A 1,113,557-nucleotide genomic window follows, 5' to 3' on the forward strand; every position below is an offset into this window, starting at 1 on the left:
ACCTATCATGTCTTACATATGACACCCCTGTTAATATATCTAGAATTATCGATACTAACCACTTTTGCAACTGCATCACATTGTTAGTTCATACTCAATTTGTGATCCACTACAACCCCCCACATCCTTTTCAGCTTTACTACAATCTAGCCAGTTATTCCCCATTTGGTAGTTGTGCATTTAATTTTTCCTTCCTAAGTGAAGTACTTTGCACATTTATCTTTATTGAATTTCATTTTGTTTGATTTCAGACCAATTCTCCAATTTGTCAAGGTTATTTTGAATTCTAAGCCTGTCCTCCAAAGTGCTTTCAGTCCCTCTGAGCTTGGTGTCCTCTGCAAATTTCATAAGTCTACTCTTCACTCCATTATCCAAGTCTTTAAAGAAAACACTGAACAGTACCACACATGCCCTTGCAGTTTGACAGCAAACCATTAATAACCACTGTTTGAGTATAGTCTTTCAACCAGTTATGCACCCAACTTATAATAATTTCATCTAGACTGCATTTCCCTAGTTTGCTTAGGAGAATGCCATGTTGGACTGCATCAAAAGCCTTACTAAAAATCAAGATCTAGTACATCTACAGCTTTCCCCCATCCACTAGGCCAATAACCCCTTCAAAGAAGGAAATTAGGTTGTTTTGGTATGATTTGTTCTTGACAAATTCATGCAGCCTATTCCATATCAACCTACTATCCTCTAGTTGGTTATAAACAGATTACTAATTTGTCCCAATATTTTTCCAGGTATAAAATTACCCAGGTCTCCCCTCCCACCCCCACTTTTTAAACAAAGGTACTATGTTTGCCCTTCTCCAGTTTTCTGGGACCACACCCAGCCTCCATGAGTTCTTAAAGATAAAGCTAATGGTTCTGAGATTGCTTCAGCTAGATCCTTATGTATTTTAGGATGAATTTTATCAGTACCTGCCAACTTGAATAGACCTCACTTATCTAAACATTTCTTTAATCTGTTCTTCCCCTATTTTGGCTTGCATTCCTTCCTTCTTGTTGTTAGTATTAATTGTGTTGGGGTATCTGGTCACTGTTAACCCTGCTAGTGAAGACTGAAGCAAAACAGGCATTACATGCTTCAGCCTTCTTGATGTTATCAGTTCTCCTTCCCCACTAAGTTGATGACTTACAGTTTCCTTCAGCTTTCTCTTCAGTCTAATATATTTAAGGAACCTCTTTTTACTGTCTTCAGTGACCCTTGCTCATTGTGAGCCATAGTCTTTCTGATTTTGTTCCTACAATGGTTGTACTATTGTTTTTGTACTCCTCCTTAGAAATTTATCCACATTTCATTTTTGTAGGATTCCTTTTTGATTTTCTGGTCATTAAAGAGTTCCTGATACAGCCACATAGGCCTCTTACTCTTCTTCCTATCTTTCCTTCACATCGGGATAGTTTGCAGTTGTGCATTTAATACTGTCTCCCTTGAGAAATTGCCAGCTCTCCTGCACTCCTTTATCCCTTAGATTTTCTTCCTATGGGACCTTATCAGACTCACGGAACTGGTAGGTAAAGTCTCCTTTTTTCCCCCAAGCCCATTGACCTTATTCTCCTGAGCTCACTTTTCCTTTCTTTAAGGATCATGAAACCTGTCATTTTATGATCGCTTTCACTCAAATTGCCATCAACTTTAGATTTGCTACCAATTCCTCCCTGTTGGTGAGAATCAAGTCTAAAATGGCTGTCCCCATGGTTACGTCATCCACTTTCTGAAACAAAAAGTTGCCCACAAGAATTTGTTGGAAACTTTGTGTTTTGCCATATTATTTTTCTGACAGATATCTGGTTAGTTAAAGCCCACATTACTGCCATGGCTTGTGTTTTGGATATTTCTGTTTGTTCTAGAAATGTCTCATCCATCTCTTCCTGATTTGGTGGTCTATGTCTACTATGGCATCACCCCTAATTTTACACATTTTATCTTTACCCAGAGACGTTCAGTGGGTCTGTCTCTCAGCTACTTCTGGACCTCAGAACAAGTGAATATATTCTTAATGTAGAATGCAACACCTCCTCCCTTTTCATCCTACCTCTCCCTCCTGAACAAGCTATACCCTTGCTCCCTGCATGCCAATATTCCAGTCATGAGACTTATCCCACCAAGTCTCTCCGATGCCAATTAAATCATAACTGAGCTTATGGACTAATATTTCCAGTCCTTCCTGTTTATTCTCCATACTCCTTGTATTTCTGTATAGACATCTAAGATACTGAGCAGATTTCCCCAATGTTTTTCCTCGTATTGCTCCTATACATGGGTTCATGGGTCTAGGATCCCAAACGAAGAGAGTCACCTCCCTTCAGCTCAGACTTAGGCACCTAACTACATGACAGGGGTAGTCTTAGGACACACCATCTCATCAGCATTTCCCATTGGCTCATTTAGGAGGCTCCTCCCGCCCTGTGCTGGCTTTTGTGGATCCCATTTCCAGATGACTCTCTCCCACCATGCATTGTGTACAGAATCTAGGTGCCTAACCCAGGGTTTGTGGATTCCAGTGATTTTCAAGGCACTTACAAAGTGCTGAGTGTTGCAATGCTTAAGTCCTTTTTTCCTTTGTGCAATACAATCTCAAGTAGGATTTTCAGAAGCACCTAACTGACTTAGAAACATAAGTGCCATTGAAAATCAAGTGGATTTATGCTCCTACATCACTGAGGCACTTTTGAAAATCCTACCCTATATTTTTTATATAAGATGTCAAACATGGGCATTCTTTACACGTGTTCCTTAAATACTTCTAATAATGGGGGGTTATTTTTAATATAATGTGTGTTTCTCTCAGAAACACTGGAAAAGGTCAAGGTTCTGGATTGCCAACTACTACTTTTCACAAACTCTACTGATTAAAATGAAAATCTTGATGCTTCATTTCCATGACAAAGCCTGTAACAGAAAATAATAGTCTAAATCTTTCCATGACAATGCCTGAGACCAGTATGGAAAATAGCATGAACGTAACCCATTCTTCCTTCTCATTTTAACCATTGTTACGCCATGGTTCACTTCATCTTTTGATCACCATTTTCTCTGCAAGAATCAGCAGATACCAGTTAGAAGTGATACTGACATGCATCTTCTTCAGAACTGTAAGTATAGTGTGTGAGCTACATTGCTAATAGTCACTTTTTTATCTGCAGTGTGCACCTGTATTACTGATTTGATCTAAAGAATTCTCCTGCAGAGAACAGTGTACTATAATTACTTTTGGCATAATGATAGGTGTAAGTTAATTCCAAATAACCCAAATTAATAAAAAGCTCTTTAAAAGCAGAAATACAATCCCTATGGAGAAGGCTATGCAATGGCCACTTCCAGAGAGAGATTTACTTTAGCTGTCACAGTGTCCAAGCTAGTTGTAACTGGTTATGGCATAACAATTCCATTTGCAATGGCATGCTGCCTCCTTTTCAAAAGTACCAAAAACTATGAAGTGGGGGAAACTGCTTTGATGTTATCACATTTTTCTGTACCATATTGTCTTGTGCATGTAAAAAATGGCCTATTTAAGTTGCTCTATTCACAAGGGTGCGCTCTGCATAGCTAACAGCTATTGATATGGTCATAAATATAAAGGGAAGGCTAGCCACCTTTAAATCCCTCCTGGCCAGAGGAAAAACCCTTTCACCTGTAAAGGGTTAAGAAGCTAAGATAACCTCGCTGGCACCTGACCAAAATGATCAATGAGGAGACAAGATACTTTCAAAACTGGACGGGGGTGGGGTGGGAAACAAAGGGTCCTCTCTGTCTGCGTGATGCTTTTGCCAGGACCAGAGCAGGAATACAGGTCAGAACTCCTGTAAAGAGTTAGTAAGCAATCTAGTTAGATATGCGTTAGATTCTGTTTTGTTTAAATGGCTGATGAAATAAGTTGTGCTGAATGGAATGTATATTCCTGCTTTTGTGTCTTTTTGTAACTTAAGGTTTTGCCTAGATGGATTCTCTGTGTTTTGAATCTGATTACCTTGTAAGGTATTTACCATCCTGATTTTACAGAGGTTTTTCTTTTACTTTTTCTTTAATTAAAATTCTTCTTTTAAGATTGCTTTTCATTGTTCTTAAGATCCAAGGGTTTGGGTCTGTGCTCACCTATGCAAATTGGTGAGGATTTTTATCAAGCCTTCCCCAGGAAAGGGGGTGTAAGGCTTGGGGGGATATTTTTTGGGGCAGGAGACATTTTCAAGTGGGCACTTCCCCGGTTATTTTTGTTAGATGCTTGGTGGTGGCAGCATAAAGGTTCAAGGACAAAAGGTAAAAGTTTGTATCTTGGGGAAGTTTTTAACCTAAGCTGGTAAGAATAAAAACTTAGGGGTTCTTTCATATAGGTTCCCACATCTGTACCCTAGAGTTCAAAGAGGGGAAGGAACCTTGACAAATACCAATTTTGGCAATGAGATTTATATAATCTTCTCTTTTGTAGAATTTGTCAAAACTTGGACTTTCCATTCCATGGGAAATTTCAAAGTTTGCTTTCAAATCAGAACAAATATTTTTGAAATTTCCTGCAAAATGGAAATTTTTCAAAATTTTATTTCAAAACAAAATTTTCATTCTGAAATTAATTTTTTCATTTTCATATTACATTATTCTTTTTTACATTACTTCATGATATGTTAGCATGATATGTGCATATTATGACATGTCCTGCCATATGTAACAACAGTAAAATCTTTTTTTATCTGGGCTGTTGGAGGAATGGAGGGTGCTGGTAAGTGAAAAATTCCAGTTAACTAAGAGAGAGGGAGTTTGGGTGTGGGAAGGGGTGTGGGGCTGGGGTTTGAGGCATGGGAGGTGGTGTGGGATGCAGGCTCTGGGAGGGAGTTTGAGTGAGGGAGGGGTCTCGGGGCAGAGGGTTGGCACACAGGAGCAGTTTCGGGGTGCTTGATCCTGTGGGCGCTCACTTCGGGCGGCTCACCACAAGCAGCGACCAGTCCCTGCTGCTCCTAGGCGAAGGTGCAGCTAGGCTGCTCTGCATGCTGCCCCAAGCGCTGGCTCCGCAGCTCCAATTGGCCGGGAACCTTCAGCCCCACACCTCCTCTAGCACTCCGAACCCCTCGTGGCTGTTCCTTCACCATTTCTGGGAAGCCATGCGGAGCCAGGTAGGGAGCCTGCTGGCCCTGCACCAACCAGACTATAAACTAGACTTTCTATGAAGATTAGAAAAGCCAGTTTACAGAGCTTTCTGGTTGGTACAGGACGAGATATATACAGTAAAAGCTATGTTATGCAGTACTACTGACATGTCATAATAGGACATAAACATAGTATAACAGAATAAGTGTGGCCTAATGGATAGAGTGACTGGTACTCAAGAGACATGAGTTCTCTCACTAGCTTTGGTGGGTTACCTTGGGCAAGTCACTTCACCAGTTTGTGCCTCAGTTTCTCCATCTAGAAAATGGGGATGATGCTGACCTCCTTTGTAAAGTGATTCAAGATCAAAATATCTCAAAGCTCATGTGGGGAGGGTCTTAGGACAAACTCCTCCCATCAGCATCTCCTATTGGCTAATTTAGGGGCTCCCTGCCTAGCATGCTGACTTGTTCTAAGGCACTTATCTCTTCCCATTCATTTCACAGGAAGCCTAGGTGCTGAACGCAGGCTTTGTGGATTGCAGTAGTGTTCCTCTGATTTTTTCTAGGCACCTCAAAGTTAGGTGTTGCAATGCCTACATCCCTTTGTGGATCTGGGCCTAAGCATTGGATGGGAAATCTAAGTGGGATGCTGAATGACCAAACTGCTTTGTTCCTTGCTTTTTTTATTTTTCAGTTTCTGGGTTATACAGCTTAGCAACTTTTAACTTAGTTTAGTAAGTTTACTGTGCAGGAATTAATAAGAAAATTTATGAATGGCTAAAGGGGAATTGCCTCATGAGGGTAAGGGAAGCTCCCCTGAAGTAATAGAAGATGTGGCATACTTATTTCTAAGCAGTTCGTATGTACACAGTCCTCTGGCAGAATGTCAAGAAGCGTCTTTTTTCCCCCTCTGGTACATAAGGTCTGAAGAATGCGGTGGCCCCAGCTTCTGCAGAGTCAAAGATTGCACGGTCACCTCACAGAATGGGGAGAAAGAAAGAAGGGCTGTTGCGAATGGCAGGTAACTCTTCATAGTTTTCCCTAGGGATATTTTTATTATTAGTCTCAGTGCTAAAGGCGGCCTGACCTTGGGTTTCCCAGTGTACTAATATGAGCAGCAATCTTCGGAGTTGTGCTCGGATTACAGTATGAGGAGGACACTGGGTTCAGGGACAGATTGGCACTTTCACTTCTACGTTTTTCTTACCTAATGACAGAAGTTAAACCACACAGGAAAGATGGAGATAGCATTTTGGTTGCTATCGAGAAAAAACAGTATTATAATGAGTGTGGTTTTCCACCTCCTTTGTAAGTTTTTGTGACACTGAAGCAGTCTCTCAGTGCTAATGGCTGATCTTGAGGTCAAAGTTTGTATAACAGGAGGCTCTGGAGCAGTCTCACTTGACAGTTTGGAGTTCGGAGAGGGACAGAAATAGAACCAATAGATGTAGATTGCCATGGTGCACCAGAACATACACAGTTCCCATTGCTCATGTAATCTGCCAGTGGACTCATATGGAGTAACTTTTTCCTCTGTATTTCCCCCCCCCCCCCACTCAGGAAGGATTAGGCGTATACTAATGCAGCTCACTCTGAGAAAGGCAGAACAAGATCAGAACACACAATTCAGGAGAGCTGGGAAGGGACCAAGAATCCTTTTGGCATGGTTTGTTCAAGGTTTCTGCCAGACGCCCAAGTGCTGACCCAAGCACTGCAGAATGGTGGTGTATCAGAGATACACTTTCACTCTATTAATACAAACATTGTTAGATTCTGCAGGATCTGTTACATTAGGAAACTGACTATTGCTGATAATGGTTCTCAGCAATGGATCCCTCTGTATCATTTTTAAACACCAGATTTTGCCATGGGATGAACTGTTGTTGACAACTATTGTCAACAAATGGCCATTTTCCTAGCATAGATGAGCCTATTCTATATTGTACCTTTATATTTTATACATATCCAGATGTCTTCATCAAATAAACCTTCTGTATACTGGAAGAGAACATGAGGTTTTTGATGTCAAGGTCTTACAGTCCTACTTTGGTGTGAGAATTTACAGGCTTACCTAGAAGTCAGAATAATGTGCAATTAGTTGTTTATTCAAATAAACAAAATGACCAGTTCTTAAAATCCCAGTTAATCCTTTTTATGCACACATCACTGTATACAGCTAGTTCTAGCTTATAACTAGGGCTCCATGACTTCCCAAAACCCCCGTGACTTCTGTAAGGACCAGTGTAGCTGTACCCAGGGCCGCCCACGCAGATGGCTCCAGGGCCAGTTGCTCAGGTGGCCCCCGGGACAGCCACACCAACCGCTGCTGGAGTGACCCTGGAGGCAGCCACACCAGCTGCTGCTCCGGCAGCTCCAGCAGTGGGCTCTGGGCGGCCGACTGGAGCGCCTCCCCACACCCAGCAGCAGCTCCCCCATGCCTTGCCAGCACCCTCTCCACCCCCAAAGACTTAGTCACAGGTATTTTTAGTAAAAGTCATGGACAGGTCACCGGCCGTGAATATTTGCTTATTGTCCATGACTTTTACTAAAAATACCTGTGACTAAATCATAGCCTTACTTATAAAATCCAAACTTCGACTCTGGGCCAGATGCTTAGCTTGTCTATATTGACATCACTCCATTGAAATCGATGCCAGTTTACACCAACTGAGAATCTGGCCTTCGAATTACACAATAATAATGCTATAAAAGAGCTATTTCTTCTTTATGTAGTGGAAGAACATAACTGTCAAGCAACGCAAGTTTATACCCATCCATACACCAATAGCCATAAATTATACAAAATGCTTGCAGACTTCAAAGTGCTTTTAGGTAGTCTGAATCCATGTGCTAGTGAGGAGGAATGAGGGCTGCTGGCTCATATGTCAAGTTGTGATGTATAACACCATGTTGCAGAAGTCCTGCTGGGTGACATAATATAGGGGAAAGACACAGCTCAGCATGATATATTACAGAGTCAGAAGGGAATGTTTTAAAAAAAAAAAACCACCCCCAAAAAACAAATCTCACTTTTATAAACAAAACCAAACAGAATATGGTAAATAAACTATGGTTTTCAGAAAACTGCCCTTTTGATTTATTCTCTTTTGCTATAACAACTTACTGATATTTGTCTTTCAGCCAAAAGGTCCCCACATTCTTTATCAACTTTACAAAATTATATAGTGTATGCAGACAGGAAACTTCATCTCACATTAAAATGTAGCCACCCCTTATTTGCAAAAGGCAGTAGCAACTCTACTCAACATTTTAATGCAGAAAGTTAAGAGTACTAACTAACTTACATTTAGGTGGATTAAAAACAAAGCAAAACAAAAAAACTACCTTACCTCCTAAGAGAGAGCCCGACATGTTCACCATCAGAGTTTTAAGTCATGCCTAGCTTGTAAAATTGGATTTGAGCTAACACAAAAGAAATCCACAGTTGCAGAACAGTCTGAACTCACCCAGTTCACCCATCCCTAGTGTATTACATTCTCAGTGATAGTGGGGATCTCACGTCTCTTTATAACATGGACATAAATCTATTGATGGGAGAGGTGGAAGATCTCAGTTATATGCTTCACTTCATTCACCCTGCAACTTTTTGGTCAGTGTCAAAAATGATAGGTCAGATTGTACCTGGTCCTATGCAGGCGTGCATGACAAGTGCAGAGGGCACAAGAAACTTTCCTTTACCCTGCACCTCCACAGAAGGAGCAGTACAATTTTTTAGCAAACTTGAGTATAAGGACTGTGTGAGGTCTGTGCCTCTACAGGCACTGAAGTGTTACAGGAGCGAGGCTGAAGGAGGGAAGTCAGGACCCAGCTCCCCCACACCATTGGCCAGGCAAAGAAGATGATACATACTGAACCCTTGGAAAGGGCAGCACAATGGTCATGCTCCTCACGCTCTCACTGCCCTGATGGGAGCTTTGCAGTGAGGCCATGCAGGCCTCTTCACCACCACCAAAACAGGCTGTGCCTTGAAGGCATGTTTGAGTTTAATGATTCTGACCTCTGTTACACTGGTGTAAATGTACAGTAACTCAGCTGATGCCCGTGTAGCTACACCGATGTTGAACGGATGAAAGTGACATCAGGCCCATTGTCTTTACTTTTCCTACTCAATTAAAACAAATCCAAAGCAAATAATTTGAGATCTTTCCAAGAACAATGATATGAATATGTGTGGTTTTCCTTCTTGTTGCATGTTCAGGGGAAAAGTATCTTAGTCTCAATGGAAATTAAAAATCTTCATCAAACTTACAGAGTAGCAGATTCAACCTGCTATTGATCAATTGGTCAAAACCATCTGCGTCAATAGATATTTCATGTGTGAAGTTCAGTCTGAAGCCAGGAGGCCATGGTGTGTTAGAAGCTGAAAGGAGCTATGGAACAAGTGTTCTTGGGGCACTTTAACTGAGTCAAATCCATTGGTGCCATCCAGCAATTCTACACGACTTTTTTCTGTTCCAGATACCCTCTTGTAATTATTCCTCCTTGGATGTAAAGTTTCAAAAAATAAAATTAATAAACCCCCAAAGTAATCGTTTTTTTTCTTTTTACTCACGAGAAAGTCTTAAGCTGCTTGAGCTGTGCTCCCTGCAGTAGCCATGCAACTTCCTCTTGTCAAGACAGAAATATCAATATACACTCTCACCATGTACAGAAAGACAAGCAAAGCCTAGGAGAAACAGAACAAAGACAAAAGAGATCTGGGACTTGGGGAGGTCTCTCAGCAACAGTTCATGCCAATATTTATTGTGTTTATCCGAATAAAAGAATCCTCCTAAGTGTGCTTTAAAAAGGATATATTGCTTATAAAAATTCTGCTTTCCCTGAGCCATATAAATATTTTCTGTTCCTGTTCTATGTTTTTTCCTTCTAAACAATGGCTACTCTTAAACTGAAGAATCACGTAGTTCAGGGCAAGATTGAAGTGCAAGCAACCAAGGAAAAATTAACGAGAACATTGATAAGGCACCAAATAGCAGGATAGGCATCTGCAGTTTACTGCAAAGGGTGTTATTGTATAAGTTCTCCCTCACAGGCAACATCAATCTTAAATCTCAGACTACAGCTTCAGTGTAACCGTAGGATACAACTGTCCTTCACTGGCATCTTTATGAAACTTGCATCTTGTTGTCCTTCAGATCTGAACTGCCACACCAGCATCAAGGACATTTGAAAAATAAAGAGCTGACATTAGTAACACCACATTATTAATAAATGAAAATCACTTGATCCCCAGCCACAGTTCTCATTTATATTTTTGGCTCCTGCTATTTCTATTTTTCTTGCAAATTGAGACTCTCTTATCTCCAAAGTCATTTCACATTGGATCTTTATTAACTCAGGAACAGGTTTTACTGAGACTTAAGGGGAAAATAGAAATGGATGAAAAACATTAAGACCATAAGTACATAAGAGTGGTCATACTGGGTCAGTTCAAAGGTCCATCTAGCCCAGTATCCTGTCTGCCAACAGTGGCCAATGCCAGGTGCCCTAGAGGGAGTGAACCTAACAGGTAATTATCAAATGATCTCTCTCCTGCCATCCGTCTCCACCCTCTGACAAACAGAGGCTAAGGACACCATTCCTTACCCATCCTGGCTAATAGCCATTAATGGAATTAATCTCCATGAATTTATCCAGTTCTCTTTTAAACCCTGTTATAGTCCTAGCCTTCACAACCTTCTCAGGCCAGGAGTTCAACAGGTTGACAGTGCGCAGAACTTCTTCCTTCTATTTGTTTTAAACCTGATGCTCATTAATTTCATTTGGTGGCCCATAGTTCTTATATTATGGGAACAAGTAAATAACTTTTCCTATTCACTTTCTCCACACCACTCATGATTTTATATACCTCTATCATATCCCCCCTTAGTCTCCTCTTTTCCAAGCTGAAAAGTCCTAGCCTCTTTAATCTCTCCTCATATGGGACCCGTTCCAACCCCCTAATCTTTTAGTTGCCCTTTTCTGAACCTTTTCTAATGCCAGTATATCTTTTTTGAGATGAGGGGACCACATCTGTACACAGTATTCAAGATGTGGGCATACCATGGATTTATATAAGGGCAATAAGATATTCTTCGTCTTATTCTCTCTCCCTTTTTTAATGATTCCTAACATCCTGTTTGCTTTTTTGACTGCCGCTGCACACTGCGTCGACGTCTTCAAAGAACTATCCATGATGACTCCAAGATCTTTCTCCTGATTAGTTGTAGCTAAATTAGCCCCCATCATATTGTATGTATAGTTGGGGTTATTTTTTTCAATGTGCATTACTTTTCATTTATCCACATGAAATTTCGTTTGCCATTTTGTTGCTCAATCACTTAGCTTTGTGAGATCTTTTTGAAGTTCTTCACAGTCTGCTTTGGTCTTAACTATCTTGAGCAGTATAGTATCATCTGCAAACTTTGCCACCTCACTGTTTACCCCTTTCTCCAGATCATTTATGAATAAGTTGAATAGGATTGGTCCTAGGACTGACCCTTGGGGAACACCACTAGTTACCCCTCTCCATTCTGAAAATTTACCATTTATTCCTACCCTTTGTTCCTTTGTACCCTTTGTTAAGTGCTCCTTTTGTATCTCGATCGCCCAGGGGCCCCACTGGTTGTTTAGCAGGCTTCCTGCTTTTGACGTACTTAAAAAAAACAAAACATTACCATCTTTTGAGTTTTTGACTAGCTGTTCTTCAAACTCCTTTTTGGCTGTTCTTATTACATTTTTACACTTAATTTGGCAGTGTTTATGCTCCTTTCTATTTACCTCACTAGGATTTGACTTCCACTTTTTAAAAGATTCCTTTTTATCTCTCACTGCTTCTTTTACATGGTTGTGGCTCTTTTTTAGTTTTTACTGTGGGGTATATGTTTAAGTTGGGTCTCTATTATGGTGTCTTTGAAAAGTGTCCACTCAGCTTGCAGGGATTTCACTCTAGTCACTGTAAGACAAATTTTCAAATATAGGAGCCTCTGATGCTCACACAATAGATGTGCTTGTCACAGGTAACGGACCATAGAAAGTGGTAATTGCACATGCATATGTATCCGTGGCAGGTATGATCACCTGTCTGCATTTGTATTCTTGTATTTTACAGATGCTACTTAAATAACCTATGAAAGTTTTGTACATTAAGGCCTTTGTCTTTCAGGAAAAAAAGAATTAAAAAAAAGGACAGACTGACAAAGTTTGGTAAAATATGGATTTCACAAAAAACTGAAATCTAGAGAAATCTACATTTACTGCAAGTCTTTTGCTATTCACCATCCCCTTTTAAGCATGTTTTTGGTGTCATTCAAAAGGTGGTAGAATTCATATGACCAGAATTAAGGCAGCACACTTTCATTTCAACCTCTCTCATCTAGTAGACTTCTGTCCTGATAGAATTACAGAATGCTGGCAGGAGGTTGAATTTGTAAAAATTGCATACAAACATCAAGATTTGGCTCAAAATAGCAGAGTATATAGTAATCAACTCTCTCAATATGGGCTGGTTCATTTCTCTCCTTTTAAAAAGATAAATTTTCTTCTCTTTCTCCCCTCCCCTCCGGTTTACCAAAAGATACATTGCTTTAGAACTTGCTGTCATGAATTTTTGCCTAGAATTATTCACTTTTTCTCCCTTACAATCCCTAGTCTTGGCATCCTGTTTAAGTACCATGACATCATGCTGCACCACCTGAAAGCACCGAGCAATTTGTTTAGACAGTCTAGCTTTGGGGGAGTATGTATAGCACGGTCTGAATGCTGAAATTCTGCCATGGAACAAAATAAGCTGTAATCTTTTGGGGATCTACATGATCAAGTCAAATGCCAACACTGACACTTGGTGTGATTAAAAAGACTGCCATATCTTTATAAACTGATTATACAGCAATGCAGTTTGTTCTGCTGGAGGGAGGTGGCATTAATGCTAACACTATCTAAAAGCAATCTCTTTTATCCTCTAATGTCTGACTGGTTCCTTTGCTATTCCACTGCTGATGTCAAAGGGAATGATGACTATTAAACACTCTGAAATTAACTCATGCAAATATTACTATTAACTTCATTCTTTGTTAATGTCAGCATTAAAGTCAACAGCCATATTGCTGTGTGACACCGTGAAAGCCATCGTCATATGGATTTGTGCATTTGTCAATGGGAACAATGCCATTCATGATGACACCCTTCAAGAAAATGAACTGAGTGAATATCATATGCATGATAATGTTGACATCAATATTGATGTTTAACAACCAGCTAAAAAAAAAGCTCCTTATAAAATGAAAAATATGAAGAATTTCAAGGGTTTACCTACTCCTTGATATCAACATTACCACAAAACTGCTGCTGAATGCAGATGGAGTATGTTTCCTCTCATCACATGATTTCTTGGACAGGAGGAAGTCATGCACTGGGGAAAACCCTTACTTGGGAAAAGAACAGTCAGAAACGCAGAGGAATGAGTGCCTTGTGTTTAAGGCACTGGATTGGGACCCATGAGATCTGGGTTTGGTTCTGGCACAGACCTCCTGCGTGACCTTGGACAAGTCACTTCATCTCTTTAGGTCTGCAAAATGGACATAATAATGCTTTATTTCCCCTACCTTTTGTTTCTCTAGTCTATTTAGAATGTAATCCCTTCAAGCTAAGGCCTCTCTTTTACAACATATACATACACAGTACGAAGCACAGCAGGGCTCGAGTCTCCATTGTGAGCTTTAGATGTTACTGAAACACAAATAAACGACAATAGTTTAGCTTACAAAACTTGCAGAAAATATTTGTTATACCATAACACCAGGGGAACGTTTATAAGAACTTTGATAACTATATTGTACTTTTGAAATGCTAACGTTATTACCTTGAAATAAAATTCAGTCATTTATTCAGTTTTGAGGCATAATATGAAAACCCAGATTCTGGCACTTTTTTTAAACAAAGTCTGTTTTGTTATTTATAGAATCCCACTTTTCACAAATACCAAGATCTCATCTCATCCCTAAAAGGCTCTATAAATCCTCTTCGGGGAACATTTTCAAATGTGTCAAAGGGTATTTCTACAATGCAGCTAGGAGGTGTGGTTCTCTCAATATGAGAGACAGACTTGCAGTAGCTCAGCTTGAGCTAGAACTCAAAATTGCAAGGTGGATGTTGTGGCATGGGGGAGGCTTGGGCAGGCTGCCGGAGCTCAGACCCAGAGAGTTGAAAGGCTAGCCACCAGAGTCCTAGCCAATGCTGCAACATCCATGCTACTATTTTTAGCATGAGTCTCTCTACCTGGACTGAGAATCACACCTGCCAACTGCACTGTAGACATAGCCTAAGTGATTGAGGAGCCTCAAGTTATCAAAATCGATTTAGATTCGTCAGGGTTTAAACTACTAAGTGGCTAACTCACTTTTGAAAATGGGATTTAGGAGCTTTGGAAAAAAAGCATCCTTTGTGTTTTAGGCTAGAATAATTTAGGGCGACTACCTCTTTTAATGCCCTTTAAACACCTCAGCCTTGGCTATTTTGTAGTTTCATCTGCTTATTGAATGGTTCTATATTTTCAGAAGTATCTGAGGACATCTCTTGTACAGCATTTTACTTTAAACATAAAAGGAAAATGTGACATGGCCAACATTTTCTCCCCTAGATTCCCAAAATGAAGCACCTAAACTCAAAGGAGCTTCATCAGCTTCTACTAAAGTCAACAGGAGTAAGTTTAGGCTTGAGTTCCTGCAACAGCCTTGCACCTATACACAGCCCCACTGAATTCAATGGGGTTTCACAGAGGGCTCTGCCTACATGGGCCAAGTTGCAAGAACAGGGCCTAAGTAAAGATCTCAAGGTTTCATCCTGTTAGTGGACAGTGACCTCTTCTCCCCTACTCCGGAACATAAAGTGTCTCATTGTTCAGGGGTCTTGGTGTTTTAAAATAACTGTGGACACTAACTAGCACCCATCCTTTTTGGCAATTTCAGCAGAGAAGTTGAGAACTTCAGTCCTGTCACACCACTAGAGCTGGTTCCTCCAATTTAGGGTGGATGCACGCTGACAGGTCTGCGTGGGGAGCTTGGAGCCACTACCCCGGCAATATGTTCTGTACATGAACAGGTTCTCTCTTCAGAGGTTTCAATCCAGCACCTGTCTCAAACACTAAACTCGCGTCTATGGTAAGAAAAAGAAAGCCCTATTTTGAAGGTCTGCCTTAACGTAGTCTGTTTCAGAACAGACTCTTAGGCCCATTAGTCCTCAGCCACAAATATGAGTGTTAAATAATCATAGAAGGAAGAAATCCATAGCACAGTTTCGCTGCATTGTGATGCTCTTTCTCCAGCCTGAATGTGCAGCATTCTGACTAGATGGAGGGTTTGTTTTGTAAAGTTTCAAGCTTGTTCACACATTTGAACTTCACCTGTACCATAGAACTCTAAGGTTTAAGTTCCATTTAGGAAAATGGAAATTAGGGGCCTCTTTCTCTCCTCAATTAAAATCAGTATATGCCTATGTAACCAGGCCGAATGACAAATCAGGCCCTAATTGTCCATTCCTAGTCTTTGTACACTCCCAGACCCTCACATATGGTCTTCCCATATGAAGTTTGCTCTTGACCTTCCTTTTACTTGCTATTCCCACAGCAATCTCTTTAGGATGCTTACCTTATTGTACTTAAATAACTGGTTGCTAATTATGCTGGATTTTGTATGGAACTTATTATTTCGATATTTTAAATTTTTCTTTCTCCTGTCTGATGAATTTCACGGAGGGTTGAGTGTCAGGTGCTTTTTTTTGGGGGGGGGGGGGCTGGGTATTAGTATAATATAGTCACTGTCACAATATTTACACGCTTTAAAAAAAAAAAACACACTTGAAACCTGGCCTGTATTTAGGCTCCTTAATCCACCTGTAAGCTCTTAAATAACAATTGCCTAATTTTTCAGAACAGCTGAGCACTCACAAACCAGTCAAGTCAGTTGGATTTGTATGCGCTCAGCACTTTTAAACAAATCAAGCAACTTTTATTGAGGTGCCAAAGTATAGATTTAAGAGCTTACTCTAGTTACCCAGGTTTGAAAATGTTTCCAAAATTCTCAAACAAATAAGTCTACTCCTGTGTTTTGAGAAATCAAAATTTTCTTAAGAGTAACTGTCATGCTTTTTTGATTAAAAGAAGGGAAACATTAAACTTCAAAGTTTCAAAGACTGCCTAATGGGTAGGCAATGCAAAATACAAGATATGGGCTTTTTTAATAAAGTGAACTGTGTATACAGCTGTCCATTAGCTTATACTGTATACTTATCTAGTTGGATTGTAAATGTATTACTGCACAAGCACATTATGGGTCTCACCCACTGTACTGACCATTATAGGTTTATTCAGAGCATTGTATTTGGAAGCAAAAAAAAGGGCGGTTGCAATTTGCTGGACATAACCTGCTGCAGAATCAGTCCTCAATACTGCAGAATAATATGAAGCTTGCCATAATACTTAGTCTTTGAAGCTGCAGAATCCCTATGGCCTGAATTAGAGATTTAATTAACAGAAAAAAAAATATTTTTATACCTGTGCTTTCACTTGCTTCTCCTAACTGGAAACTCTGCCAAGGGTCAATAAGTTTGTGATGCCTTCCAGATATAAGAAAAGGAGTACTTGTGGCATCTTAGAGACTAACCAATTTATTTGAGCATGAGCTTTCGTGAGCTACAGCTCACTTCATCGGATGCATACTGCAGTTTCCACGGTATGCATCCGATGAAGTGAGCTGTAGCTCACGAAAGCTCATGCTCAAATAAATTGGTTAGTCTCTAAGGTGCCACAAGTACTCCTTTTCTTTTTGCGAATACAGACTAACACGGCTGTTACTCTGAAACCTTCCAGATATAGCAACCTACTCTCTGACTTGATCAAACTAGAGAAATGGCTTTTACTTTCTTTCAAAAAGAAAAAGAGTACTTGTGGCACCTTAGAGACTAAAATTTATTTGAGCACAAGCTTTTGTGAGCTACAGCTCACTTCATCGGATGCATACAGTTGAAAATACACAAGGGGGTTTATATACACACACAGAGAACATGAAACAATGGGTGTTACCAGACACACTGTAACAAGAGTGATCAGGAAAGGTGAGCTATTACCAGCAGCTATCTCGGGGCCTCTCCTTCTGCTCCTCCACCCCCACGAACATGATACAGTTCTGTGGTGACCTAGAATCCTATTTTCGACGTCTACGACTCAAGGAATATTTCCAACACACCTCTGAACAACATAGTAATCCACAGAGACCTCCCTACCAACACTACAAAAAGAAGGGAGGATTCTGCGTGGACTCCTCCTGAAGGTCGAAACAGACTGGACTCCTACATAGAGTGCTTCCACCGACGTGCATGGGCTGAAATTGTGGAAAAGCAGCATCACTTGCCCAACAAACTCAGCTGTGCAAAACACAATGCCATCCACAGCCTCAGAAACAACTCTGACATCATAATCAAAAAGGCTGACAAAGGAGGTGCTGTCATCATCATGAATAGGTCGGAAAATGAACAAGAGGCTGCTCGGCAGCTCTCCAACACCACTTTCTACAAGCCATTACCCTCTGATCCCACTGAGGGTTACCAAAAGAAACTACATCATCTGCTCAAGAAACTCCCTGAAAAAGCACAAGAACAAATCTGCTACCCAAGATCCATAAACCTGGAAATCCTGGGCGCCCCATCATCTCAGGCATTGGCACCTGACAGCAGGATTGCCTGGCTATGTAGACTCCCTCCTTAGGCCCTATGCTACCAGCACTCCCAGCTACCTTCGAGACACCACTGACTTCCTCAGGAAACTACAATCCATCGGTGATCTTCCCGAAAACACCATCCTGGCCACTATGGATGTAGAAGCCCCTCTACACCAACATTCCACACAAAGATGGACAACAAGCCGTCAAGAACACTATCCCCGATAATGTCACGGCTAACCTGGTGGCTGAACTTTGTGACTTTGTCCTTACCCATAACTATTTTACATTTGGGGACAATGTAACCCTTCAAATCAGCGGCACTGCTATGGGTACCTGCATGGCCCCACAGTATGCCAACATTTTTATGGCTGGCTTAGAACAATGCTTCCTCAGCTCTCTGAGAGAGCTCTCTTCCCTAACGCCCCTACTCTGCTTGTGCTATATTGATGACATCTTCATCATCTGGACCCATGGAAAAGAAGCCCTTGAGGAGTTCCACAATGATTTCAACCCCACCATCAACCTCAGCCTGGACCAGTCCACACAAGGGATCCACTTCCTGGACACTATGGTGCTAATAAACGATGGTCACATAAACACCACCCTATACCGGAAACCTACTGACCGCTATTCCTACCTACATGCCTCCAGCTTTCATCCAGACCACACCACACGCTCCATTGTCTACAGCCAACCTCTGCGATACAACCACATTTGCTCCAACCCCTCAGATAGAGACAAACACCTACAAGATCTCTATCAAGCATTCTTACAACTACAATACCCACCTGCTGAAGTGAAGGAACAGATTGACAGAGCCAGAAGAGTACCCAGAAGTTACCTACTACAGGATAGGCCCAACAAAGAAAATAACAGAACGCCAAAGCCATCACCTTCAGCCCCCAACTAAAACCTCTCCAGTGCATCATCAAGGATCTACAACCTATCCTGAAGGACGACCCATCACTCTCACAGATCTTGGGAGACAGGCCAGTCCTTGCTTACAGACAGCCCCCCAACCTGAAGCAAATATTCACCAGCAACCACACCCCACACAACAAAAACACTAACCCAGGAACCTATCCTTGCAACAAACCCTGTTGCCAACTGTGTCCACATATCTATTCAGGGGACATCATCATAGGGTCTAATCACATCAGCCACACTATCAGAGGCCCATTCACCTGCGCATCTACTAATGTGATATATGCCATCATGTGCCAGCAATGCCCCTCTGCCGTGTACATTGGTCAAACTGAACAGTCTATGTAAAAGAATAAATGGACACAAATCAGACATCAAGAATTATAACATTCAAAAACCAGTCAGAGAACACTTCGATCTCTTTGGTCACTCGATTACAGACCTAATAGTGGCAATTCTTCAACAACAAAAACTTCAAAAACAAACTCCAACGAGAGACTGCTGAATTGGAATTAATTTGCAAACTGGATACAATTAACTTAGGCTTTAATAGAGACTGGGAGTGGATGTGTCATTACACAAAGTAAAACTATTTCCCCTTGTTTATTTCCCCCCCTACTGTTCCCTCACACCTTCTTGTCAACTGCTGGAAATGGCCCACCTTGATTATCACTAGAAAAGGTTCCTCCCTCCCCTACCCCCCGCTCTCCGGCTGGTAATAGCTCACCTTTCCTGATCACTCTCGTTACAGTGTAACACCCATTCTTTCATGTTCTCTGTGTATATAAAATCTCCCCACTGTATTTTCCACTGCATGCATCTGATGAAGTGAGCTGTAGCTCACGAAAGCTTATGCTCGAATAAATTTGTTAGTCTCTAAGGTGCCACAAGTACTCCTTTTCTTTTTGCGGCTGCTACTCTGAAACCTTTCTTTCGTTTGTTTTCCCCTCCTCTCATGATGTGATGCTTTACTGGCACTCTGCTGAGGTCTTGGGGTCTGCTGCAGGAGAAGGATTCATCTAGGATTGCTCCCCAGATGACTTCCTAGCAGCAGGCCTGAAAACTATGGAACTTCATTGAGGCTACTGGGGAGTAGCATGAGGCCACAGGGTCATGCAAAATCATGGCACTCAGCGTACAATGTTCATCTAGTCCAACTCCCTGCTCAAAGCAGGATCAATCCCCATGGAGTTTTAATAGGATTTGGGATTTTCAGAAGGAAAGTATCTCTTCCTTTTGCATCAATACAAAAATCTGCAGCCTCTCATCAAATATGGCACGACTGGCCAGAACCTCTGTTCAGCAACGTGCCGGTGGCTAACGCCATGGTGACTGATGGTGATCTGCATAAACGCCATGTTACGCTGATATTTAGAATTAGGGCTTGCTCATAAATCACTATTAAAAAAATTCAAATGCATATGAACTGACCTGATTTGTACACAAATGTTTACAAATGTTTTGTGCCATCCTTACTTAATCCCATCCTTACCATTCAGGAGGCTGTTTTTGTTTTCCATAAGCACTAGTCCTTATGCAAGTCCTGCTCAGAAGAATCCTGTCTACTGGTGGGTTTTTCTTTTCCCTGTTCTGCCACTCACATTAAAGAATGCTTTGTGGTTTCTAAAAATAAGACTAAGAAAAAAAGGCAATAAAATTGTGTCTAATATAACCTGCCATTCAGCTACAGGTTTGTATTATTTTTACATTAAAGCTCTGCTTAGTCAGAAAGATACCTATGATGGGCACATTCTTTTTGTGCCAAGATCAGTGAGCAAGCTCTCACTAGAGCATTTAATGAAGCTCCTTCTTAAACTCTCTATTACTGCAGCACCTTTTAGTGGCTGGTGTTTAAATAAATATGTAGCACTTTTCTTAATTGTTGGGATCCAGCTATGAATAGTGCTAAGAAATGACAGATGGAATGGGGGCAGGAGAGGAAGAGCTAGAGGCTACTAGGTGATTACTAATAATCAGGCACTTTTAGATAGGTTTGCATCAAAATCCATGGCCAGATATAACAGAGGTTCTTCAAAGGCTAATGAGATATGTAACAATTGTGGCCAAGATTTCCAATAAAAGTGACCAGTGATCTTGGATGCCTCCATTTTTTGGTGTCCACCTTGACACCTTAAAAAAGGCCTGATTTTGCTCCATATTACACTCTGAACGTCAGGCCCTTTTAAGTTGGGAATGCAACAATTGAAACACCTGGCCTCACTTGGCTATTTTAAAAATCTTGGCCTGAAACCTATGCATGTGTAGCACATAGTGAAGCTAGATAGTGGAAGTCTTTAGTGCATATTACCAAGATTAAGAGGCAATTATGCTGCATAAGATTATGAAAATGGTTCCAGGTTCCAGAATGCAATGAAAATTGGTGAGCTGGAGGGGCAAGAAGCAGGAAGATGGTATTTTATATTGCATGCTTTAAACACAATGCATTGTAACCTATAACAAAAGTCTATCAATAAGCTGATGCAAAGAGAGGGGGTTCTACCCTTCTTTACCAACTTTCTACACACATTTTTATTTCAACATAGAGACATTACTAATGACTGTAGGAGGACCCAGTGACACAATTTAACATGTATTGTAAAGATGTTGAGTGACACCTGTGTATTGAGTTGCTTTAAATATTGTTATCTGTAAGCTCATGTATGACTACCCACCACCTGTTGCACGAATGGTGTCTGTATCAGATATACTGCTTCCTAACATGACATCCATGGTTTATGACTCTCAACTGTTGTCTTTTGAAGCCATAGGGTTAAAAGGGAATGCAAGGGTCATCTAGTCTAACCCCCTGCCAACATGCAGGATTTGTTGTTTGTAAACCATCCAAGATAGATGGTGATCCAGCCTCCTTTTGAAAACCTCCAGTGAAGAAGCTTCCACAAGCTCCCTGGGCAGTCTGTTCCAGTGTCCTACTGTTCTGACAGCTAGGAAGATTCTTCCTGAGATTTAATCTAAATCTGCTATACTGTAGTTTGAACCCACTGCCTCTTGTCCTGTCCTCTGTGGCAAAAGAGAACAACTTTTCTCCATCTTTTTTATGGCAGTCTTTCAAGTATCTGAAGACCACTACCATGTCCCCCCCTAATCTCCTCTTTTACAAACTAAACATACCCAGTTCCTTCAGCCTTTGCTCATATGGCTTGTGTTCCATCTTCGTCGCTTGCCTCTGGATCCTTTCCAGTTTCTCTACATCCTTTCTGTAGATTGGTGACCAAAATTGGACACAGTACTCCAGCTGAGGCTTAACCAGGGCAGAGGAGCATGGTTATATCACCTCTCATGACTATTAATGTAAACTAAAATTGCATTTGCATTTTTTGCAACAGCATCACACTGCTGACTCATGTTGAGGCTGTGATCCACCATAACTCCCAGATTCTTCTCAACAGTGCTGCGAAGCCAGTTTTCCCTCATTCTGTATTTGTGCATTTGTTTTTTCTTGCCTAAGGGTAGCACCTTACATTTGTCTTTGCTGAATTTCATTTTGTTGTTGTCAATTGCCCAGTTCTCCAATTTATCAAGATCCTGCTGAATTTTAGCTTGATCCTCTAAAGTATTGGTAAGCTCCTACCTCTGTCTTCTGCAAATGTGATCAGTATGCTCTCTAGAGTCCTACATCCAAGTCATTAATAAAGATATTTAGCAACAATGGACACAGAACACATCCCTTTGGAACCCCACTTGAGACCTCCCTCCAATCCAACATCATTCCATTAATAGTTAACATGTTCATACTGACATCAGATACACTTGTTTGTGAGTGGATCAAAGGGAATGCTACAGTGCATCTTCCCTTTCATTTTTTTCCTATTCAGAGGATTTTCACTCCATCCCTACTTTTCCCACAGAAGAAGAGTATCCGGCCACATGGCAGCTAAATAAATTAAAATTAGTATAGCTGTCCTTTCAGTTGCATGTGGGTTAAACCAGATAAATCACTATACTGTCAAATGAACTCACACAGGACCATGATACAAGACAAAAAAAAAACAAAACCACCACCACTTGTGGATGAGCACTTCTCACAAAGTGATCACTCTATATCTGACCTATCAGTCCTCATCCTCAAAGGAAACCTGCACAACACCTTCAAAAGATAAGCCTGGGAGCTTAAAGTCATAACTTTGCTAGTAGACACTATAAATCATTGACTTAATAAAGACCCTGGATTTATGGATTACAACAATTTGTAACCCACTAACTCCCCTTTTTGTCCTGCGACTGTAGGGGTGTTAACAGGCCACTTCACCTTGAATGGTCCCTTAGAATACATGCTAACTACTAATGCGAAACTATCTGTTCAACCTTGTGTTTAACTGTGGACACTCTGAGGGCTAGTCTACACTGGCAACTCACTGGCAGCGTTTCTGTATTCGCAGACACTCTCAGCACTCTAAAAAAAACCCACCTCCACGAGGAGTGTACACTGTTTTTTATACCCCTGAGCGAGAAAGCTGCAGTGCTGTAAATTGCCAGTGTAGACAAGCCCTGAGTACTTTTCCCAGCCCTGAAGAAGAGCTCTGTGTAGCTCAAAATCTTGTCTCTCTCACCACCAGAAGTTGGTCCAATAAACTTATTACCTCACCCACCTTGTCTCTCTAATATCCTGGGACCAACATGGCTACAATAACACTGTGTACAACAGTTAATATAACTCAGTACTGACTCAGATACTAGCAAATATTGATTGTTTTATGGAACTAAAACAAAGACATTTTTAATGATTAGGGAAAATGGAAATTTCAGCAAGAAATTACATAGCAGTGAAAAATAATGGCATGCATCAATAAAGATGAATGTCCATCTAGAAGATTTTGAGGCCAATGGTAAACACAATACTATGTTCTTATCACCCGTACTGTGACCTTCTGAGAAGTACTAAACTCAGATTGAGATTTACCACATGCTGAAACTGGGTTCTTTTTCACACTTATTTCCCATTTAATATATGATCTCTTCATTGTCATTTATACATAGATTCTTTCTCCCTTGTAAAGATATTTCATTGCTTACAAAACTGCAGAGTGCAGAAGCTAGCTTTGACCTTCCAAAAGATTACTTTGAACAGTGACTAATTTCTCACCTTCTGCAGTCATTAGCACTGATCTCATTTTAATACATAATTCATATTTTGCAAAAGACTTATTCCAGAGCATTCAGCAGTTATAGTGTTCAGCCATCCAACCTATTGGATTTGCCAAATGACTAAAAAGGCACCATTCTTTGTCATGTTTGAAAAGTTAACCTGGCAAAGTAAATAAAAGCTTGGACAGTCACTACAGATCCTTCCATTATTGTGGTAGCCAGTTTGCTAATGTATGTTAGCATCATTGCTATAGCCATGTCTCCAGTCAACTTATTTACATGGCTGGTAGTCGAATCAGCTGCTAAAGCAGGAGACTGACCTGGCCTGAGGGAGTTACTACTGAGGATTCACTTTTCATATGAAGAAAAGGAGTACTTGTGGCACCTTAGAGACTAACCAATTTATTTGAGCATAAGCTTTCGTGAGCTACAGCTCACTTCGTCCGATGCATACTGTGGAAAATACAGAAGATGTTTGTTTTTATACACACAAATCATGTAAAACTGGGGGTTTATCACTACAAAAGGTTCTCTCTTCCCCCACCCCACTCGCCTGCTGGTAGTCGCTTATGTAATGTGTATGATAATCAAGGTGGGCCATTTCCAGCACAAATCCAAGGTTTAACAAGAACGTCTGAGGAAGGGGGGGTGGGGGAGGTTAGGAAAACAAGGGGAAATAGGCTTGAATAGACACTGGGAGTGGCTAAGTTAATTGTATCCAATTTGCAAATGAATTCCAATTCAGCAGTCTCTCGCTGGAGTCTGGATTTGAAGTTTTTCTGTTGTAATATTGCAACTTTCATGGCTGTAATCGCGTGACCAGAGAGATTGAAGTGTTCTCCAACTGGTTTATGAATGTTATAATTCTTGACATCTGATTTGTGTCCATTTATTCTTTTACGTAGAGCCTGTCCAGTTTGACCAATGTACATGGCAGAGGGGCATTGCTGGCACATGATGGCATGTATCACACTGGTAGATGTGCTGGTGAACGAGCCTCTGATAGTGTGGCTGATGTTATTAGGCCCAGTGATGGTGTCCCCTGAATAGATATGTGGGCACAGTTGGCAACTGGCTTTGTTCTCGGGTTAGTGGTTCTGTTGTGTGGTATGTGGTTGCTGGTGAGTATTCGCTTCAGGTTGGGGGGCCGTCTGTAGGCAAGGACTGGCCTGTCTCCCAAGATTTGTGAGAGAGCGTTGGGTCATCCTTCAGGATAGGTTGTAGATCCTTGATAATGTGTTGGAGGGGTTTTAGTTGGGGGCTGAAGGTGACGGCTAGTGGCATTCTGTTATTTTCTTGTTAGGCCTGTCCTGTAGTAGGTGACTTCTGGGAACTCTTCTGGCTCTATCAATCTGTTTCTTCACTTCTGCAGGTGGGTATTGTAGTTGTAAGAATGCTTGACAGAGATCTTGTAGGTGTTTGCCTCTGTCTGAGGGGTTGGGGCAAAAGCGGTTGTATCGCAGAGGTTGGCTGTAGACAATGGATCATGTGGTGTGGTCTGGATGAAAGCTGGAGGCATGTAGGTAGGAATAGCGGTCAGTAGGTTTCCGGTATAGGGTGGTGTTTATGTGACCATCGCTTATTAGCACCATAGTGTCCAGGAAGTGGATCCCTTGTGTGGACTGGTCCAGGCTGAGGTTGATGGTGGGATCGAAATTGTTGAAATCATGGTGGAATTCCTCAAGAGCTTCTTTTCCATGGGTCCAGATGAAGATGTCATCAATATAGCGCAAGTAGAGTAGGGGCGTTAGAACAACGCTTCTTCAGCTCTCGTCCCCTAAGTCAGCCATAAAAATGTTGGCATACTGTGGGGCCATGTGGGTACCCATAGCAGTGCCGCTGATTTGAAGGTATACATTCTCCCCAAATGTAAAATAGTTATGGGTAAGGACAAAGTCACAAAGTTCAGCCACCAGGTTAGCCGTGACATTATCGGGGATAGTGTTCTTGACGGCTTGTTGTCCATCTTTGTGTGGAATGTTGGTGTAGAGGGCTTCTACATCCATAGTGGCCAGGATGGTGTTTTCGGGAAGATCACCGATGGATTGTAGTTTACTCAGGAAGTTAGTGGTGTCTCGAAGGTAGCTGGGAGTGCTGGTACCGTAGGGCCTCAGGAGGGAGTCTACATAGCCAGACAATCCTGCTGTCAGGGTGCCAATGCCTGAGATGATGGGGCGCCCAGGATTTCCAGGTTTATGGATCTTGGGTAGTAGACAGAATATCCCAGGTCGGGGTTCCAGGGGTGTGTCTGTGAGGATTTGATCTTGTGCTTTTTCAGGGAGTTTCTTGAGCAAATGCTGTAGTTTCTTTTGGTAACCCTCAGTGGGATCAGAGGGTAATGGCTTGTAGAAAGTGGTGTTGGAGAGCTGCCGAGCAGCCTCTTGTTCATATTCCGACCTATTCATGATGACAACAGCACCTCCTTTGTTAGCCTTTTTGATTATGATGTCAGAGTTGTTTCTGAGGCTGTGGATGGCATTGTGTTCTGCACAGCTGAGTTTGTTGGGCAAGTGATGCTGCTTTTCCACAATTTCAGCCCACGCACGTCAGTGAAAGCACTCTATGTAGAAGTCCAGTCTGCTGTCTCGACCTTCAGGAGGAGTCCACCCAGAATCCTCCCTTCTTTTTGTAGTGTTGGTAGGGAGGTCTCTGTGGATTAGTATGTTGTTCAGAGGTGTGTTGGAAATATTCCTTGAGTCGTAGACGTCGAAAATAGGATTCTAGGCCACCACAGAACTGTACCATGTTCGTGGGGGTGGAGGAGCAGAAGGAGAGGCCCCGAGATAGCCCAGCAGAAGCAGCTGTCCTAAGAGTATAGTTGGTTAGGTTAACTATATTGCTAGGTGGGTTGAGGGAACCATTGCTGTGGCCCCTTGTGGCATGTGGTAGTTTAGAAAGTTTAGTGTCCTTTTTCTTTTGTAGAGAAGCAAAGTGTGTGTTGTAAATGGCTTGTCTAGTTTTAGTAAAGTCCAGCCACAAGGAAGTTTGTGTGGAAGGTTGTTTTTTATGAGAGTATCCATTTTTGAGAGCTCATTCTTTATCTTTCCCTGTTTGCTGTAGAGGATGTTGATCATGTTGTTCCGCAGTTTCTTTGAGAGCATGTGGCACAAGCTGTCAGCATAGTCTGTGTGGTATGTAGATTGTAATGGATTTTTACAGATTGATAGAGCCAGAAGAGTTCCCAGAAGTCACTTACTACAGGACAGGCCTAACAGAATGCCAGTAGCTGTCACCTTCAGCCCCCAATTAAAACCCCTCCAACGCATTATCAAGGATCTACAACCTATCCTGAAGGATGATCCAACGCTCTCTCACAAATCTTGGGAGACAGGCCAGACCTTGCCTACCGACAGCACCCCAACCTGAAGCGAATACTCACCAGCAACCACATACCACACAACAAAACTACTAACCCAGGAACAAAGCCAGTTGCCAACTGTGCCCACATATCTATTCAGGGGACACCATCACTGGGCCTAATAACATCAGCCACACTATCAGAGGCTCGTTCACCAGCACATCTACCAGTGTGATGCATGCCATCATGTGCAGCAATGCCCCTCTGCCATGTACATTGGTCAAACTGGACAGGCTCTACGTAAAAGAATAAATGGATACAAATCATATGTCAAGAATTATAACATTCATAAACCAGTTGGAGAACACTTCAATCTCTCTGGTCACGCGATTATAGCCATGAAAGTTGCGATATTACAACAGAAAAACTTCAAATCCAGACTCCAGCGAGAGACTGCTGAATTGGAATTCATTTGCAAATTGGATACAATTAACTTAGGCTTGAATAGACACTGGGAGTGGCTAAGTCATTATGCAAGGTAACCTATTTCCCCTTGTTTTCCTAACCTCCCCCACCCCCCCTTCCTCAGACATTCTTGTTAAATCCTGGATTTGTGCTGGAAATGGCCCACCTTGATCATACTACACATTGTAAGGAGAGTGATCACTTTACATAAGCGATTACCAGCAGGCGAGTGGGGTGGGGGAAGAGAAAAACTTTTGTAGTGATAAACACCCATTTTTATACACACAAATCATGAAAAAACAAACATCTTCTGTATTTTCCACAGTATGCATCGGATGAAGTGAGCTGTAGCTCACGAAAGCTTATGCTCAAATAAATTGGTTAGTCTCTAAGATGCCACAAGTACTCCTTTTCTTTTTGCGAATACAGACTAACACGGCTGTTACTCTGAAACTTTTCATATGCACAGAACACATCTACAAGGGATGCTCAACTTTCCATGAGGGAAAGGTGCCATTTATCTCATTTGTGACTAGACAGTATTTATGACTTGAATATGAATTATCATGATTTTGCCATAAAATGTCACATCAGAGGACTGTCTATGTGCTTACAACAAATTATTAAGTCAAAATTAGGCAACGTGTTTCAAGGACAGTGGAAACTGGACCTCAAAGGACCATAAGCTGCAAACATATATGACCATACAGCATGTAACTGATCTTTCTTTAGTTCATACCTGTGAATGAAATGTCTTTGCCACCTCAATTCCATAAAGCACCATTTAGATTCAGGAAATCTATTGAGTTAATTCTTGTCAGTTTTCTGAAGTCAATCCACAAATCTTGCTTGAGAATTAAGTCCCTGGCTTTGACGCTTCTTCACTACTTCTTGCATGGGTTGCCCTTTCACTGACAAAAAGCTCTAATTTATTCTGCCTTCTAGTGCATTCAATATTATTTTTTCTAGTCAAAGAATTAAAATCCTGTAGTTTTTTTTTTTCTTCAGATCCCACTATTGAGAATAATGGTAAAGGCGGCACTATCATTTGTTCACTTTTTTCTGGTGCTAGAAGACATAAAAAGAAACAAACAAAAAAGCTTTCTAGTCTTTTATTCAACAGACCTAACCAACAAGAGATGCAAAAGATTGCCAAAGTGATGCTAATTCAAGTGGTGACTGCATTATAAGATATATTTAACTGCAATTTTGGTATTCTGCTGCTAGAAGGTGAAGTGTGTACATGAACTAGTCCAATAAATTGCCCAATTTGGACATGAAATCTTGTGGTCCAGGTCTGAGGACTTTTTTCAAAAGCAGTCTGAATAAAATTTTCAAATGCCACTAAGTGATTCTCAAAAGTGACTCAGGCACTTTGGAGTCTGGGTCTATACCTATACTGCACATTTCACTTGGGCCTGAGCACCCATGTTAACTAAGTTTATAAAAAAAGTCCTCCAAGAACATTTTGGAGTGAAAGCAGTGAAAAAACTATTTTTTTCTCCGATTATCTGTGTCATGCTCAGCTGCAAGAAGTCAATTACAGATGCTGTACTCTGGACAATACAGTGTATCGTTACACAGCATTTTGTGACATGTAACTTGGAACACAACAGTTTCATGTTTTTTGAGGGTAAGGGATCTAGCTGAAAAATACTATGATTCTAGTAGCACCTAAGATGCCCAACCAAGGTCAAAGCTACACTTTGTGCTAGGCGCTGTACAAACATAGTGCGACTGTACATTTTTGGGGGATCTGGACTATCTAAATAGCATTATTATCCCCATTTTATAGAGGAGGTGCCGAAGCACAGAGAGATTAAGGAGGTCTCTTAAACCAAGATCTCCAGATTCCTTGTCCAGTGTTTTAACAAGATCTTTCCTCTCAATTAGCCCCAGTGTTTCAAAGTTAGAGGCTTGTGTTTAAAATAACTGTGTATTTTGTTAAAATTATGTCTCTGTAATAAAGAGAGATGCAGATGAGACATCATCGGCTTCACTATATCACAAAGTGAGATCTGAATCAAGTCACAAAGGGTTGCTATGAAGGTAATATACTAATTTTAACATCTCTGCTGCAATCATCAGGAATATGTGAATAATCTGATCACCCCCTCTTCTCTCTCTCACACAAATATTTCATTACCTACAATTCTCAATTCAATAGGAATAAGTTCTTATAGCCCATGAAAACCCCCACATTTCACCCTTGTAATAACATGATCTGTCAAACAGCAAGATCTCATTATCTTAACCATTGATTTGTCTCTGATGCTGGCAAAAAATGAATCTTTTATGAGTCTCAGCACAGATGATAAAAAAAAATCTGTCTGAGTTTTCAAAGTATTGATCTTTTCAAAAACTCCATGTGCAACAGCCCCATAATCAGAGGGAACGAACACAGACTCCCACAGGGCAATGGAAATGCTTTCTTGATCTTCTCATTTTTCCTGCCGATAGATTTCTCATATACCTGCTTTACACCCACATCATATTCGGAAAGATACAGTGGTCAACATTAAAAAGGGCAGCATTTACCAACAGTTACCACAGAGTGGAATCTGAGTCACCGTAGTTATTTCTTGTTCTTAGTACATGGGGACATCATGGTACCTCAGATTTCACTCCTTGAAAACTATTGGCAAATGCTGACCTTCTAATGGTAGCCATGGTCCTAACAGCTAAGAAACCTGCTTTTGGTGTTGCAGATACTTTAACTAGACTATACAATTTTGGTTAATTACAATCCTTTTGTGTATATCTACCAAGAAACAATTATACTAAATTTGCATAGTTTACACAGCTTCCTAGGTTGCTCATCTAGCGAAGAGATTGTGCATGGGTGGTGCCATGTTTTGCTAATTTAGAAATGGAATTTTAACATAAATCTGTATCATGGTTTTAAAGTATTACTTATTGCACTAATCTGACCTTCATCTTTATGCCTAATTGAAAGAGCCAATTTTTCATCATGTTTTAGTCTTACAGTGCAGCGGTTCTCAAACTTTAGCAACCTGAGGACTCCCATTTTGATTTAAAAAATTTTCAGGGACCCCTAAGACCCAGGACCTGCCCCCACTCCACTTCTTCCCCTACGCCTCCCCCACCCATCCCCCCTCCTCCATCGCTCGCTGTCCCCCACCCTCACTCACTTTCACCAGGCTGGGGCAGGGGGTTGGGGTACAGGAGGGGGTGCAGGCTCTGGGAGTGAGTTTGGGTGCGGGCTCTGTGTTGAGGCAGGGTTTGAGGTTTAGGAGGGGGTGAGGGGGGCAGGCTCTGGCCAGGTGGCACTTACCTCGGGCAGCTCCTAACTATGACCGGCACATCTCTCTGGGAGCGGCTCCTCAGCGGGGGAGAGAGAGGGTCTCCGTGCGCTGCCCCTGCCCACAGGCACCGCCCCCACAGTGCCCATTGGCCGCAGTGCCTGACGAATGGGGCTGCAGAGTCAGTGCTCGGAGTGGGGGCAGTGCGCAGAGACCCCCAGCCCCACCCCAGGGGCCGCAGGGACATGCTGGCTGCTTCCAGGAGCGGCGTGGAGCCAGGGCAGGCAGGGAGCCTGCCTTAGCCCCACTGCATCACCGACCGAACTTTTAGGACCTAAAACCTCCCAGTTTGGCTTCAGTAGCCTCCAGGAAATAGAGAGGGGGGGAGGAGGGAACTCCAGGGGGGCCTGTGGACCCCGCTGATCAACTCAGGGACCCCCCAAGGGTCCACAGACCCCAGTTTGAGAAATGCTGTTAAAGTGTGTCCTAATCGTAATACGTTTTGAGTGTCAGTTAACGTACAAGTGTGTGTGACATTCCTAGAACTAAGGGTAGATTGAGCCTATTCCAAAATATTCAGCTTTTGTTGAACATAAAGATATACAATAAGATCAAACAGGACTGAGTGTCTAAAACTAGTAGTGTATTAAATAAAATTTTGTAGCAACTGCTGAGACATGGTTTATAGATTCCACCCAGAAGCATCAAGGAATGGATTCCATCAATCTCTCTGGTAATAAAGAGAACTATAGCTGTTTGCCTTTAATGCAGTGATATCCTCATCTGCTAAGTTTCATTGGGCCAGCCCTAGGGAACTAGTTGCATACTACTGGAAGGAAACTCAGGCTGTAAACTGAACAGACCCCCTGTGAGGTAGGGAAGCGTTATTAACTCATTTGAGCAGATGGAGAAACTGAGGTATGGAGATTAACTTAACTGACTTTCCTAACATCAGAGAGGGAGCCTGCAGTAGACCCTTAGAACAGAAATTGAATCTCCCTGATTTCCCTGCTTAGTGCCTTAACCACAAGGCCATTCTTCCTTCATCCTCTCCTACTAGAGCCTTGAGACACTCTTTGAAAAATGTATCAGTATATATGTGAGTTATAAAGTGTGTACAGAAGATACTGCACATAAATGCTATTTCAAAAGACCAGTGTCCATGACCATATTTCCCTGTGAAAAGGTACCCTGGAAGTTTACCTGCTCTGAATTGCAACATGACAGCATCACGGCTCCAAGTGCACTACTGACCAGTTACTTCAGTAATACAATGCCTCTATGTATGCACTAGGGAAGGCAACTACATCCAAGATGCAAGAAATTAGGCTACTCTTCCAAAAAGAAAAAGAAATACTTCAGCAGGAACATTCAGTTCCAAAGAATAATGAAATGAAAACAAGATGACATTCTCTAAAATATTAAACTGACACAACTGGAAATGGTGCATATATTGCTTAGAAACCTTTTGCTATTCATACTGGGAAAACCTGTCAGCACATGGTGCTATAGTACAGACAAAGCTTTGTACTGTGCTCCCAGCTTTCCAGCTTGGTTACCCATTTTCCCTTTACTTTCTTTTCATGTTCTACAAAAATGTGCCAAGGGCCCTACATTTCTCACTTGTGAGAGGGCTTCCAGGGCCAGCAAACTCTTTGCTTCAAGCAAATGCTGCCATTCCAAACAAGTTGCTAGTGTTCCTAATTGAACTGTCACTGCTCACACTGTTCACATCATTTTAACCCATCCCTGAAAGCAGCGGGGGCAATTTTTCCTTGAATGATTTAACTATGAGGAGTTCTTCTGCAGAAGAATAGAAAGAAGCTAATGATGAGTTGGAAGCTAATCAATAATAATGACTAAAACTTGTGAACTAAAAAACTCCAAGGAATTCTTTTTCTTTTGGTGGGCTTGTGTTTGGTCTATTTACAGGGGAAAAGCAGAGAAGGGAGAATTGCAGTCCTTTTTAGCTTGTTTGCAATAGTTTGTTACTAGGTGAACAATGGGTGCTCCGGCTTCCCTTAATGAGTCAAGCTGTGCTACCAACCCAGCCTTGTTACCCTTCTCTCTGCTATTAAACATTTCTTTCATGCTGCCAAGGGGTCAGCAGGAGTCCAAGGTGCTGGTCCGCTTAGCAGCAGTGTTGCCCAATCGCAAGAGTCCAAGAGGGCCACTTTAATTAGTGGTAGTATCATCCAGTGGCGAGAGTTCAGGGGGCTGCTTTTCTTAGCAGCAGTATCACCCCACAGTGAGAGTCCAAGTGGGCTGCTTTCCCTAGCAGCTGTATTGCGCAATGGCGAGTGTGAGGAGGATAGGGGAACCTGGGCCCACCTTACTCCACTACATTCTGACCCAGGATCCTTCAAAACCAGGTTCCCTGTTACAGGGTTCAGGTCTCCACATCCTCAAGTGTGCCCCCTTAGTTGCTTCCTACCCTTTCCTCTGTCTCTGGCAGCTCCTTTGCTGGTCGCAGCAAGTGGTCTCCTTCAGTCCCCATGGTCAACTGGCTTCCCCCAGTGCAGCTTGGATCAATCCTCTGCCCCAGCAGCTTGGAGTCGCAGCAGGAGGCTGCTGTGCACAACCACTCTCCTCCTCAGCTCTCCCAGACTGAGCTGAGCTGCTCCCTTTTGAATGCTCCCTCCAATGGGATCAGTCCAACAAGGGTGAGAAGGCGTAGCCTCTTGGGCCCAAAGGAGTTTATTAACCCTCCCCTCCCCAGTGTGGGGTTGATACACCCTGTCACACATGCGCTCTGTGGAAAAGATAACAGTTCACTTTTGTATACTTGTGCTCTTCTCAGATCCAGTTTCAAGCCAAGAAGCTGTCTGGCAGCACTGCATTTTAAAGAGGTCACTTCACCACCAACTTCTCATGCAATAATTTCATATTACTAGAGAGTGCTAATGGACTCAGACATGGGGGAGAGCAGTTAGACTCCAACTCCAGTAAACAAAGGTCAAACATCAGCTGTAAGCACAAATGAAGTCCTATCGGCTCTCACAGCTTGGCTTTGTAACTTGCAATTTTAGAGGCCGTCAAACAGGAAATCAATCATTTCACACTCTAACCAGAATGCACGTTCCAAAATATTTGCATAAATCTCTCTCTATAATTCACTTCAGGAGGGGAAATTTCTTGACCACCATAATCTGGGGTCATAAAATATGACAGGAAAGAACATCACCACGCCATTTCAAGTTATTTGTATGTCTCTCTTATTCTGAATAAAAGATCCAGGATGCTTCCCAAACAGAAGAAGATTTTACTGATAATGATCATTCAGCAAGTAATGATAGAAAAACTACAGACAGATAGATAGGGTAACACACATATCAAATTGTTGTGTGTGTGTTAACGGATCCCACATAGCTATCTAATCTATCTATCAGGTCTTATGCTGGTGCCCGCCATGCCAGTATAATATCTCAGCACAGTATCTAGCCAAAGAGGTCCTACAAGGATTTAAATAAGACTGTATTCAAGTTATAAAACAAGGACAAAATGTGGAACCATACACTGAAATTGTATAATGGCAAATTTGGGTGCTGTATAAGAAAGGGCTTCATCACCCAGATTTCTACTATCTTGCAGGAACAATTGCTTCAATAGACCTCCCGCCTTCCACAATTGTCTGGAAAAGTCTGTCAAGAACCACACAGTGGGGGTCTTTGGTGTTTACCAATATAAGTCTAGGACGGACGAGCTACCATTTTGCAGATATATCAGCTGAAAAGCAGATGTTCTTGCTATGGGATAGGGGGTAGACTTGGTGAACTTACAAGTCTTTTCAAATGATTCTCAATACTCCCAACCAGAAGTAGAGTTATCCACTAGCAGCAAGACAGGTTTCAGTGGGAACAGCTTCAAATCACGTGACAATTATAGCCGTGTGAGACCTCTGAATTTCCATCTCAAACTCACTTTAGCCTACATTACACTAACAAGAGTGAAGGGTGTTCACACAACCGCAACATCCATGAACTGCCTTCTCCCCTTTGAGGTTTCCTTCTCCCCACAGCTGGCTATTTCTCTCTGAAGACAGAGAGCTTCTCCCACCCCCGCTTACTTCTTTCCCTTAATTAAACTATCCCTGAAGAAATAATTAAAAGTATGTTAAAGCTTCATTTAATTAGTTTATATTTGCGTAGCACTTTACAGGGGAATGTACTGTATTTAAATGCCATTTTCATGTGGTAGGGAAAGGGCCGTGCTCCTTTCAGAGCATGAATGGAGTTCATTGAACTTGAATCTCCCAAACAAGGTAGAGTCATGCCCTGTATAACTAAAGTATTTGCAGCATTCCCATTAGAGAGAAAGAATCTCTGTAGCGTGAGCATTTGCCTCCACCTCTACCAATGCATCTGTTGTTACCGACACATACCTAAGCTCGCTGAAGGGCATTGCACTATAGAAATTATATAGTAGCATGCCTAATGTTAGGTATCAAAATCTTAGTTTAGGGGTCAGTATGAATTAGGCCCCAACAAATACAAAAAGTGATCCAGCAGTTGCATCATTGTATCCCCATTCCCCTTCTCTCTGGTGAACTGTTTTGCTATTTTAATATAGAACAAATTATACAGCAATAATGTTGGTAGTAACAAATATCTTTCCTTAGTAGAAGAGCCCCAAATCCTTCTGTTCACATTAAAACTGCTTCAGCTAATGAATATTCTTCATAAGTTTTCTTGACACAGCAGGCCAGATCCTAGTCCTTTCTGTGGCTGCTTCACACTAGTCTACTGGCACAAAACCACCTTAGCTCACTAACTTAAGGTTCCCCCACACAGAGGAATAGTTTGCATTGAGTGCCCAGCTGACCCCAAGATCATGGAGGTTGTACAGCTTACATCCCTTTGCCCCATGCTCTTCCATCCTGCACTGTGTGCACATAACCAACATATTCTTAACATCAGCTATGAAACTTTAACATCAGATATTTGCCAGGAATGGTCTCCTCTGAGTTGTGTATTCTGGTAAAAACAGGGAGCTGAATCTTGTGTGCTTTCTGTTTCCAACACCAAAAGCTGGAATGTATCAATATTTGTTTCAGTTACTACAGAAAATTTACATCTGCCAAAGAATACTGAATATGTAAACGAATGTCCATGACTTAGAAACATTTGATAGCAGTATTTGGTCAAGATACCATACGCAAAGGACTTGCCCTATGTTATCAGGCTATTTGTACACCATATCTGGCAAGTTGTCTTCTACAATGACAATATATAATACTTCAGAAAAAGGTGAAAACCTTTCAAAATGCACCTGGCCAAATGTACATTATTGTACTCAAAGGGGAAACTGTGATTTACCTAATGCATGTGATTTGATTTCCTTTATCTTAACATGTGTTACTAAGAACCCAATCCTGTAAGCCCTCCGTAAGTAGAAGTCCCAGTGACTGCCGTGGGAGTTCCCTGTATGGAAGGCTTGCAGGACTGGGCATCAAATATTACTATGGGCCTTTAACTTATCCAGCTTTTTAGTCTTACTGAATATTTATTTTATGTATCCAGTATGTGACGTTTCACCAACTTTTTGTGGCACATCAGAAAAAAAATTAAGATCTAAACAAATCCCATATTTTCAAAAGAGAATCCCTCCAGGGTGCATGAATATGCTGTTCCAACACATGAAACTATTTATCTGTCAAGCTCCAATCATCGCTAGTGACGGTTAGACTTCAAGGTCACCCCACTCCACCAGGAGTCTCGAGTTTGTTCCAGTCAGTACCCTGACAACCCTGCCTATCTTTACTTACTTACTGGAGGGGTGGAGGGAACAAGAGGGATGATGTTAACAGGATGGCAGGAACTTAAACAAATGGTTCCTTAGGTTGGTGCACAGATACACTGCAGGCTATTTTGAGATGCCAGCTTCAGTTAGGAAGAAATGCCTTTCAGCTGTTCTTACTCTGCTAAGCATAAGTATTTTAGAGTGAGAAGAAGGAGCAATGCAAGTGTCTCACCCAGCCCTGTCCCCACCAATTAATACTTAGATCAGTACATTTTTCTGGCAGGTCCCACCCCACACCCAGCTTTTTGCTGCACTGGCAGAAGAGCAACCCCTTCCCTGTCTCCTTACACCAGGCCCTGGAATAACTGCTGCTACCTTAACCCCCCCCACACACACACACACCCCAACCCCTTCATTTTATTTCTGTTTTTCTCTCTGTTCTTTTTTCCTTCTTTTAGTTTTGCCCATTTTTTGTTGCTCCCTTATTTTGTGATCTCCCTTCCAAGTTCTTTGCTTACCAAAAAGCAACATGCTGCCTGGAGTCAGGGTGTCCACAGATGGCTTCATTGGGAGTGGGGATTTGAAGGGGGGCTGCATATACTTTTGCTGCTGAACCAGTTGCCTACAGGACTAAAGAATGGAAGCTTGGGGTCGTAAGATAGTGCCTGAGGTTGCAACATGTGAACCGCTTCAGCAATTGACTGTACCAGGGGTTACTGTGGAATCAGGAGTACGACAGGTGAGGTTCAGAGAGCCACTAATTGCTTTGCCCACAGCTACTGGCACACATTTAGAGTGATAGTTGGAGCATTTCTAGGGTCTTGCAGCTTTCTACGCTTTCACAGCTTCTTTCTGCTGCTCTGTACCTTCACACAATGTTAGAACGCTCCCTCCATACTGAAAATGCTGACCTATCCATAATATTGATCATATTTAGCCACTTTATAAATAAAAATAATAACTAATACTTTGCACTTCTGGATCTCAAAATGTGTTATAGGCATTAACTAATGAAAAACCCCACAACAGCCTGGTATAGTAAGGGATCTATAAGGGATACTTTACCAACCACTGAAATGCAGCCATCTCTGGGGGTAGAATGCAGCACCTCTTTAACAGCATAACAAGCCATATTTAAGGATTAGAGGTGAAGACAATTCCAGCAGCTTACTTGAAACTGATGGGGACTTCACAGGCAAAAACCTATCCCATTTAAACTCTAGGCAGAATGTTATCTGACTTCATTAGTCTGGGACATGACGGGTAAAACCTCTACTCTTAAGAGCATAGCACATTCAGAAATGAAACACTGAAAAGATATTGGACCTAAAATATTATTCAACAAAACAGTATTTCTTTGGCTCTGTTTGTCTGCAGGAATACACTCATTGTAGTTACTAAGAAATCTCCACAGCAACAGAAACAAATCTCCCAAAGCAACAGAATTTTTAATAATTAGTTAAACCAAAACTTAAAAAATTACTTTGGGAGCTGTGTCATTTTCTCTCCCACACTAAATACTTTAACTATCTTTTATTATTCTCTTTTGCTCATTTATAGCTAGGATTTCTGCCAAGCTTGCAGTGAAACAGGACTCTTATGACTAGGGCTGCCTGTTGCTGTATCAAAAAGTTCTTCTGTTGTATATCAGATAGATTAACTTTAGAGAGACGGCGTCAGTCTATTTTGTCACAATATCCGCATCCAATAACTTCAGTTTTGCATACATTCCAGAGGCGAAGTCATCAATTTGTGCAGAAGGTATCCCTATCAGGAAAACCTTTACTTCTCCTTTTGGCAAGCAGACAGCTGACAGCCGATTAGTCAGTCCTGCGCATTATAGCTTTTATCTCATCCAGTGATCTGACTGTTATTGCCATTTTCCATGTGCTGGGAAATACAGAAATCAAACTTTTATTATGATTAAGAGTTTCTTAAGGGGGCAGATTGTGTCACCCTCGATCACAGGACTACTCTCCGAGTAAGATACTACTAATCTCTATGAGTGAGGATGACAGAATCCAACCATTAACTAGGGCCAGCCAGACTTTTAGGGTATGTCTACACTGTAGCTGGGAGCAAGCCTCCCAACCTACATAGACAGAACCAGGTTGGAGCCCAGGCTCTGAAGCTTAAGGGGTCGGGTGGGCTTGAGAGCCTAAGCTCCAGTCCAAGCCATAGTGTTCACACTGCTATTGTTAGTGCATGAGTGCAAGCCCCGCTAGTGTGAGTCTGTCTACCTGTGCTGGGAGGCTCGCTCCCAAGTGCAGTGTAGACAGACCCTTGGATCAGTTCAGTCATGTTGAAGAGTGCCACTCTTCCCAAGGGGTCTCACCGGGATCAGCATGACCACTTGTGCAATAAAGGTGCTCCTCAACACGAGTAAAGATACTAGAACCTGACCCTATTTATTCTTATGCAATTAGCTTCAGACGGATATAAAACTCTGTTGGTTGCGACCACAGAAATATCTCTGAATTCTCATATTTCAATTCATTTCATTGCTACCAAGATCCTCTTTCATGAAACAGCAGTTCTGTGTTGTTGCTGTTTTCAGTTGGACTCTAATGAGGAGGTGTGGCCTCCATCAGAGGCGGACTCGGAGGGAACGCGGCAAACTACCTCGTGGGCGGAACTAGGAGGGCCATGCCCTGCACGCCAAAAGCAGAGGGGTGGAACGTGAAGGGGAAGTGTAAAAGGCCAGCCCAGCGGCTCAAGTGGAAGGGAGCTGCTTCCCCACTGCTGAAGTAGGATGCCAAGGAGAACAGCTGCTGCTCCAAAGACTTGCATGAGCTTCCAAAGAGTCCTGCCCCTCTCAACACAGAGGAGCCGTTACTGCTACCCATGGTGGCGTATCCTGAGGAGATGGAGGACAACCCCTGGAAGCAGCCCAGGGGAACCAGACTACTGTCTTGCTGTGGTGCCACCGGAAACACGGTCAGTGTGTTGCAGGTGGAGTCCCCACTGACCTAGTGGCAGACCACTCTGCCACTGTTCGGGCCCTGGGCTAGGACACAGTGGAGTTGGGCAGGCCTGTCTCCCCTTACCCCTGCCACCCCACTTCTGGTGTGGCAGTACTTCCCCTCCTTAGGCCAGGAGGCCTGCACTCCTCAGGCACCCCTGCCCGAGTGTCGTAGATTGTGCTTGGTGCTCGCCCCACGCAGAGCCCCATAGACTGCTTGGTGATCGTCCCTGCTGGAGCCCCATAGACTGTGGTTGGTGCTAAAACTATGCCTGATTGCAGGCCAGAGCCCTAACTGTTTTCTGCTCCACCCTGCTTGAGGGCTGGGGCCCACCAAGTACCATTAATTCCCCCTTTCTTTGTTTGAAAAGTACTCTAGACTGTGGATGTGGAGGGTTGGCCCTGCCCGCTTACATGGACATTCACAGAATATCACTGACTATCAGCCTTCGCTTGCAGTTTATGTTCCAAGACCAGGACATAACAAAACACAAGTGACCTGATTTTCCATTGCCCTGCATCGTGTGTAGCTATATTTAGTAGTGCAATGTGGGTACAAAGTGCTGCCAGATTGTTGGACTGTCCTACCAATAATGGTGTGCCGCAGCAATAGTAGACAGTCACTGAGCTAGATCCCTTCCAAACACACCCACTGTCATAACTGGCAAATCTCTCTAAAGCTTTCAGTTACACCAAAATAGAGGCACTCACCCAATTAACACGCGCTAACTTTGTTTTTATGTTTGGCAACTTATTCTGCAGCTCAAGTAATGTGCTGGAATGCCATGACCTTGGGGATTCAAGTTACTACTAGCAAAGAACAGAACTCACCATTCAGCAAAGAAAGCCATTAAGAACCCATATTGCCACAAAAGGACTATTCTAAGCAGAACAAAGGTTATTTTACCAATATACAAGGGTCTGGTGAGACTTTGGCCAGGTCTACACTACAGACCTATATCGGTATAACTACATCATTCAGGGGCATGAAAAATCCACACCCCTGAGCGACACAGTTATATCAAACTAACCCCGCCATGCAGACAGTGCTATGTCAGCGGGAGAGCTTCTCCCATACCTACCACCTCTTGGGGAGGTGGATTAGCTACGCCAACATGAGACGCTCTCCCGTTGGCATAAGAGTGTCTTCAGTCTAGTGCTACAGTGGTGCAGCTGCGGCACTGTAGTGCTGTACATGAAGACAAGCCTTTAGTACCATGTTTAAGTTTGGGCACCTGTAGTGCTCCCTTGCCCTCCTTTGCGGAGGGAGGCTACTCTGCCTTGTTGTCTTGGGGTTTAGTCCTTGGCCTCAGGTCGCACTGGTGGGACCGAGCCGTAAGCAGCCTAGAGCTCTGGGCCTGTCTGGCAGAGGCAAACACGCAACAACAGTCTGGGGCCCTTGTCCCCGCCCCTGGCCAGGGCAGCACCCTGCATAGTCTCTAGCTCACAGCCCCGCAATAGGGCTAACAATTAACAATTCAGGGCCCTAGCCCTTCAGCAGGGCTGGGCTGGTAGCAGGCTGTAGCGTACGCCACCCGGCACACGCAGCCAGCAGATCACCGAGTCAATAAGCTCTAGCCCTTTGGGTGGGGCAGAGCAGGGAGCAGGCTTTAGCCTTGGCTTGTGGGCTCAGGCAGCCAGCAAACGCACACAGTCAATACGCTCTAGCCCTTTGGGAGGGGCAGAGCAGGGAGCAGACTTTAGCCTAAGCTTGGGGCTCAAGCAGCCAGCAAACACACACACAGTCTCGGGGCTCAGGTAGGAGTGAGCACCCACACAGTGTAGGGCAGTAGTGGGCAACCTGGCGGGCTGCAAGACTGTTTACATTGACCGTCCACATGCACGGCCGCCTGCAGCTCCCAATGGCAGCTGTCTCGCACCGCTCCAAAGAGTTACCCCGCATGCACAGCCAACCGTCCCCCACTTCCTTTTCTACCCCAGAGGATCGACGTGAAACTCCAAAGTGGAAGGGGGGCAGTGGGGCACCCACAGGGCCCTCGAAGAACCTCAGTGACTCCACAAGGTGAGTAACTTTCTCTTCTTCTTCTTCTTTTTTGAAGAGTGTCCCTGTGGGTGCTTCACTTTAGGTGACTGTAGAGCAGTGCCCCTCAGTGGAGGGGAGGAGCTTTGGCGTTGATTTATGTGCGGTGGAAAGCACCAAGAGTCCAAACTGAGCATCTGCAGCTGATTGTTGTTCTAATGCATTGTGTTTGGTAAAGGTATGGGCTGATGCCCAGGTAGCTGCTTCAAAAAATGTCCGTGATGGGTACATTATTGAAAAAGGCTACAGATGTGGATAGCGCTCTGGTGAAGTGTGTGCAAAGTCCAGAGGGACCTTGCCGATTATAGTTTTGGTAACATAATTGAATACATGTAAATACCTATTTAGATAGTCTCTGCTTGGAGATGGTTTGACCCTGGGAACGTTCTGTTGTGGATACAAACAGTCTGGATGATTTTCTAAATGTTTTTGTTCTTTCTATATAGAATGCTAGTGCTCTACGGACGTCCAGCATGTGGAGGGAAGCCTCTCAGTTGTCTGCATGCCGTTTGGGGAAAAATACAGGTAAGTAAATGGGTTGTTTGAGATGGAAGGGGGAGGCGACTTTGGGTATGAATTTAGGATGTCGTCATTGGATTACTTTGTCTTTGAGGAATGTGGTATAAGGTGGGTGTGCCATGACGGCACCCAGCTCTCCCACCCTTTTGCTGATGTTATAGCTACTAAGAAGGCGACCTTCATGGATAGGTGCAACTACCAGCAGGTCGCTAGTGGTTCAAAGGGTTTACCCATGAGGGCATGGAGAACGAGATTCAGATCCCACTTGGGGGTCAGGTGCCATAGTGTGGGATAAGTGCTCTCTATGCCTTTAAGGAAGCATTTAGTCAGCGGGTGAGCGAAGACAGTTACTCCATCCACCTTAGAGTGGAAAGAGGAGATGGCTGCTAGATGTACTCTGAGTGAGCTAGTAGATAGGCCCGTTTTTTTTTTTTAGTGTCGATATGTAGTCAAGGATTATGGGTAGCAGGGCCGACAGTGGAATAATCTGCTTGTTCTGGCCCCAAGTATTCGTGTATGTCTTTCATGTGGTCAGCCGCTGACTGTTCAGTAGTTTATTTTGAACTTCCTTAGAACAGTGTCTAAGTCCCGTCATCCATGGATTAGCCAGGCCTTGACATGGAGTACTGAAATGTTGGGGTGACGGAGGTGGCCTGCATCCTCTGTCAGCAGATGAGGCACAAGGGGAAGGGTTCGTGGTGGTATCACCACCATCTGTTTCAGGTACAGAAACCATGTTTGTCTGGGCCATGTTGGTGCAATGAGGATGACCCTGGATTTGTCTTGTTTGATCTTGTGGAGTACACGGCTCAATAGAGGGATTTGGGGGAAGGCATACAGCAGTGGAGCCTCCCATTTCACAAGGAAGGCATCTCCCAGAGAGTCATGCCCAAGTCTGGCCCGAGAGCAGTATTGAGGGCACTTGGCATTGTGTGCCCTTGTGAAGAGATCTATTGAGGGGAATCCCCATTGTTTGAATATAGTTTTTATTATTCCTGGATCCATCTCCCACTTGTGGGATTCTGAAAAGTTCCTGCTTAGGTGGTCCACTGTTGCATTCTGGCGTCCGGGCAGGTAGGATGCTATGATGTCTATGTTGTTGGAGATGCATCACTGCCAGAGGCAGATTGCTTCTGCACAGAGGGGATAAGATCGGGCCCCTCCTTGCTGATTTACGTAAAACACAGTCACCAAGTTGTCCGTAAGAAACTGGACAGTCCCGTTGCGGATCAGAGGGAGAAAGTGCTGGCAGACATTTCAGACTGCCCTTAGCTCCAGTAGATTTATGTGGAGATTTGGATTCCGTTGGGGACAGCAACCTTGGATGGTATTGTCACCCAAGTGTGCCCCCCATCCCAACGGAGAGGCATCTGTGTTGATTGTTACAGTTGGAGGGTTTTGTTGGAAGGGGACACCTGAGCAAACGTTTGTATGTTGTGTCCACCCTGTGAGCGAGTCTTTTACCCTGCTGGGCATTGTAATACATCTGTTGAGCGAGTGTCTGTGTGGAATACAGACAGTGTGGAGCCAGGTCTGTAGGCATCTCATATGGAGCCTGGCATGTTTCATGACAAATGTCGTAGCCGCCATGTGCCCCAGTAGTTGTAGGCATGATCTGGCGTACGTTTGTAGGCTGTCTCTTACTGTTGTAATTCAATTTGTTAAGTAAAAAAGTATTGTTGGGGTAGTCGTGCTGTTGCTGTGAGTCAATCGAGGTGTGCCCCGATAAACTCCAACAGTTGGACTTTATCAGAGTGGATTTTTGAAGGTTGGTTTGTAACCCTAGGTCCATAAACAGGGTTATAATGATGTGATTGGTGTTGATTGCTGCCTGCTGTGTTGGTGCTTTTAGGAGGCAGACACCTAGGTAGGAAAAGATGATCACACCCTGCTTGCAAAGGTGTGCTGCTGTGACGGCGAGAACCTTGGAAAACATCCTTGGGGTGGAAGACAGGCCAAAGGGGAGCACTCTGTAGTGGTAATGCAGGTTCCCTAGAGTGAATTGTAGGAACCGCCTGTGTGCCGGGTAAATGGTAACATGAAAGTAAGCATCCTGTAGGTCCAGGGCTGAAAGCCAATCTTCTTTCTCCAATGCTGGAATTACAGTTGCTAGAGTCACCATCTTGAAACATTGTGTCCTCACAAACTTATTCAGTTTTCGCAAGACGAGACTGGGCCTCCATCCACCTGTTTTCTTCTGACTTAGAAAGTAATGTGAATAAAACCCTCTGCCCCTGTGTTGAGCTGGCACGGGTTCCATGGCACCTAATTTTAGGAGATGGTTTTATTTCCTGCTCTAGCAGATGCTTGTGAGAGGGGTCCCTGAAGAGGTATCGGGAAGGGGCGTGGGTAGGTGGAATAGAGATAAAAGGGATGGAGTAGCCCTTCTAGATAATTTCCAGAACCTATTTGTCCACGGTGATTGTTTTCCAGACTGGGTAGAATGGTGACAGGCAGTCTCCAAATGGGCTGGAGAGTGGATGTAACTCTGGGATTGGAGAATATGGGGTTCTCATGTCCTCGACCAACACTTCAAAACATTTGCCTCAAAGTGAATGGTTGAGACGTAGACGACTGATCTTGTGGTTGTCGGTGTCTCATCTGCCTCTGTTTGCGGCGCTAGTCATACAGTCTTTGAGGTTGGGTGTCTGGGGCAGTTTGGAATAATTGATTATAGAATCTGTCCTGCTTCTTTTTGTTTGAAGGGACATAGATTCTGAGTGTCTCTAATGTTGCTCAGGAGTCCTTCAAGGTGTGCATGGACACATCTGTGCTCTATGCAAACAATTTTTGGCCTTCAAAAGGTAGGTCGTTTACGGTTGCTTGAACTTCCCTGGGAAACCCAGAAAGATGGAGCCAGGAAGCCGTACGCATGACTACAGATGTAGCAATGGATTGTGCCACTACGTCAGCAAAATCAAGAGAAGCCTGCAGGGCTGTTCTGGCAATGAGGAAACCTTCTGCAATATTGGCCTTGTATTGCTCCTTTTTGACTTCTGAAAGTTGTTCAATAAAGGTTGCCATCTGAGAAAACATGTTATGCGTGTATTTGTCTGGTAAGGCTGAATAGTTGCCTATGCGGAATTGGAGGGTAGCTGATGAGTAAGCTTTCCTTCCGAAAAGATCTAGCCTTTTCTAGTCCTTATCATAATGGGTGGTTCTCGACTGATGTTGCCTCTCCATTTTGATTAACCGCTTCTACCACCATGAGTTTGGGGTAGGGTGGGTGAACAAAAACTCAGCCCCCTTAGATGGTGCATAGTACTTTTTGTCACATCTCTTACAAGAAGGCGGAGCTGTGGCTAGTGCCAGACAATTTTTGTCGGGTCCATTAATGGGTAGTGCAACCTTAGCTAATGGAGAAGCTTGGAGTATATCTGTCAGTTTATGCTGTGTCTCTGCCAGTGATATGTCAAGGGAGTCAGCTACCTGTTTAAACAGATCCTGAAAGGACTTAAAGTCCTCCCCAAATGTGGGGGGTGGCGGCATTATTGTGTCATCTGGTGATGAAGAGATATGGGTAGGTTGGAGGCACCATTGTCTGGGTTTTCTTTGGCTCCACTGGTGCCAAGCTAGGAGGCTTGGCTTTGGTACGTGCACCTCCATGAGAGCTAGACTGCACTGGGACATCTCGGTACTGGATGTTCCCGGTGCCTTGTGGTCGATACCAGGGCAGACTCTGGTCAGAGATCGCTTTTTATGAGGTAAATCTTGCTGCTGTGAAGAGTGAGACCACTTTTTTGTGGCTTTTTTTAGGAACAGAGTCCTTAGTAGCCATTTTAGAAAAGGATCCCATGTCTGAGGTGGCTGTTGGCTAGGAGGTGTCATGGACTCCAGCTCGGAGGCTGGTCTGAGGGAGTCCTCTATCATCAGGAGTTTCAACTGGAGATCCCTAGCCTTCCTTGTCCTAGCTGTCAGTTTTTTGCAGTGGGGACACTTCTGAGATATATGTCTCCCCCCCAGGCAACAGGCACACTGCGCATGGCTATTAGAGACTGGTATAGACAGTCTGCAAGTGAAACAGCGTTTGAAGCCTGGAGAACCAGGCATCTCTGAGAGGCTATGTTGAAAGGAAGAATGGGAATAATCCTGTTCTTATGCCTCTTCTGTCATTGGGAGTTACTCACCTGAGGCAGGAGAAAGGGGAGGTCTAGGAAAACGAAAAAAAAAATGGTAAAAGTAAAGGAGAAATTAAGGGAGAGAGGAAGTAGCTGGGAAAGAACCTCAAATAATATAAATAGCTATAGCCATGAGAGCGCTGCTGTCATTGCAACCGAAGCCAAAGGTGGTAGAGAAGGAACTGGGGGACGGTTGGCTACACACACGGGGTAACCACTTGGAGCGGTGTGAGATGGCTGCCATGCATGCGTGGCCAACCGGTGCACTGCTACTACAAATCTCTGATTAGAAGCGTAGGGCGCCAAGACACCTAAATTGTAGCACTCACAGGGACTTTCCTTGAAGAACTACCATTGGTTGTCCATCATGTGGGAACAAATGACACAGCTAGATTCTCACTGGAACATATCACCGGAGACTATGCCAGGCTGGGGAAGATGCTTAAGGAAATGGAGGCTCAAGTGATCTTCTGCGGGATTCTGCTTGTTTCTAGAGGAGGTGAATGAAGAAGAGATAAGATGATCAATAGATGGCTCAGGCAATGGGACTATAAGGAGGTCTTTGGGATGTTTGGCCACTGGGAGGCATTCATGGACAGAGAACAGTTCTTGTGGGATGGACCCCACCTGAGTAGGGAGGGAAATTGGCACAACTCATTAAAAGAGCTTTAATTTAGGATCTCGGGGGAGATTGTTGGGAGATGCTCATGTAATCTCCACACCTGATTTTAACATTGAGAGGGAGGAAAATCAAGTAAGAAAGGATACAGCAATGGAGAAAGAAATAGCAGTGTGTAGGAGAATGGACATTAGGAGGAAGGATAGGGCTGATACCAGTCAGATAGGTGATACTGGCAGTAGAATGACTGTACTCAATCAGGGGAGGAATGTGGACGAAGACAAGCAGCAACAGTTAAGATGTTTGTACACCAGTACAAGGAGACTGGGTAACAAAATGGAAGAATTAGAACTACTGGTGCAGGAAGTGAAACCAGATATTATAGGAATAACTGAAACATGGTGGAATACCAGTCCTGACTAGAGTACAGGTATTGAGGGGTATGTGCTGTTCAGAAAAGACAGAAATAAAGGCAAAGGTGGTGGAGTAGCACTGTATATTAATAATGAGGTAGACTGTACAAAAATTAGAAGTGATGGAATGGATAAGACCGAGCCTGTTTGGACCAAAATCTCTTTGATGAAGAAAGCTACTAGAGGTTTCCCTGATATAGTGCTTGAGGTGTGCTACAGACCACCAGGATCTGATCTGGATATGGATAGAGACCTTTTTTAATAAAATATGTACTATAACTTTCCAGATATAGATTGGAGGACAAGTGCTACTAATAATAGTAAGACCCAGATTTTCCTGGATGTGATAGTTGACAGATTTCTTCACCAAATAGTTGCTGAACCAACAAGAGGTGATGCCATTTTAAATGTTATTTGTGAGTACTGAGGACCTCATAAAGGAACTGGTTGTAGAGGACAACCTTGGTTTGCGTGATCATGATTTAATTCAGTTTAAACTAAATGGAAGGATAAACAAAAATAGATCTGCAACAAGGGTCATTGCTTTCTAAAGAGTTAACTTAAAAAAATTAAGGGAATTAGTTAGGGAAGTGGATTGGACTGAAGAACTCAAGGATCTGAATCTGGAGGAGGCTTGGAATTACTTTAAGTCAAAGTTGCAGAAGCTATGTAAAGCCTGCATACCAAGCAAGGGGAAAAAATCCTAGGGAAGGGTTGCAGACCGAGCTGGATGAGTGAGCATCTCAAACAGAAATAATCCAAACAGATTACAAGAAAGCAGAAGGCCTACAAGTAATGGAAGATGGCAGGGATCAGCAAGGAAAGCTACCTCTTGGAGATCAGAAAGCATAGGGATAAAGTGAGAATTTCCAAAAGCCAAGCAGAGTTAGACCTTGCAGAGGGAACTAAAACCAATAGTAAAAGGTTCTCTAAAAAGAAAAAGTGGGACCTCTAAGCTCTGAGGATGGGGTGGAGATTAAATATTATCTATGTATGGCCCAACATCTAAACAAATATTTTGCCTCAGTTTTTAATGAGGCTAATGACGAGCTTAGAAGTAGTGGCAGGTTGGCTAATGGCAATGAGAATATGGAGGTAGAAATTACTGCATCCAAGGTGGAAATCAAATTTAAACATCTTAATGGGACTAAATTGGAGCGCTTGGATAATCTCCATCCTAGAATAAGGAACTGGCACATGAAATTGCAATTCCAACAGCAAGGATTTTTAATGAATCTGTAAACTCGGTCGTACCCTATGACTGGAGAATTGCTACTATAGTTCCTATTCTTAAGACAGACAAAAAAAGTGATCCAGGAAACTACTGGCCTGTTAGTTTCACCTCAGTTGTATGCAAGGTCTTGGAACAAATTTTGAAAGAAAAAGTAGTCAAGGCCATAGAGGTGAACAGTAATTGGGACAGAATACAACCTGGTTTTACAAAAGATTGTGCAAAAAAATCAGTTATCTTCTCCAAAGAAGGAGATCAGGTTGGTTTGGCACAAAGGAAATGCACTAGATCTAATTTAACTGATTTTTAGTAAGGCATTTGATAGAATTCCACCTGGGAAATTATTAGTTAAATTGGAGGAGATGGGTATTAATATGAGAATTGAAAGGTGGATAAGGAACTGGTTAAAGGGGAGATCAGAATGGGTCACACTGAAAGGTGAACTCTCAGGCTGGAGGGAGGTTACTAGTGGAGTTCCTCAGGGATTGGTCTTGGGACGAAATCTTATTTAACATTTTTTATTACTGACCTTGGCATAAAAAGTGGGAGTGTGCGAATAAAATTTGCAGATGACACAAAGTTGGGAGGTATTTTGAATATGTAAGAGGACCGGAATATCATATGAGAAGATCTGGATGATCCTATAAAGTGGAATAATAGAAATGGGATGAGACTTAAAAGTGCAAAATGCAAGGCCATCCTTCTAGGGACTAACAACAAGAATGTTTGCAATAAACATGGGACTTATCAGTTGGAAGTGAGAGAGGAAGAGAAAGACCTGGGTGTTTTGGTTGATCACAGGATGATTATGAGCCGTCAATGTGATGCGGCTGTGAAAAAGGCTAATGCAGTCCCAGGATGCATCAGGCAAGGTATTTCCAGTAGAGACAGGGAAGCGTTAACACCATTGTACAAGGGGAGACCATCTGGAATACTGTGTGCAGTTCGGGTCTCCCATGTTTAAGATGAATTCAAACTAGAAAAGCTGCAGAGAAGAGCTACTAGGATGATCTGGGGAATGAAAAACTACCTTATAAGAGGAAACTCAAAGAGCTTTGCTTGTTTAGCCTAACAAAAAGAAGGCTGAGGGGAGATATTGCTCACTATAAACACATCAGAGGGATAAATACCAGGAGGGAAAGGAGTTAATTTAAGCACCAATGTGGACACAAGAGCAAATGGATATAAATTGGCCATTAACAAGTTTAGGCTTGAATTCTAACCATCAGAGCAGTGAAGTTCTGGAACAGCCTTCCAAGGGGAGCAGTGGGGGAAAAAAATCTAATTGTCTTCAAGACTGAGTTTGTTATGTTTATGGAGGGGGCAGCATGACTGGAATGCATACAGTGGCACGTGGCCCACTGGCAAGTGCCAGTAGCAAAAATTCCCAATGACCAAAGATGGGACACTAGATGGGGACGGCTCTGAGTTACTACAGAGAATTCTTTCCCAGGTATCTGCCTCGTGGGTCTGGCCCACATGCACAGAGTCTAACTGATCACTGTATTCGGGGTCAAGAAGGAATTTTCCCTCTGTTAGATTGGCAGAGACCGTGGGGTTTTTTTTTTGGTTTTTTTTTTGCTTCCTCTGCAGCATGGAGCATGAGTCACTTACAGAAAATCCACCATTTACACTAGTTTAAACCTGCAACTGGCAGTATTTAAACCATGATTTGAGGACTTCAGTAACTTAGCCAGAGGTTAGGGGTCTATTACATGAGTGGATGGGTGAGGTTCTGTGGCCTGCAATGTGTAGGAGGAGCTGTAATGAATATAAAGGATATTCTTTATTGAGGACTATGGATATAGAAACCCTGGTCTCCTCTCTAGCTCTGTAAGCTCCCAGACTAACACAGTCTGTGCTACCTAGCATCATCCCAAAAGGTTTCTCAAAGTTCTAGCCTCAAGTAACCAGTCCTGGAACAGGGACCACACTGTGACTCGCCAAACAGTAAACCAATGCTTAATACCACACCTATGGCATGTATCCTTGCACAACACCTCCCCAATGTGTTTATTGGGTCACCGTGTTTATTGGGAATTGGTCAGAGGACATTTATATCTTCTCCATTCTGATAGTTTCAAATATTTTCATTGGCGCTACACTGATATTTTCCATAATGTAGTTCTGTAAACAAAAGTAGGTCTTATTTGCGGTGTCATGTGAGGTTATCATCAGGACTATTGACCAACTGGGATTTTCTAGGATTCTATGCTCTGACTTAACAGGTTTTCCTTTCAGCATGCTTAACAGTCAGAACTAATGCAGACTATAACTCTTGTCACCACAGCACTAAAAATCTTCCCTAGCTAGTTTCTGTGCTTGCAGTTCACTGCATGTGTAATTAGTACTATCACTCCCTTTAACTGCCCCCTATTAAATTACCCCCTTTTCACCTGATACAGTATTTTTCTTCTGGGACTTTTTATCTGCTGATATTGACAACGAGGAACAGCCTGATCACACTGGTACACAAGGATTTCGGGAATATGGCTTGTGACTGTCATTTCATGCTCCATCACATCTGTGCATCTCAGATCATAATACTAATTAAGAAACAAACAAGTCTTTTCTTCACCTGTGAATGGTGCAAAGCAAGCCACAAGCAGGCTAAGCACAGTCCAAGCAAGCACATTAGAATCTTGCTGAACTGGTGGGCTGCAATCTTATTCCTCTTCCTTCCCCTCTGGGATCTAACCACCTCTGCCATTTTGGTTTTCAGCTCTTAATTTAACATACCTGCTAAAACTAAGGCGTATCCAGTGATCATTTTCCCTTGATACCTCCTCTGCTGCAAGCTACTCCATACATCAAATGCTAATTAATATATCACTGTTGTTTTCAAATGATTAGGACAGTACCATGCCCTGCTGTCACTAGCTCACTAATATGTATGTATTTCCGCTGGTCTTCAGCCATAAGCAGCTGCTGACATTTTTCAGATGTATCTTCCGTACATGTATCTACTGTAGCACACAGCTATTTCCAATCTTTTTCTCTCTCCTTGACCACCTGGCAGCAAATACCGTTTTTTTCTGGTTTCTATGTATTAATAGCAATACTTTGCACTTCTATAGCACCGTCCATCCAAGAATCTGGAAGTACTTTACAAAAGTTTAATGAATTTAGCCTTGCAACAACAAAAATACAAGTGATCAGTCCCATTGTACAGATGGTGGAGCTGAAGCACAAAGAGCTTATGACTTGCCCTAGGGCCACACAGCTACCCTGAGACAGAACTGGTAACAGAACACAGATCTGCAAGCTCAAAGTCCTGTGCTCTAGCCGCATAAATTACCCCTCATCTCCCCCTGCATCCAATCTATGAAAAAAATACATACACCCTTGCTGCAAAAGGAGCTCCCACAAGGATACAATGACTTAATTGCCAGTCCTACCTAATGCGTTACAGTTAAAAAGCAATGCTGTAGGATCACTCTCACAAGAGAATAATACACCTTGGGATTTCTTTATTCCACAGTGTGTGATGAATCTACTAACCTGAAAGCTCTGGAGTATCTCTGGAGTATCTCTGACAGTCAGATATGGTAACAAATCTTAAGTAATCATGTCAGTTCCTTCAAAAATATTCTAGAGCATCTAGTGAGTAGTAAAAGAGTTGAGACCTCTAATGCAAATATGACTATCTTCATGCTACAGCAAAGTCCATACAAGATCAAGCTTCCACACACACAGTCCTGCCACAGTTGTTTAATCATGTGGGTGGTTGTTTTCTGTGTGGTATCATCAGAAGATATATGGAGGAAAATGCTGATTGAATAATCAAACCCTACCAAAGGAAATAAAGAAATTCAGATGCTCAGCCAGCTTACTCAGCAGCTCCCCAATACGCTATCGTTATTATAATTTACCATACAGCAATGATAAGAGGCCTCCACCAAGATTGGGGACCCATCATACTGAACGTATAGTATGGACCCAGAGTAAAAGACAGCAACAACCTTGGATATCTTATAATCTAACTAGAGAAGAGAGAGGCTGGTAAGTGAAACTGAGGCACAGATGAAGGGGAGGGAGGATGGAAGTAACTTATAGCAGCCCTCAAAAGGGTGCAACTTATTCCCCTTGCCTGCCTATCCAGATCCAGTGGCCAGAAAACAGGGGGTGGAACCTGGGCTCTCACCATCCCTCTCATCCTCCTTGTTTAGCTCCACTGCTCTGCGCAGGACCCAGTCTCAGGGTCCCAGTAGCCCTGACTCAGAAGTATAGAGGAGTAGGGGAGTCTATACCCCTGTATGTCCATGTAAGGGTTCCTTGCAATCTGATCCCAAGATTTCATTCTGCCATTGTGGACCTCGAAACATGCCTTCCTCAAAAAAAGAGACATGACCCTGTTTCTTTCGAGAGTTAGATGTTAAAAGACAAAACCACTGTGGATTTTAATTAATTCCATACCCTTAAAAATACAGATACTGCTAAAATTAACTAACTCCCCACACACACACACTTTAAAAATTTCATCTTTTGTTTATAAAAAACTACTTTCCGCACCCACAGTCTTGAAGTGGATTCAATAATATACAGGGTTTACAGTTTGGTTCAATGGCTCTCAGCACCCGCACTACACAAATTGTTTCTGCACCCCTGTTCCAACCGCAATGTCAGCATATGTAATTGTGTGACTGTCACACATCAAGAAAGCAATGGATTAATTTTCATAATGAAAGATATCCATAGCTGTAGCCCATGGATGCCTGTAAGCTTGTATGTACCCCCCCGCCCAAAAAAAAATAACCCACCATACCAAAAAACTCCCACCAAGGCCAGACGTTTATGAAGAGGAATCAATCCATAAATCAAATCATCCCTATGGCAGACTATGCTATTCCTCTATTAACGTACTTCTCTTTCTGAAAATTATCCAAATGAACAGGGCATCTACTTTTATCCCAGCTATAGAAAAGAATACTAGTGGCCAGATACTGGCCCTCTAAGCAGCACAACAGAGCATCTGAGGATTCCTCTGGCACAGGAGGCATATTGGGACATGTTAGTGGAGGGCGTGTAGCCAGAGCATTGCTGTGCTCTGGCTGACCCCTACCTGGCAGAATAGCTCCTCGGGTCCAGTTACTAGCTAGGTTACTTTATGGGTCCTAGAGCTGCTCCAAGTTACACTGTGGGCTGAACCCACCCCCAGCAGCCTTGGGGACCAGGACATCACTATGCCTATCCCCAGGTCCTGTACTGAAGACAGATTGGCAGGATCCAAAAATCAAGATGAACATGCCTGTAATTGTAATGGAGCAAAGTTAAATTGCTGACTGTTGTTTGACTCACTTTTGAGTTTTACAAAAAAAATAAATTCGAACATTCTTGAAGGGTAGTACATATCCAAAGCACCGTTATATGCCTCTTTGCACAATAGTAACTCATCCATAGTACCTGGAGTATAAAGTTTACTACCCTAAAAAGAAAATTGAGCAAATACGAATTGCTGTGAGAAATTCCCTACCAACTATGCTGTGGGGACTCAGTACAAACACAAGGTGTTATATTTAAAAAAAAAAAATGTCCCCCTTCTCTAAGATTCTCCTTGCACTACCTGGTTCATTGACGATATCGCAGAATGCATGCTTCTGAGACATCAAAAATACTGGACGGCTTATTTCAACCCATAGCATCAGTGAAGGAGGAAATGCTGGTGGGATTTCATGGAGGAGTGTTTCTGTCTTGGGTTTTGTTTAAAAATGTACTTTTCTCCGGACTCTCTGCACCTTGTTATTCCCCCTACCCTCACTCATGTGCATCCTGGTTAGTGGGGCCAGTCAGCAGATAGCTTGTCGAAAGGAGAGGATGTTCCTGTGATTAAGGGAATGGACTGAAAAGTTGGGTTCTATCCTAGACTCAAGAGCAGATTTCTTAGGGCAGACTGGATGATTAAATGTCCGCTTCTGGCCTTAAAAATTTAAGAGAATACCAGAAGTGTGGGATTAACTCAATATTAGTTTATTTTTGCAAGTCACATTTAAAGTATGCATCACCATAAAACTGAAAACGGGTTTTTTTGTTTGTTTTTTAAAGAATTTCACATATCCAAATCTACAGTTTAATGGCTTGAGCCACCTGTGGGTAAAAACAGTAGCAGGAGCTAAGTTAAATTCCAAAGCACAGTGCATTGATGCAGTACAGTCAGTGCTCTGAGGCTACTGCTAGAATCTGGAGCCCCAAATATTCCAGACTTGTGTTTCTATGGTATTTTAGCCTTACTTGCTTGTGTTTACCTGAATTTACTTTTAATAAAAACCTTTGAAGAAAAATCATTGGGGGTATTTTTGGGTGTTGCTGACTGACTGGAATTTCTCAAAAGGTTCCAAGAGGTCTCTTCAGCTATTGTGTAACAATACTAAAGGCCTGTCAAAAACTAAAACTCAGAGTTAAGGGTAAGAGTCTGTCCTTGATTTGCCCTGCATTGTGTGAGATATTGGAGAAAATGAAAGACACTCAGGGTGCTGCAGAACAGAAAGTGATATTACATGCTAGATCAGTCACAGCCTACCTCATCTCAACAGGGTGAATTAAGGACAATCTTTACTCTGAGATTCCTTGCCCTAGTTGCTTTTTGTATGATTGATTTAAAGTTACTTTTTTGTTTGTATATTCAAGCTAAACACCCTTTGGACTTTTTAAAGTATACTACTGAAAATGCACAGGATATTTATAGATGCTGCCTTTTGTATATAGGGTTAGGTCTAGTCTCTGTTTCCCTTCCCCTCCCATGCTGTCCTATAGACTCTAATCCATTCAAGCAGTGGTCCCCAAACTGTGTTCCCAGCCCTAACCTCACCCCCAGCTTCAGCCCCAGCCTTGGCCCCCTTACCTCTATCTGCGTCACCCCCTGGGAGCCATGACCCCTCTCCCAGTCCTGGCTCGGTGGGTGGGGGGGGGGGGAAAGGAACGACAAGCAAACAGGGGTAAAGGGGGCCAACCCTGAAAAGTTTGGGGACCATTGCATTAAAGCCTAGGGAAGAAGACTTATTAAGGTACTCATAAATAAAATCAGCATCTCAATGGTAAGACAACCCTACAGACACCCTCCTTCTACACTAGGAGAAATTTTATTCAAATGAAAATACTTCAGGAAAAGCATTGGTTTTTCTTAAGGGAGGGGACTAGGTTGTTCCCCCCCCCCTTCTTTTCCAGTCTTCCCTTTAATAGCTTCAGTAGATTTGGGACACGTCCCCAGTGCACTAGTGCCATGTCCTGTTGCAGAGATGCTTCAGTTGCTTATCTGTATGTTTGCTGTGTCTGAGTAGTGCTTGTCAACCTGTCATCCTTGGCTCTAATTACTTCCTTTCCAGCTTATTTTGCAATCATCTTCACATACAAAGCTCCTTTTTCCTATTACAAATCCTTCACAGATCTCAGTGGAACTTATAATACCCAGGATGACATATTAAAAGCACAGCTCCAAAGATAAACCTCACTGTTTTCGGTAAATTGGAACCCCAGTCCTTGTCTACTTGATGGTTGACTTTTGAACGATGTCTTTAAAAATGAGGGGCCTGTTTGTATTTTCACATCTGTGAATCTTTCATCCTTATACTCTGTAATTCTATTTGGTGTGGGGGAACAGGCATCATTATTGATGCTTTTTCCTAAATGGGTTTCTAACATGCGTTCCCTGATTCTGATGATACTGAAAATCCATAGAGTTGATCTGTAGTGCTAATTGCAGCTTGAAAATCCATTTGAAAAAAAGTAATTCAGGGTTCAAATGACATGATAAAGACAATGAGAGCAAAACAAAATGCTTTATTGGGCTATTATTGAATTAACAACGAAAAGATAAAGTGAGCACTTCAGCAAGGAAAGAGAGCGGCAAATCTAACAGAAATCTATACATTGCTCTGTTTGCTGCTATATCAGCAAGCACAAACTTCCTCAATGCAAACAGAGTTCTGCACTTTCCCGCCAGAGCATTCCAACTCTCATTCTCTTTCTTGCAATCTTCTGTTCCCCTTCACTAATCTTTGCATCCTTTCATAGAATTCCCACTTGGGCACCTAAAACATGTCTTACACCACAACCCTATCAACAGTCACACCACTTAAATAATGCTTTTGAACTCTGCTGATCATGCTGAATTAATGTTAGACTACAGTGTTCATTGCTCTGGCAACAAAATAATTCCTGTCCATTTGTTAGATATTTCACGATATACATTAGACTCCTCATATTGCAATGTAGCTATTTTATGCATCATGTTCTTTACACAGATGGAACTTGTCTGCATAAAGAGAGAGATTCCATAAGTTAACAGGCTCAGCATGTGAAACCAGTAAACTCATATTTATACATCAAAATAACAAGGAGTGGCATGCAGAGTAGGGAAGGCAGAAGCTGGGGCACATTGTCTAAGAAAAAACACCCTTCACTTTCCTTGAGCTTCCTTGATCACTAAAAGTAGGAAATTGGGGTTTCCTCCACCCCGCACACAAAAACAGGACACTTAACACTCCTGGAGTTTCAGGAATTGTCTTAAATTATTATAAATATGCTTTAGTATCTGTAATGTGACAGCTCAAAATATCATGTGACAATCATACAGATTCATAGAACACAGCTGTAACACCCAATAAAGAATTAAACATAGCTATCTGTCTGAAAAACAAAAGAGAAATGATAGGATATATGAGTAACTCTTGGGCAAGAGGACAAAGTTTAAATGACATCACAGCATTATTTTATTTACTGCAAAATGTTTCCTCTTTTCTGGACCCTCTTGTCTCTGGTAAGGGAAGTAGACAAATACAGGAACAGACTATGTCCTACCACTGGAAGAAATAAACATACAATTTTTTTTTTAAAGCAGAAGGCCAGATCCTCAGCTAAGATAGATCTGTGTATCTGCATTGTCTTCAATAAGCTCAGAATTTGGCCGACAATTCTATATATTAAACACAAAATTAGTGGCACTGATGTATGCAGGAAACGTTTTGTTGTGAATTTGGCTCTTATTTTTGGACAGGAGGAGTGTAGGTAATTGATATCCTGGGGTCCTCGAGGGAGGTTGGCAAACACTGGATACACAACTTTCTCCTAGTAGCCACTCTATAAAGACCCAATGGGGTCATGGTTGGAGGCACCGCTTGTGCATGCCCTTTTGACAGAGATGCCTCATGTATCTTTGTAGAGGGAAAGCTTTGTGAAGGACAGAAGAAATGGCGATTCTGAGAATGAAGGTGTGGGAAGAACCTCAAAACCAAAGAGTGGGTTAATTTTTAAATAGAATTCTCCAGTGGTTTTGGTCTCTCTTTCATCCAACTGACGGTATTATATTGTCCCAAGTTAAGAACAGGTTTCAGCGGAGACCCAGGGTGGAAGAATCCATTTTCAAATGGCACGGGGGAGGCAACAATAGGGTGACTGGGGTCACCCTAGGCAACAACAATGCCACAGTGAAACATATGGTAAGAATAAACTCTAATATTCTTTGGAGGTCCAAGGGAGATTAGCCATACAAAGAATCATTTCTGGAGGAATGAAAGGTAAAATTCTTCAGGTCAGAACCTGATGGTTTTTAATGAAGCACCACATTTATCTGGCCGTTTTCTCTAACTTAAACAAGCTGAATTAAAATGGAGTGACCTGTCATCCATTTTCTTTTTAAATTAAATTTTTATACCACTACCAAATGTCTGCTAAAATATGTGGAGTTTACTCTGATACTTTTTGCCTGCAGGCTCAAATTTCTCATCTAGCAATCAGAACTAAAAGCAATGCAGGAATCTGGATAAAGCATTTAAAAACGACTTCTTAAAGACAGGCTATTAAAGCTTCCTGCAGGCCCACAAGATTTTCTTAGCAGATAATCTGTTTTTCTTGCAACAGATACAATTTGTCACACATTTTCAGTCTGATGATGTTTTCTGAAATACACAAAAAATCCAGGAGGACTGGAAGCAAGTGGCTTGTATTGATGAGGAAACTGGAAAGGAGGAGGAAGATGGAATTGGACTTCAGATGCATGTGTCATCTGCCCTAATGAGCAGACTGTCTTGCTTGAACCTCATGTATTTGAGAAGCCAGAAGAGGGGAAAGACTACTTGCTGGAGGAAACAGAGAAGCTATGCTAGTTTCTGAATGACAGCCAGGAGCATGCCCATTATATTAGAATATTGCACCGCTGAAAAAATGTTATAATGACTGCTGATTTCCATTTTCCTTTAATTTACTTCATTGAAAACTGACAGATTGATTGCTTAGCATGGTTATTAACTTTTATGATTCCAGCAGCTGTCTTGGACCATTATATAATTTAGAAACTCAGCACACACTTAAAAAAATAAAATACAATAAAAATTGTAACTTACCCAGTTAGAAAATGGCATACTGACTACAACTGAGCGCAGAGCATAATGGATGGGATTGACATTTCTAAACAATGGGATCATTGTCAGAGTGTTGATGTGTCTAGACCAAAAAGAGTCCATCTAAGCACACATAATGGGAACCATTTTGCAGAATTACCTATCCATCTTGATAAATTATTAACAGGGCTATCTACTGATGGTGAGAATAGCATGTCTCCTCTGTTTACAAATGCTGTGGTAACCTGAGCATTGGGGTTTAACTAAATCTGATTTAGTGGACTTGAACTTCAGAAGCAAGGCGTTAGACATCTGTTTCTGTAACTCTGAAGGTCTTTAGTATTCTCAGTAGCTGTTCATTCTTTTGCTTTTTCAGACGTCACAAGAATTCTAACAAGCAAGTTCACAGATGGCAAAGGAGCACCACTGAACTGTATACATTCACGCAGACTGCTTCCTGAATGACTGGTAACTGCTTTGCATTAAACAACCAATATGGGAAAAATTTTATTTCCTCATGGGTTTTACACCTCCTTCTCACCTCATTTTTCTTTTACTTTTGATTATTACATAAATTGACTTCTTTCCTCACTCCCTCCCTCATTTTCTTGTCAGGTGACTTGAGGGTGGATTGTCTATTCTGCAGAAGGAATAATTTGACATACTGCATGCAATGAAATAAGCAACATGTCAGGGGAAAAAACAAAACTGAACATTTAAGACCCTGGGGGAAAATTTATGTCTACTGTGAAGTATTCCCAACAGATATCGTTAAACTGTACAATACTAATATTTTTTATGAGTCTTGGCAAATTGAACTGTGCTTTAAAAAATACCAAACAAACTAACATTTTGTTAGATTAAGATTTTATCTAAATCTCAGACTTCACACTAGGTCTAGGGAGGGCTGGTCACTCAGAAGCTGCAATGGAGTTTTGATCACAGCAGGAAACATGGAAATGGAATGAAAGGGGGAAGGGGAGGGACCAGCTCCATTGCAAATGACATTAATCCTTCACTTCATTATTAATTCACTAATGATCATAATTAATTTATTTGGCATTAATGAAGCTGTCATCTGCATTTCCACTCAGTGTCCTGGATAAGAGTAAAGGCTTTTCTGTGAAGCAATCCGCCTTAAAGTGTTGGGGTCAGATCCTCAGTTGGTTTTCATTAGAACTATACTGATTTACACCAGCTGAAGATATGACCCATACTGTGCACAAATTACTTGCTCGAATCAATGGTGGCTTTAAAAATTGTTTCAAAAATCATGGAGGTGAAGGTGGGGAACCAAACACAATCAGCTATAGAATAAGCACAGGAAAAAGAACATACACTCTAGAAAACCTCTTTTCTTCACAAAATTTTCCAGAGCTTCTTTGATTCAAGAGCTTCTGTGTGTGTGCTCACTATGGGCTAAATACTTGGCCAGTTTGCACAGGAAACATGTTCCCTTGTGCAAACTACCCATAAAACAGGTGGCAGCGCAGGAAGGGAAGAAGGCTCCAGAGCAGCAGTCCTCAACCTATTTATCACTGTGGGCCGCACATGCAGCCCACAATATGTTACCTGAGCCGCAGGTTGAAACCACAGTGCTCCCCACAGTCCCCCATGCCCAGCACCCCTCACCCGGAGACACCTCCACAGAGCAGGACCAGGAGTGGAGCCCTGGGTGCAGGGCTGGGCGGCAGGACCTTGAACCCCACCGTGCGGGGCTGGGCAACTGGCTGCTGCCACACAGGGGCCAGGCAGCCAGCAACCAGGACCTGAATCCCGCCATTCATGGTCTTTCACATGCACAGAGCCGGGTAGGGCCAAGCAGCCTAAAACCTAGGGGTGCTGCAGCACCTCCACAAACCTATAGTTCCCAGCACCCCCACCACCTCACTGCCCAGAATGCCTCCGCTCCCCACAAACCTGCCCAGAGCCCACTCTCCTGCACTCTGCCCCACTGCAGCACTCACTAGCCCCCTGCTGGCAGGAGCGCTCCAGCAGGCTGCCAGACGCTGTCTCCTCCTCAGCCTGCCCCACTTCCTTTCAGACCAGAGCGGCAAATTTTGAATTTTTTTAGCACACAGCTGGGCTGCAGCTGTGTGTGTTAACTGGGCTGCAGGTTGAGAACCACTGCTCTAGAGAGCCCATCTGTGTAGTAGGGTGGGTGGATGTGAGAAGTAGTAGGGAATCGGAATACTGTATTCTTGGCTCTACTCCCCAGCACACCAGCTAGTGTAGGTGTGTTACCGGGCCACTAGAGAATGCACATTTGTACTGGGTCTACACTTGGCCAAGTTTATTTCCTCCTGGAGCAGCAGGAAAAAAATGGAAAGGAGATTGTAGCTCCGAGAACGGACACAGTCAGAGGTATTCCCCTTTGGCTGCTCCAGAGGCAGTGCAAGAATGTATTTTCCTTGCTCAGCGTAGGTGGTGTTTGTCATCAAATTGTTGCCTAATCTGTTGACTGTATATTAATTATATTGATTACTTTAAAATCCCCAGCTGACAAATTAACACTTTGAGGTTTGGTAGGGTCTAATGACACCTCTGCAATCTCCTTGATTATGCACAAGGAGGAACAGCATCCAGCTCAGTCCCTCTCATCTGTGATGGCTCTGTAGGTCCCTCTAAGACAAAAATATAGTTTTGTCTTATATATATATATATATATATATATATATATATATATATATATATATATATATCTGTCACCCCCAGCAGGTGACTGAATCCATTATTGAGAAAGAAGATACAACTTTTACATTGTCTCTCTTCAGAGTGACTATTTTCTGGGATAATGTTGCTACAGTTCGGCTTGACAAAGGAAATTCTGCACAGATTGACAGACAAGGTATGGCGATCTGTAATGCCATTTTTTCAGGAGTGAGAGAGATTTCTAGGATGAGGTCAAGAAATTGGCTTATCCACAAAACTGCTAAGTAAGCCACTTGAAAGAGTGACCATAGTAATTTACTCTTAATCCAGAAACATGATTTAGAGGGGAGATATTTTTGCAACAGCCCATCCCCATTTAGGAGCCATAAGAACACTCCAACGTTTTAACAGCAAATGGGAAATGGAGAAGAGATGAGTGGAAAATTTGGAAGAAAACTGGCTAAGTTAATTTTTAAGCATTTTTTAAAAAATGGCAAAAAGTAGCAATTTTCTTCACCACAAAGTTGCTAGCGAAAGCTGTTTTATATTTGCGATGTAGGCATTTTCACCAGATTATACATCGCATCAGAGGCAAACAGGTCAGAGGAAAATTGTCACATGCTTAAATCTATCATTTACAATGCAACTCAACTGTGTGTTTGTTTGTTGCAGGGGCTAGAGAGGAAAATATGATCAAAAATATTTGGCAAAATAATCTGCACTTGTTTTCCAACTTCTGCTTGAATGCACAAATCTCAAAGAAATTAGAGTAGGCTGCTTTTTGTGGGGATTTTCCTTGTGTATTGTTGTTGCTTTGTTAAGGTAAGTAGGAAGAAGATGGGAGAGAAGACTGGATTCTTCAGGGGATCAGTATTGGTAATAAGACATGGAAGTCATTTTTTCAAATACAGCACAAGATCATAATCTGCAATGATTGTTCCCTGCCCATTCTGAACTGTGCTGTAGGTCTCAGTCCAGCAAACTACATGCCTAACTTTAGACACATGGACGAGTCTAATTTATTTCACATGCTGGAAGTTAGACACGTGCTTCAGCACCTTGCTGAATCAGGACCCTAATGCACAGTACAGATCACAAATGGCATGCTCTCCTTATATCATCAACAAAAAGGCCAAATACCAAAGGAGCATGGAAATCAAAATACGCTTGTATGTCTGGAGACAGTCGCTCCAGGTCAAGCTTGAGACATGTTGATGGATTGTTTTGACTGTTCCGCAGGAAACCGAAGTTTTCAGTCTTCAGGACCTTTGCTATGGTATGTTCACAAGCATTAAATGAAGTGAAGCCTAAACGGAATATGGCATTATCGATGGAGCTGACAGTCCAACACTTTCCATTATAGGGTCCTGTTTTCAGTTACTTATAACTTTGTCAAACTTTAATGGTTCAGTTTGGCATTTTCCATGCGAGGTGTCTGCCTTGGGCCATTTTTTTTAAAGTTTCAGTTAAGACAGTTCAGCCATTTCTAAACAGAAGATTGGGGGGGGGGAACACGCCCCTGTTAAAAAAAATGCTCACAGCAGTTTTGTAGAGCAGCTGTAGCACTCCATTGCTTTGGAGCAGTGACTTGAAATTTGGCAGGGGAGGATGGCCTGTGTGCCACGGATGCGCCTTTTACTCTTTCCATGGAAAAAATGCCAAAGTTTGCCCAAGTTATGAGCTCTCAAAAAAATAATCTGTTTGCACATGCTCTGTAGAGACTGGTTAGCATTTGGCAGATAAATTCTCCAAAAATTCCATCAGCACTGAGCATGCTGAGCACATGGGGCTTCAATGGCTGAACTGGATTTTCCTGGCAATCGCTTCTCCTGGCTACAAGGCACCAGAACTGAGACCAGGAAGATGAGATGGTCTCGCCTGTGCTCTCCATGTTCCCCCTGCTTGAGCCCACACAGCAAGGGTGAGAAGGAAGAAGCATCCACATGGGAATGCAAAGGGGAGAAAAGCAGGAGTTGTGGGGAGTAAACAGCCAGAGTGGGAGTTGCAGGAGGCAGAGAGAGGATAAGGAGTACAGGGGAAGGGTGGATAGGAGCCACAGTTGGTAAGAAGTTGGGGTGGGGGGATGGATAGGTACAGAGGGGGAGAGGAGAAGGAGCTGAGGGGTGGATTAGAGTAGAGATGAGGAGTGGGAGCCATTGGGGGGGGAGCAGATGGGAGAAGGGGGATCAGCTGATGGATGGATGGGAAAAGAGGGACAGAACCACACTAGGAACACAGGAGTAGAAATGTTTAAAACCTCTAGAGGAGTGTCCTCTAGTGAATGTGGATTTGAACCTAAGAGTCCTCAGTCTCTACACCCTAAAATAGCTGTGAAACCCACTGGCAAAGTGTCTCTCATCCTGCTCCCCACCTGTAAATGGTCTACATACAGGATAACAGCTTACTACTGCTACCAGTTACTCCATTAATTCAAGTTGCAGAAGTCTTCATTGTAGAACTAAATATCTGAACCCTGCTGTTAATGGAAATCAGTAAGGTCTGACATGATATTTGTTTTTTCCAGAATTTTATATATAATATAAAAATTAGGAAATTACATTATAAGTAACCTAAAGGAATGTTTAGGTTTCAAAATCAAGCATTCAAAAGTTAAGAAGTGCCAGAATTAGGATTGTTTGTGCAACCTTACCTCGGCCCCCCTGTGTGTATGCATTATCATACAGCCTTTAATTACATGATCACATACTATTTTTTCCACAGGACCTCTCTCTCATTCAGTGGCTACAGAGACTTAATTCTAGCATTTCCTAACTTTTGAGAGTTTGAATTTGCAACCTTAACATTCTTACAATGTAGGGTTTTTTTACGTAATTGGAGAGGCATAAAAGAACAGTTATGATAGACAGGCAGCAATAAACAAATTATTCTTTCAAGGAATTTAAAGGGTGAAACAAGCCAGTGGGGTAGGAAAATAGAAAGCGTTTTATGGAAGAACATGTTCCTTTCCTGCATTAAATGTAGATCTAATAGTAGAAGCAATCAAGAGAAGAAAGGTTAAGGAAATAAGGAAGATACCATACCACATAAGCTAAGAAGACAAAGGAAAATGTGAGTCCAGAGGAATAATATCCAGTGAGAGTAAGAGTCCTAGAGAATTAGGATAGAAAAAACGCTCTACAAACAGATTGTCCCCACGAGTGCTGTTCTAAAGTGTCACATGATCACTGACACCCAAGGACCAAAGAGCCTAAAAAGCGAATAATCATCCATGGCTTTCCATTCTAATTCTCTCTCACTCCACAGGGGGAAAATAGGACAGCAGCATGACAGTTAGCAGACGACTGGACTAGATGACCTCTCAAGGTCCCTTCCAGTCATATGATTCTTTGTTGTTTGAAATGTTTAAACAGAAAGAAGATCTGCACATGGGAACCTCTCTTTTAAAAAGGCACCCAAAAACCATGTGGCAACAGTGGGATGGGAGGGAAAATTTGCACAACATGCAACAATCCATTAGTAATAAAGCTGGATGGGAGCAAGGCAAACAGGAAAATCTGGGGAAGGTAAGATTTTCAAATATACCAGAGGTGGCCAAACCACAGCTCATGAGCTGCATGTGGCTCTTTTACAGTTAAAGTGCGGCTCCCAAAGCTCCCCATACCTCCCCATTCTCCACCTACTAGATTGCGTAGAGGAGCTCAGGGCTTCTGCCAGAGACAACTGGTACCTGCTGAGAGTGGGAGAGTCCATCCCTCCCATGGCACACCTTCCCTCTTACCCTCTGCAGCCTCTCCCTTTAACTCCCAGGTGTTGAGTCTGTGTGGAGAGGCAGCACCAAAGAGCTGGGAGCTGCAGAGAGGGACCTCTGCTTTAGCTCCTTGGGGAGAGGGAGCAGCAAAAGCAGCGGCTCTCCCTGCAGCTCCCAGCTGTTTGCCGCTGCCTCTACCCAAGGTGCAGTGCCCAGCTTGCTGGCTCCAGCAGCTGCCTTGCAGGAAGGGGCCCAGCAGCACTATGTGACCAAACAGGACCAGCAAACCCTGGAAAAAAAATCTGGATATGGTGACATCTAGCATAGATTAAAACCTGTCACCCACCCATCCAACATTAAAAGAACAGTAAAGTTCAAAATCAAGCAGTTAAGAGTTAGGAAATGCCAGAGTTACGGTTGCCCATGTAACTTTCTACATATACCAGATGATATGATAAAGTCTTTAAATGGCAGGACAACATACTGTTTTTTCCATAAGACCCCTGCCTCCTTCAAGTAAATGGTGGTAATTCAACAGTCAAAGGAGAAAGATTTTTAAGAAGTTTACAGAAAATTAATTTCCAAAAATGTAAAGACCCAAGAAACTCTCATGCCTCAGTTTTAAGGGGGATCCTGATTAATACAAACAAACAAACCAGAAAAGCTGTAACACAATAGCCAAAGAAACATATGACCACTGATATTATAGCTGAGAGTCAAAAATACAACCATGACTGTTTCCCTGCGGCCCACCAATTGAATAGGACCACTAGGTGTTTATTGTCAAATGTCACACACACACACACACACACCCTTTTAATCTTTCCTCCAAAGTTCTCTCTGGCCCATTCCTCCATTGCTCTTGACAACTGCATTGTCCTCCCTTTTACCCAGGCTCACAAAAACCTCCAGGTATTTGCCTCTTTCACCTTGGTATTCTTTCTACATTCTGTTACTCCATCCTCCACAGCATCTCTAAAATTTGCCCCTTCATTTCTGACCATTTGAGGGCATTACTGTAGAATACTTTTACAAACAACAATATTGTACCATTTTAATGAGGGCTCCCTGAATGACCATCTCATGGATTTCTTCCCCCACTCTTATGCTCATTATGATCAAGAAATCAATTAGAACTGCTGCACCTATTCTGTTTATTAGGTACCCTAGTTCATACAAGTTCCTTGTTACTATTTAGAAACACATAGGGGAGAAATGGAAGTTATTTCCCTCTTTCATGTTTCATTTTCACCCCACAGGTTATTTTATTTACTCTTTCACATCCTCTTTGATAGATTCCTCAGGCCAAGATACTTTCATACATCAAAGCAAGACTCTTCAGGCTGCGCCTAAATAAGTATGCAATCATCAATAGAATTGCAGCAAATTCTTTCGAAACTATATGTAGATTTTATTTTTTTATTGCTTTACTTTTTGTTTCCTGCTAAACAAAGACCTGGGATATCAAAATGCAGAAAGAGGAATATTTCTGCTTGTAGATTAGATTAACTGAGCATATTAGGTGTGTGTTTGTGTGTGTGGGCGGGGGGGGGGAGGAGACAAATCAATGCAAAGACATCAGTAATGTTATAAAAGGCTATATGTATTTATTTTAATTAAAAACAAGGAAATATCAAGTGTCAAAAATAGCTTTCTGATAAACTGCTTGTGGTGACCATGGTTACTTGACAATTGTTGGATCATATTAAAGAAGTTCTGTATTAAAATCACAAATGAGTTTGATTCCCCAGAGTTTAAATTCCAGGGTATTACTAATTAAGAGGTCTCTTGGTTTTTGGTACTCTTTCTCTCCCTCTATGTGTGAAACTTGCAAGCTGCTAACTGTGTTAGTACATTCTAAGACAGAGTCTGTTCTCAAAGCAGTTCACAGAGAGAGACACTCAAAACAATACTCTAACAACAGAAACAACACCCAGAGACTCCCCGCCCTTTTGTTGTATTAACAATTGTGATTAAAATAGAGATAGAGGATGTATGTGGATGGATGCTTGGTGTGGATAATAACTGAATGATCAGGGAGGTGCCAGCCTAAGAATCCAGTGTCCATTGGCTGAAGAAGGCGTCAAGTGGAAATAACCAGACGACCCCCCCCCCCCCCCCCCCGGAGGGCAGACTGGAATCCACCCAACAGCCTCAAGAATGGGAGAACCAAAGAACAAGATAACATCTTGGAGCCATCAGGAATGTGCTATCTGCTGATTGATTCAGCAACAGCATGATGAAGCAATTCCCATAGACTGGGATAGGAAGAAATTCCTATAAAAATAGACTCTAAAAAGTGAGAACTTTGGGGTCTGATTCTGCAAACCAACTTCCAGGAGCATCAGATGAGCATCTGACAAGGCCCTGCTCCCTCCTCATGTCCAGGCCACCTGGCCAGTGACTTGGCATGAGCAACTCTAAGGCTGGTAACTATGATAACAACCTTGCAGAACCTGTGTGTGTGTGTGTGTGTGTATGAATGAATGTATGAATGAATGTGAGAATAAATTTGAGATTGAATGGAATGTTATAACTATAACTAACTGCTTACTATGATTCTTTCTGTATTCACAATAAATGTGGTATTTTGCCTTTTCCCTTTAATAAGATCCTGCTGGTTTTTATTTTATTGGTACAACATTTTGGTGGAGAATTGCGAAAGGGGGAATATTGGTAAAAAACCTCAGTTATTGTAAATATTGGTGTGCACACCGCCAGCTCTAGTGAGCTAGGCATTTCTATTAGGTTAACCAGACCTGCTGGCCTCCGAGAAGGTAGCAGGGGACCTGCTGGCCTCCGAGAAGGTAGCAGGAAAAACAGATTAAACCAGACCTGCTGGCCTCCGAGAAGGTAGCAGGGGACCTGCTGGCCTCCGAGAAGGTAGCAGGAAAAACAGATTAAACCAGACCTGCTGGCCTCCGAGAAGGTAGCAGGGGACCTGCTGGCCTCCGAGAAGGTAGTAGGGAAAACAGATTAAACCAGACCTGCTGGCCTCCGAGAAGGTAGCAGGGGACCTGCTGGCCTCCGAGAAGGTAGCAGGAAAAACAGATTAAACCAGACCTGCTGGCCTCTGAGAAGGTAGCAGGGGACCTGCTGGCCTCCGAGAAGGTAGTAGGGAAAACAGATTAAACTAGACCTGCTGGCCTCCGAGAAGGTAGCAGGGGACCTGCTGGCCTCCGAGAAGGTAGCAGGGAAAACAGATTAAACTAGACCTGCTGGCCTCCGAGAAGGTAGCAGGGAGAAACAGGTTAACCAGACCTGCTGGCCTCCGAGAAGGTAGCAGGGAGAAATAGGTTAACTGGACCTGCTGGCCTCTGGGAGGGTAGCAGGGGACCTGCTGGCCTCCGGGAAGGTAGCAGGGGAAAAACGCATAGATTAAGCTATGATTTCAGAATCTAGGCTGTGTCACTTGCTAAGTAATACCAGCAGTGACAAAAAGATTGAAATATCCATGTTAAGATGTTTAAAAGAAAACAGGGTAAGCCAGTACTAGAGGGAGGAATGGAGTCAGAAGGAACTCCAACCTCACCTTTTGTTAAAGAAATTACACCTTTTAAACAAATCCTTCAAAAATTTGGGCACAGTCCTTGGACTAAACAAGCCCTAGCTGATGTCTGCACTATTTCGGACTTAGAGGATAGATTGGCTCAGTATATCCTCATATACAAACCTTCTAGTGCTGCCAAAAGAGATGCAGCAGCAATTTGGTTGTTGTGGGAGGCATGTAAGGATTCTTCCCTCCGCTTGTCTTCATGTAAAGAGGAAAAGGCACAAATGGAAAAGGGAGCAGACAATTGGAAGGTGCTGGCTACAAATATCCAAAGCCAGCTGAAAATAGTGAAAGAGGCACTCCAGGAATACAAAAAGAGTGAAAAAGTTAACTCTGCAGAGGCTGGAGGGAGGCAGGTAAAGGGGGAGAAGGTCCTATGTACGGCACCCCCAGGCATAATTACAAAGAGAAAAGAGAGTAAAAAAAAAAAAAAAAAAAGAAAGTTAACTCTGCAGAGGCTGGAGGGAATTAAGCAGTTAAACTTTGTATTTCACCCAAACAACTTTTAACCGAAAATGTTAAAAAGGAAAAGTGTTAGAGCATTCTTGGTTTCTTTGCAGCCATTCTGAAAGAAAAATGGGCCCTTTTCCAAAGGAATGTCCGTAAATTAGCCAGGCAAAAATAAACTATCTGATTAAAATCATTTGACTGGACAATTTAGTCAAATTTGCTAAAAGAACATAAGAGGGTTCTATTGGAACTTAACTGCCTCAAATGTATAAAGGGAATGTAAGATGTAAAAAACAGAGCAGTGTGGAAGGGATGTTAAGGAAAAGAAAATGTGTATGTATCTGTCTGTGTGTGTGTAAATATGTAAAGTTCTAAGGACCAGTTAGTTTTGTTTTTGTTAATGCCACTAAAAATCCATTTGACTCTTTAATTCAAAGTTGCAAAACTGACAGACCTTTTTGCTAGACACAGGTAATTAGTGTTGTTTGGCTTTGGGATTTGGCATTTAACCCTTAAAAGGTAACTCAATGCTTTACAAAATTTAAAATGTTTTTAAGTTGTGGCTGCAGCAGGGCAGTCAAAATCAGGAGAATAGAAAAAAAAATTTGGGATTCTTTTTGTTTGTTTGTTTTTTGTTTGTTTGTTTTTGTAACAAAATAGCAGATGAGAGTTGTAGTAAAAAAAAAAATTAAAAAAAGACAGTGCCTCTCTGAAGCAACAGCAGGGGTGAGGTGCACAAAACAAAAAGAAGCAATGTTAGAAACACTGAGTCTTAAAATGGCTCTGAGTAATCAGACTGTCACTTTGATAAAGGTACATGAAAACTCTGTAAGCAAAAAAAGAAATAGTTACACCTTATGTAAAAATGGATCTGGATAATGTTATAGAAGTTAAACTATGGAAGGAATGTGCATTTGCCCCAGAACATGTGCAGGGTATATTGTAGAAGGGGCAAAAGAAATGCAAACATACCATGCTACTTAATTAAAATGCTATTAGGGCTCCAAAGGGAGCCACAATAGGTTGGGTTTTCTTTTTCAGATTGCTGTGTGTTTTGGAAGCAGAAGTTAAAAGTAATCAAAACTCTGGTGAAAGTTGATTGTGTCCCTTTTAAGATAGAGTCTCTGAGCTGCTGATGGCTTTAAATCCAAAAGCAGGAAGTTTCTGTGAAAATGCAAATGACCTAAATGATAAAGGAAGGAAAGAACTAGCCGCACAAAGGAGCTGCAGATAAAGGACATACCTGGTCAGCAAACAAATTGTCTAAATAAAAGGCATGGGATAACAAGATAATTTTAATAAATTTAATGATAATAAGTATCCCTGTAACAACGTATAGTGTGTATGATTTTTGGAAAAATCCTTTAAGGTCGTATGGTAATGATGCTTCTCAGTTATTACCTGTAGATAAAACTTAAAGCTTAACACAGCAGGAAAAACATTATAAACTTGGTCTGCTGTATAAGAAGGAAAACTCAGGGATTTAATGACTAAACAGTGGGATAATTTCCCCATAACCCTTAAAAGATAAAAGCCTTTGAAACCTGGCCTGCCTATAGAACAAAAACAGGAAAATGTGGGGGCAATTCCTCTGTTTTGCCTGCAATCAGCAAGGGTATTTGTAAAAGAAATATTTTAAGCAATAATCTGCCACCCCAAAAGGGGTAGAAACATGTTCTTTTTGTCTTTCAGAAAATCAGGAAAAGCTGCCAGCTGAAAAGCAACCCAATACCATGAATCTACTGTCACAATAGAAATTGTGTTTTGTGTTCTATGTTTTGTCTTGTGTTTTGTGTTGTTGCTAGCACTGTTGTGTGTTTAAAAAAAAAAATACTGAAGACCTGCAGGAACTTAAAAATAAATTAAGCTTTCTGTCCCAGCTACAGGACAGCCTGATACAAAAACAAGTACATGCCAATGTAGACTTGGTCCAAATTGGTCTGGGTAACCTAAAAGGCCAATGGAATCTTTAGTAATGGCTTAATACTACCACATGGCTTATCCATAAGAAAAAAAAAATATTAGAAATAGGAAACTACACAGCCATAGCTATGGGATGCACTGAAATGCAGATACTTGCACTAGCTACTTTGGAACACAAAATGTTCTGGGTCATATTGGGAAATATTAAGGGTTTGATGCATTTGTTAAAAAAGAAAGAGATCATTGTTTGACACTTATCAATATGAATGGATGCAATATGTTTCCAGCATTGTAAACCAGACTTGTTAATGGGAGAAATTGTTGTCAAAATTGCACACCAACAGTCCCTGGAGGCAAAGGTATTGAAGGTTAACCCACTCCCCATATTACACATGGGATCCTTTTGGCTACCCTGGACCTTGAGCCAGTGAGCCGGGGAGGGAGGGAAGCTATTGGACACTAGAGGTTGTACCGAATGGACTCCTCAAAAGTGGGTGTGCCTCACCTTGCCTGTTGCCCCAGAACCTTGTAGTAAAGATGCATCACTAGGATCATGTATGTGGCATGAATTGGAATCACAAACTCAAATTGCCTCACAGTACTTTCTCTTGAATAGGCTACATAGAAAGTGACACTGACGATTATAAATCTTAGTGTCAAAAGGGGGATTATGTTGGATCATATTAAAGAAGTTCTGTATTAAAATCACAAATGAGTTTGATTCCCCAGAGTTTAAATTCCAGGGTATTACTAATTAAGAGGTCTCTTGGTTTTTGGTACTCTTTCTCTCCCTCTATGTGTGAAACTTGCAAGCTGCTAACTGTGTTAGTACATTCTAAGACAGAGTCTGTTCTCAAAGCAGTTCACAGAGAGAGACACTCAAAACAATACTCTAACAACAGAAACAACACCCAGAGACTCCCCGCCCTTTTGTTGTATTAACAATTGTGATTAAAATAGAGATAGAGGATGTATGTGGATGGATGCTTGGTGTGGATAATAACTGAATGATCAGGGAGGTGCCAGCCTAAGAATCCAGTGTCCATTGGCTGAAGAAGGCGTCAAGTGGAAATAACCAGACGACCCCCCCCCCCCCCCGGAGGGCAGACTGGAATCCACCCAACAGCCTCAAGGATGGGAGAACCAAAGAACAAGATAACATCTTGGAGCCATCAGGAATGTGCTATCTGCTGATTGATTCAGCAACAGCATGATGAAGCAATTCCCATAGACTGGGATAGGAAGAAATTCCTATAAAAATAGACTCTAAAAAGTGAGAACTTTGGGGTCTGATTCTGCAAACCAACTTCCAGGAGCATCAGATGAGCATCTGACAAGGCCCTGCTCCCTCCTCATGTCCAGGCCACCTGGCCAGTGACTTGGCATGAGCAACTCTAAGGCTGGTAACTATGATAACAACCTTGCAGAACCTGTGTGTGTGTGTGTGTGTGTGTGTATGAATGAATGTATGAATGAATGTGAGAATAAATTTGAGATTGAATGGAATGTTATAACTATAACTAACTGCTTACTATGATTCTTTCTGTATTCACAATAAATGTGGTATTTTGCCTTTTCCCTTTAATAAGATCCTGCTGGTTTTTATTTTATTGGTACAACACAATCCCATCAGTAATAATAATATTAATGAAGAGCAACATCCAGAAATTTTTCAGCCATATCACACTATTTATTCTGACCCTCAAAATGTTCTTACTTAAGTGCAATAAACCCAGAAGATCTAAATCCCAAAAAACAGTGTAAGGCTGGCAGACCAGGTGCCAGATCATACCAAGTGCCTCACTGAAAACTGATAAATGCATAGCTGGAAACCAGTAGGGTACACCTGTGTGTTAGCATTGTTAAAATAAATGTTAAATTGATAAAAATGTATTTAGTACTTATGAATGGCTTGTAGGATGCTGCATGTATTCATCTCATGTATCTGTACCCTATGTCAGTGGTTCTCAGCCTTTTCAGACTATTGTATCCCTTTCCAGAGTCTGAAGCCCAAGCCCCACAACCCAGGGCTGAGGCATGTAACTTAGTTTCACAGAGGCCTCTGTGGTGTAGGTCCCCAGCCAATTACCCTGCTTGCCAACCCCTAACACCAGCCTTCCACTTGCTCCCTCCCCCCCGAAACCCCGTGACCTTCCCTGGGCTCACAACCCCCAGGTTGAGAAACACTGTTCTAGATGAGTTGATGTACCCCCTGGAAGACCTCTGCATACCCCTATGGGTATGCGTACCCCTGGTTGAGAACCACTGCCCCATGTTATAAAGCAGGGATTGGCCACCTTTGGCATGCAGCCCACCAGGGTAAGCCCCTTGGCAGGCCAGGCCAGTTTGTTTACCTGCCCCATCTACAAGTTCGGTCGACGGTGGCTCCCACTGGTTCACCGCTCCAGGCCAACGGGGGCTGCGGGAATCAGTGAGGGCCAAGTGATAGCAAATGTTTGCATTGCAAACCTCTATAATTGTATAACTCATCAAACAGGAAATAATTAAAATAAAGTGCTTGTCCTGAACAAAAAGGCCTAATGAAAGCAAATAAGCCATTGTGAAGCATCAAAGGACAGAGACCTTGCGTGCATTCCTCACCCCGTCTAGGAAGGGGAGACCTGTGCATGAACTCATCCCATCAGCTTGGACTCAGAGATGAAGAGGATAAAAATCCCTGACAAGGAGAAATGTGGTTCCTTTTGGTGCATGGACTCTAAAGGGGCAAGAATAATTAAGCAGAAGCAGAAAACCCTCAGCTATTTTGCCTGGATTAGCCCCAAAGGACATATACAGTCAGTTTATGATATAAGTTTATATTACCTTTTGAAACTCAAGACTCATACTAATTTGTGTGTGTGTCTATGTTACCTGCTTTAACATTGTAAATAACTCTCTATTTCTTTTTCCTAGTTCATAAACCTTTAGGTAATTACTGGATTGGCTAAAGGTGCTGTCTTTGGTTTGCAATCTAAGATATTATTGATATGGGCTGAGTGACTGGTCCCTGGGGACTGGGAGCAACCTGGGTAACAAGACAGAATACCTGGGTAACAAGCTTGCCTGGGTAACAAGACAGACTGAATGCTTGAGGGGAGTGCCTGTGACTCCACGGTAAGACTATCATAGAGCTTTAGGCATTCACACTTTTTACTGGGTTGGTGAAATCTAATTACACCACACAGAACCAGTTTAGGGTTTTGCTCTACTTCTTGATAGTCTGCCCTGAGATTGGCACTCATGGTAGTGAGCCACTCCAGACAGCATGACAAACAGATATTGCAGTCTGAATCTTTCCTTCTCCTCAAACACAGTACTGTACTGAACAGAACACCAGGCATGAAATTAAGCATGGTGTAAACTACTTTTTACCTTCACTGATCCAGTTTACACCAGTTGAGGACCTGACCTAGAGTGCTTAGAGTTTCCTCTCAAAGAGGCTTATGTATTAGCTATGCCTCATGGGAGCAGTCAGAGGCACTATGAGGCTTATCACCCACTTTATTTAGCCAAATTCTTAAGTCACACCAATGTGAATCCAGAGTAATTGATGGCAGAATTTGGCCCTCAGATTTTAATCAGGCTGTACTTGGGCAAATTCCCAGTCTTCTCCTTTCTTCGCTCATGTTTTACAATGGGTATACATGTCTTCAAGAAGATCAACTAAGTTTCCCTCTTTAAAAGGATGTTAATTTCAAAACCAAGTGATGACAGTTTAAATGTCAACACTGTTAACTATTTCACTACTTCTCATTTTAGCAGAAACATCTAGTTGATCTCAGAGTCCCAAATTCTTTCCCACACCTTCCTTTGTGGGAAAAGTCCCAGCAGCCCCCCCACCCCGCAGTTGTCAAAGGGTCTGACTTTCCCCTGATAATGCAGTTATCCATTTTCAATATAAAAAAATTCAGCACACTGAAAATTAAACACTTAGAGGCAGTAGAATATAAATAACACAAGGAACATTGGACAGATTGTATTATTTATATTTAATACAATCAATACTTCCCTTCTACCTTCTTAGATCAATCTGAAGCGACTACAGAATCTCTATTCTGCCACCGTAAGGGCCTTGTGGAAGAATTTAAGGAAAGCATGCTTTGGAGAACGTGATGCCTTGAGTATCATAGGTGATCTAGTCAACGTTTGTTTGGTTATTTTGGGGACCTATATTTTCAAGAGGTATTAATGATTTTGGGGTCTTCCCTTTTTGGATGTGCAGTTTGAAAAACGTGAAAAGATTTTCCCCTCTGAAAATTAGGCCCTTTTTAAAGGTGTCAAATTGGGCACCCAAAAATTGAGGTATGCAAAATCACTAGTCACTTTTGAAAATTTAGGTCTTGGTTTGTCACATTTCATCATTATAAAGTAAGCTAAGGGACTCCCAGATAGTCTGCTGACATCATAAATTTTAAAGTACCATTTGCCTTACACACTAAACACAAATGGACAGAAATATTTACTATCCATTAATTGAATTTAAAAAATAATTCAGTTTCACCTAAGTGAATAAAGTTACTTGAAAAATAATGTGAACGAGATATCTTTTATTCATAACATTTTAGACCATACAGACCAAAGAATGGTTTTAGCAGATTTTTTGACAGGAAAACAGGAACTGAGACAGAACACATCAATAAACATTAATAAAGTCTGAATGCATCAACTCAAAGTCTTTGATCTTAAAAAGATTTTAGGCTTTGCCGTTCGCATGTTTGTGAGCTCAGAAGGTACAGTGAGAGGTTACAGACATAGCAAAACACTGGAATAGAAAAAACTATAAGTATTTTGCTTCAACAGTTCAACAACTCCGTCACTATCACATCACATATATTTTTGTTAAGGATTGCAACATACAACCACACTGTCAGCAAGTCACTGAGAATTGGCACTCTGACATCACAGTGATGAGTACCAATATAAGAATTTAGACAGATATTGCTCTTAGCTGCTACTCATTTCCTGCCACAGCATTTAATTTTTATTATGATTATCCTAATAATAGTAAATAGTTGATTTTATAGCACACTTGCCAAAGCACTCAGGGAAGGGGGGAGGAAGGCACTGTGCAACAGAATAAATACAAAAATAATGTAATAAATGAAGAATATTCTTTGAAATTCAAAATCAGAGGGAGATGATGCACAATTTAGTATTTGAGGTTTATTGTGAGGAGTGTGAGATCATCAAGATTTTCTAGATTATGGAGAATCTTTAATTTGGTAACATTACAGTATTAGATTTGCACTCTGGGTGAATTCTTAGCAGTGGGCCACACATAGTAACTTGCTCTTTCGGCTAGCCCCACACCCCTGCCCCCACCAGATAGACTCTCTCGCCTAGCTGTAACTTTCTTCTGCAACATCCATTCAGTGGCATAAAGGCAGAATAAGAACTGCTTTTCCTCTCTCTTTAGGTATGAGGAACTCCCCATCTTCAGCATGTTTATACATTGATAGTACACGTCAGCACAGGCGTCCCTCTTTGTCAAGGAGTCGGTGTTCCATAGTCAGCTTCAAAGGGACTCTGTGTAGTCTGACAGAGCGACTACAGCAGGGTCTTTTTTGTTTTTATTTTTCTGGAATAAGCTTTATCTCAAGGATCTGAACACGTCTGACTGTGGCTGACAGGGCCATCTGAAAAGAGAGGAGAAAAGGCAAGAAAAGCAGAAGCCTGATACTATTCATTGACTGTATTTCAGTCCTCTAAGGAGGTTGCCTGGTGGTCATTTACCCATTCTGGTGTAGCATTTCACTGTTTAACGTGCATTGTAGACAGGTTTTCAGGGGCTGAAACACTGCTCTTCACTCTCAATGTAATCTTAATATTTTTTTGGTACAGTATTGATATAGCATAGTAAAGATTAGTCTAACATTGATGCATTTTACATGCCATTGTCCCAGTACATTTTTTATGCTGCAGTTAAAAGCACGGGAACTCATAGATGAGCAAATGGTCACAGCATAGCCATCACATACCAAACTGCTTCTGTGATTCTGTAGAGATTGTTTTTTTCAGACCCATCTATATTATATGCTTCTTGTTTCCTAATACGGTAGTTTATTTATGACCTAGCACGGCAGAAAAGTCTTCTGAATGCAAAGCTGCTCATTAGGCTATTATTTTCATTATTATCAATGATATATCACCACTCCACACATGTGAAGCCATTGTATGTGCTCTTTTTGCGTCATAATTGATTGTCAGATGGAAAGTTTCATGTGGCTATGAAACATTTTTCTTGGCAATTCATCTTCAGCAGGGAAAGCAATGTGATATTTCTCCTGTAGCTGTGAATTTATGGGAACCATCAGCCGGCAACAGCAGCTATGACAGCATCATGCCACATACCCGTACTACATATTCCTAAACTAGATACATTGGTGAGTATAGTACATTGCACTCACAGCATACGTTTCAAGTGATGTACAATGTGGATAAAGTATTTCACAGAAGAGAAGAGGGACTGAACAGGATTACTCAGAGAATATGCAGAGATTCAAGAAGAAAAGACTATGAAAAGTAAATACTATTGTGGCATCTGATACTGAAAATATGCCTCATTTTTTTAATGACAGGGACTTAAAATAGTGCTCTAATAGGTTTACAGTGTTTGCCTGAATACCCCATCTTACTAGCAGGTGGTGATGCTCCTGGGAAAAGAATTAGCGGGTTCTGCTGACTCACTGAGGCAGGTGTCTTATTACTCCACCTGGATATAGAGGAGGCTCACTAGAGAGAAAAGGAGTACTTGTGGCATCTTAGAGACTAACAAATTTATCTGAGCATAAGCTTTCGTGAGCTACAGCTCACTTCATCGGATGCATGCAGTGGAAAATACAGTGGGGAGATTTATATACATAGAGAACATGAAACAATGGCTGTTACCATACACACTGTAACCAGAGTGATCACTTAAGGTGAGCTATTACCAGCAGGAGAGCTGGGGGGGGACCTTTTGTAGTGATAATCAGGGTGGGCCATTTCCAGCAGTTGACAAGAACGTCTGAGGAACAGTGGGGGCGGGGCGGGGGAAGATAAACATGGGGAAATAGTGTTACTTCATGTAATGACCCATCCACTCCCAGTCTCTATTAAAGCCTAAGTTAATTGTATCCAGTTTGCAAATTAATTCCAATTCAGCAGTCTCTCGTTGGAGTCTGTTTTTGAAGTTTTTTTGTTGAAGTATTGCCACTTTTAGGTCTGTACTCGAGTGACCAGAGAGATCGAAGTGTTCTCCAACTGGTTTTTGTATGTTATAATTCTTGACGTCTGATTTGTGTCCATTTATTCTTTTACGTAGAGACTGTCCAGTTTGACCAATGTACATGGCAGAGGGGCATTGCTGGCACATGATGGCATATATCACATTGATAGATGTGCAGATGAACGAGCCTCTGATGGTGTAGCTGATGTGATTAAGCCCTATGATGGTGTCCCCTGAATAGATATGTGGACACAGTTGGCAACGGGCTTTGTTGCAAGGATAGGTTCCTGGGTGAGTGGTTCTGTTGTGTGGTGTGTGGTTGCTGGTGAGTATTTGTTTCAGGTTGGGGGGCTGTCTGTAAGCAAGGACTGGCCTGTCTCCCAAGATCTGTGAGAGTGATGGGTCGTCCTTCAGGATAGGTTGTAGATCCTTGATGATGCGTTGGAGAGGTTTTAGTTGGGGGCTGAAGGTGATGGCTAGTGGCGTTCTGTTATTTTCTTTGTTGGGCCTGTCCTGTAGTAGGTGACTTCTGGGTACTCTTCTGGCTCTGTCAATCTGTTTCTTCATTTCAGCAGGTGGGTATTGTAGTTGTAAGAATGCTTGATAGAGATCTTGTAGGTGTTTGTCTCTGTCTGAGGGGTTGGAGCAAATGCGGTTGTACTGTAGAGCTTGGCTGTAGACAATGGATCATGTGGTGTGGTCTGGATGAAAGCTGGAGGCATGTAGGTAGGAATAGCAGTCAGTAGGTTTCCGGTATAGGGTGGTGTTTATGTGACCATCGCTTATTAGCACCTTAGTGTCCAGGAAGTTGATCTCTTGTGTGGACTGGTCCAGGCTGAGGGTGATGGAAGATTAGAGGAATGTCATCCTGTGTGTCACTCTGAAGCCTAAGATATCTGCTGAGTCAGTGTGAAGAGATGGAAGCAGCTACAAACATGGCTGAGAGCTCTTTTTGTTTAGGATAGTGATTGGTGTTCTGTTATTGGCCTGTTTTTAAATTCTCAGCCATTTTCAGCATTTGTTTTTTGTTTTTAAAAAGCAAACAAACCACACACAAAACTTAGGAGTTACACCCATGTAACAGAACAGCCTTCCAGCTACTGTTGAGATGTAATTGATTTTATTCCTACTCAGAACCATTACCTAAATTTACATTCACATGATTTATACATTTATACATGTTTCAAGAGGAGCAACATTTATATCTTCGGACATTTTCACACAACAATAGACAGACAGATATTTCCACAAGTGTGGCCCCATCCAAATATTATCGAGCTATAGAGATAGTGAGGGATTTCTCAGACCCAGATTAACCAACATATACATGCACAGGGCCCCCACGTTGGGGCAGGGAACAAGAAGGCCCTGACCACCAGAAGAAAAAATGGGCAACTGGCAGCCCTGCAGCCACATCCAGCCACTCGATCATTTTATTTGGCCATCAACCCATATGCTGAAAAAGAGGAAGCCGCCTCCTCCCCCCAAAATCTCACAGCATTGCTCCTGCATCCTCCACATGGAGCCTATAATCTGCTGCTGGAGGGGCCATAGAAAGCATGCTGCTGTGAGAGCACCCTTTTGCCCGCAAACCATTTGCTTAAGAGCAAAGCGTGCACGGGCTACTGATGCTGCCTTAACTGCTCTGGAAGCTGGTGCTGCTTGCTGTTGCCCTGGGGGATGGTATGTAGCCGCCTACAACAAGAACAAAAACAGTATGGCCCCACGAAAGGTTTTAGTGGATTTTGAGGCCCTCCACTACCACATACTCCGTCTAGTTTAAGGAAGGTGCCCCCCTTCCTTAAACAAATTCCATAATGCACATGTCCCCAAATTTCTTTAATCTGGCACTGGGCCTCCTCCTCTGCCCACTCTGTATAGAAGTTCAGTTGTCAAAGGATTATTTCCCCCTGCATTAGGAACATAAGAGTTACCATTCTGGGTCAGATAGGACCTCCATCAAATCCAGTATCCTGTCTCTAACAATGGCTGGCACTAGGTGCTTCAAAGGAATGTGTATGAACCCTGCAGCAGGCAGATGTGAGATAATATGCCCCTATGCTAGCTCTCATGCTTGTCTCAGATTTAATCTCTCTTCCAAAAAAATGTATATCATATTCTTGACATCCATATAAATGCACAATCCCCCTCTCAGTTTTGCCAAGTTCTTGGCCCCAATGACTTCATGTGGCAATGAGTTCCACAGTTTAATTACACACTGTATGAAAATTAATCTCCTTTCATCAGTTCTGGATTTACCAACTTTTAAATTTAAATTAACCTATCTTATTCTTGTGTTATGAAATAGGAGAACCAATGCTCCCAATCTACCTTCTCTATACTATTTATTATTTTTATCATGTCCCCTCACATTCATCTCCTTTCTCAAGTAATCAGTCCCATGCCCCTAATCATTCTCCTTGCCTTTTTCTGGATTTGCTGTAAGACAGACAAAAGGTGGAGAGGGGAAAATGGAAGCACTGAGAGGTGAAGTGATTTGCTCAAGGACACAGCAGATCAGTGGCAGAGCTCAGACAGAACCTAGATTTCTTGAGTTACAGTGGAGTTCCCTATCCACTAGTGTCCTTTGCCTTTTCAGTGTGCTCCTAAATGGACACCTCCTAACATAGTCTTACTGCTCTGAAGAAGTCGGCAGAACAATCAATCACATTTCACTTTGTAGAATTAGGGCCTACTTTAACTGAATCCGACAACACCAACAGGTAAACACTGATCAGATTACTAACACAATGATTTACAAGAGCAGACTATTTAAAGTGAATTTGGTTTTATTAAATGTTTTATTGAGCAATGAATATTGTGGGACATAGTATATTATAGCCTATAATAATTCTGGGATAATAATGTTTGCAATTACAGTTATTACATACCTTATTAGCAAGTGACATGAAAATATTCTGGGGGACTGACTTTGAGCTATTACTGCTCCATATCATACCACAAAGGAAACATGCACATAAAAGATATCTTGATGAGATTTGAAGACATTACATTAAAAACTAGAATGGTATCTTTCAATCTGATGGATTTGATCATCTTATACTAACAGTGATTTCTCTGCAAGACCGTAAGGAGACGCACAAAGACACAAAAAGGACCATGAATGACTAGAGCCATGGAAAACATTAACTGGTGGGATAAAATCATATCTGGTAACATATGCCTAAATCCTCAATGAGGGCATGTTTGTTTGAAGCTGACAGAAGAAAAGGTAGGCTGAATATTAGAAATTTTGATTCAAGATGCTCAAGATAAATACAAAGCCAAGAGGACAAACTCACCTAGAATATAGGATAAGTGGCAGCTGCAGCTATAGCTTTATTGTAAAGCCTTGTCTGCACTGGTGCAAATCTCTACTACAGTCAGGCAAAGCTTCTGTAAGCTCCAATTTGCACCAGATTCAATTTACACTGATTTCAGGTAGTGGTAAATGGCACTGGTGCAAATCATGAGTTATAGTGGTTTTGTCTGTCTTCTCTAGGTCTGCGCATTGATGCAGTTATGCCCGTGGTGCAGATGAGACAGTTAGGTACCTAACTCTTATTAATTTTCAATGGGAGTTTGGCACTTACCTGCTCCTTTGTGCCTTTGAAAAATCTCCCCCAAAGCTTATAAGTGCAGGGCAAGAATGACAGCTGAACAAACAGTCAGGGTGCTCAGCCTGCATATAAACCTGTATCATATTGTATGTAGCATTAGGTACCATATTTCAAAGCGTTGTTTCTCTTAACACAATGGATAAAATCTCTTCCTAGGAATCTGACATTAATACAGACATTCTTTGCACACAAGACAATATGTAACATGGAAGTGATCTCTGTTTTACCAACTCATCTATAAAGATGTCATACAGTTTCATGTAGCAATGTGTCGGATTATAAACATTCCCTATACGGGTACTGAAAAGATAGTCTTCTGGAGGATTACTAATTAACTCAAATAATAGTGAGTTCACAACCCAAATTAATTACTAGGCAAAGGTAGCTACTGTTAAGCTGAGGCTGTCAATGGGAAGCTACAGAACTGTGCTGTGTAATCTGACAAAACAGTGAAGAAGAAGAAGAATACAAAGATGAACTGATTTTAAGTGTCCCCAGACTTCATACTGTGAGGGGGATGTGTGACTTTTTATCCTCAAAAATAATGGGTGAGAGCAGGAACTCTGATCATGTAGAGGTGCCTGAAAGCTTTTTGCCACGAGAGCTGGAGCAAGCAGAATGTCTTCATTGCTGATGGTGGAAGCAGGCTTACCTGTGACATTTGCTAGTCATACTCAACAGCACTATTTTGCATTTGCCAGCTAGCACACAGCAACAGGGTCATTATAACCCCTCTAGGGACTGGAGTGGTGCTGCACGCACTGCTAGCCAGTTTCCTGTCCAGTGCTTTATAGACAAATAATGGCTACCTCCTACAACAGTGTACTAGCAGAAGATGGGGCTCCCTGCACCATCTCCAGATTATACTTTCTGGGCAGCAATTGCATGTTCCAGGTGTAAATTAGATCTCAAATATAATATGCAAGTTATAAATCAAATGAATGCAATAGTGAATTCTGTAGCACCTGCCATTTAGAGCCTGTGCTAATAAATAATGAAAGCTAAACAAACTGCATTTGTAGCAAAGCGGGTGCAGCCAGAGATTCCACTGGTATGAGATACGTGCCTCATATAACTCACAGTCCAAAGTATACACCTGAGGAACCAAAAAGGGCTTACCACACTGTATATGTGTATAAGGTACATCCTGACAGTATAGTAGTAGCAGCATTGATTACATTCAGGTCCAGATTGGGCTGGAAGACCTGCACAGGAAGCACATTGAGTGGGAGCATCCCAGTGATGAAACAGCATGTGCCTTGCTTAAAGCAATCCCTTCTGAGAGAAGGATGTAATCAATGGGTTCCTAAACTTTTGGGCACATACTTTCACTGAGTTTAATGGAAACTCATGGGCAGAGTTTGCAGGACTAGGCCCTTGTTCTTATCAAAGTATTCATTTACTGCTAAAATGAGACAGGGACACCTCTTAATAATGCTGTCCCACATTCAGGATAAATTGAGATTAAGCCTTGAACAAGGATCAATGAAAACAAGAGTCCACTGAAGCCTTGTGTTACATTATTTTCCCCTTTGTATTTATTATTGCAAATATTTCCATTGATTTACACTTCTCTGGCAGCTGAATGATGCTGCTGAAACAAACACTGAAAATAAACAATGATATTAAATTGTGGCATCAACCCATTTTTGTTCTCAAAGAATTTCCTCTGCGAGCCAGGAATTTCTTTAAAGGAAACTTTGATTGTATGGGGAAGATTCTCTGCTGCATCCAGCAAAGGGGCGGGGAGGTGACATGGCCCTGTTTAGGGATCCCCAGTTCTCTGCCTCAACTCCAGTTTTGCCACAGGTTAGTCTGCTCTAATTTGCACCATGTGGATACCCTAAGGGCCATATGCCAGCTAGTGATAACCAGAGCACAGGGCACTCTGGCCATTTCCCCAGCACACTGCTCCCTGTCCCAGTGCCAGGCAATGTAGAAATGGAGCGACTAGAACTACCTCTACTACCACTAAGCACTCCTCCACATGTGGTTATACCCGGCAGAAGACTTGTGAGAGGTTGATGTTCTCTTTGTTGCACCTGAGTGGTGCAAAAAGAGCACAAAAAACAAGGAGTCCTTGTGGCACTTTAGAGACTAACAAATTTATTTGGGCATAAGCTTTCATGGGCTAAAACCCACTTCATCAGATGCATGGAGTGGAACATACAGTAGGGAGGTATAAATACACAGCATATGAAAAGATGGGACTTGCCTTACCAAGTGCGGGATAAGAGTACAGAATCTGTTCCTTTATGTTCAAATGCTCCCAAAATGGAACATTTAGGGTTTGGCATTTTTTGGTGCTGGACCTATTGCAGGTGTCACTTTGGCTAGGAATGGTCCTCCTCCAGATTATGCAAATTGCTACTGGTATTGCCAGAGCTTGCCCAGATATCCAGTAGTCTAAATGTACCCTCCACCAGAAACATGAGAGAGAATTGTAGTCACTAGTAATACCAGTAGTTGCTTTTCAAAATCGCCTCACACTGATCCAGTTCTGTTCTCTGTGAAGGTACAGCTTCAATTTTCCTCTGGAAACTTTCATCAAGCTATTTTGTTAACACGGTTCCTTTCAGACAATTCACTGATGCTGCATTCTACAGACAGCCTGAGTCAAACATCTTTTGTTAATGTTACTGACATAATATTTCCTTTCTTTTAAATATGTTTATGCTCTTATATTTGTTCAGGAAAGATTAGCATATGTGGTATCTTATAAAGTGGCAGCACCTGCTTTAGGCAGTTATCTATGCTGACTTCCTGAATGATCTTCTGAGGGATATTAACAAAAATGATTATCAGAGAAGATGAGAGCATTATTTGGTGCTTGCCAACAAGCATAGCATGTCAGTCAGGAGCACCTTTGAGTAACATCATCCATGGTGCAAACTATAGCAGGATTATGCTACCTTGGCCTAGTTTTCTGAAACCAGACAGATGCTCAGAGACTTGTGAATGACCTACATTACTTGCAGTGAACAGATTGCTCTGGGGTAGGTAGGTATGTATGTATTGTTTCTTTAAATGTGTAGTAGGAAGCCACTCCAGGTGGGTGTAAGGAAGGGTCTATGGCGAAGTATTAAAGTGAAGAGGATGGAGCAAGAAGAGTAGTTTTAATTCTTTTCTAACAAAGAGTCTTCTTTGGCGTCTGAAAAAAGCCATTGCTTCTGCAATTCTGTATCAATGAGACCTGCAGGCATTCAGTATCATGTTTAATTTGGACCTTCATGCAGTGGAAGTAAAGGATGGTGAGATCTGAAAGCAGGTAGGCAAAACTGACAAAGGTACACTAAAAGCCAATTAAAAGGCAGTATGTAAAGACTGCAGTATCAGATTCAAATCAGGCTTAGCAATGCTCACTCTGTTTCCTTAAGGTGCTGCCTATCAAAGCAATGAAAGTATTGAATGTTACTTGTGCTGTCTTATATTTTTAGCTATGAATATGGTGCAAAAATCAGATAGGGAAATTGGCTCAAGAGACAGTCTATTTCATAACTGTGGTACAGTGATAAGAACATGACATTTCTTTGGTAGGGCGAGTGGAAGGTAGTGAATTTGATTATTAGTTTTCTTATCCTCTATCACATAAGTCCTTGCTGCTTCCTAAAGCTACAGCATACCCATCTAAAAAGGAACATATTAAAAACATCTGGCCCAAGTCAGGAATGTCTGGAAAAAGGTACCCGAATCAACTTCTTACTTCAGGATCAAAACATGAACAGTTAAGACAAGTTTCTTCTGTAAGCTCAGACAAGTAAATACCCCGAATTCATCTGAGTTTTCAAAACAACTTTTCAAGGCCATGCCAGTTGACTTTCTGATCACAGTACCAGGGGAAGTGGGGAGAAGGGCCTCAAAACACTAAAGCTTCTCTGTCCTCAGAACTAATTCTGAGATGCCACCTTCATTCATGAGCTGTAACTCTTACTACAGCTACTTGTTAAACACCAGAAGTGTATTTACTACCGTAGAGGTGCTAAGGATTTCAGGAGCCAGGGTTTCGCTGGCCTCACAGAATGCATTGATTTGAAGCCAGCAAGCCTTTCTTCCAGTCTTCATTTTACTTGAGCTTTGTCAATTAAGCTTTTTATGTGAAGTATATTCTCTTTCTCGCCTCAAGTTAAGTACATCTTGAAAAAAGGAACACTTAATTTGACATGTGTTTATAGTAAGCCTATGTACCCTTAAAATGTGTCCCAGTTATGGCCCAATCCTGCACAGACTTGTATATGTACAGCAGAACTTTCGGCACTGATTGGAATGGTACTGGTCCCAGCATGTAAAGTTAAGCACATGTGTAAATCTTTTCAGGACTGGATCTTAGCTTTCTCCTGTTTTTTTTTAAAACACTATTGTACAAAGCTTGGGCTCAATCCTGATGGGAGCCTTTCAAATGACTTCACTGGGCTTTGGCTCAAGCACTAGGTCAGTAGGAGACTGCATGTTGTAAAGGTTCGTGCTTTGCAGCAGTGAGCCCCCATCTGAAATAGCTTGGGGAAAAATTAGAAAACAAATATTCAGTAAAGGTATGGTTGTTACAAGAATAAATGCAAACTATTATACAAATTAGGTGTTGCCCTTGGGCTCTTGGTAAATGGTCAAAAATATAGCTTGGAATAATTTACTATAGTGTTTTGGGCCATTTCTGTAATTTTTTTAAAGGATTAAGAACTCTGTCCTACTAAGCAAGCATTTTGCCATTCACTCAGGATTATAAATAAAGGTCCTGAATCATCAAAGCACTTAAGGACTGTTTTAGTCCCATTGCAGTCAATGTAATTTCAGCACATGCTTGAGTGCTTTCCTGAAGTGGGGCCTGGAAGAAGAAGAAGGCAAAGAACTCTGGGATTTTTTGTTTGGATGTACAAATGAGGCACTGGGGGCTGATTTTTATTTTTTGTTTGTCATTGCAGCTGTGTGTGTAAGAGAATTGCTCAGCTAGACCACATGGAAATTAGCCTCTGGCAAGAGGTTATGGAGATGACACAACCAAATGAGAAAGCCATAAAGCAAAAAGTGTTCATTTCATTTTTTGGAATTTTAATGTTTCACTTCTGATGACAAGTAGCTATGAACTAAGTCTCCCAAGACCCCAGATAACTTGATCCACACAGACTGGTCATTTTATACATACACATACACAGTTTTTCACCAAATATTTAACAAGAGAAAATGAGATAAAAAATATTTGATACCTAAAATATCTAAGCAACACAAAGCCTCAGAGAGACTGGGAAGTGAGATGGGAAGAAGATATGGTGGGGGGAAAGAATTGCTCATTTTAAAGTATTTATTTTTGGACAAAGAGGATAAGCATATAATCCAAACATTAGGAACTGAATAAGAGATACAGAATGTATTGATGTGCGATAGCACAGAACCTACAAATAGCTGAATTCTCCTTGTCACAGAATAACTTCATTATAAACAATTCACTGGAACTGAATTTGCAATCCATATGTAGTACTACATTAATTCGTTCAGCGCTTTATTAAGTTGTTGTTTGATGTAAAAAGGGTCTGCTCTATATAAATGTTCTGTATTGTCCAGGGACCTTTACATAAATACAGCATTCATTTCATATCTGTTTCCTTTATCAGAGTCTTTTCTCTCAATCTGATTTTACTGAATACAGACTCAACATAAATTTACATTCACACTCTCCTTCCTTTTCTGCTATTAGTGCTTCCAATCAAATGATGGGTCATTCCAGCGATGTGCACGGGGGGGGGGGGGGGGCAAGCAGGGGCACAGCCTTCCCGCCAATAATCGGAGGGGGCACAAAGCTCCTCCAGCCCCAGAGCTGCGGGGACGGGGGGGAGGTACAGAACGTGCCACAACAAAAGCAGTCAAATTTAAATTCCTGTGCATGCCCCTGGGTCATACTGAACCTGCAGTTATTCAAATTTTACATAATTTCTTACTTGACAGCGTAGTGACTAACTGTATCCAACAAGAAGCAGAAGGGCGTATGTTGTTGTTATGAGTTAGTTTACAAATAAAAATGTTGCACTTTATTTACAGGCTGGGGCCAAAGGTCATACAGAGCTTCCTGCAAACATGGAAACAGAAGCACCTGAAACCTGAGGCTGAAAACTACATCCACTTGAAGGCATGCTGCCACTGTGGGACCCTTCATAATTCCAGGAGATAAGAAGTACTCAAATTCAGCTTTCAGTCACAATTGTGTTATGGTACGTGAGGCCAGGCCCCTATAGTAACTTATAGATGTCCTAAAATTATGGCATGATAGAATGATTCACCCACATATCTTGTAGTTATTACTCTTTATAATTGTATTACAACAGCACCTAGAGGCCCCAGTGTGCTAGGTACTATATGTGGGGGTATAATATGCGGCCTTTTATCTATTATCAAACCCTCATGGCACCATGGGGAGCTGCACTACCTGACGCCATCCTCCTTTATGCAGACGTGTTTGTCAAGTCCTTGTTATATACACCCCAGCCCATAATAATTTCTGTCCCCTTCCGCACAACAGGCAGCCATGGCTCTAGTGCATGCTTGACAGCCCGAGATTTCTTTGCCAAAGGAATTGACTGGAGTGGACTGAGCCCAGGCCCAGACACTTCACTGGGGCCCAGAGCTGGGTCCTTGTTCGGAACAGCCACAACCAGTCTCTCTCAGTCCCTCGCTGCTCTCTGAACTCTCTCTCCTCCTCTGAAGGCTTTGCCAACCTCTTGCTCTCCTCCTCCCACTTTGTAATATTAGCTTCTCAGACAGCTTCTCACCAGTCTGCTGGACAGATCCTTACTCTACAATCTAACTGCTGCCGTTCCCCTCCTTTTACTGAGGTCCTTAACCTTTTATCAGGCCCCAAGTGCTTCCCTGCCTAATTAACTGCCTCCTGGTTACTCAGTGTGTTAACTACTCCCAGGTAAACATGAGCGGTCTCATTTCCCCTTCTGTAGCCTGTGAGAGGTAGACTAGGACCCTGACTTCAGAGGGCCAGATACCCTCGGACAGGGTGAAAAGGGGTCAATTCGTAATTGTTGGACACCAAGTAATTTTATTCTTAAAGTTACTAAAATATATAGTCTAGAGACACAAGAACGGGTAGGCCAGCTCTTACTGTTTCTCTCAATGGCATTTCATGGATGTGACACCCACTATTTCAACCACAGGGGATCTTTTACACAGCTTAGGGGCCTTCACAATTAGGATACGGTTGCCAACTTTCTAATCACACCAAACCAAACACCGCTGCCCTGCCCCTTACCTGAGGCCCCACCCCCTGCTTGCTCCATCCCCCCTCCCTCCGTCGCTCACTTTTCCCCACCCTCACTCACTTTCACTGGGCTGGAGGGGGTTGGGTGAGGGCTCCAGCTGGGGGTGTGGGCTCTGGAGTGGGGCCAGGGATGCTAGGTTTGGAATGTAAGAGGGGGCTCAGGGCTGGGGCATGTAGGGGTGTGTGGGCTCCGGGAGGGAGTTTGGGTGCAGGAGGAGACTATGGGATGGGGTAAGGGATTGGGGTGTGGGAGGAGGATCAGGGTGTGGGATCCTGGTGGCGCTTCCCGTGGCTCCCAGGAAGTGGCCGCCAGGACCCTGCGGACCCTAGGCGGCCAGGGAGGCTCCATGTCCTTCCCTCACACCCACAGGCGCCGCCTCCGCAGCTCCCATTGGGCACAATTCCCAACCAAGGGAGCTGTGGAGCTGGTGCTGGGGGCGGAGCCTCCCTGGATGCCCATGCACGTAGGGGCCGCAGGAACCTGGCGGCCACTTCCAGGACCCACATGGAGCCAGGGCAGGCAGGGAGCCTGCCTTAGCCCCAGGCCCCCGCTGCACTGCTGACTGGACCTTTAACGGCCCAGTCGGCCCTGCCGACTAGAGCACCCAGGGTCCCTTTTTGACTGGGCATTCCAGTCGAAAACCTGACACCTGGCAACCCTAGATTAGGACCAAACAAAATAATCAAAATTATTAATTTAGGCTATTTTATTAGAAAGGAATAAGAAGAAAAACAGCATTAAACAAAACAATACGGACAACACAAATAATAAACTGGGTACTTCCATTACAATCTCTTCTGTATGTCTCTCTATGGAGAGCTTTCAGTAGAGATTATACATTTGAGAGTGAACTTGACTTTGTCTTGTGATAAGATGAGAACAGATCTTATTTCCCAAAATTATTCTGAGTGCAGTCTTAGTGTATCATAAGAAAATTAAGACTTAAAAAGAGAAAATAATTTTGTTTAAGGACAGGTAGATTCTGTTTGTTATTAATAATCATTTTATACATGGGCAAGGCACACAATTTAACTAAATCCATAAAATAAAAGAAACCATTTAAATTAGTTATTTAGCAGATGCCATTTAAGGTACTATTTTAAGACAGGCCAATTACTGAATATTAATAATCATATATCCAATTAAATCTTTAGCTTATGTCTCCTCCCCAAGAATACATGGTCTAACCATTTGGTCATTAACAGGAGAAACTGTTAACACCTTAAGCTACAGAAACATTTGCATATCCCAATAGTCATGACAAGAGTTTTTCAACCTACTCCTTTGGCAGTAAGAAAAGGAGTACTTGTGGCACCTTAGAGACTTCTTTTTTCTTTTTGCAAGTACTCCTTTTCTTTTTGCGAGTACTCCTTTTCTTTTTGCGAATACAGACTAACACGGCTGTTACTCTGAAACCTGTCCTTTGGCAGTGTTAGTTAACTTCCTCTCACCAATCCATGCTGAAGTTTTGGTCAGTTTGTCCTTGGGTTGGCTTCTTCTTAGCTGTCTGTAGTAGGTTCCATGTAGAGATGGATAGGATGTATTGATTGCTGTGTTTTGGAATAGGGCAGCAAAGTTATGCTCGGTGCTCAGTTCAGAGTTTTTATACTTCTCGCCTTTGTATTTTGATAAAATTATAGGAAAACACAACTCTTTCAGGCTTGCTTAGATTCAAAGTTGCTGTCATCCTTTCATAGGCTCTGTGCCTTCAGGGTTTGATTTCAGTGATGCCATCAGTTCCTGAAATATGCATTCTGCTTGATGAATATGAAACACTTCTAATTGTCTTTGTTCTCTTGTAGCAGAAAATTCTCCCATAACTTTTAAAAAGTTAGTCTTAACTCTTTTTATTCAGTCCATTTTTGAGGTTTTTTTCAGCTTTATTAGAGTTCAACAAGAAGTGAAATTCGGATTTTTAGAAAATCCATACACTCATGTTCTTTATACAGAAATTTTTACTTTGCAAGTCTTTAAAAATTAGAATGATTCTTGGAGTGTTTAGCTTAAATAGTTAAAGAAATTGTTGATTCTTATGTTCTGGAGAGATGCTGATATCTGTCTTCCTGAACTGGGTGAGTTGCTTGAAATTGTCAGGTAGCTAACTACCTAATTGCCCATTAATATAAATAATCTATATTTAGATGGCTTCTTGGTTTAGTAATCAAATTAGCAATGTCATTAGATTTCAGGTTGCTACATAAAGCATTTTACCATTTATATAGTAATGATGCTAGGAAGTTATATTAGTTACTTTGCATTTAGCTCGCATATTTATAAGCATGCATATCACAAAGGTGTACCATTTCAACATTTAAAAATAACCAAAAGGTTTTACACACTTCCAAATACACATTTCCCCCCAGAGACTTTTCCTTGCAAAGAGGGGGAAGGAAGGGCTCACTTTACAGTTTAGGATATTTTTTGGAATATCCTGAATAAGGAACATCCTCACATGCCTTCATATGACCAGCTCTTTCCTAAAACATGTTCTTTACATAGTTCATTTTTTTGAGATAAGGATTATATCTAAACCAAACTGGTATATTAAATAAGAGGGAGGTGTATCTTTTTGACCATGTTGCAACAGTTGCAATCTTATATATGAATCACCACCATCAACACTTATTCAGCTTGCAGAACAGAAGGAACTTTCACATGGAATTTCAAAACTGCATTTCAAGGGTCAAAACATGGTATTTATCTCCCTTAACACTTCACAAATTTGTCACATTGACAAACAACAGCATTCTTAGGAATCTCCTTAGCATAGACATTTCATATAACTAAATAAACAAAAATATATGCATGTTGGGTACTTTTCTCCAACACCATATGTAAGAAAGTAATAATAAATATCTGCTAAGATTCAGTAAAGGTACAGGCAAGTTTGTAATGACTGAACTTTATAAGTTATAGTAATTTTATTAATATCCTTTTTGCATCAATACTGATATCTCACCTCTATATGTACATACACATAGTAAGCCACAGTCACTACCACAAAGAATGTAGTAATTAAATAGACAAGAGAGGCAAAGGGTGAAAGAAAGCATGATCATCCCCATTTTACAACATAACGAACCGTGGCACAGAGAAACTAAGTGACTTGCCCAAGGTCAAAGAGGAAGTCTATGGCAGAGTCAGGAACAGAACCCAAATCTGATTTGTAGTCCATGCTTTAATCCTTTTTTGACAGCTGCCTTTCTGCTTCTTCATGGCAGAAGAAAATAGTGCTTCTGAGAAAACATCTGTCCTACTTGCAGGGTTGCATCAGATTTCAAGATACTCATCCTCAAGCCCCATTGTTTCTGGGCAAGATTTCACTTTTAAGGATAACTTGAAATTTCAAGTTAGTAAAACAATGGCCCCTACATAACAACTGAAGCCATATCTGCTCACAGCTTCAGAGATAAGCCAACAGATTACAGCTTTGCATAAATCTAAATGACTAGAGCTACAAAGAAAGGGGGAAGAAGTGAAAAGGGGAAGAGACAGACTCCGGCATTTCATGCTTTCCCTATTAGTTTCCCCATCAAGGCTTTTCATTCATTTCCCCCATCCTAACATCAGCAATTCCAACACCCGGTGCCAAGCAACTCCAGCGTGGAAAACAAATATATTCCAAATGTCACAACCAACTCCATTGCAAAACAAACACCAAATTCTTGAAGACAACATCACCCCGCCAACCAACCAACTTCATTGCAGGTAGGAGCACAGGAATTATATTAAAGCCCACCTTCCCAATCAACGTCACTGAAACCCTTCCTCCTGACCCGACCACACACACCCGCCCCCAAAAAAAGATCTGGCAGAAGCTGGTTCGCTTAAAAAAAAATATTCAGAGAAAACCAAGACAGCTGCCATTTCTCATTGTTCCTTATGGGTCCTTATTGTGGTCAATGCTTCCCTCCATTAAAGTTTTCAAAATGGCCACAACCTCTTATAGGTTGAGAATGAAGCCAAAGGCCACCTTTGTTAAAAACAAAATGGAACTTCAACCCCATAAACAATGACAGACAAATGCCCTTCTCAAAATGGCCAGCTACCTATGGGCAACTTATGAGCTCACTCCCATTGGGAACAATGGGAGATTTCAGCCATTTTGAAAGAGGGCACTTCTGTGTGGAATTCTCGGCAGCAGAATTGTCTACCCGTCAAAGAAACTTTCAGCTATGAGGAAGAATGGCAAAAAAAAAAAAATGACTGTTAATCCTCACATATGTCCTCAACAGTAGCCTATGCATAAGATTCCAGTGATTTTAACTATATGGGAAGTTTGAAGCATCTGTGTTATTCTGTTATTAGCATCTTTTAGGAGAATGAAATGATCTGACAAGGGGTGTGAAGTCTCCTAAAGGATGAACTTTAACTAATTAAAACATTTACTTGTACATTCTCAGAAAATTAATTCAGAGCTCAAAGGATGAGTGCTGCAATGTAGCTGTATCAAAGGTCTATAACTAAGTAAATGAATTCCTCCTTCCTCAACTCATGCCTAATAAATACAGAAGAAACTGACAACTCCAGCTCCTGTGCTTTAGATGGTTACACTAGCTGGGCCAGATTTTCTGGTCTGCTACAGCCCATTTCTTCGACCAGAGCCATACGTTTTTTACACTCACGAGTGGTCAGGATGTTGGTTTTATATTATGCTGTTTGAACTATTCACTTAGGGCCTGACCCAAGGCACATAAAAATCAATTTGATTTGAATCTCACCCACAGAACAGAGTCCTAGATCTCCCCCAATGCAGACTGGGTTCTGGGTTTATTGCATTTGCAAATATGTACCCCAAATTCAACCAGGGATTCACATAACTAAGGAACCACTTTCCTCATCATCCCCAGTTCCCTTAAATCTGTATGCCTCCCAGTTCCTTACCTTTTGTAGTGTTCTTGGGGGCTTACACTTAGTAGCCTTTCTTGTAATAATACATGGTCATCATTGGGTTAACTGGGTTACCCAGAATATAAGGGGATGGAATCATGCTTCTCTCATTTTCTACTTCCTGTTCGTCCGTGGGAGTTAACCCCCCACCACACACACACACTCAGTTTGTTGTGATGCAGTTGAATACAGCAGCAAACTCCCTGCCTGCAGTTCTGTGAGTAAAGTGTTATTTTCGTTGCACTGAACAGTCCCTTTGCAAAACTTGTATCCTCCCCTGTGTCTTTAGTGGATATTGAGTAGCAGCTGTTCCCAGTAGTAGAGACTTCAAGAGAGCAGTCTACAAAAGCTGGTTAGCTATAGTATGCCAGGCCTCTAGAATTCTGCATCTCTCTTTCTTTACATTTTGTAATCTGCTTCCATTTCAACTCAGCTGTGGAGAATCCAAAAGTGCTGTGCTTGTGCCGTCTCCTTGATTTTTGCAGAAATTTGTAGCCTCTTTTCCTCCTATGATTGCATGGTGAGGTAATTTATAGCATTATCAACTTTAATTTAGTTTGAAAGTATAGAAGCAACATTCACAACTTATGGGCCAAAATCTGCCATCACTTACTATCAGTTCAAGGGAATTATTCCCAGATTTACATCTATGTAGCACTGATCCGTGTTTGGTCCCGTGATTTTTGTAACCTGGGTAGACATTTGCTAGTCTTTGCAAAAAGCAACAGCACGTGGTTGCAAACTGAAACGTGGTTACTGCAACAAGGAAACATCCTGAGTTGAGTACCTTGAAAAGCAGCTATTAAACAAAACAAATACCAAACAGCTCCTGGCTTGTATTATTCAGAACAGAAATTCGATAGGATATTTGGACTAAATTTTAAGGAAACACAGCTTTTTAAAATTGGTTAGTTGTGCTCCTGCTATTTGTGTGCTCTTAGTTCATGTTACTTTACAATTGTTGTACACACATGTTTAAATGTAACACAAAGTGCTATTTAGCAAGGGTTTAAATGCTCTTCATATGCCTTTCTTGTTGAGCTTTTTCTTCATGGTTCTCTGCAGGTAAATTAATACAATTTTAACTATACTCATATCATTGTGGAGGTATTCACATTCTCCAGGGAAACACAGCCACTAGCATGGCCTGAAGATTAGGAAGTGGACTGAATGCTATTTTACACCCTCAGATTTACATAGTTATACAAGGTGCAAAGCAGTGGGGAATCCATTGCAATGTGCAGAAACAGTGGGAGGGGAAAAGTACGGCATGTGTAAATTAAAGGCTAACCTCTGTTGTTGCTCCCATTGAGGTCAGTGGCAATTTTTCTATTAGCTTTGTTGGGAGAAGAAATGAGCTCCTAAACTGTCCAGGTTTGCCATATGTCTATCAGTGTTCTGATGGTGGTTCTGCTGTGTCAGACAATGCAATTACTTATTTTTAAGAAATACTGCTCTGTGTCAGCTCTAACCTAGGAGACCAACAATTTTGACACTTACCTTAGCACTATTACAGGACCAGCCAACACCCAAAAGTGAGCTAATGTGCTTTTCTTTAGCATCAGCCATGCATCCTACCTTGGTCCATTTTTTTCTTCAACAAATATATTATTTTTGGAGGAAATGGACAACAAGCATGTTTCTCTAATGGGATCACTTATTTGACAGGCAGCAAAAAAGTTCTAGTCCATAGTCTCTCTGGGTAATAGTCTTGCATGTACTGTCTTCCCACACTCGTACTTGCAGATACAAAAATTTCGGCAGCAGCAAGGACTGCCAGCAATTCTGGGGGTAGTGGGAGGGGACTAACCAAATCCTTCCTCACCCATGCTCCCCTGTGGAGCCAAGGCTTTGAGGATACATGGCTGCAGGAGACCCCTGGCAACACCATAAGGCCTAATATCCATTTTTTGTGGGGAGAAGGTAACTGAGAGGAGGATTTGGTAACTGGCAGACCCCAGTGGCATCCTGACAGCCCTGGACTTGCACATATGACATCAGCACATATGACCCATATTGATCAGTGGACTTCCTTTCCTCTTGCTCCTGGTCCTCTGGAGTATGACCTCTGGGCAGCAGAGAGAGAGCAAGAAAAGCCGTCCCAGCCCAAAAATGAGAGAGGCACCAAAGAGAGAGCCCATTATCTAAGGGAGTTGTGAAGATAGCAAGAGAGGTGGTAAGGTCTAGTGGACAGGGCACCAGATTGAGTCCCAGCCATGGCATTAACCTGCTGTGTGACCTTAGGCAAGTCACTTCACCTATCTCCCCACTTTTATCTGTCTTGTTTATTTAGATTGTAGCTATGTGGGGCAGGGATTGTCCCATACTGTGTGTGTACAGCGCCTAGCACAATGGGGCCCTGATCTTGGTTGGGGCCTCTTGGCACTACTATAATATAAATACTTTTTTTAATGATCTGATAGTTTAAGAGGCAACTTGTTATAGTTTGTATGGAAAGACAAAAAACAATAAAATAATGCAAACACAATAGAAAGTGAGCCCAGGGTCACTTTTCCTGTGTGGTCACAGTGTCTTGTTGCATTTTCACTTTACTTGAATTGTAGGATCCTTAGGACAGGGACCATGTGTAGGTAAGCGCTTGCAGGTCCTAGCTCAGTGGAATCTCAATCTTCAATGCCTATCACAACCCCCTGTTGAGTTGCTTGTAACATTCTGATAATCCACCTGTCAGACTGACATTTTTCATACATGGCTTTAGTTTGAAGATAAATTATTTTTGTGCAAAAGTTCAACAATTCTTGAGTGAACTTCCCCCACTTATATATGTGTGTGTATATATGTGTCTGTGTGTGTATGTGTGTATATATGTGTGTCTGTGTGTGTGTGTGTATATATATATGTAACTTTTTTTTTTACCAGCTTCCTGGTAGAAATGGTTAGAGGTAGAAATTTGTCTGGGAGACTAGAATCATGGAGAACTGTCTGAGTTTTCTTGTGAAAAATGACTTAAGATTTGGTCTAGTCAAGAGGCTTTAAAAATTGCACTTGAATGTGTAGTAAATCTTTTTGATCAAACACAGTAATAGCTTAAAGAGCATTCACAAGGAAGGTAGTATGCACTTTAGCATGGGCATGAGGCATGTCCCTAGGTGAATATTAAGTAAGTTAGGTCTTCACAAAAGCCCTGCCTCATTTAAAGTGATTTTGTGAGTTGCATCTGAAGGGTCTTCACAAGAGGCCTGCTTTATTGAGCCAGACTTGCAGTGATTGAAGCAAAGACTTCTGTGAAGCCACTGGATCACTGGGAGCTCATGACAGGGCATTCCTGTAGCGTTGAGCCAACTTGTTACAAATGAAGCACTTTTTGTTTTTGTTTTTTTTTTCTCCAAAGTAGGATATTCTATTTCCACTTTGGAGAAAAAGAACATTAACATTGCATGGTTAAGCATTGGAAAACCCAGTGTTATCTCTGTTCCTTTATAATTGTTCATAAGAATGATATAAGGCCAGGTGTAAATCTGCATGGCTCCATTGACTTGAATTTGCCCACAGTCTTCAATGAGATGAATACATACTGTTTCCCAGGAATAATGTTGTTATACATTTTACTATTCAGACATAGCAAAGTAAGTGAGTAAGACAGAAAACAAAATAAGGATAAAAGAGCCTGGATAAGAGCATAACCATAAGATTACAGCAAATGTGTGTAAAGATGTGTCAAGCATAATGGGGGTGTGGGGCAGGGCTGGGCTGAGGCCAAAGACAAAAAAGGATCAATATAGCTTCAGGGCTGCTTTAAGTTGCACTGGTTTGTAACAGCCCTAGTGGAGGTCACTGTGGTGGCAGGGTTCACCAGAGTGGCAGCTACTCATTCTACTGCTCCAGAGTGCCCCAACGTACTGCCTGTGCAGGAAGACCAGAAGGGTGTGATGTAGAATGAGCTATACTAGCTGCATGCCACCTGGGGATTCCCAGGCTGCCCACAGGGGGCAGATGTAAGTTTCCTTTTCACTGCTAGGGTGGCACAAAGGGGACATACCAGGGCCAAAGATCTGGCCCTGAAGCTATATCTGGTGTCATGGTTGGTTCTTAAGAATTATTTTACTCAAATTCCAGGAAGGATGATGGACTGAAATGACTGTTTTTGTAAGGTCAGAGCTTTCCTCTGGGAATGTACTTCAACTATTTTAGGTCAAGTAATGGTTTCTTGAGTCTTTCTTTTTTCTACACATAACTCGGGAGCATTGTGCTGCAATCAGGGGATGTGATCTCCAGTGTCACCTGTTTCTGAGCAAGAACCCTTGTCCAACTCCCTTTTGAATGGGGGTTTTAAGGCTGCATAGTTTCCTGACATACACAGTGATATCCCCAGCATGTTTGTGCATGTGTAGAACCCCTTGGAGTCAGGATGGGACCTAAATGTAGATTTTTGTTTTTTTCAGTAGATAACCGCAGGACTCAGGAGACCTGGGTTCTATTCTTAGCTCTGCTTTTGGTCTGCTGTGTGACACTTGTCACAGTGTCAGGATAACAGTACTTATATCCCCACCTCCGTGGTCCACTCCAGGTGTCCCCAGACATGTCTCAGGTCTCCAGCCTCAGTTGTCTCCTGACAGGAACTCTTGTCCGACTCCCTTCTGACTGGAGGTTTTGAGGCTGCATAGCTTCCTGACTTACACTATGGTATCCTCAGCAAGCCAGTCTGCCTAAAGGCCAGCACCTGTGCTTTTCTTTCTCTGAGAGAGTGTTGCCAGTAGTTACAAGTTACCCCACAGCTCTTTCTCTCCAGCTACATTTATTCTTAAGGTAAAAGCATTACAGAGAAAACATATATAATGAAAAACCAAAAAGTTCCTGTATGTATCCTAAAAGCTTACCAGAGATCACAGTGGGCCCTAGTAGGTCAAAGTCCTTCCAACCCTTCCACCAAAGGTTGAGCCCCCACTTAAGACAGAAGATCCAGTCCATTTGCTGGATCAGAAAGAGGGGCCCTTTGTTGGTTTATGCTCATCCCTTTATTCTAAAAGTGGTTTCTTTGTCTCTTAGTCTCTGGAAAATCAAGCCAGAACCAGTATATGCAAACCCCTCCAGGGAATGGTACCTCTCTAAAGTATTTTAGTTTCAGTGATTGACCTTAATCAGCTACCTTCCCCCCAACACTGTTTTTAGACCCTGTAGAAGCTGTGGTAACACTCCCCAATGGAGTAGAACACATTCATATGTAAGCCATTCATAGATTTAATTAAATATGGTACCAAAGATAACCTTTCCCCTCTTGGTGCCTAGTTCACCGATCTGTAACATCTTACATGCTTCGTAAAGTGTTCTAAGACATATGGATGAAAAGCTCTTCTCATAAATATAAAGGGAAGGGTTAAATCCCTCCTGGCCAGAGGAAAAACCCTTTCACCTATAAAGGGTTAAGAAGCTAGGATAACCTCACTGGCACCTGACCACAATGACCAATGAGGAGACAAGATACTTTCAAAGCTGGAGAGGGGGAGAAGCAAAGGGTCTGGGTCTGTCTGTGTGATGCTTTGGCTGGGGACAGAACAGGAATGGAGTCTTAGAACTTAGTAAGTAATCTAGCTAGATATGCATTAGATTCTGCTTTCTTTAAATGGCTGAGAAAATAAGCTGTGCTGAATGGAATGGATATTCCTGTTTTTGTGTCTTTTTGTAACTTAAGGTTTTGCCTAGAGGGATTCTCTGTTTTGAATCTAATTACCCTGTAAGGTATTTACCACCCTGATTTTACAGAGGTGATTCTTTTTACTTTTTCTTCTATTAAAATTCTTCTTTTAAGAAACGGAATGCTTTTTCATTGTTCTTAAGATCCAAGGGTTTGGGTCTGTGGTCACCTATGCAAATTGGTGAGGATTTTTATCAAACCTTCCCCAGGGAAAAAAAGGGGGTAAGATTTGGAAGGATTCTGGGGGGAAAGACGTTTCCAAACGAACTCTTTCTCAGTAACCGGTGTTAGACGTTTGGTGGTAGCAATGAAAGTCCAAGGGCAAAAGGTAAAATAGTTTGTACCTTGGAAGTTTTAACCTAAGCTGGTAAAAGTAAGCTTAGGAGGTTTTCATGCAGGTCCCCACATCTGTACCCTAGCGTTCAGAGTGGGGAAGGAACCTTGACAGCTCTATATAAGAGGTGGGTGGTACTGTTATTGTTTAATATGAACACCCAGCAATATCGCTAAAGATTATGGGAGCAGTCTGTATCTGGTAATTACAAAAAATGTATCCAGGATATGCAACCAAAATTTGGCCACTTTGGCATATGTCCAAAGGATTTGGGGAAAAAGGAGTCCAACTTCCCTGACATCAGTGATAGCTGTAGTTTTTTTTACACATTATTGTTTCTAGTAACCTTTGGCAAGTCAAAGCTTAAATGTGTCTTTACTGATTGTATCTTTTCTCCCTGTATTTTTTCAACTTGTTCACTTGTTTCTTGGGGAACTCCTGTTCTTAAAATAAGTGGCATTTATTGTTTTGACTTGGAGAGAAACTAATGAAAATCCAGGGTGTTTTTTTTAAAGCTTTTATGAAAGTTTGAGATTGATCTACCATAGTCGATGGCACATGTTTGCACCTGCGTCCCCTTGTATGCAGACAGAAGGTTTATATTTGTTAGACTAATATGAAGTACTGTCATTGTTTGTTTAAAATTAAATGAACTAACTCTACAAGAGAGTCATTGATTTTGAAGAAAACTACTTAGAAGAAGAAACTGCATAAATAATGAACTTTAAAGCTATGCTAATTTGGGGATCTAAAAACCTAAGATAGTGTCACTTTAATTGCACCTAGTATTTGCATAGTCTTTAATCCAACGCACACACATGCTATTTTGGAACTAGATTTAATAATCTTCTTAAGATGTAATACTTGTTAAAAACGCAACCTCTAACTAACCCACTATGGGACACACAAACATATATTGAGTAATGGATTGCTCCTATTGCTGAAACCCTTGTGCTGCTTTACCCTATCCCCTGACTACTATTTGTTACCCCTTCCCATTGTGTCACAACCTGGGTATGGCAGTCTGAATCACCAGGCATACCCCCAGATGAGAGCTCCATGTGGCCCCACCACTGAACCATGGACTTGACCCTCATTGGGTTGGTAATGGCAGGGTCCCTTCTCCTTGCCCACTGTGTGGGCGGGGTCCCACCACCACTCTTCAGGCAGGATAAGGTCTCTGTTGACCTTCACTTCAGGGTATTTAGGCAGACTCGGATCTGTTGCAGAGGAGGGAGGACTCTGCTCTCACCCATGTTAAGCAAATAATTTTGTGTGTGGAAGCCCTTACATACATTACCTCAGCAAAACCATGGTAGGGTGGTAATGGATGGGCCTCGGCACACATAGGGAAAGTCTACGCTGCAATTTAAGCCCAGAATTATTAGAACTCAAGTGAGCAGACCCTGGGTTTATTGACCTAAGGCTCGAGTGTCTACACTCATTTGTAACCCCAGGTCAGAAATTGTTGAAACTTGGGTCCTAGCCTGGGGCTCCAGCATCTACACTGCATTATGTGGGCCTCAGTCCAGCCAATCATATCCCAAACTTCCTAGCACCCTCCCAAAATGTGGCCACTCTAGCCATTTGTTTGTGGTGCAATGTGGGAAAACTTGACTGTCCACCAAACTTCACTGTCCTGGGGACAAAGTTGGCCCACGGGACTGTGGGACACTTTTGGCGGACTCCTTGAGTGTGAATCTACACTGCAAAGCAATAGGGCTTGAACCCTGGGTCCCAGCTTGACTCAGGCTCAGACCCTCCATGCCATGCTCCACAGTTCCATCAGCATAACCAAAGCAGAATTTGACCTGATCTGTATTCTCTTTTTATGGGAAAGGCTGCTTGAAGGATCATGGTAGCAAAGTTTGAGGCCATGTCTACACTACCACTTACGTCGGCAAAATTTATGTTGCTCAGGGGTGTGAAAAAACACACCGCTGAGCGACATAAGTTTTGTTGGCATAAGTGTTAGTGTGCACAGCATTATGTTAGTTAGAGAGCTCCTCCCACCGATATAGCTACCGCCGCTCATTGGGGGTGGTTTAATTATGTCAACGGGAAAGCTCGCTCTCCCATCGGCATAGAGCGGCTACACGAGAGATCTTACAGTGGTGCTGCTGCATTGGAATAGCTGTGCTACCGTAAGGTCTCTAGTGTAGACATTGCCTGAGTCAAAAGCTTAAGTAATTGTATTACTGGATGCCATATAGGAGAACTAAGCACTGCAGATCTTCAGGCTGTTGGAAACAGGGAGCACTGCAAAGGTTACATTGTCAGACTTAGAACCATGGGGAGGGCAATGGGCTGAATGGTTCTGTCTCTAGCAAACCCTGGTGGCTGGTCTGCTGCAGATAAAAATGAAGTTAAATCATGAGGTGTGTATTGTATTCTGATTGTTTCTTTATCGCATTCATTCTGCAGTTTGGTTTTAGAAATTAAATATGCAGCAACTTGTGCTTTAAGATAGCTTATCTGCCGCGACAGGATGTTTAGTTCCACTGAACCCTCTTGTTGATTTGCTGAAGGTCTTTAATTGAAGTGGTCATGTAATTCTGATGGTTAAGTTTGTTTCTAGTTTAGATATAGCTAGGATAAATGGGGTTATTATTCATCATTAGGAAATGTCTCTGAACAAAAATAGAGGTTTTTGGGTTGACTCTTAGTGAAGTCAAAGTCCTATCAATATATTGCCTTGAAAATGAAGAGGTCTGACTTTTTCCTTTAGTTGTATTGATGCAGTCTGATTCATAATTCTACAGGGACTGGATTCCTAGAGGATTATTTCACTTCTCAGCTTTATGCCGCATGCCACCTCCTGGAAAGTTTTGGTTTTGTGTTTCTTAATTATTGCAGCTGTCACCAGTAGCAGCCGCTATAGTTTAGGTTACAAACACTTTCCATTACAACATTCTGTTTTCACATATTTTTAACTTTCCACAGCAGTCTCCTTTTCGTGCTCAAGTTTTCCATTTCCAGACTATGCTCAAATGTGTATTTGTTTGGAAAGTGAACAAACTCCATTCAGCCATTTTAGAGTTGGGAGGAAAAAAATAATTGTGAAAGAAATAATAACCGAGAGGGTCACACATTTTGTTGCTTATGTAGGCTAAGCTGTACAAACCACCAGGCTCTTACCCTTGAAAACAGCAAGGCCCCCCTCACCCCTTGTGACAAAGGTGGTCATATTTTTGATCCATATGTGCACCTTAGTTTCCCTGTGTATTTGGCACTTCTACACTCTGCTTGCCATTCTTTAGTCCTCTGAGACCTCATCTGTCCTTCATGAGTTCTCAAAGATAAGCACTAATGGTCCCAAGCTTGCTTCAGCTAGTTCCTTAAGTACCGTAGGCAGAATTTTGTCAGGCCCTGCTGACTTGAATATATCTAACTTATCTAAACATTCTTGAACCTCTTCTTGTCCTATTCTGGCTTGTGTTCCTTCCCCATTGTTGTTACTTTTAATTGTGTTAAGTATCTGGTCACAATTAACCTTCTAAGTTAAGACTGAAGCAAAATAGGTAGTAACATCTGAGCCTTCATAGACTACCAGGGTTGGAAGGGACCTTGGGAGGTCATCTAGTCCAACCCCCTGCTCAAAGCAGGACCAATCCCCAATTTTTGCCCTAGATCCCTAAATGGCCCCCTCAAGGATTGAACTCACAACCCTGGGTTTAGCAGGCCAATGCTCAAACCACTGAGCTATCCCTCCCCCCCTTCTTGCTGCCATCCCTTGTTCGCTGTCCTTCCCCACTAAGTAGAGGACCTACACTTCCCTTTTTGTTCTCTTGCTCCTAAAATATTAATAAAAAATTTTTCATTGCTTTTTAGGTCCCTTTCAATGTGTAACTCACTTTGTGCCTTAGCCTTTCTGATTTTGTCCCTACATGGTTGTGCTATTCTTTGTGTTCCCCCTTAGCAATCTGTCCATGTTTCCACTTTTTGTATGATTCTGTTTTGATTTTTAGGTCATTAAAGAGCTGCTGATGGAGCCATATTGGCCGGTTACTATTCTTCCTATTTTTCCTTCTCATCAGGATAGTTTGCTGTCATGCCTTAAATACTGTCTCTGAGAAATGGCCAGCTCCTCCTTTTTTCCCCATGGGACCTTACCTTCCAGTTCTCTGAGTTTGTTAAAGTCTGCTTTTTGAAGTCCGTTATCCTCATTCTGCTGCTCTCACTCCTTTCTTGCCCTAGAGTAATGAAATCTATTATGTCATTATCATTTTCACTCAAATTGCCTTCCACTTTCAGGTCTCAACCAATTCCTCTATCGTAGTCAGAATAAAGTGTACAGTGACTGTCCCCTGGGCTACTTTTTTCAGCTTCTGAAACAAGAAGTTGTTCCCAGTACCTTCCAAAAACTTACTTGACATTTTGTGTTTTGCCGTATTGCTTTTCCTACTGATGTCTGGGTAGTTAACATCTCCCATTATTACCAAGTTTTCTGTTTTGGATATTTATATTTGTTCTAGAATTACTGCATCTGCCGCCTCCTCTTCCTGATTTGATGGTCTATAGACCTCTACCATGACATTGACCTTGTCTTTTCCCCTTTTTACCATTACCCAGACTCTTTCAGCTGGTCTGCCTCTCATCTCCTTCTGTATTTCAGAACATATTCTTGATGTATAATGTAACCCCTCCTCCCTTTTTTTCCCCTCCTGGTCCTTCCAGAATAAGCTATACCTCTTTGTATCCTTTCATATAGCTGAAGAAAATTAAATGGCAATGATAGAATCATAGAAATGTAGGAGTGGAAAGGACCTTAATAGGTCATCTACTTCAGTCCTCTGCACTCAAGGCAGGACTAAGTAATAACTAGACCATTCCTGACAAGTGGTTGTCTAACCTGTTCTTAAAATCCTCCAATGATAGAGATACCACCACCTCCTAGTAATGCTTCCATGATGCCCAATCAGTGCTGCTGGATTGCGCAGTGCTGCTGGAAAGAGAATACTGTTATAAAATATTATTTTAAGAGATGATTTAATGAATTGTATTCCTATGCACTGAACTTGGTAATATTTATGTTCTTACAGTAGAAAAATTATATCATTTATCAGTCACTACTGTATGGAAAACAGAACTTTGTGTGGGCTTCTAAAGACTCCCAGAATAGAAAGTATCTAAAATCATACAAGTGGTTTAGTCTCTCCAGCTCTGGTGAGCATCACTAATTTATAGTGGATCTGAGTGAAAGGTGGTCGCTTTGCTTTTTTAAGATTACACTTTGCATGAAAGAGAGTATGAAAGCAATGATTTAAAAGGGTTTTATTTAAACTTTTTTGCAGCACCTCTACTGAGGCATTCACAAGTACAGTACAAACATGGTTAGCCTAAGCCCAGTTAAATGAAGGTCAGCTATGTTTTCATAGGTTTTACTGTCTCTTTTTTCAAGTTTCTGCAGCAGAGCTGGCCACATTCCAGGCCAGATGGGACTTCATCAGTGGGTTTCAAGTATCCAAAACCGAGAGCTGGCTTTCTCTAGTGTTGGTACTGGACACGGGTGACTGACAGTGCAGTTGCTGTACCATAGACCTGTGGAAGATAGCCAGGATGGGTAATTAACCACTGGAACAACTTACCAACGGTTATGGTAGATTCTCCATCACTGGGCATTTTAAAATCAAAATGGGATGTTTTTCTAAAATATGTGCTATTGTTAAAACAGGAATTACTTTGGGGAAGTTATAAGGCCTGTCATGCAGGAGGTCAGACTACATGATCACAGTTGTTTCCACTGGCTTTAGAACCTAAGAATCAAAAATCAAGACTAGGACTTCTGGGGTCTATTTCTGATTGTGTTTGGACTGATTTGCGGTGTACTCTTCAGCAAGTCACTTATGGACTGATTTTCAGACGAATTGTGCACACACAATTCACATTGGCTTTTTGTGGGGCTGCAATGCACCTCACCTTAGAGGACATCAGGGCATCGAGCTCATTTGTTCCTCCATTTACCTTCCCACCACCACTCCCATAAAGTAATGGAATGCGGGGCTGCAATGCGCCTCACCTTAGAGGACATCAGGGCATCGAGCTCATTTGTTCCTCCATTTACCTTCCCACCCCCACTCCCATAAAGTAATGGAATGCAACCTTGAGCATCCTTCAATCTTGAGGGAAAATAACAGGACCTAGTCCAGCAGGCTTGGAATCTGCATGTTAGAGTTTGGGGATCACCTCCACTGATAATTTTCTAAACACCTGATTATTTGCAGAATTTCTTGATTCCTCAAGAACTCCCATAATCAGGTAAGGTGTGGAACAGAGATTAAAGCCCTGGTTAAACAAAGCATTTAAGCATCTGCTGTGACAGAATACACCCCTACATTCATGTCCTACACACCTATTGTAATATTCTTTGTGCAAAGTATGCCTTGTAAGGTATTTGAAAACTCATAATTTGCTGGTCAGTATTGTCCTGATAACACACGTGTGATGACATTGTATGTAACATTATAAGATTTCCATGTGTGATGATGTTAACACATGTTCCAAATCCCACAGTCAGGTCTGTCCTAAACAAAGGAAGGACTGTATGTTTGCCTTAATTTGCATTTAATCAGTAAACAGTCATCAAGCAGAGAGGGAAAACAAAGGAAGGTCAAACAGGTGAAAAAAAGAGTCTTCCACATAGACTCTTTGTATGCTGAATCTCAGCGGCAAATGTTTGTCCCTCCTTGTGGTTTCAGTCCCCCTCTTGAAAAACACCCCAACACACCCTTCTCTTTCTCCGTACCCAACTCATTCTCTGCACCTGAGAAGACAAAAGGAAACAGCTGTTGGACTCTGGGGCCAGGGTCCTGACCTAAAGAGTTTCAGCAACCCTGCTGGAAATACGTGGTGAGAAAGTTTGCTTTGCAACTAAGATAGTTTCTTAAGTAGATTCTAGTAAGCATTTTATCTTTTATGCCTCATTACTAATACTCACTTAGAATCTATCTGTTTTGTAGTTAAAAAAAGCCTACCTTGTTTTACTGTTTTATTTAATCTGGTGTGTTTAAATTGAAGTGTCTGGGTAATTATTTAAGGTAATAAGATGGTGTGTAAATCCATTTTTCCTTGAAGGGAATAATATTTTTATACAGACTACGAGAGGGCTGGGCAGGGAATACATTTCTAGGGGAAGATCTGGGGCTGGGGGTATGTTAGGGTCACCCAGCAGTATAACCAAGGCTGGTGAGAGCCAGGGTGTAGCTGGCACACAAACACTCAGGGTGTGGCTTGCATGCTGGTAGGTTATTGGTGAACAGCCCAGGTGGGAGCTACTACAAGGCATTGTAAGGCACCCAAGGCTTTAGGGCAGGGGTGACACAGCCCCCCACTAGTCTGGATTGTGCCCCGGTATGTGTCACACGCCCCAGTGACTTGCCAGAAGTTTCATCGAGAGAGGAAAAGTGGGGAATGGAACCCCAGGTTACTGGCAGCCAGCCCTGCACTCTAATCACTACACCACACAAGTAGCATTTCATTGTTGAAACCCACATTAGCCTTTATTTATTACCTTTAATCTGTGCAAAATGTTTTTTTAATAATGGAAAATAAGGTGGAGGGTAGTAGCTTCCGAATCCTATTAGACAGATGTGCCTGTTGGTTTAATTACTACCTTCAGATTCTCCAAATAGGAGCACAGAAATTTTCTGCTTTGAAACCGAACTTAGATTAAGCGGATTTGAGAAAAGGTCCTTTAAGGAGCTAAATACTGAAGAGTCCCACTGGGGAACCAACTAAATTTGTTTTTCCTAACATGAAAAAATTCTAGTAATAACATGTTTATTTTCTGGAAATCTAAGTTACCAGGGTGAAAACCATCCACAGGCAGTGGTATGCATTGTAAAGGTCTGTGCACAAAGGACCTGCTCTCATTGCAATGTTCTCCTGCTAGACAGTAAATTACTACACACGTGAAACAAACTCCTCACATAAAGGCCTCACTGCATGAGCAAATATAACAGAACCTGTCTTCTGTACCATCTGTTACTGAGACTCCCTGTCAATAGTGAATCATTTTCTCCCCTCAGTTCATTTGAGGGTCTTAGCCAGCATCCTGGGAAATGTCTGTTTGCCTTTCTCTGTTTATCCAGGGTGTGTGTGAACATCACAAACTGGCAATTTCTATCACAGTGAGGTTGAAAGAGAGAGATGGAGTGAGAGAGAATGTCATACTGTGGGATGAGATGGGATGCTGCAGGGTAGGGGTGGGGAGAAGAAAACAACAAACAGCTGACTCTATGGAAGTCTAGCCTAAGATGATTCAGGGAAAGCAGCTGCAGGAACAAGAGCAGGATGTAAGCAAGTCCTTGCTCTGCTATGTGAGCAGCAGCTGAGTGAGACAGCCTGAGTAAAGAAGTGGCAAGGAGAAAATAACAGAAGGCTGTCAAATAATCTGCCCTATGTAGGACACTAGTGAGAAAACAGCATTTGGTTATGGAGAAGTCTACCCAGGGATGCTGCTGGGGGAATGGCAACCAGCTGCTTAAAGAGCCAAATTGCTGGAAACCATGTGAATTTTTAAGAGTCTCATTTTATACACCCATGTACAATTCTTTGGAGATGGCTTCTGACTAGTAGGCTAGGAAGAGATATAAAATCTCATTGATGACAACAACTTTAAATTGTGTGTTTCTGTGAACAAAAGTCCTTTTAATCACCTGGCTCTCGTTTAATCACATGGCCTTCACATGAACATCCTCTGAAGTGTCCATTGGTGTACAGCAGGGATCGGCAACGTTTGGCATGTGGCCCGCTAGGGTAAGCCCCCTGGCGGGCTGGGCCGGTTTGTCTACCTACCATGTCAGCAGGTTCGGCCAATCACGGCTCCCACTGGCGGCGCAGGCTGAGGGATGTGCTGGCCGCCGCTTACCGCAGCCCCCATTGGCCTGGGACGGCAAACCGCGGCCAGTGGGAGCCTCAGTTGACTGAACCTGCAGACGCGGCAGGTAAACAAACATGCCTGGCCCGCCAGGGGGCTTACACTGACGGGCCATGTGCCAAAGGTTGCCGATCCCTGGTGTACAGCATATCTATCAGGAGTAGCACAATATAACCCTATTGCAGTTTGGTTTAACTGTATGGAGGTACAGCCACTTTTTCTGGGTCTAGTGTTTAAAACAGCCCCCCCTACTTTTAAAAGAGAGGGGTGTGGCATGCAAGGTGTTAAGTCGTAAAACCCTCTTGGTTATTTTTTGTGGCATAAGGCTGGGTGTCATTGATTTTCTGTAAATGTCTTTACTCATTCAGTAATGATTGAGGTGTGATGACTTGTCTGATAAGTGACCTGTGGGGAGGGTTGATGGCCAGGGACTGAGGTCATTAACATTCACTTAAAAAAATGGAATAATTAGTAAAGGATTCCAGATTGACAGCTCTGGAGATCAAAGTCCTTTATTTATCTACAGAATGGGAATAAATGGTGTATTGGCAATATGCTTCAAACCAACCACTACAAGGGAAGGTAGTTATTCTCAGCAGAGAAGCCACGGAACTATTAACAAAAGTGCCTGTTTTGACTAACTCCAGTGGTGGCTTCAGTGAAGGGGTGTCTGTGTTTGAAATATGGGGATCTGAATTTAGCAGCCCATATGTTTGGATGAAAAGCGCTGTTAAAATGCCAAGATTATTTACATTGTATTTCAAATGACTTTTTGCTGGAACTTTCTCCCGTCTCCTTCTGTCCCCTTATTTTCGGGGTGAAGAGGTCAATTGGTACATGTGCTGTTGTAGCTGAGCTCACTATTGCGAGAACACAGATATGAAGCTTGAGCTGATAGGTTGTTGCCTGAGTCTGCAGCCAGGGTAGCTAAAATTGATGACTTAAAAAAACTGGATTTTTAAAATTTAAATTAGATGCAGTTTTATTTTTAAAACTGAACCTATTTAAAATTAAATTTGATGTTGACGAACTATGTTAATACCTAAACTTACTATAGTTATTAAAATAACTGAAATTAAATAAAAACAATATTAAGCAGTGCAGGTTTGCTGCAAAGTTGTAAAGAAAGTCAAACCACTCACCTGGTGAAAGTCACTGGCTAAGCAATGGAAAACAGAGTTTGGTACAGTGCTAAACCAACTTTTGCCAGCAAAAGCCCCTTCTGCAAATACAGGAAGTATTTTTTTTATTTCAGTTTATTCATCTAGTTCTGTTCAAAGAGTAGTTAATTCAAAGTTGAGAAACAGATTGGGAGTTGAAAAAGCAGGAAAGCTTGTTTTCCCCTACCCATCTAGGAATAAAAATGAGATGTGAGAATATGAAATCTACTTGTCCCAAAATCTTGAACATGGTGACCAGAAACAACTAGTTTAATTAATTAATTTCAGATAATACTGCCTCTGTTTAATAAATCAGTTAGCTTTAAATACGGAACATGTTTTGATATAACTTTTTTCTTATGTATTCAGCACATTTTAAGATAGTTTTGTTTAACTAATTAAAAACAATTTTAAAATGCTGTTTTGTACACTTTTAATTGCATTTGAATTACCATCTAAATAGAACTTGACAAAAATCACACAAAAAATCTAGTAAATATGCATCATTCACCATTTTCTAGTGTAATAAACAGGTATAAATTAAGAATCAGAATAAATCCAAATTAAGGTATATAACTGCTTCAGTAAATGTGTATTGGTAAAGCTTTTCCTCCTGACTTGCAAAAAGAAGTACCACATTTAATGTTAAAGCTATATTTAGTTGCAAATCAACATGTTTTGATGGTTGCCAACCACTGAGAATCAGCCTTTCTTTAGGAAAATAACTAAAAAGTACCAATGCAAAAGAAAATTAAATATTTAAATCAGCATTTCCTCCTTGCTAATTTAAATCATGATTACAATCAGTGATTTAAATCTCTTTGATTTAAATCCATCCACCCTGCCTGCAGCCCTGTACGTGAGCTGTTCCTGTGGCCGAGAGAGAAGACACAGCTCTCTCGCCTACCACTGTAGCATTTAGCTCTCTCTCTGACTCTGCTCAGGCTTCCGGAAGCATCTAGTTAGGCATGCTCAGAAGCTTTAGCAGGATCACTCCCTATTACTGATAAGGCTAATCTTATCTGCATAGCCACTCCCATGTACCTATTATTATACTTACTTTCTTCTTCATCTTTCGTTTAACGAGCTGCCTGAGCCATGTGCTTTCATCCACTGATGTTTGGTACACCTGGCCCAGCAGAAGAGCCCTTAGACTTCAGTTGAGACATGTACCTGAGGAACTTCACAAAATGAGTTGGCCACCTTATCACATGTATCGCTAGTGGGGTTGCTAGAGTGGATGAAAAAGAAAGGACTTAAATGTTAGTTAGGAAGGTCAAAGTGGTAAATAAAAACAATAACAAATTAGGCTTTATTTGCTGACAGAACTTTTAAAAAGGGACAGTCACACTAGGAAATAATTCCAAATAACTTAAGTAAAAATACCTTCCAAACCTTTTCATCATTTTTTCCCTTGCCATAAAATACTGTATTCGTTCTAATTCTTCATCTCTTCTGGCTTGATTTTATGGACAAGTCATAGTGCTGAATTTGAGGCATATTGGTTTTTGGTCAACACTGAGGCTATGTCTACACTACAAAATTATGTGGACCCTAAGTTACTTTGGCACTGTCAACACAAGGAACAAAGTGTGCACAAGCAATGTAATAACTGCAGTGACTGTCAGAGAAGCACAAGCATCTCCTGCTGCATGCCCCTCTCCATTCTATCCTTGTCCATGCTGTCTGCAAAGGTAACCCTCCAGGCTTTGTGCTTGTTTTCTGATGCAGCACTGACTTGCCAGATGATCTGGAATATGTCATCCGGAGTTCTCTTTTTTTCTCTCTTTATCTGGCTCAGGCAGTCCATGGGTATGGCAAGGGAGACCCTGAAGGCTGCAATGGCAGCAGCTGCAATTACAACACATAGAGGTGCCATTGTTAATGTATTCATGAGGTAAATTGAAACTGAAGATACTGAACTCACTCCCCTTGCGCCGCAAAAGTTTTATGCACTACATTCTCACTTCTGCTTGGGATGGATAGAGCCCGGTGCCAATCACTGCACAGCCATGGTAAGTATGGCCTTCGGGGGGTGTTGGGGAAATGAGGGGGGAATAGCTTGCTTGCATGGTTCTAGTGGTATAGGACAGTGGAATTGTATACTGGCACCATTATCTATGGGCAGTGGTGATTTTAACTGATCTCTCCTTAGGGTAACAGAGTCAGAGAGCACACAACTGCTGCCGGCATCCTGATACCTCTTGGGCCCATAGGCGGCGAGCCTGTGTACTGCAGTGGTGCCTGCTGAGTAACTGCTGAGTGGCGTAGGAAAGCCTCCTACCGTGTATGAAGAAATAAGGCGGCTCTCCTCAGAAATCTTTGTCAGAGGATTGCAGAGTGCCCCCATGAAAGTTTCATTGAGAGCTCTACGGAGGATTCACAGGACGTCCCCATGCAAATAAATAAATAAATAAATAAATAAAGTGCTTATGTGGCCCCTCCTGCCTAACTCTCGAGTTGAATGAAAAGCAGAGATCAGCTCCCCCCGCCTTGGGTTGTTCCACTAACAGCACAAGGGAAAAAGAGCAAACTAAAGACGTCTTGCTACTTTGGTGGTTCCATCTCTGTAACTTCAAAGCAAACCGCACACTCACCCGAGGTTCCTTCCCCCGCACCAGGCTTGCCCACGCTGGACTGCAGTGGAGATAAAAATGTCTTCTGGCTCGCTACACAGCTGGGTCCCCTGGTCACCTGTCCCTCATACTCCTCCTCCTCTTATTCCTCCCTCATACTACTCCTTCCTTGTCCACCTCATACTCCACACTGTCCGTGGCAGGGGCCTGTGACTCAGACTCCTGCGAGGAAGTATCCATGGTGCTCTTGGAGGTGGTGGTGAGGTCTCTGCCAAGGATAGCATGCAGCTCTTTGTGAAAGCGACAGGTCTGCAGCTCTGCCCTGGATCAATTGTTCACCTCCTTGGCCTCCTGGTATGTCTGCCACAGATCCTTTGCTTTAACATGGCATTGCTGATAGTCCCTGTTGTAGCCCTTCTCCTGCATCCCCCACGCAATCTGCTCATAGATGTCCACCTTTTTATGGCTAAATTGGAGGCTCCTCCCCACAGACCCAGGAGATCCAACACCTCCTGTCTACTCCAGGCACAACTATGTCCGTAACCTGTAGTTGGCATGGTCAGCTGGGCATTTGCACACAACAATGGAGAGCTGCTAGGTGTGCTTGCTAAGCTGAAAAAAGGAATTTCAATAATTCACAGGACTTTAAAAGGGAGAGGTGGCTTCCTGTCCACCTGGCCGCTGGGCAATGAAGATCACAACAGTAACCAGAGCAGTCAGTGTGAGGCATTGTGGGACAGCTGCTGGAGGCCATAACAGGTTGATGTAAATTATGCAGTATCTACACTATCATTGTGTCAACCTAACTATATCGACTGTAATTCTATGCCACTCGGGTAGGTGGTGTTAGTAAGTTGGCGTAGCAGGGAACTTATGTTGGCAGAAGCCGATTTTAAGTGAAGAGGCATCCACAGCTAGGTCAGCGTACACTGTCTTGCATTAACCTAGCCGTGTAGTAGAGACCATGCCTCAGATGTAACAATCACAGAATTAAGGCTGCATTGCAGAATCATGGAAATAGGCCACTGGGGCCTGATCTTGGTACCATTGACTTCAGCGACAGCCAGTTCTGTTCCCAGATATCTGTCTGATGTACAGTTGGATCTTCTTTGCAAAAACTCCTATCATTAATGCGGACGGATTGCGGTCAGTAATGTATTCCTGTCATTAATGCACCACGACTGGTGGCGGTGGCACGACTGTGATATATGGTTATGCAAACACTACAGTTGGAACTTGCAAAGGAGTTAGGTGCCTAAATCCCATGAGGATTTTGGATTTAATTCCCTTAGGCTCTTTTGAGAAATCTCAGCCTACGTGATAACCACTGTTCAGTGGCATGCAAATGCACAGGTGAAAGGATTCCAGAAAAGGCTGAGGTACAGGTGGTGGGAACCTGTTAATGCAGCGTGCCTCATCCGCAGCTGAAATATGACTCTCTGGTGCTCCAAGACACAGGTGCTGTTTCTCACCTTGTAGAGCCACTCAAATTCAATTGCAAACCCTATTTTTTCTGGCCATGAGTGTGTAATTCATTGTGCCTCTGTTAAAGATCTTCGTGCCAGTGGTTATAAACACGTTGATTCCTCTAGAGCCCCATTGGAGCTGGTTGCTGTCAAACTGCTGCTTAGGGCAAAGGATGCTTTTGCTTGCTTCTCACGACTCTCTAAATCTTCAATCAGTAAACAGCTCTAAGTCCTTAAGTTGGATCCGACGGTGAAGTCATCGGGGTTGTGTCATTTTCACCAGCTTTGTGCACGTCAGTGTCAACACCCAGAGGTCTGGTTGCCACCTCTGTGATACAACCGCCACCATCAGCACCATAGGCCATCTGGAATGGTCTTGAGCCCATAAAACTGGACTGGTGGCTGTGTGCACTGAGCACCTTTACAGATTTCCTAGGACCGGCTAACTCGAAAAAGAGACTATCCTGGGAGAACCTGAATCCGTGGCAACGAAGGGCCCCTGGCAGCGATAGTCTTGCGTTCGGAGCCGGGCCCCATTCATCACTTTGCTATGCAAGTGCAGTCAACAGCTACAGCAGAAAATCGGTGATCTCATGCCAGATATTTAATTGGGGTTTTATTGTTTCACCACTTATGAGGGATAAATTTGGTCTCCTTTTCATAGGTTTATCTTGTACAATTTGTTTCTCAAGCACCATCCTGTTTAGAAAGTTTTACTTTCATTATGTTCATTATTCCCTCAACGTTTTCAAACTGAAAACATTCTGTGATCACATCCAGAATACGCCTTTGTAGTTGGGAAGGTGTGGGCAAGTGGCTTGCTAGGCACTTTTACCCAAGGCTACACTTTGTGTTGGCTCTAGTTCCCCTCGTACTTTTTAGCAAACTGCTTTACTTTGGCAGCTCTTACAGTGACTTATTTTGGAGCTGCCAGAAACAGCAGGTGAAAGTTTCAAACATCCATTGGTGGCTGAGAGCAAGACCAATGGGCAAAGTTACAGTGGTTGCTATTGTAATCTCAGCATTCCCTGTCAATTATCTCTGTGTGGGATTCGAGATAGTGCAGTTATTTCCTATTCTAAATATACCTAGATATTTATAAATCACCCACTTGCCATGAAAAGGAGTACTTGTGGCACCTTAGAGACTAACCAATTTGGGGGGACTGGAGCCAGGCGGAGGGCAGGTTCGGTCTCACAGCCACATCCCCCCCTGACCTGCCGAAGCAGAACCAGCCCCACGGGCCTCACAGGTGCCCCCTGCCCCCTTAGCATCTTCCAAGGCCTCCTGCGGCCTGCCGCGATGCTCCGGGTTATTCAGCTGCTGCATCTGGGACTGGAGGCTGGACAGATCCTGCTCTAGCTCCTGGATGCGGGACTGTGCCTGCCAGAGCGGGGAGGTGGGGTCGTTCTCGGGGGGCGGGCACGACCCCTCCATCAGCCGCCGGTCTCGCAGGGACTTCCTCTTGAGCTGCTGGGCTCGGAGTTTCTCCTCCTCCAGCTCCCGGCGCGCCCGGAGGATCCGCTCCTGCACCTTGCGCCGCCCCTGCAGCCGCGGAGCGACCACAAGTACTCCTTTTCTTTTTGCGAATACAGACTAACACGGCTGTTACTCTGAAACCACTTGCCATGGAATATAGTATCTCAGATACTGTGATGAGGGAACTGTTGATGAATATTGATATTTTTTCTGAATTGAAGAGTAGCCACTGTTCATAATTAAACTCAGATTGAAGGCATTGGAACATGTCTATAGGCAAGCGGACTCCTCTGGCATCCATAGTGGATGTTTCTATTCTCTACGTGCTCTAATGGGTTGCTTGAGTTATATATTTGAAGCAGCAGCTAATCCATGCCCACTATCTTGGGGCTGGTTTTTCAGTTACAGATGTTCCTGCATTTCCAAATTTCATTTGAATTACCATCTAAATAGAGCTTGACAAAAATCAGGAGTAAAAAAATAAATAAAAAATTCCCCCCTCATTCTTCCATCAGTCCACCAGTTCTCTGATGTTCCCTTGTATTCTTTCAGCCCCAAAGTGTGCCTGTCTGAACTGAACATGCTCCCTGTCACCTGTGATTGATTACCTGATGGTCTAAGGCAGGGGTGGCCAACCTGAGCCTGAGAAGGAGCCAGAATTTACCAATGTACATTGCCAAACAGCCACAGTAATACATCAGCAGCCCCACATCAGCTCCATCCCCCAGCACCTCCCACCCACCTGGCTGCCCCGCCGGTCAGCACCTCCTTCTCCCTGCCCGCACCTCCTGATTAGCTCTTTCATGGCATGCAGGAGGTTCGGCGGGGGGAAGGGGAGGGGAGGAGCGAGGGCATAGTAGGCTCAGGGGAGGGTGCTGGAAGGAGGGGAGTGGGGGCAGGGCCTGTGGCAGAGCCAGGGGTTGAGCAGTGAGCATTCCCCCGCCCCCCAGCACATTGGAAAGTTGGCACCTGTAGCTCCAGCCCCGGAGTCGGTGCCTAGACAAGGAGCCGCATATTAACTTCTGAAGAGCAGCATGTGGCTCTGGAGCCCCAGGTTGGCCACCCTTGGTCTAGGGGCTAACTAGAAATATTTAATGATTATTCGTTTTACTCATCTATACCATTTTCCATAAAGTGTAGTTTCATGGAAAGAGAAAAATAGATGTAGATGAGTTAAATGGGGTAACACCCAAAATGTTTAGGTACGGCTAACATTTTTCATAAAGTTTTTGGGTGCTTTGGGAGGGAGGCTGTGTGGCCTTGTGACTAGAGCTCTGGACTAGGACTCAGGATACCAGGGTTCTAGTCCTGGCTCTGACCTTGGGCAAGTCATGTCTCTCTGTGCCTCAGTTTCCCATCTGTAAAATGGGGATAATGATGCTGATCTTCTTGATAAAGTGCTTGGAGATCTACTGATGAAAAGTGCTACAAAATGGCTAGGTATTACTGAGATGAATAGCACTATTTGGTGTCATTTCATATGGGTAACCTTTACAAATGGATCTAGATAGCGTTGCTGTTCCTCCTAACCTGCAACACTGCTCTTATTTGTAGACAAGATTGCGACATCATGGTTTATCTTATATTGTGGTCATTATTGACTTAGTAGTTCAACAATATTTACTTCTGTATGTCACTTAGGACTAGCACTTACAATAGCCTCCCCTTTTCTGTGCTCCTGCTCTACTTTTCCTGGAACCAGTTATTTAGAATGTCAAGAAATTGCCTCTCTGAATATAGTCCTGATGTGGCATTACTTAGATTATAAACTCCTCGGGGCAAGGATTTGCTTTTTAATACAGGGTATGTGTGTGCGTGTGTATATGTATATATAATATACACACCCAGCATAATGGAATCTTGATTACTGGGGCCTCTGGGTACTACCAGAAGTTTGAAAAAAGACTGATTAGTTTATATGTGGCTAGTTGAAGTTACTCATTATTACTGCTTTATTAGACTTAGTTGCCTCTTGATGTTCCTCAACACTATGCACTCAATATCCTTTTCCTGATCCAGCAGCTGGTAGTATACCTTATTAATATGCTTGTATTCTTGGGAATTGGATTTACGTCCATAGAAATTGGACTCTTGTGGTCCTCTCCACTCAGAATGTTACCTTGCTAGAGAATATGGAATCATTTTAGGACACATTGCTATTCCATTATTTCTAAGGCCTATTCTCTCTTTTTACTGAGTAGTTTCCAGCCAGGTATTACTGTATTCCGGTCTCAAGGTACTATTTGCTTTTGCTAGGCATTCTGGTGCACCTTTTTTTGATCTTAATCTTTTTGCATTGGCATATGAAGATTTTTATACTTTCTAGTTCAGGGTCTGTGGCTATTATTATTTTACCTTTTTGGCTGACACTGTTACTTTCCCTGAATGTACCTCTGTGATCTCCATCTGTCCCTCCTCCAGTTCCACTTTAATTTCTGTCTCATCCTTTACTATCAGATACTATTATTACTTGCATCCCTAGTAGAGGTCTGTGTCTGACCTGAGTGTTCCTTAGCACCTGCCAGCTTTCCTTCTACTCCTAGTTTAAATAATCCCCTATCACCTTGTTGGTTTTTAGTTCAGGTGTAGCCCGTCCCTTCCGTACAGGCTCTCTTCCTTAACCTCAAAAATCCCCAGTACTTTTAAAATTTAAATCTCACATCTTCATGCCTTCTTTTCATTCATGTATTGAAACCCTGAGCCTCCCCCTGTCAAGCTGACCCTGGGAGTAAGCCCCTTTCAAGGGTGCTTAAAGTGTATGGATAGGTGCCCTTCTTGGGATTTCTTTATCTACTAAATATATGGCATCTATCCATATACTGTATGCACCCTTATTACTTAAATACATCCTAAGGGCAGCAGAATAATTTACACTAACCTGCTACCAGTAGGCCTAGCAACTGAAACTCAACTATCCCCGTTACAATTTGCCCCCTATTTACAAATGCCGAGGGGGGAGAAGACAACCTTTGCAATGTGGTCTGAAGGCCATCAGAGTCTGGCTATTTTGGACCCAGGAGGATCAAATTCCACAGTCGTGGGACCCTAGTGGAAAAGGTCTACCAGCAGCCCTCACCACACCAACAGGTCTGTGGCTTGAATGGCCCTGTTGATCTCAGCGATGGCAATAGGGCATGTGGAGAAAGTAGATTACATTTAGTTTCCAGGACCTCTCTTACACCTGCCTACGTCATTGGCACCAGTAAGTACCTCAGCCGCCGCTGACTCCTCTATGGCACTTCGTGGGTTTGTCTTGTGAGTTCTGCCACCTTCACACCCAAGTCACCAAACAATTTTGAGTCACCGCACCCCAGAATATTGATATTTTTAATTATTTAGTGCTCGGTTAACCTGTATATGTCTCTATGGTAACCCTGTGACATGGAGTGACCTCCTCAATGTAGAAGGAATCATTAGTCTCGTCTATTGAATTACGGTTTCTCTTGGGGCTATTTGCCCTTCCATTCCAACTTGAACGCCTCTCATCATAAGACCAGCTTCCTCAACTGCGTGATCAGCTTTCCAGTTCTGAAGTTAGCCCACTCCAGTGTCCTAATACTTGGTCTCTATAAATAATTTTCTCTCTCTGTGGCCCACTGGCACTACCAGCTTCAAGATAATGGGTAATTAGGCAGTTGAGTTTAAGAAGGGTATAGGTTTCATTGTTTTTTTAAAGGACAAGCATTTTAGCATTAAGCAGGAAAATAATGCAGTACATAGATTGAATCTGCAAGTATTCGTGAACATAAAATTGACATCTAGCTCAATGACTCAGAGAATCCTCATACAATTAGAAGTTTGGCATTTTAACAAAACTAATAGTTTTTGCCATGAGCAATGTAAGAATGCTGAGTCAGTGTGCTTCCATATGCATTACAAAATTCACATATTAATAATTAATATGTCTATATATTCTTCTTGCCACCCACAGAGTCGCTTTGAATTTCTAAGAACCGATCTGACCACCCACACATTCATCTTGAATTTTCAAGTGCACAGCTCAGCAACTATGTATTTATTTTACATTTGACGGTTCCACAAATCAGTTCTTTCCTTCGTCTCTGCTGCAGGTATGTGCATATCAATCCCAGCTATGTGTGCAGGATACAGGCAGACGTACGAGTTATTACGGCCACAGTTTTCAAAAGTGGCTACTAATTTTGGGTGCTCAAAAATGTACACCTCATGGTCTTGTTTTCCAAAGGTGTTATGCAGCCAAAACTCCTTTTGATTCCAGTTGAAGTTATAAGTGCTCAGTATCTCTGAAAATCAGGCCCCAGTTGTCTCAAGTTATGTAGCCAAACAACCGAGGCACCTAAAATGAGTTGACACTTGAAAAAATTGGCCTATATATACCAGAGCACTTGTATGTAACATTTATTCTCTTAAAGCCTATGTACTGACAGTAATTTTTCTTCATATGGAACATTCTCCAGAATTAAAAAGCCCATTTGAAATGTACATCCAGTGTGCCCCTCAGAAGATTTTCTGTTTCTTCTATGGGAACTACCAAGTGCAGTGGTCAATCTTCTGTTTTAGTACCACATGTGGTACCTGGGCACTATTAAGATTGAGTACAAGTGGAGTTGAGAAACTGGCATATTTACTTTTATTCAGGATTTAAAATGGTCATGGCTATTGTTTGCTGGGTATGCCTGCTTCATAACAAAGTAAGTACACTATATATGCACAGCTCACAGCAATGTCATTCCCTAAACCAGAATCCTATTTAATTGAAAGATTGAACAGTTTGATTCTTGTACAGAATCTCCTAATGCAGGTGGCAACACTGATTTGAAGAATGGCAGAATTTCACTTCATGGTGCCTGATTCTCCTTGACTACATTGTAGTCACACTTGTGCCATTCTGGTAGCATTTTAGCACTCATTGCGTTAAAATAACTACCACAGGGTAAGGCAGCAGTGGTGAACTGTGCTCTATGGGCTGGATTCACAAAAGGCACCTAATTACCTATTTTGGCATCTAAATCCTAGAATCAGTCTACTGCTAGTCACAAAACTATGCTCAGCAGCTGTCAAACCCTGTAAGCACCTAAACTCACTCGGCACCCTCAATTTTTGCAATACAAGTTTCCCTCAGCACCGATATTTTTGCAATACAAGTTCATCAGATGCTTACGTTTCTGACTCTGCATAAGCCCCACACCAGGCATCCAAGTGCCTATGCCTTGGAACAATTCACGAACATGGAGGAATAGATACTCCTTCACCTAACTTGCCTGTGGGACCCGATCCAGTAAGGGTGGAGTTAGAGCTGGTCTACCGGACCGGGTTCCTATAGAGAAGCTTACTCTAAGGGGAGTGGGAGAGGAGGAGTTTGACCACCTTTCTCATAACTTTTAGCCTAGTGGGGAGAGTACTTATCTGGGATGTGGGAGACCCCTTATTCAAGTCCCCCCCTTCCACCTCAGGGGAGGAAAGGATTTGAACAGTGATCTGTGACCTCTCAGGTATGGGCCCTGGCCACATCTTCTGATGTGCGGGCTCTCTTGGTCTCTCCTGTTGAAGCTGTTTTACTGTAGATAATTTTTTTTAAGTTATTTGGAGCAGGGGGACTGGATCCTGGGTCTCCTGCGTGAGTGTTCTAACTCCCATGCTACAGAGTCATTCTCTCTCTGTCTGTGATTCTTAAAAAACACCACCAACAAAACCCCACCAAACAGCATAGGTACCTAACACCGAGAAAGGGTTTGCATCTGAGCACCCCAAGTTGGAGGGAGGTATGTCCCTGCAGCCTAGGCTGAGGCACCCATCTTTGAGAGAGGGGCCAGGCTTTACCACACGCCTCTCAGTTTGGCATCTCCCATGGCTATCTTAGGGAAGGTGGCTCCATATCTTAGGCAAGCATGCCATTTTTTGTGAATTCCATTCTGAGGCACCTGTCACACGCATTGTATACTATAGGGTACCTAACCCAGGCTTTGTGAATCCCAGTGATTTTTCCAGGCACCTAAACATTAGATGTGGCAATGCTCATCATCCCCATGCCTATGTATCTGTGTGAGCCTAGCCTTATCTGTATATTCTGGACAACAGAGGAGGACATGCACTCAGAAATATTGCCTTTTTTGTTGACCTTACTGTTTCATTTCTCTCTCCATCTTTCTTTTCTGATCCCCGGAGTCTGGATGCTTTGCAGGATGCAGAGAAATCTTGCACCAGAGCATGTGCTTGAAAGATTGTCCCCTACCTGTCCTCCTCTCTTTCTGGATAGCCTCTGCCTTTCACACTGTGACCTTGCTGAGTTATTAATGTGCCATGGTCTCCCAATTAAAATATCCTGTTACAAGCCAGGTGTCCCATCAGGGGTACAATGACTGAAAGAAGGTAAAATATGGAAGAATATGTTTCACGTCAGTGGAAGCGGCAGAGGAAGGAGATGAATTGGATTCCTTTTAGATGAATCTTTTATGGATCAGCAGATTTATTCAAAGTTATTTAAAAAGCAGTTAACATTCCATTAGCAACAAACTGTGATCTGTGTCAGCAGTAAGACATTGTTCAGTCACTTATTTTAGGGGTGAGATGTCTCTGCAGGGAGAAATGCAAGTATTAAATCTCTCTTGCAGGCAGATAAACTCCCTGGTTTTACCTTCGTATTTATCTTTTTGACTCTAAATGTTAGGCCTGCCTGTTAAGGTCTTATTTACATATGTGGTTTTTTTTTTAGTTGCTTAGTCTATGCAAGTGAAAAAGCAAAGTTACCATTTTAAAGATAGTTCAGGTTTGTGATCAAACGTTTTTTTTAAAATGTACAGATTTGGCTGCTGCAGTGTCATTTCACTCAAGCTGGAACATTGTTGGCTCAGCATTATATCCTCTGCAAACCCGCCTTGGATCCCAAAGACTTTCTCAGAATAATACCTTCCCTGGCTGCCTTGAAAGAGAGCACTTTGTGGGCCCGTGCACTGATGTGCCTATTAACTCAGCAATAATAGACTCTACAAAGACAATATGGGAGAAACCTGCCACTGTCCCACCGTCCTGTAAACACTTAGACAGAAAATACTATGTACCAGTGAAAGGCACTGAGTTCCTATTCACTCATCCAGCTCCTAATTCACTGGCCGTAGAGGCAGTGCACCAAAGGGGGAAAACAACCCCAGTCAAAAACTACACCTTATGACAAGGACTGGAAAAGGCTTGCCCTCTTTGGATGCAAATCTTACTCCTCTGCCTCCATTGCAATTCAGTATAGCAAATTATTCATCTCTCTTAGCAAAGTACACCTACAACCTGTTCAACAAATTGAAATCCTTTACTGATCAACTGCCAGAGGAAGCAAAGGAACAATACAAAGCCAACATTGCAGAGGGCTCCTTAATTACCAAAACAGCCCTGCAGGCCTCCCTCGACTCTGCCGACACGGCAGCCTGATCCATAGCCACATCAGTTGTCATGCATCAAGCATCATGGCTCCACCTCTCCGGATTCCCTAGGGAAGTACAAGCCACAGTTGAGAACTTTCTCTTTGATGGCCAAAAACCATTTGCTGAGAGCACAGATACATCTCTTCATACCATACAGGACCTTGAAGACCTTGGGTATTTACATTCCCCCAAACAAGAAAAATCAGGGCAGATTCTGTATCCAAAGATTCCGTCCTGCCCAGTACTCCCAACTCCAGAGACAATTCGATCAGTGCCGCAAGCAGAAACAAGTGAGACACAGGCAGAACCAGGATCAACCTGTCACATCTCAATCTTCAACATCCTGTCAATTGTTTTGAAGTATTGGTTGAGGGCTTGAGACCTCTACCTTCTCCCATGCTGGATTATAAAATGACCTCCACACAAGCATTCCCTCCACAAACAGCTCACTATGCCCCACAGAGTGAAGGACTCCCTCAAATGGTGGATGCAACCTCAAAACATCTGCTCGGGAATCCCATTTCAACAAAAAGTTCCCAGTATAACAATCACCACAGATGCCTCCCTCGTGGGATGGAGAGCGCATCTGGACAGCAACACTGTCCAGGGATGCTGTTCCCCAGCGGAGACCAACGTACATATAAACATACTAGAACTCCAAGCAGTCAGGAAAGCATGCAAGCATTTTCTTCTGCTCATCTGCAACAATACCATCAAAGTCCTCACGGACAACACAGCCTGCATGTTTTATATAAACTGACAGGGCGGAGCTTGTTCATACCCTCTCTGCATCGAGGCACTACACCTATGGCAATGGTGCATATCCAACAAGACAGACATTTCTGCAGCTTACCTGCCAGGACTTCAGAATACCATGGCAGACCAGCTGAGCAGATGCTTCTCACAAACCCATGAGAGAGAGATGCACTACCTACCCTCGTGACCATATTCAACCAGTAGTGGTTCCCTACTATAGAATTATTTGCAACAGCTCATAATACGAAATGCCCTCAATATTGCTTTCGAGCATAGGGCTTGGGCACCACTAACTGGGCAATGCTTTCCTCAGAAAATGGGAAGCATCACTAATGTACGCGTTGCCCCCAATTCTTCTACTGAGCCGGGTGTTGCACAAAATCAGATAGGACAAGGCCATGGTCATACTCATCGCACCCACATGGCCTAGACAGACGTGGTTCCCATACCTGAGACAGATGGCAGTGAAACTGTCTCTAACTCTTCCACTACTTCCTCACATCCTGACACAGGATGACAGCTAAGTGACTCACCCCAACCTAGCGGTTCTCCTCAGGGCCTGGTTACTCCATGGCTAAAGGGGCTGGATAATGACTATTCCAAAGAAGTTAAAGACATCCTTGTGAATAGCTGTAGGCTGACCACACGGAAAACATACACTCAAAAGTGGGTACAATTCTGCACCTGCTGTGAGGTTAACCATGTCTGCTTATTCCGCTCCTCTACCTAGGGTCCTAAGCCTTAAAAAATCGGGCGTCTCCAACAGTTCCATAAAGGTGCACTTAGCCACAATCACCTCACTACATGATAAGGTAGATAGAACCAGGATCTTTTCTCATCCAACAACTAAATGATTCTTAAAGGGCATGACCAACATCTACCCTCCCTAAAACACCCTACTCCTATATGGGACCTTAACCTCCTGCTACGCACCCTCATGGGGAAACCATTTGAACCCCTTGTGACTTGCTCTTTGCTACATCTATTGATGAAGGTTTCCTTCTTTATTGTGATCACTTCAGGAAAAAGAGTAGGGAAGAGCTAGGGGCATTAATGGCACACCCGCCCTATACCACATTCCAGAAAGACACAGTGATCCTAAGAGCCCAACCTACATCTCTACCTAAAGTAGCCTCCTCATTTTATTTAAACCAACCCATTTACTTACCTGTATTTTTTATGAAACCCTACGCTGATGCCAGGGAGGCATTCCTTCACACTCTCGACATCCGTAGAGCTCTGGCCTTCTACCTAGAAAGAACAAAGACATTTTGGGAAATTGTCATGTCTCTTTCTGTCAGTCACTGAGCGATCGAAGGGTGAGGCCAACTCTAAACAAAGACTCTAAATGGATTTCTGGCTGTATCCACCTGTGCTATCATCAGAGCAACATCCCGGCATCCCGGTCCCAAAACTGATCCCTGAGGAACTCCACTAGTAACCTCCTTCCAGTCTGAAAGTTCACCCTCAGAGTGACCTGCTGTAGTCTCCCCTTTTTAACCAGTTCCTTATCCACCTTTCAATTTTCATATTGACCACCATCTTTTCCAATTTAGCTAATAATTCTCCATGTGGAACCGTATCAAATGCCTTACTGAAATAGAGGTAAATTAGATCTACTGCATTCCCTTTGTTTAAAAAATCTGTTACCATCTCAAAGAAGGAGATCAGGTTGGTTTGACACGACCTACTTTTTGTAAAGCCATGTTGTATTTTGTCCCATTTACCATTGACCTCAATGTCCTTAACTACTTTCTCCTTCAACATTTTTTCTAAGACCTTGCATACTACAGGTGTCAAACTAACAGACCTGTAGTTCCTATTTTTAAGAAAGGTTTAAAAAAAAGTGATCCGGGTAACTATGTTAGCAATTCTCCTCTCATATGGTACAACCCCTGAGTTTACAGATTCATTAAAAATTCTTGCTAACAGGCTTCCAATTTCATCTGCTAGTTCCTTTAATATTCTTGGATGAAGATTATCCGGGGCCCCCGATTTAGTCCCATTAAGCTGTTCAAGTTTGGCTTCTACCTTGGATATGGTAATATCTACCTCCATATCCTCATTCCCTTTTGTTGTCCTGCCATTATCCCTAAGCTCCTCATTAGCCTCGTTAAAGACTGAGGCAAAGTATTTGTTTAGAGATTGGGCCATACCTAGATTATCCTTTACCTCCACTCCATCCTCAGTGTTAAGCAGTCCCATTTCTTCTTTCTTCGTTTTCTTCTTATTTATATGGCTATAGAACCTTTTACTATTGCTTTTAATTCCCATTGCAAGGTCCAACTCTACATGGCTTTTGGCCTTTCTCACTTTATCCCTACATGTTTTGACCTTAGTAAGGTAGCTTTCCTTGCTAATCTCTCCCATCTTCCACTCCTTGTAACTCCTTGTAAAAGCTTTCTGCTTTTTCTTAATCACTTCTCTGAGATGCTTGCTCATCCAGCTAGGTCTACAACTCCTGCCTATGAATTTTTCCCCCTTTCTTGGGATGCAGGCTTCTGATAGTTTCTGCAACTTTGACTTGAAGTAATTCTAGGACTCCTCTGCCTTTAGATTCACAAGTTTTTCAATCCAATCCATTTCCCTAACTAATTTCCTTAATTTTTTTAAAGTTAGCCTTTTTGAAATCAAAAACCCTAGTCACAGATCTATTTTTGTTTATCCTTCCATTTAGTTTGAACTGAATTAGCTCATGATTGCCCAAACCAAGGTTGTCCCCTACAACCATTTCTTCTCTGAGGTCCTCACTGCTCACCAAAACCAAATCTAAAATGGCATCTTCTCTTGTCGGTTCAGCAACTACTTGGTGAAGGAATCCATCAGCTATCGTATCCCAGGAAAATCTGAGCCCTATTATTATTACTAGCACTTGTTCTCCAGTTTATATCTGGGAAGTTAAAGTCTCCCATGATCACACAATTCCCATTAGTATTTACTTCTTTAAAAACATTAAAGAGGTCTCTATCCATTCCACATCGGATCCCAGCCATCTATAGCACACCCCAAGCACTATCCCAGGGCACGCTCTAGTAGCTTTCTTCCCCAATGTGATTTTTGCCCAGACAGACTCTGTCTTATCCGTTCTATCATTTCTTATTTTTTTACAGTCTACCTCATTATTGATATACAATGCTACTCCACCACCTTTGCCTTTATTTCTGTCTTTCCTAAACAGCACATACCCTTCAATACCTGTACTCCAGGCATGACTACTATTCCACTTTATTTCTGTTATCCCTGTAATACCTGGTTTCACTTCCTGCACCAGGAGCTCCAGCTCCTTCATTTTATTATCTAGGCTCCTCGCATTAGTGTACAAACATCTTAATTTTTGCCATTTGGCTTCGCTCACATTCTTTACCCAATTGGGCACGGACATTCTACCGCCAATATTACCTATTAGATTGGTATGTACACTGCCCTTCTGCCTTATGTCCATTCTCCTACCCATGGCTGTATCCGTTCTTACTTCGTTTTCTTCCCTCTCAAAGGGAATAACTGGCGTGGAGATTACCTGGGACATCTTCCAACCATCTCCCCCAAATGCCTAGTTTAAAGCTCTCTTAATCAGTTCTGCCAGCCTCCATCCTAGAAGTCTATTTCCTTCCCTACTTAGGTGAAGTCCATCCCGAGAGAACAGTCCTCTGTCCATGAATGCTTCCCAGTGGCCATACATCCCAAAGCCCTCCTTATAGCACCACTGCCTGAGCCATCTGTTGAGCATCATAATCTTGTCACACCTTTGTTGCCCTTCTCTAGGAACAGGCAGAATCCCATTGAAGATCACCTGAGTCTCGATTTCCTTTAGCATCTTTCCCCAGCCTGGCATAGTCTCCCTTGATTCATTCCAGTGAGAATCTAGCTGTATCATTTGTTCCCAGATGAAGGATAATCAGTGGATTCTTTCCCGCTCCCGTTAGGATCCTCTTCAGCCTCAGGTCCACATCTTGTATCTGAGCACCCGGCAGACAGCACACTCTTCTGTTCTCTGGATCAGGTCTTGTTAAAGGCCTGTCTATTCTTCTCAGTAATGAGTCCCCAATCACGTAGACCTGCCTTTTCCTGCGATTGTGTGATTCTCCAGTCTATCCCCTATCATCTGGCCGCAAGTTCTCTCGATTCCTGTTGTCCCTTGCAATCCTCTGAAACACAATCTATTTTAGGATCTATCCATATCCTTCCGGGGCTCATATTTGGTGTTATCTCCATTGACTCTTACCCTCTTCCAATAGGACTATCTGCTTTTCTCTTTTTCCTTGCCCTCTCATGTTCAGTGACCACCTTCTGTGCCCCTTCTTTATTTTCCAACTCTGCAAACCTGTTCCTAAGCTCTGTTTCTGCTTCACTGCCCCGTCTTTTCCTCTGCCTGGTTCTCCTAGTCACATGCTTCCACTGTCCACTTTCCTCACCCAGCAGTATCCCCTCAGAGTTCTTCGGTCCTGCTTCCGTCTGCAAATCTGAGCTTTTCCCTTCAGCCTCCTCCTGTCTTTGCTCCATCATCAGAGTCTCCATCTGCATCTCCAATCCTAGGATCTTCTCTTCCATCAGCTCTATCAGGCGGAACTTCATGCAGACGAAAGTCTTTACAGGTACCCACTCCAGGATCATGTACATAGCACAGCTTCTACATCCAGTCATCTTCATTATGTCTTCCACCACTTGGGTCACTACCACTGCTGCCTCTGTGTCTGTCATAGCCTTCCCACCTAAGTCCTGTTAGTCTGGGAAACACAAATCAAACCAAAACACCCACCCACAGCAAAATGAACCCTCAACGAGCACAAAAACACAACCAGAACACCACACACTTCCTTTGCCTGGCTCTTAGTCTTCCCCCCAAACTCCCCTTTCAAACTCCCTTGTTTGCTGGCTCCTGTGCCGCTGCAGCTGTCTGTGCCGCTGCCTGACTGGCTGGCTACCTTTATAGGACCCCTAGTCAGAGAAGCCCCGTCCCCTAATCAGGGCTCAGCTTCTCTCCCAGCACACTGCCCCTACAAGCCTCTATAAATACCAATACAAATACCTTCTCTTCCAACAGAACTCCCACTCTTAAGTGTATAGATATACTGTATCTATACACTTAAGAAATTTAGCTTAACATACATTTATTCAGTCTTAATTTATAATTATTCACCATTTTATTATGTAAAAACTGTATTTCTCTTTGACTAGATTATTATTTTACTCATGATATGGGTCAAGCTGTATTTGGATAGAAAATGGAATTCAGTTAAAATAAACAAAATTATGTGTTAGTTAAATAAAATTACCTTAAATGTGCTAGATTCATATTTTTTTCTTATCACATTTTTTCATTACAATCAGTTGACTTATTAAACAAAGGAAATATTACCTGTAGTAAGTGAACTGAATTGATTGTTTTTGGTCATCATGTCCTTCCAGATTTCAGAACTAGTAGATCTCATCATCACACTTCATCTTTATTTATAGAGTGATAGAGGAAAACAGGCTCTCCTACTTTTTCAACTCCCAATCAGTTTCTTAATTTTCAGTGAGCTACTCATTATATTGAACTAATTGAATAAACTGAAATGAAGAAGAAATTCACTCTACCTTTGCAGAAGAGGGTATTGCTGTCAAAAGCTGGTTTAGCACTTCACCAAACTCTGTTTCCCGGTACTTAGCCAGTGACTTCCCCCTGTTCAGTGGTTTGATTTATTTTAAATCTTTGTCCTGCATACTAATTTTTATTTAAATGATTTTAAAAATTACAGTAAGTTTAGGCCTTAATATAGATGTTGTAACTTCAAATTTAATTTGAAATATATTTTTCTTTTAAAAATGAAACCTATTTAAAATTAAATCTTAAAAATCCAATTAAAATAAATGTTTTTATTTTTATTTTAAAATTGATTTTCTATCTACACTGATTTCCAAGCAGCTGCTGTTACATTTTTAAATAACTGGGATTATAAAATGCTTTAAAGGGAGTAGAGTGAGAGGTATTTCCCAGAATCCAACAGATTAGATTTTTATAAAACAGTATTTTGCAGACTATTGGATATGTGTGGCCAGACATGTTAAATACCAGGCCAGTTGTGGAAAATTGGGTGAGTATGTGAGAGAGAGCCCACTGCAGCAAAAAGCAGGGATGCTTGGATTAATTTTGTTAATGATAACTGGGCCGTAGAAGAGAGATGGGATTTATTTGCCACTGGAATTTTCTCCCAGAAAGTAGTATGCCTGTGAGCCATTCAGAAGGTGTGGCATCTAAGTGTTGCATAGGTGCCATTCCAGGGCTGGAGCACCCACGGAAAAAATTTAGTGGGTGCTGAGCACCAATCGGCAGCCAGCTTCTCCTCCCCCCCCAGGACCTCCTGTCTGCTGGTGGCCCTGCTGATCAACTCCTCCCTCTCCCTCCCACCTACTGCAATCAGCTGTTGTGCTGCATGTAGGAGGCACGGGAAAGGGGTGCACTCGGGGGAGGGGCAGAACTGGGTGGAAGGAGGCAGGGTGGGGATTTGGGAGAAGGAGTGGGCAGGGTTGGGGGGGGGGTGGAGTGGGGATGGGACGAGGCAGGGCAGGGTGAGGGCTGGGAGGAAGGGAACAGGTGGGGACAGGGCCTGGGGTGGAGTAGGGGATTGAGCCCCCCTGGGACCAGTAAGAAGCCGGTGGATATGAAGTGTCATCTTTATTGTGATTTTTGACATTCTAATCCTCTCTCTTATGCAGTGATTGGTCTGTTGCTGCATCTTGCAGGGCCACAGATAGTTATGAAAATACAACCTCTCTAGTTTGTACAGTTGGGTCGTCTGTTCAAGTGGTTTTTAGATCTGTAATCTCAAAGAATTTGTGTAAGTGAATTGATATTTTCTGTTGCTATCTATTTGTTGTGTCCTGAAATGGCCAGATGTTGAGCATGGGGTATCACACATATGTATTAGTCGGGGGGGGCGGAAATGTGGTGCCAATTCCTTTATCTGGACACATTGAAAGGGATTTTTTAGTGTCTTGAAAGGGCTAACTGCTGCATGCACAGAAACGCTTTGTGGGTGGTGGTCCAAAGCTATTTGAGTCAATATTTTATTTGCCCTGATAAGGGCTGTAAACCCTAATACGTCAGGGCATAAGCCAACCACTAAATGATGGGGGTTAGGAAGCAAGTTGTTTTAAGAAGTTTTTTCCATAATTGTCCACTATGAAGCTTCTTGCATCTTGCTCACAAGGCCCTGGTGCTGCCCATTGACAAGCTACTGGATTGGGGACCAGTGGTCCAATCTGGTATGGCAATTCTTATGTTTTCTAAGGTGATTCCTGTACAGTTACCTCGGACACTTCTCAGTTACTCTTAATTTGTGTAATACACACGTTGTGTCTTCCTATGAACTGTTTTATGCAGTGTTGTGATAGCTGGGTTGGTTCCAGGTTATTAGAGAGAGAGAAGGTGGGTGAGGCAGTATTGGACCAGCTCTCACCAACAGAAATTGCTCCAATAAACTATTACCTCACCCACCCTGACTAAATTGTTTGTCAGCCAGAAGTTGTCATTGTTTGGTGTAAGACCTAGGATTTGCTTGTGAAGACACTGGAAAGGTGCACAAATACCACATGATGGGGGCTATATTTATGTACTTGGAATGATTTGAGAGAAAATAAGGGAGAATCTTACAGTCTAGGCTTTACAGTATGTCTGCTTGAGGAACAAGAACTATTTCAGACAATATTTTGTGCTGAAGAAAGAAGTGTATGCTTTGATTTTGGGGATGATGATTTCTCCAGGCATCTGTTAATCCAAGTGGCTTCACTGAGTCAGTGAATCTTTCAGAAGCCTTATCTTGTGAAAGAGTGTGAAATGACTGGCGTGTAGTAGAATTTAGTGTACCATTTAAATCTTCTTATGTTTGATGGCATATTGAGTTGTGACACAAATTAGGTATTTCCTTTACAATATTTGAAGACTCTGCATTTGAGGAGTAAATATTTAGTAGTGAGACTTTTCTTTTGATTTCCCCTGATAGTATTCTGCTATCTGAATTGTTCATTTAAGTTATGGGTGATTCAAGGGATGGGGCTTTTGTTAATGATAATTACACTGCCTGCCTTTTAATTATTAGATTTTGAATGCAAAGAGTTGGAAACTTGACGTGTCAAATACCCCTTGGAGTTTTTAATGGTCTTAAGTGATCAAATATTTCTTACAATTGCCAACAGACACACATCTCCCCCTGTGTATAGACTGAATCTTTACATATATTAAGATGGGTTTGTGAGCGATTAGTCCTTCTTTCACTCTCTTGTCCTTCTAAAGGGGAGCTGAAGATGAGAAAAGAGTAACAGCCAAAGTAAAGCACTTTGTCCTGTCCTTTCTCTTCTGCAGGTCCTTGGCAATACTTGCTTGTAATGGGTAGAGGGAGTATTGAAGAGTTTGGAGTTGTCACTCTTATCCTATTGTTGTAACAGTATCCATGAGCCATGAGACAGTGAGTTGTCTTCCTCTGCCTTAGAAAGAATTCTTTGGAAAGACTTTTCTATTGTAAGTCTCCTTTCAAGACAAATCATCATCAGTTTCTAACACTACCCTATAACAGAGGTTGTTCTTGAGGACTTCTTTTCTTAGCCGTTAGCCCCAACAGCAGTTGCGCTTTGGGGCCATCTAGCTCCGCATTTTTTGCTTGTTTTGCTACAGTGGTAGGTCTAATGGCTTTGGGTCAGGCTGTCCAAGCTGAAGCAGCAAAAGCAGCATTGTGTGTGTCATTTCAGGTGCCCGCTTCCTTTTAATAACCTTTATCATGAAGAAGCCAAGTTGGCCTAGTGAAATTCTTTACAGAGAGCTTCTAACAAGTAATACTGATTGACTCAGAAAACCTTCTGGCACCCTTTCTGGGGATGTCAGTGTACAATACTAAGACACTTGTAAACTAGGGCTGTCAATTAATTGCAGTTAACTCATGTGATTAACTAAAAAAAATTAACTGTGCTTAAAAAAAGTTAATTGTGATTAATTGCACTGTTAAACAGTAATAGAATACCAATTTAAATTTATTAAATATTTTGGATGTTTTTCTACATTTTAAAATATATTGATTTATATTACAACACAGAATACAAAGTGTCCAGTGCTCGCTTTATATTTTTATTACAAATATTTGTACTTGAAAAATGATAAACAAAAGAAATAGTATTTTTCAATTCACCTCGTACAAGTACTGTAGTGCAATCTTTATTGCAAAAGTGTAACTTACAAATGTAGATTTTTGTTTTTGTTACACAACTGCACTCAAAAACAAAACAATCTAAAACTTTAGAGCCTACAAGTCCACTCAGTCTTACTTTTTGTTCAGCCAACCACTAAGATAAACAAGTTTGTTAACTTTTACGGGAAATAATGCTGCCTGCCTTTTATTTATAATGTCACCTGAAAGCGAGAATAGGCGTTCGCATGGCACTTTTGTAGCTGGCATTGCAAGGTATTTATGTGACAGATATGCTAAATATTCATATGCCCCTTCATGCTTCAGCCACCATTCCAGAGGACATCCTTCCATGCTGATGATGATCATTAAAAAATAAATAGTGCGTTAAGTAAATTTATCACTGAATTCTTTGGGGGGAAAACTGTATGTCCCCTGCTCTGTTTCACCTGCATTCTGCCATATATTTCATGTTATAGCAGCCTCGGATGATGACCCAGCACATGTTGTTTGATTTATGAACACTGTCACTGCAGATTTGACAGAATGCAAAGAAGGTACCAATGTGAGATGTCTAAAAATAGCTACAGCACTTGACCCAAGGTTTAAGAATCTGAAGTGCCGTCCAAAATCTGAGAGGGACAAGGTGTGGAGCATGCTTTCAGAAGCCTTAAAAGAGCAGCACTCCGATGCAGAAACTTCAGAACCCAAATCACCAAAAAAAAAAAAAATCAACCTTCTGCTGGTGGCATCTGACTCGGATGATGAAAATGAACATGCGTCAGTCCGCACTGCTTTGGATTGTTATTGAGCAGAACCCGTCATCAGCATGGACGCATGTCCTCTGGAATGGTGATTAAAGCATGAAGGGACATATGTATCTTTAGCACACCTGGCATGTGACACCGGTTACAAGAGTGCCATGCGAACACCTGTTTTCACTTTCAGGTGATGTAAACAAGAAATGGGTACCATTATCTCCTGCAAATGTAAACAAACTTGTTTGTGTGAGCGATTGGGTGAAGTTGGACAAAGGGACTTGTAAGCTCTAAAGCAGGGATCGGCTACCTTTGGCACACGGTCCTTCAGGGAAATCTGGTGGGCCGAGCCAGTTTGTTTACCTGCAGCATCCACAGTTTCGGCCGTTCGCAGCTCCCACTGGCCGCGGTTCGCCGTAGCAAGCCAATGGAAGCTGTGGGAAGCAGCAGCCAGCACATCCCTTGGCCTGCGCTGCTTCCCACAGCCCCCATTGGCCTGCAGCGTCGAACCGCGCCAGTGGGAGCTGCGATCGGCCGAACCTGCGGATGCTACAGGTAAACAAACCGTCTTGGCCCGCCAGCGGATTTCCCTGAGGCCACATGCCAAAGGTTGCTGATCCCTTCTCTAAAGTTTTACATTGTTTTATTTTTGAATGCAGTAATTTTTTTTGTACATAGTTTGATATTTGTAAGTTCAACTTTCATGATAAAGAGATTGCACTACAGTACTTGTATTAGGTGAATTGAAATATACTATTTCTTTTGTTTTTTAGAGTGCAAATATTTGAATTCAAAAATAAATAGAGAGCACTGTACACTTTATATTCTGTGTTGTAACTGAAATCCAATATATTTGAAAAATGTAGAAAACATTCAAAACTATTTAAATAAATGGTATTCTGTTATTGTTTTAACAGTGCGATTAATCGTGACTAATTTTTTAAATCACTTGACAGCCCTATTGTAAACACTATTGGCTTCACGCTTCTTGATTATATACAGCGGGAAGTAGTCCCTTTTTATTACTAAGAGCTAATTTTTATCACACCACCCTGATATAGAAAACATTAAGCCGGGAAGTGTAAGGAAACTCATTATTAATATAGCAACAGTCTACCTAATCTATCTATCATATTGTGGATGCTACCACAATACAAATGTTCTATCTGTTGCAAAAAAGTTGGCCTCAGCTCTTTCACTCTGTTAGATACTATGACAAGTAACATCAAACAAGGCAAATGGCTGATTGTGTGTAACCCATGAGTGAATCTGAATATGTAGAAAATCTATAAACGAGTTCAGGATTCCCAGGAAGGAAATTTTAATGTTAGTACAAAATGTATTAAACTGAAACACTGTATAGAACATAGTTGTGAGGTCATCTTTATGGTATGTGTGTGTGTATGATGGTGCTTATGCCATATGTACAGGTTAGACCTGTTAGATAAACTCCACATGTTTACAAAATAATCATGGAATAAATTCCTTTATTTCTGTAATCCTGGAGTGAACTGCATTTATTTTCACCTTTGATTACCTCCTCTGCACTTTGCCCACTAATCCATCTCTGCCAGAATTACATTTTCACACACTTTGAATATCTTGCAAACAGCTGTCATTTAAAAAAAAATAATGTTTTGTTCAGGTAAAAGCAGGCCTTGAAAACGACCAATAATCATTCCTGAATCAATGGCAAATTTAAATTACAATCTCTCCCTTCCCAACACACAGTTGTTTCATTTTACTACAGAGACAGAGCTTTCCAAATGAGATAGAGGGCAGGTCTACACAACGGGGTGAAGTCAACCTAAGGTACACAACTCCAGCTACGTGAATAATGTAGCTGGTATCGACGTACCTTCGGTCGACTTATTGCGGTGTCTAAACGTGCTGAGTCAACAGGAGAAACTCTCCCGTCGACTTACCTTATGCTTCTCATTCCGGTGGAGTACCGGAGACGATGGGAGAGTGATCGGCGGTCGATTTAGCGGGTCTTCACTAGACCCGCTAAATCGACCCTTCCCCCGTGGTGGATTGATCGCTGCAGCGTGGATCCACTGGTAAGTGGAGACAAGCCCATAGCAGCATCTCTAGGCCTGGGAGCCCATGAGATATTGTACCTCACAACTGCAACATCTTTTATAAATGGAAAAACTATTTTAAATACATTTTAGCAGCACTAATTTATCTTCTTCTACCTCTACATTTGAATTCACAGGGCCAGATTCTAGTCTATGTGTATGTACATTCCTGGTCTTCAGTGGAGTTACTCTTGATTTTATACTGGTATCGTGTCAGAATCAGGCCCATTGTATTTAAGACTGAGGGATTAAAAAGTAGTAATAACTATTATATAACAGTCTAAAACTTTTTCATAATCGCATTTCTGTAAAATATGTGGCATAAACAAAACACATTTAGCACATTGTGGTAAAAGGATTTTATTGGTGCTTTTTTGCACTGACCTACGTAAGTCATTCATAGTTTCACCAGTCCTGAGTAATGATGGTCATTCCATACATGTGCCGGTAAAACACTTACAATTGCCACATCGTTTTTTATTCTGTATCTAAATCATTGACAACAAGGGAATAGTTACAATTAGCAGTCTATTAAGAATAAAAAGTCTTGATTGTGCACATGAATAAAGAAAGCCCTTGAAGAATCGAGGTCACTTGCCAAATTGTTCCTTTCAAACAAAGATTACATGGACATCATCTCCCACATTACATCCAGGCGCAAAGGCAATCTACACACTGCAACACCAAACTCTCTCTTTAACTAATCATTCTTGACTAAACATGGAAGTACAGCGTGACTGATTGTTCTAGTTTAATACTTACTGTTTTATAAAGGAAATAAAATCTGAACAGCCATCCTCAATAATTTTTCATGTAGTTTTGATTTTGGAATTAGTACAGTATATTTTGAATGAACGTGTAGAAAGTTTGCTTAACACCATGAGGTAACTTTTACTTCCCTGTTTACCACTCTTCCCCTTTTTTCCTCTCTTCCTCCCCCTCCCCACCCTTGTTTTTGTGTATAGTAATCTAAGTTTTTGAAATGTTTCAGAATGGATGACAATCAGGATTCTCAGCTTGTATAGTGCAGGGAGATTTAAATTCAGTGAAATACTCCACATTTTCCAAAGCATTGGAATTGGAAAACTATTCAGGCTATGATCATATGCTGTGTGAACCACTTTAACTTTATCAGAGTGCTGCAAACTCTGTGTAAGTGCTTTACCTTGAAAGAAATCAGAGGCTGACTTGTTTACTTTTGCGTGGATATAGTGCTGAGTGAGTGACCCAGCAGGATGTGCAAAAATGTAGTGTCTTTTTACTAAAACTGTGAAGTGCTTTAGTAAGCCCAGCATTAGCCGAAAGCCCCGAAACCTTAACTTTTTTTTTTCCAAATCTGTTTTGCCCAAATTAAAGGAACTCACTGCTATGCTATAAAGCAATGTGTATGATACATTTATATTTAAGAACCTCCTGGTACAAATCTAAAATGCTTTTGTATTTTCCACTGAAAAAATATAATATGCATCTATTTTAACATTCATAAAAACCCAAAACTTCAGGTAAACTTAAGATAAATTCTTATAATAGAAAAACCCTTAAAACCTAACCCAAGACATATTAATTTTATTAGTAAAAGTAAGAAACTTCAAATCCTATATCTGTTTGAGAAAGGAACATTTAAAGCTCCAGAAATGTGAGAGCGTTTTCACCAGAAACACTCTAATTTTTTTACTATATTGGTTTTACTATTTGTTTGCTACCAAACAAATAATATTGAACTAACCTTGAGGTTCAGGGGCCCTTTTTCACCAGACAGAGCTTTCTTCAAGACAGAAAAATAAATTTAGTTCCCCACTGCCACCATCAAAGCAGGATTTGTTTTAAAATATCAAGACATTATGTATAATTTTACAAGAAGTCCTCCTTCAGTCTTTATCATTTATTTCACAAAAGATTACTTTTCCACAGATGGTAAATTAAGACAAATATATTTTTATTTTGTTCTTAAGACCAGCGGTGCACCTTTGACAGGGGAGGATACGCCAGTGGTAATTAGCTTCAGATTTTCACGTAAAAAGTTGCGTTGTCGAACTGTGGCTGACCTCAGGTAACCACTAGTAGAAACTACTTTTGCTGACGCAGTAGGCGGTGTGGTCTGTGGAGGCAGTCCATTGATCTCATATGTCCATTGCATTGATGCTGTCTGAAAACCAAAGAGGAGAGATCTGATATAAAGCAATCATGGCCTAATAACTTGAAATATGTAATAGCTATTTAACACAATGCTTTTAATTACAGGTTTCAGAGTAGCAGCCATGTTAGTCAGTATCCGTAAAAAGAAAAGGAGGGCTTGTGGCACCTTAGAGACTAACAAATTTATTAGACCATGAGCTTTCCTGAGCTACAGCATCCGATGAAGTGAGCTGTAGCTCACGAAAGCTCATGCTCTAATAAATTTGTTAGTCTCTAAGGTCCCACAAGTACTCCTTTTCTTTTTCCTTTGAATTAGAAAGCCATTTGTTGTTCTCCATGTAGGGTGCCTGGAAGTCACAAAACCAGAACTGCACCCACAGAGAAAAAACATGATCATGCAAAACTAGGAAGAGCATTTTATTTTATGAGCTAAGGGCAGTGCACTAAAAAAGACACAGAGCCTACCCCTCTAGGTGACCTACACATTTCTTTTTATAGTGAATAACAGTCATGTATGTTGTTCTGAAAGAGTTATTTCACAGCATGATGGGAATGAATGGGTTGCTAGGTTTATTTATACACTAGAATTTAATTGTGGCTCTTGTAATAAATGGTATTCTAAGTTTTGGTGACTTTAGTTGGGTCAAAATAGTTAATACCTTGAGTCCTACTTTTGTAGTTGTGTTATGGAAAGTGGAACTATGGACTCGCATTGCAAACTCTAGTTTAGGAATCTTTACATGAACTGAAGATGACATTCTTTACCTCCTTTATGGATATTTGTATGTATGCAAGAGTGACCCAGCTGGGCATCATCTAGTTGTGCAGTATATATTTTGGTGTCCAATCAGCAATCATCTCCTGTATTGCTTCTGTGTGTTAAGACAGCATGGTTCTCGCTGTCACCCCATATATGTATGCTCAAACAGCATTGATCATGTAGTCAATTACTTCTTATAGACACTGATCATGTAGTTATTTAATTCTTATGTGCATGTCAAAGCTTCAGTGCTCTCTTATTTCCTATACCTGTCTGTGATTGTCCAGGCAGAATTATGATTGCAGTCATTTCCTGTATATATGTGGGGGGGAGGGGGGCTAGGCAGGATCTTGCAGTCAATTCTTCAATATCTGCGCCTAAAGTGCCTTAATTTTTAGAGGCATTTCCTCTCTCTGAGTCTCTTTAGTACTATCCTTCCTGTCATTATGTACGTGTGTGTGTGTGTCCATGCAGTAAGTATCTTTCAGTTATTTTCTCTGCAACTAATTGTCAATTCATTGATCTATAGGTTTCTTTTGTCTTTTGCCCTTAAACTCGGGCCTGGATTACTACAAAATGTGCTAATTGTGAGGTCTTCTAATGGGGTTGGAATAGCATGACCAGGCTCTGGACCAGGCTAAAAGAATGGCCCGGTGCAGATGATAGTCCCCCTTTCTCTCTGCTTTGTGATCTATGGCTGCAGTAACATCTACATAGCTGCTTTGGGGTAAGGGGAAAAAGGGGGAAGAGGGGCAATAACCAGAGATCCTAAGATGTCTCCCTCTCCCCTACACCCCAAAAAAGAAAAAAACAAGATATAGACTCCTCTCCTCTCTCCCACTTCCAGTAACAAGGGTTTTATTACTAAAGGTAATTAGCATTTATATAGTACTTTATGCATTTACTGTGCTGAACAAGCATTAAATGATCCTCACCACCCCATTTAGATGTTATAAATAGGCTTGAAAGGATTAGATTTTTATCTGTAAACGTTGATTTCACCCAACGAACACAAACCAACGAAAAAAGAAATGTCCATTGATAACAAACAAAAATTACAGAGTGGCAAGGTAAGAAAAATACTGCTTGAGAACTTACTAGACTTTGATTTAAGGATAACGTGGGGGAGGGAATATCTTTTATGATCTTTTGATTTAAGAATATGTATTTTGTGTATTTAGAGGTGATGCTGACAATTTGTGTTTTAAAGTTTTAACTTTTTTGAATCTGTCTGCTGTCTTTAATTGTCTGACACCTCGCATAATTTCCCACAACTGAACATTCAAATAATAAAAAAAATGCTTAAAACTTGAAATTTCATGGAACTGTGAACATTAAAAATGGGGGGGAGTGTAATCTTTAAAAATAAATATCAATATCCTCCACTGAAATTATTAAAAAAAAATTGAATTCTGTCAAGATAAATATAAATAGTCTTATCCCTCTGTTGCAGATGGGCAAATTGAGGATTAGGTAGACTGAATTCCCTAAGGAACTCAGTGTCAGAATCTGACTTAGAACTCAAGTGTTACTCCCAATTTTATGCAGATTCCACTACACTATGCTGCTTGTAGGACAGCCTGCTTCATCAGCTGTGTAGCCTAGTCAGTCTTCCTATCATGGGCGTTGTTGGAGGTCTTTGGACAGCTGTATAATGTCTGTGCTCCAGGATTGGGCATGCTTTCTCGCCTTAGATCCAAGTAGGATTCCCCAGCCTCAATGTTGACCCAAAATATAAATAAAACCCTCAGACCAAACATAGATTATCCAATACATATGTGATCAAACATTCCCAGAGTATGCAATGTTAATTTCTATAATTATTGAATGAATATGGCCTGGATAAAGCACTACAAAATAAACTAAAAGGACTAGTGGGTCTTCTCCATCTCTAATTTCCACTACAAGCGTCGATACATGTGAAGACAATACACATGAAGACAATTAGAGGGATGTGAGAGGTGGGTCACCCAAAAAGATACTTATCTATTTCTAGTTTATCATCAGTCTGATGGCTTGCTGTTCATAACAGATTTCAAACATCAATAATTTTTAGCTCTAGAGTCCATGCAATAATGCTTCTCCATGACATTAACTGCTATCCTGCCACTGCTAAAGTATATATTAGATGTGACTTGCAATCGTTTGCTTGTGTTCATATCACAGACAACTAGTGTGCACAGGTTCCCGGGCATTCGATTGTATGCTTTTTGGGGCAGGAGCTGTCATTTATAATATGGTTGTACACCTCAACCCGGTTGTGACTTCTAGATGCTACTACAATATAAAATATTTAATGTTAATGCTCCTTTTTATGAAACTAATCTCCAAAATTAAACAAGGTTAAAATGTGAATGTGTTTTATCTATGCTCAAAAGCATGTCTTTCTCACCAACAGAAGTTGTTCCTCTCCTGCTGAGTCTTTAATATCAGAACACCTTTCCATTTACAGGGAATATTTTTTGAAAACGGTTGACTTTAAAATTAGCACTCTTGACTTTACATGACATGTTAAATTAATTACCTATGCCAAACAGAATTACTCTGCAAAAGCCATGATATTTCTGAGATATACAAACACCAAATAAAGCATAAGATCTTATTAGATCTTTCATCATGCACGTATAATTTTTTTAAAAAACGCTCATTACCATTCCTCTAAAATCTGAATCAAAATCTAATTTCATATTGTGGTGTTATGTATAACAAACTGATTACTTAATCCTTATCCTAATCTCTATTTAATACTCTACATTGATGGACCTGCCTTCATTTTCTGAGAAGACGAATGCAGTCAAGAGCAGTTGCTGACAAAGCCAGCACCAAGACTTTATGTCCAAAGATAACTGTCATTTTAAACATAAATTTTCCTCTGTGGTTAGCTAATTGCCTTATTAACTCTGGCAGAAGGTGAAATGGTTTATTTTTCTTCATTATGTCAGATTAACAGTTTAGTTTGAAGAAAGTTTAACCTCAGGATCATACTCATTGTGTGCATGATTCATTGAACACTTCAAGGCCAGAGAAAAGATCGGATAGGCTGGAGCAACTAAAATTTACACTGAGGTATAGGTTTGCTAAGAAATCATTCCTGCTCATAAAACCCATATGTGATGTAATTTTATAATCTGTATTATTCTTATATTGTTTTGGGCAGGGATTTAAGTCAAGCTGGCAGGTTCTGTCAGCAATCAGTTTTATTACCCAGCAGGTTTTAAACATAAACTCTATTGCCTTGTGTTTTTTGATATTTGATCACTACATATGCATGTTTATGTTCATTTCTGCTGTATTTGTAATGAAGGACATCATCCATTGTGCTGCCTTTTCACCAGTGCTCTCTACTAATGTGCATTGTTAACAAAATGGCAGTTACTTAGCTATAGTAGACTTGAAGTCAATAAAATACCATTGAATCATGTTCGTTCTGAGTTTCCTCCTCTTATTTAAGATGGGAAGAAATTTATGATCTGAAGAGGGATTTGGGATGGATCTACTGTAATGTACTGAGGCTAAGTATTCTTTAAAGATTGCTGTAGTTCATCATGAATTTAAAAAAATATGATTTAGAATTATGAATTATAAGGTGACCAAACCCAATTCCTTTCTTAATGGACTGTCATGATGTACTGTCCCTTTGGTTGTAGCTAATTTATAATCTGCAACAATGGTAGTTCACCTGGTGTAAAATTCCTGCCATTAGCCAAGGATTGAAGTAAATATTTCGTACCGTGAAATGATGTGCTTAAAAGGGAGGCCCCTTCCTTTGATGCAGAATTTGCTGAAGGGGCAACTGCTGTTACTTCTAAGACTGCAAATTATACAGTGTAACTACCATCATCATTTATTTAGTATTGTACAGCAAACACACTATTTACTACAGTTTTACTCATTATGAATATTCTGATCATCATGACCCCTGCAGATTGGCCCACGCTGCCAAATTCCGATCCAAATCTGAATGGTTAAACACATTGAAGCTCTGGATCCTTGATCAGACTCGTTTCAGGAGAGAGACTTGAGCGTGGAATGTTTGGGGAGTGAGGTTCAGATAAAGCATTTTTTTTTTTAAGTCTCAATTTATCTTACAGCATTCAATGTATTCTTTGTTAGTGAAGGAATATCTGAAATTTGTTAGGTTCTTCAACCAGGAAAATATGTAAAGGCGTTGATATTGTGGTGCGGAAGAGAGACACTGCTTCTTTGACCTTGAAAGGTTTGCGCCATATAATCCTACATCCCTTACTTGCACACATAGTTCCATTGACTCAGGTGTAAAAGTTACTGTGTCAGGTCCGTACTTCCAAACACAGAAACTTGCACCTTCTCTCTTTACTTAGTATTATGATGAACAGACTGTATAGAAAATAGAATACTGACATTGAGAGTCACTAATGGAATTCTTAAGAAAGCACATGGATTAGACTAGGGTATTGTATTATAGATACAAAGGAACGTGTTCCTGAAAATAATAATAGTCTAGTAATGAGAAGGGTATCTTTTTAAAAAGCCTGTGGTCAATGCAATGTTTGTATCGTCTGCTCCATATTATCTTTATTATGTTTGATTACATGGTTTGAAGCATTATGACCTTTTACTGCTTGCCGTTTTCATGGGACACCGTGCATATCAATATGTCAGTTTTGACTACAGCACCACCTGAAGTTTGGAACTGTTTACTGGAGTAGCTGAACTATTTTGATTGGCTGCGTGTTTTTCTGTTATCAGACACTCAGCCTTTTGTGGGGGTGGGATGGAGGTTGATAGTGGGAACTCTTTAGGTAGCAATGAGGAGAAAGGTCAGCAGGAAAGAAGGAGTGGAGGAGAGGTGTATCTTATTTTAAAAAACACAAGAAAAACATATTCTAGAACTACCGCACACGAGCCTAATGTCACTTTGCTCATATATTGCCGCCCTTTTCCCCAATTTTTTTCTTTGACTGCTGAAATTGTAAGTTCATCATGGCTGAGAATGTTTCTTGGGTTCTGTGAGGTTCTTACCAGACTTTGGATTTATTAAATAACAGGCCTATAAATAGACTTATTCCATACTGTAGATCCATACAGCTACTAAGCTATCAAATAGATTTTATGAGCTTTGCAAATTTATGATAAGAGTTGAAAGATGGGATGTTTTTAATCAACAAACACTTGCAGGAGCAACTTATTGTCCTATCAAGAGCAATTTGATGATGTAGCTTTCCTGTACTTCCAGAATTATTTTTAGCCCTGTTCATAGAGTAGAAAGCAACTGGGCTTAAGTAAACTCTCACCTGAGGGTCCTGTAGTATAATGTCTACTTTGGATGTTCATGCTGTGCTATGATGTGGGTAAAATGCAGTAAGTCAGAATCCAGCAGTAGATTTTTCAAGATCTGTGACAGCACAAGCCACAAACCTGAGAACAGGAATAAGCTCAAACACACTTAGTACCTTGCCGTATGACTCAAATCAGGTGGATTAAAAACTTGATGTTTTTATTTTGATCTTACCAGGACTAAGGGCAAATCAACATTTTCACCCAATATTAACATTACTGAAAGGTAAACTTCAAACAAACTGGATAAGTAGCACAAACAGTTATAGCCTGAAATGAAGGAGGGAAAAGTTCAGTCTAGAAATTTGGAAGAATACTAATTACTTAATGGAAAAGCTCAGCCAGGCAGTTGAAAGTGCTGCAAACATGGCCACACTGCAATTTAAGTATTTCCCCCTTCCCTCAGATCCTGTGAAAAGCATGAGGAAAAGTGACAGTTTTAAACATAGGCAGACAACAGGAATGACAAATTTACAAATCCTATTAATGACTCCAATTTTCTTTTTATAGAAAGTTAACATCTGAACTCCCCACAACAGCACATAACCTGTCCCATTCTGTTTTTTAAATATGAGGGTATATATGTGTGAGGTGGGGATGAGAACTTTTGAGGAGGAGATTCATACACACACAGTGTAATATTTAAAATCTGGTGTTACTATGAAGTGCGAAATTAGATTAATGAAAATGGACTAGATGCTGGCCCTTACTATGACATGGTGCTTACTCTGATACAGGTAGAAATCTCTCGGTGAGGTAGAATTGGCAGAGTGACTCCATTAAAAGTCAGAGGAATTACTCTGGATTTACACCATTGCAATGGAGAGCTGACTTTTGTCCTAAAAACAGAATTAATTGTTACAGTAGATATACCATATAATGTCCTTTACTAATGTACAATACTGTATGTGTATGACTTGCAGTTAAAAACCTGTCACAAACTACTAAACTGTGGTGGAAAATGTCAGTACATGAAGAAAAGTATCTAAGTGTGGGAATGGGTACCTGCGCATACAAACATCCCAGCTGGTATGCACAAAGGGAGGAAGAAAGGTCTTGGGATAAGCCACTGATCAAAATAGACACTGATTTTGTTTTTATACTATTCTAAATTAATATGAAATCTGCTAAATTATGGTAACTGACCAATGTGGAAGGAAAAGCACCTAGGTACTCGCAAAAAGAAAAGGAGGACTTGTGGCACCTTAGAGACTAACCAATTTATTTGAGCATGAGCTTTCGTGAGCTACAGCTCACTTCATCGGATGCATACCGTGGAAACTGTAGAAGACATTATATACACACAGAGACCATGAAACAATACCTCCTCCCACCCCCCTGTCCTGCTGGTAATAGCTTATCTAAAGTGATCATCAAGTTGGGCCCAGACTAACACGAATACAGACTAACACGGCTGTTGCTCTGAAACCTGTCACCTAGGTACTGAGAACAATGCATATATATATATATATATTTTTGAGCAGCTAGCTAACATGAAACTGTGATTTTTCTCTTTCAAAATGCACGTCTGTGCACACAAACTAGGAATTTTTTAAAATCAGTAAAACTGATGTGGAAAATATGGGCTTTTATACAAGTCAATGGGAATACGTGTTAAGGAAAAGTTAGCACATGTGACTCCATTTTGGTTTGGGGCCCTCCATTGTTTAAATGCCAGCACATCATACACCAGGAGGAGTGATCCTTAGATACTGAATCCCTGTGAAAATCCTCCTCCTTGTCTCCAACCTGCCTTGACTCCCAGTATCTGTTTTTTGTTAGTCTCTAACTCCCTGTTTCTTGGCCTTGATGTGAGGCCTCCCATCCTGATAATAAAAGTTACTGATGCATGGCTTTAGGACCATGCTGTGTAATTAACATACTGGTAGAGCACGAGGAATGCACCAAGCAGGGATAGGTGGTAGATAAGACAAGGGTTTGTTTATTGGCTAAGGTTTCCGATGCACGAGGGCAACATGCTTTGCTAAAAAGTATATAACCTTTGTATAATCTGTATTCAGGGTCCCCTCCTGGCTAGCAGGGGGGCACCACGCTCGAGTGTAATAAACTTAGTGTCTTTTGGGAACTCTGCAGTTGTGGACTTTGTTTCTGTGCCTCAGCCTAGATTCGAACTGTGCGTGTCCTATCAGGTATAATTCGCAGCACTGGTGTGCGTGTTCTACCAGGTGTAATTCGCAGCATTTGTGTGCGTGTCCTCTCAGGTGTAATTCGTAACATATGTGTGCAAGTAAGGGATGTAGGATTACATGGCGCAAACCTTTCAAAGTCAAAGAAGCAATGTCTCTCTTCCACACCACAATATCAACGCCTTTACATATTTTCCTGGTTGAAGAACCTAACAAATTTCAGGTATTCCTTCACTAACAAAGAATAAATCGAATGCTGTAAGATAAATTGAGACTTAATAAAAAAAAATGCTTTGTCTGAACCTCACTCCCCAAACATTCCACACTCAAGTCTCTCTCACTGAAACGAGTCTGATCAAGGATCCAGAGCTTCAATGTGTTTAACCATTCAGATTTGGATCGGAATTTGGCAGCGTGGGCCAATCTGCAGGGGTCATGATGATCATAATGAGTATTCATAATGAGTAAAACTGTAGTAAATAGTGTGTTGTTTGCTGTACAATACTAAACAAATGATGATGGTAGTTACACTGTATAATTAACCGTCTTAGAAGTAACAGCAGCTGCCCCTTCAGCAAATTCTGCATCAAAGGAAGGGGCCTCCCCTTTAAACACATCATTTCACAGTACGAAATATTAACCAAGGATTGAAGTAAATGGCAGGAATTTTACACCAGGTGAACTACCATTGTTGCAGAGCCCCACCTGGTCACCATGACTTCCACGTTGCATCATCCATTTCCAGCATGGCATGACTAATGGCTTTGATGTGCTATCTTTCACAGGCTAAGCTAGTGATTATGCAGGAATAACAGTACAGAAGCCTGAATTCTTGAGAGCTTGATAACAGTACCTGCAATCTGGTTTACTCTGACATACATTTTATCATCCAAGGTTTATTTCATTTGGCCTCTATTTTAGAATATTTCTGATGTACTCATCCATGAATTCCAAAACAAGCCTTTGGATCTCTAGCTAAGCTTGGCACAGAGCAGGGCTTGGCTGAGAGAGAGGAGAGCAAAAGTAGCTGTATGCCAGCTTTACACACCTCGTGGCTGCCTTAACTTGTGCTAGGCAGCAACTGCCCTCCAGGGGTATGTCTGCACTGCACACTAAGCCCAGGATCTGACTCAGCTTTAAGTCCAAGCCCCCCTTCTGTGCATGCACAAATCAACCTGATTAGTGGCAGCAAGCACCTCAGCACCTGGGTTGAAGGACCATACTAGAGGGGATGGGTCAGAGGCCAAGTTCTGCTGTGAGTTGGGTCCAAGCCCTGTCACTTTACAGTGTGCAAACAGCTCAAGCCGCAGACCTGAATCAGAAGGTCTGAGTAGTACCGTATGGACGCATTCACATGGCTGTGCGACCTGGGTCCAGCAATTGTAAACCCAGGTGTACAATGCAGTGTGGTCCCTCAAGCACAAGCTTCGAAATACTGATCCCACATGCTTGGGTCCCACAGACACAGGTTTACAGCGCAATGTAGAAATACCTCACAAAGCCATTCTGGCAGCCAAGGACTGCCAGCGTACAAGGACGCTCCAGCCATGTTGCCTACATAAGCTATGATTTCCCTACACTGAGGGCATCCGCTTGGTACAATGCTAAGATGGCTTTGCAGCTGACACAGAGCAGCCACAGTGTGGCCAGAATCTGGCTCTGAACTGTTTAAACCTAACAAATCGAGAACTGTCAAATTCTCCGACATTTCTGCTGATACTCATGGAAAAAACCCAGTTCTCTTTGGTAAATTTCCATTAGGGCAGGTCCACCAAGGTTTCTAATAAGAACTGTCTTGTTTATAAAAGCTCCTAGATGTACTGAAGATTCACAGTGGAGCAATTATTTAAAATATTCTTTATGGACTATGTCAGTGTATTTCTCATTTCTAGCTGAATTTGATTAAAAAGTTCTCTTTCAGGGCTACTGAAGCGACCATGACTGGTTTCTTCACTGGGCATGTTGTTATCTGTCTTTTTTTCCCTCTTCATTCTTTGATCTACAGAACAGTATAAAAGCCCATATTTTCCACATCAGTTTTACTGATTTTTTAAAAAAATTCCTAGTCGCTCTTAAAGCACTGTTTCAATATATTTTACTCCAAACAGCACTTCAGATTAACAATGTGGAAATGAAAGTTAAAGACTTTTTCAGTGCTTCAGCAAGCAGTTAGTATCTTGCTACAAGTAAATGAAACAAATAACCAGTAATTTTCTTTAAATTTTTTGCATCCTTTAAGACTAAGGACCTGATTTGCACAAAAAGTCAATGAAGTTTCATTATTTCAGTATATTGTTGTTAATACAATGTACGTGCTGAACTCTAGTAAAGACAAGCCTGAATCTCTTACACTGGATTGAGTTTCTCAGCAGGGCAGCTAAAACAACAAATTTGCGTGTACAAAAGCTTGGCTTTAATGTCTTCAGCAAATGAGAAAAAGATGACTATAGGATTTCTCTCTCTCCCCTCCAACCTTCCATTTCATTTTGCAATACAGTTGTAATGGCCACCATAAAAATAAAGCATGAGCTTATACTGTCATCTCTGCTGCTTTACAGCCTAATTATCACAGCTCATTGAAGCGCGCAAAATATAGCAGTCTTGCTAGTCAACTAGTTATAGAATTTAATAAAAAAAAAAGTTAGGGTTAAGAGTCTGACTATACACCCACAAAAACAGGGGAGTTTTACAGTGAAGATGCAGTAATCCTCGACTACAGTAGCATCACAATGGAGGTGATACTGAAAAAGAATGAAAGTAGAAGGCATTTCCTCACTCTTTCTAAAAATAGTCCAAAACCACACCGAAAGTCAATGTATCAGACTAGAAAAAAATCTATGCAAGAGAGGTTTATGTAACTAGATATGACACAAATATTATTTCACTACACTCATAGCTATTTCCCCAAAGGTGTGTGTGTACGTACACAAACACACACTAAGGGTCTGTCAGAACTGCACTTGGGAAGTGCACTGCAGCATATGTAGGCGAACCCAAGCTAGCGTGCTAAAAGTAGTAGTGTAGCCATGGTGGGACCTGAAAGAAACAGTACTGGAGACACTGGGGAGGCTAGCCTGTGTTACTGTTGCAAAACGGCTACTTTTAGCAAGCTAGCTTGATCAAAGCTAGCAGGGGTAGGTCTACACATGCTGCCGTCACACCTCATGACTGCAGAATCGACATACCCCTTGCTGCTTAACCCTGTCCAGAGTACATCTAGGTAGCACAGGTATATACATCTAACGCTGCAATTAGACACTGGTGGCTGGCCTTTTTCCAGCTGGCTCGGACTCATGGGACTGCAGGCTGTTTAACTGCAGTTTAGACTTCTGGGCTGAGGCTGGAGCCTGGGCTCTAGGACTTTGCTTGCAGCCCAAGCCCAGAAGTCTACACTGTAGTTAAACTGTCCTGCAGCCTGAGTCCTGCAAGCCCGAGGCAGCTGGCATGTGCCAGCTTCAGATTTTTAATTGCACTGTAGACATACCCAAAGTGGCAAAACCAGCCACACATGAACATGAGAGCTGCTGCCTTGAGCTTGTTAGGAATTTTTCAACAAACCTTTTTTTTTTTTTAAATGTGAATGTATCAAAACCAAAACTTTGTTTACAGGAAAGTTTCTCAGGTCCTGTGGGTGTCCTTGACTAGCCAATATGCTGTGGTTAGGGCACTCACCAGAGATGCTGGAGGCTCAGCTTCAAGTCTCCTATCTGCCTCATTCAGTCCAGGGACTTGAATCTGGGTAACCTACATCTATTGGGCTAGAGAGTCAGTTTTCTCTCTCTCTCTGTCCCAGTGAATATTTAATTATTTATACACAATGCAACAGCTCCAACCAAGGAGCTTGAGAGAGACACTGACCCCAGAATAGCCAGTAGCCTGGGGGTTAGAGCTGTTTATTAGAGCCAAGATGAAGAGGATTTACAGGATACCAGAATAACCATAATCCATTAACAACCTCTCTGATTCTGAATGTACCAGATACATCCAGATAAAATTAATGGCAACTCCGGCAAATATACTTTGTCTATGCTAGCCTTTCATCAATTCGAAGATCATAGTTTATTTTAAATTACTACATGGCCGGGACCATTTTTGTCCAGGGGTGAAGAGTTCAAGGCCAGGTTCACGTATAAAGGAAATAATTTTGGAGAAATGAAGTGGGACAATGTTGAGGCAGTCACTGCTCAAATTCTTGAAATTCTCTGTGTGTATATTGCGGTAAAAAGTTTGATGCTACTTTGTTGAAGTGCAGCTTGATTAATAGTGGAAATAGGGATCACAGAAATATGCTTTATTTTGGAATTATTTTCAATGGCAAAGGAACTTGTCATGTAGATGCTGAACTTGCTCCCGTTGAAGTCAGTGTCAAAGATCTCGCTATTATTAATTAATCCCAGACACAAAAAAAAGTTAACATGGATTTAAGTCTGAAAGTACATATAAAATAAATAAATAAAAATACAAGGATGTTGCAATTATCCCCAAACCAAGTATTATAAATCCAAGAAATTTAGAGTTAAGGGTACACTTGAAAAACATTTTAAGTTTAAAAAAAAAAAAAAGTACCCAGTTCAGGCACGCAAACAACCTTAACGCTGCTCTGTCACAGTACCCTGCAATAAGCGGATGATTGCAATTATGGCATTGGTCCCAAATTAGATTAAACTGACTTTTAAAAACACCTTTCTTCATATTTTATTTCTCCTCATGGTGTCACGACAGGTCACTATATGGACTGTACATCTGAATGTAGATTTTCATCACGGAATTTCCTTCATTTTAATAAATTATTTAAAACATCAACACTAATTCTAAACAAGAAACCCTACATGGCTCCGCGTGTCCCTGCAGCTCCTAGGTGACAGAGAGGCCAGGGGGCTCCGCACGTTGTTCCTGCCACAAGTGCTGGCTGCGCAGCTCCCATTGGCCGGGAGCTGCAGCCAATGGGACCTGCGGGGGCACGACCTGCACGCACATGCAGTGCGTGGAGCCCTCTGGCTCGTCCGCCTAGGAAGAGCTGCAGGCCCATGCCAGTGAGAGCTGTGGAGCCCCCCACCCCAAAGTAAGCACCCCTGCACCCTCAACCCCCTGCCCCGAGCCCCATCCCACACACCCAAACTGCTGCTGCTGGCCTAGGAACTGCCCGGCTCAGGCAGCCCCTGAGCCAGCACCAGCCATTGCAGAAGTCACGGAAAGTCATGGTAACTCCGTGACAGACTCGCAGCCTTAACTTTAACTGTATGGGAAATTTGAGTCTGTGTTAAGATGGTTTGGGACAAAGAAGAGCCTGAGGCAGATGATAAATTTTGTGAAGGACCCAGTTGTTAATTAATTTTAACTTCATGAACTAATTCAGAGATTTACTTGTAAAATCTCAAAAAAAATATTTCTGTACTCAAAGAGTAAGTGCTGTAGGTTTGAGAACAATACACTGTATTTTTCCTATAAATCAAAATGACTGAATCCCATCTTCAGGTGCAAAATGGAATTTAACCTTATCTACAGGGTTGCCGCCAGCACCTCCATATTTTAACATCTATATCCTGATGCCTAAAGGCCAAATTAGGCAGGGGTCCTGTCAAGGTTCCTCCCCCACTCTGAACTCTAGGGTACAGATGTGGGGACCTGCATGAAAAAACCTCCTAAGTTTATCTTTACCAGCTTAGGTCAAAACTTCCCCAAGGTACAAAATATTCCCCCCGTTGTCCTTGGACTGGCCGCTACCACCACCAAACTAATACTGGTTACTGGGGAAGAGCTGTTTGGACGCGTCTTTCCCCCCAAAATACTTCCCAAAACCCTGCACCCCACTTCCTGGACAAGGTTTGGTAAAAAGCCTCACCAATTTGCCTAGGTGACTACAGACCCAGACCCTTGGATCTTAAGAACAATGAACAATCCTCCCAACACTTGCACCCCCCCTTTCGTGGGAAACGTTGGATAAAAAGCCTCACCAATTTGCATAGGTGACCACAGACCCAAAATCTTGGATCTGAGAACAATGAAAAAGCATTCAGTTTTTTACAAGAAGACTTTTAATAAAAAATAGAAGTAAATAGAAATAAAGAAATCCCCCCTGTAAAATCAGGATGGTAGATATCTTACAGGGTAATTAGATTCAAAAACATAGAGAACCCCTCTAGGCAAAACCTTAAGTTACAAAAAAGATACACAGACAGAAATAGTTATTCTATTCAGCACAATTCTTTTCTCAGCCATTTAAAGAAATCATAATCTAACACATACCTAGCTAGATTACTTACTAAAAGTTCTAAGACTCCATTCCTGTTCTGTCCCTGGCAAGAGCAGCATACAGACAGACACAGACCCTTTGTTTCTCTCCCTCCTCCCAGCTTTTGAAAGTATCTTGTCTCCTCATTGGTCATTTTGGTCAGGTGCCAGCGAGGTTACCTTTAGCTTCTTAACCCTTTACAGGTGAGAGGAGCTTTCCCCTGGCCAGGAGGGATTTCAAAGGGGTTTACCCTTCCCTTTATATTTATGACAGGTCCATTGTACTAGACGCTGTACAGACAGATCATAAAAGTCAGAGAGCTCATTGATTTCAGTGGTGCAAAACTAGGCCCGAAAATGCTTGAGCCTGTAAGCATTAATAGCCCTCAACACACTTGTTGAGCTCACCAAGCTGGGTGGACCTTTAGGTCCTGATCCTGTAACCTGACCTGTGTGAGCAGACCCCTACACCAGGCTCCAAGGGTTCAAGGGTTACAGTCCACCTGTGTGGATCGTAGTACAAAAGAGTGGGACCTTAATGAGCTATATAAAGATGTTAGAGGGTTTGCTTTGGTAATTTAGAGGTTATTAAAATTGTCAGTGGATCACTGTGGAATTTTATTTAAAGTAGTTATCACTTTTTACTTCAAAAATATGAGTAAGAGATACATTTTTAACTCTCCTGAATGCACTTAAAAAAAAAGTAATTAGCCAAAGTATAGTAGTAATTAGCCATTCATGCATGCCCTCCACAGTTGGTTACAAAGTAGACTGATCATGTGGAGATCATGTATAAAATCAGGGTTCCAAATAAGGAACTTTTGGAAAGGAGACTGGTGGGTTAGGAAGCTAATATTAAGAGCCAAATTCATCCCTGGTGTAACTCCACTGCAGTGAAAGAAGTTAAACCAAAGATGGATTTGGCCTGGCGCTTTTAAATGCAAAAATGACTAAAAATGTGAGTTAAGCATTGAGTTCTGACATTATATTTGAATTTTCTGACCTCTGTCACTTTGTATCACATAACATTAACATTATTTAAACCTTATTAAATATAAAAGAATCTAGAATTCAGTCAAAATTCTTTTCTCTTTACAAAAGAGCAAGAGAGAAATCTCACCACTCTGTTTACGTGAAAGGAATGAGTGAATCAAACCTCTAATCAGGTAAAAGGAAACTAGGATAATGGATTTAGGACCTTTCCTGGATTTCATATTTTTATTCAACATTTTCCAAGTTGTCTCAGAAAGAAAGATCAAATTAAGGTGAACTGTAGTAATTATCTTAGCCAATATATCATACATTTTTTATCCAGCAATTTGCCTCTCAGTTTGTTTTGTTTTAAGCATCTTATTTTCTAGCTATAGAACTGTTTAATTAGTTTGTGATTTAGTAGCCTAGTAGTGCCAGCATTTGGTAAGGAGTTTCAAAACACCATTTTTCAAAACACCATCTCCTGAACACCAGGAGAAACCTTCAGATGCTTGCTCCTATATATGAATACATAAACTTGGGCCCTTTTTCTCCCTTGCTCACACACCCTCTATCTATATAATAAAATACCAAGATTGTCACCTCTGTCTGAGTCATTGTGAAGTAATGGAAACAGCGAGAAGCTCTTTTTGTTTAGAATATCACCAGGTTCAATCATCCAATTTTCAAGTTCTCAACCATTTTCAGTTTTTTACAATTTACATGTTACACTTGTATGACAGCACATACTTTCACCTAGTTTAAAAATTAACTTGATCATTTGCTTTCTTTCTGATGACTCTTCCTTTTGATGTGCTGTTAGACTGCATGAGCAAAGAAATGTGTCACCTGAGTGAGGTTGGGGTAGATGGATCTAGATCAGAATGGACTTCTAGGAATGTTACTACAAAGACAGCACAAATACAAAGCAGCTAAAATTGAAACCACTTTATAAAGCTTCCACAAGTTAATTTTCTAGATTTATGTTTGTCATTTCTCTAACAGTGGTAACTATAGGGTTCCCAGGTGCCTGGTTTTTGGCCAGAACGCCCAGTGGAAAAGGGACCCTGGTGGCGCCAGTCAGCACTGTTGACCGGGCCATTAAAAGTCCAGTCGGCAGTGCAGTGGGGTAAGGCAGACTCTCTGCCTGCCCTGGCTCTGTGCGGCTCCTGCAAGCAGCTGGCATGTCTGGCCCCTAGGCAGAGGGGCGGCCAGAGAGGCTTCGTGCACTGACCCTGCCTTGCACACCAGCTCCATAGCTTACATTGGCCGGGTGAGGCATGTGGGCACGGGCAGTGTGTAGAGCCGCCCGGCCCAGCCTCTGCCTAGGGAGCGCAGGGACATGCTGGCTGCTTCCAGGAGCCGCCTAAGATAAGTGCCGCTCAGAGCCTGCACCCTGAACCTCTTGCTGCACCTCAACCCCCTGCTCCATCCCAGAGTCCCCTGCTGCACCCCTCATCCCTGGCCCCACTCCAGAGCCCGTACCCTCAGCCAGAACTCTCATCCCCTTCCACACCCCATCCCTGAGCCCCCTCCCGCACCCAAATTCCCTTCCAGAGCCTGCTCTCTGCAACCCCTCCTGCACCCCAACCCGCTGCCCCAGCCCGGAGCCCCCTCCTGTACCCCAAACCCCTCAACCGTGGCCTAGAGCCCCCTCGTGAACCACAAACCCCTGGTCCCATCCCAGAGCACACAACCCCAGCCGGAGCCCTCACCTCTCTCCCATGCCCCAGCCCTGAGTCCCCTCCCACACTCTGAACCCTTCATATCTGGCCCCACCCTGGAGCCTGTACCCCCAGCCAGAGCCCTCACCCCCTGCCCCAGCCTAAAGCCCCCTCCCACACTCCAAACCCTTCGGCCCCAGCCTGGAGCCCCCTCCTCACTCCACACCCTTCATCCCTGGCCCCACCCAAAGCCCGACCCCCAGCCAGAGCCCTCATCTCCTTCCGCACCCCAACACCTTGCCCCAGCGCAGTGAAAATGAGGGAGGGAGGGAGGGAGGATGGAATGGGTGGGGGCAGGGCCTTGGAGAAGGGGTGGGGCCAAGGATGTTTGGTTTTCTGCAGTCAGAAATTTGGCGACCCTAGTAGTAACTTTAGTAACAGAGCCAGACTTGTTTTAAAACAACTTCTTCTCAAAGAAACTTCTTTGGTCCATTAATATAATGCAGCAAGCCCACTGTTAACACACACTCTTAGAGGACTCACCTGAATTACTAAAGTTGCTTTATGCTTCTTGCTGTACATACTTGGCTTGAATCCAACAGTTATACGGGTTCCAACAGTGTCAACTGGAAGAAGTTCCCCAGCTTGAGGCAATACAACAAACTCTGGGTCGCTTCCTGGCAGGAAGTATGCAGTGAATGGTTCTGGATACCTAAAGAAGAGTGTAAAGTTATATTGTGCCTCTTACATATGATCATTATGCAATTCTGTTTTAAAAATAGCAGGTATCCTGTTGCAGTAGACATGGAAATATACATGAATGCTACACCATGCAGCTGTGAGTCATGATACTTGATAGCTTATGGGATGCATAATGAATAATAATGGGACTGTTGCCCCTTTAATGAAAAAGGAAACACAACTGATATGTAAAGACAGCTCAACCTAGTAATAAGAAAATAACCCATTTTACCAGGTACCAGTAACAATAGTTTACCACGTTGGAGCAAAAGCTGCTTGGCTGACTTATGTAAAACTCCCACTGATTTCAGTTGGAGTTGCGTGAATGGCAAGCAGGATTTCAATCAACCCATTTTATCAAAAGCAATGCCCTATGAAGACCACAAGATTACCTTGTTTAATAAGTAAAATTTAGTGTGTACACTTGTTATTCTTATAAGAAGCACATGGGATCTTTATAGGGGAGAAGGCAGCACGCCGCATTTATTGAGAATACAACAGTGAGCATATGCTTTTCAATCACACACACACACACACACACACCAGTTGATGTTTATAGTTACCAGGGCAGAGTCTGGATCAATCTAGTGGCCAGCCAGATTGGTCACAGAGGGAAGCAGGGCTCTGTTGGTCGCGATCTGATGGTCCTGGAGTGTGACAAGATGAACCCAAAGTCCCATGGCCAAGCACCCTGTTCTTGTAGTCTTTTTTCTCTGTTGAAGTCTATGGATTTTGCTGTGTCAGTTTGTGACCGGTTACTCCTTAATTGGTGTATCTTTTGATGTTAACATTCCAAAACACCTCTGAGAGGGTCATCCTGTCCTGGTTTTGATTTAATCAATTGTCTTGTCTTTCAGGGTGCCAGCCTCCACCTCAGGGTCATCAATCTGCCCTTCCTTCATTATGGATGCACGTTGATGGTTCTCTGATGTTGTTAAGTCTCCTCACTCCTTCCTTGATCATCTGGCTATAACAATGGCCTTCATACCTTATCTTTTCCAGATGCATACATTCCTCATTCACACAAACAGTCTTTCACAGAGACCTTTAAGAATACAAACAGCAGTATTTTATATCAAGGGAAATGATGCTGTAAATTAAAGCTTACTACATCTTACAACCAAAACACTTCACATTGGGGCCCAGGCCTTCAACATTCCTCTAGTCTGCTTAACACAGACACGATATAAGATCCTATCTCTTACTAACTAAACCTTAAAACAAAAACTAAAAGGGCCTAATTTGTGATGCATGAGAAACAGAATCTCTCATAGTTCCAGAGGGTCATTCCTTTCTGCTATTCAAAATGGGGTGGCTGGTAGAATGAAATCAAGACATACATTGATACCTTCATTCTTATAGTACAATTATACAATTCTGTTCCTACAAACTGGAGGGTAGGGATCAAGTCTTTCTGTGTTTTCTGTGAAGCAATTACCCACCTGTTCAGATATTGTTAAAGAGGGAAGGGATCCTAAGTGCTTTGAAAGAAGACAGAGAAAAATTGCTCCTTCCTATCTGCCCTTCCCAAATTACTTCCATACTTTTGTACACAAATGTTTTATATGTTAAATCCAGCATTTTAAAAGCTTTGTTAAATAAACAATGCCTGGATAGAGTGAGTCTTATTCCACTGACACTATGGCGATGGGGCTTTATATGAGATATTTTTTCTATTACAGCTATTGTTGGATTTGGTGTCTAACAAGTTTCAGGATAGTACAGACACTCTTGTGGAAATCCTGTCTGATTTTCAACAAGGATAATCAGTTGGGCAGTACAAAAGATAAGTAATAGTTTCCCTCTCTCCAGTTCCAAATTGCAGACTCTCTCTCACATCTCTTTAGGGACATCTCATCATTAACTTGGTGTTAACATAGTAGAAATTTGATTCCTTTTTCCCACCCAAAAATTCTCCTTCCTTCCTTTTTGTTACTGATGACAACTCCACTATCCTCCGTGTCATCTAGGCTCATAACCTGGGGGGTCATCATCTGCTCCTCCTTCTCTTCTTCCATCCTGTTTGTGTCCAAATCTTGCAGTTTCTTCTTCCACAATGCTTAAAAGATCTGACCCTTCCTCTGTCATGACAGCCACAGCTTTCTTCTGTACTTTGATTACTGCTATCTACTCCTCCTCCAGATATAGGTTTCGATGACAACCTCATCGCCTCCTCCAGTCCATCCCAACTGTGGCTGTAAACATTTTGGTGTCCTTCAGTCTCATAGCATCTTCCACCTTTGCTGGCTCCCTCTTGATGATTGCCTGGTCTGTTCATTCCCTCTGAAGCATCTGTCATTGGCAACTGTTGGAAGACAGGATGCTGAGCTAGATGGACCATTGGTCTGACCCAGTGTGGCTGTTCTCATGTTGTTTTCCATCAGGAAATTTAAATTTGTTGTCCTTGCCTTTAAGGTGCTGCATAAACATTCCCCACCCTACCTGAACTAGCCTTTAAGGTGCTGCATAAACATTCCCCACCCTTACCTGAACTAGTCTCTTATCACACTGGCTGCCCCTGCCCTGTCCATTCTTCCAAATATGCCAGTCTTGATGTCCCATATTCCATTTCTCCCACAACTATCTCTGGGAAAGTGAGAGCATTAAGATGGGATTTAAGTGAAGTGATGGTGGTGTCTGGCAGATCACAAAGGGAATGCATTCTATGCCTAGGGGCAAACGTGAAAAAAATAACATGTGAAGAGAGGGGAGAAAGGGGGATAAAACATAAAATAGCTTTTGGCTTTTTTCTAAATAAAAATTGGCTTACCTATGAATAGCTAAAGAAGGAAGAGGAAACAATTAAACAACTGGAGAATGGGAATATCATTATTGTCTCCTCTTCCTTCTATCCCCCATAGTACAGTACTATAAGTGCCATGATTAAGGAGACTACATCTTAGTTTGTGAAACTGAAGAAACAGTCGATGAACAATTCTTCTTTGAGATGTTGTCAACATCGGTGTACTCATGGGTTCTCATTCCCAGGAACAACTTTGACTTGCATAACTAGCTTTTAAAAAGAAAATCTCTCATTCATAATTCAGCTACTTAATATTTTATGGTGGATCCTTCCTCTGTGGAAATGTTCCACATTTGCTGGCATGCTCCACGTTAAGGAATCCATGTAGAATTTACGTTGGGCTATATTATGCTGCTGTTGAAGAATAGTTCTCCTTTCATGAGAAAGTTTGTGAATGATTTTCTTGGTAATGAACATAGTATTTTTCTTCTAATAAGTTATAAAGAAGCAAATAGTTGTTGATTTTATAGTACCCAAAACTGTGCCAGGCAACTAACTTAGGACATGAAAAGACACAATCCTTTCCCTCAAAGGCCTACAATATAACTAATAATCAACTTTAACATAGCTACTATGTTAAATATTTTAAGATGGACTTGCCCAGCAGCTCTGTTATTAGTGAAACATGTTACCATAGAAGAGCCCCAGGTTCAGTACCATCCTCCCACTTCCCAGGCCAGCGGAGACCAAGGGCTGGTCTACACTACACAGTTAGGTCGACATAAGACAGCTTGTAGATTTCTGTGCAAGGTCAGAGCCTGTTATGAACAAAGAGATGTAAATGTATCTTCCAGCCTTTGAGTTTTATAATTACTGTCACAGGCTACAGTAATCAAGGTTGGATATTAATGACCAAGTCAATGTTAACACCCTTCTTAACAAATACGGAATAGCAACTAGAAAATAAATCCATGGTACCAGCAAGAGTGAGATCCAGTTTTTATTGTGTATTTTCACCTTTTGGTTTACTCCTTAGATTATTCTGTAAGTAGCAGTTTATGCTAATTTGTATTCAAATCATTCTTGATGTTGGATATTGCTAAACCTAGATGTTTTAATGAATTCTAGAAATCTATGTTCTAGATACAAAAAAACAAAAGATTCTTCTGCAATGTCTATAAAAATCTTTTTTAGGCCCACCATATCTGTTTTACAGCCCTGAATGTATAACATAGTCTTCATTATATTATGGCCTTTGCAAAATATCAATGAAATTCACACTAGTCTTCCTTAAACCTGTCAGTAAGGTAACACTTTCTCACTTCAGTTTAGGAGACGCATTCCATATTGATTGCTGCCCTTTGATTTACAGCAGGTTTCTCCTCATAATTTACAGGGCTGAAAGCTGTGTTTGAAAACCCAAGTCTTCAGGGAAAGTCATAGGAGTTATGCTCCAAATATTCTTTTTTTTCTAATAAGAGAAGAGTAACCTACATTACTTATTTAAAGACATTTAACTCCACGGGAAAATAGTGCTTGCAATTTGTGAATGCTACGGTGTAGTTTCAACAATAGTTGAATTATTATTGCAAGTAAAGCTCATAATGACATTGTGGCTGATGGGTACTCTGAACAGAGGTCTAATAGACTACCAAATTCACATTTCTAAGAAGCCTTATTAGCTATTATAAAATTCTACAAAGCTAAGTTTTATTTGAAAAGCACAAGTTAGATGATGGGCACTTTTCAACAAAATGATGACATTAGAGAATAATAACGTCTCCATCATTTATCATCGATTACATTTTGTACCTGTCTGAAAGCAACTTAGGTTTAATCAATCACTCTATAGCATGTGCCTTAGACACCAAAAGAGATTTTCACTTCACTGATGACCCTGCACCCTTGGAAATATAGAATCTTTAAAACTCTAAAAGCAGAGTGACAAAAGCCTGGTTACATGGTGAAGTACCTGAGTCAGGGGAGGAAAGGACTTTGGTGCCTCCATGTTATGAAAATAGAAGCAGATCTGCGATTTTTCACACCTTCTTTGCTAAAGTAAGATTTCCTTTTTATTTTTCTTTGTAAGGATAGCTAGATATACAAACTGGTGAGTTACTTCCCCCTATTCCAACTCCTTTACGAACTGACATTTTAAATATGCTAAACACCACATTACTAAAAAATATATGATTATAAACTTTTTTTGTAAAAGCGGCAAAGAGTCCTGTGGCACCTTATAGAGTAATAGACGTATTGGAACATGAGATTTAGTGGGTGAATACCCACTTCGTCGAATGCATGTGGATGTCACATGCATCCAACGAAGTGGGTATTCACCACGAAAGCTCATGCTCCAGTACGTCTGTTAGTCTATAAGGTGCCGCAGGACTCTTTGCTGCTTTTACAGATCCAGACTAACACAGCTTGAAGCTTGAAACTTTTTTTGGTGACCCTGCTTTTAATGTTCCAGTATCAATATTTACACTGTGTCAACTACAGCCTCAAGAAAAATTAAGAGCTCAGTCACTATTTGTCCTTTATAACTACACTACATGAGAGATACCAAGTTAAAATATTCTAATTACATCTCTGGATTCTTGGGAGAATTTCATAGAATTGTCATGAGGGGGAAAGGAGTCCAGGAGAGCTGGCTGTATTTTAAAGAATCCTGCACTTAGAACGGAAGAATCCCATGCACCGCTACAGACTAGGGACCAAATGGCTCGGCAGCAGTTCTGCAGAAAAGGACCTAGGGGTTACAGTGGACGAGAAGCTGGATATGAGTCAACAGTGTGCCCTTGTTGCCAAGAAGACTAATGGCATTTTGGACAGTATAAATAGGGGCATTGCCAGCAGATCGAGGGGCGTGATCGTTCCCCTCTATTCAACATTGGTGAGACCTCATCTGGAGTACTGTGTTCAGTTTTGGGCCCCACACTACAAGAAGGATGTGAAAAAATTGGAAAGCATCCAGCAGAAGGCAACAAATGATTAGGGGACAGGAACACATGACTTATGAGGAGAGGCTGAGGCAACTGGGATTGTTTAGTCGGCAGAAGAGAAGAATGAGGGGGGATTTGATAGCTGCTTTGAACTACCTGAAAGGGGGTTCCAAAGAGGATGGATCTAGACTGTTCTCAGTGGTAGCAGATGTCAGAACGAGGAGTAATGGTCTCAAGTTGCAGTGGGGGAGGTTTAGGTTGGATATTAGGAAAAACTTTTTCACTAGGAGGGTGGTGAAGCACTGGAATGTGTTCCCTTGGGAGGTGGTGGAATCTCCTTCCTTAGCTGTTTTTAAGGTCAGGCTTGAGAAAGCCCTGGCTGGGATGATTTAGTTGGGGATTGGTCCTGCTTTGAGCAGGGAGTTCGACTAGATGACCTCCTGAGGTCCCATCCAGCCCTGATATTCTATGATTAGATTGAATGACATCAAAATCCAGAACTCATTTTTGTGTTTATATATATACACAGAGAGAGAGAGAGAACACTTAATAAATGAATTTGCTTGCAGCATACATAATTAAATAATTCTGGGATGCTGCTAATTCTACTAAAATACAGCAGTAGAGTCAGAATTATTTTTTCAAAGGTGGCAATGTAAAACAGGCTTCATTTTTTCCTTCAGAGGTGTGAAAAGCATTGACAAATGTATAGTTTTTAAAATTAGAAACAAATTACAGACACAAACATAAAGACAAAATGTCCTGTGTACCATTCTTTAGGCAGAATTGAAATTAACCTTTGTGACCAAGAAACTCCTTTATAACAAATTAACGCTGCATAACAGGGGTGGGTGGGTGAACTGATAGGTAAAGTAAGAAGCAGCTTGAACCTATAATCATGCAAAGCTCTAAGAATTAGATTCATATAGCTAACTCTGCCACATCCAGTCCTGTCCTACTTTCCTGCTCATTAAGGAATCCTTTCCCAGGAGAGCTCGTAGAACATTTTTTTGCTGAAATGATATTCTGTCCAAAAATGCTCTTTTTATAAAACCAAGATTTTCTCTGAGAAAATTTCAGTATTGCTGAAAAATTTGGATTTTCCATCAGGAAAACTGGAATGATGCTTCCTGGGCTGCTTGAAAGTGACAGAAGCTTTCCTGAAGTGCTACTGAAGCAGAAAGCCCTGGCACTCTGCCTCCCTACCTCTCCTGAAGCTCCAGGAGTCACTGAGGTGGAGTGTAATGCCATTTGGACTGCTCTGAGGCCAGGGACAGCAGGGCAAAGCCCACAATGTCAGGAGTTCTGGTTTCCTTGCTGTGGAACCAGGGTCTGTTGTGCCAGGGCAGCCCTACTATGTGCACTGCCCCTGGGTGGGATCCCCGGGTTTCCAGACTCCCAGGCCAGCTGGCTCCTTCGGCTGCCCACTCAGCAGTCATGAAATTTTGAAAAAAAATCAGCATGTTGTGATTCAAAACAAAATGAACCAGAAATCTGACATTTCAGCCAGCTCTATCTCCCAGTTTTACCCTAAATTCAACTCTACCTCTTTTCCACAGTTGGAAAATCACTTACACACTTCAATTCTAACTGAACATATTATACACACTTATCTTTGGGGGATATTGCGTGGGATTTTCATCTTTTAAGAAATGTATATATTTGAGCCCAAACAAGTTGAACAGATCCACTTAAATTCTGAATTTATTGCCTTGTGGTTGCCAGATTTATCCTCCCTTCCTCATACTGAGTAGTGCCTTACTCCATCAGAAGCCCTATTTTCTTTGACGTACAACGTGATTCCCTTACTCATGATGAGTAGTATTTTACTACATGAGTAATTCCACTGAACACTGTGGTACTACTTATGTAGTAAGGTACTAGTCAATGTTAGTAAGGGTGGCAAAATCTGGTCCTAAGAGAAGCTTTTTGATTTTAAAAAGATACTAAAAATATTTACTTCATGGGCTGGGGCTAGCAAATCCTAATCCAGGCAAAACTCTAATTAAGTCACTGGGTGATTTCCTCTGTTAAGGTCTGAAAGATTTTCAAACAAAATTTTTAATTCCTTTTCTTATATTTTATGTTTTTTAAACCTAAGTCATTTGAGTTATACAAGCATTAAATTACATCTGTAGCATATAAGTTTCTTGAGTGTTTTTTAATTTTATATTGAATAAGAAACTTGCTATATTCTAAATTTTAGTTGGACACTTTTTTTTTTAATTCCTAAATTATAAACTCCTCTTTTTCTTTTGTGGGTAGGTATTGGGAAAAAACCCCCAAAGCTGGAGGTTTGCAAAACAATTTCTGACATAGCTTGCAGTACAGTACTGGGAACATTCACTGAACATGGGGGTGTGGAGGTGGGTATCCTTTTCCATTTTAAACACGATTATAGTTTCTCTGACAGGGAAAGAGTCTGTATTGCATCATGGCACCTTCATTTATATAACTGTAATGATTCAGACTTTATTATACCTTTTTCAAGAACATTAGGTCTCTTCACTACTATCATACACCTACCAGCAGATTATAACATTGCCAGAGCAATTGCTTCACTTTTGTTCCCAAAACAACCTATTCTCCTGCAGCTGATAACTTGAGCTTTGTGATAGAAGGCTTTTGCAGTGTCTTGAGGAATCATCACCACTGACAGCCATCTAAAAGCTGGAACAACTGTCCATCTCAGATGTACTGCTCTTGGAAATAAGCTCTTTAAAAAAAAATCAATAAGGGCCAAGGACATCTTTTTCTGTTGGGGATCTTACAATGACAAATTTGTTATATATGTTAACTATGGGCTTATCTGCCAGTGTACTGAGTACACTTACTAGAGATGCAATAAAAAAGCAAATTAAAAAGGGAAAAAAGCAACCCTCGAAAACATTCACATATTGATTTAAATGGTAAACCTCATACTTTTGCTTCAAGCTCATTTTTTCCCAGTAGTTTTAAATTATTCATAGGGGAGCCATATAGTTGAACATCACCTTCTTGCTGTATTAGGAACTAATATGTGTTTTAATACTATACTGTTATACAATTGTAATAAACACACAGAAATTAATTACTTTAAAATCAGATGACTACTGATAATTTTCTGCAGGACTAATAAGGAGACATTACTATATGTGTACCATTATGAAAAATGTTGCTGTAGATGAGAAAAATCATTGTCAAAGTTCATTTCCTTTATCAGATTAAAAAGTATATTAGAATTGGGCTATTGACTGTTTACATAACAAAACCAAAAGGAATGCAAACAGTGCAAATTGAGGGAAATAATACAGCTTTTTAAAACAGCTGCATCTTAGCAAAGATATTTGGTCACAGTTCATCTTTATTCTGTAAATGCCTTAGTGGTGTATCGTGCAAATTTTACTCCTATACGTTCTAATGCACATAAGCATTTTAGGGCCAAACCCTGGAGAAATCCTAACTCATGGAACAAGCCCACACATGATTATCTTTCAGAGTCAGCAACCTACCCCAGGGTTGTAGAGTGCCTCAACTTCCACTATCACACCTTCAGGACAGCACTTGTGTACTGCATCACTTGCATACAGGGGCACTGGAGGTAATGGATGGTGATTGATGTCACAAGATTCACCCCTTTCACTCTGCTCCTCTTGCCCAAACCCATCCTGTTTGATGTTTTTCTCTTCTGAGCATGAATCCCATCCTCAAAACCTGGATATATGCTTTATCTTTGAGAGCATTACCTTGTCTGACTTGTAAGCCGAAAGCCAATCACTGATTCTTTGTTTAAGCCAGCTGCTTCAATATTGATGACATCGTCTACTTCTGGCTCAGTGGCAAGTAACAGTATTGGAAACTTCCAGACACCACCTGTAGTGCACCGTATCACCAATGTTGCTGAATTCCTTCAAAATTAAGTTAAAAATATCATTACAAGGAAGGCATAATGAAATATAAGGTCAATAAATCAATGTCCAAAGTGCAAAGTAAGCCTGTGTTTCTGCAAAACTGCAGTGTATCATAATGAAAATTCAGTTGGCTCTAAATTGGAATGTAAATTTTTTATGCTGTATACCATATTATCAGTCTTACTTTGGAATGGAATGTCAGCTAAACAGCCCATCTTGTTTGCTGTATGTTAGTTTTACGAGGAAATGACCTAATGCAGAGGCAAAACCATTGGTACGGCTGTGAGGCGTGATTCCTTTACTTACATGGTGTGACTCCATATATTGCAATGGAGTTACCCCAGATTTACACTCGTGTGACAAGAATATGGGCCCCAATCCACAGAGGACTTTAAATGCAGAGTCACAACACTGAGTGTCACAATGCTTAACTTTTGGGTGCCTAGCCAGCCAGTGGAATTCACAAATCCTTGAGCTAGGCACCTAGGCTCCCTACAGTGGCTAGCTACAACAATGAAAATGGTTCAGTCCCATCATGGCCTACAAGATTATGGGTACCCAACCAGCTGGAGCACGGCATTTCACTTGGAGCACAGGGTCACAATGGCATTCACTCACATTTGGCCTTTGTGCCCCTCCGTCAGATGGAAGGGTAACTGGGGTAAATTTGAGTGAGTGACATTGCAAGTTGGCACACGGGGTTGCAGCATGACTCAGGTTTGGCCTGGCCACCCTGCCTTCGTGATAGGCACCAGGTTGCAACGCCACTCATTGCTCTAATTTGGTCTGTGCCGTGTGAATGTGGGAAAATGGGAAAGGAGCAAATGGAGCTGCTGGACGGCTGGGATCGAGAGGAAGCACCCTAATCCAGGAGCAAAACACTGAGCTGGGGTAGAGGGGTGTTGATAAGTGGCCAGAAAGGTCCTGGGTCAGGGAGTGAGGGGCTGGGTGTGAGTTGTTGGTGGGCTATGGGGTGAGCAGGGTATGTTGAGGGCTATGGACTCTGAGGGGTTGGGGCAAGTGGGGCATGTTGAGGAGTGGAGGGGTGAGTTGTGGGGACTGTGGATGGAATAGGGTATGTTAGCAAGTGTTGGGGTCAGGATTCCGGGGTGAGCGGGTACTGCAGAGTACTGCACCCTACACTAGGTATGGCCACCAAGGAACGGGTAGATACAAATGGTTTCTTGGATTTCCCTTTGTCACAGGGCTCCAGATTCACCCCAATTAAAACAAATAAGGGCTGTCAATTAATCACAGTTAACTAACACGATTAACTCAAATTTTTTTAAAAAATTAATTGTGATTAATCGCAGTTTTAATCACATGGTTAAACAATAAAAGAATACCAATTAAAATTTATTAAATATTTGTGGATGTTTTTCTACGTTTTCATATATATTGATTTCAGTTACAACACAGAATACAAAGTACACAGTGTCACTTTCAGATGACACTGTAAACAAGAAGCATGCAGCATTATCTCTCCTAAATGTAAACAAACTTGTTTGTCTGAATGATTGGCTGAACAAGAAGTACGACTGAGTGGACATATAGGCGCTAAAGCTTTACATTATTTTATTTTTGAATGCAGTTATTTTTTGTACATAATTCTACATTTGTAAGTTCAACTTTCACGATAAAGAGATTGCACTACAGTACTTGTATTAGGTGAATTGAAATACTATTTCTTTTGTTTTTTACAGTGCAAATACTTGTAATCAGAAATAAATATAAAGTGAGCACTGTGCACTGTATTGTAATTGAAATCAATATATATGAAAATGTAGAAAAACATCCAAAAATATTTAAATAAATGGTATTCTATAATTAACAGTGTGATTAATTGTGATTAATTTTTTTAGTCACTTGACAGTCCTAAAACAAATGTTAAAAAATAATACACAAACACATAGGGACACTTTTCCAAGAGAGGTGGTCTCTCCTGGCTCCTCTGGATGCCATGAGACTTGGATTTTGATATTGGTGTAAGTTCTTAGTTGATGTTGCTGATTGCCAATGCTCCACTCTACTTAGTACAATGATACACACATAACCAGAGTAACAACTTCACAGAACCTTCCCAAACCACATCTAAGATGAACCACTGGCAGTTTTAATATCAAAGCATCACAATGGAAAAGAGCAAGTATACCCCAAATATTTGTTGTTAGAGGAAAGACAGAGAGAGGCAGAGCAGAGAGAGAGACATATGGGCAGGAGTGGAAAGACAAAGGAATATATTGCGCCCACTACTGCCAGTAAGTCTCATAGCAGTTGGGGTCTTTTAGAGGTTTTTTAGAGGTTCAGGAACAGAGACTTACCTCATTGGTTTGTTAGGTGCAAATACTATATTGAAGGTCAGTGTTATAATCCCAGACTCTGCATCCCGATCTTTTTTTATCAGATTTATAGCAACTGACGTCTCTAGCTGAGATTTAACTTTATTAGATTCATATTGAATTTCATACAGAAATTCATCTGTTGTAGAAAAACCTAAATGAAACAAGCACAGAAAATCAATTTGTGAATGTTCTAAATGCAAGCATTCTTTTTAACAGGATTATAATTGTAAAGATGTGTTTTGGTACTGGGTATGACATATACCAATTAAGAAACAGGTAGGTATGTAAAAGTGGAGACATCTGCCTTCTGGTTGAACAGGGAATTTCACTACTTTCCATTGTGGGGTGGAGAATCTCAGACAAAAAGAGAGAGGAAAAAAAGGAAAAATCACTCAGGAGAAGCTTAATGCTTATACTTCTGCTCTGATGATCAATACGCTGGTTACCGCTTTCACAGACAAGAGGGGTATTTCTAATTCATGAGACAAAAGTAAGTTAGAAGAGCATGATGCCGTTTGCTGCTAATGCCACTAGGGTACTATCCAAAACTCCCTCATTTGGAACATCATTGTTAGTGCTGGCTGCCAACCAGAGAAACAGTTGCTGTACTGAAAAAGTAAAGATGTCACTCGCAGCCTGTTTTCTCTCAACCACTGTAGAATCTATTAAAAGAGCCATGAAGCAATGTTGTAAGATTAACCATCTGAACATCCTGAAGCAAGTATTAGAGCCAGTAAAAACAGCAGCCTGTCTTTGTGAGAATTCACTGTGTACTCTGGGCTCTATTGAGTGGGAAAATAATTGAATAATGGGGAAGTATGTTGCTGATCCACTTAAATTAGAAGTATTAAGGGCCATGTTTCTGGGCTATCCTAGTAAAAAAGATGTGAATTATATTGGGAGTGGATTTTTATTTGGCTTTCAGATCCTAAATGAAGGAAAGAGACGTGTAAGCAAAGAAAAATTCAGGAGGAAGTAGCAGCCAAAAAAGGCACCTGGTCTCTCCAGGAGTTCACCAATGCTGGACCTGTGACTTTTGCCTCTGGCTTTGATTCTGAAAAAAACGAAGAGCGAGTACAGAGAGTAGTACACCATGTGCCTTACTCCTGCTGCTCCTCTATTAATAACAAAATTGATCTTAATCTATGTTCAGTTTGATATTCCTCACTTGATACAGCAGTAGCCATGATAAAGAGATGTGGCCAAGGCGCACAGTTAGAAAAGTGTGACATTAAGTCTGCATTTCATAGAATCATAGAATATCAGGGTTGGAAGGGACCTCAGGAGGACATCTAGTCCAACCCCCTGCTCAAAAGCAGGACCCATACCCAATTAAATCATCCCAGCCAGGGCTTTGTCAAGCCTGACCTTAAAAAGTTCTAAGGAAGGAGATTCCACCACCTCCCTAGGCAACGCATTCCAGTGTTTCACCACCCTCCTAGTGAAAAAGTTTTTCCTAATATCCAACCTAAACCTCCCCCACTGCAACTTGAGACCATTACTCCTTGTCCTGTCCTCTTCCACCACTGAGAATTGTCCAGAACCATACTCTCAGGAACTACCTCTCAGGTAGTTGAAAGCAGCTATCAAATCCCCCCTCATTCTTCTCTTCTGCAGACTAAACAATCCCAGTTTCCTCAGCCTCTCCTCATAAGTCATGTGTTCCAGACCCCTAATCATTTTTGTTGCCCTTCGCTGGACTCTCTCCAATTTATCCACATCCTTCTCGTAGTGTGGGGCCCAAAACTGGACACAGTACTCCAGATGAGGCCTCACCAATGTCGAATAGAGGGGGATGATCACGTCCCTCGATCTGCTCGCTATGCCCCTACTTATACATCCCAAAATACCATTGGCCTTCTTGGCAACAAGGGCACACTGCTGGCTCATATCCAGCTTCTCGTCCACTGTCACCCCTAGGTCCTTTTCCGCAGAACTGCTGCCTAGCCATTTGGTCCCTAGTCTGTAGCTGTGCATTGGGTTCTTCCGTCCTAAGTGCAGGACCCTGCACTTATCCTTATTGAACCTCATCAGATTTCTTTTGGCCCAATCCTCCAATTTGTCTAGGTCCCTCTGTATCTTATCCCTGCCCTCCAGCGTATCTACCACTCCTCCCAGTTTAGTATCATCCGCAAATTTTCTGAGAGTGCAATCCACACCATCCTCCAGATCATTTATGAAGGTATTGAACAAAACTGGCCCCAGGACCGACCCCTGGGGCACTCCACTTGACACTGGCTGCCAACTAGACATGGAGCCATTGATCACTACCCGTTGAGCCCGACAATCTAGCCAACTTTCTACCCACCTTATAGTGCATTCATCCAGCCCATACTTCCTTAACTTGCTGACAAGAATACTGTGGGAGACCATGTCAAAAGCTTTGCTAAAGTCAAGATACAATACATCCACTGCTTTTCCCTCATCCACAGAACCAGTAATCTCATCATAGAAGGCGATTAGATTAGTCAGGCATGACCTTCCCTTGGTGAATCCATGCTGACTGTTTCTGATCACTTTCCTCTCATGCAAGTGCTTCAGGATTGATTCTTTGAGGACCTGCTCCATGATTTTTCTGGGGACTGAAGTGAGGCTTACTGGCCTGTAGTTCCCAGGATCCTCCTTCTTCCCTTTTTTAAAGATTGGCACTACATTAGCCTTTTTCCAGTCATCCAGGACTTCCCCCGTTTGCCACGAGTTTTCAAAGGTAATGGCCAATGGCTCTGCAATCACAGCCGCCAGTTCCTTTAGCACTCTCGGATGCAACTCATCCGGCCCCATGGACTTGTGCATGTCCAGTTTTTCTAAATAGTCCCTAACCACCTCTTTCTCCACAGAGGGCTGGCCATCTATTCCCCATGTTGTGATGCCCAGCACAGCAGTCTGGGAGCTGACCTTGTTCGTGAAGACAGAGGCAAAAAAAGCATTGAGTACATTAGCTTTTTCCACATCCTCCGTCACTAGGTTGCCTCCCTCATTCATTAAGGGGTCCACACTTTCCTTGGCTTTCTTCTTGTTGCCAACATACCTGAAGAAACCCTTCTTGTTACTCTTGACATCTCTCGCTAGCTGCAGCTCCAGGTGCGATTTGGCCCTCCTAATTTCATTCCTACATGCCCGAGCAATATTTTTATACTCTTCCCTGGTCATATGTCCAACCTTCCACTTCTTGTAAGCTTCTTTTTTATGCTTAAGATCTGCTAGGATTTCACCGTTAAGCCAAGCTGATCGCCTGCCATACTTACTATTCTTTCGACACATCGGGATGGTTTGTCCCTGTAACCTCAACAGGGATTCCTTGAAATACAGCCAGCTCTCCTGGACTCCTTTCCCCTTCATGTTAGTCCCCCAGGGGATCCTACCCATCCATTCCCTGAGGGAGTCGAAGTCTGCTTTCCTGAAGTCCAGGGTCCGTATCCTGCTGCTTACCTTTCTTCCCTGTGTCAGGATCCTGAACTCAACCAACTCATGGTCACTGCCTCCCAGATTCCCATCCACTTTTGCTTCCCCTACTAATTCTTCCCGGTTTGTGAGCAGCAGGTCAAGAAAAGCTCCCCCCCAGTTGGCTCCTCTAGCACTTGCACCAGGAAATTGTCCCCTACGCTTTCCAAAAACTTCCTGGATTGTCTATGCACCGCTGTACTGCTCTCCCAGCAGATATCAGGAAAATTAAAGTCACCCATGAGAACCAGGGCATGCGATCTAGTAGCTTCTGTGAGCTGCCGGAAGAAAGCCTCATCCACCTCATCCCCCTGGTCCGGTGGTCTATAGCAGACTCCCACCACTACATCACTCCTGTTGCTCACACTTCTAAACTTAATCCAGAGACATTCAGGTTTTTCTGCAGTATCGTACCGGAGCTCTGAGCAGTCATACTGCTCCCTTACATACAGTGCTACTCCCCCACCTTTTCTGCCCTGCCTGTCCTTCCTGAACAGTTTATAACCATCCATGACAGTACTCCTGTCATGTGAGTTATCCCACCAAGTCTCTGTTATTCCAATCACGTCATAATTCCTTGACGTCACCAGGACCTCCAGTTCTCCCTGCTTGTTTCCAAGGCTTTGTGCATTCGTATATAAGCACTTGAGATAACCTGCTGATCGCCCCTCATTCCCAGTATGAGGCAGGAGCCCTCCCCTCACAGACATTCCTGCCTGTGCTTCCTCCCGGTATCCCGCTTTCCCACTTACCTCAGGGCTTTGGTCTCCTTCCCCCGGTGAACCTAGTTTAAAGCCCTCCTCACTAGGTTAGCCAGCCTGCTCGCAAAGATGCTCTTCCCTCTCTTCGTAAGGTGGAGCCCGTCTCTGCCCAGCACTCCTCCTTCATGGAACACCATCCCATGGTCAAAGAATCCAAAGCCTTCTCTCCGACACCACCTGCGTAGCCATTCGTTGACTTCCACTATTCAACGGTCCCTACCCAGGCCTTTTCCTTCCACGGGGAGGATGGACGAGAACACCACCTGCGCCTCAAACTCCTTTATCCTTCTTCCCAGAGCCACGTAGTCCGCAGTGATCCACTCAAGGTCATTCTTGGCAGTATCATTGGTGCCCACGTGGAGAAGCAGGAAGGGGTAGCGATCCGAGGGCTTGATGAGTCTCGGCAGTCTCTCCGTCACATTGCGAATCTTAGCCCCCGGCAAGCAGCAGACTTCTCGGTTTTCCCAGTCAGGGCGGCAGATAGATGACTCAGTCCCCTGGAGGAGAGAGTCCCCGACCACCACCACCCGCCTCCTTCTCTTGGGAGTGGTGGTCGTGGAACCCCCCATCTCAGGACAGCGCATCTCATGCCTTCCAACCTGTGGAGTCTCCTTCTGCTTTCTCCCCCCAGACATATCATCTGGTCCACTCTCCGCAACGGTACCTGTGGAGAGAACATGAAAGCGGTTAGTTACCTGTGTCCGTGTTGCTGGAACCCGGACATTCCCCCTTCTTCTTCTGGAGGTCACATGTTGCCAAGCTTCTTCACTGGCCTCTTGGCTCCGCTGTGCAACCTGCTCTAAATCTTTAGAGCTTTGTGCCCGTAGAAGCATATCCTGACTTTTGTCCAGAAAATCCTCCGTTTCTCATATGCAACGCAGGGTCGTTATCTGTTGCTCCAGACCTTCAATCTTCTCTTCCAGTATGGAGACCAGCTTGCACTTTGTACACAGTTGCTCTCAGTTGCTCTCCATCCCAAGGATTTTGTTTCCAGTTTGAAGGTTACTACTATTTGGATTGATGTTTGCCAATGGGCTGTTCCAGCTCTTGTTCAGATTTCAAGAAGTTTGCACAGACCTTGTTGTTTACGATTGTAGGAGACATTGGGAAGAAGGTTGGGGTCTGGATCCACGGACATTCTATTATGCTTTGGGTCCACATGAGGGCAGCCATGGGTATGCGCTGGAATCAGCACACGCCCCTGCTATGCTCTGAGGACTGAGCTATAGCCACATGTCCTGATTACTCACCTGGAAAAAATGGTCTTGCAAGTTGCACTAGCTTAAATTTAAGGATTAGAGGGATGTGAGCTGACTATGCATTTATGGCCTCACACTCGATTGGTTTAGTTGGAGATGCTTGAAAGACGAGTTTTGCGGGTGGCCATTGAACCAGCCTGCATTGACAGTATATAGAAAAATATGAACCGTGAGGTAGCCAGGATAATTTTGGGATGGGCAGGGGTGGTGATAACACACGGGGATATCAGATACAATGGCCCTTTGTATGAACTCTTTGGGAAGTCAGAGTGCATCAGTCAGATGCTGGAGCTGACATTTGGTTCTGTGATATTGGGGATTGGGTCAGGCAGGAGATAGGTATCAGGCGCATTAGGTGTGGGGTGTGTCCATGCTAATCACTGCCGAGCCTAGTGACCGGTGTGAGTAAAAGCTAAAAGGGCCAGCTTCCAGAGCTAAATGAGACCCAAGATTGTGCAGTTGGACTTTGTGCTCATGAGAAAAAAAGAGCTTGAAGTCTTTGAGAAGTGGGGTTCCCCGCATTCATCCTTGTGGCCTCTGTCATTCCACATCCCTTATGCGGGTGGCAAAAAAGTTTCACAACTGAACTGAGTCCATAGGGTACACTGGGAAGGGTCTACCCTAAGTTGTTCTTTGGTTGGTGGTAAAAGCACTGTAACCCACCCTGTAACCAATTATATGCCTGGTTCATGAGAGCTGGGGTGGACAAAGTGCCCCTCCTCAAAGTGTAATTAATAAAGTTGCAGCCTGTTGTTTAAACCCACCATACATTTCTGTCAGTCAGTCACCTGCGTGTCCTGCTCAATATCTCTGCTGTTTTATTTAATCACAAATACAAAAGACAGAATAGTGTGCTGAAACTTCTTAAGGGTAGTCACGTCAATAAAAATTTATTCTTTAAGTAAGCATTTTTAATTCCACAATTCCCCTATGCCTGCAAAATAAATCAGTTTGTTATTTGATTATCATATATATGCTTAACTGATTTTATGTTGCTAAGCAATGCATCCGTTACCAGCAACTTTCATATGCTAAATACAGAATGCTTGTACAGGATTATAATACAGTAGTTCCAAACTCTATACTTCAATTATAAACATGCTGTCATATAAATATATGGTCTCCCAAGTAACACATATATAGATTTTGCTATAGATGAGAAAATTCTTGGCATCATTTTTTCCTTCTCCCCATGTAATTCACACTTGGACATTAAAGTATGCATATAATTTCCTGTTCCTTTTCAAACTGATCCCTTGATAAGTATGGTGTCGAGGTGATGCACTCAGATTGAGAGACAGTGCAAGGCTTGTTGTCATTCCTCTACACAAATGCCAAAACATGGAGATTCAGACATAAAAATTAACTTAGGAGGGGAGAGAAACCAGGATATCATTTGGAGCCTACCATAGAGGCAAAATTGCAACTGTGAACAGATGTTTCTTTCGGCAGTCAAATCACACAATACTGCACAAAGGATGCCTGTTTTATAGTTCAAACAGTTCAGATGCTAGGAAGAAAATGCTGTGTCTGGTAAATTTATTATTACGTTCTGCTTTCAGTTTCTGAAAACATTTTTATTTGTTTTCCTTTCCACATTTGTAGATGATGTTTGTCTTTTTATTCACAAGTGATAAATAAATATTTATCTGCTCAGGGATAACTGTTTTATAACCTGTTCTATGTTCATATTAGGTATTCTGTTAAAATATTTTAATATTTACAACACTAGAGGAAAAACACTGTATTTATATGTGCCAAATGAAAGTATTTGAAAGCATCTTTATGCCAGTCCCCTAGCTGGTTGTGAATCTGCACTGCAAATCTAATTTACCGCTGTTCAAAACAGAAAATGTAATTAGATTTTCATCAGAGGTGCAAACCCTAAAGACCATATTATCATACTATGGAAACCCTCCGTGACTATGTTAATATTTGTTTCTAGACCATTCCGTGACACACATGCTGCCTAAATGAAGTGACAGCTGCTAGAGGCAAAAAAGGTTGTATAGCATCACCCGAAGAGTGTCCACGTTGTGTGACTAAATCACATGATCCAAGTTCTTTGCGCTCTTAAAGGTTCCAGTTTTGAGTAAAATGGTAAAAGAATAAAGCATCAGGAGAGAGAACTGCCATGTCAAACACATGCGGGCAATCCTACAGCTTTTACCTGTCAAAATTTTACACCTGGTGTAGAAAGATCATATTAACTATAATCATTCACAATTATTTTTCCTTTGAAAACCACTATTCTCTATTTACTGCCTAATACAACTGCCCCTTTAGCTGGTTCAAATTGTAACACAGTGCAGCTGACATGAAATGCAGCTTAAGTAATCCATCCCTGTTTTGAAAGGCAGCCTGGTGGACAGAGCCCTGGCCTGTTTTCTATCCCTAGCTCGGGCACTGGTCCACTGTATCACCTTGGAAAGGCCAGTTCACCTCTCTGTGCCTCAGTTTCTTCCTCTAAAAAACGGAGGTATTGCAAGGTGCTCAGCTCTCCATATGGCCCTGCTTCTGTTGCTTCTTCCTTGGCTCTGAGTAAGAAGCATGGTATTGGACAATAAAGTTCTTTGAATATTTAATAGGCCTGCCTCTTGGACTTGGCCAGTGTGGCACTCCTGTTGGATCCAAATCCTACAGATTCACACTGCTGCATTTTGGGTAATGCAGCCAAGAGGATGAAGAGCTCCTTGAGCATGGCTTGTTCTATCTTTTGTGTCAGAGCCCACAGGACAGCACAGTGTACCTGGGAAGCTCAGGAGCTTCAACGTTCTCAGCACATTTGAAAATCACTTTTAAAATGACTAAATATGGATTTTCTGTCTTCCCCTTCCTTCTTCCTCCCTTTCTGTTTCTCGAGTTCCCCATGCATTGTTTTCAATTTTGCTCTCCGTTTTTCAGATTATTCTTCTCCCCATGATCCTTCCCTCAATTCATTCCCAGCTCTACCACTTTTTCTAGCCGTCGCTGATCTTTTGGAAAACTTTCAGCTATCAGCCTCTTGTTTAGAGTTCTCCTCTCTTCCCCCCAGTCCCCTCCTTCAGTAGCTTCCCCCACATTCTCTCCCTCACCCTCTCTCCACATCCCCTTTCTCTCTCTGCTCCCCTCCTTTCTTTTCTGTCACACAATTTCATATAGTATTTTGAAATAGAAAGCTCTGATAAGGGAATTGGATTCTCATAAGCACTAAATGTCTTTGTCTGTTTTGTTATGTTAAGATTTATATAATCTAAAAAATAACATTTTTCAGTAACTATTAACAAGTTTTTAATAATTGCAATTCTTTCAAAACATATCCCACTGATAATTCAACAACATCCTTTTTGTTTACCTCTAATATTCTTAAAATAGCTAGGAATTTAATAGAATGAAGTAGTCTCTTTCTATTTATTTTGTGACTTTTGACTTTATTAATAAAATACCTACCTATAATCTTTTCTCTTATTTGATAAACACAAATCACTGCCCAGAGTACTGCTTTTGTATTGAATGGACAAGGATTTTTAAGGCTTCTGAGTCTGGTGACAATTTAGAAAAAAATAGAATTGCTGTTGAAACATTATTCGTAAATATAGTTTACAGTTCATCTTAATTGATTTTGTTCTATGTAGGTTTTGAAATCTTTGTTTTTTAAAAGAAAGTTCCTTTCTTATGTCGGTTTTACTTGCAATCCTGCACACAGAATTATCTGTGTATAAGTAGGGGCATAGAGAGCAGATCGAGGGACGTGATCGTCCCCCTCTATTCGACACTGGTGAGGCCTTATCTGGAGTACTGTGTCCAGTTTTGGGCCCCACACTACAAGAAGGATGTGGATAAATTGGAGAGAGTCCAGCGAAGGGCAACAAAAATGATTAGGGGTCTGGAACACATGACTTATGAGGAGAGGCTGAGGGAACTGGGATTGTTTAGTCTGCGGAAGAGAAGAATGAGGGGGGATTTGATAGCTGCTTTCAACTACCTGAGAGGTGGTTCCAGAGAGGATGTTCTAGACTATTCTCAGTGGTGGAAGAGGACAGGACAAGGAGTAATGGTCTCAAGTTGCAGTGGGGGAGGTTTAGGTTGGATATTAGGGAAAACTTTTTCACTAGGAGGGTGGTGAAACACTGGAATGCGTTACCTAGGGAGGTGGTGGAATCTCCTTCCTTAGAACTTTTTAAGGTCAGGCTTGACAAAGCCCTGGCTGGGATGATTTAATTGGGGATGGGTCCTGCTTTTGAGCAGGGGGTTGGACTAGATGACCTCCTGAGGTCTCTTCCAACCCTGATATTCTATGATATTCTATCATCACATTCTATGATTTGTGATATTAAAAAGTTGTATTTTCTGAAACGGATCACAAAACCTGGATTCTGAAGAGATGAAAGTTACGTAATGCATTGCTTGTTCCGCTTAGTATCTTGCATTTGTTTTGATTAGAATGTCATTTTAAAAAGGATAAAGTTGAATTCTCTTGGATCTGTCAGAAGCTACTTCATCTATTAATATTTCAGCAAAAACCCTGGGAGCTGAAGAGATGCCAAATGGATGAGTTCTGTATGGGAGTGACTTCTCAAACCTTACAATTTTTGTGAGAATGTCTGATTGAAATGTGCACTTTTGTAACTGTTACATCTGTCAATATGAGACACTATCTTGAACTAACAACTCAAATGATTAAAAGGCCAGATCTGGCCCAAGATATCTGAACCAGTACTTTTTATTTAATTTATAAGAGCTGTAGATCAATATAGGGTAAAGGAACTCTCCTCTATCTAGAGTTCTCAGGGTATACTCCCTCAATAGAGCCACACTCTTAAGAGAATATATTGTCATCAGACATTCTGAACTCTCTGGCAGAAAAGTAATTGTTGGGCCTTTCTATCAATTCAGAATGCCTTTGGAGGACTCGGACAAAACAGAAGAGGAGGTGTGAGAAGCAATGTACTCAGAAAACTTTCCTTTCCTTTTGGAATTATCTTAGTAGATCCTCATTCTTGGTAGAGTGACCCAAAGGTACACGTCCCAGGAAGTAGGCTGAGCAGTCCTACGTAAATTAGAGAATTGCTGATTTCTCTCTTAAGATAAGAAATGACTGTTGGTTAGAAGTGTGAATGGAACTCCATGCAGCAGTTGAACAGGTTTCTGAGTTAGACACATTCCTCCAGTATGCTGGAGATGTTACCTTAGCCCTAATTTATTGAGTCCACAGGACATCTGGTACTGCTCAGTCATAATATTACAGGGGCTGATCTATTTAGAATATCTCTAAAAAGAGATTGATTTCCACTTGGACTAGCTCCCAAATACCACAAATAACCCTGGAGGCTTGCAACAGCTTTTCTCTTCTAGTTATAACTCAGTGCCTTCTTACACAGTTCAGCTTTCCTGAACAATTTGTGGGATGTGGAGCAAAAGAATGGGAGACAGTTGTACTGATCATGATGGAATTCAGAAACCACCTTGGGGAGAAGTTTCAAGTGTGGATTCAGTACCACTTTATGAAGCACTTTGAGATCAGGCTCAGCCTCAAGTACCTGAATCTTATTCAGTCTCACACAGATCCAAAGGAATTCAACTTTAACGCCTAGCTGATATAATCTAATGGATATGTAGGTTGTAATGGGAGCATTACACTAAAGGCTTCTAAAAACAGTCCATGTCCCAGGGTAAAATTTTGAAAATCTGGCCCAGAGGCACTTAAGATATTCAAGCACGTGGAAGATGCAGAGAAGTGCCTAGTAGGATTTTTAAAGACACCTAGGCACCTAGCTCCCATTGATTTCAAATGTTAATATTCCTATATCTGGTCCTAAATGAGTTAAATTGCATTTGCAAAAGCATTTAGGAACCTAAGTCCCATTCGAAGTCAACCTCTTCACAATGGAAAGGACTAGTGCTGCTGGTTTTATTTATTTATTTATTACACCAGTGACTGAGGCAGCTGTGGGCTGCAGGACTCCATTGTTTATAGGAAGGATAACCTTCCCATTTTTCAGAGTTTGAGAAATTTTTGTCCTTGAGTATGCACACTAGAATGTTATGTTTCCATCATATGAGCCTCAATTCCTTATCTTCTGGAGACCTGGTGATTTAAGGTTACAGATTAATCTGGCAAGCCAGTAAAAGGAAAGCTGGGTTTCTTTCGTATAGTTTGGATGTGCATACATATGAAAATATGCACAGACAACTTTGATCAGCCCCTTGTACATATGGTCTTTAATTACATGATCACATACTATTTTTTCATAGGACACCCAGCTTCATTCAGTACCCAGGCTGGATGGTGCAGAAAGGGGAACTATTCAGTATTTTGTTTTATCCTCATCATTCAATGTGTGGGCCAGACACACCATCCAAACCCCGCACTGAATACAGAATTATTAATTTCTTCATGGGCTTTTCTGTGACACCCATCACAGTGTTTCACAAATATTAATGCATTTACTAGCTAGATTACTGACAAAGAGTTCTGGTGGTCATGCTTTGGCTGATCCAGCTTTGTCTCAGACGAAGGCTTTTTCAGCTTCCTTTATGGCTGCACTATGTTTGCAGGTAGGCCATGTGCTGTTAGCAGATTGTGACAAAAATACTTAGATTGGCTGTCTTTGGCAAGAAGTGTTCCAGTTTTCATGCTTTATTTTCTGCAGTTCAGTGGAGAACCATGGTATCTGGTAGGGGTATGGGTAATTTCAGGGCTTACTTGATGATTTTGTGATTTTATAAAACTTCTGTTTTTTTTAATGGAATATATAGTGTTCCATAAAAAAAAAAGCTACATTAAAAGAACCTTAAGGATGCAATGTCAAGCCCTGAAAATGCTAAGAAATTTCAGAATTAAGGTTGCCTGTGTAACCTTAATGCATATACACAAAGAAGCTGAATTATCGTACATCCTTTAATTACATTATCAGATAAGATATTTGCCAAACTCTAACAAATCTCTACTGAGAATATCTTTGGCAGCGTAGCACATGTGATATTCCATTTTGGGAGTCACTGTCCTGTAATAGGTTTTCCTCTCAGATGTTCTACATAGGAAACAAAGAGTTGAATATAAACCGAATAAGGCTTTGTCCCCAGATAGGTAAAAAGGCCAAAGTTCAGTGCACATCCAGAATGTGCCTGGTTTGTTTCCTTGTGTGAGCTTGTTGGTTTTGGAAGAAAAGTAAGTATACAGACTGATTCAGGTGAAAATCAGGTTCCACCTATGAGAGGAAATTAGGGTGTGGCCTTTGTCTTTGTAGAAAATGATGTGTGATGGTTCAGTGACAAGTGCATTTAACTCTCCAACTCAGCCACTAAGAAAGCTTCCTTTGCCATATTCTTTTAAAGTTTCAGCTAAAACAGTTCAAGACATTTCAAAGGATGAGATTAGGAAAAACAATGTTATGCCAATGTTAAAAATATTCTTTCAACCACTGCTTCTTTAGAGCAAAGACTTTAAATTTGGTAGGGGAGTGAATTTAAATTTGGTCGAAGTGAGCAGGAGGCTAAAGGCTTGAATGGAAGGTCTATAAGGGCAGATGACACTAAATTCAAATTTCAAGGCAGTGTTGGATCCCAAATAGGTGGTGTCAGGGTTCCTTCCCCACTCGGAACTCTAGGGTACAGATGAGGGGACCTGCATGAAAAACTCCCTAAGCTTATTCTTACCAGCTTAGGTTAAAACTTCCCCAAGGTATAAACTATTTTTATTTATTTATTGCTTTATTGCTGCCACCACCAAGCATCTAACAAATACAACCGGGAAAGAGCCCACTTGGAAACGTCTTTCCCCACAAAATCCCCCCAAGCCCTACACCCCCTTTCCTGGGGAAGGCTTGATAAAAATCCTTACTAATTTGCATAGGTGAACACAGACCCAAACCCTTGGATCTTAAGAACAATGAAAAAGCAATCAGGTTCTTAAAAGAAGAATTTTAATTGAAGAAAAAGTAAAAGAATCACCTCTGTAAAATTAGGATGGTAAATACCTTATAGCGTAATCAGATTCAAAACATAGAGAATCCCTCTAGGCAAAACCTTAAGTTACAAAAAGACACAAAAACAGGAATATACATTCCGTTCAGCACAACTTATTTTATCAGCCATTTAAACAAAACAGAATCTAACGCATACCTAATTAGATTGCTTATTAACCCTTTACAGGAATTCTGACCTGCATTCCTGCTCTGGTCCCGGCAAAAGACACACACAGACAGAGAGAACCCTTTGTTCTCCCTCACCCCCTGCAGCTTTGAAAGTATCTTGTCTCCTCATTGGTCATTTTGGTCAGGTGCCAGTAAGGTTATCTTTAGCTTCTTAACCCTTTACAAGTGAAAGGGTTTTTCCTCTGGCCAGGAGGGATTTAAAGGTGGTTAGCCTTCCCTTTATATTTATGACAGGTGGGAACAGTCTTTCTAGACCTTTGAGGAACCTGGCAGATTTCCAAAATAGTTCTACCATAGATTTGAGAGTAAAACACTGAGATCGCAAACCCAGATGCAACACATTATGGAACACCCTCCAGGTGGAGAAGGACTTCCACTTACTCAGGTAAGCAGCTCTTGTGGAATGCTATCTGCTATTGAGGAGGACATTCTGAAGTGCCACGGAAAAGTGAGCATCCTTTGCATTTAACCACTGATGGCCCATGCTGTGAGGTGCAGAATTTGTGTGCAGAACCCACAGATTACGAGTTACGAGACTTCTGGCTGGCAGCAACAGCAAGGGTTCTCCAGTAGGTAGCTTGTGTAGGTTGGAATACCACAGCTGCCTTGGCCAGGCTGGTGCTATAAGGAACATTTTGCCTCAATCCTGTTTCAGCTTGAGAATAACCTTGGGAATCATGGAAACAGGGCTGTGACTTGCCTTGGAACAGAACTGGGGGCACTTTCTGTTTTGCCAAGTTGCAAAAAGATCCACCATCCCAAAACCCCGTATATGAAACACCAAAGCAAGAATGGCTGTGTTGTGAAACCGTTTGTGGTCTAAGGTGAAGAATCTGCTCAGGCAATCTACCAGCACATTTTGAACACCCAGTGAGTGAGATGTCCAGAAAGTAACTGAGCTCCGTATGCATAGATTCCACAGCTTGACTGCCTCCTGGCAGAGGCTGCCTGACCTGTTCACATAAAGTACCACTGTGGTGTTGTCAGTGGGCACCTGAACAGTTTTGGCCTGAATATGAGGCAGGAACTGTTGACATGCACAGTATATCGCGCACAACTCAAGGACACTGATGAGTAACCTGGCCTTCTGGGCAATCCACAAACCCTGAACCTGATGATTGCCCAGATGTTCTCCCCACGCCATGGCTGAAGTCTGTTACTGAAATCACAGAAAGGATAAGGGGAGAGAAGGGAACACCCCGCACACATCTTTTGTCTTCCACCAGCTCCAAGATGACAACACCCTATCGAGGATGCTTACCCAAGTGGTGATTTTGAGGGAAACATGCTGACTTAACTGGTGTTGATGATTTAACTGGGAATTGGTCCTGCTTTGAGCAGGGGGTTGGACTAGATGACCTTCTGGGGTCCCTTCCAACCCTGATATTCTATGATTCTATGATTCTATGACTTGATCCATGCCTGCAGTGCTTTGAGGAGAAGCCTGGCATGAGGGGTCATGCGTGTATATGCAGCCATGTGAACTAGGAACCTAAGGCAATTCCTTACTTTGGTTCATGGGTGATCCTTGAGTGACACACGCAAGTCGTATATTGTCTGGAATCTGGAAACAGGCAGAAAAGACCTGTCAGAGGTCGAGTCCGGGAGTGCTCCAATAAACTCTATTCTTTGTTAGAGGCAATAATGCCCACTTTTCTTGGTTCATTTTCAAGCTCAGAATGCTGAACAGATGGAGCATGTGATGGATAGCGGTCTCTACTAGGTGTCTGAAGTGACCCTGAAATAACCAATCATCCAGGTAAGACACGTGAGACATGTGGATATCAGAATTGGGGGCACTTTCTGTTTTGCCAAGTTGCAAAAAGATCCACCATCCCAAAACCCCGTATATGAAACACCGAAGCAAGAATGGCTGTGTTGTGAAACCGTTTGTGGTCATGTGGACATCTCTCTGGCAGAGGCAAGCCGCTAGGAATCCCCACAGACTACATCCAAGAATAACAGCCTGTAGTTACTCCCCTAGCTATGGCCCTGACTGCAGCAATACCATGTCCAAGGAAGAATGAAGAGTTGATTGAGAGACCAAATGACATTTTGCAACAAGGGACTGAAACTGCTCCCTAGAACTTTCTGGCAGTTTATTCATGAACTGAGAGATTGCCTCCCAATTAAAATAGTCATATCTGGGCATTAAGACTGGTTATTGGTCATGTGGAGCTATAAACTTAAAGTACATCTTTCTCCTAAAGAGATCAAGCTTTTTTGCATCTTTTCCTGGGGGTTAGCTTTAGCCCAGCATTGATGACTCCTCTCATTCACCGCAACCAATACTAATGAGCCTGGCATAGGGTGTAAGAGAACTGCTTAAACCCTGGGGTGGAACATGGGATTCATTTTCTGTTCATTGGGCCACAGGTGGAAAGGAAGAAGTGGTTTGTCACAGAGTCTTGGTAGGCTGCATGATGGCCTTGGGTATTCTCCTCCACTAGCTCCACTTGTGTAACAAGAAAAGCAGCCATTCTTTTGAGGAGCTCCTGGTATACCTTAAAGTCATTCAGTGCCAAGGAGGATGCCAATACAAGAGCATCATCCATTAATAAGGATGATACATTAAGGGGAGGCAAGGGAGAAACCTCCTGAGGTTTGGTGCCATGATACTGGCATAGGCTGCTGCTCCAAAGGAGGTTGAGGTAAGTCCAGTATACTGAGATCATAGGTTGATCAGTACCCACCATCACAGGTCTCTTGGTACTGGCAGGTGAAGACTCTGTCCGCAGTATGACTAATGAGGAGACTGGAACAGTAGCGGGCCCCAGTTATGCTGCCCACATGTTCCAATCCCAGGTTCCACTCTTCTCAAATCTCCATCCATGTGTATGAGAATGTGACCTGGAGGAAGCCCTGGACTCTTGGTAGCATGAGATTTGAGAATACACCTCTGATTCCAACAAAGAATAGGAATATTCTGACAGCCAAGGTGGTGTATTAACAGGGTTTGTGTCTGTTTCTGAGAGACTGTGACCAGAATCTATTCCAGAAACACAGCACCAGCAGAAGTACGGATGCCTTCCTAGCTGGTGGTACCATGCAACAAGGTGGAGTCGGCACCAAAGTGTAGGATGACAAAGAAAGGGCTACCAGGTCCCTATGGTTGGTGGGCTCACAGCAGAGTGTACCAAAGCTGAGGAGTATGGTACCTGCACTCACGCCGACCAAGGGTCTTCGCCCTGGATCAATGGAGACTGTGGCATCGAAAAGCATAATAAGTCTCTGTCCATTGCATCAGCCTCTGGCATTATTGGTACCTGTACTAGTGGCTGTCCTACTGTGATCAGATATGTCTCATCTGTCACAGATGGTGAAGTAGCAGTTGTCATGGCCCCTGGGAGAATACCAGAGTCAACGACTCAGGTCTATCCATATGAGTCACTACAAGGCAGTGGTGAGCTGAAGGGCATGCTCTATCATGGATACCAGCATGACCATCTGTGGAGGAAACCCACATTCTGGTCTTCAAAGAGCCTGACATTGACTTCTTATATTTGTGAGAACATGATTACTCCAAAGTCTTTGACCTTGAAGGAGACAGTCCCGGTGACAAGAATCTCCTGCGACCCCATCCGCCAGTAAAGCTGGCTCTGGGAAGGAGTCACGGAAGGGCTTCCCTTGGACAACTGAGGAGTTCTGATGCTAGTGTAAGGGTTGCCTTTATAAGAATGTGTTGAAGGTGTTCTCCTCACAGCTTTTTTGTCCTGGTCTTGAAGCCTGGCAAATAGAGCTTGTGCATCAAGCTGTTTTTTATGTGGCATAGGCTCCCCTGATACTGGGCAAGGCAGGGAGTCCTGCCTGAGTGAAAAAAAGAACCAAACTAGAAAAATTATAATAAAAATAAGAAAATAACATCAAAAATAACAAAAGAAAAACAGTACCACTAGGTAAAATGAGTAGCAAGAACTTTGTTCTCAAGGAACACAGAATACTTCAACCACCAGTGGAAAGAAGGAACTGAAGGAGGGGCAGAGTGGGGCATCTCTGCCCTTTATATGCTGCATTTGGAGCACTAGGAGCCAAGACGTGGTTGGGGTTGCCTCTATGGGTACTGCTAGAAAACTCTCTGGCACTGGTCCACGAGACACTCACACACCTCTAGTGTAATGGACATATGCAAGCACTTGAACATTAAAGAGATATTAAAACCTTAAATTTAAAACAGATCTATCAGAATTTGTCATATAAATGTTATAATATTAAAAAGACATTGTTAAGATTGATCGGCATAAACTGAAACATCCTTTAAAAAGAAGGAGCAGATTCCTGAGTATGAAAATTCAATCAGCCTCCTCAAAATCAAGCTTGAAATTCTATTAAATTTTACCTTCTCTGCCATGTGATCCACTGGTGAGAGAACCAGGGTGCTGGCTTTCTTCACGTTGGCTCAAGTGTACACCTTGCATGACTACTTAAATACTATGGTGATGAATACATCAGAAGATAGAAGGTGAAATCCTGGCCCCACTGAACATAATGGCAAAACTCCCATTGATTTCAACAGGCCCAGGCTTTCACTCAGAGTGCAGGGTAGACATGTTGTGTTCTTCTTCCACTCTGCCTGTCTGCTCTGTTGTCATGTAACAGCGTGGTAAAATTCCCAGGAACACAGTCAGAGTCAAGGAATCATACACTATGTATACACATGCTTGAAAATTACAACAAAGGTGATGGAGGTCTGATTTTCATAGACTCATAGAATCACAGAACTGGAAGGGATCTCGAGAGGTTATTTAGTTCAGTCCCCTGCACTCGTGGCAGGACCAAGTATCATCTAGACCATTCTTGACAAGTATTTGTCTAACCTGCTTTTAAAAATCTCCCATGATGGAGATTCTACAACCTCCCTAGGCAATTTATTCCAGTACTTTTAGGATCATCAAGACTTGAGAGTATTTATTTAGTGCCACATATGTTTTTTTAAAACAGAAACATAGACTAGAAAGCACATTCAAACTTCAAAGTGCAGTTTGACTCTAAAAATGGTATTGTGCGGTTTCAGGTTAGTCTCTCAAATCTTCTCACTTTAGAAGTAAATGTACAAGTGTCAGGCCTATAAACTCACCTTGACATCTGAAAATCAGCCTGTTTCGTTCCTAGCTTACATATCACCATGTGACTGGAACTCAGTAACAATTCTGTTTATGATCTGAGAGTCAGAAAATACATCCAATGAAGTGAGCTGTAGCTCACGAAAGCTTATGCTCAAATAAATTTGTTAGTCTTTAAGGTGCTACAAGTACTCCTTTTCTTTTTGCGAATACAGACTAACACGGCTGCTACTCTAAAACCAGAAAATAATCCCACTCACTCACCCATAACTGTATTAGCGCTGGTCGAAAAGAAGTAAAATGACTCTGAATACACACAGGAAGCATATCTTTCAAGTAAGGTGAGCCATTTTTACATAAAATCTTTTCAGAGTTGAGCTGCACTTTAAGGGTTGTTATATTGTTTTTGTTTTTTGTGATGCATTCTTGATTTGGGTATTGCCAGTAATTGGAAAATAATTCACTAAGCTAGACTGATAATTCACAAGTTTACAAAGAAGGCCAAAGATAGAAACTGAAAAAAGCCTGATTAATCTTTTAAGTGTGTAGTTACTTGTTGTGGGAAAACAATTATACTTTTAAGAACAAGAAAGGCAATTCACTTGTGTTATTTTTGCCACAAATAAAGCTCTTAATATAAATGATTTGGATTAATAGAACTTTGCTAAATACAAGTCATTGATCCACTGTTTTTTTCCAAATTATCTTAAGCAAGAGCAATGCTGCAGCATAGCAATTTCATCCAATGCCTTATGGTGATTCTATTAAACTATTATACCCAGCTGCTTATCTGAAACATTTTAATTATTAGCCACATGTGGAAAGCTTCACATCAGCTTATGTTTGCACAATGCAACTTTGTTTGCATTTTTCATAAAACACATTAGTCTTAGTGGTTGGTTTTTTTGTTTTGCCATTTTTACTTGGATTGGAATTGTGGAAAAATTAAATTAATTAGAGGTAGGCAACTTCATTTTATCTAACTGCAAAACCAGCTGAACAATGCAGGTTCAAAAAGTTTAACATGACTGTTACGGGGAGCATATTTTGCTACCGAGAAATGGCGGGGGAAGGGCACAGAATTAAAATTGTAAATGAAAGAAGGGAGTATAGATCCAGTGAGTCTGTCTTCAAGCACAGTTGCAGAAGAGATGACAAGGTGGACTGACCTGAAGATAGGGCAAACATTAGGAAAATGTACTTAACTTCAAGAGCAATTGGAGTGTGTAATAAACTGTCAGGGGAGGTGGTTTAGGACAGTGGACATTCAAGAACCAGATATCATAAAAGAAAGGATGATAGGAAGAGTTCTGCAAAATAAAATGCGAATGGATTTTGGTCTTGCTGGTTCTAGGTATACATTTATGTTTATTAACAGTATCAGTGTGAGGTGGCTCTCCCAAAATCTAGGCAGATATCTGAAGAAATATGGATTTTTTTTTTTGGCAGGGCAGGGGGAGAGGCTGAATCTCTTACTACTTCCATTCAGATGAAAAACCTCATTCTCCTGAGCAAAAGATATTGGAGGAAACTCTACCAGTGAGGACTTGGGAGTTTCCCAAACCCTATTTGGCAATGGTATTAAGCTGTAGGAAAATACCATACCCCCCAAGTAAATGATATCTACTAGTTCTTCTTTATCCATTAGTGTTTATTTTCAGAGTTAACAGTTTAGAGTGACATTATCTTATATTATAGATGCCATGTTTATTAACAAGTTTATTACTTGGTCCTTGTTTTATATTCTTGACTACTTTCCCTACCTGATGCTCATTAGTTTTATCAATTCTAGCACCACCCGTTTCCTTTTTTGAAAAGCTTTGAACCACATTGGAAGGTAACTCAGAAACCATTCCTGGCTTCAGAGGTAAATGATATGTTTGTGTTAGTTACTCAGCTACTTTTTATTTTACTTTCTAAAAAGTAATTGCAGGAAGGATTGATACAATTTCTGATTGTGTATCTGAGTTGACTTCTTATACTTATGTGAAGTTGAATCAATCACTTCAGATGAATATAGATGAGTAATTTGTTTCCTGAAAGTTTAAAATATATTATCTGAGTATGAATTCACTTGGGTGCTAGAAAGTAGTTCTAATTTGCATAACTGTGACTAATTTTTAAGAATGACAAAAGTCTGATTCTTCATAAGAGCAAGGAAACAGCAGAAACATAGAGTGATGTGTAAAATCATATGGAAGCATGCTTGTTATTTAAAATCTGTATCTCCCCATAATTCATCAGTTCTCTCCTGGGATTTGCCATTCTTTTGAAAAAGAAAAGTAGTAGTTTCTTTTTCAAGTAGTACCTGTAGTTTTGCTTTAGGAACCCAAGATACAGCACGTGCTATCCAGGTACACGCTACCAACAGTGATGACCTTGGTCAGGTCTGAAGCTTTTTTTCCACAGTGCAACCACATATTCCCGTTCAAAGAATTTAATGTTATCCCAGTCTTCTATAAACTGTGTTGCTAACAGAGAACAATATTTGCTCTTCAAAAAATGAAACATTTTTGTGAAGAACAAATTAAAGTTCTCAGATTTAAACTCTGCCAGTTTAACACGCTGAAATTCAGTTAATCATTAAGGCCAATTAAAGGTACAGTTTGGTCAACATGAAATTATCGAATCCCATTAGGACTCTGATGCAATTATCTACTGTTGGTTGCTTATTGTAAAGATTTTTCAATATACCAATTCCTGTTATTCCTTGACAATCAAGATCCATTAAACCAACTGTTCTTTTCCTTGCTTTATACCTAATTTAGAGTTAAATGGAGAAATAAATGGCACTCTACTCTTTGTTTCATTAAATCCTTGCAATTTTCTTCTAGTTACAGGGGGTCCAAATAATTTCTTATTCTTTGTGCTTATTAAAGAAAATGTGGCACCTGTATCTATCAACATATTTTGTGTGAATGCTCCCTTATTAAATTCACATATACAGTGGGTCATCTGTTTGTAAATGTGCCACTAAATCAGCATGATCTTCTGCTAATATCAGGGGGATAGGGGGCACTTGGCCTCCCTAGACCTGAATTTTGGGACTAGATGGAGCTGTAGGCATATTCCTCTCATGATTAGCTCATCTCTGGAGGAATTCATCAGTAGGCAAACCATCAATTCGGTCTTTAGGTTCAAACTGTAATAATTTTTTCCATGGCCAATTCCTTCCTGGATCACCTGCCCTTTGTTCATACAGGACCATTCTCCTATTATTTTCTCCTCTATTTAATTCTCCTTTTTTTCTGTCTATTTTGCTGGTTTCCCTGTCCCCTTGGACAATTACTGGAAAAAAGTTATTACTGACACCCTTTTAGGTGTTGCTTTTGGGGGTGGCATCGTTTCCCTTGGTATGTCACAGAATCTTTTTGTTTTTCTGAAAACATCCCATTCACCCGTGAAATATGTATTAACAGGGAAAATTAATGATGGACATGTTTCTAGTCCTAGATTAGCAAAATGGATGTTAGCCTTGCTGAATAAAAATATAACAGTGGAAAAGGTCCTGAGTTTATCACCAGTTCTTTATGGTCTTGTAATTGAAGGGGAACAGCATGAATGTCCCCACCAGAAATTTCTCCTGAAGGACCTACATTATTCCAAGGCGGAGCAATCTTAAGCGAGATTATAGACACAACTGATGTAATTTGGTTTGTGGATGGTTCTAGCTTTTATGAGCCTTAGCTGTGGCACATATGGGATATGCAGCCGTGAGAATATCCAATGAAAATGTTTTTAGGGGACAGTGCTTACCTTATTAAGCACAAGCTGCTGAAATTGTGGCTGTAGCAGAAGCATTTGAAAATACGTGAATGTATAAAACTGTGGCTATTTTCACAGATTCTGAATCGGTGCTGAGAGCTACAGTGGATTGGATGCCTCTGTGGCAAAAGCAGGGCACGAAATCAGCAGATGGTAAATACGCTGTTCATGCTGAAAAGTTAATGTATTTGTGGGAGTTAGCACAATGAAGGACACAACCAGTATTAATGGGAAAAGTAAAAGCCCATAAGAAAAATGTTGAAAGAGCTCAGTAGAATAAGAAGGCAGATGAACAAGCTAAAGAAGAAGCCAAGGAGGGAACAGTATGGCAGCCACAATTTCAACTGATCCCAATAGCTAAACTAGAAAAAGAAAGAATAGAACAGATTGATTTAGTAGGTTTTCAAAAAAAAAAAATCCTGAAATAAAAAAATTGGTGTTGAAAGAAAAAGGAATGGAAAATTTGGCAGCATGAAACAGGATTGGTACTAACTACTAAAACAGAGGATAATATGTCTGTGTGTGTGGTTCCAATGGAAATTAGATCTGAAATTATCTCTCTAGTTCACGATAATAGGCATTTAGGAATAGATAAGACTCTCAGTAGGTTACAAATCGTGGATGGTGGCCAAACACGAGAGCAGATATAGAGCAATCTGTGAACAATTGTTTACCCTGTGCAACAAATAATGCAGATACTAAAATAATAAAAGGATCATTAGGACACCAGAAAATGGGGTCCGTCGGCTAGGTTGCAAATAGATTTTATTGGCCCATTGGCAAAAACTGCAAAAGGAAATCAATAATGTTTGGTGATAGTGGATCCTTTTACTAAGTGGGTAGAAGCAATTCCTACAAGAAATAATACTGCATTAACCACAGCTCAGGTTTTGGTGGATCAATTTATTACAAGGTGGGGTATCCCCAAAGAAACAGATTCAGATCAGGGACCTCACTTTATAGGAGAAATTACAAAAGGATTGTGTCAAGCTTTTGGCATTAAGCAAAGACTGCAAATAGCTGACATCCTCAAAGTTCAGGGCAAGCGTAAAGAACTAATAGAACAATAAAAACTGCCCTGAGGAATGTAGTAAATCAACAGGGTAAAGACTGGAATCAGAAACTACCTCTAATATTAATGACTATCAGGGGAACGGTAGCATCACATGGCGTAACTCTGTTTAAAGCCATGACAGGGAGAGATAGGAAAAATGCAGAGAGGAGTGTTGAATGAGATATGGGATGAGAAAGATTGGTATTTACCTTCCGTTCCCTCTACCTGGCCAGAGCAAGATTTAGAGGAGTTCCTGGAAAGTTTACCTGTTCTGGAACCGACTAGTCAGAGTTCGAGGGTGGACCAATCATCCCAAATGGAAGCTGTAGTTTACCAAATGGAAGAACAACCCCTTCAAGTCATAACTCCCTTATGGGGGGATCAATGTGGAAGACTAGTAGGTACAATTAACATAAATGGGGGGAAAATATGTCAATCAGGTTATCTAGACACGGGATCTCCATATTCTGTGTTAAACAGCATATATAAACCCTCAGATTTTTTTTACCCTATATCTCCTCAGATATAGCTGAAGTACGAGGAGTATTAGGGATAAAAAGTGAGATTCCTGTAACAATCCCATTGACAGTTAACATAGGGAATAAGGAAATATGTAATGTACATACTCAGAGTATGAGTAAAGTAGTGACTTGTCTTTATTTTATTTTTATTTTGATAGAGAAAGAAAAGGGAAAAGTAGAATAGATAAATAAAATGGCAGCTTGGTTTGAGGAAATTCCAAATATGGAGGAGGAGGAAATGGGAGATTTAATGGATGATGAAGAATTAAGAGATTTATTAAATATAGATATGCTAATAGATGAACTTATAAGACTAAATGCAGTAAAGGATGAAAGAGATACGGATGAAGAAAGTGGGATTAAAGAAGAAGAGGAGGGAACTCGCCCACTAATTGTGTCCCAGATATATTTAGCTCAGTATATGAGACTGATGGTTCCAATCCAAATTATTGCAGCAGAAATTGAAACAGTCTGCTATATTGATACTGGATCATTGATGCAGTAGATGGGGATATTATGCAATATATGTCATGAGACATGTATATGCTTATGGGACTATCTAGAGAACAGATATCTATTTCCTTAAGTGTTCCTCTATCCATCAACATAGGTATAAGATTAATAGATAACATGATAATTCGGTTTAGCAAATATGGGAGTCGGTAGTAGAGGACTCATTATTATAGATATTGTGAAAAGATTGAATTATAGGATGGATATAAAAGCAAAGGTACTGTGGAATGCTGAATACAACAATAAGAAGCAAGAGAAATGAAGTATACGATACAGAAGGTTTAATTAGGTAGTCCCTAAAGCAAGTAATGGTAGATTTAGATCCTATGGATGTTTTGAGGCAAAACCCACTAAAGGTCTAATATACTTTTTACATTGTGGAAGGATGGAAGAAATTGATGGAAAAACTTTTAATAAAAGTTCCTACTGATAGAAAGAAAAGAAGTTTGATGGATACTGTACTAGGAGGAACAGGGAATACTGAACAGTGTAGATGAAGAGGTATTGGCTAATGAGTTAAATTCAGTAGGACAACATTTGGAATCTGTGACTAAACTCTAAATAACCTCTTTAAAAGACATAAGTGCTAGCCATCACCGTAGCAACTTTTAAAAAAAACTTTTAATAAAAGTTCCTACTGACAGAAAGAAAAGAAGTTTGATGGATACAGTACTAGGAGCAACAGGTATCGGGCTTGGAATACTGAACAGTATAGATAACGAGGTATTGGCTAATAAGTTAAATTCAGTAGGACAACATTTGGAAGCTGTGTCTAAACTCTAAATAACCTCTTTAAAAGATATAAGTGCTAGCCATCACCGTAGCAACTTTACTTTTGGGTTGGGAAAAGTTACAAAGAGCCGATCATTTCGCCATCTTAAATACAGGAGAGGTGTTGCAAAGCAATGTATCGCTACCAACAGCATGTATACAAGCACAGACTTGGATTTATGATGTGGTGAAAGATATATGAGATGGAATGAGTGAAATTTTGCCTCTAGAAATAAGAAGCATAATGTGGAAATATGCCACTCAGTCTGAAAAAAGACTCTATTCTTGGTGGAAAATGGTAAACTTCACATACAATCCTCAATTGAACCAAGCTACTACATATATAATTATAATCCTAATGCCAAAACTGAATGGATATCTCCTATTATAGCACTTGGGTTAAATGTTAACCCTAGTGTGATGCAACCAATAGAACACAAACTCTGGGTAATAAAACAGAATCAGACATGGAAAACTGTGGAACTTGAGGCTTGTATAGAAGAATGTGGAATTGGATATATTTGTAATAATGGTGCAATTCAACCGTATGATATATATTTAAATGAAGAAAGAGGAAAATGCCATTATCAGTAAGATCCTTTTCCATTTAATGGATCCATTGTTGTATATGTTGGAAGAAAATGTGTATGTATTAGAAGTTGGTGTATGCTGTTTAAAGCAAATCACATATACTATGTAACTAATAACCCTTATAAAAACAAATGCTTGTGCAATATTACTTCGGTGATTGATTGCGTTTTCAAGTGTACACTACCCAAAATTGAGAATGAAGAAATTAAAGATCAATACCATATATATAAAAGAATTAACCCAATACCTTTAGGATTAAACATAAATTTAGTTAAGCAATTGAGTGATCATCCTGAATTACAAAGACAATTACAAAAGGCTCAGAAAAATGCACAAAGGCTTATGATTACTGTGCACCATTCTACTAAGAAAATTGAACTAGTAATAGAATGTATAAAAAGTGATACCAAACATAGATGGTGGGAAGTGTTTTAGGGATGGTCACCCATAGCAACAGGATTCTTTAATGTAATTTTGCATCCGAGTGGTAGTCTTGATGTTTCAAATTGTAATGGCAATTATGTTTATTATTTTGGTGTACTGAATCAAAAGAAAAACAAAACTACTATGGTACACAGGCAAGTGTGACCAAGGTGGGAATCAAGAGTGGTGAGGAATTGTGCCAGTATGAGGACATGTCTGCTCAGTCTCACAACTATGAGAGCCTTGAACCAACAATGGACAAGACCACACACTCATTGAACTCACAAAACAACTAAATGCTGGATAGATAAATGAATTTATCATACTAGTAGTGAGGGGAATTGATACAAAAGGTTTTTTTAAACTGTTCTAATCCTATGTCATAACTAGCAACACCAAGGACAGAGCCTTATGACTGCATCTACCTACAAAGAAAAGCCTTGAGATGGGTTTTAAATTGCCATAAAATTCACTTCCTTCGAACAGCTTAACAAAAATGGTGGCAGTATCATGATACTACCATTAGCATAATTTAGTAGTTAGTTTTAGGCTAGATCAGTGATGAGCTGCCAAAATCTTAACAACTGGTTCCCTCCTCACCCCACGAGGGAGTCGTAGTCCGCGCCCGCACCTGCCCCCTAGGACTCCTGCCCCATCCAACCTCCTACGTTCCTTGACGCGCCCCCACCCCCGGGACCCTTGCCCCATCCACCCTCCTCCCCTGTCCTCTGCCTCCGGAACCGGGCAGAATGGTCTCATGGGCCACCGTAGTGGGTGCCCACCGCGCCCTGCCCCTAAGAGCCAGAGGAACCTGCCGGGGGGTGAGGTGGGGAGTCCCGGCGGTGCTTACCTGGGGCGGCTCCCGGAAAGCATCCGGCAGGTCCCTCTGGCTCCTGGAGGTGGGGTAGCAAAGCTACGGGTGGAGCAGGGGGAGCGGATGCTCCCTCCACTGATCACATCAAAAGTGGTGCCTTAGGCGCTAACTCTGTGGGTGCTCCAGGGCTGGAGCACCCACGGTGAAAATTTGGTGGGTGCAGAGCACCATGGGCAGCTCACCACCCCACGCCTGGCCCCAGCTCACCTCCTCTCCACCTCCGCCTCCTCCCCTGCATGCGCTGCCCCGCTCTGCTTCTCCGCTCCCCCCACAGCATCCCATGAATCAGCTGTTCGAGTGGGAAGCCAGGGGAAGGGCTGAGAAGCAAGCGACAGCTTCGCGCTTAGGCCCAGGGAGGCGGAGGTGAGCTGGGGTGGAGAGTGGTTCCCCTGTGCGCCCCCCGGTTACCTGCTGCAGCGCGGACGGCCCTCCTTGCACCCCCCCCCACCCCAGCTTCCCTCTGCTCCGCCTCCCTGGGCCTGAGCGCGAAGCTGCCGCTTGCATCTCAGCCCTCCCAGGCTTCCCGTACGAACAGCTGATTCGCGGGAAGCCGGGGGAGGGAGCGGAGAAGCAGAGTGGGACGGAGCTTAACTCAGGGGCAGAAGCAGAGTGGAGGTGAGCTGGGGTGGGTGGTCTGCACCCACCAAATTTTCCCCATGGGTGCTCCAGCCCCAGAGCACCCACAGAGTCAGCACCTAAGGCGACACTTTTGGCCGGTTCCAGTGAATCGGTATGAACTGGCTCCAGCTCACCACTGGGCTAGATGCTTTAGATAAATTATAAATAATGATAGTTTGGACCTATAAATACAAAATGGTGGACACACTGATTTTCTATTAGAAATTCTCAAAATGGAGGACACAGACTAAATCGACCAATAACAAGTAAGAAACAAAGGTCAAACAAAGTTCAGAAAACGTGACTCAGCTCACTCCAAAACACCTGCAGGGGAGGGGTCAGGAGGAGGATTAGCTAGGATGTCAGGGCAGAGCTGATTGGCTGAATAGTTGCCACCCACGCAGGGAGCACTCAGCTTGAAAGGTCAACCAATCAGAGAAGACCAGAAACAGAATATAAGGCTGGCCAGACAGAGGCTTGGTATGTGTGTCTGTTTTATATAGCGAGAGGAAGGAGAAGAACAGTAAGTGAAGATGGAGAACAGCAGAGAAGGCAACCAGGCAGCAATGATAGAAGGGAAAGATCAGAGCAGAAGGACCTGAGATGAAACAGAGGAATTGGTGAAGGAGTGCAAGTCTTGTCTGTTTTAAAGGACTGTTTGTGTGTCTGTCTGTAAAGCTGGATGTCTGCTTCTGAGTATGATCTAACCCACCCTATCCTGTGAGTGCCCCGCTACCTCTCACAGAATGGTAATTTTTAATTGCTTTCAGTGTTTCTTTAATGCTATATTATAGTGCTGTTTTATACATCTGCACTGGGTATTTGTATATTACATTGTAATAAGTCTAATGTTATTATATAGGAGGCCTTATGCATATGTATGAAAAGTGTGTACTAATACTGCAACACTGTATTTGTCTTATAGTCTGTGTAGTTTTGTGTCAATTGAATGTATAATCTCGAAGTATAATGTAATTGTGCTTTACTGCCTGTTATATACTGTACTGCTTTCCTTCTTGCTTTACTGAATATACAGTAATCACCTAATTTTCTCTCAATAAATAAGACTTTGTTTTTGAAGAACTACTACTTGTATGACAATCCTTTGAGCGGAGCGCTGTATCCGTGTCCTTTCAAGGTTTAGCAGGATTAGCCTGCTCTGGAGACTCCTTTGCGGGTCGGAGTCAAACCTGCTGGTAATACCCTGGCAATTCCTTTAGAGTGGGTCACCAACTTTCTGCCCAAATGGGCACAATAAATTAACAATCAATTTATAATTATAGGAGACCAGTATTGGAGTGCCTTGGGGCCACATTTTGTGGTAACACTGACATATTTTTTTTTTTACTCCCCAATGTAACTGTGTCTTGTATACCATGAAAAGACCAACAAGATGATTGGTTAGAATATACAGTCTTAGTGAATGGTTTCAGAGTAACAGCCGTGTTAGTCTGTATTCGCAAAAAGAAAAGGAGGACTTGTGGCACCCTAGAGACTAACCAATTTATTTGAGCATGAGCTTTCGTGAGCTACAGCTCCTCACTTCATCGAATGCATACTGTGGAAAGTACAAAAGATCTTTTTATACACACAAACCATGAAAAAACCTACCACTACAAAAGGTTTTCTCTCCTCTCCCCGCCCCCCACCCCACTCTCCTGCTGGTAATAGCTTATCTAAAGTGATCACTCTCCTTACAATGTGTATGATAATCAAGTTGGGCCATTTCCAGCACAAGAGATCCAGTTCCTGGACACTACAGTGCTAATAAACAATGGTCACATAAACACCACCCTATACTGGAAACCTACTGACCGCTATTCCTACCTATATGCCTCCAGTTTTCACCCTGACCACACCACACGATCCATTGTCTACAGCTAAGCTCTGCGATACAACCGCATTTGCTCCAACCCCTCAAACAGAGACAAACACTTACAAGATCTCTATCAAGCATTCTTACAACTACAATACCCACCTGCGGAAGTGAAGAAACAGATTGATAGAACCAGAATAGTTCCCAGAAATCACCTTCTACAGGACAGGCCTAACAAAGAAAATAACAGAACGCCACTAGCTGTCATCTTCAGCCCCCAGCTAAAACCCCTCCAACGCATTATTAAGGATCTACAACCTATCCTGAAGGATGACCCAACACTCTCACAAATCTTGGGAGACAGGCCAGTCCTTGCCTACAGACAGCCCCCCAACCTGAAGCAAATACTCACCTGCAACCACATACCACACAACAGAACCACTAACCCAGGAACCTATCCTTGCAACAAAGCCCGTTGCCAACTGTGCCCACATATCTATTCAGGGGACACCATCACAGGGCCTAATCACATCAGCCACACTATCAGAGGCTCGTTCACCTGCACATCCACCAATGTGATATGTGCCAGCAATGCCTCTCTGCCGTGTACATTGGTCAAACTGGACAGTCTCTACGTAAAAGAATAAATGGACACAAATCAGATGTCAAGAATTATAACACTCATAAACCAGTCGGAGAACACTTCAATCTCTCTGGTCACGCGATTACAGACATGAAAGTTGCAATATTACAACAGAAAAACTTCAAAACCAGACTCCAGCGAGAAACTGTTGAATTGGAATTCATTTGCAAATTGGATACAATTAACTTAGGCTTGAATAGAGACTGGGAGTGGTTAAGTCATTATGCAAGGTAACCTATTTCCCCTTGTTTTTTCCTCCCCCCTCCTCCCCCCCAGAAGTTCTTGTTAAACCCTGGATTTGTGCTGGAGATGGCCCACCTTGATCATCATACACATTGTAAGGAGAGTGATCACTTTAGATAAGCTATTACCAACAGGAGAGTGGGTTTGTGGGGGTGGGGAGGGGGAGAAAACCTGGATTTGTGCTGGAAATGGCCCAACTTGATTATCATACACATTGTAAGGAGAGTGATCACTTTACATAAGCTATTACCAGCAGGAGAGTGGGGTGGGGGGAGAGAAAACCTTTTGTAGTGGTAAACACCCATTTTTTTCATGGTTTGTGTGTATAAAAAGATCTTTTGTACTTTCCACAGTATGCATTCGATGAAGTGAGGAGCTGTAGCTCACGAAAGCTTATGCTCAAATAAATTGGTTAGTCTCTAAGGTGCCACAAGTACTCCTACTCTTAGTGAAGTAATTTTATTTTTTTAATGGTGTGTGTTTGTGGGTGGGGATCTTCATGATCCCACCAGTCTCCTGTGTGAGAAGCAAAGGACCCAGTTGTTTTTGGTAGAGTCAGTGCATAGTTGCCAACATGTAAGTTCTTTGGGGCAAGGACTGTCCTTTACTCTATGTTTTAGAGTGCCCAGCACATGTGGGACCCTAATGCTCATTTGTACCTGTACTTTATTACTATTTTTATTGATGGCATTGGCAATTGTCTAAACTGGTGGACTGATTACTATCATGCTCCCTCAGTCACTGGAGCATCCTAGTGAATTTTAGTGTTTAGTTCTTTTCAAACATTAACTAGTTGCCATAATACCTCTTTATAAAATGTAAGTACCTTTATGCCTGTTTTATAAACAGAAAAACACAGAGTAAGTGCCTTGATGAAGGCCACAGAGTGAGTCAGCGATATAACCTGGATTAAGACGACCAGAAAAATCATATTTAATTAACTAGATGCTATTAGTGTCTCTCCATTTACCCAGAGGTCACCTGGTTGCTCAGCAAAGTAGGCAGCTCTGATGCAGTGAAGACGGGACCTTCTTATCTGTGCCATCAGCAGCAATCTGAACAGCACTGCTCCCCATGGCTATAGAAGTCACTGGGGGTCCTTCCCAAAAGTGAGGGGCGTGTGGCCCTGGTTTGCAAGAGACACAAAGGCCAGTTCTTGGCAGTTATAGGGGGAGTTATGAATAACCCATGATGTTTAGCAAAGTCAGTTACAAACTTGCAACCCCCATGACAAGTTATCCTATAATTCCAAGACTGTGTTTGCAAGCAGAGGGAGGCACAAGACGTTTTCCAGGCAACTAGGGCATTCCCACTTGCTGCTACATTGGACTCTGATTTTGCCTGCATTCTGTACCCTGCACCCAACTCTGTTCCTTTTTCCTGCTCCACTCCTAGCTTCTTCCTCAATCTTGCCTATGCTCCTGATTCCCCCTGTACTCCTGCTCTGTGCCTCACGTCCAACCATCAGTTACTAGCGCTGGCTATAAACCCTGGCTCTGACTTCTGACTGACTCTGTCTTGACCCTCAGCTCTGGTATTTCATAGAATCATAGAATATCAGGGTTGGAAGGGACTCAGGAGGTCATCTAGTCCAACCCCCTGCTCAACGCAGGACCGATCCCCAATGAAATCATCCCAGCCAGGGCTTTGTCAAGCCTGACCTTAAAAACTTCTAAAGAAGGAGATTCCACCACCTCCCGAGGTAACGCATTCCAGTGTTTCATCACCCTCATAGTGAAAAAGTTTTTCCTGATATCCAACCTAAATCTGCCCCACTGCAACTTGAGACCATTACTCCTTGTCCTGTCCTCTTCTACCACTGAGAATAGTCTAGATCCATCCTCTTTGGAACCCCCTTTCAGGTAGTTGAAAGCAGCTATCAAATCCCCCCTCATTCTTCTCTTCTGTAGACTAAATAATCCCAGTTCCCTCAGCCTCTCCTCATAAGTCATGTGTTCCAGTCCCCTAATCATTTTTGTTGCCCTCCGCTGGACTCTCTCCAATTTTTCCACATCCTTCTTGTAGTGTGGGGCTCAAAACTGGACACAGTACTCCAGATGAGGCCTCACCAATCTCGAATAGAGGGAAACAATCACGTCCCTCGATCTGATGGCAATGCCCCTACTTATACATCCCAAAATGCCATTGGCCTTCTTGGCAACAAGGGCACACTGTTGACTCATATCTAGCTTCTCATCCACTGTAACCCCTAGGTCCTTTTCTGCAGAACTGCTGCCTAGCCATTCAGTCCCTAGTCTGTAGCGGTGCATGGGATTCTTCCGTCCTAAGTGCAGAACCCTGCACTTGTCCTTGTTGAACCTCATCAGATTTCTTTTGGCCCAATCCTCCAATTTGTCTAGGTCCCCCTGTATCCTATCCCTACCCTCCAGCGTATCTACCACTCCTCCCAGTTTAGTGTCATCTGCAAACTTGCTGAGGGTGCAATCCACACCATCCTCCAGATCATTTATGAAGATATTGAACAAAACCGGCCCCGAGACCTACCCCTGGGGCACTCCGCTTGATACTGGCTGCCAACTAAACATGGAGCCATTTTTGAGAGTAACAGCCGTGTTAGTCTGTATTCACAAAAAGAAAAGGAGTACTTGTGGCACCTTAGAGACAATGGAGCCATTGATCACTACCCGACTATGGCTCAACCCCGACTTATTTCCCCAAGCTGGACACCTGCTGTACCCACTAGACCTGACTCCTGCTCTGACCACTAGGCAAGACCACCTAAGGCTGGGTCCCTAACAATACCTAGTGGAGAAGAGTGTGTTTCACAGAAAATAATATCCAAAGTTGACAGACTTAGTAGAAAGGTCAAGGACCGATCACTATAAAACTTGCACTGACGTTGTTTGTGCTCTCCCACCCCACCACCCCCGAAGATTAACAAGAGTCTGCAACTCCTTCCAGTACTGTCAGTCCAAGATCTATCAGCTGCAGCAAATTTATTTTTGGGGGGCAGAAAATGAGGAGCACAACAACTAAGCAAAAATAGTGTTGATTTAATTTTATAATTGTCATGAAGACAATTATGAAGCACCCAGGAAAAATGAAAGGCCATGCCAAATTACAACCTATATTTCTGATTTGTTCCCAGATCCTGCACCTCAATTAAAATAATGTGAACTGAAACATCTTTGTGGGTATTTGGGTGCCAATGACCACACCAAGCACACTGCTTTGCTTCAAAGTTCCCACATATGATATTCCACAATCCATGACTTCCTAAATTGGAGCAGGGTTAGCTAAGATGATACTCCTAAGGAACTTTAGAAGATCTTATAGTATAGGATACTTAGCTTCAGTAGCAGGTTTTTGTTTTTTTTAGTATAACACAATATTATGGGAAGTCTATATACTGTAGGAGTTAGGCTGTTAACACCACATCAGATCACTGATCTGTCATGGGTGTCTCATTCATTGCAACAATTACACTATCTTAACATTCATTGCATAGGCAAAAACATTGAAGAGAAGTAGCTACTGGGCACATACCATCTCTGCTTTTCAGAATTAAACTATTTTGATGATTACTTATTAAAATAACAAAGCACATTATAAAACAATCCCCATAAAGGACTAAGAGCTCGGCTTTTAAAGGCATCTATAATTCTTTAAAAATCTGGCCCTAAGGGCCTATACAGTAGTGGTTCCTTAAAATAAGCTGTATTTTATTTACAGTGGATTTAAAAACATCTGACAACACCAACTATCTGTATTTTAGTTGTCAATATATTCAACAAGGCTTATCAGACTGAAATCCTATATCTGATACTGTACTGTAAATAGTAACCTTTTAACTGTAGGATCATTATGGCATTGAATCTGTGGGACTTTTAAATGCTGTGTAATGTCATTACAACTATATAGTGTTAAGATATCCCCTCTTTTTAAAATGAATTAAAATAATTTTCTATTTAAATCAAAATCATGCTGAATGGGCTAGACTGATAATTCTTTGAAGGTCTGTGAGCTGCTTGAAATTTTCACATCTCAAGGGTTTATTCTTGTTCAAATTATTTAAATACTGAAACACAGTAGTAGCTGTTCAAATCTGCTCTGCCTGTAATTATCATCATCTATCTTTGGATATAAAAATTGCTTACTACACATCACATACATACTCTGATGGATCACTGTTTCAGAAGGGAAAATAATGAAAAACAGCTTGCCAAGCTGTTATCTTACAGCTTTACATTTTTATTTATGCTATTACTGGTAGTCTGCAGAACATATAATAGTACTATTAAATTTGATTCCTCGACAGGTATCAAATTCATCTAGGAATAATGACATTATAATGTCATTGACAGCATTCTGGAAACTGCCAGAGCCATAAATGATCTTCGTACCTTTGTTGCCAGAGCATTTCATCACCATACTCCTTGTCTGAAAAGATGTAATGTCCCAAATCAATGTCTTGCAATACATGCAGAAGCTAGTGTTAAATATGAAATATTATTGCCATGCAAAAAACATGCACATCAGGCATCTGCTAGTGTTTCAGAATGTTGTCTCTTATTTGCTGAAGTCACATTATTCATTTCAATTTAAATGCCATAGTATTGGGGAATTAGATATAGTAATGTTTAAAATGACTACAGTTCATATATGATACAATTATAAAGACTACGGCCATGTTATTCTATTTTTAAGAAATATACCTTTATACTTTGATATACAACAGCTCTTTCAGGGCCAAATAAGGTCATGTGATAATATTTACAACTAAAAAGAGACAAGATTATATGCTGGGAATTACAGAGCATATTTTTCTAGACTTAATTCTATTGTTTTGTAAAATGTGAATACAAGGAAGCTAATCTGCAGAGCCTACTGTCCACACAGTGTTGATTATCCTGAATTGTGCAGTACTAGATTAAGTTTCTGTTATTCACCCTCCACTCCCCTCCTGGTTTCATAGACATTACACAAAAGACAGACTATTAAAAAGTCTGGAGTCAGTGACCTCAGATATTCAGTTCTGCTGTCCAATATTCGCACAATAAACCAACCCAGAAAGAAGAAATTAGACAAGTTTAGGGCAAACTCTTGCAGATTTCAGAATGAATTGTAATAAAGTTACCTAGCACAGGACTTTCTGCAAAACAGTGTTAATGTACAACAGAAAAATTCACAGGACAAGGTCTGGGCCTGGCTCAAGTGGTACAAATCAACCACAAAACTAACTTAACTGGCCCTTAGAGTGGATCCTGGGGTGGTGTAAAACTGCAATGGCAACTCTCACACTGCCACCCATCTTGGCTTCCCCAGTGCAGGGGCTGTGGAGGGCAGGGTTTTGTGTGTGGGGTGGGTGGCGGTTGGGTTGTCCCTCCTCCCAGTGTAAAGGTAGATTAAAGCCACTTTACAACCTGAGCAGACCTTGTTTACTTATTCATAGAACATTTTTAGGATGAATTTTTCATAAAAGGCCTCTATAATTTTGTATCCACAATCGAGTCTAGATGCAATTTTCAGGGCACACTCATTTGTGGATTCAAAGATAACACCTCCTGATTTGTGGTGCTACATGCTTTTACATCTGTAACGTTGGGGAGATGTCTAAATTCTAACATTTGCATCTTCAACTGATTGCAAGTATAACACTGTCGGTGCAAACTCAGAAGTCAGATTGAGCTCCCATAGAAAATTCAGCTCCTTAAGATCAAATTCTGATCCCACACTCTCACTCTAACTTTCATGGGAGTAGTGTGAGTTTATCTAAAAGCAGAATTTCTGTCTGATGTGTAAGGGATATACTACTATTGTAAAAAGATAAAGAACTGGGTAAAAACATACAATTTCATCCACTGTGACTACAATTTGGGAATTGCTAAAGGTGATATTTGAAGAGCTGAGCATCAACGCAGTGGGTCAAATTCAGCCCTGGCACAAGCAAGCACAACTCCCATTTATTTCAGTTGAAATTGCATCCACTTGTAGAGAGGTTGGATTTGGCCCTGTTTGTCAGGCTATTCACACAGAGCTTAAGGATTTAGGAAATATTGTTAAGTGTAAGGGAAATTTGCTCTGTCGCAGGGTCTCACTAGGTGCAGAAAACAAGTACTGTAGCCTGTGCAGACTCTCTCTCTCTCTCTCTCTCTCTCTCTGTCTCTCCAGGTACTTACAACATCCTCCCCGCCCCTTCTCTCTCTGAAATTGTTACTATGAGAGGAGTACAAAAAGATCCCAGAGGAAAATAACTTATATCATATCCTGGGCTGATGAAACAAGTGAGCAGCAGTGATCTTTTGTTTAACTTTACTGCCCCTACTCAGCTCACATTATTGCAGGTAACAGGCCCAGTGGTGGGGAATGTGGCATATAAACAGGACAACCCACTCACAGATGTCTCCCTTCATACCCAGCATATATGCATTTACTACTCATCTCAGGGTTTATGCAAGCCACACCTTTTTAATCAGGTAATGCTGTACTGCACATGCTCATGAATACAAACACAGCCTAAGTTAGGTAATTATTCACTGGATAGTAAATGGGAAGCCAGCCTCAGACCTGAGACTGGTGATTGGTGCAAAAAGAATAAGCATCTCCGCCTGGTTTACAAGTCCACCAATACGCACCCCCAGACATATGCTTACTGTTATATGCCTATTGGGGTATTTGTTAGGTCCAGTATGTAGTAGGGATTTTCTCGCTTTTGGAAGCAAGTCCCCATCTCTTTTCAAAGACAGGACCAGGCTCTAGATAGTGTATTATTTGCAGGGTGCACTATAACTTGAAGTATCTGCTGTACTGTGCTTTCTTACCAGCAGTAACCTGAACTTCATCCTGGACACTGGGTGTCTTAGTTTTAGTGGTGATCGCAACATTTCTTTCTACTGGCATAGCAGTTGTTCCAGAAACCACACCAGTTAACAGAACTTCCACTCGCTCCTCCACTCTGTTTCTGGCTTGACAGCATACAACAGCTACAGGAAAGAAGGGATCGATTTTTGTAAAATGTTACTTTCCTGAAAAATTAGTTTTTTGATTTTAACAAAATAACTAAAAATATAAGGGTGGGATATCTTTAGAAAGATGCTAATACCAGGTATTCAATTACCCCAATTGGGACTGAAATTGTGAAGAAGAGCCAGTCTTACTGTTCCCTTCATATTCTGTCTGATAAAAACGCATGGTAAGATGTTGCTCAATTTATTGAAAAAACATTCTGGACTAAGTAATTAATTTCCACAGCTGCTTCTCAAATAACACTTGAAAAGAAATCTCTGCAATTTTTTTGCAATTATGAAATTTAGAAATTTAATTTAAATTCATTTGAAAATAAAACGGTACAGTATCCTTTAAAATATTTTAATTGGAAGTAAAAATAGGTGCTGCAGAAAAAAAGAAATTCAAAAGAAAGTTAATAGTTGTGGAAACTGAAAATGAATTTTTTTATATCTTAATTTAAGATAACATGCTGTTGCTCAGAGTTGAAGTTTTAGAAAACATTTAAAACAGTTTTAAAGAAACATACTAAGATTTAAAATTTTGCAACTTTAGTTTCCCTTAAATATCTGAAGTAAAGGAATTTTAATATTCAATATGACTTCCTTGAATTCTGTAAATTATTATAATCCTCCCCTGAAAAATGTTTCAATTTTCAATACAAGGGTGTTTTATCCAGTGTATTATAGTCTGTAAAACCTTCTTGAATATAATTCTCTCAACACCATGAAAGATTAGTAAATTAGATCTAGAAATTGAAGGGCAGTATTATGTTCCCAGATAAAATGATTCAGAAATTTCCAGATGTCTCAAAATCCACACAGACTGGGACAAAGAGCTGATTATCTGTTTCTCAATTTTAAAATATCAATGTTCTTTCCTTCAAAATTATGCCCAAGTGAATATCAAAAGAATTATTTATTCTGTGATTATGAAAAAGGTAAAGATTTTTTTTATCCACACAGATGATTAGCAGTGACTTATATAGTCACAGATTTTTAGGTTAGAAGGAACAATTATGATCATCTAGTTTAACTTCCAGCATAATACAGTCCATAGAATTTTACCTAGTAATGCCTGCACCAAGACCATAACTTCTGTTTGGGCTACAGTGTATCTTTTAGAAAGACATCCAAACTGGATTTAAAGTCTTCAAGTGATGGAGAATCCACCACATCCCTTGATAAGTTATTTCAATGGCTAATTACCTTCACTGTTTAAAATGTAGACCTTAATTCTAGCCTGAATTTACCTAGCTTCAGCTTCCAGCCATTGGATCTTGTTATTCCTTTGTTTGATAGATTAAAAATCCCTCTACTATATTCTTCCCACATAGGTACCTGTAGAGCATGATCAAGTCACCTCTTAACCTTCTCTTTGATAAGCTAAATAGACTTAGATTCCCACATTTCTCACGAAAAGGCAGGATTTCCAGAACTTATATCATTCTTGTAACTCCTTTCTGACCACTTTCCAATTTTTCAACATACAGTACTTTATGAAGTCTGGAAATCAGAACGGGGCAGTGTTCCCATAATGGTTTCATCAATACTGTAGACACAGGTAATATCACTTCCCTATTCCTACTTCGTATTTCCCTGTTTACATATTCAAGAATCACACCAGTCCTTTTTGCCACAGCATTGCACTAGAAGCTTCTGATCAGTTGGTTATTTACCAGAACTCTAAATCCTTTTCAGAGTCACTGCTTTCCAGGATACAGTCCCTGTATATGGTTCAATCACTGCTTTCGTGCCTCCAGGTGTCAGGTCACAGAGTTTCAGGGGATCTTTTACTCTAGTGCGCCCTCTAGTCAGTTGATCTGGTTCTACCATGATCTTTTCTTGGTGAATTACCCCTCTGGCCAGGGAACACTTACATTCAACCCCCTTCCAGGGTTACAAAAGTCCAACTAAAAATTCAGAGATCCCAGTGCATAATCCTGACCCTGTTGGGTTTATCCACAGCCTGTCCCCTGGACTTAGTCTCTGCACACTGCCTTTGGATAATGATTCCCCATTTACAGTTACCATTGGAGAGCTATCTATTAGCTACTTTTTAATCTAATATGTACTACATTAATTTTATACAATGCAACTTTTTATAGTCATATTGTGTGGTACTAAGTCAAACATTTTACAGAACTCTCTTGGGATGCAAAGACGGACGAGGCTCTCTCTAATCAACCAGAACCACAGTCTGAAGTTTTGACATCACAGCCTGTAGCTTGCAGGCAATTTTAATCATACTATTTCCAAAGAAAAAACAAGATAATCCTTCTATTTAGGATAACAAGTTAATGAAAAAAATGGATTTCTAGAAGATTACTTGCTATGGGCCACGATCCTACAATTGGTCAACGGCACATCTATAATGGGACGTAAGTACATATGTAAAGTGCTTAAGTGCTTTCCTGAATTGGAGCCTATATTTAGAAGGATAAAGTACAGTCCATTTATAACTCTGGATTGTGCGATGGAAAGAGAACTCACAGTATATAAATAATTGTTACTAAATTGCCATTAAAGGCTATTGATATTCAGAATAAATGAAAAGATGTTGGTGTGAAGTACACATATGTATTGTGCATAATTTACATGGCAACAGAACCAGTTGTAAATATTCTGAGTTTTCATAACAGCTTTTAGAAATTTAAAATTTAAGATGTGACAGCTTCCAATTATATACAGTAGTATGTCACTTAAGCAATTTATTAATGCTAACGTTTTTAATGTACAGTTACCATACCTAGTGAAAACAATGGCCTAAAGAAAAGAGATATTGATCTCAATACTTGCTGGTTTCACAGTACACTAAAGTTTTAAAATAAGAACAAAAGCATTCACCTTTTGTACACATAGTTTTCATGCTAATGAGAAAAGTTATAATGGTGTCACACTGGGCACAAGTGGAATATTTGATAATATTCTGCTTCCCTCCTTTAATGAATAAAGAGGAAATTAGTGAGATGAAAGCTCTAATTAATATCACATTGGCATCTGCCTGCAAGTTAAAGGTCCTTAAACAAATTAGAACAATGACAGTACAAATAATATCTATTCCTATTAAATTCAATAATTTTAATCCTCAAGACATCTCTCATTATCTTCCCATACTAACATAGGTTGTTGTTATTTGCCAAAGGGAGATTCAGTATAAAGTTGACCAGAAAATTTTCAAGAGCCTTTATCTACTCACAGGCAGTGCTTTTATGAAGGCTATTAGTGTCTAAACCAGTTCACAATGTCCATGTTATTTAACAGAATTTAAAGTAAACCAATTCTGAAGTTATACTGTGATTAAGAAATAGATGTATTTTAATTTAGTAGCGAATGATGCCCTATTTATTTCCAAAGTGAGCTAAAACAAAAATCCCATAAATATTAGTCTATATCATTTAGTGCAAATTAGTTTTCCCAGGAGTGTTATGGAAAAATTAAAATGATTTGCAGTCTTCCTTCAGAGTTTGCTTTAGGATAAGTAGCAAAATTCTTCTGTCAGATTTACTCAGTGGATGCTGATTCAATATTCTGCTCTCCACACATATTTGCAAAGGTGTTCTGCACATACAAGCTGAAATCTACCCGTGTCAGCCTTCTGTATGATGCAAGTTCCAAGTGTTAGATGTCAAAAGGCAAGCAACTGTTTTGATTTTATTACAGTTCTTATGTTTGTGGCTTTTCAGCTATTACATACCTGGTGTTGATTTATACGGTTGTGCTTCAGGGATTCCATGAATTGGGTAAATCCAGCATATTCCATTGATTTCCCCATTCTCTGACATGGTGATGCTGTTTGAAAATTCAAGTAAAATATGTAATTAACTTAGAATAGCTGAGAAACTGATGTTATTGATGCTAACTTAAAACTGTGGCCAAGACTAGGAACTTTGGGTGCCCAACTTGAGACACTATGAAAGCCTTATTTAGTCTAAAGGCGGAAAAAACATGGAAATAATTCTTTCAGATATGTTTGTTATTTTGTGGTCATATTTCTTGAGTTCTTTCATGGGGCTCACTCCCTTTTCTACTTAAATTATCCTGGACTCCAAAGTTCTCAATGTGCCTGATTATTTTCCATTCCCTTGCATCTTATGCAATCATTAACAGCTATGCACAGCAACTGCAAAATGGATGTAAAATGGAACCAAATCAGAATGGTAGTGTTTTACACCCACTTTGCAAAGATGTGAATTTATCACACAAGAGAATTGAGCTGTGTATTCAGGATATGAGAACACTTGGTCTGATCTGCTCTCACTTATGTCAGTGCAAATATGGAGCAAATTCACTGAATTTGATAGTTATATTAGTGGAAAATCAACAAAAATGGAATCAGAATAAAGCCAAATATATCTCTGATAATTGCTTACACAAACATATCAAAAGGATATTTACTGATTTATTATTAGTTCAAATTTGGAACTAATTCAAATTAGTTCAAAGAATAACGGAAGAATCCAACTGTTGTTCATCTAACCTACCTAAAAGCAGTGACAAGGAATTCTCTTGAGTTTCCAAATTTAAGAAAATGAAAGGCGGGTATTCAAGCTGACGGAGTGCTAGCTACCATTGCAGTTCTTTGTTTGGATATTTAAACACTTACATAGAAACATCTCACAGACTGGACAAATTTCTGCCCTGAAAAAATACACATGCAATTTCATCTGAAGGCAATAGGAGTTGTATGCATATGTCTGAGGGAGAAAGTTGACCATTGGCTGAATATGTTCAACAGTGATTTTTTCCTATCACCATAATTACCTTTTCAGTTCTTTGTTTAATTCAGCAGGATCATCATAGGGCCAGTTTTCACCATTTTCTTTCACTACATGAACAATCACCACAGCTTCATACAATTTCATCGTGTCAGGCACAAACAATACCGGGATGTCCAGTTTACCTTTTGGAGGTAGTGGGATTGCTGTAAAATAATACAACAGTTTGTCACTAAGGTGGTAAAGGCATATTTTGAAAGCTTTGAGTCATTTAGTCACTTTCTATTTATACATTTATCTTTGTCTATCCCACAGAATATTTAGTTTGGTCTTTATCATAAAGGACTATTTTCTCAATTGGAACAAAATTACTTTAACCTTTTATTGCAAGTAGTCAAATAATATATTGTTGCTCACAATGAGATGTACAAATGCATGCTTTACTTAAAACCCCAGCTCCTGGAGACAAGTGCTTACTTGAAAATCCAAGCTCTCATTTAAAAAAAAAGGTTCTAACCTTAATAGTCGTGGAGAAAAGCTTGCAAATGTGACCAGAAGGCACCTTGCAGGCTCAAAAACCTAGAGGTGAATTAAATATGCAAAATATGTATTTTAAGTCATAATTTTAAGGTGATCCCATGATCTTTTGGGGTCTGACTCATGAATTGTGAATGTTTGGATTTAATACTATCAAAAACAATCCTTTATAACTGTCACATCTACACATGGCTAAACTGTTTTTTCTGATTTGCCTTTATTTAATTATAAATATTTTGTATGAGAGGAAATAATTAGTACCTTTGGGCAGGTAACTGCAACCTCAAGTGGAACATTCAAATTCTGTAGTGGGTGCTTTAAACCACTATTTTGAATGATCTTTTGATTTCACAGAAATGTTTACCTACCAAAGTTTTATTTGAAATATATAAACTGTAAAACCTGGTATAAGTTTCCAGCTTTCCCAAAAGAAAATCTTCTAAAGAGGGTCCTCTGAGCATGACCTTCATTTTAGTAATGGTATTATTTTATCCTGGGAGATTCATGTTTAATCACTTCAGTGGTAGTACATTTCTTCATGCAGCTTGATTTTTGGTCTGTAGCAAAGCTAGTAGTTAGCAGTGAAATAAGTACTTGGAAATGAAGTAGCGATATACGTTCTCTTTCCTAGTACTCAATTAAATACTAGGTTTGAACCTCTGCTAACTCGTTTTCTGATTACTGTATTTTGTGTCAGATTTTCTGTTTTATAAAGATCAAGTCATCAAGATCTTAATTTCTGTTAAACAAGTTAAAATATAAATTTGTACAGTGCTCAGACTATTACTACAGAAATGAATGGATATACTATTCTGGAGGGTAGCCAGATTTCACAGAGTGAAGTCAGGGACATGTGTGTGTACATGACTGCACACATATCGCCCACCTTTGCTCGCTCCTGCTGCAGCTCTGTGCATGCTGGAACCCCTGCACTATGTTGAAAGCAGACTAAGACCTGCTCTAACTTGATCAGGCTGCAATAGTCACTGCATTGTAACACAAAGCACTAAATACTACAGTGCAGGGGTGGCCAAACTTACTGACCCTCTGAGCTGCAAACGACAATCTTCAGAAGTCTGAGAGACGGGACGCGCCTGCCAGGGTTCAGGGCTTCTGTCCCTCTCCTGCTGAAGCCCTGAACCCTGGCAGGTGAGCCCCATGGGGCTGATGCCCTGAAATCCCCCTCCCTGTGGGGCAGAAGTCCTTAGCCCCACCAACCTGCCGCAGGGAAGAAGCCCCAAGCTCCCCCCCAGCCCCCGTCTGGTAGGTGGAGAATGAGGGGAAATGGGGGGCTCCATGAGCTACATTTTAACTGTAAAAGAGCCGCATGTAGCTCATGAGCCGCATTTTGGCCATCCCTGCTCAATATATGGTCAGCCCCTAAGGCACTCAAATGCTGTATGCGATACGAAGTGTTGTTTTGGTTGACATCATAGACAAAAGTCTACATTACAGAAATCGTCATCACAAATGGCACCCTAGCCAGCAGTTTCAACAGAGGCTAAATGGGCCTGGAGATTGAACTATTTTACAGTACACCAGGGTTGAAACATATTGGTAGCTGTGACCATTCTGTACCATCTTTCTGTCACTTTTCAATCGCACTTAGCGCTTTTAAAAAACAGATTTGATTTTATCTGTAATAGCTAGGCTTGGAAGGATTAGATTTTTATTGTAAATGTAGATTTCATTGTACATGCTGAAACTGAGAAAATATTTCCATTGATAACTGAAATTTGTAGATAGACAAAGTAAAAATGCTGCTTGAGAAGTTATTAGTTTGATTTAAGGATATTTATTTTGTATATTTTGACATATGATGTTGTGTTTTAAAGATTATAAAGCTTTAACTTTTGAAACTCAATATCTGCTGTCATTAAATAATTATTGTCTGATACCTCCCCCCCATTATTTTGTTCAACTGTGGAAATGTGCCCTGGGCACCCCCTGCTCCCACCGAAGGAGTTATCTGGCTGAGTGCCTAGTCAAGGTGCAGCTTGGGCCCACGCTCTCCAGTGCTGCCTGTCTCTTCCCTGGCTGGCTGGCTGGCTGCCTCTGTAAGCCCAACTGGCTCTCAACTGGCAGGTAAGGTCACATGGGAGGTTTCAAACCATGACCCCTTTAGCTCGTCACCCTGTGCTTTCGCTCCAATTGCCCAGGTCAAAGGTGGCCCTAGTCAACTCTTCCGGTTGAGATAGAGGGAGTGGAGGCTGGAGTGAATGTGCTTGATTTTGCTCCCTACTGGAGTGACTAGAAGATCTCATGAACTGGTGATGACACAGGACACAAGGGGTCCCAATCAGGCCACCGGGGGGCTCACAGGACATACGAGGAGGCATCCACTATTGATCTTACCAGGTTTATTGGGGTTGAAGTCTTCTGTCCTCTGTCCATGTCAGTGTGGGTAGTACAATGATGTCAAACATAATAAATAGGAGAACTCTGTACAGAAATCTGAGAGTCAGAAGAGTCGTCCTCAACATAATCCAAAGGGGATGGCAACTGCTCATCCTGGATATAGGAAGTCCTGAGTAAGGCGGTATAAATGAAAGATGCAGAGTCGGTGACCCAGCAAATCTCGATTCGAGTAGTTGTCCAGTACTGGTAAGTAATGGTAAGTCCAGCTCATTGGAGACAAGGAGGTCCTTCGAGAATCTCAGCTGCTGTGGTACTGTTGGTATATAAGTGGAAGATAGATAAGATCCTGTGGAGGTTGGCTTCAGTATCGATGATACGGATGCCAAACCCTTGGTGTAAAAATGTCGCAGGTCAGACTCCACTGATACCAATGCAGAGGTACTTAATGATGTATAGGTACTAGGATCTGGATCAAGATCTGGCGGTGCAGATCTCTTTGAGGAAGAATCTGTATCAGCCCTGGTACAGTGGTCCACAATTGAAGAGTGCCAAGTGCCAAGTCCTGTTTCGTAGTATGACACTTTAGATGCCCTCACCGTACTGAAGCCAATCGGAGCCTTTATGGGATTTCATCTGGAACCTGAGGTCTCTGGAGCTTTCTTGTGCGTTGATGACCCAGAGAGTTAGAATGTAAAGTTCTCTGTACTGTCAACACCAATGCAGATGCTACGTGGCCTGAGGCATTTGATGACGGAGACCATGAGGTGGACATAGCAGCAGTGCTTGTATCCCTCAAGGCTCTCAGTGACTGGGATCCTGAGGTAGATGGGGCACTAACTACTTGAAAACTTGGGTATGGGTGGTTGTCAGAACCGAGGCCAGAAGCTGATCTTAAGGCTTTCTTTGTCATCAGTAATTTAAACTTGATCTCCCTGTTTTTCTGAGATCTCATTTTGAAGGTGTAGATTTTGAAGGTGTAGACTTACTGGGGATATGATGGACTCCCAAACAGCAAAGACACCGAGCATGCCCATAACTGACCGAGATAGATTCCAGGCAGGAAAGAGTTTTTGTAAAATCCACAGATCCTAGCATACCCCAGAACAAAAGTTCAGAATAATCCCCTTAATGAAGAAAAAATGAAAGGAAAAAGGAGGGGACTGTAGTCCCAACAACTACTACCAAACTAAACTAATTAATGCTACGCTACTAAACTGAGGAGAGCAGGAGCAGCTCTACACTGTCTCAGGTCAAAGGTGGCTGACAAGGAACTGTGGGCGGTTCTCCCATGCAGACCTATATGTCCTTGGAAGGGGCACAAGGACATGTAGGGTGCATGTGTGGGCCAAACAGGCTCTGCTAACAAACATCTCCAAGCAAAGGCACAGGAGTGTAAGCACACCTGAACGGGATCACCCATATGGACTCTCCTTGAACAAGAAACCAGGATTTCTGAGCCTCAGTATTCTTCTGTGGGCAGCAAATGGCTGTGAAACCCAATGATAAATGTGTTCCTTAAGTCCTAGTGGCTTACCCAGAGATGATCACAGCCTACTACTGCTATCTGTTTCTCTTTGGCTCAAGTGGCAGAGGTCTGTGCAGTGGCTTACAAGTTCCAACCCTGCCGGTGAACCATGTGGGAACCAATGTAGTTCAACATGATAGAATTTGTTTTTTCAGATTTCATTTTTTAAAAACTTAGGAAGCTACAACAAAAAACCACTATCCTCTCATTTTGACTCATTTTCCCTCCTCTCTCTTCAGGGTTAACTGCTCAGCAAAGGGATTTGGAGAGAAGGATAAGAGTGGTAAAGCCCTGTCCCCCAGTTTCCTCTTGTTGGAAAACAGCTCTAGACACCAATTTAGCTCTCCCTGGTTTTTAAAGCCACTACTTTCCACTTCGGATTGGATCGTTAGAAAAGCAGCTAGCTAGTCAGCTGCTGCAAGCACCAAAACTACATCTCAGCATATAGTGGGGGGCGATTTCAGTACACCTCAGCATCACAGACCCCATTGCAACTGACTGCCTGTGGTCTCATTTGTCTGTACTGGTAGTTCGGGATAGCTGGAGTGCAGTGGTGCTCTGGTGATATTTCCTTCCCCTGGCTATGGCATCTAGGCTGACGGCTACAAGGATAGTATGGCATACTGTTGCTACACCAGACTATACTACCTGGAAAATCTCCAGCTAGCCAGTCAAGCTATCTTTATGGCCCCTTTGCATTGTCAGAGCAGCACTGGAGTAGCAGCTGGGCTGAAGATCTGGTCCTCTAGCTCTCTGATAAAATGACATTAATAAAGTAAGTTGTGGTTTTTTTCAAAAGCTACAAATTAGACGAGTTTATTTTTATTTTCAGTTATTGTAATGTATGAAAAAATCTGAGAGTTTGGAGAATTATTCTGTGTCCAACTGTGTATACAGTAGCTAATTCTGCTTGTTAAAGAACACAAGTGCTTCTCAAAATAAATATTGTAATGATGAATCTATCCTGATCTCCGGTCAGTGGAAAACTGATCATTAAACACCACACTAATTTTATAATACCACTGCTAACTCATGATACAGCTCAATAAACAGCTTATTATTATAAACTATTTATAATGACAGTAATTCTTACATTATTAGGCTTGCTTATGATTGTCAAGTAACCAACTGGTCATTACCTGCTAGTAAAGATTGATTTCCTTATGATTTTCCCTAATTAATAAAATAGATATGAAATAGGTATAATGGCAAAAACCATACACTGCTTTATGTTTCTCTTCTGTCATTTTTACTTGGTATGTATCTGCCAGCAAACACTGCATATTAAGGACTTGTTTCTACTTCTCTCTAAGTATTTATATTGTAGTAATCCCTGTAGCATATAGACACGAAATATCCATAACTCTCTCTCCAGAGAGTTCAGAGGCAGTACATCTTTAATTAAAAATGCATTGTCACAATTTCTAATGACCTTTGATCTAGGTAATGACAGTTACATGCTATTTTTTTATTAGTGAGGAAACAGATGGTCTTTTGTAAGCAGACTGTAGTCCATTGAGGGCTTTGAAAATTGGGAACATAACCTTGAATTGGATTAGATATTGAATAAAAAGCTAGTGTCACATGTTCTAATTTACCTGTTCTACTTAGAAGTTGGGTTGCTGCATTCTGAGCCATTTGTAATGTTTGTGTCTACCGTGTCAGCCCTAGGTAGGGTGCACTTCAAGAAATAGCCTTTATTGAAGAAATGAAGGTGTGGATAACTATGCCCAAGTTTTCATCTGTGTGAGGACTGGATCCATTTTTCTTTCCAGGTGGAGTGGAAAAAGATATTTATAGCCATTCCTGCAGCTTGGAAATTCAGATATACGAGGTAAGACTATGCAAAACTCTGCTAATTTAGGGATGAACACCCTCAGTGGAGTGGGCCATGGATTCCTCAAGATCTCTGAAAGGCTTCCTCTTGCTTACTGACTGCACCTTTGTCTTTCCCAAGATGAGTTTCAGCCAGCTGTTAATCACCTGGACATACGTTTCTTCACAGCACTGATGTAGGCAGGTTATGGTGTGGTCAGCTTTAGAAAGGACTATATCATTGATTTATTACTGGCAATTGAGCTGGCAGCATTTCAGGTCGTCTTCCAGTGCTTTATCATAGATGATGAACTGGAGCCCTGTGGGATTCCACAGGTGAACACTCTGGGTGGGGAGGAGCAGCTGCCCATCACAACCCTCTGAGAACTAAGTGAAATAAGCAGAACCATCTGGCAGCAAGTCTCTCTCTTCTTGCTAGGTTCCCCAAAAAGGCTATAATGACCTCAGGATCATCTGTGCTGAAAGCAGTAGATAGGTCTGCTAAAATCAGTCATGATTGTCTTGTCACTGTCCATCGCTAGGAAGTCAATATGATTGGCACTCTCTTTGTGTCACAGTCAGAATCCGCATGGGAAGAGGATAGATGCTGCTGGAGATGATTTGCTAATACCTCCTCAGTGAATTCACTCAGAAGGGGAGGGTTTAAGATCAGGTAGTTAGCGAGATATTGCCAGGGCTCTGGTAGGTTACTGTCCCTGAGGGATGCATTGATCACACTAGTGTGCAGAAGGCCCAGGTGATCTTTGCTTGCCTTCACCAGCTAGAAGAGGCAAAATTCTGGCTCATGTGTGGAGAGTAAGACTTCTCTGGGCACTTCCACTGGGAGTGAATATATATCAGTGCTTTAGGCTGATTTTTACTGACTCTGTTACTCTGGTGAGGTTGCTTCAGACCCCCACCTCCACTTGGCAGTGAGCTTTGCCTGGGGACATGGATGGGTAAGTATAGCAGTGTGACTTGCCTGTTTTACACTGGTCTTGCACAGCTGGGTAGTTTGTGTAAATGGAAAGAACACTTCCCTGGATCCATCAATGAGGATTCAAGGTGGGTCATTATGGCTGGCCCTGTGTCTTGCTTGGAGATTGCTTGGGGAAATCCCTTTGTCGTCATGACACTTTTTCATTCCTGGGTCAGTGGGTCACAGGTGACATCTGCTTGTATGCAGATGTCTCCCATGATAAGACTAGGTGCCTGCAGGGTTAGGCATGAAACAAGATTTGTCTGCTCTGAAATGAATTTTTGGATGGTCTGTATATAATTAGAATTTCAGCGCTGAACATGTGTCTGACTCACATGTCAGTCAGGTGCATTTCAGCAGTTAGGCTTTCAGGAGCCTCGGTACACCTCAGGATAGCTGGGAAGATGATGGTCACTTTACCTCACTTGTCACCAATGTATTCATGGAACCAACTTCAGAGAGGAGTCTCCAGAGGGTATTTAAGTTGGTGTAATTTACACTATCTTCATACCCCTTCCACAGACATTATAGTCTGGCTCACTGAATCTGAGTGCAAAGAAGTCTATGTTGGTGCAAATCATACGTAACAAAGAAAGGAAAATAGCTAATCCCAGGAGGGTGTAAAAGGCTGAAAACTAAATTAGCCCTCATCCTACATTAATTTAAAGATTTTTATATTATCTCCTGGCTCCTCAGCATGTAACCAAAGCATTTTATATTCCCTTAAACATTGTGTGTATAAGTAGGCATAACGGTGTTTAATTGTGCATAAAGGAATCTAATGTACACAACCTTGCATGTCAACCTTCTTGAGTTTGGGCCAGAGTGTCTCCTCCCCCTGCCCCATCCCACCCACACTTAGTGGCTGTTTGCTTCCTGAATTATGAGAGCTTAGATCAGTCCATTCCCACTGTGGATGCCTGCTGATGGGGCTCTGATGTCAGTGTTTCAATCTAGAATTAGAGGCCATATTTACCTGATTGCTTTTGAGGATGTTCCTTCCCTTATTAGGAAACCAGACCTTATTATATGGAAATTAGACCTTAACCAGGGATACACAAATGTCTATTTCAAACTTGCAAAATATTTGAAATTGATTTGAGAAGTGTTGGGGTTTGTTTAAAAAAAAGTGAGTGGCATGAGAGGAAGAATAGCTGTGTCAAGTTTTTACCCTTTATTTGAATGGTTTCACACCATCACTATTAGAAGCACACAAAGGACAATGTAGCAGAGACAGAGTGTTTGTTTGCCATTTCATGACTTTTGCATTTTATAAAATTTTGTATAACTCTGACAGATACTTTGTGACTTTTTTTGTTTAGAGCTTTAAATTAGAAGGATTTCTTTGTGGTACTAAAGTTAAACAACTGCTATTTAGATTAAAACAAATGGATCAAGAACAGAGCTCAGTAATTAAATATGTACTTTTCTTTAATGCGATTTATTTGGTTTTTAAATGAAGCCTGTCTAAAAGGCCAGGCATGAACTTTCCTGTTCATTTATAAAATTATCCTTCTCTAACTAATAGCCTACAGTACAGTTGCTGCTGAAATAAAAAACTACTTAACATATGACAGCAATATCTATAGCCTTTATTTATCATAAAAGTGTAGTAATAACTAATGCTACAATACATAAGATTGAAACTCATTTTAAAACATATTGCCAAATACAGTAGTTCATTGCTCTGGTAATAACCATAACAAGAAAAATTACATTTTTAATAGTTTAATTTTTAGATTAAATATACCAGTAATAGAAGTTAAATAATGAGGAGCATACTCTTGTTTAGGATACATGCATAGTATCATAGTGATGGTATTTTTCATTCCTAACACAAGGTTTCTGCCTGATACATTTTAGGAGAAAATCCCCACCACCACCACCACACTCCCATGCCATATTGAGTAGCCAAGTTTGGTGCAGGAATGTTCGGTGGTGGTGAGGGGAAGGCTGTACAACCTCAGTTGAACCACTCTGTGGCAGCCCCTTGTAGCCACTGTCTTCCCTTGCTGGTATGGCATCCATGCTCTGTGTGGGTGTCACAGGGTTGCCAAGCATCAAGACACTCATGGCCTTGCTTCAAGGCCGCCCTCATCCCAACTGCTATTGCATATGTATAACTAGGCTGCTGACAGACTACAGAGATTCCCTGCAGTTTCTCCTCAAACCTGCTATGGTTGATTTTACAGGATTTCAGTCTGAGGACTTGGAGCTAAAAGCTGAGAAGGGAAGAGGTGGAAGATGACTTGTCCAGATGGTGGGGTAGAGAAAAGGGGTCAGAGTACAATGCAGCAGCTGTACATAGGGCACAGGTTAGGATGGAAAAATGGAATGGGAGCACAGAGAACAATGGGCAGCAGGACTTAAGAAGCAGAGGAAAAAATGGGGGAAGGATGGGAGGCAAAGACAATAAAATGGAGGAAGGTGTGGGAGGGGAGTCAAAGGAAAAGATGGGTGGACACAGGATTGCGGATGGTACTTAGACAGCAAAGTGTGAGAGATACTTACAGTGGGGATACATTTTCTATCTATGATTTAACAGTAGGTTGAGTATTTTTCACTTTTTTTTTTTCAATTCCAATTTTCCCCAAGCATCTGGATGCGGTGTAGACAAAACTTTGGAACACTGTATAAAACCTTCATTTACCTACTGACAACTATGTTGGCTGACTTCAAAGGGTCCATCTTCCTCCTGTGTGTACCCAAGTGCGGGCCTGAGTCATAAGCCACTGAACTCTATGGAAGAACTGCCCATTGACTTCAACAAGCTTTGGCTTGATGCCTAAGAGCACTGGGAAATGAGGGAGCTCTCTCTCTCTGGAGCACATGCAAAAAATAACTTGCTTTACTCACAGCTGTGAGTAAAATCACTTGGCATACACCTGAAAACTAGGCAACTATGGATCCACATAACACTGGAGTCTCTTGCCCAGCCCTGCTATTTCCCTGGCCTGCTCTTGCTCCCAAGCGTCACTGTGTAAGAAACTTCAAGACAGTAAGATAATGCCTGGCAAGCTGGCACACTGTAGATTAACACCTTGGCTTGCTACACACTTATTGCACACTTAGTTACCATGTGGACAAGCCCTATGAGAACAACACTGGAAGCATCACATTCATTATGTAGGAAAGATGGCATGTCCCTTTTGGCAGACAACTATAAAAAGACTTCAGTCCTACCCAATTTGTCAATGAAGGTTAAAAGTTCACCTTCCCCTGCGAGATGACACTAGCAGGAAGTTCCGCTTTTCCATCTCTCCTATACAGTAAAACCATGACTAGTTTTATCCATTTAATCTCATTTTTAAACCAAAATACACACTGAAATATCTTGAATTTGTGGTTTAAAAAAAACTATAACTTTCAGTTCAGGTGTAATTGAATTTTGGACATATGTCATATATCTTTGCTTATTTTTGACAGATATTTTTATTTTCATTTTAAACTTTTCGTAACCATTGGTAACTGTTCTTATCACTGAGTACACAGTGAAATTCTGAAGTTATAGAAGATTTTAATCAAAATATAAGTATGACAAAATCAGAAATGAAATTGGTACAGCTGCATCTTTTTACGTTTTGTATTCAGCCAAACATTACACAATTTACGACAAGTAGCCAGAAATTGTATTACATGTTAATTTTCAAAGAAATCAACTGTATAAAAGCAAATCTTCTCTGATTTATTCTTGGCATGTGAATGGTGAGGGATGCAAAGATTACTCAGCACTTTTATCCTTTCCAAAGTTTATTCCTTGACATAGTTCATAACCTCTTGATAGAGTCAAGAAAAAAAAAAGTATAGCTTTTAGTCTCTTCTGTGAATCTCCTGTACTATTTCCCTGAGTTTCATCATTGCTCATTGTTGACAAGTCAGTTCCCACAGTTGGGCAAACATGCTTCTGCAGTAAGGTTGGTTTGCATATCATATTCCATGGTGTCTCAGTACTCCACAGAAACCAAAATCTAAGGCTAATGTACGTGTCTTAATGATGACAGTAAACTTTTTTGCTACCTTTCTGACTAGATAATTGAAGATAAAAAAAAAGAAACCCCTCTCTCCTGCAAGGGATTTTTTGACTCTTGATTTTTATTTACCCCACAGAACTATCTCTGACCATGATGTTGTATGGTTTTTTTTCTCTGAAAGCAGGAATTCAATAATCTATTTCTGAAAATGTGTGTTTTGAAAGGATTCCCTGAGATGACCTTCAAAGATGCTATCACAGCTTCTCCTCGACTAACTTTGCATGTGGATCATTTGATCAACTCCTTTGGTCTACTAGAAGTTTTTCAGAAATTACAGTATTGCATGATCCCCAATGATCTGGATGGCGAATGGAGTAGAATCAGCAGATATCTGTGTGACCTGTCATAATTTTCAGCAGGAATACTAGAAATGGAAATTGGAAACAGGTTCATAAACTCTGCACCTGTGCAGAGGACTGGGATTGAGTCTCTCTCCAATGTGTTATTGGTGTCAGGATTCCAACACACTCAGTCAGGACCCTAGGTCAGAGCAGGGGCAAACCTGAGCTAGGGAGTAGAGGAGGAGTGTATAGTCAGATTCCAAGCCAAGGTTGATACTCAGAATCAGTGTCTGAATCAGGTTTCAGGGTCCAAGTCAGGAGGCGAAGTCCAAATCAAGCCAAGGTCAAAGCCAGAAGTTCAGGAGCAAGGAGTGGTCATGGCAGCTACAGGACATCTGCACTGTTGCCTGGACACCTCCTGGAATACCCCTTTGGCTTCCTGCCCTCTATAAACCTATTGAGAGCCATGGGTTTGCTGCCTCTCAGACCCCTTGAGGCAAGGACTTCCCGGGGTCTGTCTTCACAGCAGGTCTTGGACAGTGGCACTATCTGGTTATAGCTGCTGCTATGTGGCAGTGTAGAGATGCTGGCAGCTCCGCAGGACTGGGTTCTAGACCCTCAGGGCCTTACGTTTGCATGGCAATCTGAAAAATAAATCTGATGATCTGTGATTGTGACAGGTGGTACTGATAACCTACTGTGGATTTCCTTAACAGTAACACAACTGAAGGAACAGAAGTTTGCTCCAAGACAAGACATTGGCAAAAACATTCTGCATCAAGAAATTATGGTGGGGTGGCAAGCTCTATTTCTTCCTCAGAAAAATCTTTGGTTTCAAACTTGTCTTTCACTCTGACATGCTCCCTGTTAGTTCTGTCAAGAGAGAAAAAAGATGTTTTCCGAGAGTACCTGTACGTGGTGGGTGTGTCTTGTATCCACAGCTCTCCAGGTTGCAAGATGTTCTGTTCTGAATACACTCTGACAGAGTCCCACACCACATCTACTTTCGTTGAGGAAAGGCTCAATCTGATTTTGAACCAACTGCTCTGGCTATTTATTCATGCCACTGCTGCCCAGTTGTCGTAGCAGGCAAAGATATATCAATATAGATTGTGAATCGCAGGTCAGAAAAGGCTAACTCAACAGCCAAAATTTGGAGAATGTTGGAGCAACTGATATTCATGTGTTCAAGATCATGTCCAGATGTGGGAGCTCCGGGATGGGAATCCAGTAGGAACAAATGAAATCCACTTGTACAAGAGATAAAATGACTTTACCATTTTCAGATTAAATTCAAATCTGGGAGACCTGGAGAAATTTATGAGTGGGATTGTATGATGGGATTGCTTGTTAGGGTGGGAGGTTTTGGCAGCCCTGATGGTCCCTTCCAGTTTATGTCTTATGCTCCTAAATCTCATGCTTCAGGGTTTAAGACTGCCACCCACATAGGTCAGGAAGGGATTTTTACTCCACAGTGTATTCTGGGGTTTTTTGGTCTCCTTCCTCTGAAGCATCAGAGATGGCTGTGGCTGAACATGGGACACTGGACTGAGTGGGCCAGTGCTCTCAGGTGGCATCAAGCAGTCTTTCTCTCATGTGCTCCACTGGCTGGCCCCTGCTTGGGATCTAACTGATCACTGTGTGGGGTCTGAAAGGAATTTTCCCCAAGGTTAGATTGGCAGTGACCTTGGGGACTTTTCACCTTCCTGTGCAGCATGGAAGGCAGGTAACTTTCCAGAATTATCTGCCTATAGCTTACTTAGGTACTTAATGGAAATCTCTTCACCAGTCCTCACTTGGTGTTATTTGAAAGGCAGGGTGAACAAGTGCAGAATTAAATTGCCTTTTTCTTTAATATATAGGAGATGGTGTATGAAGGCAGGATTAGGAAAGACAAGAGTGATTCCAAACATAGGGATAGAGTTAAATGAGTAAATCTGCAGTGAGCAGCCCTTCTTACTGCATTCCATTAATTCCTAGATTTTGAGGCCATTCTGATCATCTAGTCTCACCTCCTGCATAACAAAGGCGAAGGGTTTTCCCTGAATAAATTTCTGCTTCATGTCCAGTAGCTGTAGACCCTAATCTAGAGCACATCTTTTTGAAAAACATGTAATCTTGGTGCCCAAATTTTCCGTGATTTAAAATCCACCATATCTCTTGGTAAGTTTTTCAAATAGTTCATTGCCTTTACTGTTATGTCTACACATTACTTCTAGTCTGCATTTGCTGAGCTTCAGCTTCTAGCCACTGGATCTTATTATACTTTGGCCTAATGGATTGAAGAACCCTCTATTAAATTTTCTTTTCCTACGTTGGTACTTGTAGATTGTGATAAAGTCATCCCTTCTGGTTGTTAAACTGTACCAACTGAGGTCTTTGAGTCTCTCACTATAAGGTGTGTTTTCCGATCCTTTAATCATTCTTTTGGCAATTCTCTGAAACCTCTTCACTTTTTCAGTATCCTAGTTAGACACCAGGACTGCACACAGAATTCAAGTAGCAACCACATCAATTCCAAATACAGAGATAATACATCCTCCCTACTTCTAATTGATAGCCTTCATGTCCAACAATTGCATAAGCCCTTTTACCACAGTGTTGCCCTAGGAGCTCATGTTCAGCTGATTATCTACCATTATCTCCATGACTGATCAGATGGGTCTGCACTGTATTGTGGGAGATACAGTCCTCCAGGAAGGCAGGCTCATAGGAGACAATGGGCCCAAATTATAACTCCCATAAGGCAATGCATTAGAGAAACACAGTTTAATGTTGTTCTGACTTGGAAGGAAATCTTTTGGGTCAATTCAACAAAACTAAATGAAATTAAACATTTTGATTTCAGGAATGTAAAAATGTATTGTTTCAACTGAAAATGTCTAACAGTAGTGTTTTGACATTTCCAAATAGAATTTTTCTGAATTAACGATCTGAAAATTTCAAAATTCACCTTTTCCTTCTGTTTCAAGACAAAACAAATGTTGAAATGCTGGAATTCCCTGTGGGATGGAAATTCTAAATTTCACTCAGCTCATAGCAACAAGCATATATGTTGTTGGTTGAGGCTTTATTCTATTTACATCTAAGAAATATAATCAAGCCATGATCACTGGCACCTAAGCAACCAGTAATTTTTATTTTTGTGATTAATTCTTTGTGTGTCAAGATTAGGTGTAATATAAAATTCAGCTCTAGAGGTCTAATACACAATTCTAATAGACTTCCCTCAAAAAGTGTACTGATTACAAGCAGTATTAAAAGAACACAGTCATCTTAATTCCTACAGACACTATCAGTCTTAGCTCCTAGCATAGGGACAAAAGGCCCTATTAGAAGACACAAATCTCAGTGTATCATTGTTTATAACAGCTGTTAGTTACTTTCCAAGTGAACAGTGAGTGTACTTTGTCCCACTACAGAAAAAAGGGGAGGTAAATACTTAACTACCCAAAATCGGTTGTGCCTTGAAGTGAAGTCAGTACTGTAATAGCCTACAGTAGTATACTGACTGTAGGACCTTCTCCTCCATTCCTTTCTCTAAAAACATTTAATATGAGGTATTTTTAAAAGAGAAAAATACAGTACAAAACTTGAGAAGGGATAGTAAACGGAAGTTATATGGGATATTTTCTACAACTGCAATTACTTTAAAAGAAAATTCAAAGAACTGTAGTAAAATAAACAAAAAAAAAGCAATTTAATTGCTTATATTTTATAGCTTACATTTTACTATAAATGGAGCAGCAACTATGTTGTTGAAAAGTAACATCTTTTGTGATACTAGCAACGTGGTTTCTACTATCAGGTAGTTAAAAAATGCTGAATTGGAGTTTACATTTGATAATTAGTTTATAGAGAGTGAGTGGTTCTGCTCAATTTGCTAATGCTCTGAATGCTGGGCTGTGAGCAAAATGGTTAAATGCAGGATTTCTTTTTTTTGGTCAATGATAGTAAATCTATTCCTCTTCTGCTTAAATACTGGTTTGAGAAATCAGAACTATTTTATTTTATAAATATGTAACATTAAAAAAATTAAACTGTTGAGTTCTTTTTCTGATTATTAAACTAGTATTGTATCTGGCTTAAAAATGGGTCTCTTAGCACTGGGGTTTCATACTGCCAATATGACTTTTCATCAACATGACTACGTCCTTCAGAAGGTTCAGAAATGTCAAACGCAAATAACACCCCCTAATTTCAATTAGAATTTGCAGCTTATTAAATGCTGGGAATTGCTTTTCGGGATGTTGGCTGATTAAACGAGACTGTAGCCTTCTTTTAGAAATACAGCTCTTCCAAATAATTCATTTACAAGCAGCAAGGTTTCTGAGGGAAAACCAAGCAGCTTTAGAAAGCATACCTATTCACCCAACTATGTCTGTTCTATACATTCTAGTCAACTCTGTGAAAGCAATGGTTTGAGGCATACCCATTACTCTTTAGGAAAAAAAGTATTGTCTATAAAAACTATCAGTGCCCCCTTTTTCCCCCTTTCAACTTGAGGATGTAGGAGAATGCAAAACTACGTAACTTCAGTAAGGTCAGCCCTGCTTTGTACTATGCAGCAGAGCAGAAAATAATTGTTTCCAAAATGGGCTTATTTGAAAAAATAAAAATACTATACTGTAACTGATTCACCAAATCCAACAATGAAACCAATGTGTTTTTTTCAGCCTGAACCTTTACACAACCTCAACTCTCTTTTATGGTTAGATAGGCCCTTCCCCTTGAAAATGACACCTATCTCCTCTTATTACAGATACAGGTTCTTCAGTTTTAAGATGTAGAACTTGTGCTTTAAGTTTGATGCTGTTCTTGGAATTCACCCTGCATCGCATCTCAGAGGAGCCACCGCATCACTGAGCTTACAACATCCCTTCTTCCTTGTGAAGTCTCAAACGAAGGGAGAAGTCCTTTGGATAAGTTCCCTGGGCTTCACAATAGCAATTTTAGTCTCAATCATATTCTTGGTACCAACACTTAGTTTACCATGAATGAACAGACACACAAAAAATCTTACAATGCATTATTTTAAATTCTATGTACATGTTATAATGGGGGATACACAAATCATGATACATAAATGCAGGTATTCTGACAGTGCCAGTTAAGTTTGGAAAGCCTTTAAAGAGTTTCACTTCCTTTTAACAAGGAACTAAAAGGAAGTGAGACTCTTTAAAGGCTTTACAAATGTAATTGGAATGAGCTTCATTCATTGAAATACAGCATTACACTAATTAGTACTTCATACCTGCTCTGTGATGTCATCTAATAGCATGAAACCAGCTCTACAAATAAATAGCCACCAATTCAACCAGCAAAATGTTGCTGAGGAAAAACTTTAGATATAAAAGATAGAATGAAAACATGGCCCCAACAGCAGTCAATGAGGTCCGCAGATTGAGTGTAGCTGAGGTAATATAAATAGCAGGAAAACACATGGATTGCATTAGGATTCAATGTGGAACAGGCACTGATACTTATAATTAATAGAACTAAATTTTATAGGCTATTACCCTTTGTTTTATCTTAAAATCTATTATGCAGGGGAATAAGATTTAAAGTATATAGGATTTTAGTGCTTGTAAAACAAGCAGAGAAAGGTTATAGTAGTCAATGTAAAAAAAAAGTCAGTGCAATCCATGTTCATTTAAACTTAAAAAAGCAAAGACATTTAGCATTAAGATTCTCAAAAGAACATGAAATTCCCCACGTCACAATCATGAAACACTGCACAGTGCACCATACTATTAAGCAAATTTTATGTATTTAATAAATATACTTAAATTATGGGAACTGCTCATATCTCAATTAAATCAGAGCTTGAATCTGTTAGGTCTCTGAATATTAATTCTCACAATACCTTTGTGAGGGAAGTAATATTAACAATTACATATGAACAAAAGAAACTGAGCCACAACAGAGAAGTTAAAGTGATTTGCCCAAGGTCACATAGTGAGTCATCAGCATAGTTGGTCCCCAGACTCTTAAACCTGTGCTCTGACCTCTAAATTACAATTGTTTTCTAAGTAGAACTTGCCAAGCCTTGTGATTTTTGGTTCATAAGAAATATCAGTTTTTTATATTTTGGGTTCATTTTGACTCAGGCAGAAACCAATTTTTTTTTTTTTAAAATTTTCACAAACTGGCAATTCTGAAATTTTGGTTTCAGAAGCACCAACACATGATGTTTCTGAAACAAAATATGCTTCCCAGGACGAAGATGCTGCGTGAAACTTAGAAGTCTTGCAGCAATCTGGGCTGCATGGTTGCCTGCAGCAGACTCAGGAGCTGAATCCCAGCTCAAACTGGAGTTCTCAGTACTACCAGTGGGGGGCATGGATCCGTGTTCACATCGCACTCCCCATCAGCACCCGGCCCAGGACAGGGAAGCTAAGGATCCAACCAGCGGAACAAATTCGGTGATGAATCCTGGTCACATGCCATCTGAGGCACGTTGCACATACACTAGGAAGAAGTACTACCAGTTTCCTTGATGTGGATGTGGGAGCCTAGACCTAAAAGCACCAGCTGCAGCTCAGTCTTTGAGAACTTCCAGACTCCTTGTGATAAGCTGGTGGAAACTAAGCTTCTATTAGAACTGAAGCTCCCAATCCACATGGTGTGGCTGCTAAGGAGCTGCAGATCATGGAAACGCTATGTGGACTGCCCAGGACCAAGAACCTCAGGTTTTCAGGGTCTGTGGCTCCATAGCTGTCCTGCCATGCCAGGGCTTCCTGCTGTGAAACCAAGAGTCTGCAAACCCTGAGAGCTTCCAGGCTCCTGGCCACGGAGTGGAAAGCCAGGAAACCCTGCCTCAGGCCAGGGGTCTTAGAGACTAGGATAGGCTAGTGGCTCTATGGAAGCCTGGGGTCCATAGCAGCACACCAGATGAGCTGACCAGAAACTACACAGGTTTCTGACAGAACAATGGATTTGCTTGCAGTCATGGACCTCTCAATTTTATTACCAGTTTTGCAACTGACTTACTGTGAAATCTTAGTGCAGTCACAGTCTCAGTTTCCCTACTTGTAAAATTAGTATAATAGTAAATCCTCCTCAACTGGATAATGTTACATAAGTCTAAAGTACTACCATTAATTCATTTCCATTACCTAGAATTATTTTCTGAGAGTTACAATAGGTTGTGCAAATCAAGGTTCCACCCATGGAGAGCAGGCATCATCTTCTAAATTCATCAAAATTGTTTTAATAATAAACTAAGCAGTGTTAGATGCTTACGCCTAGACCACTACAGAGCAAATTTGCTTCCTCATTCCAGAAATTAGAATTTGGCAGAGTTCTAGAAAGTTGAACCTATCTCCAACATTTGCAGTCATGATACTCTAAATGGGTTAGTGCTCTGTAGAAGAAATACCTTCAGTTTCTCCCCTTTCCCACAAGACAGTAATATAACAAGTGACCACAACTGTATTAGAGGATTTTATAAATGTTGCTAACATAAACCTCTGTGTCCAATTAATGATATTCTGTTGCAGGAGTTGATGACCTTTTAATATTAACGTATTGATTCGAATGTTTCTGATCTAATTGTAACGCTAAATCTCTCCTCCATATTTCTCTAAGGCTATCCTAATTCTAGCCTATACATGAGGTTAAAATCCTATCTACTATATACCATAATTTCCAAGCCATATATATACTATACATTTTAATAGTGACAATGCCTTAGTTATACTTGTCATTAAAGCATCTTTTTCTATTTGAAGCACCACACATTCACCATTATTGCCTAAACTGATTTTTTCCTCAGACTGATAATGATGTGACTCTTCAAAGGAAGGAAAATATTGCTTAAACCTATATTTATTTTTTCAAATCCAACCAGGCCAAAATGCCATCATCAATTATTTCTAATGATGGAGGATTTCAGATTGGTCTCTTTTTAAGTGTATAAGGTTTTAGCATAAATATTTTAAACACTGAGAACCGTATATCATGGGCATGAGTTACCGTGGATAGAATGGAAAAATTATTATTCTAGCAGTCCTAAAACCTAAAGGCATGGTGAGAGGTAGCAGCAGAAGCAGCCTCTTCCCTAAATGCATCCGGACAGGTTCAACACCAGAAATTTCATCAAACCAAAATAGGACTTGTCTAATCATAAAGGCTTTATGACAGAAAAGTAAATTGGGGAATCTAAATTCTCTTTTGTAACTAAAAGATACAAATTTTTAATGAGAATTTGAATAATTTATCTCCCCCATAAAAATGTTTTGAATAGTTGGTTAATTCTATTAGAAGTATGATTGAATATCCAGGGAAGAGAATTAAAGTGGTAGAATAATGTGGATATGATGTTCATTTTAATTAAATTAATCCTTCCCTACAGTGAACGATTTAAATGACTCCATTTGTTAAAAGCTAGAGTTATGGTATTATTGGGTTTAGGATAAGTTTAATATCTTGTGGGCATAGTGAAATTATATTATATATAATATAAATAAATGTTTTGGTGAATATTTAGGCCCTGATTCACTGAAGCAATTAAGTACATTCTTAACTTTAAGCATGTGATTAATCCCATTCCTATTCAGCAGAGCACTGAAAGCATATATGTAATCTACATCATAAGATCCCAGCACAGTCACTCTGAAGCCTAGAATGTCTGTTGAGTCAATGTGAAGCAGTGGAAACATCTACAACAGTGGTTCTCAACCTGCAGTCCATGGGCCACTTGCAGCCCAATCAGCTAATTTGCATCCAACAATTACATTGGTTGTCTGAAGGAGACTGAACAGATAATGGATTATTTGGCCCATCTGTCACAGTTCTTTAAAATTACCCATACAACACTACGACCAGCACCAACAATAACACCAAACACACACAGCCCCTCACTGTAGCATACTTCCTCATTTGCACCTGCACCAATCAGCATTAATCTTCCAGGATTGCCATTCTGTGTGTGACTCTGAAGTCTACAATGTCTCTGACTCAGTGTCAAGCAATGGAAACAGCTACAAGTACAGCTGAGAGCTCTTTTTGTTTAAAATAACACCAGGTTCAATCACTGGGCCCTGTGAGAGCCAGATGGAACGTTAGAGGCCAAAGGTTCTGTGGCGGTTGGAATGTGACAGTTGATCAGAGGAGGTGGGAGTAACAGCTATGTGGGGGTGTCAGAGCTGGTTGTTCCTCCAGCCAGGGGGCAGCTCTGTGCACAGGCTTTGGGGACCATGTACAAACAGCAACATGGCTCACTACAAGTATGCAAACAACAGCCCACATACAGAGGCGATGCTAGGGAGGGGCAGGAATGGTCATATGCCCCTCCCCAGACACCTGGGGGGGCACATTCCAGAGGGGGTAGGGAGATACAGCTGTGCTTAGGTACCTGCCTCAGGTCAGAAGGAGAGTATCTTGTCTGTGCTCTGTGGCTGCTTGCCCTGCCCTGCCTCAGGGTAAGAGGCTCAGGGGAGGGAGGGAGGGAGGAAGGGGGAGCTGCTGGGGATGATTGTGGGGATCGTGGGGGAAAACGGGGACAGCATAGGCCAAGGCTGGGAGTCAGGTGGGGCGGGGTGGCTGCAGCAAGGCAACAGCCATGTGGCCTGAATGGATGGGCATCTGGGAGGGTAGCAGGGCCGGGGCTAGCAGTGTGTGTGTATGTGGGGGGGGTATTTGGGGGAGAAATAAATCCATGGGGGATGGGAGGGAGGAACGGGGGGGGGGCGCTGTGGACACTGGGAATGATCGTGGGGGGAGGACGGGGGACAGCATAGACCATGGCTGGGAGTCTGGTGGGTGGAGGGTGGCTGTAGTAAGGAAACAGCCATGTGGCCTGGATGGATGGGCATCTGTTTTTTGTTTTTGTTTTTAAAGATTGAAACAAAGAGAAGCACTGAGCACCTCTCTGGCTTGTAAGAAAAGAGTGGGGTAGAGTCTGTGTATGTAGTGGTAGCCCAGGGGTGAATGCTTGCTCACTCCATTACCCTCTCAGAACCCCAGGTCAGAATTAAAATACCCTGGATTTCCTCCCTTGCATGATGAATTCCTTAGGATTATTATGATAGGACCACAATTCCCACAGATTTTCTGTTCATGCCATCGTGTCTGCAGACAAGTGAACTTCACCTTGCTAAGGCCACTATTGGGGTTGAAAAGAGCAGCTCAAGGCCATGGGCCAGCTGAATCTTTAGGCTGGAATATAACGGCTTGAGTGCTCTGGTTGGATGCTCAAATGGTTTGAACTGGGACTGTCTAACATGCCCAGTGCCCCTTCCTTGTTTCCTTGCCCCTCTTCTGAATGGGCAGGTCTAAACTGGGACAATAGGCAGTGTTTAAAAACATGTTTGCTAACATGCTTAAACTATCACGTTTTTCAATACAATCTATTTCCTAGTCTAGACAGGGTGGGTCAATGCCATATCCCCACACTCCATACTTCCCTCAGGTATAGGCTTTAAAGAGGGAAATTGCTCTATCGTGTAGTAAGCAGGGCTGTGGGTGTGTTTTCCAGCAACATGTCTTTTGGTTTTCATTATTCACCCTCTCTTGTAGTCTTGTGACAGAAGCAGTTGCTGACTGTAGGCTCCTCTGAGAGCCACAAACCTCTCTCCTGTTTTTGCTGGGAGTGTGATTTGTATCTAATGCTGGAAAAGCTGTAAAGCATGTTTAGCCGATGGACTCCTTTCACGCTATTCCCTTAGCAGCACATTCTGAGATGGCACCTCATTTCATATGTAAAGTCTTTTGATTGAAGAAGTTTGGACAGGTCAGGTGGTTTGTTTGCATTAGCACTCTGGTTTCTGTAGGTCTACAGCATATGCGCCCTATTCCCATAGTAGCTATAGGTCTTGCTATGTAACAAGAGAGCCACTTCCAGCTCACATTGGAAATACAGAAAGTAGCATTCATGGCAATGTTTTCTCTGCAAAGAGTTTACCAAGAAAGGATAAGGACAAAGTGTTGTCAGCTGCTCTCTCCCACAAGGTGCAAAGTACACAACAGGTGTGCACCAATCCTGAGTATCACCTTACTGCACCCATCCCTGCAGTTGCTGAGTGTTACATGGATACATACTTCAATATTATTTCTATTACAATACATCAATACCTAATAGGGGCTTACAAATTACAAGCTCTGAAAATACTGTATACAGATTTCAGAGTAGCAGCCGTGTTAGTCTGTATTCGCAAAAAGAAAAGGAGTATTTGTGGCACTTAGAGACTAACCAATTTATTTGAGCATAAGCTTTCGTGAGCTACAGCTCACTTCATCCACTGTATACATAATGGGTATTAGAAGGTATGCTGTATTGTACACAGTGGTGGGTTGGAAGGTATGGCATATTGTGTACAGTGGGATATTGGAAGGTACACTACTGTATTGTATACTTTGATGTACTGAAAAATATCACATACTGTTGCACTTTGAAAGCTAGGGGTATAATTAATCTGTTGTTGTCATAAATATAAAGGGAAGGGTAATCACCTTTAAAATCCCTCCTGGCCAGAGGAAAAATCCTTTCACCTGTAAAGGGTTAAGAAGCTAAAGGTAACCTAGCTGGCACCTGAAGAAAATAACCAATGAGGAGACAAGATACTTTCAAAAGCTGGGAAGAGGGAGAAAAACAAAGGGTCTGGGTCTGTCTGTGTGATGCTTTTGCTGGGGACAGAACAGGAATGGAGTCTTAGAACTTAGTAAGTAATCTAGCTAGGTATGTGTTAGATTATGATTGCTTTAAATGGCTGAGAAAATATTCCTGTCTGTGTTTCTTTTTTGTAACTTAAGGTTTTGCCTAAAGGGATTCTCTATGTTTTGAATCTAATTACCCTGTAAGGTATTTACCATCATGATTCTACAGAGGTGATTCTTTTCTACTTCTATTAAAAGTCTTCTTGTAAGGAAACTGAATGCTTTTTCATTGCCCTAAGATCCAAGGGGTTGGGTCTGTGGTCACCTATGCAAATTGGTGAGGATTTTTACCAAACCTTCCACAGGAAGTGGGGTGCAAGGGTTGGGAGGATTTTTGGGGGGAAAGACGTTTCCAAACAATGTTTTCTCAGGAACCCAGATAAAGTTTGGTGGTGGCAGTGGAAGTCCAAGGGCAAAGGGTAAAATAGTTTGTACCTTGGGGAAGTTTTAACCTAAGCTGGTAAAAGTAAACTTAGGAGGTTTTCATGCAGGTCCCGACATCTGTACCCTAGAGTTCAGAGTGGGGAAGGAACCTTGACAGTTGTAATTTCACTGGTGTCAGTGAAATTACATCAGGGTCAAACTGGCCTAGTAGATTGAATTCTTTTTCTGTACTGCTGCAAAAATACCTTATGGCTTACATTGTTCCAGAAATCCTCAGCAAACATACAGTTATTGTTTGTTCCCTGCACTTTAGTGTAACAGAAACTAAAATGAAAAGAGGAATTTAAGGCTTAAGCCATAAAGCAAGCAGGTCAAATGTATAATTGAAGTGACTGAGCAACGCAATAGGTGTCCAAAAACTGGGATGCTAAGGAAAACCTGGTGACTTGGTGGAGAGATGCAATAGATCTCCTCTGCTCCCAAAGCCAAACAGAAAGTAGCAGGTCAGTGGTGACAGAGGAGGTAAACCTGGCCTAAGATGATCACACCATTATCCGTTCTGAGTACTACTGACCTAAGGGACAGCTCTCTGCTTATGCAGCACGGAGTGAACTTGAAACAGCCAAAGGACTCTCCCCAGTGGCAGTGATGGTTCTGCTGCCTTCTGCATCTGCCACCTACTGTGCCGGAACCCATTGTGTAGCATAAGGGAAAGCAAAGGCTTCTCGGAGGCAAGGAGGAGACAGAGCATGTGAGGGAAGGGGAGGAGGCAGAGCTAGGCTCTGATATACCCAGTTCTCAACTGGCTTAAGGTCCTTGGGGGATCTTTCCACTTGGGCACAGTGGAGAATGAAGCCCAAATCTATGAAATAGACCAGAGTTCTGGATCACTGAAATAAGCGTCTTGGCCTGGTATCCCCATTTATATAGCTGTTGTTACAGGAAAACAGTCTCTTACATTTTTAGCCCCTGGCTGGTCTTTTTAAATAAGTAATATATAAGTAAAGATGGATCAGCTGTCTCATTGGTTTGATGGAGATATAGCAGCTCAAGGGCATAAAATTATCATTCACTTTAGCAGGGTTCAAAGCCAGCTAGATAGCAAATAAATGACACATTTTTGTGCACTGTCTGAGCAAGACCTTGCTAATTTGCTTCTAAGTCCCCATTCTATTGTCCAATCTGCTGGGCACTCTCCCCACACAAATTCTACCTAGCAGTGTACTTCACTGCCTGCTTGCACGCTGCGAGACAGTGTATGTCTCTTGGCAGCCATCTTCCATTGAATTTCTCTAAACCACAAAGTGCAGGTAAAACGATTGTCTCTCTGAACAGCTGCAGAAACTTTTCTGGGAAATGCAAACTTGTTGGAGGGCTAAGCTGCCACTATTATTCAGAGCTTTCACCCCAGTGGCAACGCTTGCATTCTGTGCTGTTTACCGGTTTAACGTGCTTGCATCTTTGCCACTAGAATCAGGATAATTCCTTGACACTGCCTATGAGATTAATATGCACCTAGTGTGCTAATATAAATAATTTGTTATCTTAGTGCTTGGGAATGTGAACAAGGGATGGGACTTCACTCCAAACAGTATTTTTTACTAAAATAAAGATGGATTATTTTTCTATCAAAACCTCACTTGCTTTGTCTGTAATTATAAAGCTGTATGCAGTTGTGCTGGCGTTATGTTGGAGATATATTTATTCATAAGATTGATTCTTGCCATTTATTCTAAGGTAACAGTGAGCATACCAAAGAAGCAAATGACAGAATGCATAAGCAGTTCTGTAAGTGCTCTTTTTTTAAGAATCTGAAGTGTCAGAGCCAGCAATGTACAAATCAGCCTAAATGCTAGGCCTATGTTAGGACACCTTTCTTAAGATTTTTAATCCACGTAGGAAACATGCAATCACAGTTTTCTTCATGTGTAGCTCTTTTTTAGAACAGTCTCCATCTGCTATTACATAGTATCGTAAAACATGACATCAAAAGTAGCGCTAGAAAACAAAACTCCTTTGTCTCATGAGTTCCTGCCTTGAACCCTGCTGCATACCACCAAAACCTTTAAATTGTGCCCCCTTAATATCAGTAGTTACTAGTCGCCTATGCCCATATGTGCATGTTTAAAAAAAAAAAAACAAAATGGGGGAGGAGACAGCATGGTGTCTGTCCCAGCAGGTAAGGGAAGCTTTTATTTATCAAAGCATTTATTTTCCACAGAATATGTTGCAAAAGTTTACTGGTCTATAAAGACAAGAGGGGCTGAACCTCAAGTGATAAACAATTGAATCAACTGAGTGTATGTCAATATTACTGTATTACAAAAGTGTATAGAGTGAAGTCTTTTCAGAAAGCTAATGCCACACTGATGATTAACACCATTGTGAAGTTTATGTATTAACACAATATGAGGAAATATGGATACTTCATGATACTATGCTTTAAAGTCTGGCCAATCAGGGAGAAACAGGTTTCCTCCTAGACAGGAGAAAAGGCAGGTATTTATTTACCTGTCTCATATGTAAGTTAAGCATTATGGAATCAAAAGGATGGAAGCCCCATTTATATACAGAGGGAAGGGAAGGCCACAGGAAGAGAAAAACAGGTTGAGGTCATCCTGCCTCTTGAAACAAAGTAGTTGAACTGGACATAAGCAGAGACAGAAGCCATCTGTGGCATCCATCACTAGACAGACACAAGGGAACAGAGCTTTTACAAGCTGAGAAAGATGGGTCCTTCTACCAAGGGGGAAGTTGAAGTCTCTGGAAAATGAATATAGGTGAGAAACCCACTTACACAAAGATTTTTCACCCAAGCAGATAAGAGAAGCCAGCATCTTGTACTTCTGTGGAAGATCCTGACCAAGGGAAAATCGCTGGGAAGAAAAATGACTGGTGAAAGAACCCAACTTGAACAAAACCTATACCTTACTAGATTTATTTTAGACCTTTTACATATGTGTTTTCACTTTTATTTGTTGTAACCATTTCTAACTTTTTTTTCTTTTATTTGGCATCACTTCAAATGTGGCCTCAATATTTTTTTTATTTTTACTATAAACCAAATCAGAGCTCTGTTTGCAGGGAAGGGTAGATTTACCCAGTTAAATTAATAAGCACTAATGTACTTTTGTCTCTTTACAGGAACAAACGGATCTTATTATTTCTCTGAACTGTCCAGAAGAGGGCTAGACATTGCAGAACACATGGTATTGGGAAAATCTGGGACTTGGAATGTGTCGGGGTCACCTTGCTGGTTGTTACCGAGGCTGGTGGAAACCAGAGTGGGGCTGTGAACAGGCTGCTGGGCCAAAGGTGCTGAACCAGGGCTGTCTAGCACACAGACACGTAGGGTGTGACCTGCATGCTGTAATACTGACTATGAGCATCCCAGGCAGAGAGCTCCAGTAGCAAAGCATTGTAAGGCCACCAGGGTTACAGGGTAAGAGGTGACACAACACCTCTCTGGTCTGGCTTTCACCCCAGAGCCTGTGACAAATCGCTTCAAGCTACTCGTGTGCCCTTCCTATCCTGGGCTGCTCCAAGGGCAGTAGAGGCCCCAAGCATATATTTAGCCTTGGGGGCCTGTCTAATTTACAGCAGCCTCATGGGCTGCGCTGAGACCATGGCACTGCCCAGAATCTCCTTAGCACTGTATGCTCCAGCTCTGCTCCCTCATGTCAAGGCTTGTCAAAGCTCAGAGGATAGTCTTATGGTTGTCCCCTGCAATGCCTGCGCTAGGGGAATCCTCTCCGAGCTGGGATAAGGGCTTTTAGGGCTCTTTTATACCACTCAGGCCCTTTTACCCAGCGTAAAAGGTCTGGATCAGGGGAGAAGACCTCACCCTTCACTAATAAAAAAAATCAAAGCTTAAATTCAGGAACACAAAGTGGCAGCATGAGTGGACGTCAGAGTATGCTGTATTCTTGTATGCCATTTAGGGCTCAAAGTGATATGATTAGGAGACCCTCTGGGGGCCCATTTAAGACAAACCTTCAAGTTTTTCTTGTTTAATTTAATATTTGAGCCACTCTATTGTACAAAAATGTTTGTTCTGGACAAGAATCTTTAAATTAGTTACTGTATGCCTACTGTATAGAGATTTGACCTTTGCTTAACTTCTGTGCTTGTATTTGCTACAGCATTCTTAATCTCATTGTAATAGGTTACACTTTCTTTGCTTATTAAAAAAAAAAGTCAATACAATGTTTTATGTAAAAAAAGCTTCAGAACAACTCAATGCAAAAAAACTGAACATTAATTCAAAACAATAGTTGAGAAATCAAGCCCTCAGAAGTCATTTAGTGCAACGTTAAAGTAGAAAGCTCAGTTTCAATACTGCCTCTGGTGCCTGTGCCTTAAGATATGGTATGTGTGTGTGTGTGTGTGTCTCTCCCCTCCCCCATTAGCAATATAATCACATAATTTAATCTTATAACAGCTACTGCTCAGCTAAAACCAGAAAATAAACCAGAGATTAAATAAAAATCTAATATATAGCCACACTTAAAACAAGTGCTGGATCTTATTGTGGCCCTCTGTCTCCAAAGTCTTGCAAAGAAGTTCCATCTTCTTTTCTATTTTTGTAGTGCTAGGGTAATTTTCAAATATAGCTAAGTGACTTTGGTGTTTAAGTACCATATTCAAAAGGGAAAATTGACTTTCAGTAAGATTTAGCAGCCTAGGTACATAAGTCATATTTGAAAATGGGATCTTGGTTTCAAAGTTATTGGGGTGCTTTTGAAAATTGTATCTTTGGACTCCGTAAATAAAGTTTGTCTTTGTATTTCTTTCCCCCTAACTCATGCGGATTGTTATTTTAAACAGCTATAGTAAAATATTAAAGTAGATGGAAGTGTCCAAAATTGCTTCCTGCAAACTGTTCTACTCAAAACTCAATGAGGGATCTAGACAGAAAACTTTTAAGCCTGGAGGATTTAAAATACATAAAATGAGACTCCATGAAAGAAATGCAACAATGTAGATACAGCTTTGGAGAATGCATGTAAATTCTGTGCCAATTGTCCTTCCACCTAAAAATATTTTATAAAAATTTGATTTTTTGATATTGGGGATAGTTTCTGAATTTTTTGGCTATATCCAAAGAATGAGTGTGCAGATAACTTGCCATGGCTAATTTAGGTCTAGATATAGAGCTTTGATTCATTATAGGGCAAAAGCACCCTATTTCAACTGAGTTTTGGTTATTAAAATATCACTAAATAAGGAACAGGGTTTTTCTACCTATGCAAGGACATGCTCTGAGTCAGTCTATCCACCCACAGCAGTTAATACATGGATCACCATCAGCAGGTTATTCTAATTTATGATTAATGGTCTTTTCAGTTTCTATCCCTATTGAAATCAGGAAATCTAATTTTTTATCAAGAGCCAAAACATACTGAAATAACTGAATACTTGGTTTCTCTGTGTTAGAAACTAGAGAAAGGAGACTAAGTTATATGAAATAATAGCCTCCCCTGAGGAGGATTTGTATAGTTTAATTGCTCTGAAGTACTGTACCTGGGGTGGTTAGTTAGAAATCATGAGACAGTGATGAAACCTACTGTATGGCCTAACTTCAATCTGTGAGGCAATTATATCTTGAATATCTGTTTCCCATGATAAATTCACATGAGAAGTTTTATATGGCTTTGCATGGGACTGCAAGAAGGGTGACTTTTCTGATGTCAAGCCAGTCCATATCTGGTACAGAAGTATATGACAGAGACCTCCAAGCAGAGAAAAATAAATAAAATAAGAGAACAGCAACTTGCAACCTCCTTCCCAATAGCTGTTAGCTAGAAGGGGAAGCAAAATACATGTCAAGAAATACCCAAACTGTGACAAAATTTGGAGGAAACTGAGTGGTTAATCTCACATTTCCTTTTTCCATAGGACCCACTATGGCTATTTCCAGGAGAAGCTGATACAGGCTTTAGTTTGTATTTCTCCAAAGGCTAAATTATTTGGTTTAATTCCATATAGAGCAGGGGAGGGCAAACTACGGCCCGCGGGCTGGATCTGGCCAATCAGGGCTTTCAATGTGGCCCGCAGGATTGCCAGCCCCATGGTGCAGTGGGGGCTAAGGCAGGCTCCCTGCCTGCCCTGGCTCCGCGCCACTCCCGGAAGCAGCCAGCATTACATCCCTGCAACCCCTGGGTGGGAGGGGAGGGCAGAGGGCTCCATGCACTGCCCTAGCCTGCGGGTATCACCCCCCCCCACCACAGCTCCCATTGGCCGGGAATGGGGAACTGCAGCCAATAGGAGCTTTGGGGGTGGTACCCACAGGCGAGGGCCACGCGCAGTGGAGCCACCTGCCCCATCCCACACCCAGAAGCCACTGCCGGACATGCTGGCCTCCTCCGGGAGCGGCGTGGGGCCAGGGCAGGCAGCGAGCTTGCCTTAGCCCCGCTGAGTGCCACTGCCACCCCGGACCTGCTCAAGGTAAGCGGCATCAGGCCGGAGCCCGCAACCCGAACGCCTCCTGCACCCCAACTCCCTGCCCTGGAGCCCCCTAACCCCCTGCCCTGGGCCCCCTCCTACACCCCAACCCCTTGTCCCAGCCCTACATTCATGGCCCTGCATACAATTTCCCCACCCAGATGTGGTCCTTGGGCCAAAAGGTTTGGCCACCCCTGATATACAGCATTTATGTGAATGTGTATGGTTACATAATGATAGAGATAGACACACACACATATACAACTGTATGAAACACGAGTTAGAGAAAAAAGTTTAAGGTTCATAATCTAATAAAATGCCTTGTACAATTTGAAATTGAAAAGCATAATTTACAACGTGACCTACCCAAAGACCCTGTTTTGAAAAAGCATTTAAATGGCTTGAATAAATACAGAAATCTTTCCATCATTTCTGGGATGTGGGATAGACCATTGTTTTTATATTAACATTAGAGCAAAAGATGACACTATCACATTATGAAAGACCTGCAATTATTACTGAAATCCCTTAAATTATGAATTCATCCTGAACTAACCACAAGATTGCTCCATATTGCAGAATAACTTCAGGAAACAAGTTGCTATTAATGTACAACTCGTATATAAATGTTTGTAAAATTTACAAAAGTAAAGGTAATAAATTACTTTCAGATCCTATATCAGTTAGAAGGCATAAGTAAAAATTAAAACATTGCACATAAAGACATAACTGAAAGATTTACTTTTAATTCCTGGCAAGTCTAAGTTCTAGTTTCCAGATTTCTCTGAAATAGTTGAAAATATCAAACAGTGTAGGAAAATACAGAAAATAATAGCTTTCAATGGACAAAGTGCCTTGGGAAAAAAGAAGGGATGAAGGAATATACATGCTTAAATACAGCTGAGTGATTCTAAAGGCTATTTCTTGCTTTCTTTAGTGTTATATGAACTAATATAAGGGGAACTTTCAATTGTTAAATTATTTTACTTCAGGAAATTCTTTTCTCCTGCTTTCTCCTTAACTGATCCCTTTAAATGGATGATTTATCAAAAACAAAGCCAGTCTTAAGGGAAAAAGGCACCCTGGGCAAACTTGTATTTTGGCACCCCAGCCCCCATGGGTGCCCCCCATTGCCCTGTGAGCTCCCCACCTCCGCTTTGCCCCAACCCCTACACTGTGCCTCCTTCAGCTCAACCCCTGCACCCCATCTCCTGCACCCATGTGGGTTAAACTGACCTTGATGCAGAGCAGCTGGCATTGCTGCTCTCTCCCTCCCTTGAACACTTCTCCTCTGTGCACCCCTAGGCGGCTGTGAGGGGTGGGGGGAGCAAGGAGTCATGTCAGGGCTGCCTGAATCCAGGTCACTTTCCCCACCTGGCTGCATAAGGGGAGGACAGGTGAGCATCAGCCCTGGTGTGGAAAGTCACCTGGATGAACAGAGCTCTTATTATTTCTCCTCACTTCCACCCTCACAGCCCTTAGGGAGGCGTGGAGGAACATCAGTGGGGGGGCAGCAGTATCTGTGAGTCACTGTTCCCCCTCCCCTTTTTCCTCCGCCAGGAGGAAGCAGGGAGAAATCTGGGTACCCCGCAACGTGGCGCTCCCCTGCCAGCCAGGAGAAGCTTCTGACTATACCAGCAGTGTGCACCTCTGCACTGCCACATGGTGCCCACTTGATCATGGCACCCTTGGGCAGTTGCCTGGGTAGCCTACCGCTAATGCCGGCCCTGTCTAAAAAGTGCCTTTTTTCATTAAAATGTCTTCTTCTCCATTACGCTGTGTTAGGGAAACCATGTGTTGTTGCAAGAGAAATACATTAAACTAATAACTTTTCATGCACATGAAGAGTGCTTTTCAGATATACAGATCTGTATTTATTCCACACACATATTATGTTACTAATTTGGGAATCTAAACAGGTTGTTTGGGTTCAGTTTTTTTTTGTTTTTGTTGGTTTTTTTATACCTTCAGTTTACATTTTAATAGGAGATCTACCAGCTAGATGCTTTTTCCACCTACTAGGTCACGTATCTTTGTATAATGCTATTACTAATCTTCACAGACTTAAAATGTAACCTTGCCCATTTGGCTCAAACATAGGATAGCTTGGTTTACCTTAAATGAATTTATCCTCCTCCATTAAAAGCACTTGCTTCATGTAAACAATATGACACTATTTTTCAAGGGGTCTTACACTCATTGTTTTGGTTAGTTAGCCACATTCTAGAAAAAAATGCAGGGACCTCTTGTTTCTTTTACATATCAACAACAACATTTGTAGCCTTCCTTCCTAAAATGGGATAATCAAATGTCATGCTTCGTGGTGTAATATGATTATTAAAGGGTAAGGAAGGAATGTCTGTTTCTGCCACATACAGCACTGCACAACTGGCAAGCCACAGTTTCAGGGATAGGTGTAATTCTTTCCTATGAAATATAAGGTGTTGGCCACTGGCTCACTGATTTAGGATGAATTCCTAGTCCCAGTGAAGTCCAACTCAATATATCGTAGTGCAAACTTCTCAAACTTTTAAAATTTTGTTTATATACACAATGTAACTTCCTATATATTTCAAGGTCTGTAAAAGATGACACCTTGTAGAACCACAATAGCATATAAACAGGAAGCCACATACCTTGTGTCTGCTTCAGTGGAAGATAGAAAGCAAACTCCTTACTGCTGGAGCGATGCAGGACAGATTCACAGAGAGGACGTATGGTTTGTTCCTGATCTAATGGGAAAAAAGGGAGAAAAAAATTCTTACACTTCAATGTCACATTCAAGGAGTGAAATTCACTGGAATTGAAATGTGATCAAATGAGTTCTCTAATGAAAGAGCTTCACAAATGAATGTTCTTCAAAGTGTACTTTGAAACAGGAGGTGACATTTTTGAAGGGTATCCCAGTGTTTTAATCACTTTCCTTAATATGCTGAATGTAATTGTAGATTTAAACATGGAAAGCCTGTTAAATATCTTTACAATAAGAGAGACAAGATGGATGAGGTAATATTTTTATTGGGCCAATTACAGAAGTTGGTCCAATAGAAGATAAGATATTACCTCACCCATCTTGTGTCTCCAATATCCTGTGACCAATATGGCTACAACAATGCTGCATTTACAATAAGATACATATTTCCATTTTTTTAAAATCAAAGGTTAAAAGTGAAAATCTTCTCAGTTAGAAAGGTACTCAATGCACAAAAGAAATTGCCTATGATCCAAACATTAATCTACTATTCATATGACTCACAATATCACACTCCTTATTGCATGCTACCATATCCTGGATATAAATATTTGAAGACCAAGGCAAGTAGGTGGATAAAGAAACAAAACAGGTAATAGTGTAAAACATGTGAGCCCTGACAACAGCAAGTGAGTTGGAGCTAGCAAAACTGCAACATGAGGAAGAGATGCTGTAGAGGTTAGACAATGAGAAGATGCTGTTGCTGTAACAAGTAGTAACTGGATCAATTGTACAGGCTCTCATCAGTTACTAGTTCATAAAGATCCTGCATATTTAAATCAGTGTTACTATTTTCAGATGCAGTGACAGATTTCTATTTACATTTAATCCTGAAAACATTTATACCCAGGCAGGGTAGCTGGACAATTTACGGGCATGTAACCAATAGAATCAACCTACCGGACCAGGAAGGCCTGTGGTGCATTTACAGGCCTGGACATGGTGCAGAGTCATGATCTGATTTAGGTAGCTAAATTACTGAGAGAGAGGGTATTTTGGATAAATGAACAATCATATTGTGGGCAGTGCAGTCTAGTGGCTAGAGCACTGGACTGCAACTCAGGGGACCTGTGTTCTCATCCCAGCTCTGCTACCGGCCTGCTGAGTGGCTTCAGGCAAATCACTTCCCCACTCTGTACCTTAGTTTCCTAACATGGATAATGATGCTTACCTCCTTTGTAATGTACTTTGGGAGCTACAGATGAAGAGTGCTATATAAGAGCTAGGTATTATTATTGTTAAAACTATTTCTGAGGCATGCACTGAAGACTTGTAAGTCTAATCATGTGCCTGGGATCTGAGTCTCTGCAAGAAGACACAGCATCAGCAGATTGGTACCCAGTTAACAGAGGTGATACTTAAAAGGAAGTAGCAGGAAAACCTGGGGGTAGGGAGATAATTCTAAGAACCTGAGCCAAATGGATTATTGTGCTAAGTGAATGTGACGTGTGTGGACACTCACATTGAGAAGGATGAAATGACTTGCCAAGGACAAGACAATGTTATACAGCCACTGTCTTAAGTTACCTTGAAGGTTACTCTGGAGTGTGATGTGGTCACTGTGGAATCAGAAGCCAAGCCTGAGCACTATTACTTAATAAAAAACTGAAAAGCTATGTGACTTACTCTACATTCTGAATTAATTTTATTTATTGTTTATATTACCATAAGACCCAAAATGTCCTAGGCACTGTGCAAACACAGAGGAAGAAGCACCTCAAAGACCTAAGTTTGCAGACACAAAATAGACAAAGGGTGGGGGCAGGGAAACATGATACAAACAAAGAGATGTGGGGGAGAACAGGAATACATTTTATTAGCTACTGAATTTTTCTTGTTTTTTTTAAGTGTAAATATACTATTTTTGTGGACAATACTATATTACTGAGTTTTCAAAACTAATTCTAAGTACTCAGATTAAGAGAGGGAGAGAGAAACTGACAACCATTCAGGAAGACATCTAGGAAAAACTGACATGAAGGAAGGTCACTGCAGTGTGTCGCAATGAGGGCTGTGCAAAGATGTCCAATTTCACTAATTTAAATAAGACTGACTGACTGTAGTGAGGATTACTTGAGGGAAGGAAACCTAGCTTTTGAGAGTGTGTCCATGCATTTGCATGTGGATGGATTGATTTTCCAAACTTGTAGGAAGGAAACAGAGTTTAAATCAGGCAAATACATTTTATAGTACCTCTATTGTACTGAGAAGTGAGACTATTAACTACAGATATATGGATGAATGCTCTCTCTAAACAACAAAATTAACAGGAATGTGCCTTCATTATCCAGTCATTAAAGGACACTGATTTCACCTCAGAACTGGAGAAAACAAAACATGCAAACAACAAAAGATAGTTAGTATATCTACAACTCTTCTGTGAAACAGGGTATTTTAAAACATCCCACTGAGCTTCAGCCTGTTTTACCTGATAGGGGGCCATACAGGTAAAAACTTTCTGACTGCACATAGAATGGGTGACTGTGAGGCTATTTTACAGAAATCCAAAGCAGGATGGATGGGAAAAATTTACATGCTTTTCTTAAATACAATGTCAAGTTAATGGTATGACAAGCCATTTTTATTATATCCATATACTGCAGCGGAAGGAGCTAAATGTTTTGTAAACTTACTCTGTAAAACTGAAGGAACCTCCTAATTATTTCCCCAAGTCTGTAATGCGCTAAATTCATTACAGCAAGTTTCCCTCATTTGAAGCCTTCTTGCTGTGATCAGGATTTTGCAATGATCACAATAACTTTCACATAATATTTATTCAACACTGAAGTTATTTTTCACAAAACTGTTCAACTAACCTCCGGGGATATGGTTATTGTAAACTAATTACACCATGTGAAATTAAAAGCACTGGGTGATACCTCATGATGTCCTAGAAATGTGCATATGTTATCATAACCATACTTATTAGTGGTTAACATGATGGTCGCAATTATGCCAAAAACAACACAACTAATCTCAGCACTTTCATTTTAAATTAATTAATCACTCTCTAAGTTGACCTGGAAAAAAAAAGTGAATTTCTTTATATCTGTGTTAATTTAGGCCAACGCTGGTATACAAATATGCTGTGATATTTATTTCCAATATATTTTTACTGTAAGACATATAATAGTGATAAGTTGGAATGTGCACATTTGAGGTAGGCTGGACACGTGATAAAAATCGGAGAAAACAACCAGCAAAGAAAGCCTGGGAAGAAGAGGACGTCAAGAAAAGATGTGCAAAACCACAGTTTCAATGGACAGACTCTGTCAAGAGAAGTTTTAAGAGAAAAGGACTGGACCTCAAAGACCTGTCTGATGAACCAGAAAAGAGACGCAAAGAATCATCGTCACCTCCACCCCTATGTAAACAGGAAAAGGAGTGAAGAGGTGAAGTGATATTTTTACCATAAACAAACAATTCTTTAGGTCAGATTTCCTCTGAGTTCAGCATTTCATTCAGTTAAATGAATTAATAAAGGGGGCACGTAAGTAATAAGCGAGCAGTCTGAAAACCTGTCTAAAACAAGTGGCAATTTCTGCATGGAAATGAATTGATTGAGCTAGTCTGTGTACAATTCTATCTTGAAAATACTATTAGCTTTAGTAATGCACAGCATGAGCCAACTATTTTAATGTCACCCTGAGCAAGCCCTAGCTAAATGCCATCTCAAATATTGGCACAGGAGATCAGTTTTGCTTAAGATAAATATACAAGTAGATAATGCTAGATCCCAAAGGTGAACCAATTACCATCCTCTGATGATTATTAACTAGCACAGAGACTTGAATCTTATTTGAGCACAGATCTTTAGTCATTTGGGTAGATTGCTTGAAAACACTACAGTAGAACCTCAGAGTTACAAACACTTTGGGAATAGAGGTTGTTTGTAACTCTGAAATGTTTGTAACTCCGAACAAAAGGTTATGATCGTTTTTTCAAAAGTTTACAACTTAATACATCTTTAAAACTTTACTATGCAGAAGAAAAATACTGCTTTCCCTTTATTTTTTAGTAGTTTACATTTAACACTTTACTGTACTGTATTTGTTTGGTTTTTTTTTCCCCTCTGCTGCTGCCTGATTGTGTACTTCCAGTTCCAAATGAGTTGTGTGGTTGGCTGGTCAGTTCATAACTCTGCTGTTCATAACTCTGAAGTTCTACTGTAGTTCATTTTTTCCTGAAACTTGGAAATATTTTACCCATGAAGCTGCATTCATTCATATTATCTGTTTTGGTTACAATAAAAATATTGGTGTCAATTGCCCATATTTGGGGGTAGATTATACAACCCTTACACTGATGAGCACTTAGGCCTTGTTTACACTGGAGATTTCAGTCACTGGCGGTCTGGTACTGGTATTACTATTTGCACTGGTGCAGTTTACCCAGCGTGAAACAGCTGAATCAGTGCAAATGGCAGATAAGTCTGTTTATGCTAGTGGTTTTCCACTGATCTGTAGCTACAACAGCGACCAGCCACCAATGACTCATATCACCTGGTACATTAATGGGAGCATTTATGTGATTAAAAATTGTACAATCAGGCCCTTGTTACGTATAAACAATTGAGGTGGAATGTTGGGCCCACTGAATTCAACACAAAGTTCCCATTAACTTCAGTGGAGCCAGGATTTCATCCCTGATACATATAGAAGTTTTATGGTTTCACTTTCTGTACAGATATAAAAAAATAGAGAAGTGCTAGAGTGGTGATGTCATTTAAAATTCACAAGTACATAAATAGTGCTTACGTGTATTCTTGGTTTGGTAAAACTTGAGAATGAAAATGATCAGTCTTCTATCCCTTGTCAATCTGATCTATATAAACTAGGGCTATAGATTGAACCAGAAGAAATGCAGCACTGAATCATCTATGATGTTTGTCAACCAATGCATATTGTAATTTGCCATTTACAGACTTTTTAGACAGTTTTTTCATACATCTAGGGCAGAACTCCTCATACAATAATTATTGCTACACAGTTTTTTTCATGTTTTGAAAATCATGATAAAGCCACCTTATTATGAAAACAAATTCCTCTAACATGCTATCTAAAACAGTTACACAAATAAATTCTGTAAGTTTTGATGTTTAAGGCCCATACGTCTCTAACTTAGATCCTCTATTTCCTCTGTTGCCATGTTTAATTCTCTTAAGAAGTGTTACATGGTCTGAAACACAATTTGTGAAGATCACAATCAAACAATTCATTCTGCCGGCCGACTTGCTACTTTCTGTCAGTTTCCCATGTAGTTGAGTTCTGCCCCCATATTGCTCTCATTATAACCTTGACAAAGAGTATGGTGAGGCCAATGCAGGAGTATATCCACTAAATAAAGGTATGAATTCCAATAAGATACTTTAAAGCTAACATATTACCTGAAAGACTTCAGGGTGTTAAAAATGTGTGCTCCTACATGACTAAGCCTACTACTGTAAACTGTAGGATTCATGCACTTGGCAACATTCAGGGCACACCCTGAGTGTTGTGTAGGAGCAGTGCACACACAGCTCCTCTCAAGGGCATGAACCTTGGAATCTCACCCAGATGACATGAACCATGGGAAGCCTCCCAGGACTGGGCTCAAGGCCCGAGAGCAAGGAATGCGGTAGATAGAAATTGGTAAATAAGAATGTTAAACAAAGCCGGTGTATTCCTTTTATCTGTTGGAGAATGTAATGCGCGGGGGGAGAGAAAGAATAAAGGAGAGGGTGGAAAGCTGACAGGCAGAAGTCCGTTGGCAGACCAGCCTGTTTGCTTGCTAAAAGCTTTGTGCTGTCTTGTCATTGAACCGCCACAACTGGCGCCCAAACGTGGGGCCCTCAGCACTCACCTTGCCCGGCAAGGGTTTCAGACGCATCACTCATCCGCTTCGTGGATCCCGGTGAGTATTTTTCATTGTGGTAAGTATGGGAAGCTCCCTCTCTGCTTTGCAAGTGCAACACCGCAATGAGCTACAGTATTTGCTGCGTAAGGCTCAGCATGACTGCCCCACTCGAGAACTCACTCTCCTGCTACAGGAGGTGAGTGCCCAATGCCCGTGGTACCCTGAAGCCGGAACCCTTAAGCTAGCGGACTGGGAGCGGTTGGGCCAGACATTGCATAAAGAGCCTCGGGCGCCCGTGCAGGCTTTACATGCCTGGCACCTCTGCCGCGACGCGATACAGCGTGTCGCCTCGGACAGGCCCTCCCTCACCAGGCTGGTGATCTCGCCACTCCTGTCCGCTCCTGCAGCCATCTCCCGGCGATGCGACACAGTGTGTCGCCTCAGAAAGGCCTTCTCCCGCGCCAACAGAGGGGCTGCCGATCCCGCCACCCCCGTCCGCTCCTGCAACCATCCCTCCCCCTGCTTCGCCCCCCAGCGCCTCAATTACCACCGCCTCCCCTCTTACCTCCTCTTCCCCACCGGAGCCAGTGTGTGATCACCATCCCCCCGTGGGGCCCCATGCTCCGGGGCCCCCTGGGGGGTCGTCCGCGTCTGCTCAGGGGCTTTCACTGGTGCAACAAATGGTTCACGCAGCGAAGACTCGCTCAGATATTACAGCAGAGGAGCTGGCTGATCTGGTCTCAGTTTGTCCAGTGACCTGGCAGGATGATGGCCAGGGCAACCAGGTTGCAAACTGGGTCAGTTTGCCTTACTCGGTGATCAGAGAGGTAAAGAAAGCGATTCGCGAGTTCAGCCTCACTAGCACGTATGTACGTGGTCTCATTGAAGGCCTACGTACTGGGTACACCCTGATCCCTGAAGATTGGAAGGCGCTGTTGCGCATGATGCTGACGCCCAGTCAGTATGTTATTTGGCTTAGTGAGTATCGGCAGATGGCGGAACGCCAAGCCCAGGTATATAGAGAGCAAGGTATCATTTATGAGCACTTGGCAGGGGAGGGCCAGTTTGCTACTGTTCAGATGCAGTCTCAACTCCCTCAGGCCGTCTTCCCCATTATTTCCACCTGCGCCCAGCATGCCTTCTGGAAGGTCCCGGATTCAGGCAAGCCTACTAAAAGTTTTGCCAGTATCCGTCAGGGTGCATCAGAGTCCTTTATGGATTTTACCAACAGACTGCAGGAGGCTATCCTCCGACAGGTGGATAGCCCTGCAGCAGCTCAAGAGATCCTGTTAAAAATGGCAGTTGAAAATGCGAACGAGGATTGCCGCCATGCTCTCCAGGCGGCACAAGCCACTGGCGTTCTAGAGCTGTCGGACATGCTGCGGGCGTGCCAAAACATTGGCACACAAGCACATAAAGCTGGGGTTCTGGCCGCCGCCCTGCGGAAAAGCGGGAAGGAGGGGAAGCGTTGTTATCGCTGTGGTAAGGAGGGTCACTTTCAGCGGGAGTGCCGCTCATCGACGGCGCCCGCCCGCCCCTCAAAGAAGTGTGCCAAGTGTCGGAAGGGCTATCACTGGGCTAATCAGTGTCGTAGCGGGTCAGGAAACCGCACGACGGGTCCCCCCTGAACCTAGGGCCAAACGGGGGTGTTTCCCACTCAGACAACTGTTCCTCTGCCTTAAAATCCATTGATTCCATGAGGGCGGCGACTGCCAGAAGTGCAGGGCTTGATTTGATTACGCAGGAGGACGCTGATTTTCAGTTGCTGGGGGAGGTTTGCGCCATACCTACACAGGTGATGGGACCTCTCCCTGCCGGATTTGTGGGTCTGGTTCTCCCTCGCTCACACGCTGGGAAACAGAGTTTTTTTTGTCATCCCAGGGGTCATTGACGCCGATTACAACGGCGTTATTAAGGTTCAGGTATGGACCCATCTTCCGCAGTCGCTCCCGCGTGGACGGTCAATTGCGCAATTGATTTTAGTCCCCTATCAGGTGCCAGCCGCAGAGGATCGAGCCCGGGGTGGGAACGGCTTTGGATCGACGCTGTCTCAGTTGCCGTCTCACAACATGTCCTCTCCACTTGTTGCTCTAACAATGTCGGTCCGCCCCTCGAAACCTCAGTTAACACTTCTCTTAAATAATGTTCCTTTTACAGGACTGGTGGACACTGGAGCTGACGTTACGGTGATTCGTGATCCGGAGTGGCCGGTCGGTTGGCCAACAGTTCCTTCTAAAGAGTTGTGCGGGATCGGGGGTAGCAAACCCGGGCGCCAAAGTTTGTCTTGGGTCACGGTCTCTAAACCAGGAGGCCATGCCCTTGCTACAATCCGCCCTTTTGTACTCCCTGTCCACCTAAATATTTGGGGCCGTGACTTACTTGTAAAGCTGGACACCACCCTCGATATTAATATATAATGGCCCAAAATCCTCCCTCACCCACCTTGCCATCCGCATTACCATTGGTATGGCAATCCTTAGAGCCCGTATGGATTGACCAGTGGCCCCTCCCCCTAGAAAAGCTGAAAGCGCTTCATTCACTTGTACAACAATATTTGCATGCACAGCGCTTGGAGAGCTTCACTAGTCCTTGGAATGAGCTGCTGTTATTTTGGCCTTTCAACTTTTTGCTGATTGTCCCTTTAATTTGATCGTGGACACGCATTATGTTTATCAGGTAATTGATTATTTACCCCTTGTCCTCATCACCCCTCAGGTCGATGCGGACCTTCTTCGCCTGTTTTTGTCCTTACAGTATCTCATCACCACTCGTAATTTCCCTTATTTTGTCGCTCATATTCGCAGTCATACCCCTCTGCCTGGGCTACTCACTGAAGGCAATGCGCACGCTGATCGCGCGTTACGTGGTCAGGTAAATTCCCTTTTTTCTGACCCCATTGAAAGCCATTCCTTTTTTCATCAGTCTGCCTCTGCTTTGGCCTGACAGTTTCACATTCCTGCTGATCATGCACGTTCTATTGTTCGTTCCTGCCCCCACTGTGCCGCTGCTGCCCCTACCTTTTCTTATTCCATTAACCCCAGAGGTACCGCAGCGAATCAGCTATGGCAAATGGATGTCACTCACGTGCCACAATTCCGCCCCTATTCGTTTTTACATGTTTCCATTGATACCTATTCGGGATTCCTCTGGGCGACCCCACAGCGTGGGGAAGCCATGCCCAAAGTTATTCACCACTTGCTAGTCTGTTTTGCTGTTATGGGTCGCTCGAGCCAGATAAAAACAGATAATGCCCCAGCCTATTGCTCCACGGCCCTCTCCACCTTTTGTGCCCAATGGGACGTCTGTCTCAAACACGGGATCCCTTATAATTCCACGGGCCAAGCCATTGTTGAACGTGCAAATCGCATGCTAAAAACCTTGCTCGACAAACAATTAAAACAAGGGGAGCTGCGTCTCCGAACCTTAGGAGACATTCAGCAACAATTGCATATCCTTTTGTTTACTTTAAATAATTTAACGCTGAACGCAGATCAGCAGACCCCCGCGGATCGGCAATTTCACAAATCCGAGGTACTGGAAAGACCACGTGTCTATTACTGTCAGCTGCCCGATCCGCAATGGTTGGGCCCGGTACCTTTAATCACTTGGGGTCGGGGATATGCTGCTGTGTCTCTCCCTGCAGGACCGTTGTGGGTTCCGGCTCGGTGTATGCAACCGGCACTGAAACAGCATGGCGTGGCACCAGGGGCTGTCAAACCCCATACCGGAGTTTCAGCTGACCTTGGAGGAGAACACGGTGCCTCCTGGGTCGACAATGGCGGGACGGAAACGGAGGAGGTGTAGCGTCCCAAGCCAGCCCGTAACATGGGGAGCAGTAAAAGCATTGATCGCCGCAGCTCAACGAAGACTGGCAGCAAACCAACAGCCAGAGACTCCTGAGACGCTGTTTGTGGCAATTCTCACCCAAATTACTGCTAATTCTGTATTGATTGTATGCCTTTTGTGCCTGCTATTTCCTGTAGGGGTTGGTTCGGGGGCGCTTCCTCTGTTACGGGCCCGAATGACATATAACCTATGGGAAAGATTGGCTTCAATAGCAAATGTTACCCACTTTTGTTTATCTGATTTTGTAGCAGCTGAAGAATTGTTAGGTACATGCCTTATTCCAGTATGTCATCACCCTGAGGAAACTGGGAATAAGATGATGCTCGCTGCTTACGTGAACCTCTCTTCCCAGTACTCTAGCATGGCTAATTGGGGCCCGGCCAATTACACTTTACCTTCTTAAGCTTATTTTTTGCTGTTGCCGTGTGCAATGTACTTCCTTTTTGTTAAGGCTTTGTCGAGACCTACCCTGGCAGGCTCCATGAGTTATGACCTCGTCTGTCCGGGAGTTAATTGGCTTGCAAAAGCAAATTGATGGCTACCATGAGATGGCCGAGCACAAATAAACAAAAAAGGAGGGGATGTAGGATTCATACAGGGTTCATGAGCTTGGCAACATTCAGGGCATACCCGGAGTGTTGTATAGGAGCTGTGCACACACAGCTCCTCTCAAGGGCATGTACCTTGGAATCTCGCCCAGATGACATGAACCGTGAGAAGTCTCCCAGGACTGGGCTCAAGGCCCGAGAGCAAGGAATGCGGTAGATAGAAATTGGTAAATAAGAATGTTAAACAAAGCCAGTGTATTCCTTTTATCTGTTGGAGAATGTAATACGCGGGGGGAGAGAAAGAATAAAGGAGAGGGTGGAAAGCTGACAGGCAGAAGCCCGTTAGCAGACCAGCCTGTTTGCTTGCTAAAAGCTTTGTGCTGTCTTGTCATTGAACCGCCACAGTAAACTACAATTTACTCCTGTTCAATAAGACAGATTTGTTTACAGACCTGGGTAGATCTATTTGTTTTTGGTTGTCAGATAGCACAGTCATTTCTTAGGATTAATATTTTTCAAGAAAATAAAAGGTTTCAAGAATCACTTGGAATTAGTGGCCAATTAATTGTAGCCTCTCAGGGCTACAATAATAAGGGCTTAAGTCTCAGTGATCATTCAGGTGGTTTTATTACTTGATATGATACTAAAAGCCAATGAGACCATTCATTTTAATGCATAAATTTGTTTATGTACCAAAAAAACCCCAACCCCAAACAATGCTCCCTCTCAAACCCAGACTTTGTAGCTAAAATATTTGTATTTAACTAACCCCAGAGGCAGGATTATTATTAATGGTGAATACTATGGCAGTTTTGTATGGACATTTCTGATTCATTTCTATTTTTCTAATTGTATATAGTCATTGTTGTAGGAGCTCCAACAGCCAGGACAGGCACTTCAGTTTAAATCCAGTTAAAATAAAATGTAGACCCATCACATCATGGGATAGGGAAGTCAATGACTATATCGGAAAAGTGCTCAGTTCTGGGCACCTTATCAGAACAATACAGACAAGATGGCATTCATACAAGAGCAATAAAAATGGTTGGGGGGACTACCTGACTTGAACTGCAATGAAAAAATAATTGTATGGGGTAGTTTTGCTACATGTTGATTATGGGCACATGCATGCAAACACTTATTAGGGTGTATGCACATATCCTTACTCACACACTAAGTTCCAGTAAATCCTACCCTTGAATGAGAGAACACCACTATATCAGCTCATGTGTCACCTATCCTCCCTCCAGCTAGTGTAGGGGACATAGCCAAGGGAGGGAGGTTTGGCTACACTATCTCTATGGCCTGGCAACACCCATTAGCACTTGGGTGTTGGGGTCATAGGCAGCCAGCACAACGTAAGCACTTAAATTGCACCACGAGATTAGATGGGCACAGAATTATGTGCTTCCTCTTTTCCTTAGCTGTGAAGAGTACTGCTCCGCTACTGCTCAGAAACTGGACCTTTGTGTGCAGGAACTCACCTATGATGGCAACATCTACTTTTTTAAGGTTAGTGTGCCTGCAGTTAGTGGAGCGGTACTGGCATGCCATTCCTTGACCAGTTGACTGCCTAAAAGGATGTCTCAATACACTCAGAGCTCAGAAGAGATTTCAGGGGCCTCCAAAACCAGAAGACAGTACAGGCTCTGATTAGTGACTTATTATTTTATTCTTGCCTGGGCCCATCAAAGCTTTTGTGACAAGTAAAGGAGCAGCTTATTCACCGTGAAGCACTGTATTCTGTGTTAGTAAAAATATTGAGTGTGAATTTGCATTTTTGTATTATGTCTGTGGTCAATTTTCTTTTATAGTTCTAAGACTGCTGTATGTATCACCACAATCAATGACATGATCATCATCAACAACCTAGTTACAGCACTGCACAGTCTCTAAATCTTTTATGAGAGGTTTGAAGAAATATATTTGAGAATAAAAACTATTTAAAGAGAAATTTAGAAAATCTGTTATGAGACTAAAGCCTCTACTTTCTGTTTAAGGACAATGCTTTTGTTACAAGTGCACACACTACCTGAAATTAGCAACTCAAAGATACCTGATTCTGCATTAAGATTTGGATCTCAGAGCCTCTGATCATGCTTCAAATAGTTTTGAAGTACAATTCTCTCCGCACTTACATATATTGCATCTGCACCAAGTGACCCTAATGTTCAGTATATCATTGACTGAGTTCTATCTTCAGTTATGCATGAACAGCTCCCACTGAAATCAAAAGTTAGTTGCACGTGCACTTCTGAGTGCTGAACTTGGTACCACACTTCACATTCAGTATATAACAATATTGGTCTCAGTCTTGAAAACACTTACATGTGTGTAAATACACTCACATAAGTAGACACAATGAGGTCAATGGGACTACTCCCCTGAGTAAAATTAAACATACTTAAGTGTTTGCAGGTTCAGGGCCATTATGAGTAAAGAAATATTTTGAATTAGAAGATAAATATCTTTCTATTTTAATGCTTTAATTTTCATTATCCTAAAGTAATTCTGAATAATAAAACAAAACAATTCAGCCTCATAAGGAGTATAATACTTAAATGAAGGGAAAAGGTTAACATTACAGTATTTGGGGGATTCAGGGGGTAGGGGGAATTGTGACAAGGTGATCTATCTCTATAAATGAGATAGATTAACAGACTCCATGCACAGGTGCAGCAAATCACTAAATGTCACCTGAGACTCAAGAAGACAGATAAAAAACAGGAATCTCAGAAGAGTCAAGCTAGCCAGGGAACAAAAAGCTGACTAGCAAGCCTAATGTCATTTCAGAATAAGATCTTTATGGGAACTTTTGTTGCTATGGCAATGGTATTTATACTAAATAGTAAGATAGATGAACTAGAGTGCCTAGCATTAAATGAGGATATTGATATAATAGGCATCACAGAAACTTGATGGAATGAGGATAATCAATGGGACACAGTAATACCTGGGTATAAAATATATAGTAATGAAAGTAAGTTATGCTGGCAGGGGAGTGGCATTATATGTTAAAGGAAGCATAGAGTCAAATAAGGTAAAAAACTCAAATGAAACAAACTGCACCATAGAATCTTTATGGACATGATTTCCATGCTTGAATACAAAGAGTAGAGCAGTAGGAATATCCTACTGACCACTTGAACCAGGATGGTGACAGTGATTGTGAAACACTAAGGGAGGTTGGAGAGGCTACAAAAGCAGAAAGTGCAATAAAAATGGGTGATTTCCACTATCCTCATATTAACTGGGTAAATGTCAGCTTAGGGCATGATGCAGAGATAAAATTTCTAGACACCATAAGATGGCTGCTTCCTGGAACAGCAAGGATAACATTTAACTTCTAAAAGGGGAACTACACAAAAATGAGGATGCTCATTAGATGGAAATTAAAAGGCGCTGTCACAAATTAAAATTAAAAGGAGCAAGCAGCACTGGGACTATTTAAAAACACCTTGTAGCGAGGCGGTCTGGTTCCCCGCCACCCCGGAGCCTCTCTGGACACCAAAGTAGGCGGAGCCAGCAAACCCTGAGCCTGCCCCTCAGAGGTCAAGGCGCAGGACAGGAAGTATAAAAGCCCAATCCCGGAGCTCAGTTGAAAGACCGCCACCAGAGAGGCCAGACACATGTGGCAGAACTCCCAGCTGGGAGACCACAGCGATCGGCGGCCGATCCAAGGACTGGCCAGGCCAGCCAATGCCTGATGCTAGCCCGAGCCCAGAGACGCTGCCAAGCTTGCCGTTCGCCAGTTACCCTGAGGAGCTGCCAAGCCAACCGTGCACCAGTTACCCCGAGGAGCTCATGGTGTGTGATCCCTTGGAGGATGTCGGCTGGATCCTGGTACCTCTAGAGAGGAAGGTAGGAAGTAGCCCGGGGGCAGCCGACCCTAGTCTGGCTGTAGCGCTGCCAGAGCCAATGTCAGCGTATTGCGGCCAGGATCCCCACTGACATAGCAGCGGGTCTTCTGCCACTGCTAGGGCACCGGGCTGAGACGCAGTTGAGTGGGTGGGCCTGAGTCCCCCATGCCACCCATCTCGCAGGTGGCAGTCTCCCCCTCTCCCAGGCCGCTCGGAGCCAGGAGCCTGGGTTTGCTAGTGAACTGTTTGCTCAGCCCCTGCCTGAGGGCCTGAGCTACTGACTGTTTGTTGCCCCGCCCTGACCCAAGGCCTGGGCCTTGTTATTGAACTCTTTGCTTGGGCAGGCTAATTCCCCGACACACCTGACAGAAGTAGCGAGGTGGTTTGGTTCCTCACCGCTCCAGAGAGTGATAAGCCCTGGCCGAACTCACTTACACACCCTAATAGAGGCTCAGACTAAATGTATACCTCATATCAGAAAAGACAATAAGAGGACCAAGAGAACCACAAAAAGAAAAGGAGGACTTGTGGCACCTTCGAGACTAACCAATTTATTTGAGCATAAGCTTTCGTGAGCTACAGCTCACTTCATCGGATGCAAGAGAACCACAGTGGCTAAATAGCAGAATAACGGAGGCTGGTAGAAGCAAAAAGGCATCCGTTAAAACTTGGAAGTCAAATCATAGTAAGAATAATAGGAAAGAGCACAAGCTCTAGGATGTTAAGTGTAAAAGTATAATAAGGCAGGTCAAGAAAGAATTTGAGAAACAACTTGCTAAAGACACAAACGAAAAGAATGAACATTTTTAAGTACATCAGATGCAGGAAGCCAGTCAAACAGGCAGTAGGGCCACTAGATGACAAAGGAGCACTCAAGGAAGACAAGGCCATTGCAGAGAAGCTAAATTTATTCTTTTGCATTGGTCTTCATTGCAGAGGATGTGGGGGTACTTTGCCCCTTCACCCCCCCTCCCCCAACCTCGCTGCTCCTCCATATCCCCTCTGGTGAGGCGAGTCCCCCTCCTTACGCTGTGCGGAGAACCAGCCCCCAGTCGGAGTGCTCAGCTCACCAGCAGCCTGGCCAGCAGGCTCCTTCCTTCCCCCACTGTTTCGGCTATTATAGTACGCCAGAAAAGCCCAAGACCCTCCGGCTGAGGGCATTGGCCAGAAAGAGCCTAGCCCTGCATGTGCCAAAGCCCCGCACTGGCACAGGGAAGCCTGTCCACCCCTCAGCTAAGCTCTGGAGTGGCGTGTGGGGGGGGAAAGCAATTTCCAGCCTGTACAAGCCCCGACCCCAGGGAGTGAGAGGATTCTTCCTTCCCCTGGGAACCCTCCCCTGCTGAGCCACCTCTCTGTCTGGGTGCACTGAAGCCCCTGTAGTCAGATTCCCTGGGCCCTGGTGCACAATGCATCCTTAGGGCTTAACCCCTTCTTGCACGCGCTATAACCAGGGGACAGGAGGCAACTGAGTTATGTCAGTGGCCAGCAGCAGCCTGGAGGTGTTAGCTGCCTTTAGACACTGTGCAGGTAGGAAGGGACAAGCTGCTTCCAGCCAGCCAGGGGAAGGGGTGAAGAGATGAGCTCTGCAAAGACACGGGCCAGGTCATCCCCGCCCCGCCTCCTCTGCGACTGGAAGCAGCTCCTGTCCCTTCCCTCCCACACAGTACCAAAAGGCTGCTGCTGGCCACATTCTGGTGTGAACCCTGGCAGAAATCTGGAGAGGGGAGCATGTGACCCTGTGTGGCCCCTCCCACATGTTGCCTCAGGAAGACATGGCGCCAGCTACCAGGAGAGGCGGGTCTGTCCTGCGGGCCAGGTCAGGAATGGAGGGTGGAGAGCACCGGGCAGGGAGGATCGGATCGGTCAATCACGCCCCTGTGTGAGAGAGGTGTGTGTGTGTGTGTGTGTGTGTGACCTCTCCTGTGTGAATCCTAAAGCCTTAAAGATAAGAAGGTAAATTAAAAGAAGTCAACTATGCAGTATTTCTTCTTAACAGGGGCTCAGTCAACTTGATGTTAATTTAAACGTTTGTACTGCATAGTTCTGATTGATTGCTGTTGAACTCGCTTGAAGATGAATAATTTTACCAGGTGTCCCATAGTCAGCATAGGGAAATATGTTCACCCAAATTCAAACAGCCTTCAAAGTCCCAAAATACAGTCCATCCACACAAACCATATTCACCTCTGGTCTCAGTCCTGGGGCCTTTCTTCTGTCCTAGCTTTCTTTTTCCCAAGTAGTCACTGCAGTCCTTTCTAGCTGGAGTGATTCCTGGTCTTTCAGCAGGAACTCCCCAGTCTTTCTACATGGAGTCCTTTTCTCCCTAGAAGAGGATCCCCAAAATTCTCCTGGGGCCATCTATTCTCTGGTCAGGATAGGTCAGAAGGCAAACCCCTCTTCTGCTCCCTGGTCCTTCAGCCTTCTCCAGCCCCGGTCTTTGGCTCTCTTTCTTGGACCTCAATTTAGAACTCTCTCAGATGCTGCCCTGCTCTACTAATCCGGTCTAGCTGTTCTGTCAGAGGAGAACTGGACCCACTATCCTTAAAGGGACCTGCCATCCTGTGACAAATACATTTTAGCAATATTACAGTTCACGAACATTTATACACCATACTGGAATTTATATTTTACTGAACATGTATGCCCAACTCCTCAAAGATCTTTAGGCACCTAGCTTCCATTGATTTCAATTGAAGGAGGCACCTAGTTACTTTTGAGGATCTGGGCCATAATTACTAAATTATTAAAAACTGAAGTTTTATAGTCATGACTCTGCTTATGCAGCTAGAAATTACTTCCTTTGAAAATATATTAGAAGTAGGCTTGCATACAGAAGAAAGAATGCCACTTTTTACCAAAAAGAACAAAAGGAATTGTTACTGTTTCTGCAAAAAGGAAGCCAAAGCCTGCACAATGCTGTTCTGAAGGAGGCTTGGATACATAGCTCAGTTATCCTACTGTGACTTTTTTAAAATTATTATTTATTATTATTATTTCCAGGTCATCAGTGGTAATACATTGAGGAAATTAACCAGGTCTTACAAATTCAAGACAGATTTTAGAGTTGTTTATATTGTTTTATTTTGTATGATGGGCTCTACAGTGTTAATCCCCTCAAAGAAAAGGCCTTACAGTTTTACTGTAAAATACTACAGGAATATTAGTTCATTATTTCAGGTCCACAAATGTGTAATTAATCCAAGGCAAAATGGAGAGCAAAAACTGAATCTAAGGTGCAAAAGTAAAGATTAGAGTTTTTCCTAGGACAGTTTACTTCTACACCAGTAAAAGAACCTCTTTGGAGAGCCTCTTTGGAATAAGTTAATGCTCTATAATTGCATCCTATTTAAACAAGGAAGGTTTTTGTGAACTCAAGGCACAACTCAAGTATATCAGAATGTCACAGTTCAGTAGTCTTTAGTATCCATTTTAAGCTATGTAAATGATTTCTGATGGGACTCTATTGTGGAGACGAATGCTTGTTCTCATATTAGTTTTGTGAAGAGTGTAACAGATTAGCATTTTACAAATAATAGCTTGGTGCTCTAGTAGTATTAAATAAGCCATTTGGCACTATATGCTTAACAAGACTTGCAGCTTGCTTCTTATAATTGTTCTGTTGCTGTGCAAATCAGAAGAAATAGTGACCTGCATTTTACAGTAGTGTAAAACATGCTCTATTCTATGAAGTGAAATAGAAACACATAGTATCATGGTTGCCACACACATCCTCTAACTCAAGAAGTAGGATTTGGCCAGCTTACTGCCTGTAATTCACAAATCATTGGTTGATCATGTACATTGGCTGTGCTCCTCTTTTACAGGTGCTTCTTCAGGCACCCCGGGGTCAATGAAGAGCCTGAATGCCTGAGGGAGACAGCTATAAAGGAGAAGGAGTAAGCCTTGGGCCATTGCAACTATAAGAGAAGGAAGAGTGTGTGGCACTGCACCCCATATTCTTCATAGTGATATTATTATCATATGATTAGGACATAATTATGATGTATTTTATGCAAGATAAGTCATGTGAGGGGTCATTGGAAAAGTTATTTGCTGAATGATTATCCTATTTGTATGCATATATTATTTTTGTATCTGAAGTTATGAATATTGACTGTGCAATTTATTCCAAATGTAGTTAAACCTAGGTAATGCCCACAAGACAAGATGCTTTCAGTCTAGATGGTGGGTGGGGAAGAGCCTATCCAGGGCAATGGGCCATTAGGAAAAAACAATAGGCCTTAAGAGAAGCTTATCTCCTACTTGGTGATGAGACTTCCTAAGAACACGCCAAACATCCTGTGAGTAATGGCTGCTATGACTCTACAAGGACATGTGATCAGACCACATGATTCTGGACTCCATCTTGGGATGTCAGTATTTTTTCCACAAACAGGTCTGAAAACCAAAGCTTTGAAACAAAGGGTTTTCGCTATATAAGGCAGGTAGTGACATCATCTGGTGTTCTTCACTCCCCACACAAGACGACTCCTGGAAACACCTGAGGAACAAAGACTGAACTGGGGGAAGTGCTGGACCAAGGCTAAAGGGATTTCTAGCCTGTAAATGAAACACGTGGGGATTCCAAGCCATAAAGTGAGTGCAGCTTGCCCCTTAAGAATATGCAGCCTGCTTATATTATCTCTTAGTGTGAGAATCTGCTAATTCATATCCAATCTATTTCATGTATCAAGCTTAGTTGGCATTTTTTTTTATTGGCTAGGTAACCTGCTTTGATCTGTTCGCTATCACTTAAAATCTATCTTTTGTAGTTAATAAACTTGGTTTTGCTTTATCTAAACCAGTGAGTTGGAGTGAAGTATGTGGGAATCATAGCTCAGGGGCAAAGGCTGTTGCATATTCCTCTCCACAATGAGGGATGGGGGCAAACTTTATGAGCTTATGCTGCACAGTTCCCTGTGCAGCATAAAATGGTATAATTTTGGGTTTATACTCCAGAGGGGGTGTGCGCCTGGGGAGCTGGGAGTTGCCTTAGCTGTAGCCTTCCTATGCAGGGGCTGGTCAGAGAGCCTGCATGTAACTGCAGTTGGGTGTGTCCCTACCTGTATGTATGCTGTTGAAAGTATAGGCTGGACGGCTTTGCAGCTTGTCACAGCAGCACAGTGTGAGAGGCAGCCGGGGCTGGTGGGTCAGTGTACCCCAGTTCCAGGTGGCACCCCGGGGGGAACCTGTTACAAAGTGGATGCTTGTATCTCCAAGAGGAAAAGATTTGCAAGTGGTACCAAAACTTGGGGACAGAACTAGGTGCTTCCTCAATGAGATAGTGAAGAGGTGTTTGGGAGCAGGGCAGATAATGTAAAAGCAGGCGACCCAGAAGACAAGTGACACCAGGGTGGAAAAAGGGAGCTGGAGACTAGTAGGAAAAGAGGGATTGGACAGGTTAAGGAAGCATGAGACTAGGCACAGGATAGGTGTTGATGAGATTGAAACAAACATATGTAATGTGGCAAGGGAATGAAGAGAAAAAGGAGACAAAGGGATTGGTTAACTATTGGGAAAGGAATTTACAATAGAACCTCAGAGTTATGAACTGACCAGTCAAACAGACCTTGTTTGGAACCAGAAGTATGTAATCAGACAGCAGCAAAGACCAAAAAAAAAAAAAAAAAAAAGCAAATACAGTACAATGCTGTGTTAAATGTAAGCTACTAAATAAAAGGAAAGTTTAAAAAAATTGTCAAGGTAAGGAAAGTGTTTCTGTGCTTGTTTCATTTAAATTGAGATGGCTAAAAGCATCATTTTTCTTCTTCTTAGTACAGTTCCAAAGTTGTATTAAATTAATGTTCAGTTGTAAACTTCTGAAAGAACAACCATAACATTTTGTTCAGAGTTAACATGTCAGAGTTACGAACTACCTACACTCCCGAGGTGTTCATAATTCTGAGGTTCTACGGTAATTTGATTTAATGTTAAATGTATACACATTTAATGTTAAATGTACACACAGAGTTCACCAAGTACTACAGTTACACCAAAGATGGTAGGTTCATGAATGAGACTGATTGGAAAGGGAGATGTTCCACAAAAAACTAAGAAAACACCATGATAAAGTTTTAAAACCTTTTCTCTAGGAAATGGGGTCAGTGTACATAATGCTTCTAAGCAGTTTGGAGCATACAAGTGAAATGAAGCCCCATGGTTTCATCTGGTTTCATCATAAGTTGATGACCTAGTCCTCAGGGTTTCACTTCCAGGTTAAAAGTGGGGGTGGTGGGGGGAAGCAAAGAAAGGAAGTAGTCAGATGGTGTGCTGTCCTAAATTCCCTGTAAGCCACATGGCCATGCAGCAGCCTATTTAGTGCCACTCAGGCACTTAGGGAACCTACTCAGGGACCGGCCGGGGGAGGGGCTCCCTTCTCCCAGCCCCCAACCTGCCATGGCTGGAGAGCTCATCCTACGGCTCGGTCCTGCCCGCTGACAGGGCGCCCCTACGCGGCCTGAACCCAGCCACAGCTGGGGCAGCACGGCCCAAACCTAAGCAGCCTGGCTGGAACCCAGCCGAAGTTGGCATGGCCCAGACCCGACCCAAGTGGTCCGGCCTGGTCCCAGCCACAGCTGGCGTGGCCCTGACCCAGCTGGGGTGACCCAGCCCAAACCTTCCACAGCGCCCCTCCCCCAGCTCAAACCCAGTCCTGGCTGGATCTGCCAGGGCTGGAGAAGGGGTGCCTATCCTGCAGCCCCAGCCCCGGAGGTGCTGCAGTGGGGACAGGCGCCTTTCCCCTCAGCCAAGGTGCTCCCGGGGTGCGGGTGAGGGTGAGGGGAAAGAGTCCTCTCTCCCCCCCGGAGCACCCTACTGCACCTCAAACCCCTCATTCCTGGCTCTACCTCAGAGCCCCCACCTCCAGCCTGAGCCCCCACCCCCACCCCATGAATTTTGTTATGTGCACCAATATGAAGGTCATGTGTCACACATTGCCTCCATATTGGTGCACATAACAAAATTCATTCTACACATGGGTGGGAAAAATTAGAGGGAACACTGGTGCTGTCTCAAAAATGGAGCTGCATTTCACCTCAGTAGTGAATGAATACACTTCAGTGATTGGAAACTTTGTTCAACTGAGTCCAAGTGCTTTGAGGTCCAGAATGAAAAACATTCAATCAAGACAAAATTGTTCTTTTTACCAGACACTGCACAATTTTTACCAGACGGAAGGTGCTAACAGAATTGAAGAGCCCTGTTATAAAATGGCAAGATCTCAGCTAGATCATGGGGTGGGAAGGATTGAAGACAAAATTCTGAAGAGTAGGAATGGGATAGAACAAGTTTGATTGGAAGCTCCCTGTGGGGAAAGTAGGTGGAGGTAGGGTGTGTGTGTGTTGGTGTGTGAGGGGCGAAATCAAGAGACTGAGGGCGAATCTGAGCCTGAGATGGGGTGGAAGTTGGACAGTGGGTTGTGGGGGGGAGGTTAGTAGGAATGTAGAGGGGAGATTTGCAGATTAGAGAAGGGGGAAATTACCCCTCTATTATAGTTTGGTCCTGGACCTTAGTCCCTAATGGTTGAGGACCTTTTTGGAGCAAGGTCTGGTTAGAGTTCATTTCTTCTAGGAATCAAGGCCTGAATCCACAAAGGCATTTAGGCACTGTAATTGCTGAACGTTATGGCACCTAACTTTTAGGTACCTAGAAAAAACAACAGGAACTACGCTGCAATCCACAAAACCTGAGTTAAACACATAGACTCCTATGCAATGAATAGGGTGAGACAAGCACCTAAGAATGGGATCACAACAGCCAGAAATGCTAGGTGGGGAGCTACTTAAAATAGCCAGTGGGAGCTGTCAACCGTGTGTCCTAAACCCTGCCACTCTAATGGAGAGTAATGCCTATGTCCAGGCTGGAAGGAAGCATCTCTCTGTTAGCTATCCACGAATGGAACCTCATCTCCTGAAGTCAAGCAGCTTAGATGCCTAAGTAGCTTCTTGCGGGAATGACTTAGACACCTGCCTCGTTCTGCACAAAACAGCTGAAGCAGGAAGCGCTGAGCTTCTAACTTTAAGCCCAGTACTTAGAGTGCTCACCTGGGATGTGGGCCTGAGAAGGACAAATGATTTGAACAGAGTTCTCCCTCCTCTTGGGAGCGTACTCTAACCACTGGGCTCTGGGCTTTTCTGATGTGGGGCTCCCTCAATCTGTCCTGTTTAAGCTGTTCCACTGCAGATAAATAATGAGTGATTGGAGCAAACGGACTGGACTCAGGGGAGAGACACAGAATACCACTCTGTTAGACTGGTGGTTAGAGCCCCCATCTGGGTCCAATGAGGACCTAATGAGGTCCAGCTGTCAGCTGCTCCCGCCAGGACACACAGCTCATAGGGTAGGCCAGGTTTTTTCCTTCCTTCCAGGGAGGCTAATGCCATCCTCCCCTTGCAAATTACTATTACAACATTATTGCTGGGTGGGGTACCTACACCCTGTCACACATGTATTGCTTGCATATACCTCAACTGTTATTTAATCCAATGGAGTTTGAGTTCGTTGTTCAGCACCAGAAGACTTAGTTTTGTATACCATTTCTCAGCTTCTTAAATTAACACAGAAGAATTCAGCTTTAGCCAAAATAAAGATTTCAAATCTAGCAGTGGTATGCAAATTATGGGGTTTTCCAAGGTCTCTATTTGTCCCATCCCAATTTGCTTTTCAGTGCTGATATGTTGAGACGTTCCACTGTGGGATGTATTAAAAAACGGCTATCTTGTTTTCTCTGATAGCTAAATGATTTATTTGTAGCTGATTGAGCTGAATTTCACATCTGAAACTGAAAGGGTCAGATGTCTGCTATCATTATGACAAGAAACCAGCCATTACAGAGATTTAGTTTGGATTACTCCCCTATTTACTGAGTTAGCTACAACCTGTCTTTAAAATTTCCATTTGCTAAATGACTTAAGCCATCAAATATGTTAAAATGTCATTTATGTGAACAATAAATTTCAAGATGAGATAGTTAATGACTAATCTCAATAAATCTCCACCAACGTTTTTGCCTGGACAGTATTATGGCTGAATTCATAGATTCCAAGGCCAAAAGGGGCCATCGTGATCATCTAGTCTGACCTCCAGTATAACACAGGCCATAAACATGCCCAAAATAATTCCTAGAGCATGTCTTTTAGAAAAACATCCGATCTTGATCTAAAAATTGTGATTGATGGAGAATCTTCAAAAAAGAACTAGATAAGTTCATGAAGGATAGGTCCATCAGTGGCGATTAGTCAAGATGAGCAGGGATGGTGTCCCTAAGCTCTGTTTGTCAGAAGTTGGGAATGGGCGACTGGGCATGGATCATTTGATGATTACCTATTCTGTCCATTCCCTATGGGGCACCTGGCATTGGTTACTGTTGGAAGACAGGATACTGGGCTAGACAGACCTTTGATCTTACTCAGTATGGCTGTTCTTATGTTCTTAATCCACCACGACCCTCGGTAAACTTTTTCAATGGTTTATTACCCTCACTGTTAAAAATGTACATCTTATTTACAGTCTGAATTGTCTAGCTTCATCTTCCAGCCATTGGATCATGTTATACCTTTCTCTGTGAGACTGAAGAGTCCCCGATTAAATATTTGTTCCGCATGTATATACTTCCAGTCTGTGGAAGTCATCCCTTAACCTTCTATTTGCTAATCTAAACAAACTGAGCTGTTTGAGTCTATCGCTCTAATCCTTTAACCATTCTCTTGGCTCCTCTCTGAGCCCGCTCCAATTTATCAGCATCCTTCTTGAATTGTGGGCACCAGAACTGGACACAGTATTTCAGCAGTGGTCACACCACTGTCAAATAGAGAAATAAAATAACCTTTCTACACCTACTCAAGATTCCCCTGTTTATGCATTCCAGAATCATATTAGCCACAACTTCACACTGGGAGCTAACGTTCAGCTGATTATCCATCACAACCCCCAAATCTTTTTCAGAGTCACTGTTTCCCAGGATACAGGTCCCCATTCTGTAAGTATGGCCTACATTCTTTGTTCCTACATCTATACATTTACATTTAGCCATATTAAAATGAAATTCAGGCTGCATAGACATCTTGCTTGGAGCCTTCAGTATTACAAAATCTGTACACACCTGATTTACCCTGAGATAAAGATTTGTGTGTGTGAACACGCGCATGCACGCACACCCTGGGCCTGTATCTATATCTGATGAGAAAACCTTTAAGAAGAATATTAAGACAGACTATAACCAAGCCATATTACCAAAGCACAGGCATGGAGGTACCAAGGAACCGTTCCTCACCATGTATATCTCTATTGTATCATATGCAATTTCCAGACTAGTAACCATTTCTCTATACCACAGATATTTTTAATGCAATCAAACAGAAATTATTAAAGCAAGAATCTGTACCTGCTAACAGCACATCTACCAGTATATCTTCAGTGGTAGGATTTTTGAAGGATATGATGATGGAAGAATGACGACCAATACAAGTACTTATGCTAGCTGGTTCCATTGGCTGAGGGATAAGGCCAACCCCAGACAGATGAAATATCCACTCATTAAGCTGTAGGGGAAAGAAAAACATTGATATTAGAAAAAAGCAGCCTCCACATTGCACATCTTACTGAAGCTCACTGAAGATCATTTTCTGTTGTTCTGGTTGTATACTTGTGGAAGAAATGTTGTCCAACTTTTTCTTTATTTTTATTTTATTATTTTATTATTATTATTTATTATTTTATTTTTTCTCCCTTTACGCTTAGATTTTATCTATTCTAATCATTGATCTCTTCGAAGAAATAGATCCAATGGTCTAAAAGCTTAATATAAAGAAGGACACATTGTGAATATAGTCGCAAGAAGTCCAGAGGAAGAATACAGATCACTGATATATAAGGGATAACAGAAGAACCACATAAAAAAACTAACACCGTGACAGTAAACGCCAGAAAGGATATTAAAGAACAAAGAGATACATGTATTTAACACATTTTATATTTCTGTTTATACATCAACAGCATGGAGACTAAGAGAACAGGGAGTCAAAGGAGCAATTAAGGAGGATAAAGACATTGCAGATAAATGATTTATTTGCATCAGTCTTCATTACATAGGATGTTATGGGAGATACCTGTCCCAGACCTATTCTTTGCAAGTAATAAGATTGAGCACTGATAATGATCAAGGTGTACAAAAAGAAGACCCTCAGACAAAATGAGAAATGAAAGAGAAAAAGGACTGGATAGTCCAAGAGTTCTGAAGGAACTTAAGAATGAAGTGGCTGAGTTAACAAAATTATACACTATTTCATGTAAATGGGACTTGAGGGCAATAGTTGTACTTAACTTTTCTTCTTCTTCTTCTTTTTTTTTTTTAAAGGTACTGGGTGAAAATGGGAGTTACAGACCACAATACTTCAGCAACGTGTAAATGGTTAAAAATAATTTAAAACAGAATTATAAAATGCCTAGATTAATATGAGATGAGAGAGAGAAACAAACCACCATTGCTTCTGTAAAGGAAAATTCTTTAAGTATGTGAACAAAATAAGCAGATAAAAAAAAAGAAGCAGATGAAATAATGTATCTGTATTTTTTAAAAGCCTTTGCAAAGTCCCTCACCTGAGCCTATTAATGCAACTCAGTAGTTATGAGATAAAAAAAGAAAGAGTAGGAGTAAATGATCAACTTTCCACAGGAAAAAATGCTAACATCAGGATGCTTTCTATTTTTGTATTAGAAACTGTACTGTTTCATATATTTATTAGTGAGCTAGAAAAGGGGATGAATAACAAGATGGCAACATTTGCAGCTGACAAAAAAAATATTTACATTAGTCAAGACTGTAGAAGACATTCATGAACTTCTTAAGTACCTAACCAAGCTAGATGAATGGGTAAGCATGATGACAGATGAAATTCACTGTTGACAAATGCAATAATTCTCATAATTATTGCAAAGAATTGTTTGAGTTATTTGTACATATACCTTATGGGGTTTAAAATACACAATAACCACTCAGGAAAAACACATGGACAGCTCAATGAGAACTGCTTAATGTGAAGTGGTGGACAAAAACAACATATTGTAAAGGATGTACAAGATATGGAATAGAAAATAAAGAATGAAAATATCACACTAATATAAACCACTGGTACACCATGATCTGTAGTACTGTGGTTAGTTCTGGACACTATCAGAATAAAGATATAACAGAAAGAGTGGGGAATAGGGTAACAAATACATGGAAATATTTTATATAAAGTGGAATTGAAAAGATTGGGTCTGTTTAGAGAGAAGATGAATAAAAGGGGTCATAGGAGTTACACACAATATAGAGAGAAGGCACATTGGGTGCCCTTACTTATGTTTTATAAGCAATGGGATATTCAATTAAATTGAAAAGAAAAAGAAAATTAAAGCTTATTAAAGGAAAGGTTTTTTTGTACAAGACATAATTAACCTGTGGAACCCAATGTCACAGATAATCATTGGGGCCAAGAATTTAGTAGGATTCAAAAAAGGATTAGATCTTTATATAGATGTGAAGAACATCCATAGTTACATAAGTCAAAATATAAAAAATTGATTTTTGTTTTCACTTTAGTAAGGGATATAAATCCCTTTTCCAGTCTAAGGCATAATTTCCATTATTCTAACAAAAGTTAGGGAGAAAATCCCCTATATGGTCAGGTTATTTCACAATTGTGCACCTCATACAGATGGCTCTCAGAGACAGCACAATGGATTAGATGGACCACTGGTCTAATCCAGTACAGAAGTTCCTGTATTCCTACTCCTAAAAGATAAATACACATCGGGTCAAGTTCACCCCTGGTGTAATTCCACTACCAAGAATGAATATAGTTTATTTCCTTTGAATTTAGTAAACTACTTCCCTTTATCCCCACATCATAAGCCAAAATATCCACATGAGGGTGGAGGAAATGGCAAATAAAAATATTCCTTCCTGCCAAGTTTAGAATAAATTATAAGGTAGAAAAACTTTTAATATCTTGGGTAACTCAGGTGTGGAATCAGATTGGACTGTCTGGAAGTGATGATTATGAAATCAAAATTTATTTAGATATTGCTGACTTAAATATAATGTAGCTGTGTTTCAGTTATACATCTGTGGACACCATTCTCAGCCTCTGACAAGAAGGCAGGGGTTATCATTAAAAATATTTTGTTGCAATTTGGGAGAGTACCCAGAGCAGCTCTTTGGGAAGCTTCTTTGCAATCACAGAAGAAACTGACTGGAAGGTTCCAAAGGCAGCAGTTATAATGAACATGTGACATGCAACATCCTTTAGGGGGTCATGCTCCATCACTGCCTCAAGGAGCCAAAAATCTTCAATAGCTTGAAGGAGTATTGCCAGCCGCACACTAAGGAGCTGAGACACAACAGCCTGAATTTTGGCAGATGACATATTTAGAGAAGCATATGTGCTATACATTGTTAAGATGGTTCTGTAACTACTTGTTATGATTGGTACAAATGCATGACCCTTACTGGAGTCTTGTGCCAGTCCACAGCTAACAGCAAAACAAAACATAAAACCCAGAATTTGAGTCCAATTAAACCTTAAGTTTGCTCATCCTCATTTATATGGCAAGAATATAAGAACAGCCATACTGGGTCAGACCAAAGGTCCATCTAGCCCAGTAACCTGTCTTCCGACAGTGGCCAATGCCAGGTGCCCCAGAGGAAATGAACACAACAGGTAATCATCAAGTGATCCATCCCCTGTTGCCCATTCCTAGCTTCCAGCAAACAGAGAGTAGGGACACCATCCCTGCTCAAGGCAAGAAGAAATCTTAAACTAAACTTCTTCCATACCTCTGTTTAGGCAGACTGTCTTTGCTAGGAGCAATGCAGTGAAGGAAGGGAACTGCTCAGCATGGTCATAACCCTGATGAGAAGGAAGTGAGACACAGGGGTCTTCACCCAAGAGAAGCAACAGCCGGGGAGCTGGAAGCTTGAGAGTGGGTGCCCTTGCCAGATCACTGAGGAGAAATACAGGTGCAGTTACCCTGAACTGTGACTAAAAGTACCTTTCCAGGGAGGAAAAACCAAGCAAAGTACTAAAGGGCACTTTAATCTAGTGGAGAAAGGCATAACAAAAACCAATGGCTAGAAGTTAGAAGCACACGAATTCAAACTAAAAATAAGGCACAGATCTTTAACAGTGAGGATGATTAACCACTGGAACAAACTACTAAGGGAAAGAGTGGATTCTTCATAAACCTGACATCTTCAGATCAGGACCAGATGCCTTTCTAGAAGGTATGCTTTAGTCAAACAACTTACTGGGCTCAATACTGGGGAACGGGAAGAAATTCTATGGCCTATATTCTGGAGGAGGTCAGACTATCTAATGGTACCTTTTGGCCTTAAAATCTATTAATTTAACTGTTTCAGTCCAGCTCTAATGTGAACCCATGCCTGGTAACCTAGATATTGTAATTGATGCCCTGATCTATTGTGAATACAGACCTGGTAAACTAGCTATCATGGGTGTGTGTGTGTGTGTGTGAGAGAGATATACATACATACATACATACACACACACACAAGTTTACTTAAACTATCAGTAAAGGAGAAGGTACACTTTTCATTCAGCTGCATAGAGGGTGTAGCCTATAAAGTTAGCTGTTAATAAAGATTTACCTGATAGAAAATAAATCAGTTTCTTGTGTTAGTCCTATTTCTGCTCACTGAAATTGAAATGTTTAAAGATAAACCATGCTGTCTTAGAAGGAAAGGGGCTAAATTTTCCCAGATTTTTGATTGCCTCTATTTTTGTGTTTCCAGCTGGGGACACTTTGGATGTTCTGAACCTGGTGCTCTGAAGTGTTGAGCACTCTCGGAAAAAAACATCCTCAAGGTGTCTCAAGTTGGGCAGCCAAAAAAAATGAGGCATCCAAAATTAAAGGCCAAATTTTGTAAAAAAAAAAAAAATAGACACCCCCCGCCCCCAATCTACAGTTAAAAGAAAAGGTTTAGCTTGCATCTGAAATGGAAACCTAACAGGATGCAGAGGAAGAATATGCACTGCCCACTGCAACATATCAGGAGGAAAGAACTAAAAAAAAATAACCCTAAGCAAAGAATATTTGACAAGATCTATTGCAAAGCTCCACTTCTCTCCTATGCTGCTTAGTACTATTAGCCTCGCTCCATTACATATGGATGTTGTTGGTGTGCTAGGAGAACAAGATGATAGAAATATATTAACACTCTGGGCATGCATTATATTCAAGCTGGCAGTTCAGTTGTGCTATCCCAACAAAGCTAATTTTAGGTTTCAAAAACCTATAGTAAAGTGATTAGAACCTAAACTTGGATTTTTATTCTGAAGAGCTCTTCACACAGCTCTAAACCAGAAACAAATGAAGATGATAACATCCCTTAGCAGCTTCTCTCAATTCAGCAAAGAGGCAGAATCAAAAAAGTTAAGGTTTATCCTATAAGTACTGTCATTAGCTGATTTTAGATTAGTCAGTTACACAGCTATGACATGGTTTACAGGGTCAGTTCAGATGCATTTAATCAGTGAATTCAAGAAAGGAAAATCAATGCACATTTTTTTAGGTTAAAAAGTTGTTCTAGGATTCAGATATTAGAAAACAACCACCTTAGATTTGTGCAAATACATTATATCTTTTAAAATGTAATAAATAATTAGCACCCTGGAATCATCTGGCATCAATTTGGTAAGGACTAAGGTAGTGAAAGTGAACAGAATAAAAAAAGAAAGATCCATATGGTTCACAGATGAAAAGGACATTGAAAAAAATTACAAAGGTAAGAGCAACAGATTGAAAAGGTTGAGAGGGCATGGACAAAGCAACTGAAAGGATGAGATATTGATTAAAGTTCAGCCGCAGATCAAAACTTGGAGATTTGCCATTATTTGAAAGGAAGTGCACTGGATGAGAAAAATCAAGTGTCAGGGCTCAATTTGTTCCTGAAAGGTTTAAGTGAATTATTTACTTGCTTTATTGCTTCTGTATCTGATGAAGAATTAAACTTTTAATGTATAGACCAGAGTTCTGAGAGCTATTAGGATTCAGAAAAGATAATGGCATTTTGTCCTCTTGAACTGCCCTTGCTTATATACCACTTATACCAGAAATGCTGGCTCCTTGCTTTTATTCTTAATAAATATTAAAGAGGAGATGGACTCTAAAAATGCATGCTTTGCAACCACCACCTACAGATAATCCGTCTGTTAGGCATTCTGATATCGGAGGGGGTGGGGTCAGGGGGAAGGGCTATATCACTTTCTTACTCCTTTTTTTCTTGTAGAAGAGACAAGTTCTGCTTTTGCAGTATTACCGAGAATCTTACTAGAGCCATTTCCCTAACATTCAACTGAGGTAATTTTCAAGTCAACAGCCCATTAGGATATTTGACAGCCCAACAAGAACAAAGAGGAAATTACATACATTTGGAAAGCAAACATTTCACTCAAGCACAACTCATGTGCTGACATTATGGCACTCGTGTCATAATATCAGTTCTGCTCTTTGTCTCCAGCTGCAATTTTTAGTAAGCTAGTAGGTCAAGGAGATGACTCATGCTTCTCCATTTAGTTGCTTCTCTTTAAAGATTCAGGAAACACACAGGAAAAATGCTAAAAAAATTAACACATTAAATGTAAAGAAGATTAGTTTCAAGTTAAATCAAAGGATGATAATTCTTTCGAGTCCAAGAGTATTTCTAAAGAAGATAAACATTAATAAGTGGGGCTTATTTATGATAATACTTTACAAAAGGAACTATTAAATTAATTTCAGAGCAGGAAGACTATTTCAGTAATGAATAATTTGGGATAACCTTGTAATTACTAAGCAAATTAGAAATACTAATGCATATTCTAGTTCTCTGCACATCAACCAACAGCATTAATTCTATCTAAGATTGTAGATATGCTGAAAGCTGAGCAAAGTTAAGGCTAAGGCTAAAGCAAATTGTTCATCATGTGCATCTAAGTCAATTATTTTTGCACTGGCTGTATGATTGAGGATCAAAAAATCTGATTTTAAATTGTCCTTTTGACTGAAACTTTTATTTATAACTATATTTGAAAATATTGTATTATCTGATTTCATAGTGCTTTGGACACTAAACATAGCATCATACCTGTGGGCATGTGAAGGTGATTGATGCCGTGTGATTGGCTCTTCCCAGGGCAGAAGGACAGAACTGAACAGGTACTTCAGTAGTGGAATGAGGAGCCACCATCAGCTGTGCAAACACACAAAGCAAGCAAAAGAGAGAGGAAAAAAATCAATACTTTTTTTGAGTTAGTTCCTTTGTTGTGCTTTTTATCGACACTGTTGATGTTTATTTGATTAATGTGTTCCACTGTACACATTCTCGACTCAGCACACATGGTCTGGTAAGACTGATAAAATGTACTGCAGTAAACAGTATTTAGTGGCAGTCACAGCACGTTTATTCCACAAATACTAACAATGTGGTATTACTGACTGCTCAAAAGGAAGCTAAGTTTGGTTTCTTAAAATACCAATGGAAGGAAAATGATTTTTATTTCTGATCACTTTGCTACTCTTTATTTTATTTTTTTCACATCCATGTGATACTAAAAATGCTAGTACACTGAAATCAAAAGAAACAAACAGACTTTAAGAGGAATATATAGTATGCTTATATGTGCCTCTCCTCTTCTGCTCACATACACTCACACAGTAAATGAGGTTGCTACGGTTCATCTGCTTCTGAACTACATTAGTGTGATTCACAATTGCACAGGGAAAAGCCAGGTGCCCAGCTACATTGTGATCATACAAGTGTTCTGAAGCTCAAGGCAAATCAGTGCTTTTGCCAATATAAATCAGTTGGGCAAAATCACTGATTTCACAAATGCTACATTTTATTTCATTTTAAAAAAATGATGATATTTGTAGTTTGTTCGTATCTAAACAGTTTTAATGCATTTTACTCTGTGGTCATACAGAACAAAATTGATAGATCCCATGCAAGTTAGTATTACATTTTATTCAGTGATGCTATTTAAAACTAACAGAGATCAAAACATTACATTACAACAGCTGGCACCGACAAACCCCTGTGCCAAAGTAGCTGTCAACCCTGCAAGATTATAACAGGGAGTAAACAAGAATTACTACACCATCAGTTTTTGTGCACTATAGTTAATGGTCTTGTCACCGTGTCCATGGCAGACCCCAATTTTTGGAAGTTTATAACCAAATAGGGCTTGGGGTTCTGTATTCCTTGCACGTCCAAATCTCCAAATGATGTCAGTGGGAGCTTGATTTAAGTGAGCAATGAAGGATTGGGCCCAGATGTAATTGACAAAGGGTTGAAACTTGACATGCTGTGTTTGATAACTTTTTTTTCTTTTTACAAGTAACAAAAGAAGTTTATTGTTCTGGATACATTAATTCTAATCCTATATTTTAGAGGAAATATTTTATTTTTAAGTGTTATTTTGCCATCTCTATTATATTAAAAAAAATTGTTGAAAACTAAGTTGGTGTATAGACCAGAATGTGCAATGGAGTCAGTAACATGTAAATAGATACTTACAGAATTGGATTAATAAAAGGGAATGTTCTGCAATTACAGTTCTCTAAGGCAGTGCTACTCAAACTGGTGGTCCGCGGACTGGTGCCGGTCCGCCAGCCATTGGCTGCCGGTCTGCGCGCACATTGGAAAAAAAAATTGCCGGTCCCGCACATCAGATAGCTGGAGAAGCACTGCTCTAAACTATTGCAGAGATCCACAGTTTTGGGTCTTCTGACTTCAAGAATTAACTGGCAAATATTTGCATTATATTTCCAAAACTAGAAACTGCAAAGGTCACACTAGAATACAATCCCGTTTTCAGTCACTAAAAGCATTCTGAAATTTTCACATATTAGGTTGAAATTTTCCAGGACTAGTCTCTACTCAAAGACAAAATTATCTGGACAATTTGAGTAAAAATGCTTCAGCCATTTCTGAATGAGAGGAGAGTGAAAAACACCTTCTTCCATTATGAAAAAAAAAAATCTTGGAACCATTTCTGAAAAGAACAAACAACAAAATGGCTGGTGGTAAAAAAGTGGAACCTGGCCTGGAAAGAGTTGTTAGTGATGGTGTCAAACAGTTTTTTAAAACAAATTAGGACAGTCCATTTAAAAAGAAAAAATCTAGCTTATCAGACCACTGAAGTTGAAGAATTAATCATTTAAAAAAACCAGTCAAGTCCCAAACTAATGAGAACTTGTATGTACAACTTTTCCTTTTGTATGTATTATGCAGTGTTGTCTGGTGGACAGAGCACTGGACTGGGACTCAGGAGACTATGATTCTATTTCCAGCTCAACTGCTGGTTGCCATTGGGCAAATCGCTTTATCTCTGCACCTCAGTTTCCCCCTTTGTAAAAGAGGGATAATGATACTGACCTCCTTTGCAAAGCACTTTGAGATTTACTGATGAAAAGTGCTATATAAAAGCTTGGTATTATTATTAATTATGTGGTCATATTATTTCCCAAAAATATAGCACACTATTTTTTTCTGCAGCCCTTTAAGATGCAGCAAGATGTAAGTTACTCAGTGAGAAAGCCAGGGCCTCGAGGCCAAAAGAGAGGGTTGCAGAAGAGAAAAATAAATAACAGGAGGGCATAAGGTGTAGACATGAAGGCTAGAACTTCAGCCTGAAGAGCCTGAGACAGGTGGTATCCCCCACAGTGCAACCAGGAGGCCATGCAGAGACACAGCAAGGGACTACTATGGAAAGTAGTTGCCACAGGAAGTGCTTTAAAAAGGACTAAATTTTGCACACTTCAGATAGTAAGATGTGCTGAAGATACGCTTTCATTTCATTCACATAAAAGCTACAGCGATAACAAGTGGCTTCTGGAGGTCTTCACAAGAGAAACTAGTGGGAAAGAGCCTCAAAAAATCTGAAGACTGCTTCTATGAAAACACAAAACTTTATTATGAAGCAGTTAGAATTGCTACATACACTGCATATGAGAGATATATCCAGAAAAAAGAAAAGGAGTACTTGTGGCACCTTAGAGACTAACAAATGTATTTGAGCATAAGCTTTCGTGAGCTACAGCTCACTTCATCGGAAGCATTCAATGGAAAATACAGTGGGGAGATTTATATACATAGAGAACATGATACACACTGTAACCAGAGTGATCACTTAAGGTGAGCTATTACCAGCAGGAGAGCCGGGGGGGGGGGGGGTGGGAACCTTTTGTAGCGATAATCAAGGTGGGCCATTTCCAGCAGTTGACAAGAACGTGTGAGGAACAGTGGCGGGGGGGGGGGGGGAATAAACATGGGGGAAATAAGTTTTACTTTGTGTAATGACCCATCCACTCCCAGTCTCTATTCAAGCCTAGGTTAATTGTATCCAGTTTGCAAATTAATTCCAATTCAGCAGTCTCTCGTTGGAGTCTGTTTTTGAAGTTTTTTTGTTGAAGAATTGCCACTTTTAGGTCTGTAATCGAGTGACCAGAGAGATTGAAGTGTTTTCCGACTGGTTTTTGAATGTTATAATTCTTGACGTCTGATTTGTGTCCATTTATTCTTTTATGTAGAGACTGTCCAGTTTGACCAATGTACATGGCAGAGGGGCCATCACCTTCAGCTCCCAACTAAAACCTCTCCAATGCACCATCAAGGATCTACAATCTATCCTGAAGGACGACCCATCACTCTCACAGATCTTGGGAGACAGGCCAGTCCTTGCTTACAGACAGCCCCCCAACCTGAAGCAAATACTCACTAGCAACCACACACCACACAACAGAACCACTAACCCAGGATCCTATCCTTGCAACAAAGCCCATTGCCAATTGTGTCCACATATCTATTCAGGGGACACCATCATAGGACCTAATCACATCAGCCACACTATCAGAGGCTCGTTCACCTGCACATCTACCAATGTGATATATGTCATTATGTGCCAGCAATGCCCCTCTGCCATGTAGCTCATGAAAGCTCATGCTCAAATAAATCTGTTAGTCTCTAAGGTGCCACAAGTACTCCTTTTCTTTTTGCGAATACAGACTAACACGGCTGTTACTCTGAAACATATCCAGAAAAGCAAAGGAATTAAAAGTTAAGCCACCTAGCAGTACATACTCACTACTCCTCTACCCACAAGCACACACCATACCATTACCATAACTACAGTACACCATAGTCTACACCATGGGTCTCAAACACGTGGCCAGCAGGGTTATTTTCTGTGGCCCGCCAGGTCCCTGCGGCCCCCCTAGCATTTACCTAGAGCGGCTCCGGTCCGGCACACACCATGGGCAGGGCAGGCTCCCTCCCTCCCTGCCTGCCCGCCCACCTGCCCTGTCCTGTCCTGCCCCTGTGCTGCTTCAGGAAGCGGCCGGGACCTGGGTGGGGGAAACCACGGCCAATGGGAGCTTCGGGGGAGGTACCTGGAGGAGCGGCCAGGGTAACACACAGACCCCTGTGCCCCCCACCCAGGTCCCGGCCCCCTCCAGGAGCGACATGGGGGGCAGGGGGCGGGGAGGGAGCCTGCCCTGCCCCCGGTGTGCACCGGGCCAGACCCACCCTCTGAACCCCTCCTGCAGCCGAACCCCCTGCCCTGAGCCCCCTGCTGCATCCCGCACCCCTCCTGCACCCCGACCCCCTGCCCTAAGCCCCCTGTCGCACCCCTCCTGCGCCCTGAGCCCCCTGCCGCACCCTGCACCCCAACTCCCTGCCCTGAGCCCCCTGCTGCACCCCGCATCCTGACCCCCTGCCCTGAGCCCCCTGATGCACCCCGTGCCCCTCCTGCACCCCCTGGGGGCAGGGAGCGGGTTGAGTTGGGGTGGAGATTTCAGGGAAGGGGTGAGAAGAGGCGGGGAGGCAAGGGCAGGGCCTCACGGAAGGGCTGAAGTGGGGACAGGGCCGGGGCAGCAGGGGGTAAGGGGGCAGTGGTGCGGCCCTCGAGCCAATGTACTGGTCCTCATGTGGCCCTTGTCGTCATTTGAGTTTGAGACCCCGGTCTACACCTTTAACTCTACCTCCCTTTTCTGAACACACCACTTATCCAATAATTTTTTTCTCTTTACTAGCAAATGAGAATGTTTGAGGTAGTAATTGGTTGTAACTGGGCGGCTGCGCAGCCGGCCGGAGAGAAGCGCCGCTTTGAAGGGGAAACCGCCGCTTTGAAGGGGAAACCGCCGCTTCTCTCCAGCTGCATAGCTGCCCCTGCCTCCTCCTGAGTCCTCCGCCCATATTCACATTCTGAAAGTGCCTTTAGGGGGGTTGGATGGGGGTGGGGTCCTGGGGTGCCTGTCAGGGGGCGGGGGGTGTGAATAGGGGTCAGGGCAGTCAGGGAGCAGGGGGACTTGGATAGGGGGTGGGATCCCGGGGGGGTGGTGGTCAGGGGACAAGGAGTAGGTGGGGTCGGAGGTTCTGAGGGGGCCAGTCAGGGGGCGGGAAGTGGGATGGGGATGATAGGGTTTGGGGAGGCACAACCTTCCCTACCTGGCCCTCCATAGAGTTTTGGAAACCGAATGTGGCCCTCAGGCCAAAAAGTTTGCCCACTCCTGATCTAGTCTGACCCCCTGTATAACACAGGCCATCAAACATCCCAAAATAATTCCTAGAGCAGATCTTTTAGAAAAACATCCAATCTTGATTTTAAAATGATCAGTGATGGGGAATCCACCACGACCTTTGGTGAATTGTTTTAACAGTTAATTACCCTCATTCTTAAAAATGCACACCTTATTTCCAGCCTAAATTTGTCTAACTTCAACTTCCAGCCACTGGATCGTGTTATACTTTTCTCTGCCAGAATAAAGGGCCCATTATTAAACATTCCTTCCCCATGTCTATACTTAGAGGCTGTAATCAAGTTACCCCAAAACTATATGGAGGGCTGGGGAGGGAGGGCTGTGCCTCCTCAAACCCTAACCCTATCGGCCCCGTCCCACTTCCCGCCCCGACTGCCCCCCTCAGAACACCCGACCCATCCAACCCCCCACGCCCAACTCCTTGTCCCCTGACCACCCCTTCCTGGGACTTCCTGCCTCCTGGGACTCCATCCCCATCCAACTCCCCCTGCTCCCTGACTGCCCTGACCCCTATCCACACCCCCGCCCCCTCACAGGCACCCCGGGAACCCACCCCTATCCAATCCCCCCCCCCCAAAGCTCCTTTCCAAATACGGCCCTGCGAATATGGTCGGAGGACTCAGGAGGAAGCGGGGCAGCTGTGCAGCCGGAGAGAAGCGGCGGTTTCCCCTTCAAAGCACCGCTTGTCTCTGGCCAGCTGTGCGTCCGCCCAGCGCTCCTCCTGAGTCCTCCGCCCATGTTCGCCACGCTCCCGCCATGCGCACCTCCCGCCTGCTCCCCTGAGGCTACAGGTGAGCCTCCCCATCTGCTCTCCCCTGCCCGCGCAGTGCAGCCCCCTCCCGCGCTGGCAGCACAGCGAGCTGGGGCTGTGGGGGAGAGGGGACAGCAGGGGAGGGGCCGGGGGCTAGCCTCCCCGGCCAGGAGCTCAAGGGCCGGGCAGGAGGGTCCCTCAGGCCGGATGTGGCCTGTAGTTTGCCCAACTCTGTTCTAGCGCAAGGATTTAAAAGAAGCATGATGCACCACTGCCTTGATTCTTTCCCCCATGATCCAAGCCCTTTGGTAGATAGGACTCCATGGTAGACGGGAAAGATGGATAGGGAGTAGGAATATGCAGAATACATCTCAAAGAACCTCAGTTACAAGCAAGAAACTCATTTCTTCCTTCAGGTGTCCTCTACATATACCCACACATGGGGTAGATTAATAGGCAGTCTCTGACCCAGGATGGTGGGACCTGGTGTTCTAGTTAAACAAGGAATGCAGGACTCTCCTGCCAATCTATGCCTCTGGTCTAGATGCCAAGTCTAAAGAATAATGTTTAGTAAAAGTGTGAACAGAATACCAGGTTGCTGCTCTACATATCTCTATCAGAGGAATATGACTACAGAAAGCCATGCAAGCTGACTTGGATCTAGCTGCATAAGTTTTGATGCCTCAAGGAATGGATTTATGAGCTTCAAAAATATATAGCCTTGAAGACTGTCTAAATTGGTTAGTTATGTCTAAATAAAAAGATAAATGTTCTCCTCAGATCTAATGGGTATAATTTAGCTTCCCCATCATGAGTACAGGGTTTGGAGAAAAAAACATGGTAAAATTACAGATTGATTTATGGGAAAATCAGAGACTATTTTTGGTAACAACTTGGGATGAGTGCAAAAAACCTCTTTATCCTTATGAAACACAGTCAGTGATGAATCAGTCATTAATGCAGGCAATTCACTTTTGTGTCTGATGGAAGTGATTGCCACCAAAATCAATGTTTTTACAGATAGATGAAATAAAGAACCGCTCCCCATTGCTGTTAAAAGGGAAGTCTCATTATTTGTGCTAGTACTACATTCAGATCACAGGAGGGCATAGGAGTTCTTATTGGAGGATACAAATTAAGGCCTTTTAAAAACCTCTTAATTGTACCATCAGTAAAAATTGATTTTCTTTCTGCAGGTACATGATATGCTGATATAGCTGAGAGATGAACCTTAACTGAAGATAATGAAAGGAGGTGTCTTCTTAAGGTACAATAAATACTCTAATATATAATTAATTGGTGTCATATAAGGATCCACATTATATTTGGAAATCCACAATAATTTTTTTTTCCATTTAAGACTATAGCACACTTTCATGTGTATTATTTTCTAGAATTGGACAGTACATTTTGTACTTCTAATGAAAGACTTTATTCTAGCCCATCTAAAGGTTTAATCCCCGTGCAATCAAGTGAAGGACTGAAGGTTCAGATGGTAGACTTTCCCTGTTTGTTGTGTCAACAAGTCCAGTGTCAGCAGTAAAGGTTCCACTAATGCTTGACAGATGTATCAAATCCAGATACCACTGGTGTCTGGGCCAGCTGGTGCTATTAAAATCATCCTGACTTTGTCCTGTCTTATCTTATCATTCTCTGAATAAGTGGAAATGCGGAGGAAGCATATATTAAACACTGACCCAAGTGTATTAGAAAAGCATCAGATATTGATTCTTTGTCTCTACCTGCCCTGGAACAATCTCTCACATTTCCTGTTTTTGCTGGATGCAAGCACGTCTATTATTGGGTTCCACTATAAACTGAAGAAGTGATTCACTACTTCATCCTTCAAGGACTATTAGTGCATCTGACCTGATGACCTACTTATATGACCTGCAAGGGTGTTCTATTCCCCTGCTATGCGAATGGTTACTGATTAAATATTGTGTACTACCCAGTACTCCTAAAAACTCTTGACCTCCCTACATAATTTCACAGAGTGAGTCCTCCTTTGCTTGTTTAGATAATATAACCTGGCCTTATTGTCTGTTACTACCTGAACTAGTTTGTTTTTGAATTGAGGTAGAAAAGACCTTAGAGCTAGTCTGATTTCTCTCAGTACTAAAATATTGATGTGTATATTCCTATCCTTTGATAAGCAATGATCTCTGACCAAACAATTCATTGTTCATATGGGCTCCCCATCCTAGGGTTCATGTATCCATGGTCAGCATTACTGATGTTCTAGGAGGACTGGAAAAAAAAGTGTACCCGCTAACCGGTCCCCAAATAAACAATGTCTAAGTGAACTAGCTTAAACTCCGTGTCCTCATGTCCAATCTAATGTCTTGGAGGAACTGTAGAGAACGAAGAAGATAAAACTTTCCATTTATTATTATGAGTTTTAAATTTCTTCTCTATTATAGCTGGCGTTGTGAGTTATAATTATGCTGAGGCTGGAAATGATATGCCCGTCTGGTAATCATAATGAAGTAAAAGAGATGAAGGAGGGTAATGCCTCTGATACTTGTGTAATGGAATTGAATATGGCCTCTTCCTTGTATTAAAGAAACCTAAAATCTAGCACTAGATCTTACGTTTTTCATCTTCTCTAGTACTTCATAAGTCTGAATACTAAAACAGAGACTTTCTCCTTCATATGGAAGGTCCTCAAGCCTCATGTTTGTCTCATGACAGAGTCACATTGATCTTAACCACGCATGTCTCCTTACTGAGACAACCAAAGTGATTTGCTGAAGTATCCGAGAAGTTAAAAGTCATTAGCAACTGTTTCTCGGCAACATTCAATCCTTCAGTCAAAATAGCACTTGATAATTTTGTGTTCCTCTGAAAGTGCATTAAGGAGAAAGGACATTTTGCTCTAAAGATGGTATTGGTACCTAGCCATGATAGCTTCATAGTTGGATTTGCACATGTTTAAAAATGTAGCTTAAGAAAATAATTTTTCTTCCTAACACTTCTAGCCTCTTTCCTTCCTGAGATGATGGAGTAGAGTGAGTTTGGGCACTTTTTGAGCTGTGAAGTGCTGCTTTGACCACCAATGACTTAGGAGGCAGATGGGTATGAAACACAGCAAGTCCTCATATATTTTATATAATTTGTCTTCCTTCTTACATAGAGGCTGACTGGTTGAGGGAGTTTTTCAGGCTGACTTTGCTGGCTGAAACCATCCCTCTAACCAGGGAAGAATGACTTGTTGACTAGCTGCTGCCATGAAAATATCAAAGCTAGGCTGTGATGATTTCTCCACAAAAACAGAAGGAATATTTAACACCTTCCACATTTGAGATAGTAACTAATGAAAGGCTAATGCCTCTTCGGATGATGATGATGATACAGAGACATTCCCCTCATTTTCATCTGGAGAAGGCACATGTCTTAATTCTCAATTGGACTCTGCCACCTTTAGTTCCTCCTTGTTGGATAATATTTCATTTATTTCCATAGGTGACTTGTTCTGAGTAAGTGTCATTGGCTGGTCCTTATCCATTGGATCTGACAATTGAATGTCCTCCTGATACCGTCTTGCTGAAGGTCTGTCCCCACAGATTGAGCCTTCTTGGTAAGGTGCCAGAAATGGCCACTTGGACCTCCTTACCCCAGGAGCGACATGCTACTCAGGCAAAAACCCTACTGATGGATCTGGCTGGAAATATCTCTGTGCCTGCGGATCCAGCAGGGCTTCTTTGAACTGATTATAATACATTTTCCCTGGTTCTCATCTGTAATCCACATCCCTCTTCTAGTCCCAATCCATTTGCAGCTCAGATGGGACTAGAGACAATAACCTTCTTGCAAAGGAGAAAGGAGAGAAGCTTTTCTCTGGGGACCCCAAAGGGGTCTTTGGAAGAGGCAGCAGCAGAGAGCCCCTGACCCTTTCCTGTTCTTTGCTGACTCTTGGAGAAGCAGTCAGCCTGACTGGTTGTAATAACACACCTGACATGTTCCGAGATGTAGTACCTGGCTCAGCTGTCTACAGAGCCATGGACGGATTCACGGACGGATCCACCTGATGAACTATTGCTTTAACAGTAACACTATTTGAAGCCATATTAGTGGTTGAACCCTCATCTTTTCTCTTAATTGGGTGCTTAGATCTCACCCTCTGGACAGGCACCTCCAGATCCGATATTGTTGAATCCACAGAGGAATGACTCCTACCTATGCTGAGAATCAGAGACTGACTCTATAATGAGATTCTGTCCCTGTAGGTCCTTCTCTCTCGGACTGGCTCTAGGTAATGAGGCCAACACTGAGGATGGCTGCAAATTTTTCCTTGGTACTGCAACTAAGTTTTTCTGAAATGAGACAGCTCTGGAAACAGAGTCTGTCACTTACAGATCATGATCTTTTCTTCTTTTTCAGATCCTGCGCTCTCTTGTATCCTGCACCTGACATAGGAGCTGAATCTCACTTCTTGCCTGATAAAGAGTCTGGAGATAGGGGCATTGACAAAGTTGGTCTCTGAGAATGGACCGCTGCTGTCAGGGCATCCTGAAATAAAATTGCCTGGAGCCTGTTTTGTCTCACTGTTTTTCCCCTTGTGGCAAACACTGAGCAGATCGGTTAGTTAGAGGGAGAATGCCCTTCCCTCAAACATGCCAAGCATCTAGCATGTGCATCTGATGCTGGGAATATCACTGGACATGAGAATTCAGGCTCTTAGTCTTCTGATCCATCATGTTATCCCTTTAACTGTCTCTAAATAAAGCTATGTAACCCTATGTATTTATGTAACTGATACAAGCTATCTACTGCTGATCCAAAAGGCTCATACAGCAACAGTGTAACTGTCCAGCAGGTCCTGACTGAAGTAACTAAGGCAGTGGAGGACCAAGCTACTTTTAAACCCTAGCCCTATGTCTGGAGTTTGGCAGGGTGGAGTGGGTCAGGGAGGCACATGGATGCTCCAACAGCCACTAATATATTTTACTATTCAGGCTGTAATCATAGAATCATAGAATATTAGGGTTGGAAGGGACCTCAGGAGGTCATCTAGTCCAACCCCCTGCTCAAAGCAGGACCAATCCCCAATTTTTGCCCCAGATCCCAAAATGGCCCCCTCAAGGTTTGAACTCACAACCCTGGGTTTAGCAGGCCAATGCTCAAACCACTGAGCTATCCCTCGCCCCCTTCCTAATGGTCAGAGCATCCCATGCATGGGAATATACAGAGAACACTCAAAGGAAGAATACTGGGAGTATTTTAAAAGAGGCCTGTCTCTACCTCTATGATGTTTATCTTCTCTGTCCATAATACAACTATGCAGATCTGTTTCTCTAAACTATCAGCACTAGCAAATAAGGCCGATTAGTCCAAAATATACTAAAACATTCAGTATGAGTGCTAAATTCTGTCGACAGAGGAAATTGTCCTCTAACACACCAGTTGTCTATGTGGGGAACTACACGAGTTCCTACAGCTGTGCTGCAGGGGACATTAAGGCTGTAAAAAGCTGTGAGGAACAGATGTTTCTTCCAATTTTGTTCATATGAGATGATCCAATGACTGGAGAGATCCAAATTAAGGTGGTCCAAAGGTTGAGACAGCCCAATATTCTCAGCCAGACCAGATGTGAACTGATGTAACAAAGCTATAGAGAATATCTAAACTTCCTGACTGTAAATATTTATAATTTTAAAATTACTAGTAGTTTTGTTCAAACTTTGCTCATCCTTAACTGGACAACACCATCTCTGAGTTGTTGTTTAAATAAAAAATAATATTTTATATTTAACAGTGCCTTTCATCTGAGACTATCTCAAAATACTTTACAAAATCATGTAGCCTCAGAACTGCCATGTTGGCTGGTAAGCACTATTATCCCTTTTTTAAAGGTAGAGAAACACAGGAACATTTACGTTAATTAATTAGCTGAAGATTTCACAGAAAGTCTAAGGCTGGGCCAGAAATAGGCAGTACTGACCACTGTCATGCCATGATGCATAATTCTAAACTGTTGCCTGAAGTATCAGGTTATAGTTCACAAAACCAGGCAAAGGGGTCATAACAGTGGTCTACTGCCAGTACAATGTGCTCCCTTGTACAATGTGTAGAACTTGAAATTCTAAGGGAGCAATGTCCCCATACTCTAAGGAGAAGAGGAAATCTAACACTGCTTTCCAACAACCACCCTTTGCCATTAAAAAATTATATTATTTATAAACTCTAGGGGGGGGTCTCAGCTATCTGTGCTAAAGAGAGGGCTGCTGTGAGGAAGGTTGAGTACAAAAGGGGAAAATGGGACAAAGTGGAATATTCATGGCTCTGAAGATTCCCCAGGTGAAAAAATAGCAGCAAGATGATTATAGCAAATGCTCTAAAACTGTACTTGAAAGAAAGAAAGAAAAAAGAAAAGGTAGATATTGTAACTCAAAATCCACTTCAAAGTTCAGCGCTTATACTATATTTGGGACTGAATGCTCTTAAAGTTATATAACTTAATTTTGAATGGATCTTTCCTAAACAATGTACTAGGGCTACTGGTGACCCTTAAGCAGAGGTGAAAGTAAGCCAGTAAGCCCTGGTATGGCGTACCGGCAAGAGCCTGTGAGCCGTGCCAGGGCAGATCAGCTTCCCCAGGTGGCAAAACTGCTGCCAGAGCCCTGGGGAAGCAGTGGGGGGGGGGGGCTCAGATGGCGTTTTAAAGGGCCCAGGGCTCCTGTCACAACTACCAACCTGGGCCCTTTAAATAGCTGCCGGAGCGGCAGCAGGGCTCCGGGGACGATTTAGGGTCCAGGGCTCCGGTAGCCGCTACCGCCTCAGGTCCTTTAAATCATACCCGGAGCCTGCCGGAGCCCTGGGGTAGCAGTGGTGGGGCTCTGACGGCTACTGAAAGGGTCTGGGGCTCCGGCCACCATTACCGCCCCTGGCCCTTTATATCGCTGCTGGAGCCCCACCGTCGCCTCCCCAGGGCTCTGGCAACAGGGCTCTGGGGATGATTTAAAGGACCCGGGTCGGTAGCGGCAAACGGAGCCCCGGACTCTTTAAATCACCGCCTGAGCCCTGCTGCTGGAGCCCCGGGGTTCGGGTGGCGATTTAAAGGACCCGGGGCTCCAGCAGCAGGGCTCAGGCGGTGATTTAAAGAGTTCCTACCCTCCAGAGCCCTTTAAATCGCCATGCAAGCCTGCTGCTGGAGCCCTGCGGTAGTGGGGCTCCGGTGGTGATTTAAAGGGCCAGGGCTGGCTCCCGGCTGCTGCTACTGCAGCGGAGCGCTGGGCCCTTTAAAGCTCCGCCAGAGCCCGGGGCAGCAGTGGGAGCCGGGAGCCCCCGGGGCTCCGATGGTTATTTAAAGGGCCCAGGGCTCTGCTGCGGTAGCGGCAGTTGGAGCTCTGGGCCCTTTAAATCACCCCCGAGCCCCAGGACTCCCAGCTGACTCTGCAGCTGGTAGCTCCAGGGTGATTTAAAGAGTCCGGGGCTCCCAGCTGCTGCTACCACAGTCCCAGCCCGGGGACCTTTAAATCTTGATTTAAAGGGCCTGGGGATGTAAAGGTCCCGGCTCTTCCAGTAGAGGCCACACCTCTTCCAGTTGAGGCCCCTCGCCCTCCCAAGGACTATGGAGTACTGGTAAATCCTTTAAATTACTTTCACCCCTGCCCTTAAGCCTCAGGTAACGAATTAGGCTGCAAGCACAAAGGATATTTTTAAACTGCCTGGACTGATCACATGCAATCTGGAATCAGAAGTCAAGATAATTAATTCTAATCCATTTCTGTGCTAATGATCTGAACATAATACATATGAAACTTCCAGAGTTCTTCCAAAATCTAATATAATGAATCAAGATTATGCTACTTGACTACAAGTTCAAATACTGATTTGTGAAATGATTAACCAGAAGCTGGTTGTGTTCTGCTATTATTTTATGATGAAGTGTTAATACACTCCAGATAATAAAGTGACTAAACTACAATACCCACCTGGTGAAGTTAAGAAACAGATTGACAGAGCCAGAAGGGTACCCAGAAGTCACCTACTACAAGACAGGCCCAACAAAGAAAGTAACAGAATGCCACTAACCGTCACCTACAGCCCCCAACTAAAAACTCTCCAGTGCATCAGGGATCTACAACCTATCCTGAAGGATGATCCCTTACTCTCACAGACCTTGGGAGACAGGCCAGTCCTCGCTTACAGGCAGCCTCCCAACCTGGGGCAAATACTCACCAGCAACTACACACATCACAATAAAAACACTAACCCAGGAATCAAACCCTGCAACAAACCCTGGTGCCAACTCTGTCTGTGTATCTGTTCAAGGGACACCATCATAGGACCTAACCACATCAGCCACACTATCAGGGGCTTGTTCGCCTGCACATCTATCAATGTGATATATGCCATCATGTGCCAGCAATGCCCCTGTGCCATGTACATTGGCCAAACCGAACAGTCTCTACACAAAAGAATAAATGGACATAAATCTGACATCAGGAATTACAGCATTCAAAACCCAGTAGGAGAATACTTCAACCTCCCTGGCCACTCAATATCAGACTTAAAAGTGGCAATTCTTCAATAAAAAAATTCTTCAAAAAACAGGCTCCAACATGAAACTGCAGAACCGGAATTAATTTGCAGACTGGACACCATCAAATTAGGCCTGAAGAAAAACTGGAAGTGGATGAGTCACTCCAAAACCTAATTTTACCATACTAATTTCCCCCTACTATTTCTCACACCTTCTTGTCAACTGTCTGAAATGAGCCACCCTCATTACCACTACAGAAGTGATTTTTCCTCCCTTGATATTCTACTGTTAATTGAATGGTCTTGTTAGCACTGACCCCCAATTTGGGAAGGCAACACACATCTTTTCACATACTATGTATAAATTTTATGTATAAACTACTGTATTTTCCACTCCATGCATCTGATGAAGTGGGTTTAGCCCACAAAAGTTTATGCCCAAATAAATTTGTTAGTCTCTAAGGTGCCACAAGGATTCCTCATTGTTTTTGCTGATACAGAGTGGTAGCCGTGTTAGTCTGTAACTCTTCATCTTATTTGCTCAGCTTGAAGTAATATGATACCTAAAATATGGAGCAAGTCAAGAAGTAATGCTGATTTTTTTTAAACTTGAATTTACAGTGTTTTGATCCTAAGTGGGTTTTTTACTGTAATACATTAATAAAACAAAACCCACATTAAAATAATGTTAAAGGTTTTTTTTGGCAGTAGGCAGCAACATCAAGAAAAGTCACAGTTATGTTTGAATTTTTACTCTCAGCCTAATTTCTCAAGTCTGGTTTTCCTGTAAATCAGGGTAGCTTAGTGCTACTCTGATGATGCACGCAGCCCCAAAAGCCACTTTAAATGGTCACCTGTTGATTCCCTGATGAATGGGAAATTCTAGGGTGGCACAGAAATGCCACAGCAGCTCTCACACCCTCCTCTGAGTGGGAGGATGGGTGGTGTGGCCCAGGCTCTACTGCCAAATTGATCCTCAACTACTGGAAGATAGTATAAAATTAAGATAGCTATCAGGCTGCTCCAATTTACTTTGGAGATCAGAATGGCATCAGAATCAGAGAAGTGCAACACTGTCTTTAAACGATTTTGAAGGCCCATTCCTGAGCTGCACAGAGAGTTTCTTGGCCACAGCACTATTTCAGGGTCTTTAAATCATTTAACACTGTTTGTAGCAATGTTGAATGATAAGGGGAATCATGTTTATATTAGAATTTTAGTCTTAACTGTGAATTTCATTGTTTTATGTATTCTTTATGTAATGCTTCTACCATAAGCACTCCACCCATTGTCCCTGGGCATGTACATTATCTTCTGGGAAGCAGTGCTCAGACTATAGGCAAGAGATAATAGACTACTGAAATCCTGTAGGATTGTCCCAGAGGAAAAGTTTCCTACTAGATTTAAGAACACAGTGTGCCTTCACTTGGCGGAAGAGAATTCACACTTTGAATGCAAGGTTTTAGCTCTTTCATGACACTTAACAGGGAAACCAGGAATTATCCAATTACAGTAATGGAAACTATGCTTGCAGTCTAAAGTATGAGAAAATACACAAAATTGGATGGTGAAAACAAAGCAGATGCATAGTAACTCTGAATGGTTTAAATGAGGGATAAGAAAACTAAAAACAAAAAGCTGGATAAACAAATTTAATGCAAGGTATGCTATAAAACTCACAATCTCACCTTCCTCAGAATACCCACTCATTCTTAGCCCCTTTACACAAACACTAACTCCCAATACACAATAAACACTATGGGCTAGCTACAATGTTTATTTGGAGTCATAAATTTCTAAAAATAATGCCTTAATTTTCATGAAGGATGACTACCTGTAGCGCCAAATCATTTCAGTGGGAGCAGAAGGTGCTCAGCAGATCCATAAATCAATCAATCAGTTCTTAAAAGTACACAAAAGTTGGCCAGCTTATAGATTGTGGGGCCACAGGTAAATGACTCCAGTGATGGGGAAGGAAAGAGAATGTATATAATAGTAACAGGCTAAAGACTTTATGGGGAAGAAAACGTTCTCCAGGTGAACATCAATTTGTGGAATTAACTGATCCACGGTTTCTCTCTTGCTGACTGGGGTAAGAGGAATTCTGTTCCTTCTGAGGACTGACTGATTTCCCAGTTTCCCCAAAATCCCTTGACTGAATGACTGTTCTAAAATTTCAGTGCAACCCCAGTCATCATTTCAACCAACCTCTTTACCCCAGGGAAAATGTAGCAGGCATCCAAACCAGATTTCAGGCAGATGGTGGTTTTGGAGGCACTGTATTTACCTGATCTCTTTATGTTCACACTGGAAATCTGTCTGTTCTGATGAATCTGTGCATGTATACTGTGTACATATGTGCTACTGTTCAGAGAGGAACACTCTGAATACTATCATGTATGGATTTACCAGACTTTTAAATTTTCCAATGAATCCTGAGCTCATCACTAACTGCCTGATGGAGCAAGACTTTAAAGCTCTCAGAACTCATTAGGTTTTCAATTAGGTCTCCAGTTCTCCACTGTATTTTTTTTCTATTTGTATTGCTACCTTTTATTTTTGAGACTAGACACTTTCAGTTTAGCTATAGAAAATTTCCTCTCCCCTTCCCCATATCCAAACTCTTACCAGCTCTTGTCACTACTTTCTCTAAAGTATCTCTAACAGTGCATCCTTTTTTCTCCATCCCTGCTGTTAGCATCTTGGTTGATGCTTTGGTAATCTTTTATCTCCACTACAGTAACTCTCTGCTCTCTGGCTTCCCTGCGCCTCACCTCTCTCTCTACTCTATTCAATACAATACACTGCTACCAAGATAGTCTCACATCTCTGCTCTTCTCAGATCCCCTCCACTAACTTCTTTCTTTCCACATTGAGTTCACTCCCAGGTCTCAACTCCCTGCACAAATCTGCCCTAACCTACATCTCTTCTCATCATTTTCTTTCCCCATTCTCACTCCTATGATCTTCTCAAGCTTCTGTCTTGATTGCATAGGTGCTGCAACTAGGGGTGCTGGAGGTGCAGCAGCACCCCCTGACTTGAAGTGGTTTCCATCATATACAGGGTTTAAAGTTTAGTTCAATGGCTCTCAGTACCCCCACTATACAAACTGTTCCAGCACCACTGCTTGACTGTTCCATTTGCCTCCCACACCACCTGACTTCATGCCCTCCCAAATCAATGTATGCCAAGCACACTCTCTCTGCTCCTTCACAAAACTACTCCACAAAGTGCTCCAGAAATGTCCACACTGTGCTCATTTTCTGATCATATTGCATTGTTTTACGTCTCCTCTTGCCTTTAGGCTGTAAACCTCTGTAGGACAGATGCATGTATTTATAAGGCACATTTAACCCTTTGTACAATGCTGTATATTCTTAATGCACTACATAATTAACTCGTTTCATCAATAAAATTTGAAGGGACAGCTCTACTATGTCCCTATTGCATGAAGGCAAAAGAATCTTTTCAGGTGTTTTTTTAAGTACTTACAGGTTTCCTTGGGTCAGTCTCTATTGAAAAATTGTCAGGATTGCTGTTGACCATTTCCAGGTCTAGGGTTTCATACGTAGGATTAAGCAGAGGGATATACATACGGACCCATCTTAAAGAAAAATAAAATCTGAGTAAGGTATTACAAATTACTAAACTTGTTCCATTATTGCCTAATGTTAAACTTTTATGGCTTTTGCTGACTTGAAAAACAAGAATTAAGTTTCAATGTGTTCAATAGCAGTAACAAGTACTTAATAGTATTAAGAATAGTGATAAAATATATTAACTTTATGCCCTACAATACCTGCTTGTGATTACATTAAGTGACCACCACTTCAGTTTTACTTCTGCACTCTATTCTCTTTGATTTATGAACTCACTCTCTAGGACTAGGACTAATTTTAGTGTCACTCATTTTAGCTATGTGGCTATTTCACAACTTTCAAAGCCACCAGAAGGATTTGATAACAGAAAGTAAAATGATTACATTTATACCATACCACACATTTGTAGTCCATAACTAGACTGCAGTGTCTGCCCTCAGAGAAAATAACTGCATAGAAATTAATGATAATCAGATGATAAATGAGGATACCTACATTTCCTTTTCCTCTCAGTAATGGTCAAAATAAGCTAGTAATTAAATGATATCTCCAATAGCTTTAGATTTACTGCCACTAAGCAGTAATTCTTCTTGATCACTTCGTATCTTTCAACATTCGAACAAGACTTCTGTACTATGTCTGCCCATTTAAAAGCAGGTTCTCCCACTCCCACCTATTCACTCCCCTCACTGCTCCCACATGAACTGAAAGACCATTTTAACTATTCATGGTAAATAGGCCCAATGGCCTCTGATGGGATGTTAGATGGGGTGAGATATGAGTTACTACAGAGAATTCTTTCCTGGGTATCTGGCTGGTGAATCTTGCCTACATGCTCAGGGTTCAGCTGATCGCCATATTTGGGGTCAGGAAGGAATTTTCCTCCAAAGCAGATTGGAAAAGGCCCTGGGTTTTTTTTGCCTTCCTCTGTAGCACAGGGTATGGGTCACTGGCTGGAGGTATCGCTGCACCTTGAAGTCTTTAAACATGATTTAAGGACTTCAATAGCTCAGACATAGCTAGAGGTTTATTGCAGGAGTGGGTGGGTGAGATTCTGTAGCCTGCATTATGCAGGAGGTCAGACTAGATGATCATAATGGTCCCTTCTGACCTTAATATCTATCAATCTATGAAACCATTTCACTTTACACAACAGTGACATTGCTCATTACAATATAATGACTAATTATATTTAAAATGTAGAGTATGGATTTTAATGAGTACAGTGACAGTCAGAGCAAAACTTGCATTACAGGGGTTGTGGAAGATGTGTGCTTTAAATCAGCCAGCACTATACCTTGCAACCTGCATTTTTTTCTTATCCTCTTATAAGCAAATACATGGAGATAGGATGCGTTCTGTAGGACATGTTATTTTCAAAGGAAGAGATCACTAGCTATTCTAAAATTCCTTTTATTTTGCCCATACTACTATAATACAATAATCCCCATTTATGGGGATGTTGACCATAAATCACATGCTGGTTATAACAACAAGGGACATATAAAATAGATTCAAGGTGGATCAGTGGAAATGGTAATTAAGGAAAAGTGAAAAATGTGATGCACACTTCGGTTTTGCATTCATTCAGGTATCTCCAATACAGAGATACCCATCTATCCAAAGCTATGACAGGTCAACTGCCTGATTGCTCCATATATTTTTCCCTTGGTAGAGCAAGTTAACCACATCCAAACTACACAACTTTTTTGTAAAAAGCAATAGTCCATAAAAGGAAAGACATTTCAATCAAATTTTAGGATTGTGACCTGAGGTCCCAATCCTGCATCTTTCTCAGTGCTGTAGATGCCCCTCCCCCCCTTGTATGTTAATAATATGTTGATTTCGGTGGGTTTCCACACAGGTCTAGCACTCTACCTGGGTACAGCAGGTTACATTGTTAGGGCCTAAACCCCCAACAGTCGAGAAGCAATTCTCTCATGCCTAACACTTACCAAGAACTCTACTAGTGGATTTCTCAGTCTCAGGGATAATCAAGAATACATGAGAGACTTAGATATTCCCTCAGACTACTGCTTTTCAATAGAGTAGTGTTACCATGAGACAGAAGACCCACATTCTTTGATTTCCTCAAAATGAAAATGGAGATATATCATACAATTTAATTATATTGATAAGGAACAGACTCATAAGGGGAACAAAATTTTATGAGAGACAACTAAAACATTCCAAAGAAGCCAATTTGAAGAAGAAAACAAAACAAAAAACACAAACAACCAATAGTTTTACGAAAGAAAAAAAAGTGTTATTTTCCAAACTATCCGCAGAATTTCAAAAAGGATGTAACACTGATCTCTGCTTTTTGCTTTTTGTAACAAAGAAACTATTTGGGGGACAGACAAAGGGAGCACTCCTATTATACAGTACAGTGTACCAAAATACCCTTTGCAAATATTACAAAGCAGGTGTATATTTAAAATAGCATGTTACATCAATTCATAATAAATCAGCTTCATTTACAACTTCATAATGTTGAGTTTAAAATATAAGGGCAACTGCTATTTGAAATATTTCAACAACATTTATTAGAATGTATTTTACTTTATAAATAAAACTACTTCAAATTTCAGTGGCAAAACAAAATATGCATGATTTTCATTTACATTTAAACAATACAATAGTTCATTAAATGAAGAGTGTCTGGAATACTGTTTCACTTTAATGGCTGTAACTTGCACAGGTGCTCTGACAGTTTTATAAACAGCTTCAAGATGTGTGTGTATGCAGTTGTAAAGGGGCTCAATGTAAAAAGGCATTTTATAATTGCTATTTAAAATAAAAAAAAATATTATGTCCATTTAACTAATGGAGATAATTAAATTTTAACAGTTAAATGCTTTAGCTTTTGATCTATTTTTAATGACCAATATTATTTTAAATTTATATAATTTTTCTTCTATAGCCATTATAAAATAATTTATTATGCATGCTGGATCTTTTAAAATATTATAGTATCTTTTTTCCTGCATAAAAAAGAATTCCTTCCTAGTAGATCAATGAGAAAAATTATGCATTTTAATTAGGCCTGCCAAATTATTTTAAAAAGTAATCACAATTAATCGGGGGACTTAAAAATATAGTCATGATTAATCGCAGTTTTATTTGCACTGTTAAATAATAATAGAAAAACAATTTAAATTTATTGTAAATATTTTGGATGTTTTTCTACATTTTCAAATAGCTTGATTTCAATTATAGCACAGAATACCAAGTGTACAGTGCTCACTTTATATTATTTTTATTACAAATATTTGCACTGTAAAAAAGATAAAAATCTACAAGTTGAAGCATGAAGGGGCATACGAATACTTTGCATATCTGGCACGTATATACCTACAACAGTGCTATGCAAATGCCTATTCTCACTTTCAGGTGACACTGTAAATAAGAAGCAGGCAGCATTTTCTCCTGTTAAGGTAAACAAACTTATTTGTCTTAGCAATTGGCTGAACAAGAACTAGGACTGAATGGACTTGTGGGCTCTAAAATTTTAGAGTGCTTTGTTTTTGAGTGCAGTTATGAGAAAAAAAAATCCACAGTTGTAAGTTGCTCTTTCTCTAAAGAGATTGCACTACAGCAGGGGTTCTCAAACTTCATTGCACTGTGATCCCCTTCTGACAACAAAAATTACTAGATGACCCCAGAAGGGGAGAGCCCATCCAAGCCCCGCTGCCCTGTGTGGGGGGGCAGAAGCTGAAGCCCAAACCTCCATGCACCAAGCAGGGGGGCCCTGAGAGTTCAGCTCCAGGTAGGGGGCCTGTAACCTGAACCCCACTGCCCAGGGCTGAACTTGAGCCCCGCTGCTCACAGCTGAAACTGAAGCCTGAGCCCTGTCGCCCAGGGCCAAAACCCTTGGACTTCTACCCCAGGCAGTGGGGCTTGGTCTTGGACCCTGGGCCCCAGCAAGTCTAATGCCAGTCTTGGCGACCCCATTAAAATGGGGTCCCAACCCACAGTTTGAGAACCGCTGCACTACAGTACTTGTATGAGGTAAATTGAAAAATATTATTTTTTTATCTTTTTATAGTGCAAATATTTGTAATAAAAATAATATAAAGTGGGCACTGTACACTTTGTATTATGTGTTGTCATTGAAATCAATATATTTGAAAATGTAGAAAAACTTCCCAAAATATTTATAAGAAATTTAAATTGGTATTCTATTACTGTTTAACAGTGTGATTAAATCTGCAATTAATCACTTTAATCTAATTAATTTGCTTTGCATTAATTGCTTGAGTTAACTGCAGTTGACAGCCCTAATTTTAATGTACCATTTGTGAACTGTAGTTAATACATCTCACAGTAATTGTTAGAACTGTTTAGAGTTTATTTGAACGTCCTTCTTTATTTATTTCCTTTTAAAGCATCTCCATGTTCTGCTCCTCTGTCACAGAGTTTTTGCTACTTTTAAGAATATCATATTAAAACAAGTTATAACATTAATATTCCCTTAAAGTGAATGTTAGGCATATTAAATTGTATTAACTGCATGTATATAGAATATCAGGGTTGGAAGGGACCTCAGGAGATCATCTTGTCCAACCCCCTGCTCAAAGCAGGACCAATCCTCAATTTTTGCCCCAGATCCCTAAATGGCCCCCTCAAGGATTGAGCTCACAACCCTAGGTTTAGCAGGCCAATGCTCAAACCAGTGAGCTATCCCTCCCCCCATTTATGTATGCATAAATCATGTTCAAGTTGCTCATTTTGTTCGTAAGGCCCTAAATTATCTCAAAGATTAATACAAGGTTGTACAAAATGTCACCCAAACTCTGAGGATGTGGTTTAACACTTTCTCCAAAAAGTGGCAATGACAAATAAACTTTTTTAAAATTTAATTACTGTTGAAGATCATTTATCATATGCAGATCCATAAAAAACTAAATATGTTCTTTTATTATTAAATTTACATGGAACTTTACAAACAGATATGCTGCCTAATTTAAAGGCCTTGATTCAGCTAAGCGTTTAAGCTACTCATCTGGCTCCTTACTAATATAAGGAATTCTATTACGGTTAAAGTGGCTATTCCCATGAATATAGCTTTGCAGGGTATGGGACAAAACACGGGATAGCAGTTTAGGAAGTGGAGAGTATGGACAGATATTCATGAAGAGAAGATAGGACAGGATTTCTGGAATAAGTAAATTTGAGGAGAGAACTGAGGAGGGCCTTTGCTGGACAGAAAGTAGGGGTCAGCATGAAGCCATGAGTATGAAAAAGAGAAAAAGGTTAAAGCAAGGAAAGAGGGTTAAGAAGTGTACTGCAAGCTATTTTAATCCATTTTGTAAGAGTTTCTCTCACATATAATGTCTACTACTGTTTATTTGTTTGCTTTTACTTTATTTAAAAAAAAATCTGCTCCTTCACCATTCCTCTTACGTTTTTCTTCTATGATGCATGGGTGTCCTATGCAGATGTATTCATCTATCAGTGTGAAGGGACTAGAATCACATACACTTACTTGTAAAGTAACACAAAATTTCATTTGAAAGTAGAATCTTAAAAGTCAATGAATGTCAAATAATATTTCTGACGGGCAAGTGTTGTATTTAACAGAGCTAATCCTCTCCAATGCATACTTTCATTATGCATACTAAAGTAGGAATTGCCATAGTGGAGCAGACCAATTGTCCATGTAGGTTTGTGTGAAACAGTTGTCAATGCCAGATGCTTCATGTGAAAGAGCATAAACTCCTTATCATATACCTAATCGTGCAAGTCTATACCAAGAGAGAAGATTTATATTTGATCACAACTGGTGGTAAGCTTTAGATCTGAAACCCAAGGATACACAGCATTTGCAATTTTATCCTATCAAAGCACAACTGCAAAGGCTATTCTCAGTCATATTAATCCCACCTGTCACAGGTCATACACAGTTTGTTACCTGAAAGGTTTTTAAAGCTACTGTTTTAAACATTATGCAAAAACATTAAAAACATTTATGTATTAAAAGATACGGAAAGGAGCAGCTATGGTATTTTACACCTATTTCCTTTCAGTTCATCTATCCATTTACCAATTATTTAGACAGACAAAATGTCACTTTATCCTTAAGTTATTATAAACTCTTTCAACACACACATCACTAATCATATACACAGGTGTGGAAACTAGGAGTGCGGGGGCGCTGCAGCACCCCCAGGTTTCACTGTGAGAAGTTGCCCGGTGCTGCCAGAAGCATATACTTGCTTTATAGCAGAGGTCCCCAATCTGTGCGGCATGCCCCCCTCCAAGGGATTGCTGAGGAACGTTTCGGGGGGCATGGCTGAGGTTTGGGTCAGCCCCCGGGGGGAGCACCACCCAGCTCTGCTACTGGCTCCAGCCTGGCTACTGGCCCCAGGTGCCAGTCCAGGGCCTCTGCTCCTGGCCCCGCTACTGAGTATCGGCTGCATGACCCACACCCGGGGCTCCGATCCAAGCCCCACACCTGGAGTCCCAGCTGCCACTGGCCCCACGCTCAGGGATCCAGTCCTGGTCCCGGCACCCAGGGTCCTGGCTGCAGCCAGCCCCGCGCCCAGGGCTCCGCACCTACCCCAGCTATGGTCTAAGCCAGTCCCCCCTTACTCCTGTCCATGCTCTCCACCCCTCCCGGAGCCACAGCCCCACTCCTGGCCTCAACTCGGGGGCAGGGGGAGCACGAGGTAATTGGGGAATACTGGCTTTCACCACCCCCACCGTAAAAAAAGAAGTGTCTCAGTGCCACTGATCACATAGCTGACATAGCTAAAGATAACACCAAAACATGAGTCCAGGTTTTCAAAAAAGTGTACAACATCTAGCAGCTCCCATTGTTGGAGAGCTTCTAGTTGCTGAGCACTTTTGAAAACTTGGCCCCAGTTGTGGATGCTGAAAGCTTTTGAAAACCTGACCCTAAAAGCTGCAAGTATGTTTTGAGAGTCAAATTACGTTGTGGGAATGTAAGGTGAAATTTTATAGGAGGAAAAAGACAAGAGGATCACTACTACATACAGCCTCTGGAGATGCACCTCCTGAACAGAAGCAGAGTTCATGTACACCTGTAAGGTCTGCAGGAAAGAAACTTCAGTACTTCACATCTCTGGAGGGTGAGAAGGTGGTAAGCAGTGTTCACAATTTATAAAATAGGCCACTGGGGAAGGTCCATGATTAGGAAAGGAAAGTCCTATACAACTTAATAGAGAATGGTACCTTTTCATATAGAGTGTTTAAGACAACCTGCAGAATTCTATAGTATTGTAGCCAATTAGTTCATTTTATTATCCATTTATCATTGCATTATTCAGTGTTATGGTCAGCTCATATGCTAGGTCGTACGCTAGGTCAATGTATGCTAAATAGATTTAAATTGTAGGATTATAGGAGTATAAGATTGACAAGTGTTTAGGAGTGATGTGTGTATTAGGTTTGTAAGTAAAGCATGGCTGGAATGCAAGGCCTACAGGCTGAGGCTTCAAAGATTTTAACTTAACCATACTAGGCTGTAGCTTAATAATGCTTGACATGAGAGGGTGACCTAGAAATAACCCTATGACAGTAAGGCTGCAAGATTACTGTAAAAGATGATTTTTTGGGAAGAAAAGACTGCAGCATACCACGAAGTAATGTGCAAGACCACAAGACACCTAACTGTAACATTATGGAATGCCCTGCTTTGACCGCAGGTTACCATGGATGCATGTTGTGAGTAGATGCTAATGAGGATAAAGGGAACTAAGAAACAAGCTATGAAAAATAGGGCAATATTTATGGGATGTGGAAGTACACATAAGGAGAAGAGTTGAAACACTCATGCATATGCATAAGGTGTGTGGTATGGTCAGAATAACAATGTAAAAGAAGTACCCTGGTTGGGCAAAAGTGGGAAGACCCCAAGGGAAACCCGAGGGGGAACCGTCCCTCTATCGATCATCTGTTGAGATATCCATCAGACCCTAGAATCTCTTTGAGGATGCGAATATGACTAATCTTAGGCATTGCATGGGTTTTTGTATGATTTATATATGCATGGGTAATTTTAACTTTACTTGTTGCTTCAATAAAACTTGTAGTACAGATAAGACTTTTTACTTGTGGTTGTGTCTGCGGTCACTATCCTTGGTCTTTGTGTGTTCCTGGAGTCTGCAAAATTGAGAAAATTCACCAGAGGTGATATTCACTCTCTTGAGCTTGAAACTGCAGCAACAGGAGCTGAACACAAAGTAATTTAATTCAAAATTACTAAATTCAAATTAAGTAAGAAAAAGGCTACCATATGGATAATTTGCTACTAAATTCTGCAGCTGTTTAAGAGAAATTTATAGAGAGTCGTATAATTAGTTTAATTCCAATTAAATTACCCTTCCACAAGCAGAATTCAATACGTATCATAATATATTAAAGACACAATCTGTGAGGATCCTGACTGTACAAGCTTGACCCTTATTACTAGGGAAGCTAGGTGCTATGGTAACACAAATAATAATATGGTACATCTAGATGTAATCTGCTATAGTTCCAGAATGCGTACTTGTTTGTATGTTTTATATTAGATATTCATACCAAGGAACAAATTAAATTGAAGTATGATGTTGTACTTACTTTCCAAGCTCACATTCTATTTCGGGTAATGTAGTTGGCAATGGTTTCTCTGAAGTCAGCTTCAGTGCATACCAAAACTCCCCAACCATCTCCGACAGGAATATGACACTGAAGACAGAGATATAAACAAAGTTCTGTCTGGGATGTCTTTTTGTATAACGTCCAGATAGATAAAAGCACAAATTAGAATTTCATAAAAAAATAATGGAGTTCAACACAATGACCCCTTTGTTAGCTTGTAGAATTTTCTACTAAGAGTTCTATACGGCTCCACAGAATATCTGCATACACCCATCACAAATGAACAGTGATCTTTATGGAGATCCATGGGCAATCAACAGGCTTCATCTTTCTTAACTTTTCAGTTGAAAATGGCAGTTTTTATATTAAAAGCAGAAAAACTAGAATACATCTCCAACTTTAACTTATAGGAGCAAATTTTAATTTAATTCAAATATCACAGCAGTTTGCTACTTGACGTTTGGAGACCTGCTACATTATCTAAAAATAAAATAGGGAGACATCATTAGTCCATTCTAAAAGGAAAATACTTTTAAAAACCTAAGAGATCAAAACTGAAATATATATAAGAACATGACAAAAGGATATGTTTCAATAGCATATTCATTATTCTACAATCAAATCTTGTCAGGATTGAAAGTTTTCTGTTGCTATGTGATTACTCAGAGTAGTGTATTTTTGTGGCAGGCATTTTAACACATTCCATTCTTGTTACAGTTTTGTTTTTCTCGCTCTCTCATTTTGTGGCCAGGAGAATCACAAAAATAAGTGAAATAAAATTACAGTGAACACGTTAAACCATTCTAGCAGCTAAAAATACAATGTGCAAACCTGAGCTGCATGACGGATCAGCTCCTGTTTTAAACCAAGAGACATGAGTTCTGAAAACTATTCACTGTGACCACTTTACACTGCACCCCTAGCATAAACTGGCTTTGAAGTCAGCATTATGCTACCCGGGGAAGATCGCTCAAGTGTAAAGATGATAGCAGAGCAACCATAAGGGATTTTTCAGCACTCTTCCTCCCAGTTGCTGGCATAAACACGGTAAAGAGGTAGTAGCCTGGCTGCACTTGCCATGCCAATTCTTGACTGCATTTTCAGACCCTCAGAATTGTTTGTCCATGATTTAATTTCGAGCAGACCTCAGGTTGCTCTAGCATGACACAGGGAGACCAGCTTTGCACAGAACTATAACAGGATCAGGGTAGTGCAAAATTTACACCACCTTTGCACATGCCCCCTTGACCTGCATGCTTCAGATCAGCTGAAACCAAGAACTGCCCCATAGATCTATCAAGTTAAAAGCACATATCTTGTTATCTGAAAATTATGAACTTGAAAAAAATACTCCACCAGAGTATTCTGACACAGCAAAATAAAATATATTTTCATTCTCAGCTTTCAGAAATGATCAGTTCTGTATCTTGTCTCTGAAAATTGTACTAGAATGTTAACAGTGGTCATTTCTATAAAACTATAGCCTCTGAAAGCTGTAGTGCAATAATACTTGGCAGTATTCTTTTTCTTGAGAAAAATCAATAAGAACAATTTGAACAATTGCTTTCGGGACTGCTTATTTTGGTGAACTTCAGCCAACTAATGTTTAATTAACAATGCCCTCAGAAAAACTCTTACAATTCTGCAGTGTTCAGCAGCCTGCCGTTACTAGTTCAGCTGAGAACTATGATCAGTGGCAGCAACTCTGAAACCAAGACCAAAAGGTCATCAGTCTCATCACTGGTAATTATCATACTGCACAGACTGAGTTTCCAATGTGGTGAAACATCTTTAATTTAAATCTTCTCCATATTCATTAAGAAGATCATTTCTAATTAATGGGGAATTCTCAAGCTAAATAGATTTCCATGCAGACTGATAAAGGGTTCTTCACCTGTTTTTAGTGAAGTCATTTTAGTTCAGTTCCCTTTCTGCAGAAAGATGGCTCCAGGTCACTCCCTTTATGGCAAGTGACAAAATTAACAATTAATTTGAATAGATATTACTTTAATATCAGAAAATCTAAGAAAATGTACACACAGCTCAAGTGAGATCCATCAAAGAATTGTCATCTGCCTATCAGCCATCAGATTTATTCAAAAAAAGTGGCAGGTTTGTGTTGATATAGCTAATGTTAAAAAAGTAATACAGAGAACACAATATATTTCTAAGTAACATTCTTGGGTCAAGGAGTTATCGTAGGGTCTGGAGACAATATTTTTACTTAATATCATAAAGCACATACAACGTGTTTACACTCTGAATCTTACCTTCCTTCTGAAGTGCCAGTACCAGCTGGGGAATACTTTACTTCATATGAAATAGTTTCTTTTGGCTGAAGAACAAGAATTGTTTCTCCACTAAGTGCAGCACCCATTAACAAGACATCTAACCGTAGAGTTTCATGTGTAGGATTAGTGACGGGAATTTCAATGCCAATGGTGTCCTAGGAACACAAAATGAATGAATTATAGGACTTTCACTGTCAAAGAAGTTCGTCAAAGATGATGTAAGGAAGATGCTCCTACATTAATTGAATTTAATAGCACATAGGCCATATTTAATTTGATAACAAATTAACATAAAGTAAATGCACCAAGAGGCAGCAGCAGCCAATCGCCCAATCATAAGTCACTTCTTGTTCCAACTGGTAATCAGGTGTTTATCAAGCTCTCCAGCCAACCCTCCCCACCAATATGCCATGCAGACTACCAAAGCCCCGGCTTACATCATAAAGCTAGCCAGCATCCTATCATTGCAGAGAGAGCTAGTGCAGCCCCAAGTGACCTCTCAAGGTCACTGGCAAGTTTTCTGAAAGGCTCCCCCCTCTTCATTTTTAAATCCCATCATAATGCTTTACATGGTAAAAAACTAAAAGTCCAACCCCATTTTGCTATCTCTCTTTTTTAACCCCTATTTTCTTGTCTGTTTTTCAACTGTGAACTCTTTGGGCAAAAAGCATCCTTTCTCAAATGTCCAGAAAGCACATAGCATATCATGGGAACTACCAAAACTAAATAATACATAATGGTATCAAAAACAAGATGGAGACAAAACTGTGGCCTGGATAGATACACATTTACACCCCTTTATTGGATACCTACAACATGTCTAGAAGTCCGGGAGAGGAAGCAGATTCCACAGAACTGTTATGTTTCCCTCTTGGGCTACTTTTGGAGCACTGCAACAATGCACTTTGTCTTATTTCAGGGGTCATGGTTAAGCCACAAATGAGCGTATAGTAAGTTTGGCCCTATGTACTTTATACCCAAGCTTTATTCCACATCAGAGATGAAATATTTCATCCAGGTAGGGATGGAGTATTTTACTGAAGGAGGCCCACCCTTTGCTGGTTTTCACATGTACCGCACACACTTTCTCCAAACCATGTTCCTTTTTCTAGTACTGCACTCACTCATGAAAAACATGTTAACGTGCATTCCTATTTTCTGCCATTCTCCAACCAAAGGCTGTCAACGTGCAGCACATTCTCTTTTTTGTGCATAAGACAATGTGATTCTCAGAACTAGGGTGACCAGATATCCCATTTTTATAGTGACAGTTCTGTTTTTGGGACTTTTTCTTATATAAGCACCTATTACCCCTGTCCCATTTTTTCCACAGTTGCTGTCTGGTCAGCCTACTCAGAACCGAATATGGCCCACAGCTTGAAGTACAAAAATTGGAATCCTACCTTAATATGAAATAAGACAAAAACAGAACAAAATATCTGAGAAAATGAAAAGATAGTAAAATTTTAGCATGAAATATTTTACATCCCACTCTCAGCTGCTTAGCCCTACATTGCACTTGCCTACAATTTAATGCATTCCTTTACATTTACAGAAAATGGCTGCTGGAGTTGAACACACATAAAATGAATTTAATGTTCTACAGATGGTAGTATTACACCAACAGTTTAAATCATTCAAGTGCCTTGCATCAGGAAGATGCAAATTAAATTTGCAATAAAATATTTTAAAGCTCAGATTAATAGTTTTTACTGGTTTAAACAAATTTCTAAATGTATTTACTATTTTATTGCTAAGAGCTTCAAAATGAAGAACTATAAAGGCATGTGTATGATTGTGTTTAAGAAATATCTTTATAGCAAAAGGGAAATACTTGAATGTCTGTCTAAAAAGAAACTGTCAATTTTTTAAAAATCATTTTATTCAAAATAAAGGACAGTTAACTGTTCCATAACTGGCATTCTTCGAGATGTGTTGCTCAGGTGTATTCCACAGTAGGTGTGCGTGCTTGCCAGGTGCACCGGTACTGGAAGTTTTTCCCTTAGCAGTACCCGTACGGGGGGAGCACCACTGCGACCTCTGGAGTGGCGCTTCTATATCGCGCTATAAGGAGAGCTGCACACTCCCCCCAACCTCAGTTCCTTTTTGCCGGACAACTCCGACAGAGGGGAAGGAGGGCGGGATGTGGAATACACCTGAGCAACACATCTTGAAGAATGCCAGTTACGGAACAGGTAACTGTCCTTTCTTCTTCGAGTGATTGCTTGTGTATTCCACAGTAGGTGACTCCAAGCTATATCTGTTGGAGGTGGGTATGAGTTTATGAGTTTCCGGGACGCAATACCGCCCTGCCCAACCCAGCATCATCTCTAGTTTGGGAGACGATTGCATAATGCGAAGTAAACGTGCGGACTGAGGACCAAGTGGCAGCCCTACATAGGTCTTGGACAGGGACATGAGCTACATAGGCCGCCGATGAGGCCTGAGCCCTCATAGAGTGCGCCCTGACGATCGGTGGCGGGGGAACCCCTGCCAGATCGTAACACGTGCGTATGCACGAGGTGATCCAGCGAGAAAGGCACTGGGTGGAAGTGGGTTGCCCCTTCATATGCTTGGCCAAGGCAATGAACAGTTGTGAGGATTTGCGGAAGGGCTTGGTCCGATACAGATAAAAGGCCAGCGCCCTATGCACATGGAGCGCGTGATGGCAGCGCTCCTTGTTGGAGGAATGGGGCTTAGGACAGAGCATTGGAAGAAAAGCGTCCTGCTCCATATGGAAGGCAGAGACCACCTTTGGGAGGAATCTGGGCGAAGCTGGACTTTATCCCTGTGGAAGACCATATGCAACTTTCCATGAGAGGTAAGACCAGGAACATGTGGCCAGGGGTTCAAAGAGGGGCCCTGTGAGACGGGACAACACCAGGTTTAGGTCCCATTGTGGTACGGGGGATCTAGCATACTGGAATGAACGGTCTAGGCCTCTCAGAAAACGAGAGGTCATAGAGTGGGAAAAGACCAAGTGGCCTTGCACCAGTGGGTGGAAGGCCGATATAGCCGCCAAGTGTACCCTGACATAGGCGGGTGCCAGCCCTTGGGTCCTAAGGGACAGGAGGTACTCAAGGATAAGCTGGAGTGATGAGGATGATGGGGAGGCTCCCCACTCTCCTGCCCATCTGGAAAATCTGGACCACTTCACCAGGTATGCCCGGCGTGCGGATGGCTTCCTGCTTTCTAGGAGGACTAGCCTGACTTCCTCTGAGCACCTCCTCTCCTCTTCACCTAGCCACTGAGCAGCCACCCTTTCAAGTGGAGCGTGGCTAGATTGGGATGGAGGAGACGGCCTCTGTCCTGTGAGAGGAGGTCCGGGCAAAGTGGCAACTTCCTCGGGGGGGAGGGGGGCTGCTAGGAGGTGTAGGAGGGTCCCGTACCAGTGCTGGTAGGCTCACGCTGGTGGCTATGAGGTTGACATGCGTCCTGTCTTTTTTTACCTTTTGCAGGACTTTGCCGATGAGGGGAAATGGTAGGAAGGCATACAACAGCTGGCCTGACCACTGTAGGAGGAAGGCGTCCGAGATCGCCCCCCTCCCCACTCCTCCCCTGGAGCAACGCTGCTTCTGGCGGGTCCCAAAGGAACTCCCCACTCTCGGAAGAGCAGGTGATTGACCTCCGAGTGGAGCGACCACTCGTACTGATAGGAGAAAATCAGCTCGTGCATTGCGGATGCCGGGCAGGTGAAAAGCTCGCAGGGAGATATCGTGGCCTATACAGAACTCCCATAAGCGCAGGGCTTCCAGACAGAGGGCCAAGGAACGAGTCCCGCCCTGTTGATGTAGTACACTGCAGCAGTGTTGTCCGTAAGGACCCTGACCATCTTGCCACGACGGTGAGTGCTGAAAGCTACACATGCCAAATGAATTGCCCTGAGTTCCTTGACATTTATGTGGAGGGACAATTCCAAGGCCGACCACCTCCCTTGGGTTTGTATACTCCCTGTGTGAGCTCCCCAGCACAAGTCCGATGTATTGGACACCAGGTCTAATGATGGGGTCACCTCCCGAAAGGGAACCCCTTGCAGCATATTGTTTGGGTAAGACCACCATTGCAGGGAGGTAAGTATCGGGGACGGGACCATGAGAACCTTGTACAGCCCATCCCGGGCCTGGCAGAACTGAGAGGCTAGCCACAGCTGGAGGGGCCTCATAAGTAGCCTGGCGTGGCAGACCACATACGTGCATGCCGCCATGTGTTCAGGATCTGAAGGCACACACTTGCCGTTGTCACCGGAAACCCCGTGACCGAGGCAATGAGATCTCATAGGGCCTCAAACCTGCCCAGTGGGAGCAATGCTGCAGCCCTGGAGGAGTCCAGCAGTGCCCCGATGAACTCTATGTGCTGTACCGGAACTAACGTTGATTTGCTCTCGTTTACCACTGGACCAAGAGCTTCACATGTGGACCTGAGCAGCTCCACATGGACCTTTACCTGGGCCCGAGAGTTGCCCTTGAGAAGCCAATCGTTCAGGTATGGGAAGATCTGTACCCCTTGCCGTCTGAGGCAGGCCACCACCACGGACATGCACTTTGTGAAAACCCTAGGTGCTGTGGATAGGCCAAACAGAAGGACTGTAAACTGGTAGTGGTCTAATCCAACTAGGAAGCGGAGGAAGTACCTGTTCCCCTCAAAAATGTGAATGTGAAAATACGCGTCCTGAAAGTCCAGGGCCACGTACCAGTCCCCCAGGTCCAGGGAGGGGATAATAGAGGTCAGGGACACGATGCGGAACTTGGAATGGACCAGGAAGAGGTTGAGATCCTGCAGGTTCAGGATGGGCCTGAGACCCCCTTTTGCCTTGGGGATCAGGAAATACCAGGAGTAAAAACCCTTTCCCTGGGCCTCCGCCGACAGCCCGGACAGGAGCAGCCATGATGCCCTGAGCATGGATATGGCGGAAGCCATCGAACGGGCTGCCGTATCAGCCACTGCTTGGAGGGATGCTTTGGCCACCGCCACCCCTTTCTCCACCAGACCCTTGAAGTCCTTCCTCTGCTGCTCTGGGAGGAGTGGTTCAAACTTTGGCAGAGACCCTCATAAGTTAAAGTCATATCAGCTCAGTAGGGCCTGATGATTGGCCACCCTGAGCTGGAAACTTGCAGACGAATAAACCTTTCTACCAAAGGAGTCCAGTCTCCTGGAGTCTTTGTTTTTGGGGGTGGGCGCGGGCTGGCTCTGTCGTTCCAGGTGGTTAACCGATTCCAATACCAGAGAATTAGGTGCTGGGTGGGAATGGAGGTACTCGTGATCCTTAGCCAGCACAAAGTACTTCCTCTCAGCCTTCTTGGAAATGGGGGCCAAGGAAGAGGGAGTTTGACACAAGGTGTTGGAAATGTTTGCTATTCCCTGGTGGAGGGGTAGGGCCACACGGCCCAGTGCCGAGGACAACAGCACATTAAAGTGTGTGTCAGATGGGCCCTCTGTCTCCTCAGCCTGCAGCAGGAGGTTGGACGCCACCCCCTTTAACAGGTCTTGATGCACCTTGAAATCCTCCTGTGGCATAATGGGCAGCGGTGCTGCTATGGCGTCATCCAGTGCCGGAGAGAGGGCTGGCCTGGAAACATGGGCCTCTGGCAGTACTGAGGAATCAACCCCCAGGTCGGAGTCCGGGCGAGGGGCCGCCGACTTGTGACTTGTTGACTTGTCCCTCGGCCGAGATGGAGAGGCCAATGGGGCCTGGGATGCCCCAGCCACCTAACAGGTTCCCATCTGGGTGAGCATCTGTGGCCACAGTGCCCATTGGCACCACTGCCCCTGCCACGGGGCCCCTTGCCACTGTCCAAGTTGGGGCCCTGGCGGTGCCAGCTGGTCCGACTGAGCCCCACGACCCGGTGATGGGCAGTTGGGTGCTGAGGCTGAGGTCACCGTCGAACACACGGTCCCATAGGAGTGGCGGGAGTGATGGTGCCTGCGATGTCATCTTCCGCGGAACTGGGACCTCGACGTCCAGGATTGGTACCCATTGAAAGTGCTGCTCCGGTACTTGCCCCGGAGCCTGGGGCTGCGATGCTCTGGTGCCGGTGAATCGCAAGGAGAGTCCCGACTGTGATGTCTGGCAGAGCAGGAACTCAAAAGGAAGCGTCAACGTCGATGGTGTCGGGACTGGATGCGATAGCTGCGACGCGAGGAGAAGCGTCTACAGCGCCTGTGTCCACTACTCCGCAGTGTGGAGGGACCTCGAGACTCCTGTCCAGGCGGTGAACCGGTTAGCCTGACTGGTGTCAAGGGCGGGCGTGGGCTGTGAGATGACTGGCCACTGCGCGTCGAACAAGGCAAGGAGCGGTCCTCAGAGTGGGAGCTGTGCCGCACCGGGGAGGTCTGGTGAGCACCCAGCGGCGGCTTGCTGAGGGACCGAGGGCCCATCATCAGTGGTGCCCCTGGTACCAGCAAACTCAAAATGTCTCGCTGTAGCCAGACAGCCAGCCCCCCCCCCCCCCCCCAGATCAGCATTGCTGGAAACACAGGAGGAAGCCGGAACAGGGCACTTAACATATATTCCAGCACAGCCTTTGAAGCTGTGAAAGCACAGGTGTGCTGCTACAATGTGCCTCTGGGAACAGATACAACGATTAAGCTCACAGCAGGCAGAGGCCCTGTGACAGACATGGCTCTTAGCCCCTACTAAATAGCGTGATGCACACACACCAACATCCTAGGTGGGAAAATATTTACCCTGATAAAAGAAATGTCCAGTAGTCGAAACTTATTGTTTCTCTCCCTTGCAAGTGTAAACTACTCTTGCGAAAGCTGGCGTCACCCCGACAGACCAGCCTCAATTTGGCATAAGAAAGGAGAAAGAGAATAAAGGAGTACAGAGGTATAAGTAGGGGACCTACAGCACCATGATTTTTGAGTGCTTTTCACTATCTATCTGCTGGTCAGATAAGTGACAGCCTCCCAAAGCTTCTGCAGCTAAGAGGGTCCCTAAGCCTTGTCCCTTATTCATCTTTCCGCGGAATTGAGTGACCGATCCTGGCTTGGCACCGCTGGAATCGAGAGATGCAAGGAGGGTAAGAAGCACCCACACCTGATCTCCTATCTTTAGTGTACACATATTTTGAAATAGAGCTCTATACTTTGTTTTCTTTCTTTGGGATTGTGGCTTCAGTTTTGTAACTTGTTTGTGTGTGTAACATCTCTACATTTAAATAAGTAGGCACTAGCAATTTTGTAACCACATGATTAGAATCTAGCTTAATAAATTTTGGTAACCATTTGTGCATAAGCCTGACTTGTTTTCTCTGGTTTACTGTAAAGCAGCCGACACAATTAAAGAACCTCAGCCATTTTGGCTCTAAAGCCTGGCCATTAGGTGAGAGTACTAAGAGCCTAGCATTGAGTTGTGCCGCCTCCACGGGGCAAACTCTTGGGGCACCTGTCAGTCAATCCTGGCTGCCTGCTGCGAAGGAGCTCTGAGCTCTAGCAGTTAAAGTCACGGGTGTGGAGAGGCTCTTAGTGCTGCCATTGGGACACCTGTCAGTCAGTATTGACTGCCCGCTGCGAAGGAGCTCTGAGCTCTAGCAGTTAAAGTCACGGGTGGTTAGGACCTTGGGGCATCCGTCAGCCTAGCCCGGGCTGCCCGCCGCGAAGGGACAGTGCGTCCTAGCGGTTAAAGTCACGGATGGTATAAACGGGCATAGCTGGCACCTCACCAAACATCCTTGGCCGTCGGCTAACACTCGCGCAGCCTGGAAAACCTCTGGTGTCGATGGCATCCTGACTGCTGGAGACGCATGCGCAAACGGTGCTGGGCTGCTCCACTCATCACAAGTTGGAGGCTTCGGGCCTGGGGGGCGGGGTGGGGAAATCAAGGGCTGCCCGACATGGGAGCAGCCTCTTCCCTTTCCTTCCCTCGGTGCCACTGCAAGGCGGAGCTCTTCCCCTGCTTCTTGGCGGGGGAGCGGTGCCGGCTGGAGGAGGGGACTTCACCGCGCACCTAAAACGCGATGCCGGGCGCCGAGTCCACTCGGCGTGCCGGAGTTAGGGCCAGTGCCAATTCCATAAGGAGAGTGCGGAGCCTGATGTCCCACTCCTTCTTAGTCCGCGGCTTGAATGACCTGCAGATCTTGCAGCGTTCTCTCAAGTGAGTTTCACCCAAGCAGCGAAGACACTCAGCTCCTTGGCATGGAACGGTGACAGGAGCCACCCGATTTGAAGCCAGGGGCACGGGACTTACCCCGAGCCCACTCTAACAACTAAAACTACTAACTACTAACTGCTAACACTAACTAGAGGTACTACTAAGAACATTGGAAAAGGCTGCAGCAGAACTGGAGCAAGAAGTTCCGACTACCTTGATTGGTGGCCAGAAGGACCTGAGGGTGGGGGGAGTGCACAGCTCCCCTTTTAGTGCATTATAGAGGTGCCACTCCAGGGGTCACAGCGGTGCTCCCCCCCCCATACAGGTACTGCTAAGGGAAAAACTTCTGGCACCGGTGCACGTGGCGAGCACCTGCTGTGGAATACACCTGAGCAATCTCTAGAAGAAGAATTTATAGTATCTCCTTAGAAACTTACAAAAGAAACCTGTTCCATACCAAACACCTTTCCCTCCATTGTGTTCATGGACAACTCACACACTCACAGGCTTGTTATTGCAGGGATGATCATGAGAGCAGTTCCACTGGCATCTTTAGTTGGTGTGTATGTTATAAATGTCTCGAGTGATTCTTGAAATGCATTACTTTTGCACCTAGCCCTTTATGTGGAGGCACAGTACCAGGAAGAACTACAAGATTTCCATCTACACTTTGAAACAGGTGTTTCTCAAACAGGCCCAGGGCAATACCTACTGGAGCAGAAACAAAAGAGCTAAAGCAGCAGCAGTTCCCAGCCAGATTTACAATACTTTAGACAGACTTACAGGTGGTTGTTCAATTTGTTTTTATGTTTTGAGGGAACATTTTTATCAGCGACCTAGAAGAAAACATAAAATCATCACTGATGAAGTCTACAGATGATGCAAAATTGGAGATGTGGTAAATAATGAAGAGGACAGGTCACAGATTCAGAGCGATCTAGATCACTTGGGAAACTGGGCTCAGGCAAACAATATGCTTCTTAATATATTTAAATGTAAATATGTACATCTAGGAATAAAGATTGTAGTCCATACTTCAGAATGGGGGACTCTCTTGGAAAGCAGTGACTCTAAAATGATTTGGGGGTCCTGGTGGATAATCAGCTCAACATAAACTGCCACATTATTAGCCAAAAAGGCTAATATGATCCTGGAATGCATAAACAGGGGAATCTTGAGTCGGAGTAGAGAGGTTAATTTATCTCTGTATTTGGCACTCATGTGACCGCTGCTGGAATACTGTGTCCACTTCTAGTGCCCACAATTCAAGAAGAATGTTGATATATTGGAGAAGGTTCAGAGAACATCCACAAGAATGAATAGAGCATTAGGAAATATACCTTGTAGTGATAGTCAGCTTAGCAAAGAGAAGGATGAGGGGCAACTCAGTTGCAGTCTATAAGTGTCTACATGGGGAACAAATATTTAATAATGGGCTCTTCAATCTGGCAGAGAAAGATATAACACAATCCAAAGGCTGGAAGTTGAAGCTAGACTAACTCATATTGGCAGTAAGGTGTACATAAGCCATTGGAACAATTTACCAATAAACATGTTGGATTTTCCTTCACTGACAATTTTAAAATCAAGATTGGATATTTTTTCTAAAAGATATGCTTTAGGAATTATTTTGGGGAAGTTCTATGGCCTTTCTTACACAGGAGGTCAGTCTAGATGATCACAATAGTCCCTTCTGGCCTTGGAATCTATCAACATGAATCTATGAGAAAGGGAATGGCTGTTACTTTGCCCATTGTGATTACTCCCAAGACAAGTTAGCTTTAGGCGACCACTTGGCCAAAAATCAAATGATAATGTGCATACTTAGTGGCTCCTCCCATATATGCAAAGGCCTCTTGTTTTTACTCTGTTATAAACTCCTACTTCTCTTCCAGGTAGCTATGGGTGAACTGAAAATGTTCCTTTACCTTTGAAAATGATCTTCCAATTCTAATAAAAAATTCAATTTTTGCTTTGTTTTTATGAACTTATTGATGAAATACTTACATGGATATTAATCTTAGTGGTAGTCCACCCAGCACTGAGGTACTCAAAACAGTGGAGCTTAAATATTAATTAATTTGGTTGAGTGTGATCTTGTAGCTAACTCAGATTCCACAACTTTGTAGCTCCATAAATAAAACTTAAAATCATTATGCTAGCATGCCTCTTTGCAACTATCACAGGTTAGAAGAACCACTATACAGTCATTACTGGCATTGATATGTATAGATATACAATCAGAAATCATCTAGGACTAAAACTAAAATTGTGGGATTTTTTAATTTATAAAACTCACCACAAATTACACCTCAAGACTATTGCATTCCTTTGACTTTATCCAAACCTCTTTGCCCATCCCTAATATTAAAGAACTTCCTCTTCCAAATTTTGGAATCAACTAAACTCAAATGTTTTGTGAATTTCAAAATTTTCCATTTTTGCCCACTGATGCAGTTCTCAGATTCAGGAAGTATAAAATGCAAAAGCAGTTCTTGAGATCTTTGTAGCCTAACTGGAAGCAGGAAAAGTGAGAAATATCAAGAAACAAATTCTGCTTTTAAATTTTTTCAGCCTATTTCTACAAGCCCAACAATGTTGAAAAGTTTAGGTAAAATTTAAAAAAAAAAAACATGTTACCTGATAACTTTGGGTTGGACAACAGCTAACTGCTGAACTTTTGAGGTTTGCCTCTCACTTCTTAAAGTTTCATATACAGAAAAATAAATTGTATCATTAACTTTAGGTTTCAGCCATAGTATACTAGAGATTCACAGAAACAAACTTAACAAACTTGTCCCATGTGTTCATCCACCAAAAAAACTTCTCTAGAATAACTGTCAAGAACATCCATGCAATTCACTGATTCAGAAGTCATAAATAATAAATTAATACTAACACTATTATCAATGCCTTTGGTTCTGAAAGATCTCTGATTAAAGATAGGAGTAATCTCAGGGTGCAGACCCAGAGGAAAGTTATTTCTCTGGGTCTCTCCATGCACCCAGCTAGTTCTGCTCTCTCTCATCTTCCCTCTCCCTGTTAGGGTTGACGCATGAATCCTTCCTCTCTATAGAGCTACTCCCATCTCTTGTATATCTAGGTTAATAAACCCTCTGATCACTTAAGCTTTTCCCCATGAAATAATGAAACGCTGCTTCAGGAAGCCGCATACACTCTCCTACATATAGGCAGAGTGTGCAAGTAAAGCAGCTTCTCCAGTCCATATGGTAGAGACTGGAGTGTAAAGGTATTTTAATTTTATTCTCATGTCGTTAAATTGTATTTTGGGACTGGACAGCCCTGTAATATCATTTTGGGAGACATGGGGGTGTACCCATCCCATTTGGCAGAGTAGGTGCCCTTTCTGCAATGACATTATTTGGGGAAAAGATATGTCCTCTCTTGAACTATTGCTTTGAGAAGTGGGACCTCCACTCCTAAAGACTATTTTGGCAGATAAAGCCTCTCCCCAACAGCTTTAATAATAATCAAAACAGCTTTTCTTTCTCTTCTTCCCCAGCCCCACCCCACAAAAGAGGTGGCTCTTGGTTCCCCTACTTTCCCTTCCCGCAGCAGGAGATGCTTTAGGCCTGAAGATCTCATTGTTCATGCCTTCCCCAGGAGCAGCTCCCCTTTTGTTTCCGGGAACCCACGCAGATGGCATCAGCCAAGGCTTCAAGACTACACTCCATGTGCATGTTCTCAGGCTGTCCCCTACTCTGCTCACTCCAGCATTGCTAAAAATAGCAGTGTAGCTGCAACAGCACGGACTGTACATACTATGACAAAGCTACCAAGCCTGTATTGGTGGATCCCACACTTCCAGGTGGATTCAGTGGCCTCAGAAGCTTGCTAAGGCCCTCAATATGACCTCCCTTTTTCAGTATAGCAGCAAAGGTCACAGCTTATTGAGCTTCTTTCATCACAGGCCAGTATGGGAGGTGGGAAGGTGGAATACTCAGTCTCTGTTGCTCCTTAGAGCTCAGTAGGTGCAGTTTGGCCTCCTGTTTGGAGGAAAGTCTGCTTCCCCTCTCAAGGGGATCTCTGTAAAGCATAGCAGGGAGGGGGGAACCTGGGCCCACCCCCTATGCTGGGTTCCAGCCCAGGGATCCTAATGGTAGCAGCTGTTGGCGGTTTTCCGCTCACCACTGACGCTGCTTTGATTCCCTGGGCCACTTCCCTGTGGTCCCCTTTTCCTAGATTCACCCTTCCCTCAGGATTCAGCAATACTTCCTCTCCTCCAGCTCCTTTTACCTGGGCTTCCTATCAAGGGGGCTGGAAAGGAAAGCTTTTAAGCAGTATGAGTGACACCTTGATTGGTTCCAGCTGTCTCCATTAGCCTAACAGCCTTAACTCACCCTTTGCCAGTTAATTGTGGCCAGGTGCCGGCATTAGCACGACCTTAACTGGTTAATTGGCATCAGGTGTCTTGATTAGCCTGGAGTAGCCTTTGTTTGGCTATCCAGGGAACAGGGACCTGCTCATTCTGAAGCTGATATACCTGCCTTTTACTACTGTCTTATATCCTTCTGGTCTGAGTCTGTCACAATACTTAGCCGGGGACCCTGGGTATGTACTCAAGTTGTGAGTCTATGCTGAATGTATGCTGGCGCATCTTATCTACTATTTTTAGCAAAGCTAGTGTGGGTAAAACTAGCGTGAGTATGTCTACCCAAGCTGCAATAACACCTTAGATTTCAGGGTATATAAACCCATACTAGGGTCTTCAGAACACCAGTCTGAGATACTTACTTGTCATAACCACAGATTTTGGAACAAAATTCTATGAGAAATTAATAATATAGACAGACTGCTCATGGCACAGGAATTTTTAACACATTATTTTAAAAAGTAAATATAAATTGACAGTCCCTTTAAAATTGTGGCCACTGATGCACCCCTAGAATATAGGGCATCCCCTCAGCTGCATGAACTTCTGGAATGGTGCCTGATCTTACTCGCCAGTGTAACCTGTCACTCTGCATAGTGGACACCATTCTGCTGAGTGCCCTGTCCCACCCCTGCCGGCAACCTCACCTGCATGGTATGTGTGGGTCTCTCCCGTGAGGGCAGAGCAACACACTGAAAAATGGCATCCTCCAGGCAACCATGAGGATACCAGACAAAACCCTCTCTGTGGTTTTATACCGGTACTGGAGAGGTACAAACCTTACAAAAACAGAACTGTCTGGCTAAAAACCAGATGAATAACCTGCTTTAAAATGATCCATTGTCGAGTTTTTAAACTTAGCCAGCAGAGATAGTTGGAGAATTTTGATGAAAAACAGACACATTTTTGGTGCCAATATTTGCAGATTTTGGTGTGGTTTATGACTAACTCTGTTATTCAATTCTTTCCCTATTGCCACTGTCTTGCCCATCCAAATACCCAGTCATCGCCCACACTCTTCCCCCTCAGTGAAAACTGGAAATGCACTACATGTGAATGGTTTGCAATTAATATCAGATATATTTTAATTTTCACACTTCATTCTACTGGACAAAGCATGAAATAAAGTAAGAGCTCTTGGTGCCTAAACTGGACTACATTCTATACATTATAAACATGCATTTGATTTCCATGTCAAAGTCTGAGACCACAAGTCCACTGCATTCCTCATGCAATTTAGTTTACAGAATTACATTCGTGTCGGTCTTGAAAAATATTGCTGTAATTGTAAAAAATTAGTAAAACAAAATAAAGCATTTTGACCTGGACAATTATACTGAGTCACTACACTTAAATTTTACTTCATTTACATGTGCTGTAGAGACTTGATCCTGCAAGCTACTGAGCATTGTGGCCCAGAGCACAAGAGTAGTCCACTGACTTTGAAAATGTGCTTACATACATAACTGGGTGAGACCACAGAACACACCAATTTGCAGGATCAAGTCCTATGATACAGTCTTAAAATGTAAGTACTTCAGTGTAACTCCCGCCCCCCCCCCCCCAAAAAAAAACCCCATCCTAACCAGAACTATCACAACATACCACTGTACATATATTCTGAGTAACTTATATAGTATAGTAATTTATTTTACACTTACTGTGAAGAATAGAAAAATAAAATAAAACAAAGCACAACTGACTTTTTGTAAGACAGTATATAAAATCTGGCTCTCTATCCACAATTTTGCTGAATATCAAATTTTCAAAACTGCTTGCTCAGCATAGTTATTAAGATGAAGAGAAATAGTAACAGGGAGACTATGAAGAAAAAATAAATTAACCTCATTCTCATTACATTAAATATAATAATGTATACTACATCCAAATTTGCTCTCAAACAGACAGACATATCCAGAGTAACTCTACTAATTAAAATTGAATTACTCTGGATTTACATCAGTGTAATTGATATGAGAATTTAGCCCTTCATTTCAACAGTTGTTTTTACACTTAATTCTAAATTCCATATAACTAATTAGCAGATGTGAGAAAACCTTATAAAATTTTCATTCTCTTTCTCCTCACATTTAAATTTTTGGCTTTGGACTCAAATGTAGAGGCTTAGCAATAATACTGTTGCTCTGATGCTTTGAACTTACTAAAAGCAGAGATCTAGGAATACCAGCTACAGATTAAGTGACAAACTAGTATAGTAATATATTTGCTCTCTTTCTCCACACATCTGACAACCATTTTTCACAAATATGACCACTCATGTAGCAAAATATGAAACCACCTTCTGATTATTGTTTAACAGTCTGTTGCCAAATTCGGCTGTCGTCTCACTGGCATAACATGATCTACATTAGCCCCCTTTGTGTTGAACCACATAATTGATTAATATGGGTTGTTGGGGTTTTTTGTTTTTTTGCAGCTTGTATGTATTTAACAACAAATTTAATTCAAACTCTAGTCATTTATCCTCCTTTTTGATAACTACCATTTTATGAGATCTGTAAAGATGTTCTGGTTTGATTTATTTGCCAAACTGCTTTTAGTTCAAGTGATTAATAATTATAGTCTTCCCAAATTTTATTTTCTTCCAGGAAGAATGCCGCCATAGTTCTTTCACAGAACATTACTTTTTATGCTACCAATTGTTATGAAAGCATACTTTTAAAAATCAAGCTTAGGATATGGTTCATAACTTCAAGTTACTCAGTTTTCAAGAACAGCTTTCACTTTCTCATTTACTTTAGGATTTATGGGAAAATAATATGACACAGGTATGAAGTTATGTTTCTGATTTACAAAGTATATAATAAGCATTAGTATAAAATACATCCATAATTATATGCATTATACCTATAATCAGAGAACAACAATAATATAATTATCTGAAGGAAAGTTATTCAAAAACAATGTCAAGAGTTCAAACTGATATTTGATCTGCTTTAAAATTGCTATGATTATAGAAAGCCTCCAAATTCTCCATATCTAGTGGTATAGTTCAGTTCCAGGTTATGCAAGCTTTTCCTGAAGCAAAGAGGCTAACCGTCCTCTTGGGCTGTGATTGTGATGGCACATGGTGCCACAAATGGTCCACAGCCAGAGCACACACCCAGCAGTGAGCCGTGTTGGTGAGAAAAGGGGAGCATTGTCTGAGTACCTCAATGAGCCAATTAAGTGCATCTCTTTGGCAACCTCTGCTGGTGAAGCTGTTATAGAAACCTGGCTTGTAAATTAAAGCCTCTTTCCATTACAAGTATCCCCAGTGGAGGATTGTGATGAAAACAACAGAGCTGCCCTTCTGGGAGGATGACTCCCACCCCCTACATGCTCTCTAAGGCCAACAGTGTCAGCTGTTTGTTCCCAAGCCAGATTGTGATGGATCCAGATGACTGACAAAAGACTCCTGGAACTTGAATCTACTGCCTTCATGATGATCATGGCCAAAAATGAAGCTGCAGACAGATAAATAAATTTACAGCTACAGGCTGCAACTTTACTAATTTTAAGATTAGTGAGGCAGAGGAGGAGGTGAGTTGACTTACCCTCTCACAAACCACCAGACACTAACTGGGTCCTTAGTTAGCTAAAATGGCCTCATGCTATACAACCAAGGAATGAGAGCTGGCTTCCTTATCCAACATCCCCACTACTCAATTCATGATTCAACACACTACTGAATCCCACCACCCTTCCCTGATGAGGAGGAATGAGGGTACAGACAAGGAAAAGCTCTATCTGCAAAGACTTGAGACCTCTAATGCCACAGAGACTAATGGGGTTTACCACTCCTTCCTAGATCCCACACTAAGGTCAAGCAGCTGGCCCCTTGAAGCCTCTTACCTATGCTGGACATTGGCTGCAAGCTGCAACAGTATTTACTGACATTTATTACCTTCTTCATCCCCATTTTTGAGGGGTGAATACTATCTTCACCCACTCTGATTCCATGCTGGTGTGAAGAAAGTGAAAAAACTCAGACATGCTGCCTATCTTGGAAAAAGAAAAAAATTCCTTTCTGGCCCCACATAGCGATCAGGTTAGAGGAAACCCAGCTCTTTATAACTACACCAGGGCTGGGCTGGCAAGGCAGCAGTCACTAGCAAGAGAGGCTGCTGTGTACCCAGAAATGCTTATGCACGTGAGGAGGGAAATAACTGGAGCCTACCAGTTCCCTCACACTCCCTGAATTGGCCAGTGGTTGACACACACAGGTAGAGATTCAAATCTGCTCTCCCCAGCACCAGCCTCTGCCTCTACATAATCCCCATGCACGTTCCAAGCAGGAGAAGAGGAAAGGTAGTGGGCAGCCCTGGTGCCAGAATACACAACCTCATCTTCAACCAGGACCCAAGGAGTAGCCATTCCTCTGCCAGACTGATCAAACACCCCATGCCTTCCCTGATAAAATGGAAAGGGGCAATCTCCTCTCTTAACCGTAGCTTTTACAATCACAAATTACACATTGTCTAGCAATTCAATATACATTTCCACAATTTGTAATAGGAATTATAGTATTTCATGGTATGAATGAGAAATCTTGTTTCATTTCTGAAAGGGGAACAAAAAACAATGAAGGTTCCTTAATGCACTTCCTAGATTGGGTCAGTGAAATGGGTTGGTCTGGCCAGGCATTAGCCTCAAGGAGACATGCTATATCATAGTTTTTGATATAGGAGTCTGTTGTGCTGTGAATCACTTTGAAAAGTTAATGGGATTTACCAACTCTTGTTAATAAGTCACCTAACATTTTTAAATGTCAGACAGAAAACTAATTTTTTGAATGTCATATGGGAATTTTTAATTAAATTAAATTTCTAATCGTCCGAAGACTGCTCAATTATTTCATCGCCATTTTGACTTTTTTATGACATCTGTTAAGGAACAGGAAAAGTAGAACAATGCTTGTAGAACAATGCTTTTGATACCTATATTTCAAAGCTCAATCTTGAGAAAAATAGATTCAGAATAAGAAGTGCGTAATGCCTGGTGGCCAACGTGAGCTAAAAGGTAAGCTAGAGCAGTAGTCAAGTGTGAACAGATGGTCAGGTACCTGGGATGTCAATCAGTATAAGAGGCAGGCTGGAGCAATAGTTGGAGTTCTTTCAGGGATCAGTAACTGGAAGATCCAAACCCAGGGACTAGGTCAGCAGGTTAGGAGGCTAGGTTGGGTAAGATGGCAAGGCAGGGCTGGGCAAGGCATCGGGGCGGCAAAGTAGGGTTGGGCGAGGCGGCATGGCAAGGCAATGGTCTGTTGCTCAGACAGTTTCGTCTTCCTGTTGGGGTCTTTATATAGTGCTGGTACTCAATGAGAATGTTGTCTACCCAGCCAATAAGGGGCCTGGGGCATGGCTGCTGTGGGTCTGTAGACTGTAGCACTAAATCTGTTGGTCGGGGTGGTGGTTTAGTGCACTGTGATGGCAAAGCAGCTAAGGATCTGACTGATCTGCTACAGTTTGCTAAAACCCAAACATCAAAAGCTACTCAATCTATCCATGGTTACTTGATCAACATCTCCCAAACACTTTTGGATAAATATAGAGGTATGAATGCTTTGAGAGATGGTGATAGATAAGATTAACTATACTATTACAATCAAGGTATCTTAACCAGGTTGAACTCCACATATACATACTATGATTGGGATTTTCAAAGAAGCCTACAGGAGTTAGGTCTCTAAATCACACTGAAATTTAATGGGACTGGGTGCCTAATTCCCCAAGGCTATTATGAAAATCCTAGCTTATGTGCTGTAAATCCTGAAGGAAAACAAATGTCTGATTCTTTTGTGCTCACAGGAAGCAAAAGATGAGGCAGAGCCCATGCAAAATTTTAAACCCTTTGAGGTATTAGCTGATGATGAGAGCTCAGAAGAGTAGTTGTCATGTGAACTGTTGTCAGTCCTTTGAATGAAGTATTATCCTCTATAGGAAGACTATGGTGTGGCTTTTGTACCAAATCCTGCATCATGATATCCCCCATCCAACTTAGAATCTCACCAGGACAATTCTGAAACCACCTGCCACACATATTCTAGGTTAACTGAGGAATACCTGAACAAAATAAAACCTACATTGAAGAAGACAAAATAAATATTGAGGAAAGATACTCTGATCCAATCCCTCATAAAGAATACCTACTTGGAAACTTCAGGGATGTGGAGCTACTGAGAAAACATTTAAAATCAACCTTAAATGCTATTACCTACAAAACAGTGGCACTATACTTCAACATACCTGAGACTTCACCAAGTGATGGAAATATGATGCTACTAGATTTCTACATATTATACGTGTAGCTAAGTCATTCATTGAAAGTTCATCCACCACTATACATTATCTGTCATGTTCTTTGTCTGTTCTTGTGATGTCTGACAATACAAGTCACTGGGGAGACAAGGTGAGTGAGGTAGCATCTTTTATTGGACCAACTTAGTGAGAGAGACACACTTTTGAAGCCACACAGAGCTCTTCTTCAGGTCTGGGAAAAGTACTTGCAGCACCCCAGCAAAATGCCAGGTCCTTGCATTATGACCTGACCTAGCATTTTGCTGTGGTGCTCGAAATACCTGTCCCAGACCTGAAGAACTCTGTGTGGCTCAAAAGCTTGTCTCTCTCACCAACAGGAGTCAGTTCAATAAAAGATATTACCTCACCGGCCTTGCTTCTCTAATGTCATGGGACCAACATGGCTACAACTAGACTGCATAATACATGTCACTGGCTACTGAAGATGTCAGGTTTCTGTTTCTGTAACATATGTTCTCAGTTGATTTCAGATACTACCAATGGTTTTATTTTCTAGTACTTATTTTCAACTGGTAAAACAATTTCTAAAGTAGCTTTAAATAAACCTTTAAGAAATGCATATACATATGTGTATTTAGTAGTGAAAAATATCTATTAAGCAATTACCATACATACTAATTTGGATTTTGTAATTTTTGCAAATTTTCATTATATTAAATATACTGCACTGGTCTAAAATTATTACTAGGGAAAATTATGAGAATAATTTCTTGAAATAGGTAATTAACTTTTTCCATATAAAATGTGTCTTAACAACACATATATCATATCTAGTATTTAAAAAATTGTTCCTAACTATTTATTGTCAGACAGTTCCCTCTGTGGTGGGGCAGATTCTAACCCCAGTCTGGAAGAGGTTAAAGAGATCCTCTGGGCACAATAAGCCTCAACCTGGTGCACCTGTGAGGCTTGTCAAGCCTGAAGATGGGCAGATCTTTAAAAGGGAGGGTCTCTCTCAGTGCAGGGCAGCACTCTGAAGGACTCCCCAGCCTCTGGCTGTCATCCAGGGTGTCAAGGTTCCTCCCCCACTCTGAACTCTAGGGTACAGATGTGGGGACCTGCATGAAAACCTCCTAAGCTTACTTTTACCATCTTAGGTTAAAACTTCCCCAAGGTACAAATTAATTTAATCCTTTGTCCTTGGAATATCCGCTGCCACCACCAAACTCTAACTGGGTTTACTGGGAAACATAGTTTGGACACGTCTTTCCCCCCAAAATCCTCCCAACCCTTGCACCCCACTTCCTGGGGAAGGTTTGGTAAAAATCCTCACCAATTTGCATAGGTGACCACTGACCTAAACTCTTGGATCTGAGAACAATGAAAAAGCTTTCAGTTTTCTTACAAGAACACTTTTAATAGAAATAGAAGTAAATAGAAGGAAAGGAATCACCTCTGTAAAATCAGGATGGTAGATACCTTACAGGGTAATTAGATTCAAAACATAGAGAATCCCTCTAGGCAAAACCTTAAGTTACAAAAAAGACACACAGACAGAAATAATCATTCTATTCAGCACAGTTCTTTTCTCAGCCATTTAAAGAAATCATAATCTAACACATACCTAGCTAGATTACTTACTAAAAGTTCTAAGACTCCATTCCTGGTCTATCCCCGGCAAAAGCAGCATATAGACAGACACAGACCCTTTGTTTCTCTCCCTCCTCCCAGCTTTTGAAAGTATCTTGTCTCCTCATTGGTCATTTTGGTCAGGTGCCAGCGAGGTTACCTTTAGCTTCTTAACCCTTTACAGGTGAGAGGATTTTTCCTCTGGCCAGGAGGGATTTTAAAGGGGTTTACCCTTCCCTTTATATTTATGACACAGGGAAAAGACTTGAGAGCTTTGGCTGCCCAGGCCCTCTCAGAATGGAGAAAGATCAGTACATTTCCATTTTCTTTTTCCTCTCTTTGGGTTCCTGAAGGCTGAAGGAGCATACTGACTTTGTTTGGACTGCTTTAATTCTCTGCCTGCCCACCTGCCCTAACAGGCGACACCTTGAGCAGCACTAAGGGCCGTGCTCTGCACTCAAACAGGAAGCATTGCCCACCCTTCTCCCTAAAGGGATGCTAGAGAGGAGTAGCATACTATACCTCCCACAAAAATTGGACTTGATTTTTTGTTGGTAATAATGAAAGATGATTACAGGTAAATGTTGTATTAATCAGACAGTTATTTACCTTGTAAGTAATTCCGTATACTATGTAAGCTGAGGTCTTATGGTTGTCATATAGATAACATCAGCCACTTATTTCTAGAGTGACCAGACATTCCTTTTTTAAAGGGACAGTCCCCTATTTAAGCCCTCCTGTTGGTGTCCTGACTTTTTCTTTAAAAATAGCAAATTGTTCCATATTTTCTGTCCCCCCACATCAGTACCGGCGGCTGCACACCCACCAGCGGTGAGTCGGGGGTTATCCAGTGTCCGAAGATGGGGGTGGGTGTGCAAGTCTGGTGGCGGAACAAAGCTACGGTGTGTGGGGCCAGCCGTTCCCCCTGCTGGTTCATTAGCGCAGTCCCTGCTGTGTGCTGGCTCCCAGCTAGCAGGGCCCCATTCCCCCTACTGTTTCCAGCTGGCACTGGCTGTGAGCTAGCACTGGCGGTGGCTGGTGAGTGCAGGCAGGTGCCAGATTGTGTCGCCTCTGCTGCCCACCCATTGGCCCTTTACATGCATCCCTTCTAGCTGTCCTCTCCCTGTTTTGCCCCTTCTTTTTAATATGCTGCTCCTTCATAGCCCCTCCAGTGGGGCGAGTCCCCCTCCTTGCGCTGTGTGGAGAACCAGTCCTCAGTCAGAGTGCTCAGCTCGCCAGCAGGCTCCTTCCTTCCCAGCTGGGCTGGCATCCCAGAAAAGTCCAAGACCCTCCGGGCCCAGGGCACTGGCCAGGACGAGCTGAGCCCTGCATGCGCCAAAGCCCCGCATAGCACTGGCATGGGAAAGCCTCTTCACCCCTCAGCTAAGCTCTGGAGTGGCGTGGGGGTGGGAGGAAAGTGGGCTCCAGAGCAGCCCCCTGGGGCGGAGACTTAGCACCCTCTTCAGACACACCCCTGCCCCCAGGGAGCGAGGGGGTTCTTCCTTCCCCTGCTGAGCCACCTCTCTGGCTCAGTGTGCTGGAGCCCCTGAAGTCAGGTTCCCTGGGATCTGGTGCACAACGCATCCTTAGGGCTTAACCCCTTCCTGCTTGTGCTGTAACTGGGAGACAGGAGGCGCCTGGGTTATGGAGGTGTTAGCTGCCTTTCAACACTGTGCAGGCAGGAAGGAACAAGCTGCCAGCCACAAGGGAGCAGGGATTGGGAGAGGAAGGGGTGAAGAGATGAGCTCTGCAAAGACATGGGTCAGGTCATCCCTGCTCCCCCTCCTCTGCGACCGGAAGCAGCTCCTGTCCCTTCCCTCCTGCACAGTACCGAAAGGCTGCTGCTGGCCGCATTCTGGTGTGAACCCTGGCAGAAATCTGGGGAGGGAGAACATGTGACCTGCATACCCCCGCCGCTCACATGTTGCCTCAGGAAGACATGGCGCCAGGTACCAGGAGAGGCAGGTCTGTCCCAGGGGCCCAGCCAGAAATAGAGGGTGGAGAGCACCAGGCAGGAAGGGTTGGGTCAGTCAGTCACCCCCCATGTGTAAGAGAGGTATATGGGGGTTTGTGTGTGTGTGTGACCTCTCCCCTTTAAAGCCTTAAAGATAAGAAAGTAAATAAAAAAGAATCGAACTATGCAGTGTTTCTTTTTAACAGGGGCTCAGTCAACTTGATGTTAGTTTGAACATTTGTACTGCATAGTTCTAATTGATTGCTGTTGAACCCTCTTGAATATGAGTAATTTTACCAGGTGTCCCATATTCAGCACAGGGAAATATGGTCACCCTACTTATTTCTACTTAAGTAGTGGGGATGGACTAGGATGAATTAAGGGGAGGGCACTGTATGTAAACGTTAGGATACAAAGAGAGCAAGCTTTCACTTCACAATTTCTTTCATTGACTTTGAGCCAAATTCTGAGGTGTTTATTTAGGTTTTACTGAATCCTTATTCAGGCAAACTCCCACTTAAGTAAAGGAGAATTTTACTGAAAAAATACTAAGTAGCAACTTCAGGATTTGGCAGCAGGGTGTTTTTTTTTTTTCTTTTTTTAATAAAAACTACATTTAGTACAGAGTGGAAGCCAGATTTATTTTCTGCAGTTGGACAACTTCGGCTGAAAGACAGCCTCTCCTCTTATTCTATAGTGAAGCTGCTGGTTGCAAGTTTGTATTGTTTTTACAAAATAATGAAGAATTAAGAGAAAGGCAGCTTCTTTTATTTAGAACTATTATCCTGCTGCTGCATTGTTAAATGTATCGTGTAGCTTTTAAACTCCCTCAACATAGTCAAAGTTTTCTTTTTTCCCTTATAGCAGCTCACTGGCTTTTAATATTTTAACAGAACATTTTCAAAACTTCATAAGAAATGCACATGGAAATCACATCTAAAGAAAATGGATTTTTTGCCCACTTCTCCCTAAACAGTTTTTTTTCCTAGCTGCCAACGGAGTGCAAAGTTTTGCATATTAAAACAATAACTTTTTCTCCCAGCTGCAGAATATCTGTTAAGCATCCTATTTAAATAAAGAATGACTAAACCCACTGAAGTGGGATTATGGTTGGAAAAATAACTGTAAAAATGGCAGGTTGTTATTGAGTTTGTCTGCTTCCATTAAGTTATCCAAGTTACCCCTGGTTTATTGACAAAACCAGGATTTTACTATTGTCAGCAGTGACAAGCCAATAGAACTGAAAAAGAACAACACTTTAGAACTGTATGAAACTCACTGGCTTCACTTTGCAGGGATTCACTGGTTTTGATCCATATGGCTACACAAACCTTGAGTTACACTTGGAATTTTGGGTTCAGATGAATCTTAAATCTGAAAGTGACATTCAGCCAAAAGATGTCTGTTTTACTGTATCAACAGTGTGAAACTGCAAATGTCACATGATTTGATCCAAAATCTTAAATCTGCCTGAAAGGTCTGTAAACATTTTAAATAAACAGGTCTGAATTTAAAAGGTGAGAGGCTCAGACGTCACAACTCAGTCACTCGCAACCCTTAGTAAAACCCTCCTCCCTCTTCTCCAAGATTTTGTGAAAATCATTTTCTGCCACTGAACAATATACAAGTTCACATTGATAATGGAGTGTTTCAGAGGGAGAATGACAAACACTAAAAGTGATAAATGATTAAAGCCATTTTAAATATTTTACAAAATATACATAGGCAAGACACATGTAGCCCTATTTTTCAACTCCTTCATTAAAGCATATGGTTGACTTCATTGTCACTATAAAACTCTTGTTTTAAGTTGCAACCTGCACAGACCTACACAGTCTGTATCACTAAGTCCACCCAGCAATAGTACAGTTTCTAGTCTCATCCAATATTCATTTCATTTTTCAGGCTATTTTGTGTATCTCTGCATTGCCTATAATCACGATGCATTCAAGACTGTCTTAGGCAATGATATGAAACTGTTCTTTTTGCTTATTTTTAAAGTGCTGAACTCATGATGCAAGTCACCATATACCCAGAAATGAAATTACTAAATACTAATTATTTAACGAACAAGTCAGGAGAAGGGAGTATGGCTGGGAGGGAGGGGGGACCTGAATTCTAATTGTATGAAGCCAAACCACAGTATCAGTTCTATATTTTTCTAGGGAAAGCTTCCTGCAGCAAAGCAGTGCAACTGTTATTCTATTCATAGAACTCATCAGCATCCATTACAAAAGCCAATTTTTCTCATTTGCTTACAAACCATACAGAAAGTAGCTCTTCTAGATGATAAAATGAATATTCTTCTAAAGAAGTTGAGAAAAACATTAGCCACGGAAAAACAAAAGCACATCACTAAAATATTTAATTCAAAGACAAAAAATGCAGACAAAAATAAATCTATGCAGGCTAATCTCAGTATCATTATATCAGAAATGCTAAATAATGAACTATTCAAGCTTTACATATTTAAATGGTTTATAAAATACAAGCCATTTTATTCAATGAAACAGTGTAATAATTATTCCAAGCTGATTAATAACATATTATGTTTTTGATGGTTAAAGGAAATATTTACCTAATAATCCAAAAATTTATTAAGCAATTTAAAAAAAAATCATGAAAGCCTAAGCTTACTAATAATGTGCATTCTGCAAGGGTGGAAGGCACTGAAAATAGATTTGTCCTGTTCTGCATAGCTCTAGTACAAAAGCTGGTTGAAGTTTTGTATTGAATCCAGCTCTATCTGAGTGCCAATGTGGGAAACAGATTACAGCAGAATAAAAACCACATGAGAGAGAGTGTGAAAGATGGTAGTTAATGAATGGTTATAAATAAATGTTTAAAGTTAGCAAACGAGGGCTTATTTTTAGTTTACATTACTGAATTTAAATGAAGCCCCAGAATATTGGGTATTTTTAGCCCAAAAGGTGAACTTGTGTGGTCTCTTTATAAATTTGTACAATATTCCATACAGTGGAAGTTATATATATTGTTAATGCAATGCCACAAAACTAAACCTTGAAAACTATCTTACCAGAGCTGCACACTTCACATCCAGGGTTCTTTCAGGTGCACAAGGTACACTATTAATCTCCAAGGAAAACCACACTTTGCAACATGAAGCATTTCCTCCTGCGTCAAACAAAATAGAAAAGAGTGTTTTTTACACATCTGTTCTGGAGACAATGTGTGAAATCTTAGCCCCATTCAACTCAATGGAAGTTTTGAATTAAGTGTGGCCAGGATTTCACCTATTAATATTTGTAATTAAACTGAGGCATCATTCCAAGAAAATCACAAACCAGTATAAGTATTGCCAATCCATTGCATTCCTTGTTACTGTATCTTGATTCAATTTGGTAATATGATTAACAGATGTAATCTGAACTGAAATATCACTTTTAAAAATTAACTTATGCAGAAAAAGGCTAAAAAGTGTCAGACTATGTGCATTGCTTAAACACAATCCAAGAATAATTAGAATAATCTTTGCATTAAAAGGCTGTTCTACTGTATTAAACAAAAGTATTAAAGAACAAAAAACACCTAGAATAAAATTTTTACTTTAGCAGGGACAGTCCTCCCTTGCAAAGTCTACACAGCATATTTTGTTTCACAGTTGCATCAAATTTTGCCTCAAGTTTTCAAACAAGGTGACCCTAGTTTTAAGTGTTGTGACAATGTTTAAATCAGAGACATTAGCACCTGTCAAATGTATGCATCAAAACATTCCACTATAGGAATTGCCATATTGGGTCAGACCAATCATCTAGACAGTTTTCTTTCTCTGACATTGGCCAGTACCACGTTTTGCAGAGAAAGATGCACGGAACTCTGCAGTAGGCAGTTATGGAATAAAATGGCCACAGGAAAATATTTTTCCAAAACCCCGTTAAATAGAGTTTGGCCTATTTTCTGAAATATGATGGTTTATATCACATCTAAATCTTTTGTATCTCTCCACCTACATGGTCCAGAAGGGAGCAAAGAGAGAGAATTCGGCATTCTGCTGCTATCTAGAAGAGAAACAAACAGTACCAGAGTCTTGGAAGCTGTCTTCCTGCACAATCAGGAGCGGGAAAAAAACTATTGATTATCTCTTGGTTCACATATTAGAGATCACTTAGCAACTATAAATATTAGAAACTTGATTTAAAAATTGGAACAAATTCTGCAGAAATTGATGGGTTAAAAGGACAACACATTTACAAGGAAAGCTTGATGCTCACCACTGTTAAGTGGACAAGTGATTTGTTAAATCCTGCTTGGAGTGTACTATGCTGCTAGGGCCAGCAACAGGAGAGTGGATCCTTCCATTAACTATTGCAAGCAAGGTCAAGCACTGCCCCAACTCTGCATCTGAAGTGACTGGCAGTAGAAAGGCCCACACTCCCCACTGAAGATGTTTTTTTATAAATGCATGGAGTTTAAGGCCAGAAGTGACCCATAGATAAGCTAACCTGATCTGTATATCTCAGGCCATTAAATTTCACCTAATCATCCCTATATTGAGCTCATTAACTTGTGTTTGTCTATAGGATATCTTCTAGAAAGGCATCCAGTCTCAATCTGAAGCCATCAAGAGATGGAGAATCCACCACTTATCTTGGTAATTTGTCCCAATGGTTAATCACATTGACTGTTAACAATTTGTGCCACATTTCTAAATAGAAATGTCTCTTCCTTCAGATTCCAGACATTGGATCTTGTTATGCCTTTCTCTGCGAGCTTAAAGTGCTCTCTAATAACTGGAATTTTCATCCTGTGAAGGTACTTATACACTGTAATTAAGTCATCACCCAATCTTCTTTTTTATAAATGAAACATATTGAGCTCTTTAAATCTCTCACTATCAGGCATTTTCTTCAGCACTTGCATCATTTTCATGGCCTTTTCCTGCACTCTCCAAGTTTTTGATAGCCTTTTTAAAATGTTGATACCAGAACAGTATGCAGCAATCCAGTATCAGTCTCACCAATGCTATATGCGTAGGCAAAATCAATGTCCTAATCCTACTCACTACTCCTCTGTATATACATCAAACGATCACATTAGCCTTTTTTGCCAGAGCATTGCAGTAGGAGCTCATGTTGAGTTGCCTGTCCACTCCAACCCCTAGATCCCTTTCAGAGTCATTGCTTTCTAAAATACTGTTCCCCATTCTGTAGGTATGTCTTGTTCCTTGATATATAAGTTTGCATTTGGATGTACTAATACATGTTTTGTTTGAAGGGACCCAGCTTCCAAGTGATCCAGATAGCTCTGTATGTCTCCTTGTTCTCATGATGTTGTAGCAACCAGGCAAGGTACTAACAAACTTCAACAGGACTTTATTTTTAAAGTGGAAACCTCTTTACCAAGCTGCTGCTGCACCCTCGGTACCTCTCACTCTGCCTTCTCAACTCCCCCCCACCTTCCTGTTTCCTGTCCTTTCAGACTCCCAACAGCCAGTGCTCCCAGTTCTAATAATTACAAGCAGCATCTAAACACCACACATGATTAATTTGGGATAGGGACTCCATCTATCTTCATGTCAATCACAAATTTAATCAGCAGTGACTTTATATTTATGCTGAGATTACTGAGAAAATGTGGAATGATGCTGGGTCTAGAACTGATCCCTGTGGAACTCCATTAGAAACGTCCCTATTCTATTATGATTCCCCTCTGACTACTTTTTGAGATATTTCAGTTAGCAAGTTCTTCATACATTTAACATGTGCTCTATTAATACTGCATAGGGATATTTTTTAAAAATCAGAATAACAGTAAAACACCTCCTAAAAGTGTAAATATATTAAATGTATGTAGTTACTTTTACCAACCAAACTTGTCATCTCAATGAATAAAATAAGGTTTGACAAGACCTATTTTTTTATAAACTCTTGCTGTCATTAATTATTTTTCTATCCTTTACAGTTGAATCCTGTTTAGCTTTTCCATTATTTTGCCTGGGATTGGCTAACTGGCCTATATTTACCCAGGTCATCCCACCTGCCTTTCTGAATATTTGTATAACATTAACACTTTTCCAGTCTTCTGGAATTTCCGTGGTATTCCAATATATATTACAAATTAACATCAGTGGGACAGAAATCTTCTCAGCCAAATGCTTTAGGACTCTTTGGTGCAAGTTACCTTAGCCTGCTGATTTAAAAATGTTGCCTAGTAGATTAGATTTAATACCCTCTTTGGTTATTAATGTACTGCAAAGTATTTAAGCATCCTTCTTCTTTCCAAATGCATAACAAGAACATTGAGTGAACAATTGTGGCTTTTCTGCTTTATTATTAACAATTTTATCACCTCCATGTAGGAATGGTCTCATACCATTGCTAGGAATTCTTTAGGTCCTAATATATTTAAGATCCTTCTTATTTTTCTTAGGCCTGAAGTCACAGATTTTTTCCAGTCTTTAGCTTCCCTTATCAATTATCTGCATTTCACAACACTGGTGACCCTGACATGATTGTGGTGTGATTACTGCTGTCTGTTGCTAGTGCTTCTGTTCTTGGAGCTCTGATGTTAGGTGCATTAGAAGAGAGTGTAGTGTGTTGATTCCCCAGACCTCGATGCTGTTCACAAAGAAAACCATAGGCTTGGTTCAGTGGTGAAGGTTTATTGTTGATGAAGCGTGGTACTAGCATCACAGCTCAATCATTACAGGTACACTAATACATGTATGCTCACAACAATGGTACCAGCTCAATCAGCAAAACATTAAGTTGTCCCCTAGGCTAGCATAAAGATGCCCCTCCTATGACTTCTCCTTTTATACATTGATAGAAACAAGTTACATATTACATTCCATATGTTGCTAGTTACTACCCTTGTACCTACTAGTTTGAACAAAACATCCTCATCCATTATCCGGTCATCCCATTCCTATCTTACAAGTGGTCAGTGTGCTCTTGTACCATCTCTTGGGAATTTGTTGACGTAGTTACTTGATAACTCTGGGTGTTCTAGAACCATCCTCTCCGGTCATGAATGTGCTTACTTGGTTAGCTAATACCTAGTATTTGGTTATTTTGCCAAGGCCAGGCCTACTATGGTTCACAGCCTTTGGTTCATACTGTTTATGCCAAGGGCTTAACACTAAACTTCTTCTCATCAGTGAGAATATCCACTTCCTCTTGCTTGTTACCCAGATTCCCAGCACTGATATTTAAGCAACTGAAAATTTTCTTCTCTTCACTTTATTTGTCCCATCTGTCCAATTTGTCGGTGACACAATGAATTTAAGTTTGTAATGCAATTACCTCCTTATCACCCCACCTTTACATTATTAGTTTAATGCCATCCTGGCTGCTCCAACAAGTCTCCAACAAAGATTAGTCTCCCTGTCTATGAAATGTGGGACATCCCATTCATACAGCTCTGTCCCCCATTGGAAAGTGGACAATGCACCAAAAAATTCAGACCTTTAGCTTTACACCATTCACAAAGCCAAAAGTTCACCTCCACTATTTTCTGCCTTCTCCATTCTCTCACCCGTGTGTTGCAAACCATCTACATTAGTGCCCCCAACCCATCTTTCCCACTGAATGGAGTCTATAAAATGTAGATATAACAGCCCTATGAATGTACTAACTCCCAGTGCCTACACTGGCACTACACACTCCAGCTGGGTGGGTGTGAAAGCACAAGACCCAGCATGGGGAATTACACTGTGTGGGAAGTGGAGAGTTTTAACTACATTTCACACGAGCAATTCAGTAACTTCCTGTTAAAAAGGTATTTTTTGTTGTGTTTTTTGCAGGCTGGCCTGTACTCAGGGAGAACAAAGTTGAGTAGCCTTTTCCTGCAAGAATAACTTCTTAAGATTTTCTGTGTCTTCTGCACAGCCATTTGTAAAATTTTAAACATAATTGTAAACACATAATTACATAGTCACATAATTACAAAGTAATGATATTATAGATATATAACTGCATCCTAAGAAAAATGAATTGCAGGAGTTACTAAACTGTCACTTACAATTTAAGGAGCAGCAACTGGATGCTGAAAAGATGATTTTCGTGTCACTAGACCTCATCTTTTCTAATTTTCTACAGAACACAGGTTTAGCTTTGGTTAGCACTTGCCTTGAATTCTAAGTTTTTCTTTCTTTGTTTTTGTTTTGTTTTTTTGTTTGTTTTTTGTTTTAGTTTTTTTTATTGGTAACAGAAATATCTACACTTAATGATTTCATTCCATAGAAAAAATACATTAATTGAATATTAAATTTCATGGTTAAGTACTCAAAAGTCAGGAAATTCCAAAATTAAGGTTGGGTGTGCAACTATCATTTGAATTCAATGGTTGGAGGACACAAAAAATGAAGCGTGAATCAAACAACTTCTATCCTTACCCCTCCATAAGCAGTAAAATTGAGTGAAGATTAAATTCACCGCCTCTTTCCGTTCATCTAATACCACCTATGACTAGGATGAAATCAATAAAAAATATGTTGTAACTTTTATGTTCATGACTTTTTTGAAGAAAAGTGTTTATTAAAATGTAACTCAAATTCTATATTCTGTCTATCACGAAACTGTGTCACATACCAATCCTAACTGAGAACAACCAACTATGTGATTTGTATGACACATCAGACACTTTTCCTTTCCTGTCAAGCAGATTCCCTGTCCTGGGATAACCATGTTCTTTTGAACAATATGGGCAATATATTCAGCCTCAGAAAGAATAAGGTGCAGTGGCCAGGTAGAAAGGAATAGCATGGGAAGAAAAGAGTTTTTAGACGTGCTCAATTCTAAATCTCTGCAGTCCATCTTTCTAGAACTATACACTCTAAGAAGTAGTGATTTTTTTTTACTGTGAATTTGTACATATTCATACCCTTTTTGACTTCTATAATTTTTAAATACACTTTGCAAATACTATGACAACTCAGCAAGAACTACTTACACACCAAGTTTTACAGTTTGTCTGGTTTTGTGATGTAGGTGTTTTTACATATATTTCTTTCATATAGATATAGATATAGATAGCGTTAGCAGTTCCCCCCACTGCTAAAGACATTTTTTTATTCACCATCCTTAGTACAAAAAAATTATCAAAACATTCACCTTTTCCCAGACATGGAAAGTTTCAGTCCAAAAGGTGACATTTTCAGACATCTATGAGCAAATCAAAACAGGGGTTCATAATAGAAAGCATTCTGCAATAATACAGACATACATCTGTGTGTGTGTGCTCATTTATAAACTTTTGACATTTTAAATATATTTGATATCTTTCCTCATGTACTTTGAAGTATTATGAGATAAACCTGTGTTTGATTTTAGTCTCATTCTCTGTTGTCTCACTCTCTGGGGCTTCAAAAAATCCCTAACTTGCCTGCATACAACCACAGGGCTATGATCTTGTCAGATCTCATAACATAAGCAAGATTAAGCTTGGTCAATACTTGGATGGGAGACTGCAAAGGGTAAGAAAACAAATGCACATCTTTTGAGCATAGGTGTGCATCAGTGCTAGTATTTAATCTCCTACATACCTTCTTTCTGTCCCGGTTACAACTTTTCATTCTTCATAATCAATAGGGTTTGGCACTTGTTCATGGAGTCAGGGATTTGACATTAATATTAGGTGTTCAAGGCAACTGGTGCACATGCCAGCTCAGCTTCATTTATTCACCAACAGTGGCAAATGTAACTCCATCACTTCAAGAGATCTTACTTTCTGTAAAGCTAAGGGTTATTTTCAGAATACAAAAAGCTGTATGCTTTTCTACAACAAACTCACATCCCATGTGTGGCAGAAATCACCTGGCAAGTTTCGTATTATATTTCCACAAGAGGTCTGTAATACTAACTGTGACATACACCCCACATGCCAGGAAAGGGTTAATCCCACACTATGGGCGAAGAAAGTTCTGCCCCTCAGACTGTGCTGGGCATGCTCCAACTGCTGAGCTAGTATAAAGGATAGCAGCCCAGCTCAGTCTGGGCTGACCACCAAGGAGGAAGGACGTTTGGTGGAGGCTCCAGCCCAGGAGCGGTTACAGCCCTTGCCTGTGAGAGCCGGAGATCCCGAGACCCAGACTGGAGACCTGTTGCCATCGGAGTCACCTGCGCTAAGGAGTCTGGAGACCCAGATGCCCTGTGGACTGCAGCATCAGGAAGCCTTAGAATCATAGAATCATAGAATATCAGGGTTGGAAGGGACCCCTGAAGGTCATCTAGTCCAACCCCCTGCTCGAAGCAGGACCAATTCCCAGTTAAATCATCCCAGCCAGGGCTTTGTCAAGCCTGACCTTAAAAACCTCTAAGGAAGGAGATTCTACCACCTCCCTAGGTAACGCATTCCAGTGTTTCACCACCGTCTTAGTGAAAAAGTTTTTCCTAATATCCAATCTAAACCTTCCCCACTGCAACTTGATTTAAAAATTTCAAAAAGAGGAACTACACAAAAATGAGACAACTAGTTAGGTGGACATTACAACGAACGGTTACAAGAGTGAAATGCTTGCAAGCTGCATAGAAGCTTTTTAAAAACACCTTAATAGTCTCCAAATATATGTATACCCCAAATTAAAAAAACAAACAAACATAAGAGGACCAAAAAATGCCACCATGGCTAAACAACATAGCAAAAGAGGTGGTCAGAGACAAAAAAAAAGACATCTTTTAAAAATTTGGAAGTCAAATTCTACTGAGGAAAATAGAAAGGAACAAACTCTGGCAAGTCAAGTGGAAAAGTATAAGTAGGCAGGCCAAAAGAATTTGAAGATCAACTAGCAAAAGGCATAAAAAGCAAAGCAGTTTTTTTAAGGACATCAGAAACAGGAAGCATGCCACACAATCAGCGGGACCACTGGATGATAGAGATTCTAAAGGAGTACACTAAGAAGACAAGGCTGTTGCAGACAAGCTAAATGAATTCTTTGCATTGGTCTTCACTGCAGAGGATAGGACGAGATTCCAACACCTGAGCCATTCTTTTAATGTCAAATCTGAGGAACTGTCCCAGATTGAAGTATCAATAGAGGAGGTTTGGGAACAAATTGATAAATTAAACAGTAACAAGAAGTCACCAGGACCAGATGATATTCACCCAAGGGTTCTGCAGGAACTCAAATATGAAATTGCAGAATCACTAACCATGGTATTTAACCTGTCACTTAAATCAGCCTCTGTACCGCATGACTGGAGGATAGCTAATGTAACACCAATTTATAAAAAAGGTACCAGAGGCTATCCTGGCAATTACAGGCTGCTGAAGACTAACCTCGGTACCAGGCAAACTGGTTGAAACTATAATAAGGAACAGAACTAACAGACACATATGTGGACATCATATGTTGGGGAAGAGACAACACAGCTTCTGTAAAGGGAAATCATGTCTCACCAATTTATTAGAATTGAGAGGTCCAACAAACATGTGGACAAGGGTGATTCAGTGGATATAGTGTACTTGGACCTTCAGAAAGCCTTTGACAAGGTCCCTCATCAAAGGCTCTTAAGCAAACTCAGCTGTTTTGGGATAAGAGGATAAGAGGTTTCCTATCTTTTAACCAGAGAAGAGGTCCTCTCTTAACTGGTTAAAAGATAGGAAATGAAGGATAGGAATAAATATTCAGTTTTCACTGTGGAGAAAGGTAAATAGCAGGGTCCCCCAAGGATCTATAGTGGGACCAGTGCTGTTCAACATATTCATAAATGATCTGAAAGAAGGAGTAAACAGTGAGGTGCCAAAGTTTGCAGACCAAAGTCCAAAGCTGACTGAACAGTTACAAAGGGATCTCATGAACCTGGGTGACTAAGCGACAAAATGGCAAATGAAATTCAACGTTAGTATATACTAAGTAATGTACATTGGAAAACGTAATGCCAACTATAAATACAAAGTGATGGGCTCAAAATTTGCTGTTACCACTCAAGAAAGAGATTTTGATGTCATTGGGGACAGGTCTTTGAAAATATCTGCTCAGTGTGCAGTGGCAATCCAAAAAAAGCCTAACTGAATGTTAGGGAACCATTAGAAAAGGGATAGATAATAGGAAAGAAAATAATAATGCCTCTATTTAAACCCATGCTATGCCCACACCTTGAATACTGCATGCAGTTTCAGTTGCTGCATCTCAAAAAAGATATATTAGATATATTGCTTTGCCAAAAGTACAGAGAAGGGCAACAAAAATGGTTAGGGGTATGGAACAGCTTCCATATCAGATTTAAAAGACTGGGGGTGTTCAACTTCTAAAGAAGACAACTAAGGAGGGATATGATAGAGGTCTATAAAATCATGACTGGTATGGAGAAAGTAAATAAGGAAGTGTTATTTATCCGTCACCCAATGAAATTAATAGGCAGCAGATTTAAAAATAAACAAAAGGAAGTATTTCTTCGCACGATGCACAGTCTTCCTGTGAAACTCATTGCTAGGTGATGGTTATACTTTTGGCCTTCACAACATGTTAAAAAATTAGTAAGCTCATGGAGGATAGGTCCAACGGTGATTAGCTAAGATGGTCAGGGACGCAACCCCCTACTCTAAGTGTCCCTAAACTTCTAACTGCCAGAAGATGGGACTGGACCAAAGGAGAAGGACCACTCGATAAATTGCCCAGTCCTGTACATTCCCTCTGAAACATCTGGCACTGGCCACTGTTGGAATACAAATACTAGGGTAGAAAGACCAGTGGTCTGACCCAGTACCGCCCTTTTTGTGTTCTTAGGAAGATAAATTTTAATTAGAAATGAGACACACATTTTTAACAGTGATGGTGATTACCCATGGGAAACAAACTATGAAGGGAAGTAGTGGATTCTCCCTCTCTTGATGTCATGAAACCAAGACTGGATGCCTGTCTAGAAGATATAGTTTAGTCAAACATAAGTTAGTGAGCTCAATACAGGGGTAACTGGATGAAATTTAATTGCCTGTGATATACAGGAGATCAGATTACATGATCTAATGATTCCTTCTGGCCTTACAATCTATGAAACACACAGAACTCTGAACAGAATTATTAAAATAGATGCCCATTTGTAACAGGTCACAAGTCTCTAAAGATATATGCACAGCACATGAAAAGTCCTAATACAATTTTGGAGTCTCAAAACTCCTTATGTCAAAAACCAGACTATAAATGGTGTATTTTTGAGCACTGAAAGTTCTTACGAGTCTGAATATCTCCCTCACAAACTTGATAATTGACTTCCCTCTCACAAATGTTTTTCAGTGCTTTTTAATTTTAAAGCCCTACCAAAACTAAACCTGTATAGAAATAAATTAAAAATCTCAACTGCTATGTGTTTAAATACAATAGACAACTGTAAAACTACAAAAGGTCATAAACCATATAATGCATTTTCCAATGAAATTCTGGGTCAGATTCAATTCAATGACACCAGAATTTTGAAGAAGAAGAAAAAAAAAGGGAAGTCTACTGAAGACAATGAAGTACTCTCACAATTCATGCTACTGTAAATGAGAACACAGGCTCTTTAGGTGTATTCTATTTCCTTCAAATTTTAAATAAAATGTAAACATTTTATATGTAACCTAGAAGAATCAAATAGCATGGCCCAACAGAAAACATTATACTGTACTAGATTTTCCCAGAAGTCTTTTCTCCAAAGGCTGTATTTTCCATATTTCAAAGTTCAAAGGCTTTTCAAAAATAACGAACAGGTATAATGTAGGCACCACTTCATTTAATGCACTACTGTATCAGTTCAGAGGCTTCACTCTGTCCAACTACCAGTTTTTATAGCATTCCCTGATGTACTCCTGAACTTCTAATCAGGCCTTTAGCCACCAGCCTTCTCTTATAATCCCACTCTCTAGGCTGCGGGAGGCAAGAGTAGGGAGTTGACACCTTAAGTGTGCTCTAGTACAGACTGTAAACCTTGTAACAAAGCTCTAGCAATGCAATACTATCCAGTTTCTTTTAGAGAGGCTTGAATCCATATATATTACCTTCTTTATTAATTGCAAACAAGCCAGAACTATAAATATCAAACTGGCATATTCCACAGGAAAAAAAAAAAACTTTGCCATCTATTGACCAGCTACAGTTTAAGAGAAAAATGCCTAAACTCTGCTTACAAAAACAGACCACAATATGGGTCGATCATTCAGCAGCACAACAGAAGTTACAGAAAATGTAAAATTAACATTACCAAGCAGGATTAGAAGCATCCATATTATTAACCTGTATATTCTTACTATAATATTTCAAAGAAAAATAACAAAACAAATGAAAATCTGTTTTTGAATAATCACTTTTCCTTCAAAGGGAACCTTTCTTTTGATTTCAGTGGGATTTGGATCAGGACATTCAAGTTCTACTATTCTCAATTCTACCACTGACCAACCGTGTGACCCTGCGCAATTTGCTAAAGCTCTACCTGAATTTTCCCCTTTGTGAAACTCTGATAATACTATTTATCACACAGCAATATTAAGGCTTAATTATTATTTTAATTATTTTCAGAGCCTCAGATGAAATGTGCTACAGTATGTAATAGTGAAATATTACTACTGTACATTTCTTTTTCTGCCCTAATCTCTATTCTATAGCACTAAAAATGGCAAAAATGTGATTAACTGAATCCTGTATCCAAGGCATTACAGAAGGATTGCTGAGGATCATCCAGCTCTCTGATTACTACCCCATGCTGCTCCATTGATATGGGCACTAACGATACTGCAAGGTCTGACCCTGAGCCAATCAGAAGTGATTAAAGGGCTCTGGGAGCGAGGGTGAAGGAGTTGGGGGCACAAGTGGTTGTTCTCATTGATCCCTCTACTCAAGAGTTGGGATCTGGGAAGAGCTAGACAAATCCTGGAGGAAAATACATGACTGCACAAATGGTGTCACCCAGAGGGCTTCAGCTTCTTTGACCATGGGATCCTGTTCCGAGAAGAAGGGTTGCTGGGCAGAGATGAGATCCACCTGTCAAAGAAGGGGAAGAGTATCTTTGGACACAGATTAGCTAACCTAGTGAAATGGACTTTAAACTAGGTTTATTGCAGGGGGTGGGGGTGGGAGGAGAAGACAAAAGACCATAGGTAAATCCAAAATATGGAGATATGGGCAAGGGATTGGAATCTTGGGGGGACGTAGTTGTGACACTGAGCCAGAAAAGGTTAAGCAACTTGCAGGCTAAATTACCCAAATTCTACATTTAAAGACATATTAGGGCTATTTCTTGTAAATGGTTAATGAAGCCATGTTAGATAGACTAGAAAAATGTAGACTTGTATTGCTAGAGTATTAGAAGAAGATAGGGATTGTAATTGCTAATAAGACTGGACTTTTCATCTTGGAAAAGAGATGACTAAGGAGGGATATGATTGAGGTCTATAAAATCATGACAGGTGTGGAGAAAGTAAATAAGGAAGTGCTATTTGCTCCTTCTCATAACAGAAGAACTAGGGGTCACCAAATGAAATTAAAAGGCAACAGGTTTAAAACAAACAAAAGGAAGTATTTCTTCACACAACACACCGTCAGCCTGTGGAACTCTTTGCCAGAGGATGTTGTGAAGGCCAAGACTATAACAGGGTTCAAAAAAGAACTAGACAAGTTCATGGAGGATAGGTCCATCAATGGCTATTAGCCAGGATGGGCGGGGATGGTATCCCTAGCCTCTGTTTGCCAGAAGCTGGGAATGAGTGACAGGGAATGGATCACTTGTTGATTACCTGTTCATTCCCTCTAGGGTACTTGGCTTTGGCGACTGTCGGAAGACAGGATACTGGGCTAGATGGACCTTTGGTCTGACCCAGTATGGCCATTCTTATGTTGTATTTATCTGTGGAACCTTTTGGGGAAGGGGGAACCTGTACAGGAAGGATGGCCTCCACTTAAACCAAAATGGAATCAGATTGCTGGTACTTAACATTAAAAAGGTCCTAGAGCAGTTTTTAAACTAAGGGCTGGGGGAAAGCTGATAGGTGTGGAGGAGCAGATAGTTCAGACAGAGACATCCCTTAAGGGGGATCTATTAATGGAGATTCTCCATGTCATAGTAAGGAGGAGAGGATGGAAGACAAAATATGGGTAAGAGCTGATGAGAGAGAGTCAAATGAAAAACAGTCCCATTCAATTACATTATGCAATAGCAGACAGCTAAAAAGCGACAATTGTTTTAAAGTGCTTATATACAAATCCTAGAAGTCTAAATAATAAGATGGGTGAAATAAAGTGCTTCATATTAAATGAGGGTACTGATATAATAGGCATCACAGAAATGTGGTGGAATGAGGATAATCAATGGGACACAGTAATATCAGGGTACAAAATATATCGGAAGGACAGAACAGGTCATGCTGGTAGGAGAGTGGCACTATATGTGAAAGACAATGTAGAGTCAAATGAAGTAAAAATCTTAAATGAACCAAACTGTACCACAGAATCTCTATGGATAGTAATTCTATGCTCGAATAATAAGAATATAGCAGTAGGGATATACTACAGATCACTTGACCAGGATGGTGATAGTCACGGTGAAATACTCAGGGAGATTAGAGAATATAAAATAAAAAACACTATAATAATGGGGGATTTCACCCCCTGTTGGATCATATTAAAGAAGTTCTGTATTAAAATCACAAATGAGTTTGATTCCCCATAGTTTAAATTCCAGGGTATTACTAATTAAGAGGTCTCTTGGTTTTTGGTACTGTTTCTCTCCCTCTATGTGTGAAACTTGCAAGCTGCTAATTGTGTTAGTACATTCTAAGACAGAGTCTTAGACAGAATTACAAAGCAATTCTTTGTAACAACAACTACTCACACAGAGAGAGAGTCAAAGCAATACTCTAACAGAAACAGCACCCGGAGACTCCCCGCCCTTTTGTTGTATTCATCTCGCTTTGTTAACAATTGTGATTAAAATAGAGATAGAGGATGTATGTGGATGAATGCTTGGTGTGGATAATAACTGAATGATCAGGGAGGTGCCAGCCTAAGAATCCAGTGTCCATCGACTGAAGAAGGCGTCAAGTGGAAATAACCAGAGGACTCCCGGAGGGCAGACTGGAATCCACCCAACAGCCTCAAGAATGGGAGAGCCAAAGAACAATATAACATCTGGCAGCACGGAGCCATCAGAAATGTGCTATCTGCTGCTTGATTCAGCAACAGCATGATGAAGCAATTCCCATAGACTGGCATAGGAAGAAATTCCTATAAAAATGGACTCTAGAAAGTGAGAACTTTGGGGTCTGATTCTGCAAACCAACTTCCAGGAGCATCAGATGAGCATCTGACAAGGCCCTGCTCCCTCCTCATGTCCAGGCCACCTGGCCAGTGGCTTGGCATGAGCAACTCTAAGGCTGGTAACTATGATAACAACCTTGCAGAACCTGTGTGTGTGTGTGTGTGTGTGTGTATGAATGAATGTCTGAATAAATATGAGATTGAATGGAATGTTATAGCTATAACTAACTGCTTACTATGATTCTTGCTGTATTCACAGTAAATGTGGTATTCTGCCTTTTCCCCTTTAATAAGATCCTGCTGGTTTTTATTTTATTAGTATAACACCCCCACCCCAATCTTCATATTGACTGGGTACATGGCACGTCAGGACACGATGCAGAGATAAAGTTTTTTGACATCTTATATGACTGCTTCTTGGAGCAGCTAGTCCTAGAACCCACAGGAGGAGAGGCAAAGGGGATGGATCATGTAACCAGAATGTTCCTATTACTATATTCTATTGATTCAGAGATCAAAAGGGAATATTAACATTTAGATTAAACTTGGGTGTAATAACATCATTGTCTATATTTCTCTTTGAAGTTTAGTAAACTCTATGAACTGATTAATGGATAGCACTTTATGCTGATGAATGCAACCAAGTACCTGTGTATACATATAAAATAGATTTTACTTCAAAGCCACTATTCTTCACCCAGGGTATACCTGCTGTCAAGACGTTATCGATAGTCTGCCAGAGATCTATAAAAGAACTCTAGGGCCACAATTCTGTATCTCAGATCTGCTTAAGCTTGGTCAGGGGAAGCTTGAGTCGCAAGACTGAGGTCTCCAGCTCCAGTCTGGATTACCCTGCTACTTCTCATGGAAGAATTAGAAGAAACTCTATACATGGACGGCATATTTGGAATAGAACCTCATGAACTGATTCTGGAAAGAACTATTGCAACTCAGAAGTTCACCATCTCTACTATGAAACTCACCTAAGAGCTTATTCATATCTATATGTATAATGATCTTTTATCCACAATCCTTTCTCTTTTCTTTTTAAATAACTCTTAGTTTAATTAATAAGAATTAGCTGGAAGTTTGTATTTGGATAAGCTCTGAAATACCCATTGACCTGGTGGGTAATGTGTCCGATCTCCTGGGGTTGGTAGAACTTTATATATGATGAACAAGATTTTCCGTCATCCTCATCATACTTGACTTAGCTGTCTGGGTGGGAGCCCAAGGCTCGGTTGCTTTAAGGGAGCTGTGTTTCTGGCTTTGAGGTAATCAGTAAGGAATTGTAGAAGCTGTTTTGTTGCTGGCTTGTTGAATCTAATTATTAGAATAACCACCAGTTTTGGGGATCATCTGCCCCATTCTTTGTGGTTTGCCCTGACTGAGGCAACAACAGTCACAATGGGAAATTACAGCATGGACAAAGGAGAGACAAGAGGGAACATAGAAAGGAAATCTAACAAACATCTTAGATGTCTGTATACTAATGCAAGAAACATGCGGAATAAACAGGAAGAACTAGAAATACTATTGAATAATCACATATATGACAGCTGACGTCACAGAAACTTGGTGGAATAATTCACATGACAGGAATATTGGTACAGAAGGGTACAGCTTGTACAGGAAGGACAGACAGGGAAAAAAGGGAAGAAGGATTGCCTTATATATCAGAAGGACAGAACAGTAAAAGGACCCCGTTCATGCTGGGCTGTTTGTGCTTGGCTAAAAGGGATCATCCCAGAGAATAGCTGCACGGTGGGGGGAGGTGTATGCTGCACATCCACCTGAAAACTGCAGCCCCTCCTTTTAAATGTGAAACCCAACCCATTGCTTGCTATGGAAAAGGATGGCGCTGCAGTTTGAAACCATTCCCACATGTTATGCGTAAGAAGCCAACCCCGCATACCCTTTGCCTTACCATGGCTGCATGGAAACCGAATTCTGTTGCCCAGCCTTGTGTGATGTGCCCCCCATACCAGCAGGCGCTCAATATAAAAGGCAAAATGCGACCTTGTACCTAAAGCACATGTGCTGTCTGCTGTGAATTGCTTGATTCACTGTGAAAGAGTCTTCCTTTTGTTCTCAGAAATGTATCATCTTAAATTTTACTCTTCCTTTTTATCTCCCCCCAGGTGCAAATGTTTCTAGCATCCCCCTATCATCTCTGTCCCTGAGGTTATTGCAGATTAGAAGGCAAAAAAAACGCACTCACAATTACATGTTTTCTGAGCTCATGCAGTCCTCCTGCACTGATAGGGCACAGCTGAATGCATGAAGGCATTCAGTGTTAGAAGCTAGAAAAACATTAAGTGAGCGCAAAGAGCAGAGGCAAGAGTGTGAAGAGTGGAGGCAGGAGGCGATACTAAGGCTAATGGAGGATCAAACGGACATGATGAAGCATCTGGTACAGCTGCAGGAAAGCCAACAAGAGCACAGACCCCCGCTGCATCCATTGTACAACCGCCTGACCTCCTCTCCAAGTTCCATATCCTCCTCACCCAGATACCCAAGAACACGGGGGGGGGGGAGGCTCCGGGCACCCAGCCACTCCCCTCCAGAGGATGGCCCAAGCAACAGAAAGCTGTCGTTGAAACTGTTTGATTTGTAGTGTGGCTACAACAAGCAATGTGGCCTTGTCCTTCCCTCCTCCCCCACCACACCTCATCCCACCCGGGCTACCTTAACAGTTATCTCCCTCTTTTTTTTAATTAATAAAGAAATAATGCATGGTTTCAAAACAATACTTACTTAATTTCAAAGTGGGGCGGGTGGTTGGCTTACAGAGAATTAAAATCAACAAAGGGGGCAGGTTTGCATCAAGGAGAAATACACACAGCTGTCACACCAAAGCCTGGCCAGTCATGAAACTGGTTTTCAAAGCTCTCTGATGTGTTGCACGTCTTGCTGTGCTCTTCTAATCGCCCTGGTGTCTGGCTGCTCAAAATCAGATGCCAGGCAATTTGCCTCACCTCCCACCCCGCCATAAACATCTCCCCCTTACTCTCACAGATATTATGGAGCACACAGCAAGCAGCAATAACAATAACAATGGGAATGATGGTTGTGCTGAGGTCTGACCTAGTCAGCAAACAGCACCAACAAGCTTTTAAACATCCAAAGGCACATTCTACCACCATTCTGCACTTGCTTAGCCTATAGTTGAACTGCTCCTTACTACTGTCCAGGCTGCCTGGGTATGGCTTCATGAGCCCTGGGAACAAGGGGTAGGCTGGGTCCCCAAGGATAATTATTGGCATTTCAACATCCCCAATGGTAATTTTATGGTCTGGGAATTTAGTCCCTTCTTTCAGCTGCTCCAACAGCCCGGAGTTCCTAAAGATGCGAGTGTCATGCACCTTTCCTGACCATCCCACACTGATGTCGGTGAAACGTCCCTTGTGATCCACCAGTGCTTGCAGCACCATTGAGAAGTACCCCTTGCAGTTTACATACTGGTTGGCAAGGTGGTCCGGTGCCAAGATAGGGATATGCGTTCCGTCTATCGCCCCACCACAGTTAGGGAAACCCATTGCAGCAAAGCCATCCACTATGACCTGCACATTTCCCAGAGTCACTACCCTTGATAACAAAATGTCAATGATTGCATTGGCTACTTGGATCACAGCAACCCCCACAGTAGATTTGCCCACTCCAAGTTGTTTCCCGACTGACCAGTAGCAGTCAGGCATAGCAAGCTTCCACAGGGCTATCGCCTCTCACTTCTCAACTGTTAGGGTGGCTCTCATCTTGGTATTCCTGCGCTTCAGCGTGGCGGAAGCAACTCACAGAGTTCCAGGAATGTGGCCTTACGCATGCGAAAGTTTTACAGCCACTGTGAATCATCCCATACCTGCAACACTATGCAGTCCCACCAGTCTGTGCTTGTTTGCAGGGCCCAGAATCGGCGTTCCACTGTATCAACCAGCCCCACTGCCACCATGATGTCCCAATTGCCACAGTCCGTGCTTTCAGGAAGGTCTGTGTCTATGTCCTCGTGCTGTCATCTCTTAGCTCGGTTCTGAATATACTCCAGGATAATGCGTGAGGTGTTTACAATGCTCACAACAGCAGCAGTGAGCTGAGCGGGCTCCATGCTTGCCATGGTATTGTGTCTGCAGAAGACCAGAGTTGCAGCGAAAGCGGTGGATGAGGACGGATGCCGTGAGAATAGATATTTATAAAAAATGACAAGAGGACCTGTGAGGTCGATTCATGGCACCAGGAAAGCAGGAGAGCAGAGTTGCAGCGGAAGCGGTGGATGATAACAACATGGAGAAATTTGCTATTGAGACTGAGCTCATTTACAAGAGCAGGAGAGCAGAGTTGCAGTGGAAGCGGTGGCTGATGACTGTTAACAGTCGTACTGCACCGTTTGCTGACTGCAGCACCCAGGACACAACAGCAGCGGTGACGGTGAGCTGAGCGGGCTCCATGCTTGCTGTGGTATGGTGTCTGCACAGAAAAAAGGTGCAAAACGATTGTCTGCCATTGCCTTTCACAGAGGGAGGGGCAACTGACGACATGTACCCAAAACCACCCGCAACAATGTTTTTGCCCCATCAGGCATTCGGAGCTTAACCCAGAATTCCAATGGGCGGCGGAGACTGTAAGAACTGTGGGATAGCTACCCACAGTGCACCACTCCGTAACTCGATGCTAGCCATGGTAGTGAGGACACACTCAGCCAACTTAAAGCGCTTAGTGTGAACATACGCAATCAACTGTATAAAATCGATTTCTAAACATCGACTTCTATAAAATCGATCTAATGTCGTAGTGTAGACATACCCTAAAAGTGCATAACCAAGAGATCTTCAATGACCTGAAACTCAAAAAAGATTCCTACAAGTGGAAACAATATTTCTAGGGATATAAAGGGTAACAAGAAAGAATTTTACAAATACATGGGAAGCAAGGGACAGGGTAGGCCCACTAAACGAGGAGAGATAGAGAAGAACAGAAAACACAGCAATGGCTAAAGTGTTAAATGCCCTTTTTGTTCCAGTTTTCACCAAAAATTTAGCAGTGATTGGATGACTAACAGAGAACATCAGTGTAAACGGGGTAGGATCTAAGACTAAAATACAAAAAGAACAAGTTAAGAATTACTTTAAAAAGTTAGATGTCTTCAAGTCATCAAGGTTTGGTGAAATATATTCTAGAATACTTAAGGAACTGGGTGAAGAGATCTCTGAGCCATTAGAAATTATCTTTGAGAACTCATGAACGAGAGATACCTGAGGACTAGAAAAGTGCAAATATCTCTATCTATAAAATATCTATATCTATCTCTAAGGAGAGTAAGGACAACCCAGAGCCTTATAGACCAGTCATCTTAACTTCGGTACCCAGAAAGATAACAGAGCAAATAATCAAACAATTTGTAAGTATGTAGAAGAAAATTAGGTAATAAGTAACAGTCAACATGGTTTTGTCAAGAACAAATCACGTGAAACCAACCAAATAGCCTTCTTTGACAGGGTAACAAGCCTTGTGGATGTGGGAAGCAGTAGATGTGATATTTCTCAACTTTAGTAAGGCTTTTGATACTGGCTTACATAAACAAACTAGAGAAACATAGCCTAGATGAACCCACTGTAAGGTGCTGCACAAATGGCTGGAAAACCATACTCAGAGAGTAGTTTCCAATGGCTCACACTTATACCAGAAGGGCATATTGAATGGGTTCCCACAGGGATCTGTCCTGGGTTTGGTTCTATTCAATATCTTCATAAATGATTTATATAATGGAATAGAGAATACACTTATAAGTTTGCGGATGATACTCAGCTGAGAGGGGGTTGTAAGTGCTTTGGAGGACAATATTAAAATTCAAAATGATCTTGACAAACTGGAGAAACAATCTGAAGCAAATAGGATGAAATTCAGTAAGGACATATGCAAAGGACTTCACTTAGGAAGTAACAATCAATTGCACAAATACAAAATGGGAAATGACCGCCTAGGAAAGAGTACTGCTGAAAAGGATCTGGGGGTTATAGCGGATCACAAACTAAATATAGGTCAACAATGTAATACTGTTGCAACAAAAGTGAACTTCATTCTGGGATGTATTAGCAGGAGTGTTGTAAGTAACATACAAGTAGTAATTTTTCCACTCTTCTCAGCACTGATAAAGCCTCAGTTGGAATATTGTGTTCAGTTCTGGGCACCTCACTTCAAAAAAGTTGTGGACAAACTGGAGAAATTCTGGAGGAGAGCAACAAAAATTATTAAAGCTCTAGAAAACATGACCCATCAGGAAAGATTGAAAAAACTGTGTTTGTTTAGTCTGGAGAAGAAAAGACTGAGGGGGGAAATAACAGTTTTCAAGTACATAAAAGATAGTTCTAAAGAGGAGGGTGATATATTGTTCTGTTTAGCCATGGAGGACAGGACAAAAAGTAATGAGATTTAATTACAGAAAGGGAGATTTAGATTAGACATTAGGAAAATCTTCCTAACTATCAGGGTAGTTAAGCACTGGAACAAATTACCTAGGGAGGTTGTGGAATCTCTGCCCTTGAAGGTTTTTAAGAACAGTTTAGACAAACACCTGTGACAGTTGATCTAGATCAGTGGTTCTCAACCAGGGATCTGGGGGGCCGTGAGCAGATTTCGGGGGGTCAGACAAGCAGGGCCAGTGTTAGATGCGCTGGGGCCCAAAGAAGAAAGCCAAAGGCCCACCACATGGGGCTGGACTCTGAGGTCCTGAGCCCTGCCACCCAGGGCTGAAGCTGAACTTAGCTTCGCGGGGGCTTCTGTGGCATGTGGCCCCAGGGAACTGCTCTGCTTGCTATCCCCTAACATGTACCTGGCTTTTATATGCAGAAAACTAGTTGTGATGGCACAGGTAGGCTGTGGAGTTTATATAGCATGCTGAGAGGGCCTCAGAAAGAAAAAGGTTGAGAACCCCTGGTCTAGATAATATTTAGTCCTGCCTCAGTGTTGGGGACTGGACTAGATGACCTATATCGATGTCTCTTCCAGTCCTCCATTTCTATGATTCTATGTGGGAGTTAGAGTTGAGAAATGGTGAGGCGCTCCACTGTACACAATTTCTGGAAATGTCCAAATTTAGGAAACTACTAGGGAAAGATGATAGACGATTACAAGAAAAAAATTATTGCTACAGAGCTAGTGCAATAATGGCAATAAATACATTTCCAGCCCAAGAGAAACAGCTAATCACAGCTGTCATAGAAGAGAAAAAGATAAAGTTACAAAAAACTAAACATCAAAACATGGTATCAATTTATTATAGGATGGCCAAGATCCTCTGAAGTGACTTGTGATTTTCATTGTCTAATTGGAGGCAGTCTGAAGGGGCCCATTTTCAGAGGATAAGTGCGCTCAACATTTTCTGACATTCAGACCCCTTTATGATATTCCCAGTCTGGCACACAAAATCACTAGCCACTTTTGAAAAACTATTCCCATTCCTATATATCTGGGAATGGGAATAGTTTTATATATATTCACACAAATAGAAAACACTGAAAAGGAATCCTGAATCAAAGAAATAAAGTATTTAGAAATTTTTACTAGATTTTAGTAACAACTATTACAGAACTGTTGAAGAATCTGTTTTTGAAATCATGCAAATAATTTATTTTACGCCGCATGAATCTGGAATTTTTCCTTCGTTATTGAGCTGCAGCAAGTATGTGCGAGAAGTTTTTTCAGCCATGTTAATGAAATATAAAACCTGCACTGCCTGTCACACAGTTTACGAAGATTGCACTTGCTGTGTGAGGAACAAGAACACAGTATCATAAATCTTTAAATGTGCAAACAAAACTTCAAATCAAGGGAATACTGGTAATTGCTGTATCAGAGAACAAATAATACCAATTTGATTGCAATGTCATGACCACCTTCAATGAGCGGTTCAGTATATACATGTTTTCCAGGAAAGATACTGTAAATAACCTTTTCCTAAAGGGAGAGATATCTTTCTGTTGAAAACCCGAAGTATCTCTTCCTGAAAAAGAAAATAAATCCTATGCAGAATTCCCAGAGGATACAAAATGAAAACCACAAGGCATTTTTTAAATTATAAAGAATATGGATACACTAGCTCTCCATAGTTTAGTTTCAAGCTAGTTTCCCATTATAAACTGAATGCTGACACCATCTTTCCTTTAACATTGCCAAAATTACACTATCCATATTAACATTTCACATCCAAAAGCTCACACTAGGATAGAATTTTAATTTTCAAAGTCTGAGGGAATTCATGTATAGTGTTTCCGACATATATAGAAAAGAGAGGGAAAATAACTCTTTTAAAAAATGAAAAACAAAATGTAAGGAAAAAAATACCATCTCAGAAAATGTAACCTTCTAAACCTAGGGCAAGATGAGGTGAGCTGGATGGGTGGAGTGACGCCTCTGTAAGAATTATAAAGTAAATAATTTTCCCTTCCCTACAGATAATCATTAGGATCTTCCCTTGCAGACAGTAAAAAGCATAAATGACATCCACCCCTCCCCTGCCAAAAAAATTGTTCACAGGAAAAAAAGGATTTCCTCAAATAAATAAAAACATATTTGGAGAGGGGAAGGATGTGATACCAACCTTTGAAACCAGCTCTACACCATGGAGAGTCCCTATTCAAAAATAGCACCTCCGTATAATATATAGGTCTGGCTTCAGCTCTGGCTTCCCTTGTTCTGGAACAGCCTTCCAAGGAAAGCAGTGGGGGCAAAAGACCTATCTGGCTTCAAGATTAAACTCTATAGGTTTATGGATGAGATAGTATGATGGGATAACATGATTGTGGCAATTAACTGATCTTTAACTATTCATGGTAAATAGGCCCGATGGGATGTTAGATGGGGTGGGATCTGAGTTACTACAGAGAATTGTTTCCTGGGTGTCTAGCTGGTGAATCTTGCCCACATGCTCAGGGTTCAGCTGATTGCCATATTTGGGGTCGGGAAGGAATTTTCCTCCAGGGCAGATTGGAAGAGGCTCTGGGGTTTTTTTGTCTTCCTCTGTAGCACAGGGCACGGGTCACTTGCTGGAGGATTCTCTGCACCTTGAAGTCTTTAAACCATGATTTGAGGACTTCAATAGCTCAGACATAGGTAGAGGTTTATTGCAGGAGTGGGTGGGTGAGATTGTGTGGCCTGCATTGTGGAGGAGGTCAGACTAGATGATCATAATGGTCCCTTCTGACCTTAATATCTATGAGCCTTGCACAAAAGGCTCTGGTCCAGACAGTGTTGGGGCTTCCTGGAAAACTTAGAACTTTCTATCCTTTCAGCTGGTGTTCCTGGAGAGACCAAGTTACCTGGGTGTGGAGCTGTTCTGTATGGGCTCTCTATCCCAGGAGTGCATAACTGTCATCACTAAAATTTGGACAGAAGGTATTTTTGAAGTCCATTTCTAATTGTAGATTGTCCCTAGACTACTACCAGCCTGGAGAGGCAGGAAGTTGTCTGTTACATTGATATGATGCAAGAATCCCTTTAATATTTGCTTCCCATTTGCCTGTGCCCCTCCTCTTCAGTCTGATTAGAGAAAGCTGGGACTTCTTTCCTATCCAGTTGGAAGGTCCTTGTGATCACACCTACAGTGTGGGACCAAAACAATCAGGCATTAAAGAAAACCCCTTTGTGCTGTACCAATAGATGATGGGCAATGGCAAATGGCAGGCCAGTTAAAACTTTTGTAGGAGATCCAGATCCCTTATAGTCTTTTTGGAGGTAGATTATGGGGCAAAATGTAGGCAAAAAGTTCAAAGGAGCATAATAAATAGTTTATTCCAAAGCTGAGAAATAGACCTTTATGTATAAACAAATACATATAGAACCTTGTCCAAAGATGCTTAAAGTCAAAGGACATATTCAGACACCAAAATGCAACTCCGGAAATTATGTTTAAGTCAAAAACACTTCCCTGGGAAAAACCAGTAGTCATCTGTATAGGTTTCGCTAGACACTTGTGTCCCGGAGGGCCATGCATGTTGAGCAGGGCTGCCCCTGTTGGCCCAGTGTAGGATTGGTACACCCCATCACACAAGTGTTGGGTCTCCCTGTGAGATCAGACAATTGCAATAAGGAAGGCTCAGGACCCCTGGCAAGGCCGAGCAAACAATCATTCCGCAGCCCCTGGGCAGGGCAGAGCAAAACAAACTGTCTATTGCCCCTGAGCCTCCTGGCTGGGGCAGGCAATAGCAGTTGGGGTTCTGACCCCCGGGGTAGGGCAGAACAAACAATCAGTCTGTAGCCCCTGGGTGGGGCAGAGCAAGCAAACAGTAGCTACCTCTAGTGGCAAGTGGGGGTGGGAGTGGTAGGGGAACCCAGGCCCACCCTACTCCACCAGGTTCTAACCCAGGGCCCTATGAAGCTGGGAAATTCCCAGTTAAGGGTTTAAGTATTGGCTTCTAATACATTCCCTGCGTCATTTCCTCCACAAGGTGCATCTTGAGCATCTCCTCAACTGGCAGCAGCTTGGCATCCCAGTCAGTCTCCGTGGTCGTCTGGTCATCTGCAGCGTAGTCCAGGTCCAGAGTTCCTACTGCTTGGAAAGTCACAGGCACCTCTGCAGGAGCCTGTAGCACATGTCCTTCCTCCTCCACAGCCAGCCCAGACTGAGCTGGGCTGCTTCCTTTTATCTGTCCCTTCCACCTGGTGCATGAGTAGCAGGGATGAGGGGGCATGGTCTTCTGGGCCCACAGTGATTGATCAAGCCCCATTGACCAAGTGTGGGGTTGGTACACCCCATCACAACTAATGTTTTGCAAACATTATATGAAGCCTGACAGATACTTCAAGGTAGAGAAAAAAAAAGATCTGCCAGAACTTTCACTGTAAATCAGTACAAATGTTGGATGTGAACTGAAGTGTGATATTTAACAGACAGATAATGTCACTGCAGTATAATATCCAAAGCATGTACCCAGCTAACATGAAGGCAAACTGACTGCTAGCTGAGTACACTCGAGGAGCCAACATTTCATTAATCTATTGACTGCTCTAGTGCATAATCTGCACACAGTCTACATAAAGGTTACATATCTTCCTAAATCTGTAATTTAATCCTTTTTCTGATACATGTAGTCTATGATTCTGTCATTTAGTTAACACTGTTTGCACTCATGATAGGTAATGGGTTAACAGAGTTCTAAACTGGAATCATTTATTCATCCACAGTAAAGGTACAGTCCTGGATAGAGGCAGTGCAAAATTCCCACTTCGTCACATGCTAAGATTGCTAACAAGATTGTCAATTGTGGTTATGGTTCTGTGATTTCGTTAATGTATATTAAACTAATATCAGCACATTTCACATTGCAACAATTTTTCATATGACATGCACATTTTGAATTACATTATGAGACCATCCTTCTTTGACTGTTATTTATTATTTGTATTCCAGCAGAAGGCATTGTTCCAAAAAGACTAAAAAGGAACAGTTCTTGCAAGTGTAGTTTAAAAATCTAAGATGACAAGCAACATACAAATTTTGGAAGAGAGTGATAAAAACTGTACACAAGTTGATTCTTTCTATCTACATCAGCACCACCTCTACTGAGAGTTGCCCTGCCCTTTCCATTGTAAGACTGTGCTGTTAGTTGCTTATAATTTAGGTAAACAAACTGTATGGACTGAAACTCTCCATGCCCGGGGTCTGCCTCAAGTGGTTTTTTGTTTTGTTTTTATTAATTATTTCCTTTTTGAAAGTTTCAACAAAACAGTGAGTCATTTCCAAAAATGAAGTTAGGAAAAATTAGATGGTTTTGCCCATGTTAAAAATTTCTTACAATCATTTTGTTAAGAAGCTCTTGCACCTTCATATTTTGGTACAGAGCTTTGAAAGCTGGCATCTATAACTACTAGAGCACAGTCAGCTCCAGAACTTGGAATTAAAACCAGAATTCCTGAGTGTCAGCAAATAGCTGGGGCAAAATATGTCTCTTCTGCAGTCAACCTTAATTATGGCATTTCCTAACTTTTGAGTGCTTTGACTTTCCAACTTCAATATACTTGTAATTTTTTTATCTAATAAACTATATATATATTTACAAAGATTAAATTAAGATGAATCAACTATATCTGACAGCTGCTCGACCTATTCATTATTACCTGGGCAATTTCTTGTAGGCATAAAAAAAAAGTAGGCTTTGGAAAGGAATTTGAATGAATAGCATAGGGACCATATGGATCAGGTCAGGAAGAATATCCTATGCATAGGGACAGCGTTGCAGAGGTACAGAGACAGTTGTGGGGGAAGCACTGCAAACGAGAATGACATGAACAAGAAACAAGAGCAAATATTCAGGGAGTGGAAATGCTTTGAAGGGTGTCATAAAAAGAAAGGGAAGGGTAACCACCTTTCTGTATACAGTGCTATAAAATCCCTCCTGACCAGAGGCAAAACCCTGTCACCTGTAAAGGGTTAAGAAGCTAAGGTAACCTCACTGGCACCTGACCAAAATGACCAATGAGGAGACAAGATACTTTCAAATCGGGAGGGCGGGGAACAAAGGGTCTGTCTGTCTTGTGTGATGCTTTTGCCGGGAACAGATCAGGAATGCAGGTCAGAACTCCTGTAAAAAGTTAGTAAGTAATCTAGCTAGAAATGCGTTAGATTCTGTTTTGTTTAAATGACTGATAAAATAAGTTGTGCTGAATGGAATGTATATGCCTGTTTTTGTGTCTTTTTGTAACTTAAGGTTTTGCCTAGAGGGATTCTCTAGGTTTTGTATCTGATTACCCTGTAAGGTATTTACCATCCTGATGTTATAGAGGTGATTCTTTTACCTTTTCTTTAATTAATTTTTTCTTTTAAGAACCTGATTGATTTTTCATTGTTTTTAAGATCCAAGGGTTTGGGTCTGTGTTCACCTGTACAAATTGGTGAGGATTTTTATCAAGCGTTCTCCAAGAAAGGGGGTGTAGAGATTGGGGAAAGACATCTCCAAATGGGCTCTTTCCCTGTTTTGTTTAACAACCTTGGTGGTGGCAGCATAGGGTTCAAGGACAAGGCAAAGTTTGTACCTTGGGGAATTTTTTAACCTAAGCTAGTAAGAATAAGCTTAGGGGGTCTTTCATGCAGGTCCCCACATCTGTACCCTAGAGTTCAGAGTGGGGAAGGAACCTTGACAAAGGTCTAGGAGGTAAGGAGAGTAAGCTTAAACTTGATTCAGTAAAGAATGAAAAGCTAGGGTCAGGCTTAAAAGAGGGCATATCATGGTCAGGGTGACAGACAAAGAAGATAATCTCAACCTCTGCATTTTAAATTACATGAAGTAGGGAGAGGGGGTGGAAGTGTGGGTGTTGGGCAGCCTAGAAAGAAGTAAGGTAGGAAATGAGAAGGGCATGGATTAAGAATTTTGCCTTCTGTGGCTAGAAAGGAAATTAGAAAGGCAACCAGAGTATGACAGACTGTATAACAGAATATTCTTAGAGCAGTTCAGATGCTTCAGCTCAAACCACCAAAGTTTTTATTCTTGGCTTTGCTTCATACTTGAACTATGTAGGTGAACCAGCAGTGGTTTGTGTGTGTGTCTGTAGAAACATTTTGTGAATTATTTTACCACTTCTGGTTTGTAATATTAATAAATCTTTCCAATGTTTAGAGTTATAAGAAAGCCTTTAGAGCTCAAGCCTGGTTTGTACTTTACAGGTCACCTGGGGCTAGTCACATAGTATTCTCTTGTTTCCATGATGGTCTGCACCTACTTCACATGATCAGAAAGATCATTCAACTTTGGGATATCCTCAATGCACCTATTATTGCAGGTAGCAGCTGTGGCCCTTAGTGGCTTTTATGATCTAGAACTTGCCTGGAGGGCATGACCATTCCCCACTAATTTGGACCTTGGTTGGTCATGCATGCCTCTGTCTCCTCCAGTGTAGGATATTATGCTTTACTCACCTTTAAAGTTCAATAGTTCATTTACTACCACTAGAGGTAGTGCACATTAGGCCAAGATGTACACACAGTGAGAGAGGGGCATATGAAGCTGCTGCCTGCTATACTGTGATATATCTAGGCAGCAATAGGGAATGCCAGAGATTTCTTTGCCTACAGCACCAGATAGACATGCTGTGGCTTGATTTTCATGTGAAACATGACATACACCACTAAAAGATATTGCTGAATCACCAGTTGCAACCTTTAGGACCAACTTAGACACTCTTGAGTACATACTGTGTTATGTGAATGTATCTTGCTTATCCAAAATACAGAAGCATTGTGACAGTGTACTTTCAACTGGTAAGTGATTTTCAACTGCTGTTTCAAAAGAAAGAAGGAAATAAAGGAAGAAAAACCCTGAAGTTTTTCATAACTAAAAGTGAGATATACAATACAAACAGAAATCAAATTTTATATTAGTGGTTTTGCACTGGTGTGAGTATATTACAATAAACTCAATCACACCAAAGCAATGCAAAGAACTGTACTTTTGATCAGATCACAAGAAATTTTCCAATATTCCATGCCAATGGTAGCTGCTCATATAGTCACAGTGGTCTCCTATTTTGAAGTGAGAGATTGCTTTTCAGTTTAATGAGACTCTGTGAGCTTAAAAAAAAAATCAAAACTTCTGGCTGAAAATATTTACCTAATGTTGTTACAAACACCTAAATGTAGGATAACTAAAAGATTAGAAAAGTATATTATTCTCTCAGTTTATTTACTTTGCATATTTGGTAGTCCTTTGTCTATAGTAAGTTTCAGTGTTTTCCTAAAATAATTGGTCAATTTGAATGCATCTTTCTGTTGTTTGAATGAGTCTTTCACGTGGCAACAGGGAAAAAAATATATAAAACAGAAAAATGTGATAGCAAAGCCATACAACTTGCAAAGAATTCAGAAGCAGGTATAGATCCAAAAACTGAGTAAGTTTTACTGACAAAATTTCATGCTGATCCCATTTAATGCTGTCATTTAAGAATTTGAGTTTCAAGAAATGTTCATATTGACTGAATAGAATATATTTTAGAAAAACTACTGGTTATTTTTACCTACGTCTAGCCAGATGTATATTACTGTGACAAACTGGGAAATATCTGTATTATGGGGGTGAGGGTGGGGGGGGGGGGTTGACTGCTGTGCATACCTGTATATGTTTATGATAGCTTACTTGCTAGGCGTGGGATCAAAGAGGGGCTGTTAGAAGAACCAAGCAGGAATGAGAAAAATTTTACCTGATCATTTTCTGTTAACAGCTTCTGACCAAATTCATTATTAATGGGCTGATGCCCTTTACCTGTGGAATTCAGAGGCAATGCAGTGTTTTTGCTGGAGGCTCCAGGACTAAGGTCCATCCTTAAACTCAGGCCACCAGAACAGTTCTTCCACAGCTGTAGAAACACTCCAGCAACCAATTATTAGCATTAAGACACCTGATATAATGTATTAAATTATCCTGAAGATAATATATTAGGCCTCCCTTTAGAGAAAAAAATTCAATGTATGTTCTGGTCATTTACCAGATTATCAAGGTGGGTTCAACTGGGAGAGGAGGTGCTAACAGACAGAAAATTATCAGGAAAGAAATTTTTCATTCTGTTGCACAGCTTCTCTTCTCATGTATTACTCATGGAAAGTAGGAAGCAGTGTATCCCAGCAGTAGGAAGAGAAGATGATGAACAGAGTTTAATTATTATAGAAGAATAATAGGCAGGAATGGAAGTTCCTCCCATAGAAAGCAAGAGTTGTCTAAACTAAAGAGTTATGTGGGAGCCAACCCAGTAGGACTTTCCTACCAAAGGATGCTTCTGAAAAAGAATGGAAACATACTTTGCAACACTTCCCCAGATGAGGTTCACACTTTTCCACCATACCTCTAGAGGCTTCTGTGAATAGTTTCTCAGATGCCTAGCAGGCCACAATTTGCAGGACTTTTACATCTTGCCTGCAACAACTTTGAGGCCTTAAGGCTTTGGCATTTGGGATACAATGAGATGAACAAGGTAAAAATGGCATATGTACTTTGTGACTGGTTGGACCCCCTTTTGGGATGCCACCTGATGTACTGGGATTTCACTGAGCCTCTCCTGCACAACCAAGCTGGGTTCCCTCTCCCTGTTTTGCTGAATTAGGCTCTCCGGCCTCTTGCAGCATGGACAAATAGGAAGGGCCACACTCCGCTGCAGACACAGACTGAAGTCAGCTCTGGGTGAGAGGACTCCCCCAGAACTCACGTGCACACCCCTTTTGGGAGATAAACCCAAAATAATTCTGTCTTGCGCTGTATAGAAAAATCTGCACAGTGCAAGATCATAACAATCCACACTCTTCCTCAGTGTGAAGAGAGATGTGCACAACTTCTCCACCCCCAGTTAGAAATTACATAAACTGGGTTATATTATAAATAAATAAGTTTATTAACTACAAAAGGTGGATTTTAAGTGGTTAAAGAGATAGCAAACAGAACAAAGCGGAGTACTAAGAAAATAAAATCAAACATGCAAACTAAGCTTGTTTCACTAAAGAAATTGGTTACAAATAGTAATGTTTCACCCTAGATATTCTTGCAGGAAGATTACAGAAAGTCTTGAAAAGGCAGTTGCACTAGTCTCCAGCTTGAGACCTCAAGGTATTATTACTCACAAGCTAGATGCCCTTCCAGCTTGGGCTCAACCCTTCTCCACCCAGTTCAGTTCTTGCTTCCAGGTATTTCTCAGTGTCTCTTTGGGTGTGGAGGCAGAGGAGAGAACCCTGATGATGCCATTCCCCTGCATTATAAAGCTCTCGTGTAAGGCAGGAACCCTTTGTCTCACAGTGGAAGAACACTAGCATTCCAAGGGGTGGGTCCAGGATCAGGTGACTCAGAGTCATGTCTCTGCAGGGCTGTGGCAGCCACTACTCAGAGTCTGTCTGGAGCATCCACTGGAAGACTAAGCTATTTCACAGTCCATTGTCTCTGCTAATGGCCCATTAGCCCTGTCTGGCTTTTCCATTGTTGTAACTGAAGGGCTGGTTGGGGGTGATACCCAAAGTAACACATTTGAAATACAGATACATAGTTAATATTCCTAACTTCAGATACATACATGATTCAGGCATACAAATCACATTCAGTATATCATAACCTTTCCAATGGTATCTGACATGAGCCATCTTGCATAAAGTATATCTCAGTTATGTTAGATCCATATATTATGGACATATTTTCATAAAGGATATGGAGTGAAATGTCACATACTCCATGTTCTTGAGATATCTCTTTAGAGCTCAAGGAATGCCCACTTATGTCACAACCCTCCAAGGATTACAATCAAATGATGAGAAAACTATTTTTCAGGACCTGTGGAAAGAGGAACTTTCCTTGAACAGAAAGTTTTCTGGAGCTATAAGCATAACCTTTCCCCAAAAGGCAGTTGGTCCTTGTATGGATATGAGAACTAATTCCAAAAGTCAACTTTTGGAGGTAATGGCAACTAAAAGGCTAGCCACAGGCTTTTCTAATTTGTCATTGTGGTTCAGCTTGGCCCCTGGAACTCAAATGGAGGATCCAATGTGCTTAACTACAAAATGTTGCTATGGCTGGTACCCATGTTTCTATGGTGCTTGATTGTAGGTCTCCATCCAAACCTCCTGGAGGAGCTGTGTAAATGAATCTCTGAGATTACCAGAATTTTGGGATTATAACAATATTTGTACCACAGTAGGGCCCTTTACAAGTCAGGGCCCCTTTGTCCTGGGCACTGCATAAACAAAGAGGCAACCTCTGCCACAAAGAGATCTTTTTCCCTTTGCACCAGAAATGCAAATTTAGTAAGATCAGGGAATGAAATACCCTGGTTGAGTTCTGTTTGGATACCAAACTGTATCAGAAGCTGTTAGGATATAGATATTCAGGCCTGTCTGTAAAGGCGTATACTCTAAGAATTTAGGTGTATTATCATCACTTGGCTAGTTAAAGGTATAAAAGAAAGAATCAAAATCACTGTCTGCCAGTGTACGGTCCTTTTCTTACTGTGACAGTCTGAGGCCCTGTTCTTAGGCTAAGGCCTTTGACTAAGCAACAGAGGCAGCCATAAGCTGGGAAGCGACCGGTCACATCCTCACATTCCAAACTAGTCACATTGAAAGAAGGTGCTATTGGGCTGCTAGGAATACACTCTTGTCCTGATAGTGCCTATCACCTCCAGAGAAAGGGAAGTGCCTAGAAGATGTAAAAGGAAACTTAGTTTGATAGCATCCTGCCTGGCAAGAACTCACTTATCAATAGCTGGGATGTGAAATCCTCACTTCTGTACTGTTTTGTCATTATAGTTCCCACTTTGCTATTGTTTGTTTGTATAATTGTGATTGTTTCTGTCTGCTGTATAATTAATTTTGCTGGGTGTAAATTAAGGTGGTGGGATATAATTGGTTACATAATCATGTTACAATATGTTAGGATTGGTTAGTTAAATTTCAGGAAAATGATTGGGTAAGGTATAGCTAAGCAGAACTCAAGTTTTACTATATAGTTTGCAGTCAATCAGGAAGTGGGTGGGTGTGGGAAATGGGAACAGGGACACAGGTGTAAGGCTCTGTGGTGTCAGAGCTGGGAAGGGGGACACTAAGGAAGGAAACTGGAGTCATGCTTGCTGGAAGTTCACCCCAATAAACATGGAATTGTTTGCACCTTTGGACTTCGGGTATTGTTGCTCTCTGTTCATGCGAGAAGGACCAGGGAAGTAAGCGGGTGAAGGAATAAGCCCCCTAACAGAAGCTAATGGAGAATCCATGCTGAATCACACTTCTCTTCCAATGCCCGGGCTGTTAACTGTAGTTGTTGCTGGTCTGAATGAAGGAGTCCCTAATTCAAGCTGTTTGGTGTCTTCTGGCGGTACAATATAGAGTCCTTGTCCTTCTAGCAAGTCCCAAGTGTCTCCTGGGCCAGTGAAGCACTAGGAGGAAAACCACAACTCTCCCTTTTCCTCTTTTATGTATCCTTTATGTGAACTGTCTTGAAAGGTAGCAGATTCTTCTTTACTTAGGACATTATTTCCATTGCCACAGATAAATTTTGACCTCTTATTAGTCCCTGGTTTTGGAAGGGAAATACTTATGTCTCAATCATAAGCCAATCTTCAGTGGGAGTTAGGAGGAGACTTCCTCTGAAAGTACCAAAGTTCTCCCTGTGCAGTTTCTTGCACTTTCTGCTGGTACTGGTCATTCTCATAGTTGGGATGCACAAGATATTGATTAACAATGAGCATAGGCTATTCATGGGTGTAACATGGCTTCCTTGTAGCCACCAAGTTAAAATCCATTGCTTGTCACAAATCACATCAAGGGTTTGACCAAGACAGGACCCAAGAGGTCTCATTTCAAGCAAAGATGATACCTAAAGATGATGAGCCACTTGTTTGCCATGAAGCAACCTTTCCTTTCTAAACAACATATGAAAAACCTCTGGTCTGAATGGCTATAGCTCAGAGACTGAAATTGCTGTGCAGTGTCTCATCGCTGTTAGGGTCTTGGGGGTCTTTTGGAAGGAATCCCCTTTTTGAAAGTGTGACTACGCCTTTCACTGATGGCGTTAGGTTGCCAAAGATCATTAAATCTCTTTGTTTATATATAAACATATATTTTAGTTTAACATTTGGTCTAATCAGACATCCTCATTTAGATCTAATGATGCCCTCAAAGAAAACACTGACAGGAAAACATACATCTAATAATGCTTGAAAGGGAAGTTATGTTTATTAATATTTATAAGTTTCTTGCAGGCCACTGACAAAACATCTTATCCTGGAAAGGTCCTGTAAGCTTGTTAAGGGAGGGGTTAAAGATTTTTTAAATTATTCTTTTATTTATGCATGTGAGGTACTTCTTTCTCTGACTGTTTACAGCAGGGAGCTAGCACAATATTCATCCTGTCATGGGGACCACACAACAAAGGATGGATACTGGCGCACGCAGTTTAATTGTGGAAGTAGCTTGCTAGATGTCCCTGGGAGCCTGAAAGGCTGCCTGACTGCTCCTCCAGACTGTCTAGCTCCCAAATAAGTACTGTACCAGTCTTACTTAGTACTTAGTAAATCAGGATCATTTTGAACATGGGAAGGGATTTCTCACTTATCCTTCTGTCATCTCAGGAAGGTGCAGTTTCCTGGGGAGTGGAAACCACATGGGCCTCTGCTTTGGGCACAGGCTACCTAATGCTCCTAAGACTTTAATCTGGAGCCAGCCTGTGGAACAAGAGATGGGGAGAAGGGGAAAGAGAGAGAGATCCTTTCCCACCTTTCAGAGTCTGAGGCCCATTCCCTGGCAGAGCAAGGGCTGATGATCAGAAGGCACAATTCCCATTCCACTGCTATCTGAAATCTGAGCTCCTTTCCCTGGCACAGTGAAGGTCCTTGGGCTAAAAGCCAGATAGACTCAATTTCCATTAGGGTGCAGCCTGACGCAGGGCTGCACAGGAGGCACAGGCTTTTCTGTATGCCCAGACTGCTACAAGGTGGGTGAGGGGCAGTAAGCATGGTATAGACTAGAGCACTGTGAGAGAGACTCTGTGAAGGAGAATAACTCAGCAGCAAACACTCCCTCAAAGGGAGAAAGGAGAGGAGTTTTTTTTACCCCTGATTTTCACCCTACTTGCTCATTAACAATCCTAATTGCTGCCTGACAAAGGACACACTTGATTTTGCCTTTTTGGGACCCCGTGTCCCTGGGGTTTGCAGAACTTGCCCTTGAGTATCGTGAGAATCCCCCAATTCAGAGCAGGAAAAAGGGAGCTGTGTAGGAGCCTTGCTTCTTTCCCGAGACAGCTGAGGACCCACTTCAGTATCTGGCAGAAGATGCTGCCTTTCAGGAGTTTTTCTCCACTCCAGCTCAGTTCTGTTGCAGGACTTACGCCCTGAGCTAGTGGATAGCTTCCTCCTTGTCCTTAGACGGTCTCCCTGAAAACACAGATGCTCCTAATTGGGCTTTTCTGGGTTGGAGTCATAGCTACTCAGGGCAGGGTGGGGAGCCAAAATACCAATCCAAATTTGAGCCCTGTACAAGGTTTTCTAGCTGGCAACAGGCAGGGCATAATTCACCCTCTATAAATGCTGCCTTATTTAGGGAACACTGCTTAGTTAGACTGAAGCTGGGTATTTGCAGGACAGTTCTGCCATGCCTGAGTGGGGGCAGAGGAGTCTGCAGCAGCAAATACAGAAACCAGCATGCTGCTACTTTTCCAGTCCAGGAGAGGAGGAGGAGGAAGGTTAAAAGCCACAACTGCACAAAAACAAATAAAAAAAAAGGTTTTGAAACAAAATGGTCAGGAGAAACCAAACCATCAACTTGTCCCACTGCTGGAAGCAGAAAATCTAGTGGCTTCAGCTGAAGGGCGGAACTTAGTCCTGAAGCCTCCAGCAACAGCACTGGACTATTCAGAATTCCAGGTGGGGAGATTAGCCCATTGGTAATGAATGAACAGAGAAGCTGTTTAAGAGAAAGGGAAAAAATTGACATAGATAAGGAACATCCCAGCAAACAACTCAAACACAAGAGCCAGGTTTTTATCTGCGAAGAAGCTATCTGCTTGGTGCCAGCAAAGTTACACAGCTGTTTTGCCAAGGATGAGGAGAGAGAGATCAAAAGACACTGACCAGTTAAAGGATTTGCCCTGCAGAAATGGAGGGGAAGAAAAGGACATACACTGCCTGAGGCTGACACACAGCTTGACAGAGATACAAAGAGATGGTCTGAAGATGCAAACTAACCCTTAGAGTCAAAAGAAGGGGTCTGGAATAAGTTGGACCTACCTATGCTATGGATAGAGGGGTTAAGCTTACGTAAGACAAATGGAATACAGGATTCTATGGTTTTAACTCACTTTCCTCAATGCAGTGTTCCCCATTGGCAAATAAATACTACTTTGTTTTGAAAAAGCTGTTTCTGTGTCACAGCAAATTCAATCCATTACAGGTTCCTAGAGGAAAAGGGCTTATAGGTGCCCAACCCAGTTGGGTCTGTCATATTAACACGGTAGGTAACCAGAGGAGCTGCAGCCCAGAAATGCAGTCCAAGAGTGGAAGGTGCACACAACAAGGCCTGTCACCTGAAAGTGCAGCTCACCCCCTAACAACTACAAATTAAGGTTGCTTGAAAAAAGAAAAAAAGGGTTTGCATATTCCCTTGTTAAACTGGCTACGAATCAGCTCAGTGTCAAATACAAAGAATTTTCACACACACGCAAATATTTGAGATCTATGGGACTTGATAGGATGACTGTGTTTCACAAGAGTTTGGCTTATATAGTTTATTTGTTGTTTCAGCTACAGGCCACCTGAGCAAGCAAAATGCATATCCCAGGCATTTTAATCAGATAAGAAAATTCCCTAATGTATTTATATGCAAATGAAATCCTATATGGTATGACTGCCAAAAGCATGCAGATATACAGGTTTACAAATGGAGTGACTGATTTATGGTTATGGCAGACATAACATTACCAATTTCAAGAGCATACCAATACATAAACACCTGCTGCAGAAAAGATTCAACCTAGAGCTTAGAAGCAGCACATGGGAGGTTTACATTGCTAACAGTTACAGTCTTTTTAATTAATAATTTAACATGGACAATTACACTCAGTTTCAATAGATTCTCACTGCACACAGTCTATGCCCAACAAAATTCTACATGGATTGCAGGTCCATAAAACATCACTGGGTCTGAATTGCTTCTGTACATTATGTTGGTTTAATACCAGAATAAAACTGTTCAAATGAATTATATAATGAATCACAAAAGGCACAAGAAAATTCAAAACACTTTAAAAAGAATTTGAATGCTGTACTGAAGCACACAGTAATTGAACACTATTTTCAACACAAAGGAATCATTTTCAATCATTTATGTTATACATCTGAACCACCCCAAAACCATATCTGCACTGAGTATCTTGTATTAGAAGCCATAAACATAGTTACAAAATGCTAACAAATGGAAACCAGTTGGCTGGTTACGTTATTCAAAAATGTATGCAGAGTTTACACAAAGATTACTTGTAATTGCTTACCCAGGCTACATCTTCCTCTAAACAATCTGGCGGGTGTGGGAGGGAAGAGAGACAGTGAAAACAAATTAATTGTGCTTATGGACTTAGAACACAATATTTCTGAAAATTCGGTGTGTAGGTTAGACTCACATACATGTAATCTTGACTACACAATCTAAATTTATGATGCAGATAAATCAAGATGATGATCTTGACAGTATCAGTGGTTAATGTATTTGCTTATATCAATTAGTTTTAAAGACTGACAACTAATAAACTCATGAATGCTTTCTTTCAATATTAGAAGGCAAGTTAATAATCATACATCTGCAGCCAATGCGTACATTTTAGTCTCCACTTGTGCATAAGTTTCTGTATGATTCATTTAGAATATAATGAATTCTAGAATTTCAGTGTAGAATTTCATTCTAAATCATCTCTGTGCTTAAAAATTGTCATTGTATCCTCATCACAGTCACACCCTAAAGTTGAGGAAAAATTAAAGGTATTTTACCTGTGTCAAGGTTCCTCCCCCACTCTGAACTCTAGGGTACAGATGTGGGGACCTGCATGAAAAACCTCCTAAGCTTATCTTTACCAGCTTAGGTCAAAACTTCCCCAAGGTACAAAATATTCCACCCGTTGTCCTTGGACTGGCCGCTACCACCACCAAACTAATATTGGTTACTGGGGAAGAGCTGTTTGGACGCGTCCTTCCCCCCAAAATACTTCCCAAAACCTTGCACCCCACTTCCTGGACAAGGTTTGGTAAAAAGCCTCACCAATTTGCCTAGGTGACTACAGACCCAGACCCTTGGATCTTAAGAACAATGAACAATCCTCCCAATACTTGCACCCCTCCTTTCCTGGGAAATGTTGGATAAAAAGCCTCACCAATTTGCATAGGTGACCACAGACCCAAACCCTTGGATCTGAGAACAATGAAAAAGCATTCAGTTTTCTTACAAGAAGACTTTTAATAAAAATAGAAGTAAATAGAAATAAAGAAATCCCCCCTGTAAAATCAGGATGGTAGATATCTTACAGGGTAATTAGATTCAAAAACATAGAGAACCCCTCTAGGCAAAACCTTAAGTTACAAAAAAGATACACAGACAGAAATAGTTATTCTATTCAGCACAATTCTTTTCTCAGCCATTTAAAGAAATCATAATCTAACACATACCTAGCTAGATTACTTACTAAAAGTTCTAAGACTCCATTCCTGATCTATCCCCGACAAAGACCAGCATATAGACAGACACACAGACCCTTTGTTTCTCTCCCTCCTCCCAGCTTTTGAAAGTATCTTGTCTCCTCATTGGTCATTTTGGTCAGGTGCCAGCGAGGTTACCTTTAGCTTCTTAACCCTTTACAGGTGAGAGGAGCTTTCCCCTGGCCAGGAGGGATTTCAAAGGGGTTTACCCTTCCCTTTATATTTATGACAACCTGAAATTAGAATTCTTAGAAATTTTCCACCCCAAATATACGGTGTTTAGATATAAGAACCTGGAAGCCTCTAGTCTAAGGTCTGAAAAGAAGGGGTGTGTTGATACATAAATTCTGGCAGGAAACCATCTTTAAATATGTAACATTTCCAAACAACACCTCAATTCCTTAATCCACCAATCCAGAAACCTGCTTTTTCTAAAGACAGTGCGGAAAAGGGTGTATGAATCTGTGAAGAACATAAATTGCAAGAATTCCAATTTCAGGTAATAAACGTATTTTTATCCTACTGGGACTAAAGAGTAGTACCTGCCATTGAAGGAGAGCTGGCTGAGAGAAACATTAAATTTTAAAAAAGAGTGAAGAAAAGCTTTGCCAAAGTGTATGTCTGGCCTAATTGCTGAGTCAAGACAATATTGTTTATAATAAGTGTAGGCAAGCTCCAACGGGGTCTGTCTTTTTGAGGGTACACCTTACAAGCTCTCAGAAGTTAAACACTTGGCAAAATGATAAGAGAATATAATGCATTCTAAATAATGACTGTAGCTGGACAGAAGATATTTTGAAACAGACTACTCCTTGATGTAAGTCAAAATGAGCCAAGAATATGTGCAAAATTATTCTGTCCTATCAAAATAAACATTTTGAATCTGATTCCTTCCAAGATGTCAAATTCTACCTTGGGCATGAACATTAGGCCCTCTTTTAACATACCAGCTCTCCAGATTCTGTGCTATGGCTGGCTTGTGGAGAGTGGGGCTCCAAGGAGAGAGGCAGGCTTGCAATAGCACACAACTTTTGCTCAGTATGGCAGGAACAGCTTGACCCCATCTTCTGTCCTCTCCCCCTCTGATGCCAGATAGCTTCAAAAGGTCAAGGTGGGTTGCAAGGACTAAACTAGGCATTTCCTCCATCTACACCTAGAGGTATTGGATGCAAGATTGGAGTCCCCCTTGAAACAGCTGCTGAGGTTGCCGTGGTAATGGCCACATTTAAAGAGGCCTGGAAGTACTAGCAATTTTTGGCCAGCTTATGAAGCTAATGTTTACTGCCTAGAGCAAGTCATCTCCCTTCACTGTGCCTCAGTATCTCCATTGATAAAATGGGATAATGATATTTACCTACTTTGCAAAGCACTTCTGAGATCTACTGATGAAAAGCACTATGTAAGAGTTATGTATTAGGTATTATTATGATACCACAGTGTACAGGGTCAGCCTCAAAGCCTTAAAGATTGTTGGGCAGACTAGTGAAATGATTCTTTGGGTTACTCCCAAAGAGTCACTGATTCACTTTATATTGAAAAAGTGTCTGTGTATGTTTGCAAGTGACATCTTGAAGTCCTCCCAGTCTCCTGTTAAAGAAGGGAAGCCCAGCTGCATGTTGCTTTCAGTCTTAGTAATCATTCTGCATTGGTTCACATTTTCCAGGCTCTCACACAGAGAAAAGAGCTAGAGACTAATTTTTAAAAATAACGAAAGTTGAGATTTTTTTTTTTTTAAACAGATCAAAAGCTGGCTGTCTTAACAAGGAGCCTGCACCAACCCACACCTGCACATCAGTGGTGCAGAAATAGATCCATCTTGCTTTGGTCTAAATCAGAGAAGAGAGGATCTGGCTTAAGGGTTCTAGTAACTGGCTTTTTCTGCAGAGGTGACAGTTGTTAAAACTGCTTTTTGAACAAATGGATGAAGGAGAAAAATAATGACAAGGTTAAAGAGAAAGATCAATCAGCTTGTTCTAGACTAGAATGGATGCTGAATGGTAGTTGGTAGGTTGACCCAGCATAAATATGAAGCAAATCTTTATTTCTGAAACTGTTTCTCTTTGTCCTGTCGTGATAGCTATGATGTAATTTATAGAATGTGACCAGGTAGATACATATATAAAGTATCCCTTCTGTCAGGATAAATGTAAGCAGTTAAACACATTTTTAGAGTGAGATAGCAGACTTCAATCACCCTGACATCTGCTGGGAGAACGATACAGCAGTGCACAGACAGACAATCTACAAAGTTTTTGGAGAGTGTTGGGGATAACTTCCTGGTGCAAGTGCTGGAGGAACCAACTGGGGCCGTGCTCCTCTTGACCTGCTGCTCACAAACAGGGCAGATTTGGTAGGGGAAGTAGAAATGGGTGGCAACCTGGGCAGCAGTGACCATGAGATGGTCGAGTTCAGAATCCTGACAAATGGAAGAAAGGAGAGCAACACAATATGGACTTTGGACTTCAGAAAAGCAGACTGACTCCCGCAGGGAACTGATAGGCAGGATCCCCTGGGAGGCTAATATGAGGGGGAAAGGAGTCCAGGAGAGCTTGCTGTATTTTAAAGAAGAGTTATTGAGGGTGCAGGAACAAACCATCCTGATGTCCACAAACAATAGTAAATATGGCAGGTGACCAGCTTGGTTTAACAGAGAAATCTTCGGTGAGCTTAAACTCAAAAAGGAAGCTTACAAGAAGGGGAAACCTGGACAGATGACTAGGTAGGAGTATAAAAATATTGCTCAAGCATGCAGAGGTGTAATCAGGAAGGGCAAAGCACAATTGGAGTTGCAGGTAGCAAGGGATGTGAAGGGTAACAAGAAGGGTTTCTACAGGTAAAGAAGGTGGTCAGGGAAAGTGTGGGACCCTTACTGAATGGGGGAGGCAACCTAGTGATAGATGATGTGAAAAAAGCTGAAGTACTCACTGCTTTTTTTGCCTCGTCTTCACAGACAAGGTCAGCTCCCAGACTGCTGCACTGGGCAACACAGTATGGGGAGGAGGTAAGCAACCCTCAGTGGTGAAAGAACAGGTTAAGAACAGGTTAAGAAGTTTAGAACTGCTCATGCGCAAGTACATGTGGCCAGATCTAATACATCCGAGGGTGCTGACGGAGTTGGCTGATGTGATTGCAGAACCACTGGCCATTATCTTTGAAAACTTGTGGTGATCGGGGGAGGTCCCAGACGATTGGAAAAAGGCAAATATAGTGCCCATATTTTAAAAAGGAAAGAAGGAGAATCTGGGGAACTACAGCTGGTCAGCCTCACCTCAGTCCCTGGGAAAATCATGGAGCAGGTCTTCAAGGAATCCATTTTGAAGCACTTGGAGGAGAGGAAGGTGATCAGGAACAGTCAACATGGATTCTCCAAGGGCAAGTCATGCCTGGCCAACCTGATTGCCTTCTAAGATGAGATAACTGGCTCCATGGATATGGGGAAAGTGGTGGACATGATATATTTTGACTTTAGCAAAGCTTTTGATATGGTCTCCCTCAGTATGATTGCCAGCAAGATAAAATGTATGTATTGGATGAATAGACTATAAGGTGGATAGAATGCTGGCTGGATCATCGGACTCAATGGGTAGTGATCAACAGCTCGATATCTAGTTGGCAGCCAGTATCAAGTGGAGTGCCCCAGGGGTCAGTCCTGCGGCTGGTTTTGTTCAACATCTTCATTAATGATCTGGAGGATGGTGTGGATTGCACCCTCAGCAAGTTGGCGAATGACACTAAGCTGGGGGGAGAGGTAGATACGCTGGAGGGTAGGGATAGGGTTCAGAGTGACCTAGACAAATTGGAGGATTGGGCCAAAAGAAATCTGATGAGGTTCAACAAGGACAAGTGCAGAGTCCTGCACTTAGGATGGAAGAATCCCATGCACTGCTACAGCCTGGGGACCGATTGGCTAAGCGGCAGTTCTACAGAAAAGGACCTGGGGATTACAGTGGATGAGAAGCTGAATATGAGTCAGTGTGCCCTTGTTGCCAAGAAGGCTAACGGCATATTGGGCTGCATTAGTAGAAGCATTGCAGCAGATCGAGGGAAGTGATTACCACCCTCTATTCAGCACTGGTGAGGCCACATCTGAAGTACTGCATCCAATTTTGGGCCCCCCACTACAGAAAGCATGTGGACAAATTGGAGAGAGTCCAGCGGAGGGCAACGAAAATGATTAGGGGGCTGGGGCACATGGTTTACGAGAAAAGGCTGAGGGAACTGGTCTTATTTAGTCTGCGGAAGAGAACCGTGAGTGGGGATTTGATAGCAGCCTTCAACTACCTGAAGTGGGGTTCCAAAGAGGATGGAGATAAGCTGTTGTCAGTGGTGGCAGATGACAGAACAAGGACAATGGTCTCAAGTTGCAGTGGAGGAGGTCTAGGTTGGATATTAGGAAACACTTTTAGTAGGAGGGTGGTGAAACACTGGAATGGGTTACCTAGGGAGGTGGTGGAATCTCCATCCTTAGAGGGTTTCAAGGCCCGAGTTTGACAAAGCCCTGGCTGGGATGATTTAATTGGAGTTGGTCCTGCTCTGAGCAGGGGGTTGGACTAGATGACCTCCTGAGGTCTCTTCCAACCCTAATCTTCTATGATTCTAATCATTACAAGCCTCCTCCATCCAAAACATGAACCACATGCAAGATCAGCTGGAAACTGAGCTATGTGGGTGGAGGGTTTTTTCTGCAGACTAAATGCAAACGCAAGAGGCTGGATACTGCTTCCCATGGGAAGTGTGTCTGTCAGCAGAAGTACCCAGAGGCAGACAGAAGAAAGCCAAGCAGACAGCAAACATGGCCATGACAGAAAGCAAACAGATGGACTTTTTTGGGAAGCATGCTGAATGGAAAGAGGTTTGGAACTGTGAGATATGAAACTGCCTACTGTTGGACTCCTATTGATTCAAGGAAGCAGGATTTTGCCTATTGTCTTTGTAAATAAAACACAATTGCAGCTAAGAAATACCTGGCTCCATCATCAATTTCTCTTCCTAAAGGAAACAACCCACAAGACCCTGACTATTGACTCACCAATCACATCAAAAGGAGTAACAATTATATTTTGGCCTATTAACCCCTAATAGATTTGGACTCTGGCTATCAGCAAGTGCACCCCTCTTCCTACGTGAAATCGCAGCAGATCAGTGCAGCAGAGGTGCTTTAACCATGAGGGAACAACTGGCAAGGAGTCCATAGTGAAACACCTTCAACTCTGGAACTTGATTCCAGTCTTGTCCAACAAAAAACAAGTCTAGTCATCTTTAGCATGTTGCAAAGTCCATATGTTTTCTCAGGCTTTTTAAGAAGAGAGTTAGAAAGAGATATGTGGGTCGATAAGGGATTGTCATAGGCTGGTACTGCCTGCAGCACTCCTGAGGCATGCTGCAACAGAACAGGCACACCTGCATCAGTTTCCCTCCTTCAGGACCCATAGTAAATCCTTTTCAGATCCTCTTGCTTCAGGAATGCCCTCCTTGGGGCTATTTTGTTACAGAAATATAGTGTAAATATCCCGTTGCAAAACATAGTCCATTTTTCATGCCCAGTGTATCTAGTCCATAAAAAAAAAACCCACCAAATCCTCCTGTCCATCTACATAGCATATACCACATTCCAGTATTGCCACAACCTAGGCTCTTCTTTGGTCCTGTCCTGTCTTTTTACCAGGGCAGGCAGCACAGCTCTTCCTGCTGGAGTGCAACTCGCTTCTTCCCATTGGAATCCCTGCCCCCATCCCTGCACTGGGAGTTCATCATCACCAGGGGATCATCCCTTAGCCCCTCAGCTCTCTCCAGCCATCTGGCTCCAACTCTCCAGAATAAAGATGTCAGTGGGTAAACACTCCATCGCCTTCAGACTTCTCTGGCCCTCAGGTTCGGCCCTCCAGCTTAGATGTCAGAAGGCAACTCTCTCTGCAGGGCTCTGGACTTTAGCTCTCTCTAGCCCTCTGGATTTGGCTCTTTGGCTTAGTAGGCCAACCAACTAACTCCTCTTGCTTCTCTGCTCTTTAACCTTTCTCTAGGAACCACCAACAGTTTCCTTCAGGGACATCCTGCCCTCTCCTGGTCTCTGGCAGCTCTCACCTGCCATTCTCTCACTCCCAGGCTACTCTTATCTTATCTTGAGGACTCTCCACTGTCTCTATCTCTCCCCATTTATATGGCCCAGATGTCTTCTTTTAACCCCACTTGGAAGCCAACTGATGAGTCACCAGTGCACTGGATCCTGCGCTGTCCTAAAGGGATCAGTCAACCTGTGACAGGGTTGCTGATAATTCTTATGAGTCCTTCCCTGCCCCGTATAAAAGTCCCTTAGGCAAAAAAGAGAAGACATTTCAGAGAAACAGGAGAAGCTAAAAGGACAGGAAAACAGCTAAGGTAACTAGATAGAGCAGAAATCCCAGAACAAGTTGTACTGTAAAAGGCAATTAATTAAATTAACATTATTACTGGAAAATCAAAAGAAAAACAGATTTTTAATTATTAGCTAATAAAGGACAAAAAAGAGGAGAAACAAAGTGTGTGATAAGGGTGCGGTAAACAGAGTACATTCTTCCTGACCCCAACGAGTGATCAAGGGAGCATGGCATTAAACATTGATCTCTTATGGATCTTCTTAAGTAAGTGTTATAAGGTGTCCAGAATCATGGTGACCACATCACATAAATGTTTAAAATAAATCAAAATAATAAAAAAGTCATTACAAAATGGTTAGAGTTGCTACACACAGAACTTTTCAGAGCCAAAGTCATAAAAGCAAGGAAATGAAAAGTTAAGCCACTTAATAGTATGTACCATACCCTCTACTCCTCCATCTACCTTACCATTATCACAAACACTATACACCTGAGACCAGGCACCACAATCTTCACTCTGCAGATATCTCTTTAACAAATATTTTCCCAAGTACTAGAAGTTGTAGATGTGTAGCGCAGTAGCTGGTGGTGTTGGAAGAGGGCATTTGGTAAAGGGTTCTGTGCAGAAGGGTAGTTAAACGATGTAATGGAAAGCTAGGATAGGTTTAAGATTGTGGTTGTGGAACCCTTAGTGAAATTTCACAATAATTGGTCACCCCCTTTTACAGAAAAAAATAAAATAAAAAGAATCTGTGCCCTTTTTTGGCCCATGTTAGAAAGCAGTCCTAACTATAAAGTCCCTATTAAGCATCACCATAATAATAATTAAAGACATGAAGATTTTATTTTGAACTGTATCTACAACATCAATTTTTTTATTGTCTTTCTGAACTTTTTGTCACAGGCACAGACAGGAAAGGGATAGTCATCTAACTAACATTTCCCTCTTAAAAAGAAAAGGAGTACTTGTGGCACCTTAGAGACTAACCAGTTTATTTGAGCATAAGCTTTCGTGAACTACAGCTCACTTCATCGGATGCCTATGCTCAAATAAATTGGTTAGTCTCTAAGGTGCCACAAGTACTCCTTCTCTTTTTGCGAATACAGACTAACACAGCTGCTACTCTGAACCTGATTTCCCTCTTAAGTTACCTTTTATGTTAGCTACCATTGTCATGGTAATGACTTTCAACTGCAGTTTACAACACCTGTGAGGACTTCTCCCTGTCAACTTTGAACAAGTAAATCTATGATCATTCCTTCAATTTCCCTTTTCAGCAGCAACTTTGAATTTGTATCCATTATTCTCCAAAAATTTGGATTCAACCCAGAAGGGTTTTTTACCATCCCATTCCAATGTTGACAAATTTGCCTGTTGTCACCAACACAACATTGCCTCTGTATACAACTAACTTAACTAACTTGCCTCTGCTAAAATTCTCCATCTATTCCTTCTGTTACCTCATTGTGTGAAAGCACTTCACTTTGTGTTTCTGCTTCTCCATCTGAAAAATAGGGTTAATATTTACTGTCCTCACAGGAGTTTTGTGAGGATAAATGATGTTTTTAAAAGTCTTTGAACATGCAAAACTGCTTTTTAAATCCTAAATATAATTACAATCTTCTCTTGGAACCCCCTTATTTTGCGCTTTCCCAAGTTCCAGTTCTCCAGAGACCAGCATGTGAAGTACACTACTGCTTGCTCCGTCACTTGTACAAAGAAATAGGACCACATCTTCACTATCCTCAAACAGATCATTCATTTTTGGATCCAGTTCAAAACCATTCTCTTTGCCTTTGTCCATGGATCTGTTCTAGCCTACCTCTCTATTCATTTAATCTATCTACTCCTCTGCCTCTTCTCATCAAGCAATGACTTCCTCTCAGTTCCTTCATATAATCTCATCATTAATCCTGAGTCTTATCTACATCACTTGCATTCTTGAACAACTTTCTTTTATCAGTTTTACAGTCTCTCCATATATTTTCAAATCCCATCTGAACATATCTTTTCTGCCTTGTGTGAAACTCTTATTTTTGCTTTTCCTCCACTATTATTTTTTTCATTTTAACTTTGTAATTGTATTATTTAATTCTAGAACATGCATTTTCCATTCATTTGCATGAACTACACCATTATAAAAGTTAATTTTGTAGTACTGTGTACAGTCCATGTAAATGTAGACTGTTTTAATTTATACTTAGCTCACTTTTTCTTACTTTAAATAATACCATTAACAAAGAAAAGTATTACAATAGGCAAAGTTAAGTAAAGTAGCAGACCAAGTTGTATAAACAAAGGTTTTTAAAAGTGTATTTAAAACAACCACTTGACCTCGAGTTTTTCCTTGCTCTGAAGCCCGCTGTTAGAGAGGCACTGTGGTCTGGTCAATAGAGTACTGGACTGGGAGAAAGGAAACCTGGGTTTTGTTCCCAGCTCTGACTTACTGTATGAAGACTTGGGCACGTCACTTCACTTCTCTGAGTCTGTTTCCCTTCCCATTCTTTGTCTGTCCTGTTAGTTTAGTTTGTAAACTCTTTGGGACAGGGACTGTCTCTCACTTATGTGTATGTATAGAGCCTAGCCTACCAGAACGGGCCCTGATCTCTGCTGAGGCATGTAGGTGCTACAGAAGTATAAATAATAGTAATAGGCTGCCAACATACTTTCAGTGATTTATCTGAGGTCAATCCAGACCTTTAATTTACTTATTTTTAATAGCTGAATAGATCTAAAATGAAAAAAGTATAAAAAAAGCAAATAAATCTTCTCAGACTGCAGAATCTTCCAATCATCCTGTAAACTAAACTTTATTCTAGCTAACCTTAACTAAAACATAACTGCTACCAGTGATAAAGTATCTGTCACTTTCCAAGTAATTTCCCCCCAGAAACAGACTAAAATTATCTAAGATCAATTATTTTATTTTAAGCAAATCTTAATTTATGTTTATTAAAATCTAAAACACCATAAGAAACAAAATCTTAAGTACAAAGCTATCCTTGCAATTATAGAGAACAAAGAACTTCAATTAGAAGTAAAAACTTATCTTAATTTTTACACCTACTGTTGGCATTTGTAATGGTAACTGATTTTCAATAGACTATTCTTCTAGGATTTCACAATCTCAAAAGATTTTCCAGAAACTACTGATAATGAACTAAGGTAGCAGGTAAAATCACCTGAAAGTACCCTAATATTGTAAACAAACTTATGTGGATTATTATTGTAATGTTTCTTGTTATATGACCACCAGCAGCAACAGAAAAAACCTGCAGTTTGACAGGAATAGGAGACATTAGTGGAAAGTTTAATGCATACAATTTTCTTCAAACTCTTTGCAACAAAGCTTGAAATCAACACTTCAAAGACTCACATCTACAAAACCAACTAGATAAGAGCATTAGTAGAATTTCCTGAAAAAGCTATTTTCATTTCTTCTTTAAACTAGAGAGGCTTGCAGCATGGATATATGATAAATGAAGATAAAAATGAACCATACTTTTATATCAGTAACAAATGCTGGCATCTCTTTTCAAATTATTTTTAAAAATGTTTACTTTAAGAGCTCATTCCTGTGCCTTATGCACCAGGGACCCAATCCTGCAAATGCTTGTGCCCTAACTTAACTTTAAGCATGTGAGTAGTCTCATTCACTTTAGTGGTACTACTCAAGTGCTCAAGTTATACAAGTGCTTAAGTGTTTGCAGGATCAAGGCCTAAGTCCTATATTTGGTGCTGAGTAGTAAGATGTTTGGAGAGGATTCTGTAGAATTGCTACTACTCCACTGATGAATGCCTGTAGTCCTTACAAGCCAATCTCTGCTTACTGGCAAACCAATCTGCAGCTTGTCCACACCCAGACACTTTCATTGTTCAGTCCATATGTAACACACTTCTGGGGATACCCAGAGCTGTGGCCCACTGTGTTACCTCTCTGCCTCAGCGAAAGTGAGTTTTGCTGGAGATTAGACTGCCACATCAGTCTGCCTTCCTCATCTGCAAACTCCCCAAGGCTCTCAGTCTCACTGAGAAGGCATCAGTGAACTCCAGCCCCTAAGCTCCTCAGAGATGTTTCTCTGCAATAAGCAGCTTTTACCACTGTGCATTCACAAAAGATATTAACTTTTCTGCTCTCTTCAAGACATCACAACTTATTAACTTAATGGGGGTAAATACACCCTTCCCTTCAAGCACAACACTGAATTGGTTTACAGTAAAAGTAAAACAATTTTATTAACAAAAGAGTATGGATTAAGTGATACCAAGTCAAAGAAATAAAGGTAGAGACAGTTACAAGCAAATAAAATGTATAAACCTCTCTAAAAGTCTACAACTTGATCTATCAAGATAGTCTTTGTTCAAGATGACTTCTCTCGCCTACAGTCTCCTTTCCAGCTTTACACAGGCCAGTCTGGCCAGGACCAATCACAGATCAAATTGCTTGGTTTCTTTGTCTCCTTAAGGATAAAAATGGAGTCTTCCTCTGTTCCTTATATCCCCAAAAGGATTTCTTTGTCTTACAAGTCAGGAAGACCTTCTGGAGACTCAGCATCCTGGGTCTCTGGTGTGCAGGAGCCATGTTAATTTTCTTTCTCTTGAATTCAGGAACAGAATAACCCCCACTGGTTTAGCTTGATAGCTTTGTTTACTGCTAATATGTAAACTGGGGTAAACTAATATTCCTTTGTCTAGGACAAACCTGTTTATCACCTTTACCAAGGCTAGGCTGTCTGGTCTTAAACATGTTCTAGTAACATCATACAGAAGGAATTTGTAACTTCACATATCATGTTAATACATGCATTTTAGAATAATATTAATAAACAGTGTCTTATTAGCTTTCATATGATACCTCACAAGGCACATTCTGTACACATATTATTGCACTAATACATAGGGTGTGGATTAGGGCTAGTAATTACTATTCTGAGCTATGATTATTTTCCCCCACTAAGAAGAAGAAAAAAAGCCAACCATGTTTTTAAAATGTAAAATCAAACCCTAAATGCTTAGCAGCAGAAAAATGAGGGGGGGAATATTTGCAATATATCAAGAGACGATAGGACCGCTTCTCTATTTTTAACTGATATTTGAAGAGTCTTCTAGTCAAGAAGTCTAAGAAGAGTGCATTTTACATCCAAAGCTCTACAAAGGCAGGGGTTATCGGACTGCACAACTGCTTCCTCATCGTGTTTGAAGTTTGGGTCTGCAAGTATATGAAGGACTGCAGCTCTGTCTCTCAACTTCTTTCTGCTTATGCACAATTTCCAAAAAAAAGCCTCTAAAAAGTGATGGGTATGAAAGGCAGGGAGCACGGATCTGTATTTCTGATGTATTCAAAGAACTACATTCACTGCTAAGCAACCTTTTTTAGAGAAAGACACCACTTTTGAGGCAAAATGATATTATTAACAGAAATATAACAGTTCATTATTATAATTTAGGTTAATAAAAAGTTGCCTTTTTCTTTTCTGAATGTAAGGAGATATTTACAACAGTGTTCATGTATATGACGCTTAGAGAGTATGGTAGCTTACATGCTTCTATTTTTGCATGCAGACATTAAATAAGCATATAAACTAGACAAAGAAATTCATAGGAAAACTCTGCTTTCTGTCAACAGTTGACAGTCACCAAGATTCTCAGAGAAGATGACACCTACTTAACTATAAAATCATATTTATTTCCTACATTGTCTGTTTGCACAGATCCTGGAATGCAGCTTTATAAACTTTTATTTTGCTTCTAAAAATTTCATATTATTTCCCTTTATATACTGTTAGAAATATTTAAATAAATGCTATAGTGATTTCTGCCTTGCATAGTGTATTTGGTAGGACTCTTTCATAGCAAGTCGTAAACATGATTACTGTAGTGGGTTGTAAACGAAAGAACTATTTTGTCAGAAGACAAACAACAGTAGCCGTCTCCAAGTATACGAGGTACATCTTCTTTGTTTCAAGGCACCCAGTGTGGCATTAATATAGTCCTTATCTTATTACATTTGGGAAATATTTTATGGAAGTTTTCTTAAAACACAGTTCCACTTAAAGTAAAGTTATTTATGTATTCCTCAACTGCTTAACATTGTTTTAGCCTTGTATGAGTTGTTTATTTGCACTGTTTTGTATCTAAATGCAAGCATTTCATACAATGACTCTGACAACATTGCTATAAGAATATATGAATATTTTATGTATAAATATAGAATCAAAAAACTTTACCTTAACTGGTAACTAAAATAAGAATCCATTTGAATATAGTTATATTTATATTAATTGGGGAATAAATTTGTTGTCTTGCATGCTTGAGCAAACCATCTGACAAACTTCAAGACAAGGAGAAGCTCTCCAAAGACTGTTAAAACAAAATAATAACTCTGACTAAGTTTCAATTATTGTTTTAGAGGCTAAAAGATTTTTATATAGAAAATAGGAGTGTTTAGATAAAATTCTATTTCAGATTAAAGTCCTATTAAACAAATATGGAACTAAAGGGATATCTCAGAAATGAACTGAATAAAAGAAAGTTAGAATTTTAATTGTAGAGATCTTTTGAGAATTTCCTGCTACACAGGCAAAACAATAAAGTTATGAAATATTTACAACCTTGTTACATTTCAATTAGCAGATTGAATGTAAACTAAACTAAAGAGATTACCAAGGCCATCTCATGAAGATGTTGAGTCAATAAAAGATGACAGTGGCTGATACCGATATGGAAAATCCTGAAAGTGATGTGTCTTCCACAGTCATTGAAGCTATGTAAATAGAAGAAATAAAAGCTTTGGACGCTGGTGATCTTCTCAGTTCCCATCTCTAAACTTCCACACACTCAGGTTGCCTCATTTCACACCTTCAAATCAGCATACACAAGCAACCAAATGCAGCAGCAATAAAACAGACAACAAAGGAAGCTACAACATCAAGATGAAGCAGCCTTCCAGCCCAACACTTCTTCTGCCATATGTCTTTACCAAAACGTCAACGTGAGATCATGTTTCCCAAAATATTGTCAAGGAGTTAGATAAAAATTGTTCTTGAAATGGCATTCTAGATTTAAGATATCAACAACTTTTGTTAAATACCAGAAAGGTTAGACCGAACATGCACTCCTGAGGTGAAATGGCCAGGGCCCCACTGAAGTCAATAGCAGTTGTGAAGAGACATACTCTAACATTGGTACAAGAGAGAGGAATAGTGGAATTAGGTTTAAAAATTAAGCATCTTCATTAAATTGATTGTCTCAAGGCCACTCCTTAAAAAATGAGCCGATGGGCCTATAAGAAACATTGCTATTTTAAATGAATAATTTATTGATTGGCTTCTATTAAGAAACTGAATTAAATAGTTTTTGTTCAGATTCTTTGGACTTAGTTTATAAATGGGAATGAAATAAGTGATCTTAACAGTTTAGATTACTTTGATATAGCCAACACAATTCACTGACTTTTCCTTTGTCCATTATAAAATATTTTTGTTGTCCGGTATACTAAGGCGGGATTCGCTACTGATTTGGGGTAATAGTTTATTTCAGCCTTCATTTACCTGGGAAATGTGTTCTCCTAACCCCCCATAGCACAGCAGACACTTAAAATTGTAATCTTTGCTGGAAGCTCTCCAAAAGAGAGACATAAAAAGGAGTACTTGTGGCACCTTAGAGACTAACCAATTTATTTGAGCATGAGCTTTCGTGAGCTACAGCTCACTTCATCGGATGCATACCGTGGAAACTGCAGCAGACTTTATATACATACAGAGATCATAAAACAATACCTCCTCCCACCCCACTGTCCTGCTGGTAATAGCTTATCTAAAGTGATCATCAAGTTGGGCCATTTCCAGCACAAATCCAGGTTTTCTCACCCTCCACCCCCCACACACAAACTCACTCTCCTGCTGGTAATAGCCCATCCAAAGTGACAACTCTCTACACAATGTGCATGATAATCAAGGTGGGCCATTTCCTGCACAAATCCAGGTTCTCTCACCCCCTCACCCCCCTCCAAAAAACACACACACAAACTCACTATCCTGCTGGTAATAGCTCATCCAAAGTGACCACTCTCCAAGTTTAAATCCAAGTTTAACCAGAACGTCTGGGGGCGGGGGGGGGGGGGGGGTAGGAAAAAACAAGGGGAAATAGGCTACCTTGCATAATGACTTAGCCACTCCCAGTCTCTATTTAAGCCTAAATTAATAGTATCCAATTTGCAAATGAATTCCAATTCAGCAGTTTCTCGCTGGAGTCTGGATTGGAAGTTTTTTTGTTTTAAGATAGCGACTTTCATGTCTGTGATTGCGTGACCAGAGAGATTGAAGTGTTCTCCGACTGGTTTATGAATGTTATAATTCTTGACATCTGATTTGTGTCCATTTATTCTTTTACGTAGAGACTGTCCAGTTTGACCAATGTAAATGGCAGAGGGGCATTGCTGGCACATGATGGCATATATCACATTGGTGGATGTGCAGGTGAACGAGCCTCTGATAGTGTGGCTGATGTTATTAGGCCCTCTGATGGTGTCCCCTGAATAGATATGTGGGCACAGTTGGCAACGGGCTTTGTTGCAAGGATAAGTTCCTGGGTTAGTGGTTCTGTTGTGTGGTATCTGAAATAACCATTGGTAATTGCTTGTTTATGTTTCTTTTACTTTTTCTCTTTCATTTTCTCCTTTATTAGGCATAATTTGCTTGACTTTAGCTCTGGTGTCCCTAACACATAAAAAGGCCACATTCAAATAATGGAGTTCATATCCTTGACGCAGTATTGAGAGAACTCATTTCTACGATATGGCCTACCATTACTTGTTTCTCTACATTATAACATTTTAGTAATTTGCAGAATATAATTAGTTGGTGCTTAACACCTTAAAACACTCCTTTTTTTGCAACACGATTTCCCGTTTGTCAATACAGACCCTCAGTTTTGGGAGGTTAACTAGCAGTAATGGAGAGGTGGGTCGGCTCTCCCAAATTAGGCATTAGATCTGACTGCCAAGTCAAGAGTAAAATGCTGCATAAACATATTAATTTAATTATAGTTTGTAGAAATGCTTATCTTGTTGACAGACATTTCTGAAATACGCAAAAGAGGATGCTTTAGATGTGGCAAAATATATTTTTAAAACATCAGGTACTGCTACGTGTTCTGATATTGATTCTCCTTTTTAACTTATCTCCATATGATTTACCTGAAATATAAGATCTGAAAATTCCACTTCTAGAACCAGGAAATCTGAGAACCAAGAGGAGCTAGTAAACACTGGGTCAGCTGGGGCTGGAGAAGGGGTCTGTAACAGAGCGCCAACTCACCAGCACGCATCTTCTGCTGGTTGTCCAGGAATTAGCTTGATTCCAGTCTTGGAGCGCCCCCTGCTGGCCGGTGTCTCCCTACCGGTACCTGCTTCCTGTGAATCCCCACTACCTGTAGCACTTCAGGCGCCACGTTCCTTCCCGACCCCGGTGCCCCTTATCTTGGGGTGCTGCCCCACAGCAGTGCCCCCACTTCCTTGTTCTCCCCTCCCATGGGAACCCCAACCCCATATACCCACCTTGCCTCAGTGGCTACTGCCATTCGTCTCTAGCCCCTTCTCTCAGGGGTAAACTGCAGTCTGTAATGAACACTCATCACTGGCAAGGGGGTCAGACATGCTGCCTTTCTAACCCCAGCTGCTTCCCTAAAGCCCTAATACCTCCCCTGGCCTTGGGAGGACCTCAGCCTGGGGACTCACCAGGCCAGAGTTCCGTTCCGTTCCGTTCCGTTCCCCAGCCCAGCCCAGCCCAGCCAGGCAGCCTGCTCCTCTCTGCTTCCCAGCTGGAGCAAGAGTCCCTTCTCCCACTCTCTTAGCCTGTCCTTTTATCAGGGCCAGCTGTGCCCTAAATGGGCACAACCTCACCTGTGGCTAACTACCCAAGCAGCCTCCCTTGGCTGCTTTTAACCCCTTTCTAACCGAAGCAGGTGACCACCCCGCTAGAGGGTCCCATAAATAATATCAGCCCCAAATATATGGTACCAGAAGCGAGTGTGCTCACAACTCCTACAAAATCTGTTTTCTCTGATTTGATACCAACGGCACTTACAGATCCCAAGAATGGGATTTATACTGACAATATTCAAAGAATAGTCTGTGATTTCCTATGAAACAGGTTGGTTTGATATTCTGAGACAGTATTCTCAGCAACTTTCAGGGATCCCCTTCTTTCCTGTTCTGAAACAATGTAATCACATCAATACTATTTGGTCTGCCATCAAAGAAGAATAACTTTAAAAATAAGGCAAAATGTGTTAAATAATTTTTTCTATGTTTAAGCTATCAATGTTATTTTTGGTTTTGAAAAATAGGAGACACTTGACTGCTAACAATGTTGCAAAAAGAGAGAAAAACAACAATCAAACAAAGCTTGAAGCTACATAAAAATCTTTTGAGAATCAACCAAAGGACAAGCTCTTGTACACGTATACAATAAACATTTGGCTATGCATTATTCACAGGCACGTGGCTTGGCACATCAAATATGCATTTCATTTAAAAATGAATGATGATAGAGGTTTATACAGATTGATAATGAAATTATCCATAATAATAAACATACCGGTGTTTGCTGCATCAACAGTTTGTGATGTCTCTGTTGACAATTTCTGAAGGGCCTGTTCACCATCTGTCTCCTCCGGTGAGCTGTTATGTTGAGACTGCTGTTGTTCTTCAACTTCGACAATAAATGAAATTATACCTAAAACAAATAGGTACCAGATGTTATATTAACCAGGACATTAGTTTTATAAGATTGTCTGCCAGACTTATATTAATGTTGCTGCAGCGCTGAACTAATAAAATATGAGGCAAAACCTAAATTCCAGGAGTCAGCTATCCAATTGTAATTGATTGTGATAAAGAATACATCTTTGACGAGTTCAAGTAAATGAACTCTGCTTCCAAATTCTTTTTTTTTTCTTTCTTCAAAAGGATAATTATTTTAGCAGCTTACACAAAATAATTAAAGGCCATTTGTGGCAGTTCAATACAAGACAGGACACGGCTTTAGGCAAGCAAGCAGGCTGGTCTGCTGATGGGATTGCCCCTGTCAGCTTTTCCACCTCTCTTTTATTTCTCTCCCCCCTGCGCATTACATACTCCGACCGCAAAAGGCATCAACAAAGGAAATAATATGACTTTGATTAATATTCTTATTTACCAGCCTCTATCTACTACAATCTTTGTTCTCAGGCCTTGAGCCTAGGCCAAGGAAGCTTCCCACGGTTGATGTCCTTATTTTGACTTCCCAGTGGTCCATGTTCCCATGGTCTATGTCCTTGGACAGAGCAATGTGTGCATCGCTCCTATACAACAGTCAGGGTGTGCCCTGACTGTTTCCAGGTGCATGAACGTTACATGAACTCTTCAGCCAGTAATAAGGAATGTAGGTAAGTTATCAAATATGGATAAGAGCTTTTAATAACTTTCTTTCCAATTTCATTTTTATGTATAGCTTAGAGCAGTGGTGGGCAACCTGCAGCCTACTGGGAACGGCCCACGGGAACGGCGAACCATGGCCACTAGGAGCTCTAGGCAGCCGTGCCTGCAGAGAGTCAGAGTGAACAAACTGTCTCGCGGCCTGCCAGTGGATTACCCTGACAGGCCGCATGCAGCCCATGGGCCGCAGGTTGCCCACCACTAGCTTAGATGGACTCTGATTTTTTTTTTAAATCACTGATCACAGTAATCTGGTTTTGCTGTTGCCATCCAATACACATAATTGCTTTGATTTTCCTGAGCAATTTTGTATGACTATCATACATTTTGGGGATTTAACTTGTTTTGTAATAGACTATTTAGTGACCATTAAATATCCAGAGACTGCAAAATTAGGCTTTGTTTTCTGCACTGGCAAATGACCCATTCAGTTAAAAATAAAGAATTTTATTTAATCTTAAAGAAAGTACAAGCTCCAATACGTACATGGCTACCTAAACATTTGAAAGAGCAGTTTGGAAAGACATAGGCTTTGTCACTTGCATTATATGCCTCTAAATATGCACTTTAATCAACACATCTTCTTGAAAGGACTATATATTCCTTACTAATTGACTTTTGTCACACGCAGTATTTTATTAGATTCTAGAGACACTTAAAGGTGAAACAGGTCTACCAGTTGCACTTTTAGGTTCTGCACCAATTTTTCAACTTTTAACTTGGTATATCAATCAGCATATGGCATAAGGTTTTAAAATAGATTTAATGTTTGCCTCTTGTACTTTCCATAAAAACTGTTTATTTTGTTGCATTTAGGCTTATTTTACCATACTCTATAATGAGACATTATACTCTTTAATATTCTTAGTGTTCATTTGAAATATGTTCCACAGGGAGCTTTTTTAATTGTATCTTATTAAGTGTCTGGTGCATTACATAGCTGGGCAAAATATTCATAGTAAAATTTATTTTTATTGAGTTCTTTTAGAGTTCATGAAACATTTGGGAAATTGGGGCAGCTTTATAAAATTTCCAAAGAAATTTCATTAAAAAGATTGTTGACTATTCTGATGCCTAACACTATTCTGTGGCACAATTCTGCATTTTACACTTTTCTTTTTTTCCCCTCAAATTTTGAGCTGAGTTGGTTGGTTGTAATGGATCACATCAGCCAGGTGATATTGGTCTGGTTCCCTGATTGAGTGAGCTAAACACTGGAGACTGATATTAGGTCTCCAGAGGTCAAAATGCCAGTGTAGGTTAAATCTGAGGAGGCATCATGTTACAGAGAACAAACAGTGAAAGACAGACCATCCTACTGTAAGTACAAATGTGGAAGTCTCTATTCCTGAAAGATGTCAAGAACTCTGAACAAAATTCAGTGGGAGAAAAACGTAAACATAATGTAAATGATAACTGGGTGTTGTTTAGGATTCTTTATTGTAATTTATTTATGATTTATTAGATGCCAAATACAGTGACAGTTCCTAAGTCACCAAAGCAATTCTTCATAAACAATCATCCTGGTTAACAAGGGATGTGCAAGTAGCTATTACATAATAAAATAAATAAATATCTATAACAAATGGAAAAATGGGAGATTGACAGCAATGAGTACAAACTAGCAGCTAGTTAAAAAGCTATAGCCAGTAAGATTAATGACAAGAAGAAGAAGATCTTGAAATATAATAAGGAACAAATGAAATCTTAACAATGGGATAGGTCCAATACTAGATAAAGATGGTACAATTGACAATCATGATGTAGAAAAGGCAGAAGTATTCAATAAATATTTCTGTTCTGTATTTGGAAAGTAGCAGGATCATTTTCCATGTGTTGCAAAGATAGTAAAATACTTTCTGTTCCATCAGCAACTAGATAGGATGTTAAACAGCAACTATTAAACATTTTAAAATGAGGAATGGATAACTTGCACCTAAAAGTATTAAAATAATTGGCAGAGGAGCTCTCTGAATCATTAGTGTTAATTTTTAACAAATCTTGGAACACTTAGAAAGTTCCTGAGCATTGAAATGACACTAATGTGCAATATTTAAAAAGTAAATGGGATTAGCACAGTAACTACAGGCCCATTAGACTTGACTCTGACATCAGGCAAAATCATCGAAAGATTGATATAGTTACTCTATCAGTAAGGAATTAAACAATGGAGGCATAACTAATGGCACAACACTATTTTATGGAAAGTAAGTCTCAGACTCAAAGAATATTAGGGTTGGAAAAGACCTCAGGAGGTCATTTAGTCCAATCCCCTGCTCAAAGCAGGACCAACACCAACTAAATCATCCCATCCAAGGCTTTGTCAACCCAGTCATAGAATCATAGAATCATAGAATATCAGGGTTGGAAGGGACCCCTGAAGGTCATCTAGTCCAACCCCCTGCTCGAAGCAGGACCAATTCCCAGTTAAATCATCCCAGCCAGGGCTTTGTCAAACCTGACCTTAAAAACCTCTAAGGAAGGAGATTCTACCACCTCCCTAGGTAACGCATTCCAGTGTTTCACCACCCTCTTAGTGAAAAAGTTTTTCCTAATATCCAATCTAAACCTCCCCCACTGCAACTTGAGACCGTTACTCCTCGTTCTGTCATCTGCTACCATTGAGAACAGTCTAGAGCCATCCTCTTTGGAACCCCCTTTCAGGTAGTTGAAAGCAGCTATCAAATCCCCCCCTCATTCTTCTCTTCTGCAGGCTAAACAATCTCAGCTCCCTCAGCCTCTCCTCATAACTCATGTGTTCTAGACCCCTAATCATTTTTGTTGCCCTTCGCTGGACTCTCTCCAATTTATCCACATCCTTCTTGTAGTGTGGGGCCCAAAACTGGACACAGTACTCCAGATGAGGCCTCACCAATGTCGAATAGAGGGGAACGATCACGTCCCTCGATCTGCTCGCTATGCCCCTACTTATACATCCCAAAATGCCATTGGCCTTCTTGGCAACAAGGGCACACTGCTGACTCATATCCAGCTTCTCGTCCACTGTCACCCCTAGGTCCTTTTCCACAGAACTGCTGCCTAGCCATTCGGTCCCTAGTCTGTAGCGGTGCATTGGATTCTTCCATCCTAAGTGCAGGACCCTGCACTTATCCTTATTGAACCTCATCAGATTTCTTTTGGCCCAATCCTCCAATTTGTCTAGGTCCTTCTGTATCCTATCCCTCCCCTCCAGCGTATCTACCACTCCTCCCAGTTTAGTATCATCCGCAAATTTGCTGAGAGTGCAATCCACACCCTCCTCCAGATCATTTATGAAGATATTGAACAAAACCGGCCCCAGGACCGACCCTTGGGGCATTCCACTTGACACCGGCTGCCAACTAGACATGGAGCCATTGATCACTACCCGTTGAGCCCAACAATCTAGCCAGCTTTCTATCCACCTTATAGTGCACTCATCCAGTCCATACTTCCTTAACTTGCTGACAAGAATACTGTGGGAGACCGTGTCAAAAGCTTTGCTAAAGTCAAGAAACAATACATCCACTGCTTTCCCTTCATCCACAGAACCAGTAATCTCATCACAAAAGGCGATTAGATTAGTCAGGCATGACCTTCCCTTGGTGAATCCATGCTGGCTGTTCCTGATCACCTTCCTCTCATGCAAGTGCTTCAGGATTGATTCTTTGAGGACCTGCTCCATGATTTTTCCAGGGACTGAGGTGAGGCTGACTGGCCTGTAGTTCCCAGGATCCTCCTTCTTCCCTTTTTTAAAGATTGGCACTACATTAGCCTTTTTCCAGTCATCCGGGACTTCCCCTTCAGTCCTTAAAAACCTCCAACAATGGAGATTCCACCACCTTCCTAGGTAACCCATTCCAGTGTTCCACCACACTCCTAGTGAAATATAATGTTTCCTAATATCCAACCTAGACCTCCCCTGCTGCAACTTGAGACCATTGCTTCTTATTCTGTTATCTGCCACCACTGAGAACAGCCTGGCTCCATCCTCTTTGAAACCCCTCTTCAGGTAGTTGAAAGCTGCTATCAAATCCCCCCTCACTCTTCTCTTCTGCAGACTAAATAACCCCAATTCCCTCAGCCTTTCCTCGTAAGCCATGTGCCCCAGCCCCCTAAACATTTTTGTTGCCCTCCGCTGGACTCCCTCCAATCTGCCAACATCCCTTCTGCAGTGGGGGGAATAAAACTGGATGGAATACTACAGGTGTGGCCTCACCAGTGCCGAATAGAGGGGAAGAATCACTTCCCTCGATATGCTGGCAATGCTCCTACTAATACAGCCCAATATGCCGTTGGCCTTCTTGGCAATGAGGACACACTGCTGACTCATATTCAGCTTCTCGTCCACTGTAATCCCGAGGTCCCTTTCTGCAGAACTGCCGCTTAAGAACATAAGAATGGCCATGTTGGGTCAGACCAAAGGTCCAACCGGCCCAGTATCCTGTCTACCGACAGTGGCCAATGCCAGGTGCCCCAGAGGGAGTGAACCTAACAGGTAATGATCAAGTGATCTCTCTCCTACCATCCATCTCCACCCTCTGAAAAACAGAAGCTAGGGACACCATTTCTCACCTATCCTGGCTAGTAGCCAATAATGGACTTAACCTCCATGAATTTATCCAGTTCTTAGCCAGTAGGTCTCCAAACTGTTGTGGTGCATGGGATTCTTCCTTCCTAAGTGCAGGACTCTGTACTTGTTCTTGTTTATTTCTTTTGGCCCAATCCTCCAATTTGTCTAGGTCACTCTGAACCCCATCCCTACCCTTCAGTGTATCAACCTCTCCCCCCAGTTTAGTGTCATCTGCAAACTTGCTGAGGGTGCAATTAATCCCCTCATCCAGATCATTGCTAAAGATGTTGAACCAAACCAGCCCCAGGACCAACCCTTGAAGCACTCCGCTTGATACTGGCTGCCAACTATATATCGAGCCGTTGATCACTACCCACTGAGCCCGACGATCTAGCCAGCTTTCTATCCACCATATAGTCCATTCATCCAGCCCATACTTCTTTAACTTGCTGGCAAGAATACTGTAGGAGACCATATCAAAAGCTTTGCTAAAGTCAAGATATATCACATCCAGATCCACAGAGCCAGTTATCTCATCATAGAAGGCAATCAGGTTGGCCAGAAATGACTTGCCCTTGGTGAATCCATATTGACTGTTTCTGGTCACCTTCCTCTCCTCCAAGTGTTTCAAAATGGATTCCTTGAGGACCTGCTCCATGATTTTGCCGAGGACTGAAGTGAGGCTGACCAGTCTATAGTTCCATGGGTTCTCTTTCTTCCCTTTTTAAAATATGGGTAATATATTTGCCTTTCTCCAATTGTCCGGGACCTCCCCCAATCGCCATGAGTTTTGAAAGATAATGGCCAGTGGCTCTGCAATCACATCAGCCAACTCCTGCAGCACCCTTGAATGCATTAGATCTGGACCCATGGACTTGTGCACGTCCAGCTTTTCTAAATAGTCTTTAATCTGTTCTTTCACCACTGAGGGTTGCTCACCTCCTCCCCATACTGTGTTGCCCAGTGCAGCAGTCTGGGAGCTGACCTTGTCTGTGAAGACGAGGCAAAAAAAGCAGTGAGTACTTCAGCTTTTTCCATATCATCTGTCACTAGGTTGCCTCGCCCATTCAGTAAGGGTCCCACACTTTCCCTGATCTTCTTCTTGTGCTAACATACCTGTTGAAACCCTTCTTATTACCTTCACATCCCTTGCTAGCTGCAACTCCAATTGTGCCTTGGCCTTCTTGATTACACCTTTGCATGCTTGAGCAATATTTTTATACTCCTTCCTAGTCATCTGTCCAAATTTCCACTTCTTGTAAGCTTCCATTTTGAGTTTAAGCTCATTGAAGATTTCACTGTTAAGCCAAGCTGGTCACCTGCTTGTCGTCTTGTCAAACAAGCTTGATATTTTCTTTGATGAGACTAACAGTTTGGTTGATAAAGGTAACTATGTTGATACAATATATGTAACCTCCTCTCAAACATTTGCTTCAGTCCCATGTGACATTTTGACAAAAAATAGCACTAAACAAATCAATGCATCCCATATTAAATTAGTTAAAACTGGTTATCTGATCAATCTAATAATAATTTTACATGGGAAAAATCACCATCCTGTGAAGGTGTTTCTAGTTGGGTCCCACAGAGATCTAATGCCGTTCAGTATCTTTATCAGTGATCTGGAAGTAAACATAAAATCATTGCTGTAAAATTGCAGATGATACTATAATTGGTGGAGTGTTAAATAATTATCAGAACAGGTCAATTACACAAACTGATCTGGATTGCCTGTTAAGGTAGAGTGATTTGAAAAACATGTGTTTAATACAGCCAAATGCAAACTCATACATCTAAGGACAAAGATTTTAGGTCAGGCTTACAGGATGGGGACAGGGACCTGGAATGGGTGACACTGAAAAGGCAATTGGGGCAAGGTAGATAACCAAGTTAATGGGAGCTATCAGCAAGATGCTGTAGCTAAGATGGTCAATGCAAACCTTGGAGGCACAATCAGAGCAATATGGAGCAGGAACAGACAGGTAGTATCACTTCTATATACCGCATTAATAGAACCATTACTGGAATACAGCATATTGTTCTGGTGAACATAAATCAAAAAGAATGTTGACAAACTGAAAGGGTTCAGAAAAGAGCTACAAGAATGATTCAAGGACTCGAAAACATGCCTTATCATGAAAGACTTAAAAAGATCAGTGTATTTAGCTTATTGAAGAAAAGGTTGAGTTGATCATGATCTAAAAGTACCTATATGTGGAAGAGATTTCTGAGAATAGACAGCTCTTTAATCTAGCAGACAAAGACACAATGAGATCCAGTGGTTGGAAGCTGAAGCTAGAGAAATACAGACAGGAGTGGAGATAAAATGTGCTTTTTTAAACAGTGAGCGTAATTAACTATTGGACAACTTTCACAGGCATGTGGTTGATTCTCCAGCACGCGCAGTATTTAAATCAAGACTGGATGTCTTTCTAAAAAAAGATATCTCTATTTCAAAACAGAAGTTACATGTTTGATTCAGAAATTATTGGGTGAGCTTCTATGCTCTGTGTTATGCAGGAGGTCAGACTAACTGATCATAATGGTCCTTTCTGGCCTTAAAAATCTATGAATCTATGAAAGCTGCTGGGAATTAAGAGAAATATAACAAAATATTAAAGGACAGGAGGAACAGTGTCATTGTATGAAAACATATTTTAAAACACTACATAATATCTGTATAGTTAGAACATAAGACCATACGAATGGCCATATTGGGTCAGACCAAAGGTCCATTTAGCCCAGTATCCTGTCTTCCGACAGCAGCCAATGCCAGGTACCCCAGAGGGAATGAACAGAACAGGCAATCATCAAGTGATCCATCCCCTGTCGCCCATTCCCAGCTTCTTGCAGAAGCTTATTTACTTTATCCACACCAGTCATAATTTTATAGACCTCTATCATATTCCCCCTTAGTCATCTCTTTTCTAAGCTGAAAAGTTCCAGTTTTATTAATCTGTCCTCATATCGAAGTCATTCCATACCCCTAATAGTTTTTGTTGCCCTTGTCTGAACCTTTTACAATTCCAATATATCTTTTTTCGATATGGGGCGCCCTGATCTGCACACAGTATTCAAGATGTGAGCATACCATGGATTTATATAGAGGCAGCATGATATTTTCTGTCTTATTATCTATCCCTTTCTTAATGATTCCCAACATTCTGTTTGCTTTTTTGACTGCTGCTGCACACTGAGTGGATGTTTTCAAAGAACTATCCACAATGACTCCGAACAAAATAACAACAAAAAAGAGTAGGAAAAGCTATAGAAAAAGTGTACAAATGCTATACTGAAAAAGCTCAGTGTCTCAGTTTTTATTTATTATCCAAACTCACCTTCAGGTGTAACCATGTTTTCATTTTACTCATAAGGATTTGTTAACCTTGGACCCTTTATCCCTGTTTTCTAAGTATTTTTCTTGACTTTTATGCCATATATCTATTAAGATATGAACTGGGTTTTCAAAATATAATGGCTGGGATTTTCAAGAGTTTTCATTGCTGGATTAACTCTGCACCCATGAAAGGCAACAGTAAGACTCCTATTGAGTAGGTGCAGAGTTAGGCCAATACTGAGTGTTTTTGAAAATACCACTATTTCTCAGCTGTCCTTCAGCGAATGTGCATTTCAAAACAAAAATACTAAATACTGCACTACGAGTAGCAACTGGAAAAAACAGTTCTTAAATACACATTAAAATGGAAGGAAAGAGCATAATGAGATGGTTCTTTTCCTTGTCAGATCATTCTTTAAGATGGTCTCTGGGTAAAAATATCATTGCTATTTTTTTAGTTTTAGGATGCAATATAAACCTTTTGTTCAACCGCAGCCCACATACTGATGCAGCAATTTAGTTTTATATTATTGCAAAAGAAGCAATCTCTCTTTAAACAGACAAAGACGGTTTTATTTCCCATTAAAACCGCATTGGCAGCATCATATCTCACAATATGAGATTCATTGGCCATATACAGTAATACCGTACACTTTAGTGAAGTGGAAAATATTCAACTTTTTTCCTTTTCTATAAAATGGACTACACTAGCTGAAGGATTTATGGGCAAAAAAGAAATTCTCTGAGCATGATTATTTTCTAGTTTTAAACAGATAGTAAAATCCATTACTCTGCTCACAATGTTCCAAGATATTGTCTGAAGACAACGAAAGAAAGCTATTTTGTGCTGGAATTTATCACATTAATCTGAAAATATGTGGAATTTTTAGCTAGTGGTTTAAATACTACAGACATGTTCTTAATGAGTGACTGTCTTCTTAAAGATATAGTACAATAGCCTTGAAACAAATATTCAATGTGCATTAGAGCACTCTTTCAGTAAATTAGCTGTTACCACTCAAGAAAGAGATCTTGGAGTCATTGTGGATAGTTCTTTGAGAACATCTGCTCAATGTGCAGCAGCAGTCAAAAAAGCGAACAGACTGTTAGGAACCATTCGTAAAGGGATAGATAAGAAGACAGAAAATATCATAATGCCACTATATAAATCCATGATATGCCCACACCTTAAATACTGTGTGCAGTTCCGGTCATCCCATCTCAAAAAAGATATATTAGAATTAGAAAATGTACAGAGAAGGGCAACAAAGTGATCAGGGGTATGGAAGAGCTTCCATAGCAGGAAATAATAAAAAGACAGACTTTTCAGATCGGAAAAGAGATCACTAAGGGGGGATGGAGGGGGGGATATAATAGAGGTCTATAAAATCATGTGGAGAAAGTGAATAGGGAGGTGTTATTCACAGAAGCTCTAAGTCTTCCAACACAGGCAAACAAGGAAATTGAGAGTGTGTTGATACCTGTTGCCAGGCTAATGTGTACAGCCCTACCAAATTCATGGTCCATTCTGGTCAATTTCTTGGCTAGAGGATTTAAAAATTGATAAATTTCATGATTTCAGATGTTTACCTCTGAAATTTCATTGTGTTGTAACCATGGGGATCCCAACCCAAAATAGGATTGATGGTGGAAGGGTTTGCAAAGTTGTTGTGCGGGGGTGGGGGGTGGGGGGTCCCAAGATTGCCACCCTTACTTCTGTGCTGTCTTCAGAGCTGGGCTCTGAAGGCAGCAGCCTCTGAGCTTCCTGCAGTTACAGGAGGTTTCTGGAGGTGAATAAGATCTCCTCTATGCTGCTGGGAGCACCCAAACCGGGGGCTCCTAGCTACTAGTCCAGACCACTGGCAGATTAAGGCAGGAGCCCCAGCAAATTTACCTTCCCTCCCCCGCCCCCCCCACCCCCCCGCAAAAAATGGATGCCCCAGCCCTGGAAGAAGCCCCAGGGATGAAAGCCCTAACCTGGTCACCCAAAGCCCCACCAGAAGCTGTGCAGGAAGAAGCCCCAAGCCTGGGTTATTAAGCCTGTCTGCAGCCACAGAAGCTGAAGCCCTGAACCTCAATCTCTGGCTGCAGCTGTGGAGTAGAAGCCCTGAGCCCAGGCTGAGGGTTTCGGGCAGAAGCTCGAAGGGTGGAGCTGCGGGGGGGTGGAAGCCCTGAGCTCAGCACCCAGAGCTACGGCAGGAGCCACAGCGGCCTGCACCACTTCCTGCTCCCATTGGCCTGCAGAGGTGAACCGCGGCCAGTGGGAGCTGCGATCAGCCGAACCTGCGGACACGGCAGGTAAACAAACCGGCCCAACCCGCCAGGGGCTTTCCCTGAACAAGCAGCGGAACAAGTCTGGGAATCACTGCTTTAGGGTGTGATGAACTACAATCTATACTGCTTGGCACAGCCATTCCAGTGAGGAAAAAATGTTAGTCCGCAGCCACTCTGGAGTAGCAATAGCCGCTCTCTGTTTCTGGAAGGCCTAATCCTGAGAAAAGATGAGCAGATCAAATGCCAGCATCTTTGCACAAGGAATCTTCAAACATTAGGGCTGGGTGTGTTCCTAATAGTATTCTTGGCTCTTCTGGGCCCTTTTTTTTTTGGACACACTTTAAAGGGGAACTTCAACAAAAACACCATTACTCATTCTGTGCAACCCAAGTATAACTATTTAATACTTTAGAAAAGAATATTTGGAAATCACTTTATAAAATCTAAATGAAATTGATCTATTACTTAGGAATGGATCACAGGGGACTTCTCTCTGGAGCCAGAACATTGTACGAACTGGTTATTAAGTCTTATTTCTACATTAAGGCAAGTCTATGACTACAATTAATTAGAGTATATAATCTTAGCTCAATCTTAGAATATTTCCAAAGAGATCTTTTAAGAATGAGCAAAGCCTGAAAGGACTGACTTTAAAACTGTGTCCCTTTTCAGCACAATAATATTAAAATAGGAACCTGGAAAACACAAGAAATGTAATTTTACCATTGCAATTTCATGTGTAACACAATACACCCAGAAAAAAGGATGTTTAAATGTAAAAAAAAACTGAACTGCTTTTGCTCAGAACAGCAGTTTATATCATAAGCAGCACTTCATATCAAGTATAAACTGCAAAATGTATTTTAAAAGTACATAAAAAAACTACACTAAAAGAATACTGAGGTTGCAAAGTCAGGCACCTTTAGGTTATAAAATACTAGAATTAAGGTTGCTTGTGCAGCTGCATTATGATACAACTTTTAATTACACAGTATTTTTTTCCAGAGGATCAACAGTGCCACTCAATGAGTAGCTGTTCAATATTTATTTTTTTCCTCATCATTCAATGTGTGGCCCCACGCATTATTTTCAACACATTATCCAAACGCTGCACTGCACCCAGAATTATTAATTTCCTGGTAGACTTTTTAATGGTGCTTTCATTGTAGTATCTTAGTTCTTTACAGAAGTTAATGAATTTATCTTCATAACACCCCTGTGAGTAGTATTATGTCCATTTTACACATAAAGAACTGAGACACAGAGATTAAAGCCAAAACTGTCATAAGTGTCAAATAATTCTGGGTGCCCAATTTGAGATGCCTAGTTCCTGATTTTTGGAGTACTTAGTATTTTATAGCACTTTATATGTTCAGAGCAGATCTCCCATTGACCTTGGTTGCAGTTACCAGCAGTCAGCCCCTCTGCAAAGTGATTCAAGTTCGGTACTCAGAAAATAAGGAGCATACTGTGGCTATCTGTGAAAATTTTCGTTTGCATGACTTGCCACCATCACATAGGAACTCTGCGCTGAGGGAGGGATAGAATCCAGTTCTCCAGGGAAGTATTCTACTGCCTTAACCAAAATACCATCCTTTCTCATGCCCATCTAAATAGGCAGACTTTTAAAATAAAATTAAATAAATTTTAAAAAATAAACACTACTAAACACCTCTTTCTCCTCTACACAAAGCAGAGAGAAAGAACTCATAGCTCTGTACTCACTGCTGAGATAGTCATAAAAGAACTTAGGTGGAGTTGGGTCCACAGCTCATTAAGTAACTCATATCAAACATTCAGATCTGCTAGGATCATGCATAAAGCTACAAAAGTCATTACTTCACAATGGGTTGTGAAATGGCGCCATAGGGGTACGCACAGCCTGAGGGAGGAGTGACTCTGTGTTGCCAATACTGGAAAGAGAAATTTCTATTTACAGTCTCACTTCTGTTACTACGCATTTCAGACTGTATTCAGTAGAGAACTGATCATTACTATGGCATTCTAATATTATCTACAATTGCTGCTACGAAGGTGGTTAACACTGAAGTGAGATCCATGTTTTTTTAAAATTGTCATGTATTCTTCTAAAGAAAAATTCCCTGCCCAAAGGAAAAAATGGGAATTTTCCCTTCTGTTCTCCTGCAGTTAAAGTAAACAATAGTCAGTATTGATGTCTTATAATAAAATACTAGTATTCAGTACATACTGATGCTAAATCATTTGATAGTCAAATTAATTATAATATTAATAATATTAAAATGACCAATCCCAAAAAATCAATTATAGCTGAAGAACTAGCAACAATTACAGTTAAAGTTGCACAAAAGCAATTCCATTGCAATCCCTTGATTTCAGTCACCATTTGCTTTCTGAAAATGCCAAATATTGGACTTAAATTTTCTAGATATGGTTCCTGCCTGAAGTGAGTATTTCTGGAAAATGAGAGCAAAAAAAGGTTCAGCCATTTTCCAACTTTTATTGAACAGTACTCACATTGACACAGATGGGAGCAATGAGTTTAAATTTAGCAGGCAAATAGTTCTCTTAAAAATTACAAGAAACTTAACCACATATTAACATATTTGATTAATAAAACATGCTAACTTGGAGCCTGACTAGCCAGACAAGCAGCTGAAGTTCCTTCACTTGTAACTGTAGAGAAGAAGAAATAGAGGTGGTCAAGCCCCTCTTCCCTTATGTAACTTGCGGTGCTGAACATTTAGCGCCACAAGATGGCTCTTGTACAATCCTCAATGGAAAATGTTTTAACAGAAGTTGGCAAAAGTAGGGCCCTTCTCAATGGCAGGAATATCTCCACACCTCCTTAAAGGTTTCTTTAATATGGCCAAGTAATAGGCCTTTCAAACCACACATTACATATGCACAAGAGTTGAATAACATCATTATTTTTAATAATTACAGCTGAACATTCAGAAGGACTATGCCACTGGAACGCAAGTGACTAGTTTAGCCCAAAAATGCAATACTAAGGAATGAATTAGCTTTACATTGTGAAATATCAGGCTCCTGAGGCAAAAACTTTTCTATTACATTGAAAACCTGCACATAAAATATTCAGTGGCATATATACAATGAGACAGGGCTCTGTAGAAATCCTTGTCTCATTCAGCAAGGTACACAAGCTGAGGAAAGTGTATTCTCTTGCTCAGAACACAATAAAGCAGGAAAGACACAGGATATAGACGTATTTAGAGTCTACTATTCAAACTAACCTAAGTGGGGTTTATGAAGAGAGGAATGGTTTATAGATTTGTACTTGTTTATTATTATTATTATTAATAATAAAAACTACAGTATAAAAACTGAACTTTTTTTTAACCTTTAAATATTCCTCGTTTCCATGCATATACATTCAGAGTGTAAGCGGCTGTGTCATCAGCTTCTACAGCGAGGTTTGGAGTACCAGCCACCATTGGAAGATCTGAAGTAACCTAGGAAGACAGATTGCACACAAAAAAATCAAATACATCCTTTCAAACAGCTTTGAAAAGTAACATGAGGTACAAACAATACTGTAAGTAATAATAATTATAATAATATCTGTTCTTATATAGCACTTTTAATTATTAGATCTCAAAGTGCTTTACAAAGGAGGTATAAATCCTAGTCCTTCCACACAGTCTTTGGTTGACTGTAAAGTGGAAGGAATATGCACAATACAAGAACTAGCATCACATACAGAAAGCATCAGGTATAAATTCTGGAGCCACCACTCAAGTTATATAGCATGAAATCATTAAGTCAGTCAATGGGACTACTTAAGTGTAAGGAAGGAATCAGACTTTCAGTCAAAACAAAAATAGGTGTAAATAACATCAAATACTAAATTTACTAAGGAATATTTAAAATAGTGTTTGTTAATATTCATTCTGGAAACTTATGCATTATGTAAAAAATAACCAGTAGTATGTTTTTGATGTTATATGTCTATAACTTAGGTGGAAAGGCAATTAATTGAATAAGAACGGAAATAGCAAAAGATTACTTTAGATAGATATTAACTTTGCAGACCATAATTATTTTTACAAAAGTACCAGTTCACAGAGACCATACTGCAGTCTGCTCACAGCCAAGAGTCACTGAAAAATTAAGTCTAGTGTTCATAGTGGATTTGGAAATACAAACTTTTATTTGAATTTTCCAAAACTCCTTGATCTTCCCTCTAACTTTTCTAAAATCTGCCCCTTGCTTTCCATGGCATGTTTGCTGGAAGCCAGATTGCCAATGTAATCATAGGCACCGAGACACCTTGGTGGTTAGAATGTTAGAAATACCTAGATATGGTAGACAGACTGCATAAAGTGTGGTGCCACATGCCATGGTTTCTCTTACCTTAACTTTTGTAAATTTTCTCTCTAGGCTCCCTGACTCTTCCCTCTCCAATCCAATCACCATTTCATAAGTAAGGATCCAATTCTGTCATGGAGGTCACAGACTCCGTGACGCCAATAGACATCCATGACTTTGGCTTCAGCCTGTGGCAGCAGTGGAGCTGAAGTAGCTGTCAGCCCCTGCCCAGGAGCAGCAGCCAGCGGTCAGCCCTCAGGACTGGAACAGTGGCCCGGGGTCACTGGAGGAGCAGCTGCCACTGCTGGCGCAGTGGCCAGGGCCAGGTCAGCTCCTGGAGCAGCCCCTGGGGTTGCTGGAGCAGTGACTAGTGCCACCAGACCAGCAGACTGGGGCCAAATCAGCCCCCAGAACCAGAACAATGTGGTGGGCACACCATGAATTTATATGGTGGCATTATGATATTTTCTATCTTCTTATCTATCCATTTCCTAATGGTGCCTAACATTGTTAGCTTTTTTTTGACTGCTGCTGTGCATTGACCGGATGTTTTCACAGAACTATCCACAATGACTTCAAGATCTCTTTCTTGAGTGGTAACTGCTAATTTAGACCTCATCGCCTATATGTATATTTGGTATTATGTTTTCCAATGTACTCTACCTTAGGTTGATCAACATTGAATTTCAGCTGCCATTTTGTTGCACAGTCTCCCAGCTTTGTGCGATATTTTGCAACTCCTCACAGTCAGCTTTGGACTTAACTATCTTGAGTGATTTTGTACCATCTGCAAATTTTGACACTATTAACTCCTTTTTCCAGATTATTTATTGCATATATTTAACAGCACCGGTACCAGTACAGGTCCTTGGGAGACCCCGCTATTTACCTCTCTGCACCGTAAAAACTGACCATTTATTTCTGCCCCTTGTTTCCTATCTTTTAACCAGTTACTGATCCACGGGAGGACCTTCCCTCTTATCCCATGACTGCCTACTTTGCTTAAAGCCTTTGGCGAGGGACCTTGTCAAAGGCTTTCTGAAAGCCCAAATGCACTATATCAACTGAATAGTCCTTGTCCATCTGTCTGTTGACCAGTGGTGCAAGTAGATTTTAACTCTTACTGGTATGGTACCAACCCCTCGACCCCACCCCCGCTCACAAAAAATGTTCGCTCTGTGACTAGAACCCTGTGCAGATCCAAATTTATACCCACGGATGCGGATATCCATGGATAGAAATTGGTATCCGCTCTCACGGGAACCTCAGCGGCAAAAGGAGCAGAACGTAGGGTACCACTCCCATGGGCCAATGCCCTGCCCCGGCAGCTCCTCTGGCGCAGCTGTACTGCCTCCAGCCCCGCCCCCAGCCCTTCCACACAGCTGCGTCTCCTGTCTGGGTTCTGTATAGCCCCGCTGGAGGACAGCAGTGGGGTGGAGCTGGGGGCAGTACAGTCATGGTGGAAGAGCTGCCGGCGCGGGGCACTGGCCCCTAGAAGTGGCGGCCCCACATTCTGCTCCTTTCGCCACTGCAGTTCCCGGGGGAACCCTGCGGTTCAGCGCACAGGGCCGGCTCTAGGTTTTTTGCCACCCCAAGCGGAATGCCACTGAAGCAAAAAAAGGGCCAGAGTGCCACTGAAGCAAAAAAAGGGGGGGGGGGGGGGCGGAATGCCGCCCCTTGAAAAGTGCCTCCCCAAGCATGTGCTTGGTTTGCTGGTGCCTAGAGCCGGCCCTGTCAGCGGATACCGATATATGGTATGGCATACCTGCCCATACAGTCTTACTTGCACCACTGCTGTTGACCCACTCAAAGAATACTAATTGATTTGCAAATTGATTTCTTAATTATTTGCTCCATTATCTTTCCAGGTACTGAAGTTAAGCTGTCTGGTCTGTAATTCTCTGGGTTGTCCTTATTTAACCTTTTTATAGATGGGCACTATATTTGCCCTTTTCCAGACCTCTGGAATCTCTCCCATCTTCCATGACTTTTCAAAGATAATCGCTAATGGATCAAATATCTCCTCAGTCAGCTCCTTGAGTATTGTAGGATGTATTTCATCAGGCTCTGGTAACTTGAAGGCATCTAACTTGTCTATGTAATTTTTAACTTGTTCTTTCCCTATTTTAGCATCTGATCCAACCTCATTTTCACTGGAATTCACTATGTTAGACGTCCAATCATTACTAACCTTTTCAGTGAAAACTGAAACAACAATTATGTCAGAATCTGAGGTTCCACGTTAAAAAAACAAAAGTTTTTTGCCCTCAAAGCTGAAGATAAAAAGCTTGACAATGTGAACTCAAAGGCAAATAAAAAAGATCCCCAATTTATTATTTTAACATGTTATGATTTTAAGCCAATCTCATTATTTTTTGGAGGCCTGACTCATAATTCTGAATGCTTCGATACTGTAGCACCTCATTCTCGACTTTAAAAATATCAAAAAATATTAAAACTTATAAGAGGAATATAAGTAGCTCACATTGGGTCAAATCATGGCTGCATTTAAATCAATGGGAGTTTTGATGTTGACTTCAATGGGGCCCCGATTTTTACCCTTGAGCTTGAATTATTTTTACCCCTCATCCTTTCCTCTATCCGTTTTTTTATGTTTGTTTGATGTAGACTAAGATTTTGAAGGGGGCGGCAGAGCCTATTTTAAAATGTCTGTAAAAGGTCCTGCAGAATTATGACACTGTATAAATACTTAATACATTAAATAGTAAAATGATAATATAATTGAGTTTTGAGCTAAATCATTATTCCAGTCAGAAAGGCTCGACAGTACTTTTTCCAGCTCTGTTAATTATTTCAGTGCTGACTGTACCCAGCTTGTCAAGCACTCAGGTGGAAGACTTTCCAAATTCAGCAAAGATTATTGTTTCAATAGTAAACGCATTAGCTGCTTGGATCCATTTTTTCTTCCCAATTGTTAGCATCTTCTTTCTAGTCAATAAGCTTTATTTATATTTTCTGAAGAAAACAACAAGCCTAGGGTTATCTTGCTTTTGGCACTAGAGCCATTGATTGGTCTTACCATTATTCTTCTGTATATCATTTGTGTTAATATAATCCTGGTCAGATCACTGTAAGAATGTGATACTATTGACAATAAGGACAGATAGAAAAGCAAGCGACATAATTCAGGTGATCAGTAGTTATTAAAATTTGAAAAGCCACTGAGAATAAAAGTTTGAAAGCCATGAAAATATGAATTATGTGTTTTTCCTCTGAGATGTTTTACCTTTTTACTCTATCAACATACACATTATTTAAATAATGTTTAGGTTGTGCGACAAAGTGACAAATGCAAAGAAACTGAAGGCTAACTTTTCCTCTTGTATTGTGTAAATATTGAATTGGACATTGCAAACATTATTTATGTATTCAGCGTACCTGGCGCTATCCCACTGAAGCCATAGGACAAGCAGATATTCAGCACCTTGAAAAGTAAGGCTACTTTATTTAGATTTCTAAACAATGGATTTAGGAGTCTAATTTTAGACACCAGATTTTGAAAACTGAGGCTTATACATTTAAATAATTTTTTTGTTAAGGAACTATGTATGATTTCCAATACTCTATTATTGATTATTTTCAATAATATACTTCAATAGACACAGTTCCTTCCCAAGTCCCACAGGGCACAAGGCAAGTATGCACACTGCACTATCATTTAGGATGGTGCAGCCTGCTCCTCTGGCATTCTTGGCCAATGAGGAGGGGTTTATGGGTAGCCCTACATTCTTTTCCTGCCCCATTACTTTCAGAGTAACTTTTACTCCCAAGGGGCACTAGAACTGTGCAACCCTTGTGCAGGACTGTCAGGGTTCCCTCCCCACTCTGAACTTTAGGGTACAGATGTGGGGACCCACATGAAAGACCCCCTAAGCTTATTTCTACCAGCTTAGGTTAAAACTTCCCCAAGGCACAAATTCTCCCTTGTACCTTGGATTAGGTAAATGCTGCCATCACCAAGTGATTTAACAAAGAATCAGGGAAAGGACCACTTGGAGTCCTATTCCCCCAAAATATCCCCCCAAGCCCTACACCCCCCTTTCCTGGGGAAGCTTGAGAACAAACAAGATGAGCACAGACAAGCCTTGATTTTTTTAGGACACTAAAAAACCAATCAGATTCTTAAAAAAAAACAGGTTTCAGAGTAGCAACCGTGTTAGTGTGTATTCGCAAAAAGAAAAGGAGTACGAGTGGCACCTTAGAGACTAACCAATTTATTTGAGCATAAGCTTTCATGAGCTACAGTTCACTTCATCGGATGCTTTCTTTTAGAGATTAACCAATTTATTTGAGCATAAGCTTTCGTGAGCCACTAGTACTCCTTTTTTAAAAAAAAACAGAACTTTATTAGAAAGAAAAATGGTAAAAGAAGCACCTCTGTGAAATTAGAATGGGAGATAATCTCAGAGGGCAATTAGGTTCAAAACACAGAGAATTTCCCTGTAGGCAAAACCTTAAAGTTACAAAAAGAAAAACCAGGAATATACCTTCCTCTCAGCACAGAGAAAATCACAAGCCAAAAGAAAAAATAATCTAACACATTTCCTTGCTGCATACTTACTAAGGAGTTGGAGAGCTTGCTTTCTTGTTCTGTCTCTGGCAAAAGCCACACAGAACAGACAAAGCCTTTCTCCCCCCCACCCCAGATTTGAAAGTATCTTGTCCCCTTATTGGTCCTTTGGGTCAGGTGCCAGCCAAGTTACTTGAGCTTCTTAACTCTTTACAGGTAAGAGGTTTTTGTGCCTCTGGCCAGGAGGGATTTTATAGTACTGTATACAGACAGGTGGTTACCCTTCCTTTTATTTTTATGACAAGGACAATTAACATCCTCTTCTTACACAAGGAAAAAGGAACCACTTTGGTTCCTTCCCACTGTTACCTGTGCTAGGTCCATGGACAACATGGCTCTTGCTGATTTAGAAATTTAGGCAGGGGTTTGTTTCTTTATAAATATGTAGATAGTAATATACAATAAAATGTGCATATATATATATATATATATATATAAAAAATACATGTGTATATACATACATATACACTTTTAAAAACACATCAGTTTACCTTTAAAGTCTTCCCTGCTTGAATCTGTGCTTAATTGAATTATCCTTTTTCAGGGACTTGTAGGTCATATCAATTAAGACAGGTTCAATAACTTTCCCCACAATTTATATTAAAATAATTTATCTATAGTTTTCTGATTTTTCTTCTGAGTCTCTTAAAATAATTGAAATATATTTTCTCCTGTTCAAAGTTTATGAATTTCTCCTGAATCTAAAGAGCCATTTAAAACATCAGTGAAAAGCTCATTCATTTTCATTAAAATTTACAGAAGTACTGGCACCTGGGCCGTTACTTTCTTTAAGGGCATCTTATAAATAATTGTGCATCTTATGAACAATTCTTATAAACAACTGTGTTATTTGTACATTACATAATGTTGCTCCTTTACTACTGGTAAACTGAGTAATCTTCAACTTGGAGATTACCATGTGATGTCTCTGTAGAAAGGGTGGCAAAATAAGAATCACCCTGAAATTTCATTATCTCTAAATAGAAGCTCTTCACAGGCATTTCGAAGTAGTCATTGGTTTATTTTATCTATTGAATACTGTAGCTTCCTTATCTTTGTAAATCCCTTTATTGTTTTGCAAGATATTCTACAATTTGTCATTTCTATTTATGCTCATCTAATTGTTCTTTCTGTTGCATTTTCTGTTTCTTCTGTATGTTCTTACCAGTTGCTTGACTTACAAAACAAAAACAAACCACCACACTCATGTCTCTGATATTCTTCTTAATTCTCCCTCCCTCTACAATATAATTGTCCCTTTAATGCTCTGGTTTAACCAACTTCCTGCTAATTCAATTATAATCACACTTCTCCTTGGACATACATACATCTAATTTGTTACACAAAATATACTCCTGAAATGTTAAAATCCACATAACATTTCATTTTCAATTTTCTTCTTTGTCTGCCTTTTCTTGATCCTCTTTCCCACATTTTCCCCAAAGGTCTCTTGTTGTCTCTTACTTCTTCTAGATGTGAATCAAGTAACTTACAAGGTGACTGGGTTTTTTTTTTTTTTTTTAAGTTCTGCAAGTCAAATAATTTGAGCTTTTTCTATCCATTAAAACAAAACAAAATAGGAAATTAAATACAAAAGAATTGCACAGTTAAAATGGAAAACAAACTGTAAAACATGCAAAAGTAAAGGTTCTAAAAGGAGTGTAGTAGTTTCTATTCTTGTTTTCTGATTAAAGGTGTAGTTTCATTTAGTACTATTTATGTTGTAAAATACATACTATAAAACCCAATGGATGTGAAGCATGGGCAGGCTCTAAGGGGCCACAAGGACTCCTCGTTGTTTTTGCTGATACAGACTAACATGTCTACCACTCTGATTACTAACTGAATCTTTTTAGATTTCCTTATTGATTTGTGGTTTCAACTGTGTAACCTCAACGTTGAATAAATTCTTTTTTTTTTTTTGTATTTTACATAAATATTGGTTCATCTTCTATATCTTTGCACCAGGTAATGAACCTTCTTCATCTTAGTATCCAAATCTTTTGTACCACAGAGGTAAAAATAAAAAAACTCTACTGGCTTCATATTCTTGCCAAAATGGACTGTTCATAAACCCATTCAGTGAATCATGTATTCCCTTTCGTTTTTCTCATATCACATGCTCCCTTTTTGCCTTTAGCCTATTGCAACCCTTTTTAATACTACATAGTTACATCAGAGTCCTTCACAAATGTGCCTCCCTGTCTTGAGGGGTAAGGATGGGAATCTGGTTGGACCCGAAGAAAAATGGCCAGCTCCTGGGAGGAGAGATGAACAGGAAAAGCTCACACTCAGACATGCTAGAACTGTGCCCCAATTTGTGCTTCAGAGTGCACATAGGAGCGTAGCTTGGATAGCTGGGGAGGACCTGATTGGCTCTCACAATACCCCTCAAATTAAAGTCTTTGCTGATGTCTGGGGGCCAATCTTGCCATTACTGATGTCCTGCTCTCCCTCTCTGTATTTGAGGTATATTGACCTGTTTTTTCAGGATGCCAGGGGTCTGACCAATTGCCTGTTTTGGTATTAGGAAGGAATTTTTTCCCATTGAGCCAAATTGGCAGGGATCCAGAGGATTTTTTACATACTGTGCAGCATCGTGTATGCACAATTTAGGTTAAAACTGTGAAAATAGGAATTTTACAGTTAGGAGGCAGTATAGGAATGTTTAATGGCCGGTGTCCAGTATGAATAAAGCTAAAGGGCCAGCTCCCAGAGATAAATGAGACCTAGGGTGTGGCTGGTAGACTGATTAACTGTAAGGAGAAAGGGAAAACTTAAGTCTTGCAGTCTGAGGTCCACTATGGTACACTCCACACCTCTCAGAGAGGATAAGGGAAGAAGTTCAGAAGTATGCTGAGTCCTAAGGGCCTGGCTGAAGAGGGCTCACCTCGAGTTATTGGTTACATGGTGTAAGTCCTGTATCCCTGCACAGAACCCAATTAAATGCTAGTATGTGAGAGAGGGTGAGCAGATAAAATGGAGTGGCAGCACTAAATTAATACAGTTGTGTCCTACTGCTTAACTCCATTCCTGTGTCTGTCTTTCATTCACCTGAGTATCCAGATAAACCACTTAGTATTTGCCACTGGCTTCAGAGGCCAAATGCCATCTGAAATTGGTATTTCCTCAATCTTCCATCAGCCTCATCTATAACACCCTGTAACAGTGTAGCTGACCCCTTAAATAAAACTGAGCTCAGCTGTCTCTTTCCAGTTCAGGTGCACCCCAATTTGGTGTAATGAGGAAGCTGGGGCTGCCCATGAGATATAAAGGAGAATTCAGAAGTCTGAGAGGAGAGTTCAGAACCCAGAGTCCAGCATCCTGAGAGAGGGCTTAGAGTGAGAGGTTAGGGCCCAGAGTTTAGAAAGGAAGAGAACCCAAACACCTGAGAGTAAAGAGAGCTCAGAGGAAGAGCAGAGCTCAGCTGAGAGCTTCAGGGATGGGGTACCCCAGAAGACAGGAGTAGTGAAAATTCCTTGTTTGAACAGTGGGAGCCAGGTCAGACTGGTGAAAGCAGAAGGCAGTCTCTAGGCAAGAGCTGGAACCATTCCTGTGAATGAAACAGGGCAGAGTAACACCCCAGCTAGATGGGCTGAACTGAAGCATGGTGAGAGACACCAGAGCCGTACCTGAGAGCTGAGCAGACACATAGCGAGAGACACCAGAGCCATACTTGGTGTTGGACTGTTGAGACAAATGTACTGTTTGGATTGTGCTGGGGGGATTCTGGTTTATGGTAGTGAGGCCTTTGATAATAAATTAACCCTGCAAAAAGGGCAATGTATATGCTTGAAAGGCTGTTCTGAGTTTATGTGATGAATCAAAAGGGAAACTGAGGCAAGGGGCCACTTTCAGGGCTGCCCAGAAGCCACACGTTTACATGTCCCAATACAATTACGACTGAACTCACTAATATGCTCATCAACTTCTGCTATATCTCCTACAGATTCAAATACCAGCCATCTATCATCAATGAACCACTCCTGCTCATTTATCGTTGTAAGCACGTCTATCTCTTTCAGCTATTCACTCCTTCAGAGGCCTAATTTCCAAACAATGCTCACAACCAAATTATCTCCTTTATCAGAAACCTTGACAACCATAAACATACTGCAGCCATCACTTACACAATTATTTTTTTTTTGCTCTATTCAGTAAATTGTTTGTGCTGCTCAGATGCCCCACTGACTCAGCTACTACAATCATGACACACATTCAGAATAAAGTTTTTAAAGCACTTGATTCATTTAGTATCTTACTCTCTGCTGGACTTTCACAGCTTCAGTTAGCATTTAAAAAAAAAATCTTGTTTTCTTGTATCCAAGAGCAATCAGGATGTGAACAGAATTATAGTGTTAGTCTAGAACAAAATTCAGTTATATAAGATTTTGATAAGAATAATTTCTTGCTATTACTTTGGACAGTAACTTGATGAGAAAGTTAAAATTTGTAACTGTACATGTTAGGTACCCCAGTTGGGAATGCTTTGGGCCAGTTGCTTTCATCACTGTCAGGTAGAAACATCAGTTGTCTTGTACCCAAAGTTTCAGCCTAATAATATTTTTTCCCTATATGAGGATTTTTATCCAAAGATGTCTTAAATTATTGATATTGAAGTAGCACCTAGAAGCCATCAATCAAGGATCAGGGCCTCATTCTGCTAGGCACTCGTATACACACACACACACAAGAATGGTCCCTGTGCCCCCAAAGAGTTTACAAAGATGCCAGTGTTTTAGAAAGGTAGATATTATTACACCCATTTTACATATAAGGAAAATAAGGATTGTACACATTAAGATGTTTGTTCAGGCTCACAAAGCAAGCATGTAGCAGAAATGAGTATAAAACCCAAGCGTCCCAACTCCTAGTTCCATCTATTGCTACACCACAAAGCCTCTTTTAGTTTGGTGTCCCATCCTGTCTCTATCAAATTCCTCAGCTGAAGCTTGCATATTGTTCAAAACCAGAAAGGACTGAGTGCAATAAAAATAAACATATCCAAAATACTATTAATATCAGGAAGGGTCATTATAATGGCCTGAAATTTCTGAAATATTTGGTCTATCAATCTGAAATGCTTGGTATCTATGTAGCAACATTTCATACAGGGAGAATAAGTTAGGAAATTACTCAAAGACAATGACTCTGCATCTTGTGGGAAAAAGATGCATCATCTGATACGTCAGTCCAGGGTTGTCTTAACCATTAATGGAAGGAGAACTAAACTGCAGATTTTCAAGTCTCTCTCACATTCCAGGCCATAACCTTGAGAGAGGATAATAGGTAGCCTAGTAGGTAAGACCCTTTTTGAACTATGCAGTCATTTGGGGATTAGAAGCAGAAAATTGTCACTTTCATTTTAGTCACTCTCTGTTAGTCAGTCGACCCACATTTAAATAATACCACATTCACTTTTCCTAGATTCTTTTTATATATGAATTTTATTTTAGGAGATTGTCAAGAGCACGCAGAGCATTTAATAGGTGCTTTTATTTAATTAATTATCACGGGGTAGCCGTGTTAGTCTGTATCCACAAAAACAACAAGGAGTCTGCTGGTACTTTAAAGACTAACAGATTTATTTGAGCATAAGCTTTCATAGACAAAAACCTCACTTCTTCAGATACATGGAGTGAAAGTTACAGATGCAGACAAATATACTGACACATGAAGAGAAGGGAGTTACCTCACAAGTGGAGAATCAGTGTTGACAGGGCCAATTTGATCAGGGTGGATGTAGTCCACTCCCAACAATAGATGAGGAAGTGTCAATTCCAGGAGAGGCAAAGTTGCTTCTGTAATGAGCCAGCCACTCCCAGTCCCTATTCAAGCCCAAATTAATGGTGTTAAATTTGACAATGAATTTTAGCTTTGCTGTTTCTCTTTGAAGTCTGTTTCAAGTTTTTTTGTCAAGTATAGCTACTTTGAAATCTGTTACAGAATGTCCAGGAAGATTGAAGTGTTCTCCCACTGGCTTTTGTGTGTTACCATTCCTGATGTCCGATTTGTGTCCATTTATTCTTTTACGTAGGGAACTGTCCGGTTTGGCCAATGTACATGGCAGGGGGACATTGCTGGCACATGATGGCATATATAACATTAGTAGACAAAAATCAGTAAAATGGGAGTTGATGGTACTTCGGGCTAATCATAGAATATCAGGGTTGGAAGGGACCTCAGGAGGTCATCTAGTCCAACCCCCTGCTCAAAGCAGGACCAATCCCCAACTAAATCATGGAGTTGCCTTTTACTTTTCAGTATTAGTGTTCAAATTCTAACTTATGTTTTAAATGAAAATAAGATGAATTCTTATTTTGTTGCATGAAGCACACATGGTCATTGCACAAAATACAATCTGAAGTAGTTTAGTAAGATTGGGGTTTTTTCCTCAAGAAAGGCCCACAAATGAACAGGGTGTGGGACTATGGTGCAATGGTAGAGCTGTGTAGAAAAGCTTCAAGAACGCTTCTTTTATTATAGCCTGACTACATACAGTGTTACTAGCCCTTCACGTTCATTAACATAACTACATGCTTTACTTACATAAGTTGTTTTAGAAAGACCGTCTATCCTATAATTAAGAAACAGCAAGGCTGTTCATGTTGCCCTAATATTTAGCGTGTAATCATTACAATTAGATCAATGAAACAGTGCTGTCTTACAGTATCTGCAAAAATACTGTATCCCTGTTTTTTTCCTTGCCCACAAAATTTATGTTCAATATCCTCATGATTGTTCATAAAATAAGAACTATGAAATACCAGAGTTAAACAAAAATTGAAAGACTATTCTAACACAGTTATCCTGATATCCCTGTGGAAGACTTTTGACAGTCCAGAGTAATATATAATTAAGGATTTTTTTAAATGAGAGGGAAAAGGGGCCTGATTTTCCAAGTGCCTGGCACCTTGATTCATCATTTTACCTACTTGTACAAACTGAGTACAAAGTAGATATAAAATACTACAATATCCAAATTTTCCATTCACTTTTAGCAGTAGCAACATTTTACACTCCCTTTCCAAAGGTGCAGATGACCACTCAGGGTGAAAAGCAGTAGAGAGCCAGGCCCCAAAATAGTATGAAGAAATTAAATTATTTACAGAGCTGAGTCACCCTCAAATAAGTAACTTATTTAAAATGTGATATCTGAAAGTTATTAAAGCCAGACAGGTAAATGAATGCATATAATGGCATTTATATGAACACTGTTAAACCAAATATCCTAACCCCAATGGTCCAAAATGCTATTTTATTTAATTTCAGGTATATCTAAACCATTTAAGTAATAGTAGGTACTTGCAGTTACCTTTATTGTAAAATTGTTATTTACAAATATTCAATCCTAATTTTTGTGAAATATTACCACATAACAGCTGTCATTCTCTTAGCAAGTTTTTCCTTAAACATCAGAGATAGATTACAGCCACTTATCTCACTCAGTATTTAATAAAATAAGAGAACACATTAACTGTTCTTTTGGAAAAGAAAACAATTCCAATTTATAGTGAATAAGGGCTAAATATCTAACTAATTTATTGGTTAAAGCTAAGGTATATTTTAATAAAAAGAACATGAAATAAATCAATCATTTCAATTGTTCATTAGCAATTTTAAAAAAGTCTACAGTTTATATGATCATTCATCAAAGCTCCATTTACTCAAAACTGCAGTCCTTTTTCTCACATTAAAAGTGGATTCCAGTGTATAGTTTAATGCTCACATAGGGATACTAAATTAAATATAAATGCATCCATAAATTGGCTGTTCCAAATGGCTTTTGGGATTATTTATGTTCATTTCACCAGAATTCAAGATAGCTGAAAGTAAAATGTCTGTTTATATTTGTATTATAAACTGTGGTTTTCTGTTTTAGAAAAAGTATCAGTTTTTTGTGACACCCTTCTTTTGAAAAGGTCCTTTTATTGCAACTTAGTTTGAGATTCTGAAGCAACAAGTAAAATAGCACATTTTATGTGGTTTATACATGCCATTTTATTGTTCAATTTTATGCAGATAATATTCAAGATTTATTAATATTCCAGATCTTCCCTTCCCTCACCATTTAGATTTTTAATATTTGGAGTATTCAGTACTAATGGCTACATATAACACTTCCAAATCAACACTTGCTGCAGATTCCAACTCATTTTTTGATGTCGGCATGCCTAGCTGAGGAGAGAACGCTGCATGAACTAGCTGAATATGGGGAGGAGAAAGGAGAAGGAAACAGGATAGTCACACTGATAAACTCAGGCAAGGCCACTGTTAACAGAGCTGATTTTGGGTCTCATGAAGGTGACTTAACTTTTGTTAAAAAAGGCCTCCCGCCCTTTCCCTTGCAGAGAGAGCCTTAAAAAACCAAACTAGTGCAAATCAATTGGAACAAGCAGCTGGATTCCACTTGTGCAGCTGGAGGGGACCCTGACTCCATCCCACACAGACACTTATCTATGCACTAGCAGCTGCAAGGTAATTCGTAAAGTCATGTCTGTAAAAAAGCCAAAAATGGAGTTTCTTCTTTCCGTGCAGTGCACTGTAGTGAGCAATGCTGCTGTTTGTACATGGTCCCCAAAGCCTGGGCACAGAGCTGCCCCCTGGCTGGAGGAACAACCAGCTCTGTCGCCCCCACATAGCTGTTAACTCCCACCTCCTCTGATCAACTGTCACATTCCAACCGCCACAGAACCTTTGGCCTCTAACGTTCCATCTGGCTCTCACAGGGCCCAGTGATTGAACCTGGTGCTATTCTCAGTCATACTCACAGGTAGTTCCATCACCTCACACTGACTCACAGACATTCTAGGCTTCAGAGTCACACGTGGACAAGTGACAATCATAGGTGCTGACTTCTGGTTTTGCCGGTGGGTGCCTTCCCGAGGCCCCACCCCTGCTCCGCCCCCTCTCTAGGCCACCCCCCACTCTGCCCCTTCTCCTGCCTGCCCGCTGCTCACTCCTCTCCTTCCTCTCCTCCGAGCACCTCTGCCAGTTTTGGAGGGAGGCTATTCACATTAGAGAAAAAAGGTGGGTGAGATAATATCTTTTATTGGACCAGCTTCTGTTGGTGAGAGAGACAAGCTTTTGAGCTTTCATAGACCTCTTCTTCAGGAAAAAGAACTCTGAAAGTTCCAAAGCTTGTCTCTCTTTCACCAACAAAAGTTGCTCCAATAAAAGATATTACCTGACTCACCTTCTCTCTCTAATTTCCTGGGAACAACAGAGCTACAACAACATACAGCATACAAAAATGCAGGATTCACTTGAACAGAACAGAGTGACCATCATACCAGGGCACTATTTTCAGGATTCATCTTAGCATAATGTCATCATTACACCAAGGAAGTAGCACTGCCAGCACAATGAGATAAATATAGCCAAGTGTGCATGCCAAAAATTTACCATACAAGCACAATGGGATCCACACAGCAGGATAGCAGTGTCAGTCTAGCTCTCAGTTTAGTGGGGATACACTCAGGAACTGAGTCCAAGGGTTCAGCTAAACACAAGGGCACCTGCAAATAGCTGTACTAACAGCAGGATCTACACTGGCCCAATAGGAGGAGTTGCATGTCACGGCACTAATTCCCAATCCCAGTGCAAGGCAATATGGGATCCGGGCACCAGGTCTTTAGTACCAGAATTTGTACTCCCAGGAGAGTGGGACAGAATTATAGAAGTTACAGAGGAAAAAGCTCTCTGTGATCATCCTGGCTCAGTCCATCTCCCTGTCAATGCAGGACTGATCCTTACAGCAAGTTTTGTCCAGTCTCCTTTTAAAAGTCCCAAGCCTTGGGGTTTCTAGCTGTGACATTCTATACCAGGGGTTCTCAAACTTGGGGTTGGGACCCCTCAGGGAGTCACGAGGTTATTACATGGGGGGTTGCGAGCTGTCAACCTCCACCCAAAGCCCCGCTTTGCCTCCAGGATTTATAATGGTGTTAAATATATAAAAACTGTTTTTAATTTATAGGGGGGAGTGTCGCAGTCAGAGGCTTGCTATGTGAAAAGGGTCACCAGTAAAAAAGTTTGAGAGCCACTGCTCTACACCTCGGGGGAGTGACGTGCTGTGCTCTTTAAGCCCCGTATTCATCATTTGTATATATTCTTTATATTTCATCTAAAGCATGCCATGTAAGGTATCATGGGAAAGGTTATGATTTGCTGAAACCCACTATTCTGTTAAAATATGTACATCAATAAAGTGTATAAAATTATGAGATTGTGCTGTATGGTGTTAATGAAATATACTGCAAATTTGGGAGTAGCCCAGAAGGCAACTCCCCAGAAACAACAAGGCACTTGACCAAATGGCTGAGTGCATGTTATACAACCATCACCAGCCATTGTGCAGCAAGTGAATGACAATTAGCAATTCAATGACCATCACCAGAGAATTACTCAACCCTGGACACAGCAATGTCCCCCTCCCTCCAACATGATGCTTGGACTTGCGTTTGCCAGAGCACATGGACTAAACAGGAGATAGTTCCAGTCCAGGTTGTACCGCAGGGGTCACACACTAGCCCTTCCTTTGGGAGACTATTCCATCCACACCCCAAGGCAGAGATTGCACTGCTAGGAAGGTTTCCCCTGATAGCCTGAGTTTCCCTCTCCCCTGCTCCATCCCTTCCCCCTTCCCCACTGCTTCTTCCCTTCCGCCTCCCTACCCCCATAAGATGCAGTCACCCAGATGCCAGGGAGGGGGACCAAGCGCACTGCATGGACATGGCCACTGTCCCCGAGAGGCAGGCGTCTCTGCCTGGGCAGGGAGGGCAAGCAGGGGGCACCGCACCCTGCAGCAGCCCAGGAGACTTCCTCCCCTCTCTCCCATGCCCATCCTGGTCCAGCTGCCCAGCGGGGGCTGGTACTCTCAGTCTCTCTGTGCTGCAGGGGTCCAGGGGATGTTTTTGGAGATGCCTCTGACTGAGTCCCCTGCCAGATGCAGAGAGCTGGGCAGCAGCCGGTGCCCCCACATGCAGATGGCCACCCCGCCAGCAGCCAGGTGCTGGCTCTCAGCACAGCCACCTGGGAAGGGGTTTCAGTTCTCCCCCCAGCCACCCTCACCCCAAGAACCCCTTTAAAATACACTTAGCAGCAGCTGCTAAGAGTTGGCTAAGAGGTTGAAGGGAGGCTGGGAGCTGCTCAGCTGCAGAGCCACAGAAAGAAGCCTGCTGCCCACAAGAAGCAGGTAGGAGAAGGAGGCGGGGCGGTGGGATCACTCAGCCACTGCCCCAGGAGCAGAGTCCCCATCACTGATTGGCTGGTGGCCAAAAAAAAGCTAAACAGCCCTGCTGGGAAGAGCTGTTTTGGCCACACTGATCAGTGCAGCAGCTTAAAGCCAGAAACAGCTGATCGGCGGGGGCTCCTGGCTCTGCAAAACACTGCTGATTGGCCCCCTGACAGCCCCGCTGAAGGGGCCCGCAGGCCCCGTAAACAGTTGACTGATGCCCCGGAGCACCCATGGAGTCAGCGCCTATGGTGACAATACTAGATTGTGTTGATTTATGCGGGTGGTGAATGCGGGGCTGGGTGTTTGGGGTTATTGTGGGCACTGATTGTGCTATGTGGGTAGTTCTGAAGAACTGTGGCAGTTGAGACAAGTTATCCACCATCTGTGCAACCTCCCACATACAACCAATAAAAAAAATTGGATGGTAACAGACAGCAAATCCCTGTGATGGAGAACTTAACTCTGCTTGTAGCAGTCTCAATCACTTCACAATGACTCAACAGACATTCTAGGCTTCAGAGTGACAATCCTGGAATTTTCTTATAAAGACAGAAATGTGATCAAAGCTGAGGATCACCTCTTTCCCAGCTGATGCCCACCTGTCCAGCTGCAGCCCAGAGTTTAAAGATCTAGATATGGGAGGAGAGTTTGGAGCAATATCCCTCTGTCCTTCCATACTTCCCCCTCTTGGGGAGACCTGATTACCTACCCCTACCTCAGCTAGGAGAAACCAGCATCCAGACAGACTAATGCACCTCAGGAATCAAATCGGACCCTCATTGCCCGAACAATCCATGCAGTTCATGCACAAAACTGATTCACTCCCCACTTTGCCAACCACTCCACAGCCAGAGGACACAGGAGAAACTACCTGCCACAACAGCTGCCAGCAGAGACTGCAGAACACCCATCTTCCACCATCACTACTGTTGTGAAGAACAGCTGTGTGATAAAGAGCCTACTAGAGAAGTTCCATTAAGTGATGGGGAAGCTGAGGGTACTGCGGCTTGAATGAGTTAGGAAGGACTAATGGATGGGGAAGAATACAAGGGGAGAGTATTGAGCAGATGGATTTTTGGGCACAATGTTTGAAGAACATGAAATTGATAGGGTTTGGGATTTCAGGGGTTGGGGAAAGGGCATGGAATTTATACCCAAGGAATGTCTCACATACTTTCTGCTAAAACAAATTGTTTAAGGGAGTCCCTTATTAAACTTCTGATTGCACATAATCGGATTACCATGACACATCTGTTAGGGTACCCAACAGCAGTGTCATTCTTTCACTGGTACTGGAGGGTCCATTGTGATAAAACAGACAGACAGGAAGAAGGGGCTATATAGTTTGGATGGCCTCCACCTCAGTAGAAGGGGAACCCATTTCCTTGGGGACAGGCTGAATAGAGTAGTCAGGAAAGGGTTAAATTAATAGTGAAAGGGGAGGGTAAAAAGAAAAAGATGAGCACTCAGCACAATATCAAGATGTTGAGAACAAAATTAATGAAGAAACCAAAGGACATGAAAAGAAGAAATTCCTTAATTGCCATTACACTAATGCTAGGAGCCTGGGTAACAAACAAGAGGAACTGTAATTGCTAATTTATGAGCATAAATTAAATCTAGCTAATATTATTGAAATCTGGTGGGATGATTTGCATGATTGAAATATTAAAAATTAATGGTTATAAACTATTTAGGAAGGATCAAGTGGGCAAAAGGGGAGGAGGAGTGGCACTATGTAAAAAAAAAAATGGCATTACCTGTTCCCAAGTCACTGATAACTCAAAAGAATATGATCTTGAGTGTTTATGGATAAATGTCGTAACAGATAAATCTTAAGGTGGTACTAGCTGATGTCTGCTACAGAACAACAAATCACACTAGGGAACAGGATGACTGCCTCCTTACACACCTATCTACATAAAATTTAGGGAAAAACCTGTGAGATCATGGGGGGCTTCAATTTGAGTGACACATATTGGCGGTCTCATGCTACCAGCAGTAAAAGAGACTTGAAATTTTTAAACATTACAGATGACAATTTCCTAACTCAAAAAGTGTTGCATTCAACACAGGGGAATTCTGTATTAGACCTTGTCTTAATAGATAAAGAGGAACTGATCAGAGAACAAATGTGAATGATAATTGGGAATCATTTAAGAACACCTTATTTGATGCCCAAAAAGTCATGATCCCACCATTGAGGAAGAAGGCCATGCTGGTTAAAAAAAAACAACCTGGCTTAGAGGGGAACTGAAGGTAGTTGTAAAAAACAAAATACAAGAAATGGAAGAAAGGGGAAGTTGACAGTAATGAGTTAAGTATTGTAGAAAATTGATAAGGGAATCCAAGGGACATACGACCCACTCTATGGCCAGCAGAGTTATGGACAATAAGTAGTTTAAAAATATATATATATTAGAAACAAAAAGAATCCTTACAATGGTATTGATCCACTATGAGATGGAAATTATGAAATTATCAATAACTATTCAGATAAAGCAAAAGTTAGCCATAAATATTTCTCTTCTATATTTGGGGGAAAACAGAGGATATAATCGCATCATATGGTGATGATGATACTCTTTCCATTCCAGTAGTATCTCTGGAGGATGTTGTGACAGGTTAGGTCACAGAAACCCCGTTGGGACTGCCACCTGATATGCCTAGACTACCTCTGAGCCCGTTTTCCCTGCCAGCTTGGGACTTCAGTACCTTGCCTTGTTTGAGCCAGACACGCTTGCCTGCTGCAAACACAGATGCAAGTCTGAACCACGTCCCCCACAAACTGCAGGCTTAACTGAAAACACCTTAAGAAGTGCTCCTGTCTACAGCACTCAGATACCCAGCTCCCAATGAGGTCCAAACCCCAAATTAATCCATTTTACCCTGTATAAAACGTATACAGGGTATACATTTTCAGCCCTCTATAACACTGATAGAGAGATATGCATAGCTGTTTGCCCCCCACAGGTATTAATACATACTCTGGGTTAATAATTAAGTAAAAAAAGTGATTTTATTAAATATAAAAAGTAGGATTTAAGTGGTTCCAAGTAATAACAGACAGAACAAAGTAAATTACCAAACAAAATAAAATAAAACACGCAAGTCTAAGACTAATATAGTAGAAAACTAAATGCAGGCAAATCTCACCCTCAAAGATGTTCCAATAAGCTTCTTTGACAGACTAGCCTCCTTCCAGTCTGGGTCCAGCAAACATTCACACCCCTGTAGTTACTAGTCTTTGTTCCAGTTTCTTTCAGGCATCTCCTGGGGTGGAGAAGTTATCTCTTGAGCCAGCTGAAGACAAAATGGAGGGGTTTCCCAGGGGCTTATATAGTCTCTCTTTTGTGGGTGGAAACCCCTCTCTCCCCCTGTGTAGAATTACAGCTACAAGAGGGAGTTTTGGAGTCACATGGGCAAGTCACATGTCCATGCATGACTCAGTTCTTTACAGGCAGACGCCATTGTCCACATGATAGTTTGAATGTTCCCAGGAAAGCTCAGATGTAATGGCGTCTATCAAGGTCCATTGTTAGCCAACTACTTCCAATTACTTGAATAACCCCTTCACACTGTGTTGACCAGATTTGCCTTAGGTACTTCCTACAGCAAACACTTTAAATACAAGCATAGAGCCAACGCTTATAACTTCAGATATAAAAATGATACATGCATTCGAATAGGATGAATACATTCAGTAGAACATAACCTTTGCAAAGATAGGTTACATGGCATATGTAGCATAAAACATATTCCATGTATGTCATATTTACATTCATAAGCATATTTCTATAAAGCATTATGGGGTGCAACGTCACAGATGTTAAATAGAATCTACTATAGTTAAACATTTTTAAATCAGCAGGTCCAGATAGCTTGCATCCAAGAATTTTAAAAGAGCTGGCAGAGGAACTCATTAGACCATTAAACTGATTTTCCAGTAAGTCTTGAAACAGTGGGGAAGTTCCAGTAGACTGTAAGAGAGCTCATATTGTGCCAATTTTTTAAAAGAGTAAGTGGGATGACCTGGGGAATTATATGCCTGACATTGATTCTGAGCAAGATAATAGAGTGGCTGATAATGAACTAAAGAAAGGTAATATAATTAATGCAAATCAAAATTGATTTATGGAAAATAGATCCTGTCAAGTTACCTTGATATTTTTTAATGAAATTACAAGGTTGGCTTATAAATGTAATAGGGTTGATGTAATATACTTAGAATTCTATAAGGCATTTGACTTGATATCATATGACAATTTGACTAAAAAACTAGACTATCCAATTAACCAATATTTAATCTATTTAATGTAGGCCTTGTTAACTAATAGGTCTCAAAATGTAACTGTAAGCAACAAATCATCACATGGATATTTCCAGTGGGGTCCTGCACAGATAAGTTCTTGGGTCTACTCTATTTAAAATGTTTATCAATTACCTGTAAGAAAACATAAAATCATCACTGATAAAGTTTGCAGATGAGAAAAAAATCGGGACAGTGGTAAATAATGGAGATGACAGGTCACTGACTTAAGAGTGATCTAGATCCTTTGGTAAACTGGGTGAAAGCAAACAGTACAAGTTTTAATATGGGTAAATGTAAATGTATAAATCTAGGAACAAAGAACACAGGCCATACTTATAGAATGGGGGACTCTATTCTGGGAAGCAGTGACTCTGAAAAATATTTTGGGGTCAGCTGATATTCAGCTGAATATGAGCTCCCAATGTGATGTTGTGGCCAAAAAAAGATACTGTAATCCTGGGATGAATAAACAGGAGACTCTCATGTAGGAGTAGAGAAGTTATCTGTATTTGGCACTGGTGTGACTGCTGCTGGAATACTGGGTCCAGTTCTGGTGCCCACAATTTAAGAAGGATATTGATAAATTGGAGGGGGTTCATAGAAGAGCATGAGATTGATTAAAGGATTTGAAAACATGCCTTATAGTGAGACTCCAGAAGCTCAATCTAGCTTAACAAAGAGAAGGTTAAGGTGTGACTTGATTACAGTCTCTAAGTACCTACATGAGGAACAAATATTTAATAATGGGCTCTTCAAACTAGTAGAGAAAAGAGTAACACGATCCAAAGGCTGAAAGTTGAAGCTAGACAAATTCAGACTGAAAATAAAGCATACATGAGAGTGAGAGTAATTGACCATTGGCGCATTTACCATGGGTTGTGGTGGATTCTCCATCGCTAACAATTTTTAAATCAAGATTGGATGTTTTTCTAAAAGATATGTTCCAAGAATTATTTTCAGAGTAGCAGCCATGTTAGTCTGTATTCGCAAAAAGAAAAAAGGAGTACTTGTGGCACCTTAGAGACTAACCAATTTATTTGAGCATAAGCTTTCGTGAGCTACAGCTCACTTCATCCGATGCATAGAGTGGAAAATGCAGTGAGGATGTTTTATACACACAGACCATGAAAAAATGGGTGTTTATCACTATAAAAGGTTTTCTTTCCCCCCATCCCACTCTCCTGCTGGTAATAGCTTATCTAAAGTGATCACTCTCCTTACAATGTGTATGATAATCAAGATGGGCCATTTCCAGCACAAATCCAGGGTTTAACAAGAACGCCTGAGGAACAGTGAGGGGGGGGGGGTAGGAAAAAACAAGGGGAAATAGGTTACCTTGCATAATGACTTAGCCACTTCCAGTCCCTCTTCAAGCCTAAGTTAATTGTATCCAATTTGCAAATGAATTCCAATTCAGCAGTCTCTCTCTGGAGTCTGATTTTGAAGTTTTTCTGTTGTAATATCGCAACTTTCATGTCTGTAATCGTGTGACCAGAGAGATTGAAGTGTTCTCCGACTGGTTTATGAAGGTTATAATTCTTGACATTTGATTTGTGTCCATTTATTCTTGTGTGGAGACTGTCCAGTTTGACCAATGTACATGGCAGAGGGGCATTGCTTGCACATGATGGCATATATCACATTGGTAGATGTGCAGGTGAACGAGCCTCTGATAGTGTGGCTGATGTTATTAGGCCCTGTGATGGTGTCCCCTGAATAGATATGTAGGCACAGTTGGCAACGGGCGTTGTTGCAAGGATAGGTTCCTGGGTTAGTGGTTCTGTTGTGTGATATGTAGTTGCTGGTGAGTATTTGCTTCAGGTTGGGGGGCTGTCTGTAGGCAAGGACTGGCCTGTCTCCCAAGATTTGTGAGAGTGATGGGTCGTCCTGCAGGATAGGTTGTAGATCCTTGATAATGTGTTGGAGAGGTTTTAGTTGGGGGCTGAAGGTGACGGTTAGTGGCGTTCTGTTATTTTCTTTGTTAGGCCTGTCCTGTAGTAGGTGACTTCTGGGTACTCTTCTGGCTCTGTCAATCTGTTTCTTCACTTCAGCAGGTGAGTATTGTAGTTGTAAGAATGCTTGATAGAGATCTTGCATGTGTGATCTGATAACTGACTACTTATCTGTACTAATTTACATGTTCCTTTATCTTCCTTCCGAGTGTTTATTTTAATGACATCTGATCTGAATGGTACTGAAAAATTAGTTTAGCATCTTATTTTTACTACAAGAGCAAGCCAGAAAATTGAAGCTAAATTTACTATTAAAGGTGCCTTTCGAAACAACTATTCGCACATTAGTGTATTTTTACCGTACAGACATGGTTTTATGTAAACATTTAAAAAATGGTAGAGATTGTTGTCATGAGACAATGAGAAAAATTATTTAATACTACTTTACACTTCTATTACCATCTGATTATATGAATCTAATTTTACAGCCACTACAATCTACCTATGTTGAAGTCTCTAACCTTGTATTAATTCAGTATCAGATAAGAAACTGCTCTGTGCCCAGCACTACACGTGCACACAATGCTTTATGAATGTTGTTGTGGAGAAGTGTTATATATGGGGTGATAACAGGAAATCCTTTTATTGCAGTATTTCCTAGTAAAGGCTTCAGAGAGATTCCCTTAGCAGAATTTCCCTGCAGAGGTTCACTTTCAGACACACACTCTCTCTCCACCCCTTGTCATCCCCACCCCCCAAACCAGAAAACTTTGAGTTTTTGATGAAGTGACAAATCTCATCTTGCTGTTATTAATTCAGGTTCAGCAAAGAACCAGCTAGTTCTCCTCAAGTCTTGTCTACACTACAGTTGTCTGGACAAAAGTAGTTTTTGTTGACAAAAAAGTGGAGGTATACACGTTAAAATGCTCCTGCCAATGTAACACCCCTGCTACGCCGACATAATAAAACTATCTCAACAAGAGGAGCAGGGCTTATCCTGGTGTTGCTAGGGTAACGTAGTGTCTGTGTAGACAAATTAGTGTCTGTCGGAAGACAGGATACTGGGCTAGATGAACCTTTGGTCTGACCCAGTATGGCCATTCTTATGTTAAGGCTGTACGGTTCCCAGCAGGGAGCGGGCGGGACCAAAAAGCTAGGGCAGCTGAACCCTGCTCCCTGGGGTGAGAAACCCGGGCGGCTTCCCCCCTTTCCCAGCAGGGAATGAGGAGACAAGAAGCCCCGGGCACCTTCCACCCTACTCCCAGTGGGGAATGGGGAGGTGAAAAGCCCTAGGTGGCTTCGTTCCTGCTCCTGATGGGCAACAGGGAGCCGGTGGCAGCCCAGCAGGAGCCCGGGAGCCTGTGGGGCAGGTGGGCTCCTGGTAGGGAACTGTCAGCAAAGCTCAGAGACCAGGCTCTCAGCTCTCCACGCTGCCCCTCTTAGTCAGTGGAAGCACTACTGATGAGAACATACGCCATCAACCCAAGCAGGGTAGTGTGGACACCAGCCACCACAGTAATTAATGCAGCGTCTGGAAGTCGATCTAACATAGGTTGGTTTATCTTATAGATTCATAGATACTAAGATCAGAAGGGACCATTATGATCATCCAGTCTGACCTCCTGCACAACGCAGGCCACAGAATTTCACCCACCCACTCCTGCGAAAAACCTCTCACCTATGTCTGAGCTACTGAAGTCCTCAAATCATGGTTTAAAGACTTCAAGGAGCAGAGAATCCTCCAGCAAGTGACCATGCTACAGAGGAAGGCGAAAAACTTCCAGGGCCTCTTCCAATCTGCCCTGGAGGAAAATTCCTTCCCGACCCCAAATATGGCGATCAGCTAAACCCTGAGCATATGGGCAAGATTCACCTGCCAGATACGACACAAAATTCTTTCCTGGGTAACTCAGATCCCACCCCATCTAACATCCCATCACAGGCCATTAAGCCTATTTACCATGAATATTTAATTACCAAAATCATGTTATCCCATCATACCATCTCCTCCATAAACTTATCGAGTTTAATCTTAAAGCCAGATAGATCTTTTGCCCCCACTTTGTAGTGTAGACATAGTCTCAGCTTTACATAGATGAAGGGGTGACTCCTGTTCACGCACACTTTAGGAGCTTTCATCCCTGAGACTAGTCAAATCCAACAAGGTGGACAGGGCTTATCTCTAGTGATAAAACTGGGATAGGAACTACCACCTTCACAGAAGGATACCCTGGAATCTCAAAGGACCTGCACATTCTATTACAGAGTAATACATTCAATCTTCGGTTTGGACTGAGGTAAGAAACTGAGGTCTGTGAAGCCTACACCTTTGAAGAGGAGACCACTTCTCACTGTAAACTATTTTCTTGTTCAGCCATCCAGCAGTCCAGTCTAGGAGTGGCTGAATTGTGGGTTCCGCCTTTAAGCAGGATAATCCTGGCAGGTGACCTGCACACACAACGCTGCAAAGGAAGGCAACTTCTGCCCTCCCAATCCCAAAGGTCACTGCCATTCTGACCTGGGGGAAATTTCCATTTCAACCCCACATATGGTGATCAGTTAGACCCTGATCATGTGAGCAAGAACCAGACAACCAAGCACCTCAGAGAGAGACTGCTTGGTGCCAACTCAAGAGCCCTGGCTCTTCCCATCTAATGCCTCATCTCTAGCCATGGCCATCCCTGATGCTTCAGAGGAAGGGGATAAAAAAAAAAAACAGTCTCAGAATACACTGGGGGGAAAAATCCCTTCCTGACCCCTGCAGGTGGCCAGCTGAAACCCTGATCCATGAGCTTTGGGAGCATAAGACAAACTGGAAGTGAGCCCCACAGCTGTTCAGCCCTACCCCCTACCATCATAAATTATTCCATGACACTCTTGCACTCATAATTTTGTCTCTCTTCAAATTAATTAAGTTTTTTGCCCTTGTGACAGGTTTCAGTTGGTCCACCGAGCCGCTGGGGGGCGGTGGGGAGCTACTGCCTCACTGGCAGGCCTTGGTCACACCTTTCTGTCACTTGGGAATTAGCAGAGGGAGGTATGCTGGCCAGAGTCAGTGGCGCGCCCCTCAGGCAGGGAGAGCACAGGCAAGAGTCAGTGGCGTGCCCATCCGGCAGCGGAGCCCAGGCAAGAGTCAGTGGCATTGTTGGGATTCTGCTACCCAAGGCGGGTTGGCTGGGGTAGGGTAACGCAGGCCCACCCAACTCCATTGCGTTCCAGCCCAGGGCCCTGACAGTGACGGGAGGAGCTGCTCCCGCCACTGGGTCAGCGGGGAGCCATCCACAACATGCTGACCAAATAGACCCACTGCACTGTGCAGTTCTGCCCCTGGGCTACTTCCTACCCGGTCTCTCGAGCGGGTCCCTCTGGTCCCTCCAGCTCGTCAGGGTATTCTGCTGCTGGCAGCTCCAGCTCCAGATCCCACTCCGTGTCAGGCTCACGCTGGCCCGCGTTACTACCTGGTTCCTCCAGTTCCTCCGGGTACTCGGCGTCTGGCAGTCCTAGTAGCCCCAATCCTTCCTCCAGGTCAGGTTTCTCTTGGCCCAGGGGGTCCCCGGCTCGGCAGCAGGATCTGGAGGGAACAGCCAGCAGCCTGTGTCTGTCTCCCTCCCTGGTGCTGCCCACACTGGGCAAAGGGCCCCGCCCTTTGTACTTCCAGTTCCACCCCTCCCCTTCCGGGGGTTGGAGTAAGCTTGGTCTGGCCCCACCCATTCAGGCTGAGAGAGTGGCTCTTTACCCTCTGGTTCAGAGGAAAACCACCCTGGCTCCCTACATACGCCACCCCTCAAATCCAGCTCCTGACCATCGGAGCTGGCGTCCTCACCCTCCCTGAGGTAGGACAGAAAGTCCGCATTAGCGTTGTCCCTTCCCGTCTGATGGTGAATCGAGAAGGCGTAGGGCTGCAGAGCTACATACCACCGCATAAGCCTAGCATTAGTGTTCTTCATCTTATTCAGCCACTTCATGGGTGCATGGTCCGTAACCAGTATAAAGGGGGCCCCGAGGAGGTAGTAGTGCAGGTTGTCAACCGCCCATTTAACTGGTAGGGCCTCTTTCTCCATGACGGAGTAGTTCTGTTCTCTGGGGAACAGCTTCCGACTGAGGTAAACAATAGGGTGTTCCTCCCCGTCCACCTCCTGTGAGAGGACTGCCACAAGCCCTACCCCTGAGGCATTGGTCTGAACAATGAAGTCATAGAATCATAGAATATCAGGGCTGGATGGGACCTCAGGAGGTCATCTAGTCGAACTCCCTGCTCAAAGCAGGACCGATCCCCAATTAAATCATCCCAGTCAGGGCTTTGTCAAGCCTGACCTTAAAAACTTCTAAGGAAGGAGATTCCACCACCTCCCTAGGTAACGCATTCCAGTGTTTCACCACCCTCTTAGTGAAAAAGTTTTTCCTAATATCCAATCTAAACCTCCCCCACTGAAACTTGAGACCATTACTCCTTGTTCTGTCATCTGCGAACAGTCTAGAGCCATCCTCTTTGGAACCCCCTTTCAGGTAGTTGAAAGCAGCTATCAAATCCCCCCTCATTCTTCTCTTCTGCAGGCTAAACAATCCCAGCTCCCTCAGCCTCTCCTCATAACTCATGTGTTCTAGACCCCTAATCATTTTTGTTGCCCTTCGCTGGACTCTCTCCAATTTATCCACATCCTTCTTGAAGTGTGGGGCCCAAAACTGGACACAGTACTCCAGATGAGGCCTCACCAATGTCGAATAGAGGGGAACGATCACGTCCCTCGATCTGCTCGCTATGCCCCTACTTATACATCCCAAAATGCCATTGGCCTTCTTGGCAACAAGGGCACACTGCTGACTCATATCCAGCTTCTCGTCCACTGTCACCCCTAGGTCCTTTTCCACAGAACTGCTGCCTAGCCATTCGGTCCCTAGTCTGTAGTTGTGCATTGGGTTCTTCCGTCCTAAGTGCAGGACCCTGCACTTATCCTTATTGAACCTCATCAGATTTCTTTTGGCCCAATCCTCCAATTTGTCTAGGTCTTTCTGTATCCTATCCCTCCCCTCCAGCGTATCTACCAGTCCTCCCAGTTTAGTATCATCCGCAAATTTGCTGAGAGTGCAATCCACACCCTCCTCCAGATCATTTATGAAGATATTGAACAAAACCGGCCCCAGGACCAACCCTTGGGGCACTCCACTTGATACCGGCTGCCAACTAGACATGGAGCCATTGATCACTACCCGTTGAGCCCGACAATCTAGCCAGCTTTCTACCCACCTTATAGTGCATTCATCCAGCCCATACTTCCTTAACTTGCTGACAAAAATACTGTGGGAGACCGTGTCAAAAGCTTTGCTAAAGTCTAGAAACAATACATCCACTGCTTTCCCTTCATCCACAGAACCAGTAATCTCATCATAAAAGGCGATTAGATTAGTCAGGCATGACCTTCCCTTGGTGAATCCATGCTGGCTGTTCCTGATCACTTTCCTCTCATGCAAGTGCTTCAGGATTGATTCTTTGAGGACCTGCTCCATGATTTTTTCAGGGACTGAGGTGAGGCTGACTGGCCTGTAGTTCCCAGGATCCTCCTTTTTCCCTTTTTTAAAGATTGGCACTACATTAGCCTTTTTCCAGTCATCCGGGACTTCCCCGGTTCGCCACGAGTTTTCAAAGATAATGGCCAATGGCTCTGCAATCACAGCCGCCAATTCCTTCAGCACTCTCGGATGCAACTCGTCCGGCCCCATGGACTTGTGCATGTCCAGCTTTTCTAAATAGTCCCTAACCACCTCTTTCTCCACAGAGGGCTGGCCATCTACTCCCCAGTCACGACGAAAGTCAGGGCTGAAGAGTACTGGTTCACTACACAGCCGTTTTTTGATAGTTCAAAAGGCCTTCTCGCATTCGTCGGACCAACACACTCGGCGGGGGCTGTCTTTGGCCAAGAGCTGCGTCAGAGGGGCAGTAATGCTTGCAAAGTAGAGTACAAACCACTGGTAATAACCAGCTAAGCCCAAGAATTGACGCATCTGCCTCTTCGTGGTCGGTGCCTGATATTCCTGAAGTGCTTGTACTTTCCCGATGAGGGGGCACACCGGTCCCCGGCCCAAGGTGTACCCCAGGTAAGTGGTTTCCTCCCGCCCGATTCGGCATTTTTTTGGATTGGCCGTAAGCCCGGCTGCGTGGAGGTCCCAGAGGACAGCTGCTACTTGGTTGAGATGTTCTTCCCAGTTGCTGCCATAGATGACCACATTGTCCAAGTAGGCCGCAGTGTACTTGGTGTGTGGTTGCAAAATCCGATCCAGTACCCCTTTGTGAGATCTAACGTGGTGATATAACAGGCCTCTCCGAGCCGGTCGAGGAGCTCATCAACGCGGGGCATCGGATAGGCGTCAAATTTTGAAATGGCGTTTACCCTCTGGAAGTCAATGCAAAACCGCCAGCTCCCATCCAGCCTTGGTACGAGGACGACAGGGCTTCGCCATTCGCTCTGGGAGCGCTCAATAACACCGAGCTCCAACATCGTCTGGAATTCCTCCTCTACGGCCTCCTGCATTCGCCTAGGCAATGGCTGGGTTGCCTCTCGGACCACCACCCCTGGTTCAGCCTGGATCACATGGTAGGCGAGCGTAGTCCACCGGGTTTCATGGTGAAGGTCTTGGGGAACGCCTTCGCTAAGCAGATGGCCTGTTTTTGCTGCTCGACTGTGAGCATCTCTGCTAGCTGGGGTTCACCATTATCTGACTCCTCTGGAGGTTGTGGCCCTAGGTCCGGTTCAGGAGGGTAGGGGGCAACTAGTAGTCCTTCCCATTCCCGCCAGGGTTTTAAGAGGTTTACATGATAAATCTGTTTTTCCTTACGGCGCCCAGGTTGCTGGATTTCATAGGTGACAGACTCCACTTTGCGGAGGACCTCATACGGACCCTGCCAGCGGGCAAAACGTTTTGATTCCTCCGAGGGGAGCAGGAGGAGTACTCGGTCCCCTGGCACAAATGATTGGGCCTGGGCGCCCCGATTATAGTGCTGCTCCTGGGCTCTTTGGGCTGTGTTTAAATTCTCCTTCGCGAGCTCACCCGCCCGTGCCAGCCTTCCCTGCAGCTGTAAGATGTATTGTAAGAGACTTTGCGTTGCGGACAGGTTGTGTTTCCAAGTCTCTCTCAAGAGGTCCAACACCCCGCGGGGCTGCTGCCCATAGAGGAGCTCAAATGGGGAGAACTTCGTGGATGCCTGTGGGACTTCTCAAATTGCCAGTAGTAAAGGAGGGAGCAGTTGGTCCCACTGGTGGAGGTCCTGGGTGAGGAAACTTTGCAACATTCCCTTCAGGGTCCAGTTAAAACGTTTGACCAACCCATCAGTTTGGGGATGGTAGACCGAGGTCTGCAGTTTCTTAATCCCTAACAAAGCACATACCTGACAGAACAGCTTAGAGGTGAAGTTGGTCCCTTGATCAGTGAGTATCCCCCATGGGAGGCCCACCCTGGCGAAGATCTTCATGAGTTCCGTAGCAATAGTGCGGGCGGTGATACTTCTTAAGGGGACGGCCTCGGGGAAGTGGGTGGTGTAGTCCATCAGGACAAGGATGTATTGATGGCCCGCCTTACTTTTTGGAAAAGGCCCCACCAGGTCCATCGCTACCCGCACAAATGGTACACCTACGACTGGTGAAGGGACCAGGGGCACCTTCCGTACCCCCACCGGTGCTACGTGTTGGCAGTCTGGGCATGACACACAGTAATCCTTCACCTCCTGGTGGACACCAGGGCAGAAGAACCTGTCCTGGACCCTAGCTGCAGTTTTTTCCTGCCCTAAATGGCCTGCAGCCAGGATGTCATGTGCAAGCTTCAGGACAGCCCGACGACGAATGCGGGGAACCACGAGTTGGGTCCGGACCTCTTGGGTCTGGGGGTCTCGATCAAAGTGGTAGAGCCGCTCATGATTGAATTCAAACCTAGGCCATTGGGTGGTGTGCTGGGCCTCCACGACCTCAGCATCCACCCGGACCAACTGCTCATAGGCAAACCAGAGCATAGGGTCCTTCCCCTGATCTCGGCTAAAGTCCACAAGGTCAAGAGGGGGGCAGCTGTGTGGGAACTGGGGCAACTCCGGGGTCGGACCTCGCGTCGGGGCCTGACTCTGTCTCAGGTGGATCGCCCTCGAATGCCTCTTTGGTGGGTAGGGATCAAAGCACCTCAACCAAGTCTGGCCAGTTGCAGCCCAGAATAACCGGGTAGGCAAGGATGACGCCACTGCTACGTTCATTAACGGAGTTGCTCCATTCACCGTGATAGGGACCTGAACCGTGGGGTACGATTTCACATCTCCATGTATGCACTGAATCTGTATATCCCCAATGGCCCGCCCAGTGTCCAGGAGGAGCGCCTGGTGGACAAAGGTCTGCCCACAGCCCGAATCAACTAGACCAATAATGTGGGTCCCTGTGACTTCCATGGGGGCTGTCAATTTGGCTGCAGAGGGCGGATGGGCCCGTCGCTCCCCGGTGTACACCAGGCCAAAGTCGCAGTCCATTACAGTACAGTCCCATTGCAGATGACTGTACTCGCCACACCAAAAGCAAGGTCCTATCTCTGCGCGCCCCGGCTGCATGGGTGCACTGGTGGGACTGCGGGGTTGGCTGGGGCCCGGTGGTCGGAGTAGGCATCTGGAGGCAGTGCCCGGTGTGGACTCTGGGCATCGGGGCAAATCAGTCCTGCCGCCATCTGGTCGTTGGGTACCGGGTGGTGCGTCAGCTTTGGAGGTGGGCCCCCTTTCAACCTTCTGTGTGCTGGGTCCAGAGTTTGGGGGGGGCGGCTCCTGGTCCTATTGGGGCCTCTGCCTCCAGAAAGTCCTCCATAAGCATGACGGCCGCACTCGGAGTTTGTGGCCGGTACCGCAACACCCACGCCCTCCCCTGGGTCAGGAGGATGTGCATGAATTGTTCGAGGGTAACCTGTTCAGTCACCTCAGCCACTGTTCGACGTTCGGGTTGTAGCCACTGGCCACCTGCGTCCTTTAATTCCTGGGCCACGGCCTGGGGTTGGGTGCCTGGTGGGTAGACCTTTCCCTGAAACTGTTGCCGAAATGTCTCTGGGATGATGTCAAAGGCATCCGAGATAGCTGTTTTTACTCTAGCATAAACACGGGCCTCATCATCTGGGAGTCCCCGGTAAGACTTCTGAGCAGGCCCCGTCAGATAGAGGGCGAGGAGGGTCGCCCATTGGTCAGGTGCCCAACCAGCCACTGAGGCAACCTGCTCAAAGGTCACCAAATAGGCCTCCGGGTCATCCTCAGGACCCATCTTGGCCAGATGGGGTCGGGGTGGCTGCCCCCTCCGGTTGAGCCCCGCCTAGGGCCGGCCACAGGGTTGCAAGTTGCTGGAAGCATTGGGTTTGTCGTTCGTGGTGCTGGACCCCCAAGGTTTGAAGCAACTGCTGCTGGTGGGCACCCAGCTACTGTACGAGTTGCTGCTGCTGCTGGCTCTCGGCCAGGAACTTGATAAGCCTCTCCATCTCCATATTTCAATTAGGGGAGCTTCAGAGGCCTCCTCGCTCTAATCCCTTCCTGCAGGGATAGGGATCAGTGCCCGCATTCTCCACCACTTGTGACCGTTTTCAGTTGCTCCACTGAGCCGCTGGGGGGCGGTGGGGAGCTACTGCCTCACTGGCAGGCCTTGGTCACACCTTTCTGTCACTAGGGAATTAGCGGAGGGAGGTGTACTGGCCAGAGTCAGTGGCGCGCCCCTCAGGCAGGGAGAGCACAGGCAAGAATCTGTAGCATTGTTGGGATTCTGCTACCCGAGGTGTGTTGGCTGGGGTAGGGTAATGCAGGCCCACCCAACTCCATTGCGTTCCAGCCCAGGGCCCTGACAGTGACGGGAGGAGTGGCTCCCGCCACTGGGTCAGCGGGGAGCCATCCACAACACGCTGACCAAATAGACCCACTGCACTGTGCAGTTCTGCCCCTGGGCTACTTCCTACCCGGTCTCTCGAGCGGGTCCCTCTGGTCCCTCCAGCTCGTCAGGGTATTCCGCTGCTGGCAGCTCCAGATCCCACCCCGTGTCAGGCTCATGCTGGCCCAGGTTACTGCCTGGCTCCTCCAGTTCCTCCAGATACTCAACAGCTGGCAGTCCTGGTAGCCCCAGTCCTTCCTCCAGGTCAGGTTTCTCCTGGCCCAAGGGCTCCCCGGCTTGGCAGCAGGGTCTGGAGGGAACAGCCAGCAGCCTGTGTCTGTCACCCTCCCTGGTGCTGCCCACACTGGGCTAAGGGCCCCGCCCTTTGTACTTCCAGTTCCACCCCTCCCCTTCCGGGGGTTGGAGTAAGCTTGGTCTGGCCCCACCCATTCAGGCTGAGAGAGTGGCTCTTTACTCTCTGGTTCGGAGGGAAACCACCCTGGCTCCCTACAGCCCTCTTCACTGTGGACTTTTAAAGCTACAATCTAGTGCTTAGTGTCCTTCAAAGTCAATATAAATATGTTAATTGGATGTTAAACCCTATGGTCTGGGCTCTGTGCAGATTTATTAAATATATATAATACAGTAGCACCAGGGGCCATGAACAGGATAAAGGTATTAACTTTGCAAATCAGTTAAGGGAGGGCATTCTATTCATAAGGGGTAATGAAGAAGATGGGGATCAATAGGAAAATTGAAAGGTGGATAAGGAATTGGTTAAAGGGGAGACTACAACGGGTCCTACTGAAAGGTGAACTGTCAGGCTGGAGGGAGGTTATCAGTGGAGTTCCTCAAGGATCAGTTTTGGGACCAATCTTATTTAATCTTTTTATTACTGACCTTGGCACAAAAAGTGGGAGTGTGCTAATAAAGTTTGCGGATGATACAAAGCTGGGAGGTATTGCCAATTTAGAGAAGGACAGGGATATCCTACAGGAGGATCTGGATGACCTTGTAAACTGGAGTAATAGTAATAGGATGAAATTTAATAGTGAGAAGTGTAAGGTCATGCATTTAGGGATTAATAACATGAATTTTAGTTATAAGCTGCGGATGCATCAATTAGAAGTAACGGAGGAGGAGAAGGACCTTGGAGTATTGGTTGATCATAGGAGGACTATGAGCCGCCAATGTGATAGGGCCGTGAAAAAAGCTAATGCGGTCTTGGGATGCATCAGGAGAGGTATTTCCAGTAGGGATAAGGAGGTTTTAGTACCGTTATATAAGGCACTGGTGAGACCTCACCTGGAATACTGTGTGCAGTTCTGGTTTCCCATGTTTAAGAAGGATGAATTCATACTGGAACAGGTACAGAGAAGGGCTACTAGGATGATTCGAGGAATGGAAAACCTGTCTTATAAAAGGAGACTCAAGGAGCTTGGCTTGTTTAGCCTAACTAAAAGAAGGTTGAGGGGAGATATGATTGCTCTCTATAAATATAACAGAGGGATAAATACCAGAGAGGGAGAGGAATTATTTAAGCTCAGTACCAATGTGGACACAAAAACAAATGGATATAAACTGGCCACCAGGAAGTTTAGACTTGAAATTAGACGAAGGTTTCTAACCATCAGAGGAGTGAAGTTTTGGAATAGCCTTCCAAGGGAAGCAGTGGGGGCAAAACATCTATCTGGCTTTAAGATTAAGTTTATGGAGGAGATGGTATGATGGAATAACATGGTTTTGGTAATTAAATATTCATGGTAAATAAGCCCAATGGCCTGTGATGGGATATTAGATGGGGTGGGATCTGAGTTACCCAGGAAAGAATTTTGTGTAGTATCTGGCTGGTGAATCTTGCCCATATGCTCAGGGTTTAGCTGATCGCCATATTTGGGGTCGGGAAGGAATTTCCCTCCAGGGCAGATTGTAAGAGGCCCTGGAGGTTTTTCGCCTTCCTCTGTAGCATGGTCACTTGCTGGAGGATTCTCTTCTCCTTGAAGTCTTTAAACCACGATTTGAGGACTTCAATAGCTCAGACATAGGTGTCCAGCGGAGGGCAACAAAAATGATTAGGGGACTGGAACACATGACTTACGAGGAGAGGCTGAGGGAACTGGGATTGTTTAGTCTGTGGAAGAGAAGAATGAGGGGGGATTTGATAGCTGCTTTCAACTACCTGAAAGGGGGTTCCAAAGAGGATGGCTCTAGACTGTTCTCAGTGGTAGCAGATGACAGAACAAGGAGTAATCGTCTCAAGTTGCAGTGGTGGAGATTTAGGTTAGATATTAGGAAAAACTTTTTCCACTAGGAGGGTGGTGAAACACTGGAATGCGTTACCTAGGGAGGTGGTGGAATCTCCTTCCTTAGAAGTTTTTAAGGTCAGGCTTGACAAAGCCCTGACTGGGATGATTTAATTGGGGATCGGTCCTGCGTTGAGCAGGGGGTTGGACTAGATGACCTCCTGAGGTCCCTTTGAACCCTGATATTCTAAGAGAGGTTTTTTGCAGGAGTGGTGGGTGAAATTCTGTGGCCTGTGTTGTGCAGGAGGTCAGACTAGATGATCATAATGGTCCCTTCTGACCTAAATATCTATGAATCTATGAAAAACATAAAAAGAGCTCTGTAGGAGGGGCAAGCAAGAAGTAGTAGTAGTAGATTGTCAACCCTGACAGAGTAGAAGGGATAAAAGAGAATAGTTTGGATAAATACAAAAGAACAGAATTGTGAAGGTCCTTGATGGGCTGTGAAGAGCTAGTGGGTAGGGAATGAGGAATTCAAACTTCCCTTCTCCAAATCTGAAGTGACTTCTGCCCCTGCCCAAGTTAGCAAAAGGTTAAATAGGAGCTCAGAACCAAAAGCCTTAATCTCCTTCAAGATACTAAATACCAGGCCTTCTTGAATGCCTAAAGCCCCAAATGACTCCTACCCAGATGCCAAAATCATTGTCCTGGCAACTTCTACAATGTAGTTACTCACCAATACAAAAATCCACATCATGCTGAAAGTATAAAATATGGAGCAGGATCAAGCAAACTGAATATCAAAGTAAATAAACGATGGAAAGACCACTATACTGATTAGAGTGGCAGATAGAAGTTTGTGTGGAAGCGAGGGGGGCAGGGGGTCATCACATACTTCTGGACTCCCTGCTGCATAATTTTGATCTAATGGGCTGCATAAGACAAAGCCCTGCCTAAGATACAGCAGTACTTTTGGCAGTGGAAAATACTTCACTCACTGTATTCAAGCTTAAAATAACTTTAAATAAGAGTTTTTGCATTGTCTCCTTTGTCATTGAAAGCTTTGTAGGTAGGTATTGTGACAAAGTTCCTCCTCTGCCTTGGTGGGTCCTGCACTTATTGGTGGATTTGCTTGCCTCAGAGATTCACGGCAGCCCTCAGTTTGGCCACTTTCGTGGCTCAAATCTACCGTTCACTCAGTTAGCCTCACAACTGGCCAGAATGGGGAAAAGGAAGAAGAACAATCCCTGCAGTCTCTGCTGATCCACCTAGTGGATCGGGGAACAGGCCAGAGACCTTTCCCTTTGGTGGAACCCACAGTCCAGATCAACTCCTCCGGTATCAAGTAGTGAGTTGGGGGGATGGAGGGAACCCGGGCCCGCCCTCTACTCTGGGTTCCAGCCCAGGGCCCTGTGGATTGCAGCTGTCTACAGTGGCTCCTGTAACAGGAGACAGTGGGTGCTCCACTCCAGCTGTGTGACACCTACAATTCCCTGGGCTACTTCCCCATGGCCTCCTCCCAACACCTTCTTTATTCTCACCACAGGACCTTCCTCCTGATGTCTGATAATGCTTGCACTTCTCAGTCTTCCAGTAGTACGCCTTCTCACTCTCAGGTTCTTGCGCCTCTTGCTCCCAGCTCCTTGCACACTCTCACTAACTGGAGTGAGAGCCTTTTTAAACCAGGTGTCCTGATTAGCCTTAATTAATTCTAGCAGCTTCCCAATTGGCTACAGATGTCCTAATTAGCCTGCTTGCCTTAATTAGTTCTAGGAAGTTCCTGAGTGTTCTGGAATAGTCCCTGTTATTTTACCCAGGCAAAAGGGACCTTCTTAACCTGGAACTAATATATCTACCTTCAACCACTCTTTTGTAGCCATCTGGCCTGACCCTGTCAGAGTATGCAGTTAAAATACACACCTTTACTTAAGGTGGGATTTTCAAAGGTGCTTGAGTGAGTCAGGCACGCAACTCTCAATGAATTTCAATAGGATCTGGGCACCTAATTCAGTTAGGTGGCTTTGAAAATCACAGCCCTGATTTGGAATGGTGCGTACATAGGCATTTATATCATAGATGTAGACTAAAACATGTATTCCTAATCCAGATATGAATAATATTCTCACCTGTCAAGTGAAGGAAAAGCACTCTGTCATTCAAGTTTCAGAAGGAAGAGGATTTGTTTGCTTGACTTAGGGGGGAAAAAGGAACTTTTATTGATCTCATTCTCTTTAACCCTTATTCTATCACCTATGTTTGGGCTGCACAACTCAGAGATACACAGTGATTATTCAGAAGCTGCGGAACATATGAACAATGTAATTAACTTTTTAATTAAATTACATTTTTATTAAATTAATGATTTAATATATCTAATTATGAAAAATGGAACACTGATGCTGATTTACACTCCACAAGATAAAATTATCTAATTTCTAAGTGCTAATTGGGCAGTAAAACCTTTATGAACATAGCTGTAAATTATTATGGCTTCCCAATTACTGGTACATTTCAGTATTAAGAATCTCACACCTAACTTGCACTTCATAATTTTGGAGAATTAACTATATATTTTTTTACAAATATCATGTGCACCTCAGTTTCCCTATGTGATATTATCTTGCCTAGCTACACAGAGTTAAATCAAAGGTGGAAACCAACAGGAAATGAAACCATGGCAAAGATAAAGTACTATCAGAGAATATCAAGGTTCTTTGGGGAAAATGGGGAAGCCATTAACTGGGTAATACCTCTGGCCTGGCTCCAACTAGACTTGCAAAGTTTACCCTTCCCCATCCTGGGCCTAGGAATAAAGGGGATATTACAGTCTTAAAGATGCTGGTCTATGTAAGAAGGGGTGGGATGTGGATGAGGGCTGAATGGGCTGTCAGCAGCTGCCCAAGAGGAGATACACAGAGTCACAGATAACATGCTACAGACCAGGGCAGGCTGCTTCTCCAAACACAGAGACGGAGGAAATTGGGCCAAGAGGTGTCCCAGTTCAGAGCAACTGCACCAGTATTCCTTCTACAGTAGAACCTCACTGTTACAAATACTTCGGGAATGGCGGTTGTTCGTAACTCTGAACAAAACTTTATGGTTGTTCTTTCAAAAGTTTACAAGAGAAGGTTACTCACCTTGTGCAGTAGCTGAGGCTCTTCAAGATGAGTGTCCTCCATTGATGCCCTCTCCAGATCTAGATGCACCACTGTGCCTCTGCTTAGAGAATCCTACATCAGTGCTCGTATGGCTCACACACGCGTGATGCCTGCCTCATGCACCGTTGCCTGTTGAAGTGTCGCGTGAGTGACTCGGACTCCTCAGTTCCTTCTTTACCTCAGAGCCTGTATCTAGCTCCGAAGTGGAGGGGAGGAGGGTGGGTAGTGGAGCACCCACAGGGACATTCATCTCGAAGAACCTCAGTTACTGCACAAGGTGAGTAACCTTCTCTTCTTCTTTGAGAGGTGTCCCTGTGGGTGCTCCACTCCAGGTGACTGTAAAGGATGGTTGGGGTTTGGAGTAGGAAATAAAGCAGCAGAAAGTACCGCTCAGCCAAGCTGAGTATCTGGTTTTAGGACCTTGCATGATAGCGTAATGTTTGGCAAAAGTATGTTCGGATGCCCAGGTGGCAGCCTTGCAAACATCTAATTGGATATTGTTTAGAAATGCCATGGAAGTCAAGATGGACCTCGTGGAATGTGCCCTGATGGTTGTTGGAGGCTGAATGCCCTTTAGCTGGTAGCATAGTCAAATACAGTCAGATATCCATTTAGAGAGCCTCTGTGTGGATATGGGTGGTCTCTTGGACCATTATGCTATGGATACAAAGAATTTAGGAGTAGCCCAAAATGATTTCGTTCTGTCCAGATAAAAAGCCAAAGCCGTTCTAATGTTCAGCGTGTGCCTGGTCGCCTTGAAACATGTGGCTTGGGGAAGAAAGTGGGGAGATGCAGTGGTTCATTAATGTGGAAGGACGAGTGCACCTTGGGCAAGAATTTGGGATGGGTGCGTAATGTAACTTTCTCCTTAAGAAAGATAGCATAAGGGGGAGTCAGCCATAAGTGCCCCATCTACCGCACATCTCATGGATGTGATGGCACCCAGAAAGGATACTTTCATGGGCAGGTGTAACAAGGAGCAAGATGCCAAGAGTTCAAACAGTTGACGAGTTAGGACTGTTAGCAGGAGATTTTAAATCCGTGGTCCCGTTGATTTTGGGGACCTAGGTGGCAAAGAAGCCGGTGACCCAGGGGGCTGCTGTCCTGAGTCAGAGACTGGTCTCAGGGACTTCTCCATGAGTTTGAGTTTCAGCCTCAAGTCCCTGTCTCTTCGTGCCCTAGCTTTAAGTTTGCTGCAATGGGCACACTTCTGGGGAACATGGGATTCACCCAGACAGTGGACACATTGTGAGTGTCCGTCTGACACTGGCATTGCCTCTCTACATGAGGTGCATCATTTGAAACCCGGTGAGCCCGGCATAACAGGGGTTAGTATCTAACTACAAGTTGAAAGAATATTTTTTTAAATAAAGAAAGAAATGAAACTTAGTACTAAAATACTAATGGTATAAACTGGCTAACACTAAATAACTATTTATTAATCTGACTGAAAACTAGGTCTGAATGGGACTGCAGAGCTCCATCTCAGGCCGGGGACCAATGAAAAGGAACTGAAGAGTCCAGGTTGCGCACACGACACTTCAACAGACAATGGCCTGCGGGCATTGCTGTAGGACTCTCTGAGCGGAGGCACAGGTGCACACCTACACCTGGGCTGGAGCACCCACCTGGAGCAGAGCACCCATCGGGACACCTCTCAAAGAAGAACTGAACATTGGCTTAATACAGCTTTGAAACTTTACTATGCAAAAGAAAAATGCTGCTTTCCGTTTATTTTTTAGTAGTTGACATTTAACGAAGTACTGTATTTGCCTTTTTTTTTTTTTTTGGCTCGGCTGCTGCCTCATTGTATACTTCCAGTTCCAAATGAGGTGTGTGGTTAACTGGTCAGTCCGTAACTCTGGTGTTTGTAACTCTGAGGTTCTTCTGTATGTGGTCCCCCAAGAGCACTCACTCTAGGTTCCTGGCTTCTCAGCCATCACCTCTTTTGGGCAGAGACCCATGTCTCTCTCCCTCTGGACTGTCATTTTTCCAGACTGCACAGTTCTACACTGTGATATCCCCAATAAGGCAGACTGCCTAAATAGGCCAACATCTGTGGTTAGCTTTCTTTCCAAAGGTTATGAACAGCTGTAATTGCCAGCAGTTACAATTTACCACACAGCCCTTTATAAAGAAGCACATTTATTCTTAAGGTGAATGAATTGCAGAGAAAATATATTAAAAACAATAGAAGAACCTATGTGCATGCTAAAACCTACCAAAGATCACCCCAGCTCCAACCTCGGGCTCTAGTAGGTGTCAGCCCTTCAAAACCCACAATGGGTTTTTCCCCAGGCTATAAATTCATAGCTGTCCCAGATTCAGAACAACATTGAATAGTTCATTCTTTCTTTTATACAGCTTTGCCTTTGATCATGGTTTCATGTAACAGGTGATGCAACAGACAAAGGCCCACTCCTCAGGAAGCAGCTTTAAAGGACTGGGGTGTTGCATGATCATAGGTGGGGGATTTGCATTCACCTCCCCTTAGATATTACCCAGGATTCCACTTCATATGTGTTGTCCCAAAAGTTCATTCTTGACTAACGAATTGTTCAATATAGTACTTACATCACATCTCCCCCCTAAAGAAGTTACATACAATATCTGTCCACAATTATACAATGGACCCCCAAAATATTTAAATTTAATTTAGTAAGTTTTTTCAAGAATATTGTAGGAAAATGCTATATCTGTTACAAAAGCTTGTGTGTAGGTAAGACCTTTGTGTGAAGAGGCTGAAAAGAAAAATGTGGAAGCTCCTAAAGCCCAAAGATTTTATTTCTTACATTGTATTGTGTCTTGAACAGTGAGTCAAATGAAACCTGAGTATAAGGCAAATCCCATTTTAATGTATATTATATTTAATAAATGCAAATATTCCTTTAATAATTAAAAAATACACCGATAAAACATGGACTTAAGAAAAATAAATGTACCCTACTACTTAGAAGTAGTGTCATGCTGATGTAGAGTAGCTACCCAAAATGATACAGGACACTTCTTCCAGGGATGTATAATTTTTGGAGCATGATCCCATAATGCTATTAACATAATTCTACCCCAGCAATGGTAAAACATTTTCACCTGCATTACAAGCTTTGGTTTGTTCTGCTCCATTGTGTTTAATGGTTTCAACCTGAAGAAATCCCACCAACAGTGGATGTCAAAGCAGAAGTGGAAGAGTAAATAACTAGTGCTGAAGTATTTCTCCTGCACTGTAGAATGAAATAAACTTGCTCATCCATTGGTCCAGGTATTATCTTTGTTGATTATGACAGTATAAATGTACAATCTAGAGTGGGAAACAGATTCTGTCTGTACAGAAATGAAATCCTCTTTCATGTATGCAGTATAGCAAGATCCACCTACACAATGGTAACACTACCGTACACTTATGGTCCAATTCCAGCTACCTTACACCACAACAGTGGAAGAGAGTTCAAGGAGCTTTTTCTCCCTCTTGCACATATGCACATAGGGCAGACAGAATCTCAGTGCTTCAGCAACTGTTGACCACAACAGCAATGACAACACAGCCCATGATGATATGTACATCAAGGCAGAGGGAAAGGGTTAATGAGGCAGGGGACTATTTGGGGTCTCACTCAACTGTATACGAGCAGTTGCCTGAGGCCAGCACTAGTGAAGCACAGGCTAGATTTCCAAAAAACTGTAATAGAAGCTCCCAGGTGAAGTATCCTATTCATTCTGAGAGTCCATTTTCCTGCCTCAACATTCCACATGGCGAGTGTTGCACAGGTGCTGCGCTACAATACCCTCCCCACATCTCTGCTCCCTCCATCCCCAGTTCCACAACCCTTTCTGCTCAGCTTTAAAAGCCACAAAAGATCTCTTGGTGGTTTTTATTCACTAAGTCCAAATCTTCCCTGAATAGTATTAGAAAACCTTCTCTGTGACTGGAAAGGAAAGAGGTGGTCCTCTGGTCCTGCCCCAATCCTCAGCCATCTCCTGCCTATTGGCATGCAGGAAGCCACTGGTTCTGCTACCTGGGAGTCCTACGTATCCACAAAGGGTACAGGACTTGCCTCTAATAGAGTACAGACAATTTACCATTCTAGACACATTATATGGGGAGAACAGGCAACTGTAAATCTGGCATTTCCTTACTTACAAGCACTTGATGATGCAACCTAAATAGCTTTCTTTTAACAAATACAATATTTGTATATTAATAGAAAATTTATATTAAATAATACATATACACCTAATTAAAGCCAGGGTTAAAATGTCATTTTGGCTAAAACCTAACTTTCTTTGAGTATTCACATGTTTGGAATACTGAGATTTCTAAGCTCCAGACACAGAACTCCTTTACAAGATACTCATGTTAGCAAGATTTACAAAAATTGCAATAATTAATTTTACATACAGAAACAGGCCTATCTCAATCCACTTGTAAAATATACTGAGTGAAAAGAGTGAAAAACAAAAGTATTAAATTATTTAATAGTAAGAAATAATTAAATCTTTCTTCATGAAATGTATAATAAATCATGCACTAAACTAAAAAGAATTCCTTCCTATGGAAACGTCAACTATAGTAATAACAAGCTAAATCCTATTAGATATAGAAGCAATTTCTTACTGCCAAATGAAAGTTAATAAGTAGGAACTATGACAATATTCTTACTATGTTATTTTCACACCATCATTTGCATCCTCTTTGACAAAGATACATGTATCCTAACATTCCACAACTTTACCTTGTATGTCAACTTGTTCTTGGTATAATTGGGCACCATTAGGACCTTCTGAGTAATTTGTCTCACTTGACAGTCTATCACGATATGATCCAGTGCAAGAGGTTTCCTCCCTATTCCCTTAAGGCCAAAGATGTGTTCAGTGCCATCTGTTTCATTTTGCAGAATAAGCTTGCCCTGTGACAAAGAAAAAAACGAGGACATTTCAGCACTGCGTGAGTCTTGCATGGCTGCCAGAAAAACTCCCTTAACCTAATTAATCTTGAGTCCAGGTAGTAAAACAAGCTTTCAGGGAGGTGTTGTCTGTTTACTCTCCAGCATATATGTAAACACTTCTGCTGAATTAATGAAGACAAACTTCAGGAAGAATGACTTTTATTTCTAATTTTCCTATATTACAGAGTTAGCAGTATAGTGCCTCGCGTATATTGATTATACACTTGTTTACTTCTACTCATCAAACAAATATACCTTCCAAGAAAATATTTTCTGAACCATCACTATTCCTAATTAACATGAAAAACTGGAAGAGAAAGGTACTTCTTTGTTCCAGCAGTACCCATCCAACAGAATCAGGTGCAGGAGGTAGCTCTTGGCACTAAACTTTTCTGAATCAATTTTATTTACTATACACAAGAAAGAGACAAAAGTAACTCTTTCTTTCATCTGTTATATGAATCCTCATACACAATAAATTACAAATAAAATTTGCCTATGTCATTTTTGTATCTTGGACTTCAACATTATTGCTGGTTTTCACAGAATAACTTTGCCTAGTAGCTTTGCCCACTGCATTGATCAGAATAATAGAATTCTATTAACATTTTGAGAAACTACAAAATGAGAACTCAGATCATTAATATCCACCCTCAAAACCTATGAATTTTATTCCGTCTTTGAATGATAACTGCAGCAACACATTTATGGATGAAACTAAAACAGTGAAATCTTAAAACCATTAAGTAACAAGGCTGAAGCTGACCTGTTTGCAACTCATTATTGTTTGGCTATTTAAATTCTGATCAGATTTAAATCAATGGCCTAGGAGGAAGAAACTTTGCATCTTGCTAAAATTGACTGTTGGTGGAATTTGGCCCCAAAGGGAATGATTTTGTCAGACTGTTTAAAAAAAAATGAAGATTCTTCTGAAAACCATCAACTTATTTAATGATACAGTCTGGAAGGTTTGGGAAGAATTCCTGTGGATTATAATTTTAAAAGAAAGACCAAGAAAATGCAATCAGCATCTGAACTATCTACTGAACTCCAGCATCCACAGCTTTCTTTCATAAGCTAACTCCATTTTGGGGATCCTCATTCTGGTAGGAAAGATAAAGAGCAGATGCATCAATACTACACTAACAGAGAATGAGAATTTTAAGAGTATTGAGAGAACAGGGACCTGCTGGGGAAGTCTCCATAATAATGAGGACCTGGGGAGAAATCCTGGCCCCATTCAAATCAATGACAAAGTTCCCATTGACTTCAGTGGAGCCAGGATTTCACCACTAGAGTACAGACAAGGCTATTAAACTAGTCCAGGATGGAGAGAAAGGACCGCGCTAAAAACTGACAAAATCTGCCCTCTGGGTGGGAGTACATAGGTTTTGTGTGGGTGACCTACCTCTTGATATTTTGCTGTGAGACTGAGATTCCAAAGAACTGGTGTTTCATGCCTGACCAGTTGTGTGTAGGGATCTACATGTGATACACATCTGCTGAGTATGTGCAAACACACTAAATGCTTTATACCTACATAAATAGAATTTGGATATGTGATGATATTATATATGTATATATATGTGATGCAATATCACATATCCAAATTCTATTCTTATGTACACTGAAGTAACTCCTCTGAAGCTAGTGAAGTTGCAACAGTGTAACAGAGTGAGCTATGGCTATCCACACACATAGATTATATACTCCAAACAAAAATATTGTGCAGTATCTGTGCCTAACAAATAAATAATAAATGATTACTAATATTAGTGTAACATTAAGAATGAGAAACCAAACACTCAGAAGTTAGAAAATATAGAGTTAAACACGAATACTCAACCCGTAAATCTAACCCTTCATGCATATCCTTTAAAATGTGGCTTCTCCTTACATCCTATATTATTTTTCAAATATAATATATAATTCAAACATACAAAAAGCTTATTGAAAATAATTAATAATTGCTAAGAATAAAATATATCCAACTCCAACTCTCATGAAGCAGGAAATATAGAGTACAACCACACAATGATCTTAACTCTGTTGTCTGTGTAATGACAAAAAGAAAAGGAGTACTTGTGGCACCTTAGAGACTAACAAATTTATTTGAGCATGAGCTTTCGTGAGCTGTAGCCACAAGTACTCCTTTTCTTTTTGCGAATACAGACTAACACGCCTGCAACTCTGAAACCTGTGTAATGACAGTGTTCCCAGGGAATGATTCCATATTCCCTAGCTTGGGTTGTTTTAGTTTAGATGAGGTTTGTCTTTAGGACTGTTAACTCTTTTAGGAGGGTTTGTATTTTTGTTACTGGATTTGTGAACTACATTATACTGATGTTAGTAAGGAATCTGAATAGGTTATTGTAGTTTGTAGAAAGTAATTATTTTGTGTTAGGCAAAAGAGTGGTACTGTAAATTTGTGTTTTTGTATGGCATGCCAAACACCAGAGTAGCTCAGTACAAACTACTTCCTGTTAAAAGCTGAAACAGCCCTTGCCCTGGTATGTACCTCATAATATCCAGAATGGCAACTACCATTGGCACAGAGTGCCTGGGAATCCACCCCAATGTGAGCAATGACATACCTATCAATGGAAATTAATGAATGAACTAATATAACATCCATTCCTATAGAATCCCCATGACATATATGTGCAATGAGGGATACTCAGTGTTATTAAAGAACCTTAAAATTGGCATTTCCTGAATTTACTGATTAAATAAAGGCTGGAATGCACTGTACATATTTGTAATTAGAGTGTTTGCAATTTGTATAGAATACCTAATAATTTTAATAAAATTGGGTGGGCAGAGAGAGAGGGTAAGACCACGAGAAAAGAAAAATTGACCATACAAATATTAGCCTAAGCTCCCCTGAAGGCAGCTTATTTCATGTACATCCTCAGGAAAAAGTCTTGCCCTGAATAACCCTGATTCAGAAAACCTTGTAAGCAGATGCTTAATATTAAACACCTGCTTAAGGGGTTTCCTGGAGTGTAGGCACAGTTTTATGCGTAGCAGCACTTCGTATAAAGGCTGAAAGTCTCTTTTCTCTTACCAGAGTTACACACTCAGCAATGGGCTTAAACATGAGAGGATACTGTGTTGTTTCACCTGGACCCACATATATGAGAGGAGGGCCATAAAAACAATGTCCCTCTAGGATTGCTTGAAGTTTCCAGTCCTGATTAGACATATTACTCTGGGGGGAAAAAAACAGATGTCATCCAAATGGTACTTTTAAAGTTACAACATACATTTACCTGCAATTGCAGCTACATTTAACTTTCTTGCCATTAATTCTTAGAATGGACACCAAATCAGATCACAATCTTTATTTTTTCAAAAGTGCCAACTCAGAGCAGATTTTAGGAAAATAAAGATTATATTTTTAAAATTTTAAATGTATTCAACCATAAGTTCAATAATGCTGGCACTATAGGTACTAGTAGGAATGCTCTAAAAATTCATGTATTACGTACTCGTACTATAAAATAAGTTTGATTGTACTTATAATTATGGGCTCAATCTAACCATATGCACTCAGATACTGACTCTGCTAAACACTAAACTGTTTAGCAGACAGACTGTCCTGTGGCAGAACCCAAAGCATGAAAGAAAAACCAACAGTTATGTGTTGACAAGTTGGAGGCTTAATGGGAGATGAAGAGTTCATGCAAATATGTTTTTCTCTCATGCTCCACAACATCAGAATCTCATCCTCTTTAAAACCAGCACACCCTTTATCCAGCAACACACAAAAGAAACTCCAGTTCTAGGGGCAGGCCGCATAGACAGGCTGAGCAGATCAATATCCATTATCTTACTTATTACTTAAAAAGGAAAATAAAATTAGGAGAAATAAATATCCCATCATTTTGATTGGTTATTGGCATGGTAAAAAGGAGCAAAGTTGAAATTTTGATGCAGAATATGGCTCCTTTGTTATTTTTTTCCCTATGGCTGACAGATCTACTCATGATGTTAGCCAGGAAATATGGCTTAAAATAGCCATAGGCCTTTGATTCCCCTATCAGTACAGAGACAGAGACCAATACATGATGTAAACTGCTCTCTCTGGCCTCAAACAGGAAAAGATCTGTCAGCCAGAGAAAAGCAACTGTATCACCTTCGAAATTCTTCCATGGCTGAATGCTGTTCATTAGTTGAAGAAGGACCTGCCCACACATGGAAGTACAGTGTCACAGTATTAATCTGTAGTAATCACAGTGTTATGCCCGAGATACTGCAGAATTTCCTTATACATAGAACAGAAAAAACTGTATCAGTACATAGCTTCAAATAATAGAGTTTAATTTTACTTTTAAAAAACAACTTGAAAATTGCATAAAACAACAACACTATCAAAGTCAAACACTAAAATGTTAGGAAATGCCAAAATTTAGGTTGCCTGGGCAATCTTAATTCTAATCCCTTGGACATATGCATTGTCATACATTTTTAAATTTTCTGACCCCTGCTTTGTTCAGGGCTTGATCCAAAGCCCACAGAAGTAATTGGGAGTCTTTCCATTGATTTCCTTTGGCTTTGGATCAGCTTGTGAGTATACAGGACGATCAGTGCCCAGGAAATCATGCAAGATTATGGAACAGATGAGGCTGTTGACTGTAGAACCTCTGCCTCATTCCTTCAAGAAACTGCAAGATGGTGGTGAATGAGAAAAGGAAGTTCAGGAAGTAAAAGGAGTGTGATGTGATTAAAGAAGTTGAATATCACACAGGAGAGGTGGGTTCTAGCCCTACATCTGCCATGGAGTTCCGAAGTGATGCTAGGCAAGCCAGGTAAACCAAAGTTTTCAGAGGTGGCCACTAACTGTGGATGCCTCATTTTCTGGTTGTCCAACAGAAAACACCTGGGGTCTGATTTGTAGGAGTTCTGAGCATTCACAACAGCAGCTGAAGTCAGTGTGTGCTGTAGAAGCTGAGCTCCGCACCCATTAAGGCAGTATGCTCTGAAGAAATGAGCACAGGATTGGGATTCAAAAGACTCTGACATCTTATCCTCACTCTGCCACTAGCTCACTGTGTAGCCTGGGCAAGTCACCTTGCCTTTCAGTTTCCATTCCCCCACTTGTAAAACTGGGAATAATAATTTGCCCACCTGCCACACCAGAGTGTTGTGAGGATTAATTTGTTAATGTCTCGACCGTACTTTGAACAGAAAGTGCTATAAAATGCTAAACACCATCCAAAATCATCAGGCCTCAAGTGCCAAGTTGGGGAAATTTCATCTTAATACACCAATTTCATCATCTGTTAAAACACTCCCTTCCATACAGGGGTGTTGCAAAGATAAACTCATTAATGTCAAGCATGACTCCTGTGATGAGTGCCACAGAAAAGCCCATGAAGAAATTATTCCTTCTCTATTCAGAGCAGGGTATAGTGGCCTGCAGTAAATAAGACCTACGGCACACATAAAATGAGGAGGACAAAAATATTGAACCACCACTTCATTCCTTGCACACCATCTATCCTGCGCACTGAAGGTAACGGGGTTCTGTGGAAAATGTAAATAAAGTATGCAGTCCTTCAATTAAAGACTGTGTCATTATGCATATACACAAGAGAGTAGAAACTAATGTTGCCCAGATAACCTTAATTTGGACATTTCCCAACTTTTTAGTGCTTTACTTGCAAATTTAATAACATTTTAAAATAGGCTGGGATCTGTGTGTGTGTGTGTGTATGCACGTGTATGTGTGTTTTCTAAATGTACATTTAATACAACCCCATGATTTTTCCCTACTTTTCTTTTGTCTTAATAATAAAAAGATATTGCAAGGAAAAGAGAGTGAAAAGATTGCATTAGGAAATGTTTCACTTTCAGTGTTTCTTTGTTAACTACTTTCAGAACAACCTCCTTCGTTATTTTCAGTGTTTCACTGTGCTTTCACAATACTGTCCTTCTCCAGACAAGCTACTGATCTCATGTCTGATCATGGATCCCTCCCCTCTTCTTGTCCCATCAGATCTCAGTGTGACTTTCTCAGTGTGACTATATCTCTCTCTTCTTCCTGACCACCTCACTCAAAATATTGTATGTGCAGCACTCTCAACTCCTGGTGCAAACCTTAGGTAACATTTTCACTTCTAACAGAACCTTTAAGTCTTCCTCTTGTTGTTTTATGCCACATCGTTTTCTCTCTTTATCTTTTAATTTGAGACAGTCTGCTGATGGCCTCAAAAGTTTGAAAATGTCTTCTCTGAAGAAGATACCCAACCCTACAGCTCAAAATTCACACTTTGACTCTTTCTCTTTCTAATCTATCTTTTTGGTCTGTTGGCTTACACCATAATTGTGCACTATGGGATTTCGTGCATCAGTTTCTGGAGCATCACGTCCTGGTCATTGCCGGAGATAAATTATTAAAGTAGATCAGAATAGTCATTAATCTAATATGTTAATTACTGAACCCCTCTCTTAAACCATAGCTTCTTAGTATTGAATGCTTCAAATATTTAACTTTTGAATACACTTTTCTAATGTATCTATATTACATATTATTAGGGCTCTGTGTCTGTCGCGGAGGTTGCGGAAGTCACGGATTCTGTGACTTTCTGCGACCTCCATGATTTCTGCAGTGGCAAGTGGGGCTAACACTGGGGTCACCCAAGCAGATGGCTCTGAGGCCAGCTGTCCAGTGACCCAAGGGCCAGCCACAATGGCCACTGCTGGAGCAGTTCTGCAGCCAGCCACTCAGGCAGCCTCGCAGCCAGCCTCACTGGCCGATGCTCAGGTGGCCCCGGGCAGCTGGCCCCGGGAAGCGCCTGAGCAGCAGCCGGTGTGTCTGGCCCCAGGGACTTCCTGAGCAGCAGTCCCTGGGGTGGCAGAGCAGCTGCTGCTCGGCAGCCCAGGCAGCAGTCCCAGGGCAGCAGAAGCAGCCGCTGCTCCGGCAGCTCCCTGCAGCTGGTGCCACTGGCCATGGCCGCCCTCCCAGCAGTGGCCCCCCGGGATGCCCACACCAGTAGCGCCACCCCCTACCCCCCAAAATTTAGTCAGGGGTATTTATAGTATAAGTCATGGACAGGTCATGGGCTGTGAATTTTTGTTTATTTCCCATGACCTGTCCATAACTTTTACTAAAAATACCCATGACTAAATCGTAGCCTTACATATTATTTACAACCTCACATTTCTCTTAAATAATTATTTTTAAAAACAATTTCTTTTTTGTGGGGAAAAATACATTACTACGATCTGTACAATATTTAATTCTGCTATCATGCTCCTTAATTCAGATTTCTGCTTTCCTTCCATTGCCAGAAATCTTACATGTAGTATTCATACTACTCATACCAATCTTTTCTCCACTACTTGCAATATCCTATATATTAATAAGTGTCAGTCACAGAAGAAAAATCATTAGGAATAACAGACTCAGTAGTTATTTAGGTGGATCGAAAACAATCAGTAACTCTTTTCCCTAAACAAGTTTTATGTTTACATACCATTTAGACTTTGGGTAACAAGATAAAGTCAGTATTTCAGTACTTTTGTGGGTTCTATGATACATAGATGTTCATTTTAATTTAAAAGGCTGAATCCAATAATCCTGAATCTTGATTTAACCTTCTAATTATAAAATGGACTTACTATCGGTAGGTCCTGAATCACGGCCTGATAGGCTGGTGTTACAAATTCAAGCTCAGCCTCAGTACTGTCTGTATTCACCACACACTCAATCAAGTAGACCCGGATATCATAGGAAGATTGCAGCAGAATCTGGCAGGGATAGCGACCAGGATATTGTGGAGTAAATTTTATAGGAAGTTCAACTGCTGTATCTTTATCTTAAAAAAATAAAAAAAGTATAATTATGTAAAGCGTTCCAAAAATATTTCACACACAAACATCTGGAGAGACATATGCAGTTTGTATAAGGAGATTCTTTCTACAGTACACACATCACACAAGTAACTCTGGAATCACAGAAGTCTTTTCACTTATACATAGTCAAAATTAATTTTTCTAGAGAGAAACTTTTGAATATATTTAAGCTTCCAAATAACATTATTTTGTATAATTTCTTGTTCTGTGTAGAGAAAATATATTAAAAGATCTATTTACTTATTATATTTAGAAAAGTTTATTGCGTATGCACCTTTTCCAGATACCATATACATAGTGACTACCACTTAAAAACATTTGTCAACAATTATTATGCAGTGGTATCTTGACACAGACTCAGACTTTAAACCCATAAGTGACCATCATGATAATCTAATCTGACACTGCAAGCCACAGAACCTCACCCACCCACTCCTGTAATAGACCCATCACCTCTGTCTAAGTTACTGAAGTCCTCAAATCATGTTTAAAGACTTTGAGTTACAGAGAATCCACCATTTACACTAGTTTAAACCTTCAAGTGACCCGTGCCCCATGCTGCAGAGGAAGGCAAAAAAATCCTACAGTCTCTACCAATCTGAACCAGGGGAAAATTCCTTCCCGATCCCAAATATGGTGATCAGTTAGACCGTGAGCATGTGGGCAAGACCCTCCAGCCAGACACCTGGGAAAGAATTCTCTGGAGTAACTCAGAGCTCTCCCCATCTAGTGTCCCATCAGCGGCTCTTGGAGATATTTACTACCAGCAGTCACAGGTGGCTACATGCCATTGTAAGCAGTTTCATCATATCATTCTCTCCATAAACTTATTAAGACCATTTTTAAAGCCAGTCAGGACATAACTCAGTATAGAAAATAACTATAATATTGCAGATACCATTGACCATAACACTCCCCCTGTGATCTACACATCTCTCTTTCTGTGATCCAGGGCAAAGGGTCAGCCTCCCCGTGAACTCTGCAGAGGGCCCAGTGCAGAAGAGGAGGGGAAGACATGTGAGGCAAGATAGTGGCTGTGAGCAGAAAGAGGTACTGTTATTCCCAGGAGCATCCCCCCACAAGCCCTTCAGGGAATTCGCAAAAAGTGAATGCAGCTTGCAGCGACAATAGCTTCTCTGTGGTTCCCTTTATGCTGAAGAACCCACCTTCATGAGGACTTCCAAGAGTAGCTACCAATGCAGAAAGACCTACATGGAATATAGAGCAGTGCAGAGGCACAGAACTTTAATACAGCTGGAACTGAGATCCACAGGGTTTGAAGACACCATCATCCAGTTTGTTCCACAAGGGAGGACATATCCCACCTACCTCAGCTAAGAGCTTGGAAAAGAACTCATACAATGTTTTCCTCCTCCACTCTCCCCTCCACTGGGTTATTTTGTAGAAAGGAGGCAATCAGGCTTAATGTGTGACGTTATTTGCAAATGATATTTTAATGGCAACTATTGTGTTTTAAAAATGCAATCAATCTTCATTTACAATGCTGCTCTATTTCACAAATGATATTGCCCACTTATTCAATTCTCACCTCTCTGAAAATTGTACAGCAAACCAATACTTCCCTGTTGCTTTACTGTGTTCCAAAAAGTTGATATTTCTCTTGTCTGTTCCCTCCATTATTTCATAAAAATAGCTCAAGTTCAAAGGATGAATAATATAGCATTACATTATGAGCCTTTCAACATTACTTGGCTATCAAAAAGATTATAAATTGTACCTCAGGTTCAATCTTCTCTGAAATAAATTAGCTTGTTCTCTCATAAAGACAAGATTAATGACCTACTAATTTATGAATTATTACCCTTTTTCTGTTTTGTCACTAAGTTATTATTCCCAACGGCTATCTTCCACAAAAATGTCCCAGGTTTATCAGTCATGCAAGTAATAAAACTCCCTTTCTTATACCTGATTCATAAATATATTTCCTGCAAATTTTACTGTAACCCTATCTGATCAGTCAATTTGTAGGAGTACATAGAGGATATCCAAACCAATATACATATCTAAATCATTAGTGATATATTTTAAGTACTTGCAGTACTTCAAGGTAAGATGGAATTGTGACATTGCACTCCAAATGTTTTATGAAAATATGCTTTGGATGTGAATATAATGTAACTGAAATATGCTTTATGCAAAAGGTCTCTTGTAAGGTATCATCACAAAGCTTATAATCTACTGAGTGTGTTCATCCTATTTGTATGCATACGACATTCTTGTAACTGAAGCTAGAAATATAAAGTATAACTCTGAGGTCCTATTGTAATTATGCAAAGTGTGGGCCATTAATGGTGGTTTAGAATCTTGATGGCTCCCATTAACCAGAACAATTAACTGTAGATGGCTTTGTTTACTTGCAAGCCTTCCTGTGAGTCAGGCCCAGAAGAATGGAGGCTGGGGTCTCACAGGACATGTGACTATATCACATGATACTGGAATCCATCTTAAATCTGGTACTTTCCCATCCATTTAGAAGGAGGAGTGGGGACCCAGAGAGACAAAAGATTCCCACCTGGTGCCAAAACTATAAAAGGGGGTGGAATAGAACAAAGAGGGGTGCCAGTCATGAGAAAACCCCCAGTTTCCACCTAAGATGTCTGCTGGAACTAACAAGGACTGTACCAGAGGAAAGGATTTGGAGTCTAGTCTGTGAAAGAAGCTTATTGGAACATCTCCGAGGGTAAGATTTTACCTGTAATTAGTTTCTTAATGTATTAGGCTTAGACTTGCGTGTTTTTGCTTTATTTTGCTTGATGACTTACTTTTTTCTGTCTGTTATTACTTGAAACCACTTGTATCCTACTTTTTATACTTAATAAAATCACTTGGGTTTATTAATTAACCCAGAGTAAGTGATTAATACCTGGGGGAGCAAACAGCTGTGCATATCTCTCTATCAGTGTTATAGAGGGTGGACAATGCATGAGTTTACCCTGTATAAGCTTTATATAGAGTAAAGCAGATTTATTTGGGGTTTGGATCCCATTGGGAACTGGGTGTCTGGGTGCTGGGGATAGGTGACCTGCTGAGTAGTTTTTGGTTAAAATCTGCAGCTTTGGGGGCACAGACCAGACCTGGGTCTGTGTTGTATCAGGCTTGCATGTCTGGCTCAACAAGGCAGGGCTCTAGAGTCCCAAGCTTTGGCAGGGAAAACAGGCTCAGAGGTAATCTCAGCATGACAGGTGACAGTCCCAAGCAGGTCTCTGTGACCGAACTCGTCACAGGAATGTCTGTCCTCATATAGTCCAGTTATTGTCAATATACTGTAGTATATTTTGCATGATGTGGAAGCTCCAAAATGTTTTGTAGTAATAAGAGGAATTTTAAAATGTTATGTACTATAGAAGCTTATTATTGGGGTAAATACTGCTCCCCCTATTGTACCCCTATGATCATTTAGAGTCCACTCCTGACTAACCAGAACAGATTCAGTTCTATTACAGTGGGGAGGACAGTTTATCACGTCCTCCATAAGGTTCTATAGCCCCCATGTGCCACTTATATGTGCTGCAACTGGGGATAAATTCCTCCCTTCATAAGCCCTATGGAAATGCATTCTGCTAACACAGGCTGTGAGCTGGGAAGATTATTTCCTATATTATTTTTAGTCAGGACATTCAAGTGTTTCACAAGACACTCAAGCTCAATAATATTAGGATAAAATCTAGTAAATTAACAACTAAAATTCTTCATTTTAAATGTTAATTTAATATAGAGGTGCATGAGTAGCCAATCACTAAACCAATCGTCCCCCAAAATTTTTGTCCACATCCCTCCCTTACCTGGTCTGCTCCCCTCCAGGAGCCACAGTTGGGAGCCGGGGCTGGGAGCAGGGCCAGCGCTGCCACTGGGGCCTCAGCCAGGAGCGAGGCTGCGGTCAGGGCCAGGGGCTGTGGCAAGGTGTGGGCCTACAATCAGGGCCAGGAGCCACGTTTGGGAGCAGAGCTGTGTCTGGGAGTGGGGATGGGAGCCGGTGGCCGAGGCTGGGGCCAGGGCTAGGGCTGAGGTCAGAGTGGAGATGGGGGCAGAGCAGGGTTGGGTGGTGTTCCCTCTGTCCCCCATGGGGGCTGGCCTGCCCCCCCTCGAATGTTCCTCCGCACCCTCCTGGGAGGGGCGTGCCCCATAGTTTGGGGACCACTGCACTAGACCCATCTATGGTTGTTGCATTTTGTATACCCTAAAGGTGAAATGCATGCCTTATGGATATTACATTTATTTTTTATAAAAAAGAATCTCTTCCCAATATTTACAATATTTGGTTTGGGCAGTGCTTTTATAAAATATTCATTTCACATGCATAAAGCAAATATTTAAGTTCAGGAATAGGTAATCTGAATAACTATGATCAATGAAACGAAAGCAAGGAAATGTGTAATGTTTATTTCATATGGTCAAGTACTTTACTCCCTAGAAAATGATTTAAGTGAGACTGAATCGTCAAGTTAAATCAATTACAACAAATACTTTCTAAAAATCTTCCGAGATAAATGAAGGTTGTTCCCTTCTTCAGAATGCCACTTTTAATGCATGCAGTAAGGTAATCAGGACTTAAGATTTTCTCAAACCAAAATGTTTTTCTTCTTTTTCTGTCTCTCGCACTACAGTAAGCACAAAGGCTTTTGCAAAGATTAGATTAGGAATGAATTCACCGACTTGCTGAAAATCATCGACAGGGTCGCAACAGTGGCAACCAGGGCAGCAGTTGAGAGCACATGTAGGAAAGTGGGGATGGTGGACAACAGCCAGGCCAACTCCTCACATCAGGACCTGCGCCATGATTCCCTGGAGGTGAATGATGGCCCCAAGCTTCTCCCTGGACCCAATGAGAAGCAGAAAATACCAGCAATAGTGGGTGTGATTTCTCCAGAGGAGGATTTTTCCTTTGCAGGGATTGTGTGCATGGGTTGTGGAGGACAGGATAGCAGGATGCTCTGAGGGCTCCCCAATCCCTGATGGCTGTGAGAAGACAGAAGAGAACAGGGTAGAGGAGATGGGGATTTTTCCCTGTAGTTTGGGGGCCCAAATGGAAAACCCTGACTAAATTTGAGGCACTCCCACCACACAGAAAAGGTTTAACATATTTTTATGAAGGGACTGACTGCCCAGAGTGATTTTATGGGGGAGGAGGGTGTGTGGTATTCTGCACTAGTAACTTCGAGAATTATAGATGCTTTTGTAAATTAAGTCAAATTGCCTTCACCAATTTCTTGAAAAAGTCAAAGTAAGGACTCTCCTTTAACATGTGTATAATTACACATGGATTTCATCATATATTGATTTCATTATGGCAAATTAACTTTAAATATGTTCTCTGCTTGCCATTCTGTGTGTGTGTATATAGTAATTTCTAAAAAAAATAAAATAGCTTATTTCAACATCATGTTTTATAGCCATAAAACATGGACAAAGGGCATTTTCATTTTATCTAGATATAATTTTACAAGACGCATAATGGATAGTTCTCTGAAAACATCCACTCAATGTTCAGCACTAATCAAAAAAGCTAACAGAACGTTGGGAATCGTTTGGAAAGGGATAGGATATTTTCTGTCTTATTAGCTATTGCCTCTATATAAATCCATGGTATACCCACATCTTGAAAACGGCACGCAGATCTGGTCACTCCATTTCAAATAAAAGATATAATGGAATTGGAAAAGTTACAGAAAAGGGTAACAAAAATTATTAGGGGTATGGAACAGTTTCCATATGAGGAGAGGTTAATAAGACTGGGACTTTTCAGCTTGGAAAAGAGACGACTAAGTGGGGATATGATTGAAGTCTGTAAAATCATGACTGGTGTAGAGAAAGTAAATAAGGAAGTGTTATTTACTCCTTCTCATAACACAAGAACTAGGGGTCATCCAATGAAATGAATAGGCAGCAGGTTTAAAACAAACAAAAGGAAGTATTTCGTCACACAATGCACAGTCAAGCTGTGGAACTCTTTGCCAGAGGATGTTGTGAAGGCCAAGACTATAACAGGGTTCAAAAAAGAACTAGACAAGTTCATGGAGGATAGGTCCATCAATGGCTATTGGCGGGGATGGTATCCCTAGCCTCTGTTTGCCAGAAGCTGGGAATGGGTGACAGGGAATAGACCACTTGATAATTACTTGTTCTGTTTATTCCCTCTGATGCACCTGGCATTTGCCACTGTTGGAAGACCCCTGTGGTCTGACCCAGTATGGTCATTCTGATGTTTTTAAAAGTGTTTAAATTTAGTACTTATGAAACGTTGCTGGAATAATCTCTGCTTAGTCCCATGACAAGGATAGACAAACAGGAGCAATAACAGCTTCTCTTCGCTGCTGCACTTATGCCACACTGTGATCTAGTGGGATCACCTCTAAAGGTAGCAGTCTCCAGGTTCAGTCATTCCCTTCTGTACTACGAACAACGATATCAATGTGATGTGGTTCTCTTTCCACTAGGAATTAGAAGACCATCAATTCATTTAATAAGAGAGACCAAATAGAAATCAGATTGGGGGTCGAGGGGAGAGAGAAGAATGGGAGAGGTTTCAGTCCTGGATTCTGCAAACTCTTACATAGTGCAAACTGTGGTGCAAATGGTTGTTGTGCTCGAGTATAGTAATGGACTTCCTCGTGTGGGCTTAAATAAGCTTAAGAACATAAGTGCCCATAGTTTCAAGAGCTCAACACCCAACAGCTTACACTTATAAACCTACAAAAGCAGTCAGATTTTCAGAAGTTCTCATTTCAATTGGAGTTGCTGAGCGCTGAGAGCTTTTGAAAAGCTGGCCACTTCATTTAGGTGCTTAAATGGGAGCTGAGTCCTTTTGAAACTCTGGCCACAACTGTACTCAGCTCTGTTGAAAATCTAATGCTAGGTATAGTCCTTTTGGCACTAAGCAGAATTAAGTCTCAAGTCTCTTGCACTTTTGATCTCTTATTTTCAAGTGAGAAGGGTAAAAATGAGATGGGGCAGTGGGTCAAGATGGGTATTTCTAAGGAGATGAGCTTAAGAGCAATCCTTATCACATACATGAGGATTTTAGCCATGTTTTTTCTTCTTACACCTGCTACTGGTCAGAGACCAACAGTAACCAATGAGTAGCCTTCTGTCTTTCATGGCATTACCTCTGCCAAACCCTATGGCAGAAGACTAGCAAGCATGGCTTCATCACGCAGAAACTTCTTTTTGGAACAATCTCTCAAAAACCAGGGGGAAGTGGGTATGAGCTTTAGCATGGTTTCAATCTGTAAGACAACTTCCATTCTACAATTTCTAGGACAAGAGAAAGAAAAAGAGAAGGCAGCATATAAAACTGCTTTGAGGTCCTCTCATTTTCCTTCAAAGGTTATGGGAAGCAGAGTCTTTTACAATTATTTCCAGAATGTTGGGACTAAAGAAAATCAACTCTCATCCCTAATAGCTATATATTGCTTTAATTGGTTCTGAGGTCTGTGCAGCAAGTCAGGCATCAAGCCCAGATGTCTACATTGGAATTTTATAGGTTCAAAACCCAAGCCTCAGCTCTCTCCCGTTAGCATACAATGGCTACACAGGAGCCTTACAATGCTGCAGTTACGGTACAGTAGGTGTAGACATAGCTTTAGTTGTAAGCTCCAGACTGTCCATTAGAGGGGCAATACACCCCATTATACTGGTACTACAATAAAAATATTACATTATATATCAAAAATATTCTGAGAATTTTGCAAATTTTCCACCCAGCATGAGTTTTACCCAATCTAATTACACTAGTAGCAGGGTACACTCTTTGTTTCTCAAACTGAATATTGACAGAACCTTAATAATAAAGATTAATTAGTGAGCAACACAATCCATTAGTTCTATATCCTTCTTAATCCTTTGAAACTGACAGTATAAAAGAACATTCTGAACACTTCTTTATATGTACAGCCAGTGTCATGATATGCTGAATCTGGTGCACCATAGAACTAATTGCATGGAAATCAGCATTATTATCTAAGTAAACTGTCAGCTTTGTTAATATCAGAGCAAAAAAACCAAAACTATAGTTTTCCTTAGTGGCCAGCTTTAAAAATCACTGTTCAGTAATTTAGGTCCAAAGTTTGATTTATTTTTCTTCAAATTATAATTCAAAATGATCTTACATTGTTTTATGACTGACCGTATAAATGTTTGCCCTAATGCAGCAGAATCAACCATCAGGTATGAATTAATTAACAAACCATTTTCAAAGTTCCACTGACAGCACTGATGCTGGTGGTATACAAATAAAGAATTGAACAAAGTAGAATTATGATGATTAGTGCTCACGTAGTTAAAAAAATTGCTAAATGAAAAAGGGCAAACACCATGAATAATGCTTTAAGCTTTTCTGAGGTTATACCCAATGGAAAGTATCTCTTTAAAAAAACAAACAAAAAAAAAAACCCAACCTTTTAAAAAAAGCACTTATGCACACAGAAACCAGGTACTAAATTAAACAGTTTAGCATTAAAACACTCAAGATCTGCATGGACTCTTACGGAAATCCTGCTGAGCTGGGCTGAGAACAGCAATTATATATCCATCTAATCAAAATATTATCTTTATCTTGCTCAAGTGCAAATCTAATTTTAGAACAAAGTAGTGGGAAAGTCTTCAGAAAACCTATGCTGTTTGCAAATGATTTTCCTTTCTTAAATAAAATGTATTTGTTACTGTATTTATCTTATAAAATCCATTGATAAAATGTAATTGTTTAATCAGAACCAAGAGATCACTTGACAAAAGTTTTGGAAAGAAAGTACTTTTTTTTTCTAAACTGATTTAAAATTCTAAGTGGTACTGAAACTGTTCAGATGATAACTATGTTACTAACTTGTAATCGGAGCTTTTCAAATTAGCCTTTTCCACAATGTCCCTATTTGTGGTATGTGAGCACCATACCTCAGAAACTCTGGAGCCACTGAGGTATTATAAATTCAAATGGAAGCCAGGAGCTACAGCACTAAGATAGTACAGCACAATGGTTCTCCCTAAAATTACATTTCTATTCAGTATTTGTAATTCTGCCTACAAAGAAATTTGAAAATAAGAGGGTAACATTCTCAATATATCCAAGACACTAACTGGGATTTCTCCACTTACATGTGAATAAATGGATTTTCTCCTTCATAAGTCATTCAACACAGATTTCCACTTTTAGGAAATGGGAAAAACATTAATCTGCAAAGGAAAGAGCTGTGGACTGGAGAAAGTGATATTGGAGTGGCAATCTCACAAACTATGTATTCTACATCGGTGGGTAGAAGTTAATAATACTTCGAAAATATGTGCACAAAATTAGAACATCACAACAAAGTGAAAAAGTGGGTTCTTGAGTTATTGGTCCTAATAGAGTGACAAGAGGAACCAGGGAGTTGACACAAGGCCCCTGAAATATAAGAAGGAAGAGTAGAGAATTAATACAGAAAATACAGTCCTCCAAATGTGTCACTGATGTTCTTAATAGAGGCTCTTCGAGTAATCAGGTCAAGGAAAAGAGTTCAGAACCAATACTAAAGAATGCAGTAAACACTTGAGTAGATATCAGTACTGACGGAACCAAATAAGAGTGTTCAGTCTATCATTTTTTTGCATTGAAACAAATGAATGTAATGTTACTGATGATAGCTTAAAAGCAGACAGTGCCAAAAGACTAGACAAATGCCAGCTAGTAATTTCGGTAGTAAACAAGGTCACAGCTTTCTTCAGCTTCCACAGCTTTGGAAATTATGACTGAGGGACTGAAGTGCTCTCTCAACACACACACAAAAAACCCCCTAACACTGTTTTATCATCAGTTTAAGATTTTTACACAAAGACAGAGAAAACTGAGTATATTAACTGTAAAAAAACATTTATCAGAAGAGAGGTGATAACTTCAAATACTTTTCACAGTATTTCTACAGAAAACTTTTTAATCCATTCACTGGAAAAATAAAATCAAACCTCTTTTATTGGACATTCTTTAAAAATATAACAGCAGGCATCCTATATTGTCAAATCTTGTCAGGAGAAGCTATAGAACTCTTTTATTAGTTTTTGATACAGAACCTAAATTAGGTATCAAGATGTAATACAATGCCTTTCATTTTAAGAACACTTTTTCAGTGCACTATATTTCAGTGCACAGATGCACTTCCATCTCCTTCTGGACAATTTTAATGCTGAAATAGTTCACACGAACATTTTTTTTTATATCTCTGTAGTTCAAAATGTAAAATGCTTTTTCTTCCATTTGCCTAGTTGGGTTTTTATTTCCAATTTTACAAAAGACTCTAGACAAAGATACAAAACATTCAATCAGACGCGTGAGTAGAAGTGCAGAGGACTTGGAGCACATCTGACTTAGGTAAGCAAGGCGGTGAATGAGAGGTGTGTGCTGTGGTGTGAGGCTATTGTGTTTTGGGGGTTATTCTGCATGCCGATTGTGTTGTGTGTGGTGGTTGTGTTGATTTGGATGTAGGGGTTGTAGGCGGATGGATCTAATCACCAGCCTGGGACAAAAATCCATGTCTGGTTCCATTTGTATTCTTTTCCCCAGAGCTCAGTTTATTCTTTAAAACACACACAAAGGGAAATATGAAACAACCACCACCAAAGCTCAGTTCTTAACTGAAACTGTGGGGCCCTCTGGCAGATATGGGGGCTGGACCTTCCTCAGCCTAGTGGCGTCTGTGGGGCCTGCTTGCCCTCTCACAGCCTTCTGCTGCAGCCACAGGAGAGTGTATTCCTCATGGAACTGGTGTGCTCATTTATATACTCCAGCTGAGAGTCAGACCCAGTCAATATCAGCTGTTGAGCAGGGTCAGCTGATTCCCAGTACCTGCCTGCTGGGCTTCCCTCCAGCACAGGACCAGCGGCTCTCTGGCCCACCTAGCTCTTAAAGAGACAGACTGCCCTATTACACGGAGCTGCAGTCAGAGATTTGCGTTGATTTATGATGAACAAGGGCAGCTATGAGGGTGAGGGGCTATGGGTGTTTGCAGTTACTGTGTGTGCTGGTCACAGGCCACAGAGCCAAGAGGGACACCTGGACCATAGCCTCACCGCTTTTTGGCCAGGCCAAACCTAAGTGGCACTGCAAACCCATGTGTCAGGTTTCAATGTCACACACTCAGATTTGGCCTGGCTGCATGGAGAGGTGACAGGGCCAAATCTGAGTGAGTGACATGAAACCCTAGTGCACCAGATCCCAATGCCACTCAGGTTCCCAGCCAAAAGGTTATCCAGCCATGGCCTGGGTGCCCCTCCAGTTCTACAGACTATGTGACCAATGCACACGATAACCCCAAACACTCAAATTTGGAGGGAGGGGGTTTAGGGAATCATGGGCCAGGGGTCAGGCTGTTTGGGGCATGGGGGGGCCCTAGAGGAAAAGTCGAAGGTCAGGCAGAAAAAGGAGAGCAAATCTATGATCCATCCACTTTAAGTGGCACTCCCCACTCCTGGCTGGTTATGTTGTGGGGATAGTTGTATAGATTAGCGTCAGGGGGGTTGTGCTGGGAGAATTGTGCTGATTTGTGTAGGTGGCAACTGGGCCAAGTAATCCACCATCTGTCCTGTCTCTCCAGGGCCGGCTCCAGGCATCAGCGTTCCAAGCAGGTGCTTGGGGCGGCAGTTACAAAGGGGCGGCAGCGTTTCCGCAGCGGTGGCAATTCAGCAGCAGCTCCTCCGTCCTGTGGGCCGTGGCGGCAGTTTCTCCCTTTTGCTGTCCACAGCAGCAGTTTTTCTAACTGCTTGAGGCGGCAAAAACTGTAGAACTGGCCCTATGTCTCTCCCATACACTCAGTGAAATGGCTGCATCCCCGTTATCTGTAGTGTAAGGGTGATCATTGGCTGAGTTACCTCTGATGTCACAATGGTCTTGGACTCTTGGCGTGACACAGACAGACATGTAACTGTAGTTGTATACCGCAAGCTGTAATTGGTAAAGTCAAAATGGTTGAGAACTTAAAAACTGGATGGTAACAGACTACAAATCCCGATGATGACTCAACCTGGTGATATTCTGAACAAAAAGAGCTCTCAATCATGCTTGCAGCTGTTTCCATCACTTCATACTGACTCATACTGACACTCATACTGACTTAGGCTTCAGCGTGACATACTAAATGATATTCTCCGAGTTTTATATAGATACTACCAAACAGTATCTAACCTTACCCCGTTGCTATCCTTTGCTTATTTCACGCGACCCTGTACTTTAAATGTGGCACCTATTCCATGGAATGCAAAAGGATCTTGTCTGTGCTAGGATTGCACCTTCAAGTTCTTTGAAGGTAAGTGACTGTGTTCAAGAAAGTTTGGACCAAAATGGATCAAAAACATGCTCTGTGCAGCATTTGTTTAGTATGCTAAAGTACCTGTGATCCATTAAATATCAAAATATATCCATCTCTACCTATCAAGCTTTTGTGCACATTTCTACTTCAATTGCTTGAAGCCACTGCCAGTATTATGTTCCAGTACCTACGGACCCTGTCCCTTCCACTTGAAGGAGTACCTTGGTGAATTGCCCAGATGCTATTAGTTCCGCATTCTGAGGACTCATTTAGTATTCAGGTTTCAGACAGCACTAGCATAGGTTCTGTAGCATCTAGGCTACCGCACAAATTAGTCTCTGGACTAACGATGCTCCTCTCAGAAACACGCAGATTTTATTTTATTTGGGGAAAAGTGGGTGTCAGATTTCCCTAGTGAACTGGAATAGCAGCTTTGAGTTTTTGGTAATCCTGGGCAAGATCATGAGCTGTATAGGCTGCCCCATCAGATGTAGGGACACCAATTTCCATCGAACAGACGAGCTACGTTCCTTTTTCTACCCATGCACATTATTCATTCTAGTCTTTCTTTGTAAATTCTGCATTGACTTCACCTCAACTGCACTGTATTTTTTTTTAAATTCTCTTATAATAAATCTCTGCACAGGATTACAGAGTTTCTACTTATTTCCATGTTCTCTCCTTCTTTAGTCTCTCACTGTAAGGCAGGTTTGTCAGACGTCAAATCATTCTTATAACTCTTTTCATCAACCTTTTTGAAGTGTGGACAACAGAGCTGAACACAGTGTTCTAGTAATGGTTTCAGTAATGACATAAACAGTGGTAATATCACCTTCCTATTTCTACTCAATATTCCCATTTATACATCCAAGGATTGCATTTTCTTTCTTAGCTACCACATCGTACTTCAAGCTATAGCAGTTGATTATCCACCATGACCATTAAGTTCCTTTCAGAGATATTGCTTTACAAAATACAGACCCCTCCAGTAAGTATGATCTATATTCTTTGTTCCTAGAGACATGACCTTGCACTAGCTATATTAAAATGCATATTGTTCAAGGGATCCCAACTGACCAATCAATTCAAGTTACTCTGTCGAACTGACCCATCCTTATTACTTCATTAATTTTTGTCAACTTCAAAATTCACCAGCAATGTTTTTATATTTTCTTTTAGACCACTGGTGAAGATATTGAATAACACTGGGCCAAAAATAGATTACTGGGGGATGCCACTAGAAACATCTTCATTGGATGAAGATACCTCATGATTGTGGGTGCCCATCTTTTGCTTTGCAGAGGTGCTGAGCAAAAATAGTTCCCACTAACTTACACTGAAGTTGTTGGTGTGCTACACCTCTGAAAATTATGCCCAAACTGAGTCTAAAGCTAGGCATCCAAAAAAGAAGGTACCTCAAAATCAGATTATTTCAGCCACTATTTATTCTCTGACCCACCCCCACTTGAGTCTCATTTACATAGTGTAGGAGTTTGGGGAAAGAAGTGAGATAAGGTCACACAATAAATCTTGGGCTCTTCAGACTTGGTCCTAAACCGCTGACTGCAGGAAACCCAGATTCTCAGAGATGTCCCTACCTAGATTCTCCTTACCTCCTCCTATTCCTCTTAGTTGAAGTTCTGTTATGTGACTTTTACTTAGAAATGCCTCAATAATTTGTTGGGGTTGTTGTTTTTTTTGCCTAATAGATAGATCTGCAAGACCTAATCTGGTATTTGGATCTAACTTGTTTTCAAAAGAAATTCTAAAAAATAGGGCAGAGAGGATGAAGAGGAAGGCTTTGGTTAAATATTTTTGGTTAACTGTAGGATGTTGCTCACTGTAAGGGGTTGCACTCACCTCTGGCGAGCACCCCCAGCCAAGTGTGTGTGCCTGCACTCTCTATCTGTTTGTGGTGGTCTTCGCTGACTCAGCCGTCTGGCCAAGTCACACACCATCTGTCTCTGTGTTAAAAGCAAAGCAAACCCCTTCTGGGGTGCAAGTCCAACAGGGGCCACTTTCAGTTTGTTCCTGCCCCAGAATAGGGCAGTGCTCCTTCCCTAGAGTCAGTGTCTTCGCCCTCTCAGGGCCTTTCTGGTCCCAGCTCTTCAGCTGGGCCCCTACAGTTCAGCCCCCTTCTGGGATGCCTCAAAGTCCAGGCCACTTCCCCCAGCAACTAACGTGGGGGTTGGAGGGGACCCTGGCCAGCCCACTACTCCAGATCCCAGCCCAGGGACCCAGTAGATAGCAGCTGTCGCTGTGTCCCTTTATCTAAGTTGTGCTGCTGCTCTAATTCCCTGGGCCACTTCCCCGTGGTTCCCGCACATTCTTCACCCTTAGCTCAGGGCCTTGTCCTTGTGGAGTACCAGCAGCCAGCCTGGAGCACCGTCCACTCCCCCCAGCTCTAGCAAGGAACTAAAGTCGCTCTGGCCCTGCAGCTCTTCTTATATTGACCTGCTGGGCCCTGATTGACTACTTCCCACACAACTGCTCTAGGCAGCTTGGAGGACCTCTTTACTGTCCTTTTCTGGGCCAGGGTGTGGCAGGGCCATAAGGCCTCAAGCAGGGGACTCAGAGCCTAGTCCACCCATCAGACTCACCCATACCAGAGTTTAGTTTGGCACAATTTTCTTTAAAGCACAGTTTTAAGTAAAAGCTTAAAAATTGCAAAAAATGTTCTGTAATCTCACAAAAATATAAAAATTGAAGTTTTAACAAATATGTGAACCCTAAAACCTTGCAGCTCTTCTGCAACAATTCTGCTTTGCATAATTGATCTAGAAATCCTCCATTTGATATTTATTGATCGTATCTATAATACCCAGTGAGCCCTTCATTGCCTCAAAGATAGATAACAGGTTTTAAATTGTTTTAAAATGCCAGATAGTAATTCTATCCGCCCCGCTCCATAATTAACATTGTATTGCTGGAGATGAACAGCAAGTATACTGAAGTTAAACTATAGCTTACAGGCCCACTATTAAAATCAGCTAAAATCATTAATTCAGTCTTGGCCCTTTAAAAATCCTACTGACCTGTACAAAAAGAATGTCCTTTTTATAGGAACTCTGTGCTAGAGAATAGAATTTATCCCGCAGAGCAGGAAATCTTCTTCTGGATAAGAGATATTTGAAAGAATCAGGACTGCACACATAAAAATGTATCACAAATATGCTCTGAAAAATTATATTTCCAATTAAAAGCAATATTCTGATAATTATATTAAAAAGATACAAAAATATTATGTCTATACAATGTGGCTAATAGTTCAAGTTTTAAATGGTGATACTACCCTGAAAAGTAACTATAAAAATAGTAACTTTGCACTCCGTGGATCTATTTATGACATGTAGAGTCGCATCTATTTACGATAGCAGCCAAGATAAGTTTTTACTGCTTTTTGCATCTGCCCTGCAAGACCAACACTGCTGGGAATATACGTCAAACTCAATTCCTTCTTGTGTGCATCATCAACAGAATTGTTTACTAAATTCCAGTTAGTTACATCTGTCTACCTTATTGCCCAGGTGACACTGTCAGCTTCAAGACAAGGCAGTGGGGATACACTGGTGTCAACAATGCCATATTTGGTTTAAAAAAAAACCCAAAAAACCCCTAAAGGTTCCTTAATGGTAACTGCTGGCCATTGAGAGTTGGCCTCTGTGCATTCACCCATGAAGGACTAGCATTCCCTGGAACTGAAGTCACAAAACAGTGGGATAAGAACACCGAGGTAGAGGGAAGGGTGGGCAGGAAGTGTGACTGCACAAAGGTGACTTTCAAATTAGAACAGTCACCAGTAATTGTCCTTTTGTTCTTCTTCAAGGATCTCTGTGCTTTGCTATTTGTGAGAGAGAAGTGAGTAGTACCACCTTGATTATACAGTGTCCATTGAGACCACAGAATGCAAAATGTCCTTGACAGCATTACAAGCCTGAACCAAAGGAAGCTGAAGGCTCAGAGCACATGGTGCCAAAGGTGATCTATAACAAGGAGTGGACATCACCAGTACCAACTGAGTCACCAGCATCAAAGTCCTGGTGTCTGAGTCTCTCCCACAGGATGGTGCCAATGGCAGGGCCAAAGCAAAAGACAGAGTTAAAGGTTTCACTCATTTAGTGGCTGATAATTTGAGTGCCAAAGTAGGTCAACAATCTGAGCCACCCATGCTAAGGCCCGTGCCTTGAAGTCCTTACTGGTGAAGCAGGCCTGAAACCTTAACTGTCTATCCTGATGTGTTCTGGTGCGAATGCCTAAAAAGCAGCATACTGTCAAGGTGTGTGAGCTTCTCCTAGATACACTGAACTGCAGACCTGTACACTGGTCTCTGAATAAAGGGCCGAACAAGTGTTGTTTTCTTGATAAGAACATAAAAACAGCCATATTGGGTCAGACCAGAGGTCCAACTAGCCCATTATCCTGTCTACTGACAGTGGACAATGCCAGGTGCTTCAGAGGGAATGAACAAGTAATCATCAAGTGATCCATCCCGTCAGCCATTCCCAGATTCTGGCAAACAAAGGCTAGGGATGGCATCCTTGCCCATCTTGGCTAATAGCCATTGATGGACCTATCATCCTTGAACTTATCTAGTTCTTTTCTGAACCCTGTTATACTCTTGGTTTTCACAACGTCCTCTGGCAAAGAGTTTCACAGGTTGACTATGTGTTCTGTGAAGAAATACTTCCTTTTGTTTGTTTTAAACCTGCTGCCTTTTAATTTCATTGGGTGACCCCTAGTTCTTGTGTCATGAAGAGTAAATGACACTGATGCCATTCTTATTGATGTTAATACACAAGAAGGAAAGAACCAACCTTGAATTTAACATTCTGTTGACTTTGCAAGGCTGGCAGTTAATATCTTTTTACTTATTAACTGAACACATTTGACGTACAAATTAAGACCTAAAGACAGAGACCTAAAATACTTCCATACAGTCACTTTTCAAAGTAGACTCACGCTTTCAATAAAGCTTTATTTGACAGGAGAAATGTGAAAGAGCCCTAACCAAGTACTTCTTAATTACCTCTGTTGTCCAATATTCTGGATAAGTAAGGCAGTAAAATGTAGCTCAATTACGAGTATAGTAATGGAAATTAAGTAATCATAAAGCTCACTTGTGATGGGTTCCTAATATGATAAGGAGACATGAGAATTAATTTGCAATTTAAGAATGTATATAGTAAGTGGAGCTCTTAAGAGTAAGTAAAAGGTGATAAACATGGGGAGGCTGCTGGTTAATCTTACACAAGGAAGTTTTTCTTTTTTTAATGTAAAACAACAAAATGCTAGAGCACATATACAGCCCATAGACCATGGAACATTACCAGGAAACCAACAGGATCACTGATATCAGTGTACTGAAAAATAGATTTAAAGCCCCAGGAAATTACTTTGAAATAAAAGATTGCTCTGATTAAACCCAACAGCGAGCAACAATCTGAGACAACATTTAGAAGGCATACCGAGAAAAAGATAAGGCTGAGCCCAGTTCTTGAAAAAGTATGAATGCATATTTTAAAACATATACATATTTATTCAAAATATAATTACTTGAAAGTGTTACTAAAATATGTAAAACCTGTGTAACAGAATGCTGTAGATAAAAATAGTTTCTCCTTAGCATAACTGATTGATGTGGTGACGGTAAAAGAATTTTTAAAAATTATGAAGTATTTTCTACCCTCAGTGATAAATGTATGGCATGATGTAGCATCCTTTTTAATACTGCCAAATAATGATTTAAAATGCAATTCTCGTTTGGCTGGTTGTTCTGCACTTTATTGCAAACTATGGCAATGAAACAATAAAAATATCTTGTATTTCTAACTAAAATTTTAGTCTATTACAGTACATGAAAATATTCTGATATGACTGATATTTTAGACTTGGCAATTCAGTAGGTAACTGTGACAGGGTGGACGAGACCCAAAGACCCACTACTGGAGGCCTCAGGGTCCAGCCACACCCATCCCAGAAAAGGAGCAGTAGACAGCTCCTCCAAGCTGCCTAGAACCGGCTGCAGGGAGCAGCCAAACAGAGCCCAGCAGGCTCATATAACAGGAGCTGCAGGTCCAACTTGAGTTCAGTCTGCTTGCAGGGACCAGAGGAGCAAGAGGTGCTCCTGGCTGGCTACAAGAGCTAAGGCAGGTAGTTGCTGGCAGGGACCAGAGAAGTGAGGGAATAGCTTCTGGCTGGCTGCCAGGACTTAATTAAGACAGGCTACGGGGAAGTGGCTCAGGGAAATGCAGTTAGTTAAGGGACATGGCACGTGGCTGCTACTTAGAGGGTGTCCCTGGGTTGGGACCCAGAATAGCGGGTGGGCCCGGGTCCCCTCCCCAACAGCCACTGGGGAAGTGAGTGTGCCCTGAGAGAAGGGAGTGTAGACAGGCCATGGGAAGAGACTGTACACAGAACTGTTACCCCTGAGACTGACCCAGCTGGACAGCCAGGCTCAGAGGTCTAAAGGACAGGAGAAGAGCCTCCAGGGAGGAACCCCTGGGGATGCTGCTCCACACCAGAGCAAGAACCTCTGCACGTAAGCTAGCCAACTAGGGTATTGAGATACACCCTGTTGGTCAGACTGAGGACTGGAGCCCAGGGAGGGTTAGAGAGATGTTGCCAATGGAGGAATGCTGTGGCAGACACTGTTGGACTGAGAAGGGACTGAGCCCGGGGAGGGCTACAGGACATTACTGAGGGCTTTGAGATAGGTCTAGTTGAACAGCATACCTCAGAAGGGGTTTATTTTGTTTAGTTTCCACACATGGACAGAGTGTGACTCAGCGGGAGAGCTGAGTCACTAAAGACTTGCCAGACAAGCGCAGCAGCTGATGGGGGACAACAAGAACCAAGAAATCAAGGAAAAATTGCAGGCATGCACACACTTGACCCAAGGGGGTACTCACAAGAGGTAAGTGCCACCCCATTACAGTAACACGTTTCTTTAAGTTAACACAGAACCAGCATCCCAGTACGATGTCGAGGGCATTTTGTTGCTGTTGAAGATATTACTTTTTGGATCACTTGTAAAACTGAGTCCTGCTTTTTGGATTCAATGTAAAACTGTGATCCCGTGTACTTTTGGGGTATTAAAGATACCACCATATTTTTTGAAACAATGGCGGGTGTAAACTTGGTGCTTTTGACAAATTTCAGTGTGAATACATTTGGGGGCCTCTGGAAGCTACCATAATACAAACATTCAGTGACCACATGGCCAGTTTAGATTACAAAGAAGCCCAAAGACAATGTCCTCCTCTATCTATTACCTTATTTATTATTAGGGGCAGCATTAGGGTACCTCCCAAGTCAGGATCAGGATCTTATTAGGCTAGGTGCTGTACAAACACAGTAAGAGACTGTCCCTTCCAGAAGACCTTAAAATACAAAAGGGCAAAAACCAGTGAAGAGTAGAGAAATGATATAAACACACAAGCATTGTGATTACAATGGAAATATGAACACATTTTGTTATTTCCATGTTTACTTCTCCCCCTCCCCTTTCCTTCCCTCCCCACCATCCTTAAAGACAGGCAACACACAATAGGTGAGGGAGAAGGATATAGACAAATATCACAACAGTTGCTAAAATAACCTTTCGCTGTCTCCGCTGGGACAAAAAGATGATTTCATATCAGGCAAGAGCTCTATTTATGATGACAATTATTCTACTAACTGTGACAGTGGTACGCCAAGTGACAGTTCTGGCCAAGGTCGAAGGCATTAGCTAGAACTGACAAACTCATAGCTGGAAACCAAGCCAGCTCACCAATATGTTAGATTTATTCAAAACAGGTATTAGTCTTATAAGAATGTATTTAGTGTTTAGACTCTGTGAAATACTTGTTAAATTGGAGCATTCATTAATCTCACTTATAATGCCTGTATTCCATGCTATAAGGAATATGTAAGTTTTGCTTTGTAACTTTAAAAATGTTTGCTCTGAACTTGTGAACACAGGCATGGGAATCACTGGCAGGAGAATCATCTTCCCACTCCCCCCCCCCCCACCTCAACCTGACATTAAAGAGGTCTATCAAGATTAAACAGGCCATTGGGGAACTCACAATACAAAGGATTAGTGAATGGCCTTATCACATCTTGGAAATGCTATGTGTAAAGGAGCCCCTCTCATAGACTGGAAAGCCAAATGTAGAAGGTAAAACAGGTCACAAGAAAATTTTTCATCTCTTTGCTGTTTGAATTCTCACAGGGCCAGAGACACTAAACTAAGGCAGCGATTCCGAGGGGATATCCCGGGATCCGCCCTGAAAGACATTTTAGATTGACAGATTACTACATCTCTGTCTTTAGGAATCGTCGGTGGTAACTCATTTGTGTGTATATGCTTGTTTGCTTGAACCTGTAAATAACTTGTATTTCTTTTTCCTAAGGATGGTGCCTCTAGCCTCTGTTTGCCAGAAGCTGGGAATGGTACTTGTGTTGTCAGAGAACTACTTCCTCTATTTCTCTTCAAGTACATACTAAAACCCACTTTTCCAGATGTCCAAAAGATGGTCTTCTCTACAAATACTTTTTGGGGTTTTTGGGGTACTAACTGATCCTTTTGGGAACTCCTTGCCCCATACATCTCCCCAAGGCAGGTTCTTGTCCCTCCCTTTTCTCAGCAACAAATAAAAAACAGAAAAATAACATATTTCTTGACTTGCTATAGTTTCTCCAAAGCAGTTTAACACAGGTTAGTAATTTCACATAATTAACATTTTAAAACTTTGATGTATGTGTATCCACAGGTGGTTAAACTGTAGAAGTCATGTCTGAGATGTTGCTAAGCAACAGTGACCTGCACTCAGGATCACTGGCCAGATAATGACATTTTGTTATGTGGATAAAATGCTGGTAATATTGTGTCTTTGTTAGAGTTGTGGAGATGGATTTCTGAAGTCATCTCTCCTAGACTATTTCTTTGCATATCACCTACATTAATCTCTCTGAACAGTCATTTGTAACTTTTCTAATTCACCTCCAGACGTTTCTCATTACTGCAAACACAAACACTTATCTTTAACTTGACAACAAATAGTATGTAAACACAGAGAGATCTTATGCTTAAATAGAGGCTTCTGTCAGGAAATCTTTCAACCTTTATACCTCCTGGTTGCGTGAGCCATCTGGCTGCTCACCATGCTGGTTTCTCTTCTCCTAGGTGACAGATGAATGCAGTAACTTCTCCCAGCTTCCTGAAAGAGGGATCTGATCTGATGTACCCTGAAATACCTTCTGTGTGGCTAATCACAACAATACATATTTCATATTTATTTATTTCAGATGCTTCGTCTTCACATTTTCTTTTCTTTCTACTTGAAGCTGGACCAAATGATCCATGTTAGTGCAGTTCCCAGACCTCTTTCAACTTCCAGTCTCTCCTGCCACTGAACTGTCTCCAGACTCTTTGCCTTTGGAACTGTGCATTTGTACAACTATTTTTCTTTTTAGCTCTTTCCTGGCAGTAGTCTCAGAGTCAGGAGGGTCCATCATTCTCTGGCTATTCTTCAAATGGATGTATAAGGACATATGACAGCCAATTTCCAAAGTAGGCTTCTGGCAGGTAAATTACATTGACGCTATTGCTCCAGCTGAAATGCTCGACACCCCTGCTCTATCTGGACCAGACTTGTATGTAAGAACCTGCAGGGCTAGAACTGGGATCATCAGAGTTCTGGGCCACCAACGCCTCCATATTATCATAGGAAGCTTAGGCTGGGCTCCCACGGGGGGACCCTGTGAGGCTGGGACCAGCAGGAAGTACTGCCCAGCAGGAGCAGCTCCTCACAGCTCACTGATTGACTAGCACTGGTATGTAATCCAGGAAGCCATGACAGGAAGTGGGCTGAGCAACAATACAGACTGCTTGCCTGTCTTGCTTCAGATGCTGTGTGCATGAGAGACCCCAGACTCTGGCTTCTGACCCTGTTTGTCTCCTGACACCTGGCCCCTGGTTTACCCTCTGGCCTGTCTCGGACTCTGACTCTCTGGTACCTGACGAGGCCTGACACCTGACTCCCACTCTGACTACTAGGTTTGACTGCCCACGACCTAGTAATGACATTGTATCTATCTGGCAAAATAGTTTCAACAGTGGAATTCATATTTTCTAAGCTCTCTACCTTCTTCACACACATTGTGAATTTACCTGAAATCCTCTCCATACATAGGAAGACTGCTGCAAGCAGAAGGCCAGATGGAAGCTTTGGGTCACTGTCATGATTTTTTTTTTTTGGTCCAAAGTTTCAGCTACCACTTCAAGTGTCTGCTTCACAAAGGCCTCTCCTCCAGACCCTCCCTCACTCTCAGCCTAACTAATCTGGGTGGGTGGGCAACACAATGGCTAATGAAATTATATGTTGATAATTGCCAAGTAGTGCACATTGGAAGGCATTATTTGAACTATCCATAAACATTACTGGGTTCTAAATTAACTGTATCAATTTAGGAAAAATAAAACAACAAAAACAATAGGCGCAGCCCAGTGTAGATATCGGCTCAATGTGAGGTAGCGATCAAAACAAATAACTAAATATTAAAATGCATATGGAATGGGACGGAAAATGTAGAAAATATTATAATGCTATTATGTGACTCTAGGGTACAGCTTCATACTGTGCAGTTCTGTGTGCAGTTCTGGTCACCCTGTCTCAAAATTAGTATTACAGAACTAGAAGGTTGTCAGAGGCAATGATGAGAATGATTAGCGGGATGGAAAACTTCTCAAAGTGAGATTGAAAGGATTGGGATTATTTACCGGAGAGAGAACCTTAATAAATGGAGATATGACATAAGTACAGAAAATAACGAATGGCAGAGACAAGGCCCATTGGTAAATTCTATTCACCTGTCTTGATACAAGTGCAAGGGAACATTCAATGAAATTGAAAGGTGGCAAGCTCAAAACTGACTAAAAGGAATACTTGTTCCTTTGTTATGACACCAGTGTCATTCCTCTGCCACACGGTAGCAGATGTCTGGCTGCTTGCAGGTGGGTTTCCAATGGATATACTCTAAGTCAAGGGTGGGCAAACTACGGCCCACGAGCTCCTGCTGGGGAGTGGGGTCTGGGGCTTGCCCCGCTCTGGCGTTCCAGCCAGGGCACTGCATTGGGGGCCGCACCACACAGCTCCTGGAAGCTGTGGCATGGCCCATTCTGGCTCCTACGCACTCCACTGGCCCCCTCCGGTGCTCCAATGGGAGCTGCAGGGGCAGTGCCTGTGGATAGGGCAGCGTGCAGAGCTGTCTGACCATGCCTCTGTGTAGGAGCCAGAGAAGAGACATGCCACTGCTTCTGGGAGCCACTTGAGGTAAGCGCTGCTCGGAGTCTGCACCCCTGAGCCTCTCTCCACGCCCCAGCCCTGATCCCCATCCCGCTCTCCAAACCCCTTGATCCCAGCCCGAAGCACCCTCCTGCACCCCAAACCTCCTAGCTCCACTCCAGAGCCCGCACCCCCAGCCTGAATCTGTACCCCTTCCCGCACCCCAATCCTCTGCCCCAGCCCTGATCCCCCTTCTACCCTCCAAATCCCTCGGTCCCAGCACAGAGCACCCTCCTACACCCCAAACTCCTCATCCCCAACCCCACTCCACAGCCCACACTCCCAACCAGAGCCCTCACCCCCTCCCGCACCCCAATCCCAATTTTGTGAGCGTTCATGGCCCGCCATACAATTTGTATTCCAAGATGTGGCCCTCAGGCCAAAAAGTTTGCCCACCCCTGCTCTAAGTGTAACTTACTTTTATTTAATTGTACATGCATACACCACTTCTGAATCATGATAGTCAAACAGCACATGCAGGACAACCCCTTCTTCCAGCAGTCTCCGCCCAAAACCAATGCTCAGATCCCAGGAAGCAACTGCCTCTTGACTACTTCTCTCTAATCAGAGACCAAAAGCAGAAAGCAAATTCTCCTCTGCTTGCACAGCTCCCTCCCCTCTGAAACTTCCATATCAAAAACTACCTACAAAGAATGTCTTCCCAAGACCAAGCATCATGAACTTGGGGAATTATATGTTACAGTGCCACCTGGTGACGTGCCATAATATACTTTTCACACAATGCACAATTAGACTGTGTAACTCATAGCCACAAGACATAATTGAGATGAAGAATTTAGCAGGATTGAAAAAATGAATGAGCATTTATACAGATAAGAATGTCCAAATTTATAATAGTAAACATTAAAAAATAATCATTTTTGAAGGATTATTAATTATCAGGGCACGAATCAATGTCTAATGACTGGAAGTTAAGAGGAACCTTTCTCTGGGTGCAGTTTATCCCACAAAGATCTATTATAAGGCTGGTTCTGGCCTCTCAGAGATAAGATGCTGCACTAGATGAACCACTGGCCTGATCAAATACTGGAAATTATTATGTTCTCCACTAAGATGAGCACACTGGCCCTTCAGCACGTAGGAAGCATGAACCCAAATCCTGCACTTCCTCCACAATGCAGCAGAAACACACTGATTCCGCTGCATCTGGGTTCTGCTATGAACGGCACAGGAGGAAGCCAGATTTACCTCCTGCTGATAACTTGAACACCACTAATGAAAGCCTGTACATAAAAAAAATTGCATTGTGTTTCAATTGCTTTGTACAGTTCATTAGTCTTTCTCCTTTAAAAAAAAACCCTATATTTCATGGTCAGTAGCTAATGCTGTAGTGGGCAGGACTCCAGACCAAGAAGCAGAAAACATAGAAGCCTTAGCGTTGTACTTTGCAGCCTTGACTCACCATCTCCATCCCCACCTTTCCGACATCCTGCCCCCTACTTCATGCAAAGGTCACATACTTCCAAACAGGAAGACATTCTTCACTCTCAGTAGGGGAAATTAATTGCTGCTATAGCACTGAACTGCTATCTCTCCTGGGCTCCCAGGATACTTCTTAAGTGATAGGGCAGCATGGTTCTGAACAGGTTTTCTGGAAAAACATTCTGCTTTGTGCTTTAAAAATGGAGACAGTATTTTGTGTTTCTTTTGTCTTTTTGTCTTTTTGAATGTGACAATGGATTCCTTCACACAAGGAGCTGAGTGTATCGGATTGGCTTCTCACAAAAATATAATGGGCAGTGGCCATGTTGCTGGAATGTGACACTGGATTTACATCACTGTGGACTGAGATTTACATCACTGTGGACTGAGAGCTGAATCTGGCCCACTGTATCCACTATTTTTAAGTATTTCTAAGGCTATGTCTACACTACAAGCCAGGGGTGTTATTCCCGTGCTGAAGTACACATACTCACAATAGCTCAATGAGAGCTCCCAAAAGTATACATAATAGGATAGCTATGGTAGCATGGGGAGCAGCGAGTACATACTCACTGGTTTCAGGTAGATTTGTATGCGGCACGGCTAAGCCATGCTGCTGCTGCCCGCATTATTGCAGCTATATACACTCATGCTTGCTCTCATCAGACTACTGCAAGTATGTGAACACAAACTGGGGAATCACACCCTTCACTTGGAGTGTAGATGTAGCCTGACACTTATCACAGTATGTACCTCTCAGTGGGTTTATGCCGTCTAATTAATTCAGACTACAGCTGAGTGTATTTCCCAGAAATTGAGTCCTGGACAAGAATAAGTTGCCTACATTTTACTATTAGGAAGACTGACTGGGGAAAAAGCTGAGGTTGTCTGACGCCCTCTGACTGAGGGTGTATATCTGACATTTGTGACTGAGATCTGCAACTCAAGGGTCCCTGGAGACTCCAAGCTACTTTTGGATCATCAAATAGTGGCAGTGTCGGAGGGAGGGACCAAGACATAGCATGCAAGATCTGCAACTGTGGCCAGCCCCAGAACAATGGAGGAGGCTTCCTGCGACTTTATGAACATTTACAGGCATCGGCCACAACTGGCCATTAAGATGAAAAAATGAACATTTCAACTCAAGCTCTGGCTCCTGTTGACACATGCAGTACGTACAACAAAGAGTAACAGTGGCCAGCATGGGAATTCCAGAGCACAACTGTTGCAAACTGACTTTAGCTTCCATAAAACCCACACCGTTCTTACTCTGCAGGATCTCTGAACAGCTGGCTGTGTAAGGAGCATTCCCAGATGGAGCTCAGGTGTCACGGTAAGCATTTTTTAGTGGATACTTCCCTGATTTGCACATAGCCCTTACACATCTTCCTCTGCTCAGATTACTCCTGCTCTTTGAACAGGTCAGTTATGGCCTCTAGGAGTTACTGTAATACAAATAATTAATAATAAATCAGAATATGGGTGCAAAATAATGCTGATTTTGTAGCATTATATTTTGCATATTTACAAGGCAAAAGCAAAGAGGGCAATAATTTGGCACCTAGATATTATGGAAATTGGTGCCTTACAAATATATATTATCATAACATTATTTTGTATAATATAGAGCTTTTCTTTTAATTGCTCCATAGCATGCTGTACTTTCCTGGAAATAGTCTGTAATTAGGAATATAAGGGGTGTGTGTGTGTGTATATATATATGGTCTCTCAAGGGCTTCATTATAATAACTATATATAAATATACATACATACACATACCTACACCTTATATCCTAATTACAGAATATTTCCGAGAAATATATATTCCTGACTTATTCCAGAGTGAGCTGTAGCTCACGAAAGCTTATGCTCAAATAAAGTGGTTAGTCTCTAAGGTGCCACAAGTACTCCTTTTCTTTTTGCGAATACAGACTAACACGGCTGTTACTCTGAAACCTGTCAGCAAGGCCACAGTTCTCCCTAGTTTGTGGAGACTTTGAAATGTAAAGGAGATTGTCCAGCTTTCATTTGAATAAAGAAAGTATGTGTCTAGCCACTTTTTTTTGTGAAGACAGTCTAGAAAACAGGAACACATGTGAACTGATTGCTAGCATTAAAAGGAACAAACAGATCTTCTGAACTGCTCCATAAGGAGTTTGCAGCAAAGAAGGGATGGGCTAAAGATTTCTCCCCTCTCCCTCCTGTTACATTTGGGATGTGTACTAATCTTGTCCTAAGTCCTCAGGCTAGCTCTGGGCATAGTGGTTGGAAAGACTGTATCAATTCAGTTTGCAGTAGGGATGACAAAAATAAATGTTTTGTAGGCCCACTCAAGACCAATGAGCCCATTTGTGGGCTTTAGTCATTTATAAAACTGACTGACTACTTCATACTGATAACAGCTCATGAATGCCCAATCCTGCTATGTTTCAGAGTGGTAGCCATGTTAGTCTGTATCAGCAAAAAAAAAAAAATGAGGAGTACTTGTGGCACCTTAGAGACTAACAAATTTACTTGGGCATAAGCTTTCATGGGCTAAAACCCACTTCATCGGATGCATACAGTGGAAAATACAGTAGGAAGATATATATTGTGGTAAACCCAGGACAAACAGCTATAAAAGGGGGGTAGTAATTAGTCCCAGGGGATTAAAAGGCCCCTCCCTATCCACTGAGGAGAGAGAACCACCAGGTAATGAGGTTCAGCTGGAAAATGGGTTGCTAGGGAAACAATTAGGTTCAGCTGACTCCAACTACTTGGGACCTTTTTATACCCTCCCATGTGTCCTAGGAGGGGAAGAGTGAGGGAGGGAGAGGAGCAGGGAAGTTGCCAGTAGGCTGTTTGCAGCAAGACACCAGACTTCCCAGTAAGGAGGCTGCATTCGCTCCCCAGAAGGGAAGGAAAACCAGCACAAGGGACTGACTGAGAAGAGGAGTAACAGGACTCTGTGCTACCTATAAGGATTCGCCTTGCCCCAAACCTGAGTCTCCAAGGCCTACTTCCGGGTGAGGTGGATTGAGCCTACTGTGGCGAACAAGGTATTTTGCCACACGTGGTGGGATGTGGTGAGTGAGTAAGGCTCTGTGGCAAGCCATCTCATGGCAGGGTGAATCACCAAAAAAAAAAAAAAAAAAAAAAAAAGAGGATGTAGTGAAGGCATTGGTACAGGCCACTGTGGCCCAACAAGAGGCTACCAGGGTGCAGATGGCTGCCCAGCAAGAGTCAGTACGCATCCAACAGGAGACGAACCAATTACTGATGAACCAGGCAGCCCAAGATCGAGCCACCCTGAATGAAGTAGTGAACCAGTTAAAAGCCCTGACCACGCTGATGCACAGGCCCCAGGGGATCCAGCCGCTGTGGGCAAGCAACTATTTACAGAAGATGACTACGGATGATGATATAGAGGCATATTTCCTCGCCTTCGAAAGGATGGCACTGCGGGAGGCCTGGCCCCAAGACCAGTGGGCAGGTATCCTGGCTCCATTTCTGTGTGGGGAGCCCCAGAAGACTTATTTCAATATGACCACAGAGACAGCTATGGATTACCCCCAGCTGAAGGCTGAAATCCTGGCAAGGTCAGGTGTGATGTCAGCCATACGGGCCCAGCGCTTCCATGAGTGGAAATACCGGGACAGCAAACCGCTGAGGCCCCAGCTATTTGATTTAATCCACCTCGCCCAGAAGTGGCTCCGCCCCGAGACCCATGGGCCGGAGAAGATAGTGGAAATCCTCGTGTTGGACAGGTACATGAGGGGGTTGCTGCCAGACATACAGGGGTGGGTCCACCAAAATGATCCCTCCTCCTATGATGGACTAGTTGCCCTCATAGAGAGACACCTAGCAGCCCAAGAACTTTTGCGGAACACGGAGAAGGAAGGCGCCAGAATCGGAGACAAGTCTCTGCGCCGAGGCCCTGGTTTGACCTAGCACCAGGCCGGACTATGGAGGGGAGGAAGGAGGCTGAAGAGCAGCCAGAGGCCCCGGAGAGACTTGAGGACTGGGGGAGAAAGGCTCAGGGGATAAAGCCCAGTAGCCAAAAAATGGGGGGCTGCCCCAAGCAGGGTACTGATGTTATGCATGTGGCGAATTGGGGCATATCACTGCTCAATTCCCAAATCTAGAAGAGCCCATGCAATGCGAACTGGGAGATATAGGGGGACCATGTAATCTAATAAGTCTAGCAGGGGTTGCGATGGTCCCTCATAGATACACTAGACCCGTTAAGATGAATGGTATAGAGACCACCGCGTTAGTAGACTTGGGAAGTGCAATCACGCTGGTCTCAGGAAAGCTGGTCGGGCAGGACCAACTATCCCGGGCCAAATGCTCAGGAATATACTATGTGCACGGGGATGTCAGTTACTACCCGACCATCCCTGTAAAAATAGAAGTTCTCAGAAACCCCACTAAGGTGACCGTGGGAGTAGTTCCGAAACTCCCTTACCCAGTCCTTACCGGATGAGACTTCCTGGGGTTTGATATCCTACTCCCTGGGGAGAAGGTGGAAGAAAATAATGAACCCGGGACCCAGGGGATGGCCCAGATAGATAACGCCCCCCGGCCTTCCACAAATTTGGCCAGGATTTGTTCTCCCCACCGGGAAAGCCCCGGAAGACTCGGAGGGTGGATAAAAGGAGGGGAACGAGGATCTTGACCCAGTACCAGAAATCTATGCTTGTAGGGGAAAGAGGTGGCTCAACAGACAGCGGAGCGGGGCAGGAGATCAACAACCCAATAGCCGGACCTTGTTTCCCGAGGGAGAGACAGAGGTAGATCCCCCTGAGTTTGGACAAATGGGGACCTCACTTGGGAATTTTGGTCAGGATTAGGCCAGTGATTCAATATACAGCAATATTCGTAAAGTAGTAGTCAAGGTAAATGGGGTCCCCATGAAGGGGAGAGTCAAGGGCCCAGGGCCATAGGTAGAAACATCCTTGCCCATTCCCTCCCAGTGGAATGACACCCCCCCCCCAAACGGTCTTTGGTCCTGTTCACCCCAGCATGGCCACTAGGGTGATCGTGGGCTAAGCTCAAGAGCTTGGCCCGGTATTTAGTTGGAACTACCAACTGTCTCTGAGGATGCCAGTCTTCCTGGTGTCCACCAGAGTTTTCTTGTATAAAAGTCCTCTTTCTACAACAAACCTGGATCGATTAGAAGAGCTGAGAGGCGGTGGATTGCTCCATGCTGCCGTCCAAGCTCTCTGGAGCCTTTCATCTGCTTCCTGTTCGGTCTGGAACTGTTCCCTTCATGCTGGAGACATCAGTTCCTTATTGGATTGTGGACCTATGCTTGGTCCCTCTGGAAGCGATGTAGGGGATGGGGCTGTTTCCGTTGACTGTGAACCGCTCTCCGCTGGGACACTATGTTGGGGTTCAGGCTCCGGCTGAGCCTCTTGTGTAGGGTTATGGGCTACTGCCGGTTCAGGTTCAGTGGGGCCCTCTGGTGTTGAGGTTGCAAGTACTGGATTCAGTGCTGACAATGGGTCTGGTGTTGGTTATTCCGCTGGTTCCAGTTCTGGGACAGGTTCCATCTGGGTCTCTGGGACGGGATCCACTACTGCTGTTGCAGACATTGGCCTGGGGTCCGGGTCCATCACCTCTGACCGGGTCCTGATAGAAGTTTCCGGAACAGAGCTAGGCCTCACGGCTTGTTTAGTCTGACTGCGGGTGACCATTCCCACCCTCTTGGCCCGCTTCACATGATTGGCCAAGTCTTCCCCCAACAGCATGGGGATGGGATAATCATCATAGACTGCAAAAGTCCACGTTCCTGACCAGCCCTGATACTGGACAGGCAACTTGACTGTATGCAAATCGAAAGAGTTGGACTTGAAGGGTTGAATCATCACTTGGATCTCTGGGTTGATTAAACTGGGGTCCACTAAGGAAGCATGGATAGCTGACACTTGTGCTCCCGTGTCCCTCCACGCAGTGACCTTCTTCCCACCCACACTCACAGTTTCCCTCCGCTCCAAGGGTACCTGGGAGGTATCTGGGCCTGCGGACCTCTGGTGTGATTCCGATGAAATGAACTGTAATCTGTTGGGGTTCTTGGGGCAGTTGGCCTTTACATGCCCCAGCTTATTACATTTAAAACATCGTCCAGCTGACGGGTCACTGGGGCGAGGTGGGTTGCTGGAGAACGGGGTAGTGGGACGATAAGGGGTCTGGAGGGTTCTTTGGGAGGTAGGTGAGGCTTTGGGCGGCCCCGGTAATAGGGTGTGGTCCGGGGTTGTCCCTTCTGGTCTCCGCTCCAACTGCGACCAGTTTTCTTCTTCTCTGCCACCTCTACCCATCTGGTTCCAATCTCTCCTGCCTCGATTACAGTTCTGGGCTTCCATCTAGGATGTATCTTTCTATTTCCTCAGGAACACCCTCTAAGAATTGTTCCATTTGCATTAGGAAGGGCAAATTTACTGGAGATTCAACACTTGCTCCTGATATCCAGGCATCCCAATGTTTCACAATGTGGTAGGCATGTCGGGTAAATGACACGTCTGGTTTCCACCTTAGGGCTCTGAACCTGCGACGAGAATGCTCGGCTGTAATCCCCATTCTGACTCTCGCCTTGGATTTAAACAGTTCATACTTGTTCATGTGTTCTTTAGGCATTTCAGCTGCCACCTCAGCTAAGGGTCCACTGAGCTGCGGCCTCAGCTCTACCATGTATTGGTTGGTAGAGATGCTGTACCCAAGGCAGGCCCTTTCAAAGTTTTCTAAGAAGGCCTCAGTATCATCGCCTGCTTTGTAGGTGGGGAACTTTCTGGGATGGGGAGTGGTATCTGGAGAAGGATTGCTAGGGTTTGTTGGTATATTCTGCTGAGCCTTTACCTTCTCCATCTCCAGTGTATGCTTCCTCTCTTTTTCCTTCTCCTCCTCATGCTTCCTCTCTTTTTCCTTCCCCTCCTCTGCATGCTTCCTTGCCTCCATTTCCCTCCTGTGGGCAGCCTCCTGTACCACCTCCTTCAGCCGCATGAGTTCTATCTGTCTTTCATGTTCCTTTTGTTTTTCCTCAGCCTGAAATCTGGCTAATTCCATCTTTTGTTGTGCCACGGATTCTGTCATCCTAACCTCTCTGTTTTTTAACTAACTTTACACCTGAGGTTTAGAAATAAACAAACAAAACTTGGCTGTAAAATTTTGCTGTGCTGGAATAGGATACCTATTCTCTGATAGTAATTGTCAGCCTACAGAAAAAGACAATTCCCTTTGTCTTTGCTCTGGCCCCAAATCAAAGCAAAAAACCTCCAACTACTTGGAAATCTGCTTACCAGCAGCCCAAAGGAAAAAAATTCCTTTTCAAACCTGTGCTCCTTGTAAAACAAAAAAAAAATCAAAATCCTAAAAAAAAAACCTCTTGCCACTTTTGTCTCCAGGCAAATGGGTAGAACCCCCCTCCTCCCCCCCGTTTACTTTTAGGGGAAAAAAACCCTCTGGTTTGGAAGACTGTCAATTTCCCTGCAGGAGTTAAGTACCCTGCCTCCAGGCAAAGAAAAACTGCAATTCACAAAGATAATCCCCTTTTGTCTCTGCTCTGGCCCCAAAGCAGAGAAAAAACTAGCTGCTTTCAGTTGGACTTCCTTTCCAGCAGCCCCAAAAGGAAAAAAAAAATTTTTCCTTTTTAAAATCTGTATTTCTAGTTCAAAAAATCTCAAATTGATCTCAAAAGGACTTCAGGTTAATCCCACCACTCTGCCACCATGTCAAGGTTCCTCCCCCACTCTGAATTCTAGGGTACAGATGTGGGGACCTGCATGAAAACCTCCTAAGCTTACTTTCACCAGCTTAGGTTAAAACTTCCCCAAGGTGCAAATTAATTTTATCCTTTGTCCCTGGATCTCCACTGCCACCACCAAACTAACTGGGTTTACTGGGAAACGTAGTTTGGACACGTCTTTCCCCCCAAAATCCTCCCAACCTTTGCACCCCACTTCCTGGGGAAGGTTTTGTAAAAATCCTCAACAATTTGCATAGTTGACCACAGACCCAAACCCTTGGATCTGAGAACAATGAAAAAGCATTCAGTTTTCTTACAAGAAGACTTTTAATAGAAGTAAAGAAATCACCTCTGTAAAATCCAGATGGTAGATACCTTACAGGGTAATTAGATTCAAAACATAGAGAATCCCTCTAGGCAAAACCTTAAGTTACAAAAAAGACACACAGACAGGAACAGTCATTCTATTCAGCGCAGTTCTTTTCTCAGCCATTTAAAGAAATCATAATCTAAGACATACCTAGCTAGATTACTTACTAAAGTTCTAAGACTCCATTCCTGGTCTATCCCCAGCAAAAGCAGCATACAGACAGACACAGACCCTTTGTTTCTCTCCCTCCTCCCAGCTTTTGAAAGTATCTTGTCTCCTCGTTGGTCATTTTGGTCATGTGCCAGCGAGGTTACCTTTAGCTTCTTAACCCTTTACAGGTGAGAGGATTTTTCCTCTGGCCAGGAGGGATTTTCAAGGAGTTTACCCTTCCCTTTATATTTATGACACAAACAGTTGACAAGAAGTTGTGAGTTACACTAGGGGAAAAATTAGCATGGGGAAATAGTTTTTACTTTGTGTAATGACCCATCCACTCCCAGTCTTTATTCAAGCCTAATGTAATGGTGTCCAGTTTGCAAATTAATTCCAATTCTGCAGTTTCTCATTGGAGTCTGTTTTTGAAGTTTTTTTGTTGGAGAATTGTGACTTTTAGGTCAGAAATCGAGTGACCAGGGAGGTTGAAGTGTTCTCCAACTAGTTTTTGAGTGTTATAATTCTTGACATCTGATTTGTGTCCCTTTATTCTTTTGCATAGATACTGTCCGGTTTGGCCAAAGTACATGGCAGAGGGGCATTACTGACACATGATGGCATACATCATATTGGTAGATGTGCTGGTGAACAAGCCTCTGATGGTGTGGCTGATATGATTAGGTCCTATGATGGTGTCCCTTGAATATATATGTGGACAGAGTTGGCAACGGGCTTTGTTGCAAGGATAGGTTCCTGGGTTACTGTTTTTGTTGTGGTGTGTGGTTGCTGGTGAGTATTTGCTTCAGGCTGGGGGGCTGTCTCCAAAGATCTGTGAGAATGAGGAATCATCTTTCAGGATAGGTTGTAGATCCTTGATGATGCGTTGGAGAGCTTTTAGTTGGGGGCTGAAGGTGCCAGCTAGTGGCGTTTTGTTACTTTCTTTGTTGGGTCTGTCCTGGAGTAGGTAGGTGACTTCTGGGTATTCTTCTGCTATCTATCTGTACTCAAAACTTCTGTTGACTTGGAGTTCTTTGTGCAAAACAGCAGGATCAAGCCCTAGCTAGTTTATTATGTATTTATTTATTTATGATAGATTCAAAGTGTGTCTAGGAAGACAGATTTTTAAAAAGCAAACTACTGTCTTCATATTTTTTCTAAAATCCAGAACTATCGAAACGATCTTCCAACTAAAAAACTGACACTACAAATTAACAAAAATAGCAAAAACCTAAAAAGAAATAAAGAACACAATTTAACCTGCAGTTAAAACCTGACCTTGTTCTCATTCCACAGCACTGAACTACTATTGATTTAATATCAAACACAAAGAAAAAATAATTATAAAGATTCATGAAGTTATTCATGAACAAGCTTATTTAAAAAATAAAATCTTTAACACCACAAAAGAGCAAAAGCATTCATAAGCACTAACTAAAAACAAACTGACAGGTTTCAGAGTAGCAGCCGTGTTAGTCTGTATCCGCAAAAAGAAAAGGAGGACTTGTGGCACCTTCGAGACTAACAAATTTATTTGAGCATAAGCTTTCATGAGCTACAGCTCACTTCATCAGATGCATTCAGTGGAACTCTGAAGTACAGATGTGGGGACCTGTATAAAAAAACCCGAAGCTTATTTTTACCAGCTTAGGTTAAAACTTCCCCAAGGTACAAACTATTTTACCTTTTGTCCCTGGACTTTATTGCTGCCACCACCAAGTGTCTAACAAAATATAACCGGGAAAAAGCCTGCTTGGAAACGTCTTTCCCTCCAAAATCCCCCCTAGCCCTACACCCCCTTTCCTGGGGAAGGCTTGATAAAAATCCTCACCAATTTGCATAGGTGAACACAGACCCAAACCCTTGAATCTTAAGAACAAGGAAAAAGCAATGAGGTTCTTAAAAAGAATTTTAATTGAAGAAAAAGTAAAAGAATTACCTCTGTAAAATCAGGATGGTAAATACCTTACAGGGTAATCAGATTCAAAACACAGAGAATCCCTCTAGGCAAAATCTTAAGTTACAAAAAGACACAAAAAACAGAATATACATTCCATTCAGCACAACTTATTTTATCAGCCATTTAAACAAAACAGAATCTTACGCATATCTAACCAGATTGCTTATTAAGCCTTTACAGGAGTTCTGACCTGCATTCCTGCTCTGGTCCCGGCAAAAGCAACACAAAGACAGAGAGAACCCTTTATTCCCCCCCACACACACACACACCTCCAGCTTTGAAAGTATCTTGTCTCCTCATTAGTCATTTTGGTCAGGTGCCTGCGAGGTTATCTTTAGCTTCTTAACCCTTTACAGGTGAAAGGGTTTTTTCGTCTGGACAGGAGGGATTTAAAGGTGGTTAGCCTTCCCTTTATATTTTTGACACGCCCCCCAAATCACAGATAGGGTGAAATGCTGGCTGTGATTTTCTCCTGGAGCTCTAGGAGAAAACAGAGTTAATAAGACACATGCACCTCTAAATATACTACCAAGTATATAAAGACTAACAATATTTTCCACATCTCAAGGACGATTTTAACCAGTTGATTCTGGGAAACTTTTATGGGAGAGTGCATCAGCCACTTTTCCACTGAATGCATCCGATGAAGTGAGCTGTAGCTCACGAAAGCTTATGCTCAGATAAATTTGTTAGTCCTCAAGGTGCCACAAGTCCTTCTTTTTTAAAAACAAACTGTTTATCTGTTATTGGAATATTTTTAAGGCGTACACCATACATACATAATTGTAGCTTTTCGGTCCACAAGCACACAGCTTTAGAAATGAGCTAGCTAAATCTAGAAGTTTTACACACTCACTGCATGAACAGAATATGTCCATACCCAGCTAAGGTTGAAGGTGGTTTATAAACTTGATTTCTGCCCTGCTTCTCTTCCTCAGAAAAAGTAACAAATCCACCTGAAGTTTCACACATTATATCTCATCCCAGGATAGAATTTCCTTGAAAATCTACAGAAATTCACATTTTCAAAGAAAAGGGGTCTTAAATAGTCATTTTTCAGAAATCTGCCTAATGCTTTTGGCGGTCACCATACCCCTGAAACAGATTCATATAAAAACTTCAAACTTTTCCAAAAGTACTCATCAAAAGTGAATTTCATAGATTGGAGGGGGGAGGGGCACGCAGAAATTATGGAGATATCGTAAGGTGTTTGAAGAACATTTAACAGATACTTAAAACGGTTATTAAGAGAATACATAAATATTGGTATAAATTCACTTAACATTTGTAATATATAAAGTATATCATATATAAAGTATCTCTTTAGGTGTGTACAAATATACTTAAGTATATACACATTTTACATGCATTTAACATTAAATATTTATATTTCTAAAACACCCAGATGCCCCAATCAGAATTTTGGTCCTATTGTGGCAGGTGCTATAAAGTCACACAAAGATATGGTACATCCCTAATGAGCATACAAATTTAAGGTCATTATCCTACAATCATTTATGCATAGGAGTTGTTCCACTGAATTAAATTAAAGTTACTCATGAGCATAAGGGTCTACAAGATTCGGCCTAATATACATGTACAAGACTGATCATACATGCATCAGCTGGATGACTGCATTATCAAAACTTGTTGACGTGAGCATTGCCTTATGGGCAGTAATGTGCATGGTTGTCAGATGCCGACAATCACAATGGGAGGGACTGTGTGAGAAGAAATACTTGGGATGTACGTGCAGTAGTCTGGAAAACAGAATACTGGACTAGATGGCAGGGGAAAGGAAGAAGCCATATTTGGAAGCCAGGAAGATGGCTGAAAAATAAGTCTAGGAGTCTGCTCCTGTTCTCTTGGAGACCATGAATGTCCTGCATTTTTGTGGTCATTAATAAGAAGAACATGTGTAATGGAGAGACACTGTTTTCTCAATTTCTGGTTTCTCTCAAGATCCCATAAATGGGGTAGAGTTAAGGTTGTTTGGGTGACTTTTTATACATTGGAGTTGTCAAGGTTCCTTCCCCACTCTGAACTCTAGGGTACAGATGTGGGGACCTGCATGAAACACCACCTAAGCTTATTCTTACCAGTTTAGGTTAAAAACTTACCCAAGGTATAAAATTCTTTCTTCCCTTGGGTTAAAAACCCGATACGCTGCCACCACCAAGCGTGTTAAACAAAGAACAGGGAAAGAGACCATTTGGAGATGTCTTCCCTCCAAATTCCCCCAAGCCCTACACCCCCTTTCCTGGGGAAGGCTTGATAACAATATCCTCACCAATTGGTACAGGTGATCACAGACCCAAACCCTTGGATCTTGAACAATGAAAAATCAATCAGGTTCTTAAAAGAAGAATTTTATTTAAAGAAAAGTAAAAGAATCACCTCTGTAAAATCAGGATGGTAAATACTTTACAGGGTAATCAGATTCAAAACATAGAGAATCCCTCTAGGCAAAACCTTAAGTTACAAAAAGACACAAAAACAGGAATACACATTCCCTCCAGCACAGCAAATTTACATACCAAAAGAAAGAGAACCTAATGCATTTTCTAGCTAGATTACTTACTAACTTTACAGGAGTTGGAGGGCTTGCATCCTTGATCGTTCCCGGAAAAGGTATCAGACAGACAGACAAACAAAACCCCTTTTTTTCCCCCCGTCCAGATTTGAAAGTATCTTGTCCCCTCACTGGTCATTTTGGGTCAGGTGCCAGCGAGGCTACATTAGCTTCTTAATCCTTTACAGGTAAAAGGATTTTGCCTCTGGCCAGGAGGGATTTTATAGCACTGTATACAGAAAGGTGGTTACCCTTCCCTTTATATTTATGACGAGTATTTTTGGTATTTTTGCAAATACCAAACTTAACTTAGAATTTTCAGATTAACATTTGTGTTTTCTAAGAAAAGTATAACCTCCTCTTCAGTGTTTTTTCTCGGTGAAGTAAATCTAGATTATTTCAGTGTTACTCAATATTAACTATTTTTTCCTGGAAATTTTTTGATATTTTTATTGCATGATAGTCCCTAACTTTAGTGTATTTTAACTAAAAAATTAGAAAATGACTCCAGAAGAGTTGTAATATGTGTTTATAGTAACTACTTATACAAACTATTTTTTAATATTCTGTAAGTAATTGCATTTGTCATTCAGCAAAGTTGACCATTTTCTATAGACACTTCTATATAGACAGATACTTCTACCAGACAAAACAACCAGATAATTTAGGATACCTCAAAATATGTCATCAAATAAATTATCAATTGTCACATAATCAGGTAGCAGCTTAATTACAAAAAATCAAATAAATAATTAAACAACTTTTCTTTTTTAAGAATAAATACCAGTAGCACAGATACAAAAATGTAAGCAATTAATACTACTTATTAAATTAACTAATATATACTTACACATAAAAACACATTTAACACAAAGGAGATAGAAAATTCTCAGAAAAGATAAAAGAAAGAAGGGTTTTCATGCAATATAGTAAAGCCAGTTTTGTATTCCCTACATGCCACAGTGCTGGAACAGCAATATTCTATAATACAATGCAATGAATTCCAAGTGGGTGCTTTGAAAATTCAAGAGGCTGAATGGACTTGGAGTTTACTCTTGTCATTGCCACAGCTCTGGTTCAATGATTTTTCATTTCACCCTCAAGTAACAATGATACCAATGAATGAATAACAATGTGAAATACATGAAGAAAAGTATGTAAAAATATTTACACATAAAAGTATGTAAAAAACATGGAGAGTCAAACTGATGTCAAGATGAATTGGTTTATATAAAAGGTGTTGTCTGCTTCACATAAAAGCTACGGGCTCTTTTCAGATGCAGTGAATATTATATAATATTTTGTCAAGAGGCTTGCAAGGGATTCCCTAAGACATTTGATTTCCATTTTGTTATCTTTCAAGATTTTCTGCACCCATCACAAAGATTTTCAGTAATCATATTGACAATTCATAACTTTTTGGGTAAAGAAATTGGCCATGTGTCCCATGTAAGACATTCCGCCATATATACCGTATCCATAAGTTTAAACAAAATAAGACTAAACCCAGTACATTTTCATTAATCTCTATTCAAGGTAAAATTCTAAGAAATAACTTTGAGTATTCAACACTATCTTAACTTTATGCAGTCAGTTGTCCCTCCACCCCGGCTTAGCTTAGTGCCAGTACTGGAAACCAACATTTTAAATATCTGAATAGATTCCAACCTCTTAATAATGACTGTCAAAAGCATAATATGTACAGTACCAAGTTTCTAGCCTACAATACAAGTGGCTTTTAATTTATGGTTATTTTTGAACTGCCAAAGATCAATCAGAATCTGTTTTCATTTTTGGAGTAACAGCCATGTTAGTCTATATTCGCAAAAAGAAAAGGAGTACTTGTGGCACCTTCTCTAAGGTGCCACAAATACTCCTTTTCTTTTTTCATTTTTGCTAATTCAGGAAAAAATAACCTTCACCAGTACTGAAAAAAATGGAAGTCAACCAAGTAAATGCAGAGGTATTTAAATAGCAGTTGTATGAGAAATAAACATAGACTAGCTATTTACTTTCACTTTAGTCAGGTATTTGTTGTGACATTTAGGCCATTTTCCTTGTCTGATAGCTTGATGGTGTACTCTTGCAGGTATTATGGATCATGTTACTACCTCATTTCTTAGGACTTGTCTATATGAGGAAATTGACTGGAACAGCTATTTTGGAATGGCTACCCACGTAGACACTCTATTCCAGAATAAAATCACATTTATTTTGGAATAATTAGTGAACTTCCAAAGCACAATAATTATTCTGGAATGAAGTGACTTATATTTTGGCATAGAATGTCCACACAGGCAAATATTCTGGAATAGCTGTTGTGTAATAACTTATTCCTCAGTAGCTATTCCATTCAGTTTCCTCATATAGACAAACAATTGTTGATTACTTCCCATTTAAAACATAACACGAGCAGCTGACAAAAGAGACAGAACACATACAGATCATACCAATTATATGACAATTGTTCACCCTTTGCACTTATCTTCATAAATTACAAAGTTATGTGAACTTCCACAAGAATTATTATGCCTGGATAATTATTTCACATCACATTTATACAGGGTGAATTTAGGCCCTGGTCTACACTGGGGGGGGGGTCAATCTAAGTTATGCAACTTCAGCTACGTGAGTAACATAGCTGAAGTTGACATACTTAGATCGACTTACCGTGGTGTCTTCACCGCGGTGAGCCGACTGCTGCCACTCCCCCGTAGACTCTGCCCGCGCCTCTCGCGGTGCTGGAGTACAGGAGTGAATGGGAGAACGCTCGGGGGTCCATTTATCGCATCTAGACTAGACATGATAAATCGATCCCCGCTGGATCTATCGCTGCCTGCCAATCCGGTGGGTAGTGAAGACATACCCTAGGTTTCAGATTAATGCTTATGAAAGGAAAAACAATAACAATGAGATTGACCAGTTCAAAAACAGCTGTAAAATCACTATAGGTAAATACATATGACCTGGACAAAAGGCTACTTTGTTTTTATAGGTTTCAGAGTAACAGCCGTGTTAGTCTGTATTCGCAAAAAGAAAAGGAGGACTTGTGGCACCTTAGAGACTAACCAATTTATTAGAGTAACCAATAAGGTGCCACAAGTCCTCCTTTTCTTTTTGTTTTTATAAAAATTCAAGAAGAGAAGATAGGACATACTCTTGCTTACTGTTCCAGAAACCAAAAGAAATAACAAAAAGGCCACCTTGGCACAGGAAATATGAAGTTCCCCATTCCAGAGGATACAAGAGAAGTATAAACCAGTCTATTCAGTACAAGATTATAACTGCAGTGGCAGAATGGAAGTTTTATTATTGTTATTATTATTTGTATTATTGTAGCTTGAGATACAGATGAAGATTGTTGATAGTATTTGTGTTTTAGCACTACCCTCAAGGAACTCTAAAAAGAATGAAATTTTAAAGGCCAAGTTCAACATTTCAAAGCTACTGAAGAATGAAAGGTTTGGCAGGGGGAACGACTATGCATATACTTTGGATGGGATATGAACTCCCCTGCTTTAGGACATAAGCCAACTTCTAAGCAAAGGGTTAGGAGGAAACTTTCCCTATAGGAAGGTTGCTCTTAAATTAATCACCCTGGAGTTTCTTGCACCTTCTTGTGAATCATCTGGTAATGGACACTCTCAGAAACATGACCCTGGACTTGGTGGACCACTGGCCTGATCCAGAATGGCAATTACTATGTTCCTAATATAACATCTGAAGACTTTCTTTGCTGATCAATAATTTGAAAATGGCTGAGCAAATAAGTCTTCAAATTTTGCATGTAAACAGTCTTTATTGAGTGCTAAGGTCCTTCACTAGGTTTGGTGTAAAAATTAAAAATAGAAGAAATAAGCTATCAGAAATAATTTATCAGCATATTTATCAGGTGACTAGGTGTTCATCATGCCTAAGGGTTTTTCCTGTAAACAGACCAACATTCACCACTCATTACTCATGCATAGAGTCTCAATGATTTCAAGGGTCTGTTCACCAGATCAGGCCCTTAGATTTTAGCAGAGACTTGCAAGGACCCTCCTCTTTTGTAACCTCACAATACACAGCCTGGCCTGTCTCTGGCTGGCCTATCTGACCAGGAATTACTGCTGGGATAAATCTGGGTAGGAGAGGGTATAAATCTCTCATTGAAACACACAGAACACAGTCATACAGGAGATTAAAAATTAACTTTCCATGGGTTTTTTTCCCCTGTTCCTGCTATCCTCAGCTGTTGTTTTTTGTATGCGTTGCAATCCGGGTAACACAGCCTTGGAGAAAAATGACAGTAGCAATAATGCCACTCACTCCTTTCCCATCCTTTTCACTTTGTCAGTGAGTGAACTATACTTGCAAAACTCGCTAAATCTCAATGAAGCATGAAATTCAAACCCTAGTTGGGACCATATTGTAAATATTAATGTGAATGGGTAGTTGTTGTTTTATGCTTTTTGTTTTCTTAAGAAAAGAAAGACAAAAGGGAAATTTAATTGTCAGACCTATGCTGCACATATGTAATATCTTAATGACTAGTCAGGCCAGCAGTTCTCAATCAATGGTCTGTAGACAATATTCACTTCTCACAGAACAGAGAGAGTTTTAAGGTTCCAGGACAATGCGAACGTAACCCTTCGAAGGCTCCCAACTGCCTTTCACTAGCACGAGCTGATGACAAGAAATATACTGCAACTTGAATCAAAAAGCTACATCAGCACTGGTTTCCTGTTATTATTACACATGACTATACCTACGCCTAGATATCATGACACATAAATTACAGCAAACTGAAAAATAAGATTTCTATACCAACTGCTCAAAATGTTTTATAAAAGTAATTAACACATTTTCAAAGTTGTAAAAAATTAATAGCAGAGGGAGACTGAAATTCAAAAGGTTCTGCGCAATAGAGAAAATATTTAAAATCTCAGTGGAAAAGGTAAGAGTTAGAAAGCAATAAGGCAGAGACTGTGAGGCTGGCAGGCCAGATGCCAGTTCTTGCCCAGGCTGCAGGCATTAGCTAAGAACTAACAAACTCAAAGCTGGAGACCAAACCTGTTCACCTGTATGTTAGTTTTGCTCAAAATAGGTATTAGTCTTCTGAGAAAATATTTAGTGTTTAGACTTTCTGAAATATTTGTAAGTTGCTGAATATGCGCTAATCTCACTTGAAAATGTCCATATTCCACGCTATAAGAAAATAAGTAAGCTTTGCTTTATGACTTTGAAATGTTTGTTCTGAACTTATGAACCCCCACCCATCCAAAAAAACTATTAAAATCAGATGGGCCATTGTGGAACACCTGGGTTGAGAGGCTTGCTGCTACTCGCTCCAAAATGCTGTGTAGATATAACTTTTGTGGATATAGTGGGAAAGAATTGGGAGAGGGAGACAATTTAAGGATGCAAAGTTATCAGTTGCAGTTCAAATAATAAATTGCTTATTACCTGTTGCTTTCACAGCCTGATGGTCTTCCTCTGAAAAGGCTTTAAAATTAACTCTGCTTGTTGCTGACATGGGAATAGAGAGTTTCTCAGGGATTTCAAAATATTCTGGCATGCTCACTTCAATACTGTAGTCCACAGATTTTAACTTTGGGGGGTATTTAGTAGGCTTATACAGTGCATCTCTCTGCAAATAAAGGAACAATATATAAGTCTGAATAAGTGCAACCATAATAAAGACTTTAAAAGTAAATACATTCTGTTTTAGAGACTCAGACTGAAACAAAATAAGGGTGTATAATTAAACAGGTAGAATAGCTGATTATTAACTTTTGCAAATATTACTACAGATGGGTTCCCCATACAATTAATTCTAAGTTGCAAAATAGTGAATCAAATGGATAAAATGAATCTGGAAACTCTTTCTCTTACAGATGTGAACAAATTTTGTGATCTACAAGCCTCCTTACATGTGCCTGAAAGTGTTCTCACATTGCTCAGAAACAAACTGTAACTCTTTAAAGCTTTTCAAGGAAGATAAGAAAGGAAAAAGAAAATATACTAAAACAATAATGAATTTTTTTAACTTGCTACTCTGAACTGGAAACTTATGGAATTTTTTCACCAAGTCTTCAGAATTGCTGAACAACGATAAGAACAAGGGAAGTCCAATAAAGTGACAAACATTTCTTGTGGGGAGTGGAGGAGTTTGCATACTGCTTTATAAGTAATCAATTAAAACTGAGATAAAGTGATATTTCCAAGATACTTTAGTGAGGTTTATGAATCAGAGGGAGTACAAGGAATTTTCAGGACAAAAACAAACATTCTTACTTTTGGTAAAAGGCATTTTTGGATTTCTGATCAACACAATATTAATGGGTGACTAGCTTGAATTCAGTGTATGCATTCAACCATCATACCAAAAAACTAAACTTGACTTAAACTATGGCGGCATCACAGTATTACTTTAATGATTTAATACATTAAATTACTCAAAAGTAGCATGTCCTATCAAATATTACGGTATCTCTACCATACTGCCATGGTCAGCAGTTACCAGCTAGTTCAGCAAATAATGTCAGAAAGTAACCATACTTCAAAAATAGTCCTTGTTATAGATAGACTTATAGATATTAAAAGGTCAGAAGGGACCATTATGATCATCTAGTCTGACCTCCTGCATAATGCAGGCCACAGAATCTCACCCACCCACTCCTGCAATAAACCTCTCACCTATGTCTGAGCTACTGAAGTCCTCAAATTATGGTTTAAAAACTTCAAGGTGCAGAGAATCCTCCAGCAAGTGACCTGTGCCCCATGCTACAGAGGATGACGAAAAACTCCCAGGGCCTCTTCCAATCTGCCCTGGAGGAAAATTCCTTCCTGACCCCAAATATATGGCGATCAGCTGAACCCTGAGCATCTGGGCAAGATTCACCAACCAGATACCCAGGAATGAATTCTCTGTAGTAACTCAGATCTCACTCCATCTAACATCCCATCACAGGCCATTGGGCCTATTTACCATGAATAGTTAAAGATCAATTAATTGCCAAAATCATGTTATCCCATCAGACCATCTCCTCCATAAACTTACCGAGTTTAATCTTGAAGCCAGATAGATCTTTTGCCCCCATTGCTTCCCTTGAAAGGCTATTCCAGAACTTCACTCCTCTGACAGTTAGAAACCTTGGTCTAATTTCAAGTCAACTTCCCGATGGCCAGTTTATATCCATTTGTTCTTGTGTCCACATTGGTACTGAGCTTAAATAATTCCTCTCCCTCTCCGGTATTTATTTATAGAGAGCAATCATATCTCCCCTCAGCCTTCTTTTGGTTAGGCTAAACAAGCCAAGCTCCTTGAGCCTCCTTTCATAAGACAGGTTTTCCTTTCCTCAGATCATCCTAGTAGCCCTTCTCTGTACCTGTTCCAGTTTGAATTCATCCTTCTTAAACATGGGAGACCAGAACTGCACACAGCACTCCAGGTGAGGTCTCACCAGTGCCTTGTATAATGGTGCTAACAGTTCCTTATCCCTACTGGAAATACCTCGCCTGATGCATCCCAAGACTGCATTAGCTTTCTTCTTGACCATATCACATTGGCGGCTCATAGTCATCCCAAGGTCCTTCTCCTCCTCCATTACGTCTAATTGATGCGTCCCCAGCTTATAACTAAAATTCTTGTTATTAATCCCTAAATGCATGACCTTACACTTCTCACTATTCAATTTCATCCTATTACTATTACTCCAGTTTACAAGGTCATCCAGATCCTCCTGTATGATATCCCGATCCTTCTCTCAATTGGCAATACCTCCCAGCTTTGTATCATTCACAAACTTTATTAGCATACTCCACTTTCTCATTTCTCTGGGTTCACAATCAGGGATGCAATAATTTCTGAACATTAAGTTCAAATCATGTGAGTAATCAGAAATGAAGCATCTCAGTGTTGTACCCTTTCTGCAGGTTTGAGCTGTGCTCATCTTACCAAGTTCTCTCAAGCAGCAGCTTATGAAACAGACGTGAGGCCACAAATATTGCACTGAAAACTGTAAGGTCCTTTTAAAGTGACATTTCAGTAATGTTGTAGATTTCATCTACTTTTATGTAGGGATATTAAGCAGGTATCTATATCATGGTCTGAGTACATAACAACTTGAAATAGTTTTAGAATTCAACTCCACAACAGTGAGAAACCATGGCAACTCAAGAGTCAAGGTTTTCATGTAAACTCTGCCCCATAAAGATGCCATCATCCAACCGCTCCTTCTTTCAACAAAGGGTATTGAAGAGGAGCATGAAACATTGGTTTTCCCAATTTTCCTCATACATCACCAGCATATACCTAAGCTTAAAAATTTGTTCATCATCATTGGTCATTTTTGCCAGTTTTCTCAATACAGCTTTTACAGCTCCCTCTCCATTCCCTAAATTATACAAGTTTATGGTATAGGGAAACCGTTGTTAAGCTATATGTGGTGAGAGGCATCCAACCTGTTTTTTCTACTGCTTCAAATACTCAGCTGGGTGGGAAGGACATGTGTCTATCCGCAATTGCTACTGCTTTTAAATAATGCTATGTCCCATTGTGCCAAGGCACATCCTTCCCAACAGTGGGACATTGTAGAGGGAATTCATAAAAGTGAATCTGAATTTAAAATTGATCCTTTTATTAGTGAAGTCAGACACAATATTATTCATACTTTAAGATCTATCTTCTCCCTGTGCTAATGTTACAACTCTTACTAAAGATAGTAGAAAATGTGCACAATTGTTGACGGAAGAAATGCATTGCATTGCATTTTTTAATTATGGAATGGATTTGTGAAGGAGAAAAATCCAAAAAGTTAGATGCTAAATAGGATTATCATTATTAAAAGGGATACTGTCAAGTACTGTTTGAATCAATAATTCAAGCAGGACAAGGCAGAACACAGCCTATATGCTTTATTCTGCATTTTTTCGAGGGAGAGATTAAACTTCTATGAAACCTTAAAGCAGATGTGGGGCCCTTTGTTAAACTTCAATTGCTAATATACGATTACTCAAACAACAATATATAAAAATGTATGAGTATGTTCAAAATCCCTTCTCCATGAAACATAACTGGATAGTCATGTATGACTAAGGCATTACTTACTTAAACAGAAAATTCAATATTTTTTGGTACTATGTATTTTTTCAGGACATATTTACAAATGGGACAAGCAGAGTTGCTTCTTGAGGTAACAAATTGGATGACTTCATTATCTACTTTCTTTTATTTGAGGCTGGAAATACACTGACAATACCCGCAAAATTCAACAGTTGAAACAAATCATTTATCTGACAGTAGCAATAACCTATTCCAACTAGCCTGTCCCAGGGCAGAAGTGGTATTATTTTTAAATCAGTGAGGCAGCTTGGAATAAGAGTGCTCATCTTTATTGTTTACGATAGGAGTCACAGAACTGAACAAATAAATCCCTCTGTTTATTCAGTCTCCAAATCTATGGCGTATTTGGATAACAAATTGGCAGCCATAGCTTGGATGCTAGTGGTATCAGATGATTGTCCAACATTTTACTGAAGTCAGAAATTCAATATAATTGGAGAAACCCAGATAAATTTAGTAATAATGTAATTATTTGGTAGCAATTTTTTCAGTGGAAACACTGAACATATAGAGATAGATTGTGCTGATCTTGAAGAAATTATGATTTTCATATGCATTTAAGTATTTTGGGGGGTCCATGCTCACATTTCTCCCCTATTTTTAAAATATGAGAAAAACATCTCTGACATGAGATATGAAATTATCAAACTTTATTAAAGGTGGTAAACATTTTGACTGTCATACCTAGATCAATATCATCATTTTTTTTAAGGCTAATACTTGTTGATTCAAAGTACAGTCATATTCAGAAAAAAAAAACTATGTAAAAGGTGGGACAGATATTGCAAGAGCATGCAATGTCTTTGTGTGAACATATTGTATTAAGTTTGTGAATGGTTTACGTACCATTGTTAGCCAAGGACTATATGCAACTGCAGGAGAAGAAAGCTTACCACAACTCCTCCAGGAACTAAAAACTGTGGGGGCTGATTAAGGCTAGTTGCTGAAACTGTAAACAACTCCAGAAAGGTATCAGAGACCAAGGGACAAAGAAGATGCTTTTAATATAAAAGACTGAGTTTAAGCAAACATAAGGCTTTCTTTTGATTGAGCAAACAGACAGGACCTTCTGCCTGCCCAAGGGGGGCCCCAATCCTTGTGGTAGGGTTGAAAAGACCTTGACTTACTTGGACCCCATAAGACCGACAGGTGATCTCTGATAAGCTTTTAGGATACACACAGGAACATTATTTTTTATATGTTTACTATGTAATGTTTTTATCCTAAGTATAAATATATTTTGCTAGGGCCTTTGTGATGGCTTGTTGGTAACTGGGTGTAGCCCCTGGAGAAAGGTTAGCCACAGATGTTGGACCCAGTCAGACCTGTTGGGGAAATCACAGTGAAGCACAGATGGACTGCAAGCCTAAGCCCCCAGTCTCGAGAAACAGACTGATGCAAATCTCTGCCCAAGAGAGGTGACAGCTAGGAAGCCTGAAACTTTTATGTAAGGAGGAGTGGGGGGAGATAAGGAGTAGTTAACACTGAAAGGGTGACAAAATGTACCTTGTTATTCAACGGATCTGTTCCCCTTATATGTATTCCAAATCATATCTGCTTATTTAGCGATAAACACAAACGTTTACTAATTTTTACTCCAGTTATCACTGTACAGCCAATACAACTGTAAGAGAGCAAGGCACATTTTATTCTGGCACATGCATCAAAGTAACTGCTAATGATGTTCCAAAATGTGAAATGTTTATTACTGGTGAAGAACATAATTGACTTTCAGTTCCCGGGTGAGTTTGCAGTATGAGCAGATAGAAAAATAGGCTTTGTTACAAGCATCAGACTTCATTAACTTATTAATATTCTCTGAAGAGTAGCCACTCTTGTCTTTCTGACTTTTTCTGTTTTGCAGCCCATCCTGTTTGCTCCCCAAGTATCCCATCCCCCTTTTCTGTGCATTGTAGATTCTTCTGCTACAGGTGACTGAGGCAGTGTGGGAGCTTCCCTGGACCTAATGGTCTCTCTGACGATTTTCAAATCTCATTTTAACTCTCTTTGTTCCTTCTGGCCTATGACTTCTAACCCCTCTCTAATAAAACGACTTTATACTCTGACTCTCAGTTTTTTTGTGCTCAAAGGTTCTCCGAAATGAGGACATTGTACCCTCTTTCACTGTACATCAACAGATGCTGCCTGAATGATGGAGTAAAATCTATATAGTTTATTTGTGGTTTTGTGTATAGCCTGCAATTAACTATGAAAAATTCTAGGATCCTTTTCTATAAAAGACTGTGTGTGTGTATATATGTGTGTATACATACATACACACACACACACACACACACACCCATCCTTTCACTTTGATAGAAGACAAACACTGAGCAGTGGGACAAAAAAGATTATGGGCCCGATTATGATCTCATTTCTAAAAAGGCAACTGAGACCAGAATTTGAGAACCAAGATCTCTTTTGTTATTGTTGTTTAAAATGTACTGTTTAAAATGCCCTCTTAGAGTCACATGACTGAGGGGGAAGGTGAGAGAAGAGCCATGGTCAGAGCCAAGCATCTGTAACAGAGGACTCCTACAATCGTCTGAGTCAGGGTAGCAGAGCAGTGGTGAGGCTGGATAAAGACCAAGATAGAACCCCTTGATCACCTCCCCTCGACCAGAACTCCAGCAGAGTGTAAATGCTTACTCGCACCATCCCAAGGCACCAGGTCACAAAAATCCAGCATCCCCAAGAGAAAGAGCTGAAAGCTCCCAGGAACAGAGACTCCAGCACAAAAGCTGGAGGATGGGAGAGCCTCAGCTGGATCCCTAACATTACTTCACTCAGCTAGGACTTAATCAGGCATTGGGTCCCAAGAACCCTTTCCACACAGCTATATGGGGTAAGAGGAGGACAAGCAGGTGCTTCTTAAGGCTGAGCCAATCACTGGGGACAGAGGGCAGCAATGCAGATCCAAAACAGGGAAGGGACCGTGTTGGGGCCCCACCTGCATTTCCAGACCTACACGGCTCTCAGAACTAGTGATGACAGCAGAGTACATTTTACACTATGGATTCTGGATATTTCTTAGTGTTTGTTGATTTTCTGACCCTCCCCCGCCCTCTTGCTTCCTCCACTCATCGCACTCCCTTCTCTAGCAGCCCTCCCAGCCTGCCCTGCTCCATTCCATTCTTTCCTCTCTTCAGTGTTCACCTTCCCTTTCCTCCTATTATCTTTGTTTATATAAACTCCCCCCTACAATTTTCCATCACTCGCCATTAATAAAAACATTCACATAATGATCATCACCTCGATCATTTATCTGTATGTTATATCCCTTTCCTCTCGCCCATTTTTTTGTTTCTGTGTTCATTAGATCCCAAGCTCTCAAGGGTTAGGGACTGTCTCTTCCTATACTTTGTTTGTGCACTGCCTGTACAATGTTGTGCCAATCCTGATTTAGAGCTTTTGGCCAAGAGCACAATAGCATAAGAAAATAAACAGGGTTTCACTGGAGAGAGGAAAAGATGCATTATTCCTCTAATAAACACAATTGCCAGGGACTCAGCATAAACTGCTCTTTGTATGATAAGAAGAAATAATTACAAGGAAAATTTTTAGCAAAGTGGTCCAAAAATAGAGAGGACATTCAGCCATCTATGTGTAAGGGTGAAGGTCACATACTGTACAGACATGAACCTGCATTTTTACTTTGACTTCCAAGGACAAGTTCTTCAGTTACAACTGTGCTCCTTAACGGAATTACAAAATAAAAGGCAAACACAACCATTACTAAGAATAAAGATCTACATCATTTCGGTTTTAGAGGTACCAAAGTAGGGATGGCAAGCAATAATAATGTAGATAGCACTCGCCTTCTGTTCATACATGTAATTGGATCTGTAGCAAAAGCTTCTTTACTTATGTACTAATCTATAAAATCCTTTCTAAATGACTTCACAAATCTATATAAATTTTGCCAAACTACAGATTTTTTAGGTAATTCAGACATCAAACCAGAATGTAGCCCTTGAGCTTCAGACTAAATTGTAAAACATAACTCTACTCACAAGCTTCTTCAATAAACTCTTTCATAATTTCTACACTATAAACTGTTTTTATGTGACCAATAAATGTGAATTTATGACAGAATTTATTATGATCGCTTTTCGGAGTTTAAACCTTACAGTGGTTTACCAAATAGATTAAAACCAATATATTTCTCCATTAAATAAATCTCTTCTGCATCAAAACTAAGCTCCATGATATTTCTCTTGGAGTAATATTTGCCAAAAGAATATTTCCGGCGCAAGGAAAAGGGCTCTCTCTGCATATTATATTCACCTCATACTTTTTTATTATTGATTCTCAAATGTGACATTTCAAATATTTTGACATCTTACCTAATCTTGATTCTCATCAACCACCCTAAGCTTCAAATCATATTAGGACTCTCACTAGGTTTTAGCATGACTACTGGTACAAGACACTAAAATTACTCCCACTTTCTTCCCAGGCCTGACTAAATCCAGAGCTAATGCTCCAGTACAGCAGATTCTTTGTGCAGTATGAATTAAAAGGTACAGAAGCATTATGTGTGAAGCACTCAAAAAACGAGTGAAACAGCAAGTGATTAGCTAGCATCCTAGAGGAAGAAATTTAAGGCTAGATACCATGGATATATATCATGCCCCCCTATCATAAATCGGAGTCCTATGGAGTCAGGATTTCACCCCATGGTGAGGAACACACTGTAAATGGATGGATAAAGTGTAGATTATTCTTATTTTATACATATTAATTTGCAATATTAGTGTTTAAAAGAAAACTTCATAAAGTGAAAGACACAGAGATTGGGTAATTTCCTTGGGGACCTAGGAGTGGGAGTTGTCTTTGTACCCCTCTCCTCACCACAATCCATATATTCACACACACATAACAGCTTAACAGCTTCATTTGCTTTACTATTATATGGTATTTTTCTCGCTTTTTCTTTCAGTAACCACAGTTACTATTCATAAGACTATTTGCACTAATGTATACTGTACCTTAATGCTCTCGAACACAGGGGAGAAGACCACAATTCCCATACCAATATTTAACCTATTGAATTAGATATTATGTAAAAGGCAGGCTCTTCGGCCCATTAAGACTGCCTTGTATAGCTCTGGCAGCACAAAGGAATGTTACAGCCAATTTAACTGCTAAGTAAAGGATTTCCCTTGTATAGGGGAATCCTCTAGTGGCAGAAGGCTGCTTTAGCAATATCTGTGCTACCCTCCACTGCAGAGCACTGGGGACACATCCAGAGAAAACAGGGTATGGCTACAAGGCTGGCATAACAGAGAGCTGTCCAGGGATCTACCTGATGGTCAGATGGCTCCAAGATCCAGAGGGAGCTAAATTATACAGCCCAGGACCTGGATCATCATTGATACACAGTTACATTTTATTTTCATAATGGAACTGTGCTTGTATGTTCAGTGACATTGTAGATATTCTGGATTTACTCAGATACTAAAATTTGACTTTTAAAAAAATTAACATATCATTCTCCAGGTCTTTACAAGTTCAGTAACACTACTACAAGAGAAATGATCCAATTCCTGATGGAATGTCTCTCAACAATAGATTGATAGATTCCAAGGCCAGAAGGGACCATTGTGATCATCTAGTTTAACCTCCTGTATAACAAACGCCACGGAGCTTCCGTGAAATAATTCCTAGAGCAAACCTTTTAGAAAAACATCTAGTCTTGACAGCCCTTGGTAAATTGTTCCAACGATTAATTGTTCTCACTGTTACAAATTTATGACCGGTTTCAGAGTAACAGCCGTGTTAGTCTGTATTCGCAAAAAGAAAAGGAGTACTTGTGGCACCTTAGAGACTAACCAATTTATTTGAGCATAAGCTTTCGTGAGCTACAGCTCACTTCATCCGATGCATAGAGAGGAAAATGCAGTGAGGATGTTTTATACACACAGATCATGAAAAAATGGGTGTTTATCACTACAAAACGTTTTCTCTCCCCCCATCCCACTCTCCTGCTGGTAATAGCTTACCTAAAGTGATCACTCTCCTTACAATGTGTATGATAATCAAGGTGGGCCATTTCCAGCACAAATCCAGGGTTTAACAAGAACGCCTGAGGAACAGTGGGGGGGGGGGGGGGGTTTGTAGGAAAAAACAAGGGGAAATAGGTTACCTTGCATAATGACTTAGCCACTCCCAGTCTCTATTCAAGCCTAAGTTAATTGTATCCAATTTGCAAATGAATTCCAATTCAGCAGTCTCTGGCTAGAGTTTGGATTTGAAGTTTTTCTGTTGTAATATCGCAACTTTCATGTCTGTAATCGTGTGACCAGAGAGATTGAAGTGTTCTCCAACTGGTTTATGAATGTTATAATTCTTGACATCTGATTTGTGTCCATTTATTCTTTTACGTAGAGACTGTCCAGTTTGACCAATGTACATGACAGAGGGGCATTGCTGGCACATGATGGCATATATCACATTGGTAGATGTGCAGGTGAACGAGCCTCTGATAGTGTGGCTGATGTTATTAGGCCCTGTGATGGTGTCCCCTGAATAGATATGTGGGCACAGTTGGCAACGGGCTTTGTTGCAAGGATAGGTTCCTGGGTTATTGGTTCTGTTGTGTGGTATGTGGTTGCTGGTGAGTATTCGCTTCAGGTTGGGGGGCTGTCTGTAGGCAAGGACTGGCCTGTCTCCCAAGATTTGTGAGAGTGTTGGGTCATCCTTCAGGATAGGTAGTAGATCCTTGATAATGCGTTGGAGGGGTTTTAGTTGGGAGCTGCAGGTGACGGCTAGTGGCGTTCTGTTATTTTCTTTGTTAGGCCTGTCCTGTAGTAGGTGACTTCTGGAAACTCTTCTGGCTCTATCAATCTGCTTCTTCACTTCCGCAGGTGGGTATTGTAGTTGTAAGAATGCTTGATAGAGATCTTGTGCCAGCAATGCCCCTCTGCCATGTACATTGGTCAAACAGGACAGTCTCTACGTAAAAGAATAAATGAACACAAATCAGATGTCAAGAATTATAACATTCATAAACCAGTTGGAGAACACTTCAGTCTCTCTGGTCACGCGATTACAGACATGAAAGTTGCGATATTACAACAGAAAAACTTCAAAACCAGACTCCAGAGAGAGACTGCTGAATTGTATCCAATTTGCAAATGAATTCCAATTAACTTAGGCTTGAATAGAGACTGGGAGTGGCTAAGTCATTATGCAAGGTAACCTATTTCCCCTTGTTTTCCTACCCCCCACCCCCGGTTCCTCAGACGTTCTTGTTAAACCCTGGATTTGTGCTGGAAATGGCCCACCTTGATTATCATACACATTGTAAGGAGAGTGATCACTTTACATAAGCTATTACCAGCAGGAGAGTGGGGTGGGGGAAGAGAAAACCTTTGTAGTGATAAACACCCATTTTTTTATGATTTGTGTGTATAAAAACATCTTCTGTATTTTCCACAGTATGCATCGGATGAAGTGAGCTGTAGCTCACGAAAGCTTATGCTCAAATAAATTGGTTAGTCTCTAAGGTGCCACAAGTACTCCTTTTCTTTTTGCGAAATTTATGACCAAGTTCCAGTATTAATTTGTTTAGCTTCAGCTTCCAGCCATTGGATCCTGTTATACCTTTTTCTGTTAAAATTAAGAGCCTATTATAAATATTAGTTCCCTGTGTAGGTACTTACAGACTGTAATCAAGTCATCAAGTCATCCAGCCTTCTCTTTGTTAAACTAAGTAGGATTGAAGTCCTTAAGTCTACCACAATAAAGCTAGAAGATCTAAACTACACTTCACTGCTTATAAGATTTTACTTTTTCAAAAATGCTATGATGTTCTTGCTAAGATATCAGTTCACAAATGTGACAAACACACTGTGCATGTCTAAGTTATCAATGGATAAATGCAATTTAGTAACATTTAGGGTACAAGGAGGTCACAGAGTCTCTTGACAGCATATCTATACTACCTGCTTAGCATATGTTCCTTGTTTCTTATGAATCCTGTTTGAATACGCTTATGGTTAAACAGTAGCTCATGGTAATGGAATAAAGAAAAGGAAACCATTACAAATTCACAGAAAAGAGGATACCAATAATTAGATCTGTTACATGGAGTTTGGAAACTTTTACAGTCACGTTTTCAGAGAAGAATCACACAGCACAGACTAACTGAACTGATGTCACTTGTTTTTGAGGAGTTTGGGTTTTTGTTTTTTCAAAAAAATTCAAAAACAGTACTGTGATGTCCTTGAGAACAAACAAAATAATATCTGTGTGCGCGTGCGCGCGTGTGTGTGAGAGAGAGAGCCATAACTTCTTTACGTATTTGATGGTACTTTCTGAAATTTAACAAACCCAGTCTCACAAATAAAGAGAAGCTATGCAATATTCTGCTAGATTTACTGTGTTTTTTACCTCAATTTTGGACAGCCCTAAGGCTGCAACTGCAACTCGAACACTGCTGCTCTCCAGTGTTCCTGTGACCTTTCTTCGCTCGTGTTCGAGAGTTGACATCTGCTGCTGTGCTGCAATGGCCAGAGCCTTCTCCCTAGCTTCATTAATCAATGGAATCTTCAGCTTTTCTTCAAGAATATCAGTGAGACTGCATTTCAAGCACAGAACTGGCTGTACTGCATTGCGACCTGCAATAAAAAAAGCCATTTGTCAGCTGCTATTACAACTGTATGCCTTTTTTATTCAGTAGCCCAGAACACAAGCAAAAATATTAAATTCAATTCCTTTATAGTTTAATGTAACAATGTAAGCTTTGCTATATTATTTTGAGTTTTAGACTAATTATAACTTTCAACCAGGAAAAAGGACTGAAAACACAGATTGAAATCAAAATGGAAAGGTCCTATTCATAATCAACAAAAAGGTATATTTTTACTAATTTTCTTTTCATCTAATGAAATTTATGGGAGGAATAATTATCAACAATCTACTGAAGCTTTCATACTGCCTCATCACTGGGGTGTCAGAGGTCCTTACAAATTATAAAGTAAAGCACAGTGAATATATATATCTTTCTAATTATCCTCCCCAATCAATATTGTTCCTACCACCGTCCTCCCATTTGTTCGTAAGTGTTGTTCGGTTGGGAAGGCTAGGTCAAAGTGATAGGATTCTGATAAGAAGGGAGTAAAATTTGTGGTGGTTTCAGTATCTTCTGAAGGTGAATTCCACAGCTGTCTGTTAGTTATTGAGATCTCTCTCTCTCTCTCACACACACACACACACTCACACACACACAGACCCCTACCTCCCTCACTACCTACTGTGGAACATATCTCCAAAATGTCTTCCCATTATAGAGTGAGGCAATACATCTATTTATACTACCTTGGAACCTAAAGCCCCCAGCTAAAATTGGGGCCTTTCTGTGGTAGCACAGTACAAACACATAATAAGGGACAATCCCCTTACCCCAAAGGGTTTACAATCTAAATAGGTAAGACAACCGGAAAGGGAGTTTTATCCTCATACAACAGAGGAAGTGAGACACAACAAGATTAAATAACTTGTCCAAGGTCACAGAGGAAATCTGTGCTAGAGATGGGAATGGAACCCAGATTTCTAGCAACCCATTCCAGGTTTTAAACACACGATCACTCATGGGCTGTGCTGGTTGGCTCCAGGCCCCATAGTAAAGTGGGTTTTATGGTTGACATGTGCCTCTTCACTGCTGTTCCAGGCTTCACCTAAGTTCCATCACCACAATGAACAGCCGAGGCAGGAACAGCTCCTGATGGAATACTTAACCCAGACAGCAGGGTTTCGATAATGCATGTTCAATAACCGTATTGAGAGGAATGAGAGACAAGCTACTGGGAAGAAGAATGAAGGAAAGTCTTGTAGTCTCACAAAAAAGCATATCAGAGAGTCATGCATTAGAGTGCGCAGATTAAAGTGTTTTAGCATTTACATGCCACCTGTGAATCTGTACTTCAAGTTTCAGCCTGATGTGGTTTAAAATGGCTGAGGCATGAACTATTCAATTCAGAATGATGCATTTGAAGAACTCACAGGTTATTAACATGGCAGGAACTGGCACTGGGCAGAAAATACCAGTAAAAGCCTAGAGCTCACTATAAATGTTGTACTTTACTGCTATCATAATGACAACATTATTCTGAAACTCAGCACTCCCTGGCTACAGATGGCTCAGTCTGAGGGGCTACAATGTGCTAAATCTTTTAAAAGGTACCTAATAGGAACACAGTCATTGGTACTGTAACACATGACATGACTTTCCCCTTATTTTTCCCCTTTGGTTTCAATTTTTATATATTATAGTAATGAATCTAACTGGCATTTATTTAGAGACAGTGAGTTAAAGAGCAAATTCTTTAGATAACTTGCCCAGAGGAAAGAAGGTCTCTGTATAGCTCATGTAAGCCATCAAGTTCATATAGTGTAAAGAGGTCTTGAATTACCTACGGCCGTATGTGTTGTAGAACAAGAAGTGGGCGATGATTAACACACTTCCAAAAGCAGCAGATAAATATACTCCTTGCTATAATTAGAGGGCATCATCTCAGGAGTTTACAGTCCAAGCTGCTGATTTTTCCTCACAAAAAATTGAGTATGTTTAAAAAATTATGTATTTTAAAGAGAGACAGGCCCAAAGCAATCGTTTAGAGATGGTTAAATACAGATGGTTACATTTCATCTTTCTTAAACTGGTGTAATAAATGCTGTATTTCTCTTTGATTGTATTGCATTTAAAGGTGTCCCTGTCTCCCAGAGTCTCTTGGTGGCACATTATCCACATGAGAAATAGTCCCATACTGACAGAGCTGGTCAGACCTCATTAAATGGCCATGCAAGAGTGTGTCTGAATCACAATCCATGAAAGAAAGGTCACTTCCCAAGTAACTGTCACTTTTCAGATAATTTGCTGTGTGGATCTATATTCAGTGAACAAAGAGCTAGAGAGACAATTACTCAAAGAATTACAGATTCTAAGTAAATAACCTTTCCCTCTGACTTTTGCCTCCATAGATTCCCAGCCCATTAACAAACAGAAACAACTCCTGAAGGAGGTGGATTTGGACAATACTAATTGAACAAAGTTTCAGGATTGTTCTCCAGAACTCACCTTGAGATCCAGAAGCTAAATTAAGGGTGTAATGAAATCTCAAGGATGTAATGCTGTATAAATGTAAGTAAAGACTTGTCTAGACGGTGCACAAGTGCGCAACAGATGGAGTGTAAATTCCAATGTACACCAGCATGTCATTAAACTAACTGTCCACGAAGACCCTGCTGGTGCTCACTAAAGTTCCTTAATGCTAGATGACATAGTATTGTTTGAAACAGGACGATGTTAACATGCACTAGGGAACTTTTAGTGCACACCAACAGGGTCCTCAGAGGTCAGTTAGTGAGTAACTCACTGGTGCACAATAGAATTTGCATTGCAGCTGATACACAACACCACACCATGTAGACAAGCCATAAGGAACTCAAAGTAGGAGCCTTACATATTTCTTTGATTGAGATACTTCTGAGACATGCTGAGACATTTGGGCTCTAGTTCATTGTGCTCCAAGAAATACAGGTGTCAGATTACATATCAGGACATAACAAATGTGTATACAGAGTGTCAGTATTTCATATCTAGGAAAGTTCTAAGACAAGCAAGAGATGCTTGTACTGGTTCAAGTAGTGTCAAATTACTGCTGCAGTACTACAAGATTGAAGCATCTCAGAAAGTAGCTATAGAAAAATATTGATATGGCCAAGCTGAAAACTTACTCTAGTTTACTTGCAGAGACATACCAGGTCAGCAGGCTCACAAGCAGCCTCTAATTTGAAAAAGGTCGGGCAGCAAAAAAAAAAAAAAAAAAAAAAAAATCTAAACCATCTGACTAAAGGAACAATTTTAGATCATGTTTGTTTTGCAATGTCTTTCTAAGGTTCCTTCCATTGTAAAATGGCTCATCTTTCCTACTGTATTTATTTTCCTTCCCCTACGTGCCAGAGAGCTCAAAGCATTATAAAGGATGATGTTTTCCCTGTTTCATTTTTCCCCCTTTCATTTACTTTACCTTTTAAAGTACTGCTAATGCGCAGAACATTTGGACTATCCATAGGAAGCAAGCCTGAAGGCAAAGGTATGCCACATGTTCCTTCCACCACGTAAACAAATTCTCCAACCTGAAACACAGGAGCATATGCATTTCAATTCAGGGAGCAATTCATGCAGAACAAATTATAAACCATTAAAACAAACAAAAGAAACAAACTATTCTAGTAATACAGAAGATCTGACTTATAAGAGTGGTTCATATATTTTGAAGAGCCTTTATTTTAAGACTGCTTTTAAATAAAGAAGAAAATGACCATATTACAAAAAAAACCCCTATGATAAGTAAGTGTAATGGTGAAAATTAAAATTGTGAAATCAAATAATTTTAGAATTAAAGTTTTTATAGTGCTAGGGGACTGGAGAGCCCCCATACGGGCCACACCCTTAGACGCTCCTGTGTTCCCAGGCGAGGCACCTTTACGCTTCTTGTTTTTAATGTTTATCTTTTTAGTACATGTTTTGCGTTTTCCAGCAAAGGGAGCCATGGTTGGGCATGTCTGGACATTCTGTACAAGTCCATGTCACAGGGTGCATGTGCAGCCTAGAGCAGAAGTATCAATTATTTTTTGTCAAGGTCCAAATTTCTTAGTCAAGGACTAGTCAAGGTCCAGACTCAGGAGAAAATAATAAAAAACAACAACAACGATAATAATATGTAAATAAAAAGGTTTCAGTGTCCGTTCAAAGTGTCTGGTGATCTGGATTTGGCCTGCGGTCTGCCTATTAACTACTGCTAGCCTAGAGTATATATGTGTGTGTTAACAGCTTCTCTGTGTGGTGGAGTGGTGACAGACTCTAGACAGGAAAAGGTTCAATCTCTCTGCAGCCAGTATACCTTACGGGACCACCCAGCAAGGAGTGAGATTTTACTTACTTGCTGTAATTCTAGCCTAGGATCACATATTTAGATGCTGTTGTAGCTTTCAATAAATTGTTAAAACCACCTGGTTTCTCTCAAATTTGACTGCATTGCTCTAGGAGATGGGCAATTCATAACAATAGTTCAGTTCTTTTTAACTCATCCCACTACAGTTAAACGCCTGAGCTAGGATATCATGAGCCACAAATGAGATAATAGACAAAAAAGGATATACTGATCATATGCAGTAGCCATTTTTAAAACCTCTCTAATCAGTTGTTTTAAACAATAGAATAACAGCCTGCATAGTTCACATTTAAGGATGAAACAGTTTAAATTATTTCAAACTACATAATTTTTAATATTTTGAAGTTTTGTAAAGTTTAAAGCAGCTCAGCTATTTGGTAAAAAAAAAAATTTGAACCCGTAATATTTTGTTAACCAATTCATAAGTCTCTAGTGAAAAATGAGTGGGGATGAGAGTGAGCTAGTTACATGTTCTGACTGTCCTTTAATGTTACTGAACCTTTTCCACTTACTGTCTTTTAAATTCAAACTGTCACTAATTGAGGGAGTTAAGTTAACGAACTAATCTGATTTCTAGAGTTATGCCAAAATCACTGATGACAACACTGCACAACCAAGAAAATAAACAGAAGTGTTACCTAGGGGAAAACAAAGGGACAATACAAGTTTTACCAAAATGGAAAGGACAAATCCACTGATGAACAAATGGCATTTCAAACTGTTGAGAAGGCATAATACACAAAGAACAAATATAATAAAAATGCATGTTAAACAACTTGTGTGCAGTATCCTAGTCTACAGAAACTAGATACCAAAAAAAAAAAAAGGTTCAAGGTGGTGTACATTATACCTCCAAGCAACAATAAGTTCCATGTTGCTGAGGGGAATTCACATCAGCAGAGAGCAGGCAATGTTATCCTCAGGGTTTCTGCTTTGGGGGTAGCTTGGTTCCCCCAAAGTTCCATACAGCAGGAATCTATAAACCCATTCCCACTGCTTTAGTGACCTCCCCTTACTCCTACCCCACCCCTTAAGCTAACACCACCCACTTTTTTGGACTGCCCTGACCTTTAGTGGCCCTGCATGCCAGCAAAAGAAATATGTAATCATCTCATATGGCTGCAGCTTTAACCGCTAACAAACTATTTGCCACTACAGGCCTCCACCAAGGTTTATACAAGCAAAATCTGTGTGAACCTTCTTAGGAATGGTATGGTTCAGGCAGCAATGAAAAAAAGACTTATTTAGGTCATTTAGTCCATCCCTCTGCTGCCAGTGCTCCCTGTAGAATGGGCTAAGTGACCTAAAATAAGTCTGTTTTTCATTTTACCTTTACTCACCACTTTGTAAAGATTTTTTCCACACTAGAGCTAAAAACACAGTGTTTATAAGTTTTCTAACTTAGTAAAAAGATAATTATTCAAATTCCATGGCATTTATCTCCCTTTCCTTGGTTTAAGAGCTCAAACACATCTTTCTTGAGGGGACTAAAACCCATGACAAAACTTGTGTACCACCCACAAACTAATTACCACCCTGGGGAACCAATTTAAATGGAAATTATTCCCTTTTGAGACAATGTTATGGCTCCATAAGGCCCCTGTAAAAGCTCTTGGCATATACAACTACGTTTATAAAAGTACCAGTTGCTAACACTCCATTCTACTAGCATTATTTTTTCTCTGTCATTAATTATACCAACATACTTATGTGTAAAAAGAAGCGCTCTCAATTCAAAACTTGGTTTGACAAGATCTGAATGTGTTGATTTCCAAGGGCCGTAAGGCCAATTTTCTTTTTGCTCAGACTCTTCCTAACATTGCAGAATGGGAAGGAGGAATTGTGTTTATGGTGTTTCGGGAGGTTTAGTGAATATTCTTAATGTTTGAGTGCTTAATTTTGCAGCCTTAATATTTTTTAAAAGTGTGGAACAATATTGACAGCTGGAAATCAAGAATACTGATGTCTTTTCCTGATTCTGGACAGGAATGTGATCTAGCGATCACAGTCAGCCTTGCCCTGCATATAGATTTGGCATATTTAATCCTCTCATCAAATCTCAAGTCCTTGCTCTGAAGCACAGAGATGCTAAAGTTCTTTAAAAAAATGGTTGGGAAAAAATAATTCTCAAAAAACTGTTTCTCTCTAGCTCCATACTCAGAAATGGTTGCATGTATTTTGCTCAAACTTTACCAGAAAATAGCACAAGATAGAGAAAGCATGAAAACTTAAACCCAAATGGTTAAAATGTGGCAGTTATAAAGCAACTGGGAACATGGGTTTATAATGGTACATTTGGTAGCACAACCCGCTGTGTCTTTAAGTGCTACAGCTTCTCAAAGAAAAATAGTAGATGGAATGTGACTGATGGAGGAAACAATGGATATCACTGAGTTCCTATTCATTTCCTGTGGCAGCTAGAAGGAAATGAGTGGCAGTTGGGACTGAGATTCATATATACTTGGCCCTGAGACGCAAGATGTAGGCAGGTTATACACACAACCCCAATGAACATTACTATTCCTAAATTCTGAGCCTGCATACCTGAAGTGAGCACATCACCTACAGTGGGGACCCCTGAAAGAACTCTAAAGGGAGTACAGTTAAAGAAAATTTTCTGTGTTTCATCAAGACAATCTAATTCCATTCACAACCTTTTGGAAATACCATTTGATGATTTCCAAGAAAATTTAAAGCTCCACATAAAAGAAGTCTTTAAATTGCACAGGAAGGGGAAAAGATAGTGAACCTTCTCCCTCCACAAGATATTTAGGTGGAGAAGGCCTGGACTTTCTAAATCACTACACTTTTAAAACTATAATTTTATAATGCTTATTAGTCACTTAAATAAAGAGTTGGCATGTGAACCAACCCCCAGAAATGAAGATCTAGTACTAAAGGCCGCCTCATTAATTCACTGTGTCAGGCAATACATATTTTTTCCAAAACGCCTCATGTGAAAAAAAATCTACATTAATATCTGAAGGACATGTCAGAGCCTCAATTTTTCTTCTAAATAGCAAGAGGATTATTAAAAATTAATCACTTAAGTTTTTAAAAAGTGTTGTTATAAGTAAGTTAAACTTCCATTGTCATTTCACAAGACCACTACAGTGCCAATAGAGAGGTAAACAAGGAGGTAGTTTCACAGTTTAAAAAGCAGCATGCCTGGCAGTGGTTGTGCTAGCATATGAGAGGAAAGAATGATTCTGAAACAAGACAGACACTTGCTACTGGGTCTTGTTCAACATGAAAGCATCAAAGATGTGATGACAGACAGCAACTGCAGGCAGAATTTGGTGAGAATGGGGTCCTCACACCATTCTGCAATCTAACTGATGTTAACTGACTGTCATTCTTGCTCTAGAGCAGGGACTGGCAACCTTTGGCACATCCCTCAGCCCGCGCCGCTTCCTGCAGCCCCCATTGGCATGGAGCGGCAAACTGCAGCCAGTGGGAGCTGTGATCGGTCGAACCTGTGGATGAGGAAGGTAAACAAACCAGCCCAGCCCACCCGGGGGCTTACCCTGGCAGGCCGCATGCCAAAGGTTGCCGATCCCTGCTCTAGAGAATAGTCACCACTGTAATAGCTGATGCCTGTTATGGAGATGAGTATAAGGTAAGTAATAGAATGGCCGTGAATGAGGTGACTGAGTAAGACTAGGTGCAGCAGAGTTCATATTGTATACCTAGATATACATCACCTAAATGAAGAGACTTGAGCTTTACATGACTTCTCTTTAAATTTTCTGTGGCCTGCATTGTGCAGGAGGTCAGACTAGATGATCATAATGGTCCCTTCTGACCTAAATATCTATGAAATTATGGTTTATTAATGATGAAATGACAATTATAATATTGCAAGCCTGTGTCAATAAGCACCCCTGTGTTCACACCCTGCAAGCTGCTGTAATAATCTTTGTACAAAATATGCCTTTTAAAGTATCATTTGAAAACTAATAATTCATTGATCATTAATATTCTAGTGTCATGTATGTACGTGGTGTGTATTAAGAGTTATGAATATATGCTGGAATTATGATCGTCTATGTAAACCAGGTATGTTGGGGGAGTTGTTAAACAAGTCTACCTTAGACAAAGGAAAGTGTATTTGATTCTCTGACCAGCCCAATATTCAGGCAAAGACAATAAAGGTGCATCTTTACATATAAGTAGAAACAGGACTAACAATACAGCAGGGGGATGCAATGGCAAACACAAGTGGGGGAAGAAAGAGCATGCAGCTTCCTTCACCAACGGACTCCATGTTGAGTCTCCTCGCAGCTTGAATAAACTTTGCTTTGAGGCGTAAAGCACTTTATTGGTCTATAAAGACAGAGGATCTGAACCTGGAGTGATAAGCAATTGAATCAACTGATTGTATACAATATTACTGTATTATAAGAGTGTACACAGTGAGGCCTTTTCTGAAAGCTAGTGACACACTGGATACTAATAGCATTGTGAAATGTATGTATTAACAATAAGTGAGGAATTATGGATACTCATTGATATTAGGTAGATATTAGAGGGAGATGGAGACAATTTTAGCAGCTGCATTTTGGATGGATTGAAGGAAAATAAAGAGGTGGGTACCCGGAAGGGCAGAGAAAAGGAAAAGTAATAAAACTGAGAAATGACCACGTAGTGGACAAGACCGTTAGCTATTAGAACAGAAATGTTTGGATTTTACAGATGTAGAGAAAAAAAAGTGACAAGGGTTGTAAACAGTCTGGGTATGTGGGGAGAAGGGACAGACACTGAAAACAATCTCCACGGTACAGCTCGAGCAATGGGGAAGACTGTGGTGTTATTTACAGCAATGGAGTAGGGGGAAGTGGAGAAGATATGGGATGAAAAGTACCTTGGTTTCAGCAATGTTGAGTTTGAGCTAGTCATAGTTCAAAAGCATGTGCTGGAGAAACTATTAGGTATGCATGACTGGACTGAGTGAGCCAGGTCAAATGTGGAGAGATTTGTGAGTGTCATGAGCACAGAGCTGGATGCTGAATCTATGTGAGCAACTGAAGTCATCCAGGGACATAGGGTGTGAAGGGAGAAGAGGGGAGAAACAAAGACGGGGTGCGGATGGACACTGACAGACAGGGAGTGAAATTCGGCAAAGAAGATGCTGAAAAAGTGGTTGGAAGGTAGGAGAAAAAACAGAGGACAAGACCACAAATCCCAAGGGAGGACATGGTATCAAGGCGAAGGAAGTGACCAATGACATAAAAAGCTGCAGGGAGATCAAGGAAGATGGAACACAGAGGAAAAGCCATGAAAGTTGTCTGTTAAGAATTGGTTGGGTATTTTGGTTAAAGCAGATTCAGTAAAGTGCTGAAGGCAAAAACCAGATTAGGCAAATCAAGAGAAAGTAACAGCAAAGGAAGTAAAAGCAGCTTTTATAAACCACCCATTCAATGATCTTAGATACGTATGTTAGAAGGATGACTGAGCAAAAGTTGGACAGAAACATAAGGTCAAGAATCTGTTATCTGATGATGGGGGTTGTGACGCTTGTAGAACAGGTGCTAGCTCATGCCAAAGGCCCAGGGCCTCACTGAACACCGACAGATGCATAGCTGGAAACCAGTCTGGCTTCCCTATGGGTTAGCATAGTTAAAATAGATATTAGTGCCATAAGAGTATGTTTAGTATTTAGACTTAAAGGAATGCTTGTAGGATGCTGCATGTATTAATCTACTTCTAATACCTCCATGTCATGGTATAAACTTATACTGAGTGTTGCACTGTAAACCTTTGTAATTGTAAAAAGAAAAGGAGTACTTGTGGCATCTTAGAGACTAACAAATTTATCTGAGCATAAGGTTTTGTGAGCTACAGCTCACTTCATCGGATGCTGTAGCTCACGAAAGCTTATGCTCAAATAAATGTGTTAGTCTCTAAGGTGCCACAAGTCCTCCTTTTCTTTTTGCAGATACAGACTAACATGGCTGCTACTCTGAAACCTTTGTAATTGTGTAACTCACCAAACAGGAAAAGAAGCAATAATTAAGGTAAAGTGCTCATCCTTCAATACAAGACAGCCCATTGAAGGCAACTGAGGCGTTGTGTAGCACCAAAGTACAGAGACCTTGTTGACTGCATTCCTTGCTGCCTCCAGGAAGGAGAGGCCTACTTATGAACTCATCCCATCATCTTTTATTCTGGGGTGAAGGGGGATAAAAATCCCTGACAAGGAGGAACTTGGTCTCTTTATGCTGTCTGGACTCTGAGGGGCAAAGATTCCTAAACATAAGCAAGAGATCCTCATTCTGCTTGTCATGGGTCAGCCCTAAAGGACATATAGAGCTGCTTATTATAGAAGTGTACATTACCTTTTTAAATCTAAGACTGCCATTCATTTTTGTGTGTATGTTTCCGGTTTTAACCTTGTAAATGTCTCTCTCATTTCATTTCTTAGTTAATAAATGTTTAGTTACTTTATTTCAGGACTGGCTATTAGGTCTTGTCTTTGGTTTGAGATCTGAGTACAACTGACGAGGGGTAAGTGATAGATCCTTTGAGACTGAGAAGAACCTGAACATTGTTGTGATTTTTGATGTAAAGTGACCATCTATCTCATAGTTCAGCCTGCCTGGGTGGCAAGATACACTGGAATGCCCAAAGGGACTATCTGTGACTCCACGGTAAAACTGTTGTAGTGCTTTAGGAGTTCACACCTGTTACTGGGTTAGTGAAATATAATTACAGAACATACAACCAGTTTAGAGTTCCTGCCCCGCTTTTCGACAATCTGCAGTCTGCCCTGAAGTTGGCACTCTGGGTCGTGAGCCACTCCAGACAGCGTGACGGGGTAACAGTACATGTTCAACATAGAATTTCAGGACAGTTAAGCTTCCATCTACTACCCCACCAATGTCTCACATGCTTAATGTAAAGGAATGCCCCCCATAGGGGAGGAGACTAGTTTAGTTTCCATGGTCATTCAAAATTTGACTGATCTGATAAGGCTGCCAAGCAGTGTCAGCTGTGGTACTGATTGTTAATGGTTTAAATAATAAGAAGGGCTATCAATTAATTGCAGTTAACTCACGCAATTAACGCAAAAAAATTAATCACGATTTAAAAAATTAATAGTGATTAATCACAGTTTTAATCGCACTGTTAAGCAATAGAATAGCAATTGAAATTTATTAACTATTTTTGGATTTTTTCTATATTTTCAAATATATTGATATAAACTACAACACAGAATACAAAGTGTACAGTGCTCACTTTATATTATTATTTTATTACAAATATTTGCACTGTAAAAATAAGAGTATTTTTCAATTCACCTCATACAAGTACTGTAGTGCAATCTCTTTATCATGAAAGTGCAACTTACAAATGTAGATTTTTTTTGTTACATAACTGCATTCAAAAACAAAACAATGTAAAACTTTAGAGCCTACAAGTCCACTCAGTCCTACTTCTTATTCAGCCAATCGCTAAGACAAACAAGTTTGTTTATATTTATGGGAGATAATGCTGCCGGCTTCTTATTTACAATGTCAACTGAAAGTGAGAACAGGTGTTCGCATGGCACTTACGTGCCAAACATCCGTATGCCCTTTCATGCTTTTGGCTACCATTCCAGAGAACATGCTTCCATGCTGATGAAGCTCGTTAAAAAAATAACGTGTCAATTAAATTTTTACTGAACTCCTTGCGGGAGAACAGTATGTCTCCTTCTCTGTTTTACCTGCATTCTGCCATGTATTTCATATTATAGCAGTCTCAAATGATGACTCAGCACATGTTGTTCATTTTAAGAACACTCTCACTGCAGATTTGACAGAACACAAAGAAGGTACCAATGTGAGATTTCTATAGCACTCAATCCAAGGTTTAAGAATCTGAAATGACTTCCAAAATCTGAGAGGGCCAAGGTGTGGAGCATCCTTTCAGAAGTTTTAAAAAAGCAACACTCCGATGCAGGAACTACAGAATCTGAACCATCAAAAAATAAAATCAGCCTTCTGTATGGTGACCATATTTCCCCACGCTGAATACAGGACACATGATAAAATTACTCGTATTCAAGCGAGTTCAATGGCAATCAGTCAGAACTATGCAGTACAAGTTGACTGAGTTGACTGAGCCCCTGTTGAAAAGAAATACTGCATAGTTGGTTTCTTTTTATTTTTCTTCTTATCTTTTAGGCTTTAGGGTTCACCTAGAGAGAGATCTCACACACACACACACACACACACTCCCGTACACCTCTCTCACACAGAGGGGGTGGCCAACTGACTCAACTGGCGCACACTGTTCCTGGCTGGGCCCCGATGACAGACCCACCTCTCCTGCAACCTGGCACTGCGTCTTCCTGAGGCAACATGTGGCAGGGCCACACAGGGTATGGGGCACAGGCACGAACGGGTTAAGCCCTAAGGATGACATTGTGCACCAGGAACCAGGAAACCTGACTGCAGGGGCTTCAGCTGCCTCAGACCCTGGCCAGAGAGGTGGTTCAGCAGGGGAGGGTGCCTAGGAACAGAGCAGCCCGCGCTCCTGGGGGTAGGACCCAGGACAGTGAGGGAGGGAGGCAAAGAGGGTGCTAAGCCCCTGTCCTGGGGACTGCTGTGCAGTCTGCAGGTTTGGAGCAGGAACATGATGGAAATTGTCCCTCCCCCCACCACCCTGCTCTGAGTTTAGCTGAGGGGCGGACAGGCTCCCTCGTGCCAGCACGATGTGGGGCTTTGGCACATGCAGGGCTCGGCTCCTGGCCAGTGCCCTGGGCCAGAGGGTCTTGGGCTTTCCCGGGGAACCAGCCCAGCCACAGGCAGTGGGGGAAGGAAGGAGCCTGCTGGCCAGGCTGTTCTCTGCACAGCACCCTGCCAGTGGGGAGGATATGGAAGGGCAGCGGGGCTGGAGGGGGTGAAGGAGCAAAGCAGGGAGAGGAGAGCGAGAGAAGGAGCACGTAAAGGGCCAGTGGGTGGGCAGCACAGGCGACGCGTAACTGGCCGCCGCCTGGCACCTTCCCGCACTCACCAGCCACCGCAGCTCACAGCATGCAGCCAGTGCCGTCTGGAAACGGAACGGGGGGCCGGGGCCCTGCTGGCCAAGAGCCAGCATGCAGCGAGGGCTGCAATGACGGAGCAGCAGGGGGAACGGCTGTGCTGCAGCTTTGGCCCGCCACCAGCCTTGAACACCCATCCCCATCATCGGTCACTGGACCCCCTACTCACCATTGGTGGGTGGGCGGCTGGCGAGCAGGGTTCTGACCACCAGTACTGATGGGGGGGGGTGTAGACAGATAATATGGGACAATTTGCCTGTTTTTCAAGAAAAAGTCAGGACACCTGCATGAGGGCTTAAAAAAGGGACGTCTGGTCACCCTACTTATCATAAGCCAAACAGACATCAGCTGGTAATAAATTTTGTGTTGCTACTCATCTAACAAACTTAAACCAATGATCTACAGGTGACATGAGGCATATCCTGTCAATGTCCAACTCCCATAGCTACCCACTCCACTCAGAAATAAAATGTTAATATATTGAAAAAAATGCTACCATTAATGTCAAAATAAATAGCTAAATATTCAAATCTCAATGCCTAAACTGCAGCAGCAAAGTATTATGTACACAAGCAAACTCATATTCATGAATATAACTTGTAATTATTACCCACAACAGCATATGTACAACTCCCAATTTTGTACATGTAGTTACCCATTTTGCACAAACAAACTGAGGCATGCACTTGGCAGGCACAGCTTAGCGGCAAAGTTTTACAAATGTTGTCATACCTGTTGTATATATCATTAACAACAGGAACATGCTCCAGACACTGACCGCGCACACTTCCTGTTCTTACCAGGTCACTGACCAGAATGATGGTGCAGTAGCGCTTTCCCAGATTAAAAGGAAGGAAGTAAAGATCCAGGTTTGCAGAATTTCTCTCTTCCAAGTACAGTGTGCACACTGGACTGAAGAACTCTCGTAGGTGATTGAATCGATTAACTGCCAAAATATGATTTAAGGGTTGTTTATACCTAGTAACAAAGCTGGTAAAGGCTAAGGTAGCTGTTCCAATATAAAAACCTAGCAAGCTACAATAGCATGCCCTAGGAACTAGTATTTAAGGCGCTCTCAAATCACAAAAACAGTAAAACTGCATGCTATACAAAAGGCATAAACAAATTATGCTAATTCATTCCTTTCATACTTGCCAAGCCTATGCATACAAATGCATACACAGCTTTTAGCTGCACAGCTCAGAAAGAGCAAGACTATGTTGGATAAACTACCAGTCTATAGTCACAAAAAATAAAATCTTCAGAGAAGTACAGTAGATATGTAAATTACTCCTGCTAGAGGCAAGAGTACTGCTTTATACTTTTTTAAACTAATAAGATTGCTCCCTCACCGAGATTAGCTGCATGAGAATATTAAACTGGGAAATCCTCAAGCACGCACAAAAATAAAAATTTGCATGTTTGCTTTTGATGGACAGCATTTTAAGTACGTTGAAGACTATGATGACAACATATTACACATTACATTGTGTATTGTAATTTTTGCATTTTCAAAAATAACACAAATGATTAGATGGTCTTTCAATACTTGACACAAATGAAGTTTTTTACCCAGCTAGCAGTGATTTCATTAATCAGGTCTATAACACTCAATTAATGCTCCATTCTGAGTGTTTTCCTTATTCCTGTTTCATAATGGCAATATTTATCGTATATTCAGTGCTCTTCAGGTGGTTCAAGTGTTTTAAAAGACTACCTGAAAAGAATGTTGAACAATTCAGGCAAGGATGTCAACAAGACTGCTTTGGATACCTGTCATATTTCAGACTCGGTGGCATCTCAGCCTCAACAACTACAAAAGACTGAACTTAATCATCTCCTCCATGAGACACTCCCTTATATGTTGGATGTGAGGGGTGAATCGGACCCAGCCAAGTACCCTTAAAGTCTCTTTAGCCCAGAAAATTTAAACATTTAACATGCTGATCTGATGCACACATTCTGGACATAAAGAATGCTGTAAAGTCCAATTTTCATTCAAGCTTAGCCACCTCAACCCTCCAGGGCAATGAACTGATTAGAGGCCAGATGTGAAAATGGAGCTAAAACAAATGGCTCAGAGATAGCATTGATACACGTGGTGACAGCTCATTTAGAAACAAATCAGTATTGAAAGCTGACCTCTAGAAAAAAGTGGCTGATACAAGAAACCAAAATCAAAACAGAAACCACACATGCATCACTTTTTTCCCATAATAACAATGCAAATAAAACAATCTCACTATTCTAAAGTTAGGCCCAATAACCCATGTAGTGCTGCAAATGAAGACCTGTCACTTCCAAAGTCCTTTTTTGCACTTATACCAAACACTCCAATAGTTGAGTGGGCACTTTACAGTCCTAATAGCTACCGCTTTTTAGATGACTCTGAGATAGCAGTGCATCTTGAAAGGCGAATGCTCAGTGATGTGCTGGAGGGAGCTCTCAAGGATTATACTGAGAGGAAGGTTAGGCTGATTTCCCAGATTCTGATAGCGCCCTCTTTCTGTCAGGATACTGCAAAATTATCCTTGATATAAATTACTTAATCTTGGGGGCTCATATAATATTTCTGAAGAGCAATTACACACATGCACGCACAAAACATATTTTGCATCAATTAGCAGGTATTTTCAGAAAATTCTGCAGAGGATACACCTAGCTACTCAATACAAGGTCTTTACCCTTTAACCCATGGGTTTTCAATCTGGAGGTTGCAATCAGGCATAAGGAGATTGCAACTCCCTCTTCCTTACCATATTCCTAAATGGATAGGGAGTCTGAGATGAGAGAGACAATATCAAATCGTAAGGGGCAGAAAAATGTTAAGAACCATTGCTGTAATCCCTTCCTTCCAATTATACGAACTGACCACAGTGCTATATTATCAATATACTCAGTATAGCTTTCAAAGACCAAATATAAACATTTCCATATAATACAGAGAACATTACTATACAGAAGCCATATCCCAAAATGTAGTGTAACATACAGTGGCTATAAAGACAACCTAGGTATTTCAGAATTATTCTGGTACTAGTAGTACTGATATAGCAAGTCTCAGTTTTCCATAGGGCCATGTGTAAATGCAATACTATTTTGCTCAAGTATGCAGCAAACTTCAAGGAACTGCCCTGCAGATTTTGTGCAACTGAACTTTCTTGAAGGTATCTACCTATGCCAGCGCCATAACTCCCAATGAATAAATCTTGACATAACTCTTGACTGAAAACTATTAGGGAATGAAAGTGAAAAATCTATGGACAATCATTCTTAAATAATTCTTTCACATCCAACACTGATAAACTGGAGGGGTCTCAGAGGAGCCCCTGGTTAGAAGAGCCAGTCTTTGAGCCCTGTAAAGGAGAATCCCAGCTTTCTTTCTTTTTTTAATAAATTCTTTAGTCGTAAAATGTATTAATAAACCTGCACTATCTAAATGTAAAACATCTGCAGACAATAAATCTGTAATATGAATATCTATTATTGTATATATTTTAACATTTAAAGATTCTGTTAAATCACATTTGTTCCCCATGTACTCCAAAAGTCATTAGTTAAAACAAACTGTTGCAGAAAAATGAAAGGCGTCCATTTTAGAAGTACTTACAGCCATTTGAGTTGTTCTCTTTGTGATACAGTACATCTTCACTTACCACATCAGTTGTACTATTCAGTACATTACTTTCAGAACTAGTGAAAGAGAGAAAAAGCAATATGCTAACTGAGCTGTAATTTATAATATTAAATAAAATGGTCTCTTCACATTCCAGACATATAGGAATGCAAATGACTGCCAAAATCCGACAAATATGGTTTTAAAAAAAAGTTATTTGGCATAATCTACCCGTAGAAGATACTGAATTTTATTTTGTTCTAAATTTATTGTTACTTCTACCTCCAAAAACAGTTACATTCCTTCTTCAATTCATCTGCATGTTCTTTTTCAAACTAAACAGATAAGCAAACTCCACATATAAAAGAAGCAGGTTACAAGTGATTGGCAAATCAGCCCTGAGAGTGTATGCCCAGTAACAATTTTGAGATCATATGAATAAATGTAGTCCCAGTTCTCTTTTCCCCCCAATCTTCATATTAGTACAAACCTATACGAATTCATTTAATTATAAATTCACCATGGACTTTCTTCCGGGGGGATTAAACAACATTTAATCCAAAAGTACCTTAATGTAACATTAAGACTGATATTTTGAAACTACAAAAGACCAGGACATTCAGGGTTACAGTTTCCACTTTCACAATAATTTTATATTTTGTGCATATACATTATGGCATGATAGTATGCGTAATGAAAATAATTTATTAGGCAAACATTTCACAAATATTGGGTTAACTATAGTATATAAAGGGATCAGACACATATGGGAGAGATATTTCAGGCACTAGCCTCAGACTCAGGAGAGGTGGGTTCAGTTTCCTGTTCTGACAGATTTCAGAGTAGCAGCTGTGTTAGTCTGTATTCGCAAAAAGAAAAGGAATACTTGTGGCACCTTAGAGACTAACACATTTATTTGAGCATAAGCTTTCGTGAGCTACAGCTCACTTCATCAGCATCCGATGAAGTGAGCTGTAGCTCACGAAAGCTTATGCTCAAATAAATTGGTTAGTCTCTAAGGTGCCACAAGTATTCCTTTCCTTTTTTGTTCTGACAGACTTACTGCTGTGTGACCTTTGGTAAGCTAGTTACCTTCCCTACCTCACAGCAGTAATCAGAGGATAAATACATTAAATGAAAGTGAAGCTCTCAAATACTACAGGTATGGAAACCATATAACTACCAAAGACAGAACATTCCCTGAAAAGTTTACTTCCATGCATCTAGGGTGACCAGACAGCAAGTGTGAATAATCTGGACAGAGGGTGGGGGATTATAAGCGCCTATATAAGACAAAGCCCCAAATATCTGGACTGTCCCTATGAAATCGGGACATCTGGTCACCGTGCATGCATCTGCAAGCATACCAACAGAAGCATGACTTGTAACAATGCAGACTGCACAATTTGAGATTATGATCTGGATCTTTCTTTAATCAAATGGACTTTTCAGTTTGTTTACCAACCAATATAAGTGCTTCACTAGTCAAATGAAGGTGTATTGACATGAACCATGTTTTGGGGAATTTTATGTTTGAGGGAGAAGGAAGAAAATTGAAAAATCTTTTAAGGCATTTTTGAGATTCTTCATCAAATTGTTTTTATTTTCACTAGAGAACTTAAAAATGTTATTAATGTTGAGCATTGCTGAAACCCCTACCCAATCATAATAAATCCTGCTTTTTTGTGTTTTTACTTGAGCACTTGGGTTGAAGACGGTAAAGGTAATAAACTACACCAAATTATACAGTAGATATATAAGATTTTTTATGTTTATGATCATTGGTAAGGATTTGGTTTCGATAGTTGTCAGGATGCTTATAACCTGGGATTGGTACTATTTAGAGTGTTAAATCGAAGTGAATAGAAATGAGTGAATTTGAGGCCAAATCCTGCCATTCTTGGGCACCCAAATCTCCCCTGAGTAAGGACTGAAGGATTTGACCTGAAATCCACTTTTTTTCAAATTTACTTTAACATACAGTACTAAGCAATACCAATCCCGGGTTTTGGGTGACCTGACTTCAGTCAATGGGAGACATGTCTGAATAACGACTCCCGGAATGACCCTATGGGATAAATAATTTCCAATAGCAGGGCTTGTGGTAATTCACAACTGAAGGATAAAATTAACTCTTCTTTATAACGTCCAAAACTGTAAGAGATGTTGGGATTATATGACTGGAGAGTCTCCTTTAGTTCAACATGTGGAACTAAAGTTTTAAATTTCAAAGGTTCCTGGTATCAGAGACAGCACTCATAGAATATCATAGAATATCAGGGTTGGAAGGGACCTCAGGAGGTCATCTAGTCCAACCCCCTGCTCAAAGCAGGACCAATCCCCAATTAAATCATCCCAGCCAGGGCTTTGTCAAGCCTGACCTTAAAAACTTCAAAGGAAAGAGATTCCACCACCTCCCTAGGTAACGCATTCCAGTGTTTCATCACCCTCCTAGTGAAAATGTTTTTCCTAATATCCAACCTAAACCTCCCCCGCTGCAACTTGAGACCATTACTCCTTGTCCTGAACTCTTCTACCACTGAGAATAGTCTAGAACCATCCTCTCTGGAACCACCTCTCAGGTAGCTGAAAGCAGCTATCAAATCCCCCCTCATTCTTCTCTTCTGCAGACTAAACAATCCCAGTTCCCTCAGCCTCTCCTCCTAAGTCATGTGTTCCAGACCCCTAATCATTTTTGTTGCCCTTCGCTGGACTCTCTCCAATTTATCCACATCCTTCTTGTAGTGTGGGGCCCAAAACTGGACACAGTACTCCAGATGAGGCCTCACCAATGTCGAATAGAGGGGGACGATCACGTCCCTCAATCTGCTCGCTATGCCCCTACTTATACATCCCAAAATGCCATTGGCCTTCTTGGCAACAAGGGCACACTGCTGACTCATATCCAGCTTCTCGTCCACTGTCACCCGTAGGTCCTTTTCCGCAGAAATGCTGCCTAGCCATTTGGTCCCTAGTCTGTAGCTGTGCATTGGGTTCTTCCGTCCTAAGTGCAGGACCCTGCACTTATCCTTATTGAACCTCATCAGATTTCTTTTGGCCCAATCCTCCAATTTGTCCTTGCAGTTGAAGAAATTTCAAATACAATTAATGCGTCATTTGGATTTTTACTTATTTAGGCCCAGATTCTGCACGGTATCTTCTACCGTAGAATGTACCACCTGTGCAAAGTTCCATTGATTTCAGTGGGAGTCTGCATATGTGCAGGAGTCTATGCTAGTGGATACCAATGATTGGGGCCTTAGTTACTTCTCACATTTTAAACTTCAATACACCTGAAATTTTATCTTGTCTCATTTATTCTTGTTAGGCTCCCTCCTCTCCACAGTGTCTATTGTTTTTAATGCTTGTTATTTAATTATGGAATTAGACATCACAAGTTGAACTGCACGCATTTTGTCATTTTCTCATGGATTTTTCTAATCCATGTTGAACAATAAATATATCACAATTCATAGGAAGTATGGAGGTAAAATATGTTTCTTGCCAATTTTGTTGTTTCAGGAAGAAAAAGAGGTTACTTACGAGTAACTGTAGTTTTTTTAGTAGATTGTAGATACAGATTCACACCCTTGGGTGTGCCCTGTGCCCTGTGCACCAGACAGGGCCCTCTGTATTGCAGTGCCACCACTCACTATGCAAGCTCCTTCAAAGGAATGAGCGTTTAGACCCTAGTTTTTATAAGATGTCATACCCCAGAGTCCCTTCAGTGCCTTTCAACCAGCAAAACAATACACATTATTCATCTAAATGAAAACCAACCCAAAACCTGTTTATTGGCAACTTTATGTTCCAGGGAAAAGATGTGACCTTTTTCTAAACCCAATACATCATGGATTCAGTCTTGGCCTCATTGATGTCAATGGCATTTTTGTCACTGAATTCAATGGAGCCAGGATTTCACACCCTGGTTTTCACCCTTTGTCTCTAACTTGCTTTGGAATGTACAGATGACAAGTGCTACATAGTATTATTAATAACCTTTTCTTCTACATCCTAGAGAACTAGGAAATTTTACCAATGGGAAACATTATTCTACCACAACAAAATCCGTTCTTCATCTTTTCCGTGTGCAACATTTATAAAATTGTATTACTAATGTTAAGCCAAATTAAACATTAGAGGCCATTACAGTGGATGCACAAGTAGCTAAGGAGCACATATTCAGCAGTTTGTCCTCTTATTTGCTGCACTGGTTGTTATGGAAAGATCAGCATCCAATAATAATGCTTTATGTTTTAAACTTCATAGTCAGTCAGTCAACAGGGTGTGACCCAGGCAGAATTTGACCATGATATTTAAGTGTCAATTGTATAACGCCATTATTGAATAAGGAGTTTTTGGTGGCTGCATCACACATTATGAAAATTGCAATCTGCATGATGTGTAATGTGCTATTCAATCATTTGAATAATTGCTATTTAATCTGACATACTAGTACCTTAGAAATTATCTCAGAATCTTTCACTTGAACATAAACTAGTCAAAAACCATGTTTCCTGTCAATATTAATTAATGTGAACAATAAAAGACTTGCGCTGCTCTACCCACAAATTAGATAAATTCATCAATACAGAATAAATGGCATCTTCTAATCTGAAGTATTTGAAGCACATTCATGCATACTTCAAGATTTTTTTTTTTACATCGAACATGCATGCATTGTAATACATTTTCAATATGCTTAGATATGCTCACTGTGTCTGGGCTTAAAATCTGTCCCTCAAATTGGTGATGCATAAAATAGAACATACAATGGACTGGCTTTGCACACTTTTTCTCATTCATTATCGATGAACCGTCATCACTCATAAGTGGCAGATAAAATGTTTTCATCAATTATTTGCGTCAAACAATGAATGCAAAGATAACTTACTGCATATCCTTTCTTTCTCTCTTTCTCTAGTTACACAATTCTCAGTTTCCAAATTTGAATTTAAAAGATATTATATGCTTATATACCCCTTATATGCACCTGTATTATAAAGTAATGTTGTAGGGTATTACATTTAGTTATATACATTATATATTACATAGGAAATACAGAAATTACTGTTGTAAAATGGATCTAACTTTATACAATTCCACTAACCAAGCCACAAGAGAAATGGGAAGGCTGCAATGCATGTATTGCTTAACAATATTAAGACTGACATTTTGAAACTACAAAAGACAGGACATTCCTTGGTCTGGGTTGTAATTTAGCCAGCTAACTCCTTACCTAGCTTTTCCTTCAGCTAGCCCCTTATTTTCTCAATTAATCCTCAAGCTAGGAGGATACAGCAAACAGTTTTCTCCTGGTAGTGTCTGTCTTATTATGAGGGAGGAAGCAGCATTTATGCTGGTCCCTTTCTCTCAGTTAATCCCAAATTGGTTTGGAAAGAGGGGAGTAATACCCTGCCCTTTCTTTAATGCTCCTGGCCCCAACCCTTAAAGATACAGGATCTTCTCCTAAGCATGTATGTGTGTGTATATACATAACCTTAAAGGGCTAAGCCATGATAGGATGGGCTGAACACTAGGCATCACAACCCTTAAGAGGGCAGACCATCCCATCACACTGGCCCCACGAGTTCTTGCCACTGAAGGAGCTCTTCCAACTACAACATCTGAATTCTCAGGTCTCTTTTACACTAAACCATTATTCAGTGGTTCAGGATTAGATTGTCTGAATATATCTCCTCTCCATTTATTCTCTGCCATCCTGTCCCACTCTGGCTGTTATCTGCCATAACTACTCTGGTACTCCTTATTACAATTACAGTGTTTTCTTTGTGGGACACATTTCCCTTACAATCTTAGGGTCACAAAATGAGTCAGCACTCTTGTGCTAGTTTTTGTTCCCAGTTCTGATTTCTGTCCATTTTTTTCCCCGCATGAAAACTGTCCATGCAGATAGAGACAATGGTTTCCATGGAAAACTAATAATAATTTGTTTTTTGCACCAGAATATTTTCGCCTTTAATATACATTGGATAGGGATTCCCTTAGCACTCTAGGTTCTGCCTACTTAGTTTCTTCTTCTGACAACTACCATCTAGAATATTCCCATTAGGAATCAACTTTACGATGCATGATTGTGAGTATGAGCCATAAGCCCCAACACACACACACACACACACAAACACACGCGTTTTCAAATTTAAAAGGATTACTTTAGGTCCCTTACAAGGGTAGTTGGAAAATATGACTAGAATGGATCTTATATATGTTTTTGATTTCTGTACCTGACCTACTACAAAAGTGTACACAAATGTACTATACCAATTAACTGAAAAAAGCTGACCTGTGCACTTGTAGTCTGCAATTAAATGGGCAAAAAGATACATTTCTCAATGTTCACACTTTACTAGACAAGCATCTGCAATTCCATATAACCACTAATGTTATACCCGGTTCTATAGTGCTCTCAACATAGGTGTTCTTAACAGTGCAAATTCTATCTATAATAGAGGCACAGGTGACTATAAGGAAGTATTCTGCATGTTACTCAGCCAAAACATCTGTTAGGAGAATGCTTTTTAATTGGATGGTTGCAACTTTAATAATGTTTAATGGGGGCAGCGGTGTTAATCCACCCTGACCTCTCTCCCCCCACAAACACACCAAAAAAAACCCTAGATATTTACTTGGATCCAGTATAGTATTAAATGGCTTCCTTAACAAATAATCAATAATCAGGAGACCTAGCAGTTTCTCAAGAAGACAATATTAAAGTCACAACTATAAACTAACCCAAGGCAAAGTAAAGATAGAACAGTAAGAGGCCAATATGACATCAGGAGCTCTTTAATGACCTGAAAATGAAAAATGAATCCCACAAAAGGTAGAAATATGGACAAATTCCTAGGGAGATGTACAAAACAACAGCATAAGCATGTAAGGACAAAATCAGAAAGGCTAAGGCACAAAATAAGTTACTCCTAACAAGATAATAAGACGAGGTTCTTTAAATATATTAGGCACAAGACAAAAATGAAGGAAAAGATGTAGGTCTTCAACCTAGTGAAGAAGGAGAGCTAATCACGCAATCATAGAAATGCAAGGCTGGAAAGGACCTCAAGAAGTCATCAAGTCCAGTTCCCTGCACCAAAGCAAAACCAAATAAACTTAGACTATCCCTGACAGTTGTTTGTCTAACCTGTTCTTAAAACCTCCAATTCCACAATCTCCCTTGGAAGCATATTCCAGAGTTTAACTATGCTTATAGTTGGACAGCTTTTCCAAATATCTAACCTAAATCTCCCTTGCTGCAGATTAAGCCCATTAATTCTTTTCCGACCTTCAGTGGACATGGAGAATAATTGATCTTGGTCCTCTTTATAACAGCCCTTAACATATCTGAAGACTTATCAGGTCCCCTCTCAGTCTTCTTTTCTCAAGACTAAATATGCCCAGGTTTTTTTTTAACATTTCCTCATAGGTCAGGTTTTCTAAACCTTTGATCATTTTTGTTGCTCTCCTCTGGACTCTCCCCAATTTGTCTACATCTTTCTTAAAGTGTGGTGCCCAGAACTGGACACAGTATTCCAGTTTAGACCTCACCAGTGCCTAGTACACAAGGACAATCACCTCCCATGTCTTACACGCAACACCCCTGTTAATATACCCCATAATGATATTGGCCTTTTTTGCAACTGCATCACACTGTTGACTCATATTCAATTTTTGATCCACTATAACTTCCAGATCCTTCTCAGCAGTACTGCCATCTAGCAAATTATTCCCCATCTTGGAGTTGTGCATTTGATTTTTTCCTTCCTTAGTGAAGTACTTTGTACTTGTCTTTATTGAATTTCATCTTGTTGATTTCAGACCAAGTCTCTAATTTGTCAAGGTTATTTTGAATTCTAATCCTGTCCTCCAAAGTGTGTGCTCCTAACAATGATGTCATCTGTAAACTTTGTAAGCATACTCTCCACTCCATTATACAAGTCATTAATGAAAATATTGCTTAGTACCAGATCAAGGACTAACCCCTGAGCAAACCCCACTAAATACATACTCCCAGTTTGACAGCGAACCATTGATAACTACTCTTTTAGTATGGTCTTTCAACGAGTTGTGCACCCACCTTATGGTAATTTCATCTAAGCCACATTTCTCCAGTTTGCTTATGAGAATATTATGTAGAACTGTGTCAAAAGCCTTACTAAAAACCAAGATATATCACATCTATGGCATCCCCCCCATCCACTAGGCAAGTAACTCTGTTAAAGAAGGAAATTAAGTTGTTTTGACATTTGTTCTTGACAAATCCACGCTGGCTATTCCTTACAGCCCTATCATACTCCAGGTGCCTACAAACTGATTGTTTAATAATCTGTTCCAATATCCTCCCAGGTATCAAAGTTAGACTGATTGGTCTATAATTCCCAGGGTCCTCTTTGTTTTCCTTTTTAAAGATAGGTACTATGCTTGCCCTTCTCCAGTTCTCTGGGATAGCAACCATCCTCCATTAGTTCTTGAAGATAATCGCTAATGGTTCTGAGATTGCTTAAGCTAGTTCCTTAAGTCTCACAGGATGAATTTCATCAGGCCCCGCCAACTTGATTACATATAATTTATCTAAGTATTCTTTAATCTGTTCTTTCCCTATTTTGGCTTGCATTCCTTCCTTCTTGTTGTTAATATTAATTATATTGAGTATCTGGGCACCAGTAACTTTTCTAGTGAAGACTGAAGCAGAATAGGCATTTTTGATGTCATCACTTATTAGCTCTCCTTCCCCACAAGGTAAAGGACCTACACTTTTCTTCATCTTTCTCTTGCTCCTAAAGTATTTATAGAACTTCTTCTTCTTGTCTTATAAATCCCTTGTAAGGTACAACTCATTTTGTGGTTTAACCTTTCTGATTCCACTTCCATATGCTCATGCTATTCTTTTGCAGTCCTTCTTAGCAATCTGTGTTTCTACTTTCTGTAGGATTCCTTTTTGGTTTAAGTCCTATTTTGATCTTAGGTATATGAGAGGAAATTTGGCCCCAGTGATGTCAATGCCAAAACTCCCACTGACTTTAACAGAACCAAGATTTCACCCACAGTCATTAATCACAGCTTATTTGGTAAAATTAGATGTTGTGCACACATGTCTACATTTACTGACATATTTTATAAAGACAACCTTTCTAGCAAATTCTATATATTCTTCCTGTAACCCCGAGAAACAATTACATTTCTTGTCATTTTATCTGCTTTGTACTACTTTATCCTCTCCTTCTGTTGTTCACAAATAATACCCATTGTTTTTAAGGGGAGTTAAACTTGCACAGTTAAGTTTATTGAATGGACTTTCTTTTATTTTATAGCAAGCCCAAGTAAGAGTGTATTGATACTGGAAAAGGATGTGGTAATGTATCTCAAGGAATTACTGTGAATACATTTTTAGCTCTAGTCTCAAATTTAATAGTATCCAAATACAAAATCTTTCTCTCCTAGCAATAAATTTTGAAGAGCGAGCTCATACCATACAATTATTACATACTGAATTTGGTAGTTATAGGCTCTGGCTTAAAATAAGTTGTTAGTCTTGCTTGGTTAAAAAAGCATCCCAAACTTGTATCAAAATAGGCATGTAAAATCCTCTCAGTGTATTGCCCTTGAGATCCATTTTAACAGCTGTACTTGCAAGCAATTAAAAAATAAAAGGAAACTACCCTGTGGACTACCTGAAAATAAAATACTTTTTATTCTATACTTATGAATACAGATTTCCTTTTATATAAAAATACAGAAACCTATGTTTTTGATATACAGAATTTCACATCTTTCAGCATCACATCTTTGATACAGAAAGCAGAACTTATAATTTCCTAAACCATGGCAAAACTGCAGCAGAATCACTGTAAAGACAATAAGCTGCCTAAATGTTATGTGAGGAAATGACTGTTAAAATGGGGATATTAAAAGGAAACACTATGAAAACTTAAACCATACAATGTCTTTTTTCACTAGTAAGAGCAAATTACAAATTGTTACTCAATAGGATTTATTCAACTTTCCTAAGATACAAATACCACAGATATTCATTGCACTGATTTGAAGGGCTACAAAATTCTTTCTTTACGAGTATGATGTGACATGGTTGAGCAAAGGAGTTGCCAAAAAGTGATAGGTTCTTGACCCTTCTTGCCTGCAAATGCAAGGATGGGGCAAGTAAGATGTGTGCACAGTGCCTTACTGCTGCTCCAAAACAAAGAATTGTACACTCCCACCTACTGCCCACTGTCAACAACATGTGTATGTGTGGGAGGAGGTTAAGGGCCTAACTATACACCCATGCTAGCTGACCATACCTTGTACATCAGAAAATCTGTCTACAGTCGCATAAGTAACAATGGCTGTGCACATAACTGCCTCACCTTAGATCTCTGCATTTGCATTCATCTTTTTTCATCTTCATTTTTGAAAATCCATAGACTATGGCCTCCTAAAGCTATAGGATTTAGAACTCTAGCATGTGCAGAATTTTGTCACCTGCCTCCCCACATGCTAAAAAAAATGTGAAGATCTCACCCCCTCCTGAAACATCTCCAGCCTATTCGGTTCAGGACCCAGTTCAATCCAAAAGAACTTTTCCTTGTTTTTAAGCCTCCAAATGAACTTAAAGAGTCACTAAGGCAGACTGGTTCCTCTCTCCACTTCCTCCACTCATTTAGCACCATTGTGCTCTCTGTCTTTTCACACATCACCACATTAGCTCTAATATTTACCTGTTCTGCTGTTTCTTCCTACCACTGAAGTCCACCTTTTCCCTCATCTCCCATACTCAACAAATTTTCATCTCTTCAGATCTTAACTTAAAATATATATATCTTTTTCCAATGCTTATGATGATATTCTTTAATTTATAAAATATCTTTTCATAAATGTTATATAATTTCTATCTTATGCCAAAATCACATTTTGCAATTCTTGAAAGTTTAGGGATACAGATTTATACAAGATGTTATGCCAATAAAGTTGTATTACACCACAATACACAATCAGTAACTGAATTTTAAAACCTACCTGTGTTTTTTACCCTGCTTTACCTGGCTGGCTTGATGCAATTGCTCAGGCATAGTTAAGTAAGTTGTAGATTCCACTAAAATGACTCTGAAAAAAAGCAAACATGCATTCTTACTGTACATATTATTTACAAAATGGAAGTTTATTACTTTATCTAAAAATCTGAAACAAAGTCCTGGTAAAGAAAATTATTACGGTCCCCACATTGGAAAACTTAAAAAGTACACTAAAATGTGCAAAAATGTAAGGGACAAGAAGTTTAGTTTTTTTCAAAATTATGACTCAAGTTTCAAATTCACAAAAATTCCAAGACACTTCTCAAAACATAAGCCACAATTAACTTCTTTGTAATTTAATAATAGGAAAACAATGGTTACTAACCTTTCTGTAACTGTTATTCTTCAAGAGGTGTTGTGCATTTCCATTCCACTGTAGGTGCGTGCACTGGACACACACACACTCACCTAGAGTGGAATGGACAAGTGCAGTCACTCAGACAAGAACCTACTTGGAGCCACCTATTCAAGGAGCAAGTATATTATGAAAAACCAAAACTATTACTTTAGCAAGATCATAGGTCAATTTGGAATCCTTACTGCAAATCGATGAAGAAATACTTTTCAAATGACATATGGCATAACCTTCAACACATCCTTAGCCATAGTAAAGAACATAAAAATCTGAACATTCAACAACGTCCCACAGCTTAATAGAACTCGGGTATTAACATTAAAATAGGAACTATTTTTTCCAAAAAATGTACATATCCAGAGACTAATTCCATACTGAACGAAATGAAACATCCAACTGTCTCTGCTCATCAATGTAACTTTCCAGTAACTATGAGTAAGGCGGTGAGTTGGTCACGGATTCCGTGACTTTCTGTGACTTCTGCAGCGGCTGGTGCTGGCTCAGGGGCTGTCCAAACCGGGCAGCCCCCTGGGCCAGCAGCAGCAGTTTGGTGTGTGGGAGGGGGTTCATGCCTAGAGGCAGGAGGCTCTTACCTCGTGGTGTGGGGGCTCCCACTGGCATAGTCCTACAGCTCCTAGGCTGCGGAAGGGCCTAAGTAGGTTCTTGTTTGAGTGACTTCACATGTCCCACTGGCTGTGGTTCCACCCCCAGTCTCTCCAGTACCTTAAGTAAACCCTTTCCCAGAGATCCAACCTTGTGGGTACTCTTTACTTTAGCGAGACAAGAATTATGCAGACCTAGACAAAACTAAAAATACCTATTTGCATTTCCCTGCTTCAATTTCCTCACTACTCAGACGTTATGTGGGCTTTCTGGGGTGTTCAGGATCCCCCTTACTGAACATGACTTCTCTGAATCATGAATCTGTCTCTTTCCTCTGCAGCCAGTTTCCTATCTGCTCTCCCTATAAAATGGCCAGCAAAAGAACCTCTCTTTTACAACTTCCTCTTTGGTGAGGTGACCCTCTGATCAGTTTAGTTAAGAGACTGAAGTCCCTTACCAGGTAATCGGTTGCTTAGTTACTTTTTCCCTGGAGTTCAAATTGAAAAATTGGTATGCCCTGGGTAGAGAAGCTCTTTGTTCAAAGGTCCACCATTTGAATGGATGATTATCGAAGTTTAATGACCCTCTATTGTTAGCCCTGTGCCAGGTACAAGAATTTCTCTTGTCACTTCCAGTGGGTTTTAGCTCTCAATATGGAGGCAACAGACAGCAGAGGAGGCAAACAAGCTCCACATTCAAACTAGGATTTGGAATCTGACACAGATACACAGAGCCTCCAATACCAACCAGAATTCCCCTAAGTAGTCACACTGACCATGACACGTAATACTCCAAGTGAGTAAGGGTAGCAGAACCTGGATATATATTGACGCAGCTCCAGCTCTCCCTAAGGCTATGTCTACAGAGCCCTGCGGTTCAGTCTAGGGGGATGTGAATTGCAGCACACACTTAACTCCCCCATGTGGACCATGTGGGTGTGAACTAAAAGGTACATAGTTTACATTTATGTAGTTCTCCTTAAACAGAAATTCACACCATCACAGTCCAAACTGCGGGGTGATGTAGATAAGCCCTCAGCATAGGCACTTATAGAACTTGAGCCAACTTAAACAATACTCCACGTTGTAGTCTCAAATCATCATTTCACTGGCCTTCGTGAGTTTTGTCCTGATCAAACTTTCACTGTTCGTCTTTGATGAGCTAATATGACCCCTATCCATGCAAAGCATGTTTGACAATGTTTTAAACTTGGATGTGTAAAATTAGAGATGGAGTTAGGTACCCAAGTAAAAGAGGCCTGATGTGTTCATGGCTCTCAGTGAAGCCAAAGACAGTGGTGAACGATCAGCCCCTCTGAAAACCAGACCATGTTTATCTACATGCCTAAAAAGGATTTAGACACCTAATTTTAGGCACCCTACCTTTGGGTGAGGTGCTTAAACTGTTCTTGCTTGTTTAAGAAGCTAATGCACCCTGCATTTGCTCATGATGCAAAGTTCAAATGCCCTTGCTGGAAAAACAATGAGGAGTCCTTGTGGCACCTTAGAGACTAAGATTTATTTGGGCATAAGCTTTCATGGGCTAAAACCCACTTCATCAGATGCATGGAATGGAAAATACAGTAGAGAGGTATAAATACAAAGCATATGAAAAGATGGGCGTTGCCTTACCAAGTAGGGGGTCAGTGCTAACGAGCCAATTCAATTAAGGTGGAAGTGGACTATTCTCAACAGTTCACAAGAAGGGGTGGAAATCACTTTTGTAGTGCTAATGAGGCCAATGTAAACAAAGTGGCCCATTTCAAACAGTTGACAAGAAGGTGTGAGTATCAGCAGGGGAATATTAGTTTTTGTAGTGACCCATCCTCTCCCAGTCTTTATTCAGGTCTGATTTGACGGTGTCCAGTTTGCAAATTAATTCCAGTTCTGCAATTTCTCATTGGAGTCTATGTTTGAAGTTTTGTTGTTGGAGAATTGCGACTTTTAAGTCTGTTACTGAGTGTCTAGGGAGATTGAAGTGTTCTCCTACTGGTTTTTGAATGTTATAATTCTTGATGTCAGATTTGTGCCCATTTATTCTTTTGCTTAGAGATTGCCCAGTTTGGCCAAAGTACATGGCAGAGGGGCACTGCTGGCACATGATGGCATATATCACATTGGTAGATGTGCAGGTGAACAAGCCTCTTGATGGTGTGGCTGATGTGGTTAGGCCCTATGATAGTGTCCCTTGAATAGATATGCGGACAGAGTTGGCACCGGGGTTTGTTGCAAGGTTTGGCCACAAAACTCCTCATTGTTTTTGCTGATACAGACTAACACGGCTACCACTCTGAAACCTGTTGGAAAAAGACAGTCTGACCAAATCTCTGGGAGTAGGTACTGATATTCTGTCTTCTTGAGGCATCACAGCACACTCTCAAGACAATGTCATGAAAGGAGGAGGATTGACATGACAGTCAACTCAGGTTTCCCCTCACCAAGTATATGGCCATCTCCAGGGTAGAAGAGAGATCTACAGCTCTCCTGGATGGTCAACTCAATTGGGAAGGTACTGGGTACACTGCTATTTGAACTTTAATACCTCCCTGAGAGAAGGCAGAGAGACATTGTTTTACATTGTTTTATTTTTTGAGTGCAGTTATGTAACCAAAAAGAAGTCTACATCTGTAAGTTTCATTTTCATGATAAAGAGATTGCACGACAGTACTTTCATGCGGTGAATTGAAAAATACTATTTCTTTAGGTTTTTACAGTGCAAATATTTGTAATCAAAAATAAATATAACGTGAGCACTGTACACTTTGTGTTCTGTTTTGTAATTTAAATCAGTATATTTGAAAATGTAGAAAACATCAAAAAATATTTAAATAAATGGTATTCTACTATTCTTTAACTGGGCAATTAAATCGCGATCAATTTTTTAATTGCCCGAATAATCGTGATGAATTTTTTTAAATGCTTGACAGCCCTAGTACAAATCAGATTAAATAATATCCATTTCCACAATATATTCATCTGGTGCATTAAACTTCTGGTTTTCCTGTTGTGATAAATCCCTTTCCCATTTTTGTCAAATGAAAAATAAAAATACCAGAATAAGCTCAGATAGCCAAATGGGGCGATGATTTTAGTGTATCACTCAATTTTTATGCTTTTATACCCTTTTTCTCCCTTATTTGTTTCGTTTTTCTCTGAAATATTGGAGAGTCTCTCTAATTTACTAATTAATTAATTCATGTATGAATCTATGAAAATATAGGAAAATATCTGTGACTTCACCCCTAAAAAACCTTTAGCAGCTTCTCTTCTTTTTTTCCCTAGAAGACTCTTGTCTACTCATTCTGACACTGAGTGGTTTTCCACATTTGTATCCTATCTACTTCCGTTTTGATTTGTGCAACATTAAGAATAATTTAGCTAATCAAAAACAGAAAGCGGGGAGGGAGAGAAAACAGTAAGTCATTGGCCAAGCACTACACTTTTGATAATGCTGTTGTAGAATGTCTATTTTACCATACTTGCTACGGAACAATCAAGTATAAACTGATCTCAACAACCAGTAGACAGAACTCACTCAGCCTGGTCAAACCAAAATGTCTATATTTTTTCTGAACCATACTAAGAAAGCAGTAGCAGAAGGAAGATAATATCTGTACAGTATAAAAATAGAGCGACCTGATTCTCAGCTGATGTAAACTGGCATAGCTCCAGCTGAGGATCTGTGCTCTTAGCTTTCAATGGTGCTATGCCAATTTACATCATCTGAGGTTCTGGCTCACAGTTTCTACAATTAAAACGTCAAAACTAACCAGCAGTTACCATTCTATGATATTTAATATACGGAAATATTTCCCCATATTAGAAGATGAAACAGTTACAGTACTTTAGAGAGAAATGTTTTGAAACTGTTAAGAGCATTTACTTTTTAAAAATTAAATACAAATATTCAATAAGAGTTTAACGAACATATAACAAGTGTAAGTACAGAACATATTTGTGTTTTCAAAAAAAAAGGAAAAAGAAACAATGCTACATCTAATAAAACAGAGAACTACCAGTGGAGTTATTTAGCAAAAAAATGTTTCTGCTACGTAAATATCAGGTGTTTTCCCTATATTTAACAAAGAGTTGAAATACCTCCGCTTTTCAATAAAAAGAAAAGGAGAACTTGTGGCACCTTAGAGACTAACAAATTTATTTGAGCATAAGCTTTTGTGAGCTACAGCTCACTTCATCGGATGCATGCAGTGGAAAATACAGTGGGGAGATTTTATATACACAGACAACATGAAACAATGAGTGTTACCATACACACTATAATGAGAGTGACCAGGTAAGGTGAGCTATTACCAGCAGGAGAGAAAAAAAACCTTTCGTAGTGATAATCAAGGTGGGCCATTTCCAGCAGTTGACAAGAACATGTGAGGAACTGCATGGGGGGAAAACAAACATGGGGAAATAGTTTTACTTTGTGTAATGACACATCCATTCCCAGTCTTTATTCAAGACTACTGTAATGGTGTCCAGTTTGCAAATTAATTCCAATTCAGCAGTCTCTCGTTGGAGTCTGTTTTTGAAGTTTTGAAGTGACCAGAGAGATTGAAGTGTTCTCTGACTGGTTTTGAATGTTATAATTCTTGACGTCTGATTTGTGTCCATTTATTCTTTTACGTAGAGTCCTTGCTTACAGACAGCCCTCCAACCTGAAGCAAATACTCACCAGCAACCACACACCACACAACAGAACCACTAACCCAGGAACCTATCCTTGCAACAAAGCCCGTTGCCAACTGTGTCCACATACCTATTCAGGGGACACCATCATAGGGCCTAATCACATCAGCCACACTATCAGAGGCTCATTCACCTGCACATCTACCAATGTGATATGTGCCATCATGTGCCAGCAATGCCCCTCTGCCACGTACATTGGCCAAACTGGACAGTCTCTACGTAAAAGAATAAATGAACACAAATCAGACGTCAAGAATTATAACATTTAAAAACCATTCAGATAACACTTCAATCTCTCTGGTCACTTGATTTCAGACCTAAAAGTCCCAATTCTTCAACAAAAAAACTTCAAAAACAGACTCCAACGAGAGACTTCTGAATTGGAATTAATTTGCAAACTGGACACCATTACATTAGGCTTGAATAAAGACTGGGAGTGGATGTGTCATTACAAAAAGTAAAACTATTTCCCTATGTTTATTCCCCCCCACACCGTCCTTCACACCTTCTTGTCAACTGCTGGAAATGGTCCACCTTGATCATCACTACAAAAGGTTTTTTTTCTCTCCTGCTGGTAATAGCTCACCTTACCTGATCACTCTTGTTACAGTGTATACGGTAACACCCATTGTTTCATGTTCTCTGTGTATATAAAATCTCCCCACTGTATTTTCCACTGCATGCATCCAATGAAGTGAGCTGTAGCTCACGAAAGCTTATGCTCAAATAAATTTGTTAGTCTCTAAGGTGCCACAAGTACTCCTTTTCTTTTTGCGGATTCAGACTAACATGGCTGCTACTCTGAAACCTGTCACTCCACTTTTCAATGCATCCTTTTCAAGTATCCACTCTGTACAGTGTATTTAAAATGTTTCAAAATGTATTATTGGAGTCCTTCAGACTTCTTTCTAGTACTGTACATAGGGCCCTACCAAATTCACAGTCCATTTTGATCAATTTCATGGCTGGGGGGGACAGGGTTTAAAATTAGTCAATTTCACGTTTTCATGTGTTTACAACTGAAATTTCAGTGTCCTGACAGTGAGGGTCTCAACCCACAAGGTACCCAGAGGTGGGTCTGATCCCATACATTCCTCTGCCAGCAGCCCTGGAGGGGAAAGAGAAATCCTGTCCCTCCCCATCCTGGTGTGGACTCATAGCTAGGAGCCCCCTGGCTGGGGCGCTCCCAGAAGCAGGGGAGATTGAACCCACCTCCACAAGCCTCCAGCTGCAGGAACCTCCAGGGCTGTTGTCCAGCATGGGAGCTTCCTTCAGCAGGGGGAGGCCCTCGGAGGGGAGTCTGATCTCCCCCTGAGGGCACCCGTGCAGGGACTTGCAGCTAGCGGTTCCTGGCTGGGGTGCTCCCAGCAGCAAAGGGGAGATCAGATTTCATGGGGAAAGGCTAATTTTATGGCCTGTGACACATTTTTCATTGCTGTGAAATTGGTAGGGCCCTATACATAGTTAAGCAAATGAATTCCCAGGGAAGGCCTGAATGGTTCAGAAGACTGGCAATGTCATATGGAACCTTTCACCTGTAGCTTGCAGTTATTTAAAATAGTTGTGATCCAATAGCTGCAGAGTCATCCAGATGAAATTAGTTTACTTGGTGGCCCTAATCTACTTTCTGGTGGACAGGTATCCACATCATAAAAACCACAAGAGGTACCCATGCTGATTGTCTTAAGGAATGAACAAACATGGAAACTAAACTAATTCATCTGACCCCCACCCCTTAGGTAGTTCAGGTCAAAGCACAATGGTGGGGCAGTGAAAGCAACTTCACTAGCTGCTGCCCATGCTGAACCTATTTTTCAAGTATGTAGAAGTTTGTTACAAGGAGAAGGAAGAAAAATTATTTTTCTTAACCTCTGAGGATAAGACAAGAAGCAATGGGCTTAATTTGCAGCAAGGGAGGTTTAGGCTGGACATTAGGAAAAACTTCGTAACTGTCAGGGTGGTTAAGCGCTGGAATAAATTGCCTAGGGAGGTTGTGGAATCTCCGTCATTGGAGATTTTTAAGAGCAGGTTAGACAAACACCTGTCAGAAATGGTCCAGATAATACTTAGTCCTGTCATGAGTGCTGGGTACTGGACTAGATGACCTCTCCAGGTCCCTTCCAGTCCTATGATTCTATGATTCTATTTTGTAGATAAACAGAGGACTTCCATCCTCAGGACTGTCAAACTAGCAAACATTAAACAAACATTAAATTCACTTCACAAAAAAACCGAAAATAAAACTGTGATGAATTAACATGAATGAATACCAGTCACGTAACAAAAAAGCACACTGACAAATTTCCATCAATCTTTCATGTTTCGTCATGAGAGTACTTTGTAATTCCTGAGATTTTTTTGGCATATCCCATTTTATCCTATCATATATGAAACTACAAGGAGGTAATGTGCGTATTAAACAGGGTATCATTAAGAGAAGCTAGAAATAATACAGAAAACTGTTTTGTGTTCAGTGCTCTTAAATACAAATTAATTTTATGGTCCTGTATTTGGGTCTGCAGATTAAAGACAAAATCTGGAGCCAGATCACACAGCACTGAGATATTACAGGAACATAACTTTCTACTTCTTACATAGTAGAAAAAAAATGTTTGCATCTCTGGCGATGTTCCATATATTGTGAATACAAAAGAAAAAATAGATTAATTGATGGTGATGTGAGTCCCTTGGCAAATGCGTATATTCTCTTTTGCATGAATATTTCAGTTTAGTAATTTAACCAGCAGGACAAAGTAGATTGGGGCGGGGGGGAACCCTATTAATTAACATGGTTTGTTTCTCTTTGGAATTCTGCTGGATCTCAGCCATACACAAAAAAACAAGCAAGGTTAATGAACTCCATTTGATAAAAGCTGTAGTTTCATTGCTTACACCAAGATGGATTCCAATTAAGGTTTATTTATCTACTTTATTCATTATCATAGTGCTTGTAACAATTTTGGAAATGCAAATTCCTATAATTTAACTTCAATTTTTCCTACATTTTTAAAGAGGAGAAAATTATGAAAAAGACTAGATATACATATTATTATAGTTATGATTTTTGTCTTTACAACATTGCCTACCTGAATGTTCCATCAGTTCTGAAGGGACTAGTAACATTCAGACTAACTTTCTTCAGTTCATAACATGGGGATTTGCATTTTAATACATCCTAAAAGAGAATAAAAAGTTATATCAGTGTGGGAAAATAAAAAAAACACTCCATACTTAATCAAAAATAAACTAGTAACTAGGCAAATATTCCAAATACATGGTATAGTTAATTCCCTGTACACTGATATTAATATCACTAGTATAATTAACATGTATGGTTTTGTTCCCAACATATAAAAGATGATTTAGGGCCCAATTCCTTTTAATCATACATGCTCAACCCCCACCCTCCTCCAACCCCGCTTTTCAGAATTCTCATATACAATACGACTAAAGATTGAGGGGAGGAAAAGCTATTTTTCTTCTTTTTTTCATATCACGTCTATCCTTCTCCCTATCACAACCCTCTCCTCCACCAAATTCTTCTTACCCACTAGCTCTTGTGTATAAATGCTCTCCCCAAACCTCTCCACATTGCTCCTCCTCAAGGCTTACTGCTTCCCTGATGCCTACAAAAAAGTCAGCCAATTCATGAAGGTAAGTTTGAGGAGTAGCTGGATATATATATATATTTGTATATTTTATTTAAAATTAAGCAAGTGGATGTCATCATCATCATCATGATGTTCCTATTACGCCTCTGGCATTCAAGGCCATGGTGAAGCTCCTCCACTCCTGTCTGTTTCTGGCAAGTCTTTCAACGGCTCCCCAGCTGTGCCCCAGGTTTTTCAGCTCAGCTTCCACAGCTCTTCGCCATGTTGTTTTTGGGCAGCCTCGTTTTTGCTTGCCTTTGGGTGTCCATCTTATTGCTACTCTGGTGATGGAATCAGTTTCCATCTGAAGCACATGACCGATCCACCTCCAATGATGGCAATGATGGTGCTCAGATACTCTTGGCTGAACTGCGTCAATAGATCTTGGTTTGAGATTGTTCTGGGCCAAAAGATACAGAGAATTTTTCTGAGGCAGGCTGTATGGAATGAAGACAGTTTGGACAGGTCATACTTTCTCATTCCCCAGCATTCTGCACTATAAAGTAGTGTTGAAAATACGCAGCTCTGATAAATCTTGAGTTTAGTTTTGGTGTTGTATTTTGATGATTTCCAGACTGTATTTAAGCTCCTGAAGGTGTTCCTGACTTTATTGATTCTGTTCCGGATATCCTGGCTTGTTCCACCATCCTGGCTGCCCAAGTATATGAATGGTGTTACCCAAGTATGTGAATGTTTCTATACTGGTGAGAACATAATCCTCTATCCATACTGGTGATGGTGAGGCAACATTAAAGCTCATGATATCTGTCTTATTGCGGTTGATTTTCAGTCCAATTTGCTGGCTGAATGCATTGAGTTGAGTTGTTTTTTCTTGTATATGGTGTTGAGTATGAGATAGGAGAGCAAGATTATTTGCAAAATCCAGGTCTTCAGGGGATGAGAAGAGTGTCTATTTAATGCCTCTTGGCATGTCTTCTGTTGTATGCTGCATTACCCAGTCAATGGCAATGCTGAAGAGGATTGCAGACATGACACACCCTTGACATACTCCTGTTTTGACTTCAGAACAGCTCACTGTGATCAACACTACTTGTAAACTTGAAATAGAAGCTTTTGATGACACTGATTATATGGAAAGGAATTCCATATGCCTGCGGAATGCGCCACAGGCTGGACCTGTGAATGTTATCAAAAGCCTTCTCAAAGCTTATGAAATTTATGTAGAGTTGCCATTCCCATTCTAAGCACTTTTCTATTATGTTTCGTAGAGCGAAGATCTAGTCTGTGCATCCACGCCCTTTCCGAAAACCAACTTGCTCTTTTCTGAGAACGCTATCAACTGCCTCTGATATACATTGGACTATGGTCTTACACAATACTTTGCTTGGCACAGATAAAAGTGTGATACCATGTCAGTTATTACAATCACAGAGTTCCTTTCTTTGGTATCTTCACTATAACCCCATTGGTCCACTCATCTGGCACTTTTTCCCTTTCCCGAACTGATGTAAATAGAGGGGCCAGGATAGATGCTGCTGATTTAGGATTTACCTTGAACAATTCTGCTCAAGTTATCCTTGCCAGGAGCTTTTCCCATTTTTTAAAGATTTGATGGCTTGAACAATCTTTTCCTTAGTTGGGGTGTCTGTGCTGATACCAAGATCTTCTTCTGCTCCCTGGATGTTTGCTTCCCCTTTAGGTGGCTCCCTGTTCAGCAAGTCTTTGAAATGCACTGTCCAGCGCATTTCTTGTTCTTTTTAGGTTAGTAGGTGTCCTTGTTTGTTCCTGATGAGAGTGTTGGTTAAAGAACAGGTTTCAAGCACTTGCAGACCTTGATGAAGAGGATAGGAATGCAGATGAGGAGATCAACAAGAGATGGAATAAAGTAACAGCAATTTATAAACAGAGCAGTGAAGCCTGTCTAGGCTACAGGCAGAAGAGAAGGAAGGAGTGGATTACACCCAGCACATGGAACGCCATAGAAACCAGACGAGCCCCGAAGAAAAGAGTTTTAGACACAAAATCCCAGAAGCTAAAGATAAATACCAAGAGCAGTACAGAACGGCATACTGGGAGGTCAAACGCCTTGTGAGATCAGACAAATGGCATTATATTGATAATCTGGCAACACAAGCAGAGGATGCAGCTGCTCGTGGTGAACAAGGAACCATCTACAAAATTATAGATGCCAGCTAGTGTGCAAGAGGACAAGGTTGTAACCAGTCCCTGCCATGCCATCTTAAGGACAGTAAGTGCTCCCAGTAGTATTAGCTGCCTCTGTATCCTTGTGCTCTTGACAGCTTGAAGTCTTTATGGCTACTCCATGCCCACTAGCACTGAGGATGGGAAGCTTCCTTATCCTTCTGTTATTGGTACAGCTGTAATTTGTAATTTCCATATGATGATATAGCCTGAATTACATCTCTTAAGGAAACAAATGGGTCCAACAAAGTCAGCGTGCATCCTTTGCAGTGATTGGTGGAATGTGTTTTAGTGTGTTTTACACTAGTACAGAATGACTTTTGGCCAATAAAACTGTTAAGTTCCTGAAAAGTCCAATCATTCCTCTGTGAAGTAATCCATTTCATGTGACAGCAATAATGGTGGATTAACCTATCACTAGTGGTGATAAATGGGAAATTATTTCACTTTTTTCAGATGAATATTTCTAAGGTCTGGATGGCCATTAGCATATAGTAAAAAATGAATAACCATGTTAAACACACTGACAACATGTACAAACAACTGGACTTGTAATTCAGAAGCATGATGTTACTCCAGTGAATAAGGAGACTCTGAGGATGCTTATGTTGAAATGAAAGCTGTTCTGTGGTATGTAAAAGGAAAGCTGCAAAGATGTAAATAGAAAAAGAATGTAGACCATACTTACAGGCTAGGGGACTCAACCCTGGGAAGCAGTTACTCTGAAAAAAGATTTGTGGGTGGTGGTAGATAATCAGCTACCAGTGTGACACTGTGGCCAAAACAGCTAATGTGATCCTGGGATGCATAAACAGGGGAATCTCAAGTAAAAGTAGAGAGGTTATTGTACCTCTGTATTTGGCACTGGTGTGACTGCTGCTGAAATACGACATCCAGTTCTGGTGGCCACAAATCAAGAAGGATGTTGATACATTGGAGAGGGGTCAGAAAAGAGCCATAAGAATGATTAAAGGATTAAAAAAGCATGCCTTATAGTGATAGACTCAAGGAGCTCAAATTACTTAGCTTTACAAAGAGAAAGTTAAGGGGTGACTTGATTATAATCTTTAAAGCATCTATACATGGAACAAATACTTTATAATTGCAGGTTTCAGAGTTACAGCCGTGTTAGTCTGTATTCGCAAAAAGAAAAGGAGTACTTGTGGCACCTTAGAGACTAACCAATTTATTTGACCATAAGCTTTCGTGAGCTACAGCTCACTTCATCAGATGCATACTGTGGAAAGTTTAGAAGATCTTATATACACACAAAGCATGAAAAAAATACCTCCTCCCACCGCACTCTCCTGCTGGTAATAGCTTATCTAAAGTGATCACTCTCCTTACAATGTGTATGATAATCAAGTTGGGCCATTTCCAACACAAATCCAGGTTTTCTCACCCCCCCCCACACACACACAAATTCACTCTCCTGCTGGTAATAGCTTATCTAAAGTGACCACTCTCCTTACAATGTGTATGATAATCAAGGTTGGCCATTGTGGGGGTTGGGGTGTGTGAGAAAACCTGGATTTGTGTTGGAAATGGCCCAACTTGATTATCATACACATTGTAAGGAGAGTGATCACTTTAGATAAGCTATTACCAGCAGGAGAGTGCGGTGGGAGGAGGTATTTTTTTCATGCTTTGTGTGTATATAAGATCTTCTAAACTTTCCACAATATGCATCCGATGAAGTGAGCTGTAGCTCACAAAAGCTTATGCTCAAATAAATTGGTTAGTCTCTAAGGTGCCACAAGTACTCCTTTTCATTTTATAATTGGTTCTTCAATCTAGCAGAGAAAGGTATAAAATGATCCAATGGCTGGAAGCAAGACAAATTAAGACTGGAAACAAGGCATACATTTTTAATGATGAGAGTAATTAACCACTGGAACAATTTACCAAGGGTCCTGGGGGATTCTCCATCACTGACAATTTTTAAATTAACATTGAATGTCTTTCTAAAAGATCTACTGAAAGAATTTTGGGGGGGAAGTTCTATGGCCTGTGTTACACAGGAGCTTAGAGTAGGTGATCACAATGATCCCTTCAGGCCTTGGAATCTATGTATCTATGAGATATTTTCAAAAGGAGCTGTTCTCTCAGCACATAGAGGAAGAGTTGCTGTGGCACATTTAAATATATATTTAAAGCTGCTTTACAATGAAGATCTGCATATTAAATTCAAAACATAAAATGATTCTACCCATGGTGCAGTGGGACATTGCATGGTCCCTTGCAGCACTCGAGCCCCAAGTAGGGATTGTGCAGTGTCTGCAGGCGCAGTGTCCACACAACATGCCTGCACAAATCCTTCAAACCTAGGCTACAAATGGGGTGATCTGAGGGTAGGCTAAAAGAAGAGCTATAGATCAGCTGCACACCAGGCCTGCCCCTTGCTCTGGGTTGCGGAAAGTGGATGTCACCTGCCACGCCTCCTTTATCCTCCGCTCCCCACACAGAGTCCTAATACCGAAATTCCATGCAAGTAGCCAGCAAACATTAAGGGTCCGCAGCTGAGCATTCAGTCAGAAAAAGCCAAATTAAGGCTTCGACAACCTAACTCTGACCTGCTTACATGCCTTTAATTACATGATCATTACTATTTCTCATACAATTTTACCATAACCATTAGATACATGTGTTCTGTCTTGGAATGGGTCTCATTTTTTCTTAATTACAGTACTTTTCATTTCACTGTGCTAATGGGCCAAGTTTTCTTTACTGTTTGACTTTAGATATAATTTATTCTCTCTCTAAGGTATGCATTACAATAATCTTGTCAACAGCCATATACAACATATCTCCTTATCAACCAGCAGCACAACCTTCCTTAGGCCCAAGGCAGGGAACGAGGCAGTAAACTAAGGAGCTAATTTCATGTGCACATTTGTGGAGCAGACATCCTGTGGCGCAAGTCAGTGGGAAAAGTTGTGAGAATCTATGCAAACTGTTAGCGCATGGCAAGCTGTGGTGTAAATCTACCTTGCACTAGCCAGTTGTGCATAAATAGTTTGTATGGACCCTGCTGCTGTGCACTAAAACTTTCGCAGTGTTCTTTGAGCTACTCCCATTTCCAAGCAGGATAGATCAAAGCGCACTAGGCAACTTTTAATGCACATTAGTAGGGTCCATATGGACTTAGTGCATGCCAGGCTAGAGCAAGGTAGATTTATACCCCCGTTTGCTGCACACTAACTATTCACAGAGACAAGATCTAAGTACAATCTGTATCATAATGCATACAAACAAGGCAGCAACATTAACTCTGGCATTTCCTGGCCTTTGAATACATATCTTAACATAGTCTATTGTCTGGAATTTCCTAATTTCCCCTCCCCCAGCAAAAAAAAAAAAAGTGATGCTTGCTTTCCTAAAAACAGACAATAGCCCACCTATATTTTATAATCTGGATCTATTCGCAGGAGGAAGTCTCTTTCCTGTGATCCTGGAATCCCTTATTCTCAGCCGATGGGCACCTTCAGTACATTTTTCTCTGTGCAACCAAGCCATGCAGGGACATGCAGTGCACACATTTTTAAGTTCAACTGTCTCCATACTCCAGGGTGGAATATGGTGCAGGGGAGAGAAAAAGGCAAACAGAAAGACTCCCCAGAATAGCCGTTAGCCCAGTGGTCACTCACCTGAAATGTGGTGACCTGGGTTCAAGTCCCCTATCAGCCTGATTTGGCATGGGAACTTCATTCTGAGTCTCCTACATCCCAAGTGAGTGCCCTAACCATTGAGTTTTTGGCTATTCTGCAGTGGGGATATGGTGGTATCTATTGGTTTGTCTCTCATTCTTATTTCAAAAGGTCTAGTTTTCATTTTGATAAGGAACTAAAATAAATGCTGAAACAATGAAATTTTTCACAAAATTAGATTTTGGTTTTACTGCCAACCCTACATATCATTTAAGTTCAAGAATTTTTGAGAGTGACTTACAAGACCATTCACATTTTTTCAAATGACATACACAGTACTTACAGCAGGGTCAATATGGTTGACTTTAGATTTCAGAGAGAAAGTCATTGTTGTACCTCTTACTTCACTTACAGTCTTCGAAACCAACAATAACATTGCTTCAGCAGGATGTAGAAAGCGACTAGTGAATTCCACATTTATATTTATTTGGCTCCTAGTTTAAAAAAAAAGGAATCACTTTCTTTAGAATTAACCAAATTAAACTCACAAATTAATACCAAAGAAACCTGGAGGGTCATTTCAGTACCAGAACATTTTAAAAATATTTCTGAAGAGAGGGTGGAGAAAAGGAGAATTACTTTTGAATTTGCCAATATGCAATGCTGTGTACAAAAGCTGTTTTTTGTTTGTTAAAAAAGGAGGGGAGAGCGAGAAATAATAACAATATAGAAAAATGTGTTTGTTTACTTGTACTATCAGTGTAAAGTTTAAAAACAATAACATTTAATATTTATACTCTTGTGGTGAAAAAAGTGCCACCCTTTCCTTGTATTTTTTGTTCTAGGATAACAATTAAGTTTATTTTGTGTTCCCTTTCATCCAAGAGAAGTTTAGAAGTTAAACAATAAGATACTTTACTACAAATATTGTGGGTCAAATCCAGAAGTCCCTACGCAAACTCTCAGCAAGTCCTATTGGGTGAGGGCTGAGTAAAAACAAATAAGGGTTTCAGGATTTAGCATATAATTAGAGATGAAGGAAAAAGTGCTTTTGTGTAAATGAAGACTGTGTAGCTGATAAAGCCACAAAACCAGAAAGCAAATTTTAAAAAGGGGGCCCTAAAAACAAGGGGACCTTAATGAGATTCTAAAGAGGTGGGAAAGAAGTATGATTTGCCCTAGCCCTGGGACAATGAGAGATTAATTATTATTATATAATTATAGAAGAATAAGCTTGGGTTCTTAGGAGTGTGTGCCAACAAACATCTTAAAATGGTACTGAGGTCAGAAAAATAACAGTGCATGGGTGAAAAACAGAAGGCTGTTTTAAAGCAAGGGAATTACAGAAACTAAAAAGACACAGTATTTCAGAAAAAAAAGCCATTCTCTATAAGGTCTGAAATATGGTAATAATATAGCTACTCAGAAAGGAGAGGCTCCCAGATTTTGTGGGCTGTTTGAATTGGAATCACTTACAATGTAAGTAGAAGGAAGTGAAAACTTAAACTATGAGGTCATCTGGTTAATACTTTTGGTTAATCCGGTTAATACTAATACCATGCAGATTCATAGAAGAAGCCCTAGAAAACAGCAGACTGAATGCAACAGATGGTAGAAGACTACTGTACAACAGTGTTCTTGAAGTTTATCTTAGCTCAAGATTACTAGAAAGTTATTAATTATGGAAGACAATTTTAAAGTTACACATGTGATAATGTTATTTCTGGAGCAGAAATATATCTGGTATTAAAATCAAGAAAAAACAACAGAGGAATGCAATGACGGCCAAAGAAAGAGATGGGATGCATGTTAAAACAATTACCAATGAAAAACCAACCAGTTACCTACTTTTAATAATTGTGATTTTACACCTTCAAATAATGTATTGTATCTAAATTAAGTGAATACAGAGGACAACTAATCTTTAGAGAATCAAAACCACAAAGTATCATTCTGGCAAATTCTCATTCCTCGATCTGGAGCTCTCTAGTAAACAACAAGCGGAATTCCACATGCTTTAAAGTTATTGGCCATTGATGGCGGCAGTTGTGGGTTGGCGCACAAAATTTCCCCCCTTTCCCACTGATAGTTGTACGCCATCTGCGATTTGAACTGTCACCATTGGAACATTCTGGTCAGTTCCTAATTAAGCAGAAAATGAAGGCTCCCCAACAGGGTAAATCATTCATAAAATAGTGATTGAAGGAGTGCCTTAAAAACATAGAGCAATAGAAATACGAGAAAAAACAGCATCTCAAAAACAATTTCCCCTTTACACTCTCAGAGGTGAGTGAGAATCCTGCCAGAATGATATTTTTCACTGAAGTAGAATTACAGGATAAGTAATTCCCTTTTCTTCTTAAACAGCCGTCTAGCTAGTAAAATGCATCGAGTCCCAGCCTACCCAGTACCTACAAATACTGCTAAGCATTTTCTTAAAACATGTAGCAGCCACTCTCTCCCAAAAGGCAAAAGACTACAAATCTGAGATGCTTTTAGTATTTGAGAACTATATGTATTATAAAAGTCCACAAAGTCAAGAGCACAGTAAAGCTGATCAAAATAGAAGATATACATTTAGGTCATCCTGATGTAAGGTTGCTCAAAGTCAGAAAAGATTCAGAGGCAATTGATGTAAGGTTGTCCTAATCACAGCAGTTTAGAGGCAATATGTGTAATGCTGTGGTCAGTCCAAAATGTGGGGGAAACTTGTACTGGTAGCTCTGAACCAGGGTGACATACATATACAAATTTTAACTTATTAAGTGGAGGGTTGAGGAATATATGAAGCTAATGAACTATTAATATTAACTACTACTAAGTGTAAAATAAACATTAATCATTCAATATTTGTATATGATAATCAGTTTGCATAATGCTTTACAGAGACTGAAGGGAGGCATGGCCCTTGTCCCAGACAGCCTGCAATCTAAATGTGACAAACAGAGAGAGCAAAGAAAACGGACAGATGAAAGTGGTAGGTAAAGGAGAGTTAAAACAAAATGGAAACAATGGATCAGGAATGGAAACAATGTAAAGGAAGAGTTAATAGTACAGGTGTGTAAGTCAGTGGCAGCATGGAAAGCAAAAATTGTGGTTTTTAAAGGGGGAGAGAAAGCATGTTAGGTGCAGGAAGAGGGATGTTGTGTCAGGCCTGGAGAGCACCACAAAAAAAAGATACAGAATTGAGAAAAGGAGAAAACGAAGGGAGCAACAAGAGAAGAGTGGTCAGAACACAAGATATGATTAAGTGAGTGATAGCAGATCTATATGGGGCAGAGCTGTGCAGAACCATAAGAGCAAGGCTGAGAAATATGAAAGACAGAAAAGCAAATCTAGGAGTTAAAAGAAATTCTCTAGCCTTCATCAATTGAAAACTCCACTCCAGTGGTGCTCAGAAAAGTTGAGTTTATGAGAAACGTGCTTAATTGCTTTCAGATAAGGAGGTCAGGTTTTTAGCTGGTATAAATCAGCGTAGCTTGACTTCAGTGGAGCAGGATGTTTAATAAGTGAGAAGAATGAAGAAAAAAGCCACAAAAATGATGTAAAGGCTGAAGAAAATGTCTTTTACTTGGAACTTGACTTGGAGCTCCAATTTATTTATCACCAATTTATGCTGTGATCTGTTTCATCATCAGACCAACACAGGATCAAGGGAGCACAAAGGAGGTTTAAAGTCACATCTTCTCCCATGCTCAGTGTCAAATGTAAACTCAGACAAAACTAGCCTTTTGTCTTCTCATTGAACAACTTCAGATAACCCTATTTATTCTCTCACTACTGAAGTAATGAACTCCATTCCAAACTCACTGCTGTGGGCATGTTTGTTATAAAGTGTTCATAGAGGTCTGAAAATCATTATTAGCTTAATCTTGTACAGTCCACCATCATAAACCAATCAAACAACCCAGCTTTAAACCTCTGTATTTTTAATTTAATTAAGCAGATTTAGTTTTCTGCATAGGAAAAGTCAGAAAAAGTTGTTTTTATTGGGAGTGACATAGGTTCATAGAATTTCAAATCTGAAAGGACCCTTAAATGATCTAGTCTGACTTCCTGGATATCATGCCATTACATTTAACTCATATCCCTGTACTGAGTCCAGTAACTTGGTTTAGCTAAAGCATATCTTCCAGAAAGACATCTAATCTTGATTTGAAGACATGTGTTCCAGTGGTTAATCACCCTCGCTGTTAAAAATTTGTGCCTAATTTCTAGTTTGAATTAATCTAGCTTCAGCTTCTTGCCATGGGTTCTAGGTCAGGCCTTTTTCTGTTAAAGACCCCTTTAGTACTCACTATTTTCTCGCCTGAGTATTTGTACATTGTAAACAAGCCACCTGTTCTTTCTGATAAACTAAACCGATTGAGCTCCAAGTCAAGTTCCAAGTAAAAGACATTTTCTTCAGCCTTTACATCATTTTTGTGGCTTTTTTCTTCATTCTTCTCACTTATTAAACATCCCTTTTTAAAACGTGGACACCAAAACTGTATGCAGTATTCCAGCATTGGTCTTATCAGTGCTTTACACAAAAGAAATAAATCACCTTCCTATTCCTACTCACTACTCCATCATTCATAACTTTTAGAAATTCTAATGATTTTTTACTATTGGCTGCATGTCTCTCTCAAACTGAAGTCCCCCATAACAACACAATTCTTCTTTCCACACATTACAGACAGGTAACTAAGGAGTAACAGATCCTGAGGTCTGTAGCAGAGTCCTGCCAGTACCCTTTCCTGGGCTTTAATAGTTAGCACACTGATTCATATATAGTCAAGATCCTGTGGTTTTGAGTTACCAATAACCCTGAAGCAGGTAATGGTGTCTTTAATATAGAATGCCATTCCCCACCTCTTTTATGCCCTCTATCCTTCCTGAATAGGTTATTACCAGTGATTTTAACATTCCAGTCATGGAAATAATCCCACCAGGTTTCAGTAATGCAAATTATATCATATTTGTTCTCATCAGAGGCATTGGAAATTCTCATTTGCTTCTAACCCAGACACTTTGCATTGGTCTTCCTATGTAGAACTCAGTTAGAAGCCACTCGCTCTCCTTCACTTCCTTACAGACCCTAAGTCTTTCTACAGTAGACATCAGAAAGTTATCTTTGAGTAACACTCCTGCAGTGATACCTTGAAGAAAAGCACAGAGCCCAGACATAATCAATTAAATAGAGATCGTAGCTTATTCATCACTTTACTAATATTTCTCTAGAAATTAAAAACCAAGTTAAGAGTTTGTATTCTAATATAAAGAATCTACCTCATCTGTATTTCCCTGCTTTAGGTTATTACAATTTATATCCCAACCCATATTAACAAAGCTATTAATTATATCTTACAAAATGTTTAGCTTAGGGGCCCGTGAGTATAAACAAGGTTATGTTACCATAAACTATGTTCAGGGCTGTACATAGGAGTCACCAATGGATGATTAACTTTTGAGTCAGCTTTCATTTCCATGCATTTATCCAAGATGTCTGCTACAGTATTTAATGCCAATCTTCAAGAAAAACTTGTATATATTTAGTTGTGTCTTTTTATGTACTTCAAAAGGTGAAGTGAAAAACAACCACAGTATTGAATTTTAATAAAAAATACATTCTATTTTCAAAGATTGCCTTTTTAATTTTTATCTAAAGCAATTGTAAGGAAAACAATCAAATTAGCCACAAAGATCAATGATAACGTAGCATTACCCATTTATACTTTCTGTATATATTTATAATAGGGGTGTTATTTAATACACTTTTTGATCATCTTAATAGAACACTGTATTTATGCTGACCCTTCTTTGAATTTTTAAAAGGAAACTGTCTTCATTGACAATATTTTTTATATTTACTCCTTCTACCAGCTTGAATAGTTTATTTTCCTACAAACTGTGACCTTTGCTTTCCATACATGGATTCATTTCATTTGCACTTCAATTGTCCAGAGGATCCAGCATCACTTACTTCTAGTGGGACTACTCATCACATCTGGTATTTTGCAGTTAAACTACATATACTGAAAGACCTGTACCCAGAAATATGACCAATCACAAACAAAGTGCAGAATAGTCAACAATCAAACACAGAGGAAGCAGGATACATACTAGATATAGAAATTGGGTCTTCAGCTAGTAAATATCCATTGCAACAACAGTTTCTAAACATTTTACATCCCTTTGTAATCCTTACGTCAGTTAAGTTTCAGAAATTTAAGGTATAAAAAGAATGACATATTGTAGCTTTACAATTTTCATCTTGTGGAACTGGGAAGAGGTTAGTTAACAACACTATTAAAGCCTTGACATGCCCTCTTAACCTTTCAATCCTGCTAGAGTATAACAGTGAGAAATCAAAACAAAACAGCCTATGAGAAATTATTCTTAGCTGCACAATCTCACTTAATGTGTTAATGTCAAAAAGTTGGATGGACTTGCTAAGGGACATGGTTAGCTCTAATTGAAAAAAAAAAAAAGCTTTAGAACAGTAGATCCAGCTCAAGCTTAAAGCTTTCATCATGATGGGCACCCAGGAGAGAGGACCTCCCTGCTATGACTGAAGATATGTACTCTGAGTTCTGTCAAGCTAATCTGCAAATGTGCCATTGATGAGTTACTCTGGATTCACACCAATTTCACAAGGAACAGAATTTGATCCTTATACTGTTTATTCTTTGTCTGTGTTTATAAGTGAACACATTCTATTGCTCCTCTATAAACCAAGCTTACAGATTTCTTTTATACTTACACGTTGCTAAATCTATCAGGACGTCACATTCAATAAAACTAGACAGATGGCTACTTACTTTGGGGCAATGATGACAGTGTTTCCTTTAGGCAATAAGAAATCAGCAGACTCCCTTCCTACAATTGTAGCATTGTACACCAAAGGTTTAAGGCTTGGGTTTTTCAGACGCACCTATCACAACAATTGATAAAAAAGTTATTCTATTTTTACTTATGTACTTTTAGAATTGAAACATGCATCCATTGCTCAGTCTTTGGGGGCACACATGTTAAGTATAACAGAATATACCATTTAGCTACAAATAAAGTAATCAGACTCTCACCATGGAATAAAACCTTTAAACATATATCAATATAGTGCAGTGTTTTGTGCCATTCTTGTGGATCTGCTAGGAAATCCATATAGAACTATGCAGATCACATATTTCCACCGGGAGAGCAGACTCTCTTCCCTCAGATCTTTCAACCGCTGTTTCTCCTCGCAGTATCACTCCCATTGGATCCTGCAAGCATTTTAACCCCACTTCAGCAGTTACTCTCTAGTTCCTCTCTCTCTGATCCCAGAAAGCCACAATTAGAATTGTGGAGAAGCTCCTGCACTGATTGAAAGCATTGGTGGAAACAGCTGTGGAAGTCAAGACCTCAAATCTGAAGAAAAGAAAAGAGGAGCCATTCTTCCTCATTCTGTAATCTCTGTACTGAGTAGCACAGCAGAACATGTGATCCATTAATACAAAAATGTGTGCTTTATGTATGTGTAATATATATTCCCCATAAATGGTAAATTTTAGTGCTGGGAGTGATTCAGATCGAAATCCAGATATATCAATACCTGTCTAACAACAGTAGCATGGAGAGCTCCAGTAAACTCAACAGTCTTCGTGGGTAAATATTGAGGGAGTCTTTCATATAAATAGACGCAGAGCATAAGCATCATGACTGGGTTTGGATCACAGATGTCGGTGGCCTAATTTTAAAAAGGAAAAAAAGAACAATGACCACCGGATATTTAGTCTAATCTCATGTGTATAATTGATAGTGATTTATTAAGATACAGAATTCAAAATGTAAAATACCTCATTAATATGCACACTTGTTTTCAAATTGTTCTTTTTTAAAAAAAAAAGTTTTGAGTTCATTGCATAACTAATATGAACAATTGTATTACCATCTTGACTATGAATCTTTTCTCAGCATATGAAAATGTCAAGAGGATCAATGACATAGTCTAGTAAGAAAACTCATGAACTATACAATGAAATGAAGCAAGTTACTGTGCACCTTTCTTCCATAGTTTGGGGGGAAACAAGCATTATTTGACTAGAAAGGGAATATACCAGAAAAAGTAAATAAAACTCAGTGATTGGAGAAATACATTTCTTAAGCAGTTTTCTAATAAACCAACTTTTATTTAACATTTACCTTCTAAAATTTCCTAACCATACTCATACTTATTATTTCTACATAAACATTTTAAAAGTTACGATTTTCTGTAAAATTAAAGTTACTACATGACAATACAATAACACCTCTCTCTTACAGAGCCCTTTACAAATGGAAGTTGGTATCATTACCCCCTCAATATATTTGTTTTGAGAAAAATATCAATTCAGATGACAAGAAATGCATACCCTGAATGTCACTAACTTGGTATATTTCAGAGTAAGAACAGGGGACAGATTCCTAAACTGAAGGTCCCTCACAGAAAAGTTCCTCGTAGATTAAGGGGACCCTAACTCTAGTCCCCTTGCTGATCCTACTTGCGGTAATATTAGGTGGGTGAGGTAATATCTTTTACTGGATCAACTTCAGTTGGTGACTGAGACAAGCTTTTGAGTTTGCACAGAGTTCTTCCTCAGGACTGGGAAAGGCTAAATACAAGATGGACCAGATTGTTTAGCAAAACTAGTTAGCACATATTCTAAAGGACCATTCAAGGTAGAGTGGCCTATTACACCTCTGCAGTCATAAAACAAAAAGAGAGGGTTAGTGAGTTACAGATTGTTGCAATAAACCATAAGTCCACTGTATCTGTTCAGTCCATGATTTCTGATGTCTAGTTGAGTAATGAATTTAACCTCCCAGGCACTTTTGAATGTGTTGTGCAGATTTCCTTTAAGGATCAGGATTGATAGGTCACCCCTAAAGGTTGTGAGAAGTGTTCACCCACGAGTGATACAGGGTTTTTGTCTTTTATCGGTTTCCTGTGTGAGTTCATTCGAAAGCGTAGTAATTGTCTGGTTTCACCCAGAATAATGCATACAATTATGGTATTAGAGCATGGAGACAGTCATTCACAAAGTGAGATTTAGTTATCTTTTCTGAATACAACAAGAACACAATAAGCAGTGGCCATATTTGTTTTGGGGAAGACTGCATTTTAAAAATGCATCTAGTTACTCTAGCTAGATGCTAACTTGGCTCCCAAGTATTTAAAAATAGAAATAATCAACACTCCACATAGGTCTTAAAAATGAATATGAAATAGGAGACTCCTTTCATTTGTTTATCAGAAGGGCTTATTTTGTTTTGTTTTTTGTCACCATGATGCTCATATATTTTACTAGTTAGCTACAAGAGTACAAAGATCCTTAAGTTGGATCTAGTTTTTGCAATGGAACTAAATTTTCATCACTTAGGAACACCCCTGGGCCTTGGTCAGTACAGTGAAATTTGTAATCAGGAGGACCCATATAGCGTGGTTGCTTAATATACAGTCACAAGTATTTGAATTGATCCTTAAAAGAGCCAAGTATATTTCAGGAGACTGAAAATGAACACTGTTGAACAGCTGTACTCCAGAAAATGAAAAAGCAGAGAAGAATGGAGCACAGATGGATATATTTTGAGAAACATTTGGGCAAACCACCACGTTATAGTGCAAAGATACGTTTTTCTTGTCAATAGCCAAACTGATTGCTTCAAGTTAGCAATGTGTTTGGTTCATACTAAACTGTCTTCTGATTCACATCCACCATATGATTGATTTTCATTTCCAGTAGTACTCAAACTCCATTAAAGTAAATATCAAAATGCATTACTCTGTACCCGCATTGATTTTGACAGCTTGTGCACAGTTTTACACACTGAGTTTTATTCCACATTGCTTTATAAATAAAGCATTGATGTTGAATTTCATCCAAAGTGCCAGCCCAACTCTAAAATAAAATTTGGGACTCATTACAATCAAATCACTAGCTGAACAGGGAAACCAAGGTTTTTAGCAGTGCTTAGTAGTAACTTTTCATATCTGTGAAATATTTACAAGTTTTGATCCTTTTTCACCACAGACTGATATCAGTGAGGTGATTCACACCATCTTGATGGGTAGGCTTGAGGACCTCATGATGTAGCAATGCCTATCAAGGAAAATAAGTTTTCTCAACCACTTTTGTACCATGATTGGAGTTGGTGTAAAGACACAATAAAGAAATCTAAAAACATGCCAGACATTGTGTTTACCAGACATCATCCCATCTCTAACATGAGCTCTCACAGGAGCAGTCCTTCAACACCTAACCTAAGACTTTCCCTTGTGGTCACAAGTTCATCACAGTTTCAACTCAGAACTAGCACGCAGTCTTATGGGGCCGTAGTTGACCCATTCCTTCCAACCCTACCCTAAGGCCTGGTGCCCTCCATCCATCAAAGGTCCTGTCCCATTTGCTGAGACAGAAAGAAGGCCCTCAGCCAGTTTAAAACCAAGCTATTTATACAATGTCTGTTGGTCCCTGGAGAATCCAGTCAGAACTAGTACATAGGTATCTCTTTGGCATGGGGGGGCTCAAAGGGCTGATAACACAGAAAGTATATTAGCACATCTCTCCTACAAGAGAAGGTATCTCTAATTCCACAACAACACATATACTAGTACATTTTTAACACAATGGGCCCCTAAGGTATTAACCCTAATTTAATAGGATTTAACCTAATACAATAAGGTTTCTTCAGGATATTGTCAGTCTGTTACAGGTTCTTTTACTCAAGTTCATACATCATCAGCATATATGAGAAGTTGGGATCATTTTCTCCAGTGTTCAACAATCCAAGTTGAGAAGGGACATACCTTACACAAAACACACTCCTGAATGATAGTTTTTAGCTATGAACGTTCCAAGTAACAACTAGGATTACTATAACTAGAAAAAGTTAGAGGAAAAATATTTCTATTTTTCTCTACTTGATTCATTAGCACAGCATGTACAGTCATGGTTTCATGGCCTCCACTGCATACTCAGTTTTCCCTTTGGTTTGTGTGGCTCTTTCATACAGCAACAGGGCAGAGAAAAATATTAAAATATAGGAAAATGCGATTGCAAATCCTCCAAAATTTGCAGGGGGATTCAGAAACCAGAAGGTATTTTCATCTCCTATTTTAAATTGTCTAGTTTCTAAGTTAACAATTTTCTTTTAATTTGCTTAGATGCATCTGCAGAGTCTTTTAGAGCTCTGGTTTACTAACCTAAACAGTTTCGTGTCATCAGAAAATTGAAATAACTCAATGTATAGATTCCAAGGCCAGAAGGAACCATTAGGTATATCTACATTGCAAAAATAAATAAATAAATAAAAAAGTGGGGAGGGAGCGCGCCAGGCAGCGAGTCTCAGATCTCAGGGCAACTGACTCGGGCTCATGCTGCAGTGCAGTTGTAAACACTGTGATCATCTAGTCGAACTCCTCTGTAACACACACCATAGAGCTTCCCCAAAATAATTCCTAGAGCATATCTTTTAGAAAAACATTCAATCTTGACTTTAAAATTGTCAGTGATGGAGAATCCATCACAACCCATAGTAAATTGTTCCAATGGTTAATTATTCTGTTTAAAATGTGCACCTTATTTCCAGTCTGAATTTGTCTAGCTTCAACTTCTAGCCAATGGATCTGTTATAACTTTCTCTGCTACACTGAAGAGGCTACTATTACATATTTGCTCCCCATTTAAATATGTACAGACTGTAATCGAGTCACCCTTTAACCTTTTCTTTGTTAAGCTAAACGGATTGACCTGCTTGAGTCTATATAAGGCCTGTTGTATAATCCTTTAATCATTTTTGTGGCTCTTTTCCCAACCCAATTTATCAACATCCTTCTTGAATTGTGGGCACCAGACCTTGAATTGTGGGCACAGTAGTCCAATAGTGGTTACATCTATGCCAAATACAGAGGTGAAACAACCTCTTTAATCTTGCTGCAGATTCCCCTGTTTATGCATACAGAGATTGCTTTAGCTATTTTGGCCAAAATGTTGCACTGGCAGATCATGTTTACCTGATTATCCACCATGACCCCAAAATCTTTTTCAGAGGCACTGCTTCCCAGGATAGAGTCTGCCATTCTGTTAAGTATGGCCTACATTCTTTGTTGCTAGATACATAAATTTACATTGAACCTTACTAAAATACATACTGTCTGCTAATGTCTAGCTTACCAAGCAATCCAGACTCCCCTGAATCAGTGGCCTGTCCTCTTATTTACCACCCCCTTCATTTTCCTGTCATCTACATACTTTATCAGTGATGATTTTATGTTTCCTTCCAGGTCATTAATAAAAAATGTTAAACAACATAGGGTCAAAAAACAATCACTGCAGAAACCCACTATAAGCACACCTGTTCAATGATGATTCCTCTTTTACAACTACATTTTGAGACCTATCAGTTAGCCACTTTTAATCCATTTAATATGTACTCTGTTAATTTTAAATCTTTCTAGGTTTTTTTTATCAAAATGTCATGTGTACCAAATCAAAGACCTTGTAGAAGTTTAACACTATAGTACATTTATCAACCAAACTTGTAATCTCAGCTAACTTAATATATATATTTTAATAGTATCTATTTTTCATAAACCCATGCTTGATAGATGTGGCAATTTTCTGCAATATCCTGGATTAACTTTATTAAATTAAGTATCAGCGGGTAGCCGTGTTAGTCTGTATCCACAAAGTGGGTTTTTTAACCCATGAAAGCTTATGCCCAAATAAATCTGTTAGTCTTTAAGGTGCCACCGGACTCCTTGTTGTTTTTATTAAGTGTATGTATCTTAGGAGTTCATTGCATTAAAAATGCTTATGTTTATATATTATTGAGAGATTGTGTGTAATGTCCCTAGGAGGGAGACCTGACTAAAGTAAACCCTGGGAAGTGTTATGAGCGTCTAAGGACTATTCGAAATAATGTGAACTTTTAAAGTAGGTTTCCTAGGAAATCTCTAGGGCAGGGTATATCCCAGTGTAGCTCCTCCATTTATGCAAAAACCCAGCCTTTTTTGAAGCTATAGCCTGAGAAGAAACCCGTTGTCTCTGAATTACCTATTCCCAGATCAAAGACTCTGGCTATATAAAGGAGGGACCAAAACTTTTCATGGGTGTGCTTGTTCTGAGCCAAGGAGGTTATGAATTGGTAACCACAGAACAAACCCTTGCTAGGGTCTGAAGAACTGTTCACCTGCCAGAGCACTTCTTAGAGTTGGGATGATCTCTGGTAAGCTTATTAGCATGCATGTAGGTTCTTTTCTTTTTAATATGTTTTCTCTGTAATGCTTTTACCTTAAGAATAAATGTGCTTGCTTAGAAGGAGCAGTGTGGTAACTTAACTGTGGGCAATTACGTGGTTGATAGCTTCTGAGAATGCAGAGCAGACCCGCTTAGGCAATACGTCTTGCTTGGGAATTCATATGGAAAGAGTGCTGTCATACGACATGACTACATAATCTGTTTTTTCCACAACACAGAACAGAAATATTTACTGAACACGTCTGCCTTTTCTGTATTATTATTCCTAGTATCATTTTTAAACACCTTATTGTTCTTAACACTTCTGGCTACAGATTTTTTCTTGTGTTCTTTTGCTTCCCTTATCAATTTTCTAACTTCTGATTTATAGTCATTACTATCAACTTTGCCATTTGTTGTATATTTTTATAGCTGCCTCCACTTCCCCACTAACCCAGGTCTTTTTTTAACCCATGTGGCCTACTTTCTCGATTGTAGTTTCTGGGCATCTAGTAAAGTGGTCAAACAATTCTCAATTATCACTTTTTTCTTATTAAATTCTTTCTCACAGTTGATCTGGTTCATCATAGTTTTCAGCTTTCCCTGAAACTAGCCCGTTTAAACATCAAGTATATATATATATCATCCCTCTGGGCTTTAGTTTGTTAGCACACTATAAATGTGATCAAGTCATGATCACCAGTGCCAAAGTTACCATTAATTTTCAGTTCTGTGATCAATTCTTCTTTATGTGTTAGAACAATATCTAATATGGAATTCCCCATGTTGATGCAACACTTTTTGAGTTAGGAAATTGTTATCTGTTACATTTAGAAATGCCAATTAATATTTACTTTTTGCCCAGGATAGGTTTCTCACATGTATATATTTATTACAATTCCAAATAAACAAAGATCAACAGTGGAATCTGTCACCATCTGAATGACTCACTACCCCAAAGGAACAATTGCTGCTCTCACTCTAAGTTATATATTACATTATCTCATCAGCATATCTGCTATTTCAGTTAATTTCCTCCAAAACTATTGAATGAAGAGCTTCAGCCATTTTATATCTTAACTTTTAAACATATTTTTAAAAAACCAGCCAAGTAATCATCAAAAAATTCTGAATCCAAGCAGGTAAAAAATGATAATGAAGACTTCTTGAAGCTGATTCCTTGTCTACACAAGTAATAGTAGGTAAAAAGAGACTTGTAGCCTACATACTACATGCCTCCACTTCAAACTCTGAGTGAGGTTCTTTGCAAGAACAATTAAAAGCTAACTCTGAGCAAAAAATTCCAGTTCCTGTTTGACATGTGGGCTGTTTCTGCTGTGAATCAACATGTTCCCAAAAGGGAAATGACAAATTTTCACAGTAGCTACCCACCAAAAACTAATACATGGAAATACTTTCAAGTAGCATGACACCAAAATATGATTTTCAGTAGACAGACTATTGGTGTTTATCATGTGCCCTTCAGAGCAACTTCACTCAGGTACTGAAAATTATTTCATATTCTAATTATTAATGATTCTGTACATTCTCCAATTTAACACAGCATGGGATTTCCTTGGGGTATGGAAAAAAACTAAGGCAACAGTAAAAAAAAAAAAATTTAGAACCTACATTATTTTAAGCCTACTTTTAAAAATATATGTTGCCCAACTTCAGCTTAAGAGTTTAGATATTTTTCCTAGTAAGAAATTACTCATTCAAAGAAAGTACTCACTTGGTGATGAGTACTAACCAAATCTATTTTACAATAAATCTCATCTTTGCTTTGAGGTTACTAGTTAACCAGTATTCTTATAGGTTTCAGAGTAGCAGCCGTGTTAGTCTGTATCCGCAAAAAGAAAAGGAGTACTTGTGGCACCTTAGAGACTAACAAATTTATTTGAGCATAAGCTTTCGTGAGCTACATCCGATGAAGTGAGCTGTAGCTCACAAAACCTTATGCTCAAATAAATTTGTTAGTCTCTAAGGTGCCACAAATACTCCTTTTCTTTTTGCAGTATTTTTATGTTACAAATGCTACTTAATATCCTCAAAGCCCCTCACCCCACAGCTTCAGGGGTGGGGAGACTTTGTCCGGGGCAACAGGGGAAGAGAACTCTTGGGCCCCTATGAGGATTGCCTCTCCTTTCCCCCCCATCACCACTTTTTCTCTTTTCCCTCCTTGTGGGCTTGAGGAAGGGAGTGGGAATGGCTCTGCGGATGATTGGCTGAACAGAAGAGCACAGTGGAAGCCTACTGGCTCCCACACACTGAACGGGAGGGCTAATACACATTCCCTCTGCCCGGGGCACCATTTGGCACCTTATAGGGCCTTGGGAAGGAACGGTTTCCTCGAAGATTTTTTGCCTTCACCTCAGCAGCCCAGGAACCCAGTGAGTAGATTAGGATAGGTTGTGAAACTCATATTGTCCCAACTTGACAGGTGCCCAGTGTATGTAACTGATTAACAGAGGCTCTGGCTTCCTAATAAATTGGAAGCAGATTAGGAGACAGCAACTCCTGAGAAGGTGAGCATGGGGCTCCTAATGTTTGGTACACCAGAGAGATAACCTCTTCTTCCAAATACTCTCAACCCTTGTATGGGTGGTGGGGTGCTGGGACCAGTTTAAAGGTATGGAGTGGTGGTGTGCTGTCAGCGCCCTTCCCTAGGTGGTACAAATTGCAGAAGGAAGACCAGCACTGGATAACTTATTTCCTAAATATTTCTTCTCTCTCTTACTGTGGTGTCTGGGTGAAAACATTAACATAATTCTGTTTAGTGTGTTCCTCAGAACCATATAAGTTAAAATGGCAGATCAACTGCACACACAGAGATGAAGAGAAGAAGGTGGAAATGTAAAAGACTTCCTAAAAAGGACTCAGAGCAATTTTTGTCTGTACACACACTAGGCTATGTAAATTATTCTACTACATCACACTGAGTGAGCTTCAATTTTTATCTATTTCTTCCAGGTTGGGCACATGTGTGATAGACTCCTTAGTGAAGATACAATTGGCATACACTGAGCAAGAAATCTATAGAATCAACTGGTGACAATACCACAAAGAGCAGCTGTTGACCTACCCTGAGATGCCTCAAAAAAAATCATGGTTTCCCACCATTCTGCAGCTCTGGCATAGAATCTTCTATGGAGACCCAAGACAGAAGACATGGTTCATAGTCACTGGTTTGAAGCTTCTTTGTTATTCTCAATCATTTCCTATCATTTCAATATTTTAATTGTACTTCTAGTTCTTATTGATAATTGTACACATTCCCCGTATTTGTGTACAGACATTTTAGCGTATTTGTAATCTTTTGTTTCAGGCCAATTCCATTATCTGCCTTACTTATACGCTGGAAGTTCACACTGCAATATTTAAGCAAGTTGAAAGGTTTCTTTTCCCTCCCCTTTAATAGCCATTTTGAAGTCTGACGGCACTCTATTTGCTGGCCTCCACTCAAACAGATAGAGTGGCAATGTCAAACAGGTTTGCATCACTGAAGTCATTCCTATGTCCCATGATTCCACACATCTATCCTTCCTTCATTTGCATTTAATACAGGAAAGATCTCTGAGGAGATTACTTGTGGCAACCTTATTGTCTTTTGTCTTCCCAAGTGATCAAGATGGGCTATAAGCTAATTCTAGTTCTTTTACTTGGATACAAACTTGTTCCTTTGGAGATTAAGTTTTTCTTTGTTTCTTGCATTAAAATGAGACACTTAAGTTTGTAATATCAATAAGTGTTGCTAAGGGAATTAATATAAATCAAATTTATCATTATGACTTCACTACAGCATCCAGCAGAAAAATAAGATCAACTGTACATGAGCAAACCCTTACTTAAAAAAAAAATCTCTTCAGTAATTAGCAAATATCACAATAATTATTATGAAAGTCAAATGGATTTATATTTTAAATTGTATACTTTGCAAAGTTTCTTTAAATATGAGGAAAATCTCCTTTAGAGGTTTTTGATTTATTCTGACAGAGCTCCTGGTAAAAGCAAGAGGACTTGACATAAATTGACAAATTAATATCCTCCTAATTTTAAATAGTTTTAGTGAAGAAAATATCAAAACTAGATAGGAAAGCAAGCAGCACTAACTACTTGGTGATCTAAGAAAAACAAATTGAGAATTTATTTTTATTCATTTATAAATATTAATTTCCCAGATGGTCTAATGACTGCTTTCTTCAGCACCCTCTCATTTTCATCAGCCTTTTCCTCATTTTCTCCTCTGTTCTAATCTAATCACAACTCTGCCCATTTTACATCTCCTGAATATTACTAAAATAGGCCAACTAGCACAATACTTCATCTCACCATAGTTATCCAGCATGGATTTTGTGAATATCGGATTAGAAATTAAATAACATGAGGAGTTAAATAGCATTAACTTCCACTGGGTAATTTTGGGATACTTCAGAAACAACCACATACCACACAACAGAACCACTAACCCAGGAACTTATCCTTGCAACAAAGCCCGTTGCCAATTGTGCCCACATATCTATTCAGGGGACACCATCACAGGGCCTAATAACATCAGCCACACTATCAGAGGCTCGTTCACCTGCACATCCACCAATGTGATCTATGCCATCATGTGCCAGCAATGCCCCTCTGCCATGTACATTGGTCAAACTGGACAGTCTCTACGTAAAAGAATAAATGGACACAAATCAGATGTCAAGAATTATAACATTCATAAACCAGTCGGAGAACACTTCAATCTCTCTGGTCACGCAATCACAGACATGAAGGTCGCTATCTTAAAACAAAAAAACTTCAAATCCAGACTCCAGCGAGAAACTGCTGAATTGGAATTCATTTGCAAATTGGATACTATTAATTTAGGCTTAAATAGAGACTGGGAGTGGCTAAGTCATTATGCAAGGTAGCCTGTTTCCTCTTGTTTTTTCCTACCCCCCCCCCCCAGATGTTCTGGTTTAACTTGCATTTAAACCTGGAGAATGGTCAGTTTAGATGAGCTATTACCAGCAGGAGAGTGAGTTTGTGTGTGTATGGGGGTGGGGGGGATGTGAGAAAACCTTGATCTATGCAGGAAATAGCCCGACTTGATTATGTAAAGAGTTGTCACTTTGGATGGGCTAGCACCAGCAGGAGAGTGAATTTGTGTGGGGGGGTGGAGGGTGAGAAAACCTGGATTTGTGCTGGAAATGGCCCACCTGTTGATCACTTTAGATAAGCTATTACCAGCAGGACAGTGGGGTGGGAGGAGGTATTGTTTCATGATTTCTGTGTGTATATAAAGTCTGCTGCAGTTTCCACGGTAAACATCTGATGAAGTGAGCTGTAGCTCACGAAAGCTCATGCTCAAATAAATTGGTTAGTCTCTAAGGTGCCACAAGTCCTCCTTTTCTTTTTTCAGAAAAAAATGGCAACTATGATTAATTAGGCATATCAGAAAGTTGGAACAATTTTCATTCCTAATGTTGATATACATAATCATTAATCTATATAGGTGAGCTAGAAAGGGAAAATGTGGAGGGGGAAGATAAGTGATTACCAATTCCTCAAGAACTACAATGAAAAATGAGGTGGAGAAAAATTTTAGGAAAGGATCTAAGGAATCAAAAACAGAGCAGAGATGGCAGGTTGGTAACCTTTACAAACTACAGGCCTGAAAGTCAATTGAGAATGGGAAGTTCTTGTACCACTTCTGATGGTATTTGAAACCACAGTAATCCATACTTATTGGAATGTTTAGTTACGAGTTAAATAACAAAATTAAGTCAAGTGTGCACCAAATTGCTTCATAAATTACACAGAAGACAACTATGATTCTCCCCAAAAATAGACACACCAAGTAGAATAGCCATCTTGGAACTACAACATTCTAAAAAGAGGAAAACTATTAGAGAGTAAGCAGGAAACTTGGAACCAGGAGCTAGAAATTAGCTTAATTAGGGCCAACTAAAGAGGTACTCAAGCATTGGATAAAAGCATATGTAATATCAATTTTCAGAAAAAAAGGAAGAACAGTTAAGATAGCATTTTCAAAGCTTACTAAGAATTTCCTTACTTTTGGGTGCTTAAGCACGCAGCCTTCAGGGAAAATAAAATGTGACTGACCAAGTACACTTTTGTAAAATATAAATGATCAAGATTTAAAAATACGGCACTCAAAAATAGGCTCCTAAATTCATATTTATGTGCAAAAATAAATGGCCTTATTTTAATAAGTCATAAGTCATTGGAACAGTTGCTAGGTGCTCAGTACTCTTGAAAATCAGGCAGGCCACTTAATATTTTTTTTGCTGGAGAATGCCATTTTGTCAGAATCTAAACTTTTCATGGAAATGTATCAGTTTGTACAAAACTTTTGTAAGAACATCTCTCAGGTCCAGGATAGAATCTCACATCCCAGGCAAGGGCCCTAGCCAGCAGACTGTGGGGTCAGTGTCTCTCTGGCCCAATGGATATTTAATTATTTATACAAAGTGATACAGTTACAACAGGAGAGATTGAGAGAAAGACTGACGGTCATAAACTGAGCCCCACCTTGTGCACCTTCATGCAGCAGGCCATGGCATAACAAGTATCTCTGCCTCAGTTTCCCCTTTTATGGACCACACAAAGTGACATGGGGCTTGTCTACACAAACATTTAGTTCAGGGGATGCTGGGATGTGAGTCGACCCCCACACTGCTGCAGACTGTCTATGTGGACCCTGCTCACGTGCATTAACAGCTAGTTAACCTAGTCCTTAAATGGGACTAGATCAAAGCACTTTAAGAAACTGTTAATGCAAGTCAGCAGGGTCCACATGGACAGTGAGTCTGTGGCAGGCTAGTGAGGGAGGGGTAGATTCAAACCTCAGTCTCCTGCCAAACTGAATGTTTGTTGAGACAAGCCTATAGCGTCTCAGTGACTGATACAAAACCCGCATCTAGCCATATTTTATTCACATATAGCAGTGTTATAGTTAGTGATATGTGCAGAAGATTGAGAGACCCTGTAAACCAACTCTGTACAGTTGCAACATAGTTTTGTGTAGGCGGGGCTTAGCAGAACATTGATCAGACTGAGGCTATAATAACTGAGGGAGGAGCATCCAGACTAAAAAAATATCACAACAGAGAGTTTAGAAGAGCGAAAGAATTTATATACCTAGGATCAATGGTGCCCTCCTGCATGGTGAAAATGGTCAGAGATTACCCTAGTTCTCCGTGACAAAAAGATGCCCATCAAGTTAAACAGTAGAGTTTAACTGTAATTGGACCCATCTTAATGGTCAGAACTGAGACTTGGCCAGCCACACGAAAGAAAATCAGTATGCTCTCCACCACAGGAATGAAGACATTGAGATGGTCAAACGGTTGAATAAGCCATGATAGGAAACAAAATGAGGTGGTAAAGGGCCTCTGGTGTATGATCATGAGGTTTGGAAGATGGCCATAAAAGATGCCAATCCTGAACAGGGAAGTGGCAAGAACAAAGACTACGATGCTGACCACCAGTACACAGCCTTGTAATAAAATCATTTTCTAATATCCATAATAAACAAACATAGTTAGTTTTTCCGATTCCCCTCTCCTGGGACACCACCACCAAGTCACACTCCCCAGGGTCAACATCAACACTGTTCTCAGTTCCTTTGGCCCCTAATCCAGGGCCCCACTCTCCAGGCCTCTCTGCCTGACCGTGACAATTCTTCCCACAGCCCTTCACTCATGACTTTGTCCCGAAGGTTTCCCCTTCTTTCAGTATCTACTCCTCCACGTTTCCCTGCCTGAGAGTCCTATCCCTGCTCAAAGGATCCACCCTTGTGCCACAACCCTCTTGCTTTGGGGCTCAGCTGCCCCTGACCAAGATGGATCTTTTCCTTTTCCTAAGGGGCCACTGCCAAAGCCTTCCACTCATCAGGGGTCCCCAGCTTTGGTCAGCATCACCAACAGCTTTCCTCCAAGCTCCTCAGCAGATCATAGTTGCTGCTCTTCTTCCAAACTCAGCTCTCTGCCAAGCAACTCCTGCTTGAATTTAGGTATCTCGCATCCAAGGTAAGTGCCCTAATCGGTGGGCTATCCGTTATGCTGGGATGGATGTCTTTTTGCAAAATATTTTTGAAAGGTGTTAGTGGAATGAAAACAAAGGACAAAACCTTTTTTTGCAAAATACAATTCTTGTTTTCCAGCCAACCTAATCTTTAGGTATCCCATATTTTAGACTCTTGACCATTTTTTCCTAGTCTCCTTATTTATGAAAATCCCCATTGAACAGACCTACATATTTTACTTGCAAATATTGTCTCTCTCTTTAGTTCTTTAGAAACCTTTCTGGAGAAAGTATTATCTGTCTTTGGCAAAAAAAAAAATATTTGGTTGCTTTTCTGTTCCCGTGGGAGTAAAAAGTACCAGTTTTTTCTTAGAGATATGAAGTTCCTTTGTTATACTCAAAGTCAGTCACTCTCTTTCACAATATTCCGTAGGCCACCAAAGGATAATTCTAGCTGAGTTTAAAACTAAAGATGACTAGATAGAGGAAGGGGCTGTGGGGAACATTGTGTTTCAATAGGCCTCAGCATTTCAGTGAACATCACTGAAGACAAACTCCTGGCTAATGTCCTTTTATCTGAGGTTCTGATTTATCAAGATCATAGATCAAAGGGAATAGTTGTTGCATCCACTTTGAGAAGGATGCCTTGGAACACTGAACTTTTCAAAACCAAGCACAAAGAAGTTACTTGAAAATGCTCCAGTTTAGTATGGACAGTAGTATACAGAAAGACATCTTCCGGTCTAGCAAAAAGAAAGCAAGGTGCTCTTTTGTACTCTTCTATATTTTGCTTATATATATCAGATATGACATGAATGCAAACTATGTTAGATATCTGTTTCAGCCAAAACTGAAAAGGATTTTAATTTGAATTTCTTTTAATTGGCAGATGAAATTTTCAATTTGCATATTTAGAATATTCCTTAGATATTAATAATCTATCCAAGGATTTTGAAAGAACTCCTTAAAGTTGGTTTTGTCAAGAAGTGCGGTTAAGAGTGCTTTCCCAGAGGGAAATATTGGGAAAATGAAGACCAAGCAGCATAGATAATCAGCAGAGATGACTAGGATAAAAGAATAGATGGCATATTAAATGAGGTCCCAGGAAAAGAATCAGATATCCTATAATTACTTAGAAGTTCATATGAGTACTTTCAGTTATTCCTCTGGTGACCAATAAATTAAGCTGTAGACTGTTTCGATAAACCCTCAGATATTCTGAAGACTTAAACAATTTGACTGTACCATGGTCCATTTCTGCCTTTCTCCATTGTTACTGACATGATCTTCAACCTTCCCTAATTCAGGCTCATCTTTGTCTCCTCCCTTTTTTTCTTCTTTCCTTATGCAGCCAGGTAATCACCAAGTCATATTGCATCTTACTCCACAACAAAAGAAAACTCTATTCCTTCCTTCCTTTAAGGATGGGCAAAGTCCTTGTCCATAGTTATCACTGGCATTGCTTACTAGAATATCTTCTATGGTTTCTCTGATACCCACGTCACTCCAGTCTATTTGGTTTAAAGCAGAAGTGGCAACACTATTATCCTCACGCAGTCAGACAGACCAGAGCACTTCGGAGTTCCTCGAGTGGATTCCTCTTGCCCACTGTTCCTTCTACCCTAGCTATTTGGAAAGGGGAAACTAAATCTGACAAGCCCAAGCCCTTACCATCCTCCCCCATTTTAATATCATCCTCTGGGTCTCCAATCTTGTGCTATCCATGTTTGTTTTTATAGTAATAAAATACAGGAAAACAAAACAAATCTAAAAAAAACAAGTCTTCCACTAACACTCCAGGGTGTTACTGTCACTTATGATTAGGCAAGTGAAACACAGAAGGATTTTCTTCCTCCACAAATAATCCATCTTGAATGAACAAGTCTCAATCACAGCCAAAAAAGGGATTTTTTAAAGGCCTTGAACTCTCCAACAAATGAATCATTTAAACTTACAGTTGGAGGCTGTATGCCTTCAGTCAGTTGAACTTCTTAGTAATTACAGAATCTTAGATACTCTCCCCGGAAACTGATTGAAAATGTCATCCATTCCAGATCTAATAAATGTTACAGCTTGCATGGTCACCACCATCCTCATCAAATAATACAAGACCGCCATTAAAGTTCATAAGAGGTAATAGCTTGATATAGTGAAGCAGCCTGTTGATACTGCTGGAATGCCTTAACCTATAGAATTTATGAGACAAGAGTATTCCAGTAATAGTCCAAGTTAGGATAGTTCAGCAAGATCATTCATGTATTTCACTGTAAACTCCTATTACCAAAGGACAAGGATCCATGGAAAATATTTACAGTATTATTAGAGAAAAACATATGATGAATCCCAATCAATCGCTTTAAAATATGTACTCCCTAAATCCTGTCAATTTTCCTAAGTGTATTTATTTTTAGGAGCCTAGGTTAGTGGTTAAAGCACAGGACTTGGAGACCTGGGTTCTGTTCTCAGCTCTGCCACTGTCTGGTCGTGTAACCTTGAGCAAGTTATTTAACCTCGGTGCATTAGTTTTTCTATCTGTACTATGAAACTAACGCTAAACACCTCCCATGTTGTAAACTTTAATTTCACTCTGGCACTAGAACCTTTGGGGTTTCTGAAGAATTTGATGTAGTTTTCACATCAAGGAAGAATTTGATTTTTAGTGACAAACAAAATTTCCAATTTCATCACCAAAACATGTGACATATCTGCCTTGTTCCTGCCCGACTTGACCTAGTAAAATAGCCTCTGTGTCAGGCTCTGAATTCTCAACTACAGCTGTATTTCTTACCTCCAATTTAATCACATCTGCTCTTGGAACCTCACTTTGTTATACACACTGTTTACAGACTCCAGGAATCCATCCACACGTCAATACATATTTACAACAGAAAAACACATTTCTCAGAATATGTCTTCAAATATACTAAAAATATACAAATACTCAAATTTTTGACCTTGACATTTTAGGGGGGGTTGTGCAATAAAAATTATGCCTGTTGCTGTTAGTCTGGGACTCATATACAACTGTTTAGGACCATACTTGAAACACTACCTTCCTCTCCCGTTCTTCAATTTCAGCTCATAGTGATCTGACTAAAAGCAATTCAGTACTGCTCCAGAGTGAGGAACTTTATCTGCTCAGTCACTACTACTCATCCATATCCCAAACAAAAATACAAACTGACTCTTAACTCCCATTCCTTGGAAAGTTAAGTAAATTGAATTGCCTTCAGCAGCTCCACAACCACATCATACTAAGTGGTGCTGTAGAAGTGCTTAGTATCATTATTACATTTTACTGAAAAGGAATTATCACAACTAATACCAGGCACAATGCAAGGATGCAATGCAACTCATCACCCAAAAATACAGACACATTCCTTTTTGGGAAAGTTGGCAAGAGCACTCGTGCGCAACCAGTGGGGGCTCCATATTGGGGAACTAGCAGTAGCCAAATGGATGCTGATCTCTATAGTGAGGTAAAGGTTACAAATCAGGGAGTTGTAAGCATGAGGTGAATCTTTCTCAGGCTTGGAATATATGGGTGGGAGCCACAGAGAAGAATGCGTTGGGGGTCAGATGGAATGGATAGTGCCATTAATGCTGGCAGTTAGTCTCCTTCAGGTGGAGAAGGACAGGCTCATACAATGGCATCTTTCCTACTGGCGTGCATCTTCTCAAAGCCACTAAAGGGAAAATATTGGTAGAATATATAGAAAAATTCTCAAAATTGCAGAGGGAGGCTCTGATGGAAGGTAGGGCAAAGAGAAAAGAGATGGACACTGTGAATTCCAAGGGTCCTAGGATTACTTGGACCTGGGAAAACTGGCAAGCTGATTTTTTGACAGATGCATGTGTGCTGTCTGCCAAATACCCAGAGAGAAGTTCAGCCTTGCTCCAGTGCAAGGACATAATTTGGCAGGCATAGAACATTTGGTGCATGGCATGGACCTATTATGATAAGGAATTTAGATTACAGGTGGCAGCATGTCCAGGAATGAGGTGGCATCAGGCAAATAATGACTTCTGGTGAGTGGCAAAGGACCTCCAGATTGGGTATTGCCATGCTTACAGAAGGATAGCAGTGTATTGGTTCTGTGGCAACTTGACCAGAGGCCCAATGCTTGCAGTAAGGTATGCTTGGCCTTCAATGGAGAGAGACATTTCTGAAACTTCTACAAATATAAATATGCACATGAGAAGTGCATTGGCATCCACAGGGCACACAATTATCTTGCCCCATCAGGGAAAGTCCCAATCCAGTGTGAAAAAAGGTTATTCACTGTGCTCCCCCATCATTAGACAGTGGACCAACTAGCATGGGCATGGGACAGATTTATCCCTCGCTAAATTCAAGATACTTCAGATACTCCTTTGGGGTTACCCTAATCAGATAGAGGGGGCATATTTAGGGGAAGTGTTTATATTAGGATTCAGGCTACCATATGAAGGAATTCGAATTCTCATTAAGTCTCTTAATAAAAGTCTATTGAAGGTTTGAGTCGCACAGCAAGGAGACAAATTGCACAACAAATAAATCATTAACAAAATTACAGGACCATTCACATGCTTGACTAGGTCTGACCTGTGAGTCTCTCTTTTGTGGTTGGTCCCCCAAAAGACACGTAGAGAATATTGTTCAATCCACCAACTGTTTACGATAGAGAAGCTCAGCAAGTGACGTGACAGGCCCAGAACTTTGTTTGGTACACTACTCTCCTTTTGACGCTGCTGTGAACATTGTGAGGGCTTGTGGCTCCAGAGCAACATTAGTGAAATGACTCTAAGTAGGAATTTTGGCTGCTACCACTATATCCTCAGGGATTTTTTCCTTCTTAAAGTCAATTTCATTTTGACAAGGCCATGCCAATGGGACACTCAATGTCATGCTCAGCATTTAAAAAGTTCAGCATGGTGATGGACTGGGCTTTGGTACAGGAGTCAGGCTTGCAATAGGTGGTACACATTACCTTGACCTGGGATTACTCGCGACAGAAGAAAAACAGAGGGTCCTACAGCAAGCTGACCTGTTTAGGAATAGAGTTAGACACAGAGAGTGGTATCTCCAGACTCCATGTGAATAAACTTGGTTATCTTAATTTTGCACACTGAGTCATGGCAAAATTAAGATGAACAATAATAGCCTGCAGTTTGTGCAAAGTAACCTTCTTGGCTATGCTGGCCCTCTCGATCAATCACATAAGTTCTGCATGCTTAGAGATAACAAGGCCGAATCATTTTATAAGAGTGACCAAAGAAATACAGGAGGATTCCTGGGCATGGCATCGTTTTCTAACTCACTTTAATGGAGCTTATTTTTGAAAACAGGATTCATTGCTAAAGGCAGTCCTCAAAGTTCAGTCAGATGCAACAGGGGCACTGGATTTGAGGATTTCCACCATCACAGGTGGTGTGCTCAGGGATATGGTCCACTGACTGGATACAAAGTGGGATAGTTAATGAAATCACATTCTTGGATTTTTTCCCCCTATTTTCATAGCAGTGACAATTTGGGGGATGGAGTTTATGAACTGAAAAAAAGAGTGAGATCTAGAGTGACAACCTGGCAATGATACATGTTAATAGCCAGCCCTGCAAATCACTCAGGGTTATGAGGTTGGTTAGGACATTTTCACTGCAGTGTTTTAATTTATATATCTATATTGTTGCTAAAAGTGTCCCTGGGATTAATAACGACATAGTGGATGCTTTGTCTCTATTACACGTGGAGAGATTTCAAAACTTGGCACCAGGTGCCAACAAGGAACCCAAACAAATACTGCAGGCTCTTTGGAACTTTGCCTCATGACTTCTCTTGGATTAGTGCAGTGATTTAGTAGCACCATGAACATTTAGGGCTAATGCTGCATGTTTTATAGAATTTACTTAAATTCAGGCTAGAGTGGGCCTGTGTAAGATTTAGCCAATTCCTGAAGACCACATCAGCGTGTCGTGTCACTGGTACACTACCGGTTGGCATCATCAGGCACCACATTTTGTAGCAAACTGTCATGTTATCCAGATCTTTGTGGTGGGTTTTTAATTAGGAGGCTATTGAATGAGTGGTCATATTCCCCAAACCCCAGGGAAGATCCCCAATGATGCATCACTATTGAGATTCTTCAGAAACTGGAGGGAGTTCTTCACTGCGTACGTTGATGCGGCCAGGAGACATCTTTGTTCAAGGCAGTTTTCCCACTTGCATTTTCGGAGCATTCAAAGTCAGCAATTTGGTGCCTGGGTCAGCAATGGATACCTCAAACAGATATTTGGAGTTTAGGGATTTACAGCTTGGGTGAGCAAACAGTCATCTTGACCCTGAGAACGCCAAAGACAGACCAGGGATGGCATGGTGAGTCCATAGTACTGCATGAGGGTGGGGAGGCAGGGACATGCTCATTTGTACCTTTAAGAACTTATATAGGGCTGAGGCTGGCTGGTGATGGCCACTCTTTCTTCATGTTGATAGGAACTACCTCAAAAATTCAAGTTTGTGGCAGTCTTTTAAAAGGGCTTATACTGCCAGGCTTCCCTTCTAGCAAAATTGGATCCCATTCTTTCAAAACATTCCTTTCAGGATTTAGGTGGTGACATCTGCAGCACAACTAGGAATGGGGGCTCAAGGGACACAGACAATTGTTCGATGGCATTTGAATGAATACAGGACATATGTGAGACCCCCTGGTTGAAACTAGAGACAAACAGTGTGAATGTGACAATTTTTTTTTTGTTTTTGACATTTTTCAGGAGCAAGGCAACAGGGCATAAGAGAAGTATTTGGATGAATGGGCACAGTATTATGTATTGGCCCCATAGGCAGGCAACCAGTTCCGCTGGTAGTTCACAGCAAGGCTTCAGTGGTGAGGTGATTCTGAGTTGACCAGGAAAGGGGCATGCTAGGGGAACAGCTGATGTCCCTCTTACACTCTTTGGCAGCCAGGAAGCAGCCATCTGAAATTATTAATATACACCTGGGTGAGAATAATTTGAAATTTCGTAAAATGATTGATTTAATCATGACAGCATGGAGATTTAAAGCAGATCCCAGGGGTAATGGAAATTGGTCTGAAATGTTGCAGTGAGGAGCCACTGGGCCTCCAAGGGTTGACAAGGTCAGAAGGTGCATGATTCAGGAGGTGGTTAAATTTGCGTGCTAGCGGGGTGGATTGGTGATTACCCACATGAGGGAGCATATATATTTTTGTCTGATGTGAGGAAGGGAAATGTTAACCATCTGGGAACCCAGCTGGGCAGCCAAGACAGCCAAGTTAAAGGCTGGCACCTCTTGCTGGCAGGTGTCCAGTGCAGGTATTCATTTGATAGAGTTCTGGTTTCCTGATAAATTGTAACTGGCAGTGGATTTAGGGAAAGGCATCCCCTAAGAACCTGGGAATGGGGCTGGGGCTCCTGCTATCAGGTACAGCTCGAAGACAACCCCCTTTCTGCAACCCCTTAACCTTGATATGAGAAGAGGGCAGTGGGGTCCCAGCAACGGGGTGTGACCAGCTGTGCAAAGGTGGGGGCTGACAGCAGCCCTCCACAAGGTTGACCAGATTACAGAAGGAAAGATGATCTGCACTATACCAATTATTGCCAGATAGTTTCCAGATGAGTTAATAAAGTTGTAACCTAGTTAAAACACATCCCTGGTATCTTGTCTTTCTTCCCATGTGTTCAGGACAATGAACTTGAATGCTTAGTAGGGAGGAGAAAGGAAATGCAAACTTCACTCAGTAAAGCAAGAATTAAGAACTTTTTCAAAAATGGAATCAGAACAGGTCCACCTCCCCACTGTCCCCAAATCCAAAATATCTTTTAAATTGTACATGGGGTGGCAATATTTTAAATATGAAAAGAGCAAATGTTACTGTGGTGAATTTCACATTTCACACCAGAGATATGCTGTATGAGATCAGTTATAAAACTAATACCCCACCACCAAAAGGTACAAGTACAGTATTTTCCCCAAATTTTAGCTAGCTGCAGCCCATGATTATGGACATCTTCAGGCTGTTTTTTTTTTTTTAAAAGCTGATGATGGGAAGTTAATGGTGGTAAAGTCGCTTGTTTTACAAGATGTATGCAGTCTCAAACCATAGGATGGTGAAGACTTAGGAATAATTCCTGAATCCAAAAGTATAGTCCAAAGTTGTACGTGTGGATGCAAACGTGCGTACACACACACACACGTCACACTTCAATTTTTTCCAGATTGAAAATTTTACCACTCCCAGCAGTAACAAAAAATCACCCTAAAAACCCCTAAAATCTTTCAGACGGAAAGAAGTTTGCACACACAATATCCCAACCCAAGCACAGAATAGATTCCTAGATTTTGAAGCTGGAAGGGACCATTACAATCATAGTTTGCCCTCCTGTTTAATGTCAACCTTAGAATTTCATCCCATAAATCCTACCCCTACTTGATACGCCTTTATTTATACACCTAATAACCACAGTACCCCTTTCAACTAGAGAAGCGTTACATAAACTTTTCAGGTCAATGGCCTCTTATACAAAGTCAATAATTTTCATTATCCTTTTCTATTTGCTGTAAAAGTAAAAATGTATCCAGGATAACAACGATAAATCTGTGTGTTATTCATGCATGTTTTTTGAAAGACTAACAAAGAATAAGGACGTGTGGGGAGTAAGGGAGCAAGATTTTAATTGCTTTAGATTTTTAAAAAATGTCCAGTGCCACGGACGCCCCCCTGCTTGCCTTGTGTGACCCCCAAAGGGCTGTGTATCCCACCAGATGAGAAACAAGCAGCTAGAGAATTGAAATGGGAGCTCATATTCAGCTAGCTATTTATAATGACTTCTAAATCCATTTCAGAGTCATTGCTTTACAGGATACAGTCCCCCAACCTGTAAATATGGTCTACATGCAACGTTTTCAAAAGTTCCTAAGTGATTTAGAAGTCAAAGCCCCATTGAAAAAGTAAATTTCAGCATGTCTGAAAATTTTACAGTATAAAAAGCAGGAATGTGCTAATAAAGTTTTCAGATGACACAAAGCTGGGAGGTATTGCCAATACAGAGAAGGACCAGAATATCATACAGGAAGATGTGGATGACCTTGTAAACTGGAGTAATAGTAATAGGATGAAATTTAATAGTGAAAAGTGCAAGGCCATGCATTTAGGGATTAATAACAAGAATTTCTGTTATAAACTGGGGACACCTTACTTGGAAGTAACAGAGGAGGAGAAGGACCTCGGAGTATTGGTTGATCACAGGATGACTATGAGCCGCCAACATGATATGGCTGTGAAAAAAGTTAATGCAGTCTTGGGATGCATCAGGAGAGGTATTTCAAGTAGAGATAAGAAGGTGTTAGTACCATTATACAAGGCACTGGTGAGACCTCATCTGGAATATTGTGTGCAGTTCTGGTCTCCCACATTTAAGAAGGATGAATCCAAACTGGAACAGATACAGAGAAGGGCTACTAGGATGATCCGAGGAATGGAAAACCTGTCTTATGAAAGGAGACTCAATGAGCTTGGCTTGTTTAGCCTAACTAAAAGAAGGCTGAGAGGAGATATGATTGCTCTCTATAAATATATTAGAGGGATAAATACCACAGAAGGAGAAGAATTATTTAAGCTCAGTACCAATGTGGACACAAGAACAAATGGATATAAACTGGCCATCGGGAAGTTTAGACTTGAAATTAGACGAAGGTTTCCAAACCATCAGAGAAGTGAAGTTCTGGAACAGCCTTCCACGGGAAGCAGTGGGGGCAAAAGACATATCTGGCTTCAAGACAAAGCTTGATAAGTTTATGGAGGAGATGATATGATGGGATAGCATAATTTTAGCAATTAATTGATCTTCGACTACTAGCGGTAGATATGCCCAATGGCCTGTGATGGGATGTTAGATGGGGTGGGATCTGAGTTACTACAGAGAATTCTTTCCTGGGTGTCTGACTGATGAATCTTGCCCACATGCTCAGGATTTAGCTGACCGCCATATTTGGGGTCGGGAAGGAATTTTCCCCCAGGGCAGATTGGTAGAGGCCCTGGGGGGTTTTCGCCTTCCTCTGCAGTGTGGGGCACGGGTCACTTTCTGGAGGATTCTCTGCACCTTGAAGTCTTTAAACCACGATTTGAGGACTTCATAGCTCAGACATAAGTAGGGGTTTTACAGGAGTTGGTGGCCTGTGTTGTGCAGGAGGTCAGACTAGACGATCATAATGGTCCCTTCTGACCTTAAAGTCTATGATTCTGTGACCAATGTTCCTGGATGCAAACAATTTTTTCTATAATTTATTCTTGGAACTTCAATAATGTTAATAAACCACTCAAGCTTCAAAATTTTGTGGTTTATGAGGTCAGCTCCCTCAGTGGAATTATAGTCTAAGTGTGTGTGTGTGTGTGTGTGTAAAATGCAGTCATTTTATATGAAGCAATATTTCAGTTTCTACATTTTAACAGTGCATCACAAAAAGTTCACTTCATCTCATTCTCACCCAAATGATATGCAAGATATTATTAATACTAAAATAACAAAAAGTATTCAAAATGTGAATGGGATAGAAAACCATTTACCTGTACACCTATATCAAGGCTGACAGCATGAAAAGCATTCACGAGTATCAAGCAATTGTGCAAACATTGTTCAGGAGTTCCCGGATTAGTATACATATTCACAAAGTGAGTTGAAATCTGTATGGACGATAAAATCAAACTCATTGTATTGTAGTGGAGAAAACTAAGTATATATATATTTTTTCATCTTCTCATTATTACATGAATGTTCATATACACCCTGAACTAAATATTCTATCTTAAGTGCATACTCAAGAAAAGAGTATCACTGAAATAATAATTCAAGACTTGCTATATATATATATGGCTTCATCTTTTAAAGTTCCTGAAATCTGAAAGTTCTAAAGTGAAAGTGGATAACCACAGTAGTAATAAATACTTAGATTAAGTACTGCTCGTCCAGTTATAAAACTGACAACGTTTTTTTAAAATAAAAAGATATGAAAAACGTTCTTACCAAATATGGGCAATAAGCTGCCACCTGTGCTGCCAATACCAGACCATCTAGAAGATCTCTGTCAAAATTTACTATCCATCTCATAGGTGGTACTTCACCTGTTTGAAACAATATAGCACAGGTTAGAATTATCTTCTCCCTTGACAGGTTTCAGAGTAGCAGGCGTGTTAGTCTGTATCTGCAAAAAGAAAAGGAGTAAGCAAGTGCCACAAGTACTTCTTTTCTTCTCCCTTGAGAGGTTTACCTTAACTTTTCACAGAAAGGATGACTTATGAAATAACTACTAAAGAGAAGTTACTCATCTGTACTAAAGTGCTCCAAGTATATTCTCTTCTGTAAATTAATGTTGTTGGGAACATATTGGGTGTGTGCCAGAACCATCCAGAGTACAGAAATGACGACTTGCATACTATGATGCAGCTGAATATTCACCACAAAGGGATTTCCAGTGTAACCATCCCCAGTTCTTTTCAGCCACTTGAAATACAATTAAAAGGACTCAAAAAACAGGAAGAAAGGCAGGTGGGTTGGCATCTTGTTCATTATGTGGGATGTTTAAGATTTATGAAGTCCTTAACTCTATTTGTTTAAGTGCTTGGGTTATAGATGTTTGCGTGCGTGCGTGCACACACACACACACACACACACACACACACACACACACACACCACTTTCCTTCCATTCACAGGGGCACTGATATTTATACAAAGCCCCTGAAATGCAAGAAAACACTTGAATACTTTAAAGATAAACCATGTAGACCATGCCAGTGCAACTTGTTTTGTTTTTTTGTTATTTTGTTTAAACCATTAAATTATTTGGCACTAATTAATCAACAAGCGTTATGTAAATGAAACTGAACAGTTTCCATTTACGGATGCACAATTAAGCAGACAACTAGTTCTACCTTTGCTTCACATATGCACTCTGATTCCTCACATAATTGAATCATCTTTGTTTTCCTGGTACTTTTGTGAAAAGTAATCACTCAGTTAAGTTGCCCATATTTCATAATTGGCAATTATGTTTTCCAGCTTTAATAGTTAACACATCAGTGCTTAAAATATTTATCCCCCACTCTTAAAAAGCAAAACTTTAACAAACTAAGGGAACAGTTTAATGATGTAAAATCTTAACCTGACATACTCTTTAAAACCTTTAAAGTAATTATTAACTTATACTTAAACAAAAGGATTTTGGTCAGTGTCTATATATATATATATATATATATATATCATTAATTTAAAACAGAGAGCCTTTCAAGTGTTTAGAAAACCACTTGTATTTTGTTAAATTACTGCTACTTTGCTATCCAATTTTCATAATTTATGAAGTACAGTACATGTGCCAGCTTACATTCATTTTAATTGTGTCATTTTTTCATCAGCTACAGTGGGCTCAGAATCCTGCCTCCTCATCACGAAAGCCTTTGTTTTGCTTCCCTAACACAAATCCTTTGAACAAGTCTGGTTCTAGGTTCCTAAATCTAGAGAGCACTGTGGGTATGGCCCCTGGCTTGGCTATCACAGATTGGGCTCATCCCATCTTCCACTGGGCACAATATCTCTGGCTGTCACTTCACTCCCACCTACTGAGGCCTGTCAGGTTGTAACATGCCTTTTCCAGGCTGTTATATGACCAAATATTCAGAAACAACATATAATAAACAGACCCTGTTCAAATGTTTTAGAAATAAGAGGCAATAGAGAGATTAAAGTGACTTTTTGAAGAAAGGCATGCTATGAAATAAATAAGAAGTTTATAAAAGCAAATTGCTGAGAACAGCAAAGTGATCTCTAGGGAGCTCCACTACCACCAGCAGGAAGAGAAGAACTCGTAGAAACAGGCAGTAGTGATGGAAATGGTTTCACACAAGGGAAGCGCACTATCCTTCCTGCTGAAGTCAAATACTTTAGAACTTTTGCTATAGGACTGCCCTTCCAAGAAGCTTCCTACTAGAAGCACAGACCCAAGAGAGGAGGATATCTGTTATAAATGGTACATGCTCCAAAAAGTAAGCATCAGAGCAGGAAAAAAAATACTTTGTGCATCTCAGGAATTCAGGCTACATAAGAGGCTTAATATTGCCTGTCTGAAACATCTAGTTATCCAGTGACTCAGAAGGAGGAATATATCATGAAAGAATTCCTATATGTCCTTACTCACTAAAATAGTCAGACTGCAACCTTCAGCAGAAGATGATTGAAATTCATCATCATGTTCCTATTACGCCTCTGGTGTTCAGGGCAGTGACGGAGTTCCTCTACTCCTGTCTGTTTCTGGCAAGTCTTTCAATGGTTTCTCAGGGTGCCCCAGATTTTTTAGCTCAGCTTCCACAACTCTTCGCTATGTTGTTTTCGGGTGGCCTCGTTTTCACTTGCTTTCGAGTGTCCATCTTATTGCTACTCTGGTGATGGAATCAGTTTCCATCCGAAGCACATGACCAATCCATCTCCAACACCTCCTGGGCAATGATGGTGCTCATATCCTCTTGGCTGCACTGTGTCAATAGATCTTGGTTTGAGATTGTTCTGGGCCAAAAGATACGGAGGATTTTTCTCAGGCAGGTTGTATGTAATGAACACAGTTTGGACATGTCATACTTTCTTTTTGAAATTACAGTACTAAAAAAAAAATGAGCAGTGAATGTTAGGATTTCTACCTTCTTATCTATCAGGCCCTGCAGATCTCAAATCCAAGTCCGTGGGGGGCCTGGGAGCCACCAATACTCCACCTGGAAGCTCATAAACAGCAGCTGGGACAAGGGTCAATGAAGCCCAACTGAGGCACAAGCCCCGCCCCTGATTGGGAGAGCTCCAAGGCTCCTGACTGGCCTGCAGACCCTAGAGGAGGAAGCCAGAGGAGGGAATAAGAAGTTGTCCATACAGCTAGGCTTTACCCTGCCCTGGACTGCTGGTATGGTGTTTTCCTGCCTGCTAATCCTGATCTCCTGATATCCTCACTCAACCTCACCTGCTGCTTCCCAGTTCTGTTGCCTGATCCTGCTGTCTGGTTTTGTTGCCTGAATCTGACCTCCTAGTATCCTGACTCAGCCAGACTCTTGGTAATTGACTCAATCTCTGCCTTCCATTTTTTTCTCTCAATTCTGATCTCCTGGTGTTCCAACCCAGCCTGATTCATGGTAAGTGGCTCCTGGCCTCTGGACCCATAGCCCATACCCAACACTAAGCCCTATGCCAGGTTGCCCACGCCCCAGCCCTGACAGCTTGTATAGACCACTGTAACCCAAAGGAGTGGGCTGAGCAGGAGGGGAACGGATCCAGCAGTCCAGCCACTACCTCTGGAAGCACCAGACTCACCCGCCTGGGCCACCCACTTTCAGGCAGCTAATCAAGCCTTGTAGGATCAGATTGTGCAACCGCCCACGGTGAACCACCTATTCCAGAAAAAAGTAGATGAGCTGTGGACAGAAAACACCAAACTTTGGGCATGACTTGAAGCATCCTGCCCTGAACAAGATCATAAGGTTCCCCTGCCAGAATGTTTTGATGGGCCCCACCAGTGGTTCCAGGATTTCATTAACCAATGTCAATTCCTGTTCCCAATATAACCCCAGGCCTATGCCTTTGATCAGTCCATAAGCCTGGTAGTTAGCCTGCTAAGTCACTGTACTGGGCCTCCTCACTTCTGGAAAATGACAGTCCAGTACTGTTGAATTGGAATGCTTTCTTTCAATCCATGTTGGTAATATTTAATGATCTGCACTGAGCTCGAACAGCCAAGGCTGCTCTGAGGAAACTCCAGCAGGGGCAGGATATAGTGGCTATCTACACGGTACCCTTCTGCCATATAACAGCAGAAACTGAATGGAATGAGGTGGCACAACTGTATAGTTTCAGTGGAATCTGTGGGAAGAAATAAAAGATGGCCCATGTAGAGATGCCACAACAGCTTGGGCTCTGTGAATCCCTTTGCAACACAGGGTTGCTCCAGACTTGAGAGACACTGTTGATGGGTCCCCTCTTTCTTCAGGCCCCCTGACTGAAGAAACCACCCCTCCGGAAGCGGTCATCCCAGGGCACTGTAAGACAATATAATTCAGTGTGATTAATTCCCAGCACTTCCCTCTGATCATTTGAATTCCCTGGCTGACCCATCATGATCCTTTCATCACTAGAAAGTATAAGAAATCAGCTTCCCTTCTGCATTTTGTCTACAGCACTGTCAGAGGCTCTGGCACAGGATGGGCACTCCCTGAAGCTACATCGGAACTTCTCCCAAAATACCAGAATTGTGCCGATGTGTTTGAAAAAAAGAATGCAGAAAGTCTCCTAACACATTAGGCCTACGACTGTCCCACAGAACTACAGCTGGGGGCAAAAGTGCCGTTTGGGCAGATTTACACCATGTCCAAACCTGAGCTGGCTGTGCTCTGTCAATACCTTCAGGAGAATCTGGTCCAAGGATTTATCCACAAATCAACATCACTGGCCAGTGCTCCATTCCTCTTTGTTAGGAAAGGAGACAGTCATCTCCGACTCTGTTAACTACCGTGCCCTGAATCAAGGGTAAGGAATCAGTACTCTCTGCCCCAGATTCCTTAGTTACTGGATCACATGGGGACTCCCCATATATTTACTAAAGTGGCCCTCCCAGGAGACTATAACCTCATGCGCATTAGGGAAGATGATGAATGGAAGACCACCTTCTGAATGCACTGTGGTCATTTTGAACACTTGGTGTTGCAGTTCCATCTGACCAAAGCCCCCACTACCTTCCAGCAGTTTATAAACAAAGTGTTCCAGGACATTCTGGACCAATATATAGTATTTTATCTAGACAACATACTGGTCTTCTCAGACAATCCTACAAACTACAAACACTGGTCGTGCTTGAGCGGTTCTTGAGAGTTTACGGCCGCATGGACTCTATGCTAAGCTTGAGAAGTGTGCATTTGATCCTTTATACTCTGCTCTGGAAAAATGGCCTGTGCCAGTGGTCCCCCACACCTAACATGGATTTGATCAGCTGAATCGCGCCTTTACCACTGCACCCATACTGGCCATCCTGATGCCTCCTGAACCTTTCTAGAAGAAGCTGATGCCTCTAGTCTGACAATCAGGGTCAGACTCTCCCAACAATACGGATCCAAACAAAACACTACACCCACATGCCTATTATTCGTGGAAGCTTACTCCCAAACAGAACTAGGAAATCATGGATAAGGAGCTCCAAGCAACTAGGATGGCCTTTGAGGAATGGCAACATTATTTTGAAGTGACTCACCATCCAGTCCAAATATACACTGACACAAACAATTGGAGTATCTGCACAATGCAAAGGTATTAAACCAATGGCACCTCTAGTGGGATCAATTTTTTTTTTTTTATGGTTCAACTTCACCATCACATATCACTCTAGAACCAATAACAGCACGGCCAACGCCTTGTCCTGAGCTTTGCAACTGAACCACATGGACCTAGCCGGGAACTGGCTCACATCCTCAAGCTCCTCAACTTCCTGAATAGTGCTCTGTGCCAGGACCTAGTCACACTGATTCGTTCTGCCTCTGCCTCAGAAATTCTGCCAGACAAAAAAGCTGCCATTGACAGGGAAGCAGACAACACTTGGAAGGGGGTTACATTAGAGAATAACCGCATTAACATTCCCTCAAGTCAGGCAAGAGTGGTGGCCTTACAGCTGTGACATAACTTACCTCTGAGCCATTTTGGTGAAGTGGTCTACCACCGTCAAGACTGTTGTGAGTCCACAGGACTCTGACAGCTTCACAATAAAATTCAATGCTTTAATGACCCAGGATCAGGTTGGAGTGTCTTCAGAATGGAGTATATCACAGGGTTTGTGGTATAGCATCTTAGCTTGAGCACACACATTGCAGGATTGCATGAAGGCCTGTATTATGTGACACGTTCAGGGCCATGAGAAAAGATATCACTGCTGATTGTGGATGATACTTTACAGCCTAATTCTGGTGTGAGGCCCTTCTGAAGTTCTAGCCGCACCTCTCCACCTTCTACTACCCTCTGTCCAATGGCCAGATGGAAAGGATCCATCAAATTTTAGAGCAATACCTATAACGTTATATTAACATTCATCAAGATGATTGTTCCTCACTATTACCCGATGTGGAGTTTGCATACAACAATGCAGATCACACAAAGAAGGGGAAATCCCCTTCTTTGACAGCTATGGGTATCACCCCGGATTCCACTCACATCTATCTATGACCTCTCCTAACCCAAACACCTCAGACTTGGTGCAGAGGATTCATCATATTCAGGAGGAAACAAAGGGCCACTTGGAAAAAGCAAAAAAGTCAACTACAAACGACATGCAGACCCAACATCTTCATTCAGACTCCCCCTATCCAGTGGGACAAACAGTATGGCTCTCAAAAGAGCACCTCTACACAAAAAGACTGTCACGTAACTTGGACTTCCAGTTCCTTGGCCCTTTTCAAATTTGTCGCCAAGTTATTCTGGTCATTGTTGAACTACACCTACCACGATCTTTCAAGATCCACCTGATATTCCACAAATCCCTCCTGAAACCCTATGCCAAGGATTAATTTCCACACAGGACCCAACCACCTCCCCCATCAGCGTGCATACAAGGCCACAAGAAACGTGTCATGCGTGAGATCTTGGATTCTAAACACCAGCAGGATAAACTTTTATATTTAGTCGACTGGGAAGGCTGTGGCCCTGAGGAATGTACATGGGAGACGGTGGAAAACATTCACACACTCACTCTAATACAAGCTTTCCATGAGAACCAACCTCAGAAGCCTGGACCCACAGAGCCTGGAAGGCACCCGGAAGAGTGAGGTCAGGTCCCATGAGTCTTGAACCCAGGTCAGAGGGGGTTTTGGGAATCATCACACTCCAATCCTCCATCTAGAAGCTCATAGACAGCAGCAGGGACCAGGCTCCATGAAGCCCAACTGGGGCACAAGTCCCACCCTAATGCTCTGATTGGGCTGCAGCCCTTATTTAAGACAGAAGAGGAAACAGGAAGCTGTCCATACAACTGGGGCTTCACCCTGCCACAGACTGCTGGTCTGGTGATTACTTGTTCCTCCCTTCTAGTGCTGACCTCCCGGTATCCTCAACTCGGCCTGATCCTTGCTAACTGCCTCCTGATTCCTGCCCTTCTGTTCCATCACCTGATCCTGACTTCCCAGGAAGTTTATGGGTATCTATAGACTGAGCCTGACTCTTGGTACTGCCTCCTGGTTCCTGTCCTCTGGTTCTGTCACCCGAACGTGATCTCCTGTCCATATGGTATCATGACTTGACCTAACTCTTGGTAACTGCCTTCTGGTCCTGTCACCTGAACCTGACCTCCTGATATCCTGACTCAGCATGACTCTCGATCCCTGCCCTCTGGTTTGTCTCTCAAGCCTGATTTCCTGGCATTCCAACCCGGCCTGCTTCCTAGTAATTGACTCCTAGCCCCTAGACCCTCAGCCTGTTCCCAACGCTAACCCCCAGACCAGGCTGCCCATGCCCCAGCTCTCACATTATCGAGCACATATATTGCCATGGTCTTCAGCCAGTAGTCAAGAAAGGTTGGTCTTCTGCTCTCACAAGTTTGATGTTACTGTGGAACACAACTATCAAGGGAATTCAGTCTTCCCCAGAAAAATGCATTCCATTTGGTAGCTTGGCTCAGTGACACTAAGCGTTTTAAAGATGAAAAACAGTATCTTGAAATATATCTGATAATCTATGAACAGCCATAGTAATGAGCAGAGCACCAGAGTGAGATGAAAGTCGCTGTGTTTTGAATATGCTGTGTTTATGCACTCATTTCCCAGTACAGCCAGTTTCAGTAATATAGCCTGGAAGTCAGCAGGCACAGATCATTTTCGTCAAGTCATTGCCCAAAAGCAAAGGGCATAAGAGTCCAGAAGCAGTAGAACTGAGAAGAACACTTCACTGTAATATTACTATTTAAGGGTGGAACACTTCCCCAGTACCATGAGAAGCTCTGAATCTTCAAAATGTTTTCCTTTCATCAACATCTGCCTTGCTTGACTTTAGATTCAATCAGATGCTTCATCCACTCGCTTATCTCAGGCAGCCACAGGGACAGTCAGTTACAGAACCATCAGCACTGAGGATGAGCACATTATGGAGCTGATAATATGTGAACCAGGATAGGTCATGATTTTCCCCAGTGGCTTCACTAGGAGAAGATCTGGGGATTATTTTTCCAGGAAGGATAGCATACATCATTATCACATTTGCAAAGAAACCCCTTCCAAAAAATTTAGACAAAATTTAATTGAGAATCATCACATTTACACTGAATGGATGTACTGACTCCCAATCAAAAGCTCAGATGGAACAGTAATTCTGCAGATATTACAATTACTGTATTATGTTTCAGATTCAAGAAACAAAGAAGATTTCACCAAGAGCTAATTATTTAGATGTTAAAAGTCCACATCAAGTCTTGTAGTAACACAAAGTAAATATATTAACAAGCCATCTCAAATAAAAAGCAATGACCTGGGGACAGTTATTTAAAATATTTTGCTCTCATAAAGCAATCTACAAAACACACTGATAAAATTATCTCAAACTAAATGTGTGTGTGTCAAGGAAGAATTTTGCAGTTACTTCAAACATTATTAATACACATCCAGAATTAGACTCTTCATGTTAAATTATAATAGCCTGCATGCATTTATAATATTTGGAAATTGCTTCCATCAAAACAGTTAAGTAACTTGATTGTAAACTATACAGTTTTATTTCTGGAGAACAGGTGCCCTTTCCAGACAGATTTACATAAAAACATTTTACCTATACATTTTCACCACAGTGAAAGAAACACTTTATTCATTACAGAAATGTCAGTTAGAATTTCAAGATTATGTTTTGCTAACTTCAGAAGTACAAGATTACCAGGGAACAATCTAGCCTTCCATTAATGATCCAAAACTGCTTTTGAAGCACAGGTCAAAAATAATTATGTAGAAGACAATTTTGTACAGACATTCTTATCTGCTGGATAAGTGTCATGTCTTAAGAGGTTGTCATTGTGTAGAGAAAAAGTGCTCTGTAGAAAAAAGTACTTACTTAATGTTCATGCAGCAAGAAAAAGCCTAAGGATATGATTCAGGGTGCTATAAAGGACAGAAATACTGTACATGTAAGATCAAACTTATGACCTGCCACTTTGGCATGCTTCTCAGCGACAGTCAGTTCAAAAGCTTCCCTTTTAATTTTATGATCACGTTCAGCAATGTGAGAATAAAGATGCAGTTTAGTCTAATTTATTTGATACTAAAGTCGTTGCACTACTATGCGCAGCATAAGACACAGATTGTCCTGTGATTTTTTTTTTAAATCGCTACAACAGTCTGCTGTATAGAAAAACAAAAACCCAAAATCCATGGAAAAGGGAAAAAAGGACAGTAGGAAAGTAATTAGCCTATTAATAATTAACCACATTATAAAAAAATTCAAAATATGACAAACTACCCTACTACACACTAGACCAAAAAATGTTTACATTTCATATATCTTTTGTACATATATAAAACAGGAACACTTCAGTGGCTGGAATATTTATTTTGTTTATCACTGTATACAAGTTATTTACATATATTTCAGTACATATGCACAGAGAATGCGAGTGGATGCTGTGCAAGCTTACCCATAGCGCTATGAAAATGTACCTAAGTCCTAATCTGTAACACCAACAGCTACTCTAGCACAGGCCTTCTCCAGTATTATGGTTTTGTTTCAGTGTGGACATCTAGCAAGTTGAGGTTAACAGAAGATCCAAAAATATTTTTTAGGTGATTTAAGCTATAACTAAGACCCAGGTTTCAAGAACTGAAAGGCCATTGGAGTAAGCTGTAAAACCTACTGCCATCACCACCGACTACTGTATTTGATCAGAGCATGCTGTCTCTGTCCTTCATATATTTTAATTGTTTATGTCTGCAACTGAATTCATTTACATGTCCAGCTTCCCAACATTCAGATCTAATCAGATAGTTAGGGATCGAAATAAGTGCAACTGTGGGCACAAACAGTATCCACAACATTGAATTTGAGATCAAAGCCTGGCTAAAAGTCAGGACCAAAAGTTAAATCTTACTCTTGCATCCCATGCTTCTATTTTTTCCCCTCAAAGAATGACTATAGTTCAAGCATGGGATGAAACTTTTGTTGTTTTGGTTTTGTCTCACTTCCATGTTTGAACAGTCAACTCCCAACAGTTTACAGTTAGAACTAGAGCTGGTCAAAAAACAAAAATTTCTCCCACAAGAACTTGCAAATGAAAAATCTTTGCTTGAAATTTTTATTCAAAATTATCTTTTTCTTAAGAAAAAATCAAACCCATTCAAAATTAAAAAATTAGTTTCATTTTGACTTAAAAGGGAATTTTGAGTTTTTTCCTTAATTTAAAAAACAATGAAAATAATATTAAGTTGTAACTAAATGAAAATTGTCATTCTGAGTAGACATGAAGTGTAGTTTCAGCTTTTATTCATTTTGAATGGTTGATTCCAAATTAAAGCTTTCTTTTAGACCCTTTTTATTGGAAAAAATTAAATTTTATCAGGGTTAACTTTTTCCTACCAAAAAGAGAAAAGATTGATTAGACTGCATTTTTCAGCAGGAAAACCTTCCACTCAAAAAAATTGAACCAGTTCTACTCACAACATTTAAGAAGTCTGTCCAATCTGGTCATGAGAAGGCACCAACTGTCAGGTTGTTTACAGCAACTGCATCACATGGTTTTTAATAAATGTAATGTTTCCATGATCAAGTAATTTTGATATAGTGTTCCCGTCAATCCACTTTATTCCAGGTTATCTCTCTGATTTCTACAATTAATTTTTTCTCTTTTTGTCAAATTTTATCACTAACAGGCCTAGAAGACAGCTAACAATTCTGCTTCTACTTGTAGCCCAGCCTGTGCTTCCTCCCCTGCATCCATGTTTTTTAATCAATTCTGCAAGTTATACCTTCTAGTGTTTTTAGTTATCCCCACATGTGTTTTTAGTTATCCCCACATCCCCTTGGCTTTCTTATACCTACAACATCTTCACATATATGGCTAGGCTAAGGAAATCCATGAACATGAATGCTTTGGTTAAAAGTTACACTATATTTTAATCTTATTTAAATTTTATAAATATATTTTAAGATTAACAGTATGTCTCACTTACTTTCATGGAATCCACTCTAAAATTAGAATATTATAAAGTAAGATAAAACATTTGATCATGTTTTCCCATTTAAAAACGTTTACAAGTACACTTTTTGTATTGGAAACAGTTAATAGTTCTAATATCAAGCAATTTACTTACTCTAAAATACTTGGGAATAAACGAATTAGCCACAGAACAAAATGTAAAAGTAGTTATCTTTTCTAATTGTAATTACAGCTCTGGCATTAAAGCCTCATGCTAGCTGCTCTGATATAATTAAACTTTCTAAACATAATTACTCAGTTTCAGTGCTGATAAACAATGGAAATCAGAAGTCACGAACAGGACATTTATTTTTTTGATCAAGCATACATTTTAGCTTTTCAAACATTGATTACATCGAGGGGGGTCTTTCAATTAAAATACTAATGAGTATTTAAGCAGAGATTCTCAACCTTTCATGTACCAGAGGTCATTCTGGAAACTCCACAAAAGCCCAGTAACTACACCCACTTTTCACACAAATATGTATCAGATCTGATCATAGATAAGGCTAAGCTTTTGTCACGGATATTTTTAGTTAAAGTAATGGACCAGTCATGGGCAATAAACAGGGCTGGCTTTACCATGAGGCAAACTGAGGCATCCGCCTCAGGTGTCAGACTGTAGGGGAGCGCCACTAGGACCCAGTGTGGTAGAAAATTGTGTCTGCTGCTGTTGCATATGCATGCACAGAGATGGTGGAGTGCTGTGCTGGAGGAAGGAGGGCACAAAAGACATGACATAGGCAGGCAGGAGAAAAGGTGAGAGGGAATAAGAGAAAGCAGCAGGAGCTGCAGGGAGAGAGAGAGGAGGAGGAGCCTCTTATGTACCTCTCTAGCACCCCCAGGAGCCTGGACTGATTAACACCACCTTCTCAGGGAGCTTCCTGTTTCCTGCTGCTTCCCTGAACCCACTTGAGAACAGGCGGCCAACTGACATAGTAGTAGGAGCCAGTTAGGCACTTAAGACGCTGATATCTTCCCTCACTCAGGCCCTGCTACAAGCCTGCTTATTTGTCCCCTTCAATTGAGTGTTGAGAGCCACTGTAGCTGGCACAGAACAGCAGTCATGAGTGAAAGAAGAAAACACCCCTCTGGGGCACCATTCAGAAAAAGAAAGAAAGCAAAGGAAGCTTTTCTATCTAAGCAGGATACATAGACACAAATGTTCACAGTGAGCCTTCCGGCCCCAGTGAGGATGTGAGTGGTGAGGAGATGCCTGATCTTCCAGTTAGTCAGAGTGCAGGTGACCTGGCAGCCACTGCAGCATCCATATCTCCATCTCAAATGGATGTAACCATGCACATTCCTGAAGAAAAGCATAGATCAGAGAAGAATGTGGTGGAGGCGCAAGAAACAGCTGCTGCTGAGTTTAGTTCCCTAAGTCTAGATGATCCAGGACTGTGAACCCACTTGAGCAGTAGCCCAAGGGACTTCCTTGTACCGCATGAGCCACAGCAAGTGAAAAACTTCATGTTCCCCAAAGACAAAGAAAACAGAAGTTTCCATCCAACACATTACTGGCGTGAAATCCCCAATGGTGACAAAGTGGAGAGGCCATGGCGATGTACTCAAAAACCCAGAATGCTGCATACTGTTTTTGTTGCAAACTCTTCCAGTCTAATGTTCCAGCCACATTGGGTTCTACAGGAACAAAGGACTGGAAAAATCTGGCTAGAAATCTAGCATGCCATGAGAAGGCAGCAAATCACCAGAGAGCACTCCATAGGTGGAAAGAGCTTGAGATGAGACTAAGGTTAAAAGCCACCATAGATGATCAGCAACAAGAGAAGATTGTATCAGTCTCTCTTTACTGGCAAAATGTTCTGAAAAGGCTCGTTGCCATTGTGAGAATGCTTGATACCCAAAACCTAGCACTGTGTGGCACTTCAGATCAGCTGTATGTGCCAAACAATGGAAACTTCCTTAACACTGTGGAGCTGATGGCCAAGTTTGATGCTGTACTCCAGGAGCATCTAAGAAGAGTCACCACCCGAGAAATGTACACACACCACTACCTTGGAAAAACAGTTCAAAATGAGATCATACAGTTACTGGCAACAAAATCAAACAGAAGATTGTGGCAGATCTGAAGGCAGCAAGATATTACTCCGTTATTCTGGACTGCACACCTGACATCAGCCATACAGAAAAAATGACTTTAATGGTGCGTTTTGTAACAACAACAGAACCTAGTAAAAATGTCCCTGCAATGGTGACTGTCAGAGAGCATTTTCTAGAATTTATTGATGATAGTACAGGAGCTGGTATGACAAATGTGCTTCTTAAAAAGCTGGAAGATATGGGAATTGCGATAGTTGACATGAGAGGGTAGGGCTACGATAATGGTGCCAGCATGAGAGGAAAAAACAGAGGAGTGCAGACACAGATCCGAGAGTTAAACCCTGGAGCTTTTTTTGTTTCATGCAGTTCTCATTCATTGAACTTGGTGGTCAGTGATGCAGCATCAGCTTCTAGTCAGGCTGCTGGATTTTTTAATGTAATTCAAAGCATCTATGTATTTTTCTCTGCATCAACTCATCGATGGCCAATTTTGAAGCAACATCTGGGAACATCTTCTCGGACACTGAAATCACCGAGTGCCACACGATGGGAAAGTCGAGTGGAGGCGATAAAGCCGATCGAACACCAAATTGGGAAGATAAATGATATTATAGTTGCCATTATGGAGGATAATGCTATGACAGGAACTGTTCATGGGAGAACAGTGGCACAGGGAAATGGAATCACCAGAAAAAAACATAACTTCAAATTTCTGTGTGGCTTAGTGTTGTGGCATGACATACTGTTTGAAATAAATGTTGTAAGCAAGAGACTCCAAGGTGTTGACCTTGATATATCTGGAGCAATGGAACAACTGGACAAAGCAAAGTCATACCTACAGCCTTACTGGTCAGATGAGGAATTTCAAAACATTCTGAAGAGTGCACAGAAGTTGGCAGAGGACCTTCACACTGAAGCTATCTTCCCACCCATTCAAGAATACAAGAGTCACCAAAGAAGACGACATTTTGATTACAAGGCATGGGACAATCCCATAAGAGACCCCAAACAACAATTCAAAGTTGAATTCTTTAACCAGGTGCTAGATCGTGCAATACAGTCAGCTGAAGAACATTTCATGCAGCTCAAGGAACACAGCAGTATATTTGGGATGTTGTATGATATTCCAAAACTCCGCACTATACCTGAAGAAGACTTACACCAGCAATGCAGGGCACTAGAGACAGTGTTGACACATGATGACATGCGCGATATTGATGCGAGTGATTTAGGTGATGAACTGAAAGTTCTTTCGAGATACATTTCAGCTGGATCAACTCCAAAGGCTGTTCTGGAATATATGTGCACAAATAAGATGACCACCCTCTTTCCAAATCCTTTTGTTGCTCTGCACATACCTCCAACACTTCCTGTAACAGTTACCAGTGGAGAATGCAGCTTCACCAAGCTGAAGTTAATAAAAACACATCTATGCTCCACAATGACACAGGAGAGGCTGGTTGGCCTTGCAACCATCTCAACAGAGCAGAGGTGGGCAAACTACGGCCTGCAGGACTGTCTTACCCGGCCCCTGAGCTCCGGCAAGGGATGCTAGCCCCCAACCCCTCCCGTGCTGTCTCCCTCCTGCACAGCGGCCTGCCACTCCTGCTGGACAGCATGGCAGCATCGCTGGCTCCGGCATGGTAAGGGGGCGGGGGGCAGGGAGCGTCAGGGGGCAGTCAAGGGACAGTCAAGGGACAGGGGTGGTTGGATGGGGCTGAGATTCTGAGCGGGTGGTCAGGGAATGGGAAGCAGGGGAGGTTGGATAGGGGTGAGGTCCCAGGGCGCGGTTAGGGGGCAGGGGTGTGGATAGGGGTTGGGACAGTCAGGGGACAGGGAGAAGGGGCAGTTGGATACGGGGTAGGGTCCTGGGAGGGGGTGGTCAGGGGACAAGGAGCAGGGGTGGGGTTGGATGGGTCAGGGGTTCTGAGGGGGGCAGTCAGGGGACGGGAAGTGGAAGGGGGCGGAGGGGGGTAAGGGCCAAGCTTTTTGGGGAGACACAGCCTTCCCTACCCGGCCCTCCATACCGTTTCACAACCCCGATGTGGCCCTCGGGCCAAAAAATTTGCCCACCCCTGCAATAGAACATGAGCTGGCCCAGACTGTGGACCTTCAGGAAGCAGTTCAAATCTTTGCAACCAAGAAGGCACGGAAAGCACCACTTTGATTATTCAAATAGATAAAAATGCCAGTGTTTACTATGCAGACAAGAAAAGTTACATTTGCTGTTCAGATGTCTGAAAGTTAAGTGTTACTTAACATTTTTGAACAAGGCATTTTAAGTGGTTAGTTCTCCTTTATTGGGGTCGGTAGCAGAGCAGTACCATGAGAGGAGCAGAACAGAAAGATGGCAGAATTGACACCTTTCAAAGTTTTGGGCCAAATGAGGGGACATGGGGGTGTCATTTGAGCTCCCCACCTCAGGTGCCAAAATGCTATGGGCCGGCCCTGGCAATAAACAAAAAATTCATGTAATCCCGTGACCTGTCCTTGACTTGCACTAAAAATACCCTTGACAAATGGGGAGGTGGGCTCAGCAGCCACTCCTACTGGGGCCCTGTCAAGGTTCCTCCCCCACTCTGAACTCTAGGGTACAGATGTGGGGACCTGCATGAAAAACCTCCTAAGCTTATCTTTACCAGCTTAGGTCAAAACTTCCCCAAGGTACAAAATATTCCACCCGTTGTCCTTGGACTGGCCGCTACCACCACCAAACTAATACTGGTTACTGGGGAAGAGCTGTTTGGACGCGTCCTTCCCCCCAAAATACTTCCCAAAACCTTGCACCCCACTTCCTGGACAAGGTTTGGTAAAAAGCCTCACCAATTTGCCTAGGTGACTACAGACCCAGACCCTTGGATCTTAAGAACAATGAACAATCCTCCCAACACTTGCACCCCCCCCTTTCCTGGGAAATGTTGGATAAAAAGCCTCACCAATTTGCATAGGTGACCACAGACCCAAACCCTTGGATCTGAGAAAAATGAAAAAGCATTCATTCAGTTTTTTACAAGAAGACTTTTAATAAAAAATAGAAGTAAATAGAAATAAAGAAATCCCCCCTGTAAAATCAGGATGGTAGATATCCTACAGGGTAATTAGATTCAAAAACATAGAGAACCCCTCTAGGCAAAACCTTAAGTTACAAAAAAGATACACAGACAGAAATAGTTATTCTATTCAGCACAATTCTTTTCTCAGCCATTTAAAGAAACCATAATCTAACACATACCTAGCTAGATTACTTACTAAAAGTTCTAAGACTCCATTCCTGGTCTATCCCCGGCAAAGACCCAGCATACAGACAGACACAGACCCTTTGTTTCTCTCCCTCCTCCCAGCTTTTGAAAGTATCTTGTCTCCTCATTGGTCATTTTGGTCAGGAGCCAGCGAGGTTACCTTTAGCTTCTTAACCCTTTACAGGTGAGAGGAGCTTTCCCCTGGCCAGGAGGGATTTCAAAGGGGTTTACCCTTCCCTTTATATTTATGACAGGCCCCCAGGTCCCTCACCACTGCGGTCAATGGGAGCTCCAGGGTCGCCCGCTGCAGTGGGGAGTGGGAGCTACAGAGTCCTCCTGCCCATAGGGTTGGGCAGATGTGGGGTGGTCCCCACCCTGGCTAGGTAGCTGCAGGGTCCACCGGCCACCCGCCACGGCTGGCTGCGAGCTCCAACCCGGGGCAGAAAATGTCACAGAGGTCAATGGAAGTCACGGATTTGTAGCCTTAATCATAGATAAGCACACAGTCACAATTCTTTACCATAAACATGGAATATCAAAATATATTCAGAGTTGTGTGGAAGGAATATTAAGAGAAACACTGCTATTACTTGCGTCAATACGAACATTCGTGCTACTTCTCTTAAAGCAGAGTGACTTTATCTTTGAAGTTATCATGTTATATGGAAATCAGATTTGAGTCTGTTCAGATTCATAATTAAAAATTCCACTCACAAATAATTACTTCCAAAATGGCTTGCAAAAATAGTACCCCTCTTATGCAATTCTGGGTCTTTGTCATTTGGCAAGCATCACTCAGTCAAAATCACTAGTATGCTATGGCTGCTTTGCCCCTTTATCCAGTTAAGCTAGATTTACAGCTATTTTGCAACACAAAACAGTGAAGACCTTTCCTCCCGATTCCTCCTGCCTTTTGCACCTCACTAAATTCCCCCTCCTTCCTGTCCTCTACATTCCCATGCACCCACAGCCCTTTCTCCCTCCTGCATCCCCCAGCATGCATACAAATGCATACACACCAGTTTTCTCTTCCCTCCTGCCCCCATCAAGAGAAGACCCAGTGTAACAGATTTTGAGAAGAAATATTTAGATTTATTGTCTTTGCCATTTTTTTTACAATGAGAGTTTATCTATTGCATAATAATATCATCTCCTTCAGAGAAACTTACAAGCAAATTTTCCTCTTCCAAACTGGACACCATCTCCCACTGACTTCAGTGGCACTGAGGTCATAATTTGATGCCCTCTTTCAAAAAAGCCTGTACTTCCAATTGTTCCCAATAAAAATGAAGTCCAGGAAGACGTTGGCCCCCTATTCTGTCAGAAAACAGAGAGGACACTCAATCCCAGTGAGAACTAGGCGGGATGGATTCCCTGTTCGGAATGGCCTATGGTTTCAGTCCCAGTGAGAACAGTATGCGCTATTTTGAAAGAGAGCAGGCCTGCAAGAAATTCTCTGTGGAATAATATTATTCTTTAGTCTCTGCTGGAGAAACTTTCATTCATGAAAAACAATTGGGAACATGACCATTAATCTTACATTTTAAAATAGTTCAAATTTAGGCTAGGTACATATTTCAGTGATTCAACTATATGACAAGTTTGACACCTCAATGTTATCCTGTTAAAACCAGAGAAAAGAAAAGAAAGTCTGGCAGCAGGCACTAAATTTCTTATAAGACTCATTTTTATTTAATTTGAAATCCTAAACTAGTTAATGAATGTACTTGTAAATTCTCAGAAAAAAACGTTCTGCACTCAAAGAGTAGTGCTGTAATTTTGGGGCAGATATACTATACAGGTTTGAATCCTTGCTTTCAATGCAAAACAACTCAACTTTAACTATGGAGCCACAACCAGATACTTCATATACTAGTCTTTTACTACATAATCACGTACTGTTTTTCCCACAGTTCAAGAGCAATAGGTTTACTACTCATTTTTCTTTCATTAATAAAACCAAAACTTAATCTGCATTGGCAAGCATTTGGACCACAGAGCACGCATCATTTATATCTGTTTCTCAAGCTTAATAACTTAAAAAAAACAATTAAAAGCTTATTTTGGATTAGACCAATATTATACAGGACGTTTAAATAAATATATGCCAATACATAAAGACCTTGAAGTTATTTAAATACCATGTGCCATTTCAGCATTCAAATAAGACAAGACAGTTGATTTCTAGAGATTATTACATACCTCTCACCTTTCACTATGCTGTTTCATACCACCACAGAGTATGAAATAATGAAAATGCACTGCTTCTCCCATATCATTACTGAAAATAGCAATGGTTATATGAACTGCTTTGGACACACATAGCCAACAGTGCTCCCCCTGCATCCCCCACGTTAAATGTCTAAACAGCTAATTCACGAACATAACTAGAACAAACTAAACCTATTTGCCTACCAATGTGCCTTTTGGATTCCACATCTAAAAGATCTTTCAGGAGCAGCTGGAGCATGCAAGAGTCAAAAGGTTTACCAAATGCAACTAGGTTTACATAATATAAGCACCTTGTTTTGATGTGAATACAGAACCAGTGTAAACATCTGAAAATGTGTCATTTAAGCCAGAAAACCAGATTGGTCTCTGAATATCTCTCAGTGATCTGTGTTTAGGTAGCCTTCACAAAATACATACATGAAATAAAATTAAATTGTAAATTAAAAGAAAATTGGTCTGAATAGTTCATTTCTTTCCTTAAACTCCTTTTGCCAATCCTCCAGATTTTCCATATTTTGGATGACATGTGGACAGCTGGAATCTTTTCATGTACGCGGGTCTCCTCAAGTACCACCCTTTTCATACCAACTCTTTCTTTAAAGCTATATAACACCAACTTGCACAAACTACTAATGACTAGAAGAAAAAGGATTTTTAAAAAATATTTCTCCAAATGTACTAAAAAGCTGTATTTAAAGTACAATTCTGCTTAATTATCAATGCCACAATATGCCCCTTAAACTCAATAACATGTAGACTTTTTCACTTTTCTATTAAGGACTAAGTGCTCAGAACTTATCATTGTTACATGTGAACTCCCTGTCTGTTGAGAATCAAGTGTGCTGGAACTCTCTCCAATTTGGACAGATTATCTGGATTCCTAAAAAAATAAAAAAAATTTTAAAAAAAGCATCCCTTTCTTGCATCTAATCCTTCTTTGCATTGCTCTGTTTTGTACACGAGTAAATATTCTAATTTAATGAAGTTTGTTGATTTGATGACTCAGAGTGCAATTAAAATCCAAGTAAAAACAGTTCAATAAATTTCTTTATTGTACTCAAAGGACTCTAGTCTCTTCTCAGTACTCAGAGGCTCATTACAACATATCTTGAAACATCAATTACTGGCTTTGCATGCAAAAACAAGTAGACAGTTTCTACAATACATAAGGAAAGGCATATCTGTTTGTGAGGACAATGAAACCCTAAACAGAGTAACACCAGCCTATTTGCATGTTTAAGCACCAACATATTTCTTCTTAGGTATTAAAATACATAACATTTTTCAATCCTGGAAAAATTAGGTATACAAACATAGTAAATAGTGAGGGTTCATTCTCTTCATAACCTCATTTCAGTGCCCACTGTGTGATTTTTACTTTGGTTGGAGAAACATCAGAATAATCCAAGCTATGGTTTGCCACACCAGTCTGCTGCCCATCAATGTCATATAACCATAAAATCTTTACATGGGACAAAAATTCTAGCCATTGTGTCTGGCACAACTAGACTCTCAGAACTGTGGCACAGTCAGAAGCATTGCTCAACTTAATAACTGTATTCCAATATATGGATGCAATCACATTTGCAAAGCTGGATGCTTTGGTGGTTGAGGCCTGCTCCTAGGGGCCAGTCCTCATAACACTGAACCAGTAACAGCAATACAGTTGTTCATATGAAAGTGAAGGGCAGCATATGAAAAAAAATCAATGTCATTCAAGCTTCATCTGTTCCAATACACAGTGACTGTAATCACATTAAATATGAATATACTTGATGGCCAAAGTATATTTACTAAGTGCCACAGAGAAATACCAAGAGACACTGCTGTAGACTTATGCTGAGTCTTATAGAATGAACATGTGACAGTTAAACATCTGAATGATCACATTCTTTTAATCTTTTTGTAGGTTTGGTATGGGCTAGATGAATTTTTACTCTAATCTCTAACGCAATTTTCTGCCTTACACCTCCCCAAAGTGTTCCTAGGATGATTCTATGTAAACTTTTCATTCTAAAGATGGCGTTTCATTGTAAAGGTGGTGTTACTGGAAATACTGAGCCATCTTCCCGTAATGATTCCATTTGTTCATTATTATTAACCTTTGTAAGGCCAAAGAACCAACATTCAGCATAATTGTGGCTTTTACATTGCTAAGATGATTTTGTTGAGTTCGTCATCTGGTATATGTTCAAAGGAAGAACTTGTTATATGATTGAAGAAGGTTTAGTTAACCAAGTTTTTGAGAAGGATTAGACCCCACCCCACTATGGTAAGACTCCATTCTCTAGAGGTTGCTTTGGTAAATAATTTACCACATATATTTTGTGCCAAATACAGTCTTCTAAGGGTAGAAATGTCATCAAAAGTTTATAAACTAATTAAGCAGCTAAAGGGACTCTTATCTTTAAATGACGCTGAGGATGGTTTGTGGCCAAGGCTACTGTTCCCTGCTTGGACTAAGAAAAGCAGCTAAGACTGGGACAAGGGATGAAGAGAACACAAAGGAGAAAGGACTGGGAGAATTGTAAGGGAAATAGTGATATGTAGGGGGAAGGTTATGTAGGGGCTTGAAGGTGAGGACAAGGAAGCTAAATATCTGCTGCAAAGATTCAATATCAAAGAGGTTAATAAAAATTGACATTTCAAAAAATTATTTGACTGGCAGCCATTATATTGCAGAAAATTCATACATTTATAACATCAGCAATAGGGGAACATAATGTCTGAGATAAGAAAGCTATTTCTGTCCTACTTCTAATACTAGCTGGATATGGAGAAGAACATTTACATGTCTTGCTTAAATGTTAATGTTCTTCTAACACAGGTTACTGTAATCTTATTGCTAAGAAACAAAGATTCAACATCACAGTTACAATGAAGCCCTTATGAAGTTCTGTGCCAGTATTCCAAGATTTTATCATTTCATTGGTGTACTTGGTAACTTCTAAAATGTGGAAGAATGCAAACCTAACACTGGGGTAAAAAAGTCATACAATGAGTTACTTCAAAAACTTCCCATTTCAGTGGTTGTCTAGATTCTGAAAGTATTAAGAAAAATCTATTTTGGCAAAGACTAAGCCTGCTTTTGGAAGAAAAAGATCAAAATCCAATGGTATGTATATGGCCTTAACTATTCTCTTGTGAGGGGAGCTATGGCAGTTTGAGAAAATTGAAGTTTGATAAATTGATTCATATTTTGATACTTAAGCAAACTAAAACTCATTTAATGGTGTTCTGAACTGGCCTTAAGATATAAGAAATATTATAGTAGAAAATTGAAGTCCAAACGGCAATTTCCTGCTCATGGAAAGTAATTCTGGTTTGGAAATTTCTGTGATAAGATCTTACTTGATTTGATCTGTGTGAAACATGACTTGAAACTTCATTTAGAGGACTACAATATAGAGCAATTGATTTGATATCCCAGTGCTCCTTCTAGCAGCTGAAGAGTTTTTCTTTCAGAATGTGAAAAACTACACTTGAACAATTATCCTTCTAAATTTACAAGATTTTCACAAAATTTGTTAACCTAATTTGTTCTGGTGATAGCACATCACCATAAACTTAGGGAAAAGATAGGACAAATAGCTCTCGGGACATAGACAGTTTTGCTATATTTCTAACAGAAGCAAATCCTGGACGCAATGGCCTGCTACTAAGTAAATCATAGAATGCCTTAAACGTTGCACAAGAGTGGAGGTTTAGCACCAAAAAAGAGAAAGAAAAAATATCTTAGAGGTAGTTGAGCTGTAAGCCATTAGGGCTTCGTAGACCCCCAAGATTTTTACCTGAATCTGAATATATTTCAAGATTTTGCTGAAGCCAATGCTGGGCACAAGATGTTCCTGATGACTTGCTTAACACATCAGCTAGTGAAAAATGTTGCTTCTCAGCTTAAGTTTCTGGATGGTCTACGTCAGGGTTCCCTCCCCACTCTGAACTCTGGGGTACAGATGTGGGGACCCGCATTAAAGATCCCCAAAGCTTATTTCTACCAGCTTAGGTTAAAACTTCCCCAAGACACAAATCCTTTCTTTGTCCTTGGACGGTATTGCTGCCACCACCAAGTGATTTAGACAAACATCCAGGGAAAAGGGACACTTGGAGTCCCTGTTTCCCCAAAATATTCCCCCAAAACCCTTCACCCCCTTTCCTGGGGAGGCTTGAAAATAATATACTAACCAATTGCCTTTAATAAAAGTACAGGCCAGACCCTTTATTTTTAGGACACTAAAAACAATCAGGTTCTTAAAAGAAGAACTTTATTATAGAGAACAAGGTAAAAGAAGCACCTCTGTAAAATCAGGATGGAAGGTAATTTTACAGGGTAATAAAAAGATTTAAAAACACAGAGGAGTCCCCTCTAGGCTCAACTTCAAAGTTCCAAAAACAGGAATAAACCTCCCTGTTGTCATAGTGAAAATTCACAAGCTAAAACAAAAGATAATCTAACGCATTTCCTTGCTTTACTTACAATTTTTGTAATCTTAGATGCTTATTTCAGGTAGGGTTTTAGGAGAGGTTTTTTTCCTGCCTGGTCCCTCTCTCTGTCTCGAGAGAGCACAACAAAGAGAGCCAAACAAAACCTCCCCCCGGCACAGATTTGAAAGTATCTTCTTTTTTTTAATTGGTCCTTTTGGACAGGTGCCAACTGGGTTATTTGAGCTTCTTAATCCCTTACAGGCAAAGGAGGGATTTTATGCTACCCTTAGCTGTATGTTTATAACAGCCTACATAGCTACTTCTAAGAAGAAAGTCCAGTGCAGTGCAGTAGTTTAAACTAGAGGGAACAGATGTGGATGAACAAGGTGAAGTCTTGTGAGAAGGGCTGGCCAAAATATGCCACCTAAGAGTTTTCAAAGATTACATGTATATTTCTTTAAACTAAACAACAAGTAATGCCCATTCAAGGGCTCTAGGTATCCCAACACATAGAACAATAAGACTACCTACCAGTATAATAATAATCATATGTTAAAAAGAAATAACTCAGTCAAAGCATCAGAAAAGCCCTCCCTGGAACACAACCCCAACCTACTTTGAAATGCCTGTCAAAGAAATGGACTGCCAGCATGACTGAAAGATATCAAGTTCAGATTTAGGAGCAAGGATCTGTTTTTCTTTAGATTTGGTATATCTGTTCTAACAGTCCACCCAAACATTCCTGAGGTTTTTAACTGTAGATAATTTTACATAATTGCTAACATATTTTTATAATAGGTGTTTCCATACATTAATGTGTGTCTTCACTTTTACTGATCTAGCTAGCTTACATAAAAGCAAGTGTTTGACCCTTACTACATTAAAGACAGTTTATGCATCAGAACATAAACTGGCATGAGTAAAATATTAGGATTTTCACGCAATGGTTCCTCAGATGATCATTTTTTCCTCTATTATATATTTCAAGTTCCCCCTACAGATAGGGCACACTTATTTTTTACAGTATAAAACATCTGACATTTCAGGTTTCCCTCTACAATAAGGCCATGGGAACAAAGGTGAGTAAGCACTCCTTCTTTATAGGACAGAACATTATCTGCATGACTTCTCCAGTAGTCACAGACAACAGAAGTGAGCAATCAGCTTTTGTCTGCTGCTTGATAAAGTGTAGAACTGTTTCCAGAACAATCAGGATGAAGATAAGGAGTATTTTACACTAAGATACAGAAACTAACATTTCTGCTTCATCAGAATTAAAACAAAAACTAACAAATTACATATAAACACAGATTTCAAGTCAAGTACAGGTCTCCAAATATTTAAATACTGTAAGTTTAGCATAAGTACAAGCAAGGCTAACTTAAACCTTACCCTGATTCCAGACTTTGTGATTATATAATCATTCTCTCTGAACAATGACTGCCAAAAATATCATAAATCTCTCACATAACTGGAGAGTGAATCTACCAGTTTTACTGAATAAACTCAGATTTTTGAAGAAAATAAGCACATAATTATTCAAACAGAAAAACTGAGCCAACATCTTAGTACAGTATAAATTACAGTTATCCAAATTCCCTTTATCTGAAAATCCTGGTTATCCGAATCCACAGCGAGTCCCCTGGTACATCAATGTTAGTTAATAGCACTTCCATTTATCGGAACAACCAGTTATCCAAAACATTGGGATGTCCCCCAGGCCATTCAGATAAATGGGAGTATACTGTATACCCAATAGATTCTTAGGTCTGATCATCTTGAACACTTAATCAAAACTTTAATTACAGATAGGGATAATAGCACTGCCTATTATTAAGAGTGTCTATCACTTCCCATTATACAAGTCTTTTTTTCCAGTTGCTTATAAACTTCACAAAACTTTATCAGTTTGAGCTGACATTTTCCATGCCCAGTATCTGCCACAAACTGTACTTTTTGGAAAAAAGATTTTTGTTTGTTTTTTTGAAACAGGGCGGAAACAGTTACTTAATTACCTACAGTAACTGTTGTTCTTTGAGATGTGTTGTGCACATATATAGTCCACTGTAGGTGTATATGCACCCAATGCACTCAGGTGTCAGAGACTTATGCTCATGCTCTGTATGCGTTGAGCCAAAGCCATAAAAGTGGTTGTTATCACATCCTTCTCGCCACTTGTAAAATTACTGACTCAAGCAGAGGGGAAGGTGAGAGGACAATGGAATATATATGTGCACAACACATCTCAAAGAACAAGTTACTGTAGGTAAGTAACCATTTTTTGCTCCTTTAAGACACTGTACACACATACATTCCACCACTGGTGATTCTGTAGCAGTTCCCTCTCAGGTGGTGGGACGTTAGATTTTCTGAACAGAGACTGCAATACCAACTTCCCCAAGTTGGCATTGTCCCAAGAGGCCTAAATGATGGTACAATGCCTGGAGAAGCATGTACAGATGGCCACATTGCTGCTTTGCAGGCATCTGTTATGGGAACATTGCTCAGAAAGGCTGAGGAAGTGGACAGAGCCCTGGTGGAGTGAGCCTTTATTTTCAGTGGAGGAGAGACTTCTGCAAGATCATAATAAATGTTAATACAGTCAGAGAACCAGTGTGAGAGACGCTGAACCGTCACTGGGTGAGAATCATTTGACTCTCTCAGATTAGGCTACAAAGAGCCTGGGAGAGTCTCTGAACAACTTAAGGTGAACAGGATAGAATGCCAATGTTCTGCAGACATCCAACGTGAGAAGGCTTTCTTCAGCTTTGGAGAATGAGATTTCGGAAAAAATACTAGAAGCTAAATAGATTGATTCAGGTGAAAAGCTGGTAAAATCATAGATTCATGGGAATGGAAGGGAGTATGGACAAGCTAACATTGTTTCTGCAAGTTTCTTACTGCCTGTCTATGTAAGTTACTTGTTAGAAGTGGCTTTTGCTGATAAATAGACATTACAATATTTTGCTGTTGCTAGGGAAATTGTTTTAGCCCATTAGGGATTATTTTGAGAAATTAGTTAGTGTGTACTTTGGAGGAGCAGGGAGTCATGTTCTACTAATGATTAAGCATTTCTACCCTGAGAGTATATCCCACCAACAAGTCATAAAGATAAGCAGACTTTGAGATGTTTTAACAAACTTTGAAAAACACAATCACAGTAGCGGAGTACCATGCTGGAACTCGCCACTCCCCATGGATGGTCAGGGAGTCCCATGATAGCCTAAGGCAGAGAGCAAGGACTGCCCCCCACCACTTTCTAGATAGGTGTTTGGGGTGGGGAAGGCATTCCCGTACCTTGAGACTTATGACTAAACCACTGGGTGTTGTCTGGAAGGACCACTGGCTCCTAATGGTAGATATAAATGACTCACAGGCCCAATGAATAACACAGAGCTCCCGCACATTTACATGCAGAGAGACCTCCTGGGGTGACCACAGTGCTTGCACACAAAGTTGAGCAAGGTAGGCCCCGAAGCCTTTGGTAGATGCATCCGTAACCAGAGAGTCATAGTTGGTTCTGGAAGGGCTAAGTCCAGGGACTGAAGCATTCTTGCAGGTATGCAAACCAGCATGTCCAGAAGATGCCTGGATGGACGATATACTGAATGGAGCCAGGCCTGAAGACAGCAAAGGTGACGTCTGGCATGTGGAGTTACGTATGTGCATGAGGCCAGGTGGCCCAGTTGTTGTAGGCAGGAAGGCACTGTTATCAAGCTTTCGGACAGATTATTAAGGACTGAAACCTGTCCAAAGGATGACAGGACATCACAATTACAGTGTCGAGGTCTGCTCCTGTGAATATTATATGTTGCATCAACTGTAACTTTGTTTTGCCTAACTTCAGTTTCAGGGCCAGATGAAAGAACAGCTGTCTGATTACGAGGATGATGATGTGGATTTGGATGCTTGAGGCTCTGCACAACAGCCAATCATCAAGGCAAGGGAAAATTTGGACACCTAGGTGGCACAGGTGGTCCACTACCACTCCTGCTATGAAGTGAAGGTACTTCCTGTGGCATGGAAGTACGGCCACACGGATCTATGAGTTCTACAAATCAAGGGCAGCATACCAATCTCCAGGAAAGAGATACTGGAAGCAATGGTAACTATTTTGAACTTGATTTTCTTGATAAAGCGGTACAACTTGGTCAAAAATGGGACAAACTATCTGACTTTTGGGGGATTAGGAAGTAACAGGAATAGAATCCTTTCCCTCTGTGATGACAAGCCACTTCTTCTATTGCTCCCAATTTCAGAAGAGACTACTTACGGTTCCCTGAAAAAAGATGGGGAAGGTGGGCTGGAGAAAGGGAGGGAGGTGAACTTGATAACATATCCCTCCTTCATAGTGCTGAGCATCCCTTATTCAATGTTGTCATTCCAAGCGCTATAAAAGAGCAATAGGTGTCTTCCAAAAGGTGGGACAGGTACAGTGTCCTCAAAGAGGCAGTCAAAATACCTGTTTAGAAGTTGTTGAGACCTGGTGACAATCAAGATTGTAGTTTGAGTCAGAACAGTCTTGTTCAAAAAATGGAGCTATCGCCTCATCTTCTTCAGACAGAGTATCAGGTATCACAGTCTGAGATACAGATCTATCTGGTGAAACCCAATCAGAGGATTCTGCCGTCAGATCATAAAATCATAAAAATGTAGGACTGGAAGGGACCTCAATAGGTCATCTAGTTCAGTCCCTTGCACTAAGTGTTATCTCGACTATCCCTGACAGCTGTTTGTCTAACTAAGCTATTACCAGCAGGAGAGTGAGTTTGTGTGTGTGGTTTTTGGAAAAAAGGGGAGGAGGTGAGAAAACCTGGATTTGTGCTGGAAATGGCCCACCTTGATTATCATACACATTGTAAAGAGAGTGGTCACTTTGGATGGGCTATTACCAGCAGGAGAGTGAGTTTGGGGGGGGGGGCGGAGGGTGAGAAAACCTGGATTTGTGCTAGAAATGGCCCAACTTGATTATCATACACATTGTAAGGAGAGTGATCACTTTAGATAAGCTATTACCAGCAGGAGAGTGGGGTGGGAGGAGGTATTGTTTCATGGTCTCTGTGTATATAATGTCTTCTGCACTTTCCACAGTATGCATCCGATGAAGTGAGCTGTAGCTCACGAAAGCTTATGCTCAAATAAATTGGTTAGTCTCTAAGGTGCCACAAGTACTGCTTTTCTTTCTGTTCTTTAAAACCTCCAATGATGGAGAGTCCACAACCTCCTTAGATAATTCATTCCAGTGTTTAACTACCCCCACAGTCAGGATAGTTTTCCTAATGTCTAACCTAAATTTCCCTTACTTCATTTGAAGCCCATTATTTCTTATCTTGTCCTCAGTGGTTAAGGAGAACAATTTATCACCCTACTCTTTATAAACCTTTTGAGGAAGAGTATCTTTGGATACAGACTGGCTAGCCTGGTGAGGTGGGCTTTAAACTAGGTTTAAGGGGGGCAGGAAACAAAAGCCCCTAGGTAAGACCAAAACATGAACACCCAGGTGAATGGCTGGAATCTTGGGGGTACATGGGATATTGCAACATGGACAAAGGAGAGACAAGAGGGAATACAGAGGGGAAATCTGATAAACATCTTAGATGTCTGTGTACTAATGCAGGAAGTATGGGGAATAAACAAGAAGAACAAGAAATACTAGTGAATAAATCACAGATATGACATATGGCATCACAGAAACTTAGTGGGATAATTCACGACTGGAATATTGGTAGAGAAGGGTACAGCTTGTACCGGAAGGACAGGCAGGGAAAAAAGGAGGTGTTGCCATGGATATCAAAGATGTATACCATTGCACTCAGGTTGAGACAGAAGTGGGAGACAGACCTGTTGAAAGTCTCTGGTAAGGATAATAGCGGTAGAAAAAACAAAGGTGATATCGTGGTAAGGATCTAATATAGACCACCGGCTCACAAAAGAGAGGTGGCTGAGACTTCTTTTTTTTTAAACACAATTAACACAATTATCCAAAACGCAGGACTTGGTAGGGCTACTGTAATACTGATTACTCTGAAAAATCAGGCCCAAGGCATCTCAAACTGGGCACCCAAAATTAGTGGATACTTTTGAGCTTAATCTCTCTGTGTCAGTTCCCCATATGTAAAATTAGAATACCACTGCCACTTCATCTTAGAGGTGTTGTGGAAATTAATTAATTAATATTTGTGAAGCACTCCGATACTGCAATGATGAGCACTACAGAAAAGCCCACTTCTGTCTTCAGAGTAGGGTGTGAATAATAATGCAGTAAGTAAGGCCTAGAGCCACACACTGAATAAAATAAGCTGAAAACAAAATATTTTAAAAGCGCCTCATGAAATGAGCACCTTCCATCCCATGCACTGAATAATGCAGCTGTCCTGTGTAAAGAACAGTATGTGATCATATAATTAAAGATTGTATCATATTGCATACAAATAAGGGGCCAAATTAAGGTTGCACAGGTAACACATTATATTAACCAATTTTATGATATTGTTGAGAGGATGCATAAAAACCATGAACTGAAAAAATTGGCTAGAAGCAGGTATAGTCCAAGCAGTCACTGTGTAAACTTCCACACAGAGAATACACACACACACACACAAATCACTCCTGCTATTCCAGTCTGAGACTTCTCTGAAAGCAGAAAAATACTAAATATGTTAAATTGTGAGGGGATTTTGTGGTATACAAGTGTCTATAAGGAACCAGACAGTGACCATGAAACTCATTGTCACTTGTTATCTCTGGCCAAATCTGAAACCAAATCTTCACAAATGAGCACATTAACCTACTGAGCCATCTGCCCCATTTTGATGATTTAATACAAACATTTTATTTCGGAGTATCCAATTACATAATTAAACTTGCCATCATTTTTAGTGCCAACTCCAAACCTATTGTAGAAAGCTTTTAAAACTAAATAATTGTTTAACCCTGCTTTAGAATTGAAGATAAACTGTATTAATTCATTTTTACAACAATTTATTATACTAAGCTACAAAGTATTGCCAGGAGGCAAAAAGAATAGTTACTTACCCTACTGCAACTGTGGTTCTTTGATATGTGCTGTTCACAAGGATTCCGCTTCGGGTTTGCAGGCACCCCATGCGCTGGAGATCAGAATCTTTTGGCCAGCAGTGTCCACCATGGTGGATTCTGTGCCCTCACACCCCCCACAACTGAGGGCATAAAGAGCAAAATAGGGACCAACTGCCCCTCAGTTCCTTCACCAATAAGAAATCTAGGTGTTAATTAGATTCTGTAGAAGCAAGAAAGGAGGGTTGATTGAGGATTATATACGGAGACCACATCTCAAAGAACTACAGTTACTGTAGGGTAAGTAACTGTTCTCTCGTCTTCAAGTGCTTGTCCACATGTATTTTACTTCTAGTGACTCTCAAGCAGTCCTGGAGGTGGATGCTCAGGCAAGGATGCCAGAACCTTTGTAGAAGTGTGGGGGAGGGGGAGGGCAAAGTGCCCCCTCCCTCTTCAAGGCTGGCTGCTCCAGCAGTGAGTCAGCTGCCCTCTCCTGGTGCCACAGCAGCCTCTGGTGGGTGAAAGGTGTAATTGCAGCATCTCCCCAGCAGAATCTATTATTTGGAGGGAGGACAGGGTGGAACCTGCAGGGGATATGAATTCTGCACTTACATTTCTTTTGTTAAAAAGTGAGGGCGTCCCGGATTCCAGCACCAGGGCTCAGAGTTTACTTTAAGACAGCTCTGCCAAAGTGGGCATCTGACTTAGATGCCTCGACAAGGGAATAATGCCTTTCAAATGTATATAATGAATCCCAAGTAGCGGCCCTACAAATTCCAGAGATCAGTACATTTGAATAAGCCACAGAGGCTCAAATAGGGGTTCCATGAGCCACAGAAGGATGATGTTGAGATCCCAAGAAGAAGCTGGGTCTCTGACATTGAGTCATGAGTGCAAAAGTCCTTGAAAAGTTTTGTCACTGTGGAGTATGAGAAAACTGATTGTGAAAATCAGAGCATGATATGCAGTGATTGCAGCTAAATGGACTTTCAGGAAACTAAATGCTAGGCCTTTTTCCTTCAGAGATAATATATAGTCTAGAACCTTTGGTACTGGACCCTCGACTGGGTCTACATTGTCCTGGGTGGCCCACACGGAAAATTATTTCAGTTTTGCAGCACACGTTTTTACGGTGGAGGCCTTCCTAAACACTGTTGTTATTGATCATCCAGACTGCATTCAGGCCATCAGAGGTAGCGAGTGGGGTTCTAGAGGCAGTATCTGGCCTTGGTTCTGAAACACTATGACCATACAGACAGGGAGATAGATGGGAGGTTCACGGGACAATTGGAGAAGGTCCAAGAGACAGAACTGTCTCAGCTAATATGGGGTTATCAAGATCACTGTGTCTGTGTCCCATCTGATCTTTATTATCCTGGGGATCAGCAGAACCAGAGGGAATGCACAGAGGAAGCTTTTAGACCACAGGAGGAGGAATGCATCATTCAGGATTTCATGTTCATGCCTCCCCTGGAACAGAACATCTTGAATTTGGCAGTCTCTGCTAATGCAGATTGTCTATAGCCAGGATCCCCCACATCTGGAAGATAGGGTGCAACATGGTGTCTCATAATGACCATGTAAGGTTAGATACCAGGTTCTTGCTTAGTAAGTCTGACATACTCTTTTTTATTCCTGGGAGGTGAAGGGCCAGCAGGGTTACCGAATACAGTTGGCACCATTCGCAGAGTTTGATGGCTGCCTGACATAACTGGGATGAGCATAAGCCACCCTGTTTGTTCATGTAATGCATTTCTGACATGTTGTCTGTCATGATCTGCAGTACTGAATTCCACCATGGTGTACAAGGGGATCTGTATTGGGGAAGGGTGGGCACATGGGTACAGGGGGTCTTTTGATGTATTTCAGTCCAGTTTGAGGATTTGGGGTGCAAGTTAAGCATGGAAAGAAATTTTAAAGACTTTCAGAGGGGCTTTTTTTGAGAAAAAAGCTTGCTAGGTTTCTAGCCACTGGTAGTACTCGGCTAGATTATGACTTGCTGCCATTGGCAGTAAGAAGACACAAAAGGAGGGTCACTCCACCCTTTATGCCCTTATATAGGAGCATGAGGAGACACAGAGTGCAAGCAACGTTCCACAGACACCGCTAACTTTAAAAAAACAAACAAAAGAAAACCTGGCCTCATATGCATTGAATGCATGCACACCTAGAGTGGAATCCACATTGACACACACTGAAAGAAATTATGTCTGGAAACAGAGGTAATGTTACCAGTGGTTGAACTGACAATTTCATCCAGGGCTTTGGAGTGGAGCCCGGAGCTGGAGCGCGGAGCAGCTTCGAAACAGTGGAGCTGCAGGTTTTTGCCTGGAGCTGGAGCGGAGCCAGAGCACAGCTCCAAAACCCTGATTTCATCAGATCAGAGGAATAGAATTGCCTAGGCCAAACTGGTGCTACCATGATCACCACTTCCACATCTTGTCTGAGCTTCTTTAACACCCACGGTATAAGAAGTATTGGCAAGTAGGTACACGTCCCCAGAGTCCACAAGATGAGGCAAGTTTCTCATTGAGAACTGGGACTTACGCCCCTCAGGAGCAGAAACTGTGACAACTTGTGTTTGTCTCTCTGGCAAATAGATTTATGATTTTGTGATCACACTTGGGAAAGTAGGTCTGAATGATGGAATCTTTATCAATCATTCCTGATCGCATAAGAACTGTCTGCTCTGGTGATCTGCTAGGCAATCCATGCAGGTGCAGAGCTGCTAGGATGATCTGAATACAGATACACCAGTTCCAAAGGCAAACGGTTTCCCCACTCTGCCCTTTTTTGCCCTAGGTTGAGGAGCACGACGGCACAAATGGCACAGGAGTGGTTCCAATGAGTACTGCTGGCCAAAGATTCCATTCAAGCAAATGGAATGTTTGTGCATAATAAGTGAAATATTTATGAACACATATTCAAAGTACGGTACTTTCAGTGACAAACTGTCACAATATCCTTAAGGTATACAGAAACTGGGGCAAAAGTACTAAGGGGGTAAGGGGGGAAAGAATAGTCAAAGCATTGCTTCACCTTTTTGACAGTCTTTCCACACAATTTTTCTGGTTTTCTCATAATGTGTATTCAGCCAGGTAAGGAGGAGTCTTTCAGATGGAGAATATATATTACTGGATAAAGGCTCAGCATTTATTCTCGGCATGCTTTGCACGCTTTCTGAGCTCAACAGATTACTGGTAGTAAGTGACAATACACGTGCAAGGACCAACACCTGAAATCAGAAAAAATATTTCATCTTTTTACTAAAAAGTATAATTACAATTCCAAGTAGAAAGAACCAAACACAAAAATACAATTATTTTTCAAACACAGAAAAACTTTCAGATTTGAAGCTATTTGGTAGATTCTAAACTATCATAAAGGCACGTTGCATTAATGGGGCAGGGCTTCCAGTCTCCACCTTTTCAAAAAAATATTTCTTTATTTTTTTTCCTTTCAAGATTATTATTTACAAACAGTGAACAGCATGAAATTTAACCATCTCTTCAAACACCAACAAAAAAATCATGCTGTATAAAAGCCTGTGTATGAATTCAACCCTATGTGCTCCTAAAATTATGCAAATATAAGATTAAATCTTCCCTTCCATCCTCAAATACACAGCAAATACATGACATATTCACATGCATTTTCTTTGTACATTTGCAATTTACATTCAGCAGTGAAAAAACTATTTTTCCTAAAATCTACAGTATTTTCCTTATGACACTTAGAAATGGATTCAAAATCTTGTCAACATTATCCAATTTATCCTCTATCCAAAAAACATTATTTTATGAGATCAATGTTTATATAAATAAACCTTCTCTACTCTTTCTGTTCTGTACAGTTATCCTATGTTATTAACATAGCAGAGATTGGTTTGGATTATGATTTAGGGACTCCTTTAATTCCTGAATCAAATAAAATGCAAATGGGAGGTTCCAAACGTATTTTGTTTCCAATTATTTTTCAATTATTTTTGATGACTTCATCAAAAATAATTTGACCTTTTTGCATTCCCAGAATGAGTCTGTAGACTCCAACAGAATCCAACAGCAGCTAAATTACCAATAAATATTGGAATTATTTTTTAATCCAAGTTTATAAATGCAAAGCCAATTTAATCTAGTGTTTGCAACATCTCCTTCATAGATCACTTCATTTTTTTGGAGCCAAATTCACCTCCCAGTTTTTCTTTACAATTCTCCTATTGATATTATTAAATATTTATATTATGGTAGTACCCAAAAGTCCTTGTTAGCGCCCATATGCACACAGAGATTGACGAGTTTGTAATCTAAAGCAAGCATCCTATAGACAGAGGAAGAGGCAATCAATTTTTTTCATAAACACACACTATTTTTTGTTTTGTGTTAATTATCTCCTTTTCCCAACTGTCTCTCAGCCTTGCAATCAGACACTGGTTACAGAGCATCTGGGGAGAGAGGGTGCTTTCCAAGCATAAGTGGCAACTTTGAGAGAAGCACAGAAGTTGGTTGCTGAGGTTGGCACCATTGACAGAGTGAACAGGATGAGGGAGAATGTAGAAAGAGACCAGAATAAATAAGTAGCAAGTGTCAGAGCCGGGAAGAACATTGAAGGTTAAGAGAAGAAGTTTGAATCTGATATGATGGAAGAGGAGTAGCAATGGGTTAAAATAGAGGATTCATGTGTTCAGATCCATGGGCAAAGAAGATGCTCTTGGGTGAGTTATGTATGAATGAGACTGGGACAATACAGATGCCCTGAAGTCTAATAAGGAGGAAGTTACAGCGTTGAAGAAGGGAGATGAGGACCTGGAAGGGACAGCTTTAGCTGTCTAGATGGAAAGAAAAAGCTCAGATTTTAGAAATGTCATAGATGAAGAAGTGGCAAGATTTGGACAGAGATAAAATGTTGACAGAGAGACTATATATGTGGGGAAAGAAAGAGGGATGACTCCCAGGTTATGAGCCTGACTGAAAAGACAAACAATAGTACAATCAATACTGAAAGCAAATGTAGGGGAGGGAAAATGGTGCAAAGGAAAAGATCAGGAATTCAGTTTTGGCCCTGTTAAGTTTGAGGTAATAGTAAAAGGCATCCAGAGGGAAATGCTAGCAAAACAGGTTGAGATGTGAGACTGCAGAGTTTGCAGAGATTGCATTGCAGGGTTTGCACATTCCCACAAAATACACAAGAGACCAGGACTTCAACCCCCTAAATTCTGAACCACCTCCACATTCCCATCAGCCTTCAGACTGCACATGGAGGAGCTATGCTGAAACAGATTCCTTCAACTATGTCTTCCTCTGATATCCCTGTTCAGGGCATGTTTGATAGTGAGGAAAGGTCAGTAGCAAGGAAAGGTCAGTAGCATAGATTTCTTCACAGAAAAGGTTTAATTCACCCTCATGGTCCACCAACCCAAGCCAGAGGAAATCAGGTTACATGCCCTTGGTGGTAGCAAATTCATCTTTATATTCTACTATGGAAAGCAAATCCACTCTCAAACAATGATTGGGTTATATAAAAATAGAAGTAGGAAATTATAAGGACTAAAAGTAGTTCCTGGGATTGTGTAATATTGCTTGCAGCGTAAGTACTAATGAGCAATCAAAGGAATTATTCTGACCTTCAAGCAATCATTTCCATAAATTGCTATTTCACTTCAGCACTCAAGATCTGTTTCATTAATCCTCTTGTATGTCAAAAATATCCAGGTTGTTTGAGGTGGTGTCTTATGCATCTATGTGAAATACATGTTGTACAGTAACTGAAAAAGCAGAATGGGTGGTGCCTCATTGTGGGAATTTAACTGTTTTTTTTCCTATATATTAGTTAGGTCTTACCCAGTCAGTCTGGCTTTCAAACTATAATGTAATTGAAGGTGCTTGAGATGAGAAATATATCTCTAGAATCTAAAGACTTTCTTTGAATGCAAAGATCTTCTTTTGCTATGGAATAATCAAAAATATTTATGGGCCTGTGATGGGGCCAATTAACTCCCCAGGCTGCACCTGGAGGAGGAGCCAGGGAACATGGATTAATTAGACAAAGCTCAGCTGGATGGGAACAGGAAAGGACTGTATAAAGCTCAGAAGCTGAGAGCAGCAGGGGCTGCGGAGTAGTTGTCTGCAGTTATACACCCTGGGAGAAGGGAGGTGTGTTTGGAGCTACAGAGGTAGGTAGCCTACAGCTACTCTCTGAGACGAGGAAACTTGGGCTCGCAAACCAGAGAAGGGGGAGAGCCAGAGAGGTAGGAAAGGCTTATGCGAAGAGCAGCAAGGCATAGGATAGTGCAGGCCTTGCCTGCTGAAGAGAGGGCCGCTGAGCTAGAACCCCGAGTAGAGGGTGGGCCTGGGTTCTCCTACCAGCCACTGGAGAAGTGACACAGACCACGCAGTGGAGAGCAGAGTGCCCGGGACAGTTTTCCCCAATAGACTGATATCCGAGAAGGGGGAAACATGCATAGTTTTATATAAATAGGGGGCCAAGTCATGAAGAGGAAGCTGTAACTCATGGTGCAAGAGGGGCTGCAGGGTGAGAGAAGACGACAGAAGAGGGCACAAGCACCTGGAAGGAGTAAATCCCCAGAGCAGCCAGGAGGTGGTGCCTATCAGCAAGTAGACCCTGTGACAGGCCTTTTTCCTGCACTTAGTTATAAGGTACTTATATGGCACCCACTCCACAGTATCTCAGAGCCCCACAATCTTTAAAGTATTATTTCAAAACACCCCTGTACGGTAGAAAAGCACTGGTGTTCCCCTTTTACAGTTGGGGAACAGAGAGACAAAGATGCCTACATGGGATGGAAAGCCAGGGTCTGAATCTACAGTGCACTAGCTTGCCACGCGGTAACAACATCCTGTGTGGACATGCTACAGTGCATTAAAAGTTCCATAGGGATCTTTTACATTGGCAGACAGTCAGGATCTTCACAGTCTGTAGGAGGGGTCTTGTCATATAACTTATAAAAAGATCTGTGGTTTAAATTTTATATCCCTGGTCTCATGCCAGGTTCCTGAAGTATAGAGGCTGCAGCATACACACAAGAAAGACACTCTTGGCTGCCTAACCGTGATAGAAAGCATGACAAGCATAGGGGACAGCCATGATGGACTGGACCTAAGTGAAACAAACATCACAGAAGCAACCAAAGGCCACAGAAGGTCTTGAAAGAGAAAATAGGGTATATAACTGTTTTAGCTGCCAATTTTGATGAGAGGAACCCATAATGGGAATAAGAATGGGGATGATGCTGGGCAGAGCATACTTGCTCAGATGAGGAAAAATTTAGTCAGCAATGAACCTGGAGCTGAGAGAAGAGTTGGCAATAATCATGACACATAAGAGCATTAAATAAATGTGAAGAGATATCCATGTCAAAGCACATGTTAATTTTATCACTGATTATCCTAAGGATGTGAGTACAGCTCAAATAAATTCGTTAGTCTCTAAGGTGCCACAAGGACTCCTCATTGTTGTTTTTTTGAGTACTTGATGTTTCAGAGTAGTGTTTACATGACATCACACACTCAGAACCCTTCAAGACTGAAAACTGAAGTGCTTCTGGATATGCAGTGTGTTTTCTTCTTTCTTTAGGCTCCTTGATAGAGAGTAAATGGGCTGACAGGAACACAATCCATTCATTTGTAGATGTAGCATTGAGGGAGGAATGCTTGACCCCAAAGCGCTCTCCAGGAAAAGCAGCTTCATTTGATCAGAATGGAAATAACTCTGCCTTTCAGGGGCTGTTTATGCCCCAGATATAGTAGGCACAAGTGATTGCTGGTTTTTGACAGACATTTCAGATAAACATTTCTTCAAAAACCTGAATCATAATCCAAGATGGAGAATTTTCTAGAGTAGTAAGTCAACCCACCCCAACCACTCTACCTTTTTTAAAATCAACAAAGCATTTTACAATTACTAATGTATAGGGCTCTACCAAATTCACAGTCCATTTTGGACAATTTCACGTCCAGGGTTTTTAAGATTAGTAAATTTCACATTTTCAGATGTTTACATCTGAAATTTCATAGTGTTGTAACGGTGGGGATCCCAACCCAAAAGGCCGTCAGGATTGGAAGGTCACAAGACTATTGTAGGGAGATTGGGGAATTGCCACACTTACTTCTGCCCTGCTGCTGGCAGGGGTGCTGCCTTCAGAGCTGGGCAGCTAGAGAGGAAGGCTGCTGGCCCAGGGCCTAGCTCTAAAGCCAGCACCACCATCAGACGCAGTGCAAAAGCGAGGGTTGCAGGCTTGGGGTGCGGTTACATTATGTCCAGTTTTCCTGTGAGTCTCCCACCCGAATTGCGGGCTCACAGCCACAGCCTTCCCACGGGGTGGAGGGGAAGAGAGGAGGGTTAACAGCTCCAGCTACCAAGCTTCCTGAAGCCCGGGGAAATCCTGGAGGTGGGTCTGACCCATGCCAGGAGCAGCCCCTGCAGGGGAAGGGGAAGTCTTGTCCTTCCTCATCCCCAGACAGGACTAGCAGCTGGAGCCCTACATAGGGTAGGAGCCCCTGGCTGCATGCCAGATTTCACAGGGGAGATGACATTTCACGATCCATGACGCATTTTTCACAGCTGTGAATTTGGTAGGGCCCTACTAATGTGCAAAAAAATTAACTATATAATCTGTTGACGCATACACTACTTTTAATTAAAGCCCACATTATAAACAGACTCCTATTTTGCAAGCAGAGAGGTTAACATTTACATGTTTAAGTTCCCCCACTGTACTGAAGTCTGTTATCACCCCCATTTAATTCCATTAACAATTAACTGTACTCCAAAAATTGAAGCAACTAAGGGTCCTTTAAACCACTGACCCTAAGGGTATGTCAATACAGCGCAAAAAAAAAGTGTGTTTTTAGCTAAGTAGATTAATTCTTTTGCCATTTGTTAAAACATTTGGGGTATCTGAAGTAAAGAATTATTCTATTCAATCTCACCTTGTTTGAAATCTTCCTGTAATATTTGCAAAGATCATTTAAAAGCTGAGTACTATAAGATATTACATGTCTGCAATGTACCTTGTATACCTGGAGTAGCACATCAGTCCATACACGTTTGCTCATGGTCTCGAATACATTGTCATCCAAAACAAATAGACTCTTATTGTTAAAAATGTCAGAGTTCTTCATGTTAGCTTTTTGTAGCTCAGTCATCTGAACCTTAAGATAAAGGACAATGAGATTTATATTTTATCTGAAACTATGACATCTATAGGGTACGATAATCATAAGCAACAGCCACTACTGGCTTTTAAAAGTTTGTCAGGTAAACAACTGCTTTTTCTAATATAATTACATACTTAGTGGATAAAGAAAAAGCAGTCCATATAGCATATTAGAAATTTGCCGAAGTATATAATGCTGTTTGTCACAGAATCTTAGTCACAAAATTAATTTTAGCTGCCTGGGATGAGAACACTATGGAGTGAAAACTCACTGGAGAACTATAAGCAAAGCGTAATGATAAATGGCAACACACATCTAGTGTGCTTCCACAGTGATAAGTGTTAGGACCATTAAACATCTTTATTAAAGTTCTTAAAGGGGGAGTAAACAGCACAGATCATACTAAATTGATAGGAGTGGCAAATACTAGTGAGTAAAGGGAAGTAATACAAAGGTACCTGAAGGGATTAAAAACATGGATAGAAATGAACGTATGATTTAACCTGAAAAAAATCAAAAACTAACAGATTTTGGAAAAATAATCACACATACAGATAAAAAATGGGAAGGAGAAACCTGAAAAGCAGCAATGCTGATAGAGACTTAGAAGTATAGTTATTGCCTGTTTAATTTTGAATATAGCAGCAAAAAAAGTGACTACAAGTTTGGACTGAAAATGCCCAGGCATTACACCATAAATTGGGATGGATGGGTGTATAAATGGGCTCTGCTTGCATGTTTCTTGTGTGGCTCTCCTTGGAATACCAAATTCATTCCTAGGCATCAGAAAGAGAATGAGTGATAACACTGGACCTAGTCTGGAAAAAAATTACAAAAGTATTGGGGAATGAGAGTGTGATTTATGGGGAAAGAACAGAAACATGTAATATGTATATTATTTGGCTAAGATACAGAGATGCTAGTCTGCTATAACATATTTGAAGCAAGGGTCACATTGGGGAAAAAAACATGATGGTTCTCTTCCAAACTCTGCCTACAAAATAGGCTCCATCGATATATGGATCGCCAAAACAAGATACTGCTCCCAGTAGATTGTGCAGATGTTCAAAAATATTGTATTGTCACTTGGCTCCCTAGCCTACTTAAGCTTGACACCCCCTCAATGAGGTTTAAATATGGCCATGAGCTCTGCTGGGTTCCTTGGATTTATTTCCTTTTGGACTGGGGTCGGGTGGGAGGAAGGAGACAGCTATATCCCATAATCTGGTATTTGAGGTGCTAAAATGAAACATCACTCTCAATAAATTGTGCAGATCTGTGATCTTTTTTCTCCTTTCTACATAATGGATCAAATAGCTAACAATGCTGACATTTAAGTCATCGTAACTGGATATCTGAGTAATCACCTCACTGAGATGAATGGGGTATGTCACACCTCTCAGGGCCATTGTTCCAAGCTCTCAGCAGATTCATCACTGCATCATTAAACTTTGTTCATATTTTTGAAATTTCCTTTGTAACAATAATATCTAGAGACTTATTGTTTTTAAATTAATGCTAAGATTGGGAGAGCAAGACAACGGTTTCAGAGAGGTGTCTGAATTGCATATGGTTATGTAGTGACTGTTTCTAAACCCTGCATAGAAAGGTGTAAAGATGAAGTCAGGAAGCAAATTAGCTAGGGTGAATGAGAGTAAATTTAACTAGGAGCAATGGAATAAAATTGAGAAAAAGAAAATTTAGACTAAATACTAGAAAACACTTCCTAACACAGATTTTTTTCGGCTGTTGAGGTTCTCAAAGGAAGTGGAAGAAGCATTGCTAGGGATATTTAAATCTTTCTTCTGCTCAGTAAATTTTCCTCACTTTGTTCTACTGCTCTTCCCTACCACACACAACTCTACTTTTGACTGTCAACCTCTACTGAAGTCTCCAGTTTTAAGGGTTTTCATGGCTATGTTCTTTACAAAAATATTAGGATGATGGCATCATGAGGTTGGCACAATTTTCCAGATCAATCAGGTCTTCCAACCCATGGATTGGCACGGGTTATATATGAAACTAAGGTGGCAAATTAAAACTTAATAAAAGGAAATACTTTTTCACACAATTGCAACAATTAGCCTGTGGAACTCATTGGAACACAGAGGTGAAGAGCTTAGGAGGATCCAAAAGGAGGTTAGATTAATTAACAAGAATATCCAGAATTATAACTGTAAATTTTGAAAAACATAAGTTTTGGAAGAGATATAAACCATTGTGTTTCATGTCTTAAGTTCACCTTTAATTATTGGGAACTAGAAGGAAACTTTTCCTAAGGGAAGATCATCATCCTATAACTGTCTTTGCATGGTTTCTTGCAAATTCCTCTCAAACACTGGGAACTGGTCACTATGAGTAACAGGATATTAGACTAGAAGGACCACTGGTCTGATCCAATATGAGAATTACTGTGTTCCTATTTTTTACGAAGGAGATGTTTAAAAAAAATCTACTGTTAAATAGTTTTTAGAAAAACACATAGCTCCACTTCCTGTGTGTGTGTGTGGGACTGATTGCACCAAATACCAAACTACAGCTCTGATCCTACTAAGGCTTATGCACATGCTTAATTTTACACACTGCAAATAAACTCATTCATTTCAGTGGGACTGCTCACAGTGCAAAAAGTTAAGCACGTACATAAGTCTTTGCAGGATAAAGGAACACGTATGTAGGCTATTTTAGAACAATTACCTTCAATGCGATTTGCAATCCAATCCATTTCTTATACTCATCAGGTTCAAGCAGAAATTCAGGCATAACGTGTGGAAGGCATGCTCCTTGGCTTCTTAAATAATACAAAAACAAAAATAAGTAGACAGGAAACACTTTTAAATACAGCCCCTAATTTCATACCCACCGTTTTGTACAGGCTATCTAACTGTAGGTGAAAACCAATAGCTACAATCAACTTAGGGCACAAACAACAGAATGCAGACAACTGACCAAGTATGCGACTGAACACACAAATCAGAGATTCAGATTTTGAACTATCATTTGCTACTACAATTGAGTGAGAGTACTAAATCAGAGGTGGGGTTGAGACCCAAAAAGCATTGCTAGATTTGAAAAAGCCTGTTTCTGGAAAAACGGCAAACAAGCCTTAGAAGTCTTTTTGTCAATAGGCTTTGCATAACAGTTTTTTAGTTCCTATGAAAGGAGGTTACTTTTACAGATGTTCTTCAAAATGTGTAGTCCATATACATATTCCACAGTTGGTGAGTGCACATCCAGTGTGCACACGTCAGACAACTTTCTGGTCAGCAATATCCACTAGGGCAGTGTATGTGCATTCCAGTGAGAATATAAACAGTGGAGCATCCTTGTCACACCTTCACCACTATGGGAGCCTGTGATGTCAAGACTCAAAAAGTAGTGGGGATGAAGGGTGGGTTGTGGAATATGTATAAGGCCTACACATCTCAAAGACCATCAGTTACTGTAAAGGTAAGTAACCTCTATTTCTTCTCCCAGTACTACTCTGCACACATATTCCAAAGTTGCAAAAAGAAAAGGAGTACTTGTGGCACCTTAGAGACTAACCAATTTATTTGAGCATGAGCTTTCGTGAGCTACAGCTCCCTTCATCGGATGCATACCGTGGAAACTGCAGCAGACTTTAAGGTGCCACAAGTACTCCTTTTCTTTTTGCGAATACAGACTAACACGGCTGTTACTCTGAAACATTCCAAAGTTGGTGACTCCCAAGCCCTAACTGGAGGTGGATATGAGGAGTGTCTGAGTATAGACTGCAGCATAGACCTTCCAAATCCAGCATCATCCCTAGTTGCTTACACCAATGCATAGTGCTTCATAAACATCTGTATGAACGACCAAATTCCTGTGCTGCAAATGTCCTGGATAAGCAGTTTTGCTAGCAAGGCTACTGGTGTAAATTGAGCCCTGGTGGAGTGGGTCATCAGCCTGCATGACACCTGCCTCCCCTAGCCAACAGCAAGTCTTGACCTATTGGACAATCCAGTTCTATAGCATTTGTGTAGACACAGCCTACCCTACGATTGTCTCTGTGTAAGATAGGAACAGCCCGGTAGACTTCCTGAAGGATTTAATCCTGTCAAAGCAGAACAATCTAGCTCTGCACATCTCCAACATGTTCAACTTTTGCTTCACTCTCCCAGCATGAGACATTAAGAAGAATACAGGTATGTAGATGACCTCAATGACACGGAATTCGGACACCATCTTAGAAAGAAATCTGGCAGGTGTCCTCATGGATACACTGTCCTTATAGATGACTGTATAGGGTGGCTCTGCCTTTAATACTTACAGCTCCCCAATTCTCCTGGTCAATGTGAATGACAAGAGACAGGACAGGGAGCATATAGCCACATGCTCAAAAGGAGTCTCCATCAGTTTTGAGAGGACCAAGTTAAGGTCTCATGATAGGGCTGGATCCCTGACTGGCAGACAGAGTCTCAAGAGGACTTGCAGGAACCTCTTTGCCATAGGTGTGAGAAAATTGAAGATGGTCTAGTTGGTGGATGGACAGCTGAAAAAGCCACCATATGAACCCATAATGAGCCCAACGAAAGAGTGGAGTGCTTCAGTTGCAACAAGTAATCAAAAATCTCTTGGTCCCCAGAATTCATGGGGGACAGGTGGTGTTGTCATGCTCAATTTGCAAACCTTGTCCATTCAGAGAGAGAGTTATATCTACTGGAATCTTCCCTACTACTAAAGGGCACCTTCTGGAGGTCTCACAAACAGAATCTCTCCACCAGTGTTAACGAGGGAGCATCCACACCATCCGGTGGACTGAACTCATGCTCAGATGCAAGGTCAAGCCCCTGGTTCCAAGCCCGGGGTTCAGTAACAAGGGATAAAGTGATCAGCTGCACTATAGAGAGGGCATGCAGGTTCCTGAACCACATCTGTCTTGACCAGAGTGGGGCTACGAAGATTACTCTGGCCTTCTCCCACCAAACTTCCAAAATACCTTAGGGAAGAGCAGGACGGGAGGGAATACATACAATAGTTCCTCTGTCTGTGGGAGGAGAAAGGCAGCAGAAAGAGATGCTAGACTGCACCACCTTCCCTGAGCAGAAGTGGTGACCTTTGTTGTTCTCCACTGTCATGAAAAGGTCCATGTGCTGGGCTCTCCCGTTGTTGGAAGATATCACTGAAGGCCCTCTGGTACATCAACCACTCGTGATCGTTACAGAAGTACCTGCTGAAGCCAGCTGCTGTCATGTCATCCATCCTGAGGAGATGGACCATTGACAGTGCAATTCCATGACCTATGGCAAAGTCCCATATTAGGATGGTCTCCTGACATAGTGCCAGCACCTGTCCCTCACCACCTCGCCTATATAGACAGAAGACTGCCACCATATTGCCCATGATCAAGATTGTCTGGTAGGAAGGCCACACATATCTTGTATACAGCTCTGAACTCTAGAACACTAACATGCAAGATACTCTCTGTAAGAGACTATATACCTTGTGCTATGAGATTGCCCATGTGAGTCCCCCACCTGAATGTGGTCCTTCAGGGCAAACTGGGACTGTACAGAACCAATTTGTGTATGTTGCCTGGGTCGTTCTACCAGTCCAGCGACTGGAGGACTGCTGGAGAGAGACATACCACCTTGCACAGGTAGCGTCTTCTTGGACGGTATAACCAAGCCTGAAGCCACTGGAACTGGAGCCTCATATGTGGAGTGATGAACGTATAATCTGACACAAGACCCAGTAGCATGAGGCAGGATCCTACTTGTGTTTCAGGGTAGGACTGCAGGTGGGAGCAGAGATTGTGCAACTAGAACTTGTCAAGTGGTAGGTAGGCTTTCATTGCCTCTACTTTGAACATGACCCTGGCAACTCTATCTTCTACATCGGGGCTAACATGGATTTCTTCTCATTTGCTAGCAGGCCCAGGCATGCAAACAGCTTGGGAAAGATCCTAATGTTGGTTTGGACCTGAGGTTCCAAACAACTCATAACCAGTCAAGTTCAGGAACACCTGGATGCCCATCCTCCTGATTAAAGCAGACCACTGCGTGGAACCCAAAGGGACAATCCAGTATAGGTAGTGATTGTTGCCCAACACGAACCTTAGGGAGTGCTTGTACACCAGGTGTATCCCAATGTGAAAGTATGCATCTTGGAAGTCGAGGGAAGCACACCAATCTTTCTGATCTAGGGAGGGAATAACTGAAGTCCAATATCAGCTGATGCCCCTGTCTTCTTGGGGATGAGAAAGTACTTTGAAAAGAATACCCTTCCTCTCTGCGGATGGAGAACCTCCTCTATCACACCCAGAAAAGGATGAATTGAATCCCCTGTCGAAACAGCTCTCATGGGAGGGGTCCCTGAAGATGGACTGAAAAGGAAGGTGTATGGGAGGGAGGGGAAGGAAGAGGGACTCTGGACTACCTCCAATACTTAGTCTGAGATAATGCTGGATTAGCGTGTTAGAGAAGAGACAGATAATTGCCAAAGGGAGGGGAAGGCAAAGATTGTGGAACACATTGTTCTTGGGCTCTAAGTAAAATTTGCTGCCTGCCCAATTCCTAAACAGTATGGTACAACTGAGAATTTCTACAGCCCCAGCACTCAGGCAGCTTATGTTGGTAGGGCACCTGTAGCTAATAAGGTTGGGACCTAAAGTGCCTCCTCCTAGATGCTGGATATAGACACCCAGAGATCTGAGGGTAGACCTAGCGACATTGAGGGATCTCATTGCCTCATCCTTCTTGTCATGGAACAGTGAGCAGACCATAAACAGCAGATCCTCTATAGTTGTGTAATTCCTTAGATACACATGCCAAGGCCAGCTACAAGAAACAGCACATCCTGATCTCTGCCGCCATTACCTTGTGTTTGCTGCATCCAAGGCCACCTGCAACACAGTTCTGGCCACCAAACATCCCTCAGCCAGGACAGTCTGGAAATCAACCCTCTATTCTTACAGCAACTTGTCAATAAGCCATTGTAAGGCTCACCAGTTGATGTGGCCATATTTTGCCAGGACAGCCTGGTAGTTCAAAATCCTCTTTTAGAGGCTCAAGATGGAGTAAGATTTCTGACCCATCAGGGAGAGGATCTTCACTTCCTTATCCTTGGACATTGAATTCTGGTGTCTTTGGACGGTTCTTTCATTGGCCACTATTACTACGAGGGACCTTGGTATCAGGTATTAATAGAACTTTTCATATCCAGTAACCAGGACCTAATACCATCCCTCCGCTCACTTTGACGCTGGCATTTGCCATAAGGCTTTTGCAGGCTCGAACAGTCCTTTATTGATTGTGTTGATAATTAAGAATTAATTACCAATAATTTCTTAATAATCAATAGCCAATAATCAACAAGAATTTTAATTGCTATTATATATTTAATGAGTTATGGCCTCCTGATTTGCTCTTTTGTTTAATACCACCAGACTCCCAACAACTCAGGGTTGATTGCATTTATTAAATCAAACAAACAGCACATACACAGAAGCCTAAAAATACCAACAACTGTGAAAGACCTTCCCTGTAGTTTGACAGCCTGTGTGCATTCTGCTAATGGTCTCACTTCCCCTATGATTTAGGGGCAACTATACCCTTGGTGCCCTTATCGTGTCTCATTCTGGTCCTTATCGATTTCCTCTTCCTGGTATATATTTCTCCTCATCTTAAGTTATTTCCAAGGCTCCTTGTTCCATTGCAACTTTCCAACTCTCTAAACACCTGGTTAGTCAGTAATTTATGCCCTTTTGGGAATAATTTCATCAGTTATACATTTTGCAGTTAGTGCACTGTAAAAATATATCTTACAAACAGCCTTCTAAATAGTTTAATGGCACCGTAAAATTGCATTCTTCATTAGATCTATTTATGCTTAAATGCTCCCAGGCCAAACTTGAAATCTTTCTTGGCTTATCTTAAGTGTCAATAATTTGGAATGCTATACATTCCAGGACTGACAGATGTAAGTGGAGGAGTTTGTGTGACACATCCTGGGCCTACTCAGTGTGTATTTTCAAGACTGCCATCTCCTGTCTCATGAGATCTTGGAGTATCTTGTAGTCCTTGGAAGTAGTGGCCGACTGACCTGTTGCCAGGGCACCATCAAGGGATGGTGGGGTTGTGGTGGCTGGTACCCTCCTGCCTTTCCCCATGAATCTGCTGCACTGGCCCTGGTTCTGGGGGCACAGCAGGGACAGATCCAATCTCAGGTGCAACAGTGACAGTCTGTGCCTTAAGCGTGCTGAGGAGGCCACCTCAGGTTAATATTGAAGTCCCCAAGAGGCCCACATGCCATAGTCTTAAGGTGCAGGGGCCCAAACTCTCTGAAACCACTGATACATGTGCTGGGCCAGGTTGATACCCCACTCTACCCTCAGCCACATGTATACACCTCATCCCCCTCGTCAAGATCAAAACTGCCAAGTCACGGGACCATGGTAGGGGTGGCTGTTGGCTTTCCCAGGAGTTGGAAGATGAAAAAAAAAGTCATCTGGGAATGGTGACGCCCACCCCTTGGGTGAAAGGGGAACCTGACAGGGTGACAGCAACATTGATGTCACCAGGTCCAGGAATCTGGACAGCTCAGGGCAAATGCAGCTCCAATAGCTAGGGGGCATCCACCCTAGAGATACAGACCATGATCTGGGGTGACAGAGCCTGTGTGGGTAGGTGTGACAGTAAACGTGCAAGTATTGGTGCTGAAGATCCCAGGATGGTGAGTACCAGAGTCAGTCTTCTACCAGGTCCTGTAGCAGCTGGTGATCATTCCAACTGCCTTGGTACCAAAGAGGTGAACACAGACATGACAACTTCGGGTAAGGCCTCTATCACAGCTGGGTCCACTCAGTTGGTACCAGCTCCAGTGCTCAAGGAACATTTCCTAAGTTTTGAAGCACCCTTAATGTCCAGCAGCCTGGTAGTCTTATTCAGCCTCAGAGTGAGGACAGGAGAGGGCAGTCACCACCTCTTCTTCTTGGAAGACTTCCACTCTGAGTCCAACCTATCCCTATGCTTTCCTTGACAGAGACGCCACGGGCTTGAGCAATCCCTCAGCCAGTTTCAAAGTCAATGCAGGGGCAGATTTTGACAACCGCTGGGCACCTGGAACCCAGGGTCAGACTCTGGCTCCAGTCAACTGCTCCATTAGGAAAGCCCACAGGCAAGTCTCCCTCCTGGGTCCACTTCAAAGAGGACCTGCAGATTTCACAGCACTCTGGGGCTTTCCCCTCATCAAGGCAGAACAGATGGCTCATGTGTCCATTGTTCACAGTCAGATGTGCCATGCTTAGCCATGGCAGCCCGCACCACTAGTGACCACTGGGGAAGAGAGCCACTTCTCCCCACAATGTCCCCTAAAGCTGCCCTACTTTAACTAAACCAACCCTGCTAACTAATTACAAATGCTTAAGTGGAGGTTAATCCAAAGAGAGTTGCTCTGACACATACCACAGGTGGTAAAGAAGGAACTGGGGTATGACAACGCAGCTCCACCCTTTAAACCCTCATTAGTATGCACAAGGATTCAGTGGATGTAGTCCTAGTGTATACTGCTGACTACAAAATTCTCTGATGTGTGGATATGCACTTACATGTTCCACAGTTGGCATACAGCTTAGCACTCAAAGAACTAAACTTGCTGCAACTTGTTGACTAGTACAAAAATTTCCTATTTAATTTCAATACAAAAGATGCAAATTGAAATGAGAGAAAGAAAGAGTCGTGAACATAAAAAATATGCTTTTAAATCAGATAGTTACAATTTCAACAGATACAGAACCACCATATTAGCAGAAAAATGCACCTTATCCCATTGTTTGACATGAGATTTAAGGGAGGGGGAAAAGGAAAAGAAAGTGGAGGGGGACTGAAAGCATAATCACAGATGTTGAAGTATATAGTGGAGGGGACAAGGACAGCAGTAATTATCATCAAAAAGTTGTAGCTATGTTTAAGTAGTGATCTTTAATTGGGCTTCCTGAAGTAAGAATGCCTTGCAGCATCTCCCAACATTTGGAGGTCTAGATTGTTTCAACTTGATAGTAGTCTGTTTGCAAGTTTACAAAACTCGCTGTTTAGCCTGCATGAAAACATTTTGGTTAAAGAAGAACTTCCAAAACAAACCAGAAATCCCAAAAGGGAGGCAGGTGGCTTGTGCAGAACCTGAGCTTCCTATGCACCTCCTCTCCAGCTACTCAAGCTCTAGCCTTGCCACAGGATGATTCTCCTATATAAGGCAAAGGCTGTGAACACATTTTGAGACGCATTATGTGATTTTGCTTGGTAAGCAAAAAACTGTAAAAAGGGTGATAATGTGTTTTTGTGCTTCTGCAACATGAGATATTCCATTCAGATAGGTGATATTTTCTTGCCAAGACTAAATAGATAATAGTAGTGAGGGAGGCAACCAGCTGCATCTTCTTCTCTCAAACCAATGTTATCTGGGCTCTAGCAATCACCCGTATTGTCTGTTTCCTAGTGAAGACAAGTTTCCAACAACAAAATGCCAAACAGATGAAACACTTTGTTTTGTAAACCCAAATGGGAGAAATGGGTGGTGGGCCTATCCAAGTGGCAGACTGAGTTCTCTGGGTGGTATGATTACTTAACTCAATAGGTAGATTAAGAATTAAAGGAAGGTAATGTAATTAATGCAAATCAACATAGGTTTATGGAAAATAGATCCTGTCTAACTTTATTTTTGTTTAAATAAGATTACAACTTTGGTTGATAAAGGGAATAGCAATAATATACTTAGGCTTTTCTAAAGCGCTTGACCTAGTACAACACAACATTTTGATTAAAAAACTAAAACTATATAAAATCAACATGCAACATACTAAATGCATTAGAAACTGGCTAACTAATAAGTCTCAAAATGTAATTTTAAATGGGGAATGGTAATCAAGAGGATGTGTTTCCAGTGGGTTCCCACAGGGATTGGTTCCTAGCCCTACACTAGTTAAAATTTTTATCAATAACCGGGAAGAAAACATAAAATCATCACTGATCAAGTTTGCAGATGACAAAAAACTGAGCAAGTGGTAAATAATGAAGACAACAGGTCACTGATTTAGAATGCTCTAAATTGCTCGGTTAACTGAGCCCAAGTAAACAGAATGTATTTTAATATGGCTAAATATAAATGTATACATCTAGTAATAAAAACACAGGCCATACTTACAGGATGGAGGATTCTATCCTACAAAGCAGTGACTGAAAAAGAGTTGAGGGTCATGGGGGATAATTAGCTGAACATGAGCTCCGCGTGTGATACTATGGTCAAAAGGACTAGTGGGATCCCTGGATGCATAAACAAGACAATTTCAAATAGGAGGAGGGAGGTTATTTTACCTCTCTCTATTCGACACTGGCATGACACTTGCTGGAATACTGTGTCCAGTTCTAGTGTCCACAATTCAAGAAGGATGTTGATAAACTGAAAAAAGTTCAGAGAAGAGCCAGGAGAATAATTAAAGGATTTTAAAATATGCTGTACAGTGATAGATTAAGCTCATCCAGTCTATTTAGCTTAACAAAGAGAAGGTTAAGGGGTGACTTGAATGCAATCCATAAGAACCTACATAGAGAACATATATTAAATAATGGGCTCTTCAATCTAGCAGAGAAGAGTATAACACAATCCAATGGCTGGAAGTTGAAGCTAGACAAATTCAGACCGGAAACAAGGTGTAAATGTTTAATGGTGAGAGTAATTAACCATTGCAATAATTTACCAAGGATCATGGAGCATTCTCCAGCACTGGCAATTTTAAAATCAAGATTGGATGGTTTTCTAAAAGATATGCTCTAGGAATTAGTTTGGGAATTCTATGGCCTGTATTATACCGGGGGTCAGACTAGAGGATCACAATGGTCCCTTTAGGCCTTTGAATCTATCACACTAGTGACTGCAGGGTAACTATTTCTCTGTTTTTGCCCTCCCCTCTCTGTGTTAGCTTTCTGGCAGCTTTGCACTTGCATTGTAAAACTGGATTCTTCTAAACAAGCTGAGGCCAAATCCCAACAATACTGACATTATACCAGTTGAGAATGGGAGGAAGTATAAAGAGAAGAACATTGGCTTAGTTCTCCTGAACTTAGTTGAGGAGTCACTTCAGAGTACTACTGTACAGTTCAGAATCTTGGTATAACATTAGAAGACTAAATATCAGCAGGATCAGAGATGGTTTTTACGGCCTGTGATGAAATTTTCCAGCAGGGGAAAAAAAACCCAATTAGAGACATGATCACACCTGTGCTATAACTCATGGATTACCTCCTGGCCAGAGAGGTCTGAGCTACATGATGGTCCATTAGATACCCTGGCCTTACAAGCAGGCTGAGGGAGCAACTGCAGAGAAGGCAAGACTCTCCTGCAGGGGAAAGCCCAGAAGTTTAGGGCTTTCTGTGGCTTGAGAGCAGAGTCACAGGAGTACATCTAACTCCTGTAGTGGACTCCTGGAACAAGGGTCCAGTATTCCAGAAGAGGAACAGGGAAAAGAAGGGACCCATAGGGAACAAGGTGTGTCCTATACCAGATTGGAATTTTTTACAATTCAATATAACAGTGAGATAAATGTTACTGTAGAAGCAGATTTTTTTCCACGCTACTGATCCCAAGAATATTGACACTTTTACAAGGAAGCCACATCTCACCTCAGAAATTCCAGTTTTACATTATCAGCCTAGGGCTCAAGGATACTTCAGTTTGTCCACAGTGAAGCGTTTCTCATTTTGGTTTCCAAACTGCTTTGCTTAAAAACAAAACCCCACACTTTTCCTTTTAAAAGGAAGAATTGTTTAAAGTCCTTTCCTTCCATCTAAAACAGAAGGCTATCACATTTGGAATTGAACAGCTTTATCAAAACTTCTAATCAGGGTAACTTTATAATCTAGTTTTATGGCTGATTCAAGGTTTTTATATATATTATATATATATATACACACACACACACACACACACACACAGTGGCCAATTGCCGGCACTACTATGATGGGTCTCGTGCTTTCTCTTCTTGGTGGGGGGGGGGGAGTTCAGGGCACCATTTCTTGCCCCTGAACTGGGGTATTAACTGCCCCATTAGTGTCCTAGAGGAGGGGAGTGGAGTGGGAGGGACTGAGGCCCGCCCTCTACTCCAGGTCCCAGCCCAGGGGCCCTAGGGATAACAGTAAACCACTAGAACTAGCGGTTCCTTCCCCTGGGCTACTTCCCTCTCCTGCCCTTCAGCTTGTGAGGCTTCCTGCACAAATCAGGTGCCCCCTTACCTAGGGACTTGGTCTTCTTAGCCCACCACAGCACTTCTCCAAATTCTCCTCTGCTTCCCTCCAAACTGCTCTCTGCTCCAACACCAATCCACTCAGCTTCAACTCCTCCTCTTGTCTGATTGAAGCAGGGAGTTTTTATCATGTGACTGGCTTCAGGTGCTTTAATTAATGTATAGCAAACTTTCTTCCCTCTATAGGGAATAAGGCTCCCTTCTAACACTCTCCTGCTGCCCTCTGGCCATGCTGTATCACAAAATATTTTATATATATATTTTGTGATATATAGAGGGAAGAAAGTTTGCTATAAATTAATTAAAGCACCTGAAGCTACACACACACACACACACACACACCTTGGGGCAATGAGCCAATTCTATTAATTTATATTGGGCAATTTCTATGTGAGAGGAACTTCCATTTCAACCAATATGGCCTAAAAATCCTATGTATAAATCTGGGCAGGTTGCCTTCAGTGCAAGAATTGTTCTTTAACTTGAAGCATCGAAACACAAACCATCCATGTCAGTGTCAGAGCCAGAAGAATCCAAGCCCAAAATAATGCTGTAACGATCACAAGAATCGATAGTACTAAAATTTAATGATGTTACTGTCTGCCAACAGTTACAGTACTGGAAATCTCACTTACGGGTGCAGGCCTGGATACTTTGCAACCACTTAGACAACTGTGCAGCTTAGCTCTCATCAGCTCTCATGAGCCAAGAGATTAAGAAGACAGGAAAGGTAAGTAAATATAGTAGCTCTATGCTAATAAACAGCTGATTGCTGGTTTTAAAAAAAAATCTGTGCTTTAGCTCAAAGGCTAGAATATAAAGAAGCTTTACTGGGAAGAGGATGAAAAACTCTAAGTCTAGTTTACTAAAGCCTCCTGACTCCTTGTTCAGAGAGATTTTCACAGGGCTTTTCATTTTAAATTCCTTTCAGTGTGTTTCAACATCTCTAATATTGTGAATAGTAATCAGCTGAGGTTATCTTATTATGTAACCTGCTTCTCATTGCAAAGTAAAGCACTATACATTTTCATTAATGTGCTGTATAACTTTAATTCACTTTATAGGAGTAAATTTGATAGGTCTTAGTTTAGGATCAGGGATGAACTTGCCTATTTTTCTTGCAGCAGAGTTGTGCTCTGTTAACAATCAAGAGGAAACACAAAGCATTCATAGAATGTTTTGCATTCATTGTGTCCAAACTCTACATAGTGGTATATGTGTCTCAGATCATCCTGACGTCAAAATTTGATACGACCTCAAATTCTCTTAACAAAAATGTTTTAATCTAAGGCATCAAACAACAACATAATGAAGTAGTAGCACTGGTTCTGCGATTCATGAGATTGAGAGTCAAGTTATCCATAAAGTCGCAGGATCTGTGCTCTCTCGAATATAAGAAGAAAGCTTCATAAAGTTCCTCTCTTCAAGTTCTCAGTCCTCTTTCCATTGATTTTTCAATTGGGTGATATGATGTGGCCTGCATCCTAGGAGAAATAACCTGACAATGTTCTAAAGATGGATCAGGTTTTTTAAAAATGACAGATATCACCGTCATGTCAGAAACAAAATTAGTTCCTCATCTTTAGAGTGGTTATTTAACATTTCATAACATGCCATCACCAAGCTTCAGAGATTACATCACTACCAAGTTCATTGTAATTTATCATAAATATCACACTTTTAATCACATGAACCAAAAAACAGTGTAAAAATACAACTAAGAAAAAGCATATTATTCCTTGGGAAAGGTATTTAAACTACTTAAACACAACCAGGGAAACATAAGCAAAAAAAACAAAACAAAAACCCTTATCTTACTTGAGGAAAGTAAGCATTGTAGAATGCTGCCAGTGGAGCTGGACTACTCGTTCAATAGGATCAGAGGGCAATGACTGGCTCGAAGTAATTCCAGGTAGCAACTGTCCGCTCAGATGGAGTAGCATGTCATAAACAGTCTTCGTATCTTTGCCAAGGTTTTGTTTAAAAACTTTATCAGATGAAGTCATCTGGATTTTACACACATCACTAAATGCAGGGGGGGAGAGGGGGGAGAGAAAAACTTCTCTTTATTGTTTTAAATATATTAAAACAGACGAGTTAAAAATAACTATTGTACTATTAACTGTGGTGAATTAATTAATAAACTATTATGGAAAGGTCTGAGGAATGGATTGTGAAAAATACAGTACTTCTTGATTTCTGTACAGATGTTATGACAACGTAAGATTTTTGATTTGGTTAGACTATTTAATAAAACTGAGTCTGTGCTAGTCACCATTACCATTCAAGTACAATTCAAATACAATTTCATTTTCACCCTGTATAAAAACCTACACATTTGGGAACCAACCAAATGAGAGAATGCCTTTTTCTTTCAGTACTATCAAACAGCTAGGACTAACTCAGGTAATTCATATAACTGCTGATAGACATCAGGTTCAAGGGACTGGTGACAAGACTCTACATACTGGAATTTGCTTCCCCTGTTGCTCATCAATCAATTTGTTGACCTTGTGGGCAGGAGGAAAGGCACAAAACTATTCATTTACATGGCTTTGCCTTGAGATAGTGGTGACTGTCAGAAACTGGGTTCATTTTGGGATCAGACTCAATTTCAGCTGTAATAAGCACTGTATATGGTTTTAATGTTGTACTTGCTCTCAGAGCCTCTTGTTTGGGAACATTTTATAAATGGAAAAAACAAAAAACAGACCTTTATGTTTTACAATGTATAAAAAGTTTGACTAATTAAAAATATCTTTGGATTTCTCCATTTAATTAGTCAGTTGCATATTAAAAGTAACTTGGTCATAAACATGGGTCATCCAAGAATGTTTCTAGTGATGGAACACACATTGGTATGATGCAGCATTTTCCTAGGAAACATCTAAGAAAAAAATTACAATTACCGTCTTAGTGAGTGGGGAATAGAAATAGGATTAGGTCCCTTAGACCAACCAAAGAGAGTGAACCAGTTCTGAACCGCAGTTATCACTTTCTGAAAGAAGATGTATTCCTCTCGGTCTTCGTCAGGAAAAAGCGATAGTTGAAATTTATTCTCTCTCTCCTGACTTTGGCTGTCAGCTTCATCCTTCATCCTTTCATTTTCAAGCATATTTTCCAACTCTGAATAATACAAAAAGTATTCCAAATTTCCTTATCCATTTTCCAGTACAAAAACAGCACTTTTTAAAACACTAATCTTATTGAGACAGCAAAGAAATAAAATACAGGGATCATATGAACAGTTACTTATATTAATTATTCCTGACAAGTGACAAGATATAATTTTTGGAAACAGCAAACCTTGCATTTCTGGGTCCTATTTTTATTTAGAAAACGAGAAATAGTTATTTCAATCAGAAAAAGATAAATACAGATCATTCAAACTTGGCATATGAAATCATGGGCAGTAATCCTGCCAAAATATTATTAGAAGTGGTTCCAATAAGGATTGATTACAAACCTTGTTCAGGCAAGTTCCATACCCCAGTGATATAGAAATGCACAACTGGCTAAGTTACCTTTGTCCAAATTATCAGGTACTGTATAAGCCTCTGATATTGGAAGAGGCTTGTTTGTACTATCAGTTTATTGTGTATTATCATTGCCCCCACCTCCCAAAAAAACCTGATATGGTTGAATACTATATTGCATATTATCACTATATGTCTAAACTATAACAAATTAGGAAATACAAAGTTAAGGATTAGAAGTTTGTCAAATCAAGCACTCTGATGTTAGAAAATGCATTGCTCATGCAACCTTAATTTGGCCCCCTTGTGCATATGTATTGTGATACAGCCTTCAACTTACATGCAGAAGTGATTACCTGTGAAACATCTGGAGCAAGTGACTTGCTCAGCATCACATAGGAACTCTGATTCTACCACTGACTGTACCACAAAGTCTCCAATACCTTAACCATGAGACCATTCTTTCTTTTCCTGCAAACCCCCACCTCATTCACTACATAGCTTCCAACTTCTGCAACAATGAGGCAGAGGTCCTACTTAACACAGATTCCTTCACTACTGTGACTGAGGAACCTCTTTGTGCCCACTGGCAGAGGGCACAGAGTTTTACAGCAATCCTCTTGGTCAATTATATGCACAATAATTCACCAAATGAGGGCATGTAAGTTCTCTACTGAGAGCCAATAGCCCACTGGTCATCATAATCATTGTGTAATGTATGTACAGATAATATTTAAGAAGTTATGTACCTAAAATGAAAATTAAGTTCTTGACATTAAAGCAGGTTATCAGGAAGTGACATACCTTGTACAGATTCTGTTCAGGGAGAGGGTGTTAGACACTAATCTCTCTGTCTGCTCATTGTGCATCTCATGATATATCAGGGCTTGCAAAGAATCACACAGTATCCTTTAAGTAGGGGATAAGCTGGCAGCATGTTTTGTCTCATGAAAAATGGATTTCAGCCAGGTCTGGCTGAAAAATGCTAGTAGGACTTTGGGGAGAGCTTTAGTTACAAACATCTAGGTTTTAAAATGAGTGTATGATTTTATTGTATATGTAAATATTTGTTTCCAATATATAGATCCATAGATATTTAGGTCAGAACTGACCATTATGATCATCTAGTCTGACCTCCTGCACAACGCAGGCCACAGAATTTCACCCACCCACTCCTGCGAAAAACCTCTCACCTATGTCTGAGCTATTGAAGTCCTCAAATTGTGGTTTAAAGACTTCAAGGAGCAGAGAATCCTCCAGCAAGTGACCCGTGCCCCATGCTACAGAGGAAGGCGAAAAACCTCCAGGGCCTCTTCCAATCTGCCCTGGAGGGAAATTCCTTCCCGACCCCAAATATGGCAATCAGCTAAACCCTGAGCATATGGGCAAGATTCACCAGCCAGATACTACAGAAAATTCTTTCCTGGGTAACTCAGATCCCACCCCATCTAACATCCCATCACAGGCCATTGGGCCTATTTACCATGAATATTTAATTACCAAAACCGTGTTATCCCATCATACCATCTCCTCCATAAACGTATCAAGTTGAATCTTAAAGCCAGATAGATCTTTTGCCCAATATTCTCTCTCTCTACCTACTTGCTATGATTTGAATCTCTTCTCTTTGTTAAATAGAGTTTTGTTTGTTTTCACTATAAACACATCTAATTGCTGTGTGTTAAATAGAGCAGTGGCCTGAGGTGAAGCTAGTAAGCTGAAGTGCGCTGCTTCTTTGAGAGCAGCAAATCTGTAAATACTGTGCGTGTACAGCAGAACAGAGGCAGGACACTCCAGGGCAGGACGCTCATAGTGCTCAAGTGCTGAAGCATATCTAGCACTAATCTGCACAGCGGAGTGCTTGTGTTGCCTGTAGGACCAGGGAGCTGTCCCCCAGCAGGCACAGACAAGGCTTCCCCACGTTAAGGGTAGGTGGTAACAAAGTGTCTCACACCCGTAGGCACCCCCAGAAAGCATCACGACTACACAGCCTAATTCATCCCCAGAGTACCACCCATCCTGTGCTCTGTGTAAAAAATAGTATGGGATCACATAATTAAAGACCATATCTTAAAGCATACATATGAAGGGACCAAAGTAAGATTGCATGGACAATGTTCATTCTGGCATTTCCTAACTTGAGAGTGCTTGATTTGTCTACATTTTAATCCTTAACATTGTATTTCCTGCTCTTTTATGGTTTAGTTTATGGATGAGAGCAATCTTAACTAACATTAAATGAAGTTGTTTATGTATTTCCTCTGCTTTTTTAATAGAAAGAATATTTTATATATGTACTTTTAAATAATAAAGCCTTTACACATTTTGTTGCCTCCTATGTATATTTTGTTGTCATTGTAGTCTTTGTGAAACTCCATACTACACCACTCCCTGTTAACTGAAAAGTAATTAAACTATTCAAACAAAACATTTTACTGGAACTTCAGTGTCTTTTTTTTTTTTAAATTGTGTAACACAAGACTATGACTCAGAGATCTAGAATTTCCTATTTCTTTTAAAAGGTGAATATTCAGAAAGTACCAGATCCAAATTTGGAAGGATCAGATAAACAAACAAACAATCTAAAGGAATAGAGCTGGAATTTTGTAGCTTATTTTCAGGTTATCCTTTTTGAGGAAAGTAAACAATAACCTTCTGAAAAGAACCAGTGTGCCCTTATCCCAGTACAAACCCAAAGGAGCACAGGAGGAGCTGAACCAAACCCTGTCTGCTTTCCTTACAGCTCCTCCTGGGACCCTTCTTTGTAACAATGTGATGGGAGTCTAAGAGAAATCAATTATTAAAGGCAGGTGTTGCCATGACAACAGTGACCCTTCCCAAGTACATAAATGAACCGGAGGGAGTGATGAGTGGCTAAATATCTCTGACGTTTCAATGTTTCAGGCAGCAGCAGGGGAAGGAACCATGCATTGTGGGGGTGAAGGGAAGGGGAAACCAGGCTTTTCCCATGTTTTAAGTCTTTCCAAATTTCCTAAGAAACCAACAGCATACCAACCCAAAATACATACTGGAGATCATTCCACACACATTTATTTGTGTCTGACACCTGGTTCAAAATTTCCCATGGCATGTTTACAAAAAAGAGTTCCAAAAAAAGGTGAGACCCTGAGGTACAGGCCTTGCAAAAAAGAAAATTTTGATGCAACTTTAATTGCTGTGAGACTACAGTAGATACTGTCTTTGCTACACTAATTACTACAGTGTTTACATTTCTTAAAAAGCATTTTATCATCATCATAATTTTGGTCTTCACATTTTTACGAATAACCCATTTAGACTTTCACTGTGCAGGATATTAATATTCATTGTGTGTGGTTTTTGTTTTGATTTTTCAATCTAAACTGGTTTTATAATTGCTTACAGTTTAAAAAGGGAAATAGTCATGTCAGCTGATTCCTCTTTTTAAAACCTTGTGTTAGCTATGTGATGAGGATCTACTGTATTGCAAATTCCCTTTCCATTGGGGAGTTCTATCAGAATTTCTCTTCCTTAGACAATGGTAGCATGGTCACCTTAAAAAGGACCAGATTCCACCACTCTTATGCATACTGAGTATTAATTTGTTCCTGGAATAGTCTCACTCATTTTAGTGGGATGGGTCCAGTCATATGATATTACCCTACATGAGTAAGAATAGCATAATCTTGCCCAGAGTTTGTGACCAGTTATTGGCACAGTAGAATCCAACCACAGGTTGGGTCCACCCACAACAAGGTTAAAACTCAGTGACTATGGCAGCTAATTTTTGCCCCCCTCAACAATCTAGTCAGGCACAAGGCTGTTATCCTGTAATCAGTTCAGTACAGGAGGAAAGGGGGTTTGCTGCATGAATGAGACTCCTAGACACGCTGTGTAACCAGTTTGTAACCAGTAACCAATTCCAATATGTATTTCCCCTCTGTGTTCATGTCCTCCAGACATTCTATCCTCTGCTCAGATGGGATGGGATAGTTTCCCAGACATTCACAGGCTACACTCATTGTCAGGCAGCATAGCAGATAAGACATTTTTCTTTAAAAAATTTAAACACGGCAATAGTAAGCAGAAATACTGTTACAGAGATCTATATTTTTAAATATTAATTGCTGTTTTACCTGAAGAAGAGCCTTCATAGGCTGAGTTAGTGACTGCACAGAGGGAACTGGAGGAAGTACTATGGGACAGTGATCCTGGAGTGTAACAGGGATGCAAAACAGCTTCTCCATTGTTGCAGATTATCCCATTATGGTCTATAAAATACAGATTTTGAGCTGAAGTTTGATTAAAATGCACAATAAAAGACATTATCTTACTGGCTGTGTATTAATGGTTCACATACACAGTTATCTGCTATTAAATCTTGGTTTCTTTTGCAGCTCAGTTTATCGGGTAACACTTACAGTTTGGCTGATGATAACATGGCACTTCTCTAAACAGTAACTGAAGAAAGAAATATGTGCAATTTTCCCCCCAGCTATAATCTGTACTTCTCAGGTCTGGGCACCTGCTGAAGAAACCCCAGAGGAGCATTCCCAAATCTAAAGCTCTTAGCCAGGAACCAAGTCCCCTTTTAAGGCATGTCTGACTCCAGCTCCTCATTCAGTAGGTCTCAGTGTTTCATAGTCAGCCTTTTCAAAGCACTACCAATCCCACACATTTCACAAAACAAATTAAAAAGCAGCATCTACAGACCCCTCAAATCTGTTGAGATGAGCACAGGAGTAACAACACTGCAATGTAATCCATGTTCTCTGAAAATACTCAGTATTTTTTTAAAATCCAAAGATACCATTTCTCAGTACAGTCTTACTCTCCACTGCTGCAGGGGGAAAAGAGGCTACTAGCAGGGATATAGGCAATTGGGAAGTAGTGAAAGATTACCAGCAGGTGAGGTTGAGATAACGTATGAAGTGTTAGGATATAGATATTCAGGCCTGTCTGTAAAGGCCTATACTCTAAGAATTTAGGTGTATTCTAATCACTTGGCTAGTTAGAGGTAGAAAAGAAAGAATCAAAATCACTGTCTGCCAGTGTAAGGTCCTTCTCTTACTGTGACAGTCTGAGGCCCTGTTCTTAAGCTAAGGCCTTTGGCTAAGCAGCAGAGGCAGCCATAAGCTAGGAAGCGATCGGTCACCTCCTCACATTCCAAACTAGTCACATTGAAATAAGGTGCTATTGGGCTGTTAGGAATACAATCCTGTCCTGATAGTGCCTATCACCTCCAGAGAAAGGGAAGTGCTTAAAAGATGTAAAAGGAAACTTAGTTTGATAGCATCCTGTCTGGCAAGAACTCACTTATCAATAGCTGGGATGTGAAATCCTCACTTCTGTACTGTTTTGTCATTATAGTTCCCACTTTGCTATTGTTTGTCTGTATAATCTCTGTCTGGTTCTGTGATTGTTCCTGTCTGCTGTATAATTAATTTTGCTGGGTGTAAACTAATTAAGGTGGTGGGATATAATTGGTTATGTAATCATGTTACAATATGTTAGGATTGGTTAGTTAAATTTCAGGAAAATGATTGGGTAAGGTATAGCTAAGCAGAACTCAAGTTTTACTATATAGTTTGCAGTCAATCAGGAAGTGAGTGGGTGTGGGAAATGGGAACAAGGAATGGGGATGGGGAAATTGGAATCATGTTTGGCTAAGGGCAGGAATGGGAACAGGGACACAGGTGTAAGGCTCTGTGGTATCAGACCTAGAAAGGGGGACACAAAGGAAGGAAACTGGAATCATGCTTGCTGGAAGTTTACCCCAATAAACATCGAATTGTTTGCACCTTTGGACTTCGGGTATTGTTGTTCTCTGTTTATGAGAGAAGGACCAGGGAAGTAAGTGGGTGAAGGAATAAGCCCCCTAACATCTTGGTACCGGTGACTTGGATGCATTGCATCGGATAGGTGAGTGGCAGCCTGTAAGTCCCCCGCGCAGCTACTTGGAGGGGGTATAGCGAACTCTCATGATGGTAGTTGCGGGTTCTGGCAAGCCAGGGTAAAGGATTTTTTGGATAAATGGATAAGGAAGAACCAGGGCCCATACCAGGTGCAGGGGTCACCCTGGGATGAGATTAAGAAGGAAATGGAGGAAGTGTTAGGGGACCCAGAGGGATGGGGGGTGGCTGAGGAGCCCACCCTCCTTGGTATATGGGTTGTGGAAGAAGGTCCCTGCCCATGGGGACTGAATGCCTTCCAAGGAAAGGAGGCACTTCAGTCTGCTTGTGAGAGGTTTGAAGTAAGGGCAGCATTATGGGAAGCTGCCAGTAATCTTTCAAGTTTGGTGCTGCTTCAGCAAGGGCTGCTGAAGGGTTGTAAATTAGTTAGGGATAGTGAAAGATGATTTAGCACAACAGGGTTTCAAGTCAAAAGCAGAGTTAACAGACTACCTTTAGAGACTGGAGCTGGGACTTGGTCCTGAGGGAGTGAAGAAAAAGAAGGGGAAGAAAAAAAAGTTTCAGAGTGCAAAATGGCAGGGTTTGCAGGAGCAGGTAACAACCCCCACTCTTCTCCCAGAGCCAGAATGAGAACCTGGGGTAAGGGTTCCCAACTGTTTCAACCCAGGGAGCCTACTCTTGGCTCAGAACGAACTATATCCTTTTCTTCTTTTCCGTCTTCTTTTCCTCGGTTTACTTCATTTGCTGCTGGTAGCCTATACTTTAAACTGACCTGACAGGCTTAATTGGTTTCTTTCCACCTCTCCCCCTGCCTTTCCACACTTTTGTTTTTCTGAAGTTTAAATGGAGGGTACTTTGGATACTTATGTGAGATGTTTTTGGTTATTTTGGACAAAGTATGACGGAGGTCTGCTGCATTCCACTGGAATTTTTGGAGTAAAAGATCCATGGGCATCCATGGAGACAAATGTTTTACTGCCTCTTTGAACAGTCTCAAGGTAAAGACTTTACTAAAGCTTTTGATGCTGTCTCACATGACCTTCTCATAAACAAACTAGGGAAATGCAACCTAGATATAGCTACTATAAGGTGGGTGCAGAACTGGTTGGAAAACCATTCCCAGAGGGTAGTTATCTGTGGTTCACAGTCATGCTGGAAGGGCATAACAAGTGGGGTCCTGCAGGGATCGGTTCTGGGTCTGGTTCTGGTCAATATCTTCATCAATGATTTTGATAATGGCATAGAGAGCACACTTACAAAGTATGCAGACGATACCAAGCTGGGAGGGGTTGCAAGTGCTTTGGAGGATAGGATTAAAATTCAAAATGATCTGGACAAACTGGAGGAACAGTCTGAAGTAAATAGGATAAAATTCAATAAGGACAAATGCAAAGTATTCCATTTAGGAAAGAACAATCAGTTGCACACATACAAAATGGGAAATGACTGCCTAGGAAGGAGTACCGCAAAAAGGAATCTGGGGGTCATAGTGAATCACAAGCTAAATGAGTCAACAGTGTAAGGCTGTTGCAAAAAAAGCAAACATCCTTCTGGGATGTATTAGTAGGAGTGTTGTAAACAAGACATGATAAGTAATTCTTCCGCTCTACTCTGCGCTGATTAGGTCTCAACTGGGGTATTGTGTCTAGTTCAGGGCGCCACATTTCAGGATGGATGGGGACAAATTCGAGAGAGTCCAGAGAAGAGTGATAAAAATTATTAAAGGTCTGAAAAACATGACCTATGAGGGGAGATTGAAAAAAATGGGTTTGTTTAGTCTGGAAAAGAGAAGACAGAGAGGACATGACAACAATTTTCAAGTATGTAAAAGACCGTTACAAGGAGGAGGAAGAAAAAAAATTCTTAACCTCTGAGGATAGGACAAGAAGCAAGGGCTTAAACTGCAGCAAAGGAGGTTCAGATTGGACATTAGAAAAAACTTCCTAACTGGAAGTTAGGAATAAATTGCTTAGGGAGGTTGTGAATCTCCATCATTGGAGATTCTTAAGAGCAGGTTAGACAAAAACTTGTCAGGGATGGTCTAGATCGGGGCGGGGATTTTTTTTGGCCCAAGGGCCACATCGGGTTTCCAAAATTGTATGGAGGGCCAGTTAGGGGAGGCTGTGCCTCCCCTAACAGCCAGGCATGGGCCGGCCCCTGACCCCTATCCAACCCCCACTGCTTCTCGCCTGCTGACAGCCCCCCCGGGAATCCTGCCCCATCAACCATCCCCTTCTCCTGTCATTCCTGACTTCCCCCCCCACCCCATCCAATCCCTCCTGTCATTCCTGACTCCCCCCCCACCCCACGGAACCCTTACCCCCATTCAACCCCCCTGTTCCCTGCCCTCTGACCGCCCTGACCCCTATCCACAGCCCCACCCCCTGACTACCCCCTTGAACTCCCCTGCCCTCTATCCAACCCCCCCGCTCCCTGCCCCCTTACCGCGCTGCCTGGAGCACCGCTGGATGGCGGCACTACAGCCACGCCCCCCAGAGCACTGGGTCAGGCCACGGCTCTGCAGCTGTGCTGCCCGGCCACCCAGAGCATTGCACCAGCAGCATGGTAAGCTGAGGCTGCGGGGGAGGGGGAACAGCAAGGGAGGGGCCAGGGGCTAGCCTCCCAGGCAAGGAGCTCAGGGGCCGGGCAGGAGGTTCCCAAGGGCTGGATATGGTCCACGGGCCGTAGTTTGCCCACCTCTGATCTAGATAATACTTAGTCCTGCAACTAGTGCAGGGGACTGGACTAGATGACCTCTCAAGGTTCCTTCCAGTTCTATGATTCTATGAAGTAGAACTGCAGAGGGAGTTGGTTGACTTGTCAGGCCTGGAAATTTAGGGCATGTAGCTTCAGTCTTGCACAGCAATTCCTGCTTTAGGCCCCAATCCACCAAAGGACATGTTTCACTTTAAGAATGTGAACAATCTCATTCTTTATATTTTGTACAGTTAAAGTCTTAGGGGCAACTAGTATCTGTTCTGAATGTCTTGAAAATTTTTATAAAAAACTTTCTTTGAGACTTAAAGGGAGCTAAAAAATGGGACTTCTCACATGCTTAACATTAAGCAAGTGCTGAAGTCCTTTGCTGGTTTGGGGCTATTAATGTTGGGTCATTATCAGTTACATTCCCCATAAGTGTCCTCTGTGTTCAGTCAGGGACCAGATGGAAAATCATACCCAGTTTAACAATTTTAATTTCTTTGGCTCCTACATTTATAATAGTTAATGTCCAAATCTAACCTTGTGTGAAATTCTGTGCTTGGGAAAAACTGGAGTCATTTAAGTCTTTAGTCAGAAACAGTGATTATTAAAGTTGTTCAAGACTTTCAGAACAGATAATAGTGGGCCTTTGAGACTTTAGCTGAAAAAAAAATTAAAGCCATGAGGATTTGTTGTTTTGGACTTGTAAAGGGGTTTGCATCAAAAATAAGCCTTGCCAAGAGACACTAGTGCTACCTCAACTATGAAGGACTGCAGTTCTCAATCAGAAGAACCATGAGGTGATCACAAAAGAATTTGAACCTGAGAGCTCAATTTAGCTACCATTAAAGTCAATGAAAATACCCATATTAGCTTCGTTACATTGTTGATAGTTACCTCGTTCTGAAAAGGCCTAAAGATTAGACTAGCATTCTTTTAAAGTTATTTTCCTTTAACATATTAAAAATTCCATAAAAAATGTAAATGACCCCAGTAAGTCAAATTAGTAGTTTGCCAAAAAAGATAAAAGTAAAACAAGCTAAGCTGAACTAAAAGGTTTTACATCAAGTAAGGAAAGCAGAAGACATATGTAGGACTCAAGAATGACTGACTGTTCTATACACCTTTGAAGAAAAAAAATGAACAGATTTCAAATTACATTAAATACTCAATGGATAAGAGCAGGAGTACAGTCATATCCACTGGAAGGCAAAATACACTATGCTGGGCAGGGCAAAGTGGCTCAACATACTAGTTTCTCTTTGGTTTAATGCCTGTAACAGTTTTATCACTCTTGAAGTGACTGCCATCTGAGTCAGCACCAGTTTAATCAATTAATCCTGCAGCCCTTTGAAAAACATAAATAGGTATTTTTACCCCATTGGAATTGCACATACTATATATGTCACACAATTGCAATTTATGAGAAAAACATTTTACAATCTTAAACATCAGAACAAGTTAAGGGAGATATACAGAGTCAAATATACAGTGTGAACAGTATAGTACAACAATGCATTTATCTAGTAATAGGGTAGATAGTCTTTCCAAGCATGCTCTATTACAGAACAAAATACAGGTTTCAAATAGAAGACTCCATTTAAAAAAAAAATCACAGCATCAATCCTGCAACTGACTACAATGAAATTGTAAAAGAGGACCACCAATCTCTCCCTGTAGCACAGTAAAACAAAATTTCTTTAAGGTACTGTTTCAATGGTACCTCGCACCAGTCAGGTTAAAAACATATAGAGATTGTATAGGAATAAATGTTGGAGAATTGTGGTGAAAGAGGAGATTTTATGTATGTATGGTGAACGTGTCCAGTGAGAGAGTATTAGAATGCAGTCGGTAGGGCTTCCTAGTGGAAATAGTCACACAAGTGAGCATACTTTAAAAAAGCAGACTTTAACAAACGCAGAGAACTGGTAGGTTAGGACTCAGGGAAAGAAAATCTAAGGGATAAAGGAATGGCAGCTTCTCAAAGACAAAACATTAAAGGCAAAAGACAGCTCTGCAATGACCTGAAAGTCAAAAAGGAATTCGACAAGAAATGGAAACCTGGACGAATTGCTGAGAATGAATATAAAAGTATAGCACAAGCATGTAGTAACAAAATCAGAAAGGCTAAGGCACAAAATGGAGTTACACTCAGCAAGGCACATAAAAGGCAATAAGAGGAGGCTGTACAAATACATTAGGAGCAACAGAAAGCCAAAGGAAAGTGTACATCCTCTACTTATCCAGAAGAAGAGCTAATAATTGATGGCATCAAAAAGACTGAGGTGTTTAAGGTCTATTTTGCTTCAGTCTTCACTAAAAAGATTAATGGTGAGTAGATACAGTATTAATATAAATACTAACAACAAAGGGGAAGGAACACAAGCCAAAATATGGAAAAAACAGGTTAAAGAATATTTAGATAAATTAGATGTATTCTGGTTGGCAGGGCTTGATGAAATTCATCCCACAGTATATAAGGAACTAATTGAAGCAATCTTGGAATCATTAGCAATTATCTTTGAGAACTCAGAGGATGGGTGAGGTCTCAGACAACAAGAGTACGGCAAACATAATGGCTATCTTTAAAAAGGACCCTGGGAATTATCGACCCATCAGCCTAACTTCAATACCTGGAACAAATTATTAAACAATCAATTTGTAAGGATCTAGAGGATAATAGGGTTATAAGGAACAGTCAGCCTAGATTTTTCAGGAACATATCATGCCAAACCTTCTTTGACAAAGTTACCAGCCTAGTGGATGGAGGGGGGAAGCAATAGACACTATATATATTGATTTTAGTAAGGTTTTTGACACAGTCCCACATTATATTTTCATAAGCAAATTAGTGAAATGTTCTCTAGATAAAATTATTATGAAATGGGTGTACAACTGGTTGAAAGACCATACTCAAAGAGTAGTTATCAATGGTTTCTGTCAGACTCGGTGAGAGTATGTAGTGGGGTCCCGCAGGGGTCTGTCCTGGGTCCAGTACTATGCAATGTTTTCATAATGACTTGGATAATGGAGTGGAGACCAGGCTTAAAAGATTTGAGGATCTGGGAGGGGTTGTGAGGACTTCAGAGGACAGGATTAGAATTCAAAATGGCCTTAACAGACTGAAGTATTGGTCTGAAATCAACAAGATGAAATTCAACAAAGGCAAGTGAAAAGTACTTTACTTCGGAAGATAAAATCAAATGCAGAACTATAAAATGGGAAATAACTGGTTAGCTGGTAGTGCTGCTGCTAAGAGTCTGGGGTTATAGTGGATCACTGACTGAGTATGAGTCATCTATGTGATGCAGATGGATGCATCATTCTGGGGTGCACTAACAGCAGTAGTATGTGTAAAACATGGGAGGTAATTGTCCTGCTCTATTTGGCATTAGTGAGGCCTCAGCTGGAGTACTGTGTCCACTTCTGGGTTCCACATTTTAAGAAAGATGTAGGCAAACTGGAGAGAGCCCAGATAACAGCAATAAAAATGATGAAATGTTTAGAAAACCTGACATATGAGGAAAGGTTGAAAAATGGGTATGTTATTCTTGAGAAAAGAAGATTGAAGTGGGGGACCCGAGAACAGTCTTCTGATATGGCAAGGGCTGTTATAAACAGGACCACGATCATCAGTGGTCTCATATCCACTAAAGGTAGGACAAGAAGTAATGGGCTTCATCTACAGCAAGGGAGATTTAGGTTAGATAATAGGAAAAACTTTTTAACAATAAGGGTAGTTAAGCACTGGAATAGGCTTCCAAGGGAGGCTGTGAAATTCCCATCATTGAAATTTTTTAAGAATGGATTGGACAAACATCTGTCAAGGATGGTCTAGGTTCACTCAATCCTGCCTCAGAACCATGGACTGGACTTGATGACCTCCCAAGGACCCTTCTAGCCCTCCATTTCTCTGATTCTATGAAAAGAAAATGAATTAATCTGTCATCTGTTAGTAACTGCTTGGCTATTGATAGCATTTCATTGGAAAAAGAAAATATAGTCCAACTGTAGAAGAATGGCTAAAAAAACCATGGGTAGTTATGGTAAAATGCACACCCCATTTACATGCCCAGAAAAATAAACAGAGGCCAAAAAGATACTTAGATATTTGGCTAACCTTTACTCAGTACTCAAACAAAGCACATTCACCTGCAAAAACACGAGCACACGTGTCCAATTTTTTTTAATAGTAACATTTGATAGACATGCCAGATCTGTTAAATATGTGTAATCAGAAATTTCATTCCATTTAACAAAAATCAAAAGAAGATAAATGCCATAGAAGTATGCTCACTGTGTAATATGCTAATACCTTGTCAAATAGAGAGATCTGATGACCATATTTATGTATAATGTCTCTTTAAACACAAGCTCACTGCTGTAATTATTGTTTAGTTTCTTGTATTTACATGACAAGGCTTTGTAAACCTGTTAAAAAACCTGTACATAAATAAATAGTTTTAAAATGCTACTGAATGCATTCATTTTAATATATTGTATAATTTCATTGTAATGACATCTTTATCGCATATAACTTGTTTATAAGCAATATTTTGTGCATTTTTTTTACTCCAAGTGTAAATAAGTATGAAAGAAGAGTTTCGTACTAATTATGTAAAAACTTTATACTGAAGAGCTATTATAAAGTGGTTGTCACATGGGACCTCCAGGATATAACATTGCCAGTAGTGAAATTCTGCAACATTAGAACACAGCTCTTCGAAATCCTGCACCTTGTTTCCTCTTATCAAAGAAAAATGCTGAGGACTCCTGTGCAATGATTGTCTAACAGACAGGATAACTGTATGGAAACCAGTGTACAATGTCCAGTGAAAAGGCATTCAGTACTGTCTGTCCAGGGGATCAACTGGCAGAGTAACACATGGCAATTATCACTGTGGATTAAAAATGTCACTAGCCTGTGGTTGCAGGTGTTTATTAGGCCTTCAAATAATGTCATTTTACACATTCTCACAGGGACACATTTTGCTGTGTCCCTGACTGGATGGCCCGATCATGTGGGACCAGATTTAGGCACACACAATTTGCCTGGTTGAAATAGGCAGCTTTGAAGGATGGCTGTTGTGGAGTGATAGTGCTGGGCTCTGGTGAGCCGCTGCAAGTGATCTCTTTTGACAGAGCTATGCCTTGGGGCTTACGCATTAGCAGTCATCACTGGGAAAGATAAGCAGCAGCCCATAAACGGGTTTAAGGACCTGGCAAAGGGCCTCATCTCTCTTCCCATTAAGCTAGTCACCTTTCTAAAGGTTCTACAGGCCACCGATACTTAGGTGGGAACAAAGTGGCTACAAGGAATGAATACAGCAGCCCGAGTTCAACCCCCCTCAAGCCCAGGGGAAACCAGCTTTTCAGATCTAACAGAGCTCCCTTCTAGTCTCATGAAGGAAAACAAAATCTGCAGTCACTGAAGACTCTGCAGGGTCCATGCAGCTACTTATTCCGGATTCTTGCAGGATTCCAAGGCATGTGAATAAATTCTGATCATCAGTTGAGTCCTATGGGCAACTGAGTATCCTCCTTACTGGGATCATTTTTGAGGTTTTACTCAATTCTATCTGATTCAGCTTCAAACCTCCATCAGGATAAGAAAAACTACAGATACAAATTAGGGTTGTCAATTAATCGCAGTTAACGCACGCAATTAACTCAAGAAAATTAATCGTGATTAATCGCAGTTTTAATTCACTGTTAAACAATGGAATACCAATTGAAATGTATTAAATATTTTTGAATGTTTTCTACATTTTCAAATATATTGATTTCAATTACAACACAGAATACAAAGTGTACAGTGCTCACTTTATACTATGATTTTGATTACAAATATTTACATTGTAAAATTGATAAAAGAAATAGTATTTTTCAGTTCATCTCATACAAGTACTGTAGTGCAATCTCTACCATGAAAGTGCAATTTATTTATCTTTTTGTAAAATAACTGCACTCAAAAACAAAATAATGTAAAACTTCAGAGCAGTGGTGGGTGACCTGCAGCCTGTCAGGATAATCCACTGGCCTCCAGACCATTTATTTATATTTGCACGGCCGCACACAGCTCCCACTGGCCACGGTTCGCCATTCCCAGCCAATATATTCTGTGTTGTAATTGAAAATCAACATATTTGAAAATGTAGAAAACATCCAAAAATATTTAAATAAATGGTATTCTATTGTTGTTTAACAGCACAACTAATTGTGCAATTAATCCCAATTAATTTTTTTAATTGCATAACTAATCATGATTAATTTTTTTAATCACTTGACAGCCCTAACACAAATGAATAGCGCTGAATGGTCCCAAAAAAATCACAGACACAGATCATGTTATTTTGTTTTTCCTAGAATTAGCAACCTGCTCTTGTTAATCTGAGGAATGTAAGGACCCCAATCCTGCAAATTACAACATGCGGCCCTGGCCTCTGTACATTCACAGACAGCCCCACTGATATCCAATGGGGTTCTCACAGGTAGAGCACTCTGCTTCCCCATTGTTATTTACAGGATTGGACCCAAGTAATAAACTGAACAATAGAGTCACACTGTGGTCACAGTAGAATTTATCTTAGCTTAATTTTTATCATGTTACAAACATAAACCTGCTGATGAATTGTTTGGAGCAGGTTCTGAAAGTAATTTTGCCACTGCACACATTCTAGTTGCCTGCCTTATCTTGACCCTTCTGCAAAGATAATTTCAATGGTTGTAACCGGATTCTAAAGCATAGACATCCCCTTTAAGTAAGAAAGATCCATCCATGTAAGTTTGGCTTATTTTACACTAATCAATCTGATGTCTTCCAGTATTTTCACAGTATTCCAGATACATTTGAACAAAACGCTACAAAAAAAATCTCATGCCTTTTCCAGAATCTCAAAAATACTGACCACCCTTCCAACTATTATATAATTACTCTGTAATAACTTTACCATTCAATCATGCTGCTTTCTTCTGTGCTGTTTTTTCGTAACTAGTCCAATTGTAGGTGGCACAGAAACTGCCTATCAACCATAGCTCTCTGTCAGCCTAATTTAAATTAATTTATTTTCCTCCATGTAGTTATGTTATCTTTTCTACTCTTACTCCACTATTAGCACAATTATTCTAAAAGTTGTAGGCTTGTCATACATTTTTCAATAAATATCCAACTTATTTTGTCCCCCTACTTTCAGTAAGAACAAGCCTGAATCTGTATGAATCCCAACACATTATAAAAATCTCATTATGAGTTATGTTACTTCTAAGTACCAAGTAAAAATACTTCCTTAATTAAATAAGTAGCTCTGATCATGATAAAAAATATAGACAGACTATTGTAGTTAATATAATTACAATGTAATAACATAATTAAAAAGATTAAGTGAGGAAATGTTCACTACCCTTACCACTTCTCAAGATAATTTGCTGGTCTGTGCAGTGGAATGCCAGGTATGGATATACAGTAAGAAGGCAGTTCTCTGCTGTGGCAGCAACCTGAAGCGAGAACCTGGGGAGATCAGAAGGGAGGAGAGAAGTATGTCTTTTAATATATAAAAAATAATCTTTCAATATTTTCTATTAATATGGCTGTTCTTCTGTTAAATTTCTCAAATATTTCACAGTCAAGCTTTTTTTATGGTCACCTGAATTTTTAAGATTGCCTCTGATTTAGCTGTTGTATGGTGAACAATAAAGTAAACGCAGATATTAAGGTAACAGTAACCAACACTAAAAAGAAGATATGCAGCCAATTTCCGCTCTCTTGTACAGTGGTGCAGTCAGTAGGGTTGCACTGCTGTGAGAGCACAATTTGGAAAGTTTGTGTATATCAATAACCCACAAACAGTGAAGACTGATACAATAGTGGTTCTCTCTTATCTGGCACATTCCACTCTGAACATGAATGTGTCATGAAAGTCTAAGGGGTAGAAAGGATTTATTGAAATAAGTGAACTGCGTCCATCTGAAAACAAAAATAATTAAAATTAGAGTTGATATTTATGAGCATACTAAAGGAGGTTGCTGTCTTGCAAAATAGATTATGCAATTTTTGACACTGGAGAGAGTTTATCACACCTCAAAGAACTCAGTAAAAACAAAATAAATAAACAAAAGAAAAAAATGGGAGAAAAGTGTCAAATACTCAGCTGTCATCTACTCGACTGTCTTGAATCCATGAAGCCAGAGGGCTAGAGAAAGTTGCATATGAAGGCCTATAGTTTCACTTCCCTTTTCCTGCACTATTACATGCACTTTTTCTACTTTATGTAAAATTGATAATAATTTCATCCGATAACACTTTTACAGTATGTTAACACACAGGGAACATATACTACACAAACAGATCTTATACTGTCAAAAAGTAAAAGTTTTTAGAAAGTGATCAAGTTACAGGTCTGAAGCTATAAACACTTGGTACCACTGATCATGTAAATTTGTGACTTTTTTCCCATGAAGGTACGTTATAAATAGTAGGTGAACATAACTAATTTATTGTTTGTGTTTGTAATGGAGCATAATCAAATCATATTAAAAAGTCTAGGTGTTTTATTTGAAAATAAGGTAAACATCCTCCTAGCAAGTGTGGAATTACTATATATGGTATATCACTCACTCAGTGGAATCAGTTTTTAAACGCTTAATAAAACAAAATCAAAACGTATGTGTTATCTGAATGAACCATTAGTGGTTCACTCATTTTCATTAAACCAATCCTGAGATTCTGTAATACTTTATTTAGGGAAACAGAACACCAACTGAAAAAATATCTATGCTTTTTTATTTTGTCCTAAAGACTTTCAGGCAATTTGTTTCAGTGAATACAAATACATGAGTGACATATTTTGCATTAAAGTAGCTGAATTGTGACTGACAGGGACATTGGAGATGTCATAGTAGAGCATCAATCAAGCATCCTGTCTCCAACAGCATTCAGTGGCAGATGCAGACTGTCTGTCAGCCATGAAAGGTTTCTAAAAGGACAGATAGCCCAAAGACATCAGGATCTTCCTGACGGAAAGCTTTTTATCATCATCGTCTGGGGTGGATTTTACAGAATACAGGAAGAAATGGCATCACCTGTTCAGGGCAATGAGAACAAGACTGTTTCAAAATCAATAAGGGCAAGGAACATAAAGGTTCAGATGCTTTAAAAGATCCTGAAGGGCCAAAGGGATCCTAGAGTGCAGCAAACAGAACAACTCTGATTAGATGCAGAGCCTGTGTAATTGGCGTGGAGAGGGGGGGAAATAAGATGTTCCATGTAAGCTCTGTGGGATAACAATTGTCCTTTCAATTCATTTGCACACAGTGCCAAGTAAAGTGAGGCCCTTATTGGACTTGGTCATTTTACTACTACTGCAACACAATAATAATGTCCAATGACAGACATCATGTTTTCACATGATGTGCAAGATTTAATGCTTGTGCTGTATATGCACTTAAAAGTCAATGGATATTTACCAGGGATATATCTACACAGCCCATGGCGGCAAGTCACAGAGCCCGGGTCAAACATCTCAGGCTCCACCTGCGGTTCTAAGAACTGTCGTGTAGATGTTGTGGCTCTGGCTAAAGCTCAGGCTCTGATGCCCACCCCCTTCCGTAGGCTATAGGGCTCTAGCCTCTTGACCCAGGCTCTGAGACTCATTGCTCCCTGCTGTGGATATGTAGCCTAGAAGGTTCCAGGGCTCATTCATACTTCCCAAGAGTAAGGATCCATGCAGGCAAAATGTCAAAAATAGGATTGGTCCATAACCCACAGAGACTCCAAAGGCCCTGCTGTGGAAACAGGTAGGACATGACAGATGGAAGGAGAAAGAATTGGAAGTTGAGGACATGAAGGCAGGGACCTAACTACTGTGATCTTCCTTCTCATTAAACTTATTCAGCTACCCATCATGCAGGCTTTTGTTAGATACTTTTGCTATCCTAGAGCAGACCACTCACTCATTCACCTGATCTAGCATGTAAGATATTATGCAGTACACACAGCTGGAAAGCCATAGATAATGTGGGATAAACAGCATTCTGTAAAGTAAACAGAGTAGAAAATATGTACCCTTAGATAATAAAACAAGAACAAGGGCATCACAGTTGCTGATAATTCCATCATTAAAATGCAAGTTTTAAAGCTAGACAATATAGGTCAAATCCTATTAACTACACCAAGCCGAACACTATGGGTTTGGTACAAGAAAGGACTACTCACACCAACCTCTGTAATCTGCTCCCCAGAGACTAGCCGTGGAGTCAATCTGCAACCACTACTACAACACAAGGTCTACAGTAAACCCTGGCAGCTCCTGTGTTCCACCTCTGTAAAAGTAAGGCAGGTGGATCTGTCAGGTGCCCGCACCCAGAGCAGTGAATGAACACCAGCAGAGCACAGCAGCACTGCACCTACAGATGTCAGGCTACAGCTGGGCAAATAACTGGTATTTTCTGTTTGGTGGCCAAACTGAAAAAGTCTGGAAGAAAGGATTATTTTGGTTCGACCTGAAATGAAAATTTGTTGGTATCTCACCAAACAGAATAACTGGAAAAAAGTTGTTTAGGCTCAAATGCAATATTTTATTTGACCAAAAATGAAATGTTGCATTTCACTTTGGGGTGTTTTGGGGCCTCCTCCTCTTTTATGGAGTGTGTAGTTAAATCTAACTACATTTCAAAATGAAACATTGTAAAATGAAAAGTCAAGAAGTGTTTCATATCAAAAATGTGAAAACAAAATAAACTTTTTCTGAATTTCACACACACACACACACACAATTTTTATTCAATCAAAACTATTTGCCAAATTTGACCAAATTCACAAACAGTTTCAGCTAACCCAAAACTGCACTTTTTGATGAACGAACTACTGGCTGAAGAAATTTTGCCCAGCTCTACTTCAGACCCTTTATGTGAGATCCTGGCATTTATTTCTCCCCTCCCACTATATATAGCAGAACTGCATTGGGTTCTATCTTCTGGCTCTTCCATGGTGAGGGAGGCCAAATTTACTGTTACGTTAGTCCTACTAAAGCATTTGTGTAGTCAAATAAATAAAATTTTAAAAAAGTGTAATGTGTATTAAAATTGGAGAGCCAGACCATCAACATGCAACATTCTTATTGATTTGTTTTTCAAGTATTGTAGTGATTTTTCCACAGTGAAGGATCTAGATTTGCAGCTAAGTGTGACACCCCTTCTATTTTCTAAATGCTTGGGCAAGATATTCTCATCTTTTCTACCTGCTTTTACTTGCATCAGCCCTGCAGAATAAGAAGTCTGTCAATCTGGTTAAGGGCAGTTAAAGAAGCAAATATTCAGATTATCAGTAAAAAAGAAAACTACAAATTAACTGGAAAGATGGGCTGTAAATTAAGGTAATCTTAGATAAATATTATTAGTGTAACTTCTCATGGTTCATTTAATTTAATCTACACAAATAGCAAATTGCCTTCTTAAAATACAACCATATTCCTTTACTTTAGAATTCAGGTTTATAGTCAGGGATAGTCTGATTTTACTACAAAACCTGCTTGCCATTGTGTGCCAAATCCACGCTGTGAAGCAGCTAGGTCCAAGAATGCCCAGCCACCATGACCTACTCTTATTTATGGCGCAAAGATTTATTATTTATTAAATCAGATTTCAGTCTTATACAAACTCGATATCAAAAGACACCGATCCAAACCTTAACATGAGTGTCCTTGACATGCACTTAGAAACACAACTACATAGGAGATGCAAAGTAAAAATTAACCAAAGCAGCAGCACTTCATCTCACCTTTCCACACGCCATTTCATCCACAGTCATGTAACCCTTATAGCCTAAAACTTCCCATTGTACTTTCACCACTAGACAAAAATCCCATCCTCAACTGCCTCAGCATTTCACCAATGGTCACCCCAATAGACTGGCTTTGCCGTGTACCCAGAAGATACAATTAACCTAACACTGACAAACCATCAAAACAGGTCCCTTGCCCCAACAGGGAAATGCACAAAAAGAATCGAATTTCCAGCTGCTTATCTTCTAATCACATTCCAAACACTAGATCAAGAGCTGGAGTTCAAGATCTTCGTGATTCAAACCTTTACAACAAATACTGTCTCTTTGGAGGTGGAAAAACAGAGAGGCTTTTTAATTCTGGTGGTACAATTCAAACAAATTAACACCTTTACAACAGCAATCGTTACAAATATTCACAATACACAATATTCCTTATGTGGTGTATAAGAGGTTACATACCAAATAATTATTCTCCAAATGTATTGCCTCCATTGACCCAAGCTGTGGGAATGCAATGGAACCCATTTCACAGCAGTGAGCTGCTGGGGGAGCAGGTCCCTCTGTTTCAGCATTCTAGACCTAAAGACTCAAGAGACAACCCAACACCTCACATGTACCTCAGTTCCTTTCTAAGATCACATTCCAGCAAAGCAATTTAGAGTTCACAAGTAGTCCCACCACTTCAGTGGAACTGTTCACATGCTTCACTACTTTGCTGGATCAAGGTTGAACCTCTGGGCACATCCTCTAAATCTCCCAAGCAGAGGCTGGATCAGAGTGAATGTGCAGAAGAGATACATTCGAACAGAAAGAGGTTATTTAACAAAACTCTTCATGACATTGCTTCTATTCATCCTCACTGTGAGAGCCTAACTAGCAATGACTGTGCTAAGTAGGTTAAGAGGTGACTTGATTATAGTCTATAAGTACCTACATGGGGAATACATATTTACTCTTCTATCTAGCAGAGAAACGTATAACACAATCCAATGGCTGCAAGGTGAAGCTATACAAATTCAGACCGGAAATAAGGCGCACATTTTTAACCATAAGACAAATTAACTGTTGGACTTGCTGGACAGCCACCAAACATTGCTCTTCCTCCTCATTCAGGCATTCAGCAGTCATGCTATGAGATACAGGGAGCTGAGTGCAGGTGCAAAGTGAGACCTTGGTTCTGACTGAGTAAATTGGGAATGGGGAGAAAGGGGTATGGGAGGCTGAATAGACAGTGTGAGAACATCGGAGAACCAGCACTGCCTTGGCCATGCTGGGGAAATGAGAATGAGCTTAGCCTGATCCGCCTTGAGCTGGAGGATGACCTGAGGGATGATCAGGATCTGGGAAAAGGTGTTGAGGACAGCTGACTGCCAGCTGAGGTGGAAACTGTCGGACAGGGAGCCTGGACTGAGGCCCTCCTCGAGAGCAGAACAGATGACATTGCCTGTTGTCCCTTGTAGCAAATAGGTCAATCATCGGGATGACCCAAGCTGTGAAGATGACCGGTAGGACATTTGTCTTCAGAGACCACTCGTGACTCATGGAAATGCCTGCTGATGATTCTGAACCCTGGGTAAGTGAACAGCTATCAGAGTAATGCTCTCCTTGATGCAGAGCTGCCACAGCCTGATCACCTCTAGGCAGAGCAACCTGGAGTGTGTGCCCCCTAGTTTGGTCACACAATACACCACAGTTGTATTGTCAGTAAATACGTGAACCAATGAGTCTTTGATACGGTACCGAAAAGTGCGACATGCATTGTAGATGGCCCAAAGCTCCAGCATGTTGATATGGAGCAAGACCTCATGCGCCAACCACAGTCCCTGCACTTTCAGTGACCCCAGATATGCCCCTCTACCCATCATGGAGGGTAACAACTGATCTGGTTGGCAAAGGCTGCCAAAGGCAATGCCTTATTAAACAATCTCTGGATGCTTCCATCACAGCAAGGAGTCCAGGACCAGTGGAAGAAGATGAACCAGTCTGTCTAGAGATTGAAGGGTAGGATGGTAAATCATCTAGAGCCACATTCTAGAGGGGACGTAGGCGCAACCTTTCTAACTGGACCATCTGCATGCAAGAGTTTCAGACAACTCCAAACAGTTGTGGAAGGCTCAGTCTGCAGACTGAGGTGGCAAATTATCTTAAAATGGTTGGTCGGCAAAAATAGTTTCAACATCACAGAATCTAATGAGGCCCCAATGAACTCTATTTTTCAGTGGGAGCCAAAGTTGACTTCCTAGTGTTTAGAATGAGAGCTAGACAGTCAAGCAAGTGCAGCATGTTTGCTGATGTGGGCAAGAACTTGCTCTCTAGCGCTGCCCCTCAGAAACCAGTCATCCAGATATGGAAAGATGTGAATTTCCTTCTTCCTAACATACACCATAACAATGACCACACATCTGGTAAAAACCCAGGGGGCAGAAGAGGGGCTGAATGGAAGCACTACATACTAAAAGTGGCACTCTGACATGATGAATTGAAGGAACTTTCTGTGGCTTGACAAAACCACCACATTAAAATAGGCATCCTTAAGATCCAGAGCAGCAAACCAGTTGTTCCGAGAAAACATAGGGAGAATAGTCAACAGTGACCGTTCAGAACCTCATATATCTGATATGTTTGTTGAGACTGCAAAGATTGAGATGCTTCTTACCCCTCCCTTGGATTTGGGTACCAAGAAGTACCAGGAATAGAAGCTGTGACCCCGACGTTACAGTGGAACCTCTTCCATCACTCCCAAAGCCAATAGAAAGTGGACCTGCTTGAGCAGTATCTCATGACGGGGTCCCTGAAGAGGCGTAGGGAGGATATGTGGAGAGGAACTGCATGGCATAACCCAGTCTGACGGTGCCTAGGTCCCAGCTGTCAGTCGCGATAGCCCTGAGCATTATGAAAGCGGGACAGTCTGTCCCAAAAGGGGAGACATGAGGATAAAGGAGCAATGACTAGAACAGTGCTCTGGTCCAAGGAGTCAAAATGGGCTCTTGGATGATGCAGGGGAGCATGTGTGGACTGGTCAAACCCCGAGCTTTCTCCTATGGTATCTATCCCTCTTTCTGGGGTAGCCCTGTTGCATCGAAAGAGGGAAAGGCTGGCCAGAGATGCACTATGGACAATACTACTGCTGCTGTTAAATGCTGTAGTGGCGCCTCTGCACCACCAGCGTGTACAGCCCCAAGGACTGCAAGGTAGCCCTAGAGTCCTTGAAGGAGCACAGCATTTCATCAGTTTTGTCCAAAAACAGCATTTGGCCATTAAAGGACAAATCTTCAATGGCTTGCTGGACATAGGAAGCAATGCCCAATATCTGCGGCCAGGAAGTCCGCCTCATGGTGACCGGAGAGGCCATCACTCTGGCCGAGGTGTCTGTGCCATTAAGTGCGGACTGCAAGGACATCTTAGCCACCAAGCAGCCCTCAGTGACAAATGCCCAAAATTCTTTTCATGAGGCCTCAGGCAGCTGGTCTGCAAACTCTGACATAGTGGTAGAATTAAATTGTATTTGGACAGGAAGGCTTGCTGATTAGTAATTCACATGTGTAAGGTAGAAGAGGTGTAAATCTTCCTGCCCATGAGCTCCAATTATTTAAAGTCCCTATTCTTGGGTGTGGACTTAAACCTGCCCTGCCAGGCTCTGTCATTCGTCGCAGTTACAACTACAGAATTTAGGCCTGGATGGGAGTAAAACCCCTCAAATCTCTGCACAGGAACAAAAGAACATTTTTCCATGTGCTTAGCTGCAGGCAGTAACAAGACAACTGTGCTCCAGAGAGCCTTAACTGATTCAAGGAGCACACCGCTAGTAGGGAGGGCGACTCTCCCAGGGAAGATGGCTGCAGGATATCCACTAATTTGTAGGTGTTCTCTTGCAAGAACTTCGCTTGGATATCAAGAGATTCAGCTACACACTGCAAAAGGTCTCGTTATGCCTAGTTGGCAGCCAGTATCAAGTGGAGTGCCCTTAGGGTCAGTTCTTGGGCCGGTTTTGTTCAATATCTTCATAAATGATCTGGAGGATGGTGTGGATTGCACCCTCAGCAAGTTCCCAGATGACACTCAACTGGGAGGAGAGGTAGATACGCTGGAGGGTAGGGACAGGATACAGAGGGACCTAGACAAATTAGAGGATTGGGCCAAAAGAAATCTGATGAGGTTCAACAAGGACAAGTGCAGAGCCCTGCACTTAGGAAGGAAGAATCCCATGCGCTGCTACAGACTAGGGGCTGAATGGCTAGGCAGCAGTTCTGCAGAAAAGGACCTAGGGGTTACAGTGGATGAGAAGCTGGATATGAGTCAGCAGTGTGCCCTTGTTGCCAAGAAGGCCAATGGCATTTTGGGATGTATAAGTAGGGGCATTGCCAGCAGGTCGAGGGACGTGATCGTTCCCCTCTATTCGACATTGGTGAGGCCTCATCTGGAGTACTGTGTCCAGTTTTGGGCCCCACACTACAAGAAGGATGTGGAAAAATTGGAAAACGTCCAGCGGAGGGCAACAAAAATGACTAGGGGACTGGAACATATGACTTATGAGGAGAGGCTGAGGGAACTGGCATTGTTTAGCCTGCAGAAGAGAAGAATGAGGGGGGATTTAATAGCTGCTTTCAACTACCTGAAAGGGGGTTCCAAAGAGGATGAATTTAGACTGTTCTCAGTGGTAGCAGATGACAGAACGAGGAGTAATGGTCTCAAGTTGCAGTGGGGGAGGTTTAGGTTGGATATTAGGAAAAACTTTTTCACTAAGAGGGTGGTGAAACACTGGAATGGGTTACCTAGGGAGGTGGTGGAATCTCCTTCCTTAGAAGTTTTTAAGGTCAGGCTTGACAAAGCCCTGGCTGAGATGATTTAGTTGGGGATTGGTCCTGCTTTGAGCAGGGGGTTGGACTAGATGACCTCCTGAGGTCCCTTCCAACCCTGATATTCTATGATTCTATGCCTTAAAATCCTCTGGTATTGAAGGGATGATCCAAGCATCACAGAATTATCCAGAGAGGACGATGAGGACCTTAACTAAGCTGAAGCCAGATCCAGTTGCAGGGCTGATGGACCCAGATGGGACTCTGAAGACTCTGCCTGGAGGCTTGGGGAGGATCGACGGTCACCACTGCAGACCTGGCCAGTGATCTCGCCTTCAAGCAAGACGAAGAGGAGGACCTCCACAACTGAGGAGCATCCCACAGATTCCCTGGAGGCCAATGACCTGGATAAGGCATTGGTGGCCAGTAGGCACTGGGTCCAGAGTCTCCATCCCAACCAGAAGACGAGTATTAATCCAGGTATCCGTAATGGTCCATCAGCAACCCTCGATCCAGGTTGGGCGATGAAGAGTGGAAGGATGATGACCCCAATTCTGACATTGATGTAGCCAATTACTTCATTTTATCATTCATTTATTGTGTGATGTTATGATTAACATGCTATCTCATATATAATCATTGTATGCTAAATAGATTTAAGTTGTAGAATTTTAAAAGTATCAGAGGGGATAAGTATACATTAGATATCTAAGTAAGTAGGGCTGAAACACAAGACCTACAGGCTGAGGCCTCTAAAATGTCAGCTTAGCCATACTAGGCCATAGATGTAAGAAATACTTGACATACGTAAGTAACCAAAGAATGTCCCTATCCCACAGGATCATAGGAAAAAATGTGCCAATGGGTGGTTTTGCAAAAAAATAACTAAGAGTTATTTTTTGCTTACAAGATACCCAGTAGTCACATGTTTCTAACACATGCCATAACTGCAGAGTGCACCATGTGCATAAATGCTAATGAGGTATAGTCAGAATCACATTATAAAAAGAGGGTGCCCAGATTGGGAAAGTTTAGCTCCCTATTGGAAGCTCCAGCAGGAACCACCCCTCTACTGATGATCAATTGGCAAGGCAGCCATCAGACCTTAAGAATATCATTAAGGATGTGAGTATAACTACATTTGTAACTTGTGCATTAGTCTTTATAAAAATTCTATAGGCATAGGAAATCTTAACTTTAATTGTAACTTTAATAAAACTTGTAAAACACATTAGACATTGTATTTGTAAATGTATGAGTCATCACTATCCTTGGTCTTTGTGTTCCCAGAAACAAGTAGCAGGGGTGATTTTCACTCTGTTGAGCTTGAAACTGTAGTCACCAGAGCTGAACCCACGGTGGCATAACACCACATTACAAAATTCACGTTAAATAAAATAAAAGGCTGTACCAAGGAGCCTCAGGATCCCAGAGATAAGGGTGGAATGAGACCAGAGAGAGAAAGTAACCAGTCTGGCTCGTCCATCAACCAGAATGAGGCAGGAGGCAGCATTGCCAATGGAAGTGGTACCATCAGTATTGAGCACGCCCATTCCGGTGTTGGATGGTGTTGGCCGTGAAGTCAGCAGCAGTACCAGAGTGTCTGAGGGTACTGATATCAAGGGCAGCAAAAGTTGCCACAGAAGCATTTATGGTGCCTACTGTAGCAGTGCCAAGGAGATTCCCGGTGCGGGGGTTCCCCATATGGATCCCAGTACCAGCCCTGCTTTCACAACCTGTGGAAGGGCAATATTGGGGTGCGGTGCCAAGAGACCCGAGGATTCAGCATCTTGTTCAATTGATAGAGCTATAGATGATGCAGCCCTGGCAAAGTCCTGAACCAAAGGAGAGGTTGGGACCAAGAGGCAAAGGAGATCTGTACCTGCCTGATACGCTGCTGAGGTGGAAACAATCGGTACTGGCATCTCCCTCATTGGTGCCACACTCAACAGATGCCCAGAGGCTGCAACTAGAGTCAACAGTACAGGATTTTGAACCTCCCTACTCAGTACCAAGGAAGGGTTAGAGGTACCCATGCCATCCTGCGCACCGCTACCAACTCCATGCCAGTTCATGCTTTTCCTCAAGGAAGCATAAGAGTCACCCCAAGACCAAGAGCAGTCTCAATTGAGCCTATGCAATCTCTTCTTCAGCACAGTTGACAGGGAATGGCTCCTCCATTTCTTCAGAGAGGCACCTGCTCTGATATGTGCAGCAGCAGCACTCCCGGAACCCGAAGCACTGTGTGTGGGGTCACCGTGGGGGATTGCTCTGCCACACGAAGGACAACGTTTAAATCCCCGTGAGGGCATCACTGAGAAAACAAACTACTACAACTAACACCAATGGTACTACTAACTATATACAACAAGGGGAAAAAACTAAACTAGTTGAGAGGTTATGAGATTAAGACCACGCAGAGCTCCGACTCAGCCATAGACAGTACGAAGGAACTGAAGGAAGGCCGGGGTTGTGCCGCCACGTACAGCTAGGAGAGGGGCTATGGCCACGAGGTGCGAGCGTCACCCCCTAGAAGTACTGCTAGGCAAATTTCTCCAGCTCCAGTGCACTGGGTGTGCAAATACCTAAGTGCAATACGCGTCTGCACCTACTCAAAGAAGATTACTTTAATGCCAGCTTTTTATTGAATTTGTTTTTTTAATTAAATTCCTCTTCAAGTGAATGGTGGTATTCCCTCTTTCATTTTAATGGCAGTACAGATAAAAGTTTATTGCGCACTAAAATGGTTTATCCCTCCATAACAAGGTTTGATAAGCTGCTATTGTATCATATAAAGAGAGTTATTGAAACTAACTACTGTGCCTGCTGAGCGGCTAGTTTTCAAGCCTCAAAATTCTATTGTTTTGTATTACCCTTTCCTACTAATTACTGAAAGGTTTACAAAGAAACCACATCCCAAATCACAGTTTATCTTAGAAGTAAATAAAATGGGTCTACAAAAAAAAGGGAAGAGACATAGTGGAGTTACACTGATATAGTTCAAGAAACAGAATTTAAAAATTCCAACCACTACCTCTCTAATTACTTAAGTATTCATACAATTCTTGCATAAAAATATTATAAATATTTAGTTTTATATTTAGGGCAACCTAATACCATGTTGTAGCCTCATAAGATTTGAAAAGACAAAATGTTTAACCCTGAAAATTGAGATCACAGTAGAAATAGTGACAGGCAAAGAATTAAGGTAGTGCTTATCTGCTTTTTGCACCATTCTAATTCTAAGATATATTCAGTCTTTTGTGCAACATATTATACTGCAATACAAAGTATCAGACACTTCTGGTAGAAGTGATGGCTGTTAGAAAAACCACCTTCCAGAAGCACATTGCTAAAGGCTCAAATGGTAGTCCCATAAATTTAGACGAGATCAGGTTCAAGTCCCAAAGGCAGACAGGTTCTCTTAATTGAGAGTACAACATTTCCAAGTCTTTAAGTAATCTGATTGTCATGTCACTTGAAAAAACAGACTGTTATCCACGAGGGTGTCAAGCTAGTATTGCTGCCAGGTGAACCTTGACAGAGGAAACTGCTATGCTTTGCTGTTTCAGGTACAGCAAATAGTCGCGCATATGTCGGATGGATGAATGAATGCATAGGAGAAACCCCTGTTTGCCAAGCCCAGACCGAAAACCATTTACATCTTGACAGGTAGGCGGCCCTGGTGGAGGGCTTTCTACTGTTGAGTAAGACCTGAAAAACTTGCTCCAAACAAGCCTCTTTTCTGGGATTTAGCCATTAAGCTTCCAGGCTGTTAAATGAAGGGAACGCAGGTTTGGATGGAGCAGCTGACTATGGTCTTGAGTGATCAAATTCAGATGCAACCGAAGTGAGACGGAGTCACCACTGAGAGGTCCAGTAGAGTAGAGAACCAGTGTTGGTGGGGCCATGCTGGGCTATTATAGGCCAGGCGTGATCCCACTTAGAATCATAGAATCTCAGGGTTGGAAGGGACCCCTGAAGGTCATCTAGTCCAACCCCCTGCTCGAAGCAGGACCAATTCCCAGTTAAATCATCCCAGCCAGGGCTTTGTCAAGCCTGACTTTAAAAACTTCTAAGGAAGGAGATTCCACCACCTCCCTAGGTAACCCATTCCAGTGTTTCACCACCCTCTTAGTGAAAAAGTTTTTCCTAATATCCAATCTAAACCTCCCCCACTGCAACTTGAGACCATTACTCCTCGTTCTGTCATCTGCTACCATTGAGAACAGTCTAGAGCCATCCTCTTTGGAACCCCCTTTCAGGTAGTTGAAAGCAGCTATCAAATCCCCCTTCATTCTTCTCTTCTGCAGGCTAAACAATCCCAGCTCCCTCAGCCTCTCCTCATAAGTCATGTGTTCTAGACCCCTAATCATTTTTGTTGCCCTTCGCTGGACTCTCTCCAATTTATCCACATCCTTCTTGTAGAGTGGGGCCCAAAACTGGACACAGTACTCCAGATGAGGCCTCACCAATGTCGAATAGAGGGGAACGATCACGTCCCTCGACCTGCTGGCAATGCCCCTACTTATACATCCCAAAATGCCATTGGCCTTCTTGGCAACAAGGGCACACTGCTGACTCATATCCAGCTTCTCGTCCACTGTCACCCCTAGGTCCTTTTCCGCACAACTGCTGCCTAGCCATTCGGTCCCTAGTCTGTAGCTGTGCATTGGATTCTTCCATCCTAAGTGCAGGACCCTGCACTTATCCTTATTGAACCTCATCAGATTTCTTGATCTTGATCTTTAGAAGCACTCTGTGTAGGAGTGGGATTGGGGGAAAAACATAATAAAGCTTCCTGTTCAGGGGAGCAGGAAGGTGTCTGTGATGGAACCTGGATGTAGGGAGTATTTAACAAAAATTGGCAAGTTATACTGCAAGAAATTTAAAACAAAAAGCAATGCTAACATTTGGGGGTGGGGGAGAAGGGCAAGGGGAAGGGAAGATTTATCACATTGGCTTCCTGATCCTGAACCTTAACTGTGATCTGACTGATTTCACATCCTACACTGTAAAGTTAGCATAGGACTACTAGGAACCCTAGTGAACTAGCTTTATGCAAAAGATGTGAATAGAAACTTCAGACAGATTCTGTCTCCTACTTCCTTTTCTGTGTGCATGGAGGAGGGGTGGAAGCAGCATCTAGAAACTCAGCAGGATTGGTGAATGTGGTAGTCCTTTCCTGAAAGCCTCCTAAAGAACTGCAGAGCAGAAAGAAGGATCACCAGCTCTCTCTGATGCCAGGAGGAGCCATGGAATGGGAGGAGGGACTTCCTAGCACCAGGACAGAAAGACAGGTCCTGCCCCACACCCAGGAACATTATATAGTAGAGATGGGGTTCAAAAGAAAGATGATTTCATGGAGGTTTAGGTTCAAGACAAACTCAAGCCACCTTAAAATCCAACCAGGATTGGGTTGTTGCCAACTGCTGCAGACCATTAGCCACACAAAACAAGCGCTGCAAGGTTCATGCAGCTCTACAGTCAGAAACATTTCGTTCTTTAAATAGACCTCTAAAGGTTTATTCCATTGTATTGTATGAATTATGCATTAAAATGATGATATACTAGGTTAATAAGGAACTTGCATTCTGGAAGACTGCAAAGCACTTTACAAACCTGAATTGATAGGAGCACCATATTTCATGCTGATACTTCCTCCTATTCAACTGCACTATCATTTAAAATACAACACCAAAAAAATCTAATGGAGATGTTTTTAAAACAACAAAACAATTCGGACCAAAAATAGTAGGATTTGTTTACTCATTAGAACATGTCTCAAAGTGAATATGAGGGAGTAGAACAGAGAAAAACTGAGCAAAGTACAAGATTTTGAAATGATTTAAATCTTAAGGGCAAAGCTGAAAAGCATGGTTTGGAACTGGAATCCAGCTCAAAACAGAATGTATGTCTTCAGTTTACTTTCAGATGTGTTGGTTTATATTAGGGATTCCTTGTAATTTTTTTCCAGCTAGTTTATGTCATGAGGTTTGTGTCTTACACACTTCTCCCCAACATGGAGCGTACCCTTCCTTCCCCCAAATGAACTTAATTTAAATGCATTACCTGTTTTTTTCATCATCGATGAAGAATATGTTCCTTAAAAATGACACTGGCCTAGATGACCTGAAGCTGATATGACAAGCAAGTCCTACATTTGTCCCCTCTGGTGAGACTGCAATAACTTGGCCACTTGGAAACTGCACAGAAAGGGGATTAATCCTGTCACCATCTTCAAGTTCAAGCTCTGGAATTTCAACTTGTAGTGCTGATGGCCTGTGTTAAAAATCAATAATAATGATGTTTGTTCCCAAAGGGCAACAGTAACAAACTTGATTCACACATCTATCAAACTGCTTTTCGCAGCGCGATATATGAACCATGATCATAACAGATTTGTTTTTTAAATTATTGGTCAACTGAAACTAAATGAAAAATTATAAGTCCTTTAACATTTAACATGCCATTTTGTCTTTTACAAATGTACTGCAATTAGTTTTCTGTAGTGACCCATTGTAACTCAGCATTCTATGGAAGAACAGTTTTTACAGACCATTGTTATAACTAAGGCCTAAGTATTACTTTTATTTGTTTCCTTAAAAATCACCTATTGTTAAAGCTTTCCTCGATATTGATTAAATTGTATTAATGCTTACCAAATTGTTCTACTGTTCAAAACAGCTTTTACTTTATATCTATTTACACAAAATGGAATCTCCTGGATAGAGACATTTTGAAATACTTTCCCTGGTCACACTAATTTAGGCCCCATCCTGCAATCACATCTATGTGAGTGGATCCGCAGACCCATATGGAGTCCTGCTGGATCCAGTTGTGGTATTATTGACAACAGTCATCCAATAAATTACTATTTCTCAACAGAAATCCTAGGAAATTCACCCCACCTACATCAGCTGTAGGAAAATGGATGCAAGGTATTCATTCAGGTCTCTGATACTGCAATACTTAGTCTTATAAATGTGCCGCTAACTGCACTAGAAAATGAAATTTACCATTTAACTACAGAAAAAAATGTATTACAGGCAGAGGAAGTACAAGCTTCCTAACACTTCTCATACCGGTGCGCCTCAACTCTTGCCTGCAGAGCCTACTACTAGGGAAGGGAGCAATTCAAGTTGTGCCTAACATGCTAACAATGTCACCAACTCGCATTAGTTTTTGATATGTTAGCATCTATCCACTGGAAACTATGGTGAGACATACAATCATTTAACACAGGTAACAAAAACCTATCAGATGGTAACTTTAACCACGATTGCTTTGAGCTGTATTTGAACTAGTGCCTAAAATTTAAAAGCTCTGGATCATAGAATCATAGAATATCAGCGTTGGAAGGGACCTCAGGAGGTCATCTAGTCCATCCCCCATTACCAACCCCCAGGATACCATTACCAAGCCCTATTATTCAAAAATACTAAGCTGTACAACGCTATATGGTACAAAACCCATGATAAAGGACTCAGGGGGGCGTCTGTTAACCAAATATTGCACCAACTCTGGACTAATACATTTTGCTATAAAGTATAGAGATTAAAGGAAAGATTTTGTTTGTTTTCAAATCTTCAATTTAACAGAGTGATATTTGGAGATCTAAAAAAAATGAATAAAAAGGCACAATTATTAATAAATCTAACTTATAGACACTTTTAGATTAATGAATTATCAAGTTTGTTTTGTTGAAATATAATACAGCTATGCATAGATATTTAAATCATAGTACATCCAGTGTAACTCAACGATGTGTATAACAAAATCATAACCGTTTATGAGGATTTCCAATTAATTTGCCAGAGAAAAACAACAGCGACAATGTTTTCATCTAATCATGACACCAAAAAAAATAACAAGCTTATGATCTGAATCTCAGGCTGAAGTCACTGAGAAGCTCTCATAGCTGCTGCTTTTTTTGTCGTTCTGCTGTGCTTTTCAAAACAGTACAAAGAAAGTGTGACAATCTGACCTGCAATGAGGATGGACACATTCCTGGAGCAAAGAGCTAGTAGAGAAATGATACATCATGAGGATAGTTAACTATCACTATTTTCTGCTAAGTATGGCATTTTCCTCCATTGAGCAGACAGTGATATTAACACCAACCCACCCAGCAATTATCAAGTACCTCCTGCCGCGGAAAACAGAGGAAGCATGATAATTATGGTGTTTATGGAAAATTAATCTGGAATTTAAGTGAAGATTTACCTTGAGTAGTCTTTTGGAATAATATTGACATACGTCTCAGTTTTCATATCCAGAGGAACAGGCATCAATATCAAAAATGGGGGATCAAAGTTTATCTTAGGTGACTTGACAGTACCAGACAGAGTTAATAGTTTGCACTGAGATGGCTTATCATTCAGAAACACTGGCACTTCAGCTCCATATGTCCCAGGATAAGCTAGTGAAAAATGGAACAATCAAACAAATATACGAACATAATTAAAATAAATCATTTGAAGTAACAAACCTGACAAGAACTTTCTAATCAAGCATATTGCTTTTGTTTTCAAAATACAGTCTAACATGAAAACAAGCTGCTGTACTACATATACTGTCTACTAGATAAGTTAGGAAGAAAAAAATAGTTACAAGTGACTTGTCCTGGAAACTTGGAACCCATTTTTAATATTGTTTATTAGCAGTAAACTTTTTGAAATTCTGGCATTTCTTCAAAATTATTGAAAAATGAAATACTTGTTGCAGTTGATGAAACACCACAAAATGTGAAACCACGCATCTCTACCTGTACTGTCATGCAGTCAAAGTCCTATGTGACCTCTACGTCAACATAATAATGGGCTCCAATATCTTAAAATATAAATTCAACCTACCAGATTCCAAAGCCCTGTACTGTTTCCAACATAAAAATGCCTCTCACATCTCATCTTCAAATACACAAAAAAAACTTCGAGGGTGAAATTCCAAACCCAACAGAAATAAATGCCAAAACTTACATTAACGTCAATGAGGCCAGGATTTCATCCTATATATCTATTACATCCAAAATAATTAAATTTAAAAACCCCATTAAGTTCACAAAGTCAAACACTCATTTAGGAAATGTTAGATTTATGGTTGCCTTAACTTGGCCTCATTACCTGATCAGATACAAATTTTCCACGACCCCTGCGTCAATCAGTGCACAGGTTGGACAGCGCTCACTGAATAAACACTATTCAGTGTTTTTCTTTATCTTAATTACCCAGTGTGTCCCCCCATGCATTATTCACGTCATTCAAACTTTGTACTCAACACAGTTATTAATTTCCTCATAGCCTTTTTATGATGCTCTCATTATAGTATCTTAGTTCTTTAATGAATTTATTTTACAACACCCCAGAGAGGTAAGGACAATGAAGACCAAAATTGTCAAGTCTCCATTAATTTTGGGTGACAATTTGAGAAGCTTAGGGTTTAATTTTTCAGAGCACTCAGCATTATATAGCACTTTATATGTTCCAAGCACAGCTATGGAACATATACAGCTATGAGTGCTCAGTATTAGAGCTGGGTGAAATTTTGTTGGCAAATACTAAATTTACCAAAATATGCATTTTTCAGGGCACCAAAACTATTTGCAAATTCAAGTCTAATTTGGCAACTAGTTTTGACCAAACAAAATGAAAACAAGATTTTTGAAAATGTGGATTTGATCAACATTGAAAACAATTTGACCTGAACAAAATTTTTCCATTGTTTGTTTGTTTTTTTGTTTGTTTCATCAAGAAGAACTTGGGGGCGGGGGAAAATCAGTTTCTGTTTGAAACTAAGCAATTTGGAAGGGGATTTTTCCATCTGGCTTCCAACCCAATAAATCAATTATTTACTCAATCCTACTCAGCACTTCTGCAAATCAGACCCCAGGTGACTCCAGTTGGGTACCACGAAAATGAGGAACACATAATGGCCAGCTGTGAAACTTATGGCTTATATGACATGCTCAGCACCATATAGCAACTCTGTGGCAAAGGCAGTGATAGAAGACAGTTCTCTAGGGCAGCATTCAACTGCCTTTTCACTGCACAGCCCTGATTCATTCCCAGAGCAGCTCCATCCTGTGTACTAAATGAGGCAGGAGTCCTGTGGGAAAAAATAGCAATAGTTTGCCAAGTGCACTTGATTTCCATTCTGTTTAAAGATATCTTAATTACATGATCACATACTAACAATAACTTAAACTTTCCTGTCCAGCATTGTCATCTCAATCATTCAAACCAACATTTTAGAGTTTGCACAGATTTTGTATTCTCACAATTTTTCCTCCTTTAAATAGGACATTGCTTTCTCAAAAACTGAACAAAAACTGGCCACGCCCATTGACCCTCATCCGGGCACAATCATCTCATCCAGATTCTGCTTCTTTCTTAAAAGCACAACTGACCAGGATTCCAAAAAATGCTACCACTGCACAACAGCACTAACCCACGCAAACTGGATGAGGGGAGGGATAAGACAATCATACTAAGCCAGAATGCCACTCTGATTCCAGACAATTCTTCAAATCAGTTAGCCAGAGAAAACTACATATCTAACATACTATGGGAAATATCTGTTTTGTTAACTATACCTCTAGTGACCACAGCCAAAGCTTGTGCTACACTACCACCTAATACTCCACTAGCATTTGCTATACGATAGTCAAGTTGCCAGCTAATGTGGGAGTTTTCCTTGGGGATGTTTCATAGTGTTTACAAATTTGTCCACTTAATTTTGGCCAGAGCTGTTGGAATCCATGGAACTAACTAATTCCTCCTCTTTTTAATTCTGGACATATTTGGGGGATGTGGGAGGGGGGGAGAGTAATTATCCTAATTTATAAGAAAAGACCCAAGAGGCAGCACCACAGAAACACTGAAATTTTAAAGAGAGAGTTTCCTTTCTGATCCTGCAGAACCAAAAACAGGAAACAAACTATCCAAGAAAAATACTCCAAATGCATACTACCACTGCAAACAAAGATAAATCCTTTTGTTAAGATGTAGTCACACACTTATTTCAGTCATCGGTTTCAGGAAAAGCCCATTTATAAAGTTCCCTCCTTAAGCAGGTGTCTGAGTTTCTGATGGTTCTCCATGTGGGCATCATGGTGTCAAACTTAAGGTTGTTTGGGAGAATTTAGCTGCCTACTGGCATTGATCTCCTTACTTTCCTGAAGAGGATGTTTACCTAAACCAGAGCCTTATTCCTTAAATAGTTCCATTGATTTTTATATGTCTGCTTAACACAAGGATGGGGAAAAAATGGCCCCAAGTGGCTTTCCCTCATCTACATTTCTGAGATCAAACCGTTGTGGTTTCTTGCCAGCCATTCTATTCCAGCCACCACTTGTGGGGCCATGCATACTTTGCAAAGCACGCAAACTAGTGTTTTTACATAAACCACACAAACAGATGTATTATGAACCCAAGGTGGATATTATATACACTTAACAAAATATGTTTATATAATAGGAGTTATTTTTAAATATATCTGTGTTTACACATACACCTGGGTGTTTTGTATTCTTAGGCTTACCCGTTGAAGTATTTTCTCCAATCCTACTCACAACCCCCTGAAAACTTAAAGCAAGGCACTTTTAAATGAACATTTCAGGAGAGGTTTAAAAAAAAAAAAAGCACTAGTACATTCTTTGAAAAGTGAACAATAAATCTGGAAAATTCATTTCAATGCAGCAGTTGGTCTTAATTGCCCCAAACTTCCCATAAACTCGAAAATGTGAAGTATGTGAAGTTTCAGTTGCACTGAATCTTATGTAGTTTAAATTAAAAGATAAATTCAGTCTCACAAGAAGTCAGCTTTAACTATAACAAGGCACAATCAGTGCCCATTGATAGTATTTATAACACTACCTTAACTGCAATAGAACATCATATGCTGGGATTTTCAAAGGGGCCTAAGGAACTTCAGATCACAAATCCCATTGAAATTAACTCCCTTGTGCCATTTTGAAAATGCCAGCCAAAGTCTAATGGCTTTAAATAAAACATCTGTCTACACTGAACCAGCTTTAACTGCACTGTAAGTGTCTTTTTAACTGCCTGGCTGAAAAAGTGTCCTTTGGATTTGAAAAAGACATACCTTCAACAGAAACAAAAATTTTCATAGAACTATTAGGAACAAAAAGACGACTTCAACTTCTCAAAGTAACAACTCCAACAAGAAAAAAATGAGTCCCAGAGGCATAAAGTTAAACACAGCTCCACTTGTTTTTGCTGAAGTCGTATCAACCTCAAGCCCAGCAGGCAGCTTTCCAGTTACAAAGGCTCTGCTAGTACAGTCAGAAGCACTTCAGTGCAAGCTGCTGCTTTCCTCAAAGCAGCTACAGACTTGAGGATGAAAGTCTGTAGGGTTTCAGTACCAAAATAAAAAGCAAAGTTATGATTTAAACAGAGTGCAAACGATAACACTGTTAAGCAAGTTGTCACAGTCCAGTCACTCCCTCACCAACAACAGCAGTAGGTTGCAGTACAGACCATCCCTGAACCTATTTATAGCCGGGAAATACAAAGTCTTCGCTTTGCTGGGTCCCCATCAAAAGCCTTTCCATTTCTGGGAAGGTTTTAGCAGAATACCACAATTTTTTATCAGCTTGAGTACATGCTTCCCTCCTCTCCCTCCCCTGCCCCCAGTTATTCCTTTCTGCTTCTTCCTTTTATATCTGTTAGCTGGGCCATGTTTTTTTCCCCCCACAAGATCCAGCTGTGTCCACTCATGCAGATACTTAACCTCTAGCTATCTGGTTCTTAAACATTGCAAATCCAATAGGTGAAGTAGGAATTTTGACCTTGGCTCTAGCTGGATTTCCCCAGTCCAACTACCCAGAGCGTCCAAATACCCAGATGGGTGGTTAAGTATTATACCACCTACAAAGAAAAAAATAAAGTTCTATTAATGTTGCAACAGTTTCTAAGGTGAAGTTATGCAGAAATACCTGCATTTGATGTGTTTGGGGGCCTCACAAAGCACCTCAAGTGTGTGCATACAACAGTGCAACTGTAGCGGGCCATCTTTCAGATTTTATGGGTCTACAGTAAGACTTGACTTGAGCGAGGGGGGAATACTCAAAAACCTGTATCATGTTATAATGTTGGGACAGAATGTTTCAATACCTGCATCTTCAATACCATATCATTGCATCAATTTATAGTACTTTAACATCACATAAAAATGCAAAAACTTCACATATATCATCATGGCACAGGATCAAACAGTTGAAAGAAAATTTCAGGATGTGTGGCAAACCTGCCTAAATTATTATTCCTATCTTCTATTTTTAGCCCCCAAAGAATGGTGGGAAGAAAGCAAGACCACTTTAAGCCATAACTATCAATGCAAAATAGGCCATATTAGAAGCTTTTTACTCCCAATCCCCTCTCTTCTTACACAATCAAATCACCATGTCTTCTGAATCTCTGCTGACCTAAAGCCAGGCTATCCCAATGCCCTACAACTCTTCCCTTCTACTTTAAACCAGCCTATCAACCTCCTTCATTTCTACAATAGGCAGCCAACCTTTCCTCTATCCACACTCTTACCCTATTCAAAGCACAGCCATACAGTCATTCACCTTCTCCCACAATATACCATCAGACTTTTCCTCCCAAACCAACACCTCCAGCCTATCAGGCATGGACTTCCAATAATCCATTCCATAGTATAGCCAAAATTTTCAATCTTTGAGCCTAAAAATTAGGCTCCTACTATGTGCTTTTCAAAAGGGACGTGTGCCCCCAGGTAATTTAGGCCCATTTGAAAATTGCACTCCTAAATCTGTATTTAGGACCCGAAGTAGATGTGGCTCGTTTTCAAAGCAGCTGAGCTAATCTGCACCAGAGGACCAGCCCAGCACGAAGCACTCTCCTGGCTAGCACTGAGCACTGCACAGCTGCAGCAAATGACTGGATGTTTAAGTGAAGGACATGTGCCTTAGCTAGAGCAGGTTTTTGTTTTAGGGGCAGGGGGTTGTTTTTTGTTATTGACATTCCATTTCTATTTTAAATAGAAACGAAGTAATTGAACAATTATATTCCATCACAATACTCAGAAAACATGAAGGTTTCACGAATAAGCAATCAAAATCTGAAAATGACAAACATTGCATAACAATATTCTGCAATAATGAGATCAGTTATGTGCAACCTTAATTCTGCCTTTTGTGTGTATATATTACAATACAATATTGAGTTACATGATTACATAGTATTTGTTTTTTCATTTCTATTATTATTTGTTATTTATATTACCTTAGCATCTAGGAGTCCTAGTCATGGATCAGGACCCCTATGCTAGGTGCTGTACACACTGAATGAAAAGATGGTCATATACTGTGTATTCTAATGGAGGGAGAATTAAAGTTTCATGTGCAAGACTAAAAGTAGTTTCATCATGTCTGAGCGCTTAGCTTTGCAACTTTAAATGTTTTATGAATGTAGATTTTTGATGAAATGTTGTATAATTGCAGTATATGGATCTTGAACAGAAATGAATGTCAACAGAAAAAGAATATGCTCCATTAAATACACAGATTCCTGAGGCAAGGAGGGGAGGTATCAAGTTGTTTTATCTCAAGGCTATGCCCTAGAAAAAGAAAAATCAATACTAAACCAATCATTTTCCCCATAAAAACTGTTATAGAGTACAAGTATTCAACTTCCTGCTGTAGCAGAAAAAAGGAACTAGAAGTTAGAGGCTGTGACATCCATCTGCACCCTTCAGTCATATAATCAGCGAACCTCTCTAGTGTTCTTAACTCTTTTAAAGGTTGCTAATCCAACTGCGAATTTTATGACTCAGTAATGAAAACCAAGACATGGATCTATTAAAACTTACTTTTCTTTAAAGAATTACAATTATTATACAGGATGACATGATACAGTAACATATTCTATCCCTTTCATGCATTAGTTAATGCATTATAGATTATACAGTAATATAGGATCATTTCAGGTAAATGTATATTCAGTTCTTAAGCATCTCTGTTGAACTTAGCCACTTCCATCACAATAAGGAAACCTGTTACATTACCACACCTTGTGTGAGCCATTTATCTGTTAGCTTTAAGTTAAATTTAGTGCCATAAAAATACTTTAGCACCACATCCTGTCACAGGCAGAAACTCTTCATTTTGTATTACCTTGAGATCTACTAATGAAAAGTGCTCTACGAGCTAGGTATTATTACTACTGCTACAAACACAGTGGTGTGTTGAAACAAACCAGTGCAATGTATACTTTAACAATAAATACTAGGGCTTGTTAATCAAGTTTGTCCACTCAAACATGCTGCAATTCTACAGAATAAACCTCTGTAGGTAAAAGGCAAAGCATGCTCCTTAATAGGCTATTAAGTTAAAGTCTTCCATGTGGGTTTTGCTGTATTTATTATTCTGTTTTAAGAAAGATTAAATATTGTTTCACAGAATGCACAATACACAGGCAGACTACAAACAGTGGAATAATATTTAAAATATGGAATTATGAAGTCAATTGATTTTTAGAATGCTCTTATTGCTCATGTAAACATAAGACTTGCACATAGTAAAATGTAAACAACTTTAAATAAAAAAAAGTGTTGATCGATAATCCTTGCTGACTATGCATGAATATATACAGATACAGTATATTTTACACACACACACACACACACACACTTTACTCACTAACTCACAATATTGTTTTGTATTTGTATTTTATTAGTTGGTTTAGTAGTCTTCATAACAATACTATTTTATACAAGTGGCTTTTTCATTGCATAGATCATATATTAATGGAGAGATTAATCGTGTGAATGATCACTCCTTGCATTCACAGTCATGATACCCTTGAAGCTTCTACAACAATTGCTTATGTGATCTAAATGCTTTCCTAATATTACATAACAGTCCTGAATGAAATGTGGCAGCTGGAAACCAACAGGAGAGAAAGAAATGTATGTCCACCCACCCCACTGCAGTCCATCAATCATTCAAAGGTCACAGCTTGGGAAGAACGGCCTTATAAATATCATTAAAAATATTCTGCTCTTCAATTTATTTTGGCTTATCTTAGCAAGAATAATACTCCCTTGATCATCCCTAAAATCAAACCTTGCTGATCTAATCACATGCCAGTTGAGTCATTCAAATTCTCTTCCTCTGTTAATCTATTTTCCCCGCTCAGTCTAGAAATACAAGACCGTGGAATAAGACCATAAAATAACATTTTTCTCAGAATAAAAAACAAATGAAAAATTTTAATGTTTCGTATTGTAATCTTGGGCTGATTATTTTATCATCATCATTCATTAGGGTAGACATAGATAATCTCTCAATGTTTGTTTATTAAAACTGCCTCTCTAGGAAGCAAAGATACAGCCCTCTATTTTGTGATTTTTCTGTTATTTGAATGACAACAGGGAACAGGGTACATAACGTAAAGTAGATGGCTCAGAAAGGAGAAAATCTGTAAACTAAATACAATTACAGGGCACCGCTTCCCGCAGCTCCCATTGGCCGGGAACGGCAAACCGCGGCTACTGGGAGCTGCGAGCGGCCGTACCTGCGGACGCTCAGGTAAACAAAGCGTCTTGCGGCCCATCAGGGGCTTACCCTGAACAAGCCATGAACCAAGTTTGGGAACCCCTGACTTAATACAATATGATCCCCAAAAGTATTACATGTGATTGCAATTTCTGTCACAGTGATTACTTCCTGTTCTAGAGTTTCCAGGTGACTATAAACTTCAGAGTCTCCTCCTGAATTTTGGTAGGGATATGTTTTACCTTTTATACACAAAATCTACTTTACTAAATCAATTAGGACTGTTCACAAATATATGAATGTCCCAACTTTAAGTCTTCTGAAGAGAGAAACTGCATTTTATTTCTATATTCTGGCTAGTTAGAAAAAAAAAACAAATTCCCCTTAGTCCACATAGAGAGTTTTAAGTTTTTACTCCACTTAAAATAAGCTCTCATTAAAGATGCAGGACTGATAACACAGAAGAGTGTAGGAATTATTTTACCCACAGAACAAGTGCAATACAGGCAGCAACTGTGCAAGTGTCTTCTACATCCACCTAATGAGCCTCATTCACAACCTGGAAGGACTGCCTCTGCTCCTGGATGGGTAGTTTTCATGTCCATTCAGCCCTCGGCCTCTCTAATCCACACTACCAACAAGATTTCCAATTTGCACCAATAGTGGAGGTTATTGTGATGTGGACATCTGTTCATTGGGAACTGGACAGAGACCAGAAACTTATTTCACATAACCCAAAGATATGTGGATAGCAGAAGTTTCTAATGACTGAGGATTAAGGATACTGAATGCCTTACAGAAAAGCTCGTTGAATTCTCTGAGAAATATATGATTTCCAGGGTCATTTGCCTAGAAATGTTTCAAGTGTTAATGGAAAGGAGCAGCTACATATTTTGCTCGGCCAATGTTCAGACAGTGCCCTAGAGTGAGATGAATGCCTGAAACCAGAGTCCCTCAAATTCACAGAGGAACCCATTAATTTGAATCTTTTCATATCCCCTTAAGCTTTTTCCAAGTAAAGGTCTCAGGTATCCTATCCTATACAGACAGAAGAAACGCTTCAAACAATTCCCCTTTCCTGAGCTGTCCAGACTGCAGCACTCTTCATTCTTTGAGCTTTAACAGGGTTGTTTTTTTTTCCATTGGCACAATCACAGATCCTGTCGCACTCAGCAGTTTAAAGATAGGAAATGCTACTTTTATCTTCTTGGCTTCAACCTATGTAACTTAGGAGTTCAAAAAAGGGCTGTTTATAGTTTTATTTCAGTTTTTACCAAAGTTGGCTATCTGAACACATTAGCTCCTCAAATGTATTTCAGCAAAGAAAATGTGCTGATTCACAGTGAAAGGGGATTTAAATACACCTCTGGAAATGGAGTCTTGAACAAACAAACATTTATATAAAAGTTGACAAATTCAGAAAAATACTTACATGGGCAGAAGCCTACGGTGATACTAGTTTTTTGTCCTGGATCAAGAACTCCAGCACACAGACTAAATTTAAAAATGCCATCTTCTATGGCTTTTCCTGCACCATCAAGATCTAATTGCCATGTCACCTGTTGCCTTGAGGTATTCTTCAGGTCAAACTTCTGTAAATAGTGGTAGGTAAACAAGGATGTAAGATGACAGAACACAATAAGCATTATGTTATTTTTCACATCACTAAATATTAAGCGTTTCCTGTTGAAAACAAGTTACTGTTGTATGCTGTACTTTTTATCTACAAAGAACAATTGACACAAAGTTCAACAGAGCGCTCTAGAGAGCAATAGAGTATGCAGTTTATATCTATAAGGTAAGAAAATAGGCATGCCTTATGGTTCACAGATAGCACACTTACCAGCCACTCACCATTCACAAAGAACAATGTTTCCTACCCAGGAAGGAAAACCATTTTCTCAAATATGACACTGATTTCTTCAATGTAATAAGAATAACCGGGAGTAATAGCAAGTTGGCTATCAATCTTGGGCTAGTGTGCTGATAAGTAGATTAACTGCATTTATGATGGCAGTGGTGGCAAGGCAAATGCAAATGGGAGAACTTCTACTGGTACCGGTGAAATGTTGCAAGAACTGAATACACTATCAGAGAGACCTGACATTGCAGTTCTCAAAGATACTACATATATTGACTCTTCTGTTGAAAAACTTGTCAAGATTGCAAAAGTTTAGAGCCAGTTTTAAAAACCCAACAACTTCTTTTCCTGGAATGACAAAATAGCAAGAATAAAAAACTTTGCCCTGGTAAAGTGAATCATTCATCTGCTATACTGTCCCCAGGTGCAGGGTTGTGACTTCACCCCTCAAAAATTTCTCATGAGAATATATGGAAAGAGCTGGGGTATAAGGCACGCCATTGAACTGAAAATTGTAGCTCTTTTATATACATTTCAGCACACACCCAGGTCCCTAGCCAAAACCTTATTGGAAGAAACTGGGATAAGTTATCTCCAGAAGGAGATGGATGCAAAAAGGCAATAGTGTTGAAACATACTGGCATCTGGCTGCCCACTGAGATCTCAACATCATTGCATCAGAGTATAGAGTAGCCTCTGTGATAAAGGAACAGAAGATAAGCCCTCTCCCTTAGCCGACTCTCTTTAAAATGAAAGGCACTTGGAAACTACCTTTGCTTCCTGAGATTGTATATCTAATTTAGTCACCTGAGTGCTGCTGGTACTACCCATATCTGAAGGAGCATGTCTACCCTAAAGACAGACTAAAACCCTGAAAAGACTGTGCCAAAAAATTAGTCTCTGAGTCTGCTCAAGTGATCACTGGTTTTAACAGTGGAAAGGCTGCATGCCTTCAAAAAGGCAATTCCAGCACTTTTGTCTGAAGTCCTGAGCCAGTAATATCTCTGAATGGTCACAGCAGACCGCAGAGAATGAGACAAAACTTCAGATGCATTATAGGTAGCTCATAATGCATGTCTGGCTAAGTCTTAACCCTCATGAATGTTCGTCCTCTTAGCCTGCCTGTCAGGGTACCTCTACCCTGCAGCTGGGAGCATGCTTCCAGCTCGGGTAGACAGACGCATTCTTCCTCCACCTAAGCCATCCGACTATAAACCTGCTCAGACCCACTGGGTATGATTTGGGTGGCTAGCCCACAAACTGCCCAATCTACCTCCAGCTATGATGCTATTTTTAGTGTGCTTGCTCGAGCAGAGCTAGTGCTCAACTGTCTACACAAGCTCGGAAGCACACTGCCAGCTGCAGGGTAAAATGTGACCTTGCAGGCAAGCTATAAGAACTAACATTCATGAGGGTCAAGATTTAGCCACACATGCATTATAAGCTGCATACGACTACTCCATATATTAAAACTATCCCACACTATTATCTCCTGGAAGGCCGTGCTGTCACCAGTAGGAGAGAGAGGCGATCAAGGAGACAGCTAGTGAAAAGGACAGAGCTCCTCTAACTTATTCATTCAAGAAATATCACCCTTCACATAGATGACAGGTTTCAGAGTAGCAGACATGTTAGTGAACTGCAGCTCATGAGAGCTTATGCTCTAATACATTTGTTAGTCGCTAAGGTGCCACAAATACTCCTTTCCTTCACATAGAGAAGTTCATGGTCTTCTAGCGGATCTCCTGACTTCCCAAGTATCTTAAATAGATCATTAAAGAGAATGTAGCTCATCTCTTTCATGATTCCAGAAGGACACTTTCAAGAGGCTTCTTGAGGAAACTTTAACTTAGGCTATATAGTATATATCCTCCAATACCTATGCAGATTAAAGTGACTATATGGGCTCTGATCTAGCATCCTTGTTTCCTCTCCCCTCCCCCCCCCATGGCAGGGAAAATTTAAAGGTGAAGAATTGATCTTGAACAAGTAGAAAAGATTATCTCTTCTCCTATACATTTTAAGCACCTGGTGTGAAAGTCATGTCAGACATTTTATTATGGAATGAAGGACAACTTTTAAACTATGAATGCGTCTCTGGATCCAAAAATAACAGGGTCCTAACAATACTATTACAAAAAACTAACAAATTGTTACATAAAAACAAGAACTAAAATAACTATTGATTTAACTAAAAAATGTCAAGGAAAATAGTAACTATGCAATGAAGGATAAGGGAAATAATTCCAACACCACTGTCACCAGCAGAAAGAGAGGAACTGAAAAAAATAAAGGGGGAAGGGTTAACCTTTCTAAACCACTGTTGGTACTTTGGATATGTAGCTTCAGAGATTCCAAGGTCAGAAGGGGCCGTTGTGATCATCTAGTCTGATCTCCCGTGTATCACAAGCCATAGAACTTCCATAAAATAATCAATGTGAGCATGCTACCCAAATGCTAAGCTGTGCTAGCATACTCCTACAATCATGAAGCACAACATATGATTGCCAGATGGGGGATCTGCAAAGGCTTTTTCAAGAAGAAAAACTCATGCTTGTAAAATTAAGAGTATGTCATGAATTAACAACTGTATGCATAAAATATACTGCACAAAATCTTCAAGTACAAGCTCAGACATGATAACACTACGCACCATCACTGGACATCTTTGGAAGTCACCTACTGCTCATGCATTGTGGTAGACAGTGTCCCATGGTGTGCAGAATTTAGTTCATGAATCAGAGGGTAAAATCAAGTATAACCCAGAAACTGAGCAAAAGTCATAATTTTTAGAGACCAAATGAAACTCACAGTAGTACAGAACAATGATAAAAACACTTTGGAATCCATCAGCACACACACTAGAAAAAATGTTATGTAGTTGTTTAAATAACATTGTGTGTTCTTACACACACACACACCCCTACCTTTTACAGTCACAGTAAAGTAAAAGATTAGGCTGAGAATAGTCAAAAACATGTGTGTTTATTTACCTGAGTGCTCAGACTTTCATCAGCAATATCTAAATGTATGCTTCTTGACTGAAATACCAGCTCTGAAGTGGAGAACTCAAGTGGTGGCTGCAGTACTGTAGGAGAAAATCGAAAAATTTAGAGAGCATCTTAAAATATTTCTGAAACTTTTCATTAAAACTTTATTTCCACTTTACACATTCTTAACACCTGAAGAAGGGCCCTGTGTAAGCTCAAAAGCTTGTCTCTTTCACCAACAGAAGCTGGTCCAATAAAAGATATTACCTCACCCACCTTGTCTCTCTCTCCAATATCCTGGGACCGACACAGCTATAAATAACGTTCTTAAACTGACAGATTCTCCCTTTCATTTAAAACCTGTCCTCCCTTTCAGTGTCTACAAATTGCAACCACAATTAATATAATGTAAATGTCTACTTGATTATGACTTCCCCCCATAGAGGGATACAAATTTATGTGACATTAATTTTGCACCCATCAACACGTCAGTTGACAAAAGGGAAGTCAAGTTTAGGTCAGGCTAAAAATCAGACTCATGTCTTTACTTTATAACACTAATGCTATAAAAAGAGAGAACAATACTCTCTTCCTATTTCAGATTAACACAAAAGGGAGTCAGACTTGGTCCTGTGTGGACAAGGAGAAGTACTTTAGAAGTCCAATCAATGACTAAAAAAATTTTTTTAAATAGTGAACTGGCATTTCTTTGAGCCCCATCTATTATTTTTAAATCACTAAATATTAATTTTCTGTAATGATGGAGTATTTGCTTCATTGTTTGGCTGCTAAAAGTTTGATACACCTATTATTAGCTTCTTTATTTTTTTAGTAGTTCTTACTTTATGCAGATTTTGCTATTCACCAAAGAAGATGTATATATTTATCACTATGGCATTACTTTTCATTTAATACAGTAATTTCTCTTCTCCAATGTCACAGTAAAGAAAGCAAAAGATGTATGATTTACGACAAAGCATTAACTGCAGTCCCTGGGTGGGGGAGCTGGGTGCATGAGGGACAGTCCCTGGCTGGGGGAATGGGTGCATGTGTGGCTCAGTACAGGGGGGACAGTTCCTGGCTGGCGGGCTGGATGCATGGGGGGGCTCAGTGTATGAGGGACAGTCCCTGGCTGGGGGGGGCACCCCCACCGGGCAGGGCTCCCCATCTCTGCAGGCAGGCTCCACAGCCAGGCTCTCTGGGTGCTCAGCCCAGCCACAACCCCATGGAGCAGCGTGGAAGTGAGGGTGGCAATACACAATGCCATGCCACCCTTAAAATAAAAATTAATTAATTTTTGACAGGTAACCATGTCAATTTAAAATGCTCCATGGCAGACATTTACCAGTGTTCAAATGAAAGGTACTACATTGATTTGAATCATATCACTGTCGTGTAAACAAACACAAAACCTTTAAAAAAAAAAAAGATGCATGGGTACTATACATACATTGTTCGGATGCGGCCCACATAAACAGAGAGAGCTGTGTATGTGGCCCACAATGGTAAACAGGTGGGAGAACTACTGGTCCAGAGGGTGGCTAGTACATAACATGGTGTGACAAGGTAAAGTAGCTGCCCTGAAAGGGTTAAGGGATCACTGACTATCCCTGCTGGGCCCACAAGGATCACAGAGAAAGGGTACAGTATTGCCAAATCCAAGCATTGAGAAGTCAACTCTTAAACCTCAAAAATAAGATTTTTTTTTAAGACATAATAAATACTGGGTTCTTTTTATTTGTCTTCTGGTTTCTGAGCCTTTAGGGTGCACTCACTTCACTTTTCTTTCAAGCTTTTCTCCACACTTATGAGAGCTAGAAACTTGCTAAAAGGAACCCCAAAAAACAGAAATCACTGAGTGCGTCCTTTCTTTCCTCACGGGTAGTTGAGGCACGGAAAAGCCTCTGGGGATTGTGACCACTATTTTTCAGTTGAGTCATTTTATTTTGTGTTGATTATGTCTTTTGATATAAACAACTAACTGTACACTGAAGAAAGGGCCTTAAAGTCCTTGGCTGTGCAGTTTGCTTTCCTTCCCGATGAAACAGCTCACCAGCCTACATATGATTTCTGGTAACAAAACATCCACAGGACACTGAAACTGTGCTTGCTACCCTCAAGTTCAGAAAACTGCATGACTGCAGATTAGGGCTGCCAACTTTCTAATCGCACAAAACCAAACACCTTTGCCCCACCCTCTGCCCTGCCCCTTCCCTGAGGCCCCACCCCCACTCACTCCACCCCCCTTCCTCAGTCGCTTGCTCTCCCCCACTCTCACTCACTTTCAGTGGTCTGGGGGTTGAGATGCAGGAGGGGGTGAGGGCTCCGGCTGGGTGGGCAGGCTTTGGGGTGGGGCCAGAAATGAGGGGTTCACAGTCCAGAAGGGGGATCTGGGTGAGGCAGGGGGTTGAGGTGTGGGAGGGCGTGCGGGTTCCAGGAGGGAGTTTGGCTGTGGGAAGGGGTTGGGGTGAGGGCTCCAGAAGGGAGTTTGGATGCGGGGGTGGGGGGCGTGCAGGAGGGGGTGCTGGCTCCAGGAAGGAGTTTGGATGAAGGAGGGGGCTCAGGGCTGCGACAGGGGTTGGGGTGAAGGAGAGGGTGCAGGCTCTGGGAAGGAGTTTGGGTGCAGGAGGGGGTTCTGACCTGGGGCCGGGAGGGAGTTCAGGGTACAGGCTCCAGCCAGGTGGCACTTACCTCAAGCGGTTCCCAGTCGGCGGCGCAGCAGAGCTAAGGAAGGGTCCCTGCCTGCCCTGCTCCCCACGGCTCTCAAAAGCGGCCAGCATGTCTGGCCCGTCTCCTAGGCGCAGGGGTGGCACCACACCCACAAGCACCGCCCCCCACAGCTCTCATGGGCCACGGTTCCCAGCCAATGGGTGCTGCAGAGCCGGTCCTCAGGGTAGGGGAAGCATGCGGAGCTTCCCCGATCGCCCCTGCACCTAGGGGCTGCAGGAACACATCAGCAGCTTCCAGGAGCCACGCAGAGCCAGGGCAGACAGGGAGCCTGCCTTAGCCCCGCTGAACTGCCAACTGAACTTTTAACAGCCCGGTCAGCAGTGCTGACGGGAGCCTCCAGGATCTCTTTTCGATCGGGCATTCTGGTCAAAACCCAGACACCTGGCAACCTTACTGCTGATAGAATGGTTCTGCTCTCAGTATGAACAGTTCTGAGAACACACACATACACAGTAGGATGCCATCAACTTCTGATGTATCTGCCAACTGTAGTAATTCTGCTTCCAGGACTGTCTCAGGTTCTCAAACCCTGTCCTGGGTACTTTTAATCCCAGGGCAATGGCCCAGGTAACAGACACCGTTTTTTTTTTTTAATAAAGATTACATACGTGTGGAAAATACACAGCGTCCCACCAAAAGAAATGCATGACTTGTGACTAAGCATGGGAGACAGTATTTGTAGAACCAGGCCCTTAGATCTCAAAAAGCATGTGTGTTATCACATTCTGTTTTTCAATGTGACATCCAAAAATATCTCATCAATAACAAATGTCATTTCTAAGGTGGTGTAATGGAGTAAAACTATTAAGTCCTTCTCTCATAGCACAAAAACATGTTTTTCTATTGCCCACAGTATCTGAGCATGGTTTAGTAATATACTGAGTGTACAGAACACTTATTTAGTATTTGTCCCCCAGAAAGGATTTCTGTAAGGATATAATTAAATAGTCACAGAATAGAAGAAACTATAACCTAATTTATCAGCTACTTTTAGAGAAGGTTCCTTTGGCTTTTAAAATATTTGGATTGTGGCAACCCACAATTATTTCAGACTGCTTTTTAGTGGCATTTATTATGCAATGGGATACCAATTTAAGATATATTCTGTACACATCCACTGCCATTTTTTAAATCAGTCTAGTCAGAGTTTTTGTTTATATCTAGTAATATAGAATAGAGTAGTAGTTTATTGTGTGTGATAGCTATTATATTTTACAGTCAAATATACGTTATCTGTATTTGAAGGTGTGTAAGAGATAAGAAGTCTTCCAAATATAAAATTACTTGGTTGAAAGTAAATTTTAACTCTTTGATGTGTTTTTAATTGATTGTATTGATTACTGAAATGCATAATATATGAGGTACCTAAAGTATCTTTTATTCATTAGAATATTACAAATGCTCATTGACAGTGGATCTTAACTTTGAATTAAAAAATTAAACTTTGTTCCAAGGGTTACATTCTACACTTCACTTCTTCTGCATATAAAAAGGGGGCATATAGATCTTTAAGGTTTTATAAGAAAGATTGCCATTCATTATCAAGATTTAATGATTGCATATAATTTCACTGTTCCACAGAAAAACAAAAAAGCAGAAGCAAAAGATAAACATTTCCTTTAATTTTGGGCCTTACATAAAATCACTTCTGCACTATCCATTTGTCACTTTGTTACACTGTATTTATTCTTTTTACAGAGATGTTTTTTTTTAATAATTTCACATTCATACCTGTACTGGGATTTAGTTTCAATTTTGTTCAAGAGAATATATGTGGATATATTCAACAGAAATTGTCTTTATCCATAAGGACTGCACTGCTGCAGAGAAGAACCGTTGAGGGCAAACACTATGTCAAAGGTCAGGTCTTAGGTTTGGGCCCTGTAGTGTTAGAAAACTCCAACATTATTTCATTTCCTAGAAATCTACCCTGTTCCCAGTGTTCTTACATATTGGAGTTCAGGGCTCAGCCTTCTCTGCTACTCAAAATATTACAGCAGTATGTGAACACCATCCAAGGGGAGAAGGGTAAGAGGATGATAAATGCACTAAAGCCTCATTTTCTGATAGTCAATGCATAAATTGAACACTGAGGAGAGCTATACTAGAGGTCTCAAGTAGTAGGTGTATGCAGACCAGCATGAAAGAGAGGGTCAGTAAAGAAAGTGGAAGGTACAAAAAAAATCCCACAAGATGCCAGTTTGCTGCTAGCGGCAACATACCTGGGAATCTGGGCACTCACCTGCCTTTTAAGGGCCAGAAAAGAGAAATTTCCCTGTTCTTCCTTACAGAAGCATATGAACAGAATACCCAGCAGTTCTCTCCAGGCTGGATTACAGTCACTGCATCAGAGCCATGTTTTAATTGTACTAATTTTTACAGAGTCCCAGAGAAAAGATACGGAGTGAAAGATGTGCTATTTCTCCACACTGCCTGCTACTACAGTTGTGGTGGGGCTAGTGCTATCAGTCAGTAAGAAGAAAACAAATTGTGTTGTGGGTTAACTAAAAATAAAATTAAAAAAATGAAAACAGACTTCTGACTGGCAGAAGTATATTTTCCCCCCAGTGCTTAGATACTGAATATACCAACAATAAACAAAGCAACAAGGTGACATTTAATATAGACAAGGGCAAACTACTACACTTAGAAAGGAAAAAAACCAAATTCACAACTACAAGATGGGGGAGAACTGGCAAGGTGGTTGTATTGCTGAAAAGGACCTGGGAGTTACAGTGGATCACAAATTGAATATGAGTCAACAATCTGATGCAGTTGCAAAAAAAGGCAAATATCATTCTGGGGTCTATTAACAGGAGTGTTGTATGTAAGACAATGGAGGTAATTGCTCTGCTCTGCTTAGCACTGGTGAGGCCTCACCTGGAATACTGTGCCCAATTCTGGGGACCACACTTCAGAAAATATATAGACAAATTGGAGAGAGTCCAGAGAAGAGCAACAAAAATTATAAAAATCCTGATAACAGTCTTCAGCTATGTTAAGCACTGTTATGAAGAGGACTGTGATATCAGGAAAAACTTTGTAACTATAAGGATACCTAAGCACAGGAATAAGCTTCCAAGAGAGGTTGTGGAATCCCCATCACTGGAGGTTCTTAAGAACAGGCTGGACAGACACCTGTCAGGGATGCTCTAGGTTTACTTAGTCCTGCCTCAGCGTGTGGGACTGTACTTGATGACCTCCCAAGGTCCCTTCCAGCAGTACATTTCTATGATTCTCTGATTCTTAATTTTTATAAATGATAGCAATATCATTCCAGCTTCAAAGATATAAAAAAATACACATTTAAAATTGAGTGAATAGATGCAAAGATACATTTGTTACATTTTCTAATTATTTGGTATAATAAATGCTAAATTAACCTAGTAAGTTCTACCCTCAGTTCTTTAGCTTCTAATTTTTCCTTTGCTAATGCTAGCAATAAACCCCTGAAAGGGCAATACAGAGCACACCACACGCACATGCACTTAATATTCCTAGTTTACGTACCAGTTGCTTGAACGGTACATAATGGAGCAGCCACAGACACCGTTTGAGGACGAGGAACAATTATGTGCTTTTCTGACCCAGAAGGTGGTGTAGCTGTAGAGCTTTGCTGAGAAGATGGAACCTCACTGAAATTAACGTTTACTGGAAGACTGAAGTCATATGCTGCCACCTAAAGGACAAAAATACAGTTGTGATCATTTTCTCAAAGAAGGAAACAGAAAGTTTATGTAATACTATAGTCGTGATATTACTATTTTAGCAGAATTATTAAAACAATTTTTGAGCAAATTAACATGATGGCCTGATCATCTACCAGGGAAGTTAATGGGAGCTTCGTCTATTGCCACATGGTGTCAGCCATTTTAAGTACCCAAAAGCTCAGCTCTGCATGAGGCTTTTGGCACATCCTTATTTTGTTCTGTTTAACGTATTATTGCAGACAAAAAAAAAAAAGAGTTGGATTTCAAGCTATAATCAGTAGCATACAGCAAGGGGGTAGGGGAGATTGAGTTTCAGAAAATTCTCCTCAATTGCCCAAGAGAAAAGACAGGCTTTAGCATGCCCTGAACATTAACAAAGAAGTGGAGAGCCTTGGTGACTGTAAAGCCCTATGAGAAGTTGGAATAGCATGAAATCCATGTATCAGAACCCCTTTCCTTGTCTGATCATCATTCTAGCAAGCCTTTGCCACAAAGCACTAACATTGTTTTACTTTTTGTAAAATGTTTAGGGTGATATTTAACAAGTAAGCCAAATGACTGTGTTTTGATTCTCATACTATCATATGTACTAAGTTCTGCAAATGGTTATGTGATTTGTTGAGACAAATGCTGGTTTTTGTTTTGTTTTTTGCTTTGTTTGTTGGTTAGTGGCTGTTTATTAGTTAGGGCAACCACCTAAATGCATTCAAGGTTTTTAAAAGCTGCATAAAATCTAGCTTAATTTTTATTCACATAGTAAAAGAACTGAAATGCGGGATAAATGGATTATGGGTTACTGTGACCCTGCTTGTAACCTTAGTCAACTCAACTAGAAAAAAAACTAGTGAATTATTCACAGCTTTTTGGTTGAAAGTGTGGTACTTCTAGTGTCTAGTTTCTGAGGAGCAATGTGAATATTAAACTACAAGGCGTGTTCAATATATTCAGAAGTCATTGCTGTAGGAAATGATTGCTACCACAAGAGCAGGAAGGGTTTCGTGCAGTTCTGGCAGAAGCAGACAAATATGGAAGGCTGCATCTCCAATGGGAAGGAACATTTCTGGCAACTGGGAGGCAAGTTGGGTGGGAGGAGACATCCGCAAGTGACCATGAGTCGGGGAACAGATATTCAGGTAGAGAGGTAGGGGAAGGAACTGGCAGCTGGGAAGCAGGTCAAAGTTGGTTCTAACTCAGGGAGGTAGTTGGAAGGAGAGAGCAGATTAGAGCTCTTTGAGAGTGGAAGAGTTGCAGAAGAGCCAGATGGGGCGAAAATGGGAGGAGAAAAACAGTGTGTGGGGGCGAGGGAGAATGCTGGGGGTGCGTGAGAGAGAGGTAAGAGGGTTCTAAAAAAGTAAAGAACAGAGCCAAGAATGAAAATATTCATCGTGAATGTTTAAAGGGTCAATGTGGATCTGGAGCCTGAAAAAAATCAGTTTGGAAAGAGATGCTGGATTTTGATCCCTTTTCTTCTTCATCAAAGTACTTTTTTATTAGTATTTTACTTTAAATGAGTTAAATTAAAGAAAAGCTAATGCTAGGGGGTACATACACTTCCAGATGCTGCCTTCAGTTCTGTCATACTGGGCAACACACATAGTTTTCAAAATTGTCTCCATTTAACATTAGTCAGTGCTACTGCTGCCAGCTACCAGCTACTGCATTAACTGTCAGCCTGCAACCACCAGAGGGTTATATATTTTAAGCATATCCTAGTATGCCTTGCCTTGTAATGAGTGATCTGCCCCCTGCCAGGTAGACAATAATATACTCACTGCAAAATAGCTGCTCTGATGGTATAGCACAATTACACAGAATGACTGAAAGGGGGGCGAGGGGGAGAGAAATAAAATGAAGATAAAATGAAAAAGAATACATTAAAATAAAAACTCAACTCACGAAAGCAGCACCTGGTAATTGTTTATAAACCTAAGATTCCCTTGGGCTAGTTTCCCTATAAAATCATTAAAAATTACACGCTCATTATGTTCAACATTCTATGTTTTTGTTTCTGTAAAAATCATTGCAACACCCCTATTAATTCCAGTCCTGAGCATCATTTTGCAAACATTTAGTTCTATAGTTTAAAAGGTGACAAGGCTGGAAGCACTTTTAAACATACATAATTTGTGAAACCTAAAGTTGTATCTACTGCTGGTATTTCTGATCCTCACTCAACACTTGATTTCGTAAATCTTTACTTATTAGAGCTGATCAAGAATTTTCCATGTAAGTGGTTTTTTGACAGAAAATTGGGCTTTTCAACTAAATAAAAACTTTTGCAAAAAGTGTCTGCCTTCCATACAGATGCCCTGACTTCCCATGGATCCCTGAGGATCCACCCACTTTAAAAAAAGATCTCATGGTTCATTCTGCTGAGGGAAAATCTCATCCTCCGAAAGGAACAATATGGGAGGAAATCTCCAAGGGGATCCTCACTGAGATTCCCTCTCACAGCCCTGTCTACCACATGCAGGATTGGTCCAGGCCTGTATTTCTTGCATACCAGTGTCATATCTTTCTCTGAGAAGAATTCCTCCGTTTGTTTGACTTCAGTTACTAAGCTCTGTTTCTTTCTTTGTATCAATGCTAATTAAATACAACTCAATTTTGTAGCAACATATTTTAGTAATGTGATGCATGAGAATCAGGATCAGACCAAGAAACACAGAACTGCTAATTCCCATTGTTAGTAGTGAGAAAGAAAGGACGTCAGACAACTCATAACGCTTTTAAGAGCAGCATATCATTGTACTGGCAACCGTCTGGGGGATAAAGTAATTAAAAGAACCATGAGACAAGGTTGCTGGGGAAAAAAGTTGTATTGTCTCACATTAAAATCCCAATAAAAAAATTAGAGGAGATTAGGTACGTTTGCCTTAAATCTATGTAAATTATGTTGTATACTATTTTATTTGATCTTAAGTGATAAAAATTAAAATGGCATTTAAGACTGAGAATGTAAATAACAAGCTTTAAATTATTGATATTATTAAATATACTTAATTGGGAAGCATTTAAATTATATGAAAACACACAATTTTTATGCACTTTTGGGAAACCTATAAGTAATATATGTATACTAGTTAATATGTTTTTCACCCATAACATTGTGTGGAACACACCACACTTAAAAAATTAGAGTCCATTTGATGTGTTATACATTCTCCACCTCTAAAATGTGGATAAGGATGCTTACGTCCTTTATGAAGCACTATATAAGAGTTAAGTGTTTATTATGTACTCTAATTCAGACTGTAAAATGAGGCCAAATAAAAAGGATGGATTTATTTCAGATTATGTAAAAGGAACTCAGAATTTTATTATACAATCACATCACACTTTTAGCAAAGTGTTTATTTACTCTGTTTTTTATTATTACATCCATAGTCCATTATAATTAAGGTTGTGACTCTGTCACAGAGGGTACAGATTCCGTGAGTTTCCGGGACCTCTGTGACTTCTGCAGTTGGCAGGCGTGACTTTGCCCGGGTGGCCCTGGGGTCTCAGGCGGCTCCAGGGCCAGCCGCACTGCCCCACCACAACAGTGGCAGTCCTGGGCTGCCCCCCGCCCCCCACCAGCAGCAGCTGCTGCAGTCCCGGGCGAGCAGGGCCATCACCCACGCACCCCTCTGCCAGCAGCTGCTGCCGCGGTCCCAGGCTTTCCCTCTCCCACCAAGCACCAGCAGGCACCCCAGAGTGCCCCCACACAGCACCAGCAAGCACCCCAGAAACCCCCCTCCAGAACAGCAGCTGCACCCCCCCGGAGCTCCCCAGAACACCAAAGATTTAGTCAGGGGTATTTATAGTACAAGTCATGGACAGGTCATGGGGTCGTGAATTTTTGTTTACTGCCCGTGACCTGTCCATGACTTTTACTAAAAATGCCCATGACTAAATCTTAGACTTAATTATAATAAAATCTAAATTAACAATTATGGGACACTACTTTGTTGCTTCTTATTAATGCTGACAGCTTTTTATGTAGGAGGAAGAATGCATATAAAAAGGTTTTTGACCATTAATGGTGATTTTTAAACTGAAAAATGTTTCCAAGAGAATGCAGTTACAAAAGGATGCCCTTGTAAATGAAATGGTATGTCAAGGGATCTTACTGGTAAAATAAAAAAGAGCATATCTTCAAGCTTGCCTATGACAAATTAAAAATATACCCCTACTCACTGAAAGTTCAGTCAGTCTCTTTTCCTGATTTGTTTTACACAGCCTATACTATTTTATCCTTTCCCAAGTTTTCAGAAATTGAGCTTTACCCCTTCTACAAACAACAAGTTTTAAAAATTGACCCTAAATCTGCGCTCACTTATGCGGGATGCAATTTCATTGATTTGCATCTGGCACATTTAAAAATAAATAAATAAATAAATCAGCAATTAGAAGATACTGAGTGAAATCCTGGCCGCACTGAAGTCAACAGGAGTTTTGCCACTGATTTCAGAGGGGCCAGGATTTCACTCACAGGGTATGTCTACACCGCAAATAAAAACCTGCAGCTGGCCCATGCCAGCTGACTCACGCTCCCCGGGCTCGGGCTGCAGTCCTATTTAATTGCAGCATAGACTTCAGCTCAAGCTCTGGGACCCTCCCACCTTACAGGGTCCTAGATCCTGGCCTCCAGCCCAGAAATCTACACTGCAATTAAACAGCCCCACAATCCAAGACCCGAAAACCCGAGTCAGCTGACACACGGAAGCCAGGGATGTCTCTTTGCAGTGTAGACATACCCACAGAGTATAGACATACTGAAGCATGCTTGTCCCTTTGGGATTTTTGCAAAAATAAGTGAACAAAACTTTAAATAGATATACAGAAATGAAAATCTCGCACTGACTTGATGTAGGATATAGCTCTGAGGCATACCAGGTCTGTAATTGAAAAGGTAGTCTTGAGGGGGGTTGACTGATGTCAGACTAAATCTCAGGGGATAAATTGAATGTGACCAATTGCACAAAATAGCAAAAAATCAAATTAGCTCCACAACGGGAGGTTTGGTAACTTCAGAAAGGTCCTTGGCAAAAGCAGAGAGATTTTCCAAGATATTGGCATCTTGGGATGTCGACACTGTACCACCATAGTACAGATGGTTCCTACATTGACAGAAGGGTTTTTTTCATCTATGTAGTTAATCCATATAAGCAGGAGGCAGTAGCTAGGTCGACGGAAGAATTCTAAGGAAGGATCTCATTATTAAGTGTAGACCAGGCCTTATTCACCCCATCAATAGAAAACACACGTTATATGTATAAGGAATCTACCACTGTTTTACTTATAAAGGCTAGAACAAACTCATGCAGTAGAGAGGGCCAAATTCCATTTTCAATTATGGTTAGTAGGCTAGTTTATAAAACGTAGATAATATACTACTTCCTCAATCCACAGCAAACATCCACCAATATCAACAGGAGGCTTGCACAAAAATCCAGAGTAGAATATGGCCTTTATAATTTGTGGCTATTCTATATCATGTGTTCAGCACCTAATTTTGGCATTCGGTATCAGTATGCTCACCTGTAAGACTAACTACTTCTGCCCTTTCTTTCTCTTCCTTCTCCATCTTCTCTCTTTTTTTTCCTTGTCTTATCACCCCCTCTGTTCTTCCCTGCAACAAATTCTCAACTCTATGGGCTCTACTTCCACCCCTCCTTCATTCTATCCGCTAACATCATTACTAATTAAATAATCAGTGTTGACATTAACATATCGTCATTGGGCTTTAAAGTTGATACCTCTTTGAGATTAATAGGGGTTTATAACCTATATAATAGGGTTATAATATAATAATATATTAATAGGGATTAATAACCAAGCAGCCAAGTCTGAGGAAGCGGAGGTGGTCATTTATGTAAATGTTATTTTCTAATGACCCTTTTGGAAACAATGGATGACCTTTACTTAAAGCCTTAGGAGGAGTGATATTTTGGCTCCTCCCCAAAATCATTGCACCTCCAAGCTTATTTGACTTATTTCAAATAAAAATGGGAGGGGGCGATTCAGCCAATGCACAAGGCTTCTCTGCTACAGCACTGAATCCAAACGAGGTGTGCTTGTTTGTAATTGCCAACATGTACATGTCTTTCAGCTCACTATTCTCCAAAACATGTGGGGTTGGTTAATTCCTAGTGTCTTAGGTAGGGTGACCAGGTGTCCGGTTTTTGACCAGAACACCCAGTCGAAAAGGGACCCTCGCAACTCCAGTCAGAACTGCCAACCGGGCCGTTAAAAGTCCGGTCAGTGGTGCTGCCCAACTAAGGCAGGCTAGTCCCTACCTGTTCTGACACCACGCTGTGCCCCGGAAGCGGCCAGCAGCTCTGGCTCCTAGGCGTGGGAGTCACGGGGCTCCATGCGCTGCTCCCACCCCGAGCACCAGCTCTGCACTCCCATTGGCTGGTTCACAGCCAGTGGGAGCTGGGGAGGCGGTGCCTGCGGACAAGAGCAGCACGCAGAGCTGCCTGCGTGCCTCCGCCTAAGAGCCAGACCTGCTGCTGGCTGCTTCTGGGGCACAGCCTCGTCCATGGTGCCAGGACAGGCAAGAAGCCTGCCTTAGCCCCCTCACGCCCCGCCCCCCCTGGCTGTGCCACTGACCAGGAGCGACTGGAGGTAAGCCCACGCCCCAACCCCCTGCCCCAACCCTGAGCGCCCCCCCCAACCTGGAGCCCCCTCCTGTACCCCAAACCCCTCATCCCTGGCCCCACCCCAGAGCCTGCACCCCCATCCAGGAGCCCTCACTGCCCCCAACTTCCTGCCCCAGCCCAGAACCCCCTCCCACACCCTGATCCCCTCAACACAAGCCCCACCACAGAGACAACCCTCACCCCCTCCCACATCCCAACCCCCTGCCTCAACCCACAGCACTCTCCCACACACTGAATCCCTCGGCCTCACCCCTAAGCCTGGAACCCCCTCCTGAACTCCAAACCCCTCATCCCTGGCCCCAGCCCAAAGCCCACACCCCCAGTCCAGAGCCTGTACCCCCTCCCAAGTCCCAGCCCTCTCCCACATTCCAAATCCCTTAGCCCCACCCCAGAGCCACCTCCTGTACCCCAAACCCCTCATCCCCAGCCCCACCCCAGAGCTCGCACCCCCAGCCAGAACCCTTACCCCCTCCAGCACCCCAACTCACCTCCCCAGCCCAGAGCCCCCTCCCGCACCCCAACCCCCTGTCCCAGCCCAATGAAAGTGAGTGAGGGTGGGGGAGAGCGAGCCACCAGGAGAGGGAGAATGTAGTGAGTGGGGGCGGGGGGCATGGGGAAGTGGCAGGGCTAGGGTGTTCAGTTTTGTGTAATTAGAAGTTGGCAACCCTACCCTTAGGGTATGTCTAGACAGCGAAGAAAAACCTGGGGCTAGCCTGTGCCAGCCAGCTCAGGCTCCCAGAGCATGGGTTACAGGGCTGTTTCGCTGCTGTGTAAACTTCTGGACTTGGGCTGAAGCCCAAGTTTGGGACTCTCCTACCTCACAAGGTCCTAGAGCCCAGGCTCCAGTCCAAGCCCGGAATTCTATGCAGCAACGAAACAGTCCCGCAGCCAGAGCCCTGCAAGCCCAAATCGGCCTGGCACGGGCCAGCCTCGGATGTCTAGATGCTGTGTAGAAATGTCCTCAGTTTCTAAAACAGTGGTGAACGTGGGTTATATTACTTTATCATCCACACCTAATGGGTCATTTTTCTAATGCAGAATAGGCCCATGAGGGCTACTCAAATCTGCAATTCACTTTCCTCAAACGAGTCCATCAGAGGCCAAATTTCTCAACTATTAGGGCATGTTGCAAAAATCCTGTATTTTCATAGACATTTAGGGAGGTAAGAGTTGTGATGATAGCAAATTTGTTGGGCAATTTGTTGGAGGAGGCTGATGTTTTGAGACATGTTTCTCTCTTCCCCCCCCCCCCCCACCTTTGACTGTGCATAGTTTACATTTTTTTAAAAAGTGCTTGGAGCAATATATTTAAATTTTTCATATAACTATGCAGAACAAAGTAAAAAGTGTGTAACAGTTACATAGACGTGACTTCAGAATTCATTTTCTTAATGACATTTTCTCAAAACTATTCCAAGGCCACTACGGTTTAAATATTTGCTGGTTTTAACTACTCAGTACTTTTGTTACACAAAATATGTAAGATGTCTATTTTCACTAATCAAAGAAAATGTATTAAATGCATCCTTTAAAGTTATTGTCATTACTACTGCCTTATAAACTTACTTCTTTTGGTGTGAAGTACAATGAACATTGCAAAGTCGATTTCCCCTCTAACTCCACAGAATACAAATATGGCCTCGGAGGATAATAATCAACCACTGTCAAACAAAATACAGAGATAGTTACGTGTTACAATGGTATATTCAAACCTTTGCAAAAGCTACCATACTACAAACTGATTCCCAATAGAGGGTAGACATAATTTCCTTTGTAATTAGGGCTGTCGATTAATCACAGTTAATTCACGCAATTAACTAAAAAAATTAATCGTAATTAATCACACTTTTAATCGCACTGTTAAACAATAATTGAAATTTATTAAAAATTTTGGATGATGTTCTTCTACATTTTCAAATATATTGATTTCAATTACAGCACAGAATACGAAGTGTACAGTGCTCACTTTATATTATTTTTATTACAAATATTTGCACCATAAAAATGATAAAGAAATAGCATGTGAACTCCTGTTCTCACTTTCAGGTGACATTGTAAACAAGAAGCGGGCAGCATTATCTCCTGCAAATGTAAACAAACTTCTTTATCTGAGCGAGCGGCTGAACAAGAAGTAGGATTGAGTAGACCTGTAAGCTCTAAAGTTTTACATTGTTTTATTTTTGAATGCAGTTATTTTTGGTACATAACTACATTTGTAAGTTCAACTCTCAACATAAAGAGACTGCACTACAGTACTTGTACTAAGTGAATTGAAAAAAACACTATTTCTTTTATTTTTACAGTGAAATATTTATAATAAAAAATATAAAGTGTGCACTGCACACTTTGTATTCCGTGTTGTAACTGAAATCAATACATTTGAAAACGTGCAACATCCTAAAATATTTATATAAATGTTATTTTATTATTGTTTAGTCGTGTGATTAATCTCACAATTAATTTTTTTAATCGCACAATTAATTACAATTAATTTTTTAATCACGCAACAGCCTTATTTATGATGTATTATGGCTGAATTCACTATTTTTTACATGTAAGATACAGTCTAATCCTGAGAAGTGCAGATCACCAATAGCTTCCATTAAAGTCAATGGGATTTGGGGTTGCCAGTACCTCTGAGGATCAAGCCTTTCATCATTGTTTTTTCTTTTTAAAATAAATGCTTCCAACAAAAATACTTAAGTAACAATAATGAAAACTAATACCACAGAAGAAGACTATTTAGCGTAATTCTGTGTTGCTGAAGATACAACCACATAGCTGTACCTTAGCTCAAAGGGTTTCCTGCCTACCCTCTAAAGCAGTGGTGCTGGAGTCAATGCATGACCTACCCCATGCACATACCAGCTGTTTACGCCTGAATCTCTAGAACTTCCACCATTTAGTTCCTGGATTACATAAGCAGGAAGAGCTCCCCAAAAAGCCTATTAAAATTTATATTTAAAAAAGAAAAGAAAAAATAAATATCCCACTGCTGTTACGTTATTGGGCTATTACGGCTCATTGGTGTTTCCAAACTCTTTTTTCATTGTCATAACATTAATCACTTGGTTTTTTTCCAGAAGGATTTTGAGGCCAGGACCACACTAAAAAGTTATATCGACCCAGCTATATCACTCAACCCTGGAGCAACGTTGTTAAGCCAATCTAACCCCCAGTATAGACAGCACTAGGTCGACAGAAGAATTCAGTCAACCTAGCTACCGCCTTTCCAGGAGGTAGACTAATTACAGCAACATGAGAACCCCTCCCATTGCTGTAGCAAGTGTCTACACTGGGGGTATTTCTACACGGCAACATAAGCCTGTGTGAGAGCCCAGGCTCAAGCCTAACCCCCCTTGCATCTACACTGCAACTGCACTAACCCAGGGCTTGGACCCAGGGTCCCAGGACACTGCAGGGCTGGAGGGTCCAAGCTTGATTCAAGCTGGGATCCCGAGTCCAAGACCTATTGCTTTGCCGCTTAGATGCGGCCCCGCTTGACGCAGGTCCTCGGAGTCATCCAGAAGTATCCCACAATTTCATGGGACAACTTCCTTAGTCCTCTGTAACCCCAACAATCTGCAATCCACTCTACTGAAAATGGAAGACACACACCCCTTTGCGAATGGCAGCCCTGCAAATCTGTGGATATCTGCATTCGCGGACCATTGTTGTAGATCATGGATAGGATGGAGATACAAATTTTGTATCCATGCAGGGCTCTAAATATAGGGTCTCAAAGTCAGGGAAGCAGCTATCTGCAGCTCATAGCCTATGAGGCTGCTTCCCCACCTTCGAGATCCTACATTCCCTCTCCCGCCCCTATATATAGAGAAAGGGTGGGGGAGTGGGGAGGTGAAAGATCAAGACAAGCAGCAAAATCCCCCATGCTGACTTACTTTGCAGAAACAACTGTCTCCCTCTCCAACAGACCTGAAACAGCAATGAACTCAGGAGAGGTTTCCTAAATTGCTTGGCTGCTTAAAACATGCTAATAGGAACATGGGGAATTTTGCTCCCTGTCCTGATCTATCACCTCCCCTTACTCTGTATACGGAGGGAGAGGAAATGTTGGATCTTGAAAGTGGGGAAGCAGCCTCTTAAGTTATGAGCTGCAGACAGCTTCTTCCATCTTCTCTGGAAGTAGGATCTCAAAGGCGGGGAAGTCCAAACCTCTCACTATGCCATGGTCACTGTACCTCGACAGAGCACTGCAACTCAGAACATACAACCTAGAAACCCATTTAAATTCAGCAACAACACCACAACTTCTGCCTAAAGGAAATGAAATCCACTGGAGAGGGATCTCCATAGTACAGGAGAGATTCAGGGACAAATTTAGCCCTCACGCTTATGTGTCTTGCCCTATGTATTTGTGAAGGCACAATTTGGGCAAGAGCTGATCCTTGGCCCTTAGGTTAACAGGATAGGCTCCTTTAATGATGCTTACTGGGTGCAACAGCAGAATTAGAAGTATCGAGAGCCACGAGTTTATATGACTGCATAAGGCAGCCTTGTACCATATATTACTACCTTACCCACATGGTATCATGCATTTTATGCAATTCATCTTGCATGTTGCATTCTGTACCATGCACCCTATGGCGTGTACCATGAAATTTGCACCCAAACTACCATGCACCCCATTTATTCAGATTCAGCTAATACCAGTGAAAAATTCATTTTTTTTAATTGCACTGTCAGTTCATCAGCATGAATTGAAATTGTCACTGCGTCACCCCTCTGCACTTCCTTGCCAACTGCCACCAGAAAAGTTTCCAAACTTTGTATTTGAAAAGTCAGTGGAGAAAGAAATTAAATGCTGGTGCATACAGTTTGAAGGGAAATGAGAAAGGCAAATTACCAATTTGGAATGCATTCAGATTTCTTACTGATGAAAAGGGAGATACTGTGGCTGAGTATGTTGCATGTGTGACATGCAAAAAAGTCTGTACTTTTATTAGCCCTAAAACTGGTACTTCAAACTTACTTAAACATAAATGTAGACCAGAATCAGGATCCAGTTTGCTGAAGGATATTCAGTAAGAAATGTAAAAAGAAAAGGAGTACTTGTGGCACCTTAGAGACTAACCAATTTATTTGAGCATGAGCTTTCGTGAGCTACAGCTCACTTCATCGGATGCATACTGTGGAAACTGCAGAAGACATTATATACACAGAGACCATGAAACAATACCTCCTCCCACCCCACTGTCCTGCTGGTAATAGCTTATCTAAAGTGATCATCAAGTTGGGCCATTTCCAGCACAAATCCAGGTTTTCTCACCCCCCCACCCCCATACACACACAAACTCACTCTCCTGCTGGTAATAGCTTATCCAAAGTGACCACTCTCCCTACAATGTGCATGGTAATCAAGGTGGGCCATTTCCAGCACAAATCCAGGCTCTCTCACACCCCCACCCACCCCCCGGGAACACACACACACACAAACTCACTCTCCTGCCGGCAACAGCTCATCCAAACTGACCACTCTCCAAGTTTAAATCCAAGTTTAACCAGAACGTCTGGGGTGGGGGGGTAGGATAAAACAAGGGGAAATAGGCTACCTTGCATAATGACTTAGCCACTCCCAGTCTCTATTTAAGCCTAAATTAATAGTATCCAATTTGCAAATGAATTCCAATTCAGCAGTTTCTCGCTGGAGTCTGGATTTGAAGTTTTTTTGTTTTAAGATAGCGACCTTCATACCTGTGATTGCGTGACCAGAGAGATTGAAGTGTTCTCCGACTGGTTTATGAATGTTATAATTCTTGACATCTGATTTGTGTCCATTTATTCTTTTACGTAGAGATTAGGCTTAAATAGAGACTGGGAGTGGCTAAGTCATTATGCAAGGTAGCCTATTTCCCCTTGTTTTTTCCTACCCCCTCCCCCAACGTTCTGGTTAAACTTGGATTTAAACTTGGAGAGTGGTCAGTTTGGATGAGCTATTGCCAGCAGGAGAGTGAGTGTGTGTGTGTGTGTGTGTGTGTGTGTGTGTGTGTGTGTGTGTGTGTTCCCGGGGGGCGGGTGGGGGGGTGAGAAAGCCTGGATTTGTGCTGGAAAATGGCCCACCTTGATTATCATGCACATTGTAGGGAGAGTGGTCACTTTGGATAAGCTATTACCAGCAGGAGAGTGAGTTTGTGTGTGTGTGGTTTTTGGAGGGGGGTGGGGGGTGAGAGAACCTGGATTTGTGCAGGAACTGGCCCACCTTGATTATCATACACATTGTGAAGAGAGCGGTCACTTTGGATGGGCTATTACCAGCAGGAGAGTGAGTTTGTTTGTGGGGGGGCGGAGGGTGAGGAAAAACTGGATTTGTGCTGGAAATGGCCCAACTTGATGATCACTTTAGATAAGCTATTACCAGCAGGACAGTGGGGTGGGAGGAGGTATTGTTTCATGGTCTCTGTGTGTATATAATGTCTTCTGCAGTTTCCACGGTATGCATCCAATGAAGTGAGCTGTAGCTCACGAAAGCTCATGCTCAAATAAATTGGTTAGTCTCTAAGGTGCCACAAGTACTCCTTTTCTTTTTGCGAATACAGACTAACACGGCTGTTACTCTGAAAACCAAGAAATGTGTCACTATCACACAGGACACGAAGACAAATGAGACTCAGGAACTATTGAAGTTTGTAGCAACAGACATAAGACCCTTTGACGTAGTCAGTGGCCAGGGATTCCTTGCATGTTCTCAATGTTTGATTAACACAGGTGCCAAATATGGTCAAATGGATGCACATGCACTAATATCACATTCCACAACATTAGCCTGGCATGCTGCACTTGTGGCAGAAGAAAAAAGAAAAATCTCCATGGTGCTGAAAAACATTCTTGGCACAGTGGGTGGAGGGGTTACCCTCAATCTGTGGATGGAGATTACAGAAAGGTTGCCTATTGGGGAATAACTGTTCATTACATAGAGCCACAACAGTTCGGAATGGTGGAACAGGTGCTTTGTGTGACTCAGCATGACAGTGGGAAATCGAAAACTGCAGAGAACTTTCTTTCGGCTGCTATTCAGGCACTCAGAATATTTGATATAAATAGTATTATCAACCAGATGATTTTCATTATGGACCGGGGATGGAAAGTGGTTGCATCCCTCAAGTCTTATGTGCGAATAAGCTGCTCAGCGCATATTATAAATACTACACTTGATCATACTACCAAGCTGGGAAACCAGGAAGAGGAAGCAGTAAGCTAACTGATCCACGCATGCCGAAATCTCATTACTTACTTTAGGAGATCTGGACTTCAAAACAGACTGAAAACGTCTCTGAAAGGAGATGTAGAAACACGACGGAACAGCAAACTACTCATGTTTCAGACAGCTCATGTTTCAGCAGTCGGACAGAATATGGAATGGAATATGGACAGAATATGGACAGAATGGAATTCTGACAGAAAAGGGGGATACTCAACTCACTGATGCAATGCTCCAGGTCTAGTGGTCAATGCTAATAGAGCTCCTGCAGCACTTCAAGGAAGCATCAGATGCACAAGAGCAGTCACAGCCCACTCTCCTCTTGGTGCCCATTTGGTACAAGAGGCTGAAAAAGCATCTCCATCCTTCTACCATTGATGTATATAGTCTAAGTCAACTCAAATCCCAAGCTTCGCAAGGTCTCATTGAAAATGTTGAAATCAAGCCTCTGCACAGAGTAGCCATTTTCCTGCACCCACAAATGAAGGGGATGAAAGTTTTCAGTGAACAGGAGGGACAGGAATTTTATCAAGAGACCAAGAAGCTTGTCTTATTGCAGGAGAAAAATATTCCTGCAGTGAATCTTATGCTTCTTTCGTCAGTTACACAGACTCCATCACCAAAGGATGACAATGGTCACATACAGAGTTTGAGGATTCAAATAGCAAATGTGGAAGTGACAATGATGAAACTGACAAAGAATGAAGATGTGTTGTCTCCACCACTTCAGCAGTTGTACAAGCAACTTCCCCTTCTCAGACGAGTTGCATGATTTGTGCATTCCATCCTTGCATCTAGTGTGTGACAGGTCACCCTCAGGGTGCCACCTGGAACTGAGGTATAGCCGAGCCCTCTGTCTCATCAATCTGGGGTCCCTCTTGCACTGTGACAAGCTGCAAAGCCCTTCAAGCTTGCACCAACATCCACATGCAGGGACCACACCCAGCTGTGTTCATGAATGCTCTGGCCAGCCACTCATGAACCCATAATAGAAAGGCTAAAGCCAAAATACACCCAGCTCCCCAGCCTAGGACCCCTGTACTGTCCTGCACTGGTCAAAAACCTGACCAGAATGAAATTTATTACCCAGTCTGCCACTTCTACAAAGGAAAGTGGACATGCACTAACACTTGCTCCTGAGCTGAGACTTTTCCCTTTGCACTTCAACCACCACACAGTGTTTTAGGTAAAATACAAAATAAATTAACTACAGAAAAATAGATTTTAAGTGGTAAGTGATAGTAAACAAACAGATCAAAGTAGATTACCATAAGAAATAAAACAAAACCACAATCTAAGCCTAATGTACTCGTCAGGATTTGAATCTCGCAGTGTCTCACCCAGTTAGACAGTACAAGCAGGTTAGCATACACACAGGCAGGCTTCCTTCTTTTCTGCCTGGGACCAGAACTTCCCCTGCCCCCAGTTCAGTCTTTTTTCCTCCAGTACTTTTAGGTGTGTTGCTGGGGGGAGAGTGAGATCCAGTCTTGTCATCACTTCTCCTTTCATATCGTCTTCCCGCTTGATGGAAAGCTCTTTTGCTGTGACCTGGGTCAAACAGTTCCCATTGTGCAGTGCTTTCTCTGGGAGGTATCTATTGTACACAGTTCCTGGAGTAATCCTTGTGCTTGTGTGCATTTCCTCAATAAGCCATCAACATTGTTTGGCCTTTTTACTGTTGTACCTGAAAGGCTGCTTGTGGGTGTCCTTAACCTCGCAACATGTTTCAGTAGCACATAAATAGCCAAACTTCATAACTTCATTTAGAATGACAGCACATACAATCCAACAGGGTATTAATGTTTAACAGAACAAGACATGTAGAATGATACCTCACAAGGCATATTATCATAATTCTATGACAGTGATGAATATGGCGTGTTGCTTTCGGGCACAGAGGGTCACACAGTGCACCCTCCGAGAGAGCTTCTCAGTCTCTGATCACGCAATTAATGAAAATTGTAGTTCACTTAAGCCAGAAACTGTGGATGATTTAATGTTTTTACACGGTAACATTTCAAAGAAAATCAGCTGTCCCAAGGAAGACTTCTAAGACGAAATCCCGCAATTCAGGGTGGGTAGATAGCCTCGCAGTGCTTAATTTATATTGGACAAGGTGTCAGGGCTCAGCCCTGGCAAGCCCGGTACAAATTAAGCATTGGCTGGGCAGCCAGAGAGCACCTTCACTGCCCTCCTATGCTCCTCAAGGCTGCACTCCCCCCTCGTCCCTAACATTTGGACCCCTCTTCTATGCCCATTTGGGGAAACTGACCTGAAATCATGGAGCACCTGCTGCCGTTGCTCCTCTCCCGCCACACATACACTTACGGTGGCGCAGAGGGTGACCTGCCAAGCCATGCCAGGGCTCAGCCCAAGCAAAAATTAAGCACTGTAGCCTTGCAATAGTATTCCCCTTGCATGCTTCCACAGGGAGAACAGACACTTTGTCCCTTGCATTATCTGGACTAGTGAGAGTACCATCAGCTTTAGTTACCTCTTTATCTGCAAGTCACACTGGGTGATGCAGATAATCCCACAACCTAGTTTGGGGGGAGGGGCTCTGTGATTAGTTAAAAAACCCAAGCATCCTACCAGAGGAACTAATGCTCATGGCTTTCTTTTCTTACCGGAAAAACATTGCACGACATGCAGCAAAGAGTTTTATTGATTGAGACTTCAGTGGGGCTTTAAATCAATGGAATATTGCAGACCACAGCAAGAAGAGTTGAGCAGGAAGCCTGGAGACTGACAGTTACAGGACAAGCAGGAAAAGCTCCCTCCTCAGCCTGACATCCCAGCTGTTGGGAGAAGACTGCAAACCCCAAGTGATAAAGGCAGGAATCTGGATGGAAACACACTGCTAATTTCCTCAACACATGAGCCACTACAGGGGGACACTAACCTTAAGTCAAAGAGCTGGTGGTTGGTGCAAAAACTGGAATCTCTGAGCTCTGAGCGTGGTCACTTTATAAATCACAAGCTAAATAGGCAGCAGACTTTTTTATTTTATAGTTCAGTTTGTGATTTTGAGCATTATTGGCGTGTGACATTTATTATATTATTTTTAATATAAAAGGCTATTTGTTCTGACGCCTGTTGTAATAATAAGATTGATGTTTAAAACAACAACAACAACAGTGTGCACATTTATTAAACAATATAACTTTGTTATATAGTACACATGCACACACACACACACACACCCCTCCTGAAAGGCACTGTGAGATAGCATGTTGCTGCAGGCTTGGTGAGGATACAGATAAAAGAAAGTGCGGATCGTGGGTCAGATACAAGTTGATTCTTCTGGATGTGGATCCACATTTTTGTATCCAGGCAGGGCTCCACAGCTCAGGTCATCATCAGGGATTCCCTCTAATTTTTCCACACATGTGCGGAATGTATTTTGTTATGTGCACCAATATGGAGGTGATAGTGGGGCCAGGGATGAGGGGCTCAGGGCTGGGGCAGAGAATTGGGGGCAGGCAGTGAGGGCACTGAGGTGGGGCCAGGGATGCGGGGTCTGGGGTGCAGGAGGGTGCTCTGGGGCTACAGTAGGGAGAGAGGACTCTCTCTGTGCCTGCAGCAACACCTGGGCTGGGGTTGTGGGGGGGAGAGGTGCCTCTCCCCGCTGCAGCGCCTCGGGGCTGAGGCCACGGGATAGGCAGCACTCCCCCAGCCGCGGCAGGTCCAGGCCAGAGTTGGGCTGGGGCTACGTTGGGGCTGCCCCTCCCCCAGCCACCGCGGCAGGTCCAGCCAGGGCTGCGTTCAGGCCAACCCTTCCCTGGCTGCCACGGCCAGGAAAGTTCCCTGAGTGTCTGCACAACTCTAAATAGGCTGCTGCTTGGCCAAGCAGCTTATAGGGAACTTAGGTCCCCATTAACCCATTCTCTTCTGATCACCAATATGCAAGCACACTATCCGAGAGCCTCCTGGGTTTGCAATAGGATTGGTGAGCTGTTCAAACTTCCTGCAACATGCAGGGTGGGCAGTAAAGTTATCCAACAGTGCACCACAGTCCTAGAGCTAGAGTGGCCAAAATCTGGGGGGACATTAAGGACTCTGGAATATCGTTACTTTGACTTGGGTCTGTACACAAAGCCCTAGGTTTGAGCAGAGGAAAGGGGGAAAAAAAAAGTCTTAACATTGTATTTAAATCCTATGTAGAAATCCAAGACCAGGGTTTTCTAACATGGGTCAGATGACTCAAGCCCTACTAACCCAGGCTTACACTGCAGTGTAGACATACCCTGAAACACTACAGTGGCTCAGCTGTAATGCTACATCTGTGCCACTGCAGCGTTTCTTGTGAAAACATAGCCTGACTTACCTCACCACAGCAACCACCCAATAGAAATCCTATTTAACATTTCCGCAACGCCCAAATGTAAAACAAACAAAATACAAATGATTGAAATATTTGAAAACCAAAACTTAAGTGAGCATTCGTTTGGAGGGAGGAAATTCTTTTCTTGTATTAACAGAAAAGTCTTTTAAAGGAAAAAAATATCTTGTGCAAACGTTTCGTGCTCATGCTAAATGTCTTTCTTTGGAGAAAATGAAGGGAAACCAATCAAACAGATTTTGGCCCTTTTGTAATAATCATTTTTTAAAGAATAATCCTACTATCTAGACAAACACAACACACAATAAAGAGGGAAGGAGAAAAGATAGATAGGAACGAAACTGCTGTCTTTCTGTTACTTCATTCACATTCTGTGGATAAAATACATAAACAGGTTGGTCACAAACAGGTTGCATTAGTCTCTGAATCCTGGTGTACTTTTCCCCCATCTGAGGAAACATCTGGGATCTGACTTGCATGCTGTCATCTCCTCCCACTGGTTCTTCTTCATGCTGGAATAAACTTGCTTACTCTCCCTTAGCCTGCCATGCTCTTTATAGCAATAATACAATGAAGTTAAATCAATCCCCCGAAAAGGGCAAAGTTTTGAACCGATCAGACAGAAGATAGAAAGATAGGAGAATGAAAATAAAGTAGAGCAGAGTTAAATTACACACTACGAAAGGGGTAGAAGGAATGCTAAACCTGGCATTATAGGAGACCCAATAGTCCTCACAGCAGTGACATGACATCTTTGATGTTCTTAGAAAGGGTTTTCTGCTTTCCCAATGCTCCATTTGTGGCCTGGATGCACAGAAAAGTCACCACAAAGGTCAAAAGTCATGTTTACATTGTTGGTGACAAGATGTCCTGAAAAGCCCTGTGCTTCTCCCCCAACATGTCCAGAAGGGACAGACAATTAATCAATATTTTCCCAAAGGTCCAACTAAAATCAGTTGCAGGTCTACTAACACTGGCAAACCCTTCCTTTTCAAGAAACTGCTAATCTATTTGTATGCCAACTTTTAACCTGAGATAGTATATTATATTACCACCTCCATAAAAAACCTACAAGATTCAATTTACATGTTTTTCTTTGGCTCCATTCTGTGCATTATTCCAACAATAGTTCTATGAAAACTATCTGTTTTGGGTTAAGATGACCCTTTTAAAGCCTTAAATAGCCCAGGTTTCAACGTAACTTTTCAAAGAGAACTCATGAGAGTATGCCACCTCAAGAACAGAACTCTGCAACTCTAGGCCTGTGAAGGGTGGGTGACTGAGTGAGACTGCACTGTGATGAAATCTTCCAGAAGCAGAATTCAGGTAATTTCTCCCTTCTTTCATAGGTACCATCTGCCAGGATTCTCACTCTGAGACAGTGAGTTACCTCTAGACAGTGTTATGAGCTGGGTTAAACCTTGTTAATGGTTGAGTTAAAACTTCACTGAAAATTATGTGTCAGTGTGCCCTTCCTTTAAGAGAGTTGTAAGAGACAGTTTAGGGGGCCACATCTAAAATAAGGCATAATGGAGTCTGCTCAGAAACTAGCAATATGTGGGTGGAGTGTATTGTTCTGGGCATTGTTCTGATCAGGTGAGTGGAAAAAGGTCTAGCTGGAGAAGGGAGGCAGACAAGACACAGACACAGATTGGTGACAGAACGAAAGCCAATCATCAACCTATAAGCACTGTGTGATCCTAGAGGAAGATTCTTCTGGGTCCGATGCCGGGTAAAGAGGCTTGGAGCCGTAAACAAAGATGCTATCCACTGTTTTTTTATTCATCCTGCATTCAGAGAAGCAGGTCTTTGTACATTCCTTAGAAATCAACAAGAACCCATCAAAGAAAATAACAGAAAATAGTCAATTTCTAGTCCCAGCTGGAATATCCCCAGGACCCGAAACTTGACTAGCACTCAGGGGCAACACTATGTCTCAAAAGAAAATGAGCCATGACAGTACACAACAGAGAACATACCAACAACAGGGTCAGAAACTGACAAGTAACTTGAATATTCCCTCCTAAACCCACCTATATAGTAGGGATAAGATACCACCTTAAGTTTTTGGAAGCACACCGAAAGACACATCATCAAAAGCTAAAACTTTCAAAATCTAGCAAACTTGAATAAAAGGCATCCAAAAGAGAAAATAAAAAATCTAGAAGAAAAATGAGTATGGACTCCCTTGTTCAGAAATAGATTTTGCAGAACTCAAACAACAAAGCTGGATTTCTCCCTACAAGCCAAACCCAAACATTAATGCTTTGTAAACATCCATGTGAACAGCCATCCTGTGGCTGTCTTGAGCGGAAATTCCCCTGCCACTAACAACAGAAGTTGCTCAGCCCTAACTAGCATAAGCAAAGACAATGCACAACTGCAGACTTGCCAGCCATCTCATAGCCAAGACAGGTACAACAGACATCCGCTAAAAGTAAAACACAGTCTCTTGCATGACATTACTACTGTAGGAATTAGTATTTAAAAAACAGTTGTGTGATATTTCTAAGGTCTTTAATTTAAGCCACGTAGAAACTCAGACCATTAATTGTTCATTTTGTGAGGAAAAACCTCAACTGGAGAGGTATAAGGTTGAAAAGTTAGCATAATGCTGGAAATCCACCTTCACATTAAGAGGGAATCAAGAACAGGACTACAACATAACCTTATTTTATGCTTGTTAAAAAAATAAACTTGGCTTATAACTTAGATTTTTGGCACTTCTCTAGCATTATCTCCAATACATTTGTATTATTTCTGTGGAACAGAGTCTTGTTTTGTATATAAAAAGTAGTCCAGGCAAGGTAAAACTAATGTCATTTCACAGGAATAGTATAATATCTTAATTTATATTAAAGGCTAAGAAATAGCAACTACTTTATACTATGCCTTTAAACTTTCTATACAACAGTGAATCATTAAGATTTTTATATGAGAAGAACTGCAGGTTGGATTTCTTTTACTGATATCATATTTTTCTGTTAATTACAATTCTGAAATAACAAAAGAAAGTACCTGACTGGTCTTTGAAGTTCAGTGTAAAGTCTTTATATTTGGATAAATCAAACTCCACCCTTGCACATGCTACTCCTTTGTTTTGAAGCAAAAAGGGAATTCCTTGGGTGGAACCAGCATAAACACCATGGAAGTTGAAGGATTCCTGTTAAGTTTAAGAAAAAACAATGTAAGAGTGTTATAAGGTCATCTATATACCTGGAGAGTACTTTAAAAATACTGCAGTTCAGAGATCCATAAGTTATCCTATATTAACTGGAAGTCTCAGTTCATCAACTGCCTATCCAGCTCCCTTACTGGCCCTAGGTCTTTCGTGGGTGCCAAAGACCACATCTTAGGAACCACTGCTATAATCCCTTTCATTGTACCACTAGTGAAGTTTTTCAAATTGAGTACCATTTTTCAATTAATTAATTTCATTCTATTTCTCCTCTTTTCCTTCCTTCATCATTGTAACCTTTACAAACTTTGTGTTCAGACAGTTAAATCCCTCAACTGCCACAGGTATATTTAATTTTTAAATCTCTCTTCACATTCTCCTCAGTCCCTGAAAAAATGTGAATAACTAAGGAAGGAAAATTCTGACACCTGACTACAAAAGTAATAATCAAATAAAACACTACAAATCTTACCTAGAACTAATAATTAGTGTAATAAAGATAGCTTATACTTACTACACTAATGCCTATTTCAGGGGCCTCTACAGATCCACCAATCCTAAATTCCAATACTTTTCCATGGCGGACTGCTACCTAGTTGAAAGAAAAGTAAAACTGTGAACATTGTAATTACTACATTACTTTGCCATCACAACTGTTCCATTACATTATGTACTCTATAGTAAATGACAATTAAAAAAAAAAGACAGCTTTAAATAATAGACAATAGAAAGACACAGCCATGGAATTCTACTGCATAGGTTCCCATGAAAAGAACTTCCCACATTCTAAAGTTATTTTGATATGAAAATATTATAATGAAGTCTAAAAGTGCTGTATTGGTTTCTATAATGTACACATGCAATGTTTCCAGTGGGTTATGGAGTCACTGGGTAAAAGTAGCAGCTCTGTTGGATAGCAAGCAAGACAATGATAGCCACTACCGAAGGAGGGAACTAAATTGAAGAAAAGAGCAGCTCTTTGCAGCCAGGAGAGAGAGCAATATGGGAGGGAGTACACAGTTGTTTTCTATGGCAGGCGGGAGCTGGGTGGAGGAAATCTGTTCAGTGTGAGAAGGAACTGGCAGGTACGTTTCTTGAGACAAGCCACAATGGAAAGAAACAGGTATTACAGCTAGGTCAGGAGAAGTGCTGCAACTGCCTCAGGTTTCCAAGAAGTAGCGGAAGTGGAAGGGAGTGGGTGGGTGTTGGGTTTAGATAGTATGGTGTAAGGGAACAACAGCAAGTGGAGAAAACAGCAGTGGGATCAGAAGATGTGGCCAGGTCTGGGCATATGACAGCATCTATTAAAAATTATCTGAAATCTGCCCCTTTTTTCTTGATGCAAGATGAATCCAGGAAACTTATCAGACTCATGTACAAATCAAATCCAGATCAGGTATTTGTTGCATCCCTAATCTCAAATCAACCTTTATAACGAAGCACTCTCAGAACTCAGTTTCCTTGCGATGCATACAAAGAGGAGACAAATAATCTAAACACTTTTCAGTAGTCTAAGCCCTGTCACTCTAGAGAACGTGAGAGTAGATCTAAGAACTGAGGCCAGTGCTCCATTCTCCCACCACAGAATACAAATAACTTCCACGGTTTTCTGTGTGACTTACTTGTACCTTGTGCTTGGAGAACAGAGCCTTGAAATATAAAGTAGTATTTCCAGGCCACAGGTGTAGCCCAAGTGGCTATTTTTTTCCACTAAATGAAATGGAGCAAACTAATTTACTGACTGAAAGTTTCTATCCTACAATATACCCTTTATAAGTCTCTTTATTACAAAGTGTTTATTCACCTAAACCATTAAAAATAACTGTAATCAAACCAAGTGACCACTGTAAGTGGTAGACCTCAATATTGATGCAAAACTGATTAATAAAATTATCATAGTTTATTCTTATGATGTTGGTTCAATACAAACTTGCCTGTGCCTTTACTGAATTTAAGAAATACTAACAATTTTTTTAAAAAAACAATTATTAGAGAAATAACATAAGTTTACGTTTTCAGTTGATTATTTAATTATATGAAATGTTAATGCTATAGAGATTCCTATGAAAAGTTCATTCAAATAGTGACAGGCTCCCAAAATGTCAAAGGAAGATAACCCCTGAGTTAATAAACCTCTATGTGTGTTTACACAGACTTTGAAATGCAACTTTTATAATGTTTATCTCCATTTTAACTTTCTAGACTAACATGCTGTATGCATTGTTTTTAAAGATTTAGATTAAGTATTGGTTATTATGCTTTTATATAAAATATATAATAGAAACTTTTAAGTGCAAGTTGTAAATGTACTGCAAACGGCAGATCTTAAACCTAAGAACCGTTGGGTCAAAATGGCCAGAATATCAGCAAGATTGTTTCATTAAAGTGCAAAGCACCTCCCTCTAGTATGAAGCAGAATCTGACACAGAGATTAATTTTATCCCAAGCAACATATTTTATCAGAATATTTTGAGATGCATTGTGTTCTCAAAAGCCAAGAAAGTGAGTCTTTCCTCCTTCCCTTTTCAAGGAGGATGCCTAAGTTTTAAAACCCTCAGAAAGAATTACAGAAATACTAAAAATATTTGCTTTTAGAGGTAATCTAAAGTCTTCATTCCTCAGATGTAAAGGAGAACATTTATGGTTGTGAAATGATTTGTACAAGGCCTTTCAAATTTCTAAATTCATGTTGCTGCTTAAAGATGAAACCCCTTAGTTCCTTAAATGCATCAATACGTTTATTTTGTGATGTTAATTTGCATCTAAATGAAAGCCTCATAATAACTTCCTAATGTCACTGTAATAAGAATAGGCAATATTTTATGTACAAATATAGCAAGGTCATTTGATGTTATATCTAGTTACTAATAGAATGTAACCCAAGTAAAAAATATTGATAAGAAAATTAGTTATCTGGCTATGCTTAAGCAATTTATTTACTAAACTCAGAAAGACATGAGGTACCTCTCCAAAGCCTGCTAAGAAGAGATAGTGCCTTCTCGGATGGCTATTTAAATTTAAAGTCACTGTCTTTAAGAATTAAGGTTAAAAAGACTACTTTGAGAGCTGAAAGACTATATAAAATATAAATCTTTTGAGATTCATTTAAAACAAAATTTCATCTCCTATGAAACCTGGACAGCACTGAAGGAAAATATCAGAAAATGGACTAAATAAAAAGAATTAAAACTCTAAGGGCATGTCTATTCGACTTACAGATACTGCAGTAATTACTGCAGGGGCTGATGTCCATACTACCCTCCTACAGTTGGTGGTACGTGACCTCACCAGGAGCGCTTCCACCAACTGAACAGAGGCACTGTAGGGGGCTGAGAGCCGGGGCTCTCAGATCCATGGAGTTCTCTGCCAGAAAGCCAGCTGCCCCCACCCCCTGGGCTCTCAGATCCCTGCTCCCAGCTGGGAGCAGCCACCTGGGCTTCTTAGCTCCCTGACTGGGGAGCCTCCGGGCACCAGCCCAGCTGGGAGTGGGAAGCAGGGGGCAGATCAGCTCTAGCTTCCTGGCTTTCTTGTCAATTTCACGGCTCCAGACATGAAATTGACGAGATACCCAACAACTGATGTAAGGAAAGCAGTGTCTACAGAGACACTGTCACCCTAATTACACTGACGTAAGCCCTATACCTCTCGTGGAGGAGGAGTTATTATGTCAGAGTAGTAGAGCACTTATATTGGCGTGACAAGGCTATAGTGCACGCACTGACAATTAGGTCAACGTAAGCTGCCTTACATCGACCTAACTGAGTAGAATAGACCAGGCCTCACTTTCAAGTTCTGAGAATTTCCTGCCACAAAGATAAAGGTAGTATAACCATCAAGTTGAGGAAAAATTACAACCCTATATTGCCTATGTAGTAGCACATTGCATATGTAGAGCTGAAACTGCTAACAAGGTAATCCCATTAAGTTGTTGAGCCAATGAAAGGCCCACAACAGTTGATATTATGAATCCTTCCTCCTCCAGTAAGGTTGTGGAAGGAAAGACTATAGACACTGTGCTGCTGGTTGCTCAGTTCAAAATTTTCTCCCATCCTTTAGCTTTGCAGCACTCACCACTGCTCATCCTGTTCATCTACACAAACAAACAACTAACAACAGTAACATTCAGAGAACAGAAAGGAACATGAAACAGCATCAAGAAGAAGAAACCTTCCAGTTCAGCATGGTTTCGTCAGCATTGTGGGTGACATGAAACTTGCCAAAGCACTGCCAAGGAATGATATTTAAATTGTTCTTGTAATGATTTTATGAAATATTGAAATACTATTGCAACTTAAGATACTAATAGATTGTATTAATATGACCTACTACTCGGATAATCAGATCTTGTTAAACATAAGATGGTGGACTGTGTATACCTGGAAAGGAAACAAACTCACCTGGATAAAGAGAGAGAAATAGTGGGATTTAATTCAGATTTAAGATTCTTGGTACTCATTAATTGCCTATCTCAAGACAACTCCTTGAATAGCTTCTTTTGTAACTGATATAAATGTAAAATGTATAAATGATGTAACTGATATAAACTCTTTGGTTTCATAGGACTTAAGATTACTCATTTTTTCCTCATTTATAAACTGTTTGGGTTATCCATGAAAGAACAAACCTTCAGTTAAATTCTTCTGCCTGCCTATAAACTGTTTTAGTTATCTATGATACCAGTGACTCCTGTTTTAGTTTAATTTTTGTAGTGAGGTACCCGCCAAGAGTAGATCCGCTATCAAAAATGTAATCTCTGTTAAAAGCTCTCCACAAAGAGAAATACAGAAGAGATTGTAACTAGCAAACCATAAACAATGGTTATTTGTTTCATTTTGTTCTTTTTCTTTAACAACATAATTATAATTCATAACGTATTATTTTGCTTGTCTTTAATCACAGCATCCTATACAGCAGGGATCAGCAAACTTTGGCATGCAGCCCGCCAGGGTAAGCCCCTGGCAGGCCGGGCTGGTTTGTTTATGTGTTGTGTCCGCAGGTTCAGCCGATTGCAGCTCCCACTGGTCGCAGTTTGCTGCTCCAGGCCAATGGGGGCTGCGGAAAGCAGCAGCCAGCATGTCCCTTGGTCTGCACCGCTTCCCGCAGCCCCCATTGGCCTGGAGCGGCGAACCATGGCCAGTGGGAGCTGCAATCGGCCAAACCTGCGGACGCAGCAGGTAAACAAACTGGCCCAGCCCACCAGCGGGCTTACCCTGGCAGGCCGCATGCCAAAGTTTGCCGATCCCTGCTGTACAGAAGGCAGAGAACCCCATGTTATTAAAAGAGTGGAATTCACATCCTAGAATTGGGATTAAGAGAGGCAATTATTAAGATTTGGCCTACCATTTCTTGTTTTGGTAAACTATAAATTCTGATAGTTTTTCAGATAAAATGACTTGGCACACAATAACTTGAAACACCCCTTTGGAAAGACAAATTGATGATAAATAAATTCATGCTCAAAGGCAATCTTACACCCATGCCCTTAGACTAAATCAATCAGATTAGAAGCTTTTAAGTCTTTCCTCTAATTGTCATTATTTTGAATCCTTTCAAAAGACCCATTTATAGGGTGGATGGTTTGTCTTTGATTTGATTTGGTTCTATTTGGTTCTAGAATTTGATTCTATTCCAACAAAACTTTCAAAAAGGAACACTCTTCACATCCATATGTATACATAACAAACTCATCACCTCAAGTACAGTATACTTTTTTGACCACAAAATAATAAGATAATGTTTAAAAATTGCTTTGAGAAAAATATACAGATATTCATTTTGAAAAACCACAGTACCAATAATCAACATTTTTAGGAAAAAAATACATTATGTTGGACTGAATCAATGGATAGCAAGATTAATAGATTGGCATGCACATACACTCATACTTTTAACAAGATATTACTCAAATTTTCAGATTTTTTTTTTTAATACCTCCACTCTGGTATCAAATTTCATTACTGCATTGGGGGTGAAGTAGATTTTGAGATCAGCATGGCCTCCAACAGGTACTACCCCCTCAGAAGGAGTGATAGTCATGCCAGGCAAGGGGTTCGAATCAAGAACCTTCAAATACAAATAGTAGTTATAAAACATTGATAGTGCTGTAAATGTACATTTTTACAGAATTTAGGAAAGACATTTTCTGTCCAGAAGAGTTTACAGTTTAGTTACTGTAACCATCATACTCTGTGACATTAATCTAGGACTAAAAGTTTAGGACAAAATTTTCAGTTAGGCACTAAATCCATACGTAGGCACCTAAATAAATGATCTGATTTTCAGAGGTGTGGAACATGTACCAGATCTTATTGTGCAGCTAACTTTTGCAAGCCAACTTTGAAAATTTGGACCTTGATTTTTTCCTTACAAGCACTCCTGAACATTAGAAAATTATGATTTCACACAACTCCAAAAAGATCCAATACAGCATCTTCTCCAATGACAGATACAAGCTGAGTGAAAATTATTTGCAAGTTATTCACAGCAGAAATGTGGACAAGACTCCTGCAAGGGGAAGTTTATCTATCCAGTGATTTCTGCTTAACTTCTCAGAGGCCATGTAAGCCTAAGAAGTTTCCTTATTTTTAATAAACACAGTGTTGCAATAACAAGCATATTATCCTACACTCAAATGTGGTCAGGAGGGCCTCGGCTAATACAGACATTACTATTAAAGGAAGAGAAACTAGGTCAAGTAGTCCCATGAACCCCTAAAGAGTGTAGGATTCTAAAGAGGGTAACTATATTTTGTTCAATAAACATTAAAACTACCTAAAGGGAAAAAAAATCAATTAGTATACCACAGAGAACATGTCTAAGAACTGAGAACACAAACTCTAATAAGATATGAAAAGCTGTCCAAAACAAGAAAAAAAACTGTACAGCAACATAATTCAGTTCACCTGGTAGTATGCATGATTTTGTCCTGTGTTTTGAAGAATGGCTGTCTTGCAAGTAGTTAATCCTAGAGGAGCATGATTGAAAGGTATCCTGTGTTCCATAAACTGAATACTGGTGGGTCCAAGCTAACAACAATGAAAGGAAGGAAGAAAGAAAGAAAGCAAACATAACATGTCACTGAATGTAAATAAATAATTCAACATAGCTTAAAATTTTCTTTTGATTTCACAATAAGCCAGACAGTCGTGGAGATGCATAATTTAAACAGTGAAGTAGAATGTAAAGGGGAACTAACATTTATCTACTTTTTGCCAAACCACCTAGATCAAAAAGTAAACCTCTATCAAAATAATAAAATGTGTTTTATTTCCCTTTGAAAATTAATACTTTTGCTATATTACTGTACTTCAGTTTAAGTTTCACATGGCTATCAAATTGCTATGAAGTTTTTGCAAAAGCTGATATTTTGAGCAATTTTTTAATGTAGTGCACAGATAATTATGTGAACAAAAATAAATTATGACCCCACTTACCCGCTAAATTGTTTATGGTGTCTTGATCAAAAACAGCACAGCTCATGCATTTCCTCTCCTCACTTTGTTTGACAGGCAAGATGACACGATCTAATCACAGTCCTGGATACCCTCCACCACACCTCTGTTTCTGTAGGTTGATCTCTGATCTGACAGAAATCTGTAAACCTATGGTACCGCCTCATCTGGAAAGTCTGAAGTGGTGGGTGTCTGTGCTATACTGACGAAGCATCTTAGAGTATGTCTACACAGCAAGGAAAAACCCACAGCTGGCCTGTGCCAGCTGACTCAGAATTGCAGGGTTCAGACTACTGAGCTATTTCATTGCTGTGTAGACTTCCGGACCTGGGCTGGAGCCTGAGCTCTAGGACTCTCTCACCTCGCAGGGTCCTGGAGCCCGGGCTCCAGCCTGAGCCCAGACACCTACACAGCAATGAAACACCCCCGCAGCCTGAATTCTGCAAGCCCGAGTTGGCTGGCACAGGCAACTGCAGGTATCAGTTGCTGTGTAGATATACCCTTAGAAGAAATCAGCAGCTGAGTGGGATAAGAATTGTTTTTCTAGGCCTCAGTATGCCACAGCACAGACCATGTTATAACAAGCTGTACCAATTCATCCACCCAAACAGTGGCAGGAATAAGACATTCCAAGCTGACTAAGAAAAAGGGAGCCTGTGGGAAATGTAATAGGAGGACGTGTCTTATTGGCCATCATTCTTAAAGAAAAAATTCCTCATTTGAGCATGAATCTAAGAGCTCTACTGGTGAAGGCAGCATCAAACCACCTCTAAAAATTCACTCAGCAGCGCAGATTTCATCTGAATTACAATTTTCATAGACCCTTTATTGACCCAGGAAGCAGAGACTGTCCTTCTGGAGCAGCCGCCAGTTCTAATTCAGCAAGGATTACTAGCAGTTCTGTAAACCTCCCAGATACACGATCTGATGTATTTAGCTACAATAGACATTTCCTTTCCTTTCCCAGAACTAGGTTTCGAGAAAATTGGAAATGTGATTAGGTTTCAGAACCAGGGAGGAGCAGGAACCCTGGTCTGTGCTGTGGAAGAATGAGTCACAGAATTTCTACTATTTTGATCAATGTATAAGATATAGAACATGTGAGGTTAAAATAAAATTTAAATCAAGAAAATGTTGATTAAAAACCAAAAATGTACAAAACCATTTGGGTTAAATATTACCTTTGCAAGGCATTTTAGCTTAAGTGTGTTTCCCTGATGTACACACAGATTGAATTCTCCTGTTTCTGGAGAGCAGAAACCTGGATGCCAAACCACTTCACACTCCAGGTCTTTGTATGCTTCTACAATACCTAGATAAATGTGTATAAATATGTAAATATTCACAATTTTGGAAAATTTTTGAAGTTTACTTCATGTGACCAGTTCACATTACTAGAAATGTCTTGCCTGATTTACAAAGGTGCCGAGCCATATACTTAGTTTAAATTAAACCTAGCTTCAAAATTCTTATAACAACTGCATAACCCAGTTTATCAATATACTTCAACAGAATGTATCCACAATTTATCAGTCTTTGAGCATGTGAATCACATTCATGCACTAACTCAGTCTTAAATAATACAAAAATGAGTGCAAGTACAGGCAAACCTGGATTGGTGGATAATAACTGAGTATTAATTAAAAAGACAACAACATTTCAACACTCTCAGAACTCATTCACACCTTAAATTAAAAAAAAAAATCTCTTTGCCTTACTTCCCAGATGCTGAGGCATTCCAAGTTCCCTGTCGAGCTAAGCAGTGTTTAAAACAGTTATCCTAAACCAGCTAATTTGGTTGGAGGCCAAAAGGTATTTAGCACACCTAACTCTCCTTGTTTTGACTGGGAAATCAATTGGAGTTAGTTAGGTGCCTAACTGGGCGTCAGTGGATCTGAATGTCTGAATGAGTGTAAACTGGGTCCTTTCATTACTGAACTCCAATACCGTTTTAAAGAGGACTCTGCTATTGGAGATTTCATCTTTCAGATTAGATGTAAAATTAAGGTCCTAAACACATTTAATAATTATTGATTCAATGGCACTTTATGCAAAAGTAAGAGTTGGCTAACCTTCATGTTTTGGCCAGATTTTAAATTTTGTGGTATTATATTCTGTCTACCTAAATTCCTTGGCAGTTTTGATATACATGATTTTCTTTATCACTTCCTATCCTAAATGGTTGCATAGTACTGCTGTGTACTATTAAATAGTTGCCTAATTCCACTCTTGCGGTCAGCAGTTTAAACTCTTGAGCTCAGAGCAGAGCTGCTGTGAAGAGCAGTTTACTGTGGCACAGAAACAGCAGGATGGGGCTGTGGTGCACTTCCAGAGCTTATACAAGCAAATTAGTCTGGGCATCAAAATTCAGCATTTTACTTGCTTTTATGGTCTTTGTGGTCTGATCATAGTTCTGACTTCCAGTAGTATTAATTCAAACCTTAAACATAACATTTTACTGTGTCAAATAAACTTTTACATTTGATGTTAGCCATCTTTAAGATAAATGCAGACACACCACATTTTATTGTTTGCATGTTGCTTAAAACAGCTTTAAAAACATACTATACCTTTGGCTGGCCGTATAGAAAATGCTATTCCTTTATCTGTGACTATAGGTTTCCAGTTGAATTCAGCAAGACAGTTTCTGCGATTGCATAATCTGACTGTTGCTCTAAAGCTTGTTTCCGCAAGGAAACCAGGAGTTGGATTTAGAATCAGCTCCCTTGCAGACAGCTCAAGGGCAACGGAGACTGCTTTTGCAACTACCAGCACATGCCCAGTATGTTTGTTGTTTATTGTGTAAGTGAAAGATCTGTAATATAGAAAACATATGAGCCAATAAATTTTATATATAGTAAAATATTCAGCAATATAGTTACATTAAATATAGTCATTGGGAGCAAAATACCCAATGAAAATATTGTACCCGTTAGGCATACTCAGTTAAAAGGATTATAAAAATTTGCTACTACTTGTAATTGTTTTCCTCTTTAGAGTATACTAGGGACCATAACATTAACAAAAATGCGCTTCTATAGCTTTGATTCATTACAATTTAATGGTCAAATATATGGTCACTTCTTTGCTGAGTGTTATCAGATACTAGGGCCTTGCAGGTCAACTTCGTGTTAGAGAAGAAACCTGTGACCCAGACTCAGGTTATTTTCTTAGGGTACAGTAGAACCTCAGAGTGACAAACACCGCGGAAATGGAGGTTGTTCATAGCTCTGAACAAAACGTTACGGTTGTTCTTTCAAAAGTTTACAACTGAACCCGGACTTAATACAGTTTGAAACTTTACTATGCAGAAGAAAAACACTGCTTTTAACCACCTTAATTTAAATGAAACAAGCACAGAAACAGTTTCCTTTCCTCGTCAAATCTTTTTTTTAAAACTTTCCCTTTGTTTTTTAAGTAGTTTACATTTAACACAGCACTGTCCTGTATTTGCTTTTCTTAGTGTTTCTGCTGCTGCCTAACTGCATACTTCCAGTTCCAATTGAGGTATGTGGTTGACTGGTCAGTTTGTAATTCTGGTGTTCGTACTCTAAGATTCTACTGTAATTGGTTAATTTACAAAATGTACACAAGACTTTCTGTTTCCCTAAACAGAGGTGGTTACTAACTGCACACAGACAGTGCCCTCTTGCAGAAACCTCAGCTAAAGCATCACTGCTTTTTCACCAAGAAGCATTTGTCTTGAACCTCTGTATCTCTGACTCTCTTGGAATCTCACAGCTCAACAAAACACACCGAGGAAAAATCTGGATCCACCGAAGTCAATGGAGCCAGTATTTCACCCACTATTTACTGTTCCTACCTTTGCCCTGGGTTTTTAACATTGGAAATCTTTTACCCCAAAACTGCTCACCTACAACAACACTGCCTCAAAGGATGGCCTGTGTTTCTATCTTCCTTCTGTACGTGCACATGTATATTTGACTCAACCTCCTCAGCAACTGTATGGGTATTGTTAGAGTTTCATTTTGTGATATCGCCTACCCTAGAAAAGGTTTTCAGTACAGCTATATCAGCAATCCCTCCTAGTGTAGACAGCTTATACTGGCAACATTCCCAAATGAAATAAGCTATAATGGCAAAAGCACTTTTTTGCCAGTATAACTGTGTCTACACTTTTGCCAGTAAAAAAAATCTCATCCCTAATTAACATAATTACAGTGGCAAAAGATTTAAGTGTAAAATTAGGCTTTGTGTTTACTTATCGACAACTCATAACATGCAAAACATCAGCACTTCCGTTATAATAATATTTAGTTTAAACTATCTATGTGAAAAATGTGTATATTTCCTTTGCCACCTAGGTTAATACCTAAATCAAGAGGCAAATAAATAGCCTTACTTCTGAAATTTCCCCAAGGTATTAGTCTGAAATACTACTGGAATGCAAGTCTTCGAAAGAGGTGGCAACACATGGGACAATGGACTAGTCTGCTGTAGAGCTTCACTTTCAATTTCTACTTGTATCCAGATGTGCACAGGCAGATTATTGATGATATGCATTTTTCTCGTAGATGAAGAGTGCACACAAACTTCACCAAAGTCTATGGTGGATGGACCTAGAATATATATGAAGTTAACAAAAACACTAAGGAAGCATAATCAAAATTTGTAGTTTAGTTCTATTTAATCTATATCACTATCCTACATTTTGGTTCATCAAGTTACACAAGGGTGAAAAATAAATAAAACCACCATAGTAGAGACAGATTCAAACCAAAACCTAGGATTCAAATACCATCCACCCTGGATGCAGGCAGCGGTGTGGTTCAAAATTCTGTTCTACACTTGACATCTTAATTCCACCTCTCTACAACAGTAAGATAAATACTGCAAGAAGTAAAGGTAAATGTAAAATATGATTATTGTGCCTGAAGGCACCACTAATGATAATTTATTAAAATGTAATTGTGTGCATTAAACATGTATTATAACAGTCAATGAAAAATGTAATAATAGTTTCTACATATCAATGATCTTTTTAAGAAATGATACCTGAGGAACCACAGCTTTTTAGGCAAGATATTGATCCAGACTCCTTATTAAATGGATAATGTACACTTTTCAAATCACATTTCAAGAAGTCTCTTTGTTCATTTACTCATCTTAATTAATGATGACAGAACAAATGCATTAGCAAAAAGAGTTTATTTCTCCACTTATGCAACTTGTTACTTCTCAGTCCAAAACTACAGAAATGGAGGGTAATATTGGGCCATGGCTTTTAGGCACAACTCCCTAATGAAACCAATCATTTGATACAGTGTGAGGTAGTGTTACTAATGATTTGGATTTCTTAGCATTCACATGCATGAGTGTGATCACATTTATGAACTATGCTCAAAGGCAATGTGTGCTTTTTACTTTCCAGTACTTAAAACAGTTGAATGGTTTCATCACCTTATCTGTGAATATTTACAGAAAAGCTGTTAGGTAATAAATTAATTTAAAATATTGAGTGAAAAAAAATGATGCAAACAAAGTTTTCAGCTGTATTTTTCAGCTTTAATTTTACATGCACTCACTTTGCACTTCATATACTAACAATACTTTATACATCTGTGAGTAACTGCTTCCCTCTCAAACTCAAACACCTGGGATCTTGCATATCCTTACAGATACAACAACCTGTTTAAACCAATTCCATCTCTCCCTAGGACCACCAACGGCCTAACTATTTTCAGTTCCATACCTTATACATATATGTAATATCTCCAGATTACATCCCACTTCCCAGCCTTCCTATTAAGTCTCAAGTCATAGGTTTTTTTAAAAGGGGCCATAATAATCCCCTAATCCGACCTCTTGCATAACACAGGTCACAGAATGTCACCCAGTAATTACTAGGTCAAGCCCAATAACTTTGGATTGAACTAGAGCATATATTTTAGAAACACATCAATCTTGATTTAAAGACTTCAAGTGATGGAGAATCCATCATATCACTTGATAAGTTTTTCCAATGGTTAATTATCTTTGCTGTTAAAAATGCGTGCCAAATTTCAGCCACTAGACCTTATTTTGCCTTTATCTGCTAGGTTAAAGAGCCCTCTAGTACCAAATCTCTTCTCTCCATGTAGCTATTAATATACTGTGATCAACTCATCTCTTAACCATCTGTCATAAATATAAAGGGAAGGGTAACCACCTTTCTGCATACATAATTATTGATTCAATGGCACTTTATGCAAAAGTAAGAGTTGGCTAACCTTCTGCTATAAAATCCCTCCTGGTCAGAGGCAAAGTTCTTTTACCTGTAAAGGGTTAAGAAGCTAAGATAACCTCCCTGGCACCTGACCAAAATGACCAATGAGGAGACAAGATACTTTCAAAGCTGGGGTGGGGGGGGACAAAGGGTCTGTCTGTCTGTGTGATGCTTTTGCCGGGACCAGAGCAGGAATACAGGTCAGAACTCCTGTAAAAAGAGTTAGTAAGCAATCTAGTTAGATATGCGTCAGATTCTGTTTTGTTTAAATGGCTGATAAAATAAGTTGTGTTGAATGGAATGTATATTCCTGTTTTTGTGTCTTTTGGTAACTTAAGGTTTTGCCTAGAGGGATTCTCTATGTTTTGAATCTGATTACCCTGTAAGGTATTTACCATCCTGCTTTTGCAGAGGTGATTCTTTTACTTTTTCTTCTATTAAAATTCTTCTTCTAAGAATCTGAATGCTTTTTCATTGTTCTTAAGATCCAAGGGTCTGTGTTCACCTATGCAAATTGGTGAGGATTTTTAATCAAGCCTTCCCCAGGAAAGGGAGTGTAGGGCTTGGGGGGATTTCGGGGGAAAAGACGTTTCCAAGTGGGCTCTTTCCCTGTTCTTTGTGTAACACTTTGGTGCTGGCAGCTTTTAACCTAAGCTGGTAAGAATAAGCTTAGGGGGTCTTTCATGCAGGTCCCCACATCTGTACCCTAGAGTTCAGAGTGGGGAAGGAACCTTGACACCATCTCTTTGATAAACTAAATAGATTTAGCTTCTTAACTTGTTGCACCTTTCTGAACCTCACCCAATTTTTCAACATCCTTTTAAAAGTGTGGACACTGGTCCAGAAATGGAATGGACACAGTAAGTGTTTCACCAATGCTGAATGCTAAGATGATACTATCTCCTGACTCCTACTTGATATTGTTGCCTATACATCCAAGAATCACATTAGCCCTTTTAGGCTCCACTTTTCACTGGGAGCTCTTGTTCAATTAGTTATCCACCATGACTCCTAAATCTTTTTCAGAGTCACTGCTTTTGAGGATACAATCCCCGACACCTACAAGTATGGCCTCTGTTCTTTGTACCCAGAGGTATGATCTTGCATTTGGTTGCATTAAGATGCAAGTGTGACAGCGTTCGTGGTTGCAATCCAGAAAAGTAAGGTGTTGTATCACCACTTGCCCTGTAACCTTGGGTGCTTCACAATGCTTTGCTGTAGGAGCTTCCAACTTGGGATGTTCACAACCAGCCTACAAGCATGCAGGTCACATCCTGAGTGCCGGTGTGCTAGACAGACAGAGTTCAGCAGCTCTGACTCCAGCAGCCTATCTACAGCCCCACAGCACCACTCTGGCTTCCACCAGTCTGGATTACTACTTGATAGGTAACCACAACATACTCCCAGTCCTGAATTTTCCAAAAACCGTGTGTTCTGCCATGTTCAACAACAATAAAACCCAAGGGCCTGCAGGTGCGGAGAGTGAAAGTCAAGCAGTCACAAAGGAAGTTTGCATAACCAAAGATTACCTTCCCCTTTGCACATAAATATGCAGACACCGTTTGAGTTGTTCCAAGCTCAAACGATGTTTTTTTATTTAAAAAAAAAACAACAAAAAATATCTATGAGGCTGTATTATTAGTTTTGAGGAAAACTACATTTTATGTCCTGTACATATTTACAATGCAATCAGAGAAATATTTATGGTACCAAGTCTCGTTAGTAGAGGTGTTCCATTCAGGTTTCCAAACACGGGTTCTTCCTTGTCACACCACACCATACTGAAATTTGGTCTAAAAATAGTTTTTAAGACACCATCCTTCTCCATTCTGATAGCACTATGTTGCCCTCCCAGAATCCTCTCCTTTGAAGAAAACCATAGACAGGGTACTCCTATTGAAATTAATGCTTCTCCACATAGTATGCAACATCAGGGCTTTAGAGAATGAGCAGCCCTGATCCTGTGACCTATATCCATCACACCTGTGGTATACTTACTTTAGCTAGTTTGCAAAGGGAGATATACACCAGTTCTTCTAAATCTAAGTGTTCTGCACCTCTATACTGTCTGCAGAGGTGCAGGACTGATGACCAAGCACTAGCATGCATATTAAAACCACCTTTTCATTAAGCACATACTACTTAAGGCAAATAATTAAGCTGTATAGATTACATTACTATTAATAAATACTTTTACGCCAGCCAAATGAAATGTTCTAACCTCGGTGATATCTTACCAATGAGTATCTGATAACGCTGTTTTGGTGTCAAAGTTATATTACAATCTTCCTTCTCTTGTGGAGAAGATGGTACAGCATTAAGCCCATCATAAACCTGCGGAAAACCACAACAAATGCTTTATCAATTATTCTTAGTGTTATGTTTTTCTTTTATTTAATGTAAATATGCCTAACTTACCTCTTTGGTTAAGGATTTAGATTCAATTGCTGCCAGCTTTCGACTACTTAGCAGGCAGTCCTCATTTAAAGGAGTTGTTTCTACTTTCAGTTTCTCCTTGTGTAAATCTGTGATTGTAATCTTTGGTGACCTGAGCCCTGAAGCTGGTTTTAGGCCTATGTTCACAGGATTGTTAAGACTGTTATATTTCCTTTAGAAAAACAAAAAGGTTAAAGTCCAAGTTTCTGGAAACCTAACAAATGTTCCATGTTATGCATATGAAAAAATTAACTAAGATTTTAAAATATTTCAAGTAGTTATTTTGATTAGCATATTTCTCTAGAGAAAAATTCCTCAATTGTGTCAAATACTTTGAGCAATCCTGCTGTAGTGTCTTTGAGTCACAGACTGACATTTTCTATATGTTTGTACAGTGCCTAGAACAATGGGGCCTAACTTGGATTGCGAACTTTTACATACTATTGTAATATAAATGTTAAATTACATCCAAAATCTAAGAATGTTAAGGTTGCAAAGTCAAGCACTCAAAAGTTAGGAAATGCCAAACTGGTGAAGCGTCCACTAATTCTGCCACCTAGGGCCTAATTTTTCCAGAGTATTTAGCATTTTTACTGCACTTCATATGTTCAAAACACAGCTCTAATCAACTTCAGTTGCAGTAACAAGAACTCAGAACTTCTTCAAATCTGACCACAGGTGTCTTATGTTAGACATCCAGAAAATGTTCAACGCAACTGATGACCATGAACATTTTGGCTTAAGTGATTTTCCCAGCATCACATAGGAACCGTGGATAAGACAGCTCAGTGGTTTGAGCATTGGCCTGCTAAACCCAGGGTTGTGAGTTCAATCCTTGAGGGGGCCATTTAGGGATCTGGGGCAAAAATTGGGGATTTGTCCTGCTTTGAGCAGGGGGTTGGACTAGTTGACCTCCTGAGGTCCCTTCCAACCCTGATATTCTATGAATCCAGTTCTCCAGGGCAGCATTCAACTTTAACCAGCAGACCACCCTTTCTCTTTCTGCAATTCCCTACTCATTCACTAGACACCTTCAAACTTCCGCAACAAATGAGACAGGGGTTCTACATACAACAGCCTCATCCATTACACAATGTTGACTGAGGCAGAAATCCTGTACTAAGAATTGTAGGTGATCATGTAAATAAATACTGTATTACAGTGTCTACACATAAGAGGACTGAATGACAGTTGCAGAAGCAAACTTCTGCATTTCTTAACTTTTTACTGATTGACTTTGTAACATTAATATCTTTTTAATAGATGTTTTGTTTGTTTTTTAACATTGTTTCCTAAAGAAAATTTAGGAAATTAACTGAAAAAAACCCAGAAATTCTATTATGTGGAAACATACTGCCCCCAAATTGGGTTTGAACCTTTAGATTCACAGCACAGACCTCTTTCACCTGTGTTAACCAAATACCTGGTACCAATAGCAAGCTGTTATCCTCTATGTGGACAAGCCATCACAGGGAATGGTCACATCACACTTTGCCAGTGAGTTTCATATCTATTTGCTGACAAAGAACGTAGAAACTCCTAGGTTCATTTCCAGGTTCTAGAAGGGAGTGTACCCTAGTAGTTCTAGACCCTTCCACCCAATCCACCATAAGCCTGTGTCCCCCTCTACTCCTGTATGCTCACCACTCAGTTATAGCTCACTTCCCACTCTGCTCCTATTCACCTACTGGATCCTACCCCCCTCCCTCACTTTTTCTATGCACCCCACACAAACCCTGGCTCCTACCCCTCTCTTCTCCTATGTACCCCCATATCCCACCTCCTACCCCACCATCACATCACACCCTAGTTCTTGACTCCTTCCTCCTCTGCTCATACGCAAACCCCTCACACTGCAGTTCCTGCCTCACTCTCCCCCTCTGCTCCTATTCCATCCCTCCTATACCTTCCCTGTTCCTCCATCCATCCCCACCTACCTGGCTCCTATCCCACTCTGTGCCTATCCTCCCCACACTATCTTCCATATCCTGCTCTCTGCTCCTAATCCACTTGTCCCCCAGCATCTCCTGTCCCTCCGTCCCTTGCAGCCCTCTCACCACTTCCTGTCTCCCTCTCCTCTTGCAACCTGCCCCAACGGTTTCTCACCGTCCTCTAATTACTACACCCTCTCCTTATGTCCTATCCACCAACTCCTCACTGCTCTGCAGTCAAGTCAGGTCCTGGATGCCAGCAGAGGGAACTATGAGAGCAAAGGAAAAACAGTCTCCCTGCTCTTAGTTCAGTTGATAGATGCCACAGCAACCCCTGGTGGCTAGCATGAGCAACTACAGTTGCAATTGCAGGGAAAAATCCTGTTCATCCCATGCAGCCCAGAACTGGAGCATACCCAGTCCAGATGGAATATTCAGAGAATTTAACTGCAAGTCTCTATTGAACATGTGGGAACTGAGATTTTTTTCAGGGGCTTAAACCCTGGCCAAATTTGAAAGAATTTTCATGGGGAGGCAAAAGACTGACACAGGGCAATATTCCTGCCAAATTTCAAGCCCTTATTCCAAAGCACAAATGGAAAGAGTGTCTCAATGAAACAGTTAAGAATTTTTTAACGTGTGAAACAACCTATTTTTCCCTATCCTTGTTCTTCGGAGCACATGATCCATTTTAGCTGAAATTTTTAATAAAATAAAATAGCCTGAAGCAGACATGTTGCATGAAAATGTTCAATCCAAATGGGTAAAATCTGGCAAAGTTATAAGCTAGTGAAAACAGAGCCTTATAATGGAAAGTGTCAGGCAACCTTAATAAAAGGCATCACTACCTCCGCCACCCATAATAAATAAATAACTACAGTATTTCTTACAGAAAATAATCACTAGTACTTGGTGACTTATTTCACATTATAAACCTTATTTTCAACTTATAAAAAACTGGGGTTAAAGATTTAACTAGCAGTTAAATCTGAGATTTTTTTTTAAATAAATGGTCATTTTTAAATCATGACAGTACGTCTGATCAGGCTACTCTATAAAGATATATAAGACCTTCCCAACGCTATTCTAACAAATTTATAATATTCAGATACAAACAGACAGATGAAGCAATAAACCCATACTTGCAATTTTGTCCACATACATTTTTGTGATTTCGTAAGCAAATCTAGAAGTCCAAAGAGGACTTTAAAAAGATAAATAATAAAATCTCCCTGCCCCCCCCCCCTTTTTTTTTTTTTTTTTTTTTTTGCAGGGGAAGGGGTGGGAAAGCCTTAAAAATATCAGGAATGCCCACTCTGGCCTTCCCTCATTTCCCTGCAGGTAACTATAATTTAGGGATCAAATACAGCCAATTCTAGTGAGGTCATTTAATAGATTTGTAGATTTTAATGTTGGAAGGGCCGTTATGATCATCTAGTCTGACCTCTTGCATAAACACAGGTCATAGAATTTTACCATACGATTCCTGCATCAAGCCCAGACCTTTCAGTTAGGCTAGTGCATATCTATTAGAAATCCATCCAATCTGGATTTAAAGACTTCAAGGTAAAAGAGAATCCGTTGTTCCAATGGTAAATTACCCTGACTGTTAAAAGTATGCACCTTATTTCTACTCTGGATTTGTCTAGCTTCAGCTTTCAGCCACTGGCTCTTGTTATGCCTCTGTCCGTGAGTTTTGTCCAGTGAAGCAGCCCTAAGCGTATAAATAATTACTAGGGGAAAAAATTTGAATACATTAAGAACTAAATCCCCAGCACTGCAAACACTTATGCATGGGCTTACATTTAAGTTCATGAGTAGAACCACTGAAGTTAATTTGAATATGAATACGTATTTATTGTGTCAATGCCTTAGGTATTTCTTCATTTTAGAAATAAAATTTTACCTAGAAACTTCTTTTTGTAAGCGACGCTGTCTTAAACTTTGAATAAAATCTGCATAGTATTCCTTGTGTGCTTGCTTTTCCAGTTCTTCATAATCAGTATAAGCAAAATCTGGATCCACATAATGATATCGGTCAGCTTTTGTAAAAATAGTCCTAAATATTTAGAGAGAAATGTAGCTTCATTATATATATTAATGATTTAGGATTTTATTAGACTTGAAAAATATTACTGATTTTGTTATAGAAATAATTTATTGCAAACCCCCATTATGTTACAGGTGATTATTAGTACTTGACTTTGCAAAGACAATAAAACGTACAAGAATTAGTAGTTACACCTGCAGTTTTCCCTGAGAAGCAACTCAGAAGAAATTTACTAGTACACACATTCTTCAGTCTAAACAGACTTCTATATATAAAAATATTCAGTCTGAAAATATACTCAAATATTATAAGTGATTGATCTTGATCTACTTTTGAAATAAGTAATAAACTGTTAATACTACATCCTAGCTTCTCATTTAAATATTATAGTATTTGTATACTACATTACCTGTATTTTTTATGTCGTTCACTGGGCCTAATGCTGGCTGAGCGATCATTAGGAAAGGCTATAAGTGCATCACTCTTACAGTCCCTATTTATCTGATGAATATGCATCTGTGTTTGAGCTGATTGAAGCATTGCTACTGGTGCAAAATCAATAAATCGCCCAATCTCATCAGCTACCAACTGTCCAGTTGCATTGGTAATCATTGGTGTTATGCCTTAGGATTTAAATAAAACAAGTTACATGCAATTAAACTACCATTTTCAAATGGGAGTTACAAAGGAATATCTCAATTCAGAAAAAATATATATTTCATAAGGTATTACAATGAAATCACAATCTAAAAATTAGAGTTCTGACTTTTCTAACACCAGTTTTTTTTGTATTTTGTATTTGTAGTGTATTTACATTATCTTCATTCACAAGAAGAAATGATGGTGTTGTGGTAAAGACTCATCAGACATCTGTTCAATTCCTGCTCCTGGCACAAACTTTCTTGCGTGATCCTGAGCAAGTCATCTAGGCCTTGATTCAGCAAACCACTTAAACTTAAGCACTTGAATAGCCTCATTAAAATCGGTGGAACTACACATGTGCTTAAAATGTGTTGCTGAATTGGGGCCTGAATCTCTTTGTATCAATTCCTCATAGTACTTAATTCCTAATACTTCCTCTTTCTCATGTTTTATCACTCTTGTATGATTGTCTCTTACTATGTATGAGCAACAAAAAGCAAAATGTAGCTCTGATGTCAGATGGGACCTCTAGGTGCTTCCATAATACAAACAACAAAGTATATTTTGAGCTAGTGTAAGAGAAGAGAATCAGACTCTACAATTGATATATTCCAGTTTCTCTCTATTTTACTAGTATATAGTTTGAAATGCATGTATTACTAATACACATGGTCTGCTTTCCTATATTTTTTAAATTAGAGAAACAGAGCCAGGCAGTTAAATCCAAAACGGATAAATATTTTTTAAAGTTCTATTAATGTAGGTTATGCAGAAGTTTATCATGTATAAAATTAATCCAGTTAAAATAGTTTGTCCGAATATAACCATTTCCTAACAGCATTCATAGGCACAAACAGGGAGTGAAGACAGGAACATGTTTTCCCCCATCCCAACTTTGTCACCCTACTGGAGATTCCCCTGCCCAAAGAAAGGTCTCTGTTGAGAAGGTAGGCTTCTTATTAGGCGGCCTCCCATTCTAACTTGTCAGATGACTTTCAAATTGACCCAGTCTCATATTGCAGTACTTCCTGGGCGACCAAATGGAAATGTTTTTCCACAAGTCCTGTCCTTATGCTATATGACTGACCAGAAACCTGAGGGTTGGGGAAGGTAGTAAGAAACAGGAGCTAAAAGGAGCAGCAAAGCAAGTTCCCTGGACATGAAAGAAATGGATGTCTTTACACATACATAAAATACATTTCAACCATCAAATCACGTCTAAAATGAATAACTATTTAAACAGACATCTGTAGCCCATGTGTTTTCTTTCATTATCTGTCACCTTTCAATTTACGTAAATTTAGAACATAATAATCAATAAAGTGTATTGGCTTTAAAATAATTATTGGAATGTCCCACAGAACAAAACAATTCTTCCAAACCACAAGCACGCTGGATTTACCTATCTAACCATTAACCCACTCCTGCCTAAAATGCCTTAAAAAAAGTTACTCTGGGCTCTGGCCAGCTGACAGACCCTTTTAAGCCATCAGCACTTCCATCTACCTAACCAGCTTCATACTCTCACTGTGGCCAGTGCTTCATTTGGCCAGGTGAAGAAGCAGCTCACAGTGGGAGTTACAGTTATCTCACACACATCCCTCTTCTTCTCTGCTCTGAGACATTGTGGAACCACCAAGACATATCTCATTAATATCCTAATCCACCCTGCATTCAGAAACTGCATAGAAGTCAGTAAGTTGGGAGCAAGAAGACAGCATTTAGAATGGTGGATGGTCATCAAGGGAAAGGGAGAGACAGGGAGAAGCCATTAGGTTAAATAGGAGGTGCTTGAAAATTAGCCTATAGAGTTCAGAAGAGATGTATTGGAAACGGTTGTAAACATCTGAAAAACTTCTCCAATGACTCTCCTATATAAAAACTACAATCTAGGGCAATCAGGTTGCCTGCCACCAGGGGACTGATCATCAGGGTGAGGTTTTGGATATCTTGAATACCAATTCTAATTATCAGTTAATCAAAACTAATATTCCACATTATTCCACCTATTGAAATATTGTTTAAAAAAAATACCTAAAAGTTAGAGATGGGAGAACTGCAACAGGTTTGGGCTTCAGATAAATATCTAAAGTTCTGATGCCTATCTGAACTAAAAGAGGCCCCATGAGATCCTATGACTGGGGTAGTCAATAGGCAGACTGTGGGCCAAATTCAAACTGCCAGGTGCTTTTGAACAGACTGCAAAAAAAATTTATTTATTTATCGTCATTATTGTTAATATTTTTGTATTTGTCTGGCATCTGGACCTTGATTGTACCTTGACCAAAAATTTTGGACCTTGCCAAAAAATAATTAATTGATTACCTCTGCCCTATGACCTCTCCTTATCTCCAGACTGCCCTGCACTTCCTTGTGGGCTGAAGGGGAGGATCAGAGCCTCTTCCCCCATGCTGATGTGTCGAAGTACAGCATGCCTGGGGGCAGCACTTCATTTTACCCCTGAGATACAACTCTTAATCGCCCATCAATTGATTCTCTGTCTTCACCTTCCCACCATGTCTTGGAAGGTTTGGGGAGAAGGGAGGTTGCCTTCCTCTCTTACATCAGTGAGCTGTTTCTTCAAATGGGCAGGAGGCAGCTACTGAGCACTCAGTTCCCTTCCTCTCCTTGACCATTCACACACAGAGACCAGCAGCAACACCAAGAAAAAGATGTGAAGTAGAGGAATACTTGGTAGACAAAACTCAAAATTCTGAATAGAAACTGGAAGTCAACATTGTGGTTTTGTCAACACTAACGTTGTAAATCAATCTAAGTTACGCAAGTCAAGTTATGTAAATTACATTACTTAAATCGATGTAACTTACATCAACTTAAAGCTGAGTCTACACTGCGCTATGTCAACGGGAGATGCGCTCTTGTCAACATAGCTTCTGCCTCTCGTTGAGGTGGAGTACTGAAGTCGACAGGAGAGCACTCTCCCATCAACTGAGCGCGTCTTCACCAAACCCACTAAACTGATGCCGCTGCATCTATGGCAGCGGCACCGATTCAGCCACATACCGAAGACAAGCCCTGTAGCAAAACTTCAGGATTTAGGTGTCACAGCATCTTGGATACTAGCCAAGAACTGGGTTTCTGAAACCAAAAGTCTTGGCCAAATCAACACTGTTGCATAGGATCTCTTGTAAGATATCAGAAACAAGGACAAATAACCTAACTGGGAATATGAGGGAGTTGCTTTATGCTCTGGAATATCATTTATGCTATGGATATCATAGATTCATAGGACTGTGGTAGCTGGAGGACAGTGATATGGGAAAAGATCAAAGAGCCAGGTGTGATGGTGAAATCATGGGGTTATAGTAGCCTCAAAAAACATTAACACCTGTGGTATATATTGTCCCTCCTAACTTATTCTACATGGTCCATGTCACTGTTTGGAATCCAAACACAGCAGCACTGTGCAAGTGCACAACCACCAGAAAATGACAATGATTATGTTTGATGTGAGTGAAATGCAAAGAGTGAACAAGACAGTATAAATGATAAACCCTATTAAATTTTTTAATTTTTCATTTTCAATAATCCAAGGTATTATCAGTTCACCACAGATAAGTGTATTTTATATATAAATATTAAACTTTCAAACCTGACAGTGTTCCTTCTAGTAAATGACCATCTCCATGTATTTATTCTGGTAAAACGGGGACTTTGGTCCAGATCCTCAAAGGTTTTTAAGGCACCTAAATCAGTGGGAGTTAGGCTCCTAAATATTTTCTCAAGCCTCAGGTGCAGGGTATTAACAGATACATTACAATGAAAAATAAATTACCAGGATTGTTCAAGACAGTTAAATACAAAAGTAAAGTACAATAATTCTTAATGTAAAACATAAGACTGCAAATCCTCAGGATCATACAAAGCAGCACAAAGTTAAACCCTGATTTATCTAATCATGTAAAAATTAGAAAAACACTACCATGGATATATTTTAATAAAGTGAGTATTCTTTAAGCTTTCAAAGAAAAATGTTTTTTAAAACAATGGCTAAAATATGAACTGACTCCATTTCTAAGACCTGTTAAGAAGTATATTTCTAAAAATGAAAACACTCAGAATTTTTTGTTTAGTAACATACCAGGGTTGATTTTAAACATAATTTTCTTGGTTTTAGGTTTGCATACACCAGTAAAACTTAAATGTATTTGATGGAAGGGTTTGATCTTCAAAGACTGTAAGTTATCTTCCTCTGCCACTGAACCAAAAATCTCTACAACTTGCTTCACTTTAAACGTTCCTGCTTGACGTGGAACAAATGAAAACATCACATCCTAAAAAAATGAACATTGCTATGAAACATTTTATTAAAAATAAAGCTAACAGAGAGATATTTTGTAGACTTCTTTATTAAATATTAGTTATATCATACTGATTCAAATTTATTTTAAGGGTACTACTTGATTTTTCATAATACTAATTATTATATGTAATTGAGCAAATTAAGATGTATAGAACTGCTAGGCATTAACAGAATTTTATAAGCTCAATTCTGTAGAATAATATAGTTGCACATCTTCCCCGGTGCCCTGAATTTATCTGTTCATAAAAGTTATACTTATATATTTGTTCTAACTTTAAATATCTTTATGCTACATAAAAGGAAAAGTAGCTAAAATATGTGATTTAATGGAACAATTAAACCTAAGGCCTTATCCTGCAAATATTTAGGTACATGAGTAATTTTACTTAAGTATCTATGTCTTTGCAGAATCAAGGCCATAATCACTACAAAATGTACTTTCTCTTCCCTCCCCATTTGAAAATTGATAGTATTTGGTGCTTGATAGAGTAACAGAGTCCACTGTATGGTTCTATATTGACAATAAATTATGAGCTTGGCTCATGTAAAAGGAAATGTGGAACCTCTTCTTAAGTGAATCTAGTATTCACCACTGAAAATATGCAAACAAAACAATTTACAGTTCTAACATGAACAATTGTAGACGATAATGTTGTCCTCATCTTTCCAACCAAGTATCTATTTACTGGGAAAAGATGAGCATTTACATTACCTTTGTACATTTTTCTTTTACTTTCCCTTTTTCAGGACAAATATTAAAATGCGCTATCTTGTGGAAGCTGTATGTTACTGGAAGTGACTCAGATTCATTTTTGAGAGTGCACATAATCTCTGTGTGTTCACCCATGAAACAGTCCATAAAATTAACAACTGGTCCTGGACTGAAAGTTAACATGACAGGAAGCCCTGAACCTGTCAAAGCTAACTCCACATGATGAGGATGAGTCTCTGCACAAGAGAGTAAGAAACAAGTATAAAATACGATATTGAATTAAAAAGACATGAAACAGTTTTAGACTCTTACAGCCACAGAGTATGAAAAATTATGAAGTAACATGGCTTCTTTTCTAATACTGTGTTTCAGAATTTTAATATAATTGGCCACAATTAATGCAAGATGTACGTGCTTATTTATATAGGCTAACACATCATTTAAAACCCTCTTCGTTTATTAAAATTGGAAAAACACAATCATTTTGACCTAACCATAAACCTTCAGTGATTTACAAATCTATTTTTTAAAAATTAGTTAAACCTACAATTAAATACTAAATGCTTGCAACCAAAAGGTGCATTTGTAACATAAATGATTCTAAATTTATTTTCCCCTTCCCCTCTACCCCCAAATTAGAGTCTGAAATTCAATGCTGCCCTTTTCCTCATTATTTGAGGCATTCAGCACCAGTTCTCTTAATGTACATGTGCAGGTCCCTACAACACATATACAAGTCCCTTTTAAAATTACTAATCCGAAGACGTGGAAAAATTTAAAAACTTCAAAGTCTTCCATACGTAAGCTATATATTTCTAATAACATACCTTTGATTGGTATGTTGTCACCATTCAGAGCTTGCAGAAAGCCATCTTTACTTCCTACGGCCTCAAACCTCAAAAACAGTGCATAATCTTGTCTTGGTGGAAATTCAGTAAGTCCAATGTCTCTTTTAAATTGCCTGTAAAATTCACTATCTTTAAATACCATACATACATACATACATACACTTATTAATCAATGGTAATTTTTCATCAGTTCATTTTATTTCTACAATTCTCCTGTTACAGCTCAGACAAATGAGACTTTAAAATTGAACACAGTACTGAAACCAACGGGACTACTCAGATATAGTAGTCTGCAGCTCCCATGTCCCAAAAGCTGCAGAGGGTATAGCCACATCAACTCTAATGACATACGTACACAAGTATACAAAGAGTCCCTGTAGCTGCCCTATATAAACCTGGTGGTGATGTTTCTGTTCTTTCAGACCACCAAGCTGACATTATTCTAGTGACATTCAAGTTAAGGGAAGTTACCAAACTTGAAAACAATAGGAGTCTCCCATACACTTTTGCATGTTCAACGGGGGAGTGGGGGGGTGGATCAGTTCCTCTGGAGAATTTAATACCCTTTTTGTTGACCAGAAACATGAAAAAAAATGTTATCCAACTTTCTGGTTCCTGAAGTAAATCTTAGTGAATTATTATTATTATTTACAGCTAGGTAGATTTTTTTCTATTCTTGTCACTAGTGTCAGGATGAGAAGTTACTATGGAATATGTACATACATGCTGGCATGCACAGACCAAGTGTGTAAAAACACCAGATCATCAACTGCTGTAGTGCACTGCATTTGTGATGGGGAACGTAGCAGGAACTGCCAACTTGAAGGTGACAAACTACCCTAATTCAAGAGATTTCCTGGATGAAAAATTGTGGGGGGGTAGAGGGGAGGAAATGTTCTTATAACTTATGTAACTCATCTGTCAAAGCCTCTCAACAAAATTTCTAGCCAGCAAGAAGAATTTATAAATTATTTTTGAACAGTAAATCAAACCTCCTTGCCTGGATTGATCTGTGATTACTTTGGAGGATGAACTAAAAGGAAATTTGTAGATTTAATCTGGGGGAAAATGTATACATCTTTATTTATCAAACAAAAATGTATTATTTTAATTAATTTATTTTTAACTCTGTATATACAAAATTAGGTTTATAATGTATTTTAAACTGTCCATCAGCAGTAAACTAGCATTGATCTGTGCACACTGAGAGGAAAGAATTTGAGACATAAGGGTTAATTTAATACATCTAACACAACTGCAAATAGATTTGCCTGCATGTATTAATTACATCTTTTATTGTGTCAGCCTCTTAAGGTTGCACTGTGTACTTACTTTGGACTAAAGCACAGTGTAACCACAGTTTTCTGATAAGGTAGCAAGGTTCCTTGGTTGGGAATGCAGGAGATCAAAGTTGAAACATCTAGTTCTTTGGTTCTATTTATGAAGCTCAATTCTTGTAAAACAGCATCAGTACTCTTCTGAAGATGTGTGCCCTGTAAAACAACACCAAAACAAGAAATATAGTTATGTCAGTCAATTTTCCCTTTTTGTGTGGAAAATTCCACAGCAACAAGAGACAGAAGCAAAAAAGATTTAAGAAGTAGGAAAATATAACACTACCACCTAGCTCTCAATTTACACTGTAAAACCCACAAACATTAGCCGGGGGATATGAAATGAACTGACTCTCTTTTTAAAAAAAGTTTACTTGATTTCTTGCTGGTATGAACATTTTACTCTCAATGAAAACCTGTAATGATAGACCTGCTGTTGGACAGATCTTTCAGCAACTGACCGAAAGAAGATTGAGGTAAGGGACATTAATAGAGGGTGAATGTAAATTTTAAAAAACCATTGAGAATCAAAAGCAGCCATCAAAACATCTTTGCACTGAAATTTTTAAAAATTCAACATTGTTTCCTTACCATCTCTCCCCCAACAGCATCGTCCTCCAGCACTGCCACCCAGTTGATGGTCTCTGGGCTTTTATTGTACAGAACCACTTGCTCAGTATTTGAAGTTCCAAAATAGACAGATCCAAAATGAATACATTCTAGTGTGTTTTCATGAGACACACCTAATAATTCAAGAACTTGTTCAACTACATGAGCTTCTATCCTTAAGTTTGTGACACCACAACCTTGCAATTGCACTCTGTTGGAAAGAGTAACAGAGAAAAAATGAGATGTACACATCTAAAATTCATACAAGAATAATCCATGAATTTTATTGGAACTTTACTTTAAATTCTCTGATATAGTTGACTAAATCAAAGGCTTATAGTAAACAAACTAACCATAAAAAGAAAAGGAGTACTTGTGGCACCTTAGAGACTAACCAATTTATTAGAGCATAAGCTTTCGTGAGCTACAGCTCACTTCATCAGATGCATATCGTGGAAACTGCAGCAGACTTTATATATACACAGAGAATATGAACCAATACCTCCTCCCACCCCACTGTCCTGCTGGTAATAGCTTATCTAAAGTGATCATCAGGTGGGCCATTTCCAGCACATGGCCCACCTGATGATCACTTTAGATAAGCTATTACCAGCAGGACAGTGGGGTGGGAGGAGGTATTGGTTCATATTCTCTGTGTATATATAAAGTCTGCTGCAGTTTCCACGATATGCATCTGATGAAGTGAGCTGTAGCTCACGAAAGCTTATGCTCTAATAAATTGGTTAGTCTCTAAGGTGCCACAAGTACTCCTTTTCTTTTTGCGAATACAGACTAACATGGCTGTTACTCTGAAAACTAACCATAGTGGCACAAAAATAAACACATTCTACAGTATGAAGAGATTATGTACCCATTATAAGTTGTGTTCTCTGAGTGTGTTGTCACTGCAGAGTCATGGTGGAAGAATCACACATGGGGCATTGGGGGGTTTTTGAGCAGTACCAGCAGTTAGGAGGTGAGTGGCAACCATACCCTTGGAGCCTTACATTCTACTCACTGAGCATATAAAAACCTAGCTCAATCCAAAAATCTCTCAATCCCCCTGTAACTAGAAAGGCCAGACTCCCCTGTTGCTGGATCTGAAGATTTTAAACCCTTCAATAATTGAACTATCTTAGATGGATCATCTCTAGGAGTCCTCTGCTTGTGATGTTCTTTAGCAGGATAGGACTTGTCAGATGATCCTGGCTTCAATGCCAAGGAATGTGACAACCTGATTTACTTGGGCCAGAAAACTGCCTCCTCAGGAGAGCTTTTCCTGGATTCTTGAACTAACAGAAGAATTTATAATTAATTGCTGCTGTCCTTCAAGTTCTTGAAGAGAAAAGGTTTTTTGCGTGTTGTACAACCCTTCAAAGCACTGGAGAAGTGTCATGCCTATTAACAATAACATTTGTCTGAATAAGTGCAGCACTATTTGCCTCAGGTCCACCCTGGTAAAAAGACCCACAACTTGAAGTCAGAAACAAGAAAAACAAGATTTTTTTGCTAAACTAACTTTCTTTGTACTAATCAAGTCCTGACTTTAAATAACTTTTTAAAACTCTTTACAAAGGAAAGAGCTATTATGGTTGCATTTAAAAATATTTATATTTTGAAAGATTCTACTGATCCGAGAGAGACTCAGTGTACTTGAAGTGGGAATACCAGTGGAACCTGTAATGGCTCTCAAATCTGTAAAGGTTTTTTTTAAAATACACCCTCTGTAACTATTCCTCCAAAAGAGAAAGGATAAAGTTCCCCAAATCACATCAACTGGTAGAGAGCCAGGAACCAACAGTGCAAGAGTATGTACACCCTTGGTCAGAAGAATGTTGAGCTCAAGAGACATGCATCCACTGCCTGTCAATACTGTTTTAGTGTTGCCAGGCACACATTGCTCTATGGAGCTAATATCATCAGCAAAACTATTTAATGAAGCAAAGCTCTGGACAACTGGGGGCAGCAACAGATGCCTGGGAACTTAACTTCTTGTCACATTGTGGTTCCAGTTATTCAGCATTTGGATAAATATAGCTGAACTGAAGAGAGTTTAGAAATAAGACAGGACATTAAAAAAATCATCCAAAACAAGCAGACTATGCAGTCACATTCTGCACTTACTTTGCCATTTCCCTAATGACTCTCGGTATATCTGTACAGATATCCACTTTAACCAACTGTAATGTTTTGGGTTCCACCATTCCACTGGAAGGTACTATGTTAACAGGGACACTTCCGTTGTAGTTTATTTTAAATGCACCTAAGACAAATATAGTACTGTATGTTACATATAACATTTAAATGGAAGATTATCTAGCATTCAACACATAGAATAAACTAAAAACATAGTAAAGTTTCATAAATAGTACATAAAATAAAGTAACTTATAAAAATAAAATTATGGTATTGTAACACATATATTGCAAAAAAAATCCTAATCTAACATTTTTCTGGCTTTCCTCAAATATCAGATGCCCACATACAATGCCATTGTGCAAAGTTATTGTTGTAATAGACAATGTAATGACATTCAGAACCCAACTGATTGTATCATAAAACAAAAGGAGTACTTGTGGCACCTTAGAGACTAACCAATTTATTTGAGGATAAGCTTTCGTGAGCTACAGCTCATTTCATCGGATGCATGAATGTGGTCGCTCACGAAAGCTTATGCTCAAATAAATATGTTAGTCTCTAAGGTGCCACAAGTCCTCCTTTTCTTTTTGCGAATACAGACTAACATGGCTGCTACTCTGAAACCTATCATAAAACAGTTGCTAGTAACACTTTGTATGTCAGGCAAATTTGAGACATAGCTTTATATAGCAGTAGTAGCCAAATGTTTAAGAGCTTAACCAAGGAGAAGTCTATTGTCTCCTTCTGTGCAATTGACAACTGCGTATGTATGCAGTGTAGTATACCACAAATGAGAAAAATCTAAGCACAAGCATAGGATACATTTTTTAAAAATTAACAAACTATGTGAACAAGAGAATCGATAAGTGGATGTATTCCACATGTGGCAGCATATTATCTGCTGACAACCAAGAGGTATCAATAAACTATTAAAACTGCTGTTATATAAAGCCATGTTCCATAATTACCACAGGAGTTTCCACGTCAAATGGTCTAGATAATACATATTCCTGCCATGAGTGCAGGGGACTCGACAGGATGACCTCTCGAGATCCCTTCCAGTCCTGCGATTCTATGATTTTTAATAAGATGCAGAATCAAAATAAAGCTTGAGTACTCAAGTTTTATGTTGATTAACAACATGGAGTCAGGACACATGTAACCTACTCCCTCAGCCAGAGGCCAGGATGTAGCCCCTCCCCTGCTGACATTACTCATGTGTCTGGATACTGCCCCTCAACATTACTTGCAGGGAGTATTAGGTCCACTGGGCCCACATAATCATAGATTCAGCGGTCCATCACTTGTCTGCCCTCGATACTATCCTTTGCACCAGCCTATACAAAGCCACCTCCATATGCCCAATCCTGCATCAGCAGCCCATCCTGCATCACAGGGCTTAAATGGTGAAGAAAGCTATATATGGCTCTTCTGCACCAGGATCAACTTCACTCCAGGTGAATTATACATATGCTTAAAACAGGTAAAGGATCAGTACTTCTCACACAACTATTTCTGTTCTAGGAGATAAATGATCATTTATTAGTAATGGCGGATTTCAAAAAAATCAGACATTACACATCAAGTTCCAACCTCGTAGGAGAAAAATATATATATATATGAAATCTGTGTACACTCAAAGTGTCCAGTGAACAGCTGCTAGCACTAAACATTCTACTTAGTAATGATGCTAACAGGAAAGGAAGACACTAACATCAATATTTCTTCCCCTAAAGAGCATTTGTCAAAGTTGTAGTGAGAAGTATAACGGAAAGGCTATTTACCCCTAAGTGGAAGTTACCTCAGCCAAAAAAAATGATATGTAAAACAGATAAGCAATTTACAGCAGTGGTAGATTTCCCACTTTAGAAGACTGAACTGCTGCAGAGACATCTCTACAAAAACACAGAACCAAATACAAACTTCAGTAGACACTTAGAACAAGTTGAAGATGCCTGTCACAAGCATTTTTGTTATATAACAAATTGCTTTGTATAATAGAAAATTTATACTGTTCCATGGGTCACCACTCACTTTTCTCCCCATAGAGTTGAGCATTAGATTCTAGGGAAAACAGAAGATTATAACTGAAACTTTTCACAAAGCAAACAGTATATACAACTATTTTTGTTCTTTTTGTTAATACCTTTCCTTGTATACTTTATATAGATAATACACACATACTAACCAACATCTGGAATAAAAAGTTAAGACAAAAAATTCTAAAATTGCTGAAGTATGCAACAGTTTTGATACCTTTTAGCAAAAGAGATTTTTTTATAACACAAACAAAATCTGAGCACTAGTGCTTAGTAGATGTTTGCATTTATGTGAACATGGCTGCCTCACAAATCTCCTGTAGATGTATCAGAAGTTTTCAGCCACAGCAAGCTTCCCTCATCCCAAACAGGCTGTTGATGTGATCCTTGAGTTGTAGGCCTGCCAGATTTTAAACAGTGAGACTTCCAATCAAAGAGCCATTCTCATATGGCTCTCTTGGCAACAATATTCCCTGTTATTTTTGTGTAAAACAGGTGGATTTTAATCCATATCAAAGAAACTTTGACACTGGTACGAAGAACAGCTTCACCACGATGGGCTTACATGCATGGGATAAAATGATGGTAGGATGATTAACTAAAAGTTGAATTTTGAAGGAATTTAGTATATGTACTCATATCATCACCTTATTCTTAAAAAAAGGGAATATAAAAGTGGATTGTTCCCTGGAGACTAAAAGTTATTAATTTTATGAGCTAAAGTCACTGCCATAAGAAAATGACCTTCTACATAAGAAACTTGAGCTCACAGGTATCAAATGGCTCAAAAGGAGATTCCATCAGCTTAGTCAGGGCCACCTTAATATGATACAAAGCAGGGAGTTTTTAGTGAGCATTTCTAAATGTATTAAGTCGCACATGACCAAAGGCCAGAGAAAAATTATATGCTTTAAGTTTGTTCCCTGAAACCCAGAAGAGATGCCAAACGATTTCTGGAAGAAAATGCTCATAACCCTGACAAGTGAAAAATGTCGTCAAATAATTTATATGTAGGCTTGGAAGGAGTAGATTTGTATTGGTAAACGTTGGTGTATGTCAATCTCACTGTGCACACAAAAACTAACAAAAAATATTTCCATCAATAATAATAAAAATGTACAGATAGTCAAAGTAAGAAAAATGTTGCATATTAGAGTTTGATATAAGGACATATATTTTGTATATTTTAACGTGATGTTGACAAATTTGTTTTGACAGTTATAAAGCTTTAACTTTTTGAATCTCAACTACTACTGTCATTAAATATTTATCTGACACACACCCCGAGACTTAGCCCCAGGCACTTTTCCTTAACTGTGAAAATTTAAACGGATAAAAATTGGGGAAAAAAAAAAGCTTAAAAATAAATATCTATATTATGTGTCCAAATTATAAAAAAATAAATAAATAAAAATTCAATTCTGCCAAGCCTATTTATATGGGATTGCTTAAAAGATTCCAAATGAGCCTTTTCATACCACATCATCAGAATTTTCTCCTGAAGGGTATATACACTTAAGAAGGTTCCTTCCAAGAAGCTGAGGGACTTGAGACACCTGCTTAGAAACACCAATTTGTGTGATCTCAAAAGCTATGCTGACCAGGTGAAAGCTCTCTAGTTGGAACAGACAGTTGCCCTACTTATTCTGTGGTAACAGGCTTGGCCCGTCCCTCATCCTGATGGATTTGCCACTGCAATTCCTACCAAGTTTTAGAGCAATATGTCTTGCCAGTGGGAAGATATTGGGATCGCAGACTTCAGTAAAGGTAATAAAAGCAATTATATGTGAGCTATTCTGCCTAAGGAAAGAAGAAGACATCTAGTGATTTCTAATGCACAGTGGTGCACATCCTCACCAGTAGTGCTTCCACTGACTGAAGAGGGGCAGTGTGGAGGGTTGAGAGCCACGACTCTCAGCTCTGCACAGATCCCCGCAGGGAGCCCAACTGCCCCCAGGCTACTTGCCTCCCTGCTCCCAGCCGGCAGGCAGCCATCTGAGACTTCTTACCATGCCCGGATTCTGATCAGCTGCCGTGCTCCCAGCAGGAAGCATGGAGCCGAGAGCCTGTGCGGGCAGCCAGCCTCCCAGCCAGGAGATGGGAGCCTTGGTGCAGCCAGGCTTCCAGCGGGGAGTGGGGAGCCCAGGGGGCAGCCCAGCATGGAGCAGAGACCCAGCAGGGGAATTGGGGCTTTCTTGTCAATTTTGCAGCTCCATGAAATTGACAAGACAGCCAACAGCAAATGTAAGTAACACAAAAAGAAAAGGAGTACTTGTGGCACCTTAGAGACTAACAAATGTACGTGAGCTGTAGCATAAGGTTTCGTGAGCTACGGCTCAAATACATTTGTTAGTCTCTAAGGTGCCACAAGTACTCCTTTTCTTTTTGCAGATACAAACTAACAGGGCTGCTACTCTGAAACCTGTAAGTAACACAGTGTCCTCGCAGACAGTGTGTTGCCCTAACTACAATGACATAAACCCTACACCTCTCATGGAGGTGGAGTTATTATGTCAGTGCGGTAGGGCACATGCATCGGTGGGACAAGGCTGTAGTGACTACACTGACATAATTAGGTCGATGTAAGCTGCCTTACATCAACCTAACTGTATAAAATAGACCAGGCTTCAGCCTAGATTCAAGAATAGAGCACTACTACAAATGCATTTTTGGATACTCAGAAGTCTTACAGCTGCCAGAAGTTTTACATGAGCTCTCCTTCTCTGAGCAGTTCCACAACACCTCACAACTGAGCTTAAGACACTGGGGGGACTTTTACAAAACCAGCAATTGTGCACTCACAGTCCTGTTCAAATCAAAGCCTTATTTTCTCCTGTATAAGATCCTAAATTCCTTTATTGCTGATGTGTTAACTTGAACAAAAACTACATTTTTTTGAAGAAAAATAAAACCTTTTGGTAATTTACTGAATAGTGACATTTACCTGGAGATGATCCATGGTTAGTAATACTAATCTCTTTACTAATTACTTTACTGTTTGCAATCACTGTGCCAAAATTAATCTCTGGCTCAATTTCCAGACAACAGCACGGAATTAATCTGCAGAGAAAAGATATTTTAATTATTTTTTCCCAGAACTTCAAGCTATTTTGTGGTTTTTAAAAGAAATATATTTGAACAATGCAATAGAAAAAAAATTTGCTTTCCTCCTAATTCCATTAACACAATTATTTATGCAACTCACTTCAGCAGTATTATGAACACATGGAAGACATAAAAATGCTTACTTATTAAACTGCTAATCTGTTTATTTTTAATTACTGTAACTTTAAAACAATTTAATTCCAGTCAATAAGCTGAAATGGAATGCAACTATATATTATGTTTCAATTCCTGTGTTATGGCACAAAGACCCTAATATGAATTCTCAGAAAAGCTTTCACTCATTTTGGGTTAATTCCTGCATAAAAAAATGACTAAAATGACTAAGATAAACATACACATAAACATTTCAATAGTGGCTGACCAAACTAATATTTATCCAGATGTTCACACCCTAGTGCAACAAAACTTATGGCACTCAGTGTTCTTTATTTATGAGCATGCATCATGTAGTTTCAGTGACATTAGTTGTAATAAAAGACACTGGTGAAATTAAGTTTAAGCTATTTGTTTTGTCAAAATCAGGGTTCCATTGTACTTGGCATTGCACCAACCCTGACCCAAAGAGCTTGCAGTTTAAGGTTCCAAATCCTCGAATGGATTCCATGCAGGCAGACTGCTGCATTCAACAACAAACTAAGGAACAAAATAACAAACTAAGGAACAAAATAAGAAAGGCTAAGACACAAAATTAGTTACACCTAGCAAGGGACATAAAAGGCAATAAGAAAAAGTTATTTAAATATATTAGGAACAAGAGAAAGACAAAGGAAAACTTAGGTCCTCTACTTAATGAAGGAAAGCTGGGGTGAAAGTAAGATAAAATACTTACCAGTGTGGAGGCCTGGCCTCAGTCTGAAGGGGTGGGGCTGGAGGGGTCAGCCTCCCCCAGCCAGCCCTTCCACACTGCCCGGACCACACCATCCAGGGCTCTGGCTGCTGCCATGGTAGCAACGGCTGGGAGCCCAGGGTCCTTTTAAATTGCCAGGCCCCAGGGCAACTGACCCTTTTGCCCCCACTGTTGGCAGCCCTGGGGGGGGGGGGCAAAAGGGGTAGCAACGTTAAAGTGCTGCCGTGGCAGTGCTTTAACGTGGGCTGTGTATGGGCCAGTACCGGCAGCCACTTCTTACCAGTACACTGTCCCGGCCCACTTTCACCTCTGAGAAGAGTTAATAACTTATGACATCAAGAAAGCTGAGGTGTTTAAAGGTCTATTTTGCTTCAGTCTTCACTAAAAAAGTTAATGGCAACCAGATACTTAACACAATTAATATTAACAACAAGGGAGAAGGAATGCAAGACAAAATAGGAAAATAACAGTTTAAAGAATATTTAGATAAATTAGATGTATTCAAGTTGGCAGGGCTCAATGAAATTTATCCTATGGTACTTAAAGAACTAGCTGAAGCAATCTCAGAACTCTTAGGGTATGTCTACACTACGAAATTAGGTCGAATTTATAGAAGTCGTTTTTTTTTAAATCGGTTTTATATATTCGAGTGTGTGTGTCCCCACAGAAAATGCTCTAAGTGCATTAAGTGCATTAACTCGGCGGAGCGCTTCCACAGTACCGAGGCAAGCGTCGACTTCTGGAGCATTGCACTGTGGGTAGCTATCCCACAGTTCCCGCAGTCTCCGCTGCCCATTGGAATTCTGGGTTGATATCCCAATGCCTGATGGGGCTAAAACATTGTCGCGGGTGGTTCTGGGTACATATCGTCAGGACCCCGTTCCCACCCTCCCTCCCCCCGTGAAAGCAAGGGCAGACAATCATTTCGCGCCTTTTTTGTCTGCTGCCAGCCAAAGATGTAAAGGATCGATGGAGTGGGTCAGAACAAGAAATAGACCAGATTTGTTTTGGACTCATTTTCCTCCTCCCCTGTCTAGATCACACTGCAGTCAGTCACAGAGAAGGCGCAGCGAGGTTAATCTAGCCATGTATCAATCAGAGGCCAGGCTAACCTCCTTGTTCCAATAACAACGATAACTTTGGTGCACCATTTCTTATTGGAACCCTCCGTGCAGTCCTGCCTGAAATACTCCTTGATGTACAGGCACACCCTTTGTTGATTTTAGCTCCCTGAAGCCAACCCTGTAAGCCGTGTCGTCAGTCGCCCCTCCCTCCGTCAGAGCAACGGCAGACAATCGTTCCGCGCCTTCTTTCTGTGCGGACGCCATACCAAGGCAAGCATGGAGGCCGCTGAGCTCATTTTGGCAATTAGGAGCACATCAACCACCACACGCATTATCCAGCAGTATATGCAGCACCAGAACATGGCAACGCGATACCGGGCGAGGAGGCGACGTCAGCGCGGTCCCGTGAGTGATCAGGACATGGACACAGATTTCTCTGAAAGCATGGGCCCTGCCAATGCATGCATCATGGTGCTAATGGGGCAGGTTCATGCTGTGGAACGCCGATTCTGGGCTCGGGAAACAAGCACAGACTGGTGGGACCGCATAGTGTTGCAGGTCTGGGACGATTCCCAGTGGCTGCGAAACTTTCGCATGCGTAAGGGCACTTTCATGGAACTTTGTGACTTGCTTTCCCCTGCCCTGAAGCGCATGAATACCAGGATGAGAGCAGCCCTCACAGTTGAGAAGCAAGTGGCGATAGCCCTGTGGAAGCTTGCAACGCCAGACAGCTACCGGTCAGTTGGGAATCAATTTTGAGTGGGCAAATCTACTGTCGGGGATGCTGTGATGCAAGTAGCTCACGCAATCAAAGATCTGCTGATATCAAGGGTAGTGACCCTGGGAAATGCGCAGGTCATAGTGGATGGCTTTGCTGCAATGGGATTCCCTAACTGTGGTGGGGATATAGACGGAACCCATATCCCTATCTTGGCACCAGAGCACCAAGCCGCTGAGTACATAAACCGCAAGGGGTACTTTTCGATAGTGCTGCAAGCTCTGGTGGATCACAAGGGACATTTCACCAACATCAACGTGGGATGGCCGGGAAAGGTGCATGACGCTCGCATCTTCAGGAACTCTGGTCTGTTTCAAAAGCTGCAGGAAGGGACTTTATTCCCAGACCAGAAAATAACTGTTGGGGATGTTGAAATGCCTATATGGATCCTTGGGGACCCAGCCTACCCCTTAATGCCATGGCTCATGAAGCCGTACACAGGCAGCCTGGACAGTAGTCAGGAGCTGTTCAACTACAGGCTGAGCAAGTGCAGAATGGTGGTAGAATGTGCATTTGGACGTTTAAAGGCGCGCTGGCGCAGTTTACTGACTCGCTTAGACCTCAGCGAAACCAATATTCCCACTGTTATTACTGCTTGCTGTGTGCTCCACAATATCTGTGAGAGTAAGGGGGAGACGTTTATGGCGGGGTGGGAGATTGAGGCAAATCGCCTGGCTGCTGGTTACGCGCAGCCAGACACCAGGGCGGTTAGAAGAGCTCAGGAGGGCGCGGTACGCATCAGAGAAGCTTTGAAAACCAGTTTCATGACTGGCCAGGCTACAGTGTGAAAGTTCTGTTTGTTTCTCCTTGATGAAACCCCCCGCCCCTTGGTTCACTCTACTTCCCTGTAAGCTAACCACCCTCCCCTCCTCCCTTTAATCACCGCTTGCAGAGGCAATAAAGTCATTGCTGCTTCACAGTCATGCATTCGTTATTCATTCATCACACAAATAGGGGGATGACTACCAAGGTATCCCAGGAGGGGTGGTGGAGGAGGGAAGGAAAATGCCACACAGCACTTTAAGCACAGCACTTTAAAAGTTTACACCTTTAAAATTTATTGAATGACAGCCTTCTTTTTTTTTGGGCAATCCTCTGTTGTGGAGTCGCTGGTTGGCCGGAGGCCCCCCCACCGCGTTCTTGGGCGTCTGGGTGTGGAGGCTATGGAACTTGGGGAGGAGGGCGGTTGGTTACAGAGGGGCAGCAGTGGCAGTCTGTGCTCCAGCTGCCTTTGCTGCAGCTCAACCATACACTGGAGCATTCTGGTTTGGTCCTGCAGCAGCCTCAGCATTGAATCCTGCCTCCTCTCATCACGCTGCCGCCACATTTGAGCTTCAGCCCTGTCTTCAGCCCGCCACTTACTCTCTTCAGCCCTCCACCTCTCCTCCCGGTCATTTTGTGCTTTCCTGCACTCTGACATTATTTGCCTCCACGCATTCGTCTGTGCTCTGTCAGTGTGGGAGGACAGCATGAGCTCGGAGAACATTTAATCGCGAGTGTGTTTTTTTTTCTTTCTAAGCTTCACTAGCCTCTGGGAAGGAGAAGATCCTGTGATCATTGAAACACATGCAGCTGGTGGAGAAAAAAAAAGGGACAGCGGTATTTAAAAAGACACATTTTATAAAACAGTCGCTACACTCTTTCAGGGTAAACCTTGCTGTTAACATTACATACATAGCACATGTGCTTTCGTTACAAGGTCGCCTTTTGCCTCCTCCCACCGCGTGACTACCCCCTCAACCTTCCCCCCTCCCTGTGGCTAACAGCGGGGAACATTTCTGTTCAGCCACAGGCAAACAGCCCAGCAGGAATGGGCTATACTGAGTGTCCCTGAAGAAAAGCACCCTATTTCAACCAGGTGACCATGAATTATATCTCACTCTCCTGAGGATAACACAGAGAGAGAAAGAACGGATTTTGGTTGAATGCCAGCAAACATACACTGCAATGCTTTGTTCTACAGTGATTCCCGAGTATGTGTTACTGGCCTGGAGTGATAAAAGTGTCCTACCATGAAGGACGAAATAAGGCTGCCCTCCCCAGAAACCTTTTGCAAAGGCTTTAGGACTACATCTAGGAGAACCGCAAATGCCAGGGCAAAGTAATCCTTTCACATGCTTGCTTTTAAACCATGTATAGCATTTTAAAAGGTACACTCACCAGAGGTCCCTTCTCCGCCTGCTGGGTCCAGGAGGCAGCCTTGGGTGGGTTCGGGGGGTACTGGCTCCAGGTCTAGGGTGAGAAACAGTTCCTGGCTGTCGGGAAAACCGGTTTCTCCGCTTGCTTGCTGTGAGCTATCTACAACCTCCTCCTCCTCATCTTCTTCGTCCCCAAAACCTGCTTCCGTATTGCCTCCATCTCCATTGAAGGAGTCAAACAACACGGCTGGGGTAGTGGTGGCTGAACCCCCTAAAATGGCATGCAGCTCATCATAGAAGCGGCATGTTTGGGGCTCTGACCCAGAGCGGCTGTTCGCCTCTCTGGTTTTCTGGTAGGCTTGCCTCAGCTCCTTCAGTTTCACGCGGCACTGCTTCGGGTCCCTGTTATGGCCTCTGTCCTTCATGCCCTGGGAGATTTTCACAAAGGTTTTGGCATTTCGAAAACTGGAACGGAGTTCTGATAGCACGGATTCCTCTCCCCAAACAGCGATCAGATCCCGTACCTCCCGTTCGGTCCATGCTGGAGCTCTTTTGCGATTCTGGGACTCCATCATGGTCACCTGTGCTGATGAGCTCTGCATGGTCACCTGCAGCTTGCCACGCTGGCCAAACAGGAAATGAGATTCAAAAGTTCGCGGTTCTTTTCCTGTCTACCTGGCCAGTGCATCTGAGTTGAGAGTGCTGTCCAGAGCGGTCACAATGGAGCACTCTGGGATAGCTCCCGGAGGCCAATACCATCGAATTGTGTCCACAGTACCCCAAATTCGAGCTGGGAACGTCGATTTAAGCGCTAATCCACTTGTCGGGGTGGAGTAAGGAAATCGATTTAAAGAGCCCTTTAAGTCGAAATAAAGGGCTTCACTGTGTGGACGGGTGCAGGTTTAAATCGATTTAACGCTGCTAAATTCGACCTAAAGTCCTAGTGTAGACCAGGGCTTAGCAATGATCTTTGAGAACTCTTGGAGAACAGGTGAGGTCCCAGAAGAATGGAAAAGGGCAAACACAGTACCTTTCTTTAAAAAGGACAATAAAGAGGACCTGGGGAATTATAGACCAGTCAGCCTAACTTAACTACTTGGAAAGATGCTGGAACAATTTATTAAGCAATCCATTTGTAAGCATCTGGAGGATAACACGTTAAGAAGGAAGAGCCAGCGTGGATTTGTCAAAAACAAATCATGCCAAACCAACCTAATATCCTTCTTTGACAAGGTTACAGCCTAGTGGGGAATTAATAGACTTGATATGTCTTCATTTTAGGAAGTCTTTTCACACAGTCACACATGACATTCTCATAAATAAACTAGGGAAATGTGGTCTAGATGAAATTACTATAAGGTGGGATCACAACTGATTGAGTACTTTCTTTCAAAGAGTAGTTTTAAATGGTTTGCTGTCAAACTGGGTGGGAATACCTAATGAAGTCCCACAGGGGTCAGTCCTAGGTCCTGTGCTGTTCAGTATCTTCATTAATGACTTGGATAACTGAGTGGACAGAGTACTTATAAAATTTGCAGATGACACCATGCTGGGAGCTGGTACGAGCACTTTGGAGGACATGATCAGAATTCAAAATCATCTTGACAAATTGGAGAATTGGTCTTAATTCAGCAAGATGAAATTCAATAAAGACAAGTGCAAAGTACTTCACTGAGGAAGGAAAAATGAAATGCACAACCGCAAAATGGGAAATGACGGTGCAGGTGGTAGTACTGCTGTGTGTTTTAGTGGCTATCAAATTGAATACGAGCCAGCAACATGATGCAGCTGCAAAAAAGGCTAGTGTCATTCTGGGTTGTGTGAACAGGAATGCTGTAAGACATGGGAGGTAACTGTCCCACTCTACTTGGCAGTGGTGAGGCCTCAGTTGGAATACTGTGTCCAATTTTAGCTGCCACATTTTGGGAAAGATGTGGACAAATTGGAAAGAGGCCAAAGGAGAGCAACAAAAATGATAAAAGATTTAGAAAACCCTGACCTACGAAAGGTTAAAAAAAACTGGTCATGTTTAGTCTGAGAAAAGAAGGGCAGGAGGAGACAGATAGCCTCCAAATACATTAAGTGCAGTTATAAAGAGGACTGTGAAAAATTGTTTTCCCACATTCACTGAAGGTAGGTTAAGAAATAATGGGCTTAATCTGCAGCCATGGAAATGAAGGTTACATATTAGGAACAACTTTCTAACTATAAGCATAGTTAAACCCTGGAATAGACTTCCAAGGGAGGTTTTTTTTTTTAAGAACATGGAATCTCCACCACTGGAGGTTTTTTAAGAATATGTTGGACAGACACCTCTCAGGGATGGTGCTGGTTTACTTTGTCCTGCAACAGTGCAGGGGGCTAGATGACTTCCTGAAGTCCCTTCCACTCTACTTTTCTATGATTCTATGACTCCCCAACCAAAGTGAATGGGGCTTCACAGGAGCAGAGCAGTCTGCCAACGCACAGTCCATTACCAGATCAGAGCTTAACTTTACTACAAGAGACAACAAGTGGATCCAATGAACAGACAGGAGAGAGCACAGAGGTATCAGTGAGACTATTATGATTAGTATAATAAGCAGTGGTCACAGTTATGTGAAGAATGGAAGGGGAATTTTCTGAAATGGACACATTCTGTAAATGCCAATATTTTAAAATCAATTAACTATTACGGTTTTTATATCCCCACCTCCAAAAAAGGTAACTTACCAGTGATATAGTTCTGTGTTGGGACCAGTGTTGACCTTCCTGTGTTTAGAATGAGGCCTAGACAGTTGTGTAAGTGCAGTGTGATATGTATGTGAGAAAAGACTTCTTCCCTTGGACCCGCGCCTGAGTAGCAAGGCATCCAGATAGAGGAAGACATGAATTCCCTTCTTCCTGAAGTATGCTGTCAACTCTGACCATACATTTGGTAAAACTCCTGGGGGCAGAAGACAGCCCAAAGGGAAGAACTGTGTACTGAAAACAGTGGTTTGCTGTGATGAACCAGAGAAATCTTCCATGGCTTGGGAAAAATCGCCACATGGAAGTAAGCATCCTGAAGGTTCTGAGCAGTCATTCCGAGTCAACACAGGGAGAATAGTTGACAAGATGACCATACGCAACCTCATGTATCTGATTTGAGGAGGCTGTGGACGTCGAGAACAAGTCTTACTTCCTGGTTCCCAAACCAAAGAGAGAGTACCGGGAATAGAAGCCCTGACACTGGTGTTCCAGAAGAACTTGCTCCACCACTCCCAAGGACAGCAAGGAGCAGTCCTGCTCAAGGAGCAATATCTCATGAGAGGAGTCCCTGAAGAGGGATAGGGGGAGAAGAGTGGAGAGGAACTAGATAGTATAGCCTGATGTGATGGTGCTTAGGACCCAGCTGTCGTCGAGTCCCAGATATTGTAGAAGTGAGCTAACCTGTCCCCAAATGGAGGCAGGGTAAGGGGAGTGATGACCAGACCACTACTCTGGACCAAGGAGTCAAAGTTGTCACTTGGAGGCGCCAGGGGAGGCTGTGTCAATTGGCTGAACTCCAGACCTGACTGCCTCCTCTGGGACCTATGGCCCTTTGTGGGGCTATCCCTCTGTCACCAGGGAGGAAAAGGCTGCCCAAAGGTGCACTGTGGACAGTATTATTGTTGCTGTTGGTCACCTAAGTAGCACAGCTGCACTGACGGTGTATGCACCCCCAAGGAACGTAGAATGGCCCTAGAATCCTCAAAGATATGCAAGATCTCATCCGTCTTACCTAAAAAGAACACCTGGTCATCAAAGGGCAAATCCTGTATGGTCTGCTGCACACTGGGAGCAATGCCCAAATTCTGCAACCAGGGTGTCCTTCTCCTGGTCACTACAGAAGACGTAACTCTGGTTGAAGTGCCCAAATGTCTGTTTCTTGAATGATCTACAGATCAATCACAGCTCCTTGATGTGGACTTCGCCCAAACACAACAAGAACTGTGCATGCAGATTGTTGCTAGGGATTGTTCCCCCACAAGATGGATAATATTTAAACTCAGTGAGGGCAACATGCAGAAACACTTAACTAAATACAACTAACACTAATCTAACTACACTATGGGTACTGTTAACTATATATAACTAGTAAAAAAAAACCACCTGAACTAATGAGAGAATGTGAGGTTAAGACTACACAGAGCTCCAACTCCAGCCACAAGCAGTACAAAGGAACTGAAGGAGATTGGGGCCGTGTTGACTCTTATAGCCAGGAGAGCGGCTATGGCCAAAAGGTGTGAATCTCACCCCTCCTCATGGACTGCTCTGCAAAATTCTCTGGTCCCAGCACACATATACCTAAGTGGAATACAGGGATGCCTCTACTCTAAGAACTATACATCTGTAAAATTTCTCATAATTCCACTACTCAAACAAAATCCTAGCAGCGATGTCACTTGTTTTACAGATACCAGTTCTGCACCAACACGATTTCTTAGCTGCTCTAACCAGTGGTACGGAGAGGTACCAGCTTTATTACTGTTTGGAGAATAATTATGTTTACTGACATGAATCTGGAGGTCTGATGTTATGAGAATGATGATTCATCCCCAAGTAGCTTCTTAATTGGTAAGGTATTCAACACAACTGAAAGAGATTAGTCCTTTTTCATGTCCCAATACTACCTTTCATAGTTTCTGTTACCACACTGTTTCTCTCCACCTATTGGCAGGTGAGAGAGCCATTTTTAGGAATAACTCTGTTTTTATTCTCAGCATAGCATAGAGAGAATTTCATGCCAATATCAAGAAATAAGGACTTTGCTTTGCTATGTCTCATGCTACATCAAGTCGCAAATTTAGTGTGGTCTGCACCTTATACTTTTTGAATTAAAGGAAACAGACAAAAATATAGGCTAGTATAGATTGGAGAAAGACAGGAAATCCATCCTGAGAAAATGCTCTCACGGATGTTGCAAAAACAATTTTTTTTTTAAATACCTTGCTCCCTTGCAACATGATAAACTGTCAAAGTAGTAAATTCTAGGAAGCAATAAACTGGACTATTAGGACATGAAATAAGTACAGGGAGACAGTTAACTTGTTTACAACTTTAAAGTACATCTATAATACATTTTAAGTATTCTACAGTTCTTCCAAGAAGTTCCTTCAGAAATATGAAAGACATTAGAATCTTGTCTAATTCCACTCAGGAACCAGCTACACTTCTTCTGGAATGCATATGAATCAGAAGATATTTTGTGACACTGAAGAGATTCTTTAAGGGAAAAGACTATCTATTAATTCCTGTGTGTTTTATGATGGAAAGGTCAAGTTGTTGAAAAGATAGGAATAGTTTTTTTGATTTCCTAAAGGATTCTGTACCATTCAAATAACTGCTTAATGTTTTACAACAAATCAAATTTCTGTTCATTTGCTTCATTTTTCTCTGATTTAGGGCATAAGGTTTCTAGTCCAATTGCATATTTTACACAGAGTACTATCATTTAAATTTGATTAAAACCTATTAGACCGAATTCACTCCTGCTTTAACTCTATTAGAAAAAAAAAATGGAGTTACACCAGGGATAAATTCGGACCACCATCAAATAAATTGTTTCTGTTTTATCATTGTAAAAACGGAGTGCACTATATCACCAACAGTTAAGGCTGATGACTGGGGTAACAGCAAAAGGGTAATGTAATTAATTCCAATTTAGGAAAGTTTCTTTTTATGCCTGTGACACTACCTGAGAATTATGTACTCTCTCATAGCTGAAGCCCTCAACCCTGTAATGCATTTAAGCACATGTATTGTCCCATAATACAGTGGTATAAAGACAACAAATGAGTTGGGGGAAATGGTAGTGTTGGACACAGTTCAATAAGAGAAGGTTAATGGTCTAGGGAGATCAAGTAAATTTCAATCTCATGTTTATTTATCTTTACACATATATTGTATTAGATAAAAGTTCACATGCAAGGTTAACATCTAAGTTTATTTAAATAAAATTTAAGTCATCTGCATGGAACTGGCAAGGAGGAAATCCCAAAAGCTAAAATAATAATATATATGGTATAGAAAGAGAAATATTTAGGCCTTGATTCTACAAAGCAGTTAAGAACATGTCTATAACTTTGTTCATATGAAGCTGCAGATTATGCTTCCAGTGCCGCCTGAGCAAACTCATTTAAAGGTAATTTGTAGATCTGGTCAAAATATTTCATTCAAAACATTTTTTTCCCCAAAAAAAATTGTTTTGTCAAATTGGGCATTTCCATAGGAACTATCCTATTTCCAATAATTTTTTTCAGGTTTTCATTAAAAAAAAGATTTCATTTTTGGTCAAAAAAATGGTTTGTTTTTAAGAAAACCTGAAAACTTAATAAAAAAAATTGCAACAAAATCCAAAAATATTTTCACATAAATCTTTTGAAAGAACAAAAACAACCCCACTCCCCGACAAGTGCTTGCAATATTATACATGTGTCGTGGAGGGCATAATCTGGAGATTATGGTGCTGCACAGATGTAGCCAAGCACATAGTTTGGCCTGCAAAACCCCTATGACAGTATGTGAGATGGACATTACCCGGTTTGATTGGCACAGCTCAGGTCACATTTGCAGGACTGGTATTTAGAAAATACAACTTTAAGGTCCTTATCAAAGGGCCAGTAAAATCTCTGAATTAGATGTTTCTTGGAGACAACCACACACTCCATTCCTTCTAAATTCACTCTTTATACCTATTTAACTTCAGTTGTAAGAAAAAATATTTTAAGATTTAGTCATCTGTATATCTTCCTTACTAAATGTTTGCCTGAAATAAATGTATATTAAAAAAGCTTTCAGGAGTGATATTTCAGAAGATTCTAGTCTTTACTAAAACTGTTTTATTAAGAAATTTAGCCAGCCATAATGGGTAGTGCTCCAGAGAGATGATCTGAACCTGCCCATATTTTTCCCATTTTATTATATAAAATCCTCTCTTCATAAATTAATTTTTAAAAGGTTGTTCCAGACTGGAACTTTTCTCCAAAACCCTCAGATTAGACTTGGTGCTTGTATCAATCTTCTTCAAACCACACCATAAGTAGCAAAAATTGAATTCATATATCTGTACAGAGAATTGCTTCAGATATAGCAGATCAGGGATAGACCAATGGGGAAGGTGTTTCTCACTCAAAACCACAAAAGGAAATAAAATATTAAAGGCAGATAATAGCCATTTAACTCTGACAGATCAAGTACTCCAACAAGTGCCAGGTCCTTTTCATGGCCTTATGCAAAATATATAAATTCTAGTTACCTGAGATTCCATTAGAATGTTTCTTTTAATGCTCTGAAATGCTGAAAAATCTCAGGGCCACATTCATATTTACAATTTTAGCTCCGCTAAGCAGACAATGAAAATAAACTCTCTATATAGTATTCTCTCACATTCTGATTTATGACGAACTACAGACTAAAATTGCATCAATAAGTTTACAAAGAATACAGCAGTGCTGAATGGAACAATTTAAAAAAAAATTACTTGTCAACAAAAAAACCTGACACCAGCGCAACCAACATTATTACCCTTGAGAAGAAACAGACTTTTTCAAAAATAAAGACCACAAAGTTTATTCCTTCTTCAGGGACACATTCACTGAGTAATATGCATTATTCTGTAGATCTTTTCTGCAGACAGTCAGTTAAATTTTGAACTTCACAATGAAAAAAAATTACAAAAATTCTCTGGGTTTTATGTATGATACTCAGATTCCTTTCCAGTAGTTACTACAGTAAAAGCTTTGTTATCTGGCATGTTGGAGGTGGAGTGGGTGCCAGAGACAAAAATTCCGATTAACTAAGAATTATACTTACCAATGGTGGGAGGAAGTTTGGGTGTGGGAGGGTTCTCGGGGCTGGGGCACAGGAGGGGGTGCAGGCTCTGGGAGTTTGGGTGAAGGAGGGAGCTTGGGGTAGAAACTTGGTATGTGGGAGAGGTTTCGGGTGCTGGATCCAGGCGGCTCCCCGGAAGCGGCGACATGTCCCTGCTGCTCCTAGGAGAAGGTGTGGCCAGGCAGCTCTGCACACTGCCTCTGTCCATAGGCGCCACCCCTGCAGCTCCCATTGGTCGCTGTTCCCAGTCAATGAAAGCTGTGGAGCCAGCACTCAGGGCAAGGTGGGGGCAGCGCACAGAGCTCCCATGGCCATTCTTCGACCTAGGAGCAGCAGAGACATGTCACCGCTTCCGGGGAGCCACACAGAGCCAGGTAGAGATCCTTCTGTGCATTCTGGTCAAAAACTGGTCATGTGGCAACCCTACTGAAGATTTGTATTGGGAGATATCAGAAATGCTGGTTTCTAGAGCTTTCCAGTTGGTAAAGTGCTTTTACTGTAGTAGTATTGCCTTCCAAAAGGCTATCTAGAACCTCAAGCAGGAGGAGGTTTTACCTGCAAGAAAAACAGACAGGTAACAAAATCCAATTTGTTTCCTAGACACCCAATTTGCCATTTCCTACTTTAGAAGGATGTGTATAGAGACCATTCTGCAACCACTACAGTGAATGGTTCACACAGACTTAAAAGATATCCAGATGTTCCTTCATTTTATGTGGGACAAATAGAAATAGTAGTTTCAGCATCTACCACATAATGTCTTAGTCACTCCTTGACGTGTAACTCAAAGTTCAGACTGCTACAGTTTAAAAACAGAATTTAAAATACAGGACTCAACCAGAAATTATCATCTCTTTGAAACGTTTATGTTTTATATCCAGTCAAGAAACATTAGCCAAAGAATGGCATTTTTGGCGTTCACATTTAATTTGGTCAACATTGAACAGTTCTTGATTACAGAACAAGTAGTCGACTTCCTGAGTCTGGGAACAGATAATAGAACAAGAATTTAGCTCTTAGTCTGTTCTGTAACAGCAAAGCAATTTTTGGCTCAGACGAAGATGTGGAACTAAAATTACATGCTTAGTCTGAATAAATGAACTGTAAGATTTGGAGACCATTCTGGGAGATGTGCTATACTCAAAAATTTTGCCCTCATTTAGTGTATGGATGTTTTAGCTGAAGCTTTTCCTATTCACAAACAAAAACATGGCCGGACTTTCATATGTTTAAAGACAGAATGCATGAGTAAGTTCAGAAAAAACTGTGGCCATTTCTTTAATGCACTGTTTTAAATTTTGGGACTGTTGCTCATAAAGTACTTACAACTACAAATGAAAATATAATTCCTAACTTAAATTGCCATTTCTGAGTCTCCTCTTGGTGGCTACCATCTTGATAAAAAGTGACAACTTTATTTACACTGAATTTGGAAGCCTGAAGGAAGACAATCAGTTTCTATCATGCTTTAATACTCGTATAACATCAAATTGAAAACATTTTTAAATGGAAGAGAAGCAGATCAGAGAAGAGTAGAAAGAAGTGACAGATGAGCAAAGATGAAGAAGTGATGGGATAAGCATAGCCTGGATGAAGCAGCCAAATATCCTGCCTACTTCTTGACAGAACTCTCAAAGAGTGAGGTTTTTATCTAATGGTTTGAATACCACTTATTCTGAAAGGGAATCCATTACTGCCTGTTCAGGTCATTTTTTAGGTTAGTAATCATTTTACAACGACTATTGTTTTCAGTTGTTTATGACTGTGGATGCTATTTTTTTCAAAAGCATAGGTTCCAATTTGGTATAGATTATCCTATAATCTGAGACCCCATTATAAATTTTTAAAATATTTACAAAAATTGAGGAAGAAATGCTTCACTATAATCCAGTCATAACTATATGCACAAAATCACTGACTGAAATAGTGAGTATATTCAGGGAAGAAAAAGGCCATCCCATTCAATTCCAATTATACAATTGGAAAGTATCTGAGAAAGCCATTTATCATGAAAACCATCATAGCCTAAAAATATAGAGCACAGATGTGAGCCCAAACCACTCCAGTTTCTTAACTATGAAGACTGAGTACACTTGATCAAAATTTAAGTCCTTTGTCAACATCAAGAGACAACACCAAAATGAACATCCTACCTATGTGACATTCTTAAAAATCAGAAACTTACCTTTCCAAAGAAATTCACCATTTGTTTTCAAAATTCAGATAACAAATTAGTTACATCAGTATACATGGTGATATGTATTAGCATACTTCCCTTTCGAGTAAAATGAAAATATAATCAGCAGTTTATGTACTTTTAAATACCATACCCTATCAGCGGGATCTCAATTACATCTTTTTCTACCAAAAGAAGTAGTCTATCTTGAAGGTCCTCCTCACTGTCAGGATGATATTCCACAGTAGCTGTAACTTGAAGACCAGATGGAACAGGTTTATCTGGATTTTCCACAATCAATTTAAACTACAATGAAAAAAAAAACCAGCGATATTTAAATCAATTTTTAAATATTTCTAGAGAAACCTCTGTATATCAGTATATTTCAGCATAATATGTTGGAGTTCACCTATTTAATTAACATTATGATCAACAGCTTTAAAATTCCACTCACTATTCACCACTGGCAAGTAGAAGACGTTTCCTGATAATATAGTAAGCTAGAATACTGAAATTTTGATTTCTGCAAAAATTAAATTTCTTTTAACACTGTATTATTTCTAGTCTTGATGGCTGAGAGGATAAGCTACCAAATGTGAACCAATGCACTGCTATCTTCCTGACTCTGCAGACATAGAGCTCCATTGCCTCTGCTGCTGCTATTAGCTTTCCCAAACAACAAAGGCAAAATTATGAAGACTTTGATCAGTTTCCTCGTTATTATTCAAAACCTTATGAGTAGCAGTTAAAGTGCCAAGAATCAGAGCAGTTTCATTCTAGTTTTCCTTGGGAAACACATGCACAACTGTAAAGGCACACAGTACAGTTAGTTATTCAATGAGGAGATGACTCAGCTCAGTGGAAAGTCTCCCACTGACTTCAATGAGAATCGGATTAGACCCTGAGAAGGAAGAGGGACCCAAAAAAATCAATATTGAGGGAGTACATCTTTTTTCTCTTTTGCACATCTCTCTTGGGTTGCAAACTTGTCACATGTGTATTGACCAGAAGCCAATATAAAAAGTTTGAGACACCTCCACCTGCCTCCCCTCTCCCTACACATACTCCCCTGAGTAGGGGACATGTTGAGCAACCTAGTAGAAATCCCAGCAGGAATTCTCAGGCAGTAGGGATGGGACCTAGGATTTTGACCAAGGTATTAGCCTCCAAGTCAAGCCAATATTTCCTAGTGAAAGTATGAACTGAGCTCCAATAGTAACTTTGCCAATTTTAGGGAATAGTATATTACATATGTAAACAAGGGTGGCCACTCTTCATCTCATAGAATGGAGTCTTGGCTTTTCTGGTCAGCTAGATCATCATAAATCTTAAGATGAATGCAGTGATGGATTAGCCACTGGGCTGAGGGGGCCCATGCCCAGGGACCCTGGCCAACTGACAGGCGTCCCATAAAAAATCCACAACCAGGAGTTCAGAAGCCCAGATACTTGGCCACCGTGTGGGGGAAGCCCCCACAGGCCAACTCCACTCCCCGTCAGCAGCGCGGGAAGCCCCAGCACCCCATGACCACATCCCTGGTAGAAGCCATGGGGCGGCAGGGGAAGCCCCCAACACCCGACCCTGCTCTCCGGCAGAAGCATCAGGCAAGTAGGGCAGGAGAAGCCACAGCACCCCAACCCCGGTCCCCTGCAGACGTGTAGGGGGTGGCGGGGGAAACCACAGCACCAGGACCCCCTGCAGCACCAGGACTGGAGGAGCTCTCACTACCTGCTGCAGCTTCAGGGCCTGGGGAGCTCTCACTCCCCAATGAGGCCCAGGGCTGTAGTGGGGGACAGAGCTCCTCCAGTCACAGGGCCATGGAGGGAGGGAACAGAAAGGAGCGAACGGGTTGCAAGGGCCGCAGTGGGAGACGGAAGGGGTGGGGAAGGAACCCTGGATGGAATGTGGCGGGGCCCCAGGGAAGGGGCAAAGAGAGCCCCCCACTTGCTCTGGCCCAGGAAATCTTAATCTGCCTCTGGTTGAATGTGAAAAATGATGCACAGGCTGCATCTGGGACAAAGTAAAGCTGCCTGCCTTCTTCATGGCTCAGATCACTGTAAGCAGATCAGGCTTGGGCTCAAGTCCCTTCACTCCTAGTCAACTTCTGATGCCCATTTAACGCCTTGTCAAAGGAATGAATGGATCATGCTGTGACACTGCACCCCATATTCTTCATAGTGATACTATTATATGATTATGATGTAATTATGATGAATTTTATGAAAGATAAGTCATGTGAGGTGTCTTTGAAAAAAGTTATGATTTGCTGAATATGATTACCCTATTTGTATGGTTATATCTTTTTGTATCTGAAGTGATGAATATTGACTATGTGTATGTATTTCAAATGTAGTTACACCTGGATAACGCCCACCAGATAAGATGCATTCAGTCTAGATAAGTGGTTCTCAAACTGTGGGTCGTGACCCCATTTTAATGGGGTCGCCAGGGCTGGCTTTGAGTTGCTGGGGCCTGGATGGAGCCAGAGCCAAAGCCAAAGCCTGAGCCCCTGGATGACAGAGTAGGTTACAGGCCCCTTGCCTGGGGCTGAATCCCTTGTGCTTTGGAGTGGTGGGGCTTAGGCTTCAGTCTCCGCTTCTGGGGTCCTGTAGTAATTTTTGTTGTCCGAAGGGGGTTGTGGTACAATGAAGTTTGAGAACCCTTGGTCTAGATAGTGAGTGGGGAAGGGCCTATTCAGAGCAATGGGCCATTAAGAAAAACAATAGGCCTGAGGAGAAGCTTATCTCCCACCTGGTGATGAGCCTTCCTGAGAACACTCCAAACAGCCTGTGAGTAATGGCTGCTATGACTCTAAGGACACGTGATCAGACCACATGATGCTGGACTTCATCTTGGGATGTCAGTATTTTTCCACAGACTGGTCTGTGAACCAAGCTTTGAAAAAAAGGGTTCCTGCCATATGCAAAACCTATATAAGGCAGGGAGTAACATCATCTGGTGTTCTTCACTCCCCACACAAGATGACTCCTGGAAACACCTGAGGAACAAAGACTGAACTGGGGGAAGTGCTGGACCAAGGCTAAAGGAATGTCTAGCCTGTAAATGAAACACATGGGGATTCCAAGCTGAAAAGCAAGTGCAGCTTGCCCCTTAAGAACCTGCAGCCTGCTTGCATCATCTCTTAGGGTGAGAATCTGCTAACTCATATCCAATTTATTTAGTATATTAAGCTTCGTTTGTGTTTTTGTTTATTTGCTAGCTAATCACTTATAATCTATCTTCTGTAGTTAATAAACTGGTTTTTGCTTTATCTAAACCAGTGAGCTGGAGCAAAGCGTATGGGAATCTTAGCTCAAGGGGTAAAAGCTGTTGAATATTCCTCTCCACATTGAGGGAGGGGGCAAACTTTATGAGCTTATGCTGTACAGTTCCCTGTATAGCACAAGACTGTATAATTTTGGGCTTATATTCCAGAAGGGGTGTGTGCCTGGGGAGCTGGGAGTTGCCTTAGCTGTAGCCTTCCTATGCAGGGGCTGGTCAGACAGCTTGCATGTAACTGCAGCTGGGTGTGTCCCTACCTGTATGTATGCTAGTGAAAGTGCAGGCTGGAGGTTTTTGCAGCTTGTCACAGCAGTACAATGTGAAAGGGAGCCCAGGCTGGTGGGTCAGGGGCTCAGTGGTATCCCAATTCCAGGTGGCACCCCAGGGGGAACCCATCACACAAGCCTTGACTAAATCATAGGTCACGCTTTGATATATGAACCACTGCAACAGCTGTGCTCCTCTAGGACAATGCCGATCACTAAGCACAGTACAAGGCATATGAGAACGAAGGACAAACCATTTTCTGTTGAAGGGAATTGGCTATGGAACAATTTTCTAGAAGAGATCAGGCAAATCCAGAGTCTGAACATCTTTGAGAAACATTAAAAAGCTTTCCTCTATAGGTGATACTCACCGTTTGAACATCACTTTTATTCCCAACCCCATCTCCCAAAAACAAACTACAGATACCTCAAGCAGAGTTTCTGACCCTGTAAAGTGAGAAGTGCCAAAGTTTCCATGAAATCCAGTAGAGGCTTCACTATTCTATAGATTTATGTGGAAGGCGCTCAGATACTATAGTTATGAGAGGCAATATAATACTTTAAGAAAGCTAAATTGTAATATACTTTATCCATTTTAGCAGTCTTTGAACAGAACGGTCTTGGGCTTTGCTCTCCAAAAAAACATAAAATCAATTAAATTTATTTATGGAACAGCTTTGATTCCAGTCAGGTAATAACTGAGTGCCCATGTAATCTGGCCTCATCAGTAAATCAAGAGGTCAGAGCAGTGAAGATGTGGAGCAAAATAAAATTGGTGAAAGTGGAATAGTATGAATACTGTATAGAAAAACTTAGACTACGGTTGGAAAACAAATTTACTGTTGTGAAAGATGATATAAGGAAATCCAGCATTATGGATGTCACCAATTCTCCTAGCTCAAGTGATGGTAACTAATTTTAAATGGAGGGGTAGGTGCTCAGAATCTCAGAAAAAATAAGACCACTTATTGAAGTGCTTTAGATGCCTAAGTATGGAGTTAGATGCTTAATTTAGGCATCCACTATAGACAAGGTTAACTGTAACCTCACAGAATGATGATGAAAAGATCAATTACTCAAGAACTGAATAGAGACACCCTCCACCCCCACTACAACAAACAACACTTGTGATGGGGCAAGGCCAGATGGCTATAGAAAAGTAGTGGGAGATAGACATATTAGCTCCAGGCTAAACAAATCCCTGGTAACAGAATAAGTGAAATGGCAGCTGCTCCAGGTCAATTAAGATACCTGGGGCCAAGTAAGAACTTTCCAGAAGGCAGGGAGAAGGCTAGGTTGATTAGGACACCTGAAGCCAATCAGGGGCTGACTGAAACTAGTTAAAAGCCTCCCAGCCAGTCAGGTGGGTGTGCATGTCAGGAGCTGTGGGAGGAAGTTGTGCTGTTGGAGAGACTGAGTAGTACATGCCAGATCAGCCACAAGGAGAGGAGGCCCTGAGGTAAGGGTGAAGTGGAGCTTGAGGAAGTGAGGGCTGCTGTGGGGGAAGTAGCCCAGGGAATTGTACATGTCATGTTTCTAAAAGGTCAGCTACCATAGCTGATACTATTAAGGTCCCTGGCTGGAGCCTGGAGTAGAGGGTGGGCCTGGGTTCCCCCTCTCCTTTGCCCCCTGATTAATCACTGAGACTGGGAGACAACAGAGACCGTGCAAGGAAGGATAACTTCTCCTCACCTCCCTTGCTGGCTTATGATGAAAATGGCTCAGTAGACTGTGACCCTTGTCTCTAGAGAGAGAAGGGTTATGTGGAGGGCCACAGTGAGCCTCTGAGACTACTGAAATCTGCCAGGAAATGCAGGACCCATGGAGGCAAGGACAGAGCTTTGTCACACACTAGAGAAACCATGTTAGCAGTTGGAGGGGAGGCTTGTAGTTCAGGTTATGAAACAGGACACTGGATAACTAACTCAATCCCTGTTCTGATTCAAACATACTGTGTGATCTTGACCAAGTCACTGAATCTGTGACTCAGTTTCCCATCTGCAAAATGGCGATAACAGCATTTCCCTGACTCACTGTGGTGTTGTGAGGATAAATACCTTAGTAACTGAGGTGTTTGGATACAATGGTGATGAGGAAGGGTAAACAACTGATATACTGATGCAGTACCTATCCTCTCTCCAAAGAAAAGAGATCCAGGACATAAAGAAAGAATGGGAGCTTCTTTGCAAGAAGCAACAGATCTCTCAAGTCCATACTGAAGCAAGTATGACTATTCAAGCTGAGTCCTGACAATTTTTTTTCAAGGACCTTGAGAAGCAAAGGAAAAAGTTTGAAAACTGAGGAAAGAGCAGTATACATAAGCCCCACCACCCATTAAAAAAGGAAAGCATTCTAACAGAACTTGAGTCCCTGCCTGCTCTGGAACACTACCTCACTTACATGATGTTCATACCTGTGGCAAAGGGATTCACATCTGGATGACACCATTTGGCAAAGAAAGAGGATTCACAGAGTTCTTGAAAGGAAACAATTTGGGGGGGAATCAAACTCCCTACTTGAGTTATTTCACCCAGGAGAGGATAAGCAGGATTCACCATCAAAGATTAGTTTGATATGCAACTCCCATATGGGTCTCAAACACATGGAGGCTTCTTTTCCGCAAAAGCACTTCTAATGCTAATTGTGACTCTGTCACTTAAAATCAAATGAAAACAGTCCCTTTTCCCAATGTCCCATAGACTCCACCTGCACTTTCTCAAGAGCAGCATATAAAGACCCCAAGAACTTACTATATTTTCAGAATTAGTTCATCTTCCCACAATCATCCACTGAGGACTCATGGATTTTCACTAAGAGTCTCCCTTCTCCAAGGACAACTTTATTCAGTTCCACAAGTTTTGAATGCTCCCCCAAGTTGGGAGGCCTCCTCCTTTATGCCTGCAGCATTCAACCATGCAGGCTTCATGTATGTGAAGTGTATCCTACTGTTGACTTCCCCGGGCAGCAGCACCCATCCAGCTAGGAACAGCTTTGGCCAAGAGTTCCCATTCATTCGACAGTTTGGAAAAACAAAAGGCTGCTTTCGGGTACTTTTCCCCCATGTATCTCCTCAGAGGGCTGCAGTGGGCACTGTGCCTGTGTATCTGGGGTCTAGTCCTGCCTACTGGCAGGAAGGGTGTAACACTGAGCAGCACCTACAGAAATCAGAGACAGCAGCATCCATCTGCAGAACACCAACTCCTGGGGTGAGAGGCCCCACTTGTTACTATCACTAGTTATTTGTATTGCAGTAGCACCAGACCCACCCCCTTCTCCCCCACCAGAATTTGACACTTTGCTGATACTATGCATGTTCAGTAACATCTGCTGAAGCTGCTGCCCTGACTCTGCCCTTACTTCAGATTTTAGTCTACTCCTTGCTGTTCACTGGTGTTAAAGGGGACAAATCAGATGAATATTCCTGGTGCCCAGGCACCACGGGCCAATAAAACTTGCCGCCTATGCCACTCCGGCAGAATGGGATAAAGGATTTGAACAAGGGTCCTCCTCATCCTAGGTGAGTACTCTAATCATGGTATTACAAAGTGGGTACCTCCTTGCCTTTTGGCTGTTGTGTGTCTCTCAAGAAACAGTTTAGGCACTTAAGCCACCTGACCCCAGGAGAGGTGTTCTCATTCGTGGATTGCCAGGCAGAGCTAGGTGCCTGCATGCAGTGGGGATTTAGGCACTGAACTCTGTGAGGGGATGGGATTTAGCACACATCCCTCTGATTGGCATCTCCCAGAAGCTGTCTTTGGCAGCTGCCTGTCTAGTGAGCTGGTTTTTGTAGATGCGACTGTGGTGCCTCTCACCTCCCCTCCCCCCCCATTCATTATATGGGGAACTTAATCACCTAACTCAGGATTTGTGAATTGCAGCGGTATTCCTCTGAGAGTATCCTGGTGCCTAAAGTCTAGGCAGGAGCACTGCAATGCTTAAGTCCCTTTTTGAATGTGGGACTTAGGTCTTTTGCTCACTGATAAAAAAGTGATTTTTGTTTTATTTGGTAGCTCAGGTGCGGGAGCTATTCTGACAAAAAAACCACAGTGAGAGGTCACTTTGGCTTTAGCAGTGAGGAAAGCCTGAAAACACAACTCTTCAAGATCAGAGGGCAATATATACATACGTTTGTGCCAAAGTTCAAAGCTCAGGAGGAGCATTTGGTTTGGACATCCATTAGGGGAGGACCTATAAATGGAGATTCCCTATGTCCTAATAAGGAGGAGAGGATGGAAAATGATAAAATACAAGGAGGATCTCATGAGAAACAGTCAAATGAAAAAAAGTCCCATTCCATTACATCATTCAATGGGGAGAGCCTAAAAACAACAAATATATAATGCTTGTATATCAATGCTAGAAGTCTAAATAATAAGATGGGTAAACTAGAGTGCCTAGTATTAAATGAGGATATTGATATAATAGGCATCACAGAAACTTGATGGAATGAGGATAATCAATGGGACACAGTAATACCAGGGTACAAATATATCGGAAGGACGGAACAGGTTGTGCTGGTGGGGGAGTGGCACTATATGTGAAAGAAAGCGTAGAATCAAATGAAGTAAGTCTTAAATGAACTAAATTGTACCATAGAGAATCTCTATGGATAGTAATTCCATGCTTGAAAAAATAAGAATATAGCAGTAGGACTATATTACCGACCACCTGACCAGGATGGTGTTAGTAACTTTGAAATTCTTAGGGACATTAAAGAGGCTATTAAAATAAAAAACTCAATAATAATAATGGGGGAGTTCAACTATCCCCATATTGACTGCGTACATATCACCTCAGGAAGGGATGCTGAGAGAAAGTTTCTTGACACCTTAAATGACTGCTTCTTGGAGCAGCTGGTCCTGGAACCCACAAGAGGACAGGCAATTCTTTATTTAGTCCTCAGTGGAGCCCAGGATCATGTCCAAAAAGTGAATATAGTTGGACCATAATATAATTAAATTTAACATCCCTGTGGTGGGGAAAACTCGGCAACGGCCCAACACTGTAGCATTTAATTTCAGAAAGGGGAACTACATGAAAATGAGGAGGTTAGTGAAACAGAAATTAAAAGGTACAGTACCAAAAGTAAAATCTCCACAAGCTGCGTGGAAACTTTTTAAAGACCCCAGAATAGAGGCTCAACTTAAATGTATACCCCAATTTAAAAATCATGAGAACCAAAAAACAGCCACCGGGGTTAAACAACAAAGTAAAAGAAGCAGTGAGAGGCAAAAAAGCATCCTTTAAAAAGTGGAAGATAAATCCTAATGAGGAAATAGAAAAGAGCATAAACTCTGGCAAATGAAATATAAAAATATAATTAGAAAGACCAAAAAAGAATCTGAAGAACAGCCAGCCAAAGACTCCAAAAGTAATAGCAAAAAAAAATTTAAATACATCAGAAGCAGAAAGCCTGCTAAACAACCAGTGGGGCCACTGGATGATCGAGATGCTAAAGGAGCACTCAAAGACTATATAAGGCCATTGAGGAGAAACTAAATGAATTCTTTGTATCAGTCTTCACTGTTGAGGATGTGAGTGAGATTCCCAAACCTGAACCATTCTTTTTGGGAGTCAGATCTGAGGAATTGTCCCCAGTTGAGGTGTCATTAGAGGAGGTTTTGGAACAAACTGATAAACTAAACAGTAATACGTCTCCAGGACCTGATGGTATTCACCCAAGAGTTCTGAAGGAACTCAAATGTGAAATTGCAGGACTACTGTCATCTGTAACCTATCATTTAAATCCACATCTGTACCAAATGACTGGAAGATAGCTAATGTGACACCAATTTTTAAAAAGAGCTCCAGAGGTGACCCTGGCAACTACAGGCCAGTAAACCTCACTTTAGTACCAGGCAAATTAGTTGAAACTGTCAGACACATAATGTTGGGAAATAGTCAGCATGGTTTTTGTAAAGGGAAATCATGCCTTGCCAATCTACTAGAATTCTTTGAGGGGGTCAACAATCATGCGAAAAAAGGAGATCCAGTGGATGTAGCAGGAGTCGGCAACCTTTCAGAAGTGGTGTGCCAAGTCTTCATTTATTCACTCTAATTTAAGGTTTCACGTGCCAGTAATACATTAACGTTTTTAGGTCTTCTTCTAAAAGTCTATAACTAAACTATTGTATGTAAAGTAAATAAGGTTTTTAATGTTTAAGAAGCTTCATTTAAAATTAAATTTAAAATGCAGAGCCCCCCCAGATCAGGGGCCAGGACCCAGGTAGCGTGAGTGCCACTGAAAAATCAGCTTGCGTGCCACCTTGGGCACCCGTGCCATAGGTTGCCTACCCCGGGATATAGTGTATTTAGATTTTCAGAAAGCCCTTGATAAGGTCCCCCACCAAAGGCTCTTAAGCAAAATAAGCAGTCATGGGATAAGAGGGAAGGTGCTCTCATGAACTGGTAACTGGTTAAAAGATAGGCAACAAAGGGTACGAATAATCAGTTTTCAGAATGGAGAGAGATCAATAGTGGTGTCTCCCCAGGGATCTGTACTGAGCCCAGTCCTATTTAACATATTCATAAATGATCCGGAAAAAGGGGTAAACAGTGAGGTGGCAAAATTTGCAGATGATACAAAACTACTCGAGATAATTAAGTCCCAGGAAGACTGCAAAGAGCTACAAAAGGATCTGACAAAACTGAGTGACTGGGCAACAAAATGGCAAATGAAATTTAATGTCGATAAATGCAAAGTTATGCACATTGGAAAACAATCCTAACTATACATATACAATGATGGGGTATAAATTAGCTGTTACCACTCAAGAAAGAGATCTTGGAGTACTTGGATAGTTCTCTGAAATCATCCACTCAATGTGCAGCAGCAGTCAAAAAAGCAAACAATGTTGGGAATCATCAAGAAAGGGATAGATAATAAGACAGAAAATATCCTATTGCCTCTATATAAATCCATGGTACACCCACACCTTGAATACTGCATGCAGATGTGGTTGCCCCATCTCAAAAAAATATATTGGAAAAGGTTCAGAAAAGGGCCACAAAAATAATTAGGTGTATAGAATGGCTTCCGTATGAGGAGAGATTAATAAGACTGGGACTTTTCAGCTTGGAAAAGCGTCAGCTAAGGGGGGAGATGATAGAGGTCTATCAAATCATGAGTGGTACAGAGAAAGTAAATAAGGAAGTGTTATTTACTCCTCCTCATAATACACGAACAAGGGGCCACCAAATGAAATTAATAGGTAGCAGGTTTAAAACAAAACACAAAGTATTTTTTCATGCAAAGCACGGTCAACCTCTGGAACTCCTTGCCTGTGGGTGTTGTGAAGGCCAATACTATAACGGGGTTCAAAAGGGAGCTAAATAGATTCATGGAGGATAGGTCCATCAATGGCTATTAGCCAGGATGGGCAGGAATGGTGTCCCTAGCCTCTGTTTGCCAGAAGCTGGGATCGGATGACAGGGCATGGATCACTTGATGATAACCTGTCTGTTCATTCCCTTTGGGGCATCTGCCATTGGCCACTGTCAAAGGACAGGATACTGGGCTTGATGGACCTTTGGTCTGACCCAGTACTTTCTTATGTAAGTACAAATTTAGTTTTGAAAACTTGATCAATTTGCGTAACAGTGACAATGGATTTGGAGGGCGGGAGGGGTTATAATGAAGGTGTTTATAAGACAGATTTTCTGCCTAATAGCTTGCGTTTAAAATGTATTAATAATAAACATATTTCAAAGACTGTTTACAATGCTTTACACTAGTTTCAGTGTTTTGGGAACATTAAATGTTTATTATAGCCCCTATATTTTCTCATCTACAAGGGAAAGAAACAAAGGAAAATCCAAAACCTTCAGAGTTTAATATACAATAGCCCTGCAGTTTACCCCTGTAAAATGTTTTTTTTCCTTTCAAATTACAAAAATATAATGTATGTGTCCACATTTAAAACAGAGTCCCCACAACCATGACAACTTGCTACCTCCGCCCACCCCACCCCACCCCACCCCTCCCCTCCCCTCCCCTCCCCCAGGTGCAGGAGATGGGAGAAGGCGAGAGCCAGCAAATTGTGACCTATGTAACACCCCCTTCCCCCCACCACCACCCTTTGCTACTCTTGGGCCAGAGGATGGGGACAGGCCAAGGGAGCACGTTGCATCAGGGGAGCAGTTTGCAACATGACCCCGGGCCCGGAGCCCGCCCCTGCCCGTCCCGGCGGCCTGCCCGAAGCGAATGCGGGGACCCGCCGCGGGCAGCCCCGGCCCCGGCTCTCCCATGTCCCAGGGGCTCCCGAGCGGGGGCAGCCCAGCGCCGCGGGGCACCTCGGGGGACGCCCCCGGCCCCGCCTCTCACCTGGGCGCGGCGCGGCGGCAGCAGCTGGAGGCGGCGGCTCCCCGGCTGCAGGTTCTGGACGCTGAGCAGCGCCCGGTACCGGCCCCCGGGCACCGCGTCCACGAAGCGCAGCTCGGCCGGGCAGAGGCGCAGCCCGGCCACGTCCCGCGGCCCCGCCATGGCCCCGCGCAGCGCCGGGCGCCTGGAAACGCAGCCCGCCGCCGGCACGCCTGAAGGAGCCGGCTCCGCTTGGGAACGGTCGCCGGGCAACGAAAACAGAACCCTGATTGGACGCGATGATGAGCGGAACTTCCAATCCAACCAATAGGACGAGATGCTCCGGGGCTGAGGGCGGAGCCGCAGTTGCCCCCACCTCACAGCGTCCTAGGGGCTCAGAGACAAGTGCCAGCCTTAAAACGCCAGCCCCCCGTGCCCAGGCCGGGGGCGTGTGGCCCATACAGCCCCATGTGACCCCCCGCCTCTCAGTGCCTTGGGAACTGGGGAGGATTCCCTCCCCCCGAGTTATATCATTTCTCCCTCTCAGGGGTGATGGATCCTGTGGGGAGTTTTATATGAGATTTGATTCCTTGTTCGCCTCCTTGGGGGCAGCAGATGGGGTTTGAAATGTGACTCCAGTCAGAATGATACCTCTACAACACAGCATTAAGGGGTCATGTGTTCATTGTCTCTCACGGATATATCCCTATCAAATGTGCCTCCTTTACAAGAAGAAAATATTTTGTTTTTCTAACATCTAGACCTGCAGATCCAGCCTGGGATCTTAAAATGAAGCTGGGCTGGGTTATTTACATCTCCAATATCAGCCTCAGTCAGAGAGAGTCTGCAGGTGGAATTCAGTGAAGATCTCTGTTGACATGCACACCAGAGGAGAAGCCAGCTCACACAATTAGTGTGATTGTCTCTGCAAAATTGACAAAGTTAAAAAGCTTGTCTGAATTACAAAGGGTATGTCTACACTACGAAATTAGGTCGAATTTATAGAAGTCGTTTTTGTAGAAAGCGGTTTTATACAGTTGATTGTGTGTGTCCCCACACAAGTGCTCTAAGTGCATGTAGTCGGCAGAGTGCGTCCACAGTACCAAGGCAACCGTCGACTTCCGTAGCGTTGCACTGTGGGTGGCTATTCCACAGTTCCCGCAGTCTCTGCCGCCCATTTGAATTCTGGGTAGAAATCCCAGTGCCTGATGGGGCTAAAACATTGTTGCGGGTGGTTCTGGGTACATATCGTCAGGCCCCCGTTCCCTCCCTCCCTCCGTGAGAGCAAGGGCAGACAATCGTTTTGCGCCTTTTTTCTTGCGTTACCTGTGCAGGCGCCATACCACGGCAAGCATGGAGCCCGCTCAGGTAACCATCACCGTATGTCTCCTGGGTGCTGGCAAACATGTACTGCATTGCTACACAGCAGCAGTTAATTGCCTTTTGGCAGCAGACAGTGCATTATGACTGGTAGCTCTCATCGACGTAGTCCTGGGTGCTCTTTTAATCGGGCGCCTGGGCAAACATGGGAGTGACTCAGCCAGGTAATTTCCCTTTTAAGTTTCGTCTCGTGGTGATTCAGTCTTACCGGCAGTGCGCTGTCTTTTAACGTCCAGCCAGCAGAAGATGATGGCTTGTCGTCATACTGCACCGTCTTCTGCTGAGCACCCAGGACATGATGACGGCTAGCGGTCGTACTGCATAGTCTGCTGCCAGCAAGATGTATAAGGATAGATGAAGTGGCTCAAAACAAGAAATAGACCAGATTTGTTTTGTATTCATTTTCTCCTCCCTCCCTCCTTCCCTCTGTGAAATCAACGGCCTGCTAAACCCAGTTTTGAGTTCTATCCTTGAGGTTTTGAGTTCTATCCTTGAGGGGGCCATTCAGTTTCTCGCAAAGCCACCCCCTTTGTTGATTTTAATTCCCTGTAAACCAACCCTGTGAGCCATGTCGTCAGTCGCCACTACCTCCGTCAGGGCAATGGCAGACAATCGTTCCGCGCCTTTTTTCTGTGCAGACACCATACCACGGCAAGCAATGAGCCCGCTCAGATCACTTTGGCAATTAGGAGCACATTAAACACCACGCACATTATCCAGCAGTATATGCAGCACCGGAATCTGGCAAAGCGATACCGGGCAAGTAGGCGACGTCAGCGCGGTAACGTAAATGATGAGGACATGGACACAGACTTCTTTCAAAGCAGGGGCCCTGGCAATGTGGGCATCATGGTGCTAATGGGGCAGGTTCATGCGGTGGAATGCCGATTCTGGGCTCGGGAAACAAGCACAGACAGGTGGGACCGCATAGTGTTGCAGGTCTGGGACGATTCCCAGTGGTTGCGAAACTTTCGCATGCATAAGGGCACTTTCATGGAACTTTGTGACTTGCTTTCCCCTGCCCTGTGGCACAAGAATACCAAGATGAGAGCAGCCCTCACAGTTGAGAAGTGAGTGGCAATAGCCCTGTGGAAGCTTGCAACGCCAGACAGCTACCAGTCAGTCGGGAATCAATTTGGAGTGGGCAAATCTACTGTGCGGACTGCTGTGATCCAAGTAGCCAATGCAATCATTGACGTTCTGTTATCAAGGGTAGTGACCTGGGAAATGTGCAGGTCATAGTGGATGGCTTTGCTGCAATGGGATTCCCTAACTGTGGTGGGGCCATAGATGGAACCCATATCCTTATCTTGGCACCGGAGCACCAAGCCGCCGAGTACATAAACTGCAAGGGGTACTTTTCGATAGTGCTGCAAGCTCTGGTGGATCACAAGGGACGTTTCACCAACATCAACGTGGGATGGCCGGGAAAGGTACATGACGCTCGCATCTTCAGGAACTCTGGTCTGTTTCAAAAGCTGCAGGAAGGGACTTTCTTCCCAGACCAGAAAATAACTGTTGGGGATGTTGAAATGCCTATATGTATCCTTGGGGACCCAGCCTACCCCTTAATGCCATGGCTCATGAAGCCGTACACAGGCAGCCTGGACAGTAGTCAGGAGCTGTTCAACTACAGGCTGAGCAAGTGCAGAATGGTGGTAGAATGTGCATTTGGACGTTTAAAAACGCGCTGGCGCACTTTACTGACTCGGTTAGACCTCAGCAAAACCAATATTCCCACTGTTATTACTGCTTGCTGTGCGCTCTATAATATCTGTGAGAGTAAGGGGGAGACGTTTAGGGTGGGGTGGGAGGTTGAGGCAAATCACCTGGCTGCTGGTTTCGCACAGCCAGACACCAGGGCGGTTAGAAGAGCACAGGAGGGCGTGGTACGCATCAGAGAAGCTTTGAAAACCAGTTTCATGACTGGCCAGGCTACGGTGTGAAAGTTCTCTTTGTTTCTCCTTGATGAAACCCCCCGCCCCTTGGTTCACTCTACATCCCTGTAAGCTAACCACCCGCCCCTCCTCCCTTCAATCACCGCTGTCAGAGGCAATAAAGTCATTGTTGCTTCACATTCATGCATTCTTTATTCATTCATCACACAAATAGGGGGATAACTACCAAGGTAGCCCAGGAGGGGTGGTGGAGGAGAGAAGCACCGGAGGGGTGGTGGAGGAGGGAAGGACAAAGCCACACAGCACTTTAAAAGTTTAAAACTTATTGAATGCCAGCCTTCTGTTGCTTGGGCAATCCTCTGGCGTGGAGTGGCTGGGTGGCCAGAGGCCCCCCCACCGCATTTTTGGGCGTCTGGGTGAGGAGGCTTTGGAACTTGGGGAGGAGGGTGGTTGGTTACACAGGAGCTGTAGCGGCGGTCTGTGCTCCTGCTGCCTTTCCTGCAGCTTAACCATACGCTGGAGCATATTGGTTTGATCCTCCAGCAGCCTCAGCATTGAATAGTGCCTCCTCTCATCATGCTGCCGCCACATTTGAGCTTCAGCCCTCTCTTCAGCCCGCCACTTACTCTCTTCAGCCTGCCACCTTTCCTCCCGGTCATATTGTGCTTTCCTGCACTCTGACATTGTCTGCCTCCACACATTCATCTGTGCTATGTCAGTGTGGGAGGACACCATGAGCTCAGAGAACATTTCATCACGAGTGCGGTTTTTTTTTTTGCCTTCTAATCTTCACTAGCCTCTGAGAAGGAGAAGATCCTGTGATCATTGAAACACATGCAGCTGGTGGAGAAAAAAAAAAGGGACAGCGGTATTTAAAAAGACACATTTTCTAGAACAATGGCTACACTCTTTCACGGTAAACCTTGCTGTTAACATTATATACACAGCACATGTGCTTTCATTCCAAGGTCGCATTTTGCCTCCCACCAACACGTGGCTAGCCCCTAACCCCCCCCCCCAGCTCTCCTCCCCATGGCTAACAGTGGGGAATATTTCTGTTCAGCCACAGGCAAACAGCCCAGCAGGAATGGGCGCCTCTGCATGTCCCCTTAAGAAAAGCACCCTATTTCAACCAGGTGACCATGAATGATATCACTTTCCTGAGGATAACACAGAGAGATAAAGAACGGATGTTGTCTGAACGCCAGCAAACATACACTGCAATGCTTTGTTCTACAATGACTCCCAAGTACGTGCTACTGGCCTGGTGTGGTAAAGTGTCCTACCATGGTGGGTGGAATAAGGCTGCCCTCCCCAGAAACCTTTTGCAAAGGCTTTGGGAGTACATCCAGGAGAGCCGCGAATGCCAGGGCAAATTAATCATTAAACATGCTTGCTTTTAAACCATGTATAGTATTTTAAAAGGTACACTCACCAGAGGTCCCTTCTCCGCCTGGCGGGTCCGGGAGGCAGCCTTGGGTGGGTCCGGGGGGGACTGCCTCCAGGTCCAGGGTGAGAAACAATTCCTGGCTGTCGGGAAAACCGGTTTCTTCGCTTGCTTCCTGTGAGCTATCTACAACTTCATCATCATCATCTTCCTCGTCCCCAAAACCTGTTTCTGTGTTGCCTCCATCTCCATTGAAGGAGTCAAACAACACGGCTGGGGTAGTGGTGGCTGAACCCCCTAAAATGGCATGCAGCTCATCATAGAAGCGGCATGTTTGGGGCTCTGACCCGGAGCGGCCGTTTGCCTCTCTGGTTTTCTGGTAGACTTGCCTCAGCTCCTTAAGTTTCATGTGGCATTGCTTCGGGTCCCTGTTGTGGCCTCTGTCCTTCAGACCCTGGGAGATTTTGACAAATGTTTTGGCATTTCGAAAACTGGAACGGAGTTCTGATAGCATGGATTCCTCTCCCCATACAGAGATCAGATCCCGTACCTCCTGTTCGGTCCATGCTGGAGCTCCTTTGCGATTCTGGGACTCCATCATGGTCACCTCTGCTGATGAGCTCTGCATGGTCACCTCTGCTGATGAGCTCTGGCTAGCGTGGCAAGCTGCAGGTGACCATGCAAACAGGAAATTGAAATTCAAAAGTTTGCTGGCCTTTTCCTGTCTACCTGGCCAGTGCATCTGAGTTGGGAGTGCTGTCTAGAGCGGTCACAATAGAGCACTCTGGGATAGCTCCCGGAGGCCAATACCGTCTAATTGCGTCCACAGTACCCCAAATTTGAGCCGGCAAGGCCGATTTAAGCGCTAATCCACTTGTCAGAGGTGGATTAAGGAAATCGATTTTAAGAGCCCTTTAAGTTGAAAAAAAGGGCTTCATTGTGTGGACAGGTGCAGGTTTACATCGATTGAATGCTGCTAAATTCGACCTAAACTCCAAGTGTAGACCAGGGCATAGAGGGAGCACGTCCTGTTATGAAATGAAGTGGCATTTTTGCATGCTTTTTTCAGACTAAAACCATAGTTTAAAGATGGAATGGAACAGTCTCTTCCTCTCTTTGGCCTCCCCTAGACTAAGACTGAAGGATGTGATATTAGCATGTGTTAATATCATACTCTTCAATACAAGTCTAGAAAAAATGTTTGGAGATGGATTTGTTGCACAGGCGCTGACTTTCTAATGTGTCGGGGGATGCTCGATCTCCGTCTCTGCCCCACCCTGCCTCTTCCCACCACTGCTCCACTCCCGTCCCTCCTCTTCCTAACCCTTTTCGCCCGCTCCCCTCAGCACGCCGAGTCCTCGCTCCTTCCCCTCCCTCCGAAAGCCTCCAGCATGCCATGAAACAGCTGATCACGACGGGCAGGAGGCGCAGGGAGGGAGAGGAAGGTGCTGGTCAGCAGGGCCTGCTGGCAGGTGGCGAACACTGGAGGGCAGGAGGGGAGCCGATAGAAGGACTGATAGCTCAGCACCCACCATTTTTTCCCCATGGGTGCTCCAGCCCCAGAGCACCCACGGAGTTGGCGCCTATGATTTGTTGCATTTATTCCCAAGAGATTTACATTGTCATTAAATGACACAGTTGTGACATAGCAGCTCTGTGCTAGAGGACTGTCTAGTTAGGTACCCAAATGTGACATTTCTTAAAGGGACTTGCAAAGGAAAATAACATTGGGCTTGTGCCCTGTTTTGATTCTTTGTAATATGCAAAAAGGCCTGAAACTTTTTTCCTGATTGTTTTTTTTTCACACTGAAAATCCAGGTCTTGGATATTACAACCGGAGAACCAGTGAAATGATACTTATTTGGATTTTTCTTCCTGTCTTTTTTATTTTTAGCCAATTAGTTCATTTTATCATCCATTTATGAATGTGTTATTTGGTGTTATGGTCAATTTATATGCCATTTCATATATAATCAATGTATGCTAAATAGATTTAAGTTGTAGGATTATAGAAGTATAAGACTGACGTACTCAGGAGTGATAAGTCGGTATTAGGTATATAAGTAAAGCAGGGCTGGAATGCAAGGCCTACAGGAGGAGGCCTGTTAGATTTTAACTTAGCCATACTACATCATAGGTTTAAGAATTCTTGACAAGAGTGGCTGACCTAGGAATAACTCTGTGCCAGTAAGGTCACAAGATTACTATGAAAGATGTGTTTCAGAGTAACAGCCGTGTTAGTCTGTATTCGCAAAAAGAAAAGGAGTACTTGTGGCACCTTAGAGACTAACCAATTTATTTGAGCATAAGCTTTCGTGAACTACAGCTCACTTCATCGGATGCATACCGTGGAAACTGCAGCAGACTTTATATATACACAGAGAATATGAAACAATACCTCCTCCCACCCCACTGTCCTGCTGGTAATAGCTTATCTAAAGTGATCTAAAGATGTGTCAACAGGTGATATTATGGAAAACCACAATGTATTGTCCAAGACCATGAGATACCTAATTGCAACATCATGGAATGTCCTGACTGCATGTTACATGTTGTATGTAGACGCTAATAACAATAAGAGAAACTAAGAAACTCCCTATGAAAAATGGGGCATCCCAATATTCACTGGGTGTGTAAGTACCGATAAGGAAAAGAGCATAAATGTTATACCAATAAAATAAAAACTAGCAGGATCTTATTAAAGGGAAAAAGGCAAAATATCACATTTATTGTGAATACAGAAAGAATCATAATAAGCAGTTAGTTATAGCTATAACATTCCATTCAATCTCATATTTATTCATACATTCATTCTCACACACACACACACACACACACACACACACACACACACACACACACAGGTTCTGCAAGGTTGTTATCAGAGTTACCAGCCTTAGAATTGCTCATGCCAAACCACTGGCCAGGTGGCCTGGACATGAGGAGGGAGCAGGGCCTTGTCAGATGCTCATCTGATGCTCCTGGAAGTTGGTTTGCAGAATCAGACCCCCCAAAGTTCTCACTTTCTAGAGTCCATTTTTATAGGAATTTCTTCCTATGCCAGTCCATGGGAATTGCTTCATCATGCTGTTGCTGAATCAATCAGCAGATGGCACATTCCTGACGGCTCCGTGCTGCTAGATGTTATCTTGTTCTTTGGTTCTCCCATTCTTGAGGCTGTTGGGTGGATTCCAGTCTGCCCTCCGGGGGTCCTCTGGTTATTTCCACTTGACGCCTTCTTCAGCCGATGGACACTGGATTCTTAGGCTGGCACCTCCCTGATCATTCAGTTATTATCCACACCAAGCATCCATCCACATACATCCTCTATCTCTATTTTAATCACAATAGTTAATACAACAAAAGGGCGGGGAGTCTCTGGGTGCTGTTTCTGTTGTTACAGAGTATTGCTTTGACTCTCTCTCTGTGTGAATTACTTTGAGAACAGACTCTGTCTTAGAATGTACTAACGCAATTAGCAGCTTGCAAGTTTCACACATAGAGGGAGAGAAACAGTACCAAAAACCACGAGACCTCTTAATTAGTAATACCCTGAAATTTAAACTATGGGGAATCAAACTCATTTGTGATTTTAATACAGAACTTCTTTAATATGATCCAACATTGAAACCCTCTTGTATATGCATAAGGTGTTTGGCGTGGTCAGAACAACAATATAAAGGAGGTTGCCTGATTGGGTAAAAGTGGGAAGACCCCAAGGGACAACCCCATGGGAAACCCCAGCAGGAATCATCCCTCTATTGATAATTGTTGCGAGGCCCATCGGACAGGGAACGGGTGGAGAGGTTGCAGGGGGCCATGGCCCCACCACTTTTTACTGGCCGTAAGGGTGAGCGATGATTGAGGGGAGTTGGAAAGTAGAGAGCTGGGGGTGGGGTCTTGGGGGGAAGAGGAGGCATGTGAGCGGGGCCTCTGGGGAAGGGGTGGTGCAAGGGTGAGGGCTCAGGGAGAATGGATGGTGCAAGGGCGGGGCTTCGGGAGAACGGGCAGTGTGGGGGAGGGGCTTCAGAGGAAATTGGCAGCACAGGAGCAGGGTTTCGCGGGGAATGGGTGGTGTGAGGGTGGAGCCTTGGGGAGAAGGGATGGCATGGGGGCGGGGCCATGGTTTGGGTGCCAGTGGCCCCTCCACTTTTAGGAAGCTTCCAGCACTTCTGCCTTCAGACCCTAGAATATCTTTGAGTATGTGTGTATGACTACAGTCTTAGTCATTGCACGTCTTTTTTGTAGGATTTTTGGATAATTGTAACTTTACTTATTGCTTTAATAAAACTTGTAGTACAGATAAGACTTTGTACCTGGGAATGTATCTGTGGCCACTATCCTTGGCCTTTGTGTGTTCCTCCAAATTTGAGAAAAGCACCAGACGTGATATTCACTCTGTTGAGCTTGAAACTGTAGCAACAGGAGCTGAACCCATGGTAGTGTAATGCAAAATTACTAAATTCAATTTAAATTAAAAAAGGCTACAGATTCATTAAGAACAATGTATTAACCTTGTTTCTTTCTGCCTACAGTGGTCAGACTAATTCCCTTGGCTATAGCTCACAGTCACCCTTACCTTTAAATAAAGAGGTGCTGTATCCCACACCAGTGTCTGGTTGCCACACCATACAAGACTTCATCTTCATATTAACGGTGAGGGATGCTCCTTTTTATGGAAATTAAGTGCATTCTTACCACAGCTAGAAAAATTGTGCCCTCATTTCATGAATGTGGGCACAATGCTACCTTGTTGGGACCATAATAAAACTGAACATTATGGAATTGTTTGATCATATTTTTGTATTCTTAATGTGTATTATTCATATACATATTTAATACAAATAATGGGAAAACCAAACCAGGACTCCGATGACTGCATTTATTGTTGAAAAGCCCAATGGCCACAAGGTCTACAACTCTACACTAATGTGTTGTATGTATTTACTCAGTGGTGAAAGCCAGGTGTGTTCCTAAGACAAGGTGCTCCTACTTGCTTTGCCTTCCTACTCTGTATGTAAAATGAAGTTGACAAGATTCCTGTTCCTAGCCAGATTTCTAACAAGATTATGGTCAATTTCACTTTACTGCTTCAACATAGACCGGGGAATGGGAGAAAGTACCTTACATTACATGCATAAAAAACTTTAAGGCTAAACACAATTGCAATTAACCAAAAATGTGGAGCCTCAGACTTATTCACCTTCTGGAAACATGTGAAATCACAAAATTGGAGGCCTCACATTTTTATGGGGAATGTGAGGAGTTGCACATTTGACAGCCGAGATTGACAGATCTTCTTTGAAGGTAAATTCATAAAACAAAAAGGGCAAGAATATTTTCTGAAGTGTGGGGCAGACGTTCATTTTGTTTTTTTACTTTATTTTTAAGTGGGAAAAGAGGAGAAAGCCTTTTTTTTTTTTTGGAAGGAGGGGTATTTGTTTGTTTTATTTTATTAACATTCAAAATTCAAAGTCTTATCTATCCATCTGCAGACGATGGAACAATGAGTGGGAGTAATGACATCACAAATGCCAAGAATGAAACCTGACCAATTGAAAGGGGAAATGTTCTTTGGAGAACCTGCTCAAAACTCTTTGTTTTTGGTAACTTACTGTATTTAATTTAAACGCATACAAATATCACTTTGTTAAAGATTTGCTACCTTTTCACTTTAGAACTGACAAAACTCCCATTCAAGCATCTAATCCTCAAAGAAATTCTCCAGCAAAATCAGGGAACTGAAGACTGGATATTTTTAAGGTAAAAATCAAGCAAAGGGTGGGGAAAAAACCCCTTTGCAACTTGGCATGGGCGCGTACACACACACTCACACACACACACACGATAATAGTATCCTTTGCTGTAGCTCACAAAAGCTTATACACAAATAAATTTGTTAGTCTCTAAGGTGCCACAAGTCCTCGTGTTCTTTTTATTCCACATTCTCCTTAAATAACATACTGATGGGTACAACTACTGCTGATGGTGGTGTAAACCAAACAAGAGAAATGGGAAATGAAAAGACTCTTTAAGTTAAGAAAAGCTTCCCATCTTTCACTCTCTGTAACATCAAGTCAAATTTTTGTGTGTGAAATTTTGTTTAAAAATGTTTGTCCGTTTTGCTTCATGTTCCGGAATGTCTATAATTTCAACAAAAATATCAATAAATTAAAATGTTTCAAATTTTATCATTCACTTTTTCAGGGGGGATTTTCTCCCCCCCCCCATTTAAAAAAAATTTTAAACTCCATCCCAGCCTTTTTTCTCCACTCATAACTTTTTTCTAGAAGTTAAACTTTATCTCATTTCCGCACCTCCCCGCCACGCCACGCCTATTTTTCCAAGTATTCTCAAGTGAGCAGATTTTCATTGCTTTCTCCCCACCCTCTATTTCCCACTTTGAACCAAGCTTGCCCATTGGGGAAAATTCTCATATGAGCTAGTTTTAACAGCTATAATTAGCTGTTTACTAAATGAGCCAATATGATCCATATCTAAAGCAAAGATCAACAGTGACAATTGTCAAGAGACAAACAAGCCAACAAAATAAAAGGCAGAGGAGTACATCCTCAGTTGGTGTAAACTGACAATATACACCAGCAGGAGATTTGTCCCAACACTCAGAGGCTCCAACCAAGTAACTTGTGTTTGAAATGCTTGCCTTCAATACTGTGTCCGACAGCAGACTGGAGAAGGGAGTAGAAATGCATGTATCAGGAAGGGCAACAAAGTGCCAGTCTGGGTGTGGTGGACAAATAGATATGAATGGCCTTTGTTTGCTCTTTTGCTTGCCAGCATATCTTTTCATTTTGGTGTATTTACATGTTACCCTGACAGGGTAAATATTGGGTAAAAGGGCTGCTTAAGAGATGTATTTAGCTCTAAAAGGACTTTGTACTTAGAAGTGATTTGTTCTTTTGGGGGCACAGTAAATAAATAAGATATTGATTATAAAAGTCAGAACTCAAAGAAAGATGGGGGTTATCCTGCAAAGACTTAGTCACAGTGAATATTCCCATTTACTTCAATGGAACCACTCAAGAGTCGTTACCTACTTGCGTTAGTCTTTGCATGGTTGGGCCCTCAGAGTGCAAAGTATTCTTAAAGTTGCCTTATTGTGCTTATGGTTATTTTCAAACAGTGGCCATTAGACAGGAAGCTGCCAGTTAACCACGACTGTCTTTCTTACAGCCCAGAGCTCCCTGTAATATAGACATGGCCACAAGTTGGGGCATCTCATACCTGGAAAGATAGTATGAATTTAGGCATTTGGCCTTTTGGGAAACGTAGTTTATCTGTTGGGTGTCCTTGGTTAAATCAGAAAATGTGGTTTTACTGTGGGAATTTTTGTATAAAGGTGGTAATGAGTTGTCTTGTCTATTTACAGCATATGAGAACTAAATGGGGTTATTTTGAATGAGGAGGACGATTTTGATTATTGTGGGTGGGAAATTTTATCAGAAAACTTCTGCTATAAAGGATGAGTTCAACAGCCTCTGTCAGGAGCTGGGCCATAGGCAGTCAGGCCTAGGAGGCAGAGCAGGAGTCAGGAAACCCAAGGTCAGAACCAGAGTTAAAAGCCAGATGCTAGAAGCAAGTGTCATACCAGAGTCAGGAATCAGAGTGGAGGGTCAGAACTGGAGTCAGAGGCCAAATGCCTGAGCCTAGGTTCAAACCAGAGTCAGGTCCAGGAATCAGAGCCAAGAGTCAGAACCAGGTTATCTGGAGTCAGGGAAGTCAGAAGCCAGGTTGGGACAGGGCTGAGGCCTGGAGCAAGTCAAGGATCTACCTTGTTATAGAGACAACCTCCAGGTGTTTCCCCTAGGCCTTAAATAGCAATCACGGAACACGATAGGCCCCACGAGTCAGGGCCTCTGTGGGTAGGACATCCAGTGGTACTTGGCCCCACAAGTCTCACAGCCCATTAATCATGATCTTGACAGAGTTGTTGGATGTCAGTGTAGATACAGTAGTTGCTCAGGGACCCACAGACCCAGGTTTTAGTTCATGAATCCTCATGCTCATCTTGTAGAGTTTTGACCCTGCTAGAGGTAACAGAGGATGACAGGAGTATGTCAAAGCGTGCTATAGAATTTGTAGTCCATGGTAGCAGGGTCCACATGGCCCGTTAGTGCATGGCAAGTTAGTGCATCCTGGCTTGCTCCATGCTAACTGGCAGGGTAGACAAGCCCTGAGTCATCCATTAGAATAGCAGTTAGAACTCTGCTGCAAGGTTCTAACGATTCTTGGCTCCCCATCTATGGCAGCTTCACAGTGAGAGATGATGCAAATGGAGGATTTCACTGCAAGGAATTGTGCAGAGGACTCTGCAGTGAGAGATTTTGCTGCAAGAGCCATCACAAAAGGCTTTGCAGTGAAACAGGAGGTGGGGAATGTTGGCAGGGCTGAGTAGACGCTGGTGAGACCCTGCCTATCCAGCAACCTTAATAAAACCAAATCACAAAGCTAGAGTAGGTGATGGCACCTTGAGACAGGAGTTGGCAAGCACCTCCCTTGGGACTAGAGACACTTACGCAAAGCAGCACCTGGGCTACTTGTGATCCCAACTGTGAGTGAGGTTTGGTGGATGAGTGAGGTGGTGCAGTGAAGGGACTACCACCGGTGGAACATTCTCACCAGCAGGTGGGAAGGGAGTTAGACAGACTACTGCCAAGGTTACCGGAATGGGGGTCTATATTTCACTCTTTATTTGCATATATAGTCTGTTGCTTTGTTTTCCCAAGATTATGACTGTGTTCCCTTTCCTCTAATAAAGATGTCCTTGTTTGCACAGTCCCAGAATGCTTGAGCAGGGGGAAGTTCTGCTTATTTAGAGCATCTAGAGAGGGTGTATTTAATTTCCCTAGGTTTCTGGGTGTTAGTTATTTGTCAAGAGGGATCCCAGATACATGGACTCCAGTCCTTATTGCTGCCATTAATCACCTTGCAGAAGAGCTGCTACACTTTTAATCTTATCAACAAATGTTATCAAATTAGTTTGACAAGATCTGTTTTCCTTAAACCCATGCTGATTGGCATTAATTATATTACTCTCCTTTAATTCTTTATTAATTGAGTCTTATTTCAGCTGCTCCATTATCTTTCCCAAGCTCCATGTCAGACCGACAGGCCTATAATTACTTGTATCATCCAGTTTTCCCTTTCTAAATACTACCACAACATTTGCTTTCTTCCATTCTTCTGTAACGTCCCCAGTGTTCCAAGACTTATTGAAAATCAATATTAACAGTCTAGGATGCTCCCCAGACAGCTTTTTAAAAAACTCTTGGGTGCAAGTTATCCAGAGCTGCTGATTTTAAAATGTCTGACTTTAGTAACTGCTGTTTAACATCCTCCTGACATACTGTTGGAAATGGGAAGTCATCATCTGACTTTTTCCCAAATACAAAACAATTGAACTCTTTTGCCTTTTCTGTATTATTACTGACAATTCTACCATTTCCATCTATTAAGGGACCAATGCCATTGTTAGGTCTCCTACTTTTCCTCATATACTTTAAAAACTTCTTATTGTCCTGAACCCTGCTAGCCATAGATTACTCCTGGTGTCCTTTTGCTTCCCTTCTTAGTAGATGTAGGAAAACCCTTCCACAACTCCCCATCACTCTGTACAACTTGATGAGTGACAGCCTGTAGACAACAGATAGAATAAATACATTTTCAGTCAGTCTGCATGTATGCTCAAGCCCCAAGTCAAGTTTGCTGTGTAGTGACCATGTGAGTGTTTCCACCATCTTTTGTGCGTAACATTGGTTCCCTTGGAAGCGAAATATTTTCCTATATTCTACATTGTCAAGGTTCCTTCCCCACTCTGAACTCTAGGGTACAGATGTGGGGACCTGCATGAAAACCTCCTAAGCTTACTTTTACCAGCTTAGGTTAAAACTTCCCCAAGGTACAAACTATTTTACCCTTTGCCCTTGGACTTTTGCTGCCACCACCAAATGTCTAACCGGGTCTCTGGGAAAGAGGTGTTTGGAAACATCTTTCCCCCCAAAATCCTCCCAATCCTTGCACCCCACTTCATGGCAAAGGTTTGGTAAAAATCCTCACCAATTTGCATAGGTGACCACAGACCCAAACCCTTGGATCTTAAGAACAATGAAGAAGCATTCAGTTTCTGAAAAGAAGAATTTTAATAGAAGTAAAAAGAATCACCTCTGTAAAATCGGGATGGTAAATACCTTACAGGGTAATTAGATTCAAAACATAGAGAATCCCTCTAGGCAAAACCTTAAGTTACAAAAAGACACAAAGACAGGAATATCCATTCCTTTCAGCACAGCTTAATTCCTCAGCCATTTAACGAAATCATAATCTAACGCATATCTAGCTAGATTACTTACTAAGTTCTAAGACTCTATTCCTGTTCTGTCCCTGGCAAAAGCATCACACACACAGACACAGACCCTTTGTTTTTCCCCCCTCCAGCTTTGAAAGTATCTTGTCTCCTCATTGGTCATTGTGGTGGTGCCAGTGAGGTTATCCTAGCTTCTTAACCCTTTACAGGTGAAAGGGTTTTTCCTCTAGCCAGGAGGGATTTTAAAGGTGTTTACCTTTCCCTTTCTATTTATGACATACATAGACTACCTTTGATCTGTATCCTCATTGTTACTTTTTCAATTTTCAAACATTCGTTAAAATTTTTGTCAGCAATGCTGCAATTATTTTTGTACCAAACTAAGAAATAGAAACAGAGTCAAAGGTGGCTAACCTATTTATAAAACCACAGCTAAAAAAAAATACCTACAGGATTTAAACAAATATTTCTGGTTGAGGGTGGTTTCGAGCACACAATATTTCCATGTCCTCTAGCACAGTGGTTCTCAAACTAGGGCCGCTGCATGTTCAGGGAAAACCCCTGGTGGGCCGGGTCAGTTTGTTTACCTGCCGCATCCGCAGGTTCAGCCAATTGCAGCTCCCACTGGCCACGGTTCGCCGCTCCAGGCCAATGGGGGCTGCAGGAAGGGCAGCCAGCACATTCCTCAGCCCGCGCCACTTCCAGTGGGAGCTGCAATTGGCCAAACCTGCGGATGCGGCCGGTAAACAAACTGGACCGGCCTGCCAAGGGCTTTCCCTGAACGAGCGGCAGACCGGCTTTGAGAACCACTGCTCTAGCAAATACCAACACCTTATGGTATCTCTTAATGCCCAAGAAGTGTTTTACAAGAAGAGAGCAGATGTTAGAAAGAATATGTTGTGTTGACACTTATACTTATGATGTACACTCTCTGAGGTAAAATCAGACAGCCTAATGTTAATTTTTATATCATTATTCTTTGGGAGCAATAAAACTGATGAAAACAGTAATACAAAATGTTTATCTAAATTTTCTTCTATAGTCTGTTAAGATTGAAAGGTGTTAGTATCTGGAACTACCCCTCCTGTTCTGTCAGTGAATTCTGAATAGGTCATCCTTTAATACAATATGATTAAAATGGATGACTAAAGCCTGCTTAATGAATAGTATGTGAGCTATAGGCTAAAGAAAATTAATGCAGGAGCTGGGATTTGTCTGGCTTAACTTGCTTCAACTTTTGACAAGTAGCTCGTGGTAAAGGTTTACCAATCATTTCATAGAGTTAGGGCTGAAATCAAGAAGTGTTTTAAACTGTGAAAACTTCAATTCTGTTTTCTACGAATCATTGGAAAATCAGCAAAATAAGACTAAAAACTGTTGTCATTAGACAAGGTCTCTGTTCACAAAGAGACATACACATATCTCTCTGGCTTGGGATTTACTCACAGGAAGTTTCCACCATTGTCCTCCTTCACCCTTCCATTGGTGTGCCTCTGTACTGTCCAAGGTTCTGGTCCAGGCAGAAGCAGAACCTCTTTGACATCCCTGGGGTCCATCTGTATAATGTCAGTGGCAGGAATGAGGTGTAAATTATCCATGGCTGTGAAGATAGTCCATAGAAATGGGTGGTGGACTAGATCTAGGAAGTCTTGTAACAGAAGTTTTCCTACTCTCTTTAGGAAACCAAGAGGAACTTTATCTCCACACCAGCAGGTAAACATCAATGTGTTTAGCTTTTCAAGCAGATTTTTTCAGCTCTTCCATAAGTAAAACTATAAAAAATATCATGATTTACTTAATAAAAATCTTTCATGAACTTCATTTGATATTTGCTTGTGAATTCATTGTGTTAATTTTTCATTTACATTTCAAAGAAAACCTAAGGGTCACACATAAAAAACCCATATTAACATGAAGTTAAAATTGCTAATGCCCATTCCTAAATGCCACAAACACTAAAGAGAAAAAGAATCCTGAGTTAAGGTTGTTTCACAAACAATGAAATATGTATGAAAGAATAAGTGATTTCTAATCAATGAGGGGAATAATTGTGGATTAGATCATCAGTGGTTTTTCATGGTAAACAATCGGTACTCTTCTTCTCTATCCCTCACAATTAGAGCACTGCATTCAGTTCTGAGCATCATAAATTAAGTATACCTGTAAGTTTCTATTTAGGCACAAGGATAAATATTTTTTTACCTATCTGTGAAGCACCTTGCACACTGCTGGCACAAATAATAAATCAACAACAACAAAAACACATTAAAAAAGACTGGCAAGTTTAATAGCATTGGAGTGGTGTGGGGGGGAAGTAATAAAGGGTTTAGAAGATATAGTCTAGGAGGAGGTGAAAGGAACTGCACACATACAAACTAGAGAAAAATAAGGCTGAATGAGAAATTGTTGACTAGACATATAGCAGGATATGACAGAGAGAAGGGGACACAATAATCCTCATTAATCATTAAGATCAAAACAAGTAATAATACTTAAGCCACAGCAGGGAATAATTAGATTAAATATTGGTTGGTCAGGGAACATAAAGCTGTGAAAATAAACATTGGAACATGTTGTCATAAGAGACTGTGGAATCACAAGTGCATAATGATATTTTAGGGAACTTTTCTGTTGTGATTCAGAGGCACAGGTTCAATGACTCAGTGGAGGTTTCTTCCAACATAAGTGATTTTGTGATTCATTTAGTGACTCCTGGATGTTGAGTAACTCTTCCCTGGGTGATCAGGCATTTTTGTTTTATTGACAAACATTTTGGTGTGGGGGGGGGTAGGGCAGCTTGGGCGTTATACACATAATTTGAAAGTTAACTTGAGAACAGTTCAAGGGAGTCTTGCATTGCTTCTAGAAACCACAGCAGATGTGGGCTGCATCCTTTTAAGGACAACGTAACCCAGGGCCATGATATAGTCACAATGTGAGTTTCCAGAAATGAAAAGGGAAGAAGAGCAACTTTCCCTTTTATACAATGAAAGGAATTTTCTCTGGCTGACATTAAATACTAACTACACTTAATATTAGATCCATTATAAATCTGCAGAAAATTTTGCCAAGTCCATGGATATTTTTTGCAAACTCTGCATAACAGTATGAGCAACTGCAGCACATATTTCCAATAGCTTTATCCATAACTTACCAAAAGGAGAAAATTGAGGGGGGAAGCAGAGCCCCACCTTCCTTTCAAAGGGGGGAAATGTCCTTTTTAAATGCCTAGATTTCCACAAGTGAAAACCAACAACAAAGTTTGTCTTTAATTTTCATAGCATTCTATCCTCTCTTCCCCATCTTAACTTTCACCTTTGCTATCCTCCTGACAAAAGTGACTCTTCCTGCCTTTGGCCTGGCCTACATTAGGAAACTAGATCAGTATAACTACATTGCTCAGGGTTGTGAATAATCCATATTCCTAAGGGACACAATTAAACTGACCTAACCCCGCTGTAGACAGTGCTAGGTCAATAGAAAAATCTCCCATCAACCTAGCTACTGCCTCTCAGGAAAGTGGATTACCTATGCCAACGGGAGAACCCCTCCCACTGGAGTACATAGAGTGTTCACTGAAGCACCAAAGCAGCACCGCTGTATCAGGGCACATGTGCCGCTGGGGTGTTTTAAGTGTAGACAAGCCCTTAGTATGAATCTTTGAAAATTGTCTCAGTTATGATTTTCCTATCTGTGACTGATAAATTTACTGTCTTTAAATCTCTCCCTCCATGAATCACTCTTTTTGATTTACCTTTTCTGCCAAGTTCATTTTCTTTTTCCATCTGCCTTAGTTACTCTGCATCTTTTTTCTTCTTTTTGATTCACTTCCATTTTTATGATTTAGTATTGTCTGATTTACTACTCCAAGTTCTCTTATTTTCCTTTCCTTTCCTTTCCTTTCCTTTCCTTTCCTTTCCTTTCCTTTCCTTTCCTTTTACTTTATTTCCCAGCCTACCCATGACAGCATCTTTCTGATTCACTTTCTTTTCCATTTATTTTTTTTTCATGGTCATTTTGGACTGAAGCTGAGTGAAAACAGCTTTTTGAGAAGTCCATCTCAGAATAATTCTGCCCCAGATTTCTAAGACAAGATCTCAAAGCCTCGTCTTGTACTATGATTTGTACGAAAGATGATTTATTGGGATTGTTCCTTTGTCAGTTACCATTTCCTTTCTCTCCTGCTATCTTTACCGTAGCTTAGTCATAGGTTTAATATATTTTAAGACCAAAAGGGACGATGAGAAGATCTAGTCTGACCTCCTGTATATCACAGGCCATTAAATTTCACTCAGTCACCCTGTGGTTGCACCTGGTGGGGTATTAGTGTCTAATTAGTGATAAAATCCAGTGAGGGAGGAGCCAGATCTCCAAAAAGGAAGGAGCAAAGGGCTGCTGGTGACTGGAAGCCTGACTGGAGACCAGGGTCCATCAGGAATAGCAGCCTGCCTGGAACCTTGCAAAGAGGGAGAGTGTGACAGTCCCTAAGCAGTGGGGATGAAACTCAGGAACCTGGGCCAGTGTCGGGATGCTTCTAACCTGGGACTAGCCTGCAAGGAAGAAGGCTAGTAACTGAGTCCAACTGGGCTGAAGATTCAGTTATTTTCTGTTGGAATGTGACAGAGGCCCTACAAAGGGTTGAACTCTTCTACCTGGCTTGGATGAAGGGCTAAGTCATGCAGAGGCCAAAATAGGCAAAGAAGGTCTGGGGGAAACTGAGGCATAGCTGTTGCAATGCCACATACAGCCACTGGGGATGTTGTGCAGGGGTAACATTGCCCAATAATTTGTGTCTGACTAAAGCAAATCTTCCAGAAAAGCATCCAGTCTTGATCCAAAGCCATCAAAGATGGAGAATCCACCACTTCCCTTGGTGATTTGTTCCAATGATTAGTGACTCTCACTGTTACAAAATTGTGCCTTATTTCTAATGTGAATTTTCTGGCTTTAAATTCAAGACATTGGTTCCTGTTATGCCTTTCTCTGCTAGACTGAAGATCCCTTTAGTACCTGGGATTTTATCCCAGTGAAGGTGACCAAGTCACTTCTCTGTTTTCTTTTTGATAACCTAAACAGATCGAGCTCTTTAGGCCTCCCAGGATACATCTTCACTATAGAGTCAGCTCAGGTGATCAGTGCCAGGGTGTGTACAGTCACACAGCAAAGACCTACCCGAGCCAGTGTGTCCTCACTGGTGCCACACTCACCCATGTGAGGTGCTAGGACTTCTGGGATTGTATTCTCTGGTTCTTTGTGCTGCAATAAACGGAGCCACTCTCTGACTTGGCTGTCCTTCTGGGCATGTGCGGGGGATTGTGGAAAGGTGTTGGAAGACTATCACTACTCAAGTGGTTTATCCAGCATCTTCATTACAAAGTGGATGTGTTACCAGCCTGAGCGTAAGCATCACTTTATCTGATATCCCAGGAAAACCAGTGAGCTCAGATAAAATCACCTCCCTACTCACTGCTTTATGCTTTTTCAACATCCAAGAGTCACTTTAGGCCTTTTTGCCACAGCATTGCACTGGGAGCTCACGTTGAGTTATCTGTCCATTGTGAATATTAACTTCTTTTCACTGCTTTCCAGGACACAGTCCCTCATTCTGTAGGTATGGTCTGTATTCTTTGCTCCTACATGTATAAACTGGCATTTGGCTTTTTGTTCCAATGGGCCCTGTTTACCAAGCCATTCATATCACTCAGTCTGACTGCCCTGTCCTCATCAGCATTTACCATGCTGCCAATCTTTGTGTTATCGGCAAATTTTATCAGTAGTGATTTTATATTTACTTTCAGATCATTGATGAAAATGTTGAATAGTGTTGGGCCTAGTACTGATCCCTGTGGAACCACTATAGAACGCCCCCATTTGACGATAATTCTCCATTGACAACTACTTTTTGAGATCAGTCAGTTAGCCAGTTCTTAACCTATTTAATGTGTGCTTTGTTGATATTGTATAGTGCTAGTTTTTAAATCAGAATGTTGTGCAGTACTAAATCAAATTGCTTACAAAAGTCTAAGTATCTTGCATCTACTTAGTTGCCTTTATCAACCAAACTTGTAATCTCAAAGAATGATAACAGGTTTATTTGACAAGACCTATTTTCCATAAAATCATGTTGACTGCCATTAATTACATTCCCATCATTTAACGTTCTATCATTTGAACCCCATAGCAGCTTTTCCATTATTTTGCCCAGGATTGATGTGAGGCTAACCAGCCTATAATTACCTGGCTCATAGCACTTGCCCTTTTTGAATATTGACACAACATTAGCTTCCTGGGTATTCCAAGATTTATTTAAAAATTAATATCGGGAGGTCAGAAATCTCCTTAAACAATTATTTTAAGATTCTTGGGTGCAAGTTATCTGGGTGTGATTATTTAAAAATGTTTATCAGTAGTACATGATGATTAAAATTCTCCTTAGTTACTAATGGGCTGAAAAGTACTTCATCATCCTCAGGTGATAAGAGTACATCATCCTGCTCCATTCCAAATACAGAACAAATATTTATTGAACACTTCTACATCATTATTAATAGTTTTACCATCTACATCTAGTAATGGGCTTGTAGCATTTCTAGGACTCGTGTTGTTCCTAATATACATAAACTCCTCCTTCTTGTCTTTAGCCTTACCAGTCCTGGATTTTTCCCTGACTTCTTTAGAGTCTGCTTTCTTCACTTCAGAACTTCTAATGTATATTGATTGCTATACATTTCCCCTTTTTAAATTGTTTTTATTTCTATTTCTAATTGCTACCTTTATTTCCATTTAACCAAGATGGGCTTTTAGCTAAAGTAGTCCTCTTTCTTTATTGTGGAATTTTGGGTTTTGGCCATCAATTAACAAATTCCCAATTTTTGTTTTCATTTTTCTGTCTACATTTTTCCTTCCAAACAATTTTCCTAATAATTTTCCTGAGTTTAAAGAAATATAACCCTTTTGAAGCGCTAGCTGAGGACTGTTCTGTTTGTCCATATTAAATGCAATCAGGTTATGTTCACCAACTTCCAGTTCAGTGATTATTTCATCTTTATTCCTCATAATGAAGTCCAAAATAGAGTTACCTCACACTGGGTAATACCTTTTGTGTTAGACAATTATCATCTATACTTTTTAGAAACTCTAATGATGTTTTACTATTGCTGCAGGAGTTCTCCAGCATAGGTCTCCCAAATATACTTGGTGGGTGGGTAGGGCTAGAAGGGTCTCAGCCCCCACATTCTAAGCCACTGCCCATGTGCACAGTCCAGCTCGGCAGGTGAACCTCTTCTTTTGGTGGTGCCAGGGCCAGTCTGGCGCTGAGGTGCCCAGCTGTTCAGCAGTAGATGAGCAGGGAGAGCCCTTGGAGCTAGGGGGCGATGGGGTGGGGGAGTCAAGTTCACGCAGCCCAGGCATGGTGTTGCAGGCAGTGTTCCTCCTTAGTACAGCCAGCACCTAGCAAACTAGCTCTGTCTCTGGGGTGGTGGTGATAAGTAAGTCCTCCCCACCCATCCCTCACCCCCGCAGTGCTTGTGCCAGTGAGGGAGGGGCAAAGGGAGGAGAGGAGAGGGGGAGGGGGCTGTAGATGAAGGAACCAGATACAGCCATCTGCAGCCACTGCAGCACCACACAACTCTCTATGTTCCCAGCCCACCCCCCAACCCATCTCAGAACCCCCACTCAACACTCCTGCCACAGACACAAAATAACCCCCTCCCACAGCTCCCCAACCCATCTTAGCCCCCCAACCTGTCACTCCCACCAACCCGAGTTCTCTTAAATCCCTCCCGAAGCCCCCGCTTAAACCCATCCAACTCCCTGCTACCCATCCCCAAATAAACACATCCCAACTCCCTTCTGTTCTCCCAAATAAACCCAACCCCAACAAAACCTCCTCCTGCAACAGCCACCCATCCCACCTCCCCACCGCACCAACCCCCATGTCCTCACATAAACCCATCCCCATCATCCCCAAAACACTGCCCTCCCTCTTCACCCCGACCCAACAGCAGGACGAGCAGAGAGAGCCCCCCGTACTCCACAGCCCCTTTCTCCCTTCCCCAGCACCCATGTCAATGTGACCTACAGACAGAGGTGAAAGTAAGCCAGTACGCCCCGGTACGACATACCGGCAAGAGCCGGTGTGCCATACCGGGGTGGATCAGCTTCCCCAGGTGCAATTTAAAGGGCCTGCGGCTCCCAGCTGCCAGAGCCCCGCTGCCAGAGCCCTGGGGAAGTGGTGGCGGAGCTCTGGGGATGATTTAAAGGGCCCAGGGCTCCGGCCGCCGCTACCGCCCAGGGCCCTTTAAACGGCTGCCAGACGCCCCGGCTGCTGCTGTTACCCCAGGGAGGGGGAAGGAGGCACTTGCCGGTATAGGGTGGGTCGGGGCTGGCTCTGACCTCCCCCAGCCCCCCACTTCCGCCTGAGGCCCCGCCCCTACCGGGGGCCAGAGCCGGCCCCAGTCCAGCCCTGTACCGGTAAGGCCCTAGACTTAGTTTCACCCCTGCCTACAGATCAACCCAAATGTTCCCAACTCCTGGCTGCACCACCCCCTCTCCCTTCTTCAATTTCTCCAGTGCCCTATGGCTCACCCTCACATGTCTAGTCTCCCCCCGCCCCCCTTCATTTGCTGTAGTAGGCTCCTCCATATATGCAAACAGTGAGAGCCAACAGGCCCAGCTTCTCAGTACAGGAGCTGCTGCTTTGGGGTGAGTGCAGCAGAGGCTCACTCTCCAGTGCCCTCTCTTCTGGCCTTCCCTCTGCACTGGGCCAGTATAGAGACAGCAACCCCCAGAGAGCACCAGGAAGCAGGGCCTGACAGTTTTATGCAACCCCTCCGCCCAACAAAGATAATACAATTTTTCTGTTCACACATTACAGACAGGAGCTTAAGGAATTGCTTCTAACTAGATTAGACCAGTTTCTGGGTTTTATGTGCATTAATGAGATACTGTACTTGTACTAGGTGGGAGATCTAGGGCCCTTTCCTATTCCAATATAAGACAATCACTTTTTGTCATCTTCTTTGATGGCAATAATGTCGGGCCTGCAGTGAAAGTTCCAGTGCAGTGTGGGAAATCCTGTTGAAGAGAAACAATAACTTTGCTGGAGGAGAAAGGGCCGCCCAGAATGAATTATTGGAAGTGAAACAATATTCTACACTTCTGAATAGCCCCCCCTCTTGCTCCTTTTGTGTGTGAAGTTAGTAAGAAGGAGAAGGAGGAACTGATCTGGGAGCACTTTGATCTCTCTGAGCTTTCGCTCTCCCATGAAATTCAAGGAAATAGGTCTGAAATGAACAAGTGTCTTTTTCTTTTTAAAAGGGTGTTTTTCAAAGACCTGTAAAATTAAACCCTGAAAGGCGGGACTGAACTGTAAAAAAGTCACATCCACTCCAATGAGACAGAATTGACTGGCTAAATTATTAAACAGCATGAATAGCGTTTCAACTTTGCGCTTGAGTTTTCCAATGGCATCTAAATCAATTTATTTCTCTAAATAGATCCTAAATTTTTACTTCAGTAACTGAGAATTACTTTAACCTCTGCAGCTTTATCTGTAAAAAATAAAATTAGCATTGTCACTTTGTTATAAATTTTACTAAATTATGAAATTAAGGAAGCATAATTTATTTGAAACTATCACAGTTATGCTTATGTCTCTAAGGCATTACACAGCTATTTGAAACTCCACCACTTTAACACTATGTGAAGTTATTATTTTTCCCCTTTATTTTAAATACTGCTTTCATTTTTCACAGAAGCAATAGTCACTTGTTTCTTTCTTTGCTAATATGTCATCTCCACTTTTATTATTATTATTTATTTATTTATTTTATTTTATTTAAACCAGTATAACTATTTTGGTTAGGGATGTGAACCAATATAATTATACCATTACAACCCTTAGGACATGGCTACACTTGCAGATGTAGACAGACAGCTGCAGCGGCACAGGAGCTAGCAAACAGAGCTGTAAACAGGGAAGATTGAGTGGGAGTTCTGAAGGGGAGTTTGTCTTGTGGTGCTTGTTTGGTGGGTTGTTTTTTTTTCCTGTGGGTGGTGGTGTTTTGGGTGTGGTTTGTTTTTCCCAGATTAACAGGATTTAGGTGGGAAGGCTATGACAGATACAGAGGCAGCAGTGGGAGTGACCCATGTAGCAGAAGACACAATGAGGATGACTGGATGTGGAAGCTGCGGTATGTACATGATCCTGGAGGGGGTACCTGGTAAGAGTTTTGTCTGTATGAAATGCCGTCTGATAGAGCTGATGGAGGAAAAGATCCGAGGTTTGGAGATGCAGGTGGAAAGTCTGGTAGAGTTTAGGAAGGGGTTTGAGCAGATTATGGAGCAAAGACATGAGGTATCTGAAGTGAAAAGCTCAGACTTGCAGGTAGAATCAGGGCTGGGGAATTCTGAAGGGAGACTGGGTGAGGAAAGTGGTCAGTGGAAGCATGTGACTAAAAGAACCAGGCAGAGGAAAAGACGGGCTAGTGAAGGAGAAATAGAGCTCAAGAATAGGTTTGCAGAGTTGGAAAATGAAGAAGGGGCTCAGCAGGTAGTCACTGAAGGTGGAAGGGCAAGGAAGAAGAGAAGAGCGGCCAGTCCTATAGGAAAAGGGGAAGAGTTAATGGAGATTACACCAAATATGAGCCCCAGAAGGATACAGGATGGGTTAAAGAGGATTACAAGGGAGAATAGGAATGGAAAGAACTTGCAGCCAGAGGGAACAGGGGATAGACTGGAGAATAGCACCATCACTAGGAAAAGGCAGGTCTATGTGATTGGGGACTCTTTACTGAGAAGAATAGATAGGCCTGTAACCAGAGCTGATCCAGAGAATAGGAGGGTGTGCTGTCTTCCAGGTGCTAAGATACGGGATGTAGACCTGAGGTTGAAAAGGATTCTAAAGGGAGCAGGAAAGAATCCCCTAATTATCCTTCATGTGGGAACAAATGATACAGCTAGATTCTCGCTGGAAAGTATTAAGGAAGACTATGCTAGGCTGGGGAAGACGCTTAAGGAAATCGAGGCTCAGGTGATCTTTAGTGGGATTCTGCCTGTTCCGAGAGAAGGGCAACAAAGGTGTGACAAGATTATGACTATCAACAGATGGTTTAGGCAGTGGTGCTATGAGGAGGGCTTTGGGATGTATGGCCACTGGGAGGCATTCATGGATAGAGGACAGTTCTCTCGGGATGGACTTCATCTGAGTGGGGAACGAAATAGACTTCTAGGATGGAGGCTGGCACAACTGATTAAGAGAGCTTTAAACTAGGAATTTGGGGGAGATGGTTGGGAGATGTCCAGGTAATCTCCACGCCGAATTTTAGCATTGAGAGGAAAGAAAACGAAGTAAGAAAGGATACAGCCGTGGGTAGGAGGAAGGGCAGTGTAGATACCAGTCTAATAGGTTATACTGGCTGTAGAATGACCGTGCCTAATCGGGTACAGAATGTGAGCGAGGCCAAACAGCAAAAATTAAGATGTTTGTACACCAATGCGAGGAGCCTAGGTAACAAAATGGAGGAACTAGAGCTACTGGTGCAGGAAGTGAAACCAGGGATAACAGAAACATGATGGAATAGTCGTCATGACTGGACTACAGGTATTGAGGGGCATGTGCTGTTTAGGAAAGACCGAAATAAAGGTAAAGGTGGTGGAGTAGCACTGTATATCAATGATGAGGTAGAATGTAAAGAAATAAGAAGCAATGAAATGGATACGACTGAGTCTGTCTGGGCAAAAATTACATTGGGGAAGAAAACTATTAGAGCCTCCCCTGGGATAATGCTTGGGAGGTGCTATAGACCGCCGGGATCTAATCTGGATATGGATAGAGCCCTTTTTAATGTTTTTAATAAAGTAAATACTAATGGAAACTGTGTGATCATGGGAGACTTTAACTTCCCAGATATAGACTGGAGGACGAGTGCTAGTAATAATAATAGGGCTCAGATTTTCCTAGATGCGATAGCTAATGGATTCCTTCAGCAAGTAGTTGCTGAACCGACTAGAGGGGATGCCATTTTAGATTTGGTTTTGGTGAGTAGTGAGGACCTCATAGAAGAAATGGTTGTAGGGGATAGTCTTGGCTCAAGTGATCATGAACTAATTCAGTTCAAACTGAACGGAAGGATTAACAAAAATAAATCTGCAACTAGGGTTTTTGATTTCAAAAGGGCTGACTTTCAAAAATTAAAGAAATTAGTGAGGGAAGTGGATTGGACTGAAGAATTTATAGATCTAAAGGTAGAGGAGGCCTGGGATTATTTTAAATCAAAGCTGCAGAAGCTATCGGAAGCCTGCATCCCAAGAAAGGGGGGAAAAATTCATAGGCAGGAGTTGTAGACCAAGCTGGATGAGCAAGCATCTCAGAGAGGTGATTAAGAAAAAGCAGAAAGCATACAGGGAGTGGAAGAAGGGAGGGATCAGCAAGGAAAGTTACCTTATTGAGGTCAGAACATGTAGAGATAAAGTGAGACAGGCTAAAAGTCAAGTAGAGTTGGACCTTGCAAAGGGAATTAAAACCAATAGTAAAAGGTTCTATAGTCATATAAATAAGAAGAAAACAAAGAAAGAAGAAGTGGGACCGCTAAACACTGAGGATGGAGTAGAGGTTAAGGATAATCTAGGCATGGCCCAATATCTAAACAAATACTTTGCCTCAGTCTTTAATAAGGCTAAAGAGGATCTTAGGGATAATGGTAGCATGACAAATGGGAATGAGGATATGGAGGTAGACATTACCATATTTGAGGTAGAAGCAAAACTCAAACAGCTTAATGGGGCTAAATCGGGGGGCCCAGATGATCTTCATCCAAAAATATTAAAGGAATTGGCACCTGAAATTGCAAGCCCATTAGCAAGAATTTTTAATGAATCTGTAAACTCAGGGGTTGTACCGTATGATTGGAGAATTGCTAACATAGTTCCTATTTTTAAGAAAGGGAAAAAAAGTGATCCGGGTAATTATAGGCCTGTTAGTTTGACATCTGTAGTATGCAAGGTCTTGGAAAAAATTTTGAAGGAGAAAGTAGTTAAGGACATTGAAGTCAATGGTAAATGGGACAAAATACAACATGGTTTTACAAAAGGTAGATCGTGCCAAACCAACCGGATCTCCTTCTTTGAGAAAGTAACAGATTTTTTAGACAAAGGAAACGCAGTGGTTCTAATTTACCTAGATTTTAGTAAGGCATTTGATACCGTGCCACGTGGGGAATTATTAGTTAAATTGGATAAGATGGGGATCAATAGGAAAATTGAAAGGTGGATAAGAAATTGGTTAAAGGGGAGACTACAACTGGTCCTACTGAAAGGTGAACTGTCAGGCTGGAGGGAGGTTACCAGTGGAGTTCCTCAAGGATCGGTTTTGGGACCAATCTTATTTAATCTTTTTATTACTGACCTTGGCACAAAAAGTGGGAGTGTGCTAATAAAGTTTGCGGATGATACAAAGCTGGGAGGTATTGCCAATTTAGAGAGGGACAGGGATATCCTACAGGAGGATCTGGATGACCTTGTAAACTGGAGTAATAGTAATAGGATGAAATTTAATAGTGAGAAGTGTAAGGTCATGCATTTAGGGATTAATAACAAGAATTTTAGTTATAAGCTAGGGACACATCAATTAGAAGTAATGGAGGAGGAGAAGGACCTTGGAGTATTGGTTGATCATAGGATGACTATGAGCCGCCAATGTGATATGGCCGTGAAAAAAGCTAATGCGGTCTTGGGATGCATCAGGAGAGGTATTTCCAGTAGGGATAAGGAGGTTTTAGTACTGTTATACAAGGCACTGGTGAGACCTCACCTGGAATACTGTGTGCAGTTCTGGTCTCCCATGTTTAAGAAGGATGAATTCAAACTGGAACAGGTACAGAGAGGGGCTACCAGGATGATCCGAGGAATGGAAAACTTGTCTTATGAAAGGAGCCTCAAGGAGTTTGGCTTGTTTAGCCTAACTAAAAGAAGGTTGAGGGGAGATATGATTGCCCTCTATAAATATATCAGAGGGATAAATACCGGAGAGCGAGAGAAATTATTTAAGCTCAGTACCAATGTGGACGCAAGAACAAATGGATATAAACTGGCCACCAGGAAATTTAGACAAGAAATTAGACGAAGGTTTCTAACCATCAGAGGAGTGAAGTTTTGGAATAGCTTTCCAAAGGAAGCAGTAGGGGCAAAAGATCTATCTGGCTTTAAGATAAAACTCAATAAGTTTATGGAGGAGATGGTATGATGAGATAACATGGTTTTGGTAATTAAATATTCATGGTAAATAGGCCCAATGGCCTGTGATGGGATATTAGATGGAGTGGGATCCGAGTTACCCAGGAAAGAATTTTCTGTACTATCTGGCTGATGAATCTTGCCCATATGCTCAGGGTTTAGCTGATCGCCATATTTGGGGACGGGAAGGAATTTTCCTCCAGGGCAGATTGGAAGAGGCCCTGGAGGTTTTTCGCCTTCCTCTGTAGCATCGGGCACGGGTCACTTGCTGGAGGATTCTCTGCTCCTGGAAGTCTTTAAACTACGATTTGAGGACTTCAATAGCACAGATATAGGTGTGAAGTTTTTTGCAGGAGTGGTGGGTGAAATTCTGTGGCCTGCGTTGTGCAGGAGGTCAGACTAGATGATCATAATGGTCCCTTCTGACCTAAATATCTATGAATCTATGAATCTATGTAGAGTGCTTTGAGTTAAACCAGCCTACGGAGAGTGCAGTAGGGAAAGTGCTGCAGTCTGTCCACACTGATAGCTCCAAGCGCACTGTCATGGCCACATTTGCGGCACTTGAAGCAGCATTGGGAGTGGTGCATTATGGGCAGCTATCCCACAGAGCACCTCTTCCCATTCTGGTGCTGTGGCTTGTGGGAATGGGGTGGGGGCATGCGGGGCATTCTGGGTCCTATCTCAACCCCCGTGATGCATCACTTCTCATTCCAGCAATCCCTGTGCTTCCAGCCACATTTGGCGCCATCTTTCAACGTTTTTTGTACTGCGCACTCTGTCTTCCCTTTTGGTCTGCGGGAATGCAGCCTGAACTGCTGAGGAATATGCTGACGAGTCTTGCCAGCATGTCACGTTTGGCAGTCGAGTTACTCCTTAAGATCCAAACTGACAGTGAGGACTCCGATGATATTGACTCAAGTAACGCATATGACACAAGATTGCTTGTGGCATTCACGGACATGCTCACCACTGTGGAACGCCACTTTTGGGCTCGGGAAATAAGCACTGAGTGGTAGGATCACATCTTCATGCAAGTCTGGGATGACGAGCAATGGCTGCAGAACTTTCAGATGAGAAAAGCCACCTTTCAGATGAGAAAAGACTATGTGATGAGCTCGTCCCCACCCTCAATCACCCCACAAGATGAGCTCAATCACCCCACAAGATTGAGAGCTGCCCTGCTGGTGGAGAAGCAGATGGCTATTGCAATCTGGAAGCTGGCAACTCCAGACAGCTACCGATTGGTCACTAACCAGTTTGGAGTGGGAAAATTGACCGTTGGAATCATGTTGATGAAGTTTGCAGGGCCATTAATCACATCCTGCTCAGAAGAACTGTGACTCTGGGTAATATGCATGACATTGTGGCTGGCTTTGCACAAATGGGTTTCCCTAACTGCGGAGGGGTGATAGGTGGGATGCATATTCCAATTCTGGCAATAGTCCACCTAACCTCCGAGTACGTTAATCGGAAGGGGTATTTCTCTGTGCTTCTCCAGGCACTTGTGGATCACCAGGCATTTCATTGACATTAACGCAGACTGGCCCGGAAAGGTGCATGACACACACATCTTTCGGAACACTGGCCTGTTCATGAACCTGCAAGCCGGGACTTTTTTCCCAGACCAGAATATCACCATAGGAGAAGTCGAAATGCCCATTGTGATCCTTGGAGACCCCGCTTACCCTTTAATGCCATGGCTCATGAAACCCTACACAGGGAGCCTTGACAGCAGCAAGGAGCAGTTCCACAACAGGCTGAGCCAGTGCATAATGACTGTGAAGTGTGCTTTTGGCCATTTAAAAGGCCACTGGCTGTCTCTGATGACAACATCCCCGCGGTTATATCCGCGTGCTGTACCCTCCATAACATTTGTGAAGGGAAGGGTGAAAGATTCACTCAGGCATGGAACTTGGAAGTTCAACATCTGGAGGCTGAATTTGAACTGCCAGAGAGCAGGGCTATTAGAGAGGCCCAGCGTGGGGCTGCAAGGATTAGGGATGCCTTGAGGGAGCAATTTGAGGCTGAAAGCCACCAGTAATGTTTGGTGCCCTGCATGGGAGTGAAGTGCAGTGGTTCCAGTGTTAGTAGGAATCTGTGTTTGCTACACTGACTTGCAGTGCCTGTTTCTTTCCTGGGCTAAGGTAACTTTTACTTTATGCAATAATAAAGAATGTTTTCAAAAAATCCAAAGCCAAAAAATCAATTTATTGAAAAGAAAATTCATTTATTGAAAAGAAACACAACTGCTTGGGAAACAGAAAGGGCAAGGGAGTGGGGTGGGGAACGGTACAATCACAGATTTGCATATGTCCTGTTATCATACTCAGCCTTCCCATCTGGAGTGCTGTGCAATGAGTGCTGCACTTCAGGCTGGCTAAAATGCATGGTGATGGGGGTTGAGTGCCAGTGGGTAAGGGTCATAGTTTGCAGGGCTGGGTGGTGAAGCTATAGGTGTTGGAGGCATCTGGTGGCGATAAGAACCTGGATGCTGGGGAAAGTGGGTTGGAGGTGACATGGGTGCACAAGGGAAAGAGTTTAGGGACAAGGGCTGGAGGGGGGGCGGGTGCAGTAGTGCTCTGCATGCATGGCTACGAGCGCCTGGATTGAGTCTGCTTGGCGCTCCATAACGCTTATCATCTGCTCCATCCTTTGCTGCCGGAGCTCCCCGCTTTTGTGCTGGTGCTCCTCGTTCTGCTGGCAGATCCTCCTTTCACTCTCCCTCCACTCCTGCGCTTTTTGATTTTCATTAAGGGACTGCTGCATGACTTCATGCAGCATGTCTTCTTTGTTTTTATGGGGCCTCTTCCTAATTTGTTGGATAATTGGCCGGTGATAACACGGACGGCTGAGATCTCAAGGTTGCATCTGTAAAGGCAAAATGCAACACTTAACAGAGGCAGCATTGTTCACACCAGACAGAGCAATGATTCCCCCATACTTAAGAGTAAGCACAGTCTACACAATAGCATAATTTGCCCGTCCCAAAGCGAGCTCACATAACCCACAGGAGCCCCAAAATGGTGAGTAAGCACAAGGTCAAGGGGGACTGATTGTTTCATGGCCGTACTGTCCTCTGGGTTTCTGTGCCTTGGGGAAAGCCAACAGCTCCAGGGGGCCGCTATACTGAACACTCTCCCCACATTTTCCACAGGAGTTCGTCCTTGAAGATATCTCGCTGCTGAGGGTGACCTGGGAAGCAAGGGAGGGTCTTCTACTACAATGTGGCTTCTGGCCTGGCCCATATGCACCTTGCCTGTGTGCAGCAATGGTCCCCCCACCCCTCACGGCACAGTGGTATTGACATGTTAGCCTGACTGGGACAAGGACCACAGTGGCTCTCCCAAGAAACCTGCGCAAGCGCATTGCCCAGCTTCTGGATGAGACCTTTGAAGAGATGACTGCGGCCGATTACCATGATGTGAGAGAGCACATCAATGCCCTATTCCGCATCTAGGTATGCATGCAGCCCTAACCGTCCTCGCCCCAAGAGCCCGCACCAAAGAACTTCTTTCCCAAAAGTCCTCTTGTGTTTGTCCTTCCCCAAGCACCGGCCGCTGCGACTGGCTACCGTCCTCCTGGCTTGAGAATAGCTCCTGGCTGCATGCATCTAGGGATGCTGGGGTGTCTTCCTCCTCCTCAGCATCCTCGCTCCTGCTTTCCTCCTCCTCCTCCTCCTGCCTTGTTGAACTGGGCTCTGAAGTGTCCATGGTGGTACTCAGAATGGAGGTGGGGTCGCCCTCCAGTATTGTGTCCAGCTCTTTGTAGAAATGGGTGGTTGCCGGGGCAGCACCAGAGTGGCGGTTTGCCTTGCGGGCTTTGCGGTAGGCATTCCTCAGCTCCTTCACTTTAACCCTGCACTGCAGAGTGCCCGGTCATGGCCCCTTTCCATCATGTCCCTTGATATCTGCCCAAAGGTATCGTAATTCCTATGTCTGGAGCACAGCTAGGACAGGACAGCCTCCTCCCCGCAAACACTGATGAGGTCCAGAACCTCGCCATTGCTCCATACTAGGGATTGCCTAGCGCGTGGAGACATGGTCACCTGGAAAGATTCACTGAGAGCACTCCATGCCTGGCTGAGCAAACAGGAAGGGGATTTTCAAAATTCCCAGAGAATTTAAAGGGCGGGTCTGATGGTTGGTCTCCTAAGGGCAGGGCAGTAGAGTTCAAAGTGATGACCAGAGTGGCTAGAACAGGCATTGTGGGACACTTCTGGAGGCTAGTCAGAGCGCATTGACAAACCAGGGCGTCCACACTGGCGCCGTGGCCACTTCTGGCCACTTCTCTGGACTGTGATTTCTAACAACAAGGAAGCTTTGAACAAAGGACTGATGACCCCCAATCTTTTAGGTGATCCATAGATTTTTGTTAAACTAGCAGAATTACCATCACTGCTATTATCCTAACCTACAGACTCTGAAATCAATTGTAATGTATATGATTCCTTTAGCCAGTTAATAACTCTCTTCTTTTCTTTTTATTAATAAGCCTTTAATTTAGTTGCTAAAAGAACTGGCTGCAGTGTAGTTTTTGGGTAAGATCTAAAACATATATTGAGCTGGGGTGAGTGGCCAGCTACTTGGCTTTGGAAGAACCTATTATATGTGAGTTCTGATTTTAATAATCCTTTATCACTGAAGTCCAGTGATCCGGGTGGTAAGCCAGAGGCTGGGATGCCTAAGGGGATTTTTTCTTGGCTTCTTGTTAACCAGCGAGATTAAACAGGAACTCACTTTTGTTACTGGCTTGGTGAAATCTAATTATAGAATACACCACCAGTTTTGGGGTGTTTCTGCCCTGTTTCTTAAAGTCTGTCCTGAATTTGGCATTCTCGGTGGTGACCCATACCAGGCAGTGTGACAAGGGGCCAGACTGCAGCAGGCTCTGCATGGGTGAGTAAGTCACCCCCTCGCTTCCCCTGATGCCCCTGCACAGAAGCTGCTGTGCACTTGGAAAGTATGGCCCCTGGTTCATTCTAGTATCAACAGCTTTGCTCCCACCAAAGGTCAACAGAACCATATCTTACAATAGCCATCAGTTATGATCAGTGCTACAGACGGCGAGCAAAAATGAGAAACACCTCAGTGGGCAAACAGGTACTGCCATAATATATCTAGTCCCATTTTTTAGTCCAAACACATTCAGATAAGCATCGAAATATCTGGATGTTTATCCAGACATGAACTGTGAACCTTCTGAAGTACAACCACCAGTTGTTATTAGAACCCTTTCATATAAGAGTATCTGTGTGTATTTGTTTGGGTGTGCGCATGTTTCCTGTTCGCAAAGGAGCGCAGTGGGGGAGGGGGAACTGCCTGCAAAGGTAACCAGTGAGGTTTTATTTTAGTTTTCCAGGGCCAGAAATAAGAGTGGAGTTCGGGGTGGGGCTTGAATCGGAGTTTATTTTAAAGAAGGACCCCTACACTGACTGAACCCAGATCTTGTGGCTGCTATTGACACTATGGCCTGAATTCACACCTTGTGCTGGTATAACTTCCCATGGAAAATGCTATAGTTATATCAGTACAACCCCACATGTAGACACACTTATTCCAGTATGAGTGCTTTTAGTTTATGGTGTTTTGGAGGTAGCTTAAGCTAAAAACAGAAAAAGACCTTCAGGAAGCGCTGCCAGCAACAAACCCAGTCTCCAGGCAACCTACCAAATGCAGCTGGCCTGTAGTAGCCTGCCTGACTAGCTACACCACCTGGCCGGTCAGAAGAGTCTGGAGACTGGCTCTTACGACCAGCAGCAGTAGCACTTCAGGAGCTGCTCAAAGCATTTCTCCCTGGGTGCGACAGCTCCTGTGTCTGCCTTGTTCCAGCTTTGAAAGCCTTACTTCACTCCAAATCACCAGCCTTACTTCACTCCAGATCACCAGCCTTACTTCACTCCAGATCACCAGGTCCTGACCCTCAGCTCCAATTTCTGACTCCGGCTCTGACCCTCTGGCTCTGACCCTGACCTCCTCTTGCTGTGACCACGATGCAAGACCACCTGCGTTCTGGTCACTTTTTCTCCAGAATAAAAGCAGCCCTATGGGGAGTTATACTGGTATAACGATATCAGTTCAATTATACCACTATAACTTGCTGTGCAGACAAAGCCTTACAATAGGAAATAATTGTGGTTGTGTTGTACCTGTACACTTATGATAATGACAGGTTTCAGAGTAACAGCCGTGTTAGTCTGTATTCGCAAAAAGAAAAGGAGTACTTGTGGCACCTTAGAGACTAACCAATTTATTAGAGCATAAGCTTTCGTGAGCTACAGCTCACTTCATCAGATGCATATCGTGGAAACTGCAGCAGACTTTATATATACACAGAGAATATGAACCAATACCTCCTCCCACCCCACTGTCCTGCTGGTAATAGCTTATCTAAAGTGATCATCAGGTGGGCCATTTCCAGCACAAATCCAGGTTTTCTCACCCTCCACCCCCCCACACAAATTCACTCTCCTGCTGGTGATAGCCCATCCAAAGTGACAACTCTTTACACAATGTGCATGACAATCAAGTTGGGCTATTTCCTGCACAAATCCAGGTTTTCTCACATCCCCCCCACCCCCATACACACACAAACTCACTCTCCTGCTGGTAATAGCTCATCCAAACTGACCACTCTTCAAGTTTAAATCTAAGTTAAACCAGAACATCTGGGGGGGGGGGGGTAGGAAAAAACAAGAGGAAATAGGCTACCTTGCATAATGACTTAGCCACTCCCAGTCTCTATTTAAGCCTAATTTAATAGTATCCAATTTGCAAATGAATTCCAATTCAGCAGTTTCTCACTGGAGTCTGGATTTGAAGTTTTTTTGTTTTAAGATAGCGACCTTCATGTCTGTGATTGCGTGACCAGAGAGATTGAAGTGTTCTCCGACTGGTTTATGAATGTTATAATTCTTGACATCTGATTTGTGTCCATTTATTCTTTTACGTAGAGACTGTCCAGTTTGACCAATGTACATGGCAGAGGGGCATTGCTGGCACATGATGGCATATATCACATTGGTGGATGTGCAGGTGAACGAGCCTCTGATAGTGTGGCTGATGTTATTAGGCCCTGTGATGGTGTCCCCTGAATAGATATGTTCTGGTTTAACTTGGATTTAAACTTGAAGAGTGGTCAGTTTGGATGAGCTATTACCAGCAGGAGAGTGAGTTTGTGTGTGTATGGGGATGGGGGGGATGCCTCAGCGTCAATCACCGGTAACTGGAGACAAGCCCTTAGCTAAAATACAAAGAATATAACTTATTAGGTCAGAGTGTAGGGCTCAGGGCCAACTTGAACATCTCCAGAAAGAAACTAATAGGACTTGTCACTTGTCTGACTAATATCTTTTAGAAGATCTATTGTGGAAATATTGCAGGGTTTGTTTTTTTTTTTCCTTGTCAGTGGTCCACAATGAATGGATATACAAAACTTCAAGATTGTAGCTCAAAAGGGTACTTGAACAGCTGAATTCCAATAAGATTGCAAAAATCACTGAAGTTCAAAATGAATTTTTCCTATACTCAGTCTCCCCATAATGACTTAAGTATCCTAGTTCAACAGACACATGAAAATTGAATGGGTCATTGTCATCCTGTTATTTGAGTCTGTTTTATTTCAGATGTATTGTTACACGCAACACTAATAACCAACTAAAATAAAAAAAATTAATATAGTCTCATTCTTATTTCATATAACTACAATAAAAGTCACAAACTCATCCGGAATTAGTCAGCATACATAGTATACTGCTGCCGATTGTGTTAGTATTTGAAAATCAATTAGTAATAGCAACATTTTTAGTGGGCTTCATTTTCCACCAGGTCTCTTCCCTTTTCAGGATTTAAAAACTTTGCTTAGGATAGTGTTATTTTTGTTTGATTGGTTGATCTGATTTGAGATAAGTTGGAGGTGATGTTACTACCATAAGTATCATTCTTGTTATGGTGGAAAGACTTCCTCGGAGTTTTTGCAATGTTTCCTAAAGATGGTCTGACTCCTGATTCAGCTAATCTCCTCTGCAAGTTTTGCTCCCACAGGCTTCAGCCTGATCAGTATTTGTCCCAGAGGAGAGCAGGTACCTCAGTGGTATGTAGATCAAAATTCAGCCTTTAATATAGCTGGGGTTTGATTCATTCAAAGCTTTAAAGATTATGGGCCTAAGGCCTTAAAGTGACATTGGAAGTAGACTGGGAATCAGCTGAGGGATTTGAACATTGGCTTGACATGTTCATGGAAGCCTAAACATGAAGGAAGTGAGCAGCACTATTTTGTACCAGCTGGAGGCTATGCACTGTTTCCACATATCAGGGAAGCAATTTTTATGTGGAATGCATACCATTTCCAGTACAAGGATCCGTTGGATACAATTTTCTGCACAACCTATGCTGCTCCTCTGCTCCATTCAAGCTATCTCATCCCAGTTCACAACTCAGAGTAATGCTGTCCCTGAATTATGTTACACTTCTGACTTCATCTGGCCCTCAATCAATCCCTAGCACATTTACCCTAAGAGATCTCCTTCCATTCAAAATAACTCCCAAGGGAAAAATGAGATGATTAATCCCTGTGAGTCCACAGTCCAGAGTAGAACACTGATGTTTTCCTTGCGATAACGATTTCCACTGTCCAGAGGGCACATTGTCACAGTGTACTAATTACACTATTATTAGGCAACAATAAGGAGAGAGGGAGCATACTGACATTACAATAAGCAGAAACAAAACACACATTAGAGGGTAGTAAACAATCTAGATAATAGGATTTTGTGGGGCGAAAAGTTGTAATGTGAGCAGAGATGAACAATTTTGTTCAGGAAAAGGAAGAAATAGGATACCCATGCCAGAGTAGGGAAGGAAGTGAGGGCATGGTACTGCAGAGAGCTCTGTGAACGTGCAGTAGGATTTTTGCCATTTGCATTTCACTTTAGCTTTAGCCCTTTCTATGGTGTTTAAGAAGTGACATTTTATCATGTACTAGCTCCATGGTGGCTGGTTTTTAAGAAGAAATCCATTGCTTGTCCAATAAATGACTGAGAGAGAGTGTTTGAGTTATTTGCTCAGTCATTGCAAGCTATTTAATTTGCCAGATCTAACTGGATATGGCTTTGTCTCGTGACAGGTTTTTGCTATTCCTGCTAATCCAATTACTGTTGTGCAATGTACATTGCAGTGCCTGGTGATGACAGCATGGAACACATTACGGTTAACACAGTACCCTATGCTGTCCCATTGCCTGTTACACAACCTCCTCATTTTTGGATTTCTGTGTCTCTGGCCTGGGTACGTGGGATGGTCTTGGCATTTTGAAACTTTCTCAAAATAGCTTGAATGTTGAAAATATGAGGCCTGCCAGGCAGCTCTGTACAGATTTTTAGCATCATTCTGAAGGTTAGGAACTGGAAAGGTTCTATGATAGGCAGGACTGGTAGCACCACCTATTATTAAGTTTTGCCCAACACTTTCCATTATAAAAATCCTCTTTTCACTTGCTTATAACTTTTTAAAACTCCAACTGTTTGTGCTGAAATTTTTCATGCTGTCTGCTACAGGCTGAGATCTTAAGGGAAATGTTAGTCAAAACAGTTCAATCATTTCTGAAAATGAGGCTAGGGAAGAATACATTGTTTTGTCCCGGTTTTAAAAATTCCAGTGACAGTCTCTTTGAAATGCTCTAGTGCCCCTATAGTTTAGCACAGGGTCTTGAGATTTGGCAGAAAGTTGGCCTTTGTGTCAGGGATGTGCCTTTTGCTATCACCAGGAAAATCCACCTAAATTTAACCAAATTATTACCCATTGAAAAAAATCTTCATTTGCACATGCTCAGTAGAGACTTCCTAGTCTGTCCTCACTAAACATGTTTGAGCCTCGTACAGTTCCTAATGCTGCCCAGACTGTGCATGCTCCATCTGAGGACCATTAGGGCTCAGAAGGACTTTCCTGGGGCACCAGAACTGAAGAAGGGACCCTGTCTCTCTTGTGCTCTCAGTGCCCATCCCGCTGGCACCTGGGTGTGAAGCACCGAATTGCTTAAATTTATTTTTCTTACTACAAAATTCAAATGTAAAGTGGACTTTCAAAAGTTCTTACAGAAAATAAAAGGCTCAATCATCTTAAACAAACCTCATTCTTATACAAGAGTACTGATTAGATATAGTAACATTCCCACTTCCTTCTGTGCAGGAAGCAGGATGAATTTTAGAGCCAGATTAATTCTCTACTAGTTCATCCTGCTAGTTGCATAGGAGGAAGTGGAAATGTGGCTGGATCTAATCAGTACTCCTAATTAAAGGAGAGGGAGCTTTTTTACTTAGTTAAATGATTTTATAAACTGATTCTCTCTTGGGTAAACAGTGAAGGAAAAAAAAATTAGGTGGAAAGATAATTGAGAAACTAAGGGCCTGATCTAAAGCCCTCTGAAGTCAAATTTATTTCAATGGGCTTTGGAGCAGCCCCCCAAAACTGAAAATCAGCCTTTTTGTTTTCTGCAACTAGGTGCAAAATAGCAAGTTGAAGTTTTTAGCAGTTTTACTCAATAGATTTGAAAGAGCCAGATCCAAAAACGAATGCTGGAGAGCAGGTGAGAGAATATTTATGAGGACAACTTTTTGTCAGGTCTGCTAGCACATGACTGCAGTTGAAGATTGCCTGGAGATGTAGTGGTGGTGTTTATGGGGGCTAGTTAATATCTGTGCTTTATAAACTGTACTAGTTTCCACTTTGTTTTTCTGGGTGCATTTTGAGTTGTTGGTTTTGACCTATAAACCTCTATTTGTTTTGGCCATGACCACACTTGAGACCACCTTTCTTCTCATAGAATATTACAGAATTGAGGTCAGATAGCTGTTCAAACTACCTCCTGGTTTTGAACAGGGATGAGCTATCCTATCACTTTGGAATTTGATTCAGTCCCATTAGTCTGATCCAGCGACCTTCAGAGAATGCTGCAAGGCTTTAGTTACATGTGGGCTGCTTTTCAGGGGTGTTGATTCCCCGCAAATCCCAGTGACTGGGGAGCTGCAGATGTTCAGCATTTTTTAAATTAGGCCAATAGTCTTTTGGCTGAGGGAGTATGGCTGGTTGTTCATTTGGCTAGATTGCCAGTTAGTATGAACTGCAATGACTGACACTCTCTGAGAATCTGGCCTATTGTTTTTTGGTGGAAGAGTTTTGTCTTTTAGTTGGCCCTGTAAATAAATAAATAAATAATGTTGTGCTGGGTGAGGCTACTGGTCAGATCATTATGTATTAAAAGAGGGGGAGAAATTAGTATTTTACTATTTATTAGTATCCTCCCAAAAGGTTTGCTGTTGTTATGTATGCACAGTCACTATGATACTATCTCTAATCACTCGCTCTAAGGCTCATCATAGGCAGCAACATGATGGAAAGAGCATTCTGGCAAAGTCATTAGGAGTGTGTTGTTTCAATCAAATCTGTCCTGTCTCAAATTGCAGAGTGTTTGTGTTGCACTGAAGAGGGGGGAAAAAAATCTTGTCTTATCTCGACTTGTTACATTTTCTACAAAATATAGTGTTTTTTGTTTTGCAACAAGTCAGCCATAAAGGCCAAAGGAGTATAACAATAACACTTGCTGCAGAAAAGAATTTCATCGCCGTTAGTGGATATGTACAGTAGCTTTATTATCTTCTTTCTTTGAATCTATCATGCTGTAACTGTCAGTGAAAAAGCAGAATTGCAGCCTAAATATTCATTTTCTGTATATATTATAATATTCAGGAAGCCACATTTCACTCCTTAGAACCACAGAAAAATACTCAGGGACTGTCTGTCTCTAGAAACCACAGCAGTCTGATTTAAAAACTATTCACTATAATCACTAGGGTTGAATAGTAGTGACAAAACATCGATAAAACAGTTTGTTCCCTGCCTGTCTCCTAAACACTCTGGGCAACATTTTCAAAACTGGGTACCTAAATAAAAGTAGCCTGATTTCTAAGAGGTGCTAAGCATCTACATCCCCCTGTATCTCTATTGGGAGCTACAGATACTCAGCACCATTGGAAAATCAGGCCACCATTGTTTAGGTGTCTACATACAGATTTAAGTTCCTAACTTTAAGCCCCCAATTTTAGAAACTTTTATCTGTATGTGTCAAGGTTCCTTCCCCACTCTGAACTCTAGAGTACAGATGTGGGGACCTGCATGAAAAGCCCCCTAAGCTTATTCTTACCAGCTTAGGTTAAAAACTTCCCCAAGGCACAAACTTTGCTTTGTCCTTGAACCCTATGCTGCCACCACCAAGCGTGTCGAACAAAGAACGGAGAAACAGCCCACTTGGAGAGGTCTTCCCCAAAAATATCCCCCCAAGCCCTACACCCCCTTTCCTGGAGAAGGCTTGATAAAAATCCTCACCAATTTGTACAGGTGAACACAGACCCAAACCCTTGGATCTTAAGAACAATGAAAAAGCAATCAGGTTCTTAAAAGAAGAATTTTAATTAAAGAAAAGGTAAACAAATCTCCTCTGTAAAATCAGGATGGTAAATACCTTACAGGGTAATCAGATTCAAAACATAGAGAATCCCTCTAGGCAAAACCTTAAGTTACAAAAAGACACAAAAACAGGAATATACATTCCATTCAGCACAGCTTATTTTACTAGCCATTAAACAAAAGGAAATCTAATGCATTTCTAGCTAGATTACTTACTAACTTAACAGGGTTTCTGAGACTGCATTCCTGATCTGTTCCCGGCAAAAGCATCACACAGACAGAGACCCTTTATCCCCGCCCCAGCTTTGAAAGTATCTTGTCTCCTCATTGGTCATTTTGGTCAGGTGCCAGCGAGGTTATCTTAGCTTCTTAACCCTTTACAGGTAACAGGATGTTGCCTCTGGCCAGGAGGGATTTTATAGCACTGTATACAGAAAGGTGGGTACCCTTCCCTTTATTTTTATGACAGTATGTATTGCTAGATGTGCTTTTCAAGGTATATTTAACCTGTTTCCTAGAGGATCAGACAAATACTCAACTCACTTTTGACCCAAATTTTAAGTTTTGTGAGAACAAACCTTTACAAAACCTATAACCAACAAGACAGTTTCTTTTTTTTTTTAAATTCCTATACAAATGTGATTTTAAAAACTTTCCCGTCAGTATTTACAATCTAATGATATCAGTGTTATAAAAAGCTGAAAGAAAAATTCACGAGTCTATTTTCTTTCTCCAGACTGAGACATGAAGTAAAAGAAGCATTAATAAATCACATTTTAAAAGTCTTCAGTTTTTAATAACTTCAGAAGCCTTCTACAACATATGAAAGGATTTTTTAAATCAGAACAGTGCCTTTTAATTTGTTCTCAGAATGTATTAATATGGCTTGAACTGGAATCCATGGGCCAAATTCAGCTGTGGTGTAAATCCTCTGACATCAGTTTCTGAAATTAGAAGACAATTTATATGGATTTTAATGTTTGCTTTCCACCAGAGCTGAATTTGTCCCTATGTGTCTGCATAATTTCTATTGTCTACAAAAGCCTGGGAACAGTCTATCAATGTAACACTGATGAAATTACTCCAGTATAAAACTGTCTGTTCAGTTAGTAATCAGTTAGATTTGAGTGAGAGCTGCTGCAGAAGACATCTGTATTGCACTCTGTATTGATCTCTCAACACTGTTGAGTCTTCTTTCTAGGATAGGCTTAGAGGTGACATGGTGGTGAAAGGACCACACTGGTGAAGGGTTGTAACCTTCACTTTGAGATGATGGAGAAATGAGTTTTAGCAATGTTGGTTAACAGCCAACATTTTGTCCAAAGAAGAAAGTGCCAAAGGCCTGCTGTTACAAGCACAAGGAGAAAAAGTCAGACCATGTGGACTTGGAGGTATGAACCCAGCTGATGCTATCTTTCATGGAAGACTTCACTATGCAGACCACTGCTTCCGGACCAGGACCACAAGCATAGAGCAGTGGGCAGGGGTGATAGTAACTTAAGGGACTTACCACTATGCAAGGCTGCCAGCATCCTGGGCAAGGTGTGGGGGGGTGACTCTGGGTCCCGGAAGGGGCGGGGCTGTTAGGATATAGATATTCAGGCCTGTCTGTAAAGGCCTATACTCTAAGAATTTAGGTGTATTCTTATCACTTGGCTAATTATAGAGGTATAAAAGAAAGAATCAAAATCACTGTCTGCTGGTGTAAGGGCCTTCTCTTACTGTGACAGTCTGAGGCCCTGTTCTTAGGCTAAGGCCTTTGGCTAAGCAGCAGAGGCAGCCATAAGCTGGGAAGCGAACAGTCACATCCTCACATTCCAAACTAGTCACATTGAAGTAAGGTGCTCTTGAGCTGTTAGGCACTATCAGGACAGGATTGTATTCCTATCACGTCCAGAGAAAGGGAAGTGCCTAGAAAATGTAAAAGGAAACTTAGTTTGATAGCATCCTGCCTGGCAAGAACTCACTTATCAATAGCTGGGATGTGAAATCCTCACTTCTGTATTGTCTTGTCATTATAGTTCCCACTTTGCTATTGTTTGTCTGTATAATCTCTGTCTGGTTCTGTGATTGTTCCTGTCTGCTGTATAATTAATTTTGCTGGGTGTAAACTAATTAAGGTGGTGGGATATAATTGGTTACATAATCATGTTACAATATGTTAGGATTGGTTAGTTAAATTTCAGGAAAATGATTGGTTAAGGTATAGCTAAGCAGAACTCAAGTTTTACTATATAATCTGTAGTCAATGAGGAAGTGGTGTAGGTGGGAGGGGGTGGGTGTGTGGGAGATGGGAACGGGGTAAGAAAATTGGAATCATGTTTTGCTAAAGGGGGAAATGGGAACAGGGAATGGGAATAAGGAAGTTGGAATCATGTTTGGCTAAGGGTAGGAATGGGAACAGGGACACAGGTGTAAGGCTCTGTGGTGTCAGAGCTGGGAAGGAGGATACTAAGGAAGGAAACTGGAATCATGCTTGCTGGAAGTTCACCCCAATAAACATCGAATTGTTTGCACCTTTGGACTTCGGGTATTGTTGCTCTCTGTTCATGCGAGAAGGACCAGGGAAGTAAGTGGGTGAAGGAATAAGCCCCCTAACAGGGGCCTCGGGCAGAAGGGGTGGGGCTGGGGCCAGACTCCCACAGCCAGCCCTTCAGCACTGCTCAGCCTGTGCTGCCCAGGGCTCCAGAGGCTATTTAAAGGGCCTGGGGCTCTGGCCGCTGGCATGGTAGCAGTAGCAGCAGCCAGGAGCCCTGGGCCTATAAATCGCGGATGGAGCCCCAGGCCCTTTTAAATTGCTTGGCCCTGGGACAGCTGCCCCTTTTGCCCCGCCCCCCATCAGTGGTCCTGCCAGTACGGTTGGCTGTGTACCGGCTTTCTTATCGGTACGCCATACTGTACCGTCTTTCTTTCACCTCCAGCTGTGGGACTACACTACACCACGATGGAAAAATGGGATGACCAGAAGAGGGCCCTGAACTTTGGTACGGGGAAAGCCACACTCCTGGAGCTGTGGGAAGAGCTCACCCGGATCCTTGAGCACCAGAACACCCAGTTGAGAGAGATAATAATTGTCCACAAATCTGTTGCTATTGTTCTGCGGAAGCTGGCAACCCCAGATTACTAATAGATCTGTAACAGTCACTTTGGAGTTGGCAAATCCTTGACTGACACAGTGGTTATGGAGGGTGGCAAGGCAATTATTGCTCTACTACAACCTAGACCATTTAAATTGGGAAGTACCCCTAAATAATTCTGCATAAGCTTTCATGAGCTACAGCTCACTTCATCAGATGCATTCAGTGGAAAATACAGTGAGGAGATTTATATACACACAGAATATGGAAAATACAGTGAGGAGTATTTTCCTCACTGTATTTTCCACTGAATGCATCCGATGAAGTGAGTTGTAGCTCACGAAAGCTTATGCTCAAATAAATTGGTTAGTCTCTAAGGTGCCACAAGTACTCCTGTTCTTTTTGCAAATACAGACTAACACGGCTGCTACTCTGAAACCCTAAATAATTGTGGGGTTTGAATGTATGAGATTCCTGAAGTGTGCAGGTGCTATTGATGGCACAGATATACCCATCTGTAAAATGGGGGGAATGATGCTTACCTTCTTTGTAAAGCACTTTGAGATTTACTGATGAAAATTGCCATATAAGAGCTAGGCATTATTTATTTATTTATTATCCTTCGTCTGCCAAATCTTTGCATGTCTCAGACATGCATGCTGTGCCAGGGTGGACATAGGGCATGAGAGCAGAAGCATGGAACTTGATTGCTGTTCTGCAGTGTGGTTACTCTCTGTCGAGTTAGGCTAATGTGAGATGACAGAGGCCTTGTCTTCACTGCACAGTTAACTCAAGTTATAATTTGAGTGTTGCCCCTAACTTGAGTCCTCTCCACACCCAAAAACCATGAATTTAAGTGTGGGCATACTTCTAACTTCGCCTCCACCCTAAATGATCTTCAGGGGGCCCCAAATTATTGTCAGAAAGGCCCAAATTATAAATCACAGCAAAATAGTGATTCAGGAACCAAATTTTACTTTTTTAAAAACTTAAAATCCAAGATTTTCCAGGAGTCCAGCTAGCCCCGGAAGTCCTGAAAGATTCGTTGTTTTTACATATCGACATCCGCTGGCCACAAAATACCTACTTCCCATCCCCCTCTCCCAATAATGGAACCCTAGAACTGGCCCTGCATATAACACACTACACAAGGATTAAAGGAGCAGCTCAGTTTACTGCAGTGTTAAGAACCATGGGATATTGTGATGGTGCCCCCCATAAGGCTTTAGGGAAATATGCTTATGAATATATATATATATATGACATAACTGGAATATGTTTTATGCTACATTTGCCATGTAACATATCTATGTAAAGATTATGATCTACTGAATATATTAATCCTATTTGTATGCATGTATCATTTTTGTATTTGAAGTTATGAATATTGGCTATGTACTGGATTGATTTTCAAGTAACCTTTGTAAAGCATTTGGTCAGTTTCTGAGAGACGAATGTGCAAATTAGGTGCTCAGTCAAGAAGCACTTAGCGAACAATGGATCTTGGAATGCTCCAATCCACATAACAAATCTACCTGAGGACATTCAAGGAAGCATAAAGAAAAGGAGTACTTGTGGCACCTTAGAGACTAACCAATTTATTTGAGCATGAGCTTTCGTGAGCTAAAGCTCACTTCATTGGATGCATACTGTGGAAACTGCAGAAGACATTATATACACAGAGACCATGAAACAATACCTCCTCCCACCCCACCCTCCTGCTGCTAATAGCTTATCTAAAGTGATCATCAAGTTGGGCCATTTCCAGCACAAATCCAGGTTTTCTCCCCCTCCGCCCCCTCCCCTCCCCCCCCCCCCCCCCCAAACTCACTCTCCTGCTGGAAATAGCTTATCCAAAGTGACCACTGTCCTCACAATGTGTATGAAAATCAAGGTGGGCCATTTCCAGCACAAATACAGGTTTTCTCACCCCCCCACCCCCTTGTTTTTTTTCAAAAAAACACACACACAAAAACTCACTCTCCTGCTGGTAATAGCTTATCCAAAGCGACCACTCTCCCTACAATGTGCATGATAATCAAGGTGGGTCATTTCCAGCACAAATCCAGGTTTTCTCGCCCCCCCCACCCCCATACACACACAAACTCACTCTCCTGCTGAACCGACTAGAGGGGATGCCATTTTAGATCTGGTCTTGGCGAGTAATGAGGATCTCATAGAGGAAATGGTTGTAGGGGATAATCTTGGCTCAAGTGATCATGAGCTAATTCAGTTCAAACTGAATGGAAGGATTAACAAAAATAAATCTGCAACTAGGGTTTTTGATTTCAAAAGGGCTGACTTTCAAAAATTAAGGAAATTAGTTAGGGAAGTGGATTGGACTGAAGAATTTATGGGTTTAAAGGTAGAGGAGGCCTGGGATTATTTTAAATTAAAGCTGCAGAAGCTATCGGAAGCCTGCATCCCAAGAAAGGGGAAAAAATTCATAGGCAGGAGTTGTAGACCAAGCTGGATGAGCAAGCATCTTAGAGAGGTAATTAAGAAAAAGCAGAAAGCATATAGGGAGTGGAAGAAGGGAGGGATCAGTAAGGAAAGCTACCTTATTGAGGTCAGAATATGTAGGGATAAAGTGAGACAGGCTAAAAGTCAAGTAGAGTTGGACCTTGCAAAGGGAATTAAAACCAATAGTAAAAGGTTCTATAGTCATATAAATAGGAAAAAAACAAAGAAAGAAGAAGTGGGACCGCTAAAAACTGAGGATGGAGTGGAGGTCAAGGATAATCTAGGCATGGCCCAATATCTAAACAAATACTTTGCCTCAGTCTTTAATAAGACTAAAGAGGATCTTAGGGATAATGGTAGCATGATAAATGGGAATGAGGATATGGAGGTAGACATCACCATATCTGAGGTAGAAGCGAAACTCAAACAGCTTAATGGGGCTAAATCGGGGGGCCCAGATAATCTTCATCCAAGAATATTAAAAGAATTGGCACAGGAAATTGCAAGCCCATTAGCAAGAATTTTTAATGAATCTGTAAATTCAGGGGTTGTACCATATGATTGGAGAATTGCTAACATAGTTCCTATTTTTAAGAAAGGGAAAAAAAGTGATCCAAGTAATTATAGGCCTGTTAGTTTGACATCTGTAGTATGCAAGGTCTTGGAAAAAATTTTGAAGGAGAAGGTAGTTAAGGACATTGAAGTCAATGGTAAATGGGACAAAATACAACATGGTTTTACAAAAGGTAGATCGTGCCAAACCAACCTGATTTCCTTCTTTGAGAGAGTAACAGATTTTTTAGATAAAGGAAACGCAGTGGATCTAATTTATTTAGATTTTAGTAAGGCGTTTGATACTGTGCCACATGGGGAATTATTAGTTAAATTGGATAAGATGGGCATCAATAGGAAAATTGAAAGGTGGATAGGGAATTGGTTAAAGGGGAGACTACAACGGGTCCTACTGAAAGGTGAACTGTCAAGTTGGAGGGAGGTTACCAGTGGAGTTCCTCAAGGATCAGTTTTGGGACCAATCTTATTTAATCTTTTTATTACTGACCTGGGCACAAAAAGTGGGAGTGTGCTAATAAAGTTTGCGGATGATACAAAGCTGGGAGGTATTGCTAATTTAGAGAAGGACAGGGATACCCTACAGGAGGATCTGGATGACCTTGTAAACTGGAGTAATAGGAATAGGATGAAATTTAATAGTGAGAAGTGTAAGGTCATGCATTTAGGGATTAATAACAAGAATTTTAGTTATAAGCTAGGGACGCATCAACTAGAAGTAACGGAGGAGGAAAAGGACCTTGGAGTATTGGTTGATCATAGGTTGACTATGAGCTGCCAATGTGATATGGCTGTGAAAAAAGCTAATGTCATCTTGGGATGCATCAGGAGAGGTATTTCCAGTAGGGATAAGGAGGTTTTAGTACCGTTATATAAGGCACTGGTGAGACCTCACCTGGAATACTGTGTGCAGTTCTGGTCTCCCATGTTTAAGAAGGATGAATTCAAACTGGAACAGGTACAGAGAAGGGCTACTAGGATGATCCGAGGAATGGAAAACTTGTCTTATGAAAGGAGACTCAGGGAGCTTGGCTTGTTTAGCCTAACTAAAAGAAGGTTGAGGGGAGATATGATTGCTCTCTATAAATATATCAGAGGGATAAATACCAGAGAGGGAGAGGAATTATTTAAACTCAATACCAATGTGGACACAAGAACAAATGGATATAAACTGGCCACTAGGAAATTTAGATTAGAAATTAGACGAAGGTTTCTAACCATCAGAGGAGTGAAGTTTTGGAATAGCCTTCCGAGGGAAGTAGTGGGGGCAAAAGATCTATCTTGCTTTAAGATTAAACTCGATAAGTTTATGGAGGAGATGGTATGATGGGATAACATGGTTTTGGTAATTAAATATTCATGGTAAATAGGCCCAATGGCCTGTGATGGGTTTTTAGATGGGGTAAGATCCAAGTTACCCGGGAAAGAATTTTCTGTAGTATCTGGCTGATGAATCTTGCCCATATGCTCAGGGTTTAGCTGATCGCCATATTTGGGGTCGGGAAGGAATTTTCCTCCAGGGCAGATTGGAAGGCCCTGGAGGTTTTTCGCCTTCCTCTGTAGCATGGGGCACGGGTCACTTGCTGGAGGATTCTCTGCTCCTTGAGGTCTTCAAACTACAATTTGAGGACTTCAATAGCACAGATATAGGTGTGAGGTCTTTTTTAGGAGTGGTGGGTGAAATTCTGTGGCCTGCATTGTGCAGGAGGTCAGACTAGATGATCATAATGGTCCCTTCTGACCTAAATATCTAAAAAATATCTATGAATAATAGCTCATCCAAAGTGACCACTCTCCCTACAATGTGCATGATAATCAAGGTGGGTCATTTCCAGCACAAATCCAGGTTTTCTCACCCCCCACCCCCATACACACACAAACTCACTCTCCTGCTGGCAATAGCTCATCCAAACTGACCACTCTCCTTACAATGTGCATGATAATCAAGGTGGGCCATTTCCAGCATAAATCCAAGTTTAACCAGAACGTCGGGGGGGGGGGTAGAAAAAAACAAGGGAAAATAGGCTACCTTGCATAATGACTTAGCCACTCCCAGTCTCTATTTAAGCCTAAATTAATAGTATCCAATTTGCAAATGAATTCCAATTCAGCAGTTTCTCGCTGGAGTCTGGATTTGAAGTTTTTTTGTTGTAAGATAGCGACCTTCATGTCTGTGATTGCGTGACCAGAGAGATTGAAGTGTTCTCCGACTGGTTTATGAATGTTATAATTCTTGACATCTGATTTGTGTCCATTTATTCTTTTACGTAGAGACTGTCCAGTTTGACCAATGTACATGGCAGAGGGGCATTGCTGGCACATGATGGCGTATATCACATTGGTGGATGTGCAGGTGAACGAGCCTCTGATAGTGTGGCTGATGTTATTAGGCCCTTTGGTGGTGTCCCCTGAATAGATATGTGGGCACAGTTGGCAACGGGCTTTGTTGCAAGGATAGGTTCCTGGGTTAGTGGTTCTGTTGTGTGGTATGTGGTTGTTGGTGAGTATTTGCTTCAGGTTGGGGGGCTGTCTGTAGGCAAGGACTGGCCTGTCTCCCAAGATTTGTGAGAGTGTTGGGTCATCCTTCAGGATAGGTTGTAGATCCTTAATAATGCGTTGGAGGGGTTTTAGTTGGGGGCTGAAGGTGACGGCTAGTGGCGTTCTGTTATTTTCTTTGTTAGGCCTGTCCTGTAGTAGGTGACTTCTGGGAACTCCCCTTGTTTTTTTCTACACCCCCCCCCCCCCCCACGTTCTGGTTAAACTTGGATTTATGCTGGAAATGGCCCACCTTGATTATCATGCACATTGTAAGGAGAGTGGTCAGTTTGGATGAGCTATTGCCAGCAGGAGAGTGAGTTTGTGTGTGTGTGGGGGGAGGGTGTGAGAAAACCTGGATTTGTGCTGGAAATGGCCCACCTTGATTATCATGCACATTGTAAGGAGAGTGGTCAGCTTGGATGAGCTATTGCCAGCAGGAGAGTGAGTTTGTGTGTGTATGGGGGTGGGGGGGTGAGAAAACCTGGATTTGTGCTGGAAATGGCCCACCTTGATTATCATGCACATTGTAAGGAGAGTGGTCAGCTTGGATGAGCTATTGCCAGCAGGAGAGTGAGTTTGTGTGTGTATGGGGGTGGGGGGGTGAGAAAACCTGGATTTGTGCTGGAAATGACCCACCTTGATTATCATGCACATTGTAGGGAGAGTGATTGCTTTGGATAAGCTATTACCAGCAGGAGAGTGAGTTTGTGTGTGTGGTTTTTGGAGGGGGGTGGGGGGGTGAGAAAACCTGGATTTGTGCTGGAAATGGCCCACCTTGATTATCATACACATTTTAAAGAGAGTGGTCACTTTGGATGGGCTATTACCAGCAGGAGAGTGAGTTTGTGTGTGTGTGTGGGGGGGGGCGGAGGGTGAGAAAACCTGGATTTGTGCTGGAAATGGCCCAACTTGATGATCACTTTAGATAAGCTATTACTAGCAGGAGAGTGGGGTGGGAGGAGGTATTGTTTCATGGTCTCTGTGTATATAATGTCTTCTGCAGTTTCCACAGTATGCATCCGATGAAGTGAGCTGTAGCTCACGAAAACTCATACTCAAATAAATTGGTTAGTCTCTAAGGTGCCACAAGTACTCCTTTTCTTTTTGCGAATACAGACTAACATGGCTGTTACTCTGAAACCTGTCAAGGAAGCATGTGAACCATGGCTGCTACCTGTAAGTTCTGAGTCCTGCATGGACATGTGACTTGCCCATGTGACTCCAAAACTGCATCTTGGAGTTGGACTTTGCATAGGAGAGAGAAGGGGATCTCCACACACAAGAGAAAGTCTATTTAAGCCTGTGGGAGACCCCTCCATTTTGTCTTCAGCTGGCTAAGGAGATAGCCTCTCCACCCCCAAAGGTACTTGAAAGAAACTGGAACAAAGGACAGTAACTACAGGGGGTGTGAGCGATTGCTGGTCCCAGACTAGAAGGAGTCTAGTCTGTAAAAGGAAGCTTACTGGAATTCCTCTAAGGGTGAGGTTTTTATCTGTATTCAGAGTTCTTACTGTATTAGACATAGACTTGCGTCTTCTATTTTATTTTGCCTGGTAATTCACTTTGTTCTGTCTATTATTACTTGGAACCACTTAAATCCTATTTTCTCTATTTAATAAAATCACTTTTTACTCATTAATTAACCCAGAGTATGTATTAATACCTGGGGGGGGGCAAACAGCTGTGCATATCTTTCTATCAATGTTATAGAGGGCGACCAATTTATGAGTTTACCCTGTATAAGCTTTATACAGGGTAAAATGGATTTATTTGGGGTTTGGACCCCATTGGGAGTAGGGCATCTGAGTGTTAAAAACAGGAACACTTATTAAATTGCTTTCAGTTAAGTCTACCGCTTTGGGGCACGTGGTTCAGACCCAGCATCTGTGTGGGAGCAGACTGGTGTGTCTGGCTCAGCAATACAGGGTGCTGGAGTTCCAAGCTGGCAGGGAAAGCAGGGGTAGAAGTAGTCTTGGCACATCAGGTGGCAGCCCCAAGGGGGTTTCTGTGATCCTACCCATCACAGATACGACCTTAGAAATCTTAGTGCCCCACACCAGTGTAACTAACTTGAGTTGATTCTTCAGTGAAGACATACTCTAAGGATTTGTCTATTTCACTAGCATAATTATACCAGTATAGTTTTACCTATGGAGTTATACCAGAATAATTATATGAGTGGAAACTCTGATTCTGGAATAAAAGTCTCCACGCAGGGAGTTACACCAATATAACTATACCAGTAGAATTATACGACTAAACTTCCCCACGTAGACAAGTCCTAACTCACAACTGCCCAAGGAGACGCTAGACTACTGTGAAGTTAAAACTTGTCTCTGTGTCTATCACATTCATTAAGCACATGTATCATTCCACCAGGGTGATGTCTATCTACTGGGATGACCAGAGGCACAGTCATGTGTTAGGCTTACCAAACTCCTTTGTACTGCTCAGCCTACTAACTGATGCCGTTCTTGAATGGCTGCAAAACAATGGCTAGTTCACACTGGGAAATTGGTCCTGGGTGGCCTCTGCTGTGTGGGCACAGTATGTTACTCAAGCTACCCACCAGTGAACACATCAGTACTACACCTAGATTATGTTGCACCAGTGGATTCCATCCACACTCCACTCCCCACAGGTGTCTCTTTTAAACATGCAAGGGCACTTTGGTTGGAGCTCATATACCAGGAGTTGAATCAAGCCTTATATGCTCCCTTTGGACCCAATCCTGTATTCCCTACCCACAAAAACCCTACATAAGGTGAAGAGTCCACCAACAGGGCCTCTCATGCAGTGGAACCATGGAAGGTCACCTTCATTGCTGACTTCCTGCGGTCCCTGTGTTGATGGGTAAATTCTAGTCTTTATGAACTGGAAGACAATGGAGAATGTTGTCCAAGAGCAAAAGTTAGGAATTTCACACTGAGTCTAGAACGATCAATTTAAAACTAATACAATGTTTATGCTTTCTTATGCTGACAATTTTCAGTAGAATTTTTGATAATAGAAACTTTTGAGAAATGAGTATTTTAGGCCAGATGTTATGTAGAACAGCACTTGTCAGTATAAAATGTTGCTTTGATGTAATTTGGATGGGTATATGATAAGAAAATGCCAAATAAGTCAATTTCCAGTAATTTAAACTTATATTGGGCTTTTTACTTGGGGTATTTTGCTTTTTTGTATAGCAACAACGTGCGGCATGATCAGTTTCACTATCTGTATCAAATATGTGTTATAAGCAGAATAATAGACTAAAAAATATTGTCTAACAAGGATGTTTATTCATTGTAAACCACAAGAAAGAACTCTAAGTTGCTTGTGATGTTTCAAGGATAATGAGATGACTAGCACAGTCTTGTTATACATAGTTGTATATTTATTTTTTGTAACATATGGATTTTAAAAAGGTTTATATAATATTAGAAAATAAAATAATTACTTCTCCTTTTCTATTATCCTTCTGCTCTGCCCACAACTTTGGGAAGCATATCTTAAACTCACAGTGCTACATTCTCTTCTTCATTACAGCAGTTGTGAATCCAAAGCAATTTCCTGGAAGTCACTGATCTTCACAAATATTACTGAAACCAGAATTTTGTCCATGTCTGGCAGATTACATTTTAAGAGCAGGATTATTTTGTTGGCTATGTATCTTTCATTTAAGTGAGAGATGAAGCTACGCAGCAGCAAGTCACTTAGGGTATGCCTACACAGCAAAGAAAAACCCACAGTTGGCCTGTGCCGGCTGACTTCAGCTCACCTGGCTCAGGCTGCGGGCCGTTTCATTGCTGTGTAAACTTCCAGGCTTCGGCTAGAGCCCAAGCTCTGGGACCCTCCCACCTCACAGGATCCTAGCCACCGAACTCCAGCCTGAGCCCAGAAATCTGTACTGCAATGGAACAGCCCCACAGCCTGAGCCCCGTGAGCCTCGGTCAGCTGGCATGGGCCAGCCACAGGGTTTTCTTTTCTGTGTAAGCATACCCTTAGGTGCCTCAGTCTGTATGTAGGTGCCCATTCTTAGGTTATGAGGTTTGAAAATTTTGATCTAAGCATGTTACAGTGTCAGACCCTACAGTGTTGGATTTGCGGTATGAAGAGGAACTGTAGTGCTAAACTAGTCAGCCTGTCTTAAAAATGTTTCTTTAATCACTCCCCATCAACATCCCAGAAGCCATTAAGAAAGTCAAACACTGCACCAGATTAGAAAGATAGGGAGAGCACTTTTGTGGGACATGTAGAGGGATCCAATCCATTTGAGGTATATGCTAAACAAACAACAGTATATGTCCTGAAGTACAAGTTATTTGAAAGTATCACTGATCAACAGCACTGAGATGTGATTTATATTGATACAAGTAAATATCTTCTTAGATATAAAGCACAATGCTCTACACATAACTGGATGACAATTCATTATGTTATTTGTCTGAAGAGATAGAAGAAAAAGCCTGACAGAGTAAGTGTTTGGAAAGGGAACACAGGAACTCAAATTAATTTTTCAAAGTGCAGAAACCATGTAGACCTGACTGTTCAGCCATTCAGAACACTAGACATTCCATTGACCCTGTGCTGGAATAATAATGGATGATTTTAAAAAATGAATATGTTTGAGTTTATCTAAAGTATTATACAGACAGTAATGTTTAAACACACTTCAACCAGTGTAAATAATCCAGCAATTTATAATTCATGAATATGATATAAATCCACCTAATGTAGTAAGCAGCTGTCTAGTTAGACTTGACTTCTGATGTGGAGTCTTAGATAGACATTGCTCCAGTGCAATAGCAGCTGTGAATAGTGGCATCCATCAGGGTTTGGGGGTCACTGCAAAGGCAATAAACTCAGCCCCTAGGAATGCTTTTCATCATTGCCATCAGTCTACAGCAGGGGAGGGCAAACTACGGCCCACAGGCCAGATTTGGCCCATCAGGGCTTTCAATCCAGCCTGCGGGATTGCCAGCCCTGTGGCGCAGCAGGGCTAAGGCAGGCTCCCTGACCGCCCTGGCCTGCGCCGCTCCTGGAAGCAGCCAGCACCATGTCCCTGCAGTCTCTGTGGGAGAAGGGGGAAGAGGGCTCCGTGCGCTGCCCTTGCCTGCACGTCCCTGGGAACGGGGAACGGCAGCCAATGGGCACTTCAGGGGTGGTATCCACAGGCCAGGGCAGTGTGTGGCAGAGCCGCCTTGTCCGCCCCACCCCCAGGACCCACTGCCGGACATGCTGACCACTTCTGGGAGCGGCGCGGGGCCAGAGCAGGCAGAGAGCCTGCCTTAGCACCGCTGCCACCCTGGAGCCACTTGAGGTAAGTGATGCCGGGCCGGAGCCCACCCCCTGAGCCCCTCCTGCACCCTGCACCCCAACCCCCTGCCCTGAGCCCCCTGTCATATCCCTCCTGCCCTGCAACCCCCTCCCTTCAGCCCCCTCCCACACTCCACACCCCCTCCTGCATCCCAACCCCCTGCCCTCACCCCACACCCCTCCTGCCCTCCAACCCCTTGCCCTGAGTCCCTTCCTGCACACCGCAACCCCCTCCCACACTCTGCACTCCCTCCCACACCCCAACCCCCTGCCCCAGCCCTACATTCATGGCCCTACATACAATTTCCCCACCCAGATGTGGCCCTCGAGCCAAAAATTTTGCCCACCCCTGGTCTACAGCAACCCCTCTGGCTGATTAAGGAGCAGCTTTTATGGGCTCCAAAGAGTGGCTAATCTGTCCTAGCCCTTCTTGGCTCTGAGGAAGGCTGCAGCAGCACAAGATCTTGAAGCAGAAGAACTGGAGGGGAGAAATGAGAGAATCCTCTGGAAAATACTGTAGAATTCTATGTAGTGATTACTGCTTCTCCTTTGTCCTAGGTAAAACTCCTCAAGTAATTTCAAAATTAAGTGACTTAATTGAAAAACAGCCATTGTGCTTTGCCAACGTAAATTTCAGATACAGAGCTTTCAATGCAAAGAGCTAAAATGTGTGATACTGGTTGGTAGTCATAGAGATGAAAGAAATTAATGGAGCAGGAAATGTTGAATATTGTGAACACTGGACATGTGCCAGATGTCTGATACAACATTTTAGGAACTTCTGTCCTATACAATAGTTTTGTTTTGTTTACTGACAAAGAGATGATCAATTTGTTACATTTATATGGAATGGTGACAGCCAGGGGAATGTTTTTAGTGCAATGCACAGGGAATTTAGCAGCTCAAATTTCCTTTACATTATTGTAGGATGCACAGCAAAAATGCCATGTGATGCTAAAAAATAACCTCCCCCTTACCATTGTATACATGTACAGCAATTCACCACAGAAGCTTTATAGTTTATTTTTAATAAAAGTTTTATTCCTGTCTCATTCACTGGTTTGTTGTTAATAAACCCCAAGATTATTACATACAGTAAGTTATAATTCACCTCTCTTTTGGGGGTTTAGCCCAGCTGTTTCGAGCAAGTTCTACTGCTGTGCTAAGGGCATCTAGATAAAAGATCACATTACTCTTTCCTACTTCCATAAGAAAAAGAAAATTCATATGGGCAAATGTTTTCATATTTTCTTTATATGCATATTTGAATTCCTAAGGTATACAGTGTATTTTGCAGTAATGATTTCATTTCTAGAAAGATACATATTATCACATTGCAGGGCTGGCTGCACCACTGACCCCTCTCGAGTCTCCGAGTGCACCCCAACAGGCGTAGGCCTCCTGCCTCTTATCTTTTCCTCTCCTAGGGAGGATTTCCCCCAATTGGTGTACTTTTAGAGTAGGATTTTGACTGCAATGCCTGAATATTGACCATGCATACCCCAACAGGTCCAACTGGGTTCAGGTACCTGTGGGTCTTCCATTGGGGAGCTTGTGATCAGTGGTAAATTCAGTAACCAGACAGCCTTACTGAGCCGAAGTATTGTTTAATTTTAACAGTAGGAGCAAGGATAACATAAAACAAAGAAATATTTTAAAACAATTAGACATCTACACATCTTTCCCTGACCTAAGATTCATTACCCTCACTGGAAGCTTAGGAAGGCCTACTTTCTTCAGACCCCTAAATGGGCATCTGTGTCAGTCTAGTCCCTGTAAATAGCTCCCTGACAGCTGCCTGACCTCAGGTCAGAGAGGGCCCTTTGCATTTTTAATGTGCTTTTGAACTTTTGGCTCCCAGCCTGGACAAACAAGCTGTGTAACTGGGCTGGAACCAAGGAAGCAGGTTCTTCATTGTTACTAGCTCAGGCATTGTCTCTTAACCCTTGACGTGTTTACCAGGAGGTGATTTATATGGAGCCATTGTCTGGCCTTCCTGCTTATTTCCCCAACTGCCTGCTAATAAAGTAAACCAAACATATGTATACAGTACACATTCCAATAATCAGGTCACATACAATTAGGGTGACCAAATGTCCCGATTTTATAGGGACAGTCCCGATATTTGGGGCTTTTTCTTATATAGAGGGCTATTACCTCCCACCCCCCCGTCCTGATTTTTCACACTTGCTATCTGGTCACCCTACATACAATCTTCATAATTATTGAAAGTCAGCTCCCTCTCCTTCACACCTATAACTTGGACTTGGAAGCTAGATGCAAGCTAATGAGTCACGACTCATGTGCCACTTAAGCTTCCTTGCCAGACTCAATGGAAACTACTAAATTCCTGGAATCCAGACTTTGTCTGTGGGAATGCTTTACTAACAGCTATGTAAAGGTGAATTTAGCCCTTTCCTATTCACCTGCCTCCTGGAGAAGAACTGCCAATCTGAGTTGCTACATAGTCTGATGAGCATTCTGGTCCCTCCGCCTGTGTAGCAGGCACAATTTCTCCACCGGCCTTCCAGATGTGTAAATAGGGCTGAGCCTAAATTCTTTGACCTCAAGCCAGCTGGCTCTGCAGCTCCCCATGTGCTCTGTACCTCCTTCTCTTGTGCCTCTCACCCCTGACCCTCCAACACTGTATCCCCAGGCCCTAGTTGCCATTCTTACTTTAAGTGTCTTTTTGGAGTGTCCTCAATGGCTTCGGTTTCCCCTCCTGTCTTCAAGGGGTGCCCTCTCATCTCCAGTCTTCAGGGGCTGCTAAGAGGCATAAAGGGGAGAGGTCAGAGGCACATGGGGGTGTCTCCCACAGCAGCACTTCAGGGGGCACTGACGACTTTGGAGCTCTCACCCCTTACACAGGCCTCACTGGCAAAGTCCAGAGCCTTCCTGTCAGAGTGGAGAAGGGAGCCATCAGGTAAGGAGCAGCCAGATTGAAGTGACCCCTTGGTTGTGGGGAATAGTGGGGATGATTTTCTGCCTATGGAAAGAAAGGCTAGACATCTCAATTGGGAGACCAGATATTGGGGAGAACCTTATGCCTGTGTAGTTTTGTTACTTTTATCCCTGGCATAGAAGTTTTTATTTGTTCTGCTCTACTACAAACATGGAGCCAACTTGTCTTCTGGAGGGTAGTTTGGCCAGAGATGCAGTTAGTTTCCTGGGGCTATGCGCTATACATATATCTGTAACTATCAGAAATAGACCCCGGAGTAGTAAAATGTACTCTTCTTTCTTATTTTATAGTTGTTTGTGGATCCTTTGGGTTTCTCTACATGCCACTGCACTACATTGTTTCATTTTGGGAAGAAAAAATAGTGAATTATGGGGCTATAATTCTAAAAAAGTTTCTGATGATGTCAAACCGTAAGAGCGAAGTCCAAGTGGCTTGTATAGTCATCTGAATTGCAAAATGGAATTCTAATCCCATCATTTAAAATGTGACTGTTTTATATGGATCTGATTCTCCTATCTTCTCCTGATCTCACTGAGGCCAAATTTCTTAGTTCCCAAGCTTCCTGATGGATTCAGGTACACACAGTTGCTGAGAATCAGCTTTTTGTTGCATTGGATGGATTTATGCTACATCTATACAGTAGAAGATATTTTTACATATATTACTATGTGTTTACCACTTCTATCAGTCTATTACAATGTCTTAGTAGCTATTCACTAATATTTTCAATAAAAATATTATGTAGTTTCACATCAACTTTTACAATCATTCATTCATTCATGATCCTTCTGTAGTTAGAGAAGCACTAGAATCAAAAAAGTACTGGAATATTTAATAGTATTACTGGGTAGACCTTTTTAGATGCTTTATAATGTGATTTATAGTCCTTTGGGCATGAGAAAAGCAGTAAGATATGACAGAACAAATGTATTCTTTCAGTAGTTTTAAGAACCACAAAACTCATCAGGCGTAATGTTATAAAAAGTATAATCAATATAAGCAGCAGTAGCATTTCTTTCTTTCTCTGATGTAAGTGTTACCATATGGAAAAGGGAAACTTTACTTGATAGAGGACAAACTGAAACAAGGTATAGTCAAAATTGCAAACAAAAATCCTTCTTCAATTCTGAAGTGACATTGGCAAGGAAAAATCCCAGGTAACAAATTAAAGCCACTTGAAACATCAGACTGAATGGTTTATTTTACCTCCTTTTAGTATAATGGAAGTCATAGTGCCAGTGTCCTGTTGTTCATGTGTTCCTGAATTTGCCACTAGGACCAGGAGTCATATGCTTTCCTAAAGATCTTAGCTCAGATCCTCAGATCCTTAGATACAGATGAGGAGTACTTAGAACAGCTGAAGGGGGCCCAAAGATGACTTTAAGCCACCTTTACATTCACTCAATCCTGATGATGGATTCCATAAATTAGAACAGCCTGAAGTTGGCTGTAACCTACACCAGTTGCTGACAGCCCCCAGAAGCATAGGTGCTGGAACTAGGGGTCCTGCCGCACCCCCTGGCTTGAAGTGATTTCCATCATATACAGGGTTTACAGTTTGTTTCGATGGCTCTCAGCACCCCTGCTATAAAAACTGTTCCAGCACCTCTGCCCAGAAGCTATTTCGGCTAGGGTGACCAGACAGCAAGTGTGAAAAATCAGGATGGGGGTGTGGGGTAATAGGAGCCTATATAAGAAAAAGACCCCAAAATTGGGACTGTCCCTATAAAATCAGGACATCTGGTCACCCTAATTTTGGCAGCGGGGGAGGGAGGGATTGTTGGTGTTTAATAATGGGGTTTAGTAACCAACCACTCCCTCCTTGCCCTCTGCCAGGAGCTTGAAGCTTTGTCACCTGAGGATCCCCCTGCAGAAGTAGTGATTCTCAAGAGGCTGAATCTGCTGTGTTTAAAGTTGCTTTGCCAGAGGAGAATGGTGCAGAGCTGTCATAAGCATATCAGAATCTATATTAATAAAACACACTCATTTTCAAGTCAAGAAATCATGATATTCTAGGACACATGGAAATATGCAAAAGCTAAGATTTTAGAAAGTTCTATTAGTCTAGCCCCAGACATTGATATATAAAGCAGATGTTTAGCATTTGATAATATTCAGTTCAATTTTCAAACTCCCTGTCATGCTTTTCTTGAGCCAAACATACCCTTTTCAGAACAGTGTGGCGTATAACTCTCTAATATGCATCTATTCATAATCTAGGATTGTGCCACATGGGCTAAATTACTGTGACATGGAAAAAAGGTGAATGTGCCAAAAATAGTATAGAATGACATTTCATATTGATTTATGTTATTCTTTTTCTTTGGTATCAATGCCCTTTGCCTGTTTAGTGTATCTATATCTACATCCTCAGCATTTTAGCTAGCTTTCATAAGGGGATTTTATTACAGTGTCAATAAGATTCTAATTATACAAATTGAGATTGAAAATTTCAAAGTCTCCCTCCCTACTCCCCAAGCCCAACCAGTGATTTTGGACCTGCAGTTTGTGCGTATAAACATTTGTGCTTGCAAAAATCTGCTTATACAAATTATTTTAAATTTCCTGTTTGGGTAAGTGGTTACTGTTTGCAGTACTAATCCTGTCATTCACATGCTTAAATTACTGGGTTTTTTTTAAAGTAGGTGCTTATTTAGAAGCTGTTAATATGTGACCTTTTAAAATTAATTTGGCAGGAAATCATTCTTGACTAGTATTTCATTTACTTGCTGAAAATGATTGCTTTCTGTGAAATGAGACCCATTTATTAAGAAGCATTACAGCTAGAAGGCCCATAGATGAAGCTGAAGATTTAGAAGCTGTGGAAAGTGGTTAACTAGGAAGAGCATATTGCATATGTTTAAATCTAAAATAACCCCATTTGAACCTAAATCACTGTCCACACAATAAATCATCTTCATTTCTCTCCTTAAATTAATGTGACCCTGATGAAGCAAAGAGCACTAAATAGGTTATGTTGGCTATATAGGCCTTAGTAGTTCACTTTATTGCCATGGGCATTTATTTAGTTTACAAAGTAATTTATTGCTTCTCCCAATGGCTCAAGGGATTTTGAACATATATAGAATTCCTTGTTTACTGATTAAGGCTGTCAAAACGTCTTTCAGTTATTTTCATTCAGTCTTCCTATATTTGGTAATAACTGTGCTAAAACATGGTAATATCCATGTTTATTAGCTGTGAAATAAATTTGAAAATATCTCATCTGCCTTTTAATTCTAAATCTAGTTCCAATAAAGAGATTGAGGAAGATTTATATAATAGCTAATTCTATATTTAATCTTCTGTTACCATAAATGTAAGTGTACTTCTACTATTGTACCATTAGCAAATTCCTTTTTGTGCTAATTGTCATTCATTTGTTAGTTTACAATAGTAAAGGCGAAAGGTGCTGGATAAGCAGCTCTGGAAACCGAAATCATAATCCACTGAACAACTGAAACTGTAGCACAAGCAGTAGCAATGTAAACTTCCAGCACACTGCACTCTGTCAGGGTGCTTCACCCCTGTTTAAGAGTGTTTATTAAGTCTGGAGGGAGATAAGTTAAAATTATGTCTACACAACATACCTTACAGTGGCACAGCTGTACTGCTGCAGCTGCGCAGCTATAAGGTCTCCCACGTAGCTGCTCTGTGCCTGCTGATGGGAGAGAGCTCTCCTGTCGGCATAATTAAACCACCCCAAATAAACAGCAGTAGCTATGTTGGAGGGCAAGCATCTCCTGCTGACACAGCACTGTCCACACTGGCGCTTTTGTCAGTGAAATGTATGTCAGTCGGGGTGTGTTTTTTCACATCCTTGGCCGACAAAAGTTTCACCGACAAAAGTACTAGTGTAGACACAGTCTTAGTTCAGTCTCCCTACCATTCAGGCCTCAACCTGTCTGATGGCAAAGTTGCCAGCTGAGGTTATATATTTTTTAAAAAACATATTCACTAGGACAGTGGTTTTCAAAGTTTTTTCACCTAAAAAATTTCGAATGGAGGTGTGGGCCCCTTTGGAAATCTTAGACATAGTCTGTGGACCCCAAGGCATCAGCAGATCACAGGTTGAAAACCACTACACTAGAAGATGGACAAAGACCCTCAATCCATTTCAAATAGACCACTGAACAACACACATCAGTGCATTTGGATCAGAAGTATCTAACAGTGAAAGACTTTCTATCCACAACCAACTCTTTGAGCTGGCCTGTTCTTCTGTTGCAAACCCTTACGAAATTATAGCATCAAAAATGAAGACTGCTAGAAGTGCTCAGCAAAACTGACCTAATGTACATTTGCAAGTTTCAAGGACTAAAAATTATAGTTACATACAATTTTAGACTGCAGATCTTTTTGGACCCCCTCTTGCATGAACTCATACAGAAAAATGGTAAAATACAAAACCACCTTATTATGCCAGGATGAACCTTTTTCTACAAGCCATTACCCTCTGTTCCCACTGAGGGTTACTAAAAGAAACTACACCATTTGCTCAAGAAACTCCCTGAAAAAGCACAAGAACAAATCCGCACAGACACACCACTGGAACCCCGACCTGGGGTATTCTATCTGCTACGCAAGATCCATAAACCTGGAAATCCTGGACGCCCCATCATCTCAGGCATTGGCACCCAGACAGCAGGATTGTCTGGCTATGTAGACTCCCTCCTCAGGCCCTACGCTACCAGCACTCCCAGCTATCTTCGAGACACCCCTGACTTCCTGAGGAAACTACAATCCATCGGTGATCTTCCCGAAAACACCATCCTGGCCACTATGGATGTAGAAGCCCTCTACACCAACATTCCACACAAAGATGGACTACAAGCCGTCAGGAACTGTATCCCCGATAATGTCACGGCAAACCTGGTGGCTGAACTTTGTGACTTTGTCCTCATCTATAACTATTTCACATTTGGGGACAATGTATACCTTCAAATCAGCGGCACTGCTATGGGTACCCGCATGGCCCCCCAGTATGCCAACATTTTTATGGCTGACTTAGAACAACGCTTCCTCAGCTCTCGTCCCCTAATGCCCCTACTCTACTTGCGCTACATTGATGACATCTTCATCCTCTGGACCCATGGAAAAGAAGCCCTTGAGGAATTCTACCATGATTTCAACAATTTCCATCCTACCATCAACCTCAGCCTGGACCAGTCTACACAAGAGATCCACTTCCTGGATACTACGGTGCTAATAAGCGATGGTCACATAAACACTACCCTATACCGGAAACCTACTGACCGCTATTCCTACCTACAAGCCTCCAGCTTTCACCCAGATCACACCACACGATCCATTGTCTACAGACAAGCTCTACCATACAACTGCATTTGCTCCAACCCCTCAGACAGGGACAAATACCTACAAGATCTCTATCAAGCATTCTTACAACTACAACACCCACCTGCTGAAGTGAAGAAACAGATTGACAGAGCCAGAAGAGTACCCAGAAGTCACCTACTACAGGACAGGCCCAAAAAAGAAAATAACAGAATGCCACTAGCCATCCCCTTCAGCCCCCAACTAAAACCTCTCCAACGCATGATCAACGATCTACAACCTATCCTGAAGGACGACCCATCACTATCACAGATCTTGGGAGACAGGCCAGTCCTTGCTTACAGACAGCCCCCCAACCTGAAGCAAATACTCACTAGCAATCACACACCACACAACAGAACCACTAACCCAGGAACCTATCTTTGCAACAAAGCCCGTTGCCAACTGTGTCCACATATCTATTCAGGGGACACCATCATAGGGCCTAATCACATCAGCCACACTATCAGAGGCTCGTTCACCTACACATCTACCAATGTGATATATGCCATCATGTGCCAGCAATGCCCCTCTGCCATGTACATTGGTCAAACTGGACAGTCTCTACGTAAAAGAATAAAAAGGAAAAACTTTTTCACTAGGAGGGTGGTGAAACACTGGAATGCGTTACCTAGGGAGGTAGTGGAATCTCCTTCCTTACAAGTTTTTAAGGTCAGGCTTGACAAAGCCCTGGCAGGGATGATTTAGTTGGGGATTGGTCCTGCTTTGAGCAGGGGGTTGGACTAGATGACTTCCTGAGGTCCCTTCCAACCCTGATATTCTATGATTCTATGAAATGGACACAAATCAGATGTCAAGAATTATAACATTCAAAAACGAGTCGGAGAACACTTCAATCTCTTTGTCACTCCATTACAGACCTAAAAGTGGCAATTCTTCAACAAAAAAACTTCAAAAACAGACTCCAAGGAGAGACTGCTGAATTGGAATTAATTTGCAAACTGGATACAATTAACTTAGGCTTGAATAAAGATGGGAGTGGATGGGTCATTACACAAAGTAAAACTATTTCCCCATGTTTATTCCCCCCTTCTCTTCCCCCCACTGTTCCTCAGACATTCTTGTCAACTGCTGGAAATGGCCCACCTTGATTGTCACTACAAAAGGTTCCCCCCTCCCCCGCTCTCCTGCTGGTAATAGCTCACCTTACCTGATCACTCTCGTTACAGTGTGTATGGTAACACCCATTGTTTCTTGTTCTCTATGTATATAAATCTCCCCACTATATTTTCCTCTGAATGCATCGGATGAAGTGAGTTATAGCTCACGAAAGCTTATGCTCAAAAAAATTTGTTAATCTCTAAGGTGCCACCAGTACTCCTTTTTCACAAAGCGAACACTCCTTCTCCGTAATGGCGGATGGGGGCTGGCTCTAGTCTGAGGGAAAAACTGCCCTGAGAAGAGACGGGGAGGTCCTAGAGCAGTGGTTCCCAAACTGGGGTTCATGAACCCCAGGGGGTTCGCAAAATGTTACGGGGGGTTCTCGGGAAAAAATTCCCTAATGGTGGACAGAGCTGTCCCTATGGACCCCGGGCAGCACGGGGCCAGCAGGCCGGAGCCCCTGGATTTCCAAGAGCTAAGCAGATCAAAGCAAGCATATCTATCACACGGAGGAGATTTAAACTTCAAGACTCCTTATAAGAAATGGAAAGGGAGGTGGATATTTTCCCCTGTTTTTAAAATTATATAGACAGCTAGTATTGTTTCTAAAATTATTAGGAAGAACAAGTTTAAGCTTTGTTGGAACGTGCGTTGTGTGCCCGGACTGCTCAAGACCTGAATGCTTGTGTAGGAGGAACTCTTTGAGTTGGCTTCTTAAATCCCTTCAGGCTGTTTCACATCTGATACTCCTTGATGAAACATAGGAGCCTTGTCTTATAACAGGCTTTTTCAAAGTGATACAAGCTAGGACAGTGAGATCTTTGGAATAGTGTTGCCATTTTCATGATGTAATAAAAATACTATAATGATAAACACTAATTAATAATAAATAGTGTGTAATAAGCATGATATAAAAATAAATTTTATATTTCCAAGCTCATTGCTTTTCTCATTTATACTCAGGTAAAGGAGAAAATCCCTGGAAATATTCCTTTTTAGGAGGGGGTTCCAGAGACGTGACATTTTACTGAAAAGGGTTCACAGGTTGTTAAAGTTTGGGAACCAGTGCCCTAGAGGGGTGAGATGGGGGCTGAGGCCCAGAATAAGAGGGTTTAGTGTGCGCAGGGGGCGGAGCAGCGCTCCAGTTGGCGAGAGGGCGGGCAGGCTAGTCAGTCAGCCCACCCCAGCCCAGCCCCTCAGTGCGCAGGGCGCCCCTTCCCAGTGAAGCTCCCGCCCACAGCGCCCTGGCTGCCTCATCCCCTGCCGGCTGGAGCTGGGGAGCCGCGGCGCTTGCGCAGAGGCAGCGCTAGCGCCAGCGGGGCCCGTCCCGGGAGTCTCGAGAGCCGGGTTGCGGCTGAGGGTGGGGGGGGGCGGAGTGGATCGTGCGTCGCTCCCGGACCGGAGAGAGGAGCGCGGCGCGCCGAGGTCTGTGCCCGGGGCTGCCCCTCTGCCGGGGCGGGATGGGATGCGCCGCCAGGGCGGGTGCACTTGGGGGGTGTGCGGGGGGTGAGCTGGGCTGATGGGGGCTTAGGCACGTGGTGTGTGGGTGGGGGCAGGGTACGGGGACTGGTGCGGGGGTGCAGGGTACGGGGTGTGGCAGGCGGCGCCGGGGGGTGCAGGGTAGGGGGAGTGGCAGGCAGTGTCCAGGGGTGGGTGGGGGCAGGGTACGGGGACTGGCAGGCGGTGCCCAGGGGTGGTTTCTTGCTTAGAGCAACTCTTCCAAGTCCTTCCTCCGCCGCCCCGAAAGTTCGGAGTTGGCGCTGCCTGTGTTTCTTCTCCTCTTTTGGGGGGTGAGGTGGTTGGAAAAGTTTGCTGTGGGACTGCGTTTAGTTGAGAGAGCCTTGTGTATGGTGTGTTGGGGGAGGCAGCTTGCGGTGCTGGCTGTCCGGGGGAGTGATAACGGGGGTTTCTTGTCTGATTTCTGTTCTGGCCCATTGTGCTGCTGAAAATCAACAAAGGGGGTGTCTGTTTTGCAGGCAGCAGCAGGGTCTGACAGATGTGGGGGAGGGAGCTGCTCTTGCTCGCATTCTGTGTTCAGCAATTGTCTCTTTTGGGAGGTGAGAAAAAAGATCCTTTCAGCTCCCCCCCCCCGGCCCCACCCTCATAGTCATCTGATGTTGGGTGTTTGTAACTGTGAGCTGTTTTGTGGATGGTGGCCCTGCCATTGATTGACAGAACTATGGATTGGTGGTGGTGGTGGTTGTTGTTGTTTTTTTAAAAGGGAGATCTCAGTGTTTGGGTCTGTCACTGTAGTTTCGGTACTACATTCAGTTTTAGGTAGCTGGGTATCAGGAAGATAGAGGGAATTTAAGGGAAGAGTGAAACCCAATGACTGTGGCTGGAGATTGATGAGGAAAGTTCAAAGTGTATATGTAATGTGTGTGTAGATATAGATATACATATGGTGGGTGGATCCTGCTGTAGAGGTTGCCTGGCACTTCCCATTATAAGACTCAGTTTTCAGTTGCTTATAACCTTGCTGAACTTTAACTGTTTGGGTGGAAATTTTCTATCCTGGGTTCCAGCCTCCGGTTGTATTTTTTTAAAAAACTGTTTTGCTTTTAATTTAACGAGTCTAGGAAAGAATATGTTCTGCCCATGTTAAAAAAATTCTATGGTTTTGTTTGGAAAGCTCAGCTACTCTAATGCTTTGGATCAGGGACTTGACATTTGGCTTGTAATTGGCCTTTACGTTAGAAATCGGCCTCTAGCCATCCCTGTTAACCAAACAAATTTGGCCAAGTTATAAGCCTTTGAAAAATTGCAGTTAACATATGCTTGGTAGACACTTCTAAGATTTTAGCTAAATTCCCTGAAGATTTTGTCCACACTAGGCATGCTTCAGGCAGCAGCTGAGCAGAACTTTTCTTGTAATTGCAGCTCAGGGCTGTTGCTGGCCATGCCAGGTCTAGGTCTTGGCATCTGAACGCTCTATTTGGAGGATTGAGACTGGCTGAGCAAAAGGATTGAGACAAGCAGCTGAGAGAGAGGAACTACATGAGTGCAACATTACGAATTTGTTCTATCCATAAGGATGGAGTTTGCGTTTGAAGCAAGAAAATTAGGCAACAGTTGAAAATGGTGCTTTTGATTAATTGAGATGTACAAAGGTCTGGGGGGGTGGTAATGAATGTTTTGACCCCCTGCAGTCTGGCTTCTGCTTCCTTCACTCTGTTGATATGACTTGTCAAGGATTTGACTTTTTCTTTGCTAAATCTCAGATTCTCTACTCTGTTCTTTTTGACTTCTCTGCTGCTTTTTGTGCTCGTAATCACATCCTCCTTAATGAAATACTATCCAACCAAGGCTTCCAGGATGCTGTCTGCTCCTAGCTTAGTGTTTCTGCAGTCTCTTTCTTTGGCCTCCCACAGCCATCTCTGCGAGTTCTTCAGTGTTGCTCCTTAAATTCCAAATAAACTACTTGAAAAAATGGTGTAGAGAACAATAAAGCACTGGCCAAAGAGTGGATTGAATGACCTAATGTCTAACTTTGCTGTCCCTGCCAGCTATTTTTGTTCAAGTTCAAACACTGGTAACTATTTAACCTTTTCAAAACTAATCTAACAATACCCAGCCATTTCCTTGTTTACCCTTTACTATGTGCTAATGGGTCTTGTTAAACAAAACTCTCTTTTCAATGTCTGAGGTGTGCTTGGTCCTTCCCCCTTTGTAGTTGATTGTTGATGCTGCTGATAATCAAATTCTCCGTAGTGCTGTAGCAATCAGTAATATTGAGTTACTAATCAAAATTGTAAATTCCTCCCATAAAATCAAAATGTGTCATATTTTCAAATTGGAATTTAGAAAACTGCATGCTAACTGTCTAAAATCCTACTGAATTTTTAGTTTATTTAAAGCATTTATGTCCTGCCTTAAGCTATTGTAGTGTTGAGTTGTGGTATTTCATGGTAGGGATGACTGTTTCTAGGGTAGAGAATGATTTTTGTTGTGCAGCTTGTAAAGTATTTATAATTCTAGATGGAGCTATAAATACGATTGGATATACACTTGTAATATCAGGCAGAGACTGACTTTGTTCTGTGTTTGTACATCCACTAACCAGTGGGGACCTGGTCTGTGACTCGGGTTTCCAGGTACTATGGTTATACAAATAATAATAATGCTGCCTCTTTCTAAACTGTGGAAAAATACTTTTGGCATAAAATGAGACTTCTCTAGTGTACTTGGGTGGGAAAAGAGGTCTTGTTAATCTGTTACTTGCTTTTGAATGATGCAGTTTTGCGGTAGTTTTTTGGCTTGGCTACACTTACATTTGATAGCGCTCTAACTTGCTGGCTCAGGGGGGTTAAAAATCACGTAATCAAGTCAGAGCGCTTTAAAGTGCTAATGTAAACGGGCTCCCAGTGCTCAGAGCTAATCCCCTCCTGGAGGTGGATTACCAGGAGCACTGGGAGAGCTTTCTCCCAGTGCTCGTGCGTGACCACACTCGCACTTCGAAGTGCTGCCGCGGGACAGCTCCAGTGTAGCCATGCCCTTAGACAGATTTGTGTGAAGTGTTGTACATTTGTTTGGTGAATTGTTCTAAAAGTTCCGAATCAACAAATTTAAGCTTTCTGTATTAATTGCTAGTTAAAGTGACAGTATTTTAATAGTGATCAATACATTATTTAGTCAGAAATCCTGTAACATTTTTAGGCTAGTGATCAGTCTATTTCAGTATAGCTTCTCCAGCAGTGGTCAGAATCAAGTGCACCTTTCTCATGTCAGTAAAATCATGCTGCATGCAGTCCGGGAATAAACCGTCATAGGGGAAGTTTCTTAACCCCAGCCATTAGAGTTTGGCTTTGTGCCCTATAGCATGAGGATCCATATCCCTTCCAAACTCTTGGTTTGTTAGGATTTTTTATGCGTTTGGAGGGTGTGGGATGTTATTTCCTATTGTTGTAACTCTATATACCTGTTTTCTATATAGAAATGCCTAATCCTTTTTTAAACCCTGCTAAGGTCTTGGACTCTGTGTTGTGGCAATGAGTTCCATAGTCTAATTTCAGGTCTCGGCTTATGTTTACTTTATTCTATCTCTAAATCCATAACTTAGGTAAAATTTCAACTGCCTCTTTTGTAACCTTCATCGTCTTCGCCATATCTCAGTAAAACAGCTTAACACTTGAAGAAGGGATCCTCTTTGGCTGAAAAACTATAGTACTGTTATCACTGCTCAAAAATATATGTCTACCCACTAGCTGCTAGGCATATGATGGGGCTTGTTGGGGGAAGTACCAGTATGATCTAGAGGGAAAGCCCTGCTGAAAAGTTCAGCCTCCTTGCATCTCCCCAAGTGCTTGCTGGTAAAGGGGTGGTGCTGGGATTTTTACCAGGGTGCTGTTCACTGACTCTACTGAGTCTCTAGCTTTCATATCAACCTTTGGATTCTAGATGTCTCTGCTTCTAGTTACTTGCCGAAGGGGAGAGGGAGCTTTTGGTTTCCCCTTTCCCTATTCCTCAGTCTCAAGACTCTGGGCTGTTGCGAGGAGTAATAGGGAAAAGAGGTCGCTGCTATTGCCCCAGTCTTTTTTTTTTTTGTCCTTGTGGATAATTCTTGTGCCTGTCTTCTGTCTCTTCCGTAGCTACAGCTGACATTGACATAATTCTTGAGGTTCTTACTATTGTTCATTCCTTACTGAATAACAGCCATGAAACTGACTAGTCTTGCTAATTTCACGGTGCTGTTGCTTGGCAAAACTGTGAGCCTCAACAACAGAGGAGGTGGACAGGTGGTAACCCTGTTAGTCTGTTTGGAGATTTAGTAAGGCAATGCTACATGAGTCTACTTTTGGTTTCCAGTTGGGAGACTTTCTTTGCAAATCATAGGGCTAGAGAGGTAACTTTTTAAACTGAAAGCTTAAATTTTGCAGAAACTGAAGTTAGGTGACAAAGACACTGTGAACAGCTTTTCACTTTTCAGAGTAGCAACCGTGTTAGTATGTATCTGCAAAAAGAACAGGAGTACTTGTGGCACCTTAGAGAAAGCTTATGCTCTAATAAATTTGTTAGTCTCTAAGGTGCCACAGCTTTTCACTTGTGATTTAATTTTCTCAAACCATGACTATAATTTTAGTAGTATCCACAAATGTGTGTTCCCCATGTGCTTGAGACAGACTTTCCAGTTTAATGACTTATTAAATTAATTTCACTGCAGGGTTAAATTTATCAAGTGACTTCAGTGAGTGTAAAACACTTTACTGACTCAGATCTTTTAAAGCTAATTTTAAGTAGTACATTAGATTTTTTTTTTTTTTAAAAGTTCCATGACACACTAGCAGCCTGGATTTTTATCTTTAAATGGTTTGCCTTACATTGGCTGTTTCTTTGCATGTTTTATATTCAGAGAGAAAACGTGTATTGTACTAAACAACAATTATTTCAGACAAAAGGAAGTGAAATGTAAATGGAGACTCTTCTTCTGTTAAGTGGATACTGTTTTTTCTTGGTAGCTGCAGTGGTTTATCCACTAGTGCTGGAGGTGTATGGAAAAATCATTTAAACTATACCTTAATGCAAAAATGGGAAGAATTGCCTTGGCACTCTAATAATCTAAAAACCTTGCCACATGATTCCATTGCTGCAATTGTAGTGATTTTTTTTTTGTAGCATTGTACTTGACTGTCTAAAATTGGAAACAAACACAAATTACATATCTTCATGCAACTAGGCACTTTATTTTCAAGTTAAGCTTCAGCCAAAATGGGTCACTTCTCTTTATTGACTAAGGGCTAAGAGAAGACAGCAGGGTCCACTGTGTGTGTGGGAGGGTACCTAACGTACAGTCTTCCTCCATGCTATGGCAGGTAAATATTTTTAAGATGTTATTCAAATAGTGTGCCCCCCCACCCAACCTTTGTACTTTCAGAGCCCTGCTAGAACTGTTGACCCCTTTGGACACAATGGTAATGACTAAGGTTTGCTGTCAGTTATTTTCCATCCAAAATGACTGTGGCTATGGAAGTGGCTCATTGGCACAGCCACCCAAGCTATTACACATGTTGGAAGAAAGGGATCAAGTCTTATCAGGTTGAGACATGAGTTCAAAATTCAAAATGCTAGAAGACTTTGGATAATGGGTGATTAGTCTAAATAGAGATGATGCTCTTAGCATTTCAACCTTCACACATCATACCAGTAACCCATAGTAAGCTTCCTTCTCTTTTTAAATGAATGAGCCTCTCTGTATTAGAGGACAGAAGTCTGTAATTGAACTGCTTGTATTTCAGCAGTTCAAGCGCAAGTGTTTTAGAGTCCACTCTTGCAGATTTGCCCCTCTTTTGGGGTATCTCTTTTCTAAACAATGGCAGTTGTTGATTGTATTGTGGTAGTACCTACAGGCCCCACTGTGCTAAGTACATAAGAATGGCCATACTGGGTCAATCCAAAGGTCCATCTAGCCTAGTATGTCTTCCAACAGTGGCCAATGCCAGATGCCCGAGAGGGAATGAACAGAGCAGGTAATCATCGAGTGATCCATCTCCTGTCACCCATTCCCAGCTTTTGGCAAACAGATGCTAAGGACACCATCCCTGCCCATCCTAGCTAATAGCCGTTGATGGACCTATCCTCCATGAATTTATCTAGTTCTTTTTTGAACCCTGTTATAGTCTTGGCCTTCACAACATCCTCTGGCAAAGAGTTCCACAGGTTGACTCTGTGCTGTGTGAAGAAATACTTCCTTTTATTTGTTTTAAACCTGCTGCCTATTAATTTCATTTGATGACCCCTAATTCTTGTTTATAAAGGAGTAAATAACACTTCCTTATTCATTTTCTTCATGCCAGTCATGATTTTATAGACCTCAATCATATCCCCCTTTAGTCATCTCTTTTCCAAGCTGAAAAGTCCCAATCTTATTATCTCATACGGAAGCTGTTCCATACCCCTAATCCTTTTTGTTGCCCTTTTCTGAACTTTTTCCAATTCCAGTATATCTTTTTTGAGATGGGGCGACCACATCTGCATGCGGTATTCAAGATATGGGCGTACCATGGATTCATTTTTTGTAACATTTGTACAGTGAGTCCAAACTCAATTTATAAGGTAAGTAGCTGGTGCTTAGCCCACAGTTAAATGCAGAACTACTAGATGCAGTGCCTTCTGGGAAACTTCAGAAGGCTACTGTGGAATAACAAATCGGTCACTGTATGATGGAAGGAACACTTTGAAGATCTACTGAATCGTGACTTCGATGTTGATGAACGCATCTTTGACTTAATCCCTCAGTATACCATCCAGGATGATCCTAGAACCACCAACACTTCTTGAGGTAAGAAAAACCATCAAACAGATGAAGAACAATAAGGCATCTGGACCTGATGGAATTTCCACTGAAATCTTCAAAGAAGGAGGAGAAGCACTGGCTCACCAGCTTCACGCCCTAATCCTCAAGAACTGGAATTCAGAAGAAATCACAGCCGACCTTAGTCACAATCATGGCATTCCTACCTTCAAGAAAGGAGACAAATCAGATTGTGGAAACTATCAAGGAATCTCTCTGTTGTCCACATATGGAAAGATCCTCACCAGAATTCTCCTCAACAGGCTGCTCCCTCTTGCTGAGGAAATCCTCAAAGAATCACAATGCAGATTTAGACCAACTCAGGGTATCACCAACATGATCTTCACTGCTCACTAACTTCAGGAAAAGTACCATAAACAACACCAACCTCTCTATATTGACCTCATTGACTTCATGAAAACATTTGATTCCATCAACCATGAGGCTCTGCAGAGAACTCTCATCAAATTTGGCTACCCGCCAAAATATGTTGCTGTCCTGCGACCCCTCCAAAAGAGCATATCCATGACGGTTGTCAGCCGTGAATCTGAAACAGACTCCTTTATAGTCAAGACAGAAGTCAAGCAAGGTTGTGTCATCCCTCCAAACTTCTTCTCCATCTTTCTTGCTGTCATTCTCCTCATCACTGAGTTCCTCTCCAGACTTGATATCCAATACAGAATGGAGGGCAAGCTGTTCAACCTCAATTGCCTCCTATCCAAGACACAGACTATTATTAAATCAGTCATGGAACTTCAGTATGCAGACAACTGTGCCTTGTGCGCCCACTCAGAAGAAGATTTTCAAAAAACAGTTGACATCCTCTCTGAGGCCTACAATCAACTGAGTCTCTCACACCACACCAAGAAAACGAAAGTGCTTCATCAACAGGCTCTGAACTACCAGGATCCTGCTCCCACAATCAAGATAAACAAAGGGACCCTGGTGAACATTGAGCACTTCCCCTGCCTCTGTAGCTATCTGTCATAGAAAGCTGACATTAAAAAGGACATTCAGCACTGCCTCCAATGTGGCAGTACAGCTTTCGGACGTTTGAGAAAATGTCTTTGATTATGACATCAAGAGCAAAACCAAACTTCTTGTGTACCAGGCCATTGTCATCCCTGCTCTCCTGTACATACCAAAACCTGGGTCACACACAGTAGGCATCTCAAGGCTCTTGAAAGATATCATCAGTGGTGCCTCCGCAAGATCTCCCAAGTGAAGGGGGTTAACTCACGCACCAACATCTGCATTATGTACCAAGCCAAAGCTTTCAGCATTGAAGCGATGATCATCAGCCACCAACTCTGTTGGGCTGGTCATGTTCTTTGAATGCCAGACAATTGACTCCCAAAGCAGTCACGTTCTCACAACTGAGCCATGGCCAACAGATGAAGGGAGGGCAGAAAAAGCACTTCAGAGACGCACTACATGTTGGCTTTGAGGGTAACGTTGACATGAACTTATGAACTAAGCCCTTGACTGATTAAAATGGAGAAGTACCTTGTGGCAAGGGTCCCAGCACTTGGAGACCCAACGAAGACCGAGAAATGGAGAAGGAGGTAAGAACATGACACAGCCCAACTCAACAATCCTGATCCACCCCTTCCACCAGGAAACATCTGCCCTGGCTGATGAGATGAATGGATCCCAAATTGGTTTCATTAGCCACCTGCAGATGCACCTGCAATAGCCAACTATCATTTCTTGGAAGACAATTCTCCTCGAACTTCGAGGGATCGCTGATGATGGAACAATAGTGGGAGGATTAGTTGAATTATATTATCTAAACGGCATCCACATTGGCACTAGAATACTTCAGTCTGCAGCATAGTCTATTCAAAACAGTATTCACCACATATGTAAATCAACTGGAGTGCTTTTGTGTGTGTATGTTAAAATTCTACCTGGAACAAACAATACCTGGCACAGTAAATGTCTCTAGTATGGACAGGGAAAATATGTATTTTTAAAATACATATGCATGGAAACTCCCACATCACTTAGATCTGGGGGGAAAAAATAGCTGTTTAGAAAGCTTCGGATTTTTTTCTCTTCATATGGCTGATCCCTCTTTTTTGTTTTATTTTAGAATTTAAAGCGCTGTGAACATCTGTTGTGACTATTTTTTGTTTGACTATTATAAGTTTTGCATATCCTTTCCTTTTTTTAAATTCAGTTTTCAAACATGACAAAACATAAAAGAAAATGTTTAGGCTTTCTGTACTTATTATATGATGAGCAAACGAAATGCCCATGTCTAACTTTTGCATGACTGCTATTCCATGCACTTAAATATTTACAGTTGCTAATTTCAGTGGACTGGAAAAATCCCGTAAGTACTTTGCTTAGTAATCTTATCCTATGTGCCTTGTTTCTGGGAGAAAATAGGCAAGGCAGGAAAATAGGCAAGTCTTAACTTGCTGACAGTGCAAAACACTTAAGACAGTATTCATTTTCAAATTTCTCTTGTTCAGTGTGGTACTTAAAACAAGAGAGAAATTTATTTCCTACCCTTTCCTGGGTAATTTCCCTAAACTGAACGAGCTGTAAGTCATTCTGTGTGTACCAAGGAAACACTAAATATACTCAAAAAGAGAAGGATTTACCAAGACACAATAAGCAGCACATGTGGGGGTCACTACTGAAGACAGATCTCATACAGAGGGCAGTGTTTGAAACCAGAGGAACACTGCATAACATGTGTGCTCAGTACCAGACACTAACTACAGAACTACCTAAACTGACGACAAAACCACACACACTAAACTATAAGTTCTAACTGCTATTTACGCTAATAGAGTCTCAATAATTAACTGTGATGCACAGGAAAAAAAACAAGAGGAGAAAAGCCTGGATGGGGAGCTCCAACTCAGGCAACTAGCAGGAAGAAGGAAACGAGGGGAGGATCAGCATGGCACCACTCTATATAGTCTTGGGAGAGGCCACAGGGAGTCTGCAGGTACATGTGCCATCCTGATAGGTACCACTGCAGGAAAAAATAGTCTCTAGCTCTAGTGTGCTAGGTCCAAACACACCTGACTTAGAATACACGCCCACTCAGGGGTGTTCACTAACCTGGAACACACATCTGCCATTTGAAGAAGAACACTGTTTGAAGTTAATGCTATACTGAGATAATGGATATCGTTACCCACTCAGAGCTCTTTTCAGTCTAAGACAACATTACATCATTGCTTATTAGGTAGGTTACCTTCAAAACCGTAAGAAAGAAGCCTTGCATTCTACAGAATCTGAATCTACGACAGATAAATACCTTAAGATGAGAGTTTGAGGGCTCTGTTGTGTATCAATATCCTTTCTATCTTGCATCCAATCAACAGAAAGTGTACTATATCCTGCAAGTCTCCCTACTTACCACTGGATGATTTTTCCTAGAGTACAGTCCAAGGCTCTGATCCTGCAGTTTCTTCTGTCTAGGTGGACGACAGCACTTGAGCACAGTCCACAAAAAGCAATTCCACTGCAAGGGAAGAAGTCTGTCCACACATAAGAAATCACAGGATCAAGACCCAAGACCTGTCCTATCTTAAAGTTAAAAAAGCTACACACAGCATAAAGAATATCCATTATTTCTGCATTGTTCTTTCCCTCTTGTAGCTCTTTTCATGTTCTCTCTCCTTCCCAGTCCCAACATAAAAAACAAAGCCACTTAGGGATTTTCCAGTTTAGGTGAAGGCATCTGTATACAAGCTTTCAGTCTCCAAATATGCCAGTCTGTATCTGATATTAGCCATTAAGTCATTTGGATTAAGGATAAATGTACAACTTTCATTTCATTGTTAGGAAACCGAGATCTGACTATTTGAAAGACAAAAGATTATCCAAGGTACAAAATGATCTATATTACTTGCACATAGATTTTAATCACATAATAGGTATAGTAACTAATTTTTTGTATGTTTTTCAACTATTCAAATATAGATTTTATCTCGTTCCCTCAATAGTGCATTCTCTCTCCATAAATTACCAATGCAGATATTTATGTAGTTATGTTTTAGAGTTCAGAACAGGTATGTCTGTGTGTTAGGATTCCCTCCAAGACCTCTTTCCACTCGGCTTCCCAAGAACTCAGCTCAACTCCAGCCATATTAAATAAAAGTGTAGTGTCCCTTTAAATATAAAGAATATGCCTGAAGCAGCATAGTGGATCAGTCTGAGGCCTACTTCACACTGGGACCTTCTTTGGACTACTCAGTCTGTCACCCACAGGCATCCTCTACCTGTATGTGAGTTTCGGACAGACCCCCTAGACTCTGATTCTTCCTCAAGAAAGGGAAGGTTTCATTCATCATCTCCTGGGAGCCCTCGAAAGAGGAAGCACAAAACAGATCAGGGCCATCTGAAACTGAAGAGAGAACCATCCTCCTCTTTGTTGAGGACAGGATCTCAGGGTAGAGCCAAGCTGTCAAACCATGTCTCCCCAGTACAGAGACAGGAGGATTCTGTTACCATACTACTGACTCCAGAACTGCCTGTGGGATGGCTGTCTAGTCTGGTACCTGTGCATGCTGCTGTGATGATGCCACTTTTGGTACCAACAATCCCACCAGCATGTGTGGCAGCAACAGACTTGCTCTGTCTGTACCAAACTCTCCAATGACACAAGATAGGTATAGCATTGGTACCTCCTGTGTTTCCGGGCCCCCGGACCTCTTCTGCTTTGGGACAGAGATCACTAGTGCTGACAGCTTCAGTACTGATGAAAAGCCAAATGCCATCCTCAGTATATATGCCTGCTGGCCTAGCACTGGTGCCCCACTCACTTTGACCTCTGTACTGAGGGGTTCATTGAGTGGGGACCTACTAGGTCTTATTCATTGGCACTAGTAGTGGACCTTTTCTCAGTACCAAACACTTCTATCAGGACTTCAACCTCTTGGGACGCATTTATGGTATCGACTGTGGTTCTGATGCTTGTACTGACCTTGCCCTGGTTTCACTGGATTGGACACCATCAATGCCCACTGGTTATTGAGAGGCTTGCTTCTACTCCAATTCTGAGTCCTGCAACTCATCTCTGTCACCGCATTGAAAGATTGCGCAAGCCATCCAAATGTGCAATTGAAGGACAACATTGGTACTGAAAGCGGAGCTGCTCTTATGGCAAGGATAGGTCATCCTGGCTGATTCTGTCTTGGCTTTCTACACATACTGTACTCTTACAGTGGCCTCTGTGGGGTGTTCCTTGCTCCCACAGATCTAGCTCTCTGCCCCCAGTTGAAGGGAAGATTGGTCCACCTTACAAAAAGTGGCAACCTTCAGAAAGACCTCTGCAGATTTAGGATGCTGCTTGTCTTCCTGAACCACCTCTGTTGGATGAGCCCTTGCTGGCAGATTAACTTTTCCCTCAGGGGATACCATCAGTTCCAGGAATTCTGTCCTTGTCCTCTTTGGATGACTCAGTGGTCTCAGGTTCAGGTGGGTCTCCACTTCCAGAGAATTTTAAATCCTACCAAGACCTACTTAGGAGACAACTACAGCTTTGGGTATCCAAGCTGAGTTGGTATAGGAAAATATCTACAAGTTGTTTGACATCCTTCGGCCAATGACTCCAGGAAGGGTAAACTACCTGAGTAATTGTATTTTGGTGTACACCAAAGTTACTGTCCTCCATAGCTAAATATATGGATTAACCATACTATGTTCCATTGCAGGGATCTGAGTGTTTTTCTTTTCACCCAGTGTCAAACTTCCTAATCGTTGTGGCCACTAATGAGAGACCACAGGAAGGAAGATTTAAGTTGACTCCAAGGGAAAAAGAACCTAAAAGACTGGACTCTTTAGGAAGAAAGATTTATTCTACTGCCTCACTCCAGATGAGAATAGTGAACTAACAAGCTCTGTTAGCAGAACATGATTTTTCTCAAGTGGGAGGTAATATCTAGATCGCTAAATGACACAAAAGAGGAGTTCCTGGCTTTCCTAGCAGAAGGTTGGCTGGTTGCAAAAACCTCACTCCAATCCACTCTTGACATTGCAGATGCTTGCTCCAGGGCAGTGGCCTCTGCAGTTATGAGATGGGCATCCTGGTCATGTATTTCCAGTTTAACGCCAGATATTCAACCATCTATTGAAGACCTATCTTTTGATGGTCAGTCTTTTGTTTTCAGTGAAGGCCGATGAGATGTTGCACTCCTTTAAAGATTCACTTGCTACCCTCTGTTCACTGGGAGTCTGTCCAGCCACCAGGCAATGTGACTTAAGTCTCTACTGCAGTAGTCAACAAAGAGACAGCTCTTCTATCCTCCGAGGCAACATGACATCTCAACAAGGAGATACAAGCCTCAGAAGAGGAGGTCATCTAACTCCAGTTTTAACAAATCAACTCACCCTCCCCCTGCTGTAGGGAAACACACCTTTTGACTTCTTCTTTGAGGACAGTGATATGATCAGCAGTGGTCTTTCTGTCCCTTTATCCCCTTTGGGGACAGAGTCACATCCCTCAGAAGTTGGGAGGTAACAACCTCAGAGAAGTGGGTCCTAAGTACAGTGGGTCTGGTATATTAATTCCAGTTCTTCTCCATTCTTCCTGCCCACCATCCTTCCCTCGCCCCTTTCAGGGACCCATCTCTTGAGTCTAACTGTAATGCTTCCTGGGGGAACTCAGGATTCTGAGATACCTCCCTGCCACCTGCCGTTCACCTGCAGGACAAGCACTTAACTCAAGGGAACTTCCCTCATTCTAGAGCTTAGACTTAATTAACTAGATACTTTCATGTCCTAGAGTAATAGTCACCCAAAGTCCTTGCAGTGTTTTACAGCCCGGCTTGACAGTAATCTCCCTTCACGAGACTGACACTGTGTCAGTTTGTCTCCTCGGTGAGGGAGGAGTGTATTTCCTCCTGTGTGTTTCCTTGTACCCCCAGATATTCCCTAACAATCCTTTGTCTTTAGTCATAGACAGGATGTTCTGTGCTGTTTGTTTTTATTCTGTGAATTTCCTCTCTCAGACTTTGCAATTGTGTGTGTATGGGGGGGGGTAACTATGCAAATAGGCCTACAATGTGAGTCCACACATGACTAGATAGTGTCTATTACGTCCTGTCTGAAAGGAACATGTGCAAGGCATATCACTTCCTAGTGTACCTGTCTTAAATCCAAGACCCTGAGAACATACTTTTCAGTATAGATACATAACATCTTAAATATTATATGTACATATATTTCACAGTGATTATGACTACCAGTGGGTTAGAGACCTAAAATGTCACTCTTTGAATTATTCTGCATATATCTGACCCAGGGGATCTCTGTAAAACCCTATCCAGCCCTTGTGCCCTCTGCCGGTTAGCAGTAAGAGGTCAAAGTACTACTTCAAGAAGTTTGGACTCTGCTTTCCCTGAGGACTGTAAAGGAAATTCCCCTGCAGTTTCAAGGGCAGGTTTTTCTACTCCTGCTATTTTCTGATCCTCTAGTCTTAGAGAGGACTGATGCCCCTATTGGATCTTCGGGCTCTCAACAAGTTCAGCAAACAAGATTTCACATTGATTTTTCTGTCCCTAGATTGCAACTGTTGGTATGCTGCCCTCGATCTTTGAGATGCATACTTTCACATGGCAGTGTTAAGTCACGGGAGATTTCTCAGATTTGTGATCGGAAGCTGCAATTATCAGTATAGTTTAGATGAGCTATTACCAGCAGGAGAGTGAGTTTGTGTGTGTATGGGGGTGGGGGGGATGTGAGAAAACCTTGATCTATGCAGGAAATAGCCCGACTTGATTATGTAAAGAGTTGTCACTTTGGATGGGCTAGCACCAGCAGGAGAGTGAATTTGTGTGGGGGGGTGGAGGGTGAGAAAACCTGGATTTGTGCTGGAAATGGCCCACCTGTTGATCACTTTAGATAAGCTATTACCAGCAGGACAGTGGGGTGGGAGGAGGTATTGTTTCATGATTTCTGTGTGTATATAAAGTCTGCTGCAGTTTCCACGGTAAACATCTGATGAAGTGAGCTGTAGCTCACGAAAGCTCATGCTCAGATAAATTGGTTAGTCTCTAAGGTGCCACAAGTCCTCCTTTTCTTTTTCAGTATAGGGTACTTCCCCTGGCCTGTGATCAGTGCCTCATCCGTGTCTTCCCTTAATTTGATTGGCTGGTTCAGGAGTCATCCCAGGACAAGGTTCATTGCCATGTCAGGTTCATCATCTGCTATTCAGTCATCTGGGACTCATTTTGAACAGGAAAATGTCAACACTCTCTCTCTTAGAGACTTGAGTTCATTGGGCTTTATTTGATTCTGAGTTTGACTACTGTTCCCCAATAGTAATTTCAAATGATTTACAATTTATGCATGTTGCTCAGGTTTCATCCCTCTGGCATTTCTTGGACTTGTCTTAAGTTGGTAGGCCACGTGGCTTCTTGTACTTATGTAACAGAGTATACATGGCCATCTCCTCTAGAGAGAACAGGAGTTGAATCTTCATATCAATGTCCTTGAGTTGCGGGCAGTTCGCACAGCTTGCCCCGATCCTTTCTCTCTTACATCAAGGGCTTGCCGGTCCAAATGTTGACTACTTATGCCATATCTGATCAGCTTTGCCAAGTGGTAATGAGCTTTTGGGAATTTTGCATCACAGAGGACGTCACTCCGATCGCTGCACCCTTACCTGGTGTACAGAATCAGCTAGCTGACTTCTTCTGGAGGGGATTCTCCAACAACCACGGGTGGTCTCTCAAAACCAGCCTCCTGAGGTGTATTATTCGGGTGAGTGGCATTCCTGAAGTCAATTTGTATTTTTACAAAAGACAGCAAGAAGCATCACCAATTTTATTCTCAAGTGGACCACAGTCTGGGCTCGTTCACTGTTGCCTTCATGTTGGAGTGGGGACTGGGGTGAATATATGAGTTTCCCCAATCCCTCTGGTTCCACAGGTCATTCACAGACAAACTAGGCCACATCAGGTTAATCCTAACAGCCCTGGCCTGGCCAAAACAGTGCTGGTTTTTTGGACCTTCACAATCTTTCAGTTTAACCATCTCATACTCTGCTTCTCCTTCAAGACCTACTGTCACAGAAGAAGGTTGAATACTACATCCAGACCCAAATAGCCTCTATGCTATGGCCTGGCTTGTGAGGGTATGTCTACACAGCAAAGAAACACCCGCGGCTGACCCATGCCAGCCAACTCTGGCTTTCGGGGCTCGAGCTGCGAGGCTCTTTCATTGCTGTGTAGACTTCCGGGCTCAAGCCCAGCCTCTGAGACCCTCCCACCTGCATCCGGGGCGGATGTGAATGTTGGCAAATTGGTATTGCATTCCTTATTTAAATAGACTCAGAAACCTACACTGTACATTACTGCTTGTGAGTCATGGAATACACATCTAGAACCACCCAAAGAAGAAAACATGGTTACTTATCTGTTCTGCAACTGTTGATCTTTGAGATGTGGGTGCAGATGTGTATTCTGTGACCCATTCTCCGATCCCCCTCTACTGGAACATTGGGCCATCTCCTGCGGTGTGAAGGAACTGAGGGGAGGTCATGTACAGCTCTATTTAGCCTCGGAGGTGGCCACGCGGGTGTGTAGGCCATGTGTGCCGCCCCAACAGGTATTGCTGGGGAGGGAAAAGTCTCCGGCTCCAGTGCACTAAGCACAAACACACCTGAGCAAAATACATTTCTATGCAAATGTGTTTACTTCAGTGGAATATGTATCTGTACCCACATCTCAAAGAAAGAGAGTTAAGGAACAGGTAAGTAATTGTTGTATAACACTTATAGGACATTTAAAAAAGATGGTAGTTGATTACATGTGTTAAATGTGTGCAATTTGGTATAAATGGACAGACTGTGGTAGGCCTAAAATTACCCTGCATAATTTGTTTTCAAAGTGCTGAATGCAACAGTAATCTGTATTAATTCAAAGTTTAGCTGTTTGTTATTTATGGTCTGTTAGCTGGTGGGCTTATACACCAACCATAAAAGGTGAAATCCTGGTCTAAGCAACTGCACCCTCCCAGTTCTTTCACTCAAGCTTTTTCTTCATAAACATGGAAACAAAGATTCAAAATGACAACAAGAAACCCAAAACTGTCTCACTGTCCCTTTGCCCTTGTATCCAGGGCTTCGCAGCCCTCCCTTCACAGCTGAAGCTTTCCCCCAGCTGGCTTCTGTTCCCAGCAGGTGTTTCTCAGGTCTTCTGCCTGACAAGTGCAGAGAGCCCTTTCCCTGGTCCTTCCCTGACCCTGGGTCTGTCCTGTCTGCTTCTCTGCCTGGGAGGTATGACACATTACATGCAAGTTTGGTAGATCACATGCTTACTCCTACTCATGTGCCCTACACAACTACATCTCTCATTTTAAAGGGCCCAAGGACCGTAACCGGCACATTAGGTTGCTTACATCTGCTCCAAGGTCCAATGTCTGTTACATGTCTTCTTCTACTTTTGATTTTTGTTTGTCTACAAATTGTCATCTTTGGAAGATCCTCACTGGATCAGGCATTGTATATTCCCCTAACTTTGTAGCCCCTATCCATGGGCCAGAAATAATAATTTAATTCACCATGCTGAATGTAACATACTGAATATATGGGATAAATAAGTTCATCAGAGAGCATAACAAATGCCAAGTTAAGCTACATAGAGAATGGTTATGCAGAATAGATGGAATTCATAAGCAGATTTTATTTTATGTCAATATCTTTGAGTAGTAATAAAACTGCTTCTAAATATGTTTTTGTTTTTTTTAAGTTTTTTCACAAGGCATTCACCATTTAACAAGAATTGTGTAATAGTGGGATAGTTTCTTCTTGAAATACTAAAAGTAGGCTTTATTTGGTGACACTAAAATATCAAAGCAGAGGTTAGACTTGGTCACCAGGCTTTGGATGTTTCCAACTCCGGTAGGAGAGAATGTTTATAGTATTCTTTTCTGCTAGGAAGAGTGTTTCCCAGTTAATCATTCTTTACAAAATTGACAGCAGTTTTTCCCCCCTTTTGTTACAGACTCTCCATTTGCCAGTTCCCTGCCTGGGCAGTGATAAACATGGGCAGTGGTAAGTGTTTATTTAAGCAATGCTGAGTATGCATATTTCTATAGTTATTCCATTTAAAGGAGGACTTTTCCACACTCCAAAACAAAAAGTACAGAAACCTAGTCTTCAGCTAGTAGCTTTTTGGAATGTTGATTTTTGTCTTAATAAAATTTGTCTTTGTTCCAAGCAGAAGGGAAGCTTCCTTTGTCCTGAAGAGAAATAATAAACATATTCTCTTTCTGCCAGAGATTGATATGAGGCACCCATCATCCTACATTAAACCTCATCCTGACAGATAGAGGAACTGGTCACAGAACTAAAAATTTGTGGTAGCTGAGGTATAGTGATGTTGACTTGATCACATTTAAAAAGTGAAAATTGAATAAAGTCCACACCTGGTGCTTTAAAAGGCCCCGTTTCACAAAAATGAAAACAATTATGAGCCAAATCAGCTGGGAGGAAGAATTAAACAGGAAAAAAGGGAATAACAGGGAATAGTTTAAGAACACTTTACTTGATGCCCAAAAAAATCACAATCGAAAGAAGGCTATACTGGTTAATAAGCCAGATAAAAGATAAACAACTATATATAAGAAAGGGAAAGTGAATAGTAATATAAATCAGAAGCTAGGATTTGTAGAAAATTGATAAAAGAAGCAAAGGGAAACAAGGAGAAATCTGTGGCCAGAACAGTTAAGACAATAAGGAGGTGATTTTTTTTTTTTTAAAAGAATACTAGGATCCAAAAGAATCCCAACAATGGATTTAGTCTATTGCTAGATGGAAAATCATACAATTATCAACAGTAATGCAGAAAACACAGAAGTGTTCAATAAATGTTTCAGTCCTGTATTTGGGGGGGAAACAGATGTAGTCATTACAGTATGACACTCTGTGTTCCAATATTATCTCAGAAGAATGTTAAACAGCAGCTGCTAAGTTCGACATTTTAAAATCAGTAGGTCCAGATAACTTGTATCCAAGAGTTTTTTAAAGTGCTCACTTAGAACTTGCTGGACTGTTAATTTTGGTTTTCAATAAGTCTTGGAATATCAGGGAAGTTCTGGAAGACTGGAAAAAAGCTAATGTGCCAGTATTTAAAAAGGGTGACTAGGAAGACCTGGATAGTTACAGACCTGTCAGTCTGACATTGAGTCTGGGCAGGATAATGGAGTGGCTCGTATGGGACTCAAGACGGTAATATAATTAATGCCAGTCACCGTGGGTTTGTGGAAAATAGATAATGTCAAACCAGCTTGAGATCTTTTTTTATGAGATTACAAATTTGGTGGATAAAGGTAATAGTTTTGATGTCATATTATACTTAATACTTCTGTAAGACGTTTGACTTGACTTCTTTAAAAAAAACAAACAAACCTTGATACAAAATTAGCATGACACATAACTGTAAATGGGGAGTCATAATCGAGTGGATGTGTTTCTAGTGGGGCTCTGCAGGGATTGATTCTTGGCCCTACATTATTTATTGTTTTTTAAGAATGACTTGGAGGAAAACATAAAATCTTCACTGATAAAGTTTGCAGATGACAGAAACGTTGGGGGTGTGGTTGACCTAGATTGGTAACCTGGGTGCAAGCAAACAATATGCATTTTAATATAGTTAACGTGTATATCTAGAATTAAGGTCATATTTACAGGATTGGGGGGACTTGATCTGGGGAACCAGTGACTCTGATTTAAGGGGAAAAAAATGTGCGTGCGGTAGATCATCAGCTGAACGTAAGTTCTCAGTGTGACACTGTGGCCAAAAGGGCTAATACGATCCCCTTAGATGCATAAATGGGGGAATGTCAAGTAAAAATAGAGAGGCTATTTTACCTCTGTATGTGGCACTGGTGCGACTGCTGCAGGAATACCATATCCAGTTCTGGTGTTCACAATTCAATGATGTTGATGAATTGGAGAGGGTTCAGACAGCCACAAGAATGATATAAGGAGAAGAAAACATGCCTTATAGTGATGGACTCAAAAAACACAGACTGTTTAGCTGAAAAAAACAAAGGTTAAGGGGTGATTTGATTACCTACTTGGGGAACAAATATTTGCTAAAAGGCTCTTCAACCTATCAGGGGAAGGTATAACTCGACTCAGTGTCTGGAAATTGTAGCTAGACAAATTCAGCCTGGAAATAAATTGTAAATTTACAACAATGAGGGTAATTGACCATTGGAACAATTTACCAAGGGTTGTAGTGACTTCTCTATCACTGGCAATTTTAAAAACAAAGTTGGATGTTTTTCTAAAAGATATGTGCCAGGAGTTACTTTGGAGAAGTTCTGTAGCCTGTGCTAGACAGGAAGTCAGACTAGGTGACTAGTGGTCCGTTATAACATTGCAGTGTATGAATACATGTATCAGAGTCTGTATTCGCAAAAAGAAAAGGAGGACTTGTGGCACCTTAGAGACTAACCAATTTATTTGAGCATAAGCTTTCGTGAGCTACAGCTCACTTCATCGGATGCATACTGTGGAAAATACAGAAGATGTTTGTTTTTATACACACAAATCATGAAAAAATGGGTGTTTATCACTACAAAAGGTTTTCTCTCCCCCCATCCCAATGTCCTGCTGGTAGGACAGTGATCACTTTAGATAAGCTATTACCAACAGGAGAGTGGGTTTGGGGGGGGGGGGAGGGAGAAGGCCCACCTTGATTATCATACACATTGTAAGGAGAGTGATCACTTTAGATAAGCTTTTACCAGCAGGAGAGTGGGATGGGGGGAGAGAAAACCTTTTGTGGTGATAAATACCCATTTTTTCATGATTTGTGTGTATAAAAACAAACATCTTTTGTATTTTCCACAGTATGCATCCAATGAAGTGAGCTGTAGCTCATGAAAGCTTATGCTCAAATAAATTGGTTAGTCTCTAAGGTGCCACAAGGACTCCTTTTCTTTTTGTGAATACATGTACTAGTTGTTATAAATACTGAATATACAAGTTCAGTTTTGGAGGTTTGAAATATGGGCTCCATAGCTAAGATTGCACTGCGACTTCCACTGAAAGCAGGGCTAAATTTCCTCTGTGGCATACTTTAGCTGAGTTTAATTTCAAAACTTGGCATAATAACTCTTCTAGGGACAATTACATTTTCACTAAACTTTGTTTTTCCTAAAGAAATGAATTTGCAGGAGAAACATCTTATCCTCCCTTTTTGAAATCTTGCCCTGCCTTTTCTCTTCCTTGAATTCATCTAGCTAAACAAGCATATTCCCCCCACAAGCTTCAGACTTTACATACATATGTATTCTGGTAAGATCTCAGAACGCAGCCACTTTTTGAAAATTTAAAACTAAACATATAGGGGGTTATTTCCTCTTATTTCCCCTTCTCGTGTTCACAATTCAAGAAGGATGTTGATGAATCGGAGTGGGGTTAGATAAGTCATGAGAAGGACCTAAATGAGTTTCACCAAGCTTAGCATACTGAATGGCTCAAATCTGTAAACTGCTGCAGTTTCAAATTTAAAAATGCAATGCTTTTATTTTTGATTTTTCACAGGCAGTTTTCAGTCTGATTCGTCAGTGGGAGGGAAGGATTGACCTGGTTTTTGGGATATGTGGGGTTCAGCAGGGGTGTGTTCTGGCGAAGGGAAGAAAATAGGTGATTGCTCAGAGAGGAGATGAGGGGGAGTTCAGTTCCTCTGTGCTAAGGGACCTTGTCTTGAAGAATTCCAGTGTTACTGCTGCTTTGGCTTCTTGAGTGCAGTGGGCTAGAGGAAGAGAAGTGTAGGGGATAGGGTCTGTATTCTGATGAACTTCTTATGGCTAGAGGAGTTTTTTCCCTCAACTCTGAAACCCTCTAGCTCAGGCCCCACTTTGTTCCCCTCCTCCCACACACACAACCCTACATCCTCCAGCTCATTATCCCTGATCATCCCCATGCCTTCACTCAAAACTCCCTCTCTTACAGCTCCACTCCTGTGGCACCCTACTTCCCTATCATAGTCCACATGTAAAACATGTGTATAAAAGTTTAAAGGCTGGGAGTGTGGGGGTCTCTCCGGGGATATGAATGCAGCTCTCCAGATGACCATAAAAAAAACTGCAAAGTAAGAAAAAAAGCAGTTACTCTCTCCCCACATCTATGCTACTTACACTCATCGATTCTGCTTTTGAATCACAGGTTCTGCCTTTCCACCATTTGCAGATGTGGGGGTATGTGGGTATTAGGCCTTAAGAAATCTTAAGAAGCAGGTATTAAAGAAATGGACTTGTTTTTGTTTATAAACATAGCTTTGTGAGGATCTAGAAAAATTCCATCTGCCTGACAGATTTTTGTTAGTGTCCATTTCAGTGGAGATTATTAGATGTATACAACCTTGTAATTTACAACAGGGACTTCCATAATGAGCAGAACCCAGAAACCATACAGTAGTGAAAGTTGATACAATTAAAAGTAAAAAATATGCATTATTTAAAAATGTTCCAACATATGGCAAATAATGAAAACATCTCAAGTCCACTAGGAACTCAACTGGATGCCTGCTCGTTTCTGCCTTTCACTGGGATCAGTATTTCCAGTTACTATTTCCTAGCATGCTGTGCAGAGAGTGCTACTGCTGTTAACAAGTCTGCACAGACATACAGAGTGGTGAGGAGGTGAAAGTAATGCCATCTGTCTGGGCTGAAATTGGACTGATATAATTTGGGCTATGTGACTCATGGAATGTTGATGCTGGTTATGGTGCAACTTCATTCTTTTAGCATGTGTAGTGACCTTTTAGAGCTTGCTCTATGGTCTTAACGTGCAGGGAAGCTTTCAAATAGGGCATAAAGCAAATCCTGCTTACTGTCCAGGTTTTCATAATGCATGAATGTCACATTTGCCAGTTTCTTGATATTTGTTTCCCAGCCCACTTTCACTTAAGACTATAGGAGTAAAATTCATAATGCCAAATTTATGGCATTACACTAATTTCCATGGCAGTCGAAAAACCACAAATAAAACTGACAATAAAGTCAGTAGTATTATAGAGTGAGCTCTTATTACAAATATATATATTTAATAATAGCAGTGGGAATTAATAACTGACTTCAAAATGTTTTTGTAGCTGCTTACATGAAACCCCGCTAATGTTTTAATAGTAACACTTTTTTCAAACAAAATAGATGTATTTATTTAATAACACTTATTCATTTTTGTGGATATTCTGAGTAACACCAGGAATTTAACTTTAATTTTCCTTGTCCTCTGTCTACAAGTAAAATGCATACAGATACACTGTTTCCTACATTACTACCAACCGTTTCAATTTAATTTAATTTCCCTTTTCCTCTCTATTTGTTCTTGATGAGACCCTGATGCTAGAGAGAATTCGCTGCTTTTTTTTTTTTCTTGGAGGGATAATTCTAACTATTTAGAAAAGAGAGATACTTCTAGATGACTAGTGTTCACAGGCTTCATGGCAAGGATATGGTTGTTTACAAGACTGCAATTACCTGTTGATGCTGGAATAGCAAACAAGTTGCCTTCATACTGCATCTCTCCCAGGACTTCTGGTGGTAGAGATATTAGTGCCATATTTTTGTGTAAACCAGAGAACAGCTTATGGTAATTATTTTGATTGAATGGTAGCTACAGACTGCCAAATTCAGTTAACTTGATGCCAAAAGAGCAGTGACTGACACTCACGTTAAAAATATTTGGTTTTATGCATCCATGCTGCTACAAACATAATTATCTCCCCTTTTTTCATGTTGGAGATCCTGGACTTGCTGGACAGTGATGCTTAGAGTGTACAGTTCTTTCTTTATCTTGAGCTCTGCAATAATAATAGTAATGAATTCAGCGGCATTGTCACTTAAGATATCTGAGGCATCTCACAAAAGATTATCTGCAAACTAGTATGTTTGCACTAGTATGCAGCTGTATGTTTATGACAGTGGCCACAGACTACTAATATGGCAAGTTGGTCCCAGAATACAGTGCCATTATCTCTTTGTACAAGCCTTGGGGTGGTGACTGATTCTCAGTTATCACTATCTCCAGGAGAAAAATAAACTTTCATCGAGATTGGTTTGACAAGAACACTTTTTTTTGTGTGGTGTTTTCTATGTTTATATTGATCTCTAAGTAGGGATTTGAAGTATCACAGAACTGTGTGACTTTAATAAACACATGAGTGACTGTATTGCATCAGACTAGTTCTGCTTCATTCTATCACACCTGCCATGGTCTGTGACAATATGTGAGCCGGACTGATCATTACATATCTACCATGCCAACAAAGCATCTGGTTTATGCTTCTTAATGGGCTTTTCTACATCACTAAAATACAGGTTCTTGTGATATGGGAGGGAAGAGAAACCAAAATATTTTAATTAAGCTACATGTTACAAGTAGACATAAATCCAACATTTTTGAATATTGAATTATTTTAATATCTCTGTTCTTGTTGGTGCACTTGAAACAGAAGTGATACATTTTATGCTACAAGTTAAGTGAAAGTTGCTCATTCTGAAATATTTAAACCACTACTTAAAAACCTAGGCCTAATCAATAGATTAGTATTTCATGGAAAATACCTGCACCCCCAGAGCCTAGCTGCAGGCCCCCCGGCCCAGATACACACACCCTCTCCCACCAACCCCCAGCCCAGCCGTGGGGTCCCCCCTTGCCCAGATACCCGCAGCCCCTCTCCCCTCCAGGGATCCAGAGGGGAAAAAACAACCTGATGCTGGGTCCCAGGCCTGTGTGGTTTCGTGTGCACCACTGTCCCTTTTCTCAGGGCATGCAGGGAACTGCAGCTGCCAGGAACCTTCTAGCTCCCTCTCCTTCCCCCGGCAGTGTCTTCTGTGTGCAAGCTGGGCTCTGCTGGGTCCAGCATCCCCTAGTGGCAGCCAGCAGCACTGCAGCCCATTTCTGTGGGGGAAGGGAAATTCTGCAGGCATAACATTAATTTCTGCAAAATTCTCCATTGCGCAGTGGTTCACAGTTCCCACAGGAGTAAATGAACGATTTGAGACATCTAGCATGTATGTCGGTAAACAGAATCCGAGAATTCTGTAATTGATACACAGGATTACAGGCACTAAAATGCGTTGTATAATCAACAACCAGAATTTACCTCCTCTTCAGATGTTTGCATAATCACCACTTGCTCAGGCCATCAGTGGGGTTTTTATTGGGAACCTATAACTGTATGAGCATAAGCTTCTACCACTGGATCGAAAATAGTGTCTCCATTAGCAGATAGAAGTAGTGTGCTATTAAACTCTTACGTGGACTAGCCACTTAGAAGATGAGACAGATTCACGCTCACATAGTGTAGGTTATATTTACTCCACCTGTATTCTGTGAAATTTTTTTTTAAATGGTTAAATATAGCACCGCTTCAGGGAGATGAGGGAGGACGGGAACAGGAATCTGTCCCTTCAAATAAACTGTCTTCATGCTTCATCTCCCTTTAGAGTAGTTACCTTTCCTGTGTCTTGCTTAGCACCCACTCAGCAGCTTCACTTCCAGTCCTTTCTCTCTTCTGTCCTGTCTTCCTTTATAAATAGGGGACAGCTGGCTCCTGTTCCTTCCTTACTGACTTACGTAGCCCCTGATTTCTTTCTCACTCTTTCTCCAACAACACTCCAGCTTTCTAGGGTCTGGATTTCCGTTTTGGAGGAGCAGGCAAGGGATGGCAGATTCGCTCTAGCTGGTGCTGATCCCCTTCAGAGCTGGCAGTGCCCATTTTCTGACAGACCGGATCAAGCTTCCACATCATGGGACTTCAGCCAGGAACTGGGCTACATAAGTGAGAGATAGCGGGGGGTATGGGACACCTATTTTGTTCCCTTCCTTCTCCAAAGTTGAATACGCAAGTTGTTCTTCTACCTAGGAATCTGGATTTGGAAAGTTCCATTAAAGTTAAATATGTGCTCACTATACTAAGTGTAGTTGACCTATTGGATGGTAATACACACTTTTGATATAATACATTCCAGACTGAGTTTGTTTACTTAAATATTTGTTTTAGTGATTTCTAGCATTAACTTCTCTCTTCCCAACCCCTAGACTCTTGTTCTATTATGAACCCAAAAACAAGTTGAAAACTAGTTGGCTGTGTCCATTTACCTCTTGTTTGTTTTTCTTCATTATCTTCTACAGCTAACATTTTTTTATGGAATACCAAAATGGGGAGCAAACAATACAAATGAAGAAAACAGTTTGTTTTTTCCATTGTCTTGGTTTAATACTGTAACCATTCTGATGGACCCAAAATTTTCAAGAGACTGATTTTTAAGTGCATCAGTTTGGGGTGTTAAAGTTGGACTTCTGTAAATGGACTTGATACGCAGAGCACTCAGACTCTACAAAATGATCTTTTAAGATATCTTAAATTGGGCACCCAAAAGAATGGCTAAGATAGGTAAACTATTTAAACACAATGCCTTTCAAGGCTGTCAAGTGATTAAAATAATTAATTGCAATTAACGTGCATATGTATCGCAACTAATTGCACTATTAAACAATAATAGAATACCATTTATTTAAATATTTTTGGATGTTTTCTACATTTTCAAATATATTGATTTCAATTACAACACAATACAAAGGGTACAGTGTTCAGTTTATATTTTTTATTACAAATATTTGCACTGTAAAAAACAAAATAAATAGTATTTTTCAATTCACCTAATACAAGTACTGTAGTGCGATCTCTTTATCATGAAAATTAAACTTACAAATGTAGAATTATGTTAAAAAAAACCTGCACTCAAAAATAAAATAATGTAAAACTTTAGAAAGCCAACAAGTCCATTCAGTCCTACTTCTTGTTCAGCCAATCACTCAAACAAACAACTTCGTTTACATTTGCAGGAGATAATGCTGCCTGCTTCTGTTTACAATGCCACCTGAAAGTGATAACAGGCATTCACATGGCACTGTTGTAGTCGGCATTGCAAGATATTTCCATGCCAGCTGCAGTAAAGATTCATACGTCTCTTCATGCTTCGCCCACCATTCCAGAGGACCTGCGTCCATCCTAGGGTGACCAGATGTCCCTATTTTTGGGCCTTTTTCTTATAAAGGCTCCTATTACCTCCCACCCCTGTCCCAATTTTTCATACTTGCTGTCTGGTCACCCTAGTCCATGCTGATGATGATTTTTCTGCTTTATAACAATCCAAAGCAGTGTGGACTGATGCACCTTCATTTTCATCATCTGAGTCATATGCCACCAACAGAAGGTTGATTTTCTTTTTTGGTGGTTCGGGTTCTGTAGTTTCCACATCAGAGTGTTGCTCTTTTAAGACTTCTGAAAGAATGCTCCATACCTCATCCCTCTGATTTTGGAAGGCATTTCAGAATCTTAAATCTTGTGTCGAGTGCTGTAGCTATCTTTTGAAATCTCACATTGGTACCTTCTTTGCATTTTGTCAAATCTGCAGTGAAAGTGTTCTTAAAATAAACATGTGCTGCGTCGACATCCGAGAGAGCCATAACACAAAATGTATGGCAGAATGCTGGTAAAACACAGAGCAGGAGACATACAGTTCTCTCCCAAGGAGTTCAGTCACAAATTTAATTAATGCTTTTTTTTTTTTTTTAATGAGTGTCATCAGCATAGACATGAGTGGACTTGTTGTTCTAAAGTTTTACATTTTGTTATTGAGTTGCAGTTATATACCAAAAAAACCAACAACCCTACATTTTTAAGTTGCATTTTCACAATAGAGAGATTGCACTACAGTACTTGTATAAGTGAATTGAAAGATACTATTTCTTTTCATTTTTACAGTGCACATATTGGTAATAAAAAATAATATAAAGTGAACACTGTACCCTTTGTATTGTGTTGTAATTGAAATCAATATATTTGAAAATGTAGAAAAACATCCAAAAATACTCAATACATTTCAATTGGTATTCTATTGTTTAACAGTGTGATTAAAACTGCGATTAATCGTGATTAATTTTTTTAATCACATGAGTTAATTGTGATTAATCAACAGCCCTAGCTGAAAGATAAAAAATCATGATAGAAATGTTTAAGGATTTTGAACTCCAATAAAGACCCTGTAAACTTTTTCCAATGACTGTAAGTTGAACTTTTAAGAAATCTTGATCCTTCTGGAATTTAGGAAGCAACATTTATTTTCATTTGTCAAATTCCTAATGAATGACTGTCTTTTCTTTCCTGTTCTCTGGTTTTCCACACTATTGTTTTTTGGAGTGATAGAAAAGTGAATCTTGCAGTGTCACACACTTCAGCGGGATAATGGTTTTTGTAAACTCTGTTTTGCTGTTAGCATGTGGTGTAAAACAGTAGGGAATGTCAGCAGAAAAAGCTGGATCTTGTATTTGTGCTTAAAATCGCCTTGAGGACCTGATTCTCAGTCAGGATCTCATGTCCAATTTATTTTAACTTGTGCACATGGTTACTGAGATTACATATGCAAATGCACAATTAGCAAGCAAATTCCTATCTTGCATCTAACTGGTTTATTTTTGTGTGTAACTATTTGATTCACGTGCGATTTCATTCTGTCTTTTTGGTATCCTGGGGTTTAATATTCACATATTGAATTATTTTAAAAGGAAATTACACACATTTTTGCTACCCCAGAACCTAAAGATTTACTAGGAAAGAAGTACAGTGCTCAAGTTGAACAAACTAAAATGTAACTTAAATGTTATAGGTACGGTTGGAGTTTCTTTAATGCCATGGTAGCTTGCGAAGTTCAATGTTGCATAAGAGAATGTGTAGACCTTCAATTTGATCAGCCATTCTGGAGTGTGATTCTCACTAGGTATTATGCAGAAACGTATTATTTATAATGCCTGTGAGAATTTCAGATATGATGCCCCCACGTAGTCATAAGTACTTTTTGGAGGGGGAGTTCACAGCCATGTACCATTTTCTCCCTGTAGCCCTGAAAGGAAGCATTTAAGTGGGTTCTTAAGTTCATCTTTAATCAGGATGGTGCTTATACATGTGCTTAAGTCCCACTGACTTCAGAGTTTAAGTTAAACAGGAGCTTAAGTGTTCTGAACAGGGATGCTGTGCTGAGTGAGGGCCTGTGGTTGCACTTAAACAACTTAAACAATCTTTGGCATAATATCTATAATGCTCAGAAGTCTATGCAAAAGTATTTTTAATAGCCAGTAACACTTGGAGAAGCATATATATATAAAATAAAAATACAATTTTTTAAGTAAAGAGAATGCTTTGAAAAATCTCTCTCCAGACAACAAATTATTTTCTTTTGGGCAGTTTTATTCTGAACTTTTGGGAATGTATCCATACAATATTTTTAGAGGTGATCTTTGTGTTCTCCATCTTTTCAGTGTTCCTTACAGAAAACAAAGCCAACTCTGTGTTGAAAAGATACCCAAGAGCCAATGGATTTTTGGAAGAGATAAAGCAAGGGAACATAGAGCGTGAGTGCAACGAAGAAATCTGTACCTATGAGGAAGCAAGAGAAGCTTTTGAAAACGATGAGAAGACAGTAAGTTGGGTTTTTTGTTGGTTTTTTTTTTTTTTTTAATAATTGAATTACTTAGTGCAAGCTTAACTGTGTGCTTAGTGGCCTCCAGCTTTCCTACATTGCACTAAATTTCTTAGCTTATTCATTTTTACTAAATGCATTGTGACAAAGCTAGTAAGCTGCTCCACACTCTTTAGGATATTGAACATCCTCCTATGGAGGGGAAGAGAATGAGTGTGCATGCCACAAACATCTTATTTAAATCATGCATTTAAAGCCATGAGAGAGAGCAGCTGAAATGCAGAGTACCCAGTAAAGACAAACTTATTCTAAAAACAAGCAGAATTGAAGTAGCTTTCCTGAAACTAGCAGCTGCACACCAACAGAGTACTTGTTAAGCACCACCTATGTAAAACCTTGAAAGAGTAAGGCCCTGATCCTGCAGTGCCTTGCACATGGGCAGAGCCCCATTAATTTGAATGAGGTTCTGTGCCGGAGCAGGAGCTGCTTATGCATAATTCTTTGCAGGATCAGGGTGAAAGTCTGTAAATAGAGGTCTGGTATATGCCAGAATGACTGTTACTGTTCAGGGCATACAGACACCCACCTGGAGGTCCCTTCCAGCCTACATTTCTATGATTTAGATGACATCTTTGATTAAAACCTGTTAGAAGGGAGTATGACTTGCAGCTGTCACTTACAAAGCAGTTGGCCCAGAATCTTAATATAAGCTGCATGCAACAAATAAAAAGTGTGCACAGTCTCTGACCATGGTATGTTGGCTACTATAATGTTTGAAGTACAGTATTTTCGGAATACATCAAGGTAGGAAAGATACATCCCTTGAGTTCCCTACAGAAGTGGATGAAAGTGGGAAGAATTTTTTGGGATAGAATATAAGGTTAACAAAGAAGTTGACATTTTATAGTGGAGTGGATAACAACCACTATTTAGTTTTCTGGCCCATATTTTAAAAAGTTATCCTTCTGTCGTATGCATTTGCAGGAAATCATACAGCCCGGTATTAGAGGCCTTAATTCCTCATCACCTTCTCTCTGTGCAGTTTATAAAGGAATCCTGACTGTGTTTTAGCTTTTTCTGCACATTTTTCTAGCTACTTATTATATCTTAAAGATACCATTCCTGGTGGTCTCCTTAGAAAAATGTAGGACTAGAATGGGAATTTTCTTATTTAGCCACTAAATGAAGGGGCAGGAGGTTGCGTCTTTAACAAAAATAATTCTTTCTAACGCTCTTTTGTGTGTGTGTGTGTGTGTGTGTGTGTGTGTGTGTGTGTGTGTGTGTTAAAAACACCTTTATAATTGAGTTTTATACAGTCTGATTAAAAGCACTTCAACTCCTAGTTGCTCTGGTTTCATTTTAGGGGTATTTTCAATCTCCCATAGAATCTTTTTGGCAAAACAGGTAGGAATTTCCTTCAGTGCTTCCGGGACCTCTTGTGTCTGGGCCAGATTTTGAGAGGGAGGAATGTCAGGTTATCTTCTCAGTATTGACCAAACTGATCCCGAGTCCCATAATGCTTTATGGCTATACCAAAGATGAAGTGGAAAACTAATGCTTGTGAAGCTCTGGTTGTATATAATGCTGATGCTGCAGTTTTCCCGTAAAAGGGATGAAATTGTAATAAGGATTGTGAAATTGGCTCTTGCAAACAGATTTATTAACCAGAAATGTAAATTACTTTTTCCTCTAACAATGTGTTTGACTGGATAAGGTATGGTGTGCAACTAAGGGCTAGTCTACACTACCACACTTCATTGGCGCTGCTGTAGCACATCTGATGAAGATGTGCTATGCCGACAAGAGCGCTCTCCATCAGCATAATTACTCCACTTCAACAAGAGGCAGAAGCTATGTCAGCAGGAGAGCATCTCCTGCCAACTTACTGCTGGTGTAGACAGTGCTTAGGTCAATGTAACCTGCATCACTCAGGCTTTTTCTTACCCTTGAGTGATGTAAGTTACATCAACTTAAGCAGTAGTGTGGACAAGTAGTTAATAGTAAACAAGTAGGGTATATCCTATATTCTCAAATGCTTTGTCTTCAGAGGTTGAAAAACTATGAACTGTATTCCCCAAAATGGTTTGTACTCATGCTAAGCTTTATTGTGTAAATTCATTTGTAGTTAAACCGTTGCAATCCCTATTCTCTGTATGTCAGGAAAAACAAGGTGTATGTCCTGCTGAGACTTGCAAAATCTGCAGTCTACTAGGTATGGATTATCTGTGCTGAGTCTGGTTTGTACAGACTCCTTTATGTCTTGTAAAACTTATGGAGCTAGATAAGAGAAGAAGTGTAAGGTCTGTGGTGATAAAGTGGAATTTGTGCAGTTTTTCTATTAATCATAAACAAGTCTGGCATAAATATAAGTGGGCTTGAAAGCATATATTGAAGCAGCTCTATGGTGTAATGTGTAACGCCGTGAGACTGCTTCCTAGAGAGAGTAATGTATGATTGCTTTTCGTGTTCTGTCTTGCCTTTTGACTTAAAAAGCTGATTGAGCCTGTCTTATTGAACTGAAGAAAGCCTGTTCCATGCAGCGAATGGTTACTTTGTCCTGGAGTTGCGTGGTGGCAATCTATGCTGATAAAGCAATTTACAGTTCCTACTTTGATGGGAAGAAGTAGGATCTCTTGGCTACTATAGTCGCAGCATAGGCTTGTTAGAGTTCCTTCTGCTGTGGTCTTGTGTGCACAGTGGAGTTCTCTAATGCAAGTGTTGTGGTGCCTTGATCTACTTCTGGTGCATTTAAAAGGCTGATCTGCACTATCTTACAATAGCACCTTTATCGTTTATCTTAAACGTGTATAGCCGGAGAGGGCTTTAACATTGATGTACCTCAGTCTTTTAATGGGGTTATAAATGAACAGAAGAGACTGTTTACATTATGATATGCTGAAAATGTTTTCTGGTAACTAGGAGGAAAAAGCAAGTACAGACAAAACTTAAAGTTGATCTATGAATGAGACTGCTCAGGCCATTTTAGGCATAATCGATTATCAACACCTCTGGCCTGTAGAAACATCAAAGCTTTGTGTGGCTTAAAAATTCTTAGGCTCAAGGACATTTTGAGACATAATTACAGAATAATGCACAATGTCATGGCATGATTGCAGCATTGTAATTCATTTTATTTCCGTTAATTTCAGGTATTTTGATTGAAATTTTGTTGCATGCAGCTGAATTGCTATGTTCCCAAGAATTAAAATCTTTAATTGTGGAAAACTTTGAACATTTAAATTCTTTAAGTTTTGCAGAAAGCAATGTTAGCTGCATGGCTGAGTTCTATATAATCAGTGATTGAAAGCATCTACCCAAAATAGTATTTCTCAGTATCAAATGTGGCCTTTCATATTAGCTTTCAGACTAATCATTAACACTGTGTAAATATCTAAGAGACAACAGAGATCTATGTATAATACAGTATGTTGAACTTCAATATATAGTTCTTCTATAGTCGCAGATTGAGGAAAATTTTTAAAAAAACCAAATGACTGAAGTGCTTACTCACACTATCATTTTGTTCACGTACTCCAGGTATTGAATACAGAATGCTTTTCTGATTGGGATCTTATGATTTTGCCTTCATAAAAGTCAAAGCATTGACTGGCAGTGATTTGTAGCTGGTATGCTGCCAAAATACAGTAGCGCCTTAAGATGGAAGTTCTCAGCACTACTTTATTAATGGTTTTAACATTGACATAGAGAGTCAACAGCTCATTGTGTCAGCATCAATTTAATGTACAGGGGGCCTGCTCTGTGAGTGACAGTTTTATTGATAGTGAAGTATTAGATCCTCATTCTTTCAGATACTTTTAATTTAAATCTACCAATTGGTCACAAGTAGGCTGGACAAGCCAGTTGGTTGACCAGTCAAATAATGTCAGTTGATTGCCTGTTTGACCCCAGCCTACCTTTTTGCTGCATTATGGTGCCATCTGTTAGCAAGCCTACTTAAATGTCTTGATCGCTCATTTTACTGCATGCTAATGCAACCTGTTGGGGAAAAAATTGAACTAATTGAAAGCTGAGCATCTTGGTTGGCTGGAATCTTCTAGAATAAACTGTCTGTCTTTGTATACCAGGCCATCAATATACTTGGCAGTTTTCATAAGACACTAAACAAGTTTAAGACATGGTCCCTGTCCTGAAGAGTTTACAGTCTACACTGACTAGACAAACATTCAGAAATTAACTCAGAGGGGAGTTGGGGAGGGGGAGGAAGCTTCACAGTCATTGAACCTCCTCCCCCAAAACAAAGAAAAAAGATGCACAGCCATTAAGCTGGTTGATGAGTTGGCTTGCTGCCTGCCTAGCATAAGTACATTCAGAAATGACTTTTTTTTTCTTTTATAATTGCTATGGGCTTGTTTTATTTCTGTTTAATTTTATTTTTTTCTTTTGTAACTTTAACATTCACATTTCAGTGCTAACCTAACATTACTAAAAAAGATAATTCTTTCATTTTTAGAACTTCATTTCATTGGTGTTTCATAGTATCATAGAATATCAGGGTTGGAAGGGACCCCAGAAGGTCATCTAGTCCAACCCCCTGCTCGAAGCAAGACCAATTCCCAGTTAAATCATCCCAGCCAGGGCTTTGTCAAGCCTGACCTTAAAAACCTCTAAGGAAGGAGATTCTACCACCTCCCTAGGTAACGCATTCCAGTGTTTCACCACCCTCTTAGTGAAAAAGTTTTTCCTAATATCCAATCTAAACCTCCCCCACTGCAACTTGAGACCATTACTCCTCGTTCTGTCATCTGCTACCATTGAGAACAGTCTAGAGCCATCCTCTTTGGAACCCCCTTTCAGGTAGTTGAAAGCAGCTATCAAATCCCCCCTCATTCTTCTCTTCTGCAGGCTAAACAATCCCAGCTCCCTCAGCCTCTCCTCATAAGTCATGTGTTCTAGACCCCTAATCATTTTTGTTGCCCTTCGCTGGACTCTCTCCAATTTATCCACATCCTTCTTGTAGTGTGGGGCCCAAAACTGGACACAGTACTCCAGATGAGGCCTCACCAATGTCGAATAGAGGGGAACGATCACGTCCCTCGACCTGCTGGCAATGCCCCTACTTATACATCCCAAAATGCCATTGGCCTTCTTGGCAACAAGGGCACACTGCTGACTCATATCCAGCTTTCGTCCACTGTCACCCCTAGGTCCTTTTCCGCAGAACTGCTGCCTAGCCATTCGGTCCCTAGTCTGTAGCTGTGCATTGGGTTCTTCCGTCCTAAGTGCAGGACCCTGCACTTATCCTTATTGAACCTCATCAGATTTCTTTTGGCCCAATCCTCCAATTTGTCTAGGTCCTTCTGTATCCTATCCCTCCCCTCCAGCGTATCTACCACTCCTCCCAGTTTAGTATCATCCGCAAATTTGCTGAGAGTGCAATCCACACCATCCTCCAGATCATTTATGAAGATATTGAACAAAACCGGCCCCAGGACCGACCCTTGGGGCACTCCACTTGATACCGGCTGCCAACTAGATATGGAGCCATTGATCACTACCCGTTGAGCCCGACAATCTAGCCAGCTTTCTACCCACCTTGTAGTGCATTCATCCAGCCCATACTTCCTTAACTTGCTGACAAGAATACTGTGGGAGACTGTGTCAAAAGCTTTGCTAAAGTCAAGAAATAATATATCCACTGCTTTCCCTTCATCCACAAAACCAGTAATCTCATCATAAAAGGCGATTAGATTAGTCAGGCATGACCTTCCCTTGGTGAATCCTTGCTGGCTGTTCCTGATCACTTTCCTCTCATGCAAGTGCTTCAGGATTGATTCTTTGAGGACCTGCTCCATGATTTTTCCAGGGACTGAGGTGAGGCTGACTGGCCTGTAGTTCCCAGGATCCTCCTTCTTCCCTTTTTTAAAGATGGGCACTACATTAGCCTTTTTCCAGTCATCCGGGACTTCCCCGGTTCGCCACGAGTTTTCAAAGATAATGGCCAATGGCTCTGCAATCACAGCCGCCAATTCCTTCAGCACTCTCAGATGCAACTCATCCGGCCCCATGGAGTTGTGCACATCCAGCTTTTCTAAATAGTCCCTAACCACCTCTATCTCCACAGAGGGCTGGCCATTTCTTCCCCATTTTGTGATGCCCAGCGCAGCAGTCAGGGAGCTGACCTTGTTAGTGAAAACAGAGGCAAAAAAAGCATTGAGCACATTAGCTTTTTCCACATCCTCTGTCACTAGGTTGCCTCCCTCATTCAGTAAGGGGCCCACACTTTCCTTGGCTTTCTTCTTGTTGCCAACATACCTGAAGAAACCCTTCTTGTTACTCTTGACATCTCTGGCTAGCTGCAGCTCCAGGTGCGATTTGGCCCTCCTGATATCATTCCTACATGCCCGAGCAATATTTTTATACTCTTCCCTGGTCATATGTCCAACCTTCCACTTCTTGTAAGCTTCTTTTTTATGTTTAAGATCCGCTAGGATTTCACCATTAAGCCAAGCTGGTCGCCTGCCATATTTACTATTCTTTCGACTCATTGGGATGGTTTGTCCCTGTAACCTCAACAGGGATTCCTTGAAATACAGCCAGCTCTCCTGGACTCCTTTCCCCTTCAAGTTAGTCCCCCAGGGGATCCTGGCCATCCGTTCCCTGAAAGAGTCGAAGTCTGCTTTCCTGAAGTCCAGGGTCCGTATCCTGCTGCTTACCTTTCTTCCCTGCGTCAGGATCCTGAACTCAACCAACTCATGGTCACTGCCTCCCAGATTCCCATCCACTTTTGCTCCCCCCACTAATTCTACCCGGTTTGTGAGCAGCAGGTCAAGAAAAGCGCCCCCCCTAGTTGGCTCCTCTAGCACTTGTGCCAGGAAATTGTCCCCTACGCTTTCCAAAAACTTCCTGGATTGTCTATGCACCGCTGTATTGCTCTCCCAGCAGATATCAGGAAAATTAAAGTCACCCATGAGAATCAGGGCATGCGATCTAGTAGCTTCCGTGAGCTGCCGGAAGAAAGCCTAATCCACCTCATCCCCCTGGTCCGGTGGTTTCCATTTTTCTGAGTTAAAATAATTGCTAAGTAACCTGATTTTTGTAATTAGGCATAAGTGTCTGTTTAAGACTAAGCCTATTGGAGACCATGACGTCTTACTCTTTTATGTTAGCATTGTTATTGTGCGAATAAATTAGTGCTTTAAAATATTTGACTATATTTGACTAGTGAATTGACCAATTATTTTTGGACTAGTCAAACATCCAATCTGAGACACAACTTTATCTATGAATTATGCAGTTCCCATCCCTTGAGACACTTAAAATTATCCTTTTCTAGGCAATAGGAATTGCACAGAACAAGCTTGCATTGGCAGAAGTATCTTAAATTGGTCTTTTCCATCACAGTTATCTGATTCTGTGGCCTAACTAGCATAACATTTGCTATCCTTTTAGGAGTGTGAAAGTAATCCTAGTGTTTCAGAGCCATGAATGCTGCAGTGATTGAGAACAAATGGTTGCTGAATGTATCCTTTCTAAATCACACCAATTAAATTATTTCGTGTATTAAAAGAAAATTTCTTAAGATGGGCTTGTGTTGCAAGTAGCAATTACTAATATTTTCCGGCTTTTAAACTTTTCTTTTAACTTTTTTCTTAGCTGTACCAAGTCTACAAATATTTTGTTTTTATTTCTCCTGCTTTTCTAGCAATTCACGAGAACGCTTGGGCTCTAAAAATATCACTTAGATGCGAAAAGCCAAAAACAGGGAGGCATTTTCCTCCAATTGAAGTGATCTTCTGAATTGAGCAAGTCATTCCACCCCTCTGTGCCACCATTTCCCTATCAGTAAAATGGGGACAATAATACTTACCTTCTTTTGCTTTGAGATCTAGAGATGAAAAGTGCTGCATGAGAACTAGTTTGTGGTATTTTTAATTTTTTTTCTTTCTTGATTAGTGATCCTTGTCTCCACTTGGATATTAAAGCATTGCTGTCTTGTGAAACAAAAGCAGATCTAAAGACTTTTCAATTTCTGCAACGTACAATCCTTCTGTATCACTATTCTAGAGGTGAATAGCAAGAAACTCATCAGCAACGGGGTCAGATGTTTCTAAAATTTTTGGTAAAATCCTCCCTATAACAAACCTCAATTAATAGATTTAAGGCCAGAAAGGACTATTATGATGATCTAGTCAGACCTCTTACCTAACAAGCCCAAATAACTTCACCCTGTGTGAAGCCCATAATCTTAAACTTGTATCTTGTTGAGATGAAATCTTCTTGGAGCTTAGCACTAAGGATGTTCAAGCCTGCTCACTATGGTTTTTGGAAAGGAAACCTCCAAGGAAAAACATGGACGTTTCCCTCTGAGACGTAGGCTACCTAAAAAAAAACTTTGCTGCCTTACAACTTCTGTAAAGTTAGTAAGTAATCTATAAGTAATCTAGCTAGAAAATGCATTAGATTTTCTTTTGTTTAATGGCTGGTAAAATAAGCTGTGCTGGAGAGAATGTATATTCCTGTTTTTGTGTCTTTTGTAACGTAAGGTTTTGCCTAGAGGGATTCTCTGTTTTGAATCTGATTACCCTGTAAGGTATTTACCATCCTGATTTTACAGAGGTGATTCTTTTACCTTTTCTTTAATTAAAATTCTTCTTTTTAAGAACCGGATTGATTTTTTCATTGTTCTTAAGATCCAAGGGTTTGGATCTGTGTTCACCTGTACAAATTGGTGAGGATTCTTATCAAGCCTTCTCCAGGAAAGGGGGTGTTGGGCTTGGGGGGATATTTTGGGGGAAGACGTCTCCAAGTTGGCTCTTTCCCTGTTCTTTGTTTAAAACACTTGGTGGTGGCAGCATAGGGTTCAAGGACAAGGCAAAGTTTGTACCTTGGGGAAGTTTTTAACCTAAACTGGTAAGAATAAGCTTAAGGGGCCTTTCATGCAGGTCCCCACATCTGTACCCTAGAGTTCAGAGTGGGGAAGGAACCTTGACAGACTCTTTTTAAGCTTTAAGATGATTTAGTGTCCATAGTCTAAAACAGATAATAAATCACCATATGTTGTTGCGGTTCAGTGATGAGACAGAACACAGCTTTATGCAAGCAAGCAGGCTGGTCAGCGGAGATGGGCTGTTCTGCCCCCCTGCCTTCCACCTTCTCCTTTTATTATATTTCTCCCCCTAAGCATTACACACTGCTACACAAAGGAATGTATGACGTTGATTCATATGCTTAGTTACCATCCTCTATCTACTACAATCCTGGTTCTCAGGCCTTGAGCCCAGGCTAAAGAAACCTCCCACAGTTGCTGTCCAAACAATCAAGTTCTCAGGGTTCATATCTAGCCCTTGTCCTTGGATAGAGCAATGTGTGCATTGCTTCTAGGAAACAGTCAGGGTGTGCCCCGCCTGCTTCCAGGTGGAATAGCTAGACATTAACCCTTCATCTCCCCTTTTTTGTTTATTGATAATTGGCCATCTCATGGTAGCCGCCAATTTGTTTTATCATGCTATTTAACTCCCAGACAGACAAGGACATAACCTGGGGAGCTTTCCAGGGCAAAAATTTTACAAAGTCTTAACAAGGAAGGAATACATTGTACACAGCAACAACAAAAAATAAGCCCAATAATTACAAACACAAAATAACCAAAAGCTTAACATCTGCAATATAATCATCTAAAAGGGATACACTTCTTTTACTACAATTGTAACCAGCAAAAGGCAATATAAGTATCATTCTACTAAGACAGCAAAGGGTGCCATCACTTAAATTTGCAGGAATATAATTAAAGGTGCATGAACCACAAATAAAAACCCATCCTGATGGTAGGATGATATGGCCATAATTATATAAAACATTAACAGCATGGGAACAATTTAAAAGGGATTAAGAAATTTTTTGACAGCCCAATGGCACCTTTGTACTAGTGCAGTTAACTACACGCGCACAGGTGACATTGTGAGCCCCGGCCGGGTACGGTGTGTGAAGGAATATAGCCGTGCGAGGCAGAGTATAGTTGGCCGGGCCCCAATTAGCCATGCTAAAATACTGGGAGAAAAGATTAGCATAAGCAAAGAGCAGTATCTTATTCTCCTTCGGGCTTGTAACGGGGGAGGCGCTTCCGAGCCAACCCCTACAGAAAATAGCAGGCACAAAAGGCACACAATCATCACAGAATTAGCAGTGATTTGGGCGAGAATCGCCACAAACAAAGTCTTAGGAGTTTCTGGCTGCTGATCTGCTGCCAGTTTTCGTTGAGCCGTGGCGACCAATGCTTTTACTGCTCCCCCTGTCACGGGCTGGCTTGGGACGTTACGCCTCCTCCGTTTCCGTCCCGCCGTTGTCGACTCGGGGGGCAACGCGGTCTCCTCCAAGGTCAGCTGAAACTCTGGTATGGGATTCGACAGCCCCTGGTGCCATGCCATGTTGTTTAAGTGCTGGTCGCACGCACCGGGCTGGAACCCACAACGGTCCTGCAGGGAGAGACACAGCAGCATATCCCCGACCCCAAGTGATTAGAGGTGCTGGGCCCAGCCACTGTGGATCGGGCAGCTGACGGTAAAAGACACGCGGTCTTTCCAGTACCTCAGATTTGTGAAAATGCCGATCCGCAGGGGTCTGCTGATCTGCATTCAGTGTTAAATTATTTAAAGTAAACAAAAGAATATACATCTGTTGTTGAATGTCTCCTAAGGTTCGGAGATGCAGCTCCCCTTGTTTTAATTGTTTATCTAGCAAGGTTTTGAGGGGCGGACTGACATTGTCAGAGCAACAAGTGGAGAAGACGCGCTGTGAGACAGCGAGTGAGACAACGTCGATCCAAAGCCTCCTCCACCCCGAGTTCGATCCTCGGCAGCTGGCACCTGATAGGGGACTAAAATCAATTGTGCAATTGACTGTCCACGTGGGAGCGACTGTGGAAGATGAGTCCACACCTGAACCTTAATAATGCCAGTGTAATCAGCATCAATGACCCCTGGAATGACAAAAAAGCCCTGTTTCCCAGCATGTGAGCGAGGGAGAACAAGACCTACAAAGCCGGCAGGGAGAGGTCCCGTCACCTGTGTAGGTATGGCACAGACCTCCCCTGGCAGCCGAAAGTCAGTGTCCTCCTGCATGATCAAATCAAGCCCTGCACTTCCAGCAGTCGCTGCCCTCATAGAGTCTACGGATTCCAAGGCAGAGGAGCGATTGCCTGAGTAGGAAACACCCCCGTTTGGCCCTGGGTTCGGGGGGGACCCGTCGTGCGGTTTCCCGACCCGCTACGACACTGATTAGCCCAGTGATAACCTTTCCCACACTTGGGGCACTTCTTTGAGGGTTGGGCTGGTGCCTTAGATGAGCGGCACTCCCGCTGAAAATGACCCTCCTTTCCACAGCGGTAACAACGCTTCCCCTCCTTCCCGGTTTTTCTGAGGGCGGCAGCCAGAACTCCAGCCTTGTGGGCTTGTGTGCCAATGTTCTGGCACGCCCGCAGCATGTCTGAGAGCTCTAAAATACCAGAGACTTGTGCTGCCTGGAGAGCACGGCGGCAATCCTCATTTGCATTTTCAACTGCCAATTTTAACAGGAGCTCGTGAGCTGCCTCAGTGTTATCCACCTGTCGGAGGATAGCCTCCTGCAATCTGTTGGTAAAATCCAAAAAGGACTCTAAGGCACCCTGACGGATACTGACAAAGCTTTTGGTAGGCTTGCCTGAATCCGGGACCTTCTTGAAAGCATGCTGGGCACAGGTGGAGATAATGGGGAAGACGGCCGGAGGGAGTTGAGACTGCATCCCAATAGTAGCAAACTGGCCCTCCCCTGCCAAATGCTCATAAATGATACCTTGCTCTCTATATACCTGGGCTTGGCGTTCTGCCATCTGCCGATACTCACTAAGCCAAATAACATACTGACTGGGTGACAACATCATGCGCAGCAGCGTTTTCCAATCCTCAGGGATTAGGGAGTACCCAGCACCCATCCCTTCAATGAGACCACGCACAAAGGTGCTAGTCAGGCCAAATTCACGAATTGCTTTCTTTACCTCTCTAACCACCGAGTATGGCAGAGTGGTCCAGGTGCCCACGGGGTTGCCCTGGTCATCATTCTGCCAGGTCACCGGGCAAACGGAGACCAGATCAGCCAGCTCCTCTGCTGTAAGATCTGATCGAGCTTTCGCTGCGTGAACCATTTGTTGCACCAGCGAAAGCTTCTGAGCAGATGCAGATGACTCTCCGGGGGGCCCCATGGGGGGAGGGTAATCACACACCGGCTCCGGTGGGGAAGGCCAGGGAGGCGGTGGTAATAGAGGCACTGGGGGCGAAGCAGGGGGAGGGATGGCTGCAGGAGCGGACGGGGGTGGCAGGATCGGCAGCTCCTCTGTTGGTGCTGAAGAGGGCCTTTCCAAGGCGACACGCTGTGTCGCATCACCAGGAGGGGGGATGACTGCAGGGGCGGACGGGGGCGGCGAGAGCACCAGCCTCGCGAGGGAGGGTCTGTCTGAGGCGACACGCTGTACCACGTCGCGGCAGAGGTGCCAGGCATGTAAAGCCTGCACGGGTGCCCGAGGCTCTTTGTGCAATGTCTGGCCCAATCGCTCCCAGTCCGCTAACTTAAGGCTTCCAGCTTCAGGATACCACGGGCACTTGGCACGCACCTCCTGTAGCAGGAGAGTGAGTTCTCGAGCCGGGCAGTCATGCTGAGCCTTACGCAGCAAATACTGCAGCTCATTACGGTGTTGCACTTGCAAAGCAGAGAGGGAGCTTCCCATACTTACCACAATGAAAAATACTCACCGGGATCCACGAAGTGGATGAGTGACGCGTCTGAAACCCTTGCCGGGCGAGGTGAGTGCTGAGGGCCCCACGTTTGGGCGCCAGTTGTTGCGGTTCAGTGATGAGACAGAACACAGCTTTATGCAAGCAAGCAGGCTGGTCAGCGGAGATGGGCTGTTCTGCCCCCCCTGCCTTCCACCTTCTCCTTTTATTATATTTCTCCCCCTAAGCATTACACACTGCTACACAAAGGAATGTATGACGTTGATTCATATGCTTAGTTACCATCCTCTATCTACTACAATCCTGGTTCTCAGGCCTTGAGCCCAGGCTAAAGAAACCTCCCACAGTTGCTGTCCAAACAATCAAGTTCTCAGGGTTCATATCTAGCCCTTGTCCTTGGATAGAGCAATGTGTGCATTGCTTCTAGGAAACAGTCAGGGTGTGCCCCGCCTGCTTCCAGGTGGAATAGCTAGACATTAACCCTTCAATATGTCCTTAAAGCAGCTTAAACTCTTAATCCACACACACCTCCCGTTGGACGGAAACCCCATAGATATCCTCATCCTCCTGCACTCCAAGCCAACTGCCTGCCTCTCTGGGGAGGATGAAGAGGAACTAGCTTTGCTGCTGCTTCTCCATTTGAGGGAATAAACAGGAGATATACTGGCTTCCCAGCATTCTGGAGCGCCACAAAAACAGCTCCTGTGGTAGGCACATCTTAGAGATGAAAAAATACTTGAAAACTATTAACATGCTTATAAGTGGCAATAAGATCTATTAACTCTATATCCTTATACTGGAAAGCATATATGACTTTGTAATCTGTTTCTACAGCATCTAACATTTTAAAATAAATAACTCCAAAAAACCTAACTTATATTCACCTAAAGTGCTGCTGTGTTCTGCAAAGTGGTTACCTAAAAATGGCGGCAGCTTACTCAACACATCTGCTCTGTGGTTTCAGAGTCAGACTTCCTGTCTCTAGTGCCAAAATAAGCTTTTACCACTTTACTGCTTAGGCAGCAGAATGATCAGAGACAAAGCTGGGTTCTAATACAAATAAATAATAACAACGATGGTCTTCCTAGTGAATGATTGACTTAGTTCCAGCTAAAGTTCTAGTCAGTTGTATCTGAACCAGATTCTTCTTAGCATATGCATAACGTGCTGGTTGGATCATCAGCTTCCTCGGCCTGCGCCAGGTACTGACTGGGAATGTGATGTGAATACTGATCCATGCCCCCCTGAAACAGATTGAGGGCACGGGGGAAGTATACAAGTCTCCCTAAAGGCGTTATTTGGCCAGCAGAAATTTTATTCCTAGTGGTGCTGTGTAAGAAAGGAAAGAACCCAGCTTGACTTTCAGAGCCCAGGTTGGTTTCGGTAGTGAAGTTAAGAAGAAGAATTTTGTTAACTGAGCATGCATGAAGTGGGAGTCACTGGATTGCAGTAAACATGGAGCTCTACCTTGCCATTTTCATAATCTGCTTTCAGCATAGTACTTTAAGTATTCATGCTTATTAACTTGCTTTTTAAAGATAATAGCTTTCTGACTAAGGAACATAAAACAAAGAGAAGGAGTTGGGGGAGGAGAAACCTTTTCTGAAACCAGCACTTTTGTCAGAAAAGGTATTGTGTGCCAAGAATGAGGCTCTTTGTTCAGCTATCCCTTTGCAGTCCCTGTCTACTTCCTCATCAGCTTTGTTCCAGATATGATCCCACCCAGCTAACCTATCCCTTTCCTACAGTAATGCTCTTCCGCTTTCCCAAGTGTCCCACTGACAATGCCTTCCAGAATCTCCAGAGATTTCAACAGAATTGTTTTGTATGGGGTCTGCATTTTACTGTGGTATAGATGTGATTCTTTTTTCAAGTAACTTTAATTTTAAAAAATGCATTTGGTATGTTAAGATTTATTCCCCTCATTTGAAATCCATGCTATAATGGCTTTACTTAGATGACATTGGACCACATCTTATGAAATACAGATGCTTTACAGACCTAATTAAGATTTTGAAATCTTGGAATTGTGGGAACGTGTCAAATTTTGCAGTGTTGAAAAGGCAAAGGAATGAACATGATTTTAAAAAAAACCACTTCTGGATTATATTAAATATTGGGGGAAGGGGTGTGTATAACCCTATTGCCTAAAAATGTGGACTAAGCTAGTAGTTGCCTCTTTGATACATCTGCGGTTTTTTTAACCCCCCCCCCCCCCCAAGCTGTCTACGAATCTCCTTATTTTGTAAGCTAGTCTTAACTAGATTTTCAGAGATTATATTTAGAGGGAACCCTAGCTTGTTGTATGTATGTGAATGATAGACTTTTTCCTGAGGACAGAAATGATTGTTGTATTGTTAGTTACTGATGCATGTGGTCATAAAACTATTCCCTTGTGAGAATGGTGGAATTGTATTGTGCTAATAAGATAAATGTCCAAGTGTAGAGTTTACCTTTGAAAAGATAGCTTTTTTTGCACTTTTAATACATTGCCTAAATAAAACCCTAAGTCTCTTGCTTGTGTGTTTAGTTTTTTTAGTGCTAGGTTTAAGAATGTGTAGAGTGATGTAATTTATGTGAAGTGTTATGTATATTAAAAATATCACTTCATATTTTATACTGAGCCCAGGACTTTTTTATGTAACAGGTAGATACCTTTATTATTATTATTATTATTATTAGAGGATTTTGTTTTCTCCAAGCACAGAATATAATTGATGTTCGCTAACCTTATTTGTCTGAAACAAAGAGATGAGGTTTACATAACTTTATCTGTATTTTACATTTGGTCTATATTAACTATGCATAATACCTGTGCTACTTCATAAGATAGAGGGAGTGGAAAAGCTCTCTAGGACAGGAGGCATATTTTCCTATATTATCCTTGTTTAGTACCTAAAACAATGAGACCCTGATCCCGACTGGGGCTTCTTGATGCTTTTGCAATAGCTATTGTAATTTTAAAATATTAATAACATAACAGATTATCTTAAAGTATTGATGCCATTTCATTTTTAATTCCCCCCCCCCCTCATTTATATTTCCACGACTGTGTTGATTCATCTTTACCTGAGAACAAGTTTTCTGGACTATTTTGAGTATGTCGTATGGTTATCCATATATTGCAAAAGCTATGTTTAGCTATAAATAGCTAACAGCTATTATTTTATAATCCAGAGGGTGGAGAAGTCTGAGTTTTAGGATGATCGTACAGCATAGTTATACTGGGTCAAAATAGTCAATCATTCTGACAATGTTTCTCTGTCAAAGTAATTTAATAATCTTACAATAATCTTTAATTCCAAAAATAGATCTGACTTTGAGTTTTTGCATTCACAAATTATTTAAAATCAATTCAGATTATTTTTCTAATCCATTCCTATCTCTAATGTAGGTTTGTGACTATTAAGTGCTGATACAGAAATGTTGTGAGGAGTTAGGTGGCTTAAAAAAACTCCAAACTCAGTGATGACTCCAGAAAGAAGTCAGGAAACTTTTTATACAATATCTGCACCAATGAAAGATCTAGGTGGTCATTTATTGAAAGCCAAAACACTTCGCTTCAATTTTGTTGTTGAAAATAGACCAGTTAAAATAATTTATTTTTAATAGCTTCTGATTTATTCTGTCTTGCTGTTTTAGAAGGAGTTCTGGAAAGGCTACCCAAATGGACTCCAGGGAGAAAGTAACACAGGACATAATTGGTATTCATTTTACCTCGCATTTCCATTAATCATTGGCCTTTTTGTTATCCTCCTTGTCATATTTCTCACATGGAGATGCCTGTTTAAAAAGAAAATCCGTAGACAGTCTGTATACATGCATAGGGGAGCCCGCGAAGCCATTGGTGATAATGCTGTGGCTGATGGTAGAAGTCCTCTTCCCCAGCCGCTCAGCATTGTTCATTCCCCACAGGAAGAAATGTATGAAGGCAGTGGGCTGTCTCCAGGATATTTGGGCTCTCCAGATGGACGTTCAGACTCAATATCAACAAGGCTGTCAAACGGTGACCCTCCTCCTTCATATGAGGAAGCCACTGCCGAAACCAGCATAAGAAATGAAATGGAGCCTCACTTAGATCCACCCCCACAGTATGAAGACATTGTAAACTCCAGCTCAGCAAATGCTTTTGCAATACCTCCTGTTGTCACCAGTATTAAGTAAAGCAGGAAAAATATGAGCAACTTTTAAAAATTACTAATAGAATTTTGTAGCACTTTATTGCAGCTTACTACCGTTTATATAATTTAATGGACTCACACTGTGTACCTCTGCCCTGTTTTCTTCCCTCTGCGTGTGTTCCCATGCCAGTTTTAAAGATGGGGAATTCATACTGAGAGCATGAAGCAGGTACAAATGTGGTCTTCTGTGCATACCTCTCAAATGTCCCTCCGTTTTGGGGGTTGTCATTTATTTTAGTCTGAATGTTGCCTACGTTCCACACAAATTTGATGTCACCTAGCTTTTAGTGTTGAAAATTGTTTACATCAGAAACTAACACTAGTGAGAGAAAGTTATTTAAACCAAAGGGCTGTGTCCTACAGCGTTTTAAGTTTCTTGCATGAACATTTTCTCTTTCATTTTGGGTCTTTGTCACACATTGTATCCTACACTTGGGCCTTGGAAGGCTGTGAAAAGTATTTATATGTGTGAACAAACAACATAGCATATTCACCCAGTTTAAATACGATACTTAAGGGATTGCAGTAAGTGAGACTAAGATATTTTGGAACACATCAGCTGTACTTGTACAGAGGGCAGTAATTAAGTGAATTTTGCAGTTGGAAAAAACGATAGCCTAATGTTCTTATCCCCTCTGTTCTCCATCCTTCCCTCCAGCTAGTCATAGAATCATAGAATATCAGGGATGGAAGGGACCTCAGGAGGCGGTCATCTAGTCCAACCCCCTGCTCAAAGCAGGACCAATCCCCAACTAAATCATCCCAGCCAGGGCTTTGTCAAGCCTGACCTTAAAAACGTCTAAGGAAGGAGATTCCACCACCTCCCTGGGTAACGCATTCCAGTGTTTCACCACCCTCCTCCTAGTGAAAAAGTTTTTCCTAATATCCAACCTAAACCTCCCGCACTGCAGCTTGAGACCATTAGTCCTTGTTCTGTCATCTGCTACCACTGAGAATAGTCTAGATCCATCCTCTTTGGAACCCCCTTTCAGGTAGTTGAAAGCAGCTATCAAATCCCCCCTCATTCTTCTCTTCCGCAGACTAAACAATCCCAGTTCCCTCAGCCTCTCCTCATAAGTCATGTGTTCCAGTCCCCTAATCATTTTTCTTGCCCTCCGCTTGACGTTTTCCAATTTTTCCACATCTTTCTTGTAGTGTGGGGCCCAAAACTGGACACAGAACTCCAGATGAGGCCGCACCAATGTCGAATAGAGGGGAACAGCTAGTCCTGTTTATGATATCTTGTTTCTGGAACATCCATTTTTTTTTCTCCTTTAAGTGAATTTAGTTCTTGTGAAAAGTACTAGATTGTCAGCTCCAGAAATTAAAGTTCCCTCTGCCCTGCAGAACAGTTAATGCACTGCCTCTGGGCACACAGTACCAAACCAATGTGCCTCATCACTGACATGCAGAAACCGCCTAGAAGGGGATGATCATAGTTTACTCTTCATGCCAACACAAATAACAGTCTCTTCTGAGCCTGCCAACAGGCTGCCAGTTGCAATAGTGTCTTTTATTTATGTGGCTTTCTTTCCCCCACGAAATGCATGGTGATCACTCATTTCACATAGGCCATTAAGCAGTTGTCAGATAACCTCTGGTCATTTCCAGTCTGCTCTGGATTTATGCAAATGACTGAAAGTTGTAATGTTCAGTATTCCACTACCAGTCTCTTGAGCCAGCCAAACCCCTATTTTAACTATCTAATGTTCCTGAACTAAAATGTATTGCAACATCATGCAGATATTATTTGCAATAAAAAAATAATGCTTGTCCTTTGAAATAGAGAGATCAAATGTTCGCAGTGATCCATGATGACAACTTTGAGAATTATGCTGTTGATTGAAGACTCCACACAAGCACAATTTTAAATTCACTGGCCAAAAATCTCAGTGAATGCAATTTACATGGCTAAACAAAAAAAACTTTGCATAAAGCAGTCATTTAAAATGTTCTTTCCTCTACTAAGACAATAAGTGCTTTTTCTCGTTTACTGGAATGATTCCAAGTTACAAAAAATATTTTTTTAGCTTTAAAAGTTAAGGGTTCGATTAAATGTAACAAGTTATATAACTTTTATTTTATGCTTGGCCTTTCTGATCTGATTAAAATGACAATTTGTCTTGTAGTGGTTCTTATAAAGCTTTATTTTTTCAAAATGTAGCTTCTACTTTTTTCTTCCATTGTAATTACATTGTCCTGCAATAAATGTGATGGTAAGATTTACAGCCTTACCTCTCTGAATGTTTTACAAGTAAGAACATACAGTACTGTCTTGATTGACTGCCAGAAAATTCAGGGTATTGCACTCCCTGCTTTGACTGTAACACTGAGAGGTGAATCTTGTACAGAACTAAAATGATTTGTTTACTAATGACCAACATGGAGATGGGTGACTTGTTTAAGAAATTATGGAAATCAGATGATTTAGAGATTGTTTAATTTTGGACACCTGTGGGGAGTAGTTCCATCTTCACTGCATGTAAATAACCTATTTGATTACAGTATTAAATATTTTTTAAAGATCTGGTTTACATTAAATTATGGTATTTAAACATTTTGCTCATGTTTATAGAAGATTTTTTCTTAATGGTTTTTGGCATGCTAAATAAAGGTATTCTTAAATTCTTTTAATGCCTCTATCAATTCTGTGCAGTTGGAATAAAATAACATTGATTTCTATAACAGAGGTGCTGTATTAACTTCCATCGTGTCTCGTCTTGATGAAAATTGTTTTATATCAAATTTTAAGCTAATTAATTTTAAAACAAAAGAACTAGAATTTTTAAATATATATATATATATATATATATATATATATATATATATAAAATATAAAAACATACAGTATCTTATAACAGTGGTCAGCTGGAGCAGTGTTCAGAGAGAGAATGGAGACTTTTCTCTCTGGCATATTTTACAAGCAAGGAAACTATTTGGAGGCCCGAGCAGATCTATCAAAATTTGAGAACCACATCAAAACTCAATACAGACCGGCAATAAATGGTCATGACAAAAGTGAAAACCAGTAAATCATGAAACTATAAAGAATGTGTAAGTGACTGCATGGATGTGGGCCAGTTACTTATTTTAACACTCCCCCCCCCCCCCCACGAACATTGCATTGAGCTGTGTCAAATAATCTTTGAAACAGGAGAGGAAAGGATGGAAAAGTTTGGATATGATGGAATTGTTGGGGGTATGCATGTCAAAATTCCACCCCTGAGTGTTTGGTGACTCATTCCAGATGGGAGCAGAATTTTTCTGTCATGTTTCTGTACCCATTTGAGTGGAGGAAATGTTACTGTGTTCTCCAGTCCTTCCTATATTTAAAGCAAATAATATCTAATTAGTCTTGATCCTATGGACATTCAGTGGGTTTTTTTTTTTTGGGGGGGGGGGTGTTTTGGTTTTTTTAATAGGCCTACAATTTGAACAGTTTTATAACTAATGTAGACAAATCAGCTTCAGCTATGGTGCATGCACATGGCCAGTTAAACATTTGGCTATGTTTGCACAACTGACTTGTAGGAATTGAGACCCTAAGACTGTACGTTATCTGATTTAATTAGTATGAACTCAATGGCTATAAAAAATCAACTAGTCATACTGAGTTACTTATACTGATGCATTCTCGTTCAAACATTGTTCTCTGCAGTTCTAAGTCAAGGTGGATGATTTTTTTTTTATTACTCTTATGTATAATGTGAACCTTATACGTATTCAAGTGCTGCTCTCTGATTTTTTAAAAAAAATCAGATTTATCCAGAAGCATCTATCCTATTTCACTACTTGCTTATCACTGCTGCATGCCCACTTGATTGACTTGCCTTAGTGTAGCTGAGCACTGAGCTTTGCCAAAAGATGTAAATCTGTTTCCTCCTGTGCTGAAATCAAATGCTCTGACCTTCAGTGATCCTGTTTTGTTTTGTTTTTTTGGAGATAAGTTGCTGACGGAGTGGTGAGTAACAATTAACGAAACAATTTTGAGCTTAAGATAGTCCCTCCAAAAACATCTTGTCTTCCTACTTTAAGTAATCTATAGAGTCTCAACTCTGCTTAAGAAACTTTCAACTAGCTGGAAAAGTCTGTTTTAATGTCAGAACACTTTTGATATTTTCCCTCCCTATACTGTCTTGGTACATTGTGTATTAAAATTAAGTTATCCTTTATATAACCTGCTGTCCATCTGTCCCCCAAAATCCCTTTTTAAAATGGCCTTTGCTTGATCACAGACATTTTGGAAGCTTCATAAGTTTTTGTTAATCTGAGTTGGGTGTGAGAAAAATCTCTTATAGCCAGAGGGAAACAAAACTCTAAGGACTGTGCACCATCACCTTGGGCTGGATTATCCTTTCCCATTGTGGGAGGGGGAATCTGTGGCAGTGAGCTAAGTACGATGAAACCTCCCTGACCATTTCTGTGAACTGCGATGTGCCCCCTGCAGGATAAGCAGATTCCTGGGCCATTTGCATGGAGGCCTTTTGCCTCTGCACCAGCTCTGATCCATGGTACCCCTCCGGGGTCAAAGTAACTGAGACCACTTACCGGGGCGGGATGGCTCTGGCCCCTGGAAGGGGCAGGGCCTTGGGTGGAAGGGGAGGGGCTGGGGGGGGGTCAGCATCCCCCAGCCAGCCCTTCCAGTCTGGCTGGCCCGCGCTGTTCAGGGCTCTTGTGTTGATTTAAAGGGCTGGGGGCTCCGGATGCCATTGCTGCTGCAGCGGTGTCCAGAGCCCCAGGCCCTTTCAAATCGCCGGCCCTAGGGCAGCTGCTCCCTTTGCGCCCCTGCCGCCCGTCAGCAGCCAGGGGGGCCAAAAGGGGCAGGAACGTTAAAGCGCTGCAGGGTCCTTTGCCCCGGCAGTGCTTTAACGTTGCTGCCCCCTCCCCGTCCCCGTTGGTGGCCCAGCCGGTACGGACCGTACCAGCACGGTCACCGCCAGGGCAGGCAAAAGGGGCAGGGACATTAAAGCGCTGTCACGGCAACGCTTTAATGTGGGCTGGGTATGGGCCGGTGCGGGTTCTTACCACTATGCAGTACTGGCCCGTACCGGCTCACTTTCACCCCTGGTGCCCCTGTTCCTGGTATCATTTCTTCAGGGTTAGTCTGCTACTACAGCCTTCCACTTGTTACAGCTGCTCTAGGGTCAAGGTGAGCAACAGGTGCTGTTAAAAAGATAATATAGCATTAGGCTAAATGAGGCATTGTGTGGTCACCTATTCCCTATATCCCCTTGCCTTGCCTGCTTGGTGGTCACCACCACCTCCCCTCTCTGCACACATGTTGTATCCAGAAAGTGCCCTTCTTATTTCCTGGGTTTGGAGGCACAATGGATCTTGCCCTGGAAGTGTCCCTTCCTATGGGAGGGCAGTGGAGGAAGAGGCGGGTGGTTGACTGATGATTGTCTGTTAGATTGCAATCCTTAATGCAAAAATCTATCTGTGGCTTTCACTTGTAATGCTGAAGTAGACACCTCCCACCCTGATCCTTGCCAATATTAAAGGACAGCAGTGTTCCCTGACAGAATTCTCTACGACTCCCTCCCCACTCCACCCCACACTTTTGGCCAACAGCAAAAAGATATGGGCTCTTACACAAAAGCTGCCATCAGCCAGCACCCTTTAACAATTTTATCAAAGCTGTTTTCCTCCCCCCTACTATTAAACTTTTTTATGAATTCCTTCCACTTTGTCAACATCTAACTTGTAGATGATATTTAAACACTCATTCTGCCATCTTTTCCCCCTGTGGAATGCTTTCTCTAGTGTTTGTTGTGGCTATGAGTCCTTTTGCATGGGTTTTAAAAAACAAAATAATCCCCCCCTCTCCTCCCCCCATTCTCCCCAAAACACATCTTGGTTATCCTAACCTTGAGCTCTGTCCTGAGCAGTATTTCAATTAGCCTCATGGGAAGATTAAACAAACCAAAGAACAACTGCTCTTCCATCCATAGCCTCTTCCAGAATGTATCCTCAGATATATCGCCTCTTCAACCACAGTCTTCCTGGCATAGACTGTAGGTCTTTTCATGTGAATGTTAAGGCGCTGTACATAAATGCCTACTTTCACTGAATGTTCCTGTGATTTAGAATTCAGTTGCTCCAAATGAAATAAAATGTAAATGTGATAGTGATCCTACGGTGGGTCTCTAAAGCTAGCCAAGTACTGACAAAAATAAAATGAAGGTTGGACAAGGTATATGTTCAAATACTGGTGGATTAGACAAGAAGTAGTAACCTAATTCCTCTTTGGAAGCCAGTTGACAAGTGGGGAAGATTAAAGTTGTTCACATTTACTTACAGAGTAAAAACAGCTGCGATCTGTGCAAGAAAACACTTCTTATTGATTAGCTGAGCTTGCTGTTTGTTGAATCAACAAGTTATGTGATGAAATGAAATGCCTCTTCATGGCTTGTTTTATGAGAGGGTTAGAGTTGATCAAAGAACTCCTGTTTCCAGCAAGCAAAGACATTTAAACTTGGAAACTCAACTTTGGCCCCAAACCTTTGACTGGATCTGCTACTGTAGGCCCCTGTCTCTGTGCAAAGCCCCAATGAAATCAATAGGTTTGTGCACAGGTGCAGAAATTCCTGAGAGCAAATCTGTTTGCATGACTGGAACTTCAGTGAATGAGTTTATCAAGGAAGGAGAGAGGCAGCAAACAGGTTAGCCCCTGGCAAACAATGCTACCTGGCCAATTTAAAAACAAAAACAAATGTATATTAGTGCTTCAGTGGGTTTTATGCAATATGAAGGAGTTAGTGTTTATGGTTCAGTCCTCAGTTGTGGCCTCCATGACGTGTGTGTGTGTGCGCGGAGCAGGAGGTGAAGGTGGGGTGAGCCTGGGGCCAGCTGGGGAATGAATTGACTGTTCTAGCCAATGCACCTTTTTAATATCCCTGATGGGCCATTACCCCAGGGAAGACCAGATTCATTGCAGTATGCTGTGGCCTCATTCCCCAATTCTCTCACCCACCCTGATGCACTAGCTATGCTGTTGAGAGGAGTATAAAGCCAGCTCTACCAAGAGCCGCCAGGGGCCCCTTTGGGGAAGCTTTCTGGTTGCTTTGTACTCCCTGAGCAGCATGAAACAGCTGGTGGTAGTGCTGGGAGTCTGGCCTTGATGACATGGCGGTGGGAATTTTTGTGTTTCAGTGACATCCCAAGCTCCATTTACTTTCCAACAATTTTTAAATAATTTTCCTAAATAAAATGAAAAGATCTCTAACATACTTAACAAACAATCCATACTCAATAGCAAAAAGCCTATTGACTTCATTGCTCTACTGTGTGTTCCTTTTACTCCTTTCTCCTAACTTCTCCAATGCTTTTTGAAAATAAAAATATAACTGAAAAATGATCCATTTTTGTTCAATTGCTCCCTAAAATCTTGTGGAGGCTTTTAGAGAAATGTGCATAATAGCTGCTATCTGTTGCTTGGATACAACACCCTGCACCCCCCAAAAAAGCACTTAGAAATACAATTTTAGCTCTCAGTTACTTCAACCTCCTCCCTTCTCTTCTTTTCAACATTTTGAAGGTGTCTTGATTTATTTTTTGTTTTCTTGCTTAAAAGTGGTTTTGTAGGGGTCCATTCTCCCCCCCACACACACACACACATTCATGCTTTAACCATTGAGTTAAAAATCCTGCCAGAGCAAAGAACATGCTGCAGTGTTGCCTAAATCTGGCTGTAGGTGTGTGATTGACTAGGACACCTACCGACAACCATTCACACATTGCTCCCGTCTACATAGATTTCCATCTCTTTGTACGAAGATACATGAATGTTGATGAGAATAATTAAACCACTTGTGTTCAGTTTTACTTCACCGGGGTTCTCCCCTAGGCTAGGGTATAACTCACAGGAAGTCAGTATCACACAATCAAAACTAAAGAGGAAAAATGTCTCTCCAAAGGCATCAAGTGTCATAATCCCATGCCTAGGCAGTGCAGTTCTAGTACAAGACAGGCCAGGATACTCCCAACACTAAAGAGTTTTGATGGCTGTTGGCTCGCCCCAGGCTCATGCGTAGTACCTTTCATCCTGCTAAGTGAGCAAGATGGTAGAAAAGGCTGTAGCAAGACAACTTTTACAGGAACTTAGATGCCTTTGATCTACTTCACCTGTATCAATCTGGGAATGGACCTGCATTTGCACAGAAACTGCACTGATCTCCTTCTGGTGAGGAGTGGATACCAGAGGTAGGATTTTGTGCTGCACCAGCACAGAACTCTTGGACCCCCAGGCTGTTTAAGGTGGGTTGAAGCTACTTTTGCACTCTTGCTGCTGGGTTGATTCAGCCCGTGGAGCACCCCCCTTCTGTAGGCAGCCTTGGGGGCCTATCTAAGCTCTGACAGCCTCCTCAGGCTGCTCTTGGGGCTGCAGTGCTGCACAGAAACTCCGCGGTACTGTGGCCCCAGCTCTGAGAAGCCCCTTCTGCCATGAGCCCTGCTCCCCACATGCTACCTACCCTAGGGCTTGCAAGGGGGGATCCTTCCACAGCTGGACCTAGGGTTGTATGGCCCTTTTATGCCACTTTTGCTTGGCCTATAGGGGCCACAGCAATAGGTGTAGCTCTAAGAACAGGAGTCCTTGTGGCACCTTAGAGACTAGCAAATTTATTTGAGCATACAGTTCATTTGAACTACAGCTCACTTTATCGGATGCATTCAGTGGAAAATACAGTGGGGAGATTTAAATACATAGAGAACATGAAACAATGGGTGTTACCATACACACTGTAACGAGAGTGATCAGGTAAGATGAGCTATTACCAGCCGGAGAGAAAAAATACACCTTTTGTAGTGATAATCAAGATGGGCCATTTCCAGCAGTTGACAAGAATATGTGAGGAACAGTGTGTGTGTGTGTGGGGGGGGGGAGAATAGTAGTGGATGTGTCATTACACAAAGTAAAACTAATTCCCCATGTTTATTTTTCCCCCCTACTATTCCTCACAACTTCTTGTCAACTGCTGGAAACGGCCCATCTTGATTATCACTAGAAAAGGTGTTTTTTTTTCTCTCCTGCTGGTAATAGCTCACCTTACCTCATCACTGTTATTACAGTGTGTATGGTAACACCCATTTTTTCATGTTCTCTTGTGTATATAAAATCTCCCTACTGTATTTTCCACTGAATGCATCCGATGAAGTGAGCTGTAGCCCATGAACGCTTATGCTCAAATAAATTTGTTAGTCTCTTAGGTGCCACAAGTACTCCTGTTCTTTTGGCGGATACAGACTAATGCGGCTGCTACTCTGAAAGGTGTAGCTCTGATGCCCGTTGTCCATGCTGGCATGAGTAGATCTTTCATCCACGTTCAGTACAGTGGATCATGAGGTGGTGTTGACCCACTTGATGGTACTGGATGGGGCTGCCTTTCAATGGCTTCACTATTTTCTCTTAGAGTGCAATTGCTCCTCTTCCCAAAGAGCCTCCAAGTGTGAGATGCTGCAGGGTGCCCTCCTGTCATCCTTCCTCTTCAGTACATATATGGGCCAGCTAGGGAGGCTTTGGAAGGTAGCATGGGGTGCAGTGTTTCCAATATACTGATGACACCCAACAGTGTGGCTCTATCTCATCCACCTGTAACAATACTGTGGGTCAGTGCCTCAAGAAGTGTCTAATTCAGCTTGGGGCATGGATGAGAGTGAGCTGGCTAAAGCTCAGCACAAACAAGACTGACCTAACGATGGTTTGGGAGAACCAGCTGGCAGAGATGATGTCAGTGCCTCTGCCTGAGGGAGTGCTTCTGCCGTTGGAGTTTGCTGCTTGGGTATGATTCTAGATGCCTAGCTGTGGTTGTATTAGCGTATTACAGCAGTAACGCTGTCAGCTTTTTACCGTGGCCAGGAGGCCGTGCCCTTTCCTTTCAGATGTGGATTTTGCCACTGTTATCCAGGCCTTTTTCACCTCAAGATTACACTATTACAACGCACTCTACACGGGGCTACACTTTAAAACCACTCAGAGACTAGGACTGGTGCAGAATGCAGTGGCGCATTTATTGAGAAAGGGCATCTCTTTAGGAGCACATGACCCTCATGCTCCAAGTTCTGTACGGGCTGCCCCTTTAGTCTCCAAGTAGAGTTTAAGGTTATGATCTTTAAAGGGCCAGCCAACCTGAGGGTTATCCTGTCTCTCCCTGTGCCATACTGTCACAGCTGCAGTCAGGGGCATTCAAACTGGATTATAAAAGAGAGAGCTGTTGGCAAGTCATTCTCTGTGTTGACTCCAGAACCCGATCCCCCTCCCAAATCTGATGACCTCCTGGACATGCGGCAAAAGCCACATGTTTGACAAGGTTTTGAGGGAAGGGGTAGAGTAGGTTCCTGGGTATGATTTGAAGGTGAGTGGCTTTTCTGGTACATTTCTATTTTTGTCTGCTGCCTGAGGTAAGTTGTTATCTTCATTTAATTATTTAAGGCTTTTGGCAAGTGGAGTTAATTTATTTATATATAATGCTACAGTGTTGTTATTCTAAATCTAAGTATTGGAAGGGCTCTCAGGTGTTTCCCCTGCCCTTCTCCCCCTCTTCCTCTCCCCCCCCCCATAATTTTAAATGTGAAATCTGAAGGAAGAAAAAAAGTAATCCTTTTTGAGCAAAAGGCCAAAGCAACTGGCTATTGGAGGTCTGCTAAGATAACTGAATAGACCTTCCTTACTGTGCTGGCCAATGAAACCAGCAGCCCCCAAAACGTTTTAGCTTTGGGAGTTCCCAATTCACTTCATATTGGAATCACAGGGACTAAGCTTCTATCACGGCTATTATCCTCAGAAGAATTTTGACAGGTAAGTAATGTTCTTTTGGCATGAAGTTTGGTACTCAGGCAATTGAAACTGTGCAGTGCAGCTTAATTGATTACCCCCATAATGTTAATGATCTTATGTTTATGTAGATGTGTCCAATTAAAAAGACACTATCAACTTGAGTTTTTTAAAATTGGTTAATTTTTTAAAAATTCCATATTCAGATAGTACACCCTTGAAATATTGTATCCTGATTAATTTTGATATTCCTTCATTTTTAATAAATGATTTTCTGCTCCTTTGCTAATTTGTATAAGGATCTTTTCAGTAAGAAAGAAGCTAACTGACAGGAGAAATAACTAAACTGATTACACACCAATTACTGTCAAATGCACAGAGCAAATAGAACTAGAAAATATACATGTTTTTCATGCTAACTCTCAGGTTTAACAAATCTTAGCAGTTTGTTACTACAGTAAAGTACACAATTTTCAGACAAATGTGATTTTCAAGTTGATGGCTTTTTAAACTGGTCAATACTAGGGCTGTCGATTAAGTGCAGTTAACTCGCACGATTAACTCAAAAATTAATCATGATTAAAAAAATTAATCATAATTAATCACGCTGTTAAACAATAGAATACCAATTGAAATTTATTAAATATTTTTGGATGTTTTTCTACATTTTCAAATATATTGATTTCAATTACAATACAAAATACAAAGTGTACTGTGCTTACTTTATTTTATTATTTTTATTACAAATATTTTCACTCTAAAATGATAAACAAAAGAAATAGTATTTTTCAGTTCACCTCATACAAGTACTGTAGTGCAATCTCTTTATCATGAAAGTGCAATTTACAAATATAGATCATTTTTTGTTACATAACTGCACTCAGAAACAAAACACTGTAAAACTTTAGAGCTTACAAGTCCACTCAGTCCTACTTCTTGTTCAGCCAATCACTGAGGCCTGGTCTACACTACAGGGTTAGGTCAAATTTAGACGCGTTAGGTCGATTTAAAAATGACTGCATCCAAACAACCAAGCCCTTTCCGTTGACCTAAAGGGCTCTTTAAATCGACTTCTGTACTCCTCCCTGACAAGGGGAGTAGCGCTAAAATCGACCTTGCTGGGTTGAATTTGGGGTAGTGCAGACGCAAATCAAGGGTATTGGCCTCCAGGAGCTATCCCAGAGTGCTCCATTGTGACCGCTCTGGACAGCACTTTGAAATCCGATGCACTAGCCAGGTACCCAGGAAAAGCCCTGGGAACTTTTGAATTTCATTTCCTGTTTGGTCAGTGGGGCGAACTCAGCAGCACAGGTGACCATGCAGTCCCCGCAGAATCGTACAGCGAAGAATGTTTATACCCTCCCCCTATCATCTCTATCCCTGAGGTTATTGCAGATTAGAAAGCAAAAACAGTGCACTTGTGATGACATGTTTTCTGAGCTCATGCAGTCCTCCTGCACTAATAGGGCACAGCTTAATGCATGGAGGCATTCAGTGGCAGAGGCCAGGAAAGAATTGAGTGAGCACGAAGAGCAGAGGTAGGACGCGATGCTGAGGCTAATGGGGGAGCAAACAAACATGATGAAGCGTCTGTTGGGGGAGCAAACAAACATGATGAAGCATCTGTTGGAGCTGCAGGAAAGCCAACAAGAGCACAGATCCCCGCTGCATCCACTGTATAACCGCCTAGCCTCCTCCCCGTGTTCCATATCCTCCTCATCCAGACACCCAAGAACGCAGGCGCAGGGGGGGAGGTTCCAGGCACCCAGCCACTCCACTTCAGAGGATGGCCCAAGCAACAGAAAGCTATCATTCAAAGAGTTTGCTTTTCAGTGTGGCTACAATAAGCAATGTGGCCTTGTCCTTCCCTCCTCCCCCACCCCACCTGGGCTACCTTGTCTGTTATCTCATTTTTTTTTAATTAATAAAGAAAGAATGCATGTTTTCAAAACAATAGTTACTTTATTTCAAAGGGGGGAGGGTGGTTGGCTTACAGGGAATTAAAATCAACAAAGGGGGCGGGTTTGCATCAAGGAGAAACACACACAATTGTCACACCAAAGCCTGGCCAGTCATAAAACTGGTTTTCAAAGCCTCTCTGATGCACAGCACGCCTTGCTGTGCTCTTCTAATCTCCCTGGTGTCTGGCTGCTCAAAATCAGACACCAGGCGATTTGCCTCAACCTCCCACTCCGCCATAAACATCTCCCCCTTACTCTCACAGATATTATGGAGCACACAGCAAGCAGCAATAGCAGTGGGAATGTTGGTTGCACTGCGGTCTGACCTAGTCAGCAAACAGCACCAGCGAGCTTTTAAATGTCCAAAGACACATTTTACCATGATTCTCCACTTGCTCAGCCTATAGTTGAACTTCTTACTATTGTCCAGGCTTCATGAGCCATGGGAACGAGGGGTAGGCTGCGGTAGGTGCGACCGCCCAGTGCTGCCAGCTGGGGGAGCAGCCTGAGGCAGAAGCCTCCAGCTCACATGATATTCCAGGCAGGACTGAATCTCCCTGAGACGAAACTTTAAAGAAGAGAATGACCTGGAGTCTCCGGCTCCCATTTGGTGCTCTGAAAGGAGAATAGCCAAGTCTGTCCAGGCGCCCCTGATTGACCTCACCAAGGTCTGCCAGGAGCACACAGGAGACGTATGACGGCTATCAGTCCTACCGCACAGTCTGCCGCGAAGGCAAGGAGCTGCTGCTGTGTAGCAATGCAGTACTGCGCCTGCCAGCAGCACCCAGGAGACATACAGTGACGGTGAGCTGAGCGGGCTCCATGCTTGCCATGTTATGGTGTCTGCACAGGTAACCCAGGAAAAAAGGTGCAAAATGATTGTCTGCCCTTGCTTTCACAGAGGGAGGGAGGGAGGGGGGGGCCTGACGACATGTACCCAAAACCACCCACGACAATGTTTTTGCCTCATCAGGCATTGGGAGCTTAACCCAGAATTCCAATGGGCAGCGGAGACTGCGGGAACTGTGGGATAGCTACCCACAGTGCACCTGTCTGTAAGTTGATGCTAGCTACAGTAGTGAGGATGCATTCCACCGACTTAATGCGCTTAGTGTGGACATATGCAATCGACTGTATAAAATCGATTTCCAAAAATCAACTTCTATAAAATCGACCTAATTTTGTAGTGTAGACCAGGCCTAAGACAAACAAGTTTACGAGAGATAATGCTGCCCACTTCTTATTTACAATGTCACCTGAAACAGAACAAGCTTTCGCATGGCACTTTTGTAGCGGGCATTGCAAGGTATTTATGTGCCAGATATGCTAAACATTCACATGTTCCTTCATGCTTCAGCCACCATTTCAGAGGACATGCTTCCATGCTGATGACACTCATTAAAAAAATAATGCATTAATTAAATTTGTGACTGAAATCGTTGGGGAAGAATTGTATGTCTCCTGCTCCCTTTTACCTGCATTTTGCCATATATTTCATATTATAGCATGCCATATATAGCATGTTATAGATGATGACCCAGCACATGTTGTTTGTTTTAAGAACAGTTTCACTGCAGATTTGACAAAACGCAAAGAAGGTACCAATCTGAGATTTCTAAAGATAGGTACAGCACTCAACCTCTCAAACTCTCAAAGTTTTAAGAATCTGAATTGCCTTCCAAAATCTGAGAGGGCTCAGGCATGGAGCACACTTTCAGAATTCTTAAAAGAGCAACATTCCGATGAGAAAACTACAGAATCCGAACCACCAAAAAAGAATATCAGCCTTCTGATGGTGGAGTCTGACTCAGATGATGAATATGAACATGTGACGGTCTGCACTGCTTTGGATGGTTATCGAGCCGAACCCATCATCAGCATGGACACATGTCCTCTGGAATGGTGTTTGAAGCATGAAGGGATATATGAATCTTTAGCACATCTGGCATGTAAGTATCTTGCAACGCTGGCTACAACAGTGTCATGTGAACACCTGTTCTCACTTTCAGGTTCCATTATAAACACGAAGCAGGCAGCATTATTTCCTACAAATGTAAACAAACTTGTTTCTCTGAGCGATTGGCTGAACAAGAAGTAGGACTGAGTGGACTTGTAGGCTCTAAAGTTTCACATTGTTTTATTTTTAATGCAGTTTTTTTTACATAATTCTACATTTGTAAGTTCAACTTTCATGATAAAGAAATTGTATTACAGTACTTGTATGAGTGATTTGAAAAATACTATTTATTTTGTTTTTACAGTGCAAATATTTGTAATAAAAATAAATATAAAGTGAAAACTGTATACTTTGTATTGTGTTGTAATTGAAATCAATGTATTTAAAAATATAGAAGACACCCAAAAATATTTAAATAAATGGTATTCTAATAGTAATTCTAATAATAGTGCGATTAATCGAGATTCTTCTTCTTCTTTTGTATGGCTTGGGTAGGTAGCAACAACTACAAATTTATATCTAAGTTTGATAGCCAGCACATTGCCGCAGCAGTGAACTGGCGAATGTCCTTCAGACTCCCGCCAAAAGAACGAAGGGGACATTCAGATATGATGTGCTCTATCATTTGTGCCTGGTGACCACGGTTGCATACAGGTGTTTGCCTCATTTTCCATTTAAAGAGGGTTTGTCCACATCTCCCCTGAGATGTCCTGATGTGATTCAATCTGCACCAGTCTTTCTAAAATAAATCAGAACCTGGTGGTTCCTCAACAGGATCAATGACGAGCTGTTTCTTCTGAGTGGTTGAAGTGCTCCATGTGACTCTCCATTGAGCCTCAGCAACAAAGTTGGGTGTAAGGATCTTGATACGGTTCCATAGAGGGTTGTGGGATTTTAATCTCATTTTTGGTGGGTTCTGTAGGCCATGGTGCAGTGGGATCTAAATTAATTTTTTTAATCGCAATTAATTTTTTAATCTCTTGACAGCCCTAGTCAATACATATTCAGTTCTGGTTGATTCATTTTAATATTAATAATGTTCCTGGATACCTTAGCCTAAAACCAGGGGATTTACAATATCCTTTGTAGAAGAGGGAACTCCTGTTATTAATATCCCCTCTTGTTGCTTCCTTTTCAAAGACTAGGGTTGTGACATTGAAAGAGTTTGGCTTAATCGATCACACGCTTTCAACCTGTGAAATCAAGTGGGACTGAATTTATGTTTGTACAGACATTTGAATGTTCAAGAATCATCTGTAATCAGCACTGGGTCTGTAAATACCTCTGAGTGTAGAGTAGTGAAGTCTTCCCCTGTGTCTGCTTCTGGCCTTGAGAAATTGAAGGTGTTGAACGCCATGACTTTTGCTCTGGTTAAAAAGCATTGGCATGAATCTAAACTGGCAGACGACTGATAAAGAAAGATACAATTTATTCATTTCTTTATTTCAAGTTTTTTCCCTGTAGTTCAATTCACTTACCTCTTGAACTAAAATACCAGGAATAGTTGTTCACAGAAATAGTACTTTTTCATTCTAGCCTATGTCAAGGTGAATTTAGAATTGAAGTATTCTTTTATTCACGCTTAACCTTGAAAAAGATCCTTTCAGCTGACAGTTGACTAATCCCACAAAGAACAGAGTTGAACAACTTTGTCCAATCATATTTGAAGAAATGTATTATATTTCTATTAAGAAACATAGTGAAATATTAAAAACATAGTGGTTACATACAATGAATTCATTCTCATTATATCCTTTTGAGTAACTCATATAAGCTTTTATCTTTCCTGAGCTTCACTTTTATGACTGCTAAAACTAATAAGAGACAAATAATGGAATATTGATTTAGCAACTTTTACCTTCTTAAGTTGTTATATTCAGTTCATCCATTGCAAACTCTGCCGAATGGAGGGTTTTATTGTGGTGTAAATAAGCCCATCAGTTTGAGCAAGGGATGTTGAAATTTTACCACATCTCTATAGCTATAAATTTGTAGTGCACATTTATGCCATCTGTCTTATAATGCAAAGGCAAAGAACTTGCCAATGATAGTTTTAAACAATAAATCTAGAGGGTTTTTTTTTAAATTGTAGTGGAATTATTAATGTTAGAAAAGGGAAAGTTGCTTGCCTTTCTTTCCCCCCACCTTTCCCTGTCCTCCAAGTTCTCCCCAATATCTGTTTGGTTTAGGCATCCCTAGCTGTTAAAATCTACTGAATCAGGGATATAGAGCTGTGTCTCTCAATATTTCCAGAGTACTGTACCCCTTTCAGGAGGCTGATTTGTCTTGCGTACCTCCAAGTTTCACCTCACTTAAAACTACTTGCTTACAAAATCAGACATAAAAACACAAAAGCATCACAGCGCACTGCTACGGACAAATTGCTCATGTTCTCATCTTTACCATATAATTTTAAAATACATCAATTGAAATATAAATATTGTACTTATGTCAGTATATGGTATATAGAACAGTATAAACAAGTCATTTTCTGTATGAAATTTTAGTTTGTACTGACTTTGCTAGTGCTTTTTATGTAGCCTGTTATAAAGCTAGGCAAATATCTAGATGAGTTGCTGTACCCCTTAAAAGACCTCTGTGTATCCCCAGGGGTACGTATAACCCTGGTTGAGAACCACTGCGATAGAGAATATCTTTTAAGCTGTGGATCAGTGACTCACTAGATGACTATGGCTCCATTTTATCTTGTCTGTTTTTGGAGGGGGCTACATGCAGCCACCAGGGGTTGTCCTGCAGCCACAATAGCATCCTGGGCAGAGATGGGGGAGGGGGCAAGGCAGCCCCTCTTCCTGGCTTTAGCTGTGGGGCTCCGGCAGCGGGCTCTGTGCTTCAGCCCCCACTCTCCCAGCTTCATCTGTGGGGTTCGGGCTTCAAAAATCACCCCCCCTCCATTCCAGCCATGGGGCTCTGGACTTCAGCCCAGGGTGGTGGGGCTTCAGCAGGACTGGCCTTACTGGGCACCATGGTCAAGAGGCAAGGAGCGGGGTGAGCCTGGGGTGTGAGACCATGGAAGGGAGCTCAGGGCAGTGGGGAGGGAGCAGCGGGGCCTGGAGGGGCGATGGGGAAGCTGGCAAGATGGTGGAGGCCGTGGGAGGCAGCGAGGACTAGAGGCGATGGAGGTGGGGGACGGACTGGGGGAGGCAGCAGGGGACAGGTGCATCAAAATACAACTGAACATTGTTTTTATTATTGAGTCTGCAAAAAAATCCCAAACCCTTACATAAATGAATTACAATGATCTGGACATGTATATGTGCATATTTACTTATTTTTCCTAGAGTTAATTAGGTATTTTAGGAATATTTGTCAGAGCAGTCACCCTCAAGAGTTGGTGGCTGCACTCTGAGGCCACCAAAAATTTTGTTCTGAGAACCCCTGATGGTTTGACCGCATGCACATTGCAGGCCACAGAACCTCACCCACCCACTGCTGTAACAGACCCCTAACCACTGGCTGAGTTACTGAAGTCTTCAAATCATGATTTAAAGACTTCAAGTTACAGAGGAATCCACCATTTACACTAGTTTAAACCTGCAAGTGACCCGGGCCCCCATGCTGCAGAGGAAGGCGAAAACTCCCAAGAGTCTCTGCCAGTCTGACCAGGGGAAAAATTCCTTCCTCATCCCAAATATGGCAATCACTGAGCATGTTGGCAAGACCCTCCAGCCAGACACCTGGGAAAGAACTGTCTGTAGCAACTCAGAGCCCTCCCCATCTAGTGCCCCGTCACCAGCCATTGGAGATATTTGCTTCTCTCAGTTGCAGATCAGGAATAAAGGACTTTTTAAAAAAATTGCAACATAATGGCAATGCCTGAGCATTAGGGGCATAAACTTTCTTTTGATAAGACCTCTCTCAAAATATGTACAATAGAGTAGACCTGATTTTGCAGAAATGAAGCAATCACATTGATACAAAACAGGCAGTGTGTGCCGGGGCAAGTTTGGTGTTTTTCATAGTAAAGTTGTGCTGCAAACTAATCCAGGAAAGATTGTCTTCTCATATGTACTAATGTACTAAATTTTAGGCCTAGTTGTTCTAAAACTCCCGTGTCCTTCCTTAATGAGACCCATAGACTTCTGTCTTTGTAGATATAGGCATTTAACCCAGTGAGGGCATCTCCCTTTTTCATCAAATCCTATTCTTTTTCTTAGGAAGCTTATAAGAAAAGAGTGGCCTACCCCTAGGACAGAAACTTAAGAGAAAACCTTCCAGTAAAGAAAAATAGAAGCAAGGGGAGAAGCCATAGAATCTGTGTCAGGAAGGAGATTTTGATATCGGAGAATAAGATGTTGATAAGATGGAACCATTTTGTGATATGTCTTAAAAAAATAAAGCAGAAGATTCTCTTTGTGGGGAGGAGGCAAAGAGGAGGTCTTTGTGGGGGTGGGGGGGGGGGGAAGGGTGTTTCTCTGAGACGCCGTTACTATTTCCTACTTGTTCTCTTTCTGCCACTACCATCCTCTGGCCTACATCTAACTGACCCAGAAAAGGCTGGACGGGCTCCTTCTGAACCCTATCAATGCTGCTTCACGCATTTGGATACTTTGACAAACTTCCTTGTAGAAATCATGGGTGAAGTCTTGACCTTATTGAAATCAATCAGAGTTTTGCCGTTGACTTCCATGGGGGCAGGATTTCACCCTGTGTGGGCCCTAACTACAGCAACCGCCAGCTGGGCAGCAATTGATGCCAGTGGCATTTAAAAAGAAAAGGATGAAAGCAACTTGTTCTGCTTTTGTTTGTGTGTAAGCAATGGAAATCCATGGTTATCGTTTATATAATGCTTATTAAAGTTAAGATGAGAAGCTTGAGAAATGAATGACTTTACCAGTAATCCCTACTTCCGTGCTGTAACCCATGGGAATAGAAATCCACTCAATTAACATGAAGAATGTTTCTTTGTTATCTTGTGTTAAAAGACTGAAGCTAACTAACCCAATAATGACTGCAGTGGTTCAGACTGCAAAAGCAGTTGGAAATCTGATGAACGCTGACCCTATAAGAAGGTCAATCTGTCTGTTAATATGTAATTTCCTCATTCTTTCTGAAAAGAAATAAATTTCCGTTATCTAATCTATTGGGTTCTGGGACCTGACATCAGGCTCCCATTGAGATTAACTGTTGATCTGTTGTCATAACTTCAGTTCCTAGAAATTACCAATCTTTTCAATGTGATAGGTAAACATTCTATGCAAAATATTGTGACTGAATGGCTGATAGAAACCATATAAAGAAACTTGGGAACCAGTCAGCTCGGAATGGGAAGAACAAAAATAAGAAAATGACAAATAATTTTAAAGCTGCTGTCACGGTTCCTCCCCCACTCTGAACTCTAGGGTACAGATGTGGGGACCTGCATGAAAAACCTCCTAAGCTTATCTTTACCAGCTTAGGTCAAAACTTCCCCAAGGTACAAAATATTACCCCCGTTATCCTTGGACTGGCCGCTACCACCACCAAACTAATACTGGTTACTGGGGAAGAGCTGTTTGGACGCGTCCTTCCCCCCAAAATACTTCCCAAAACCTTGCACCCCACTTCCTGGACAAGGTTTGGTAAAAAGCCTCACCAATTTGCTTAGGTGACTACAGATCCAGACCCTTGGATCTTAAGAACACTGAACAATCCTCCCAACACTTGCACCCCCCCTTTCCTGGGAAATGTTGGATAAAAAGCCTCACCAATTTGCATAGGTGACCACAGACCCAAACCCTTGGATCTGAAAACAATGAAAAAGCATTCAGTGTTTTACAAGAAGACTTTTAATAAAAAATAGAAGTAAATAGAAATAAGGAAATCCCCCCTGTAAAATCAGGATGGTAGATATCTTACAGGGTAATTAGATTCAAAAACATAGAGAACCCCTCTAGGCAAAACCTTAAGTTACAAAAAGATACACAGACAGAAATAGTTATTCTATTCAGCACAATTCTTTTCTCAGCCATTTAAAGAAATCATAATCTAACACATACCTAGCTAGATTACTTACTAAAAGTTCTAAGACTCCATTCCTGTTCTGTCCCCGGCCAAGACGACTACAGACAGACACAGACCCTTTGTTTCTCTCCCTCCTCCCAGCTTTTGAAAGTATCTTGTCTCCTCATTGGTCATTTTGGTCAGGTGCCAGCGAGGTTACCTTTAGCTTCTTAACCCTTTACAGGTGAGAGGAGCTTTCCCCTGGCCAGGAGGGATTTCAAAGGGGTTTACCCTTCCCTTTATATTTGTGACAGCTGCTGTAGTGGTATGCAAACTCCACTAATATTAAAGTAATGAAGTGGTTTTAATAGGACCAAATGTAAAAAATTGAGTTACTTTCACTTAGTACAGACAGAGGCCCCAATTCTGCATGCAGACCCCCTATTGAATATTTACAAATATCAGAGTTGGGGACAGAAAAGACACAGGTACCAGAATGTATATTTGGCTAATAAGAATATTATTCCAGGTACCCAAATTACAGGACGGACACTGATATTTAAAGAGACACCATCTTGAAATCAAGTCACTTTATGAAAGAGTAAAAAATACTTTGAGGTACTAGAGCCCTACCCCTTTCCTATTTATTAAAATGTGGTTTTTGTTTCTGTTGTAATGACAGAGCACAGGGAAAACGGACTGATCATACACAAAGAGTCAAAGTAAACAAACTGAAAAATAGATTAGATATTTCCTCTAATATCTGTTATAGTAATGTTAGTTGTAAAAAAAAATTAAACAGAAATTTTATTTAAGTTCACAATGTCCTTTTCTAACTGATTTCAACAAAAGCGCATCTCTGCTAATCTGTTTTCTTACTATTCCTGTGTTTATCACTTCAAGTATACGTTAAACTCTTGAGTTTTCATAGCCAGTCTGCAATGTTATTTGTTTCTAGATCAAGTGTGTTTACAATAATTATTTTTAAAGTGCAAGTCTAAAGGGACAGGTATGCTAAAGTTCATGTATTTTAAAAAAACACCCTTAATTGTTTTGTTGATGATACCTTCGTATTAAAAAAAACAAACTGATGGTGTTTTTAAAAACCTAATGGAGAGCCGGAGACAAGTTCCTGGGCAGTAGCCCTCCCTCGGGGTGACTACAGTGATGCCGGAACAATCTGTATAGTGGGGGTGCTGAGAGCCATTGAACCAACCTGTAGACCTTTATATAATGGAAACCACTTCAAGTCACGGGGTGCAGCAGCACCCCCAGCACTCCTACTTCCAACACCTATGGGTCACTATGTACTCAGAGCTTAGAAGCAGTCTACGGATTTTAAGCAGGGTAAGTACCAATATCATTTAGTGTCTCCCCCACCCCACCAGATGTTCTGAAACTGCAGGAGCACAGATAAACATCCAGGCAAAGTGGGGAAGTTTAAGGGGCTTTTTTCAGCTGGGCTTATGTCCAAGTGTCCTTATAGGCGTGAGAAAAATTGCCCAAATAAATAGATGCCCAAGCACCTGTGTACACACTGTAACCATTTTAATACTTGCCTCATGTTAGAGTTAACTCCCACAACATCCCTTTCTCTCATTTATTCAGGCACTTGTGCAGTTTGTGCCTATCAAGTGCAGGCAAAAATTTGCAGAAGTGGGGGCTATGGGCTGAAAATTTAACAATTTGGTATGATGAATATCCTCCTGAATTGGGAGTGGGTGTTTCACCTTTCTTGTCAGCATTACTCCCCACTTCCCCCCAACCATTCTATTTTTTTTTTTTTGAGAGCTGTGTGGTAGCAGTTTTCTATACCTCACAAGCTCTAAGAGTCAAGATGGCAGATAAACCACACAGATTAAAGGTAAAGCTAAGTTCTTATAAGAGCAGGGTGACCTCTGTGCTATTTGTTCTGAGGCTGGAAGCTGTACTAGGCCCTCAGATACTTTTGTGATGATCACAGTATGACGTAGCTGAGGCCTGGCCTGAAATGAGTAACTAACCCGTGGAGGGAGGCCTAATTACTCGGAGGATAGAATTAGTGAGGTAAGCAGATCATTAGGCTGAAAACAGAATGTGCTAAATGAGGTAAGTAAATAGGTTAATAGGCTAAAAAAACATGTTTGAGCCAGCTAAGATAAGAGGGAGAACAGCCAGGGAACCATTTACTCACAATGGACAAGAAAAACCAGAAATGTAGAAATGAGATAGAGTAGGGTGAGTGTGCCAATACATGGACAGAGCATGCTGCACAGGGATTCGTTCCTGAAATATAACCAAGCCAATCCCAAAACCTGTGATGCAATGTACTGTGTAAATGTATATAAAGGAAGAGGTTTTCTATGTAACTGTGGGTGTATGCCAAATAAAGGAACTTGAGTGATTAACTCTGGAGTTGAACTGAGTATTTTTTGGATCCCAAAGAACAGGATGGAGCATTCTCAGAGAACTGAACAAGGTGTTCTGGATAAGCCAAGTCAAAAAAGTCTTGAAGGGTATCCCAACATATAAATACTGTACCTAGCTAGATAGGCCTCTTTCTAGAACAAAGAAACTATAAAGACTCAGGGTGAAACTATGAAAAACTCTAGTCCGCGAGTTCTGGTTATAGGTGTCTATGCTGTGGAACATCCTACCAGATGAGATCTGACTGAGCCCTACTCTGTGTTCAGGTCGAAATACAAGTTCTATCTTTTTACCAAGTGCTTGCCTCAAAGACAAAATCAAGAGCTTCTGTCAGAGTGTAGAACTCCTTCCTTGATGGTCTTTGATATTTTCTTGTCTTTTTAATTTTCTGTACCAGCACCTAGATAATGATTAGCATCACCTTGTAAGTGCCTAGATAAACAGATTCAGTTAGTGAAATTCAAATCATTCAAAGCAGACCTTTGACTCTTCCACCTCAGATGCACAGAGGAGGGACAGATGGTACAGACATCCGTTTCCTTGCCTTACTGACTTCAGGACCTTCGTCTCAGAAATTTTTGCAGCAGTATACCTAATATCTTCAGCCAGTTCTGCCATTGGAAGGATTTGGGCTATCCTAACCATATACAAAGCTTTCTCCAGTCTCCTTGTCATCCTTCCCTTTCCCTTCTGCTCCTTGAAGCGCCTCCAGAAAAAGAGAAGCACAGGTGAAACCGTACAAAGTTGAAATGAACATTTCAATGGAGTCTTCTATTTTGACTTTTTGTCATGGGAAGCATTAGAGTTGAAGGAATCAGATGAGGGAACCTCCAGAACATTTTTCCTCCTGAGTTCTATGAGCCATGATTAAAGACTTAGCTTCTATTTTGGGGCTTTAGCTCAAGCAAACAGAATGCAAAAAACAAAAGCTTGAGAGAATACCTACCAACAAACTCCAGCAAGGAGCCATTGATTCCACTAACACAATGGTTCCCAAACTGGGGTTTGTTAACCCCTGGGGGGTTCGCAAAACGTTACTGAGGGTTCTCGGGGGAAAAAATTCCCTAATGGCGGACAGAGCTGTCCCTAGGGACCCCGGGCAGCACGGGGCCAGCAGCCCAGAGCCAGTGAACTTCCAAGATCTAAGCAGATCAAAGCAAGATATCTATTACACTGAGGAGATTTAAACTTCAAGACTCCTTATAAGAAATGGAAAGGGAGGTGGATTTTTTTGCTGTTTTAAAAATTAAATAGGCAGCTAGTATTGTTTCTAAAATTATTAGGAAGAACAAGTTTAAGCTTTGTTGTAATATGCGTTGTGTGCCCGGACTGCTCAAGACCTGAATGCTTGTGTAGGATGAACTCTTTGAGCTTCTTAAATACCTTCTTAAATACCTTCACGCTGTTTCACATCTGATACTCCTTGATGAAACATAGGAGCCTTGTCTTATAACAGGCTTATTTAAAGTGATACAAGCTACGAAAGTGAGATCTTGGAACATTGTTGCTGTTTTAATAATGTAATAAAAATACTATAATAATAAATAATAATAAATAGTATGTAGTAAGCATGATATAAAACAAATTTTGTATTTCCAAGATCACTGCTTTTCTAATTTATACTCAGGTAAAGGAGAAAATATTCCTTTTTTAGGAGGGGGTTCGAGAGACTTGACATTTTAGTGAAAGGGGTTCACAGGTTGTTAAAGTTTAGGAACCACTGCCCTAACAGGATGACAGGTGTGGGCCAGAAACAAGCACATGACACAGGCAAGATTATCAGTTATGGACCTGTATCAAATCTCTGATTCTTAAGGAAGTCATGTCTGGTCTCAGCAGTAGCTTTCTTTTACACAGAGCAAGCAGCCTTGTCTAATAACCATGCTGGGTTCATGTGCTCTTAATGTTCCCTTGTTCCCAGGAGGCTGCAGCACTGTCTTTTCCCTTGGCCTCTCTGGCACATTTCTGAGGCATGGATTCTGTTATCCCTTCATGGAAATGGGGCCCTACCACACCGCTGTCCTAGGCTCTGGTGCTGACTCCCCAGTAACTGAAGCGCACCCTTGCCCAGAGTTCCAACCTCGCAGGGTGTCTTGGTTCACAGTTTAAATCCTCAGGGCCATATGACCAGTGAAGCAAACGGACACAATTAGGCTTTGCAAAGGTTTCTAAACACAGTTATTCTTTACTTAGACTGTACAAGAGATATACAGATCCAGAACCTGTGTTTCCTCACCACTCTGGAGCATTCTTTGGGGTTTTGGTCAGAATCCTCTGGGGTGTCCAGGATCCTTCTCCTGCACCTCATGCTTCACCTCCAAATCATGGAATCCCGCCTCTCCCCGCCACAACGCTCAGCTTCCTTTGACTTTAGCTGATACCACAGTTAAATAGGATCCCTCTGCTACAAAAGCATGCTCCTCTCTCCTGCGTAAGCTTCCTGTGTGTTCCCCCTCAACGTCTCAGGCTCTATGGCTTTAAGATCCAGTGTTAGGTTCTTTGTTCTCATGTTTGGGGGATTTTTCCTCTCATCAAACCCTAGCTTGGCAAACAAACTTGGGGGAGCTGGTTTCCCTGCTCAGGCAACCCTCTTTGGCATGCTCCTTGTTCAGTCAGACCAGTCATGAAGGTTAATGCCTCTCCGTTGTCCCAGGTCTGGGTGACACGTGACACAGCCCTGACAGAACATGGCTGACTCCACATCCACTGAGGCATTCCATGATATAGCAGTTTCTAACATCAACTAGAATTAGTAAGTCATCCATAGACAGATGCCCCAAATAACCACATGAGCTACTCATGGTAACTGATCTGACAAAGTTATTACGACCAACTATTCTCCTTTGTTTAAATAAAGAGAATTGCCCAGACATAAACCATTATACATGCATCCGTGACACTTTGCAGAGTTAAAAATTGATTTGGTAATGTACTGAATCTTGTACCAAATTTGTATTGTCTTGTTTGTTGTGCTTTAAAAAACCACTAAAGTTTTTTGGTTGTTTACAGGTCTTATAAATAAAACCTTTCTTCAAGCCTCCCCTGAAGTTTATTTTTGTTTAAAAGTTTATGATTTAATGTTAAATACATAATAAATTAACTTCACTTTAAGACATCATAGACTTTCCTATCTATTCAATTTGTTTGTGGGTTGCTTGCTGACACTACCCTCTGAGTTGGAAAATAGCTTTCCCAAATGATGATAAGCATTAAGCAACATACTGAGGTAAAGCAAAATCTTCAGGATAGGAGTTTTCAGTTGCTAGAATAAAGTGAAAAGTTGGTAAAGTAGGCTGAGCAAGGACACTAGTCCAAGGGAACAAACCAATCTGAACAGGATTTAATTTGTCTACAGGCCTTGATTTCATTGCATTGCTCAGTGGGAGTCCCTTTGTAGTGTCACTTATCTGCCTCCTCCTCCTCCTTCCTGGTGGCCTGTAAATATGTTTCAGAGTAGCAGCCGTGTTAGTCTGTATCCGCAAAAAGAAAAGGAGGACTTGTGGCACCTTAGAGACTAACAAATTTATTTGAGCATAAGCTTTCGTGAGCTACAGCTCACTTCAGCATCTGATGAAGTTAACTGTAGCTCACGAAAGCTTATGCTCAAATAAATTTGTTAGTCTCTAAGGTGCCACAAGTCCTTTTTTTTGTAAATATGTTGTCATTGTTGTGTTTTAGTCTGTTTCTGCTTGCAGACTCTTTTACAGGCAGAGTGACACTATTTCTGCTCAAACCTTCATATGCATTTATTTCAGAGTAGCAGCCGTGTTAGTCTGTATTCACAAAAAGAAAAGGAGGACTTGTGGCACTTTAGAGACTAAATTTGTTAGTCTCTAAGGTGCCACAAGTACTCCTTTTCTATATGCATTTATGGTGCTTTATGAATAACAGTGTTAGGGACAGGGTGTTTTCTAACCATCCTGTTGTACTTCTGCTACATAGGTTAAATATTCAGTAATGTAGAATCTAAGAGAATTTGCTGATGCGTGCACTGGAGTAAAACTGAATTAGGCTTTGAAAGGCTATAATTACTAATGGTCTCCAAATAAACAACATTCTCATCTGGAGGATACAGAAAGGAGCTGTTTGCCAGATAATTAACAATCCTGCTGAGCTTTCATATATACTTTGTGACCAAATAAACAAAAAACAGTTTTCTCCATCTATGTTCTGAACAGCCAGGGTGTCGGGGAAAATCTGGAAGCAGTGGAAACTCTTCTTGGGCACAGGGCAGTGGGTTAATTCTTCATTATTGTAATGCAACTACTAACTCAGAGCAGAGCAAAATGAACTAGGTTTTTTTTTTTGGGGGGGAGACACATGGGCTGCACAGTCACTATCTCATGAGGCTCTGGGCTTCATCAGAGCTAAGGTGTTTGCTTCTCACTTGCTGACAATTTCCATAGCATAAGATTGCTTTCTTCGCTAGAGTGTCTGTCTGCCATTATTGGCACCCTTTGTGATGTAATACACCATTTGGTTTTTGGTTTTAGAGTGGTAGCCATGTTAATCTGTATCAGAAAAAAGAACGAGGAGGACTTGTGGCATCTTAGAGACGAACAAAGTTATTTGAGCACAAGCTTTTGTGGGCTAAAACCCACTTCATGGGGTGCATGCAGTGGAAAATACAATAGGAAGATAGATAGATATACATAGAGAACATGAAAAAATAGGTGTTACCATACACACTATAACAAGAGTGATTAGTTAAGGTGAGCTATTATCAGCAAGAGAAAAAAAACCTTTTTGCACAGTTTGCAAATTAATTCCAATTCAGCAGTCTCTTGTTGGAGTCTGTTTTTGAAGTTTTTTGTTGTAGTATTGCCACTTTTAGGTCTGTAATCGAGTGACCAGGGAAATTGACGTGTTCTCTGACTGGTTTTTGAATGTTATAATTCTTGATGTCTGATTTGTGTCCATTTATTCTTTTACGTAGAGACTGTCCAGTTTGGCCAATGTACATGGCAGAGGGGCATTGCTGTGCAGGTGAACGAGCCTCTGATAGTGTGGCTGATGTGATTAGGTCCTATGATGGTGTCCCCTGAATAGATGTGTGAACAGAGTTGGCAACAGGCTTTGATACAAGGATAGGTTCCTGTTGTATGGTTGCTGGTGAGTATTTGCTTCAGGTTGGGGGGCTGTCTGTAAGCAAGGACTGGCCTGTCTCCCAAGATCTGTGGGAGTGATGGGTTGTCCTTCAGGATAGGTTGTAGATCCTTGATGATGCGTTGGAGAGGTTTTAGCTGGGGGCTGAAGGTGATGGCTAGGGGCATTCTGTTATTTTCTTTTTTGGGCCTGTCCTGTAGTAGGTGACTTCCAGGTACCCTTCTGGCTCTGTCAATTTGTTTCTTCACTTCAGCAGGTGGGTGTTGTAGTTGTAAGAACGCTGGATAGAGATCGTGTAGGTGTTTGTCTCTGTCTGAGGGGTCGGAGCAAATGCGGTTGCAATAAACCAACAAAAGAACTTCAAAAACAGACTAACAAGAAACTACTGAATTGGAATTAATTTGCAAACTGGACACCATTACATTAGGCTTGAATAAGGACTGGGAGTGGATGGGTCATTACACAAAATAAAACTATTTCCCCTTGCTTATTTTCCTCCCCCACTGTTACTCACACCTTCTTGTCTACTGTTGGAAATGGGTCATCCTGATTATCACTCCAAATTTTTTTTTCTCCTGCTGCTAATAACTCACCTTAACTGATCACTCATAGTGTGTATGACAACACCCATTTTTTCATGTTCTCTGTATCTATATCTTCCTATTGTATTTTCCACTCCATGCATCCCCTGAAGTGAGTTTTAGCCCACAAAAGCTTATGCTCAAATAAATGTGCTAGTCTAAGGTGCCACACGTACTCCTTGTTCTTTTCATTTGGTTTTTGTCACGTATCTTAGGCCTCACTGCAGCATGTAAATAGGGGCAAGTGCTCGCTTGGCCCTTGTGTTATGCGGTATGGACTGAGGGCAGTACACCTGAACCATTATTCTATATTAAGGGCTCTGCTGAGTGATAGTAGCAGCACCCCATTTCCACTCCACCCCCACCACTAGTTATTGAAACTAAGAATATGCCGACAGGTAATTCCCCTCCTCCCAGATTTAAATCTAATCAAGAGTGATGACTGACATGGGGGGGTTGCTATGTTAAAACACATAATTGCCAACCTACAATTAAAGTTGTCTGTGCAACTTATTTAGCCCTGTTGGGTATATTATATGACTGTTAGACTGGATACATATTCTTCCCAGCCTCCCCGCTGGCCCAGGCTCACCTATTTGTCTTGTCACCATCTTCCCCAAGTCAACTATGATCCAGTGACAAATGAGAAATGTGTTTGGGGATAAGTTAGTTTCCTCACCAGGCAGGAGGTTTTTGCCTAGTTTCTTCCTGCATTTAAGCTTCATAGTGTCCTCATACCAGAGGAGAGGTCTGCTAGTAGAATGTTTGGCAGAACAGGCCAAGCAAAGGGCAAAACCAGACTGAGGAATAAGCTTGATGACTTGTACTAGGACAAGATGGTCTGACTGGCCCTGTTCAAGCCCTCTCACAAGAGGGGGCTGAATGAGCATGACCAGAATGACCTCACTACTGCATTGGAGTTCACTGTAAGAGATGGAAATATGTTTCATGCTCCAAGAGCCAAAACTCAAACATTAAGTTCCACAATGTTGTTACTAGTTGGGTAGTCATAGCAGAGTGACCTTTCATACCATTTTTTGCACCACAGTGGTCAGGATTGTGTCCCCCTAGCCCAAGGCAGGTAGGACAGGTAATGAGTTCCTTCCCAGGAGAGAGTGTTCAGTGCTCCCTTCTGCTATTATGCCATCCCCACCAATGCACATGCTAAGTGCTTTCAGCAAGCCAGAGCATTATAGGCACATGCTTTTGACATCAAGAGCCATAAGGCATTAGTTCAAACTGAAGCGGAGCTGCATTAGTTGATTGCCACTACAAGATACCAGCTATGATCAAACCAAGGCAGTCTATGTTAGTAGAATAGGGGGAGTGGGTGAAAGTTTCCATTAAAAAACTGCTTATCCTTTCCACCACTTATCAAGTTTGCTTTCTACACCTTAGGAGGTGCTGGGGTGGTCAATGACGAACAAGAGCATAGGTCTTGAATGATTTTTTTATTGAGATATACTAGTTTTACTAGCTGAATTTCTCCTCCATCTCCATGCAGCAGCCAGGAGTGACATGAACAGAGTCCCCAGAAGAAGTGCTCCACTGGCCCAGGCTAAAGTCCAGGATGCTTTAGTGTTCAGAGGCAAGCCTGCCAGAAGAGAAACTTGTTACTAGATATGCTCCCAGCCTGCTCTGGGCAGGACTCATGTGATCAGACATGGCCTCTTGCCCCCAGCCTCTTACTGCTCAGGACAGACCACCACCCTCAGCTATGAGAATAAATGTTGCCTCCGAGTCAGATGCCATTTCAGATCTGGCCAGAACACCCATAGGATACAGCCAATAAGGGCAAGTCAGTGCCAGAGTTTCTGCCCTGGCTCAGTGCCCATGTTCAGGGCCACCAGTTGTGGAGAAGGTCCCCTTGAATTGACCTTTGTACTACTGGACAGCTCATCTTATGGAGCACCTACCCTTAAGTCCAGAGGTTTTAGACCTAGACCTATACCATGACTCAGACAGACACTTACCCAATTTGTTCATGGCAGCTTCTCTCTTTGGCCTGTCCTGGAGGAGAATCACAGGTCCCCTACTGGTGATGTGGGAAAGGCCATCCTGAAGATGCTGCTCAGAGCTCCTTCTGCCCCCTGTAAGGCAAGCAAGAGGTTAGCTGTGAAACCCACCGTTCTCCCACAGAGTTATCCTGTGTCTGGAGGGAATCCAGAGTTGCCTACTCTGGTCTTCATATCATAGTAGGGTAATTCATTGCTCAGGGATTGAGTACATCATCCTTTCCCATTTGGGAGCCAAATTTTCATTGATCAGCTGCTGTCAACCACTGCCACGGGAAGTGAAAATGTAATTACTCCTCTGTATCACAGGGGGTTTGTACCCAGAGGGGAGAGTTCATGACAGGAGCAGGTGAAGAGGAGGACATGCCTAGTTCCTCAGAACAGGTTTAGAGAAACCTGTGCCTGCCGGGCACTGTTATCCCATCCTACAGGGAGAAGGGAGGCAGAAAAGCTAGGATACTCACGGGCTGCAGCTGGGCAGGAGGTGGTGCAGGATGCTAGCAGGGAGGGCTGGCACACTGAGGCACTGCAGTGCAGGTAAACCTAGGAGAGAAGTGAGGTGGTTAGGGCCCTGCTGCTCTTGCAGTTCAGAAGGGGTATTGGGGCAGCAAGCTCCATACAGGTTTAGTGGCTGCCTTTGCATGCTTTGTCATGATGCCCTGCTTTTAAGGGTGTGAGGACATGTTTAAATTGAGGGAGCCCTCTTCACAACTGAGTGCCTTGGTGATAGTCAATGCATTTCAGGGTCACCCCTCCCATTCAGGGGAAGATGGCAACATCCTGAGGCTCTGGAGTTGCTCCCCCACCTTTGCAAGACTTGCTCAAGCACACCTTGAAGAGTCTTATCCTGCATGGATATGTTCTACCTAAAACCATTCAATGGAAGGGAGAGAGAGTCTGGATGAGACCAACACTGGGAGTTTAAGCTATAGAACAGCAGGTTAGACAAGGAATTTCACAAGTAGACCTGGTTAGGAGGCCCTCCTCCCCCTCAGGAGGTTTTACCCAACACTTCAGGTTAGCCTTAATCTGTAGTCATGCATCAGTTCAACAATAAACTCCATTTTCCTATGGGAATGGATTGCCTTATGGGAGTTGTAGTTCAGATGCCTGATGCCCTCCCCCTGGATTGAGCTCAGCTCCATGTTTGTATAGCACCTACCCTCTGAGGCCATAGCTTAGTATAACATGGGACTCACTTGGAACACTGTGCCTGAGCTCTTAGAGCAGAGATACAGCCCTGTGCATTGAGAGTGGTTTTCCCTCTTTCCTAGGAAGGTCAGATAGCCTAGTTTAACTGTCAGCAACTAGAGAAGACCCAGTCTCCCATACATGTAGTAATGGTTTTAGAGCCCTTGCCCCTCCCTGATGCAAGAGCCAGGAGGGGAAGCCAACACCATGATATGGAAGGGTCACTTATTGATTAGAAGTCATACTGGGCCTGTAACTGTCTGCTGGGAAGCAGAGTCCATGAAGGTGAAGGTGCTGATGATGAAGCGCTGGTAGTGAGATGGGAACTGCAGCCCTGTGGCAGCACCCACAGGCACCAGCTGGGTTTGGTAGTTGTCTCCTGTATATGGGCACCTAGGAATGAGGAAAGCAGTACTTAGAAGGGGTCCTACACTCCCCAGCCCCGTGTGACCCTACACTCCAAGGGAGTCACTCACCCATCCACCAAGATCGGCCACTGTGGCTGCTGCTGAGGATTGGCACTGGGAGTGGCCCAGCACTGGTGGAGAACTAGAACCAGGTTTGGGTCAGTTCTCTGCAGCATCCGGACCTCCACATAGATGGGGTCACGCAGGACCTTCACCACAGGGTAGTCTCTGTCTGCATAGTAGGATCCATAACCCTGCTCTAGAATAAGCCAGATGGACAGGAGTCACTCCATGGAATTAGAGACACTTAGTCCAACATGTATGGCCTGCATCCACACAGAAGAGGCCCAACTTCTCAGTGGCAGGGGTAGAAGGGAGAAAAGTGTTTCCACTACTTTAATTATAACCCAGAATGAGAGAGGACAACCCTCTAGGGTGGTCCTGTAGTCTCCAGGAATTAAAGATTTCTGGATGTTTCATCACATGACAGCCAACCAAAATTGGCAACCCTACCCAAAGTACATTAGCAGAGCTGCCTTTTCTTACTAGGCAGAGACAAGAGAACAACAACTTCTCCTATAGACAGCAGGAAGTTCATTTAACCTGAAATACATCAGTGTGATGCCATAACCCCATGCCAAGGGTACTCAGTCTTTTCTCCCACCATCACCTCCCCAGACCCACTCCATACTACATTTAGCCTCCCCTCCCATTAAGGCAAGAGCTCAGGCATAGACCACAATCCTGCACCAAGTAGTAAGAATGAGACCTGCCCGGGGGCTGAAGAGAGTTAACTACCTGTGGCAATGCGCAGCTCCAGTGTGAAGGGGCCAGGCTGGAACACAGCAGGGGGTGGTGGCAGGGTGAAGACTTGGATGCTCACAGGGAGGAAGTTACCACTGGTAGAGTAACTACAGCGGACATGCAACCTGGGAGAGTGAGAGAAGCCATCAAGTGTGACAGCTAGTCAGGACTAGCCAGCCACTGGGTACATTTAGTTTGGGGGTGTAGATGGGCACCAGCCAGGAGGGAGGTCATGAAAGCTGTCAGGAACCCCTCCCACCCAGAAGAGGAAGGCTGCAGCCCAATGGCCCCAATCCTCCCACATCCTTGAGCCTTGGAGGAGACAGGCCATGAAGTGAGTTAAGAGAATCCAGGATAGTGAGGGAGTCACTCTGCAGCTCCTGGTAACTGCCATGTAAGGGTTGGCTGGAGGAATATCTGGTCCTAAACTTTTGCCACTAGTAAAATGATCTGAACAGGGCTCACTTGAGAAGCAGCTCTACAAATGCAGAGGGGATTAGGAGTGAGCCTCATGTGGTTACCTGAAGGTGCTGTCCCGGGTGATGGATCCCAGACTCCAGGTTATCACATCCCGATTTGCCACCAGTTCATTTTCATACACACCCATGGCCCCATCCATCTGGGATGGAAGATCAGTCAGAATATAAGGGTTGGAAAGGACCTCAGGAGGTCATCTAGTCCAACCCCTGCTCAAAGCAGGACCAATCCCCAACTAAATCATCCCAGCCAGGGCTTTGTCAAGCCTTCCTTAGAAGTTTAAGGTCATGAGATTCCACCACCTCCCTAGGTAATGCATTCCAGTGTTTCACCACCCTCCTAGTGAAAGTTTTTCCTAATATCCAACCTAAACCTCCCCCACTGCAACTTAAGACCATTACTCCTTGTTCTGGAATCAGCTACCACTGAGAACAGTCTAGATCCATCCTATTTGGAACCCCCTTTCAGGTAGGGGAAAGCAGCTATCAAATCCCCCCTCATTCTTCTCTTCTGCAGACAAAACAATCCCGTTCCCCTAGCCTCTCCTCATAAGTCATGTGTTATAGTCCCCTAATCATTTTTGTTGCCCTCCACTGGATGCTTTCCAGTTTTTCCACATCCTTCTTTAGTGTGGGGCCCAAAACTGGATACAGTACTCCAGATGAGGCCTCAATGTCAAATAGAGGGGGGGACAATCACATCCCTTGATCTGCTGGCAATGTCCCTACTTATACATCCCAAAATGCCATTGGCCTGCTTGGCAACAATGGCACACTGTTGACTCATCCAGCTTCTCATCCACTGTAAACCCTAGGTTCTTTTCTGCTGAACTGCTGCCTAGCCATTTGGCACCTAGTCTGTAGTGGTGCATTGGATTCTTCCTTTCTAAGTGCAGGACTCTGCACTTGTCCTTGTTGAACCCCATCAGATTTCTTTTGGCCCAATCCTCTAATTTGGTCTAGGTCCCTCTGTATCCTATCCCTACCCTCCAGTGTTATCTACCTCTCCTCCCAGTTTGGGGTCATATGGGAATTTGAGGGTGCAATCCATGCCATCCTCCAGATCATGAATGAAGATATTGAACAAAACTGGCCTGAGGACCAACCCTTGGGGCACTCCACTTGTTACCAGCTGCCAACTAGACATGGAGCCATTGATCACTACCCGTTGAGCCCAAAAATCTAGCCAACTTTCTATCCACCTTATTGTCCATTCATCCAGTTCATACTACTTTAACTTACTAGCAAGAATACTGAGGGAGACTGTCAAAAGCTTTGCTAAAGTCACCACGTCCACTGCTTTCCCCTTATCCACAGAGAGGGTTCTCGTCATAGAAGGCAATTAGATTAGTCAGGCATGACTTGCCCTTGGTGAATCCATGCTGACTGTTCTGATCACTTTCCTCTCCTTTAAGAGGTTCAGAATTAATTCCTTGAGGACCTGCTCCATGATTTTTCCAGGGACTGAGGTGAGACTGACTGGCCTGTGGTTCCCAGGACCCTTCTTTAAAGATTGGTACTACATTAGCCTTTTTCCAGTTGTCTGGGAAATCAGTCCATGACCCCTCAGCTCTGCCCCTTTCATATAGCCAGGTTGGGGACAGATTAGAAGCCAGATAATTTCCCAGTAGGGTTTGGCATGGGATCAGTTTTAGGAAGGGACCTGCCAGTGCACCTGGTTCTTGACCCACACAACCCTGCTGTTCCAGTCTAGTTACCCCATCTTGGCCTCCCAAACCTTTACCTGGAAAGTTGTGCCACAGGCAGAGAGTGGAAACTGGAACAGGACAAAAGCATTGTTCTTCACCACAGGGACACAGCCAGCACTGCTCCCACTGGCCAGATGCACAGAGTCCAGAATCAGGGGTGGCAGAGTCACATCCCGAGAAACCACAATGGAGAACTGGCCATCTGGAGTGCACTGTGCTGTCACTGGAAGTGAGCAAGTGACAGGTAAGACAAGGCTGGGGAAGTCTCTCCCATCTCAGGGAGAGTCTTAAACAGTGGATTGGAAGGCAATAGCTTGACCTAGATCTAGGCCAGAACCCCACCAAGGTCCACTATACCCCTTTGGGTCCCCTGGAGGGGTAAGTACTAGGTGCTCAAAGGTACATTGACAATGGACTCCATATTGGCCACTGCAGCTCCAACAGGGAATGTGGGGTGGATTTTGGGCCATGAGCCTGGGTTTATTACTATACATGGCAAAAAACACTGAGACAGTCTTCTTATGATGGGTGGAATGTTAGTCTAATATCAGGGTTAAAAGTAACTAGCACAGCACAAGGTATGTTGCAAGCCCTATTTAGCCTTCCATGCTAGGCTGGCCAGCCATTCCATGCCCCCTTCTCACAATGAAGACAGTCAGCTGTATTGGCTATTCATATGCCTAAAAACTCACCTGTATTGCCATAGTAACAAGGCTTCAACCTATCAGTGGGATTGTAGCAACAGCCTCGTTCTTCGCAGTCTCCCTGTGTGATAGGCGGAGGTATGCAGGACAGTCTATCCTGGCTCTGGATGGCAGCACAGACACTGGGGCTTGGAGCATCCAGGGCTGAAAGAGACAGCTGGAAATTCATAAGGAGATCAGAGCAAGAGGGAAAGAAAAAACCAAAAAACAGGTGGGGCAAGATATGAGCCCCTGAGCATATGCCCTCCTGCTGGGGCCTTGAGGGTTGCACTCTGGACCCATGCAAGTTTACAGAGGCTCAGTTGAGTTGCTCTGAGGAGCATGGTCCAGGGTCTTGAGTACCAGGTGAGGGGCTGCCTGCCTCCTATCCCCAAATTTTATCTCCCTGCCACAGTTTTCATCTGTGAAGTGGCAATGCTTAAAATGGTCTACCTCAGAGGGATGTTTGAGGATTCAGTTTACACAGCACTTCAGACCAGTTAAAATGCAGTGGTGTGGGTAGCTATTATGCAAGACAGATGCATCCAGCTCAAAAATACTCAGAGGCTTGAGTCCAAGACCCAGTCTGCATAATTCTAGACTCAGACTACATTCATGCATGTTAACAAAAGGTTAAGTTCTTTATAACTAGGACATCCTGATAAATCTGAGAGTTCGGGGGAGAGGGGGAAAATGAGACAGGTGCTGTAGGCTCTACTACAGCCTAGAACAGTGACACTTGGATTGATGCTCAAGAGCTGCAAATGGCTCTTTAAATCAGCCTTTTAATATCATGCACTGCAAAGTCACAGGAGACTCATTATCAAGGTGCTGGTACTATGTTATTGAACAACTGTAGTTAGTAAAATATTTGGATGGACATACACACCCTTAAATTCATCTAGAGCAGAGCTCTGGTAAATACTTTCAACCCCCTGGAGTTTATACCATGGGGGTGGCAGAGAAGAAAGAAAAGCAGCTCCAGGAAATACTAAGACTTTAAGGTAGGTAAGTAAATGAATTTACACTACTAGGGATCTTTTGGGTAATGTGGATTGCTAATTTGGCTTCTGAACCACTGAGGAGTGAGTATAACCAGCCTAGAACTCCCCAGTCCATGACTTGGGTCTCCAGGTGCCAATGCAATACAAATACAATTAAATCCAGGCTCTGAGAAGTGCAGCCAACCAGAGGCATGGTGGGGATGCACACTGGCAAAGGAGGATGAGCAGGAACTATGATGATTGTGTGCGTCACTGGTCCCATAATGGTTACCTTGCCATAAGGCAGAGACAAGGAAAACAGCTGGACCTTCTCTGTGTAGGCCTCCCTTAGTGTAACTGGAGCAAAACAGCCATCTTTAGATAAAGCATTCACTCACCAGTAGTCAAACTGCCAAGTGTGTTTCACAGAAGACACTAGACTCTTACCTGGCTGGGCAGTGGGGCATCTGAGCACCTTCTCTTCAGAGAGAGCCCTGTACCCACCTGCATCTGTCCCTTCAATCCTAACCACCATCAGGTAATTTCCATTCTGTAGAAGAGAAACCCACAGGAGTCAAGACTGTTAGAGCAGCATTACAAGAACCCTATGCAGGCACCACAAGTTCACTCACCCATTCATAGATGTAACAACCATCATAGGAAGCATCAACTTTTCTGGAGCCATCTGGAGTCTGAGACACCCAAACCCCACAGGTGGAGTCGTTCTGCAGAGTGTGAGACTGACCAACAGTATCTAGGGAACCCCAAGAGGCAAGAACAAGGAGGTCAGTATACAGTACAGAGGAAAGTGAGTGAAGGAGTTATTTAACTAGCTATTAATAGCTCTGCATCCCCTCCCCTCTAACTTCCTATAAGGGATAGAGTTTGGGGCTAGTCTTAGGGTCTACAAAAAGACAAGTAGAAGAGTAGCATACAGGCACCTAACCCTCAGAGGCTATACCTCTGAATAGCACTGTTATAAGCAGAAACTCTTGACTCATGTAAGCAGTTACTCAGTTGCATTAAAGGATGAGCTAGCTATTAGACAAGACTTGGATATCAGGCTACAGAGCTTCTGTTCCTTCTCAGTATAACCACATGCTGGTATGGGAAGACACTGCCAGGTTCTTAAAGCCTTACTTTTGCTTACCCCAAGCAGTCAGTTCATAGGACATCCTTCCCTCCTTGCTTGGAGGTAGAGAGAGCTGCAGGCTCTTCCCGCCACAGACTAAGAAGCTAGAGTTCTCTAAAAAAACATCCCAAGTTCCCAATACCAAGGAACAATACAACACACACAAGAGCACAGCTCCCAAAGGGCAGCTATTCTGCCCTACACCAGCCATGTTGATTTCCTAACAGCAACCCATAAAGCACTTACTCTTAGCCTGGCACATTTATATCCCAGAGGCAGCTATGATTGGGCAGAGCCCAAGTGATAATTCCTGCAGTAACAGGTGAAACTAGCCTACCCACTCCCCAAGTTCTATTAACACCCTCCCAGAGCCAACACCTGGGGGTGTTCAGACTTTTCACAATCCTTTCCTTCTAGAGCTGTAACTTTGGTGGTGGGACTGAGCTGACTGGCACCTCTCAGAAGAAAGCAGGTATTGTAGCTGTGTTCATGTCCCTTTACTTATGAGCTTATTTTATTATTTGCTATTAGAGCCCCAGGGAGGCTCTGAACCATTCTCCCTTCTTGGAGTTTGTTTCTTCCTGCTCCAAACTGTGTTGCTGAGCCTTGCCTTGCTGTGGAATCAGCCTACCCCTGCTCTGTGATTGGAGCATCCCATGCTGCTAGGCCATCTGCCAGGCTGACACTAGACTTCATTCTCCAGGGCTGTTATGAGCACTAAGTTTGCCACAGAGCATGAAGTCTCTTCTGGGACAGATACAATTAGTCACTGCTTGGTTCACACAGTGGGCTAGCAGCTCCTAGAACATGACCAGGTTACCTGCATCACGTATGTGCAGCTGGAACAGTGAGGGTCTGATCTGTCATTGCCCTAGTTACTAAATCATAACAGAAGTGTCTTACACCCACTAGGGTACATGACTACAGGACAATGGAGAATGAGGCCCAGAGAACCCAGTTCCAGTGGGCACTGGCTTTAGTTACTCTTTGCCCTATCACCTTCCACCCCAGGGGGAGCCCTCAGTCTACTAGAGTCTATTAGGTTTATGGTGACATTAAGCTCACTTCTATCTCCTTTAAGCAAACATGGAGCCCTTGAACTCCCTGTGGCCATGTGGTGGGAGCGAGGGAGGGAGGGGTCATATGGAATATGTGATGTGTCTAGGACTCTTGTGTTTCTAATGTTTATTTAAAAATATTTAAAAACAGAAATGTCATCATGTGAGACCATATTGACCCCCATCTTGGGTCACTAGCAGTATGGGACCTTTAGATCCACAGCACAGCCCTCTACTACTGGAGCAACTGAAATCTCTAAGTGGCATTTAGGTGCCTAAATCCCTTTGTGGATCTAGCCCAGATAGATTCAGGTCAAAAGTATCTGCTGATTATTAGTGCCCATGTTGAGATGATTTTTCAGAGTACTTAGCATTCTATAGCACTTAAGATATTCAAGCCCAGCTCCCATTGACTCCATTAGCAACTGTGAATGCTCAGCAGTGCAGCAAATCAGACGCTAGTGTCTCAAATCAGGCACCCAGTAAAATGAGAAACACACAGTTAGTGACTGTCATAAATATAAAGGGAAGGGTAAACCCCTTTGAAATCCCTCCTGGCCAGGGGAAAGCTCCTCTCACCTGTAAAGGGTTAAGAAGCTAAAGGTAACCTTGCTGGCACCTGACCAAAATGACCAATGAGGAGACAAGATACTTTCAAAAGCTGGGAGGAGGGAGAAAAACAAAGGGTCTGTGTGTCTGTCTATATGCTGGTTTCTGCCGGGGATAGACCAGGAATGGAGTCTTAGAACTTTTAGTAAGTAATCTAGCTAGGTATGTGTTAGATTATGATTTCTTTAAATGGCTGAGAAAAGAATTGTGCTGAATAGAATAACTATTTCTGTCTGTGTATCTTTTTTGTAACTTAAGGTTTTGCCTAGAGGGGTTCTCTATGTTTTTTTGAATCTAATTACCCTGTAAGATATCTACCATCCTGATTTTACAGGGGGGATTTCCTTATTTCTATTTACTTCTATTTTTATTAAAAGTCTTCTTGTAAGAAAACTGAATGCTTTTTCATTGTTCTCAGATCCAAGGGTTTGGGCCTGTGGTCACCTATGCAAATTGGTGAGGCTTTTTATCCAACATTTCCCAGGAAAGGAGGGGTGCAAGTGTTGGGAGGATTGTTAATTGTTCTCAGATCCAAGGGTCTGGGTCTGTAGTCACCTAGGCAAATTGGTGAGGCTTTTTACCAAACCTTGTCCAGGAAGTGGGGTGCAAGGTTTTGGGAAGTATTTTGGGGGGAAAGACGCGTCCAAACAGCTCTTCCCCAGTAACCAGTATTAGTTTGGTGGTGGTAGCGGCCAATCCAAGGACAACGGGTGGAATATTTTGTACCTTGGGGAAGTTTTGACCTAAGCTGGTAAAGATAAGCTTAGGAGGTTTTTCATGCAGGTCCCCACATCTGTACCCTAGAGTTCAGAGTGGGGGAGGAACCTTGACAGTGACCACCTGTGAAAAGTCTGGTTTCGGTGACTTGCCCAGGATCACACAGGAACTCTGTGGCAGAGGTGTTGATAGATGCTAATTCTCCAGCGGAGCATTCCACACTCTGAACCTTTCTGTTTCTGCTGTCCCCTGCCTTTTTCTCTACACACCTTCTAACTTCTGCAATAAATGAAGCAGGCTTCCTACATACAACAGTCTCTTTCAGTACTCAGCCATGTTCATCCCTACAGCAGGTCCATCCGGTGCACTCAATGAGGCAGGAGTTCTGTGGAACAAAATAGTATGTGATTGTGTAATTAAGGACTACGTCATAATTCACATGTATAAGATGGGCAAATGAAGGTTGCACAGGCAACCTTAATTCAGGCATTTCCCAACTTGAGTGCTTGATTTTACAGCCTTAATAATGTTCTCTTAATGTAATTTGTGTGTGTGTGTAATACATTGTAAAATTAAATTTTCATTTCAATAGTCTCGGTTATTTTATTTTATTTCTTTAAAAAGGGTAATGTAATCGTGTGTTACCATATTGCCCTCTAGTGGTGAAAGCCCTTAGGAAACAGTTACAGATTCCTGATTGACAAGATCTTTCTTCAGCCAATATCTGACATTTTATACAGACATGAGCTGGGACACTAAGAGTCAAAATGTTTCCCTTTTGAAGAAGAAAGTGAGTAGGAGAAAATAATTGTAGTATATCAGACCTACCTACATTTGATTAATTTATACTAGATATTGCCCTTTAAGTAATCAACATTTCTCAGTTCAGATCTGGGTGTAGTAAGAGTTTACAGTTCTGCAGATTTGAAACACATGATGAATATTCAGGCAAATAAACTATCCAGATCTAGGCCCAGACAGCATCATTTTTTTTTCTTGCAATCTTCTTACTTCTACCTTTCCAATACAGAACAGCTTTCAAGCCAGTTCATGGCGTGGAATCTCAGTGATCTGGCTAGCTAGGAATAGTGGTTTGAGGCATAACACTTTGTGTAATGGAATTGACAAACCAATGCTTAATCTGAAATATCTATTCTTCAATAGATTAGACTACACAACATCCCCAAATGTCAAAATGACAGAGACCAAATATCCTGTAACTCCTGTCCTGGACTCTCCATTCAGTTATGATTATACTCGGCAAAGAAGGTTCCAAAAGGAAGCAGTACGATTTACATTATATTGTGGCATGTAGCATGCAGGTGAAGTGCATGCCACAACCAAAGATGGCATGCCATGAATGAGAAGACTGTCACTCATGCCTTCCACTGTACTGTGAATGATGTCACCTATCACAGGGTGCTGCAATTGCCTCTCCTTCTGCTGTTCGTCATCTCCATTCTGCACTGTTCTCACACATACTGTTCTGAAACATTTCAATACGATAGCCAGCTTTCTAAAATTTTCTGTTAACATCCAGTAATTAGTATTAGTTCCTAAGTGTGTTAAATTAAACAGGGATTAAATAGTTACATGGTGAATACTATGAACTATTAAAGGGACACTGTCAACTTGAACCAGTACTTTCAGGCATTACATATGTTTTTGAGAACCCCCTGCCAAATCTGGGGGGTTTACAATTGCATTTTCTTATCTACCTATGATATTTATTTGGCCCATGTAACCAAAGTTTCTGAGCACTTCACCATCTCTTATGCAGTTAGCTTCACAGCTCCCCTGTGAGATAGGAAAGTACTATTATCCCCCCTTTCTCAGATGGGGAATTGAAGCGCAGAGAGACTAAGTAATTTGCCCAAAGTCACTCAGGAAGTCTCTGGCAGAGCAGGGAATTGAAACTGGTATTCTGCGTTCCAGGCTAGTATCATTACAACTAAGCCATATTTTATAAAAGGCTTTTCTCTCCCCCCCTGTTGGATGGGTCTTTCACACAGAAAGGAGAAGTGCCTATCTAGGGAAAACAGTAAAATTGACTATATACAAAGTGCTGTTAGTTTCACAAATGGAATAAAGAGAATTTTTGTTCTTAATGATTTCAGATGCAGAAGTTTTCAGCTTTACAGCTTGTCCATCCACTTTAGATGTTCTTTTTTTCTGAAAGATTTTACATGTAATGAAAAAACATAATGGGGAATACCACTAGTATTTGCCTAATTATACTTCCTTATATGTAGCTGTCATTCCACTTTAGAGTTGAAAGAGGATTTCACAATCAGTTACAGATTCATCTTGTTCACAGGGTAATGTGCAGAGAGCTCCTTTGGGACCCTGATTCAGCAAAGCATTTAGGACCTGATCCACAATGCATTGAAGCCAGTAGAAAAAGACTCTCCCTGACTTCAGTGGGATCAGGCACTTAGCACATGCTTATCTTTAAACACCTGTTTAAATCTAATCCCATATAGCAAGACACTTAAGCATGTTCTTAAATCCTCTTGAAGTCAGATTTCAAAGTTAACTGTTTTGTTGAATTGGGCTTGTGATGTACACTACCACCTTTGAGTGAAGCCATGACCCATTGTTTCCGATATGAAAACTATGTGGACCTAATGATGCATACTTTGTCTAGGAGATTGGCAGTATTAAGGCAGATTGAGTTTTCTGTGTAGAGTCCCTGCAGCAGAGTCCCTTTGCATGGATTTTCAAGTGTTGAAAGTTGCTCAGCGCTTTTGAATGTTTCTCTTAGGGTACGTCTACATGTCGAGCTGGAAGTGTCATTTTTAGCTCCAGGAGACGTACCCGTGCTAGCTCTGATAGAACTAATGCACTAAAAACAGAAGTGTAGCTGCAGCAGTGCAAGCGTTGGGAGGGGCTAGCCACCTGAGTAGGTCTGTAGAGTCTCGGACAGCTATGTACTTCTTCCACTCATGCTGCCACAGCTACATTTAATTTTAGTGCACTAAGTTGATCAGATCTAATGCAGGAATGTCTCCTTGAGCTGGGAATAACACCTCCAACTTGAAGTGTAGACACACCCACAGTCAAAGTAGAGATGGATAAGCAGGTAGTGTGCAGGTGAGATGGCCCAAGTGTAAACTAAATGCAATAAATTAGCACACGGGTATCACCATCCTGTACAACCTTACTAATTTGCCCTAGTGAATAGGAGACCCATTACAACCAACCTAATTTTTCACATTAGTTTGTGAACAAAGACAATAAAAAAAAGTAAATGTTTTGCTGCATTATCATTGTTCATTCCTTTTGCAAACTGAAACATAGTTCTGGTAAGATCACAGAGGAGCACAATTTTGTAAGCCTTGCCCACATAATGGAACTGGGGCCAGGAAATAATTCCTACCAAGTCTCCTATGTGTCACATCCTTATTACAGTGTGGTTTAAGGATTATATTGATACTAGGTTGGGATGGCCTGCATTATTATAATATGCCCCCCCCATTCTTGTCCATAAACCACTATACAGTATCACACCATCATGTATTCTGTATATCGCATATTTTACTGAAAAACTATTTCACAAAAGTTTTAGAGTGTTTATTAAAATGTGCTTGGAGACTATCCTTTTTTTTTTTTTTTTTTTTTTAAATCTTTCCACTTGTAAGCCTGGTACCTTATTTATTGCAAGTCCAACTATATAAGGCTCAGAGCGGGAGGAAAATGAAAGCTAATACATATCAAATACTTCTAAAGTGTCCTAAAATACCTTTTCTATCCATCAGAACACACACATTAAGATTTCTTATGTTTAAAGTCCAATATCTCAGCACCTACCAGGGCTAGAAGCAAGTACAGTTTATCTTATCCTTTACCCCTGCAGTGTACTGTATTGAACCTCACACCAGGCACTGTTCCAGGACTGCATACTGTATTTTAGGACTGGGTAATGTTATGAAATAGAAATTCCACATTTGAGGAGGGTTGAAGTAGACAGAAAAAAATTTATGGCAGGTTGATTTTTTTTATATGGCAGCTGTTTAAGTCGATCATAGGTTTGGAATGTTAGAAGTAGTCCAGCAGAGATGAATTACTGGGCAGAATGCAGGTGAGGTAGTCAAAATGTGTACACTAAATGCAATTTATAACATGGCTATCAGCACCATCTGTGTGTAAGTGTATAGATATGTGTGTGTGTGTGTGTGTGTGTATATATATATATATATATATATATATATATATATATATATATATATATATATATATGTAATACAAGGGATGTACTATCAACATTTTAAACAAACATTTACATTTTAAATTCCTCAGAGTGGCCATAGTTTCCCAATGAGTTTCTAACTAAGAGAAAACAGAAATACAGTATAGTCAAGATTCAGCTTTGCATTTTATGTTTTGCATCTTATAAAGCTGTTTGATTTGATCATTTTGACAGTTTTCCCCATATGATGCAGAATTCTCCATCTGGAAGAAATATTAACTTGTCTCCCTTCTACAGAATAAAAAAACAGTGATGACTGGTTTTATGCCTACAAGCAGAAAAACTCCTGTGTTGTTCTCCCCAGATGTGATGAGCACACTGTCTAGAGGAATTACACTGGAGTGGTCTAAATAGCAATAGAAAATATGACCATTTTTATTGGCCTCATTTCTCATGTTTATCTTTTGCTAAGGTCCCAAACTGCTATTTGTTGTTTGTCATTGTTCAGAATACCAGAAACTGAAAAGATCTCTCTCTCCAAAATTACATCTATATGTAATATAGATATAAAATTACACCCATATGTATTATACATACATGTATACAACAGCCATAAATATAATTTTATTTATTTATAGTGTTACCTAGGCATCTTTTAAAATAAACATGTTTTTTTTTTATTTTTGATGTCCATATAAGTATAGTACATCACAGACCATAGTGTTTATTTCATTACTCACTCAAGGATAGGGGAAGGTTCAAAGGGAAAATTCAGTGACTCTCGAACAAGTCTTTATCTTAGATTGTCTGATATGTAATAGTAATATTTCACTCTTATAAAACACTTTTCATGTCTAGATCACAAAGCTCTTTACTATAGCTGGTTGAAAAATGATAAGATCTTTTGCAAACATTTTCAAAAATTTTCACAGCATGATTCTGACCAGCTCTTCTCTTTACTGAGGAAGATAAATACTCTCATCCCCATTTAATAGGTGGGAAACTCTTTCAAAGAGAGGTAAAGCGACTTACCTGAAGAACACAGTGAATCACTGGCTAAGCTGAGAACAGAATCTCATTCTTCTGATTCCTAGTTTAGTGCCCTTGTCATAAACATACAGCTAAGGGTAGCCTAGAATTGCTCCTTACCTGTAAGGGGTTAAGAAGTTCAAATAGCCTGGTTGGCACCTGACCGACAGGACCAATGGGGAAAGAAGATATTTTCAAATCTTGGGAGGGGGAAAGGTTTTGTTTGTGCTCTTTGTTTTGTATGGGGTTTCTCTCTTGGGACTGAGAGGGGCCAGACAGAAATCCATCTTCTCCAACCCATCCCAAATCCAAGTCTCCAATATTGCAACCAGTATAGGTAAGCCAGGCAAGGCGGATTAGTTTATCTTTTAGTTTTTTTGTGAATTTTCCCTGTGCTAAGAGGGAGGTTTATTCCTGTTTTCTGTAACTTTAAGGTTTTGTCCAGAGGGGAATCCTCTGTGTTTTGAATCTGAATACCCTGTAAAGTATTTTCCATCCTGATTTTGCAGAGGTGATTTTTACTTTCTTTCTTTCGACTAATTTTTCCATTGTTCCAAGACCCAGGGGTTTGGGTCTTTGATCATTTTGTAACCAATTGGTTAGGATATTATTCTCAAGCCTCTCCAGGAAAGGGGGTGTAAGGGCTTGGGGGGATTGCTGGGGGAAGAGGAACTCCAAGTGGTCCTTTTACCTGGTTCTTTGTTAAATCACTTAGTGGTGGCAGTGTTACTTAAACCCAAGGTACAAGGGAGAATTTGTGCCTGGGGAGTTTTTAACCTAAGCTAGTAAGAATAAGCTTAGGGGGTCTTTCATGCGAGTCTCCACATCTGTACCCTAGAGTACAGAGTGAGGAGGGAACTCTGACAGCCCTATTCACTGAACCGTGTAACCTCCTGTTCCAGAAGCAGATACTTATTATTATTTGTATTGTGGTAGTACCTAGGAGCCTAAACACGGACCAGGCATTGTGCTAGGTGCCATACAAACACAGAACAAAAAGATGACAGGTTTCAGAGTAACAGCCATGTTAGTTTGTATTCGCAAAAAGAAAAGGAGTACTTGTGGCACCTTGGAGACTAACCAATTTATTTGAGCATGAGCTTTCGTGAGCTACAGCTCACTTCATCGGATGCATACTGTGGAAACTGCAGCAGATATTATATACACAGAGATCATGAAACAATACCTCCTCCCACCCCACTGTCCTGCTGGTAGCCTATTTCCCCTTGTTTTTTCCTCCCCCCCCCCCCCCGACGTTCTGGTTAAACTTGGATTTACACTTGGAGAGTGGTCAGTTTGGATGAGCTATTGCCAGCAGGAGAGTGAGTTTGTGTGTGTGTGTGTCTCCCCGGGGAAAGGGGGGGGTGAGAGAGCCTGGATTTGTGCTGGACATGGCCCACCTTGATTACCATGCACATTGTGAAGAGAGTTGTCACTTTGGATGGGCTATTACCAGCAGGAGAGTGAGTTTGTGTGTAGGAGGGTGGAGGGTGAGAACCTGGATTTGTGCTGGAAATGGCCCAACTTGATGATCACTTTAGATAAGCTATTACCAGCAGGACAGTGGGGTGGGAGGAGGTATTGTTTCATGGTCTCTGTGTATATAATATCTGCTGCAGTTTCCATGGTATGCATCCGATGAAGTGAGCTGTAGCTCACGAAAGCTCATGCTCAAATAAATTGGTTAGTCTCTAAGGTGCCACAAGTACTCCTTTTCTTAGAACAAAAAGATGGTCCTTGCCTCTAATGAGCTTACAATCTACATATGAGACAAGAGACAACAAGTTATTAGTTAGATCCATGCCTGTGTTTTAAGGCTGGTCTCTTAAGTGCAACAATTTAAAATACAAATTCAATTCTTAGTTAAACGAATAAAACAAAGACACATATTTCACAGACTTGGATAGTTAATATATACATGTAAAATGTGGCATAGAGCAAAGATACAATAATCATGAACAGGCAGTTGAATTTCTTAAACTTTCTATGTTCCTTTATTCAGAATGTACTGAAGGCTCTATTATCATTATCAAAACTTTTTAACAGAAACCTTATTGTGCACAGATGCCGCCCATCAGGAATTGTAGCATGGGCAATTTTGGAAGAAGTTGCAATGGTAACAATGTGACTCTGTTATTGGTAACAGAAGCCGAGCACCTTATGATTAAAATGACTTATCTTTATTTCAAACCACTTATCATAATTGTTTCAGGACCTTGTTTTAGGTGCAGGGGGGTCCTAAGGTTATGACATTAAAGCTCACAGCTGAAAGATATCACTTATTACACCAATTCAAGGAACTGCCCCTATTTATGATTAGTGGAATAGCCTAAATAGAGGCTTTTCTTTTCAGCCAAGGGAAGGATTGCATTATTTTTGCATTCTGTGCTGATAGCATCAGGAATAAATGCCTGTGAAAACCATAGAAGGAATCATCTTTACATAAATTTTCTTCCTACAAAGTAGGAGAAAGACGAAAAAACGTAACCTGTATTGCACTTTACTAGAGTCTTATTGTGCCCTGACAATGGTTCATGGATTTTGGAAATTACTTGAGACCCTTTTATCCTTTAAAAATGCCAGTTATTATGACATGACTAAGGGAACACTGCAGCAAAGGTTAAAGAGCAGATACAGACGTTGAGTCCAGGGTCCGGGGCTGGAACCCAGAGTACAGGGTGGGACTGGATTCCCTTGTGGCCCCAGGGTAGGGGGCATATAAGCTCATTGTAAGGGTTGTTGAACCGTGCAAAGGGGCAGCAAGCTAAGCTTAAGATAGAAGTGTTAACTGTTACCACTCAAGAAAGAGATCTTGGAATCATTGTGGATAGTTCTCTGATAACATCCACTCAGTATGCAGCGGCAGTCAAAAAAGTGAACAGAATGTTGGGAATCATTAGGAAAGGGATAGATAAGACAGAAAATATCCTATTTCCTCTATATAAATCCATTGTACGCCCACATCTTGAATATTGCATGCAGATCTGGGCACCCCATCTCAAAAAATATATATTGGAATTGGAAAAGGTTCAGAAAAGGTGTCAAGGTTCCTTCCCCACTCTGAACTCTAGGGTACAGATGTGGGGACCTGCATGAAAAACCCCCTAAGCTTATTTTTACCAGCTTAGGTTAAAACTTCCCCAAGGTACAAACTATTTTACCTTTTGTCCCTGGACCTTATTGCTGCCACCACCAAGTGTCTAACAAAAATAACAGGGAAAGGACCCACTTGGAAACGTCTTTCCCCTCCAAAATCCCCCCAAGCCCTACACCCCCTTTCCTGGGGAAGGCTTGATAAAAATCCTCACCAATTTGCATAGATGAACACAGACCCAAACCCTTGAATCTTAAGAACAATGAAAAAGCAATCAGGTCCTTAAAAGAAGAATTTTAATTAAAGTAAAAGAATCACCTCTGTAAAATCAGGATGGTAAATACCTTACAGGGTAATCAGATTCAAAACATAGAGAATCCCTCTAGGCAAAACCTTAAGTTACAAAAAGACACAAAAACAGGAATATACATTCCATTCAGCACAACTTATTTTATCAGCCATTTAAACAAAACAGAATCTAACACATCTAACTAGATTGCTTATTAACTCTTTACAGGAGTTCTGACTGGCAAAAGCAACACACAGACAGCGAGAACCCTTTGTTCCCGCCCGCCCCCCCCAGCTTTGAAAGTATCTAGTCTCCTCATTGGTCATTTTGGTCAGATGCCAGCGAGGTTATCTTAGCTTCTTGACCCTTTACAGGTGAAAGGGTTTTTCCTCTGGCCAGGAGGGATTTAGAGGTGTTTACCCTTCCCTTTATATTTATGACAAAAGGGCAACAAAAAGTATTAGGGATATGGAACGGCTTCCATATGAGAAGAGATTAATAAGACTAGGACTTTTCAGCTTGGAAAAGAGATGACTAAGGGGGGATATGATAGAAGTCTACAAAATCATGACTGTGTGGAGAAGGTAAATAATAGTGTTATATACTCCTTCTCAGAACACAAGTCCTAGGGGTCACCAAATGAAATTAATGAACAGCAGGTTTAAAACAAACAAAAGGAAGTATTTCTTCACCTAATGCACCATCAACCTGTGGAACTCTGTACCAGAAGATGTCGTGAAGGCTAAGATTATAACATGGTTCAAAAAAGAGCTAGATAAATTCATGGAGGATAGGTCCATCAATGGCTATTAACTAGGATGGGCAGAAGCTGTGAATGGATGACAGGGGATGGATCACTTGATGATTACTTGTTCTGTTCATTCCCTCTGGGGCACCTGGCATTGGCTACTGTTGGAAGACAGGATACTGGGCTAGATGCACCATTGATTTGAGCCAGTATGGCTGTTCTTATGTTCTTATGATTTTTGTTTCTGTTAAAGACATTTTTGGGCTCTTAGGTACAATTAGGCCCCTGGAAGGGAGAGCCAAGTTACCATGCTGAGAAATCTCCACAACACCGGCGTGACTATCAGCAGGGGGTGCTAGCCATGAGAAAGAGCTGTAATGCCACGCCTGGCCATGTGGGGGAGCCTAGCAGGGAGTGAGCTCTGTTACACACAGGTCATAAAAATACGGCTTCCTATTCCAGATGAATGCTTATTCAAAACAAACAGCGCCATGTATATTCAAGCATTAGTTCTTCCTCTCTTTATTCATATTTTTGTATTTGCATATACTGCCTTTTCTCAGTGCACCTCAAAATGGTTTAGAAACATCAATGAATGTCACCCCTGACAAGTAGGTAATTACCATCATCCCCATTTTACAGATGGGGAAACTGTGGCCCAGAGAAATGAAGTGACTTGCCCAAGTGAGAAGAAGGGCTAGGAACAGAACCAAGATCTCCTGAATTCCAGTTTTAACCAGCAGAATCACCTTTCCCAGAAGCAGTACACAGTATGCTTCCAATTGCCCATATCGCATGGGGGACACAGATTTAGTCGGGATATTCGAGAGGGCAGCAGCCATTCAGCAGCAGAATGGCCTGCCCCATGGCTGGGTCTCATACTCCTCCTTGCAGTCTTGGCCAGGGGTCTCTGCTCTGACCTGCTCACTCCTCCCATGACAGTTCGGCTGCGGAGGGCTCCCTGCACTGCTGCCGGGCCAGTGACACCCGATTCGTGCAGGTGCAAGGTGTGAGGCAGAGCAGAGACCCCCAGCTAGCACTGTCCCACCAGGCCAGGGCTGCAGCCTTCTCCATGCCTTGCGCCTGTGGGGATTGGGTGTCACTCGCAGGCACCAACTCTCCAATGTGCCGGCTCGACCCCCGGCTCTGCCCAGGCCCCACACTCACTCCACCCCTTCCCCCAAGGCAGCACCCCCACCCTGCCTCTTCCCACCCTCCTCACCCAAGCGTGCAACATCTTTGCTCCTCCCCCCGCCCCCTCGAGCCTCCTGCATGAGGTGAAACAGCTGATCGCGGCGGGAGGGAGGAGGAGGCTCTGATCCGCAGGGCCCGCCAGCGGGTGGAAGGTACTGAGGGGGCAAGGGGAGGAAGCTGATCGGGGGCTGCCAGTGGGTGCTCAGCATCCAGCCCTGGAGCACCCATGGAGTCAGCACCTATGGTGTTACCTGCCCTGCTGCAGCACAGGTTGCCCTCTGCAGCTCCGCTGTCATGACCGTACCCATTTGGTCTCCTGACAGTGGGGATACCAGGGCTCCCTGCACTGCCACAGGAACCATACAGTAGCAGGGAGGCCTCCCCCATGGCCAGGGTCATCTCCTCCTTCTGAGGGGAGTCTCTGCTCTATTATCTGAACTTCTGCATTGTCCTACTCCCTTCCTCCTCCCTCAGCATGAGGTAGGCGGGGGACAAGGAAGGGATTCAGATAATAGGGTTTGGGATAACCGGGAGCATATTGTATCCCAAAGGCACCCTCGCCTCCCCCCTGGATGGCTTCAGCTGAGCAGAGACTCTGAGGGTTGGTTAATTCTGTCCATTCTGAATCACAGAATTCGCCACAATTGTCACACTTCTCAGTGCCTGGAAGTGTGAGATTGCCTCCAAGCATGGAAAACCTACCTATGACTCATCTGGAGAAGGGTGCAAGGTATGAATAGGCTCCAACCTGAACCCTCGCTCCGTAAACTGAGACTGTCATTTCCACACTGTATGCATTGCACAGTAACATGTGATAAACACCAATGCACAATCATTGTATCACTCCCCACAAGGCACAGCAAATGATAAGCTAATCTGAGTAAGCACATAGGTTTTAGAGCACTTAGAAGAGTTGACTTTTAAACAGAAAGCAATGTTCAACCTTGACTATAGGAGAGCTAATGCGTCACTATAATAAGTTTTGTTGTTTTAATTAAAATATCTCAAAGGAGGGAATGGAAGAGACCACATAAAAATTCCCCAGAGTTGTTGTTTCCCCCTCTTTTTGGTGCAGGATTTACAATGTGATGTTTTTGTACTTGTATTGCAATTTCATCTTCATTACCTCAAAGCTAACTGCACATCTACTGTATCATCTGCTATGAGAAGTAGCATACTGCTGTATCATAACTCCCCAGTGACTATCTGATGCAATAGAAGTTTCATGGAAATTTTAGAATAAAGACACAAATCAAGTCGCGGGGGGAAAGGGGGGGTGCCAGGGTTCAGATCTGTGTGTTCATGTGCCTAATATGTGTATGTCAGGAAACCTTTACTTAAAACAAACTAGCTAAACGCCAGCTTCAAGCGGTGTAAATTTGATTGTGCAGATGGGTAGCAATACCATAGCTTGTCACCAGAGGTCTCCCTTGTATTTCTTAGGGAAATATCACATCCTTGAATGAAAAGTTTATTTCACTAAATGAGCAAAAACAGTAAGTCATTCTTCCTCAGGGCTTCCATTTTAAAGATTTTGTACGTGATTCTTTAAATGTTGCTGCACAGTCATTCAATGACTGGAGAAGCTGCTCTTAAAGCAACCTTTCCATTTCAAATTATATTATATTCCTTAGGAGAAATATTATTTTCTATAACTAGATATATCCGTTTGTTTAGCTGCAAAACATGGGTTGCCTTCATTTTAATCATATTCCTGATCTCATTTTCAGTATTTTCTCCAAATGCATTTATGAATTCTTATGGAATCTCAGTTAAGGGATACTACTCTTCCTAATTCCTAATGCTACAAACCTTCAACCTACAAGAGGAAGGGAAGCATCTTCAGAATTACAGCCAAGTATTCCGACTACCTTATGCAGTGGCAAGGGCTGCACTGGCCCCAGACACACCCACATTACTTCTTCATGCACCAGGGCTAAATGAAACTGTGGAAGGGTGTGGAATAGAAACAGGGTAGAGGGGAAAGGCATCTAGTCCATAGGAGGGTGATGTGGCACTGTTTTGGGGAAGGAGATAGAATCCCTAACCCAACAAGGAGCTCTCTGTGGATCTTGTTGCTCTGCCTGTGCCACCTGCTGGAGATAAGGAGGTTATTTTTGCAGCCCTGCAAAAATCTTTGCTCTAATCCTTTTCAGAGAACAAGAGTGGGATCCAGAACCAGCTGGGATTTGGAGGGAAAGTGGGGGAGAGAAGAGGGTGGAATTAATACATTTGAGTGAGGTTAGGAAGGGTGGTTAATAACTGTTGGCAGAAAATGCGATTTAAGGGCCACATCACCCCCTTTGATGTTTCCACTTGCTCTCTATCAGTCAGATGAGGGTACCCACCCCCACACAGAACCTTGTGGGGAGTTTGGGCAGGGCAGAGCATTCTTTGTGCCAGCTGTCAAGGGTCCCAAGAGGGCTGTTTTGGGAGCAGGTGATCACTGGGCCAAAGAGATGTCCTGCACATACCCCTTTTCTCTCAGCCATTCCCTTTATGCCAGCAGCTGGGAGAGTGGTGGTGGAGGGGTCTCTATAGCTTTCCACCACTGCGGAATTTTCAGTGGAATGAGTGTATGAGGTTTCCAGCTTTTTGGAGTTCTCAGAGCAGTGCAAAGCATATGGAGCAGGGGACAAGACTGCAACATATTGTGTGTGAGGAAACGGGCTTTAGGTTGAGAGGGGATATTCTTAATTATTATTAGTATTTAGATAGTGCTGGGTGTGTGTGTATGTTTATTTTGTTGTCGAAGGTAATTTCGGAATAAACCAAACTCTACAACAGTAGAAACTGAACCCATAACAACTGCAGTGCAAACTTGAGGAGACAGAGAATCTGCATTCAGTGATCCATATAGGGGAGGGCAGGCTGGGGCCTGCAGTGAAGAGTTACAGAAGATAGAAGCATTACTGTGCTTTGTATGTAGCCATTAATGAAAATGAGAGCAGATAACACTCTGGGAACCAGGGAAGTTGATAGCCTGCTGATGATTACCTGAGAGCTCATCAGCCCTAATGACACGAGCAATTTGCTGATCTGAATTTCTGAATTGGTAAAAAGTTTGATATTTTAAAATATTCTGGGATCCAAGTATTGTAACAAATTTAAATGGGCAGCAGTGACTATAATGGGGTATTCGTCCCATACCAGACTTGAATGGGTTAATGAGGTGGGGGGCGGGGGCATTATCTTGACAGGCTACACCTGAGGGGAATTAGGCTGGATAAGCAACCCCTGACTGGGAATAGAGCCCAGCTGAGAATGGTTTCAAACTGCAGCGCCATCCTTTCCCATAGCAAGCAATGAGTCTCCCTTTTGTTCTCAGAAATGTATCATCTTAAATTTTACTCTCCCTTTTTATCTTCCCCAGGTGCAAATGTTTCTAGCATCCCCCTATCATCTCTGTCCCTGAGGTTATTGCAGATTAGAAGGCAAAAAAACCGCACTCACAATTACATGTTTTCCGAGCTCATGCAGTCCTCCTGCACTGATAGGGCACAGTTGAATGCATGGAGGCATTCAATGTTAAAGGCTAGGAAAGCATTAAGTGAGCGCGAAGAGCAGAGGCAGGAGGCGATGCTAAGGCTAATGGGGGAGCAAATGGACATGATGAAGCATCTGGTGCAGCTGCAGAAAAGCCAACAAGAGCACAGACCCCCGCTGCATCCATTGTGCAACTGCCTGACCTCCTCTCCAAGTTCCGTATCCTCCTCACCCAGACAGCCAAGAACATGGTGGGGGAGGAGGCTCTGGGCACCCAGACACTCCACTCCAGAGGATGGCCCAAACAACAGAAATCCATCATTCAAACAGTTTGATTTTTAGTGTGGCTACAATAAGCAATGTGGCCTTGTCCTTCTCCCCTCCCGCACCCCACCCGGGCTACCTTGTCAGTTATCTCCCTTTTTTAAAAAAATTAATAAAGAAAGAATGCATGTTTTCAAAACAATAGTTACTTTATTTCAAAGGGGGGAGGGTGGTTGGCTTACAGGGAATTAAAATCAACAAAGGGGGTGGGTTTGCATCAAGGAGAAATACACACAACTGTCACACTGAAGCCTGGCCAGTCATGAAACTGGTTTTCAAAGCCTCTCTGAGGCGCAGCGCGCCTTGCTGTGCTCTTCTAATAGCCCTGGTGTCTGGCTGCTCAAAATCGGAATCTGCACATAAAAGACAGCAGAACAAATTCAGGCAAAAAAATTAAATGTATCATGTTTTTTAAAAAAATACATATCAGGACGCTTTGTGCAATAACTCTGCACAAGTAATGAAAAGAGTGATCTTACAATAAGATTGGGGCTGAAGGCTGAAAAGAATGTGGTGAGCAAACTAATGGATTTTTATAAGTTAAGTATGTAACCATTTTTTTTTTTTTTTTACAAAGTACAAGAATCATGGTAAGAATCAGAGATAGAAATGGGTCCATGTTTAAACACTGTGGTACTCACTAGAGGAAGTTTAATTTTCAAATTTTAAAAATGAACTTTCTGTCAGAAAAAAACCCAAAATGTTAGCCACACTCTTTTGTTTCATTTAAGAGCTTGAATCATCCAATTCATATCATGGGAATTTTTTTTTTAATTGTCAGTTTGTGTAGAAAGGCAATGGGCCGAATTGTACTTCTGTTGAAGTCAATGGACTGTCTTCTCCAGTCCTCTAATGCCACTTTGCAGAGCATAAAGTGGCCTTAATATGGCCAGAGAGAGCCAGTGGAGAATTTCCACTGTGTAGGGAAACTCCCACCCTGCAGAAAGCTGGCAAAGAGAGCTCTGCTATCTCCTGTGCCACCCACCGCTTGCATCCCTGGCACAAGAGAAGGTAAGGATTGTGCCAGGGGCAGGAGGTGTAGGAGAGAGGGGATGTAGTGGAGTAGAATTCTGCTAAGCCTGATCCTCCACCGTCTTAAGACCCATGGACCCTTTATGCCAATGTCATAAATTAGAGCCGCAGCAGGCTTCCTCTGACTCACACCATGGCTGGAGTTGCTGAGGCTCAAGTTGCTGCAACCTGCTTCTTGTGGCTGCTACTCTCTCTATGTCTGAACTGCATAACCAATTAGAACTTTACTATCAACTACAATCAGGACTGGGCTCAATGGACTTAATTCATTATACTTTTAGGCTGAAATTTTCAAAGCCACCTATGGGATGTGCATGCCAATAATTAAAATTAATTGGGATTGGGCATCCAAAACCCTGAGATGGATCTGAAAATGTCAGAGTTCAGCTTCTTTATTTGACTCTTACGATTTTTCTGTGGGATTTCTGGAAGACAAATACCAAATGTGTTGATCAGTAATCTGAACAAAATGTGGAAGTTGTAATCCAAGTGCCATCAGCAATATAGTTCTGATCCAGCAAAGCAATTGAATGTCTCCTTTACTTTAAATACGTGAGTAGTCCTTCTGACGTAAGTGGGGTACTGGAGTTGAGTCTATTTACACAGCGATATTTTTTAACATCACATCCAAGTATGTCTCAGTACATTTGCCTTAGCAATAAAGAACTGGAATATCTACCTATACAATTCATGATGCTGGGAATTGTTTTTCTATAGTCTCTAACTTTACTTAAGGGCATTAACACACAGTATACTAAGAAAATTAAAATGCATAATGGTACTGCACTTCAGTCTAAGGCTCCAATTTTGCAGACACTTATGCATGGGAGTAGGGCCTTTGCATAAAGTTATTGCCATGCATATGTATTTGCTGGATCTTACCTTAAGCATTAGAAAGAAAAATAAAATGACACCCATTTGCTAAAACACCACTAAACACTATCTCATGTTCTCTTGCTTTAAAATACCAAACTACTATCTTTCCTCTAAAAAATACATAATGCAGTGCAGGCACTGTAGTTAGACCACTTCTGTGCTGAACAAGTAAAATGCATGGAATACAATAGGTATGGATGACGACTCCCACGGTTCCTGTGCTCCACATCAGAGTGAGCTGCAACAATGAAAGGAAGACAGTGGGTTAAGTGCAAGAACAGTAAACAAATGTGAACAAAATTTGATTTTGAAGTGCTCTGGCACCTATCCAGAGACCAATCCTGCTTACCTAAGAGAAATTTGCTCCATTCTTTGTTTGTGGATGTGTAACAGTCATGAAACCTGAGTTTCTTAGTGGATGTGGCATTACTTTATCTTCTGAGACCCAGTTTCAATTCACCTTTAGACACTAATTAAAAACTTTTAAGATCTGTTTACACTTAGTGGAACTAGGGAACGCTTAGAATTATCCTCTTTAAAAAAGTGGCAGTTTGTAACACTTCTGAAGCGATTCTCAAAGATTCCAAAGCCCCATCCCACTATAGCTAAATCACAACAGACTATTTTTTAAAGATCATCCAGACTGTGGCTACATGAATCATTATTTGAAAGGAAACCGTGACACGTGCTACAGCGAGTCAATTTATATTTCCCCTTAGAGTCGTCTGCAGTTATAAAAGAATTTAGGACCCTGTAGGGAGGAGTCACAACACTCTGCTGACTCAGGCCAGTATCCAGACCAGGTGGCTCTCATTAGCCCCAAGGATATGAATTTTTGTGTCTTTTAAGGAAGAAAATACTAACTAGAGAGAGAGAGTGAGAGAAAGTCCTGCTGAAAAAAGCTCTAGGAAGAGTCAGTTCAGGAGCAAGCTCAAGCTAAGGTTTCTATTTTTATAAGTATAGTCTTGCTGTAAGTTTTTTCTTACTTGAGAAAATATACACCTGAAAGAGGGCATGATTTTTGGATAATACCCTATTTCTATATGTGTGTGTTTTATAGTGCACCCTGCCTGTTCACAGCCGTATCACCTGGTGCTGTGATCTTGTCAAATGTTGCAAGCTAACCAAGGTTTGGCCTGGTCCCTAGGTGTTCTCCAAGAAAAGCCCAAAGTTCTGGTTCTGGTGATTCAGTACTTGGCATTCTTTCCTCCAAATCAGTACAGATTGTTTCCTAGTACATCATTAAAGGACACTCTGTGTTGCTGGAGGTACCATCTTTCAGCTGAGATGTAAACCCAAGCTGGCGATTAGTTGTAGTTCTTAAAGTACCATGGGAGCTTAAGAGTAGACTGCTCTCAGTATTATGACCAAATCCCACTTTGGGTAATTATATCTTCTGTATCTAAAGCTTCTGTACTTCAACAGCATATTCTTCAATACCCATTTCAACCTTCTGTTGTATGGATGGCACATTTTACAGCAGAAGTGGTTGCATTTTAGGGGTAAGTGCACTGTTTTTAAAAGTTACAGGACAAATGTTGCTCTATGAATAGTCCTAGGTGCACCGCTACCTTATGCAAAAACAGGTTCTTCCTCCTGTTGCTGCCTATTCCCTTCTTTCCATCAACCCACCAAGTGCTCCATGTATTTCTATTTACACATCTTCTTTGGGCATCTATAGTTCGCAGATATACTCCAGAGCCCTTTGCACTGGCTGTAGTGGTGCTTCAAATGGGGTGTTGAAGCAGACAGAATTTAAGATCATGGGGCGCATCTGATATAAAAAAATCACTCACTGCAGCAGACTAAGAAGAAACAAGAACATCCTTTAAGGAAGGAAAAGCAATGGGCCAGAAAAGATTTTCCTACATGCAGATCAGGTTTCTGGGATTCTATACGAACATGCGACTGGCCATACTGGATCAGACCAATGGTCCAGCTACCCCAGAATCCTGTCCTCTGACAATGGCTAGTGCCAGATACTTCAGAGGGAATGAAGAGAACAGGGCAATTATTGAGTGATCCATCCTCTGTTGTCCAGTCCATCTTCTAGCAGTCAGAAGTTTAGGGTCATTCAGAGCATGCGGTTGCATCCCTGACCATCTTGGCTAATAGCCATTGATGGACCTATCCTCCATGAACTTATCTAATTCTTTTTTGAAGACAGTTATACATTTGACCTGCAACATCCCCTGGCCATGAGTTCCACAGGTTGACTATGTGGTGTGTGAAGTACTTCCTTATCTTTGTCTTAAACCTGCTGCCTATTAATTTCATTGGGTGACCCCTGGTTCTTGTGTTATGTGTAGGGGTAAATAACACTTCCTTAGTCACTTTCTCCACACCAGTCCATGATTTTATAGACCTCTGTCATATCCCCCGTAGTCATTTCTTTTCTAAGAAGAACACTCCCAGTCTTTTTAATCTCTCCTCATAGGGAAGCTGTTCCATACCCCTCATCACTGTTGTTGTCCTTCTCTGTACTTTTTCCAATTCTAATATATCTTTTTCTGATGGGGAGACCAGAACTACACATAGTATTCAAGGTGTGGGTGTACCATGGATTATACAGTGGCATTATGGTATTTTCTGTCTTCTTATCTATCGTTTTCTAATGGTTCCTAACATTGTTAGGTTTTTGGGGTTTTTTTTTTGCGTGCTGCTGCACATTCAGGTGTTTTTAGAGAACTATTCACGATGACACCAAGATCTTTCTTGAGTGGTAACAGCTAATTTAGACCCCATCATTTTGTATGAATAGTTGGGAATATGCTTCCAATGTGCATTTCCTTGCATTTATCAACATTGAATTTGATCTGCCATTTTGTTGCCCCGTCATCCAGTTTAGTAAAATCTATTTATAACTTGTTGCAGTCACCTTTGGATTTAACTATCTTGAATCACCTGCAATCATTGCCACCTCACTGCTCACCCCTTTTTCCAAATTGTTTATGAATATGTTGAACAGCACTGGTTCCAGTACAGATTTTGGGGGACCCTGCTATTAACGCTCTCCTCTGTGAAAACTGACCACATATTCCCTCACACCAAATTTAATTACATTATGGTCACTATTACCGAGCGGTTCAGTTCTAGTCACCTATTGGACAAGATCCTGTGGGCTACCTAGGACTAAATCAAGAATTGCCTCTCACTTTGTGGGTTTCCATTTATTCCCTTACACCAATATGGATCTACAGCCAGCTAGATCAATTTCAGAGCATTTGATCATAAATCAGTTTTGCACATAGGTGTATTCTCTCATAATTGCACTCTGATAATGAGTGCCTCTCCATGAGGTGCAGTCAGATCCAATATTTTAGGGACCTGTTCAATACTCAGGATTAAAGTGCACCTCTTACTGTACTCTGTCTTCTGAGACAGATGCTAGACCTTCCTCAGATGAAGAACTATAGACAGATTTCATCTTGGCTTAACCAGATGTCTTGTGCCTACTGGAGGAACATCTGGGAAAATGTAACCTCCATGAGTTGGCTGCCCTTGTCTTTGCTGCCCTCCTGGCAAGGGCTGGAATCTATCAGCATACTCAATTTGAGAATGAAACCACCTTTTTTTCCCCCATACTGGCACACAGAGGAGCATTTTTGAGGAAAATCCTCCATGAGAGGTTCTGAGTGAGAGACTTACCCAGCTGTGACCTTTTAACGAGGTTTTATGCAACAGTTTGACCAGCCTTAGGTCAGCCCTCAATGAGAGGCATCAAGCCCAGGGAGCCTGCAGGTTAGGCTTCCACAGATTCATCTTTGATGCAGCTGCCACCCCGGACCTCTACTCAAGGAACTGAGCAGTGAAACTTGCATTTTGAGCATCTCTGATTTTCAATTTGAAAAAATGGGGTTTGATACTGGGCAGAAAGAGTCTTTCATAGGATGAGGATGGGGATCCCAGGGGACACTTCAGAAGTTTGTGCTTAGAACGTCAAGCATCTCTGGACCCTAACAAGACAGAACAGTGCCTGGCTCTGACGTGTGACCAATGGGGAGCCACTCTGCAGTTAAACTCTGTCAAATGAGGCCATCTGTCTGCAAATCAAGTGGAAGAGAAGGGAAACCATAAATCGATCCTGATGTAGGAAGAACAGTCTAGGATTAGCCCACTGGGGAATGACCACAGCAGGTCCAGTAGTATTCTGATGCTCACTTAGGAATGTGGCACTGTAGGTTGCCATATACTTAGACAATGCATAAGGATTTCCTGTATAAACAAGCTCTTAATAATAATAACAACAAAAAAGACATTTCCTACACTAGTGACTGCTGGCTAAGCTATCACAAAGGAAAAAAAGAAGAGGGGAAAACTCAAGTGAAACATCAGAGATAAAAACAGTAATTACTTCAGATATCGATTCTAGATGCTGTATTTTGAAATGCCTCTAAAATATAATACCAAAGAAAATGTTACAATTTAAATTCTGATGCCAGGCTGACATCAAAAGTCTCATTTAAAAATAGATGCACTTAAGCAAATTTAGAATTGACAGCCTATGTTCCTTTTGAAATAATCAGTAAAAAGAGAGATGTCTCTAAAACAAGAATGGATTTTCATGCTTAACCATTAGCAATAGGCAGTGAATCAGAGCAACAGGATATACTTTTTGTTCCATCTTGTTAGCCTGTGTTGGAGCTCAGCAGAGAGCTGCAGGTTAATTACAGCCATCTCACTGGGCTATATGTGGCTCATTGGGCTTCAACTTGAATATAAGAACCATGGAAAGAGAGAGGGGAAGCTATAGTCTAGGACAGACAGGTCCTCAGAGAAAGAGCCATAGGAGCAGCTGACTTTGGGGAGAAGGCTTAATTTAGGGGAAGGACCAGCCTACGGAGGAGGCTTACGCTGGGGTTTCATGTAGCGTCATTTTGAAACAACTTCTTTGCTAGTGAAGCCAGACCCCAGGATGGGGAACTTCTAGACTTACAATGAGTATGCAGCTTCTGTTTTTTTAAAAAAAAACTTATGAGCAAATCCATATACTACATTTTTGTTCAACTAAAAATCTCCAGAGATTAAAAGCAGCTTTACTTTTAAACACACTTACCACAATCAGCTTTTATTTTCAAATTTAAAGTATGAAATTCCAAGTAAATATCAGAGGACATGAACTCTCATTTTCGCTATGATTCATGTTATGTGAGCATTTAAATTATTCAGTTTATGTCCTCACCAAAAAAATCTTTTAAAAATGAGAATGAGTATGAATAATACACAAGAACAACAGTGGGGTAGGGGAGAGAATTATGTTAGGGCTGTCGATTAATCACAGTTAACTCATGCGATTAACTCAAAAAAACTAAGCGTGATTATCACAGTTTTAACTGCACTGTTAAACTATAGAATACCAATTGAAATTTATTAAATAGTTTGCATGTTTATCTACATTTTCATATATATTTTATTCTGTGTTGTAATTGAAATCAAAGTGTATATTATTTTTTATTATAAATATTTGCACTGTAAAAATGATAAACAAAATAAATAGTATTTTTCAATTCACCTCATACAAGTACTATAGTGCAATCTCTTTGTCGTGAAGGTGCAACTTACTAATGTAGATTTTTTTTGTTACATAGCTGGACTCAAAAACAAAACAATGTAAAACTTTAGAGCCTACAAGTCCACTCAGTCCTACTTCTTGTTTAGCCAATCGCTAAGACAAACAAGTTTGTTTACATTTACAGGACATAATGCTGCCCTCTTCCTATTTACAATGTTACCAGAAAGTGAGAACAGGCAGTTGCATGGCACTTTTGTAGCCGGCATTGCAAGGTATTCACATGCCACATATGCTAAACATTCGTATGTCCCTTCATGCTTCAGCCACCATTCTAGAGGACATGCTTCCATGCTGATGAATCTCATTAAAAAAAAATGCGTTAATTAAATTTGTGACTGAAATCCTTGAAGGAGAATTGTATGTCTCCTGCTCTGTTTTACCTGCATTCTGCCATATATTTCATGTTATAGCAGTTTTGGATGATGACTCAGCACATGTTGTTCATTTTAAGAACACTTTCACTGCAAAACGCAAAGAAGGTACCAATGTGAGATTTCTAAAGATAGCTACAGCACTTGATCCAAGGTTTAAGAATCTGAAGTGCCGTCCAAAATCTCAGAGTGTTGTGCATGCTTTCAGAAGTTTTAAAAGAGCAATACTCCAATGTGGAAACTACAGAACCCGAACCACCAAAAAAGAAAATCAACCTTCTGCTGGTGGCATCTGACTGAGATAATGAAAATGAACTGCACTGCTTTGGATTGTTATCGAGCAGAACCCATTATCAGCATTGACACGTCCTCTGGAATGGTGGTTGAAACATGAAAAGACATATGAATCTTTAGCGCATCTGGCAGGTAAATATCTTGCGATGCTGGCTACAACAGTACCATGTGAATGTATCTTTTAGAAAAATATCCAATCTTGATTTAAAAATCATGAGTGAAAGAGAATCCACCACAACTCATGGTAAATTGTTCCTGTGGCTAATTATCCTCACTGTGAAAAATTTACACCTTATTTCCAGTTTGAATTTGTCTAGCTTCAACTTCCAGCCACTGGATCGTATTATGCCTTTCTCTGCTGGATTGAAGAGCTGATTATTAAACATTTGTTCTGGATGTAGTTACTTACAGACTGTAATCAAGTCACCCCTCAACCTTCTCTTTGTTAAGCTAAATAAATTGAGCACCTTGAGGCTGTCATTTTAAGGCATGTTTTCAAATCCTGTAATCATTCTTGTGGCTCTTGTCTGAACCCTCTCCAATTTATCAACAACTTTCTCAAACTAGGGACACCAGAACTGGACACGGTATTCCAGCAGGCCTGGCTCAGTGCTAAATGCAGAGATAAAATAACTTGCTATCAAGATTCTCCTGTTTATACATCCAAGGTTGCATTAGACTTTTTGGCCACAACATTGCACTGGGAGTTCAATGTTCACCTAATTATTCACCAGGACCCCCTGCCAGACTAGACAGCTCCATCCTGCAAGTATGGCCTATGTTCTTTGTTCCCAGACGTACACAATTTAATTTAGCTGTATTAAAACAGCTTGCTTGTTTGCTTGCACCCAGTTTATCAAGTGTTCTAGATAGCTCTGTTTCAGTGACCTAGACCTTTTATTATTTGTCACTCCCCCAATTTTGTGTCATCTGCAAACTTTCAGTGATGCATTCATATTTTCTTCCTCATTATTGATAAAAATGTTAAATAGCATAGGGCCAAGAACCAAACCCTGTGGGATGCCGTTAGCAACACACCCACTCGGTGATGATTCCCCATTTACAACTGTATTTTGAGACCTGTCAGCGAGCTATCTTTTAATCCATTTAATGTGCCCCATGTTAATTTTACCATTCTAGTGTTTTAATCAAAATGTCATGCTGTACTAAGTCGAATGCCTTACAAAAGTCTAAGAATATTACAGCAACACTATTACTTTTATCAGTCAAACTTGTAATCTCTTCAAAAAATCATATCGAGTTAGTTTGACAGGATCTAGTTTCCACAAACCCATGGTGATTGGCATTAATTACATTACCTTTTAATTCATGATTAATTAAGTTCTGTATCATCCATTCCATTATCTTGCCTGGGATCAGTGGCAGACTGACAGGCCTATAATTAGCCGGCTCACCTCATTTATCCTTTTAAAATATTGGTGCAACATAACTTTCTTCCAGATTTCTGGAGCTTCCCCAGTGTTCCATGACTTACAGTAACTCCTCGCTTTTAACGTTACAGTTATGTTCCTGAAAAATGCTACTTTAAGCGAAACGATGTTAACTGAATCCAATTTCCCCATAAAAATTAATGTAAATGGGGGGAGGGGTTAGGTTCCAGGGAAATTTTTTTTGCCAGAGAAATTACATTTTATATATATGTGTGTGTGTGTGTGTATTGTTTTAAACAAACAATTTAATACTGCACATAGTAATGATAATTGTGAAGCTTGGTTGAGCTGGTGGAGTCAGAGGGTGGGATATTTCCCAGGGAATGCCTTACTGCTAAATGATGAACTACCACTTGGCTGAGCCCTCAAGGGTTAACACGTTGTTAATGTAGCCTCACACTCTACAAGGCAGCACAAATGGAGAGAGGAGACACAATAGACGCATGGCAGTGGCTGCAAACATTCCCTGCAGAAACTGAACGTGATGATGAACCCATGCTATCCCACTGGAGCGCACCATTCCCTCCACTTTCCAAAGTGCTTGGGGGTGCATGTGTGTGTGAGACAGAGACACACTGTGTGTGTGTGTGTGTGTGCGCGCATGTGAGTGAGTGAGAAAGAGAGAGACACACACAGATCCCGTGTGTGTATGAGAGAGATGCACATTGCCCCTTTAAGTATGCTGACCCCACTCTAAGTACACTGCCTTTTTAAGTATATCAGCAAGTTGAGACAGCAGCTGCTGCCAGGGTCCTGAGCCCTTTTGTGTCCCCCACACTCTGTGGAGATGGGGTACAGGAGAGGGGGGAAGGAGCGGAGAGAGGGGGGCACCCTGACATCAGCACCCCTCTTTGCCCCCACTCCCTGCACAGCAAGCAGGAGGCTCCTGGGAGCAGCTCAAAGGCAGAGGGCAGTGTTAGGATATAGATATTCAGGCCTATCGGTAAAGGCCTGTACTCTAAGAATTTAGGTGTATTCTTATCACTTGGCTAGTTATAGAGGTATAAAAGAAAGAATCAAAATCACTGTCTGCCAGCGTAAGGGCCTTCTCTTACTGTGACAGTCTGAGGCCCTGTTCTTAGGCTAAGGCCTTTGGCTGAGCGACAGAGGCAGCCATAAGCTGGGAAGCGACCGGTCACATCCTCACATTCCAAACTAGTCACATTGAAAGAAGGTGCTATTGGGCTGTCAGGAATACAATCCTGTCCTGATAGTGCCTATCGCCTCCAGAGAAAGGGAAGTGCCTAGAAGTTGTAAAAGGAAATTTAGGTTGATAGTTTTCTGTCTGGTAAGAACTCACTCATCAATAGACACAGCTGGGAAACTCTTAAGTCTTTATAGACCTAGTTGTGAAATCCTCACTTCTGTATTGTTTTGTCGTTATAGTTCCCACTTTGCTATTGTTTATTGGCATGGTCTCTGTCTGGTTCTGTGATTGTTTCTGTCTGCTGTATAATTAATTTTGCTGGGTGTAAACTAATTAAGGTGGTGGATATAATTGGTTAGCTAATCATGTTACAATATGTTAGGATTGGTTAGTTAAATTTCAGTAGAATGATTGGTTAAGGTATAGCTAAGAATATTACTATATAAATTAGGGGCAAACAGGAAGTAAGTTGGGATTCGAAAATAAGGAAAAAGGAACTTGTATTTAAGCTTACTGGAAGTTCACCCCAATAAACATCGAATTGTTTGCACCTTCGGACTTCGGGTATTGTTGCTCTCTGTTCATGCGAGAAGGTCCAGGGAAGTGGGAGAGTGAAGGAATAAGCTCTCTAACAGGCAGGAGCAGCACATGGCAGTGGCGGGAGGGACAGCTGAACTGCCCAGCAATTGACAGCCTTCTGGGTGGCTGCTGCACAGGGAACTTAGGGCAGCTGATAATGGGGCTGCCAGCCCACCCTGGTTCCATGCCCCCCCCCCCAGCTAGCTCCAATAGGCTGCCCTTCCTGCAAGCAGTGGACAAAGCAGGTGGCTGCCAAACAACATTATAACGGAGCATTACCCAACTTTAAACAAGCATGTTCCCTAATAGATCAGCCATGTAACATCGTTAACCGGGACAATGTTAAGTGAGGAGTTACTGTACTCTGTTAGGACAGTGATCCATAAGCATTCAAGATAAAATTATTTTGAGTTACCAGTGACTCAGAAACAGGTAATGCCAGTTTTGACAGAGTGCCACACCCCTTTTGCCCTCTTAATCCTTCCTAAATAGGTTATAACCACTGATTTTTTTTCCCCAATCAAGCAAATAATCTGTCAGGGTTCCTTCCCCACTCTGAATTCTAGAGTACAGATGTGGGGACCTGCATGAAAAACCCCCTAAGCTTATTCTTACCAGCTTAGGTTAAAAACTTCCCCAAGGTACAAACTTTGCCTTGTCCTTGAACAGTATGCTGCCACCACCAAGCGTGTTAAACAAAGAACAGAGAAAGAGCCCACTTGGAGACATCTTTCCCCAAAATATCCCCCCGAGCCCTACACCTCCTTTCCTGGGGAAGGCTTGAGAATAATCCTCACCAATTTGTACAGGTGAACACAGACCCAAACCCTTGGATCTTAAGAACAATGAAAAAGCAATCAGGTTATTGAAAGAAGAATTTTAATTAAAGAAAAGGTAAAAGAATCACCTCTGTAAAATCAGGATGGAAAATACTTTACAAGGTATTCAGATTCAAAACACAGAGGATCCCTCTCTGGGAAAAACCTTAAAGTTACAGAAAACAGGAATAAACCTCCCTCTTAACACAGGGAAAATTCACATAAAACAAAAGATAAACTAATCCGCCTTGCTTGGCTTATCTATATGGGTTGCAATATTGGAGACTTGGATTAGGATGGGTTGGAGAAGATGGATTTCTGTCTGGCCTCTCTCAGTCCCAAGAGAGAACAACACGTAAACAAAGAGCACAAACAAAAGCCTTCCCCTCCCCACCCCCAAGATTTGAAAGTATCTTGTTCCCTTATTGGTCATTTGGGTCAGGTGCCGGCCAGGTTAGCTGAGCTTCTTAACCCTTTACAGGTAACAGGATGTTGCCTCTGGCCAGGAGGGATTTTATAGCACTGTATACAGAAAGGTGGTTACCCTTCCCTTTATTTATGACATCATCCCATCAGGTTTCACTAATATCAGCTAGATCATATTTATGCTCATAAATGAGCAGTTCCAATTAATCTTGTTTGTAACTCAGATTTAGAGTGTAGACAATTACAGATTTTCTTCTCTTCATGTCCTTTGGTTCCTTAATTTTTTTTCCCCTCAACATTTTGATTTTGTGTTAAATGAATGCTCATATCTTCCCTCTTCTTACCCTCCCCTCTGTTTATTAGTTTAATTACCCCTGTCTACTCCAGCCTGTCCCCCAAGGCGACTGTTTGCCCTTCGACACTGATGGAGGCCATTCAAACCCTACAGCCTCCTCTCCCCATAGAAGGTAAACCAATGCTCCACAAAACCAAAATGCTACACCAACACCACTTACTAGCCAGCTCAATCACTTCCAGAATCTTCTGTCTTCCTTTGTTCGTGGGACAGGAAGGATCTCAGACAATTGCTTCGATTCTTCTTCAGCATGCTTCTGAGTTTCCTGAGGTAATCCATCTGTGAACTATCCCGTAATGCAGTGTCATTAGTGCCAATATGAACCATCATCAATGGATCCTGGCCCATCAGCTTCAGAAAACTATCCCAATCTTAGAAAGACCTCTTGTATTTGTGCTCTGAGAAGACAGCACACTGTCCTGTTGTCTGCCTGCCCCTTGCAGAATGTTCTTTTAAACATTAACATCTTTGAAACTGTATTATCTGCATTAATAACTATGCACAAGTAACAAAGAATGTGTTAACATGGAAACAAAGAGATTCCAGTATGAAGTGTTGACCGAGACAACCCGGCTGGACAGCAGGCCCTTGCATCATTGTCAACTGACTGGCATAAAAAAAGTCTCCAACGTAAAACCCAGTTTGTAAATCAAGGGTCCATATAATACAGGGCATTCCAATGAGAGAGAACTGAAAAATCACCAGTAGCGAGAAACCAGCATGCACCAACCAACCAGAGGTGAATGCATGGTCTGGGAAGAGGAGGATGCAGATATAGTCTGCCCAGACTCTAGGAAATCCTTGGGGTCAGTGGACCTTCTGCTGCAAACAGGAGAGGGGAGGGTTGTATCTTCCCTTGGGAGCTCTCGTGGTTGTACAATTTCTGGCCAGACCTTTTGTACAGCTCTGCCTCATGGCTGCCAGCCACATCATTTGACTTTCAAAGCTCAGAATGTTAGTTGTTTTTATTTCTTCAGGAACGCACATACAGTGGATTTGGCAGAATACTGGTAGCTGCATTGCAGCTATGGAACAGCTTGTGATTAGTCTTTCTCCTGTGCCTAACCTGATGCCCACAAGGCAGTTCACACCACTAACTGCTCACCTGCTACTGCAGCTCAGCCTATATGTGTAAGCCTGATTCTCCATCCACATCTCTGGAGACATTTGGATTCTCAATGAACACGGAGCAATACTGGCAGTCCTGCATGAATCCGCAAATCTGGAAGACATGCTAAACTATCAGGTTAGTGAGATTGTGTAAGAATAAACATGGGGGGAATATATGCGGTTAATAGTTTTTCCAGTCCTCCAGTACCACAACTGAGGAAGAATGGAAGTGCTCCAGTACACAATATCTGAATGAAGTTTCCCAAATAAGTCTGAAAACGAAATGAAGAAACACATATTCTCCTCAATATACAGTCTAAACATTTCTCCAGTATAGATGTTAGAGTGAGAATAAAGAAAATATATTTAAAAGTATTAAAGTGTTTAAAATTAATATATACATATAGCTTTAGATTTGATTAAGTTTTTAAATTATACCATTCCAAAGCATGTTTTTAAAATTCTCCTCTTTTTTGTAATGCCCTTGCAGAAATGACAAAAGAAAAATTGTTGTTGCTGCAAGGTTTCTCAATTCAAGAGATCTTCATTACTATTTCCCATCTATTAACTAGAAGTCTTATGCTTAAGCCCTCCTTACATTATGAATAGAAGACCCTTCAAAAGCATTACATTAAACAAGCTCCTCTTCTGTGCATAATAACTGTTTCTTTAGACCAGTGGTTCCCAAACTTGTTCCGCCGCTTGAGCAGGGAAAGCCCCTGGTGGGCCGGGCCGGTTTGTTTACCAAGACAACATGGCTGGACAGCAGGCCCCTGCACTGGAGCAGCAAACAGCGGCCTCTGGGAGCCGCGATCGGCCGAACCTGCGGATGTGGCAGGTAAACAAACTGGCATGGCCCGCCAGGGGCTTTCCCTGCACAAGTGGCGGAACAAGTTTGGAAACCACTGCTTCAGACCATTGGTTCCCAAACTTTAACAACCAGCAAATCCCTTTCAAGAAAATATCAAATCTAGTGAACCCCCTAATAAAAATGAATATTTCCAGGGATTTTCTCCCTTACTTGAGCATAAATGATAGAAGCAGTGATCTTGGAAATAATCTGGTTTTTTTAATGACACGCTTATTACACACTATTCATTATTACATTATTATTTATCATTACATTATTAATTTTATTACATTATGAAAATGGCAACACTCTTCCAAGATTTCACTTCTGTAGCTCATATCACTTCGATTAAACCTCCTACATGTTTCATCAAGAAGTACCAGACGTGAAACAGCATGAAGGTATTTAAGACGCCAACTCAAATGAAGGGTTCCTCCTACAAGCACTCGGGTCTTGAGCAGTCCAGGTAAAAAATGCATGACTACAACAAAGCTTAAACTTGTTCTGCCAGGAAGTCATGGTCACTGGGCTCAGGCTGCCAGCCCCCACGGGGGTTGGGGTCCCTATGGACAGCTCTGTCCGCCATTACAGAATATTTTTCTGAGAACCCCCTCATACATTTCACGAACCCCAGTTTGGGAACCACTGCTTTAGACTGACAATAAAAATGTCACAGTAATTAAATAAGTACTTTAAACTACAGTGTTGCAACTCTTGTGATTTTTCAAACTACAGTGTTGCAACTCTTGTGATTTTTCTCATAATATTTAATGTTTTTCTTAAAGCCCCAGCTGCTGGAACCAAGACATTGAATCTCAGCTTCCTGTTGAAAAAGTTTATAGCTCTCATAATTGTGGGGACAAAGCTTGAAAACCTGAAGCAAGTACACCCGAAAGTCTCAGAAACCAGAAGACAAATTAAAAAAAAAAATCCTACACATTTTTTATTTTTAAAAAAGAACTCATGATATTTAAGCCACTCTCATGATTTTTTAATACTTGAGGTTGGTAATACTGAGACTATTTAATATTTATACTTATGAATTGCAGTAAGTACATATAAACAAAAGTCTAGTAAAGCTAAAAGCAGCATGAACCATGTACTATCAGAACAATATAAGGAGTTCTGTTTTCAGAAATGACATTCAGAACAAGTGTCTTTATTAGCTTATATTAGTATGTGATTGATGTCACCTTTTGTTGTCATACCAAAAATGAATCTAAAAGAGATGACCCACTACAAAATGTACTCTGATTTTATGTTATTGTTTGATATATAAATTATGAAAAAGTCCATGAACTTTGGAGAATGAATAAATCTTAAAAAGCTTAGTGAGATTTAAAAGAAAATCTTGTTGATAAATGTTTGAAGTAAAATAACCTTGGCATTGTCCTTTCCTGATAGGATATTTTAAAAAAAGGAAAAAAAGACACTGGTTCTGATTCTGCTTCACCATACCTTGTACGTTCCCTTCTTCAGCCAGCGGAAATTATGCTAGAAAAATCTGCATTGGTTAACATAGCTTTGATCACTAATAACTTAGGTTACATACTATAAACCCCTGTCAAGGTTCCTTCCCCACCCTGAACTCTAGGGTACAGATGTGGGGACCTGCATGAAAGACCCCCTAAGCTTATTCTTACCAGCTTAGGTTAAAAACTTCCTCAAGGTACAAAGTTTGCCGTGTCCTTGAACCCTATGCTGCCACCACCAAGCGTGTTAAACAAAGAACAGGGAAAGAGCCAACTTGGAGACGTCTTCCCCCAAAATACATCCCCCTCAGCCCTACACCCCCTTTCCTGGGGAAGGCTTGATAAAAATCCTCACCAATTTGTACAGGTGAACACAGACCCAAACCCTTGGATCTTAAGAACAATGAAAAAGCAATCAGGTTCTTAAAAGAAGAATTTTAATAAAAGAAAAGAAAAGAATCACCTCTGTAACATCAGGATGGTAAATACCTTACAGGGTAATCAGATTCAAAACATAGAGAATCCCTCTAGGCAAAACCTTAAATTACAAAAAGACACAAAAACAGGAATATACATTCCATTCAGCACAGCGTATTTTACCAGCCGTTAAACAAAAGGAAATCGAACGCATTTCTAGCTAGATTACTTACTAACTTAACAGAGTTTCTGAGACTGCATTCCTGATCTGTTCCCGGCAAAAGCATCACAGACAGACAGACCCTTTGTTTCCCCCTCTCCAGCTTTGAAAGTATCTTGTCTCCTCATTGGTCATTTTGGTCAGGTGCCAGCGAGGTTATCTTAGCTTCTTAATCCTTTACAGGTGAAAGGGTTTTGCCTCAGGCCAGGAGGGATTTTATAGCACTGTATACAGAAAGGTGGTTACCCTTCCCTTTATTTTTATGACAACTCCATAAAAGGACTTTGCAGAACTCAGCAAATGACAACCTGATAGCATCTGAGGCAGCCATGCTACCAGTGCCAGGAATGAAACCCTTAGAGCAGTGGCGCCAATTCACTTAATCAACCACTTAATCTTAATCAACCCCACTTTCTTGGCAGGGGGAGGAAATTCTCCCCCAGGGCAGAGACCCTGTTCTGGTCCCCACTCATCCAACCCACTCCTCCCCCAGGAACCCCAGATCTTCCTCAGCTGGGGAATCTCCTGTCTCTCTCTTACCCACAAAATGAAGGAGTTGAATTCTCAGCAGACTCCCCTGCTTTGTACCTGGGATGCCAAATCACAACACTGATTTCGTATAGGACCACTATTTAAAAGTGGTCAGACCATGGTCTCTCCCCACACCCTAGCCTCACTGGCTTATGGAGCTTTGAGCAAGTGCAAAAACCTAGGTGGGGAGGGGGGCAAATGTCCCTCCCCAGCCAGCCCTTCATCCTAACTGGCACCACTGCAACAATGTGATGGCAACAAACAACATGTTAATTCCACGATTTGGGGTGGTGGTGGTTGTTTTAGCTAGTAGGAGATCAGCTAAATGGAAATAAAAGGGAAAGAAAGGGGGGCATGTAAGAGGAGAAGGGTAAGAGGGACAGGGCAGGGGAGAAGAGGGGCAGATGTGGAGTGAAACTCAGATGAGGAGACTGTGAGGGAGGAGTATGGGGAGGGTTGTAGGAAATGGCCAATCAGCACAGGGTAGAGAAATTCCCATAAAAACGGTAGGACGTTCTCTGAATGTGCGAAAGTCCCTGCTTCGGCAGGCTCCATGGTAGAAGGGAAGGGAGATGCCATCCAGGCTGTAGTTTCCTCTGCACAGTTCTGGGTCCAAGAGTAGGGAGGGCTGGGGTGGCCCCAGCTAGGTCCCATTTTATACTGTCTTCCTAATGCAACAGTCTTTCCTTTGGCTGCTTCTACAGCTGCTCTTATCTCAGGCCTGGTCTACACATAAAACTTCAGTCAATATAGCTACAGCACTCAGGGGTGTGAAAAATCCATACCCCCTTCCCCCCCCCCCCCCCCCCCCGAGTGCCACAGCTATGTCTAGCTACCATTGCTTGGGTAGGTGGAGTTCCTACAGCAATGGAAAAACCCCTTCTGCAGCTGTAGTCCGTGTCTATGCTACAGGGTTATAGCAACATAACTACGCTGCTGTAGTAGCACCCATACTGTAGACAAAGGCTCAGCTTTCTGTGCGGAACAGAGACCATGAACTACGTCCATTCCATACCATCACTCGCCCCACCTTCTGCATGGGAGATCAACAGGAGGACAGAAGTCACACATCATTGAAGGTAAGTGCATTCATGTTGTGTACCTTCACATAGGAAGGGAAAGATATGGCCCTGACCATATATAGTATTTGGTACTACAGCTGTTGAGAGCTATATTTTTAAAACGCGGAATCTCTACAGTATTGGTGTAAATCAGGATGAGTTACTCCATTGAAAATAGACCAGCATCTCTGTTCCTCCCAAACTCTGCATGACACAGGAATGAGGAAATGAGAGTCAACGGGGACTTTTGCCACATTTGCATCTCCTCTCTACCTTCTGTTTTGCTGGATGCCTGTTTGGCTTCCAATATGCTCTAATTTATGTTTGGCTGCAATGGCCCCTTAAGGGCTATTCCACAGCCAAGAACAGCTGCAGCTCAGTTGCACTCTGACCACTCACCTCTTCCTTGGCACACACCCCAAGGCTAGAAGTTATAAGGAGGGGTAAGGGAGAGCGCAGGGAACCCCCTTAGGGGAATTTCCTGGGAGCTGTTTCTGCTGGTTTACAGCCCCTTTAGGCAGCTGCAGTGGACAAAGAACAGAGCCTGGCCCAGGAACCTGCTTGCCCTTGCAGTACCACCATGAGGGAGATCCACCATGCCTCTGCTAGGGTTGCCAACCCTCCAGGATTGTCCTAGAGTCTCCAGGAATTAAAGATTAACCTTTAATTAAAAATTATGTCATCTAATGAAACCTCCAAGAATAGGTCCAAACCAGAGTTGGCAAACCTAGTCTCTGCGGACAGAGACACAAGGGAAAACCGCCAGGATTATCCAAACGCCTGTCGGGGTCGCCGTCCTCCTGGATTTGTGTTAGCCAGGCTGTCGGGCTGGATCAGTCCAAGCCACGCTCCCCTTTCTCTGCCTGTCGTGAGGAAGCGCCGATCGGGGCCAGCCAGGGGCTGCAGCGGTCCACTGGCTTCCCTCCTGTCTCCTCGCCCGCCCCCCGCTAAGGGTGCGGGGGGGCCGGGGAGCGGCTCGGGCAGGTGATGCGCCCCCCCGCTTGACAGCCGCATCTGGGGCCGGGGCGAGGCGGCCTCCTGCTGGCGCAGAGTCTCTGCGGGAGCAGCCGGAGGAGGCGGCGGAGGGGAGGGGGGTTTCTCCGAGCCATTGAAACCAAGGCTGGAGCCAGTCCTGGCAATCGGCTCGCGAAGGGAGCAACGCTGCGGGGACGGATTTTTAATCTGAATCAACCCCCTCCCCCCGGGGCCCCACCGCTCCGATTTCGGTGCAGCCGCCGCGGGCTGCTCGCCCAGCTCCTCCGCTACAGCAGGGACCCCTCCCCCGGGTGTCAGGCTTTGCAGCCCGGCTCGGCGGGGGGCATGGAGAGCAGGCGCTGCTTCGCCAACCGCTTCGGTGACTACGCGGGCAGCCTGCCGGCCGGGCAGCCCCACGAGGCGGTGGTGCCCTGGGTCGCCTCCACCATCGAGCGCATCCTGCAGCAGGTGCCCCCGCTGGAGGGCGGCGGGGCGGCGGGGGGCGGCGGGCTGTACGGCGGGCTGGCCGGGGTGGCCTACATGCTGCACCACGCCGCGCGCTGCCCGCTCCTGGCCCCGGCCCGGGACACCTACCTGCGGGCGGCCCGGCGCCTGGTCGACGCCTGCGTGCGCTACGAGGAGGAGCGGGGCGAGCCGGACGCCGACACGCGGGCCGCCTTCCTGCTCGGCGGGGCCGGGGTCTACGCGGTGGCCGCGCTCGTCTACCAAGCCCTGGGGCTGCCCGACTTCGGCCGGCTGCTGGGCCGGTTCCGGGAGCTGAGCCAGGTCTGCGCCCCCGTCACCTTCCTGGAGCGCGGCTCCGACGAGCTCTTCGTGGGCCGGGCCGGCTACCTGTGCGCCGCCCTGGTGCTCAAGCAGAAGCTGGGCATGGAGGTAAAGGCAGCCGGGCCGCGCGTCGCTGTCGCCTTCCCCGGCGGGCTGGGCTTAGCCCGAGCCGGGCGGGGGCCGGGGCCTCCTAGTCAGGGACCCCCCCAGCGTCAGGCTTGGTCCCTCCTTGGGAGAAGGTGCCTGTCAGCCTGCTCCGCAGCCACGTCAATCAGCGTCCCGTGCAGGCAGGGTCTGTAGCTACCGACAGGTCCCTCTCCCACCAGGGCTGGGGCTGTAGCTGGAAGTCCCGCCTGGTGGCTTGTCGAGGGTGCCGGAGTCAATTGGTTTTTACTGAATGGCTGTTGGACTGTCACCCAAGAATCCCAATCTTTTCCCAAGGGGGGCCTTGGGCTGTATCTCCGCAGCCTTTGCCCTTTGTGTCCCTGGTTGAAAGGCAGCCTAGAATAAGGATGCAGCGTTCTGGAAAACTGAATGGAAAGAGAGGCCGCTGAGGACCAAAAGCAGATAGAATATGGTCTTTCTCCTTATAAGGCAGTCTGATACAAATAAAGCTCACAGCCTTCACAGTAAAAAGAAAAGGAGTACTTGTGGCACCTTAGAGACTAACCAATTTATTTGAGCATAAGTTTTTGTGAGCTACAGCTCACTTCATCGGATGCATATTTTTTCCACGGTATGCATCCGATGAAGTGAGCTGTAGCTCACGAAAGCTTATGCTCAAATAAATTGGTTAGTCTCTAAGGTGCCACAAGTCATCCTTTTCTTTTTGCGAATACAGACTAACACGGCTGTTACTCTGAAACCAGCCTTCACAGTGCAGTTCCTGGTCATTTGGTGGGGAGGGCAATTCCTGGGTGTTGAATGAACTGCAGGGCTTACTTTGGGCTTCTCAGGGAAGGTATTAGGAAGCAGTTATTAAAACAGTATGTTGATTGATATGGAATAATAATAGTTATGATAATTAGCAATGATATACTTGGGATTGGCTGGGCCAGATTTTCAAAAACACTCAGAATTTGAAATGCTCAGTCGCTCCAATTGTGAGAATTTTCCAAAGAGCCCAGAATCCAATTTGCAGAGCTGTTTTGAAAATGCTGGCAACTTATTTTGGTGCCAAAATGGGAGGTGAGTTTTTTTTTAAAATCTAGGGTTAAATTGTGGTTGTTTTTGCCATTGACTTGAATAGAAATAGCATTTTACCATGGGGCAGATCCTCTGCTGGTGTAAAATGTCATGACAATTTGGTGGGCCTTGGACCACTCACAGCAGCCACTGAATAAATAATAATAATTCTCATTTGCAGTCAAGTTTGTCAGAGAGTAGTCAGTGTTGTATCTAAACAGATATTTGTTAAATTCTTTTTCCGGTCCTCTTGTGAGGTCCGATTTTTGTTTTTTTGTTTTTTGTTTTTTTCTATGAAGCACTCATTTGCAAGTTCTTATGCTTCTGGCTTTTTTCTCCTGGGAGATGAAACAACTACTGCGAAATAAAATGTAAACAGGAGCAATTCTGCCTTATCCTATACCAATCACTGCAGTGGCAGTCCAAGGAAATTCATACAATGGAGGATTTAGGGGACATCAGCATAATTAAGCAGCCATTAAAGACAACAAGAATGTTAAGCCAATTAAATAAGAGACACTTACTGTACATGTTTAATTGTTATTTTTTGTCCTTGTTCAGCTTTTTAACCAGAGATATTTAACAACAATAATATTCGCAAAAAGAAAAGGAGGACTTGTGGCACCTTAGAGACTAACCAATTTATTTGAGCATGAGCTTTCGTGAGCTACAGCTCACTTCATCAGATGTTTACCGTGGAAACTGCAGCAGACTTTATATACACACAGAAATCATGAAACAATACCTCCTCCCACCCCACTGTCCTGCTGGTAATAGCTTATCTAAAGTGATCAACAGGTGGGCCATTTCCAGCACAAATCCAGGTTTTCTCACCCCCCATACACACACAAACTCACTCTCCTGCTGGTAATAGCTCATCTAAACTGACCATTCTCCAGGTTTAAATCCAAGTTAAACCAGAACATCTGGGGGGGGGGGAGGTAGGAAAAAACAAGAGGAAACAGGCTACCTTGCATAATGACTTAGCCACTCCCAGTCTCTATTTAAGCCTAAATTAATAGTATCCAATTTGCAAATGAATTCCAATTCAGCAGTTTCTCGCTGGAGTCTGGATTTGAAGTTTTTTTGTTTTAAGATAGCGACCTTCATGTCTGTGATTGCGTGACCAGAGAGATTGAAGTGTTCTCCGACTGGTTTATGAATGTTATAATTCTTGACATCTGATTTGTGTCCATTTATTCTTTTACGTAGAGACTGTCCAGTTTGACCAATGTACATGGCAGAGGGGCATTGCTGGCACATGATGGCATAGATCACATTGGTGGATGTGCAGGTGAACGAGCCTCTGATAGTGTGGCTGATGTTATTAGGCCCTGTGATGGTGTCCCCTGAATAGATATGTGGGCACAATTGGCAACGGGCTTTGTTGCAAGGATAAGTTCCTGGGTTAGTGGTTCTGTTGTGTGGTATGTGGTTGTTGGTGAGTATTTGCTTCAGGTTGCGGGGCTGTCTGTAGGCAAGGACTGGCCTGTCTCCCAAGACTTGTGAGAGTGTTGGGTCATCCTTTAGGATAGGTTGTAGATCCTTAATAATGCGTTGGAGGGGTTTTAGTTGGGGGCTGAAGGTGACGGCTAGTGGCGTTCTGTTATTTTCTTTGTTAGGCCTGTCCTGTAGTAGGTAACTTCTGGGAACTCTTCTGGCTCTATCAATCTGTTTCTTTACTTCTGCAGGTGGGTATTGTAGTTGTAAGAAAGCTTGACAGAGATCTTGTAGGTGTTTGTCTCTGTCTGAGGGGTTGGAGCAAATGCGGTTGTATCGCAGAGCTTGGCTGTAGACGATGGATCGTGTGGTGTGGTCAGGGTGAAAGCTGGAGGCATGCAGGTAGGAATAGCGGTCAGTAGGTTTACGGTATAGGGTGGTGTTTATGTGGCCATTGTTTATTAGCACTGTAGTGTCCAGGAAGTGGATCTCTTGTGTGGACTGGACCAGGCTGAGGTTGGTGGTGGGATGGAAATTGTTGAAATCATGGTGGAATTCCTCAAGGGCTTCTTTTCCATGGGTCCAGATGATGAAGATGTCATCAATATAGCGCAAGTAGAGTAGGGGCTTTAGGGGACGAGAGCTGAGGAAGCGTTGTTCTAAATCAGCCATAAAAATGTTGGCAAAACCTTGATCTATGCAGGAAATAGCCCGACTTGATTATGTAAAGAGTTGTCACTTTGGATGGGCTAGCACCAGCAGGAGAGTGAATTTGTGTGGGGGGGTGGAGGGTGAGAAAACCTGGATTTGTGCTGGAAATGGCCCACCTGTTGATCACTTTAGATAAGCTATTACCAGCAGGACAGTGGGGTGGGAGGAGGTATTGTTTCATGATTTCTGTGTGTATATAAAGTCTGCTGCAGTTTCCACGGTAAACATCTGATGAAGTGAGCTGTAGCTCACGAAAGCTCATGCTCAAATAAATTGGTTAGTCTCTAAGGTGCCACAAGTCCTCCTTTTCTTTTTGCGAATACAGACTAACACGGCTGTTCCTCTGAAACAATAATATTGTGCACTTCTATAGCACCCAATGTTCCCTCTAATTTTTGACAGGCCGTGTGCACAAAAATTTCTTCTGTGCAAATTTTTGACAGGCCGTGTGCGCAAAAAATTTCTTCTGTGCAAATTTTTGTGCATGTGGTGTTTCGCTGTGTGCACGGGGTTTAGGATCTGTGTGCGTGCGCACATGCGCACAGCTTAGAGGGAACAGTGATAGCACCTTCCATCTGAGGATGCCATATACAGAGCCAAAAGGTGGTTCAGGCACCGCACAATATTGGGTGCAGCACAGGGCAGTACCACTCTGGGGGAACCCAGGAGGGATTGTGCCTCAGAAAGGTACAAGCCATTCTGGAGCTTCAAGGTCCTCAGTGGGAATGTGCACGCTGCTCATACACATGCTTATGATGGTATAGGGTTGCTTCTATCTTTGCGGTGGGTCAGCTGTTCTGTACGGTGTGGAGCAATGATCGGGGCTCCTGCAGTTATTGTTCCCTTTAATCGGACTTGTGCTCTTAGAGTGCAAGCATGGAGCAGTCTCTACCCTCTCTTGAGTTTGCAGACTGCAGTTGTGCTGGGCTCTTGTATGGGGCAATGCAAGGAGACGAAAGGTCCTTGCACTGCCTACTCAACAGCACTTGCTGAAAGTCCAAGCTCAGTCTGCCTGGCCCTAAGGAGTGAAGCCTCCCAAGAGCCCAGTGAAGTATGTATATGTTGTGGTCTCCATTTAACAGATTGGTTTAATGGTGACGCAGAGAAGGTCACACGCCAAAGGTCATGGAGCAAGTGTGTGACAGAACTGGCAATAGAATCCAAATCTCATGACTCCTTGTCTGTGTTTTTACCACTAAACTGTGCTTCCTCCCACATTTAATTTTACTTATCCCTTTCACTAATGTTGAAAGAGGGAAAAAAAGAAGTAAAATAACTAAAGCCACCCTTCAAAATAAGAAAAGTAACCTTAGCCCGCAGTGTATATACCTATGCTGATATAATTTGTCTGCTAATCAAAGTTCCCATCCTGCTATGGAATATTTTAGCAAGCACATCCTAGGGCCACATCCTATATTCTTTTACAAATGAGGAAACTGAGGCACAGAGCGGTTACGTGTCACTTGTTACCCAAGGTCACACAGTGTCAGTAGAGTTCAGAAATAGAAACAATATGTCCTTGCTCTAAACACTACAAAACACTACCTCCCATAATTTGATTATGCACAATCTCACTGTTGACTTGTTGCAGAAGGTTTTTTGTTTCCCAAGTTTATTTTCCTGAGGCTGCCAAGTAAACATTGATAGCACAAAGAGAAATTTGTCCCTTACATTGAATCAGGGCCATTGCTCTTGATGCTATGCTGTTGCTCTTCCCCCGATTAAATTAAACTATCACCTAGGTTCTGAGAAATTGATCACCCTTGAAGAAATGCTTTATGGTTACATTTTTCAATGTATCAAGTTTTTTCCCCTTTATTTTAGTGGATACAAATTTAGCTTAGATATTGAGCCCTAATTCTGCTCAGCCTCACTAACTGTCCTGGAGCCTTAAAATTCCAATTGGCCTGCAGAGTGCTTACTGCCTGCTCAATGAGGTGAATTCACTTGACTACCTTTGAGCTCATGAAAAGAAGAGACACTTCCTTGCTGCTGGTTAGGAGGGATTTACGACTGTACACAAGTTGTCCCAGTGACTTCAGTGGAACTACTTGCACAAGTAGAGATAGCTTACGTTAGTGAGATTTTGCAGGATCTGGCCCTTTGTGTGATGATACTGTTCATTAGGAATAATAAGATACATATTCTGTTGGATCTTTATTAGCTTCCATTAAATTGCAACTGAAGCTTCACACATAGAGGAAGGTGAAATATTGTCCTGATAGAGAATGTGTCATTTGTGCTGATTACATTTTTATAAAATATAGATGCTACATGGTCCTTTATCCAAGTATTTTCAGTGTACCTAGGGAGTATTTTTCAGTTATATCTTCTTTTGAATACATCTTTTTGTAATGCTTTCTGTCACAGTTCCTAAGGTAACAGCGCCTCTGACCCCTTCACAGCACTTAATTTGTAATGACGGAGTTGCCAGGGATCAAGCAATTTTTTTACATTCATAACTGATGCAGCGAGCCCAGAGGTGGTGGGGCTATGAACTGCCAAGCCTAGACGTGCTGAGGCTCAGCCCTGGCAAGCCCTGGCACAAATTAAGCATTGCCCCTTCAAGGCTTGCCTGAGGACACTCCACTTAGGTCTCAGGCCTTTAGCCATCACTGTTCTCGGTATGGAAACTAGCGGTCCCCTCCCTCCAGATAGAATATAGGCTGCAATTGCTCCTGCCATTCACTGTGTTTAGTTCAGCACTCGCTGTCCTGTTCTTTCCCAGGAGCTATGCCAGGGTTAGCCAACTAGCCTTCATAAAGCAAAGTATTTATTTAGAACAAAAGCACTCCAAAGAAAACCTATCTTGAAAACAATAAACAGCTTATATGTAAGTGCCTTTCCAGGTGTCATTTTCCACATGAAAACCCTGGTAGGTTTCAAAGTCCTTCAAACCCCCTTTGCAGGGTCAGTTTTTCTTGGTTCCAGAGTCAAATCAGTACTTGCGTAGAGTGAGAATGACCCTATGTCCGTAGCAGGCTGCCCATTTTATACAAGTCTTAGTTCTGTGTTTGTTGGGCCTTTTGAACCTGGTGAAAACCAGGATATGCAATTTCCCCCTTGGGGTGGTACTTTTACAGACTTGTTTGCCTGTCTAGGGATTTACTTTAATTTCCCATTCGTGATGTTAGTTCTAGATAGTTTATCCTTAGTGACTTCCCCTCAGTCATTGCATTGCTTGTCTTGTTTCAAGAAAAAAATAATCCCTTCCCATCTGGCAGGTAACATACCAGGTGAGAAGGGGTAATGAGTCACATGTTTTCTCCTAAAAATACATCAGTTTTCCCAAGTCTGCACATTTTTTATGCTTCTTCAGTAGTTAGATATCCCACAGAATGCATATGTCCCCACCGATGCCCATGGATGGATATGCATATGTCCCACAATGATAAAAAGTCAATTAAACTGTTTGTATTCCTTCTATTAATGATATAACGTTTTCCCCCTTCCCTTTCCTTTTATTGTGGTGGTGCTTCTGTCCATTTCCCTATTTAGGAAGCGTGCCATTAGCTGATCTGGCTTATTCCCCTATACCTTCTTTTAGTGGTGTCATTGTCACTATCTGAAGATGGAGGAAAGGATAAAAAAATTAAAATTGTTGTTACCAACCCCTTGAGATTTTTGCAGCCTTTTAAAACAGGGTTGAAGTTTTCTCTCAATAACCTGTACACTTGTAACATCTACTGGCTTGATTAACCTACATTGGTGGTGGGGGGTACCGAAAGTGACCGTAGTGACCCATACCAGTATGTTATGAGAGAGAACAAGCAGGGTTTGTGCTGCTGCCCTCCCCTGAGGTTTCCACAAGAGGATGGTGGCTTTAAATTGCTTTTAAGGCACCACGGGAATCCCGTGGGAAGAGACTTAATCAGCATTTTCTCTGGGCATCACGACCACACCACTTCCCTGGTCTGACTCATCCATTTCTGGGGCTGGTTTGGTTGGCCAGTGGTACAGAGGTTGCAGAAGTTTTTTGCTTCCTCAAACCCATATCGGGGTGAACTTTCTGCTGCTGGGGCAGAGGCCAGTGTTCTCCATGGATGAATCAAACTGCATGTTATATGATCTGAAATAATAATACTTCACTCCTCTATAGGACTTTTCATCAGTGGACCTTGAAGTGGTTTACAAAGGAGGTCAGTGTAGTGAAAAAGCTGTTTTTGCTGCTCTTCTCCAATTCCCCAGACATCTCTTGCTGGTCTATCTCCTTCCACGTACTCTTTCTGTACCCAGAATTTAAGAGAATCTGTTTGCACTCTTCTGTTCACATCTTTCATTCTTTCCCTCCCGCTCCCCCCGCCACCCACTCTTTTTGCTCTGCTCTTAAACATTCCTGGCTGGTCTATGACTGTTAAACATTAAATACAAATGTGTTTATAGTGAATGTAAGGATTTTGAAAGATCTTGGATAGATCACTCTGGAGTCTGTCGTCATCTATTTGTCTTCATAAGAGATACAGAATGGGCCCCTGTTGTTTAGACTTCCCCACACTGCTCTTCTAATGTAACTCAATTCTGATCCAACTAATTTTGAAGTCAGGATTGATTCAGTTTCCATGCTCATTCAATATTTACTCTTTGTTTAGACTGCCAAGTACTGTAAAATATTGTGGTGGTTTTCTGGACACCTGTTGGAACAATATTTCAATCATCGTTTATTTTGGATAGGCTACTACACACCTTTGATGTAGATTTTTGGTCACATGGACTAGGACTGGTTTTAAAGCAGGAACCAACAGAGGAGAAGGGCTTTCCCTCCCACACTAGTCCCCTAAAACATAGGTTCCCCCCCCCATTTTCCAGTGCACCTATTTAGACTAAATTTTAAATTTAAATGTTTTTTATTAGTGAAGTTAAATTGAGAGTTTAAAGTGGGAGGTCTAACCTACAAATAGCCCTAAACAAATCAATATTGTGGGTGTTCAGACTCAGAATGCAGTTCAGATCTGAATGTCAGAACTGATCCCTATCTCTATAATGGACCAAAACAAAGCCACATTTCTTCAAAATCAGGATGCAAATTCTGAAGTTGGGATACATGTCTAATATTAGATAAACTTCAAAAATCTCAGTGGTATCACAGGTGCAACTCAGCATGTGTGAAAGCTTCATTATCTGCTTTAAATATAAAAGGCAGAATTTTGTTTTGATAATGTTGATCTTCAAATCTATTGCTACCAGTGAAATGCTTTTGTCATACACAGATCTCACAGCAGAGTCATTCAGGATTGGATATTTGATTGACACACAAGGTTGTAAGGCACACAGACAATCTCACATCACATCACATCACATACACGGCTACCACTCTGAAACTTGTCACATCCAGTAGTAATAAGGATTTTGATAGCTGATATCTGAAGAATGATAGTAATCTGACATTTGTTTATTACAGAGACAAGGTGGGTGAGGTAGTGTTTTTCATTGGACCAACTTCTGTTGGTCCAATATTACCTTATCCACCTTGTCTGTCTGATATCCTGGGGCATACATTCTTGTATTATAAAAGGAGAATCTCACACAAAAGTGATGTCAGGTGTCTATACATTTCTTTATGCTGTTGAAAAAAATGTGTCTGTACTTCACTATCTTAGCTGAGGAACCAACTGAGTTTATGAATAATCCAAATTACAAAGTTATATTTAACAGATATTTACCGTTTTACCCCAAAAGACGTCTCCTGTGTCCAGAGTGGAGCCCTACATTTCCATCCCTCTTCTTTTGACTCCACATCTTGGAGGCCTCTGCTATGGATACTATTCCTCTGAGTCTAGCACACTGTCACTCAACAAATACATCATCACGGAGAACTGTTCAGTCTCTCTTTAAAATCAGCCAGTGTCACTCCTTAAACTGCTAGAGGGGCGGCTGTTGTATGTGAAGTATTCCTCTCCTCTGCATAGTTGGGTGTTATGTTCCCAGCCTAGGCGATGGAGTGGAACAACAATGACTGTCAGTTTTCCTGCCTCCCTCCCCCTCACATAGGAAACAGTGCAGACGGATCAGAGATCCATCTGACAGAATGCATCCGAAAGTGTTGGAGGAAGATGTGCTGTATTGTTACATGTGATACAAAGGCAAACCTTAGTCCTGGAATAATCAGTGGACAAGGCTAAAAAGTCCATTTAAAATGAGCTTTACCTGTAGTATTGCCATCAAAGATGACATGTAAGCCACTGTGCAAACACTTAGAGGCATTGCAGGCATGTGGGGTCAGGGCACAGGTGTGTTTGTCAAGATGGGTCTGAACCCACGCACTGGAGACTGTTACATGTGTGCCTGAGTGGTAAGTGGTCCCTGTATGCATCCAGAGCCAGCAAAACATTTGAATCCAAGGAACTTTGATTCAGGCTAGCCTGAGGTGCGCATACTACTGTTGTTCAGATTATTAGAAACTTATGATCTGTTTGCTGGAATTTAAGCAGTTTCTCAGGGAGCAACATACAAAGTAACTGTCTCCAATTTCCCAAATTCTTATGACAAATTTTTGTAAGAATGTAAGAAAGTCCTTTGCCATTATAATACTTTTTTATATAGCTATATTTGTTACCCCTATGTACCCTCCTTTTGAAACACTAATGTAAATGCAGTGTTTTGGCCTGATTTTCCTCACTACATGAAGTTTCATCCTGTCTTGCAGGGGACAGAATCGGGTCCAAGGTTAGGAAATTAAACAGTGTTAATGAGTATGGCAAAGTGTGTGTGTGTGTGAGTGAGAGAGTGTGAGAGAGAGATGGGAGGGAGAACTGGGAGGTGAGAAGAAGGGGAGGATTGATGGAAGGATAGAGCGGGGAGAAGAAAAGAGCAGAGAAAAAGTGAGAAAGAAAGACAGAGCTCAAAACAGGATAAATATTTAAGAACCAACATCCCACAAGGAGTAGAATTCAGAGAGAGAGAGAGAATAAGAGCAAGAAATAAAATAGAACTTGGAGCAGGGTACAGTCTAAAAAAATGAAAGCAGGTCCTCTTGCAAGATTCTTACCTGGTGTGAGTTGGCATTGGTGGTAGTCAGGGACTATGCTAATTCACACCAGTTAGAAATCTAGCCCAGAGGCTAGAAAAATAGTATAAGGCCTGGGACTGTGAGACCCCCTCCCACCTCAGAGGTACAGTTAGAGAGGTAAATCCTAGAGCTGCTTGAAAAATATTTTTTTTGACAAAAACAGGGTCACATTTTAAGAGAAAATGTTAATAAAAAATGTCCCAATTTTCAGTCAGCTCTAGCAAACACTGTTTTCTCCAACTCTACCCTTTGTTTTAACTTTATCTGTCCAGGATTTTATTGTCAAAGAGGCGATGGTTGGGTAGGAAGGAGGGTTGCTTGTTTGAAGAAGAGGAGAAGGAGTAGACATCTTTCTCTCTTTTTCCCCACCCCAACCCCCCAGCTCCAAAACCCTTCTATCCCTCCACTGAACCCACCTCCACCAAAGCTCTCTCTTTCTTTTTTCTGCCCCCCCCAGCAATAGGTGTCCTGTTTTCTCACTTTGCAAATCTGATCACCCTAGGTCATTGTTGCTGAACTTCATCTTTTGGTCTAATTACTAGCTCACAGGTCCAAAACCTCAATGGTTGCCTTACACACAATGTTCGTGTGGATCCCCAGGGCAATTTACGGTCTATGTTTTACTGCCTCTTCAATTGTCTCCAATGGTTCTTTTTTTCTCTTCCCTTGTTTTCCCTCTTATCACCATTTTCTCTTCACACAAGTACACAGATACACATGGAGAAGTCACTATTATTGTCAGCATTTATACACAGCGGTATCTGAGCAGCCACAGATTCTGCTTACAGGAAATAACTGTGATAACCATGGTGTCAGTTGGCAAATACTGACTTTTTAATGGTGATCACTATACTCCTTCTAACATTGACATTTTTCACTTTATGTATCTGCTACACTATATATAATATACTAACCTCTCTCGAGGCACTCAAGGTGTTGCATGAATAATTTAAAGTACAATGCAGTTAAAACCCATCACAAACCAAACCAAATAAAAGAGGATTAAAAAATTAAAAAGCCAAAGGATGTGCTGCCAGTAAAAAAGGGAGCAGGAAGGGACTGGTCTACCATAGGGGCCTACAGTGAATACAAAGGAAAAAATTTCTTAAAGTAACACTTTCAGACGTTTTAAAAGTAAGAAGAGATGAGTTGAGGCAGGTATTGAGTGCTATACACTGAGTTGTTATAGGAATCTAAGATTCAACATTAGAACCCTTGAACTGTGGGTAGATCTGAGCACAGATATTCACCATGACTAGGGTTCTGTATCTGTCTTGGAGGTCACAGAAGTCACTTTCATGACTTCTGCAGGAGCCAGGGTGGCTGATTCCACAGCTGCCCAAGCAGCTGGCTCCAGGGCCAGCTGCTCAGGTGGTTCCCAGGACATCCACCCTCCCCCCCCGCCCAAGATTTAATCACAGGTATTTTTAGTACAAGTCATGGACAGGTCATGGGCAATAAACAAAAATTCATGGCCTGTGACCTTTTTGTTTATTGCCCGTGACCTGTCCATGACTTGTACTAACAATACCCATGACTAAATCGTAGCCTTAACCATGACTAAGAGGTTCAGATATAGAGATTCCTCCCTATTAAACCAACAGGGCCAGCCTCCTCTCTGTTAATTCAACAGGGCCGGCTTAAAATCAATCCACCACTAGGCAGCTAGTATAAAGAATGCATATTTACTTCTGGGAGAATTCTGTGCCACTGCACATGTGCAGAATTCATGTTCCCAGCAGATTTTTTTTCTCTGTAGAAAATACATTCTACCAGAAAGGCACTGCAGTTATGCCTTTTGGTCACCAGGGGATGCTGTGGCACCCAAACAGAGGGCAGCCATCTCACAGGCTGGAACTGCCAGCCGCTGATAGGGAGGAGGAGAGGCTGTGTTCCTCACAACATCCTGCCCTCAAGGCACGGTGAGGAGGCACAGGATATGGGGGAGACAGAGCGGGGCATATGGGGCTGCTGGAGGGTCACATAGACTGGGGGTCAAAAGGGCTAGTAGGGGGTTAGACAGGGGCAGGAACTGAATGGGAATTGGGGTGCGGGGCCATATGGGGGGTGGGGAGGTGCAAGGCCACAGGGGGTAGGAGAGGTGGCTGAGTGGGAGTACAGGGACACATGGGGATGAGGAGAGGGGGTGAAGGGACATATGGGGACAGGGTCTACCTGGGCTAGGCTCCCCAACTCCCTAACAATCCCTTCCCCTCATCTTTCCCCAAAAAGCCCTGTTCCATACTTCTCCCACTCACATCCAACAACCCTCCAGGTTCACTCCCAGGCTCCTTCCCAGCAATTACTTCCCTGTCCCTCAGCTCCTCCATTAACCCTGATTCTACCAAGCCTTTGTGGGAAATACGGGGTTCTGTATTGTAGTTTAAATAAATTATTACTCAAAGTTCTATATTAATACACCTAGTAAGGAGTCTATTTGTTAAAAAACATTTCCCAAATCTTTTTTGTTGTCTGTATTGTTAGACGTACTTGCTGACAGGTATTTTGAAATAAATTACCAAAATAATTGAAACGGGTGTGATTATATTGTGTTATTCTGACAAAATATGCAGAATTTTAAAATACTGTGTGTAGAATTTTTAATTTTTTGGCCAGAATTCCCCCAGAAGTAAAAGCAGGTGCAATGTGCTCACGGCTCCTCAATCCAGTGAATAGGGGTGCTGCTGCGTTTAGCACTATCTGCAAGTTGGGGAGGAGGTGTGCTGGAAGCAACTGGGAGGGATTTAAAATAGTTAAGTCTCCTGATTCCATAGGCCTACATTGCTGTTGTGGGGTTATTGCAACAGATGAGGGATGTAGACACACTGTTTAAGGCATTCGCCAAAAACTGGGAGCTTGTTTTCCGGTTGATTTGCATATAACTTTTTGTATCAGAATAATGGTGTATTCAATCAGGTGACAATTTCTGATGAGGCTGTATGTCAAATTACCTTTTCATCTGCATCTGTCACGACATACTTTGAATGTTGATGGGGATGGGATGTAACATTATGTGGTGTGACATAACTTCAAGTCCAGTCCAGCAAGATGGAATACAATTAAAATATTCTCCCAAAGGCTGTTATTTCATATCTGTAGTGTAAAATTATTTTCAGGTAGTAATTACTGAACTGATTATTTTTTGTCTGAGTAGCAGTGGCAAAAGAATTGGAATAGCTGTTTCAGTGTTGACAAATATAAAGTATCTTAATAGCAATACAAGCTGTTGCTGGGTCATTTGCTGTTTCTCAGTTCAGAATACTCTGGTGTTTGAGAGAAGAATTATAAATTCATTCTTCTTGCAGTTACTCAGCATCCCTGATATTAATGGCTTAGTAGTTCTTGCTGAAGAGCCATGCATTTTGAACAAGATTAACTGACTGTCAGATAGCATTGCTGACCAACAAAAATAACATTATTTTAATCATGACAGTGAATTTTAAATACGCCTTCTAGCTGTTCAAGGCATTTAGCCATCTGGTATGGCTGATTTATCTCTTCACTTCTTCCCTCGCTAACTCAGTGGCTTTACATGTCAGGGGGTTAATTGTAACTAGTACACTTGAGGGTAGTGATTCAGTCCCTGGTGCACGGCAGTCATGAAATGTAAGAATGGTCATGCTTAGATTTTGATGCACAGGAGGTAGAAGCCATTCTTAAGAATATTTGGGCCTAGGGATAGAAAAAGAATAGGGAGTTTATTTGAGCAGACTTCCACTATTTAGTCAGTGCATCATTTAGTGGCAACTTGTGGGTGTTCTGCACTGGTGGTATTCTGCAGTTTAGTTACCTAATACTAGTAGTTAAAATTGTGCCATCTAAGTACCTTGCTTACAAGTAAGTGATGCTGGGCAAATATATGAAGTATAACAAGGGAATCATAACCATAAGATTTATGGACTGGTATGTAAAATTACAATTACAAACTTCTACAACTCAAGAAGCTTCTTTTCAAATAGGCCAAATAATCAATCTCCTTACTTTTGTTTCCTGAATGCTCATGTAAGCGGGAGAGTGAATTTGTGTGGGGGGTTGGAGGGTGAGAAAACCTGGATTTGTGCTGGAAATGGCCCAACCTGATGATCACTTTAGATAAGCTATTACCAGCAGGACAGTGGGGTGGGAGGAGGTATTGTTTCATATTCTCTGTGTGTATATAAAGTCTGCTGCAGTTTCCACGGTATGCATCCGATGAAGTGAGCTGTAGCTCACGAAAGCTCATGCTCAAATAAATTGGTTAGTCTCTAAGGTGCCACAAGTACTCCTTTTCTTTTTGCGAATACAGACTAACACGGCTGTTACTCTGAAACCTGTCTTTATTTCTTGACTTGGTAAAACTGATTGATTAAGAGCCTGTCTATGGTACAGCGCTAACTGTGCCAATCCAAGTTTGTCTGGCGCAATTCAGGGCATCTGTGCTGTAACACATTTTACTTTCTTTGTAGCAAGATGGGACAACATATTTTATCAAACTTGTTTGGAGTACTGTATCACAAGAGTTTAAGTCATGTCATCCTGTCCCCACTATAAACTAAAAAGGGAGGTAAACAAGTGGAGTTCCTCCCAGGTTCTAACCAAAGTATATATACTCTGCTTATGGGCCAAACTCACTGTTTTTCTGTGGTTTTCCTTTATTGTTTACTTAAAATACAATACCACCACCATGTAAACCTCAATGTAAGCACTCCCCAACCTGTTGTTCATATGGTTTGTTCTGGAGGACCCTTCTGTTCCTGCCTCTAGGTCCTTCTCCCTCAAAGAGGGATGCCCTGTATATCCTGGGTAAACTAGTAGGACCCACGTGCCAGCATGAGTCAGCAGAAATAATTCTGTATCTTTTTGAAAGTTTCTAGCAGCATAGTCCAGCAGAATCAGAGGTAGCATTAGGGTCATTAAAACTGTGGTCTCATAGAAGCAAGGATGATCTTGTAGTAAAGGCACTGGACTGGGACTCAGGAGATGTGGGTTTAATTATTGACTTTGCTACAGGCTCATGTGACCTTGAGCAAGTCCTCTGTGCTTCAGTTTTAATTAATGGGAGCATCAGTGCCCAGCACCTTTGAGAGGCTAGTCCTTAATCTTTGTATGCTTATGCGTCCTATCTATAAAATGGGGATTATACTGTTTTTTTGTCTCAGGAGCTAATCACTGCTATAGTTGCATTTGTAGTGTTGATGGGGGCCTAATATGCATATGGCAAATTCAAATCAGATGCAAAATCTTCAAGTACAAAAGCTTCTGAAAAATTCTTAACTGATAAAACAGCAAAAAAAAAAAAGACTTTCCTCTGCCTCGTGAAGTAGGTATTGATTTTGTTTTTCCCTGTTCTTAGAGAGCTGAATCAATAGCAATTTTGATTGCTGTGTGTACAGCAGTGATGGTGATGATGTCATCAAAGATCTCTGTGAATAATATTTGTTTAACTGCTACAGAACCAGAAGACACAACCTAAATGGAGTTATAATAGGGATGACTTTGTAGTATTTTTGATCTATAAATGTTACACAAGTGGTCATTTATTTTTTTAAATTTACTATTTAGTGGTAGAGTTAAAAAAAATAAAAACACATAGCCAAATAGTTAGGTTCAAATTCAGATTTAAATCTAAGGGAATCTAAAATACTGAAACTTGCACCTTTTGGCTGATCAATTTATACTCTTGACATACACCCAGTACATGTGACCTCTGAATTTCTTCCCCAGAATCTAAGAGATTCTAAGTTAGTGTGACTTGAACTCCAAGGTGGGCCAAAAGAAGGGGTAGATTACACTAAATTAGACTCTGTAAGACCCACTCACACCCTTCCCCATGTCTACGAACCCTTTCTCCAAACCCATCTCACTCTTTCCTTCTTACCTCCGAGCTCTTCATTCTCTCCTCACTTTCCCTGGTGCCCTGTCCAAAATTACTCCAATCTCTTCTCCTTTTTCAAACATACAGTACTTTGCTTTTTTCTTTTCTCCCTCTCCCCAAACCCTGTCTCTCATATCTCCTTCCAGAATCCTTTCCTGTCACTAGTGTTCGTTTTCTCTCTCCTCAAATTTCCCCTCCTCCAGCTTCCCAAACACATCTTGTTCTCTTAGGCCTGGTCTACACTAGGGACTTACATCTGTATAGCTACGTCTCTTAGGCTATGTCTACACTACCGTGGTAAGTCGACCTACGCTGTGCAACTCCAGCTATGTGAATAACATTGCTGGAGTCAACGTACCTTAGGTCGAGTTACCACGGGGTCTACACCGTGGGGGGTCAACGGGAGAAACTCTCCCGTTGACTTACTTTACTCTTCTCGTTGGGGGTAGAGTACAGGGATCGACTGGAGAGCGATCTACTGTCTGATTTGGCAGGTCTTCACTAGACTTGCTAAATCAATCGCTGGTGGATCACTCTCAGAGCATTGATCCAAGCTGTAGTGTAGACCTGCCCCTAGGGGTGTGAAAAATCCACTCCCCTGAGAGATGTAGCTGTACTGACCTAACTCCCAGTGTAGACAGCGCTAGGTCAATGGAAGAATTCTTTTGTCGACCTCCTAGCTACCGCCTCTCGAGGAGGTGGATTAACTACGCCAATGGGAGAACCCTCCCGTTGACATAGGTGCTGTCTACACTGAAGCACTACAGCGTCGCAGCCTTATCCTCCTTTCTCCAAATCTCCCAGTCTATTCCCTCCCTCCCTCAAATCTTCTCCTCTATGTTTATTAGTTGTAGTGCATAAGAAATGAGCACATGAATTATTTGCAATAAAAAGGGCATTGTCACAGGATGAGATGGGCCTTTAAGAGGAGTGCAGGTGCAGGGTCCCACCTGCAAAGAGTTTAGTCCTTTGGGATTTGACTGGGAAGGACCATGTGACTGACCATGTGAACCACATTCAAGCCGGGGGCCAGGGGATATATATTGAAGATCTACTTCAAGGAAGAGACGATATTGATAAAAAGATGGAGTACTACTACCACCGCAAGGTGGTGATAGGGATTACCACACACCGTTTTGAAATGCATGGTCAGATTCAGCTGTCATTTACATATATGAAACCCCACTGATTACAACAGTAATGTGGTATATGTGCAATTAAAGACAGAACGTAGCTGTACAACCCTCACTTTGGGAGAGATGAGACCTGAGTGGTAGCTTGCCACAGTAGCTTAGGTAGCAGCCTGGTGGGAATGGAGTCTGTGAAGGGCTTTACCTGAGAAACTAAGAAGAGAAAACTACAAGGAAAACAGACCCAGGCCCTGCTTCAGGGCTGAAGCCTCTGATATAAGAGAGGAGAGGAAAATCCCAGGGTTTCCCCCTCCGTGCACTTGGAAGGGCCAAAGGGACTAGAACTGTGGAGTCTTGGGGGGTGGAGGGGCTGCAAGACTTGTGTTTGGGTTGGACTGTAAGTTGTAAATAAACAAGGTGAAGAGACTCTTTTTTTTTTCTTTCTTTTCTTTCTGAGCTCTAAGTCTTGCATATGATTGATAGAAAGGGACAACTAGGATTATGGAGACTGTATGACTATCTAACATTCTAACTGCATAGGACAAATGCAGGGAAGGGGGAAACAGTGACAGTAACTGGAGATCAGGTGCTGCCAAGACACAGTAACGTATATTTACACACTCATACTCTTCTTTCTATTTTATTTATAAATTGCTTGTTCTTCCTCTCCTTTGTGGTCCTGGGGAAAAAAGAACACATTTTTCTTTGTCTCTGTGTGATTTGTTAGTCTTTCTATCTTTCTTGTCTGGCTGGAGCAGCATTTCCATCCTGGTTCTGATTGATTCATTTTCCTCTTGTCTGCACTTCCTCACCATGCCTGGCCTGGTGCCTCATGCATTTTTCATTTGTTTTTTTCTGTATCTCTGTTTTTCCCCTTCATCAATCTCTAGCCTCTGCTTCCTTCCCATTTGTGATAATCTTTCTCATTCCCTGGTCAAGGTTTTCCTTTGCATTGCTCCAGTCCACTGTGCTGACCTGCAAATTGAAATTGACCAGACTTTTCGGTAAGTTTCACTTGGCAAAGGGCAGTGTGCAAAAAACAATGTTGCTGAGCAGCCCTGCTAGTGCTTGCGATGGTTTGCTTCTTTCCCTTTGTGCTGTGTGTGCACCATGTGCTGCAAAGTGAAAACCTAAGAGCTTTATACATTTCACATGGCAGGCCAGGGGTACAGAAATGGGACTGCTCACAAATTCAACTATAAAAAGAAAAGGAGGACTTGTGGTACCTTAGAGGCTAACAAATTTATTAGAGCATAAGCTTTCGTGAACTACAGCTCACTTCATCGGACGCATACAGTGGAAAATATAGTGGGGAGATTTAGAAGAGTACCCAGAAGTTACCTACTACAGGACAGGCCCAACAAAGAAAATAACAGAACGCCACTAGCCATCACCTTCAGTCCCCAACTAAAACCTCTCCAACGCATCATCAAGGATCTAGAACCTATCCTGAAGGATGACCCATCACTCTCACAGATCTTGGGGGACAGGCCAGTCCTTGCTTACAGACAGCCCCCCAACCTGAAGCAAATACTCACCAGCAACCACACACCACACAACAGAACCACTAACCCAGGAACCTATCCTTGCAACAAAGCCCATTGCCAACTGTGTCCACATACCTATTCAGGGGACACCATCATAGGGCCTAATCACATCACACTAGCCACACTATCAGAGCCACACTATCAGAGGCTCGTTCACATGCACATCTACCAATGTGATATATGCCATCATGTGCCAGCAATGCCCCTCTGCCATGTACATTGGCCAGACTGGACAGTCTCTACATAAAAGAATAAATGGATGCAAATCAGACATCAAGAATTATAACATTCAAAATCCAGTCGGAGAACACTTCAATCTCCCTGGTCACTCAATTACAGACCTAAAGGTGGCAATTCTTCAACAAAAAAACTTCAAAAACAGACTCCAACAAGAGACTGCTGAATAGGAATTAGTTTGCAAACTGGATACAATTAACTTAGGCTTGAGTAAAGACTGGGAGTGGATGTGTCATTACACAAAGGAATGCATCCGATGAAGTGAGCTGTAGCTCACGAAAGCTTATGCTCAAATAAATTGGTTAGTCTATAAGGTGCCACAAGTACTCCTTTTCTTTTTACACAAAGTAAAACTATTTCCCCTTGTTTATTTCCCCTCCTACTGTCCTTGTAAACTGCTGGAAATGGCCCACCTTGATTATCACTACAATAGGTCCCGCTCCCCCCTCCCCCCCCCCCAGCTCTCCTGCTGGTAATAGCTCACCTCTCCTGATCACTCTTGTTACACTCTGTATGGTAACACCCATTGTTTCATGTTCTCTGTGTATATAAAATCTCCCCACTATATTTTCCACTGTGTGCATCTGATGAAGTGAGCTGTAGCTCACGAAAGCTTATGCTCTAATAAATTTGTTAGTCTCTAAGGTGCCACAAGTACTCCTTTTCTTTTTACGGATATAGACTAACACGGCTGCTACTCTGAAGAAAGTTCAGCTGTGCTCAAATGCTTTGCTGGACTGGGGCCACATTGCTGAGCATCACAACTGATCAGAAAATGGTAAATATTCTCTCTGAGAAACTCTGAAAGAAATAATTTAATGTGGTTTGCAACTTTGTGGAAAATGTTCTTGGGTATGTGTGTGGGATTTTTTTAGTTTTTTACCAAAATTTTTCAATTGACAGTTTTTGTTTTGTCAACAAGAGAAGAATTTTACCAAAAACAGATCATTTAGCATTATATGGCAATTTTCCATGTGGAAAAAGGGATAAAATAAGATTCAGTTTTGAAAAGTGCATGCTGATTATATCTGGGGAAAATACACAATATCTATGTTCAGATTAAGGGCAAAACCTATGTCCAAGTAATGCTGGAAAAGCCCTTCTGAATACATATTGGAACCTCATTTGCCAGTGCCTTATACCTTGTGTAGTCACTTGCACCTGTGCAAGGTAGGTATAAAAATGTGTCTACAGAAATCTACGGTCTCTTATACCAGTGCTGATGTTTCACAGGTGCTTTGCACTCAGTCGGGGTAGGAGTGAATAATTATAGTAGGTGCAGAGTTGTGGAGAATCAGGCCAATAGGCATGGGTTTGCAGTGCAATATGGCATCAAGAAGGCCAGTGCTACTTTGGGCTACATATATAGATATGTCATGCAGTACAGAGATAATGATCACACTGTATATGATGCATAGGAACAATGACATTGCCATAATAGATTAGACCATTGGTTCATCTAGTCCAGTATCCTGTCTCTGATAGTGTGGCCAGATGCTTCAGAGGAAGGTGCAAGAAACTGCAGAAGGCTGTCCTGGAATGCGTTGCCCGTAGGGAAAGCTTCTTCCTAACGCCCATTACTTAGACTGTTCTGTGCCCTGAGGCACAAGAGTTTACATTCATTCCAAAACCTCGGATTGAGATCTTTCAGAGCTGATTGGGAGATTTAACTCCACAACTTCCATTGAGATTAAGGACAGTTGTTTGGCTAAATTCCCAATGGCAAGACATAGAACTGCAGAGATTTAGAAGGATCAAATGATTGAATTGAATAGTAACTCTAGCTTGTTAATTTGGTAAAAGAAGTTTCACTTTGGAGATCACCAAGCAAATTATTTAAATCAACTCATAGGAGCCAGTGGAGTTAGTCCAGATTTACATCCATGTTTGCGAGGTCAGAATCTGGCCTATGGAGTTGAAATATTTTTGCAGCAGGTGTTCCTCTGAAGAGTTGCAATGTGAATGTTTTAACATAAATGCTGAAGTAGGTTACATAGTTTTTGCCAGCACTAAGGGACCAAATCCTGATCCCATTAAAGTCACAGAGAGTTTTGACATTGACTCTAATGAAACCAGGTGTTGGCTCCAAATCCCTAATTTTGGTCAGTATTATCAGTCTAAATTGACCTATGAATAGAGATTGTATGGGGTGCAATATCTTCCCCCAAATAATGCTATTAGTTAAGCCATTAGTGTATTAAGCAGATATTCCCAAAGAAGTAGGAACAAAATCTTTAGCACTCCTCACACCGGCGTATCGTATTCATTATGTCACTTTATTTTCTTCCAATTTAATACTTTCTAAAATTGTGCCTCTGTTTGTCCCCTTTTTAACTACCATAGCTGTTATGAGGAAAAATGATGGGCAAAGCTTAATGACATACACAATTGCTGTATAAAGTTGATATGTACAATAAGTTGGAACTATATTCAGTAAATTGGATTACGGTATAATTTTTATATAGTATTTCACCAGGCACTTAGATACCACAGTGATTCATACAGTATTGCACAAAAGCACATTCATATATACATATATGCTCTGAGAAATATAGATGATTGAATTATTATTGTCTGTGTATAAATTAAACTTTTTGTTGGGTAAATAGTGAAACTCCTAGGACTTTAATAGCTCTTTCCTGTATTTCTCTGCAGATGGAGTAAATCAGATTCCATCAATTACATTTGAAAAAGCAAGTATTTAATCTGTTAACAACATATAATCCTAAAAGTTACATTGATTTAAAAATTATCCATACTGGGAATTTTATCTTTATTTCTGAGCTTTATCTTCAGACACTATCTTTTTCTTTGGTTTTGTTTAGTAGTTATAACACAACCCTACTGTTGTCTGTATAAAGCATTCTCTTTAGTTCACAAGCTGACAAATGCTGAAGGTGAAGTCCTGCCAAATATGTGGCAATTTTTAAAATTTCCTGCTTAAGTGTAACTCCTTGGAGCACAAAAGACTACCACATTGTATAACATCATAAAACAACCCCGCCATCCTCCCCTATTCTGCATTAAGTTGGACATTTACTATACCATAGTAATTTACCATCTGCTAGCATCTGGTCTGTTGCTGTTTTATTTACATTTGCAGTTAACAATAGCATCCTGTTTGTTATTGGAAAATGTAGGTGTACTTTAGCAGAGGTGCTGGAACAATTTTTATAGTGGGGGTGCTGAAAGCCATTGAAGCACACTGTAAACCCTGTATATAATAGAAACCGCTTCAAGCCAGGGGGTGCAGTAGCACCCCCAGCATCCCTAGTTCCAGCACCTATGTATTTGAGTGTGACAAAAAAATTAAAGAGCTGCTTATCTTATAGGTTTAATACAGGGGTGGCCAACCTGAACCTGAGAAGGAGTCAGAATTTACCAGTAAACATTGTCAAAGAGCCACAGTAATACGTCAGCAGCCCACCATCAGCTCCCCTACCCCGCTCCGAGCACGTCCCACTCACTGGCAACCCCACCAATCAGCACCTCCCGCACCTCCCAGTCAGCTGTTTCATGACCTGCAGGAGGCTCTGGGGGAATAGGGGGGAGGAGCGAGGGCACAGTAGGCTTAGGGGAGGGGGCAGGAAGGGGTGGAGTGGGGGTAGGGCCTGTGGTAGAGCCAGGGGTTGAGCAGTGAGCACCTCCGGCACATTGGAAAGTTGGCGCCTGTAGCTCCAGCCCCAGAGTCGGTGCCTATCCAAGGAGCTGCATATTAACTTCCGAAGAGCTGCGTGTGGCTCCAGAGCCACGGGTTGGTCACCCCTGGTTTAATATGTTCACTCATTTTCTTCTTGTCGTGTCTCCAGGGAAATAAAAGACAGAGTCCAAAAAAGATTAAAAGTATGCTACAAATCAGGCATGTGAAAAGATGCACAATATTTTGCCCCATTGCTTTTCCCAGCCAAATGTCTTTTTGGAAGAATGTTCAGAGCATTGTCATTTGTCTAATAGATGGCTAGAATTCCATGTTAAATCCCTTAGAGATCAAATATATGTACACGTGATAAAATATATCCTACTTCCTCTTTTCCTTGACAAGAGAATTTTCCAGTGCCTAATTTTACTTTTATACTTTATTTAGTGGTACCTTTTGAATTTAAGTGTGTGTTTGTGAAATAGTCAGCAGTCTAGGGCAGTTCCTTTACAGAAGCTTATACTCTTCTTCATATGAACATTTCTGTGAAAACATTTATACTCTACAGAACCAAACATATATTTATATCTCACTGGACCTTGTCCTGTGAGATGCTGAGTACCCTTAACTCCAGCAGAAGTAAATTAAAGGAGAACTGTGGGAGCGCAGTGCTTTCCAGGAGACAGCTTTTCTCAAGGTAAAGTGTCTTTCGCTGGTTTCAAGGTATTATTCAAAATTTTATTTATAATGTTATGAGTTTATACGCCCCCATGTGTGTGTATATAAAGTGTCACTTCACTGAGGACCAGTTTCTCTTGACTTTCTTATGTGACATGCAAATGAATACAAGTGCTGGAAAGCTAACCTCTTCTGAGGTAGTGAAAAGAGGTTTGTCTAGGTTGCTGTAGCAACCAATAGTGTTTTAATGATTTTGGCTCATGGTCATGTTGAGGTAGAAATGAAAAGCAGTGTCACCGCTACTGCACTTTTTGGGCAGGTTCTATAATCTGCTACACATTTTAATTTTGTGCAAAGATGGGACTCAGCAGTGAGGTGCCTTATGCTCCCCTTGAGAGGGGTGAGGAAGTAAGACATCTCCTTACTTCTGTGCAGGCTACTTGCATTACCAGTCCATATGCAGAGAAGGGAATGAGCAGGAGCCAACACAGGGCAGCTATTCCCTCTCCTCTGCAGGTGGGTAGGGAGTGGCTGAAGACTTGATTGCAACCCCCAAATGTACCAGAAAATGCACCCGATCTGCTTGTGAGGAGTAAGTAAGCAGAAAGAGAGCTTACATTCCCCTCCCTTTTCTGGTGTAATGGGGGAAACAAGGATAGGGGTTTGGTCCTGGCTGTGCTCCTGGGGCAGCATAACTATGGCCCATTACTCAAAGAAAATTGCACATTGCCACCCTTAAAAATATTTATATTTGTGATCCAGCCTTGCCAAACTGTCCTGGAAAATTTACAAATCCAAACACAGGCGGCCAGATCCTCTTGCGTGTTATGGCCATTTTGTGCTGCAGTGCTGGCAACACTGAGGTACCCTGAAGGATCACCCCAGTACAGAGGGATCCTCCAACGGTAAAGAGGCTCCTGCACCTTTTCCCTCCCTGCTCTTGTGCAGGGGACATAAGTGCAGCCAAAGCAGGATTGCCAGGACACCACTAAATAGCATCAATTGCTGGACCATTTGCAGATGTCATGAATTGTTACAATTTATGTGGAGGGCTTGTGCTACACAAAGCCACTCCAAGAGTGGGAGAGCACAAAGCTGACTCTTGCTATGTGCATTTTGACCAGATCCCATGATCCGTCCCCAAATCAGCCACCATCCTTTGTTAGGGTAATAATGAAAGAACTAAAGATATTTAACTCACCAGGCAAAATTGGCTTTGCCGTGTGATGGGTAGAATTTTGGAAGACGATTGATCAGGCTAAGCAAGGCTATAGCTGTGTCTCTGTTAATTTGAAAATTTTACATGCTTTTTTTAGAGATGCTCTTTCATTCATCCCAAAATATTTTAATTTGGGAGCATTCTCAACCATATGTAGTTAAAATTAAGCTTTGGATTATATTGCTGATCAGTGCTCTGTGATAGCAGAGATAGTGCGGGAAAAACGCTAAGTGGGATGGTATTTGGAGATGATTAGTCTGAGACTACACAGCTCCATTAATTAAAACCTATAGCATGGGGAGTGACAGAGGGTTAGAAGCCAACTCCACAGCCCAGAGGCACCTCATACCTCCTCCGGGCTGCTCCATTTGCAACATCGTTTCCCAGGCCCAGTGGAAGAACTAGGAGCTATGGTTTGCCACTTCCCTTGGTTAGGAAGGGAAGCTGGTGCTGCTGGGACCTTCCGTTCCCTTCTTTAGGTCTAGGGAGTGCATAGTGTAGGGGGTAGCTACAGGCAGCCATAGGAAGAAGTTGCGGGGCAGTAGAGTACCCAAGAGTACTCTGGGTCTGGCCTTTGTCTAAGTGGAGGACTGTGTGAGGAACAGGAAATGGCCTAGAAGAGGGGAGGCTGGAGGAGCCACTGATGTTTGTTCTCTCTCCCTTAGGATGACCCAGGATAAGGGGAATTTGGAGCAAGATAATTGTAATTTTCCTTTACTTGCTCAAGTGTTGGACTCTGAGGCAGAGTGAATGGATGGAGGCCATCCCTATTGTCCCAACTCACTCCTCTCACACTGCCTGGTAGCCATGGCATTAGTTATGCTCCTTTTGTGTTTTTAAGGCTTTGTTTGCAGCCCTAGGTCCTAGAAATTTTCTTTTTGTTTTTCTTTAAAAGGAAAGTTTGAGTGCGGAAGTTGATGACTTTGGTGCTCTTTGCCCCAGGCAAGTGAGATGTGCTATTATAGCAAGCTAGCAGTTAGAAGAGTGTTGCACTGTCTTCCTCACCAATTATCTGGTTCCCTCGCCAGGGATAAAGTGCAGCCTGTGGTTTCAGGTTGGAATCAGGATTAGTGTCTCATAAAAGAGAGTGGCCTGCTTGTTACTGTATTGTTGCCAAGACAAGGGACATGACTCAGAAGAAAAGAAAAAAGGGATCTAACTTTTTTTTTTTAAAAAATGTTGCCTCTTTTCAACCTAAGCAGCTAGTCAAACAGTGGGGCTCTGGGGATTTTCCAGCTGGAAATAGAAATTGATAGTCTGTTACTCTCTTTGATGCAGTCTTGTTTATTTACAAGAAATGCACACAGTTCTGCTTCTCTGAATACAGGAGAAATCAAGAACAAAAGGAGCAGTATCTTAGCGTTCAGCCTCTGTAACCAGCAGACCCAGAAACTCTCTCTCTAGCTTTTTCCAGGATCTTACTGTACTCACAGGTATTACTTGGCTTTCTTGTTTTTTTCCGCTCCCTCTCTCTATCTTTGTCTGTTATCAGTTTGTGTGTTCTGCCTTTCTCTTCTTAGTGATGTTACAGTGTCAGCCAATCTGCGTTAGCAACCATGCAGTGCCATTCTCGACGGTATCACTTGAGAATCAGTACTTTTTGGAATGGTGTCAAAAATGTGATGTGCCCACCACTTTTTGGAAGGGATGCAGATAGCAAAATACTTCTCCTGCACTACAACAGTTGTATACCAATCAACCAGAAGTAACATTGTGGAGAATTAGGCCCTTGCCATCTTTGTAACTGTGAAGCCTTCCAATCCAGACAGGAGGCATCTGATTTCCTTGGAGAGCCCACATCTCACACCCATTCAGTTATGGCTCCTGTTTTGGGATCACCTGCGAGACAAAAGAGTGAGCAGTACATTCCATGAAAAGGTTCATGAAACATTCACAGCTCCTGCTGGCCTGGCAGTAAGAGGCAGGGCTTACGAGGGTGGAGAACTGAATTTTGGTGTTCTGCAATGCAGCACACTGTCATTCGACTACTGCCAGCCCATCTTTATGCTGGAGTCTGCTGTCCTCCTTAACACAAAAATGTTCTTCATTTTACAGGTATTGTGCATACAATAGCTGCTTCAAAAGCTCCCTCTGCTGGGTGTTCAGAATACTTCATTATGAGATTTCAAATCAAAGCCTTTTGATAGTACGGCACAAATTTCAATTGCTATTTTTGAGATTGTTATAAAATATTTCAAGAAATATATGGTTGAAGTCATTTAGATTCCTTTATTAGAGTAACATCAGTGAGAGATTTAATCTGTTAAGCCTGTAACCAGTAACTTTTACATGCAAAAAACAAGGCTTCCGGTATAATGCGATAAATGCGAATGTTACATTCTAGAACAGTGGTTTTTAACTTTTTTTCATTTGCAGACCCCTAAAAAATTTTGAATGAGGTGCAAACCCCTATGGAAATCTTAGATATAGTCTGCAAACACCTAGTGACCTGCAAACCACAGGTTGAAAATCACTGTTCTAGAACGATGATCACACAAATTATTAAATAATAATACTTGGAATTTACTTTTTGCTTTGTGTCATAGATGTACACAATGCAGTACAACAATAGAGTTGTAACAAAACAAATAAGGTTCTCATTCCTAGGTACTTACAACGTAAAGGCAGCAGGTATGGTACACAATACTATATAGTAATGTTTCTCAAGCAGGGAGGCATAACCCCCAAATGCAATCAGAAAGGTCATGAGTTGTTGAAAAGTTTATTATAATCTTAAGCAAAGCAAATCTCTCTCCCCCACACACCCATACCCTTCAAGGGAAGTATTCGCCGTCAACCTCTATGCGCATGCTTGCGTGCACACACCCCCACAGATGAGATAGTGTTAACATTATCCTCACTGATACATTTATTTTTTATTTTTATTTTTTTACTCTTATGGTAAATTTATAAGGGAATCATGAAAATGTTTGACTTTGAATAAAGAGTGTCCAACCTGAAAAGGGTGAGAAAGTCTACTATATGGTAACAAACAGACAGAAGGTTTGAATGGTCATTATAGACCAAAAACTTCCTGGTGAGTTTTTTTAGTAGGGTTTTATTTATTTACTGAATGAGGTGCTTGGCTTAAATTAGTTGGGAACCTGTTGCTAAACACATGGGGTGTCTTCCTGGAAAAATCATGGAGCAGGTCCTCAAGGAATCAATTCTGAAGCACTTACAGGACAGGAAAGTGATCAGGAACGGTCAGCATGGATTCACCAAGGCCAAGTCATGCCTGACTAATCTAATTGCCTTCTATGATGAGATAACTGGCTCTGTGGATGAGGGGAAAGCGGTGGACGTGTTGTTCCTTGACTTTAGCAAAGCTTTTGACACGGTCTCCCACAGTATTCTTGCCAGCAAGTTAAAGACGTATGGGCTGGATGAATGGACTATAAGGTGGATAGAAAGTTGGCTAGATTGTCGGGATCAGCGGGTAGTGATCAATGGCTCCATGTCTAGTTGGCAGCAGGTATCAAGTGGAGTGCTCCCAAGGTCGGTCCTCGGGTCGGTTTTGTTCAATATCTTCATAAATGATCTGGAGGATGGTGTGGATTGCACCCTCAGCAAGTTTGCAGATGACACTAAACTGGGAGGAGAGGTAAATACGCTGGAGGGTAGGGATAGGATACAGAGGGCCCTAGACAAGTTAGAGGATTGGGCCAAAAGAAATCTGATGAGGCTCAACAAGGACAAAGTGCAGAGTCCTGCACTTAGGACGGAAGAATCCCACGCACCCGCTACAGACTAGGAACCGAATGGCTCGGCAGCAGTTCTGCAGAAAAGGACCTAGGGGTTACAGTGGACGAGAAGCTGGATATGAGTCAACAGTGTGCCCTTGTTGCCAAGAAGGCCAATGGCATTTTGGGATGTATAAGTAGGGGCATTGCCAGAAGATCGAGGGACGTGATCGTTCCCCTCTATTCGACATTGGTGAGGCCTCATCTGGAGTACTGTGTCCAGTTTTGGGCCCCACACTACAAGAAGGATGTGGAAAAATTGGAAAGAGTCCAGCGGAGGGCAACAAAAATGATTAGGGGACTGGAACACATGACTTATGAGGAGAGGCTGAGGGAACTGGGATTGTTTAGTCTGCGGAAGAGAAGAATGAGGGGGGATTTGATAACTGCTTTCAACTACCTGAAAGGGGGTTCCAAAGAGGATGGATCTAGACTGTTCTCAGTGGTAGCTGATGACAGAACAAAGAGTAATGGTCTCAAGTTGCAGTGGGGAAGGTTTAGGTTGGATATTAGGAAAAACTTTTTCACTAGGAAGAGGGTGGTGAAATACTGGAATGCCTTACCTAGGGAGGTGGTGGAATCTCCTTCCTTAGAGGTTTTTAAGGTCAGGCTTGACAAAGCCCTGGCTGGGATGATTTAGTTGGGGATTGGTCCTGCTTTGAGCAGGGGGTTGGACTAGATGACTTCCTGAGGTCCCTTCCAACCCTGATATTCTATGATTCTATGAGACAGGTACTCTGGACTGACAAAATAGACAAATGGAGAGACTGTGGACAGAGCCTAGTTAAGTCCTTAAATGATGTATTTAAGGGTGATTGAGAAAGTAAGAACTATAGGAGATCACTTCATCCTTCACCAAAAAACAGTTTAACAGCTGTGTTTTACAGCACACAGCAACATTACTCAACATTTCAGAAGAGGAAAAAAAGCCTTTCCTATTCAACTGTAATTGCAGGGAAAACTTAGGCAGGCAGCTTGTAATGATCTGCGTTGAAATGTAGTGAGGATATTAAGATTTACACTTCTACTGTTATTAAAGGGCCAGTAGAACTTTTTATATCCACATAAGTTTAATCTGAAAAATAATACGTGGAGAAGTGCAATGCCTCTTACTGCCATTCAGCTATTGCCTTAAAGGGAATAATGCCACCTACTGAATGACCAACTGATATTAAATGTGACAGCCTTTGAAGTGGCCTTGGAAAAACAGTTTACCAGAATTACAACTACCTCAAAGATAAGGATTTGTATGGATTATGAGAGCGTTTCCCTACTGGCCTTATTTTTTTCACCATCAAAGCATCTCACAGATGGTTTGGAGTTGGTACACAGTTCATCCTTCCTAACAATTTGCAGTTGGTGCTTCTGGCTATTTTTTTGCTGGCTCAAAGGAAAATCATAAATAAAATGCAATACTATAATAATTCCCAGAAAAAAAATATATTAAGATGGAGTTAAGGTTGAGAGCATATATCAATGATTTAGGATAAAAACATTACAGAGATGTTGTCATTTCCCCCAGGCAATTGTGAGCTGAGATTAAATTTAAACGAAATCCAAGTGTGTTAAGGTATGGTAATGCACATTAAGTAACCCAAGCATGCTTAATTTTGTCCTGTAATAACACCATGCAATGATCATATGGTTGCTTATGAAATTTGCAGAGGATGCTGTGCCCACAAGGGCTGGGGGGAGATACCAGCGAAAGGAGGACACTCAGGCCTAAGAATAGTAAACTATGCTTTATTGAAGGAAGGAAGAACTTACGCTCCAATCTGCGCGGGGAGCTCCCACGTCACGCCGAGGGGCTGCAGGGGACTCTGGCCGTTCGGGACAGCTGACCAGGCAGGACTCCGCCGGGTGGGGGAGTCCTCTGCGGCACTATATTCTCCCCGCTTATCTTGGGGTTACATAGGGTCACAGCTGGCTACATATTTATATGTACGATTTATGCTTATTACATAAACTGACTCGTTTACAGGCAAAAATATGCTGAGCTATGCTACAATGTCTTTTGGCAGGGTCTGTTGGACTAAGTTCATTGAAACTGCCTGCATCCTCCGCTTACACCCAGTCACATACTCAGTCCACCACTTAGCTCCTTGCCAGTCTTCCGCAACCTTACCCCTACAGATGCCAAGCTGGGAGGGGTTGTAAACACTTCGGAGGACAGGATTAGAATTCAAAACAACCTTGACAAATTGGAGAATTGGTCTGAAATAAACAAGATGAAATTCAGTAAAGCCAAGTGCAAAGTACTTCACTTAGGAAGAAAAAAAATCAAATGAGCAGCTGCAAAATGGGGAATACATGGGTAGGCAGTAATACTGATGAAAAGGATCTGGGGCAGGAGTAATCAATTAGTTTTTGTCAAAGTCCAAATTTCTTGGTGAAGGCCCAGACTCTAGAGAAAATAATTAAAAAAACAACGCAACAATAATAGTAAGTAAATTGAAAGATTTTGGGGTCCATTCAAAAGAGTCTGGCAGTCCAGATTTGGCCTGCGGTCTGCCTATTGACTACTCATCTGGGGCTTATAGTGGATTACAAATTGAACATGAGTCAACAATGTGATGCAGTTATGGAAAAGACTCATATACTTTTGGGGTGTTTTAACCAGGGTGTCATATATTAGACCAGGGAGGTAATTATCTTGCTCTGCCCAGCACTGGTAAGGCTTCAGCTGGAATACTGTGTACAGTTCTGGGCATGACAGTTTAAGAAAGATGTGGACAAATTGGAGAGAGTCCCGAGGACAGCAACAAAAATGATAAGACGTTTAGAAAACCTGACCTCTGAGGAAAAGTTTAAAAGAACTGGGCATATTTAGTCTTGAGAAAAGACTGAGAGGGGGACCTGATAATCTTCAAATATGTTAATGGCTGTTACAAAGAGTACTCTGTGTCTACTGAAGGTAGGACAAGAGGAAATCTGCTTAATCTATAGTAAGAGTGATTTAGGTTAGAGATATTAGAAAAAGCTTTCTAACTATAAGCATAGTTAAGCTCTGGAATGGTCTTCCAAGGGAGTTTGTGGAATCCCTGTCATTGAAGGTTTTTAACAACAGGTTAGACAAACACTTGTGAGGGATGGTCTATGTATATCTGGTACTGCCTCATTTCAGGGGGCTGGACTAGATGACCTCTTGAGGTCTCTTCCAGCTCTACATTTCTATGATTGTATGATAATCACAAAACTGAAAAGAATTCAGAGCCATTGGTGCAAATGCAGCGAACCTAAGGTGACTAGTTCTAAACACTAACAAAAAATGAGTGAAGTCTATGATTATTAATAACCTTATTCATTTGTATTGCAGTAACACTCAAAAACTCTGATCAGGGTTCTGTTGTGCAAGGGGGTATATAAATATCACAGTCACTTTGAGCAGTTTGTAGCAGAGAATACTTTATTTCAGTACAAGTGAGGTAACAGAAAAAGATTTTTTCCAACCGTTTTCTTCCTGTCAAGGCCTAAATAACACCAACTACGTTCACCTCATTTTGCTCATCCGATAAGGGTGCATGGCTTTTCAAGAACATTGCCTGCATACTTGACAGTTCAAAAAGCATTCTTTAAAATGAAGAGCTCATTAGAAGCCCTATAGCACAAGTAGTTTATCTGAGACTGTTTGAAAGGAGCAGTGGTAAGGTTATTGTTAGTTTTTTATTTCTGTTACTAGTCCTCTCAGGATTCATTGTATTCCTTTTTTATTGGTGTCACTTTTCTCTTCTATTTCTTTCTTCACAAAAGGGAAAAAGGATTATCTGTGAAATGCTTTTTTCCTACAGACTGTGCCTGAATTAATGATTCAGGCAATTAAAATGCCTAGAAATGAACCTCTCTCATCTTCCTTTGTGAAGGTCAGCCAGTAAGAGATGTGAGTGGCAGAGAGGAAATTGCTAATGAACACAGGAAAGTGCATATCATTAGAGTTCTAATTAAGAAAATGTAAAACAGATTCCTAATTGACTACTGAGATACAAAGTCTGTTACTTGAAAAAGTACATCCTGTGAAACAAATTAATAGGTAGCCACCTTTTCCTTCTAATCCTGTAAGGTTGGCCATCATCCAATTATTACCAATCAATGAACACAAAGGCAGCTTTGACCTGTTTGTGGTGATAAAGCATTGCAAACAGCTACCCTCTAACCAGCTGTACAAGGCTGTTTTTCACTTTATTTTCAGTAATGTTTCCTTGAGATAAGAGGTATGCATTCAGACACGTAGTGTGATAGGATGTTCCTTAACCCAAGTGTCTCCTATATCAATACTTAATCCTCAACTACAAATGAAACAAACAAGAAAATTTAATGTTCCTTCTTCCAATTTAATACCTTCTCCCTTGCCTCTTGTGTTATGTTGCTTAAAAAGCTCCTTACATGTTGTTCCTTATGTCCGGAACAGCCTGTCGGTGTTCATCCACCAAACTCCCGTGCTCCTCCTTACAATCCACTTCTAAGAATCTCTCCTTTCTCCTTGTCATTAGTAACTGCAAACTCTCCATTCCCTGAGCTGTTGTCTTGTGTCTCATCTTCTGCTTGTTTATCACATCTCACTTAGACTGTAAAATCTTTGGAAGAGAGAGCATGTCTCTTAAATTGGCCTTACTCTGATCCCATTGAAATCAATGGGAATTTTGTCACTGACTTAGTTGAAGCAGGATTTAGGCCACTATGTGAGACTGTTGTGTAGTCCTACCATACTATCTAAATTATTATTATTGTCAATAACATTACAATATACATTATAACATGCCCACAGAGGCAATGCTCTAATATATGTGCCAGGATGAAAAAGAGGGAGCTGTATAACTTTTAAAAGGGAAAATTGTTATAATAGTCTGTCTCTCTTGTGTTTTCTGCTTAGATGTTGACCCCAGTGCAGATCAGATCAATTTGCCAAGCTATATTAGAATCTGGGAAGCAGTATGCCATGAAGAAGAGGAAACCATGCCCACTCATGTACTCTTATTATGGAACAGAATACCTTGGTGAGTAGAACACACCAACCACTTAGAAACCAAGGCATTGCTTTGACACCAAGGTAATAGAACACTTAGAAATAAGACATTGGCAGGCAAACAATATGTGCAGTCTGCTTTTCCTAACTAACAAATGGTCATACAGGTAAATGGACAAATATTGTATGTGGACCACCTAAAATGAATGCAGTGATTAATGCTAGTTATACATTATATATTCCCACTAGGCTCCAATATTTCCGTTCTGCAGAAAAACTTGTAATAAGGGAAAAATCCATAAACTTTGTGAGACTCCTCACTGAGTTGGGGCCTTTGCCTCTCTGAAGCGAGGCGTTTGCAGCTATTATGTATTTGTGAAATGCAGTAGAGAAATCTTTTATCTGCACTTTAATTTTCATTATTCTCAAATGTTGCCACTCTATAGTGAGAATGGGTGAATTCATACTGAGTTTTTCTTTAAATTTAGGAATCTGAAAGATGTAAGTGGTAACAAATCTTTGAGTTGCATGTATAAGACCTTTGCTCAACACAGTATTATAACAGTCAAAACAAGACAGAACACCCAACACAGAAATTATTTCCAGTAGAAAGATGCAGTGTGGTGGATCTGTGAGCAAAAATAATTCTTCTTTTAACTATTTCTATTCTTTACAGGTGCAGCCCATGGCCTTTCATCCATCCTTCAGATGCTGCTGTCCTATTACGAATACCTTCAGCCTGCAGATCAGGAGCTTGTATGGCAGAGCATTGACTTTCTTATGGACCAAGAACAAAACAGCAACTGGCCGCCTGAACTGGGAGAGACAATTGAGCGGGAGAATGAGCTTGTGCACTGGTGTCATGGAGCTCCAGGTCCTTTTCAAATTGATGCTGTGAAGTAGCCAGATGTTACCAATTACAATGCTTTTCACACTAAATGATTCCATTGAGAAAATAACGTCAGGTCAAATTTTACTGATTTTACCGTTTATGTCAAGCAGGAAAATTGTTCGTGCTTTCTTCAGTTAAGTTTTGTTTATTACTGTCGTGGGTGGAAGATCAGGCAATGAAGGAAAACTCTGAGATACTTTCAAATATGTTGTTATAAAAGCCATTAAAATCCAATAGTACAATATGTCACCTAATGACCTAGCTGTAATGCCCTGTACTCTAAGAAGCCCATGTATGATCTCTGTATTCCAAGCTCTTGCTCCCATGAGTGGAGGGACTTCAGTGCATGATATATATGAGTTACAAGGCAAGTCCTGGTTGACTAGAGAGTGAAGATGGCCTTAGTGTACTGAAAGGGACATAGCCAATGCCAGACTTACTATTTATGGGTGGGTCTGGAAAAGTTTTTGCCTCTTCCCCTCAAACATAGCCAATTTCTGTGTATTGCTATTGTACACTTATGCACAGATCTGACCTAAGGATTTTTTTATGGGAAGGAAAGTAGCAAATATGTCCAATGGCTGGAGATGGAACACCTACATGGGGAGGGCTCTGAGTTGCTCTAGAGAATTCTTTCCCAGGTATCTGCCTAGTGGGTCTTGCCCACATGCTCAGGGTCTAACTGATCACCGTATTTGGGGTTGGGAAAGAATTGGCAGAGACCGGGGGGGCGAGGGGCGGAAAAGGTGGGGTTTTGCCTTCCTCTGGGGCATGGGTCACTTGCCAGTTTAAACTAGTGGAAATGGTGGATTCGCTGTAACTTGAAGTCTTTGAACCATGATTTTAGGACTTCATTAACTCAGCCAGAGGTTAGAGGTCTATTACCGGAGTAGGTGGGTGAGATTCTGTGGCCTGCAATGGGTAGGAGAACAGATTAGATGATCATGATGGTCCCTTCTGGCCTTAAAGTCCATGATCTATGAGTATGCACTAGCAAAATGTTAATTGTGGAATTTCCCCAAATTTAAGAGCTCTGGGGAAGAGGAGAAGCTTCTGTCTGAGTTCCATGCTGACCCCAGCTGAGGCTCTCACTCTTGCTTTAGCAGTGTTTGCTTGTGCTATTGTATATTGAAATTACTTCCCACCAGGATATAGCAGCTAACTGTTCTTACTGGCTTTGTAACCTAAACCTAGGAGATAACAGCAAAAATTGACACCGTGCTCCAGGACCATTCACTTTGTTAAACAAAGTTCAGGAGCAGAGACCCATGTATTTTAAATGTGTTCTTTCTAAATTGTAAACAGTGCAACATAATTAGAGCCCTTAACTGTACATTCTGCTGGAACTTTATCTTTTCCTGACATGTAGGGAGTGAAGGTCCCTCTTTCCTGATCCTTCCCTGTGGGTGAAGAGAAGTGAAACCAGCTTTGTTCAGTTAATTTCTCTCTTGGAAAGAAAGAAATTTAGACTCCAATTGGAGTTTGGTCCACTGTGTGAGTGCTGGTGATAACCGTGTGGCAGAGGCCCCTTTGGCAGTCTCATCTGCCCTCTGCCCACTAATCCATCTCCTGGCCAGTACTTCTAACACTACAAACCTGGAAGAAATTTCAAACGGCCACAATCTCATTATGGAACAGCCGACTGGATGAAAGTTTCTTGCCTCCTCCTCAAAGGCGAATATTCCCCACAATATTATATGAGTTTGTGGTGCAGGATGGGCAGTATTTAGTCCTGTCCCAGGGACTGACTGATAGTCTGCTACCTCACAACACAGCAGGGCTAGAGCTGGATGATTTATACCATTAGAAAACAGGGGCTTTCCAGTGGGATACAGCACTTACTCTTAGCTCTTGGAGCACCAAGATATCAAGTGGTTAAAATTGGGATGTTTAATGGAAAATTATTTGAGGTAATTTTTAGAGCCTTCTAAATGTTCTGATTTTCCTTTCCCTGGGAGTCCTCTATATTGTGCCCTTCATCAATCATGAGTAATGCAGCCATTTCAATGCCACACCACTATATATTTTGTATACGTCACTGAGAGCTATTTTAAACAGTTTTTTTGAGAACCTGAATTTTTAAAATTCAGGCTGCATTTGTATCCCTTCTTATGTAGCATCTGTCTTTTAGTTACTGTGAATCCAACTGCACAATGATCACATGGAAATTATAACTAATAAAACCAAATCACCTCTAAAAATTACTTTAAATGGCTTTTTCATACATAAAAAGGACATGACTGACAGCCAGCATCTCAGGATCTGCCAGGGCTAGAATAAAGTGCAATGAGTCCCATTGGAAAGAGGGTTAGTTCCTATTTCTAGCTCTGTTGAAATGAGAACTACTGGGTCTTAAACCTGTCACTGTTGCAAGACTAATTATTGTCCATCCTCAATCTTGGGTCAATGTGATATGGTGCAAGAACTCCACATTTTTGGGAGAGAAGGAAATGTCTTGTCTTGTGGCTGGCTGATTTAAACACAAACATGTGGCTGCTGTTTTAAGCTGCCCAGGGGTTTGGAATGTTAGTCCTGGAATGAGGTGAGCTAGTGGGGTGACTGCATGTGAGGCTTTTAAAGGTGCATGATAAATGCAATGTATCACACGGCTCTCAATTGACCAGACTGCTGCCACCCTCACCTATGTGGCGTGTACACTCGGGTGAATATATATCATAGATGAGAATTTCCATATTCTTATGTATTGATCATATAACATTTTACCAGCTTGACTGTACTTATAAAAAGAAAACTGATTTCTCTGCTGTTTCCCTAGGTATTGCATACCTGTTTGCTAAAGCTTATCTGATTTCCAAGAAGCCCCAGTATCTTGACACTTGTATCCGCTGTGGGGAACTGACATGGCAGAAGGGCCTGCTGAAGAAGGGACCTGGAATTTGCCATGGAGTGGCTGGTAGTGCCTATGTGTTCCTACTCCTATATAGGCTTACTGGAAACTCTAAATACATCTATAGAGCACAAAGGTTAGTATTCTCACCATTCAGCAACACCTCACTTAGCTTTGGGGTTTATTATTATAGAGTTTGGTGAAATACAAAGAACACTCTCTCAGAACCTTGCATAGTCTATGGCAGGGATCTCAAACTCAAATCGCCACGAGGGCCACATGAGGACTAGTACACTGAGTACTAGTACGCATCACTGACACCTCACCCCCCGCTGTCCCCGGCCCCGCCCCCACTCCACCCCTTCCATGAGGCCCTGCTCCACCTCTTCCCACCCCTTCCCCAAATCCCCGCCCTGCCTCTTCTCCGCCTCCTCCCCTGAGCGCGTGGCTCCCCGCTCCTCCCCCTTCCCTACTGGAAAGCACTAAGTTCCACCAAACAGCTGTTTGGCGGCAGGAAGTGCCTGGAGGTAGGCAGAGGAGCGGGGATGCAGCACGCTGGAGGGAAGGGGGGTGCGGCGGGTGAGGGGAGCTTGGTGGCCAAAGGAAATAACTCGGGGTGAGGGGCACGGGGAGCTAGGCGGGCCACAGCAAATAACTCTGCGGGCTGCGTGTTTGAGACCCCTGGTCTATGGCCACAATTCCTTCAAGTAGCTTAAATCTTTAAATATTCAAAAAAGAACTAAAAATGCCCAGAGCCAGCAAATTTAGACGTGGAAATTCTGTCTCTAGAGCAGAACATGCTAACAGATTTTACATTCTAACAACCTATTTCTCCCTCAGACTAGTCCAGCCTCTTTTTAGGGTCTGCATCCAAATTGGGTCATGAACAACTGATTACATTAACTGATGAGATGCTTCTAGTGGGACTCTGTGATCCTTTACTGGGATTAAACTCAAAACAGTCCATGCTACTTATTGACTTTTTGTACCTCCCCCTATGGTTGCCATGGTGGTGAGGCCTAGAGGAATGGCTCTAGATGGCACTGAAGTTCTGAATACTCAGAGTGCCCAAATATGGTTTGGATACATACCCCGCTAAGTATGGGACTGAGATCATAACTCATCTAACATAGACTATTGAGTAGGTGTCATGTTATTGACTTTTAGCCATTACCAGCATGGGTTGGGCCTGTCCAGAAATACAGCAGTGAAGACCTCCATAGCCTATGAACAAATACCAGAGAATTTTAGCTCTTGCTCCACAGCTGAGTGAAATGAACCGCTGGTTTCATTATATTGATTCTCTGTCTGGTTTTCACAATAAGTGACACTGTCTCTAAGTACGTAGAAGTGCAACTAAGCCAGGATCTTGCTTCTCCACATATTTTACACACACACAGGCCTCATTCCGCTCTCTCTTACACCAGTTTTACATCAGTGTAACTCCATCGACTTCCTGTTTACACTGGTTTAAATGGGATGAGGCATATGTAGAATTATAGCAGGGAGCAGTTATTTTTAGTTCAGATTTTTTTCTGACATATTGTAGCTCTTTTAAATGATAATATGTTTGTTTCCATTTTCCTTAGCAAGCAGGAAATGGTTCTGGAATCACGATAACTTATTTTCAGTGCTGCTCATTTTATAGTATTTTGAGAGTATTTCACCTGCTTAATCACGTCTGTAATACAGGGCTTTTCACATCCATCCAGAAAACATTGCTGTTCTGTGTCCTGCTGGGTCCTGATGCAACAAAGACCAATCTAAAAACATTTTTTAAAAAAACGCTTCCATTTATACACTTATAAATGTTATACAAAGACACAAAAAAGCTTGTAGATCTCAGACGGGCACCAAGCATGTCAAATATATAAATACAGATTGGAACATTTCTGTCCTTCTTGATCAAATGGACCTCAGTTTGGTGAGGGGGAAAAAGGTGTAAACAGATTTGCAGATAACGTCCGATAACTAGCAGGCGTGAAACTATTAATATTCTTCCTATTGAATGTGTTGACGTGAAGCTTTCTAATGACAAATGAACAGATACACAGGGATGGCACCAAAACCAGTTGCATAAAGAGAGAGGTAATAAAGACTTCATTTTTTGTCTTTACTGTTTCTTAGGTTTGCAGAGTTCTTATTTACAGAAGAATTTAAGGCTGGTTCCCGGGCATTAGAAAACATATATAGTCTGTACGAAGGCTTCTCGGGGACTGTGTGTTTCCTGATTGACTTGCTGCAGCCCAACCAAGCCGAGTTCCCTCTCTTCAGTGTCTTTGTCTAGAGAAGGATGTTCTCCAGTGCCACATTGGAACAGCCATGTACAGGGCACCTGCTGTTTCACTTATCTGTAAAGGGAGGCTATTTACAAAATAAGCCACATTCAGTGATACCACTAACGCTAGCCTTAATTCTGCTGGGGGGTCAGGAAGAAGTCTAACTATATTGGGGTTTGGGGAGGGAAGTATGTGGTTTAAAAAAAATAAGTTTAAAAATAAAAGGGGAGAATGAAGTGGTTTTTCACAATTGAAGGGATAGAAATTCAGCTATACTAAGGGAAGTAACGTCTTCTGATTATTCAAATGAGAATGAAAGAGGCATTAACAATCTTTAACGTGATGGTTATGCAGAAAAACAAAATGGAAATCTGAACAGTAGGGACATGCAAGGGAAATAAAATGATTAATCCAATGGGTTTAAAAAGAGACCCATAAAATAGGACATTACACAGCTATGCTCTTGTAGGTGAATCAGACAGGTCACTAGAGTGAAAAGGCAAAATCTGGGATTTCTTAATAAAGATTTCCTAGTACTAATACCACCTTTCCTAGAAGTACCTATATGTTGGAATCCTTTCATTGTCATGTGCATATAATAGCAGTTGTACAGCTACGTTCTGTCTTTAATTGCACATGTACCACATTACTGTTGTAATCAGTGGGGTTTCATATATGTAAATGACAGCTGAATCTGACCATGCATTTCAAAACGGTGTGTGGTAATCCCTATACCACCTTGCGGTGGTAGTAGTACTCCATCTTTTTATCAATATCGTCTCTTCCTTGAAGTAGATCAACGGAAGCCATGTAGAAGACTTGGATCACTAAATTCTGTAGCAAAGGTCTTAGATAGACAAGGTGGGTGAGGTAATGTTTTTTTATTGGACCAACTTCAAGTCAGACCTGAAGAAGAGCTCTGTGTAAGCTCAAAAGCGTGTCTCTCTCACCAACAGAAGTTGGTCCAATAAAAGATATTACCTCAACCACGTCATCGCTCTAATATCCTGGGGCCAACATGGCTACAACAAAACTGCAGATCAGCAGGGTATAGAAGTCAAGTGCTAGTCTCACAGTATCAGATACTAGGTAATATTGCTTATTGCCAATCATAGAAGAAACTGCCTTTAGTTCATTATTTGAACTGTAGCATATATATATATATATATATGGAGATTGAAAAGTGACTGACAAAATAATTTCCTGATGAAATGAGGTGATACACTTTAGAGATACAAATTGTATGCAGACCTTTGATGGAACCCTGAGTACTGGGCTTAGGAGAAGGCTGATAAAAAGTTTAAAACTAAAACCACTTATTTCTCTGGTTCACCAAGTAATGTTGCTAATGTACCACGCAAGGTATTGTACATGCCCAAGTGATTTGTGGCTGTTGAGATCAATGGTCAGTCCAGTAACACCGCACTAGCATAGATAAGTAGGGAGATTTGAAACCTAAACAAAATGCAGATGTAGATTTGTTAAAATACTGTAGCAGCAAATTCCTGTATTTACAATATATCAGACTAATATATTTCTTTATACTGGAATACAGTAATATGATTGAATTTAAGGGGAGAGTGGGCAGGCAGATAGGTCAAAAATTACACCCAGTGGCTTCACGTGAACAAGCTGACACATGCATAACCCTATCCCAGTACTCTGCTGGTCTGCCATTCCCCTTGTGTTTTTCGCTGGAAAAGATTCAGCTTTTCTTAGGGCCTGATCCTTTAAGGATTCCCATTGACTTCTTTGGCTTTGGATCAGGCTATAGAATGGAGTCAGACCCTGCAGCCCTTATATATGTTGTTAATCCTTACTCACTGCCACAAGCCCTTTCACATGAATTGATTTAATGGGATGACTTGGATGAGTAAGGGCTGAAGAATCAGACCCCTGCTGTATGGTGGTTTGGTACAGTGTTACGTAGTTATTTCACCCCAGAAGTAGCTGCATTTTGAGTAATACATTTCAGTGGTGGATAAAGCAATCTATTTTTTTTTATCAGTTTGTCAAGCGCATTGGGATCCTTGGAGGAAAGGGAATGTCAAGGCACAGCAATGTCAAAACACGAAGTGTATCATTAGTTGCTTCATTCTTATGTGCAGAGGCAATATATCTCACATGTATGTGCACCTATCGTGCTGAAACCTGAAGTCAGTTGGAGAATAAGGATAAGTAATATGAGTGGGATTGGTCCCTGGGTGTTCAGATGTGTGCCCAAGATTAGAGGTCACCCCAGCATCCCAGATCTGTTGCTGGTCAATCGCCCATCTGAGAAGTTGGGATCTTTTCCTAGGTTGCACCCTGTGTTTTGGATGGCTAACAGATTTTTCAGAATTTGGACCTTTTTAAACGTGTTTAGGACAGGTGACATTTTTGACCTGTCAGTTTTATCCTTGTAACCTGATATTTAGGTTACCTACCAAATTCATGGTCCATTTTGGTCAATGTCATGGTCATAGGATTTTAAAAATCCTAAATTTCATGATTTCAGCCATTTAAATCTGAAATTCCACTGTGTTGTAATTGTAGGGTCCTGACCCCAAAAGGAGTTGTGGGGGGATCATAAGGTTATTTTAGAGGGTTGCTGTGCTGCTGCCCTTACTTCTGCTCCGCTGCTGGTGGCGGCACTGCCTTCGGGGCTGGGCAGCTGGAGAGCCTCAGTGGCTGCTGGCCGGGAGCCCAGCTCTGAATGCAGAGCCACCACCAGCAGCAGCGCAGAAGTGAGGATGGCATGGCATGGTACTGCCCCCCTTACTGCTGCGCGGCTGCCTGCAGAGCTGGGCCCTCAATCAGCAGCCAGCACTCTCCAGCCGCCCAGCTCTGAAGGACGCACAGAAGTAAGGGTGGCAATACCACGGCCCCACTAAAATAAACTTGCAACCCTTCCCCCCCCCCATTGACTCCCTTTTGGTCAGTACCCCCAGTTTGAGAAACGCTGGTCTCCCCTTCCCCAACCCCTCTCCCCAAAGGAAATCTGTATAATACAGGGTAAAAGCACACAAAAGACCAGATTTCATTGCAGGAGACCAGATTTCATGTTCCGTGATGCGTTTTTCATGACCTTGAATTTGGTAGGGCCCTACTGATGATATTTAATTCTAAACTTATATTGTACATAGTATTCATGCAGTTAAAATGTAAAAGTAACAATATCCATGTTGCAGTATTTAGAAAGCTGCTCTAATTACTTTTTATTCTATTGTGAAAAACAATCTTGGAAATATTTGTTTCTTAAATTAAAACAGAGAACTGGATTCTGCCATCTGGGCTCAGGGCTGTTTTAATCCTGCAGTTATTACCTGCAACCTTATTTACAGATGCAGACTGAAAAAGCAGTGTTTTTGGTATATACAACCTAAGAAGCACAATGCACCCAATTCAGTCAAAAGCAAAAGACCTAGAACTTAAAATCTATTTATACAGCAGCACAGTAATCATCACATTTTACTTTTTTCTTCATTATCTCTGGCACCACAAAACCTAATTATAACCAACTAGCTATGTCTCAGTAGTTTTCACTGCAGATGGAGTTCTGTGTCAAAACCCCAAACAAATCTAGAATATGGGAATAAATGCAAAAATTCAGATCCTAAACAAAAAGTATGTTGATATTGTTACATACAAGACTCTAAGTTTTCAAATAGGAACACAGTGACAGTTTCAAATATTTGGAAAAAAGTAAAAATATTCTATAAAGGCAATGGATTAGATAACTCTTATTATGCTATTCTATTATGTTTAATTTCCAATAGGTATAGTTTTATTGATCTTTTAAACTTGTTCCTTATAAATGGCAGGAATAGGAAGTGTTAAGTATTCATCATCTGTTCTCTGATGACTTTCTGTCTCTATCCTTTTGCAGAGTTCCTTCTTTCTTATTTACATTCAGTAAGGAATCTCTTGTAATTTACCATATATTCTAAAAGCAACCGAAAACAAATTTATAGTCTTTTCTTGTAACCCTTGCTAGTGAAGGTAATCTTTAGCCATCTGGGATTAATTGTGAGAGTAGCAATTACTTGTGTAAGGGTTGCACTGTGTTTAATATCCATTCTGCTATAAGAAAACAGATTTAACCACTCTCTGTTTTCAAAAGCCTCAGGCTCAACCTGTTCTCTTGAAGTCCAAAGGAGTTTTGCTGTTGACTTCAGTATGAGCAGGGTGAGAACTCTCGTTTATTGCAACATTTATAAAGTACGAATAAAAAATATATTGCAGTCTCTTGGACCTTAATTGTTTATCATTTTAATCCTGCAATACCTTTTAAGAAAACCGCTTTATGCTGCTTTAACAGTGAAGTCCTCATGCTGCTGCTTCAAAAAAAAAATACTGGAAAACAATTCAATTTTGTTCTTAATAAAATGCCTGTGGTGCAGTTGCATTAATTTAGACTTGACTCTGCCTCAAGGATTGAAAAAACTCAGCACATATTTTCAATGTTTCTTTAGTAGAAAATCAATTCATGAATTGATAGTAATAATGTACAGTTAGATATGTAGGGTGGAATTTCAAAACTGTATAAAGGAGTTAGACGCCTCGTTTCCTCTGGGAGTTGGGTACCTAACTCACTTAGGCACTTCTGAAAATGCCAGCCATAATGTAAATCTGGATTTTCAGCTCTTTCTTCTTCTTAACTCACATCCACTTGTAAATTCCCCTCATACTTACCCTGTTGCAAACTTTATTGTAGCTTTTAAAAGGTAGGCAAGTAAACAACTTGTCTGCAGATGTCAGTGCTTCTGTGAATGAGATACAGTAAAGTTATAAGCTTTTCTATGTTGCATCCTTACTGCCTTCAGAGACTGATTGTGTTACCCCCCAGGCTGAGACAAAAGGTCTAGCAGAAGTTACCTTTTCCGGCTCCAGAACCAGGATCTCACAATTTGAAACTTCATAATCCTGTACAGATTCTGCCATCCTGCTGTGATAATAGTATATGTTAGGAGAACCTCACCCACTTACCAAAAGTAGAACACGAAATGGCAGAATATCTTTTACACATTAAAGTAAAATCTCTTCATGTGTTTGGTTGCTGAAGTATAAGCCATAGGAATTTAAGAGGTATAAAAGTGTTTCTGGTTATGCTTTTTTAAAGCAAAGGGATTACGCTTTGCCATACGTTGTGTGTATTGTTGCTTATTTATGGTGTGTGTGTGTGTGTGTGTATCCTGTTGTTGTGTAAAGTGGTAAAATAGATATCAGCCTACGGCGCTACATACTAGTTATGATTGTTGGCAAATCATCTGCAAATCGTTACTGTTGAATAATTTATTTTATTTGGTGATAGAACTAGATCTGAAATATTGAGGTTTAGTGGTTTTTAGGATTCATAGAGCCAGGTACAATGTGTAATTTTCAGCAACAGAAATGTGAGTTCTAACAGATACTTACTGTTTTTTTTCTAGCACTCAAGCTTTCAGCATCAGGAATATACTTATTTTATGCCATTGTTTTAAATCTCAGCTTTGTCTACGTGGTTTTTTTTCTTTTCTTTTTCCCCCTCCACCCATGTTATGAATCACTTCAGAAGGCTGGATTAGCAGCCCAACTCCTTTGTTTTTGAAAACAAAGCACACTTCTGTAGGACTGTCTATTTTAATGTGAAAGGAGGTTGTCCACATATTAGTATTACGTTACTTTCTCACTCCCTGCTGGCCTCTGCTCATTGGCTCTGCCACTTCCCTGATGCTAAATATAATCATTGGACTGTATATTGATTGTCACTGACTTTTCAAATCCGTGAATATAACAAAAAATGAATTTGTAGATAATATTTCCAGTTCTACCGTAACTCATTTCTACTAAGAGAGTCACAAGAAGGTGGGTAAAATGAACTAATGTTCTGAAATATACACCTAAATTATCCTTGGAAATATGAACAAAGACACTGGTTACCCTTAAAGACTTTTCAGTTACCTTTGTAAATAAGTAATGTCACTTTTGTATTACTGATACTAAATATATAGAAATGCCATGGATAACATGAGAACATTGATTATTTTTAAAGGTCACATTGTTAAGTTTTAAGTGTGACCACTGTAGGTGTGTGCAAAATATAGAGTTGCAGGTGCAAATGGGATAATTCTTCAGGCAAAGACCCATTTGCACATGTAGATACAGGGTTTGCAAACAACATTGCATGTTTCATGCATGTAGTTATCTGTTTTGACCCATGCGTGCATCACTGAGAGTACATCTTAGTTGCCCATTTTTTAAAATTAGATCAGAAACGTTTATGGACAAAACATCTCTCTGAGATCTATAGAGCAGATCTCAACTCTGATGGTCAACTCCACCTACCTGTCCTGAACATCTGTTGACATAATATCAATGGGTGTTCTCTGATATTGTGATCTTCGTATAGGAGGAGATGAGAATTGCTATACAGATTTAAGAGAGGAATCTTGCTGTCAAGAACCACATGGATGAACAACCATTGGCTAACACCACTGGTTTACATTGCTGTGAGAAGAAATTTGAGTTTGTATTTAAATGTTCTGGATTGAGTAGTAAGTAGCATTAAGGCTAAACTGAAAAGAAATGAGCAAATGTCCAAAAAAACACATTACGAGAGAACAACCTACTGCAAAGCCATAAGCCAGAAAAACTCAGGGCCCACAAAACAATACTGCATTTTTGGGATGTGAATAGGCATTTTCCAAGAAAATAGCACAGAGTTTGCTTCATTGCACAAATATTGTACAGTATGTGCTGTACTTAACAGATTTCTGCTGCCTTGAATCAATGCCAATTATAGCAAAGTCATCATAGGCATACTCACTGAAAAAATTCTGTCCATATAGGAATTGTCTGTAATTGTATCTACTGCTGTCCATTCATATAGATTAATTTAATACATGGAATTGTGAAGAAATGCTCAATATGTGTGAGCATTCCAAAAAAAGGGTTGAAGTACACAAACTTTTGGAACTAATAAAATTCCTGCCTAATTTATATCCAATGGTTATAGTCATTACTGGTTCTTTGTAACATTGCCAGTCATGATCTGAGAAATCAATACATCAATAAGAGACGGATTTGTCATAAGGGATGAAAGGCTCTAGTCTCTTACTAACAAATATATAGAGCCCACTGATGTTTTTCATGTGATGATTCAAAGAGAAAGCTAAGGCAATTAGGTTCAAATACAGCAATACAAATAATATGGCAGAAAACTACTTTTAATTAAAACATATTTTGCATAGCAATGTGTTGATAGTTGTATAAAAGATATTTTATTATACAATGATATTCCTAAACTATGTTGCATAACATGTACCAAAAAACATTTTATACAGAAATCCTGGGGTCAATTGTATACTATATATAGGGAGATGGGAAATCTTAAATATTTCTTTTTCATATCAGGCAAGAGTACTATATGAACTAAAATTAAGTTGTGCTGTAGTCTTCATTACCATTTAAATATGTCTGCTAGAGGGAGGGAAAGGTTTGCACTAACAATGGGCCTGATTCTTCTACAGTGTTCAACTTTGTGTAGCCATTTAGGGCCTCATCCAACTCACTGAAATCAATGATAAAACTCCTGTTGACGTCAGTGGTGCAGGATAAGGTCATTACATCTATGTGAAGTAGGTGTGACACTACCATTCTGGGCCCCAAGCCTGCAAACCCTTACGCATGCATTTTAAGTTTATTCACATGAGTTGAACATTGACATCAAGACTCACCGAAGTCAAGAACATTCACGTAAGAACAATTAAGCACATGCATATTTGCATGATCAAGGCCCAGTTTGATAGCATTTTACACCTGCTTGGCCCAATTTATCTAAAAACATATGTACGTGAGTACCAGCAAGTGTACCAGGTAAAGTAGATTGCATTGCTAACACAGATATTATTTCATATTGAGTGATCGTTTGCTATATTCCATACACTGTATTCCATACGCTGATCATTTGCTATATTCCAGCATATGATACACGGTATTCATTTCTTGTATAATAAGTGCTGTATCCTAGCTTTATTTTTTGTCTGTGACACCCGCACACAGCCATAGTGTGGTGTAGTTCCTTTAGAACTCAGATTGATTTTACCCTTGTAGACGTGCACCTTATTGGTTTAAAACGCCCGGATGTTATAATGTTGGAAACACTGTGATCTTTCAAGATGTGTTTATTGTATTAGTTTTGCATTATAATTGATACATACACTAATAGAAGCTAGAGTTATAGCATTTTAAAGCAGTGTTAATAATATTGGCTTAGCAGTGATAGAGAAAATCTGTGTATACCCACATTGTTAATATAAAAGCTACGATTATCTTTTGCCTTACAATAAAAGCCTCATCTTAAATGTTATGGATATTTGTATTAATTGATTATTCTTGAGAACACTTGCTTTAGGTACCACTTTTCCCTCCGAATCAGTACTGACTCAACGTCCCAGTACTATTCTTCGTGGCACTGTCCTGCTGGAGGAGAGGTCTTTTGGGTGAGAAGTAAAACTAAGGTCTGGACCACCTGTGATCATTAAAGATCCCATGGCAGTTTTCATAATAGTAGAGATATGTTACCCTTGGTGTGTTAGTCAGTTTCCAATTCAGGCAAGTATCTTCAGCCTACCTAAATTTCACACACACACACACACATCCTCCCTTCCCCATTTGAAGGGCCCAATCTCCAGAGCACCTTCAGTTCGCCTCTGAAGAACATTTAGATGGCACAGTAGTAAAATACACCTGAGCCCTCTCTTCACTATATATCTCTTCCATCTGTGCTACCACCTATGGAGTAATAGATTATGGAGCTGTGGTGAATTGTGGGCTCACGATTTGCCATTGCAGATGCAGATCTAGAAAGGTCCCAAACAAAAGGCAGCTAGCACTTTTTTCACCTAATACTTGCTGCAGATCTGGAGCTGATACATAATAATGTTATGAATACTGCTATATAATAATTTTAAGAACACTCAGGTTTCAGAGCAACAGCCGTGTTAGTCTGTATTCGCAAAAAGAAAAGGAGCTCACGAAAGCTCATGCTCAAATAAATTGGTTAGTCTCTAAGGTGCCACAAGTACTCCTTTTCTTTTTAAGAACACTGTGACCGGTCAGGAAATGTAAGTTATTGGACATTGGGGTTACTGGAATGTTTATTATACACTAAATAAGGTTCAAGTTCAGTGGCTCTGTACAGGCAGGTGAGACAACAGCTTTTCCTATAAGAGCACCCAAGCACCCACTTGAAAGAGTGGTATCCTTCGAGAGTGTAAACTGAAGTGACACCACTGTTTTGTGGCAGGAGATGAGAGATCAAAGGGTGTTAAATAATGAAAAAGTGTCTTGATCCCTGTGAAGGGTGATGAGTCTTTGGGGCTGTCCGGAGCATGTGAGCTGTGAGAGAGAGGCTCTGTGGAAGAGTCTATAGGGAGCTAGTCCTTCCAAGATCCCCGTATAGAGGACAGTTAAACACCTGGTAAGCTAGACATGTGTAGTGTGTTTTACTGCTTTTAAGATATGTTTTCTCTGAAGTGCTTGGGTTCTAAATAAATGAAACTTTGCTTTAAGAAGGTTGTTTTGTCACTGATTTCTATCATCATCACCCTGGAGAGGAAAGAATTGCAGGGTTTGGACATAAGTCAGACCTGCTGAGGTAAATCACGGTTGCAGCCCAGGGCCTGAGAGTACAACAATCACATGATGCCACCCTGAAAGATTGGTGATGCCTCGAGGTCTGAGAGCTATAGGGGGTGAGCGTGGACAGACCAAGAAGAGTCAGAGGTGCAGTTTGCCCAGTAACTGAGACAATTCCAATTGCTCTTGCCGTTTGTTAGCTAATATTCTTTAAAGCTGCCATATTGATAAGGAGGTGTCCACATTGCCTTTATAAACTTCAAACTTCATTCATCTGTTAGAAAGTGTGTGCCACCATCCACTAGCAGTTGGTGTCGCTGCCACGTAGGAGGCCAACTAAGAATTAATGGTCTTAACTTTTAAAGCAGCATTTCACTTTGGGCATTTGAAATACCTGAATTACTAGATGGGTTCATTAAACTGTTACATTATTAGGTTGGCAGCGAGCACAATGAAAGCTACAAAACACCCTTTTTCCTTCTCAGCGTGAACTTTGTTAATGATTGTCTATGCTAGCATAGACAAAACTTTATAATTGCTATGGACTAATTTAAATGACATCAGCTCCCTTGATGGTGGAGACATCTGTGGAGTCTTCTCAGGATGAGGGGTTTTTTAACCATATGAAAGCAAACAAAGTGTCAGGCCTACTGGGGCTTTTGCAAAGGAGGGTTGTGGTGAGACATATAGCTAATAATCTATGAAAGGTGGCATTTGGTTTGAGAAAATGGATGAGGTCTTTTCTGAAGCAGTTTGCCCATCCCTGCTGAGAACATGATCAGTGATGACCGCTATTATGTTAATTTCCAGTAGTGCTCCAGTCAGGATCAGAGACCCATTATGCAAGGTGCTGTACAAACACATCAGACATAGTCCCTACAGTTGGAAAAATAGTCATTTGAGGAGGCATAGGCTCTGACACTGGGAAGCTACACTTCTCTACCCATCTGCTGGTGTTTCTTGTTCTGAAAACTCAGAACTGTAATCCACCATCTTAGGGTTTGGCAGCAAGGTCCTGAGCCTAGTCCACCCTACAGCTTTCACCATTTCTACCACTAGTATTGCTGAACTATAAATTATTGGTCTGTTTATTTTTCCAAAAGGAGATGATGCCTAGATTGCAGCCCACAAAGGCGTCAAAAGCAGGACAAAAGGTCAGAAATCTACTCCCAGTCCATCTTAATCTTTTTCTAAAATAGATTTCCTCAGCAACTGGTCTCCAGGTTCCCAAGTACTCATAAACCATAGCTAAGATTTCTGCAGTGTTTTTTTGAAGCCCTATGGACACGCCGTAAGGGATTCAGAAATTCAGTGCTTAATTTGTAATGAAAGAGGTGCCAGGGCTCAAACAATTTTTTGACATAACTGATGCAGCAAACGAGGTACCAGGGCTATGAACTGCCAAGCCTAGAGATGCCAGGGCTCAGCCCTGCCACAAATTAAGCACTGCAGGAACTTGTATGCACATGGCAAGCTAGTGAAAAGTGGCTGAATGGGGAGATCAGTGTTACATTATGAGAGAGGTTAAACTAGGGAAACCTTGTTTAAAACTTTCAAAAGTGGCTACAGCTTTCAAGTGTCAATTTAAAATACCTTGAGCCTGATTTTTCAGAAGAGCAGAGTGCCCACACCACCTACTGAATTCAAGTGTCTCAAATTGGGCACCTGAAAATTGTCATACAAAATCAGAGGCTGCTTTTGTTCTTGCACTTAGGCTATCAAACTGATTTCCTGGTGTTTGCTAGCAGTTCAGCCCAGGTCAGCATAAAGGAACCTGCCACCTCTGATTTATCTCACCCAGGCAATCCTTGCAGGTTGACTCTTGGAACTGGCTCCAATCCCCTTCCCTCTGAAGGCCAGTGAGGACTGAAGTGGGTGGTCAAAGCTAACACATTTCCCCCAGGGTAATGCGCTACCATTATGTTAAGTTCACAGAGAGACACCAGCTGAAGCCTGTCCTTGTCCCTGCCTACTTACACTCTGACAAACCACATGGGAAATGGTGCAGTGGGAAATGCAGAATGAGGATCAGCTATGAACTTCAGAAACTCTCACCCAGTTAGGGTTCCCAACCTCCAGGATTGTCCTGGAGTCTCTAGGGGCTTGTCTACACTAGGCGCAAGATCTGCGGGCAGCAATCGATCCAGCGGGGGTCGTAGTATAGATGTGATAAATCAACCGCTGAGCGCTCTCCTCTCGACTCTGGTACTCCACCAGAACGAGAACTGCAAGCGGAGTTGACAGGAGAGCGCCAGCTGTCGACCTACCGCAGTAAAGACACCACGGTAAGTAGATCTAAGTACGTCGACTTCAGTTACGCTATTCACGTAGCTGAAGTTGCGTATCTTAGATTGACCCCCTGCAGTAGTGTAAACAAGCCCTAGAAATTAAAGACTGATCTTTCATTAAAGATTGTCGTGATGAAACCTCCAAGAAAAGTCCAACCAAAATTGACAACCCTATCACCCAATGATCTTTAACCAACTCTATCAGGGCATTGGTGCTGGAACTAGCGGTGTGGGGGATGCTGCTGCACCCCCTGGCTTGAAGTGGTTTCCATCATATACAGCAGCAGTTCTCAAACTGTGGGTCAGGACCCCAAAGTGGGTCACAACCCCATTTTACTGGGGTTGCCAGGGCTGGCATTAGATTTGCTAGGGCCCCGGGCCCTAAGCCTGAGTCCCAGGGCCAGGGGACAAAGCTCAAGGGTTCAGCCCTGAGTGGCGGGGCTCAGGCTACAGGCCCCCTGCCTGGGGCTGAAACCCTTGGGCTTCGGCTTTGACCCCCGCTGCCTGGGGCAGGCGCAGGCTTCGGTCCCCCCTCCCGTTGTTGTCACAAGAGGGCGGCGCTGCAATGAATTTGAGAACCCGGGAGCGGGTTTACAGTGGGGTTCAGTGGCTCTCAGCACCCCCCACGACACAGGTTGTCCCAGCACCCGGTGTAGGGGGCTGTGGAGGGACCTACACTAAAGCTCCTAGGGGGCTGCCCCTGCCTCTCATTCCCCAGCGCCCCCCAAGCAGCGCCGCAGAGGAAGAGGTGGTTTCCTCTCCGCTGGGGCTGACCCAAGCCCCTTTGCCAGCGCTGCAGCTGTCTCCGCTCTGCGCCCCTGCCCCTGCCCCTACCGGGCGGCGGCGGCGGCGGCTGCTGCCCACGCGGGTGCCTGCGCCAGGGCCCCGAGCCCGCTCTCGCGTCCGGCCGCGGCGGCGGCGCTCCCCGGGCAGGCCCCGGCGTGCGGAGGGGCTGGGGGCAGGTGGCCGGGCCGCCGCAGCAAGCGGGACTCCCCCTAGCGGGCAGCGCGCCCCCGCGGCGAACCGGGCCCGAGCCCCGCGGGAGAGGGCGCTGGGCGGAGCGGGGGGCCCTGCCCAGCCGGCTGCCGCAGACAGATGAGGCGCCCGGCGCGCCGGCTGCCGGCACGGGCGGAGATGAAATTCCCGGGCTCCGTCCTCGTCTCCCTGCTCCTCTTCGTGGCCGAGACGGGCACCGCCCTGTACCTGAGCAGCACCTACCGCGCGGCGGGGGACCGCATCTGGCAGGCGCTGACCCTGCTCTTCGCCCTCCTGCCCTGCGTGCTGGTGCAGTTCAACCTGGTCTTCATCCACCGGGAGCTGAGCCGGGACAGACCCCTGGTGCTGCTGCTGCACATCCTGCAGCTGGGACCCCTTGTCAGGTGGGTGGCGGGCCGCTGGCCCGCGTGGGCAGCGTCCTGCCCTCCCGATTTACTTCATTAAAAAGCATCGCCGCTCCCTTCCAGCCACCTCCCCTGCTGCGCGCCAGAGGCTCCCCCGGGGGGCTCGCAGAGCGGACGAGCGCGCGGGTCGGTGGAGCGGAGCTGTCCCTCTGGCGCCCTGGAGAGCGCATCTTGTTTGCGGCAGCTTTTTCTTTTCGTAGCGAGCCCCCGGCGTTTGTGCATAATACAGCCGTGTACAGCTGTGTGAACGTTTGCAATGTATAGCACACATTGGCATGTGTTACATTTGCGTAGTCTTCAGCTTTGTGGTTGAGATGCAGCTGAGGTTCCCGAGATGGAAGCTCAGTTGCCTTTGTGTATCAGAGACACCAATTTAGAAACATTCGCTCTCTTTTCACGTCTCTGTTGTGTGGATATAGAGATGCGTGTGTGTGTGTATATAGGATTTTTGTGTTCTGCGTGTGTGTGGTACAGCCATGTTTGTCCATATGAACTAGATCTGTGCCTGTTGTGTGTTTCTTTGCACAATGTCCCCCTGCCCAAAACACCCAAAACGTTAGTCTGTTGTATTTCTATAGCTATTCTATCATAGGTACTAGAACTGGAGTTGCAGGAGGTTTCCATTATATACAGGGTTTACAGTTTGGTTCAATGGTTCTGGGCACCCCCACTATAAAAATTATTCCATCCCCCCTGTATTCTATTGGTATGAAGCTGACTGAGTCTCCTTTGTGCTTATGCACCTGCATTAATCAAAGTAACACTAATGCTGTAGAATATGCTTTAATAGTTATTTTGTCAGTCTCTCAGGAACAGTCATGTTGCTGTCCTGAAAGCAAACACAGGGAAAGAAAGGGTGTGGTATTTGCTAACCTGCAGAATCCACAAATCTTAAGACTTAGCACTGAAGAAAATAGGTTATGAGGTCCCCCCCACAGAGGCTGGAAATAAAAAAGGAAGGCCAGGTGGCAAGCAAACAGTTTTCTCTCCTATACAGTGAGATCCTTACTGAGGCTATTTGTTTAGATGGAATCTAGAAGCTGTTTTCTCTTTGTACAGACAAGGCCCATTTCTCTAAAGTTGCTTGATTCTTTGTGAAGATAAGCAGTTTGATAGTTATAGTTACTGGGTAAGTTATATCTTACTGCAAATTTCTGCAACATAGTAACATAGATCAGATTGACTTCACAGGAAGAAAGGGAAACTCCTAGTGTGGCTTAATTTAAATGATTCCATTCATATTGTAGTATTTATAATTCTCAGGGGTTTCACTTCTTCCAGAAGGTGTTCTGTTTGACAAGAGAGCCCAAAATTCCACTTGAGATATTGAGTTGAAAGTGCCCTTTGAAACAATATTAGAAAGAAGAATATTTAGATTTGAGTTTCTGCCATCGACCCAGTGCGGTTTAGACACTGCAATAAGTCGAACTAAAGTATTTTGACGCCAGCTACATTATTCACGAAGCTGGAGTTGCATAACTTAGGTCGACTTAACCCTGCCCCAAGTTCTGCTATAGTTCCACGCTCTGTCCATTTGAGAAGTCAGAATGAGACGCCACTCTCACTAGTTCACGGTGATATACAGCATATGATGCGTGCTCTGCTGGGCACTTTCAGTTTGGCTCACTGGCTGATGCCCAGTTCACATTTTGAAGGTTTTCTTTGTAATCATAAAGGCTAGAGATTTACTTTCCTCCTTTTATTTATTTATTTATTTATTTCCAAATGAAAGCTCAGATGCTGGAGCACAAGATGGCAGCCACCTGGAAAAAATACTGCCTTGCCTAGCTACAATGATCTAGCCTTGTTTGGTTCCTGAACATGACAGAATTTATAAACCTGCTTATTGTCTCATCCTCAGTACCACCTATATTAGCTGGACATTTGCTGTCACAAAAGTAATTACAACAGGGACATCATACAGCTAGTAGCCTTCCCGTTCATGGAGAGAATGTTTGTGTTATGAAAGAGCATATACTTGCCTTTTGCCAATTTTATTTTCCCCCTCTGTAATAGGAACAGTTTCTCTATAAGTACTCAAAGTGATTTGTAGAGTAATATTGCCAATATCACACAGTGACCTGACTCTAGTCTTTGAGATATAGGCAAGTCTGAGAAAGGATACATTTCAATGTAATTGGCTGGGACGAAGTGACGGCAGGACACTATCTGGGATTTCTGTGGCACTTCAGGTTGATGCCATGCTTTGTGAATGCAATTATTCCTTTGAATGCTTGGAAAAGGTAGTTACACTTATTTAGAATTTTCTTTTTTGAAATGGAGACACTTTAACACCTAAACTGAAGGAGACTATAAAAGCAAAGTGACTTAAAAGCATTTCAGTGGAAGGTTTAATGTTCTTTTCTGGAGAAAACCTCAAATTACACTTTGGCCAAGTACAATCTCATCCCATTATCCAATTGCCTCTTTGTTCTGTGTTTGTACAGACCACAGCATAATGGTACATGACTAGGGCTCCTATGTACTATTGCAATACAGATAATTAGTAATCGGAGCATCACTCTGGGATTCATGAAATTCTCCCTTTATTATTTGTACCATAGTGATCAGCTCTCCCAAACATTGCCACAGGTGGCACCCAAGAAAAAAGGGGCTAGATCCACAAAGGGGTCTTAAGCATTGCAATGTCTAAATGTTAGGCAGCACACTGCCTACTGGAATCAACAGCCCCAAGTAAGGAGCTCAGGCTCTCTATATAAGACAATCAGAAGAGTGTTAAGCACCTAAGAATGAGATCTACAAAAGCTAGCAAGCTGAGCAGGAAGCTGCCTAAGCTAGCCAATAGGAAATGCAGAGGAGAGGGGTGTGTGATAAGGCCACACCCCTTAAGGGATTTAGACACATAAGTCTGGGCTGGAGGGAGGTGTCTCCCTCTGCTAGGGATTCACAGCCAATTTTCCTAAAGTTAGGTGCCTAAGCCTTTTCTCCTGGAGGGTGGGAAGGAGTTCCTCCCCTCCCTTATAACTTTTAGCCCAGTGGTTAGAATATTTACTCAGGCTGTGGGAGATATAGGTTCAAGTCTCCCATCTACCTGATAGGGAACAGAGACTTGAGCCTGGGTTTACCACATGTTAGGTGACAGCCTGAACCACTGGGTTATGGAGCTTTCTCAGGGTTGCCTCTTAAAGCTGTTCCACTTTGTATAAATAATTCAATATTCATTGGCTCAGGGACTGGAACTTAGGTCTCCCATCTGAGTGTCTGTGTGTGTCATTGTCCTGTGACAGTTGGCTCCTTTCTGTCTGATATGAACTGTATCTGTTACAGCAAGTACAATATGTAGGATGGGATTTTCAAAAGCACTCAGCATGGCTTAACTGTGTTCCCATTGAAATCAATTGGAGTACTACAGGCTTCAGTGGAAGTAAAATTTAGCCAATATAGTGTACACTCCACCCCTACTGTTCATTAAGTTCTAACATGGGCCTAGAAGGGGGTCAGAGTTCTTACAAGTCACTGGCTCATCAGGTTGGCATGGTCAAGGCACATCAGTTCCCTAGCCAACAGTTCACAATGGTGTGATAGGGCCAGCATCACATCCAACCACCTTTGGCTTCTCTAACCCCATGGAGCAGCGAGGTGAATGGAAGGTGGCCTTTCAGCATGAGATCAAGCAAGTAGCAAACCCACAACTTCCAGAAGTGTACCTGAGCATCTTAACCAGTCAGCTACCACACCTCTTCTAAAGTGGGTGCTTGGTTACAAATTGTCTGCAGCAGGGACTGCCTCTACTTACACAGTAATAAACTATGCTCTTGCACGAGGCAAAAAAGGATAATACAAAGGGCTTTCATGCAAAACACTGGTGATCAAATCCTGGTCCATTGAAGTCAGGGGTACAAAGTTTTTGGTACTGAACACAATAGAAAGAAATTAAACATTTTGTTATGTGCAAAACTGTATCTACATCAACACTGACAGAAAAGAAACAAGGAATTCACGACAGTTGGGTGGTTTTCCCATTCCATGAAAATTTTCGAGATATTGAAAATATTTCTGCTCCTGAGTTGAGATGAAAAGTCAAAATTTCTAATTTTCATTATTGAAAATCCAAAAATTTTTTGGATCAGGTCAGTCAGAATGTTTTGTTTCAATAATCTTGAAACATTTCATTTCAATTTTGACGTTTTAGTTTATATATATATATATATATATATATATATATATATATATATATTTACCTTAAATTAACTTTCATTTCAAAACGAAAAGTCATTTTGAACCGAAAATGAAACTTTTTTAATCCCATTTCAACAATTTAGAAACTTAAAAAAACAAACAAAGAGGAAATTGTTCAAAACCTACCCTTTTCTGCAAATAGTCTTGGTATCAACAAATCAGCATTTTCCAACAAAAAAATTTTTTGCTGAAAAATTCCCCTTTGGCTGTAAAATTCACATACTACAACCAGAGAAATGCCTGCTATACCCAAACTTAAATGTCGTGAACTGCAGGAACAAAAGATAGGCTGAAATTTCCAAAGGCTCCTGACAATTTGGAAGCCCAATACCCGCTAAAATTCATGGGAACTGAGTGTCCATATCCCGCAGACGATTTTGAAAATATAAGCCTGAATCGTTTATTAAGTGTTGGAATTTAGGCTCCTAAGTTACAAATGGGTGCTTTTAAAAATTTTACCCAAAGCTAAGCTTAGTGCAGAGTTAGCTGTGCTTTTTGTAGTGATTAGTCTAACTGTGCTTATAGTGTACTTAGCATTCGTGTGTGACTTTTCTCTGCATTTGCTTTCCCCTGCTACTAACACTGGGATTGGTAGACGAGAAGTTGTGCAAGGGGAATGAAGAAATGTTGCTTACTTTCTGCCTCATGGGTTGCTTGTGATTGGGACAGGAGCTAGTTCTGTGTGGAGGAAGAAAGTAACTCAGGCCCAGATCCTCAAAGGTATTGAGACACCTATCTCCCATTGAAATCAATGGGAGTTAAGCATGTTGTCATAAATATAAAGGGAAGGGTAAACCCCTTTAAAATCCCTCCTGGCCAGAGGAAAAATCCTCTCACCTGTAAAGGGTTAAGAAGCTAAAGGTAACCTCGCTGGCACCTGACCAAAATGACCAATGAGGAGACAAGATACTTTCAAAAGCTGGGAGGAGGGAGAAAAACAAAGGGTCTGTGGCTGTCTGTATGCTGCTTTTGCTGGGGATAGAACAGGAATGGAGTCTTAGAACTTTTAGTAAGTAATCTAGCTAGGTATATGTTAGATTATGATTTCTTTAAATGGCTGAGAAAGGAACTGTGCTGAATAGAATGACTATTCCTGTCTGTGTGCCTTTTTTGTAACTTAAGGTTTTGCCTAGAGGGATTCTCTCTGTTTTGAATCTAATTACCCTGTAAGGTATCTACCATCCTGATTTTACAGAGGGGATTTCTTTACTTCTATTAAAAGTCTTCTTGTAAGAAAACTGAATGCTTTTTCATTGTTCTCAGATCCAAGGGTTTGGGTCTGTGGTCACCTATGCAAATTGGTGAGTATTTTTACCAAACCTTTCCCAGGAAGTGGGGTGCAAGGGTTGGGAGGATTTTGGGGGGAAAGATGTGTCCAAACTATGTTTCTCAGTAAGCCCAGTTAGAGTTTGGTAGTGGCAGTGGAGATCCAGGGACAAAGGCTAAAATTAATTTGTACCTTGGGGAAGTTTTAACCTAAGCTGGTGAAAGTAAGTTTAGGAGGTTTTCATGCAGGTCCCCACATCTGTACCCTAGAGTTCAGAGTGGGGGAGGAACCTTGACACACGTAAATATGTCTGAGGATCTGGGACTCAGTCTCCAAGTGGAAGGATTGCAATAATGCTCTCTCAGGGGTGAGGGCTAGAGGTTAATTGCATTTTACTAGAGAAAAGGTACAATTAATGCTTTAGTGGTGGTACACAGAAGCACACCCTTCCACAGGTATGGACAGTCGGGTTCAGAGCATTTGCTGTCATGTGTTGCCTTAGTTGTGGTTCTGATAGGGAAACAGCATATCAGTTTATTTAAAAACAAGACTCCTAACCCCACCCCTGTCCCTGCAAATTAGAGAGAATTCCAACACAACCCAGATAGCAGCAGTTTTAGTTTGCTTCTTTGAATATTCCTGGTCTACCTGACCAGCAGGCACTCTTCAAAAGCCTAAGCTTTTCTACAGTTTATTGTTAAAATGTTTTATTTGGGACAATGGTGCGTTCTCAGTCATGGGTTGCTTTTTTAAAACATACAGACTTTCCAGTCAGCTTCTAGCTCTAACAGACATTACTCTCTAGAGTAGTCCACTGGAATAATAATATTAATATAGTCATAGTTTGCTTACCAACAGAAGCCCCTTCCTATCTTGCTACTGACAGGGCTCAAGGGAGGAGAGGCCTCATCACTGGGATAATATGAGCTCTTCAGTGTATTTTCTAATTGGTCATTTAAAATCGTTTGTCTAAAAATGGCTGAGAACTTAAAAACTGGATGGTAACAACCCACAAATTCAGTGATGATTCAACCTGTTGATGACCCATGGCTACAGTTCTATGGGAAGTATAAGTGAGGGTGGGCAAATGAGTGTGTGGTGCTGGGAAAGTAGTGTTACATTGTGCGCTTGGCAAATGTGGGGTATATGCTGCAGTGAGGGGTTATATGTGTTTGGGGGTTTTGTGGGTCCTGGTTGTGTTGTTGTGTGGGTGATTTTGAAGAATGGTGGCAGTTGAGCCAGGTAATCCACCATCTATGCGGTCTCCCTCACACAACCAATGAAATTGTTGCATGCAAATTAGCTATAGAGTAAGGGTGGTGATTGGTTGAGTTACCTGAGATTGCACAATGGTCTAGGATTCTTGGAATGGTATAGATACAGGCCTTATTGTAGCTGAAAAGCTATGCTGTTGCATAGGTATAATTCATTAAGTCAAAATGGCTGAGACCTTTAAAAATTAGATGTTAACAGATCACAAACCCTAGTGATGATTCAGGCTGGTGATATTCTTAACAAAAAGAGGTCTCCACTATGCATGTAGCTGTTCCTATTGCTTCACAGTGACTCTCAGATATTCTAGGCCTGAGTGACAAGCAGAGAGAGTGACAACCCTGGAATTTTATTATAGATAAGGCTACGTTTATGTCATGGAGGTCATGGAAGTCACAGAATCCATGATTTCCAGAGCTCTCCGTAACATTCTCTGCTTCAGCCCCAGGGGCTGCGGGACTCTGGAGCTGGCAGCCAGTGAGGCCCTGGCAGGATTCCAGCGACAGGCAACCGCAGCAACAAGCGACCCCCTGCAAAGTTCCAGCAATAGGTGACAGACTCCTGAGGGGGCCCTGCTCAGGGTTCCAGCAACAGCCTCACGCGGGAAGAGGGGGACCGGTCGGGCGAGCGGCTGGAGTGTCCCATTTTCTCTTTGGGAAATATGGTCACCCTGCAGCTCCCAGCCACCGTGGGCAGAGGGAGAATCCTGCAGCTCCCAGCCACCATGGTTGTGGGGGAAACCATAGAGCCGCAGCAGCAAAAGTCACAGACAGTTCATGGCTTCTGTGAATTTTTGTTTATTGCCCTTGACCTGCCCATGACTTTTACTAAAAATAACCATGACAAAATCTTAACCTTAATTATAGATACTGAATTGTAATAGTAGTAATCTCCATTGGCTGTGGGATGTACTGGTCAGATAATGCACCTGGCTGGCTGTTATGACTCCTTGCTTTCAGGTTGGGATATATAATTCCCCATCACAAATCTAGAACTCAGATGACAGCTACTTATAATTTGGGTCATTAATACAAATCAAAGGCTCAATCCTGAAAATGCTTACCCCAGTGAGTAGACTCATGGATATTAATGTCACATCAAGAGGACAACTCACCATTATGAGTGGGGGCCCTACCAAATTCACAGTCCATCTTGGTCAATTTCATGGTCCCAGGACTTTAAAAATCATCAATTTCATGATTTCAGCTATTTAAATCTGAAATTTCAGAGTTGTAATTGTAGAGTCCTGATCCAAAAAGGAGTTGTGGAGCGGGGTGTTGCAAGGTTATTGTATGGGTGGGTTTCAGTATTGCTACTTTTACTGCCTTCAGAGCTGGGTAGCTGGAGAGCAGCGGCTGCTGGCCAGGAGCCCAGCTCTGAAGGCAGAGCCACTGCCAGCAGCAGGGCACAAGTAAGCATGGGATGGGATGGTATTGCCACCCTTCTGACCTGCTGCTGGCAGGGTGCTGCCTTCAGGGCTGGGCAGCTGGAGAGCGGTGGCTGCTGGCCAGGTGCCCAACTCTGAAGGTGGAGCTGCTGTTAGCAACAGTACAGAAGTAAGGGTGGCAGGGTATGGTATTGCCACCTTTACTTCTGCGCTGCTGGTGGTGGGGCGCTGCCTTCAGAGCTGGGCGCCTGGCCAACAGCAGCCACTCTCTGGCAACCCAGTTCTGAAGGTAGCACAGAAGTAAGGGTGGCAATAGTGTGGCCCCCTAAAATAACCTTGCGACCCCCTGCAACTCCCTTTTGGGTCAGGACCTCCAATTGGAGAAATGCTTGTCTCCCTGTGAAGAGGGATAGCTCAGTGGTTTGAGCATTGGCCTGCTAACCCCAGGGTTGTGAGTTCAATCCTTGAGGGGGCCATTTAGGGGATCTGGGGCAAAAATTGGGGATTGGTCCTGCTTTGAGCAGGGGGTTGGACTAGATGACCTCCTGAGGTTCCTTCTAGCCCTGATATTCTATGATTCTAAATCTGTATAGTATAGGGTAAAAGCACACAAAAGACCAGATTTCACGATTTGTGATGCATTTTTCATGGCTGTGAATTTGGTAGAGCCCTAATCATAGCACAGTAAAGTTGGGAAATAAATTGATTATCAGAGAGCAGGGCACAGTATTAGTAATTGTGAAAATGGGTTTAGAATGTTAATAAGGCTATTGGAAAACCCTTGATTTTTTTTCTATCACTCTTTATCTGTTGATTTACTTCCAGGTGTGTGGAAGTTTTTTACATTTACTTTCATGCGGGGAGATTTGAAGAGCCTTATGTCAGCATCACCAAGAAGAGGCAGATGCCTAAAGACGGACATTCAGAAGAAGTTGAGAAGGAAGTGGGCCAGGCTGAAGGCAAACTGTTTACACATAGATCTGCATTCAGCAGGGCATCTGTGATCCAGGCTTTCCTCGGCTCTGCGCCTCAGCTGACGCTTCAGTTGTATATATGTGTCCTGCAGCAGGAGATCATGGCAGCTAGAAGTATGTACAGTTTGTGTTCTATCCATATATTGGTGGGAGTGAGAGTTGGAGGGTCAGAGGTTATTCTCTGCTGAACTGCCTGCAGTTGCCTCAGCTGGAGGAACGGGCTTGAAACAACTTCATTTGCTGGGCACATTCCAGTGGGTTTCAGCGAGCTGTTACTTTGTACTGCATCCAGGTTCTCCTCTACACCATCAAATTTTGGATTAAAGCACTTATTGTGGCGTCTTCTGGGTGCTGCATAAAAAGTAATATTGTAGATCACATTCATGGCATGATAAGGAGACAAATTATTTGGAGACAGAGGAACTGAGCTATATTTAAGGAGAAAAAAATTACCCGGTGTTCCCCATTAAACACTTGGCCTGGGTATAGGGTAGAGCATATTTTCCCCATGCTGGAACAAAGAACTACTACTTTAAGAAATAAAATAAAATACATACAGAGACACCTGAAAGGATTTCTTCTTCCTTAGCTGTTGCCAAAGTAGATTCTGCTTCTGCTATGGCACCAGAAGGACATGGGCCTGTGCTTCCCCAGCTAACATTCTCTAAGGCCCAATTACCAATCAGGTAAGAAGAGGAAGGATTTGGGCAGCTGTGTGAGCTTTAGGTGGCTGCCTCAGCAAAGGTGCTTCCCTGCCAGATTACTGAATGGCTCCTTTGGCTGGGAAGCCAGCAGGCTATGCACCTTTGTTGGTTTCACAGCTGGGGAAGCCTCGAGAGGGGCCCCATGTAACAACTTATCTAAATATTGTACTTTAGCTGCAAGTTGGGGATAGGACAGGTAGGCACATGCAGGTTCTGGCTCACTAGTGAGGACCGTGCGATGGTGGCAGTTTTCATCTCTCTGACTCATGAAGTGTGAATGTAGGTCTAAGATGATGGTCACAGAGGCAGGTGATTTTGCCCCACTGGCCATCAACTGACCCCTTGTCGTTTTTATTACACTTCTCAGCTGTGCTGCATGACAGCATGCAACAAATGTCGACAGAGGTGAAGTGTTCATTTTGGATGTAATGGGCACTTCCCCCGTCACACTGTATGCTCTTTGTATCACCTTGCACAGAAAACAAGTATGCAGAGCTGACTGTAGACCAGGGCCTCCCATGTGGCAGGTGTGCTGCTGCTGCTGACAAAAGATGCTTTAAAAAAAATCAAGTCATGGTCTCAGGTTTCAAACTAAAAGCTATTTCCCCATGCTAATTTCCCCCTACTGTTACTCGCACCTTCTTGTCAACTGTTTGAAATGGGCCATCCTGATTATCACTACAAAAGTTTTTCTCCTGCTAATAATAGCCCATCTTAATTGATTTGTCTCATTAGAGTTGGTATGGCAACCCCCATCTTTTCATGTTCTCTTTCTATCTTTCTACTGTATTTTCCACTGCATGCATCCAATGAAGTGGGTTTTAGCCCACGAAAGCTTATGCCCAAATAAACGTATTAGTCTCTAAGGTGCCACAATTCATGGTCTGTGTATCCAGCAAAGCTGTGTTTCTACCACCCTATGGACATACCTTTGCATTCTATAACAATACAATAGTGCTGATTTAGAGGTGATGCACCCTAGTTACAAGGTGCAGCTCAGCATGCAAAGAGTAACGGAGGAGGAGAAGGATCTTGGAGTATTGGTTGATCATAGGATGACTATGAGCTGCCAATGTGATATGGCTGTGAAAAAAATTAATGCAGTCTTGGGATGCATCAGGCGAGGTATTTACAGTAGAGATAAGGAGGTTTTAGTACCATTATACAAGGCACTAGTGAGACCTCACCTGGAATACTGTGTGCAGTTCTGGTCTCCCATGTTTAAGAAGGATGAATTCAAACTGGAACAGGTACAGAGAAGGGCTACTAGGATGATCCGAGGAATGGAAAACCTGTCTTATGAAAGGAGACTCAAGGAGCTTGGCTTGTTTAGCCTAATCAAAAGAAGGTTGAGGGGAGAGATGATTGCTCTCTATAAAATAGAGGGATAAATACCAGAGAGGGAGAGGAAATATTTAAGCTCAGTACCACTGTGGACACCAGAACAAATGGATATAAACTGGTCTTTGGGAGGTTTAGACTTGAAATTAGACAAAGGTTTCTAACCATCAGAGGAGTGAAGTTTTGGAATAGCCTTCCAAGGGAAGGAGTGGGGGCAAAAGACCTATCTGGCTTTAAGATTAAACTTGATAAGTTTATGGAGGAGATGGTATGATGGGATAACATGATTTTAGTAATTAATTGATCTTTAAATATTCATGGTAAATAGACCCAGTGCCTGTGATGGGATGTTAGATGGGGTGGGATTTGAGTTACTACAGAACATTCTTTCCTGGGTATCTGGCTAGTGAATCTTGACCATATGTTCAGGGCTTAGCTGATTGCCATATTTGGGGTCGGGAAGGAATTTTCCTCCAGGGCAGATTGGAAGAGGCCCTGGAGGTTTTTCGCCTTCCTCTGTAGCATGGGGCACGGGTCACTTGCTGGAGGATTCTCTGCACCTTGAAGTCTTTAAAACACGATTTGAGGACTTCAATAGCTCAGACATAGGTGAGAGGTTTTTTGCAGGAGTGGGTGGGTGAGATTCTGTGGCCTGTGTTGTGCAGGAGGTCCGACTAGATGATCATAATGGTCCCTTCTGACCTTAGTATCTATGAGATTGAAAGAGTGAAATTTAGACTGATCAATTTATGCCCAGGTGTAGTGCAAGCACGCACATACAGGCTTTCCACACACATCTGTCAAAGTACCTCACTGCTGACTGGCAGCAGCCTTCTTTTCCATGTTGGGAGTACACACTGAATTTTTTTGACATTATGACATAGTGAAATGGTCGCAAGAGACTGGACTAAGATCACTGAACAAATTACTTATTCAGAGCTAGTCAATTAGCCTTTGGCAATGGTACTTTTTAAACAGCCAAAACGAAGTTTCCTTTTCCAGACCTCTCAAAAGCAATGGATCTACTTGTACAGGGAACTGGATTTTCACAGTGCAATGTCCATTACCAGCATGAATGCATCTAAAGCAGCTGGCACCAAGGAATTAATCAGCATATAGTGATATTATGTCAGCTTAAGCAGCTGCCAGCTTTATTTTTTAAAGGCACCCAAAGTGCTTATTTAGGCACATAGCTGTAGATTATTGAAAGACAAAGCATTGCTCTGGCTACTTTATTGTGCCTGACAGCTAAGATGAATTAGTCATGCTCAGGGTGAACCATGGCATGGGGATGAGAACAGAATAGAAGTATCCTGCATTGAGCAACGTAATTAGCACTTGGTCTCCAAGTGCTGATCTGCAGATGGCATTTGCTTCAGAAAGGTCATCTGGGTTGTTTTTTCCCCCACTAGTACTGTTGGCTGCTAGTCGCTGTCACCAAGAAGAAAGGCTCTATCTCGGGTCATTAGGATTGATAACGAATAACAAATACAATGGCAATTGGTACATTCACCAAAACCAGAATGGTCAAAAAACTTCACAGAGTTCTGAATCACAAATTCATAAGCAAATTCCTCCACTCGGACAAAGACAGCAACTACCATGCATGCTGCATTCTCCCCCACACTCCTGGCTTTGGAGCAGCTTAGAGCAGATAAGTGTCACTATGTAATACTGAATGAAAGGGATCGACTGATTATTTGGAAAGCATTGCACCTGCGTCTTCACAGACAGTGATCCTTCCTTCAGACATTTGGGTCTTATTAAAATTTCTTTGTAACTTTCAAAACTGGACTTAAACCTGTTTTAAACAGGAGGCTGAAAGTTGGCAAGAGTGCATTTGTTTAGTTTGTGAATTAATGCATGTTGCCATGGGTGCCTCTTCTCATAAGCTGTAATACTGAGGAGGACCTAAATCAAGGACCAGAAGGACTTTCTTATACCTAGAGTTAAACATGGTGCTATTTATCTGCTCACAGCTAATTTGTGTTGAGATTGTTTGTTTGGATGAATGTAGTACTTGTGAAAGGTATCACAGTGACTTGGGCCATGGTGTGAACATGGGGGTAGCATGGTCTGGTGGTTAGAATACAGGGTTAGGAATCCGGAGGCTTCAGTTCTGTGCTTCACTCTGCTGCTGATTTGCTGTGTGTCCTTGGGCAAATCATAGAACATCTCGCATCTCAGTTTCTTCCTCACTTGTACAATACTTATCCAAATGTATAAAGTGCTTTGGGAACTCAAAGCTTCATGAATTAGTCACGGAAAAGCTCATTGCTCAGGCTGTAGCGCGTCAAGGTTCTCCACACCATATCACTCCACTAATTCTTCATGCCCCAATCCTTCGTCTCCTTGCTTAGACTGTCATCAGCGGAGTTAAAATAACCTTCAATTACTGTTTATTTTGACAGGATCATCTCCTAACTCGCTTACCCTAGGAAATGGATGGATTTCCTACCGGTATAGCAGCTTCTTTTGAAAAAGATTGTGTTAAAGAAGGTGGTGGTAGTGACTATAACTCTTATGAAAAGATGCAGTATCTGATTACGTGGCCTTTGAAACACATTTGTTTCTGCAACATGACAATCCTAGTGAATATAAACTGGGATTTTTAGCAAGGACGGAGAAGCATTATGTGATTTCTAGGCATCCTTGCCAATGCCAGATATATTAAGATGCTGCTGCAGATTCTGCTATCCCAGCAAGCTGTCAGCCACAGAACTCTTCCTTGTCAGTATTTAGGACAACGTTTTTAAGAGGTGTGGGATACGTTTCAGTATTAAGTGTTTTTAAAGAGGGAAATTATGGATTTAGACCATATTTTTCACATCTCGGTCCCAAACCTTAGGTACCAAAATAAGTGACCTTAATTGTAGAGTGGCCTGAGCACAGGTTTAGGTAACTAATTGTAGAGACCAAAGATGGAAAATTCTGGATTTAGTGACTAGATTCTGCTAGGTGTCAGTATTATTAGCATACCATGGTACGATTCACGTAAGGCAGCAGTCACCCTCATGTTACTAAGAGGTGGGGAAGGACAGGTTTTGTCAGCCATAAGTCATTAAAAAACCAAAAACTTAAGAGTGCTAGAAGTAGAGTGTCACTCAAACTACTGGTTCTTAAAAAGAATATTGCCCCAAACTTCCAAGGAGAGTGGAATCCTTTATCACACAGCACTGCAGTTGAGGGACTTAAGACAGCTTCAGGGGAAAAATCTTTGACTCCATCATCTCCTCACTTCCTCACTGATCTTCATAGTGGGTGCTGAGCCAGGCACATGTCCACTGCAGGCAATGTTACTCCTTTACATTTTCCTCCCTGGCTGCCCCACAGTATCATTCCCACTGGTTTGATTGTGGCATTTGAATTGACAACAGGTAGGCTGTTACAAGCATGGGACTTCGGGTATAGAACAAGCTTGGGCTACAACCTGATGCTGTACATGATTGCTACCAATGGGAAAATACCCATTCAGAATAGGAAGTAGCTTCCAGGAGCTGTGAAGGCAAATGGGCTAAAGAGATTTTTTTTTTTTGACTCACTAAAGGGGGACCAGGTAGTGTTCTGAACGCTTGCCAGCTTATCAAACAGGTGGCAGGCAACTTTCTGAACCAGGAAAAAGTTTTAGTGAGAGCATTTACTCACTTTTAAGAGCTAATTAAGCAAAAAATCATTTTTGCAATTTTTTTTAAAATAAAGAGCCAATTCTGAACTTGAGAAAAGATTTCTAAGAGTGCTGAAAGGACAGGCTCTCATTGGTATTCATAACTGTGTTCACTTGCTGTTCTGCTTTTGGCCAGTACTGTATTCTGTAGGAGATAATGTTTTAAAAAATCCTCATACCATGTACAAAACATAAGAATTTGTTTTTAAGGAAAAACTGCAGAAAAATCAAGTGAGAAACAAGCAAATACAAAATGCATTTTACTGGAGAAATCCTTCCCCATAATGGAACATGCATATTGCCATTGTAATTGCTATTCAGCCTTACAAACTGATATTGAGTGTCTAGATTCATGGGTAATTCATTGTTGGATGTTGTATTCCAAATGAATTGAGAGATGTTTCAGGACACACTGGTAGTTAAAAATGTACAAGGAAAATCCCACTAGTTACTCCAAGATCCTAAAATAGCTCCATTTCTTACAGAGTCATGTTCAGAGATTAATTCCTTTAAATAGAAGAACCTCATGAGCATGGTTAAATAGCTGTAATAAAGAAGTGAATCTGGTCCTTTTGTAGGATAATGAAGCATAAACTAATTGAAGGTTGCAGACAGCATTGGTTGCTAAGTACTAAATTAAAATAATTGGCGCAGCAATTGAGATCTACCTGATCTGTTTATCTTATTTTATCTAATAAAATAGAATATGCTGTAGCATCACCAATTAGTTTAATATTCAGCAAATATTTTCCCCTAAACCCTAAAAGAAATGACTGTATAACTTATTGGTTTTACTTTAATTGTTTGCATTTAAAACACTCCCTTGTATGAAAATGCAAAGGTTAAGGCTAAAAATTTCAAACATGGATGCCTGAAACTTGTGTCCTAAATCTATAATTCAACACCTAAAATAAGTGGCCTGATTTTCATGGGGGCCGAACGTATGTAGCACCCAATAGCTTTGTGGCTGCTCAGCATTTCTGAAAAATCAGGCCACCTATTTTTAGATGTCTAATTATAGATTAAGGAGCCTTAACTTTAGGCATCAGGTCTGAGAACTCTGTTCTCATTTATTTGAGTTTGCTGATGCATTTTTCCAGTATCTTAATTCACAGCTCAAATCCCAGTAGTCAGCTAAAAAAAGCACTTTAGCAACTGATATTATGGAGTATCAAAATGCTGCTGTCACGGTTTCACATGACACTGAGTTCAGATGCTGCGTGACAGTTCTGAACTCCCGTCTCCATTTCTTGTCATGGCGAGAGGCCGCACTTTGTTGCTTTAAGTGCCTGGGAGATGCCCATCCTGGCAGCACAAAGCCTTACTGTAGTGCCAGCTGCTGTCACTCTAGGTGCCAGACACCAAACACTCTTTGCTGCGTTTAAATAACAATGAAGCCCCTTCACTTGGGGAACCATACGTAGGTGTGGGGGAAATACAGAAGGATGGATTTCCATAGCTACAAGTCAGCATCTCCAAATTCAGTCTGGAAGGTTCTATAATTTTGGGGGAGCCGGAGAAATAAAGAACATAAAATGTAGTCAGGTGAATAAATGTTCAGTTGATGCCACGTATATCTTTTCCACAAGGAGACGAAGAAGGTTCTTTGGCTAGGGTGCTGGCCTGGAACACGTGGGTTCAATTCTCAGCTCCACCACACACTTCCTCTGTGACCTTCAGCAAGTCTCTGTGCCTCAGTTCCCCTTCGGTAAAACTTCCCTACCTCACAGGGGTGTTATGAGGGATAAATACATTAGACATTGTGAGGCACTCAGATACTGCAGTGTGGGTGGGGGGAGAAAGGGAAGGATATAAGTACCTCAGACAGATATTGCACAGACAACAGAGTTTGGAAAAACACTTTAAATCTTTTGGTTTCCTCAGCATTCCCCATCTAGAAAATAGGGATAAAAATACCTTTGTAAATTGTTTTGAAATCCTAGGTTGAAAGGCACTATGCTATTGCAAAGTATTATTTTATTAAAGCATTTACATTGTGTTTGTGGGGTGTTTTTTTTTTTTTTTTTTTTTACAAATGTCTCAAGGTGTTTCCTAATTTACAGACAGATAAAAGTAGCATCAGACATAAAGCACTGTAAGCTGTGATTTTAAAAAACTAACTCTGCCTACCACTAGCCACTAATGGATGGGTGGTTGATTCCATAGCTGTAGAGCATCATTGCCAAAATCCCATGCCCAAAAGTAACTCCCCCAAGTAACCTTTATGATCACACTGGATAGGGTGCCAGTGACAGCCTTTGATCTGTGTCTGATCAACTGACCACACAGTAAAAACAACGAGGAGTCCTTGTGGCACCTTGGAGACAAACAGATTTATTTGGGCATAAGCTTTCATGGGCTAGAACCCACTTCATCAGATGCATGGAGTGGAAAATACAGGAGCAGGTATAAATACATGAAAAGATGGGAGTTGCCTCACCAAGTGTGAGGTCAGTCTAACGAGGCAATTCAATTGATGGCAGGATACCAAGGGAGGAAAAATCATTTTTGAAGTGGTAATGAGAGTGGCCCATTTCACACAGTTGACAAGAAGGTGTGAGTAATAATAGGGGGAAATTAGTATTGGGGGGGGGAATTAAGTTTAGGTTTTGTAATGACCCATCCACTCCCAGTCTTTATTCAGGCCTAATCTGATGGTATCCAATTTACAAATTAATTCCAGTTCTGCAGTTTCACGCTGGAGTCTGTTTTTAAAGTTTTTTTGTTGTTGAAGAATTGCAACTTTTAGGTCTGTTATTTAGTGACCAGGGAGTCTGAAGTGTTCTCCTACTGGTTTTTGAATGTTATGATTCCTGATGTCATATTTGTGTCCATTTATTCTTTTGTGTGGAGACTGTCCAGTTTGGCCAATGAACTTGGCAGAGGGGCATTGCCGGCACATGATGGCATATATCACATTGGTAGATGTGCAGGTGAACGAGCCCCTGATGGTGTGGCTGATGTGATTAGGTCCTACGATGGTGTCCCTTGAATAGATATGTGGACAGAGTTGGCACCAGGATTTGTTGCAGGGTTTGGTTCCTGGGTTAGTGGTTCTGTTGTGTGGTGTGTAGTTGCTGGTGAGTATTTGCTTCAGGTTGGGGGGCTGTCTGTAAGCGAGGACTGTCCTGTCCCCCAAGGTCTGTGAGAGTGAGGGATTGTCCTTCAGGATAGGTTGTAGATCTTTGAGCTGGAGAGGTTTTAGTTGGGGGCTGAAGGTGACAGCTAGTGGCGTTCTGTTACTTTCTTTGTTGGGCCTGTCTTGTAGTAGGTGATTTGCAGGTACCCTTCTGGCTCTGTCAATCTGTTTCTTCACTTCCGCAGGTGGGTATTGTGGTTTTAAGAACACTTGATAGAGATTCTGTAGGTGTTTGTCTCTGTCTGAGGGATCGGAGCAAATGCGGTTGTATCTTAGAGCTTGGCTGTAGACAATAGATCATGTGATGTGATCTGGATGAAAGCTGGAGGCATGTAGCTAAGTATAGCAGTCAGTAGGTTTCCGGTATAGGGTGATGTTTATGTAACCGTCGCTTATTTGCACTGTAGTGTCTAGGAAGTGGACCTCTTGTGTGGACTGGTCCAGGCTGAGGCTGATGGTGGGGTGAAAATTGTTGAAATCTTGGTGGAATTCCTCAAGGGCCTCCTTCCCATGAGTCCAGATGATGAAGATGTCATCAATGTAGCACAAATAGAGTAGGGGCATAAGGGGACGAGAGCTGAGGAAGCATTGTTCTAAGTCAGCCATAAAAATGTTGGCATACTGTGGGGCCATGCAGGTGAGGGATAGCTCAGTGGTTTGAGCATTGGCCTGCTAAACCCAGGGTTGTGAGTTCAATCCTTGAGGGGGCCATTTAGGGATCTGGGGCAAATATTGGGGATTGGTCCTGCTTTGAGTAGGGGGTTGGACTAGATGACCTCCTGAGGTCCCTCCAACCCTGTGATATTCTATGATTGTACCCATCGCAGTCCCGCTGACTTGGAGGTATAAATTGTCTCCAAATCTGAAATAGTTGTGAGTGAGGACAAAGTTCAGCCACCAAGTTTGCCGTGATGGTATCAGGCATGCTATTCCTGATGGCTTGTAGTCCATCTTTGTGTGGAATGTTGGTGTAGAGGGCTTCTACATCCATAGTGGCTAAAATGTTTTTTTTTCTGGAAGATCACCAAAGGATTTGTAGTTTCTTCAGGAAGTCAGTGGTGTCTCAAAGATAGCTGGGAGTGCTGGTAGCATAGGGCCTGAGGAGAGAGTCTACATAGCCAAATAATCCTGCTGTCAGGGTGCCAATGCCTGAGATGATGGGGGGCATCCAGGATTCCCAGGTTTATGGATTTTGGGTAGCGTATAGAATACCCCTGGTTGGGGCTCTAGGGGTGTGTCAGTGTAGATTTGTTCCTGTGCTGCATTAGGGAGCTTCTTGAGCAGATGGTGTAGATTCTTTTGGTAATCCTCAGTGGGGTCAGAGGGTGATGGCCTGCAGAATGTGGTGTCAGAGTTGTCTAGCAGATTCTTGTTCCTATTCACACAGTGTAGTTAATTAGATCTTTTCCATTCATGGAAAAATGAACTAGGTATTAGCTGCCACCAAATTCACCCTTGTTTTTAGTGTGCAGGTTTGGTAGGGAGAAGGGCTCCCTCTCTAAGAGTGAGGTAGTATGTTTTGATCACAATTGCTAGACTCTGTTTCCTTTCCCAGAGAATGGGACAGACATTGCTTTCTCCTACTTTTCTGCTCCCCTTATCCCGCAATCCTGGGGCCGTCCAGGAGCTGGTTTAGCCCTTGGCAGAAGCTAGAATAACCTCAGAGGCTCTGACTTGTGCTGGCTATGAACAACTCCATAGGGGCCATTTTGTCAGCCCTGGATTGCCGGAGCACGGTGCACTTTGGTGATGCTCCCACCCACTGTGACCACACCTCCTAAATCAGTGAAAGGACGTGGGTGGTGTAGAATGGCTGCATACTACCTACGGATTCCCCTAGAACAGTGGTGCCCAAACTTTTCTTGTTGCCCCCCCTCCCCCCCTTACCAGTCATGGCATCTGTCCACACCCCCTAGTTGGCTCAGCAGAGGAGCTTAGGCTGAAGGTGGAGCCGGGGGCAGAACTGAGGAGGGGGGAGGAGCTGTGGCTAGAGGCGGAGCTGGGCTGGGGGTGAAGAGGGAGTGAGGGCGGAGCTGGGCTGGGCTGGGGGCAGAGCTAGGGTTGCCAGGTGTCTGGTTTTCGACTGGAATACCCAGTCGAAGAGGGACCCTGGAGGCTCTGCTCAGCACAGCTGACCAGGCCACTAAAAGCCCGGTTCACTGCGGCCATCGCCGGCTCCATGAGGCTCCCAGAAGCAGCCAGCATGTACTCCAGCTCCTAGGTGCAGGGACGGCCAGGGGGCTCCGCGTGTTGCCCCCACCCCGAGCGCTGGCTCCGCAGATCTCATTGGCTGGGAACTGTGGCCAGTGGAAGCTGTGGGGGTGTCACCTGCAGATGGGGGCAGCGCATAGAATTCCCTGGCTGCCCCTGTGCCTAGAAGCCAGAGGGACATGCCAGCTGCTTCCGGGAGCCACCTGAGGTAAGCAAGACCACAAACACCTTCCCGCACCCTAACCCCCTGCACTAGCCCTGATCCCCCTCCCACATTCCAAACCCCTCAGCTCTACCTCCCAGCCCAGAGCCCCCTCCCACACCCCAACCCCCTGCCCCAGCCAGGTGAAAATGGCAGGGGCAGGGGAAGGGTGTTTGGTTTTATACAGCCAGAAAGTTGGCAGCTCTAGACAGAGTGAAGGCAGAGTGGAGCTGCGGCTGGGGCCAGAGCTGCGGCTGGGGTTAGAGTGGAGCTGCGGCTGGGGGGGTAGCTGGGCTGAGGGCAGAGCGGGGCTGGGTGGTGCTCCCCACGCCTCGGGAGGGCTGGCCTGGGCCCCACTGAACGCCCCCTCCCCAAACATTCCTCTATGCCCTATAAGGGGTATGCCCCACAGTTTGGGGACCACTGCACTAGAGAAGGGAAGTCCCCGGCTGGCTTGTTAAAGTAGCTTTCCAGTTGCTTTGTACTACCTGAATGTGTTGCATTTAACATTTACTAAAACAGAAAGTTCTCATAATCTTTTCTTTTCCCAGGCATCTTCATGGTCCTTTCTCTGCTGTCGATTGTATATGGTGCATTACGCTGCAATATCCTGGCTATTAAGATTAAGTATGATGATTATGACATCAGCGTGAAAGCTGCAGCCTACCTCTGCATATTCCTCTGGAGAAGCTTTGAGATTGCCACCCGGGTTGTAGTCTTGGTCCTTTTCAGTTCTGTGCTTCAAATCTGGGTCCTGCCTGTGGTGCTCCTGAATTTCTTTGGCTTTTTCTTTTACCCCTGGATTCTCTTTTGGCAAAGCAAGTCCCCTTTCCCTGAAAATATAGAGAAGGCTTTGACCAGGGTGGGCACAACCATTGTACTGTGCCTTCTCACCTTCTTGTATGCTGGCATTAACATGTTCTGCTGGTCAGCAGTGCAGCTGAAGCTAAATGATCCTGACTTAATTAACAAATCCCAAAATTGGTACGGACTGGCTGTATATTATATGCTACGGTTCACTGAGAATGCCTTCCTCCTCTTGCTGTGGTATGTCTATAAAACAGATGTCTACCTGTACGTGTGTGCCCCTTTATTAGTCTTGCAGCTGCTGATTGGCTATTGCATGGCCATCCTGTTCATGCTGGTGTTCTACCAGTTCTGCCACCCTTGCAAAAAGCTCTTCTCATCCAGTATTTCAGAAGGTTTGCTGACATGTTTCAAGTACCTCTGCTTTGCTTGCAAACTGCCTAAGGCCACCGTGCCTGTGGATAAGGTGGACTTGAAATCACCGGATGGTACTGGTGATGATTCACAGGCCAGTTACAAGACAAATGAGTCTCAGAATGGGAATCCGCATCAGAGTGTTTCTTCCAATGCGTAAAGTGGCTAGTGGCAAGCAGGCAGAACCGGAAAGCTACTGCAGTTACCCAAAGAATTGTGTACCTTGGACTCTGAGCCTTGTTAATTTTTCTGCCAGTCCAGCTGTACTGCATGGGTACTCTGACATGCACACGCATACGGCACACTTGACATGTGTACACATACAGCAACCACTGTCTGTGGATTTATATTACATGGTGATTCCACACAGAGGTTTATCATCTGCTTAGTCTGAAATCCCTACAGGAGATGTCTTTAAATCGTAGCAAAATGGACCTGACCCTGGTCTGGTTCCTTCAGGAGGTCTGAGGAGAATGAGAAGACCTAGGAAATGCAATTTGTAGAGAGTATCATGAGAGCAGGCCCCTTCAGCATGGAAGCTGAGCATAGTCCTGGACTACCTAGTAATTGTAGATGATTAGCTGTAGTCTAGCTGGTTTTCTGCTTTTAAGATAATCAGCTCTTATGTCACATGCATCCGACGAAGTGGGTATTCACCCACGAAAGCTCATGCTCCAATACATCTGTTAGTCTATAAGGTGCCACAGGACTCCTTGCCAGCTTTTACATCCTGACTGGTGCAATACCATACCACAGTCCTTTGTGACATCAGGATTGGACTGCTTCAAGGCATCTGCTTCAAGGCATTCTATACTAGGCTGCCTAAGACGCAGGCCAGTTCCCTACTGCTAGCATTGGAGTGTGATTATTTCTGAGAATGGCCAGAGGGCATTAGGCTGATGCACTCTCTCACTGTCTGCATTTGCCACTTCTTAGTTTGCAGATGGAGTTTAAAGTATACATTGTAATGTTTAAAGCCTTGAATGGACGGGGTGTCATGTACATTACCAAACGCCTGACACAGTGTGTCTGGAACCATCTCTAACTAGAGGCAGAGTGGGGCTTCCATATCAATGGGTTGTATAGCAGCAAAAGAAATTCAGCTCATCTTTTTCATTTAATGTTTTTTGGTTATCACAGCATCAGTATTCTGGACTACCTTGCCCTGTTGACGTCAGAAGTGCCACAGATTTGAGTCCATTTAAAAGAGGAGCTTAAAGACTTTTTGGCACAACATCATCTTGATTAATCAAAATGATTTGTGTGCTTCATAAGGTGCTGAGAACGCTTTGGCAGCTGGGCACCCCAGAAAGACAATTTATTAGAAGCGTTTTAAAAAGAGGTTTGTTTTGTTTTAAAATGCAATCTATTGACTGCAAGTCTGAAGAATGTATTCACTTATTCAGCCTTTCACGTTTGATTCAGCGCCTTGTGTTTGTCCTGAGCCTAACACACTGGGGGTGCTACTGGAAATAAATGATAGGAATTCATTAGCTGGAATCCCCTTTACCATTCATTGGCTAAGTCTCTATTCTGCTTTAAAGTAGAATGTGACATCCTTGAAAGAAACCATGATATCAATGCACCTGTATCAGAATTGGCATGAGATGGGAGTAGGAACAGAGACATGGAAAGTTGCACTCGCTCCTAGAATGCTGCAAGAGTCTGAGCTCTTTTTATTACTGGAGTCTAAATGAATGTTTTCATGCTGCGCTTGTACAGTGTAGCTATTATTTTTTTACTTTTGGTCTGTGTGTGTGCATGTGGCATATATATATATATAATACCTCATTACTTTATGAGGTGGGATAGTGTAAAGGCTTTCTTGGCATGAGTTTGGCATGGGCATGTGACTCACATGTGGGGTTGACACCTACTCTGTCAATTAGTCCACTTCCCCAGGTAGGTTAGGAATAAGTTCTTGGGGAGACTGCAATATTTCTGTGTAAAGAAAAAACATTCTAGATCATTTGCAGAAGTTTCTTAAACAATGAGTTAGAGGAACAGATGGTGGAAGCTGTAATTGTCTTCAGTGGAGCTACAGTGATTTACACCAGCTAAGAATATAGTGCAGAATTTTTTTTTCTCGGTTCAAGCCTGTACAGTTGGACACACAGGGGTGTATTTTCCAACTTACAGTAGAACCTCAGAGTTGCAAACACCAGAAGTGATCAGTTAAACACACTCCTCCTTTGGAACTGGAAGTAAGCAATCAGGCGGCAGCAGAGACAAAAAAAAAAAAGTAAATTACTAAAAAATTAAGGGAAAGCAGCATTTTTCTCATAGTAAAGTTTCAAAACTGTCTTAAGTCAATGTTCAGTTGTAAACTTTTGAAAGAACTGTAACGTTTTGTTCAGAGTTACGAACATTTCAGAATTACAAACCACCTCCATTCCTAAGGTGTTTGTAACTCTGAGGTTCTACTGTACTTTGCTGAAGTTGAGTGTCTAACTTCATATTTAGACACCCAATTGATGACTATGAAAATCATCAGTAGGTTCCTGAATACCTAAGTGCTAATTTAGCACCTAGGTCTGACATTTCGCCCCTTGTCAATTAAGGCAGTTTAGCTTACCCTGAAGAAAGGATATTACTCCTGGGGAAATTCTGTGCCAAAAAAGTTAAAATTCTGTGCACAATATTTTAAAATTCTGAAAAATCTGTATATTTTATTTGTCAAAATAACACTATACAATCACACCAATTTCAATTATTTAGGTATTTTGAAATGAAATACCATCAGCAACTATACAATGTAGGCCAGCCTAATGTCTGTAACAATACAGACACACAAAAATTGCTGCAGGAGTAGAGTTAAGGAAGCCCCATACAACAACCCAGTTCCTCTGCCCCTTCCTGCTAGAGCCCAGCAGGGGGGCCAGACAGCCACACCCCCTCCCTCTCCAGAGCCCAGTTGCAGCCCCCACCCCAGCCCAGACACTCACACGCACCCCCTCCCCACCAGAGCCAAGCTGCGGGCCTGCCCCCAGCCCAGACACCCGCATCCCCTACCCACCCCCAGAGCCCAGCTGCACCTCCAGCCCGGAAACTTGCACCCCTCCGCCACAGAGAGTAGGGATCCAGAGGGAGAAACAGCCTGATGCTGGCTCCAGGGCTTGTATAGAGTTTCATGCACGGTGCCTCCTTCCTTCAGGGCATCCGGGGAACTGCAGCTGTCTGGCACCCTCTAGCTTCCTCCCCCTGGCTCTGCTGGGTCCAGTGCTCCCTAGTAGCAGCTAGCAACTCTACAGCCCATTTCTGGGGTGGGGGAAAGGAAATTGCGTAAAAATGTGAATTTCTGTGCAAATTCTGCATTGTGCAGTGGTGCAGAATTCCCTCACAAATAGGATATTAAGAATAATACCAATGCAGTTCTCTGAGATTTCTAAAGCATTTTCCCCTGTAATTCATATGGTTTATGTGGGATAAATAATGGTGGTGTGATTTTGCCATTTGGGAATAATGTGATCTTCCCAAATTCAGGCCAATAAGATACTTATACCACACTAAAATAAATAGCAGAAGCTGACATCTGAGAGTCTAGTATACACATAGCCATAGTCAGTAGTGTTTTCTTTTACGTACAAATAATGAAGTTCTATGTATATACATATTTTCAGAGAATGTTCTGTGTTGTTTACTATTTTTATACTGGTCTATTGAAATGCATGTAGAGACTACTGAATATATTAAATAATTATAATGATGACTATATATGGGTTTTGTTGCAGTTCTGATGCCTTTGCCTTAGCTATGCAGAGGTAGCCAATTATATCTGAGACAATAGGTCAAATACTTCTTCCATGTAAGTGTTATTATTTAGGGCTGCCATGCTCCAAATATTCAGTCACTACATCTAAGAGAGGAGGTTAAATAAACCCATCAGATAACACGGCTGCCATATAAATTTTTGATCAAGCTGTCTTACTGCTGGTGGGAAGAGTATATGAAGGAAGGACGGAGGCAAAAGCCCTGTGCAGTGTTGGACTCTGTATTTTAAAGGATAGCTGTTGAGTCACATTTTCCCCGTCATCCTAATTGTACTATGGGTCAGGCTCTGATGCATGACTGTCCTGGGGTACTAATGGTTACATTGATCCTATGCATGTAGTGACTAGGAGTCCACACAAAAAACCTTTTTCAACATTGATAGTCACTGATCAGAAACACTGGTGTCAGATCTGTACTCTAGTGGGTTAGTGTGGAGCATGAATTAAAGCTTTTACCTAGCTATTCATATTGAGAAAGGGACAGTGGTAGCAATGAGTGTGTGTGTGTGTGATTTTTCAGATGAATAAAGGCTTGCAGGACCTGGTTCTTGTCTATTCTCACATATTTGTAAAACAAAGAAATGTTGATTAAAATGATGAAACATATTTGTGTCAGTCCCAGTTCTTAGAACTTCACTTTTTAGAAACCCAAGTTTAAGGTTATACCACATTGGCATGTTTCATGTCACACCAGGTCCATGTGGACAGAATGTAACATGGGTTTGTGTTATTTAGATAGTATATTTGGGAAGGAAAAAGGAATCAGTGTTCTTAGTGGACAGCATGTACCACTAAAGATATTAATGAATCAGAAAAGTTGCTTTGTAAGTGAGCTACCAGTATAAAGAGACTTGAGTCAAATAAGGAAAGGAAACCCTAACTTTATATTGCAAATGACTGTAGGGTTGCTAGTTCTTATGATTTTTATCACAAATCTCATGATGTTTTCCTTCAAGCCCCAGATCATGGAGTTACATGATTGGGTAAGAATCTCAGCTTTTCATTTTTTTTAAAGTAAGACCCTAGCCCTCATCGTTGCAGAGAAAAGATTGAAAATGAGATTCTCTAAAATCTCAAGAACCAGAAGGCAAATGAAAATAACGTTCTCTCACTCACATTTTAAATCTCATAGTTTTTAGCCAATCTCATGATTTTGGGGACCTGACTCATAAAAAGTCAGTGCAGGGAGCTGAACTTGATAGCTTCTCAAGCACTACATATCTATGACTTCTGGATGCTTGGGGTTGGCAAGACTGATATATATTTTAAAACAAAATAGCTGAAAACCAGTTTTTTATGAACATACCAGCTCCTAGCTTTTCTCTGCAAGAGTTGCTAACATCCAAACACATAAAACAGAAATTTTATTTCACTCCCTGTGCTATTCTAAGTTAGGGTGACCACATTTTCAAAAGGCAAAAGCTCCTCCTCTTCCCACAAGGCCCTGCCCCCTGGCCAGGCCAGAAGCTGGAGCTGGGCTGTGGTAAGAGCGGCCCAGGGGTCTCGGGCCACTATGGGAAGCGGGACCCACCAGTTTGTTCAGCCAGACAACCTACTATATTGCTGGGGGTGGAGGTGGGGGAGAGAGATCCAATCTTATAAAAATTAGCAAAATTTTACCAGAGAAAAAATTGTCAATTCTATTCTTTGCTAAAATTTTACCCAGGCCATAGTGGGAACCCATTATTGCTGACAGAAATGGCAATCATTTCCCCTTAACTGAGTAGCAAGGTCTTGTGAAATTTTCAATTTATAAATGAATGCAGTGCATACCTGCAGAGCTCTAACTACAGGCCAGGATTAAGTACATTTAGAAGTGGGAGCCAATTGCAGGATGCCAATTGTTGCCTGGTGAGATTTTAAAAAGGACACATGGTTGCATGAACAAGCTAAGCAATACAGCAACAGTTACGATTGCAGTTTTGTGCCTTTCTGGTTAAAGTGAACTCAGAAAAAACGGGGACAGGCATAGCATGTATTTGAGATATAAATAGAAAATAATGTCTAAACATATTAATGTATGGGTGTGCACTAGGTGTCTGCACAGATTCCCGATTCTCAAGATAGCCTGTATTTAGTATCCCAAGATTTTCAAAAGTAACAAGTAAATCCACTCTTTGGATGTCCAACTTGAAACCCTTCAGACAGGCCTGAATTTCATAAAGTGCTGAGCAGCTACCCTCTGAAAAAACAGGCTCCTCTAAGGTGTCCTGAGTTGGGCATCCAAAAATTGAGGCAATTAAAATCACTAGTGACTTTTGAAAATCTTGGCCAAGAGCAACATGCCTTTACTTTCTCCAAAGAGGACATTCAGGACAAAAATAGGACATTTGACCTGAGACCAGGTACAGAGCTGATTAGCTCACTGAAGAATAGAATCCGCCTTAGGGGCATTCAGACCTCTGTGGGGAAACAGTGCACAGTGCATCCTCACACTACATCTACCTTAAACCTCTGCTATTAGGTCCTCACTTTCATGAGAATTAATATCCACATACACATTTTAGCAGAAAATAGCCATACATAATATATGTTTCATCGATTAGCTTTTGAAAATTTTCTTCAAATATTCTTTTCATCTGGCTAACCTCTCCTGGCAGTCTACAACTTTAATCATCCATAAATGATGTGTCCAACAAAATGATGCATGGTATATTTTGATAAGCAGAAAACAGAGTCAGAGTTAGTCAGGTTACAGATTAATTCACTTTGACTTCTGCAGCCTTCTGAGCTTCTAAGCATTAAATGAGGACTATAGCATCTCACTGAAAGACACTTGAACTATATTTATGTCGTGGTTATGTATGCATTGCTGTGCTTGTAAACAGACTGTCCGTTTTGTATCCTGAGTTGTGCCAAATACAGTAACTGTAAAAAATACAAAGCTATATGCTTGCATCTGCTGCTCTGCAGTCAGTGACCCTAATAAATTTTATGTTCTTTAGGCTGTATTTCTTCCTGTTTTTTCCCCTTGTTGTCTATTGCGTTATGAAGGCAATATTGGAATATAGGTGTTGTTATAGAAAGGAACAACAAAACATTCACATCATTTTTTCTAGGGTTGCTTTTTTTAATCAAAGGGTCACTGTTGTGAAAATGGGAGTGTACAGATGCTTCCATGTCCTTGAAAATGGTTGATACTATATGCAGACTGCTAGCAAGATTCTGCTCAAATGCATTCAGAACCTGCTGAAAAAAGGCATTACAAAGGGACTGGAAAAGAGATTTTCCTGGAAAAGAAAAGTAGACACCAGAACTACATTTAGAGAATACAATTATTAGAACTACAAATGGACACAGCCTTGGCTTTCATCTGTAGTAATGCTATTTCCTCTAATTTTGATCTAACAAACCAATGCTAGAACCAAAGAGCTATTTAGAACAATCTGACTTTACATTACGTTAACCCCATTGGAGACCTAGACCTACAGTGTGCTTTAGTGTTCAAACAAAGCATTTTTGTTTGGCTAAAGCCCTGGCTGGGATGATTTAGTTGGTGTTCATCCTTCTTTGAGCAGGGGATTGGACTAGATGACCTCCTGAGGTCTCTTCCAACCCTAATCTTCTATGATTCTATGTTTATAATGGTGCTCTGTTAAAACCAAACCAGCCCTAAACTGTGTAGCTACATAATGCTATTCCAGGGGTTAAAAAAAGTATATACATTACATCTTTATGCTAAGCTATATGGCTGAGTCATTTCAACTCTAACGCTTGGGTATTTCAAGACACCTTTTGATCACATTTGACGGTGTTTTGAAAGCAGATACACAGTATTGCCAACTAAAGCGCCAGTCCTGCAAATCCTTACTACCAAATACAGGCAAGATTTTCCAAAGCGACTAGTGATTTGGAGTGCCTGAGCACCCATTCTGAGACTCCTCAGAGGGACCTGATTTTCAGAGGGGCTGATTTCAGATAGGCTCCTTTAAGGAGTCTCCAGATAAGCACTCCAGAACTAAAAAACTTAGAAGTGCTAGTCACTTTAAAATGTTTTAGCTGTAATACTCACTACTGTGAGTAGTCCTAGTGACTTCAGTAAACACCATAGTCTGGGATAATGTTTGCAGGACCAGCCTCGAAGATCATTTTATATCTCACTATGAATGATGATCCAGTGGGCAGGGTGCTAGCCTGGGAGACCTGCACTCGATTCCCTACTCTGCCACAGACTTCCAGTATGAGTCACCTCATCTCTCTGTAACTCCGTTCCCCATCTGTAAAATGGGCATAACAGCACTTCCCTACCTCACGGGGTGTAGTGAAGCTAAATACACTAAAGGTGGTGAGGTGCTCAGATACTGTGGTAATGGGGGGAGGCCTTACCAAGTACCAAGACAGGTAAGTCCCTCTACAGAGAGACAATAAGCACTGTCAGATAATACTAATCACACATATACTATAATGTGTGTACACATTATTTTGCTCTCTGCCTCACTACCCCAGGCTGTATTAATAACAAAAGCAAAGGATTGATTTAAAGGATTGATTTAAAGTTAATGTCAAGTGAAGAATCACTCTTCTAGCTGAAATGTTTTTTCCTATTATTCTAATTTGTCACTGAAAATTATTAGAGGGTGTAGTGAGGTGGTATGGCCTCCCTCTGAGCCTGACGGGGAGGTACCACTCTCCACCCCTTGGTGGGTGGAGCCAGGCAAGCCACACATCCCCATGCCAGAAGCAAAGGGGCAGGGCAGGAAGTTTAAAAGGTGGGCCCTACAGCTCAGTTTTGCAAGAGCCAGGGAAGGGAGCAGATGTCCCTTGCCCATGGCTGAGCCCTGCGTCAGAGACTGTGCTCTACAGCACCACAGACCTCGAGAAGGTGCTGGGACTGCCGACTGACCAGTACCTAGAGGAGCTACTGGGACTGCTGCTGGCCATGTACCCCAGGAGACAGAGGTACGCTCAGAAGGAGTAGTAGGAAGTAGCCCAGGGACAACCGACATTAGTCCAGTTGTGTTGCCAGAGTCTAGGTCAGCATGTTTGGGCAGGATCCCCGCTTACCCAGTAGCAGAATTCTCCAGCACTGGCAGGGCCCTGGGGCTGGGACCTGGTGGAGTTGGGTGGGCCTGGGTCCCTCTACCCCCTACTGCCAGCCCCACCCCTGGGATGGCAGCCTACCCACTTTAGGCCAGATGGCCTGCGTTTGCTTGTTGCTCTGCACTGGCCAGAGCCTGTAAACTGCTAATTCCTCTGTTGAGCATTGCATTTATAGGCACAACATAGTGAGGAGCATGGCTTCCCTCCAAGCCTGACGGGAAGGGATGGCCACGGGCCACTACAGAGGGGAAAAAGTGATTTTTTTTTTCAGTTTATTTTATATAGTCAATTTCACTATTTTCTCCTAAATAGCTAATCAGTTTCCCCCCTACAGCAATAGAGAAGAAAGAAACACCTTAGAAAATGGAAACTGATTGTAAAACCACAATAAGGAGGAGAGTGACATAGTGGCAGATGTAGTATGCATAGCTATTGTTAATACCTCTTCTCTTAGTTTTTGTTTTAATAGTAGACTAGATTTCAAGATTAGTTTTCTTTAATTATGTTTTGTTGCAGTACACACAGGAACTTAATTCTACCACTCCCTCTACCCAGGGTAGTGTTCAGGCATACCCTAATGGTATAAAGAGGCAATGAGCAGAAAGAAAACTAACCACAAAGCAAAGATAGGTCATAGGGATTGTTGCCTCCATTGTCTGTGGAAAGAAGACTAACTTTGTCAGTATCTTGGGCCCCTCTGGACAATGTGATCAGGGATCAGTGTCACTGTCTTGCTGGAATCTTTTACCAAACTAACAAAGTGATTCCCCAAAAGGTCAGCATTTGAGTCCTCTATTAGGAAATGTGTTCTACGTGTACAAATGAGAGATGCTAGAGTGGGAATGGCCAGGGCATTGCAAATGACAAGCCCTGCTTCATAGTTACATGCTTGTGTAAAACCAGAAATGGAACAAAGCCATCTGGAATCAGAGGAAGGCAAAAACATTCTGAAAGGGGATAGAGAAGCAAATTATTGAGGATGTTGGACTGGGGGGGGGAAAGTATAATAAGTGAAAAATTACTGCTGTACTGTAGTGAACTAAGGACCAGAGTAATAATATTGACTGTGTCTTAATGACTTATTGTGCATATAAGGCAAATCCTGTGAAGGTTGGAAGCCGTTCCGTAGGGTTAACTAACCAAATGACCCACCTGCCAGGTACGTTTAACTGTTCAGCTTGACTTGCCTTTGGTACAAAGTGAAATGGAAAATCCCAGAGACCTGAGCAAGAATCCATTAGCAAACACCTATAAATCACTCTTCCTATAATCATCCCAAAATGAAGCCATGGTCTGTGTTTTGAGCTGTTGTCTTAACTAAGCAAAGCAGAAATAACCTTTCTTTTCTCAGTACTCTGAAACAACAAAGAAAGGAGAAACTTCAAGTCCAAAAGGTTCATTGCAAGGAAAGGGAAAAAATCTGGCTAAGGGGACATCTAAATCAAAACATAACTTTGCTGTGGACTTAGACACATCACTTATTCATCAGAACTTCTCCTGTGCTAATTCTCTGGCTAAATTCTTTGTGCAGACCTTCCATGTGTGATATATGCTGTTACACATACATGGGGGACTTCTGCAGATTTCTGGAGTGTGATTTAGTAGGACTGGTTTGAAATTTTGCTCCCAAGTATCTCAAGCAGCCTGGAAATAAGTTTGCAAAATTAATCTGCTTTTATTTAAAAACAAATAAAGAGTAATCTTTCTTTTTTTTCTTCCTTCGATGTAACCTCTTTAGAATACCTATGTGACCTTCACATCCTGCTCCTTTTAATATCATTTTTAGACAAGAGTTCAGCTGAAAAAGGTAGATCCGTTTTTCAAGGCTTTAGATATAAACTTTGGTAAACAATGGTGCAAGCTTCAGTAAGTGTTCAGTATTAAAAGCCCAATAGAAATTCTATCTGGATTAAATTAACCTCTGTGCAGACAGCGAGTGCAAGGCCTATTGAGCACAGAAGACATACTCAAGCAAATAGGGAGAGCAATCTCAGAGCTTTTCCTGGAAACTTTATTATGCCCTGTCAAGGCTGAACCCCAACTCTGTCACTCCAAGTGCAGAAGTGGGGCCCGCAAGGATTTTAAAAGTTAATACTTGTTACTCCAGGCTTGTATTAAATTCCCAAGGTTAAAGCTTTTCTCTGACCTTAGCTTGGTAAATGCTGCCACCACCCAAATGCAAAAAAACCCCTTTGAACCCAGGAAGGAGCACTTGGGAATTATTGCCTATGGGGTACCCTCAAACCCTTTCACACACACACCCCCTCCGCGGGAAGATCTGAGAAAGAAAACAAAGGAAATTAGCTGTGGCTACCAGCGAATCAAACAACATGCACAAACCAATTAGGACACCAAAAATCCAATCCTGTTCTTAAAAATGGTAAATTTTATTAAAAACAAAAAGAAAGAAAATACAACTGGAACTTAGGCTTTTGCTAGATTTTTAAAAGAGCAATTCCAAAAATCAAGCACCCAAAATAGCTTTCTTGGGGGTTCAGCTTAAAGGTTACAAGCAAACAAAAGCATCTGGGGTTAGCACAGAGGAGTTCACAAGACAATAAGAAATAATCCTAATCGCGTCTAGCTAAACATTGGAGTTCAGATAAGTAGTTCTAGGCATAATCTGATGATTTAGGATCATACCTAGCTTAAGTTGCTTATAGTATTGCTGCTCTGTCTCTGCAGCCCAGAGAACAAGGGACAAAGGGAAAGTTTCTTTCCCAATTTTAAAAAGTTCTACCTTCCCATTGGCTCTTTTGGTCAGATGCCCACTCCTTTTCTTTTACCTGTGGGACTTTTTAACCCTTTTCAGGTAAAGCAAGTAAAGAACCACTACCAAGAGGGATTTTACAGCTAACTGGCTGGGTGGGTGCCCATCAAAGGGAGCTATTCCCCCACTTGCCCACTGTAGCCAGCTGAAATTCACCCCGTGTCTCATTTAAGCCATTGAGGGCTTTGCATGCTAATTCAGACAAGTCTCTTGACTTGTCGGGGGGGGGGGGGAATCCCAGAGGAAGAGAAGTTGTAGCTAGTGTCTTTCTAATGAAACTGACCAAAGGGAAAAATGTAAAACTAGCAAATTTGGTGGCAAGAGATGTAAAATACGACATCAGGAGAGGGCTTAAATGGGACTTAAATGGCACATAGGCCTTGGGCTGTTCCTTGGTACGTGGGTAAATTTCACCAGCCATGTATTGGCATTCTAGCTAGATTATGATTTTCAGTTGAAAGCTACGTAGCCTACTCCCTGGCAGCAGGGTTCATTATATTACAGTATCTTGCTTGGACATGTCCATTAAATGGGACATTATCCCACAGTGGTTCCCCTATTGATATTATTCAAACTAAATTACTGTCTTCCAAATAGGAATGAGTCAGAAGTCATATCTACAAGACGTGGAACTGGCAGTGCCTTTCCACAGGTACATGATGGGTAAGTTATGTCTTCTGGTCACTGCCCCACAGAGGTATTGTCAAAGGGATAATAAGTGAGATGCCATCGAGCAGTTACTTCATAAGGATAGGTGAAATTATACTGATATAGTTAAAGCAGTACAACCCCTCCAGCATGGACGCATTTAGGCCAATATAGCTACTCCCATACCAGAAGGGGAATAAGGCCATGTGTACGCTAGAAGGCTTTGCCAGGACAGTTAGATTGGTATGGCTTTACTGGCAAAGCACTCCTTGTGTGGATACAGCTATACTGGCAAAACTGCCATCTCCATTGTGCGACACAAACTATATGGTTAAGAGTGCAGTTTTGCTGGCATAGCTTTTTGCTTTCGCTAGTCCAGCTATGTTGGTAAAAAAAAAAATCGCAGTGCTTCACGCTGCCAACCAACAAAGCTATGCCGACAACCGCCTTCTAGTGTAGATATAGCTTTATGCTACAGTATAAGGCACCTTTTGTATCAGTATAACTGCATCCATGCTAGGGCTTTTATCAATATAACTGTATCGGTTAAAAAGACAACCCCACCCCCACCCCCACACACATCCCCCAACGTAGTTTTACCAATGCAACTTTTAAGTGTAGACCAGGCCTTGGATTCAGGAGACTACTGCCTGGATGCACACATGCTTGCCTGACCCTTTCCATTTGTGCGGAAGAGCTCCGGTGTCAGTGGATCATCACCAGATCGTCCACGCCAGTGTTCGTGACTCCAGTCTGGCTGGAAACTCGGAGGCAGCGCTGCAAGCAGGGACCCTCCCCATTGGAGCCGCTGTGGCATTCTGCTGCATCCTGACCCTCCCCTGACACAGCAGTGGAGCTGTGCTGCTGAGTTTCCTTCTACGGCCATTGCCCCTTTGCCTCCTCAGCTCTAATCACAAAGAGAAAGTGCCTGAGTTAATGCTGACTAGGCTCTAACGCCCTCCAAGGGGCTTAGGGGTGTAATTGTTGCGGAGGAGGGGGGAATGAGGGATACCTGGTTTCCCATTACCCAGGCACACGTTACTGCCCCGTTTAGGTACCTGTCTGAGTGCCAGGAGCACCAATGCTTTCTCGCTCCTGGCCCTGTTTCTGCAACTCTTCTAACAGAGAGTTACACCGCTGTTTAATGGAAGAGGAAGAATAAGGTTACAGAGGCAGACTCTCTTCTTCCATACCCTCCCCTTGCATAGCTCTGATGGGTTTTCATCCATATCTGCCTGTAGAGGAAGACAGGAGAACTTGGGCCACTGATAGTAAATTATTTAGTACATTATCATTCTTTATTCCCATAAATGGTATTGTAACGACAGGCTATTGGCTGCCTTGCCTTGCTATGCACCCTCACATGGACAATGTCCAACCCCCCATCCCAGAAATCCTCCTTCCACCATTCGCCAGCTTTGGAGAACTCCAGAACCCCATCTGTTAGGGCTGGTGCACCTTGAAATTCCTGCTGTGTTGAAAGACCAGAGTCAATATGGTAACCTCCTGATATGGCTTGGTTTTGCTGCACAAATGGGACTAAACCACATTTCAAATATTCCCGAACAGCACAACAGCCCCACTGAAGTCCATGGTCTGTTCCTGTTTACACAACAAGAGAAACTCTATTTGGACCATGCTGTATTGTATTGTAACATGGAATTGTAACATGGTAGGAATTACTGGGTAGATAAAAGCAAGTCTCCTCCAGCATCCCTAAGCCATATTTGAAAGACTAAAGGGTATGTCTACACTACGGAATAAGGTCGAATTTATAGAAGTCGGTTTTTTAGAAATCGGTTTTATATATTCGAGTGTGTGTGTCCCCACAGAAAATGCTCTAAGTGCATTAACTCGGCGGAGTGCTTCCACAGTACCGAGGCTAGAGTCGACTTGCGGAGCGTTGCACTGTGAGTATCTATCCCACAGTTCCCGCAGTCTCCGCTGCCCATTGGAATTCTGGGTTGAGATCCCAATGCCTGATGGGGCTAAAACATTGTCGCGGGTACATATCGTCAGGCCCCCGTTCCCTCCCTCCCTCCATGAAACCAAGGGCAGACAATCGTTTCGCGCCTTTTTTCCTGAGTTACCTGTGCGAACGCCATACCACGGCAAGCATGGAGCCCGCTCAGGTAACCATCACCGTATGTCTCCTGGGTGCTGGCAGACGCGGTACGGCATTGCTACACAGAAGCAGCAACCCCTTGCCTTGTGGCAGCAGACGGTGCAATACGACTGGTAGCTGTCATCGTCGTGTCCGAAGTGCTCCTGGCCACGTCGGCTGGGAGCACCTGGGCAGACATGGGCGCAGGGACTAAATTTGGAGTGACTTGACCAGGTCATTCTCTTTAGTCCTGCAGTCAGTCCTATTGAACTGTCTTATGGTGAGCAGGCAGGTGATACGGATTGCTAGCAGTCGTACTGTACCATCTTCTGCCAGGCAGGCAAGAGATGAGGATGGCTAGCAGTCGTACTGTACCATCTTCTGCCGAGCAGCCATGAGATGTGGATGGCATGCAGTCCTTCTCCACCGTCTCCTGCCAGCCAAAGATGTAAAAGATAGATGGAGTGGATCAAAACAAGAAATAGACCAGATTTGTTTTGTACTCGTTTGCTTCCCCTCCTCCCCTGTCTAGGGGACTCATTCCTCTAGGTCACACTGTAGTCACTCACAGAGAAGGTGCAGCGAGGTAAATCTAGCCATGTATCAATCAGAGGCCAGACTAACCTCCTTGTTCCAATAAGAACAATAACTTAGGTGCACCATTTCTTATTGGAACCCTCTGAGAAGTCCTGCCTGAAATACTCCTTGATGTAAAGCCACCCCCTTTGTTGATTTTAGCTCCCTGAAGCCAACCCTGTAAGCCATGTCGTCAGTCGCCCCTCCCTCCGTCAGAGCAACAGCAGACAATCGTTCCGCGTCTTTTTTCTGTGTGGACACCATACCAAGGCAAGCATGGAGGCCGCTCAGCTCCCTTTGGCAATTAGGAGCACATTCAACACCACACGCATTATCCAGCAGTATATGCAGCACCAGAACCTGGCAAAGCGATACCGGGCGAGGAGACGACGTCAGCGCGGTCACGTGAGTGATCAAGACATGGACACAGATTTCTCTGAAAGCATGGGCCCTGACAATGCATGCATCATGGTGCTAATGGGGCAGGTTCATGCTGTGGAACGCCGATTCTGGGCTCGGGAAACAAGCACAGACTGGTGGGACCGCATAGTGTTGCAGGTCTGGGACGATTCCCAGTGGCTGCGAAACTTTCACATGCATAAGGGCACTTTCATGGAACTTTGTGACTTGCTTTCCCCTGCCCTGAAGCGCATGAATACCAAGATGAGAGCATCCCTCACAGTTGAGAAGCGAGTGGCGATAGCCCTGTGGAAGCTTGCAACGCCAGACAGCTACCGGTTAGTTGGGAATCAATTTGGAGTGGGCAAATCTACTGTTGGGGCTGCTGTGATGCAAGTAGCCCACGCAATCAAAGATCTGCTGATATCAAGGGTAGTGACCCTGGGAAATGTGCAGGTCATAGTGGATGGCTTTGCTGCAATGGGATTCCCTAACTGTGGTGGGGCCATAGACGGAACCCATATCCCTATCTTGGCACCGGAGCACCAAGCCGCCGAGTACATAAACCGCAAGGGGTACTTTTCAATAGTGCTGCAAGCACTGGTGGATCACAAGGGACGTTTCACCAATATCAACGTGGGATGGCCAGGAAAGGTACATGACGCTCGCATCTTCAGGAACTCTGGTCTGTTTCAAAAGCTGCAGGAAGGGACTTTCTTCCCAGACCAGAAAATAACTGTTGGGGATGTTGAAATGCCTATATGTATCCTTGGGGACCCAGCCTACCCCTTAATGCCATGGCTCATGAAGCCGTACACAGGCAGCCTGGACAGTAGTCAGGAGCTGTTCAACTACAGGCTGAGCAAGTGCAGAATGGTGGTAGAATGTGCATTTGGATGTTTAAAGGCGCGCTGGCGCACTTTACTGACTCGCTTAGACCTCAGCGAAACCAAAATTCCCACTGTTATTACTGCTTGCTGTGTGCTCCACAATATCTGTGAGAGTAAGGGGGAGACGTTTATGGCGGGGTGGGAGGTTGAGGCAAATCGCCTAGCTGCTGGTTACGCGCAGCCAGACACCAGGGCGGTTAGAAGAGCACAGGAGGGTGCGGTACGCATCAGAGAAGCTTTGAAAACCAGTTTCATGACTGGCCAGGCTACGGTGTGAAAGTTCTCTTTGTTTCTCCTTGATGAAACCCCCCCGCCCCTTGGTTCACTCTACTTCCCTGTAAGCTAACCACCCTCCCCTCCTCCCTTCGATCACTGCTTGCAGAGGCAATAAAGTCATTGTTGCTTCACATTCATGCATTCTTTATTCATTCATCACACAAATAGGGGGATGACTACCAAGGTAGCCCAGGAGGGGTGGTGGAGGAGGGAAGGAAAATGCCACACAGCACTTTAAAAGTTTACAACTTTAAAATTTATTGAATGCCAGCCTTCTTTTTTGGGGGCAATCCTCTGTGGCAGAGTGGCTGGTTGGCCGGTGGCCTCCCCACCGCGTTCTTGGGCATCTGGGTGTGAAGGCTATGAAACTTGGGGAGGAGGGCGGTTGGTTACACAGGGGCTGTAGTGGCGGTCTGTGCTCCAGCTGCCTTTGCTGCAGCTCACCCATACACTGGAGCATACCGGTTTGGTCCTCCAGCAGCCTCAGCATTGAATCCTGCCTCCTCTCATCACGATCCCACCACATTTGAGCTTCAGCCCTGTTTTCAGCCCGCCACTTACTCTCTTCAGCACGCCACCTTTCCTCCCGGTCATTTTGTGCTTTCCTTCACTCTGACATTATTTGCCTCCACGCATTTGTCTGTGCTCTGTCAGTGCGGGAGGACAGCATGAGCTCGGAGAACATTTCATCTCGAGTGCGTTTTTTTTTCTTTCTAATCTTCACTAGCCTCTGGGAAGGAGAAGATCCTGTGATCAGTGAAACACATGCAGCTGGTGGAGGAAAAAAAAAGGGACAGCGGTATTTAAAAAGACACATTTTATAAAACAGTGGCTACACTCTTTCAGGGTATACCTTGCTGTTAACATTACATACATAGCACATGTGCTTTCGTTACAAGGTCTCATTTTGCCTCCCCCCCACCGCGTGGCTACCCCCTCAACCCTCCCACCTCCCTGTGGCTAACAGCGGGGAACATTTCTGTTTAGCCACAGGCAAACAGCCCAGCAGGAACGGGCTCCTCTGAGTGTCCCCTGAAGAAAAGCACTCTATTTCAACCAGGTGACCATGAATTATATCTCACTCTTCTGAGGATAACACAGAGAGATAAAGAACGGATGTTGTTTGAACGCCAGCAAACATACACTGCAATGCTTTGTTGTACAATGATTCCCGAGTACGTGTTACTGGCCTGGAGTGGTAAAGTGTCCTACCATGAAGGACGCAATAAGGCTGCCCTCCCCAGAAACCTTTTGCAAAGGCTTTGGGAGTACATCCAGGAGAGCCGCGAATGCCAGGGCAAAGTAATCCTTTCACATGCTTGCTTTTAAACCATAGTATTTTAAAAGGTACACTCACCAGAGGTCCCTTCTCCGCCTGCCGGGTCCAGGAAGCAGCCTTGGGTGGGTTCAGGGGGTACTGGCTCCAGGTCCAGGGTGAGAAACAGTTCCTGGCTGTCAGGAAAACCGGTTTCTCCGCTTGCTTGCTGTGAGCTATGTACATCCTCATCCTCATCTTCTTCATCCCCAAAACCTGCTTCCGTGTTGCCTCCATCTCCATTGAAGGAGTCAAATAACACGGCTGGGGTAGTGGTGGCTGAACCCCCTAAAATGGCATGCAGCTCATCATAGAAGCGGCATGTTTGGGGCTCTGACCCGGAGCGGCCGTTCGCCTCTCTGGTTTTCTGGTAGGCTTGCCTCAGCTCCTTCAGTTTCATGCAGCACTGCTTCGGGTCCCTATTATGGCCTCTGTCCTTCATGCCCTGGGAGATTTTGACAAAGGTTTTGGCATTTTGAAAACTGGAACGGAGTTCTGATAGCACGGATTCCTCTCCCCAAACAGCGATCAGATCCCGTACCTCCCGTTCGGTCCATGCGGGAGCTCTTTTGCGATTCTGGGACTCCATCATGGTCACCTCTGCTGATGAGCTCTGCATGGTCACCTGCAGCTTGCCACGCTGGTCAAACAGGAAATGAGATTCAAAAGTTCGTGGTTCTTTTCCTGTCTACCTGGCCAGTGCATCTGAGTTGAGAGTGCTATCCAGAGCGGTGACAATGGAGCACTCTGGGATAGCTCCCGGAGGCCAATACCGTCGAATTGTGTCCACAGTACCCCAAATTCGAGCCGGCAAGGCCGATTTAAGCGCTAATCCACTTGTCAGAGGTGGAGTAAGGAAATCGATTTTAAGAGCCCTTTAAGTCGAAATAAGTAGGGGCATAGCGAGCAGATCGAGGGACATGATCGTTCCCCTCTATTCGACATTGGTGAGGCCTCATCTGGAGTACTGTGTCCAGTTTTGGGCCCCACACTTCAAGAAGGATGTGGATAAATTGGAGAGAGTCCAGCGAAGGGCAACAAAAATGATTAGGGGACTGGAACACATGACTTATGAGGAGAGGCTGAGGGAGCTGGGATTGTTTAGCCTGCAGAAGAGAAGAATGAGGGGGGATTTGATAGCTGCTTTCAACTACCTGAAAGGGGGTTCCAAAGAGGATGGCTCTAGACTGTTCTCAATGGTAGCAGATGACAGAACGAGGAGTAATGGTCTCAAGTTGCAGTGAGGGAGGTTTAGATTGGATATTAGGAAAAACTTTTTCACTAAGAGGGTAGTGAAACACTGGAATGCGTTACCTAGGGAGGTGGTAGAATCTCCTTCCTTAGAAGTTTTTAAGGTCAGGCTTGACAAAGCCCTGGCTGGGATGATTTAACTGGGAATTGGTCTTGCTTCGAGCAGGGGGTTGGACTAGATGACCTTCTGGGGTCCCGTCCAACCCTGATATTCTATGATTCTATGAAATAAAGGGCTTCATCGTGTGGACGGGTGCAGGTTTACATTGATTTAACACTGCTAAATTCGACCTAAAGTCCTAGTGTAGACCAGGGCTAAGATAGCTGACTGCACAGCACGCAAATGTGCTATCTGTGTAAGTGCCTGGTGTCCACCAGATGGCACTGTCTAATCATTCAGTATATTAGCTACCTGCTTCCTCATGCTTGGCCTTGGCTGCAGACTGCAAGCAACCTTCTGTTGCTCTTGCTTTCTCTCCTGTACACTTTTAAATCTCTCTCTTGAAATAGAACTTCCCTCACAGCTTTTTGTTCTGACCTTCTTTTCCTCTTGGCCAGGTTAAAAATGAAGGCCTCAATAGTGCAGTGTTTACTTGGCTCATCTATAGAGGCAGCAAGGTACCGTGGAAATTGAAGAAACAAAGTAAGGACAGTAATTGGAGAAGGAAGGTGAATGAGCTAGTGTCTTGGTGGGTGGAGGGAAGGAGGGGTAGAGGTAACTGACTAAACTATGTATGTCTAATTTGCCTTGTATGAATACATTGGTAGGATCTTAGAGAGGAGGTGATATCATTTATTGGACCAGCTTGTGCTGGCGAGACAGACATGCTTTCAAACCACACAGAGTTCTTTTCAGGGAAAAATACTCCCAGCATCACAGATAAGTGCAAGGTGGAACAGATTGTTTAGCATAAGTTTAGCACATACTGTAAAGGGACCATCCACTCACATTGTTTTTCTAATGTTTGGACTGACATGGCAACAATGACACTGCATATTGGTGACTCTGACATTTTTTCCAGTTTGTGTTGTCCTTCCTAACTTTTAACTCCTGTAACCTCTAATTTGGCAACCTATTCTGTTTTTTCTACCCTGGGCTGGGTAGTAAAATGAAAGGATTCCATGCTTGCAAAATTTTAAACTGGCTCTTTATTAAGAGAACCATTTACAGAGATGCTGCAACTGCAGCTAGCGTTCTAGCCATGTGCACACAGATATGCTTCCTCCAAACTCTTCCCTCCTTCAACATCTGCTCCTCCTTCCAAGTTCTAGGGAGGTTGCTACACTACCTACTCTCACGCTACTAAAATCCTGCCTCTCCTGCCCTTCTTAATCCATTCAAATGTTGCTTCACCTTCCATGTGTGACCATTGATTTCACTCCATTTAGTGAAATTTCAGTGTGTTGACTTTTTGTTGATGAAACTGTCCTAGGTAACCTGCTCTAAAGCAGATATTCCTCTCGGCAGTTCCTACTGCATGGAAAGTGGCTTACGTTAGCTGGAATCCTACTTTATAAACCTATTTAATAATATACCTAGGGCCAATTTAGCAGACCTTCCATTCAAAAGTGGGTAGATTGGAATGAGATTGAAGGGGAAGGACACCTTGCCTTTCACCTTTGGATATTTTTTTGGCGAGAAATGTGTCCATCATAGCAGGTTTGGCTGACATTCCCCCTCACCAGGGCAGAGTGGCTGAATAGGGATGCAAGGTGACCTTACACCAGCTCTGTAAAGCCTAACACAGGGGTAAGGGCAAACCAATGAGTCTGAGATTAACTAGATCCAGTGACCACAATTTCTCCCATGAGGAGAAACGGGTGAGTTGTGGCTTCTGCTCTAGCCCAAGAGCCAGCATACCAGCTGCAGAGGGGCTGTGAAGCTGCCTTGTGTCCTGCTTGCTGATGGAGGTGGATTCTCCAGTCCTACCCAAACCCAGTTTACTTTGGCCTCTGACTTTGTGCAGAGGAGGAGGTGTGTGTGAATGTATCCTTTAAGGCGTTATCTACAGCTCTACATTTATTATGGGAATAATGTCTGAATGAACATCTGCCTGGAAACCAGTCCACTTTACATGAGAATATATGCAGGACTGTATTTCCAAGAGTACTTATGCAGGATACACCACTTGAGGGTGCTATTTCTCTGTATAGCATAGGCCTGCTGTACCATTTAAACCGCTGTGAGATGCTGAAATCACCAATGGATATTTTCCGATAAACGTCAGTGATACTGAGCCTGCAGCTTGTTGGAGCCCTGCACATGGCTCTCCTGCCTGCTTGGAATAAGATGTTGTGAAATGTCATGATTAAGAAGATGATCAGGAGCCACCTGCCCTGAGAATTGAAAAAGAACAATTTAAAGTCCAAGAGACCTAGACAGACCTGCTAAGCCCACTGGAATCTCTCTCTAACAAGGCTGTAGTGCTGAAGGGATAATGGTGGGGGTCTGTTGCAGTTTTGGCCTGTCATAAGCAGTCTCAGGTGGAATCCATTGTGTCCGCGCTATTCTTCTGCCATTCATGTCCACTCAGCATGATGAGGCTTTGGAGAGCTGTTTTTATTATTATTTCATTATGAAATGCAATTGTGCCCTTTTTCACTCGCTGGCACTGTCATGAGGTTGTTTAGTAATTTTGCTAACAGGATCCAAGGAGTCTCGGAATATGTTATTTCTGTGGGATCAGGGATCACCGAGTAACCCAGTGACCATTTCCACCAGTGCATAAGCACAGACCTTTTCTCTGCAAGGCACAGCAGGCACCATACAACTGTTGCACTCCAGTGCAAGTGTGAGCAGATGCTACCTGTGAATGCTAGTATGATGAAACATGAAGCTTTAGTCATCTGTACTGAGCAAAAATAATTCTCAAGCCCTTTGCCTGCCCACTTTCTTCCCTTCAGTGTGCAAGGTAACAAAGGGGCAGGGAGTTAGCAGAAAGGAGTATATCAGCAGAGACATGTAGTTCAGGGTAACCTCAGCTTGGAAAAGAGGTGCATAGTGATGGGCTCCTGACTTGACTTCTACTACTAAGTAGGGGCAACATAACAGCTGCTCAGCAATGTGCTCAGTCAGGCAGGGTCAGGTTCCTTTGTGCTTGCTCTCCTTGGTTTGATACCTGCAACACTTCACAGCTGTGCACTGTTTAGGATCAACTCTTTAATGCAGGCAGGTGCTAAACACATGGGTCTCGTGCAACTGCATGGCTTTTACATGGGGACAGAACAGGGAATAACACTGTGCTGGCAGGGAGATGGACTTGTTGAATTTGTGTTAGAGGTGTGTGTGTGCGTGTGCAATAGTCACAAGATATTCCAAATCCTTGAGCCTTGAACATTTTTTGCAAAACATTTGTGCTAAAATAGGACCTTTTTCTAGTGAAAATGGCACATCTTTGCAGTGAAAACTTTCACATGTACAGAAATCTTTCCCTATCCCAACTGGCCATTTTGCAACATTTTATACAAACAGGAAATTTTGAAGCATGAAAACAAGGGGAATGTCTTTGTTCTACAATCTCACACTCTTATAGAATAACTATTTTTATCAATGCAGTCTGCTGGCAATATTTCCTTGTCTTGTGCTTCATGGAGTTCGGTAAATATAAAGCTTTCAAAGACTTACAAACACCAGATGAAGGGAAGTTTCACTTGTTCATCAACTATAATAGAACATGGAAGTGCCATGAAGAGAATCAAGGGCCACATAGAGCACAGGTGCCTTCTATGAGTTAGTCACCCATGGTGAAATCCTAGTCCCATTGAAGCCAATGGCAAAACTGTCATTGACTTCAATGTGGCCAGGATTTCTCCCATAGATCACATCAGCTGTGAGAGTAGCTGACATCCATCTTTTGTTTCGACTTACTGAGTGTAATGCTCCAGTCTGTTTCCAAGCAGCTATCCCAGTTCAAGGGGGGTATTGTACATCAGGTGGCCAGTTAAAGCATATTCTGCTGGGTAATCACTGGTGTGGCGGTTACAGGTTGTTGGAGAGAAGTATGTTTCACTGGCTTATTGAAGTGAATAATATTTTCAGTGGTTACATTTCTCTTCCTATGAGACATTTGATATTATTCTTCTAAGGGAGCTTCTGGTTAGAGAAGAGAAAAAACATCAGATAGTCTAAGTGGCATTTTTTTCTTGCCCTCAGTACCACCCTTTTTTTATTCTGAAGCTAATTACACAGCACCATTTCCTGGGGCAGAGGCGAAATTTCTCTTCAGTCCATATGCATTTGATAACGGGACATTTCAAAACCACAACAAAATGTCTGATTTATTATTGGAAATGCCATGGATCAGACATCCCCTCCCCCCCCAGTGCAATCGTCAGTTCTGGGCCGTGACTGTGCTGAGCTCAGTGCTTCTTGGATTCCTGGGGGGCCAGGAACTATTCCTTATCCATGCCACTGCAGCCAAGGCATAAGTTATATCTAAGGGAATGTCTGGCAGCCCAGAACAGCTGGAATTTAGGGCAGTCTGGCCACACACCTTCCCTTCTCCCTTGGGGCCATTCTATGGCACCAGCAAATCCCCCTTTAAACTGGGGGACTGGTTTTCCCTGGTGGGGAGATTTGATTGGTTCTTGTTGTGTACAGGGGCTGGAGAGCAGACCAAAGTCAGCACCTAAGTACTGCAAATTTTTTGCCTTCAGAATGTTCTTTTCACAGACACAAGAGCCAGAAATGCAAGGCCAGATCCTCAGCTGGTATCAGTTGGTGTAGTTCTGTCAAAGTCAATTGACAGACACTTGGGCACTCTCTGTTTTTAAGGGCATGGGAGGTGGATCACACAGGAAATGCTAGTCGAGAGGTGGGGGCATTTTTGGAAGTGGGAAGTTACCACAGGCAAGAGTCATGACCTTGCCCCAATCTACCTTTTTGCTACTATGTACTGCCAGCCTTGGACAGCATCTGGGAGTCACATCATTGTCAAGTCCAGGGGGTTGGCTTAAAAAACCACAAGCCTTCCAAAAGGGAACACATGTGGGGGTTGTCTGGTGTCTGAGCCTTTAGGATATATTTGGATCACATTTCTACACTTCGCTCTGCAAGCACAAAGGCTAGAGTCTTCCACCAACACACACACACACTTTATTTTTTTTAACAAAAACTCAAGTTGAGATTCTTTCATAATCACATGCTTCCAGGAGCTGGGAGTTTATAAAAAGCACCAAGTCTCATGAGAGTTGGAAACGCTTCCGGGCTAGCTGGGAAGGCATGTCCACACCACAGCACTGATCTGAAGAGCCAAGCAGAAAGCAGCTGAGAGGCAAAGAGGCCCAGATCTTCAGACATATGTAGGTTCCCTAACCTCCACTGAAATCAAGAGAAGCTAGGAGCATAGATACCTCTGACTATCTGGGCCAGAGTTGCTAGTGCATGTCTATCAGGAAGGGGGATGGTAAATCAACTTTGGAAGCTTTTGTGGGATTCTGAGCTGCAGGAGAGTAATACATTGTGGAGGAGAGGAAGGTGAGGGAGCAGGCGTGGGAGGGACAGGGTGTAGTGCTGGGGGGGGGGAGGACGAACTGAGGAGGAGTCTGATCATGTGTAGTTTCTCATTACTTTACAACACTGAAACCTTTTAGTGCAAAGTGACACCATGATTTCAGGCAGAAACACCCTCCAGTGACATTTGTTTAACCCAAAGTAATTCATACACAAGAGAAAAATGTCAATTTCAAGCTCTCCTTATTTAAGGCTGGGGTTTTAAGATGTTGTGTTTGTAGAGATGTCAGGAAAGATACAGCAAATTTAAACCATTGCATGGGCTGATGGTTAGCTAATTTCTAGATGAATGACAAAGGAAACAGGTTGCATCAAGGCAGCTGCTCTCACTTCCTTCTGTGGGGAGATACTCACATTGCCTGAAAAAGAACAAAGCCAGTGTGCACTCTGTCCCAGCAAAGATGGGCAACTGGGTGGTGAACGAGGGACTCTCCATCCTTGTTATTGTAAGTACAACACCTTATTGTGATTCACATTTGGCCACACGTGTTGTGAGATTTGAAATATGCTGATCACTTTGAGTCAGTTTTAACGTATCTGATATTGTGGCTATGGGTAAGCAATAGAACCTGAAGAGAATTACTGGGTGAAATCCCAGAGGTCCTTAGTAGTAAAGTGCCATTGACTTCAATGGGGCCAGGTTTTCATTTTGTATTTTAAGTCTCATTTGATTAGTTATATGTATGTAAGTGTTTGGATGGGAGAGTGATCATGGCATGAGAGAGAGCTAATAGCATTACATTACAATGTAAATTCTGAATGAAAGTAAAGAAATACTTTATCAGACTAGCTAGAAATAAGTGCTAATGAAACTGAATTTATATAATGTACAGTGCTCAGTGTAGGCTATTTATATCAGAGTGGCAGATTCTGGGATTCTGCATGTGGGGATCCTTTAAGATTTGCTGTGCTTGACTCTTGCATGAATATGCAGTGAAAACAATGCTATATCATTCTAGCCAGTGGGTTCAATTAGCTCCAGCCAGGATATAAAAGTGGTTGGAATCCCTCTCATGTGTAGGGGAGCTAGGGTCTGGGACAGAGAGATCATCCTGGAAAAGCCAAACTTGGAGAGGAAAACTTAGATGGGGGTTTAATAAGTGAATGTTCTATTTGATTTATTAATAAAGCCAAATGCCCCCAAAAGACTAGATTCAGACTACAGAGCCTGTATGTTCGCATGTGTGTATATATAAGCAGCAACACACGTACTAGAAGCAGGATGTGAATTCAACCTTGATTCCTGTTATGTTCCTGTATTTTTCTTTTAAACAGTTGATTGCTAGCCAGATATCTTAAAATCTGACTTGATATACAGTGCAATTATGAGAAATAGCTAATTGATTCTATTTCTTCAAAAGAGTTACTAGAACTGATTTTTAGATTTGCTTTCCAAATGTCTAAAAATAACGTAATAATGCTGATGATCATAGAATATCAGGGTTGGAAGGGACCTCAGGATGTGTAATAGGTTTATTAAATGAATAGCGATAAACTAGTCTGGAAAATCATAGGTCCTGATCTTGCAAATACTTTTGAATATGCTTAATTTTATAGACCTGAACAGTCCCACTGAAATCAATGCTCAGGTGCCTAAAATTAAGAATGTGAGCAAGTGTTTGCAGGATCAGGGCTTTAATCTACCTGTGGCAAAAGAAATGATACTTTCATATTTAAAAGCTCAGCTGCTCTTTTTTTTTTTTCACAGTAAAGAGCTTGTCTTAAGAAAATATTAATGATACAAAAGATATAGATATTCAATTCTGTAATAAGTTACAAATAACTAGTCACGGAATTTGTTGCCAGATGCTATTAAAGCTAATATCCTATATACCAATAGGAAAAAAGTAGACTTAAAAATGTAACATTTGTGCTTGCTGAAACGTGAACCTGTGTAGTCAGAAATGGATTGTGCCTGCCATTTACTGTTAATTACTGTCCGTAAAGATATCAGTAGCTAGGACACATTTAAAAATGCAGTTTGAACATCCCGATGGCTTGACAAATCAATGTATTGTGCTGTCATGGTCAATGCTTCAAGTAAGCAAAAGCTCACAGGAGCTGAGCTCTGGCATCTCTCCCTCACAAGAGCTGAATATTAGCTGAATTAAAACAAAAGTATATTTTCACTAGAGTAAGAAAAACGAGGAGTTATTTGAAATAGATTGAAATAAAAATAAGGGAAGTTGTAGAGACAAAAACAAGCCAAAGGAAAGCTTCTTTAGAGGGTCTGATTGGAACAGTGTTCAGCACTGTTCACTGTTACAGTATTATATGCTACTTGGGTGTTGTTCCCCTGGCTAGACTTGTAATGCAGCCTTAGGAGTTCTTCTGAACTTTTCTTCCTGCTTTGCACTTCCTCTATAATCGAGATCTGGGGTCGGATTCTCCTCTCCCACATTCCAGTTTTACACTGGTGGAACTTCATTCCCTTCAGTGGTGTCACTCCTGATTTACCCTAATGTAAGCGGGAGGAGAAACAGGCCTTCAGGGTCTAGGTTGGCCCCAGGCTTTATCACAATGCTAGTGAGGGCCAGGGCCCATTGCAGAAGCAACACCTGAATCCTTAGGGTGGGAGTGTGGCACTATAATTTCTACCACCCCTAACCCCCAACAGAAGGTTTGGTTCACCCCCAACTCTCTGTTCCCTCCTCTCCATCCCTCCCATGTGTTTCTTTCCCACCTGGTAAATCCACCTGGGGCAGGGCACAGGGGTGCAAGCTGCCCACAGCCCCCAGCTATTGCTCTGTGGGACTTGAAGCCAAACAACTATCTCTAAAACTGGGTAGGGCAGGCCTGATGCAGCTTTAACCCCTGGCTCCTACAAGGGGAAATCTGACTGAAGACCTGCCATTAATAATAGTCATCAGCTCAACCATGCACACATGGCCTCAGGGTCACATGTACCTCACAAAACCACCTGAGCTAAAGTGGACACTCAGTAAGCTGCTGTAGTACTGTGGCTTATTTCCTCCATAGGCTACAACCTTTGAGAGGGTGGTCTAATCACATACACTTAAGAAGATCTGATGTTGCATCCAATTCAGGGCAATGGTATAAATATATGTTAGTCAGTACGTGTAGTCTTAGGGAAGATACTTGTAGCACAGTAAGCTCTAGGGATATTTCACTAGTGTATATGCCTGGAGAGGAAACGGGATTTAATGGGGATGGGAGACGGGGTGGAGTGTGGGGAAATTATAATCTAGAATAAAGGGGTAGTTAAGAAGAACTCCTGCCTGGGCTTAGCACAAAATAATCATAATAAAAAAACACCTTAATCACTACCCCTGAGGAAATGGCAGCCTCCATTCTATCAAAGAGGTAAATAGGGGTGAAGATTTTAAGACCAGAAAGAGTTACTAGATCATCTAGTGTGACCTCCTGAATACCATAAGCCATAGAATTCCATCCAGTAACTCCTATATTGAGCCCAATTTGTGTCTGACCAAAACGTATCTTTTGATTGCATCCAATCATGTATTTTTCTCATTCAGCTTGTGTGGCTGGGGTTAAATGCCTTCCTCTTTTGGTGGTACTACGGAGTATATGATGTTCCAGTCAAATACCACTATAGCAGAGTGCTTCTTGGGGTAAGTACAGCACGTGCATTACCACGGCATATAGTGAACAGATACAATTGTAACTAAGCCTTCCTATTTTGTCCTCAATTCTATTTGGCAGAGAGAGTAGCAGTTCAAAAACTCATACAAACAGATAATTGAACACACATGGTGCTTTCAAACAGAAAAATGGAATGCAGAGCAGACAAATCCCATTCTAGAGATGTCTTCCAGGAAGATTCACACTCCTTTTAATTAAAAAAATAGAACACCTATTGTGACTGCTTTATTAAGCAGAAGCAGTGCAAAGTATTGCCCAGGAATATTAAAAAAAGAAAGTTATCTTAATCATTTTTTTCATAATCATTTTTCTATCTTGAAATGAATAGTTTACACAGCTGTTTGCCCGCAAGACTAGTTGTCATTTATGATTATATCAAAATATAGCTGTATATAAGACCCTGGAGTACCAAATGTAATCAATTGGCTGAGATAGGTCACGTGACCTATTAAACTAGTTTCCAAAGGTTTCCGATCACATTACCGCATTAGGCACGATAAAACAGGCTGTTGCTAAAGCCAATTTGTGAGATGCTGCAAGAGATTCAAACCAAGCTGATTTCTATTAGTATTTTTATATTCTACAGAGAAGTCAGTAATGGGGATTGCTCATATTTTTAAAAAAGGGATCACAGTAGAACCTCATTATTGCAAAAATTACTGTTGGCTCTGAGTCATAAAACAATATGATATTTTCCACACAGTTACTGATTTGGTTCAACAAAGCTGGGAATCTTGCTCAAACGTATTGGTCAAATTCTGCTCCTATTTATAAGGGTGCAATGCCCTTTGAGGGTGCTTCTGTAACTGAAAGGAGAATTTTTCCAAAATTGCTCATTTGTTCGTCTCTAAGGTGCCACAAGTACTCCTTTTCAGTCTGAATGGAGATTTACAAATTGTTCCTCCATCCTTAATAAAAAAAAAAAAAGAAGCAAGCTGCTTTTTTTTTTTTTTAATGCTCTTTGCTGAAGTTGTAAATCTGAAACCATGAGGAATATGATGATCAATACAAAGTTTTCTTTTAAAATGGCACTGGTCATAAAAAGAAAGAAACCTGTATTTACAGAAAATCATTGGATTAAATCTAGTCCTGGTTTCTTTTTTGAATATACATATTATAAGATACAGTTTCCTAGTATGCTGTACCCGTCTTCATCTAACTCCCTACCAGTCTTCAATAAGACCAGATTCTAATAGCAGTCCCCCACCTAATGGCTAACTGGTTACATCTGCTCTGTGTTTGGCCTCAGCTGTCAGACCTAACAATGAACCTTTAAAATAATGAGATAATTTAAACACTGAAAAGAGAAGCAAGGCATCTCTGTGCTGCTATATGTGTGTTCAACTGATCTGTAGAGACCAGTACTCGGGTGAAATTTAAAAGACATCCTTAATTCTCATTTGTACTCGGGCTAAGTGTAAAGAAGTTCTAGGGTGGGTGAGCATCAGGACTAAGGGTACATCTACAGTGCCGCGGGGAGTGAGCCTCCCATCCTGGGTATACAGACGCGCTAGCTCTGCTTGAAGTAGTGTGCTAAAAATAGCAGTGTGGCTGTTGCAGCATTGGCTAGGTTGGACTTTGGGCAGGGGCAGTGAGGCAGGTTTGTACTTGGCAGCTAGCCTGTGCTTCCATCCATGCCATGATGGCTGTACTGCTATTTTTAGCATGCTAACTCAAGCAGAGCTAGCATGTGTCCCTCTGCCCAGGCTGGGAGGTACCCTCCTTCCCAGCTGCTGTGTAGACATACCCTTAGTTTTTTACTCCATGTGCTGTACTGATTTTGCCCTATGTTACATTGCATTACAGTCTGCTTTGGCTTGGGCACGAGCACCTGCAGCCTGTTTGAATTTCAACTGCTTGCTGATTCTGCTGCCAGTCTGTCGAAACCTGCTCTCCTTCCTCAGAGGATCCAGTGCGGTAAGATGAAGAAAGATTTTCAGAATACTTGAGAGCCAGAAGCCCACGTTACTGAGCTTGAGTTTCCCAAAAGTATTTTCCTTTTTATGTGCCCCTTTTCAGAAGTAATGAAGTCTAGAGTTTTGCCGTGGAAGAGAAGTGAGGGTTATACATTGAGAACAACTAAACCACAAAGGCCTTACTTTCAAATGTCATCCCTGAGTTTCACCCATTTATGCCAGAGATGAATTTGGCCCCTGGCTTCTAACTTTGTGCCTGCAATTTTGAAAGAAAGACAGATATTTTCAAAAGCTGTTAGAGCTGGATTTTCACACTTGATCCTTCTATTATATTCTCCTTTCTCTGCTCTGCATGGTTTATGCCAGACTCAGCCTAAAATTGCTTAACAGCCTTCTGACCTTCTCCGGCCTATGGAGCACAGGTGCAATAGGCTGCACATGAGAAGCACCACTAAGTGGCGTTCCGTGCTAACTGAAATTGTGAGTGGTCTTCCATGGTAGCCCTAACCAGTGCACACTGCAGCAATCTAGCAATCAAGACATGGATAACTGAACTGAGAGGAAAATATTCTATCCAAGCACAAACCTATCCTTGGCTACTACAGTCAGGGCTTGCAAACCTTACTAACACAAAATGTTCAAATGAGAAAGGAGTTACCATCTCATCTAGTTACTTCTCCTCCCAACCCTATCCTATCACCTCCAATTTATCTGAATTGTATTTGGTCACCTTGTTCTCATCCAAAGCTACCGGCAGGCACTGGGAAACTAAAGATGCTACTCTATCATGGGCCAATGAAAGAGAATCACAGCACTGTTTCACACAAAACATCTTATCATCCCTCTTATTTCTTCCTGTACTCTTCAGCACAAACACGTACATACCTAGTGGCTCCAGTTCAAGGATTTGATTTAGCTCTGTAAAAGCCTTCTAAGATTTCATGTCTTAGAGATGCCTTCCCTGCTTACAGGTCATCCCAAGGGTTGAGATCAGTTGGGACTTTCTTACCACGTTTCTCCAGGTCTCCTACACAGATTTTTCTCAGTAGGCAGCCCTCAGACCAAGACTGTTAGCCTAAAGACTGCGCTGCAAGGTTTATCCAGGCCTTTGCATGAGGCTGGTGGGCTGAGTGTTTGTAGGCTAGAAGGGGTTCTTTTATAGTTGAAGGATTTGTTTGTTTTAGTGATATTTATAATAAATGCAGCTACAACAGGTCTTGTGAATAAAACGAAAAATAAATGAGGAGTTTGGCCTCATCCTGCCCTGGAACATGGAACATTTTCCCACGTCACCAAGTCACTACAAAAGGTCAGACACTTCGGCACAGCTTTTAGTTTTCATGTTGAGAGAGACCCAGGACTCAAATAGCAGAGGTGCTGCTTGCTGGTCATTCTTCCGTTGACTTGGCAGAGCTGTGTGGGCAAATACTTCCTCGGCATCTGTTACATTATGCTTGGCTCAGGCTATTACTGTTAGTCCCATCAGTTTATGGGCAAATCTAGAAACTACAAGATGGGGTCTTCCAGGCTAAAAATCTAACTTTAATACAAAAAATGCTTTTAACTTATAAGAGTTAAAATTGGAGTAAATGTCCAGCCTCCATGTCTCTGCCATTGCTTCATAAGCAATGTGCTATGAGTTTCACTTCTCATTTTTCAGATAACTTGTTCTTTCCTAATGGCGAGTAACACTTATTTACTGAGAAAAGGGGAAAAGAGCTCAGAGTTGAGAAAATTAAAAAGATTGTACAATCTCTTTCCTATAGTTATGCCAAAAACTGAACAGCACAGTTGTTATGGGTTATCAGATGAAGTGTCATTTAACAGCATCTAAGGTTATCCGGTCTTATGTCAGATACTATTTTATTCCAGCATTATATAGACTTTTACAACTACATAGCACCTGATGCATTATTTACATATTCCAAAATTCCACTGATTTCATTAGGAACATGTGGAAAAATACTATGCAATCATGTAATTTAAAACTGTATCATAAAGCATGTGCACCAGGAGGTGACTTAAGGTTTCACAGGAAACCTTAAGACTGCTTGACTTTGCAACCTGAATGTTCTTTTTTTTATTATTATTACATTTCCTAGACTTTTAAAAAAAGAGAAATGGGAAAAAAAAATCTACCCACAGAAACTTAGTTATACTCCACGTGTTGTCAGCAGGGTATGAACCCAAGACTTTCACATTCACAGTACAGACTTCTACAACTTGTGCTCACAGAGTAACTGGTAGAGGTGGAAGCAGGTTATCCTTTATGTGGAATAACCCCTAGAGAAGGCCATAATACACACTTTGGCAATGGGTTGTTAGACAGCAGTAAAATATTACTCCTGAGAGAATTCAGCACCAAAAAATTAAAAATACCATGCACAATATTTTAAAATTCTCAAAATTCTGCACATTTTATTTGTCAAAATAACACAATATAATCATACCTTTCATTTTCAATTATTTGCTGACCAGCATTGTGAAATAAATTACCAAAAGAATTGAAAATGGTGTGATTTTTATATTGTTGTGTTATTTTGGCAAATAAAATATGCAGAACTTAAAAATATTTAAGTTTTTGGTGCAGAATATTTTATTTTTGGTGTAGAATTCCCTCAAGAGTACCAGGGTGGTGCTGTGTGGTGCAATCTGGGTGTGGCATCTTGGTGTGGGGGGGCCGGGTGCGGGGTGGATCTGGATGCACAGGGGTTCATTGTGGGGTTCTGGGTGCAGGGGGGGATGGGACTCTGCAGGAGAGTCTAGGTGAAGGTGGTTAGGGCTCAGTGGGGATGGGGTTCTGAGTGTGAGGGCCTCAGTGGGGGTCTGGGTGCTGGGGGAGTGGGACTTGGTGGTGTGGAGGTTAGGGTGTAGCTGGTTGGAGCTCAGTGGGGTGGGGTTCTGGGTATAGGCAGCTCCCGATGCAGGGGGTGAGGCTTGGTGGGGTGGGGGTTGGCTGCAGGGGGCTCAGTGGGGAGGTTCTGGGTGCAGGGACGTCTGGGTGCAGGGGTTTCCTGATGCAGGGGATGAAGCTCAGTGAGGTGGAGGTTCTTAGGGGGATTGATGGAGGGGCATTCAGGGTGCGGGGTGGGGCATGTGGATTGGCAGGGGGTTCAGATGCATAGGGTTCAGGCAGACAGGGGAAGCAGATCCCCAGACAATGACCCCTCCCCCCATGGCTGAGAAGCAAAGGGGCCAGGAAGTGGGGGAGGGGGGACAGGTCACTGTGCAAGGAGCTGTTCCCCTGTCTGCCCAATCCGTGTGCATCTGGACCCCCCCCCATCAGCTGAGCCTCACCCCTCCCACTCCCAGAACCCACACCTCAGTGAGCCTCACTCCCTGCACCCAGACTCCCCGGCTAACAGCCTCCCCACAATGCAGAGCTTCCTGCAGCTGGGGGAGGTTTCTGGGGGATTGATCTGACCCAGCCCTGGCTGCTCCATGCAGGGAAGGGGGAGGGGGAACGCCATCTTTGTCATTCTCCTCCCCCTGTCCCCTCCAGCCCAGCTGGGACTAATGTCTCTGGGTGGCTGGGGCATCCCCAGACCTTCCCACCCCACCCACAACAATGACTTACCTCTCTCCTGGCTCCTCCAAGTGCCCAAACAGATGTGCCCATGCTGCCAGGAAGGGGAGAGTGAGCACTGGTGCAGCTTCTCTTTTCTTCCCCGCAGAAACCATTTTTCTGTGGGGAAGCAAAGAAAATCTGCAGGGGGGACATGTTTCTGCATGGGTGCAGTGGTGCAGAATTCCCCCAGGAGTAAAATTTTGAACTTCAGGATTCCTGGGTACTCTTCCAGGCTCTCAGAGAAGAGTGTAGTCTAGTGGCTAGAAAAGTGGTTAAAGGTACCATAGCCACACTTTCTTTCAGGTAGAAATACTTGGTTAAGTGGCTGGGCTTTGGTTTGCTATTTTAGAGCTCTAGGTTCTATTTCCAATTCTCCCAGAGGTGCCCTTCTGTTTAATAGTTGTTGCAAAGCACATAGAAATATTAAAATCAGCCTGTGAAAGAGGTGGAATTTGAATTCATGGGGCCAGATTCTCTGGTTTGCTCTATTCCCCTTCCATCACTGGAATGGTGTAAATGGAGTGGAGACTGGTTACATCCCCATCACTTATGTAAGCAGTGTCAGGATGAGCTCCACCCTGACATCTGGTGGTGAGGTGTGGCAAGTTGTGGAAAAGAACTTCAGGGGCCGATCTCATTTGCATAGGCACACCCACCACGCCTAGAATGAGACCATAGCTGCCCAAATGGTCACTTTGGCTGCTGTGGGATCCCCAGTGTCTCTGGTATTGGGGCAGGAAGAATAAATTGTTATTACCCTGATTATGGGAACTGTGCTTGGAACTGTACGTGGCCTTTTGTTACGATGGAGGGATTCACCATCATCTAAGTAGCACTCGCTAGGCAAGGGTCATGGGTTCCAAAACTGTGTGAATGGAGAGAGACTGGGGACAAGTATTAATACTTGGTGGCATGGGCCCCTTGGTGAGGGCCTTACATGCTGATTGCACTTCCTCCTCTCTCCACTGTGGAATATCAGAGCTAATTTTGATTTCATTAGAAGTCTAGTTATAGGCTGCTGAGCTCACTTTGGGCTGACAGTGCACCAGCACTGGGGCTCCCCTACTACAAGCTGAATTCACCTAAGAGCTGAAATCACTGAGTGTTGTGTTAAGTAGTGGGGGAGCCTGAAGATATATTGTGGAGCAGTTTGCGGGACGGCTGGTGAAGCAGTTCGACATGGCGCAGTGTGTGGATGGCAGGAGCTGCTTGTGGGCCGTGGAGCTGAGTGAAGGAGTTCGTGGGGCGGCTGGCGGAGCGGAGTGCAGCTGAGCGAAGGAGTTCGTGGGGCGGCTGGTGGAGCGGAGTGCAGCTGCGCGAAGGAGTTATGGGGCGGTCAGCTTCAGATCACGTAAGGTGCCTCTTACCCCCGTCCCATTTCCACCCAGGTTGGGAGGTAAAGCTCCGCCGATAAGCTTTCGAACTCTGGGGCTGCCCTGACCAGGGACAGAGACTTTTGGGGCATTGGACTTTTGGGGTTGCTGGACTCAAGAACCAAAGGGAAAAGGGCATGCCCCAATTTGCCTGGGGTGGGGTTGTTTTTGCTCATGGGTTGTGTTATGAATCCGGTTGGTGGTGTTTCCCCAACATAATGCCACATTGTTTCTCTCTGTTATTAAAAGACTTTTGCTACACTCAGACTATGTGCTTGCGAGAGGGGAAGTATTGCCTCTTGGAGGCGCCCAGCGGGGGTGGTATATATTTGTCCCAGGTCACTGGGTGGGGGCTCGAGCCGGTTTGCATTGTGTTATTGGAATGGAACCCCTAGATATTGAACCCGGCCCTTGTTGCTGCCAACTCTGACGGGCAGAAGGGTTACACTTATGTAAAAACTGAACAGTAAGTATTATTGTCCTAATGTAAAATTATTTTCCTGTGGTAGTTCTTTCCCTGAACTGTGACAGATTAGCTAGTATCAATCAAGATTAAAAGCCAACTCCTGGTGTTAAAGAAATAATGAAATTAATTCCAATAAGACAAGGGTTTCGTTGTAAATTGGACCTTCTGCTTTGAGCACTAAACTGCTCACTCCTTGAGATGTGCAGCTCATCTTGTCTTGTGTCCCTGTAAAGCTGTCTCTCCTCTGTTGTTCAATGGTTGGGGCAAATCCTGCTGGTCTGCTGGCTGCTGTAGCCAGGTGGTGGGAGTTTCTTGCTGCTACACCCAGTTAACAAGTGTTAGGACCCTGCAGATTCATTTCTCAGTGAGGCATATGGGACTTGTGAATTGTCCCCATGACTGGGTTGGATTAGATGCCTTGAGGAGGGAGCTAGGGCCCTACAGAGGGAGATTGTACAGTAGGACTCCTAGGGCAGTTGGAATTTATTTAATTTGAGATACTTAGTCATAAGAAAGTTATGACAGGAAGAAGGGGTTTTTTTATCTTATGCAAATTTTGTGCAGTCCTAGATTGGAGCAGGCTGGGGAATCCTGCAGCTTACCTGCTGTCAGTCTTTTTTTAAATTAATTGCATTCAGGAGATGTCAGCGGCATAACGATTACTACAGAAAGTATGACTATATCCTATTTTGTGACTGAAAAATTTCCTAAAGAGTGGGTTTCTTGCCACCCAAAGCTTCACAGGGGTTTGGGGTGGAGGAGTGGTTTTATTTGTTTGTTTTTTTTAAAAGGTGATAGTTCAATAACACTGCGACGGAAACCTTTCCCTAAACCCACAAAAGAAATGTTAATGTATAATTGAAAGAATAATTGAGTTCTCTATGTACGTCAAGTGGCAGGAATTCTGCTTCTTTTATTGAATCAACATGTATTCTATCAAACAGGGAAACACTGTACAGCCATCGCTGTGCTTCACAGATTGGCCTTTTAAAACAGGAAGCTAAAGAGTTCAAAGTTCCTCTTTGTACAGTCTAGAGACAGGCATCCAGGAGCAACACTTTTCTATTACACTGGTTTTTTTTAACAGCGTTTCCAATTATGTATTTAAAATAAAGTATTGGAAGGCCAGTCTCTCCCGTCAGTTTATCACCATGTGACTGGTGAAGTCAGCAGGGTAGCAGTAGTGTGTGAGGAGGATTCGTCCCCTAATGTAGGTTACTATAACAGCTAGAAAATAGTCAGACAAGAGAAGTGTGGTTAAATCATTTTCCAAATGCTAGTCTGAAACTACCTTTATTAGTATAGTGAATGTCCATGATAGATTGAGAAATGGACTGGTGTGGAGGACCAAATTCATTGCTGGTGTAATTCCATTGAAGTCAATGATGTTGCATCAGAAATTAACCTACCCTGATATTTTTTTTTCCTCTCTCTTTCCCACATTCCTTCTGTCCCCAACCTCTCTTTGTTTTATTCCTGGAAGGTATATGAGATCAACCCTGCTTTATTGGTACAGAATTGTAAGGTGTCCTCCCAATTAGCTGTAACGTACTTCGTCCACGTCTTCAGTTTTATTTGTTTAAAAAAAATCCAAGAATTTTTCAGTGTTTATTTTCCAAACATTGAAACTGAAATGAAATCGGGTTAAAAATAAAAAAAATTAAAAATCAGGGGAAAAAAGAAGAGAATTTTTTGATTATACCGTAGCAAAATGTTATAATTTTTTGGTTTGTTTTTATGTACAAAGGTTTATTTTGTCTCTCTCAGAGCTAGTAGTTTTTCCAGAAATCCTTGTTTGCATATGCTTGTATAATTTTCTTCAAAGTATCCTCACTCATGTTGAACCTCTTGCTGTCTTGGAGGTAGTCCAACTTTCAAAATAAGCTCTCTGCATCAACAGATCCAGTGGGTACACTCAAAGCTTACAGTTCCCAACTTTAGCAAAGTGACACGGCATCTTGATGACTGTTCCAAAACACCAGCACATCGAGTTTCACATTGTCAGGGTTAGGCAAGTACATGAAAGTAGTAAATTACCCTTTCAACTTTGAAATTTCATGTTTAGTTGAAACATGGCAAATAGTTGAAACACTCTGGCAAAATGGTCATAGTCTGCTGCAAAATTTACCTTGAGGAAGGGGTGCAACAACAGGATGACATTCCAAAAAGAATCTTCAGCACCAAACACTTCGGGATTCAGATTATGAGACGCAGTCATCTCCCATTTCCGGCTGAGCATTGTGTGGAAGGTTTTGAATGCTTGTTTGGTTCTCATATTCTGGGGGCGAAGGATTTCTAGAAACAGCTGGGTTTTTGTCATCGTATATTTCTCCTGCAGCTTTTGTGCTCGCTCCAGCTGAGATTTTAGTTGTCAGGATCCAGTAAATGTCTGTACTGGCAAACACGTTGGCAGTAATCCGAGGAAAATTCCAGTGTTTTCTGTGTGTCGCACAGTGATTCCAAGTTTTCAACCATGAACATTAACTTGGTGCGCAGAATCTGGTGATCATTTTGGTTATTTGCCAGTCACTTCAGAGTTTCTGCTTTAGAACCAACAAAACTCCAAGCTGATCTAGGAGAGGCAGTAGCACAGTGCACATGTTATTTACATGACCGGCAGTGAAATACAAGCTCATCTACTGATGTGGCACAACAGGCGTAGTAATCAGCACCCGACACTGCACTCGTCTTGCACTGGTGTCAAACAAAGCCTTCAACGTGTTTGCATGCTTGAAAATGGCCCCGAATCCAATGATGCAAGATGTCACATCTTCCATTTCTCCTGTAGCAGTAGCTACTGACAGTGCAACATTAATCAGATGAACAGGACAGGTAATACGTAGCAGCTCCACTTTCTGATTGAGTTTAATCTCCTGTGCAAACTTAGTCATGTAGGAAGCAGACTCTGTGTTAGTTGTGGCCACATTTTCCCAAATTAGTTGGTACATCTGAAATAAGAAAAGGAGTACTTGTGGCACCTTAGAGACTAACCAATTTATTTGAGCATAAGCTTTCGTGAGCTACAGCTCACTTCATCGGATGCATACTGTGGAAAGTACAACAGATCTTTTTATACACACAAACCAAAAGGTTTTCTCTCCCCCCACACCCACTCTCCTGTTGGTAATAGCTTATCTAAAGTGATCACTCTCCTTACAATGTATATGATAATCAAGGTGGGCCATTTCCAGCACAAATCCAGGGTTTAACAAGAACGTCTGGGGGGGGGGTAGGAAAAAACAAGGGGAAATAGGTTACCTTGCATAATGACTTAGCCACTCCCAGTCTCTATTCAAGCCTAAGTTAATTGTATCCAATTTGCAAATGAATTCCAATTCAACAGTCTCTCGCTGGAGTCTGGTTTTGAAGTTTTTCTGTTGTAATATCGCAACTTTCATGTCTGTAATCGCATGACCAGAGAGATTGAAGTGTTCTCAGACTGGTTTATGAATGTTATAATTCTTGACATCTGAGTTGTGTCCATTTATTCTTTTACGTGGAGTCTGTCCAGTTTGACCAATGACATAGCAGAGGGGCATTGCTGGCACATGATGGCATATATCACATTGGTGGATGTGCAGGTGAACGAGCCTCTGATAGTGTGGCTGATGTGATTAGGCCCTATGATGGTGTCCCCTGAATAGATATGTGGGCACAGTTGGCAACGGGCTTTGTTGCAAGGATAGGTTCCTGGGTTAGTGGTTCTGTTGTGTGGTATGTGGTTGCTGGTGAGTATTTGCTTCAGGTTGGGGGGCTGTCTGTAGGCAAGGACTGGCCTGTCTCCCAAGACTTGTGAGAGAGCATTGGGTCATCCTTCAGGATAGGTTGTAGATCCTTAATAATGCGTTGGAGGGGTTTTAGTTGGGGGCTGAAGGTGACGGCTAGTGGTATTCTGTTATTTTCTTTGTTAGGCCTGTCCTGTAATAGGTGACTTCTGGAAACACTTCTGTCAGCTGTTTTGCCGATGCACCAATAACTATCAGCAGAGGGGATGAATGTCACAGCCAACACAAAACAGTGTGGGCTTATTTTGTGTAACCCTTCTGCCTGTCAGAGTTGGCAGCAACAAGGGCCGGGTTCAGTATCTAGGGGTACCATTTCAAAAACACAATGCAAAAACGGCTCGAGCCCCCACCTAATGATCTGGGACAATTACATACCCACCCCCCTGGCCGCCTCTAAGAGGCAACACTTCCCCTCTCGCAAGCACAGAGTCTGAGTGTAGCAAAAGCCTTTTAACAAAGGAGGGAAACAATGCACCATTATGTTGGGGAAACACCACAAACAGGATTCATAACACCAACCATAAGCAAAAGACCCACCCCCAAGTAAGTTTGGCAGCGTCCTTTTCCCCTCAGGATCTTAAGTCCAGCAACCCAATAGTCACCCCCCTCACCCAGCTTCTGTCCTTGGTCAGTGCAGCCCCCCCCAGAGTTCAGAAGTTCATCTGCAGAGTTTACCTCCCAGCCTGGGTGGAAGTGAAGGGAGGTATGGGGGGCATCTTATATGCTCCGTTGCTTGGGTCGACAGCCGAGTGCCATGCCTCTCCATGGGGTTCTGCTGCAGTCTTCACCGCCAGCCGCGCCTCTCCACCAACCACCCTGCTATCTGCTCCACTCTGCTCCAGCTGTCCGCTCCAGCTGTCCGCTCCACTTTGCCAGCCGCCCACCAACTTGTCTTCAGCCCCCTCCCCCCCACTTAACACAGCTCTCAGCAACTTCAGCTCTTTAGTGATTTCAGCGCTCAGTGATTTTTAGCTGGTAGTAGGGGGAGCCTCAGTGCTGACGCAAAGCCCAAAGTAGGTTTAATGCTTATTAGACCTAGGTATCAGTGATTGTAGCTCTGCAGCATGTAACAAGACTCCCAGTGGAGCCAAAATTAGCTCTGTTATTACACCATGAAAAGAAGAGGGATCAAAGCAGTGTTTAGGGCCCTCAGAAGGGATCCACGCTACTAGGTACACATTACTGTATGCAGCCTCTCTCAATTCACTGGGTTTTGGAACCCACATCCCTTGCCTAGCGAGTGCTACTTAGTTGAGGGCGAGTCCCTCCATCATAAAATGCCAAGTACAGTTCTACTGTCCTTGATTCACATAAGCAGGATAACAACGCTTTATTACTCCTGCCCCAACAACAGAGAGACTGGGGATCCCACAGCAGCCAAAGTGACCATTTGAGCAAGCAGTCCATATGATAGGCAGGGTGGGTGTGCCCATGCAAACGAGAATGCCCATGCAAACGAGATCAGCCCCTGAAGTCCTTTTCCACAGCTCACCACCAGATGTCGGGTAGAGCTCATTCTGACTCTGCTTACATCTGCTTTGAAATAAAAAAATGAAAAGAAAAGGCCAAGAATTGGATGGTCCAAAGCATTGGGAGACTTGTCAAAAATCAGACTAGATTCCACATTTCCATCAATTCGTTCCATCAGTTTAGATACTAAAGCATCATCATTTTTCTTTCCGATACTTACTCATTAGGAAGAGTTTTTGCTACTGGACTGTATTGTTGCACAAAGTCACCAATAGGCCCCTCTGCTATTAACAGTGTTGTCCGGCAAAACAAAGAGCACGCACAAATTCGTTGACACAATCGTGCTGTGTCCTCTCTTTCATTAAAGCCCTGGTGAAAGCTCCTGATATTGACTGTTTATCCTGAAGCTCGCTTTCTTCTTTAAACTTCTCGTGTTGCTTGCTGTCAACATGCTTCTTTGCTCTGTCAGCACGTGCACTGACCTCAGCACTGCAGTACTTGCAACACAATGTGTCCTCTTCGCTCCCGTCTTTACTTGTCTTGAAAATTTCTAAGCACTGATTTTCTTGTTGGTAATTCAGGCATAGATTTGAGTTTTTGCCCCATGTTTACCTTTTTATCTTAACTATCTGTAACCCCAAGGAGTTTACCTAGGTTCCTGGGGTTCTGTGTACTGGTAGTTCAGGGAGAAGCACGCTGTCCCTGGTAGGAAGGGGGAGCCAAGGGCAGACTCAAAGTCTGCTAGGCAACCAAGAAGGGGTGAGGCTATTTAGAGCAACAGGGAGCCCTGTTGGTTTGGGGAAGGATTGCAGGCATGTCTGCTCAGAGGAAGGGGCAGAGTGAAATGGCTGACAAGGGAAAGCCTGGGAAGAAGAGCTAGCCTGACCAATAAGGAGTGACATGCCCTCCTCTGGGAGCCCTGGAGGGGGAGAAGCCATATTGGGAGTAGTCTGGAGCCAGTCACAAAAAGGGCAGGATTGGCTGTGTGGGGATCCAGGTCCATCCATCCAAACCCATAAGGAGACTGGCACTAAAGGAGGTATCTGGGTGGATAGAGGGCATTACATATCTTTATCTGTGGAGGATTGATTGTTTCAATTGAGCACCACACTAAAGGGATGCAAAGAAATAGGCAGGCAGCGGCTCCTTGTAAGCCAATCATAGCGCAATATTAATGATTGGTTTTTCCGACGTCCACCGTGTGTGCTCTGTGTTTTACATTGTGGAAACTGCTTCAATCTCATAGTTGCAGGACACAACAATTGTGTAAAGCTTTAGTGTTTAACAAAAATAAGTACCCCAAAAATACTGAGTGGATTGATAAATGGGTATAAATCAGTAAAAACTGAACTCCTTTAATAAAAAAACTGGTAATTTATCAGTGAAAATCAATAAAAACTGAAAACGCAGAATGCTAAAAGTACTTGACACATGAACACTCAGGACTTCAGTGCTTTCTTGCAAAAATATGCTTGTATTTTCTCCAAACGTCTTAAAAATAATTTGGTGTGTCCTGTTTCCATGTCTAACTGTTAATCTTAGACTGTTTGCTTTTCATGGCTGGCAAAGAGAGGACAATGTAATGAATGTTTAAGAATACAAGGAAGAGAAGGAGAACACATAAGTATAGTCTCCAGTTGATCCAAAGACTTCCACTGATTTCAGTATGCTCTGGATCAGTCCTCAAGTATGCAAACCAGTGTCACAACTGTTACCAAACTATATCCTTCACACCACAAATAATCTGCAAAGACTTTTCATTTTTTTTAACCCAAAGTGCTGCTCAACCCGTATCAGGAGACAGTTAGACAGGAACCTCACGTTTCACAAAATGGTGGCTTGGATGATTGCCCTTCATACTGGTAGGTATTTAAGAATTTTCTTGATCATTGCTTTATCATTTCACCTTGCACAGAATCCAAATGGAAGCAGTGTCTCTGGAGTTTATGACCAGGTACCTCATTTCACTAAACTAAGAGAATGACACATGGCATGGGTTAAATCCATTTCCAAATGCTAGTCTGAAACTAGCAGAAAGCGAAGTGGCAAAAGACAACTCTCTGTTATTCCAGTGCAGGCTACTCTTTAATAAAGGGTATTCAGCCATGCCCTCAGAAAAACTGATACCCAGCATTTAATGCTTTCTGTGGCTTGTTTCCAAACTGTAGTAAATTGTAGTAAATAAGGAGAGTGAAGAAAGACAAGCTGCATATGAAGGATTGGGTAAATGGGCTTTCTCCCCTTCTTGTTATGTAGACTCGCCATAGACTTTTCTATGGTGCTGATCATCACAGTATCTGAGCAGCTCACAAACAAGAATACGTTGAGCTTCTCACTACCGCTGTCGTCCCTTCCTGAGGTACGGCTGTTGTATTATTATTGGCATTTTACAGAAAGGGAACTGAGGCACAAACCGATTAAGTGACTTGCTCAAGGTCAAGCAGGAAGTCTGTGCCAGAGCTGGGAACACAGCTCAGACCACCTGAGTTTTGTACAATTACAGGATCAGACCCCTCAGCCCAAATTTTCGAATGTGACTAAAGACATCTCAAAGGGACCTGAATTTCAGAAAGTGCTGAGCGTGCACCCCCACTTGACTTTCTGTGTTGCTCAAATCACTTAGTCTGTCTTGTGCCTCAGTTCCCCATCTGTAAAATGGGCATAACACTCCTTCCTGACAGGGTAGTTGTGGGGATAAAATCCACTGATGATTGCGAGTCTCCCAGATACATGGTGATAGAGAGCAAAGGTTCTCTTCTGTAGTTTGGACAATGCCCTAGTGGTCAAAAGCCAGAAACTTTTTCTGAGGTACCTGTACAGGAAATGGTATAACACTTACCTAACACAAGCCATGTTGTTTTCTCTGTCACTCACAGCCATACACACCATTGCACACTTATTTAATGTAGAGAGGTGTGTGGATGCACGTGTTGAAGCGAAAGGAACTATTCAAGCTGCTCTCTCTGATCTTGGTGACGAGCAAGAAGAAACATATCTGAATTTTGTCCGAAAAAAAATTCCGGTAAGTGACCCTGTGCCATGGGGAATATTCACCTATGCAACTGTGTCAAGGACATTTTGTTATTCAGTATGGTTAGTAGGCTGAATCTGTGTTTCGACCACATTACAGGAACAAACCCTGCACAATGTATTCCTCTATATTTGGCAATAATTAATAATAGTGATGCTGAACTTCAGTAATAGCTCACATTTGTCCTCTAACAGTCTGAGTCCTTTAGAAACATAATTCATTAAACTGCGCCTGTGCAAGGTAGCTAGATAAGCATCACTATTACCCCTATTTTTCAGATGGGCTAAGAAAGTCACAGAGATGTGAAGATTAAAATCTTCAAACTTGAATTCCTACAATTAAGGTCTGTTTGTTGTTGCCCCCTCCCGCCCCCTCTCTCTCACACACAAACACACACATCTGCTGAGCACCCACAATTCCTATTGATTTTATTGATAGCTGCAGGTGCTCAGCACCACTGAAAAGCAGAACGTTCATATTGGTACCTACATATGGATGTAGGCTCCTAACTTTGGACACACAGCTGTGAAAATGGACTTCAGTGACATTTTTTCCCCACACAACTAGCCAGTGGCAGAGCTAGAAACAGAACCCAGAATTTCTGACTCCCACTTCCATGTGCCAATGAGTAGAAAATACTTTCTTTCCCTCTTCCATTTAGTTTACTCAGATTCAGTACAAGTGCAGTGTAGCAGACATAGGGTGTGCATAAACACTGGAGTGACTTAGGACCACAAGTCCTTTGAAAATCAATTGGACTTGTGCTCCTAAATTACTTAGGTGCATTTGAAAATCCCACCTGCGAGGTGAAGTCCTGACTCCACTGAAGTCAATGGCAAAATTCCCATTGATTCAGTTGGACCAGGATTTCACCCCAGTGTGGATGAATGGTGGGTTCAGGTTGAAGCTTCTGAGGCTCAAAAGGCTTCTTCTAATTGTCAGTCAACTCTACTACTTTGACTGTTTTTTAACATGCTGTAACCACGGTGTCCCAGAACATCATCTTGTAACCCAGCACAATTCTAGTAGCCTTCTAGACATGCCTACAGCTCTGGTGACATGGATGGGGTTTGGATGTATCCCTAACCAAAAACTTCAAATATAATATAAATAAGTGTGATTGCATTACTCTCGTCCTCAAAGACCCCAGATGACTTCCTCTATCCCCCTCCCTTTTTCCTATCAACTTCTGATCACTGCTGACACTTTAACTATTCCCATGCTGTTTCTTACAGAATGCCATCTCCTTAAAGATTCTGAAATGAAAAAGACTGATGGTGCCCAATTCAATTTTGATAAATTGTCTTCATTGAAACCCCTATGTGTGTTTATTTCACAGAACCCCGAAGGTGGCCTATATGTAGCTTTCACGTATTTGGCAGGTCTCAGTGGTGTCATCATTACATTGGCCCTTATATTAATCATCACATCATCCACTAAAACCATTCGAAGGTCCTATTTTGAAGTATTTTGGTACACCCACCATCTCTTTGTCATCTTCTTTATTGGACTTGTCATTCATGGAGCTGGGTAAGTATTTGTAAACATTCACTGCATACACTACAAGATACATAGAATCATAGAAGATGAGGGTTGGAAGGGACCTCCGGAGGTCATCTAGTCCAACCCCCTGCTCAAAGCAGGACCAATCCCTAACTAAATCATCCCAGCCAGGGCTTTGTCAAGCCTGACCTTAAAAACCTCTAAGGAACGAGATTCCACCACCTCCCTAGGTAACCCATTCCAGTGCTCCAACACCCTCCTAGTGAAATAGTGTTTCCTAATATCCAACCTAGACCTCCCCCACTGCAACTTGAGACCATTACTCCTTATTCTGTCAATGGTAGTTCATGTACTATAAATTGAAGCCCAACAAACAGAGACATGTAATGTATCTGATTAGTGATTTAAGATGCTGTTATCTTGATAGTGATTATTGGCCCAATCCTACAAACACTTACGCATATCAGAGACAAGTTGTCACATGCATAAATCTTTACAAAAGCTGGTCATATTTAGATTCACCGATACTCACTTTTTGATTTTCTAATTAGAAAGTTCTTTCCTGTGTAGGGTTTCTCTTCCTATAACTTAGCTCAGTCTTATTTCCTAGAAGGAATTACATAATACACCACGTGAAATTGTCCAAAGGAAATAACACAACAACAAACACATTTTTGTTGCCTTAGCGCTAAATCTAACAAGGAATTATCTTTCCAAACATTGTTAATATTAGCAGTCCATTAATGTTTCAAAATTGGATTTCAGTGATTGCAGGTTTATTTATAGACAAACATTAATTGTTGTGACTTAGAGACAGCTTCTAAATTCCAAACAGGCGTATTCTTTCCCTGTGAATCGTTCATTTCGTTCCTCTTTTTTTCCCTTTGCAAAATAGCTTTAGAAGTTATAAAGCGAAAGTGAGGCAACTTTAGTACTAGGAAAAATGAACTCCAGTTACTGTTTAAAATTATAGAACAGATGTATGAAGCAGGACAGAAAGCTAAATAGCATTTAGTCACAAGCAGCATTTCTTAATTCATGCTCTTAAACTACAGTTAAGAGGAAGTTCTTGATGTGATCTTTTAAAAGAGAAATTGAGTGGTCCAGAAGATGGGAAAGAGTTCTTTTAAAATGGTCAATAATGATGACTGTGCAAAAACACTTCCTCCCTCAACTGTGAATGGCCCCAGGGAGAAGTCAGAAAAGGGATTGTTACAGGGGCTCTGTGCATCCATTGGAGGGAGGGGTGCTTCCGCTTGCCCAGTGCACGGTTGATACACCCTGTCAAAGTCATCACAACTGTCAACTGGGCCAGACAAACACAGTCAGGGACTCCGGCTCTTTGGGCAGGGCAGAGCAAATGAACAGTCTGTAGCTTTTCAGCCTCCTAGCTGGGATTAATAACCACAAAGAGGTTTTGGCCCCCTAGGCAGGGCAGAAAAAATGAACGGTCTGTAGGCTCTGGGCCTCCTGCCGGGGGCAAACAAGTGCAATCAGGGCTTCATCCACCTGGCTGAGGCAGAACAAATGAACAGTCTGTGGCTGGGGTCTCCAGCAATAATGCCCACCTGCCAGCATAGCAGGGGAACCCGGGCCCACCCTATTCCACCGGGCTCTGACCCAGGGCCCTGTGAAGCCGGTAACCTCCCTATTTAGGGCTCCACTATCGGCTCCAATATGTTCCCTGGGTCACTTCGTACCCTTAAGTCCATTTGTGGGCCTGTCTTCCACGTTCAGCATCCAAATTGGTCTCCACAGCCAGTGTGCTCTCCGTAGCGTAGTCCGGGATACCCACCTCAGGAGTCTGGAGGGCTTACTGGAACAAGCAGCACACGTCATCCTCCTCCTCAGTCAGCCCTGACTGAGCTGGCCAGCTTCCTTTTATCTGCTCCCGCCACCTGAGACATGCACAGCAGAGACACGGGCATGGCCTGACTGGTTAACCTCTGCTTGCCCAGTGTGGGTTGGTATACTCTGTCACAGAGATTACAACTGGAGGAGTAGAAATAGCAAACAGATGAGAGGGTGACTATGAAGTTAACATGTTAGATGTAAGTCCAGGACATGTTTTGAAAACTAGGATGGAAATTTTTGCTTTTTTAATATCTGGGATGGATAGAAAGCTAATGAAGCAAGAGAGGATAAGAATGGTTCATGTTTCCTGGAGCAAAAGTAACACCTCTCATTAAAAAGTCAACACTTGTCAGTAGTTACAACGCAGTGGTATCTTTTTGTCTCTATTTACAATAGGAGGTAAATGAGCAATAACTATCAGTCAAAGTTGTCTTTTTACTTACAACCTTGATAGATTAAACTTGCAATAATGAAAACCTTGAAGTTTTGAGAGCAATGATTAGAAACATTGCCAAGAGAGAACTTCAGTAGTCTAAATGGGAGGAGATGAAGGCAGGAATAAGATTTCTGTAGAGGAAAGGATAAGTTCTAGCTATGATCTCAAGGTAGTAGGCAGTTGTACAGAGAGGAGAGATGTTAGAAGAAAGGATCAGCTTGAGACTAAAATAATTCCAGTGTATTTGGCCTTAGGAGCAAAGTTGAAGTTTTTGAGTATAAGAAGAATGAAAAGGTAATCAGAAATATTGGACAGAAGACTTTTCACCTAGAAGGAAGATTAGTCTTTAATGTGTGATGGATAGATGTCACAAGTAACCAGGTACTGGCAGACTCAGTATAGTTTGAGTGATGGAAAATATACAACTCATAGCTGCATGTCATCTGTGTATGGAAAAGCAATAACCAAAGTGATGCTAGAAGTCAGGGGGAGATCCTCAACTGGTGTCAGTCATTATAGTGATTGACTTTTTTGCACCAGCTAGGATGTGAGAGACTGACTAGCTGAAGATCTAGTCCACAGCTTCCAAGAGACAGGAGAAGTCAAACATGACTTGTACAGCTGAAGTTTGTTTGCAGTAATTTTAGTTATGGTCACTGATAAACTGAGGATCCTGATCTTTCCACCCCTTTTATTTCAAAGGGATAGAAATAGAACAGGCAGAAGGAAAATTCAGGCTTTCTTTTAAACAAATGAAATATTCCCTTTGTAACCACATTATTACAAATTGTAACTGTAGTATTTCTCAATTCTTCACTTGATGTTTTATGTGAGGAGGTTTCCCCTAGGAAATCAATACAGATTTGCCTCCCCTTTCTCCTTATTTTAGTAGCAAATCTGCAGATTGAGCAGTGTAGTAGACTCTTACCAGAAAAAAAGGATATTAACAGTGCAGAAATAAATTGTTGAATATAATAACTGTAAGTATTAGATATCATTTAATTTACATTAACATTTTGTATTCTCTTCAAGCCGTATTGTACGTGGACAGACAGCTGAGAGTTTGAAAAAGCATGATCCAAAAATATGTGAAAAGAACTTCACTCAGTGGGGAAAAATACCATCATGTCCTATCCCCCAGTTTGCTGGAAATCCTCCTATGGTATGTTCTATTGTCTTAAGTATAAATACAGTAGTGAAAGTCTTCAAAATCTTTCACTTTTTGTGTGAAACTACATGTTTAGATACTATAGAAAGATTCATCTGAATCTAAATATGCAGTAAACCACGAGCTTCAGTGGGAAATCACTTGTTTTTTAACATTTTGAAATGGCAGATTGTAATCAAAGATAGACTAAAGAAGGACTCCCCAACTCCACTGCATGGAGGGTATCACCTAAATGTCTCGCTTTTGAGCAGATACTTGGAGGCCCAGGTATTGGAGATCACCAAGTTGTATATCATTGTTGGGTGGGCTACCCAGGGAAAGAAGAACTTCTGGGGAAAACATCTGACGTAAGAACACTGGCCAGTCAGCACTGAGTGACCACATCCAAGATGATAGCACCAACCCAGCCTCCCGAGCTCGTTGAACTACCATCTGCAGTAATTCCGATATTGGTCCCATCTGTGGATCTCCAAATACCTCTTCTTCAGAGACAATTTAAGTTTCCTGTATTGGTCCTGACCATCTCTAAACTAAAATGTTCATATTTAACAGGATGGGCAAAAGGAAAGGGAAAAATATTGAACAAGATTGACATACCAAAAAAATATGAGAACCATTCACTAGAATATAATCATGACCTTGCAAGGTTTATTCAAAATTATATATTAGCATGCTCAGGAAAGGGAAAATTGCAAACTCCTCAGGGCAAGGATAGTCTTTTTGTTATGTTTGTACAATGTGTAGCACAATGGGGTTCCTGGCCTATGATTGGAGTCTCTAGGTGCTACTGAAATACAAATAAGAAATAATATTGAGAGGGAATATTTCGTATCATTAAGGTAGGTACCATGCATTAATGTAAAACAATGGCTTAAGGAACGTTGAGAATAATATGTTCATTTTAAGGGAGTTTTCAACTGAGACCTCATCATGATGGCAAACCCCAGAGAGACCCAGCATCATCTGGACTGATCACTAGCTAGATCCTTAAAGTAGTCTGTCTGTTCATGTCTGTTCAATTGGGTATTCAGTTCATGTCTGTCACTGGCGATCTTATTGTGCTACCAAAGCTTCTGGCACTCACGTGATCGCCAACCGTGCAGCTGCATTCCTTGACTAGATCTCAGGTTCCATCCAAATCTATCAGTAGGAACCACTGTCTTGTGAAGATGAAGGAAGACTACCACAGATTTAGATCCAGATGTGAAGAGAAGGCACTGTTCAGCATAATCAACTGAGAGTATAATCACCAGGAGAGGGTCAGCATTATAGTTCTAATGTGCTGAGTGACTCTTATTTCCTAGTGTTTTGGGTCACTATTAAAAGTACTTCTGTGACAAAAGCAGACTCATTTTCTGAGTAAAAGCTATGGAGTTGCATGTGTGTAAATGAGAGCAGAATTTGCTCCATTATGTTCATGAGGGGCAAGTCTAAACTCAGCTGGTTCTTGATTGCTTTTCAAACTTGTTAGATCATAATGGATTTTTTTAAAATGTCATAATATTCCAGGGCTTGCTACTCAACCTGACAGTCCCATTTCTTTGAAAATATTTTTGAAATGAACTCATCACCCAGATCCCATCAGAGGTCACATAACCACCAGTTTACAAACCCACATAGTTTAAATGTGCCAAACTGATTGCATGTGTAGCTCCATTTCAATCAGTGTGGTTATGGTATTAATTTATTCTTATGATTTTTTTACTAACCTTTTTAATGTATAATGTACTCTTAGTTTTACATACTGTATGTGCATGAAGAGTCAAAAGTCAAGAGAAAATAAATGCTGAACTAAGAAAGTGATTGAGTCTTGAGACTATTTATACTTATTCCTTCATATAAAGCCTGAAAAATCCAAGCCCTCTGCTTTGAAACTAGAATTGACCAATTCAAATTAACCTCAGAAGTTTCCAGAGAAAGTACACCTGATGACTCTAAACTCTTCACTTCAGAAAATCCTATCCACCAAATGTAGGCCTCTTGTTCATCCAGTCTTCTGATCCTCACGTTGGGATTTAAGAATCTCTATCCTGCACCCTGACTCTACTTCGAAAGAAAAAAATATGTACCTATTAACCATATTGTGCTCAAAGTCACTCTGAACTTTAGCCAAAGGGGAAGGACCACGCACAGGAGAATCCTGTTCTATAACCAGCCAGCTGTATGGTAGCAGATTGTAAATCCATCTGCAACACTTGCTAGAGGGAAAATCCACTCTCAAAGGAGGAAGTTGTTTTGAAGGTTTGATGTGATGTATCAGGTTCCCCAGACTGAGTGATGAAGAGCATCAATTCACTGAAATGAATGTCTGTGTGTATAAAGCCGCCAGTATTTTATGTAAAATATCTTATCAACATATATGTTGCTTCCCCTTCTCATTTTCTTCTTATCTTTGTTCTGCTAACAGACATGGAAGTGGGTAGTGGTTCCTATGATTTTGTACTTCTTTGAGAGGTTGGTGCGATTTTGGCGATCACAGCAGAAGGTGGTAATCACAAAGGTGTGTATCAATGTTATGTGTTTATCTTGGGCAAAATGTTCCTCGGTCTTCCCATTACTTGCTATCAGTAGTCGAGAATACAGTATTGTGAGTGTCTGCAGGAAAAGGCATGGACTTCCCCACACCAGGATGCGTTTATTAGAGAAAGTACCCTTGGGAAGTGTTCTGGATGCTGTTAACCAAAATGGGTCCCTTCAGCAGCGCAGCTGCACTTCTATTTATTTAAGTGCTTTTAGAAATGTTACTCTGAATCTCTGTGTGCCTCAGTTGCCCACCTGCAAAATGGGAATAATGATACTTCCTTTCTCCAACCCTTTATCTGTCTTGTCTGCTTATACTGTGGGTTCTCCTGGGCAAGAAATGTCTTTCGCTATGTTTCTGTACAGTGCCAAGCACAATGAGGTCCTCTCTCAGTTGGGCCTCTAGATGTTACAGTAATACAAATAATTACAAAGCTAGCCAGTTCTGAAGTTAGCCAATAGACTAGATCTCCTTCTCCAAACCTCTCCTGAAAATTGCTGGCAGACTCAGCAGAGAGGTCAATGTTAAATAGTCATAGAGACTGAATTACTGTCTTGCGCCTCAAGATGGTCATTTCCAGCTAGGCTTAAAAAACCATAGGGGCAAGGCAAATGCCCATGCCATAACTCCCATGTGGGTATACACGGAAGGCTTCAGTTTCCAGTGCTGTCAATCCAATGTCCTGCCAGTGTGCTAACCTCCACCCCTCAACTTCATGAACATGTGATCCATTCTGTGGCACTGACAAACTGCACCTGAATTAGTCACACACATACACAACCCCGACAATATACTAGATGTATCTGGCTGCCCTATAACACTTTGTGTTAAATGATAAATAATAGCCACAAGAATGGTATGAAAATGTTTCTATCAACAATTTAGACCATTCTACAGCCTCCTGTCCAGCTGTCAGATGCTGTTCCTCAGACTGTCCTGTGTTCTTTGAAAGACAGTTTGACCAGTTTATTTTGCTTTCACAGTGAAATATGATGTGTGATGGTGATGGATGTGGTGATAATGGATGGGGCTAACAGTGCAGCTGTTGACAGCCTTTTGTATTTTGTGCCCTTAGGTGGTCAATCATCCCTTCAAAACATTTGAGCTCCAGATGATGAAAAAGGGCTTCAAGATGGAAGTTGGGCAGTACATTTTTGTCCAGTGTCCCACAGTGTCTCATCTGGAGTGGCACCCTTTCACACTGACTTCTGCCCCTGAAGAGGATTACTTCAGCATTCACATCCGTATTGTAGGAGACTGGACAGAGGGCTTGTCCAGTGCCTGTGGATGTGACAAAAAAGAATTTCAAGAAGCATGGAAATTGCCAAAGTATGTGCAATCTCCATGATAATCTCTGAAAAGGGACAATGTTATATCAAGTTTGCTAGGCCTAAAATTAGACCTACTCTCTTTGGCGGCATGCGTCACACATTCCTTGACTCCCTCCATCCTGGCTGATGGCTACCCTCTAAATTTTCATTCCATGCCTGCTCATAAAAATCAGTTTTCTTAAAATGCACATTTTGCTGAACTGGGACAAGTGTTTTTGAGGAGGTGAATCTGGTGATTGACTCCAAAATCTAGGTATTCTGTCAATGGAAAATGCACTTGAGCAACCTTAACCTTAAATTTATGGGCCAGATTCTCAGGCTCTGGTTCTGGCTATAAGTGATCAGTGCAGAATTCCACTAGTGGAGGAAAACTCCACACTGACATAAAATCAGTAGAAACAGCTTCTGTGCCACTGGTCTTTCCCACCACCAGCAAGGGGGTTTAATTGGGGAGAGCTCCATTATACCAACCCTTCACTGGTGTAAATTAGAGCAGCCCCTAGACTGCTCTATGTCAGACTGGGGCTGGGTGTCACAGAATCAGGGAGCTGTAACTAGTTTTACAGTGCCCCACCCTACCCTTTACCAAGTGGTACTTGGATATAGGGAAGACTCGAGCCCACACTTTTTTTGTGTGGTGATAGATATATAGATGATATTTTTATATTATTAATTGTACTCTTTCTTTTAGGATACTTGTGGATGGCCCCTTTGGCACAGCTAGTGAAGATGTATTCAGTTATGAAACTGTGATGCTTGTTGGAGCTGGAATAGGGGTCACTCCATTTGCATCTGTACTCAAGTCTGTCTGGTACAAATACTGCAATGATGCAACCAATCTAAGACTCAAAAAGGTATGTCCCCTGAGTGTACAAAACCTTCCCAATGAATGATTGCCCTGCTTTCTCGGTATGAATCAGGAGGCCTCCCCGTTGCACCCTCCTCCTTGTGTTTCCTCCTGGTATCCCACTTCCTCACTTATCTCAGGGCTTAGGTCTCCATCCCACGGCGAACTTAGTTTAAAGCCCTCCTCACTAGGTTAGAAAGCCTGCCTGTGAAGATGCTTTTCCCTCTCTTTGATAGATGGATCCCATCTCTTCCTAGCAATCCTTCTTCCTGGAACAACATCCCATGGTCGAAGAATCCGAAGCCCTCTCTCCGACACCACCTGCGTAACCACACATTTACCTTCACAATTCGATGTTCCCTACCTGGGCCTTTTCCTTCAACAGGGAGGACGGACGAGAACATGACTTGTGTCTCAAACTCCTTTATCCTTCTTCCCAGAGCCACATAGTCTGCAGTGACCTGCTCAAGGTCCTTCCTGGCAATATCATTGGTGTCCATGTGGGGAAGTAGGAAGGGGTAGCGATCCGAGGACTTGATCAGTCTCGGCAGACACTCCGTCACATCCCAAATTCTAGCTCCGGGCAAGCAGCACACTTCTTGAGTTTCCCGGTCTGGATGGCAAATAGATGACTCCATTCACGTGAGGAGGGAGTCCCCGACCACCACAACCCTCCTCTTGGGAGTGGTAGTCGTGGAAACCCCTTCCCTAGGACAATGCATTCCATGCCTTCTGGCCGATGGGGTCTCCCTCTGCTCCCTTCCCTCAGATGACTTTTCAAAACCATTCTCCACCATAGTACCTGTGCAGAGAGCCTGAAAATGGATTCTTACCTCTATCTGCATTCCGGGTACATGAGTTCTCTTCTTTCTTCTTCTGGAGGTCACATGCTGCCAATTTTCTTCCCCATTCTGCACTGCCCTCTCTGATTCTTCAGCATGCTCATGCGCTGACTTCTATCCAGAAAGTCTTCATTTTCTCTGATGCAATGTAGGGTTGATACTTGGGTCTCTAGTCCTTTACCCTTCTCTTCCAATACAGAGACTAGCTTGCACTTCATACAGACAAAGTCACTTCTATCCTCTGGGAGAAAGACAAACATGGCATATCCTGTGCAGGTCACAACAGCTGATCGCTCACTATCCATATTGTCTTCCTTCTAAGAGCCTCTTCAGATGTTGTATTTCTTGCTCCCAGAAGCCTGAAGGGCAAAAAATTCTGTGGGAACTCCCCCTCCCCCCCCCAGCCGAACTTCCTCTGTTTGCTTCTCCTCTGTTCGCAGCTCAAGAGATGACAGAAGAAGCAGTGACAAGCCTATGGGCCAAATTCAGCACAGGGAAGGTGGGCTACACCCAGTAGCTTTCCACTGAACTGAGGAAGGCAGCAATAAAGGCACTTTACCACCTCTATTACACTGTTGCCAGCTTCGGGTTGCAATAGCGTTGGCATGTGCTGCTCTCCTCTCTCTGGGCAGGGTGGGATTTTAGGTCAATGGAACTAAGTAGTCGCTGGTCCACCAGCCATGCCTTTGGTCTTGAAATTGCCCTATGTGTTGGGGCAGAGGGATCCCCCACAGTTCCTCTGTGCACCTGAGGTCACATCCCCTCTGCCCCCTCCCCTTGGGTAGAGGAACTGGACCAGTTCTGCTGCCTACTGCTTCATTGGCTGCACAGTTGGAGACAGGTTTTCTTCCAAGTCATTTTTGAATGGCTTAACTAATTGCTACTCTGAGGGAGCAGGGATGGAGAGGCAGCATGATACTGTAAATAGGTCACTGGTGGAGGGAAAAGGGGGAACTGTTTCCCTTCTCACATAATCATTAACTCTGCTCCACAGCTCTTCCAGCCTCCAAACAGTTATGATGCCAGATGAACTTCCTATCAACTCTAGTCACAAGGGGAATTTCTAAACCACCAGGAAACCGTGCCTCTAAAAATCCCCATTTGAATCAGCAAACATGATGGATGTGGAAATGCGTAAGTGCATACAGAAGATAAGAGTTTAATTCTGTCTCTTTCAGATCTATTTTTACTGGCTGTGCAGAGACACTCATGCCTTTGAATGGTTTGCTGACCTCTTGCAGTCTCTGGAGAATCAAATGCAGGAGAGGGACAATGCAGGATTTCTCAGTTACAACATCTACCTAACAGGCTGGGATGAATCTCAGGTAACCACTCTGGGGAAATGTCAGTCCCTTAAGTGTCATGGATTTTTTTTATTATTTTAACATCATTTGGGGGTGGTTGGTTTGTTTCTGTGAAGGTAAAAACATTCAAAAAGGAGCTGTACCATTCTCCTGGCCCTTGTATGGCTGTCAGGGATTTTATTTTTAGAAGGATATTGTCAGAAAGAAAAGTTGCACAAACCTATGGCCAACTGAGAAGTTTCCATATGCTAAAAATAGAATTTCTATTGGTTATAGTTAAAGCTGTGAGTCTCTCATTGAAGTCACAGATTCTGTGACTTTCCGGGACCTCCATGACTTCTGCAGCAGCTGATGTGACTGACTGCAGGGACATGGGCTGTGCCCCCTTCCCCCCCAGCGCCAGTGGCGGTCCCGGGCTGCATGCCACCGCCCTCCCCCCCCCCCCCCCCCCGGAATACCAGTGGTAGTCCCGGGCCACCCTCTGCCCCAGAGCACCCGCGGAGTCCCCTGCCCCAGAGTACACAATGTCCCCCTGGATCTTCCCCATCCAGGGCACCCAAGATTTAGACCGGGATATATAGTACAAGTCATGGACACGTCACGAGGCATGAATTTTTGTTTACTGCCTGTGACCTGTCCATGACTTTAACTAAAAATACTCATGACTAAAGTCTTAGCCTTGGTAATAGTGCTTAAAACCCAACATTGCCCTGTCATAGGGCCTGCCCGCCCTCTGGCACCCCGCCCCCCCTTGACCTAGTGTAGTGCTGCAGGCTCTCCCTGTCTCAGGTTCTCTTCTCTCAGGGTTGCTTAAGAACTCCACCCAGTCTAAAAGAATGTGAGATAAATAGAACCTGAGGAGGGGAATATTTATTCAATACAAATACACTGGAAATAAAGTCTCTCTCCTTGGGCTCGGGGATTGTTTAGCCCTCCTCCTTGGGACCTGTGGTCTCCCTTAAGAGAGCTTGTCTCTCTGCAACTGAGCAGTAACTCCAGCTAATGCACAGTAATGGGACTCAGCCAGTGGCAACACATTTCCTTCAGAAGTTTCCTGGCTCTTTTACATCTCCCTATGGGATAGGACAATATAGACTGGTTTTGGGAGACCCAGGTCCCAAACCTTCCATTGGATACTTGAGAAATGGGTGAGTCAGTCAGGAAAGAGGCTTATTTTAATTCTTTTGATTATATTTCACTCTACTTATATTCCACCCACACAAAATTCTGTGAGTGGAGGGGGCGGGAAGTTGTCACGCTTTTAGATGTGGGGAAGAGAAGAAGTAAGGTTGTATACCTCTTGGTTCCGAATAAGTCACTTCTCTAATTCTTTCCTCGAATATAACTAGTAATTCTGTTAGGGCCTAATCCATATCCTACTGAAGTAAACATAAGTCTTTCCATTGACATTTGTGAACTTTGAATCATGCACTTAACTCTGTTGATGTAGATGGAAATTACATAGGGAGAAGAGAAAAGATTTCACAGGGACACACGTTCCCTTCAGACATACCAGTGCAACCTGAATGGGACCCCACCAGTATAAATGGGGGGGAGAATCTTGTCCTTACAGTACCATCAAAGAACCTAAATCAGGCAGTTCACTACAACAGAAAGCTTATTACTTGCTTTAAGGATTAATATTTTCAAGCCCTGAGATCAAACATAAATTCCACATCCAAGAGGAGCTCTTCTGGCCTGCAGATAATTCCACTGCATGCTAATAGGGCTAACTTTCTAAACTTGTGCTAAAGTATCCATCTCTAAATTTCTCCTTACACTGTTCCCTAAAGTCTTTGTCTCCTTTCCCATAGGCCACTCATTTTACAGTACACCATGATGAAGAGAAAGATGTGATTACGGGTCTGAAACAGAAAACCTTGTATGGCAGACCCAACTGGGAAAATGAGTTCAAAACCATTGCAAGTCAGCACCCAAGGTAAACCAGAGTTCAGATCTATAGTTTCTGTGGACTACCTCAAACTAGCTGCCATAAAAAAAATTGTCTTACTCCTTATGTTGGTAATATTTGAGAGGCAAAGTGATCCAAGAGACTGAATATGGACTTCAGAGCCAGGAACTCCCAAATTCTAATCTCAGCTCTGCCACTGAAATGTTGGATAGCCTTGGCCAAACCACTTTAGACCTACATTTTGAAAAATGTCCGTTAATTTTGGGAGTTAAACTGCATGCATGGAAGGCCTGATTTTAGAAACATCTGTAAGTCCAATTGAAGTCAATGATTAATGCTTCTGAAAACCAGGCCTTAAGATGGATGGGCTGCATTTGGGAACCCAAAACTGGAAGCAGCAAAATTAGAGGCTGCTTATGAGAATCTGAGCCTTAACCTCTCTGTCTCAATTTCCCTAGACCAAATTCTGACTCCATTGAAATCAGTGGAAATTTTGCCATTGACTTCTGGAGGACCAGGATTTAGCCCGTCATCTGTTTTAAAAGCAGTTATAAATCTTACCTGTCTACCTCATGGGTTTTAGGAGGATAAATTAGTTCCTGTTTCAAGAGCACTGTGAAGATTTAAAGAGATGTTAAATGTATTAATATTAAGTAGCTCATATTGTAATACAAGGTTCTATTTTAGTGCCTTTAATGGCTGTCAGCTGCAGATCAAATGATCCATTTGCTCACCCACCCTACTCATGTTGTTGTGGATTGAATACCTGCTTGGTTACTTACCACACTGTGATGTTCTTTCTTAACAGTTCCAGAGTAGGCGTCTTCCTCTGTGGTCCGGAAGCCCTGGCTGAAACACTCAATAAGCAGTGTATCAACAACTCAGATGCTGATCCACGAGGAGTACACTTCATTTTTAACAAGGAAAACTTTTAACTCACTAAAAGAAAAGGAGGACTTGTGGCACCTTAGAGACTAACAAATGTATTTGAGCATAAGCTTTCATGAGCTACAGCTCACTTCATCAGAGGCATCATATTCATCATGTAGCTCACGAAAGCTTATGCTCAAATACATTTGTTAGTCTCTAAGGTGCCACAAGTCCTCCTGTTCTTTTTGCGAATACAGGCTAACGCGGCTGCTACTCTGAAACCTTTTAATTCACTGGCTCTGACAGAATACAGGAATAGCTAAATCCAAAAACTAAAGAACTTGTTTCTTTTTCTGTTGGAATTTGGAGATTATGGACTGGATTCTGATCTCAGTTACACTAATGTTAAGCCCTTTGCGTCAGTGGAATTGCCCTGGATTTACACTGGTGTAACTATGGATATGTCTACACTGCACCGTTGTCGCCAAAACTTTTGTCTTTCTTGGGTCCTATAAAAAGCCCACCCACAAAGAAAGACAAAAGTTTTGCTGACTCAAGTGACTGTGTGAACATGGCTTTGTTGGCAGGAGCGCTCTCCTGCCTACAAAGCTTATGCCGCTTGCGGGCTGGAATTATTTTGTCGGCAAAAGTGCGGACAAAATACGGCAAAAGAGCGTTCACACACACTGACTTTTAGCGACAAGGCTGTGTCAACACAGCCTTGTGGCTAAAAGCTGCATAGTGTAGACAAGCCCTAAGAATCTGTTTGACCTTGGGTCTATTTGCATGGGCCTCCTCATTCTGAGCAATTTAGCAGAAATCTGTTCTTTGTGGGGTTTGTCTCAATTACTATCTTTAGCTTCCTGTCATTTGTAATGACTTCCTCAGGGTATCGATAGAGATTGAATCCTGGGGAGCCAGTTTACACTGATGATAGCTTAATCCTATGAAACAAAAAAGAGATTTAGCATAATGCTTGCTACTTAACATGCAGTTTATTTTGGCTACAGGAATTTTCTGGAAGAAAGTCAAATTTGGGGAGGGATGAATGGGACTTAGGCTATGTCTACACTACAAATTACTTTGGTATAACTTACATCGCTCATGGTGGATTATTCACACCCCTAAACCAGTGGTTTCCAAACTTTTTTTTCTGGGGACCCAGTTGAAGAAAATTGTTGATGCCCACAACCCAACAGAGCTGGGAATGAAGGGTTTGGGGTGTGGGAGGGGCTCAGGGCTAGGGCAGAGGGTTGCAGTGTTGGGGGGAGGGCTGTGGAGTGGGGCTGGGAATGATGGGTTCAGGATGTGGGAGGGGACTCAGGGCTGGGGCAGGGGGTTGGGATGCAGGAGGGGGTCAGGGCTCTGGCCTGAGGGTGCAGGCTCTGGGGTGGGGCTGGGGATGAGGGGTTTGGGGTGCAGGAACAGGTTCCAGGTGGGGGGGGGGGCTCGGGGCAGGGAATTGGAGGGCAGGGTTGGTGTGTGAACTTACCTCCTGCAGCTCCTGATCAGCAGTGCAGCTAGGGTGCAGAGACAGGCTTCCTGGCATCATGGACTGCGCTGCGCCCCGGAAGCGGCCAGCAGCAGGTCTGGTTCCTAGGCGGAAGCATACAAGCGGTTTTGCACGACTCTCGCCTGCGGTCACTGTCCTCCCCCACCCCCACCGCCGTTCCCATTGGCCAGTTCCCAGCCAATGGGAGTGCGGAGCCAGTGCTTGGGGTGAGGGCAGCACATGGAGCCCCATGGTCTTCCTGCCTAGAAGCCAGACCCGCTGCTGGCGACTTCTGGGGCACAGTGCAGTGTCAGAAAAGGTAGGCACTAACTTGCCTTAGCTGGGCAGCACTGACAACGGGACTTTTAACATCCCGGTCGGCGGTGCTGACCAGAGCAAGGCAACCCAGCATCTTACATGTCACAACCCAGTAATGGGTCGCAACCCACAGTTTGAAGAACACTGCCGAAGCGACATAAGTTACACTGACGTAAGTGCAAGTGTGGACAGCGCTATGTCAGTGGGAGAGCTTCTCCCTCCTGCCAACAAAGCTACTGCCTCTCATGGAGGTCGGAGTTACTAAGCCAACGGGAAAGCTCTCTCCCATCAGCTAAGAGCATCTTCACCAGAAGCTCTACAGTGGCATAGCGGCATCAGAGCTGTAGTGTAGACATAGCCTTACCCAAAAGAGAGATTCTCGGAAAAACAACTCTCTGTTGCTCAAGTAGGCAAAAGAAATGTACAGATGATTATGCTGTCGCTACATATTTCTTGTGTTTTAAAGGAACTGAATTAAATTGTAAGCTCTTTGAAGCAGAGACCTTGTCTACCTGTTTATTCATGCAGCTCCCAGCATAATGGGATCCTTATTTTAAATGGGTTCTATCGGCACTACTGAAATATTACTAAAAACAAGTAGGAATAAAACACATCTAGGGCAGAAATTAGGTGGTTTAGTCTGCTCCCTTCATTCCTCAGATTTGTTGATATCCAGTTTATTCCAAGGGATTCCTTGATAAAGAGCTACATTATTCTGGGTGTTTCTCTGGTTCAACTCAGGTCACAATTTGCCTGAAGCTAACAGCTTTCAAACTTCAGACAAAACACCCCTTCCCAACTCACAGGTCTTTGAAAGCTTGATGCTTTTATATTCATGGCACAGAAATATAAACAAAAATAGAGTTCATGTTTTCAGTCTCCTCTTTCAAGGATAGCTCTGAAATGGCGAAAGTGCTCACCAAATGATTAAATGGGTCCATTCTTAGGAATTTTTAAATACATATAATGCTTTTTTGATCCTACTGCTGAACTATTTCTCTTTGACAACAGAGAGACAGGTATTGGAAAGAGGAGGTCCTGGGGGCTGTGTTTGTGATTTGTATGCATAAAGTTCTCTCTATACACTCACACATGGTACAGTACTTTAAAGTAACTGTTATGGGCCACCTGCAGAGGCAAAACAAGAAAAAGGACCCTACACAAATGGATTTTCAGTGCAGGCATGGTAGAGAGACACACACATTCACTAAGCAACCACACAAGGAAAAAGGCTTCCAGCACCCAAATGTAGTGTCCTATGGATTCCCTCAGTGCAAACTGGATACAATTAACTTAGGCTTGAATAAAGACTGGGAGTGGATGTGTCATTACACAAAGTAAAACTATTTCCCCTCCCACTGTTCTTGTAAAGTGCTGGAAAGGGCCCACCTTGATTATTACTACAAAAGGGTTCCCCTCCCCCCCTCACTCTCCTGCTGGTAATAGCTCACCTTAAGGGATCACTCTCATTACAGTGTGTATGGTAACACCCATTGTTTCATGTTCTCTGTGTATATAAAATCTCCCCACTGTATTTTCCACTGCATGCATCCGATGAGGTGAGCCGTAACTCACGAAAGCTTATGCTCAATAAATTTGTTAGTCTCTAAGGTGCCACAAGTCCTCCTGTTCTTTTTCCTGGCTCTTGTTTGTACTCCCCCAGTGCCCTGCCTGCTTGCTGCCTTTTCAGCTCATTAGCAGTCCTCTGGAGCTCCTTCACACTAATTAGACCTTTCTGCCAGATTCTTGTAGTGATGTTATCAAGTGACCACCTACTTCTTCAATTCCAGCCACGTTTGTAGAGACATCAGATTGTACAAAGTGCGTTTTTCAAACCCCTCCTTGCCAGATGCAGGATGGTGTACCAGTTGCCCCATCGCACAGCTTTATTTCATGCAGCCAGCCCTAGAAGTCAGTACTTCAGAAACAAAGCTTCCCAGTTTTTTATTTATTAATGTCACCTCCCCAGCGCTGTTAAATGTCATTTTAAATTATATCAACGTTGCGGGGGGGAAAATCCCATTTTGCATGGAGCTTGTTAATCCCAGCTTTTGTGGGAAATTTTTCAAGCTCCTTCTCTACAAGGACATTTTTAAGTCTGAGAGACAAGGTGAGTGAGATATCTTTCACTGGACAAACTTCTGATGGTGGGAGAGACAAGCTTTCCAGCTACACAGAGCTCTTCTTCAGGTCTCTGTGTAGCTTGAAAGCGTGTCTCTTTTACCAACAAAATTTGGTCCAAAAAGAGATATTACCTCTCCCACCTTGTCTCTCCAATATCCTAGAAGCAAACACAGCTACAACAACACTTCAAAGAACAAATTTTAAGTCTGCACAGTTCTGATTGGAGGTCAGAATAAAGTTTAGCTAGACTGAAAGAAGAGTTTTCTTTTACTGGAATGTAAATATTGTGACAGGGTCGGGCCAGATGGCTATAGGAGAGTAATAGAAGGCAGATATATTAGCCCCAGGTTAAGTAGGTCCCTTTTCCCTGGATAAGGTAACAGGGAAGGTTCCAGAACAATCAGGAACCTTCTGGAGACAATTAAGACAGGCTGATTAGAACACCTGCAGCCAATCAAGAAGCTGCTAGAATCAATTAAGGCAGGCTAATCAGGGCACCTGGGTTTTAAAAAGGAGCTCACTTCAGTTTGTGATGTGCATGTGAGGAGCTGGGAGCAAGAGGCACTAGGAGCTGAGAGTGAGAACGCAAACTGTTGGAGGACTGAGGTGTACAAACATTATCAGACACTAGGAGGAAGGTCCTATGGTGAGGATAAAGAAGGTGTTGGGAGGAGGCCATGGGGAAGTAGCCCAGGGAGTTGTAGCTGTCACACAGCTGTTCCAGGAGGCACTCTAGACAGCTGCATTCCACAGGGCCCTGGGCTGGAACCCAGAATAGAGGGCGGGCCCGGGTTCCCCCCAAATCCTCCCAACTCCTGGTCAGACACAGGAGGAGTCGACGTGGACTGTGGGTTCAGAAAAACGGCCAAGCTGAGGGCTGCCGTGAAGCTCCAAGGCAAGCAAATCCACCAATAAGCGCAAGACCCACCAAGGTAGAGCGGGAACTTTGTCACAATATCTTACTGAAACAGAGTAAGGGTGTAGTTTTGTCTTTGATTTCAGTGGGAGCAAGATCAGACTTTAAGTGTATGAGAAGAGTAGCGAAAGGAAAGACAATTCATGGATGCAGGTTGTTTTTAGTACATTAAGAATCTTGCCTTTTCATGATTTTTTTAATTCAGTAGTTTTGATTTCATGTGTTAGTTTTCTAGAGGTTGCCATTATATTTGTTCTTTATCAAGGCTTCAACAATCTTTTCTGTTTCCTCCTGTTTTAGTAAGTTTCCCTGTTGTTGTTTTTCATACCTGTAGCATGAGAAGGTCTTTGTCATCTTTAATTCAGAAGAAAACCTCCCAAACTGCTTGCTGAACCTCACCTTCCAAAATCATATAGAAGAATTAGCAAATCTTAACCAAAGGGAGGTGGGGGATTTATAGTACACATAATGATATGGTTCCTTCAGTTTCTTTCAAAGGTTTGATGCATCAAACATGGATAAAATAACTAGACATCATTTATCAATCATGGTCTGAGTATAAAGATTTATGTATGGGATACTGAAATAGGCAACCTTGAAACACAGCCAGAAGAAACAAACCCACTCTTCTCCTCCCATTCGTCAGTCAAGCTCAGAGCAGGGAAGCCTGATGTACTGTTTAAAGTGAAAAGAAAAGGAGGACTTGTGGCACCTGAGAGACTAACAAATTTATCTGAGCATAAGCTTTCATGAGCTACAGCTCACTGCATCGGATGCATTCAGTAGAAAATACAGTGGGGAGATTTATATACACAGAGAACATGAAACAATGGCTGTTACCATACATACTGTAATGAGAGTGATGACTGAAGGTGAGCTATTACCAGCAGGAGATACGCTATGCCTACCTACATGCCTCCAGCTTTCATCCACACCACAGACAGACACCTACAAGATCTAGATCAAGCGTTCTTACAAATACAATACCCACCTGCTGAAGTGAAGAAACAGATTGACAGAACCAGAAGAGTACCCAAACGTCACCTACTGCAGGACAGGCCTAACAAAGAAAATAACAGAACGCCACTAGCCATCACCTTCAGCCCCCAACTAAAACCTCCCCAACGCTTCATCAAGGATCTACAACCTATCCTGAAGGATGACCCGTCACTCTCACAGATCTTGGGAGACAGGCCAGTCCTTACCTACAGACAGCCCCCCAACCTGAAGCAAATACTCACCAGCAACCACACACCACACAACAGACCCTTTAACCCAGGAACCTATCCTTGCAACAAAGCCCGTTGCCAATTGTGTCCACATATCTATTCAGGGGACATCATCATAGGGCCTAATCACATCAGCCACACTATCAGAGGCTCGTTCATCTGCACATCTACCAATGTGATATATGCCAGCAATGCCCCTCTGCCATGTACATTGGCCAGACTGGACAGTCTCTACGTAAAAGAATAAATGGACACAAATCAGACATCAAGAATTATAACATTCAAAATCCAGTCGGAGAACACTTCAATCTCTTTGGTCACTCGATTACAGACCTAAAAGTGGCAATTCTTCAACAAAAAAAACTTCAAAAACAGACTCCAATGAGAGACTGCTGAATTGGAATTAATTTGCAACCTGGATACAATTAACTTAGGTTTGAATAAAGACTGGGAGTGGATGGGTCATTACACAAGGTAAAACTATTTCCCCATGTTTGTCCTCCCCCTCTCCCCCGCTGTTCCTCAGACGTTCTTGTCAACTGCTGGAAATGGCCCACCTTGATTATCACTACAAAAGGTCCCCCCCCACCTCACTCTCCTGCTGGTAATAGCTCACCTTAAGTGATCACTCTCATTACAGTGTGTATGGTAACACCCATTGTTTCATGTTCTCTATGTATATAAATCTCCCCACTGTATTTTCCACTGAATGCAGCTGATGAAGTGATCTGTAGCTCACGAAAGCTTATGCTCAAATAAGTTGGTTAGTCTCTAAGGTGCCACAAGGACTCCTTTTCTTTTTGCGGATACAGATTAACACGGCTGCTACTCTGAAACCTGTTTATTGTGAGTTGGCCTGTCTTATGGGACAGGGAGGAAGCAAGGCACCCTCTCCTCACTTGCCTGGCCCATGTAAGGGATCCTAATCACAGCCTCTGCATGCTGGCTTGTCTCAAGGTGCTCCTCACAAGACTATCTCATGAGAAATGATGGAAAAAGACAAAGCCATGGCTCCACATTCTCCACACACAATCTGGACAGCAGAACAGACAGGCCATGCAGCAGGGATATCCTGAACCCTTTAAGGGGGTGTCACAAGTTATGTCCTACACTCTGGGAAATCTGGGCAGCATTGTGCCTCTCTGAGGCAGACTGCCACTCGATGTTCCCCCAATGGTGATGTGACTCTGCACCCCTACTTACTACAGTCTGTGCCTACCAGGGATAATTTACCCCTAAATGTTTTTTAAATTTTCATGATAAAAAAAGAACTTTTCACTTGCAAATTGCTGATTCCAAAAATCTTCTGCAGCATCCTGCCACGGTTACAAAACACCCCTTCTTTAAGAAAAGTCATAAATTGCGTTCAGTAGATATGCACAGTGCAATGCTTTGCAGGCTACTGTTAAGCACCGTAAACTTGCTGTGTGCTAAATGGATAGTAATGCAGGGTTCCACACTTCAGCCTGATCCTACTGACTTCTGAATGCCCTCAATGCTTTATGGTATGCAGCATCTGGCAGGTTCTTGCCCTTAAGCAAGTTGATTTTAAGGCTCTCATGACCCCAGTAAAGAAAGCCTTTTACATTAACATACAATATTGGTTCTAGGTCTCATCCTTATGGAGGAGATAGCTGAAAGCTTCAGTAATGCTTTCAGTACCTTTAATAATGTCAATAGAAATAGGGGATGTTTTTGTTACATGCAATGTTAAAATCAAACCTGTGCCATCCCTGTTTGGAGGCTATAGAAGACGGCTTCAGACGTCAAGGGTGTTGCTCATATATGTTCCACAGAGCTAAACAATTCACTTGAAAATGCTTTGCAAAAGATTACAGGGAATCAAATCAATTAATGCTATGTTAACAAGATAAACACTTTAATTAATAGGAGCATTGTCCCACTATTTTAAAGACTTCTTTATCCTGCCAGCATCTTAATCTGAATGTAGCTACTGAACTCAACTTCCCTCCCCTCATATATAATATCCCCGCTTTCTGGGAATCTGGGCATGCATCTAGTAAGTCTGGGCTGAGCAGCTGCCAGGCTATTTTTAACCATTGGCGTTCAGAGTTCTCATTGATTTAAGAAGTGTAAGATGAAAATAGCCACAACTTTCTTAGCCATAACCACCAAAGAAAGCACAGAACTGGCTCTGCAACAGGAGGAAGAATAAGCCTTTCCTGGAACCCCAAACGATGCTAACCGGCTCTTTGGGTGAGAGTTACCGGACTGCCTGGAAGCTAGCGAGCTCCCCACTGCCCACCCTGCAGTACTTCTGAGCTCCAAGGCATGAGGCTGAGGAGCAGTCCCTGGGCTGCAGTCACTCTTCTAGGCGCCAAGGGCATGGAAGGGTAGGCTCAGCAGCTGCACAGCTGCCAAAAGAAATCTAACCGGAACCCTGATGTTCACTTTCATGGCCCAGACTACAGTGAAAGCCCCAGATGGCACAACAATGGGCAGGACCTTGTGACAACGGTTTATAATGACGCTGAACTAGTTGGTGCAAATTCAATCCATATCGTTATAGTTAGTCTTACCGTTGGAGAGGATGATCCTGAGACGTACTGAGCGATTACAACTCATCATTGACCTCAATGGGAGTTAAGGGCATTCAGCACATCTCAGAGGAAAGCACATCCCTTTAGTCTCTGGGATCCTTTATGGCCTGGAGAACCTATTTATAGAAATCCTTGTACTGCTTCTGTAATTCATGCAGCTGTCAAATATCTACAGGATCAGCATGTGAGGCAAAGCAAGAGATCATGGTGTTAACATTTGAAGCAGGTTTTTACATTTGTTGGTATATTTTAGTGCTAATGAAAGTAAGGGCCTAGATTTGGAATCTTCCCCACACAACTCCAGAAACTTCTGCTATTTTAGTGCCTGGCTTAATAGTTCCAAATAATGGTGGCATACACACATGCACCAAAAGAGGACTAAAAGACCACGTACCTATATTATCATACAAGACCAAAGAGCCAGCAAGGTTTTTATAAACTCTGAAACAGGCTTAGCCATGCAATATTTGCCATTGCACAGAGGAAACCACACTTGTTGCAGAATATCTGTTCCTCTTTTCAGTCATGGTACGCTTTCCCAACCGGGTAGGGACTTACTGCATGTGACTGCCCACTGCCACATGGTTAAACTAAATTACTTTACTAAGAGCACAAAGGTTCTCTTCTATAACACGAAGAGTCTTTTTGATCACATAACAAAGAGTGTCATGGCCTCATCTTGACACTGCCTCAGAGGATTCTTCTTCTGTAATGAATATTCTTAAATATTAATTCCCAGTATTTTCAGAAGATGTGATTTTTTTTTTAAAAATCGGTTTCAACTGTTATTTCCTTGTAAGTCTGAGTGACAGATGCGAGCCCTGATCCCTCAAACACTTACACACATATGTTCAAAAGGACTACTCATGTGCATAGAGTTGCTCATGGACCTAAGTGTTTGCAGCACTAGGCCTTAATGAGATATGTTGGACTGTTCATAATGGACTCAATTCCACTGGTAAAAGCTAGCAATGATCTCAAACTGTGGGTCAGGACCCCAAAGTGGGTCACAACCTCATTTTAATGGGGTTGCCGGGGCTGGTCTTAGACTTGCTGGGGCCAGGGGCTGAAGCCAACACTCGAGCTCCATTTTCCGGGACTGAAGTCAACATCTTCCCACACCCAGGGTGGAGGAGCCTGGGCTTTGGCCCCCCCGCCAAGGGCAATAGGGCTTGGGCGGGTTCAGGCCTCAGTCCCCCCCTTCTGGGGTCATGTAATAACTTTTGTTGTCAGAAGGGGGGTTTGCGGTGCAATGAAGTTTGAGAACCCCTGAGCTGCTAGTGTATTTAGTTTTTATGAATAGAGTCAATCCAATGCCATATTTGAAGAAGTTGTTAGCTATGTGTCTGAGCAGAAATTGCTCTAAAGCTTGCAAAGATTTTATGACAGGTTTCAGATTAGCAGCCGTGTTAGTCTGTATTCGCAAAAACAAAAGGAGTCCTTGTGGCACCTTAGAGACTAACAAATTTATTTGAGCATAAGCTTTCGTGAGCTACAGCTCACTTCATCGGCTGCATTCAGTGGAAAATACAGTGGGGAGATTTATATACATAGAGAACATGAAACAATGAGTGTTACCATACACACTGTAACCAGAGTGATCACTGAAGGTGAGCTATTACCAGCAGTAGAGCGGGGCGGGGGGACCTTTTGTAGTGATAATCAAGGTGGGCCATTTCCAGCAGTTGACAAGAACGTCTGAGGAACAGTGGGCGGTGGGTGGGGGGAATAAACAAGGGGAAATAGTTTTACTTTGTGTAATGACCCATCTACTCCCAGTCTCTATTGAAGCCTAAGTTAATTGTATCCAGGTTGCAAATTAATTCCAATTCAGCAGTCTCTCGTTGGAGTCTGTTTTTGAAGTTTTTTTGTTGAAGAATTACCACTTTTAGGTCTGTAATCGAGTGAACAAAGAGATTGAAGTGTTCTCCGACTGGTTTTTGAATGTTATAATTCTTGATGTCTGATTTGTGTCCATTTATTCTTTTACGTAGAGACGGTCCAGTTTGGCCAAGGTACATGGCAGTGGGGCATTGCTTATTTTTGCCTTTTGTTTCATATAGTCCTTTCACAATGGCTACCCAATTGGCCCCTTTTGTATTTGTTGAAATTTGCATAAGGTACCATTCATCTAAGGGCTGGTCTACACTAGAAAATTATATCAACCCATCTGCATCGCTCAGGGGTGTGACAAAATCCATCTCCCTGAACGATGTAGTTAAGCCAACCTAAGTCCCCATAGAAACAGTGCTAGGTTGATGAAAGGATTCTTCTGTCAGCCTAGCTACTGCCTCTTGGGAAAGCGGATTTATTACAGAGACAGGAGATCCCTCCCATCACTGTAGCAAGAGTCTGCCCTGACGGTGCTACAGCAGCACCGCTGCTGCTCTGCAGCTAGAGCATTTTAGACATAGCCTAGGTCTGCTGGTGCAATAACAGGCAGACATTTGGCCCTAAATTATAGTGAGTGTAAATTGGGACTAACTCCATTGATATTCGCAAAAAGAAAAGGAGTCCTTGTGGCACCTTAGAGACTAACCAATCGATTTGAGCATAAGCTTTCGTGAGCTACAGCTCACTTCATCCGATGCATTCCTTTTTTTTTTTTTTGATATTGACAGAGTTACCCCAGCTTTACACTAGTGTTACTTAGGCTGTAGGGCCTGACTGACCACTGTGTTTCTCCAGATTTAGGTTGATGTCACACCACTGAATTCAGTGGAATTACATCAGTCTAAACCTGTTACAATGCAGTGGTGAATGGTCAGGCTCATAGTCTGGTCCACAGTGTCAAAAGACTGGTGGTGTGATAATCCCACCCCTGTAGGTAAGAGGCAAGAGGTTTTGTTATGGCTAATTTAGGCTGTAGAAGCCCTAAAAAGAATCAAGTGATCACTGAGTTAATTTTCATGAAAATTTTTTTGATAAACTCCAGAAGATTTAGATGGGTAAAATATTCAGTTCTCTTAGTTCTTGCTGTGTTGTAAAACAAGTTCTGTGCTTATTTACACTTTGTACAATCCCATTGATTTCAATGAGCTTGGATAGGGAAAGGCAGAATATAGGTCATCTATAGGGGTATAGTTAAGGCTGCATCTACAGCGGTACGTTAAGGCTGCATAGCTCTTCAGTCCTGTGTGAAATGTTTACATCAACATAGTTAAGGCCCTGATTCAATTATGCATGTACTTAGATTTAAGAATGCTAATAATCCCATGTCTAGTCAACAAAACACATAAGCATGTGGATAGTCCCACTGAAATGCATAACCTGATATTATGAATATTCAAATTTCTACTAGTTGCTAGGGTAGAGTGCGGTTTGCTAACATTCAAGAGGCAGTTGTCTGTATAAATAGAAACTTTGTTTTGCTTTCCATTGGTCATTACGCAATGGCAGCAATCTCTGTTCTTATTGTATAACAGTGGAAATATTCACAGCAACCAGATAGAAAGTAGGTGTGAACCTAATGCAGCAAGACTATTGTTTGTTCTATTTGATTGCTATAGGACCCATAAAAAGAATAATATTTAAAGGAACAACTCACTTTCATTTCTAGAAAATACCATCTCTTTTTCTTTCAACCTCTTCCCTGGTATCTGACCCCCATGCATCTGGGCTAGCTAATACAGGGATGTTTAGAAGGTAGTTTTATTTTCCCCATACTTTAAAAAAAAAAAAAAAAGATGGTGGGGACTGAAGTAGAATTAAGAGACTGAAAAAAAAATTAAAACATAATCTAGTGCAAGCAGGCCCGCCAATGTGGGTGAGGGTGGGCAAAGGAGGCAATTGCCCATGGGCCCAGGCGATTTAAAAGGGCCCCAATCCCTTTTAAATCGCCCAGGCAGGCTGCAGGACTCCTAGGTGCGCATGGGGTAATACCGCCGGCAGCAAAGGCAGCCGAGTGGGCATGTGGAAACCCTGGCCGTGCCGAAAGAGCTCCCATTGACTGTTCTGCTCTGGGGCTCAGGATTGCTGTTGGCGGGCCTGAGTGCAAGAAAGAGAAGTTAAAAATTCCCCTTTGTGATTCCCCTCTCTCCCTCAAAGCATAAATAATTCCTGGCATTGAGGAAAGTAGGAGCTTAGATATTTGATTAATATCCACATGACAAAGCCACCATGAGATTTGTCACAAATAGTCCAGGCCTGGACTAGCAGGAGTTGTACAGAACAGGGGTGAAGGTGCTCTGGCTCAGCTCTAGTGCAGATTGGACTGCATCTTTCTTTAGCAAGCACTTTCAGGTCCTGTTCCCCTCATCCCCACCTCCCACTTTACTGTGGCTCCTGCTTGTATTCTTCTGCCTCTCCCTCTCAAGCTCTGATCTCTTCCCACCTGGCTGTTTCCCATATCTCCTTGTCAGCCCCATGCATCTTCCTCCAGTGACTGCCCTTTTCTCGCCCACTGCTTCCCTGCTCCACCATCCCTGCTAGTCTTCTGAAAATCCCTAGGTACAGAAGTGGGGCAGGGACATTACCATGCCCCCTTTTGATTGCCTAGTGGAGTGGGTGATGCTAAGACTTGCCCCTGGTGTGTGGGGAGAGAGCGTGACCTCCCTGTGCCCACATCTCTATGGAGTGAGCCAGAGGCCCTCGCCAGCAGGTGTGAAAGTTCTAATGGGCAGATAATGACAATTATTACTCTTGTCCCACTGCTGTCACCCTTATCCTTCTACCTATTTATCCCCCTTCCACTCCTGGTAACCAGTGATAGACCGGACCTGAAAAGACCAACCTGTCTTTACTTGATTAGTCCAAATGAACCTTCTAAGGTCTGAATCCTGCCTAGCCAGTGGCAAGGAAATAATTAAGATGCCTAGTCCAAGCCAGCCTTGAGAAATGGAATTTCTATAGCCAATCCCCCAAGGAGAACAAGAGCCCTTTGGGCCACAAGTAACTCTCATTGTGCTTTTGTTGGCTGTCTTTGTGTCTCAAAATTATGATTATTACTGTTATGTGTTAATAATAAATAAGATACTATGCAGATTGCACAGTACTTGTACTGCAAATGATTAAGTAAATATGTAGATGATTTTCCACAGTTGTTCCCTGTGCTATGTCTGGGAAGCTGAATTCCTCCAATAGTAAAGAACTGAACCACAAGGCAAATGATAGAGCTAATCTATAAATTACAACAGTGTGGAGTCTTTTTGTTGTAGGACCAATATTCACCAGACTACCAGTTGACCCATATTTTCTTTGCCAAACCTAGAAACCCATTAAACATATAATTGCTGACGCCATTCTTACTCTGTGGGTTCTCCCACCCCGTCTATTTCCAATTTCACACTCTTTGAGGCACACAGCAAAATTTGAATTGAACGTGCAAGTGTAATGATCACTCATGAAAATAAAGCCACTGCTGTGGTTATTTTAATTATTTGAATGTGTGACCACTGTTGTGTCTACCAACAGGTGGGTAGGGACTAGAATAAGAGCAATCTTAACCAGCTAGTGAGGTCTTTCACTAAGGACTATGGATATGTGCGTGCTACATATTGTCACTGTACTTGCTGATTACTGCTGATAGCGAGCAGGGAAGCAATACTGAAACACCCCAATGATCCATATGCTTCGTGCTGAAGCCTATGGAAAAAATGAGAACACTAAAAAGGAGATGTCTGAGCTACCAATGGGAGCACTGAAGTATGCAGGTGCGACCCCATTAGTAGTGCCTGCAATGACTGAGAGAGACGTGCTTGTCATGAGTCCCTGCCTAAAATGCAGTAAAGGAGAATTAGCAATGGCAGAGCAGCTGGCTGAAGGAGAGCTCCCTGAGTGCTGGTCCCCAGTAGAATCATAACTTTACCTGCCTAAGCCCAGGAAAAGATAATTATATTGATTGGAAATGAAACAAGCCATGATGTTGTTGTGAAACATGGGCAGAAGATAGCAGACTGCTTTGAGCCCAAAACCATTGTGAGACCCCCAGTGTGAAGCTGTTGACTTTGGAGATTCACCATTGCCTGAGGAGTGGAAGGATTGTCCGAGGAAGACTGTAGCGGGGTGGTCACCTGCTCCGGGCCTGATAGGGTTACAGCCAGCCCTGGGAGAGGGCTGGGGCAGTGAGTAAAAGGCTAGGCTGATGGGGAAGGCAGCCTCAGCTGGGGCCACACCCCAATTGGGCCACAGCTGGCCCTATAAAAGGCTATGGGCCAGGAGCTCAGGCAGTCTCTCTCTAGCTGTGGAGAGAGACGGGTCTGGCTGTTTGGGAGCTGAGTAAGGTACCCAGAGTGGAGCAGGGCTGGGGGAAGGCTAGAGGACCTGGGGGAGCTCCAGCCTGGAAACCCCCCAGGCTGCAGGCCTTGTTAAAGGCTGGGAAGGGTACTGGGGTTGCAGAGGTGAAGCCCAGGGTAGGCAAAGGCAGCAGGTCCAAACCCCCACTTTGCCAGTGATGAATGGCTTGCACACTACAGTCTGCCCCAGTGAGTGGGGGCTAGATAGTGACTGGCAGTAGCCATAGACTGAGGCAAGGTGGGGATAGAGGGTTGGGGGATCCCCTGGGTGGGGAGACCCAGAGAGAGGGTGTACTGCCAGGGGCCAGCACAAAGATAAAGGGGCATGGGGGTCCAGGAGGGACATGGGGACCAGTGATAGGTGAGACACCAGCCTGCAGAGGACACCCCAGAGGCTGGAGAGCTAATTCCCAGGACGACCAGCGGGAGGCGCCATGCCGGTGAGTCCCGCCTCACTACAAAGACACTTTATGGAAGATCCAAGGTATTCTCACTGCAAGAGTGGGATGAGTAAAAGGAGTGAAACACAGCATCAGACTAAAAAACTCACAACCCTTCAGGGAGCTATCTAGGAAGATTGTTCTCTCAGAAATGGAAGATGGGCAGCAGCATCTTCAGAAGCTGATTGCAAATGGCATCATTACAGTGTCCCACAGCCTGTGTACCTGCCCCATTGTGGTGGTCCATAAGAAGAATGGGAAAATCCAGATCTGTAACAACTACCACACCCTAAATAGGCGCCCTGTAATTAATCAGCACACCATGCCTCGAGTACAAGATGCCTTGCACTGTTTGCTGTTCTCAGTATTGGATCTTTGAAGTGAATACTATCAGATCGCTCTGGGAGCAGAAGATTGCCTTCATCTGTCTGCTAGGCTTTCATCAGTTTGAACGCATGCCCCAAGGAATTTTTGGAACACCTGACATGTTTCAATGTCTTATGGAGAAAGCTGTCGGAGACATGAATTTACTGCAAGTTTTAGTTTATTTGGATGACCTGACTGTGTTTGGAAGAACATGAAGAAAGACTTCCTAAAGTTCTAGACCAGTTGCAAGCCTATGGACTTAATCTTTCAACTGATAAATGCCAGCTCTACAGAACATTGATGAAGTGCAAGGGTCACATTTTGTGTCCCAAGAGGGTGTGAGTACCGATCTGGATAAAATAGATACAGGGAGTGCTGCACCAAATCACCACAGATCCTTTACAAAATCAACTAGATAACTACTGCTACCAAAAGAGTACAGAGTACATACGTACATACATACATACATGTCCTAGACATAAGGACCCTGCATGATGACTTTGGACATTTGGGAATGGAGAGAACCCTAGAACTTATTTGTAGTAGGTTCTATTGGCCCTGGATGTCTGAGGACATTTACAGAAAATGTGATACATGCACTCAGTGTGTTCAAAGGAAAACCGCCTCCTAGAGTGGCATATCTGAAGAATATCACCAGCAGCAAACCTTGGAGCTGGTATGTATTGACTTACTGTCTTTAGAAGTAGACAGAAACAATGTTGGGAATATTTGAGTAGTGTCTGGCCATTTTACATGGTATATGTAGGCATACCCCACATATGACCAGAAGGCCACCACCATCGCTCAACTGTTGTAGGAGAAATATTTTTCAGTGTATGGATTCCCAGCATGGATCCAGACCAATCAGGGAGTCACCTTCTGAGGGAGGTGGTGAGGATTGCAGGAATTAAGAAGTCCAGGACAACACCTTATCACCCACAAGGTGACCCGCAGCCAGATCAGCTTAATCTAAATCTGTTGAATATACTGGGGACTTTATGTCTAGAGCAGAAGGCAACCTGAAGACAGCATGTTGCATTTTGGTGCATGCCTACAATGCCACAAAGAATGATGCTACAGGAATCCCCCCATATCTCTTGAGGTTTGGGCAAGAACCAAGATTACCCATAGACTTGTGCTTCAGCATACCAGAGGATGGGGATAACGGAGACACACCAGCAGTATGTCTCCTGAGCAAGAGAAATGTTGCGGGATACTTATCGCATAGCTACAGCTCCAACCCACAAAAACTGACAGTAACAAGCACTGGTATGATGCAAGGGTGCGTTTGCAATAGCTCAAGCCAAGGAACAGAGTTCTGTTGTGAAATTTGGGTGTTGATGGCAAACACAGGCTAGCCAACAGATGGAAGGCAATAACTTACCTGGTGATGGAAAAACTGGGAGATCTACTGGTTTACAAGATTAAACTTCAAATGGGGCCGTGGCAAATAAACACAGTACATAGAAACCTCTTACTACTTGTAGGAGAATTGGTATGTGACTGGTATGAAATGTACCATGACATGGGACCTGGGTGGCAAAAGTGTGCTGGACCAAAGCCACTGCTCAACACATACAGTGGGTTTCCTGGGGCTAACCCACCCCTGCTCAGCACATCTGAAGGTGAGTCTGAAAAGGAGGACACTACCATGGTATATCCTAGAATGGAGTCCAGATTCTGACCTTGATTGGCTGACTCCAGTGAGAGCTGCACTTCTTTGGCCCTAAACATAATGGTGGAAGCATTTAGGCCCATTGCTGGCACACCCATGACACCCATGAGACCAGCCTCAGTTGATGAGTCTGCCCCCCCAAAATTTCTAGACCTCCTTGAAGAAAAACAGGCCTGTAATGACACTAGGTTGTTGAACAGTGAGCACATACAGGTGGAAGGTGTCTCTGGTGCCCTGAACCTTCCTGTGCCAGAACAAAAGGTTCAGGGGCCTATACCAGTAGCTGAGGGACCCTCAAGGGAACCCTGACCATCCCTAGCCCAAGAAGAAGTCCGTCCCCCCACCCCCTGCAATGCCTAGTCTCCAATAGGCACAACAGGGTTATAAGACCAGTAAGCAGGTTAACTTATGATGCACCTGGAGTGATTAGTGAAGAACTGATACACTTAGCTCACAGACCTGTGGCAGCCATAGCAGGAATCCTGAGATCCTTTGGGGAGAACTAGTGGAGTTGGTATAATAAGGAGTGTGATTTGCCGGGATGACAAATTCTTGGCTGAGGGGAGATGAACTCATGTGAACACACCTCTGAACTCTGGGTCTTCGCTGACCAAGAACAGCAACTGTGAGTGGAGCGCAGTGGAGGGAGAGGGTAGTGGTGTGTTAAAGGAACATTTGTTTGTCGACCTTTCACACTGCAACATGAGAACTTGAGGCGAAGGACACTGCCCAGCATACTCTGATGTGAGTGTTTTGCTTATGGTCGCATGTTTTTTCAAATATCGTTATGTTTTCCCAAATTAATGCTTGATTCCCTTTCCCTTTTAATAAAAGTTCTTTATGTACACAGATTCAGTGCTTGTGAAAGAGGAAGTATTGCCTCTTAGAGGAGCTCAGGGCGGTGTTACATTTTCCCAGATTACTTGGGGGTGGGGAGGGTGGCTTGAGCCAGTTCTGTTTCTTCATGTTAGAAGGAACTCCTAGATAGTGAAACCAGCCCTTGTTGCTGCTGACTTGACCTGGCAGAAGGGTTGTACACATCTTTCAACCGTGTAATCGAGTCCTGTTGCATGTTCCAAGCTTGTCGTCAAAGTTAATGGCCAAGTGGCAAGACTCTTACGAGGTGATAAAGAAAGTTGTGACTGTAGATTACTTGATCAGATAACCAGGGAAGAGAAAAGAACAGTAGGTTTACCACATAAATTTATTGAAGCCAGGGAAAGCCAAGAAAAACCTTTTCATCACTCCGTATCCTGAGGAACCAGAACTAGGACTCCAAGGTAATGAGAGCCTAACAAAAGGCTCAGTAACCCTCAGAAAGAACTTAAATTATAAGCAAAAGAAACAGGTTCTCCAGCTAGTGGCCGCTTTCCCCTGGGTATTCTTGGCTGGGAAAACGTTCCTAGCACAACATTGCATTAACACAGAACCTGGTAAAATAATACAGGAAGGGCTCCAACCAATCCCCAACAAGTTGAGGGGGGTTGTCAAGAGAGAGATCAGGACAATATTGGAACTCGGGATGATAGAAAAGTCCCAGAGTGACTGGAGGAGCCCTATCGTGCTGGTCCCAAAGCCGGATGGCACACTATATTTTTGCATAGATTTCAGGAAAGTGAACACAATTTCTAAATTTGACGCCTACTCCTTGCTACGAGTGGATGAACTCTTAGACCAACTGGGAGTAGCACAATACATCACCACTTTGGATTTAACAAAGGGATATTGGCAGATCCCCTTCACACCAGATTCCCAGGAGAAGACCGCTTTTTCTATGCTGCTCAGCCTGTTTCATTTTAAGACCACGCCCTTCAGGTTACACATGGCAGCGGCACTTTTCAACATCTGATGGACTGAGAACTCCAATAGCACAGTCAATACGCGGCAGCATACTTGGAATACATAGCTATCTGTAGTGAGGATTGGGGCTCCTATCTCAACAAAGTAACTGCTGTTCTCCTGTCACTAAGAGAAGCTGGATTAATAGCAAACCCCACTAAATGTGCAATAGAAAAGGAAGAAGCCTGTTATTGGGACATAGCATTGGCGGAGGACAAGTCCGACACTTGCTGAACAAGGTTCATGCCTTGCAGGCCTACAAGACCTCCACGACCAAAAGGCAAGTGCATGCTTTCCTAGGCTCAGTTGGCTACTACCATTGGTCACCCTACCTCTGCAGCAACGAGGACCTAGAGGGAGTGCCAGAAAAGCCAGTTGATGAGAATACCTCATTTTGAAACTGTAGGGCCCCCACTAACTGACTTGACTAAGGATGCTGCCCCAAGATGGATGCTGCACTCTCAGCTACCAAAGGGCCTTCCAAAAACTCAAGACTATACTCTGAGGATACCCAGTGCAGTTTAGCCTGAACTTTGAAAAGGAATTCCTATTACAAACAAATGCATTGGAGGTAGGACTAGACGGTCCTTTCTCAAGAAGTAGATGGAGAAGAACACCCGAGAGTATTGATCA

General features: G+C 41.8%; 7 protein-coding genes and 1 long non-coding RNA gene across 18 annotated transcripts; 5 read left to right on the top strand and 3 right to left on the bottom strand.

Moving 5' to 3' along the window:
* Positions 1–137,319: 137,319 nt before the first annotated feature.
* CFAP47 (cilia and flagella associated protein 47) lies at positions 137,320–773,392 on the bottom strand. 3 transcript variants are annotated; one of them, XM_073358068.1, is made up of 64 exons: positions 773,234–773,392; positions 761,517–761,668; positions 746,345–746,460; positions 741,347–741,485; positions 739,205–739,433; positions 738,612–738,772; positions 737,259–737,392; positions 736,432–736,667; positions 735,498–735,690; positions 731,163–731,376; positions 730,610–730,762; positions 726,755–726,944; positions 726,574–726,670; positions 722,474–722,690; positions 720,681–720,925; positions 719,292–719,422; positions 717,562–717,684; positions 716,591–716,722; positions 711,174–711,251; positions 710,500–710,644; positions 697,487–697,581; positions 689,074–689,242; positions 682,837–682,931; positions 679,415–679,574; positions 669,669–669,864; positions 667,515–667,724; positions 652,274–652,374; positions 640,392–640,526; positions 635,710–635,926; positions 634,619–634,825; positions 622,243–622,336; positions 619,399–619,539; positions 613,412–613,607; positions 580,176–580,273; positions 579,719–579,835; positions 555,467–555,601; positions 554,694–554,806; positions 548,234–548,384; positions 541,517–541,605; positions 532,723–532,809; positions 521,689–521,771; positions 518,879–519,024; positions 508,124–508,232; positions 504,486–504,712; positions 492,428–492,611; positions 448,917–449,113; positions 444,358–444,501; positions 441,078–441,251; positions 398,031–398,142; positions 383,647–383,784; positions 328,367–328,464; positions 302,981–303,156; positions 300,690–300,797; positions 291,997–292,108; positions 273,813–273,917; positions 267,069–267,225; positions 242,483–242,578; positions 209,881–210,040; positions 208,814–208,908; positions 204,934–205,095; positions 167,643–167,814; positions 165,157–165,318; positions 155,546–155,714; positions 137,320–137,922 (listed from the first exon to the last, which is right to left on the bottom strand). In XM_073358068.1, exons 1-64 carry the CDS (start codon positions 773,390–773,392, stop codon positions 137,713–137,715), a joined length of 9,546 nt encoding a protein of 3,181 aa, XP_073214169.1. In that variant the 3' UTR covers positions 137,320–137,712. The 3 variants fall into 3 exon arrangements, with proteins under 3 accessions (XP_073214169.1, XP_073214174.1, XP_073214181.1); XM_073358073.1 differs by lacking the exons at positions 746,345–746,460; positions 773,234–773,392 and having other exon boundaries at positions 761,517–761,594; XM_073358080.1 differs by lacking the exons at positions 735,498–735,690; positions 736,432–736,667; positions 737,259–737,392; ... (4 more) ...; positions 761,517–761,668; positions 773,234–773,392 and adding an exon at positions 735,009–735,239.
* Positions 248,136–254,790, top strand: LOC140916439 (uncharacterized). The gene is made up of 2 exons (XR_012160520.1): positions 248,136–248,490; positions 252,077–254,790. It is a non-coding gene; the product is annotated as an uncharacterized lncRNA (long non-coding RNA).
* A 66,058-nt stretch (positions 773,393–839,450) lies between the features above and the next one.
* On the top strand, positions 839,451–888,577 carry PRRG1 (proline rich and Gla domain 1). 8 transcript variants are annotated; one of them, XM_073358146.1, is made up of 6 exons: positions 839,451–839,683; positions 840,235–840,315; positions 855,148–855,275; positions 857,519–857,568; positions 868,858–869,018; positions 885,383–888,574. In XM_073358146.1, the coding sequence occupies exons 4-6, from the start codon at positions 857,559–857,561 to the stop codon at positions 885,902–885,904; spliced, it is 693 nt and encodes a 230-aa protein (XP_073214247.1). In that variant the 5' UTR covers positions 839,451–839,683; positions 840,235–840,315; positions 855,148–855,275; positions 857,519–857,558; the 3' UTR covers positions 885,905–888,574. The 8 variants fall into 8 exon arrangements, with proteins under 8 accessions (XP_073214247.1, XP_073214264.1, XP_073214252.1 ...); XM_073358163.1 differs by lacking the exon at positions 855,148–855,275 and adding an exon at positions 865,159–865,318; XM_073358151.1 differs by lacking the exon at positions 840,235–840,315 and adding an exon at positions 865,159–865,318.
* Positions 878,100–882,238, bottom strand: LOC140916458 (uncharacterized). Of its 2 annotated transcripts, none has more exons than XM_073358107.1 (2): positions 881,008–882,225; positions 878,100–879,451 (listed from the first exon to the last, which is right to left on the bottom strand). In XM_073358107.1, the coding sequence occupies exons 1-2, from the start codon at positions 881,731–881,733 to the stop codon at positions 878,915–878,917; spliced, it is 1,263 nt and encodes a 420-aa protein (XP_073214208.1). In that variant the 5' UTR covers positions 881,734–882,225; the 3' UTR covers positions 878,100–878,914. The 2 variants fall into 2 exon arrangements, with proteins under 2 accessions (XP_073214208.1, XP_073214214.1); XM_073358113.1 differs by lacking the exon at positions 878,100–879,451 and adding an exon at positions 879,464–879,841 and having other exon boundaries at positions 881,008–882,238.
* Positions 888,578–916,094: 27,517 nt separating the features above from the next.
* On the bottom strand, positions 916,095–924,254 carry LOC140916447 (zona pellucida sperm-binding protein 4-like). The gene is made up of 12 exons (XM_073358097.1): positions 924,062–924,254; positions 923,544–923,665; positions 923,359–923,461; positions 921,938–922,093; positions 921,281–921,468; positions 919,582–919,679; positions 919,055–919,185; positions 918,326–918,515; positions 918,095–918,242; positions 917,123–917,201; positions 916,617–916,733; positions 916,095–916,237 (listed from the first exon to the last, which is right to left on the bottom strand). Exons 1-12 carry the CDS (start codon positions 924,252–924,254, stop codon positions 916,095–916,097), a joined length of 1,668 nt encoding a protein of 555 aa, XP_073214198.1.
* A 35,853-nt stretch (positions 924,255–960,107) lies between these two features.
* LANCL3 (LanC like family member 3) lies at positions 960,108–1,008,818 on the top strand. Its single transcript, XM_073358123.1, has 5 exons — positions 960,108–961,231; positions 994,378–994,501; positions 995,147–995,344; positions 998,139–998,346; positions 1,000,338–1,008,818. Exons 1-5 carry the CDS (start codon positions 960,683–960,685, stop codon positions 1,000,495–1,000,497), a joined length of 1,239 nt encoding a protein of 412 aa, XP_073214224.1. The 5' UTR covers positions 960,108–960,682; the 3' UTR covers positions 1,000,498–1,008,818.
* A 4,560-nt stretch (positions 1,008,819–1,013,378) lies between these two features.
* On the top strand, positions 1,013,379–1,042,073 carry XK (X-linked Kx blood group antigen, Kell and VPS13A binding protein). The gene is made up of 3 exons (XM_073358189.1): positions 1,013,379–1,013,756; positions 1,022,729–1,022,991; positions 1,034,690–1,042,073. The coding sequence occupies exons 1-3, from the start codon at positions 1,013,473–1,013,475 to the stop codon at positions 1,035,517–1,035,519; spliced, it is 1,377 nt and encodes a 458-aa protein (XP_073214290.1). The 5' UTR covers positions 1,013,379–1,013,472; the 3' UTR covers positions 1,035,520–1,042,073.
* Positions 1,042,074–1,060,236: 18,163 nt separating this feature from the next.
* Positions 1,060,237–1,094,978, top strand: CYBB (cytochrome b-245 beta chain). Its single transcript, XM_073358198.1, has 13 exons — positions 1,060,237–1,060,356; positions 1,063,408–1,063,503; positions 1,065,341–1,065,451; positions 1,077,890–1,077,974; positions 1,078,989–1,079,134; positions 1,080,483–1,080,673; positions 1,083,969–1,084,098; positions 1,086,512–1,086,604; positions 1,087,701–1,087,954; positions 1,088,648–1,088,810; positions 1,090,824–1,090,970; positions 1,092,764–1,092,888; positions 1,093,670–1,094,978. Exons 1-13 carry the CDS (start codon positions 1,060,312–1,060,314, stop codon positions 1,093,794–1,093,796), a joined length of 1,713 nt encoding a protein of 570 aa, XP_073214299.1. The 5' UTR covers positions 1,060,237–1,060,311; the 3' UTR covers positions 1,093,797–1,094,978.
* The last annotated feature ends 18,579 nt before the right edge of the window (positions 1,094,979–1,113,557 follow it).

This window comes from Lepidochelys kempii, chromosome 1 (genome assembly GCF_965140265.1).
Source record: "Lepidochelys kempii isolate rLepKem1 chromosome 1, rLepKem1.hap2, whole genome shotgun sequence".
In the NCBI taxonomy this organism is placed as follows: domain Eukaryota; kingdom Metazoa; phylum Chordata; order Testudines; family Cheloniidae; genus Lepidochelys; species Lepidochelys kempii.

Coding starts and splice junctions, on each gene's coding strand:
- CFAP47 (XM_073358068.1), bottom strand. CDS start 773,392: ATGGCGGGGCCGCGGGACGTGGCCGGGCTGCGCCTCTGCCCGGCCGAG. Junction 710,645..711,173: donor CTGAAATAGGCATTAGTGTA/GTAAGTATAAGC, acceptor TAAACTTAACAG/GAATCCTTCAACTTCCATGG. Junction 622,337..634,618: donor ACAATGCTTACTTTCCTCAA/GTAAGATAAGGG, acceptor GTATTATTTAAG/AAGCCAAGGAGCATGCCTTC.
- PRRG1 (XM_073358146.1), top strand. Junction 869,019..885,382: donor TTGAAAACGATGAGAAGACA/GTAAGTTGGGTT, acceptor TTGCTGTTTTAG/AAGGAGTTCTGGAAAGGCTA.
- LOC140916458 (XM_073358107.1), bottom strand. CDS start 881,733: ATGGGAAGCTCCCTCTCTGCTTTGCAAGTGCAACACCGTAATGAGCTG. Junction 879,452..881,007: donor CATACTCGGTGGTTAGAGAG/GTAAAGAAAGCA, acceptor CTCTCCCTGCAG/GACCGTTGTGGGTTCCAGCC.
- LOC140916447 (XM_073358097.1), bottom strand. CDS start 924,254: ATGGCTGGTGTAGGGCAGAATAGCTGCCCTTTGGGAGCTGTGCTCTTG. Junction 922,094..923,358: donor ATGCCCCACTGCCCAGCCAG/GTAAGAGTCTAG, acceptor TGTCTCTTTCAG/CCCTGGATGCTCCAAGCCCC. Junction 919,680..921,280: donor CCTGTGGCACAACTTTCCAG/GTAAAGGTTTGG, acceptor CTTCCATCCCAG/ATGGATGGGGCCATGGGTGT.
- LANCL3 (XM_073358123.1), top strand. CDS start 960,683: ATGGAGAGCAGGCGCTGCTTCGCCAACCGCTTCGGTGACTACGCGGGC. Junction 961,232..994,377: donor AGCAGAAGCTGGGCATGGAG/GTAAAGGCAGCC, acceptor TTTTCTGCTTAG/ATGTTGACCCCAGTGCAGAT. Junction 994,502..995,146: donor TTATGGAACAGAATACCTTG/GTGAGTAGAACA, acceptor TATTCTTTACAG/GTGCAGCCCATGGCCTTTCA.
- XK (XM_073358189.1), top strand. CDS start 1,013,473: ATGAGGCGCCCGGCGCGCCGGCTGCCGGCACGGGCGGAGATGAAATTC. Junction 1,013,757..1,022,728: donor CAGCTGGGACCCCTTGTCAG/GTGGGTGGCGGG, acceptor ATTTACTTCCAG/GTGTGTGGAAGTTTTTTACA. Junction 1,022,992..1,034,689: donor GGAGATCATGGCAGCTAGAA/GTATGTACAGTT, acceptor TTCTTTTCCCAG/GCATCTTCATGGTCCTTTCT.
- CYBB (XM_073358198.1), top strand. CDS start 1,060,312: ATGGGCAACTGGGTGGTGAACGAGGGACTCTCCATCCTTGTTATT. Junction 1,063,504..1,065,340: donor ATAGCAGAGTGCTTCTTGGG/GTAAGTACAGCA, acceptor ATTGCATTACAG/TCTGCTTTGGCTTGGGCACG. Junction 1,087,955..1,088,647: donor GAAGCATGGAAATTGCCAAA/GTATGTGCAATC, acceptor TCTTTCTTTTAG/GATACTTGTGGATGGCCCCT.